Source organism: Microcaecilia unicolor, chromosome 1, assembly GCF_901765095.1.
Source record: "Microcaecilia unicolor chromosome 1, aMicUni1.1, whole genome shotgun sequence".
NCBI lineage: Eukaryota > Metazoa > Chordata > Amphibia > Gymnophiona > Siphonopidae > Microcaecilia > Microcaecilia unicolor.
Genome location: NC_044031.1, coordinates 234311127 through 235158967, shown reverse-complemented (window position 1 = coordinate 235158967; position 847841 = coordinate 234311127). Strand labels below are relative to the sequence as shown.

The 847841-nt window shown below is 43.1% G+C and overlaps 2 protein-coding genes across 2 annotated transcripts; both read right to left on the bottom strand.

The window, feature by feature from the left end:
* Positions 1-1569: 1569 nt before the first annotated feature.
* LOC115471141 (dynein heavy chain 5, axonemal-like) lies at positions 1570-768537 on the bottom strand. The gene is given in 74 exon segments (XM_030204834.1): positions 1570-3228; positions 9844-10065; positions 13114-13322; positions 47461-47593; positions 92354-92542; positions 117235-117582; positions 125614-125735; positions 142367-142634; positions 164475-164639; positions 167980-168274; positions 171223-171599; positions 176789-176835; positions 176838-176958; positions 191433-191488; positions 191491-191613; positions 230872-231052; positions 236767-236985; positions 251528-251695; positions 267666-267881; positions 271683-271963; positions 287993-288657; positions 323497-323651; positions 352145-352375; positions 357400-357606; positions 377207-377536; positions 401038-401244; positions 406160-406327; positions 410710-410946; positions 411032-411121; positions 439299-439610; positions 447667-447884; positions 459262-459451; positions 470095-470229; positions 501103-501297; positions 516300-516487; positions 532209-532387; positions 538591-538763; positions 550277-550423; positions 565787-566002; positions 566133-566261; positions 593959-594225; positions 607507-607660; positions 609712-609911; positions 611633-611761; positions 619707-619818; positions 640134-640296; positions 641792-641928; positions 645157-645275; positions 654370-654774; positions 654868-654948; positions 662831-663028; positions 664207-664212; positions 669305-669397; positions 672736-672902; positions 673023-673113; positions 678854-678880; positions 679185-679251; positions 681817-682024; positions 687046-687197; positions 693452-693591; positions 699117-699272; positions 700606-700695; positions 705285-705458; positions 709322-709417; positions 714339-714540; positions 718919-719038; positions 724153-724330; positions 727321-727423; positions 752008-752101; positions 752215-752380; positions 754641-754827; positions 761024-761125; positions 764357-764428; positions 768479-768537. Coding segments are annotated over 74 exon segments (13002 nt in total). The 5' UTR covers positions 768494-768537; the 3' UTR covers positions 1570-3009.
* Positions 768538-776065: 7528 nt separating this feature from the next.
* On the bottom strand, positions 776066-796542 carry LOC115474087 (dynein heavy chain 5, axonemal-like). The gene is made up of 4 exons (XM_030209446.1): positions 796479-796542; positions 785447-785635; positions 776250-776324; positions 776066-776083 (listed from the first exon to the last, which is right to left on the bottom strand). The coding sequence occupies exons 1-4, from the start codon at positions 796533-796535 to the stop codon at positions 776066-776068; spliced, it is 339 nt and encodes a 112-aa protein (XP_030065306.1). The 5' UTR covers positions 796536-796542.
* Between the last annotated feature and the right edge of the window lie 51299 nt (positions 796543-847841).

Sequence of the window (847841 nt, the reverse complement as noted above, 5' to 3'; positions counted from 1 at the left end):
TAGAATTGCCATCATAAGCTTTTGGGACATCTAAGATCCCTCCCTCACACCATATTAAAGCAACTCTTGAGTCCAAAGACATACCCCTTTCTAAACAAAGGGTAGCCCTTCCCAGCTACGTATGGGAGATGGGGAGGAAGGGGGGAGGGACCCGGGGACACCCGAGTTTAACACCCCCAGAGGCTGTTAAAGAAAGAAAGGAAAAGAAATCCCTACCTGACCAGCGTCTAACAAAGAATTCCTAGGCACAGAAGAAGAGGTAGCATTATTAACCTCTAAAAGAGAAAGATAAAGAGAGAGACTAATGGGCTCGCTTCCTACCTGCTGGGAGACTGAGAAAATACTGAGGCTAGGGTCACATGACCAGGGCTCCTATTGGCTCTCTAGAGTCAGAGTTTTTTCTCAATCTCCACCTGCTGGTAGGCGAGCACAACCCATCAGTCCAATCCTGGTCCAGTCTGGAGGGACACTAAGGAAGTGCTAGTTTATAGAATTGCCATCAAAAGCTTTTGGGACATCTAAGATCCCTCCCTCACACCATATTAAAGCAACTCTTGAGTCTTGAAAGCAGGAATCTAAAGATTTATTAGCCTTCTACTGGTATCAACTTTATTCAACCAATTTCATTGTATTCTTTTGCTTAATGAGAATACCCAGAAATCTCTTCTGCAAACACTGCTGCTGGGCCATTTTAATCATGGGTCAGGATCTCCTTGCAATGGCCACTGATGCCAAAGCACTAACATTTTCATGCAACCCATTAACTGCCCAGGTTTGTGGCTTGCTAGATGTAAAGAGGGGAATGGACGATCAATGAAAAGGAAAAAAAAACAACAAAAACCTGATGAAAAGTGTCAAAAGGTACCAAGATTCTACACATGGATTTTTTATTTTCCACCCAAGCTCTGTATCAATAGTTAATTCTGTCTGTATGCTCCCATTTTCACATTTTCTATATCAGCTGTTTTGGATTGCAGAGGAAATATGATACTGTGCTTATGATGTTCATTATTATTTGGTGTGTTGTTCTGCATGATAAGAGCTTATTATCTTCCACAAAGGAATCTACTGAAGTGAAACCCTTGATTTAAAGCCATTCAGTGACTTAAATCGATATATGCTAAATAAAGCTACACAATTGAGGAAATACTTACTGTGTAATATATGAATGTCTTCCTGCAACACTATCTTGCTTACCTAGAGCCTGGTTTGTTAATAAAGGCGAGAGAAAAACTGAAGCACTGTACCGTAAGCTACCCATCTTATTTCAAATAAGCTAAGGGAAACACACAATTGCTAGTGCATCCTTTCAAATAATCACGTATTAACCAATTTGTTCAATGTTGTCATTTTTTGCATTTTGAAAAATCACCATGTTGAATGGGCTCAGTATTTCCAAGTAGTTTCGAATTTGTATGAACCACACTGCTAAATTGCATTCCAGTCCATCTCCGAGGTGTAAAACAATTCCTAAAGACAGTCAGTTATACAGTGCAGCTCGCAGTATGTCACACACTGACACATGCATGTCTGCTAATTACTGTTTTCAAAGGGAAAGAAAGACATTCATCACAAATAAAGTTGCTTTTAATGGCCTTAGAGGTCAAAAGCAGCACTGATTATATGCAAAGCATACAACTTATCTTCTCAAATACATTAGAATTAGTCATCTGTCAAGTACATTATTTAGAATAAAAAACCCACAAACTTTCAGACAGAGAGGTGGAAAGAAGGGGAATACATCAGCAATAACAAGCCAAAAAAAGTAGTAAAATGAATGACACTTCTTACACTGTTCCCTGGAGTCCTCCTCCTACAGTCATGCCAGTGGGGGGCGCTGTTTCATTATCACATTTTGAATAGTGAGAGCCAAGCAAGCTCTCCAGGACTCCAGGGAACCTGCCTGTTCCTAGAGATTGAGCACACAATATTAAAGCACCACCTCCCACTGGCTGCAGTGCAGATGGAGGTCTCCCACTCAGCTTAGAGGGAACAGTGAGTCCTCTAATTGTACTAATTAGGGATGTGAATTCATTAGCACGCCTTAAAAAATGTTGTGTTCAAAGCTGATTTTACACATTAAGCTGTGAATTAAGGTGCATAAAGTTATTTGTTAAAAAGTTATATCATCAGAAAACTTTGAAACAAACATAAAAGTATCCAAATATTGTGAGAAAAAGCCAAAAGTGTTCTGAAAGCAAACCATTTCCCCCTGTGCACATCCCTATTAATAATGAGCTCATGATGTTCAGTATACAGAGTATATAACTTTAAATCAATGGCATAAACTCTTGTTGACACTACAGACCAATTAGACTTTAATACTTCACGTGTCTAACTCTTTAGGATATAAGCAATTCAAGGGCAAACAATTCTTCTCATCTCAAAAGTATTTCACGAGTATTCATTTGACCTCAGTGATGTTCATTGCCACTTAAAAACTTTTTTTATGGCAATATTCACAACATCCATCATCCTCATAGGTCAGCTTTTTTTCTTTTATTTAAAGCTTTCATATATCTTATTTTATAAACTTTTAAAATTTTCACTTATCTTATTCTCCGTTTAACATCGGACCCAGGGGTTACAGAGTAGGCAGAAAGGAGCAAGTAATTGTAGTATACAGAAGAAATCCCTGGATTTTAAGATAGGACCTCATGGTTCACAAAAATTGATGACACAATTAAAATATAGGAAAGACTGACAAGTGCACGCTATGGCCTCCCCCCCCCCCCCCCCCGCGTACATGAAGATGACTTTTGAGAGACAAAAGTCCAAGTTAATGGTGAACAGAACCAAACAGCACAAAAGCAGCTAAAATCATATAAAAAAAAGAATGACATGCTATTTGTACTTTTGAAATATTTGGCAGACACTTACAGAGAATATGGATTCCTTTAAAGTGAGTCTCTTAAACAAGATTACAGAGTGAGTATAATTATTTTTATATGTAATTTTTTTCTCCTCACAATTTGCATACTTGTGTTTTATAGTCACTGACAGTATCTCTCACTTTGAATCACACAGTAAAGCAACACCTCTTAAAGTCCAGTGATCAGGGACTTGAACTGTTCTTAAATACAGTGAGAAAATGTAGGTGAGATCTGTGCGTCGTGGCTTTTTGTACACAGGACAGGAGTATAGGTTGCCTTGCTGTTTCTTGGGGTCTGGAGGGGCAGTAGTATTGACAGCGTAGACATGAACCACTGGGAGATTTGTGAAGAGCACCTACAAGAAATGAGAAGAATGAATTCATTCACATACAATCACTTGGAGCTAGTAAAGCCAAAATATTTCAGAATGCACATATGGGAAATGGTAAAGGAAAGATCATGATTGCTCCTGTCAGTCCTCCTCTGCAAGACTGAAAGAAAGGGACATTTCTTCGCACTTCCTCTTCCCCAACCTGTCAGCAGAATTGCCCTTTAACAAGCTGGTGTTTAAACCACAAAATATGGCAGTTTAATACAGCATAATCGTGTTACCTGCTGGATTGCCATTTTAGAAATCTGTACTGAAGTTGATTTATGGTACAGTCTGGTGGCTCAGAGGCAAGTGCTGAACGCTGTAATGAAAATTTGGGGTTTAATTCCTAAGCTTGGTTTCTGTCCCTGAGTCAGTTGAGGTTGGGGATGCATCAGAGACCTAGGCTTGCTAAATGGTAGTTTTCTGGGTGGCTGAAACTAGCTGGCAGGATTGTTTGTGCATTGAAGTTCCCTGGGACCTAAAGGGGCCCTTTTGACTTAGCTGTGCTGAGGCCACTTTTAGTGTGGCTGTAAAATGGCTGCATTTTCCATTTCCTCTATTAATTTCTCCATTAGTGCGGGAGCACTTACCAACACCTATTTTCTAGGTGGCAAGGGCTCCCACGCTAATAAGGTGCATGGCAATGTAGCTGCACCAACTGATTAGCACAGAACACACCTACTCTCCACCCCCAGCGCTAAAAATTAAAAAGTAGTTTTTAGTGCATGGGAAGCATGCATCAATCCAAAAACTACCGCAGGGTGCCTGAATGTGCCCCACGGTAGTAGATTTTAACCTAGTTAACAAACACACACTCACACATTATATATATGTATATAATATATATATACCTGGCTTGCCTCCCGGCTGCCTCCTTGAATATTTCTGTCTAGAGACTCCATTGATCAGAGGCCAGGACAAGAGTGTTAAGAAACCGTGAACCTTCAGCCTCTAATTGATTTTTATACTCCTCAAAACCTATCAACCCCCCACCTCAAACCCAAGATTTTATCAATTAAACTCATGAATCATGATCATCCCACCACCATAACTCCCACACCAATCCCATAAAAAACATATATCTGGACATTTCACACCATTAATATTAAACTTTTTTTGTAAATGCAAACATATTGAGGGTAATTTCCAAAAGCTGTTTTCAAGGACAATGAACTATTTGAAAATTGCCCATTCTTCATGCACTGATGATTCTCGAGTATGTGTAGCTGTCAAAATCTGTTGTTTTCCTTTAACTATAGTGGTTCATTGCTGCTCCCAAGATGCTGCTGTCCTAGATGAATGCCTAGTCTGCCCAATGGTTGAGCTGGCCCTGTCAGAGGCAGCATCTGAAGGAAGGAATTTCAACCATTTTAGCGAGCAACATCTAGTATCAAGAATTAGGACCACATTAGCTGGGTTCCAAAAGGCGTTGCAGTCTACGGCCCCTGGCAAAAGCTTGGTACTGTAACGGCTAAGGGAAGTTTTGAGGTGCCTACATCTCTCAGGTGTTTGTGAATAAAGAGGCCAATTACACCTAAGCTGGAAGCCCAAAGAAGAAACTGCTAGGAATGAGAAAATAATCCACTCAATATTCAGCCAGCGACGGTGAGCGTTAAAGAAAAAATGCTTACCCTTGCCAGGCTAAGTTACATTTGAATATTCAAAGCTGAGCCATGTGTCCACACCAGCATTAAATACTCAGGCATTTCCAGACTGAACCTAGCCAAAGGCACTTATGCAAGTTCTGGCCGATATTCAGCATAAGTATTTCTGGTTTGATTCCCGTGCCTCCCACTAAATCTGATCCAGTGGTGTAGCTATGGGTGGGCCTGGGATGACATAATTTCCTGTTTCTTCACTGGCTGGGATGAGGTAGAAGGAAGCCTGCAGGGCTGGAGCAGGCTGCTTACTGGAATCGCTGCCGGCGAAGGCTTGGAGGTAGAAACGGGAGGGAGAGAAGAGCAGATGCCGGCAGGGGCAGGAGGAAGTAAAGAGAGCAATGGATGCCAGATGGGAGGGGGGAACGAGGAGTGTATGCTGATTGGGGGGGTGGGGGGGGGGGGAGAAGCATGATGATAGCAGGGGCAGAAGGAAAGTTTAACCAAAAAATTGTATGTATGGACAGGGGTGAGGGTGGGAAGGGCCCACCCAAAATAACAGGTCTGGCTACACTCCTGATCTGATGCTCCCTCTCCTGCCCTCTTAGATTGCTTTGAATATCAGGCTCAATGATACCAAATATCAGTCTTTGATACCAAAGCTGGCTTTGTTTAAGTGATCGGGTTCATTGCGTACTTATATTGGTTATGTTCTGGTGCACTGGTGATCACTGATGCCACTCCACACCACACTATACCATATTTATTTACATTCTGCATAAAACCAACAGCTCATGGCACATTACAAAAAGAAAAGATACAACCATTTAACTGAAAAGTACAATTCCAAAAGTACAATGCAAAAGCATTATCTCACTAATATTACATTAATGGTACTTATTTTAAAAGCTATTCATGTTTTAGACATGCATAATCTGGCATTTAGATGTATATATTGCAAACGTGTCTAAATTCCAATTTTAGAAAGCCAGGAAATATTTGTCTAGAACTCAAAACACATGCATCTGACAAAAGGATGTGGACTGGGTGTGTTTTGGGCAGGACTACAAAATAAACATTTATTCCCCATTTCAAAAGAGGCATATGCATCTATGCCAAAACAGATCAACATCAATTTTTACACCTGCTACCCGGGATGTTTAGGTTTCAGAAAACTGTTTGCACTGAGCAGCACTCCACTGAATGGATTAGGGGAGGTTGCCCCCCCCCCCCTTAATTGTTGAGAGGTTTATGTGTCTACCCCACCCCTCCCCCAAAACAAAAACGGCAAGGGATACCAGGCTTCTTATGGAAGAACATGTAAGAGATCTGCCTGTACCAGAAATGGTTTTCAAGGTTGATGATGCTGAGAAACTGAAAGAAATCTCTGTGAACCTGGAAGTGCTGAGCCAAATTGACAAATTAAAGAGTAGTAAATCACCTGGCCAGATGACATACATCCAAAGGTGCTCAAAGAACTCAAACATGGAATTGCTGATCTGCTGTAAGTAACATGTAACCTGTCTTTAAAATCATCTGTAGTACCTGAGGACTGGAGGGTGGCCAATGTGATGCTGATTTTAGAAAGGGTTCCAGGGGTGATCTGAGTAATTACAGACTGGTAAGCCTGACTTCAGTGCCTGGCAAAATAGTGGAAACTATTACAAAGAATAAAATTACAGAACATGTAGACAAACATGGTTTAATGGGACAGTCAGCATGGATTCAGCCAAGGGAGGTCTTGCCTTACCAATTTGCTTCATTTCTTTGAATAAACATGTGGATAAAGGTAAGCTGGTTGATGTAGTGTGTCTAGATTTTCAGAAAGCTTTTGACAATTTCCTCATGCAAGACTCCTGAAAAAAATTAGAGTCATGGCATACGAGGCAATGTTCTCTTGTGGATTAGGAATTGGTTATTGGACAGAAAACAGAGGATAGGGTTAAATGGCTATTCTTCTCAAGGGAGGAGGGTGAATAGTGGGGTACTGCAGGGATCAATACTGGGACCCGTGCTATTTAACATATTTATAAATGATCTTGAAATTGAAGTAACAAGTGAGATGATTAAATTTGCAGATGACACAAAACTATTCAATGCAATGTGATGCACATTGAGAAGAATAATCCGAATCATAGTTAACTAATGCTAGGGTTCACTTTAGGAATCAGCACTTAAGAAAAAGACCTAGGTGTCATTGTAGACAGTACGCTGATATCTTCTGCCCAGTGTGCAGACAAAAAAGCAAACAGGATGCTAGGGATTATTAGGAGAGGGAAGCAAAATAAGACCAAAAACATTATAATGCCTCTGTATCGCTCCATGGTATGACCTCACCTTGAGTATTGTGTTTAATTCTGGTCACCATATCTCAAAAAAGAAATAGCGGAATTAGAAAAGGTTCAAAGGAGAGCAACTAAAGGAACTGCTCCCATATGAGGAAAGGCTACAGAGGTTAGGGCTCTTCAGCTTGGAAAAGAGATGACTGAGGGGGGATATGATTGAGGTCTACAAAAGCCAGAGTGAAATGGAAAGGGTGGTGGTGAAACGTTTTTTCTCTCATTCAAAAGGTACAAAGCCCAGGGGACACTCTGTGAAATTACATGGAAATACTTTTAATTTAATACATTTTATTAGATTTTAAGGGTAACAAACATCCAAATTCAGTACAAAATAATAATGTTTTATAACTTCCATTCCATAAGAGAAACTATATGATAACAGACATTTAACTGGATAAAAATTGAATAATGTTGTAGTAGTTCAAAAGCTTGAATTGAGTGAATACACAACAAATATACAGATAAATTAGGCTTATATACACTTTAATGGAAGTTATATGAAAATGAATAGTAATTTGAAAAAAAAAAACCAAGGAGGGGGAAGGGGAAGGTGCTTTAGGTATTATGCTCAGGTGGCTATTTAGTTGGATTTGATTTCAAAAATTGTTGCAAAGGTAACCACATTTTATGATTAGATATCTGAAAATTACCAGTATTGGCTGTACAATATTTATGAAGTTGTAAGACATTATTCCACCAAAAATGTATAATAAGTTGTGAATTATACTTCCAATTGGATAGTAGTTTTTTACAAGCATGGAAATACTTTTAAAACAAATAGGAGAAATATTTTTTTCACTCAAAGAATAGTTAAACTCTGGAACGCTTTGCTGGAGGATGTGGTAATGGCAGTTAGAGTATCTGGGTTTTAAAAAGGTTTGGACAAGTTCCTGGAAGACATGTCCATAGCCTGGTATTGAGATGGACATGGGGGAAGCCACTGCTTGCCCTGGGATTAGTAGTGTGGAATGTTGCTACTAATTGTGTTTCTGCCAGATACTTGTGAACTGGATTGGCCACTGCTGGAAGCAGGATACTGGGCTCGATGGACCATTGGTCTGACCCACTGTGGCTATTCTTATGTTCTTATGTTTAACCAAGCAGGGTTAGACCTGGCTACTACTTGGATGCGGAGATCACCTGGGAGAACCAGGTGCTCAATATCCTGCCAAAAAGAATCACAAACATGAGGTGGGGCCATGATAATCAAAATCTATTTTAGACAAGGCACATCATAGGACACCACCCTCATTCTGTAAACCACAGTCATAGGAGCCGACTCTGTGCTTGAGCACCCCCAATATTGAGAAAAAATCCTTGTATGGGTCCAGGGAGGGGTTATTTCCATTGGGCTTAGCACCCCCAATAATTTTGAAAAGCTGGCTCCTATGACCACAGTTAAGTTGCATTATCAAATTTAAAATGAAAGAAAAACAAAACAAAAGCTGACACATGCCAGCTGAAGGGCTGCCGAGTCAATGATTGGTGTAACCCAATCCCTGCTTCTTGCACCAATTGGTCTGCTTTCCAGGGCCAATGAAGCACAGTAAGTCAGGAAAGCATGTAAGAAGGGTGCTAATGTTTTTTTTTGGGGGGGGGGGAGCACCATAGGAGCCAACTTTTCAAAATTATTGAGGTTGCTAAGCCCAATGGAAATAACCCTTCACACAGCACCCACAGAGTCGGCTCCAATGGGGGGCACCACACTTATCTGGCTAACTTCAGTGCCAGACCCATGCTCCAGTGTTGTGCATCCTTCCCCTTTCCAACAGGAAGTCATCAGAAGGGGTGGGACATGGCAGCACCAGAGCGCAGGCCTGTTGAGGATGTTGATTATGTTAGGGAGAAAGTAACAGTGGAAATAGACCCAGAAGGCTGAAGATATAGAGAAGAAATGAGCTGACATGGAAGTCCTTGAAATTCTGCAGTGTCTCATCATGGTATTATGAGCATCATGTGCTAAAGTGTAAAGTGATTTTGCAAACAAGACACCTAACTAAGAACTTGCACAAATAGTCCACAAACATGCAAAAATATCAAATTTCAGGAGTCTGCACTATTTTTCATGCAAAGTGAACTTTTGCAAAGTCACTTATCAAAAGCACACTTTACAGTAATAAGCCTTTGTGGAAATTCCTCTTTGGGTGAAATTTTAATTAAACGTGTCATTAATGAGCTGCTGCAATACAGACTCTTGTAGAGTAGCTCAGAAAAAGGAAAATATGCAAAACCCAATAGGCAACAAAGGTTTTATGGCCCTGTTTTCACAAGATACAGTTATTTTCCTGCATATCCCAGAAACAAATGTCCAATTTTATGAGGAGGCAGCTCCATTTAAAGGGCCCTCATGGCCTGCTTGTGATCCCTGGTAGTCTAGCAATTCCTGCAACTTCAAAACGAACAAAGATATACCAGGTATTCACACAACCAAATCTGGCTTCTTAACTGGTGCTGAATATTCCCGGCAAGCTGGTTATATCGCACAATATAACCTGCTAGCCACTATCCACTGACCAGGGATATTCAGTGGGATTCTCTAACCTACAGCACTAAAATAGTGTAAAATATGCTATTTTTACCATGAGTTAGTAAATAGACCACTAAACCCTCTTTTTTGCTAGCAGTGCTGCAAAAGTACATGCCACCACAGTACTAACCTTTGGAGAGGATTCCATTAATTTACTGTTTTTACGGTCCCAGCCTGCACCATCGAGAAACAGGCCATAAACATAAACCCCTCCAATGTCCAAAGGGGGAGGGCTGGTGACATCCTCCTTCATCATCCTGGTCACATCGTTATGTAAAATGACACTGTCAAGGGCCCAGCCTTTTGCTAGATTCATACGTGTTGTCTCCTGTCTCATGGCTGTTAAAAAGCCCTGTAATAAAGCAAAAAATAAGATTATACTTTTTATCATATAAAGCCATGCCAATGAAACGGTCGTATTTGTCTCATTATTGCACCTGGGCTTAGAAATATCCTATTATGTGCAACACTGCAGAGAGATGAGCTGGGTTATAACTCAGCAATACACCAAAATATAGCATGTCTCAGCATTATGAGTTTCTAAAAAAGAAAGGACAATATAATTTTGTTTTCTTTCTTGAATACCACTGCTCCTCCCCCACTGAGCTTCTGACAATTTGTGCAGGGCTTTGTGGGTAAACAAAAAAAAAAAAAAGCTCTACAGCTCTAACAGATGCTTACTGAACTGTACCGGAAGGAGAGGAACAGTACTGGGGGTTAGCATAACTGCCAAATTACCCAGCTCCAGGAAGGAGATTATTACAGAGCAATCCTGGATTTCTGACAACCCTATTCATGGTGGGTCTTGCAGCCCTGATTTAAATGGGAATAATTAAGAATTACAAATACCACACTGCTTCAGGATATACATTGAAAAGTTGAGAAGAATCATAAAAGATCTGTTGCTATTTGACTTATATTTGTTGGTGTTTATGTTTTGGCAATTTTGTGATCTTGTTGAACTTTGAACTGCTTTTGCTCTGCAATTAAAAACAAATCATAAAAGATCTACATCCGCTACTCCAGGAGGAAGAATTACTGAAAGAGATATTCCCAGCCCCACCTCACAGTGCTGGGCGGTCCTCTGACAGCCACCTAATTTGAAACAGAAGTTAGTGAAAAGCAAGCTCCCAATTCAAGCTCAAAAGGAAGAGAATGGCACATGTCCCTGCAATATACCTAGCTGCAAACTGTGCCAACACATCTCACAGGATCCCACAGTCACTCATATGGGAAAAACATTCAGTATAAGATGATCCGTCACATGCTCATCTTCAAATGTAGTATATATCAATCAATGCAAAAAGTGTAAAAAAGGGTGCTATATTGGAGAAACAAGCCAGGTGCTAAAGACGAGATTCAATTTACATAGACATAACATTAACCATCACAATGCCAACCAGGATGACACTCTGTGGGACAGAACTTTACAAAACCAGAACACTGCATCAATAATCTTATGATGAGAATACTAAAAGGAAATTTTAACCAGGAATGCAAGACCTTTGAAGTAAAAATGATGAAATATTTTGACACTCACCAGACAGTGCTTAACAAAGATCTGGGTATTTTGTATCCCACTATAAATCATAAAACTATACTGCTTTGTCACCCTCTTATCAGCCATCCATCTCTTCCTTTCTCTCACCCAACCCACCCTACCCTCTTCCTGTCAGACTGTCATTGGAATGCATTTGTGTTGTACTTATATATTCTGATATTTGTCAACATTTGCTCATTTCTTACCTGAAGAAGATAATTAAAAATATATTAAGTTAGTCTATTTGAAAACTAATATATTCGGAAGCTAATCAAAATATATATTACGTTAGAACATAAGAGTAGCCATACTGGGTCAGACCAATGGTTCATCTAGTCCAGTATCTTGTTTTCCAAACAGTGGCCAAGCCAGGTCACAAGTACCTGGCAACATTCAATACTACAAATCCCAGGGCAAGCAGTTGCTTCCCCATGTCTGTCTCAATAGCAGACTATGGACTTTTCCTCCAGGAATTTATCCAAACCTTTTTTAAACTCAGATATGCTAACCGCTGTTACCACATCCTCTGGCAAAGAGTTCCAGAGCTTAACTATTCATTGAGTGAAAAAATATTTCTTCCTATTAGTTTTAAAAGTATTTCCATGTAACTTCCTTGAGGGTTCCCTAGTCTTTGTACTTTTGGAACGAGTAAAAAATCGATTTACTTCTACTCGTTCTACACCACTTAGTATTTAGTAGACCTCAATCATATCTCCCCTCATCCATCTCTTTTCCAAGCTAAAGAGCCCTAACCTCTTTAGCCTTTCCTCATACGAAAGGAGTTCCATCCTCTTTATCATTTTGGTATCTCTTTTTTGAACCTTGTATTGGGGAAGTCAGTCTAATAAAAAAGGTATCATCTTATTTTCTTTTCTATGTTTTGTTTTATTTCTATTTATTATCTTTAAAAGTGGACTAATATGGCTACTACACCACTTTACGCAGGATACAAGTCCAAAACCAGGACCAGCCAAAACATCTCCCTCCTAGTAATGGATTACATGGCAGGTCTGGGCTAATTGGAGATGCAAAGTTAGATGCTGAGGCCACTGGGTTCTTTCTCTCCTGGGTGCCTGGAAGGGCACCATCTCATTCTTCACGTCAGGAAGCAACTGACTTAATCCACCCTGTTCTCTCCTTTTTTGTGTTTACAAAGGTGAGTTAATCAAATGTTAATCCAGTTCTGAAGGACAAAAATTTCCAGATAGCTCCATATGATAAAGAAGAGGCTGGCTGATTTTATACCACTAAACCTAATTTTAGTCCTTAGGGTAAGGCTCCATAAATCAGGACCAGGGACTCCGGACTCCACAGTCAATCAGGTTGTCACAATATCTACAATGAATACGTAGGAAATCAATTTGCATGCACTGGGGACCCTCATATGCACACACTGATAATTTTCATTGTGGATATCTTGAATACCCAGCTAGTTGTGGGGCACCTAGGACAGGTTTGGGAAGCCCTGCCTTAGGGAAATGAGGGTTAATCAGCCAGAGATATAATGAAGCAAAATCAAGATAAGCTTAACCTGTCATTGATGACCTGGAACCATCTGATAGCTCTATCACAGAGCTACTGTACTACTAGCTTACTCTAAAAATCTTACACTTAGCACTTGGTCAATGGTTACAATAGGATGACCAGGAGGTGAAGGAATCAACCAGCCTCACTGCTCACTGCAACTGCATATGACATATCTCCACCTGGAGTCTGATGCTGATAGTGGTGTGAATCCTCTCTCCCGTGACCTGGTGTTCTCGGTAGGCGCTTGTCACGTGTCTCTTGTGAGAGTGCTGCTCAAAGTCTTGTACATTGTTATTTTAGAATGACTAATAGAAAATACTATGATTACACTACCTGTGGATTAAAAAATCCTGTCATCCAGAACTCATTCGGCCTGCCATCAAACAGCCAAGTATGAAACTGTTGGTTTCTCTCCAAGAGTTCTGTGAACCAAAACCCTAGGGTGGCCGATTCCCAGGAAATCTTAAACCACAGTTTTGGAATCCTGGCATCATACATGTTATCTAGAGCATCTCTCAGGTCTTCAGACATGATGATGGTTCCTGCAAGAATAGGAACAGGAAATGAAAAATCTGCACTTTATTTATGTACTTAAAATATATACAACCCACACCATTTACAATTCTGAGTGAGGTGCAATTCACATACACTACAAATTCATGATACAAATAAAACTGGTAAAATGCATTAAAAATAAACAAAAAAAAATATATAATAAAATTTTATCAAATGATAAGTACAAACATTAAAAAAAATTCTGGTGTGTCATGCAAAACAAGCAGAAATGTCATGTCTGCTCATTGTCATACTGCTAGATATGATTCCTTTATCAATGGGGGGGGGGGGGGGGGGCGTTACAGTGGTTCACAAAACTGTCTTGGAAGACCCTCAGTCAGTCAGCTTTTCATGATATCCATGAGGCACATTTGCATGCACCACCTCCACTGCATGCAAATCTATATCATGAATATTCATTCTGAAAATACTACAGGCTAGGCGTCATCTAGTACAAATTTGGGACCCACTATCATATGGCATAGTATCGTGCAATATTAAACCCCAGCAGGGTCACTCCATTTAGATTTAGAACTTTTACAATTTACAATCTGCCTTTATCCAAAGCGAGCTGATGAATAATAATAATTTAATGCGGCTTGATGAAGCATAATGTTAAGTACAAACTCGATATTAAAAAATCCCTCTTAACTAGAGCAGGACCTTTACCCGCTTTTGCTTAGTGTTCCAAGTTTGTTTTAGGAATCTAAAGAAAAATAAACAATTTGCGCAAAAGCAGTTTAAAGTTAAAATTCTAATAAAAGAGACTGAACTAGGAAGAAAAACCCTATATGGTTTAATATATTTCTTAAATCTGTTTTTCTACAGTATCAAAAAATCCAGAAGTGTAAAAATTCACATATTTTCCTTTACAATGCTTCCAAAACTGGGGTAAATGGAGCCTTAATACAATAATTCCATTCTGAGAACAGAAAGAAAGCTCCTCTAACAAGCCGTTTTGGATGTAATAGGGATGGGGCAGAAGGAATATGGCTAATGTACTTATAGCTCACTCAGTCCATGAACATTCCTCCTTGGTCTGTGTGACAGTTGTGTGAGCTGCTCTATAGGCATGCAGAGTGTTCATCTGCACTGCAGAGACACAATACTCAAGTTTCAGCCTCACTGCCAAGCAAATACCACTCGTGGGTGTTGTTATATGTTCCCGGAGCTCACATATTCTGATAAAAATAAAGGGGGATGAATTACAAACCACAAGCAAACTGTGAGCCAAGCCTAGAGGGAACACACCCAGGCATGAGGGTGTATGGCAAGAATAATGAAATAGCACACATGTAAATGTTTTGAATTAAGGAAAAATAACTAGAGGGAGCAAACCCCACAAAAATGTGCCGAAGTTAAACTTCCAAAAATAATACCATATTTTTAAAGCTGTGGACTATTTATATCACAGTTGGTCTGAGGATTTAAATGAGTAGTGTTCCCTTTCTTGGGTGTAAAATGGGTCTTATCAGTTGGAGAAATGAAGGGATGACTCACGTGGAGGGGCATTTTCAATATGATGTTCAAATGGAGAAATAAACATTTATCAGAAAATGTTTGGAAGAAAAAATAAATGTTTTCTGATTTTAGAAAATATACAAAAAATGTTTTGAAAGAGGATTTTATTTATTTATTCATTCATACTCGTATCTCACAATTATCCAAAAACGAGTTTTGGTTCAATGTGGCTTACATTTAACAGTTGTTAGAGATTATATTGATTCAATTACATTTACACAGTTGTATGATGCTGTGTTTTACAGTGGTTGGCAAGATAAAAATGTCATAAACATTTGGAGATAAACGTTTCTGCCAATCGAAAATATATTATGCAAAACGTGCAATGGTAGTACTGGTCCCCGCATTAGGAAAACGTCTACGGCAGTGGCAGGACATTCTCTCCACATGTAAAACGTGCACCTGGAGGAAGGGTCCTCAGTGTGCTCAGCTGTCACTCCACCAGTGGTGTCTCTAGACATATATATTTGAGGTGGCAACAGAGGGAGGGGCAGGCTGGGTATGTGGGGGGAGCAAGTCAAAGCGACATTTCCATACATAACCCCCTTCCCCCCTCCACTTTTAAATGAGCAATCTTCTATATATAAAAGAAACCATCCCCCTCCAGCCTGTTTAAACTACCCGCTAAAACCATCATTCCATAATTGATAGCATCATTCAACAAATTCTTCTATGTGAGCGTGAAGTTTGGATTCTCTACAAGATTGGCCAGAATCTCAATATAAACCTTGAAGTTCCAGTTCTGAATCACAAACTCATGTTCCCCAACAATGAAGCTACCCCCTTACAACTGGCCACCAAAAATATTCAAATTATGACAATAAACTCAGGAATAGCACACGCTCCTTCTACTGTCAGATATATACATGAGTTTTTGTTTGTATTGTGACTCTGCTGCAGTGCTTCTCAACCCAGTCTTTGGGGACACACCCAGCCAATTGGGTTTTCATGATATCTACAATGAAGATGCATGAATTAAGTCTGTATACAAAGGAGGCATTATATGAAAATCTCACCTGCTTTACCCCACTGTCCATTTTCCACCTCCCAGCACATGCTCCACAGAAAGGCCACCATGCCACCCTCTGTACCCATAGCCAGCTCAGCTCACACAGCACCTGTGCCTGTGTAATGCATACCCACCCCCTCAGCCCCCTCCCTAATCTGCCTGTTGACATCCGTTTTGAAGACACTTTGGGATACACCGGGACCTTGAGTTACTCCAGCATTGGTACAGGCGTGTCCGGCATGAAGACCCCTTCCTAATGCAGTGTATGAGGGAGCACCTCAGGGTCCAACATAAGTACCAAAGACATAGCACCCCTATAACAGCTCTGCCTCCAATCAAAGCCGGAATATGTAGCTACTCTCATTATAGTGTGCCCACAACCCCCGTATCTTTTAGAATGCGTTGCAGCCAAATCCTGACCTATGAGATGTGAGATGACATGGAAAGGAAGGGGGAAGGGGGGGGAAGACCTTTGGTCAGCATCCTCCAGTGACCAATACAAAAGCACCCAGTGTGTCACACACACCTACCTAGCACATTACAGCAGCTATGGCAGGGGAAATAAAACAGTAATCCCAAACACCCACAGTGGAAATCAAACCCATGTTCCCTGCATTTAAGAAATAGAGCCCTAACCCCTACACTAAACATGTACCTAACAAAGGAGTGTTCAAAGAGGACAGTACACTGACCACAGAGGGCCATCACAGTATCAGTCCCCCCCCCCCCTAATGGATGTTCTCTCATCCCCCCTAACCCACACTCATTGGATATACCATTGTCTGCTCCAAAGGTTGGTATGCTGCACAGAGAATTGCAGCAGGAGCTGGTGGCCCAACGTGACCTGCTGGCCCCGATTGTGGCTGAGCTGAGGAGTGGCCTAGGGTTAGGGTGGTGGACTTTGGTCCTGGAGAACTGAGGAACTGAGTTCAATTCCCGGCACAGGCAGCTCCTTGTGACTCTGGGCAAGTCACTTAACCCTCCATTGCCCACCGCATAGAGCCTGCCATGAGTGGGAAAGTGCGGGTTACAAATGTAACAAAAATAATGTACCATCAGGAGCAACAGCAGCGTCATGGAGGCCAATGGACAATGACCAGTGTGTATATAGTTTTTAGTGTTTATTTGTTAGAAATATAATGCTTACAGTTTTTGGCATTCAAAGGTTTGTGTCTCCAGTCTGTAAAACATGTGTTGATTTCCTGATATGCAAGGCTGACAGGTGCTGTGGTGCCAACACTACTAGGCAAGCCTTGGGAAAGGGAGACTGCAAAAATGGAGTGGGGGAAGGGCGACAGATGGGAAGAGGTGTTCAAGGGGGCACTCAGTATCCGCAACCAGAGCAGCTCCCCCTGAATGTCAAGTGCTTGACCAGAGGGCTGCGCTAATGGAGAGGGATCTAATGGGTCCTGCAGCAGAAGGCCCTGTGGGACTCAGACCTATCCCCCCCTCCCCCCCCCACACACAAGAATCACAGGCCACACCCCAAACAAATATGCTGTGCCTCCAGTTGGCAAAAATTAGGTGATGATGACAAATGTCTTAGGGCCTGTCACAATCAGTGATAAAGGCAGTGCTTTTTTTGTGCCGGTACGCAACGGTACGGCGTACCGGCACCTTTTTTTGCCCGCCCCGCCCCGCCCCCCCCCCCCCCCCCGCAACACTCCGGGCGAGTCCTGCACTTATTTTTTTTTTTTAAAGACTCAGAACGTGCGAACGATGCAGCCGGCAGCGATTGAAAGAGGCTGTCTGGACTGGCATCTGCGTCGGAGCTTCCGTCACCCTCTGCGAGTCCCGCCTTCCTTGTTACAACTTCCTGTTTCGTGGGACTCGCAGAGGGTGAGGGAAGCTCCGACGCAGACGCCAGCCCAGACAGCCTCTCTCAATCGCTGCCGGCTGCATCGTTCGCACGTTCTGAGTCTTTAAAAAAAAAAACTAAGTGCAGGACTCGCCCGGAGTGTTGGGGGGGGGGGGGGGTGAAGGATTGGGGAGAGAAAGAGGGAAACCAACAGAGGGAAGGATTGGGGAGAGAGGGAAACCAACAGAGGGAAGGATTGGGGAGAGAGGGAAAGAGGGAAACCAACAGAGGGAAGGATTGGGGAAAGAGGGAAACCAACAGAGGGAAGGATTGGGGAGAGAGGGAAACCAACAGAGGGAAGGATTGGGGAGAGAGGGAAACCAACAGAGGGAAGGATTGGGGAGAGAGGGAAAGAGGGAAACCAACAGAGGGAAGGATTGGGGGAGAGAGGGGAACCAACAGAGGGAAGGATTGGGGAGAGAGGGAAAGAGGGAAACCAACAGAGGGAAGGATTGGGGAAAGAGGGAAACCAACAGAGGGAAGGATTGGGGAGAGAGAGAAACCAACAGAGGGAAGGATTGGGGAGAGAGAGAAACCAACAGAGGGAAGGATTTGGGAGAGAGGGAAACCAACAGAGGGAAGGATTGGGGAGAGAGGGAAAGAGGGAAACCAACAGAGGGAAGGATTGGGGAGAGAGGGAAAGAGGGAAACCAACAGAGGGAAGGATTGGGGAGAGAAGGAACCAACAGAGGGAAGGATTGGGGAGAGAGGGAAACCAACAGAGGGAAGGATTGGGGAGAGAGGGAAACCAACAGAGGGAAGGATTGGGGAGAGAGGGAAAGAGGGAAACCAACAGAGAGAAGGATTGGGGAGAGAGAGAAAGAGGGAAACCAACAGAGGGAAGGATTGGGGAGAGAGGGAAAGAGGGAAACCACAGAGGGAAGGATTGGGGAGAGAGGGAAAGAGGGAAACCAACAGAGGGAAGGATTGGGGAGAGAGAGAAAGAGGGAAACCAACAGAGGGAAGGATTGGGGAGAGAGGGAAAGAGGGAAACCAACAAAGGGAAGGATTGGGGAGAGAGGGAAAGAGGGAAGCCAACAGAGGGAAGGATTGGGGAGAGAGGGAAAGAGGGAAACCAACAGAGGGAAGGATTGGGGAGAGAGAGAAAGAGGGAAACCAACAGAGGGAAGGATTGGGGAGAGAAGGAAAGAGGGAAACCAACAAAGGGAAGGATTGGGGAGAGAGAGAAAGAGGGAAACCAACAGAGGGAAGGATTGGGGAGAGAGAGAAAGAGGGAAACCAACAGAGGGAAGGATTGGGGAGAGAGGGAAAGAGGGAAACCAACAGAGGGAAGGATTGGGGAGAGAGAGAAAGAGGGAAACCAACAGAGGGAAGGATTGGGGAGAGAGAGAAAGAGGGAAACCAACAGAGGGAAGGATTGGGGAGAGAGGGAAAGAGGGAAACCAACAGAGGGAAGGATTGGGGAGAGAGAGGGAAACCAACAGAGGGAAGGATTGGGGAGAGAGAGGGAAACCAACAGAGGGAAGGATGGGGAGAGAGAGGGAAAAACAGATGGAAGGATTGGGGAGAGAGGGAAAAACAGATGGAAGGATGGGGAGAGATAGGGGGAAAAACAGATGGAAGGATGGGGAGAGAGAGAGGGAAAAACAGATGGAAGGATGGGGAGAGAGAGAGGGAAAACGGAAGGATGGGGAGAGAAAGAGGGAAGACGCTGGATGGAAGAATGCAGAAAGAAATAGGGGAGACACTGGAAGGATGGGGAGAGAAAGCAGAGCTGCTGGATGGAAAAGGGGAATAGAGAAAGACTGGAGAATAAGAGGAAGGGGCATGGGGAGAACAAGGGTGAGGAAAAGATGAAAAGCCACAGGTAGATGAAGGAAATTAAAGAATGGATAGTAAGAATGAATTAAATCTGGACAGAGAGAGAGCCTGAAAAATATTGAAGAAAGCAAAGAAAAAGGAGACAAAAATGACAAATGGCACAGAAGAGTTAAGCGAAAACAAAGGAAAGCAGAATCACAGACTGGGACCAATATGGAAAGAAAAACAGTCACCAGACAACAAAGGTAGAAAAAAAATCATTTTATTTTCATTTTAGTGTTTGTAATATGTCCAATTTGAGAATTTACATTGGCTGTCTTATTTTGCACTGGGTAGACTGGAGCTGTAAGAGCTTACAGAGATTATTTATCATGAAAAAAAATCACGTTATTTTTTTCTCCTATAGTACTATAATATTTTCAATGATGTCTGTTTATATGCGCCATGGCTGGTATAGGGGGTGTGGTTAATGTGGGTGTGGTTATCATAGGGGTGGAGCCATATGTGGTGACCCCGCCCATAATGAGTACCGGCACCTTTTTTTCTACAAAAAAAGCACTGGATAAAGGTAGAACTAAAATTACTCACCACAGCACTTGACACATGTGTAAGGTTTATGCAAGATGCTACCTAGGTCCCCGAGGGGGACGAGACCACACAGGACTGAAGTCTACCTTTCCATTCCCTTCTCCCAGATCATGGTTATAGGGCTTCTGGGAGTGGGAAGCCAGGACGCCTCAGCACAGGCTGGAGAGTCTGGTAAGTTTGGGCAAACAAGGCTGTGCTGACTGTTCTCTGTGTCACCCTTTCTTCCTCAAGCAGGAAGTGTGGGGGGCCTCACAGATAGCACTTCCATATGTAATCCAGGTTCTCAGGTAGGTGGGGGATGAGGTAACAAGGCACACTAGAGTACATGCAGAAAGGCTGGTTATCAGGAGCCATGTCCCAACAATTCAGCAGGGAATACAGGTTAGTAGGCAGGTCCCCACCTCTGCCTAGGCCCATCACCAACCAGTGTCTGTTCCTGTTTCTACGCCTCTGTGTTCCTCTCACTGTGCCCTCCTCACCAATTCCACAATACCTCCTTCTTTACCCACCTGAATGTGGCTGTGTGGCACCCTGGCCTCTGAGGTACACAATGCACAATACTTCTTGCCTCCTGCAGTGTTGGATGTAGAGGCGTACATCTTTGTATTGCATGGCGATGCCATTCCTCATGAGCTGTAGTCTAGAAGCACATATGGAGGGGTATATTCAGGAAGACTGCAGCAGACAGCCAGGCTAGCTAGTACAACAGACACAGTTCCTCTACTTTTCCTATGCAGGCAAGGACACAGAGTCCCAATGGAGAGCTGGGAACCAGCAGCCAGAAGGTAGCATAAGCAATTCTGGAGGAAGAGGGCAAATTGGTGGCTGCTGAGTGTTCAAAGGAGGGCATCATGGGAGAGAAAGGGCATGCCAAGGACACCAGCCAGGAGCCACCTGCAGGGGATGAAGAGCAAGAGCAATTAGTACAGGAACCCATCATCTCTCCCTGTGGCATTTCCAGATGGCCTAATAGAGACAGAGGAGGCTGATGAGGAGCCACATCCCACTTGTAGGAGTTCAGCCCATCACAGGCGTCAGGTGCTGCGGTCTGCCAACAAACTGCTGGCACAGGATTTGCAGCTGGCGGACTACCAGCAGCAGAACTACAGCTGCTGCAGGAGGGGCTCCAAGTATAGCAGGAATACAGGCAGCTGCTGTGGTGCATGCAGCAGGAGAGCCTGGAGGCAGCCCAGAATATCTGACAGCAGCTTCTGGGATCCAGTGTGATCTCCAGGATTACATGGCGTCCTTGGCAAGCACACTGCCCACACAGCAAGCACCTCAGCCTCCAACTGGAAGCAGTGAGGCCAACAGTCCTGCAGCAACACCCTCCACAGCAGTCACATGTGGCACCAGTGGCCACACAACCCAGCCAAACTTCACAGCACCTGCCTTAACTGCCGAGCTGCCATCTAAGTGCCCAGAGCATTCCAAGCCACTGGGACAAGCATGAGGCCTGGCCCCTTAGGGGCAGCAGACACTCCCTTGCAGGATGCTGGGCCCAGCAGCAGAACTGGCACCCGGCCAATCAGGTGGCCAGATTTCAAGAGTGCAGCAGAGGCAGCAGGATGGACTGATGACTATGAGGACAGTGGCAGCCCACAGGGGATAGCTCTGACACACTTTCTGCTCCTGCAAGGCCCGGGCAATTGCCAGCAGCTCGGGAATGGAGTGGTGGTTTCCACAGGGGACAGGAGAGGGGGAGGATGATGTAGGGCTGTGAGCCACTTAATTGCCATGCTGTGGTGGTGTGTGCTGAGGAGATGGGGGTGAGAGTGTTTATGTACAGGGGGAGGGGTTGTGTGCTGGGGAGGAGGCAGGGGTGTGTTTGCTGGGGGGTGGGAGGGGATGGTTGAAGGGAGGGTATTTGTCTGCTAGGGGTAGAGGTGCTGGGGGAGAGGGCCAGCAAATATATGGTTAATGCAAATGGCTAACCAGGACCCTGAAGCAGCAGGAGGGAGGAGAGTAGAAAACAGTTCAGCACAAGTCCTTCAAGTGCCTCTCACAGATAAGCGATTTAATGTTTCACCAAGAATAAATACCAATGATAAGTTTTGGTGCTTTTGTTATTGTGCCTGCTGTGATTGCTGGGTTTGGCAGTGGTAGTTGAGATCTGGACTTTTGTTAATTCGCCATAACTTAATACAACATAGACTACACCCAGTGGTGTGCTGGAGCGGGCTCTCACGGGCTCATGAGAGCCGTTTGTTAAGTTTTTAAGAATTTTGGGAGCTGGTTGTTAAAGTAGGCCTCCCCATGGCTATTCTAACAACTGACTCCCAAAATGTAGGCTTGGGCCCCCTCCTGAATTCTCTTTTACTTTGCTGGCAGTGATGCTGGCCCCACCAGCCAAGTAAATAGACTGCTGCTGCTCCCTGCTCCTTGTTTCTGACTCTGAGCATCAGGCTAAGACTTTTCATGCAAGCGCAAGAAGGTTCCATCATGCTGCTCAGAGCCAGAAACAAGCAGCAGAGAATGGTGGCAGTCCATTTATTGGCTGGTGGGGCTCGGCAAAGGTATGCCTAGTGTGCCCGCACAAGGAAGGGGAGAGAAAGACATGTATCCCCCCCCCCCCCCCCCCCCCACACACACACACACAAAACATTTCAGGGCCGGCTATGCCCGGAGAGCCCGTTGTTAAAAATTTACCAGACATTAACAAGGAAGGTTTTTTGCTGATGATGAAGAGAAGATTCTTTGATCTGTTCAGCTCTGTAAATCGATATGATTTTTGAGCTCTTTGAGGCTTTTTTCTTCCTTATATGAACATTTTCATATTGTGCATTTTATAAGCAACATGCAGAAGCACTGATCCTGCCCTGATGTTACCCATTCTCGGTATCCAGGAACACCAATGCATATATTGGTGCTGCTCTGCTTTCTAAGTGCCTTATTTTATGCATGTATAGCTCTGGGCAATTTTATAAGCATCAACTTGAGTATACAAAACACCATTCTGCATGCTCAAATCACTTGTAAAGCTACTCTCTCCGAGACAAGTATTCAAAAAATGTTACATTGAATTTAACAGCATAAGTTTTCAGTTGAAAGGGTAACTAAATTGAGGCTTCCAAAACCTAGGTAACTAAATTTAGGCCTGTTATTCATTTTCCAGGAGCCTAAGTGAGGTGACTAATGCTGAAAATCAGTGCTAAGTGCCAAACTTACCCACCAACTGTTTATAATTCTAAATTTAGAAGTAAAATGAAACTTAGGATCCTAAATTTAGAAACTGAGCCCTACTAAAGTTTCAAAGGGGCTAGAGCGTGACTTCTGAAGTAAAAAAAAAAAAAAAAACAATCTAAACCCTATAAATATTAGCCTTTAGTTTTCTGACTGGATTTTGGAGAATTTTCCTCAACAAATTTTGGTGGTACTTTTCTAGCACCTCTAGGTGACTTCTTTTTTGCTTTCTATGTACATAATAAACACTGCAACTGTTTTTCCTTTCGTAGCTGGAGGGTGGTTTGCACCAGGTGGGTGGGGAGTGGGAGAATCACAGGAAAGATTGGCAACTATGAAAGATGGCTTCCAAAAGGATGCTACTGCCCATGTACCTATGACATTGCAGGGGTTGCAAGCATGGGTAGAGGAAGTACACTTTTCTTCATGGCACCCTGTATCATCACACAGTTTGCACACTACATTCAAGAGTCAATTTGCGCTATATAGAATCCGGGGGATTGCGCCCAAAAAATCGGCACAAAAAAAAAACTCAATTCTATAAGCTACGCTTAAAGTTAGACGCGGTTTATAGAATAGTACTTATACCAGAGAATCATGCCTAACTTTAGGCACGGCGATTTGTACCAGCTGAAACATGATGCAAATTTACACCCCTCATTCTACAATGACACATGTAAATGCAAGGAATGCCCTCATTGTGCCCATGATCTCCCATTTCTGTACCCCCATTTTCAACTCACATGTAAAATTTAGGCGCGGATCCTGCGCCTAAATTTACATGTGTATATTCCAACTAAATCTAATTAGTGCCAATAATTGCTTGTTAAAAAGCCAAATAGTGCTAATTAGCTTGTTATTTAAATTGCAAGCACAAATTGGACATATGCTAAAATTTGCGTCTGCAATTTTTGGCGACTTTTATAGAATTAGGGGGTTAGTTTAGTTTATTAAAATATGATATACTGCTCGGCCCATTAGGATTTCAGCAGTATATAAAAGTAAATAAAACAAAGTTAGAACAGAAAGGAACTCCAAATGATGTACAGGAGAGTAAACAACCATTCATACTATAAAACATATAGATCCAAAAATAAAATATAAAAATGAAAAAAAAAAGATAACAGTAAATATCATTATTATACAGAGGGGAGCATCATCGTTCTGGAATACAACAGTCAAAAGCAATTAAAAATGAGTTTTACATATATAAATAGGAATTTTTGAAGAGGTTCTACTTATACATGTATGCAGTCAATATGCACAGAGTTGAAAGGGACATCTTCTAGGTGTGGTCTGGGAGGAACTTACGTGTATTTAACAAAAGGTTCCAGGTTCAGTGAGCCTTTTGTAAAATATATTGAAATATTTCACTGTCCTGACGCTGATGCCCCTATTCTGATCTATATGCCACTGGCATAACCCTGGAGGGAGGGCTTTGGTCCCCCCCCACCTTGGGCTCAGGTCCCCTTCAGAACTGCAGCACCCCTTTATTTTGCTGGCAGGGATGCCGATGCCCTACCAGCCAAATAAGTACAGTGCTTCCGCTCCCCTTCTTCTCGGATGCTTCCTTCCTCCAGACGTCGGCAGTGTTCCTTCAGCCACCAACGTCTACAGGAAGGAAGTGGCCGAGAAGGAGGGGAGCAGAGGCACTGTATTTATTTGTTTAGCGGGTAATGTTCCCTCTAAGCTGAGTGGGAGTCCTCCATCTACAGTCCTGCCAGTGGGGGGTGTTTCACTATCACTATTTTCAATAGTGAGGGTCAGGGAAGTTCTGCAGGACTCCGGGGAACCTGCCTGTCCTTAGAGATTGAAAACACAATATTGAAACACCTCCCCTACTGGTAGCAATACAATTGGAGGGCACCCGCTCAGCTTAGAGGGGACAGTGTTCGCGAGGCCTTGGCATTCCTCCAGCAAATATATGGTTAATGCAAATGGCGGGGGGGGGGGGGGTTAGGCTTTTATATTGCCCTCCCCAAATTGTGATGGGCCCGCCACCCTCAATCCGGGGAATAAAATAAAGCCAAGGCTTCGTATGAGAAAGTCAAAATTTGTTTTATTACTTACCAAAGGAGATACAATGAATAATTTCTCATGGGAGAACAGGTAGTACTGTTACACAAAGATGTTAGCTGCTTCTGTCTTTCTCCAAAGTAAAGTTTGGACACTGTCACTTATATACATATCTTTAGCAATAGTTCAGATATAGTTAATAGCACAAACAAGCTGATTAGCACATCTTAGAAAACTTAGTCATTCTCCATCTGGAATAATCTTGTTCCCTTTTCCAGCCACCTGTTTCCCCTATGTTACTAAATCATATTGTCCTGTTTCTGCACCCTCGCCCCTTCCTCATTCTTATCTGCCCACAAGAGTGTCTCAGCAGATCATGAGTTCTTGACTCATACAGAAGTCACACAGGAGTCACTGAGGCCTAGTACACTGGTCTCTTAGGCCCACTTCATGATTTATGGCTATGCTTGTATCCTATATTTCTACAGGGGAGAGGAATGCATTGCCTCCCCAGTCCACCTCTAGGCACCCCCGAAGTTAGAAGGCTTATGTCCCTGCTACGTGAACTGCACAAAGTTACACATTCAGTTGTTGGCACTGGTGCAAACTGCACTGCATTGCCACTACATACGTTCATTTAAAATAAAATAGCTTTGCGCTGCCTGCTAGTTCTAAGAAGTCAAAATTGCTTTAATCACCATCCCCTCTTCAGTACTGCAGCTTTCCATGACACTATATCAACTGTGAATTCTCTTAGTATTCAAGCTGTCAGTCAATGCTTGTCCAGTGAATCAGCAGGACAGAATGAAACAAAACAAGCACTACAGGAAGACTATGGCTTAACTCCACCATTCCCATTCCTTTTCTTACTTGGCTCCAGTAGAACTGAGATCTGGAACCTCATAGTTGCCAGCTTCTTTTCCTTGGCTGTGCATCTGTTTGGAACTCGTTCGCCTCCATCTGCCAAGTTTCTGCCATCATACTATAGCCAAAATCTGCTCTACCCACAACACCTGCTAACAAACTTTGCTTCCCATGCCTATGGTCATGTTATATACAAAAAAAATACCTAAATAATTAGGGAGACAGACTTGCCCTTGAAATGCAAAGCTGTTATCAGTATGGATGCAGCATTACATGTAGACGTCCATTCAGGCCAGTGCCCATCAAACAAATTCCCTTGTGTTTTATTTTTATATAGTGTTGCAGGCTTATAAAACATGCTGCATCAGCAGTGGAGGGATCATAGTATAGGGGGAATTCAGTAAAGGTTGCCAAAGTTAGGTGCCGGGATGATGCATGCTAAGCGCAACTTTTATAAAGGTAGTTCTGCACAGAACAGCCTTTATAGAATACTAGCTTAGGTCCTTATTCTCATGCTGAACTTTAGGTGCATGAATTTATACTGGTGTGGAAGTCCCAGCAGTTAGACACGGTAATGATAGTATTCTGTAAAGCCCATGTCTAATTTGTAGGCACATCCCTGATAGACCCATGCTCCTCCCATGGCCACATCCACTTTAGAGCTGAGAACGAGGGTGTAAGGCATTTCTGCGCGTCACTACTAATGGGCTCCAATTAAAGCTTGCTAATGTCAAATGATTGATCCTTAGACCCAATTAAAAAACTGTGAGTGCAATTCTGTGCCTTAACTTTGGCCATCATATAGGGAAAATGTTGAAGTGGCAGAATGCAGGGCCACCAAGAAGGGGAGGGGGGCGGTGGGGAATTCCCCGGGCCTCCAATGGAGGCCTGGCGCCAGGGTCTCTCTCTCTCTCTGCTGCTTCTGACAGGATCCAGGTGATCGCATCCCAACAGGAGCAGGAGAGAGAAAACTCCATCACCGGGCCCTCCTTGGAGACTTGGGAGGACCCGGAGGAGAAGCAGATACAGCAGGCTGAAGAGGTCTTCTTCACAGTTGACTGTCGCATTGCCTTCCAAGTGGCTGCTTTTCCCCTGAGGCATGCATGTTCTGTTTTGAAACTGAGCATGCGTGACCTGAGATAAAAAGCAGCTGCAGGGGCAGGCCACACGGCAGAACTCTGAAGAAGAGCAGCGCTGGAGGAGGAGAAGACTCTTCTGCTGGCGGGGCCTTGGGATCCCTGCAGCCAAGGTATTTCCAGTTGCGCTGGGCAGCAGTGATCTTGGGGGGAGGGGACCAGCGATCTGGGGGGACCCAGTGGCGGCAGCGACAATCTGGGGGGAGGGGCGGGCCCAGCAGCGATGGGCCCTGGGCCTAGCTCGGTCTCTCGGCAGCCCTGACAGATTGAATTCAGCTAGAGCAGCAGATTTGAATGCAAAATCTCTTGGATGGAAAGAAGGGACACCATAAGATGAACATAGCACACTTGGGCATAGTAGGAAGGACAGCAGATAAGGCAGAGTTTGTCCAGAATTGTAGCTGTGGAGGACATGTTTCTAATTTGCTTCTGTACCTCTCTTTTTGGTTGTTTTCCATCTGTATTACAAGCCCTTTGATGCAGAGATATTTTATATCCATCAGAATTTTCTTTCTTCATGCAGCTTATTGCATATGCATTTATTGTTATCTTTTCTGAACTGTGTTGCTTATACCAACAATAACAATTACTTTAACAATTACAGGCCCAAGAGGGGGAGCTTATTAAGCTTTGCAATCTGAGAACAGGAAACTGGTTGCTGTGGTGTACAAATCGGCGTTGCCATGACAATACATCTATTCTCTAGGTGACAAAAGTTTAGTGTTTTAAACAGGAACACTGTGTAAAATTGAGAATATCACCTAGGTTGTGTAAGTTAATGCCCTAGTGCTTTAGCTGATCCAGTTTAGGTCAGGCTATTTACCACCAGGAAAACCATGGGAGCATTTGGTAAAACCTTGGTAAGAAAAACATCTAGTTAAGTCATAAACAGTTTCCATATGTATATACAAAGGGCCACTTTTGTTTACTTTATGACAATATATATTTTAGTTTGGTTGAGAATAAGCCAACTGAAATGGCAAGGCCATAGTTACAGTGGTGGAAATAAGTATTTGATCCCTTGCTGAATTTGTAAGTTTGCCCACTGACAAAGACATGAGCAGCCCATAATTGAAGGGTAGGTTATTGGTAACAGTGAGAGATAGCACATCACAAATTAAATCCGGAAAATCACATTGTGGAAAGTATATGAATTTATTTGCATTCTGCAGAGGGAAATAAGTATTTGATCCCCCACCAACCAGTAAGAGATCTGGCCCCTACAGACCAGGTAGATGCTCCAAATCAACTCGTTACCTGCATGACAGACAGCTGTCGGCAATGGTCACCTGTATGAAAGACACCTGTCCACAGACTCAGTGAATCAGTCAGACTCTAACCTCTACAAAATGGCCAAGAGCAAGGAGCTGTCTAAGGATGTCAGGGACAAGATCATACACCTGCACAAGGCTGGAATGGGCTACAAAACCATCAGTAAGACGCTGGGCGAGAAGGAGACAACTGTTGGTGCCATAGTAAGAAAATGGAAGAAGTACAAAATGACTGTCAATCGACAAAGATCTGGGGCTCCACGCAAAATCTCACCTCGTGGGGTATCCTTGATCATGAGGAAGGTTAGAAATCAGCCTACAACTACAAGGGGGGAACTTGTCAATGATCTCAAGGCAGCTGGGACCACTGTCACCACGAAAACCATTGGTAACACATTACGACATAACGGATTGCAATCCTGCAGTGCCCGCAAGGTCCCCCTGCTCCGGAAGGCACATGTGACGGCCCGTCTGAAGTTTGCCAGTGAACACCTGGATGATGCCGAGAGTGATTGGGAGAAGGTGCTGTGGTCAGATGAGACAAAAATTGAGCTCTTTGGCATGAACTCAACTCGCCGTGTTTGGAGGAAGAGAAATGCTGCCTATGACCCAAAGAACACCGTCCCCACTGTCAAGCATGGAGGTGGAAATGTTATGTTTTGGGGGTGTTTCTCTGCTAAGGGCACAGGACTACTTCACCGCATCAATGGGAGAATGGATGGGGCCATGTACCGTACAATTCTGAGTGACAACCTCCTTCCCTCCGCCAGGGCCTTAAAAATGGGTCGTGGCTGGGTCTTCCAGCACGACAATGACCCAAAACATACAGCCAAGGCAACAAAGGAGTGGCTCAGGAAGAAGCACATTAGGGTCATGGAGTGGCCTAGCCAGTCACCAGACCTTAATCCCATTGAAAACTTATGGAGGGAGCTGAAGCTGCGAGTTGCCAAGCGACAGCCCAGAACTCTTAATGATTTAGAGATGATCTGCAAAGAGGAGTGGACCAAAATTCCTCCTGACATCTGTGCAAACCTCATCATCAACTACAGAAGACGTCTGACCGCTGTGCTTGCCAACAAGGGTTTTGCCACCAAGTATTAGGTCTTGTTTGCCAGAGGGATTAAATACTTATTTCCCTCTGCAGAATGCAAATAAATTCATATACTTTCCACAATGTGATTTTCCGGATTTAATTTGTGATGTGCTATCTCTCACTGTTACCAATAACCTACCCTTCAATTATGGGCTGCTCATGTCTTTGTCAGTGGGCAAACTTACAAAATCAGCAAGGGATCAAATACTTATTTCCACCACTGTATGTTTATTACTGATGTGCCGGGTAAATACACATTTGTAGTTGAAAGGAAGGAAAATGAGCATGCATACAAGCTAAAATGCTCCAGTTTCAAGTGGAAACTATAAACGTTTCACTCCATAAAAACGAAGCACACCTGAAAAAACAGTCACTGTTAAAATGACAGAAAAAAAACATGTATGTATCAATATTTAACTATGGGATATATCAGTAAGAGAGCCACTGTAAATGACTAGTGGTCTACATTGCTGCAATAATGAAGAGAGCCCACTACTTTAGGTTACCATTTCTCTGATCACTTTACATCATATGATATCCCAAATATATAATATGAACATACAGTTTTCGGGTGCCAAATAATTACAAAGACGAGTGTCCAAAAATCACCCCAAAGAAATGTACAGTGAAAACAATGAATCAAAAAAATCAGCTTGCTAATAAATTTCAACAACTCTCAAGAAATCAGGGTTGAATAACGGTACCAGTTCAGTGTGGAGTCAAACAATAAAGAATGAACGTATCTGGAGCAGATAATATCCCCAGATCTGTAGGAGCTAAGCTATTGAAGCACTACTGTGGACCTACATGACCTACATGGTCCTACATACATGGCAGTATTCAGCATTAAGAACCTGACTATAATGTGCAAATTCAGACATTCTCTCTCTAAAGACTAAGAGATTCAAGAGACATCCAGTCTCACAGAAGAATAACAACCCTTGTATACTGTACTTGGCAACTGCTGATAAGGTCAAGATGTTCGAGGACAAGCAAGCTGTTACCAGCGTTGATGCAGGTTGTTATTAGAACGAACAACAATGAAGCAAGCTGTTACCAGAATTGACGTCAATGCAGGACACTTGGAGCTACTTGTTTATGTTCTTCAAGGAGAACATACATCAATAAGGCTCCCAATTTCTCCATAAAATGCAGCTCTTGCCAAGGTTAGCTGCCTTGTGCCAACATCACATCCGAGGGACAAGATCTGCATTGGACCAGACTGACACCTGAAGAATACGCTGACAGCTGAATACTATATCAAGTTGTATGTGTGCCAAGCATCCTTGCATAGTGCTCCTGGGGTTAGAGTGACTCTGTACAGAGTCTAGCTAGAGATTTAAATACCTTTACTCCAAGCTATCTCTGCAATAGGTCTCGGAGATGCCAGGTTAGAAGGCAGTTTCTGGTCCTTAGTGTTCTCGGATCTTGCTCACTCTTCTCCTCACGGGACGCACAACTTGCTTCCTCTCTTTGTAGGGTTAAGATTTGAGTTGTGCTTGGTAAAAAGTTTCAGCCACTTCCAAAGCGCTCTCCTTGATGGGGGCAGTCTCTGCAGGTATTGCTCAAGAAGGATGACTCTCAATATCTCCAGACCAGGTTTGCCTCCAGTTGGAGCCATCTCCAGGCTACTTCTTTGAGCCTGTAGAAGAAGCTCTAGGGATTCTCTTTGTTTTGTAGAGACCCCTTCTGGAATCATTGTGGCAGGATACTTGGGTGCAACCTACCCTCTCCAGAATGGTGGCCTGCATAGTTGGTCATCCTGCTAGAGCTGACATCCAAGAAGGCAGTTTGGCTACTACCGTTTAAAAGGTTCCCTACGTAAGCCATGTATAATGCTTCTGGCCAACCAGACAAGCAAGTGGTCTTCACAAAGTTTGTCAGGAAATAGTCTGAATCCTCTTCCTGTAACATTTTCTTCAGCACTGGGAGCCCCTTCCTGGCACCCTTAACAGCTCCCCTGCTTCCCTTTCCTATCCTCTCAGTCTGACACAAACAGAACCCCCAACCCCTCCTCTGGAATGTCTCCCCAACCCTCAACATCCATCCCTCCTGATATAGATAGGACCCCTGGTCTGTCTTCCATCCCTGGGGTTCCAGTGGGGGTGATAGGGGCAGGAGCAAAGCCCACTCGCTTCTGCCCCTTGTGTATACCTGCAAAAAATGGCTGCTGCTCATGGTACTAGTGTAGTATCACAAGGCTGCCATGACCTCTCTCTTACCTCAGTTTTGCAGCTGCAAGGGGCAGGAGCAAGTGAGCTTCACTCTTGCCCCCATCACCCACAAGTCCAGTAGCTGGAGAGTATGTCCAGTGCCAGACAGATTTCTATAGTGTGCACTCTGAAAATGGCAAGGACAGATTAAGATCAAGAATATATATGTTACATTGCATCATATGCTATCAGTTTATCTTATTGGGCCGTCATCTACTATGCTACCATGGACGGAGGGTAAGCGAAAGAAAGAGATGGAAAACTAGATTCAGAAAAATGGAAGAAAGCTGAATGTGACTGATTTGTGCCAAAGATGGATGTAAGAGATGAAGTGAAGAAGACAGGCAGTGAGAACAGAAATACCAAATGGACAGGAGGCCCTAGAAACTGAATTAAGAGCACAGAGGGAAGGAGAACCAGAGAATGATCAGAAAAATAAAATCATCAGATCACAAAGGTAGAAAATTATTTTACTTTCATTTTAGTGATTGGAATATGTCTGTTTTGATAACTTACATCTGCCATCTTTACATTTTGCATTCTACAGGAGGAAACCTGTCTCTGTCTTAATGTTGTGCTGCATGCAGAGTCTGGCTTCTTGGGGTTTCAGGTTAATTTGTTTGTACAAATTTCTACTTTTTGTTTGTGGCCATTTATCCTGTATTTAAAGAGGGGCTCTCTATGTTATGCATGTGTGACTGAAGCTAAGTGTCTGAATAGGGATCTGTAGTAATCCAGACTGTTCAATTTTCCCAGCTGGTGTATATTCTAGGGCTCACTGCAGTGTTGCCTTTTCCCAGGTATGTTCTTGTGTTAGTTTTGGAAGTTGGTGCTGTTATGAAATGTTAGAGGAAGAAACCTGACATGTAAAGGGGAAAGAGGGGAAGAAACCAGACATGTGGAAGGGGAGAGAGGAGAAGAACCCTGACTCCAACCCAGACCCATGGGGGGGCAGAAGAAATGCCAGTCCTACAGGAGGTGAGGGGAAGAGAGATGCCAGACTGGGGGGGGGGGGGGGGGAGTGTGAGAATAAGGGGTAGACATACTGGACCATGGTTGGGAAGGGAGAACGAAGGGGAAGATCAGGAGGGGGGAGGAGAGAGAGAGAGAGAGAGAGAGAGAGAGAAAGAGATAGAGAGAGGATCAGTGAATCAAGGAAGAAAGAGGAAGAGATGCAAAACTGGGGGAAGAGAAGGAGAAATGCTGGCCCCATGTTAGGGGGTATGGGAGAAGGGAAATTAGAAGGGGGATAAACTGGACAAGGAATAAGACTGGGACATAAAGAAAAAATGTTAGGAATGGAGGGAGCAAAGGGACAGGGATACAGAGGGTCAATGCTGGATGCAGATGGAGGGATAGGGATACTGAGATGGCAGAAGGTGAACGTTGGGGTAGACAGAGACAGGGACATAGAGGGAAAATGGATGGTGGACACAGAGAGCAAATGTGAAATGGATAGGAGACCCTGACAGGAGAAAATCAGAAAAGAGACACTGATACAAAAGCAAATGGAAAATAAAATGCTCAGACAACAGAAGTTAAAAAATATATATTTATTCTGAATTTGTTAATTAGAATATGTCAATTTTGGTAAATGTACGTTTTGGATATTTTACATTTCAGTTTCTGTTTCTCTAGTATTGCTGTACATGCAGCGCCTGACTTTTTGAGGTCTCAAGTTCAGTTTTTTTGTCTTCATATCTTTATTACTGATGTGTGGTTCCTTGTTTCATATTTCTTGAAGATCTGTCTGTGTTTTGTGCTTGTGACCAAGGTGTAGTATTCTGCTAGTGTTTATTTCCTGTGTAAGCAGTCTGACTTGTTCTGTATTTTCAGTAGGAAGTATATTGGTATTCTACGGTGCTGCCTCTTTATAGGTAGGGTTATTACTATTTGAGTTCTGGACATTCTCTTTCAATTCCCTGCTGCCCACAAGGATCAAGCTGTGAAATGCCTACGGAGCCCTGCAAATGTGATGGTTGATGACAGACCCTGAATGGGGTGAGGTTGTCAGTGCCACCTTTGGCCATTCCTCGTCAATGGAGGGTTAAGTGGTTTGCCTAAGGCAAGAAGGGGCTATGGTGGGATTATGAACTTGGACCCTCTGATTCCCAGTCTGCCGCTCTAACCATTAAGCTGCTCCTGTGCCCTGCTCCTGACATCAGTGCTACATTAATATGACAGGGTTTTTATAATATATAAGTCTGTAATGTGCTTGGTTTTTGCAGAGTTTGGTTACTGGAAATCTATTTATATTATGTAAAGTTTGTGAAATAATCATAGAATGCAAGTACATGTGGAAATTGTTTACTTTTGAGATGTCAACCCTAGTGTGGACAGTTGGCTATAGAGAGGGGGAAGAAAGGTACAACAGTAGGCATCACAAGGGATCTGGGACATGGCCTGAAGGCAGGACAAGGGAGGGGCATGGGTGGAGCATGGTGGATGTCAGGTTTTTCTTTGGCAAAAAGTTGGCAACCCTAGCCTTATATGAGTACCAATATCTTTTTTCCTAGAAAAAAAGCACTGGGTAAATCCACAGTGCTCACTCTGGTCTAGCTGCTTCCTCCCCTACTCTCTCTTGGTCCAGTAACTTCCATAACATTCCAATCCCACCCCAGCCTTGCTGATTCCCGATGAAATAAAAACAGCATATAATTTTCTTTTTGAATCAGTCAAGCCTGCATTAACTAGCTATGGAGCCCTGGGCAAACTTTTGTGGATGCCCCCCCCCCCACCAGGTCCAGCAGTGCAGTTTCCTTACCCCCCCCCCCCCCCCCCCCCGCTAGCAAATCATTACCCAACAAAAAGAGGTGGCATAACGGCATGGAGCCACTGTCTAGGCCCCTGATGGCGAACCTATGACACGTGTGTCAGCACTGACACGCGTAGCCATTTTGGATGACACGCGGGTTGAAAGACGGCAGCAAATAGAACCCAGCCTACCTGCTCTTACTGCCAGAGCCGGTCTTAGGCAGGGGCGACAGGCGCGTTGGTGGTCTTATCGCAGCTTCAGAACCCCCCTCTGAGTCGGAACCCCCTGCTCCGCCCCACCTCGCAGCCTTGGTAACCAGCAGTCCTCTTCGTCAGAATCATCCAATTAGGAGTGCCCTTTTAGGCGCCAGACAGATTCCCTACAACCAATCACAGCTCACTGCAGTTGTAGCTCAGCCAGGTGAAAAAACTGCCTGAGGCTCGAGGCAATTGTGATTAAATGTCGAACCTGAGTGCTGAGTGCGAGTAACCGGGGCAGCTGCTGCTCTCTTCAGACAAAGTCGGATCTGCGGCCGCTTTCTTCCTCTCTGTGATCTTGTTGCAGCCTTAGCTCAGCTGTGCTTGGACACTGACTGCTGCTCCTGCTCCACACTTGTTTGGGAAGTTCCTAAAAATACCGGTCCTGCTAAGAAATCACTTTTCATTGCTTTTATAATGCTCCTTTCACTACTTGTTTGTAGCAATTTGTTATGAGAGGGGGAAAACAAAAAGGGAGAATAAATCATGGGTGCCGTTTCCCGCCATTAGAAATAGCGGCAGGTAAGTTAAATAATTAGTTTTTGGTTTATTAAATACAGTTATATATTACAATTATATATTTTTATTATTTAAACTATAAATATCACGAAATTATGGTTTTTTTTTCTCGAACTGACACACCACCCAAGTTATGCTTGGTTTTTTGGCGAATTTTGACACACCAAGCTCAAAAGGTTGCCCATCACTGGTCTAGGCTGTGCCACTGATGGCTCTGCCAGTCCTGTCCTTTCTGATGTAGACCTTCTGGTCATGAGGGACAAGATTGGCAGAGCCATCAGTTGTACATCCTAGACAATGGCTCCATGCCTTTATACTGCCTCTTTTTGCTGAGTAGTGGCTTGGCTAGCAGGGGGGTAAGGAAACTATACTGCTGAACCTGGGGGAGGGGGGAATTCACAAACGTTTGCCCAGGGCCCCATAGCTAGTTAAAGCAGCCTTGACTGCTTAAAAAAAAAAATAATAATAATAAAAAAAAAAGATGTTATACGGTCTGTGCCCTGAAAAAGACAGGTACAAATCAAGGTAAGGTATACACAAAAAGTGGCACATATGAGCTTATCTTGTTGGGCAGACTGGATGGACCGTGCAGGTCTTTTTCTGCCATCATCTACTATGTTACTATGTTATGGGTGGGTAGACTGGATAGGTTGTTTGGTCTTTATTTGCCATCATTTCCAATGTTTCTATGAATGGGGTGGGAGACATATTAGACTGCTGGAGGGATTGTTTAAGTGGCTCCCTACCTGCCAAGTCACTCAGATCTCCAGGACATCTTTATCAGCAGCTGCAACTCAGACTCTCTATCCATAGGAGTCAACTTTTAAAAATTATTGGAGTGCTAAACCCAATGCAAGTTACCTCTTCCTGGACACAGCCAATGAGTTTTTTCAATAGTGGGGGTGCTCAAGCACCCACAGAGCTGGCTCCTCTGTCTCTATGTGCCATGCAACTTAATACTGCTGCATTCCTCTCTTGGTCAGTAGGTGAGCTCCTCATCTGGCACACTGCACAGATCTCCCAGACTCTCCTTCACCAGCGAGGGCCTTTGATCTCCATCTACCTCACTGCTCAGAGCTGGTGCACTCACTTTCTGCATCAGGATACAGAGCCTGGGCTTTTTGCTAGCCCACATCTCTTTCCTGAATTCTTCAGGTGGGGATTCCTGGTCTTCCTGACACCCAGCTGCTTCTGGAGCCCACCAGACCCTGCTCATCTCCTTGTCCTATCTCAGCATGCATGGGCTTGTTTGGACACGTAGACGAAGTGACCCTTCACAATGGGTTGTATCGCCTGATGCAAAACATGCATTGAAAGAATTGACAAAAGAAATGAAAACAAAAAACTGCATGACTACTTTAAAAACTCCTTCAAAATAGAAAGTAATTTTATGAGGTCATAAAGTTAAATTCTGCAATTCTTCTGAAACCAATTTCAGATTTGACTCTGTGGGGTCAATACTGAGGTCTACAAAATCCTGAGTGGTGTAGAATGGGTAAAGATAACTTGATTTTTCATGCTTTCAAAAAGTACAAAGACCAGGGGACACTTAATGAAATTACATGGAAATAATTTTAAATAAATAGGAGGAAATATTTTTTTCACTCAAAGAATAGTTGAGCTCTGAAACTCGTTGCTGGAGAATGTAGAAACAGCAGTTAGCATATCTGGGTTTAAAAAAGGTTTGGACAAGTTCCTAGAGGAAAAGTCCATAGTCTGCTATTGAGATAGACATGGGGAAGCCACTGCTTGCCGTGGGATTGGTAGCATGGAAAGTTGCTACAATTTGGGCTTCTACCAGGTACTTGTGACCTGCATTGGCCACTGTTGGAAGCAGGATACTTGACTAGATGGACCATTAGTCTAACCCAGTATGGCTATTCTTACTGTAATCCCCCATTATAATGGGGATTACTAAGGTTTGGTATGTAAAACTCTCCAGAGTCACTGGGGGAAGGATTTGAAGTATGAGAGGTGTGATAGCCCAGCCCAAGGCGGTAGGTTCTGGAATAATTTCCAGAGAGTGCTGCTGAGTAATGATTGATAGTTGAGGAGGAGTTAGAGTGGATAAAAAGGATTACAGAGTGGAGGAGTGGCCTAGTGGTTAGGGTGGTGGACTTTGGTCCTGAGGAACTGAGTTCGATTCCCACTTCAGGCACAGGCAGCTCCTTGTGACTCTGGGCAAGTCACTTAACCCTCCATTGCCCCATGTAAGCCGCATTGAGCCTGCCATGAGTGGGAAAGCGTGGGGTACAAATGTAACAAAAAAAAAAAACTCAGGGTCTTTGGTTGTCTGTACCTAAGGTTACCATATTTGCTCTAAGGAAAAAGAGGACACATGCCCCGCCCCCAGTCACATCCCATCCTGAATCCTGTCACACCGTGCCCCACTCCTGTTACACTCACGCCCCTCCCCAAGTCAGTTTGATCCCCCCGAAGAAAGCTAGATTCTCCCCCCCATGTATATCCCCTCCCCAATTTTCCAGCATCCCTCCACCCACATGACTCCATTCATTCACTACCCCTCCCTTCCTGTACCTTATTGTAGTGCCCTGGTGATCTAGTGGCTTCTTCGTAGCAGGAAAGAGCCCCCTCTTTCCTGCATAGGTGGCTGTAGACCTGTCTTAATCCCTGCGCTGATTCAAAATAGCTCCTAAGAGTTCAAGCAGTGACCTTGCGAGACTTCTGCAGAAGTTTCACGAGGCCACCGCTCGAACTCTTGGCAGCCATTTTGAAGCGGCGCTGGGAGCAAGTCAGTCTGCAGCCACACCGAGCAGGAAAGAGGGTGCTCCTTTCTGCCCCGAAGAGGCCATTAGACCACCAGGGCTCTACAATAAAGGTAAAGGAGAGGAGGGGAGGACAGGACACCCTGAGGCCCGCCTGCCCGTTCATCCGCAAATCCAGACAGACGAGCAGGCTGGCAAAACCTGCCTGGATGCCCAGCCATGTCCTCAAAAAGAGAACATGTCCGGACAAAACCGGATGTATGGTAACCCTAAGAAGGAGAGACTGCAGGAAATTAAGTGGGACTCAAGTGGAGGTAGCCTTGCTGATGACCAACTAGGTCATACAAACTATAGAGTGTTGTTATCCATATGCCAGCTAGGTTTTAACAACTGTACCCCCCTAAGGAACCTTGGAGGAAAGGGGGGGTCCTGGAGTGGCAGAATAAATTCAGGCTGAATTAATGAGTAGTTGCTGCCCCTAAATGTGGCAACTGTGAAGGAATGTGAAGCTCTGGGTGGGTAAGAGGAACCCAGCCCAAGAGCAGGAACCAGAGCAGGGGAAGCCTGTTCAAGGCCAGGGTACAGCTCAAGAAGTGCATTGCTGGAAGGAGGACAGCCAAGAGGGTCTATGCCTGAAGTTGCTGGATTCTAACCAGGAATAGCAGGAGCAGCCTTGGATTATTTACTGGCCCAAAGGGATGGGTAAGTGACAGGGATGGGGTAAATGTGTAAATACTGAAAGATGCAATGAAAATCGAGTTTGGAAAGCAGTTAAGGTTGTAATAGACACTCTTGAATGGACAGGAGGATTTCTACTGTTCAGATGGAGTTATAAATGGATGTGCTGCTGCCTGTTGCAAGTAGAGTTTGCATCAAGTAAAATCCTTGAAGTGCAATGTGGTTCTTTGAAGCAAGAGGGAGGACACTTCCTCGCTGGACTGGTAAGATCTCACTAAGAAACCCTACTTAATTTCCCAAAGCCCCGGATCTCTATTCCAGACCGTTGACCTGTTCCAAAGCTTGACTGGTGAAAGTATTGACTGTGTTTGTTGCAAAGCTGAGTGGAAGAAATAAGTTTTGATAATGTGCCTCCGGGTCATGAGAGCAAGGGGTTGGAGAAGTTGTCTGGACCCAGTGGAACTGAGCTAATGTGGGTCAAACCCAGGTTACATTATGTTCTTATGTTGAGATGCACTTATCTGGGTAGAAATGTCTCCTACCCAGATAAGTGCTGCTCACTGGGGCCAGCCACTGATTTTCACAAATTATCCAGATAATTTCACTGAAAATTTTCACTGAATGTGCCAGCACTATCCAGATAGTATGAGGGTAGGGGTGGAAAACTGGTACCTGGATAACTATCAAGATGTTAGATCAGTAGATTCGAGTCCAAGCTGTCCTAACTTATCCAGGTAGTAATCTCAGTATGGATATTGAATATTGGGATTACCTAGGTAACCTCAAGTGGCTGCCTCATACTTGAATGCTGAGCCCTGGTACTAGTACAGTTTGGTACTAAATTTCCAGGTCTAAATTTAAAGACCATGATTAGCATTTGGTGCTGGCTTTCTTCTTCCAATGTCTTCTCTGTTACAGATCATTTCCTGAAGCTTCTCTCTTTTTACAGTCATTAAGGGTTACAATAGATACATCAAAAAACTGAACTGTTTCATTCCCAGTCTCCCCTCAGGATTCCTTCATCAAAACATAACTCTTAGGGATGTTCACAGGGCAAATGTTTTGTGTTTCCTTTTGATTTGTGTCGCCCCTTTCCCTCATTTTTAGATGTTTTTTTGGTTTGCTCCACCCATTTGTTTAAATAAAAAGACTTTAATACACATTACAACTTTTTCAAACATGCTAATCAGTTTAACATGCATTAATTTATTGGTTAATACATGTCAAAATGATTGACCACACACTAAGGGGGCGATTCTACATCTGGGCACCTCCATTTAGGCATCTTGAGGATACACAAAAGGAGCCTATCCTATAATGAAACCTGGGTGCCCAGGTTCCGTTATAGAATTCTAGTGTGATCTAGTGTCAGCGCACCTAACATTTATGCAACAACAGTTACACGAGCTATAGACCTGACGTTAAACAGTAGACTCAAATCCATAGAGCCTGGCCTTCAGCTGAATATTCCTTGAATAATTCAGTTCATCCCTGTAAATGCTTTTTAATCAGTGACCAGTCATAAAACAGCACAACACACCAAAGTAGAGACCTCTGGAGGTCTGATCACACACTCACATCTCAAATCACTGTCCATGGCCAAATATGAGTACCCTATGGTTGGAGAAGCAATGGCATGTTGACAGCTGTCCATGCTAAAGCCTCAGAATGAATGCAGTTGTCTTTCAATACACTAACCTCAACAATGACAGCAATGGCCACTGCTACATGCCAACAAAGTGTGGTTTGGATGACATATAACATTACCATGTGCCCCATCCGTGACGCCACTCCACCCTTCTATGGCATATGCTCAATCCACACCCTGCAGAAGAAGCTCTGAGAGGGACACAGATCAGAAACAGAAAGGTTGTAGAGGGGCAACCATGTTTTAATGGAATGAGATTGCCCTCTGACCTTTGCTTGTAGTTACCATTCAGTATCTTCTGTGGACAACATACTAACAGCAGCCTTGTTTCCATTGTAATATATGAATCACAGGCTATGGAAATGTCTGAGACCATGCAGGGTGTTACAGAACACAGGTTGTGGCCAAATCTTGGGTTACTAGTTTACTAGATGCATTTGGTACAACTATGTTTGCATTTCATGTTTATTATTGTATTTTTAGCAGTTTTCCAAGTTTGTAGATGATCTGTTTCACGGTTCTAAAGATTTGGGTTACATGGGCATGCCAAACTGACACCTCTTCTATCCTAATTCAGCTCCCTGCTCCCTCTTCTACAACAGTATAAGATAAGGAACACACAGCAACAGAAGCGAGTCTCCTCTGCTGCACCCACATTGCTCAATTTGTGGGATCTGAACGATACAATACTGCCAATATCTACTTTCATGAAGGGCACCAAAAGGACATCATAGGTGCTGATAGTTCCAAATAGCTTCAAATTATCAAATTGATTTTCACTGTGGAAGAAGTGGAGAGAATCACTGAAGCATCTAAGGAACACCCTTTCCTTCTAGCATCTAGTAGTAAGAGTGAGATGAAAGAAAGAAAGAGAAAACAAGCATGAATTAAATGTGGAAAAGACAAACTGAGTAGAGGAGAAAGCTGGCAAGGCACGAGTGACAGACAGTTTGGTCTAGAAAGAAGGAACAGAGTAAAAGACTGGGGAAACACAGGGGACATTGGAGAAAGAGGGAGAGTCCCTTCCATTTCTTCTATCTGAAGAAGTGGCATAGGTACAGGTGGCCCTGGGTGGGCACAGGCTCACCCACTTTTAGTTGAGGCAGCACCACACTCCCCTCTCTCCCTCTCTTCCGCCAGTGGCCCAATATCTGCTCCCTGTCTCTTAGTCCCTTTCCAGATGTATCTCAGAAGTAGCCACAGCAATTCATTTTTGCTGCCTGCGCAGGTCCAGCAGGCTTCTCTCTTCCCTGTCCTGCTTTCGCTGGCATTACTTCCTGTTTCCCTACTGGTGGGGCATGGCAGAGGGAAGCCTGCCAGGCTAGTGCAGGCAACAAAAATGAATCACTGTGGCTGCTTCTGAGGTATACCAGGGACGGGGTTCAGAGACACGGAGAGTTTCTGGTCTGTGGGCGGTGGATGGGGAAGAAAGGGTAAGATGTTGGATGTGGAGAGAGAGATGAGGGGGAAGTAAAAAACTATTTTATATATTTTGGGGGGGGGGGGGCGGATTGAAGGGCAGGGGAGGGCCCATCCAAGTTGATTCTGGGCCCTCTTAAAATACTACATCTGACTATGCCACTGATTTGAACTCCTGCATTGTGCTGCTGAGGCTTTTTTTTTAAATGTGGGGTATGTTACAATGGCAAATTTTCAAAGGTTGATTGAAAGGATATTTTGATTTTGATGTGGCAAGAAGTGACATAGGACAAGGCACTGCTGAAATGTACAGAGCTCATGGACTAGATTATTTTTCTGGCACAAAGTAAAAGAAAAATAAAGGTCAATTCAAACTGAAGGATTACCTTTCAAATGCAGTACTGTCAGGAAACCTATAATATGCTAATCTGAGAAGCTGCATGTGACACAGAAAAGTCCTATTTTGCATAGGGCACTGAGGTAAAAATTGGGTCATTCAGGTTAGGACATCCATAATGCCCCCAGTATTTAAAAAGAAGGTTCTGCTGAATGTGGTGTTTTCTGTAAAATACATATACTGATACTGGTGATGGCAAAATACAGATGTATTTGTCTGCACATGCATCAGGAGTAACAATTTTGTAAAAAATAAATATAGAAAAAAAAGAGCAGCATCACTCGGCAGCCTGCAGGTACAAGTTCCAGCACTTATATCTGGAAGTGGTCATTTAGCATCGTCAACCAATTATAGGTTTCATTATTCCATTTCAGAAAACTATGTGGGGTTAATTAAGCAATGAAGGTGCCAGAGTTATTTTCTTCATCAGAAGTCAAAATTAAAAAAAAAATGTTTTTGAGAGCATTAATGCTCTTTTATAACAGTTGTGCTCACTTTGGAGCTGGCTGTGAAATCCTTTTGATTATACAAGTATTCCCACTGTAAAATGGAAAATCCACATATAGGAGCAGATTCAAGAAAGGACACCAAAGGTCATGTGCTATAAAACTGAGCACTAGGCAAGTATTATATAATGGCAAAGTTAGGCCCAGAAGCTGTTATAGAACACTAGTGCAAGTCGATATTTGAGCGCCAAACATTAGGTGCAAGCATTTACGTCATGCCAAAGGCTGGTATAAATGCTCCTGCCTAAATACTATCAGTGTGCACGTGACAGTACTCTAGAACCTTAGCAAGTAAGTGCCTGACATGCCCCTGACCCACCCATGCCCCTCCCATGTTAACATTCCCTTTACAGTTATGTGCTATTGAACATAGGCCCAATGGGCCAGATATTCAAAACTATTTAACTGGCCAGGAATGGTTCCTGGCTGATTAAATAGAATATTAGCGCCTAACCACGTGACATAGCCAGATAGGTGCAGATATTTAGCACTAAACTGGCTATGTTTAGCAGTTAAAATAGACTGCATAAATAGCAGCCCTACCTTTAACCGTTAAGCACTTAACCAGTTAGCGCTGAATATTGAATGGAAAAATTAGTTCTTACCTGATAATTTTCTTTACATTAGTCCCAACAGATCAATCCACAGAATTATGGGTTATGTCCCTCTACCAGCAGATGGAGATAGAGAGAGAACTTCAGAGATAGCTATATGTGGTCATATGCAGCCAGCTTCTCTTCAGTATTGTTGATACCCAAGAAGTGGAAATCCAGTAAACCAACCAAGCTGAACACTCTCCTGCCTTTGAGATCCAAATTGAGAACCTCAACCGCTGAAGTGGGAGGTACATTCATACCACCGAAGTGGATACCATATTAACTTCTTCAGTAGAGAAAACAGCATTTTTTTTTTTGCTAAAAGGGAAACAAAATGCAGGAAAACTTCCTACACTGCGAATGAATGTGAAAATTGAACAAACCACAGAACACTGATACAGAAAAGGGCGGGCCTCTGGATTGATCTGTTGGTACTAATGGAAAGAAAATTATTGGGTAAGAACTAATTTTTTCCTTCCATAGCATCCCACAGATCAATCCAGAGACTTTTGGGATATAGCAAAGCATTCCTCAAGTAGGGTGGGAAAGATCCACCCCAGACGCAAGCACTGAAGCTCCGAATATTGCACCCTAATGGGCTGCCACATCCAATCTGTAATGCCTCATGAAGGAAATTACCGAGGCCCAAGTGGCAGCCTTGCAGATGTTCTCCAACAACACCAAACAAGCTTCCACATGTAATGCTGTCTGCGCTCTTGTTGAATGCACCCGCACCTGCAGAGGAGGAGATCGTCCCACAGCTATATAAGCCGAAGCTATCACCTGCAGAAACCAATGTGCCATCGTGGCTTTAGAAGACATGTCCCCTTTGTTCGTTCCCGTATGTAGCACAAAGAGATGGTCTGACCGGTGGATGTCATTAATGATTTCCAGGTAATGGAAAAGAATGTGACAAACATACAAAAATCTTAGGGCTCAAAACTCATTGGGATAGTCCTCCCTTCATAATGCAGGCAACACCAGAGCCTGATTCAGATGGAAATGGGACACCACCTTAAGCAAGAAGGATGGAACTGTCCAAATGCAAACTCCCGCTTCTGTAAAACAGAGAAAAGAATCCCTGCATGATAAAGCCTACAGCTCCAATACTCGGCGCGTTGAGGCTATGGCCACCAGGAAAACCGCTTTTAATGTCAGGCTTTCAATGACAGGTGGTCCAAAGGCTCAAAGAGCAGACGTTGCATTGCCCACAAATGAGGTTCAGGTTCCAAGTTGGTAACACCGGCAAGAACGGTGGACGTAAACAGTTCACTCCCCATAGAAATCGGACGACATCCAGGTGAGCAGCTAATGATGAACCCTGGAGGCAGCTCCCGAAAGCATGCCAGAGCCACCACCTGAACCTTCAAGGTATTGAGGGACAGTGACTTCTCAAGACCCTCTTGCAAAAAGGCTAGAATAACAGATATCAAAGCAGAGGCTGCAAGTACGCCGGCTGAAGAACACCACGCTTCAAAGGTGTGCCAGACCCTAGCTTACACTGTAGAAGTAGACTGCTTCCTGACCTGTAGCAGGGGCATTTACTTTTAGGCAACTAGCAGACAAACAACACTTTTTTTGTTACATTTGTACCCCGCGCTTTCCCACTCATGGCAGGCTCAATGCGGCTTACATGGGGCAATGGAGGGTTAAGTGACTTGCCCAGAGTCACAAGGAGCTGCCTGTGCCTGAAGTGGGAATTGAAATCAGTTCCTCAGTTCCCCAGGACCAAAGTCCACCACCCTAACCACTAGGCCACTCCTCCACTCCAGTTTATATGTTTTCCTGAGACAAACATATATCTGCATCTTATGCCATTTTTTGGTCATTTTTCTATTTTGAAAATGAGTCCCACTGTATGTCACCATGAGGTCCATAATTTCCAGGGCAGGCAACACTCAACTCTCAGCCACTGTAGCTAATGTGAAGGGAAAGCTGTCACATCATTCTCTCATATGTGGTGATGTGGTCACACCTGCTTACTGGAGTGTGCTTCCAGTCACACACATCCCAACAGCAACATGTTACTTGAAGTGGACACTTTTGGAGTCATTTTACTATGCTTTTTTTCCATTCCAAGTGAACTAACTTGAGAATTTTTTAAAATTCAGGTGATGAACAGCGTGCCCAGTAAGAAGCGGCGGCTGTCAACAAACTACACCCCCCCCCCCCCTCCCCTTACGTTTCCCGAAACAGCTTGCTTCCAGACCAACTTACATAGAGGCCCTGATTAACTTTGAAACAAGGGGTTTTACTTCTCCCACACAATAAAGCCTTTCTCTACACTTTCATAGCCATCTAATCCTGTCTATAACCCCCTGCCCCTTCTCCATTTCCATCCGGTCCAGACCTGTTGCTCCCAGTTCCTCTGCCAGCTACTTCATCTTCCTCCTACAGTGTCGTCTTCCTATCCTTTCCTAGATCTGTCTGAGAGTGACCCGTCCGTGTGTGTGTGTGTGTGTGTGTGTGTGCGTAAACAGTTTGGAGAATCGCTCTGCATTGCCAGAGAAGGCGGAGGAGGGGCTGCTTGCGAGTGACGACATCGTTCAAAGATGAAAGGGGAAGCGTTGCAAGCCTTGCTTTGACTTTGCAACTGCTAAAGATGAGACTATGATGCACAGCTCTCCTCTCCCCAGGTTGCAGTTGGCAGATGTGTGCAGCCTGCTGCTTACCTGTCACCACTGTACGGGGCTGGCACTGGCTTCGGTTTTGTATTTTTGTTTTTCAGGTGCTTAGAGCAGAACACCTCCCCCATCCCACCGGAGCTGAAGTTATTTGTCTTTTTTTCAAACTCTCTCTCTCCCCCCCCCCCCCCCCCCCCAAACACACACACACACAGTCACAGGGACTCCTAGCAGCTCTCTTTCTCTCTCTCTGTCACACACACACTATCACTCTCTCTCTTAACAATTGGCTATAAGGAGCGACTGACCCTCCACAGTCACAGGGACTCCTAGCAGCTCTCTCTCTCTCTCTCACACACACACACACACACACATATGCACACACTCTCTCTCTGAACTCACTCTCACACTCTCTCTCTCTCTCTCTCTTTTCTCTCTCTCACACACATACAAAATATTAGAACAATAAGGCAAGTAGGCAAGGCAACAGAATGCTGCACTGGAGGGGAGGACAGAATCGCGGGACATCGAGGGGAGGGCAGGGCAGGGCAGAGGAGAATCGATGGGATGGGAAAAGAGGAGAGAATCGTGGGACACAGATTGGAGGGCAGGGAAGAGGAGAATTGCTGCACATTGAGGGGAGGACAGCAGGGCAGAGAAGAATCGCTGGACATGGAGGGGAGGTCAGAATCGCAGGACACCGGGGGGGGGGGGGGGGTTGGGAGGGGAGGAAAGAATCACTGGACATGGAGGGGAGGGCAGGGGAGAGAGGAAAAATCACTTAGACGACAGCTTCCTAGGGCCCGTTTCAAACGGGCTTGGTTCCACTAGTAATTAATAAACAACAGTTCATGGATTATGTACTTAAGAATTCTTTTACAAAGCAACAAAAGGGTGCCTGTGCTGGCATCAGCGCTTGTTTTTGACTCGTGCTGAGGCCCCCTTTTACTGCAGTGGGTAAAAAGCAGGTCTTTTTTTTTTTTTTAAATTAAAGAAATGGCTGTGCAGCACGTGAAGTACTTGCCGCACGGCCATTTCAGGGGGTGCACTTACTGCCACTCATTGAGGTGGTGGTAAAGGCTCCCATGCTAACTCGGCAGTAACCAGCACGTGGCACTGCCCGAATATCGCCAGGTACACATCAGCGCTACAAAAATATTAATGTTTTTGTAGCACCGGAATAGGCGTGCACTGGGGGTGGTACTTCCATTTTAGCGAGCGGTAACTGCCGCTTTGTAAAAGGACCCTTTAATACCCTGATAATGGCTATACACTTTCAAAAGTTCTCTCAAATTATCTGTCTTTCATAGTAGGCTTTTTACTATTGTATTTTCCTGAGGAAAAATGATAAATCATTTTATAATGTCATGAGACTGAAAAGGACAGTTTCAGCTCCACAAGTTAGATTTATTGTTCAGTGCCTCAAAGTGAAAACACAGAAATTCCTCTAAAGTGAAAGTGCTTACCATCTATGGCCAGTTTCAGATCTGTGAGTGTGCTTCGAACTCGTGCAATAACTCGTTGCATGCGGTCAATCTCCTGACGTAGAAATATATTCATGGGCTGGATGGCTCCCATCTTTTGAAGTCGTGCTTTCACCTAAACCAATTGCAAAATTAATGAAATAAGTGAACAAATGAGCTTTTTTTCATAAATATCTTTCCATTCACAACATATCTGTATACATATGTATTAGAATGTGGACAGCCTGTGGAAAAAAGTTTCCCATGGGAAAAAGCATAGTAAATGACACAGAATTATATTTCACTAATTGATCCTGAAAGCTATATTCTTCCAAAGTCATTCATTTGTGTTTTTGAATACAATGTACATGCAGGTCTATAATTGTTATAACACAGTGCCAATGGTGAAGGTACCACAAATGTAAACTATAATCAGAAATAATATTTAACTATAAAGTTTTTATATTTCCATACTTTATATCTTATTTTTGCAATTATCACATTAAAAACCACTTCAAATAGTGCTAATGTTAGCTACTAGAACAAAAAGCAGATAATTATAATTTCCCCAGATTTTTAAATTTTAACAATAGAATGTGTACTGAGCTATACGATCAGCTTATTGCTGCATAAAAACTCAAGCTCTGAGGGCCACTATGGCCCCTGATATTGCTAATAACTATGTGGAAGCATTTGGAAAAAAACCCTTTTTTTATGGATTCTCCTTTTTATTCTCATATAGTCTTGTGGAAACATTTTATAGAAGATATATTTCTTCTTTAGACAGGCACTCAAGAACAATTGGAACAGGTTTGCGCGCGTAAACGCCTACGTGGCTTAGTAAAAGGGGCCCAAAATTTTTGTACCTGGAGCTATGGAGGGTTAAGTGACTTGCCCAGATGCCACAGTGGGAATCAAATCTGGTTCCCCAAATTCTATAAACATTATGCTACTCCTTCACTCCCCATGACCTCTTCTCTCCCTCTGCTGTTCATATAAAAATCTCTTTCAATCCCAATTAAAACCTTGCAATATCTCATATGACCAATTCCATAAATCTTTTTCAAATTTGCTGCCTTTTTATAGATATTTCCACTTGCATTGCTTCTCCTGCTGCAAAGAGCCAGGGTTAAATTGTGGGTAAGAAAGTTCAAACGACCTATGACGTTTGAGGAGAGACTTGCTGACCTGAACATATATACCCTGGAGGAAAGGAGAAACAGGGGTGATATGATACAGAAGTTCAAATATTTGAAAGGTATTAATCCACAAACGAACCTTTTCCATAGATGGGTAGGCGGTAGAACTAGAGGACATGAAATGAGATTGAAGGGGGGCAGACTCAAGAAAAATGTCAAGTATTTTTTCACGGAGAGAGTGGTGGATACATGGAATGCCCTCCCACGGGAGGTGGTGGAGATGAAAATGGTAACGGAATTAAAAAATGCATGGGATAAACATAAAGGAATCCTGTTCGGAAGGAATGGATCCTCAGAAGCTTGGCGGAGATTGGGTGGCAGAGTCGGTGGTGGGAGGCGGGGCTAGTGGTTAGGAGGTGGGGCTAGTGCTGGGCAGACTTCTATGGTCTGAGCCCTGAAAATGGCAGATACAAATCAAGGTCAGGTATACACATAAAGTAGCACATATGAGTTTATCTTGTTGGGCAGATTGGATGGACCGTGCAGGTCTTTTCTGCCGTCATCTACTATGTTACTATGACCTAGAAGCCTAAATGTTTTTACAACCTTGGCACTTCACAAGGATTTCATTTTTTATTTCCATTAACTTTCATGAAAAAAACTGTCTGAGAGAAAAATATTGTAGATGCCACAATCTGTGGAAGATGTTGCCCCATTCTCAACATCAACACTTCTAGGCAAAAACAAGCATGAGAGAGGGAGGGGCATCGCTTCATGCATTTGTATCCAGCTCTTGACAGCTGTGCTCCCTTTATCAGGTGAGTGCAAAGTGAGCTACAGCATGAAGTTGTATGAAGATAATCCAATAAAAATATCTGTCACCTACAATTTATTCGATGGCCTTTATTTCTGCTTAGTGAAGAGGACTAAGGAGACAGTTGTGCTGCTTTATAACTGTAAGTAAATGAAGCAGGGAGAGCTGAGTAGATCAGCAGCTTGAAAAAGAAACGCGGACAGCAGCAGAATCAAGAAGGTGGTAGAAAACTATTTATCACTAAAGTACAGATAGAGCAATCTGGGCACTGATTCCCTCCTCCATCTCCCCAGAGAAGGGAAACTGAATGAATAATTGAAATCTGAACTTTGAGACCTCAATTGTAATTACAGCCCTTATTGAAGTGTATTGGCATTTCTTTGTCCATGGCAGCCTCGATTCAACAGACAGTCCAAAACTATTCCCCACAGCGAGATGATAGAAAAAGATTTATTACATTTAATATACTGAAGACAATGTAATCTTGCAGTGGACTGGAGGAGGAAGAGCAGGGCAGCGGCGAGAGTGAATAGTCTCATATTGCATTTTTCATGCTTGGTTTTCATTGGCCAACGATTTCTAGGGATGTGCTCAGAAGTTTGGTTTGTTTTCAGATTCCACATAATTCAGATCATTTGTTTCATTCATTTCCACTGTTGTCAATGATGCAAGCAATTTTGCATCCTAACAGTGAGCCCCAACTTTGTTGTTGATATTCACAGTAACATAACATAGTAACATAGTAGATGGCAGCAGATAAAGATCAGTATGGTCAATCCAGTCTGCTCAACAAGATGGTATGAAGTGATACATCATATGTATACCTGATCTTGATTTATCCTTGCCTTTTTAAATGGCATAGACCATAGAAGTCTGCCCAGCACTGTCCTTCTTCTGAAATTTCTGAAGTTGTCATAGTCCCTGAAAAGATCCACTCCAGCCCATCCAAGTCTATTTAGCTTCGATCAGGGCACAGACTGTAGAAGTCTGCTCAGCACCGGCTTTCCTATCTCCCCTAAGTATCTTTGGATCACTTGTTCAGGGCCATCCGCTGACATTCAGTGGCACTTAACAGATTAGTGTTGCTGAATAGCACCACAGGCTGCTAAACTGAGAGCCGGCTATTTTGTGATGGTCCATGGGCGGAGTCAGTACTTACACGGTTAAGTGCCAATATTCAGAACTTAATTGCCTAAATTTAGCAGCTAAATTGGACCACAGAAAAAGTTCTGTCTTTATGAGATGTTGCTTAGGCGGTTACGTGCTGAATAATGCATTTAAGCATACAAAAGATAGCTGGCCACATAAACCCAGATATTCAAGGCCAATGCCCCAACATGGCTGACATTAAATATTTGGAATAATGCCACTGCTGGCTAAAAATATGCTCAGTGACATCGGATGAACATTTACTCCTTTATTTTTATTTCCCATATTGTCAAACCATACCAAATTAGCTTAAAAGTACTGGTAGGTATCTACCAAAGAAATAACAGTACTCCAGGGCATCAAGTGTGGCATGAAGACCCCACAGTACCCAAAAGAGAAGCAAAAGCATTACCTACTGGCATGAAGACTGAAAGCAATGATGAGAGGGACAAAGAAGATCAACAAAGAATTCAATCTGCATTTTTTGGGATATTTGAAGCAGGTCCTCTAGAACTGTGTACAACTGCCCTTCTTGAGAATAGTAGCTAAAACAAACCAGTCTGTTGTCTTAATATGGGCACACCACATTCCAACAGTAATCCAGAATTATTTGGAGTATGCATGTGCCCTCTGCCCTACCTAAAAAGGATGATGACATTGGAACACTGGAGCAGTAGCATAGCCAGACCTCAAATTTTGGGTGCGACTACAGATATAATAGATTGGCACAATGCCCTTTCTGCAGTGAAATCTGAGCATACTTCTGCATCGGCTGGCACAGAAAACCTACAGCTGATGGCCGAGCTGTGCTGGAGGAAGTTCTGCGCCCTTTCAAGGAGATCTTCAGTTGACATGGTTTGAGAAACCCCACCAGCTGGAGAAAGGATTCATAGCTGCTCAGTCATGGCTATGCTACTGCTCTGCAGCACAGACACTCACTTCTGTGTCTGTCTTCTCTATTATGCAAAAGCCTTTTGATCATATCACCCCCCTTGTTTCACAGAGAACACTAGCTTCCCCTTTCGGTACATATTCAGTTTAAAATCTTAATCCTGGTGTGAAAACCCTGTTTTCCAACTTCTCCAGATTATCTCTCCCGTCTTCTTATTCCTTATTAAACACCCCCCCCCTCCCCCCGTACACTCCGTTCTTCAACTGCTGATTTGTTCCAACTCCCATCTCCCTCTGTTATCAGACTTGATTCCATTCGAACATCAGCTATCAGCTCTTAGTTACATTGGATCCAAATTATGGAATGCTCTCCCTGCCTCCCTCCGTTCAGAAACTTCCTATAAAAAGTTTAAATCCTCCTTGAAAACTCACCTTTTCTCCTTAGCATATCCTACCTGTCTTTAATTTTTTCCCTTTTCCTTAGCAACGTTTATTTGTTTAATTGTAACTCGCTTTGAAGCCAGATATTGGTATATTGTGGTATATCAAGCAATGTGAAATAAATAAATAACCACAGAGCATGCCAGATCATAGTAGAAGAGTGACTTGCACACCCACAAAAAGAATCAGAATGTGTGTGCCTTCTTCTGCTCTGCCTAGTAAGGACACTGTCAATGTAAAACAGCAGTAAAGTTACTTACTTATGTGTACCCACATAATGTTGCATGTGGAGTGACTCACATGCACAAACAGAAGTGAAGTCTTATTTTTGTTGAGGTAGGAACTGGGGCACCCAAATTGGGACATTCACAATTCCTCAATATTTTGCAAAAAGCTCTACTGAATGTGGAGCCTTTTGTAAAATATGTATATGTGGATTTGCCAGCAGGAATATCTATTTCAAGAACTTACACATGCTGAAAAAGCGAAGATACTCATCTGTAGCAGGTATTATCCGAGGACAGCAGGCCTTCTATTCGTACATATGGGTAATGTGGGTCTGAGTTGCCAGTCCAGAGCTTGTAACAAGCTTTAAACAGGTCTTTGAGCACAAGACATGCTCCACTGCTCATGCACATGAAAGCGAGGGACCAGCAGTACAATATAAAGCAAAAGAAAAAAGAAGACAACTCCAAGGGGAGGTGGGAGGGTATGTGAGAATAGAAGGCCAACTGTCCTCGGAGACTACCTGCTACAGGTAAGTATCATTGCTTTCTCCCAGGATAAGCAGGCCTATAATTCTCACATGTGGGAATCATTAGCTACCAGACTCACTGAAAACAACAACCAGTGGTCAATTGGACCTTGCCACAAAAAAGTAATTAACCTGAAACTATATTCAATCTGAGTGAGAGTGTAGCATGAAACATAACAAAACAGGCCTAGGAGGGTGGAGTTGGACTCTAGATCCCAAACTCTTCAGAACTGTCTGTCCAAACCGACTGCTGGGTCAGGTATCCTGCTCAAGGCAGTAATGAGATGTGAATGTGTGGACTGAAGACCATGTCGCAGCCTTGCAAATTTTTTCAATGGAAGCTGACCTCAAGTGGTCTACCGAAGCAGCCATGGCTCTGATAATGTGAGCCATGACATGACCCTCAGGGGTCAGCACAGTCTGGGCAAAAGTGAAAGAAAAGCAATCTGCCAGCCAATTGGAAATGGTGTGTTTCCCAATGGTGATCCTCATCCTGTTGGGATCAAAAGAAACAAAAAGCTGAAGGGACTGTCTACAGGGCCTTGTCCACTTCAAAATAAAAGGCCAGTGATCGCTTGCAGTCCAAGGTGTGCAGTGCGCTTTCACCAGGAAGGGCATGAGGTCAGGGAAAGAATGCTGTCAGCACAATCTACTGGTTCAGATGGAACTCCAACATAACCTTAGGTAGGAACTTAGAGTGAGTGGGGAGGACTACTCTGTTATAATGAAACTTAATATAAGGTGCGTCTGCCATTAAGACCTGAAGCTCACTGACCCTGCGAGCTGAAGTAACAGCCACCAAAAATATGACCTTCCAGGTCAAGTACTTCAGATGACATGAATCAAGTGGCTCAAAAGGAGCTTTCATCAGCTGGGTGAGAATGACTTTGAGGTCCCATGACACAGGAGGAGGTTTGACAGAGGGCTTTGTCAACAGCAAACCTCTCATGAAGTGAACAACTAGACGCTGTCCAGAGATGAGCTTACCCTCTACACATTGATGATAAACACTAATTGCACTGAGGTGAACCCTTACCGAGTTGGTCTTGAGACTAGCCTCAGAAAGGTACAGAAGGTATTCAAGCAGGGTCTGTGTAGGCAGGAAACAGGATCTAGGACCTTGCCCTTACACCAGACAGTAAATCTCCTCCATTTGAAAGAATAACACTTAGTGAAATCTTTCCTGAAAGCCAGCAAGACTTTGGAGACATCCTTAGGAAGATGCAAGAAAGCAAATTCTAAGCTCTCAACATCTAGGCCGTGAGGGCCTGAGATCTACTACTACTACTACTATTTAGCATTTCTATAGCGCTACAAGGCATACGCAGCGCTGCACAAACATAGAAGAAAGACAGTCCCTGCTCAAAGAGCTTACAATCTAATAAGGTTGGGGTGAAGAACAAATTCCTTGTTCTGCGTGTTGAGGTTTGGAAAACACTCCTATTTCCATGGTTCTTTGGAGGATATCTCCAGAAGAAGTGGGAACCAGATCTGCCAGGGCCAGTAGGGAGCGATCAGGATCATGGTCCCGTGGTCTTACTTGAGTTTCTGCAAATTCTTCCCCACAGGAGGAATGGAGGATATGCATACAGAAGTCCTGTTCCCTAATGAAGGAGGAAGGCATCCGACCCTAGTCTGTTGTGGACCTGGATCTGGAACAGAACCGAGTGACTTGTGATTGGACTGAGTGGCAAAGCGATCCACTGAGGGGTGCCCCATGCTCAGAAGGTCTTGCAGGCAATGCCCATGTTGAGTAACTGTTTCATGCGGTTGAATGACCCTGCTCAGTCTGTCAGCCAGGCTGCTAGATTTGCCCACCAGGTAAGTGGCCTTGAGGACCATCCTGTGGCTGGTGCACCCAATGCCACATACGGACAGGCCTCTAGACACAAAGGTATGATCCGGTGCCCCCCTGCTTATTGGTGTAGTACAAGGCAACCTGGTTGTCCATTTGAATGAATACATTTGGTTGCTCAGCTGATCTCTGAAAGCCTTTTATAGCATTCCAGATCGCCCGGAGCTCCATAAGATTGATAGGAAGATCTGTTTCCTGAGCTGAGCAAGCACCTTGAGTGTGAAGCCAGTCTAAGTGAGCTCCCCACCCTAGATGGGATGCAACCATCGTCAGGCACCTTTGTGGGCTGTGGAATTTGGAATGGTAATCACAGAGTCAAATTGGATCAAATTGTCCACCAGAGCAGGGACTGGACCAGCTCTGGCAGAACTCGGATGGCATCCTCCAGGTTCCCTGTAGCCTGACACCACTGGGAAGCTAGGGTTCACTGGGAAGGTCTCATGTGAAGACATGCCATGGGTGTCACATGATCAGTAGAGGCCATGTGACCCAACAGCCTCAACATCTGCCGGGCTGTGACTTGCCGAGCTGCTTGGACTTGAGTGGCGAGCACGACAAGAGCGTATGCCCACACCACAGAGAGAAAAGCCTGAGCCAGCCAAGTTGTCTAGCAGGGCTCCAATGAACTCCAATCGCTGGACAGGGAGCAGATGGAGTAGCTTAAAATGAACCCTAGTAGCTCTAACACCTGAATAGTCGTCCGTATAGACTCCTGAGTATCATCCTTCTACATGCTCTTCACCAGCCAATTGTCGAGATAGGGGTACATATGGACTCCCAGTCTGCATAACGACGCTGTGACTACTGCAAGACACTTGGCGATGACCCTGGGAACAGAAACGAGGCCAAAAGGCAACATGCGATACTGAAAGTGATGTGAAAACAATACTTTTTGTGAGCTGGAGGTATCAGAATATGAGTAAAAGCATCCTTTAAGTCCAAAGAGCACAGTCAATTGTTTCCTGAAGCATGGGAAAAAGGGTGGCCCCAGGGAGACCATCCTGAACTCTTCTTTGACCAGGAATTGTTAAGGCCTCTTAGGTTTAGGATAGGCCATATCCCCCCTGTTTCTTTTCCACAAGGAAGTACCTGGAATAGAATCCTTTCCCTTCTTTCCCCTTGTGGAACGGGTTCAACCTCATGGGGCCTTTGGAAGAGTGGAGAGTTCCTTTGCAAGCACCTGCTTGTGCTGAGAGCTGAAGTGATGTGCTCTCAGTGGGCAATCTGGTGATCTCTGTACCCAATGCAGGGTGTAACCGAGATTGACTATTTGAAGAACCCACCAGTCAGAGGTTACAAGGGGCTGCCTTTCTAGGTAAAACTCAGCCTTTCCCTGACCGGCAAGCTGTCAGGGATGGTCACTTTTACAGTGGCTATGCTCTGCTGGAGCCAGTCAAAAGCTTGCCCCCTGCTTTGACTGGGGAGCTGCCTGGGCCTTAGGTGAATGCTGTTGATGAGAATGAGAGAACTGGGGCTGAGCCTGCTGAGGCTGATGAGAAGTGGTGTACCTAAACCTCTGTGAGTAATAAGTACTCCTCTTCGACTTGCCAAAAAACCTCCTAGAGGAGGAGGAAAGTGCAGAAGGTGTCTGGCGGGAGAGAGTATCGATAGTATCAGTGTGTTTCTTGATGAGGTCGGCGACCTCCTCCACCTTCTCTCCAAAAATATTATTCCCCCCGGCATGTGGCATCTGCCAACCTCTGCTGGACCACTGGGTCCAAGTCAGAGACATGCAGCCATGAGAGTCTGCGCATCACTATACTCTGGGCAGAGATACTAGATGCCACTTCAAAAGTGTCATAGGTGTCCCCGGCCAAGAACATATGGCACCGCCTTCTGCTGCTTGACCAGCTGGAGAACAGTTTCAACCTGCTCTGGTGGGTCTGCCAAATCACACAAAGGACCAAAAGTACAGGCTCGTCTCGTGTAGAGATGGTATGATTGGATATGGGAGATAAGCATGGAGGCCTGATACATTTTCAGCCAGATACATTTTCCACCCAAAAGAATCCAGGGTTCTAGCTTCCCTGCAAGGGGGCACCGAAGTATACTCCCTAGAACTCCTGGCCCTTTTGACTGTGGATTCCACCACTTGTGAATGATGGGACAACTGGGGCCTATCAAATCCAGAGGAAGACTGAATCCAATACATTGTGTCAGTCTTCTTGGGAAGGGCAGGAAGCGACAGAAGGGACTCCCAGTTCCTCACTTGAACGTCCCATAAGATCTCGTAAAGCGAGACCATCACAGCCTCTCTAGAAAGAGAGTCATAGTCCAGGACCTCGAACATCTTAGCCCTGGGCTCATCCTCTATTCCAAAAGAAATGGGATGGCAGCCACTATCTCCTTCATAAAAAGAAAGGCTCTCAGGTGGAGACTTCTTCCTTTCCTGTGGGGAGGAGGGATAAGATGGGATATTATAGGACTCTTCCTTTGAGGAGAAGTACCACGGATCCTCTTCTGAGTCCCATGAGTGCTCCTCATTGGTGTCAGCCAAGAACTCCTCATGGGAGGGCTAAGATCGATCCTGCCTCGATGAGGAGGTACCATGACCCCAAGAGGGGCATTCTGGTGTTGGCTCCAGCCTCGATTCCAGCAAAGCTTCCTTCATCGACATCAAGGGTGTGCCAACATGGGTGGCAATCGATGCAGAGACCACAAGTGACACTGGCATCGGAGACCTCACTGCAGGCTTGTGGCCATGCGGGACTGAAGCAAGAAGCATGGCTGGCACAAGCACCCCAGATGTTGATGCACACTGCAAGAACAAGAACCCTGCCAAAAGCTCAGGTAGCAAGACCCAGAGGTACTTATCGAGGGCCAATATCGGGAAAAACTGGGGTGCTGGTGTAGAAGCAGGCTGCTGAATCTGCTGGTTCGAAGCAGGTGCCTGGTCCTGGCTGTCTGGACAGCCAGGACCAGGCACCTGCACCAGCACCTCCTGTATGGAGGGGGAGCGATCCTCCCAGTGCCAACACTTCTCTTGGAGCTCCTGGCACCATGTATCAAGGAGGATCGATGCCAATGCTTCTTGCGATGCCTGGCATTGTCGCTCCTTGGTGCCGAACAGAACAACATTGAGGTCTCAAGACACCACTGATCAGTCCTGGGGGCCTGCATAGCGGCCGGCATCAAAACAGGTGGAGACCCACTCGCACAGTTACTCACAGTGTGCAAGGGTCTCGTAGCCATATGGACCAAAGCCCCCGATGCTGATGCAACACCCAATGCTGAGGCTTCAGACCTGGCTCCAAAAGTCTTTTCTCTCTGAGCCTCTCTGGTCAACTGTGTTCTCTTCTTCATACAAAGACCAAGAATGGGTGTCTTTGCACGATGGTCCTATTGCACCGAGTACAGTGTTTGAAGCCACTGGGAACATTCGATGACATGGAAGGAAAAACAGCCGTGGCCAAAATCAAATGACTCAATGATACTAAAAAGGGCAATGCACCAAAAAAGGAAGAGGGCAAAAACTAGACTGGAGCTCAGGCCTAAATGCAGCCTATCAAGCGTAGCAAAAGAAAGAAAACTTTAAAAAGAGGAAAAAAAATAATCTAAGAAGATACAGGGATGGATAAAATGAAGAAAACCCCAAGAGAGGTATAAAAATAACAAAAGGAAAAAAGACAGAAAAAAAGACCGAAGGCCAAACCAGCTGTGAGAAGGGAAAAGGTGTCCTCTACTTACTGCGGAAAAAAGAGAACTGCTCTCACGGCAGGCAGGGAGGCACTCGTGCATGTGCAGTAGAGCGCATCTTGCGCTCAAAGACCTGTTTAAATCTTGTTACAAGATCCGGACCGGCAATGTGGATCTGCGTTACCCACAGTGAGAGTTAAAGGCCTGCAGAGAAAGATAGGCATCATGAGTAGCTTCTAAAGTATCGGAGAATATACATGGAAGTGATGATTTTTAAAAAATTATTTTCATATATAAGTGTTGGCAATTATTGGGCTTATAATCACACAGCCAGATGAGTAAAGGAGAAAGGATAGTGGGGATGGTCTGGATGGCACAGTGAGACGGCAAAACTTGCCTTGAAAGCAGGAATAGCCCCTGGTTGGTGATGAGCATATATTCCATTACAGTAGTCAGCGTGTGCGAGGACCATGGATTGGACTAGTATGCAGAATACATCTCTGGGGAAGTAGTTTTTGATGCGTTTCAATTTCCACGTGGTTTGGAACATTTTCTTTGTAGTGTTTGAAATTTGTTTGTCAAACGTCAAACTATGGTCTATGGTGACTCACAGGATTTTTAGATTGTTAGATATTGGGAGGGATGTTCCCATTGCGGAAATGTTTGGGAAATGGTTGGTGTTGTGTGGTGATTTAATTATCGGGCATTGTGTTTTATCTTTATTCAGTTATAAACTTAAATGTTGATGCCCAGGATTCCATTATGTTTACAGTGACTATGATTCTGGTCGTGATTTTGTGTAAGTTCTTTTTGAAAGGGATGTATATTGACACGCCATCGGCGTATATGAGTGGGTTAAATCCTTGTTTGGATAGTGTACAGTCAAGGGGGATCATCATTAAGTTGAACAGTACTCAGCTTGCCATGGAGAAGAGAAGGATGAATTTATCTTCACTTGGTATGATCTGGTGGTTTGGAATCCTAGGATCCATTTGAACACTTTCCCTCCTATGCCAATTTTGTCAAGTATTCATTTGAGGGTTTGATGATCAACCATGTCAAATGCACTTGACATGTCGAATTGTAATAGGAGGATGTTTTTTCCTTTTTAAAGTTGTCCAGTAGTGTTATCAGCACTGTTTCTGTGCTGTGCTGAGGTCTGAAGCCTGATTGAGATTGGTTGAGTATGAAGAATTTGTTGATGTAGTCAGTTAGCTGGTTGGCTGTTATGCCTTCCATTATTTTGGTCATTAGGGGTATGGATGCCACTGGCCTGTAGTTCAAGGTATCACTGGTGTTTTTCTTGGTGTCTTTGGAACTGGTTTGAGCAGTATGTTGCCTTTTTTCAATGGAAAATGACCTTCTCGGAACATGTAGTTCAGATGGGAGGTGAGCTGGTCAATGAATCAATCAGGGGTGACTTTTAGTAAGTGATTGGAACATGTATCTAACATGCAGTAGGAGGTGGAGAATTATCTTACCGCTTGTGCCACTGTCTCGTTAGTGAGTTGTGAGAAAGTGGTCCATATTATATTTGTTGGGGCTTCTACTGGAGGGTTGTCGAGTTCTTCTATGAGAGTTTCGAGGTTTGTGCCATTTTATTGTTATATTGTTCCTGAATTTGAGGATCTTCTCTTCGAAGAATCTGGCAAGTTCATTTGCTGATGGGGGGGGGGTCCTCATTTGACAACAACAGATGCTTGGTGTTTAATAGGTTATTTATAGTTTTGTATAATTTTTTTGTGTCTGTATTGTCTGAGCCTATTTTTTCTTTGTAGTATTTCTTTTTGGTCTGTCTCATTTGGGTCTTATATCTATTTTGCGCATCCATGTGATTTTGTTTCATTTTTGATTTTCATACATGCTTTCATTGGAGCTATTTCGTCCTGTATGTTGGTGCTTCTTTCATCCCATTACATTAAGAATTCTTCCCTGTTAGTTGTTGGGGATTATTGATCTTTAAATGTGGTTGTCCAGAATTTCATTGTGTCTATCGTTCCTCTTGTTTTGTATGGTGTCCAAGTTTGTGTTGGTGGTGTCTTGTGTTCTTTCTAGTAAATGGTTAGGTTTAGTTTGAAGTGATCAGACCATGAAATTTCTGTCCATTTCAGATGGCACGTTTTGAAGTCATTTTCCTGTGTGAATCTATAGGCTAGCATGTCTATGTCATTTCCTTTGAAGTGGGTTGTGGTCACTGGTGGTCATTGGAAGTCCCATAATTTGAGGTCTATAAAATAATGAGTGGAGTGGAACAAATAGATGTGAATCGCTTGTTTATTCTTTCCAAAAATTCTAGGACTGGGGGGCACGCAATGAAGCTACAAATTAGTAAATTTAAAACGAATCGGAGAAAAATGTTCTTCACTCAATGTGTAATTAAACTCTGGAATTTGTTGCCAGAGAATGTAGTAAAAGCAGTTAGATTAGCAGGGTTTAAAAAAGGTTTGGATGGCTTCCTAAAGGAAAAGTCCATATACCATTATTAAAATGGACTTGGGGAAAATCCACTGCTTCTTTCTAGGATAAGCAGCATCAAATGCATTGTACTTTTTTGGAATATTACCAGGTACTTGTGACCTGGATTGGCCACTGTTGGAAACAGGTTTCTGGGCTTGATGGAACTTCGGTCTGTCCCAGTATGGCAATACTTATGTAACTATGTAGGAATTTGTCACAATCTTTGGCACTGTCTGTTTTCTGGTCATCTAAGTGGAGGTTAATGTCTCCTATTAATATGGTGTTGGGGGTTGGTTACATATGTGTTTGATATGAAATCCATAAAGTTTGTAGGGGTCGTTTTCCGGTTTCCAGGGAGTCTGTAGAACAGAATGCAGCATATTTGGTTGAGTAGAGTTTGGTCCTTGATTCTAATTGAAGCGATTTCCAGTCGCAGTGTAATGGATTCCATTATGGCTTCTACCGTTAGAAAGGATCTACAGATCAGTGTTTTTCCTCCACCTCTTTTCCCATTTCTGGTCCAGTGTAGGATTTTGTAGCCTGGAGGACATAGGTCTAGTATAATCGGGTCTTCCTTGTTGTGTATGCACATTTCATTTAGAAGGACCAATCCAAGGTCTTCATCGGTTATCCAGTCTTTTATGGTTTCTGTTTTGTTTACCATTGATCTGGTGTTCAAGTAACCCACTGGTATTGGTAAGTAATCATCTTCTGGAAGTGTGACTGTAGTTATTTTCATTAGTTGACATTTTCTTGAGTCTCTGTGTTTCTTTGTTTCCTTTCTGGTCTTCTGTTGTGTTTGGGTTTCTACTGAGAGATTTTCATTTTTCAGAGTGCCCCATCCTGCTGATTGGGATCTGCCTGGGAGGGGGTTGTCTCTTCCCGCTGGATGATGCAGACTGCATATTATTGGTATGTTATTGTTATCGTCTTGTGTCAGGACATCAGTGGGTGTTAGTAGCATTAGTATTGATAGCCTTATTAAAATTTTCATACTGTGCGTGTTGCTTCTTGTAGTGTGTGGGAGTGTGGGGGAGGTTAGTGTGGTGTTGGGTCTTTTTTTTGTTTTTTTAATGCGTGTGTGTTTGTGTGACAGTGTCTTTTCATTTGCTTTAGGTGGGTTTGTGAATTGTGAGTTCCTTTGGCAAGTAGGTTTTCTATGAGGGGACTTTATTCCTCTCGGGTAGAGGTGGTGTTGGGTGGGAGAGATTGGCACTTCAGTCGTATGCACGGCACTCACCCTGTGGCGGTCCAGGGTTTGCTTCACTACATGGTGCCGATCACGGACTGGAAGTCTCTGTGGGCAGTGGTATCTGCAAGGCTGAAGGGGTCAGTTTTAGTTGCCTGTGCAGGAGCATTTCCTGGACTGTTCTATGACTCCTCCCTGTCCCCGGTGCTGTGAGGCCATGAAGTCACCTGGAGATCTGATGCTCATCCTTCATTATCTCCCATGCACCCACCAAAGACTCCAAGCTTGCAGCGCAACGCAAAGTCATACACGAGGGTGGAAGTCCTGGGGAATCGGTAGCTGTGGGGTGGAGAAGTCAGCATTCTGGGCTTGCTCCATCATGCGGTGTCGATTGCGGAAGGAAAGTCTCTACAGGTGGCTGTTTCTGTAAGGCTGGAAGGGTCGGCGCTTCAGATGCCTGTGTGGAAGTGCTTCCTGGGCTGTTCTTTGACGCCTACCCGTCCTCAATGCTGTGAGGTCGCAAAGTCACCTGCAGATCCGATGCGCATCCTCCGTCGTCTTCAGTGCACCTGCCAATTACTCCAGGCTTGGCTAGCCACGCAGTGTCATACATGAGGGTGGAAGTCCTGTTTAATCGGTGGCTGTGGGGTGGGGAAGTTGGTGTCCAGTCCGTTGGTGAGCCCTACTAGGACACCGGTCAGCAGGACTTCGATTGTTTGGCAGCCAGCAGTGGCACTGTTTCATCAAGTCCACTGGGTACAGCATGACAGTGATTGGCGTTGCTTTGAGGTTGGGCAGCTTTCTCGCCCAGTGTGATCAGGGGGACTCTGAAGGTAGGTCGGGTTTCCGCTTTTGAAACTTGAATTGCCAGCAGTCTCCCGGTTGGGCATCGGCAGGCCTCCATCCAAATCAAGGCTAGATTTGGGACTGTCTGGCTCCTGGAGCTAGTCTCTCCCATGCCATCCTAGTTGGCTGCCATCTTAGGAACAGAAAAAGAGCACTTGGGACCAATGAAAGAAAGGCAGAGGAGCGGTGGTGGTGCTTGAGAGCACTCTGAGTGCCTACCATGTCCCCTGGCACAAGGCAGTAGAATATAAATATAATTTGCAGCCTTCTTTGGCACAAATGCTGTTTCTTGCTCTAGAACCCTCTGATCACTCTGTTCAGATTAGAACCAGTGCTAATTATTATTATTATTAGCATTTGTATAGTGCTACCAGACGCACGCAGCGCTGAACACCTGATACGAAGAGACAGTCCCTGCTCAAAAGAGCTTACAATCTAAAGCACTACTTGGCTCTAATGCCAGCGTTAGGTTTTCAGCATCAGGTCTTAAGGGTGTTTTATGCACATAAAAGGTCTCAAAAAATTACCCCAAGGGTTGCATGAATAAAGCTGAGCATTGTGACAAGGCAGTATGCATTTTTACATTACCCACTTGTAGTCATATTCAGGGCATAGTTTTGGCAGAGTGCAAGAAGAGTCACAAAATATGTGTGTAATTTATAAATGGTGTCCCTAAGTGCTTACTTCATCTATGTTAATTTATACATGTAGAGAACAGCAGTAAAATTCTTCACAAAATTACCCCTTTAAAGGATAGTTCTATAAATAGGTACTTAAATTTAAGTAGCAAGAATGCTATTCTTCTGGGCCTAAATATGATCGTCGTGAAAACATTTGCGTGCAATATTTTAGTGAAACTCATATTTAGGTGCAAAGGACAGCCACTGATGTGTGCTGGCACTTAAATATATCTTTGCTCAATTTGCTACGCAAGTTTTCCGCACATATACTTTGAGTACATTTAGCTTTACATATGATAAAGTATCGAGTGATGAAAACATTGTTCTTCTGCACCTAAATACGAGTCTCACAAAAATATCGTGTGCAAGAAATTTTAGCGAGGTTCATATTTAGACACAGAAGAACAGGTGCTGAGGTATGCTGGCACTCCCCCCCCCCCCCCCCCCCAATTTGCCGCAAGTTTTCTGTGCATATAATTTGAATATATTTGACTTGAATACCTGATGAAGTGTCACGTGATGAACTGGCTCGTTGATGGAAGTGCCATGTCATGAGCAAAGGGGTCCTGTTGGGTTGGTCAAATTCTAAGGTCACATCATTTTCAACACGACAAAATCGCAATGCAATGGACCCTAGCGGGTGGAAAGAGAAAGGGAGGGAGACCAAAAAGACCTGGCATAGTGCACTTAAAGAAAATCCTCCAGGACCTTGATATCAGCTTGGAAGAGATGGAAACTTTAGCAGCCAATCAACATGCTGGAGAACATTGCAGCCAATGTGCCCCAAGTGCACAGACAGACCTATGTCGGACCACCTATGTACAAGGCTTAATTTTAATATGTCATAATTATTCACAGCATACATGTATTGGTGTGATGTCTGCATGGGGTTTTAATAAGGATCAATGCAGCAGCACCATGATTAATATAGATTCATCATAGTGTTTTAAGTGCTAAATGAAAGTTTATTATTGAGAGTGGCCATCTAGAAACAGTAAACACCTATAGCTTCCACTCAGAAAACCACTGTTGTACTTACAGCTATTTGATGACTTTGGCCAGCTTAAAAGGCACTAAAACACTTTTCCCATATTTGATGAAATGGTCGAACAAAGGATGAATTGCTTTTCCGCCTGATGTATCAATAGTCTGTTGCTTCTAGGGTACTTGCTTTGCAGAGACTGTGTTAGATGGTATTGCTGTAAACTTTTGTGTGTTTATTATATTTTGTATCTGATCATATTAAATGTTTCTTAAGGAACCCTTCCTGAGCATTTTTGGGAGGACGGAATAAATAAATAGATGAAATGAAATGAAGAACAAATCAAAACAGAAAAAAAGTATCTTAAACTTTTGTCTGTTTTAGCTATCAACTGAATAATTTAATAAAACGTGTTTGTACTATTTCTTTATGTGCATCTGAGCTACTTGGATCTTCCATTCAGGGTGTCTTTTTTTTTTTTTTTTTTTTGCATACGCTTTCCCTTCCCTTTCAAGCAGAGAGGGGATTTTTAAACACTTAGGGGGTCATTTACTAATGGTTAGCTCATATTAATTGCATTAGCGCACCTTGCCACATGACCTATAGGAATAAAATGGGTCCTGCTGCAGAATTGAATGCACTAAGGGGGAAGTTCAATAACAAAGACACTGCCATGTATGTACCCATTATGGACTAGGTTCTATTTATGTCGCCTAAAAAATAGGTGCCAAAAAATACTGCTAGGCGTATTCTATAAATTATGCCTAAAGTTAGGCATGGTTTATAGAATACACCTAAATTTAGGCTTAGTGTATAGAATATGTCTTACAGCCCGCTTCCCGTAACTAATTTAGTTGCGGCCATTTACGCCAACTAAAACCTGGTGTAAATGCTGACATCTACATTAAGTATGGAACAGGCATATTCTATAACACTGTGCATAAATTCAAGGAATGCCCATGACCCGCCTATGCCCTTCCCATGGCCATGCGCCTTTTGAGATCTGCATCTTAGAATTTATGCACACTACTTTACAGAAGACACTTAGAAAGCTATGCACGTAAATTTTAATTAAAGCCAATTAGTGTCAATAATTACTTGTTAAGTGGCAATTATCGGTGCTGACTGACTTGATAAGACAAATAAGTTGCATGCGCTAATTGGAATACAACCAGATTTGCGTGTGCAACTTAAGTCGCACTATATAGAATTTGGGGGTATATGCATAAATGTTTGTGTGCATACATGCATGCATATGCCACTATTCCGTCAAAGTGTTATTCTGCAAATACACACTTATCTTGCATAGTGCATATTTGCAAGGAGCAGACCATGGGTGGGACACACACTATTGAGGGCACCTTACAGAATATTTTATAGCAGGGGTCCTCAAATCCAGTCCCTGAGGTCCACAACCCATACATGAATATGTATGAGATCTATTTGTATGCAGAGTGAATGCAAATAGATCTCATATGTATTCAATGTAGAAATCCTGAAAACCAGGCTGGGTTGTCGACCTTGAGACTGGATTTGAGGACTCCTGTTATAAAATATGCATGTAGCTTTAGCATTAGATGCCCACAGTTATACCATGGTTTGTGTAAGTGCTCGCACCTAACTGCCTATGCCAGTGGCTCCCAAACCTGGTCTGGAGGCACCCCAGCCAGTAGGTTTTCAGGATATCCACAATGAACATCCACGAGAGATATTTACACACACTGCCTCAAATCTATCTCATGAATATTCACTGTGGATATCCTGAAAAACTGACTGGCTGGGGTGCCTCCAGGACCAGGTTTGGGAGCCACTGGCCTAGGCTCTTATACACCCAGTTACACTAGTATTTCTGTAAGGAAAAGTAGGTGCCTCCTTTCCTTTTTAGAACAGGCTCCTACCAGGTGCACTTGATAGAATTGCCTTCTAATGGTATTAGTGCTTGATAACCATTAGTACACTACCACCTTAAGGGTAACCAACATCAATACTACATTTAGCAGATAACATTTTCCGCTGTTTTTTCTAATAAAGGGTGGCTATGTATAAATACATGTCCCTCTTCCCCCTTTATCAGAATGGCACAGCACTGCACAGATACATTCTGCAGTAGTTCCTCTGTTATGGGACTTGTGTGTTTCTCACAAATATGAAGAGATTACATACCATATAAAACAAAGCGCCCCATTTTACAAAGAATGTAGAGGTCGCAACTAAGACATCTAGGTCAGGACATGCTCAATTCCAATTATATTTTAGAAAAGGCTCTGCCGATGCAAGTGGATAAACATGAGGGAGAATGTTGATCTCACAAATGTTGAAAAAATCATTGTAGTCATGCTTCACCTAGACTGTTTTGAGACCTGACACACTGACATGCACAGGCTGTAACTAGAAGAATCTCCTGTGGGGAATAATGCGAATTAAGCAGAAAAATCAACTTTATTTCCCAAAAATCGCTGGCTTTTCCCCCAAGATACTTGTTTTATTTCAAGTAATTAGTGTTCAAGCAGGCAAACAAAACACAACTCAGTTTCTCCATTATATTGGGTTCACTGGGACAGAATTCTAATGTGCAAATTTAATGTAATAGTATACAGAAAGCAAAAGATCTAGATCCATTTAAGTTCAAGAACATCAAAACGTACACAGTATTTTGAAAGGCATTCTTATACATGCCTTATTTCATCTCTTCACCCTTCAAGTTCTTTCATACACACATTCATTCTTTTGTCACACATAAATGATTCAAGCTTATACCCTCTCTCCCCCTGCTCCTTTTCTGTCTCCAGAGAATCCATCCCTCAGATCTCCATCAGACAATTCCCTTTTGTAAGGTGTGTCAAACTTGTGGCCCTCAGGCTGGAGAGTTCTGTATGGCCCAAATGGTCCTTGTAGTATCTAATGCATATTGTAAATTTAACATCTGGTTAATTGCACAATGTAAATTTGGCTCATAAGTAATTGAAATGGGGAGAATAGGGAGAATGAATATTTTAGTGTGGCCCATCAAGAAAGCAAGCAGCTGTAGAGGCCTATTGTTAGTCATGAGTTTGACATACTTACCCTTTGTTATGCCCTACAGTCTGATTCAACATGCACATACCCCTCCTCTTTCACACATTCACACAACTAATCCCCTCTCTCATCCATTCCAACCAACCCTCTTTTCATTCTCTCCAGTCCTTCTTCTTCACATATATTACATCCAATCATCCTTTCACTCCCATCAGATTCTCCTTATAGTTCTTTCCAGTTGATCTACCTATCTTATTGTCCCAGCTATGTTGGCTGAGCAAGTGGTGATTATGTCTTAGATTGGTTTATTTAATTTAATCTGATCTGGAATTTATATCTGCTGAATCCCATATGGTACAAAGCAGATTTAAAAAGTAGTAATGCAATTAAAGAACCAGCAAATTAACTGGGAAATACAAGCAAATAAGTAATTAATATAAAATTAATATAAGAATTTTTTAAGTAAACAAAAAGTTTTAATCCTTCTATATCAATAGTTCTTTTACTCCCAGATTCTATATACTCTATTCTATATATGGCACCCAAATTTGGGCACACTGCTGAGATTGGTGACTGGCTAACGAGCAATAACTGGACACTAAAACCAATTGTTGATGTAATTGGCACCAATTAGGATTTCTGCGTGCATTTGGCTGCACACTATTTTATAACACCGGGTGTCCTAAACCCCATAGTGTGCAAAAAGGGGGCATGGCCCATGGGAGGGGCATCTGCATGTCAAGGACATTCCGAAAAGTTGCATGCATTGTTACTTGAACAATAAGTCGGCCAGAGGTGTAGCCAGACCTTGATTGGGGGGGGGGGGGGGGGAGGGCTGGGCCCAAAGTAGGGGGCACATTTTGCCCCACCTCCCTGTCACTCCACCCCCATCGCAACCCCACATACCTAGGCTGGTGGGAGTCCTAAGAGGTGCTGGTGTCGAAGATCTGGGCACCAACACCATAGAGCTGCAGAGAGAGCCTGGAGCTGTCCTGTGTTTATATGGGATATGCAGGTCATGAACCATAAAATAACTACTGAGAATTATGAGCAAAGCTAGGCCTCTGTGAACAGGCTATGAACAAGTTAAGAGTCACTGAGACGTTTAAATAATAAGAATTACACAGAATGTGAATCTCATGTCAGCTTGCCCTTCTGTTGGAGAGACAGGCAGATATGGAGTCATAACAGAGATAAGTGTGGCAGGAGAATACTGTACATGAATGTAGTAATGTAAGGGAAAATTTGCTGCTGACCATGAAAGCAGATAATGAAGAGACACAACTTTGGTTGCTGGGAAGATGGTTTTTGCAAAGTAGGATAACCTTACTGACCTTACTTATGATAAGCAAATATGTTATGAAGAACCTTTGCTTCTGTAAGATAGAATTTACTAGGAATATGCTGGAATATGTTAGAATTTATTAGAATATGCTGACTTTGTACTTCCAATATGAGCCTATGAGAGAAAAAGGTTATAAAAGGAGAATCATGGACAGAGGCAATCAGAGAGCTACTGTCAGAGGCCATGTTTGTGTCCCGGTTTGCTGTCTCATATGAGAATTAATTAATTATATTATGTATTCTAATTGTAGTTCTGATTGGTAAGTGTAATAACAATTACTGATTATTTCATATTACTAAAGCCTTCTGGGTCTTTCTGTCTCTCCACCTGGTGGCGTAGGACCATAATCCCTGGAGTCCTGGACATTCCAGGTTGCAGGTAACTAGTACCTTTATACCTGGGAGAGGGCAGAAAGGTAAACACCTGCTAGTGGCGCAACTGCCCTCGATACCTGAGCAGGAGGTCCCTGCAGCAACTGTGCCAGCTCCTCTTGGAGCATGCTCTAGAACTGCTTATCAAAGGTGAGCATTAGTAAAGGTATGGGAGCCGGGCCCAGTCTGAGAAGCGTCAGTGCCCAAACCAGTGGCAGAGACCAGGACCACTCGGTAGCTTGCGCACCGGCACCTCTTCTAAGGAGGGGGAGCGTTTTCTCACGGACTTTTTTTGGACATCAGGAAATCCGATGTCCTGGTGATTCCCGCACCATGTGTTGAGGAGGACTGGTAATTATACTTCTTGGGATTCCCACAATGCACAGAGCTGACACCAAACTCATGCACATTCTCAGTGTCAGGTCTGATGCTGACCGGTCCTAGGGCCTACTATCAGTGCCTGGTGTTGAGTCAGGTGGAGACTCTATGCAATGGACTACCAGTGAATGCCGGAGCAACCATCAAGGTTGATGCTGCCGGTGCCGAAGTTGATGGTCAGCCTTCAAGGAACCAAAAAGTTGCTCTCTTTGAGCCAGTCACACCCCACTGAGTTCTCACCTGTATTTTAAAAGAGATCAAAGTCAGAGGGTATATGATCTGGCACAAGGTACCAGATGCACCAGGTGTCCAGGTCTGTGGTAGAAATCACGCCCACGCCCACGCACCTCTTGAAGCCACTGGGGTCTTCTGAGACATCGAAAAAGAATCTTGGCCAAATTAAACTCCTTAATCTTGAACTCTCAAAAAGGGGCACATTCAAATTGAGGTCGGGTGGCCTGCGGCCTGAACCAGGCGGCCACATGCGAAAATAAGACAAAAAAAGGGTTTGAAAAATTCTAAAAAAATACTCAGTCTGGAGGAAAACAAAAAATGAGAAAAAATAATGAACAAACAAAAACCAAACCCAGACAAGAAGACACTCTTTCTCGAAAAAAGCACAGCGTTGAAGACAGCACACATGAACGCGTCCTTTCAGCTCTGTAGAAAAAAAACAAGGACTGAAGGGACCAGCACTCGCAAATCGGGCAGGAAGGTACCAGTGCATGCTGCTAGAATTTCTACTGTACCCACTAGTCAGCATCTGCACTGGGCTCCATCAAATTACGTCACCCAGATGTGAGAATAAGGAAAGTCTGCTTGTCCTTGGAGAACTTTTAAACACTTGTCTCTGAGGAAGCTGTTGCACACACCAGTACAATGTCAAATCCACAGTAAAGTGATCCGATTCAAGCCACAGGAGTACATCTAATATCAGTAGTTAAAAAACACATAGGTAGGCATCAAAGAATAAGCTAATAAATCATGATGACTACCATCAATATGAGCAGGTTGGAGGAAGTACACTGAAGCCTAATGAATCTAAAAACCAGTGCTGTTCAATCACTAATGAGTTTGAAGTCTCTTCCATATGTAAGTTAATGTCTTCCAACAGAAGACAGCTCTAACATTTGGAACTGTTGTAGCAAGAAAAGTTTTAAAAAAGAAAAAAAAAAAAGGCCGGGCTTCCAACCAATATCGAATCATCTGAGAGAAAATAGCCATGTTTCAGTTAAGAACGTAAGACCTTTGAAGTCAGAATGATTGAATATTTTAACACCCAACAGAAAGGACTTAACAAGGACCTGTGGTTCCTAGCCCATTATAAACCATAAAGCTGTATGTCTCTGTGTGATCACCCCACCCCCTCACCTATCCACACCCATCCTGTTAGGAATATCAATGATATGCTTTATGTCCCCATGCATACCTCCGACCACCCCCCATCCTCCCACCCTGTCAGACTGTCATAGAATGCTTGAATGTTTTCACCCTATATACACTGTCAGCTAGCACATTTGCTTATTCCGATCTGACGAAGAAGGGCAACCTTCGAAAGCTAATCAAGAACTGTATTAAGTTATGTCCAATAAAAAAGGTATCATCTTATTTTCTTTTGATTTCTATTGATAAGTTAAGATTCACAAAACCAGGAATCGATTCCTACATCCAATATTTCACAATCAACGCTTGTTTCCAACCGACCATGCATTCACAGCAAGACAAGGTGTACGTAAAACAGCAGCAGACCAAACTGCCCTGACATCTCTTGGCAATGTTCATAAATATTGCTTCTCTTACCTCACCGCTAGGCATAGGTCTATATCAGTAACAATTTCAATAGGGTCTAAGAGAATGCGTTGCACAATCTATTAAACATTAACAACGCAGAACATCAGCAAGATAATGTCTCTTAGAATGATAGAATTAATAACAATTGTTCCCAAGGGAAATATTTCGCAATCTCATACAATCAATGGTTGCTAAGCCATGCTGACTATTGCAATGGAATCTACGCAAGATGCAAAGAACAAATCTTAAGAAACTTTCAAACCGCTCAAAACACGGCGGCAAGACTCATCTTGGAAAAAAACACGATTTGAAAGCGCAACACCCCTTCGAGGAAAACTACATTGGCTACAATCAAAATCGCCTTCAAAATCTGCACTATGGTTCACAAGATCATCTATGGTGAAACACTGGGATATATGACGAACTTGATTGACCTACCAACAAGAAACGCATCAGCATTCAGCACGACATACCTAAACCTCAACTACCCAAGCTGCAAAGGACCTAAAATACAAATCAACTCCTACCATCCAGTTTTTCCTACATCAGACCACAACTATGGAACGCACTACCAAAAACCGTGAAAACCACATACGACCACCTCCAATTCAGGAAAAAAACTAAAAACTACCTGTTTCAAAAGGCTTACCTCACCGACCCAACTTAAATACCTGAACTCCGTGACACTATAACACCACAGTCCGTACTGATCACCAAACAATCTCATCTGTTCTTGCTATCCTCTTTATGGTCTCACCACATGTTCCTTCGTGTGGTCCCTACCCTTCCTACCTCAATTTAACCATTATTTGTATTTGTTTTCCTCCGGAGTCTATCAACACCTCTCTGGTACCATGTAAGCCACATTGAGCCTGGAAATAGGTGGGAAAATGTGGGGTACAAATGTAACAAATAAATAATAACCAAAACTGGAATACATGAGATGTCCCCACCAACCTAAAAGGCAGAGCAAATGCAGAATAATCCAATACATTTGTATTCCAATACTGAGCATTTTACAACACAATCATGAACTTCCAAAACTCTTCCAACCCAAGAATATTAAATATAAATACAAATACCCCACTAGAGCCCACACTGATGCCCACAAAGGGCATGCCCCTTAGTTGTGCCCCTTTGGGGGTGCACCTGAAAATGGAACACCTCAAGGTTGGTGCTCTTTTAAAGACCCAGTCGCCACTGATGATTGTCACACAATAGGCAGGGCCAAGTTGTTGCTGCCCAAGTGTCTCCAGATGACAATGCAGGGATCAGCCACTAAGGTTAGTGAGCTGCCTCATCATGCCAAGGGGATTTGTAAAATACTACAGCCTTCTCCTGGAATCACCCTGGGCTCTCCAAATTCCTGCAGGTATTCCTTCTTCTCTTCCCTAATTACTGCATTGCAATGATGCATAATAATAATAATAATTATTATTATTATATTTTACATCTCTATAATAAAATACTTACAAACTGACCCAAAATAGTGTACAAAAAGTTCTGTATCAGTGCTATATTTACTAATATTTGCATAAGATGATAAAATAATGGCCCTTTACTAAGCTGTGCTAGGTGCTAACACGTAAAGCAGATGGTAATTAATCTAAAAACGTTTGGAGGGGATGTGTTAAGAGCGGAGAATGGGTGTGGATGCACTAATGAGCTAGCACGCTACCATGCTAAATGATTAGCACATCCATAATGCAAAGCCCTTAGCGCCTCCTAAATAGGAGGCAGTAAGTGCTCCTGTGGTAAGTTTTTTTTTTAATGGCCTCGAGCTAATGCCTAACATTAGCACCCAGCCAATATATTCAACAAACAGGAAAAAGCCCTTTTTGACAGCCACTCATCCACAGGAAAGTCCTGCGTATGGATGCACTAAGCCTATTTCTTAGCTCAGCTTAGTAAAAGGGCTCCTTTGTATTTCCAGAATACTTTTCTGTATCTGTGCACTCAGTCATCCTCGATCCTCTGTCTCTCCAGTCTTATGCCCTTTATCTGCACTCAGCTCATCCTCTCCAGTATCCACATCCAATAATCTGTTTCTCCTTTAGTCCATACAGTCTTGCTTAATCTTTCTCTAGAACTTTACTTCTAGGTTTTTCCTTCATCTAAAAATGTACGTTATAAGCCTGTTCATGAACGTTTACTTTCAGTTCAAGGGGCTACACTGTGGAATTCATGCCTTTGAACTTAAAACAGATGCTATCTCTTCCTCATTTTTAGGAAATTTCTAAAAACCTTCCTTTACAATCTAAATAATTTGTAATGCTTGGTGTTAAGGGGTTTGATAAAAATATAATTAATGTAATTTTGTCATTCTAATTGTATATCGCTCTTCGAGAAGGGTTTTTATCTAGAATTTTATAAACTGCCTATTAGTCCATAGTGGATAATATAAGCGGTAACATAAGATATAATAGCATAGCATTTCAATTTACTAGAAAAAGTCAGGTTTTTACATTTTTCTGGAATGTTAAGGGGTCCTTTTACAAGGTGCAGGAGGGCTAACGCGCAGGTAGCCCATGCACGGGCTAGCACGTGTGCCCGGTGGTAATTCTGAGTTTGGCGCATGCCGAATCCGGCAGTAGAAAGTAATTTTTTACTATATGGGGAGCGTTCCAGCGGTAATCAACAGTTGGCATGCACTGCATGGTTACCGTGCGGGTAGCTCGTGAGCCCTTATCACTAAGTCAATGGGTGGTGGTAAGGGCTCAGAGCGTGCCCAAAACACATGCTCACACTACCCCAGGCCACTTTTTCCTGCGGCTTAGTAAAGGAACCCTGAAGGGGTCTTTTATTAAAGGTTAGCTCGAGTTATCTGCAGCAGGTCCCATTTTATTCCTATGGGCCCTGCTGCGCATAACTCAAGCTAACCTTTAGTAAAAGACCCTCTGAATAATTAACCTGTTCTAATATCTTTTGGAAGTGCTACAGAGAAATTCTGTATTGGAGATGTGTCTTGCAAATCGAAAAGCAGGTATCTCTAGATATTGTTTCTGACTTGAAACTAAGTTTTATAGCTGGATTGTACCTGCTGAGTCTATCCACAAGACAGACTGGCGTGTTACATCTCAAGGCAAGAAATGTTTAAAATTGAATGTTTAAACTTAATTCATGCTTTCATTGGTAGCTAATGCATGTGTTTAGTATTAGGGTGGCTCTCTCCCTGCATGATCTGCCAAGGTATAGTGCTAGCTGCCACATTTTGAACAAGTTGTAATTTGTACAGTACTTTAGCTAGCAGGACAATAAATAATACACTGTAATATTTCAACTAGCAAATTTTTCATAGAGAACTTCTTTGTTGAATCCTGATTGTTCCAGAAAAGGAGGCAAGGCATGTATATATATTCAGAGCACAATTTCACGTACACCCTTCTTTGCTATATTATGGATATGTCATTTAAATAAAAAGTGCCATCTAAAATCACCCATAAATTTTCTAATTTCTCCACTAACGTGCTTTTATGCAATGAATTTTGGATAAAGTCCAGAAGGTAAGGACTCTGAATTCCCAAGCTTCAAAACCTTGATGCTATTATTTGTATTTATTTATTTTCAAGTTGGCAGTCTATAAGCTACTCTAAGATTGCGAAAGCCAATTCCAAAAATCTGTACCTCTAGCTTGTACATGTTCCCAAAGGTACCACCAGCTGCTACACTGTATAGTCTCAGCATAAATATATGCTATTAATCCAAATTGCCTGATAACTATGGCCAGGAGTCAGGACACTTGGAAGGGCATTTTTGATATGGACGAGCAGTTTTTCATATGACGACTAAATCCGATTTTGGATGTTTTAGGAAAAACATCCAAAAATCCAGTAGCGAACATGACCATTTTCAAACCAGAAAAACGTCCAACTTTTGTTTCGAAAATGGCCATTTGCTAGATTTGTGCTCAGTCTGTATGATATTCAATGCTATTTCACCGGCCAGGGGCAGCTCCTGGCCACTTAAATAGCACTTAGCCAGTTAAGTACTAATATACAGTGCGAGACAGCCAGTTATCTCTGCTGAATTTTAGCACTTAGCGCACAGGGCTAGATTCTATATATCACGCCTAAAAGTTGGTGTAAAAATAATACGCCTAGGCGTATTCTATAAAGTGTGCCTAAATTTAAGCATAGTTTGTAGAATACGCCTAAATTTCCATGCAGTTTAAAGAATACGCTGAGTGCCCATCCGCGTGACTAAATTTAGTTGTGTGCAGTTATGCCGAATAAAACTTGGTGTCAATGCCAATGCCTAAATTAGGAATGGACCGGGTGATATTCTATAACAATGCACATAGAATCTAGAAATGCCAGGACCCACTATTCCATGTCCAATTAAGTTGTATGCGCAAATCCAGAATACTCCCAGATTTGCACGCACAATTTAAATCACGCTATATAGAATCCAGGGGATAGCGGCTAACCAGCTATATCGTGCAATATAACCAGCTAACTACGAATATTTAGCGCTTCACCAGCTAAGTTTCGCAGCAAAATCAGACTGCATAAATAGCAGTCCTATCTTTAGCTGCTATAAACTTAACTGGCCAATGCAGAATATTAACTTAGCTGCTTAGTTTAAGCCGGGTCACAAAAATACAGATATTTTATGCCGGTCACTGGAAACAGCCCGACATTCAATATCTGAACTCAGCGCCAATCAAAGACCCACAAAAACAAGATATTGGAATGTATGGGGGGGGAGGGCAGCATTCTAGTAGACTGGCCTGTCAGACTTGTGAGTTCTTGTACCAATTAGAGCACTGCTGAGCCCGGTACTCGGACCAGGTTCTGCTTGGCGGGTTTCACCTGCACTGACCACCGTTCCCCAGAGGTTGAGCCCCTAGGTGCAGGCGGCCTGCAGGACTTGGGCAGCAGGCAAGAGAGTGATCCAGGTACAGGCAAAGTCAATAGGCAGGCAACAGGCAAGGGAGTAATCCAGGAACAGGCAATGTCAACAGGCAGGCAGCAGGCAGGAGAGTAATCCAGGTATAGGCAATGTCAATAGGCAAACAACAGGCAAGAGAGTAATCCAGGCACAAGTCAATAGGCAGCAGCAGGCAAGAGAGTAATCCAGGCACAGGCAAAGTCAGCAACGAAGAACAATGTAGAGGAGAAGCACACTACTGAGCAAGTAACACCTACCGAAGCAAGGAGTCTAGGGAGAGCTCAGCTAATAAAGTGCTGGTATCTGGCATCAGCATGGAGAAGGGGCACAGCTATAGGACAAGAGCAGGGGAAGGAGGAACCGGAAGACCAATAGGAGAGAAGCAAGTGGAGCCAGGCAGAGGAAGAGCAGACCCAGGTGGGTGGAAGCAAAGCAATCAAGGAGCCTGGAAGTCAGGCAGAGAGAGAGCAGAGCCAGGTGCATGGAAGCAAAGCAATCAAGGAGCCTGCAGCCAGAGAAGAACTACACACACATGCTCAGGGCTGTGCCAGTCAAGTATGCGTGTCTGACGGGACCTCAAGCAGCCTGAGCACCCCGCTTGCGCTGAGGTAGGGGACATGACATGGCCACACAGACATCCCAGCAGAGCACATAAAAGGTCCCAGGTAAACATCTCACCATTACCCTTTTATATTGCATGGTGAGCCCTCCAAAACCCACCAAAAACCAACTGTACCCAACTGTACACCACTACAATAGCCCTTATGCCTGCAGATGGACAAATGCAAAGTGATGAACACAGAGAAGAATAATCCAAATCATAGTTACCTGATGCTAGGGATCAACTTAAGAGTCAGAACTCAAGAAAAGATCTAGGTGTCATTGTACACAATACACTGAAATCTTTTGCCCAGTGTGCAGTGGTGACAGCAAAAAGCAGACAGGATGCTAGAAATTATTAGAATAGGGATGCAAAATAAAGCCTGGTATGTACTGTTTCGTTCACATCTTTGGGGGGGGGGGGGGGGGGGTCATGCCTTAATCCTTCCAGTGGTCATCTGGTCATTTAGGGCACCTTTTTGTGACTTAGTTGTCATTGAAACAGGTCTAGACCAAAATGTCTTTTAGCCCTGGTCATTTTTGCTTTGTTCCATTATAAATTACACTACTACTCTAGTGCTCTCTAAATTTGTAACAATCAATCCTACTACAGCACTATCTTGTCAACACAGTCTTGTTTGTTGTTTCAATAATCTAGACTTCAGATTTCCGGTGTGTTTATTCAATTTCATAAACTTCACCTCTCCGCTGGTCTTTCTCTTAACAGCGGGAATCCTCATTAGCCTTGATTATTAAATTTTCAATTTTTTGATTTTTCTAAAACATAGCACTTATCTTATATTCCGGCTTTTACCTGGTTAGCTCTACAGTGCGCTTCTGTTTCGTAACTTCTTCGTCTGGAGCAATCACTTTAGTATACCAGTTCCCGTATCCTATAATTAAACATCTTTTGTTAATTTTTCAGCTGTGCTAACCTCTTTATCTTATATCTATATACCATCTCTTGTACTCACAGTTATGCCGTTTTAGCTATCGGACTTTTCTGTCTTTTTGCTTGTGTGCTTATCTTACAATGGCGCCGATCACATGTTTATATAACGTCAGACGCTCTGAAAGCTTCCAATTAGAATATTCGAGAACTCTTTGGATTCCTTATCTATTTCAAACTATTATAAGAAAACTTTCCATTCTATTTATTGTTTAGCCCTGTGGATTTAAGGATTCAAGTCTATATATCCAACGTTGTTCTTTCTGTAATAATATTTTGTTTCGATCTCCCCCCCGTATGGCTAAGGGAACATGGAGGGGCATAATCGACCAGAAACGCCTATCTCCATGGGCGTTAATCTCCGAGAACGGGTCCGTGAAGGGGCGGAGTGAACCGTATTTTTTAAAAAAAATAGACGCCCCATGCTTTATTCGCCAAGGTGTGAGCTGGGCGTTTTGCTTTTCACCGATAATGGAAAATGAAATCGCCCAGCTCAAAAACGAATAAATGCAAGGCATTTGTTCGTGGGAGGGTCCAGGATTCATAGTGCACTGGTCCCCCTCACATGCCAGGACACCAACCGGGCACCCTAGGGGGCACTTTTACAAAAACAAAAAAAAAGGTAAAAGAGCTCCCAGGTGCATAGCACCCTTCCCTTGGGTGTTGAGCCCCCCAAATCCCCCTCAAAAACCCACTGCCCACAAGTCTACACCAGTACTATAGCCCTAAGCGGTGAAGGGGGGCACCTACATGTGGGTACAGGGGGTTTGGGGGGGGGTTGGACGACTAGTAGCATTAAGCAGCACAATTGTAACAGGTAGGGGGGGGATGGGCCTGGGTCCACCTGCCTGACGTCCACTGCACCCCCTAACAACTGTTCCAGGGACCTGCATACTGCTGCTTGGGAGGAGGGTATGACATTTGAGGGTGAAAGTAAAAAGTTGTGAAACATCATTTGTTGTGGTGGGAGGGGGTTAGTGACCACTGGGGGAGTCAGGGGAGGTCATCCCCGACTCCCTCTGGGGGTCATCTGGTCATTTAGGGCACTTTTTGGGGCCTTATTCGTCAAAAAACAGGGTCCAGGAAAAGTGCCCTAAATTCTAGCTACAAACGCATCCATTATCGGCGAAGGGCGCCCATCTCTGTTCGGGTGATAACCACGCCCCAGTTCCGCCTTCACCACGCCTCCGACACTCCCCCGTCAACTTTGTCCGCATCCGCGACGGAGTGCAGTTGAAAGCGTCCAAAGTTCGGCTTTCGATTATGCCGCTTTATTTGTTTTTGTGAGAAGAACGCCCATCTCCCGATTTAGGTCGGAACTTGGGCGTTATTCTCGTTCGATTATAAGCAGGATGGTCTATCACCAAACATTCATACTCATGAAAATCGTGATTCCTTTCCAAGCTATGTTGCACTAGCGGTGCTTCTCTTTTTTTAAATTTTAAGTTGTGTTTATGATCACTCATCCTCATTTTTAAAGATCTTTTTGTCTTCCCCACGTATATTTTCTGACAAGGGCACATTAAGATATATACTACATATGTGGATTCACAATTCGTCTTGTATCTCAACTCATATATTCTCTCATTATGAGGATTCTCAAATTTATCAGTTACTCTCATTATGTTGCAGTATTTACATCTTCCACATCTAGTGTGTCCTGGTAGAATGACATCAACATGATTTTCTCTTTTTTCTTGAAGTAATTCTTTTAAATTTTGATTCCGAGTGAACGCTATTCTAAGGTTTTTCTTGCTAAATGCTGGATGCATTTGCATAAGTTTCCAATTCTTCTTTATGCTTTTTGCAACCTGATTGTTGGTATGGGTATAACGTAATACACACGTTTGTGTATCTGAATCTTTTTTATCGTTATCATTCTTTTTTAATAGTAACGATTCTCTATGATTAAATCTTGCACGTTATATGCTTTGTTGATTATATCATCAGGATAACCTCTTTGTAAAAATTTTTCTTTTAGCGTTTTTGCTTGTTCTTTGAATTTTTTAGTATCATTACATACTCTTCTATAACGCAATAGTTGAGCTATGGGTAAACTTTCTTTCATTCTTTGCGGATGATTACTAGAAAAGTGTAGCAAAGTGTTACGGTCTGTAGCTTTAACATATATGGTGGTATCCAATTTATTTCTTTGTTTTGTAATTTGAATGTCCAAAAAATTAATTTTGGTATTTGACGCTTGCATGGTGAAGGTAATGTTTTTATCTCTTTGGTTCAACCAATCTTTAAACTCAGTTAGTTCATCCAGTGTTCCTTCCCATATTACAAAAACGTCGTCAATATATCTATTCCATTTTTTAATATGAGATTTCCATGGATTTTGGAATATCCATTTATTTTCAAAATCAACCATATTTTCATGAGTATGAATGTTTGGTGATAGACCATGTTCCCTTAGCCATACGGGGGGGGAGATCGAAACAAAATATTATTACAGAAAGAACAACGTTGGATATATAGACTTGAATCCTTAAATCCAACAGGGCTAAACAATAAAATAGAATGGAAAGTTTTCTTATAATAGTTTGAAATAGATAAGGAATCCAAAGAGTTCTCGAATATTCTAATTGGAAGCTTTCAGAGCGTCTGACGTTATATAAACATGTGATCGGCGCCATTGTAAGATAAGCACACAAGCAAAAAGACAGAAAAGTCCGATAGCTAAAACGGCATAACTGTGAGTACAAGAGATGGTATATAGATATAAGATAAACAGGTTAGCACAGCTGAAAAATTAACAAAAGATGTTAATTATAGGATACGGGAACTGGTATACTAAAGTGATTGCTCCAGACGAAGAAGTTACGAAACAGAAGCGCACTGTAGAGCTAACCAGTAAAAGCCGGAATATAAGATAAGTGCTATGTTTTAGAAAAATCAAAAAATTGAAAATTTAATAATCAAGGCTAATGAGGATTCCCGCTGTTAAGAGAAAGACACAGCGGAGAGGTGAAGTTTATGAAATTGAATAAACACACCGGAAATCTGAAGTCTAGATTATTGAAACAACAAACAAGACTGTGTTGACAAGATAGTGCTGTAGTAGGATTGTTTGTTCCATTATAGCAGGAAAACGGCTAAGTTTTGGGAATGCCCATATCCCGCCCCCAAGACACCGCCTTGTGATTTGCACACATAGCAAAGAAAAATGTCTCAAATTCGAGTACTGAAAATCAAGATTTGGATGTTTTTCAGAGAAAAACCTCCAAATGCCACTTTATGCGGGTTCTGAGATGTTTTTATCTTTTGAAAATGAGCCCCTAGGGGTGTCTGTGGTATCCTTATCTGTGATCATCTTCACAAAGAGTTCTTTCCTTTCCTCACCATCACACAAACTTCATCCTCCCAAAACAACTTTATCAGCACCTCATATCTCTAACCCTTCACATCTGTTTAGAACAAACCATGACCTACAAGATCAGAGAAAATGAGAGACCCAGTAGTACCAACAGAACTGTTTTCCATCTCAATAGAGCATCATCATACAGTGGTGGAAATAAGTATTTGATCCCTTGCTGATTTTGTAAGTTTGCCCACTGACAAAGACATGAGCAGCCCATAATTGAAGGGTAGGTTATTGGTAACAGTGAGAGATAGCACATCACAAATTAAATCTGGAAAATCACATTGTGGAAAGTATATGAATTTATTTGCATTCTGCAGAGGGAAATAAGTATTTAATCCCTCTGGCAAACAAGACCTAATACTTGGTGGCAAAACCCTTGTTGGCAAGCACAGCGGTCAGACGTCTTCTGTAGTTGATGATGAGGTTTGCACACATGTCAGGAGGAATTTTGGTCCACTCCTCTTTGCAGATCATCTCTAAATCATTAAGAGTTCTGGGCTGTCGCTTGGCAACTCGCAGCTTCAGCTCCCTCCATAAGTTTTCAATGGGATTAAGGTCTGGTGACTGGCTAGGCCACTCCATGACCCTAATGTGCTTCTTCCTGAGCCACTCCTTTGTTGCCTTGGCTGTATGTTTTGGGTCATTGTCGTGCTGGAAGACCCAGCCACGACCCATTTTTAAGGCCCTGGCGGAGGGAAGGAGGTTGTCACTCAGAATTGTACGGTACATGGCCCCATCCATTCTCCCATTGATGCGGTGAAGTAGTCCTGTGCCCTTAGCAGAGAAACACCCCCAAAACATAACATTTCCACCTCCATGCTTGACAGTGGGGACGGTGTTCTTTGGGTCATAGGCAGCATTTCTCTTCCTCCAAACACGGCGAGTTGAGTTCACGCCAAAGAGCTCAATTTTTGTCTCATCTGACCACAGCACCTTCTCCCAATCACTCTCGGCATCATCCAGGTGTTCACTGGCAAACTTCAGACAGGCCGTCACATGTGCCTTCCGGAGCAGGGGGACCTTGCGGGCACTGCAGGATTGCAATCCGTTATGTCGTAATGTGTTACCAATGGTTTTCGTGGTGACAGTGGTCCCAGCTGCCTTGAGATCATTGACAAGTTCCCCCCTTGTAGTTGTAGGCTGATTTCTAACCTTCCTCATGATCAAGGATACCCCACGAGGTGAGATTTTGCGTGGAGCCCCAGATCTTTGTCGATTGACAGTCATTTTGTACTTCTTCCATTTTCTTACTATGGCACCAACAGTTGTCTCCTTCTCGCCCAGCGTCTTACTGATGGTTTTGTAGCCCATTCCAGCCTTGTGCAGGTGTATGATCTTGTCCCTGACATCCTTAGACAGCTCCTTGCTCTTGGCCATTTTGTAGAGGTTAGAGTCTGACTGATTCACTGAGTCTGTGGACAGGTGTCTTTCATACAGGTGACCATTGCCGACAGCTGTCTGTCATGCAGGTAACGAGTTGATTTGGAGCATCTACCTGGTCTGTAGGGGCCAGATCTCTTACTGGTTGGTGGGGGATCAAATACTTATTTCCCTCTACAGAATGCAAATAAATTCATATACTTTCCACAATGTGATTTTCCGGATTTAATTTGTGATGTGCTATCTCTCACTGTTACCAATAACCTACCCTTCAATTATGGGCTGCTCATGTCTTTGTCAGTGGGCAAACTTACAAAATCAGCAAGGGATCAAATACTTATTTCCACCACTGTATCTGATACTGCCATAAGGGCAAATTCAGCACCACACTCTTCTATAATACCTGACTGAAATATATGTATCTCTTTACTGTTCTATAGATATGTTACTAATTGAGCAGTCATGTTCCTCTCCCAAACATTTGCTAAACAAGAAAGATTTTGTTACTGATCTGTAGCAGTGGCTCTCAACCCAGGACTTGGGACTCTCACAACCAGTCTAGTTTTCAGAATATCCACAATGGATATGCATAAAATACATCTGTATATATTATTTCCCTTGTATGCAAATCCATCTCATGCACTGGCTGGGTGTGCCCATTTTAACATATAGGGTAGGAGCGAGTGGGGATCACTCCTACCCAGAATATTCCCACTGGACCACTTATCTTGGGGGCCTGTCTTGGGGAGGGCGAGTGTTCTTGGGGTGGGTTGATCTTGGGGGGGGGGGGAGGATTCTGGAGGAGGGTTGGAACTTGTGGGAGGAGTGGTCAGGAGTGGGGTGTCTGAATCAGCTAAGGAGGAGAGCACATCCAGCAATGTCATCCACTACCTGGAAACAAAGCCAGTGCCGGCACTTGAATAACTAAGTAATCAAAAGTTAGGACTGATTTTTATGCAGTCTTATTTGGTCACTTAGCTAGTCAGATACTGGCACTGAATATTGCCAGCACCTACATGGCTTCCAGCAACTCCCCAACTTTGCCCTCAGAATGCCCCTCTCCAGTTCACATTGTAAATGGATGGTTAGTGTCAATATTCAGTGGCACTGAAGGAGGGTACGTGCTGGCACGGTGTACCAGCACCTTTTTTTCTCAGGGCCAACTCACCTGCCCATCCTCAGCACCCCAACTTTCCGTTCGTGCCACCCTGCATTGAAGTCTTTTATTTTTCCCCTCAAGTTGCAGTGGCAGTGAAAGCAGCAGGCAGGCTCACCAACTGCCTTCCTTTCCCTCTCAGCATCCTGCCTTCCTCTGATGTAATTTCCTTTCTGCGAGGATGGGACGCTGAGGGAAGGGAAGCGAGGAGGCGAGCCTGCCTGCTGCCTTCGCTGCCGCTGCGACTTGAAGTAAAATAAAAGAGTTCAACGCAGGGTGGAAGGAATGGAAAGTCAGGGAGCTGAGGGCGAACAGGTGGGGCTGGGGTTGAATCAAACTTGGGGCAGGTGGAGGCTGGGGAAAGTCACTGGACATGGGTGGAAGGTGAGGATAGGGGGCAAGGAGAATCGCTGGACATGGAGGAGAGGGCAGAGGAGAATTGCTGGACATGAATGGGAGGGAAGGATAGGGACAGAGGAGAATCGCTGGACATGGATGGTTAGGGGGGCAGAGGAGAATCACTGGACATAGATGGGAGGAAAGGGCGGGGGAGAGAGGAGAATCGCTGGACATGGATGGGAGGGAAGGGCAGGGGAGAGAGGAGAATCAATGGACATGGATGGGAGGGAAGGACGGGGCAAAGGAGAATCACTGGACATGGATGGGCGGGCAGAAGAGAATCGCTGGACATGGATGGGAGGAGAGGCCAGGGAAGAGAGGAGAAATCACTGGATTTGGAGGGGAGGGGCAGAGGAGAATCACTGGACACAGATGTGAGGGCAGGGGCAGAGGAGAATTGCTGGACATGGATGGGAGGAGAGGGCAGGGGAGAGAGGAGAGTTGCTGGACATGGATGGGAGGGAAGGATAGGGGCAAAGGAGAATCGCTGGACATGGATGGGAGAGGAGGGCAGAGGAGAATCACTTGACATGGATGGAAGGGGAGGGCAGGGGAGAGAGGAGAGTTGCTGGACATGGATGGATGGAGGGGAGGGCAGGAGAAATGTTGTACATGGATGGAGGAGAGGGAAGACAGAAAGGAGATGCACATGGATGGAGGGGAGGGGAGAGAGGAGAATGATGGACCTGGATGGAGTGGAGGGCAGGGAAGAGAGGAGAAATGTTGGAGGGAAGGAAAAACAAAGGAAGGAGAAGCACATGGATGGAGTGGAGGGGGGGAGAGGAGAAATGCTGGACATGAATGAAGACAGAGGAGGAGATGCACATGGATTTAGGGGAGAGAGGAGAAATTCTGAACACGGATGGAGGGAAGGGAAGACAGGAAGGAGATGCACATGGATGGAGGGGAGAGAGTTGAAATACTGGACATGGATGGAGAGGAGGATAGAGAGAGGAAGTGAGATGAGCATGGATGGAGGGGAGGGAAGGAGGAGAGGAGAAATGCTGGACACGGATGGAGGGGAAGGAAGACAGAGGAGGAGATGCACATGGATTTAGGGGAGATGAGAAATTCTGGATATGGATGGAAGGGAGGGGAGAGAGTTGAAATGCTGGACATGAATGGAGGAGAGGGAAGACAGAAGAAGTGAGATGAACATGGATGGAGGGGAGGAGAGAGGAGAAATGCTGAACATAGATGGAGGGAGAGAGAAAAAATGCTAGATATGGATGGATGAGAGGGAAGAGAGATGCATATGGATGGAGGGGAGAGAAAAATAGGAAGGAGATGCATACTGACGGAGATGAGGGAAAGGGAAAAGAGGAGAAAAACTGCACGTGGATGGAGAAAATAGGCAAAAGCTGGATCCACTCTATACCTCCTCCAGTCAAGTCTGCGGAGGACCCAGCTTTTACCTATGGATGTAGGGCAAGAAATGAAGAAGAAAGGAGGAACGTAAAGAAATAAATAGAAATGAAGCCATGGAAGTGGAGTTAAGGGAGCAGAGAGAGAGAGAGCAGCAGAATCAGAGACTAGGACCAACATGATCAGAAAAACAAAGTCACCAGACAACAAAGGTAGAAAAATCATTTTATTTTCATTTTAGTGTTTGGAATATGTCCAATCTGAGAACTTACATCTGCTGTCTTTTGCACTGGGTATACTGGAGCTGTAACAGCTTACAGAAATTATTTATAATGAAAAAAAATCACAAGTTACTTTTTTTTCCTATACTGGTATAGTATTTTCAATGATACCCATTTATATGTGCCATGGCTGGTAAAAGGGGTGTGGCTACTGTGGGTGTGGCTACCATAGGGGTGGGGTGTCCTGTTTTTCAGGACATGGATTTATTGGTTGCCTTTTCTCGGGGTAAAAATATTAAAGAATTGGTTAGTCCTTCTGAATTACCCCGGTTGGAAGAGACTAGACAAGAACAAGTCCCACTTGGTCACTTCTGTTGTGGTCGATGTATGACATGTGATATAACTGCTGTGGGAGATAGATTTGTTAATCCTATAGACCAAAAAGTTTATGTCTCTTGCTGGCATACGGATTGCCATTCTACACATGTCATATATGTGCTGCAATGTGCTTGTGGGAAGATATATGTGGGTAAAACGACTAGATCATTGAACATTCGCATTAATGAACATAGATCCAGTATTGCCCTCGGAAAAACAGGAGCTCCTCTTGTGGCTCATTAGTGCATCGCATGTTTTCAATGACTTCACTGTGAGAGTTCTAGATCAGGTAATTCCAACTGGGCGGGGTGGAGATTTGAATAGACATCTCCTACAGTTGGAACAGAAATGGATTTTTCGTCTCCATTCTCTTGAACCGCAGGGTTTAAACACTAAGTTGGAATGGACAGTGTTTTTTTAATAAGACAAGTGGTTTTGAAGATTATGAAGGCAGGTCATGTAGCTAGTGGAATGTGGGATTTTTGTGAGTCCTCAGAGTGGATGTTTGATATTGAACTGCATCTGTGTATGTGTGTTGAAGATAGGTATACTTGTTGTTTGTTTGGTGGTTTTGAGATATGTGTGTGTGGTGGTTTCTTTAAGGTTAATTAAGTAGGTAACACTAGGTGGGGCAGTAAGGTATTTAGGATAAAGCCCTTCTGGTGTATGCTACTTTTTGCCTCCTCACAGAAAGTCAGTGTTTTGGATGGTAGTTTGTAAGTATTTGAAATGTATGTTTAAGATAGGTACAATTGTTGTTTGGTTGATGGTTTTGAGATATGTGTGTGTAGGTGGTTTTTAAGGTTAATTTAGCAGGTAGCACTGGGTGGGGCAGTAAGGTATTTAAGTGGACAAAGCCCTTCTGGTGTGTGCTATTTTTTGCTTCCACACACAGAGTTAGCAGTCTGGAAGGTAGTCTGGAAGTATTTGGAATTTTGGTTTGGGTTGAGTGGGTCCTTGTTCTCTCAGTGTGTTTAATTAATTGTGCTTTATGTTGTAGGCAAGATTGTCCAGTTGTCAAAGTACGGTCATGCTGAGGGTCCCCCCGTTTGCCCCTGAAGAAGCCCTGTGGTGGTGAAACAGGTCCATTGGGCAGGGAAGCCCGATGGCGACCGCTTTGCAGCTAAGTGATGTTTAACATTATGGGCAATGCAGCTTTTGATATTTAATATTTGATTTGTTACCAAATTTGAGCACATAGGAGGATGGTGAGAAAGTGACCAGTGATTGATTTGTAGTGACGCTCATGTAGAGCACAACTTGTTCAGCATTATTGCTGTATGTCACTTATCTGAGGTCCTTTCCACTTTTCCTTATCACTGTTTTTGAACAGGGTTCCCATTCATATAAACCCGTTCTTTTTTTGTTTGATATTTTGGATTTTTTTGAGCGGTAGTTCCCCTACTGAGTATTGTTACCATAGGGGTGGGGCCATATATGATGACTCTGCCCACAATGAGTACCAGTACCTTTTTTCCTACAAAAAAAGCACTGGGAGGAAGAGATACCAGGATGGGTATGAGAAAAAGAAGAGTTATCAGTATTTGTAGGGGCATGATCAGAAAGACAGATGCTGGACCTTTGGGAGGGAGTGAGGGAAAGAAATGCCAGGATATACAGGTAAGGAGGGAGACAGATGTTAGACCCATGAAGGGAGGGGACAGGAGAGAGGGAAGAGAGGGGCACACTTGAAGGACCCCAGAAGGGACAGTGCTGCTGAATATTGGTGTCTGGCTTGCAGAGCATGATTTAAGTAGGCAGGAGGCATTTCTGCCTACTTAAATTGCTTTGAATATTGGGCAGTAAAAATTCTTTGGAGCTTGGTTCATTAATTGGCTGTTTTGTATAGGGGTTTCCAGAAATATGGTACTTATATATGTAAATGCAAGCATTGCACTTGCAGAGGTGCCAAGGGTGGCCCATCCCAAAGCTGGAGATTTACCTCCACTATTCTGTAGATTGAGGGCCAATGAGTGAGGTTGGTGTGCCGACAAAGGAGCGTGACTAAGGAGCTCCTTTGTATGCTTCTTAGTGCGGCCTTAGCAAGGAGTTGGTGAAGTGAATGGAAATTCTGGGGTATTATTTTGTAATGTGTTGTTATTCTATTCCAGTTATAGAGGGATTGGGCATTATGGTGATTTATTGAATACCAGAAAATGTAAGAAAAGAAAGCGAGTATTCAGACCTATTGTTATTGAGCAGGAGATGGATGCTTTTAAATTGATTGTACATCAGATTTATTTTATTGTTCTTGTTAATGCTAGATGTGCGAGAAATAAGTTTTGACTGTTATGTGATTTGATTTTAGAGCTGTCTATAAATGTATTATATATTACTGAGAGATGGTTGCTAGAATCTGATGTAGATATTTTGAATCAATTAACATCCCCCTCCTGTGTTTCATATTCACATTCTCAATCTGTGAAGCAGAAAGGAGGTGGTGTGTTGATTGTGAGGGATTCTTATTTATCTTTGTTATGAAACTGTATTTTTAATTTCTCCATTTAAAAAGATTCTTCTAGTGTATTTTCCTCTGAGCATTCTGCATTCTGTAATACCAGCACTAGTCCGGTGCTAATCGCTTCTAGTGCTGGCGTTACATTTTGAGTGAGAACTGGCCCACCAGACAGCATCTGGTAGAAGCCTACTTTTCTTTACAGAATACTTGCTTAACAGGGTATATACTCACCTGTACACTTAAGTTCAAATGCTGACACTATTCATAATGCTAATGTAAATGTGTGCATCAAATTTAAGGTAATATGCATGCAACTTACAGCATTCTGTACCATAGGCACATAGGACTAGATTCTACATATGGCGCCTGAAAAATCGGCACCAAAAATATTTCCAGCTAGGTGTATTCTACAAATCGTGTCTAGATTTATGCACGATTTATAGAATACACCTAACCGGTTTATAAACTATGCCTAGCGGCCATGCCCGTGCCTAACTCTAGGTGCATCCATTTATGCCAAGTAAAACTTGGTGTAAATACCGGCGCCTAAGTTAGTCACAGAGCAGATGTATTGTATAACTGTGCATGTAGATTTTCGGAATGCTCAAGGTCCACCCAATCCATGCCCCATTTTTGGCAGCATGCATCAGAATTTACACGCGCCACTTTACAGAATATGCCTAACAAGTTGTGTGCATAAATTCTAATTAATGCCAATTAGTGTCAATAATTGCTTGTTAAGTGGCCATTATCGGCACTGACTGGCTTGTTAAGTAATTAAACTGCGTGCGCAAATCCAGAATATGAATGGATTTGCGCACACAATTTTGATCGTGCTATATATAATCTGGGGATAACTGCACACCCTGCCCATAGTCCACCTAGACTCCACATGTGTATACCTACCTGCAAACTAAATGCTATTGAAGATATGCACCTAGTTACAGAATATTATCGTGCAGTGAAGTAAAGCAAAAAGAGTCAGAGCCAAGGATGTACAGTGCACTTATATATTCAAAAAAATGCATGAAAGATATAGATCCACAAAAAGATGGCGTCCATGTACCACTAATCTTCTAATATAATAAAACGCACCGTGAACGTTCTGAAGACAACGTTCTGAAGCCACTCAAACACTCCCTGTAGGGTTCGTGGATTCGTGGTGTGAAGCCAGCCAGCCGTCTCTGCCCCGCCCTCGCGTCAAACGTCATGACGTCGAGGGCGGAAAAAAAAAAATTCCGGCAGCGTCAGGGAAGGAGGCGGCGCTCCCGACGTCTCTAGCCTTCCCTTCGCTGTGTTCCGCCTTCTTCTGACATCAAGGATGACGTCAGAAGAAGGCGGAACACAGCGAAGGGAAAGCTAGACGTCGGGAGCGCCGCCTCCTTCCCTGACGCTGCGCTGCCGGAATCGCCACAGAGGTAAATTTAAAAAGAAGAAGAAAAAAAAAAGGGATGTTGGGGGGAGAGAAGAGGGTGGGCAGTAAAGTTGAACAATGGGAGCGGGAGGGCAGGGGAGAAACGACAGCATGGATGCGAAGGGGGGGGGGGAGAAGAGGGCGGGCCAGGCTGGACATGGGAGAGAGAGGAGCATGGATGCGAGGGGGGGTCATGGAAGGGAGAGAGGGGACTTGCTGGAAAAGGATGAATGGAGGCGGCAGGGGACAGAGGAGCATGGATGGGCATGGATTGGGAGGGCAGGGCTCAGGGAGAGAGGGGAATTGCTGGAAAGGGATGAATGGAGGGGGCAGGGGACAGAGGAGCATGGATGGGCATGGATTGGGAGGGCAGGGCTCAGGGAGAGAGGGGAATTGCTGGATAGGGATGAATGGAGGGGACAGATGGGCATGGATGGATATGGATTGCAGGGCAGGGCTCAGGGAGAGAGGGGAATTGCTGGATAGGGATGAATGGAGGGGGCAGGTGACAGAGGAGCATGGATGGGCATGGATTGGGAGGGCAGGGCTCAGGGAGAGAGGGGAATTGCTGGAAAAGGATGAATGGAGGGGGCAGGGGACAGATGGGCATGGATTGGGAGGGCAGGGCTCACACTCTCTCTCTCATATACAATGTCTTTCTGACTCTCACTCTCACACACTCTGTCTCACACTGTATCACATTCACTCTCTATGTGCCACACAGTCACTCACATACTCGCTTGGTCTCATACACTCACTCTCACAGAGAATCTGTGTCTCACACACACTCTCTCTCTCGCCCACACACACACACACTCTCTCTCACACTGTGTCTCACATACACACTTGCATACACTCTCATTCTCACACACACACTCTCTCACAAACACACTCACACCCAGACTCACTCTCTCTCTCTCACACACACACACTCACACTTTCACTCTGACTCTCAAACAGTCACTCTCACATACACTCTCCCAAACATACACACTCCGAGGAAAACCTTGCTAGCGCCCGTTTCATTTGTGTCAGAAACGGGCCTTTTTTACTAGTCAATTAATAAATCAAAACTCTCAGTCAATGGATACAATAACTGGAGGAACAAGACTCACGGCCATGTTTCAGCGAGAATGCCTGTGCCAGGAGTCATGCATTTTGTCTTTACGAGGGAATTGGTATCGACTGAATGCTTCCTTCCCTTCAGAATGACCTGGCTAGAGGTTTTCCAGCAGGCAAAACAAAATGTCAGCCCTTCCCCCTTACTGTACTTGTCAAGACAGCTGAAGCTGATTGAGCCAGATTTTAGTAAATAAGCTCCTTGAAGGGTCTTTTACTACAGTGTGTTAGTTTGGGTGGTAAGTGATCAAGTAATAATTACAGAGCCTGAGCGCCTACCACTAGGGGGTGTTCCATGCATCTCCCTATACAGTTACTGTACAGGAAAAACCTTTACTGCATGGCAAGCACAGTGCCAGTATGGCTGCACGCCTATTAAAGAGGTGACAAGTGCATCTGTGCTATATGCATACAGGCCAGTATGCGGTATGATACTGTGCATTATCTGCAAGGTACAGTCCACATTCTTTCCCCACTCATTTCCCATCCCATTCCAGCATATGCAGTTACCCCTGGATTCTATCAATAGTGCCCAAAGTTGGGCGTTCACATTTGGGAGTGCACCCAATTTGCATGTGCACTTTGAGTAACGAGCCAATTAGCACCAATAATCAGGTGCTATCAATTATTGGTGTTAATTGGCAGCAATTTGGATTTGCATGTGCACCTTGCTGCTATTCTATAAAGATGCATGTGCAAATCTTTTAGTGTGTAAGTGAAAAGGGGGCATGGTTACAGGAGGCGCATAGGCAAGTCAGGGGCATTCACTAAAGATGCACATGATACTATAGGATTTGGGCGAACTGCACCTAATTTACACGTGATGATTTATACCAGGTTTCAGTAGGCGGAAAACCTTCATACCCAAAGTTGGGCACAGATCCCAGCACTATGCGATTTTCTATAAACAGTACTAAACTCGGAGTGCCGTTTACAGAATAGCGGTCAGTGTGCATTTTTTTTCAGCGTCCAAATTTAGGTCTCATTTACTGAATCTAGTCCTTAATGCACTAATTAATGTACTGTGTTATGTCAGGGCAGTAACGATTACAATGACCGTGAACCAATTCACATGGCAACTGCTTCTTGCATTTAATAAAAAGGCTCCTCAATGTCCTTACATATTTCTTTTAGATAACTCCATAAACTGAATGTATATGCTGCAGATCCTATATATCACATTTAATCAATGACTAAGACAAGTAGAAGCTCAGAAATAGACATGGAATAGCCTCACAGATGCAGGAATTTGGGTGTAATACAGTAATAATACTCCTAATAAGCACATGTAATTTAAATTTACATAATGCTTTTGCTCCCAGCTGGATCCCAATATGCTTTATCGTAATGCTACAAAATCATGCAGGCAGACACCTGTGGGATATATGCACAAAATGACACAACTTGAAGGGAAAAAAGGATGTGATTATTTCTTAATTACTTGGTTATTAAATAATCTCTACATACCTCATGGGGGATATAATCTTGTGGTAGCTTCTCCAGCATTTCATCAGCGAGACGCTGCACTACGGTTTCTCTGGTCTCTCCTCCCCCACTACCACTGTCCTTAGGCTGAATGTTCACTATGGTGCTCAAGGTCTCATTTGCCATGTTTGTCTGATATGTTATGTCCGCATTAGGGTGAAGACCAAACACCTGAACATTAGAAGTGAAAGGTTTTTGAATTAAGAAAATCAGACACATCAAACACATTAGCTGAACAAAGCAAACTGGATTTTGCAAAATACCACAGCTTAGAACTACACTCATGTTCATAATAATCTGTAGTCCTTTCTTCCCTTACTGCTTTATTATTTTCTCCAAAACTACTACATGTACTTTGTATATTGTAACTTTTTATCAGTTAATATTTTGTTAGCATCTTCAACAATTTAAGAATTATCTTCTGTCATTTCTATTTCCTTATTACTAATTTTACCATAACAATATTTCAAGGATACCTTGAATTTGGAAAGATAATATTGTTATACAAGATGAATCCAACAATATAACAAAAAAAAAAAACCAAGAAACAAAACGGAACATTAACACAATATTATCATTTAAAAATAGAAAAAGAAGGGGGGGACTCCTTGAGTTGGAGAGCTCAAAGGGATAAAGGAAATCTTATGTCATAAAATGAAACTTGGGGGAAAAAACAGGAGCATCAAAACAAGGAGGTTGAAATTCCAATATAGCACAATCAGTTTGGGAGAGTGACAGCAACTACATGACCTGAAGGAGATTTCCTGCCTTCAATAAACTGTTCAATTGTTTAAGGTTCAAAGAAGATATAATTATTGCCCTCAATCTTAATACAACATTTGCAGGGCAATTGAAGGAAAAAGGTCACCCCCATAACCAATACCTGAAGGTGCAATGCCAAATTTATTTATTTGTTCTTGTATTCCACTGTTATCCAAAAACAAGTTTTGGTTCAAAGTGGCTTACAAATTGCATTCTGGTTAGCAGTTACAGTATTGGTTTACATGTTACATTTGCCCTCCATTGCCCTCAGGTACCAAACTTAGATTGTGAGCCCTCTAGGGACAGAGAAAGTACCTGCATATAATGTGTACAGCGCTGCGTATGTCTAGTAGCGCTATAGAAATGATTAGTAGTAGTAAGACTTATTGTGAAGGTTTATGGTTAAAGATTACATAAGTACATAAGTAATGCCACACTGGGAAAAGACCAAGGGTCCATCGAGCCCAGCATCCTGTCCACGACAGAGGCCAATCCAGGCCAAGGGCACCTGGCAAGCTTCCCAAACATACAAACATTCTATACATGTTATTCCTGGAATTGTGGATTTTTCCCCAAGTCCATTTAGTAGTGGTTTATGGACTTGTCCTTTAGGAAACCGTCTAACCCCTTTTTAAACTCTGCCAAGCTAACCGCCTTCACTACGTTCTCCAGCAACAAATTCCAGAGTTTAATTACGCGTTGGGTGAAGGAAAATTTTCTCCGATTTGTTTTAAATTTACTACACTGTAGTTTCATCGCATGCCCCCTAGTCCTAGTATTTTTGGAAAGCGTGAACAGACACTTCACATCCACCTGTTCCACTCCACTCATCTAATATAATAAAACGCACCGTGAACGTTCTAATGAGGACAACGTTCTGTGAAGCCCTGAAGCCATCTGACGTCACTGAAGCTGTAGGGTTCGTGGATTCGTGGTGTGAAGCCTTCAAGCCAGCCAGCCGTCTCTGCCCCGCCCTCGCGAAAAAAACAAACAAATCGGGAAGCGAAACGTCAGGGAAGGAGGCGGCGCTCCCGACGTCTAGCCTTCCCTTCGCTGTGTTCCGCCTTCAAAACAAGGCGGAACACAGCGAAGGGAAAGCTAGACGTCGGGAGCGCCGCCTCCTTCCCTGACGCTTCGCTGCACGAACCGCCACGGAGGTAAAGTTAAAAAGAATAAAAAAAAAAAAAGGGATGCATGGATGCGAAGGGGTGGGGGGGCATGGATGCGAGGCATGGATGCGAAGGGGGGGGGGGGGAAGAAGAGGGCGGGCCAGGCGGGGACATGGGAGAGAGTAGCATGGAGGCGAGGGGGGGGTCATGGAAGGGCGAGAGGGGACTTGCTGGAAAAGGATGAATGGAGGCGGCAGGGGACAGAGGAGCATGGATGGGTATGGATTAGGAGGACAGGGCACAGGGAGAGAGGGGAATTACTGGAAATGGATGAATGGAGGGGGCAGGGGACAGAGGAGCATGGATGGGCATGGATTGGGAGGGCAGGACTCAGGGAGAGAGGGAAATTGCTGGATAGGGAAAAATGGAGGGGCCAGGTGACAGATGAGCATGGATGGGCATGGATTGGAAGGGCAGGACTCAGGGAGAGGGGAATTGCTGGATAGGGATGAATGGAGGGGACAGATGGGCATGGATGGATATGGATTGCAGAGCAGGCCTCAGGCAGAGAGGGGAAATGCTGGATAGGGAAAAATGGAGGGGCCAGGTGACAGAGGAGCATGGATGGGCATGGATTGGAAGGGCAGGACTCAGGGAGAGGGGAATTGCTGGATAGGGATGAATGGAGGGGACAGATGGGCATGGATGGATATGGATTGCAGAGCAGGCCTCAGGCAGAGAGGGGAAATGCTGGATAGGGAAAAATGGAGGGGCCAGGTGACAGAGGAGCATGGATGGGCATGGATTGGAAGGGCAGGACTCAGGGAGAGGGGAATTGCTGCATAGGGATGAATGGAGGGGACAGATGGGCATGGATGGATATGGATTGCAGAGCAGGCCTCAGGCAGAGAGGGGAAATGCTGGATAGGGAAAAATGGAGGGGCCAGGTGACAGATGAGCATGGATGGGCATGGATTGGAAGGGCAGGAGTCAGGGAGAGGGGAATTGCTGGATAGGGATGAATGGAGGGGACAGATGGGCATGGATGGATATGGATTGCAGAGCAGGCCTCAGGCAGAGAGGGGAAATGCTGGATAGGGAAAATGGAGGGGCCAGGTGACAGAGGAGCATGGATGGGCATGGATTGGAAGGGCAGGACTCAGGGAGAGGGGAATTGCTGCATAGGGATGAATGGAGGGGACAGATGGGCATGGATGGATATGGATTGCAGGGCAGGCCTCAGGCAGAGAGGGGAAATGCTGGATAGGGATGAATGGAGGGGGCAGGTGACAGACAAACATGGATGGCCATGGATTGGGAGGGCAGGGCTCAGGGACAGAGGGGAATTGCTGGAAAAGGATGAATGGAGGGGGCAGGGGACAGATGGCCATGGATTGGGAGGGCACGGCTCACACTCTCTCTCTCATATACAATGTCTTTCTGACTCTCACTCTCACACACTCTGTCTCACACTGTATCACATTCACTCTCTATGTGCCACACAGTCACTCACACACTCGCTTGGTGTCATACACACACTCTCGCAGAGAATCTGTGTCTCACACACACTCTCTCTCTTGCCCACACACACACACTCTCTCTCACACTGTGTCTCACATACACACTTGCACACACTCTCATTCTCACACACACTCTCTCACAAACACACTCACACCCAGACTCACTCTCTCTCTCACACACTCACACTTTCACTCTGACTCTCAAACAGTCACTCTCACATACACTCTCCCAAACATACACACTCCAAGGAAAACCTTGCTAGCGCCCGTTTCATTTGTGTCAGAAACGGGCCTTTTTACTAGTTATTTTATATACCTCTATCATGTCTCCCCTCAGCCATCTCTTCTCCAAGCTGAAAAGCCCTAACCTCCTTAGTCTTTCTTCATAGGGAAGTCGTCCCATCCCCGCTATAATTTTAGTCGCCCTTCGCTGCACCTTTTCCAATTCCACTATATCTTTCTTGAGATGCGGCGACCAGAATTGAACACAATACTCAAGGTGCGGTCGCACCATGGAGCGATATAACGGATTTATAACATCCTCACACCTGTTTTCCATACCTTTCCTAATAATACCCAACATTCTATTCACTTTCCTAGCCGCAGCAGCACACTGAGCAGAAGGTTTCAGTGTATTATCGATGACGACACCCAGATCCCTTTCTCGGTCCGTAACTCCTAACGTGGAACCTTGCATGACGTAGCTATAATTCGGGTTCTTTTTTCCCACATGCATCACCTTGCACTTGTTCACATTAAACGTCATCTGCCATCTAGCCGCCTAGTCTCTCAGTCTCTTAAGGTCCTTCTGTAATTTTTCACAATCCTGTCGCGAGTTAACGACCTTGAATAACTTTGTGTCATCAGCAAATTTAATTACCTCGCTAGTTACTCCCATCTCTAAATTATTTATAAATATATTAAAAAGCAGCGGTCCTAGCACAGACCCCTGAGAAACCCCACTAACTACCCTTCTCCATTGTGAATACTGCCCATTTAACCCCACTCTCTGTTTCCTATCCTTCAACCAGTTTTTAATCCACAATAGGACTTTTCATCTATCCCATGACCCTCCAATTTCCTCTGTAGCCTTTCATGAGGTACCTTGTCAAACGCCTTTTGAAAATCCAGAGATACAATATCAATCGGTTCCCCTTTGTCCACAAGTTTGTTTACTCCTTCAAAGAATTGAAGTAAATTGGTTGGACCTATAAGGATATTTTATGATTAGTAATTGGGATGAGCAGCGATAGCTATTTAATGTAGAATTTGTAATGTTTTCAGTTCTTTTCTAAATAGACGATAGTTTGTGATGCTTCTGGTGATTTTTGGTATAGTTCCACCATTTGGAGCCCAGGTAGGTAAATCCAGCCATGTAGATAGTTTTGTAGGTTATGTTTCTGCAGTTTGGTAGATGAAGAAGTAGGTAATTTCTGGTTTCTGGGCTTGCATTTCTTGGGGATAGTTCTACCAAGTCTAGCATGTATTCTGGGAACATACCAAATAATATTTTGTAGATGATGGTGCTCGTTTTGAAGATCAGTCTTGCCTTGATTGGCAGCCAGTGTAGTGTTTTGAGTACTGAGGTAGTTCTTTCATATTTCAACTTCTTGAAAATTAGCCTTGTTTTGGACGGTTTGCAACGATTTCAGTGTGTTTTCCTTGCAACCAATGTATACTGCATTGTAGTAGTCCAGTTGTGAAAGTATTGTCGATTGTATGATTGCCTAGGTAAGTAGTCCTGATCCTTCTCAGTTTCCATAGTGTTCTGAAGCATTTTGCTGTGACTGCTGATATTTGACTATATAGTGTTAGGTGTTTGTCAAGAATGATTCCCAGTGTTTTTAATTGTGCTTCAATTTAGTACGTTTGGTGGTTGATTGTGAAGTTTTGGTGGGCTGTGAGGTTGTGTGCACTTGATAGTAACAGAAATTTGGTCTTGTCTCTATTTAATTTAAGTCTGAAAGTTTCTGCCCTGTTTTCCATAAGGTCCAGACCTGTTTTGATTTTGTCCATTATTTCTGTGCTGTTGTTGTTGGAAAGGTATGTATGGTGGCATTTGATCTGCGTATATGAATATGTTGAAACCCAAGATTTCCAGTTTTTTTCCAAGTGTTGCCATCAATACATTGAATAGTGTTGGCAATATTGGACAGCCCTCCTCAATGACGATGCGTTACTAGTGTCCAGAGTAGCTACAAAGCCATGGGGACTAATGCTTTTGATGTACTGGATTTCTGTGTGCTAAAAAGTCTTTCATGCACAGCCTCTCTAGCTTTTTGAGTTCTCTTCTGCATTTGAATACAGAGTGAACAATTAAAGGTCTTACTGTGATTAGGGCCCAGACATTTTAGGCGCACGTCATGTGGGTCAGTCACAGACATGGTCCTATTACAGTATGTGACCTGATTAAACCCACTTGCAGGTTTTTGAAACATACGTGAAAAATAGCTGCAGTGAAATCAAATGGCTCAATTATGAAAAAGGGGAAAATAACTTATTTTATTTTTATCCCAGCCAGAGCTCAGGCCTAAAATTAGCTGCAAGCTGTGAAAAAATGAAAGAAAATAAAAGGGTTGAAAAACTATGAAAAAAGAGGGAGGGTAGAAAAATCCCTCACAAAAAAAAAAAAGAGAAAAATCCTGTGCTACTCACAAAACTGAAGAGGCAGAAAGGCAAAAAAAATGTAAGAAAATAGTTTTATTCGCTGCCAAGATGCACATTTCTTCTCAGCTCTGCAGAGAAAGTGAAACTGTGGGTCCCGTGTGACTCAGGCAGGCGGGAAGACACTCATGCCTGTGTGGTGTGGGCCTTCCAAAGGCGTCTAAACATTTGATATGCTGGGTAGCATATGTGCCAGGGCTTCATCAGGGGACGTCACCCATCAGTGAGAAGACTATGCCTTGCTTGTCCTCAAAGAATTTACTAGTACTTCATCACAGGTTTCTTTTTTCCAGTTACATGTGATATTAAATCAGTATACACTAACACACCTCAACAAAGGGTTTTCGAAATCATTTTCAGTTATGAGAAACTTGACCTCATACTTGACAAATTCATTCTTCATTTTTATTACAATTTGCCTCAATTGGTTTACAAAAGCTTTTTTGTTCTAATTCGAGATAATTTTTATTATCACATTAAAGTAAGAGCGATGGGGGCAACAATGGCCCTAGATGTTGACAACATTTATATGGAATTTTTTTTTTTTTTTACAGGAGTTTAAGCAGCTCTCCATTTAAAACTTCAGTTGAAACAGTTTTTTTGTATGTCTTAATGGATGTGACCCAAATTTGCATTTCACTTATGTTTACAGTACTCAGTCCATAACGTTTTTGAATATCTTAATTTCCAGATCTGAGGATTTTTTTGTTTTTGTGTATGTTTCAAAAAACACAGGCGCACAACACATTGCTTTATTTCACAAGCTGCTCTCTGCGACATTTATGCACTAATTTACCAGTGGGAGAACTTTTTCATTTAAAAAGATTGTGTTCTTCAGTAAATTACTTTAAACAACACGGTAAGGAGATGTGGAGGGGCATTTTCGAAAGGGACGTCCAAGTTGCGATTTGGACGTCCCTTGCAAAACGGCGAAATCCAATGGCGGAGAAACCCGTGTTTTCGAAACAAGATGGACGTCCATCTTTCATTTCGAAAATACTGTCAGAGACATCTAAATCCTTAAATTTGGACGTCCCTAAATTTGGTCGTCCCTAGACATGGATGTTTCTGACTTTCGGCGATTTTTGAAATCAAAGATGTCCATGTCAAAAACATCCAAATGCATGCCATTTGGATGTGGGAGGAGCCAGCATTTGTAGTGCACTGGTCCCCCTGACATACCAGGACAGCAATCGGGCACCCTAGGGGGCACTGCAGTGGACTTAATAAATTGTTCCCAGGAACACAGCTCCCTTACCTTGGGTGCTGAGCCCGCCCAACCCCCCCCCCCTCCCAAACCCACAACTCTACACCACTACCATAGCCTTTACGGGTGAAGGGATCTTGCCAGGTATTTGTGACCTGGCTTGGCCACTGTTGGAAACAGGATGCTGGGCTTGTTGGTCCTTTGGTCTTTCCCAGTATGGCAATACTTATGTACTTATGTAAAGGGGGCACCTATATATGGGTACAGTGGGTTTGTGGTGGGTTTTGGAGAGCTTGCTGTTCCCTCCACAAACGTAACAGATAGGGGGGGGGGGATGGGGCTAGGTCCGCCTGTCTGAAGTGCACTGCAGTACCCACTAAAACTGCTCCCGGGACCTTCATGTGCTGTCATGGACCTGAGTATGACATCTGAGGCTCACATAGAGGCTGGCACGACATATTTTGAAAGATGCTTTTTGAGGGTGGGAGGGGGTTAGTGACCACTGGGGGAGTAACGGGAGGTCATCTCCAATTCTCTCCGGTGGTCGTCTGGTCATTTCAGGCAACGTTTGGTGCCTTAGTCATAAGAAAAACAGGTCCGGGTAAAAACGTCCAAGTGTTCGTCAGGGACGTCCTTGTTTTTTTCGATTATAGGTCAAAGACATCCAAATGTTAGGCACGCCCAAGTCCTGCCTTTGCTATGCCTCCAACATGCCCCCTTGAATTTTGGCCGTCCTTGCGACGGAGTGCAGTTGGAGACGTCCTAAATTGGGTTTCAATTATACCAATTTGGATATCCGTGGGAAAAGTGTTGGAATGTAATTGTATTTTACATGCATTGCCTGTCACCTATTATTTCTCTGTGATTACTCTGTGACCTCTGATGTGAATTACTTAGAGAGGTCACACAGCTATGCAACTTCCTGTGGGGGTTTAGACACAGCACATGCAGCACATGGAGCACATGGAGCTCATGATCTCTCCTAACCTGAGAGGATCTATGGTGGTGTGAGCATCCATTACCATCTAAGCACATGGAAGGAGCTGATAATACAAATGTATAGTAATATGTATATAAAAGCCTGTCTGATTATAATCTAACTACAAACTGTGAGTAAACAGATGTTTTGTTACTTCAACTTTAAAGTGACTCAGCAGTGAATTATTCAGGGGTGAATGAGAGAGAGATGAAGAAAGAAATTAACATTTCTAAAGCTGAAGCTGTGTGTACTAAAATCTGCTAATTATTTACTACAAATAATCCAACAAAAGGGTTATGGGCCCAGGGCTCAGGAATTGAAAAAGAAGAGAAATATTACCAGGCAGAAAAAAAAAGGCCACATTTTTCTCTTAAGTTTTAAAGGAAAGATTCAGTCTGTCTCTCTCCCCCCCCCCACACAGCAGACAGAAGGCTAAGAAAATGGCTGAGGGAGGAAATTCACCATTTTTCTATTCTCTCAAGGTGCCTAGATTAACTGAGTTTAATTATCAGCAGTGGGAATTAAGATTCATATGTCTCCTTCGAGCAAAAAGATTAAATATATGCTTAGACCAAGACAGAACAGCTGAAAATATGGCTGAATGGGACAATGCAAACTATTATGTGAAGTGCATGCTTTTGGAAGCTCTCTCAGAGAAACAAGCCATATTAGTGGAGGGAAAAGATACACCAAAGGACATTTTATATAAACTGAGAACTATGTATGCAACTACATATGCAAAGCAGCAACCAATTTGGCTGGCAGAGTTGAATGAAACCAAATTAAGGGATAAAAGTAAATGTAATGATCACATTATGCATCTTATGTCTTCATTTCAAAAGTTAGAACTTTCTGGAATTCCCATGTGTGATGCATTGAAAAGAGCATTTCTTTTTACCTCACTATCAAAGAAGTTTGATGTTTTTAGGTCTGTAAATGAGGCCATTGAAGGGCAATCTTTGAACAGGCAACATCAAAACTAAGGCAGGAATGCATAATAAATGATTCTGAGGAGATGTGTTCTCAAAGCAAGTCAGAGAGAAATGAAACAAATTTCTTGGCAAAGAACAGAGGAAGGCGGAGCTATGGGAAAACTCCACCCAAGGGCAAGCTGATTTGCTACTCATGTGGAAAGGAGGGACATGTATCTAAATGGTGTAAGGAAACACAAAACACTCCCTCTAGCTCACCTAAGCCAATGGAACTAAAGAATTTTCAAACCAGGAAATGTATGAAGGACAAAGATAAACACAAGGGTTTTCTAATGACAGAAAAATCTTTGACTATGGTAAATAATAATTCAAATGAAAGTACTTGGATTTTGGATTCAGGGAGCACATGCCATTTAACCAATTGTAAGAATTTCTTTCAGGAAATGTGTCCAGAGGAAGGTATTCTTAAAACTGCAAACGCAGGGACTGCTAAGATCCAAGCAAAAGGTATTGGATTCTTAAAATGCAAAGTGTCTAATGAAGTTAAAGAAATTCCTGTAAGTGATGTCTTGTATATTCCCCAAGCAGTTTGCAATATGCTTAGTGTATCTACATTAGATAAGAAGGGATTTGTGATTCATTTTGAAAACAGTAAGTGCACAATCTCTAAAAATGATGAAGTGTATGCTGAAGCTTTTATGCATAATGATGTTTATAAGCTGAACATTTCAGGTGAAGCCTCACATATGGCGCAAGTAAGGAAGAATGATGGTAAATGTAGTCTGGAAATCTGGCACCGCCGCCTGGGACATCGTGATTCTAAGGTGATCCAGGATCTTTACAGTAAGCAACTAGCCACCGGCATTCAGATAAGTGCAGATGCTGGTAAAATGGAGAAATGCATAGACTGTGTTACTCAAAAAGGTGTGAGACCCTCATTTCCTGCATACACAGGAAATAGGAGTAATAAAGTGCTGGACTTAATACACAGTGACTTATGTGGACCGTTTAATATCCCATCATTGGGAAATAACAGATTTGTGCTAATATTCTTGGATGATTTCTCTAGATACTGTGTGGTCTATTTGCTGAAAGAGAAAAGTCAAGTCACAGACATGCTGAAGAAATACGTAGCCATGGTGAGCAATAAATTTGAAAGAAAACCAAAGGTTCTTCAGACCGACAATGGTGGTGAGTTCACTTCACAAAGCATGCGCACATTTCTAGAACAAGAAGGCATTCAACATATCACAACAGTAGCTTATACACCAGAGCAAAATTCTGTTGCAGAGAGAAAATTTAGGTCACTTGTGGAAATGACCAGATGTATGCTGTCAGATAGCAATCTCCCTAAAAGACTATGGGGGGAAGCCATTCTCACAGCAGTGTACCTACAAAACAGAATGCCAACTAAAGGCGCTGAGCGCACACCACATGAGACATGGCATGGTAGGAAGCCAAACCTGTCACACATAAGAACATTTGGAAGTACAGCATATGCTCATGTACCAAAGCAAAGAAGGCATAAGCTGGATTCCACAACAGAAAGGGGCATTTTAGTTGGCTATGCTCCAGGACACAAAGGATATAGAATTTTGAATCTGAAAACTGGCATTGTTGGCATAAGACATGTTACATATTTTGATGAAAACAAAAGGGTTGATAAAGGCTGGATTATCCCAGATGAGCCTTATCATCCAGAATATGAAACTAGAACCATAATAGACATGCCAGTGTATATAAATGCCATACCAAGGCAGATGTCTGAAAGCAACTCATCTGTATCTAACGAGGAACAGGCAGAGGAAGCAGACACAGAAAGGATCATTGAAGAAGACAGTACAGTTGGAGAAGGGGAATCAATTGGAGAAGAACTCTCAGATTTAGAGGATGCGGAAAGGTCAGACCAACCTGTTGTCAGACGCTCATCCAGGGAAAACAAAGGTGTTCCACCCCCAAGACTGTCTTACCTAACAAAGTCAGCAGAAGCTCAAGAGCCCTTAACATGGGATGAGATTGAGAAAATGCCAGCAGAGGAAGCTGCTGAATGGCATAAAGCTGCACAAGAAGAAATTGATGCATTGGATAAAAATAATACTTGGATTCTTACAAAATTACCTCCTGGCAAGAAAGCTATAGGATGCAAATGGGTATTCAAGTTAAAAAGGAATGCACAAGGAAAAGTGGAAAGGTATAAAGCCAGATTAGTGGCAAAGGGATATCTTCAAAAATATGGAGAAGATTTTGATGAAGTGTTTGCACCTGTAGTGAAACACACGACAATAAGAACACTTCTGAGCATTGCAGTCTCAAAAGGCATGCAAGTCAACCACATTGATGTGAAAACAGCGTTTCTTCACGGAGATATAACTGAAGACTTGTACATGGAACAGCCAACAGGTTTCATAAATACAAAACAAAGACAGCTAGTGTGTAAATTAAACAAAGGTCTTTATGGATTAAAGCAAAGTGCAAAATGTTGGAATGATAAATTGCATGAAATATTGACAAATTTAGGATTTAAGCAAGGTGAAGCAGACAAATGTTTGTACACTAGGTGCACAAATGGACAATATGCATACATTTTAGCTTTTGTTGATGATCTGCTCATTGCAAGCAAAAGTGAGCAAGAGTACAAGGACATTGTAAAGTGTTTAAATCAGAATGTTGAGATAAAAGAACTTGGTAATGTGTCATACTATCTTGGTATAGAAATTGAGAAACAAAATGATGGTTCTTATCTTCTAAGCCAGAAGCAGAAAATAAATGAGCTTATTGAAAGTTTAGGTATGCAAGATGCCCAAGTTGTAAGCACTCCCATGATCACTGATTTTCTGAAGGATGAAACAGTAAGAGAACCTTTACCAGATAACATCCAATATAGATCAGCCATAGGTAAGCTTTTATATCTAGCTACCACATACAGGGCTGATATAGCAAATGCAGTAGGAATTTTGAGCAGAAGGGTCAGCTCACCTACCAAATCAGATTGGACTGCAGTTAAAAGGATGGTAAGGTATTTAAAGGGTACCATTGATTGTAAATTAAAGATTTCAGCCAATAGTAATCCAAAACTAATATGTTACTGTGATTCAGATTGGGCAGGGGATCATTCTGATTATAAATCCACAAGTGGATATGTGTTTATGTATGGAAATGTACAAATTTCATGGGCCAGTCATAAACAAAGTATTGTGAGTCTGTCTTCTACAGAAGCTGAATACGTGGCCGTATCGGAAGCGTGCAGAGAACTGATGTGGATTGAAAAACTTTTGCTGGATTTCGGAATAGCTGAAAAGAGACCAATCCAGATAATGGAAGATAATCAGAGCTGCATCCGACTGTCACAGAATGACAAGGTTCAGTCACGCACCAAGCACATCGCAACGAAATACCACAACGTGCGAGAGTTGGCAAAAGAAGGGGTCATCAGTCTACACTATTGTCACACCAGTGAGATGACAGCTGACATCATGACCAAACCGTTACCCAGAGAACATTTTGTGAATCTGCGTATAAAGCTTGGACTTTGTATGAATAAATAATTGCATGACAGTTATGCATGAGAAGGGGTTTGTTGGAATGTAATTGTATTTTACATGCATTGCCTGTCACCTATTATTTCTCTGTGATTACTCTGTGACCTCTGATGTGAATTACTTAGAGAGGTCACACAGCTATGCAACTTCCTGTGGGGGTTTAGACACAGCACATGCAGCACATGGAGCACATGGAGCTCATGATCTCTCCTAACCTGAGAGGATCTATGGTGGTGTGAGCATCCATTACCATCTAAGCACATGGAAGGAGCTGATAATACAAATGTATAGTAATATGTATATAAAAGCCTGTCTGATTATAATCTAACTACAAACTGTGAGTAAACAGATGTTTTGTTACTTCAACTTTAAAGTGACTCAGCAGTGAATTATTCAGGGGTGAATGAGAGAGAGATGAAGAAAGAAATTAACATTTCTAAAGCTGAAGCTGTGTGTACTAAAATCTGCTAATTATTTACTACAAATAATCCAACAAAAAGGACATCCACCTTCCGATTTATGTCGAAAGATGGACGTCTTTCTCTTTCGAAACTGAGCCCAATAGACTCACTTTTTCGAGCGGGGTTATCCACTGAGGATAATAAAATGAGCTTATACACATGTAAAATATGCTAATCGCCACTTGCTTCTTAAGCCCAATCAACATCAGTTTGATGAGAGACTGCTATTAATTCTGCCTTTTATGACACAGATTCAACTAGTATATCTCATTATTCAGCAATATTGGTCAATTGTAAGTATCTTGAATTTTCTAATTACCCCTTATTTGCTTTTAAAAGAGCACACAATCTATGAGGTTATTTGGTCCACACTACCCTGCTTTTTGACAACCAGATATCAGGAGATGGGCATCACTCCTGCAGAAACTTCAATGTCTGTGACCAAGTTTTAAAACGTAAGAGTAGCCATACTGGGTCAGACTAATGATCCATCTAGTCCAGTATCCTGTTTCCAACAGTGACCAAGCCAGGTTGCAAGTACCTGGCAGAAACCCAAAATGGTTTTTTTTTTAATGGGTACCAAATTCCTTATGAATGGAAAGAAACTAAAAACTAAGGTTTGTATGACATGTATTTCAACTGGAGTTATCTGCTTGATTTTTTATCCTTGTTCATTGGCTTACATGGTAAAAACTACAAGCTCCAGTAGAACATGCTTAATAGTGCATAAAAGTTGCATTAATAAAGCACGAGTGGAAGCTGCATTAGATTCAATTCCATCACACTTTTGAAGATGTATAAGTTATAGTGATAGAACAACCAATTTTAGCTCAAAGAGGAGGCGACTTGAAAGCTTTGTAATAAGCCATGAACAATGTCTGATTTTTAAATATATACCCTTCGTCTTAAAGGAAGTGAAGGTTTAAATATTCATATGGATTATCATTATTATGAGTCTATTTTTAATAGTACAAGTTTTTTGGGAATTATTATATGGCTGATGTGTCTTAGAAGTTTTTGTGATTTATAAATATAACAGGGTCATCTCTACAGGTTTAAATGCAGAGGTTTAATGGGAGGTGTGCTTAGGCTATTCTTTACATCACATTTGATTGATAATCAGGGCTCTTTTATTACTGATTGTGTAATGCGCATCCCCCCAAAATCAAGGAGTTTCAGAAGGAGTGTGGCCATTTTTTGTGACAGTGAGCATTTCATTAAATAGATCTTATGTGTATTTTATGGTTTTGCACTGAATTAAATTATTCATTTGTGTTCCCAGGTGATATATGTATTGAAAAAAAGGGTTATAAAATTGTCCACGAGAGGCTCATAGAAATTGTTCATACAAAACACTGGCGCTGGGACTCGTGTTAAAGAACTGCTGCTTTAACATTAAGGGGCCCTTTTACTAAAGCTTATTGCACGCTAATGGAATTAGCATGCACTAACTGCTAAGCCCATTGATATAAAATGGGATTCTTACCATGTAGTATGTACTAATTCTGTTAGCGTGCACTAAGCTTTAGTAAAAGGTCCCCTATGTTAAGCACTATCTTAATATCTTCAAAATAATGTTTGGGTAAATGATTATACTACCCACGAGATCATCTACATCAGTAGAACTTTAGCAGATTCCTGGGTATGATATCCCTCATTAATTTAATTTAGAAAACATTGTGATTATAACAGTTGAATACAGGACCAGATTCAGTGTAAATGATGCCCAAATTTATGTGCTGCAAAAAAGTCGGCATTCAGCGTTATTCTCTACAAAGCACTACAGGTTAAGCGCCCTTTATAGAATAGCATCTGGTGTCAATTCCCACGCCCAAATCTGAGTGCTGAAACCAGGTGTAATTCCTGGAACTCAATCTGGACGCACATCCGCGGTGTTCTATAACAGTGTGCGCAAATTTCCAGAATGCCCCAATCTGCTCATGCCCCTCCCATGACCACATCCACTTTTTGGTTATGCACTATGGGATTTGGGCGTGCAGTTTTACAGAATAGCATGGAGCAAGATACACATGGAAATCCAAATTGGTGCCAATTAACATCAATAATTGATCGTTAGTGCCAAATTATTGTCATTAATTGTCTTGTTACTCAATTTAGTTGTATGCGCATCTCAGGATCGTGGCCAAATTGGGGTGCACAAATTTGAGCGTCATTTATAGAATCTGGGCCTCTGCAAACTGTCCCTTTAAGTTTTTTTTCTAATTTCCTCATTTAGTCATAGTCCCAATTTTTTTTAATTAAATAATTTAGCAGTAGTTTTCTTTAGTGTCCTTCTAGTGATTGATAAACTTCCAAGTAGACCTGCCATTGTTATCCCTCACAAAAGGTCCAGTATTCCTGGAAAAAGAAAAACTAATAAAGTTTCCTCTCTCATCATTTCCAGGGCCAGGTGCTCCATGAAGCAGTCACTGGCATCTAGGAACTTCACCTCTCAGTATGTACCAGTGAGATATTTTCCCAGTCACTACTGGAATAATGGAAATCTCCTACACAGTATATTACCAAATTTATTAGCCTTCCTAATTTCTGGTAACATATCATTATCTGTCTCTTCTTCCTGTCTAGGTGGATGGTATCATACCTCTATCACAATACTCTTCCCCATCACACATGGAATTTCTGTTCATAAAAATTCAACATTGTATTTTGTTTCCTGCAGCACTTTTAACTCCATATTTAACTCTCCCTACCCTCCTTAATATATAGCAGCACCCCTCCATCAATTCTAACCACCCTTTCATTTCAATATAATGTGTACCTTCGTATAACTGTATCCCACTGGCTGTCCTCCTTTCACCAGATCTCTCTGATGCCTATTATGCCTAACTCTTCATTTAGCAGCATACAGTGTAACTATTCAATCTTATTTCTTTTAGAATTCTGGCATTCACATAGATACAATTTAAAATATATATTTTAGGTGTGCTTTGCCCGTGATAGCACCTATTGATGCTATCACTTGGGCAAAGCACCAATGGGTGCTCCATCCATCTCTCCGTTTTTTTGTCCAACTGTATACACAGGCACAAACACACACACACACACACACACACACACACACACACACACAAAAGGTTACACACAGACCAAGACAGACAGACAGACACATACAAGTACACAAAGACATTCACACATAAAAACATATACACACAAACCAACACCCAGATACACAGACAAAGACCTATGCAAACACATGCAAATACAAAGATATACACACAGACACAAACACACAAGAAGATACACACAGACATATACAGGTCTCAAACAGCCCATGTCACCCTTACTAGATACACTTTACCATGCCTTTTCACACCCAGCCCTCAAACAGGCATGCATGAATTTGCAAATGGTGGAAGAGGAAACGTACCATTTTATCTCAAAATAATTGTGCATTTTTTAAGTTGTCTATTTGCATTCACAATTTGCATGGTAGTTGATTGGGGTAATTTAGATTTATTTATCATTGTCTGTTCTTCATTTAAATGCACACGGCTACTTCAGTCTTTAGCATATTCTCTCTAGGGGGATATTTTAAGTTTAGTATTTCTCTAGTATCTTTTGAAATGGTGATCAACTCTTTTAGAGAAAACAAGAATGAAAAAAAAAATAACAGCACAGAACAGAGAATGGTTTTCTGCTACTTTTCAATGACTGCACTACAGATAATGATGTTTGTATACTGGCCCTTCTTTTCTGACTTGTGTTATGAATGTTAAATGATTTCTTAAAATAATTGAATCCATAAGAAGCACACACAAACTACAAAAAGGAGAAATTAGACCTTATCTGCTCATTTTCTTTCCTTGAGGCCTCCAAACCAGTCCAGATGAGTGGATTGTGCCCTCCTACCAGCAGAAGGAGACGGAAACTACTAAGGCTGTAGAATCACACTATAAGGGGTTCTGTGCATCCCTGAACCAGATATTATTATTACTGTCAAAGCAGGAAACTCCAGCGTCCCCCCCCTAAAAAAAAAACTCCAACAAAGAACTACTTCAGCACTATGTTCTGTGCTCCGGCTGCTAAGAGACAAAGAAAAAAAATTCACTGGGAGGGTTCTGGACTGGTCTGGAGGCCTCAAAGGAAAGAGAATTAGCAAGTAAGATCTAATTTCTCCTTCTTTTTCGGCACGCCAAACCAGTCCAGACAAGTGGAAAGTACCAAAGCAGTACTCAACAAGGGTGGGATGCAGTCAAACCAGCCGACAATACCTTTGCCCCAAACTCTGTGTCCTCTTGCAGCTGAACATCCTTTGTGAATAGAGCACCAAGGAATGCAAGGAAGACCACACAGCAGTCGTGCAAATATTCTGTGGAGGAATCAGCATTTGCTATGCCCAGGATGAAGCCTGGGCTCTATTAGAATATGCCTTCAACGTTGCAGGCACCAAAAGTCCTTTCAGCAGATATGTTGAAACAATTGCATCCTTAATTCACCTAGCCACCGTGGCCTTGGACACCACCTGTCTGACTGAAGGAACTCTTCCATCTGCAGTGCATGGTGGACATCAAGACAGTGAAGTTGAGAACTCTCCTCAGAAACCAGTGAACCTGCAAAAACTAGAAGAGATATGACCTGTCCCTCCAACTACCACCCCATTTCCCTTCTACTCTTCCTCTCCAAGTTACTTGAACGCGCCGTTCACAGCCGTTGCCTTGATTTTCTCTCCTCTCATGCCATCCTCGATCCGCTTCAATCTGGCTTTCGCCCCTTACACTCTATAGAAATGGCGCTATCTAAAGTCTGCAATGATCTCTTCCATGCCAAATCCAAAGGTCACTATTCCATCCTCATCCTCCTCGACCTATCCGCCGCTTTTGACACTGTCAATCACAATTTACTTCTTGCCACACTGTCCTCATTTGGGTTCCAGAGCTCTGTCCTCTCCTGGTTCTCCCCTTATCTCTCCCCTTATCTCTCATGGTTCTTCCTCCACCCCCATCCCACTCTCTGTTGGAGTTCCTCAGGGATCTGTCCTTGGACCCCTTCTTTTTTCAATCTACACCTCTTCCCTGGGCTCCCTGATCTCATCCCATGGCTTCCAATATCATCTTTATGCTGACGACACCCAGCTTTATCTCTCCACACCAGACATCACTGCGGAAACCCAGGACAAAGTATCAGCCTGCCTATCCGATATTGCTGCCTGGATGTCCAACCGCCACCTGAAACTGAACATGGCCAAGACCGAGCTTATTGTCTTCCCACTCAAACCCACTTCTCCTCTCCCGCCACTCTCTATCTCAGTTGACAACACCCTTATCCTCCCTGTCTCTTCTGCCCGCAACCTCAGAGTCATCTTCGACTCCTCCCTCTCCTTCTCTGCGCATATCCAGCAGATATCCAAGACCTGTCGCTTCTTCCTCTATAACATCAGCAAAATTCGCCCTTTCCTCTCTGAGCACACCACCCGAACTCTCATCCACTCTCTCATTACCTCTCGCCTTGACTACTGCAACCTACTCCTCACCGGCCTCCCACTTAGCCATCTATCCCCCCCTTCAATCCGTTCAGAACTCTGCTGCACGTCTTACCTTCCGCCTGGACCGATATACTCATATCACCCCTCTCCTCAAGTCACTTCACTGGCTTCTGATCAGGCACCACATACAGTTCAAGCTTCTCCTGCTAACCTACAAATGCACCCAATCTGCAGCCCCTGCTTACCTCTCTACCCTCATCTCCCCTTACGTTCCTACCCGAAACCTCCGCTCTCAAGACAAATCCCTCCTTTCAGTACCCTTCTCCACCACCACCAACTCCAAGCTCCGCCCTTTCTGCCTCGCCTCACCCCATGCTTGGAATAAACTCCCTGAGCCCATACGCCAGGCCCCCTCCCTGCCCATCTTCAAATCCTTGCTCAAAGCCCACCTCTTCAATGTCGCCTTTGGCACCTAACCACTATACCACTATTCAAGAAATCTAGACTGCCCCAACTTGACATTTCGTCCTTTAGATTGTAATCTCCTTTGAGCATGGACTGTCATTCTTTGTTAAACTGTACAGTGCTGCGTAACCCTAGTAACGCTCTAGAAATGTTAAGTAGTAGTAGTACTGATTGAGGTGGAAAGGTTCTAGAGAGGCTCTGGAAGAGGGCACTCTAAGGTTAGAGGGCAGGATAAGGCTCAACCCTGTCAGCTCACAGTCATGCCTGGAATGGAGCAAGGAAACTCTTCCAGTAAAGGGTGGAAACTGGGGCCCAGATGTACAAAGGTCCCTGTAAGGAATTGCTCTGTATTTCCACCTCGGTAAAAAATACTAATTTGGAAATACAGAGCGAATTCTAAAGCAAATCACATGCAAATGAGCTGCTTCGCTGGTTTTGCGAACAGCTCATTTGCATGCGATAGAGGGGAAGCCAGTCGGTCAGCTGAACATGCACAGAATAGCCAATCACTAAGCGTGGATGCTCCACGCATGTTCAGAGTGGCGCTTGTATATGTCTTTCATACATGCAAAGCTGCGTGTATGAAAGCCAGTTATTAGCTTCATTCTTGAACTTTGGTGCAGTCTGTGGAGGTACCTGATCAGATGGTCCTGGGGTCAGACTCTTCCATGGCAAAAGTGTGTTAACAGGTTTATCATCCAACTACTCATTTGCATAAGATACGTCTAGGGCAGCTGCTTCATTTCACTGCGTCACAGAAAGGAAAGCGGCTCTCCTCACGAGCCCCACCAAAATGTTGCTGGAACTACCCTACGCTATTCTCAAGTAGTTTCTCGGCACATGACACACCCCATGGCCACCCCCTAATTCCATGGACAAGGACGCCTCCCCCAAACAGTCAATGGAGAGAGGGAAACAGACTGCATGATTCACCCACAGATCCATTTGGAGGAAGCCCCTGAAAGTTCAAGTGAGAGGTACTGATTGCTGCCGGCTGTCTGACACTCTCTTCCATGATTGATTTTGTTGTGTGAAGCTCACTCTACTTTGGGGAAGTTTCGTTTTGTTTGGTGCTTTCCTGGGGTACTCACATTTTCCTTGCCTGCCCCCCCCCCCCCCCCCCCGCCGCAGTCAGTGATCTTCCTGCTCCGGCGTGTAGGCCCTTCTCTTCCTGTAGGAGTGACAGAGGACCCTTGTAACCATGAAGAACTGTCAGAACCGACAGCTCCAGACCTCCTGTTCAATTTTCCATGGTACAGATAGGAGCTGCTTCTGTGTATCGTTCGGAAAATGGCTGTGCATCGCTTTGCATGTGCATTTGTATAGTAATTATCTCATTATAATAACTTTACATACAAGTTTTGTTAGCTGCTACTGTGACAGGAAGAGAGCTCGGAGAACCCTTTTGTACAAGTGTAGAGTGCTGCGTACGTCTAGTAGTGCTTTAGAAATGATAAGTAGTAGTAGTAGTAGTAATATCTCGCTGTACTCTGTACTTGCTAAACCGGCTAGAACCAGTGTAAAAACCACGTTGCTGGCTCATACATCTGTGCATCTGGGCCCAGGGCTGATAATTCTGTATTACAAAAAGAGCCCCAGCCTGGATATAGGCAAGGAGGGGACAGTGCTCTAGTAGGTTACTAAAGGGCTGTTCAGTGCCTGGGAATAGGGGGCAGGATTCCTTGAGGCTAGGAATCAATCCAGTGGGTGGGACCAGAGGGTTCCAGCTGTAACAAGGACAAGGAGTTAAGTGCTGGGAGTTTACGTTCCACTTAATCCAGAGGCACTCCATAAATTACATAAAGTTCCCAGACAGTTCTTTGTGTTTGATCTTCTGAATGGTGTGGAAAAGGGAGAGGGGTCTGATGTTTTATGGAAGTCTGTGGGAACAAGGGTGTAGTGAATACCCTGGTCATGATAGCTTTGTAGGGGAAGGGCTCGTGGAAAAGCAGAAGCCCCATAGCCATTTCAAGTGATAAAAGAATGATGTCTGTTCTGGTTATGTGGTAACACAATGGAGGAAGGGCTAGAGGAGAAGCCAAACCCCTGTAGCTGATAGCATAGTGGGGGAAGGACTAATTGAATAGCAGAAATCCCATAGCTATTTCAAATGTTGAAAGAATGATGTTTGCTCTGGTTATGTGGTAGAACAGTGGAGGGAAGGGCTAGTGGAAAAGCCAAACCCCTGTGGCCAGGTTGAAGGGTGAAAAGAAATGACTTCAGAGACTTCAAGAGGAGGCCTCACAAGACTTCACCTTCTAAACTGTACTGTACCCTTGGGTTTTTGCATTTTTTACATTATTAGCTGCTATGACATGAGCAGCCAACAGGCTGAGCAGTTGAGCCTCTGTCCACTGCAGCAACTGAGTCGCCTCCAGAGCAACCTGCTGGCTCCTGGTTCCTCCTTGCTGATTCACATGAGCAATTGCTGTCGCATTGTCGAACATCACAAATACCTCGCTTCCCTCGATCAGCGGCAAAAAGGCTTGCAGAACTAGCCCGATGGCTCTTGTCTCCAGACGACTGAATGACTAAGATGCATCCTTCGATATCCAGCACCTCTGTGCTAATGGTCTTTGACAATGGGCACCCTCAACTCTTAGGCTCACATCCATCATGATCACCAACCAATTCGGGGATTATAGATCCATCCCACGGACAAGATTGGTCCTGTCCAGGCATCATAACACACTGATCCTCACCTCCTCCCACCCACAAGAGGAGCCAAGCAGTCAGATCTTTTGACTGTAGCAACTACCGGTATAGCAAGACCTGCTGGGGAGGATGCATGTGCATCCTTGCCCATGGAACTACCTCTATCATTGCTGTCATGGAGTTGAGCACTTGCAAGAAGTCATACGCTGACAACCTCAGTTGTCTGGGCAAAGCCTGGACCTGTGACTGAGGCTTCCTGATCTGACCATCCCGATGGAAAATCTCATGTTGAAATGAGCTCCCAGATAATCCAATTACTGAGTTGGCTCCAAGCAACTTATGATGTGATTCACCACCTAGACTAACTCCTGCAACAGGTTGACCACCCTGGCTTTGACACTTCTGCTTGCCTCCAGTGACTTTGACCAGATCAACCAATCATCAAAATAATAATGGACTACATACTTTTGCCCTGCACATGCCCAGCAACCACCACCATCACCTTGGAAAAAGTCCTGGGGGCTGTAGTGAGGCCAAAGGGAAGAGCTCAGAACTGAAAATGCTAGCCCAAGACAACAAACCGCAAGTACGTTTGATGCTCCCACTGAATTGGAATGTGCATGTATGCCTCTGTGAGGTCCAAGGAAGTCAGAAGCTCTTCTCACTGCATGGCCACAATGACCGAATGTAAGGTCTCCTTCTAAAAAGAGAAGATTTTTAAGGCACGATTCACCACTTTAGATTGAGGTTCAGATGAAAGGATCCTTCTTTTTTGGGTGCTGCAGATCTCTGCTGTTCTGTTGCTTCAAGTGCAAAGGTGACGTGCCTAATGGTTCTGTTTGGACAAAGATGGTATTGTTCCTTCCCATACCGAGGCTGTTAGGTAGGCATGCTGAAAGATCAGCTCCATAATGGTATTAGACATCATGTCTATTTCATTAAGGCTAGCTAAGAATCCTCATACATCCAATAGAAGACTCCTGAGGAAGGCCTTTTTAGGCCGAAACACGACTCATGTCGAGTCTCGGATGTCATAATAAAGCCAATTGTTTGGACATCATCTGCTGCTCTTTCCTTTGCCATCCTTGCTGTGTTTGACTTGTTTGTGTGACTGCAAGGTGTCACTGTTCTTCTGTCTTTTTGCAGAGGCTGGTGGCAGCCATGACCTGCCTATATGCACCATGCTGAGCACAGCACCGACCCTTCTCCACTGATGAAGACATGCTGTCATTCCACCAGAGAACATGATCTCGCCTCCCCCCACCACCCTGAGCTTTGGTTCTGCAAGTTCCCTCACTGATTCCTCTGCTACTATGGAGCATGTGTCAAACACCAGTAGGTTTTATTGTTTGCTTGATCTTGAGGAGCCTTAAGGAACCCCTCCCAATCTGCGAGTGGGGGAGGAGAGGACCAAGGCACTGTAAGTAGAGGCTCCGCAGGAGACAAGGGTGGAAGGGATCTGGAACTGGGAGTATGCACTCCAAAAACTGGACTTAGAAACACTGGGTCACTCAGCCTCCTCCAGAGTTCACTCTTTTTTTTTTTAATATCTTTAGGGCTACCCAATCAGCAAGAAAAATCTGTCTATCACCCAGAAGCTGAATTTGGCCTCTTTAGTTTCTGTCTCTCTTTTTTTTTTAATTGCCCTAGAATTACAAGTGGGAGTCCTCCACCTACAGTCCTGCCAGTAGGGGGTGCTGTTTCACTATCACATTTTCAATAGCAAGACCAGCTCTGCAGGACTCCAGGGAACTTGCCTGTCTCTAGTGATTGGAAACACAATATTGAAGCAACACCTCCCATTGGCAGCTATGCGGTTGGAGGATTTCCACTCAGCTTAGAGGAAACAGTGCCTGGAAGGGAACCCTAACAGGACTCCCCAAACCAGAACTGGGATGTACAGGACTTATCTACCATCTGCTTGAGACTGAGAATACTGGCTGGTTCAGTGATGCACAGGATCCCTTATAGGGTAATGACACAGTCTTAGTCTCCATCTGCTGGTTAGAGGGCATAACTCACTTGTCTGGACTGGTTTGGAGTGCCAAAGAGGAAAATAAATAAATAGATAAGTAGATATAAATAATTTATACACGTAAGAGTAGGAGGCAGCAACTTAGGGATCTGTTTATCCAGCATCCTTTGGGCAAAATAAAAAATTAATAGCAGAAAAAAAAAGAAAAAAAACCTGAAATTGATTTAAAAGCAGAGTGAGCACATGCACAAAAGGACCTGGTGCTCCAGAATATTCCACAAGGTGATAAGTAACCCTGTATTTAGACAGCATCCCCTGGATTCTATAAATGATGCCCAAAATTGCATGTGATCCTGAGATCCACGTGCAAATAAATTAGTTAATGAGCCATTAATCACTAATTGGCTGTTAATCAATTATTGATGTTAATTGGCTCTAATTTGGATTTCCATATGGATCTGGCTGCACACAATTCTATAAAAATCCGCACCCAAATGTTCTCGCGCACAACCTAAAAACAGGATTGGCTATGGGAGGGGCATGGGTGGATCAGGGGTATTCCGAAGAATTACGCAAAGTGTTACAGAATTTGGGGGTTGCATGCTCAAGTTGTGTGCCAGGATTTACACCAGGTTTCAGTTGGTGGAAGTCCTCATGCCCAAAGCTGGGTGCTGGAGTACACACTAGGCGCTGTTCTATAAAAAGCGTTCAGCCCAGAGTACCCTTTATAGAATAGTGCTGACCCCCACATGCACATCTGTGTACCATAAGCCTTGGCAAAGGAATTTATACACATTTGGATTAAAGGCCTCTTCAAATTGAGTTAGAAGAACCCTTAAATATATAGAGACCTCTGGAGGTTCACGAGCGTATAGCTACATTGAGACTAGAAGAAGGAAGATGAAGAATGAATATCTCACTATTATAGCCCTAGACCAAGCTACTCAGACCTTCCTTACATGGGGACATGGTCCTTGGGCCATACTTCCTACCAGCTAACTTTGGAATGAACATAAACCTATTTAATGACACAAGTGGATTAGCTAATAATAAAAAAAGTATTGACCATTTCTATCTATGGGACCTCCATCTCTTATCTTTTACAGGAAAGGTAAAAGCTTTCAATGAAGTCTATGTGTGAATAGTTTTTACCTCAGGAGTATCAACCATTGGCAGCATTTCAATGTACTGCAGGTAGTCTTCCACCATCTTGCCTTTGGGGATGCCATATCCCTTATAAAAGCAAAACTTGTCAGAAAACATATTCTCTCCAAACCATACTCTTGCAAAGGTATTCAGCAACGTCTTGTCAAGGTCGTCTGTTACTCGGCCCCCATACTGCACTTCTCCCAGCATGTAACGAACGCAGCTCCAGTTCACACCTCGCTTGATGTCCATATCGTCCAAATGATTCTGGATAAACTGCACACTGGCTGCAAAGTCGGCCTGGTTAAATTCATAAGGGATGTTCCAGCCTAGGGGACCAAACTTTCGTCTTTCCTATAAAAGAAAACAATTTTTAAAAAAGGATATAGCTGAGTGACTAGAATACCGTAACTAAACAATGAAGGGCTGTGAATCTAGAGGAGATATTATTGCATATCGCAGGTGGGGGTGGCTGTGAGAAGTAAGGTCAATAACTTTCACTAGCAAACAGAATGGGGTTGATATTTGAAAGCACTTTTGTGGATTTCTGCAGGTACTGACTCCTAAGTGCTTTTCAAATATAAGGAGTCAGCGATGAAACAGAGGGGATCACCAGCACAGTGCATTTTACTTTCAGTCATCAAGGGTTTCAGACTTTGGAGACCTGAGTTTGCGAGACCTTCAACTCGAGACAGGTATTTTTGCCAAAACATTGGCTGTGCCGGGTTTTGGCACTCAATACACTTTGTCACCATAATCCTTTGTGGCTGGCTGCACTTCTTTTGGTTACAAATATAAGGAGTTGTCAAATACATAAATTTTGGATTGACATGTTAATGTCTGTCATATTTTCTCCATCTACAAAAAGGAATGGGGTATGACCAGGTGGGGAGGGGCTAAATGTATATGTATAGCAGTGACATTCAGCTGCCATTCAGATAAATTTACCCATTTAGGAGACCATCTAAATAGTAGTCCTATCAGATAAGCTATCCATTTACACTTTGATTTGCATATTCAGCAATCCTACTTTGAAGAATAGGGCTGATGAATATTGGGCATGAAGATGAGCAGAATAATCAGCTGCTTATCTTTAGGCAGTGCCTGTCTTTTATGTAGTACTTCGTGTTTTCACCAGGTGCTCAGTGAAGAGATCTATCCTATAGTTTTCAGAGATAAATAAATAAAGCCCGATAAATCTAACCAGGTTTGAATTCAAGACTTGTTTATAAAAAAATTAATCTAAATTTTTTTTTGGTTTTGTATAAAATTGTAGAAGATAGTGCACAGCAGTAAATATCTGTTTTATTAATGAAAGTATTCTTTTTCTTATATTACAGTATTAAGATGGTCACCTAGTCATGATTAGCTGATCAGTACAGTTTACATACAGTGTCCATACAAATGTTTCATAATTTGAAGCAGAAAATGTGATTTTAACAGTTATAGGTGCCCTTTTATAAAACTGCAGTAAGTACTAATACATGCTTACCGCAGCAAAAAATAGCTTACCGCTGGGCGCACTCACCTCACAGTAATTTTAGGATGTATGCATTCTATCCCTGTGCTAAAAAATTAAATTTATTTTTTAGCACTGGGGATGGACATATTCTGCTCTAATCGGTTAGTGCAGCTACGTTACCATGCGCTAACCAATTAGCGGATGCTTAACACATGAGCCTTTACCACCTACATAATGCATGGCAATAGCGGCTCAAGTGCCAATGGCTACACACTAATGGCAAAATTAGTGTGTGGCCATTCATAAGGAAAATAGAAATATCGGCCATTTTAGCCCAGTGGTAAAAATGGCCTCAGCGAGCAGGAATCACCTGTGAAAGACCACGCTAAGGCCACTTTTTACCGTTATTTGGTAAAAGGGCTCCATAATTTGGTGTGCACATCAGAATTTGCTCACTTTATTACCCGCAGTCACACTGCATAAGGATCATACCATTTTAGACAACAGGGGAACAAAAAATAATTATGTACACAATTGGAACGGTAAATTCCTACAATGAAGGTAACTTGATTATCCTTTCAACAAAAAGCTTAGCTGCGCCCCCCCGCCACCTCGATGGACCTCCCCGGGCCTAGCACACCCTGGTGGTCTAGTGGCCTTTTCAGGGGCAGGAAAGAACCCCACTCTTTCCTGCCTGCTGATGCCGCTTCTCTGGCTGGTGTCACCACTTCTCTAAAATGGCCACTTTCAAGCAATAATCTCATGAGACTATTGCAGGAAGGCTCAGCGACCATTTGGAAAAAATGGTAGCACTGGCCCAGAACAGTGGCAGCAGGCAGGAAAGAGTGGGGTTATTTTCTGCCCCAAAGAGGTATTCCTGATGCAGCTCCTTCTTCTTCTACCTCACAGGTGAATGCAGGGACGACTGGAAAAAAAAACTATGGATGGTGTGTAGGTGCAGGGAGGGAGGGAGGGAGGGAGGGAGGGGCTGTAAAAAAGATAGAGGGAAAAAGAGTGGGCTGTAGAAAACGTTGAGGGAGGGAGGGATGGGGCTGTAAAAAAGGGGAGGAAGGGAGGTGAGATGTAAACAAAGAGAAGGGGAGGGGCTGTATGAAAAGGTGGAGAGAGGAAGGAGGCTGTAAAAAAAGGTGAATGCTATATATGGGTGCATGGAGGGAGGGGGTCGGTAAAAAAGTGGATACTATGTGTGGGTGCAGGTGGGGAGGCTGTAAAAAAGGTGGATGCTATGTGTGGGTGCAGGAAGGGAGGGGGGCTGTAAAAAAGGTGGATATTATGTGTGAGTGAAGGGAGGGAAGCTTTAAATGTGTTTCCACTCAATGTGGAAACTCAAAAGAGTTAAACCTTTCTTCCCTAGGGGAATCTTTCGTAATCTAGTACAATCAATGGTACCGAGTCACTTAGACTATTGCAATGGTCTTCTTGCTGGCTGTAAAGAACAAATCATTAAAAAACTTCAAACTGCCCAAAACACCGCAGCCAGACTTATATTTGGAAAAACAAAATACGAAAGTGCTAAGCCCCTAAGAGAAAACTTACACTGGCTTCCTCTTAAAGAACGTATAACTTTCAAAATATGCACTCTGGTACATAAAATAATTCACGGTGATGCCCCGACCTACATGTTTGACCTCATTGACCTACCACCCAGGAATGCTAAAAGATCAGCACGCACATTCCTAAATCTTCATTTCCCCACCTGTTAAGGTCTAAAATATAGAGTAATACATGCGTCCAGCTTTCCATACTTGAGTTTGCAAATGTGGAATGCTTTACCACTTGACCTGAAAATAATTCACAACCTAATTAACTCCCGTAAAGCACTGAAAACACATCTCTTTAACATGACATACCATAAAGTCTCATAATTGGAACTTTAATTCTTCATCATTTACTTAACAGTTGGATTACTTTCTCCCTATTTAGTACTGCCTAATTTATCATGTAATTCATGTTCAATATGTGATACCAATTGCATATTCTCCCCTTTTTTTTACCTGATTGTTCATTATATCATCCATGTTTCTATATATATTACCAATTGTATCTGTACTTTGACATGGCATAAGTCATGACGAAAATTGTAAGCCAGATTGAGCCTGCAAATAGGTGGGAAAATGTGGGATATAAATGCAATAAATAAATAAATAAATAAATAAATAAAAGAGGTGGATGTTATGTGTGGGTGAAGGGAGGGGAACAGGAGGAGGGCTGTAAAAAAGGTGGATGCTATGTGTGGGGGGAGGGCAGGGGCTGTAAAAAGGTAGATTCTATGGGTGGTGGGAAAATATAGATGGTTTTTATATACAGGGAGGGGGATGTAACTATGACAAACTTGCAAAATTTGCAAATTTTGTGCACAGAATTTTGCAGTATTTGCAAATTTTGTATGTAGAATCTTGAATTATTCTGCGCAGAACTTTGATTTTATTGGTGGCAGAAATAACAGTTTAAAACATAGTAGCCCCCCTCTCACCAACTATTTTCAACCTAATGATGATCCCCTTGGCAAAACTTCTATCAAACCATAACCTTAACCCATACATATACGCCAATGATGTAACGATATATATTCCTTTCAAACAAGCCATTAAAGAAATCTCCAACGAAATCAACCAAAGTCTACACATCATGAACACCTGGGCAGATGCATTCCGACTGAAACTGAACGCAGAAAAAATTCAATGCCTCATACTTACCTCCCAATACAACACGAATAAATTTATCGCTATTAACACACCTAAACTAAACCTGCCAATCTCAGAAACTTTAAAAATCCTTGGAGTCACTATTGACCGCCACCTAACACTTGAGACTCACGCGAACAACACAACCAAAAAGATGTTCTACTCCATGTGGAAACTGAAAAGAATAAGACCATTCTTTCCAAGATCTGTCTTCCGCAGCCTAGTGCAATCACTCGTACTCAGTCATCTGGACTACTGCAACTCACTATACGCAGGCTGCAAGGAGCAAATACTGAGGAAACTTCAAACAGCCCAGAATACAGCAGACAGACTCATCTTCGGAAAACCAAAATACGAAAGTGCAAAACCCTTACGTGAGAAACTACACTGGCTCCCACTCAAGGAACGTATCACTTTTAAAGTATGCACCTTAGTTCACAAAATCATTCACGGTGAAGCCCCTGCATATATGTCTAATTTAATAGACCTGCCACCCAGAAATGCTAAAAGATCATCCCGAACTTTCCTCAATCTCCACTTCCCTAATTGCAAAGGCATAAAATACAAAGTACTGCACGCATCAACCTTCTCTTATATGAGCACGCAATTCTGGAATACACTACCACGCAACCTGAAAACGATCTACGAATTAACCGACTTCCGCAAACTATTGAAGACTCATCTCTTTGAGAAAATTTATCGCAAGGATCAAAACACATGGTCCATACACACTAATAAAAATACATCAATACACTCTCTTCTGAATTCTCTTTCCCCGTATATTCACCACACTTAGAACAATAGCAAGAGAACATTCGGGTTTAACAATTTTATCTGTGGGTAGGGTTTTATCGCCCTATCATTTTCCCATTGTTACATTCCATTGTTCTATTCCCCTAATGATATTTTGACTTTGACTTTGTCTTCCCATAACTCTTCACAATGTAACCCATAATCGTACTGTAACAAATTGTATTTACATCATTCACAATGTATTGTAAGCCATACTGAGCCCACAAATAGGTGGGAAAATGTGGGATACAAATGCAATAAATAAATAAATAAATAAATAGCCAGTTTTCCTGGATCACACTGTCTTTTCATGATAACTAGTAGAAATGTCTATTAAAAATGATGGATGAAAAGGACATCCACAAGCATGTTTCTCCCCACTCGGACTCCAACATTCTATCCTCTTCCTTTTCCAGTCCAATCTCGGCACTCCCTTTTGTCCTCCCTAGCCTGACCGAACTGCACCACTCAGTGCCGGCTAAAGCACTTTCCTCCATTGCTTTGGGCTTGTTGTCAGAGCTGATGTTTTATCTTGGTTCTCAGGGACTGATGCAGAAAGACATGTGGCAGAGCTGATTCGGTGCGTCAGTTCTGCCATAAAATTAAAGTGAAAAACTTCAACTGCTATGCTGTAACCAATGAACATACAAATTACTGCTGCATTAAAAATGCAACAGTAATCCACAGCTCATGGCCAAATGTCACCTTTCATGACAGAAAACGTGACATTACAAAAAAAAAAAAAAAAAAAACCAATAAGTCTGCATCTCTCCCCCATGTCCCAAAAAACCAAACCCCAACTTAAAACATATCCTTGATGTCTAGTGCACCCCCTCCCTCTTCCTACAACCCTGTCCAGTCCACCCACTCTTCCCTCCTTCCCCTGACCCTTTACTGTAAAACAATACAAACAAAAAGCCCAAAACCTTTCCTTGGTGTCTAGTGCACCTCCAACTCCCGATCCATCCCCTAAGACACCCCTCCCCTCACACTTCATACCTTAAAGGAGGCAGGAGTGATGCCTACTCACTCTTGTCTCTGGCACCGCTATCTTGAAAAATGGCAGCTCATCCCAGAATGCACTAGATGGGGTCAGTCTGCCACATAAGAGGATTTTTTCATTATTTGGTAACTGGGCATCATGCAGGGCTGGGCACTGCCATTTTTCACGATAGCAGTGCTGGAGGCAGAGGCATCACTCCTGCCTTCTTTAAGATATGAATTAGGAGGAAGGGGGCCTGGGAGACAGTATATCAAATTATTAAATCAAATCAAGGAATTTTATTTTTTTACCGTCATCTGGGGAGGGATGGAAGGGTGGGGGGGTGGACAAAACATCTGGAAAAGGTGTTTGTCTTTTGAGTCGGGGTTGGGATCATGTTGGAGGGGAGAGGGGTGAGGTGCCCTAGATTTTAGGGATGCGGTTTATGCAGATTACCATGACTTTTTTTTCAATGGCATCTTTCCTGATAGGAAAACTATTGGGACAGAGGGCTCAGGTTGGGTTGTGTTGCCCTGGACCTGGTGAAAGATTTCTTCTGGTAATTGCACCATTTCAATGCACTGTGCAGCTAAATCTTCTACACAAATTAATACCCATGCCTAACCCCTCTCTGCATTGCTACTTAGGCTCTCAGTAGTTTCTACATTGGCCCCTCAGCTTGCTGGTAGGGAGGGATTTGCAGGGTGGGCGCTGATTACAATGCGTGAGACAGAACGGGTGTAGTAGAATAGGTTTGCATGACAGAATAGAAGTGAAAAAAATTATTTTATTTACTTTGACATTTTTGGCCCAAAAGAATATCAAACAATGCTAGGATCAGAATGAGACAAGGTGAAGAAGTTGAAAAGAAAAAGTGTGAGAGAAAGATGACTTTCTCAGTGTCACTGACAGAGTGATAGAGAATCTTCTAGCAAGTAATATACATAGTATAGTTTGTGGATTTTAGGCCACCTTTTCAAATAATGCTCAAGGCACTTACAGCATTATTGTCCCAGGAACAAAAACCTAGATGGTGAACCCACTAAGGACAGAAAAAGTACTGCACCTGTATATAATATGTCAACTGCTTTGGATGTACCACAGAAAGGCAGTATAGCAAATCCATGACCCATTACCATTATTATAATTCAGGTCCTTGCCCAAAAGACCTTACAATCTAAAGGATAGATTTATTGAAGTGTGCTACCACATTAGTGTGTTCAAATACCATTAATGCATGGTATTAGTAAATAGGGCCAACTGAATAAAATCCATATTAATGTTCGTTATTGCCTTTAGTATATTTAGCTTTAAGTGTGTCTCTGAGGCAACAGGAGATAAAACAGCTTTCCTAAGGTGAGACACAGAACTGGGATTTAATTCCTGGTTTTTGTGGTTTTCAGCCCATTACTCAAACAAAAAACCATTCCTTTTCCCATGCAGAGTCAGAATCAGCTCACTTTATTACCCTCACTCACAGCTCTAGGGATCATATTATTTTAAGAAGAGATGCCTACATTTAGGCACAGATACTTACACCAAGGTTTCAGTAGTATAAATGGCCGCACCTAAATGAATGTTCATTCCCTGGCCCTATGCGCTATTCTATACCCTGTGCCTAACTGTAGCCACGTTATATAGAATAGTGCTAGGCGCGTTAATCAGACTAGATTTTAGATGCTGTTTACAAAATCTGGCCCTAACTGCCTAAAACAGAGTTAATGCAAGAACACTTACTGCTAAATAGAAGGCACTAACCCCCCCCTCCAATATTCAGCGTTATTTAATCAGTCAGCAACAGCCGCTGACCGCTTAAATAGCGTTTAACCAGTTAACTGCCAATATTCAGCGGGAGATAACCAGTTGTCTCTGATATGTATTCGTGGTTAGCGCATATCAGCTAACGGCTTTATCGAGTGATACAGCTGATTAGCGCCGATACTCAGCGCTGGGTTAAATGGTTAAATAGGACCACATAAATAGCAATCCTATCTTTAACCACTAGGAACTTAACCAGTTAGCGCTGAATAGCATATTAACTGGTTAAGTTCCGGTGGCCAAAAATGAGCCTGGAAATTCAACGCCGATCACCAGATACAACGCAGCATTGAATTTCCGGGTTCAGTGCCAGCAGCGGGCCTTAACCGTACTGCCCGCTGCTGGCTGAACATCGGCCCCTACGTGCTTCTGTGTTAATTGAGAGTAGGTACTGCACATTAATCCGAATGTTAACAAATGACCTGCAATAAAAGTTAGTAAAGATGCCCCTTCTTGATGTAGCAATAGTTTGGGGCTTGCTGCGTGTTAAAATTGCATGATACAGTGTGTTCAGCCCATAACTTAATGCCTTTCAGTAGAAGGGTCCCAAAATCATATGTATTCATATCAAGATGTTTTATTAATTAGGCATATGCGATGAGAATTTGAAAATTAAAACCAGTAACCTGAACAGTTGTATGAAGAAATGCTACAGCATATAAGAGTGGCTTCCACTGCGGCATGTTACTGATTTCCAGCTGTTCCTGGGTAATGCCAGAATATGTACGCTTTAGTCCAGCTTTCACACCTACAGCAACAAAAACAATACAGAATAATGTGGAATAGTCTTAGCGTGGCCTTTAAGAATACAGTACATCACACCAAATGCAGCAATACACAAACGATAACCACATCAGGCTCGAAGACTGCACTGTGCCACACGTCTGTCATTCATGGCATCTATTTTGACAGCAAATGTACCCCCCTTTTTACTAAGCCTCTGTACCGGCTGCCATGCGGCAATGCCAACACAGCTCATTCAAAGTGAATGGGTTGTGTCGGCATTAGCGCACGGCAGCCGCTAACATGGCTTAGTAAACAGAGGAGTTAGAGCGTAGGGTAAAAGGGCTGCTCATTTTTTTTTTGTTTCCTTTATGCATGTAACTGTTTTGTGTGAATAAATTTACCAGTCAATATTCAAAAGCACTTATCTGGTTAGCAGGTGCCGTTGACCACATATGTGCCGGCAAGAATGATAGTCAGTAGCAGAAACCTAAAACTGCAGCTGAATAATCCATCTAACCAGACAGTGCTGGGGTGGTATGTGGGCGGAGCCAGAGGTTATCTGGTTAGCAGTGGTATTGAGACTGCTACCTGAATAGCTAACTGGATAAAGTTAGGCTAGCAAAAAGGCTGCCCAATTTTATCTAGTTAAAGGTCTCAATATTGTCACTAACCGGATAGCTCTGCCGCTCAGCACTGATTCCTGGATATTCAGTGCCAGCCAGTATTCAGTCAGTAGCACCGACTATCTGGTGTTTTCTTATGCCCAGCAGCTAATGTTTTAAAAAAGCTCTGACCATCACGGGCTTAATATTGACTACTTAACTTTTACACGCATAGGTCTAAGTTATGTGCTCAAAAATGAATTTATGTATGTAAAATCAAATATATGCAAATAGTAAAGAGAGATGAGATAAATGGAATATATTAATGAAAAAAATTAATTAAATGGAAAAATTAATTCAGCAGTGGTGCATGCTGTAGACCAGAGGTTTTAAACCCAGTCTTCAGGGCACATCCAACCAGTCGGGGATTTCAGGATATCGTCATTGAACTGAATGGGGATATCCTGAAAACTCCGACTGGCTGGGTATGCCCTGAGAACTGGGTTAAAACCTCTGCTTGTATACCAACAGACTTCTGAATATTCAAATCTATTATTGTTCCACCATTATTCACAATTAATTGGTAGTTTTGATCCCTGTGGTGAAGTTTCTGTCTCACACCTGCTCTGCAGCATACACATCCTTTGTATCAAACGGTAGGGTTCATGAATGCAGGATCTAGGAGCAGGAGATGAAATTCAGATGTTGCAATCAGAAATGATGTAATGAGTAGCCAACTTCATGCACATGAAATTAATGTCATTCTTTCTTCAGTGGTCAAAAAAATGCTTTTGCGCTTTGTGATTTGCAACCTTACAAAGGTCATGTGACAGTGTTGTAGTTTGGCTTCCTGATCCATGATGGGAACCACAAAAAAAATCAAACTATCTGGAAGTTAGGCAATCGCCTAACTACCAAATTACTTAGTTTTGACTTTCCTATATAAATAACATGTACCCTAGTTTGAGTACCATGTTATTAGTGCAGTAACCCAGTTTAGCTGGTGCCCAGGCAGCTGCCTAGGCATGGTATTGTATTCCTGTGTATTATATTATTTTAGCTAACTTTAGTATAATAGTAAACTGCATATCTTTGTTAAAACCTGAATTGCATTGTCAGAGTAAAAACTAGATTCCTCTCATTTCTTCCCAACTGTAAGGAAAGAGGACTCAACCAGAAAACAGTTGTTCCCTACATGTTCAGGGATTTCACTATTGGCCAATAGCAAGCCTGAGGTGGCCAGGGCTGAGGTATATCCTTGAGTGCCTTTATTTATTTTGGCGCCCTTTTTCTTTTGCCTCTTTTCCCTGACTCTCTGCCTTCTCAATTATTGCATTAACATATCTTTGCTGGGGCTGCTGATCTTTTTCTGATGAAAACAAAGCTCTGCAGCTAGGCAAAGCTCTGAAGATGGACAGGAAGGATTGTTGGATTTGCTGTTCTTATATGTTCCTGTAATCCTTGGTTCCTGGCAGCTGAGTTTACACCACATCTATATGCTGAGATTCTTCAGTATGCAAATAAAAGTTAAGTTGTTTTATTATCTATAATAACTGTCTCGAGTGTTATCTGCACATGTCTCTGGGAAACCTAAAGAACTGTAATAGCCTTGGAGGGGCAGTATAGATTGCGAGCAGTGAAGAGCTTACAGCGGGCTGCCTCATTACCTGGATTGGGCAGGCAGGGTAGGCTGCAGCCGAGAGCTTGTAGTAGAGGCTGTCTAGTTGGCAGGCAGTAGAGACTGTGAATTAGTTGTACACAGAATTCACAGTATAGGCGGATGCCTAGGGGCTCACATCAAATTGTATCAGAAGTGGGGTTTCCCTAAAGATATCCTGCAGATAACACAGCTGTGCATGCTGTAGTGGATAGTGTTATAGAGTGTGAATTACTGTTTACATCTGGACTGATATTTGTAGAGATGTTTGATTTTAAATTAGGCACAAGGCAGCAGAGTAGAAAGAAACATAGGCTACCCAATGAGTTCCGCTCTGGGCCATGGACTCAGTAGCTGAACTTGTAGGGCAAGAGGCCAGCCCTACGTCCTGGCTGGAATTTGATGATGCAGTCACACCTGCATGTATAAAGCTGGCAGTAGAATCTTTAGATTTCCATAAACATGGAAAGGCAGAACGCAGTGCAGCTGGAGAAATATGCTGGTCTTTTCTCACTGCACCCTGTAGATTATATGATGCTGTTGCAGAACATGTAAATGTACTTTCTAAGGAAGTCTTGGAGCAGGCATTACAATGTTCACAAGACTTAGAAGATAAATGCACCACCCTCTTTGCCGCGTTGTAAACACAGGGCGTAGAGGAGGGAAGAAAAGTATAAGCAAGTGAGAGCTGTGAGTATTAGAGCTATTGTCAGAACCCCACTTGGGACCCACATGATTGGAAGGGAGATGTCACAGACTCAGTGAGAATGATTTTTTTTATTAAGTGAAGAGGAGATACAGGTAGACAGTTATGCAACCTGTAACACAATGCAAATCAAAGGGCCAAGTGGAGGAAAAGAAAAAGCAGACACTCACAATTAGGGATTTCATACAGGTCAAAATGTTAGACATTAATAAACAATTTAGGCAGAGGCCCAGGGAAGGAATGCTGAAATGGCTCCTATGTTTATGGGACGAAGGGGCTGATTCTGTACAAATCATCACAGCAGAGATGCAGCATCTAGGGTCTCTAGCCTTACATCCCACCTTGAGACAAACAATGAAACGATTACAAACACACGGAGCATGGTCTCTGGTTGAATGGATAACAGGGGCAGTGCAGCATGCTTGGGCAGACACTAGGGACATTAAGGAAGATAATACAGAATGGGAAACAGTGGCAGAGGGAATTCAACAATTGAGAGAAATGGGAATGCAAACTCAATGCCACACTCTTTCAGGGCCCTGACATTGTGCCATTTACCGCAGGCATGCAGATCCGAATAATTAAGCAAGCCCTGAACACTTGAAAGGCACACTCCTAAGTATGCTGGCTGGAACATTGGGAACAGCTGTTTTAGCCATCACAATCTTGCTAGGACAGCTGGAAGATATGGACGTCCCCCCCTAGCTTAGGCAAACACGTGCTGTTAGTAAGAATGGGCAGACAAAAGGAGAGGTAACACACATAACCAGATGGCAAATGTTCACTGATTTACTAAAATCAGGTGTTGCTAGAGAAGTGATTGACAAGTAGCCAACCACTGTGTTGTTAAAGCTTTGGAAAGAAAAATGCCAGACAACAGAGAAATAGGAGAAGGGGGAGAAAACAAAGCCCACTGCTCCCCTGGCAGAGGGGAATTAGACACAAAGCAGGTTATATTCTGATTTAGAGCAATGGCAGGACCCCTCCTCTACACAATGACAATTTGGCAGATCTCCTGTTTCAGGCCCAGATGCATCAACCATACGTAAAAAAATCTAAAACGTTAAAGTCCTTAACGAATTTGAAAAAACGAAGCATGCACCAAAAAAAACAAGTCGCACATGTTCGGTGCGGTATTGAAAAGTACAATGTGTCAAAGATTCGTAATCCCCATCAGTAATCGGCCCCTAAAGCATGCGCAGAGCAGCCAAGCGTTATGCTGGCTGCTCTGCGCATGCCACAAACGTCCAAAACAGCAACAACAAAATAACACAAACACATGGCTCCCTGCTTCCCCCTGCATCAATACAAAAATAAACATACATCAAAAAAGGATCTGGAGGGGGCAAAGGCGCTCGTCAGAAGCATCCAGTATGGACGGCCTTGCCCCCCCCCCCCCGAGGTCGCTGCTGCTCCCCGCATCCGCTCGTATAAAATAAAAAATTAAAACAAAACTAAAAAGTTTAGCAGCCCCGGTCCCCCTCCCTTCCTGTCTCTCTCTGTACTCCTTCTCCCATAGCTCCGCCTCCCGGCATCCTCCACCCCTGTGCCCCGCCCCCCCTGAGGTCATCGCCGCTGCTCCCCCACTCCACCGGACCCCCCCTCCGCCTTACCGGCCCGTGCAACGCCTCTCACCTCTGTGTGAAGGCGCTGCACGGCATGGAACAGATGATCGGCGATCACTGCTGCCTCTTCCAGCATCTCTCTGTTCTTCCTGGGCCCGCCCTCCTCTGATGTTAGTTATCATATATTGGTTCTTATACCCCACATTATCCAAACAAAGTTTGGGTCAATGTAGCTTACAGTGAACAGGTAAGATTACATAAAACAAGAGATAATATGGCTAGGGTAGATCACAATGTAACTAGGATAGATACATGGAGTGAACGGATTATGTAAAAACAATAGATAACCAACCTAGCTAGAATTGATACATGGAGTATTGTGAAGAAGAGGACCTGGGGGTAGATAAGATGGAAGTGGAAGAGGAAGAAGGGAGGCGGCTCACGAGCAGACATAGGCAGAACAGAGCCTTGCCTCCATTCCATCCCCAGAGAGCGAGAGAAGTAGTAATGCCCCCTAGAAAAGGGTGGAGGAAAAAGGACTACATTACCCAGCATCCCCCGAGAGAGAGCAGAGAAAGGTTCGTGACCCCTGTAAAATGGAGGAGAGGAAGAGACTACATTTCCCAGCAACCTCGGGGAAAAGCCTGGTACAGAGATTACCTTCCCCAGCAGGAACAGGGGGAGAACTCTAACAAGGAAAGGGTGGGGCCCCTGCAGGGTAATCAAGGGAAAGAGGAACAGCAGCAAAGTGGGTGGGACGGTGAGCCCATGGAGCATCAAGAAGCTGGGCAGAGAGAAAGAGAAGAGAGCGAGGAAGAGCCTATGGACCTCTCAGCCTGGGCTTAGGTAACAAAATAAGGGACCAGGTAAATTCATGGTATGGTAACTGGGCTACGAGAGGAAAGAGGAAAGGTCATGTGGGAGGATGGGTCAGTGCTTAGAGAGAGTGACCCAGATGGGTGGGGCCTTTTCATTTTCCAGAGCTCAGGCTGTGAATGAACTTTGAGTTTAAAGAGTTCTGGTTGAAGAGGGATGAGTGATTTTCCCGGAGTGGGCTGAGCCCAGCAGGAAGAAGGTGGAGTGTGAACTGTGGCTAAAAAGCCTAAAAGAAGCTGAAGGGGTTTGAGCTGTGTGCTGAAGCCTCAAGAACTGTGTTTGTTTGGTTTTTTGGAACTGCTTGCAGTGTTTTGGCCCCTCCCAAGGGAGAGGGGGGGGGGGGGGAGAAAGAAGACCCAGGGCTATAAAACTGTCTAAAAGGAGCCCAGCTGGGTGCTGGAAGCCTGGGAGTTAAAAGTTTTTTTTTTTTTTTTCCTGTGTTTGTATCCCTGAGAGGAACAACAGGGGGAATAGTGAGGTTTTTTTTTTAATTCAAGTATTGTGTCTTTTTGCACTGCTGGACTGTTGGATCCCAAGCAAAATAAAGAACTTGTTAAGTTTGCTTTGAAGTTGATTTCTTTGAGCCCTGCCCTGTGGACTGCAGTGAACCAGGAGGTTGGGCAGCAAGGGTGAAGGGGAGATCCCGAGGACCCTCAGGCGGAGGGGAGGATCATTTTCACAAGTGGTGGCAGTGGTGGGATCCACAGCGGACGTCCACGCAGAAGGCAGACGGACCCAAGGGGAGCCGAAGCCCGTCGAGGGGGCCAACGCTGAGAGCAGCGCAGACTCATCTCTGCTTCCGGTAAGCGCATACGGGAGCAGGGGTGGAGTGGAGGTGAGCGGGAAGTGGCCGCGGGGCACAGGTGTTAAGCTATTGCACTTGGAGAGTTTTTTTTTGTGCCCTCTTTGTAGGTGACGGCAGTAGCACCCACGATGGATCCTAAGGAGGTTTTTGCCTGGATGACCCTGCAATTCCAAAAGCAGCAGGAATTGGCGGAAAAGATGATGGGGGACTCCTTGGCGGCTAATCGAGCCCAGCAACAGCTGGTGCTGGACATGTTCCAGGAGTTCCTGCAGAGGGGAGCACACGACCAGGGAGCCGTGAGTGGGGCAAGAGACTTGGACTTGACTGTTGAGGGGACAAGCATGGTAGGCCCTTATCACATGAACTAGCTCACCTGGGGTAAACTGTCGAAGCAGGACAATGTAGATGACTTTTTGTGTGCTTTCGAGAGGGTGGCGGTGGCCGCTAAATGGCCTCAAGAACAATGGGCCATTCGTCTAGCCCCCTCTCTATCAGGGGAGGCATTAGCGGCTTTCCGTGGACTATCGCCTATAGATGCAGGAAATTACCACAGGGTGAAAGAGGCCATCCGGGATAGGTATGGGCTTAGTGCCCAGGCCTATCGTAGGCAATTTAGGGCCCTAGCTTGGGGGAAAGGGGAGTCTCCCAAGGGCCTAGCCACAAAATTGATGGACCTAGCGAAGAAGTGGCTAGAGCCGGAGGGACGTACAGTGGAAGATATCCTACAGGAAATAGTGTTAGAACAATTCCTGCAGGCCCTACCCGAGGAGGTAAGGGTACTGGTGGTACGGCGGGGATGTACTACCCTAGAGGAAGCGGTGAGGAGCCTAGAATGCTGTTTAGAAGCCCAACACTGGGGTAAGGTAGGGAAAGACCAGGGGGGAGGGAAAGCCAGTGTTAGCTGTCCCGAGGGCCGGGTTCTTCCTTGCCTGACCAAAAAGGGAGGTCCAGGGGTAGGCCCTGTGCTGTCCCGGGCTAAAGGCCCTCCTCCTCAGGGAAGGGACATTAAGGGGGCAGGGCTGTCCAAAGAGCGCCGCTGCTATCAGTGTGGAGGGACGGGGCATTTTCAAAGCCAGTGTCCGGGTCGAGCGGGCTGGATCTCACGAGTCTCCCCCAGTGCCCAGTCTAGTTATACCCAGGAGGTAGGGGTGGAAGGCATCACCGTAAAGGCCCTGTTGGACTCCGGGGCAGATCAGTCTATGATGTCAAGAGCCCTGTGGGAGAAGATAAGAGGGACCAGAGTGCCTGATAGGGGGGCTTATGATGGGCAGGTTGTGATCCAATGTATCCATGGAGCCAGCACCCCGTACAGGTTGCACCAGGTGAGCATTATGGGTCCCACGGGGAAGATTAAGCTAGCCATAGCGATTTTGCCCAGGTTGCCCCAAGAGTTGATTTTGGGCAGGGATTGGCCCCCGTTCACAGATTGTATAGAGAATAAGAGGGTTATGGTGACCACTCGTGCGCAGGCCCGAGAGCGCCAGGCATCAGAGCCCAATCTAGACCAAATTTTCCCTTTTCAGGGGGAGGTGGTGGGGGAGCCCGGGAAGGCTCGCAAAGCGAGGGCAGACAGAAGGGCAGAGAAAAGGGAACGGAGAGAGGCCTTTGACCAGGGCGAGATGGAAGCTTATATACCCCAAGAAGTAGGCCGCCTTAAAGAGCAGTTCCCCCATTTCCCTAGGGAGCAGGAGTCGGACCCTACTCTAGAATATGCTTGGGAAAGTGCCCATAGGGAGGAGGGTAGCCAGGTCCCAAGATTTATAGTAGAAGAAGGGGTGCTGTATAGGGTGAGGCCCACCTGGGAGAATCCCGAAGGAGGGAAGCAGTTGGTGGTACCCCGAGCATTCAGGCCCCTGGTAATTCGCCTGGCCCACGATCATCCCCTGGGAGGGCATAAAGGGACACAGGCCACCTTGGAGCAGGTACTGGAGAGATTCTATTGGCCCGGGGTGTACAAGGAGGTGGAAGGGTACGGTAAATCATGTCCGAATTGCCAGAAGGTGGCTGATCGCCTACCCCCCCGGGCTCCCTTATGTCCTTTGCCCCGGGTGGGTCAGCCCATAACGCGTATAGCTATGGACATAATCGGCCCGGTTACTAAGTCAAAAAGGGGCCACAAGTATGTACTGGTAGTGATGGATGTCGCTACGCGCTTCCCTTGGGCCATTCCCCTAAGGAATATCTCGGCTAAGGTGATAGCGGCCGAAATAATTAAACTGTTTTGTGAGGTGGGGTTTCCCAGGGAGGTGCTGACAGACCGAGGATCTAACTTCATGTCCCGAATGTTACAACGGGTATGGGAGGCATTTCAGATACACCATGTGAGAACTTCAGCCTACCACCCCCAAACAAATGGGATGGTGGAGAGGTTTAACCGAACCCTTAAGGGGATGCTGAAGAGGGGCCTGGGAACCGAGTTAGAGAACTGGGATCAGCTGCTCCCCTTTGTACTGTATGCATGCCGAGAATCTATTCAGTCCTCCTTGGGGGTAGCACCATTTGAACTCTTGTTTGGCAGACCACCCAGGGGGATCCTAGATATTCTAAAGGAGCAGTGGGTGACCCCAGAGACAGAAGAAGAATCTGTAGGATCCTTCCTGCAGGACTTGAGAGGAAGGCTCGAACGACTAAGGGAATATTCGCAAGAGCATCTTAGACAGAGTCAGGCGAAGCAAAAGGAGTTTAAAGATGTCCTTACACCCTGTCCTGGGCAAACACACCTGTTGCAACATGAGATTGTAACAGAGGAGGGGAAGGTGGTTAGACAGAGGCCTTACAGGCTGTCCCCCCAAAAAAGGCAGGAGGTCATGCGGCAGGTTCAGGAGATGCTAGGCTTTGGGGTGATCGAAGAGTCCAATAGCCCCTGGTCAAGTCCGGTGGTGCTGGTGCCTAAACCAGATGGGTCATGGCGGTTCTGCATTGATTTTCGTCAGCTGAACACCATTTCGCAGACCGATGCCTACCCCATGCCCCATATCGATGAAGTTGATTTCTTTGAGCCCTGCCCTGTGGACTGCAGTGAACCAGTAGGTTGGGCAGCAAGGGTGAAGGGGAGATCCCGAGGACCCTCAGGCGGAGGGGAGGATCATTTTCACAGTATATGGAAAACATAGAGCAATGGGTAAAATTTCAAGCTAGGATAGGTGCATGAAGCAGTAAGTTGCAGTGTAGCTAGTGTATTAACTTTGTGGCAACTCAACGTTAACTCAACAAGGCAACATTTTGACACATTAATGGTAACGTGGAGGGGTATAATCGAATGGGGACGACCATCTCTAAGGGCGCCCATCTCTAAGGACGTCCCGGCGAAGGGGTGGGGAAACCCGTATTATCGAAACAAGATGGGCGTCCATCTTTCGTTTCAATAATACGGTCGAGGACGCCCAAATCTCAACATTTAGATCGACCTTAGAGATGGTCGACCTAAATGTTGAGATGGTCGACCATAGAGATAGTCATCCCCGGTTTTCGGCCATAATGGAAACCAAGAACGCCCATCTCAAAAATGACCAAATCCAAGGCATTTGGTCGTGGGAGGAGCCAGCATTCGTAGTGCACTGGTCCCCCTCACATGCCAGGACACCAACCGGGCACCCTGGGCGGGCACTGCAGTGGACTTCACAAATTGCTCCCAGGTGCATAGCTCCCTTACCTTTGGTGCTGAGCCCCCCAAACCCACTCCCCACAACTGTACACCACTACCATAGCCCTAAGGGGTGAAGGGGGGGCACCTAGACGTGGGTTTCGGGTGGGTTTTGAAGGGCTCACATTTACCAGCACAAGTGTAACAGGTAGGGGGGAATCAGCCTGGGTACGCCTGCCTGAAGTGCACTGCAGCCATTAAAACTGCTTGTTTATTATTGACTTCGTATTTTTCCTGGTCCTCTCTCAGAACATAATGTCATTCCTTATTTTAGGACATATGCAGTAGCCGAGGGTTCAGCTCCTTAAGAAGCAGAAGCGAAACAGGGGCTCTCTGTCGAGTGTTCCCTTTCAACTCAGCTATAGATCAGATAGAAGGCTTTTCTACTTAAAAAATACAAACAGTAAGATAGCCTTTTTGAGACATAGTTCATCACCCCATTGGAGGTTTTTGACTAGTGAGGGGCTCACAGCATATTCAATAATAACAGACAATCAGTCTACATTGGATATGAAGCAACATGCCAGCTCTCAAAACATATGAGAGCAGTGAGAAGGCAGAGCATCTGAAGTCTTTTCCTCCGCTAATAATAAATATCAAATGTTGAGAGAAATACTTGTGATTTGTACATATTGTCTAGAAGGTACAGCAATAAGTCATGGTCCACCACGTCAAACACACTGAACATGTCGAATTGTAGGACCAGGACTGATCTGCCCTTGCTGAGCTCTGTTTTTATATCATTCACAAATGATATCAGTACTGATTCTGTGCTGTACTGTGGTCTGAATCCTGATTGTGATTTGTGGAGCACCAAGAAATGGGATAGATATTCCATCAATTGCTGTGAGACCACTCCTTCTATGATTTTGACAGAAGGGGAATGGAAGCCACCAGTCTGTAGTTGGTTACATCATTTTCTTGTTTGCAGTATTCTTGAGGAGTGAGGCGAGTATGATACTTGCTTTGTTACTTGGGAAGTATCCAAGTAAGCGTGCAGGTTAGGTGATCTGTCAGTGCAGCTGTGAACTTTATGGGTGCATCACTCAATAGGGTGTTTGGCCATTCATCTAGGATGCATTGAGATTTTGCATATTTGTGTAGTAGGGTGCTTATCTCTTCAAGCGTGGGTGCTTTGAAGGCAGGCTATGATCTACCTGCATGTATGGGTTCAGATTCCATTTTTAGTATGTCCATGTACTGATCAACATAGGTCTTTGGTGTTAGTAGGTCTGATCTGATTTTGCTTATCTTTTGTTCAAAGCATGTGGCTAGGGCGAACGCTGGGGGGGGGGGGGGGGGTCTTCATTTAGTGATAAGGTATCTTTTGTTTCCAGTAGCCTGGACACTAGGTTGTAAATTGTTCTGTCGAGTGCAGGGGGTGAAAGCCGGATTGAAGCGGATCGAGGATGGCATGAGAGGAGAGAAAATCGAGGCAACAGCTGTGGACGGCGCATTCAAGTATCTTGGAGAGGAAAGGTAGGAGGGAAATGGGGCGGTAGTTGGAGGGACAGGTAGGGTCAAGAGTTGGTTTTTTGAGGAGGGGTGTGACTACGGCATGCTTGAAGGTGTCCGGGACAGTTGCAGTGGAAAGAGAGAGGTTAAGGATATGACAGATAGGGGGGGGGGGGGGTGATAGTAGGAGAGATAGTGTTAAGTAAGTTGGTGGGGATGGGGTCTGAGGAACAGGTGGTGCATTTCGAGGAGGAGAGGAGATGGGCGGTTTCCTCTTCGGTGATATCAGGAAAAGAGGAGAAGGAGGCCTGGGTTGGTTGGTTGAGGGAGTGGGTTATGGGATGAAGAGGAGGGGAGGGTTTGGTGGTGAATTCGAGGTTGATCTTCTGGACCTTGTCACGGAAGTAGTCAGCCAGTGATTGAGGAGAGAGTGAGGGGGGGTGGGAGCGGAGGGCACTTTGAGGAGGGAATTGAGGGTAGCGAAGTGACGACAAGGGTTAGAGCTGAGGGAATTGGTCAATTGGGTGTAATAGTCCTGTTTGGTGAGGAATAGGGAGGACTGGAAGGAGGATAACATGAATTTGTAGTGAATGAAATTAGTATGGGTGCGAGATTTCCTCCATAGGCGTTCAGCCGATCGGGTGCAGGAGCGAAGGTATCGGATGCCAGGGGTCAGCCAGGGCTGGGGATTAGTACGCCTTGTGGGGCGGGAGACAGATGGTGCAAGGGTGTCTAGAGCAGAGGAGAGAGTGGCATTGTAAGTGGAGACAGCCTTGTCGACAGACTCTGAGGACATGATGGAAGGGAGGCGATCAGAGATAATAGAGGATAAGGTGGGGGGGTCAACAGCCAGGAGATTCCTGGAAGTGGTGGTTAGAGTTGGGCGGGACTGAGGGGGAGGGTGATGAAGTGTGAATGTGATCAGGTGATGGTCAGAGATAGGAAGAACTGATGTACAGAAATTGGAGGGTGAGCAGGTAGAAGAGAGAACGAGATCAAGACAGTGACCAGATTGGTGAGTAGGGGTGGTGGTGGAGCTCGCCAGGAGGTTGAAGGAGGAGGTTAGAGTGAGGAATTGAGAAGCATATGAGTTGGATGGGTTATCAGTGTGTATGTTGAAGTCACCAAGAATGAGGGATGGGGATGAGGGCTCAAGAAAAACGGAGAGCCAGGCATCGAAGTCGGTAAGGAAGGAAGGGAGGGACTTATCAGGGGGGCGGTAAATGACTGCAACTCTGAGTGGCAGCGGGTGGAATAGACGGATGGAGTGAACTTCAAAGGATGAGAAGCAGTGAGACTGAGGTAGGTGGAGAGGTTGAAAACTGCAGGAGGGCGAAAGTAGTAGCCCGACACCGCCACCGCAGCCAACTGGCCGGGGCGAATGGGAGAAGAGATAGCCTCCTTGGCATAGGGCAGCGATTGAGGCAGAGTCGTCAGGGGTGAGCCAGGTTTCAGTTAGGGTGAGCAGTTGAAGGGAATGGGAGATGAAGAGATCGTGGGTGAAGGGAAGTTTGTTGCAGACTGAGTGGGCATTCCACAGGGCGCACGAGAAGGGGAGGGAGGAGGGGGGTGGAGGGGAATGGAGATGAGATTGGAGATATTGCGGGAACGTTTGCATAGATGAGACGAGGACAGGTGTGGGGGACCTGGGTTGGGATTGATGTCTCCCGTGGATAGCAGGAGGAGGAGTAAGAGAGAGTGGAGAAGGATGGGGGAGGTGGGGCGACAAAGGCGGGATGCGCATAAGAGGAATAGGGAAGGGTTCATGGCGGGAAGGAAGTGTTGAAGGTTGAGAGCTAGGAAGAAGGAGGAGGTCAGTAGGGATGGTGAGGTGGTGGGGGACAGGGGTAGGTAGGGTATTGCAATGGTGAGTGGGACGGGAGAGGACATGGCTGGGCAGTGAGTTCGTGTGGGGAAAAGATTAAGGAGGGATAGGGCAAGGAATAGAAAGTGAGTGGGGGCCATAAGTGATAACTGAGGTGTTTACGGGGCAGGTAGCTGGACTGGGAGACAAGCAGGTTGAGGTGAGCAGTCGGGGAGGAGAGTGATGAACTGGCAGGAAGATGGACTGGGAGACAGGCAGGCAGTTGAGCAGTTGGGCAGGAGAGTGATGAGCTGGTAGGAAGATGGACAGGAGAGTGATGAGCTGGTAGGGAGATGGACTGGGGCAGGCAGGTTCCAGGGTGGGCAGTCAGTCAGTCGGGAGGGTGAAGGGCTGGCAAAGTGGCAGGTTGTTGATGGGCAGGTGATTGGCTAGCATGCATGCAGGAACAGGTGATTGGGTAGCAGGCAGGCAGGTCAATTGGCTAGCAGTTCGGTACAGTAGCAGGACTGGAACAATCTGGAGTGGTTTGGAGCAGAAGAGAGCCGAGCTGGATCAGGCGGGCTGGAAGAAGCTGGCTCAGGCGGGCTGGAAGAAGCTGGATCAGGCGGGCTGGAAGAAGCTGGATCAGGCGGGCTGGAGCAAGTGGGCTGGAGCAAGCAGGGAGAAGCCAGATCAGACAGACTCGGACAAGCTGGAGCAGAAGGACTGGAGCAAGCAGGGAGAAGCTGGATCAGGTGGGCTGGAACACGCTTGGTCAGGCGGACTGGAACAAGCTGGAGCAGATGGACTGGAACAAGCAGGGAGACGCTGGATCAGGCGGACTGGAGCAAGCTGGAGCAGATGGACTGGAACGAGCAGGGAGAAGCTGGATCAGGCGGACTGGAACAAGCTGGAGCAGATGGACTGGAGCAAGCAGGGAGAAGCTGGATCAGGCGGACTGGAGCAAGCTGGAGCAGATGGATTTGAACGAGTGGGAGAGCTGGATCAGGCGGACTGGAACAAGCAGGAAGAAGCTGCCTCGGGCGGACTGGAACAGGCAGAGAGAAGCTGGATCAGGCGGACTGGAACAAGCTGAAGCAGGTGGCTGGAACAAGCAGGGAGAGGCTGGAACAGGCGGACTGGAAGAGGCTGGATCAGGCGGGCTGGAACATGTTGGAGCAGATGGACTGGAACAAGCAGGGAGAAACTGGGTCAAGTGGACTGGAATACTTTGGAACAGATGGATTGGAACAGGCAGGTGGATTGAGGCAGGCTGATAGGTTGGAGCAGGCTGCTGGTGCAGATGGAATAGAGCAGGCAGGGAAACGCTGGGTTGGCAGACTGGAAGAGGCTGGTGCTGCTGGACTCTGCCACATCACGGTCTTTGACCCTGTCCCCGTCGGCCTGGTCGTACAGGTTGCTGGATCGGCGGGCTGGAACAGACCGGGGCCAATGGACTCTGCCTGTTCTCGGTTCTGGTCCCGCCCCCGTCAGTCCAGTCGCACCATGAATCCACCGCAGTCGTCCCGGTCCACGTCCCGGTCCAAGGAACGGATGTCCAGTTGCTATCCACTATGCCAAAATTTCTTAGATTCGCGATCCTATGAGTGAATAGGTTCAATAGGTGGCCCACATTGTGGAAGTACATGACTTTGGTTTTTTTAAATTTCCATGATTCCTGGAAGTCAGTTACTTCTTTGGTGTTGTGTTCGTCCTGGTTGTCGAGGTGAATGTTGATGTCACCTATGAAAATTACATTTTGGTGAGATGCGCATATATTGGAAATTAATTCCATTAAGTCTTCTTGTGCCTCTTACCATCTGCCTGCCAGTCAGTAGAACAGTCAGGGAGGGTGTTATGTGCTCTGAGATCAGGTTCAGATTTAAGAAGGATCTATAGATGATTGTTACTCCCCCCCCCTGCTTTTTTTTGTGTTTCATATCAGGTGGACCATTTTATAGCTAAGTGGGCATAGATCATTCACTGCTGGTCATCTTTACTATGTAATCAGGTCTCGGTTATGAAGGCTAGGTCTAGGTGATCCTCTTCTATCCAGGACTTCAGGATCTCTTTTTTATTTATTACTGAGTGATATCTGATTGGGATTGGTATAAATGAGCCTCGTTCGTTAGTCTCACATTTAATTCTTATCAAGTGGTGTCTAGTGTTATCGGTTCTTTGTGCCACTTGGGTGCCTTACTCCTATGCGAAGAAGTTTGGTCTCTATGAGGTGTTGGTATGATTATTCTATCCAAAGAACCATTATCAGTCTCTCTGGTAGGGTAGTGGTTTCTCAAATGGCAGTTAGTAATTGGGAGTACTTGTACTGTATGTTGTGGGTCTTGGTACCATGCTTTTATGTTTAGTGCCCAAGTCAAGAGCAGAAAGAGGGTGAGGTACCCTTTTAGGGTTGTCATATTGACGATAGAGTTTGACAATGGTGGGGAAATCTGCAAACTCACTGGGTTGTGGGTGCAGACGGTGAGGTCTGTGAGGCCTCTTCTGGTACAGGAGATGTGGTGTTTGCACCTGGTCCATCGTCTACCTCGAGCCGCTAGTCAGCCACCTGCATTTAACTGGAGAACCACCCATTTGGGCGTTTCTAATTCCACTATATCTTTTTTGAGGTATGGTGACCAGAACTGAACTCAATACTCAAGGTGAGGTCACACCATGGAGTGATACACAGGCATTATAGTATTCTTGGTCTTATTTGCCATTTCTTTCCTAATAAATCCTAGAATCCCGATTGCTTTTTTTGGCCGCTGCTGCACACTGGGCAGATGATTTCAGCGTATTATCTACAATGACACCTGGATCTTTTTCTTGGGTGCTGACTCCCAAGGTGGACCCTAGCATCAGGTTACTATGATTCGGATTAGTCTTCCCAATGTGAAACACTTTGCATTTGTCCACATTAAATTTCATCTGCCATCATGGAGATCCACATTACTTTTAGAATCTTGTTCCTAATTGGTTACTGCATTCCTGGGAGGGGGAAGGGTTGTGGGTGGTGTTGAGTGGAGAGAGGGGGGTTTGTTGGTAGTTGATTCTCATATTGTTTGCTATACTGATCTTGCTGTTGTAATGACTGCATTCTTTTTCAATACACTTTAATAAAAATAAAGAAAATAAAAAAAATAATTTTTCATCTGCCATGTGGATGCCCAGTCTTCCAATTTCCTAAGGTCTTCCTACAATTTTTCACAATCTGCATGTCTTTTAACAACTTTGAATAGTTTTGTGTCATTTGCAAATTTAATCACCTCATTTGTCGTTCCAATTTCCAGATCAATTATAAATATGCTAGGTAGCACTGGTCCCAGTACAGATCCCTGAGGCATTAGAATTCCTCTTTCTCTCACTATCTTGGAGAAGTTTCTAAATTTCTCATGGAGTTCACAATTGACAGTTCTGTTATACCCAATACTTGTACAATCAATTTTTTTTTGTGGTGGTGGTGGTAGTTTGTTTATTTGTACCAGTGAATAAAATATTGTAAAAAATGCTAGAAGAGAAACAATGGTCATCTTAATTTACCTTGAGGTGGTTCATTAGTAAATTTAATGGAGGACTGCAACAGGTTAATAGGAAATTTGGGATGAACCTCTGTCGTAATCCAAGTCCTGAAACCCTCATTCATGGTTTCTATTACAGTGATGGTGTCTAAGAGTTCATCCATAAAATCCAGGCCCAAATGACAGTTTTGAAGGAGCAGCCATCCGCCATCTTGCATTGATTGATTCAGCAAGCGCCTCGCATGGACCTCCTGCCCCTGACCCATTGAAATAGCACAACATGGAAAATTCTGCAAAAGAACATGTAAAAGCCTAATTAAATATTTAGAACCAGAATGGGTTGCTATTAAGTAGTACTCTGGATTAATGCATTAGCCTTTCAAATCCTAAGATATATGAAATATAATTATAACTTATCATGAATGAAAATAAAATGGTGGTTTCAGTCTAGCATACATTTATTTATATTATAAATTCACTCTGCCCTACAAATTATAGATGCCAGTCAATTATCATCTGACAAATGAAGCACTCATGTGCACATCAATATCTCATGAATAAAAAGGAAAGGAATTACAGATAGATGCACTGAAAAACATCAAATTATATTTCTGTACATTGAAGAATACATGCCAAAAATTATATAAATTATGATGGAATTTTTCATTACATATACATAAAGAATTAGACAGGAATTAATATTATTATGGTTACTTAGGTACTTCACATTGAAAAAAGAGGAAGAAAATGTATCCCTGAAATGAATCTGTGGCATCTGTGTTAAGCTGAAATAATGCACGCTTGCAGTGTGGCTAAAGGCATACTTCTGCAATTTTGGGCATAGTTCTGCTTCCCAGAATATATACTGGGGGCAATTTCTGTAGACAAATTTGACTCGCCTATTAAATTTCAACTATCTATACAGAGGGTCCTCCATACATGAGTATGGACAGAGAGGCGGACAGAGGGACAGACACAGTGATGGGATGGGAATAGTCATTTTCCATTGCTATTGAAATAGTATTGTATCTATTAGAATATTTTTTTCCAGAGGGGGAGGGTTTCCGAACTGGGACTACTGCAACGCACTGTACGCTGGCTGCAAAGAACAGACTATCAAAAAACTCCAAATAGCCCAGAATACCGCCGCCAGACTCATATTTGGAAAAACCAAATACGAAACTGCAAAACCCCTAAGAAAGAAACTTCACTGGCTCCCACTCAAGGAACACATTGCGTTCAAGATATGCATGATTGTACACAAAATCATTCACGCAGACGCACCAATATACATGCTAAACCTCGTGGATCTGCCTCCCAGGAACGCCATAAGATCATCCCGCAAATTTCTCAATCTGCACTTCCCCAGCTGCAAAGGACTAAAATACAAGCAGATACATGCCACCACCTTCTCGTACACGAGCACGCAGTTGTGGAATGAACTACCTACAACCCTGAAAGCTATTGACGAAATAACCAACTTCCGCAAATCTTTGAAGACACATCTCTTCAATAAGGCCTACAAGGAGAACCCATATCCTCACAAAACTACCGAACCAATCCTTCCAATTATCAAAGTCCACCCCCATACTAACCTACCTAACACCTTTTTTCTCTCTTCCCTTCCTTAATCTCTACATAACACTAAGTGTATCTGATATCATGTAATGACAATGTCATAACAAACTCTGTAAGCCACATTGAGACTGCAAATAGGTGTGAAATTTTGTGGGATACAAATGCAATAAATAAATAAAATAAAAAATATTGCAATTCCTGTATCCATATTTAATTTATTCTTTTTATCAATGTGCTTTGACTTCATGGGGTTGATTTGGTACAATGTGAGCCACATTGAGCCTGCAAATAGGTGGGAAAATATGGGATACAAATGTAACAAATAAATAAATAAACATCTAAAAAAGAAATACGTGAGCTGATATTCAAAGCAAACTCTGCACTTGCCAGCAAACAAATAAGTCCCTTATCATCATATTTTCCAGAGTTATACAGATAATATAGGGCCATCTAAATTGCTATGCAGCCGGATAGGGGGTTAGGGGTTAATTCTATAAAAACTGCATAGATTTAGACAGTAAGAATGTGCATAAATGCTGGTATTCTAGTCCTTTATATGCATTTGTAAACACATACACTGAAAATGAGCAGTTTCTCGATAAGCATTATTCTGTAAGTACATATTAATGTTCGTTAGTGTGTACTTTGCATGCAGGCAGTCACAAGGACAGAGTTTGGGGGAATGTAAACAGGGTGCACATTTATGAGAATAGATTATTAAAAAAACAAACCTATAATCTACATGTATTCTTTAACAATCCAGCATGGCATACAAAAAAACAAATCACCAGGAAAATAAAGGTTCAAAAATGCCGCCCTTCTTTTTTCCATTATCGGCCGAGGGCGCCCATCTCTCCTCGGCCGATAAACACACCCCAGTCCCGCCTTCACCACGCCTCCAACATGCCCCGTCAACTTTGTTCGTTCAAGCGACAGACTTCAGTTGGAGGCGCCCAAAATCGGCTTTCGGTTATACCGATTTGGGTGCCCATGAGAGAAGGGCGCCCATCTCCCGATTTGGGTCGAAATATGGGTGTTCTTCTCTTTTGAAAATAAGCCAGTTACTGACCTGAACATGTATACCCTGGAGGAAAGGAGAAACAGGGATGATATGATACAGACGTTCAATATTTGAAAAGCATTAATCCACAAACAAACCTTTTCCGGAGACAGGAAGATGGTAGAACTAGAGGGCATGAATTGAGGTTGAAGGGGGGAAGACTCAGAAAAAATGTCAGGAAGTATTTTTTCACAGGGAGGGTGGTGGATACTTGGAGTTCCCTCCCACAGGAGATGATGGAGATGAAAATCGCAAGGACAAATCAAGGTCAGGTATACATATAAAGAAGCTCATACAATGAGTTTATCTTGTTGGGCAGACTGGATGGACCGTGCAGGTCTTTATCTGCCATCATCTACTATGTTACTATGACCCATCTCCCTTCAGTATCAACAGATTGCTGTACAATTTGAATATTCAGAGATTTCTTAAAAAGAATAGATATACCTTTTTTTTAGACACAGCAGGTCAGTATATATGACAACCAGACCAAGAAAACTTAGTGCAGTCAGTAGCATTAAGGTGAGTTTCTTGAAGTAAAAGAAAATCAATATTATCCCTTATTATGTAATCAGATATTTACAATATTTCAAGGGGTAGTAAATGTTAGACAAGTCATAAAAATTTACTGATGACTCAATATTAGCAAAAAGATACTGGATGAGAGAAATATGTATAAGATCGAGCATCTGTAATCAGTAAGGAATAATAAGTGTAAAGTGATGCATAAATTCACAGTCAACAAAACATAATTCTCCCCATAAACTATAATGAATAGAAATTAACTTTCCAGCATTCACAGCAAATAAGCTGTTCAAAAAGAAAGGAACTCATCGATATTTTCATATGTCACCTTACCATAACATAAATTACATCAATTGTGAAGAAAATATGTCAACTTTGACATCATGTAAAATCCTGAATTCTTTAATAATTAGAGCTATTAAAAAAAGAGAAAAAAAACAAGGGATATCATGAAAATGGGCAATTTACAGTATAAAACACCAAAAAGAAATTTAGGGGGTTGTTTACTATAGCTTAGCTTGAGTTATCTGCAGCAGGGCTGCAGATAACTCGAGCTAAGCTTTAGTGAACAACCCTCTTAGTCAGGAGCAATGGGAACTTCAGCACACAAGCATGTCATTGCAATCAGGAAGCACACTGAAATAAAAGAAAATTATTGCTTCCATTGACGGAAACTTCTCATTCAAACTTAATTTGCTGAATATGAGTACATAAAACAACCGGGTCAGTGTAAGCATCCATATGGTTTCTGTAGGTAACCCTCATGCGAGCAGGGTACATGAGCCCAAATTGCACACCAGTGTCTTTCAGATCTTGATGCAATGTAAGAAAAGGTTTCCTTTTGGCAACGGTTGTAGCAGCTAAATCAGGAACTAATAAGATTTTCTTACCCTAGTAAATTAAAGATGGTTTACTCTTAGCCATCATTAAGATCTGTAGCACTTGTGGATACCTGAGTAATTTGTAGAATACAGGTCTTGGATATTTAGCACTCTGCTGAATTTTCAATGGAAAGCGATGAGCTCTTTAAAACTCAATATAGGAATATGAAATTCACTGTTCAGAAATTTAGGAAGCCAAGGTTCAAGAAAAGCAATCAAATTCTCTCTCTCTCAACATCTATAGGGAGACCTAACATTTGAATGTTATTGTGGTGTGACTGATTAGCAAGATCTTCAAGATCGGCATAGATTTTTTCAATCACCACCATATTAGTTTTGACTTGTGGGATAGATGATTCTAAATCAGAGGTACGAGAAGTAAGAGATTCAATTAATTGAGTAGAAGCAAGCTGTACATGAATATCTTCCAATTCCTGACGCATATCCCTGGATATTGCCATATGATTGTGTAGAAGATCCTTAATGCCTCGGAGTTCAACCATCACTGAATCTTCCCCGAGATCGGAGGTAACCAGACCACTATTCTTATCAGGAGATGGTAGATTGGATTTAAGTCTTTTGAGACTTGAAGCTACATTAAATTGTGCTTTAGATTTGCTTTTCTTCATCCTTGAAGCTTATTGAAGCTAGGTATGAGTATAAGATAAGTGAAATATGTGGTAAAGGTGAGTTTTTCCACGATGACCTAAGAATGCGATGGGAGCTCTCAATTCTAGCAGCAATCGTCCCAAAGAGCAAACCAGAATGGAATTTAACTTAATTCAGTGACCGTGCTGGCTGAATATAGGCCCAGTGATTTATATACACAGCAGAATGCTGTCTGTCTGTCTTGATTTAGATTGTAAGCTCTTTTGAGCAGGGACTGTCTTTTCGTCATGCTAAATTGTGAAGCGCTGCGTACGACTGGTAGCATTATAGAAATTATTTGTAGTAGTAGTAGAATGCCAGACAGTTAACAAGTTTCTGCCTCCCAAAACATATTAGATAGGCAAGATTAGTAAAACAAGGGAACAAAGGTTTCAACCAAAATACAGCTAAATTCTATTTAAAAGTAATACCTTGTAGATATCTTTCTCTGTGTTAGGGGTGTTACTCTGAGTATAGGTGGATAACATTTGGTTAGCTATTCAAATTGGAAAGGGAAAAATGGGTGTACAAGAAAAGGTTGATACAGACAATGCTTCAACAGTTTCAGGATTAATTCCAACAAAATAGGTTAATTATGAATCTAGATAAAATAGACTGTTCCTAATAGGTCAGAATTCAGAGCAGAGAGCAAGATTGTCTGTAGAGTTAAAGGACAAGTGGGTTTTCTTTGTAACAAGAGGATAGGAATGTGGGGGTGGTGATGGATGGCCATCTATCTCTGAATATTAATCTAATAATTTTGGAAAGGTCTGACCTTCCTAAACTTTGACTTGTTAAGAATCTTAAATATGTGATTTCCTCATAAGATCAATAATCAGTAGTATAGGGGTTTTAGACTATTACAATAGATTGCTGGTAGGACTCCCCAAAAAGATTCTTCATGTACTGCAATTAGTTCAAAATATGGTAGTATGACTGCTGACAGGATGTAGCCAGCAGGACTATATCTCCCTTATGTGGAGAGCCTTCAATGGTTGCTTAGTGAATATAGGGATCATTCTGACCATTATCCATCAACTTAAGCATGAAAATACTCCAGAATATATTTTTGGAGATATGGAAAGAATACTGTCTGGGAGAGCATTAAGGTCCTATTTGCAGGCTATACTTGATTTTCCTTTGCAGTAAGAAGTGATGCTGATGGAAAAAAGAAACAGGGTTCTGTCAGTGATGGGTCACCAATTATTTAACAAATTTTCCTTGGCTATTAAACAAGAGAATGGGCATATGTTCCCCTAAGCTTCCATAACTGTCACGGACTCAGGGAAAAAACGTGAGTTCTTGGGCCACTGCTGACGAATGGCAGCAGCAGGTGAACCCTCCAACCAAGACTGGACTAAACAAGCAGGACCAGAACAAACTAGAAGTGCAATAAGCACACAGACAGGAACGGGGTACAAAGGAACTGAGCTTGACTAGGCCAGACAGGAACAGACTAGAAGTACAATGAGAACACAGGCAGGACCGGTGTACACAGGAACTGAGCTTGACTAGGCAAGACTGGAACAGACTAGAAGTGCAATGAGCACACAGGCTGGAACAGGGTACCCAAGAGCAGAGCCAAGTAAATCTAGAGGAAGGGCACTCAAATGCGCCGCAAGGCCGAACTGGAACCCATAAACACCAGAGCCCTCTCATATGGGCCGCAAGGCCAAACTGGAACCCACGCACAATGGCAGAAGGCAAAAAGGGAAGGCACATACATACAGGCAGAAGCAGACTAGGCAAAACTCCTAGGCAAGCCAGCCTAGGAACAGCACTAGGCAAGGCAGACTAGACAGATCTCTAGGCAAGACAGACTAGGGCAGAACACAAGGCTGTGCCACACGGCCACAAGGGTAGAGGGAAGCCAAACAGCCACTCAGATACAAAGAACAGAACAAATAGGCAAAAACCAATGCAGAAGTGGTAACCCTAGCACACGGACAAACAGACAAAAACCAAGACAGAAGTGCTAACCCTAGCACACAGAGAAACAGATAAGAACCAAAGCAGAAGTGCCACACAGGCACACTAACTAACAAAAGAAACTAGGCAGAAATGCCCACATTGGCACACAGGCAAGGAAACTAGGCAGAAGTGCTACACAAGCACACCAACAAACCTGGTGACCTTTGGCATTGCAAAGGCCCTGAATGAATGTCCTCACCTTCCTCTCAATGTCCCGCCTTCCTCTGATGTGGTTTCCTGTTTCCGCGAGGGCGGGACACTGAGAGGGAAGGGAAGGCTGGAGGAGGCGAGCCTGCGCTGCTTTTACTAACGCTGCCGCCGGCGCTACGACTTCAGGTAAAAAAATAAAAGATTTAAATGCGGGGCGGCAGGAACAGAAAGCAGGGCTGTCAGGAAGATGTGGGCGGGCAGGTGAGCCGGCCCTGGGAAAAAAAGGTGCCGGTATGCCGTATCGGTGCATACCGGCACAAAAAAAGCACTGCTGTCTCCTATCTAGAAGGCGGCAGAGGCTCCCATGGTAGCTTGGCAGTAACCGGCAGCATGCAGCGCTGCTCGATTACCGCCGGGCACGCTCCCACACTAGAAAATACAAAAATATTTTCTAGCACCCTATGCGCCGGAAGCCAGAACTACTGCCGGGCTCCTGAGCGAGCCTGGAGGTACGGCTGATTTGATGTGCAGTGATGTGGTGGTACAGCTACCGCCGCATTGTAAAAGGGCCCCTAAAGGTTGTTCAAATTCATTAAAAATAACAAAAGAACATAAGAATCGCCATAGTGGGAGAGATCAAGGTTCCATGTTAATAATGGCTTATGGACTTTTCTTTTAGGAAATTGTCCAAACCTTTCTTAAACCCTACTATACTGTGTACAGTCATATACAAATTACTGAACTTACTGTGTGAATGGGGGTCACTAGTTGAGATCAAATTATCCAGTCAAAATGAGCATAACTGCTGGAGGTAAATGATTTGAGTATGTTTGGAGAAAGGTCACAAACCGCCGGATTCTATATAGGTCGCCCAAAATTGGGCATGCAAATTTGGAAGCAGATCCCAGATCTATGAGTAAACTAGGTAACAAGGCATTAACAATCAATACTTAAGGTGTTAATTAGCAGTAATTAGGATTTACACACGGATCTGCCCTACATGCTATTCTATAAAATGCATGCCTAAATTTTACAGCGCACAATTCAAAAGGGTGATGTAATTAAATAATGCCAATTGTGAGCACAAGTGCCATTAGTTGGGCACCAGCACTGATATCAAGTTTTGGCAAACAGAAAAGAGAGGGTTCCAAGTACACCAAGAAACCAAAACAAGCCAAAAAGCACAAATGGACCTCAAGGAGGTTTTGGCAGGCATAAGTACCAGTCCAAAGTTAGGCATGAGATTCATGTTAAGCTAGTCCTATATAATAATTCTCACCTCCAACAGGATGTGCTTGGGACCGTGCCTGCCGGAAGTGGTCTGGTAGGCAGGCACGCACTGACCTCAGTGACATCAGTGACAGACAATTTGGCAAAGCAAAACAATCTGAGTGCTGGCCATTAGGACACAGGGTTGATAGGAGAGTTTTAAAAGACTGAAGGAACTGAAAGTGTTAAATGGGGGGAGGGGGGAGTTCTGAACGACTGAAAGACATGAACATTTGGGAAAGGAAAATAATCTGAATGCTGGCCATTAGGACACAGGGTAGATAGGAGAGTTTTAAAAGACTGAAGGAAACGAAAGTGTTAAACTGGAGAAGGGGGAGGGGGAGTTGTGAACGACTGAAAGACATGCAAATTTGGGACAGGAAAACAATCTCAATGCTGCCCATTAGCACACAGGGTACATAGCAGAGTTTTAAAAGACTGAAGGAACCGAAAGTGTTCGGGGGGGGGGGGGGGGGGGGGGAGTTCTGAATGAATGAAAGAAATGAAAATTTACGAGAGGAACACAATCTGAATGCCAGGCATTTGGACACAGGGTAGATAGGACACTTAAAAAAAAATGAAGGACATGAAACTGTTACATCTTGGGGGAGGGGTGAGGAGGAAAGTGGTGGGGTATCTGGATACTGGGCGTTAGGGCCACGGGGGTACATAGACTTTTGAAAGCCTTAAAGAACCCAAAGTGTGGGAAGGAGGAGGAGGAAAAGAAGGGGAGGGAACGGGGTGAGGGGCATTAGGAACAGGGGAGGGGGCCCTGCCACACACTGTCACACAGACAGTCTCACTCTGGCTCTCTCTCTCAAACATACACACTCCCAGGAAAACCTTGCTAGCGCCCGTTTCATTCGTTCCAGAAACGGGCTTTTTTTACTAGTATTCTATAAAGGTTGCACCCTCTTTGCAGCGTACTAGTATCTTTCCAGCGCCTAACTTTGGGCACCATTTACTGAACCTACCCCAAACTGTGCAGGCTTAACAGCAGGGCTGGTCCTAGGCAGGTATAACAGGGGCGGTCGCATAGGGCCTCACAATCCTGTGTCCCGCTTCCCAGGCAAATCTGTCCCCTTGTCTTGGAACACCTCCCTGCTCCATGGGAACCTTTATTAGTTGTTGTTTGTATGTCGATTTGGATTTAATAGAGCTTTTTTGTGTTGGTTGTGTAGTTTGTTTGTGGGATAATGATTTGCCATTGTAAGTTCTGTTGCCAGTTTGGTTGAGGTTGATGTGTCTGGTAATCCTGAATCGGCTGTGTAGTATTGGTATGGTGTTATAATCATCGAGAGGTGTGGCTAACAGTATTTGGACAAATGTTAAGGAGTAGATTCCTAGGAGTAATTTCATTACGTTCATTCTGGCTCCTTTGTGTAATAGCGAGTGCTTTCGGTTTTGCACTTTCTCAGGGGATCCTATGTGATCTGTTGCGTGTTAAATGACTTCTAAGAATGAACTCGTGGGGGAGCGTGGAGTGCTGTTAGGGGTAATGTTTTTTATGAAGTGAGGTTTATCTGGACTAAGTTCGTGAAGGAAAGAAGGAGTGTGTGTGTAAAAGTATAAGAATGATGAAGGAAGAGGGTATATGAACTTGTGGGAGTTTATGATATGGTACCCAGTTATGCTCTGCTTCTTTTTCTCAAGGGTGTATCCAGTCGACTGGCAATTGTGCCGTTTAGTGTGTGAATGTATGAAGATGAGTGTATGTTGGAGTGTTGATGTGATTCGAGGACAGTCAGTCGTGGACTTTGCTCGTGGGTCCAAGGTCGTAGGCTTGCAACTTGGACAATCCTGCAAGTGTCAGACCTGTTTTCAGGTCTTCCTTTCCGTTTCCTCTATGACCTTGGTAGAGACCTGTCCCGTAAGGAGTAAGAATCCTATCCTCTGATTTGGCACTTTTCCCACCCTTTACAGTATAGTGGTTTGTTTGTCTGGCCTGCTTTCCGATTCGGTTGGGGAGATGTGCTACATCTGATTAGTGGCTAGGGTTCTTGTATCTTTTTCTGCACCACTTCTGAGGCCCGTCCCACTATGATTTCACTTTGCTACCTTCGTTAGGATGATGGGGGCTCCTCTCCTCTTTCTATATGAAATGCAGACTCAACTTTACTGGAACACTGTAATATTACAGGAGTCTTCAAATACATTCAAGATATTTCCACATCTATTGCCTTTATATATACATTGCTTTTTAAACTGGGAGCAGTCAGTTGTCCGTAAACCAGATATATGCCCCAGCACTGTCAGATATATAGTATCTGCTTTACAAAGGCTGCTTTCTCCCTGTTCTGAGTGCTGGAAACTGCTCTCCCAATGTACAAAGGAGCAGAGGACTTGAAGCAGGTGAAGAGCTCAGAAGGCAGCACACTTTCAAATAACAATACAGTTAGTGATGTCACCCACCAGTATCTGCTTTACAGAGGCCGCTTTCTCCTGAGTGCTGGAAATTGCTCTCCCAATGTACAAAGGAGCAGAGGACTTGAAGCAGGTGAAGAGCTCAGAACGCAGCACCAAGTAGTAGTAGTAGAATGGTAAGGGAGGGGGAGGTAAAGACAAAGTCAAGCATATTATCTGCTTTATGGGTCGGAACATTGACATGCTGAGTACGATCGAGACTAGACGAGAAAGACAGGAATGAGAAGCAAGCATTGGGGGGAGGGGAAGGAGAATTAAGTCACCTAGGAGGAGAAGAGGGGATAATAAAATCGAGCACTCAGAAAAAAAAAGGCATATAGCTCATCGAGAAACAGGGTAGATATTGGGGGTGGGGGGCAGGGTGATAGAAGACAGCCACGTAAACAGTAAGCCTGCAGATTGTAATGAAAGCAGCATAACAGACTGATTCATTTATTTGGGCAGGCAAACTTTATCAACAAGTTGCCAGAGAATAGAGCACCCAACAGTGAGGCATTTGTTGTTTAGAAACTACAGTGTGAGTGTGTGTGTGTGTGTGTGTGTGTGTGTATATATATATATATATATATATATATATATATATATATATATATATAGATAGATAGATAGATAGATATAGATATACAGATAAATATAGAGAGATATCATTGCTTCCTATATATACAACCTATCATGCAGTATCATCTACACTGCATAAATCAAGTCATCTTAACCATACATTTATAATATCCCAGCCCGAAAGAACTTAGAAATTAAGTATGAGCTATTCACAAAGAGATCCCCAAGACAGTCAATTCATTTATTTTAATCTTTCTATAGCAAAACTCAGGTGTTTGAACATAAAGAAATAAAGGTGAAGGGCTTCAGATTCTGATTTCTATTCCACCCCCCCCCCCCCCCCCCCGCCAGTGGCGTAGCCAGACTGCCAATTTTGGGTGGGCCTGAACCCAAAGTGGATGGGCACAAAATTTTCTCTCTACCCCCCCCCCCCCCCCCAGCAAAATTTAGTCACACTCAGATGCATTTGTCACACAGGGTAAAGTGCTGCTTTTAAGTGCATCCGATTTCAGACAATTTATTTAATAGCCTAATCCTTTTCAGTGAGCTTTCAGAGGCCCAAACCTCCTGCCTCAGGTCAGTATAATGCTGTTACGGTATCCTCTCCTGACCTAAGGAAGGAAGTATTGGTCTCTGAAACTTTATTAACACCATATTACTTTATCCTAAATTAAAAATAAAATTATTTTCTTTACCTTTGTTTTATGGCCATTTACTTTGTCTCATTGTGTCTCTAGGTTCTGCTTTCTTTCGTTTAACTCTTCTGCCAGGGTTTCCTGGCCATTTGTCATTTTTCTCTCCTTTTTCTTTGCTTTCTTCAATATTTTTCTGCCTCTCTCTGTGTCCAGATTTAATTCATTCTTACTATCCATTCTTTAATTTCCTTCATCTACTTATGGCTTTTCATCTTTTTCTCACCCTTGTTCTCCCCATGCCCCTTCCTCTTATTCTCCAATCTTTCACTACTCCCCCTTTCCATGCAGCAGCTCTCCTCTTTCTCTCCCCTCTCTCTCCCCATCCTTCCAATAGTCTCCCCTCTTTCTTTCTGCATCCTTCCATCGTGTCACCTCTTTCTCCCTACCCTTCCATCCAGCGTCTTCCCTCTTTTTCTCCCCATCCTTCTACCCATCTACCCTCTCTCCTGATCCTTCCATCTATTGTCTCTCTCCTTCCTTCTAACCAGTGTCTATCTCTCTACCCTTTTCTGTTCAGTGTCCCTTCTCCCTCCACATCCTTCCAGTCTCTCCCCTTTTTCTCTGCATCCTTTCATCCATCTCCCCTCTTTCTCTGCCATCCTTCCATCTGTTTTCCCTCTTTCTCTGCCATCCTTCCATCTGTTTTCCCTCTTTCTCTCCCCATCCTTCCGTTTTCCCTCTTTCTCTGCCATCCTCCCATCTGTTTTCCCTCTTTCTCTCCCCATTCTTCCGTTTTTCCCTCTTTCTCTGCCATCCTCCCATCTGTTTTCCCTCTTTCTCTCCCCATTCTTCCGTTTTTCCCTCTTTCTCTGCCATCCTCCCATCTGTTTTCCCTCTTTCTCTCCCCATTCTTCCATTTTTCCCTCTTTCTCCCCATCCTGCCATCCATTTTCCCTCTCCCGATTCAGGCCCACCAGCCCCAGCTCCCATTGCCGGCCACTGCTGCTTTTCCTGATGAGCAGCAGGGCTGGCGCTACAAAAAGAAGATGCACTCAGCTGACTGAGCTGAGCGCCAACGCAAACGACGACTCAACGAGAAAAAATGTTTTAAAAAAAACGCGGCACCGCAGGCAGCCTCGAAGCATTGGCTGCTGGCTCTGCAGGCTCCACCCGTCTCTTACGTCACTGCCCCTGGAGCGAAGCAGGGGCAGTGACGTAAGAGACGGGAAGAGCCTGCAGAGCCAGCAGCCAATGCTTCAAGGCTGCCTGCGGTGCCGGGTTTTTTAAAAAACATTTTTTCTCGTCGAGTGAGTCGTCGTTTGCGTTGGCGCTCAGCTCAGTCAGCTGAGCGCTTCTTCTTTTTGTAGCGCCGGCCCTGCTGCTCATCAGGAAAAGCAGCAGTGGCCGGAAATGGGAGCTGGGGCTGGCGCGGGCCTGAAGGAAAAGTGGGTGGGCGGGCCAGAGCTGAAATTGGGTGGGCCTGGGCCCACCCAGGCCCACCCATAGCTACGCCCCTGCCCCCGCTGCTGGTGTTCAACCCAGATATTCAATGCTGGGTCGTGAACGGCTCTGAATATCTGGATTTTTTAACACCAGCTAGCGTATGATTGGTATACTCAATAGTCAGACTTAACCGGCCATGGCTTAGCAGGTAAAGAAAGGCCTGCTTTTTATGCAGCCTTTTTTGCCCACTAAGCCTGGCTGGTTAAGGTCCGAATATCAGGATTTAACCAGTTATGCCTTTGGAACAACCCCAACATCACTGGTGGTTTTTTTTTTTTTTTTGGTGCTAACTGTGCATTTTCAGCAATGACAGCCAGTTAAATTCCAGTGAAAATACCAGTTATCTACCGAGATGTGAGTTAACCAGTCAGCAGCTTGGCTGGTTAACTCACTTTCAGTATTGGCCAGAATGTAATTATGGTCTGTATACAAGCAGGTATATAACCTGTTGTGAGCAGCAAATTTAGAGAATAAAATCAGAGGCTCTGAATTACAGTTCTGTGCTCTTACCGATATTCCATGAGTGTTGAAACCAGAGGTGCTTAGAGTAACAGAGTAGAATTACATTATATATAGATTTGCACCCCCCCCCCCCCCCAATAAACATTGTTCCCGTTCCTGATTATTCTATGCTGCCAACCCATAAATTCTACCCTGAACCTTAATTTTATATATGAGTTTTTCTGGGTTTCATATGTATCTTCAGTTCAAAGTAATTCACTGAAGTCCTCTTGTGAGTTTACTTAGATAATGCACATTATTAAATTTGCTGAAGGATTTACTGATAAAATATATTTTATAGCTATTGTTTCTATGAGCTACTTCTAAGTCAAAATGAAGTCCAGACACTGCTCAAAATAAAGTCATAACAGTATCTATGGTTAAAAACAAGCTTCAGCTCCTCTCGTACAGAAATTAAGATGTAACCTTCAGGCTAGGAGGATGTAATTGAAACAGATCACAGTGTGCAGTACTATGCACTTAAATTAACCTCTAGGTGATCCCCAACGATGGAGGAAATTTCAGCAGGTCTGGGAACCAATGTGGAGAAATATGTCAGCTCATAGTTGGCTTTTGAATTACTGAACTAATGGTCTTCTTTTACCTATAGGGAGGAGGTGAGAGGGGGAAGGAGGCATGGGAGGAAATAATAGGGCAGTGATTCCTACCTCTGTCCTGGGGGAACCACAGTCAGTCCATTTTCTGGATATCCATAATGAATATGCATGAGATAGTTTTGTACATAAGGAAGCAGTTTATGCAAATCAATCTCATGCATATTCATTATGGATGCAAATTGATCTCATGCATATTCCTTATGGATATCCTGCAAACTTGATTAGCTGAGGATCCCCAAGGACAGGTTTGGGAATCACTGTGGTAGGGTACTGATAGAATTGCAGAAAACAGAGAACAAGTGTGATGGACCCAGGAGTACTTTATATTCCACAGTACGTGAAGTATCACGATGTTGCCATTACAGGTATCTTAAGTACTCGCAGGCATGGGCCTACCTTGCTCTATCTCCGGGGGTGGGGGGGAGGAAGGGGGAATGTTTTCTGTTCCAGGGATGTAGGAAGGGGGATTGGAATGGGGAGGGAGGAAACCCGCATAAGCTCCGGCAGCCAAGGTAATATGCATTAGCCCTAGATATTCAGTGCAGGTGCCTGGACATTGCCCAGCACTGAATATCTATTAGATTGTAAGCTCTTTGAGCAGGGACTGTCTCTCTTTGTTAAATTGTACAATGCTGCGTAACCCTAGTAGCGCTCTAGAAATGTTAAGTAGTAGTAGTAATATCCAGGGCTAATTCTATCTGTAGTGGTCAGCATCTTAAAAAAAACACTGACCATAGGCTGTATATTGACCATAACATGTTTTGTATGTATGCACCTAGGGGTGTTTATGGTGAATAAAATAAAACATATCTTTTAAAAATCTCTATAACAAAGAGCAAATATAATTCATTTACAAATATATTCTTATTTTCTTTTAAAATAGAGGTATTTCTGTTATTCTGACTTCCAATGCTATAAAATTTGGACAGAGTAGGAAGAAATTATTATTGGCTAGTAGTACTTTCCTTATCTTTCACTCATACTCTTGATCATATCACTAGTCTTTCTGTAATAAAGCTTATATTGTAAGGACAATAAAAGATCTAGGGCCTCTTTTATCAAACCGCTCTAGAGGTCCCTGATGCAGTAATGCCGACAAAGCCCATTCACTTAAATGGGCTTTGTTGGCATTGCCACACAGGAACTGCTAGCACAGCTTGACAAAAGAGGCCTCTAATTAGTTATGTGCTAAGGGAAAAAAATGGAAAGTAAGTTCTAGAACAAGGTATCATGATATGAGGCTTCAAGAAGATAGATTTAGGAGCTGTTCTCACTAGCATTTTCTCTGCCAGCCAATATTATCTAGGGATAGTGATAAATCTAGACCCACTGTGGGAAGGACAGACTACCAGAAAGAAAAGCTGCAGGAGTCAAGGAAACAATTCTGCATATCTGAGACTCGTGACTTAAGGCCTGCTCTAGTTGCTAATGCTATGACCATGTCTGTATAATCCTGCTCCTGTTACCGACATCATCTTGGGCTGATAATTCAAGGCTTGGCACTGGGACAGAGCTCAAACAAATCCGCAGGAAAGTGGAGAACTCGAACGCCCCACGGGAGAACACAGGTATAGAAGAAAGCGGGATGTTTGACCACGGCAATACAAGACCTGGAGAGATGGATCTTACAAATACTTGTTTATTGATGAAAAAAGACTTGACACAACCGTTGTGTTTCGGCCGTTAGGCCTGCATCAGGAGTCTCGCTCGACAGTGTTCCGTAGAGTGGGTCTCAAACACTGGAGAACAGCTGATGCGGAGGATCTTGCTCATAGACAAATGGATTGTCCGCATGAAGCATTTGTCTACGAGCAAGTTCCTCCATAAAAGGTCTTTTTAAAGACCCACTTCATAGATCAACACATTACGTGTTTCCTAACACACACATCAGCTGTTCTTTCTTCTATAACTGGAACAGAGCTGCCATCAAATGGGTAACTATAAAGGTGCAAACCAATGCCTGCTGGAATGATCATGTAATTTTGTCAGGCTTGAGATAAAGAGCTTATCCAATAGTAAGGTATTGCTGTACACTGCCTTGAGTGAATTCCTTCAAAAAGGTGATAAATAAATATTCAACTGTTTATAGATCTATATATTTGATTTTTATATGCATTTTTCAAAAGATGCTTTTTATATGTATATTTCTGGTTTTATGGTGCATCATGCTGTTGTTCGATTTGTATATTTTTTTTGTATTTTACTGTTATCACGCTGAGTACATTTTGAAGAAAGGCATGAAGTCGAAGATTAGATATGGAGGAATGTAAGGAAATAGTTTTTCATGAAAAAAGGTGTTGAATACAGGCATGTATACAGGGGAATTTTTAGCCTTCTTGCCTTATTTGTTTCATACTTTTGTGTTAATAAAAATGTTGTAAAACAAATTAGGACTTTTTAACACTCACAAACTGACTTTACACAAGTCTGCATCCATTCCATAATATACTGCGGCCTCAACAAGTCAAGCTTGGGGAAAAAAAACTTCGACCTGGCCCACGTAGTACAGAATCCTTTATTGTTGGCCCTTCAAGACGAAATGTTATGTCATATATATAAGGAAGAGTAGAGATTTCTGATTTTGCTAGACCTGGATGCGACATTTGATTAGGTTAACCATAAGTTCCTGTTCAATTGTTGTAGAGAACTGGGTATAATGGGGAGGACCTTAAATTGGATAAGGTCATTTGTACACGGCTGTACTACATGAGAAGTGGTGAACAAATAAGCCAGCAGGACAATAAGTTTTCCTGTGGAATCTCTCAAGATCTGGGGGAGTTGACAAGAAACTTAGAGGTGCTGACGTTGTCCAGTTGTTCTTGCCCTACCGTGATTTTTGGGCCCTAAAACAACTTGTGGTGTATCACCACAAGTAGCGTTAGGGCATTTGCATAGTAATGAAATGTAAAAGATGCATTTGCATATTTTGCATCTCATTACTACCTAACCCAAAGCGACTTAAATATTGCTACGGTATTTTAGGTCAGGCAGCACTAGGGCCTTTTAAGTCATGTTAAGGCACAAATAACATGACTTAAGGCCCTAATGCTGCTTGATGAATCCCTCCTAAGGCTATTATTTATATCAGAAACTGATGGGGAAGGGACAGGTGTCATGCGCTGTCCAGTCGGTATTTGGAATGTATAAGAGGCAGGGATCTGTGATGCTAAGATCAGCAACAACAACAGAGGACCACCAAGCAAACACAAGGTAGTGGTAGACGTAGAAGCTTCAATGCATAAATAAAATCATAATGCCTAACGTTGCCATGTTTTGCCTACAAGGATCGGCGCGTGCCTACAAACCCGTGCCTACACTACCACAAGCCATTTTTCAGCGTGCCTTTGTAAAAGGACCCCTAGGTTTCTGCCAGGTACTTGTAACCTGGATTGGCCACTGCTGGAAAGCAGGATACTGAGCTGGATGGACCATTGGTCTGACCCAGTATGGTTATTCTTACGTTCTTATGTATGACTAATTTTGAATAGAGTGGGTATATTGCTCTCCTTTCAATTAACACATTCACTGTTGACATCATTTTAATGATGATGTTTTCTTTTATGGATTGTAGGAAGTCAAGAGTCAAAACTTTTTGTGAGGTGGCTTAATTCATGTAATGAACATATTCAATTTTGGGAGAATGTTTCTACCATGAAAATCAATTTTTTGGATATCAATATTAAACAACAAGGCCATTCTTTTTCCACTAAAGTATGTGAAAAACCTACCGATAGAAACACTATCCTGCAACATGACAGCTGTCATCCTGTGGCACTGAAAGACAGCCTTCAGTATTCTCAAATATTATGCATCTGTTGCAATTGCAATAATTTAAGCAATTTTAAAATGCAGTTACAGCAAAAACTATTGAAAAGAAGTTACCTACAAAAAGTGCTTAGGTAGGCATATAAAAGGGTCAACATAATAAGTTATAGAAGCAAACATATTATTGGATATTCTGTACAGACATGCATTTTGAAATGTTGCTGTCAAATACCCGCAGTGGCAAAAATGATTAAACAATGGTGGGATATCTTGCAAATGCACCCCACATTAGTCAACAGTGCTTTGAGAATCATTTATTCCAGAGGGAAAATGTTTAAAGAAAATTTAAGTCCAACCGATAGGATTCAAAATAAAGATGTGACCCATAAAGCATTCCAGCATAAGATCATGGGTCATTACGAGTGAGTTAGCTGTCAGATTTGTGAAATTACTCTGCAACTGGCGGTAACATCTCAGACCCAAAATGGACGTGTGGCAATTTTCATTTTGCTGGACGTCCATTTTCGGCAAAAAGAAAAAAGACGCCTTTTTTACAGGCGCGCTGAAAAATGGATCGGCGCGCACCCAAAACCAGTGCCTACACTACTATGTCATGCAAGGTTCCATGTTAGGAGTTATGGATCAAGAAAGGGACCTGGGTGTCGTCGTCGATAATACACTGAAACCTTCTGCTCAGTGTGCTGCTGTGGCTAGGAAAGCGAATAGAATGTTGGGTATTATTAGGAAAGGTATGGAAAACAGGTGTGAGGATGTTATAATGCCATTGTATCGCTCCATGGTGCGGCCGCACCTTGAGTATTGTGTTCAATTCTGGTTGCCGCATCTCAAGAAAGATACAGTAGAATTGGAAAAGGTGCAGCGAAGGGCAACTAAAATGATAGCGGGGATGGGGCGACTTCCCTATGAAGAAAGACTAAGGAGGCTAGGGCTTTTCAGCTTGGAGAAGAGACAGCTGAGGGGAGACATGATAGAGGCATATAAAATAATGAGTGGAGTGGAACAGGTGGATGTGAAGCGTCTGTTCACGCTTTCCAAAAATACTAGGACTAGGGGGCATGCGATGAAACTACAGTGTAGTAAATTTAAAACAAATCAGGGAAAATGTTTCTTCACCCAACGCGTAATTAAACTCTGGAATTCGTTGCCGGAGAACGTGGTGAAGGCGGTTAGCTTAGCAGAGTTTAAAAAGGGGTTAGACGGTTTCCTAAAGGACAAGTCCATAAACCACTAATAAATGGATTTGGGGAAAATCCACAATTCCAGGAATAACATGTATAGAATGTTTGTACATTTGGGAAGCTTGCCAGGTGCCCTTGGCCTGGATTGGCTGCTGTCGTGGACAGGGTGCTGGGCTCGATGGACCCTTGGTCTTTTCCCAGTGTGGCATTACTTATGTACTTATGTACTGCAAGCCATTTTTCAGCGCGCCTTTGTAAAAGGACCCCTAGATGACAGGGCTTACAGGTTGCAATATTTCACTAACTACAAGAGTGATTATCCTGCTTATTTTCGAAGGAGAAGGCCGTCCATCTTCCAACACAAATTGGGAGATGGCCAGCCATCTCCTAAAGCCGGCCAAATCGGTATAATCGAAAGGGATGGAAAACAAACACGAGGATGTTATAATGCCATTGTATCGTTCCATGGTGCGACCGCACCTTGAGTACTGTGTCCAATTCTGGTCGTCGCATCTCAAAAAAGATATAAAGGAATTAGAAAATGTGCAGAGAAGGGCAACGAAAATGATAAAGGGAATGGAACGACTTCCCTGTGAGGAAAGGCTGAGAAGGTTAGGGCTCTTCAGCTTAGAGAAAAGGCGGCTGAGGGGTGATATGACAGAAGTCTACAAGATAATGAGCGGAGCAGAGCGGACAGATGTGAAGCGTTTGTTTACACTTTCAAACAACAACAAAACCAGGGGACACAAGATGAAGCTAGAATATGGTAGATTTAAAACAAATAGGAGAAAGTTTTTCTTTACTCAGCGTGTAGTTAGACTCTGGAACTCGTTGCCGGAGAATGTAGTGACAGCAGCTGGCCTTACGGAATTTAAAGGGGATTCAGACAGATTCCTGAGGGAAAAGTCCATTGAACATTATTTTTTTTTTTGGGGGGGGGGGGGGGGGGGTTGCCGGGTTCTTGAAGCCTGCATTGGCCGCTGTCGGAGACAGGATGCTGGGCTTGATGGACCCTTGGTCTTTTCCCAGTATGGCGGTGCTTATGTACTTATCTTGTTTCGATAATACGGTCGGGTATGCCGCTTTATGGGGCTGGCCTTAGAGGTGGCCGGCCCCGTTCAATTATGCCCATCCACGTGGTATACCCCTGAAGATGCCTGAAATCTAAAGATTTCCTAGCTCCATGTCAACTGTTTTTTTAGCAGTATTTATTATATAATTAGAAAAGGATGGAACTGGAAACAGTCTTTATTGCCAGCACTGCTCATATATTTATATGATTAGAAATGTTTAGAACTGGAATCACAAGTTTGAAACTGGAATGAAGGCTTAAAAGCATATTTATTAGAAAGACACGGTATTTGAGAAAGGAGGTCCAGGTCAGAATAGTAGTTAGTGCAGTGGACCCAGGCTCAAATCCCACTTTAACTCCTCTTTTGGACAGTTTGATTTTGGGCCCTCCCTAGTCCAGCCCAAAACACGCCCACAACACAAAATCAGGATTTGGCTGTTTCAAACACATGGTCGTCCATTATGGCATTTTGAGACGTCTATATGCTTCGAAAATATGAACCAAAGTAAACAAAGTGTGTGCAGGACTTAGAGCACGCGATAGATTACACAAAAATGACTCTGGGAGGTTTTTTTTTTTAATGACCAATAAAAGAAACATTCAGCCTAATCTGCTGAGATATTTCAATGTTAATCTCTGCAAAGGCTTCTGAGGTCTTTTTATCCCATCCAGTTATATGTTGACTAGAATGCAACTGCAAATTCAGATTGTTTTTTTGAGGTTTAGCTCCTGCCTAGACACCTGTTCTAATCCTGTATACACCCATGTTCTACACCTATATACCCCCCACCTTGCAAATATGTTGCAATGCAGAATAGTGCTTAGATGGTATTCCAGCATATGTGCGCATAAGGGCACATATACACACATATATATTGGTAGGCTACATTTGCATACATAATGCATGCATAAAAGTTAGCACCTAATTTTTAGAATTGCCCACGTAAATGCCATGGTTGACACTGACCCTGGATACTCAATGCTGGGCCGTTTCTGGTGACCAGCATTGAATATCTGGGGGGGGGGGGGGGGGGGGGTTGGCCAGCTCAAACTTAAGTGGCTAAGGGCTCCTTTTACCAAACTGTGGTAAAAGGGGGCCTGTGGTAGGGTTGGCACGTGTTTTTGACGCGCGCCAAGGCCCCCCTTTTACTGCAGCAGGTAAAATGCTGGGTTTTTTAAGAAAATGGCTGTGAACTAATCACAGGGATTGAAGCATGGCCATTTCTGGAGGGAGCCCTTACCGCCACCTATTTAGGTGAAGGTAAGGTCTCCTGCGCTACAAAAATACAAAATATATTTATAACACTGGAAATGGCGCACGCTGGGGTGGGTACTACCACTGGGCTCCTGTGGTAGCCCGGTAGTAGTCCCGACTTGCCACGTGCCAAGTTAATATTCAGCGCTAGTCAGTTAAGATTATAGCGGTCAAAGATAGGACTGCTATTTAGGTGGTCCAATTTGGCTGCCAGCCTTAGCCAGTCAGTGCTTGAATATTAGCGGATAGCCGACTATATCACAAGATATAGCTGGTTAGCCGCTATGCACAAATATTTAGCGGAGGTAACTGGCTGTCTCCTGTTGAATATTAGCGGTTAGCCGGCTAAATGCTATTTAACCAGCCAGGAGCCATTCCTAACCAGTTAAATAGTGCTGAATATTGGCTGATCTATGTTTAATATACTGTACCAAATGAAAATGGAAATCAAATGATAGAACTGCAATAGGCTTGAGCAATGATGGTTTTACTATCTGAACATTATTTACTGTACAGTACCTTGGATTTTGCCAGGCGTTCTATATTTTCAGTGGGGTCAGAGCCCATGGACAAAAAGCAAACCAGAGGAGTGCGGCAGTCACTTTCAATCCACATTGCTTCCATATCAAGAATAAATCCTTCTGCATATTTTACACCTAGTGATTCTGCAATGTAGTGCCGAGCCTGAAACAAAAATTGGCAAATTGGAGGGTACATGTTGTTTCAGTTAAAGACTTCTTTCTATATTGAAAATATTTTTCTGCTATATTTATTTTACTTTTCTTAGACTCGATTTATTTATTTATACTTCAGCCTTTATATATCACCTTACCTATAAAATCACAAAGCGGTTTATAAAAATTCATATAAAGCAATCATATAAAAGATAAATAAAATACAAACACATATACAAATTAAATTAAGACACAAAACAACAATCACAGCACATCATAAAAAATAAACTAATCAGGAAATGTTTGCCTAACAACCCATGTCTTCAAATGAGTACAAAAACACATGACATAAACAGAAGACAATAAAGCATTCTAATGATCAATTTGTAAAATGTATCTAAAGGAGCACTTGGCCGACTTTACCTGGTCCATTTTTTTCTTGCTACAAAGCCGTGAAAAGGTGCCCGAACTGACCAGATGACCACTGGAGATGACTCCCCAGTGGTCAACAACCCCCTCCCACCCTAAAAAAAAACTTAAAAAACTTTTTTTTGCTAGCCTCTATGCCAGCCTCAAATGTCATACCCAGCTCCATCACAGCAGTATGCAGGTCCCTGGAGCAGTTTTAGTGGGTGCAGTGCACTTCAGGCAGGCGGACCCAGGCCCACCCCCCCACCTGTTACACTTGTGTTGGTAAATGTGAGCCCTCCAAAACCCACCCGAAACCCACTGTACCCACATGTAGGTGCCCCCTTCACCCCTTAGGGCTATGGTAGTGGTGTACAGTTGTGGGGAGTGGGTTTTGGGGGGGCTCAGCACCCAAGGTAAGGGAGCTATGCACCTGGGAGCAATTTGTGAAGTCCACTGCAGTGCCCCCTGGGGTGCCCGGTTCATGTCCTGGCTTGTCAGGGGGACGAATGCACTATGAATGCTGGCTCCGCCCACGACCAAAGGGTTTGGATTTGGTTGTTTTGAGATGGGCGTCCTCGGTTTCCATTATGGCCGAAAACCGGTGACGACCATCTCTAAGGTCAACCATCTCAACATTTAGGTCGACCATCTCTAAGGTCAACCTAAATGTTGAGATTTAGGCGTCCACGACCATATTATTGAAACGAAAGATGGACGCCCATCTTGTTTCGATAATACGGGTTTCCCCACCACTTCACAGAGCCATCCTGCGAGGACGGCCCCAGGAAAACTTGGGCGCCCCGTTCGATTATGCCCCTCCATGGGAACTAGTTAATACTTGCATCCCTCTGTCCAGGCTCTGCTCATTCTGCCTTGCCTCACTCTATGCCTGGAACAATCTTCCTTTACCCATATGCCATGCCCCCTCCCTACCCATCTTCAAATCTCTGCTTAAAACTCATCTCTTCAATGCTGCCTTCGGCGCCTAACCGCTTGAGAAATATAGAATGCCCCAATCTATCCACCCTATCAGATTAACTGTTCACTCGTCCTCTAGATTGTACACTTGTCTTTAGATTGTTCTCTTGTCTTTTAGATTGTAAGCTCTTTGAGCAGGGACTGTCCCTTCTATGTTTAAATTGTACAGCGCTGTGTAACCCTAGTAGCGCTTTAGAAATGTGTTAGTTAGTCTTATATTTTTATTTTCTTTCTAACACTGAACTGGGCCCTTCTGTGCCTTCTAACATAACATAGTAACATAGTAGATGACGGCAGAAAAAGACCTGCACGGTCCATCTAGTCTGCCCAACAAGATAAACTCATAAGTGCTACTTCTTGTGTATACCTTACCTTGATTTGTATCTGCCATTTTCAGACCATAGAAGTCTTGCCCAGAACTAGCCCCATTTTCAGGACACAGACCATAGAAGTCTTGCCCAGAACTAGGACACAGACCGTAGAAATCTTGCCCAGAACTAGCCCCACCACCCAACCACCAGCCCCGCCTCCCAATCTCGGCTAAGCCTCTGAGGATCCATTCCTTCTGCACAGGATTCCTTTATGTTTATCTCACGCATGCTTAAATTCTGTTACCGTTTTCATTCTAGAAACTATCTGTTAATGCTGTGGCAGAAACGTCAAGTTTTAGAACTATGGGGAAAAGGGTATGGAGACTAGCTAATAAAGCTTGCTTGGTTTTTTTTTTTTAATTTTTAAATTCTGTGTTTATCAATATCCTACAATTCCTCTTTTAAAACCTAATCTTTAAGCTGTGGCAGAAACTTCAAGTTTAATAACTATGGGGAAAAGGGTATGGAGACTAGGTAATAAAGTTTGCTTGCTTTTTAAATGTTATCTTAAAATACTAACTGTGTTTATCAATATCCTACAATTCTTCTTTTAAAGCCTAATCTTTAAGTATCCAAGCTCAGAATAAAATAATGTCACTTATCCACAGAGATATCCTCTTCTCTCAGAACAAGTCCATAAACCACTACTAAATGGGAAAAATCCACAATTCCGGGAATAACATGTATAGAATGTTTGTACGTTTGGGAAGCTCTCCAGGTGCTCTTGACCTGGATTGGCCGCTGTCGTGGACAGGATGCTGGGCTCGATGGACCCTTGGTCTTTTCCCAGTGTGGCATTACTTATGTACTTATGTAACTTCTCATAAAGGAAATTGAGTGGGACCTTTCCTTTCTATATAGTTTAGAATCTAAGGAGACCACTTCAAACAAACCCTTTGAAGCTAGACCAGTAATCAAATTTCCGCTTAGCAACTGTTCTACTTCCTCACAACTTAATTCACAGTTAATTCAGGTCAACTGCAGTGCTACCTCTCCAGCAGGCAAGAACAGAGAATAACTTTCTTTTACTACATTTCAGGTCTAGTTACTATCCTTTTTATACTCTTGGCTATTAATTTTGTACCTCTAGAGAAATATCCTACAATTCCTCTTTTAAACCCTAATCTTTAAGCTGTATACACATACTTTATATGTTTATACCCGATCTTGATTTGTCCTTGCCATTTTCAGGGCACAATCTCTGCATTTACAACATGTTAAAGTGCAGAGAGTGCAAAACCTTACCACACATTAGTAATAGGGCCACAAAGACCTCAGTGCCCTGACTGTAATCCTTTCACTCATTTCAAACATTTTGAATCTTTAAAACACAGAATCTGAGAAAAATTTAGGACCATTGGGAATTCTAAATGTGAATGTATGCTTAATTATTTAACGCTGTTGTCAGTAAAACTCTGTCTAATTTGATATGTATAAAAGTCATTCCACTCACTAGACGCAAATGAATCCTAAACAAGATCAGTAGTATAATTTCTGCCATGTGTTGTGAAATTACAAAAATGGTCAAGAAGATGAATACCAATTTTTTTCACATATAATACAGTAATAAATTAAATTTGATATGTTTACCTGCGCTATGGTGCGATCAGGACACCAACTGCGAATAAGGAGCAGTTTACGAAATGTGTCCAATAAATTGTCATACCCATCTGGCAGAGGAGCCTCTTCGGGGGCTTCCTCGTCAAACCAGGCTTTCCAGGCCTTCTCGTTCTTTGCAACTTGTCCCAGAAGCTGTATAAAAGGGTGCAGATTAGACAACTGGACAAGATTGAGCCACGTTATGTCAAGGATCCACTTCTTTGGCTTTGGCTCTACAGAATTGAGATCCAGTGTTGCGCCTCCTATAAAGAAGGAAAGAAATAAACTAAAAATTATGCTAGGTCAAAGCTAGTAATCAAAGGGGTCATTTTATAAACCCTGCTCAGGGATAAACTTGTTTAACATAGCAAAGGGCTTTTATACAATTATAAATGCTTAACCCCTGGAGTGAAATAAGTGTGGAGTACACTCACAACTATAGGCATCTTTGGGGGAGGATTTTGGGCAGAGCGTGAATGGATTTGCAAAGTGCGTGTGCATTTTATAACGCATTCACACACATGTGCACTTCATACGCATAGGTTTACACCAGCTCCCAAGCAGCAGGTGTAAATGTATGCGGGTATATTGTTCCTACGACTGCTGTAAGTTTTGTGCCTGTGTTTTCTTTATAAAATAGCCCCAAAATAGGCACCTATTTGGACTTCTTATCTAGGTAATATGTAATAAAATTCCCTCCCCCCCCAACTAAAAAGAAACTGAATTCATCCAGAGAACAAATGCAGCACAAGTGGCACTAGTACAAGCTTACCTAAACTGCAAGCAAATGATCCACAATTAGAAGTCAGAATATTTCACTGTCCATTTCTATTTGGTCTTTGACCTTTCCACTAACACACAGCAATTAAATCAATGTTTTAACACTATCTGTAGTTGTTCTTTGGTAGTAGATTAGGACTGCTAACTACTTTTGTATTTGCCAATGAAAAGCCTACAGCTGTTAATAGACATTGGCTCTACAGAACTAAGCTACATTCCAACCATCTGGTTTGGTTTATTTTATGGGTATTTAAACTTTCTATACCACCCATACTGACAGGTATACAATATTAAAAACTAAGATGAAAAAGAAAAGAAGAAAAGAACTACAATATATGATAGGACAGAAGACAAAGAAAAATCTTAACTACCTCTATGCTTGAACGGCCAGGGATAAATGAAGAAGCAACTAGGAATAATAAATAAATGAATGACCAATATCCACAGCAAGTATGAAAGTCCCCAATAATCAGAGAGATGCCGAAGAGGCATCCCATACAGGCTTTCTCTCCACCCACCCTCAGCTCCTTCTCTGAAGCAGAGGTGTTCCAGCTGGAACCTCCATACTTCAAAAACCTGAGAAATACAAAGAATCACAGCAGCACTGGCACAAAGCCCATCAACACAACTATTATTCTAACTCTATCCAGAAATATCATGTGTTTGCTAGCAATACAATAGCAAACTCTCCAGGCTAAAATTTGTATTTTAGTCACTGTCTGATGTTGACTAAGAAGAGAGTAATTTTGTCAATCAGACAGGTAGGACAACTAGGAATTCATAATGTCTCATGAAAGATGGCAGGCAGGCAGGCATCTACCCATTGGATCTCCAGAACCTTTGCTACTACTACTACTACTACTACTACTACTACTACTATTTAGCATTTCTATAGCGCTACAAGGCATACGCAGCACTGCACAAACATAGAAGAAAGACAGTCCCTGCTCAAAGAGCTTACATCTAATAGACAAAAATAAAGTAAGCAAATCAAATCAATTAATGTGTACAGGAAGGAGGAGAGGAGGGTAGGTGGAGGCGAGTGGTTACGAGTCAAAAGCAATGTTAAAGAGGTGGGCTTTCAGTCTAGATTTAAAGGTGGCCAAGGATGGGGCAAGACGTAGGGGCTCAGGAAGTGTATTCCAAGCGTAGGGTGCAGCGAGACAGAAAGCGCGAAGTCTGGAGTTGGCAGTAGTGGAGAAGGGAACAGATAAGAAGGATTTATCCATGGAGCGGAGTGCACAGGAAGGGGTGTAGGGAAGGACGATTGTGGAGAGATACTGGGGAGCAGCAGAGTGAGTACATTTATAGGTTAGTAGAAGAAGTTTGAACAGGATGCGAAACGGATAGGGAGCCAGTGAAGCGACTTGAGGAGAGGGGTAGTATGAGTAAAGCGACCCTGGCGGAAGACGAGACGGGCAGCAGAGTTTTGAACCGATTGGAGAGGGGAGATGTGACTAAGTGGGAGGCCAGCAAGAAGCAGATTGCAGTAGTCTAAACGAGAGGTGACAAGGGTGTGGATGAGGGTTTTGGTAGAGTGCTCGGAAAGAAAGGGGCGGATTTTACGGATGTTGTAAAGAAAAAACGACAGGTCTTGGCGATCTGCTGGATATGAGCAGAGAAGGAGAGAGGAGTCAAAGATGACCCCAAGGGTTTCGAGCTGAGGAGACAGGGAGAATGAGAGAGCCATCAACAGAAATAGAAAATGGGGGAGTGGGGAGGTGGGTTTGGGGGGAAAAATGAGAAGCTCGGTTTTGGTCATGTTTAATTTCAGGTGGCGTTGAGACATCCAGACAGCAATGTCAGACAAGCACGCTGAAACTTTGGTTTGGATGCAGGGTGGAGAGGGCAAAAACCAGATTGTAGTGGGTCAAGAATAGCATGTGAGGAGCGAAAATCAAGGCAGCGGCAGTGAACATCAAGTAATTTGGAGAGAAATGGAAGGAGGGAGATGGGTCGGTAATTAGAGGGACAAGTAGGGTCGAGTGAAGGCTTCTTAAGGAGAGGTGTGACCACAGCATGTTTAAAGGCAGTAGGGACAGTTGCAGTGGAAAGTGAGAGGTTGAGAATGTGACAGATAAAAGGAATAAGAGCAGGTGAGATGGCATTAAGAAAGTGGGTGGGAATGGGATCAGAGGAACAGGTGGTACATTTTGAAGAAGAAAGGAGAAGTTAGTTTCCTCTATAGTAACTTCTCCAATAGCTGAGATGAGAAGGGATCAAAATGCAAGATTTTCAGATTATAATCCTGTTCCCCCATTTACAATAAATTGTTATTTTCAGGGGTTGTCTTATATTTGAGACCACTTTGTATACTGACCAATATAGTACATGCATTTCATGGGTCTTGTCAATTACACTATCCTTAAATTAAAAAAATAAAAGTAGGACAAAATGCACAACATCCTGGGAATATTGCAAAGCACTAATGAAAAAAACAGCTTCAGAATTTACCTTGATGAATGTTTGAAATTCATTGTGAGAATTTTCTTGGCCTGTACGTCTATCTTCAGTGCCATAAGTAAGGTAAAGAGGAACTTGTGATCCTCATAAAGCCCTCGAGCTGTGTATTTGAACACTTCAAAGGTCAGATATTCAATTATATTTGCGATCCGTTTGGATGTGATTTGAGTTTTCACTGATCTTTCCATAGAGGAATCAAAAATGCCCAGGAACTGGCGTAGAGATGTCTGGTACATTGTGTTTACCAAACTCATTTCTACAATGAGGAAGTACAGGATGCTGCCACGAGTAGCAACTGGACGATATTCTTCACGTGCTGTATTTATTTTCATTTCTGTTTCTGCTGCAATGCTCAGTTTTTCACTGACCTTAAAATAAAATGTCAACAAAACCATATCATATCAAGTTCACCTAAATTTTAAAGAATCTCAATCCATACTTGAAATTTTAGAAACTAAGTAGGGAACATCATGACCAGTATTCAAATAAAAGTCCTCCATATCCTGCACAAAGGGGTCCTGGTAGCTTATTCTTGCCTTATAGCTATATTGAGGCACATCACCCTCATGGGAGTAGGGGACACCACACCAAGGAGCGTGCCTTTCAGATGTACAGAATAAACAGTAGCTTTGTTTAACCTGGAGGAGAGGAGGAGGAGCCTAGTGGTTAGTGCAATGGCCTGAGATCCTGGGTTTGATTACCACTGCAGCTCCTTGTGACTCTGGATATGTCCACTTAACCCTCTATCACACCCACGTATAAAATAAGAAATTAGAAAACCACAATGGGAAGAATCCCTCTGGTCTGACCACTTTAAACTACACCTAACCCCTGTAGAAAGAAGGCAAAGAAAAAGAACATATTTTACTAGACTGGGATGATAGATGCAGAATTACACTAGACTAATAGCCCCCAATGAAAATGAGAAAAAGTCCCACACAAAAATCAACCCCTGGTTCAATAAAGATCTACATGAATTGAAAAGCAAATGCAGAAGCAAAGAAAGATTATGGAACAAAAACAAAACAGACAACAACAAAGAGGAATGGGAAAAAAACAATAAAACTTTACGAACAAAAAATAAGGCAAGTGAAATGGAAATTCTACAAAGAACAGCTAGGCTCAAATCAACTGAACACTAAAAAACTATACAACCTGGTGAACAATATGTTAAACACATGTCCTATTGCTACAACAAATGACCCTCTCCCTACAGCAACAGAACTGGCCAAACACTTTGAAATCAAGATAATCAAGCTAAGAAACACCACACTTGAGAGACCTTCATAGATGATCTTGACAGCTCTAATGAACAAATCATGGCGGACATATTATGGAGAACATTTCACTCTCCAACACTCAATACAGTAAGCAAAGCAATCAAAAATTCCATACCACACACTGTATGTTAGACACCTGTCCAAGTTACTTATTGGAAGAGGCACCAATGTTCTTCAATGAACAAATTATACTCCACTGAAATTCATGCTATCACAAGGCTTATTCCCCCCTGGAAAAGGCAACATTGCTAACACCCATATCCAAAAAGAATCTAAGCCCAAGCACAATCACTAACTACAGGCCCGTAGCCTCCATACCCCTTATGACCAAAATCATGGAGAGTATTGTCACCAAACTAATGGATTACTTAAATGACTTCTCAATCCTACAATAAGGATTCAGACCAAAATACAGCATCAAAACTGTACTCGTCACATTACTTGCAAATTTCAGACAAGAAATCAGCAAAAGCAAAAAAATCCTCTTACTTCAATTCGACAAATTTGGCATTAGAGGAGCCCTGCTAAACTGGATAAAAGGCTTCCTAACAACTCGATCTTACCAAGTAAAATGGGCATCACAACATCCCCTTCATGAAAAGCAGAATGCGGAGCCCTCAAGATCACCTCTATCCCAGCTACTATTCAACCTAATGATGACTTCCTTAGACAACACACTAGCAGAAAACAAATACAACCCATTTACCTATGCAGACAATGATACGATCTATAACCCATTCGAAAAGAATCTGTCAGAAATTAAACATAAAATCCAATCAGGAATAACCATCATGGAATCATGGGCGACTGCCTTCAAGCTCAAACTCAACAAAGACAAAACCCAGTGCCTAGTATTATCATCACATCATTACAAAGTCTCCCATATCATCAGTAGACCTAGATGGTACGAGGCTACCCCTTCTCTTAAAAAATCCTAGAAGCCATCTTAGACTGCAAACTGTCTTGAAAAACAGGCCACAAAAGTCAAGAAAAGCACGTCCTGCTCAATGTGGAAACTGATATGATAAGAAACTTTCCCCACAACCATCTTCCGCAATGTTAGCTCAAAACCATGGTGCTGATGTACATGGACTACTGCAACAGAATTTACACAGGCTGTAAGACTTAATCCTCAAAATACCAGCCAGAACACCACTGCAAGACTCATATATGGCAAATCCAAATTTGACAAAGCCTACCCACTGTTGAAAGATCTTCACTGGCTCCCAATCAAAGCACGGATATCCTTTAAATGATGCACACCTAATTTATAGAATAATCTATGGTCTAGCACCAGACTACATTACAACCTTAACCTGACCTCCCAACACTGAAGTCAATACTGGACACCTGTAATTATCTGACACCCACAATGCCAGGGCATTGAAATATAAAAACCACCATGCAACAAACTTTACCTATTTAGGCACACAACTCTGAATTCACTACCAAAGGATATATGAAAGATATATGAAAAAATTCTGGAAACATCTAAAAGCCTTCTTCTTCAAAGAACCTTCATGAAGAAACCAAATAAACGAACAACGAATCAAACAACTCCTATATCCAAACAACTGTTTCCTTGTCCAAATAGGATATCATATCCTCACCTCTAACTCTACAATGACTACTTCTATTGATATGCTCCCAAGGGATCAATCTATCGATCGTCACTTCCACTCAATCTTCCCTATTAAAGGTTATCAATTGTAATTCGCAGATAGAATAAATCACCTCATTATGTACACTTAGACATAGATGGACTCACTCTATATTCCATGCCTTAATTTAACAGAAACTGTCAATTCTTCAACTGCCTTCTGTTTTGCAACCTTTCTCCTCTAATGCAAGCTACATTGAAAGAATCTTTATTGTATAAAGTGGGGTATAAGTGTCATAATAAATAAATAAATAAATAAATAATAAAGGCAGTATATCAAGTCCCATTCCCTTTCACCTCTTATTTTACCCCCCCCCCCCCCCCCCCCCCCCAGTTTGATCTGTTGAAATCCTCCCTGCAGAATTTGCCTAATCAAGCTTTAAGGAATTTCTGCCCCTTTATACTGGACATCTATCCTGTTAACTCGGGATTTGGAAACAATGATTTAGAAAAACAACCTATCCAAATATAATAGCAAAAACACTAGGTCTTGGTCTATTCAAAGCAGCCCTATTTTGTTTCTACTGCTTTGTGTTGCATTAGGGCATCTTCTGTCTCTTGCATCATGTACCCTAATTCATTCAAAGCAAAAAATTATACTATTCATTTTTTTAAAAATCTGAATAACAGTAGACAAAGAGAAAGGGATTGTGGAGGAGGAGAAATGTCCATTTGCTGCATCATTTTGCTCCTTTTACATTGAAAAATACATTATTTCTTTCTTATAAGAATAGTGATTCTGCATGTATAAATAATTGGTAATTTTCCACGCAGGCCATCAGCACAGAACACTGGTACACTGGCCCTGTCTGTGATTGTACAAAACCAATTTTTCCCAAACTCTGTTATTCTATTTATATTAGCTTTCAGCAGTGTATGGCTTAACAGATTACAGAAACAGAAAACAGGATGAAAAAAAAAGTTTCACAACCAATTGTGTGAACTAACAATGTGGAAAACACGTTTTACTACCAAAATCATACACACTTCAGTGATTAATGAATGGTAATGAACCAGCCATCAGTGGGGAAAAGATGTCAGACACTCTGCAGTATTATAAATGGCCCAAATTTCAATATCAGGCTCAAATCACTGCAATAACAGGTGGCATATAGATGGTAGCTCTATGCACAGAGGGGGGAAATTCTATATTGTGCCTTAAAAATTGGTGCTGTAAACCCACACAGTTAGTGTGATTCTATAAACTATAATAAAATTAGATGTAGTTTATAGAATACGCTCATGCACCATTCTTGCACCTAAAATTTAGGCGCACCCAGTGGTGTGCTGGAGCAGGCTCTCACAGTCTCGCAAGAGCCGGTTGTTAAGTTTTTAAGAATTTTGGGAGCCGGTTGTTAAAGCAGGGCCCTCCATGGCTTCTTTAACAACTGGCTCCCAAATGTGGGCTTGGGCCCCCTGCTGAATTATCTTTTACTTTGCTGGTGGGGATGCTGAGCCCTGCCAGCCAAGTAAATAGACTACTGCTCCCTGCTCCTTGTTTCCAGCTCTGGGCAGCAGGCTGGGACTTCTCGAGCATGTGAGAGAAGTTCCAGCATGCTGCTCAGAGCAAGACGTTGGGAGTGGTGGCAGTCCATTTATTGGCTGCCAGCAAAGGTATACCCACAGTAAGGGAGGGAGGAGAGAGACAAGTGTTTCTCCCCCCCCCCCCCCCCACCCCGGCCACCCCTAGCCCTTCCAACTGCAGAGCTGGCTACGTCCGGAGAAAGAGCCTGTTGTTAAAAATTTACCGGCGCACCCATTTAGGCCACCTAAAACCAGCCCTAACCTGCGCCTAAATTAGGCACAGATCGGGTGTATTCTATAATAGTGCACATAGTTTTCTGAAACACTCAGACCTGTCCATTCCAGCCCATGGCCACAGACCCTTTTTGATGGTGAAAATGAGAATTTACGCGCACCACGTTATAGAATATGCCTAGAAAGTTGTGCATATAAATTCTAATTAAATCCAATTAATGCCACTAATTAGTTGTTAAATACCAATTATCAGTGCTGATTAACTTATTACTCAATTAAGTTGTGTGTGCAATTGGCCATGCACCAAATTAGTGTGCACAACTTAAGGCACCAAAATAGAATTTAGGGGAGAATGTTTAATTTTCTACGTTGGACTACTACTATACAGCAGAGTCCTTGATGTCATTCACTCAACTTTGCCAGCATTTTTGTCTGGCGATTACAAACAATTTTTTTTTGAGAGATTACACTTGATTTGACCCCTGACGCAGGTGCGTGAAAACACAGCCTTTGTCAGATCTTTTGATTAAAGTACTCACGATTATTCCAGTCCTGAAGGCCCTATTGTGTTGCTTTTTGTGCTGTTCTTGTTTGTACATTTGGACCCTGTCCTTTGCTACTGAAAATGCAATCACTGGTCAGACAAACCACCACCGAACAAATTATCAAAATGTCAGTTCAAAATTCAGTGCAGAAAATATGGACTAAATGACATTTATCTGCAATAGGTAAGTGCTGTTTAGTTCACTGAACTGTTTCAGAACTATTACTCTATAGTCTTAAATACAAAAAAAAGAGAAGAATTTGTCACCAACCATAAATCTACAACTCTATTTTAAAATCTCCTGTTATTTAGTACCTCCTCTGCTGTTGATTTAGTGATGCGAAGGACTTCTATAAGCGATCATCCTCCACCAAAGAACCTTCAGTACTTGTGAGGCGGAAAAGGAGGTTGTCTTCTAGCTCTTGCATTTTTCTCTTGTTAGAAGTCACCTCTTCCATCAGCTTGACCCGTTCTGCCTCCAATTCCTATAGACAAAATGTATTTTTATTTTTATGACTAAGTCACAAAACAATTATATAGTATACATGTAACACCGAATATACCATCAGTACTATCTTGATGAAATATAAAATTATTGGAGCTAAAGGACAGACATTACTTATGTGAAGCAGTAGCAGGTGACTGGATTTGGATTTCTCAGATGGCAGGAAGTGCATTTATTTTCTACAGAGGTTGCTTGCTCCTGAGGCTAGCTGCTGAGAATAGCAAGTCTCATGAGACTTAAGGACCTAAAGGACCCTTTTACTAAGCTGCGTTAGGTACTAACTACTTCAAGGAGAAAATTATACAATTAAGACTCCAAATACCTGCCAGCCCTACTGAATACGCCACACTCCTAGATTGTCTAGACCCAGAAGACGGAATATACCCAGCAGACCGAACATGGACCGAATTCGAACCACTATCAGAAGACCATATCTCTGAAACACTTAGAAGATATGCCAAATCCCACTGCAAACTAGACACATGCCCAAGTAACCTCAACAATTCATAATAGACCTAACAAACCACGTAAACTTCATGCTACAAAACGGACTTTTCCCAAACGGACTCACCCCTATACCCAAAGACACAAAGAAAAGCGCAAGGGAAATAACCAACTATAGACCAGTAGCATCCATACCACTAATAACCAAAATAACCGAAGGAGTGGTAACTAAACAACTCACCAACTACTTAAACAAACACTCAATACTGCATGATGCCCAATCAGGATTCCGATCGAATCACAGCACAGAAACACTATTAATCACCCTCATGTCTAAATTCAAACAATGATTGCAACAGGTAACAATATACTCCTCCTACAATTTGACATGTCTAGTGCCTTCGACATGGTAGACCACTGAATCCTATTACACATACTTGAATATTTTGGCATGGGAGAAAATGTCCTAAACTGGTTCAAGGGGTTCTTAACCCAACGTTCATACCAAGTCACATCAAACTCAGCCACGTCTGCTGCATGGACACCTGAATGGGAGTACCACAAGGATCGCCTCTCTCACCAACCATCTTCAACCTAATGATGACCCCCTTGGCAAAACTCCTATCAAACCATAACCTCAACCCTTATATCTACGCCGACGATGTAACATATACATCCCTTTCAAACAAGACATCAAAGAAATCTTCAATGAAATCAACCAAAGTCTACGTATCATGAACATCTGGGCAGATACATTCCGTTTGAAACTAAACGCAGAAAAAACTCAATACCTGATACTTACCTCCCAATACAACACGAATGAATTCACCGCTATAAATACACCTAACCTAAACCTTCCAATCTCAGAAACGCTAAAAATCCTTGGAGTTACCATTGACCGCCACCTAACACTCGAAACCCATGCAAACAACACAACCAAAAAGATGTTTTACTGCATGTGGAAACTGAAAAGAATAAGACAATATTCCCAAGATCCGTCTTCCACAACCTAGTACAATCCCTCGTACTCAGCCATCTGGATTACTGCAACTCACTATACGCAGGCTGCAAAGAACAAATCCTGAGGAAACTTCAAACAGCCCAGAATACAGCAGCCAGACTTATCTTCGGACTACCAAAATATGAAAGTGCAAAACCCTTGCGAAAGAAGCTACACTGGCTCCCACTCAAAGAACGCATTACTTTCAAAGTATGCACATTAGTCCACAAAATCATTCACGGTGAAGCCCCAGCCTACATGTCTGAATTGATAGACCTACCACCCAGAAACGCTAAAAGATCATCCCGAACGTTCCTCAACCTCCACTTCCCTAACTGTAAGGGCCTGAAATACAAGACGTTACACGCAACAACCTTTTCTTACATGAGCATGCAGTACTGGAACAAACTGCCGCGGAACCTGAAAACGATCCATGAACAAACCAACTTCCGCAAGTCATTGAAGACACATCTTTTTGAGAAAATTTACGGAAAGAACCAAAACACATAAAGCTCACACTCACTGTTCAGTAATACATTAATACATCCATTTATGAACTCTCAACCCTTAATCTCACCACACTCATACCTCTACTCACAGAAAAATGTACACCACATACTTCATATAGCGCCTCTAATTTCTTTTCTCTCCTTCCACTGTCTCATTGTTCTTCTCAATTGACTGATTCCTTAATGATTTTGATTTCATCTCGTCAACTCTTCACAATGTAATCCATAACCTAAATTGTAACAAATTGTATTTCCACTATTCATAATGTATTGTAAGCCACACTGAGCCCGCAAAAAGGTGGGAAAATGTGGGATACAAATGCAATAAATAAATAAAAATAATACTAATACATGCCAGTAGAGCTTAAAATGGAGTACCATGGGACGCGCTCAGGCATCCTATGATAAGTTCATCCTCACGGTTTGAACACACTAGAAAACAAATCAGAAATAACTCAATAGACTGAAGTGGAAGAAAAGACCTCAGTGTTCGCCAGGCACCTTCTTGACGCCGACATGGCAATGTGTCAACCAAAAGGGTTTTATCCCTCATTGTTGTACAATTTTGAGCCATTATTAGAAATGAATATGCTGTGAATTATTTTGGATGTCATATTTATCCCCTGATGGAAGCCATAGTGTGAAACGGCATGACCGCTGTAGGAATATCAGGATTCAAAGACTGACCTTTTGTGACTACACCTTGACAAGATATAAGATAAGTTACATGTATACAGCATATATTATATAAAAAAATATAAATTTCATTATTATTTGCAGGGTTTGGACAGGGTGGTGAGCGGAGGTGGGTCAGTGCTGTGGTGTTCTCTGGTTGGGGTGCTGATTTGTTGCCGTGGCGGATGGTATGGACACGGTGGCACATGCTGAGCACTGCAAGATAGAAATATGTGGAAGAGTTGTACAGCCAGCGTCTTTTGCTTGGACGATGTGTATATAGCTCTGGTATAACTTGAATATCTTATAGTTAAAATTTAATGCCAAGAAGTGCAGAGTGATGCATTTGGGGTTTAGAAACCCAAAAGAGAGATACCAAATAGGAGGGAGGATTAGTAAGCTCGACTCAGGAGAGAAACCTTGGGGTGTTGGGTCGGAGGATATGAAGGTGAAGAAACAGTGTGACAAGGCGATGGCGATGGCCATGGCCGGAAGGATGCTAGGCTGTATAGAGAGGGTATAACCAGCAGAAGAAAGGAGGTGTTGATGCCCCTCTACAAGTCGTTGGTAAGGCCCCACTTGGAGTATTGTGTTCAGTTTTCGAGGCCGTATCTTGTGAAAGATGTAAAAAGACTGGAAGCGGTGCAAAGAAAAGCTACAAAATGGTATGGATTTGCGTTGCAAACTGTATGAGGAGAGACTTGCTGACCTGAACATGTATACCTTGGAGGAAAGGAGAAACAGGGGTGACATGATACAGACATTCAAATATTTGAAAGGTATTAATCTGCAAACAAACCTTTTCCGGAGATGGGAAGGTGGTAGAACTAGAGGACATGAATAGAAGTTGGAGGGGGGCAGACTCAGGAGTAATGTTAGTAAGTATTTTTTCATGTAAGGGTGGTAGATCCGTGGAATGCCCTCCCATGGGAGGTGGTGATGAAAACAGTAATGGAATTCAAACATGCGTGGGATAAACACAAAGCAGTGGCGTAGCAAGGGCGGGGCGGTGGGGGCGGTCTGCCCCAGGTGTCAGCAGGTAGGGGGTGCTCCGCTCCCGCTGCTCCCAGCCTCCACCTTACCTTTAAAAAAATTTTGTGAAGCGGAGTTGCAGGCAGCGCCTTGCATCTGCCCTGCTTGTAAAAGAAGTAAATCTTCTCCTCCTCGTCATCCGGCCTCACTGTGTCCCACCCTCCTCTGAGGTAACTTGCTATTTCTGCGAGGGCGGGACACAGTGATGCTGAACGAGGAGGAGAAGAAGAGATTTACTTCTGTTACAAGCAGGGCAGACGCGAGGCACTGCCTGCAACTCCGCTTCACAAAATTTTTTTTAAAGGTAGGGTGGTGGCAGGAGAGTCGAGTCGGGTCGGGGTGGGGAGGGGGTTCTCAAATGGAGAGGGGTGTTGTGGGGGTTCTCAGATGGGAGGGGGTTTTCAGATGGGAGAAGGGGACTGGGGTGGGGAGGGGGTCCCCGATGGGAGAGGAGAGGGGGTTCTCAGATGGGAGAAGGGGACTGGGGTGGGGAGGGGTGTTGTGGGGGTTCTCAGATGGGGGGGGAAGGGGTTCTCAGAGGGAGAAGGGGGATTCTCAGATGGGAGAAGGGGTGGGTGGGGTGGGGGTTCCCAGATGGGAGAAGGGGTGGGGAGGGGGGCTCTCAAATGGGAGAAGGGGGCTGGAACTGGGGTCTGAGAAGGGGTCATGAGGGAAAATGGGGCATGCCTGGGTCAGGCTAAAAAGGGGGGCCCTAATGCAAGGCACGTGGATGAAGGGGGCTGGAACTGGGGGCTGAACAGGGGCAGGGGTTGAAACTGTGGGGACTGGGGGCTGAAAAGGAGACAGGGAGAAGTGTCTGGGGCTGAAGCTTGGGACTGGTGAGAGAAAAGGCTGGGGTTGAAACGGGACAGATCCTGTATGGAAGGGGGAGTGAGAGGGAGGGCAGACTCTGGATGGATAGGAGAGGGAGGGCAAATGGTGGATTGAAGGGGCAGAGAGAAAGGGCAGATAGTGGATGGAAGGGATAGAAATGGCAGACAGTGAATGGAAGGGGGAGAGAGACAGGGCAGACGGGCAGATGGTGGATGAAGGGGCAGGATAGAGGGCAGATGATAGATGTAGATGGAAGAGGCAGGGAGAGAGGGCAGACATTGGATGGAGGGGACAGCAGAGAGGGCAGACACTGGATGGCAGAGAGAGAACAAAGACAGATGCTGGATGGAAGGAAGACAGTGAAAAGAAGATGGAAAGCAGAAACCCGAGACAACAAACTGTAAATAAAATATATATTTTTATTTGTTTTGCTTTAGGATAAAGTAGTATTGTAGCTGTGTTAATAAATGTTTATAATAGAACACGTAAACAAGGTAATCTTTTATTGGACTAATTTTAATACATTTTGGCTAACTTTCGGGAGAACAAAACCCCCTTCCTCAGGTCAGGATAGGATACTGTAACAGCACTATACTGTATTGACCTGAGGAAGGATGTTTTGGCCTCTGAAAGCTAAATATATTAGTCCAAAAAATGGTATTATTTATTTTCTAGATTTGTTTTATTTCTATTTGTTAATTTGTAAAGTGGTGATTGGTACTTGCTAGTTTTTTTCAAATTTATATCTGCTGTCTTTATATTTTGCACAGTACTAGGGGACATTTTCTGTTTCTGTGGTGTTGCATTGTATGCAGAGTCTGGCATCTTGGGGGTTCAGTTTAATTTTTGCCTAAATAAGTTTATTATTACTTATTCTATAGTGGATTAGGGTGTATCTGTGTTTGTGAAAAAGACATGGCTTTCAGATGGCATTGACTGTGCAGGATTGACGATCTGTATTATTCTGCCTAGTTTCATTTTACAATAGATGAATTGATGCTCTAGTGCTCACTGTAGTGTTTAAGATGCTTTCCTTTTCCTTGTGTGACTCGTAGAAATTACTGCTTATGGTATGGTAGAATTGCTCTATAGGTCCTGAGTGTTTTGTATTCTCGGCATGCCTAGTACTAGATTTTGGAGGGGGATGTTAAAAAAATGACCGGCCCTGGGTGTCAACTACCCTAGCTATGCCACTGACACAAAGGAATCCTGTTTAGAAGGAATAGATCTACAGAATCTTAGTGGAGATTGGGTGTTGACGCTGGTATTTGGAGAGTAAAACCGGTGCAGGGTAGACTTCTACAGTCTGCGCCCTGATCGTGGCTGAATAGAAATGGATGGGCTGGAGTGTAAGTTTTAAGGGGCTTCGACGTTAGCTTCAGAACTTTTAGTACAGAGCAGTGCTAGGCACACTTTACGGTCTGTGTCCTGAGAAAGGCAGGGACAAATCAAACTCAGGTATGCATAAACTCATTTTACATGGTATGTAATAGTTTATATCTTGTTGGGTAGACTGGATGGACCATTCAGGTCTTTATCTGCCGTCATTTACTATGTTACTATAATGTATGTTTCGTGTGAGCTCAATAATACAAAACAAAATTTTGATTTATAACATGCTTATTTGCATTGATAATATACAGTGGGGGAAATAAGTATTTGATCCCTTGCTGATTTTGTAAGTTTGCCCACTGACAAAGACATGAGCAGCCCATAATTGAAGGGTAGGTTATTGGTAACAGTGAGAGATAGCACATCACAAATTAAATCCGGAAAATCACATTGTGGAAAGTATATGAATTTATTTGCATTCTGCAGAGGGAAATAGTTTGATCCCCCACCAACCAGTAAGAGATCTGGCCCCTACAGACCAGGTAGATGCTCCAAATCAACTCGTTACCTGCATGACAGACAGCTGTCGGCAATGGTCACCTGTATGAAAGACACCTGTCCACAGACTCAGTGAATCAGTCAGACTCTAACCTCTACAAAATGGCCAAGAGCAAGGAGCTGTCTAAGGATGTCAGGGACAAGATCATACACCTGCACAAGGCTGGAATGGGCTACAAAACCATCAGTAAATCGCTGGGCGAGAAGGAGACAACTGTTGGTGCCATAGTAAGAAAATGGAAGAAGTACAAAATGACTGTCAATCGACAAAGATCTGGGGCTCCACGCAAAATCTCACCTCGTGGGGTATCCTTGATCATGAGGAAGGTTAGAAATCAGCCTACAACTACAAGGGGGGAACTTGTCAATGATCTCAAGGCAGCTGGGACCACTGTCACCACGAAAACCATTGGTAACACATTACGACATAACGGATTGCAATCCTGCAATGCCCGCAAGGTCACCCTGCTCCGGCAGGCACATGTGACGGCCCGTCTGAAGTTTACCAGTGAACACCTGGATGATGCGAGAGTGATTGGGAGAAGGTGCTGTGGTCAGATGAGACAAAAATTGAGCTCTTTGGCATGAACTCAACTCGCCGTGTTTGGAGGAAGAGAAATGCTGACCCAAGAACACCGTCCACACTGTCAAGCATGGAGGTGGAAATGTTATGTTTTGGGGGTGTTCTCTGCTAAGGGCACAGGACTACTTCACCGCATCAATGGGAGAATGGATGGGGCCATGTACCGTACAATTCTGAGTGACAACCTCCTTCCCTCCGCCAGGGCCTTAAAAATGGGTCGTGGCTGGGTCTTCCAGCACGACAATGACCCAAAACATACAGCCAAGGCAACAAAGGAGTGGTTCAGGAAGAAGCACATTAGGGTCATGGAGTGGCCTAGCCAGTCACCAGACCTTAATCCCATTGAAAACTTATGGAGGGAGCTGAAGCTGCGAGTTGCCAAGCGACAGCCCAGAACTCTTAATGATTTAGAGATGATCTGCAAAGAGGAGTGGACCAAAATTCCTCCTGACATGTGTGCAAACCTCATCATCAACTACAGAAGACGTCTGACCGCTGTGCTTGCCATCAAGGGTTTTGCCACCAAGTATTAGGTCTTGTTTGCCAGAGGGATCAATACTTATTTCCCTCTGCAGAATGCAAATAAATTCATATACTTTCCACAATGTGATTTTCCGGATTTAATTTGTGATGTGCTATCTCTCACTGTTACCAATAACCTACCCTTCAATTATGGGCTGCTCATGTCTTTGTCAGTGGGCAAACTTACAAAATCAGCAAGGGATCAAATACTTATTTCCCCCACTGTAGATACAGATATAAAGGGAAGGTTTTCTAGACCTATGATTGGTAAGGGAGTCAAATTTAAGTCACCATTATATGGGCTGTACATAACAGCACAGAAATGTGCTGGTGACCACTGAGGTCTTTTCCTCCTTGTCAATGTATTGAGTTATTTCTGGTTCATTCTTCTAGTATGTTCAAACCGCGAGGATGGATGTATTAGCGTAAATTTTTCCGTTTGATTTTCTCACTTCAAGTGTGTTATCCTACAGTAAATGCCATTTTAGCTCATGCTAATCTACACTCTATAAAATTTTCACTTTTATTTTTTTTTTTTGGGGGGGGGGGCATGTCAGCATAGCTAAATTCGACACAAAAGAAGCAGAAGTATGCCCCCTAACAACAAACCCAAAACTGTGATAAAAGGGAAAAGTAGGGGGTAGACCGTATTTCTAAAACAGTGGGTTTATTCAAAACAAACTCATATCCAGAACAGTATGTTATTAAACAGACTCTCGAAGCAGGTATACATTTTGGCGCCAACAGTGCCTGTTTCAGGAGTCAAACTATTTATCTCAGCCACTGATGACAATGGTAAACAGACAGGCTAAGAAATCAAAAGGTGCAGCATAAACCACGCTGAAAAATAGAATATCACCAAGCGAAACTGCGGGGACAAAGAAGTTGCTGTGAGATTTCCATAGGAGTGTAGTGAAAATCTCTGGTGACTTCAGAATGAGGCATGGAATGCACTAAGAAAGGCAATTGGAGCACTAGAATGAGGCTTGGAACGTACAGAGAGGCAGTTGGAGTGCTTGTATGAGGCTTGGAATGCCCTGAGAGGTAGCTGGTACACTAGACTGAGGCTTGGAACCACAGGAGACTGTTGGGGTTGGGAGGAAACATCAGGCTATGAGCATGCAAATAATAGAGTTGATTCCTGTGGGGATGGGTGGCCATGGAATGGATGTTAGTGGGTACAGGTGGGTATGGTTAGATTCCACTGGGGATGGACAGGGATGGGTGAAATTTCTGCCTCTGTGCAATTTCTAGTTCAAATCCCACTGCTGCTCCGTGTGATCTTGGACAAGTCACATAACTCTCCCTCAAGCACAAAATTAGATTGTGAGTCCTCCAGGAACAGGGAAATACCTAGTGAAACAGGACGTACATCACCTTAAGCTACTACTGAAAAAGGTGTGAGCAAAATCCAAACAGCTATCCTGTAATTTAGAGCAGCCATGGAGCTGGTGTAAATGCTCATGCAAAATTGTGAAACACACAAGTAAATTATAGTATTCTAAAGGTACACCCTGCCCATTCTCCATTCAGATTTCACCCATGTGTATGCCCACCTTCAGATTCCATGACACTGCATTTAGGTGCCTTTTTATAAACTAGCGCTTAGCTATATTTTTGGCACTCGTGTATGTATGTGCACACATTCACATGTATAAGCTGGTATTCTAATCATTTACATGCCTATTTGGCATGTAAATGCTGGTGTCCATTTTACAGAATTGCTGGGGGTCTTTTACAAAAGATTAGTGCATGTTATCCGCAGCAGGACCCATAGGTGGGAAAATGTGGGATACAAATGCAAAAATAATAAATAGGAATAAAAGGGTCCTGTGGCAGATAACATGTGCTAATCTGAAGTAAAAGACTCCCTATGTGTCTATGGGGAATGCTTAGTAAATAGGGCCCTTACACTGAAAGTCTTCTGGTGCAGAGAAAGAACTTCTGTATATGATTATTCCAGAAATACCCTTGAGTCAGATTTAACTTGTGGAGGGTTGCAACTCTCTAGCATCCTTTTCTGCTTTCCTCTTTAATTTGCAGTCCTTTTCCTTGCTGTGTTTTCTACTGTTATTACTTTGTAAACTGCTTTGATGGTACGCTCCATGTGGTGGTATATCAAATAAAGATGAACTTGAACTTCTGGTGACCACACAGTGGTTTTCTTGGCAAGATATAGGACTGACTTGCCATTGCTGAGGCATGGAGGGTTAAGTGACTTGCCCATGGTCACAACAAGTTGCCGTAGGATTTGAACCTGGGCCCTTCTTCTTACCAGCCCACTGCTCCAGCCATTAGGCTACTCCTCTGCTCCATATATGAAAATTACCCCCAGATTCTATAAAAGGCACTCAAATTTGCAAGCCCAGATTTGGGCACAGTCCCAAGATGCATGCAACTAAATTGGGTAATGAGCCAATTCTTGTCAATAATTAGGCGCTAACAGTCAATTATTGGTGTTAATTGGCACAAATTTGGATTTGTGTACACATCTTGCTACATGCTATTCTATAAAACTGCGTGCCCAAATTCCATAGTGTGCCACCCAAAAGTGGGAGTGGCCATGGGAAAGGGCATGGGCAGGCCAGGGCCATTTCGGAAACTTGCATGCAGTCTTATAGCATAGCGCGGATGCATGCCCAAATTGTGTGCCAGGAAATATACCTGGTTTCAGCAGGCATAAGTCATGATAATCCTGGTACCCTAATCTGAGCACTGGAACCAGCGCTACGCGTTACTCTATATAGGGCTCTCAATTGCCAATTCTTTCCAGTGCACAAATTTGGGCACCATTTACTAAATCTGGTCCTATGAGCTTTAAACTCAAAAGGCATAAGTTAAACCTAAATAAATAAAGTAGAAGCTTTCACAGTGGGTCCTTTCACAGCATCTAAAACAAGCAAAATAGTCAGACTGTTAAAACCAAATAAACATATCTCCATAATTACCCTTAAGGTCTGGTGTTCTGCATCCCTGTCCTAAAGCAAGCATATTTTAGTTTATAATAGCAAAATTTAAACTAACCACTGAGTCTTGCTCTTGAGTAACACTGCTAAAAATACAACCAGCAAGATAGAATCCTCTAAGTGTTTTTGGAGGAAAAAAGACTTCAGAAACTAGCTTGTTAAAGTGAATACAGAGTTTCTGAAGTCTTTTTTCCTCCAAAAATAACGCTTAGAGGATTCTATCTTGCTGGTTGTGTTTTTTTAGTTTATAATAGCAGCAATTGCCCTTGGGCAATGTATTTACTGTGAGTTGCTACTCTGTGTGATAAAAGACATTTGCTTCACCGTGGGCCTCAAGCCTATTCAGGGCCAGCAATGCCTTGTCCTACATAAATGTGATTTTAAAAATGTTAATATGTCATTGAAGAAAATAAATCAACTCTTTCTGGTCATTTGCATACTTTAAGGATTTGCTCTAATATTTGAAGTTCAATGGAAACAGGCAGCTTGCATTACAGGCCAAACTGTTTAACTTATCTGTAGTTCAGCAACCACCAAACATCCTGCTCTCTTTCCTGGACATATGTGGCATACTTACAAATTCAACATTCAAAAGATTTGTCCAGGTAGCTTTGGGAGTTACATGAACAAATCTTGGCATTTCAAGTTTCTCCTCTTTCTGCAGTCTGATTAATTTAGTAATATTTTTATAAATTGTGGCCTATCTGTTCCATTCTCTAGTGAGAGAAGAAATGTGATTTGGTTGGGGGTTAAGGGATTTGTTATTGTAGTATTATTTTTATTATGTTTTTAAAAGTTTGTATTGATGTTGATTTTGTTGATCATTTTATGAGTTTTAATAATTGCATATTTGAATTGTTTATTTATTTATGAAATTTTAATCCTACATTAGTACTACTACTACTAATCATTTCTAAAGCACTACGAGACGTAGCGCTGTACACTTGAACATAAAGAGACAGTCCTTGCTCGACATAGCTTACAATCTAATTAGGACAGACAGACAGAACAAACAAGAGATAAGGGAATATTAAAGTGAGGATGATAAAATAAGGGTTCTGAACAAAGTGAATAAGGGTTAGGCATTAAAAGCAGCATCAAAAAGGTGGGCTTTTAGCTTAGATTTGAAGACGGCCAGAGATGGAGCTTGACGTACCAGCTCAGGAAGTCTATTCCAGGCATATGGTGCAGCAAGATAAAAGGAATGGAGTCTGGAGTTAGCAGTGGAGGAGAAGGCATCTCACTACCTGTCATACTGAACGCGTGGTTTATTGTATAGTTTGTCCATGCAAGTTGTACTATATAGGGCACACTAAGAGACAACTTAAAAGTAGGTTAGCGGAGCATATTAGTAATATTCGGCATAACAAACAGGAAAACCCGCTAGTAGCACATTGGACTTTAAATAATCATTCTGTTGATCAACTTCAGTGTGCTGCAATAGTGCACCTTTCTTTGCCCAATAGGGTGGTGATGTTAGTGCCAGCTTGTTAGTCATGGAGCAGCAATATATTTTTTCATGGGAATGGTTACACCCTATGGCCTCAATCTTGAGGTCGAATGGGTGTAAGGTAATGTTTCTTTAATGCAGTGGGTGTGGTGATGTGTTTAGCCCTTTAAATTCAGATAGGGGCGTCTGACGCAGTAACTCCTGGTGCGGCGTTTGGTGGCCCACGCTTAAGGGAGCCTTAATCTGGCATGCTGCCGATTAGACGAATGACTGTGAGTATTACTTAATGTATAATGTAATAGTGAGAGTAAATTGTGGGTGGTTATGATGGTAATAATGAGGATATTGTTAACTTGTTGTAGATGTAATGGTGGTTCCTCCTGAGGAAGATCTAGTGAAATGCGGTCCAGCATCGGGGAACCGACATAAACAGGAGACACCAAGGGTTAATTAATGAAATACTCACCGATTTCTCAGCACCTGCATAATGCTGTACAAGCGTGTCTTTGGCTTGGTAGCGGTAAATAGAGGATTCACATTCGAACTGAGTGTGACACATTCGGGACTAACACAATCAGCATTTGCTTGCTTTATAAGTACAGTGGCCAAGTGGAAAGCGCGGCGTGAATCACTGCATTCTACAGACTGAGTTGTGTTCTTTCAATTGTTAATTAAAATGAGAAAACAATGTGAATAGAGAAAATGTGAATTTTGTAAGTAATTGAAACATTGTCTAGTGCAGCACAGGGGGAGAAGGGTGAAAGGATGGTAAGAGTAGTAGGTTTTTAAATAACTATAGGAATAAAAGTTTTTTGGTAAATAAAAAATAAAAAAAACACTGGAGTCTTTTTGAGATAGATTTTAATTTTGGCTCTGGGAGTTGAGCTTTATCCCCTGATTAGTAGTATTTTTAAATTCCCACCACTAATTAGTCCAAGAATTGCTACTGCAAAATTCTGACAGCACGCCCATAAGCATCCATAATCCTTTGAGATGACAGTGAAAAGGCAGAAAAGGAATTTATTACATTGTCTGGGTCACCTGAATCTAGGCAGCCATCCACTGTACCACATCCAAGCTCTTTCACTGCCTTAACTGCAGCATCAATTCCTTAAATACAGAATTGGAACTGTCACAGCGAAAGTAAACTATGGAACTTTTTTTAAATCTGAGGGGTCTTTTACAAAAGCGCAGTAGCATTTTTAGCATGTGCTAAAACACTAGACACACCCACAGGAATATATAGGCATCTCTAAGCGTTTAGCGCATGAAAAAACGCTAGCGCAAATCTGTAAAAGGATCTCTAAGTGCTTTGAAAAAGAGCCCCCGTTTAGAGTAGCATAGTAATTGTTGACAGATAAAGACCTGCATGGTCCGTAAAGTCCTGCCTAACAAGGTTGGCCAGAGTTGTATCTGGCACTCTGCAGGTTGCCACTTCATGATTATACACAGGCATGCTTGATCTCTATCTCTCCCTGCCAATTTTGGGGCATAGACTATAGCAGTCTGCCTGGCACTAGTCCTACTTCCCAACTACTAGAGTTGCTGTTGAAGCTCACTCCAGCCTTGAACCTGATCTGTCTTTTGCCATTTACAGGACACAGACCATAGAAGTCTCACTTCAGCTATGAGGTCATTAATTTTGCTTTAACTGAATTCCATCTTTAAAGTATCAGTCTAAATAATTTGTCTGTTAAAAATGAATCTAACTTATATCACGCTTTCTGGGGCTGCCCAAAGGTACATGCCTTTTGGAGACAAATCCAGAGTTATCTAACTAGAATAACACAGATCATTATGTCTTAGACACACATGCAGCTTTCGCGACCCAGGCGAAAGGAATAGAATTTGGTGTCGCAAGGTATGTTTAGTGGCCAGAAAGACTATTCTACAGAAGTGGATAGACCCGGATCCACCAGTGTATTGGCACTGGAGGAACCAGATACATGAGTTGGCCACCTGGGAAGCCAGAGAGGCGAAGGGAGCCCCGAAAAGGAAAAAACAGTTCATGTCCATATGGGGCCAATATATACAAGGAATTAGCCCACGGGGGCGAAGTTTGCTCCTCAGTCTATTGTGAACTGCCTTGGCAGTATCCATGGTCTGTACGTTTAAACCCACTATCCCCAATATTGATTGGCTTACACAGAAACAAGGGGGGAGGGAGGATGGAAGAGAGGGTAGGGAGGGAGGGGGGGGGGAAGTACATAAAAGTTGATGATGGTCTGTTTACTACTTATATGTGAAGATCTATCGTACCGTTGCAGTTTTATATTTTATGGTATTTGTTACACCATGTTATTTCATCATCAATAAAAACGTTGAAACATATTATAATAAATCGCTGAAATATAAAAGTTGTAAAGGGGGAGGGGGCAGAAAATGGAAAAAGTGATTGACGATGTTGAGTATGTTGTTGGAATGTCGATTTGTATACTGATCCATGTTGTATGAATACTCCAAGTTGAATTGTATTATGCATATCGTCAATAAAACAGTTTAAACATAAAAATGAATCTAAACTCTCTGTTCTTAAAAACAAACTTTACCTGTTTTCAGTAAGGATGACAACGGCCAAGGAGCTGGTCTTCTAATCCTTTCATTTTACAGTGAAGTCAATCACAGCATTTTTGGCACTGACTTCTGGGGTGTAAGCAGGGTTTGCCAATTTAGTAGTTATGTAGAGAGAAATCCCTTCAGTACATCAAACCTCTTTATCACCAACTTTACCTATAAATGAAACCAAAGCAAGTTTGAGTTGTACATGCCTACGTGCTTTATGGGACTGAGTTGGCTCCACATACACAGGATACTGGCATCTTTTAAAATCATACCATGCAATACTCATCTGCCCCAGTATATACCCTGGTTGGTATAGAAATGATAAGTAGTAGTATTAGTCTAGATTTTTGTTGCTTGTACTAAAAATGCCTCAGCAAGGTAGCTTTAAAAAAGAAAAATGAAAAATGAAAAAAGCTTCCGATGCACAAGGTGCCATTTTGTAACCTTGCATTTTTATGCAATCATGCAAAATAACATTTCCAAAATCTGTAAAGGCCCCAACTTAGAAAACACTAGAGTCTGATTTCTATCATTTTATGTCTGTAGAAAAGAAATGCTGTGTATCTGTTTCAGGTAATGTATCAGATAACCAGGTTTTATATGCATTGAATATCTTGACCCAGTCAGTCCAAATGGGCAATTCAAGGAGTATGCATTTGAGGATCACTTTAACACCCTAAGATTAATGTAGCTTGGGGGACAAGTTGTATACTTTCTACCTTGCTGCCTGGATGACTGAATTGCCTTTCTAAGCTATGTTCCTGCTCCCTTTCTTACCTAGGGCTGTCTTAAGGAAGGCCCAGTGCGGCACTGACTGGGATGTTCTGCAAAAGGTGTCAAAATGCCCTGCCACTGATGTCAGTTACTTCAGGAGTCCCTGTGTCACCCTCTCCTCTCCCAGGTCTATTGCCTCCCCACGTGTCACATCTCTCTCTCAAACTCACCCTCTCCTCCCCTTCCTTCCTCTCTTCCTTGTCCACCATCTCCCCTTCTCCCACAGCACTCTAGCATTTTCTTCCTCTCTCTCAAACTGCCCCCTCCACCCCAGCAATGTATTTGATTGTATTGTAACATTTATAACCCACGCTTTCCCCCTGTAAGCAGGCTCAAAAGCGGCTTACATAAAAAAACAATTTACAAGATAGCACAAAATGGATAAAAACATTTCAATATAATATATACAGAGATGGACTAGAAAAGGATAGGGAGGAAGGTGGTAGAGGTATGGAGCGGAAGAGGTGTAAGTTGGGTAAAATGTGAAAAAGAAAGAATGTATAATAATGGTTCGGAGAGGGATGAATTCATAAGGAAAAAAAAACATATTAAATTCTGCTAAGTAGTCAGATCCAGGTATCACAGATGGATTTCTAATTTAAGTCAAGTCATATGAGTAGGCTTGCTTGAAAAGGTGAATTTAAGTAGTTTCCTGGAAGGGTAGATGATTATTGACTATACAAATCGATCGTGGGTAGGGTGTTCCAGAGCTTGCTGCCTATAACAGAGAAATTGAATGCATAGTATGTTTTGTATTTGATTCCTTACCGTTAGGAAGGTGTAAGTTAAGATAAGTTCAAGAAGATCTAGAGCAATTCCTGGTAGGATGGTCAATCAGATTGTACATGTAGGTTGGGGATTCTTCATAGATAATCTTGTGAATCATTGTGTGGACTTTGAAATTTATTCGTTCCATAATAGGAAGCCAATGAAGTTTGAATGGAGAGGTGTTGCGCTCTCAAACCGCGACTTACCAAAAATAAGTCTGGGATGCCGTGTTCTGGGCAGTCCTGGAGTTAAGTATCTTACCCTATAGAGGGCACCAGCAGTGGCAGAAATTTACAATACGTAGCCTGCAGCCAGCCTTGGAACTCTTCCCTCTGTCACATATTGCCCATGTGCAAGTTTTCAAGTTTTTCAAGTTTGATATACCGCCTTATAGCTGGGCCTTCAGGGCGTTAATCAGAGTAAGTTACAGTCAGAAGGGAAGAGGGAAAGAAAGAAAGAAAAGAAAGAAAGAAAGAAAGAAAGAAAGAAAGAAAGAAAGAAAGAAAGAAAGAAAGAAAGAAAGAAGAAAGAAAGAAAAGAAAGAAAGAAAGAAAGAAAGAAAGAAAGAAAAGAGGAGCAGAAGGGGGGAAGAACTCCATTTAATAATAGGAAAGAGGATTTAAAGAGAGGAGGGGGAAAAAAGGTCATGTACTGTCTATAAAGTGTAGCTGGCCTCTGCTGGCCCTCAGTTTCTCAGGGCAGATCAGGGCAAGCAAAAGCATCCTTGAAAAGAAAGGTTTTAAGGACTGTGCAAAAATCAGCGTGATTGGCCAAGGAGCAAGGGGAATAGGTAGAGAATACCACAGGGTAGGGACCATTACACTAAAGACCCTGGATCTAATGGAAGTAAAATGGAGTTGACGTAGAGAAGGGATGTGTAATAAATTAGAAGATGACAAGCATCGAGACCTGGGGTGGGGGGGGGGGGGGTATAGGGAACCAGGAGTACCAAATAAAGAGGGGTATTAGAATGAAGTATTTTGTGGGTTAGAACAAGAGTCTTGTAAGTGATCTGATGTGTACTAGAAAACCAATGTTCATCTATAAGAAGTGTTACATGATAAAATCTTTTAGAGTTTGTCAGACGTGTCACGGCTGTATTTTGGATTAGTTGAAGACAGCGCTTTTCAGTGTGGGATAGTACCATGTAGAAGACTATTGCAATAGTCTAGAGAGGATATAATCAGTGAATGGATAAAAACTAGCAAGGCCTGCTTAGTAAACAACTGGTGGATAAAGTTTATATAAACTGTGCTGTATCATGGCAGTCTCTGGCCTGGTCCCTGGATCCAGAGGTTACCAGCACAGTCTCTAGCAGGCACACAAGGCTGGTCTGCAGCCAGCCAGCTCAAATACAAACTCTTCAAGGTTCCAAGCTGAGCTTTGCTATGTGAACGTAATGGTTGCAGTTTTTCAGCTTCAGGGTGGAGGCATCTGCAGTAGCTGTCGCTGCTTTTCTCTGGGCTTCCTTTAACCTAGTGTAATCCCCTGTGGCCTTGACACTTGTGGGAAAGTGGAAGCATCCTACAGACTCTCTCAAATGGGCATTCTTAACAAAGGACAGTGCAAAAATCAGCGTGATGGACATGGAGCTGGATTGGTTAGTGCACTGGACTGTAAACCAAGAAACCCAGGTTGAAATCTCACTTCAGCTCTTTTTTTTTTTTTTTTTAAATTGTGAGCCCTTCAGGGACAGAAAAATACCTAGTATACCTGATATGTAAGACACCTTCAAGCCTGAAGGTATTGAACTGGTGTACATTCAGGCACAATAGATATTTTTCTGTCCCGGAGGGCTCAAAATTAAAAAAAAAAAAACACAAAAACAGTTAAAGTGGGATTTGAACTTGGGTGGCTTGGTTTAAAGTTGACTGGATTAATTACTGGGCTGATTCTGCTCTGCATGAAGGTCTGTGTGGCCATTTGCTAAGAATGCTGCTATACAGACGTCCATGTCCCTTGTTTTTTACCTGTTCAAAATTTGGATGTTTCAGTTTTGTAAAATGGATGTTTATGCTGGACGTTGCCAGGGCATGGATGTGCATCTCACACTATTTTTCAAACATATTTGAAAACACATCTGAGATGGATGTCCATTTGGGACGTTCTGACTTGGATGTCCTTTCGAAAATGCCCCTTCACATAAATAATTAATAGAGTAATATTGATGATTATAAATCCAATCTCACTTTGAAAGTGGATCCAGATTTGATGAATTCTTTTCCAAAACATTGTCAAGAGCAGGATCAAGTTCTTCTCCAACATCTTCTATTAACAAAGGTCTCCCCAAGGACAGACAGTCTTCTAGGTGAGTCCGAAAGTACTTGTGGTTTAAAGATGTCACCTACAACAGAAATATTTGCACAAAATAAACCTTTTTTATTGTTTAATTTGCACCAAAGTACTACTATACCCAGAGTCATTGTTTTAGTGGCTAAATTTCAGCAAATTATTCAAATTTAACCTACATTAATGCTATAAAGATAGGTTAGTCTGTTCTAGCCCAATTTTGTGGAGAAGTTATCAATGTGGGCTGCTGTTAAGACGTGTTATTTTACTGTTAACTACCAGTTATTAGTAACTAAGAGGTCCTTTTACTAAGCTGCGGTAACCCAGCAGTAAACTGGGCAGTGAACGGCAATGCCAGATTACTACTGAGCTAGCGCAATGCTAGACCAAAAAAAAAAGCATTTCCGGGGAGTGCCGGAAATGGCATGCGCTCTATCCCAGAATTACAGTTGGTCTTACCGCCGTTTTATAAAAGGGCCCCAAGTCTCCTTGCATAAAATGAGACGTGTGAAAATAGAACTAGTTATGGTGCAAAAACACATCTTCATGTTAGCCCACATTGATAACTATGCCCCTTTATGACTATATATATCCGACATGCAAACACACACACTCATTGCCAGAATCAGAAACTAAAAGGGAAGAAGGATGGGGAGGAAGGGATGATATGTGGGCCATAAAAAGTTAGGCTTGTGGAGGGTAATTCTATTAGGTGCAGGTTATGGTGCCTGTTTTAAGCCTAGTCTACAAAGAAAACTAGGCATCTACATTTCTTTGTAGAATACTAGCACAAATGGCAGAAAAGTGTGTACATTAAGGCACAATCCCTTACACCAATCCTGTAGCCGGTGTAAATGTAGCACCTCAATATTCGCACTTTATGCACTTTACGCAGGTACCTGTGTGCTCCACCCACACTGTCCACCAGCAAACACGAACCATCAAATCATGGTGCATACTTTTCTGCAATTCAGTATCCTTTGAGGCCACTTACATGCGTAAATGACTAAGAGGCCTTATTACAAAGGTGTGGCAAGCCTACCACAGGCTTGCATGCGCCAATTTGGCACTACCGCAGGAGCCCGGCAGTAGTTCTCACCCCCACTGCGCGCCATTTCTGGTGGTTAAAAAATATTTTTTCTATTCTTAGCACCGGGTTAGTGCGGGAGTCCATACTGCCTCCTAAATAGGTGGCAGTAAGGGCTCCCCCAGGACATGGCCGTCGTGGCAAGTGTTAACTTATTGCACGGCCATTTCCTTTTTTTTAAGCCTTTTACATGCTGTGGTAAAAGGGACCTTGGCATGCAGCACATCCATGCTCTGATGTTACACAGGGCCCCTTTTACCGCAGCTTGCTAAAAGGGCTCTAAAGCAGCACCCATTTACAAGCTTTCTGCTGCCTAAAGCTATATGGCTACTTATAGAATTAGCCTTTGGGGGAAATTCTATAAATGGCACTCAAAATTCGGTACCAAAAAAATCGACGCTGAATGGTATTCTGTAATGGGCTTTCCAGGATCAGCACCCATTATAGAATAGCACCTAGGGCCAGGATCCACGCTCAACGCTTGGGCGTGAGGAGTTACACCAACTGAAACCAGGTGTAAATCCTGGTATGGAAGCTGGGCGCAGATCTCTCGAATTCTATAACCTGTGTACATTTCAAGGGAAAGCCCCTGGACCTAACCATGCCCCTCCCATGTCCACAACCCCTTTGCAGATCTGCTATTCTATAATGTGCATATGTATTTTCAAGTGGATCTGCTATTTCTTGCCCCGCTTTGGCACCTTGCCTCCATCAGAACGTTTATCCGCTCTGAATTTACAGCTCAGAAGTTTGGTGCCATATACAGAATGTCCCCCTATATGTCCATATAATATATAGATAGAATGCTTTACTGTAAATAACATTTATGTAAGCCACATTGAGCCTACAAATAGGTGGGAAAATGTGGGATATAAATGTAACAAATAATAAATAAATTTAGGCTACCACAATAAAGAAAATGATTGCATCTACATGTTTTCTATCACTTCATGCATCATTTGATGTTTCCGATTTTAAACTTTAAAGCAAACACATATCATCACATTCCAATCTCTATAATGTTTTCAGACTTGTCATGGGCAGCACTATAAGGTTTTCAGGATAACTCTGTTTAATAGGCATAAGATAAATGTGCATGAAATGGATGAAGTATAGGTAAATCTATTTCATGCATATTTATTGTAGATATCCTAAAAAGACAATGCCCCAGGCCACGGTTGAGTGATCGATTATTTATTTTTATATGCTTTGTATACCACTACATATTAAAGAAAACAATCGAAGTGCTTCACAAATAAAAATCACCATTCAAAATCTTTCTTTCCCATCCTCCTTAACAGAACCATTGATATAAGACATTGGGTTTTTGGTGCACTAAAGCAAGAGTCTCCAAAGCTACAAGGGTTACATACTGGTCTGGGTTTCAGGATTTCCACAATGAATACACACGAGATATACTGTATTGCCACACAATGGGAGCAAAAACTACAAATAATTTCAGGCAGAATAATAATTCTGTAACTTGAGTAAACAGGTGCAGACCTTTCCCAGTGTGGGCAGGAACCACGGAATTTTTACAATGAAAGTATGCACAGATTTCTTTTGAAAATGCCTCTGGGAATTTATGACTTACAGTTACACCTGCCTTTTGGCAAGTACAAGTTTTTAGTTAAGCATGTTTGTTAATACAGCCCCTTCCCCAACCTTTTTCCCGAGAACTCTTCTGCTCAGGTAGGACAGTTAAATCTTTACAGTAGGGGCCCTCAAATCCAGTCCTCGAGGTCCACAACCCAGCCTGGCTTTCAGCATTTCAACAATGGGTTATGTATGAGATCTATTTGCATGCATTGCAGAAATCCTGAAAAGCAAGCTGGGTTATGGACCTCGAGGACTGGATTTGAGGACCCCCTGAGTTATAGGCTGCAATTCTGTGTGCAATTCTGGTCACCAGATCTAAAGAAAGGATTAGCAGAATTAGAAAAGATACAAAGAAGGGTTTTCTGGATCTCTGTGTGCAATGTTGTGGCTGACCAACCATGTTTTATGATATTATGTTTTTGTTATTAATATTCAAAAATAAAGTTATTAAAAAAAGAAAAAGGTACAGAGAAGGGCGACAAAAATGCTAAAGGGGATGGGACAACTTCCCTATGAGGGCTGAAGCGGCTAGGGCACTTCAGCTTGGAGGCAGCTGACGGGAGATATGATAAGGTCTGTAAAACACTGAGTGGAGTGGAATGGATAGACGTGAATCGCTTCTTTACTCTTTCCCAAAATACTAGGGGGCACACAATGAGCTACTAAGTAGTAAATTTAACAACAAACCAGAGGAAAATATTTCTTTACGTAACGTAATTAAACTCTGGAATTCACTGCCAGAGAATGTGGTAAAAGCGGTTAGCTTAGCAGGATTTAAAAAGGTTTGGCTAATTTCCTAAAAGAAAAGTCCATAAGCCATTATTACGATGGGACCTGGGAAAATCCACTGCTTATTTCTAGGTAAGTAGCATAAAGACTATTTTACTGTTTTGGATTCCTGCCAGGTACTTGTGATCTGGATTGGCCACCCTTGGAAACAGGATATTGGCCTTGATGGACCTTTGGTATGTCTCAGTATGGCAACGCTTATGTTCTTATGCCTATATTTAGGGACCTAGGGCAATTCTACAATAGGCCACCCAGAATAAGGTGATCAGAGTGCATGTGGTAGGAGCCTATTCTACAAAGGGACATAGATGCCTACTTTTCTTATAGAATACTAGTATAACTGGGTACTAATACTTATGTCAGCCATACAGCAGGTGTAAATGCTCACCCTAAATTGCCTAAAGCATAATTTATGCACATAACTTGTATCCCGCCCAGGCTCCACCCATGTGTATTCCCAGATTCAACCTACATTTTGTTACATTTAGGTGTCTTTTTATTCAATAGTGCATAGTCAGAATATGGGCACAAATTCACTCATTCAATATATGCTAGTACTCTGGTCATCTTCACCCTAATTCTATATATGACGCTCAAAATTGCATGCACAAATTTGGGTGCAGAGCCAATTTGTGTGCGCAATTTAATTGACAAATGAGATAATTAGTGCCAATAATTAGGTGTTAATCAATTATTGGCGCTAATTGGTATCAATTTTAATTTACAGTTGCATCTTTAGGTTGCTGGATTCCACGTGCAAATTTTACATGCAGATCCAAAAAGGGGGCAAGGCCATGACAGGAGCATGGGTGGATCAGGGGTGCTCCTTGAATTTGTACACAGTTTCACAGAATAAGGGAGAACCACAGCTGATTTAGGAGTAAGAATTTACAGCAGGTTATAGTTGGTGTAAATCCTTGGATCTAAAATTGGGCACGGATCCTGCCACTAAGCACTATTCTATAAATGGCAACCAGTTTTGAAAAGACTTTATAGAATTGCTCTTAGCACTCATTTTTTTGGCATCCACTTATGGAATTTGGCCCTTCATGTGCTTTCTTGGTGCCTAAATGTTGGCACCCACTTTGTAGAATTACCTCTGTGTGCATAACTTTATGCAAAAATCAGATACACAAGTATAAAAACACCTATTTTCATGCATAAAGCACTTTTAAATTGTCCTCTCATTGTGAAAATCCAAAACTTCAGACCAGTTTGCAGCCCTCAATGATCAAATTTGGTGACCTCTGAGCTAAAGGGTTAAATCTTTCTCAAAACATTTCCATAATGTTACTTTCATCTAAACTAAGAGAAAGCACAAGCATATTTTAATTAAGACTTCCTTCTCATTAATCCCCTCTAGATTTCTTTCTACCACACGCTCGCTCAACTTTTGATCTAAATTACCATAATGCACTGTCGAAACATGTTACTGATATCTGAGTAAACTTTGCTTGTTTCCACCAGCCAAGCTCAAAGCACAATAAAGAGCAAATTATGCATTTGAATTGAATATTACCTGTAGTTCATTGTTTTTTTCTTTATTTTTAATCCAGATCTTGCCTTGCCCTTGTGGGTCAATCAACAAAGGATACCGTGATGCTTTTGTGACAATGATTCCATTCTGAATTGAAAGGTCATCATTTGGAAGTCCTTGGAGGTTCCACTCACCTATTGTTGCATTGTCAACAAGCATGCTGATAAGGTTAAGGTCCTAAAATAAAGTGATAAATCAAATTAACCTCCAATAGTCTCAGATACCAAAAATCCTATGAAATGTATGCACAGAAGTGAGTCATAGATATTCATCCCTGTTACTTAAATATAAAGGAATCAATATTCAGCCTGTGGTGGTGAGCACTTTGCTGACCGCTGCCAGCATTATTCCTGGATATTCAATACTGGACTATGTCCATGCTTTGGAACTGAATATCCGGTTTATATGGAGCTAGCTAACACATAGCTGGTTATGTCGATATTCAGCACTTAACTGGCTATGGGTTACCGAATAATAATAGGACTGTGTTTTATGTGCTCCCATTAATACGATTACCTTGGCCAGTTAAGTGCTGAATATTGGCACTTAACTGGCAAAGTACTGACTCCGATCCCGGAATGCCCCCAAAATATTCAGTTTTCACTTAGGCGATAACTTAATTTTCAGCAGCAATAACCAGCTAACTGCCACTGAAAATTAGCAGATAGCCCCAACCAAGGTGATTTAACCAGTCAGTGGCCATTTCTGGCTGGTTAAATCATTTTAAATATCGACCAGAAAATTAGTTATAAACCAAACCAAAGCAAAACACAGTAATATATTTACCAAAGGTCAGTATAAAATTAGACCCGGATAAATTTTCTAACTCTGGTACTCAAATGTGCCTTACTATCAGCCATCCAATTGAATTAGTAAAGTTATCCTGCAACACAGAGATTCCCATACTGTGGGTTAGCACTAGGGGTGTTCAGTTCAAGATTTAGCCCAGTATCCTGTTCCCAACAGTGGCCAATCCAGGTCACAAGTACCTGGCAGAAACCCAAATAGTAGCAACATTCCATGCTACCAATCCCAGGGCAAGCAGTGGCTTTCCCCATGTCTATCTGAATAGCAGACTATAGACTTTTCCTCCAGGAATTTGTCCAAACCTTTTTAAAACCCAGATATGTTAACCACTGTTACCACATTCTGTGGCAACGAGTTCCAGTGCTTAACTATTCTTTCACTGAAAAAATATTTCCTCCTATTCATTTTAAAGGTATTTCCATATAACGTCATTGAGCGTCCCCTAGTCTCTACATTTTTTTGAAAGAGTAAAAAATCGATTTGCTTTTACCTGTTCTACAGCACTCAGGGTTTTGTAAACCTCAATCCTATCTCCCCTCAGCCATCTCTTTTCCAAGCTGAAGAGCAGGGGCATAGCCAGACACCCAATTTTGGGTGGGCCTTGGCCTAAGATGGGTGGGCAGAACTCTGCCTTGTCCCACAAGTGATTTGGTCTCTCCCTCTCTCGCCTGCATGCCATATGGTCTATCAAACATCCCCCCTTCTCCTGTATACCTTTTTAAATAACAGATTTTCACCAGCAGCAAGCAGCAACTAATACACATTGCTCATGTTGACCCCAAAGCCTTCCCTCTGATGCATCTACCTGTTTTCGCATAGGCGGGAATACATCAGAGGGAAGGCTGTGGGGCCAAAGCAAGCAGTATGTATCAGTTGCGTCTCACTGCAGGTGAAGATCTGTTATTTACAAGGTATGCAGGAGGGGCAGTTGTTGGGAGTTTTCAGCTGGTGGGGCTTGGGGATCCCTGCCAGTCACATCATAGGTGTGCTGTTGTTGGGTGGGCCTGGGCCCACCCGAGCCCATCCTTGGCTACGCCACTGCTGAAGAGCCTTTATTATTTTGGTCGCTGTTCTTTAAACATTTTCTAATTGAGCTATATCTTTTTTTAGATACAGCAACCAGAATTGAACACGATACTCAGGGTGAGCTTGCACCATGGAGTGAAACAGAGGCATTACAGCATTCTTGGTCTTATTTACCATCCCTTTCCTAATTTCCTAGCATTCTGTTTGCTTTTTTGATCCTCACTGCAAATTAGGCATAAGATTTCAGCATATTGTCTATAATGACACCTAGATCTTTTTCTTGGACACAGAAACAGGGCCATTGCCCTTCTCACTGGACTTCTATTGTGATCTGCTTAAAGTACTCTCACTTATGAACTTTAATGCAATACCACTCTGTATTTCTCATTCTGATAATGGCGATCGTCAGTACGGCATAATGTAAGCCACATTGAGCCTGCAAATAGGTGGGAAAATGTGGGATACAAATGCAACAAATAAATAAATAAATAAATCTTTGCCTAGCAATGGCATTCAGCAGGGCTGTAGCAAGCAGGGCTGGAACTGGAGCTGGAAACAAGCTAGGCTGGAACAAGCAGGGCTTGAACTGGAGTTAATGTCAAGCAGGGCTAGAACTGAAGTTGAAGACAAGCAGGGCTGGAACAAGCAAGTCAGATCTGGAGATAACACAAAACCAGGCACACACAACTATGCAGGAAACCTTGTTGAGGAGGCAATGCATGAGAGTCCCATGGTTCCTTATAAAGGCCTTCACTATTGACGTCACAACCTCTGGTGCCCTGGAATGAGGCTTGGAATGCACTGAAGAATATGGAAAGGGCACCAGAGAGAGGCTAGAATACTGGAACATCAGACTAAGGCTTGGATAGTCTCTGGAGTGAAGCTTGGAAACAGGCAGCAGAGGCATCAGTGCAGGAGGAATGTAGTGCCAAGGAGGCAGTCTGGAGAAGCCACAGAGCCCGACCACTGGAAGGAAAGGTGAGTTGGGATGCGGGGGAATGGCCAGGGCTGTGACAAGGAGCCTCTGCTGCCCACTTAAATCACTGTGAATATCGAGCAGGATGTGATCATCAGCATCTATTGCAGTGAATAGTTTATACGTTGTAGATATACAAGCTATGGGTCTATAATTTTAGGGAACATTTCTTGGATCTCCCTTTGGAAGGAGAAGTGTTCTTCCTGTTATTTGCCATTGTGGTGTTAAGTCTGGTTACCAGATCAATTGATTTTTGCAGTTTGCCAAGACTAGGTGGAGAGATGTTAATCCTTTCATCTAAAAGTTGGACACACACTCTGGGCCAGGGATATTCCAGTTTGAGGCTCTTTTTAAACTGCTTTCCAATTCTTTTATTATTACTTTAGGCCTTTTCATAGCTTTGATCTTTGCTTTTTTCCAAACTCTCACATATACTGGGTAGCAATTCTGCTTCTTTGTTGTAGCTTACAAGATGCTTCTTAAATTTTTCCAAAACCTTAGTTGGTGATATTTCCATAAATTGTACTGATGTTCTTTCACAGTTCCTGTAGAACTGCTTAGGATTCTCTCTAAATAGTTTATTTTGACATCTCTCTTTTTTCTTTTTATCTCTGCAGTTTTTGTGCTTCAGTAGTTACTTTCAATTTATTATTGGAGTATATATGAATTTAAGATCTTCCTCCAGTAAGACAGCATGCTTCAATTTAATGTTTTGGATCTTTCTCATTATCTTAGGTGATTTTGATCCTTTGAGATACACATCTGTCGGGGGCACTTCTGCATGCAGTGCTTCTATTTCTCTTTCAATGTGTTTTTTCCAATGAGGCACCGCTATTTTTTTTCCTTTTTTTTTTGGCCCTGTGTCCTTTCTGGTAAGATTCTCTCAGTAATTATTTTTCCAGCACAGTATTGGATTCAGTTTACCTTTGTAATATCAATAGATGACTGCTACATAAGTATTCTGGCTTGTTGATTTTACTTACCATATTTTTTACCCCAGGCTATAGATTCAGTTTAGACATTAGGAGGATTGAAATGGCCTATCAGTAGTGCCGTAGGTTCTTCTAACATAATGTCCAATGTAATCTTTTTTAATCAGTCTCTGCATGTCTGATCAGATAGTCAAGGGCTAAAGAACTCCCTGTGCTGCAACATTCTACATACCAATATCTTATTAAAAGGTTGTGCCATTTAATTCTACTATCATCATTTTGTAAATGCAGAATTGATTCTATTTGCATGTGATTATTCTGTTGTAAATGTCCAAGTGCATGCCTAATTTGGTTGGCACTAATATGAGAATACAGATACAAATGGGCTTCATAATTAAAAAAAAAGGTGCTCAAAATAATTCACAGTAATGAATGAGAATGACCAAAAGTAAATGAAAAGGAAAATGCTGATCTTACATTTCCTTAGCTGTCCAATTTAACACACTTTATAAATTCATCTTCTCCTAAAATAAAATGTAATTTAAAAGGGCAATTCTATAAATCTAGATGCCCACTTTTACGCACCACTCACATATGGAAAAAGTCTAAAAAACTGTAAGTTACGCTTATCCCTGCAGCATTTATGTGCCCACATTTATGCTAGGTCTATGGCTGGTATAATTGCAGGAACATAATTGTTGGGTGTACTGATACTGAGCTACACTAGTATTCTATAATGGAATCTGGGTGCAACATTCCATGCTACCATTCCCAGCGCAAGCAATGGCTTCCACATGTCTATCTCAATAGCAGACAACAGGAACTTGTACAAACTTTTTAAAACATAGATACACTAACTGCTGTTATTACATCCTCTAGCAACAAGTTCCAAAGCTTAACTATTCATTAAGAGAAAACATATTTCCATATAATTTCATTGAATGCCCTTCTGGTGTTTGTAATTTTTGAAAGAGTAAAAAATTGATCTACTCAATCTATACCACTCAGGATTTTGTAGACCTCAATCATATCCCCCCTTCAGCTGTCTCTTTTCCAAACTGAAGAGCCCTAACCTCCTCATATGAGAGGAGTTCCATCCCTTTTATCACTTTTGTCGCTCTTCTTTGAACCTTTTCTAATTCTGCTATATGACCAGAACTAAACACAGTCCTCATGGTGATGTCGCACCATGGAGCGATACAGAGGCATTATAGTATTCTTGGTCTTATTTACCATCCCTTTCCTAATAATTTCTAGCATCCTGTTTGCTTTATTGGTTGCCCACCACACACTGGGCAGAAGATTTCAGTGTATTGTCTACAATGATACTTAGATCTTTTTCTTGGGTGCTAACTCCCAATGTGGACCCTAGCATCAGGTAATTATGAATCAGATTATTCTTCCCAATGTGCATCACTTTACATTTGTCCAAATTTAATTTCAACTGCCACTCTTCCAATTTCCTAAGGTCTCCATGCATTTTTTCATAGGCCACGTGAGTTTTAACAACTTTGAATAGTTTTGTGTCATCTGCAAATTTAATCACCTCACTTGTCATTACGATTTCCAGATCATTTATAAATATGTTAACTAGCACCGGTCCCAGTACAGATCTTTGTGACACTCCACTATTCACTCTCTTCCACTGAGAGAAATGGCCATTCTTTCTACCAAATAACCACTTCCTAATCCACAATAGAACATTGCCTACTATCCCATAATGCTTTGATTTTCTCAGGCGTTTCTCATGAGGAACTTTGTCAAATGCTTTCTGAAAATCTAGATGTACTACATCAAATGTCCCACCTTTATTGACATGTTTATTCGTGCCTTCAAAGAAATGAAGCAAATTGGTGAGCTAAGACTTCCCTTGGCTGAACCCATGCTGACTCTGTCCCATTAAACCACGTTTGTCTATGTGTTTCATAATTTTATTATTTATAATAGTTTCCACTATTTTGCTCGACACTGATGTCAGGTTTACCGATCTGTAATTTCCTAGATCACCCCTGGAACCCTTTTTAAATACTGGTGTTTCACTGGCCACCCTCCAGGTACTATGGATGATTTATTCATTATTTATAGAAATTTCTCAAAATGCAACCAAGAAAAAACTCTAGAACAGCTGTGAAGAAACAGTGTGTTTTAAGCATGTAAAATGTATTGGATATTTTATGTTTGAAGTGTATTTCTCCTGTTTGGCCAGCAGATGGTGCATGTTTATGCTTAAAGCTGTTGGAGAGGACTGGCTTGTCTTTCTTTAATTGGCGTACAGATAATTGGAAGTGTCTATAGTGATGTAACCAGTTTTTATTTGAAATTTGACTGTTTTGAGCTCTGATTGGCCTGGAGTTTTGAAAATTCCCCAGTAGTGCTGACTGTTGCTTCAGTCCTAGCCAGGAATGAAAGAGACAGATCTCTTTGCTGAGGCTCTGTGAACAATTATATGTCCTGACCTTCCCAGGTGCTGTTTAGACAGTATACAGATGTTTAGTTTGTGTTATAATTGGTTCATATTTGAGTTACCTGTTATTGTATGCTAATTGCACATTTTTTAGTTCATTGCTCCAGTGTGAGAATAAACACATTTGTTTGTTGGTTTGCCTGTCTGGACTGATAAAGAATCCTGGTGGTTTGTGTGTTGGGTTTGTGAGCGCTCGGACCACTGGCAGTGTGGCTCCAGTAACCCAGAATTCACTGGGGATAATTTGAGATAGGGAGACTTGCACAGAGGCAGTTGTGACCCAGTTGGTAGGAAGAGGGTAACATCTCTTGGTGTTACTAAAGGTAACTTAGGTAAATTAATTATCTGAAGATTGCAAAGTCTTGTACAATTTTACAAACTTTCAATTTTCCTCCTCATAATAGAATTTCCTTTCATTATGGATGAATTAATTGTAGAGGCATTAGCTTGAATATTAGTATTTACAACAGCAATCTGCAAAGATAGCACCTTACCCATTTCTGCAATTGCAGTCCAAATCATTTCAAGGTTAAACACTGGAGGCTTCTGAAGAGAGATTTCAGCAATCTTTGCTAGCAATGGCACACTTCCATCTCCAGCTCTGCTCCTCGTACTGCAGCAGCTCCACCCAATGCCAATCCTGAAGACTGATGACCCGGAGAAAGAAACACCAGGATGGCCACATTCTTGACTTGATCATATAATTATTATCAGATGCTGTTGTTTTTTCCCCCTATATCAATTCTACCCTCTATTCTAGTCAGATCATTCTTTTTTGATCTTTAATTTTACCCCACCTACCTCACTTTCTGTTTCCTTAACTAGAGCATACCCTTCCAGAGGTCTATCCAAAATTTCAGTATCCACCCTGACAATTTACAATTAGACATTGCTTTTTCAGTACTCTAAATCTAGAAGAATAAACCACTCTTTGGAAATCTGGCTTGAGTACGATTTATAATCTACTTGCTCCCCTTGTAGAGCCTACAGCTTCTTACAATACACGTCACTCAGAACCATGGTACGCAGCTTAACCATGACTCTTAAGGTGCCAGCTACTTCAAGCAGAAAGGAAATGGATTCATAGGCCCTCTCACTCTTCTTTTCTTGGCTATAAATTACTGGCCTGTTCTTATAAGAAAGCAATTCTCGCAGCAAAAAAAAAAAAGCATATTATTCTTCCAAAATTACTAGAGCCCCTAATAGTGCAATTTTATATCTCACCCTTACACAGCTAACTACTTTCAAAACTTCTACAGGTAAAAAAGACAGATCTTACCCTCCAGCTCAGTTATTAGCAAGTTTCTTCCAGCTGAAAATAGTGACACAGACTTCATGCAAGCTCAAATACTACCAATAATCTCCACCTCCTTCTTCACCATCCATTACCTCATCGTCCGCTTCCTGTATATCTTCTTATAGTACATTGTCTAATTTTCATATTCCATTTTTATCTGAGCTTGCTAGAACTATTTCTCAAATCTGATCAACTTCAACTTCTTTAGACCCTTTGCCTATGTTTTTGGTAAAAAAATATCAGAGAGTTGTGATTCCTTTTCTTCATTCTATGGTCACATTATCACTGTTATCTGGATTTGTCTCTCAGCTGTGGAAGAATGCTATCATATATTCTAAAATTAAAGATCCTAAACTTTCATCTACTAAACCCCTCCAATTACAGACATATTGCCAATCTGCTTTTTCTAGCAAAGATAGTTAAAACCATTGTTAACTCGCAGCTCACTACTTTAATATCCAAAACTAATGTTCTACATCCTAATGAAATGGGTTTCTGCAAAATCATAGTGCAGAAACCTCCTTATTAGCACTCCTGAATATTATTCATTATTTTCTGGATAAGTCTCGGTATATACTGCTTCTATCTCCGGATCTCTTGGCAGCTTTCAATCTCCTTGATCATTCAATCTTGCTTTCTTGGTTGTACTCCATAGGAATTACTAATTCTGTTTATCAGTGATTTAAATCTTATCTTGAAAACAGATAATATACAGTTCACTCTGCTAACATGCAATCTAAGCCATTTCAGTTGATCTCTGGTGTTCCTCAAGGATCCATTTTCTCCCCTATACTCTAATATTTTCCTAGCACCCCTTCTCACTTTGTCTCAATCTAAAGGATCTGACTATGTTTGAATACACTGATGACATCAAAATTCTCTGTCCCTTCAGATCTTAATGTTATTACTTCCATCGACTCTCGACTTCAGCTTACTACAACATGGCTCTTCGACAATAAACTGGTCCTTAACCCGGAGAAATTTAAACTGCTTTTATTCACTCCAGCATCTCTATCTTCTCCTATTCTCTCCTAAACGGTTTTCCTGTTAAGATAATTCAAGCCACACATTTTTTAGGGTTCATATTTGATTCTTCTCTCATTTTCCATGAACAAATTTCAAAAGTAATCCAACGATCTTTCTTCAAACTGCACCTTATCAGATCTATTCAATCTTTATTAACCACTCCAGCATTAAATATCTTGATTCATTCTTTGGTCATCTCTCAATTAGATTACTGTAATTCCCTCTATTTAGGTCTCTGGATTAAAGACCGATATCACCTACAATTAGTTCAAAATACTGCCATCAGAGTTCTCCATCATCACAAGAAATTTAACCACGTTACATCCTATCTTAAATCTGCACACAGGCTTCCAATTTCCCACCGTATTACTTATAAAATTCTTCTATTAATTTTTAAAACTCTTGCTGCCTCTGAGCCACTTTATCTTCTAAAATATCTTACCCCATATATACAAACTAGAGCTCTAGGTTGTCACAACTCATTTTTTAATCTATTCCATCATACTGAGAACTTTATCATGAACATAGTAGGCATACTATATTTTCATTTCAGGGTCCAAAATTATGGAATTCCTTACCACCTCATCTTAGGCAACATACTTCACTACCTCTTTTCAAAATGGAGTTAAAAACTTTCCTCTTTCAGGATGCTTTTAACTAGTTTTTCACTGATTACACCAATTTATTAGCCAGCCCTGTTCACAGCAGTCTTTTTGGAAATTTCCTGGAGGAGGGGGGGGGGGAAGGGTAATCCTACCTGCTAACACTTTTTTTCCCCAAGTGGAATCATTGAGCACAAGTGAGTAAGGGACTGCCAGTCACATCATAGGTGTGCCCACCCGAGCCCACCCTTGGCTACGCCACTGGCTCACAGGAGCCAAGATGGCATCTTCTGCTTTCTTCTTCTGTCCTGCACGCAAATGAAGGGGGGCAGACATATCCAGAAGCAGTAGAGCAGAGGCCAGAGCCAATCAGAAACAGGCATGTGACAGGAAATTGAAGCAAACCAGTATAGGTTTCTGTTTCTCCCAAAGAAGGAAAAAAGGTTATATGAAAACAGGTGACCAATGAAACTCAAAATTGTAACTAGTAAGAAGTAAAGCAACTGGTAGTTCAGGATACAAATTGGACTACAAATACAAAACAATATAATATCTACACACAACTCTGGGAGCAGAACAGATGGGCAGACTGAATAAGCTGTATGGTCTTTATATGCCATCATTTTCTATGGGGTTGATATTCAGAAGGGTTTAATTGGGCAGGAAAGGCTCCTGCCTGGTTAAACCCTGTTGAATTGGCCATCCAGAAATATTCAGCAGCACTTGGCCAGGCACTGTCTGGTTAGTGCAGGGGCAAGAACTTGGGCAGAGCCAGTACTTAACTGGTTAGTGGATAAAGTTAGGACAGCAAAAAGACTGTCCTAATTTAATCTGCCAAGCTAATCGTGCACCAATCTCAATATTGGATAGTACACAGTTACCTTCCAGGTGACCACGTTAACCCACAAAGTGAATATCCAGGCTCAGTTCAGTCTGCAGCTGAAAGCAACTTAAAACCCTTTGACCGTCACAAAGTGAATATTGACTCCTATGTTTCTCTGCAGCAGCAGAGCTTACAGGAAAGTTAACTGGATTTCAGTATTGAGAACTTTACACAGATGTTATTGTTGGATTATTTGTAGTAAATAATTAGCAGATTTTAGTACACACAGCTTCAGCTTTAGAAATGTTAATTTCTTTCTTCATCTCTCTCTCATTCACCCCTGAATAATTCACTGCTGAGTCACTTTAAAGTTGAAGTAACAAAACATCTGTTTACTCACAGTTTGTAGTTAGATTATAATCAGACAGGCTTATATATACATATTACTATACATTTGTATTATCAGCTCCTTCCATGTGCTTAGATGGTAATGGATGCTCACACCACCATAGATCCTCTCAGGTTAGGAGAGATCATGAGCTCCATGTGCTGCATCTGCTGTGTCTAACCCCCACAGGAAGTTGCATAGCTGTGTGACCTCTCTAAGTAATTCACATCAGAGGTCACAGAGTAATCACAGAGAAATAATAGGTGACAGGCAATGCATGTAAAAATACAATTACATTCCAACAAACCCCTTCTCATGCATAACTGTCATGCAATTATTTATTCATACAAAGTCCAAGCTTTATACGCAGATTCACAAAACGTTCTCTGGGTAACGGTTTGGTCATGATGTCAGCTGTCATCTCACTGGTGTGACAATAGTGTAGACTGATGACCCCTTCTTTCGCCAACTCTCGCACGTTGTGGTATTTCGTTGCGATGTGCTTGGTGCGTGACTGAACCTTGTCATTCTGTGACAGTCGGATGCAGCTCTGATTATCTTCCATTATCTGGATTGGTCTCTTTTCAGCTATTCCGAAATCCAGCAAAAGTTTTTCAATCCACATCAGTTCTCTGCACGCTTCCGATACTGCCACATATTCAGCTTCTGTAGAAGACAAACTCACAATACTTTGTTTATGACTGGCCCATGAAATTTGTACATTTCCATACATAAACACATATCCACTTGTGGATTTATAATCAGAATGATCCCCTGCCCAATCTGAATCACAGTAACATATTAGTTTTGGATTACTATTGGCTGAAACCTTTAATTTACAATCAATGGTACCCTTTAAATACCTTACCATCCTTTTAACTGCAGTCCAATCTGATTTGGTAGGTGAGCTGACCCTTCTGCTCAAAATTCCTACTGCATTTGCTATATCAGCCCTGTATGTGGTAGCTAGATATAAAAGCTTACCTATGGCTGATCTATATTGGATGTTATCTGGTAAAGGTTCTCTTACTGTTTCATCCTTCAGAAAATCAGTGATCATGGGAGTGCTTACAACTTGGGCATCTTGCATACCTAAACTTTCAATAAGCTCATTTATTTTCTGCTTCTGGCTTAGAAGATAAGAACCATCATTTTGTTTCTCAATTTCTATACCAAGATAGTATGACACATTACCAAGTTCTTTTATCTCAACATTGTGGTTTAAACATTTTACAATGTCCTTGTACTCTTGCTCACTTTTGCTTGCAATGAGCAGATCATCAACAAAAGCTAAAATGTATGCATATTGTCCATTTGTGCACCTAGTGTACAAGCATTTATCTGCTTCACCTTGCTTAAATCCTAAATTTGTCAATATTTCATGCAATTTATCATTCCAACATTTTGCACTTTGCTTTAATCCATAAAGACCTTTGTTTAATTTACACACTAGCTGTCTTTGTTTTGTATTTATGAAACCTGTTGGCTGTTCCATGTACAAGTCTTCAGTTATATCTCCGTGAAGAAATGCTGTTTTCACATCAATGTGTTTGACTTGCATGCCTTTTGAGACTGCAATGCTCAGAAGTGTTCTAATTGTCGTGTGTTTCACTACAGGTGCAAACACTTCATCAAAATCTTCTCCATATTTTTGAAGATATCCCTTTGCCACTAATCTGGCTTTATACCTTTCCACTTTTCCTTGTGCATTCCTTTTTAACTTGAATACCCATTTGCATCCTATAGCTTTCTTGCCAGGAGGTAATTTTGTAAGAATCCAAGTATTATTTTTATCCAATGCATCAATTTCTTCTTGTGCAGCTTTATGCCATTCAGCAGCTTCTTCTGCTGGCATTTTCTCAATCTCATCCCATGTTAAGGGCTCTTGAGCTTCTGCTGACTTTGTTAGGTAAGACAGTCTTGGGGGTGGAACACCTTTGTTTTCCCTGGATGAGCGTCTGACAACAGGTTGGTCTGACCTTTCCGCATCCTCTAAATCTGAGAGTCCTTCTCCAATTGATTCCCCTTCTCCAACTGTACTGTCTTCTTCAATGATCCTTTCTGTGTCTGCTTCCTCTGCCTGTTCCTCGTTAGATACAGGTGAGTTGCTTTCAGACATCTGCCTTGGTATGGCATTTATATACACTGGCATGTCTATTATTGTTCTAGTTTCATATTCTGGATGATAAGGCTCATCTGGGATAATCCAGCCTTTATCAACCCTTTTGTTTTCATCAAAATATGTAACATGTCTTATGCCAACAATGCCAGTTTTCAGATTCAAAATTCTATATCCTTTGTGTCCTGGAGCATAGCCAACTAAAATGCCCCTTTCTGTTGTGGAATCCAGCTTATGCCTTCTTTGCTTTGGTATATGAGCATATGCTGTACTTCCAAATGTTCTTATGTGTGACAGGTTTGGCTTCCTACCATGCCATGTCTCATGTGGTGTGCGCTCAGCGCCTTTAGTTGGCATTCTGTTTTGTAGGTACACTGCTGTGAGAATGGTTTCCCCCCATAGTCTTTTAGGGAGATTGCTATCTGACAGCATACATCTGGTCATTTCCACAAGTGACCTAAATTTTCTCTCTGCAACAGAATTTTGCTCTGGTGTATAAGCTACTGTTGTGATATGCTGAATGCCTTCTTGTTCTAGAAATGTGCGCATGCTTTGTGAAGTGAACTCACCACCATTGTCGGTCTGAAGAACCTTTGGTTTTCTTTCAAATTTATTGCTCACCATGGCTACGTATTTCTTCAGCATGTCTGTGACTTGACTTTTTTCTTTCAGCAAATAGGCCACACAATATCTAGAGAAATCATCCAAGAATATTAGCACAAATCTGTTATTTCCCAATGATGGGATATTAAACGGTCCACATAAGTCACTGTGTATTAAGTCCAGCACTTTATTACTCCTATTTCCTGTGTATGCAGGAAATGAGGGTCTCACACCTTTTTGAGTAACACAGTCTATGCATTTCTCAATTTTACCAGCATCTGCACTTATCTGAATGCCGGTGGCCAGTTGCTTACTGTAAAGATCCTGGATCACCTTAGAATCACGATGTCCCAGGCGGCGGTGCCAGATTTCCAGACTACATTTACCATCATTCTTCCTTACTTGCGCCATATGTGAGGCTTCACCTGAAATGTTCAGTTTATAAACATCATTATGCATAAAAGCTTCAGCATACACTTCATCATTTTTAGAGATTGTGCACTTACTGTTTTCAAAATGAATCGCAAATCCCTTCTTATCTAATGTAGATACACTAAGCATATTGCAAACTGCTTGGGGAATATACAAGACATCACTTACAGGAATTTCTTTAACTTCATTAGACACTTTGCATTTTAAGAATCCAATACCTTTTGCTTGGATCTGAGCAGTCCCTGCGTTTGCAGTTTTAAGAATACCTTCCTCTGGACACATTTCCTGAAAGAAATCCTTACAATTGGTTAAATGGCATGTGCTCCCTGAATCCAAAATCCAAGTACTTTCATTTGAATTATTATTTACCATAGTCAAAGATTTTTCTGCCATTAGAAAGCCCTTGTGTTTATCTTTGTCCTTCATACATTTCCTGGTTTGAAAATTCTTTTCTTCCATTGGCTTAGGTGAGCTAGAGGGAGTGTTTTGTGTTTCCTTACACCATTTAGATACATGTCCCTCCTTTCCACATGAGTAGCAAATCAGCTTGCCCTTGGGTGGAGTTTTCCCATAGCTCCGCCTTCCTCTGTTCTTTGCCAAGAAATTTGTTTCATTTCTCTCTGACTGACTTTGAGAACACATCTCCTCAGAATCATTTATTATGCATTCCTGCCTTAGCTTTGATGTTGCCTGTTCAAAAGATTGCCCTTCAATGGCCTCATTTACAGACCTAAAAACATCAAACTTCTTTGATAGTGAGGTAAAAAGAAATGCTCTTTTCAATGCATCACACATGGGAATTCCAGAAAGTTCTAGCTTTTGAAATGAAGACATAAGATGCATAATGTGATCATTACATTTACTTTTATCCCTTAATTTGGTTTCATTCAACTCTGCCAGCCAAATTGGTTGCTGCTTTGCATATGTAGTTGCATACATAGTTCTCAGTTTATATAAAATGTCCTTTGGTGTATCTTTTCCCTCCACTAATATGGCTTGTTTTTCTGAGAGAGCTTCCAAAAGCATGCACTTCACATAATAGTTTGCACTGTCCCATTCAGCCATATTTTCAGCTGTTCTGTCTTGGTCTAAGCATATATTTAATCTTTTTGCTCGAAGGAGACATATGAATCTTAGTTCCCACTGCCGATAATTAAACTCAGTTAATTTAGGCACCTTGAGAGAATAGAACAATGGTGAATTTCTTCCCTCAGCCATTTTCTTAGCCTTCTGTCTGCTGTGTGGGGGGAGAGAGAGACAGACTGAATCTTTCCTTTAAAACTTAAGAGAAAAATGTGGCCTTTTTTTTTTTTTTTTACTGCCTGGTAATATTTCTCTTCTTTTTCAATTCCTGGACCCTGGGCCCATAACCCTTTTGTTGGATTATTTGTAGTAAATAATTAGCAGATTTTAGTACACACAGCTTCAGCTTTAGAAATGTTAATTTCTTTCTTCATCTCTCTCTCATTCACCCCTGAATAATTCACTGCTGAGTCACTTTAAAGTTGAAGTAACAAAACATCTGTTTACTCACAGTTTGTAGTTAGATTATAATCAGACAGGCTTATATATACATATTACTATACATTTGTATTATCAGCTCCTTCCATGTGCTTAGATGGTAATGGATGCTCACACCACCATAGATCCTCTCAGGTTAGGAGAGATCATGAGCTCCATGTGCTGCATCTGCTGTGTCTAACCCCCACAGGAAGTTGCATAGCTGTGTGACCTCTCTAAGTAATTCACATCAGAGGTCACAGAGTAATCACAGAGAAATAATAGGTGACAGGCAATGCATGTAAAAATACAATTACATTCCAACAGTTATACCACTGATTGTAGCCTAATAATTTTATCAGGATAAACATACCAGATAACTTTAGGGCATCTCTTCTGGCGACCAGATTTGCTTGATTAAATTTAGTTGAGCAACACTAATATTCAGTGCTGTCAGACTAAACCATGCCACTGGAACACCTCAAACTCCACCTCTATGAAACCATATAGATTTTTTCTGACCACTGAGTTGGCCAAACACATTTAAGAAATCAGTGGAATGGAGGTTAGCATGGTGGAATTCAGAAAGAATTGTCAGGGGTAACTCTACAAGTTAACCAGTGAAATCTTTTAAACATTCTCCTCTAAGTATCACCATTAATTGCATAATAGATGTTTCCTCATGTAAGAAATTAAGAAATACTTATCACTGTGGAGCACCATGAAACCACAGTAAATTAAATGTGGCATTTTCAGAGTTTGTGCTAGGAGGATCAACAAATATTTTAAGGTTGAGCAGAATAGGTCAAGCAAAATCTCTAAGTAATCTAAATGATTTCTCAGCTAAATGCAGATACACGCCTTAAGACATTTAGGCCTACAGTTCATAAGTGGAAAAGAAAGCAAAATGATTGAAAAAGAATGAATAATCATAGCCTTAGCCCTTCCCTTTTCTCTCCCTGAGCCTGAAGCACCAACAGATGGAGATAAGCATGTGCCTGCATTCCAGATGAACAGTAAGAGTATTACAAACTATAGAGAAAAGCCAGGAAAAAGAATAAGAGAAAAAGACAGGGGTTGGAAAAGGGGCATATGCATGAAAAGAATGAAAACACTGATGAAAATAATACAGAAAAGAGGTTGCAGACAGTCAAATGTACCAGAAAAAAAAGATTATCTTCAAACAATTCTTAAATTCGGAAACCAGAACTGTTGGTTACTCAAAAAAACAAAGTGTTATTTATTTAATTTATTTATGAAGATTTGATATATTGCCATTTGAACAATATGGCTGCCAGCATGACAGTTTACAATAACCCAAACATTTGTATACAAAGAGACCCTAAAGAGGACTTAACAACATATGAGAGCAGAGGGAATGAATAGCACAATAATATAAGCCTAGAAAGTAAACAAATAACAAAAGATATAATAATAGGGGTAAAAGGGAAAGGGCACTTGATGACAACCCCAAATTAACTGAGAAAAAAATACTACATATTCAGAAAGACATCGCAGAATAGCCACTTTTTCACTCCCTGTTTGAATTTCCTAGCTGAACTCTCAAAGTGGACATAAAAAAAGAGGCAGGTGGCTTCACACTAGAGGGTTGAATGGGGACAGAAATCTTACTTGTCCCCATTGGAATCTTACCCATCCCCACCCGTCCCCATAAGAATTTAATGGTACATAAAATTTTGGTCAGCTCTCTCAGTCTCTCTCTGGGTTTGAGCCACAGCACTGCAGGCAAGGAAGGAACAGAACCTGGAACACTCTGGTGCGCACATATAAGACTTGTCTCTGATTCACTGGCACAGTGTGCTGTGAGGTCGCCATATGCATGCGCCAGTAGTCAGGTGACATCTGATGCTTGTGCCTGTGTCAGAGCTGAGGTCTCTGCATCAGCCTGGGGCACAGAGGATTAATAGTAACATAATAGAAACCTGAACAGTCCATCCAGTCTGCCCAATAGTCACACTCATTATCAATTCATAATTAAATGAACAATGAATTTGATATTATATACTTGATTATGGTCTTTCTTTGGCATTTCTGGGACATAGACCATAGAAGTCCGCCCAGCCCTATCCTTATGTTCTAACTGCTGGAGTTGTCGTCGAAGCCCACTCCAGCCTATTTGTCTTCTCATTTGCGGGAAACAGACCGTAAAAGTCTGTCCAGCACTGTCCTCATGTTCCAGCCACTAAAGTTGCTGTCTAAGCCCTCTCTAGCCCATCTGTACATTATTATGTTTTATTCACTTTGTTTGTTTATAAACCACATTGAACTTGAGTCTATTTTGGCTAATGTAGGGAATAAATGTCATGAATAAATAAATAAACCAGATTGCCTGTATCAGCCGTAGTTCATCACAGCCGGAGTCACCATCTAAATATCACTCGACACATCCACACACATGCAGCTATTTACATTTAGGTTTTTTTAAACTTCCATTTTCTAATTAGAGATCCTCTGTGTTCATCCCATGCATTTTTGAACTCCATCACCATTTGTGTCTCTACCACCTCCTTAATGGAGACTTTCCACATCTGTGCTGTTAAAGCAAGGAGGAGGAGGAGACAGCACTCATAGAACTTGGTACTTGGTAAGTGAGAGGCTGCCACAAGTGCAGCGTACATGTCCATGGGAACCCTGCTAGAACAACTTCCGTCCCTACAGGAACCCCGCAGGAACGGCTTCCGTACCCACAAAAACCCTTCAGAACTGCTTCCATCCCCGCGGGATTCCTGCAAACCCCATTCCCGTGCAAGTCTCTACTTTACACTTGAAATGAGATGGGGAGGGGAACCATGTAATTCAATTGGGATTATCTCAGGGTACATACAGAACAATAAAGGATAACTAAGGATTGTAAGTACTGAGGTATTCCAGTGTAAACCTCCTGTGGAGTGAGAAACAGAATTATAAATTTGATGCTACATATTATCATAAGCTACTTATGCTCCCTTAATAATGGTGAAACATGATCAAAACAATTAGCATGAAAATGAAGTTTCACTGCTGAGTTCAAGACTAACTGAAGACTTTTAAAATGCAAAGGTAAACACCAGCTAACAAAAAATTACAGCAGTCCAATCTATTAAGAATGAGGATATAGCATAGGGTTTTTTAAAGCTCTGAAGTCTAGAAAAGGACTTTGAAATCTAATTAGTATGAGAGCAGTAAACATTCTTAACTCTAAGAGAGGTGTGTGGGACAAAAGAAGAGTTGTCTAATATGACCCCTATAGAGTATATTGAGTCCCTCAAGGGAATATATGAACTGGCCACAACTGGCATAAGGAAGGATGTCTGGGTTTTGGTTTTTGTTCTTTTACAGAACCAGATTGATTCTCATTTGAGAAGGCTGAGTATCAGTATGTGGGTTTTAACACATCAACTCAACCTAAAGGATGCAAGTAGTTGGCCTGAAATCCAGAACCCAAGCCTCATGGGTTAAAAGTATTTGCATTTCATTTGCAAATAAATAGGAAGTAAATTTTCAGTCTTAAACAAGAGTTGCCAGTAAGCACATATACAAAAATCAATAATAATAGGAACACCAAAAAACTTAAAAACATATGGATAAATACAATAGTGATACACGCGGAAAGATAATACCAATCAATAACTTAAAAACACAATAATAAAAACATTAGTAGAAACATTTCAGATAAAAAGGAATATTTAAAAAGTCATTAAAACCATGTGGTTATTTTGAGAATACTGGGTTATCAAATTACAACTCTGGACACTGGATAAACAAAACAGTAGTTGTCATCACTTGAAAGGGTCATAACTATAATGATAAAGAAGGTAAAAATATATAATAATAGTTATTATTATTATTATTATGTATTTATTTATTAATTATGAAATTTCTACCCCACATTTTCCCAAGAAAGCTCAGGTTCAATGCGGCTTACATAACAAATTAAGAAGAAGCATTACAAGACAGTTGATATTAATATACGACAACAACTATTTAAAAAATTCTTTTCATATTAAGTGAACACAGATCTAAAGAAGTGGGCTTTAAGTAAACTTCTAAACAACATATAATTGACTGAGTGTCTGATATACTTGGGTAATGAGTACCAGAGTTTAGGACTTTGGTAAGAAAAATTAGCATTATGGATAGTTTTGTAGGTTAAGTTTTTACAACTTGGGGAAATGTAAAGCGAAGATACTTAGCTGTAGCAGGCATTCTCCGAGGACAGCAGGCTGATTGTTCTCACATGTGGGTTGATGTCCACGTTGGCCCAGGAATCAGTATATTGCAAGCAAAATATTAAAAAAAAGTTTTGCTAGAGTATCCTGGCGCATGTGCATGCTCGCACCGCGCATGCGCGGACTGATTTCACGCTCATCGCGTGAGCGCGTTCCCTCAGTTAAATCAAAAAGCATAAAAAGAAGCAAATAACAACTCCAAAGGGGAAGTGGGCGGGTTTGTGAGAGCAATCAGCCTGCTGTCCTTGGAGAATACCTGCTACAGCTAAGTATCTTCGCTTTCTCTGAGAACAAGCAGCAACCAGGCTCACTCAAAACAACGAACATTGGTCAATTGGGCCTCGCAACAGTGAGGACATAACTTAGATTGACCTGAAACCATAAACAACTAACTGAGAGTGGAGCCTGGATCAGAACAAAAATGGGTCTAGGTGGGGTGGAGTTCGATTCTAAACCCCAAACAGATTCTGCAGCAAACCAACTGTCGTGTCGGGTATCCTGCTGAAGGCAGTAGTGAGATGTGAATGTGTGGACTGATGACCACGCTGCAGCCTTGCTAATCTCTTCAATGGAGGCTGACTTTAAGTGAGCCACTGATGCAGCCATGGCTCTAACATTATGAGCCATGACATGGCCCTTTAGAGTCAGCCCAGCTTGGGCATAAGTGAAGGAAATGCAATCCGCTAGCCAAATTGAGATTGTGCGTTTTCTGATGGCGACTCCCCTCCTGTTGGGATCGAAAGAAATAAACAACTGGGCGGACTGTCTGAAGGGCTTTGTCCGCTCCACGTAAAAGGCCAATGCTTTCTTGCAGTCCAAGGTATGCAAACTGCTTTCGCCAGGGTAGGTATGAGGACGGGGAAAGAATGTTGGCAAGACAACTGACTGGTTCAAATAGAACTTGGACACCACCTTTGGCAAGAACTTAGGGTGCGTGCTGAGGACTACTCTGTTGTGATGAAATTTGATATAAGGTACATGTACTACCAAGGCCTGAAGCTCAATGACCCTACGAGCTGAAGTAACAGCCACCAAGAAAATGACCTTCCAGGTCAAGTACTTCAGATGGCAGGTATTCAGTGGCTCAAAATGAGCTTTTATTAGCTGAGTGAGAATGACGTTGAGATCCCATGACACTGGTGGAGATTTGAAAGGGGGCTTTGACAAAAGCAAACCTCTCATGAAGCAAACAACTAAAGGCTGTCCAGAGATAGGCTTATCCTCTACACGGCGATGAAAAGCACTAATCACACTAAGGTGAACTCTTACAGAGTTGGTCTTGAGACCAGACTCCAACAAGTGTAGAAGGTATTCAAGCAGGGTCTGTGTAGGACACGAAAGAGGATCTAGGGCCTTGCTGTCACACCAGACAGCAAACCTCCTCCATTTGAAAGAGTAACACCTCTTCATAGAATCTTTTCTGGAAGCAAGCAAGACTCGGGAGACACCCTCTGAAAGACCCAAGGAGGCAAATTCTAAGCTCTCAAAATCCAGGACGTGAGAGCCAGAGACTGGAGGTTGGGATGCAGAAGCAACCCCTCATTCTGGGTGATGAGGGTTGGAAAACACTCTAATCTCCACGGGCCTGAAGCCTGGAACAGAACTGAGGGACCTTGTGATTGATCTGAGTGGCAAAAATATCCACCGAGGGGGTGCCCCACACTCGGAAGATCTTGCTGACTATGCCCATGTCCAGTGACCACTCGTGAGGTTGCATTATCCTGCTCAACCTGTCGGCCAGACTGTTGTTTACGCCTGCCAGATAAGTAGCTTGGAGAAACATGCCGTGACGGCAAGCCCAAAGCCACATCTGGACAGCTTCCTGACACAGAGGGCGAGATTCGGTGCCCCCCTGCTTGTTGGTGTAAAACATGGCAACCTGATTGTCTGTCTGAATTAAGATTACTCGGTTGGACAGCCGATCTCTGAAAGTCTTTAGAGCATTCCAGATCGCTCTTAATTCCAGGAGGTTGATCTGCAGATCTTTTCCCTGAAAGGACCAGGCTCCCTGAGTGTGGAGCCCATCTACATGAGCTCCTCACCCCAGGAGAGATGCATTCGTCATCAGCACTTTTTGTGGCTGAGGAACTTGGAATGGATGCCCCATGGTCAAATTGGATTGAATCATCCATCACTGAAGAGAATTCCAAAAGTCGGTGGACAGTTGGATTACATCCTCAAGATCCCCCGCAGCTTGAAACCACTGGGAAGCTAGGGTCCATTGAGCTGATCTCATATGTAGACGTGCCATGGGCATTACATGAACTGTGGAGGCCATGTGCCCCAGAAGTCTCAACATCTGTCAAGCCGTGACCTGCTGAGATGCTCGAACCATGGACACCAGGGACAGAAGGGTGTCCGCCCTTGCCTCGGGAAGATAAGCTCATGCTGTCTGAGTGTTCAGCAGAGATCCAATGAATTCCAATTTTTGGACTGGGGTGAGATGGGATAATTTATGACGAACCCCAGTAGCTCCAGCACCTGAATAGTCATTCGCATGGACTCCAGAGTACCTTCCTTCGAGGTGCTCTTTACCAGTCAATCATCGAGATAAGGAAACACATGCACTCCCAGTCTGCGTAGTGATGCTGCGACTACAGCTAGGCATTTTGTAAACACTATGGGCACAGACACCAGGCCAAAAGGCAGTACACGGTACTGAAAGTGCTGTGTTCCCAGCCGAAAGGCTTGGATTCCAGATTGAGGGTGTATCCTAACTGGACAATTTGAAGAACCCACCGGTCGGGGGTTATAAGAGGCCACCTTTGGTGAAAAAACATTAAACTCCCCCAACTGGCAAGTCGTCCAGTACGGACACGTTTATTGAGGCTATGGTGATTATATCCATTGTGTTACACTTGTTCTTTATGTAACCAATTGTTTTTATCTACTCTTGATTGACGATGTTAGGATGTATTATTGTAAGCCACATTGAGTCTGCAAATAGGTGGGAAAATGTGGGATACAAATGCAACAAATAAATAAATAAACCGGAGCCAGTCAAAAGCCTGTCCCTTGCTTTTGCTGGGGAGCCGCAGTGGCCTTAGGCGCACGCTGTTGACGAGAACGAGCACGCTGGGACTGTGCTTGGGCAGGCTGCTGAGAAGCAGGAGTGTACCTGTGCCTAGCATAGGAATAGGGAGCACTCCTCTTCCCTCCAAAAAACCTCCTAGATGAGGAGGTAGTAGCAGAAGACACCCGGCGGGAGAGAGAATCCATAGTATCATTGTGCTTCTTAATCTAGTCAACCAGATCTTCTACTTTCTCACCAAAAAGGTTATCCCCTCGGCAAGGAACATTCGCCATCCACTGCTGGACCTAATGATCCAGGTCAGAGACACGCAGCCATGGGAGTCTGCGCATCACTATACCTTGGGCAGCGATCCTGGATGCTACATAAAAAGTGTCGAAGGTACCCCTGGCCAGGAATTTACGACATGCCTTCTGCTGCCTGACCACCTGGTGAAAAGGCTCAGCCTGCTCCGGAGGGAGTGCATCGACCAAGTTGGACAGTTGCCTCACCGAGTTCCGCAAGTAGACACTCGTGAAGAGCTGGTATGTCTGGATCTTGGCAGCGAGCATAGCGGCCTGATACGTCTTCCTCCCCCAAAAGTCCAAGGTTCTAGATTCTCTGCCTGGGGGCGCCGAGGCATAGTCCCTAGACCTCTTGGCTCTTTTGAGGGCAGAGTCCACCACCATGGAATTGTGAGGTAGCTGAGATCTCATCAATCCAGGTTCACCGTGGACCCGATATTGGGATTCAGCTTTTTTGGGATCACGGGATTAGACAGAGGGAACGACTAGTTTCACATAAGGACTTCCTTCAGTACATTATGCAAAGGAGCCATTGCAGCCTCTCTAGGCAGAGAAGGATAATCCAGGACCTCGAGCATCTCAGCCCTGGGTTCATCCTCAACTTCCATAGGGAAGGGAATAGGCGCAGCCATTTCCTGGACAAAGGAGGTAAAGGATAGACTCTTCGGTGGAGAAAGTCTCTTTTCTGGTGGAGGGGAAGATTCAGAGGGAATTCCATAGGACTTGTCAGAAGAAAACTACCTGGGATCTTCCTCTTCCTCCCACGAACGCTCATCTTCAGTATCGGACAAGACATCCCTCAGAGCAGTCCAAAACTGATCCTGTCTCGACGCCGAGAAGCAATGTCCTTGATGGTGGTGCCGAGAAGTCGACGCCCACCTAGACTTCGGTGAAGCTTCCTCCGCCGATGTTGAAGGGGAGTCGACCTGGGTGGCAGCCGACACCGATGCCGCAGGCGGCACCGAGGTTGGGGACCTCACCACAGGTGAAGGGTCAGATGCTGCTGCAGCAGACGGTACGGAAGACGCAAGCACCCCCGACACCGAAGCAGACTGGCGCAGCAATCCTTCCAGAAGCTCTGGAAGCAGGGCCCTGATGTGCTTGTCGAGAGCCGCCATCAGACAAGGCTGCGGGATCGGTAAAGGAGCTGGTGGCAAAATCTGTCGAGGCTCAGGAGCAGGTACCGGGCTGCCAGAAGACCGACGCATCGGCACCTCATGAATAGAGGGAGAGCAATCCTCTCAGCGCCGACGCTTCTTGGGTGCCGATTCCCTCAAAGCCCTGGAGCTCCCGGCACCGTGAGTCGAAGGAGAACAATGATGGTGCTTCTTCACCATCGCTCGACGCCCGTCAATGAGACTCCTCGGTAGCGATGAGGACCCGGAATGCTCACGCCTCCTCGGGGCCAGGTCCACACCAGGTGTGGGTATTGGTACCTGAGATGGTCCGGTTGCACTGAGTACAATGTTTGAAGCCGCTGGGTGTCTTCGATGACATGGAAGAAAAACGGCTTCGGCGAAATCAAAAGACACGATTGTGCATGATAAAAGATAAAAGGGCACAAAAATAAGGGAATAAACCGTCCATGACGAAAAAAAGGAAACTTGAAAGAGGACAAAACTAAAAGTACACTACGGGAACTTGTTTTGTGGTTTTTTTAAAGACAATAATAATAAAATCAAGAAAAAATGAGGAGAAAAAAGTGAAAAGTCAAAGACTCTTTTCTGGGCCTGAGAGGAGCGCCGAAAAAAATTACCGAACCTCAACGCGAATAAAGAAAACTGAGGGAATGCGCTCATGCGACAGGTGGGAAATCAGTCCGCGCATGAGCACCAGAAGACTCTGGCAAACCGTTTTTAATATTTTGCTTGCAAAATGCCGATTCCTGGGCCGATGCAGACGTCGACCCACATGTGAGAACAAGCAGCCTGCTTGTCCTCGGAGAATAAGAGATATTCTCAAGATGATGAGGTGGCATATCGTGGTGATAACTAAATGAGAACTATTATATAAGATGCTAAGATACCATAAAGAATCTGATGAACAAGAACACAGAGCTTAAATGAAACTCTTTCATTAATAGGTAACCAATGTAGATTCTTAAGAAGAAGACAACATGCTTTACCATAACGCGATGATCTATATGTAAGGTGGGCAGCAGTGTTTTGTGAGTTTTGTCGTTTTCTTAGGAGACTTTCAAGCTCATTTTCGAAAGAGAAGGACGTCCATCTTTCAACATAAATCGGAAGATGGACGTCTATCTCACAGAGACGTCCAAATTGGTATAATCGAAACCCAATTTTGGATGTCTCTAACTGAAGTCCGTCGCAAGGACATCCAAATTTCAAGTTGGCGTGTCGGAGGCATGGTGAAAGCGGGACTTGGACATGCCTAACACTTGGACGTCTTTGAGCCATAATCGAAAAAAGCAGGGATGTCCTAAAGTAAAACTTGGAAGTTTTCACCCGGACGTGTTTTTTTTTACGAATAAGGCACAAAATGTTGCCTGAAATGACCAGATGACCACCGGAGGGAATTGGGGATGACCTCCCGTTACTCCCGCAGTGGTCATCAACCCCCTCCCACCGTCAAAAAACATCTTTAAAAATATGTCATGCCAGCCTCAGATGTCATACTCAGGTCCAAGACAGCGCATGCAGGTCCCTGGAGCAGTTTTAGTGGGTGCAGTGCACTTCAGACAGGCGGACCCAGGCCCATACCCCCCTAATTGTTACTTTTGTGGAGGAAACAGTGAGCTCTCCAAAACCCACCGTACCCATATCTAGGTGCCCCCCTTCGCCTGTAAGGGCTATGGTAGTGGTGTACAGCTGTAGGAAGTGGGTTTGGGGGGGCTCAGCACACAAGGTAAGGAAGCTATGTTCCTGGGAGCATTTTATGAAGTCCCCTGCAGTGCCCCCTAGGGTGCCCGGTTGGTGTCCTGGCATGTCAGGGGGACCAGTGCACTAGAAATGCTGGCTCCTCCCACATCCAAATGGCTTGCATTTGAATGTTTTAGACATGGCGTCTTTGGTTTCGAAAGTTGCTGAAAGTCAGAAACGTCCAAATCCAAGGATGTCCAAATTTAAGGATTTGGACGTCTCTGATGGTATTTTTGAACCAAAAGATGGATGTCCATCTTTTTCAAAAATACGGTTTTCTCTGCCCCTGGATTTTGACGTTTTGCAAAGACGTCCAAATCGCAACTTGGACGTTTCTTTCGAAAATGCCCCTCCATGGGGCTCATTTTCAAAGCACTTAGACTTACAGAGTTCCATAGGTTACTATTCAGCTTTATAATTCTAATTGCTTTGAAAATACGCCTCTCTGCTTAATACTTGCATAAATTAACATGGCTACACCTTTTAAGATTTTTTTTCTTCCACAGTGAATTAGCACCTTTGTTGGCAATCTCAGCCTAGAGGACAGCACTGAATAGGCATAAAATCTAAATGACTTCTAAATTTTAGAAGCGGGCCTTCCCAAGTATGGTTGAGGCATCCTGACAGCAGCACAGGGAAATTCACACTCCCGCCCATGTTGTTACCTGCTCCATGGATGAACAGAGGACTTTGCATTCTAGGCCTGTCAATATGGCACATTTCATGAGCACTAAATTAGGTAAATGTTAATGAACATACAAAAAATATATGGAACTATGGGGATAATGATACTTGAGAAAGTGAAAATACTATACATATACTTATTAGGTGTATGTGGTCACTATATTTTAGAAAAGCCAAGATCACATCCCAATATTGATGTAACACAAATGTACTACAGTAAGCTTCTACTTGTAGTAATCCAAACCATAAAAGGACTGCAATAGGGAAAATGAAGCAGATATTTTGGGTATATAAGACACCTGCGAGCCTGAAGGCTATCGAAGTGGTGAACATTCAAGTACAGTAGATATTTTTCTGTTCCTGGAAGGCTCACAAGTAACAACAACAAAAAAAAGAGTTAAAGTGGGATTTGAACCTGGGTCCCTTGGTTTACAGTCCACTGTGCTAACCATTAGGCTGCCTCTATGCTCTGTATGGATGTCTGTGTAGCTATTTTCTAAGAATGCTGCTATACAGAAGTCCATGTCCTTTGTTTTTCCCTGTTCATAATTTGGCCGTTTCAGTTTGCAAAATGGATGTTCATGCACATTAACGTCCATCTCACATATTTTCAAACAGGTTGTATCTTGTCTGAAACTACAAGCAGATGTCTGTCTGTGACGTTCTGACTTGGATGTCCATATTCTGAGTTGGATGTCCTTTTGAAAATGCACCTCCAAATCTAGGTAGGTACCAGCATTTTTCATTCTCTAACAAAAGTGGAGCTGGCTCTCCATGGCCATTGGCTAGCATGTCCTTCCTGAAGATTACAAAGTGCTGTCTTGTCTCTGGCTTTCTTTTCAAAGTTCTTTACAATGAAGCAAGCCATGAAAGGGCATGGTTCTTATTGTTAGGAAGTTGAGGGAAGAAGTAGATGCTGAAATACCATTAACCAAGCAAGCAACACTTATCTAAAGTGAACTGAAAAGAAAATGATAATGTAGCTGTCTCTGAGAATCTTCAGCCCTTGAAACAGTGCAACTAACGAAACTTCAGCATGGTTAGGTATGGGGACTGTGAGTTTATAGTTCCTTAATGCAAAAGCTCTTTTAAGACAAATATGGGCTAGATTCAGTAAATGATAAAAAATTAGCGCTAAGTGCTATTCTATAAAAGGAGCTCCAAGTTGAGCACTGTTAATAGAATAGCACTTAGCGCAGGGATCCACACGAGGATTTACACTAACTGAAACCTGATGTAACTCCTTGTGCATCTAGACCCCTGATGCAGGCCAGTAGGACTGAAACACGAGTCGTGTCAGGTCTCCCTTAACCTTTTTCAAGACTATTTTAATAAAGACATTTTTGGAAACCATCTGCAAGAGGTTCACCTTTTTTGTTCCTCTACTCTTTTATGCCTGGTGTTTTCCATCCGTGGAGGTTTCTTCCTTCTGTTTATTAGCTGGATAGAAACATTTGTCGGAAGTAGAATAGAAACAGGCAAGACAGAAAGAAGTTATTTTAAGGGTAACAAACCTTTTTGTTCAGAAAGTAAATAAAAGTAAGAGGGAAAGAAGGCCACTTTGGTTCTCAAAAGAAGTAAATGAAAGGTTAAAGACAAAGCAAATAGCCTTCATAAACTACACAAGGTTACAGAAAGAGAAAGACAGTATTTCCAGATATTGTCGCCTAAGAAAAAGCTGGTAAAATAATCATGACGCAAAGATGCAAAGAGAAGAAAAAATAGTGCATATGGTAAGATGGGGGGGCAAGGTGTTTTTCTAGATATGTTAATGACAGGAAGAAGTGCAAAATGGCATTGTGAAGCTCAAGGGTGAAGGGAAGGAATACGTAAGATCTGATAAGAATAAAGCAGAATTGCTTGACAAGTATTTCAGGTTCTGTGTTCACAAATGAAAGCAGGGCTGTGCCAACACGGTAAGCGAGGTAAGCATGGCAGGAGGGCGCCATCCTCTGGGGGGCGCCCCGCCACACCATGCTTACCTCGCCCTCTTCTCCCCAGATCCTTTTCCTTTTTTGTTTGTTTAAATTTACCTCTGTCCGGCGGCAGCGTAGCGTTAGTGAGAAGGAGGCGGTGCTCCCCCGCCCCGACGTGTCAGTCTTCCCTTCGCTCAGTTCCGCCTGCTTCTGACATCAGAAATGACATCAGAAGAAGGCGGAACTGAGCGAAGGGAAGGCTGACACGTCGGGGCGGGGGAGCGCCGCCTCCTTCTCACTAACGCTACGCTGCCCCCGGACAGAGGTAAATTTAAACAAAAAAAAAAGGAAAAGGATCTGGCGAGAAGAGGGCGGGTAGTGTAGCGATCGTTTTTGGGGGGGGGGGGGGGGCAACTGCAGGGGGGCGCCGGAGACCCTAGGCACGGCCCTGAATGAAAGCCTGGACATAGGACAACAGAAGACAGACACAAATAGGAACAGAAGTGTGGTAGACCTTGAATCATTTTCAGAAGACTGTGCTCATGAGTAGCTAGCTAAAGTAGAGGTAGGCAAAGCAATGGGGTGGGATGGCATACATCCTAGGGTACTGAAGGAACACAGGGAAGTTCTGGTGGCTCTGCTGTCTGACCTTTTCAATGTTTCTTTAATCGGGAATGGTCCTGAAGAACTGGAGAAGGGCAAATGTGGTCCCTCTCCACAAAAAGAGAAGAAAGAGGTTGGGGACTACAGGCTGGTTAGTCTAACCTCTGTGAAGACTAAGTTAATAGAAATGCTTCTAAGACAGAAGTTAGTGTGGTTTCTGGAATCCAATGGATTTCAGGACCCAAGACTACATGAGTTTACAAGAGGTAGGTCTTGTTAGACAAACCTAATTAATTTATTTGACTGGGGGTTCATTCAGTTGGATCAAAGGAGAGCACTAGATGTGGTGTACTTAGATTTTAGCAAAAACTTTGACACATTTCCAAGTAAGTGACATAAATAAACAGTGCTCTCAGTATGGGCCCTAAAGTAACTGACTGGGTTAGAAACTAGTTGAGTGGAAGTCAACAAAGGGTAGTAGTATGCAGAGTTAATTCTGAGAAAAGGGACATTAACAGTAGTATGTCACAAAAATAAGTTTGGTCCAGTTTTTTTTTTTTTTTTTTTACATTTTTAAGCAGTATTGTGGAAGGGCTATATAGGAAGGTTTGCCTCTTTGCAGATGATACCAAAATCTCAAAATCTGCAATAAGGTAGACTACCTGATGGTATGGATAATATGAGGAGGGGCTGAGCAAAGCTTGAAGAATCATCTAGAATTTGACAGCTAAGATTTAATACTAAAAATGCATGGTTATGCATTTGGGCTGCAAAAATCCAAGGGAGTGGTAAAGTAAAATACTTCTCTACATGAAAAAATGGCAGGGACACTGAGAGACAAAGTGGGGCCAGGGCAAACACCTTCCTCCCCTCACACACACGCCTCCTAGAACACCCCCCCCCCTCCCCCGGTCTGCTTACTTGCTTGTCTCCTCCTGCTCCACTCTGCAGCACAGGTCTTTCTCCCTGCTGCATCCAAACAGGAAGTACTTCACACAGGAGGCGGGACAAGGCAGAAAGAAGGACCTGTGGCCGGCAGAGCAGAAATCAGAGTTAACGCAATAACGTTAACCCAGCACTGCTGTGGCACAGGAGCAGGAGAGACCATCTGAGCCAAGCCAGTGCTGGGGAATTTTGCCCTCCCTCTCGGCAGCCTTGAAGAAAAGGACTAGGGGGTTATCATATCTGATGATATTAAGGTGGCCAAACAGGTAGAAAAAGTGATGACAAAAGCCAAAAGGGTTCTTGGGTGCATAGGGAGAGGAATGGCCAAAAAATGAAGTTATAGTGCCTCTTTATAAATCTCTGGTAAGACCCCATTAAGTGTACAAATCTGGAGATCAAATCTTCAAAAGATATAAATAGGATGGAATTGATGCAGAGGGCAGCTATTAAAATGTTTAGTGGTCATCATAAAGTGTATAGGAACAGACTTAAAGATCTCAATATGTATACTCTGGAAGAAAGACTAGAGATGGAAGAAATGATAGAGACATTTAAACACCTTCAGGGCATAAATGCACAAAGGTAAGTCTTTTTCAACTGAAATGAAGCTCTGGAATGAGGGGGCATACGATTAAAGTGAAAGGGGAGAGACTCAAGGGTAATCTAAGGAAATACTTCTTTATGGAAAGGGTCGTGAATGAATGGAACAGCCAACTGTTAGAAGTGGTGGAAATGAAAACTGCATCTTAATTCAAGTCAGCATAAGACAAGCACATAGGATCTCTAAGGGAAAGGAAGAAATAGTAGATTGTATTGACTGGCAGACTAGATAGCCCATATGGTCCTTATCTGCTGTCATTTTCTATGTTTTTATGCATCAATCATACAGGAGCTTTGAGTGTAAGGATTGTATCATGTAGAAGTAATTTGGCCAGGGGGACTGTGCTAAACTGCATTATTTGATGACAATTTTCCCCTATGATGCTTCTGTCAGGTTTTCACAGATTGTAGGTACACTTACATTACTGTATGGAATCTTGTTGCTGTTCATTTCTTTCTTCCACAGCTGGAGCAGCAAGTTTCTGTACTCCTGGTTAAAGGGGCCAGAGTAGGAAAGGAATCCAGTTGCCATAAGAACATCTCCAACTAAGCGAATGATTTGATTCTGGAAAGTTTTGCTGCTTTCAGTCCAGCGAATCTAGAGAATAAAAAGAGACACTACTGTAGAATGGAGACAAACAATGTTTAGATGTGAAAACTGCTTTCCAAAGTCACTTTTTCTGAAGTTTTATAAACTTTTTTTTTTTTTTTTTTAGAAAACTAAAAAATACTACCATTGCAAAAATTACTGCCTCACCTTTTGGGAACAGAAAACATTTCTAGGTCAATTTTCAGCTGAAAGGGAATTCAGGGGCCTTTTTTACAGAGTGGTGGTAAGGGAAAGGAAAAGGGGAATGGGACTTGATATACCGCCTTTCTGAGGTTTTTGCAACTATATTCAAAGCGGTTTACATATATTCAGGTACTTATTTTGTGCCCAGAGTCACACGGAGCTGCAATGGGAATCGAACTCAGTTCCCTAGGATCAAAGTCCACTGCGAGCTTACCAAACACTAATCTGGAACTACCGCCGGCCCAACACAGGGGCCGGCGGTAGTTCTAGCCCCAGCACGCACCATTTGCCATGCTAGGGAAAATAGATAGCTATTTTCCAGCATGGTGCAACCCGGCGGTAATTGGGCAGCACTGCGCGCTACAAGAAGGTTACCACCAGGACTAGGATTTCCAGGTGACGTCAAACCCTGGCTTACATCTGATTGGGCCCAAACTTCCAGTCCCAGCTCAGCTGTTTTTGGGACCAGAAGTTCAGGCCCAATCAACTGCAAGCCGCATCTGACATCATTTGGAAAGCCTGTAGAGGGATGGAATGAGGGCGGGACCAGAGCTGAGAGAGAGGGAAGGGAAAACAACTAAGCACCCAGCCGAGCCTGCATGCTTTTTACTGCTGCTGCTGCTGCCCTAACCCCGACGAGGTAAGATAGATTACTTTTAAAATTCGGAGGGAGGGGGCTTGGAACTCAAAGGGAGGGAGGGACGGGGGACCCTGGAACTGGGAGGGAGGGACCCCCCTGGAACTGGGAGGGAAGGAGGGAGGACCCTGGAACTCAGAGGGAGGGAAAGGAGAGAGAGAGGGGGGGAGGGAGGGGGGCCTGGAACTGGGAGGGACTGGAACTGGGAGGGAGGGGGGCCTGGAACTCAGAGGGGGGATGAGGGAGGGGGAAGAAAGGGGGACAGGGGATAGGGAGGGATGAGGGGGATGGGGTTGAGGGGGAGGGGGGTCAAGCGGGAAGGGAGAATGCGCCACCTGTAAAAAAAAAAATTCAGCACCCCCAATCATTTTGAAAAGTTGGCTCCTATGGATGGAACTATTGCCAACACTCATGCTGGGCCAGCGGTAGTTCAGGGTTGCCACGTGGCAACCATTTAGTAAAAGGGCCCCATAATTACCTAATCTCTAAATATGCTGAGCTTTCCCTGCTTTGTTACTAAGAATTGCTAAGTTTCTGCTGTACTAATTTCCTACTTGGAGGGCACACTTCAAGAAAATGTCTTCAGGTTCATACTGCAATCTGTAGCAATCCTTTGATTTTCTAGAACTACTTGTTTTATAAAGTCTGGTTCATCCATAAGAAAGTAAATAATACAACAGATTCAACCATGTTTTGCAGTGCTACCAAGCCTCATGGATATTCTGCCTCCTACTATACACTGTGGTGATAAAAGCAAACAGATTTACTAAAGTGTGTTACCACGTTACCACATGTAATGCAATTAACATGTATTATTAGTAGATCCCATTACACAAAGGGGTAATTCTATAAAGTGGGTGCTAAGATATACATGTCTATGCGAGAAACTGTTTACAATAATGTCATATATATGGGTATATGTCACATATATGTCACATATATGTGGGAATGTCATATATGTGGGTTTAGAATAATGTCATATATATGTGCACATAAAAGCCAAAATTCTGCCTAATCGCTATTCTGTAAATACACGCATATCTTATATAGCAGGACTCATATTTACATGTGTAACTTATAGAAAACTGCTGGCTACATTGTGCAATGTTCCCTAAATTAAGGATCCTTATTTTCATTTCTCATTACCAAAGGTTTGTAAGGTTTAAAAAGCTTTCAGGGTTTTGCTAACCTTCACTGAGAATCAAAGTTCATCAACACATATAAAAGATAATTGATTAAAGGCTGACCAGCAAAGCTGAACAAAACTGAAAACAGCTTACTGATAATTCCAGTGTAAATTCCGAGTTATTAGTGGCTGAGCATGCATCTAATATATAGCAACTCTTTTTTTTAATTTGGTCTTTCCCATGAATTGAAAACAAACAGCTGAGCCTGATTTTGGTCATTACGAACTCTGATATTTACCTGAGAAGGCATGGAAAATAATTTCTATTGATTTTCGCCTGAATCATAAGGTTTCATATAAACATCCATAATTCACAAAGTATACAAATTGAACCTGAAAGTTCCCAGTAACTTTTTATTATAGGCAACCAGAGAATGGAATCATTCCTGAAGCAACAGTGCAGCCTTAACAGCAATAAGAAGTCTCAAGAAAATTATAATGTGGAAATTGTTATATTAAAAATTGCCTGTTTCTTGGTTATGCCTCATGGCATCTTAACGAAATCAATTACATTCATTCTTTCTTTTTGAAACAATGCAATTTATTTCCTTTGGGCTCAGAACTTACAAGGTTGATGCTACTTATGACTGTAGATGCCTTATTTTTCAAATCTGCCCCATTTATATATATACAAGTGCATATTAACTGGCAGGCAGGGTTAGAGATGGGCCAGGGGCTGCAAGTTAAATGAAAAAAAAATTGAAATTCAGCATAAGTTAGGCCAGCAAAGAAGCAGGCCTAACTCATGCATAGAAGCAGTGATGCAGCTACCACTAAAATATATATTCAGAAGTGCCATTTGAATAACTGGTGCCGCTAAATATGCAAATAAAGTAATCCACCACTGCCAGCACTTTATCCAGTGGCTTCAGAACCTTAATATCAGGCTTTATGTTTTTACACATTTGTGGAATGACCAATCCTTTGTTTTTTACAATAACCTTTTAGTAAATCAAAATAGTATGTAATTGGGATTTTTCCATTTCTTGATTGTGAATATTCCTTTTTTTCTCTCTTTGTACAATCCTGCCCTCTGTGATGTTTACTAGTTGTAAGTGGTCTAAGACAACCAATCACAAAGAAGGTATAACTTAACCAGTGCGTTTTTTCTAGCAGAAAAGGTGCTGGTACTCAAATGCTAGGCCACTCTTCAGGGGTAGGGTGATCACTGAGGGACCCACCCCACAATAAACAGGCCCCACGCAACCAGTTACAGAAGCTATGACAGGGCAGAATTGGTGTGTAGAGCCTGAGCAGGGGTATATCTGGCCAGGGATCCTCCTCCTCAATATCCCCCTGCTGGGTGTGCCCCTGTAGTGGGGTGAGGGGTTCCTCTCAGGAGCCAGGGTCCATGACCACCTCCTCTCAGGTCCTGTCAGCTGCAGGCTGGTCTAGGGCTGCCTGCTGTGGAGCTGGCTGGTCCAGGGCTCCCTGCTCTGGAGCTGGCTGTTTAAAAGGTTTGCAATTGAGATCAACACATCCTACATGTCTTGCATAGTGGTGCAGCTGGCTATCAGAAGCAGAGACAGGGACATCTAGAAGCCACTAGTTGTTACCCAGAGGACATCTCTGATCTGTGGCATCAATGAGATGACATAGCAAGGAACCCCAGAGCCAAGGATATAACAGATGTTTGTCCCCTGAGAGGGATGTCTCCCTACAGGCATGCAAGATGGGTCCTCCCCCTGCTGGAGGGCTCTGGGTGACTAGGCACTGGCTGAGCGGTAGTATGCCTCTGCGCTGTTAATTGGCTGGGGCCATTGTTACAGCATGTTAAAGGCATGCAAGATGGGTCCTCGCCCTGCTGGAGGGCCCTGGGTGACTAGGCACTGGCTGAGCGGTAGTATGCCTCTGCGCTGTTAATTGGCTGGGGCCATTGTTACAGCTGTTGTCAGGGTTGTGGGTGTGTGAGCGTCCCCATTCCTATGTGGCCTACAGCTGGCTGGGAGATGGCAGGGAACCCTGTTTGATTCTCCTATCCTTAGGACCCCTTGAGAATGGCATTTTACATCCTGCAATGTGGGGAAACCTAGGTTTAGAGGCATCTATGATGTAATGGGAAACCTAGGTTTGGGGGCATTAATCTGTGATGTAATCAGGCTAACTGGCTTGGGGTCCTCACAGATGCCAATGGCTGAACATTATTCCATGACTCATAAGCATGCTCTTGGGAGTGAGCGGGGGGGGGGGGAGAGGAGTATGCATGGCTGGTAGTACTAAGGAGGGATTTGTGTCCCACTATCATTTAGAGTTTTGAAGTGCTCCTAGCTTGGGCCTTGAAGGATGTTTCAAAGGGCTGCATACCTAACTATGGACCTCATAAAGCTATGTACAATCAATGTGGTGTGTGCCCATGTAATGCCATTTATTTGGTTGGCAACTTGTGCTCTGACAGACCTCAAGATCCCCATGTATGCTGAATCTTTTATAAAATAAGTTGGTGGAGTCAGGGTTAAGGTGATTGGTTTTCCTGGTGTCATACATTATTTTTGTTTAAAACATGTGCAGTGCTCCTCACATAGCCTGAGGAAACATTGTGGGGTGGCAGGTGGTGGTGGTGCTTGAAAATTTCTCTCCTGTGTCTGAGGCACAAGAGGACCAGGAGCTCTGGCACACTGAAATTAGGCTCCCTTCAGAGAGACATGACTGTCCATACTGAGGAACATTCCTCCATGTGCAAGAGATATGTATATATGCACGTTTTGCATACGGAGAGGATGTGCTGCATTGCCGCAGATGTTTTTTTGACAAAGGAACCAGTACCACTGTAGCGTTTTGCGTAATGTATTTCCGATTGTGGAGATGTTTATCTCAGAACGTCTATGATGTTTGCAGTGCATCCTCTTTCTTTTGTGTGTATTTTCAAATATCGGAACACATTTGTTTATTCCTTCCATTATGGACTTGCATTTTTAAATATTTTCCATTAAATGTTTATTTCGCCATTTGAACAAAATATCAAAAATGCCCCTCCACACGTGATAGCAAAAATTCTTTAAAAATGTTACAAATCATTCTCAATAAAAATCCTTTTTACTGTCAGATCCAACATTTCAATGTAATTAACAGGATTCAAAATGAGCACTTATCTTTAATGGTCTTTTATCTAACAGTTTCAAAGGTTTTTATTGAGTCACTTTTTTGCACAAAATAATGGGGAGTTTTTTGACCAATGAAATATAATGAAGTCAAATTGCAGAACAACACATTGAGAAATCTCTAAGTGTTGCCCTTGACTTCTGAGGTTTCTTTCTCCCCACACATTCTGAGAGGACATTTCTCTGGGTAAGTGAAAATTATTTTGCTCTGTGCTTTGGTGATTTAAAGACTTGGGATCAAAGAGAAATTGTAGGTTTATTAATAAACACAATTTGAATTTAGAAAAGCAAACTGTATTAACTAGTTTTCATAGTGTAAAAGCTTTTCCCCCCAAAGTTTTAAACTTGAACTTTCTGCTAGAGGTAGAAACTTAACTATCACAGCCTACAGCATTAACAGATAGCCTCTAGAAGGCACAGCGGGGCCTAGCTCAGTTTTCATACCCACCTATGAACATAAGTTACAAAAAATCTTAAACTCTCCGGAATTCTAATTTTGCACATTTGCTTACATAAAAACTGGAAATTAAGGAGGCACTTGTTCAAGAGCAGAGCTCAGCTCACAATCATCTCCTGGCTGAATGAATTTCCATATTACCTTTTCTCCACCTAATCCTTCAATCAAGGCTGTTGCGTTGACCATTTTCCGCCGGCAAGCCTCAGCATCATCCAGCAGAGCTTGTTTTTCTCTCATGGCTGTGTCATACATGGCTTGTACATCATCCAGCTCCTTCTGCTTTGCATCCAGCTGGCTCTGTGCCTTGTTCAGTTCATCTTGGGCAACTGCTAGCTTGACCCCTTGCAATGCCAAATTTGCCTGAAATACATTTCCAAAAAGTGCAATTACTTACTTATAATGATTATTCTCCAAAGGTAGTATAATGCATTGCTTCACACTTATGGATCATGTAATCTAGTCTCCTAAAATGGAATTTTGACACCAGTTGCCAGGCAATTACCAATTGCCAGCAACTCATTACAGCTGAAGCCAGAAGTAGACAGATTATGCAACTCCTCCAAGAAAAGTGGGTGGTTTGAGCGAATCCAAAGAATTGCCTTAGAAGAACAATTACAGGTAAGTAATCACTCTTGTATCAGAAGTATTTTACATGGATCCACTTTTTTGGGAGTTAGCAAGATAGGAAGACCAATACTGAAAGGGTTCTAAGAAGAGCACACTAATCTAGAAAAAGTAAATGAGGAAATTCTGGAAAGGCATTCAGATTTTAAAGACAAGCAGTAAAAAGAGATGTTTGAACAAGTGATTCTAAAAGAAGGATACTTGGTGAAGAAACAGGTTATGACACAATACCCTTATTGGGTTCCAGAGAAAGGGGTAGATGTACAAAGACAGTTATTAATTCTGCATGAACTACACAAAATAATTTATGAATAACTCATTCTCACCCTTTAGCAAGATACTTAGAAGCTAAAAGTATTCCTTGACTAATCCAGCAATTTTCTGGCCGGATGTCAATAAAAAAGTTCTAGTTGCCCTACAGCAGGCCAGTCTAATCTTTTTCTATCGGGGCCATGTTTTGTCAAATAGTGGCAAAATATGATGGTGCATTGTCTCCTCCCCAGCCTTCACCCAGTCTCTCCCTCTCACTCAGGTAACCCTTCCCCCCACCACCAGCCTTCACCTAGTCTTTCTCACTCATGCAATCCCCAGCCTTCACCTAGTCTTTCTCACTCATGCAACCCCCCCACTAGCCTTCACCTAGTCTCTCTCATCATGTAACCCCCCTCTCTCCAGCCTTCACCAGTTTCTTTCCCCTCACCTGGCTTCAGCTGCAGAAAAAAAAAGCAGGATTCCTGCCTCCCCACCATGACTTACTGCAAGCTTGAGTCACGCAGTGCTGCAAGTTCAGGTTGATTTTACAGTTTCAAGTAAGACTTGAAACAGTGAGATCAACCCAAACTTCAACTCTACATACTTCCTTTTTACTTTGCTGATTCTGAGCCAGATTCTATACAAGGCATGGTGAGCAGCGAGTGTTAAATTGTGTGCACAGCCAATTTACGCACACTACTCAATTGAGTAACGAGCCAATCAGTCATGGCAATTGGTCAATAACAACCAATTATCATCACTAATTAGCAATAACTGGAATTTACAGTGTGCTTTTTAGGTGTATTCTAAAAAGAGGCATGCATAAATTCCAACAGGCATAGCTGATAAGGGGGTGCGGCCATGGGAGGAGTGTAGGTGTGTCAGAGGCATCAATCAAAATTATGTGTGTTGTTACAGAATTCAGGGGAACACATGTACATTTAGGCACAGACATTTATACCAGGTTTTAAGTGGCATAAATGGCTGTGCCTAAATGTACTTGCGCTCCCTCAGTGTCTTACTGTAGATGTAGTTATAGAATAGTGCTATATGCATTATTCTGATGCACCTACATTTTAGATGCCATATATGAAATCCAGCCCTCTGTATTTAGGAAAGGCCCCAAAAGCGTCTTTTCTATAATGTAAAGGGAGAACATGGAATCCTTGCTCCTAAGAGCTCTGGATAGTATGGTGTAAAAGGGCAGGGCTTCCTTGTCAGTCAAGGGGCAGGAAGTGTTTCTTACAGATGTTAATTTATACTAATGCAAGCTCAAGGAGGTTAGATTGAGAACAGGAGATGGTATGAGGCTATGTAGCCCATTATATGGGTTGAAGCCAGTAGGCATAGCTTGCTGACAGTAGGCAGAGTTACAAGTACACCCAAAACAATAGCAAATGCTATAATAAAAGATCATTAGAAATAATGGACTGCTTATGCGTGGTCCATCTGTACAAAGTCAAAAGCTGTTCCAGTTGCATAGGCAGTGCCTTAAAAGGAGGTGGACAAAAGATTTTTTTTAACTTATTTGACAGTTTTTTTATTTATTTGAAAGCTTCCCATATGTAGATATAAATATCATTAAATAAAAATTGAATATCACTAAAACAGATTCAAAAATTATTGTAGCTAGTGGAAACAGCACAAATAAAGGCTAGATTTTGTGCTCATTTTTCTACATTGTTCTATATAATACAGTAATATGTGGCCAAATTTCAAAGAGAATATCCTGTGCACTGATGGGTTCATCTTAACTGTTGTTGTAATCTGCCTTGGGAAGCCTGGTGTTAAATAAAGATTGGAAGTAAAATTAAATTCTCCTTTCATTGGAGTGAGTTCATGGATAAGTAGCAGAGGAAAACATTTCCTGTTATTGAGTGGCAATGTGGGAGGAATTAAGAGTTAATAAATGTTACGAATTGGGAGTGCACGAAGTCTTTGGTTTCCTTCACCCCCGCCAGGATCCATGAGAAGAGGGGGTATCCTGGAAATGCCGGATAACCTAAGGCTGAGTTAAGGAGGAGTTATAGTCAGCCAAAGGAAGTAACTGTTTGAGAGGAGTGCTCTGGGTGGGCAAGGGGAGCCCAGCTCATGAGCAGGAACAGGGAACAGGCCAGAGGGTGCAGCTCAGTGAAGTGCAGATCTGGAGGAGAGGACAGAGAAGGACATCTGATCCTGGAGGAGATTCCTGGTGACAGCAAACGCTACCAGTACAGCCTTGGATTATATAGCCCAAAGGATCTAGTTTACAGTATGTCAAATGTAGAAATAAATAAGAGTAAATAAGTCAGTACATGTGTTCCATGCAGTGTTCTAGTTGCCATAAAGCTAGAAGTAAAAACCCAGTTAGAAAAGTATGACACATATGGTCATATTACACATGCTACTGAACCAACTAGTTGGACCAACAATAGTAGTAAAAAAAACTGAGAATTTGTGTTTATCCAAAGTTTCTAATATTTGCACTGTAGAGACCTCACTGTATCATGCCAATACTCAAAGATGTTTTATACAAGCTGCCCAAAGTTCACTTGTTTATATTTGATGCACAAGATGAATTTTTGCAATGTAAGTTAAATGAGAAAAACAGTCTCATGACTACATTCTGGACCCCATGGGGCAGGGAAAGATGGCTGAAACTACCATTTGGAGCCTCTGCAACATCAGAAGTATATCAGTGGAAGCAACATTAAATTTGGGTTGGGCTCAGTGGCATTGAGTCGATAGCTGTCAGGCTTCTCATGGAAGCACAGGGTTTGTGAGTCCTTGGACCACTGCCGAGGAGCGGCAGCGGCAGGCAAATCACCCAAACAGGAGGCAAGGCAGACCACAGACAGACAGGCGCAGGCCGGACTGGAGCAGCTGGACTGGAACAGAAGCACTAAGCAGCAGCAGGAGAATAGTTCATGAATCAAGCAGAGTCTTACCGGCAGGCAGCAAGCAGCAGGGAAACCAGGAACCAAACAGAGTCTATAGGCTGGTGGCAATCAGTAGAAAACTAGGAATCAAGCAGGGACTTGGGCAGGCAGCAAACTGTAGAATAAACCAGGAAACACGCAGGGTCTTGGCAGGCAGCAAACTATAGAATAATCCAGGAACACAAGCAAGGTCAAAACCGGCAAAGCAAGCAATCAGGGCAGGAACAGCAACAGACCAACAAGGACAAGAACACAACTAAAGACCTCTGTTGCCAAGGCAAAGCCTGAAAGTTCCCAGGTGCTTAATAAAGGCAACATACAAGGGACTTCACCAGGTAAGGGTGCTGCTAAGTTCCAAAAATCCCAAGACAGTCTGGAAGATCCGGACCGAACCAGCATGACTTCTGGAACATGGGAAACAACAAACAGACAATCCATTGCAGCCACCAGGTCTGACCACCAAGTGGCGAGTTGAGTGAGAGCATGAAACAGGGGCACAACCGTGACAATAGTAGATGACATCCTCATTATCAGCTGTGGTGATTCTGATGTGGAAGCAGAGCATGGCCATGATAATAAGCTCTTAGGCGTAATAGATTACACCAGGAAAGTGAAGCTACAACTCAGTACGAGAAGTTACAATTCAAGGTAAAGGAGGTCCACTTCCATGGAAATATCTTGTCTTCAGAGGTCCTGAAAGCAGACCCAGAGAAGATTAAAGCCATACAGGAAATGCCACTGCCTGCAGATGTAAAATCAGTGCAGTGCTTCATCTGGTTTGTAACTTACCTAGTGAAATTCATGCCACATGTGTCTGACATATGTGAACCCTTAAGAAGACTTCTGGATAAAGATGCAGTTTGGCACTGGCTTTCAAAGCATGACTAGTCAGTGCAGGAAAGCCCAGTCACTGCTGCTCCTGTGTTGAGGTACTATCATCGGATACAGAGTGACTAACAAAAATGGGCTTGGCTGCTGCTTAATGCAAGAGGGTCAGCCAGTGGCTTATTCATCCAGAGCATCTACCCCAGCTAGTGCTTTCATCATTACCTCTCTGACACATAATTATAGCAGAAACTGACCATAACCTCTGACAGCAATCTTTAGAAAGCCCCTATTGTATGCACCCAAGTAACTTAAGAGCAAATGGTTGATGTTGCAACATTACAACCTTGTTATTCATAAAATGGGCCCTTAGATGCTTATTAGTGACACACTCAGCAAAGCCACTGTAGATAACCATTAGCCGTCCAGTGCTGGTACTAAACACCTTGTAGTTTGTCAGGTGCAACAAGAACAAACTGACATTGCACGATACGAGTCTACACTTTTTCCTTGATCTGGTATTATGGAATCATCTTCCATTGTGTCTTTGTTCAGAATTGCCTTATAGAAAATGTAGGTCCCTTTGGAAAAAAGCAAGGAAGAAAAATCCACCTAGGTGGATGGACAACGAAGTCCCACAAAATCAGACAGACATTGACACTGCCCACTGCACTACGTGACACGCTGTTGCGTTTTTGACCTAAAGACTTCAAAAAGGTCTTTTTCAAGACCGTTTTGCTTTTTTCCCAATGCATATTTATATACCATTGAGACTCCTGAGGAAGGCCTGTGGCCGAAACACACATCTGTGTCGAGTCATCAATAAAACATTAGCAGTTTCTGATTTAACAGTCCCAGTCTCGGAAGTTTTGTGGTCTACTTTCCACTTTTCCCTGTATTCGGTCCCTTTGGAAAACACATCTGGTGATCCTCCTAATGGTGGTTTACCACCCTGCAGGTATGAAATTGGTTTGATATTTTTGCTCTGGTGTTTTTTATTTCTTTTATTAACTTGTGTGTAAGATATGAATGAAACTGCTTCTTTTTCATCCAATTTTATTATGTTCTTTTCAACTATCTATTTTTAGATTGTACACTGCCTTGACCTATGTATCAGATAATGTGGTATAGAAAATTTTAATGAACATTATACAAATCAACCAAATAGATTATCTGAATATCACTGACCGGAGGCTGAATCAGATCACACAGCACACCGAATGAGAGGAGAGCTTACAAATACCGAAGTCTGTAGTCCTGGCTGGATATGTAGGGGATACAGCCTGTTCTAACCTTTTGTATACATATGAAGCCTAAACAAACCATCATAGATGCTGTTGCAAGGCACTATGGATCAAGTTCATAACAGTTAATGAGAGAGGTCTGGTCCACCTATGCACAGCTGTGTATCAACCTCAGGTATACAGATTGGTGATTCTACATACTTCTTTTTCATTCTGCTGAAAAATGAATACAGATATTTTTCTTTGGTCTTTACTGTGGATTTGCTGTAAACAAGATGCTAGGGACTTTCTCAGCTTCAAATTTAGCTTGGAAAAATTTGAGAAGCAACAGGGTTGCCATCATCTTCAGCAGCCCTCATACCACTGCATTCCTCATCTGCCTTTCATCTCTCACCACTGAGGATATGGATTATCTCACTGCCACAAGATAACAAATGTATGATTGGCTCTGCCAATGTCAGTGAGCTCTGACTTCTCCAATCAGCGAGACTGTTTCCAGTGCTTAGAGGTTTGCACACAGAACTGATCAGTGAAACTAGTAACTATAAGCTGAGACAAAACTATGCTTTTTGTCAACTTTGTTCCACAGGTACCCATGACCTGTAGGCATACTGTTGTCATACTACCTTCCAAAGCAATACTCGGAAGGTTTATTGGCTTTATTGAACTTTGGAATTCTCTCGTCTGAACCCTGTTTACCTTTGTAGTCTCTGTGACTGACTCATAGCTCACTGACTGAATATCTGCCAGAGCCTGTGTCAGGAGAAACTACCACCCCATCATGGAACAGAAGACTGCCTGACTCTGGAGCTGCCTTGTCTGCCTCATCTGCTATGAAAAGCTTGTATGGTTTTTTATGCTCCTAGAGGTCAGGGGTTAGATAGATAAAGTTTCCTTAGTTCCAGAAGCACCCATCAGACCAGGAAATTGATTTGTAGTAGAAAAGAATTATTAGCTACTATACATCTGAAGCTAAGAGAAACCTTGCCAGATATCATGTTCCAATAAATCGTTATATGTTTCATAATTTTGCTCAGCCTTCTTATTACCAACCAATAATCCAAACCTGAGACAGATAAGATATAAATTGTCTCCTTAGGCTGTATACCTCCCTACAGATGGCCAGACTCAAAGGAGGAAACATCAGCTGAAATTAGGGAACACTGGTCTTTCAGGGAAGAAATCAGCATACAAGATGGCATTTTATACAAAGAGTTTAGCGTTATCATACCCACATCGCTGTGACCGTAGATGTCACATTCAAGCTGGTGAAACATGTTACTGGCTGGCCTGTGATACCCTTTACTGACCTAACATGCAAGGTGAGATGAAAGACTTTGTGAGTACTTGTTCCATCTCCAATGAATAAGCCAGTGAGCAGCAGAAGGAAACAATGGTACCACATGCCATACAAGTGCAGCCTTGACAGACTGTCAGAATGGGCTTATTTAACTTTGCTGGGAAAGAGTTCCTGTTGATACTGGATCCTTATTCAGACTTCTGGGAAAATGAACTGGTCCCAAACAAGTCTACTGAAGCCACTATCAAGTGTTGCAAAGCACGGTTTGCACGTTATAGCCAACCCAATCGAATGATCTCAGATAATGACCCTCAATTTTATTTCATACATTTTGAAAAGTTTTCTGCTGAGTGGGGGAGTTGAAAATGTTACTACAACATCAAGGTACCTACAAGCTACTGGCAAAGCTGAATCTTCTGTGAAGACAGAGATGAACCTATGCAAGAAAGTGACAAGGGATGGTGAAGACCAATGGAAAGCTTCACTGCATTGGAAGAACACACCAAAAGACAGCATGGATGGTAGCCCAGCAGAGCACCTGATGCCAAGGAGATCGAAGGCATCTCTGTCAATAGCCAGAAAGTTACTTTGTGATATCTATTGTACCTGTATGTAATATATAAATCACTCAGGTCGTACCACAGAAAGGTGTCATATCAAGAATCTAATAAACATAAACATACAAATTGTTTCTCGAAAACTTCACCACAATAGGCATGATTTTAAGTCACTATGACATATCTGCAAGAGATTTGCATGAATTAAATATTGGGGAATCAGTACGCATGAAACCACTGCCTGGAGAGTGCACGAATCATTGCTGGTTGGGTACCTGTGTGGAAAAGGTCGCACCACACTCATATCTAATGGACATTGATGGAACTCTCTATTGCCACAATTGCATGGGACTGCAAGTGGCTCAGCAGCTAGCTTCACAAGGACAGCACACACACAGCTCAACAAAAGTCAAGCATGCCCTCCTGCTCCAATAGAACCCTAAGCCCAGAAAGCACCGGAACTGCAGGGAACAACAGCAGTGAGAATCCTGAGCCAGTAGACACAGACACACCTGTCAGAAGTAGGGTGCATCTGCCGTCATGTTGGTTAACAGCCCACTGATGCCTGATAACAATCAGCAACTACACGAGCAGAAAAGTCCTGTTTACTTGTGCAGTGGCCAGCACATGAAGCCACTTCAGCAAATTGATCAGTAGGAGATTTGCAATAGGAAATTATGCATATCTCAAAGGAAGAAGAGAACCATCTCTATATTAAACAATAAAATACATGTTTTTCCCAATCCAATTATACCTCTTATAATTAAAGCTACTTTCCACTGTCACTCGTACATTCTGATGCTGTGCTGTAGTCCAGTTCTAATCGTTGAACTCTCAAATTACTTAAATGTTGTGCTATCCTATAATTGATCTTTCTTCTAGTTTGGCTGATATACCAAAGATTGCAAGGGCATTTTATTCCATAAATGACTTGTGAATTGCAATCAGTATATTGTAATAATGGGAATCTTTTACCATTTGTATGGGGAATTTCCACTGACTGAGTTTCCCACGCATATTGACAATAACTACAGATATTACATTTATAATGTCCCATTTGATGTACCCTAGGTAACTTCCGTTGTCTACAAACGGATAAAATTTCCCCAAAATTATTACCTCTAGTATAAACGAATCGTTCAGGTTGTTGGAACTGAGCATGAATTGACAAAATATGCCAATGTTTTCTTATCAAATCTTGCACTTGCTTGACTGAGCATATGGTAATCTACAAGTAATTCTAATTTGTTGTTCCCTAACAGTTGGCTGTAATAGCCATTGATGTTGCACATTAAAAGCTCTTTTATAAGCCTTACAAAATAACCCTGGGTGGGTGCCCTCGCTGCCTGAATTGCATGGACATTTCACTTGCTTGCTCTACAAATGTATTATGTTGTGAACAGAGTTTCTGAATTCTAAGGAACTGACTTACAGGAATGCTGTTTCGTAGGTTCCTCGGATGGTGGCTTTGGTAATGCAAAATTATTCCTTCTGTATAAGGGTTCTCAACTCCAATTCTCAGGACTCACCTGGCCAGTCAAGTTTCAGGATATCCACAGTTGTTACTATTTTTAAGTATTATATATGTATATTGTACCCCACCTTGACTGTTAAAAGTACACATAAGAAATGTTTTAAATAAAAAAATAAATATACATGAGATATATTTGCATGTACTGCTCCCACTGTATGCAAATCAATCTAATACATTTTCATTGTGGATATCATGAAAACCCTATTGCCTGGGTATATTCTGAGGGCTAGGTTGAAAAAAGCATTAAAACTTTAAATTTATAAAATGGAAACAATAACCTTGGTCCAGCAGTTTTTTTTTGGAATCAATGTCTGTGCTTCAGAGGTAGATTGTAATTCTCTAGGGTATTTCGTCCATGAGAATTTTTATTACTTAAGTAATAAGTAAATTTAAAACAAAAGCCTTAGAAATGAAGGCAGAATTATTTCCTCAATGACATTTTTGTTCATTTTTTATAAATTATTTTTATGGGTACCATAATTTACATTACTACAGATGGTATTTGATGAACCTTTCTTAGCTCACATAATAAATAATGATATGCATTTCACACACTTCACATGAAAAACTGCTGCCTGCAATCACTCCTAGGCCATCTAAAACCACATTTCACAATTTTATCACCTTTTTTGCATGAAAAACCTGATTCATCCATACATTAGCACATATCACACACACTTCTGGAGAGCCAGTGAAAAGTTTCTTTTAATTCTTCTAATGTTTTGTGATAAATCTTGGCCTTTTCACTGAGGCTCCCTCCGGTTTAACCACAAAGGCTCCTTCAGTCCCAGCTTTTCTATTTTGCCTACCCCTGCTTCTGAGATGACCTTGACTTACCCTTCAGATTAGTTTAGTTTAACTTTCATTTATTTGCTTGATATACCACCTTTAGTTAAAACAGTTGGATTAGCCATGTGGTTATCTGTAAATTGGAGCAGTTTAAGATAAGTGTAGTCAAGAATTGCATTCATTAATGGACATTTGTGAGGTATTATTCAATCCGTGGCAGTCAACGTTTTTTTTTTTAAAGCTGACTACCACAGGCTTAATTAGACATGAATATCTGGGTCTTTGTATGCCCACTGGAAATTATCTGGGCCCAGCTGATATTTAGGGGGGAAGGTACCAATGTGGACTACTATTAAGATGTGTTACTTTATTGTTATGTATGCAGTATGATAGTGGTTATCCTTTACTCATTTTCATATAGTAATGACGTTAATAGTCATCTAGTATACATATAAATATATTCTTTTCCCTTCAGCGGTTCCTTTGGTACATTCATTTTGAAACCAATAGAAACATCCACTTTGATAAGATATACAGATTCCAACACGTTGTCCCCTTTTTATTTTTTCTCCCATTTCCTCTCCTTCTACTCAAATCATAATCACTCACCAAGAATGAGTACTTTCATTCTATATGTACTATGCACATTTCACATACCGATAGACTTGGATATAAGCAAAAGAAAGGGAAGGAATATGGACACACTCTCACAATACAAATTTAGGCACTAAGTGATGGACACGATCTATATCACCTTTTTTACACGTTGGACGTATTTATCATACTTAATGGTATCACATATTTATTGATATATGTATCTCACATCATTATCACATATGCATGGTCCCTTTTCTCACTTTCATATTTTTATGAATACATTTTGATCCTAGCATGTTGACACCAATATGCACTTATATATTTCACCAACCATTATTACATGTACATGGTCACCTCCTTCACAATTCTTTTGTGATAATATCCTAATCAAAGTACTACTTTTTCAAGTTGAACATTTATATTTCATATTTTAAATTTTAATTCACAAATATATGTCCTTTTGATTTTTTTGATGTTGAATTTATAATTGTTTTTTTAATATGATTTTATCATGTTTGCTAAAATTGTTTTTTGTATGTGTTCCAGACCCCGGAGGCAGACTCAGTTGAGCGCCAAAACACGGCCCTTGTCTGGTCATTTACAATAAAGACTGTGCCATTGTTCCAGTTCTGGAGGCCCTTTTGTGCTTCTTTTCATTGTTACTTTATTGTTAACCATAGTTATTAATAACTAGGTCTCACTGCATAGAATGGGACCTTTTACTAAAAGAGCACAAGTTAAAGGTAAAATAACACATCTTAACAGTAGCCAACACTGGAAACTTCCCCCCCTTAGCGGTAAAATAACATATCTTAATGCTAGCCCATGTTGATAACGTCCCCCTTTAGTTGTACAAAAACATATCTTAATGGTAGCCCACATTGATAACTACGCCCTTCAGTGTTGGTACTTAAGTAACTAGACAGGCATAGTTATGACTGCTTGTTATGCAGTCCTACTTGCCTGAAAAATTATCCAGGCACTGGCAATTAATATCAGCAGTACCTGGATAATGTCTGGGCCCACCCCAGCATTAACTGGTGAATGCCATGGTAATCAGAGCTAATACTCAGCTGCACTCATTAGTTAAGAGCCACTGAATACTAGCAATTGGACCACCCAGTGTGATTTAACCAGGCAGGGGCCTCACTCAGCAAGTACTTGAGGACTAGCTTGGGTGGTTCTGGACCTGCTGTACACTGCCTTGGGTGAATCTCTTCACAAAGGTGGTTAATAAATCCCAATAAATAAATAAAATAAACTGTCGATAGAATCCACAGTGCAGCATTTCTTTACACTTCCATTTTCTCTTCTTTCTCTATTATTGTACATTGTTTTGATGAATTTTTGAACTGAAGTAGATCAATACTTTGAATAAACAAACTTAATTTGCACTGAATATTGACCCCTTGGTTCTTACAGCACTTTAAAAAAAATAGTGCACAGTAAGGGGGGATTTATCAAGGTGCAATAAAAGACTGCCCTTTACTGCACCTTGATTACCTTGATTCAGCAAATTGCAGGATCCTGGTATCGCTGGTTGCTGAATCCTGCCTTAGAGGAATAATGCTGCTTGAGAGCCACCTCGCAAGTAGTGTTATTCCCATAGCCTGGGAGTATCAGGCCACAAAATAGCGGCCTGATACTCTAGGGTCACTAGCTCAGGGTCCCCCCAGACTTCAGGCCCCCCCATCCAAGCACTCCCCCTCCAGAGTTGACGCTCCGAACACCCCTTCTCCCAACTGAAAGGTTGCATTGGTGGTCCAGGGTGGGGGTTTTCCGGGGTCTGGAGGGGGGATCTTTGGGCAGGAGCGATGCCCAGTTGCTCCTGCCCTGTCCTGCACCACCTTCAAAATGGTGTCCCTAGTGGTAGTCTTGCGCTACTACCACTAGAGGGTCATATCCCTTATAAGGAAATATTTTCTTATATGGAATATATGATCCATAGCGGTAGCCACGCAAGACTACTGCTAGGGGTGCCAGTATGAAGGTAGTGCAGGACAGAGCAGGAACGACTGAGCATTGCTCCTGTCCAAAGAGCCCCCCTGGACCCCAAAGGGCCTCCAGACATCAAAAGACTCCCAGATCCATGGAGGATCCCCACCCTGGACCACCAATGCAACCTTTAAGGTGGGAGAGGTGGAGTGGAGGGATTCAACTCTGAGGGGGGTGCTTGAGTGGGGTGGGGGGTAGAAGTCTTGAGAGAACATTGGGGTTCTGTTTTGAGGCCCAATACTCCTGGACAGTAAAATAACCCCAGCAAAAAGATGGGGTTATTTTACCGTGGTTTTGGGGCCCTATTGTGACTTGTGATGCATTAGGGTATTTGGTCAGTAATGACATGCAAAACATGCATTTGCATATTTTGCATCTCATTACTAATGCACAGCAACTTAAATATCGCCGTGGTATTTTTAGTCAAATGGCATTTGAACAAAATAACGTGTGTTAAGGGCCAAATAATGTGCATTATGGCCCTAACGCCACTTGAATTCCCCCTTAATCAATGTACCGCACATTAATCTGATACACAGTCAATTATTATGTATTAAGGGGCCCCTTTACTAAGCCACAAAGGTGCCTATCCAGCTTATAATCGAACGAGAAAAACGCCCAAGTTCCGACCTAAATCGGGAGATGGGCGTTTATCTTACAAAAACGAATAACGCGGTATAATCAAAAGCCGAATTTGGGACGCTTTCAACTGCACTCCGTCGCGGATGCGGACAAAGTGGACGGGGGCGTGTCGAAGGCGTGTCAAAGGCGGAACTGGGGCGTGGTTATCACCCGAACAGAGATGGGCGCCCTTCGCCGATAATGGATGCGTTTGTAGCTAGAATTTAGGGCACTTTTCCTGGACCCTGTTTTTTCACGAATAAGGCCCCAAAAAGTGCCCTAAATGACCAGATTACCCCCAGAGGGAATCGGGGATGACCTCCCCTGACTCCCCCAGTGGTCACTAACCCCCTCCCACCACAAAAAAATGATGTTTCACAACTTTTTATTTTCACCCTCAAATGTCATACCCTCCTCCCAGGCAGCAGTATGCAGGTCCCTGGAGCAGTTGTTAGGGGGTGCAGTGGACGTCAGGCAGGTGGACCCAGGCCCATCCCCCCTACCTGTTACAATTGTGCTGCTTAATGCTTATTAGTCGTCCAACCCCCCCAAACCCACTGTACCCACATGTAGGTGCCCCTCTTCACCCCTTAGGGCTATAGTAATGGTGTAGACTTGTGGGCAGTGGGTTTTGAGGGGGATTTGGGGGGCTCAACACACAATGGAAGGGTGCTATGCACCTGGGAGCTCTTTTACCTGTTTTTTTGTTTTTGTAAAAGTGCCCCCTAGGGTGCCCGGTTGGTGTCCTGGCATGTGAGGGGGACCAGTGCACTACGAATCCTGGCCCCTCCCACGAACAAATGCCTTGGATTTATTCGTTTTTGAGCTGGGCACTTTCCTTTTCCATTATCGCTGAAAAGCAAAAACGCCCAGCTCACACATTGGCGAATAAAACATGGGCGTCTATTTTTTATCGATAATACGGTTCGGTCCGCCCCTTCACGGACCCGTTCTCGGAGATTAACGCCCATGGAGATAGGCGTTTCTGTTCCATTATGCCCCTCCACGTGCACCCAACGCATGCCAATTCAGAACTACTGCCCGGCTACCACGTGGCCCGGGTGGTAATTTCATTTTTTTATGCACGTCCAGTACTCGCACCAGAAAATATATTTTCCAGCACACGGCACTAACCTGGCAGTAATCAGCACTGTATGTGCGCTGATTACCATCCAGTTAACGTGTGAGACCTTACCGTTAAGTGAATGGGTGGCGATAAGGTCTCAGTCCCCAAATGAACACACACCGATTTTCATTTTGCCGCATGTCCATTTTCGGCCCAAAAAAGACCTTTTTTGCAGGCGCGCTTAAAAATGGACCTGCGCACGTCCAATATACACATCTAGAACAGCGCAGGCGATTTTTCAGTGCACCTTAGTAAAAAGACCCCATATTCTATTGTTTGTTAAAAAAAATCTTCTTAAAACAAATATGTGAAAATAATAGATGAAAGTCCAAAATCAGAAAGCAAGAGCAAACAATCTGAAAATGAACAGAAAATGTTTACCTTGTGCACTTCCCTAAGTGCAGCACTGTAAAAACTCAAATCATGAGGAGCAAACTTCCTTATATCTCACCACCAAAAGACACACAGTGTTAAATAGGAATAGTTACCAAAAACTAAATCATTCCAAAGTATTACTTACCTTGAGAGGAAGTACTTCTTTATTAATACCAAAGAAGTATGCCATAGCTTGTGTCCATGAGCATAGTCCAGCCACATTCCCACATACTTTTTTGGCGGATTCCAAATTATAGTCTTCCATGTCCAAATAAGGCTCAAGTAACTCCACAGCTTCTTCTGTAATGGAATCCTATTAAAAGGAAAATAAAAGTCACTTTACTATAAACATTATAAAGATAAAAAAAATAGTGCAAGACGATTTAACTGCATGAGTAGCATCAATAACTTGTACATTCTCTGTATTATGCACACTATATTCCTGGTGGAATTCTGCATGACTGCGCAGCACAGAATTTGTGGTATACGCAAGAACGGTGCAGCAGACAGATAAGAGTGGGGTTCTTTCCTGCCCTAAGAGGTAACTCCCGATATGTGCCTCTGCAGCTCTTACTGCACTGGATCAGTGAAAGCAGGGGTGGGGGGCTGAAAAAAGATGATTGGTATCTGTATACAGGGAGGGAGGAGGGGGGCTGTAAAGTGGGTGAAGTGTGGGTTCGGGGGGAGGGCTGGAAAAGTAAATATGGATGGTATCTGTACAGGGAGGGGGCTGTAAGATGCATGAAATGAGGGTGAAGGGGAGGGAGGGCTGGAAAATGAATATGGATGGTATTTGTACAGGGAGGGGGCCGTAAAATGGATGATGTGTGAGTGCAGGGGGAGAGAGGGCTAGAAAAAATCAATATGGATGATATCTGTACAGGTAGAGGGGCTGTAAGATGGGTGAAGTGAAGTGTGGGTGAAGGGGGGAGGGAAGGCTAGAAAAAATAAATATGGATGATATCTATAGAAGGGAGGGGGGCTGTAAGATGGATGAAGTGTGAGTGCAGGGAGAGGAGGGCTGGGAACAAAGGTAGATGGCTGTGGGTGCAAAATATTGTTGAAAGAAACTTGCAGAATTTCATATTTTTTGCACAGAATTTGAATTTTTTGAAACAGAATTCCGGCAACAGTGACATAAACAGCAAGGAAAAGAAATATATTCTGTAATAATATGTTATATAGTATGTATTTTAGTTAAACAAAGTAATTAACTGCTAAAATTATTGGGAACAACAATTCACATTAGGAAAAGCAGTGTAAGTTAAGTTGCAAGGATGTGCGTGGCTGAAATAAATTTGGTTCATTTTCATATTTTCTAAATAATTTCCAACTGTCATGAATTTTTATTGGTTCATTTCACACATTTGTTTTTAATGTTCAAATGATATGCGTGCTAGAATTTTTTTATGCATACAAATCAATTGTACTTGCATTACTTCATAGAAATACATATTTACAATTGATTTGCATGCACAAAACATTTTAGGCATCCAAGTGAACTGAATGTGCACTAACAAATGCCCATCCTTAAGTTATTTTTGTAATTAAAGAATAGCACAGCAAGACAAATTGAATAGATTATTTTCTATGAAAAATTCCATAACACGTGGATCCTATACACCTGGGCTATGCTTACCAGGCTCAACTCAGCAAAGACTTTCTCCAAGGAGACTTTTTGGGATTTAAGTCAAACCTTACAAAGTCAGAGGCCCTCCTGAGGCACTGAGGCAAAAGTGGGGGGGACTCCTTTCCATTAAAGTGGGTTGTGAGATCATTTCAGTATTTGGGAATAGATTTAACTACTAACCTGTACAATTATACAGCCCCAATGTTAGCATGCTGTTAGAGGCTACTAAAACTCATCTGGAGACATGATAGAATCTCCAGAGTCATTAGCAGGGAGGGTGTACTTTGTCAGAATGGCACTCTTCCCATGTGGCTGTACTACAGAATGACACAGGGATAAAGTTTGCCCTCATCCTCTGCCTCTATCTGCTAATGGATTTCACCAAGACCCCTGACTAAAACTTAGCTAACATAAGAGAATCTCTGTTCCTGCTAGTGTGCAATACATAAAACATTATAATCAAACATATGATCTAAACATTTGGAAAACGTAATGTTCCAGTGTAACTAACTATGCAGTGCCTGATCTCAATGTGCTGCAAACACATGATCACAGGGAGCAAGAGCTCAGCTTTCTATCCCCTCCACCCCAGCAGTGGCACAATGTGATTAAAACAGAGGGAAAAAAAGGAGAACAGATGTGCACTGGACCACATCCTCCACCCCCTCCTTCACTTTAGTGCTGAATAAAGAAATTCAAAGCACATGGTTCAAATTTTCATTCAGTACTGAGCAACAGATGAGGAGAGTATGGTCTGATGTGCAGCTGATCTCCTTTCTTCCGCTTGTGATCAGCGCCGAGGAAGGGCTGCAGCTGTGGCGGCCCCGCATTGACATATCAAATGAACGCACAAATCTCTTCCTCCTCTCACCCCTCCCCACTGAACTGGAGGAAACTTGCACCAGAAGGCAAGAGGCTGATTTGATTTTTATGCCTGTGCGGTCTCTGGTCTCTTTACTGAGACTGCCAGCAGCGGAGTCCATTCCTGCTAGCGAAGTCCACTCCTGAGAACATTTTTTTGTCACGGAGACATCAGCTCATTTCATATGGGCCACAAAACAGCTTTTGTTTTTCAGTCACTACTAACTAGATTTCAACCACTGACTTGGATCTGAAAGGATCCAAGCTTGCATCACCATCATTTTTATTTGTTCCAAAATGTTTTTTAAAAATTGTTTTTTTTCCTTTGGTGATACACTTCTCTTCTATTTAAGTTACTGTAGCCCTTGCAGAAGCAGGAAGTGACTTCAAATGGGGGCAGGACGCAGAAGCGAGGAGGCTCTGGGCTTGGCAGCTGACGGGATATGAAAATTGCTGCCGCTGTCTGCCGCTCTCTACTGAAATGTGGTGAACACATATCAAGGTATGGGGTGAGGTGGGATTCTGAGAGCTCTAAACTTCCTTTTAAACTGATACATTATGCCTTCCGGTGGGGGGACCCACTGAACTGGTCTGCACAGGGCCCCGCAACTGCTAAGACCAGCTCTGACCTGAAGGTTGGATGGTGGCCTATGTAATGCCAATTTTTAAAAAGGGTTCCGTGGGTGATCCTGGAAATTGCAGACCGGTAAGACTTCAGTGCTGGACCAAGTAGTGGAATAAAATTACAGAACACATAGACAAACATGATTTAATGGGACAGAGTCAGAATGGGTTCTGCACATTATGGTACGGAGCAGGGAGGTGTTCTGAGACAGGAGGACAGACATGCCAGAGATGCGGGGCTCTAGGAGCACAAGGCCCTGTGTGACCGCCCCTGTCACCTCTGTCCAAGACCGGCCCTGCTTCCGGTACTATGGATCATTTTAACAACAGGTTACAGATCACGACATTAAATCAACAATTTCATGTCTCAGCTCTTTCAATGCCCTAGAGCGTATACCATCCGGTCCAGGTGAGTTATCAGTGGCGTTCCTAGGGGGGCTGGCACCCGGGGCGGATCGCCGATTCGCCCCGCCCCCCCCCTGATGCAGCGCGGACCCCCCCCTTCGAAAGGACACCCCCACGAAGGAACCCCCCTGCCGGGTGCACACCGCCGGGGGGGGGGGGGGGTGCCGCGCGCGCCTGTCCTCCGTTGTTACATGCTTCTTCTCTGCCCCGGAACAGAAAGAAACGGAGGGCAGGCGCGCGCAGCACCCCCCCCCCCCCGGCGGCGTGCACCCGGGATGGACCGCCACCACCACCCCCCCCCCCTAGGAACGCCACTGTGAGTTAGCACTCTTTATTTAGCTTGTCGATTTGGCTCAGTTCATCTTCCAGGTTCACCAAGATTTCTTTCAGTTCCTCTGCATCATCACGCTTGAAAAACATTTCTAGAATAGGTAGATCTCTTACACCTTCTTTTGTAAAAACTGAAGCAAAGAATTCATTCAATCTCTCCGTTATGGCCTTGTCCTACCTGAGTTCCCCTTTGGCTCCTTCATGATCTAACAATCCCACCAATTCCCTCGCAGGCTTTCTGCTTCTGATGTACCTGAAAAAGTTGTTACTATGGGTTTTTGTTTCTGCAGCAGGTTTTTCTTCATACTTTCTTTTAGCCTTCTTTATCAATGCTTTGCATCTTGCTTGCCAGTGCTTATGTTGCTTCTTATTTTCTTCATTTGGATCCTTTTTCCATTCTTTCACTTCACCTTTTAACTGGCTGTCGTTTGCTCTTCTTTCCACCTTTATATATAAAGGTGGAAAGAAGAGCAAAACGTCCCGATCCAGGGGCGGGGAAACCCGTATTTTCAAAACAAGATGGACGTCCACCTTTTATTTTGAATATATATCTGGTCTGGGCTTCCAAGATTGTATTTTTAAACAACAATAAATTTGGTTCATATTCATATTTTCTAAATAATTTCCAACTGTCCATTCCTAATTTAAGTCCTAACCTTTGCGGCCAATCCTTTTAGCTTCTTTTTAACCATTTAACCATCTATGGCTCATCTGTGCGCCATCCATGGGAACAGCTGCCTTACAAATATGTGCTCTGCCATTAGAGTGCCTATTTGTAGAAAACCAATTAGGTATTAAATGACATTTTCATTGGTATATGTAAATTTAGGCAGCTAATTGTCAGTACTCCACATTTAGGTGCATAGTTGGCACGTAAATGTGACTTATTATAGAATTGCACTTATAACATATACAAAATATCAATATGTCAACATTAAGCTACACGTGGAGGGGCATTTTCGAAAGGGACATCCACGTTTCGATTTGGACGTCCTTGCAAAACGTCCCGATCCAGGAGCGGGGAAACCCGTATTTTCAAAACAAGATGGACATCCATCTTTTATTTCGAAAATACCGTCAGATGTCCGAATCCTTAAATTTGGTCGTCCTTAGAGATGGATGTCCCTAGACATAGACGTTTCTGATTTTCAGCGATTTTTGAAACCAAAGACGTCCATGTCAGAAACGACCCAATGCAAGCCATTTGGTCGTAGGAGGAGCCAGCATTTGAAGTGCACTGGTCCCCTACATGCCAGGACACCAGCCGAGCACCCTAGGGGGCACTGCAGTGGACTTCATAAATTGCTTCCAGGTACATAGCTCCCTTACCTTGTGTGCTGAGCCCCCCAAACGCCCCCAAAACCCACTACCCACAACTGTACACCACTACCATAGCCCTTACGGGTGAAGGAGGCACCTAGATGTGGGTACAGATGGTTTCTGGTGGGTTTTGGAGGGCTCGCTGTTTCCTCCACAAACGTAACAGGTGGGGGGGGGGGGGGGGGGATGGTGTTCGGTCCGCCTGTCTGAAGTGCACTCACCCACTAAAACTGCTCCAGAGACCTGCATACTGCTGTCACAGACCTGAGTATGACATCTGAGGCTGGCACGACATATTTTTAAAGATGTTTTTTGAGGGTGGGAGGGGGTTAGTGACCACTGGGGGACTAATGGGAAGTCATCCCCGATTCTCTCCGGTGGTCATCTAGTCAGTTCGGGCATCTTTTTGTGCCTTAGTCATAATAAAAACAGGTCCGGGTGAAAACATCCAAGTGTTCATCAGGGACATCCTTCTTTTTTTCCATTATGGGTCAAGGACGTCCAAATGTTAGGCACGCCCAAGTCCCGCCTTCGCTACGCCTCCATCATGCCCCCTTGAACTCTGGCTGTCCCTGCAATGGAGTGCCGTTGGGGATGTCCAAAATCGGCTTTCGATTATACCGATTTGGACGTCCCTGGGAGGACGTCCATCTTCCATTTTATGTCGAAAGATGGATGTCCTTCTCTTTCGAAAATGAGCCCAATAGACATCACCAAATATTTGCAGTAGGAAGGAAATGTTACGAACCATTTATGTGCATAAAACACTGCTTTATGAGCTCTTGTAAAATTAGGTCATGCCTTAAAGTATGCACAGTGGAAGCTGATTCATACTTGCCCAGTAGACGTGCTCAGGGGCAGAGTTTGAGTGGAGAATGGAGAGAGTCATGATTTATGCACATATTTTATAAAAGTACATGCTAGCAGAAGGAGTAGTGAAGGTAGCAGGGCTCTTCCACAAATCTTTATTCTTCAAAACCCGACACAGTACTGTACTGTACTATCCTATCCTCTACTTTAGACACTCTTGCACCTCTCCTGCCCCGTCCTATAAGGCGTACCAAACCCCAGCCTTGGCTGACCTCTAAAATCCGCTACCTACGTTCCTGTGCCCGCTCCGCTGAATGCTTCTGGCTGAAATCAAGTGCCCTTGCTGACTTTACACACTTCAAGTTCATGCTGACATCCTTCCAATCTGCTCTTTTGCTTGCCCAACAGGACTATTACATCCAACTGACTAATTCTCTCGGCTCACACCCTCGACTTCTCTTCGCCACACTGAATTCTCTCTTCAAGGTGCCTCCTCCTCCTACTCCCCCCTCATTATCTCCTCAGACCCTAGCTGAGTTCTTCCATGACAAGGTTCAGAAAATAAACCTTGAATTCTCATCCAAGCCACCACCACCTCTCCCTGCCATTGTCCCTCCCAGATCTACCTCTCTACCCCCGAAATCTCAACCAGCATTCAGACCAAGGTTTCAGCCTACCTATCTGACATCGCTGCCTGGATGTCTCAATGTCATCTGAAATTTAACATGGCCAAGACCAAGCTTCTCATATTTCCCCCTAAGCCCACCTCTCCTCTCCCCCCTTTCTCTATTTCTGTCGATAGCACTCTCATTCTTCCTGTCTCTTCAGCTCGTAACCTTGGGGTCATCTTTGACTCCTCTCTCTCCTTCTCTGCTCACATTCAGCAGATTGCCAAAAACTGTCATTTCTTTCTCTATAACATCAGCAAAATCCGTCCCTTCATCTCTGAGCACTCTACCAGAACCCTTATCCACACTCTTATTACCTCTCACCTAGATTACTGCAACCTGCTTCTCACCGGCCTCCCACTTAGCCATCTCTCTCCTCTTCAATCAGTCCAAAACTCTGCTGCACGACTCATTTTCCGCCAAAGCCACTATGCTCACATTAGCCCTCTCCTCAAGTCACTTCACTGGCTCCCTATCCGTTTTCACATTCAATTCAAACTTCTCTTATTGACCTATAAGTGCATTCACTCTGCTGCTCCCCAATACCTCTCCACTCTTGTCTCTCCCTACGCCCCCCCTCGGATACTCCATTCTGTAGATAAATCTCTCTTGTCTGTCCCCTTCTCCTCTACTGCTAATTCCAGATTCCGTTCCTTTTATCTCGCTGCACCTCATGCCTGGAATAAACTTCCTGAGCCTGTTCGTCTAGCTCCACCGTTAGCCGTTTTCAAGTCCAGGCTAAAAGCCCACCTCTTTGACACTGCTTTTGACTCCTAACCAGTGGCGTAGCCAAGGGTGGGCTTGGGTGGGCCCAGGCCCACCCACTTTGGGTTCAGGCCCACCCAGTAGCAACACATCTATAATGTGGCTGGCAGGGATTCCCAAGCCCCACCAGCCGAAAACTCCCAACAAGTGTCCCTCCTGCATACCTTGTAAGTAGCAGATCTTCGCCTGCAGTGAGCAGTGACATACATACTGCTTGCACCGGCCTCACAGCCTTCCCTCTGATGTATTTCTGTGTAGGCGGAAATAGGAAGTTGCATCAGAGGGAAGGGTGTGGGGTCAACATGAGCAGTGTGTATTAGTTGCTGCTCACTGCTGGTGAAAATCTGATATTTAAAAGGTGTTACGGGAGAGGGGGGATGTTTGAGAGACCATATGGCATGCAGGCGAGAGAAGGAGAGACCAAATCACCTGTGGGACGGGGCGAGGTTCGTCTGCCCACCCATCTTGGGCCCACCCAAAATTGGGTGTCTGGCTACGCCCCTGCTCCTAACCTCTACTCACTTGCCCTGTACCCCACCTTTTTAATTCCCTTACCTCTTAGTTGTTCTGTCTGTTTACCTGTCTTATTTAGATTTTGAGCTCATTGAGCAGGGACTGTCTTTTCATGTTTAATGTACAGCGCTGCATATGCCTTGTGGCGCTATAGAAGTGATAAGTAGTAGTGTTTCAGCAAAAAGGCTACATCAGGGGTCTGTATATAGGATCACTGATGAAAATTGAGTGTCAGGATAGTAGTCTTTAAAAAGACGCGATTCTAGAAGACATGCAGTGCAACACACACTCAATTTTCATCAGTGATTCTATGTACAGACCCCTGATGTAGGCTTTATGCCAAAACACAGTACTGTGTTGAGTTCTGAAGAATAAAGATTTTGTTCATTACAACTCTCATCATCTGGTATTTTTTGGAAGAGCCCTGCTACCTTCACTACTCCTTCTGCTGGTTTCCTTCTACGTAGTGACACACGGTCCTCTGCTTTTGCGGTGCCCCATAAAAGTACATGCTAACATTTACTCCTGCTATCTGGCAGGCATAATGTTCACACCTTAAATCTAGGTGCAAATTCTGCACCCGTGTGTCCTTATTAAGTAGGCAAAAAATAGATGCCTTTTATTTTACTCATTAATTTTTTTCACTACAGAAGCAATATTGTTGGTCATGTACATTCCTTCTGAAAGAGGGTGCAACGTTTGCAAATAGTGTGCACTATGTGAAAAATAAACACTGTCTCAAAAGAGAGTACATTCTTTCAGCACTAAACAACTCAAGAAAAACTCAAAATTTGTAGGGTTTTTCCATGTTTTGTTAGGCAGAAAGCTACATGAACTGACATGGGAAATGTTGTTGACATTTATCATGTCTTTTCAAATGAAGTCACATCTCTAGTATAAATGGCCATGTACAACAAAAGGTCAATGAGTTAAAACATTCCCTCTAGGAAAAAGGTCAATGCTTCCCGGCCAAAAGAAGGGTTTAGAGGCCTCAAAAACCAAAAAAGGAAAAAATGAAAAGTAATTTGAAAAATCAATAAATTGAACAAAATTATTAAAGAAAAATATGAAAAAAAAATCCCGAAAAAGGGAAGGCACCAAAAAGGAAAAGTTTAACTGGATGAGGAGAGAGTAGAAACCCAACCTTTCTGCTCTGCAGAAAATGATAGATTGCTGGTCCCTTGCACAAGCGTTGGGCGGGAAGGCACCCGGGTATACACAGTGCGGGCACTGGCTCAAAGTTTTAAAGTGACAGTGCACTATAGCAGTGTTTGCACCAGGCTCTATGAATGACATCACCCATATGTGAGAATATTATGCCCGATTGTTCTCGGAAAAACAGTTTTACATAAAGGTCTTTAACACCCGAGTCAAACTACACAAGTTCATGAGAAAACTGAAAATAGACTATTTTTCTACCCAAATTGTATGTAACAATGATTTGTCTATTGTTAAAAGAAACAGCAAAATGCAGCCTTCTGGAAATACCAACACTGCAATACTTATATTAAAATCACTAGATTTTGGAGAGTTTTACTTGAAATTTTCTTTTTCTTTGAACATCAAATATAGAGTGACAACAGCACTGCCAAGTGCACAAAAAAAAACAAAACAACAGTTGCACAACCCATCCTCTATATTAACAAAAATAAACAGATACCCCTCACCCTACCCCCCTCCATGAAAGGGGTATAATATTCCAAAAGGCAGCATATAAACAACATTAACATGCCAGATGTATTTTCAAATTGAGTCTAAATAGCATTGTGAGGTGCTCCAGTCACTTTCAGACATTGCATGAGACCACAGTTTTCAGATCAACAAAGAAATATTTATCTTACTGTCACAAATCCAGTAACACCAGCTATTTACATATTTACCAAAATACACAAATCACTAGAATCACTATGGGGTTTCACGGACCATTTTTTAAAGCCATTTGCCTCACAGATTTCCTCCTTTGTCAGAGACTCCACAGATACTATCATCATTTTAGACATGGAGGGGCATAATCGAACGGGGAGCCCAAGTTTTCCTGAGGATGTCCTCGCAGGACGTCCCCGCGAAGGGGCGGGGAAACCCATATTATCGAAACAAGTTGGGCGGCCATCTTTCGTTTCAATAATACGGTTGGGGACGCCCAAATCTCAACATTTAGGTCGACCTTAGAGATGGTCGGCCCCGATTTTCGGCGATAATGGAAATCGAGGACGTCCATCTCAGAAACGACCAAATCTAAGCCATTTTGTCGTGGGAGGAGCCAGTATTTGTAGTGCACTGGTCCCCCTCACATGCCAGGACACCAACCGGGCACCCTAGGGGGCACTGCAGTGGACTTCAGAAAAAGCTCCCAGGTGCATAGATCCATTACCTTGTGTGCTGAGCCCCCCAACCCCCCCCCCCCAAAAACCCACTCTCCACAACTGTACACCACTACCATAGCCCTTAGGGATGAAGGGGGGCACCTAGACGTGGGTATAGTGGGTTTCTGGTGGGTTTTGGAGGGCTCACATTTACCACCAGAAGTGTAACAGGTAGGGGGGGGGATGAGCCTGGGTCCACCTGCCTGAAGTGCACTGCAGTACCCACTAAAACTGCTCCAGGGACCTGCATACTGCTGTCATGTAGCTGGGTATGATATTTGAGGCTGGCATAGAGGCTGGAAAAATATTAATTTTTTTTTAGGGTGGGAGGGGGTTAATGACCACTAGGGGAGTAAGGGGAGGTCATCCCCAATTCCCTCCTGTTGTCATCTGGTCATTTAGAGCACATTTGTGTGGCTTGGTCGTAAAAAAAAAGGACCAAGTAAGGTCGACTAAGTGTTCATCAGGGACGCCCTTCTTTTTCCCATTATCGGCCGAGGATGCCCATGTGTTAAGCACACCCCAGTCCTGCCTTCGCTATGCTTCCGACACACCCCCGTGAACTTTGGTCGTCCTCACGACGGAAAGCAGTTGAGGACGCCCAAAATCGGCATTTGATTATGCCGATTTGGGCGACCCTGGGAGAAGGACGCCCATCTCACGATTTGTGTCGAAAGATGGGCGCCTTCTCTTTCGAAAATAAGCCTGATAGTCACATATCAAGAGGATAACATTCTAGCCACACTTGATATTGAATCATTATAAACTAATATTCCACAACAAGAAGCACTTGAATCATAGCAGAAACACTGCCCCAAAGAGATTTCACACTGAGGATCTCCTCTCAATTTGTCTAGGAACTAGCCAAAATTGCACTTATAAAGAATTTGGGCACACTTTTAAATTTTATATTTAATAAAGTGTTTTGTTTCTTCTACCACGTCTGTTCCAACGACTTCTTCCCTTTCAGAAATTGCGGACTGCCTTCCAGGTTGTTTTCTAGGACTGTCCCTACTGGAAGGACTATATAGCAAAACAGTCAACTCTTCACCTGCTCTGGAAGTGCATTTTTGCATAGGCTATTCAAAACACTGGACACTGGAAAAAGTACTTCAACATACCAATTCATGCTAAGCAGACTACTCACAAACTGCAGCAGTAAGAATTTTTTTCTTGTTTCTTCTACTCCAAAAGCAGACAGAATTTACTTAAGCCTGTCCAAAGCTAATCCTTAATTAACTAGGAAAATAAATTGCCATTGACAGGTCAAGAACAATGAGTCAACATTTCTAAAATTACAATCTACATTTACCATCTGCAAATGCTTTATGTAATATGATATTAATAATAGATCTATAAGTTGACATTTTTATATATGCAAATGTAACCAACATCTTGACAAGTATCTCAAATGTACTGCCTTTTCTATTCTGTTTAAAGTATATTTCAAGTTTTAAAAATAAACATAATTTCTCAGCATCTGTGTTTATTTGCTAAAATCAAAAGTAAGATTGAAACCAGAACATGGATATGGTCCTTTTTCTAAGTTTAAGAATTTGTATAACACGAAGAAAAATGGTTGAACAGGACAATACCCTGCCACCAACCTGAATGAGAACTCAAAAGTGCTTGGGTTCTGGTCAAATCAAAAGGATTAAACGTTCCATTTAAAAAAAACAAAAACAAAACCAACAAAAAAATTGAGCTCCAAGTCCTTTATTTAAAAAGAAGTATTTTTTTGAACAAGGTGTCCTCTTATCCCTCCCTCCCTCCCTCCCCCCCCCCTCCTCTTTATAGACCTCTGTAAAAATGCCATTAGCAGAGGCGTAGCCAGGTTTTGACATCAGAGGGCGCAGAATAGGTGCCGGTTGGTGTCATCTAGACAGCAGCAGGGCCGTCGAGAAGGGGGAATGGGGCGGCAAAATTCCCTAGGCCCGGGCCTCCAAGGGGGCCCGGCGCCGGGGTCTCTCTCTCTCTCTCTCCTGCTCCTGACAGGACCCGAGTGACCATGTCCCGACAGGAGCAGGAGAGAGAAACCTCTGGCGCAGGGTCCCCTTGAAGGCTGGGGAGGACTCAGAGGAGCAGACACTGCAGGTCTTCCTCCAGCACTGCTCTTCTGCCCATTGCTTGCTGAGTAGCCACTCAGCTTTTCCTCTCAGGCGCACATGCTCGGTTTTGAAACCGAACATACCCTGAGAGAAAAAGCAGCCGCAGGGGCAGGTAATCGTCAGAGTGAAGAGTCAGCGCTGGAGGAAGACGTCTTCTGCTGGCGGGGCCTCGGGATCCCGACCACTCAAGGTACTTCAATTGCGGCAGCAATCCGGGGGGGGGGGGGGGGGTGGCAGCGGCGATGGGAAATGATTGTGGGGGTGGGGGTGACAGTCCTACCCTCGGCCCAGCAGCGGCAGCCCTGCCCCAGGCCTGGTTCAGTCTCTCAGTGGCCCTGGACAGCAGTGCCTGTGTTGTTCTCAGGTGAAATGGCTGTGGCAGGTAGTGGTTAATACAGGCTGTCTCTGTTGCATCCTGCCTACAAGGAAACAGGAAGTTACATCAGGATGCAGAACGTAGAAGAGGTCACCGAACTGGCCAGAGCAGGCAACCTGTCTTCTTAACTACAAGTAAAAATATTCAAATTATGACCATCACCTCAGGAACAGCACACACATTCCTTCCACTGATAGACACTTTGTTTAAATCAGATGAGCTTTTGTTTATGTGTTAACTCTACATGATGTGGAGACTACTAGTCTTGAGCATTGATGGCCCTTGCCTCAGAACCTACTTTCAAATAGGCCAGACACTTTGTGAAATAACACAAACCCCTGCAAAATGACACCCAAAACCTATACTGAAATTTATAACACCATAACAGCCCTAACCCACCTATGAAAAGACGGAGCTATAAATATTACACTTGGCCGTAGAGCAGTGTTTCCCTAGGTGGTCCTGGAGTATCCCTTGCCATTCAGGTTTTCAGGCTATCCACAATGAATTTGCAAGTAATGGAGGCAGTATATGCAAATCAATTTCACGCACAGTTATTGTGGATAGCCTGAAAACCTGACCTGTAATCCTGGTAAAAGAGAAACAGAAATTCATTTTCTCCTGTACTTTGCAAAATAAAAATAGAAAAAAAAGAAAAAATATAAATCTGGAAGTATAAACAGTGTGATCTTCATTGATTCAAGATATTTTGTTAATTAATTGGATTGTGGCATCATTTGTAATGGACTGTACTTAGGTCTTAGAAGTTATTTTTTAGTGTTAGATTACCTCATTTCATCTCCTTAGTGTGATATAGTGAGGAGCATTTTTGATATGATGTCTAAGTCAGACTTTGGATGTTTTGTGCTAAACGTCCCAAATCCGAATAGAAAATATGACACCTCTCCTTAAGAAGCCTTCATTCGACCCTACTTGTCCCTCTAATTACCGACCCATCTCCCTCCTTCCTTTTCTCTCCAAATTACTTGAGCGTGCTGTTCACCGCCACTGCCTTGATTTTCTCTCCTCACATGCTATTCTTGACCCACTACAATATGGTTTTCGCCCTCTCCACTCAACCGAAACTGCGCTTACTAAAGTCTCCAATGACCTATTACTGGCTAAATCCAGAGGTCAATATTCCATCCTCATTCTTCTTGATCTTTCTGCTGCTTTTGACACTGTCGATCACAGCATACTTCTCGATACCCTATCCTCACTTGGATTCCAGGGCTCTGTCCTTTCCTGGTTCTCTTCCTACCTCTCCCTCCGCACCTTTAGTGTTCACTCTGGTGGCTCCTCTTCTACTTCTATCCTTCTACCTGTCGGCGTACCTCAGGGTTCTGTTCTTGGTCCCCTCCTCTTTTCTATCTACACATCTTCCCTTGGTTCATTAATCCAATCCCATGGCTTTTCCTACCATCTCTATGCTGATGACTCCCAAATCTACCTTTCTACCCCTGATATCTCATCTTGCATCCAAACCAAAGTTTCAGCGTGCTTGTCTGACATTGCTGTCTGGATGTCTCAACGCCACCTGAAATTAAATATGACCAAAACCGAGCTTCTCATTTTCCCCCCCAAACCCACCTCCCCACTCCCCCCGTTTTCTATTTCTGTTGATGGCTCTCTCATTCTCCCTGTCTCCTCAGCTCGAAACCTTGAGGGTCATCTTTGACTCTTCTCTCTCCTTCTCTGCTCATATCCAGCAGATCGCCAAGACCTGTCGTTTCTTTCTTTACAACATCCGTAAAATCCACCCCTTTCTTTCCAAGCACTCTACCAAAACCCTCATCCACACCCTTGTCACCTCTCGTTTAGACTACTGCAATCTGCTTCTTGCTGGCCTCCCACTTAGTCACCTCTCCCCTCTCCAGTCGGTTCAAAACTCTGCTGCCCGTCTCATCTTCCGCCAGGGTCACTTTACTCATACTACCCCTCTCCTCAAGACCCTTCACTGGCTCCCTATCCGTTTTCGTATCCTGTTCAAACTTCTTCTACTAACCTATAAATGTACTCACTCTGCTGCTCCCCAGTATCTCTCCACACTTGTCCTTCCCTACACCCCTTCCCGTGCACTCCGCTCCATGGATAAATCCTTCTTATCTGTTCCCTTCTCCACTACTGCCAACTCCAGACTTCGCGCCTTCTGTCTCACTGCACCCTACGCCTGGAATAAACTTCCTGAGCCCCTAAGTCTTGCCCCATCCTTGGCCACCTTTAAATCTAGACTGAAAGCCCACCTCTTTAACATTGCTTTTGACTCGTAACCACTTGTAACCACTCGCCTCCACCTACCCTCCTCTCTTCCTTCCCGTTCACATTAATTGATTTGATTTGCTTACTTTATTTATTTTTTGTCTATTAGATTGTAAGCTCTTTGAGCAGGGACTGTCTTTCTTCTATGTTTGTGCAGCGCTGCGTACGCCTTGTAGCGCTACAGAAATGCTAAATAGTAGTAAAATAGTAGTAGTAGGTACCTTTGCTGCCGAAGTCCCCTTCAGCAACGGTCTCTGAGTCCGGCGCATTCGCTGATCTGGATTCTGTTTCTGTGAGTGCTGACGTCCTGCATGTGGGTTCAGGAGTTCCTAATAGTCCTGAGCCTTCCTAGGATTTGCAATAGCAAAGCAAGCATTTATGATAACTACTACAGCTCTTAGTGCTGTGGTGTTCTATGTGTTGGAGGTATCTGTGGTAGTTTAAAAGTATCTGGGCTTTAGCTTACATCACTCAGGGGGTGTCGCCTAAATTCCATGATTAGGAAGAAGAACATCAAGATCATTTCAGACAGACTAGCATTTTCACCCAATTTAGGTAATGTGTATAATTGAAGCAGAAAACTGCATAAAATAAGTGTAAACCACTTTGGTTGTACCACAGAAAGGAGGTATATCACATCCATGATCCCCTCTCCCAGTCCAATAAAGCCTCCTGCCTATGGGTGAATGCTTTGTAATTCAGTGCTGTGTTTATGACCATAATTGCTGATAATGCTGATTTTACCTACTTCTACAATTACATGGATTTGTATTTAATTACTTACTTTTCCAAATCTGTGTTTAAGGTGAGTTTCAATTTAAGTATAGTAGGCAGGTCCCTGTCCCAGAATACTTACAAGCAGAATTGGTACATAAGGTAATGTAGGGAAAAGTGACGTGCTGAAGGTCACAAAAAGCATCAGTGGGAAGAGAGGGACTTGAAACCTCCGGGTCTCAGCCTGCTGCTGTAACCAAAATGCCAATCGTCCCTTCCACTCAACTTGGTTGTAGCTTTATGGTGATATTACAATGAAGTCACTAAACATTTCACTTGGGAATTATAATTGCTCTCTGTTGATAGAAGTAATAGCCTCCTTGGAACAGGGTAAATCTGACCCAGACAGCAAGCTTTGGAAGTGCCCCTTGATCTTTGGATGTCCTACTGTAACTACTAATTAATGAGTATTATCACAAATGTACAATTTCTTTCTTTTAGTTCTTGTAAAACAGGAGACCTGCAGGTTATTTTTACCTTTTGGAAAGTCAACAGCATGTTAAGGAATCCTGAATTGTTCATCAGTTTCAGGGCTTCACTCCATGACGGCTTTATACACGGCCGTTCTGGATCAACAGACACACTATCAATTTTCCTTTGGAAGAGAAGCAGCACACAGTCCATGATTCGCATGATCAAGTGAGGCGGTTTGCCCAGTTTACGAACTGTAGCAATGTCAGCAGGCTTAATGGTCTAAAACAAATCACAGAGGAAAAGAGTTCTCTTACTCAGGACACTCACAACCTGCATATATTTCAGACATCCATGATAATAATAAGTAAATCTTCTAATAATCAAATGTTGGATTTTAATATGCAAGCTCTTATTGATAATGCCAACTGGTACTGCATCCATTTTGCTGCAGAGGGATACTGTAGACTGCATTAACATAGTGCTGAGAAGTTTAACAGGACTGTAACCAGTCAGCTTGTGCATATTTACTAGCATGAATGTTAATGTAATTATAAAAACGCCAGTATATTCAAGCAAAATAAAATTACCGCACAATCATCTTTGCGACACAGGATAAAGCTAAAGGGTAGATTATTCAGTCACAATCTTACTTCTAAGAGCCTGGAACAATGATATTTGCAGAAGGATATCCTTATTATTTTAAAAAAGTAGTTGAACCCAGTCTGTATCAATATATTAAACACAGGGGATAAACAAGACCTGGCATTGAAATGATATGGAAAGACAAGCCAAATGAATACTACCTTTTTGCATCACAAATTTTCCACAAAAGATATCTATTTCACCAGCTTTTGTTCTGCACAAAATTTAATGAGAACATTTTTGATGAACTGGGTATTTTCTAGATCCATGATTGATATTTGTTGTATGGGACAGCAATTTGTCAAAAAACTTGTGCTGTCAGAACAAATAGTGAGGTCTTTCTCCTCCTTCAATAATTCAATTAAAAATTACCAGGACAACATTTAAATTCTGCAGTTGGTGTTCCTTTTAAATGCCAGCTGTGATGTCTAAACATGTTCCCAGATATTTAGCACAGGCTGCTGTTCAGTGGCGCTGAATATTCGGGTATGCTGCTGACTGTCAGAGTTCTTTCCAGATAAATGCATAATTGTGCTTCTCTCTGGATAACTGTTCTGATAACTTAGGTTAATAATTAATCTGCCCCACTTTATCCTCAGTTATATGGATAGCGGCACTGGATATCGTTGTTTTCGACTAGATTCTACATATGGCGCCTGAAAATTTACACTGAAAAAAAACACAAAAAACGTCTAGGTGTAATCTAGAAAATACATCTAGATTTAGGTGTATTTTATAGAATAGGCTTAAATATCGGCGCAATTTATAGAATACGCTGCGCGGCCGTTCACACGAATATTTTTAGTCACACGCATTTACGCCAAGTAAAACTTGGTGTAACTACTGACGCTGAAGTTAGGCACAGACTGTGTGTATTCTATAACAACGTGCATAGAATTTAGAAATGCTCACGACCCGGCCATTCCACGCCCATGGCCATGCACCCTTTTCAGCTATACGCGTAAGAATTTATGTGCATTGCGTTGCAGAATATGCTTAGACAGTTGTGTGCGTAAATTCTAATTGATGCCAATTAGTGTCGATAATTGCTTGTTAGCCGGCAATTATCGATGCTGATTGGCTTGTTAACTAATTAAGTTGTGTGCGCAAATCCAGAATACGTCTGGATTTGCAAGCACAACTTAAGTCGCACTATATAGAATCCAGGGGAATGTAGACAACTTTCTACTATCTGGGTAATGCTGCTGAAAATCAGTGACTGGCTCTGGTCAGCAGCACTTATTAAGGTAACAGGTGCTGTTACCTGCATAAACGCTTTTGAACATTGGAAATACATGATCATCCAATTTACTATGGTAAGTCAAGTTCATGGTGGAATATAGAATATTTTTCAATTCACAGAGATGTGGAGAGGCATTTTCAATTTGATGTCTAAATCCAACTTTGGATGTTTTGCTGAAAATGTCCAAAAATCAAGTGGCGAACGTGGCCATTTTCGAACCTGAAAAATGTCTATCTTTTGTTTCAAAAATGACCATTTCCTAGACATTTTTAGACATTTTGTGCTCAGTGCGTTTTCCTTTTGCGACCATTAAGAAAAACGCCATCCAAGGGAAAATTCACAAAAACAAGCCATTGGGATGTAGGAGAAGCCAGCATTCTTAGTAGACTGGCAACACAGACATCCCAGCAGAGCAGTGGGGCACCCTAGGAGGCACTGTAGTGGACTTCATATAAAAGGTACCACATACCCATCTCACCATTACCCCCTTATACTGTATGGGGAGTCCTCCAAAACCCACCAAAAACCTACTGTACTCAACTATACACCATTACAATAGCCGTTATGGCTGCAAGTGTCACCTATAAATACAGTAGGTTTTTGGTAGATTTTGGAGGGCTCACAATTTCCACCACAAGTGTAACAGTTAGAGTGGGATATGCAGTCCACTGCACCAACCACTAGGCTACTCCAGGGACCTGCTTGCTGCTGTAATAGGACTGACAATAACTTCTGAAGCTGTCATAGAGGTTGGCATGCACTGTTTCTTTCACATCTTTGGGGGGACGGGGGGGACGGGGTCGGTGACCACTGGGAGAGTATGGGGGGTCGTGCCTTAATCCCTCCAGTGGTCATCTGGTCATTCCTTTTTATGACATCGTCATTACTGAAACAAGTCCAGATTAAAATGTTCAGCTTTTAGCCCTGGATGTTTTTGCTTTGAACGCCCAGTTCCCACTCTGGCATGCCTCCTTGTGATTTGAATGCACTGCAGACAAACCGTGTAGAAAAAAAGTCATAAAAATGTGTTTTGAAAATAGTTATTTGGATGTTTTTGCAAGAAAAACATCCATATGCTGTTTTGTGTTGGTTTTTGGACATTTTTCTGTTTTGAAAATAAGCCCCACAATATTCCAAAGTTGTTTTTTTAGAATTTCAATTACCCGATTTCCCTGACAAATGAAGGACTACATTCAATGAAGGTAATGGAGTAAAACCAGAACTAGCTCAGTTTATCCCCCTGGATATGGAGAGGTATGGTCACTCTCCATGTAACTTTAACAACTTCCTTGGAGGCCAATGGGCTAAAGTGGTATAATATTGATTATTTAAAGTATCTTAATGATCTTCTGGTAACAATTTTGTGTTAATAGCTCATGTTAATGGTATGCAAATATATTTCACATGTTAAATTTGGCACATTATTGCTGTTATCCTATAACAATGTAAAATACCTCCCTGAGGTAGAGTTATGTTTCTCATGGTAAAGAACAATGACCCAGACGCATAGGCGGTCATATGCACAAACGGGAGGCGGCCCGGCACAGCCAAAAAGTGTGTTCTTGGGAGGCATTGTGGGGAGGGGAATCAGACAAGGGAAGAAATTGAGGGTGGGTAGATGCAAGTTACATCAGGCCGGCAGAGAGAGGGGAGGTAGTAAGGAGTAGAGAGAAAGGGGGTAGAGTCAGGTGGCATGAAGGGAAGTCCTAGGGGTGCGGAAAGGGGCTGGCATTGTAGTATTAGGTACAGTGTTTGCCAAGGTGCAATCGCCATATTGCATGGTACTTCAACGGCTCACCCATCCCACCTGCCCCACGTTAGGGAGGATAGGGTCTCGTCGCAGCATTCGGCAAGAGGTTCATTTGAGTACATAAAAATTTGAAGGGTGCATAAATCACTTGTACACATTGAGACCTATATATTGATGTGTATACAATTGATTGTGTGGATTTTAAAATTCTTGCATGCATACAATGAGTGCCTAAAACAAAACAGATAGGTCAAACGAACATGAACAAGTGCCCACAAAGCAAAAAAAGAACTGGTTGAAACAAGCACAAACCATTCTACTTGTGGCCATGCACACCCTTAAGCTCAAGTTCTGGTCACTAGGCTACTGGCCTGACCCCTTTTGAAACACAGATATTAAACTTTTTGGGGGAGGGGGGATGAACCATCATTAGTTAAATTCTAACCTGTAGAGCTGCTTCAGCTTCCTCCAGAGCAGGCCTTGCCGCTTCCAGCTTTTCTTCTGCTGCTGCTTTATCCACAGCTATTTCATCTACAATGGCCTGGGCTTTATCTTTCACTTTCTGCACTTGCATTTTCACCTTTTCAGCAGCTTGGGCCTTCATAGTCACTTCCTGCAAGACTTCATCTGCTTTTTTGGAAGCAATGGCCAGGTCTTGTTCCTTTACTGCCAGTTCTTTGGACAGCTGATTTACAGACACCTCTGCTTCCATCAATTTTGCAAGACCTGTTTAAAAGCAAAGTGCAGAGACAGGTTTTTTTTGTGGTTGGTGGATAAAAGAAATAGAGCTACTACTACTACTACTACTATTTAGCATTTCTATAGCGCTACAAGTCGTACGCAGCGCTGCACAAACATAGAAGAAAGACAGTTCCTGCTCAAAGAGCTTACAATCTAATAGACAAAAAATAAATAAAGTAAGCAAATCAAATCAATTAATGTGAACGGGAAGGAAGAGAGGAGGGTAGGTGGAGGCGAGTGGTTACGAGTCAAAAGCAATGTTAAAGAGGTGGGCTTTCAGTCTAGATTTAAAGGTGGCCAAGGATGGGGCAAGACGTAGGGGCTCAGGAAGTTTATTCCAGGCGTAGGGTGCAGCGAGACAGAAGGCGCGAAGTCTGGAGTTGGCAGTAGTGGAGAAGGGAACAGATAAGAAGGATTTATCCATGGAGCGGAGTGCACGGGAAGGGGTGTAGTGAAGGACGAGTGTGGAGAGATACCGGGGAGCAGCAGAGTAAGTACATTTATAGGTTAGTAGAAGTTTGAACAGGATGCGAAAACAGATAGGGAGCCAGTGAAGCGACTTGAGGAGAGGGGTAGTATGAGTAAAGCAACCCTGGCGGAAGACGAGACAGGCAGCAGAGTTTTGAACCGACTGGAGAGGGGAGAGGTGACTAAGTGGGAGGCCAGCAAGAAGCAGATTGCAGTAGTCTAAACGAGAGGTGACAAGGGTGTGGATGAGGGTTTTGGTAGAGTGCTCGGAAAGAAAGGGGCGGATTTTACGGATGTTGTAAAGAAAGAAACGACAGGTCTTGGCAATCTGCTGGATATGAGCAGAGAAGGAGAGAGAAGAGTCAAAGATGACCCCAAGGTTTCGAGCTGAGGAGACGGGAGAATGAGAGAGCCATCAACAGAAATAGAAAACGGGGGGAGCGGGGAGGTGGGTTTGGGGGGGAGAAATGAGAAGCTCGGTTTTGGTCATAATTAATTTCAGGTGGCGTTGAGACATCCAGACAGCAATGTCAGACAAGCACGCTGAAACTTTGGTTTGGATGCAAGGTGAGATATCAGGGGTAGAAAGGTAGATTTGGGAGTCATCAGCATAGAGATGGTAGGAAAAGCCATGGGATGAGATTAATGAACCAAGGGAAGAAGTGTAGATAGAAAAGAGGAGGGGACCAAGAACAGAACCCTGAGGTACGCCGACAGGCAGAGGGATAGAAGTAGAAGAGGAGCCACCAGAGTGAAGGTGCAGAGGGAGAGGTAGGAAGAGAACCAGGAAAGGACATAGCCCTGGAATCCAAGTGAGGACAGGGTATCGAGAAGTATGCTGTGATCGACAGTGTCAAAAGCAGCGGAAAGATCAAGAAGAATGAGGATGGAATATTGACCTCTGGATTTAGCCAGTAATAGGTCATTGGAGACTTTAGTAAGCGCAGTTTCGGTTGAGTGGAGAGGGCGAAAACCAGATTGTAGTGGGTCAAGAATAACATGTGAGGAGATATCATCAAGGCAGCGGTGGTGAACAGCACGCTCAAGTAATTTGGAGAGAAAAGGAAGGAGGGAAATGGGTCGGTAATTAGAGGGACAAGTAGGGTCGAGTGAAGGCTTCTTAAGGAGAGGTGTGACCACAGCATGTTTAAAGGCAGCAGGGACAGTCGCAGTGGAAAGTGAGAGGTTGAGAATGTGACAGATAAAAGGAATAAGAGCAGGAGAGATGGCATTAAGAAGGTGGGTGGGAATGGGATCAGAGGAATAGGTGGTACATTTTGAGGAAGAAAGGAGAAGTGTAGTTTCCTCAATAGTAACTTCAGGAAAGGAGGAAAGGGAATGAGGGGAAGGAGAGGGAGGGGAATGGACTAGTGGAGGGAGAGGTGGTGAGGTAGAGAAAGCAAGATTTACCTTTTGAACCTTATTGTGAAAGAATTCAGCAAGGGTCTGAGGAGATAATGAAGGGGGCGTTGGGGGAGGGGCACCTTGAGGAGATAGTTCAATGTGGTGAAGAGAAGTCGAGGATTAGAGCCAAGAGAGTTGGTCAGTTGGATATAATAATCCTGTTTGGCACGTAAAAGAGCAGATTGGAAGGAGGTCAGCATGAACTTAAAGTGTAAGAAATCAGCAAGGGCCTGAGATTTCCGCCAGAGGCGTTCGGCGGAGAGGGTACAGGAACGTAGGTAGCGGATATTAGAAGTCAGCCAAGGTTGGGGTTTTGTACGCCTTACAGGGCGGATCATCAAAGGTGCAAGAGTGTCTAAGGCAGAGGATAGAGTATTGTTGTAAGAAGAAACAGCCTCGTTGACAGACATGAATGGTGCCACAGTAGAGAGGAGGTTTGAAACATGGGAGGATAGAGATGAAGGGTCAATATTGTGAAGATTCCTAGATAAATTAGATAAGATAGGACGGGACTGGGAGGGAGGAGATTTAAGTGTGAAAGTTATAAGATGGTGATCAGAGGAGGGAAGATCAGAGGCAAGGAAACTAGAGGGTGAACAGTTGGAGGAGAAGATGAGATCAAGACAGTGACCATTTTGATGAGTGAGGGAGGTGGAGCATAGTTGGAGATTAAAGGAGGACGTTAAAGCGAGTAACTTGGAAATATAAGAGTTAGAAGGATCATTAGCAGGAATATTAAAGTCACCAAGGATGAGAGAGTGGGAGGAAGGATCATGGAAGAGCCTCATTTTTCAATTTTTTCTAACAAACCAAAACAGAACTAACCTAAAAAAAAAAACATAAGTACATAAGTATTGCCATACTGGGGCAGACCAAAGGTCAATCAAGCCCAGCATCCTGTTTCCAACAGTGGCCAATCTGGGTCACAAATACCTGCACAGAAGAAAAGTGGGAAATGGACCAATGACTCCAGGAGAATGGGAGATAGATTTAAAGAATCACTTTATTGAATGACTCGACACAGACAACTGTGTTTCGGCCAGGAGGCCTGCCTCAGGAGTCTGAAAACAATAGATATATTAAAAACATCAATTAAAATAAACGACAAATAATGTAATAAAAAGAAGAAGAACAATATATTGACAAGAAATATAGTATAAATATGAATAATACAGAATGATAAAACACCATAAATTTGTATAATCTAATATTAACAAAAAATATATAATATAAATATAAAATGTAGTCAAAAATACATATATATACACATATAATCACATGTCCATATGTGAAAACTATATAAGACTATTTTTTCAGACTATTCGACCTCAAGTTCTTACTTGAGAACACAAGGATCACCAAGGTCGGTCTTTTTATATATTTTTATATATATATATTTTTTCCCATAGAAACATTTGATCTCATCATATTTCTATATACTCATTGCATTCCATACTTTTTGCAATCACTGGTCTTATACCCTCTCTGTAAATGTGCTTTGTACATGGCCATACACATATATATATATATATATATATATAAAAAAAATTTTAAATACCCTCAGCACACTTATATATATATGTTTCTTTAACTTTTCATATTTCATTTTTCAATTTTCAGTTTGTTTTAAGGACACATATGCATGTAAATATGTATATATATATATATATGTGTAGGTACGAATGGATGTGTGTATGTATGTATTTTGTACTTATGTATGTATGTATGTGTATATATATATATATATATATGCGTATATATGTATGTATGTATGTGTGGATATATGTGTATATATATTCCTGACTTTCTTTGTCTTAATCATAGATTTATGTATGTGCACATTAGTGCAATATAACATGCAAGCATGTTCTGCCCTTCTTTTGGCTATATCTTATATAGTTTTCACATATGGACATGTGATTATATGTGTATATATATGTATTTTTGACTACATTTTATATTTATATTATATATTTTTTGTTAATATTAGATTATACAAATTTATGGTGTTTTATCATTCTGTATTATTCATATTTATACTATATTTCTTGTCAATATATTGTTCTTCTTCTTTTTATTACATTATTTGTCGTTTATTTTAATTGATGTTTTTAATATATCTATTGTTTTCAGACTCCTGAGGCAGGCCTCCTGGCCGAAACACAGTTGTCTGTGTCGAGTCATTCAATAAAGTGATTCTTTAAATCTATCTCCCATTCTCCTGGAGTCATTGGTCCATTTCCCACTTTTCTTCTGTGCTGTGATTTTCACGTGGGAGTTAGTGTTCATCCACTTAGGTGGATCACCCTTTCTCACAAATACCTGGCAAGATCCCAAAAAGTACAAGTCATTTTATACTGCTTATTCCAGAAATAGTGGATTTTTCCCAAGTCCAATTTAATAATGGTCCATACCTTTTTTAAACTCTGCTAAGCTAACCGCCTTTACCACATTCTCTAGCAACGAATTCCAGAGTTTAATTACACGTTGAGTGAAGAAATATTTTCTCTGATTCGTTTTAAATTTACTACTTTGTAGCTTCATAGCATACCCCCTAGTGCTAGTATTTTTGGAAATCTTAAACAGATGCTTCACGTCTACCCGTTCAACTCCACTCATTATTTTATAGACCTCTGTCATATCTCCCCTCAGCCGCCTTTTTTCCAAGCTGAAGAGCCCTAGCTGCTTTAGCCTTTCCTCGTAGGGAAGTCATCCCATCCCCTTTATCATTTTCGTCGCCCTTCTCTGCACCTTTTCTAATTCTTTAAAACTGTAACATTAACTACAAACGATAAGGCAATTTACGAATGTTTTTTAATTCATAAATATTGCTGCACAGTCAAACTGTGTGAATAATTTTTTACTGGGTGCCGTTCAAAACACCACACTTCCAACGGCAGCAACAAATTCAGAAAAGATGAGTAAGTCTGTGAAGGGGCTATTTACTTCCTCTGTTATTTCACTCAAAGCTACTTTTCTCATTTCAAAGACACAAAACTGGAAACATTTCCAGGGTAGACACCTCTAATGTCACTCGAAGCCCAACTTATATCTTCACAGAAATCCAGGGTGAACAAACAGTTCAGACAGGAAAGAGACTAATGCACTCTATATTTATAAAGCAAACAAACAAGCAAAACCTTAGGGCTTCTTTTGCAAAACCATGCTAGTGATTCCTGCGTAGCAAATGAGAGGAAGCCCATCGGAACTGAATGGGCTTCCTCTCATTTGCCGCACAGGAATCGCTAGTGCGACTTTCTAAAAGAAGCCCTTACTGAATAAAACTAGGACAAAAATATATGTCATTTCATAATGGAATTTCAGGCAAATGCTGTGCCATGCGTAAATATAAAGACATTGGACCTTATTCACAAATATGCATGTCCATTCTGGGGTAAATTCTATAAACAGCGCTGAAACATCAGCGCCGGGAAAAATTAGAGTAATGCTATTCTAGCACTTAGAGCCGATTCCCTTGCCCTAGGCACTGATATCTACGCCAGCTGTAGCAGCTGAATTAAGAAGCTGAAAAACTATATAAAAGTTTTAATTCACACCTTTTTGCTGGTACTGACTCTGATGAAGATGCTGTGGCTGTTTGTACTTCATTTATATAAAACAGTGAACACTGTTATTCCCAATCACCCATACTGATATTATTGACTCCTTAGGCAGGCACCTCTGCGCCAAAATGCAGATCTGCATAGAGTCTTTAAAAAACTTTTTAAGGATTTGTTCAATAGACTTATTTTGTCTACCCCTGTGCTGGAATTGGATTGGTCATCCCCCACCTTACCCCTTTTTGTTGTTTTTGCGGTGGAGGATTACCTATGAGGAAAGGCTAAAGCGGCTAGGGCTCTTCAGCTTGGAGAAAAGGCGGCTTAGGGGAGATATGACAGAGGTCTATAAAATAATGAGTGGAGTTGAACGGGTAGATGTGAAGCGTCTGTTCACGCTTTCCAAAAATACTAGGACTAGGGGGCGTGCGATGAAGCTACAATGTTGTAAATTTAAAATGGATCGAGAAAATATTTCTTCACTCAATGTGTAATTAAATTCTGGAATTCGTTGCCAGAGAATGTGGTAAAGGCGGTTAGCTTAGCAGAGTTTAAAAAAGGTTTGGGCAGCTTCCTAAAGGAAAAGTCCATAGACTGTTATTAAATGGATTTGGGGAAATCCACTATTTCTGGGATAAGCAGTATAAAATGTTTTGTACATTTTTGGGATCTTGCTGGGTATCTGTGACCTGGATTGGCCACCGTTGGAAACAGGATGCTGGGCTCGATGGACCTTTGGTCTTTGCCAGTATGGTAATATTTATGTACTTATGTTATGTACTTATGTACTTATGCACTTCTTCTTTGTTTGTGTTTTCGCTATTCTATATCAATGCACACAATTTTTGGAATGGCCTTGCCATGAATCTGGCCATGCCCCCTTTTGAGTTGTGCTCTAGTAGATTTGAGTGCACAGTGTTATAGAATAGCATACAAGAAGATGCATGCGCAAATTCCAATTACTGCCAATTAACTGCAATAACCATTAACATCAATTTATTGCAAGGTAGTGGCTACTTAGCTAATTAATTTGCACGCAAATCTTCGATCCGCATGCAAATTTCTATGTACATTTTTCAGCCCCATATATAGAATCTGGGATCTTTGTCTATGCCTATCTTGAAGGTCTGATGCTGCTTCTTTAAACTAATATGATCACATCAAAAATTATATTTGAAATTCAAGCCTTATGGATTTCCTTGTTAGCAAAAAAATTCATACACAGAAGCCTTTCAGTGCTAGTAGTTATTGATTTTGGTATCCAGAGGACAGCAGACTAGAGTGCAGGCAGATCCCAATGTCCTGAAATTTTCAGCAGATATTAAGGCTATGTCAAGATGAACAAGAGCCTCTGGTTATTTGCTGCAAATTTCAATTTTTTCAGCAAACAGAGGCACTACTATTTGTATATCCATGTGATATTAAGGAGTGTCTATTTTTTAACAATAACCCTAAAAAAAAAAGGATTGCAATAATCTCTAAAACTGTAGTGCTATATAAATTGAAATACATGTTACCAGATTTATTTTGCCTTATAAAATGCTAATGCTAATAATAATAAAATATATGTATTGGTTCAGAAATGAAGGGTACTGTTTCCAAACCCAACAAAATTCTTTCCAGGTTTTGATAATTCTTATGCCGGTCCAAGAAAAGTTATCTAGAGAATACATTAAAGGTAATTCTATAAAGGGTGAAAAGTAGGTGACCCTCAAAAGGGTGCATCAGAATGCACACTAGCATTAGGTAAAGATTAATCCCCCATCAGAGATCTTTACAGAATTAGCACCCGGCTTTGTACCAATCTGTGAATCAAATGGCAGCGAGGCACCCATTGGCATGGCACCCTGTGCACTGTACATCATAAAGTATGTGCAAACATTTACGAGATATACATGCTGATGTCACAAACATGGGGACATTCTCAAAATGGAGGCCCTAATTCCACAGAGAAGACAAGCACACAAACAGGTAGAAACCTCTACATGTAGTCCAAAGTCCAAAGCAAGAGTAGAGGATGCCACAAAACACAACCAACTAGCCAACGGGGTGAAGTAAAAGAGTCCTTTATTCAAAGGACCTGTAACTGGACCAGACACAGTTCGTGTTTCAGCGGTGAAACCGTTACTTCAGGGGTCACAATACAACTTGCCAAGCCTTAAGTTTAAAAAACCAGGGAAACCTGGTGCAAAACACTAGAACAGCCATGTAAATCCATCTGTAGTGTTGGACCCACCCAAGTCCCCTCCATATCCACACCCTCTAGAATTTAAGTGATAAAGTAAGTCAGTGTGTTTTTTATAGCAAAAAAGGTGCCGGTACTCAAATGCTAGGCCACCCTTCAGGAGTGGGGTTTTCACTGAGAGACCCACCCAGTGGTGTGCTGGAGCAGATCCTCACAGGCTCGCGAGAGCCATTTGTTAAGTTTTTAAGAATTTTGGGAGCCTGTTGTTAAAGTAGGCCTCTCCATGGCTACTTTAACAACTGACTCCCAAAATGTGGGCTTGGGCCCCCTCCTGAATTCTCTTTTACTTTGCTGGCAGTGATGCTGGCCCCACCAGCCAAGTAAATAGACTGCTGCTGCTCTCTGCTCCTTGTTTCTGACTCTAAGCATCAGGCTGGGACTTTTCATGCAAGCACAAGGAGGTTCCATGATGCTGCTCAGAGCCAGAAACAAGCAGCAGAGAATGGTGGCAGTCCATTTATTGGGGTGGGGCTCAGCAAAGGTATGCCTAGCGTGCCTGCACAAGGGAGGGGAGAGAGAGGCATGTATTCCCCCCAAAATTTCAGGGCCGGTTATGCCCGGAGAGTGAGCCCGTTGTTAAAATTTTACCAGCACACCCCTGGACCCACCCCATAATAGTCAGGCCCCCTGCAACCAATCACAGAATCTATGACAAGGCAGAACTGATATGTAGAGCCTGAGCTCTATCAATAAATCTTGGGTTTCATGGGTCAATTTTAGCAGACAGTGGAAAAGGTGCCGGTACTCAGTACCCCCAAGTACCCCTTCAAAAAAAGCCCTGGATAAAGTATTCCCACACTAGAGTTATAGAATTTCAACTGAATTCAGTTCCACATGTAACTGCAAATTAGTGCCAATTACTATATCAGTTAGCTTCAGTTATAGCTGATTATTGCCAGTAAGTGCCAATTAGTGCAGACACCCTCTTGTTGGCCAGGCTGTTCCTACCCAGGGTCAGAGAGCTCTTTTGCCAGCCTGGCCAGAGGAGAGACTACATTTGCAGGCACGGGAACTGGCAGAGATTGCAGAACAGATTGAAAAGGCTGGCAGCCATTCCCATTTAAGTAAATGCCAGCAAAGGGTAGAGCAGGAGGAATGTGTGAAGAAGTAATGTTGCAGGGAATCAGAGATGTAAGCGATATAATGCAGATGGGGCATGCACATTCTCAGTAATACCTCAGCAATGAACCAAACCTCCCCACACAATAGATCCCAGCACATTAGCAGGAGAGAAGGGAGGGAGAGTAACATACCACTAGTATACGTAAGCCCAGTAAGTAAAGGGCATCATTTCCTTTGGGCCTGTCACAGGTGAAGTAAAAAAGTGTGTCTGTCTCCAGAAGGACCACTATTTCAGGTCACTGCCAGGGAAATCGAGGGTTCTGAGATAGCCCAAGGACACAAACAGCCATGGTGTGATTTGAACCTGGGTCCTCCAGTCCATTGTCCACTGCTCTAAAGATCAGGCTATGGTATCCCAACAGCAACCCAGACATATATACATGCATGCATTTCCTCCATACATGTGGACACAGACTGGCATCAGGGACCTAGGGAAATGATGTCTGCCAGCTCACTTTGCACCAGTCACCACTACGAGCTGGCAACTCTCTAAGCACAGTTAACAATGCAAACATAGTTTCTATGCATACAACTGTGAATGGAAGGAATAAAATCTGGTAGGAACTCCACTGTATGCAAACAGATATCATGCATATTCACTGTGGAAATTGTGAAAACCTGACTGGTTGTGACCCTTGAGGACCGAGGTTGCTCACCCCTGCCTTAGAGGAAAGGAGAGATAAGAGCAAATATGATACAGATATTTATATAATTAAAAGGTATCAATATGCAAACTAATCTTTTTTGGAGATGGGGAATCAGTAGAACTAGAGGTCATGGGTTGAAGTTGCAGAGTGGTAACTTTGGAGCAACATCAGGAAGTACTTTTTTTTACAGAAAGAGTAGTGGATGCCTGGAATGTCCTCCTGAGGGAGGTTGTGAAGACAAATATGGTAATGGAATTCAAAAATGCATGGGATAAACACAGAGGATTACTATATAGAAAAAGGATGGAATCCATTTTAAACAACCTCATACTTGGCGTGAGCTTCAACGGCAGCTCCAGAGGTTGAGAGGTAGGATCAGTTCTGGGCAGACTTTTATGGTCTGGGTCCCGTAAATGGCAATGATATATCAAGATCAAGGCTGGAGTGGGCCTTGTGGGTAATTCCAGTTTGGAAGTAGGACCAGTGCCGGGAAGACTTCTACGATCCATGCCCCTAAATTGGCAGGGAGAGGTAAAGATTAAGTATGCCAATGTTTCAATCTTGAAGAAGTGGAACCTGCATAGAGTGACAGATAAAACTCTGGCCACCTTGTTAGGCAGACTTGATGGTCTCGTGCAGGTGTTTATCTGCTGACATTTACTATGTTATAAAGAGCAGTGCTGCCACCAATAATACATGGTGGAAAAAAAACAAAGCAGATCAGTACATATAAAACCATTGTTTAATAAATAATTGTTGAATTAAAATAATAAGCCCGACACAGGCCGTGTTTCGCCCAACTGGACTGCATCAGGGGCTACAAAACAAATAATTGTATAACAATTAAAAATATATAGAAAAACAAATTAAAAAGTGAACATAATTTAAAACATATGATGATGACTAAAGGCTGATATCACAACACACCATGATAATATAACACGTTATATTGTGTTCTATTTTTCTATTTCTATTTTTACATTGTGTTATATTATATGTTTTTAATTGTTATACAATTATTTGTTTTGTAGCCCCTGATGCAGCCAGGTTGGGCGAAACACGGCCTGTGTCGGGCTTATTATTTTAATTCAACAATTTTTTATTAAACATTGGTTTTATATGCACTAATCTGCTTTGTTTTTTTTCCATCTTGGAGTTTGCAGATCGGTTACCCTGTTGTTTTCTTGGACCAATAATACATGGGCCAGGCAACTGGCCAGGATAGATGGATTAGGGCCAAGCCACAGAAGGCTGCGTCATTTGGCCAAGTTATCACATAGTTCCATAATCTTTGCTGGGACTGCCCCAGCAGCTGGGCCTCTTGGGCCATCCCAGGCTGGTGAGGAGAATCACGAAGTATTAGTGAAGCACTGCTACTGCAAACATAGGCCACTGCAAGGGCACTGCTGTGGTATGGTCATACCCCCAGTCACTGTGATTCTAGGGGGTAAGGGAGGGGCAGCCCAAAATGGCCCTGGGCTTAGCACAAGGTGGGCATAGCATCTCTGCCTCAATGTGTGCCCTGGAGGAGGTAGGTGGACCACTGCAGGGGTAGTCCTGGCAGCAAGAAAGCAGGTCACAGGGAGGGTAATGGGAAGGGGAGAAGAGATGCTGGCCACCCGGGAGGATGGGGGTGGAAGGGAATGTGGAGTGGAATACTTCCAGGTAGAGGACAAGGGAGGCCCTCCAAGAGAGGTCTCTCCAAAGGTGTCTAATTATCTCATGTTGCCCCTAATCACTGCTGCCAACAATACCCATCCAACCCTAATACCTGCTGGCATAGGCAAATACAGCATTGACCACAGATCTCATGGGCCCTTGTTCCACTATATGCCATGTGCATGTGCACACACACAAACCTCTGACTGCCCAGCCCATCATCTGCTGATTCCTCACCTCTGAATCTTGCATGCAAGTCCCCATCCAGAAGGACCCGGGGTCCCTGTGTCCCTGCCCACACACAACCCAGGGCAAACTGTCCAAACCATGACATCTCTGTTTCTAGAAGTGTGAACAGTGTATTTTAGTGACACACTCAGTCCCCAGACCATTGACATCAGCTCCCCACCTCCTGGTAGCATATCAGCCAAACCATCACTATGGTGAACAATGGACTGGAGGACCTGGGGTGTGTGGGGGAGAATACCACTGTGACCTGGTACTTGGCATGGATAAGCCATGATGTGTGTCCCCTAACATGATATTGATCCCTGTCCTCAGTGTGAGTTTTCACAGCCAATCACTGTGCTGACAGAATCCCTGAAGATTCTGACACAGGGATGGCTGGAGCTTCCCAGCAGGGGGCAGTGCAACAGGAGGTGGAAGAAGAGGAAGAGGTGAAAGAGGTGGAAGAAAAGCCTGAATGAATGCAAAGGGAACCAGCCCATGTAGGAGAGGAGAGAGCAGGCCCAGAAAAGGATACAGCGCTCCATGTAACTGGGCACTCACATTTATGTGCGCAGATATTTAGAATACTAGAAGGTACATTGAAGAAATGCTTTATTTATTTATTTTTTGACATTTATATCCCACATTATGCCAAGCAAACTCGGGTTCAATGTGGCACGGCACCTAACTGCTATTCTGCAAATACCTGCTTAACTTACATAGTGCGTATTTGAAAGGTGGGGTGGGGGCAGACATAGGGGCAGAGCTTGGCAGGGACATAAGTGGAGATCCCACTTGTAACTTTCAGAATACTGTAAGTTATGCATTTTCCTGCCACACTTAGGTGCTCACATTAACACCAACTCTATCACCGACATAATTGCATGTGCCTAAATTTTAAGTGCGTTGATACCTGGTTACATTAGTTTTCTAGAACAAGCTCTGAGTGCCTAATTGGAGGTGCTTCCATTTAGGTGCCGAGGACACACAGTAGAAACCTATTCTGTAATATCACTTGGGCTTCCAGGTTCTTCTAGAAAACCGTTATACCAGCCATAGAGTGGCAAAAGTGTGGGTAACTAAATGCGGTAGGAACAAGTGTAACTAACATGTCCCACCTAGTCTCCACTCACTTGTATGACCTTTCTTGTATTTATGTGCTATTGCTATGTAAGGTAGACACACTGCTGGCACTAGTATTACAGATATTTACATGCATAAGGGGATGTAAATGCAGATACCTAGATTATAGAATTGCCCTTTAAGTACAGGTCGCCTAAAGTGAGGCACTGGGATGCTTCACACTAAGCACAAATTCTGTATTGATGGTATAGAATACTAGCCTAAGTCAGTACTTATATGCCACTTAACACTATGTCATTGGCTGGTATAAACATTCATGATTATGGGTTAGATTCTATATATCATGCCTAAAAAATTGGTGGCAAAATGAAAAAAGCCTAAAGTACTCCTTAATTTAGGCACACTTTATAGAATAAGCCTAAATTTCCACACGGTTTATAGAATACACTGAGCATCCATCAATGCAACTAAATGTAGTTGCGGCCATTTATATATCATGCCTAAAATATTGGAACCGAAAAAGCCTAAGTATACTGAAAACTCACCTCTTCAAACAAGCCTACCCAAACAACCCAACTTAATTCTCGAACCTAATCCACACCACGAACACTATCACACTCCAATCCTCTCCCCCACATCTCTTCCTATTGTCCTACTCTATATAATCTGGATTATCTCTGTGATACTGTACCATACTTTGTGTTATCTCTGTGATACTTTGTACCATACTTTGTAAGCCGCACTGAATCTGCTATCGAACGGGAAAGAGCAGGGTATAAATGCTATAAATAAAATAAAAATAAAATAAATATTCTATAAAGTACTTCTTAATTTAGGCATACTTTATCGAATAAGCCTACATTTCCGCGCAGTTTATAGACTACACTGACCGTCCATCGACACAACTAAATTGATGCAACTAAATTTAGTCATGGCCATTTATGCTACATTTTACTTGGTGTAAATGCAGATGCTTAAATTACACAAGGACCAGGTGTATTCTATAACAATACGCATACATTTTTTAAATGCCCATGATTCACCCATTCCATGGCCCCTTTTCAACTATGCAATTTAGAAATTATGTGCATCACATTATAGAATATGCTTAGTCAGTTGTGTGGGTAAATTCTAATTATTGCCAATTAGTGTAATTGCTTGACCCACCGAAGTCCTCCCCCACATCCATACCCCCTAGAATTTACATGTAACTACAAATTACTGACAATTACTATCAATTAACTTCAATTATAGCCAATTATTGGTAGTGCCAATTAGTGCCTAATTGATCAATTAAGTTGCATGCATAATTGGCACTATTCTATAATCTACATGTGCAAGTTTGCACACTATCCCCCAGATTCTATAAAGTGCGAATTAAGTTGCGTGCGCAAATCCAGTGATATTTTGCATTTGCATGGGCAAATTAATTAGTTAACAAGCCAGTGTCAATTGACACTTAAAGAATCATTGACACTATTTAGCGTTAGAATTTACACGCAGAACTGTCTAAGCATATTCTATAGCGTGATATGCGTAAATTCTAATGTACATAGCAGAAAAGGGGGTGTGGCCATGGGTGTGGAATGGGAGATTCTAAAATCTATGCGCATTGTTATAGAATACACCTGATCTGTGCCTAATTTAGGCCTCAGCATTTACACCACTTGGTGCAAATGCCCGCAACTAAATTTAGTCACTTAGATGGTCGTTCAGCATATTCTATAAATCAAACCAATATTTAGGAGTCACCTTTTTCAGGCACCACATATAGAACCGAGTCCTATGCAAAAAATGTGTCTACAAAATTATAGAATGAAGGAGTAAGTGCCTAATCAGTGCTGCAAGGAGCAGAAGAATTAACAGTCTTTCATTTATCTACCTTGTGATATCTTTATTACTGCTTAATCTTATTTTTTATAATAGTACTATATTATTGACTCAGATTCAGCTAGTGCTATTATAATATTGCTGGAACCTCTTCTATATCAGTCCTGCTGAATTACTTAATCTTCATTTTATATTTATTCATTCTGGGATATAAAAACTATAGGCCTTACCCCAAAAGAACTTCCCCCCATTTTGTGTCTATATTGCTCAATATTTTTAACCATTTAACCAGTGAGGAACGGCTCCTGGACGGTTAAATGGCAGTTAACCAGCTATCCTGCAATATTGCTGGTTAGTGCTTAGCAGATAACTGGTTATATCAAGTGATATAACCAACTATCCACTAATATTCAGCACATCGCCAGCTACTACTACTACTACTACTACTTAACATTTCTAGAGCGCTACTAGGGTTACGCAGCGCTGTACAATTTAACAAAGAGAGACAGTCCCTGCTCAAAGAGCTTACAATCTAATAGACAAGTGAACGGTCGGTCCGATAGGGGCAGTCAAATTGGGGCTGTCTGGATTCACTGAACGGTAAGGGTTAGGTGCCGAACGCAGCATTGAAGAGGTGGGCTTTAAACAAAGACTTGAAGACGGGCAGGGAGGGGGCTTGGCGTAAGGGTTCAGGAAGGTTGTTCCAAGCATAGGGTGAGGCGAGGCAGAATGAGCGGAGCCTGGAGTTGGCGGTGATGGAGAAGGGTACTGAGAGGAGGGATTTATCCTGTGAACGGAGGTTACGGGCGGGAACGTAAGGGGAGATGAGGGTAGAAAGATAGTGAGGGGCAGCAGACTGAGTGCATTTGTAGGTAAGAAGGAGAAGCTTGAATTGAATGCGGTATCTGATCGGAAGCCAGTGAAGTGACCCGAGGAGAGGGGTGATATGAGTATATCGGTTCTGGCGGAATATGAGACGTGCAGCAGAGTTCTGAACAGATTGAAGGGGGGATAGATAGCTAAGTGGGAGGCCGGTGAGGAGTAAGTTGCAGTAGTCCAGGCGAGAGGTAATGAGAGCCAAAATAGGCCACCAAAATAGCAGGCCTATCTTTGGCTAGTTTCAACTTAACCAGCCAGCGCTGAATATTGACTTAGACAGTTACTTTGAAACCAGCCAAAAATAAACCGGATAGTCAATGCCAGTCACCAGAAACGGCCCCGCACTGAATATCCAGGCTCAGTGACAATACAGGAGGCAGCCCAGCTACTTCCCGTAATCTGAATATCGGCTCCCTCGAAACCATCTTTGCTGCATAAGGCATTATGAAGGATAATGTCCTTCTATGTTAAATTGTACAGCGCTGCGTAACCCTAGTAGCGCTTTAGAAATGTCAAGTAGTAGTATAACTAAATAATTAATGTATAACAGAGGTTTAAAGGAGATGGCTTCTTAAGAAGATGGGAGTGCTTCTAAGATAATTCACAAAGAAGACAAAAATTATCCATCTTCTAATTATTCTACTTTTTAGGGGGTCTTTTACTAAGATTAGCTCGTTATCTGCAGCAGGGCCCATTTTATTCCTTTGGGCCCTGCTGCGGATAACTCGAACTAATCTTTAGTAAAAGACCCCCCTAATGAGGTAAACTTATGTTAGCTTGAGCCCTCTACGTTAGATATGGGTGTTGTGAATGTAAGAGTCACAAAAAGAAATAATTAGTAACATGTATCTTAATATCCACTTTAAAATAATATGTATATTAATGAATGTACCTGTTTTCATACGGTTGGATAAATTTCCAACGTGAGCAAATTTCTCCCCATAGATAGTTTTGTAGCCTCCAATGAAAGAAAGATAAGACTTTGGGGTCACATATGTTTGACGCCTGTACCGTTCAAAATACTCCACACATTTTTCAGCAACAATATCTTGGAATGTCCCCATAGTGTTCACAACACTTTGCTTTACTTCCTCTGTGCATTCTACCCTATAGGAAGCAAGAAAATGCTGTGCGACAGCCACGAGGGCATCTCGGGGCCAGCGTTGAAACCAGTCCATAGTGCAGCCTGAAATCAAGCCAGGGAATTTCAGTGCCCGAGTTCTGAACTTCTCCCCTACAGGAGAGAAACAGAGCACCACGTGCAGATTGCTCCGCACACGGGACAGGAAGTAGTCGTATAGGTTCTCGCCAGTTGGTGAACGCCGTGGGTATTCTCTCTTCATCACGGGTATCAGGTCCTGTGTGATTTCATCTATTTCATCCCTCGCAAAAAGATTGGAAACCTCCCCTGAAGCCAAGACGTTGTTCATGTACTCCAGAAAAGATTCATCTTTGATTTCATTGTCTGTGAATATGAAGGTGATCCCTTGTCCCTTCTGCCCAGCAGTGCGGTACAGAATTTTCAAATCATCCATGAGGTTGTTTGCACCATAAGTTCTGCCACAATATAGGAAAGAAAAAAAATAAAGGTTTTAGAAAAGTGGATCTGTTTTTCGAACTACAGGTATCAATCAGATTTATGTTGGCAATATGTTTTAGATTAATGCTTCCCATCTGTATCTCCTCTGTCCATCCCTGTCCTAATTCAGAGTCTAAAAAGAAAAACACAAAAGGCAACAGTCTACTTGCTACATAAAAGTCTGTTATAAAAAGTAGACCGATACACATATATAAAAAACTTTTTATAACAGACTAATTCAGAGTCTACCAACCTGGAGTCCTATACAGCTGTTCCAAACGAAAATATTTGGAAAGTATTACCATATAGAGCATAACAACATAATATTAGGCCACAATGAGGCTTATTTTCAAAGCACTTAGCCTCCCAAAGTTCCATAGAAACATATGGAACTTAGCCTCCCAAAGTGCTTTGAAAATATGCCTCAGAGTCTGTTTTTCATAGAAACAAATAAAAAGAAAATTAGGTATAACAATTTATAGCAAAGCTGTTATATCCATGGTTCTCTTGATAAGAAACCCATCAGGTTTTTTTTCTTTTTCAGTCTACTTGCATGATACCACCAGATTCCTCTCAATGGAATCATCATCTTAAATTCACTATAGATTATCCATTGTTCTTTATCCATAGCTGCAACATAAATGTCAGCACAAACATAAAATTCATTCCTAATCAAGGTTTTCACAATAATAACTTGTGGGCACTGAATAAGTTCCCTTTTTAGATATGACCCAGATTTAGTTCTTAGAAAAATGTGCTGACACTTATAGCACAGAATAATTTAATCCAGAGCAGAGAATAATAACAGAAAATCCATACTATAGACTAAAGGCAATACATTTGAAGTCTGTGTTATATTCCCACTAGGGTAATAAACTCCAACCTGTCTGAGTAATAGCCTGTGCAGTTATTTTCAAGTTAAATTTAAAGTTTCATGCCAAAGACTTAAAAGTGATGTCTCAAAATGGCTTTTGAGTTTATCTTACGCCGGGTCTCTGCTTTATCACAGGTTTTCCCCACAGGCACAAAGTAAAAAAAGTTCCTTGACAGAAATAGACCCTGTATGTCTTTTCTGCATATTTGATTTATGTGGGTGGAGAGAAGTTATTTCTTTGACTCTTTCTGGCAAAGACTGAAAAAACCCCCAAAGTCTTAGAGCCCCGTTTACTAAGCCGCGCTAAATTCTAGAGTCGCCCTTAAGTTCCTATGGGTGACTTCACGTTTAGCACGTACTAATCATTAAGGCGTGCTAAAAATGCTAACGTGCCCTTAGTGCTGCTTAGTTCAAGCTTCTGGGCTGGACATGCAAATATGTCTTTATCTAGGCAGAAAAAAAAGGAAACATTTGTAGTAAATATTGCTCTTTTCTGTACATGTATCTCTCGCTGGATATTCTGGAATATCTGTGGCTTACTTACCTCTTTCAAGGGCCTGTGCACTAATGAGTGTTACCATTAATGCCCATGTTAATACATGCTATTTCCATCCATGCTGGCCTTTCCATCAATTCTCCAGAAATTGTATTCACATGTACACAAATACCCAAAATTTTAAAAAGGGAGTTAATTATCTCAGTATGACAAATATTGAATGAAATAGTCAGTATTAATATCTGAGAAGCTACACATTTTTAACACCTGAGATTTATGTGTACCCCGTCCACAAAGGGCTAGATTTTATATTTGGCTCCAAAAATGAATCAGTATGGATGGAACATGCGCCTACGTGTATTATATAAACCACGCCTAAATAAGTGCGGTTTATAGAATACACTTGCACCGTCCATGCAACTAAAATTTAGGGGGAGCCATTTACACCCATGAATAGCTGATGTAAATGGCCATGCCTAACTTTAGGTGCAGCGAGGTAAGCATGGCAGGAGGGTGCCATCCTCTGGGGGGCGCCCCGCCGCACCATGCTTACCTCGCCCTCTTCTCCCCAGATCCTTGTCCTTTTTTTTTTTTGTTTAAATTTACCTCTCCGGCGTGTGGCAGCGTAGTGTTAGTGAGGAGGCGGTGCTCCCCCGCCCCGACGTGTCAGTCTCTTCCCTTCGCTCGGTTCCGCCTTCTTCTGACGTCAGAAATGACGTCAGAAGAAGGCGGGACACTGACAGAGAAATTGTTGCAGCGGCACATTCGATGTGACACCTGTTTGACAAATTGACCGTGAGCTATTTGTTTTACCATTGGTTTGCACTAAAGGTCTATAGGTTTGATTGTTTATGTTTTTATTTATAGACCCCTGAGGCAGGCCCTTGTGGCCGAAACACGATTCGTGTCGGGTCATTTTATTTATTCTAATAAAGACCTTGTTTGGGAAACACCATTTGTGCGAGGACCCCTTTTGTTTTGGATCCACTTGTTGTACATTTGACTTTCGGTTTCTCCTGTGGTGAGATCACCCTCTGTGGGTGTTGGCTTCATTCCCAGAAGCACATGGCAACAGCATTTTGTGCAATATGTAACGACTGTAAGGCATATTTTGGTAACCCTAAAAAATAATGAATTACAGTAATCAAAGTGAGGCATTACTATGCTTTGAACCGCTAAACAAAAATTCTCACAAGATAAATAATCCTTCAATTGCCTAACAAGTCTTAATTTGAAAAATACAGTACTAATTTCCTTAGCTACTTGAGATTTCATATTCAACGCTGAGTCAGGAATGGCCTAATGGATAGTGTAGCGGGTTGCGGACTTGCGGAACTGGGTTCAGTTCGCACTGCTACCTGATGGTCAGCAGTGCGTTGAGATCCTGGGGACCCAGGTTCAATTCCCTCTGCAGCTCTGTGTGACCCTGGGCAAGACTCTTAACCCTCAGTTGCCCCAGGTACAACAGCAGAACAATGTACTACCTAGACTGTGAGCCCAATAGGGACAGACCCAGTACCTGTAAAGTGAAACTGTAAACCACTTAGGTCTAAGCGATATACAAGTGCTTTGAATGAAAATGCCCAAAGATTGAATTTTCTTTCCAAGAGCAATTTCACAACCATCAATAAAGAAAGAACATCTGCTACTGCAGAACAGGAAGCAATAATAACCTGTGTTTTCCACCATGTTCAGACTAAGATGATTCGCTCTCATCCATTGATTGATTGTCTGCAAATATAAATATAACACCTGAAGGCTCTTTTTCACTGAATTCTCAATTTTAAAGAAAAATTGGATATCAGCCACATAAATACGATAATGAATACCCAAACCTCTAAGAAGAGTACACAACGGTAGAAGAAAAATATTAAACAAAATAGCAGATCCCTGAGGAACACCAGTGGTCAAATCAATCATGTTAGATCTATCTTTGCCATGCACTACACCGTAATGCCTTGTTCTAGAAATGAGGAAAACCATTTCCCAACAATTCCTGCAATCCCAGGTCAGGTGAAAAGGTGGAGGGAAAGAGAAGCGAGGGAGTGAGATAAGAGAAGGTAAGAGGGAAAAGGGAAAAGTAGAGAGATGCTGGAAATAAAGATAGACGCAAACACGTATAAAAGAAAATGGAAATGCTAAAGAAAGGACATAGAAGGAAAAATACATGTTAAAAGAGAAGGAATGAGAAAGGAATCCAAAAGAAAATAAAAAACAAGTAGACAGAGAAGATGGTAATCCAGTTATAGACAAAAGGCTGGAAAATTGTTTGGGTTAACCTTGGTGAGGATTATTGTGCAAACTAGTTAAGCTGTGTCCAGGGCTAGGGGGTGGAATAATCAGCTGGTTATTTGCCCTTCTCCTCCAGCACAGTGATTCACAGAGCAAACTAATGTATTATTCCAGACAGGGTAGGAGGCTGCCCATCCCTAGTATGCAGTATGTCACATATGTGAGTATTGTCCATACAGTGTGTGTCTCGACTGAAAAAAAGGTTGAAAACCACTCCCCTAAAGCCTCAGCAGGATTTAGAAAGCAAAACAACACCCAGATATTTCCAAATTTGTACCCTGGATGTACTGCTAGAAAACCTCAGTCATTTGCCTTCAGTCTCACTGCAGTGATGAATCTTACTCTTGAGATGGGCCATCCTTGATGTCTCTGCACTTGCAGTGGCTGGCACCGAAAGCCACCGTAGCAACTTGATCTGTATGATATTTACAATAGAAAGTTGTGTATAGTTTGATTAAAAAGGGGATTTGTTATAGTTGTTAATCATGAATACTAATGCCACCTAGTGGCTGACTGCTATAATCTACTTTGTGGTTGTTAATCTTAATGGTTCCTGCACCCTGCACATCAGATGCATTTACTGCCTTTATTTCTAATTCTGAATAAATTTTTCACTTCTCTGCGCCTTACAAATTACCACTGCTGCTTTTTGTATCTGCCACCTTGCATGGCTCCACATTGCCACTGTTGGAAACAGGATGCTTGGCTTGATGAATCTTCAGTCTGTCTCAGTACAGCAACACTGGCAGCTGATAGCATGACTTTTTTTTCTATTCTGCTCCCCTCCCTCCCTCCAAACTAAGTAATTGACTGCTGCACACTTCAGTTCCACAGACTTCTCCTGCCCTTTCTGTCAGTTCCCTTTACCTGCCTGTTCAAAATAAACACTGGGGCCTTACTCCCTATCTGCTGCTAAGTCCTTAAAAGGGTAAGAGAGATGTAAAAATATATTTAATTTTAGATTTTTCCCATGGCCACAATACCTTTTTTCCCCATGATCACAAAACCTGTTTTCCTTAGCGCATGCAGCAGATGAATCAAGAAACTGGTGGGATATATTAGTCTACCAGCAGGTGGAGATAGAGATAACTTAAACCGAAGTGAGTGATACTGGAAGACCAGCCTCTTCAGTAGGCAGTATATCGCCAGCAGATGGTGGACAACTTCTCATCAGCTCCTGGATTCTCTTCTGGGGTCTTCTCCTGGGTTGCTGGCCAATTGAAAGCTGTGGGTGTTTAGCCACTGTTGGTCCTCTCTGGAAGCATACCTGTTCAGTCGGGTTCCTGCTTCACCCCATCTTACCCAGTATCCCAAGCCTTGGGTCCAGTTGTTCCTTTGCCTTCCTCACCAACTTAAAAAAAAAAGCAGTTTCTATGAAAAAAATACGAAAGTAAAAGGCACAGACCAACAGCTGCTGACAGGACCAGAACAGTGTTTCCCTTGGCCTCTTTGGCAGCGGACTTGCGCTGGGTAGTTCTGCCGTGCTCCTAAGCCATGTTTTCAGTGGCTGCGGCGCCCATGGTTTGCGGACTTGGTTCATCTCCTCGTGGAGCTGCCACTTTGACTTCCAGTCTGCCCCGGCCTTCTGTGCCAGGGTCCAATTCAGATAGAGAATTCTTACTGCTTTGGTCTTACGGCCTGGCTCTTGAATGGTCGCGCTTGACGAAAAAGAGCTATTCAAATTAGGTAATTGCTACCTTATTGCAGACTTGGAAGAGATCTACTTGGCCTATGCCCGGGTATGGTGTCTGTTTGTGGCGTGGTGTGAGGATCGCACTTGGTCTCTGTTCAAGGTGTCTGTGGCTCAGCTCTTGGCCTTTTTGCAGGATGGTTTGCAGAAGGGGCTGGCTTGTATTAATTTGCTGCAGGTGCAGGTGGTGGCTCCGGTCTGTTTCCGGAGTTGAGAATCGGGTTCTTCTCTGGCTGCTCACCCCGGATGTGGTTCATTTTTTGCATGGAGCTCTATGGCTTCGTCCTCCACTACACCAGCCTTGCCCGATCCAGAACTTGAATTTGGTCCTTAAGGCTTTGCAAGGAGCACCTTTTGAGCCCTTGCGCAAGGCTTCTGATAAAGATCTCACCTTGAAGGCAGCATTTTTGGTGACTGCAGCCTCGGCAAGGAGAGTCTCAGAATTGCAGGCGCTGTATTGTTGTGATCTGTTCTTGCAATTTTCTGACTATGGCGTCACTCTGCGGATGTTGCCTTCCTTTTTGCCAAAGATTGTCTCGGTGTTTCATATCAATCAGCCCTTGTTTCTTCCTTCTTTTCAGAAAGAGGACTATCCTGCAGAGTTTAGGATGCTCCATCTCTTGGATGTCCGGTGTATTCTACTCCGATACCTGCAGATACCTTACTCCTTCTCACCCAGTACATCCCTCACCCGTAACTGTCTTGTCTGTCTGTATTACTTAGATTGTAAGCTCTATTGAGCAGGGACTGTCTCTTTGTGTCAGGTGTTCAGCGCTGCATGCGTCTGGTAGCGCTATACAAATGCTAATAATAATAATAATGTCCCATGAGTTTCGATGGTCGGACCACTTCTTAGTTCTCCTCTCCGGTTCTCAGTGGGGTAATGCCCCCACCAAGAACCGGAGAGGGCATAGTAAGGCTACTATTGCCCGGTAGATTAAGGGTGCAATTTCCTCTGCATATGTGTTAGCTGGTCGGGTGCTTCCGGTGGTGTTACGAGCCTACTCTATTAAGGCTCAGTCCACTTCTTGAGCTGAGACGTCGGTGCTGTCCCTGAATGAAATCTGTCGGGCGGCTACTTGGGCGTCTCTGCACTCTTTTATTCAGCATTATAGAGTGGGTGTGGCTGCTAGGTCAGATGTGACTTTTGGAGCGGTGGTGTTAGCGCAGGAGGCAACGGTTTCCTTCCCTAGTTAGGGATTGCTTTGGTACGTCCAATCAGTTACTGGATTCATCTTCTGCATGTGCTAAGAAAGGTAAAATTAGGTCTTACCTGATAATTTTCTTTAGCCACAGCAGATGAATCCAGGATCCCTCCCTTCTTTTTCTGTCACGCAGCATGTCTATGGTTTGTTCTGTTCCTGGACTGTCTAGGTTGTTCGGAAGAATATTTAACAGAGAAGAGGACAGTGTGCCCAATGGAACAGATTGTTGTTGAAGTTAAAGTTTGTTTTTTTCTTGCACCTGTTCTTCTGCCATTTCCTGTCATTGGCAAACGAAAATGGGCAGGATTTTGTTTGCCAAAGACAGGTTTGCAAACAAAAGCCCTCCCCCTCCTCGTGATTAACAGCTCCCTCTTTTGGCTCCTCCATCTAGCCCCTCCTTCTTGTGCCCCCCCCCCCCCTCCGTGAACCAGGCCCTCATGGCTCCTCCATTTTCAGGTCTACCTTAAGCATTGGTGGACCACTGGGGGAAGCTGGAGCAGGAGTGATACCCGCTCACTGCTGCCCATGGTCTCACCTGGCTTCAATTTGGCAGCCACAACTTTTCATTCTAGTTTCATGATACCATGAGACTAGGGTGAAGGATCGCAGCCAGTATATTGGATGCAACCATGACCGTGGGCAAGAGAGAGTACACCCAGGAGTCTATGGGGGGGGGGGGGGGGGGGAGGGTAGACTGATATTTAAAGGATTTATGCTCCTACCTTTGAGAGTTATGATCATAAATTGGTCACTATGAAAATTTACTAGGGCTGAGTGCATAAACCTTTACTCAAAATTTCACTGAACTCTTAAATTTAGGAGTATAAAAAGTGGGTGGCAACAGGGGCAGATTTAGGACAGGAATAAAACATTAGGAGCTGAACACTGATTTTCAGAACTAGGCTCACAAATTAGGATCATGAATGGTAGGCCTAAATTTATGAGCTTAACTTTTTTTTTTTATTTATTATTTTCTTTATTAGTTTTAGTTTATAACATTCACAAAAGAACACAATAAAAGAAATTATTAGAAATTAAGTCATTTCAAAAATTAACATACAAGAAAATATTCTCATTTTCATAGACCACTACCAGTGGGATCCAAGAATCAGAAGTTAACTTAAACACAATATCGTCTTAAATTTTAGAACAGAGGTTAAACCAACTATACAATCAGACAGCAGCATTATTCTGGCTAATTGCCCCAGAGGGATTTCTCAAACTTTCTTTAGTAATTACAAACTCTTGAAGTTTCATGGGGTCGGTAAAAAGAAAATTATCAGTTTCATAAGAAATTAAACATTTACATAGGAACTTAATAAAGAAAGATGCCCCTAGGGCTAAAACTCTTGCCTTAAAAGCCAATAGTTTTTTCCTCCTCAGCTGAGTTTCCCATGATAAATCAGGAAAGATTTTTATCTGTCCCCCCATGAAGTCTTCTTTCATATGTTGAAAATATATATGTTGAACATTAATTTTATCCAGTTCAAAAGCAAAGGATACTAATAAAGTAGCTCTCTCTGTTACCACAGAAGATTCTAAAAGTTCTGTTACATTTAAGGTTTCTTCATCAGCATTTGGTAATTGTTCAATCTCCCTTTTTCCTTTTATATAATAAACTTTTGTCACTGGTGGGTAATTGTCATTTGTGAAACCCAGGATTTGTGAGAAATATTTCTTTAACAGCTCCATTGGGGAAATAAATGTTGAAACAGGAAAATTCAGAAGTCTTAAGTTATTCTTCCTGAGTTGATTCTCCAGAAACTCAAATTTTCTAGCAACTACATTCCTTTCCTTAATTAGTGCTGTTGTAGTTTCTTTTGAGGATACCATTTCAGTTTCCAGTTTTTTTAATACCATCTTTATTTCCCTCTACTTTACTGGATAATTGTTGAAAATTATTTCTAAGTTCCTGAGTCTCTCCTTGGAGAGATTCCGAAATTTTAATTAAAGATGAGTCAAGCCTCTGTATGACATTCCAGAGCATGTCAATTGTGACTGACGCAGGTCTTACCAGGCCACAAATTCCCCCGGAATTACCTTCACTGGGCTGTAACGGCGTCGAGGTAGATCTCAATCCCTTGATTGATGTTTCTCCAGAGAGAGATTCAGCGAGTAAGCCTCCTCCGAGCGCTTTAGGAAACAAGCCCACTTTGGACGTTCTCGAGCGTTCGCTGCTTGAAACAACACTGCTTCCGGGTTGTGGCGGGGTTAGGCCTTGCGAGGGAGGACTGAGTGTCACTCCCTCGCTACTGCTGTGTGCGGATGTCTGCGCTACTGAGGTAGGCGTTGGAGTCTCCGGCGCGCGGATCCCGTATGCCTCCAGAGTAGATTGGCATGAGGTGGGGTTCCCAACCGGTCCCGAGGAGGCAGGGGTATGAGCTTAACTTTTAAGTTCCTAAATTTAGCATGAATTTTCAACTAAAATATTATGCTGCTAAATTTGACTGAAAATAGAGCATAAATTTAAGAGATTAACTTAGGAGCACACATTTTGGAGCTCAGTTTTTTCTGAATATTAGGCTCTACATGTGTACCCATATATATATATATTTTTTGTAAATATTTTTATTATTCCATGGATGCAGTTACAGACATCATGAACAGTAACAATACAAAACAGAACATGTCCTCACAACTTTTACCAACAGTCTACTGACCTCCATGTTTTATTCTTTTATTTTATTACTTCCCTCCCCCACCCAAAATCCCTCCCCCTATCTTCCCCCTCCCTCCACCCCCCTGTTCCCCTCTCCCTCCCTCCTCCCCCCCTCTGCTTCTTGTTGCTTAGACAGCACACAATCTAGATAGTCAGGTTCTTATTCAGGCACCGTGAGTAAGGCTCAAGTTCTCCTCCATAACTCACGATACTGGCGAGCACCCAGGGAAATCACAGATTTGTACCCATATATTTTATAAAATATACACAAACATTGCAACTCTGCCTCCAGTCCATCCAAACTATACCACTAAGAGCAGCGATGTAAAAATCACATAAAAGTAAGTGCATACTTTACATGTGGAAAAAGCTTTGTAAAATTACTCCTTTAAAGTAGAGCTAATTAGTTTGGAAGCAGTACGTAAGGAGAAAAAGGATAATGGGATAGTAGACTCCAAAATAAGTTTAACTCCTTAGCAGCCTCAAATGGTATATTACTTGCTGCTGACAAGATGACGTTTTTATGAACATGCCAATAAGACTAGTAAATTATTATTGTGCCACTTAAATAGAATCAAAATTATAAGAAGAGTTATTAAGATCAAAGCTGGCTCTGGAAATGGTACATATAAATCCAGTGAGATCGTGGAATGCTCCGCCATCTATTACAAAGCTCTATATACCTCATAATTACAGGCTCCCTTAGAGAAAATATCTGACTGCCTGGGGAATCTTAAATTACGTAAATTGGAAGACCACATTAAAGAAAGTATTAATCAACCTTTCACACTAGATGAAATATATGTCTATTAAAAGCATGAAAAATAATAAGTCAGAAGGTCCAGATTTGTTACCAGCAGAATTTTATACATATTTTTTCAGTGAATTTGGCACCTCTGCAACTGGAGACCTTTAATGCTGCCCTTCAACACAGGAGACATCCCTTCCTCTCCTTCTTTCTATGCTGCTGCTATTTCTATCATCCTTAAGCAGAGGAAAGATTCCTTACAGTGCTTGATGTACAAGCCTATATCATATTTCTTAAAACGCTGTCTATGTATTTAAAATTGTATGCCATCCAGACCAATCAAGATATAACTATTACGAGGTGAAATGGCTTGAATAACCTACACTGTTTGATTAATGTTTTCCATTCATGTAAGAACGTCACTCTGCGTCACTGTATGCAGAAAATACTTTAGGGGCAATTTTCTGCAGCGGCACTGGTGTTTTAATATGAACATTGGTGCTGTGTTTAAATTAATATGTGTATTTACATATTACATATATAGTTGGTGGCACTGAACATACGTGATGAATGCTGTACATTATCCAGCAGGCCTAAATTACATGTTATAGCTTGTCAAATTGCTGCTATCCTGATGGTATTGTCTTTTTGTCCTTGCTTCACCCTCTCTCCACCTTTCTAGAACTGGTGTAGCTGCAGGTGCCTACATACAGTGGTGATGCATGAAACCTGAGAAAGCAAGAAGGCAAGCGGTCCACCAAATCCAACCTGCTGGATAGAAGCAAGAGGCAAACCTTATAAAAAGCAAGCACACAGTATTTATTTATATTCCAAAACTCTCAGAGATTGGGCACAGATATTTGAATCTCTGAGTGCTTTGGAATATAAATAAACACTGTTTGCTTTTTATAAAGTTTGCCTCCTGTTTCTATGAAGCTAATTGCAGAATAACACTTAAGGAGGAATTCATCAAGCAGCGTTAGGGATTAATGCACCTTAAATGCGTGTTAACGGAATTAGCGTGCACTAAATGCTAAAGCTCATTTTATACATATGGGCTTTTAGCATTTACCCCCAGATTCTATATAGTGCACCTAGAGATCCACACCGAAATCCAAGTGGATTCTATAACAATGTGTGCAACTTAACAAGCTTAAGAAGGTTTTAAGTGCTTAACAAGCAATGATGAGCACTAATTGGCACTGATTAGAATTTATGTGCACAACTTACTAAGCATATTCTGTAATGAAGTGCACTCAACTTCTAATGTGTGCAGGCAAAAAGGGGCATGGTTATGGGCGGGGAAATGGGCATTTCTTGGGCGTTCCAAAGTTTACACACGTAGTTATAGAATATGGCCCAGTGCGCATAAATCTATGCATCAGTATTTACGCCACATTTTCGTTCATGTAACTTGAGGTGCATAGTTTTAGGCGCTGAGTATCAACTAAGTGTATTCTATAATCGTTGCCTAATTCTAGGCACCAATTATAGAATATGCTTAATCTGCTCTGATTTCAGAGCTGATTTTTTAGGCGCCATATATAGAATCTCTCCCTTAGTGTGTGCTAATTCCCTTAACGCGCGTTAAAGTGCGTTAAACCCTAACACTGCTTAAGGAATTCCCCTTTTAGACACCCTACTAACAATTACATGGATATGTGCACATATACTTGTGTAAGTGCTAGTATTCTAAACATTTATGCACACACCCCCAGATTCTATATAAGTCCCCAAATTTGGGCACAGATATCGTGCATAATTAGTTAATGAGATGTTAACAAGCAATAATATAATTGATGCTAATTGGCACTCATTTGGGTTTACGCATGGATCTGCCCTGCACATTAGTCTTTACTTTGGGGCCCTTTTACAGAGCGGCAGTAAGCCAAAAGTGGGCTTACCGCACGCTCTTTTGGGACTACCGCTGGCCCAACGTGACCACCAGCCATAGTCCCGCCCCGAGCACGTGCCATTTCCAGGGAAAAAAGAAAACTCCTGGAAATGGCTTGCGCGCGGTGATAACCCAGCGGTAATCAGGGAGTGCCGCGTGCTGCCCGGTTACCACCGGGTTAGCGTGCGAGCCCTTATCACCACCTCAAAGGGTGGCAGTAAGGGCTCCCCGTCACATGGCCATGCGGAGTTCTCTTATCACATGGCCATGTGTGCCTGGGATCCTTTTACCTGCTGCGGTAAAAAGGGCCCTGGCGCACGGGAAAAATGCCCCCCCCCCCTCGCCAGTGCAAAGCGTTTTTTACTACAGCTTGGTTAAAGGGCCCCTTTATTTCTTATTAGTCGCCAATATTCCCATTACAAGTTCACTGCGACTTACATCAAGAAAAGAGATATATTCCTACAGAGGTTGCAAATTGAGATTTACACTAAAGAGGGAGGGGGTTAGAGTACATCTAATAAACTAGACAGAAGCAATTGGTGATATTGAACATTTTGTAACACATGTCTTTCGAATAGATAGGCTTTCAGCATTTTGTGGAATGTTCCCAAATGAGTTATAGTCCTTATCTGAATCGATAAGTTATTCCAATATTTCGCAGATAAATAAGGCAAAGTCAGCACATGTAGTGATCTCAATCTGATGCGCTTGGCGGAAGGGAATAGCAGATCTAGTAGGTTGCCAGCTAGTCTCCTATTCCTAGGTTTAAGTAATAATATCCATTGGAATGAGTAGTCTGGTGAGTTATCATACACAGACACTTTAAGCGAACATTCTTCTAATAGTTGATCTACTGTACTTGGCAGACTTATTACCATTTCTGATGCAATTCCAAATTGTTTTAGGGATCCCTATCATACTAATATTATTTCTCCCGCCTCTAAATCATCTAGGAGTATATTGTTTCTAGGTCTCTAAGCCAGTCACACTACTGCCTATACTCTACCACGTCTACTATTATTGCTCAACTTTTTGTCAGTTCCTTGATTTACTTATTATTACAGTATGATGAGTGGCTCTATTTCGGCAACCATTTCTTATTTATGACTTGCTTTTCCCTCTGGTCTGAATTTGTGTCATTATTGATATAGCTACATTCAGCTGTGAGTTTTAGGGAAAGGGAATGGGACTTGATATACCGCCTTTCTGTGGTTTTTGCAACTATATTCAAAGTGGTTTGCATATTATATACAGGTACTTATTTTGTACCTGGGGCAATGGACTTGCCCAGAGTCACAAACAGCTGCAGTGGGAATCGAACCCAGTTCCCTAGGATCAAAGTGTTTTCCTCTCCAGTGCTTCAATATGAATATTTTTGGCAGATTTCAGTCTCTTCTTGTCAAAAGTATGACTGTGCCTAGGCTTTGGACCCAGAAATATGTGCACTAGCATCCAATCTGGTTCAGCTCATCAAATGTACTTCACTAAATCACATGCCAATAAAATAAAATATTAAATCCTTTAAAACAATATATACAATTAATAGTCATTAGGGAATGTCATAATGTGCTGCATCTTAGTGATCCTCAATCCTCTTGGCTGAGAATCACTAAGATCACTTTGAGTTTAAGAACCATCTCTAACACCACATACAATTATTCAAAACATTTAGCTTGAAATTTTTAAATTTAAATACAGAGTGCCCAATATTCCAAAAGACTTATGAGGTGAATGCTGACACTGAATGCAGAAGTCTTTTTTATCATTCCAGATAACTTTATCCATAAAACCCACCTATGCTGGCAGGGCCAGGCTGGAGAGTGGTGAATTTCATCTGCACTCTAGACAACTGATTCATTTGAGTTTGGCCTGCTATTCCACTGGCCTAACTCTGCTGGATAAGTGGCAGTGCAAGCTGCTGCATAAATATATAGTTAGTGGTGCTACTTAAACAGATAGAAATGCTGAATATATGAACAAATAAAGCACAGGCACTCTGTACAGCACCTGGCCAGTCAGGTTTTCAGGATAAATTTGTATGCATTGCCAAATCTATCTTATGCATATCCATTAGGGGTATCCTGAAAACCTGACTGGCAAGGTGTATCCTGAGGACTGGGTTGAGAACCACTGGTCTAAAGTAACTGAGAGAGTTTCTCCATTCAGATAACAGTTCTGCAGAAACATATGGAACCTTTTAGTTCTGAATAAAGTGGTATTGTTTGCAATATTTAATATTTAAACAAATATAGGCCAACAAGCAGGTTATAAGTGATATTTTTTTTACTGGACTAACAATATTCTAAACTGTCTGATGCTGTAAGCATAGCTCTTGAAAGGTAGTCACATATATTAAGGTTAGTCTAATAAGAAGGTATCACTTATAACCTGTTCCATCACATTTAATTTTGTGATAAAATTGCCCAAGGCAACAGCATTCATGATAAAATCTATAAACATGAAGAGCATAGTGTATCAAATTTATGGTGCTTAGGCTTGAACTTCTCATGAGACAACAAAAAAAAAATTATAGGTAATCTACTGGTGTAATAATAGAAATCTCAGCACCTGTAACATTTGGGAATTTAGCAATCTGATAGGCCCGAAGAAGGTTAATGACTTGTACACTGAAGAAGCATGTAACAGAGTCTGCCTGAAGAACAAATAAGAGGTAACATTTGAAAGGGCAGTAGCCCCCAAACTGTACAGTCCATTAATTCAAACTCAGTAGTAAATATAGGAAAGACTAAGTGAAAAATCATACACCGTCAAATGTCAAAAGAATGCCAATGAAAAATTCTGTTTCCAAGACAGGATTAAAAAGGAGGACCAAAGAATGGAATGCAGTGCCTGGTAAGAAACAAAGGGATCCTTTTTCTAAGGAGCGCTAACGATTAGTGCGCACTAAGGGGCCCTTTTATAAAGTGGCAGAAGAACTCAGGGCCGCTGAGAGACTGAGCTGGGCCTGCGGCAAGGCCGCCCCCCCCCCCCCCAATCACTACCACTGTTGCCTCCCTCTCCTGCTCTCAGGCCGCTGGCGCCGCAGTCCCCAGTCTCCACCCGTCCACCCCAAGCCCCATCGACAGCACCCCTCCGTCAGCACCGTGCCCGCTGCATTCAAATTGGCAGCGCCTCAACTCCGTGTGAGAGCGGCAGATCGCCTCCCTTCAGGCCCTCCCTGTGTCCCCCCCTCGTGCAAACAGGAAGTTAGATCAGACAAGGGCGGGGCACAGTGAGGGAAGGCCCGAAGGGAGGTGATCTGTCGCTTTCACACGGAGGTGAGGCGCTGCCAATTTGAATGCAGGGGGCCTGGTGGCAGACGGAGGGGGGCTGTCAACGGAGCCGAGGGCAGGCAGATGAGACTGGGGACTGCAGCGCCGGCGGCCTAGGAGCTTGAGGAGAGACCCTGGCGCCAGGCCCCCCCCCCCCTTGGAGGCCCAGGCCCGGGGAATTTTGTCCCCCTGCCCCCCCCTCTCGGGGGCCCTGGTAGAACTACTGCACATGTAGCGCATGCCAAATCAACACTACTGTCCGGTTAGCATGCCCTCCTGGCAATAATTTCAAAGTTGGCGCACACTGTTTCCCATGGTAGAAAATATTTTCTATTTTCTACCTTGGCGGCATTCCCGGCAGTGTGACCACATTGGTGCACATTGCATGAGTACCACATGTGTAGCTCGTGAGCCCTTACCGCTAGATCAATGAGTAGCGGTAAAGGCTCAGGAAGTAAATAGCCATGCACTACTTTTAATTTTTGCGGCCATTTACTGCTCCCATTAAAAAAAAGCCTTTTTTCCCAGCTGTGGTACAAAATGGCTCAGTGCGTGCCAAAAACATATTGCCCACACTATCGCAGGCCACCTTTTATCATGGCTTAGTAAAAGGACCCCTTAATGATAAGATGCACATAGGAATATAATGGGCGTCTTAGCATTTAGCACGTGCTAAATCCGTTAGCATGACTTAGTAAAAGAACTCCTTAAGAGGATACGTATAAGATCACTAATAAAAACACTTTAGCTTCTGATCAGGAAAAAATCTGGATGCTCAAAGCTTATTTCTCTAAAATACAAGAAAAATGTTGTGGTCAGAGTATTCAGATTTTTCCAGATGTCACTATAGAGGGGGATAATCGAACGAGGGCGCCCATCTCTAAGGATGGCCCCGTAAAGGGGCGGGGCAACCCGTATTATCAAAACAAGATAGACGTCCATCTTTTGTTTCGATAATACGGGCGGGATGTCCAAATCATGAAATTTAGGTCGCCCTTAGAGATGGTCGTCCCCGGTTTTCGGTGATATTGGAAAGCGAGGACGCCCATCTCAGAAACGACCAAAGCCATTTGGTCATAGGAGGAGCCAGCATTTGTAGTGCACTAGTCCCACTAACTGAATGGAAAAAGCCCTTCCCTTACCGATCCAGAAAGGAACGGGTATGCATGAAAGAAATTGCATGAAAATGAGCTGCTTGCTGTTAGCTCATTTGCACACAGTTTCTTTCCTAAGGAGGGGAAGTGAGGACGTCCAAAATGTAGATGTTTGTGAGAAAGACATCCATGCCTACTATGCCTCTGACACCCCCTTTATTTATTTGGATTTTGGATCACAAGTAGCAGCAGTGGGATTTGAACCAGCCACCTCTAGATTGCAAGACCAGTGCTCTAACCACTAGGCCACTCCTCCACGCTACTCTATTCTACTCCCTTGAAATTTGGCCATCCCTGTGGGGGGCAGTTGAGGCTGTCCAAAATGTTTGAAAGAAGTACATCCACGCCTTCATTATGCCTCCGTTGACACACACATACCTCCCCCCCTAGGGACCTGCATACTGCTCCCCCCCCCCCCCCCCACAGGGATGGCCAAATTTCAAGGGTGTGGAGCAGATTGGAAGAGTGGCCTAGTGGTTAGAGCACTGGTCTTGCAATCTAGAGGTGGTGGTTCAAATCCCACTGCTGCTACTTGTGATTCAAAATCCAAAAAAATAAATAGGGTGTTGGAGGCATAGCAAAGGCATGGATGTCCTTCTCACAGAAGTATCCACATTTTGGACGTCCTCAACTGCAGTCGCAGGGACAGAGGCATAGCGAAGGACATACTCTAAAAAAAAAGACAAAAGTTTTTGAAGTTGTGTTTTTCAGGGTGGGAGGTGGTTAGTGACCTCTGGGGAAGTCAGGGGAGGTCATCCCCGATTCCCTCCGGTGGTCATCTGGTTAGTTTGGGCACCTTTTTGATGCTTGGTCGTAAAATAAAATGGACCAAGTAAAGTCGGCCAAATGCTCGTCAGGGATGCCCTTCTTTTTTGCCATTATCGGCCGAGGACGCCCATCTGCTAACCACGCCCCCATCCCGCCTTCTGTACACTGCCATGCCCCCTTGAACTTTGGTCGTCCCCATGATGGGAAGCAGTTGAGGATACCCAAAATCAGCTTTCAGTTATGCTGCTTTGGGCGACCTTAGGAGAAGGAAGCCCATCTCCCGATTTGTGTCGGAAGATGGGCGCCCTTCTCCTTCGAAAATAACTACTTATCATTTCTAAAGCGCTACTAGACGTACGCAGCGCTTTACACTTGAACATGAAGAGACAGTCCCTGCTCGACAGAGCTTACAATCTAAATAAGCAGGATAGCCACTCAATTGATTTAAAAAAAACATTTTTTTTGTAAATAAAAGAGTCCTTTTACTATGCAGCGGTAGGGCATGGGTAGCGAATGCCAAATCAGCACTACCTGCAGTAGTTTCAAAGTTGGTATGTTTTGTTTCCCACGGTAGAAAATAATTTTCTATTTTCTACCGCGGGGGGGGGGGGGGGGCATTCCCAGCAGTAATCGGCAGCACGGCCACATTGGCATGCGCTGCCCGCTTACCGCACGAGTAGCACGTGAGCTCTTAGCATTAGGTCAATGGGTAGCGGTAAGTGCTCAGGCAGTAAATAGCCATGCACTATTAATTTTAGCGCATGACCATTTACTGCCCCCTTTTTAAAAAAAAAGCCCTTTTTCCCAGCCATGGTAAAAAATGGCCAAGTGAATGCCAAAAACATGTGCCCAAACTACCACAGGCTACATTTTGCTGCTGCTTAGTAAAAGGACCCCAGGGAGTGTGTACTGGCCATAGGTGCAATGCTATTTCTCAGATTCTCATGTAGATGTATGATTACTTATGAGGAAAAAAGGTTTGTTTTGTTTTCTTTGATCCTTCTCAATTAGAAGATTTCTTGACAGAAAGAGAAAAGGATAAAAGCGGTAAATAGGTTTATCTAATGTGGAATTAGTAATGGATTGTTTAATCCTGTTTACGTTTGTGTTATTTTTCTTTTTTCATACCTTTATTTTTCCCCTTGATGTGGACTATTTTATTTCCTGTTTGATTGTATATATTATATTGATCAACAAAAAATTGAGAAAAGATACTGTTCCTTTTGTGCCATATACATGTAAGCATTCCTGTGGACAAAGACTGGGTGGAGTGAGATCAGGATTGGTACTTAGATTTTATTTTATAAAATATTAAGGCGATTCTATAAATGGATGCCTAGAAGCAGGCGCCACTTGTGCAGGTCAATGATGCCAATAATCAGCAGTAGTGTGCATATTTGGGCTAGGTGCTATTCTATAAGGCAGCGTTTAATTGCTATAGTGTGTAATTGCATGGTGGTGTGCAAATGGGTAGGCCATGGGTGGGCCACCAAACAAATATGCACAACTTACAGAATGCTATCAGTTATTAACCCGGCATAAGCAATTGCACCTAACTTTTCAAGTAGTTCACAACACGGTAGCAAGGGTGTTGACAGGAAAATCTAAATATGATCACATTACTCCAGTGTTGAGAGACCTACACTGGTTGCTGATTGAACAGAGGATTAAATGTAAGGTGTTAAGTTTGATGTTTAAGGTTGTAATCATGCTTGCACATCAATGGGTTGAGTAATATTTGAGGGTTAGTGGATGGACCCTTTTGTCATACCTCACCGCAGATCTGAATAAGTTCCAAGAGGGATAGCTAATGTACAAAAATAGAAGGGGAACTCCCTAGGCTACACTGAAAATGTTAATATTAACATCTCCTCATTTGGTAGTCTAGCACCTTCTAGAATAGATGGTAACAATCTGGATGTTCTTGGTGCTGCCCCCGGTTAATAGGGGCAGCAAGAGGGGAATGTAGAGATATGATACAGCCAGGGGCCACTACCGGAATGGTGCAAGGCCAAACCTGACGGACCAGGCCATATAGAAACTTTGGCGAAGTTAAAAATTAGATGGCTTGTACGGCTGGAAGCCTGCTGGAAAAGCAAGGCCCAGACTAGAGCCCAGACTGAGGCCTAATTGGAAAAAGAATGGTCAAGGAATCTGAAATCAAAATGGTATCTCTCATCTATGAAATGGCTTCCTTCATGTCTGTATCTGAGTTAGAGGAGATTTGTTTTTGCAGATTGACAGTGAAGAATTATGAAATATCTTAAGATCTTCAGGTAGCAACAGGGGAATAGGAAAGTCCCAAAATAAGATAGGGGTGGGATCAGCTTTCCGAAAAGGAGGGAGGCTTTCCTGTTGAGCATCTGTGGTTAGGCATGAAAAGGGGGGGTCATCGAAGTAAACAACTTTATCATAGAAAGGTATGAGAGCCCATTGATTTGAATGCAAGCAAAAGGGTATAAAAACTGACAGCAAATTTGGGTGGGGTTGGAGATCTCCAAGGCTGCCATGCTGAGATGCTGTCAGACGGACCTCCACTCTTGCTTGTGTACCTGATCGCCTTGTATTACTTTGGTAAGAATAAAGCCATATATCTCTGAAACCTATCTTTTCTCTTTCTTATATAACATTTAAAGTGAATAACCTCTTGGGTTGGAATGGGTAATAGGGAGCATTTATACTTTCCTACACAACCACAGAGTCAGATGATTAGGAATAGTCTTCTAGAAGACCTCTCTGGTATGTGGGCAGCTGACCAGCATATCAGAGAGGACTCATGGGACAGTTAACCCCTATGAAATTCAAGGTACAAAATAGACTAGTGTCTGCTGTATTGGCATCAAAGCTGCATGTGTACCAGCCTAGATGATCTTTGAAATCTGGAGAGCAATACTTGTTTGATGTGGCTTCATACCAAGTCATTAGATTGGAGGAATATAGAAATGAGATCTTCTTTATAGTTGGTCCAATGTTTTGGACTATAATCGCAAAATGGTTGACAGAGCTTCAGACTTTGACTGAGTTTAAGAAAGAAATTAAAATTCTACTATTCATTGAGGCCTATAAAGGACCCTAACTTGTTCAATACTAGAAGCACAACACGTTGATATATTTCGGTACTGGAGTATTGAGAATAATGTGAATTTAAGAGTGAATTATGCCCGTTTCGAGTCTGTTAGTAATGTTGTAAAATGTGTATGAGCTGTATTATTGTGTATGTAATTTTGTAATCTGCCTAGAACTTTAGCAATAGTGCAGAATATAAATCTTTTAATTAAAATAAATAAAAGAAATAACACTTTTGGCACGCCAAAGCAGGTTTGTACTTGTATTCTATAATGATTTAGGCAAGACAGTTACAGAACTGGCACTAAGGGGCCGATGTACAAAGCTTACCGTGCTTGCAACGTTTGCTTTAGACTGGTTGTAGCCAGTCTAACACAAATGTTACTTAGCATCTAACGCACAAAGGGGTTCTACGTTCCTTTTACTGTTTGGCGTAGCAGCTATGGATAACCCTATACAAAAGGTATTACAACAAGCTCATTAGTATTAAAATGAGCATTCCGTGTGATGCAGAGAGGAACACCTACCTTTAACATGCTAAATTTTACAGCAGGTCAGGAGTTGTCAGGGTGAAGCCCTCCTCATCCACGCTGGCAACTCTGGGACTGACCCCCTGTCCAGTTCCCCTTTCCCTTCAGCCTCTGCCTCCCGATCACTCCCTGGCCTGGTGCAGGGAGCCCTCCCCTCCTGCTCTGCTGACCTTGTTCAGCTTCAGATTCATGTATCCCAGCACCCGCTGCCATCTTTACAAACTGGCTATGCTGGTACCCCACAGCCAAAGGCAGCCACAAAAGCTCTGAAATTTTGTCCCAAAGATGAAGTTTCATGAGAGCGGGAGCTCTCCCCCCCCTCCCCACACACACATTTGAATACCATCACCTTTGTGCACTGGTCACTGTTTGCATCTCAGTAAGTTCGTCCAAGGCTGCTGTATTTAATTGCAACCTTTGTGTATTGGCCCATAAGTGTGCCTACTTCTTGGCACGAAATTATAGAACTGCCCCCTATATGCATATGAACTGAGTTCTACTGGCACATATGTGCACACACTTACTCCTGCCTCAGAGCATGGAGTAACTATGTAAGAGCTTTCAAGTAAGTTCATATTTTGTCTTTATAAAACCACAGCAACACTAAAACCTAAAAAAAAAAGTATTTATAATTCTAATTGCCACCACATTAGAAGCATTTCTAGGCCAATGTATCCAAAAATAGCTTCAGGATTTTAATCATCAGTCCATAGATTTGCGCTTTCTTTCTCTGAATTTAAACAGCAAGCTGAGAATTAGATAGGGTTACCATATTTTGTCCTAAGAGGACACATGTCCCGCCCCTGTCCCGCCCCTTTGCATCATTGCCCTGCCCCCCTGTCACATATTCCCCTCCCCTCACTTACTATCTACTGCCCTGGTGGTCTAGTGACCTCTTTGGGGCAGGAAACAGCCCCCTCTTTCCCGTCCAGATCGCTGCCTTGCCCTGCATCCTTCTCGGTCTTGGCTCGGGATTCAAAATGTTTCGGCAGCCATTTTGAATCCCAAGCCAAGACTGAGAAGGATACAGGGCAAGGGCAGGCAGCGCTGCTCGCCCACCCACCCGTTTGTCCAGAAATCTGTGCAAACAGGCGGGGGGGGGGGAGGGGGCAAAACCCGTCCGGACGACCCGAATATGTTCTCAAAAAGAGGACATGTCCAGGGAAATCCAGACATATGGTAACCTTAGCATGGCAGAGCTGTGACAATGAGAAGGTAATCCACCTAAGTGGATGAACACTAACTCCCACGTAAATATAACAATGTAAAGAAAGTGGGAAGTGGACCAATGTCTCCAGGGAAAACGGGATATAAGTTTTCAGAGTACCACTTTATTCAATGACTGAGTCATTGAATAAAGTGGTACTCTGAAAACTTATATCCCGTTTTCCCTGGGGTCATTGGTCCACTTCCCACTTTTTTTTACAGAGCTGTGACAATGTGCATGAAAGAAGTGATACAAGTGGCCTTTGAAACTGAGGACATAAAATCTATGTACTATCTTCCTAAGGGTATAAGAACAGTTAATCCAGAGGGTAAGTTTGATAATTTAAACTCCCCTGGACCTAACTAAATTCTTGGAGTCCTATAGAGATGGCATTGAAAAAAGTGTTCTACATTATTGGTATCTTTTACCTCTGTTGATAAGAAAGCATAAAAGCATATATTTTAAAAAAGGATATACCCTTCTGTGGGCAAAAATTATAAGGGGCTCTTTTACAAAGCGGCGGTAAGCCCAATTCAGGTTTACAACTCGCTCTTCTGGGACTACCGCTGGCCCAACATGGCCACTGGCGGTAGTCCTGTTTTGAGCGCGCACCATTTCCGGAGGAAAAAGAAAATCCCCGGAAATGGCTTACATGGCGATAACCCTGCAGTAATTAGCCATCGGCCAGCTCAGGACTAAATTCTTGGATGTTCTTGGCACTTCCTTTTAAAATTTCCTTGTAAGTGCCTAGTTACACACAAAAGCAAATCATATATATTTTTGGTGTAACTGGGTTAATAGGTTAGAAACTCTAGGCCGGTATATTTGGGATTCTACATGGAATGTTGCTACTAATTGGGATTCTGGAATCTTGTAACTCTTTAGGATTCCAGAATCTTCAGCCAGCTATGAGATGAGTAAGCACTTCCAGCAATTTCTTATAGAATCTACATATATCTATTTTAGTAGCTTTTTCTATTCTTGCTGTGAACTATTTTGTCCATAATCTACTGTTCTAGGCTACAGCTATCAATCTCTCATCCTTAGATTTCTTTCTCTGAGTGATTATCATTATATTTTGGAGTTTTACATTGTACTGTCCATGCAAACTATGGCATCTGAAGAGGAAAGGGATTTAATGAACCAGACTGAGATGGTATTGTTTATATTATTTAACCCTTACCAGTATGAAAACTATCATTATTCTTGAGGCTAGAGGTATTGAGGCTATTGGTGAAGCAGGTACCATGTAGTTCTGGAGGTTGGCAACATTTTGAAATTCCACAGTCATGAGGCATAAGGGAGTCAAGCTTTCTCTCACACAATATTTTTCTGCATCTCTTTGTAAGGGGTAAACAGGAATGGGACTTTCTGGGGCAAGGGAAAAATGAGTATGGGGAAGGGGGCAATCTGAACATGAATCCCATTTTACTTTGTGCAAGGTGGATAGAGGATAGTTGAGGTATGTGGCTCTTTGATTTTTTTTTAACCCACAAGGGGGGGGGGGGGGCTGGGGGGAGAATGCATGAGGAACAGATTGGAAAATGTAGTCCCTTCTATCCTGCATGAAGGAGAGTGGGGTAGTCAGAGCATGCAGCCCCTTGATTTTTTGTGCTAAGATGGCAGGTCAGGCCCTGCAGTCCCTTGATCTTTGTTGAGCTGTTTGGCAAGGGGAATGTCATGTTGTGGCCAATATGAATGTTAAAAAAATTATTGTGTTAACAATATCCATGCTAGTCTTCTAACCAAGCAAGGCAAGTTTTACTGTGCCCCCAGTACAACTTGGTACATAGCACAAGGAGTGGGGTCTTAACATTCACATAAAAATGTAACCAAGTTACACAGAAAAACTTATCCAGCATCAGTTTTTGTGGATAGGCTCCTCAGTATATCTGAAATGTGCTGACAGCAACTCAGCCATTCAATTTTCCTCTGGATATTAAACTAAGCTGGTACTACAATAAGACTATTTCCATCAGAATATGCTTTCCCCCCCTAATTGTTAAAGAGCCATAACAAAATAGATTTGCTTCAGTTGTAGGAAGGGATTAATCAATTTCTTGTAAATAAGGTGGGGGGGGGGGGGGGGTTAACCCAATATAATGAGGGATCTGTAAAAAAAAAAAAAAGCAAATTTCTATTCATACTATTACTATAATTGCTGTTAGATCAGGAAATCCATACTCTCAGTAACAAAGGTTTAACAGGGATCAATTGTGCCACAGCCTCTGAAGCAGCACCTGCTGGCAAACCCAATAATTAGAAGCTCCTGTCAATCCCATGTCAATGTTAAACATATACTTGCCTGACTCACTCTCCCTTCCTCATCATTCAGGACAGGCTCCCCTAAGTCAAGCTATTAAGACATGGAAATGCTGTAGTCTAGTTCAGCATTAATGAGCCTTCTGTCATGAAGCAGAATCAGTGAACCAAAGACCATACAGTCTGTTTTCTCTGTCTACAAAGGGAATTTCCTCTGCATTCAGCCCAACATCTTGAACAAATTCATTTTGGCTTAGGTAAGACACGGTCAATACAATACAGTAGTTGCAGATATCAAATGTAAAAGGCATGCAGCATGTGAAATCCTATTTCAATGGACACATACTCCTGTGTATAATATACTTTATACAATAAATACAGACTGCAATTTACTGGTGGAAAAAAAAAAAAACTCTTGTCCATGAAAGAACCTGGTGGCAAGTGGTCCTTAAAGCAGAGGCTGCCAAGCAAATTGTACAACTTCTTTATTTCTGCAAGTGACCAACAGTCAATTTATATAGGGGTCAATATTCAAAAACTCTTATCGGATAAAAACACCTGCTATCAGGATAAGTGCAGTTGACTGGGATATTCAGAAGCAGTATCCAGATAGTGCCTCAGAATAATCAGGCAACTGAGCGGGAAACAACAACATAAATGCTGCTGTAGAGCACAGAGTTATCCTACAAGAATATTCATTCGTTGCTTTTGCTGAGAAGAGTTGCCAAAAGATGGCGTTCTACGCTGTTTTTTAAATTGACCCGACACAGGCATTCGCCGAAACGGGTCTTCGAATAAATATTGCTTCCTCTGAAATCTGGTTCCACCTTGTGGTTCCATCTACGGCCTGATACACCTTTTTTATTCTCAGCATAATCTAAGATTTCCTGTGCAGTACAGTATGTCTAACAGTACCTGAACAATTCACAAAAAAGAGTTATTTCACTCAGCTCCTTAATTGGCTCTTCTTGTTCATGTAGCTTTTTAAAATCTGTCACATACACAAGTGAGCGAGGTGGGAAAATGTGGGATACAAATGCAATAAATAAATAAATAAATATGTATGTTGCAAAATTATCAACTACATGTGAGGCACTGACATTTACAGGGGTATAGCCCCAAGTGATGCTCCTCTTTTTCTGTAAGTGTAGCTTTTTAACGTGGATGCTTCAGCTGTATGCTAGCAAATGCACAAGCACTCTGATACGTCCTTATCCATATTGTATGAAAAGCTCCATGTTCACCAGAGCTTTCTATAAAATAAAGGAGGAATTGTAAACATCCCAACCTGGTCATCTCAAGTTCTACTTCAACATTCTGTGGAAAATGGGACTTAACATCTGTACACATTGTACAGAAATACTGTAGTATTGTCTGTAGAAATACTGTAGTATAGATAGAATGGAAGGAAATATCCACAAAGAAATGAAATTCACATACAATGAAAACATTTGTTGTGAAAAAAGAATATGATAGTATGCAAGTATACTATAAAGAATGTGGTAGCCTGGGCATATTGCATTTCTGCCTCCCCCCCCCCCCCCCTATTCATATGGTGAGCAGTGCTGAATATACCCTAGAGACAACTGACCTTTTTGCTGGCCTAAATTAAACTGAATATCTATATTGTAAACGGGCCCGCTGCTCCAGTATGGGGGAGGAAACCGCCTCCTGCGAATAGCCAGATCTTCACAAAACTGCCACCAGGGGATACTTCAAAACATTCCTTTATTTGTCAGGTTAACCACCAAACTTCACTCCAGAGCCCTTGGTTAGGGCTTCTCCGGCAGGGCGGTTCTGCCTTGCTTAGTACATCAGCCCACTAAACACAAAGACTCTGCCCCACTCCCTGAGGGGGATTCATTAGTCCTTTTGAACTCCCTCCTTTTTGGTCAAAGTCAATAACACACAAACAGTACTTGCCCCCCCCCCCCCCCCAAGCAGGCTTTCCCCTCTTCCCACCAGGCAGTCCTCCTTCATAAACAAGCCTTTCAAATTCAACAGTTTCTCAAAATAATCAGGTTTCAAACAGGTTTGTAATTCTTCCAGCAAACTTTCCAACATTCAGGGTTTCCCCCCAAGGCAAACAGGTTCCACAGAAGAAAACAGGCTTCCATATTTACGTAGGGTTTAAATCAAAATAAATTCCCAAAGCAATGTAGGTTTGCAAACCTTCAGGTGCTGTGCTCCTCAGGATTCTCAAGCTCCCATTCCATTCTGCTTTCTTCCCCTTGCTCAGCCTCATTAACCCCCTCTTCCACCCAATCCATCCAATCCTCCTCCTGCTTCTCACCCCACCCTTCCCTCTTACAGGTGGGAGGCATGATATACTGATTGCGGGTCCAGGGGAACTGGGCTTCTTCCTTCTCCCTCCCTCTTGTGGTCAGACATGGTATATGGCCAGTTTGCCTATCCCCTGGGCTCCCCCTGCTGGGACTGGAAATGCATTCTGGGAGATGTAGTTCAGGGTTTTGCTGCTTCATTTTGTACAACTGGGCTGTAGCCTTGTCACAATATGAATGGCTGCTAAATATCCCAGCTACCATAGAGTTAGGTAAAATTCCCATGCTCTGCCTTCACTCTGATCCTGTGCTATCCAGTTGCTGACAGACAGCCACAGCTCTTTCTGGAAACTTCTAAGAACATAATAAGAATAGCCAAACTGGGTCAGATCAATGGTCCATCTAGCCCAGTATCCTGCTTCCAACAGTGGCGAATTCAGGTCACAAGTACCTGACAGAATTCCAAATAGTAGCAGTGGCTTTCCCTATGTCTATCTCAATAGAAGACTATGGACTTTTCCTCCAGGAATTTGTCCAAATATTTTTTAAACCCAGATACACTAACTGCTGATACCACATCCTCTGGCAACGAATTCCAGAGCTTAACTTCATTTTAAACATAGTACCACGTATTGCTTCCTTGAGTGTCCCCTGGTCTTTGTACTTTTTCAAAGAGTAAAAAATCAATTTACGTTTACCCATTCTACTCCACTCTGTATTTTGTAGACCTCAATCATATCCCCCCTGAGCCGTCTCTTTTCCAAGCTGATGAGTCCTTACTCTTTCCTCATATGAGAGGAGTTCCATCCCCTTAATCATCTTGGTCACCCTTCTTTGAACCTTCTCTAATTCTGCTATATCTTTTTTAAGATACGGTGTCCAGAACTGCACACAATGCTCAAAGTGTGGTTGCACCATGGAGCAATACAGAGGAATTATAATAGCCTTTGTCTTATTTTCTATCCTTTTCCTAATAATTCCTAGCATCCTGTTTGCTTTTTTGGCCACTGCCACACACTGGGCAGAATATATCAGCGTACTGTCCATGATGACACCTGGATCTTTTTCTTGGGTACTGACTCCTAGAGTGGAATCTAGCATCAAATAACTATGATTTGGATTATTCTTCCCAATTTGCATCACTTTGTACTTGTCTATATTAAATCTCACCTGCCATTTGGATGCCCAGTCTTCCAAACTTCCTAAGGTCTTCCTGCAATTTTTCACAATCCGCAAGCATTTTAACAAATTTGAATAGTTTTGTGTTGTCTGCAAATTTAATCACCTCACTTGTAGTTCCAATTACAGATCATTAATAAATATGTTAAATTACACCGGTCCCAGTACAGATCCCTGGGGCACTCCACTATTCACTCTCCTCCACTGGGAGAATTGGACATTTAACCCTACCCTCTGTTTTCTATATCCATCAACCAATTCCTAATCCACAACAGAGCATTGCCTCCTGTCCCATAGGCTTTTAATTTTCTCAGGAGTCTCTCATGAGGGACTTTGTCAAATGCTTTCTGAAAATCTAGATACACTACTCCAACCGGCTCACCTTTATCCATGTCTATTCACGCATTCTAAGAAATGAAGCAAATTGGTTAGGCAAGGCTTCCCTTGGCTGTATCCATGCTGATTCTGTCTCATTAAACCATGTTTGTCTCTGTGTTCAGTGATTTTATTCTTTATAATAGTTTCCACTGTTTTGCCCGGCACTGACATCAGGTTTACAATGGTAAGTAATTTCCCGGATCATCCCCGGATCCCTCCAAATGATTTTAAGGACAGGTTACAGATCACTAACAGAAGATTTGCCATCTCATATTTGAGTTATTTCAGTACTCTGGGGTGTATACCATCTGGTCCAGGTGATTTACTAGTCTTTACTTTGTCAGTTTGGCTCAGTACTTCTTCTAGGTTCACCGAGATTTATTTTGGTTCCTCTGCATTATCACCATTGAAAACCATCAAACCAAAGAATACAGCAAAGAATTAATTCAGCCACTCTGCTATGGCCCTGTCCTCCCTGAGTGCCCTTTTTACTCCTTTATGATTTAACAGTCCCACGGATTCCATCACAGGCTTTCTGCTTATGATATACCTGAAAAAGAGTTATTATTATGAGTTTTTGCCTCCGAGGCAAGTTTCTGTTTGTATTCTCTTTTGATCTTCTTTATCAATGCTTTGCATCTAACTTGCCAATGCTTATGTTGCTTCTTGTTTTCTTCACTCAGATCTTTTTTCCATATTCTGCAAGATGTTCTTGCCCTAATAGCCTATTTCACTTCTTCCTTTAACAAGCAATTATTGGCACTAGCTGGCATTAATTAGAATTTACATGCACAACTTGCTAGGCGTATTCTATAAAGTAATGTGCATAAATTCTAAGACATGGATGTGAAAAGGGGGTGTGGCCATGGGTGTGGAATGAGCAGTTCATGGGCATTCCTAAAAGTATGTGCACTGTTATAGAATATGACCAATCCATGCATAAATTAGGAGTTGGCATTTACACTAAGTTTTACTTGGCATAAATGGCAGCACCTAAGTTTAGTTGCCAGACCAAGCATTTTGGTGTATTCTGTAAACTGTGTCTAACTTCGGTGTATTCTATAAACTGCACCTAACTTAAAGCGATGTTTATAGAATACACCTAGGCACACATGTCCAGAACTCCTCTCTCTCTTCCTTTCCCCTATGTCCATGCCAGGCACTTTCTTCTTCCTTCCCTTCCCTTCTGTCCATGTCAAATATCTCTCCTCTTTCTCTTACCTATGTCCATCAATTTCCCTCCTGTCCCTATCGCCCTCTTCTCAGCATCTCTCCCAATCTTCCCTATGTCCAGCATCTCTCCTGACTTCCTCTTCTACCTCCCACTGAAGCATAGCAACTCTCCAATCTCCCTTTTCATCTTTCCTGTCTAGAAACTCTCCTGATATCTCCTTCCACCTGTCCAATTGTCCAGTATCTCTTCTTCACCTCCCCTGATGACCAGCATTTCATATGATTTCCCCTTCTACTTCCCTCATGTCCAATATCTCTCCTTCCACCCTCCCCATGTCCAGCATCTCCTACAATCCTCTCTTTTATCCCTATTCAATCATCTCCCCTCCTTTTCTGTGCCACTGCCATCCAGACACCTGAAGCATATAGAAAATGGAAGCATCTTATGTTAGAGGGGATGGAACTGGCAGATACTGAGCATGTGTGCAGGCTATGAAGCCCCACACTGCTATTTTCTTTTTGTTGCTTTTATCTGGGATTATTTTTGATGGACTTGATCAATTTAGTTTTGATCCTGTCAGTCACATGTCTATCAAGAGGTACTTAGCTATGTGATAGGTGAAAGTAAAATGGGACAGTCCAAAGAAACAGAGGAGAAAAAGACAGTCAAGTATATTGAGGAACAAGTACAAAAAAAAAAAACTTTGGGCAGTCAGAAAGTCCAGGAACTGATATACCATGATTTTAAGTTCCACTGATTCTTCTTCTCTCCCCCTCCCTTTCTTCTCTTCTTTTCCCCCTGAATTTCAACTTCGCTGTTCCTAGCCAAACCACCCTCTGGAACTCAACCCTACTCTCAGCAATCAAGCAAATGGTTCAACATAGGCCACTCTTTTCGTACCACCAGAAAAGGCTTGGTTTCAGGGTGACTTCTGCCTGATTAAAAGGCAACTGCAATCTGCAACTTTGGCATTGATCCAGATACACTTCAGATCTTACTTCCACAACCTCCTCAATGAATATCGTTCCTGGCATTGCACCCTTCGTCACACCTACTATACTACTTTAATTAATAAATCTTCAAACTGTTCTAAGAAACTCTACCACCAAGTCACTAATTTTAAACAATTACTCCTATATCTACTATCCCCTCTATGCTATTCGCATCTGACTTTGCACATTTCTTTCAATGCAAAAGTGAGACTCTCCAAGCTTTGCTTCCACTCTCACCTATTGGTTCGCCTACTAATTCTCCCTTGTCTCTGCCATCAAGCTCTCACCCCATAAGTTCCCCTTGCTCCCCTAATCATGCTCAGCTTCTTTCCTTAGGGACTACATGGTCCAAGTTCAATCTCCCCTCTCTTACATCGTTCACCAAAGTTTTCTCCTCTTCTAGGAAGACCATCTGCCCCCTCAATCCAATTCCCTCCTCCTGGATCGCAATTTCCGTTTATGGTCTTCTCCCACTGGCATTCAATATGGTTCTGAAATCCCTCTCCTTAGGAATAGTACCTCCCCTTTGTAAAATCTCTATTGTTCAGCCCATTCAAGAAATCTCAAGAAATCTTCTCTTTACCCGTTCGTTCTCTCCAATTACAGGCCCATTTCTAACATCCCCTTCCTGACCAAACTCACAGAGAGGATTGTCTATACACAACTGCTCCAACACACTGAAATTTCCAACATTCTGCATCCCATTCTGCCCCAGACACTCAACTAAAACTATTCTAGCTTCTCTTCTTAATGAAATTCATTCAGCTTTTGATCACTGCGATGACCTACTTGTTTCCTTTGATCGCTCTGCAGATTTCGATCTTATTAGTCACTTTCTACTCCTGTCTAGGCTATCAGCTTTGGGTATCTTGGGTAGAGAATTTTACTGGTTAAGTGCTTTCCATTCTGACCTCGCTTGTCAGGTTTCGACTACTCACTCAGAATCCACCCCTTTTTCAGTCCCCCAGGGTCAATCCTTTTACCACTCCTTTTCAATATCTTTCTCAGTCCACTAGCAAGACCCATCTAAAAATCCAGTATCAGATTATATATAGATATAGATATATACAGTGGTGTGCTGGAGCAGGCTCGCAACAGCTATTTGTTAAGTTTTTTGGAAGTCAGTTGTTAAAGTAGGCTTCCCCATGGCTACTTTAACAACTGGCTCCCAAAATGTGGGCTCAGGCCCCTTCCTGAATTCTCTTTTACTTTGCTAGCGGGGATACTGAGCCCTTCCAGCCAAGTAAATAGACTGTTGCTGCTCTCTGCTCCTTGTTTCCAGCTCTGAGCAGGAGGCTAGGACTTTTTGTACATGTGACAGAAGTCATAGCATGCTGCTCGAGCCAGAAACAAGTAGTGGGGAGTGGTGACGGTCCATTTATTGGTGGGTGGGGCTCGGCATCCCTGCCAGAAAAGGGATGCCTAGCGTGCCTGAATGAGGGAGGGGGGGGGAGAGAGAGGCATACATTGACCCCACCAGTCCACCCATGGCCCCCCACAAATTGCAGGGCTGGTTACGCCCGGAGAGCCCGTTAAATATTTACCAGTACACCCATGTGTGTGTGTCTATATATATATAGACGCACTGATGATATTCTTTTGATTGCCACTTTGGACCCCTACATGCCAGACCTCACTTCTCTTCAGTCATGTTTAATTTCTATAGATCATTGGCTTTGTATCAATCATCTGGTGCTTAATCCCTCTAAATCTGTAGTACTTTGAATCATAGCCCACTCTTCTTATCCTCCCATTAACCCTACATTGCAGAGTTCCCCTCTCACTTTGGTAGAATCCATTAGCCATCTGGGAGTGAGTCTCAAGACAAGCCTTTCTTTCAGTGTTCAGATATCCTCTGTCATTAAGTCTTGCTTCTATTCCTTAGGCACCATTTGCTCTTTACATCCTTAAGACAATTCCTGTGCTACTCTTCTCTACGCTCTTGTAGCTTCCATGTTAGACTATTGTAACATTGTCTACTCTTGCCTTCCTCTCATTCATCTTAAGAAGCTCTAGGCTGTCCAAAATATCACAATATGTCTTCTCTCTCATGCTACCGTTCAGACCATATTACTCCTATTCTCAAACACCACCACTGGATCCCAATCTCATTTATAATCCAGCACGAGATCCTAATATCAATACATAGGGTTCTCTATTCCAGGCTTCCCCTCTACCTTTCCCCCCTGATTGTTCCCTACTGACCAACTCGCTCTCTATGTTCCTCTACTAGCAATTAGTTATCTACCCCCTTCTTTCTGTTGCTCTAGACTTGAACCAACCAGGCACTCTGCATTTTTCTTCACTGCCCCTTCTCTCTGGAATGCACTTCCCTCTGAACTTCGAACAGAGCTTTCCTATCCCTGTTTTAGAGCTTCCCTAACAACCCACCTCTTTTCCTTAGCACTTCCTGCCCCTCCCTAGCTGAGGCAGTGGTAGTCAGACAGCAGAGGCACAGCTCCTAGCCAGATTTTACCTGTTCCCCTTCTCCTCTTTTCTCCTTTCTCTGTCCTGTTGAATGTTGTAGTTCTTTTCTTCATCTTGGTTTGTTTTTAGATTTGTAAATTGCCTTGATTCACACTCTGAAAGGCGTTGTACCAAACATACAGCCTAAAAGGCCGTGGAAGCAAGAATCAGAATCCCTATTCTGCCTGTGTACCTGTATGCTGTGAAGCCTCAAGCCAGAACTGAAATTCTTAACACTGAACTTGCTCACTTTGAAGAAACTTAACCAGTCTTATTCTGGTACATTACAACCATGCCTAAAGTTTCTCCTTATACTAATAGTCATACATCTTGGGCCCTGAAGTGGAGAATCTTTTCCTCCCCTCCCCCCTTAAAGAGTTCACACCAAGTTTTTTGGAAGATGTCCATGTGAATATTTTGCTGGAATCAAGTGAAGCTTTTGTTAAAAAGATATACCTGGAAGGAAAGTTGTAGGTGCTTCAAAAATGCATGGCGGGGTGTGGGGTGGGGGGTGGGGGGAAGGGACTCTATGCAACAACTGTTGCAACTCTAAACACCTTGCTTTGCAGACTAGATGGCCTATTTCAGTATCTAAACAAAAAAAACAGCACCACGGGCCTTTAAAAATGGAACACAGTTCTTTAATGAATGAGGCTTTAGGACCTAGTAAATGATTCCTGCATATCTGGCAGGCTTTTAGACCCAGTAACCACCTAAATTTATTTGATAGGATAAAGGTTAATGCTTTGTGAAGATCAGGTGTTTTCACTTAAGTTAATTAAAAAATTTTTCCACCCTGTGTGACATGGTATTAAAAGCAGAGCCTTTTAAGAGCACAGCTTTTCATCCATTTGGATACAGAAAGTGAAAGTGCCTTGGTGTTTTGTAGCTTTTACTATATGAGACGTGGGGTAAGGAATAATATATTGTAGAGGAATATATTCGAGTTATTCCCCAAGTTTTCCACGTCATCACTGTGACCCCTGACGCAGGTGCTAGTCACCGAAACACGGCCCGTGTCGGGTCTTTTTGTCAAGGCTCATTCATTAAAGAACTGTGTTCCATTTTTAAAGGCCGTGGTGCTGTTTTTTTTGTTTGGACTTTAGTTTGTACTTCGTTCCCTCTCTTTTGTTATATCTATTTCAGTATCTGTCATCATGTAATATCACCCCAATATTAAGCCCACTGAGGTCAGCGATTTAAAGCTGCTGACCGCTGCAGGCTGTATCTAACCCAAATAGTCAATGCCAGGCCATGTCTGGGCACCAGCACTAAATATCTGGTTTAGCCGTGGACCTGGAAGTTATGCGGGTGTTGGCCGATTTTCAGTGCCAGCACCCACATAGCTAATTAGACAAAGATAGGACTGTTTTATGTGAGGTCCTGGTTAGTTATGCAGGCACTGACTCCGAGTATCACTAGTGTCCTCATAACTGCCGGCTTCTCCCTGACTTTTTCCATGGACTGCCACAGCACTAACTGCACAGTGCCTCAGAATGGATATTCAGCGGCACTGTGTCATTATGCTGCTGAATAGCCAGAGATAGCCCACTGAGTGGGTGTTTAATCAGGTATGAGCATCTCCTGCCCACTTAAACCCGTTTCAATATCTAACCCAATGTTGCTAAGAAGCTAAATACACCCTGGGTGATCTAGTTGCTGCACAAACCAATAATTTACACATTTACACAACACATTCCTCCCTTTTTAGCTTAGAGTTTCACTTCTAAGGCAGGAAAGTGAAAGAACATTTTTATCAACATTATTGAAAGTCACTGAAGAGTCTACATCAGAGCACACTTAATTCCTCAGCAAGAATATATTTTGCTAACATATATCACCACTTAGGAACCTGGCCTCTGGTCGCCTATAACATGCATTTTAAATCTCTTACATTCTATTCCTTATTGCTATTTGCATCAGATAATTTACACGTCTTATCATATTAGATTACAGCTCTGTCTAAAATATTTTAGATCATTTATTATAACTTCTTTTTCAAAAAATCTGCTTTGACAAATCACCATGAATACAATTTATTGCCACCAGTGCAAAAAGTCAAAGCAAGTTTGAAAATGCATTGGAACACAAATGCATTGTTCCCAGAAATTTGGTCCTCTGATTGTGTACAGTATATTTCAACATAAGATAAAGGTTTATGAGTGAAGATGTAAAAATTATTATCTCTAACATGGGATTTACAGAAGAGACTGAAGATAGCACATGTACCTTGTTAATGTAATCTGAAAGCTCTGATATCCAGCTATATACGAAGCTAATCTGGTCAAACTTTGTTTTCCAGAACCACCAACACCAACCAGCAATGCATTTCCTTGTGGAGTCCGAATAATCCGGGAGATCTTTACCAGATGGATCATTGCATCCTGGAAGCAAAGAGAAAAAAACCCCAGTTGATAACAACTTAAGCTCTTTTGAAGAATTTTTAATTTACAGTATACTTTCATCTTTCAAAACTTCAGACAGTGGTGCTCAGTCCTATGCTCAATACTACACTTGTCCCATGTCAGAAAAAATATAATCAAGTAAATACTCTCAACATTTGTTAGTTTAGTTTATTTATACTTGATATATCACCCTTGCTGGTGCACAGATCAGAGTAGTTAACCTAGCAGAACAAAATCAATAATATAAAATGAAATTACAATTTAAATAGGACAGTATTACAAACATACAAAGCATGGAAACAAGATAAGTGACATAAGAGATAATGGACAGGAAAATGTTAGTCAACAAATCCTGACCCTTCATCTCAAAAAGAAAACAGATGAGTCTTAAGGCTAGATTTAAAGTATGAACAGAAAACTCGGATCTTAACTACAAAGGAAGATTATTCTAACATGAAGGAGCCATAAAAAGGAATGCAGAATGCCTTGTAAATTCCAAGTGAGCCAGGGCCAGTGGAGGCAGCACTAAAGGATGGTCATTATGCAAATGTAGGGTGCAGGAAGGTACATATGGGATGACAAGTGAAACCTGATTATCAGGGGAGCCTTCCCATAGGGTCCTAAATATCAGCAGAAGAATCTTAAACTGTATGTGAGATAATGCAGGAAAACAATGAAGTTGGATCAAAAGGGAAGTAATGCGATTAAACTTTGGAGCATTGCATAAAAATGTGCACCAGTGTGTTTAAAGGACTGTAAGTACTTCAAATAGGATAGTACGATGCTTGAAAAAACAACACTACAATAATCTGACTATAAAAAAACTAACGTGTAACAAGGTGCGCAGTGGCAGGATCAAAATAGCTATAGACTGCCTTAATTTGACAAAGAGAATAAAAGTCCAACTGTAGAGCCCTAGATAATTCTGGAGGAACAGTATAGTAAGTAATAAAAGTATCACAATATTTTCTTGCCTTGATTAGTTTAGCGCAGTTTAAAAAGGGTCTGGTCGGCTTCCTAAAGGAAAAGTCCATAGACCATTATTAAATTGACTTGTGGAAAATCCACTGCTTATTTCTGGGATAAGCAGCATAAAACGTATTGAGCTTTTTTGGGATCCTGCCAGGTATTTGTGACCTGAATTGGCCACTGTTGGAAACAGGATGCTGGGCTTGATGGACCTTTGGTCTGTCCCAGTGTAGCAATACTTATGCACTTATAGCTAAAATAATTCTGGACAGTGCAAAGCTGTTCATGGAGTCTGTGTACCACCTAGCTTCCTGCCTCTATGGAACTCCAACTCCCATATCCCACAGAACCAATGGAAAGGAGAGATTTGGTCTTACTGCTAATTTTGTTTATCAGACCAGTCCAAAAGAGATGGGTTATGCCTCATTACCCACTCGAGAAGTTCTACCTTATCTAGGGCATTGTGTACCATCAACATCTCAGATCTGTAACAAAGAATATGTAGACAATCCCTTCCTCCTCCCCCCCCCCCCCAAAAAAAAAAAAAAGTTGCATCCAAGAGAGCAGGGAGGGATTCGAGATTCTTCACATGAGAGAACACCAGGAAGTTCCCAAAATAAGATCATGACAACAACCAGAAGTCTATGTCAAAGACATAGAATTTGTGTTGGACTGATAGGATTCAAAGAAAGAATATTAGCAGGTAAGACCAACATATTCTTTTCTTATCATCCACCAGACCAGTCCAAAAAGATGGAAAATAAAGAAGAACCCCCTTTTATATTGTAGGGTCTAGACCCCTGATTATATGGCTACTAACAGACTTTGGCTAACAACCTCCTGCAATTCATACTTTAGACAATGCTTCAATGCAGCCTGAACTTTGATCCGAATCTGCCAAGGCCTGCACTTCAGCAAGAAGATGTCTGTGGCCCACTCAGCTGATGCAATCACCTTACAACCATTGCATCATGGACTTCTTGTGCAGAGATAAGGATCGATGGTCAAGTTACCTCAGCCAATTTGGAGACTGGATTTGAAGAGACTTTCCAGTGTGACGCAAAAGTGGACATTCTTGTGCTTTTTGAAATCAGAATGTCCAGAGCACAATGAATTGGTTACCTTATCTTCAAGAACAGTACCTCTGTCAGATCCACATAAAAGAAGCATCCCCAGGGATCAAAGGTTATCTAGTACTTCCATCAGATACAAGCTGTCATTGTCTCGTATTCTCATCAGCTTATAAACTCCACTGCACTCCTCTATTCATCTCGACACTGCTAGGACACTTCAGAGATCTCCTCCCAGCCTGTTCACCTGCTGACCTACACTTTCATCCCAAAGGAAAAGCAAGTTTCACTGCCAGGTTGTACAAAAGCTCTGTAGTACTATTGGGTAATAAGCGTTGGTCCAAAGTGGCCATGGGAAAAACACATATGGGAGCCCTGTCTGGAGCTACTGATGCACTAGGGATTCTGACTCAGCCAGTTCCCATTCTTTATGATGACTGAGCAAGGTACATTCACATTCCTCTTCATTGCCATATAATCCATGATAGGTGTGCCATACTGATTCGTGATGAAGAAGAAGGCCTCCTAAGAAAACTCCCATTTTCTTGGATCTAGAGATTGTCTGCTCAGGAAATTCACTGGTAAAACATTAGGTGCCCAAATGTGGAAGAGGCACATATTAGGTACATGTGTAACTGGGAGTCCCACCAATGCTCTGCCCATGTATACTGTGACAAATCCCTGGGCTCAGCGCTCCTTAGACCTCTGGGCGGCTGCCAAACTCCCAGCTTAGCAAATTTTCATAACTCCAACTCAAGGCCTCACACTGATCAGTCCAGGTTTTCTCTTTCATTTGTACCCAAAATGTTCCCATACTTTTAGGCAACAACACAAGTCAAAACAAAAGGCACATTCTAGTAAACAAACGGTTAACAGCCCCCATAGCTCTTAAACGATAACTTTATGGGGTTCCCCTCAGGCCTCTCTTTTACAGGTTGGATCTCTCCCCTCCCCCCCCCTTTCCTTCAGGCTAGCCTTGGCCACATTCTTCACTTCCCACCTGCCTTTAAGGAATACTTGACTTTAGTCCAGCTTGTATTTTGGGGTCCTCACTGTCCCGGATTAGGTAGCCCATTTACTCTCTCCCAGCTGTCCAGGTCCTTAGGGAGCTCCCTCTTCCTGTTCTTTTCTTCTCACCTCTTTTTCCTTCCTCTCTCGCTCTCTGTTTGTCTGCAAAACCTTTTTCTAGAACTCTGCACTTCTTCTCTCCCAAGGAATGACATCACCACCCCTCTTACTTTCTATGGGGTATAGGGCTGGACTACAATTCCCAGAAGACCTAGCCCCATTCCCTAGGCTGTAGCTACTGTGGAGTCAGGAAGCCTCTTCACCCCTCCCCCACTGATCACAGACATACAGCTTTTTCCTATTACAGGAGCACTCCCTTGCTTCTTCCAGGAAGGAATCCTTTACAAAGCATTCTCTGAGGATCACCTGATAGGCCAAGAGATTAGCTTCTCTCCCTTTCCATGGAGAACAAGAAAACCCTACACTCTGCTTTGAGGAACAGACACATAGCCCCAGAGCTTCCCAATCTTGATCATTCTTTCCAGATAAGAGCTTGTTTTCTGACTGTATCCTTATAGCTCCCCTCCTACTTAGTACTGTAGTTTCCCTTACAGATTATGAGGGAAACCACCCTGTTCCATTAAGGCAGCACCATTCCAGGTTTACAGCTGGTGCCTTATGGGACCTGTAGTTGAAACCCTGCTGAACACTGCTGCTTGTTTTCTTTGCACTGAGAATGAACTCTGTTTCCTCACTGCTTATCAAATTACATTGGCTCCCAGTCAAGCTCCATATTCAGTTTAAAATTCCTTGTCTTGCCCATAAAGCCCTTCATTCCTCTGCCTTCTCTTACCTTGAATCACTGATCAATTCCCTATACCCCTGCGCATTCCTTTCACTCACCAACTGACCCTCCCTTTCCCAAAACAGGCTCATTATGACTCTGGGCGTCTAAATGGCAGATGACATTTAATGTGAGCAAATGCAAAGTGATGCATGTGGGAAAGAGGAACCCGAATTATAGGTACATTATGCAAGGTTCCACGTTAGAAGTTACAAACCAAGAAAGGGATGTAGGTGTTGTCGTTGATGATACGTTGAAACCTTCTGCTCAGTGTGCTGCTGCAGCTAAGAAAGCAAATAGAATGTTAGGTATTATTAGGAAAGGAATGAAAACAAAAATGAGGATGTTATAATGCCTTTGTATCGCTCCATGGTGCGACTGCACCTCGAATATTGTGTTAAGTTCTGGTCGCCGCGTCTCAAAAAAGATATAGTGGAATTAGAAAAGGTGCAGAGAAGGGCGACAAAAATTATAACGAGGATGGGACTACTTCTCTATGAGGAAAGGCTAAAGTGGCTAGGGCTCTTCAGCTTGGAGAAAAGGCGGCTGAGGGGAGATATGATAGAGGTCTATAAAATAATGAGTGGAGTTGAACAGGTAGATGTGAAGCGTCTGTTTACGCTTTCCAAAAATACTAGGACTAGGGGGCATGCGATGAAGCTACAATGTAGTAAATTTAAAATGAATCAGAGAATATGTTTCTTCACTCAATGTGTAATTAAACTCTGGAATTTGTTGCCAGAGAATGTGGTAAAGGTGGTTAGCTTAGCGGAATTTAAAAAAGGTTTGGACAGCTTCCTAAAGGAAAAGTCCATAGACCATTATTAAATGACTTGGGAAAATCCATTATTTCTGGGATAAGCAGTATAAAATGTTTTGTACTTTTTTGGGATCTTGCCAGGTATTTGTGACCTAGATTGGCCACTGTTGGAAACAGGATGCTGGGCTTGATGGACCTTTGGTCTTTCCCAGTATGGCAATACTTATGTACTTATGTACATAGCACGCTGCATTTTTTTTCATTGCCCCCAGAACTTGGAATGATTTCCCCCTTCTGTGAGATCCGAGCACTCTTACCTAAAATTTAAGGCCCCGTTAAAGACTTATTTTTTTTAGCTCACTTTCTGTACCTCACTACCTAAGCCTTGATTGTGGTGGAAACCTGGTTCTTTCAACAGACAGCACCTAGTGGGTTTGAGTCTGTAATCCACCTGTGGGACATTTGTCTTCTATCTGTGTGACTGTGCTGTGTTTGTTTATCTTTCCTATCTCAATTTGGCGTTCCTTTCTTTTTCTATTTTAACTTACATTCTTAATTTTTTTGTTAACTGCTGTGACCTACCCCTAGAAATGGCAGTATATCAAGCTTTTAATAAACATAAACATTTCATGTTTTGGATCGGCCAAATCAAAGTCCTTATCTAAAGCCTGTTGAATTGTTGCAGCAAGACCTGACATCATCTGTTCATGCAAGGAAGTCCTCACATGTCAAAGATGAAACAGTTCTATATGGAAGAATGGGCCAAAGTTTATCATGAGTAGTGTGACACATAAACAATGAAACATAACATTTAGATGAAGTTATTGCTGCGCAAAGAACTGACACCAGTTACTGACGGAAATGTTAACATGCTTTTTCACTCAGTAGTACTTACATATAATCAAATATTCTTTTCCCATAAGTTATGGTTAGATATATTCATGTTTTGAGTATAAATTATACAAAATAGTAAGTCCATTTACACCAGCTAATAAGCTCTGCAATCCCTTCCTCTCCATCAGAGATCTTCCATAGCTGCGCCATACCTTTTTGAATTCAGATACCATTTTCATCCCTACCAGGATAGATCATAAGGAATGCCAAGCCAAATGCAAAGCGGAGATAAGGAGGGCAAAAAAGGACTTTGAGAAGAAATTAGCGTTGGAAGCAAAAATACATAGTAAAAACTTTTTTAGATACATTAAAAGCAGGAAACCGGCCAAAGAGTCGGTTGGGCCGCTGGACGAAAATGGTGTTAAAGGGGCGATCAAGGAGGACAAAGCCGTAGCGGAGAAATTAAATGAATTCTTTGCTTCGGTCTTCACCGAGGAGGATTTGGGGGGGACACCGGTGCCGGAAAGAATATTTGAAGCGGGGGAGTCGGAGAAACTAAACAAATTCTCTGTAACCTTGGAGGATGTAATGGGTCAGTTCAGCAAGCTGAAGAGTAGTAAATCACCGGGACCTGATGGTATTCATCCCAGAGTATTAATAGAACTAAAAAATGAACTTGCGGAGCTACTGTTAGAAATATGCAATCTGTCCCTAAAATCGAGTGTAATACCGGAAGACTGGAGGGTAGCCAATGTTACTCCGATTTTTAAGAAAGGTTCCAGAGGAGATCCGGGAAATTATAGACCGGTGAGTCTGACGTCGGTGCCGGGCAAGATGGTGGAGGCTATTATTAAGAATAAAATTGCAGAGCATATACAAAAACATGGACTGATGAGACAAAGTCAGCACGGATTTAGTGAAGGGAAGTCTTGCCTCACCAATCTAATGCATTTTTTTGAGGGGGTAAGCAAACATGTGGACAATGGGGAGCCGGTTGATATTGTATATCTGGATTTTCAGAAGGCGTTTGACAAAGTGCCGCACGAAAGACTCCTGAAGAAATTGCAGAGTCATGGAATCGGAGGTAGGGTATTATTATGGATTAAGAACTGGTTGAAAGATAGGAAGCAGAGAGTAGGATTGCGTGGCCAGTATTCTCAGTGGAGGAGGGTAGTTAGTGGGGTCCCGCAGGGGTCTGTGCTGGGTCCGTTGCTTTTTAATGTATTTATAAATGGCCTAGAGATGGGAATAACTAGTGAGGTAATTAAATTCGCCGATGACACAAAATTATTCAGGGTCGTCAAGTCGCAGGAGGAATGTGAACGATTACAGGAGGACCTTGCGAGACTGGGAGAATGGGCATGCAAGTGGCAGATGAAGTTCAATGTTGACAAGTGCAAAGTGATGCATGTGGGTAAGAGGAACCCGAATTATAGCTACGTCTTGCAAGGTTCCGCGTTAGGAGTTACGGATCAAGAAAGGGATCTGGGTGTCGTCGTCGATGATACGCTGAAACCTTCTGCTCAGTGTGCTGCTGCGGCTAGGAAAGCGAATAGAATGTTGGGTGTTATTAAGAAGGGTATGGAGTCCAGGTGTGCGGATGTTATAATGCCGTTGTATCGCTCCATGGTGCGACCGCACCTGGAGTATTGTGTTCAGTACTGGTCTCCGTATCTCAAAAAAGATATAGTAGAATTGGAAAAGGTACAGCGAAGGGCGACGAAAATGATAGTGGGGATGGGACGACTTTCCTATGAAGAGAGGCTGAGAAGGCTAGGGCTTTTCAGCTTGGAGAAGAGACGGCTGAGGGGAGATATGATAGAAGTGTATAAAATAATGAGTGGAATGGATCGGGTGGATGTGAAGCGACTGTTCACGCTATCCAAAAATACTAGGACTAGAGGGCATGAGTTGAAGCTACAGTGTGGTAAATTTAAAACGAATCGGAGAAAATTTTTCTTCACCCAACGTGTAATTAGACTCTGGAATTCATTGCCGGAGAACGTGGTACGGGCGGTTAGCTTGACGGAGTTTAAAAAGGGGTTAGATAGATTCCTAAAGGACAAGTCCATAGACCGCTATTAAATGGACTGGAAAAATTCCTCATTTTTAGGTATAACTTGTCTGGAATGTTTTTACGTTTGGGGAGCGTGCCAGGTGCCCTTGACCTGGATTGGCCACTGTCGGTGACAGGATGCTGGGCTAGATGGACCTTTGGTCTTTCCCAGTATGGCACTACTTATGTACTTATGTACCTCTACTGGATGGATGTTCTATGCATCTGCCACCCTTTCTGCAAAGAAACATTTTCTTAGATTTCTGCTGAGTCTACATCTGTTCATCATCATCCAATGACCCCTTATTCCAGCTTCCTTTATACCATATTTCTCTATAACAAATAAATGGCTGGGTGTACAATAATAAAACTTGGCTCACAAATAGGCCTATGATAGAGTTGTAAAATCATGAATACAACAAATATGTAACGTGATACATATTCTTTGCAAACTTCACATAATAAAGGTACTTCAAAGCATTATGTGAACAAACGGAAATGATAAATGTGAATGCTAAGAACATTATGCTCAAAGTCAATTTGCATACAAAAATATGACGAATGTAATTTATTTGCTGAGACAGATTAAAGTGCATGTTCGAAATGTCTTTTTGTGGAGTAGGTCTGCAAAGGGTCCTCCTGACATAATACCAGATCTTCCACTTGGTCAATGACATTGGTAGACTGTCAGGCTTATTTTCGAAAGAGAAGGGCGCCCATCTTTCGACACAAATCGCAAGATGGGCATCCTTCTCACTGGGTCGCCCAAATTGGCATAATCGAAAGCCGATTTTGGGCATCCTCAACTGCTTTCTGTCGCGGGGACGACCAAAGTTCATGGGGGCGTGTCAAAAGCGTAGCGAAGGCGGGACTGGGGCGTGCCTAACACATGGGCGTCCTCGACCCATGATGGAAAAAAGAAGGGCGTCCCTGACAAACACTTGGACGTCCTTTTTTTCTTACGACCAAGCCACAAAAATGTGCCCTAAATGACCAGATGACCACCGGAGGGAATTGGGGATGACCTCCCCTTACTCCCCCAGTGGTCACTAACCCCCTCCCACCCTCAAAAAATTGTTTTTAAATATTTTTCCAGCCTCTATGCCAGCCTCAAATATCATACCCAGCTCTATGACAGCAGTATGCAGGTCCCTGAAGCAGTTTTAGTGGGTGCAGTGCACTTCAGGCAGACGGACCCAGGCCCACCCCTCCCTACCTGTTACACTTGTGGTGGTAAATGTGAGCCCTTCAAAACCTACCAGAAACCCACTGTACCCACATGTAGGTGCCCCCTTCACCCATAAGGGCTATGGTAGTGGTGTACAATTGTAGGGAATGGGTTTTTGGGGGGGGGGGGGGCTCAGCACACAAGGTAAGGGAGCTATGCACCTGGGAGCAATTTCTGAAGTCCACTACAGTGCCCCCTAGGGTGCCCAGTTGGTGTCTCGGCATGTGAGGGGGGACCAGTGCACTATGAATGCTGGCTCCTCCCACAACCAAATGGCTTGGATTTGGTCATTTCTGAGATGGGCGTCCTCGGTTTCCATTATCGCCGAAAATCAGGGACGACCATCTCTAAGGTCGACCTAAATTTCGCAATTTGGGCATCCCCGACTGTATTATCGAAACGAAAGATGGACGCCCACCTTGTTTCGACAATACCGGTTTCCTCGCCCCTTTGCTGGGACATCCTGCGAGAATGTCCTCAGGAAAACTTGGGCACCCTTTCGATTATGCCCCTCTGTGTGATGCAGGGTTAACTGCTATCAGAGCAACGTTTCAAATCGCCAGTAATATTGATTAGGTGAATAAGTTTCTTCAGTCCACCGTGGCCATTGTTTCTTAGGAAATAGGCATTGTTTCTCTGGAAATATGTTAAAGAAATGTTTTCACTCTGTAATGTTTTCTTTTGTCTCAGAAATTTTATTATGTGCTTATATTCCAGCAAAAAACTCATATTGAACAACTGTAAATGACCAATCATTATTGTATCATGGTATGCAAAGAATATTTATCATGCTATATATTTGTTGGATGATCATTTCATAGCTCAATCATAGGCCTATTTGTGATCCAAGTTTTATTTTTGTACACTCAACCAATTGTTTGTTATAAAGATCCAACTTTTTTTTTGAAACATAATATATACCATGGAGATATTTAAATGTTGCTGTCCTATCTTCCCTCTCTCTTCTTTCTTTGAGTTTACATATTTAGATCTTTAAGTATGTCTGCATATATTTTGTGATGATGACCACTGACCATTATAATAGCCACCTTCCGGACCTTTTGAAGATGTGGTTTCTAGCACTGTACATAATACTCCAATACTTATACAGCGGCATTATCAGCTCGTTTTTCCTACTGACTATTGTTCTCTTCTATGCACCCAAGTATCTCTCTAGTGTTTCCTGCCACTGCCACTTCAACCAATTTGGTGACTTTAACATCCTTAGATATGAGCACCACCAGTCCAGCTTATATTGCTCCCTTGGATAGTCAAAAATATCTTAATCTGATGCAGTCCTAGAACAGTCAAAAGTACCTGCTGTGAGAACCAAAACACCTTCCCTAGAACATAAGGAGTCAAAAATGTTCCCAAACACATAGGCCATGAAAGATTTATATACCAAAAACAGCTTTAGATTGCAATTAATGATAACTGGCCACTAGTGGAGATCTCTAAGGAGAGGAAATATGTGATCAAATGCTAGTATACAATCAGTCATTCCCAACTCAGTCCTTGCAGCACACCTGGCCCCATCCAGTTTTCAGGATATCCACAATGAATATTCATGAATTAGATTTGCATGTACTGCCTCAACTGAATGCAAATCTATCTCATGCATATTCATTATGTACATCCTGAAAACCTAATGGGACTGAAACAGAGAAACATAGAAAAATGTAGGCAGATCATGACTATGTGGCCTATCCAGTCTGCCCATTTATGCAATCTATTCTCCCTATCACTCTCTTAGAGATCTTATGTACTTGTCCCAAGCTGTCTTGAATTCAGATACTATTTTCATCTCCATCACTTTCACCAGGAGGCTGTTTCACAAATTCACCACCCTTTCCACGAAGAAGTGTATCCTCAGACTACTTCTGAGTTTGTCTCCATTCACCTTCATCCTATGCCCCCTTATTCCAGAGCTTCCTTTCAATTGAAAGAGACTTGCCTCCCCTGCAATTATGCTGCATAAGTATTTAAATGCCTCTATCATACCTCTTCTCTCCCACCTTTCTTCCAAAGCATACATATTGAGATCTTGAAGTCTGCCTACTACTAATCATTTCTATAGTGCTACTAGATGTGCACAGCACTGTGCAGTGAATGAGTAAGAAAGACAGTCCCTGCTCGACAGAGCTTACAATCTAATCAAGACAGACAAACAAGACAAAAAAATGGATAAGGGAATTACTTATAGTGCGAATTATAAAACAGACATGGGTACTGAACAAGTGAAGAGGAGTTAGGAGTTAAAAGCAGCCTCAAAAAGGTAGGCTTTTAGCCTAGATTTGAAGACAGCTAGAGCTGGAGCTTGACATACTGATTCAAGAAGTCTATTTCAGGCATAAGGTGCAGCAATATAAAAGGAACAGAGTCTGAAGTTCCCAGTGGAGAAGATAGGTACAGATAAGAGAGATTTACCTGATGAACCCAGGCAGGAATGTAGGGAGAGATAACAGTGCAAAGGCATGGAGGAGCTGCAGAGTGAATGAACTTGTAAGTCAATAAGAGAGTTTGAATTGTATGCAGAAATGGATAGGGAGCCAACAAAGTGACTTGAGAGGGCTAACATGAGCATAGCGACCAGGGGTGTAGCCAGACACCCAAATTTGGGTGGGCCTGGGCCCAAGATGGGTGGGCAGAAGAACTCCACCTTGTCCCACAAGTGATTTCTTGCCTGCATCCATATGGTCTCTCAAATATCCACCCTTCCCTGAATACCTTTTAAATAGCATATTTTCACCAACAGCAAGCAGCAACCAATACACACTGCTCATGCTGGCCCCACAGCCTTTCCTCTGATGCAACTTCCTGTTTCCGCATAGGCAGGAATACATAAGAGGGAAGGCTGCGAGGCCGGTGCGAACAGTATGTATCAGTCGCTGCTTGCTGCAGGCAAAGATCTGCTATTTAAAAGGTATGCAGGAGGGACAGTTGGGAGTTTTCGGCTGGTGGGGCTTGGGAATCCCTGCCAGCCACATTATAGATATGTTGCTACTGGGTGGGCCTGAACCCAAAGTGGATGGGCCTGGGCCCACCCAGGCCCACCCTTGGCTACGCCACTGATAGCGACACTGGCAGAATATAAATTGTGCAGCAGAGTTCTGAACAGATTGAAGGGGAGAGAGATGGCTTGGTGGGAGACATGTAAGAAGCAATTTGCAGTAGTCTAAGCAAGAGGTGATAAGAGTGTGGATAAGGATTTTTGTAGTAGGGTGCTCAGAAAGGAAGGGATGAATTGTGATGATTTTATAGAGAAAGAAATAACAGGTTTTAGCAGTCTGTTAGATATGTGCAGAGAAAGAGAGAGAGGAGTCAAAGATGACCCAAAGGTTACGAGCTGATGAGACAGGGAGGTTGAGAGTGTTATCCATAGAGATAGAGAATGGAGGAAGAGGAGAGGTGGGTCTAGGAGGAAAGATAAGAAGCTCACTCTTCGCCATGTTTAGTTTCAGATGGTGGTGCGACATCCAGGCAGCAACGTCAGGCAGGCAGGCTGAGACTTGGCCCTTGATTTCTGCTGAAATTTCTGGTGTGGAGAGGTAGATCTGGGAGTCATCAGCATAAAGGGGATACTGAAAACCATGGGAGCAAATCAGAGCACCAAGGGAAGAATTATAGATGGAGAAAAGAAGAAGTCCCAAGACAGAGCCCTGGGATAGAAATGGAGGAGGATCCACCAAAGCATAGACTAAAAGTGCAATGGGAGAGATAAGAAGAAAACCAAGAAAGAGCACAGCCATGAAATCCAAATGAGGACAGTGTACCAAGGAGTAGGCGGTGATCAAAAGCAGCAGAATAGAGACCTTTGGATCTGGCCAGGAACATTGGAGACTTTAGCAAGGGCTGGTTCAGTTGAATGTAGAGGGAGAGAGCCAGATTGAAGAGGATCAAGAATAGCTTAAGATTTAAGAAAGTCAAGACAACAACAGTGAACAGCATGTTCAAGTATCTTTGATAGGAAAGGGAGGATGGAGATGGAGCAATAGTTGGAAGGGCAGGTAGGGTCAAATGAAGGTTTTTTTTTTGGGGGGGGGGGACTGGTGTAACTACGGCACATATACTTTATGTGCCGGGTCCTACTATACAGACTCCAGGCATACATCGGGATCCCCCTTTCAGCTGCCTGACAACATGGTTAGAATATGGACAGTGTAACCCTACTGAAACATGATGGGTTAGTCAGTGTAAGCAGAAATTTGAACAATGCCCAATACTTAAAAGTTTGAAAGCAGCATTATTATTTCACCACTGGATTTAGCAACCCGCGGTAAATCAAAGTGCAGAAAAAGGCAATCTTTTACCTCACCTTGATAACTTCTCCCCTTAATGTCATACTGTTCTATCGCTGAAATTAAAGGACTCAAATAACCCTTGAACAAAAGGGGCAACATGGTAGAACCCTGGAGTACAGTGCTGAATAAAGGTTTCTGAACTCCCTAGAACAGTTTCTATTTTATACAATTTATACTTCATTGTGACTCTGGGCAAGTCACTTAACCCTCCATTGCCCCAGGTACAAATAAGTACCTGTATATAATATGTAAGCTGCATTGAGCCTGCTATGAGTGGGAAAGCGCGGGGTACAAATGTAAGAAAAATAAAAAAAATAGCTTCATGGTCTTTATCTGTTGTCAGTTTCTATGCTACTATGTAACTGCATTTGCTTATTTTGGTCCTAAATTATAGAATGTAATGCCAATTGGCTTGCATGCTAAAAAGAGTTACTTAAGAAGAAGGTTAAGACCTGATTATTCGAACAGATTATTGCAAAGCATTGCTCTTGGGTCTACCAAAATATCTTATGGGAGCACTTTAAACAGTGCAAAATTCATTGGCCAGACTGTTAACTGGCACACCAAAAAAAATCTACATATAACCCCAATTCTTAGTAAATTTCATTGGCTCCCTTTATCCCACAGAGTCAAATTTAAGATTCATAAAGAATTACAGAATACTGTTACACCTATTCTTATTTGACATCTATTCTGAAAATATATAGACCTGTTGAGGGCACTTCACTCTGAGGGAACTCAGTTGCTAACAATTTCTGCAGTTCATAAAGCTCACCTGTCATATGGAATCACCTACCTGGTACTTTCAGCTTACTGCCAGACACCACTATATTTAAAAAGCCGCTGAAGGCTTTATTTTTTACTGAAGCCTTTATGATCTGGAAGAATTAATCAGCTTGACATGTGCTGAATAGCTAAGTAGGCTTGCAGTAATAACAGACAGAGTATAAAGAGTAAAGGCACAATTAAGAAAAACAGTGTCCAGCCAATATTCAAAGTGATTCAAGTGGACAGGACAGGCTCCTGACCACTTCAATTGCCTCAGCCGGCATCTACATAACTACATTTTAACTTTTAAAAAGCTCCCCTCCTTCCTACCCCCTCTCCCCAGCCCATGAAAATCAAAGCCCTCCCCACCTGGAATGAGCCCTCCCGGGACTACCTGTATCCCCAGTGGTCCAAGTGGGGACAGGAGCGAACATGCCATGAGATGTCAAGTATCGTGTGCTGCCATGAGAGGTTCTGGTAGCCATTTAGAAAGGCCGGCTGTCACATAACGCCTGAGCGCTACCCCTAGCACCCACCTATGGTTAACCCGGTATCCACCAGAAGGGTCCTACCCAGTATTGCCCAGGTCTGCCTGCACCTGTGCAAGTGCACCTACACTGGCATACCCTCCACCCACCTCTGGGTCTCATTTGCCTCTGGGCAAGTCTTCTACCTGCAAGTTATTCCCCCAGTGGTTTTATGGCACCAATCACGCATCTAAGTGCAGCTATTCCATAAACTTGTTCTGCAAATTGGCGCCTTATGCTAGGCACATTTTACAGAATCGCCTTTCACATGTTAGTAAATATCTGTAATTGTTGAGTTGCAGGGCTACATCTGTTTATGATGCATCTTTATTTATGTTTTTACTTATGTTTTACTGTAAATCACTGAGAATAATAGGCAGTATGGACATAAATAAGCTAAACTAAAATAAATACAACATGTAGAACAGGGGTATTCATGTTTGTTGAGAATGTATTGATCTGGAGATGATGCTGGATGTGGAAGAGGGTGAGGAACAGTTTATTTGAGTTTAATTCATGGATTTATGTTTTTATATGATACTAAGTACTGTCTATGTTTTTCTATTATTATAACTCCCTTACAACTTTTTGGGTGAAGTGCGTAATCAAATGTTTGTAAATTTAAAAAAAAAAAAAAGAAGGAAGGAAGGAAGAGAGACTAATAGGCAGCACTGGCTTGCACTTAAACATTTGGAGAATAATGGGGGAATTTGAAAAGTGGTGGAAAAGTGATGATAACTTGGTTTTGGCCTGTGCTATCTGAAAAAAAAAATTCCCCGATTCTGGCTAATATATAGTGGAATTGTTAGGACATGTCTGCTAATTACAACATCAGCTATCATGGCCTGATTATAACAGCTTGATACAAGGCAGGATTAATGCACAGGCAAATTAGGCATTTGCCTAGGGTCCAAAACCAAGAGGGGAAGGCCTGCCAAGTCTCAGCATGAAAAATGGTAAACCCTGACAAATGTGGGAGACTTGGAGACACAGGAGGGTTGCCAACTAGCAATTTTAATTAAGAGAGGTGAAAAGCTGACAGAACTTTTTAATGAGGAATGTACTTCTCAGTGAACTGCAGACCGTCTGCCTCTCTCCAAAGAAATGCAGAGGGCAGAAGATGCAAGTTAAGCAGCATGTGGAGAGCCTGGCCCCTCCTGCTGAAGAAATATATTGCTAGGAAATATGAGCAGTATGACAAGCAAGGAACTGGGCCCACATCTGCCAATGAAGACTAGGAAGTACCAATGGGGGTAAAGGGGAGGGGAGTGAAAGGGAATGGCGAATAAAGGCGCATGCAGAGAGGGGAGGCTGAAGCCCCCAGCAAACTACCTCCATCATTCTCAAATCAGAGGTCATGCTCACTCAGTGTCATTCAACCCCACACACATAAGCAGTGCTCATTCAGCTTCTCCTGCAGTCACTGAACCCATATGTAGGTGCCCCCCTTCAGCCCTAAGGGCTATGGTAGTGGTGTACAGTAGTGGATAGTGGGTTTTGGGGGGGATTTGGGGGGCTCAGCACACAAGGTAAGGGAGCTATGTACCTGGGAGCTATTTTAATTTTTTAATTTTTAGAAGTGTCCCCTAGGGTGCCCGGTTGGTGTCCTGGCATGTGAGGGGGGCCAGTGCACTACAAATGCTGGCTCCTCCCATGACCAAATGGCTTGGATTTGGCCGGGTTTGAGATCGCCGGCATTAGTTTCCATTATCGCCGAAAATAGATGCTGGCCATCTCAAACCTGGCCATCACTGACATTTGGCCGGGCCCAACCGTATTAGCGAAGGAAAAGATGGCCGGCCATCTTTTTCGAACATACGGTTGGCTCCGCCCATTTGCGGAGCCGGCCCCGTTCGATTATGCCCCTCTATATCTACTAAATTGGACCATTCTTCCATTGAAAGATACCTGGGAGGAGTATGAGAGCAAATGATTGGAATTGCTTGTCATATTCTTAATGCCATACTCTTGGAAATTGATCACCTTCAACTAACACATGATGCTCTAAAAACGATTCTTGCAGAGGTCATGGTTATCATAAATGCCAGACACCTAGTACGAGTGTCTTCAGATCCAGAGTCACCATTGATTTTAAGACCAGCTATGCTTCTGCCGCAAAAGACTAATGCCATTTCTACTCTACTAGGAGAGTTCACAGGTAGCAACATCTACAAGTATCAATGGAAGCAGGTTCAAAACCTCACAGACATCATTTGGAAATGTTAGAAGAGGGTGTACCTTCCTACGCTGCAATATCGAAATAAGTGGCAAGGTAACAAGCCTAACTTACAAGAAGGCAACCTTGCAATGCTGAAAGACAGCCAAGTACAGCAAAAAAGTTGTAGCTGGGTCCCCCTTTCAGGACCCAGCCAGGCTCAACCATGCTTAGCTTCATTTTTCACCCAATTATTGCCTCGCTCCACACCACCACTGGGGGAATAAGGGGAGGTCATCTGGTTATTTAGGGCACCTTTTTGTGTCTTATTTGTAATAAAAACAGGTCTAGCTCAAAATGTCTAAGTTTTAGTCCTGAACAGTTTTGTTTTGTTCCATTATGGTTAAAAAACATCTAAGTCTTAGGAACACCCAAGGTCCGCCCTGAACACGCCCCTGCCATTCCCCCTTGAGATTTGGATGCACTTCTGGTGGACTTCAGAGAAAAACATCTAAAAATAGGTTTCAAAAATACTGATTTGGACATTTTTGTGAGAAAAACGTCCAAATGCAGACTTATGCCACTTTTTGGACGCTTTTCTCTTTTGAAAATGAGCCCAATAGTGTTTCAACTCTACAGAATAAGATATAAGCCATCTATTTGCTAGGTTCTGTTATACAGCTTTGGAATTGTAAATTAGCACCAAATTCTAATTTACTTTGTTTAAGGCTTCACTAGTGCTGCCCACCAGGTACTTTTATAAGCCTATATACAGAAAGGCTCTTAGCCTTTGAGAAAGCTTGGCCGAATAATAGAGGATATACCTTTTGTCAATCTCTATTGGGTTTGTGCTACTGATTTAAGTTATATTTGATTTTTTTTTCTTTGGTCTCACTGCATCAAACACATATGTACAAAATATGTGTTCTGTCCCACAACACATATGGTATATGCATTCCATATTATGCACATACTGTTGTTGTATTATAGCACACTGCACTATTCTTTTTAAATAGTTACATTTCTTGAATGCATATAACCACACTTGTACTTTCTGCATTTAAGAAATAAGTGATAGCTTCTTTCTTGTTTTTATTTTAAAGCATTTGTTTTTACAAATGGATATTACTTCTTTTTGGATTTACATATTTTGTAGTGTTGCCCTTGACACAGACTTCAGGCGAAACGTGGCCATGTTAGGTTCTTTTCAATAAAGCTTGTTGGTTTGTTCTTCATCTGTGATTCATTCTGTTTCTTTGATATATATTTATTATAAAGCAAAGTTGAAGGATATATGCCAAACTGTGGCAATTTTATTTTGTCAGCATCAGAAGGAGGGAAAACAGTAAAGCCAAAGGAATGGAAAAAGACTTCAAAGGTATAGCATTTACATTTGTTATAAAGCAAAGTTTGAAGGATATATGCCATTGCTGTAATTTATTTATTTATTTGTTGCATTTGTATCCCACATTTTCCCACCTATTTGCAGGCTCAATTTGGCTTACATTGTTCCGTAATGGCAATAGTCATTTCCAGAATGAGAAATACAGAGTTATATTGCATTAAGGTTCCTAGGTGACAGAGAGGGAGATAATCGAACGGGGGCGCCCATCTCTAAGGACGGCCCCATAAAGGGGCGGGGCAACCCGTATTATCGAAACAAGATGGACATCCATCTTTCGTTTTGACAATACAGTCGGGGACACCCAAATCATGAAATTTAGGTTGACCTTAGAGATGGTCGTCCCCGGTTTATTGCAGGATCCTGTTATGTGTATTGAGATGTTTCCCATTATGGCAGACTTGTGTAGTAGATTTATGTCTGGTCAAGTCTGATATGGCATAATGTAACTATACTTAAAAATATTGTTTTTTTTCCATTAAGTATGTATGTGGTTTATGTTGATGCAAGACAGTTGTTGGACAGACTACTTAGAAATCCATCAAGTGCATTCTAAGGCATTATTTTGTAGGATCCCAAGAAACATTACTCATACACAGTGCCCTCCTATATTACCTCTGGGCCCACCCAAAATGTCAGGTCTGGCTACGCCACTGCCAAATGGGAATCAGCAAAAGAGAGGGTTCCAAAGTACACAAGGAGAGCAGCAAAAAAAGAAAAAAAAAACACAAATGGGTCTTCAAGACTGGAACAATTGAGAATCCTTTAAATGACTCTCGATTGTTCCAGTCTTGAAGGCCCATTTGTGCCAAATGGGAAACCAGCATTTGGAAATCCCAGAGTAAAAAGATACATTCAGTAGCCAACATTTGTTACTGGACTATTTCATTTATAAAGTAAATGAAAGCAGTAGTAGGGAAGAGATAACAGCACTTACAGTGGAGCCAGGGCCGTGCCAACACGGTACGCGTGGTAAGCATGGCAGGGCACCTCGCTCGCCCTCCCGCTCTCATTGTTCAACTACTGCCCGCCCTCTTCTCCCCCCCCCCCCCAACATCCCTTTTCTTTTTTTTTTTCTTTTTAAATTTACCTCCGTGGCGGTCCAGCAGCGCAGCGTCAGTGAAGGAGGCGGCGCTCCCGACGTCTCTAGCCTTCCCTTTGCTGTGTTCCGCCTTCTTCTGACGTCAAGGAAATGACGTCAGAAGAAGGCGGTACACAGCGAAGGGAAGGCTAGAGACGTCGGGAGGCGAGCGCCGCCTCCTTCACTGACGCTGCGCTGCTGGTGCTGGACTGCCACGGAGGTAAATTTAAAAAGAAAAAAAACAAGAAAAGGGATGTTGGGGGGAGAGAAGAGGGCAGGCAGTAGTTGAACAATGGGAGCGGGAGGGCAGGGGAGAGACGAGCATGGATGCGAGGTGGGGGGGTCATGGAAGGGAGAGAGGGGAATTGCTGGAAAAGGATGAATGGAGGGGGCAGGGGACAGAGGAGCATGGATGGGCATGGATTGGGAGGGCAGGGCTCAGGGAGAGAGGGGAATTGCTGGATAGGGATGAATGGAGGGGACAGATGGGCATGGATGGATATGGATTGCAGGGCAGGGCTCAGGGAGAGAGGGGAATTGCTGGATAGGGATGAATGGAGGGGGCAGGGGACAGAGGAGCATGGATGGGCATGGATTGGGAGGGCAGGGCTCAGGGAGAGAGGGGAATTGCTGGATAGGGATTAATGGAGGGTGACAGAGGAGCATGGATGGGAGGGCAGGGCTCAGGGAGAGGGGAATTGCTGGAAGGATGAATGGAGGGGGCAGGGGTCAGAGGAGCATGGATGGGCATGGATTGGGAGGGCAGGGCTCAGGGAGAGGGGAATTGCTGGATAGGGATGAATGGAGGGGACAGATGGGCATGGGTGGATATGGATTGCAGGACAGGGCTCAGGGAGAGAGGGATGAATGGAGGGGACAGAGGAGCATGGATGGGAGGGCAGGGCTCAGGGAGAGAGGGGAATTGCTGGATAGGGATTAATGGAGGGTGACAGAGGAGCATGGATGGGAGGGCAGGGCTCAGGGAGAGAGGGGAATTGCTGGAAAGGGATGAATGGAGGGGACAGAGGAGCATGGATGGGCATGGATTGGGAGGGCAGGGCTCAGGGAGAGGGGAATTGCTGGAAAGGGATGAATGGAGGGGACAGATGGGCATGGATGGATATGGATTGCAGGGCAGGGCTCAGGGAGAGAGGGATGAATGGAGGGGAAAGAGGAGCATGGATGGGAGGGCAGGGCTCAGGGAGAGAGGGGAATTGCTGGAAAGGGATGAATGGAGGGGGCAGGGGACAGAGGAGCATGGATGGGCATGGATAGGGATGAATGGAGGGGACAGATGGGCATGGATGGATATGGATTGCAGGGCAGGGCTCAGGGAGAGAGGGGAATTGCTGGATAGGGATGAATGGAGGGGGCAGGGGACAGATGGGCATGGATGAATATGGATTGCAGGGCAGGGCTCAGGGAGAGAGGGGAATTGCTGGATAGGGATGAATGGAGGGGGCAGGGGACAGAGGAACATGGATGGGCATGGATGGGAGGACAGGGCTCAGGGAGAGAGGAGAAATTGCTGGACATAGAGGGGAGGGAAGAGAGATGAAGGAGATGAAATGAGGGAAAAGGAAGAGAGGAGAAAAACTGCACATGGATGAAGAAAATAGGCAGAAGCTGAGGACCAGAAATGAAGAAGAAAGGAGGAAAGGAAAGAAATTAATGGAAAGGAAGCCCTGGAAACGGAGTTAAGAGGACAGATAGCAGCAGAATCAGATACTGGGCCAGCATGATCAGAAAAAGAAAGTCACCAGACAACAAAGGTAGAAAAAAATCATTTTATTTTCATTTTAGTGTTTGGAATATGTCCACTTTGAGAACTTACATCTGCTATCTTATTTTGCAATGTATAGCAGTTTGTTTCTAAGAATATTGCTGACAATTCCTGTCAGTGTGGCAAGTGGTGAGCGATCATTTTCACGGGGGGGGGAGGGGGGCCGCCAACGCCGCCGCCAACTGATAGTCTGCAGGGGGGGCGCCAGAGACCCTAGGCACGGCCCTGAGTGGAGCAGAAACATCCATATATAATTTCTTTACCTGAAATAGTGTATTATGACACACTGGAGATTACATTTAGTTGGCCCACAGAAGAGCACACACTAAGGCTATATGAAGTACACACAGAAAATTAGCACTAATGTTCACCAGCACACATTATTATAGCAAAGTACCTTATGGAACTACACATCTTTCATTTCTCCAATTGCACTACATCCTTTAGTGGTTTTATCCACTTCAGCAACAAATATCATGCTGATAAAGTTGAATCTTAATGGACTATTCATGTCACATAGGAAAGCAAAATGCATGCCTATTACCAGACCCATAGAAGAAATGATTAACATATTGGCTTCAGGATTAGTTCCTAAACCTCAGGATAGACACAGATTGCCAAGGGGTATTTTTGGGATGATTGGCACTACTTTAGGAACTTCAGGTAGCTTTATGAGTGGAATGAATACTATGAGAGTTGAATCCCTGTTGAATAAATTAACAGCTTTAAAAAAAGATACCAAGCAACATGCTCATTTAGGGAGACATATGTTATGACAAATTGCAAAAATTTCCCAGGTTGAAGTTGATGTGACTTCTGCCATTCTTACTGAAATACTAAGGGGTTCACATGTGATGTTTCACAAATATTTGAATGTACTCAGAAACATGTAAATGGCCATATCTTTCGAATTCTTATTTGAAAGATATGACATTTCTTCCTTCTAAGATATAGTAATTTGTGGCATGCTCAGATTGTGGCACACTCCAAATATAAGGCTACTATTTTGTTAGTTGGCCGTAAAACAGCTGAGGAATTTTACTGATTCAATTCTTAATCATGGATATACAGTAGGGGCTAGTTTAGTCTGGGGCTGAGGGGAGGAGCATATAACAATGATGTCATAAGGGTGGTGTTAAATTCAAACAAAGCAAATGCGGGTGCCATCTTGACTGCAGGAAGTAACATGCACCTGTGTGCTGACACTTTAAATGTTAGGTATGTGAATTGGTGTTTGGTGGGAATAATATTTGAGGCTGTGTTAGCGATATATAATTTATATGCCTGTTTTTTTTGGGGTTTTTTTGCAGGGGGAAGTCCTTGAGACAGCTAAGGTGAAACATGATTCTTGTCAGACAGTTATCCCCCACCCGACAATAATTCAAATAACTAAGATGAGTATTAAAAAAGTTATTCTATATTAAAATATGATATATTAGCTGAAAAATATTTTCTATACTGCCTGATCAATGAAGAAGTTGGTGTTGTAAATCTTGCAGTTTGAGCTACTACCAGCAAGTTACACTGCTGAGATCGGCAGGATTTACTATTGGTTACTGTGGGATAGATTTGATATTACATATTAATGGGATTTTTGAAATTGAAGGGGACAAAATTATTCTTGTCCAATTACCTGTTATTCTGTTTGGACAGTTATGCTAAGTCAAGAAGTTCCATTTACATCTAACCTAACAAAAGTAGTGACAAAAGCTTTAAGGTCTATTCAGCTTGCCCCCCCCCCCCCCCCCCCCCCTTTCTAAGAGTTAGTCTGCAGCATATCTCCTCTGTGAACTGAAACTGCTTAAGCTGTATTCTGTTGTATGATCACTTCAAGCTGTGACTCAAAGATTTCATCAGTGTAAAAATATAAACAGCATCACTACTCAGCATGTTGTTGAATTTCTCCAAACCTCTTTTGCATGGAGAGAGAGCTGATGGAGAACAGACTCCCAGTTTGCAAGGCAAAACTCTTGTCAAGCATATCTGAACTGTAAGGTATTTTTCCTTGTTTAATTACTGCTTTAAAGAAGATTTTGGTTCAAGACTTCCGAGTCTTCTTATCGTGATCTTCTATATTCTGGTTTAAACTGCATGCCAGCCAGTGAGCGGGCAGAACATAGGCCATGTATCCTAATCGACTGTCACAGCATATGAGGCCTAAAACAATCCTCTATAGATCATGCTATAAAGCACTATGGACTTGTTGTCTAGCAGTTTCTACCATGCAGCAGTGTGTGAAAGGTTAGGGATAATATGTTTACTGTATTATGATGTTCTGGTTTCAGCTGGACCTGAAGCGTCTTGCCTAAAGTCAGTCTTCATCTATCAGGACTAGAGGTGAAAACCGCAATATGGTACTCTTTAGGGATGGGCAGTTGTTAACAATATAGAGGAAATGTCAATGACGTGAATGTCGATGTTTCCATAGGGAGAAAGAAAATGAATGGGGATCTATAGTATCAGCCCACCAATACTTATCTGTCTTGGTTCTAATTTAATCCAGCCCTGGTCTGCACTGTGATGCAAGAAAAGAGCAGATCAGAAGAACTGGTCCCGACAGAAATATTATCCTATATAATAAAACGCACCTCCAACATTCTAAAGCTGACTGCATGGCTGAGGCATTCCTGCTCTCTGTATCCATCTCCTGAATTCACATCACGTATTCCGGGTTCGTCACAAGCAGAAGTGACCAACCACACGAGGTTTCTTGGCTTCAGAATGTTGGAGGTGCATTCTATTAAACAGGATTGGTCAGTTCCTTGAAGCACAGCCAGAGCTCAGCGTCCTGCACAGTAACGCTCAGACACCAGAGAGAGAGGGGGGGGGGGGGGGGCCTGACACCAGAGAGGGGGGGAGGTATCTCTGTCACACACACACTCTCTCTCACACACTCTCTCTCTCTCTCTCTCTCTCTCACAGTCAATGTCTTTCTCTCTCTCATTCTCACACACTGTCTCTCACACACTCTATGTCTCACACTGTATCACATTCACTCTCTATGTGTCACACAGTCACTCACACACTCTCTTGGTCTCATATACTCAGCCTCACAGAGAGTCTGTGCCTCACACACACTCTCTCGCACACACTGTATCTGTGCCTCACACACACTCTCTCTCTCACACTGTCTCACATACGCACTTGCACACACTCTCATTCTCACACACACACTCTCTCTCTCACAGACACACTTGCACCCAGACTCACTCTCTCTCTCTCTCTCACACACACACACACACACACTCGCACATTCACTCTCTCTCTCTCACACACAGTCACTCTCACATTCACTCTCAAACATACACACTCCGAGGAAAATCTTGCTAGCGCACGTTTCATTTGGGTCCAAAACGGGCGTTTTTTACTAGTCCTATATAATAATTCTCACCTCCAATGTTCTGACTTGCCTGGGACCATGGCTCATTCCGAGTTGGTCTGCTAGGCTCCATAGATCAGGCTGATATCACCGTAGCCATTATGATGCCAACTTCAGAACCCGGGGGGGGGGGGGGGGGAGAAAAAAACATGCCTCACAGCTGATCCATGTCCAGAGGAGGGTCGCTGGACATGGGTGGCTGGAGCGGAGGCAGGGGAGAGAGGAGGGTCGCTGGACATGGGTGGCAGGAGGGGAGAGGAGGAAAACCTTGCTAGTGCCCGTTTCATTTGTGTCAGAAACGGGCCTTTTTTTTACTAGTTCATAATAATTAAAATAGCCATATAGGCCATGTTTCGCACCTTCTGGGGCTGCGAAAGGGGCTATCTAGGGATAACATGGAGGGGCATTTTCGAACGAGGACGCCTATCTCTAAGGGCGCCCATCTCTGACGACGTCCCTGCGAAGGGGCAGGGCACCCGGTATTATCGAAACAAGATGGGTGTCCATCTTTCGTTTCAATAATATGGTCGGGGACGCCCAAATCTCAACATTTAGGTTGACCTAAGAGATGGTCAACCTAAATGTTGAGATGGTTAGAGATGGACGACCTCGGTTTTCGCCGATAATGGAAACCGAAGACACCCATCTCAAAAACGACCAAATGCAAGCCATTTGGTCGTGGGAGGAGCCAGCATTTGTAGTGCACTGGTCCCCCTCACATGCCAGGACACCAACTGGGCACCCTAGGGGGCACAGCAGTGGACTTCACAAATTGCTCCCAGGTGCATAGCTCTCTTACATTGGGTGCTGAGCCCCCCAACCCCCCCCCCCCAAACCCACTCCCCACAACTGTACACCACTACCATAGCCCTAAGGGGTGAAGGGGGGCACCAACATATGGGTACAGTGGGTTTCTGGTGGGTTTTGGAGGACTCATATTTACCACCACAAGTGTAACAGGTAGGGGGGTTGGGCCTGGGTCCGCCTGCCTGAAGTGCAGTGAACCCACTATAAACTGCTCCAGGGACCTGCATACTGCTGTGATGGAGCTGGCTATGACATTTGAGGCTGGCATAGAGGCTGGAAAAAAATGTTCTTAAATTTTTTTTTCAGGGTGGGAGGGGGTTGGTGACCACTGGGGGAGTAAGGGGAGGTCATCCCCAATTCCCTCCAGTGGTCATCTGGTCAGTTCGAGCACCTTTTTGAGGCTTGGTCGTGAAAACAATTGGACCAAGTAAAGTCGGCCAAATGCTCGTCAGGGACGCCCTTCTTTTTTCCATTATCGGCCAAGGCTGCCCATCTCTTAAGCACGCCCCCGTCCCGCCTTCGGCACACTGCCGACACTCCCCCGTGAACTTTGGTCGTCCCCGGACGGAAAGCAGTTGAGGACGTCCAAGATCGGCTTTCGATTATGCCGATTTGGGCGACCCTTAGAGAAGGATGCCCATCTCCCGATTTATGTCAGAAGATGGGCGTCCTTCTCTTTCGATTATGCCCCTGATAGTAACATAGTAAATGATGGCAGATACTACTACTACTACTACTATTTAACATTTCTAGAGCGCTACAAAGTGTACGCAGCGCTGTACAAACACAGAAGAAAGACAGTCCCTGCTCAAAGAGCTTACAATCTAATAGACAAAAAGTAAAGCATTTAAATTTAAAATATTTAAGCAGTCAAGCACAAGAGAACAGTCACAGAAGGACAGAAGATGTTGAAGGGTGGTCAGTGTGATTAGGTGTAACTCTGGTTGGAGTAGTGGGAGAAGGTGATAGAAGAATAGAAATGGGTGAGGTAAAGTAATGAGTGGGTTGATAGGGAGGTTATATAAGACATTTCACTCTAGGGGTGGGTGGGTAGAGGGGTAGGGTGGGTAGGATTAAGTATAAAGCAGGAGAAGGTATTCTCTGCAGCCTATCTGTGAGATGGAAAATGCTCTCTGAAGCTGCTGCTATAAGTTGTTAGTTTTCTCTCCCTGAAAGAGATCCAAGCCACACCCACGAAGTTCAAACTGTCAGTGGGGAGGGTGAGGGGAGGAAATGGCAGTGCTTGATGAAAAAGAGAGCTCACTGAGTGTTGCCAGTGTTGCCAGGTGGGCGGTTTTACCGCCCAATTGGGCGGTTTTCCGCGACCCGCCGCGGGAAATTTTTGCCCGCGGCGGGTTGCGGTTTTTTGGGCTGGTTTTTGTGCTTCGGGCGGTTTTTTCGGCCGCGGGGGGGCGGGGTTAGTGACGTTTTTGGGTGGGGTTAATGACGTTTTGGGCGGGGTTAGTGACGTGGGAGGCGGGGCCGATGACGTGGGAGGCGGGGCCGATGACGGGGAGGCGGGGCCGATGACGTAAGAGGCGGGGCCGATGACGGGGAGGCGGGGCCGGTGACGTGGGAGGCGGGGCCGGTGACGGCGGGGGCGGGGTTTATGACGGCGGGGGCGGGGGTGATGACGCGGGGGTGGGGGTGTCAGGGGCGGGGTTTGTGTTTGGGCGGTTTTTGGGCTGTTTTTTGGGCTCCAGTGGGCTGGAAAAAAATTTTCCACCTGGCAACCCTGGAGCTCAGTTTGATAGGAGATATACTATAGGATGTCATTCTGAGGCCAGGCTAAGTCTAAAGCAGGAGAAGGTATTCTCTGCAGCCTATCTGTGAGATGGAAAATGCTCTCTGAAGCTGCTGCTATAAGTTGTTAGTTTTCTCTCCCTGAAAGAGATCCAAGCCACACCCACGAAGTTCAAGCTGTCAGTGGGGAGGGTGAGGGGAGGAAATGGCAGTGCTTGATGAAAAAGAGAGCTCAGTTTGATAGGAGATATACTATAGGATGTCATTCTGAGGCCAGGCTAAGTCTAAAGCAGGAGAAGGTATTCTCTGCAGCCTATCTGTGAGATGGAAAATGCTCTCTGAAGCTGCTGCTATAAGTTGTTAGTTTTCTCTCCCTGAAAGAGATCCAAGCCACACCCACGAAGTTCAAACTGTCAGTGGGGAGGGTGAGGGGAGGAAATGGCAGTGCTTGATGAAAAAGAGAGCTCAGTTTGATAGGAGATATACTATAGGATGTCATTCTGAGGCCAGGCTAAGTCTAAAGCAGGAGAAGGTATTCTCTGCAGCCTATCTGTGAGATGGAAAATGCTCTCTGAAGCTGCTGCTATAAGTTGTTAGTTTTCTCTCCCTGAAAGAGATCCAAGCCACACCCACGAAGTTCAAACTGTCAGTGGGGAGGGTGAGGGGAGGAAATGGCAGTGCTTGATGAAAAAGAGAGCTCAGTTTGATAGGAGATATACTATAGGATGTCATTCTGAGGCCAGGCTAAGTCTAAAGCAGGAGAAGGTATTCTCTGCAGCCTATCTGTGAGATGGAAAATGCTCTCTGAAGCTGCTGCTATAAGTTGTTAGTTTTCTCTCCCTGAAAGAGATCCAAGCCACACCCACGAAGATAAAGACTGAGATGTCACCTAGATGGTAAAGGCAAACTTATGTGCAGCAACAGCATGTAGTTCCTTGTTGTTTGAATCTCAGTTTGCACAGCATAAAAGCACATGGTGTTCTGTGAACTTCCTCATTTAAAAAAGACAAGCGGTTATTAGCATAGAATTAATTAACTTTGCTATTCTCATAATTTACTGACTTTGGACAAATCAGTAAGACAAATACTCTTCCTACTGATTTCCCTTGTGACCTTGAGCAAGCTACATTCTCTATTGTTTCAGATAACTAACTTAGTGGGCAATTTCAGCACCAGCTGTACAGGTTGAAGTGGTTAGTGTGCATGTAAGTAACAATTCTACAAAAGGAAAGTGCATGCATACTTTCTCTTCTAAAATTACTGCTTACACATGTATGTGTAAAAAGATACATGTGTATCTAATGGCATCTACACATATTCTTTGCATTTTGCAGAATGTATATGTAAATCCTAAACTCCTCTCAACTTCACCCCTAAGAACTCCCATTAAAAAAGTGTGTAAAAGCATGCATAGGATCACTGCCTACTCATAGTTTTTACACTTACTTTTAGAAATGGCTCTTCCCATTTAGAACATCTGGTATAACACGTGAAAAGCCTTTCTAAAATGACCTATTTAAATTATAAACCCTTTCAGGATATGTAAATACTGACTGTATCTCAGTCTGAAGGGTTTGTGTTTGGTTTATTTGTCACATATCAAATTCAATGTCACAACTATCATTACTAGCAAAGATGCATCACTGTGTCCCTTCGTGTTAGGCAGTGTGATTGGTAGCAGGAAAGCTTGATCTCTTCTGCCTGCTGCTCAAGCACATTCCTGTTCTCCACACATGCTGAAATACCTTGAAAAACACAAGATCCATCCTGGATCCTCTGACAGCTTCATTATATTGCTGCATGTACATGTCCAGCCTCTCAGATAACTGCTTCAAAGATGGGATGGCCTCATAAATTTTAGGAGTTTCCAATTCTGCATCTTCTGGTTCATCTCCAGTAGCCTCTTGGGCATCACGTAGGAAATCCACAAAGTATGGTTCCTTAGGAGCGCTATCCACTAGGTCCTGGCCATGGTCTTCAGAAGCAACCTATAAACAAGCAGAAGTAATTAAATGCTGTTATCTACGGACCACAACATATACTACTGGCTTTTCTATGTGGCAAACATTTCCTTTTACCTCAATTGACTTTCCAGCTCTGGGCATTGGAGTACCAAGACCAATGTCATACTTGGACAGAGAATTGTTTTTCAAATAAATGACTTGTAAAACATAAATACAGTATGGTCATGATGATCAGGGCTTAACTTCTGAAAGGATAGCTCAGAGTGAAATTTCACCATTTCTTTTTAGACTTAAGAGAGCAGCAGGGAGTGTCCTGCTTCAGCCCCTCCCCTCCAGGCAACCTGTAGCAAAGGGGTGGGGGAGGGGTTTAGCCTTGAACAGACAAACCAGAGAAAAGCCACTCTGCTTACTAATCTAGATCTTTCCATTCTGACGCTCTCTCCTCACTGTGTGTTCTGCAGGAGGTCATCCTGAAACCAGTGGTGTAGCCACAGAGGGGCCAAGGCCCACCCACTTTGGGCTCAGGCCTACCTAAAATTTGCGCTTCCTTAGTGCGGCTGGCGGGGATCCGCAAACCCCACCAGTTGAAGACCTCCTCCCCCCCCCCCCCCCCCACTGAACGGACTTAAAGCTTGGGCTGCCAGCAGCTGCCGCCACCCCACCCCACCCATGCTCAGTTTCCACGCATGCATAAAACTGAACATGTGTTGAGGCCGCCAGAGACAGTAGCAGCAGTAGCACAGGGACACTACTGCTGGCAGTCCAAGTTTTAAGAGTCCATTTGGTGATGTGGTCTTCGGGGCTTGCAGATCCTTGCCAGCTCAAGTATTTCTTTGAGTTTGGGGGGACACCAAGTAGGAGGTGGCAGTGAAGAACCTTTGGTCCCATCCAGTTTACTTTTTCAAGCTCTCCCTAAATTGGCCATCTGGTTACACCACTACTTGAAACAGACCTGAAAAAGGGTTGAATTTTTAAAAGTTTGAAACTTGTGATCAGTAGTACCAAATTTTCAAAGATTCAACTTGTGCTTACTGAACTCCAAGGGTTTAATTTGACTGTTTTATTTTGAGGAGGGGATGAGAAAAGGCTGAGGTAGTCAGATTGGATGCCATATTTGCATACATACAGCTTATACATATTCATTATGGTTATCCCCTCCCCCCTGAAAAAAAAACTAGATAGCAAGCAAATATATCAAACAGCAAAGATTTTCAATGAAATGAGCGAGCATCAGAGGAAGCTTCTTTTATGGTCCCTCCACTCAGATTCTCATGAATTAGCACAGTGAGAACACATTTTCCATCATTCCTTCCCTAGGCCTGAGGTTAGCACTCTCCCCTTCCTCTACCACCCCAGCCTTCTCCAAAGCCCAGATCGATCTCCCTTTCTCCTTCCCTTCCTCATTATCCTAGTACTCTGTATGATATAGGCAAGGGGGAAAACACTGGAGTAACAGGAGAAGACAGTTTACATATTCACATTCTATCCTATATATATATATATATACACTTTGTTCTATGTAATCAGAACACCTTGTCAGTTCTATTTTTGTTATATCGTGAGTCACATTGAACTTGAATCATATTTGAGATAATGTGGGATATAAATGTCATAAATAAATATACCTCCATTTGGCTATACTGGCACAGTGATTTATAAAATTGAAAAAATATCTAAATAATTGAACTGTGAGCAGATTTTGCTAAGAAGATTGCAACATATAACGTGTAAGAAAACAAGAAAGGGAAAGAGAAGCTCAGGCTACTCTTCCTTTAGGACTTATAGCCTTCTCTCTCTCTCCGTATCGGTTGCTGGGAAGTCTTCTGTTAGAGCTGCTCCCTTGAGCCGTCTTGACTCAGACCTCTCTCACTGCCTCCTTGGAGACCTCTTGTCTCGGCGCCTCCCTGATCTGTTCTACTTCAGGGTATTTTCTCACCTCCCTACCTGAGCCCTGCCCCTCTGACACAGCAGGTATAAGTCCATCTACCCTAAGCTGGCTCACTCTGTCTCTATGAGGGAGTGATCCTATAGGAACCCAGCCATGTACCACCTACTTCCTTCACACACTATTTAAACAAACTGATGAAAAGCCTGAGGGGAAAAAGCCAAGTGTAAAGCATAGTTAAACTTTGCACATTTGTTCAAATCAAAAAAGTCATCTGGAAGTGTTCGCTACTCCGAGAACATCTGTCAAATGACCACACAGCTTCAAAATGATCTAAAACCAGTAGGTATGATATTATCTGGAGATCATTAGCACCTCTGGGACTGAAGCTAAAACACATAGCTCCATGAGTTTGTATGGGTACACTGTTTGCAGACCATTTTTTTTTGTGCATATGCTTCTTTAAAACAATCGTATAAGAACAATAAGGTGAACAAAAATGAAAACAAATTGTATTCAACTTAATGTAAATGAAGTTCTCTTTCTCTCCTGTTAGCATAAACATTCACAATGTTCTTGGCATTTAGCTCTGCTGTTAAACTTGCTTCAACGTGAAGAGCCAAGGCCAAAAATATATCTTTTCCCATCATTGAACACAATCAGTTTCTAATCCGTCCTATTGCCAAAAAGCTTTGTTCTGATGTGGCTGTCACCTTGGGGAATATTATAGCTAAGAGAATGAGTTTCTTGTAATTTGGGTACATCATTGGAATCACTTCTTTTTGAAGTGATCAGAGACTGAGAATATTCATTTCTGCAACCTCAAGGTGAGGATTTATTTTTAGAAGGTATGAGTATTTCTGCAAGAGTGAATGAATGCCTATTTTGTCACACCTTAACAAAGAGTCACAGGCTTCAGCAATTTTAATTTATTCTTTTGATAATCTCTAGTCTAATTCTGAAAAGATGGCATCCAAAACACGTTCCATGCTGCGCTCCTAGTGACCCGCTACGGACAAGCTTACCACGAAAGGTCTTTTTCAAGACCACTTTTGTAATATAGCCAATCACTTTACGTTTGGTTCATCACACGGACCAAATCGTGTTTCAGGCATTTCAGATTCATATATGCTACGTCATAGCGGGAGACTCCTGATGCAGGCCCGTAGGCCAAAACACAACTGTTGTGTTGAGTCTTTTTTTCAATAAAGAGTGTTTATGATATTGTCTCCAGGATTTGTATTTCCGTGGTCAAACATCCCACTTTTTACCTATTTCTATCCAAAACAGGTACAACAACCCACACCACCTGTTTCTTTCTTTGGCAGATATAGTTTTATTTTGTCTTATCTGTGCATAGCGGACCAAGGAGTCACCCAAGAAAGTGCTGAGATGAAGAAGCAGATGGGCTACAAAACCTCAACTGGAACATGACAGGTGGCTAGAAGGTGCAGAAGTCTGAGTGGATTGGGGTGGACCTGGGATTCACACTAGAGAATGCTGGAAGGAATATGTGCGTGGGCTGCAAAAGCTTTACCAGAAATTGGCAGATGGCTGGAAGGAGCACAGGGTGGCAGGATAGGAGGTCTGAGTGGGATGGGGTCAGGGGTGTGCTGGTAAATTTTTAACAATGGGCTCTCAAGGCATAGCCAGCCCTGCAATTTGGGGGGGGACCAGAGGTAGACTGGCGGGGGCAACGCATGCCTCTTTCCCCCTCCCCTTGTGCGGGCATGCTATGCATGCCTTTGCTTGCAGGAAGGACGAGCTCCACCAGCCAATAAATGGACTGTCACCATTCCCCGCTGCTTGTTTCTGGCTTTGAGCAGCATGCTGGGACTTCTCTCACAGGCTCAGCATCCCCACCAGCCAAGTAAAAGAAAATTCAGGAGGGGGCCCAAGCCCACATTTTGGGAGCCAGTTGTTAAAATAGCCATGGGGGGGGGGGGGGCTACTTTAACAATCGGCTTCCATAATTCTTAAAAACTTAACAACTGGCTCTCGTGAGCTCGTGAGAGCCAGCTCCAGCACACCACTTGTTGGGGTAGACCTGGCAGAACACTGGTAGGAATATTCAAGCAAGCTGCAAAATCTCCACAGTCCTAGGTTGGTGGACAGAATGAGCAGAAGATGAGGCCAAAGTGGATTCTGGTAGATCTCACAGACACCCTTGGAGGCAGTGCCGGCCCAAGGCAAGATGCTGCCTGAGGTGGAGCTAAGAATCCACCCCCCAGGCTCAGATGCCACTCCCCCCCCCCCCCCCCCCCCCCCCAGCATTTACCTGTTTAGTCATTTTCCAAACCCGGCAGCGATTCCCATACGCTGCCCTGCTATCGGCACCTGCCTCTTCCTTTTACTGCGGCTCTGACGAAACAGGAAGTTACATCAGAGAGATGGCTGCAGTATTGGGAAGAGGCAGCATATGGAAATCACTGCCGCTGCCAGGTTTGGAATGTGATGAAACAGGTAAATGCCACGAACGAGAGATGACTATGTTTATTTAAAAGCTAAGTACTAAATTTAACTAATAACAAAACTTGACAAGTTTGAGCATTATTAATATTATTAAAATGGTAAAAATATTAAAAATCTTTAAGATTGTTCAGTGACCGGTGACGATTTTGCAAAAGCTCTGGGCAGCATTGAATTTACCAGCCAGCCAGGCACCCATGCTGAGGTCCTCTGAATCTTGAGTAGAAAGAAACTGCAGTAATTTTTTGATATAAAAATGCTTATGTTCTATGATAAGTACAAGCTATTATAGCATTTGTGAAGGATCATTTAAAGTTCGCCATTTAACGGGACACCTAATAAGCATACATTAGAACATTCAACTAAAATAGATATGATGCTAAAGATTTTCTACAATACGGCTTAACATATAGCTGAGGGACCAAGAGCAGATATATGATGGGTTTATTTTTTTTTTTTTTTTGGGGGGGGGGGGAGTCTGGTAGGGAAAGATTTTCTCTCTTTGCTTTATTCAGTTAGTTCTTTTGTTTGATTATTATGTATGATAATAATAATAATAATAAAGAAAAAGATAAAACCCCTACGAATCTGTGGTGATAATAATAATAACAACAACAACAACGCATGAATATAAAACTTAACAGAAAACAAACTTTTCTCCTTCCACCAATAATATTCTAGAAGGCACACAGACCTTATTCATTGTGGTTTCAAACCAGTCTTTGTCCTTCTGGTCAATAAATCTGTCTGCTATAACACGTGTGCACTCATGCTTGAAGAGAGCCACCATTACATCAGTGCTCTGACAGACTTCAGAGGTGACGTTAAGGATTCCCTGCCAGATACGGCTTAGGTCTCGTAGGTTGAAGATATAATGGAATTTAGCTGGGGTTGGTAACATCTATAATAGAAGAAGAAAGTTAATAAATCAAAGTGATTCCAGTAATTCAAGCTTGTGCCATCCAATTATTCTGGCATTAAAAGCTAGAAAAACACCTCTCCACAGACGGTCAATGGACAAATTAAAAAAATGTCAATGGAACACTCAAAATAATATGCAAAGCAAACAAATATTGTGGCAACCCCCCCCCCCCCCAAAAAAAAAAAAAAACAGCAGGTAATGTGCAAGGTAGAAATAATAAGGCTAATTCAGAATCATGTGACACAGTAAATAAACCTTTAGTTTCCTTAGCACTATTAATTGGTTGATCCCACCTATGATTGTGTAAGCGTAGTTGTACAGGAGGTCTTCAATAAATACAGCCAGTCAGGGGTTAAAGGTGGAAGGAAAACATTTATTTACATGCAGAGAAATGTGTAACCTGTTCTCTCCACAGGTCAGATCTAAATTCTAAAAAGTCCCTATTTGCATCCTTTTGACTACATTAGTATCCTATTTGTTCTTTTGCAAATATACATTGTCACTTCTTATAGTCACAAGCTTTCTTTTCCGTGGTCTGTTCTTGTAGGCCTACAGCACACACTTGGTCACCCCTTCTTCCAGTAACCTAACTACCTTGTTTCTTCCTGGAATCCCCACTATTCCACTTTCACCAACTTCCCAAGTCATATTGCCTACCAGGTTGTAAGACATACTTGTCCAACCTCAATCCTCTTCTTCTCTGTTAGTTATAGGGTAGAACTCCCTTTTAAGACCACTCTTTCCCCCCAGGCTCTTCTCAGGTACTGCAGCCCTGCTTGCCACCCTTGGATCCTCTGCACTTGGGGCCTCTCTCTCTCTCACTGACTCAGAGCATTTAACATCCTCCTGGCCTGAGCCCCACCCCTCTAACAGCCTCAGTGTCAGCAAATTAGTGCCACCTATGAAAAGGTGGGTGAACTGTAACCTCAGTGAGGGAGTTTTTATAGGGACACCTTCTACTATGCCACTCATTCCCTCATACCACAATGCAGAATAAAGCTGAGTTTTGGTTTTTGCCATTGAATTTAGTCAGGAACTATGAAAAAGAGTAGTTGATACTCATCATTTTGAACCGGTATTCAAGACCATTTCTAAATATTTGGCACTCCATCAAGGCACTGTCAAACATTTAGGAAGTGAATTTAGAAGGTCTACATGTATTAAAAAAGGTCATTTTATACATGTATATCATTGGGATTCTATTCCTAGGCGTTTATAAATAATACATTTTGGGGCTAGTATTCAGGCCACACTGGCAAATGGCTTTAAGCTGCTTCCAGCCGCAAGCTGACCTAACCTCAGATATTCAATGCCAGGGCATGCACAACTCCCGGCATTGAGTATCCGGGAATGTGCGCTGACCCGGACGTTAACTGGGCATTGGCCAATATTCAGACCAGGGTAATTTAACTTGTCACATAACGTTAGACAGCCTTTTTGGCTGTCCTAATTTTACGTGCTCAGCCAGTTAGCAGACTGAATATTGCTGCTAACTGGCTAAGTGCTGGCTCTGCCCAAGCTCCGGCCCTAGACAACACCTAACCTAGCACTTAGAGAAGGGTCAGTTAGCAGAGTTCAGCAGCACTAACCAGTTATGTACCACTAAATATTCTCACGTCGGTGATGTCATCCATGGAGCCCAGTGTGGACACTGCGAAGTGCACTGTCACTTTAACTCTTTAAGGCAGTGCCCCCATCGCACATGCTCAGGTACCTTCCCATCCAATGCTCGAGCCCGGGACCAGCAGTACACTACTAAAGCTAAGAGGACAACTCCACGGGAAGGTGGGAGCAATGTGAGAATCTATGCCTGCTCTCCTCAGAGAACACCTGCTAAAGGTAAGTAACTTAGCCTTCTCTGAAGACAAGCAGGCATAATGTTCTCAAATGTGGGACTCACTATCTACTAGGATGACAACATAAATGGATTTTTGGCAACAAAGTAGATAGTGAGCTTGGTGGAAAAAAAGGGTTGACAAGTAGTAAAAAGATTTTGCAGGAGTGCTGGTCCAAAACGATTATCCCACCTAGAATGCTGCTACAGACAGTAGTGAGCAGTGAAGGTGTGGATAAAAGACCAAGTAGCCACTTTGCAAAATTCTTCAATGGAGACAGAGCAGAAAAGGGCTACTGAAGCCGCAATGGCTAATACATTGTGAGCAGTGACCCGGCCATGAAGAGTCAGCCCAGCCTGAGTATACCTGTAGGAGATGTGGAGGGGCATAATCGAACGGAAACGCCTATCTCCATGGGCGTTTATCTCCGAGAAAGGGTCCGTGAAGGGGCGGGCCAAACCGTATTTTCAAAAAAATGGACATTTTTGAGCTGGGCGTTTGTTTTTTTTTTAGCGATAATGGAAACTAAAAACGCCCAGCTCAAAAACATCCTAATCCAAGCCATTTGGTCGTAGGAGGGGCCACGATTCGTAGTACACTCGCCCCCCTGATATGCCAGGACACCAACTGGGCACCCTAGGTCAGTGCGGTGGACTTCAGAAAAAGCTCCCACATGCATAGCTCCCTTACCACGGGTGCTGAGCTCCTAACCCTCCTCCCCCAAAACCCACTACCGACAAATGTATAACACTACCATAGCTCTTAGGGGTGAAGGGGGCACCTACATGTGGGTACAGTGGGCTTTGGAGGCCTCCCATTTACCAGCACAAGTGTTACAGGTAGTGGGGGATGGGCCTGGGTCCACCTGGCTGAAGTGCACCGCGGTACCCACTAAAAGTGCTCCAGGGACCTGCATACACGCAGGCCTCTAGGACTTATTGCTGCTATATAACATTGGCATACCAGTTGACACCTGAAGACTAATCTCTCCGAAAACGTCCTTTATTGGAATAAGCACGCTTACTCACAGTTAACTGCAGATCAGAGGTTGTGCCCCACCACTGGCAACGAGTCTCCCTGGTAGTGAGATTAGCAGGTCAGAGCTGGCAGAATGCTGTACAATGCCCTCTTTCAGCCACATTCAAGGTAAGAACTAAGTTCTCTAACGTGGCTAACACATGGAAGGGATCTAAAACTGGCTAACAAAAATGGCCACTACCTCATGGACTACCGAAAACACAACAGGGCACACTCTGACCCAGTAGGCAGGGGGAAAAGCACCATGGGAGAAGAGCCTTCCAACTACCAACGTTGTGAGACTGTAACACAAGCTAATGAAATCACGGAGCCCAATACCCTACACCCACCACAATGCAATGCTGATGTGACCCTGTAGTGCACCCGAGAGCCACATCTGACCCAGGGAAAGGCTGTGAGAGGATCGAACATATTCTGCTGTCATGAAGGTGGGTACGGCATTTGAGGGTGGCATACAGGCTGGAAAAAAAGTTTGTAAAGTGGGTTTTTTTTGGTGGGAGGGGGTTAGTGACCACTGGGGGAGTCCAGGGAGGTCATCCTCGATTCCCTCCAGTGGTCATCTGGTCAGTTGGGGCACTTTTTTGGGACTTGTTTGTGAAAAAAAGGGTCCAAAAAAAGTGACCCAAAGTCGCGGTAAAAACGCCTTTTTTTCGATTATCAGCTAAAGACGCCCATCTCTCCTCGGCTGCTAACCACGCCCCAGTCCTGCCTCCGACACCCCCCCCCCCCCCGTCAACTTTATTCGTTTCCGCGATGGAGTGCAGTTGGAAACGCCCAAAATCGGCTTTCAATTATACCGATTTGGGCGCCTTTGCCAGAAAAACACCCATCTCCCAAGATTTGGGTCGCAATATAGGCGTTTTTCTCTTTCGATTATAAGCAGGACAGTCAGCCAGCCAAACAGAGATAGTACAGTTGGTGATAGGTATCCTTAATCTTCAAAGGATACAAAATACTTATGTGCTCCAGATAATACACTACAACTCGCTTGCAGTCTAAGGTATGCAGTGCTGCTTCTCCAGGATGAGAGTATGGTTTAGGAAGACAAGAAGTACAATAGAATGACTGAGGTACAACTCCAATACCACTTTAGAGAGGAATTTGTGGTGAGTTTGGAGTACAACCTTGTTGTGGTAGAACCAGGTGTAAGTTTGGTCTGCCACAAGAACTTGAAGTTCACTTACTCTTCTGGCAGAAGTAAGAGCTATTAAGAACACTGTTATATCTGAGGAACTTCAGAGAACAGGAATGAAGTGGTTCAAAAGGAGGTTTCATGAGAGCTGTGAGGATGACATTAAGATCCCAAACCACAGGAGGTGGTTCAATAGGAGGTTTGGTATGAAATAAACCTTCCATGAATCTTACTATCAAGGGATGAACAGAAACGGGTTTATTTTCAACTTTGAAGTGAAACGAGCTAATGGCAGAATCCAAAAGGGGGAGGAAGCAGTCCATAAGTTTAGGCAGAGAGCTCCTAGCAGGCTTGGGCGTCTGTGCCTGAAACAGTCCGATTGCATCACGTACACTTCTTAAAGCCACTCGGCACCCTCGTTGACATGGAGGGAAAAACGGTTGACGCAAAGTCAAAAGGCTCTATGGTCTAGGGAAGTAAGTAGTCAGGTACACGAAAATAGTTGAAGAAGGCAAAAGAAGAGCTCAAAAGCCCCAAAGGCCAAAAAATGAGAAAATGAAAAATAATTTTAAAAATGAGTAAATTGAACAAAATTAATAGAGAAAAAGAAAAATATATCCCAAAAAAGGGAAAGCACCAAAAGGCAAAAGTTTGACATACTGAGGAGAGATTAGAAAAACAACTGCTCCACAAAAAAAACAACAGACTGCTGGACCTGCGCAGGAGCGTTGGCGGGAAGACACCCATCCATTTTATGTATTTATTATGTCTTAGATTGGTCCATTTTATATATTGTGGTATCTAATTATTATGTATGTTTCATGACTATTTATTATTTTTCACTAACATATTGCTTGTTCTGTTTGACATTAGTTATCATAGCCCCTGACGCAACCATTGCGTGGGTAAAACAGACCAATGTTGAGCTTATTTTAGTTTTAGACCTCATATGAATAAAGTGTTTCAAAGGAGATTTTCCTTGTGTGATCTGCTCTTTTATACCGCCATCAAAGTTTTAAAGTGACAGTGCACCATGACAGCATCCGCACCAGGCTCCATGGATGACGTCATCTACACGTGAGAATATCATACCTGCTTGTCCTCAGAGAATTGTGGTTATTTAAAGAAAAAACTCCGGTAGGGTTAGGTTGGGCTAGTTCTGAGTGGGGGAGGGAGGAGTAGAAATAGCAAGAAGGCTACAGCTCCTTTTCAGTACCAGGACTTCAAGGCCTGCTCACTCAGCTTAACTAGTCGTCAAGATCAGGACTTGCCCCCTAATGCATTCCCTAGTGGTGACACCAACTAGGTAAAGTTAATCCTTTTGTTTTTAATCTGTGTTGGTTTTGCTTATAAGAAACAAGGACCTTTGATCGTATCTTATTTTTCTGTGCTAATGTTCAACCTTTTTGGCAGAAAGTGATTAGAAAAGTTCTCCACCTCCAAACACAGCTATCTTGCTATATAATTATCTGGAAATGTCTAGATATTCTGATGATCTACCACCACATAAAGGGAAATTACTTAAAGTCATGCTGTCTATTGCTTGTCAAAATATTCAGAGCTGTTAGAAAGATTTTACGTTCTTAAGTAATACTTTCTGGTGGAAATCTGTAGACTTGATATATATTGTAAATATGAGGGAGTCACAGTAAAAAAGTGCAACCATACCATAAGAACGGAGTCTCTTGCAACAATATATTAACAGTTTGTGATGTCTGCTGACATTTATTTTAATATGCAGCCTGTCAGACTCTTTTCTTTCTGTACTGTATCCATGTCTTAGTTAAATGTTCTGTTATTGCAACTTAAAATAAATGGGGTCAATATTCAATGGGAATTAACAGAGTGGCCCCTACCCAGTGAATTTCCACTGACCAGCTCCTGGCCAGATATTCTGCAGCAGTGCTGTGGAATATGTGGTCAGACAGATCTGCTCTGGGAGCTGCCAGAGCAGTCTGGCAAAGCTGGAAGTTATCCAAAAGCTGTATTAAACAATCTGTTCTAAGTTGCTTGGATAGCTTTAAGATATCAGCTCTGAATATTGGTAGTACAAATAAGTTTCTTTGAAGTGACTAGCAGAGATAAAGTAAATATCTTGGGGTTGATAATTAAAAGTAGTTTTGTTGTCAGGGTGGTGCTGACTGCACGACTGCTTATTCTTTTAATCTCACTGGATGTGTGTATTGTTTTTGTGGTATAAATTGCTAAGGGATCCTTTTACTACGCTGCGGTAAAAACAGACCTTAGCACAGCACTTATGTGTGTCTTTCCCGTGCACTAAGGCCATGTTTACTGTGGCCATAAAAACCCAATTTTCTATTTTTTCCATTAATAGCCATGCGCTTACATGACCATTAGTGCATGGCCATATTTAAAAACTATCATGAGAGCACTTACTCCCTCCTATTTTTAGGTGGTAAGGTCTCCTGCGTTATCCATGCGCTAACAGTTAGATCAGGAATGGCCACTCTCTGCCCCGGACATGCCCCCTCAACCCCCCCCCCTCCACCCAAAACAATTGTTTAGCATGTGGTTAAAGTGCACACATTCAAAAACTACTGCGGAGCGCTGTAGTGCGTCCTGTGGTAGTCCATTTTTTGCTGAGTTAGGCACACAGTCAGGCTTATTTTCAAAAGAGAAGGGCGCCCATCTTTCAACACAAATCGCAAGATGGGCGTCCTTCTCAAAGGGTCGCCCAAATCGGTATAATTTTGGGCGTCCTCAACTGCTTTCCGTCACGGGGATGACCAAAGTTCATAGCGAAGGCGGGACTGGGGCATCCTTAACACATGGGCGTCCTCGGCCGATAATGGAAAAAAGAAGTGCATCCCTGACAAACACTTGGCCGACTTTACTTGGTCCTTTTTTTATGACCAAGGCACAAAAATGTGCCCTAAATAATCAGATGACCACCGGAGGGAATCGGGGATGACCTCCCCTTACTCCCCCAGTGGTCACTAACCCCCTCCCACCCTAAAAAAAAATATATATATTTTCTAGCCTCTATGCCAGCCTCAAATATCATACCCAGCTCCATGACAGCAGTATGCAGGTCCCTGGAGCAGTTTTAGGGGGTAGTGCAGTGCACTTCAGGCAGGCAGACCCAGGCCCACCCCCCTACCTGTTACACTTGTGGTGGTAAATGTGAACCCTCCAAAACCCACCACAAACCCACTGTACCCACATCTAGGTGCCCCCCTTCATCCCTAAGGGCTTTGGTAGTGGTGTACACTTGTGGGAGTGGGTTTTGGGGGGGGTTGGGTGGCACTGCATACAAGGTAAGGGAGCTATGCACCTGGGAGCTTTTCCTGAAGTCCACTGCAGTGCCCCCTAGGGTGTCCGGTTGGTGTCCTGGCATGCGAGGGGGACCAGTGCACTATGAATGCTGGCTCCTCCCACGACCAAATGGCTTGGATTTGGTCGTTTCTGAGATGGGCGTCCTCTGTTTCTATTATCGCCAAAAATCGGGGACGACCATCTCTAAGGTCGACCTAAATGTTGAGATTTGGGCATCCCTGACCATATTATCGAAATGAAAGATGGACGCCCATCTTGTTTCGATAATACGGGTTTCCCTGCCCCTTCGCAGGGATGTCCTGCGATTACATCCTCAGGAAAACTTGGGCGCCCTGTTCGATTATGCCTCTCAGTATCACCTAACGCAGCTTAGTATAAGAGCCCCTAAATGACCAAAGTTATAAACTTTAAGAAGGAAGAATGGGTTGGGGCAGGTGAAGGCTGGCATTCAAACTTATCTGTTCTGTGGGGAATGGATAATTAACGTGCAAAGTTCTGAATGCATGAATTCCAGGTATAACTTTAAACAGATAAGAAATCCTTTGAAAATTACACAAGGATTTTCAGGGGTAGTATGTGTATGTTTACTGCTGCTGAAAATCCACATAACTTTAAACAAATATCTAATCCATTCAAAGTTAAGCAGTTGCTGAAAACTGACCTTCATGTGTGTATATTTTGCCAATACGATTAGTGCTATATAGAAAGCAAGTAAAGAAAAACACACAACTGAAAATAGGTCAAAATATAAGCAAAATGGTTTTCCAGCAAAGCTGTACAGAAAGAAATATTATGGAGGGAGAGGAGAGCCAAGATGGCAACATGCTGATACCAGCTCTGCACAGATCTCCTACATTTTCTGTTTTCCGGATTTTTCTATTTCCTGATAGGACATAAGCGCAATGAAAAACTGCAGAGTTCTACACTGCGACAAGCTTCTGCATCAAAGAACCAATAAGCACCTTCATCTGCTGACCTGCGGCAGTGGACCTACTTCTGTGTGGCCTGTTGAGAGCTTCAGGAATGAAAGAAGGTCCCTTGCTTTTTCCAGGAATTGATGTTATGCATAACCTAGAGGTGCTAATTCTCCCACTGAGGCCACTGGGAAGCACAGAACCCAGAAAGTCAGCTGCCATGTCACTGATCTTCATCCATCTACCCTGCTCGTGAGGAAGAAGGGGTAGATTGTAACTGGAGCAGAGTGGCCATGGGTGTACAGAATTCAGCAGTGAATGATGAAGACATGGGCAGTCAGCTGGTTGCTTGATAATGTGGTTTTATTCCTAGAGGTATATCCCTGAGGCAGAGGAAGGTGCTGGTGTTTTTCCAGTGAGATTTGCTTTGGTGAGACCTGACTGTTTTGATTTTTAGTTCATAGATCAGCTCGCTTGTACCTAAATCTGCACTACCCAATCTACAGAGGCCTCAAGTATAAAACCACCTACACTTCCACCTTTTCCTACATTAGCGCACAACTGTGGAATGGTCTACCCAAATTTGTGAAAATCACCCCTGATCATCCGACCTTTAAAAAATACCATAAGACCTTCTTTTTTCGGGAAAGCTTATGCTCCTGACCCGCCCCGCACCGCTGTCTATTGAATTCCATTTCTCTTTCCACATTTCCCCACCTCTGCTATTACTTACTAGCCTCTTTCACTACAATGCCATTGACTGTTTGTTGTAGACTTAATGTATGCTTTCTGTAAATTCCTGTAAGCCACATTGGGCCTGCCCTTGGGTGGGAATATGTGGGATATAAACGCTATAAATAAATAAATAAATATTGGAGGGATTGGCTGTTTTAGAGTGCTCCCTGTTCACTCGGATTCAAGAGCTTGCTAAGAAATATGAAGGCCTATTTCTTTACTTTGATTTGCAACAGGATTTAATTGCAGTCAAACAATGGGTCACAAGCCTGGAAGAAAAGATTAATGAGTCTCAAGGGAGAGAGGAAGCCTTTGTTTGGGACTCTGATGTTCAACCCAGAAAGCATGAAGCTCCTGAGAACTATCTGTGAAGAAGGACTTTACATTTGTTAAACTTTCCACATGTCCCATCAGTTCCATCTATAGAAATGTCCAGAAATATGTGACTTCTGTTTTGAAGGTCCTGCCACAGTCTGTTCCTCTGTTGGCATGGACTTTTAATTTACACTGGACCAGAAGGAGGGAAGCAGAGGACTCAGGATAGCTGGTTCAATTGACAATGGATAATCTAGAACTGATGGTCTTTCTGGAGGAGTCTGGTGCCAATCAAGTCTCCTACTATATTAATAACATGTGCTTTGGTTCTGGACAGGGACTGATTATTTTTAGGATAAAGGACTCCATGTTTAGGGTTGCTGTGTTTGGATCTTCTCAGATGTTGCCAAGCCTACTTAGAAGAGGAGGAAGCAGTTTTTTATGCGGAGACTGAAGATTTTGCAGATAGGGAGGCTGCTTTTCTTCGCCTTGTCCTGCTGTGTTGTTATGTGTAACCATTTCTGGTTTCTGCTCTCCCCAGAACAGCGTGTGGGTGGAAGCCTCTCAGAAAGTTTATCTGCCAGGTCGGGTCCGGGACAGTGCTAGCTCCACCCCTAGAGTGACATCACTCGCAGGCGCGGAGTGACGAGGCCCAGACCAGCGCCGGAGAGCAGTGTGCCTTGTTCTGCTTTGCTTGTTGTGTGTTACCAGTGGTGATTGCTGCTCTTCCCAGAACAATGTGTGGGAACCTCTTGGGAAGTACATCTGCCGGGTTGGGTCCAGGACAGTGCTAGCTCTGCCCTTGGAATGACATCACTCATGTGCACAGAGTGAAGAAACCCAGACCAGCACCAGAGGCGTGAGGTGCCGGAGTGCAACTAAGGAGCAAGGCACTCCTTTGGGTGAACTTTGGGAACTTTTAGGAAATTTTGATAAATCATCGATAGAGGTTGTAATGGGGAATGGCGGTATGGGTCTTTAGTCTCTCTTAGGAGTTATAGGAGGAAAGTTCCAGGGGTGACTGATCCCATATCAGTGATTCCTTTTTTGGGTAAAGTGACTGAAAGAGTAGTTTTAAAACAACTGAAAGATTTTGAAGAATGTTGATTGTCTTGACCCTTTCCAATTTGGCATTAGGCGTGCACATGGGGTGGAGACACTTTTGGTGTCTACTGTTGATGTTTTAAGGAAGGGTATGGAGGAGAACATATGGGTATTTTGGTATCTCTGGACGTGTCTGGAGCATTTGATTCTGTTGATTTAAATTTGCTATTGTTGAAATTGAAGCAACTGGGTGTCAGTGGGCACATATACCACTGGTTTTCATCTTATCTTTTGGGAAGATCTGTGTGGGCAATGTGGAGAAACTGTGTCTCAAGTGGTTCCTCTTGATAGTGGGGTGCCACAGGCCTCAGCTTTGTCAGCATGGCATCATTGGGTATGGTGTTTGATTCATTGGGAGTAACTTATCATATGTATGCTGATGATGTACGGTTCTTTTTTCAAATAGTCTCTTGAGAAGGGAAGCGTTGAGTTGTCAATTAAAGTATTATATAGATAAAGTTTGTGAATAGATATCTGAAAATGGATTGGTCTTGAATTTATCAAAAACAGAGGTTATATTTGTTGGGAGGTCTGGGGAAGAACATTGGCCTGATTGTATTTTTGTTTATGATGTGTGATTTTCAATTCAGAAAGAGATGAAATTGATGGGTGTGGTGCTTGATTTTAAACTTTCTATGAAAAATCTGGTGATTAAGATTATTCAATCTTCTTTTGCCCAGCTCCATCTCTTCTATAAGTTGAACCCTATCTTACCACAGTATGATTTTCGAAGTGTACTGCAGAGGATGGTGTTGTCAAAATTAGATTACTGCAACGGCTTGTATCTTAGAATGTCGAGTCCAAGGTACAGGGCACTGCAATTGGTTCAGAATGCAGCAGCAAGGCATGTGGCAGGGATCCCTAGATTTTAATCATGCAACACTGGATACTGGTATTTTATAGAGTTCAGTATAAAGTGTTATCTTTGATACATAAGGATCTATATTTATCTGTGCCATTTTAGTTTCCCAAATTATATGTGTCTATTGCTGGAAAAGATCTTTGAGATCAGAGCATGCTATGCAGTTACTATTGGATCTAGAGGTTAAAGCTGACACCAGATCCTCAACCTTTTCAGTTGCGGATGTTAAGCTGTGGAATGCATTTCTTGGTCAAATCCATTTATGCGGTAATATGGTACAATTTTAAAAATTGTTAAAGACACAGCTATTTGTTGCATCTTTTCTTTAAGAGTAAACTGCTATGACGTCTTGCTGTGGAAAAGCAGCATTATCTGTTTAATGATTTGTAATGATTGCCATGTTATTTTTTGTTTTAATTTTTTGTATGCTTGTTTTTAATTATGTATGGTTCTTTTGAAACCACCTAGGGTTTAGGTCGTATATAAATTTTAAAATTAATGAATATATAAATGTTTGGTCAAGTATTGGGGGCCAGATATGTGTTTTTTGAACCTCAACATTTATAATATTTCTTAATGCCAAATTAGTTGAAGTTCAGTCTTTGTATGTTGCTCCTGTACCTAGATCTCCTTTCCCATCTTAGGAGATCACTCGCATAATATTCCATTGCCTATCTATTGGGTTATCAGATAACAAATTACCAGTTTCTGTTTTTTCTTTTGTGTGTCAACTTGTATTGCTACTTCTGATTTTGTCTTTTGCTGTAACAAGCAATTTTGCTTGTGATATACACTGTAAAATTATAGAAATATAAAATAAAAATATTTAAGTAAAATAAAACTGACTGTTTAAGTGACAGAAGATAAAGGGCACTGATCAATGACAAAGTTTCTAAATTCTGTATACTGAAAAATGGAGTGCTGCAAGAATCTATACTGAGGCTATGACTTTTCATTATGTTTACAAGTGATTTATTGCGATACTAAAAATGAATACAGGGATTTTTGCCAACAGCAGTAAAATTATTGGTGTAGTAAATAATCTATCAGAACTTGAAAAGATTCAGGAAGATGTTTATATATTATGGAAACGAGATAAGAAATAGCAAATGAGATTCAGTATAGACAAAGCTAATGTCAAACAATCAGGGTACAAAGTTAACAAACAATTTAAAAATTAGGGGTCCTTTTACTATGGTGTGCTGAAAAGTGGCTTATGGTAGTGTAGGCATAGGTTTAAGGTGCACACCAATCCATTCTTCAGCGCACCTGTAAAAAAGGCCTTTTTAAAATTTTTACCGAAAATGGACATGCAGCAAAATCAAAATTGTGCGCGTTCATTTTGGGTCTGTGACCTTTCCGCCAGCCATTGACCTAGTGGTAAAGTCTCATACGGTAACTGGGCGGTAATGACATATGAGCACCAAATGCCACTTGGCATGTATCCGATATGTGCGGCTGAAAATAAAAATTATTTTTTGGCCACGCGTATCGGACATGCGCCAAAAATGAAATTACCGCAAGAGCTGCGGTAATTCCATTTTGACACATGTTGGGTCCGCGTAGATGCTTACGTGGCTTAGAAAAGCTAGATGATGAAGTTTGAGCGTATGCATAAACAAAATCATAGTAGGATAATATACTAGCCCATGAAAGCTTTCATGGGTTAGTGGCTCTATTTGCAATATTGAGCTGATGTGCTTTGAAATACCAAGGAACTTCACACATTTTTCTGGCCCTGGTAATGTGCAAAAGCCAAAACGGCACTTTCAGAAAATGGAAATCAGATCCTACTGAAAAAAATATATATGGAGGAGCACAATTACTGGCAAGTCAGTTGGTCAAACAGTAATAAGGCAGGCAAAAATAGACTTGGAAAAGAAGTGTGCTCTATAGGCAAGAACTAGTAATAATATTTTGAAGTACATCTAAAGAAAAAAAAATCCAGAGGATGGCAGCTGGATTGCTGGAAGTCTAAATGATATAAGGAATGTTCAGGAAGGATAGCGTAATAGCAGACAAACTGAATGATTCCTTTGCCAGTCTTTACTGAGGAGGGTGGTGGGGGTTATAGTCTCACTGGAGACCTTCTTTTACATTTATGATTCAGAGCAAATAAAGCACATCACACTGTAAGTTTAGAAGATGTAATAGATCAAAATTGATAAACTCAAGAGCAACATATCACCAGGACTGGATGGCATACATCCCAGAGTCCTGAAGGAGCTCAGTCATGAAATTGCTAACCTATTACTAGTAATCAGTAACCTATCATTTAAAAAGTGCAGGATACCTGAAGACTATAGGGTGGCACAGACTTTTAAAAATGGATCCAGGGGGGATCTGCCGTTATAGATGTAATTCCCTGGTAAACTGAGGTTGTGAATTTCCTCAGGGGATTACTAGACTGGTGTAGAACTCTCCAGATTCACTGGGGGGGGGGGGGGGGGAGTAGAACAGCATGAGTGGGAGAGGGAAGAGCACAGCCCAGAGGGAGGACTAGCAGAGAGTAACTGACAATAGTTATCATAGTTGGGGTGGAGTTGGAAGGTGATAAAAATATTATACTCAGGTCCATCGCAGTAGTATGCAGGTTCCTGGGTGGGGAGGGGTGTGTGTGTGTCAGCGGAGGCATAGCGAAGGCGTGGATGTCCTTCTTTCAAACATTTTGGACGTCCTAAACTGCCCCCCCCCCACAGGGACGGCCAAATTTCAAGGGAGTGGAGCAGCGGAGTGGCCTAGTAGCTATAAGACAAGAAACCAAGAGTGGGACTAAATAGACAGATATTTTAGAAAGGGTCAGTACTGGAGTGCCCCAGTGGTCTGTACTGGGACTTGTGCTGGTTAATATATTCATAAATTATCTGGTGATAGGAATAATGAATAAGGTGATCAAATCTGCAGATGACACAAAATTGTGAGGATTTGCAGAAGAATCCTGTGAGACCTGGAGACTGGGCATGTAAATGGCAGACAAATACAAAGTGATACACAAGGGGAAAAATAATCCCAACTATAGGTAAAAATGCTGGGTTCTGAGGTAAACAGTTACCACTCAAGAAAATACATTGACATTTTCAACTCAGTGTGCCTCAGCTGCTAAAAAAGCAAAAATCGAACGCTAGGCGTTATTCAAAAAAGAATGAAGAACAAAACTGAGAATATCATTACGTCTCTGCATAGGTCCCTACTGTCACCACAGCTTGAGTACTGTGTGCAGTTCTAGCTGCCCCATCTCAAAAGGATATAATGTGACTAGAAATGGTTCTGAAAAGGTTGACAAAACAATAAAGGGAATAGAATACCTCCCTTATGCAGATATGCTAAACAGGTTAGGGATCCTCAACAATTGTGAGGGGATATGACAGGAATATATAAGATCAAGAATGGAATGTTTAAATAGATAAAGACAGATTAACTTTTCAAGTGACACAAAAGCAGGAAGATACTCCATCAAACTAATGACCAGTAGACTGAAAACAACTCGTAGAACATTTTTTTCATGAAGTGTGTAATTAAACTGGATATGGTAAAGGCAACTAACATATCTTGTCTTAATGGTACAAAAGAAGTTTAAATAAGTTTCTGGAGGAAAAGTCCATAATAAACTATTAGCCTGATAGACAAAGGAGATCTATTACTGTCCTTTAATTTTAGCTTTGATATAATCCACTTGATATTTTGTTGATTAGAATCAGCATATCAAATAAATAAATAAAATCAAATTTTGATCTACTTTTTGGGATGTGTTAAGTACTTGTGAATCAGACTGAACACTGTTGGAGAAAAGATTCTGGGTTTAAAGGACCTTGGATTGAATCAGCATGACTTTTCTTGTGTTCTTAAAAAGACCATAGGAGAGATGAGATACATCATTGACCAAATTCTATGAAAAGTGCTAAAAATTGCAGGCACAAATATAGGCATGTGCACTTTAATTGAATGAGCGAATTAGCACCAATAATTGTTTTTTTTAACAAGCAATTATTGGAACTAATTAGAATTAATTAAAACGTACATGTGTAAATTTAGGAATGGGATTTGCACCTAAATTTTATGCAAGTCAAAAAAAGGGGTGTGGAAATGGGAGGGTCATGGGCAGATACTACTACTACTACTTATCAATTCTATAGCACTACTAGATGTACATAGCGCTGTATACTTGAACATGAAGAGACAGACCCTGCTCAAAAAAAGTTTACAATTTAATCAAGACAAAGAGGACAAATAAGGGATAAGGGAATTAATAAGGTGGGAATGATAAAGCATACACGGATATTGTACAAGTGAATAGGGGTTAAGATTTAAAAGCAGCATCGAAAAGGTGGGCTTTTAGTCTAGATCTGAAGACGGCCAGAGATGGAGCCCGACGCACTGGCTCAGGAAGTCTATTCCAGACATATGGTGCAGCAAGATAAAAGGAACGGAGTCTGGAGTTGGCAGTGGAGGAGAAGGGCACAGATAAGAGAGGTTTACCCAATGAATGGAATTCCCAGGGAGGAGTGTAGAGAGAGATAAAAGTGGAGAGGTACTGAGGAGCTGCAGAGTGAATACACTTGTAATTCAATAAGAGGAGTTTGAACTGAATGTGAAAATGGTTAGGGAGGCAATGAAGTGACTTGAGAATAGGGCTAATATGAGCATAGCGACACTGGCGGATTATAAGTTGTGCAGCAGAATTTTGAACAGATTGGAGGGGAGCAAGATGGCTTAGTGGGAGACCTATGAGACACAAGTTGCAATAGTCTAAGTGAGAGGTGATAAGTGTGGATAAGGGTTTTGGTAGTGTGCTCAGAAAGGAAAGGACACATTTTGGTAATATTATAGAAAAAGAAATGACAGGTTTTAGCAGTCTGTTGGATATGTGCAGAGGTTACAAGCTGATGAGACAGGGAGGATGAAAGTGTTATCCACAGAGATAGAGAATGGGGGAAGAGGAGAGGTGGGTTTAGGGAGAAAGTGTCTTGGTCATGTTTAGTTTCAGGTGGCGGTGAGACATCCAGGCAGCAATATCAGACAGGCAGGTTGATACTTGGGCCTGGATTCCTGCTGAAATTTTTGGTGTGGAGAGGTAGATCTGGGAGTCATCAGCATTAAGGTGATACTGAAAACCATGGGATGATATCAGAGCACCAAGCGAAAAAGTATAGATGGAGAAAGAGGAGGTCCCAAGCTAGAGCCCTAAGGTACACCAACTGATACTGGGATAGAAGTGGAGGAGGATCCACCAGAGTATACACTAAAAGTGTGATGGAAAAGATAAGAAGAAAACCAGGAAAGAACAGAGCCCTGAAATCCAAGTGAGGACAATGTATCGACGAGTAGGTGGTGATCAACAGTGTCAAAAGCACACACTGTTGCTTCAATGTCTATCATCTCTGGGTTTGACCGCCACTGTCATGGCCTGGTTTACTTCTTTCTTGCAGAATCGTTCCTTTACAATTACTCATGCTGGAATCACCTCTTCTTCTTTTCCATTAGCATGTGGGGTTCCCCAGGGTTCTATTTTATCTCCTTTACTGTTCAACATCATTTTAAGTCCTCTGGCTACTCTTATGCAATCATTCAGTCTTTCTTTTTACATCTATGCAGATGATATTTTGTTGGTTTACCACACAAATCCTTTTTCCCTCAATCTACAGCCCTTACAATCTTATTTGCAAGCTGTTTCTGGATGGATTTCTAACCATCTGCCTCCACCGTCCATTACACCCACTCTTTTTGGTAATCCTCAACCACCTGTTCAGTCCTTCAAATATTTGGGAGACATTATTGACTCCTGTTTCACACTCATTGAACAAATTTCCTCAGTTCTTCAGTCTGGCTTTTTGACACTGTAGCAACTCTATACAGTTTGTCATTCCTGACCGCACAATATGACATCCATAATCAACCTCCCTGTTTATTAAGCCCAGGGCTGTGTCGGCATTAGAGTATGACAGCCGCTAGCGTGGCTTAACAGGAGGGCAAGTTATCTATTGTAAAGTGGATCCTCTTTTCTCCTGGGGTTGCAGCTCTTCTCATACAAAAACCAGAGAAAAAAAAAACACACTCTTGTATGGCTCCCCTTTTTCTCAAAAAAAAAACAAATATAAGGAAGCTTTTTATTGAATAGGAGGAACGTCCATCCTTCTCCCAATTGCTTCTCCAAAACAACAAACACTGCCACACCGTGCAGGCGTCAACCGCTGCTTTCTCTCCCGGTCCCCTGGAGAGTAGCAGGAAAAAGAAAAAAAAAACACCCAGCGCACTTCAGCCCTGGTTTCCAAACACAGTTCAATTTTTAGCCCAGCTTCAAAAACACAGCTCAGTCCAGCTAGGCTTTCAAACACAGTTCAAGTTTAGCCAGGCCTTCAAAACATAGTTCAATTTTTAGCCCGGCTTCAAAAACATAGCTCAGTCCAGCTAGGCTTTCAAAACACAGTTCAATTTTAGCCAGGCTTTCAAAAACACAGTTCAGTTCTAGCCAAGCTTTCAAAAAAACACACAATAATGGCTTTGAGCGGGCTCAAAGCCTAGGGTCCCACCCTCTTGGTCAGTCATACTCCTACCTGACCTCCTCCCGCTTGACCCGGCTTGGCCCCGCTACTTCCTTGGCTTTCGCTGAGCCAGAGCTGAAAAGTCCATCGGCTCTTCCAGGGTGTTCTCCAGTTCAGTCAACTCCATAGGGCAAGGTTCACTCTCTGCCTCTCTCTCCTCAGGAGCCCAATCCATATTCTCCTCGCCCCGCCCTTCTCCCAGCTGCTCACCCTTTCTTTCATTAAAGCTCTTTGGTGGCTCTTCTTTCTCCCCCCACCGGTTCCACCACCTCTTCCACCAGGTTGGAGAATCAGCCTTATTCCTTCCCCTGCGGCCCTCCTCTGGAGACTCCTGGGAATGCACATAGTTTCTCTTATCCCCGGTCTCCCTTGGGGCATGCTGGGAGTTGTAGTTCCTTATTTCTAGTTTTTTCCTGGGGAATGCCTGCCTATACCGGGGGTATTCTGGCCTAACCCAGGGTTCCTTTGGGGCCTTTCCTACATACTCTTTACACTATACAATGCATCGCTCAAAACAAACCAGCCCAAAACAAATCTACATTCACAAATACCTGTTATCACTGATTGCTAAAACATGTAAACAATTGATACTCCTTGAAAAGCCTCTGTGAATAAAAATGGTTTCAGGTCTTTTCAAAAATCCTTAAAACTCTGAATTCCTGGTCAACCTTTTGGTCTAAAACCAACCGACCCTCCTTATCTGCTGGCATCTCTCAATCCTCCTTTTTTGTTCTCCATAAAGCCTACTGGATGCAATCCAAACTAGCAAAAATAACAAGATCTACAGTGCCACCTCTCTGTTGGTCATGTTCTTCACCTGATAGCAATTTATCACATACGCTTTTTGAATGCATCCATATGCGCAACTATTGGACTCAAATATGGAAGAGGATCACCACAATTCTTTCTATCCCATCTCCTACAGACTCTTCCTATGATGTGATAATCCTCCGTTCATCATCCCCACATTTCATGCTTGAAAACCAACATCACAAACTCTTTGATACCACAATGGCACTGCTATCCATTTGATAGTCCCATACTGGAAAAAAATCTCCCCATATACATTTTTACGAAAGATGGAGTCACCTTTGTGCTATTAAATGCTACAAAGAAAATGCAGCCTTCGAATCTCACCACCTCTCCAGCCTTAAAAAGACATGGGCACCATTTGATAACTACATTGTAACACTATCTCACTGATCTATCATCTTCACGTTTGTCTCTCTGCAATACATTTGGTAGTGTTTACTGTTATCCGGTTAAACTTTGTTTTATAATGCCATTTTTGTCATTTTGAAAAATCAATAATAAGATCTGGGGAAAAAAAAAGAATGGCCATCACTTCTGAAGCTGTCAAACAGCCTGGCATATACTGTCACTGTCACAGCTTGGGGTTGGGTGGGAGGGGGTCTGTGACCACTGAGTGAGTAAGGGGGGGTTTTGTCTTAATCACTTTTGGTTACTTGGTTGTGACTGAAACAGATTTAGCCAAAAACATCTTAATTTTGGCCCTAGATGCTTTCGTTTTAATTCATTATTGCATCTATCTTTTAGTGACACCCATGTCCAACCCAAAAACATGCCCCTGACAAGCCCCCTTGAAATTTGGAAAAACTGTGGAGAAAATTCTGTAAAATCAATGTCAAAACATTTTGACCTTTGACCTTTTGAATGGTTTATTTTGTTTTGAAAATGAGCCTTTTTAGTTTTTTTTTTACAGCATTAACATATGAACAAAATATTTACAAATCTTAAATAGACATCAATCTGTATAATACACATTCCTCATGTAATATATATTTTACCTTTATTTTAGTTGCTTGCCAAACTTTTCGAGTTGAAGGTACGAGTGCTGAAGCCAGTTTGCACACCACATCAGAAAAACCTCTGTGCTCACAAAAGTAGCCTTCTGCAATTGTTCTGAATATTTTGTCAATAGATGAGTTTGAGGGGAGCGTACAGTTATAAGTGGTAAATTGTCGTTTCAAGCGCTGTGGGATGTCATTGCGGCCTCCTCCTGGATGAATCATAGCTGCTACAAACTGGATATCTACCACACTTGTGAACTCTCCAGGCTTCTCCAAGTTATAGAAACCTTTTTGCTCCATTAACTGTCGCACAATCTCATTGGTAATCTGTTATCCAAACCCAAAAAGTAAAGAAAGGTTACACAATGAAGTCTCCTAAAAACTTATCTAGTTGAAAATGCTTTTCTAAAGATGTCAAGTAGTAGATAAAACTGTAAATTCTTAAAAGCAGAAAATAAATGTCAAACAAAAAGCAATGCAATCCATCATTTGAGACCAGGGGCTCAGTTTACTAAGGTGCGCTAGCGATTTTAGCGCATGCACAAAATTAGGGCATGCTGTGTAGGCGCCCATAGGAATATTGTGGGTGCCTACACAGTTAGCACATGCTAAAAGCACTAACGCGCCTGTAGTGCGGCTTAGTAAACACGGCCCTAGGTATTTATCAGAAAGTTATAAATGCCATGCCTAATGGTTCTTGAATATCACAATAAGATTCTCAAGGATTCCTTGATCCATAAAAAAATCCTGAAAGGAAGCAGCAAGAGGTCAAAGGGCATGCTGGATTATATATAGGACTTCTGATTTTAGGTTCTAACTGATAAACACCAATTAAATACCCTGATCCAATAATATCCAATAAAATAGGTGTTTAGAGTAGAAGACTTGGGGACCCTTTTACTAAAATGGATTTTAAGATGGGCTTAGTGTGTTTTGTATTTTATTTTATTTTTTTAAGAAATGTGTTTATTGAGTACCAAAGGAAAACATCAGAGTAAACACCATAGAAACAGAGGTACATTTTTTGGATGCTTCCCACGACTTCAACATCCCCATCCCCCCTTGCCTACCCCCCCCCCCCCCCACTCCCCCTTCATTAAAATCCAAAACTCACTACTTGTTCACGAGTTCAGGATCCTACTCCTTGCCACTGAGGTAAGAGAGTCCCAGAACAGGACCTACTTTTGAAGGTAGATTTCTCCATTGGCAGTAGATAAGTCTGGAATGCTTCTGCATTCCAAAGAACATAGCAAAATCATGGAAGATCTCCATTGTGAGATTGTGGGTGGATTTCAAGCCAGTTTTGTAGTTTTCTTCCCAAGCAGGACTAATCGCTGAAGAAAGGCCACATCAAATAACATAAGTGAAGATGGAACCCAAGTTATCTTCCAGTGGCAAGAAATTTGTGCACATTTAGGTCCAAAAGTCAAATACCACTGAAGGAGTGGAACGCCGGATACTGCTCGAATACTATGAATACTACTGAGCAACAGGACAACCTCATGTTTTTCTTTGTGCCTACTGATGGACTTATACTTATGCACTCTACCTCTGCTTTTGGCTGTTTAGCCACACCTTATCACTGCACTGGACATTTGTGCCTTATCCAGTTTTACTGTTTACTAACGAAAGAAGTTTGCTGTTTACTAATGTAAAGACAGAATGCAGGGCTATTAGACATATAGCTTGTAACAGTAGTTTGCAAGGCCTATACAAGACCAGCTCGCATGTAGCAACGCCATCTGAATAGACGACCTTGGTGGGTGCTGACACCCCGCCCTGCATTCCTGAGCCGAACGAACCTTATCTCCTGTGCTAGAAAGGAGCAGTGTGTGTGAAGAATAAGCTGCTAAGTTTCGTTTTTCTTGCCAGTATCATTTCAGTGTTATGACGTGTGTATGTACTGGGACTACAATTTTGTACTGTAAGAACTACAAATGTTTACTGCGCATGTCGGTTGTGACGTGTAAGGGGCCAAATGCGCAGGCCCAGTAGGGGAGTATAAATGTAAGTGTCAGATGATTTATGACACACAGTGTCCCGAGACTACTCGGTGCTGTTCACTTGCTAGCAATAAAGTTGCCTTGTTTGGAACCAAAATTTGCCTTTCGTCTCCTGATTCCCCACCTGTTTCATTGGCGACCCAGATGGGACAGAAGTAGAAAGGGGAATCGGATTATATTCTTCCCCTCCCCCACTGCGGTCGGATCGGGTCATCGACCCCCACCCGAGAAGGTGGTGAGTGGCCACCGCTGATTTCAGGGTCCATCTCCCGGAGGAGGGCCGATCAACTCCGCCTGACTGTAGAGGGGGCTGTGTGGTTCCGACAAGGCACCTTTTTCCTTTTCAGAGAGAAGCGTACGACGGCGCGGCCTGCGACCCAGGCGGACAGGCGAGTATACTCTACGTAGTGACCGGCCCAGTAAGGACCGAAGAAGAGGCGTGATCACCCTCTTTTAGCCAGTGACTAATACGGACTATTGGTATACGACTAGGTCCCGAAACTCACTAGGCTCCGACGACGAAACCGAGCGGCGAACGGGAGGGTTTCTTGTGGCGTATGAAAGTGTGTGAATGGGCTTGCAGTTCCAGGCCGGGCGACCGCGTCCTGGTCAGGCCGAGTGTTGACCCTTCTGTGTCTGGTGGAACGAGACCCCTTACTCCTCCACCGCCCCTTTTCCCTTTTGTCCGTCACCTGTCCTTTGGCACTCAGGTTAGGATGGGCGGGGGTGGGTCTTCACCGTTAGATTTAATGACGGAACACTTTAGCGAAGTGTTCGACCTAGATAAATGTAGCAGGGCCGGGATGATACAGAGATGTCAATTTATGTGGCCAGGGCTAGGAATTGCTGGATGGCCCCCGGAAGGGTCATTCGAGTATGAAAAAGTGGCGGCGGTCATGAATATTGTTATAGTCGAGGGAAACCCAGGCTGTCCCGAGGACATTCCATACATAGAAGCGTGGTTGGATGTAGTCCGGGATCCGCCGGCTTGGGCCCAACGAAAGGTAGAAAAGGCCGCCCTCATGTTGGTAAAGCAGAGAAAAGGCCGGAGAACTAAACTTAAAACCCTGCCGACCCATGCCTTCGCTCTCCAAAGCTCGGCAACCGCTGCCGTCCCGAAGGCCGCAGGGACCGCCCCCATACGGCCTACCGCCCCTAGCGCTGAAGCCACTGAGACCACGCCCCCTGCTACCATTGGTAAGGCAGGAGCTACGCCCAGTACGACCAACACACTTTCTAGAATGAAACCCCCAAAGAAAACCCCAGGGAAAGTTCAGGGGTTGCCCGAAAAGAAGCTTCCAAAAGCCCCGATACTTGCTACGGCGGAAGCATACGAAGATGACATCGCGCCACCGCCATATGCTCCGATATACCCCGACATCGCGAGCCTGGAGGAGGGCCCGGATAACGCTGAGGCTTCCGGGTCAGAGTCGGATGCCGGAGAGATGTCCCGTCCAGACTCACCTGAGTCACCTGGGCCCGCAACCATACGGAAGAGTAAACGGGTTGTGAAGAACATTACTCGATTCCCTCAATCGAGTCCGCGCAATGCCCTCCCTTCGAGCAGGAAAGGGGGAGACACCCACTTATTTCCAGTTCGACAATCTACCACCTATACCCCTAACCCGGTGGAAGGGGGGGGCCAGCCCATTGAATCAACAGTTTATAGCCACGTTCCCTTCTCAAGTGCCGACTTGTATAACTGGAAATTGCATGGGCCGTCCTACGACCAGAAACCCGAGCAGTTGGTAGAGCTGGTGGAAGGCATTATATACAGTTATAATCCGACTTGGGGAGACCTTAGGCAGTTGAGCGCCCACATCCTGACCACTGAAGAACGCCGCCTTTTACAACAAAATATGGAGCAAGCCGTCCGGGATGCGAACCCTACCCATGCCAACTTACAGAACCTAATAGAGACGGAGGCGCCCATCGCTGCCCCTGCGTGGGACTACCGAACCGCTGAAGGCCAAACCCTTATCCGCCGATACCAGCAGGCGTACCTGGCCGCCTTAAAGAAAGGGAAGCAGAAGGTTACCAACATGGGGAAAATCCACAGTGTAGTCCAACAAAAGGACGAGAGTCCAGGGGACTTCCTTGAACGACTTATGGAGGCATTCAGAAGGCACAGCCCGATAAATCCCGAAGACCCTAAGAACCTCCCAACCGTGGTTATGAGTTTTGTTAGCCAGTCAGCACCGGATATACGAAGAAAGCTACAGAGAACGGAGGGGTTCGAAGGGATGAGCCTCAGCCAACTGAAAGCTATAGCGGATCGCGTATTCGGATATCGCGACCAGGAAGAGAAGACGGAGGCCCGAAAGGAATCGACCAGGCGGATGCGGGAGAAGGCAGATGTGTTGGCCACGGTGCTGGAAGAACGGATGAGGTCTAGACCAAAGGGGAGGGGCAGAAGAACAAGAGGAACGAGGTCCCCCATAGGACGTAACCAGTGTGCAAATTGTCGACAAGAAGGACACTGGTGGGCTGATTGCCCAGAGGAGATACGGGACAGCCCGAGAGAAGAGGAACCATGGGACCGGCAGAGAGAGGAGGAGACGGGCGACCGTACAGGGGCCCCCAGACGAGGCCGGGGAAGGGGCCGAAGAGATAGAGGACGGGATGACCGGAGGGAATGGCAGATGGCTGTGGACGCTACCCGAGACAGCACAGCATGAAGAAACCGGGAGGGCAGAGTCCCCACTGACCCTCTGGTGGAAATTCGGGTGGGGACAGAGTCTATGAAGGCCTTACTAGACACGGGGGCCCAGCGATCTGTTATCACCACCGCCATAGCCCCAGCCACGAAAGAAACTATACCAATTGTGGGAGCCTCCGGGAAATCCCTTGTGGCCCCCCTCCTCAAGGAGCGCCAAGTTCAGATCGGAGGGACGATGGTGTCTCATCAGTTCATACACATCCCTGGATGCCCAGTCCCCTTGATTGGTCGAGACCTGCTCTGTAAGCTCCAGGCCACCTTGAAGTTCAAGACCACGGGTGAAGTGGAAGCTCGCTTTGAAGATCGGCCAGTAACACTTATCTGTCCAGTAAGAGAAGAATGGAGACTACACGCTCCCTCAACTGTAGGACCTGGCGACTGCCGTTACGACCAGAATACCCCTTTTGCCCAGCAGAGGCGAGCCATAATGGATGAAGTGCCGGATGTATGGGCAGAAGTGAACCCCGGAGGACTGGCCGTTAACGCTATCCCCATCTGGATTGAGCTCAAACCGAATGCTCAAGTTGTCAACCAAGGACAATACCACGTCCCCTATGCAGCCCGGCATAGTATGCACACTCATCTACAGAAACTTCTCCGACAGGGGGTTCTTAAACCAATCAGATCCGCATGGAATACCCCATTGTTGCCCGTTAAAAAGCCAGGAACATCCGAATACAGACCCGTCCAGGACTTGAGGAAAGTCAACAACCAGGTGGCCGACATAGTCGCCCTCGTACCAAACCCCTACTCCATCTTAGCCCAAGTGCCATCCCAGACCAAGTGGTATAGTGTCATTGATCTGAAGGACGCCTTCTTCTCCATCCCCCTTGCTGCCGACAGCCAGAAGTTGTTTGCCTTCACGTGGGAAGACTTACAGACGGGAACCAAGCAGCAATATACATGGACCCGGCTTCCTCAGGGGTTCAAGAACTCCCCCACCCTCTTTGGTGACCAGCTTGCCCAGGACCTGAAAACGTATCAGGACGAGTACGGGCCGGTCGTTCAATACGTGGACGACCTGTTGGTGGCCCGTGAAACGTACACGGACTGTGCAGAAGCCACCCTTTACCTCTTGAAAACCCTGGAAGCCCAGGGGTACCGGGCCAGTCGCAAAAAGGCCCAGATATGCGAGATCGAAGTCGAGTATCTGGGGTTTCGCCTCCGAGAAGGAACCCGAAGGCTCGGTACCCCCCGAACCCAAGCTATCCGCAACCAACCCACCCCTGCGAATAAGAAGGAATTGCGGGCACTCCTCGGAGCCGCTGGATATTGCCGCATTTGGATCATCAATTTTGCTATCCTGACCCACAGTTTGTATGCCAAACTGAAGGGGCCCGAACTCGAGGGCCAAAATCTCCAGTGGGAGAAACACGAACTGAAAGCCCTTCAGGACCTCAAGGATGCCCTTGCGGCCCCACCAGCGCTCGGACTACCAGATGTGACTAAGCCGTTCCACTTGTTCATCGACGAAAAGAAGGGATTGGCACTTGGAGTCCTCACCCAACTGGTCGGCACCTGGCAACGCCCTGTAGCATACCTCTCCAAGGGCATGGACAATGTGGCACGAGGATGGCCGGGCTGCCTCCGAAGCATTGCGGCGGCCTGTTTGCTGATACACGAGGCCAATAAACTCACGTTTGGCCAGACACTCTTTGTGACCACACCCCACACCATCCGCGGCCTGCTCGAGAGCCACGGACCCAGATGGATGACCAACTCCCGATTGGTTAAATACCAAGCCCTCCTGTGCGAAAATCCGGAGGTGCGGATCCTGGACACAACCAACCTTAATCCTGCTACCCTCCTTCCGGCCCCTGAATCACCACTCCACGACTGTGAGGAGGTAATGGCCACTGTGCACTCGAGCAGACCTGACCTGAAGGACCAACCCTGGCAAGGGGGCATCACCCTTTTTACCGATGGAAGCAGCCAGGTGATAGAGGGAATTCGAAGAGCTGGCTATGCTGTCGTGTCTGAGGACCATGTGATCGAGGCTATGGCCCTGCCGCCCGGAACGTCAGCCCAGAAAGCGGAGCTGATCGCCCTCACCAAAGCCCTCCTGTGGGCTGAAGGAAAAGTTGTTAACATTTACACCGACTCCAAATACGCTTTCCTCACCCTCCAGGTGCATGGAGCCTTGTACAAGGAGAGGGGATTTCTGACAGCTGAGGGGAAAGGACTTGCAAATGCCGCTGAGATCTGCCAGTTACTCGAGTCAGTATGGAAACCGAAGAAGGTGGCTGTGATGCACTGTAGGGCCCACACCGGGAGAACGGACCCTATCGCCCGGGGAAATCAGCGGGCAGACGACGCTGCAAAAAGGGCAAGTCAGCTCCCCCACTCCTCTCACCCTTCTGACCCCGTACTCGTCGTCCAGCTCCCTACGGAGACCCCTATCTACACCCCCCAAGAAACGGAGTGGGCCCAACAAGAGGGTCTGGAGTCACGCAATGGTTGAAAGATAGGAAGCAGAGAGTAGGATTGCGTGGCCAGTATTCTCAGTGGAGGAGGGTAGTTAGTGGGGTCCCGCAGGGGTCTGTGCTGGGTCCGTTGCTTTTTAATGTATTTATAAATGACCTAGAGATGGGAATAACTAGTGAGGTAATTAAATTCGCCGATGACACAAAATTATTCAGGGTCGTCAAGTCGCAGGAGGAATGTGAACGATTACAGGAGGACCTTGCGAGACTGGGAGAATGGGCGTGCAAGTGGCAGATGAAGTTCAATGTTGACAAGTGCAAAGTGATGCATGTGGGTAAGAGGAACCCGAATTATAGCTACGTCTTGCAAGGTTCCGCGTTAGGAGTTACGGATCAAGAAAGGGATCTGGGTGTCGTCGTCGATGATACGCTGAAACCTTCTGCTCAGTGTGCTGCTGCGGCTAGGAAAGCGAATAGAATGTTGGGTGTTATTAAGAAGGGTATGGAGTCCAGGTGTGCGGATGTTATAATGCCGTTGTATCGCTCCATGGTGCGACCGCACCTGGAGTATTGTGTTCAGTACTGGTCTCCGTATCTCAAAAAAGATATAGTAGAATTGGAAAAGGTACAGCGAAGGGCGACGAAAATGATAGTGGGGATGGGACGACTTTCCTATGAAGAGAGGCTGAGAAGGCTAGGGCTTTTCAGCTTGGAGAAGAGACGGCTGAGGGGAGATATGATAGAAGTGTATAAAATAATGAGTGGAATGGATCGGGTGGATGTGAAGCGACTGTTCACGCTATCCAAAAATACTAGGACTAGAGGGCATGAGTTGAAGCTACAGTGTGGTAAATTTAAAACGAATCGGAGAAAATTTTTCTTCACCCAACGTGTAATTAGACTCTGGAATTCATTGCCGGAGAACGTGGTACGGGCGGTTAGCTTGACGGAGTTTAAAAAGGGGTTAGATAGATTCCTAAAGGACAAGTCCATAGACCGCTATTAAATGGACTGGAAAAATTCCTCATTTTTAGGTATAACTTGTCTGGAATGTTTTTACGTTTGGGGAGCGTGCCAGGTGCCCTTGACCTGGATTGGCCACTGTCGGTGACAGGATGCTGGGCTAGATGGACCTTTGGTCTTTCCCAGTATGGCACTACTTATGTACTTATATAATGGCTGGTGGATACTACAGGATGGGCGCATATGGATACCCGAAGCCTTGGCCTGGACGGTGGCCAAGGAGGCTCATGACCGCACCCACCTGGGCAGGGACGCCCTGGGGCGCTTACTTGAGAAGACCTACTACATCAACAAACTATCCCTGTGGACCAAAAACGCTTCCAGCCGATGCGCAACTTGTGCCCGGAACAACCCTCGAACGGGGCCCGGTCCTGTGCCAGGACATGTTCTCCGAGGCACCAGCCCTTTCCACGTATGCCAGATTGACTTCACACACATGCCCCCGGCACGAGGCTACAAAGCTATCCTCATCGCCGTGTGTACCTACACCGGATGGATTGAAGCCCAGCCCACTAGAACGGAAATGGCTAAAGAAGTCACCTCCCTACTGCTTCATCAAATCCTACCCAGATACGGTCTCCCCAAGCAAATAAACTCTGACAACGGTCCCGCCTTCGCCAGCGAAGTAACACAACAGCTCAGTACCAGGCTGGGCCTCGATTGGAAGTTGCATTGTGCCTGGAGACCCCAAAGCAGTGGAGTAGTGGAGAGGGCTAACCGATCCCTGAAGAACCAGCTAGCCAAGCTATGCCAAGAAGCAAAAGCCAAATGGCCCGACCTGCTCCCACTGGCCTTGCTGCATCTCAGGTGTACCCCCAAGGCCACCGGCCTTACTCCTTACGAGATGATGTATGCTAGGCCACCACCACTACCCTCTTTTCCCGACTCCTTGCAGATACAGGGCGAGAGTTCCTTAGTGAAACAGATGAAAGCACTACATGAGGTAGTGCAAGACATCCAGAAATACACTGAAAGAGTAGCTCCCTTGGTTCTCACCAGTCCCACACATCGGTTCAGGGTAGGAGATGAGGTCTGGGTAAAAGAGTGGGATGAATCTGACTGCCTAAAGCCCAAATGGAAGGGGCCCTCCCTTGTTCTCCTAACGACCTCAACCGCTGTTAAAATTGCAGGAAGCCCAGTGTGGATACATTGGACCCGACTGAAACCTGCTGCTCCCACTAGCAGCACCCTGAAGCGTTGGACTGCGCACCAACATCCTGACGCTCCATTACGGCTGACTCTGAGAAAGACGTGAACCACCAGATTCATGCCTGCCCAACAACAGGAACTCAGCTTCTGGACCCACTGCGTTTTTGGCTCTCTGTTTATCGCAGCCTTCATCGTGGGCCTCATTATCTTCTTGCTGCAAAAGCTCGGATACCTCCCACCACATATATAATGCTGACCATCTTCCTTCTCCTGTGTGCAGTCCCGAGCTATCCTGCCACCCTGAGCCTGAATTGCACTGAATGTTTGCGCCTCGTGCGCCATCGTATAGAGGGAGGATATCACCTAGTCACCACCCTCATTCACCAGACGCAGCCCCCGGAAGGCGATTGCCGGCTTCTCCCGACTTGTGCCCTCATCACTCCGAATGGCCTCCAACAGTTCCACAGATGCCTCCAAGGAAATCTCACTATCTGCCATAGCCCTACCAAGCCGAGATACTACAATGTCACCCTCAGCGTAGGACTCCCTGCGTATGTGGCCGGGCCTCCGGGAGTCGAGGGAGATGGCATTCTGTATTACATAAATTCCACCCGCATCCTTGTCGGTGGCATCCAAACTGTAGCAACCCTAACCTTCGACGTCTGTGCCGCCATGGACAAACACCCTTGGTCTCGCAAGTGTGGCAGCCAGAGTTGGCGTAAGGCATATGTTAACGACCACAAGTATGTCTGCCCCTTCAGTCCAGACATGAGATGCTGCTCCCCGTGGGTGTGGCTCCCATGCGCCGGCGACACTCGAGCCTCGGGCTGGGACCGAGTATGTGCTTATACGGGAGGAGGATATGCCGGATGTACCGGCCTGGGCGAGTTTCGTCGAGGTTCAGGTAACTATGTGTCCCTAGACTGGCCCATTCGAGGACACGACTTGCCATGGAGAGGGACGTGGGGCCTCGGCATTGACGGCGGAGGAATGGATCCGTTGACATATATTACCATATATCAGAGTCTCGAAACGAAGCCTCCTACGCACTACCAGACCACTGTCGTCGGCTACCAAGACGTATTCGATGAAATCGCTCGTGCTGAACAGACCGAGACTAAATTCCCTATTTCCCCAGAAGCCCGGAATATGTTCCTCAACTTGGCTGAAAACATTGCCCTCTCCCTTGGAATTGCCAACTGTTTCGTCTGTGGAGGCACCGACATGGGTGAACAATGGCCCTGGGAAGCGAGAGAGATCCGACAGCAAACATGGGATACACTCAACACCACCAACATTACCTTTCCCCAGCGGCCGAAGCCGTACGAATGGGCCCTGAGAACAAATATCATAGGTACCCTCTGCGCTAGTCGAGCGCCATCGAAGCGTTACTCTGTACCAGTGGGAGATTCCGCTTGCACGGGGGTTCTTCAGTATAATGGAAGCCGGACGACCTGGTGGCAAACAGACAACCTGCCCGCCCCGGAGCCTATCTGGACAGAACCCACCTTGAACACGACATGGACGTACGGAGGAAACGCCTCCCTCAAGTGGGTAGCCCCGGCGGGCTACTACTATATCTGCGGACGCAGGGCCTATGAACAGCTCCCGGCCCGCTGGTACGGTACCTGTCTCTTGGGCACTGTCCGACCTAGTTTTTTCCTTCTGCCCCTGCGAGTCGGCGAAACTTTGGGTATCCCCCTATACGTGGACAGGGGGCCTGATAGCCCTGCCAGACGTAAACGGTCTTTCCCAAACATCAAGCCCAAAGTCCAAATTGGAGACTGGAAAGACAACGAGTGGCCGCCTGAACGCATCATTCATTACTATGGACCGGCCACATGGGCTGAAGATGGTACATACGGGTACCGTACCCCTATCTACATGCTAAATCGCATTATTCGCCTACAAGCCGTACTCGAAATCCTTACCAACGATTCGGCCCTTGCCCTCAATATCCTAGCTCGACAGAACACTAAGCTCATTACCGCAGTTTACCAAAATCACTTGGCTCTTGACTACCTCTTAGCCCAGGAGGGCGGGGTGTGTGGCAAATTTAACCTCAGTAATTGCTGCTTACAGATTGATGACCAGAGCCATGTCATCAGAGAAATAACTGACCGGATGGTCAAATTAGCACACGTCCCCGTCCAGACCTGGAACAGTGCGTGGGATTGGACTTCCTCCCTAACCAACTGGCTACCAACCTCCGGGAGCCTGCATGGCCTCCTCGTCATGGGTGGCCTGTTCTTGTTGTCCTGCTTATTAATACCTTTGTCTCTCCCCTTAGTTTTCAGGTGCTTCCGCTCCACCATGGAAAGCATCGCTGATCGCCGTGCTGCTGCCCAACTTATGGCTCTCCAGATGTACTCCCCCATTCCCCAGTCTGATGAAGCTGACGATGAAGCACCTTGTGGCTGATGGGCACTTTTCACCTCCTGAGTCACTTAATGAGCCAATACCCTTGTGCCAGCATAAGACCGGCTACAAAGGGGGGGGGATTCCACTAGGGGCCTCCCGTCTCAACCCCGGCGAAGTAACCAGCGGCTGCGCAAGGGACTAGGGCTCCCTTTTTGCCTCCCTGCTAATGCTTCTTGTCTCTCTCTTCCCTTTCAGGGTTCATGGAGGATGGAGGTGATACTCTCCACCAGAATGGATGTTCAAGTATCAAAAGGGGGGAATGAAGGAGTGGAACGCCGGATACTGCTCGAATACTATGAATACTACTGAGCAACAGGACAACCTCATGTTTTTCTTTGTGCCTACTGATGGACTTATACTTATGCACTCTACCTCTGCTTTTGGCTGTTTAGCCACACCTTATCACTGCACTGGACATTTGTGCCTTATCCAGTTTTACTGTTTACTAACGAAAGAAGTTTGCTGTTTACTAATGTAAAGACAGAATGCAGGGCTATTAGACATATAGCTTGTAACAGTAGTTTGCAAGGCCTATACAAGACCAGCTCGCATGTAGCAACGCCATCTGAATAGACGACCTTGGTGGGTGCTGACACCCCGCCCTGCATTCCTGAGCCGAACGAACCTTATCTCCTGTGCTAGAAAGGAGCAGTGTGTGTGAAGAATAAGCTGCTAAGTTTCGTTTTTCTTGCCAGTATCATTTCAGTGTTATGACGTGTGTATGTACTGGGACTACAATTTTGTACTGTAAGAACTACAAATGTTTACTGCGCATGTCGGTTGTGACGTGTAAGGGGCCAAATGCGCAGGCCCAGTAGGGGAGTATAAATGTAAGTGTCAGATGATTTATGACACACAGTGTCCCGAGACTACTCGGTGCTGTTCACTTGCTAGCAATAAAGTTGCCTTGTTTGGAACCAAAATTTGCCTTTCGTCTCCTGTTTCCCCACCTGTTTCACCACCAAGCAACTCCAAAACATATATCCAAAGTACATAGAGACCAACGAACAATTAAGACACTTATCAATCTATAGTTTTGCCTGAAATGTTCTATGTGGTGAAATGTGCAATCTCATGATAAATTTATATTGTATTTCCCAAAGAGAAGTATTCTCGGTTAGTTTGGATAATCCCAGAAGACAAGACTTAAGTTGTCTGCTGTGTAGTGTGGCGGGTAGTTCTCCATTCCACTTTAATGCCAAAGAGTCATAATCGTATTCAGGGAGCTGTTCTCTCAATAACCATGGTAATACTTCAGTGGGATCATCAACTGAGCATCCAATCCAAACATGGTAAGGAAATGTTCCCAAAAAGATGAGGTCAGTCCCGTTGCAGCAAGTGAAGATACATAATGATGAAGTTGTGCATAAGCAAATCTGTCCATTAATTTGCCCTCATCTGTAAGTACATGATATAATTAAAGAATCCCTTTGGAAACCCATCTCCTAAATGCATATGAGGTGTCCCCCACTGGGAAAGCAGTATTTCTCAAAACGGCCAACAGGGGAGAAACTTATGGAGATAAACTGTGTGCATGACCATCATGGTTTGCAAGGTGAGTCCCTGAGCCGTAGTTGGGTTTACACTACCCACTTAGGCCGAGGCCCCAACTGGCAGCAGGTAAGTCACACTCCAGTGAGGATGTGACCAGAGGATGGCTCTTAGAAGAGCCCTTAGGGACTGACCCGACAGAGTCAAGGCCAGGGAATGGCCCTTAAGAGAGGGTTCTTAGGGGTCTGGCCTGACTAGGTCAGGTCAAGGAAATGGCCCTTAAGAGGGCCCTTGGAGCCCTGGCCTGATGGGGTCAAGACCAGGGAATGGCTCTTAAGAGGGCCCTTGGGGTTCTGGGCTGACAAAGTCAGGACCATGGCATGGCAGAGTCATAAGGCCCAGAGGCCGGGAACAACAAGATACAATGAGACACTGGCAGGAACAGGACTGGAACAGGACTGGAATACAAGCTGGAACAGGGCTGGCACACAGGCAGCAGCAGGACTGAAACAAAAGCTGCAACGCAGGCAGTAACAGGACACAGGCTGTAACAAGGCTGTAACACACATTAGACAATTCTAGGAGATCTATTGCAAAGGCACTGGCTGGGCCTGGGAGTCAGGAACTTCCTTATATACTACCAGATAGGAAGTGATGACATCAGCCAGCGCCCTCCTGCAGGGCTATAAAGGAAGTGCTACATTTCCAGGAAGTAAACAGATTCTTCTTGGCACGTAATGCTGATGGAAACCACAGAGAACAGATGAAGGGCGTGACAATGACATAGCCAATGCCAAGTCTTCCTGAGTGGTAACAAAAGACTGCAAAATGCGAACATGCCCTCATTTTCTCACTGGAGACTGTAACCAATAACTAAAGTGGTATGGTGCTAGCAATCAAGTTTCTACTATTGTACACAAGAAGAAAGAGGAAGTACAAAATCAGTTTGTCAGATGCTGCATACAACAGGTAATTGAAAAACGTTTTATGCTCAACAGGCCAAGCCCCCCCCCCCCCCCCAACACCTCTCTATATAATGCAAAAATGGCTTTGGTAGAACCATCCACCCATGCCAATGTATAGGTCCAGTCTACCCTGTCAAATCAAATTGGGCTGATTTAATCTGGGAGATTGATAATAGGACCTTATGAACGTTCAGCACAGATTGGTGCCCCCGTACAAATCCACCCTGATGTTCCCCCACAATATACAGTATGTGCATGGCCAAGCAATCTGCCAAAATCTTTCCCAATCTCTTAAGGTCAGCATTAATAAGAGAAATGGGCCTGCAGGATTCTGGTCAGTCATAGGGTTTTCCTGGCTTCAGGATTACTGTAATCAGAGCTTCGGTAACTGGAGAAGGGAAAAAGCCCTGAAACACTAGCATCATAATAAGTTACCAACGAGACACAGATAGGAGGATAAAAGTTTCTAGTATTCAGGCGTAAATCTGGGATTTGCGTTACAAGACGTATGAGGAGAGACTTGCTGACCTGAACATGTATACCCTGGAGGAAAGGAGAAACAAGGGTGATATGATACAGACATTCAAATATTTGAAAGGTATTAATCCACAAACGAACCTTTTCCCTAGATGGGAAGGCGGTAGAACTAGAAGACATGAAATGAGATTGAAGGGGGGCAGACTCAAGAAAAATGTCAGGAATTATTTTTTCACAGAGAGAGTGGTGGATACTTGGAATGCCCTCCCACGGGAGGTGGTGGAGATGAAAACAGTAACGGAATTCATAAATGCGTGGGATAAACATAAAGGAATCCTGTTCAGAAGGAATGGATCCTCAGAAGCTTAGCAGAGATTGGGTGGCAGAGCCGGTGGGGGGAGGCGGGGCTAGTGGTTGGGAGGCAGGGCTAGTGCTGGGCAGACTTCTACGGTCTGTGCCCTGAAATGGCAGATACAAATCAAGGTCAGGTATACACAAAAGTAGCACATATGAGTTTATCTTGTTGGGCAGACTGGATGGACCATGCAGGTCTTTCTCTGTCGTCATCTACTATGTTACTATCCAGCTCATTTTCGAAAGTGATCGCCGGCCATCTTCCGACATAAATCAGGAGATGGCCGGCGATCTCTCAAAAGCGGCCAAATCGGTATAATTGAAAGCCGCTTTTTTGACACCATCGCCGCTTTCCCATCGCCGAGCCAGCGAAAGTTCAAGGGGGCGTGCCGGCAGCATAGCGAAGGCGGCACATGGGCGGGCATGGGCGTGGCTAACAGATGGCCGGCTTCAGTGCAAAATGAAAAAACAAAAGCGGCGTTAATGAGTATTTCGCTGGTTTTACTTGGTCCTTTTATTTTCAAGACCAAGCCTCAAAAAGGTGCCCCAACTCACCAGATGACCACCGGAAGGAATGGGGGATGACCTCCCCTTACTCCCCCAGTGGTCACCAACCCCCTCCCACACTAATAAAATAAAACCTTTTTTGCCAGCCTGTATGCCAGCCTCAAATGTCATACCCAGCTCCTTGACAGCAGTATGCAGGTCCCTGAAACAGTTTTTGTTGGTTGCAGTGGACTTCAGGCAGGCGGACCCAGGCCCATCCCCCCCTACCTGTTACACTTGTGGTGGTAAGTGTTGAGCCCTCCAACCTCTCCCAAAACCCACTGTACCCAAATCTAGGTGCCCCCCTTCATCCATAAGGGCTATGGTAATGGTGTAGAGTTGTGGGGAGTGGGTTTGGGGGGATTTGGGGGGCTCAGCACCCTAGGTAAGGGAGCTATGCACCTGGGAGCTATTTGTATATATTTTTTTTAATTTTTAGAAGTGCCTCCTAGGGTGCCCGGTTGGTGTCCTGGCATGTCAGGGAGACCAGTGCAGTACAAATGCTGGCTCCTCCCACGACCAAATGCCTTGGATTTAGCCGAGGTTGAGATGGCCCGCTTTTAGTTTCCATTATCGCAGAAAACAAAAGCGGCCATCTCAAACCCGGCGAACTCTGGCATTTGGCTGGTCCAAACCGTATTATCAAAACAAAAGATGGTCGCCCATCTTTCTGATAATACGGTTCCGGCCAGCTGTTTGCGGGCGGCGCCAAAATAGATCGCCGGTAATCTATTTCACTGGCGCCGTTCAATTATTCCCCTCCACGTATCAGGGCCATGACTGTGCCATTATTTAAGACCTTAATGGCCTTTTGTACCTCAAGAGCCCACAGGGGGGTGGCCCAACTATGCTTACATCTCAAGACTGAGACAGAGATGGCCTGAGTCCTACAGATAATCAGCTATAGATGGTCCTGAGAAGCTCAGGGGGGAGAGGCTGAGTACATAGAGGCTATATCAGATGGTTGACAAACATGCATACCACCCACTGCCAACAGAGTAGAAATAAAGACCAACCCTTCGTCACCTTTGCTAATAGTTTACTCACTTTGTTGCCATAGCAGTGACATTGAAATTGATGATGGAAAAATTGTTTGTTTTTGCTGTTTCATAAATAAAAGCATTAAGAGCTGCCAGGGTCCCCTCCGAAGAGACACCACCTTGTAGTGGTGGAGGGGCTTCTGTGTTTCAATGACTCAGAGGGCTATGCTGAAGGGTTACCCATATCAGACAGGCCTCGGAGGAGAAACCAGACAAAGAGTGTCCCAACTAGGGAGAGTGGAAAGATGGTGACATGAAGCTTGTACACTCAACGCTCAGCTGTCCTCTGAAGTTATGTCTTTGTTTACTTGAAATTTCCTCTCTGCATTTGCAGTTACCTTAACTGAGAGGAAGGGGACAGTGGGGGTCAGCTGCTGATGACCAGCGTTTTGTCCCCTGTGCAGCAAGTGTGGGACCCAGATGACTGGGTTGATGAGTCCTTTGATTAGCGCCGGCGAAGGAGCGTCGATGCTCTTGGACCTGGAAACAATTTCATCGCTCCCGAGTCATTTAACCACCATGTCCAAAGGAGTGGAGGAGTGAGTTAGGAGTGTATGCTGAAACGGAAGTCGTTTACAGCTGAACCCGTGTCGGCGGTGCCACTCCTAAACCCGTAAGAGCTATCAGCTTGGAGTTTTTGGCTCCCGTGGAGGTTACATTGAATATCATCTGGAAGGCGCTCCAGGACTTAACGGTGGTAGTAAATAATTTTGCTTCAGATATAATCTTATTAGTGAGCCACATGGATAATCGAATCGAATCCTTTGAGAATGAAAAATTGATACAGCAAATGAAGTTCTACAGGAGTAGGAAACGGTTAAGATTTTGAAAATGATAACAGACCAGAAAAATTTGAACAAAATGAATATTATTATAGATGATTAATATTGAGATTGTTGTTTCCCAGAGTTCCAGGTATGACTCCTAAGTTTTTCCTCTGAAATGATTCCTCTTAGTATATTATTCAAAAGGAGTGAAGCCTGTGAAACTGGGATTACCTTAATCAGTGGAAATTGGATTAGAGATTCAAGTGTTTGTATTGTTAAATAATTTCTGGTTTTAAAAGAGAAAAAAATGAAATCAGGTGTATTATTTCCACTAATATTGGACAATAAGTAAGTTTCCAACGAAATTAATGGACTATACACCGTCTTGCGTTTGAAGAAGCCAACCAGATGATCAATGTGGAATAATGATTCCGATAAATAATAACTGGGGATAATCAGGTTAATACCACGTTTTCTTTGTTTACTGTTGTTTAATTGATCTCCTTGTCTTGTTTCACTCTCCCTTTTTATTTTGTGGTCTAAGAAAGAGAAAGATTGTATATAATCCATTTATCTAGTTGAGATTGTTTTCCTCTAATATTGTATTAATGTACAGTCCATCTATGTATTACTGTTTGCAAGTGACCCTTGTAAATGAAAAATTATAAATAAATGATTTTTTTAAAAAAAAAAAAGAGCTGCCAGAGGGTGGCCATCATTAAGTCTCAATTGGCATCGGACAGCGCCTGCATATACAACATGTTTTGGTTAATTTGTATTTGCATTCCATTGTATAATACCCAGTGCCAGTCTCTTAGCATGGGCATACAAGAAGGCAATAATGTCCCCCCACAGTACCGCCTTGGAGGCTTCTCAGAAAAGTACAGGATCTGATACATGTTTAGCATTAATTTCAGAATACAAGGCCCACGTTTGACCTAAGTATTCTTTCAGCTGTTTATCCTGCGATAAGTATGCGGGAAATCTCCCCAGGATATCCTAGATCTAAATCCACCCAGATAAGCATGTGGCCTGAGACTTCCATGGGACCACTGTCCACTCACAAAACTTGCGGGAACAGAACTAGTCTGTCAAATTTAATCAATTCGGGATCAAGTTCAAGACTACATACATCTTTCCTGGGTACATAAGTGACACCAGGAGAGGTAGACAGTATCCAAGTCAGAACAGTGGTCTACTCCCAGGTCTTATGCAAGTCACCAAGAGAGTCAGGCTGGGCTAGAGGTGTTAAGCCACTCGTCCACGTTTTCCAGTGTGACATATGAAGACCAACAGCCATCACAAAACACCTTTGGAGTAGCAGGATATCAGAGCATAAATGGTATTTCTTCTCAACCAACTTGGAACAAACAGGGTCAAAAACCCGATACATCAAAGTTAGCACTGTTGAGTAATCCTGAAATATTTTGACCAAAGTGTTACCATACCAAACCACATCTCGATAGCCCTCATAGGCCCGCAGGAATTCAACTTTCTGGTTATAAGAATAAAATTTTGCAATTACTATGCGGTGAGCCTCCTCGATCCGGAGTGACATAGTTTCCCCCTCCTGGGGTAAAATCACCAGCAGCCATGTTTCCAAAATATGTCTTAAAGAGTTCTCAGGTACCAACTCCAGGAAACCAATAAAAGGCAGATTCTCCCTCCAGATACAGTTGTCGAGCTTTAACTGAGGTGTATGTGTGTGAGTTCAGCCAAGCAAATCGCCACCTGGGTCTCTGCGATATCCTCCACCTTCTGCACTTGAGTTCCCCTGTCCTTTTGGCATTTGCTGAAATCGGGAGTCTAGAGCCTTTACCACCACTTCTGTGAAATCTGCGATCACTGTGGACAAGCCTGGGGGGACTCATCTGAGGGGCCTGGGGGGACTCAGCCATCTTGTCTTCACTCATGCGACCATGTTCCTTTTCTTTGCACTGAGGTTTGCTCACCATCGAAGTTCTGTGCCTGGTTAAATATCTGTCCATAAACCAGTTGGAAGATTAAAACTCCAGAGTAAGTAAAGGTTTTGGGGTGCAATTAAATAGAGATGGGGGGTGTCCCAGCGCAGCTTTCAACACACACACAAGGAGCTGCTCACAGGATCATGTGACCAGGCTTAGCGTGTTTTAACAAAGGACTTTCTCATGTACTAAGCCCATTTTTTATGCTAGTCCCGTGCTAATTTTCAATTATTGCACAAAACCTGCAAAAAATTAATGCAGGAACATTACCACCTCCTCTTTAGGAGGTGCTAAGTGTTCCCATGTTAACTCTGTCTTTAGCCAGTTAGAGCATGTTAATCGGAATGCCCATGTCATGCCCCTTCTAAAAATTAATTGCAAAAATTAATTAACTCTGCTTAGCGCATGGAAAATGCAAAATTACCACAAGATGTGTTAGAAGTATTTTTGCAGTGTTTTCCCCCTCACTAAGCTCTCATCAAAACGCCCTTTAGTAAAAAGACCCTTTGATTTTTTAAGGATACATTTAAATACATTTTTGGTTAGTGATAGTACCTGTGCTGCTGGTTGGGAGAGAAAATTGAATGTAAATTCAGAAAACAATTTTTTCCTGTAATTCACCACGAGCTTTATATGGTGATATGTGTAATCAAATACAGTCATGTAAACACTGAGAATCACCACTTTCCCTGTGGTTTTTCACCCCACCTCATGCCTGCCTTGGATTCTCTGCTCTGTTTTTATACCTTTTCCACACTAAAGGCCTCTTTTACTAAACCGGATTAGCGATTCCCGGTGTGGCATATGCGCCGCAGCCCATTCACCTATGTTTACAATTTATAAGCAGTTAAAACCAGAGCTCTCTTTTACAGAATATGGCACCATAGGAAATGATGCCAGACAGAAACCAATTGTCTTCCTCTTTGGTTCTCTGTCACTTTGGATAGATTAAAATATAAATTACAATATTTAAACACCAGTTCTCCCCATATCTTTTACCCAACCTCTCAACCTTTTCCTATCGCTGCCTTTGCTCTGAGTAATCCAATATGTGTTTACCTCCACCATCTCCACTGGTAAGCTATTACCAACACTCAGCCAATGCTTTACCACATAGTTTTATAATAATCCACAGTCACCAAAACTAGTGCAACTATTATCTGAAACATTCAGTTACACCATTCTTGTTGATGTTAAGGTTAGAACTATGAACTCTCCATGCAGGCCACCTCAGCCTTCTTAGGGGGTCTTTTACAAAGGTGCACTAGCATTTTTAGCACACTCTTATTTCTAAAGCATGCTAAAAACACTAGCATGCCTTTGTAAAGGGGTCCTTAGAGAAGTGAGGCACAGTCATACTTTTACAATTAGGACTGTATAAATGGCTGGCCTCTTCAGATTATCCCAGCTTTCTTAGACATGTGATACAGTCATACTATTATTTATTTATTTATTTGTTACATTTGTATCCCACATTTTCCCACCTATTTGTAGGCTCAATTGGCTTACATAGTACCGGAGAGGCCCTTACAGGCTCGGTGTGAACAAATACAGGGTGATGTTGTGGTAAGATCAAGGTCATGTGGCACAGCCACATTAGGGAATCGGAGAACGGAAGAGTAATGTTATGTCCATTACGTGCTTTAGTTTGGTTGTGTTGCAGAGATTAGGCATTTAAGTTGGATTGGTAGGGTATGCCTTTTTAAACAGATTGGTTTTTAGTGATTTCCGGATGTTTAGGTGGTCGTACGTCGTTTTCAAGGCTTTTGGTAATGCGTTCCACAGTTGTGTGCTTATGTAGGAAAAACTAGATGCGTAAGTTGTTTTGTATTTAAGTCCTTTGCAGCTTGGGTAGTGCAGATTTAGATAAGATCGTGTTGATTCGGATGTACTTCTAATTGGTAAGTTGATCAAGTCTGTCATGTAACTCGGGGCTTCTCCGCAGATGATTTTGTGAACCAGAGTGCAGATTTTAAAGACGATGCGTTCTTTGATTGGGAGCCAATGTATAATTAGTGCTGTATCAATGGCTGCTCTATTCAGGTTATCACATCCTACCCAGAAGCCTGATGAAATTGTACTGTTATTTTCTGCCCATTGGCTTATCCTCTGAGGTTTCATGACTGTCTCAGTAAAGAAATGTTATCTTACATTTCCTATGAATCTATCTCCATGCAACATCCCTTATCCATGAATTTTCTTTTCTATGGCAAATTTCAACTTCTCTGTTCCACATTATCCATCCACTATAACTTAACATTACACTTCTTCTTTTTTTTGACACATTAACTATTCTAAAGCTGTCTGGTATTAGAGTCCTATAAGAAGTAATGTATGTATGATTTTTTTAAACATTCTGCTTCTAAAATCACAACTTCCTAAGAAATGTGATTACAGTCTTTATTTACAGAAAAATTCTTAAAACACATTTGGCACTCCTCCTGAAAAACAAAAAAAAAGAAAGAAACCTAAATTCTCTACTCTTTTTAAAATACTTCTAATTTATTTTGAAAACAGAGGGGTTGAAAGCTAGTAGAAGGGCTTGTTATTATGGCAGTGAATAGATTTCAGTTTGTTGACTGCAGAGACTGCATTCTGTCTACTGGTTCAGGCATTACTTTTGTCACAACTAGGCTACTGCAGTTTAGTATATTTAGGATATACTAAATCCCAACTAAAAAAGAATTCAAACCATTCAGAATACTGCTGTACGTCTGATATTTGGTCTATCCAAATATGATCATGTTTCCTCTTATGTCAAACTTTGTTGGTTGCCTTTTGAGGCTAGAATCTTGTTTAAATTGTTTTGTTTTCTCTATAAATTATTGCATGGTCTAGCTTTCAGTTTGCAGTTTCTGTCAGATTTAGGAGGACTATTTGTAACTATTTGTTCTCTTTTTCCTCTCCTAAAAGTAAAAAGAGACTAAAGATGTTAGAATTTACTTCAGCTTTTCAAGCTGCTCAACATTGGATAGAATTTCAGAGATATTTTTCTCCTCCAATACATATATGCTGTTTAGGAAGAAGATCAAGACTTTTCTATTTCAGAAATGTATTCTTTCAAAGTAATGTTTTATCTTATTAGAAACTTTCTTTAGTATCCCAGAGATTGTTCTGACTTTTTTTGCTTTGTAACCCGCCTTGAATTGAACGGTATCAGCGGGATATAAGCTTGTATGTTATGGTATGGTATGGTAACCAAATGACCAATGCTAAGGCAACAGTGCACTAAACTGATCAAGTGACCAGGTCTAATCCAGTTACAGATGGATTATTTTCCAGAATGCAATAAAATGTCATATTCTATGAGCATTTTTTGTGCATCTTTGGGCCCTTTAGCATGCAGTCATGGACATTAGCGTGCACTAAGTGCCATGTGGCCCATAGGTATAAAATAGGATGTGCAGCATTTAGTGTGCACTAAGCTTTAGTAAAAGGGCCCCTTGGATTGTTAAGGTGCTTTAAAAAATTTAGGGCACACAAAATTATGCCCATTAACATATGAATTAACAAGTGGCAATTGATTTGTATGCATTAACCCCCGATTCTATAAAATCAGGGGTTAATGTGTGCACAAATGTAGGCATGCCCCCGATTTGCACAAACAATTTAATAGAATAACAAGTCAATTAGTGCCATATAAGTAGCTTTTTAACAAGCATTTATTGGCACTAATTAGATTTATTGGAACTCGACATGCCTAAAATGTATGTGTGCACCGAAAAAGGGGTACGGGAGGGTCATGGGCATTTCGGGGCAGATCAGGGGCATGGTTTTGATTTACGTATGTATTATAGAATAAAAGTGCCCATGCTTAAATTTAGGCATGGGCATATTACAACCATGTTTTGTTGGTGCAAATGGTGGTACCTAATTTACATGCACCCTCTCTGATTAAGCATTATTCTATACAGCACGCTGACTTTAGGCACAGCTTATAGAATACCACTTAAGGGGGGGTCTATGCCAGATTTTAGGCACCATTTATAGAATTCACCTCCAAAAGTTCTAATATGAATTTTAAAAAATTGCAAAACATATGTGTGAGACAAACAGAAAAATAATTGGGGATAGAAGCCAAATTATCTGAAAATGAAACTAATTTGTTTTTTTTTTGCCTGTGCATATCTCTGTCATATTTATTTATTTGCAACCAAATGTGAACACATATGCACACAAATGATCATTTTCCAGCTTCATGCTCGTTTGTAAGTATGTGTCACTAATCCACACACACACACCAAACAGCGAAAGTGAAACAAAAATGGAAACTAGACAAGGTTCACTCTAGTAAAACTTGATTCAAACTTATCCAACACCCTTGGATGTGTCTGAATAAAGTTTTACTACAGTGAACATCGTCTAGCTTCCATTTTTGTGTCACCTTTGCTGTTTGGTGTGTGTCTTTGAGACTGCGAGGGTCCCTTTATGATTCTTCTGTTGTAGCCAATCGGCTTCATTAATCCACAACCCATAAAAATGTTACCTGGTCACCCCACTCATTAATTACAGGCATGTTGATGTCGTCGATAAAGACTGTCATTTTCTTTCCTGCAGGGGGCCCATATGTGGTGCCCATTCTTTTATCAATATAGCTTTCAATACTCCTTTGGAACATATTTGGCAGGGTTGCAGAAGAGAAGTTCAAGGCCTTTGTCACGTGAAGTTCTGGATCATATTTGCTTGCATAACCCTAAAACCAGTAAACAGATCATATAGCAAGCATAACATAATAATTAATTTGAAGAATTTCTTCTCTGTTCTTCAAACCTGGGTCCTCACAGGGCAACCACAGCCTGGGATTAGCTGGGAGAGAGCCATGCATGAGGGGTCTTAGGTAGTAAAGGATAGGCTTTGTCATTGGGTAGGTCCCAGATGATACTAAAGTTTGGCTGCTCCAAGGGATTCACACTGTTAGGTATTCTTTATAAATGATAGTGAGGTATTCATAGTAATATGGTTTATAATACTTAGATTTAGGTCTGAACTCTCCTTTTGGGCTCTAATTTAGAAATACCTAGCTACTTTTTAGATCTTGGTATGTACTTATGCCTTGAATTGGAAAGAGGATACAGGATTTAATATCCTTTCGAAAAAGCCCTTCCATAAGTCCAAGTCCGAATAGAGACATCCTGCTCATAACTTCCAAAATGGACGTCTATCTCATGTGTATTTTCCAACAAGAAATACGTAAGGATTTCCTGTTTGAAAATACGTGAGATGGAAATCCATGTGCCGAGGAGGTCCAGCATAAACAGCCATTTTACAAACTGGAACGTCCAACACATGAATGGCAAAAAAGGAATGACAAGGACATCTGTCTGGCTACATTCATAGATGAACGGCCACACAGATGTCCTGCAGAGCAGAGGGGCAGCCTAGTGGTTAGTGCAGTGGATTTTAAGCAAAGAGACCCTGGTTCAAATCCCACTTTTATTTTGTAACTGTGAGCCCTCAAGGAACAGAAAATACATATTGTGCCTGAATGTACACCACTTCAATAGTCTTCAGGCTTGCAGGAGGCTTATATATTTAGGTACAGTAAGTATTTTTCTGTTTCTTCAGGGGCTCACAATTAAAAAAAATAAAAGTTAAAGTAAGATTTGAACCTGGGTCCTTTGGTTAAATCCTCTGCACTAACCACTAGGCTGCTACTCAGATCTGCTTCCTGTCTGGTAAAGAATGCCCATAATACCTGAAGCTGTCATAGAGCCTGCTATCCCTATCAGTTTCACTTTCAGGGGAAAGGGAGGAGGGACAGAAACCACTGAAGGATTAAGGAGGTGTCATGCCTTAATCCTAGCAGTGGTCAGCTGTTCAATCACAGCAACATTTTGTAGTTTAGATGTGACTGAAATAGGTATACTTAGGTTGTCCTTTTTAGGCTTGGATGTTTCTTCCCGTTCGTTGATCGCTGTTGGATGTCCTGATTGTGGGCCCTCCCTAGTCCCGCCCCAAACACTCCCACAACATGTCCCTCTTACTCTTTGGTATACTGCAGTGTTGGACATCTCTTCCTGGCCTTTGAAAAAATTCGGATTTGGACTTTTTTAGCAAATGGACATCCATTTGGGCATTTTGAGACATCTTTATGCTTCAAAAATATCTCCCTAGTTTGACCCAATACGTTAAAGTCTTATAATATATAGAGGGGCATTTTCAATATGACGTCTAAGTCCAACTTTGCAAAAAAACGGCCAAAATTGAATAGGAAAGAAGTCCTATTCAAAATACTGTTTCGAAAATACTGTTTAAACAAGGTTTTGTATTTGGACTATTTGTTTTTTTGGTTCATTTAAAAAAAAAAAAAAAAGTCCAGTGCAAACGCATAAAAATGAAGCCATTGGGATGTAGGAGGAGCCAGCATTTTAGTAACTGGTCCCCCAGACATCCCAGGAAAGCAATAGGGCACCTAGGGGGCACTGCATGGACTTCATAAAATGCACCCAGGTACACATCTCACCATTGCTCCCTTATCTTGTCTATAGAGCCCCCCAAAACCCACTACCCCCAACTGTAATACCACTACCATAGCCTTACGGGTGAAGGTGGCACCTATATGTGGGTGCAGTGGGATTCCTGGTGAGTTTTGGAGAGCTCACAGTTTCTTCCACAAGTTAACAGGTAGGGGGAGGTATGGGCCGGGGTCCACCTGTCTGCAGTGCACTGCACCCACCACTAGACTAACTGCATGCTGTTCTAATGGACCTGAGTATAACGTCTGAGGCTGGCATAGAGGCTGGCAAGTAATGCTTTTAATCACATTTTTGGGGGGTGGGAGAGGGTTAGTGACCACTGGGGGAATAAGAGGAGGTCATTTGTCATTTAGGACACCTATTTGTGCTTTATTCGTTATTAAAACAGGTCTGGCTCAAAACGTCTTAGTTTTAGGTCCTGGACGGTTTTGTTTGTTCCATTATGGATGAAAAAGTCCAAGTATTAGGAATGCCCAGAGCCCGCAATTAACATGCCCCTGACATGCCCCCTTGTGATTTGAATGCACTTCTGATGGACTTCATAGAAAAATGTCTAAAAATTAGTTTTGAAAATACCAATTTGGACTTTTTGTGAGAAAAACGTCCAAAAACAGATTATGTGCCACTTTTTGGACGTTTTTCTCTTTTGAAAATGAGCTTCATAGTAATATAGTAACATAGTAAATGATGCCAGATAAAGACTTGTACGGTCCATCCAGGCTTCCCAACAAGACTAACTCATAGTATAAGATATTCATAAACTGCACTAATTATATTGATCATAAACAACATTACTATAATAACCACTTTAAACATTTATTACATCTCAAAATCCCATCCAACCACATACAATCTCACATATCACTCAATACTGTGTTTCAACAAAATAACAAAATTTCATCTACCCCAACTGTCCAGCATAGTCCCAAGAGTTATACAAAACAGAACAGTCCATAGCGAAGTAATCACTCCACTTTAGCTTCACACAAAAATGTCCTGGTAATCCACTGTTCAATTGATGACGATGTTGCAGACGAAAATCTATTCTTTCACAACTGAAGAAACCTCAGCAAATGAGCAACAACAACGAACCCCATTGCAGGGTCAGTGTGCAATAAACAGGTAAGCAGTCGTCCCGCTGTGATTTCAATCTTGCCCACCCACGAGTATATAATCTTCTCAGCTTCCCATCCTTATGGGTATTATATGTGGTTGAATGTGTTCCTTTCATTCACCATTCAAATCTCAATCTGGTCTCGGTCTCAACACAGGCCGTGTTTCATTTTCTCTTCATCAGGAGACCTTTACCACCCCATTAGAGCTTCTAGGCACACCCGGGATCCCCTCTGTCTCCGGTTACACCAACTGCGTGATTCAGTTGTGAAAGAATAGATTTTCGTCTGCAAGATCGTCATCGATTGAACAGTGGATTACCAGGACATTTTTGTGTGACGCTAAAGCGTTGTGATTATTATAGTAATGTTGTTTATGATCAATATAATTAGCGCAGTTTATGAGTAGATGATACAGCGTGACTAATTATAAAATTAATTGTAACCCTTGTATTTGTAATAATTGACAATAGTATAAGATATGATACGTATACTTGATCCTGATTTGTCCTTGCCATTTTCAGATTTCAAACCTTAGAACGCTGCCTTGTTCTCCAGTTACAGAAGCTGACTCTGTCGAGCCACGATCAGGGAACAGACCATAGAAGCCTACCCAGCACTGGCTTTGCTTCTCTGGCTTTGTTGCCATCTAATCACCACTAAGCTTGTTTCTGTTTATCCCATGTATTTTTGAATTCCGTTACCATTTTCATCTCCACTACTTCCCGCCAGGGGCATAGCCAGACTTGCGTGGGAGGGGGGTCCACAGCTCGCGGGGAGGGGGCACATTTTAGCCCCCCCCCCTGCCGCTGCCCTCCCGCTGCCATTGTCGCCCCCCCCGTCTCTGCCGACACCCCCTCCCCGCCGCGAACCCTCCCCCGCCGCCGCGTACCTTCCGTTTTGCTGGTGGGGGATGCCACTCCCCGCCAGCCGACGTCCTCCTCCCGTAGAACGCAGTGGCACTGTCTGGCAGAGAAAAGTCTTCTTCCTTGCATGCTGATGTCCTGCACGTTGTATGTGCAGGACGTCAGACTCAGAGAACAGTTCTGTTCTCTGAGTCTGACGTCCTGCACGACGTCAGCATGCAAGGAAGAAGACTTTTCTCTGCCAGTGCCGCTGCGTTCTACGGGAGAGGACGTCGGCTGGCGGGGAATGGGGGTCCCCCACCAGCAAAACGGAAGGTAGGCGGCGGCGGGGGCGGGTTCGCCGGGAGGTGGGTCCCCACTGAAATCTACGCTCGTAGCTACGCCACTGCTTCCCGCGGAGGAGTATTCCAGGTATCTACCACCCTCTCTGTGAAAAAGTACTTCCTGATATTATTCCTGAATCTACCCCCTGCACTGCTTCTACTGCATACAAAACTCTCATGATTATTCAGTGTGGATATCCTGAAAACCTGACTGGCTGGGGTGCCTCCAGGACCAGGTTTGGGAACCACTGGGCTATATAATATTGTGGAATTAAAATAATATAACATAGATATCCTTTTGTATGCAGAAATTATCAAAAGTTGCAAATAAGGAAAAAGAGGAGTACCTTTCTGTTCTACTTTGCATAGCACACCAGTGGAGATATATGAACAATTAGAATCAAATGCATATCAGCAGAACTATAAACTAGTTCAAGGTGATGAAATGTTTGAAATTTTCACACAACTTCACCAGCAAATCTGGGGAAAATCTGGCCAGATTCTACTAGGATTCACAATGCACTAGCCTATTTGTGAGATTCTGCATTGAATTTGCCTGTAAACCCCTCAAATCACACATACCTGCTTGAACTGGGATGCAGGTTTCCTGATTTGAGGGGTCTGTATATATATATTTTTTTAAATTTCATAGCCTTATTCACCAAACTCCTACAACTTCTAACAGATTCAGAGAACTTAATTCACAGATCTCTAAACTAGTCATTATGAAGGCTTATTGTAGTCTGGTTCGCTCTCAGTGACACAGAGTCATGATTCATTTCCATTGTTATAAAGACGTGAAACTCTGCTCGGCGTGCAGTATTGACTTACCTTAATCATAACTGTCTTAGCTGTTCCCTGCTCACCAATAAGTAGAACAGCTTTGCCCTGCTTCATGATGGTATGCATGAGAAAATCTGTTCTGACGTTGTCCACATTAGGAACCAAAATTGAAGTATACTCAGGAACTGAATCCTTAGGGTAGGTGTACTCAGGAACCTGGAATAAAAATCCAAATTTCATAATTATTCAAGCTCATGAGACTAGCCTAGTGGTTATTGACTAGTTCAAATCCTACTGCTGCTCCTTGTGATCTTGGGAAAGGGAAATACCTACTGTATCTAGATGTAGCTCAACTTGAGCTACTATTACAACAGTGTGTTTACAGGCCATTTTACAGCAGGAAAATTACCGCCACATTTTAGAGAATACCATAGTAATTTTCAGAGCCACAACTGGCACCCTTCATAAGGTGGCCATCTTTTAAGGGCCTGCAAGGGACAGTAAACATCCATCCCTCACCCTCCAATCCCAGCAATCCATTGTTGTAAAAACTCTGGAAGGTGAGAGGGTAAGCTCCTGTATCCCTTCTTGCACCCTCACCCCAGGGCCCTAATAAAAGTGTCCCACTCTTTAAAGGGCTGTCCCTTTTTAGCAAGCCTTATCCCCTTTTAGGAAAAAAAAAGTGGCCCAGCTCCCAAAAAAACCCTCTTCACATTTACCTGTCCATCCATGTTGGTTTGTGGGGGTAGTAGCAATCCTCAGATGCTCCTGCCCTAGCTGAATCATTTTCCAAAATGACAGCAGTTGGACTCCAGATACTTCTTTTTCCTGATCACCTGATCAGTGTAAGCAAGCATCTGGGATCACGCCTGCCTCAACTAGACCACCACCGATGGCTGAGTAAGTGTGAGCAGGGTTTTGAGGACTGGATTGTAGTTTCTGGATGGGGAACACACTTTTTTCCAAAAGGGTGAGGAGCTTACTAAAAGGGAATAGTCCTTCAAAAGGGGGCATACTTTTCTTTTTCTTAAGATGATGGTGTGTCGAGGCGCATAGCAGGAACTGTATCCCTATTTTGAAGGCTCTTGGTACTGTTTTTTTGCTATTTGTACTTGTGTTTGTACTTTGCTCCCTCTCTTTGTTGCATTACTTCTATATTGGAGCAGAATAACTTGTTTTACAGTCAATTAATGTATATTATTGGCAAATAGTGTGTATGGGTAATAGAATGCATTATTGCAATAACACAGCTTAGTAAGTAGACACCAAAACCTCTTACTCATTTAAACAATTTTTGATTGGATTTCAAATGGTTTGTCATTAAAATTATCTTTCAAATCATAATAGTATATGCATAAAATTATACACAAAAATAGGGGAACCCCTTGGTATTTGCAAATGGAGGCTTACAATGATCTAGCCCAGTGGAAACTCGTTCCAATTGACCTGGAAGTCCAAAACAGCTAGGTAAGACTTCTGGGCATGCATAAATAAACAAATAATTAGTTTTAGTCATCCATCTATTAGTTGGTCTAGAGATAATCCAGCCAGTCATCTATATTTTATGTCCAGCTTCTGAGTGGTAAATCACCTCTTATAATTGTTTGCCTATCCCAATGTTACTTAACCCTCTCAAAGAGGCTCACCTAGCCAGTCGGGTTTTTCAGAACTGCCATGATAATTAAGCATAAGACAAGTTCCGACCTAAATCGGGAGATGGACGTTTATCTCACAAAAACGAATAACGCGGTATAATCGAAAGCCGAACTTGGACGTTTTCAACTGCACTCCATCGCGGAAGCGTACAAAGTTGACGGGGCGTGTCGGAGGCATGGTGAAGGCGGGACTGGGGCATGGTTATCACCCGAACAAAGATGGGCGCCTTTCGCCGATAATGGGAAAAAAGTATGCGTTTGTAGCTAGAATTTAGGGCACTTTTCCTGGACCCTATTTTTTCACGAATAAGGCCCCAAAAAGTGCCCTAAATGACCAGATTACCACCAGATGGAATCGGGGATGACCTCCCCTGACTCCCCCAGTGGTAACTAACCCCCTCCCACCACAAAAAATGATGTTTCATAACTTTTTATTTTCACCCTCAAATGTCATACCCACCTCCCTGGCAGCAGTATGCAGGTCCCTGGAGCAGTTGTTAGGGGGTGCAGTGGACTTCAGGCAGGTGGACCCAGGCCCATCCCCCCCTACCTGTTACAATTGTGCTACTTAATGCTTAGTCGTCCAACCCCCCAAACCCACTGTACCCACATGTAGGTGCCCCCCTTCACCCCTTAGGGCTATAGACTTGTGGGCAGTGGGTTTTGAGGGGGATTTGGGGGGCTCAACACACAAGGAAAGGGTGCTATGCACCTGGGAGCTCTTTTACCTTTTTTTTTGTTTTTGTAAAAGTGCCCCCTAGGGTGCCCGGTTGGTGTCCTGGCATGTGAGGGGGACCAGTGCACTACGAATCCTGGTCCCTCCCACGAACAAATGCCTTGGATTTATTCGTTTTTGAGCTGGGTGCTTTCATTTTCCATTATCGCTGAAAAACAAAAACGTCCAGCTCACAAATTGTCGAATAAAACATGGACTATGTGATAAACACAGTGTCTGCCCTTACAGGAGGAGGCCGCCAGAGGGCGCTCTCCCACTGAAATCGGGAAAATGCCCATTCTGGTCACTAGAGGGAGCTCCAGGGATCAAGCTGAGTATTGGCATGTATGGGCCAGTAGAGGGAGCTCCAGAGAGATAGCTGGGGGAGTGAGAAGAGACTTCTGGACCCAGATCTTTCTAGAACCAGAGGGGCGAGGTCTCAAGAGGTGGGGAGGTTTATTGGACACCTCATAAATAGCTTCCTCTTAGCAGAAGAGGGGGTTTTTGCCTGAAAGAGAGGAGTTTTGCCCGAGGGAGAGAAGATGGGAGCCTGGAAGCCTGGGCTGTGTGATCCCGGTGCTGAGGAGGAAGGACTGTGTGTCCAGGACTATGTGTCTGACAAGGTAAAGCAGGCTGCAAAAGCCTGGGGTTAGAAGTCCCCAAAATATTGAGGTGGAACTGTGAAGTGGTTAAAGTGAACGAACAGCCGTGGGGTGGAGGATAGGACCGTAAGGTTAAGGTGAATAAAGTGTGTCCTATCCAGGGGAGGTGGCTGTTATACCCTGAGACCCAGATGTCCCCCAGTAAATGGTCTCAGGGGGGTGAATCGCAGTCAAAGAAGAGTTGGAAAGCCAGGTTCCCAAAAGACTGTAACCTAGCTCTAATAAACTGAATTTACATGCAACCAGCTAATTTGCATATTTTTGCAAGCAGAGGAAGCTGTGCTATCTTCTAGACAAGGGTGACCAGGGGGCCCCACCAGAAGAACTGGTAAGGGAGATTGGTTACCAGGAGATACAGCGGGGAGGCCGGGCCAGGACTGAAGGTTAATGAAGAGGTCACCCTGAGGGGAAGGGGAGGCCCAAACATAGAGGCCCGAGTCAACGCACTCACAGAAAAGTCTGGTTTCAAGGTGGTTCCCTGAGGCAAAGGGCTGGTGAGGCCAGGCAGAAGCTACTAGGGGGCCACTACACACCGGAGAGCACCGTCTATTTTTTTTGAAAATATGGTGCGGTCCGCCCCTTCACGGACCCATTCTTGGAGATAAACGCCCATGGAGATAGACGTTTTCGTTCGATTATGCTCCTCTATGCCTCTTTCAGATTGAGGCAGGCTTGTGGTTCCTTGTGGCATGGGGGTACAGGGCAATACCCTGGTTGCCACCCCCTAACATTTGCCCTACCGTACTAAGCAGGAAAACTACATCTATACTAAACCTCTCCATGGATGAAACTCTTAAGTTATGCATGCTATCACTGAGTGGTCTTGCCTCTTTTTAGAACACATTAGAATTCTTGAACTTACCCAAACACCTGAGCAATCCCTGGCCAATAAGTTGAAAGATGCTTTACCACAAAACAGAGCTTCAAAATCTTCAGCATATTTATACCATTTCCATATTCACTACAAACCTATCAGTTTGTTTCCAAAACTGTTGATCATCACCACCCTAAGGCAGATTTGTATGGGACTTAAGAACAGACTAAGCATTGGCAGTGTCAAGACGCAAAACAAGAATAATTGCTGAAAACAGAATATCGGCTGCTTCTGGATCAAACCTCATTCTCTAACCCTATTCTGATATCTAAATTGGAGAAAATGAGTCCTGTGATAAATGATGTGCATTAATGATGTTAGCATGTGCTGGTAGTAAATGAACCCTTCAGTGAGGACATGGAAAACAATTTCCTAACATGCCCATCACTCTGTTAATCACACAGCAGGCTTTTCTGTAGTTGACTTAGCAGGTTATGGTTATGTTTATGTCTATAATGGTGCTTGCTATACTGCCTTTCATGTACAGACAACAAAGCTAATTATATAAAAAATAAAACAGAATCAATAAAAATGAGTAATGTCACTTGGCCCACCTAATAAAGGGTTTCTTCTTTTGTACATCTATGAAAAATTATTGTAGTACACAGCTGTCAATTTATTTCCAATGTATTTCACTGCAGTGGTATCTGAATTATGTTCCCACTAAATAAGGGCATAAACAGCAGACAAACCTTCTTTGACCAGTGTTCCCATTGGCCACTGTCATTAATGACAAATTCAAAGATGGTTTCATCTCCATTTGTAGTGGGGAGTTCCAATGTGGCGGCATGATCCCTTAAGAACGCTTCCATTTTTACTCGATCATCCAGCTCTAGCAGGGCTCCCACTGACCACATTACAGCAAACACAAACAGGCGAGCCACATGATCCGGATCCGGCTGCTTCTCATCCCTTTCTGCCAACAGACCCTGCAAGACACACACAGCTTCTCACCATGGTATGTGGCACATGAGGAAACAAAACACAGATAACCTGCTCACTTTGCCTACTTACCTGCAGGAGATCGATAGCCTGCTTGATGTACATGCATTCTAAAATCTGCATCTTCGGAGTTACAGCGGTGAAAACAAAATTGATCAAATCCTAAGAAAAGAGAATTCTTATGAATACAAAATTAAATGAAGCAATTCAGATGCACCAAGGTCCTTACTGTGGCTGCAGATTTTGCTTTTTATCTTAAACTTTGTATTGACTGCTTCCTTTTCTAGTCTTATTTTAACTTATGTGCTCCTATATTTTGTTTCTCAGAGTCTGTATTCTTTTGGAATAAAGAGTGCATCCTATATTTATTATAGCCCTTATCCACTGCTTAAACTTCTGATTCTGTGTATCAGAGGTTCGTGTTTTTGATATATCCCTGCAATGCAGACCTTGGGTTGTGATGAGCAACATCAACTACCTCATTTACTCATATTCAAAGTGGTGAAAATGGCTAAGTATGACACACTTTAAGAAAGGTAAACATATATCCTGAACGGCATGAAAATAAGACTTGACAAGAACTGCCAGTTGGATGCTGTAAGAAAAATTGCTGTTATTTCTGCTTTAATGTGTCATTGATTGGTGGGTCTATTTTAGCTTCTGTAATGTTATGTATGTTTGAATGCTGTACTTAGGGTTACTAATGGGTTAGTGCAGGAGCCCTTACCATGACCTCTATGGGTGTCGGTAAGTGCTCCCCCTCACATGGCCATGCAGTAAGAGCAATCTTACTGCATAGCCATGGCTATTTTCAGCCTTTTTTTACCCGTTGCAGTAAAAAGGGCCTCAGAGAGCGGCAAAAACAACTCCCACTGCTAGCGCAGGGCCTTTTTTACTGCAGCTTGGTAAAAGGACCCTTAATAGCTTTGTCTTAGTTCCACCCCTGGATGGTCCCAGTACTACCTGAATAATGCCACTAAATATCAATGCCAGGGCCCGGTGAGTACTATGGGTCAAAGGCAGCATTTTGAACCAGGCAGCAGCAATGGCATGAGCAGTTTGGAATCCCTCTTGCCCCAAACCCCTTAGACCAGTAGGGATAATTTCAGATAGGCCCAAGGGGCTGAGACGTTTTCATGCAGGTACAGATCTTTAACGGGTCAAAGGGAGGATAGGGGTAGAGGTGGGGCTTGGACACTATTTCTAATGTGGTGAGGGGTGGGGGATATCTGCTAGGGAAGGGGATGTGAAGAAGGGATCTGCAAACCCTGCACTGCATTTTTATTTTTAAAGTACCAGAAGGAGAGGGGAGACTCACGAACCCTGAACTGTACTTTTATTTTTAAAGCACTGGCCCCTTTAAGATAGGCTCCCTGGGAGCATCAAGCCACATGTTGGCTTTGAGCTGGCATTATTTTTCCAGGAATAATAATATTCGATTACTATAATAGCATGCCATTTAGTATACATTAGCATGTCATTTTTAGGTAGTCTGCAGTACCTTAAACTAATGTGCATGATGGTAATATAATGCACAGTATTGCCATTAACACATGTTAAGAGGAAAAGATCGTGCATTATTGCCTAAACACACATTAGTAACTACCAGTCCCCTTACTGATGAACATTAAAGATGAATTACTGAGCTGTTACAATTATATGTGTTTGCCAATAACGCAAATATTGCTGAAAATGATATAGCAAAGGATAAACAAATTATCAGTGAATGCTTCTTATGACTTTCTAAACGAACAGGCCAACCAAATCCTTCATTTAGGACACACAGTACACTGAGCACACAGTTTCCTAATACATGCATGAAAATATGATTATGCCTAATGCTGTAATCAAATTGTATGCAAGCAATGTGTGTGTGCAAAACTTTTGCCCAAAAATGGGAGTGCATATGGATGTGTTTTAGCAACAGGATCAATATTTTGCACAGAGATTATATTGGCACTTGGAGGAGCACTGCATGCGCATCTATGGGTCCATATTCTATATATCACGCTGAAAAGAAATATGCTTAGGTGTATTCTATAAAGTACGCCTAAATTTAGGAGTACTTTATAGAATACGCCTAAAGTTATGTGTAGTTTACAGAATACACCGTGCGGATCAGGTGTATTATATAACAACGTGAATAGATTTTAGAAATGCCCAAGACACGCCCATTCCACGCCCCCTTTTCAACAATGCGACTTCGAATTTAAATGCAGCATGTTACAGAATACGCTTAGACAATTCTGCATATAAATTCTAATTAATGCCAATTAGTGTCTAATTGCTGGTTAATTAGCAATTGTCAGCACTGATTGGCTTGTTAACTAAGTTGCGCGTGGAAATCCAGAATATGACAAGATTTGTGTGTGCAATTTAACTTGCGCTATATAGAATCCATGGGATTATGTGCATTAGCCCAATAATTCTATAAAAACCACTAAAAATTGCACATGCAAATTTGGGTGTGTGCCCAATTTGCATGTACAATTTAATTGAATAATGAGCTAATTAGAGCCAATAATTGGCTAAACAACCAATTATTGGCACCAATTAGATTTAATTGGCTTTTACGTGCGAGCTGAAAAAGGGGGTGCATAAATGGGAGGGTCATTGGCAGAACAGGGACATTCCTAACATTTACATATGTTGTTAGAGAACAAAGGGGGATATGGACCTAAATTAGGCACGTACATTTGCACCAAGTTTCAGTTGTTGCAAATGAGTCCACCTAAAATTAGGCGTGATTCCTAGACATAAGCGCTATTCTATAAGCCGTGCCTAATTTTAAGCACGGCTTATAGAATAGTGCTTTTTCATCGCCATATATATAATTCACCCCTAGATGTGTGTGTCTGGAATGCCAACCATAAATTCTCTCTCCCTTAGTTCTGCATTCAGCAATGCAACCACCAACAGCTTCTCATTCCCCTGCTGATTTTTTGTTTGCTTGTGTGTTTGTGTTTTTGTCCATGCATTCCCTTCAATAAACAAGAAAAGAAAAGAAAAAAAGTTGTGGAAAGTTCACACTGGCATAAAACCCTCACTAGTGAGCTAATGTTTTACTCCATTTCAGACTATGGGGCCGATGCACCAAAGTCCCAGTAAAGCACTGATCACTATTTCCACCTTAATAAAAATCACAGAGATGGAAATAGCGAACGATGCACCAAAAAAAATGGATGCAAATGAGCTGCTTGCAAAAACAGTGAGCAGCTTGGCAGGGGGGCAGCCAATCAGTAAACTGAGCATACACAGAACATCCAATTGCTAAGTGTGGCTGCTCTGTGCATGCTCATAGTAGTGTGTGCTACGGCCTTCACAGATGCACACAGGCTGCCCGTATGTGTTATGATCGTGGTCAGAACCCCTCTCAAAGTTACCTTTTTCCTGGTGGTCAGCTTCGCTGGCTTCTGTTTCTTTTGTCTGTCCTTTCTGAGCTGGCTCTCTCTCTCTGTATGCTGGCAGCTTCCAGCAGCATGACTCTAATTGTCTCACTTTACTACAGCTGTGTGTGTGGACTGAGTTAGCTCTACCTCTCTTTGGGTGTACTGGCTTCAAGGGCTTCACGGTGCTGCATTGGTGTGGGTTGGGCCTCTATGGGTTTCAGTGTGCTCTCTGGGTTTCAGTGTGCTGCCTGGGTCTAGGGAGTGTGACATCATCAGGGAGGGCCTTGATAAGGAAGTGGTGTTCTTTCCTTCAAGGCCTTTGCAACGCGTGCTTGAGGTAGGGTTAGTGCAGTGGGCACTTCTTCTGATGTGTTTGGCTTCCCTGCTTGTGTTTGCTTTAGGTCCAGGTTAGTGTAGGTGCAGTGTGCACATTTGACCTGTGTTTAAGTGTTTAGCTTCCCTGCCTTTCCCTTGTAGCTCCCCTGCTTTCCCTTTGGGTGTGGTAGGAAGCACTTCAGTTTGCTGTTAGAAGTACTTCTGGTTTTAGTGCGGTAGGAAGCACTTCAGTTTGCTGTTAGAAGTACTTCTGGGTTTGGGTGCTGTTAGAAGCACTGCAGGTTTGCTGTTAGAAGTATTTCTGGTTTTGGTGCTGTTAGAGGCACTTCAGTTTGCTGTGAGAAGTACTTCTGTAGCTCGGTGCTTAGTGGCACCTGAGTTAGGTTAGTGCGATGGTGCACTGCTGTAGCGTGGGGGCTTAGGAAGCTCCTTTGCTAGCTTGTGTATTTAGCTTTCCTGCTTTTCCTTTGTGGCTTCCCTGCTTTCCCTTGTAGTGCTTGGTAGCACTTCTGCTGTGTGTTTAGTGTTTAGTGCACTGCTGTTTGGTTCACTGTTAGGAACCTCTTGTTAGGTTAGTACTTCGGAACACTTAGGTCAGTTTAGATTTAGGAGTACTTCTATTTCCAGTCCTGGTCCCTGTGTCATCTGGTATCCGGTAAGTCCTGCCGGCCACTCGAACCCAAGGGCTCAACCCTTGGGGGGGGGGGGTAGTGGCCAAGCGCAGGTGAAGCTGTACGGACCAGTCCAGTGTGCTCCAGTCTAGTGTGTTCCGGTCCGGTGTGTGTTCCAGTCCAGTGTGTTCCAGTCCAGTGTGTTCCAGTCCGGTGTGTGTTCCAGTCCTGTGTCCTCCAGTCTGGGGGATTGAAGTCCAGTGTTCCAGTCCTGTGTCTTCCAGTCCGGGTGATTCCAGTCCTTGTGTTCCGGCTCGCTGGGCGGTGCCTGCAGTCCTTGCCGGTGCCGGTGTGCTTGCCCAGTGTTGGTTGGGGGGTTTTGCCTGCTGCTGCCGCTCCTCGGCAGCAGCCCAAGGGCTCACGTTTGCTCCAGAGCCCGGCCCCACGAGCTCTGAACCTGAGAACCTGACAGTATGAAAGCCGTGTGTAGTCTTTTTTTTTTTTTTTCAAATGTTGTTGCTGCTGCTGCTATTGCCTCTCTAGGGCCGATTCTCTTTTTTCTATGGATCTAGCCCTCTGACCATGATCGTCCATAATGCTTTTAAACTAATTTCAAGTGCTTTCTTCATCAAACTCAGGAGCACTGCTTACAGTCCAACAAGCTCGTCCTGGAAGAGAAAAGTAAACTCCTGCCCTCTGCTCTCCTTAGAGCTCTCTTGACATTCCCCACAGGAGATTATTTTAGCACATGTCACAAAAGACTAGCCTTAGGCTTAAAAAGTTCCTTGTATAAGGTAGGGGCTGCTTCTGGGGAATTGCTCAGAAAACAGCTGTGCATCACTTGGAATGCACATTTGAATGCTTAATAGCTTATTTAAATAGGTTACAATAGGATTCCTGTTGTCTGCTGCCCCACACTATAAAAAGCCCAGAGAGCCCCTTTGTGCATCTCCCGCTGAATAACAAGCATGCTAAACCGGCTGGAACCAGACTAAAAAGCACACTGCTGACCTGGTAGGCTCTGTGCATCGGGCCCTATGTACCTACATTCCCAGTGTGAGAAAACCAGTCTTTAAGCCTTTGGGTCATGGGGTACCTTCTTTGTATATGGGTTTAAAAGCTAAGGCCTTCATTACCATTTGATCTAAATGAGCAAAGCACTGTAAAAGCAACTCATTGCACACAGTGTTCTCATGTTTGCTAAAATCTGGCATGCACAGGGCAGCCATAATTGCACAGAAAATTATGTGCAGAACTCACACTTGTGCACTAAGACTCCTACACTTTAGCATACTGACCTCAGGAGGTGATTTAAAAATTTTATAAACCATTTCCAAATGGCAAGCATGTCTTATATGTGGAAAACTGCTATTATAAAATTACACCGGTGTACAATCAAAAAGGCAAAGCAGGAGAAGAGTTGTAAGGTACATGTACACATACAAAGATGCATATACTTCAGAAATAAATATTTCCCCTCATTCTGGGGGCCACTGCATGCAAATGTCTCTTATGAATATTCATTGTGGATATCCTGAAAATCTGACTGGCTGGGGTGCCTCCAGGACCAGGTTTGGGAACCACTGCTATGCTATACATGTTGCACCTTATGAAGCACAAAAGGTTTGTCTCTTTAGCATGATGCAAGTGCTATAGTGAGTGTAGCAGTAAAGATGGGACACTGAGATCATGCTCCACACACCTGACTTTGAAGTGAAGTTCATTATGGTCACAGTGGAACAGATTCTGTATATGGTGTCTAAAGACTTGTCCGAAAAAGCACTTTGCGCTATTCAATATAACACTGTAATTGTGTGAACTGAGGCCCTTGTAAACATACAGCCAGAACAAGGGGAAGTGAAACAAAACTGTTTTATCAAACCATTACTGCAGCCTGTTATCTTACAGTGAACAACAAGTATGGGTGCTTTTACTCCAGAGTAAACTGTGCAGGCTTGCAAACTACTGGCTTTACCGCACAGTCTGTACACGTATACACCTTTCCGTGCCACGTATCAGGGCCTCCTTGAACTGTTCTGGCTCAGCCAGGGAATTTAACACCCTCCTGGCCTGAGCCTCACCACTCTGACTCAGGCTCAGCCTCGGCAGACTAGCGCCATCTACTGCAAGGTGGCTGAACTGTATCAACAGTGAGGGAGTACTCTTCCCTTTACCATCCACTCCCTCACACGTGCCTAAAGATAGCGTGGTGTATAAAATAGCGCATAGGGCCGGGGAATGCGTATAAATTTAGGTGATGTCATTTACACCACTGAAAACTTGGTGTAAATACCCACGCCTACATGTAGGCACATTTCCCAGAATTCTGTAACAATGTGCGTAAATTTGAGTAATGCTACTGATATACCCACACTCCTCCCATGGCTTTTCAACTACGCATGTTAGAATTTAGGTGCATCTCTTTTTAGAATACGCCTAAAAAGAAGCATATATAAAATTCCAATTATTGCCAATTAGTGCTGATAATTGGTTGTTATTGGCCAATTATCTTCACTGATTGGTTCGTTACTCAATTAAATAGCGCACATAAATTGGCAGCATGCCCAATTTAACATGCACTACTCACCACGCCTTATATAGAATCCAAGGCAGAATGGGTAAAACTAACTTATTTGGAGTTGTCCCATGTGTAACCTTTTGTAAATACATCTGTGCACTACTGCGGATTCTTACAGGATCCTATATTATAAAAATATACACTTGCCTATGTTGCCTTTATAAAATACTTCAATTTAAAAAAAAACAAATTTAGAGGTAATTTCCAATATACAAATATGCAAATGAGGGTCCTCAGACTAGGGGCTGAAAGTAAACTTTTGGATTCCAGCTCCTGGTCTGAAACTTCTCATTCTCATGAATTTTATGTGGGAAATTAGTTGACTTTATTAAACAGAAACAACTTTTCAAAAAGTTTTATAAGCATTTCTATATTGGGCAAAGTGCATTTTTATACAATAACTTCATTGCACTAAACCTTTCGTTGTTTCAGTAATAATTATTCTCCCAACACTATCTCCGGCGCAATGGCATTCCTCAAAAGAAGGTGGATGAGCAGTATTAACAACCCAGCTGCTCAGTACTCAGCCTAAACCATCCCCTTCACCGTACATTAAGATTCATGATTGCTAAATGTATCCTTTCAGCTAGGAAACATTTTTATATTTCACTGAATTCTTTCATCTCAGTTCAATAAAATACATAATTTTCTGAGCTTTACTTATTACAGCTTAAAACCTGCAGGGCATTACAAGGGATTATTGCATGATGAACATGTCAAAGCAAACTATAAGGACAGATTGTAGAAGAAATGCTGCTGATTGTTTCAATTGCTTATCTCTAAATTAGTGTGATGTATTTTGTCCTCTCTCTCTCTCTCTCTCATACTGGTAAAAGCTTTCACCTGGGCTGCCACTGAGATCGAGTTTAGTGCCAACTCTAATGTGTAACAATTTGGAGAAAGCAATAGTGCAAAGTAGGATATGAAGATCACATAAGTGGAAAGAAGGTCTTGGGATGTGCTGAAGTTAACAAAATAAGTGGACTGAAGTTCATTATGCTATAGTTAATGTAAGGTAATGAGAATGGAGAATAAACAGTAATAAGAAATGCCCAACCAGTGAGCAAAACAGAGCACACAAATCTTCAAACAATGGGCCAGATTTTCAGTGAATCTTTTCCCCTCACATGGGCTGCTTCAGGGTAAAAAAACAGCTATATAGTTTTGAGACCTTGTTTCCCGCCTTTAAATGGGACTATTGTTCATTAGGTCCTTTAAAAACATACATAGATTTGCTCCCATCAAATATTGCGTTTTAGCGGGATCACAGCAAAAGGAATCTGTCTGTTTAGTTGGAGCATACGGACAGAGTGGACCAACTTCTATGGTTTATATCCCAGAAACAACAAAGAAAGACCATGATCAAGTTTATAATCTCACGTTCATTGTTGATTTAATCTTGAATTGATAATGAATGTGACTGTTGGGCAGACTGGATGGACTGTTCAGGCCTTTATCTGCTGTCACTTACTATGTTACTATCAGGGGAATTTTCGAAAGAGAAGGGTGCCCATCTTCCGACAAATCGAGTCGCCCAAATCGACATAATCGAAAGCCGATTTTGGGCACCCTCAACTGCTTTCCATCGCGGGGATGACCAAAGTTCACGGGGGCATGTCAGCACCGTACCGAAGGCAGGACTAGGGCATAATTAAGAGATGAGCGTCCTTGGCCAATAATGGAAAATAGAAGGGCGTCCCTCACGAGCATTTGGCCGACTTTACTTGGTCCATATTTTTTCACGACCAAGCCTCGAAAAGGTGCCCGAACTGACCAGATGACCACCGAAGGGAATCGGGGATGATCTCCCCTTATTCCCCCCAGTGGTCACCAACCCCCTCCCACCCCCCACCCCCAATTTGTTTTTTGCCAGCCTCAAATGTCATACCCAGCTCCATGACAGCAGTATGCAGGTCCCAGGAGCAGTTTTTAGTAGGTGCAGTGCACTTCAGGCAGGCGGACCCAGGCCCACCCCCCCCCCCCCCCACCTGTTACACTTGTGGTGGTAAATATGAGCCCTTCAAAACCCACCTGAAACCCATTGTATCCACATGTCAGTGTCCCCCTTCACCCCTTAGGGCTATGGTAGTGGTGTACAGTTGTGGGGAGTGGGTTTGGGGGGGGGGTTGGGGGGCTCAGCACCCAAGGTAAGTTCACTGCAGTGCCCCCTAGGGTGCCCGGTTGGTGTCCTGGCATGTGAGGGGGACCAGTGCACTACGAATGCTGGCTCCTCCCATGACCAAAGGGCTTGGATTTGGTCGTTTTTGAGATGGGCGTCCTTGGTTTCCATTATGGCCGAAAACCAGGGACGACCATCTCTAAGGTCGACCATCTCAACATTTAGGTCAACCATCTGTAAGGTCAACCCAAATGTTGAGATTTGGGTGTCCCCGACCGTATTATCTAAACAAAAGATGGACGCCCATCTTGTTTCGATAATACGAGTTTCCCCGCCCCTTCGCCGGGACGTCCTTAGAAATGGGCGCCCTTAGAGATGGGCGTCCCCATTCGAAAATGTCCCTCCACGCTTGAGGCAGACTACAGAGAACATTTCTGCCTAACTATGCTGGAGACCCTGAGAGCTTTGACTCTCCTAAGTTTTTCTTTTTTTTTAACCCGTGAAGCAGTCCATATGAAGGCAAAACATGGTTCACGTCAGGTTATTTTATTAATAAAGACATTACAACCAACACCATGCTTTGATCCGCTGTTTGTGTCATATGGCCATGGGAAGGGCATGGGGGAGTCAGAGGCATTTTAAAAATGTTGGCGCAATGTTACAGAATATCGGGGTTGGATGCCAAACTTGCACACCAAGTTTCAGCAGGCAAAAATCATCATGTCTAAAGCTGGGCGCAGGAATCTGCACTAAGCACTATTTTATAAAAGGTGCTCATTCTGGAATACTTTTTATAGAAAAGCACTTGGTGCAGATTTTTCCCGGCCCCTATTTTTGAGTGCCAGTGACTTCTAAATAGGAAGTGGTAAGTGCTCTCACACTAATATTTTTCCAGGATTTGCACATGAATGTAAAAATTAGCATGGGACCTGCAAAAATAAAGAAGATGCCCTATTTTAGGGACATGCTACAAATGGGCTTAGAGCACGAGAATGTCTAGTGTTAAAATGCGCTAAGCCCATTTGTTAGCACATCTTAGTAAAAGGGCCTCTGTAGCAGGTATTCTCTGTGGACAGCAGGATAAGTCCTCACAACTGGGTGGTGTCATCTGACATATCCTATGCTGGGAAAGCCTCTTTAGCTAACTAAAACTACTTGAAGACTTAGGGGTCCTTTTACTAAGGTACTGATGTAGGCACGTGTATTGGACATGCACAGGTCCAGTTTTCAGCATGCCTGCAAAAAAGGTCTCTTTTTTGGGTCAAAAATGGACATGCAGCAAAATAAAAATTGGCACATGTCCATTTTGGACCTGAGACCTTACCGCCACCCACTGACTTAGTGGTAAGGTCTCACACATTAACCAGGTGGTAATCATCAGCGTGCGTACACTACCGATTACCGCCCGGTTAGCGCCACACAGTAGAAAATAAAAATTATTTTCTGCCACACATATCAGACACGTGTAAAAATTAGAATTACTGCCTGGGGCATGTGGTAGCCAGGCGATAGTTCTAATTTGACATGTATTGTACTCATGTAGGCGCCTACGCGCCTTAGTAAAAGGGCCCCTTAGAGAAGCAACATCATTCATGTGTATGACTTTTCACCATGTGGGACCGCATCAGTCACTGAATAGCTGAATTTAGGAAACAACACAGGAAGTGGGAAGATATGTAAAGTCTTATATACTGCTGTCCAAGGAGAATATCTACTACTGGTAAGTAATATGTTCTTCTCATTCTTGATTAAAGTAAATATGTACATTTTCCCCTTTCCTTTTCTTCATTTTTTATTGTACACCATCCTGCTGTGTTTTACAGCCCGAGGAGTGACATAACAAACTTTGATAAAAAAAAAAATACATAAATAAATAATCCCCGAGGATAAGCTTGAAAGTTCACACAACAGGGACGCCTTCAACAGAAAAAGAGGAAAAAATGAAAGGCACTGCCAACAGACGGGTACCAAAAGTGTTTTTGCTGGTAAGAAACCTTTTGTTTAATTTAATTTTTATTGAAATTTACAATTTTACCAACCAAGCATCCACTTGTACAGAAAAAAAGAAGAAATAAGTCAAATTACATTCTTATTATTATCAAGGCAAATCATCAAACACTCTCTCTAATCTTCCATGAGGGAGTGAACCAAGCCTTAAGATATGAAGAAAATAAAAAAAAAAGATAAAATTGCTAACACCAAGCTCTAAACACAGGAGACAATTCAATGTGGATCATCTGCCATTGGTATGGGAGTATAGGTCCTATCCTGACCCTCAATTATCCCTCTAGAGGAAATAAATGTAAAGAGTTGAACAGGGAATCAAAAAAAAATACATATTTGTGTGATTTATACTTAATCACACATTTACACGGAATTAAGGAAAAACAACGCTCCAACCTGCAAAACTGCAGGTCTCATCAAAAGAAACTGTTTCCTCTTCCTTTGTGTTTCATACAAAACATCTGGAAAGATACGAATCTTATAATTCAAAAAACTCTTATGCTCTTATGCTTTTTAATGTATTTATAAATGACCTAGAGATGGGAATAACTAGTGAGGTAATTAAATTCGCCGATGACACAAAATTATTCAGGGTCGTCAAGTCGCAGGAGGAATGTGAACGATTACAGGAGGACCTTGCGAGACTGGGAGAATGGGCGTGCAAGTGGCAGATGAAGTTCAATGTTGACAAGTGCAAAGTGATGCATGTGGGTAAGAGGAACCCGAATTATAGCTACGTCTTACAAGGTTCCGCGTTAGGAGTTACGGATCAAGAAAGGGATCTGGGTGTCGTCGTCGATGATACGCTGAAACCTTCTGCTCAGTGTGCTGCTGCGGCTAGGAAAGCGAATAGAATGTTGGGTGTTATTAAGAAGGGTATGGAGTCCAGGTGTGCGGATGTTATAATGCCGTTGTATCGCTCCATGGTGCGACCGCACCTGGAGTATTGTGTTCAGTACTGGTCTCCGTATCTCAAAAAAGATATAGTAGAATTGGAAAAGGTACAGCGAAGGGCGACGAAAATGATAGTGGGGATGGGACGACTTTCCTATGAAGAGAGGCTGAGAAGGCTAGGGCTTTTCAGCTTGGAGAAGAGACGGCTGAGGGGAGATATGATAGAAGTGTATAAAATAATGAGTGGAATGGATCGGGTGGATGTGAAGCGACTGTTCACGCTATCCAAAAATACTAGGACTAGAGGGCATGAGTTGAAGCTACAGTGTGGTAAATTTAAAACGAATCGGAGAAAATTTTTCTTCACCCAACGTGTAATTAGACTCTGGAATTCATTGCCGGAGAACGTGGTACGGGCGGTTAGCTTGACGGAGTTTAAAAAGGGGTTAGATAGATTCCTAACGGACAAGTCCATAGACCGCTATTAAATGGACTGGAAAAATTCCTCATTTTTAGGTATAACTTGTCTGGAATGTTTTTACGTTTGGGGAGCGTGCCAGGTGCCCTTGACCTGGATTGGCCACTGTCGGTGACAGGATGCTGGGCTAGATGGACCTTTGGTCTTTCCCAGTATGGCACTACTTATGTACTTATGTACTTATGATTCTCAAAATACAGTCGCAAAACTCAGTCTTTGTCTGAAACCAGTGTGAAGGTAACCAAAAAAAGAGCGGTCGGCTGAGCCACCTCAGCCTCAGTCTCAAGTAAAGTAGAAACATCTAATGGTTCCATACTTTGAATCCGTTCAGGACAAATATATTCCACGTATTAGAAAAAAGGGAAAAAAGACTAAACGTCAGCCGGCGTGGCTAAACAGTAAGATAAAGGAAATCATTAGAGCCAAAAAACAATCCTTCAGAAAGTGGAGAAGAGAACCAACTGAAAGTAACAGGATAGATCATAAGGAATGCCAAGCCAAATGCAAAGAGGAGATAAGGAGGGCAAAAAAGGACTTTGAGAAGAAATTAGCGTTGGAAGCAAAAATACATAGTAAAAATTTTTTTAGATACATTAAAAGCAGGAAACCGGCCAAAGAGTCGGTTGGGCAGCTGGACAAAAATGGTGTTAAAGGGGCGATCAAGGAGGACAAAGCCGTAGCGGAGAAATTAAATGAATTCTTTGCTTCGGTCTTCACCGAGGAGGATTTGGGGGGGACACCGGTGCCGGAAAGAATATTTGAAGCGGGGGAGTCGGAGAAACTAAACAAATTCTCTGTAACCTTGGAGGATGTAATGGGTCAGTTCAGCAAGCTGAAGAGTAGTAAATCACCGGGACCTGATGGTATTCATCCCAGAGTATTAATAGAACTAAAAAATGAACTTGCGGAGCTACTGTTAGAAATATGCAATCTGTCCCTAAAATCGAGTGTAGTACCGGAAGACTGGAGGGTAGCCAATGTTACTCCGATTTTTAAGAAGGGTTCCAGAGGAGATCCGGGAAATTATAGACCGGTGAGTCTGACGTCGGTGCCGGGCAAGATGGTGGAGGCTATTATTAAGAATAAAATTGCAGAGCATATACAAAAACATGGACTGATGAGACAAAGTCAGCACGGATTTAGTGAAGGGAAGTCTTGCCTCACCAATCTAATGCATTTTTTTGAGGGGGTAAGCAAACATGTGGACAATGGGGAGCCGGTTGATATTGTATATCTGGATTTTCAGAAGGCGTTTGACAAAGTGCCGCACGAAAGACTCCTGAAGAAATTGCAGAGCCATGGAATCGGAGGTAGGGTATTATTATGGATTAAGAACTGGTTGAAAGATAGGAAGCAGAGAGTAGGATTGCGTGGCCAGTATTCTCAGTGGAGGAGGGTAGTTAGTGGGGTCCCGCAGGGGTCTGTGCTGGGTCCGTTGCTTTTTAATGTATTTATAAATGACCTAGAGATGGGAATAACTAGTGAGGTAATTAAATTCGCCGATGACACAAAATTATTCAGGGTCGTCAAGTCGCAGGAGGAATGTGAACGATTACAGGAGGACCTTGCGAGACTGGGAGAATGGGCGTGCAAGTGGCAGATGAAGTTCAATGTTGACAAGTGCAAAGTGATGCATGTGGGTAAGAGGAACCCGAATTATAGCTACGTCTTGCAAGGTTCCGCGTTAGGAGTTACGGATCAAGAAAGGGATCTGGGTGTCGTCGTCGATGATACGCTGAAACCTTCTGCTCAGTGTGCTGCTGCGGCTAGGAAAGCGAATAGAATGTTGGGTGTTATTAGGAAGGGTATGGAGTCCAGGTGTGCGGATGTTATAATGCCGTTGTATCGCTCCATGGTGCGACCGCACCTGGAGTATTGTGTTCAGTACTGGTCTCCGTATCTCAAAAAAGATATAGTAGAATTGGAAAAGGTACAGCGAAGGGCGACGAAAATGATAGTGGGGATGGGACGACTTTCCTATGAAGAGAGGCTGAGAAGGCTAGGGCTTTTCAGCTTGGAGAAGAGACGGCTGAGGGGAGATATGATAGAAGTGTATAAAATAATGAGTGGAATGGATCGGGTGGATGTGAAGCGACTGTTCATGCTATCCAAAAATACTAGGACTAGAGGGCATGAGTTGAAGCTACAGTGTGGTAAATTTAAAACGAATCGGAGAAAATTTTTCTTCACCCAACGTGTAATTAGACTCTGGAATTCGTTGCCGGAGAACGTGGTACGGGCGGTTAGCTTGACGGAGTTTAAAAAGGGGTTAGATAGATTCCTAAAGGACAAGTCCATAGACCGCTATTAAATGGACTTGGAAAAATTCCGCATTTTTAGGTATAACTTGTCTGGAATGTTTTTACGTTTGGGGAGCGTGCCAGGTGCCCTTGACCTGGATTGGCCACTGTCGGTGACAGGATGCTGGGCTAAATGGACCTTTGGTCTTTCCCAGTATGGCACTACTTATGTACTTATGTACTTATGGGTTCCATCCTCAACTCGCTTGAAGGGTAGTAAATAGAAAATCTTTACTAAGGGAGGTAGAAGCTCTGGTGACACATTCAAGACTTCTTCTAAATATTTAACAAATAAATCTTTTGCTGATACAGTTGTTAGTCAAGGAAAATTAAGTATCCTTAAATTGCAGCTTCTTGTTGTATTTTCAAAGGCATCTACTTTAGCTTTAAGAATTGCATTCTCTTTAACTCCTGCAGATTCAACAGCTTTCACATTAATCAAAGTTTCTTCCACTTTTACTACATTGGCTGAAATAGTTTTTATATCAGACTCATTATTATAAAACTTTTTCTCCAAATCTTGTATTACTCATTAAACAATATTGATCCAATTCGATAATTACATTCCAGATAGATTCCAACATGAATGCTTCAGGTCAGGGAATACGAAAGGTAGAAAATTCAAAATTGTTATAAATCTCCCTGTCACAACAGACAGAAAAAGTGGAGAAGACAAGCTCACACTGCTCCCAGCCACTGGCAATTCACCTTCCAACCTAAGCTCACTGTGCCCTGACACTCCCTGTGGCTCCTTAGCTTCCTTGGGTGCCACACTGATGTTTCCCCTTCATGCTGCACCAGGGATTCCACCTTTCAGTGCCACCAACACAGCAGGGATCAATCATTGGACCAAAGGCAGCGGCTGTGTTCAGGGATCCCTCTGTTCTAGCCTCAACAAATGTTCTGACTCAAGAAACTTCACTAGTCCTCTTGTCTCTGGAAGTGGACTGCTCCAGAACCAGCCTCTTCTGGTGCCAAACACTGTAAGAACCGGTCCAATGTAGAGGATGGTAAGTTTGAGGGCTCCAGGGAATATACCTCGTCTTTCCTTTCCTGTTTAACATTAGGAAGAAGTCAGTAACAATCCTTTTTTTTTTTTTAGCTGTCTCCTTTTTTTATGAAAGCAACCTTGAAAATCAAGTAAATGAGTCCTAAGGGGATGGAATTGGATGCAAAACCTGAGACTGATCAAACCTACTGTTGCATAAGGAATACTCAATTCCAAACAATAATGTGATGTGAATGCATGGACCAATGGCCATGTCACAGGTCTAAAAATGTCCACACATGGGCTAAGGAGACAGCCATGGCACTTGATGAGACCCTCTAAGATCAGGCCTGTTTGAGAATAAGTGAAGGTGATGCAGTCTGCTAGCAAACTGAATAGTGTACATTTGGCAATGGCAGATCCAGGCTAATTGGGATCAAATGAAGCAAAAAACTCTGGCTGGAATTTCTAAGGGTTGTAGTCTGCCAAAGCTAATTTGTAATCCAAAGTGTGCAGTACATATTTGTTTCAAGTTTCAACTTTATTATTAGTTTACTATCCCGCCTTCAGGGCGGCTTACAAACTAAAATAGAGAAAGAAATAAGAAAGCAAATAGAGGGGGGTTAAACATGATTTTCAGGGTAGAGGGTAGAACTACAATAATAGATAGGATGGAGGGAGAGGGAAGAACAGGAGGGAGTGCTATAGTATTTTCAAGGTTCATTCTGGGAGACTACTTAGAAACATATGCAAACATTAATGGTATGGGTCTTTGAAAAGGTGGGTCTTAAGATCTGTTTTAAATTTGTCAAGTGATGTCTGTGGATGGAGAGAGAAGGGGAGACAATTCCAAAGTTGGGGCCCTTATACACTAAAGATAACATGTCTAATGTGCTCATGGGTTACTTCTCGGTGGCTGGGTACCACTATGTGTTGTGTAGATCTAGGTGTGCATGCCAGACTCTAAGGAATAAGGTAACGGAAGACATAAAGGGGTAGTCCAGCATTCAGGGTTTTGAAAACAAGCAGTAGGATTTTGTAGGCGATGTGATGAGTAATAGAAAGCCAATGACCTTCTTTAAGATAAGGGGTGACATGGTCATACTTATATGAATTCAAAATCAGATGGATGGCAATGAATAATCTGTAGGCACGATATATCCTTGACTAAGAGGTTTTTGTACAGGGAATTACAATAATCTAATTGTGAAATAACCAATGAATTAACGAATGAACCGGGAGAATCGTAGAGTGGATATAGCGAATGAGTCATAACTTGTAAAAAGAGCATCTAACTACCTGAGAGATCTGTGGGAGAAATGATAAATTGAAATCTACAAATATTCCAAGGATGCAGACAGTGTCAACTTGGGGCACAGGAATATTTGCAAGGAAAATTGGTGTGGATAAAGCAGGACTCATTTTATGATGAAAAATTATGATTTTGGACTTGGTTGGATTTAGAGTCAATTTATGTTCCTTGAGCCAGTTTGAAATTTGAGTGAGTTTGTGATTGACAATAGAAATATCAACAGAAGAACAGGTGTCTAAAGGGATGAGCACTTGGATGTTGTCAGCATAAACGCATGCGGTCAGGCCTAGGGATATTATGTGTGTGGCCTAGGGCAAAATATCAGAAGGATGATTAATTAGCTAAGATGGAAATACACCACCACCTTAGGAAGGAACTTCAGATGGATGTGAAGCACCGCTCTACTGTTGGGAAACTTTCAGGCTCATTTTCGAAAGAAAAGGGCGTTCAAAAAGCGACACAAAGGGCACATGGGCGTCCCCGTGAAAGAAGGTCACCCAAATCCAATAATCGAAACCAGGCCATAAGGGCGTTCTCAGCGCGAGGATGCCCATCTATGGTCGTCCCCACAGGGGGGCGTGTTGGGGGCATGTTATGGGCGGCATTATGAGATGGGCGCCCCCAGCGTATAACGGCTTGTGAAATGGTTTTGCATGGATCGAAGCATGGGCGTCCTTAGTTAGACCTGAAATAAAAGTGACCAGGGTAAGGGGGAAGTCATCTTTAGACCCATTAGCGATTTTGTGCAGTTGGAGAGTGGCGAGAGCGTTGTTGGGAGAGAAAGCTGAGAGTTTGTTGAGTGCCTGCTACCTTTTGTCTGTGTGCTGTAGTCGGAACGTTTTCACCCTCACCTACCTCATTTGTGTTTTACCTTTTCAGCTTTCCCTACCCCTTCTAGCCCCCAAACCCAGACACCACTACTCCTTCCTCTATCTCTCCCATCCCCTCTCCCTATCTCTCTCCATTCACTGTCCCCAAGTTCATAATTCATTCCCTTACCTGTTTGTAATCTCTGTTTGTCTCTTTGTCCTTTGTACTGCTGCAGCGTGTTTGTGAAGACTGTCGATTGCTGCTTAGAGAGTGAGTGGCTAGAGGGTGTGGCAGGAGAGTTTGTAGTGGGTCAGAGAGTGCTTGCAGTGTGGCTCTGCTGTGTATGACCGCATTGTTTGTCGGTGGTGGGAGAGTGAATGTCAGCTTCTGTTTGTTGCTGCTGTGTTTCACCAAGTTGGTAGGGAGAGGTGAGCACTGGTGGCACTGCATTACACCTCTAGTGTGGGGAAATGGAGGCACTAAATGCACAGGTGGCTTACATGTTGGAGAAAGAGGGGAGGCACCGCAGGAGGTACTCACGCCCCAGAGTTTTCAGGTCCCGTAGCAGTTTCCTAGACCTTACTGACCTGCAATGTCTCACTAGGTATCATTTTGATAGGGCTGCCATTCAGCACCTTTGTGACCAGCTCAAACTCCTCCTGCAGCCCAGGACCTGTAGGAACAACCCCATCCCTGTGCACCTAAAGATCACTGCTTCTCTATCTTTTCTGGCCACTGGGAGTTTCCAGTCTGTCCTATCTGTGAACACAGGTCTCACCAAGGCTTCCATTTCTAACTGCCTCACCCAGTTCCTTGATGCCTTCCTTACCCACACCTCTGAGTACATCACCTTCTCCACCACCCGCAAGGCCCTGCAGAACAACATGGCTGACTTCTACGTTGTAGCTCGCTTCCCCTCGGTCATAGGCGCCATTGACTGTCGATTGCTGCTTGGAGAGTGAGTGGCTAGAGGGTGTGGCAGGAGAGTTTGTAGTGGGTCAGAGAGTGCTTGCAGTGTGGCTCTGCTATGTGTGACCACATTGTTTGTCGGTGGTGGGAGAGTGTCAGCTTCTGTATGTTGCTGCTGTGTTTCACCAAGTTGGTAGGGAGAGGTGAGCACTGGTGTCCTGGCATGTGAGGGGGACCTGTGCACTATAAATGCTGGCTCCTCCCACAACCAAATGCCTTGGATTTGGCTGGGTTTGAGATGGCTGCCATTAGTTTCCATTATCAGCGAAAACCAATGGCGGCCATCTCTAACGCCGGCGATCTCTAAGGGCAGGCCAAATATTGAGATTTGGCCAGCCCCGACCGTATTATCAAAACGAAAGATGGCTGGCCATCTTGTTTCGATAATACAGTTGGGTACGCTGCTTGACGGGGCCGGCGTTAGAGATGGCCACCCTTATAGATGGCTGGCCCCATTTGATTATGGCCCTCCACGTTACTGTCACGATTGTGACTATTTTCCATGTCTGTGCTCACTTTGCCCCCTGGTGGTCGGACCCGGTGGTTGCTATGGACTGTCTTGTTCCTGTTTCTCAAGCATGTTCCAGAAGTCATTCCAGTCCGGTCCGGATCTTCCAGCCTTACAGACTTGCTTGGGATTTTTGGTACTATGCCTCACCCTTACTGGTGATCTCAGCTGTGAGATTGCCTTTATTAACCAACTGGGAACTTTCTAGTTTGCCTTTGCAACACCAAAGGTCTTCACGTCAGTTTGTATGCAGTTTGCATTTCTACCTTGCCTTGTTTCTAGTTGGTGTGCCTTTGGCACTTCTGTTTGTTCTTGTCTAGAGTTCTGTTGTGTGTTTGTGTGACCTTGTGGCTACCCGTTAGCCTTTTAGCTTTCTGCCTTAGTTCTGTTGTTTGTCTGTGTGGCCTGCCTTGAGTTCTGCATCCATCTTGCCCATTACCTTTAGCTTTAGTTCTTGTCCTGTCTGAGCTTATCCTGGAACCCTAGCCTCTGAGTCAAGGCATTTAATTATTTATTTATTTATTTATTATATTTGTATCCCGCACTTTCCCACTAAAAGCAGGCTCAATGCAGCTTACATAGTAATAGGTAACACAGAATTTTGTTATGTAAAGTAGGAAATTAAGTATAACATAATAGAAGGATGGATGGGTAGTAAATGGATGGGTAGGTAGGTAGAGACAGGTGATAAAGAGAAGAGGGTAAGGTGGAAGATAGATTCTGGGTCAATGTCATTTTCTCTTCAGTATATGTAAGGTAGATGGATTCATGAGATTAATCTGGGTGGGGAGAAGGAGGCAGAGCAAGCGTCGCCACCAAACAGTACTTCAAACTGTACATGAGTGTGTGGAAAAGGCTGCAATGGAAGATCATGCACCAAGATATGTGTAGCTAAAGTATATCCAAAAGAGAAACCAGAAAAGGCACTGTTCTGCTATGGATTTACAGCCTGTCTCACTGTCACAGACTATTCAATAATTACTGTGCATTCTTTTGGATTCGTATTAGGTAAATGAGACCTTTATTAGAGGTGCTAAAATCTACAATGATTAAGATATCTACAATGATTAGCTATATACGCACAATGATTAGCTATATAACTAAAAAGAAACAATACCTATCTATAAACAATCATTACATCACTGGTCTCTACATCTAAGCAATGCTAAGAGTTCTTAGACCAGAAAAAGAAGCAATAATACACTATACATACAACATCACTGGTCAGGAATTTCAGGCCCTTATCTCATCAGCCAGGAGACCCGTTGCAGTGAAAGCCCGAAGTCTCCTTATGACCAGGAACAAGGCTTTTCTGCACGATGCATCCACCCACATATGAGCCTCAAAGCTCTGCCACAACAAGCCCCCCTTTTTATTAAGCTAAAGCTTATTTTCAGAGCCAAGGAAAATTACAGAATGCTTGAGAATAGGTAAACAAGCCATACTGTGGAAATGTGGTCACATGTTTCCAAGTCCAGGTAGCCAGTCTGAACTTTGAAAACAAGCACTATCCTGCTCTTCACATACGTGCAAGTCCACCCAATGCCCCATATGCCATAACAACTTCCCTTGGGATGGGTGATAATAGGTGATGTCTGCCTTAACAGATTGTGGAGACCAAGTGTAGATGTATACAAAATGTGCGTCTTGGAGAACAGGCACACCACCTTGTTCAAACCTTGTCATCACCATCTGCACGTACAGGAGATTTTCAGCTGGGAAGAACTAGGCTCTGGCTAAGCCATCTGTCAGAATACCTATTCACCAGATTTACGAGAACATCTGGGGAATTCAATGTTCCAAGTCACCAAGGATGATGACAAAAATACCATCCTGGAAGCCCTGGCCAAATATATTCTGTGTATAAAAAAAGAAAGAAGGAAGACCAAACGACAGCCGGCATGGTTAAAAAGTGAGGTGAAGAAAGCTATTAGAGCTAAAAGAAAATCCTTTCGAAAATGGAAGAAGGAACCAACTGAAAATAATAAGAAACAGCATAAGGAATAGAAAGTCAAATGCAAAATGCTGATAAGGAAGGCAAGAGAGAGACTGAAAAAAAATTGCGTAGGAGGCAAAAACATATAATAGCATTTTTTTTTAAGGTATATTAAAAGCAAGAAGCCGCAAAAGAATTGGTTAGACTGCAAGATGACCGAGGGGTAAAAGGGGCACTGAGGGAAGACAAAGCCATAGCGGCGAGATTAAATGAATTCTTTGCTTCGATCTTCACTGAGGATGATTTGGGAGAGATACCGGTGCCAGAAATGGTATTCAAAGCTGACAAGTTGGAGAAACTGAATGAAATCTCTATAAACCTGGAGGATGTAATTGCGCAATTTGACAAAAAGAAGAGTAGCAAATCTCCTGGACCAGACGGTATTCATCCTCGAGTACTGATAGAATTGAGAACTTGTGGAACTATTGTTAGTAATATGTAATTTATCTTTAAAATAAAGCATGGTTCCGGAAGATTGGAGAGTGGCCAATGTAAAGCCGATTTTTAAAAAAGGTTCCAGAGGAGATCCAGGAAATTATAGACCGGTGAGCCTGACATCAGTGCTGAGTAAAATAGTAGAGACTATTATAAAGAACAAAATTAATGAGCATATTCAAAAGCATGGATAAATGAGTCAAAGTCAGCATTTATTTAGTGAAGAGAAATCTTGCCTCACCAATCTATTACATTTCTTTTAAGGGGTGAACAAACATGTGGATAAAGGTGAGCCAGTCAATATTGTGTATCTGGATTTCAAAAGACGTTTGACAAAGTACCTCATGAAAGACTCCAGAGGAAATTAGAGAGTCATGGAATAGGAGGTAGTGTCCTATTGTGGATTAAAAACTGGTTAAAAGATAGAAAAAAGACAGTAGTCTTAAATAGTCAGTATTCTCAATGGAGAAGGGTAGATAGTGAAGTTCCCCAGGGGTCTGTGCTGGGACTACTGCTTTTTAACATATTTATAAATGATATATAGATGGGAGTAACTAGTGAGGTAATTAAATTTGCTGAAGACACAAAGTTATTTGAAGTTGTTAAATCGCAAGAGGATTGTGAAAAATTAAAAGAGGACCTTACGAGACTGGGAGACTGGGCATCTCAATGGCAGATGATGTTTAATGTGAGCAAGTGCAAAGTGATGCATGTGGGAAAGAGGAACCCAAATTACAGTTATGTAATGCAAGGTTCCACATTAGGAGTCATCGACCGGGAAAAGGATCTAGGTGTCATCGTTGATGAAACCTTGAAAACCTCTCTCAGTGTGCGGCTGCGGCTAAGAAAGCAAATAGAATGTTAGGTATTATTAGGAAAGGAATGAAAAACAAAAATGAGAATATTATAATGCCTTTGTATCACTCCATGGTGCTACCAAACCTCAAATATTGTGTTCAATTCTGGTCACCACATCTCAAAAAAGATATAGTGGAATTAGAAGAGGTACACAGAAGGGCAATGAAAATGATAAAGGGGATGGGATGACTTCCATATGAGGAAAGGCTAAAGCGGCTAGGGCTCTTCAGCTTGGAGAAAAGACGGTTGAGGGGAGATATGGTAGAGTCTATAAAATAATGAGTGGAGTAGAACGGGTAGACGTGAATCGTTTGTTTACTCTTTCCAGAAATACTAGGACTAGGGGGCATGCAATGAAGCTACAAAACAGTAAATTTAAAATGAATCGGAGAAAATATTTCTTCACTCAATGTATAATTAAACTCTGGAATTTGTTGCCAGAGAATGTAGTAAAAGCGGTTAGCTTAGCTGGGTTTAAAACATGTTTGAATGGCTCCCTAAAGGAAAAGTCCATAGACCATTATTAAAATGGACTTGGGGAAAATCCACTGCTTATTTCTAGAATAAGCAGCATAAAATGTACTGTACTGTTTTGGGATCTTGCCAAGTACTTATGACCTGGATTGGCCACTGTTGGAAACAGGATGCTGGGCTTGATGGACCTTTCATCTGTTCCAGTATGGCAGTACTTATGAGGGTTAAGTGACTTACCCAGAGTCACAAGGAGCTGCAGTGGGAATCAAACCCAGTTCCCCAGAATCAAAGTCTGCTGTACCCACTAAGCTACACTACCCACAAAGCTACACTACTCACCTTTCTTTCTCCTGAGTGAATTTCATTCCCCACCACCCTCTGTAGCCCTCTGATCCAATTTACTATCTTGGGTCCTATCTTCAAGCTGCTCAGTTTAATCATGAGCAACCTATGAGGAACATTATCAAAGGCTTTGCTGAAATCTAAGTAGACTGCATCCAACGCATGTCCTCAAAAAACCCCATCAGATTTGACTAGCATAATCTACCTTTGGTATAGACATATTGCCTTGGATTTGCAACCCATCAAGTTATAGAAAATTCACCCTTTTTTTGCTTCAGAGGGTGTTTCCATTTTATCTTTCCCACCTTCAGGGTAAGGCTTACTGGTCTGTAATTCCCTGACTCTTCTCTGTTACCACTTTTGGGAAGAGGGACCTCATCAGCCTATCTCCAAAGATGTATTAAAATCTCTTGGACTCCCTCAGTATCCTGGGATATATCTCTTCAGGTCCCATGGCTTTGTCCACTTTCAGTTTTACAAGTTGTTCAGAAACAAACACTTTCTTCCATAAACTGTGCGGTATCTATTTCTATCTTTGTCAATCATCCATGTTTTTTCTCATCCATTGTTTTTCTCCAGGGTTTTTTCCCCCGTGAACCCTGAAAAGAAGTATTTGTTGAGCAATCCTGATTTTCTTCATTACTTTCCACATATTGGCCCTCAGCATCTTTGAGTCTCACATTTCCACCTCTGACCTTCCTCCTACCCCCATTATACCTGAAAAAAAAGACTGGTCACCTCGCTTTAACTCTTTAGCTATTTTTAATTCAGTTCATGCTTTTGTCATCCTGTTTTCTTTCTTTGACTCTTTCAGCTTCCTGCAGTATTTGTTTTTGTGTTCTTCTTTTTATGGTTATCTGTATCTTGCGGATGCTATGTTTTTGCATTTTGTTCTGCAGCTAGTCTTTAAAACTTCACACAGAGAGATGGAGAAGGTATTAAAGTTTTTTGTGTGGGACGGGAAGAAGCCAGACAGCAAACCTCCTCCACTTAAAACCATAAGACCATCAAGTAGATTCTTTTGTAGATGCCAGGAGGCTATGTGATATGCTACCATGCAGATTCAGGGTAGCCTAGATTACCCTCTCAACATCCAAGCTGTGAGAGACAGGACTCGATGTTGGGTCACAACACTGTCCTTTGAGCCTGTGTGATCAAAGCTGTAGAATGCCCAAGTCTGATGAGTCACTTCATGGATAATTCCTGAAGGATAGGAAACCAGACCTATCTTGAATTTTAGGAGAGTCTTCACTAAGAATAGAATTGCAGGAGATGTACATGGAAGACCCTCCCCTGAATCCAGGATGAAGATATCCAAAACTAATTTGCCATCCGTCCCCATCTTGGAGCTAAACTGATGTACTTTTTTGTTGTGAGGAGAAACAAAAAGGTCCACTGCAAGTGAATAATCATTTTCACCACCCCTAAGTCCAAGGACTACTCATGGGTTGAAGCACATGGCTCTCAACATAGGAGGTTAAAACCCTGTTCCTCCTTGCTTGAGGATATAGTACATGGTTACTTGCTGTTGGACTGGACTAGGATTGTTTTTGTTGTCAACCTACAAAAACCTTAGAGCATTCCATACAGCCCTGATATTGAGGAAATTTATCTGATGATGCATCTCCTGAGTAGACTGAAGGCCATGTGAAATTCATCTACATGGGCTTCCCAGTCCAGTTAGGATGCATCTGTGGGGAGGACAATTTGCACAGGAGGAATTTAAAAAGCAATTCTTTTTATCATATTGATCTATCCACCAAGACAAAGTCCAGCATCTCACAAGCTCTGAGTGAAACAGGCCACTGAGAATGCAAGATCCTTGTATCTGCCTCATTCTGAGAGGTAAACCAAAGGGGAAGGGCAAGGCAAGAATCCCCATTAAACTAAACCAAATAGAACATCAGAAACTCATTAACCCTCAGAGTCTATATATGGTGCTCAAAACTGTGTGCAGAAATTTGGGCGCGTACCCAATTTCTGCATGTAATTTAATTGAATAAACAACCAATTAGCACTGATAATTGGGTGATAATAATCAATTATTGGCGATAACTGGCATCAATTAGAATTTACTTGCACATCTTGCTAGGTGCTATTCTGTAAAGATCTGTGTGTAAATTCTTACATGTGGATTTGAAAAGAGGGCTCGGCCATGGGAGGGACATAGGTGGGTCATGAATCTTCCAAGAATTTGCATGCACTGTTACAGAATATGATTGATCAGCGCCTAGTTTAGGCTCAAGGATTTACACCAGATTTCAGTTGGTATAAATCCCCTTGCACCTAAAAAGTTAGGCGCAGAACCCAGCACTAAGCGCTTACCGCCATTTATAGAATTTGGCTCCGAGTACATACAAATGTGCATATATATGACCATGTCTACCAGACCAAGTTCCCAAGGAAGACTACGGGGAAAAAGGGGGTGGGGAGAGGGAAATAATTTAATATCAAGGCATAAAAATCATTTCTAAGACCTCAAATGTATTCTAGAAATTTATTTTAAAAAATAATTATTTCTAAAAGGTGATTTAGGAATTTTAAAACGTTATACAATTTAATGTACCAGCCCAAATCTATGAGGATTATCTAAAATTGGTCTTGTTTCATATTTCATTTTACAGATCCGTGTTAGTGCCAGCATCTGTTTATATGCCTCCTATGTCCTCATATCACAGCATCCTCCTCAGTGAAATGTTGCACTGGCTTTCTACTTCAGATATTATGAACTTGTTGTGCATGTCAGCAAATTGTACAGAATTCCTCTTAAATATAATTGAAAGCTAACATGGTATGTGCTCTTGTACTTGCTGAAAAAAAAGAGTCATGTTATTGTTATAAGTTTACAGCAATAAGTACACCTTGTAGATATGTCTGTAAGCAAACATGGAAAGAATATAACTGGAAACTGAAGGACAAGAAAGAGATGTAAAATCCAAAAAGAATGAACCAGGATGGAAGACCATAAAGATCAATAATGATTTTCATGGTACTGCTCATTTGATGAAGGGGCTGAAATAGGGGGTCTTTTACTAAAGTTTAGCTCAAGCTATCTGCAGCAGGGCCCATTTTATTTCTATGGGCCCTGCTGCAGATAACTCAAGCTAAGCTTCAGTAAAAGACCCCCATAGTTTCCTAAGTCTGGCTTCATACTCAGGGGCCCTTTTACTAAAGGACGTTAAACAGTAACATGTGGTTAGCAAGTGAGAAAAGGCTTACTGAAAAATGCATTAAATCATTATGTGGTAATTTCCCTGTTTCCACATGCTAAGCGCATGTTAGCTATTTTGTAATATGTTTTTTGAGGGGATGGAGAGTGGGCATTCCTGTGTGCTAACTGGATAATACTGGGTTAACACAGGGGCACTTAGCACCTCCTAAATAGGAGGCAGTTAGTGCTTCTGTGTTATTTTTTCACAGTTGCTGTGCCGTATGCTAATGGGAACATTAGCGCACAAGCTGCAAAAAAAAATGGCCAATTTGAATGCCACGGTAAATCTGGGCTTAGTGCGTGGAATAGTCCTATGTTAGAAAACACTAAGCTCAGATTTCATTGCCCCTTATTAAAAAGGCCCGCAAGTTAATTCTTCTGTTCATCTGCCAAAAAAAGCACCACAGTCTGTAGAAGAATCCATCTTTCTCCAGGACCAAAATTATTACTAGAACTGTGCCGAAAAACAAGGATTATGAGGACAGTATTTGGTAGACAATGCTATATTTTTTCAGGCTGCATGATTCAAGGGATATCTTGCACTGTCATGCAGAGGTGTACTCCAGTGAATCAATCTTTATAAATAATTCCCACCTCTGAAGCTCACTCCATGCCAGACTGAAGCCCCCCTGAAGCCTGCCCCTGAAGCCCCCTCTGTAGTGTTCGTAGGGTGCCCCGCCCTCAGCTCCACCCACCCCTGACATAATTCGCAACTCCAATGTTCTGAAGCTCACTCCGTGGCTTCAGTGCAGGGACCAGGGTTCGTGGTTTCGTCATGGTGTAGACTTCCGTCTCTGGCCATCTGTCTGTGCCCCGCCCTCGCATCACAATGTTATGACGTCGAGGGCGGGTAATCAGACCACAGGACACCTCCTCCAACGTTCGGAAGCTGACTGTGGCTTCACTGAACTTCAAAAGAACTACATTTCAAAGGTAACTTTGCCTGCTACACCACGCTGCCTCTCAGAGCCCGACGGAGGGAGGGAGGGACGCCCTAGAACTGGCAGGGAGAGGAGAAGGGGGAGGGGGACCCTGGAACTGGGTGGGAGGGGGGAGGGGGCCGACCCTGGAACTGGGAGGGGGGCCGGAACTGGGAGGGAGGGAGGGAGGGAGGGAGGGGGGCCACTCTGGAATTGGGAGGTAGGGAGGGAGGTAGGCTGACTCTAGAACTGGGAGTCAGGGAGGGAGAGGGACCACCCTGGAACTGGGAGGGAGGGGGGAAGGAGGGGGGCCACCCTGGAACTGGGGGACAGGGAGGGCGGGACGGCCACCCTGGAACTGGGAGGGGGGATGGCCACCCTGGAACTGACAGGGACGGGGGGAGAAAAACCCTGGGACTGAGAGGGAGGGGGGCCCTGGCACACACTCTCACTCTTACACACACACTCTCTCTCACACAGACACACTCGCACCCAGTCTCACTCTGTCTGTCACACACACACACTCACACATTCACTCTCTCTCTATCACACACTCACTCTTGCACACACTCTGAAAAACATACACACTCCGATGCAAACCTTGCTAGCGCCCGTTTCATTTGTGTTTGAAACGGGCCTTTTTTCCTAGTGTCTTAATATCACCAAAACAGTTGTCTTAATATCACCAAAACAGTAGAAAGGCGATCTCATTAAAAATATTTACATACGAACTATAAGAAAATAATAAAGTCCTATTAACAATAGATGTAAAAAAAAATGTCATCAGCGAAAAATTTATTTCTGTACCTGGAAGATGCTGTTAAAACAGTTCCACAGCATGTCATGATGCTTGGATGGAAGAGTCTGAAGCCAAGCTTTTAAGATGGGCCTCCAGTCCAGAACTGAGGAGCTCATAAAGACCATACCATTTCGGGAGACAGTTGCTGGAGAAGCATTGTCAATATTGTGAGGTTCAAAGACAATTTTGCAATTTGGGGCCATTGGAATGCGATCTCCGTTAGCCAGGGTTAGTGTTTTATTGTCATCTAGAACAGAGTTCAGGTTTTCAATCCAGATAGCATCCACAGGACCATCCAATAATATCCAAATGTGTTCACCCTGAAATAGTGAAGTGCATGTCCTGATTAATTTCATTTATTAAAAACTTAAATACTAGTGTCTTACAATAAAATAAATAAATAAATAACATTCCTACCAACTCATAGCACAATCATAACCCACACACTCAAATATACTCATTTGTACATTAATGAATCAACTGGAGGTATCATGATATTGCCTAGACAGAAACATCCCAAACGAAGATCCTCAAATCATCACCAAGGGCACAACAAGGTCTTCAGCTTATTCCAAAGCTCCAGGGCTGCAATCAAGAATGCTCTAGCCCTCCATTTCATCTTTTCCATTATACTAAATGGGAGGAATAGACACTAATCGGGTAAATCTATAAGGTGGAAGTGAACATTTAGGCACCAAGAATACCAGCATGCACACACATATGTGCACATAAATGCCAATGTCACAGCTACATCTAAAATCTTGAGACCAGAGCTCAACAATTTTAGTATAGGCACCATCAATTATTTCTTACTCAAACATTTATTTTGGTAGTGACTCTTTTCACATGAAGTGCACTGTCTCATGACTCACCAAATTCATCATCAGTCCAACTATTTATTTATTCTCATAAAAAATTGTCTTTTTAAAAAATGTTATTATTCTCATTTTGTACTTATTTATATATATGTATAAAAATGTCAACTTATCTTCATTACAACAGGATCCTAGCCTGATAAGCTACTAAACTATGCTTCTAAAAACATTGTTTAATAGTTAAAAATCCCAAAATATCTAATCTTGCCACTTGGAAAGCTAAGAGATTCTCCAATAACTTGAGTCTCTTTGTGTAATTTGGAATTTTAAGCATTCTGCTTTAGATTACAGGCATTTTAGGCGCATGATTAAGACATACCTGTTTAGGAAATTTGTGTTAAATTCTATAGATTAACTATTAACAGTTGTTTATTGCCTTGTCATTGACTTTACTGTAAATTTTAAAGGGAATTTTATTTTTTGCCATAATGTAACATTATTAATCTCTGGTAATTTTCAGATTTATGTTTTATATCTGCATAGAACTGAAAGGTAGATAACGGACTATAAGCTATTGTGTTATATTATGTTATTTTACATATAACAAAAGGATCAGGATCCTCTACAGTAAATAGAGGCTATCTGAAATCATGTATGGAATGGAAGGCAACAAAATGAAACGAGGTTTGCGCCACACATGAGAAGAGCCTGGAAGACCTGAATTTGTATAGCCTAGAGGAAAGAAGGGATAGAGAGATATGATACAGACATTTAAATACTTGAAAAGTATTAACATAGAAACAAATCTCTTCCAGAGAAGGGGAAATGTTAAACTAGAGGACATGGACTGAGGTTGCGGGGTGGTACACTTAGGAGTAATGTCAGGAATTTCTTTTTCACAGAGAGAGTGATAGGTGCCTGGAATGCCCTTCCAAGGGAAGTGGTAGAGGCAAAAATAGTGATGGAATTTAAAAAGATGTGGGATGAACATAGAGGAACTCTATTTAGAAAATAGATGGTATAAAAGAAAATTAAAAAAAAAAATCTTAAATGGCTGCAGGTTTGTGGATGTGTAAGTGACGCATGAACAGCAACTCCAGCTGTGAAGAACTAAGGGGCCCTTTTACTAAGCTGCCATACAGCATGTGCCAAATTGGCACTACCACCCAGCTAGCATGTGAGTCAGGCGGTAATTCTGAATCTGACGCATGCCAAATCCCGCGGTAGAAAATAATTTTCTATTTTCCATCGCAGGCCGCTTACCTGGTGGTAAACAGAAGTTGGCGTGTGATATTCGCTTACTGCGTGGATAGTGCGTCAGACCTTACCGCTAGCTCAATAGGTGGCAGTAAGGTCTCAGGCCGAAAATGGAAGTGCATTGGTAGCAATTTTAGTGCACATCCATTTTCCAGCCCCTTAAAAAAAGGCCCTTTCTGCTAGATGCAGTAAGAAATGACCCAGCTCGTGCCCAAAAGATGCGCTCTCACTACCGCAGGCCACCTTTTACCGTGGCTTAGCAAAAGGACCCCTTAGGCTGGTGCTGTGCAGCCTTTGTAGGTCTGCGTCTGTATATGGCAATCCAGTTTAGGATAGGCTGGAAAAGGATTCAATGGCAACTTCATTAGCTGGAACCGAGGATAGTGCCAGGCAGACTTTTATGGTCTGGGTCCCACAAATGACAAGACGTATTCGGATAGGCTGGAGTGGGCTTTGGCGGTAACACCAGTAGATGGAACATAAGGACAGAGCTGGCCAGACTTCTACAGTCTATGTCCCATAAATACCAAAGAAAGACCATGATCAAGTATATAATATTACGCTCATTGTTGATTTAATCATGAATTGATAATGAGTGTGACTGCTGGGCAGACTGGATGGGCCATTCAGGTCAGTATCTGCCATCATTTACTATGTTACTATGCGATATACAAAACTGTTGTCCTAAGTTTATCCGCCAAGTTAACTGCGCACCTATCTGAATATCGGCTGGAGCCCAGTTAACTTCCGGGTTGTTAAACTAACCTGATGTTCAGTGTTGGAGGATGGACATGCTCCCATCATTGAATATCTGGGGTTAATTCAAACCTCGGCTGCAAGTGGCATACAAGCTGCTTACTGCCACAGGCTGAATATCTGGACCCTTATCTTTACCTCTCACATCACAACCTTAAGGAAAATCTTCCTACTTCAGCTGTAATCTTTGTTTAATCTTTGGTTTTGTTATTTTTTTTAATATAAAATTGTATTGTAAACTACTTTACTGTACCTAAGGAAAGGTGGTATGACAAGCAAATTGAACTCATGCTCCATCTTCAGTGAAGAAGCCATGTGTGGGAGGGGAAAATGATTTTAGGACCTAGACATCTCAGGTGCTCACTCGAAGACCTGCAGCTGTGTCTCTAAATCCAGAGACACCAGATGGAACCCAAAAGGTTCCTTGCTATACATGTCATATAACTCATTACTGTCCACATTAGAAATAATAAGTAATACATGCAGTTCTGCTGTTTTTAATGTGAATTAATATATAGCTCTCTTAGGGGTCCTTTTACTAAGGTGTGCCGAAAAGTGACCTGCGCTGGTGTAAACGCGTGTATTGAGCGCAGGTCCATTTTTCAGTGCACCTGCAAAAAAGGCCTTTTTTTTGGCCAAAAATGGATGTGTGGCAAAATGAAAATTGGCGCATGTCTATTTTGTGCCTGAGACCTTACCGCCACCCATTCACTTAGTGGTAAGGTCTCACGCATTAACCAGGTGGTAATCGTCAGCATGCGCACAATGCCAGTTAGTGCCGCACACTGTAAATTTTCCGGCACATATAAAAAATGAAATTACCACCCAGGCCACGTGGTAGCTGGGTGGTAGTTCTGAAATGGCGTGCGTTGGGCGTGCGTAGGAGTCTACGCGGCTTACTAAAAGGGCCCCTTAATTTTATGGCACAATGTAAATAACAAAAGCACAAAAGGCAGCATGTTAGGGGAAATGTTTCATGCTTTTCACTCAAACAGTTCCAAAAGGATTTGAACTCATCATTACAAAACTATTGATAAGGAGACTGATTCATTTGCAAGCATTTTCTATTAATGATGTCAGAATAAGAAATAACCCCTTATGCTTGCTAATCTACTTTTATTGAGCAGTGACTGAACAATGATGCTGTAAAGTCAAAGACCAACCATAGGTAGTGGTAAAGGTAATTATTTGAAAGTTGTTATACCATCAAAGACCTGCATAAATAAAATGTTTCCTAACTTTAAAATATTCAAAACATTCCTAAATAGGGGGGGGGGGGGGGGGGGGGGGGCGAGGGGAAATCTGTGAATGGCTGAGAAAAGATAAACAGGAAAAATCAATAGAGAAAATGGTGTAAAAGTAAAGGTGGTACAGTGGCGTAGCCAGACCTGAGATTTTGGGTGGGCCCAGAGCTAATATGGATGGGCACGCACAGTGTATATAAGTATGAGTAGTGTCTCTTGGGATCCTACAAAATAATGCCTTAGAATTCACTTGATGATGGATTTCTAAGTAGTCTGCCCAACAGCTGCCCTGCATCAATATAACCACAAACATACTTAATGGAAAAATTGATATTTTTAAATATAATTACATTATTCTATTATCTTAAAATTGATCATACATACGTCTACTACAACGGCAAACCTCTCAACACACGACAGGATCCTACAATATAATTACATAGGAAAAATATATGCAAATTTTGGTGGCACCTCAATAATAGCAATACAAAATTCCTTCACTGCCAGGTGCTTTGTGAAGTAACACTAAAGCCTGCAAAGAAGCTTCTTAACACCAATTCTGAACACAAATACTAACAACAGTACTTTTATAAAGACAGTGGTGAATATACATAGCAGGAATTCGCATTCCATTGGAAAATTCAGACAAGTCAGACTCATAACACCACACAAACCACATGCCAGCAGATTCTCTCACCTTGGTCACATGCAGAACACATACCAACCCTCATGAATTACAGAATAGAGGACCAAAAATTACAAACTGTCCTGTAGCCCGGCATCAGCTCTTCCCTTCCCTACCCTACACCCTTCCCTTCCTTTTTAACCCTCAACCATCCCCATAGCCCAGCATTAGCCCTACCCATCCCTTCCCCATCATCTATCCCGCAGCTAGGCATCAGCTCTACCCTAGCACCCCCCACCCCTCCCTGTAGCCTAGCATCAGCCCTGTATTACCGTCTACCTGTCCCCCCCCCCCCATAGTCTGGCATCTCCCCTACTCTTCCCAATCTCCCCCTCCCTCCACCCTTAAGCGCATCAGCAATCAGCATTAATTTGAAGGCGACGAAACAGTGTGACAAGGCGGTGGCTGTATCTAGAAGGTTGTTGGGCTGTATAGAGAGAGGTGTGACCAGCAGAAGAAAGGGAGTGTTGATGCCCCTGTATAAGTCGTTGGTGAGGCCCCATCTGGAGTATTGTGTTCAGTTTTGGAGGCCGTATCTTGCTAAGGATGTAAAAAGAATCGAAGCAGTGCAAAGAAAAGCTACGAGAATGGTATGGGATTTGCGTAACAAGACGTATGAGGAGAGACTTGCTGACCTGAACATGTATACCCTGGAGGAAAGGAGAAACAGGGGTGATATGATACAGACGTTCAAATATTTGAAAGGTATTAATCCGCAAACAAACCTTTTCCGGAGATACGAAGGCGGTAGAATGAGAGGACATGAAATGAGATTGAAGGGGGGCAGACTCAAGAAAAATGTCAGGAAGTATTTCTTCACGGAGAGAGTGGTGGATGCTTGGAATGCCCTCCCGCGGGAGGTGGTGGAGATGAAAACGGTAACGGAATTCAAACATGCGTGGGATAAACATAAAGGAATCCTGTTCAGAAGGAATGGATCCTCAGGAGCTTAACCAAGATTGGATAGCAGATCCGGTAGTGGGAGGCAGGGCTGGAGGTTGAGAGGCGGGGATAGTGCGGGGCAGACTTATACGGTCTGTGCCCTGAAGAGCATAGGTACAAATCAAAGTAGGGTATACACAAAAAGTAGCACACATGAGTTGTCTTGTTGGGCAGACTGGATGGACCGTGCAGGTCTTTTTCTCCCGTCATCTACTATGTTACTATGTATGTAAATGTAAAACATTTTAATTTTTCATGCTTGGGTACTGCAGAGATGACCCCCACCCAAAAGCCAACATAAAACACCTTTTTAAAATTATTATTTTAACCTGGGCACTGAGCCCATCCCTACCCAGAAACCCACCAACACACCTCCACACCCCCCCCCCCCCCCGGCACTGCAGCAAAGAGCCCACCCTCACCCAAAAGCCCACAATGACACATATTTGTTTTATCTGCTGAGAGGCTTTGGACTGAAGGTGGTGGTGATCAGTGGTGAGGCAGGGCCCAATCCCAGATTAGTTGAGTCCATCATGAGTCCGGCCCTGAATAAAAGCCTCCCCAGTCCCAATCGCATCCTTCCTCAGACCCACTGCCTCTTCCATCCTTGCCCTGTTGTTCTCTCCCCTTTCATCCACCCACCGTAGCTGCAGATGCCTCCAGTCCAGCAACAGCAAGACCTGACCCCGTGCCTGTTTCTTTCTCCCTCTCTCCCCTTTCATCCACCTGCCATGCAGCACGATCCCTCCCGTTGCACCGCACCGGGTCCGCACTAATAAACAACCAAGGCAGAGGCACGGGACCGCGGCTCTCTGCCTGCCGCTACTGTTTCCTGTGCTGGTCCTGACTCCTGCCTCTTCTGTTCTGAGGTAAACGTCCGGGCTGGCACAGGAAACAGTAGCAGCAGGCAGAGAGCTGCGGTCCCACGCCTCTGCTTTGGTTGTTTATTAGTGCTGACCCTGTGAGGTACAACGGGAGGGATCATGCTGCACGGCAGGTGGATGAAAGGGGAGAGAGGGAGAAAGAAACAGGCACAGGGTCGGGTCTTGCTGTTGCTGGACTGGAGGCATCTGCAGCCAGACCAGCACTGATTGGAAGGTTGCAAAAGACTGGGTAGGCCTGGGCCCACCCATAGCTGTGCCCTTGGGTGGTCAGACCTGTCTCCAAAATGATCCAGGACACTAGATCTAGCTTAATAAATGAAAAATGTATAAAATCTGTTGATGTTCCAATGGCTCTGTTGCAAAATACGCTTGAATTGATATATTATATGCAATCTATAATAAGCATAGATTAATTTCATACATTTATGTTTATTAAAAGACTTGATATACCACCTTATCTATAGAGCAATCAAAGCAATTTACAAAACTAAAATGACATAAAAATCACATAATTTAGGGGCTCTTTTACAAAGGTGTGGGAGGGCTATCATGTAGGTAGCACGTGCCAAATTGGCCCTACCGCCAGGGTAGAGCAGGAGCCCAGAGGTAGTTCTGAAGTTGGTGTGAGCAGTTTCCCACAGTAGAAAATAATTTTTGATTTTCTACCACGGGAGGCATTCCCAGCAGTCATCAGCAGTGCAGCCACATTGCCGCGTACTGCCCAATTACCACGGGGTTAGCATGTGAGCCCTTACCGCCATCTAAATAGGTGGCAGTAAGGGATCAGGCTGTAAATAGCTGTGTGCTAATTTTAATATTAGCATACAACCATTTACTGCCCCATTTTAAAAAAGCAAAAAAAGGCAACAGTCTCCTTACTATGATAGAATAATAGTAAAAAAGGTAGACTAATAGAAAACATAAACGTATGAAATAATTTATTGGTGTGAATCAAAAAAACAAACCCGACGTGGCCACTTTTCACCCTCATTGTCCTGAGGGCGAAACGTGGCCACGTCGGGTTTGTTTTTTGATTCACACCAATAAATTATTTCATACGTTTATGTTTTCTATTAGTCTACCTTTTTTACTATTATTCCATTTTTAAAAAGGCCTTTTTCCCACCGCTGTAAAAAGTGGCCCAGCATGCGTCAAAACTAGCATAGGCCACTTTTTACTATGGCTTAGTAAAAGGGCTAATTATTAAATAACAGAAAAGACACCAAAAGACATGACAGCAATACCTATTAACAGGGACCACAAGAAGCAACATAGAAAAGTATGCATACATACATATGCTCACATGCATACATACGCATATACGTGTAAGTGTATAGAGGTTGTCAGCCTATGATCATGCTAACGGATAGCAATTTGAACCATGCACTCAAATCATGGCCTTCTTGACTTCTAGAAGAATCCAGGGCTATTCTTTTTCCACACTGTTACAAAAATTCCACTGACTGTCCCCATGACCTCTAGAGAAATATGCATATATTCCCATTAAAAAACACAAAACACATCTCACTATGACTGACAAACAAGGAAAACTGCATAAAATGCATGAAAGGGAAAGCACAATTTGAAGACTTTTGCATGATAAAACATGATGAATCTTGATTACATGATTTCTCAGTTCCTGAAAATATGTAAGCACACCTATTATAACGGAACAGCAATTTTACCAGAAACACTTAAACAACATTACATTATTACTACATGGAGAAGACAAGGGAAAAAAAGGTTGCATTAGTCATGCTCTGGCTGCCATTATCATTGCTCATCTGAATTACCTTCTTTGCTTTTAAAGTTTTTCTCCACAGAGTAGAGAAAATGCCATCTGTCCAGTCATTTGTTGTAACATCCAGAGTTCCAAACATCTGGGAAGCTGTGATTGCTTTTGGGTTCATCCTCATCTCCTTATGAGGTGCTCCGCAGTCAGTCATTGCTTTCATCAGGATGTTAATGCATTTTGTTTTCCCTGCACCACTGGGCCCTAGAGTCATCATTCCTAAAGACAAAACATATATCAAAATGGAGTTCCTATATTTGGGATATGGCAAGACTCTGATCCTGGACCACATTTGCATAGGGTAATTTTGCAAGTTAAAATGTCTGCCCATTTGATTACTGAAGAAGCATTTTTATCTCTGGGGTAAAGTGCTGTGGTAGCCGTGTTATAACCGTTATAAGGTGATAAATCAAAACATAGAAAAGAAAATAAGATGGTACCTTTTTTATTGGACTAACTTAATACATTTTTCGATTAGTTTTCGAAGGTAATCTTTCTTCTTCAGATCAGAAATAAGAAAATGTTGACAAATATTAGAATATATAAGTGAAACACAAAAGCATTCCAATAAGAATCTCACAGTCTTCCTAGACTGTGTTCAGGAACACATTTGAGGCATCTGTAGTGAAATAAGACAATGGGCACCAGAGGATTTCTAAAAAAAAATTTGATTCTCTCCACTGTGTATACCGACACATAATACTGGAACAACCTCATTAGCAAGTCCTTTTACTATGCTGAGGTAAGCATTGAAACGTGCTTACTGCAAGTTAAATATTATCTACCGCAGGGCTCGCTGAGGTGATCAACAGTAGTTTTGCCATATACTCTCACTTCCCATGTGCTAAAAAATAATTTATATTTTTTTAGCACCAGGGGCTTGTTTGGGGATAGACAGTGGGCGTGTTCAGCGCTGATGGGTTAGCATGTGAGCATCACCACACGCTAACCCATTAGTGCATGATTTGCACATGAGCCCTTTCCACCTAGAAAATAGGTATAGTTAAGGGCTCACATGCTAATGGCCATGCAGTAATGGAAAAATTAGCATGTGGCCATTATTGCCGATATACAAAAATCGATCATTTTACCCTGCGTTAAAAAGTGGTCTCAGTGTGCAGGAAAACCATGTACTAGTAATAGCACAGGCCACCCAGTGGTGTGCTGGTAAATGTTTAACAACAGGCTCTCTCCCCGGTCCACTTCTGTGCCCCCCCCCATCCACCTCTGTGCCCCCTCCCCAAATTGCAGAGCTGGCTATAGCCGGGGAGAGAGACTGGGGGGAGGGGATGCATTACTCTCTCCAGGAAAAAAAATTTTAAATGCTCCCAGCTTCCAATCTAATTCATGTTTAATGTGGGATAAAATGCCATAAATAAGTTTATAAATATAAACTTTTAACGTTGAGCACCTGATTCTCATAACATGGTGTCTGTTTTAAAAGCCCTTTATCAGGAAAAAAAATCTTTGCAGTAGGAAAAACCAATTCAATCTTTTAAATACAAACCAGGAAGCTTGAACGAGCATGAACAAAAACAAAAAATGATCATACACTCAACGCTTGGAAACAAATACAAAGAAAATACAAATACGCAATAACGGAAAAAAAACAAGCGATATCACCAACTACCAACCAGTAGCATCTATCCCATTAGTGGTCAAACTTATGGAAGGACTGGTGACCATACAACTCAACAACTACATAAACAAATTCACTACTACATGAGTCACAATCAGGATTCTGATCCCAACACAGCACCGAAACAGTACTACTTACTCTCCTAACTAAATTCAAGCAGGAGATAGCAATAGGGAAAAGCATTCTCCTCCTCCAATTTGACATGTGTAGTGCGTTCGACATGGTTAACCACAACATATTACTAAGACTCCTAGATTACTTCGGAATCGGTAGTAACACTCTCAATTGGATCAAGGGCTTTCTAACCATCAGAACATACCAAGTGAAATCATGCACAAATATATCGTCGTCACCGTGAAAACCAGATTGCGGAGTACCGCAAGGATGACCACTATCACCGATCCTTTTCAACCTCATGATGGTCCCACTAGCCAAAGCCTTATCCACCCAAAGCCTTAATCCATTTATTTACGCTGATGACGTTACATTATACATCCCCTACAAACATGATCTAGCTCAGCCTAAACATCATGAACTCATGGGCAAATGCATTCCAACTAAAACTCAATACAGAACAAACACACTGTTTCATCATCTCATCCCAATACAATACATAAAAACCCACAAACATCAACACCCCTGGATACACCCTCCCTATCTCAGACAGCCTGAAAATTCTCGGAGTAACAATCAACCGAAACCTATCACTTGAGACCCAAGCTAAATCCACCATAAAGAAAATGTTTCTCTCAATGTGGAAACTCAAACGTGTGAAACCATTCTTCCCGAGGGAAATATTTCGCAACTTGGTACAGTCTATGGTACTAAGCCACACAGACTACTGTAATGGTATCTATGCAGGATGCAAAGAACAAATTATAATGGAACTTCAGACCACCCAAAACACAGCAGTAAGGCTTATATGAGTGGAGGAGTAGCCTAGTGGTTAGTGCAGTGGACTCAGATCCTGGGGAACTGGGTTCAATTCCCACTGCAGCTCCTTGTGACTCTGGGAAAGTCACTTAACCCTCCATTGTTCCAGGTACAAATAAGTACCTGTATATAATAAGTAAACCACTTTGAATGTAGTTGGAAAAAACCACAGAAAGGTATATAAGTCCCATTCCCTTTCCCTATATTTAGAAAAACACATTTTGACAGTGCCAAACCACTTCGAGAAAAACCACACTGGTCTCCAATTAAGGAACGCATCATTTTCAAAATCTGCACGACAGTTCATAAAATCATTTACTTTACGGCGAGACACCAGGATACATGACAGACCTCATCGACCTGCCAATCGGAAACACCACAAAATCAGCACGATCATACCTAAACCTCCATTACCCAAGCAAGAATGGCCTCAAATACAAATCCACTTATGCATCCAGCTTTTCCTACTTGAGCGCACAACTGTGGAACGCATTACCAAAAATAATAAAAACTATGCTCGACCACCTGAATTTCCAGAAAGCACTAAAAACAGATCTGTTCAGAAGGGCATACCCCACCGACCCAACATAAAAAATCTGGACACTTGCGACACAACGTAACCAAAGACTGTAACAGACATATCCTAACTCTTCCTCTCCATCTCTAAGTTCTCCCCAATTGTCTCTAGCATACATGTACCTCATTCTACCATGAAATCACCTTGTAATTGTTCATACCTTGTATTTGTTCATACCGGAATCGGTTAACGCCATTTACGGTACTATGTAAGCCATATTGAGCCTGCAAAGAGGTGGGAAAATGTTGGATACAAATGCAACAAATAAAAAATAAATAAATAAAAATAAGACAGTCGAAAAGGTCATACTATAAACTAAAATAGGACCAGACTACAAAGTCACAAAGAAACTATATCAACTCGTACACAATCTACTAGACACTACCTTGGTCACCACAACCAAAACAGACACCACAACTGCAGACCAACTAGCCATATACTTCAATGAAAAAATAGTAAACTACGCAGCACGCTTCCTCAGAACACTGCCGACATCGAAAGATTCATCTATGGCATGGACCCAACCTCAGGAGAATATCCAGCGGATCGAATCTGGTCAAACTTCGCTCTCCTCTCGACCGAAACAATTACCCATGCGATCCATAGGTTCTCCAACACTCACTGCAAACTGGACACCTGCCCCAGTAACCTGATAAAATCCGCCCCTGACTGCTTCATAACAGAGGGGAGATATGATATAGGTCTATAAAATAATGAGTGGAATTGAATGGGTAGATGTGAAGCGTCTGTTCACACTTTCCAAAAATACTAGGACTAGGGGGCATGCGATGAAGCTACAATGTAGTAAATTTAAAACAAATCGGAGAAAATGTTTCTTCACTCAATGTGTAATTAAACTCTGGAATTAGTTGCCAGTGTGGTAAAGGCGGTTAGCTTAGCGGAGTTTAAAAAAGGTTTGGACAGCTTCCTAAAGGAAAAGTCCATAGACCGTTATTAAATGGGGAAAATCCACTATTTCTGGGATAAGCAGTATAAAATGTTTTGTACATTTTTGGGACCTTGCCAGGTATTTGTGACCTGGATTGGCCACTGTTGGAAACAGGATGCTGGGCTCGATGGACCTTTGGTCTTTCCCAGTATGGCAATATTTATGTACCTATGTACTTATGACCTCACATCCCATCTAAACTTCATGCTCCAACAAGGTCTCTTCCTGACGGAAAATGGTAACATCCTACTCACCCTTATACCAAAAGATACCAAAAAAAGACAAATGAACTTACCAACTACCGCCCAGTAGCATCCATCCCACTGATGGAAAGTATGGTAACCAAACAACTCACTAACTACATAAACAAAGTCTCCATACTACATGAATCACACTCTGGATTTCGGTCCCTCCACAGCACCGAAACAGTACTAACCTCTTGGCCAAATTCAAGTAAAAAATAGCAATAGGCAAAAGCATACTTCTCCTCCAATTCGACATGTCTAGTGCATTCGACATGGTAAACCATAATATACTATTAAGACTCCTAGACTACTTCGGGATTGGTGGTAAATTACTCAGCTGGATCAAGGGCTTCCTAACCACCAGAACATACAAAGTGAAATCTAACTCAAACATATCACTACCGTGGAAAGCAGATTGCGGAGTACCTCAAGGATCACCACTATCTCTGATCCTCTTCAACTTAATGATGACCCCGCTAGCAAAGTCCCTATTCACCCAAGACTTCAACCCATTCATTTATGCAGACGACATTACAATATACATTCCTTTCAAACATGACCTGACAGAAATCACCAACAAAATCAATCTCAACATGAACACCATGACCTCATGGGCAAATGCGTTCCAACTAAAACTCAACACAGAAAAAACACATTGCCTCATCCTCTCATCCCTACATAACACGAAGAAACCCACAAATTTAAATACACCAGATCACACCCTCCCTATATCAGATAGCCTGAAAATCCTAGGGGGTTACAATCAACTGTAACCTTACATTCAAGAGCCAAGTGAACTCTACAACCAAGAAAATGTTCCACTCAATATGGAAACTGAAACGCGTGAAACCATTCTTCCCGAGGGAAATATTCCGCAACTTGGTACAATCAATGGTACTAAGCCATGCTGACTACTGCAATGGAATCTATGTGGGATGCAAAGAGCAACTCATAAAGAAACTTCAGACCACTCAAAACACAGCAGCCAGACTCATATTTGGCAAAATGCGATTCAAAAGTGCCAAACCCCTCCGAGAAAAATTGCACTGGCTCCCAATCAAAGAACATATTGCTTTCAAGATCTGCACCCTGGTCCACAGAATTATTTACGGTGAAGCCCCGGGATACATGACCGACCTCATAGACCTGCCAACCAGAAACACAGTCATATCAACATGGACATACCTAAATCTCCACTACCCAAGCTGTAAAGGTCTCAAATACAAATCAACCTATGCATCCAGCTTCTCCTACATAAGTGCACAACTGTGGAATGAATTACCAAAAACTGTGAAAACAACGTATGACCACCTCAACTTCCGGAAGCTACTAAAGACCAACCTGTTCAATAAGACATACCCTACCGACCCAACTTAAGTGTCTGAACCCTGCAACACAACGTAACTAAAGCTCGTAATGAACACTAGATAACTCTCCTTGTCTGATTCACAATGTGTCTGTAACATATGAACCTCATTCGACTATAACATCACTTTGTACTTGTTTCTCTACCGGAGTTGGCAAACGCCTTCACGGTACAATGTAAGCCACATTGAGCCTGCAAATAGGTGGGAAAATGTAGGATACAAATGCAACAAATAAATTAAAAAAAAAATATCAGAACATTTGTTTATGCAGATGATGTCCTTTTGGTCTTTCATTGTTCCCCTCTCCGTATTGACCTTACCCCACTTCAGAAATGTCTGATTGCACTGGCCATTTGGCAAAGGGATCATAAACGTGCTCAATGCCTCCTTACAGCTAAGGTGACTTCAGACTCTTCAGAACACCACTATCCATCTACTCTGTTATGCACGTCGTTTTGATTATGTAACTCCACTTTTTATTCATTTTCATTGGTTGTCTATTCTCTTCCATATTCCTTTTAAAATGTTATGTCTTGATCACAAATCATTTTACTCAGGACAGCCTCCCTACCTGGCTGCCTCTACTATTTCCCTATACTCCGGCTTGTGCTCTTAGGTCTCTCGATTCTAACAGATTAGTTCTCCCAGGTCCAAAACAGGCCTGTCATGAGTCTACACTTTTCTCCACTTCTTACTTTCTTGCTCCAAAACTTTGTAATAATTTACAGCCTAGTATCCATTCTGAAAACTTTTTCTTGCACCAACTGCACAGCTGTAGTGACTATCACATAGCAGAAAAACTCCAAGAGTGGTAAGATGACATCAGGATGAATTTTAGTCTGGATAAATATGCTAAGGTAACCACCCCCCCCCCCCCCCCCTTTAAGGAAAAACTGAGTAAAGCTGAAAACTTCTCTCTGACTTAAGATTGTGGCATAAAGGAACTTGAGCAAGAAAGTATGAATACATATCTAGGAACAGAGTAAGGAGAAGAAATCTAGCACAAATTATTGAGAAAAATGATCATCGGTGTATGTTATATTGATATTGAAAAGAACTTTAACAGCACAGAATAATATCTTCATCCATTCCGACCCTCCAATTATACCTCATACGATCACTAAACAACTTTGTATTTGTTAACCACCGACTGGGCAAACGTCTTTGACGGTACTATGTAAGCCACATTGAGCCTGCATATAGGTGGGAAAATGTGAGGTACAAATGCAACAAATAAATAAATAAATAAATACATTTTAGACTGGCCCTTGGGGTGACCGGCTTGTACTCAAATCGCAGGATGTAAGCCTTGGGTTTCTTTTGGATGCACAGTTGTTATTTTGGTGAATGAATCTTTCCTGTTTTTAATGGAATTTTTAAATGTTTTTATGTTATTTTTTTATTGTAAACCGCATTGCTCCACATGCTGAAAAATGTGGTATATTAAGTATTATTTAAACCTTAAGGCTTTCCGGATTTGGGGAGAGAAGGAACTGGGACTGGTGAAGCATCTAGTGGATGAACGGGGGAATATCTTACTATTTCCTACACTGAGGGGAACCTATGTTCTTAGCCAGTCAAATCATTTTGCTTATATTTGCTTTTTCCCTATACAAGATATTATGGAGGAAATGATGCAGCATGTAGAAAAGGCCTTTTGTTATCAAGTGACAATAGTCCCAAGATATCCTTTTTTTATACAGTGTTAAGAGTGGATCAACCTCCACTGAAACTTAATAAGTGGGCCCAGGGATGGCCAAGGGAATTAGGAGAAAACATTATTATAGATATGTTACAGCACTGAGCCAGACAATGAAGGTGGTCCAGGCAGGACTTAAAGAACAAAACTAAAATATGTATTCCAAGCATAATCTCCCTGCAGGGCCTTCTGTAAGGGTAATGCTCAAGATAAAAGTTGTGAAAATGTGAAACAGATATGGCTAATTTGGGTTACCTTTTTTGGTTCTGTCCAGATTTTCAATCATTTTGGAAGGGAATATCCAGAATAGGTTTTGAATTTTGGGTATGCGACTCCCATTTCTCACACAGTTATTTTTGTTTGCTGATTACTCTGTAATTACACCAGCAATAAATACAACTAAAGATGATTTACTTTATTACATGCTATTATTGGCATGTAAAAGTATTGCAGTGCGAAGGCACCATCATTCTCCTCCCAATGTAACTGGATCAGGAACAAATTCAACTATTGGAACCCTGGCCAGGAAATACCCCTGATATGAACATCACCAAAAATGTATGGAAAGTGATGAAACATTTGGTGGCAATACATAATCCAACATCTGAAGCAAACCTGACAAATGAATCAAAGCTGTGTGGACCCAGGAGGTAATACCAGTTTTCTGCAAGAAAACTAGCAAGATCAATACTGAAAGCATACAGTCATCAAGAACAAAGGATATCATTGCAAATCCTGACAGTAGCAGAATACTTTTGTAAATGCTGAAAGCAGCATATATGATATTTTTTATTAAAAGTATACTGGAGTCAATATTTAATGCTGTTTAGCCAGGTAGGAAAGGCTCCTACATGGTTGAATATTGCTGACTGGATCCCTAGCTAATATTCAGAAGCATTTAACTAGAAAGTACCACTGAATTAGCTCAGGCCATCTAGCACTAACCAGTTAGTGCCAGGGTGGGCCGGGACAGTCTGGCTGGTTCTGGAAGTTATGCAGGCACCACTAATATTCAGTGCTAGTGTACACAGGTAATTTAGGCAAATAGGACCGCGCAAAAAGCTATCCTAACTTACTCGGATAGCTATCCAGGTACTAGCACTGAATCAAGGAGACAACATGAGCCTATCTGGCCCATTCTTTGGGCTGAAGCCAGTGGGCGGAGCTTACCACCATATTGTGTGTCCCCAAACATTCACAGACACTATTGAAAGCAATAACAAACTTGTAAGGTTTATGAATGCCTATAGGCATGCCTATGTGTGTGTGTGGAGGGGAGGGGGGGTATTTGAAAGCTTCCCATACATAACATGGTTTTTTAGTCTCTTGGGGATCCTGAGGCATGAACCACAGTCCACAGGTGCAGGCACTCTGGAGTGGAAGATTTGTTTTTGGAGCCGCGGGAGGCTCGATTTTTGTAGGGGCAGCTTTAAGAAAGGCCCTAGCTGTGCCTGAGCCTTGGGGCCAAGTTGTAGGACCCCTCCCCAGAGTAAATAAATAAAAAGCTGTCAAATAAAAAAACAACCGCACATAGGCAGTCATAAACCTCACAAGCTTGCTACTGTTTTCAACAGCATCTGCGAATGTTTGGGGTCGCACAATATAGCAGCTGAGAAGGGAAGAAGGCTTCAACTTTTTGATGTCATGCCGTCTCCTGTCATAAAACCTCCTTACACTGAATACTGGCAGTACCCAGATAACTTCCAGGGTCAGCTGAAGACCCAGAAATTCAGTGACAGTAGCTCAGAGATAAATGTCAGATTCTAAATCTGCCCACATTGGTCAGCATTTCCAAAAATGCTGACTGCTGCGGGTTGAATATCAACAACTGTTTTGTGCTCATAGCTTTAAATATGTGTTTACAATAACAAAAACAAAGTAATTAATTAATTAAAAGTGGTAGTTGTATGCTTTTGATCTGGCATCAGTTTATTTTCTAATTCATATTCTAATGTTGGCCTGTATAATGTACGTGAGTCAAAAAAAAAAAAGATAAGAAAAAATTAAAATATTTCATTGCATAATTTTGCAAATACTTATTATATAGTTATTAGATTAATGAAAGTATGTCCTCAAGAACAGGTGAAATTCATCATTTCCACAGATTTCTCACAATTTACAGAAAAAGGATAATTTTCAGAAAAAAACAAAAAGAATCACTTGCGTCATAAAAATTTTCCAATTAAACTGCATTGTGAACAGAGGAAAATGTTGCTGATGAAATATTTTTGCAACTCTGTATTAGAAAGTCTGAGGCATGTGCACTATAAAACCATCCTTCCAGCAACTATCCAGCTATTGATTTATTGTTTCCTCCTATCTGCAGTGAAGTGCACTGTGTACATAGTTAATTTGCTGATTATACTGTGGGTGATTTTCCTTATTTACTGTATGTAAAATGACAATAGGATGATGCCTACTCTATTGAGCATCTTAAGAATGACCCAATTTTATAATAGATGAACTCAACCAAAAGCTTGCTTTCATTTTTACTTGCAGCATGCAGTATCCAATTTTCTTTTATGCTAATGTGCTGGTTATTTCTCCCTGTACAGAAAAGTAAAAAGAAAAGAAAAAAGAAAAACTCTGCACTGTACAATTTCCATGGAGGGAGGATGGTCACTTCTCTTGAACATAATTGGTCAGAACTTTCTCCCCTTTAAAATACATCTGTGCAGTTTCAAAACACTCACACAAATTCCCCCAAATTCTATATATGGTGCCTTAAGTTGTGCGCACTAATTTGGCTGCATAGCCAAATTGTACGCACAACTTAATTGATTAACAAGCCAATCAGTGCCAATAATTGGTACTTAACAACCAATTAGCAGTACTAATTGGCTTTAATTAGAATTGAATTGAATCTTCACTACCCAGCCTGCTGTGGCATCAAGTATAAAACCGCCTATGCATCCACCTTTCCTTATGTTAGCGCTCACTCGTGGAATGGATTACCAAAATCTGTAAAATCTATTCAAGATCATTTGGCTTTCAGAAAATCTCTAAAGACCCTATTATTTGGGAAAGCTTACGCTACAGACCCGCCTAGCATCTCTAACTTCTAAACTGCTGCAGTCGCTACGACATATTGAACTCTATTATTCTTTCTCCTTTTCCTCTCCTTTGCTGTTACTCGCTAATCTCTTTACTTCATTGATTTTGATTGTTTGCTGAATTGATGTATGTTTTTGCAGATTGATGTAAGCCACATTGGGCCTGCCCATGGGTGGGAAAATGTGGGATATAAATGCTATAAATAACTAACTAAATAAATAAATAAATAAATAAATACATTTACTAGGCATACTCTGTAATGCAGTGTGCATAAATTCTAGTGCATACAGCTGAAAAGGGGTGTGGCCAAGGGCATGGAATGAGCGGGTTGTGGGCCTTTCAAAAAACTATGGGGCCATTTTACTAAGCCGCAGTAGGCTCTACGTGCATGCAGTGTGCCCAAATGAGTCTACCACCAGGCCAGCGCGTCCCCCTGGTGGTAATTTCAGATTTGGCGTGCGCCCATAATGCCTGGATGAATTATATATTTATTTCCTCCCAAGCGCACCGTTTCTGGAAGTAATCGGCAGTTGGCTTGCACCGACTGGTCACCGTGCTTGTAGCGCGTGAGCCCTTATGGGTGGCATTAAGGGCTCAGGTCAGTTTTAGGCGTGTGCTGGTTTCAGTTTTACCGCATGCCCTTTTCCCGTCACATTAAAAAAAACCACTTTTTTGCAGACGCAGTAAAAACTAGTCCGGTATGCCTAATACATGCGCCTACACTGCCGCAGGCCACTTTTTACCACAGCTTAGTAAAAGGGCCCTTATGTGCACTATTATAGAATAAACCCGATCTCCACCTAACTTAGGCACAGGTCTTTAGGCTTGGTGTTTTGTGGCCTAAATGGGTGCGCCTAAATTTTAGTTGCAAGAATGACGCATGCACGTCTTCTATAAACTGAAACTAACTTTGGGCGTAATTTATAGAATCACGCTAACTGCATGGTTTTTCAGTGCCGATTTTTAAGGTGCCACTTATAGAATTTGGCCCTGTATGTATATAGGTATGTATTTATATTCTTTCATGGGACAGATATCCTGATTCTGTCTGCATTTTTTTAGTTGGTTAGTACTGAAAAGGAGAAACCTCTTCTAGTATTACAATGCTTTGTAAGGTCACTTAGCATGCTAACCATGTCTGACGCGCTGTGTTTCATACAGCTGAATGAGTTTAAGAATCCAGGGAGGATGATGAATCAGCCCGGCTTCCTCTGTCTGTTTCTGAATAGCTCCCTCTAACTCTGGATACCCAGCCTTATCGAGAGTAATTCCAGGGAACAGGTCATTAATCAGGCTCATGAATAAAGGTTCATCTTCATCTACCTGCAAAGTCCAAAAAAAAAAAACCCACCCCAGAGAGACAAAAGATTAATATATTTCATTCACAATACTGATAGACTGACATTTACAGATCTAATGCTGGATATATTTTGATAGCTGTCCGAATAAATGGGCAAATAGAGGGATTAATTCTATATGGATGCTCTTAATATTACTGTGTTAAAAATCTATATGAGTGAGCTAGTTTGGGATTACAGCTAAAATTCTCTTTGTGATATACATACTAAAAGTAAGTCTGTTTATAAGAATAAGGTACAAATTTCAGTTCAACTCAAACTCACTGTAATGAGATCTAACTGGCCATGAAGTGTCCTTCCAAACAGATTTCCACTGAAACATTTGACAACTAGAGACCTGTGACCCTGCCTCACATAGGAAGGTAACAAGGCACTCAAGTACCTTGTTTCAGTTAACCACAGAAACAATTTAAAAATAAAAGTTCAAATTAATCCAAAATGAAATTCATTTAAACTATCTGATAGCACAGAAAGCTAAAAATAGTTTAACAATATCTCACACCCAGTTAAGGATGGAATGACTGCATTTTCAAGTCTTCCGTGCTAGACAAGTCAGACAATTACAGTATTTCATAAAGCAAAGTCACTCATCTGTAGCAGGTGTTCTCCAAAGACAGCAGGCCAAGTATTCTCACAGATGGGTGATGTAATCTGACGGAGCCCAGTGCAGACGCTTAGTAGCGAGATTATTGGAGAACTTTCAAGCAGCATTCCACTGCACATGCAGTGGTGCCTTCCCTCGAATCCCTCCCAACGCGAAAGTGCGGATCCCTCAGTCTTGTAAGATAGCTACAGGTGGGAGGGTATGTGAGAACACTGGCTACAGGTAACTTTGCTTTCTTCAAGAACAAACAGGTCGTCGTATTCATACAAATAGGAATCCCTAGCTACCAGGCTCACTGAAAACAACAATGCTAGGAGAATAGGGAGGGACTCAAAATGTTGAGGCCTGGAAGTAAATTATCCTGAAACTATTTACATACTAGTTGTGAAAGTGCAGCCTGGATCTAGAGAAAACTAGGCCTAGAGGGGGTGGAGTTGGATTCTAAACATCGAAAAAATTCTTAGAAACTGGGACTAGGGGATTCTAGACACCAAACAAATTCTTCACGCCTGACTGCCCAAACCGGCTGTCAGGTCAGGTGACCTGCTCAAGACATTAATGAGATGTGAATGCGTGTACAGATCACCATGTTGTAGCTTTGTAAATTTCCTCTGGAGACTGACCTCAAGAGCTACCGAAGTAGCCATGGCTTTGACACTATGAGCCTTGACATGATCCTCTAGAGTCAACCCAGCCAGGGCATAAGTAAAGGATATGTAATCTGCTACCCAATTAGAAATTGTGTGTTTGCCAATGGTTACCTCATCCTGTTTGGGTCACAAGAAACAAAAAGCTGGGTGGACTGTCTATGGGCTTTAATCTGCTCCAGATAGAAGGCTAAGGCTCGCTTGTAGTCTAAGGTTTGCAGTAAGCTCTTCCAAGGATGGGCATGTGGTTTGGGGAAATATGTTGGCAGGATGATTCACTGATTAAGAAGGAACTCTGACACTACAATAGGAAGGAACATAAGGTGCAAGCGGAGAAACTTAGGGTGAAACTTAGTGTAAGGTGAATCAGCTACTAGGGCCTGAAGCTCTACTGACTCTGCAAGCTGAAGCGACTGCCACCAAAAACACTACTTTCCAGGTCAAATACTTCAGATGAAAGGAGTCAAGTGGCTCAAAAGGAGCTTTCATCAGCTGGGAGATGACAACCTGGAAATCTCATGACAGTTGGAGTTTGACAGGGGGCTTTGTAAATAGCAAATCTCTCATGAAGTGAACAACTAGATGATGTACAGAGTTGGGCTTACCTCCCATACAGTGATGATAAGCACTGATTGCACTTAGATAAACACAGAGTTGGTTTTCAGACCAGACTCAGAAAGGGGCAGGAGGTACTCAAGAAGTTTTTGTGTATGTCAGATGAGGGGATCTGAGGCCTTGCCCTTATGACAGTTGACAAGCCTCCTCCACTTAAATTAGAAACACCTCTTAGTGAAGTCTTTCCCGGAAGCCAGCAAATTGCAGGAGACTCCCTCCAGCAACTCTAAGGATTCAAATTCTATGCTCTCAACATCCAAGCTGTGAGGGCCAGGGATTGGAGGTAGGGATGTGTGATCAGGGTTGTAAAATATTCCAGTCTGCACGGACCTTCAAAGGACAGTTCCAGAAGATATTTGCTGATTTTTAGAGGGTGTTAATATTATTTTTCAACATATTGCTTTAAAGTTTTTATTTCCACATACATTGTTTTGCGTTTGTGTGACATCAGTGTCGCGTCACCCGCTCATTATATATTCTTTGTTTCAGGATACACACACCATGTGTTTTTTGAGCAGCACAGCAGTGGTTGGCATGATCTTTATTTCAAGGTAAGCTTTATGTATTTCATTGGAGCATTATGTTTTTTTCACCCCTTCCTTCAACTATTTCTATTATGCAAATTAAGAGCTCCCTTTTCCACAGATTAGTAAAGGTTCTGTTTTCTGTCCAGCTTGCTTTTCTAGACGTTACTGGAAAATCTTCATACATAAGTTATCATGAGATTTAGTTCTTTTTAGTTCCCTATTTCACTTTTTTTCAACTTGTTTTTAATTATAAGATTTGACATTATTGAATTGTCTATTCACTAATGGTCACATCGTGGGTGTTTGGTAATGTTATGCAGGAGTAAGTTCCGTAACTAGTGTTTTCACTTGATTTTACATTACTGGTTAATATTTGCGGTCACATACAGAGTTACTGTCCTTGTTAGCATGTATGTCAAGTACATTATTTCCCTTAAAGGATTTAGATACTTCACTGTGGGTTAATTTTGACTGTATTTTTTTTTCTTTAAATTTATTCTTTTTATATATATTTTTGAGTAGATTATCACCATGTTATTATTTTTTAATTTATTTATGACATTTTACCCCCACATTAGCCCGAGAGTGACTCAGGTGCAATGTGGCTTACATAACAAACGTATTTCCTTGTATAGGTTTTCCAATAAGCTATCTGATGTTACGCTTGGTGTTGGCTACTGATCTTTTAGGTAGGGATTCCCTTCTTTTTTCTTATTGCTAAAGTGCCTATTGATGTATTTATGTGTTTTAAAGACCTACTTTTAATATTTATTTATTACAAATTAATATTTTAGAGTTCCAGACATTTTTAAGAGTTCCAGATGCTACACTTGGTATTTTAGTTTTAGTTTGTAGATTTTTATTATCTTTTATGCTTGGATGCCTCATTTATTTCATTGATATTATTTGTTCTTTTAGTATATATAGTTCTACTTTTGTACATTGTATATATTTTCTTATCCAATATTTTATTTGTATTGATTTAAACTCCTGATGCAGGCCATCTAGGCCAAATGGTGAGGATCTAATAAAGTGATCTTTTTTGACACCCTTGGCATGAGACTTTTGTTTTGGTCTCCTCCCACTATTTTGCTTGTTTTGTGTGGTACCCATGGAGGGTAGTTCTTCTGTTGTTTTTTGCATTAGGTTTTCAGGATAACCACAATGAATATGCATGAGATAGATCTCCACAGAATGAAGATAATGCATGCAAATTTATCTCATGCACATTCATTGTGGATATCCTTAAAATCTCATTGGCTGTGTTTGCCCGAGGACTGGGTTGAGAACACCTACACAATCCAAAAAGCCGTAAATCAGCAAATGAGAGTTAGCCCACTTATCCATAAGACCATCCAATTGACCCCCTTTATCACTATTTAACTGACACTTATGCATGCCTCAGAGCAAGTGTAAATGCCAACATTTAGAGTTTTTAAAATTTCATGTATATACTTTGCAAAATAGGAAATACATGTTAGTTTCTCAGGTCTACCAACACACTCCTTTGTGCCAGCTGCAGACATACACATATAAGCATTGACTTTTCTAAAACCACCACTTAGGCCCAGATGAATCAACCAAACGTAAAAAAATGTAAAACGTAAAAGTCCTTAACAAATTTTAAAAATCGAAGAATGCACCAAAAAAACAAATCTTTAATGTTCGGTACGGTATTGTAAAGTACAATGCATTAAAGATTCGTTAAGTTGGTGTAATCCCCGTCGGTAAGTGGCCCCTAAAGCATGCGCAGAGCAGCCAAGCATTATGCAGGCTGCTCTGCGCATGCCACAAACGTCAAAAAAAAAAAAAACACAAACACGTGGCTCCCCACTTTCCCCTGCATAAAATATAAAATCTAAACAAACATCAAAAAAGGATTGGGAGGGGGCAAAGGCGCCCATCAGGAGTGTCCTGTATAGATGGCCTTGCCCCCCCCCCCCCCCCCCGCCCTAGGTCGCCGCTGCTCCCCGCTTCCCCCTGTATTAAATAAAAACTCAAAATAAAAATCAAAACTTTTGCAGCGCCGGGCATAAGCAACCTACGTAGTTACTACGTCAGACGGGGGCGTGCCCAGGTCAGGGAAGGAGAGACATCCTGAAGACTCACGTCGATCAGCTGTTGTTCTTCTTGCCCGTGCAGCGCCTTCACACAGAGGTGAGAGGCGCTGCGCGGGCCCGGTAAGGCGGAGGGGGAGCCCGGTGGAGGTGGGAGCGGCAGTGATAACCTCAGGGGAGCGGGGCACAGGGGCAGAGGATGGCGGGAGGCGGAGCAGTGGTGGGAGAAGGAGAAAGAGAGAGAAAGGAAGGGAAGGGGGCCCGGTGCTGCAAAAGTTTTTATTTTTATTTTGAGTTTTTATTTAATACAGGGAGAAGCGGGGAGCAGCGGCGACCTCGGGCAGGGGGGGGGGGCGGGGGGCAAGGCCGTCCATACAGGACGCTCCTGATGAGCGCCTTTGCCCCCTCCCGATCCTTTTTTGATGTTTGTTTTGATTTTCAATTTTATGCAGGGGAAAGCGTGTTTGTGTTGTTTATCTCACTTTTGTTTTTAAACATGCCAGCTTGAATTTTTATGCTGCAGGGGGAAGGGGGGAGATGACAGCTCAGGCCTTAACGACAGGTCTGACGTCACGTTAAATTTATCATGGTAAATGATTCGTTGCAATCGTCGGTATGGTTAGTGCATCCCGAATTGTCCACATTTCAATGGTAGTTACTCGTTTGCATTCCGTTTTTGTTAGCTGCTAGCGTCGTCGGAAAATGGCCTTGAATGCATGCTACGGTTGAAAATTTCTTCGTTAAAGGGTCATTAAAGGGTCGTTAAGGTTTAGTGCATCTGGGCCTTAGTGTGGTTGAGCTATTTACATGTGTAAGGAACTTTATAGGACCCTCGTGACACTTGTATGCTCTTGCCCCCAGGACCATACCATGTCAGAGATATATAACATCTAGTTACTGCATCTTCCTTCTCAGATGGTTGCAATGGTACTGCCTGCCCTTACATAAATCAGAGCCCCCTAGAAAGTGGTGTGCAGTTCTGTTAAGAGATGTAATGTGTGTAAGGATCAGTCTTTGGGCCTTCTTAGTTTTTGTCTTGTGCAAAGTCTCCTTTGATGTTTGAGTTGTGCCCAGTTTGAAATGAATGTGACAGGACACAATCCATCCCTACACCTGATATTTAATTGAGAATTGGAGAAAAAGTGCCCCTCAGGATGAAGAGACAAAGAAAGGAAGCCCACTCAGGAGTTAGACAACCAGAGGAGGTACAGTGTACAAGATTATTTCTATTGGGAAGAATCTGTGTGGAAGTGGATCCCAAGAAAGAGGTTTGCCCCTATTATCCTAAAAGACTGATTTACTGTATGACTGAAAGAGGTCACAGATATAGATAAAGGAAGGGTGTGGAGAATTAAAGTGTTTATTCAATGATGTATAACCTCAGGACAGAAAGACTACCTCAAAGCAATAAATTGTTTTGCATGTAATTTCAGTAAAGGGAAAAGGGATGGGATTTGATGTACTGTCTTTGTGTGGTTACGATCAAAGTGATTTACATATTATATATAGGTACTAATTTTGTACCTGGGGCAGTGGATGGTTAAGTGACTTGACCAAAGTCACAAGATGCTGCAGTGGGAATCAAACCACGTTCCTCTGGTTCTCAGACTGCTGCACTAACGATTAGTGGAGGAATAGCATAATGGTTAGTGCAGTGGCCTACAAACCAGGGGAACAGGTGTGACTCCTACTGGACCTCCTCATGACTCTGGACAATTCACTTAACTCTCCATTGCCCAAAGTACAAGAAAAAAAAGTACCTGCATATAACAGGTAAACTGCTTTGACCACAGAAAGGCAGCATATCGAATCTCATCCCCCTTTCCCTAGGCTACTCATCTACCATATATCTGAGTCTGAGTCATTGTTTGGAGGGATTTCTATGCCAGAGCTAGAAAGAACCTCATCCCTTGGTTATGAATTTGTGTGCCTAGAGCAAAAGGAGGAGAGGATCAGGAAGAAATAAGTGTACTGTGGGGGCCTTGGGGTGTGAATCTGTGATGGACCACTCTGTAACTGGGACACCCTCCTCCTTCCATGAACCCACTATTTATTTATTTACTTACTTATTTATTCAAGACTTGATATACCTCCTTTAACTGCCAGGCAGAGCAAGGTGGTTTACAAAAATAATAACAAAAAATATAAGGCAAAGAAAAGAACTACAATATTGTGACAGGAAATATAAGCAAGCACACAAGCAGAGATAAGTATATCATTAAAAGTAGACAAGCTTTCTCTCTCTGAAGCACCAGTACTCTGCAAACCATCCCAATCAACCAGAAAAGGCTTGCTCAAATAACCAGGTCTTTAGCATGGCCTTAAATTTCTTAATACTTAGTTCACTGCGTAAAGGTAAAGGAATAGAATTCCAAAGAGAAGGGACTGCAAAAAAGAATGCACAGCAACGAGTTGGCTCTAATCATGCAAAACAGGGCCCTGCTAAAGTCAACACTCGAGGTGATGAATGTGGAACAGTCAAAGAGGCCAGGTATAAAGGGTACCTTGTCTGAAAGCCTTGAAACCTAATAATAGAGCTTTAAGCTAGGAACGATATTGAATATGCAGCCAATGATGCTCTTGTAAAGCAGGCATAATATGATCAATTTATGTAAGTGAAAGTAAACGGATAGCTGTGCTTTGAAGTGTCTGAAACCTAGTAGGCAGAAGTTTAGTAATCCTTAAGTAGATATTACAATAATCCATGCGAGTCATAAAAAGGGACAAAATAAGTGAATGATGATCAAAACATACATGGACTGATCTCAGTTGACGCAGCAGAAAGAATTAGGATTTGCATAGAGCACCAACCTGTGGTTTGAAGGAGAGAGCAGAGTTCACAAGGACTCCTAAGTACCTGAAACTAGGAACTGGATAAATATAGGTACCAAATAGTAGAACTGGAGCAATAGGGGCAGTATAATGGCCAGTTAACCAGCAGGCAACTGTTTTGTTGCTATTTAGTACAAGGCGATGATCTGTGAACCATTGTGCAACAGCATGTAAGCATGGTTGAAGAGGTAACAAATTCATTGTTGTAGGGTCAACTTTAAACAGTAAAATAATATCATCTGCATAATTATGAAAGGAGATACATGATTCTTGAATAAGGGTTACAAGTGGGCTGACAAAAATATTAAAAAGAAGGGGTGAAAGAATGGACCCCTGTGGGACACCACGCTAGAGATTTAACCAGAGGTGGACTGATTGCTAGTGACAAGAAAAGAACGACATGTAAGGAAATACTGGAACCATTGAAAAATGGAGCCAGAGATCCCCAGTAATGAAAGTCATGAGAGCAATAAAGAATGATCCACTAGGTCAAAAGCCGCAGAAAGGTCAAGAGCGATAGCTAAAGTGAAATTAGTGATTATAAAAGTTAGATCGTACTTCACTTAGAGCAGATGCTAGAATTGTTTCAGTACTGCAGGCATCCCTAAAGCCCGATTTACATCTGTCAGCATCACCAGCTCCAGCATTTCTTCATTTCTTGCAATGCACCATTGGCTTTCACATCCAAACATGTTTTATAAATAGGATCTTTTACTTGCACACTGAGCAAGAGTACAGAGATATTTGTAGTCTGTTGATCCAATCAAGTTATTTCACTGACTGAATGATCCCTAGGACTTTATAATCACCATTAATTCTAAGCTAATAGAACACTGTCATCCAATCACCATGATTTAGGGTCTTAAAGTAGCATCACTGGGACACAGTGTAACACTGGCCATTATCAATACTGACAAACACAGTAGAGTCCTGAAGATTCTTCATAGCTCAGCTTTACTGCTGCAGAACTTATAAACAGAATCCATCTTATGGTCATCAGGATACAGAAGAGCAATGGTATAAGAAATGTTGAATCCCCACTCTATGTTGCAGAATATCTATTAAGGCAGAGCAGTCCAAGGGTATCTGACACCTTAGGCAAACCTTCAGAGGTGAACCCCTCATCCTCACCACAGGGTGGCTCAAGGTCCTACCTCCTTCAAATCTAGAATATCCCTTTCCCTTCTGTAACCCTTTGTAGTTCAGCATCTCCCCTTCCTTACCTCCCCCCTCCCCCATGGTGTCCAGCATTTCCCCTTCCTTATCTTACCCCCTCCCGTGGTGTTGAACATCTCCCCTTCTCTACCCCCTCATGGGGTCCAGCATCTCTCCTTACTTACTTCCCTCTCCCCCATGGTGTCCATATCTCTCCTTCCCTACCCCCATTCCATGGTGTCCACCATCTCTCTTCTTCCCTATCTCCCACCATGTTGTTCAACCAGCTTAACCATTGGACCAGGTGACGCACTGGCTAAGGGCACCAGGTGATAAAGGGTGGAAAAATCCCCAGGCTAAGGGCACCAGGTGATAAAGGGTGGAAAAATCCCCAGCCTCTGATGCCTCACCTGGTCTAAACATTAAACCTTCTCTTTCCCCACTCCCCACAAGTCTGGCACCTCTCTCTCACTTGCTCAGTCCAGTTACCCCTGGTCCAGTCTCTCTCTCCCTCCCTCTTCCACTGTGGTCCTGTACAATTTATCTTGGTTAATGACAGGGGCAGCATTAACAACAGGTGGTTCTTGGCTCACTCCTGCATATTTCCTCTGCCACGTACCTAGTCTGATGCAATTTCCTGTGGGCAAGACATAGCAGAAAAAAGCAATGCAGGAGAGGGGTGCTGGGGATGGAAGCAATGTAGGGGGGCACTGAAGTAAGTTGACTTAGGGTGCCATAATTTCTTGAGCCAGCCCTTTGTCCAACATCTCTCTGCTTACCTATCCCCCTCACCCATGGTATCAAACATCTCCCCCATCCTCTCCCCAAGTTGTTCAGAGACTTCCCTTCTGTTCCCGTTCCCCATCCGTGGTGGCACCAGTATCTAGTAAGCTTGCTGATACAATATGTGTGGCCCCTGGCAAAGTGCCTTAAGACCTGATGCATGCTGAAGGCCTGATGGGTCCCACCTCTTTTGAAACAGAAAGTTCAGAGGGGGAGGGACCCCTTGGCATTGGGTATGTGCACGTGATTAAGGCCCTTATGTCAGAAAGCTGGCTGACATGCCGGTGCCACTGCGGAGGAGGTAAAGAAGGGAAGAGAAGCCTCTGAACATCTTGGGGGAAGGATGATGGATGCAGTGACACCTGGTGGATGTCTAGTCCATGTAGTGGTCAGGCCAGCCCTGTATTAAGGCTATCTTGATGCAGCGTTGCCCCAAAATAATTGAGAGGGCAGAAAACAAAAAATTTGCAAACTCAAAACCTCCTGACACCAACAAAAAATAGGAAAGAGAAAAAAGGTGAGAAGATTACATTAGTGGGAGTGTACTATATATTACAAACCAAGCTTGTCCAAGTTCAATCCTCAAGGGCTGCAAACAGGCCAGGTTTTCAGGATATCCTTAATGAATATGCATGAAAGCTATTTGCATACCAGAAAGATAGTGGAGCAAATATTTTTCTAATGCCAGCTGAGATTAAAATGCGTCCCTAAGACTCAGAATTGCATTAAAGCTGATGAGACAATGGTTGTTGCATTACTGCTTGGTATCTTCTATGCTGTAAAAATATTCTTTATAAGGCTAAGCAAGCATTTTCTCTGCTCGCTGAGACATTTTAGCCCTGTTTGAAATCTCATCTAAATTAAAATTAAGCAGTAGTCCTCAAAAAGGCAAAGCATTTCTTAGCAGTGAATACTTTGGCTGGAGGTAAATCCCCTCTCCCAGGGGAATGAAAGGTCCTGAGTGCTCTAGCAAGAGGGGTTTAGTCTAACTTATTAGTTGTACAGTGCAGTGGTTAGTGTAAGAGGGATAAGAATGATGATCAATCAGGACATGCACTGACACAGTCAGAACAAGCAACCAAGCAGAATAAGAAGGTTGAGAGCTTTCCATCAATTGTCAGCCAATCCATTATTATGCTACATACATACAAGTAAAATATTGAATTTGTACAAGTCATATGCCACAGATTCAGTTTAACAAAAAGACATTTCTTGAATATGAATATTCAGGATACATTTTTCAGATCACTTAGAAAGAAGCATCCAATAAAATGTTCATTGATATGCAGAAATTCTGCTACTGCTATGAAATAACACAGAATAATAAGTGCTAAGTGACAATGCCAAAAAGAAAATGGGCTCCTTAAATGCAATGGATGCAAACATACCAGCTTAGAAAGGTTCATGTCACGGAGAACTCTCATCACCACTGTTTTCTCAGGTTCATTGGGGTTGGATCTTTTCACTGCTCCAAGCGTTCGAAGGACAGACAAAATGTTTCGCAAGCCAAAGTCATAGTGAACCTGAAAATGCAGAGAACGCTGTTACAGACATGGTGATAACAGGATCAACCCAAGGTGGAAATGTCCCTGGTTGTAAAACAAAGGAAATATATGCCCTGAAAATGGCCACAAAGTCTTGCCTTTTCCAAGAGAACCTGTAATATTCTTCAGCAGTTGCCTTATCCCTGGAATTATCTTCAATGTTACAGTAAGAAATCAGTATACAGAAACTTTTATTTATAGACTTTTTCATCAAAGAGCGCAACCTTAAATATACAGCTGTGGGAAACATCAACCAGAATGACATGAGTAAGCTGAGCTATTGAATGTGTGATGTTTATTCAGGTCATGCATCAAGGCCTTGCAGTCAAATAGATTTTTATTGTTTTAGAATAGAACAAAATACAACATACAGATTAACAGAACCAAATAATCAGAACAAACGCAGGCAATAATAAAATCATATGTGTTCTACTAGGTGCCTCAATCTTAATAGAGGTCCTGATTCAGGCAACAATTAGGAGCTGAATCCAAATTGTTAAAAGAAGGAATCTGCATGGTCTAGTGGCTTCTTAATGCTCATTCTTCACATAGTCCTAATACAGTTAAGTAACAGTACTATGGTGCAAACCAGTGATTATCAGTCCAATCCTAGAGGCTCGTTACTTAATGGTTTTCTGGTTTTCGGGATGACTAAACTTAACTTGAGTCTTACACACAATGCCAATATGTGTTCTACATATTTGATTGTGGGTATCCTGAAAAAGCAGACCTATTGAGATGCCTCTAGGCCAGGTTGCGGACCACTAACAGACATAAGGCACACAGTTCATTAACAACTGTTATGGTGGTAACTATCTTACACAACATTATCCCACGCATGTTTGAATTGATTCCCGGCACAGGCAGCTCCTTGTGACTCTGGGCAAGTCACTTAACCCTCCATTGCCCCATGTAAGCCGCATTGAGCCTGCCATGAGTGGGAAAGCGCGGGGTACAAATGTAACAAAAAAAACCCATTTCCATTGCCGGTTTCATCTCCACCACCTCCCACGGGAGGGCATTCCACATATCCACCACCCTCTCCATGAAAAAATACTTCCTGACATTAGTCCTGAGTCTGCCCCCCTTCAACCTCAATTCATGTCCTCTAGTTCTACCGCCTTCCTGTCTCCGGAAAAGGTTCATTTGCGGATTAATACCTTTCAAATATTTGAACGTCTGTATCATGTCACCCCTGTTTCTCCTTTCCTCCAAGGTATACATGTTCAGGTCAGCAAGTCTCTCCTCGTACAGTTTGCAGCGCAAATTCCATACCAATTTTGTAGCTTTTCTTTGCACTGCTTCCAGTCTTTTTACATCTTTAGTAAGAAATGGCCTCCAAAGCTGAACACAATACTCCAAGTGGGGCCTCACCAACGACTTGCAGAGGGGCATCAACATCTCCTTTCTTCTGCTGGTTATGCCCCTCTCTATGCAGCCTAGCATCCTTCTGGCCACAGCCGTCACCTTGTTGCATCGTTTCTTCACCTTCAGATCCTCAGACACCAACACCCCAAGGTCTCTCTCCTGAGTCAAGCTTACTAATCTCTCCCCTTCTATCTGATATCTCAATTTTGAGTTTCTGCACTCCAAGTGCATCACTCTACACTTCTTGGCATTAAATTTTAACTCGTCTTATGACTATTAGTTCACTCAAATTCACATGATAATTCGAAACACAAACCACATTCTCACACCCACTGTGCAAATATGTAAATAAAAGATCAAGCTATCACCCCTGTATCACCACGTCACTGTGCTTCGTAGTGGAGAAAAAAGCCTCAGTAACACCACCCAGCCAGCCCAAGAATACCCGGCACACCATCATCTGGCTCAAAAAAAACTTGTGGAGTACAATAGCTTAGTATTTCGGGTTCATATGATAAGCAAGTTCATATATCCATAGATCACAGAATGTCACTGTACTTCATTCTTTTATAATATTCTACTGTCTTACAGCTGCATATCACTTAGCTTAAATCCAATTGCTGTTGTATCGTGCTGTCAACATCAGACGCTGATTACAACCCAACAGGGAATCCCTGTTTCACTTCCGCTGCTTCAGGGGTTCATCGCACTCTTATAAGTTTCAGTCAAATATCTCATCTTCTGTACTCCAAAGACAAGTATGTAACTGACAACAAAACGCCTCCGACCCTCTATAAAAATAACATTCTCCACCACCTTAGTTGCAGGACGCCCAATCAACGAAGAGCATAGGCTTCCACGTCACACCTTTGAAACAGCCAATACATAAGGCCCTCAGTCGCACACCCACTTGGCAGGTTCTTCCTTTTTAAAGAGCTAGGATACAAAAAATAACAGATGTCAAAAAAATGCTGACCATTCGACCCTGATATTAAGTCCATCCGGTTCCGTTGTGTTGAAATAAAAAATCCATTTCTGTTCTAACTGGCGCAATCGACGACTCAAATCGCCCCTCCTTTGGGAGAGTTTTAAATGCTCCAGGACTGTGCATGGTAACTCATCAAACATATGTTTTGTGGTCTCACAGTGAGTCACCAGCGGAGCCTCTCGTTTCAAAAGCTTCAAACATGAATGATGTTCCATTAATCTTATTTTCAGGCTTCTCATGGTTTGACCTATGTATATGAGATCACACGGGCATCTAATTAAATATACCACCCCTGTTGTTTCACAAGATGTCTTGAATCTCAAAATACTTTTCTTTCCTGTTTTTGAATGAATAAAGCTACTCCCCTCTTCCATAATATGGCATACCGAACAGTGGCCACATTTCTTGTGAAAACCAACATCATTGCTGCTTTTCCTTGGGGTGGCCTAGTGGTTAGGGTGGTGGACTCTGGTCCAGGGTAACTGAGGAACTGAGTTCAATTCCCACTTCAGGCACAGGCAGCTCCTTGTGATTCTGAGCAAGTCACTTAACCCTCCCACCACATCGAGCCTGCCATGAGTGGGAAAGCGCGGGGTACAAATGTAACAAAAATAAATTAGAACTAAGCATATCTCCCAAATTGCAGCTTCTTTGATAGGAAAACAAAATGTTCGCTTTCGCCAATACAGGGTGTGTCTTTAATATTTCAAAATGTCTCCTTACTATTTGACTTAGCCTGGTGGTGTGTGAATTATATTTTATGACAAAGGATAATATGTCCTCTTGTTGTTGTACTGCTTTGTACTGTAGGAGCGACTCTCTAGGGTTGTGTCAGGCTCTTCTAGCTGCCTTCTTTACTATACGGCTAGGAACTCCTTCCATATGAAGAGAGGTTAGGGCTGTGGTTCCCAAACTTTTTCAGTTCACGCCACCCTTCGTGTCAGAGCAATTTTTCAGGCCCCCCCCCCCCCCCAGCTACACCAATCTCTGCCCCACCCCCTCAGTCACACAGGTCTCCATCTTTTTCTCTGCACAACTATAACAGTGCTAGGGTGTCCCTATGACCAGCCCCTCCAAATGACACACAGATTACGATTTATAACAAATTACTACTTCACCTATGAAAAGTGATTCTGTTATTTTTCTTCCTCTGTGTACATCTGCATGCTGTACAAGCTGGCATGTTTCAAAATATAAGTGAGATTAAATAAAAAATGCTACCAACAATAAAGAATGACAGCATGGATGCAGCAGCTCATAGGTTTGCTTACTTTTGAATGGGAAGGGGAAACAGAGACTGACCTATTGGTTTCACCTTTTTTACTTCATCCCATCTCCTGTTTTCATCCAACCTCCTTGAAAGCAAAAGCGAGTCCCGAAGGCTGTCTGCTCTGCGTCCCCAGTGGCCGCGACAAAAAAAGCAAGCGTGGGGCCGCAACAGTCTTCAGGCTTGCGCTGTCGGCTCTGCTGGTCCTCTGCCCCTGTTGACGTAAACTTCCAGTTCCAGGGGCAGAGGACTGGCAGAACTGACAGCACATGCTCAACGTCTGCTGTAGCCCAGCGCTTGCTTTTTTTGTTGTTTTGCTGCCGCCGCTGTCTGCAGTAACAGTTCAGGTGGTGGAGGAAAGGAGGTCGGGATTTGCCATGGCACTCCAGAGAGTTTGCTGCAGCATGCCAGGGTGCTGTGGCGCACAGTTTGGGAACTGCTGGGTTAAAGCTCTTCAGCTTGGAAAAGAGACAGAAGAGGGGAGATATGATTGAGGTCTATAAAATCCTGAGTGGTGTAAAATGGGTAAAAGTGAATCAATTTTTCACTCTTTGAAAAAGTACAAAGACCAGGGGACACTCAATGAAGTTACATGGGAATACTTTTAAAACAAATAGGTGGAAATATTTTTTTCACTCAAAGAATAGTTAAGCTCTGCAATTCGCTGCCAGATGTGGTAACAGTGGTCAGCATATCTAGGTTTAAAAAGGTTTGGACAAGTTCCTGAAGAAAAAGTCCAAAGCCTGTTATTGAAATGGACATGGGGGAAGCCACTGCTTGCCCCGGGATTGGTGACATGGAATGTTGCTACGAATTGGGTTTCTGCCAGGTACTTGTGATGTGGATTGACCACTGTTGGAAGCAGGATACAGGACTAGATGGACCATTGGTCTGACCCAATATGGCTATTCATATGTTCTTTGGCTATTCTTATGTTCTTATGATGTATTCTATTGTGCATGAACTTTGTGAAGATTCTGTGTTGGTTCAGGAATGAAAACCATCTGTGGAAAATGTGGCTTCATTTTTTGTGAATAAAGTGATTGCTTTGCAAGTTACAGTGAGAAACCTTAAATTGGGAAGCAATTCTACTGGGAGTTTGGTAGAATGCGTGGTTGGAGTAGAGGAGGGAATTAGCTGGAGTAATTTTACACCTGTGTTTTTGGATAGTTTAAAGAAGTTAATTGGACAGACTCGTGTAAGATAAATCCAGTTTTGGATTTAGTGCAACTAAGTTGGTTGATTTCTTCAAGTCACAGACTATTGCCATTGTTACATGCTATGTTTAATCAAAGTTTGGTTGAAGGTGACTGGAAACATGCAGTAGTGAACCCAGTACTAAAGAGGAAGTCATTAGATCCGTTGAAAGTGGAACAGTATAGGCCAATTGCTAATTTGAGTCTTTTAATGAAGTTGTTCATCAAACGACTATAAGTCGTTGGAAAAGATAGTGAAGCAGTCCTGTTGTTCAACTGGTTACTAGTCTCCAGCCAAACAGAACTGTGATGAGTTGTTGAACACCCATTTAGCTTTGGTGGATTAAAGACTTACAAGCGCACTCACATGTGATAGTCATTTTCAAAATTTAACTTAAAGCGGAGTAGATTGAATTGGAGAGCAATAAAATTGTTGGGATAAAAATGTTAACAATAGTTGCATTCACTGTAGTTATAGTACTTTTACTTTTTACTCAACTCTCACACAATTTTACAGTTCCTTCAATACATACCATCCTACAATCAGATTCAAAATTGACTACTCCCCAGAAAAAGTCAATTTTTTGGACACCACAGTCTCAATCAGCGATGGCTATATACAAACATCCATATACAAGAAACCCATAGACAAATGCAGCTACCACCACAACTCCAGCTTCCACCCTTCACATACAAAAAGATCCATTATTTACAGCCAAGCCACAAGATACCACCATATCTGCTCTGACCCAGGGGACAAAGAGAGACACCTCAAAATCCTGACTGCATCCTTCGAACAGAAAGGCTACAACCCCAAAATAATCTCAAAGAATACTACTACTACTTAACACTTCTAAAGCGCTACAAGGATTACGTAGCGCTGTACAGTTTAACAAAGAAGGACAGTCCCTGCTCAAAGGAGCTTACAATCTAATGGACAAAATATGCAGTCAAACAAATTGGGGCAGTCTAGATTTCCTGAATAGAGGTATAATGGTTAGGTGCCGAAGGCGACATTGAAGAGGTGGGTTTTGAGCAAGGATTTGAAGATGGGCAGGGAGGGGGCTTGGCGTATGGGCTCAGGAAGTTTATTCCAAGCATAGGGAGAGGCGAGGCAGAAAGGGCGGAGCCTGGAATTGGCGGTGGTGGAGAAGGGTACAGAGAGGAGGGATTTGTCCTATGAGCAGAGGTTTCAGGTAGGAGCGTAAGGGGAGATAAGAGTAGAGAGGTAATTAGGGGCTGCAGATTGAGTGCATTTGTAGGTTAGTAGGAGAAGCTTGAACTGTATGCCCTACCTGATCGGAAGCCAGTGAAGTGACTTGAGGAGAGGGGTGATATGAGCATATCGGTCCAGGCGGAAGATAAGACATGCAGCAGAGTTCTGAACGGATTGAAGGGGGGATAGATGGCTAAGTGGGAGACCAGCGATGAGTAGGTTGCAGTAATCAAGGCGAGAGGTAATGAGAGAGTGGACGAGAGTTCGGGTGGTGTGCTCAGAGAGGAAAGGGTGAATTTTGCTGATGTTATAGAGAAAGAAGCGACAGGTCTTGGCTATCTGCTAGATATTAGCAGAGAAAGAGAGGGAGGAGTCGAAGATGACTCCGAGGTTGCGGGCAGATGAGACGGGGAGGATGAGGGTGCCATCGACTGAGATACAGAGTGGAGGGAGAGGAGAAGTGGGTTTGGGTGGAAAGACAATAAGCTCTGTCTTGGCCATGTTCAGTTTCAGGTGGCGGTTGGACATCCAGGCAGCAATGTCGGATAAGCAGGCTGATACTTTGGCCTGGGTTTCCGCAGTGATGTCTGGTGTGGAGAGATAAAGCTGGGTGTCGTCAGCATAGAGATGATATTGGAAACCATGAGATAAGATCAGCGAGCCCAGGGAAGAAGTGTAGATTGAAAAAAGAAGGGGTCCAAGGACAGATCCCTGAGGAACTCCAACAGAGAGCGGGATGCGGGTGGAGGAAGATCCATGAGAATGTACTCTGAAGGTACGGTGGGAGAGATAAGAGGAGAACCAGGAGAGGACAGAGCCCTGGAACCCAAATGAGGACAGTGTGGCAAGAATACTGCCTCCTCCCTCAAAACATCCCTGGAAAATCTGCTACAGTACAAGGAAAAGAAAGCCACAGACAGAATCCCCCTTGTAGTAGCATACAATCCAGAACTGGAAAATTTAAGAAAAATCATAAAAGATCTACAGCCACTACTCCAGGAGGAAGAATTACTGAAAGAGATATTCCCATCCCCACCAGTGCTGGCCTTCAAACAGCCACCCAATTTAAAACACAAGCTATTTAGAAGTAAGCTCCCAACACAGACTCAAAAAGAGGAGAGTGCATAGGCGCCCGGTATAAGAGGCTTGGACAGGCTAAGCCTCCCCTGCTGTGCTCTGAGAGGTTTAAATTGTTGATTTACCTCCATCTTCACAGCAGGAGCTGCAGTGAAAGCCCTCTAGCCATGTGTAACCAATTGTAGAAATTGGTTTATGGTTTGTTTACCTTACTGCTGGGAGAGCAGGGGGAGGGGGGTTGGCTGGGTTGCCAGGGAGATATTTAACAAGGATGACTTCCTGACCTGCACTGAGAACAGATAGCAGCAGAATCGGACATCCAGACAACAAAGGTAGAAAAGAACATTTTATTTTCATTATAGTGTTTGGAATATGTCCACTTTGAGAATCAGGTGCTCAACATTAAATGTATATATTTATTTACTTATTTATGGCATTTTATCCCACATTAAACATGAATTAGGGTGTTTTGTGGCTCTACATGAGAATTGTGATGATATGATCCCTTGTTTCATATTGTTGACGGTCTGCATTTTCCGTATGGGTGGTATATTGGTGTATTAGGTTCTGCCCAGTGTAATATTTATGGTACAGTAAGGTTCTGAGTGTGTTTTTGCACAAAGTTGTGCATAGTGTTTTGCAGTTGAGCGATTGTGCTTAGAATATGCTTTGAGCAACCACTTTATTCTTTGACATATGATACATATCTAATATCTAAATTTAATAAAAGGTATTGTGACTTTTATTTTTATTTATTTATTTTTTTTCTGTGAGTTATCAGACAATTATGGATTTAAGCTCCACCCCTGGCCCCACCCCTAACCCCGCCCCTTTAGCCTCCCCAAACAGTTGGGCACCGACCGCCTATGGGAGAGTGGCACACACCCTTGCAACATATCCAGCTGCAAACTATGCCAAAACATTTCACCGGACCCCACAGCCATTCACAAAGGAAAAATATTCAACATTAAGGAATCCTGACATGCTCATCTTTCAATGTGGTATATATCAATGTGTAAAAAATGCAATGAAGGGTGTTACATTGGAGAAACAAGTCAGATGCTAATGAAGAGATTTAATTTACGTGGAGGGGCATAATCGAACAGGGCCCTCCAGTTTTCCTGAGGGGCGAGGAAACCCGTATTATCAAAGCAAGATGGGCAGCCATCTTTCGTTTCGATAATACGGTTGGGGACACCCAAATACATTTAGGTCGACCTTAGAGATGGTCGTCCTTAGAGATGGTTGTCCCCGATTTTCGGTGATAACGGAAACCGAGGATGCCCATCTCAGAAACGACCAAATCCAAGCCATTTGGTCGTGGGAGGAGCCAACTTTCATAGTGCACTGGTCCCCCTCATATGCCAGGACACCAACCGGGCACCCTAGGGGGCACTGCAGTGGACTTCAGAAAAAGCTCTCAGGTGCACAGCTCCCTTACCTTGTGTGCTGAACCCCCCAACCCCCCCCCCCAAAAAAAACCCACTCCTCACAACTGTACACCACTACCATAGCCCTTAGGGATGAAGGGGGGCACCTACATGTGGGTACAGTGGGTTTGTGCTGGGTTTTGGAGGGCTCACATTTACCACCACAAGTTTAACAGGTAGGAGGGGATGGGCCTGGGTCCGCCTGCCTGAAGTGCACTGCAGTACCCACTAAAACTGCTCCAGAGGCCTGCATACTGCTGTCATGGAGCTGGGTATGATATTTGAGGCTGGCAAAAAATATTTTTAAAGTTTTTCTTTAGAGTGGGAAGGGGTTAGTGACCACTGGGGGAGTAACGGGAGGTCATCCCCGATTCCCTCCAGTGGTCATCTGGTCAGTTCGGGCACCTTTTTGAGGTTTGGTCGTAAGAAAAAAATGGACCAAGTAAAGTCGGCCAAGTGCTCATCAGGGACGCCCTTCTTTTTTCCATTATCAGCCGAGGATGCCCATGTGCTAAGCATACCCCAGTCCCGCCTTCGCCCCCAGGAACTTTGGTCGTCCTCGCGATGTAAAGCAGTTGAGGGCACCCAAAATCGGCTTTCAATTATGCCGATTTGGACGACCCTGAAAGAAGGGCGCCCTTCTCTTTCGAAAATGAACCCAATAGACATCATATGAAAAATGCCAGTACCAACCAGGATGTCACCTCTGTGGGGCAGCACTTTACAAAACCAACCACTGTACCAGTGATTTAATGGTAAGAATACTGAAAGGGAACTTTAAAACAATACAGGAACGTAAGACCTATGAAGTCAGAATGATTAAATATTTTGACATTCACCAGACAGGACTTAACAAAGATCTGGGTTTTCTAGCCCATTATAAACCATAAAATTGAACTGCTTTGTCACCCTCTTATCTCCATGCATTTCTTCCTGCCCCTCATCCACCCAGCTTTCCCTGTCTCTCACCTAACCCACCCTCATCCTGTTAAGACTGTTACTGAAATGCTTTGATGTTTCACTTATATATACTGTCATCTATCAACATTTGCTTATTTCTGATCTGACGAAGAAGGGCTACCTTCGAAAGCTAATCAAAAAATGTATTATGTCCAATAATAAAGATATCATCTTATTTTCTTTTCCATGTTTTATTTTGTTCTATTTCTATTGATTATGTTTTACTCAAAAAGTATTATATTAGGCAGTAACTTTTTTACTTTTACTTAAGTAATTTTTGTAATGTGTTAATTGCACTTTTACTTAATTATTCAAATACCTAGTATATTGAACAACACTGTTTGATCCTTTTTACTACTATTACTACTTATTATTTCTATAGCGCTACTAGACATACGCAGCGCTGTACACTTCAACATGAAGAGACAGTCCTTGCTCGACAGAGCTTACAATCTAATTAGGACAGACAAACAGGACAAACAAAAGATAAGGGAATATTAAAGTGAGGATGATAAAATAAGGGTTCTGAACAAGTGAATAAGGGTTAGGAGTTAAAAGCAGCATCAAAAAGGTGGGCTTTTAGCTTAGATTTGAAGACGGCCAGAGATGGAGCTTGACGTACCGACTCAGGAAGTCTATTTCAGGCATATGGTGCAGCAAGATAAAAGGAACGGAGTCTGGAGTTAGCAGTGGAGGAGAAGGGTGCAGATAAGAGAGATTTACCCAGTGAATGGAGTTCCCGGGGAGGAATGTAAGGAGAGATGAGAGTGGAGAGGTACTGAGGAGCTGCAGAGTGAATGCACTTATAGGTCAATAAGAGGAGTTTGAACTGTATGCGGAAATGGATAGGAAGCCAGTGAAGTGACTTGAGGAGAGGGCTAATATGAGCATAACGACACTGGCGGAATATTAGTCATGCAGCAGAATTTTGAACAGATTGAAGAGGAGAGAGATGGCTAAGTGGGAGACCTGTGAGAAGCAAAGTTGCAATAGTCTAAGCAAGAGGTGATAAGAGTCTGGATGAGGATTCTGGTAGTGTGCTCAGAAAGGAAAGGGCAAATTTTGGTGATATTATAGAGAAATAAATGACAGGTTTTAGCAGTCTGCTGAATATGTGCAGAGAAGGAGAGGGAGGAATCGAAGATGATCCCAAGATTACGAGCTGATGAGACAGGAAGGATGAGAGTGTTATCCACAGAAATAGAGAGTGGGGGAGGAGGAGAGGTTGGTTTAGGGGGAAAGATAAGAAGCTCAGTCTTGGTCATGTTTAGTTTCAGATGGCGCTGAGACATCCAGGCAGCAATGTCAGACAGGCAGGCTGATACTTTGGCCTGGATTTCTGCTGAGATTTCTGGTGTGGAGAGGTAGATCTGGGAGTCATCAGCATAAAGATGATACTGAAAACCATGGGATGAGATCAGAGTACCAAGGGAAGAAGTATAGATGGAGAAAAGAAGAGGTCCCAGGACAGATCCCTGAGGTACACCAACTGACAGTGGGATAGAAGTAGAGGATGATCCACTAGAGTATACACTAAAGGTAAGCTGGGAGAGATAAGAAGAAAACCAGGAAAGAACAGAGCCCTGAAATCCAAGCGAGGAAGCAGCAGATAGATCGAGAAGGATGAGGACAGAATACAGACCTTTGGATCTGGCCAGGAACAGATCATTGGAGACTTTAGCAAGCGCTGTTTCAGTTGAATGAAGGGGGCAAAAGCCAGATTGAAGTGGATCAAGAATGATGAAAAAAAGTCAAGGCAACGGCAGTGAACAGCACATTCAAGTATCTTGGATAGGAAAGGGAGGAGGGAGATGGGTCGATAGTTGGAAGGACAGGTAGGGTCCAATGAAGGTTTTTTAAGGAGTGGTGTGACTACGGCATCAGGAACAGTTGCAGTGGAGAGTGAAAGATTGAGGATATGATGGATAAAAGGGATGACAGGAGAGATAGTGTTAAGTAGATGGGTGGGAATAGGATCAGAGGAACAGGTAGTTAGTTTCGAGGAGGAGATAAGATGTGTAGTTTCCTATTCAGTGATTTCAGAAAAGGAAGAAAAGGAGTCAGGGGTTGGAGGGTTGAGAGAAGGATTAGGATTTCCTCAAAAAATTCATATCTAGCTTCTCCATTTCTTATGTTACTCAAAACGTTTCCATCTGATGCAGTGTCATACCTTATGCATGCACAATAGCACCCAACAAGCATTCTACATGAAACCAAGCCCATTAGTACATAACCATATCATTTACTTATACAGCATCATACCTGGCGCACATAAATTCCAGTATATAACAGGGGCGTAGCCACGGGTGGGCCTGAGTGGGCCCAGGCCCACCCACTTTTGCCCAAGGCCCACCCAGGAATAGTGCATTTGATGTCCTCAACCAATACCACATCCCTAGCTAGCTCGCTCCCTTCCCTCCGCTCCCACTCTCATCCGGCGAGTCCTTCAATTCTTCACACACACAGGCCGGCTTCAGCATTCGCTCTTCCGCATCCCGCCCTCTCCGATGCAACTTCCTGTTAGGGCAGGAAGCACGCGGCAGAGGGAACACCCGTGTCTGTGAATCGCTGGTAGCGCAGCACGCCAGTGCTAAGTCAGAAGCACCGCGGCAGAAGCAGGGAGGAAAAAAAACTGAAGTGGGAGCCCACAACACAAGAAGAGCCACAAGCTGAAAAATGGGAGAGTACGGTTTCACTATCCTGCAGATAAAGATCATCCGGTTCCGTACAGCAGTGGCAGGTAGGAAGATGTGCATTTTTTTTTTGCGGCGGCTGCTGCGGTGGGAGGGAGAGGGGGTGGTGGGTGAAGAAGAGATGAATCTTCAGGCCCACCCTCTTTGGGCTCAGGCCCACCTCAAATCAGCCCTCTGGCTACACCACTGGTATATAATAATAGATTTAAGACTATGCTTGCAGCAGTGTTATACAGCTATATGACTCTAGCAGAAACACTAAAGGTAGCCTAGCTAGCATTACAAAATGCAGTCATATCTGTTACACAGTCTATTGCACTCCATTAGAGAATCAAAATAAAGCCTAAAAAAAAAAGAAAAAAAAGAAAAGTGGAGTCATTTATCAGTGTACTTAAAGAGACATTAGTATGATGGCCACAGCCAGCACTGGTCTGGGAGGACCAGTTGAAAGAAGTAAGGTGGTCACTTGGAACAAATTAAAGACATCCTGCACTCATTTATCACAATTAATAGCAGCCTGTATAAAAGATGCATAATGAGGATGAATGATGCTTTCCTTTCTACTGGGTCTAACTAAGATGGATATGCATTTGAAGTACTCCTCAACGACACTAAAAGTGCATTTCCTCTTTTAGACATATTTCAAGAGATTCTGAGCCTTTTGTATCACATTATCTAGATGACAGATTGAAAGACAATGCCTGACTTGATTCAGACTGAGCAGAATAATTATGCTGAACAACTTAGAATGCACCGAACACAGAAAAGGCTATTGGTGGAAAGTTATTGAAATCTAACCTCCACTTTTGAGAGATAATAATAAGAAGCTAAGTGGCTGGAATGGAAATACTAATTTTATCAATGATTTCAAGTATTTGGTGTCCAAAAACCATTATCCTCCCCAACATATTTACTAATACTCTCTGGAAAAGAGCAGTACAGCTGAACTCAAAGTCTATAGAAATCCTTCATATGGGATGTTTCATACTGCCTGTTGATACTGATAGGGCCACCAGTGCAGTCTGGTCCACAAAGAACTCCAAAATTACTTTGTGAATTGAGTTATACTGAACTAGCTATAGAAAAAGTACTGAAAATTAAATAAAATCATTCAAAACACACCATAAATGAAACTGGGCAAACCAAGGAAGGCTGAACGCTAGTCTACTGCTCAAGCTCATTGCAGCCATTTTAATACATGTAGTCACTAGGGGCAGTAGCAAGTGAGAACCACTCCTGCCTGAGATACCCCCTATTAGACCACCAGGGATGTAGGTAGGCCCTAAAGCAGAGAAGGCCTGGTCACATGAAGGGGGGGGGAGAGATCTCTGGAGAGAGGGTTGATCTTGGGAGGCTGATCTTAGGGGAGGGCTCAGGGGTGTCAGAATTGGAGGGGGGTTCAGAAAGGAGGTCAGAATTAGCAGGGAAGGTTAAGGAGAGTTTCCAAATCAGCAGGAGGGAGCTTAGGAGAGAGGTTTTCTATCACGGGGGAAGGAGGGAGAGAGCACCTAATCACATGGGGGGGTGCACATCTATGAATGTATGCCGCTACTTTGAAAGCTATGCGGGTTCTGGCCGATATTCAGTGCCAGCATCTACATAGCTGAACAACCAAAGTTAGGGATGCTTTTTGTGCAGTCCTAAATATCTCTAGAACTACAGTGTGATGGATAACAGGTCATCTAGAATGTTCTTCACAGATTCCAATTCTGTTTGGTAAACCAATAACAATCTTACATACCTTCTGATACTTGGGTGTCCTAATAGATTATAGATTGTCATTTGGCAAACAAGTGTCTTCCTTTATAAAAATGAGATTTGCTAATTTACATCAGTTGCTTTCCTTTAAATATTTATTTGAAGAAGCTGCATTAAACACCTTAATTCATGCTTTGTTGATTTCTTGCATCAATTACAGAAACATGGTATATGCAGGAACTTCTACTAGTAATATCAAGTGATTACAGATTTTGCAAAATGCAATTATTAAGATGCTGGGAAATGTACATAATTTGACCACATTATTCCCCTTTTTAAACAATTTCACTGGCTGCCATTCATTTCAGAATAAAACGAAAAATTATTTCTTACCAGATAATTTTCTTTCCTTTAGTCACAGTAGATAAATCCAGAGACTTGTGGGTTGTGACCATCTACCAGCAGGTGGAGATAGAGAGCACTGAACTACAGTGTCTTATAGGATGGAATGCTCTTTGGTCAGTTAGTATTTCTCATAACAAAGCAGAATAAAACAGAATTATAACATTTCTCCTTCTCCACAGGGAAAAGTGCTAAACTAAGAACTGCAAACATATAAACTATAAAAATGCAGCAACAATTTTCAACAGAGAGAGCTAACCAATGGGAACTGCCAAAAAAACAGGATGGGCCTCTGAATTCATCTGCTGCGATATAAAATCCGCTATTTCTGGGATAAACAGTATAAAATGTTTTGTACGTTTTTGGGATCTTGCCAGGTATTTGTGACCTGAATTGGCCACTGTTGGAAACATGATGCTGGGCTCGATAGACCTTTGGTTTTTCCAAGTATGGCAATACTTATGTACTTATGACTAAAGGAAAGAAAATTTATCCGATAAGAAATAATTTTTCATTCTTTAGCGTCAGAGACTTGTGGGATGTAGCAAAGCAGTCCTGAAATAGGGTGGGAACCTGAAGTTCCCCAGATAGCACTGATACTCCAAAAGACACATCTGTCCGAGCAGAGACATCTAAATGGTAGTGTCTGGAGAAGATATGCAAGGAAGGCCATGCTGCTGCTCTATATATTTCCTCCAGGGAGAACAGATAGTCTTTCACTCAGGAAGTCATTATAGCTAAGGGAGAAGGTGCCCTGAATCTGGCTGGAAGTAGTTTACCAGCTAGTAAATATGCGAACGTGATAACTTCCTTTACCTAGCATGCTCACATAGCTTTGGAAGCCACATTACCTTTCCAAGGTCCTGAGCAATGCATGAACAAATGATCTGGCCAATGGAACTTGTTCATCACCGGACAGAACATTTAGACATGTCCTCAGAAAGACGCTGAGTCTTTGAGACACCCAGATCTTTCACAAACTTTGCTAAATCCTCACAAAACAACAGCTTGCCCTTAAAAGGGAGCTTCACCAGCCAATGTTTGAAGCTGCATCTGCCACCCAGTGGCATAACCACAGCAAACGACAGGCTGTGACCACCAAAGGCATCTGTTTGGTCGACACCCAAATCAAGTCATACAAAGAATCTGCTAAATATGCCAGCCCTGTCTCCATATCTATCAATTCAGGAGGAGATTGACTGTTGGACTTCTGGAAGGAATCTGAAATCTGTTGCACTCAGCTAAGGCACGCCCTAGCAGCATACGAGCTGAAGATAGCTGCCTGCAGAGAGAGAACTTCTGAATTATCAGAGGAAGGCTGCGCTGAATCTGCCAGTTGAGGCTGAATTTGGCCTGAAGAGTCCAAGAGAAATGGAGACCAACAGCTGAGAAGGAACCCCTGAAGTGGTCTGATGTGGAATCTGGCCAATGGAAGAATGTCAAAGATAGAGACCATTGCACCCAGAACTTGAATATATTCCCAGACCCCAGGATCTGATAGGGAAAGTAGAACCTGACATGGGTGTGAATCTTTTGCTGATGAGCAACAGGAAGAAATGGCTTCCCTAAGCCTATGTCGAATATCACTCCCAGATATGCCAAGATTTGTGTTGGAAACAACTGACTCTTGGTGAAATTGAATACCAATCCTGAGAACTGAAGAGGAATAGCTATCTTGGATGAAAACTGCAGACTCTCTTGAGTTGCAAATCAGCCAGTTACAAGGTATGGATGAACCTGCAATCCATTCTTGCAAAGGAAGGCTGCCACTACTACCATGACCTTGAAAAAATGTCCTTGGTGATGTGAAAAGGCTGAATGACATGCTCATAAATTATAATAGTAGGCATACAAATCAGGAACACCCAACACCCCTGAGCTCCCTCCTCCTCATGAAGGTAGCCCATCGAATCCTTGATCGTGTCTTACCCCAGAGAAAATTAAATAAAAGCTGCTGCCAGTACCTGAAAATGGCTAGAGAAATCAGGAATGGGCAGAGACTGAAACAAATACAGAAATTTCAGCAATACATTCATTTAAGAATAGCCATTCAGCCTCTCTTTGAAATCCAATTTAAGCTTACACACTAGTACTGCATAGTTTGCCTCAATCAAGCACTGAAGATCACGAGTAAGAGAAATACCACGATATTTTAAATTACTAGAGACACATTTAAAGGGAAAGTTCTCCTTTAGCCTCTGCCACTCCGAGTCCTCTATATTAATATTCATTCACCATGTTTTAAATCTTTTTTTATCAATTCTGAAGACTTTTCAGATGTTTTTTTCACTGCGATTTGGTTGCCATGGATTTTAGAACATCTCCAAATGCTTGTTTTACATTTTGGGTTTGGTTTGTTTTAGCAATGCAAATCAGTTGTCAGCACTGGTTTTTTATCACATCATGAACATTTTTAAGCTGCCAGTGCTGATTTTTTAAAATCATCTTTTCATATATGTACCACTGTTTATGGCTTCAGAATCACTTCTTTAAAACATTTTTTACACGGTTTTTTATTTCATTATGTATGCATGACATCATTGTGCATATAAGTTAGGGTGTCACATGAGATTTGTTTTACTAACTTCCTAACATCTCCAGGAACAGAAGCATGCAAGTAAACCTTTGTTTACGGCAGATATTTTATTTTTGAGATTTCCTGTAGCCCATTTTTGTTCATAAACTATGGTGGACATTTTTATCTCTACAAATCTAGTATTTGCTGTGTTTTTTTCAGCTAGATCAGCCATGGTGATGTTTGGAGTTTTACACCAGCTGAGTATGCCTTTCAGCCTTTTAAAATTGCTTCTAAGATGGTTTTTACAGTTAACGTTTTTAAGTTGAGATTACCATGATGGTTTCAGTTTTTGAAATTAAGATATAGAGTTTTCATTTTGTGTACCATGTATAAGATGGATTCATGAGCTGTTATTTCATGGAGTTCCTTCTTTTATTAGTTGGTATGATATTGACTTTTTCTCATTTATCCTTTTTGACAAATATCTGGGTGGTTTTTTATCTGTACTTCCAGTTGCCATTCTCCTGATGCAGCCTGTATCTTTGGTGAAACATGGCCATGTCGGGCACTGAATGTTGAAATCCTGAGAGCTTTTAATTTACAAAGAAAGACTCTGTTCTTCACAAGGTCCTCCTCCTGGTTTTATCTTCCATGTTGGATTTGGCGGACCGCCTGTCTTGTTGCTTTCTGAAGTTGTTGTTTAACATAGTCTGTTCTCTAATAAATTCTGTGGTACTACAGAGTGGTTATTCACAGAGTTCAGGAAGCTGCTGTCTCTTTTGATACCAGCCATATACATATTAACTGGCCTAGTTCCCAGATCACTGAATTTAGGTACAGGAGAGCTCATTCCTACAAACCAAAATTCTTCAGACGTGAAAGTGAACCTGGGCCTGCCTCCAAGCAACCTTCAAGAGCTGCTTCTACTATTTGCTTCAGCTACGCTGCCTCTCTCCTTACATCGAGAAGGTAAATCTTATCCCAGTTGCGCATGCCATGATAACTTCAAGACTGGATTACTGCAATGCACTATACAATGGTCTGGTTACAAAGGGTCTGCACCAGCTCCAGTTGATTCAGAGAGCTACAGCAAGACTCATAGAAGGTTGCAAGTGACGTGACCACATCACACCATTTTTGCAAAAACTTCAATAGCTACCAGTACAATACAGGACTAAATTTAAAATTATACTAAAGGCCCTTAAAGGAAATGGCCCAGAGTACCCGAAGAATAGGATGATCCTCTACACACCACCAAGGACACTAAGGTCCTCTCAAGGACTATCACTAACCACACTCTCCAAAAGACATTACACGATGTGATACCTGCAAGCAAGCCTTCTCCAGAGTAGTCCCCACATTCTGGACTGCACTGCCTGAAAGACTCCGCTTAACACAAGACTATCTGTACTTTAGGAAGCAGGTGAAAGCTTGTTTCTTCAATCAGGCCGTTAATGGAAGAAGTAACTAACTTCTTAGTCTCACACGCACACGAGTGACACGGGCTGCATATGCTGTAGCATGACATGTTTATCCACTCCTACTCTAGCTGAGATAATATTTAACCGTCTCGCTGACCTCATGTTCAACTTTCTTTAAATTAGTCACCTTTCTAACTCTTCTTACTTTCTTGCCTATCTATATGTTCCATCTTTGCTTATACCCTTCACTATCAATTAAAATGTTCTATTACATATTGTGTTGACTTTGTAAGTAGTATACTATCCAGCTTATTTTCGAAAGAGAAAGACGCCCATATTTAGACCCAAATCGGAAGATGGGCGTCTTTCTCCCGTGGGCGAACAAATCGGTATAATCGAAAGCCGATTTTGGTCGTCTTCAACTGCACTCTGTCGCAGGAATGCACACAGTGGACAGGGGCATGTCGGAGGCGTGGTGAAGGCGGGACTGGGGCGTGGTTATCGGCCGAGGAGAGATGGGCATCTTTAGCTGATAATCGAAACAAGAAGGGCGTTTTGGACGAGAATTTGGTCCGCTTTATTTGGACCCTTTTTTTTCAGGTCCAAGTCCCAAAAAAGTGCCCCAACTGACCAGATGACCACCGGAGCAGCAACAAGTCCTAGAGGCCTGGAGCACTTTTAATGGGTACCACAGTGCACTTCAGGCAGGCGGACCCAGGCCCATCCCCCCTACCTTTAACACTTGTGCTGGTAAATGGGAGGCCTCCAAAACCCACTGTACCCACATGTAGGTGCCCCCTTCTCCCCTAAGAGCTATGGTAGTCTTGTTCATTTGTGTGTAGTGGGTTTTGGGGGAGGGGGTTGGGGGCTCAGCACCCGTGGTAAGGGAGCTATGCATGTGGGAGCAGTTTCTGAAGTCCACCGCACTGACCTCTATGGTGCCCAGTTGGTGTCCTAGCATGTCAGGGGGGCCAGTGTACTACGAATCATGGCCCCTCCCACAACCAAATGGCTCGGATTAGGACGTTTTTGAACTGGCCGGTTTTAGTTTCCATTATCGCAAAAAAAAAAACGCCCAGCTCAGAAACGAACAAATCCATGGCATTTGGTCCGTACAAACCGTATTTTCGAAATAAAACAAAGATGTCCATTTTTTTCGAAAATACGGTCTGTCCCTCCTCTTCACGTACCCGTTTTCGGACATAGACGCTCATGGAGATAGGCGTTCGCGTTCGATTATGCCCCTCCACGCCATACTTTATTTTACTGCTGTAATTGTCTATTGCTCATGTTTGATCTATTCTTACTGTGCACCGCCTTGAGTGAATTCCTTCAAATAGGCGATAAATAAATCATAATAAATAAATAAGCAAGCAAGCAGTTTCAGTACAGAAAGGGGGCCCCAGGACTACACTAGTCTTCAAGTAAAGTGAAGGAATGCCCTCATTAGCCAAGACACCTTACTATTAATTTTCCTGCAGTTAAGAAACATTCATCTTACATTCACACTGATAGAACTGTGGCCAAACAGTTTGGGGGCCTGGCTTTGAGTCTCCACACATTTACAAGGCTGTTGTTGACGAATTCTGTTTCTTTTTTATCAAAAGCAATGTTAAGAATGACATGTTTGACATAGAAACCATCTGTTTGGGAGTTGGTGTAAATGTATATTCATCAAGTACAGGCATAAATCAATACTGATTTGGTCGAAGACTGTATTTTTTTTTAACAGCAGGAGCATCATACAGACTGCCAAATCAATCCCAACGCCTGTAACAAAACTTGGCTTACCTCATATCAGAACTTAAATTTACCTCATATCAAAACTCAATTGTTGCCTTGAAAATGTAGAAAAAATAGAAAATGGAAATTAGCAAAAATCCACAGTATGAACCATTGGTGGTGACTCTTTTCACATAGGCTAACAACCCATGATTCGCCTCATCTCGTCATAGGTTCATGTCCTAACTGTGGCTGTTTATATACTTATAATGAGCTCTTTTCTTTCTATTTTAAACTAAACCTTATAAACCTTGTATTTCTTGGATCAAGTATTTCTGAATTTATATTCAAAAATTGCAAACGGCCCAGAATACAGCTGCCCAGCTCGTCTATGGGAAATCCAGATTTGAAAGCTCGAGACCATTGCATGAGTGGCTGCACTGGCTTCCTGTGAAGGACCGCATCGTGTTCAAGACCTGTGCATTGGTGCACAAAAATTATCTATGGAGATGCCCCTTCCTATATGGACCCTCTTGTTAACCTACCACCCAGGAACTCCCGCAGATCAGCCCGCTCGTACCTCACTCTCCATTACCCTGCTTCCCGTGGCCTCAAATATAAGGCCATCTATGGCTCCTCTTTTCCTTATCTCAGCACTCAGCCTGCTCATGGGCGGGAATATTGTGGGATATAAATGTTATAAATAAATAAATAAATAAATATTGAAATTGAGTTAAGCACATTTAGCTTATAGCTTGCAGACCAAGTGCCAAATTCAGAAATATTTGATGCAAGTTGACAAACATTTGAAAATTCAGTATGTAGTAATATAAATTTCAAAAGATTTAGTTTAAAATACAAATAAAAGTGTTCACTTTAAGTATATAAACATAAGAACAGCCATACTGGGTCAGACCAAAGGTTAATCTAGCCCAGTATTCTGTTTTCAACAGTGGCCAATCCACAAGTACCTGGTAGAAACCCAAATAGAAGCCACAGTTAGGACATGAACCTATGATGAGATGAAGCGAACCATGGGTTATTAGCCTAAGTGACAAGAGTTGCCACCGTCTTATGGTTCATACTGTGGTTTTTGAATTGGTGGTCAAGTACAGGCATAAGCATCTATTTTATAATTAATGCCTGTGTTCCACTCAAACTATGCCACTAGGAATGCCTACACCCAACTCACAGAAATGTATGCACTTTCTTGTCACTTTATGTACTTTTTATGCACATATACCATGGGATAATTTTATAAGAAGCCATTTATGCATGAGGAACAGGATTTATGTTTATTTGGACTTGGCTCACATCTTTTTCAGTAGTAGTTATTGTTAGGTGATTTGTGAACTTACACCTTGTGAATCGATCTGATCCATATGTGAACGATTTATGCAATTTCTTAGTCTCCTTGAGGTTTCATTTACCACAGATTAATACCACATACGAAAAGGGTCACCAATTGGATTTATATACTTAGATCCTCTTTTATCAAGCTGCGCTAGCGGCTGCTGGTGCGGTGATGCTGACAAAGCCCATTCACTTTGAATGGGCTCTATTGGCATTGTCGTGCGGTGTGATAAAAGAGGGCCTTACTTAGATAAATCTGTTTCAGATATTGTTTTTTTCAAATGAATCTTGGAGCCCGGTTCCTTGGTCCGATCATTATCAATTGGATTTTACAATATATTGGATATTTGCTAATTCTACTGTTGAGCAACAAAGTAGACGCTTTAAATGAAGAGGAAAAATTAGCGCTGAACAATTTTGGAATTTGATCACTCTTCAATTACAGGAAATTAAAGGCACAACTCAGCATATGATAGATAAATGGTTGGGTATTGTACAAAAACCTTGGTTTTTATTACTACGATAAAAGAATTTACCACTAAACAGCAGAAATCCTGTCCATGATTCAATAATGATTTATTATAATTAAAACAGAATTGTAGATGTTTAGAAAGGCAATAGAGAAAAGCAAAACTGGATGCCACCGAATTAAAAGCTATATGAAAAAAGGCAATCAAAACATATAAAGGTCATTATTGGTATCACGGTTGAGGCCATGCCACTACATTCTGACTCAACTTCTACCATTGATCTTGCTCTGTGGCTTTTCTGGACTGCCTTGTCCCTACATTGATGCATCTGCTGCCTAGTGTGCCTGCAATCCAAGCCACGCTTTGGTGTGCCTGCAATCCAAGCCTCACTCTGAGGTGCCTGCAATCCAAGCCTCATTCCAAGTTGTGACATCATCAGCAAGTCATTAAGCACCTTGGAACTCTCATGCTTGGCCTTTGCAAGAGGTGTCTTAATCTTGGTCTTTGTTCCCTGTTTAGATCCAGTCCCTGCTTGGCTTTGTTCTGCATGCTTTGATTCCAGCCTGGCTTTGTTCCTGTGAGTCTTGCCCCTGAAGGTCTGTTCTGTGTTTCTATGAGTCTTGTACCTGAATACTTTGTTTCTGTGTGTCTTGCTTTTGAACTTTGTTCCTGAAAGCCTGGCTATAGAGCCACACCCTGCTCTTGGTCTCTGTAACTGTTTGTCTCTACCCTTGGCTCCTGCTTTCAGTCAAGCCCTGCTCTTGACTCATGATATAGTTAAACCCTGTTTCTGATTTCTGCAAAAGCCAATATCTGTTCCTGCTCTCTGTTAAACCTAAAGCTCTGTTCCTGCTCTCTGTTAAATGCCAAGCTCTGTCTCTACATTTCTGTTAAAGTCAAGTTTGTCCAAACCAAGTCCGTTCCAGTTGTCAAGTCCGTTCCAGAATTCCTGTTCCAGTTGCCAAGACAAGTCTGTTCCAGAATTCCTGTTCCAGTTTGCCAAGCCCAGTCCGTTCCAGAATTCCTGTTCCAGTTATCAAGCCAAGTCCGTTCCTGAATCCTGTTCCTGCCTTGTTTATTGTCTTGCTTCTTTTATTCTTGTTACCTCGCTCCTGCTCTTTTTTGCCTGTCTAGTTGTGCCTTTCCTTGTCTTGTCTCCTTCAGTCTAGTCCTGTCCGGATCCAGTCATTGCCTTGTCCTTGTCTTGCCCTTTTCTGGACCCAGTTTTAATCTAGTTCTGTGTCTTGCCTTGTATTGTCTGGGTCTCGGTCCCAGTTTTAATCCAGTTCCGAGTCTTGCCTTGTCCTGTCTGGGTTCCAGTTCTAGCCCCTTTGCCTTGTTTTCCTTGCCTCACCTGGATCTGGTCCTTGTTTTGTCCACTGTGCCTTGTTACCTCTGTCCTGCCTTGTTGAGTCTGCTAGTTTATTCTAGTCCAGTCTGTTCTGTTTCTTGCCTGTGCCAGCCCAGGTGACTTGTCTGCCAAAGCTCCTGCTGCAGTCCAAGGGCTCACTATTCCTGACATTGGTGACAATTGAAAATGAAAAAAAAAACCCTAATATTCTGATTTGGTAAGCAGACATCAATCATACCCTAATAAATTATTTCATTTAGTTAATCCCTTACTGATGTTAAGGAACTCAGGACTCATTTTAGAAAGCTGTGCTAGTGATTTTGGCAAGGCAAATGCAACAAACCTCATAGGATGAGCTTTGTCACATTTGTTGTGCTGGAATCGCTAGCAAGACTTTGTAAAAAGAAGCCCTCATTGCAAATGTTAAAGTTTCTTCTTAGCTTCCAACTGCAGACACATTAGCTAATGTTTTCAGGAGAAAAAATTAGAAGTTAAAAATAATGTTGAATTTTTGACATCTGATAATTATCCAATAATATGTTGATACAGGAAATAATTTGTCATGCTGCAGCTGATAGAATTGGTCTAATTTTAGACTAGTAAATATAGAAGAAGACTTTGTTTTATTTAAAAGATTTTCTACTACTCGTGCTTTGGACTTAATTCCAACGTACTTATTAAGATCACCTCCATCGAGTTTTTTGACATGGTTGCATACCTGGTATATCAATGTTTAAGATTAGGTCTTTTTCTAATATCACTGGGAGAAATAGTTCTACCTCCTCTATTTAAAAATCCCTCATAGTAAGGAGGATCTTACAAATTATAGACCTGTGGCAAATGTACAAATTTTTGTGAAGATTTTGGAAGCAAAAGTGGCTATATAAGTGACTGACTATGTAGAATCTCATAATATTTTACATCCATTGCAGTTTGGTTTTAGAAAGGGTTCTAGCACAGAATCTTTGCTTGGTTTATTGATTAATGATATAAAAAGAATGTGGAGTAGACAGCAGGCTATTATCCTCCAACATTGTTGATTCAGAACTGCATGGATGCTGTAGTGGCATGGGCCTTTACATATCATCTTAAGCTAAATGCTGATAAGACCAAAATGATATGGCTAGGCACAATGACACCATCTCTCAAAAATATCTGCTCTTTAAAAACTGAATTAGTATTAAAGGTTCTTGGCGTCTTACATGATCCAATGTTGTCTTTTGATTGTCAAGTTAACTCGATAACCAAAACATTTTTTGGAAGTTGAGACCATTAGGAAGAATATGGAAATATCTCTCTCTTAATCAGTTTGTTTTAATTGTTCAAGATCTAATAGTAAGTCAACTTAACTACTGTAATTTTCTCTATGTAGGAAATTCCAAATTATTATATCACCAATCACATACACTTCAAAATACATCAGCTAGGTTGATTTGTCAGTTACTAAATAGGAAAGTGTAACTCCTCTCCTAAGACAGTTACACTGGCTCCTTATAGAAGTATAAACATTATTTAAATTATATGTGTTAGTATTTAATATTATTCATGATCTAGCTCATATATCAATTACATCCTTACTGTTTTCTTCATCAAGGAATGGTCTCTGCTCTAAAAATCAGTTAATGCTTAATTTTCCTTCAGTGATTCAGGTGAAATATAAACGTACTTATACTCTTATTTTCTTGTCAGTCAGCTAGGATTTGGAATTCTTTGCCAAATGTCCTTAGGTTGGAGTTAATTATATAAGATTTAGGAAGAATTTGAAAACATCATTTATTCATTATTTAGACAATTTTTGTGCTTCCCACTATATGTTTACTTTTATTGCAATCTGAATTGAAACTGGATGGTAAATGTGGAATATAAATATAGTTGTAATAGTGAGTTATATTCAGGTATTTTTGTCCCAGACAGCGTACAATCTATTTATTAGATTCTTTTATACACTGCCTTGCTGTGGTACAATTTAAGTAGCTTACATATTGCATTCAGGCACTCTCTGTTTAGTGGGCTCATAATCAAACTTTTGTACCTGGGGCAAAGGAGGGTTAAGTAACTTGCCTTGAGTCATAAGGAGCTGTAGTGAGAGTTAAACCCAGGTTCTCAGCCCACAGCACTAACCATTAGGCTATTCCTCCACTCCATCTAAATTTGTACCTGATGCAATGAAGAGTTAAGTGACTTGCTCATGATCAGTAATAGTAAGTTTTGTTCTGGGCTTCCCGGGTTGTCAGTCTGATGTCCTAGCCACTAGGCTGCTCCTTCACTGAAAGAATCCTCGATAAAATTACCCTTAGAATGTATAAGCCATGTGCTATCCAAAATCAGGTGGGCGGTCATGATTTGTAGTTCCTGCTCTTAGTTTGCACTGACAATATGACCTATGCATGCTCACTGTGACTTTAGTCATAGTTCTGTCTTTTTCTACAGGAGAATAACATCACTCAAATGATTTTTTTTATGTCTATAAAGGGATAATTCAGTTTATGCAGAGAGAAAAGATTCAGAATGGAGAAAGCTCAACAAGGTCACTACCACATAATTCACCACTATTCAGGTTTTGTGTAGCCTCCATTTCAGCTCTGAATGGCAATTGTTTTTATTTGCTGACCATCTCAAACAGCTATTCTGTACAGCTTGCTGGCCTCAAAATGGCTGAACTGACCCCTAAACCATCATTACAATATTTCTTGTAACATATGTATGAGTGGGAGGGGAAGAGCTGACTCTTTCCTTTCCTTGGTGATGATTGTTTAACAGTCTGTAAGTAATATTGGTATCTAAAATCATGACCTCCCTTGTTACACAAATGTTACAATTAGAAGGTGGTGTCCAAGTCATTTTAATATATAAAAGCTCTCCTTTCTTCTTATTCTCTTCTTTAGCTATTCTGGTAAAAAGAAATGCAGTCTCATTCACAGATAGGTGAAATTATTTTAAAATATATAAATAAATCAACTATTAAAAAATATGACTGGTTGCTATTGTGTGAGCTCCATGGAAAATCAAATTAGTTGCCATAGAGAACCCCACAGAAAATGGTACTTATTTGAAATCTTAATTTGTAGCTAGTTAGAAATATATACTGTGAGTATAGAGCAAAATATACACTTTTCAAAGTCTCCATGAATTTCAGCATTTTATTGATCCTCCTATAAGTACAAACAGTTTAATATATGTTGTGGGTAGGCCCGGGTTATGGGAGGGGCTAGCACTGTGACAACAGTAAAGTGTAAGCAGCCTTCAACAACAATAAAGGTTATAGGCACCAGTACACACTCAATTTTTTGGTTTTCTAGTTTTCCCTGATACTTTATCTTACCAATACTGATGTAAATGTATTGAAGTGGAGAGAGGCACAAGTGTGGATTCATATGGATGGATAGATCAACAAACTACCATACACAATTAAATGCCCCTAAAGTCTATGAAATATGTCATGGTGAATTTGTTTATATATGGTGGAGGAGTGGCCTAGTAGTTAGGGTGGTGGACTTTGGTCCTGAGGAACTGAATTTGATTCCCACTTCAGGCATAGGCAGCTCCTTGTGACTCTGGGCAAGTCACTTAACCCTCCATTGCCCCATGTAAGCCGCATTGAGCCTGCCATGAGTGGGAAAGCGCAGGGTACAAATGTATTAAAAAAATGGTCCTAGAATACATTTCCCTAACAAGAACATACCTAAGACATCAGGAAGATACTCTCATAAGCATCATGTTTCCATAACAGGAATTCAATTTGTAATAAGAAACACACTAAGAATTAGGAAAACATCCTCTAATTAGAATACTTACAAAATATGGGGCCTGAGATTGAAAAGGATTTAATTAAGCAGGAGAAGTTCGTGCCTGGTTAAATCATGTTGTGCACCTCAGGAGGAGGATATTCAGCAGCAGGCAATGCTGCTGAATATCCACTATGATCACCATGGCATTGTCCAGACAGAGCCAGGGCGGTCTGGAGTGGGGCTGGGGTGGTTCTGGAAGTTACGGGCAACAGCAATATTCAGTTCCAGTGCTCATATAGCTAACCAGGCAAGTAGTACCACTTAAATAGCAGTCCTAACTTTGCCTGGTTAGCTATCTGGGTATTCCCCATGTTCTTCAAAGTACTAGGTCAAAATACTTATGTAACAGTAAAAATTAATGTGTATTTTAATACTTAAGTAAATGTACAATAAAGAACACATTATAAAATTTACTTAAGTGAAAGTAAAAAAGTTACTGCCTAATATAATACTTTGAGGAAAAAGTAAAAGAACTGTAACTACAGTGAATGCAACTATTGTTAACATTTTTATCCCAACAACTTTATTGCTCTACAATTCAATCTACTCCACTTTTAGTAAAACTAAATTTTGAAAAGGACTGTCACTCATGTGAGTGCACTTGTGAGTCGTTAATCCACCACAGCTAAAAATGAGTTCAACTGCACTATCAGGAAATGGATTGTTCAGTCTGATAAAAAGTTCCTTCAAATCAGGCCAGGCCAGGCTACAATATTAACTGGATCTGCAGATATTGATCAAAGGAATCTCTGCCTGAAGCACATGGCTTTCTTATAGCAAAAATTGCTTCACCATCTGTCAGGCTTCTACCCTGGAAGCACCGGGTTGTGAGCCCTTGGACCACTACCGTGGAGCGGCAGTGGCAGGCAAGGTCACCTTCAAAGCAGAGATGAGGCAAGGCTGGACTGGAACCCCGGACTGGAGTTCTGTACTGGAATGCACTGGACTAGAACCCACTGGACTGGTACACACTGGAGTGGAGCCCACTGGACTGGAACACACGGGACCGGAACCCGCTGGACAGGAACACACTGGATCTAGGCTTCACCTACGCTTAGCCACCGTTCCCCGAGGGTTGAGCCCTCAGGTTCAGGCAGCAGGTAGGGCTTACAGGAAAACCGGAACTGGAACTAGCAAGCAGGAACAATAGGAATCAGGATACAGAAGTGCCCCCAGGCTCCTAGGCAAAAGCAAGGCAGACCAGCAGGGAATGTCAGGTCCGGCCACAGGCAGAGAATATCCAGGTTCAGGCAGTAGTTGGGTCAGGCAGCAGGCAGAGAGTAGTCAGATCAGGCAATGGTCCAGTCAAGCAGCAAGCCTATGGCTGGAGCTCCAGTAGCAAGGAGTACTGGCAGCGGACAGGACTAGGGCTGAAGCTCCAGAAGCAAAGGAAAAAACACACGGGAAAACCAGAAAACTAGTAAAGCTGTACACAAGCCAACAAGAAAAGATATGCCCCCAAGCTACTAGTAACAAGCTAGAAACTCACACTGAACTGGACAAGGTAGCAGTGCACAGAGCACTCTAACATACCAGGGACCTTAGACGATGCAAAGGCAAAGGCTGCAGTCTCTAGGTGATTAATAAAGCCCTTCAACGCCTGAGGAGCAGCTGCAGCCATCAGTAAGCAACTACGGAGGCTGTCCAGGCACAAACAAGAGAGAAAAGTCCGGCAGCCTGGAAGAAGCGGACCAGACTGCGCTAAAGTCTGGAACGGGTAGGAACAGCAAGACAACTTATGGCAGCCACTGGCTCTGGCCACCAGTGGGTGAGAGGAGCACAAACCAAGGAGCAGGCACAGCGCACACAGAACATAGAGAGACTTAGAATACCTAGGTGCAGCACAGAGGAGCAAACAGAGCCAGGCTGGAGACAGAGGTACAGCTAACTCAGGCAGCACCCCCAGGTGCAGAAGAGTGGCGTAATTAGAGCCATGCTGGAAGCAGCCAGCACACAGAAGGAAAACTACTCCAGAAAGCATAGGCAGAAGCCAGCTTAGAAGCTGACCCCCAGAAATAAGGTAAGTCTGAGGGTGGTCACGGCCACAGACGTGACACCATCATCGTCGTTATCTGCATTAGTAGTAGTGCTAATTCATCACTTGCATCTTCGTCTTCATCTTTGTTATCATTTTTATGCTGTCCAATTACAGAGAAGGCTTTCACAAAGTTGAAATCATTGTATGTTGTTGTCCTAACAATTTTTTGTCTGATGGCAAACTCTGCTTGAATATCTTCAAGAACTGATGCAAGAATGTCAAATGTATGTAAACTCTTCAGTATTATGGCCAGACAAGCAGACTGTCAGGTCAATATAAAATTTTCCATAGGATGTCCAGCAGTCTGTTGAGGTAGAGAAATATATCTGTTCACCAACAATAGCAACCAGTTTGAGCTTCTTCTCTGCTTCAAAGTGACCGGAGACTAGTAACCAGTTCAACAAGCACGGCCAACTCTACTCTTCTGATAGGCTGTATTACCTGAACACCAAAAATTAAGATCAGATGATCCATTGTTTGTGTGACGAGGTTTACAATAGCAAAATCCTGTTATAGGTTTTGCTGTTTCATTTGGTTTACTAAGAAATCATCATTTAGGTCTCTCTGCCACTAGATATTCATTGCCAGTGCCTGAACATGGCCCAGCATTGAATATCTGGGCCTAACGTAGCCCATGGTGGTGAACATTTAGAAAAATGCTCACAGCAGCCACTTCAAAATTGACCTGATGGTCTTCAAATGGATCACATACCGTACAATCTATACATATTTTTGGTTACTTTGCTCCTTTGGCTTCTCCTCTCCACTTTTCCGGGCTTCTATTTCTATCAAATCCAACCTTTACTGGACAATAACACTATAAATTTCAGTTACAATTATCCAGGGTTTTCCTCTATTAGACTGTGCAATGCTACTGTCAGACTTGTGAGTTCTTGTACCAAGTAGAGCGCTGCCGAGCTCGGTACTCGGACCAGGTTCTGCTTGGCGGCCGGACAACCGCGGGTTTCACCTGCGCTGACCGCCATTCCCCAGAGGTTCAGCCCCTAGGTGCAGGCTTACGAGATGGAGCAGGAAGCAGGGTGATGAACGTGACAGGCAGCAGGAAAGAGAGTGATCCAGGTACAGGCAGTAGGCAGGCAGCAGGTCAAGAGAGTAATCCAGGTACAGGCAAAGTCAGTAGGCAGGCAGCAGGCACGAAAGAAATCTAGGTACAGGCAAAGTCAGCAACGAATAACAAAGCAAAGTAGAGGAGAAGCACACTACTGAGCAAGTAACACCTACCAAAGTAGAAGCCGAAGCATCGAGTCCAGGGAGAGCTCAGCTGATAAAGTGCTGGCGTCTGACATCAGCAGGGACTAGCAGGGAGAAGGGGCACAGCTATAGGACAAGAGCAGGGGAAAGAGGAACCAGAAGACCAATAAGAGAGAAACAAGGGAAGCCAGGCAGAGGGAGAGCAGACCCAGGTGGGTGGAAGCAAAGCAATCAAGGAGCCTAGAAGCCAGGCAGAGAGAGAGCAGAAACAGGTGCCTGGAAGCAAAGCAATTAAGGAGCCTGCAACCACCGCTCTCAACAAACCCAGAGAAGGATTACACACACATAGCTCAAGCAGTGCCAGTCAAGTGTGCATGTCGACGGGACCCTGCGCAGCCCAAGGATGCCGCTTGCGTTGAGGTAGGGGACATGACAGCTACTTTCTTTCTTTGTCATACTCCCATCTAACCCAACCATCACAGTGACAGTTATAAAACCACGGGCCATAAACCACAACTTCTTCCAGAACCTGATAGCTGTGCATCCTAATTCTGGCCATTAGATATCACTAGTATATAATCGTTGAGACTCCATCCATCCAAGGGTTGTGAAAACATACATACATTTACTTATTATTAAAATGTTCTACAATCTTGGCTTTCTGTTAAAACATGTCCTACTCACCTGTTTAGAGAGCTGCTCCTCGCATAGTTTGTACAATGTGTAAAACTTTCGACTCAGTATTTGGTTGTCTCTGAAGCCAGCGCTTGCCAGCTTGACTCTCATGATGATAGCTCGGTCAGGCACCATCATAGCAACTGAGCGGAACTGCACCTTTAGATTTTCTGGAAGTTCTTGTCGACCAGCATACCCAGGATTCTGATGGAAACAATATTGAGAAGAATAAAAAGTACAAAGAAAGTGCAGGTCAAGGTTTGCATGCAAATCCTGCTAAATCTTTGCTTAAAAACAAAAAGCATGTCCCAAGCCTACAACCTGTATTACAGGTGACTAGCTTTGGAGTGTGGGGATTTCCTTTCTTCCACTAATGTATATCTCAGTTGACTGATTTTCAGCAGCTATAGAGAGAACAATGGGGCCCTCTTACAAAGGCATTAAGCCTTAATGTGCGCTTAGCGTGTGAAAAACAGACCATAGAAAAACACGCTAAAGCATTTTGTGTTATTGTGCCTGTTTCAGCATGCTGATCTGTGCATTACTTATTTTTCAAAATATTTCTACAGGGGTGTGTTATGGGCAGGGAATGGGCATGGAAGTGTTAACCAGCTAGTGCGTTAGAATTATGATGTGCTAACTGGTTAATGCTGGGTTAATGCAGGAGCACAGCATCTCCTAGAGAGGAGGTAATAAATGCTCATGCACCAACTTTTTGCAGGTAAAGCGCACTAATGGCAACTTTAGTGCATGATTTGCAAAAAAAAAAAAAAACTTTATAAAATGTCACATAAAATCTGCAATTAGCATGCAGAAAATTCCCGTATTGGGACGCACTAAGCCCAGATTTTAACACAGTGTAATAAAAGGGCTCATTATGAACTGAATGGTTCTAGGACATTCAAGCTCAACTTTATATTTCTTGAGCAACAGTAGATAAAAATCTCTAAATATTCAAAGATATAAAAAACACACAAACGGAGGGATCCTGTATAGGTCGCCTGAAGTTAGGTGCTCATTTTTGCGATCTGTGCGCAAAGTAACTGGCTTAATTGGTAATAATAATCAATAATTGAAATCAACAAGCACTTAATTGGAAGCCATTAGGACTGCCCTATGCCCTATTCTATAACATGCATTTCTAATATTCATAGTGTGCAAATTCAAAGGAGGAGTAGCCATGAGAGGGGCATGGGGGAGTCAGGGGTGTTCCCAGAATTTTAGGCAGAGTGTTATAGAATACCTGCATTTCTGCACATGCATTTACACCAGCCTTTGGCAAGCATAAATGCTGCCACCCAAAGTGAGGCACAAAATGCACACTAAGCTAGCTAGTATTCTATAAAGGCCATTCCACAATGGAATGACTTTTATAGAATCCATGCTTAGAATGGATCATTTTGATGCCTAACTTTGGGCAACCTATATAAAATTCCAAGATCATCACCCTTCTGTGCTTATAGGAATAATGCTATAACATACTTGTCAACAACTTTGTTCCTTATCTGCCATCATCTATTATTGGGCTAATATTGAGCCTGCGTAGGTCAGTGATAATACAGGATAGAAAATCCTGCCATTTTTGGGGTGAAATTCAGGCTGTGAGGCCTACCTGATTGCCAGAAGAAACACTACTTAAAACCATATTTTATTCTCTGGGTTTTAAACGCATAAATGCTGAAGGACCTTGGTACTTTATTGACAGGTTGCTGTATCTGCCAAGATGGAGGTTAAATTCTGAATCTACTAAACAATTGTGTGGTCCATCTGCTATATATAGCATGTCATAATACTGAGACTCAAAAACACTCCTTTTCTTTAGCTGCACCTGTCTTATGGAACAGGCTTTCTGGTTATTTAAGGTGTTGCACAAATATACAACAGTTTACAAAATTGTTGAAGACTCATTGCTTTGTGCAAACTTTTTTAGAAAATTGAGTACATTTTATGAGGAGCGTGACTTTGCAGTTATGATTTGTGCATCCTCATGTTGGGGTAGTAGCTTTGATAATGTTAAATGCTTACTGTTTGGCATAGGCCTCTCTTGACAGATGGAATTACTGTGATCGTATTGGGCTATTATTGACTGTATGTGCATATTTATTATGTATATGTATCTGTAACCTGCCTTATTAAAGGCAGGATATACGTTTTAATTAAATAAATAAAATAAAAGCTGCTACCAAAGCATGTTTTTTTTTCCTTTCCTAGAGAAACCACTGCTTCTTGGGTGCAGAGAGTATAATCTAAGATTTTGCTTACTGGGACTTTTTAGATCACCTGCAATAACATCTGTAGGAACTCTGCTAGAACATTTATTGAACCATCTTGTGTATGGATGCTAGTGTCTGCGATTGTCTTGCTTTGTATTCCCCAAAGTGGACAAGCTGCGGAGCCCCATGCCTATTTCATGTGACTTCAGCTGAACTATATAGTCTGCTTGTTTATCTGATAATTGCTGTCTGATTGTCTGATGATTAAGAATTAGCTGTACCTGAATATCTACCTGTTTGCTGTGATTCCCATCTGCTGCTAATGTTAAGTATTATGTCTCTCCTGGAGTGTCTGTTGTGGATTTGTTTGCTCTTTGCATCAGAGTCATGCAAAGAACTGTCAGCTGTGGTCCTATCTAGCTCATCTGTGGCCAACAGCATAAAAGAAGCGATTACAGAGGCACTCACTGATGTGGGCAATTGCTGGTAGTTCCTGAAGAAGACTAGTCAGCTAAATGATACCCCTGTGATTCTGTTCAAACTGGGCGATTGCTGATGAAGCCCTGAGGCGGGTGAAACGATTCGGGCCCCATCGGATTGTTAATCAGCAGTTGGAATGAGGGATTATCAGGCCAGCTGAATGAAAGGTAAGTTTATTTATGCTAAGCTGTAGCCTGATATTTCTGTTGAAACTCAGTGATATTTAAAAAACTGGTGTTTGAATATGAATAGTTTCAACTGCAAGCATGTGGGAAAGTGTTACCCAATGAAAGAGACTAGACCGCGGACACTATAATCTTATATAGATACCAGAGTCCTGATGGTCAGACCTTGGTGAATGCCTAGGTTTCTGAGGGTAATTCCCAAATACATGCTTTTGTTTATTTAATCACTCTATATTACCCTTTGGGATTTGGATTGGCTGTTTTTCAGTTCTTGGTGTATTTGAGGACGTGGAATCCTCACGTCTCCTCGGGGCCAGGTCTGACAAAGGTCGGTCCCGGGGGGCCTGCATAACAGGAGGCCTCGAGGCAGCTGGAGACCCACTCGACGCCTCACTGCTCCCAGCGTGAGTTGGTCTCTCAGCAGCCATTACCTTTCTTCCCATCAATGCTCCTGTCGATGTCGATGCAGCCGACCTTGGTACTGATGTCGAAGTCGACGTCGAAGGACCGGACTGAGCCCCAAAAAGTTTCTCGAGAAGCTTGAGTCCGTTTCTTCATACGAAGACACAGACTACAAGCAGCTGGGCTATGGTCGGGCCCAAGGCACTGGATACACCAGGCGTGGGTATCGGTACCTGAGACAGTCCGGTTGCACCGCGTGCAATGCTTGAAGCCACTGGGTGTCTTCGATGACATGAAAGGGAAAACAGCTTCGGCGAAATCAAATGACGCGATTGTGCCTTGAAAAGAATAAAGGGGCACAAAAGAAAGGGAAGAACTCGGCCGTGCAGCCTGAAAATTGGCCACGTTGAAAAAGAAAAAAACCTTATAAAAAGGAGCTAAAATCTAGAAAAATATGTGAAGTGTTTTTTTTTTTTTTTTTAAATGAGGGAAAAAGAAAAGTTAGTGAAGTCGTCGTCAAGACTCTTTCTCCTGGGCCAAACACGAAGAGCAGTGTAGAAACGCTGTCTCTCCGCTGCGGACAAGAAAAAACTGAAGTAGCACGTTCACGCTACGGGCGGGAAGTCGTCCGCGCATGCGCGGCTCATGCACTAGAAGACTCCAGCAAAACTTTGTTTATTTTGTTGGCAAAATGCCGAATCCTGGGCCGATGTGGACGTCAACCCACATGTGAGAACAAGCAGCCTGCTTGTCCTCGGAGAAAAAATATTTAACCATAAAAAGAATGGGATGAGGCACTCAACATGTGATTTTCTCACATCAGGCTATATTATTTCTCTCTTAAACATTAGTGGGTTAACGTTTAGCAAGGGCAGTCAGTGTTTTAATTTAAATGCTGGCTATGTCTTTTAAACTAATAGATATACTGAGCACCATTTTCATGCATAAAATGCTGATTTGCGCATTAAATGCACTCTTGTAAAATTACATCATTCCTAAATGTGTAGTGTATACCAATAAGTACTTATACAGTAGTTGTGCTCATGGGCTAAGTGTGGGCAGTTGTAATTTATATACATATTTTATAAATAAGGTACATAGGGCCTCTTTTAAATGCCAAACTGCTGATTCCCGGCAGCAAGTGAGAGGAAGCCCATAGGAACTGAAGACAAATAAGTGCCTAAGGGGCTCATTTTCGAAAGAGAAAAATGTTTAAAAAGTGGCATAAAGCAGCATTTGGACATTTTACTTGCCAAGATGTTCAAACCGCTATTTTCAAAACCCATTTTCCAAAAGTTTTTCTATGCTGTTCACAGTGCATTCAAATCACAAGGGGGCGTATTGGGGGCATGATAATGGTGAGATTTGGGTGTTCCTAACACTTGGATGTTTTTCTGCCATGACCAAACAAAACAAAAACACTCAGGACCAAAATTAAGCTGTTTTGAGCTAGACCTGTTTTATTAATGACTAAACCACAAAAAAGTGCCCTAAATGACCAGATGACCACAAGAGAAATAAAGTAATATCCCCCCCCCCCCATTACTCCCCCAGTGGTCGCTAACCCCTCCCACCCCGCAGAGATGAGAAAGAAACAGTACATACCAGTTTCTATGACAGCCTCAGATATTATGGCCAGTCCTATTTAAGTTGCAAGCAGGTCCCTGAAGTAGTCTAGTGGTCAGTGGAGAAGAGGACCCAGGCCCATAATCCACTCTAACTGTTACATTTGTAGTGGGAAGTGCCAGCATCCCAAAACGTACCAAAAACCTACTGTACTAACATATGGGTGACATGTGCAGACATATGGGCTATTGTAGTGGTGTATAGTTGGGTACAGTAAGTTTCTGGAAGGCTTTGGAGGGCTCACCATACAATATAAGGGGGCAATGGTGAGATGTGTACCTGGGACCTTTTATGTTAAGCCCACTGCTGCGCCCCCTAGGGAGCTCCACTGTTCTGCTGGAATATCTGTGTGGCCAGTCTACTAAGAATGCTGGCTTCTCTTACATCCCAATGGCTTGAATTTGAGCATTTTTTGAAAATGGTCCAAAAAGAAAAATGCAAAAGATAAAAGAACAAGGCTCAAGGGACAGACAATGAAATTACTAAGTAGTACATTTAGAGCAAATTGGAGAAAATATTTTTTCATTCAACATGTAATTAAGCACTGGAATTCATTGCCAGAGAATGTGGTAAAGCAGTTAGCATAGCAGGGTTTTAAAAGGTTTGGACAAGTTCCTGAAAATACATCCCCCACCATTCTCACCCACCCTCCACTCCAACCCATAAAGCCCAACTGTTCGCACTTCGAGGCACCCACTTTTGGTCCTTCAATGGACACCAGTTTCAAAAGAAAGAATTAGCCTCCCTTTTCACCACTGCATTCAAATGACCCCATTCCTCCTGACTAGGAACGAAACGTCCATGGTGGTGATCCGTTAATTGTTCCAGGTCCTGGACCACCTTCAGTCTAAGCATCCAATCTTGTACAGTAGGCCCAGGGGTTTATAGAGATTATTTTTAGTTGCCAACCTCTTTCCTCCCCTTCACTACACAGATAGTGCTGGGATGGATAAACATACCTTCGTTCAAGCACTATCCATATAGGCTTTCAGTATCTATGGATAGCAGAGTTATATATTTACTGCATAAGTGTCACTAAGGGATGGCATGGAATAGCAGGTTGATGCAGTACAGGAACTCCTGCCATGTTTTTGGGATGAGATACAGGCTTCTGCAGTCTAATTATCAGAAACCCTGTTTCTATAAGCCAGATATAAAACTCTAGCTAAGAGACAAGAGCACATTTACTGCATGGTTTCCCAGCTAGTAATACATCCCTTTCTTATCAGCTATGCATGGCAATACAAGCAGAGACATAGCTAGGTGGGGTGCAAGGGGAGCAGTCACTCCCACAAACGAATTTTGAATAAAATGGTGCCTATGCAGATCAGCCCTTCAGCTTCACACTGATGCCTATTTTACAAAAGGTCTGCTCCCCCGAAATCAAAACTTGACTACGCTTCTGAATACAAGACATAATAATGTCCAGCATCTTTGGTTTCCAGAGAAACCTGACAATTTGTTATAAACAAGTTTTTTTTCTGCATTTTTCTGATTGGCTATAGAAGCCACCTGCCTCTTGGGAAGCTAAGTATGATCTCTATTGTGAGAGTTTGTTTTTTTGGACTTTTCATCAGGACTTTCACTGTAATAAGTCTATCTTAGATTGCCTGCATATCTGCAGGGACTCTTAGAACTTTTCTGACATCAGCACTGACAGCATGTGCACAGCCTGTGGACTGCAGAGCTGGTGTCAGTAATCTGCTGCTGCCTTATCATTCCCAGGGCAGGGACAAAAGAATGTCTTTGCTGTTCCTAGAACTCCTCTCTGATTGTTATCTGCCTGTCATAATCATCTTCCTGATTGTGATATTGGTTCTTCAATACAAAGCAGCTGTAATCCACCTTTATTCTGTGAATCCCCTGATTTATGAATAATTAGCTGTACCTGAGTCTACCCATTTGCTGGAATTCCCACCTTCTGTTAATAAAAAGATAAGTATAATTTACATTCTCAGGGTGTCTGAATGGAAATGTTTGACACTGCATATGAGGAATACAAAGAACCATGAGCTGTGGCCCCCATCTAGCTTCTCTGTGGGCTCAACAGAGTAGATCACAGTTGCCACCCCAAAAAAGAATGACATCACCCAAACCAGAACCAGCCAATACCTTTAAGATGGTATGACTGGGACTGCAACTGGGGCTATGCTTCAGACAAGGAATGGCAAATCATGCCTCCCTCCCATGGATGCCAGGCTGTATGGCTGATCAATGGGGCTCTGTATTTGCAGAATGCTGTGCAATTCAGATATCATCTGTTTCGACTACAGGGGCTTTCGCAGTTCAAAGTGAACATGTTTGAAATACACAGGGCTCTGTAGATAGAGAGCCTCACAGTTCAAACAGAGCGTGTTTAAATCTTGCAGATTGGCAGCCATGGGAGTAAGTCAGGAGGTACCCATGTGTGACTGGAATCAGAGCACAGCCCCAACCCCATCATATTACATTGCTGGGCCAAGGAAGAGTAGTTCTAGGAGAAAGAAAAACAGGGTCTTGGGATGAGAGATCAGAGCAGATGATGGATAGGATTCATGGAATGGAGAGGCACAGAGCAAAAGATAAATGGCACTCAGTGACTGGGGAGACAGCAGAAGATGGATGGAAATCAGGGACTAGACGGACAGAGCAGATCAAGGATGGGACTAGAAGTGTCCAGAGCTGAAGGCTGGGACTCAAGTAGATAGTGCAGAAGAAGGATGGAACTCAGGGAAAGACAGGGACTTGGTGACAAAGGCTGGCACGGCATGGTAAGTGAGGCAGGTGTGCCACACTTACCGTGCTTGCCATGACAACACAGAGCCCACCTCTCCAACAGGTGCAGGCCTATGGTGCAATGTAGTGTAGCTGCAGCAACAGACCTATTTGGGGGGGGGATTAGAAAATGAGTGATGATATAACAGACAAGGGGGGCACTGAATCAAAAGCTACAGGGTGCCACTGTAACCCTAACTCTGTGCCTGCTTCATGATTAAAGGGGCAGAGCAGGGCATTGGGATTGGGAAGACTGTGTGGTAATTCAGAGGGGATAGTGAGGCCTTAGCAACTGGTAGGGGTAGGGGTGTATTAGATGGGGTGAGAGTATGAGATGGGAATAAGAGACAGGAAATGAAGGCTAGAAAAAAGGGGAGACATGATGCGAATGATCTGGAGGACTAGACAGATGATGTAACACAGTGAAAAGAAATGGGGGAGCTGTGAAAGGGTATGAGAAAGGAAAGGATAGATCACCAAAGTAATGAGTGAGAGTGGAAATGGGGCTTTAAAGATGGCCAAAGGGGGCAACAGGAGGCTGGGTAGAGAGTAAGAGACAAGGGGAAAATGAGTGACAGGTATGTAGCTAGGCTTGATGTAAGGATGAAAGGCAGTGAAAAGTGGATAAGGGCTGAGAGGGCGAGTACAGAAGTGAGTAGTAGCTCTCAGTGCCAGCTTTTTGCTGAAATTTCCTTGTGTTTGTTCAATTATACTTGAAGGTAACTCTTCTTACTTGTTGTTTTACCCCGAACAGCTCTTATCATTTTATGTGTGCTAGAGAAGTTGTTTACCCCAAGTTTTACCCTTCCAGGGATAAAATATGCTAATATGGCTGGTTGTTTTGGCCCACTGATGTTTGTTCTATCATTAAATTTATTTAATTTTTCTATCTGAACTGACTTTTGGTTCCCCTATTATTGTGGTCTAAATTTGTGGATATATTTTCTTGATTCACTTGTATTAGAATAATGTGTTTTTTAATGTATAAATAATTTTAAAAAACATAAAATAACAAATAAATCACAAATACTGCGCCTATAGATCAGAGCCAAAATCGGTCCACGTAAAAGGCCAATGCTCTCTTGCAGTCCAAGGTATGCAAACTGCTTTTACCAGGGCGGGTATGAGGACGGGGAAAAAATGTTGGTAAGACAATTGACTGGTTCAGATGGAACTCTAACACCACCTTTGGCAGGAACTTAGGGTGCATGCGCATAGGCGCCTGGTATAAGAGGCTTGGGGAGGCTAAGCCTCCCCAGCCAAAAGCCCCAAGCTCTCTCTCTCATCCCTCCCCCCCCCCCCCCCCCCGATGCAGCATCTATCCCTCTCAATCCCTCCCTGTGGTCCCTCTAATTTGATTTAGATCGCCCATTGCTGCTGGTAGCGGCACGCCAACATCGTACTAAAATAGCTTGCTTCGGGGCTTCAGCCTGATGGCATTCCTTGTGACGTGTCCCGCCTCCTCTGACCAAACTTCCTTATGATGCGTCCTGCCCTCGCGGAAGCAGGAAGTTTGGTCAGAGGATGTTGGCGTACCGCTACCGGCAGCGATGGGCAATGTAAATCAAATTAGAGGGACCACAGGGAGGGAGTGAGAGGGATAGACGCTGCATCTGGGGGGGGGGGGGGGTGAGAGAGAGCGTGTCAGCACGAAGCCCCGAAGCGCACTGTTTTAGTTAATCCGTGCTACCATCGGCGATCTGATCAAATTAGAGGGACTGCAAGGAGGGAGCAAGAGGGATAAATGCTGCATTCGGGGGGTGGGGGGGGAACAAGGGAGAGGGATGGATACTGCAATGGGGGGGGGGGGAATGAGGGTGCAGGACAGGCACTGCAATGGGCCTGGGGGTAGGAGCAGACAGGAAGAGGTGCTGGATACAGGAGGGGGAGAGAGAGATACTGGGCCAGGAAGAGGCAAGAGAGACTGCTGGAGGAGGGGAAGACACTAGACCCGGGAGGGAAGTCACTGGAATGGGGAGGGGGCAAGAAAAGAGGAGAGACACTGGATCTGCAGGCATGGGTATAGTTTGGGGGGCGAGGAGACATTGCCCCCCCCCCCCCCCACAACACAGCAGGCAGCTCTCGGACAGTCCCTCCTTCCTGCCCTCAGCTCCCCGACTGACAGCCCTCCTATCTGTTCCTCCCCCCCCCCCCCCATGCGTTTAACCCTTTTTCTTTCAGTCGCAGCGACGGCAGTGAAGAAGACAACACAGCAGGCTCACATCCAGCTTCTCCCTTCCCTCACACAGTGTCCCACCCTCACAGAGACAGGAAATACATCATTGCAGAAGGTGGGACACTGTGTGAGGGAAGGGAGAAGCTGGAGGCGAGCCTGCTGTGTTGTTTTCTCCACTGCCATTGCTGCAACTGAAAGTAAAAGGGTTAAACGCGCAGGGGGGTAGGAAGGAACGGAAAGGAGGGTTGTCGGGGAGCTGAGGGAGAATTGCTGGACATGGATGGGAGGGAAGGGCAGGGGGAGAGAAGAGATCGCTGGAGAGGAGGGGAGAGAGAAGAATTCCTGGCCATGGATGGATGGAGGGGAGGGCAGGGGAGAGAGGAGAATTGCTGGACATGGATGGATGAAGGGGAGGGCAGGGGGAGAGAAGAGATAGCGGAGAGGAGGGGAGGGCAGGGGAGAGAGGAGAATTGCTGGAGGTGGATGGAGAAGAGGACAGGGGAGAATGGAGAGTTGCTGGACATGGATGGAGGGGAGGGAAGACAGAGGAAGTACATGCACATGGATGGAGGGGAGTGGAGTGAGGAGAAATGCTGGATATGGATGGAGGGCGAGAAAATTGCTGAATTTAAGGGCTGGATTGGAACACTTTGAGGGCAGATGTTGAAACTGGAGAAAGGATAAAGGACTCAAAAATAAAATTGCTGATCTGCTTTTAGTGATCTGTAACCTGTTGTTAAAGTTGTCCATCGTACTTGATAATTGGAGGGAGGCAGTGTAATGCTGATTTTTAAAAAGGGTTCCAAGGGTGATCCAGAAAATTACAGACCAGTAAGCCTGACTTCAGTGCCAGGCAAAACAGTGGAAACTATTATAAAGAATAAAATTATGGAACACATAAAAAACATGGTTTAATGGGACAGAGTCTGCATGGGGTCAGCCAAAGGAAGTCCTGCATCACTAATTTGCTTCATTTCTTTGAAAGCATAAATAAACATATGGATAAAGGTGAGCCGGTTAATGTAGTGTATCTAGATCAGAAAGCTTTTCACAAAGTTCTTCATGAGAGACTCCTGAGAAAATTGAAAAATCAAGGAAGAGATAGGAGGCAATGTCCTTCAGTGGATTAGGAGTTGGTTACTGGAATAGAAAACAAAGGGTAGGGTTAAATGGCCATTTTTCTCAGTGGAGAAGGTTGAATAGTGAAGTTCAGGGATCTGTACTGGGACTGGTGCTATTTAACGTATTTATAAATAAACTAGAAATCGGCACAACGAGTGCTGTTATCAAATTTGCAGATGACACAAAACTATTCAAAGTTGTCAACACACACGCAGATTGTGAAAAATTACAGGAAGACCTTATGAAACTGGAAGAATGGGCATCCAAATGGCAGATGAAATTTAATGTGGACAAATGCAAAGTGGTACACATTGGGAAGAGTAACCCAAATCATAGTTACCTGATGCTACGATCCACCTTAGGAGTCAGCACTCAAGAAAAAGATCTAGGTGTCCATGTAGAAAATACCCTAAAATCTTCTGCCCAGTGTGCAGCAGTGGCCAAAAGAGCAAACAGGATGCTAGGAATTATTAGGAAAAGGATGCAAAATAAGACCAAGAATATTATAATGCCGCTGTATTGCTCCATGGTACAATCTCACCTTGAGTATTGCATTCAATTCTGGTCACTGTATCTCACAAAAGATATAGCGGAATTAGAAAAGTTTCAAAGAAGAGCAACCAAAATGATAAAAGGGATGGAACTCTCACAAGAGGAAAGGCTAAAGAGGTTTGGGTTCTTCAGCTTGGAAAAGAGATGGCTCAGGAGGGATATGATTGAGGTCTATAAAATCCTTAGTGCAACAGAACAGGTAAAAGTGAATCGATATTTCACTCTTTCAAAAAATATAAAGACCAGGGGTACTCAAATTACATGGACATACTTTTAAAACAAACAAGAGGAAATATTTTTTTCACCCAGTGAATAGTTAAGCTCTGGAACTCACTGCCAGAAGATGTAGTAACAGCGGTTAGCATATCTGAGTTTAAAAAAGGCTTGGACAGGTTCCAGGAGGAGAAGTCTATTAGATTGTAAGCTCTTTGAGCAGGGACTGTCTTTCTTCTATGTTTGTGCAGCGCTGCGTATGCCTTGTAGCGCTATAGAAATGCTAAATAGTAGTAGTAGTAGTAAGTCCACTCTGCTATTGAGATAGACATGAGGGAAGCTACTGCTTGCCATGGGATTGGTAGCATGGAATATTGCTACTAATTAGGTTTCTGCCAGGTTCTTGTGACCTGGATTGGCTACTGTTGGAAACAGGATACTGGGCTAGATGGACCACTGGTCTGACCCAGTATGTGCATATGAATGCAAGTAATTCTCTCTTCAAGTAACTTCCTCTTCATTTGCTGAAGGAAAAGACTTCAGATTCTATGCATGCGCCCTAGCACGTATCATTCAAATTGCAGGCTGCTACCTCTCCTCTGCTCTGATTATCTGCTCTGATTGGGATAAGGTGCAGAATCGTCATCAGTCTAAAAACCCTCCGCTGTCTAGAGATGCCACTGATTACCAGCCACTGTTAAATGTATAACTCTGTTGTTGATGTGTTTTTTCAATGGTAAAAGCAGGAGCTCTAGGCCACCTAAGTGCAGATGTTCTATGACTTTCAGTTCATAGTTACAATATAAATATTAGATCATACACTTAGTTATAGTACTGTTAGAGGAGACCTCAAGGCCTTTTCCCAGATGATGCCATGAACTACCTAGTGTTATTAGAAAGATATAATCCTATTGTTAGATCACTTCAGCTGCACAATGGACTAGGGATTGGCAGCTGTAAATTGTCATTTTGTGTCAATTCCCATGCTGTATCCAGGAATTTTTGTTTTCTTCAGGAGATCTCCACTTTTGTCATCATAAGAGCAATGTTGTTTCAGAACTCCCTTCCAGCCCCTCCCCCAAGAAAAGACAAACCCCCTGTCTACATCCCCCCAAAGACCAGACATCACCCTTCTCCACTGCTCATTCACTCCTGCCCATGGCTGTGCTGAATCCAAAATGATGGACACAACCTCTTGCCATAGTTTCGCAGTACTACCATGATCCCTAGTGCTACTGCAAGACTATAGAGAGAGGCCGTGGCCACCATAATGGATTTGGAATGGCCATGGGCAGACTACCTAAGCCCAGAAGTCCCTGGATCATGGGTGGGGGGAGCCTTGAGCTAGGGGGGCCTTGTGCCTGGGAGGGCCTAAACTAGGGGGGCTTGCACCAGGGAGCATCTAAATTGAAGGGGCATGATTGTGCGGGGGGGGAGAAGCCTGGATTTCAACCATGGCTGATGCTAACTGCATGGTGGGCTGAATAGTGGCTTTCTAGCTTATTTTCGAAAGGGAAGGGCACCCATCTTCCGACACAAATCTGGAGATGGGCGTCCTTCTCTCAGGGTTGCCCAAATCGGCATAATCGAAAGCCGATTTTAGGTGTCTCCAACTGCTTCCTGTCGCAGGGACGACCAAAGTTCCTGGAGGTGTGTCGGAGGCGTAGCGAAGGCAGGACTGGGGTGTGCCTAACAGAGGGGCGTCCTCAAGTGATAATGGAAAAAATAAGGGCGTCCCTGACAAACACTTGGCCAACTTTACTTGGTCCTTTTTGTTTTTACGACCAAGCCACAAAAATGTGCCCTAAATGACCAGATGACCACCAGAGGGATCGGGGATGACCTCCCCTGACTCCCCCAGTGGTCACTAACCACCTCCCACCCTGAAAAAAACAACTTTAAAAACTTTTGTCTTTTTTTTTTTTTAGAGTATGGGTGAAGGACCTCCTTTGCTATGCCTCCATCCCTGCGACGGCAGTTGAGGACGTCCTTCGCTATTTATTTATTTAGATTTTGCTCACACCTTTTTCAGTAGTAGCTCAAGGTGAGTTACGTTCAGGTACACTGGATATTTCTATGCCTCTGTCCCTGCAACGGCAGTTGAAGATATCCAAAATGTGGATGTTTGTGAGAAGGATGTCCATGCCTGCTATGCCTCCAACACTCCCTTTATTTATTTGGATTTTGGATCACAAGTAGCAGCAGTGGGATTTGAACTGGCCACCTCTGGATTGCAAGACCTTTGCTCTAACCACTAGGCCACTCCTCCACTCCACTCCTCTGCAATTTGGCCATTCCTGTGGAGGGGAAGTATGCAGGTCCCTGTGTGTGTCAGCGGAGGCATAACGGGGGCATGGACGTCCTTCTTTCAAACATTTTGGACATCCTCAACTGCCCACCCCCCACAGGGATGGCCAAATTTCAAGGGAGTGAAGTGGAGGAGCGGCCTAGTGGTTAGAGCACTGGTCTTGCAATCCGGAGGCGGCCAGTTGAAATCCCACTGTTGCCACTTGTGATCCAAAATCCAAATAAATAAAGAGGGTGTCAGAGGCATAGCAGGCATGGACATCCTACTCACAAACATCCACATCTTGGACATCCTCAACTGCCATAGCGAAGGATGACTTCAACTGCCGTCGCAGAGACAGAGGCATATCAAAGGACATCCTCAACTGCTGTTGCAGGGATGGAGGCATAGAAATATCCAGTATACCTGAATGTAACTCACCTTGAGCTACTACTGAAAAAGGAATGAGCAAAATCTAAATAAATAAATAGAGAAGGATGTCCTCAACTGCCGTCACAGAGGCATAGCGAAGGACATCCTTCACCCATACTCTAAAAAAAAAAAGACAGAAATTTTTAAAGTTCTTTTTTTCAGGGTGGGAGGTGGTTAGTGACCACCGCATGCCTTTTTCCATTCAGTTAGTGCACCAGTTAGTCCACTGCAGTGCCCCCTAGGGTGCCCGGTTGGTGTCCTGGCATGTCAGGGGGACCAGTGCACTACGAATGCTGGCTCCTCCCACAACCAAATGACTTGGATTTCGTCATTTTTGAGATGGGCGTCCTCAGTTTCCATTATCGCCGAAAACCGGGGATGACCATCTCTAAGGTCGACCTAAATGTTGAGATTTGGGCGTCCCCGACCGTATTATCAAAACGAAAGATGGACGCCCATCTTGTTTCGATAATACGGGTTTCCACGCCCCTTCACCAGGATGTCCTTAGAGATGGGTGCCCCCGTTCGATTATGCCCCTTTTGTCTACATCAGGGCCGACATTCACAGTAGCAGGCAGCCTATTGTTGGCAAATGAAAAACATAATATGTTGTGTTTTCCTGCTCATTTTCATTTGACAACTGTAGGAAATAATAGAGGAACTGTGGCTGACATTTCTCTGTCATTGCTTATCCTTTCAAAAGACACAGCTTGATGCTCACATTCTGCTTTTTTCTCTACTATGTTACAAAAAATAATTCATACCATAGTCAGAAATATTCCAAATTCCCTGTCCATGTCCACCACATCCCCATCAGTGAAGATAAATTGGGTCTTCTTATTTTTCTTGCATTGAAGCACTATATATATCTGCTGGGCAGCTACTGACAGAACAGGCAATTCAATGCGATTGAATTCATCAAAGCAACCCCATGCACCAGACTGGGCTAAGCCTATTGGGAAAAAAGGAAAAGAATGGACACTGTAAAGTATATCAGAGCTTCCACAGAGCATTTATTATTACATAGTAACACAAGCACAATCAAAGAATCATATGAATCAAAAAGTCCCTGCCACACTCAGCAAAATGCTTTGATACTTTACCTAGGCTTTGTTCAACCCTAGTGTACTTTTTAAGTGAGTCCTATACAACAGTGACTTTTGTTAAGGATTGATCTGTCTATCTATCTGTAAGATTGTCAGTCAATATGCATGGGGGGGGGGGGGGGTTGCACCCATGTGCAGCCAGGGCAACACATTAAGAGGTGTTCTGGATACACAGCAGCAACAGGAGCCAACAAGGTCAAGGTGAGGCAGTGGCAAAAGTGAAAGAGCCAATGGGGGTTTCTTACCCTGTATACCCTCCCACTATCTGAAGTAGAGACTGTGGTGGCTCAAGTGGAATTACCACCAAACTGCCACTGAAGATAGTTTATTAAAATATATAGTTTATGAAAATATATTCCCCTCCCTTGCTCTATCAAAGATTGTCGTTCCTCCCTTCTTATCTATCATGTCATCTAGTCCAAAAGTAAGCTGCCCAGATAGTACCCACTCTAAGGTGGAATAGAAAATGTTTAATAAACTTGAAACTTCTATACCACTAGGCTTAAAACAGATTACAACGGTTTACAGAGTAAAATAATACAACAAATCAAGAACAGAACTCCATTGTATCGATAGGAAAGATACACAACCATTCAAAAGCAACAAGCAAAATTAAACAAATCAAACCTAGAGGATATAATGCACATTCTATACAAGTAGCAGTTGGAAAACTTGCTAAACCCTCCCTCCCTTCACATTAAACACAGTAAAATAAAATGTTTTCAGTAAGAATTTACATTTCTTAAAACCTCACTGTGATTAGATGCAGCTGAAACCTATGGCAGCACGACTTCAAGAGAAGGCCAGGTAAATTACAGAGAGGAAAAGAAAGAGAAGAGATGAGAGATGAATTTGAATGAGAAAAGGGAAGGAAGAGGGGATTAAGTAAAAGGAGAAAGGTGAGGGAATGGGAAAATGGGAAGGGAAGGACTGAGTCATCAATACCCTACTCTGAACTCCGAGTACCCACTATAGTTACAACCTCACCACATCTTACACCAACTCATCCTCCCACATCCAGCACCCAGAGCTATACAGCCTCCTGCACCCTTACCCCCTGTAATCAGACTCATTTGGCACTCTGACTCAGTCCAGCACCCTGTTCCTGACACATACCCAACCCATGAATCTTAAAACCGCACACACATGCTCCAAATAACCCACATGTAGGGAAACATACACACACATGCACCTACCCACCCACTCACTCACAGCCTGCACTTTCGAAGCAGTTCACATTTCTATTATTTTGCTACAACGGAGAATGATATTAGAATGTGGTACTACAAGGGTAATACATAAAACTAGGACATCTCCACAGAAAACCTTCCAGGGATGAAGACTCAGCCTACAGCATCTCCACACCTGAAATCGATGAATAAGGATGGGAAAATGGGCTCTCTCAAAGGTCCAGTGCAGAGCTGATCACTGTTAAAAAAAAGAGGTTTGGATTCGATTCCTGGATCAGATTCTTAATTCTAAAATCAAGGAAGGCTGTAATCCATAACCCCTTAGATTAATGATTGTGGCACCAGACAAGCTAAGGGACTGTTTGTGGGGTAAAGTAGGGGGGAAGGGGGAATCTAACCATGAACGAAGAGCCATAGCATCTCTGTGTTAGATCCCTACTGTCCAAAGCACTAGACAGAAGGGTTGAAACAGATTCTGATGGAATTAGAAATCCATTAGTTGCAATGATGATGAACGAGTGCCAAAAAAGTATGACATTTTTTTATGACCATCTCTACACTGTATATCTATTGTGACATCCTGAACAGCGTGTCACTGATTATACTTTAGTATGGTGCTAGAGGGAGCCCCTGTGAGCGCAGAATAACTTTGAAAGAAAGTGGGCTCATGGGAATGCTGGATGTTTTAGTCTCTGTGAGTCTTGATCTGATAGAAAGTGAGCTCAAGAAAGCATGCAGTCTGAGGCCCCAATTATCAGTACTCCAACGCTAAAGCAAACAGCGCCCACCCCATACCACGGGAGCAGTGCAGAAACAGCTCCCCAATCCTCAATGCTAATCACTTGCAAATTATATGCACGAGTGAGACTAAAAGTAAAGAGGAATGTGCCTGGTGCATCTGCATAAGAGTTTCATGGTAAGAATAGCTCTTCTATGCATACCCAGACAAATCCAGAAGCAGAGCTGCCAAGGTGTCCTGATTTTTGAGAGGGAGATTTTAGTACATGCCCCAGCCCCGCCCACTCTGCCTTAGCTCCAACCACTCTTCCTCATGGCTCCAACCCCTAAAACACCTCAATCCCATGGCCATTCCAGAAAATATTTTATTTATAACAGTGATAGCAGGGATGTGTAAGAGGGAGTGTTTTAGTTCACACTATTACACCCCCTATCCAGCATCTATTCCCCCCAGGGACATAACCACAAGGCCCCACTTTGAGCTTAAGCTCACTCCAAAATTGTGGCACTGGTTGCCCTGCTAGTTTGTTTGTTTGTTACATTTGTACCCCACGCTTTCCCACTCATAGCAGGTTAAATGCGGCTTACATATTATATACAGGTACTTATTTGTAAGTATCTGTAAATTCAAACAAAAGGAAATAACTTACAATTCTGGAGTGTTGAACAAGAGTCTCTGCCCTGCAGATCTGAGTATGTCTCTACCAGCTCTCTCACTGCAGAGCTAAGCTGGGAGCTTTCAGCACTGGCTGGAGTGGATGCTGTAAATACTTTTAAACTGGTAAAAACTTGAAAGGCGAGTATGCAACAAGGTACAACAAGTTAGCTTACAGATCTTAGAAAAGCATGCTGCAGACACACCCAACTCCAATGGAGACAAAAGGGGCAGGCTACAGCCCAGCATACACAGGGACAAGGGCCAAACAATAGGAAAAGTACCATAATTCATAGGGGACTGGACATGTGCTCAGGAAAAGCCTATTCTCCGTTGAAGAGGTCCACTGCATAAGCCTCCTACCGTGCTGTTTGAGCAGTGCAGCAGTTGGCAGCGTGCTTCAGCCACCGATGCCAGCCCTCCCGCATATGCTCAGTTCAGGCACTTGAAAATGGAAAATAAGATGATACCTTTTTATTGTACTAACCTAATACCCTTTTCAATAAAGCTTTCAGAGGCCAAAACCTTCTGCCTCAGGTCAGGTCAGTATATTACTGTTATGGTAACCTTTCCTGACCTGAGGAAAGAAGTGTTGGTCTCTGAAGGCTAATCAAAAATGTATTAAAATCAGTCCAAGATAAAGGTATCACCTTATTTTCTATTTTATGTTTTATTTGCATTTATTAGCCTTTACTAACACAGCTACCACATTACTTTTTCCTAAATTAAAAATAAAATTATTTTCTGAACCTTTGTTGTCTGGCCATTTACCTTTTCTAATTGTGTTGGTCCCAGTCTCTTGTTTCTGTTTTCCTTTGTCTTCTCTTAACTCTCTTGCCAGGGTTTCCTGTCCATTTGTCATTTTTCTCTCCTTTCTTCAATTTATTTTTCTGCCTCTCTCTGTCCAGATTTAATTCATTCTTACTATCCATTCTTTAATTTCCCTTTTTACTTCATCTGTCTATGACTTTTCATCTTTTCCTCACCTTTGTTCTTCCCATGCCCCTTCCTCTTATTCTCCATTCTTTCACTAACTTTATCCTCTCCCCCTTTCCATCCAGCATCTCTCCTCTTTCTCTCCCCATCCTTCCAGTGTCTCCCCCCTTTCTGCATCTTTCCATCCAGCATCTCCTCTTTCTCTCCCTATCCTTCCATCCAGCATCTTCCCTTTCTATTCTACCCTTCCCTCTCCATCCTTCCACCCATCTACCCTCTCCCAATCCTTCCATCCAGTGTTTCCCTCTGTTTCCCCTTTCTTCTAGCCAGTTATCTCTCTCTCCCCTTTTCCATTCAGCTTGTCCCTCTCTCTCTCTCTCCCCCCATCCTTCCATTGTCTCCCTCTTTCTCTCTGCATCCTTCTATCCAACACCTACCCTCACTCCCAATCCTTCTATCCAGCATCCCCCTCTCTCTCTTTCTCTCCCCTTCCATCCAGCATCTTCCCTCTTTCTCTCCACATCTTTCCATCCAACACCTACCCTCACTCCCAATCCTTCCATCCAGTGTCTCTCTCTCTCTCTCTCTCTCTCTCTCTCTCTCTACCCTTTTCCATTTAGCATGCCCCCTCTCTCTCCCCATCCTTCCAGTGTCTTTTCTTTTTCTCCCTACCCTTCTATCCAGCATCTTCCTTCTTTCTGCCCCTCCTTGCAGCATTTTCCCTCTTTCTCTCCCTCCTTTCATCCAGCATTTCTCCTCTTTCTTTCTCCATCTGACCAGCTAGGGTCTCCCCCTTTCTCCCCATTCTTCTCCACAGCAGCTTCTCTCTCTCCTGCTTTTTCCATCCCCCCTCTTTCTCTCCCCGTCTTTCCACTCATTTCGCTCTCTGCACCCCTGTTCCATCCAGCCTCCCCACTCTTCTTTCATTTTCTCCCCTCTACTCTTTCCATTTAGCACCTCATGCCTCCTTCTCAACTCCCTTTTCCCCTTCCCTTTCCACCCAGTACCCAGTGTTTCCTGGCCACTGCTGCTTCTCCCAATGAGCAGAAACAGCTACAGCAAAACAAGAAAAGCAAGTGATTAAACTCTCAGTCCAAAATCATCTCCACATAATCTCTTCAGTAACTCTCTTGTTACATTCTGGAACAGGGGTCATTCACAGGTGTAATGAAAGTTCTGCCAGAAGTAAGGCATACCCACTCCCACTTCTCCTGCCTGGGGTGTATTGTCCCCCAAGCACTACTTCTTGTTGCCAGTTTGAGAAATCCCTGCAGGCACCTGCTGCTGTGTAGCAGAGGCTTCCAATCACCCTGCTTTGCTTCCCAGAACTTCCCCCTTGGTGATATGGGTCTCGGCGGGGGTTAGGGTTACCATAAGTCTGGTTTTACCCAGACATGTCCTCTTTTTGAGGACACAGCCAGGCAACTGGGCGGGTTTTGCCAGCCTGCCCATTTGTCCAGATTTGCGGACGAACGGGCAGGTTGGCGTCCTATCCTCCCCTCCTTTACCTTGGTGTGGTTCCCTGGTGGTCTAGTGACCTCTGTGGGGAAGGAAGGAGCCTCTTCCTGCGCAGTGCATCTGCAGACTGTCTTGCTCCTGGCACAGCTTCAAAATGGCTGCCAAGAGTTCAAGCAGTGGCCTCGCAAGACTTTCGCCATAGTGAAATCATGAATGCCATCCTGTAAAACATTGAGCCATCACTCCTTGCACTGTCCACAGCAAAGGCCATGAAATCTCCAACTAGATAGGTTGTCCCCTTCTATAGCAAAGCACAGTTTCAGAGAAATACTCCTCCCCCCCCTGATAAATTCCCATTGCCGGACCAATCATTATACAGATGAGTCATGGGGTAGCGTCAGTGAGGGGCCCGAACAAATTGCCATGATACCACAACAGGAAAATATGTTATGAGGTGGTTCCACAGGTGTGGAAAGTTCTATCATTAACAAAAGCTCCCCCTTCCCCCTTTTAGAAGGGTCTTGTGCAAAAATTGATGACATGAACATCTATCTCTGTTGAATGCCCAAAGGTGTGACCAATTTTTCAATTGGGGATGTCCAAATTATGAATGTCTAATTTCCAGACCCATGGAATGGCCAAACCTTGCCTATATATACGTCCATGTCATCATTTTGGAACCACCATATCCCGACTTCCAAATGGCTGCTCAAAAGAATATGGTGTCCAAGAAGGGAACCTTCACCTTGGCAGAGGTGGAACTGCTGGCTGAAGAGGTGGTCTCTCAACACACCAATCTCTTTGCTCCCTCATGCCAGCATTTAAGTGCTTACTCCAAACAGAAGGAGTGGGTAGCAATATGCCACCATTTAAATACAGTCTTCCACAACAACCAAGATGCAGAAATCTTCAAGAGGAAGTGGAGGCAATTCCACCGAGATGTTAAAAATAAGGCTGAAGATAATCCCCAGGAGGTTGACCTTGCCACCCTCAAAATCCATGGAGCAGATGGTCCTCCAAACTACCTCCCACCTTCAATGGAGTGGGCAGCCAGGAAACTTCTTGTCACATCTGTGGCCGTGACCCCTCTCAGACTCACCGTATTTCCGGCGGTCGGCTTCTGAGCTGGCTCCTGTCTGTTCTTCCTGTGTTAGTTCTGTCTCTGTGTGCTGGCTGCACTGGATGGTCTGTGTGCTGTTTCCCGTTCCAGACTTCGGCCCAGTCTGATCCGGATCTTCCGGCCTGCCACCTGCTTGTTTTGTTTGAACCTGCACAGCACCCTTAGTTGCCTGATGATTGCTGCAGCTGAGCCTCAGCTGCTGTTGGGCTTATTAGCCATTTTGAAACTCTCTGCTTTGCCTCTGCATCGCCTAAGGCCCTGGTTTGTTGGTGCTTGCTGCACTTCTGCGTAGTCCAGTTTATAGTCTGTATTCTTGCCTGATTCTAGTTTAGTCTTTGTGTAGCTTTGTGTTCTGTACTGCTTGTTTACTGTTTTGCTTGTTTCCCAGTCTTGCTCTTGTTTGTATGTCTTTGTCTAGTGCTAGGTTGTCTGTGTTTCTTGTTCAGTGGCTGCCTGGCAGCTTTCAGTTCTGTCTCTTATCTATCTGTGTTTGTTCCCTGTTTCAGTGGCTGCTTGCAGCTTTCAGATCTGTTCCGTGTCTGTCTGAGAGTCCTAGTCTAGTTTTCTGCCTAGCCTCTCTGTATGCTCTATTCCCTGTGTGTATCCTGTGGGAATCCAGTTCCAGCCTTGTCTAGTAAATCCTGCTGGCCACCTGCACTCAGGGGCTCAACTCCTGAGGAACGGTGGCTAAGTGCAGGTGAAGTCTAGCTGGCCCTGTCAGAGTTCTGCCTTATCCCTGTGTAGGGTGGTTTTGCCTGCCACTGCCGCTCCTCGGCAGTGGCCCAAGGGCTCACAAACCTAGTTCCTGCTTTTGGAAAGCATGACACTTCTGCACATTCTGAGGGAACAGGTAAGAATCTGCCCCTCATACAATGATTGTAGCCCTAAGCATCTCACTATCTATCTATCTATCTATCTATCTATCTATCTATCATGAGCACTGCCTAGAGGGAGTCACTTGGTCTGTCCACGCCACATCAACCTTTGCACTCAGACACCTGGGGGGAATGGTACTTTTCATTTCAGTCCTAGCTATTATCTGAGAGGCTAAATGCAGAGCACCAGGATTTCTGAGGGCCTAAACCTAAAGCAGAAGGGTAGTATAATGGATAAGGCTGAGAAAGTCCGCTTGCATGTTGTCTGCTCTGGAGACATGAACTGCGTAGAGACCTACCAGATGAACTTCCGCCCACACGAGAAGAAGAGACACTTCCTCTGCCACGGACCGGCTCTTCATGCCTCTTTGATGATTGACATAGGCGACTGCCGTGGCGTTTTGTCATACATCACTAGCACTGCTGCCCCGACTAGTAGAGGCTAGAAAGCTAGGAGAGCTAATTGGATCATTCTTAGTTCCAACACATTTATCAACAAGCTCGCCTCCAGAAGAGACCACTCACCCTGAGCCACTTTTCCCACACAGTGCACACCCCAGCCATCTAGACTGGCATCATTACAATCCACTGCAGAGAGTCCAGACTCATGCATCCTGAGAGATGACTCGGCACCATCCACCAATGCAGATTGTGTCTCGAGGCAGCCATGGAGCCGAGCACTTGTAAGTAATCTTTGGCCCTTGGGCTCTGGGAGTCCAAAAGAGACCGGACCTATGACTGGAGTTTCCAAATCCTGGTCTCCAGGAGAAAACTCTGCCTGCCCTGGTATCGAAACAAACTCTCAAATACTCCAAGGTCTGGGATGGTTGAATATGACTCTTGGACAAATTGACCACCCATCCCAAGGACTGAAGCATGTGCACCACTCGGGCTGTAGCCCACATGCTTGTCCAAATATGGATGCACCAAAATGCCCTCCTTGCACAGAGCAGCTGCCACCACCACCATCACCTTGGAAAAAGTACAGGGAACCGTGGCCAAACCAAAGGAGAGCACACAAAACTGATAATGCCTTCCCTAAACGGTGAAGCGAAGGAAACACTGATGAGCTGGGTAAATAGGGATATGAAGGTATGCCTCTGTCAGGTCCAAAGAAAACAGGAACTCTCCAGGCTGCATGGCCAGAATGATGGAGCTCAAGGTTTCCATGCGAATGGAAAGCACTCAAAGAGCGCAATTTACTCCTTTGAGATCTAGAATAGGTCGGTAGGAACCTTTTTTCTTGGGAACCACAAAATAGATGGAATAATGACCTGTGCCACATTCCACCTCGGGGACGGGAACCACTGCCCTTAAAGCCACCAGTTGATGAACAGTCTGCCGAACTGCCCACACTTTCCAAGGAACCCAGCAAGGAGACACCACGAAGGGTTTTTTTCAAAGGGCGGGCATTCCTGCAGCCTCACCCCCATGAGAATCAAGGACTGGACATTGTACAGGTCTGCAGCCAGCCGCCGAAGGGCTGGAATACCAGCCCCCTCCCCCCCATACACACACTCCCCGGCAGCTCCCCCAAAAGGACTGCACTCTCTGAAGGAAACAACTATGCTGAGGACCACTGCCTCTACCAGAGCCCACAAGCAACGGACTGCATAGGCTTACCACTCCTACCATCTGCTAAGACTTAGAACAGACTTGTTTCCTGGGGACTGCACATCCTATTCATAGCCTCACTTGAAGCTCAGTTTTGTTCTTAGTCTCCATCTGCTGGCAGGAGTGCATAACCCATCTGTGCCGGTCTAGAGGGATGCGATGGAATTAAGCAGATTACAATTAAATTATGGTAAAATATTTAAAAGAAAAGACTTAAAAGAACTATCAGGGGAATAAATCAAGGAGGCTTACATTATATAATGGATAAAATAAAACCAAGGTTATTTAACACTAAGCTTTAATAGAAGGGAAAAGCTCGGCTACACAATAAATACTGTAAGTTATTTGCATAACTGCTGATTTAGGTGCATCCAGTTATGACTATCATAGACCTGGGATAAGTGGATGCCAATGCAAACTTATACCAGTGTATAACAGCATCTTGGTGCACAGATGTTGTTATAGAATTGGTACTCAGTGCGCAGCATCAGCACCTAAATTGTAGCACCCAAATAAAAAATTGCCTCTATATCATACCCTATTACCCTCATGCATAAATTCTATCATTACCTAATGTTCCTTACATATTTTAATTTATGCATGTCAAATATAATTTTAATCTAGTGATGTATACTTCAGCTTGCTTTAACTTGCTTTAAATCCTCTAATGGGAAAAGCATGTAATAAATAAACAATGATGACCATTGTTATGTCTCCAGTATAGGTGCATTTAGTTGTCTGTGTAAGGATTACTATCTGTAAAATGTATTACATATCTCCAGAACTTGTTGCAAGTACTCTGATCTGTGAAATGCAGGGTTTTCCAGATTAGAGATCTGCATTCTCTGTTATACGCTCCCATTTATGTAAAGGGTATTAGAGCTGCCTTAAGGTTTTTCTCTTCTAAGGACTACCAAAATGTATCAGTGTTGGAGGTTGGGGAGTGTGATGAGGCATGTATGCATAAAGAGAAACCAACTCAAAGTAAACCTTCAATGTAGCCTCTGAAAACATATCCAACAGGATGTATTTTTTCAAAGTAATTTTAGCACAGTTAAGCTTGTAGTGGTTTATCACTTGTTCTGTATTGCCATCTGCTGGAGCAAAGGATAAATACTTATAATTATTTGGACATTTTTCTTTAGCTCTAGGATAAAGTAGAGTGATTGCCTTATTAGTCCACTTGGAAAATACATGTTATCAAATAAAAACAAAAACAAAAAAAAACAGCAAGCCCCCCCAAAATAAGGCGATACCTTCTTATTGTGATAACATGACCTGCCCATCAAAACTAAAAATATTTTGTTAGCTCAGTGAAAAGGTAATACCTTACATATTTTTTTATTCCTTAACCTTTATTTCTTTAGCTTAATGACTTTTCTTAGTGCTCAATTCACTGGGTAGCATTAGACATTGGAATCAATTTCCTGGACTCTTTCTTAATAATAATAAAACTCAATATGAATAGGTGACCTTTAAAGAGGAGATGGATGGGCTGTGTTACTCCATTATAGATGGTTGCCTGTTAAGTAATTGTTCTTTAAATTCTGCCTCCCAGTAAACACACTAATGGAAATAACTAGCAAAAAAAAGGTCTGTTGTGAATAATTACTAAGAGAAAAAAACTTTTGGGGTGGGGCAGTTGTTTTACTACCAAGACAACGTTAAAAAGGAACAACCCCCTATAAAATATCTGGGAGTTGGGTGCTGTCTGAAGTACAACATCAGCAAGCCAAAACTAATGGACTAGTGGTTCTCCACATCTATAGTGAATTTCAGACTGATATTCACTGATAAGATTTGCAAGTCTGCAGTGCAGAGCTGAGTTCACATTTTCATCAGCGCTATTTTCTACATCAGGGGTCCTCAATCTACTACTACTGTTTAACATTTCTATAGCGCTACAAGGCATACGCAGCGCTGTACACCATACACAAAAAAGACAATCCCTGCTCAAAGAGCTTACAATCTAGATAATCTAGTCCTCAGGACACACCCAGCTAGCCTGGTCTTCATGTTATAAACAATGAATAGGCGTGAAAGAGATTTGTATATACTACCTCCACTGTATGCAAATGTCTCTCTTGCACACCTCTTCTAAAATTGTTACTTAAACACACGTAAATTTCCTTGTGTAATTATGCTTTTCACACATGCAAACAGCATGTAACTCTTTTCAAGCTGCTTCCATTATCTTTATTTAAGAGTGGAGTAGCTTAATGGTTAGAACAGTGGGCTGAGGACCAGTTCAAGGCCCTGATGATCAGAAGCAAACGCGGGTGTTAGAGGCCATTAGTGCTTGACGAGTGCCTGCGTTTCCCAAAGCATTATGATTAAAAGGCCCTTCTCGCAGCAAAAAAGAGTTCGCCGGTGATTAGCACTAATTAGATGCTAATGCAGGCAAATAAGGTCACAATGCATTCCCCCCAATGATCAGAAAAAAAGCGCAGTGAAGAAGGGTGCCTTAACCGCGCCAAAACCTACGCCAGCTCAGAGCTGGTGTTAGGTCTGTGACTTGTTCAGCCATTCTGTAAACTGTCTATGGAGCTTGGAGGGATGGATGGGTGGGTGAGACCCGCTGCTTCCCACAAGGGAATCCTCTTCCCCCATAGCAATCCTACTGTTGGAATGTGAGGGGTCCGCATCTCTGCTCCAGTGTAGCACTTGTATTGTGCTCGGATCTGGCTACCCATGAGATAACAAATGAGCACCAATCCCCTCACGTTAATTGCCACACTGCTGTCTCTGTCCCTATTTTTCAGACACACATATCAGATGCACGCCAAAAATGAAATTACCGCAAGAGCTACGCGGTAGTCAGGCGGTAAGTCCATTTTGGCGCACAATGGGCACACGTAGGCGCCTACACAGCTTAGTAAAAGGGGCTCTCAGGGTCTCATGCAGAAAGCCACCATGAGCTAATATCGCAGATTGTGTGCACATGTTATTGGGTATAGAAAGAAAGGGCTTGATTCAATGAGTTAAGACATGACCACATGCTGTATTAAAATGTTTAATAAGGAGCTCATTTATGTACTCCATTCAATACAGAGAGCTTTTGACGTGCACAGAAAGCAAGAAATTTTTTGCCAGGTCCCATGCAGTGTAGAAGGATTTGCTAAGAGGATTTCATGTCAGTTTTTGAGATATAAGTGACAGTTTTGCTTTGTTTTACGAGCACAAGGAAACCCCTGCAAGTTTCAACAGCAAAAGAGAGGTAACAAATATGTGCATGTGTCTGAACAAAACCAAAACCATCTGCGCCTGTTCTTCTGTGCCTAAATATAAACCTCATAAAAATTTCTTGTGCAAGTAATGAGGGTCATATTTAGGTGCAGAAGAACAAGAACTGATATGTGATGACACTTTTGTTTTTTGGTTTGGACATGCAATTAAGAAGCCACCAGTGTTCCCTCTAAGCTGTGTGGCCATGCACCTTTTCTTAAGCTGCCATGCAGCAGTTCTTAACCTCTGTGCAGTAGGGGCACCGCACCAGGACCTTCCCTACCTCACTTCTGCTGCTGCTTCTCCAGACCAGCAGCAGCAACAGCAAATCAACCTATGGGCAACATTCTCCATAGGTGCAGCTATCAGTCCTGCCTCTTCTAACATAATCTTCCTGTTCCAGGGCAGAGACGGCAGCCGTGCGTATGGAGAGTGCAGCCCCATGATGACTGTAGTTAGTTTACTGTCACCGCTGCTGCTGGTCTGGAGAAGCCGCAGTAGTAGCAAAGGTGTCAGGGTGGAGGCAGGTATAGAGAGGTCAGATGCTGGATGGAAGGGGGCAAAGAAGGAGGGCAGAGGCTGGATGGAAGGGGAGAGAGAGGGGAAAGAGAAAGAGGGCAGATGCTGATTGGAAGTGAGGAGAGAGAGGGGGCAGGGGAGAGAGAGGGCTAAGAGAAAGAGGGCAGATGCAGGATAGAAGGGGGAGAGAAAGGTAAGATGTTGGATCCAATAGCTGTGTAAAATTTAGACTAGCTATAAACATATAGTTAAACTACAAGCAAACAAGTAGGGAAAGCATGCAGAGCATGGATCATGAAATTCTTACAACCTCCCTGCGAGTGTGTGTGTGTGTATCTGTAAGAAGTGTTCACAGGGTAATGTAATGGAATATTTGTGCTCATGTCTACTCTGTCTTTAGACTGAACACTGGAGGCCGCAATTAGTGCAAAACCTTTTTATCCATGTGTACAACACACTTCCCCCCCCCCCCCCCCCCCCCATTAGCCACAAGTTTTCTGCTCATAAAATTTGCATGCCATGAGCTTTCTGCATGGCATGGAATTACACTCATGGTAGAAGCCACACACTCAGACATCCACACACAGCTTTACCATGAGTTTCTCTGTAGGGGCCCCTCAGATTGTGAGCTCTCTGGTGACATAAAAGTACCTTCTGTAGCTGAATGTACTTTGATAGCTTGCAGGTGGTACATAAGAAATAAACAAATAAAATCTTTCAACAGCATCAACTCTGATGTCCTTTCCAGGTTCTAGTCTGCCAGGTTACAGCAATGAAGGATGCAATCTATTATGCAATTAAAAGTTATGAAGCAGTTAAGGATTAGGCTGGCTGATTGATTGTTTATGTTTGATATACTGCCCTTCTGGTGAAAACCAACCAAAGCAGTTAACAATATGCTTCAGATAAAAACCCTAAACAAAAATCTCCTGAAGCCTAAGCGCTTCCTCATTAGATTTCTTTTAGTATGCACATTTTTCCACAACACTTTGCAAATCTTTTAATTTCTACTGAGTGCAAAACTTGCACCATTTCAGAATTATGCAAGGAAATGATTCATGGTCATTTTGTGTATTATATTGCATAGCTATAAAAGCTGCGTGAGTTTCCTCCTTCCTCAAAGGAGGTCAAAGGTACACCTGAAATTTGCTGATGTGCTTTCTGTATTGTGTAAGTTTTGATGGACTGGATTTTTGAGAGACTAATTCTGGAAGTGATTTTTATTATTTCCTACCACCTCAAGTTTTTGCTTCAGTAAATTTTTCTTATTGATTTGGAAGAAAAGGCTATTTTAATTACTGTGAAACCTGATGTCTTTAGCAGGAGCTTAGCCAGGGGTGGGCCCAGGCGCATCCAGCAGCGGCACACCCTTAGTGTAGCTATGAACATAAGGACATAAGAGTAGTCATACTGGGTCAGACCAATGGTCCATCTAGCCCAGTATCCTGTTTTCCAAGCAGTGGCCAAGTCAGGTAACGAGTACCTAACAGAAACCTAAATTGTGGCAACATTTCATGCTACAAATCCCAGGGTAAGCAATTGCTTCTCATGTCTGTCTCAATAGAAGACTATGGCCTTTTCCTCCAGGAATTTGTCCAAACCTTTTTTAAACCCAGATACGCTAACCACTGTTACCGCCTCCTCTGGCAAAGAGTTCCAGAGCATAACTGTTTGTTGAGTGAAATAATATTTCCTCCTATTTGTTTTAAAAGTATTTCCTTTTTACTTCCTCGAGTGTCCCCTAGTCTTAATTTTGGAACGAGTAAAAAAAAAAAAACCATTTACTTCTACTCATTCTACACCACTCAGGATTTTGTAGATCTCAATCCCCAAGCCCCGCCAGTTGAAGACATCTGCATAGCTCACCATAACTCTCCTTAGACAACCTTGGCAGTCAGCAGTAGTACTCCTGAGCTGCCAACGCCAGAACCCAACGCCTGTTCAGTTCTCATGCAGAATAGCATAAGGTCTGAACAGTAGAAAGTTGTATTGTAAATGGTAGAAAATATTAGTCAGATGGCGTGCTTAAGTTTCAGGACATGACACAGGCGGAATAAATATCATTTTACTTAGATTAGAAAGTTAGCATCCCACATGTCTGATGGATGCTAATGACCCAGAAGCAAGAAAGCACAAAAATAAAATTTGGCTTATTAGCACGGGAATGCAGAAAAGGATATGTGATTGGGAATATAAGTAGTGAAAGGGCTGGTAAGGAAACAGAAGAGAGGAGAGGTAACAGGAACAAGGCTGTTAATGTACTTATAGGTAAAAGTTACAGTTTGAACATTACAGCATTTAGCTGGAAGCCAATAAAGAGTGGAATGAGAGTATGCCCCAGAAGTGACATAAGAGACATGCGAGTAAATGAGCTCCTGAGTTTTGTAAACCTAGATGTGGTTGGAATGGAATAAGACAAAGGCCAGATAGAAATATGTTACAATAATTAAAGTGAAAGAAAAGGGAACTTATTTTATGGACATTATAGAGTTGATAGCAGAGGGCTGTAAAGAGAGCAGAGATGTAAACATGGAGAAAGAAATGTAAATCAGTGGTTATCTCCTGACTTTTTACAGAGTCAAAAGTTGACAGATGAATCAAATGTCAGATATTCTGGAGGTAGGTAGGAAAAGTCCATAGACCATTATTAAATTGACTTGGGGAAAATCCATTACTTATTTCTGGGATAAGCAGCATAAAATGTATTGAACTTTTTCCGGATCTTGCCAGGTATTTGTGACCTGGATTGGCTACTGTTGGAAACAGGATGCTGGGCTTGATGGATCTTTGGTCTGTCCCAGTGTGGGAATACTTATGTACTTACAGACAGGAAAATGAGAACTCAGTCACAGAACACAGAAGCCAATACTGCAGCGTGTGCAGATTGGGTTTGGGGGGAGGTTTTTTTTTTTCTAATTTAAACATATCCCCATCTTTAAAATAATGAATACGGTTCACTGGGAAAGAATTTCATACTCACAAAGATGTATCCTGTGCCACAACACTTTACACAACCCCCAGACCATAAGCCTAGATCTATCATTATGAGGTTTTTTTTTAACCTGTCTTAGGAGATAACTGTGCTCTGATATGCACTATAACAGGCATCAAACTGAAGTGACATAAGAAAAAATATTCAGCATGATAGCTACCTTTCAGGATGGTATAATTTTCAAACACACTGTACAGAGAAAATTATTTATTTTTAATATTGAACTTCAAACTATACTATCTTACCTTTATAAATGCGGCCCAGGCCTCTATAGTCCATTTGGTCAGAGCAGTTAAAGACAACAACATATTTCCCCAGACATTTTCCCATATCTTTAGTGGTTTCTGTTTTCCCTGTCCCAGCAGGTCCGGCTGGAGCACCACCCATACTCATTCCCAGAGCCTGGGACAGTGTAATGTAGCATCTGGAGAAGAACAAAAAATCCGCACACATCTTTATTTTGTAAGAGATTTCTTACAAGTAAAACCTGTTTTAGATGCAGAAAAAGCCCTTTTATAAAATTATGCAATGGTATATGTGTGTATAACTGGCATCTACTTATGTAAAAAAAAAAAAACACCTTTATTTTAACCAAAGGTTACATGCATACATACTTTGGGTGAAGCAGGGCCAGAGCTGTGATTCATGCACATATTTGATAAAATACATGAGTATGTATGTAGAGGAATGTACACAATTACACCTGAACACTACTGGAACTGGAATTGGAACTCTATCTATAAAGGCACTATGATAGCGTAGACTAACAGCCAGTCTTGGACCCTTCACAGACACTGGCAGCAGAGGGGGTAACCCAAAAGGAAAGTCTTCATTGTGAACAAAAAGTACCAAAAGTTTGTTATTGTCACAGATGAAGACTGCATTCACTTCAAACAAAAAGAATCTTCATTGTCTTAGATATCCTGAAGTCCAGTTTCTTTAACTCACACTTGCTAGCACTAATACCTAGCAGGCTCACTTCAATACTTCACTTGTAATCTGTATACCTTCCTCGTGAACCAAACTCCAAATACTGCAATCACAGGTTAGGTAATTACTGCAAAATATAAACCTCCTACCTTGACCTGTCTGCCAACACTATGGTCACAAACTACGGTTCTCTTGAGGAACTCTTTCCTCCTTAACCTCTGTATCGGGGCCTCTTGCTCGCTCTCTCTCCTTGGACCTGTAGTCTCTATATCAAGGCTTCCTTGATCTGTACTGCCGGAGGGCTTTTAGCTCCTTCCTGGCCTGAGCCCCGCCCCTCTGACTCAGGCTCAGTCTCTACAGCCTAGCCCCATCTGCTGCCAGGTGGCTGAACTGAGTCATCCTCAGCCTTTGCCTCAGCAGACTAGCACCATCTGTCAAAAGGCCCCTATGTCACTCCCTCAGAGGCACATATACACATATGTTGCCTATACAGAACAATCTCAAAATTATAACACTGACCAAAAGATATATATATATATATATATACATACATACATACATACACACACACATATATGTATAGCAACAATCTTCAAAAATACATCTCACATACAATCTTAAATAAGGTCCTCAAATAATATTTAAGTTGTGGTGAACCATCATATAAAAAGGCAAGGAGATCATACAAGTTGTTGAAATCTTCTGCTCAGTGTGTGGTGGCAACCAAAAAAGCAAACAGAATACTGGTAAGGGAAAGGGATGAAAATAAAACCAAATATATTATAATGACTCTGTACTGCTCCATGATGCGACCTCACCTTGAGTATTGCATTCAGTTCTGTTCACTGTATCTCAAAGAAGATATAGCGAATTAGAAAAGGTTCAAAGAAGAGCGACCAAAATGATAAAGGGGATGGAACTCCTCTCATATGAGGAAAGGCTAAAGAGGTTAGGCCTCTTCATCTTGGAAAAGAGGCAACTGAGGGGGATATGACTGAGGTCTACAGAATCCTGAGTGGTGTAGAACAAGTAAAAGTGAATCGATATTTCACTTTTTCAAAAAATACAAAGACCAGGGGACACTCAATGAAGTTACATGGAAATACTTTTAAAACAAATAGGAGGAAGTATTTTTCCAGTTAAATAGTTAAGCTCAGGAACTTGTTGCTGGAAGATGTGGTAACAGCAGTTAGCGAATCTGGATTTAAAAAAGGTTTAGACAAATTCCTGGAGAAAAAATCCATAATCTGCTATTAAGATAGATATGGGTAGCATGGAATCATGCTACTCTTTTGGATTCTGCCAAGTACTTGTGACCCAGATTGGCCACTGTTGAAATCAATATACATTACATTACATCCAATACGCATATGCCACAATTACCATAAATGGTTCAATGAGGCTCACATTAAAAGAAGCAAGACATAACAATGCAATAATATCCAAATAACCCTATACCATTGATCTGACACATAATGGCTCTGTTATGATCCTACTGGGACAGGCAGGGTAGTGACTGGGTCTCGCTCCTGATTGGCCATGTCAGGTATTGGGCTGACGCCTGAGGCAGCTGAAGTCAGATGCCAGACCCTATTTAAGCATACCTCTGCCTGCATAGGACACTCTAGCGTTATCTCCTTCAGCTGTGAGCTTACCTTGCTTCTGCATAGTCTGTGCGTGTGGCACATTGTGTATCCTCTGTTGTATGGTGGCTCACCAATCTATTACATTTCTTTAAAGGGGTGAACAAAAATGTGAATAAAGGTGAGCCGGTTGATATTGTGTATCTGGGTTTTCAAAAGGCGTTTGACAAAGTACTTCATGAAAGACACCAGAGGAAATTGGAGAGTCATAGGATAGGAGGTAGTGTCCTATTGTGGATTAAAAACTAGTTAAAAGATAGAAAACAGAGAATAGGATTAAATGGTCAGTATTCTCAATGGAGAAGGGTAGTTAGTGGGGTTTCCCAGGGGTCTATGCAGGGACCGCTGCTTTTTAACATATTTATAAATGACCTAGAGATGGGAGTAACTAGTGAGGTAATTAAATTCGCTGACGACACAAAGTTTATTCAAAGTTGTTAAATCGCAAAAGGATTCTGAAAAATTAAAAGAGGACCTTATGAGACTGGGCGTCTAAATGGCGCTTTTCTTTATTTATTTGTAACATTTGTATCCCGCATTTTCCCACATATTAGCAGGCTCAATTTGGCTTACAGAATATTGTAATGGTGAACGCCAAGGACGGTAGGTATTAAACAAATACAATTAGAAAAAGGGTCAGGTAAGGTAGGGGTAAATGGGTACAATAAGGGACAAGGAGATAAGAAATAAAATGTCCATTGCAATGTATGTATAGATGCATTGTAGAGTTGTGGCAATTAAGTAGAATCAATAGGGTAGGCCTTGCAAAACAGACAGGTCTTTAAAGTTCACTTGAAGTTTTGATGGTCGTGCATCGTTTTCACACTCTTTGGTAATGCATTCCACATTTGCGTACTTAAGTAAGAAAAATTGGATGCATAGGTTGATTTGTATCTGAGTCCAATGCAGCTTGGATAGTGAAGGTTCAGATAAGTACATGATGAACTGATTCTATTTCTGGCTGGAAGATCTATTAAATCAATCATATATCCTGGGGCTTCACCGTAGATTATCTTCTGGACCAGAGAGCAAATGTTGAAAGTAATGCGGTCCTTAATGTGAGCAAGTGCAAAGTGATGCATGTGGAAAAGAGGAACCCAAATTATAGCTACGTAATGCCAGGTTCCACTTTAGGAGTCACTGACCAAGAAAGGGATCTAGGTGTCGTCGTTGATGATACATTGAAATTTTTCTCTCAGTGTGCTGTGGCGGCAAAGAAAGCAAATAGAATGTTAGGTATTATTAGGAAAGGAATGCAAAACAAAAATGAGGACGTTATAATGCCTTTGTATTGCTCCATGGTGTGACCTCAAATATTGTGTTCAATTCTGGTCACTGCATCTCAGAAAAGATATAGTTGAATTAGAGAAGGTGAAGAGAAGGGCGACGAAAATGATAAAGGTGATGGGACAACTTCCCTATGAGGAAAGGCTAAAGTGGCTAGGGATCTTCAGCTTGGAGAAAAGATGGCTGAGGGGAGATATGATAGAGGTTTATAAAATAATGAGTGGAGTGGAACGGGTAAACGTGAAGCGTCTGTTTACGCTTTCCAAAAATACTAGGACTAGGGGGCATGCAATGAAGCTATAAAGTAGTAAATTTAAAACGAATTGGAGAAAATGTTTCTTCACTCAATGTGCAATTAAACTCTGGAATTCGTTGCCACAGAATGTGGTAAAGGTAGTTAGCTTAGCGGGGTTTAAAAGGAAAAGTCCATAGACCATTATTAAAATGGACTTGGGGAAAATCCACTGCTTATTGCTGGGATAAGCAGCATAAAATGTTTTGTACTTTTTGGGATCTTGCCAGGTATTTGTGACCTGCATTGGCCACTGTTGGAAACAGGATGCTGGGTTTGATGGACCTTTGGTCTGTCCCGGTATGGCAATACTTATGTACTGTTATTCTCTTTGTCTGTGCTTGTTCTGTGAGTCTGTAGGAGTCAGCTTCCAATCTAATTACTTTGCTGCTGTTCAGCTATGTTCAACTTCTCTGTGGCTGCTTCCCTGTGCACCTTGCCTTTCCCTTCCCTGCTGTGTGTGCTGGGGTGGTGGGAGCTTACTTCCTTTGTTTGGGTTTCCCTATTAACTATTTACCTGCTGTATCTGTTGAGGACTGTTCCTTGTCTAAGCTTTGTTGCTTGAGCAGTATCTCTTAACCCTTTACCTTCTGTATCCGTTGCATGGTTCTTGTGAGTTCTGCTCCTGGTCTGAGCTGTGTAGTTAGAAGCAGTCTCTCTCTGTAGCTTGCCTTAACCCTTTACCTGCTGTATCTGTAGCTTGGTTCTTGTGAGCTCTGCTCCTTGTCTGAGCTGTGTAGCTAGAAGCAGTCTTTCTGTGTAGCCTGCCCCAACCCTTCACCTGCTGTTTGTTTATACTGAGGACTGTTCCTTATCTAGTTGTGGTGCTCTTGCTGTCTTTTTGTGTGGTTTCCCTTTTACCCTATTCTTGCTGTAGCTCTTGTTTGGATCCCGTGTAGGCCGCTCCTTCGTTTTGCTGTATGGCACAGCTTGGGTTGCCTCTCTGTGTGAGTTCCCTTATTCTACATTTTGTCTGTATCTGTGTGTTTGGTCTGGTGACCTTTCGTTGGTGTCTGTGTGTGGCGCTGTGTGCGAAGCCCAAGTGTCAGTCCCTTCCGGGATTTCTCTCTGTTCTTTTTCCCTTCCCTTTGGCATGTTTGGGTTCCAGTTCAGCCTTGCGGCCCATATGAGTGGTCTATTTCCCTTTCTGGTGGTGCTCGCTGGTCTCCCTGAGTGTGCTGGGCTTCATAGCCCATTGTTTCTATGTAGCGTGAGCTTGGTCTGCCCTAGGCCTCGGCCTAGGTCTGTTCTAGGACTCGGCCTAGGCCCAAGGGCTCACAGTCAACCTAACAGGCTCTTCTTATGTTCTTATTTTCTAACTTGATCACCCAATTATTTTTGTGTTTTTAATCATTGGTCCACAACTATAAATTATAGGTGTGCTATTTTCCCAGCAACCATGTGTTACTTGTTTAGTTCTCACTGCATAAGATTATATCACCAACATGATCAAGCTCTACACCAGGGTGGGGTACTTTTACCGACCAAATATGTAAGTATAAATTATACTTATAAGTATATATACAGGTATACTTAGAAATATCCAGATATTGTGGCTGTTGTGTATAATCTATAGATATCAAACTCCAAGTGTCAGCATAAAAAGCATGATTCTATAATGCGGTGCTTATATTTATGCATGTGTAAATGTGCAGAATACTGACATTGATGTGTGCACATCAATATTCTGTCCTAGCACTATTCTGTAATGGCATGCCTAAGTGGATAGGACCAGATTCAATATATGGCACCTAAAAAATCCAAGCCGAAAAAACAAGCTTAGTGCTATTCTATAAACCTTGCCTAAAGTTAGGCACAGTTTATAAAATATGCATAGCACTGTCCCCGTCTGGAGGTTGGGGTGCAGAAGAGACCCCTCATTCTCTGTGATGAGGGTAGGAAGACAAGTCCAAAGAAATGGGAACCAGATCTGCCTCAGCCAGAATGGGATGATGAGGATCATGGTTCCCCAATCTAGCTTGAGTTTCAGCAAAGTCTTCTCTATGCGAGGTCCTGTGGGCCATGCACCTGGCTGGCAAGGAAAGCAACCTGACAGACAGACTGAGCAGGGTGATAAAGCCTCATGAGTGGTCTCTCAACATGGGCATAGCCCACAAGACTTGCACTGAGAGTGGAGATTCCCAGTTCTTCATCAGTGCATCCTTCTGTCCCAGTATGGCTAATCTTATGTTCTTATGTAAGACAATTTGTGTTCATACTTTTGAAAATCAAAAACACGCACATAAGTTCAAACTCCATCCCAGCTTTTCCACTAAGAACTCTTCTGCCTGTCATGGATAAAGTATGTGTGAAATGGTGTTATATTGCCTCCACTGCATGCAAATCTCTCTCATGAATATTCATTGTGGATATCCTGAAAACCTGACTGGCTGGGGTGCCTCCAGGATCAGGTGTAGGAACCACTGGCCTAGAAACTTATTTCCCAACTGGTTTGCAAAGAGTTTTGATTTTTACCTGTCAGTTAACGGAGTAATAACCAGTCTGTCTGTACAGCCAAGGTACTCATTACAATAGCTGAACTCCACATCTGTGATCTGGACAATACATTTATCCAAGTCATCGATAAAGTAAAAACGGGATTGCTTTTGCCATTCAAAATCAGAAGGTGATTTGATATTCATCCGAACCTATTTAAAAAATTGCAAAAATATGCATGTTAGTTTTAGCAATGTTTTCAGAGAACAAGAATAAAAAGATGAAAGGTGAAATGATTATTAACCAGTTCCTACCAATAAATAACCAAAAGACACCAATAAAATGTGCACTTTTAGTACGCATGTTTTATAACTACAATTTATAAAGTTGGTAATCACATGACCTGCAACATTGCTGGAAACCTTCCCAAAGCTCTAGTGCTGTCCCTGCCTTGGACGTCAGCGGGTCACATGACCTGCAACATAAGCGCAACTGGATGTTAAATCACTATATTTTCAAGCTGCTCGTGGCATCCTGTGCCATGTGTGCGCACCAAAGGAGCGTGCCTATGGAGCAGGTAATGCTCCTTGGGCGAGCTCCTTGGGGCAAACTCTGGGGGCAAATCCTGGCCTTTATTTACTCTATGCTGTTTTTTTGAAATTTAAAGAAGTATTTATTGAATAAGAAGAGATAACACAAAAACAGATGTTCAAAGAAATACAACATCATATGCAAATATTACATAACAGCTCTTTTAAAAAAAAGAGTAAATATCATATATCAGTTTCTCAGAACATCCTTAAAAAAGGGAACAAAATGGAAATCTCTTAAAGTATCCAAATACACCATAACACAAAAAAGAAACTTCCATACTTTAAGTTTTATTTTATTATAAGTACTCCCTTTCCCATTCCCCATTTCTCTGCTATTTTTAAGTTTTGTTACCTTACATCTCCCAGAATTACTGACTTTTGCCTTTAATTTGTCAACCATGGCCCTGGAAGCAACCATAGGTGTTCCTATTCCCTTTTTTTATGGACATCAGCCTACACCTCAACTCTCGGCTCGCTCATCATGCCAGGTAAGTAATCTGTTACCTTGTTCTTTGTCCACTCAGAATGAATTTACTACTCCTTCTTCACTCTCAGCAGACTACTTAATTGCAGGGCTCTAACTATGGTTATTCAGGATATTATACAAGAGTCTCATGTCGATATCCCCTGCCTCACTGAGACATGACTGCATGACAGGGAGGAGTCATACCTCTACTAGTGTTTACCATCTGGATACGTAGCGTTTCATATTGTGTGATCTTCTAAAAAGGGAAGAGGTTTAGCTGTTATATCATCCTCCTTAATCCTAATGATGGAAATTCCCCCTGACACCTTTTCATACCCTAAATTATTAACATTGAGGAAAGCATTCCCACAGCCATTATTACTCTTAGTATGCTATTCCCCACCTACGCTTTCCCAAGCTACATGGGACAGTTTTTTTAAAATCCCTTGCTGACAGTTCTGTCCGCCAGCAAGATCTATTAATTGTGGGTCATTTTAATATACACCTTGACATCACATCCCATCCCTGTTCTAAACTATTTCTGACCTTTCTTAATGATTTAGGGCTTCTCCAAGCTGTTGAAAGATCCATTCATGTTGCTGGACACATGCTTGACCTAATCATCTGCTTCTCTTTATCAACCAATACCTGGCCAGATCACTTTTTTCTCTCCTTCACACTTTCCATACCTGGGTTTAAATTTTCAAAATCTAATACTCATCCAAATGTTAGATGATTGTGCCACCCAAATATTATGGCTATTCCTCCCCTCTCTTTGCCTTTCCCAGGTGATTTTGCCAATCTTTCTTTTGAGAAACAAGCTCTTACATGGAATAAAACAATTCAGTATTGTCTTGACACTGATAATTCGACAGGCACTCCATCTTCTATGAAGTTATTTAAGAAAAAGTAGTTTAAAAACCTCATTAAGTATTCTCAAAATCCAGCTAGACTTGTTAATCGCCTCACTTCACAAGGTCCTGGAAAGGATCTTTTCATGAAGCCCTCAGCCAACTCTTTAACTAGTTATTTTGCTTTGAATGTGGAAAAACTTTGTTTTTCCTTGTCTCTAGTTCCCCTGTCTCTGTCAGATTCCTCCTCTGTGCAAATTACTCCTCCACTATCCATTCTTGATAATACTACCTCCAATCATATCTCAGCCAAATGGCAAACTTTTTCCATTCCTGATCTATCAGCATTATTGGCTATCATCACCTCTACGAGAGCCACTACCTCTGCTCTTGACTCAGTCCCTTCTTCTATGAAGAGGAGACATGCGATGAGTGCTTTGTCAGTGTGAGCAGAAATGGATATACACTTTGCAGTTGGTGATGCCTCAAGATTTAAATGTAGCGATTGAATGGAAAGCCTTTTAGTAATAGCTGGTCAGTCTTACGTCAAGACATCCTGCATTTTATGTGTGACACCGTGGTATAAAATCTCGGCGTCTGGAGGGTGCCAATCACCATTTTGTGAGTGCCAGTAGCTGAACTTTTTACTTGGAAGTTGCAAGTTTTTGTTAGATTAACTGTAACATAATAATGTTCTCCCCTGAAGAGGTGAAACAGGAAACCCTTGTCAGGATTTAGGATCAAAGAAGTTCAACTGGATGATATTATGTCAAGATGAAATACAGACTGAGATGTCCAAGATAAGTACTATGTGTATTCTTGTCGGCAACATTTTTCATATGCTTGCTTCAGCTTATTCTGTATCTCCAAAGGGTTTTTTGTCATTTTGAAAAGTACGAATATAAGTGGAGTTTATTTATGACTTATGATTATAAAGAGCCTCCTACGTTTATAAAGGCTTCGCCTTACAAGTGGGTGTGTCTCTTATTTTGACTGAAGTCTTTTTTTTCCACTTCATATATTTATAGATTTATACATGAACATCAGATGACATTCCCTGATACAGAATACATTTGTGTAGAGGTTCGATTTTCATTTATGATATTGAGTTCTACAGATTCCTTATAGTAGAGATAATTGAAATCACCCATTATTATACTGTTGCCCAATTTGCCAGCTTTCCTAATTTCTGTAAATATTCATTTATCTATCTGTTCATTCTGTCTCTTTGGACAGTAGTACAGCCCTACAAGAATGCTCCTTCCTTCACACATGGAATTTCTATCCATAATGATTCCACACTGCTATCTGTTTTATGTATATTTATTTTGTTTGACTCAATTCTCTCTTTAATGTGCAACACAACCCCCCCCCCCCCCCCCCGAATTTGATCCACTCTATTATTGTGATATATTTTGTGCCCTGATAACACAGTGTCCCACTGATTGTCCTCCTTTCACCAGGTCTCTGAGATACTTATTACATGATGTACCTCATCATTTAGTGCTATATACTCTGACTCTCCCATCTTATTTTTTAGGCTTCTAGCAATTGTATACATGCACTTTAGATTGTGTTTTTTCCTTGGATCTACAAGCTGCTTAGAAGTTGATGGGGATAATGTGCATCCTTAACCTTGTTCTCACCTCAAACACTCCTGGCTTTCATTCACCATTGTTATCAATAGAAATCAAACAAAATAAAACATGGAAAAGAAAATAAGATGATACCTTTTTTATTGGACATAACTTAATACATTTCTTGATTAGCTTTGTTTGATTTCTTTTCCATGTTTTATTTTGTTTGATTTCTATTGATAACCTTAAGAGTAGACTAACACGGCTACCACACTCCTCTACTTAAGATGGAGTATTCACCATTGTTGAAACCTTTCTATTGGGATTCTCTAAATATCCTGTTTCAACAGTATGCTTCAAGGGTACACTACACTGATCCATGCCCTCCTGGGTGACTGTCAGCTCATCCCATCCCCAAGTTTAGTTTAAAAGCTGCTCTATTTCCTTTTAAAAAGTTAGCGCCAGCAACCTGGTTCCATCCTGGTTAAGGTACATAAATACATAAGTACATAAGTAATGCCACACTGGGAAAAGACCAAGGGTCCATTGAGCCCAGCATCCTGTCCACAGCAGCGGCCAATCCAGGCCAAGGGCACCTGGCAAGCTTCCCAAACATACAAACATTCTATACATGTTATTCCTGGAATTGTGGATTTTTCCCAAGTCCATTTAGTAGCGGTCTATGGACTTGTCCTTTAGGAAACCGTCTAACCCCCTTTTAAACTCTGCCAAGCTAACCGCCTTTACCACGTCCTCTGGCAACGAATTCCAGAGTTTAATTACGCGTTGGGTGAAGAAAACTTTTCTCCCATTTGTTTTAAATTTACTACACTGTAGTTTCATCGCATGCCCCCTAGTCCTAGTATTTTTGGAAAGCGTGAACAGACACTTCACATCCACCTGTTCCACTCCACTCATTATTTTATATACCTCTATCATGTCTCCCCTCAGCCGTCTCTTCTCCAAGCTGAAAAGCCCTAGCCTCCTTAGTCTTTCTTCATAGGGAAGTCATCCCATCCCCGCTATCATTTTAGTCGCCCTTCGCTGCACCTTTTCCAATTCCACTATATCTTTCTTGAGATGCGGCGACAAGAATTGAACACAATACTCAAGGTGTGGTCGCACCATGGAGCGATATAACGGCATTATAACATCCTCACACCTGTTTTCCATACCTTTCCTAATAATACCCAACATTCTATTCGCTTTCTGAGCCGCAGCAGCACACTGAGCAGAAGGTTTCAGTGTATTATCGACGACGACACCCAGATCCCTTTCTTGGTCCGTAACTCCTAACGTGAAACCTTGCATGACATAGCTATAATTCAGGTTCTTTTTTCCCACATGCATCACCTTGCACTTGCTCACATTAAACGCCATTTGCCATTTAGTCGCCCAGTCTCCCAGTCTCGTAAGGTCCTTCTGTAATTTTTCACAATCCTGTCGTGAGTTAACGACTTTGAATAACTTTGTGTCATCAGCAAATTTAATTACCTCGCTAGTTACTCCCATCTCTAAATCATTTATAAATATATTAAAAAGCAGTGGTCCTAGCACAGACCCCTGAGGAACCCCACTAACTACCCTTCTCCATTGTGAATACTGCCCATTTACTCTCTGTTTCCTATCCTTCAACCAGTTTTTAATCCACAATAGGACTTTTCCTCCTATCCCATGACCCTCCAATTTCCATGTTTGTTTACTCCTTCAAAGAATTGAAGTAAATTGGTCAGGCAAGATTTCCCCACACAAAAGCCGTGCTGACTCGGTCTCAGTAATCCATGTCCTCGGATATGCTCTGTAATTTTGTTTTTAATAATAGCCTCTACCATTTTCTCCGGCACCGACGTCAGACTCATCTGTCTATAATTTCCCGGATCTCCCCTGGAAACTTTTTTTAAAATGGGCGTTACATTGGCCACCCTTCAATCTTCCGGTACCACGCTCGATTTTAAGGATAAATTGCATATCACTAGCAGTAGCTCCGCAAGCTCATTTTTCAGTTCTTTCAGTACTCTAGGATGAATACCATCCGGTCCAGGAGATTTGCTACTCTTCAGTTTGCTGAACTGCCCCATTACGTCCTCCAGGTTTACCGTGAAGTCAGTAAGTTTCTCCGACTCGTCTGCTTGAAATATCATTTCCGACACCGGTATCCCATCCAAATCTTCCTCGGTGAAGACCGAAGCAAAGAATTCATTCAATCTCTCTGCTACGTCTTTGTCTTCCTTGATCGCCCCTTTTACCCCTCGGTCATCCAGTGGCCCAACCGATTCTTTTGCTGGCTTCCTGCTTTTAATATACCGAAAACATTTTTTATTATGCTTTTTTGCCTCTAATGCTATCTTTTTTTCGTAATCCCTCTTGGCCTTCTTTATCTGCACCTTGCATTTGCTTTGACACTCCTTATGCTGCTTCTTGTTATTTTCAGACGGTTCCTTCTTCCATTTTCTGAAGGCATTTCTTTTAGCCCTAATAGCTTCCTTCACCTCACTTTTTAACCAGGCCGGCTGTCTTTTGTAGTTCCGTCTTTCTTTTCTAATTTGTGAAATATGTTTGGCCTGGGCCTCCAGGATGGTATTTTTGAACAGTGTCCATGCCTGTTGTACAGTTTTTACCCTCTCAGTTGGTCCCCTAAGTTTTTTTTCCACCGTTCTTCTCATTTTATCATAGTCTCCTTTTTTAAAGTTAAATGCTAACGTATTTGACTTCCTGTGTATAGTTACTTCAAGGTTGATATCAAAACTGATCATATTATGATCACTGTTATCAAGCGACCCCAGTACCATAACGTCCCTCACCAGATCATGCGCTCCACTAAGGACCAAGTCTAGAGTTTTTCCTTCTCTCGTCGGCTCCTGCACCAGCTGCTCCATAAAGCTGTCCTTGATTTCATCAAGGAATTGTACCTCTCTAGCATGTCCCGATGTTACATTTACCCAGTCTATATTTGGATAATTGAAGTCACCCATTATTATCACATTGCCCATTTTGTTTGCGTCTCTGATTTCTTTTATCATTTCTGCGTCTACCTGCTCATCCTGGCGAGGTGGACGGTAGTACACTCCTATCACCGTCCTTTTCCCTTTTATACATGGAATTTCAACCCACAATGATTCAAAGGTGAAGTCCATCCTTTCGGAACAGGCTCCCCCTTTCCCAGAATGTTGCCCAGTTCTTAACAAATCTAAATCCCTCATCCCTGCACCATCGTCTCAACCATGCATTGAGACTTTGGAGCTCTGCCTGCCTCTTGAACAGGGAGCATTTCTGAAAACACTACCCTGAAGGAACTGGACTTCAGCTCTCTACCTAAGAGCCTAAGGGATCTCTTTACTATGGCACACTAAGAGATTTAGCGCGCTAATGATTAGCGCACACTAAATGATAAGATGCCTATTATATTCCTATGGGCATCTTATCACGCTAATTGTTAGCATGCGCTAAATCTGTTAGCTCGCCTTAGTAAAAGGACCTCTAAAATTGGTTTCCAGAACCTCCCTCCCACATTTTCCTATATCGTTGGTACCTATATTTACCAAGACAGACGGCTCCTCCCCAGCACTATCTAAAATCCTGTATAGGTGATGTGTGAGGTCCACTACCTTTGCACCAGGCAGGAAAGTGACCAGGATATCCTCATGTCCATTAGCCACCCAGCAATCTACATGCTTATATGGACACCCTAATTAACCTGTCGCCTAAGAACTCTCACAAATCAGCTTGTTCGTACTTAAATCTCCATTACCCAGTTTTTTGTGGCCTCAAGTATAAGACCACCTATGCATCCACATTCTCCTATCTTAGCACTCAATTGTGGAATGGGCTGCCTCAATTGGTCAAACTTACTCCTGATCACCCGACCTTCAAGAAGCGCCTCAAGACCTTCCTTTTTGGTAGAGCATATGCTCCAAACCCGCCTGGTGTCTCTTCATTCTGAATTACAACTGTCATAGTGACATACTGATCACCGCTACTCTTTCCCCTTTTCTCACCTTGCTCTTTCCCTTTCTCTCTTACGATATTGATTGTTTGTTTGCAGAATTGTTGTATGTCTTTGTAGACTGTTGTACACCACTTTGAGCCTGCCCATGGGTGGGAATATTGTGGGATATAAATGCTATAAATAATGATTGAATCACCAACCACAGCAGCTGTCCTAACCCTTCCCATCTGGGCATAAGTTCTTGGAGACACATCCTCCGTGTGAGAGGATATTGCATCCCCTGGTGGGCAGGTCCTGCTACAGGTGTACTTCCTACTTCATCAGAGTGATGCTCTCCTTTAGGAGACCTCCCTCCTCCAAGGCAGCACAGGGGTTGACAGACTGGAGGTGGGTCTTCTCTACATTGTCCCTGCAGGTCTCCTCTATGTACCTCTCTGTCTCCCTCAGCTCCTCCGCTACTCTAGCCTCAAAAGAATGGACTTGTTATCTGACAGCTCTTTTCATCGGGCACACACATATAACTTCTTGCCAAGTGGGAGATAATCATACATTTGACACTCAATGCAAAAGACTGGATAGCAGCCCTCTGCATCTTAGTATTATTGAGTTGTTTAATAGTTTAAAACTTGTTAAGGTACTAGGGGTGTGAAACTAATATAAAGGAGCCTTTTGATTATATAGTATTTTGTGTAATTTAAAAACTCTGTAATGAAGACTCCCTTCTTGTTATCCTAATTAGAATAACTAACTATAAATTAAGACTATAAATGAAGATATAAGCTAGGGATGGGTGGGAGTTGGAGAGGTGGATAGGAATGAAGACTGAATTAGGCTCTGTTGTGCCTTCTAGAGGATATCTGTTAATGCTGTAGGCTGTGGCAGAATGTTAAAGTTTTAAAACTATGGAAAAAAGGTGTTTATACTATGGAAACTAAGCAGTTCAGCAAACTAAAGTTAAAACTCTAAACTGGGTTTTCTTGTGACTATCAGCTCTGCTCTACACTGATGCTATGATAAACTCTAGAACAGCTCTAACTACTAGCCTATGGAACTATAACAGAGACTATAAATGCTAAACAAACAAACAAAACCCTGTTCCTTAAACTGCTTTTGCTCAGTAGAGTAATTTAAAAATAAAGACACAGATTATGTATGTAACTTTAAGTCTATTTTCCCCAAGTTTAAAAGCAATTTCCCAATGAAGTTCTGTCCTGCTCTGGAAGTCCTCACAGTACCTCTTCTGGACCTTCAACCATTGCAATCATGTTTATCTGCTCTTTTGAAATGGCTACTATCCCACAAGCTAGTATTAAATTAAAAAAAAATGATAACCCATTGAATACCTGGTTATCACTCTAAACTAAATTTAGTCTCACCTCTTTTTGAACTTCCTATCCAGTCTACAGATTCATTCTGTTACTTAGGAATCCTCTTTAACTCAGATCTGTCATTTCAAAATCAAATACCTCATCTGTTAAAAATTAGACTTTCTCACTCTTTGAACACTTTGTAACTTACAGAGATGGGGTTATTAGTTTTGAAAAGTACTTCAGTAAAAAGGTAAAAGTACTGGCTTCAAAAGTAGTGAAGTAAAAGTAGAAAGTCATCTAAAAAAACACTCAATTAAAAGTAATAATAATATAGCCTCTTAAACTATTTTTTATTATAAAGTAAAATGCATTCTTAACAAGTTGGACCACAGAATCTAGGATGTTTACAAGCAGTACTATATTGTGAATATGTACATATCAACTTGTAATTTGTCTAGATCTCTGATGGTACAATGAAACAAAAACTTAATAAATTAAATTACATATTGAATATCTTTTTAACAAGACTGTTAACTTTATTTGTGAGAGGGTGGAGAAAGGAAGAGGGTGTGTTTTACATTTTCAAATGATTCCAGCTATGAAAATGTTTAATAGGTTTATGAATGGCATTTTTCAATGTAAATTAATTTTACTTTTATAAATGTTTTGTCTTTTAATTTTAGAGTTTATATGGGCTCCTGATGCAGTGGAGAGACATTGATTCAAGAATTTGCAAGGACCATTTTTCTATTAGTTTAAATAAGCATTTACATTTCAAAAACATGTTAGCTCTGTAAACTTGTCACTCATGATCATTAAAAACATTCAGTTTTGCAGATCTGATTCTACAACATTTCTAAACATTGTATAAACACAGCTTTTATCCTTGCTTACAACATTTATGGGATATCAATATTGTCTTAGTAAGCATCCTTCTTCTTTAACCTATATATATGTATATTTTTTCATTTACGTCATTTTAGTTTGTTAAATTTTAAATTTCTTTCTTGGTTGTATATCTCATTATCTCTTTACCTTGATTTCTTGTTGAAATCTTTTTGAAAAATGTAATAAAATATTTGAACTGAAAAATATAGATAATACTAGTACTCATGGAATTAAAATCCAACAAGTAGTGAGCATTCTGAGGCGAGCAGCACTAACTTCCTGGTTGCGTGCGCAGTGCTGCATCTGGGACTCTCTGGCGAATGGGCAAGCGAGCAGTGAGCACTCTGAGGTGAGCAGCACTAACCTCCTGGCTGCAGTGCACAGTGCTGCATAGGGGACTCTCTGGCAAGCAAGCGAGTACTCTGAAGCGAGAAGCACTAACTGTTCTCCCATACTATCCTATGTGATGTATGCAACTTCTCTTTTAGGTTTTGTAAATATTTATTGTTAACCGCTTATTTGTTATTATGATAGACAGTCTGTAAATCAAATAAACAAACTTTGAACCTCCTCACTGCAGTGCACAGTGCTGCACGTGAGACTCTAGAAGATCCGCATCTTTGCCCCTTCTAGTGAGTGCAGCTGCGCAGACTGAAGTAGTGCGGATGTAGAGGTCAGGGACTAGGCTTTCTAGGTGATGTCAGACACTGGCTTGCATCTGATTGGACCTGAACTTCCAGTCCCAGCTCAGATGTTTCTGGGACCGGAATTTCGGGCCCAATCAGATGCAAGCCATGTCTGACATTGCTTAGAAAGCCTATAGAGGAGGAGAAACAGAGATATGGAAAATAATTTTTTTAAACTACTTTCCAAATTTGTATTTCGTTACTAAGTACTAAAGTACAGCTTACTTGTAACAAGTTACAAGTAAAAGTACAGCCAATAGTACTTAAGTACTATAACAAAGTAACTGAACTTCATTACTACCCATGTCTGATAACTTATTGTCTGCATCAACATTCTGTACTCTGGCACAGGCCCTTCTTATTTCCAGAATAGACTACTGTAATCCCATATATGCTGGCAGCACTAAAGTTCAATTACAACATCTCCAAACTCTTCAAAACACTGCCGCCTGCCAACTTTGCCGAGCAAAGAGGTTTCATCAGTGGTACACCTATATTTGTACCCTACATTGGTTACCAGTTCACTTTCGTATAGAATTTAAGATTCTCTGTTTTACATTCAAGACATATCATTTGGGTACCCAGTTTATTTAGCAAATTTGGTTATTCCATATGCTCCTAATCGAATACTGTGATCTTTTGATTCTCACCATTTAGTTTTGCCACTGCCTAGTAGGGCCAAATATGAATCTACAACAAGTTCTGCATTTTATTTTTGGCCCTAAAGCTATGGAATGCTCTCTTGGCCTATATTCGATCAGAAGGGGTCTTTCCCCAAATTTAAACCCTACCTTAAAACCTATTTCTTTGAATTGGCATATGGTACAACTCCCACCTGATCAGTTAGGGTAGTTCCTGGCCACCTGATCGAAACTGTCATTCTCCCCTAGGAGTAGCCTAGTGATTAGTGCAGTGGACTTTGATCCTGGGGAACTGAGTTCAATTCCCACTGCAGCTCCTTGTGACTCTAGGCAAGTCACTTAACCCTCCATTGCCCCTGGTACAAAATAAGTACCAGAATATATGTAAACTGCTTTGAATGTAGTTGCAAAAACCTCAGAAAGGCAGTATATCAAGTCCCATTTCCCTTCTCTTATCCTGCCTCATTAATCTCTGGATTATTTATTTTTTAATCTTTGGTATGAATGTATGCTGTCCTATTGTTATTGGAGCTCTTTTCTGATATTTTTCCAAAATTTTAGTATGGAAACTGCTTTGACCTGCTTGTCAAAACTGCAGTATAGCAAGTGTGTCTAATAAACAATAAAATAAGCTTTTGCTTTCAATCAGTAATCTATTATATCTATAGAATTGATCAGTCTTTTTCCTGCACAATAAAATCACTGATTTCTGCCTTTCTCTTCATGAAAACAATTTGTAGCATACACTACACATTTATTAAACTTACAAGATCGTCAAAGATATCCTTCTGATGAACATGAATGGTGATTAAAGTTTCATATTTTGTTCGCTCCATCTTTGTCAGGTCTTGGGTTGTCATGTCGATTAAATCATTCAGCAGATCCAGAAACTTCAGATTTGTTGTTTGCATAACCTTTACCACAGGAAAGTGAAATAATTATATGACTGTAACCTTGTATATCCAAAGCAAAAGCAATCAAATTGTATACAACTGTACTTCCACAGAACATACAAATCTAGTTTATTTTCTCTGCATATTCCTTTATATGCACATAAAAGGCTCATATAAACATACACAATGCATGCATGTGTGCTGTATCAAATAGGTGGGGGTTTTTTTTATAGTTGACCCAGGTATAGATATGTTGAGGGAGGTAGAGTCATGAAGTACACATTGTGAGGGGTCCCTGGGAGGGGAACAGGTGAAGAAGAAGAAGCAAACCAGCAGCAGCCTGTGTTCCCCTGGTGCTTACAACTACAAGTCCCAGGATGCCTCAGACCGACCAGTTAGGATCCATGGGAGGAGGAGCCACGCTAGGTCTGTGGGGATAAGGGAGGACCACGATTCCTAAGTGCCCCAGCGAAGGGAGGAGGATCCAGAGAGAAGGGAACCGAAAGACTACAAGTCCAGTGGTGCTGGAGCCGGCTCGCAAGAGCTGGTTGTTAAATCTATGGCATCTTGCGAGCCGGTTGTTGGCCTGTGCGAGCCGGCTTGCCTCTGCTCCCCTGGTCGTCCATCATCCGTCTGCAGCTCTGCGAGTCCCCGATAGCCGTTTCCTTCTTACGCCACACCCCTACCTTTAAAAATTTTATTTTCCCTCGAGGCGCGCTGGCGTTGAAGGCTTGAAGCGAAGGCAGCAGGCTCAGCTCGGTTCCAGGCCTTCCCTTCGCATCATGGCTCCGCCCTCGCGCAAACAGGAAATATGTCAGGCGAGGGCGGAGCCATGATGCGAAGGGAAGGCCTGGAACCGAGCTGAGCCTGCTGCCTTCACTTCAAGCCTTCAATGCCAGTGCGCCTCGAGGGAAAATCAAATTTTTAAAGGTAGGGGTGCGGCGTAAGGAGGAAACGGCTATTGGGGACTCGCAGAGCTGCAGAGGGCATACGGATAATGGATGACTGGGGGAGCGGGGGGGGCTGGAAGAAGGCAGATGGAGGGGAGGAGGGCAGGGGGGAGACGAGGGTTGCTGGACATGGGTGGATCATGGAGGGAATGGCAGGGGAGAGCAGGGCTGCTGGACATGGGTGGGTGGATGGAGGGCAGGGGAGAGGAGGGTTGCTGGACATGGGTGGGTGGATGGAGGGCAGGGGAGAGCACAGCTGCTGGACATGGGTGGGTGGATGGAGGGGAGAGGAGGGTTGCTGGACATGGGTGGGTGGATGGAGGACAGGGGAGAGGAGGGTTGCTGGACATGGGTGGGTGTATGGAGGGCAGGGGAGAGGAGGGTTGCTGGACATGGGTGGAGGAGAGGGAAGGGAGAGAGAAGAAATGCTGGACATGGATGGAAGGGAGGGAAGAGTGAGGAAGGAGATGAGAAGAGGGAAAAGGAAGAGAGGAGAATAACTGCACATGGATGGAGAAAATAGGCAGAAGCTGAGGACCAGAAATGAAGAAGAAAGGAGGAAAGAAATAAATGGAAAGGAAGCCCTGGAAACGGAGTTAAGAGGATAGATAGGATTTTATATAGTGCTGGGGAGGAGACGGCTGTCTTGGTACATGTGGGTACTAATGACATAGGAAAATGTGGGAGAGAGGTTCTGGAAGCAAAATTTAGGCTCTTAGGTAGAAAGCTGAAATCCAGATCCTCCAGGGTAGCATTTTCTGAAATGCTACCTGTGCCACGCGCAGGGCCCAAGAGACAGGCAGAGCTCCAGAGTCTCAATGCGTGGATGAGACGATGGTGCAGGGAGGAGGGCTTTAGATTTGTTAGGAACTGGGCAACATTCTGGGGAAGGGGGAGCCTATTCCGAAAGGATGGGCTCCATCTTAACCAGAGTGGGACCAGGCTGCTGGCATCGGCGTTTAAGAAGGAGATAGAGCAGCTTTTAAACTAGAAATGGGGGGAAGGCCGACAGTCGCTCAAAAGAGCATGGTTCGGGATAAGGTATCTTTCAAAGATATCACCATAACAGGGAAGATAGAGTATCCTGATAGTGAGGTTGCAAAAGAGATTGTAGTAGATCGGGTATCTTTAAATAACAATAAAAATCAGACAAAAGATTGCCAATTAATACTGTCAAGTACTAAGCATGATGTACTTAGGAACAACAAACATAGTTTGAAATGTCTATATGCGAATGCCAGGAGCCTAAGAAATAAGATGGGGGAGTTGGAATATATTGCACTAAATGAAAAATTAGATATAATAGGCATCTCTGAGACCTGGTGGAAGGAGGATAACCAGTGGGACACTGTCATACCGGGGTACAAATTATATCGTAGTGATAGGGTGAATCGGATTGGTGGAGGGGTAGCATTGTATATTAACGAGAGCCTTGAATCAAATAGATTGAAAATTCTGCAGGAAACAAAACACTCCTTGGAATCACTGTGGATTGAAATTCCATGTGCAAAGGGGAAAAGGATAGTGATAGGAGTGTACTACCGTCCGCCTGGCCAGGACGAACAGACGGATGCGGAAATGTTAAAGGAAATCAGGGACGCAAACAAACTGGGCAACACAATAATAATGGGGGATTTCAATTACCCGCATATAGACTGGGTTAATGTAACATCTGTACACGCAAGGGACATAAGATTTCTTGATGAAATCAAGGACAGCTTCATGGAACAGCTAGTTCAGGAGCCGACAAGAGAAGGAAAAATACTAGACTTAGTCCTTAGTGGTGCTCATGATCTAGTGCAGGGGGTAACGATACGAGGGCCGCTTGATAACAGTGATCATAATATGATCGGTTTTGATATTGGCATTGAAGGAAGTGAAACTAGGAAATCAAGTACGCTAGCGTTTAACTATAGAAAAGGTGATTACGACAAAATGAGAAAAATGGTGGAAAAAAGACTGAAAGGAGCAGCTCGCAGAGTAAAAAACTTGCATCAGGCGTGGATGCTGTTTAAAAACACCATCCTGGAGGTTCAGGACAAATATATTCCACGTATTAGAAAAAAGGGAAAAAAGACTAAACGTCAGCCGGCGTGGCTAAACAGTAAGATAAAGGAAATCATTAGAGCCAAAAAACAATCCTTCAGAAAGTGGAGAAGAGAACCAACTGAAAGTAACAGGATAGATCATAAGGAATGCCAAGCCAAATGCAAAGCGGAGATAAGGAGGGCAAAAAAGGACTTTGAGAAGAAATTAGCGTTGGAAGCAAAAATACATAGTAAAAATTTTTTTAGATACATTAAAAGCAGGAAACCGGCCAAAGAGTCGGTTGGGCCGCTGGACGAAAATGGTGTTAAAGGGGCGATCAAGGAGGACAAAGCCGTAGCGCAGAAATTAAATGAATTCTTTGCTTCGGTCTTCACCGAGGAGGATTTGGGGGGGACACCGGTGCCGGAAAGAATATTTGAAGCGGGGGAGTCGGAGAAACTAAACAAATTCTCTGTAACCTTGGAGGATGTAATGGGTCAGTTCAGCAAGCTAAAGAGTAGTAAATCACCGGGACCTGATGGTATTCATCCCAGAATATTAATAGAACTAAAAAATGAACTTGCGGAGCTACTGTTAGAAATATGCAATCTGTCCCTAAAATCGAGTGTAGTACCGGAAGACTGGAGGGTAGCCAATGTTACTCCGATTTTTAAGAAGGGTTCCAGAGGAGATCCGGGAAATTATAGACCGGTGAGTCTGACGTCGGTGCCGGGCAAGATGGTGGAGGCTATTATTAAGAATAAAATTGCAGAGCATATACAAAAACATGGACTGATGAGACAAAGTCAGCACGGATTTAGTGAAGGGAAGTCTTGCCTCACCAATCTAATGCATTTTCTTGAGGGGGTAAGCAAACATGTGGACAATGGGGAGCCGGTTGATATTGTATATCTGGATTTTCAGAAGGCGTTTGACAAAGTGCCGCACGAAAGACTCCTGAAGAAATTGCAGAGTCATGGAATCGGAGGTAGGGTATTATTATGGATTAAGAACTGGTTGAAAGATAGGAAGCAGAGAGTAGGATTGCGTGGCCAGTATTCTCAGTGGAGGAGGGTAGTTAGTGGGGTCCCGCAGGGGTCTGTGCTGGGTCCGTTGCTTTTTAATGTATTTATAAATGACCTAGAGATGGGAATAACTAGTGAGGTAATTAAATTCGCCGATGACACAAAATTATTCAGGGTCGTCAAGTCGCAGGAGGAATGTGAACGATTACAGGAGGACCTTGCGAGACTGGGAGAATGGGCGTGCAAGTGGCAGATGAAGTTCAATGTTGACAAGTGCAAAGTGATGCATGTGGGTAAGAGGAACCCGAATTATAGCTACGTCTTGCAAGGTTCCGCGTTAGGAGTTACGGATCAAGAAAGGGATCTGGGTGTCGTCGTCGATGATACGCTGAAACCTTCTGCTCAGTGTGCTGCTGCGGCTAGGAAAGCGAATAGAATGTTGGGTGTTATTAGGAAGGGTATGGAGTCCAGGTGTGCGGATGTTATAATGCCGTTGTATCGCTCCATGGTGCGACCGCACCTGGAGTATTGTGTTCAGTACTGGTCTCCGTATCTCAAAAAGATATAGTAGAATTGGAAAAGGTACAGCGAAGGGCGACGAAAATGATAGTGGGGATGGGACGACTTTCCTATGAAGAGAGGCTGAGAAGGCTAGGGCTTTTCAGCTTGGAGAAGAGACGGCTGAGGGGAGATATGATAGAAGTGTATAAAATAATGAGTGGAATGGATCGGGTGGATGTGAAGCGACTGTTCACGCTATCCAAAAATACTAGGACTAGAGGGCATGAGTTGAAGCTACAGTGTGGTAAATTTAAAACGAATCCGAGAAAATTTTTCTTCACCCAACGTGTAATTAGACTAGAGAGCTGCACGGCTTCCGTCCCCGCGGGAATCCCGCGGAACCCGCGGGATTCCCACGGGGACGGAGGCAGTTCCTGCGGGGTTCCCGCGGGGATGGAAGCTGTTCTGCGGGGTTCCCGTGGGGACGGAGGCAGTTCCTGCGGGGTTCCCGCGGGGATGGAACCAGTTCTGTGGGCTTCCCGTGGAAGTGTAAGCTGCACCTGCACCAGCCTCTCATCTACCGAATACCAATTTATTTGAGTGCTGTCTCCTCCTCCTCCTCCTCTTCTTCCTTGCTTTACTAGCATAAATGTGGAAAGTCTTCCATTAAGGAGGTGGTAGAGTCACAAATGATGGGAATTCAAAAAGGCGTGCTAACCTTAAATGGCTGCATGTGTGTGGATATTTCAAGTGACACTTAGATGGCGACTCTGGCTGTGATGAACTAGAGCTGATACCTGGCAGACTTGTATGGTCTGTGTCTCATACATGGCAATCTGGTGTAGGATGGGCTGGAAAGGGCTTAGACAGCAACTTCAGTGGCTGGAACATGAAGACAGTGCTGGACAGACTTTTATGGTCTGTGTCCCACAAATGAGAACATGAATAGGCTGGAGTGGGCTTCGATGGCAACTCCAGCAGTTGGAACATAAGGTTGGGGCCAGATAGACTTCTGTGGTCTTTGTTCCAGAAACACGAAAGAAAGACCATAATCAAGTATATAATATCACACTCGTTGATTTAATGATGAATTGATCATGAGTGTGACTATTGGGCAGAGTGGATGGACCGTTCAGGTCTATTTGCTGTCACTTACTATGTTACTATTAATCCTCTTTGCTCCCAGGCTGGTGCACAGACCTCAGCTCTGACACAGGCACGAGAATCAGATGTCACCTGACCTACTGGCGCGTGCATGTGGCGACCTCTCAGCACACACTGCCAGTGAATCAGAGACAAATCTTACATGTGCGCACCAGAGTGTTCCAAGTTCCAACTTCCGTTCCTTCCTTGCCTACAGTGCTGTGGCTCAAATCCAGAGAGAGACTGAGGGAGCTGACTGGAACTTTCTTTTATGTACTATTAAATTCTTACGGGGATGGGTGGGGATGGGTTAAATTCTTACGGGGATGGGTGGGGATGGGTTAAATTCTTGTGGGGACGGGTGGGGATGGGTTGGGATGGTTTAAATTTTTGCGGGGATGGGTGGGGATGGGTAAGATTCCAGTGGGGATGGGTGGGGACGGGTAAGATTCCAGCAGGGACGGGCGGGGATGGGTAAGATTTCTGTCCCCGTGCAACTCTCTAAATTAGACTCTGGAATTCGTTGCCGGAGAACGTGGTACGGGCGGTTAGCTTGACGGAGTTTAAAAAGGGGTTAGATAGATTCCTAAAGGACAAGTCCATAGACCGCTATTAAATGGACTTGGAAAAATTCCGCATTTTTAGGTATAACTTGTCTGGAATGTTTTTACGTTTGGGGAGCGTGCCAGGTGCCCTTGACCTGGATTGGCCACTGTCGGTGACAGGATGCTGGGCTAGATGGACCTTTGGTCTTTCCCAGTATGGCACTACTTATGTACTTATGTACTTATGTACTTATGATAGCAGCAGAATCGGATACTGGGCCAGCATGATCAGAAAAACAGTCACCAGACAACAAAGGTAGAAAAAAACTCATTTTATTTTCATTATAGTGTTTGGAATATGTTCACTTTGAGAATCAGGTGCTCAACATTAAAAGTTTATATTTATTTACTTATTTATGGCATTTTATCCCACATTAAACATGAATTAGATTGGAACCTGGGATCATTTAATAGTTTTTTCCTGGAGAGAGTAATGCATTGCCCCTCCCCCCCCCCCCGGCTATAGCCAGCTCTGCAATTTTGGGGGGGGGGGGGCGCAGAAGTGGATGGGGGGCGCAGAGGTGGACGGGGGGCGCAGTGGTGGCCGGGGGGGGGGGGCGCCAAGGTGGACCGGGGAGAGAGCCTGTTGTTAAAAATGTACCAGCACACCACTGTACAAGTCCCATAGCTGCTGAGAGGGGGGGCAGGGGGGACAATATTCCCCGGGCCTCCAAGGGGCGCCCGGTGCCATAGTCTCACCTGCCCTCCGTCGTCGACCGTCTGCACCCTGCATTGAAATCGCAGTCTGACCTCCATGAAAGCAGAGCTGCAGGCAACAGAACATCTCCCTTCGGGCCTCCTTCCCTCCCTGTGTTCCGCCCTCGTCTAATGTAACTTCCACGAGGGCAGGACACAAGGAGGGAAGGAGGGCCAAAGGGAGGCATTCTGCTGCCAGCAGCACTGCTTTCACGGAGGTGAAACTGCAATTTCAATGCAGGGGGCCCAGACCGGTGGTGGACGGAGGGGGGAGTGGCGGCGACCTCGGGGGGGGGGGGGGGAGGGGGGGGTGGCGAGGACCGCAGGGACGGGGCCCTGGGGGCGGCCTTGCCCCGGGCCCGGCCCAGTCTCTCGGCGGCCCTGACAAGTCCAAGGGGCCGAGGGGGAGGGGAAAGATTGCTGCATGGAAACTAATCAGGGGAAAGACGAAGGTGGAAAACACAGGTGGTGAGGAGCTGATGGACTGGGAAGTAGACAAAAGGGAGGAGGAAGGGACTGAAGAGGGAGGAGGAGAAGGAGAGTGGATGGACCATTCTGCCCTAGCACAAAGGGGATGTAAACTAAAAGGTTTGTGGGCTGCCTTTCTAGAGCCTTTAAGAGAGGCCTGGAGAAAATTGGTATGTGTGGTTAGCATACTAAGGAGGGAAGGAGGGGTGTAAGGGGTCTCTGTGGCACAGTAGAGGGAAAAGCTTTTGTTTGAGCCCTATTGCTTCCTTCCTGTGGACCAGGGAAGGGGAACACAGGTTCTTTTTTTTCCTTTTTTTTTTTTGGACAGGAGGAAAAAGGGCAAGGAATGACTGAACCAGAGCTAAAAAAAAAAAAAAAAAGGTGGGGGGAAAGGGGCAAGAAAGTGTGGTGTGTACTGCCCGTCCAGGAAGAGGCCCGATAGGATGTAAACTGGCCACAGACTATGTTTTTTTGTTTAGTGAGAAATAAATCATGGACTTTGCCAGAGTTGGGCTGTGACTTTCTTCTGCTTTGGGAAAGGGCATGCTGGAAGGGACTGCAAGAGCCAGCACAAGGAAAAGGGGGGGAGGCGGCCCAGGGTAGCCTAGTGGGAGCCCCCTTTGAGGCACCTATCTAGCCCCACTGGAGTAAGTGAGGTGTGGGCTTGACAGCGAGTCGGAGAAAGTGGAGGCCCAGGTCGGAGGCCCCAGAGGAGCACCACAGGAGTCGAGAGAGGGGGGGGCGGCCCCTCGAAAGGTGACAACATGTAGATTATAAAATATATATACATGTGGTTCTTCAGCAGCATACATTTACACTTGCTCCAGAGCTGGTATAAATGTATGCAGACACACTGTAGCCATGATTTCAGCAGGTTTTGAGCTGGTATTTTATAAAGACACGTGGAGGGGCATAATCGAACGGGGCGCCCAAGTTTTCCTGGATTACTCTCTTGACCTGCTGCCTGCCTATTGACTTTACCTGTGCCTGGATTACTCTCTTGCCTGTTGTTTGCCTATTGACATTACCTATACCTGGATTACTCCCCTGCCTGCTGCCTGCCTGTTAACATTGCCTGTTCCTGGATTACTCCCTTGCCTGCTGCCTGCCTATTGACTTTGCCTGTATCTGGATCACTCTCTTGCTTGCTGCCTGTCTGGCCATTACGTTCACCACCCCGCTTCCTGCTCCATCTTGTAAGCCCTGCAGGCCGCCTGCACATAGGGGCTCAACCTCTGGAGAACGGCGGTCAGTGCAGGTGAAACCCGGGGTTGTCTGGCCGCCAAGCAGAACCTGGTCCTAGTACCGGGCTCAGCAGCGCTCTACTTGGTGCAAGAACTCACAAGTCTGACAAGTACCCTTAGCACTTTCAGTTATATTATTTATATTCTTGGTCATCTTGCTAAACTCACTGTATTATACAAATATATTTACATAAGTACATAAATATTGCCACACTGGGACAGACCAAAGGTCATCAAGTCCAGTATCCTGTTTCCAACAGTGGCCAATCCAGGTCACAAATATACCTGGCAAGATCCCAGAAAAGCTCAATACTTTTTATGATGCTTATCCCAGAAATAAGCAGTGGATTTTCCCAAGAAAATTTAATAATGCTCTATGGAAGCCATCCAGTCCCTTTTTAAAACCGGCTAAGCTAACCGCCTTTACCACATTCACTGACAACAAATTCCAGAGTTTAATTAAAAGTTGAGTGAAGAAACATTTTCTCATATTAGTATTAAATTTACTACTTTGTAGCTTCATCACATGCCCCCTAGTCCTAGTATTTTTGGAAACAGTAAACAAACAATTCACGTCTACCCGTTCCACTCTGATCATGATTTTATAGATCTCTATCATATCTCCCCTCAGCCGTCTCTTCTCCAAGCTGAAGAGCCCTAGACACTTCAGCCTTTCCTCATAGGGAAGTCGTCCCATCCCCTTTATCATTTTCGTCGCCCTTTTCTGCACCTTTTCTAATTCCACTATATCTTTTTTGAGATGCGGTGACCAGAATTGAACACAATATTCAGGGTGCGGTTGCACCATGGACCGATACAAAGGCATTATAACATCCTCACTTTTGTTTTCCATTCCTTTCCTAATAATATCTAACATTCTATTTGCTTTCTTAGCCGCCGAGCACACTGAGCAGAACATTTCAACGTATCAACAACACCGAGATCCCTTTCTTGGTTGGTGACTCCTAACGTGGAACCTTGCATTACATAGCTGTAGTTCGGGTTCCTCTTTCCCACATGCATCACTTTGCACTTGCTCACAATAAACATCATCTGCCATTTAGACGCCCAGTCTCCCAGTCTCTATTATGTTTATTATAATATGTATAATTTTATCTTTAAGTGATGTTATGGTTTGCAAGTTTTATGTTTGTATTCTCATTTGACTTTTTGATTATTATTTGTTTCTTAATTCTCTTATTTATTATGTTTTTTCTACTCATGTGTAACTTTTAATGTGATGATTGATTTTGAATATTTGTTTATTTGAATTTCATAGACTCCTGAGGGAGGCACTGTGGCTGAAAAACGGTGCCTGTCGAGTCGCTAAATTTTATGAAATAAACTGAACACAACTACTACCATCTTCCTAGTGTGTTTGGAAGTGTCCTGTTGACCACATTACTCCATTTCTTGACTCGTCATAAGTTAGAAGCCATTTTGCCTAGCAGGAGCGCGTAGAGTAAATGGTTTCCCAAGGACTTTACGTGGGATAAATATTTCCAACTATTTTTAAAATTTTAAATCTTTTCTTTACAGATAATTGACTTACTGAGCGCAAGTTGTGTCCCCTAATGCCGGCACTGACAGTACCAAAACACAGATGATGGGCGTTCATTTTATGAGTTTGTCTGACTCAGTGGAGGATTCTGCTCATATAAGTGCATTCAAGAGTGCTTTAAATATTTTTATTAGAAATATTTCCAATTATTTGTTAGAGAATATGAGGACATAAAAATGGGGCATATGGTGAAAGTATCTTCCTGATTCAAACATCTAAGGGGTCCTTTTACTAAGCCGCAGATAGAAATCAGGTGGCGGTAAATGCTGAGACACCCGTAGGAATATAATGGGCGTCTCGGCAATTACCACCAGCTGATTTCTACCACAAGCTAAAAACGCTACCACGGCTTAGTAAAAGACCCTCTAAGTTAACACTGTTGGGGTTATATGTTCTCTTAGGCTTCCGCAGCTGATGCCATGATTGTTGCAGTTGTCCGGGTCTTGCCACGTGTGAGTAAGTGGAACCAACGTATATATACTCTGAAGAAAGCTACAGCACGGTGGGAGAAACATTGCTTCCACTTATTCAGACATGCAAGACCCAGACAACTGCAACAATCACTATGGGGGGGGTTGCCCCTTGAAATTTGATGCCACTGGTTACGATATCCATAAAAGCTTATCAAAAGAAACTTTGAAAATTTAAATGTTAAGCTTTGTGTTTAATTGTGTGAATCCATGTGTCTTTGGGCCTGGCTACGTTTTTGGAAAGTTTTAACATATGTGATGACATGTGGTATCTCTGTACTGTGCTGAAAAAGAAGGATGTAATAAGATATTCATCTCCTCCAAGTCTCTTTCTAAGTGTGGGTGGTGAATGTGAAAGCCTGGGATTCTGCCAGGAGCTGCATATGTAAAGGCACACACATATGGTTGGCATGCCCTATGCGGAGTTCTGTAGTCTTCAGGGTAAGTGATGCAAAGCTAAAATCCAAATTTGGGGAAGATAAGGCTCTATTTCCTATTTTCTCTAATCTTCCTAGCTTCTGTTGATATTTTTACTGCAGCTGTGAGCTGTCAGATCACAAAGGCATTGCAGAGATTGATCATTACAAGGTCCTTGGAAGGACTTGGGCAGCTGAGGTACAAATGCTATAGCTTAATGGTGGGACAGCTGTCCTGTGACTAGGCTCCTCCAAAGATAAAAGGATAAATAAGGCAAGAATTAGTTATGTGATCTGATAGCACTAACACAGGCTACTTCAGAGCTCAGAAAAACCTCACAAGCTCAGAAAAACCTCACAAGTTCCCTCAGTCTGTTTCAGAGCTTAGGAGTCAACTCCGGGTGGTAATTGGGTATGTGAGTCAGATTTATCCTGCTCTCTATGGAGTATCTCCATACCATGTAAGCAACTTTACTTTCTCCATCAACCAGCAGTGTGAATCAGCCACATGAGTTAGGACTCCCCAAAATGAAGGCTGTCCTATATCTGTTATTAGCTTAAAGTGCTTGGGAATCTCATGGTTTACATAGCAGGAAGCTGGGTATCATCTAAAGAGACTGAAGGACTGCTTGTCTGAGAGGCTGATGTATAAAGCCTACGGTAGAGCCATACATGGGATGTCTGCTTCTACCACGAGTGTAATACTGTGGCATGTAGTAAGCTAAGGTATGCAAATGTTATGTGTGCAAAACTTGCATGAAAATTGGGGAAGCCTGCCAAATGAATGTGCACCAAGATTTTGTGGTAAGCACATCTTCTTGTATACATGTCAGAACAAAAACAAAATTCTCAGCACACATCGGCACCCGATCTTCTGTGTGTAAATATCAGTTTCACAAAAATTTGTTGCACATAAAATTTTTGTGAGGCTCATATTTATGCACAGAAGAACAGGCGCTGATGTGTGCTGCCAGTGTTTCATAGAATTCAGTATAAGATGTTACCTCTGATACATCAAGTGTTACATTTGGTGGAGCCATTTTATTTTACACAAATTGTATGTGCTTACCCCCCCCCCCCCCCTCAGTTTACTAAGCCATGCTAGTGGCTGCCGTGCGCTAATGCTAACACAGCTCATTCACACAGCAGCCACTAGTGCGGCTTAGTAAACAGGGAGGTTATTGTCCTAAGCAATCCTTGCAGTCAAAGCATGCTATGTTACTCTCGTTAAATTCAGTAGTGCAAACTTGGTACGCTGACACCAGAGCTGCTGCTTTTTCTGTTACCTGTGTACGATTGTGGAATGCTGTGCCTGGACAAATTCATCTATGCTGGAATATGGCACATTTTAAAAAACTGTTGAAAATGCAGCTGTTTGTTGATGCGTTTAGATAGGAGCAATCTATTATGCTATGTTATAAGTGAGGAACAGTATTATTTCTTTATTTCTGATTTTAAGTATATATGGTATGTTTTATTATGTATGCTTTTTTCTAAAACACCTAGGGATTAGGTGGTGTATAATTTTTTTTTTTAATAAATAAATTAACTCCGGATATTCAGTGCTGGTCCATGAATATCCAGGGCTAATTCTGCCTTCAGGGGTCAGCGTTTAAAAAACATACTGACTGCTGCAGGCTGAATATTGACCTGTGTGAGAATAATTTTATAACATGTGTCCTAGGTGGAAAGTGAAAGCAGGTATCTATTTTTCCCATGTCATTTGAAATACATTGCACCTATATGTCTTTATAAAATTGCTCCATAAAAGCTTCACAAATCAAGGTGGGAATACGTACATCGGCTCAGGAACAGGTGTAAATGTTCAAGCATAAAGTATGTATGAGCACAAATACTTTACAGAGCATGCACATAAATTCTGATTCCACCCATGTGCCACCCAAATTCTGCCCACAAACATGCCTACTGCCAAGTTGCATAAATGTATACACATGCTTGTCATCTTACTTTTACATCTGAGGTAATTTTATAAGTGGCATTTTACACACTTAGGGTTCCTTTTACCAAGCCGAGCTAAAAAGTGGCTGGTGCTGGTGTCAGCATGTGGGTTTTCCGCATGCTGCAACCACTTTTAGTGTGGCAGTAAAATGGCCGCCTTGGCATATTTTTCAGTAATGGCCACCCACTAATTTCAACATTAGTGCATGGCCATTACCACGGGAGCCCTTACCGCCACCTATTTAGGAAGCGGTAAGGCCTCCTGTGCTACTCCTGTGCTAATTGGGTAGCATTCGGTAATGTGCCTGCGCTACCCAATTAGCACAGGCACACCTATTCTCTACCCATGGGCACATCTCCCACATTGGAAAATAAAAAATATTTTCTAGTGTGGGATTAGCGCGCTGAGCGTGGAAACTACCGGGATGCCTTGCGCATACCACGGTTGTGCCCTTTTAGTGCACATTAGGCCCGCATTAGGTTTTACTGTCCCTTAGTAAAAGGGATCCTTATACTGTTATATACATATAAAAATGCCTTTATAAAATGACCCCCTTAAGGAATACTGTGGCACTGGCTGACTGTTGAACATGTAATACTTGACATTAATAATGAGATTCTTTGAAAATGGACCTTAGGTAGTTTCCATAAAGTGGATGAATCATGAGGTATACCTTTGAGAGCATAACCGGTCTTCCATATTTAGTAGGTGCACTATGATAGCTACAATAGTCATCTTGAACCTCTCCTGAACCAAGTACTTATGGTGGACCTTAAAGATCTCACTAAGTGTTAGTCCTGCCTTATTTGGCAGCTTGACTTCCCAGTGGTAGTACGTATTTTAACATTTTCAGTCCCGCATTATGTTACTATTCTAGGCAGGTTATTATAAAACATACCACAAGTCTGCCATTAGGGGGGCTGAACACTGTTCCTTCTAAGCTAAGCTGGAGTCCTCCACCTATAGTCCTGCCAGGGGGGGGGGGGCTGTTTCAGTATCACATTTTCAATAATGAGGAGCAGGCAAGCTCTGCAGGACTCCAGGGAATCTGCCTGGCCCTAGTGATTGAAAACACAATATTGAGGCACCGCCCTCCACTGGCAGCAATGCAGTTGGAGGACTCCTGCTCAGCTTGGAGGGAACAGTGGTGCTGAGGCTGATATTTTCAAGCCGGAAGCCACCAAGGCAGGAACATCTGAAGATAGTTCCTGCTTGCTAGTACCTACCACAGAGACTCCCAGTAGATCTTGGAACAATGTGGTGGTGCAGGGGGGTTCTTTGAAAAGGGGATCAGAGATGGTGAAAGTCTTGGAACAGGGAATTAGGAAACTGAGTGGTTCTTTGAAAAAGGAATTAAGGATTCTTTTGTAATGCACCAGTCTAAGTTGCTTCCTGGGAACACACTTTTGCAGCACAATGCTTCCAGATGACATTATCTTTGCATGAATAACACAGCTTGTGAGGTTTCAAGCAAGCTGTGCTATTGCTATTCATTTTGCATAATAATGACTATTTGCATACATTTGTATTCTTTGCATCTCATTATTAGTTAACATTTCAAATCATGTATTAAGGGCATATGTTTTTGTGAATTAACATGCATTATTTGGAAAATAACAAAAATCCCATTAACACTGCTTAGTAACTTTCCTTATAAGCTTGTTAGCTTCCATATTAAACAGCTAACACAGAATTTAAAATTATAGGCAACAGAATGGGCATGAAATGGGTAGGGACTGCACGTTACAGTTAAAACAGTCATCCTTACTACGTGTAACTTTTGATGTAACAGATAATGCAAAGCAGTTAATATCATTTGAAGAGATGTATCCAACTAAATCCTGAATTATCTACAATGCAATTAATGCAAGGTAACAACTTTTTGTTAATGCAGGAAATACCTCTAACAATTAATGTGGATGTTTTGCAGTTATTGCGTGTTAATTTTGGCAATTGCCATGCAGTAACTGAAAAATTTGCTGCATTTTAGTGAGAAAGGGGTCCACATGTTCTTTTTTTATTCAAAAAATATTCAGAGATGCCAAGTTACCCAATTCCAAGTTGAAGATTTTGGGACAGCCCTGTATTTCTGATCACCCCATCCTGTTGCATTGATTTTAATGGGCAGGATCAGGCACTACAGATACTACAGTGCTTTGGGATGTAAGTTCTAAACCAGGCCTAACCAAAAATCTTCATCCTGGAACCGAGTAACTTGGCATCTCTGAATACTGTATTGGTTTTTATTCTGTTGTTAAATATGTCTTATCTCAGTTCACTGATTTCAATTAACCTCTATTTAGTAATAAAATCATACCTTCTTGTCAGTTTTGGCATTGTTTAAAGCATCCTGCGCATCCCTGGTCCAGATCATTTGAATTCCCAGTAGGCCTATCTGTGCAGGAAACATGGCTTGAAATTCATAGAGTTTGAAGCCTGAATCACTAATGGCAATAGATGCTTGCTTAATTATAGTGTGAAGTGTTTTCTTAACCCCGTTCAGCAGGTGTCCTAACCAGATTTCCACATTCCCCTAAAAAAGTGAAAAAAATGTTTTAAATAGAAATAGGAAGCTAGAAATAGTTTAACTAAACCAGGTTTTAAAGTGCAAAGCAGAGTTCTTGAAAAGGAATGAAAGTGAGCATGAAGTATTCTGACAATACCTGTGCATTAATGGGCTCATTAAGGTTCACCCTCTCGCCTTCTTGAGATTCAAAGTGCAGAATCTGGTCATAATTTTTTTCATGGAACCCTACTTTGTTTACATTGTCAAAGAGACTCAGTAAATGTGCCTAAATCAGAAAAAAGAAAATAAAACATATGATATTCATGTATACCTTACTGTGCAGTACTGCTCTCATGTACAAGCAAATATACAGGGGCCAAATCGGTGATGGTAGTCATTGCATTAAATGCCACAGCCAGAGATTAAATTAATACATAAATCCAGCACCACCACACGTACAGTCAGTGGTGCCTGTCTGTGCTACTGTCTTAGCATCATTTGCTAACCTGTTTCCATCTGTCCATCTTAACAGAAAATTCTCTGATGAGTTTTTCCTTGTTGCCTCGGGACAGTGCTAGCTCTTTCCCCCCTCCTCCCGGTGACTCATTGGAGCAGAGTGAAGAATGGCACAGGAGCACCAGAAACACAACAAGCCGGAGAAACGGGAGCACCTTCATCACACTGACAATGAAGCATGACTACGGAGCTCCTTAAGGCACTCCTTTGGGTGAACGTTGAGTGGCTTTGGGGGATTTATAGGTGTTTGATTTGAGATTAGATATTACTCTTTAAGATTTGAGTAGTGTTTTTAAAATGTCTGGTATCAAGGTAGTTGTGGGGCGTGGGAGATATGGGCCTTTTGCATATTTATCAAGATGTAGGAGGTCGTCTCCTGGTGTGATTGGTGCTCTGAGGCAAGTACAGATGTTGTCTAATAAAGAATGTGGAGATTGTGTGTTGAAGATGGATCTTATAAATGCTTGTTCTATCAGGAATAAGTCTGTTTTGATTCATATGATTGCTACTGAGAACTTAGATATTTTAGTGATTACAAAATCCTTTTTGATGAAGGCTGATAGGGGTGCAGTGCATCAGTGCTGCCCTAATGGCTATAATTGGGAATGGGTTTGTTGGGTGAATAAGAGAAGTAGTGGGGTGTTAGTAATTTTTAGGGATAGACACCGGAGAGACTGAAGGAGAAGTGGAATGTTTGGTGCTAAAAAATGAAGTTATGACACTTTGTGTGTTTTATTGCCCACCTGGAATGATGGATGCTGATTGTTCTGGTGTAATTGACGTTTTGGCAAGTTTGCCATTAGATCTTGAATGTTTTTATGTGGTGGGAGATTTTAATATTGCTTTTGATCCAATTTCAAGGACATTTCTTTAACAAGAACACATGTTACTGGAATTATTACGAGCTTGTTATTTTGAGCAAGTTGTTAAGGTTGCTACTCATAGGGCTGGGCATGTTCTTGATCTAGTGTTTTTGAACCCATGTTTGTTTAGATCACTTTTTTATCCGACAGTGGTAGATGATGTCATTTGGTCAGATCATTTGGTGATTTACCTCTCGATGTTGCTGAAAATGGAAATATTCATGAGGAAGGTGAGAGAGTATACTGTCAAAACACACCCAAGTTTTGATGTTAATGCTTTGCAGGCCCAATGGGTATCTTGTCTTGATTCCCTGATGATATGCCTGTGGATGATGCAGCTGCAATATAGTATGATACTTTGGAAGAGTCTTAGATAGGTTGGCACCTATACGTGAAGTGACAGTTGATGGCAGCTATGCAGTCCACCCTCGGTATACTGCTACTTTAGCGGCTTTGAGATGTGAATTGTGGAAGCGGAATGTAGATGGAGACGTTCACAGTATATAGATGATTATAACACATATAACCTGAAGCTCTTTGAATATCTGGCTGTCTGTGAGACTGAACACAATAACTATTACAAAACTAAGATCAGTATTGCTAAGCACAATCCAAAGCAGTTATTTGCAATTGTTAAATTTTTGACTTGTGATCAGGACAAATGTGTTCAGGATGTAGGCACACAACCTGATGAATTTCCTCAGTATCCAATAGAGAAGGTAAAATTGGTGGAGCAAAAACTAGGAGGGTCGTGGGAAGAAGAAGTGGGTCCTCTTGGTCCAACAGTTACTATTAATTGGTCTTCTTTTTATACGGTAGAGGATGCGTTGATTGTCTCTGTTGTACGTAGTTTGAAACCAACTAAATCTGTGTAATTACAGACCAATTTCTGTGCTGCCAATGGTGGGGAAAATTATTGAAAAAGTGGTATTGCAACAGTTAGAAGAATATGTTGAACTGGTTTGTGGATTGGACCTATTTCATATGGGATTAGAAGGACACGTGGAGGGGCATTATTGAAAGGGACACCCAAATTTTGTTGAAGACGTCCTCGCAAAACATCCCGCTGGAGAGGCGGGTAAACCCGTATAATCGAAACAAGATGGATGTCCATATTTCGTTTCAATAATACAGTCAGGGACGCCCAAATCTTGAAATTTAGGTCATTCTTAGAGATGGTCATCACTAGACTTGGTCGTTTCTGATTTTCGGCGATAATGGAAACCAAGGATGCCCATCTCAGAAACGACCAAATGCAAGCCCTTTGGTCATGGAAGGAGCCAGCATTTCTAGTGAACTGGTCCCCCTGACATGCCAGGACACCAACCGGGCAACCTAGGGGGCACTGCTGTGGACTTCATAAAATGCTCCCAGGAACATAGCTCTCTTACCTTATGAGCTGAGCCCCCCAACCCACCCCTAAAACCCACTACCCACAACTGTACAACACTACCATAGCCCTTACAGGTGAAGGGGGCACCTAGATGTGGGTATAGTGGGTTTGTGGTGGGTTTTGGAGGGCTTGCTGTTTCTTCCACAAACGTAACAGGCAGAGAGGGGGATGGGCCTGGGTCCGCCTGCCTGAAGTGCACTGCACCCATTAAAACTGCTCCAGGGAACTGCATACTGCTGTGATGCCCTGAGTATGACATCTGAGGCTGGCATAGAGGCTGGCAAAAAATATTTTTAAACATTGTTTTTGGAGGGTGGGAGGGGGTTAGTGACCACTGGGGGAGTAAGGGGAGGTCACCCCTGATTCTCTCTGGTGGTCATCTGGTCATTTTGGCCACCTTTTTGTGCCTTGGTCATAAGAAAAACAGGACCAGGTAAAGTCGTCCAAGTGCTCATCAGGGACGCCCTTTTTTTTCCATTATGGGTCAAGGATGACCATGTGTTAGGCATGCCCAAGTCCCGCCTTCACTACACCTCCGATACGCCCCCTTGAACTTTGGCCGTCCCTGCGACGGAAAGTAGTTGGGGACATCCAAAATTGGCTTTCGATTATACTGATTTGGACAACCCTATGAGAAGGACGCCCATCTTCCGATTTGTGTCGAAAGATGGGCATCCTTCCCTTTCGAAAATGAGCCTGATAGTGCTCTGAGCAAATACGGCCAAAGTGGCGCCTCCGTTCTTGTAAGGCAGCAGAGTAATTCTGAAAGATGTGCACTGGGGCTCCATCATATTGTAAAGAATCGCGTTTTTTGTCAGAATTCCCTTAGGATTTCAGTTTTATGTATGTGATTATGCACTTTCACTAGTACCGCCTGTGGGTGATTCCCACCATCTTGTAGTTGCCCCACTCAGTGGGCCCGCTCCAAACATAACGGGCCAACGCTGTCAGATACGGCAAATTCCATATGCAGCCATTTCTCAAGAAGGGTGCCCAGCATGCGGTCAGGAAGCATCTCAGTTAAGCTCACTATCCAGAGATTGTCCCTCTTGGATCTATTTTCCAAATCGTCGAGGTAGGCGGCCTGTTCTTTAACTCATTTCTCTAGCACCAGCAGCTGCATGTCAGCCTCATTCCCCGCTTCCTCCATAGCTATCAGTTACTCTTCTGTTGTGTGATGGGTTGTATCCTCAAGTAAAGTTTCCAGGTTAGTGAGCTGCTCCGACAGTTTCCCAAAATGGGGCTCCATAGCTCTTCCCACTGCTTCCATTAACTGTTCCAGCTGCGATAAACAAGGCATCTGCGGAAATCTCTGCTGACGCCATCTTGGCATTGCTGATTCGCATCCTCTCCCACTGTTTTTGGTGCTTTCCCAGGCATAGGACCCATTTTTGGAACTAAAAATTTGTCCATGAACTATTTCTACACCACGCCCAGATGTTTCCGACCTAAAAAGGGAAGTTTCAGAGGACATTTATCTGCAATAGGGCACGGGACACTAGAGAGGCTCAGTCGCATGTCTGCACCTCTCAACATATCACATGGTCTCTCCTTATGTATGTTTTTTGTTATGTAAGCTGCCTAGGAATAGGCAGAATATAAATTTTTAAAATAAAATAATAAATATACAGTATATGTAATGTGGTCAATGCTGCTTATGCGATCTGTTTAGTTTAGGCCTATCATTCACCTGGTTATGCTAGTATTCTCTAATGGAGTCTGGATTTCCAGATGCCATTATAGATTAGGCATCCTCCGGGTGCCTAAATGGAGGCACCCACCTGTAGAATTGTTCCCATGCTATATGAAAGTAAATGCTATGTTTCTGTGCACTTATTTGTATACATGCACATCCCAAAGAGATATTATGCAAGCCTACTTGGACATGGAAAATGCTATTCTACACTCTCAAATCCTTTATAAAATTACTCCCATATAGGCAATTTTCAAATGTGCACTGTATCCAAATGTTCAAAAAAAAAAACAACATGTGGATTTCTCCTTTTGAAAATTCATACATAGGGCATCATTTACAAACAGAAAATATTCAAAGCTTAGTGACTAATTGGAATATCAGCATAAATGTTTTAAATGAAATAGCCCCCATCGGTACAAAGAAAACACCTAGTGAAAAGTTAAATACCAGTGTTTAATGAGGATCTTTTAAAACTTAAGAGAAATTTTAGAAAGCTTGAAAGGGCATTGAGTAAAAATCAAATAAAAGATAATAAAAGGAAATGGAGAAAGGCAGTAAATGAATACAAGACCAAGATTAAACAAGTGAAACTATCTTACTATTCTTGTTATGTAAGACAATATACTTTGGATATCAAAAATTGTATAAGCTTCTGCTCCAACAGCTGATGAGCTGGCATATTTTTTAAGGAAAAAAAATTGATAAAATCAGAATGCTCCTAACTTCATATATATATATATTAGATCTTGATAAATATGTTGTAAATAGGAAGTAGGTGTTAGGTTATGGGTATAATTTGAACCTCCTACATACTCTCTAGTTAGCTCAGCTATTAAAAAATATTCTTCTTCTCACTGTCAGCTGGACAACTGCCCTACCCATTTGATAAAAAATGCATTGCAGGAATTTATACATCACCTTATGCTCTGTCTCACAGATACCTTTTCTACTGGAAATTTTCCACAAGATATGGGGAATAATATGCTTACTTCTATTCCAAAGAATCTGAATTTAAAAGTGAATGACATAACAAATCATAAGGCCAGTAGCATCTGTACCCTTTTTAGTACAGATGAGGGAAGTTATAGTAGCAAAACAGCTCAGTGAGTATCTGGAGCAATACAATATTTTACACAACTCTCAATCAGGATTTAGAAGCAATTATAGTTTAGGTTATTGGTATATTGGCATTTGGTATAATCACATTTAATAACATGAACCAAATGTAGTTTACAAACTAAAAAGAGAGAAACACAAGAACGGAAAAGAACTAAAATAAATCATAGAACAGCAAAGATGTGAAAATAGAAACAGAGAAGAAAAAAAGGACACCTCATGGGCTGAGCGACTAACCCATGAACCCTGGTATCTGCCTGTAAAGGTGTCAGAAAATAGGTAAGTCTTAAGGGATGTCTTAAAGCGTTGGTAGGAGGCTTCAGCCCTGAGATCCAGAGGAATAGAGTTCCAAAGAAACAGTTCTGCAAAGAAAAATGAAGAGTGTCAAATAGACTCTTACTGGGAACATGATAAAGGTGGAACAGAAAGCTGATTAATAGAGGCAGATCACAATTCATGGGCAGGTCTATAAGGAACAATCAAGGAAGAGAGATAGGATAGGGCATAGGTTGCTGAGTCAGCTTCAAATAGCCTGTTTAAAAAAGGCCCCTTAGATTCAAAACTATATAAAGAGGAAAGGTCCCACTGAACTTTCTTTCTAAGAACTTCCAAGAGAAGAGGACATTTCTCTGGTAAGTGAATGCTATTTTGCTCTGTGCTTTGGGAACTTAAAGATTGTGGTTTAAAGGAGGAATTGCAGGTTAGTGTTGGGCAAAATAAAAATATAAAAAGCAAATTTTATCAACTAATCTCCATAGTCTTTTCCACTTAGTTTTACAAACTCTGTACCACAGCATTAACAGATAGAATCTAGCAGGCACTGCAGGATCTAGTTTAGTCTTCCCACCCACCCCTAGGACAACTCTTCATTTATAGTCAGTTATTGTAATTAGGGTAACAAGCAAGGAGTGCTCTTACAGAGTTTTAAATGCATTTCATTACCAACTAAGAAGGAAACGCTAAATAAATCATACAATATACTATATAAACTAAAAGACACTTTTATATTAGGCAGCGAGAGGGATGCTATCCAGAATTTTGCATTGAGTGTCTCATGTATGATTATCTCCCAGTTGGTGAGATGTCATATGTGTGTGCCCGATGCAAAGAGCTCCTAGCTCTCAGATAACGTGTCTGTTCTCTTGAGGCTAGAGTAGCAGACTTGGTGGAGCTAAGGGAGACAGAAAGGTACATAGAGGAGACCTACAGGGATGTTGTAGAGAAGTCCCACCTCCAGTCTGGTAGCCCCTGTGCTACCTTGGAGGAGGGAGGTCTCCTAGAAGGAGAGCATCACCCTGGTGAAGTAGGAAGTACTCCTGTAGCCAGGACCTGCTCACCAGGGGATGTACTATCCTCTCGCACCGAGGATATGTTTCCAAGTACTGCCCAGGAGGGAAAGGTTAGGACAGCTGTTGTAGTTGATGATTCGATCATTAGGCATATAGATAGCTGGGTGGCTGGTGGACGTGAGGATCACCTGGTGACTTGCCTGCCTGGTGCGAAGGTGGCGGACCTCACACATCACTTAGATAGGATTCTAGATAGTACTGGGGAGGAGCCGGCTGTCTTGGTACATGTGGGTACCAATGACATAGGAAAATGTGGGAGAGAGGTTCTGGAAGCCAAATTTAGGCTCTTAGGTAGAAAGCTCAAATCCAGATTCTCTAGGGTAGCATTTTCTGAAATGCTACCCATTCCATGCGCAGGGCCCAAGAGACAGGCAGAGCTCCGGAGTCTCAATGTGTGGATGAGACGATGGTGTAGGAAGGAGGGTTTTAGATTTGTTAGGAACTGGGCAATATTCTGGGGAAGGGGGAGCCTATTCCGAAAGGATGGGCTCCACCTTAACCAGGGTGGAACCAGGCTGTTGGCATCGGCATTTAAAAAGGAGATAGAGCAGCTTTTAAACTAGAAACGGGGGGAAGGCCGACAGTCGCTCAAAAAAGATGGGAGAGTTAGAATATATTGCACTAAATGAAAAATTAGATATAATAGGCATCTCTGAGACCTGGTGGAAGGAGGATAACCAGTGGGACACTGTCATACCGGGGTACAAATTATATCGTAGTGACAGGGTGGATCGAATTGGTAGAGGGGTAGAATTGTATATTAACGAGAGTCTTGAATCAAATAGATTGAAAATTCTGCAGGAAACAAAACACTTCTTGGAATCACTGTGGGTTGAAATTCTATGTGTAAAGGGGAAAAGGAGAGTGTACTACCATCCGCCTGGCCAGGATGAACAGACGAATGCAGAAATGTTAAAGGAAATTAGGGACGCAAACAAACTGGGCAACACAATAATAATGGGTGATTTCAATTACTCCGATATTGACTGGGTAAATGTAACATCGGGGCATGCTAGGGAGGTAAAATTCCTTGATGAAATCAAGGACAGCTTTATGGAGCAGCTGGTACAGGAGCCGACGAGAGAAGGAAAAATTCTAGACCTAGTCCTTAGTGGAGCGCATGATCTGGTGCCGCATCTCAAAAACAATATGGTGGAATTAGAAAGGGTGCAGAGAAGGGCAACGAAAATGATAAAGGGGATGGGACGACTTCCCTAAGAGGAAAGGCTAAAGTGGCTAGGGCTCTTCAGCTTGGAGAAAAGGCGGCTGAGGGAAGATATGATAGAGGTCTATAAATAATGAGGGGAGTTGAACGGGTAGATGTGAAACGTCTGTTTACGCTTTCCAAAATACTAGGACTAGGGGGCATGTGATGAAGCTACAATGTAGTAAATTTAATACGAACCCCCAGGTATTTTAAGGAGTCTACTAAACAAAGAGGGACTCCACAGATTGACTGAACAGAGGAGGGATGAGCAGTGTGACCTGTCACCCAAAGAGCCGTTGATTTAGAGCAATGGTTCCACCCCCTTCCCTCACTATCTGTCTTCTGTTTATATTCAACTAGATGGCTTGTCGGTATGGTGGGACAGTAAATTATAATAAACTTGGAAACTGAAAACAGGTAGGAGGTGTGTCACAAACAATTTGGTATAGACAGCAGGCCTGTGCTTTCTTTTGCAACTGGAGAGCCCAGAGATCCTGAGAATCAGATTCTTGAAATCATTCTAACTGGTCTTTATTTCTGCTTCCTGACTATCCCCAGCAACAACTGCTGCCACCACCCCAACTGGAAACATTGCATCTCTGCTGTCCGTTTGCTACATAGCTTCTGAGTAGCATAGTTGCAGTCTTTTTTGTTGTTTCACAATATCTGGCAGTGGAGGGATTTTGTATTGCTGTTGTTGAAATGATGCCAGAATATGACTATATATTTGATTGTATGAAAAGTGAAAAATCTAGGATTGATGTGTTGCATGCAGATTTTTTTTTTTTAAATATGGGATTAAATAGTAGGCAAATTTACACTAAACTTACTGTCAACATTGAAATATTTAGGAGTCGATATTCAAAGCAATTTAACTGTCCAGAAACAGCTCCTGCCCAGTTAAATTGCTTGTTCAGGGCTAACCCGTTAATGCTGCTGGAAATGTCTGGTTAGCACTTAAAGTAAAACCAGCTATTTTGGGGGTGTTCTGGTGGCGATGTCAGCACTTGGCCGTTTTAGAGCGGATATTCAGCACTTAACCGGCCAAGGTCACCGCATAAATAGGACCACATAAAGTCAGTCCTACCTTTCTGTGGTGCCCCATAACCAGTTAAGAAATGAATATTGTACTTAATCAGCTATGGTGTTTCTGGCTCCAGAAACCCAATGCCAAAGCCCAGACATGGCCCAGCATTGAATTAATGGCATAACGCTAAGCAGTGGTCAGCAAAATGCTGAGTGTCGCTGGATGAATATTGACTCCTTAATGTTTTTGTTCAGCTGTGAATTTTAGTGTTTGATGTGTCTCATACATGAGCATTGTCTTTTAGATGTGTCACAACAAAAGAAAGGTTGAGAACCACTGATTTAGAGGGATTCAAGCATAGACAGTGAGTGGTAAGCCAAAGACCAGTTTGTAGGGAGGAAAAATCAGCAGCGTAAGGGTTCTTGCGTATATGTAGAAACAAATATTCATACTCTGAAGCAGAGTAGGTAAGGGGGCCATAAAAATGTTAAATAACAAAGCGGACAGTACTGAGCCCTGGAGCATGCCACAAACAAGAGAATATTGTTCTGATTCAGAAACTGGAGTACAAACCATAGGCGCCGACTCCATGGGCGCTGTGAGTGCTCGAGCACCCCCAATATTTCACCCACCGGAAGTTCCCTTCATCCCTCCCTCCCTTCCTTTGAGTTCCAGGCCCCCTCCCTCCGAATTTTAAAAGTCATCATCTTACCTTGTCGGGGTTACGGTGGCAGCAGCGGTGAAAAGCATGCAGACTCGGCGCTTTCAGTCTTCCCTTCTCTCTTGCTCAGCTCTGGTCCCGCCCTCGAGGGTGGGACCAGAGTTGAGAGAGCGAGAAGGGAAGACTGAACAAAGAACCAAGCCTGCACACTTTTCACCGCTGCTGCCGCCATAACCCCGACGAGGTAAGATTACTTTTAAAATTCAGAGGGAGGGGGCCTAGAACTTGAAGGGAGGTAGGGAGGGGGAGGTAGGGAGGGAGAGATGGATGGAGATGCTCAGGAGAGGGGGCCTTGGAACTCAGAGGGACCCTTGAACTCAGAGGGAGAGGGACCCTGGAACTCAGAGGGAGGGGGGATGACCTTGGAACTTGGAGGGAGGGGGGATGACCCTGGAACTCAGAGGGGAGACCCTGGAACTCGGAGGGAAGGAGGGGGACCCTGTAACTCGAAGGGAGGGGGCCTGAACTCAGAGGGAGGGAGGGAAAGGAGAGAGAGAGGGGAGGGAGGGGGGCCTGGAACTGGGAGGGACTGGAACTGGGAGGGAGGGGGGCCTGGAACTAGGAGGGAGGAGAGGCCTGGAACTCGGAGGGAGGAGGGAAAGGGAGGGGGAAAGGGAGAGGGATGGGGAGGGGAGGGAGGGAGGGGGGATGGGGGAGTGGAGAATGCACCACCTGTAAAAAAAAAAAATTCAGCACCCCCAATCATTTTGAAAAGTTGGCTCCTATGGTACAAACAGTAGATTGACGGCCTTCAAGATAAGAAGAAAACCAGGTTAGAACCATGCCTGAGACTCCTAAAGAACATATCCGTGATAGAAGTAATGAATAGGAAACCAAGTCAAAGGCTGAAGTCAGGTCTAATGAGACAAGAAACATAGCTCCATCTTCAAAGGCAATATGGATATCATTTAGAAGTGAAGAAATAATGGTTTCAGTTGAGTGTCCTACACGCAACTCAGATTGGAACGGATGCAATGCGTTAGTTCACTCAACATGTTGGACAAGCTGTTGTAAAACACTCTTTTCAGCTGATTTGGAAACAAATGGAATATTGGAGACAGGCCTATAATTAACTGGGCTGGTGACATCAAAGGATGATTTTTTGAGGCAAGGGTAAACAATCGTATTCTTCCACGAAACAGGGATGAGACCAGTGGAAAGACTATTATGGATCATTGAAAGAATCAGAGGAAGAAGTACATGAGAGGAGATGTCTATCCAAGTAGATGGCAATGGATCTAGTGGAGAGGTAGTCATTTTACCACTATGCTAAAAGTGGCCTCAGCGAGCAGGAAAGCCCTGCACTGGGGACAGTACTGGCCACTTTTTAGAACATAAGAATAGCCATACTGGGTCAGACCAATGGTCCATCTAGCCCAGTATCCTGTTTCTAACAGTGGCCATTCCAGGTCACATGTAACTTCATTGAGTATCTCCTAGTCTTTGTACTTTTTGAAAGCTTAGTAAAAGGACCTCCTAATTTTTGGTATTGAGTAGTTCTTTTAATTTTCTCTCTATCAAAGACATAATACTACTACTACTACTTAACATTTCTAGAGCGCTACTAGGGTTAGGCAGCGCTGTACAATTTAACAAAGAGAGACAGTCCCTGCTCAAAGAGCTTACAATCTAATAGACAAATGAACGGTCGGTTCGATAGTTGATGGAATCACATATAAACTAGAACCACAACTTAAAATTCTAGGGATAATTCTTGACAATTCCCTTACTTTTGAATCTCAGGCACAGGTGATTACAATGAACGTTTTCAGGATATTAAGAAAGCTTAGGCATATTGAGCTTGTTTGGATTCTGAATTACTTAGACTGATTATACAAACTATGATATTACCCTAAATCAACTATTTCACCATCATTTATGTGAGATGCAAAGAATCTGTTCAGAAAAAGTTGTACACATTACAAAATATAGCAGTGCACTTAATATTTAGGGTTTCCAAATTTGAAAACATTACACTATTATTCTTCAGGTTGCACTAGCTCTATGTTGAAGCCCATGTTATTTTTAAACTGTGTTCTTTGGTGTTCCTTATTTTTCATGGCCAAGCATCTAGTTATATATCTAATCTTATTGAAATATCAATTAGAAATTTTGATACTCTGTCAAGATGTTTTTTAGTTTTCCACTATCCGAATCCTAAAAGGATAGTACATAAAATTTTCATGTTTTTGTTCTCTTATCAGTCTGCAAGATGGTGGAATTCTTTACCAATGTTTCTGGGACAAACAATCTAATGAGGCAACCTTCGAAAGCTAATCAAGAAATGTATTAAGTTATGTCCAATAAAAAAGGTATCATCTTATTTTCTTTTCCATGTTTAATTTTGATTTCTATTGATAACCTTTAAGAGTGGACTAACATGGCTACCACACCTCTCTACTTGAGACAAACAAAAAATTATAAATTATTTAGAAGGTTGTTAAAAACTTTCTTATTTAAAAAATGTGTCATGGATCGATGAATTGAATATATTTTGTTGATATACTGTGATCATCCTGGGAATGCCTAGCTTTTCTTTTGTTAACCACACTGAATTCATCAGGCTCGTGTGGGATATAAGTGTCTGATGTAATGTAATGTAAACAGATACCATGCATCATCACAAGTTATGTACTGCAGGATCCATGGCATAAAATGCACCTTAGGTATTGTAGGTAAACCTGCTTATAATCGAATGAGAAAAACGCCCAAGTTCCGACCTAAATCGGGAGATGGACGTTTATCTCACAAAAACGAATAAAGCGGTATAATCGAAAGCCGATTTTTGGACGTTTTCAACTGCAATCCGTCGCGGATGCGGACAAAGTTGATGGGGGCGTGTCAGAGGTGTGGCGAAGGCGGAACTGGGGCATGGTTATCTGCCGAACAGAGATGGGCGCATTTCACCGATAATGGGAAAAAAGTATGCGTTTTTAGGTAGAATTTAGGACACTTTTCCTGGACCCTGTTTTTTCACGAATAAGGCCCCAAAAAGTGCCCTAAATGACCAGATGATCACTGGAGGGAATCGGGGATGACCTCCCCTGACTCCCCCAGTGGTCACTAACCCCCTCCCAGCACAAAAAATGAAGTTTCTCAACTTTTTATTTTCACCCTCAAATGTCATACCCAGCTCCCTGACAGCAGTATGCAGGTCACTGGAGGAGTTGTTAGGGGGTGCAGTGGACTTCAGGCAGGTGGACCCAGGCCCATCCCCTACCTGTTACAATTGTGCTGCTTAATGCTTATTAGTCGTCCAACCCCCCCAAACCCACTGTACCCACATGTAGGTGCCCCCCTTCACCCCTTAGGGCTATAGTAATGGTGTAGACTTGTGGGCAGTGGGTTTTGAGGGGGATTTGGGGGGCTCAACACACAAGGGAAGGGTGCTATGCACCTGGGAGCTCTTTTACCTTTTTTTTTGTTTTTGTAAAAGTGCCCCCTAGGGTGCCCGGTTGGTGTCCTGGCATGTGAGGGGGACCAGTGCACTACGAATCTTGGCCCCTCCCACGAACAAATGCCTTGGATTTATTCGTTTTTGAGCTGGGCGCTTTCATTTTCCATTATCGCTGAAAAACAAAAACGCCCAGCTCACACATTGTTGAATAAAACATGGGCGTCTATTTTTTCCCAAAATACGGTTCGGTCCGCCCCTTCACGGACCCGTTCTTGGAGATAAACGCCCATGGAGATAGGCGTTTTCGTTCAATTATGCCCCTCAAAGTGTACTAAATTTGCTAGCTTGCCCTATTTATAAATTACCCTATTAGTAAGTGCATTAAAACCACCTACAGTGGGGGAAATAAGTATTTGATCCCTTGCTGATTTTGTATGTTTGCCCACTGACAAAGACATGAGCAGCCCATAATTGAAGGGTAGGTTATTGGTAACAGTGAGAGATAGCACATCACAAATTAAATCCGGAAAATCACATTGTGGAAAGTATATGAATTTATTTGCATTCTGCAGAGGGAAATAAGTATTTAATCCCTCTGGCAAACAAGACCTAATACTTGGTGGCAAAACCCTTGTTGGCAAGCACAGCGGTCAGACGTCTTCTGTAGTTGATGATGAGGTTTGCACACATGTCAGGAGGAATTTTGGTCCACTCCTCTTTGCAGATCATCTCTAAATCATTAAGAGTTCTGGGCTGTCGCTTGGCAACTCGCAGCTTCAGCTCCCTCCATAAGTTTTCAATGGGATTAAGGTCTGGTGACTGGCTAGGCCACTCCATGACCCTAATGTGCTTCTTCCTGAGCCACTCCTTTGTTGCCTTGGCTGTATGTTTTGGGTCATTGTCGTGCTGGAAGACCCAGCCACGACCCATTTTTAAGGCCCTGGCGGAGGGAAGGAGGTTGTCACTCAGAATTGTACGGTACATGGCCCCATCCATTCTCCCATTGATGCGGTGAAGTAGTCCTGTGCCCTTAGCAGAGAAACACCCCCAAAACATAACATTTCCACCTCCATGCTTGACAGTGGGGACGGTGTTCTTTGGGTCATAGGCAGCATTTCTCTTCCTCCAAACACGGCGAGTTGAGTTCATGCCAAAGAGCTCAATTTTTGTCTCATCTGACCACAGCACCTTCTCCCAATCACTCTCGGCATCATCCAGGTGTTCACTGGCAAACTTCAGACGGGCCGTCACATGTGCCTTCCGGAGCAGGGGGACCTTGCGGGCACTGCAGGATTGCAATCCGTTATGTCGTAATGTGTTACCAATGGTTTTCGTGGTGACAGTGGTCCCAGCTGCCTTGAGATCATTGACAAGTTCCCCCCTTGTAGTTGTAGGCTGATTTCTAACCTTCCTCATGATCAAGGATACCCCACGAGGTGAGATTTTGCGTGGAGCCCCAGATCTTTGTCGATTGACAGTCATTTTGTACTTCTTCCATTTTCTTACTATGGCACCAACAGTTGTCTCCTTCTCGCCCAGCGTCTTACTGATGGTTTTGTAGCCCATTCCAGCCTTGTGCAGGTGTATGATCTTGTCCCTGACATCCTTAGACAGCTCCTTGCTCTTGGCCATTTTGTAGAGGTTAGAGTCTGACTGATTCACTGAGTCTGTGGACAGGTGTCTTTCATACAGGTGACCATTGCCGACAGCTGTCTGTCATACAGGTAACGAGTTGATTTGGAGCATCTACCTGGTCTGTAGGGGCCAGATCTCTTACTGGTTGGTGGGGGATCAAATACTTATTTCCCTCTGCAGAATGCAAATAAATTCATATACTTTCCACAATGTGATTTTCCGGATTTAATTTGTGATGTGCTATCTCTCACTGTTACCAATAACCTACCCTTCAATTATGGGCTGCTCATGTCTTTGTCAGTGGGCAAACTTACAAAATCAGCAAGGGATCAAATACTTATTTCCCCCACTGTATGTAGTCTGCATCTGCTTTTTTGTGCGAGCAGTTCAAAGGAGAAAAATAACACACTTTTGAAAATGTTTTGGTCAATATTCAAAGTGATTTAACCAGCTAGAAAGGCCACTAACCAGTTAATTCACTTGTTCGGGGCTATCCACTAATTTTCAGCGGCACTTAACCAGTTATTACCACTAAAAATTAGTGGTTAGCTCCTTAGTGAAAGCTGGCTATTTTGGGAGCATTCTGGGGACAGAGTCGGCACGCCCAGGGTAACCATATAAATGGGACCGTATAAAACACAGTCCTATCTTTATGAGGCAACCCATGGCTGCTTAAAGCGCCACATAAACTGGATATTCAAAGCCAAAGCCAGGACAAGGCCCGCCATTGAATATCTGGGAATAATGCCATGCGGTGAGAAAAATGCTCACCATGCTGGCTGAATATTAACCCCATTACTTTCACATGCTATTTCCTTCCGTGATTTGAGCATGGCCAAATGAGTGCCCCTTTTAAATGCAGATAAAAATGCACACGCTGTAAGCTCCATGTCTAGCTCTAAACACATCTGAGGATAGAAGTAATATCACAGTCAGCTATGGAGATGTAAGAGATCACATCCACAAATACTGAATGAAACGAGCAACCCAAGTGATGAAAACCTGTCAAGCAGTGAGCAGAACTATAGCATTTCTCAGAGATGATGAGGATGTCAAAAAAAGCGAGCCCCAGAGCTTAAAAATTTTGACTTCACAAGTGGGGAATCTAGAATGAAACCCAACTCCAAGATCGTGGAGGCTGGCAGGAAGTAGTGGAGGAGTGGCCTAGTGGTTAGGGTGGTGGACTCTGGTCCTGGGGAACTGAGTTCGATTCCCACTTCAGGCACAGGCAGCTCCTTGTGACTCTGGGCAAGTCACTTAACCCTCCATTGCCCCAGGTACAAATAAGTACCTGTATATAATATGTAAGCCGCATTGAGCCTGCCATGAGTGGGAAAGCGCGGGGTACAAATGTAACAAAAAAAAAAGCAACCAGAAGAGCTGGCCTCCACTTGCAATGGGGATGCTGTCTTGGATAGTGGTGATGGTCAGGGAGCTACACAAACGAAGCTCTAGCACTGGTTCCCTGAGTTAAAAGCTGAGATTGGTACAATGACGGGAAAGCTGCAGCTGGGCTTAGATGAAATGAAGAATGAGATTAATTAAACAAGCCACAAAGGAAATGGAGGGTAAACTTGATGACTGCACTGATGAAAAAATGTGATAAACTGGAAAAGGTGGTGATCACATCTGGCTGAAATTAGAGGATTTGGAGAACAGGTAAAGAAGAACGATTCTCAAGGATGTTATATCAAATGTGAGTAAATCTGAAACTTGAACTTGAAGATGCAAGTTAAGATTTCGGGAGATGGGAGGTGCCCAAAACTAAAATGAATAAAACTTGTGAGGAGATTATCCGTGAAATCTGTAAGTCTGTCCTGCATGAGGTGGAAACCAATGGGAGTGGTGGCGACTCTGCACCTGTTTGTTCAATATGTGCACTTGGTCCCAGGGACACAAACCATCACAGAAATATTCTGGCCTGCTTTATGTGATATCAAGAGAAGGTTGCTGTATTTTGGGCTGCCCAAAAGCAAGGGGCAATACAATGGGATGATACTATATTTGTGATTCATGCAGATCTAGCACTAAGCTGCTGGTATTTCTGGACTTGAAGACCTTCAAGGCCCTCATCAGGCACCACTCTCACTTCCTGGGAGCAAAAATGTCCTTGCCCAGGTGGCTCAGAGGAAAGAAAGAAGGGTTGAAATGCCACTCAGATACCTGAAGCGGGAGGAGGCTTGTGTCCTGGTACACAATGCTAGGTGCTACATGAGAAAGTCTGGGGAAAGTCTGCCTGATTGATGCCCACATTTATTTTGTAAGGGTTCGGATCTGGGTAGGGTGTGATGGTACTGTGACCCCTTCCTTGGGAGGAGACTTATAGCCCAGAACAGACAACATCTCTGCTCTGGGCTCCTCCTCTGTCTCCAACTTAAATGGGACGGCCGAAGCCATCTCCCTCACATAGTTGGTGAAAGAGATTGCCTCTAGTGGAGATTTTCATCTCTCTTGAGGAGGAAAGGGATCAGATGGGATTCTATATGACTCCTCCTCCAAGAAGTAATGTGGATCCTCATCTGACTCCCATGTACGGTCCCAATCAGACTCTTCACCATACTCAAGTGCAGATGAATGAATCTGTACCGGCCTCAGCCCAGTGGAACGATGTCCATGCTCTGAGAACTTTGAGATGCAGCCCTACTCTCAGACTCTGGGGAAGCTTCCTCCCCCAATGTTGAAGGCAGAACGGCCTGCCCAGACATCGACGTTGACACCCGGCGATGAGCCAGTGCCAAAGATCTGTGCACCGGCATTAATGGAGCCGATGCAAAAGCGGTAGCACCCTGCAGCAACTGCGCCAGCTGCTCTCAGAGCATGCTGAGGAACCACTCATCAAAGGTGGTCATTGGCAAAGGCATGGTAGCCGGGGTATAGGCAGCCTGAGAATATGGTGTTGAACCAGTGGTGGGGACCGGGCCACTCAATGACTTGTGCACCAGTACCTCTTCCAAGGAGGGGGAGTGCTCCTTTCAGCACCGGCGCTTCTCGGGTATCAATGTTCCAGTACTCCTGGCACCATGCATCGAGGAAGATCAATGCTTATTCTTCTTGCGCTATCCCTCGGTGGCGATGGTGATGCTGCCAAATCTGTACAGGTCCTCGGTGTTGGTGTCAGGTCTGATGCTGACCGGTTCCAGGACCTGCTAACAGTGCCTAGTGTTGAGGCAGGTGGAGACCCACTTGATACTGTTGCACTCCCACTGGATGCTGAAGTCAGAGCAGCCATGGAGGTTGATGCCACCAGTGTCGAAGTCGATGGTCCAGCCTTTGAAGAGCAAAATGATGCTCCATTTGCATCAGATGCATCCGCTGAGTTCTTACCTGCAATTGTAAACAGAGATCACAAACAGAGGGGTCATGATCTGGCCCAAGGCACCAATTGTGCGGGTCTGTGGCAGAAATCACGCGTCTACATTTGGTGCACCTCTTGAAACCACTGGGGGGGCGTCTTCTGTGACACTGAAAAAAGTATGTTGGCTAAATTAAACTCCTCATTCTTGAACTGAGTAAAAAGGGGCAGTGTTCAAATTGAGGACACATGAAAATAAAAAGAGCTGTAAAAGATCTAAAAAATAGAGGGAATGGGCAAAAACTGAAACCGAAGATAAATTAAAATAAACAGATAAGTACATAAGTACATAAGTAATGCCATATTGGGAAAAGACCAAGGGTCCATCGAGCCCAGCATCCTGTCCACAACAGCGGCCAATCCAGGCCAAGGGCACCTGGCAAGCTTCCCAAACGTACAAACATTCTATACATGTTATTCCTGGAATTTTGGATTTTTCCAAGTCCGTTTAGTAGCGGTTTATGGACTTGTCCTTTAGGAAACCGTCTAACCCCTTTTTAAACTCTGCTAAGCTAACCGCCTTCACCACTTTCTCCGGCAACGAATTCCAGAGTTTAATTACACGTTGGGTGAAGAAAAATTTTCTCCGATTTGTTTTAAATTTACTACACTGTAGTTTCATCGCATGCCCCCTAGTCCTAGTATTTTTGGAAAGCGTGAACAGAAGCTTCACATCCACCTGTTCCACTCCACTCATTATTTTATATACCTCTATCATGTCTCCCCTCAGCCGTCTCTTCTCCAAGCTGTATAGCCCTAGCCTCCTTAGTCTTTCTTCATAGGGAAGTCGTCCCATCCCCGCTATCATTTTAGTCGCCCTTCGCTGCACCTTTTCCAATTCTACTATATCCTTCTTGAGATGCGGCGACCAGAATTGAACACAATACTCAAGGTGCGGTCGCACCATGGAGCGATACAACAGCATTATAACATCCTCACACCTGTTTTCCATACCTTTCCTAATAATACCCAACATTCTATTCGCTTTCTTAGCCGCAGCAGCACACTGAGCAGAAGGTTTCAGTGTGTTATCGACGACGACACCCAGATCCCTTTCTTGGTCCGTAACTCCTAACGTGGAACCTTGCATGACGTAGCTATAATTCGGGTTCTTTTTTCCCACATGCATCACCTTGCACTTGCTCACATTAAACATCATCTGCCATTTAGCCGCCCAGTCTCCCAGTCTTGTAAGGTCCTCTTGTAATTTTTCAGAATCCTGTCGTGATTTAACGACTTTGAATAACTTTGTGTCATCAGCAAATTTAATTACCTCGCTAGTTACTCCCATCTCTAAATCATTTATAAATATATTAAAAAGCAGCGGTCCTAGCACGGACCCTTGAGGAACCCCACTAACTACCCTTTTCCATTGTGAATACTGCCCATTTAACCCCACTCTCTGTTTCCTATCCTTCAACCAGTTTTTAATCCACAATAGGACATTTCCTCCTATCCCATGACCCTCCAATTTCCTCTGTAGCCTTTCATGAGGTACCTTGTCAAACGCCTTTTGAAAATCCAGATACACAATATCAACCGACTCCCCTTTGTCCACATGTTTGTTCACTCCTTCAAAGAATTGAAGTAAATTGGTCAGGCAAGATTTCCCCACACAAAAGCCATGCTGACTTGGTCTCAGTAATCCATGTCCTCGGATGTGCTCTGTAATTTTGTTTTTAATAATAGCCTCTACCATTTTCCCAGGCACCGACGTCAGACTCACCGGTCTATAATTTCCCGGATCTCCCCTGGAGCCTTTTTAAAAAATGGGTGTTACATTGGCCACCCTCCAATCTTCCGGTACCACGCTCGATTTTAAGGATAAGTTGCATATCACTAGCAGTAGCTCCGCAAGCTCGTTTTTCAGTTCTATCAGTACTCTAGGATGAATACCATCCGGTCCAGGAGATTTGCTACTCTTCAGTTTGCCGAACTGCCCCATTACGTCCTCCAGGTTTACCGTGAAGTCAGTAAGTTTTTCCGACTCGTCCGCTTGAAATACCATTTCCGACACCGGTATCCCACCCAAATCTTCCTCGGTGAAGACCGAAGCAAAGAATTCATTCAGTCTCTCCGCTACGTCTTTGTCTTCCTTGATCGCCCCTTTTACCCCTCGGTCATCCAGCGGCCCAACCGATTCTTTTGCCGGCTTCCTGCTTTTAATAAAATTTTAATAAAATTTTTTACTATGTTTTTTTGCCTCTAATGCTATCTTTTTTTCATACTCCCTCTTGGCCTTCTTAATCTGCGCCTTGCATTTGCTTTGACACTCCTTATGCTGTTTCTTGTTATTTTCAGTCGGTTCCTTCTTCCATTTTCTGAAGGCGTTTCTTTTAGCCCTAATAGCTTCCTTCACCTCACTTTTCAACCAGGCCGGGTGTCTTTTGGACTTCCGTCTTTCTTTTCTAATTCGCGGAATATGTATGGCCTGGGCCTCCAGGATGGTATTTTTGAACAGCGTCCACACCTGTTGTACAGTTTTTACTCTCTCAGTTGCCCCCCCTAAGTTTTTTTTTTACCTTTCTTCTCATTTTATCATAGTCTCCTTTTTTAAAGTTAAACGCTAACGTATTTGACTTTCTGTGTACAGTTACTTCAAAGTCGATGTCAAAACTGATCATATTATGGTCACTGTTATCAAGCGGTCCCAGTACCATAACGTCCCTCACCAGATCATGCGCTCCACTAAGGACCAAGTCTAGAATTTTTCCTTCTCTCGTCGGCTCCTGCACCAGTTGCTCCATAAAGCTGTCCTTGATTTCATCAAGGAATTGTATCTCTGTAGTGTGTCCCGATGTTACATTTACCCAGTCTATATTTGGATAATTGAAGTCACCCATTATTATCACATTGCCCATTTTGTTTGCGTCTCTGATTTCTTTTATTATTTCTGTGTCTACCTGCTCATCCTGGCGAGGCGGACGGTAGTACACTCCTATCACCATTTTTTTCCCTTTTATACATGGAATTTCAACCCACAGTGATTCAAAGTTGTGATTTGTGTCCTGCTGAATTTGTAATCTATCTGAGTCAAGGCTCTCGTTAATATACAATGCTACCCCTCCACCAGTCCGGTCCACCCTATCATTACGATATACTTTGTACCCCGGTATGACAGTGTCCCACTGGTTATCCTCCTTCCACCAGGTCTCAGTAATGCCTATTATATCCAATTTTTCATTTAGTGCAATATATTCCAACTCTCCCATCTTATTTCTTAGACTCCTAGCATTTGCATATAGACATTTCAGAGTATGTTTGTTGTTCTTATTTGCATGATGCTTAGTACCTGACACTATTGATTTGACATCTTTTGTCTGATCTTTAGTTGTATTTAAGGGCACCTGGCCTACCACGGTCTGTTGTGCAACCTCACTATCCAGAAACCCTATCTTCTCTGTTTGTGAGGTATCTTTGCAAGATACCTTTTCCTGAACCATGCGCTTTTGAGCGACTGTCGGCCTTCCCCCCATTTCTAGTTTAAAAGCTCCTCTATCTCCTTTTTAAATGCCAACGCCAGCAGCCTGGTCCCACCCTGGTTAAGGTGGAGCCCATCCTTTCGGAATAGGCTCCCCCTTCCCCAGAATGTTGCCCAGTTCCTAACAAATCTAAAACCCTCCTCCCTGCACCATCGTCTCATCCACGCATTGAGACTCTGGAGCTCTGCCTGTCTCTTGGGCCCTGCACGTGGAACAGGTAGCATTTCAGAAAATGCTACCCTAGAGGATCTGGATTTGAGCTTTCTACCTAAGAGCCTAAATTTGGCTTCCAGAACCTCTCTCCCACATTTTCCTATGTCATTGGTACCCACATGTACCAAGACAGCGGACTCCTCCCCAGCACTATCTAAAATCCTATCTAAGTGACGCGTGAGATCCGCCACCTTCGCACCAGGCAGGCAAGTCACCAGGCGATCCTCACGTCCACCAGCCACCCAGCTATCTATATGCCTAATGATCGAATCACCAACTACAACAGCTGTCCTAACCTTTCCCTCCCGGGCAGCACTTGGAGACATATCCTCAGTGCGAGAGGATAGTACATCCCCTGGTGGGCAGGTCCTGGCTACAGGAGTACTTCCTACTTCACCAGGGTGATGCTCTCCTTCTAGGAGACCTCCCTCCTCCAAGGTAGCACAAGGGCTACTAGACTGGAGGTGGGACCTCTCTACAACGTCCCTGTAGGTCTCCTCTATGTACCTCTCTGTCTCCCTCAGCTCCACCAAGTCTGCTACTCTAGCCTCAAGAGAACGGACATGTTCTCTAAGAGCTAGGAGCTCTTTGCATCGGGCGCAAACATATGACATCTCACCAACTGGGAGATAATCATACATGTGACACTCAATGCAAAAGACTGGATAGCACCCCTCTCGCTGCTGGACTGCTGACTCCATCTTAGTGTTTCTGAGTTTTCCAATATTTTAAAACTTGCTACAGTATTAAGGATATTAGCCTAATATAAAAGTGTATTTTACTTTATATAGTGTATTGTATGATTTATTTAGTATTTCCTTCTTAGATGGTAATGAAATGTATTTAAAACTCTATAAGAGCACTCCTTGCTTGTTACCCTAATTACAATAACTGACTATAAATGAGGAGTTGTCCTAGGGGTGGGTGGGTGTTGGGGAGGGTGGGTGGGAATACTAAATTAGATCCTGCAGTGGCTGTTAGATTCTATCTGTTAATTTCAAGTTATACTAGCAGGCTACCCGCAAGAATAAGAAGTACTGCATGAGGAAGAGAACATGAAATGTGTCCTCTCAGCTCTACAGAAAAACAAAGACTGGAGGGCAGTCGCTCACATCAGGCGGGAAGGCACCAGCGCATGCGTGGTGAGACTCTGCTAGAACTTCTACCTTACTAGCTAGTCAGCGTCCACACTGGGCTCCGTCAGATGATGTCACCCAGATGTGAGAATAAGAAGGCCTGCTTGTCCTGGGAGAATACTGCATAATGCTGGAAAAGTCCCTTGGAACGTAGCTCTTATTGCTTCATCTCTTTGTTAGGTATAGACTACACAATTTTCGCAAAGGTTTTGGCTGTCAGATTTTAAGTGATCATACCACAAATTACTTATAATTTTACTTATTCCCAACATTTGATATACCGCTAAAAGACCTTCACATAGGCAACTAAGCAGTTTATATAATCATTAAGTATGTAGAACAGAGGAGAACAGACAATCAGACAGAACTTATCATTGGATGGTTAGTTTCCAAAAATATCATAAGGTCTTGAACCTTTTCTGGCATGTTGAAAAGTAGCACCTTCCTATAGTGGCCCTAGCCATTGATGCAGAGAAGGCCTTCAGCAGGGTCTATTGGCCCTTTCTGCTCCAAGTGTTGGCGAGGGTTGGATTGGGAGGCAGATTTCTGTGGTGGATTCAAGCCTTCTACAGAACTCCACAAGCCTGTCTTAAAATAAATGGAGGTTATTCTGAGTTATTTTCTCTAGAGCAGGGCTGTCCATTATCACCACTATTTTTTGCATTGGTAATAGAACCCTTTGCTCAGAAGATCAGACATCATGAGGGAATCAAGGATTTGAGACTGGAATCTGGTGACAACAAAATCTCCCTCTTTGCTGATGATATTCTATTAATGATCATATATCCTTGGCAGTCTATACTGAATATTTTAGATGAGCTCCACGCATACAGGGCTTTATCTGGTTTCATGATTAATATTACAAAACTGGAAATACTCAATATAGCCTTACCAGATAAGGCAGTGCAAGAGCTTCAGCGAGTATGAGCCACAAAGCATATCAAATATCTAGGAGTTAACATTTCTCCCCAGCTGTATAAGCCAAATTACTTCAATTGTACTCCAGGAGTTAAGCAGATGGAAAGACCTTTATTTATTATGGCTAGGGATAGTGAATGTGATAAAGATGACTAGACTCCCCAAATTCCTCTACCTGTTCAGATGTTACCCACAGAGGTGCCAGATTCTTTGTTTAAGAAACTTCATAGAATGTTGTTTGAGTTTGTATGGGCTCAGAAAAGACCAAGGGTGGCACGTTGGATGCTTCATTTGACCGAGCAGATAGTGGTATGTGGATGCCTAATAATTTCAAGTTATACTAGCAGGCTATCCAATTAAGTTCCCTTATGGATTGGATGTGGAGGACTCCCAAACCATGGGTTCAACTGGAACTAGCTACTGAGACATCTGTAGATCTGCAAACACTGGCAGGGAAACTCCAAGGAGATATTAGGAAACTTATTAACCCATTTATCAGAAACCGTTTTAGAATTTGACAGGTGATAAAGGATTGGGCCCTTAAGGATAGGACTTATTTTGGGGCAACAGAATGCCTACAGATATGTGAGAAGTCCAACAATATACCAAGTTTATATCTATTCTATAAAGACAACATAGATACCTATGTGAATTGATAAAAGAGGGCCCCAGAACCAGCTCCAATAGGGCACAGATGTCCATGCATGAATTTAGGCCTGTTCCAAAATGTCAGTAATTTTTTTTTAAGTAGGCATTTCCAGGGACACTGTGTGGATGGAGCAAGAGTAATGTTGTGATTACCCATACAGGGTTAGATTCAATATATGGTGCCTGGAAAATCCAGGCATAAATCATTTTCACCTAAGCGTATTCTACAAAATTTCCACACAGTTTATAGAATATGTCCGTGCGATTATATGTAGTCATAAGGAATTATGCCAAGTAGAACATGGTGTAAATCCTGATGCCTAAATTAGGTGTAGAGCAGGTATGTTCTATAACACTGCGTGTAACTTGTCGGAATGCCCATGACCCCCATGTTATAGAATGCGCTTAGTGAGTTCTGTGCTTAAGTTCTAATTAATGCCAATTAGTGTTCCTAATAGCTTAACATCCAATTAACAGTGCTGATTGGCTTGTTAACCAATTAAGTTATGCGCCCTGTTATGGAATGTGCTTGCATTTCCCCGCGGAAATCTCAGCGCGATATACAGAATCTGGGAAATAGTTTATAACATACATGAGTAGATCTATAGAATACACACACACATTTATGCCTGCTTCATAGCATACTACAAGGGCTGGTCTTTGAGTGTCTAATTTATAAAGGCACATTGGTGTCAGGATTGCTGAGATGTCAGGATTGCTGGACATACTTAGATTAATATGAAACCAGCTTCTGATAACTCCCCCCTCCCTCAGGAATCCCTGAGGATGGCAGATGGACCAAATGTTGCCCAGCTTGCTAGCCCTTTGTTTCTCAAGTACCCCTACTTAACATACCTTTGTCCTCTCTGGGCATCGGGGACCAGGGCTCTCTGAGAACAATGAAAGCCAGACAGATAGGCTCCAAAACTAGGGACTTCAAAAATTAAAACCTGTGAAAGTAATCGCCTTCCTTACATCAGGAAATTAAACTGGAGGTTGCAGAGGAAATAGCTGATAACAAAGGCTGGGAAGGAAAGAAGTTATTTGATCCCTCTCTGTTTTTGTTAAGTATGTGTTATTTCTGTGATACTTTGTAACCCATACTTTGTAAGCCGCAGTGAACCTGCTATCGAGCGGGAAAGAGTGGGGTATAAAAATAACAAATAAATAAATAAATATAAGGCAGAGCACATGGCTCTGCGCTGGCTTCTCTTTCTTTCTCTGCATACCCCCATCTTTAGCCCCAGAGCACCTGGCTCTGCTCCCCCCTTCTCCTTCAGCCCTACCCCAAGGCTTTCTCTCTTTTTTCCTCTGAACACCACTATCCTTACCTTTCTCTCATTAATTCCCATCTAAACACACACACACATATACAGCAATGTAATATTTACCTGTACTAAGTGCGGTGAGCCTATACATATGTAAATACAATATACTTTCTATATATATGCAAACCCACATGGATTATGTATTCTTGGGAACCCACTGCCTCTACGAACTGGACCCGGGACCATAACTGGGCAACAAATGCTGACAATTGGTGCTTATATTGCCTTTAAAATGGGCATCCTGTTATAAAATCAAGCACAAAAGGTGTACACACATATATTGTAAAATATACATGTACACTGGGACTCTGCTTCCCATCTGCTCACACTAAGCCCTCAGAAAAGCCTACACACAGATTGCATAAAAGTAGGTGCACACTCTCCATGTGTATATTTATAATAAATGTGTGCAGCCATGCAGTTTTATAAAAGCCCTATCCTGCATAGACAATAGTTTTTACCTTTGGATAAAGCTCCATAAAATTATCCCAATGAAAGGAAATTCCATAACTGGGCACATGCAGAAAAGCACCACTTACACATCATTTTATAAGGGGCCCTTTTAATAAGCAGCAGTAAGCCCACCGCAGGCTTACCACATGGCAATCCAGAACTACCGCCGGCCCATCACAGGTACCAGCAGTAGTTCCACCCCCAGCACGCGGCATTTCCGGCGCTAGGGAAAATAGGCTCATATTTTTTACTGCAGCGGATACTCGGCAGTAATTTGGCAGTGCTGCACGATGCCTGGTTACCGCTGGGTTAGCACGGGAGCCCTTATCGCCACCTCGGGTGGCAGTAAGTGTTCCCATGCATAACCACGCAGTAAGTACAATCTTGCCGAATGGCCATTTCTTTTTTTGGCCTTTTTACGTGCTGCGGTAAAAAGGGCCTCAGCGCGTGACAAAACCAGCCACCACTGCTAGCACAGGACCCCTTTTATTGCAGCTTAGTAAAAGGGCCCCTAAGATAGTGCGTAACTGCAAGGGGGCATACATGCGGGCAACTCTCCAACATATGTGACCAATTTATAGAACACTAGAAGCTACATGCTTCGTCTAGAGCCTTAGGTGCAGCCATTTACACCTGCCGCTGACCTGGCATAAATGGTCATGCCTAAATTTAGGCGTGCCATGTTGGATTTACGCTAGCATTCCATAACAACTTCTTGGCACACAGATACAGAATTGGTGCTCAGCAAGTGGCTCTGGTGTGCCTAACTGGAGGTTCAAAGTTATAGAATTACCACCTTAATATATTTGATCTTGTATCAAGCTTTGAGCAATTCACTCAAAGCCTGGAACAAATAAAACTACTATGCTATGCTATAAGAACTACTAGAACTTCTGGTGTCCATCCTGTTTTGACTAACAGGTGTCTCTACAACAGACAGAACTTGGATCATGCCTCATCCCCTAACCACAAGTTCAGAACAAAATTACCAGGGCTGCAGGAGTCATGAGCAGGAATATCAGTGTTATACTACTGCTTATGAACAAATCATTTTTTTAAACTTTTGGATTTAGCTCACAGCTTTTCTGAGTTTTAGATCAAGATGAGGTACATTCAAGTACAGTAGATATTTTCCTGTCCTTGGAGTGCCTACAATCTAAGGCCTCTTTTATCATGCTACACAGCAATGCCAATGGAGCCCATTCAAAATGAATGAGCTTTGTTGGCATTACCGCACTGGGAGTCGCTAGCACGACTTGATAAAAGCGGCCCTAAGTTTGTACCTGAAGCAATGGAGGGATAAAGTGACTTGCCCAAGATCTCAAGGAGCAGTAGTGGGATTTAAACATGGTTCCTCTGGTTCACAGTCTACTGCTTTAAGCATTAGGCTACATCTCCATAAATCCTTCCAACAACACACATGGACTGAAAACCAGGCTAGGTTTTCTCTCTCTTTAGTTTTAAGTTTTCCATTTGCTATAAATTATTTAGTGAAATGACTTTCAGTGTTAATTACTTCTGCACACTTTATACCTGAATGGTGTGAGAATCAGATGCTTGGCCAAGGATCTCTAGAAGTGCAGGATCAGAAACAAAGAAAAACCTGGGGAAAATTAGACGTTTCTTTTCCAAATAGCCGGTCAGTGACTTCTGGCACATCTCAAGCTGTTCAAGCAAATGTGGTAAAAGCTGAGCTAATGTCTCATCTCCAACACAGCACTGAACAATATTTGTTGTCTCATGAGCTCTCTGAATAATCTTCTGCCAGGATTTATCAATGTTCTGGAACCGCTTTGCCTCCTGAAATAAACAGTGAACACAAACATTATCCAGGGTTTTACTGGACATTCTAGCTTAAATACCTTTGTTGGCAAGCTATTAGGATAATATGAGTCTAGAAAGGTTGCTGCACAGATACATGGTTAGCTAAGTGACAGAAGGCCATAGAGTTCAGTTTTCTTCTGAGCAAAGAAGCCATTTTACATTTCAAAACCTTAGTTTAAAAAAAAACCCACTAAAATCTCCCACATAAATATAAGAACAGAAACATATATAGCATTGCTTCATTGCAGGAACTGTTATCACATCTCAGTTGCTCCAGAAATGAGCATATGAAATGTAATTTTTTTATTTTTAAACCTGAAAGATGGAATTTCCCCCATGCTTTTTTTTTCTGTCATCTGTAATTCAAATGTACTTGAATGGAAGCAGCAACAACTGCCCTTAAGGCAGCATCTGCCTATTCAAATATGTCAGCGATTGTTTCCCCTTCAATAAAAATGTGTACACGACATATGATTATGAAGAGCATAGGTCCTGATTTATCTACCAACATTACCTGTGGCAGAAAAGGCCCTTGGTGCTCTCTGCTGGGAATGTTGGAATGATCTTCCCAACAAAAAGTGTTTCAACTTCAGTCAGAGCCAGAGGAGCTAATTTCAGAAGAGGGTAATATAAAAGAACATAAGAGTTGTCCTACTGGGACATCTATCCCAGTATCTTATTTCTGAAAGTGGCCAATCCAGATGACAAGTACCTGACAGAATCCCAAAGAGCAGCAAGATTTCAAGCCACTGACCAGGTCTATCTTAATAACAGTTTATGGACTTTTCCTCCAGAAATCTGTCCAAACCTTTTTTATAAAACACAGCTTCATTAACTTTTTCCCGCTTGCTCCAGTAATGAGTTCCAGAGTTTTAACTACAAATTGAGTGAAACATTTTTTTCTTATTTGTTTTAAATGCCCTAATATGTAATTTCATGAGGTATCCTCTAGTCTTTGAACTTTTTGAAACAGTATGTAATTGATTTGCATTTACTCATTCCACGCCACTCAGGATTTTACATAGTAGCATAGTAAATGATGGCAATAAAGACCTGTATGGTCCATCCAGTTTGCCAAACGAGGCAGCTAAGAAAGCAAATAGAATGTTAGGTATTATTAGGAAAGGAATGGAAAACAAAAATAAGGATGTTATAATGCCTTTGTATTGCTCCATGGTGCGACCACACCTTGAATATTGTGTTCAATTCTGCATCTCAAAAAAGATATAGTGGAATTAGAAAAGGTGCAGAGAAGGGCGACGAAAATGATAAAGGGGATGGGACGACTTTCCTATGAGGAAAGGCTAAAGTGGCTAGGGCTGTTCATCTTGGAGAAAAGGCGGCTGAGGGGAGATATGACAGAGGTCTATAAAATAATGAGTGGAGTTGAACGGGTAGATGTGAAGCGTCTGTTCACGCTTTCCAAAAATACTAGGACTAGGGGGCATGCGAAGAAGCTACAATGTAGTAAATTTAAAATGAATCGGAGAAAATATTTCTTCACTCAACGTGTAATTAAACTCTGGAATTCGTTGCCAGAGAATGTGGTAAAGGCAGTTAGCTTAGCAGAGTTTTAAAAAGGTTTGGACGGCTTCCTAAAGGAAAAGTCCATAGACCGTTATTAAATGGACTTGGGGAAAATCCACTATTTCTGGGATAAGCAGTATAAAATGTTTTGTACATTTTTTGGATCTTGCCGGGTATTTGTGACCTGGATTGGCCACTGTTGGAAACAAGATGCTGGGCTCGATGGACCTTTGGTCTTTCCCAGTATGGCAATACTTATGTACTTATGTACCTGCACCCCTCTATGCCCTGCTTAAGGTGATTTAAGTATTTTGATTCCAACCTCTTTCTATATGGGATTTTTCTGTGTTTATAATACTTGTTTTTGAATTCTGTCATTGTTTTTGTCCCCAGCACCTTCACTGGCAGGGCATTCCAGGCATTCACCACCCTCTCTGTGAAAAAGTACTTTATTTTGTTACTCCTAAGTCTACAATCCTGCAATTTCAATTAATTTCCTCTAATTCTACCACTGCGTTCTCTCTGAAAAACATTTGTTTGTATATTAATACCTTTCAAATATTTAAACATCTGTTTGTCCTGGTCCTCCTTTCCTCTAGGGTATACAAAGAGGGGCATAATCGAAAGGGACACCCAAGCTTTCCTGGGGACGTCCTCGCAGGACGGCTCCAGCAAGGGGCAGGGAAACCCGTATTATCGAAACAAGATGGGCAGCCATCTTTCGTTTCGATAATACGGTCGGAGATACCCAAATCAGCAAATTTAGGTCGACCTGAGAGATGGTCGTCCCCAACAGAGATGGTCGTCCCCAGGACTTGGTCATTTCTGATTTTCAGTGATAATGGAAAGTGAGGACGCCCATCTCAGAAACAACCAAATCCAAGCCATTTGGTCGTGGGAGGAGCCAGCATTCCTAGTGCACTGGTCCCCCTCACATGCCAGGACACCACCAACCAGGCACCCTAGGGGGCACTGCAGTGGACTTCACAAATTGCTCCCAGGTACATAGCTCCCTTACCTTCAGCCAGATGCACTAACTGAACGGAAAAAGCCCTTCCCTTACCGATTCGGAAAGGAACAGGCATGCATGAAGGAAATCGCATGCAAATGAGCTGCTTGCTGTCAGCTCATTTGCACATGATTTCCTTCCTAAGGAAGGGAAGCCAGTGCAGAGCAGCCAAGCATTATGCCTGTCTATGGTTCCCTTTTACTAGAGGCGAGGCTGCTCACTGCTTGGAAGAGCTAGTGACCAGCCTGTTCTCCTAAAAATCCCAAGGAAGGCTAGATCCAAAATTGCCCTGACACACTCGGGACCTGCCTTATCACAATATTCAGGTCTTCAAGTCTCTTCTCATACATCTCTAGGCACAGATCCCATTTTTGTCACCTTCCTCTAAACAACTTCAACTCTTTATGTCCTTAGAGAGAGCCAGCATTTGTAGTACACTAGTCCCCCTGACATGCCAGTACACCAACTGGGCCCTCTAGGGGGCACTGCAGTGAACTTCAGAAATTGCTCCCAGGTACATAGCTCCCTTTCCTTGTGTGCTGAGCCCCCCAAAACCCACTATCCACAACTGTACACCACTACAATAGCCTTTACGGGTGAAGGGGGCACCTAGATGTGGGTACAATGGGTTTCTGGTGGGTTTTGGAGGGCTTGCTTTTTCCTCCACAAATGTAACAGGTAGGGGGGGGGTATGGGCCTGGGTCCGCCTGCACCCACTAAAACTGCTCCAGGAAACTGCATACTGCTGTCATGGAGCTGAGTATGACATCTGAGGCTGGTAATCAATATTTTGAAAAATATTTTTTGAGGGTGGGAGGGGGTTAGTGACCACTGAGGGGGTAAGGGGAGGCCACCCCTGATTCTCTCCAATGACCATCTGGTCATTTCAGGCACCTTTTTGTGCCTTGGTTGTAAGAAAAACACGACCAGGTAAAGTCATCCAAGTGTTCGTCAGGGACATCCTTGTTTCTTTCAATTATGGGTTGAGGACGTCCAAATGTTAGGCACGCCCAAGTCCCGCCTTCGCTATGCCTCCGATATGCCCCCTTCAACTTCGGCCATCCATGCGACAGAAAGCAGTTGGGGATGTCCAAAATCAGCTTTCGATTATACCAATTTGGATGACCTTGTGAGGATGCCCATCTTCCGATTTATGTCAAAAGATGGGCATCCTTTTCTTTCGAAAATGAGCCCGATAGCTTCTAAAACTGAACACAATACACTTTTGAAGGCCCCTCAGCTGTCTCTTTTTCAAACTGAAGAGTCCTAACCTCATTAATCTTTCCTCATAAGAAAGAAGTTCCATTCCCTTAACCATTTGGGCCACCCTTACCTGTACCATTTCTAATTCCACTATGGTGAGAAATTATCAACATGCACTACCATTAAGACATGTTATTTTTCTGTTAATCCCAGTTATTAGTAATTAGATCTCATTGCATAAAATGGGACCTGTGCTAAAATAGCATGAGTTAATAGTAAAATAACATGTTTTAATGATAGCCCATACTGATAACTATGGACTTGTATCTTTTTTGAGATGCAGCAATCAAAAATGCATACAATATTCAAGGTGTGGCCTCAGAATGGAGCGATACAGAGGCATTATGATATTCTTTGTTTTATTCTCTATTCCTTTCCTAATAATTCCTAATATTTTGTTTCTTTTTTGGGTAATACCTACTCAGAAGATTTCAACAATGGTACCTAAATCCATTTCCTCAGTGGTGAAGCATAATGTGGAACCTATCATGATGTAGCTATAATATGGATTATTCTTCACAATGTGCATCATTTTGTACTTGTCATCTGCTTTTGGATGCCAGTCTTCCAACCTCCCAAAGTCTTCCTGCAATTTCTCAAAGTTTCTATGCAATGTAATAATTTTGAATAATTTTGTGTCATCCGCAAATCTCATCACATCACTCATTGTTCCTATTTCCAGAATATATACAGTGGTGGAAATAAGTATTTGATCCCTTGCTGATTTTGTAAGTTTGCCCACTGACAAAGACATGAGCAGCCCATAATTGAAGGGTAGGTTATTGGTAACAGTGAGAGATAGCACATCACAAATTAAATCCGGAAAATCACATTGTGGAAAGTATATGAATTTATTTGCATTCTGCAGAGGGAAATAAGTATTTAATCCCTCTGGCAAACAAGACCTAATACTTGGTGGCAAAACCCTTGTTGGCAAGCACAGCGGTCAGACGTCTTCTGTAGTTGATGATGAGGTTTGCACACATGTCAGGAGGAATTTTGGTCCACTCCTCTTTGCAGATCATCTCTAAATCATTAAGAGTTCTGGGCTGTCGCTTGGCAACTCGCAGCTTCAGCTCCCTCCATAAGTTTTCAATGGGATTAAGGTCTGGTGACTGGCTAGGCCACTCCATGACCCTAATGTGCTTCTTCCTGAGCCACTCCTTTGTTGCCTTGGCTGTATGTTTTGGGTCATTGTCGTGCTGGAAGACCCAGCCACGACCCATTTTTAAGGCCCTGGCGGAGGGAAGGAGGTTGTCACTCAGAATTGTACGGTACATGGCCCCATCCATTCTCCCATTGATGCGGTGAAGTAGTCCTGTGCCCTTAGCAGAGAAACACCCCCAAAACATAACATTTCCACCTCCATGCTTGACAGTGGGGACGGTGTTCTTTGGGTCATAGGCAGCATTTCTCTTCCTCCAAACACGGCGAGTTGAGTTCATGCCAAAGAGCTCAATTTTTGTCTCATCTGACCACAGCACCTTCTCCCAATCACTCTCGGCATCATCCAGGTGTTCACTGGCAAACTTCAGACGGGCCGTCACATGTGCCTTCCGGAGCAGGGGGACCTTGCGGGCACTGCAGGATTGCAATCCGTTATGTCGTAATGTGTTACCAATGGTTTTCGTGGTGACAGTGGTCCCAGCTGCCTTGAGATCATTGACAAGTTCCCCCCTTGTAGTTGTAGGCTGATTTCTAACCTTCCTCATGATCAAGGATACCCCACGAGGTGAGATTTTGCGTGGAGCCCCAGATCTTTGTCGATTGACAGTCATTTTGTACTTCTTCCATTTTCTTACTATGGCACCAACAGTTGTCTCCTTCTCGCCCAGCGTCTTACTGATGGTTTTGTAGCCCATTCCAGCCTTGTGCAGGTGTATGATCTTGTCCCTGACATCCTTAGACAGCTCCTTGCTCTTGGCCATTTTGTAGAGGTTAGAGTCTGACTGATTCACTGAGTCTGTGGACAGGTGTCTTTCATACAGGTGACCATTGCCGACAGCTGTCTGTCATGCAGGTAACGAGTTGATTTGGAGCATCTACCTGGTCTGTAGGGGCCAGATCTCTTACTGGTTGGTGGGGGATCAAATACTTATTTCCCTCTGCAGAATGCAAATAAATTCATATACTTTCCACAATGTGATTTTCCGGATTTAATTTGTGATGTGCTATCTCTCACTGTTACCAATAACCTACCCTTCAATTATGGGCTGCTCATGTCTTTGTCAGTGGGCAAACTTACAAAATCAGCAAGGGATCAAATACTTATTTCCACCACTGTATATGTAAATATGTTTAAAAGCACTGGTCCCAGTACAGATCTCTTGGTCCTATTCACCTTCCTCCAATAACAGAACTGACCATTTAACCATACTCTTTCTTTTCTATCTCTTAAATAGTTTCCACTCCACAACAGGACATGGCCTCCTATCCAATGGCTTTTTAATTTCCTCATGAGTCTCTCATAAGGGACTTTGTGAAAAGCTTTCTGAAAATCCAGATATACTGTGGGGCTCAATTTCGAAAAACAAAAATGTCCAAAAAATGACACAAAGTGGCAGATTGATGTTTTTTTTTTTTTAAATGTCCAAATCGCTATTTTCAAAACACATCTTTAGATGTTTTTCTATGCAGCTTGGCTGCAGTGCATCCAAATCACAAGGGGAAGTGTTAGGGGTTTTCCTGCCATAATGGAACAAAGCAAAAACATCCAAGGCTAAAACCTAGACATTTTGGTCTAGACTTGTTTTAATAACGACTAAGACACAAAAAGGTGCCCCAAATGTCCATTGGAGAGATTAAGGCATGACCCCCCCCTTACTCCCCCAGTGGTCACTGTGCCCCTCCCACCCCCCAAAGATGTAAAAGAAACAGTATGTACCAGGCTCTATGACAGCTTCAGATGTTATGGCAAGTCCTATTAGAGCAGAAAACAGGTCCCTGGAGTAGCCTAGTGGTCAGTGCAGTGCACTGTAGAGAAGGGAACCCAGGCCCATAACCCACTCTAACTGTTACACTTGTGGTGGAAAGTGTGAGCCCTCCAAAATTTACAAAAACCTACTGTACCCACATATAGGTGACACTTCCAGGAATATAGACTACTGTAGTGGTATACAGTCGGATACAGTTGGTTTTTGGTGCATTTTGGAGGGTTCACCATACAATATAAGGGGATAACGGTGAGATGTATACCTGGGAACCTTTATGTGAAGTCCATTGCAGTGCTCCCTAAGGTGCCCCAGTGCTTTGCTGGGATGTCTGTGTGGCCAGTCTACTAAGAATGCTGGCTCCTCCTATATCCCAATGGCTTCATTTTGTGATTTTTCACTTGGATGTGTGTGGGGGTTTTTAATGGTCCAAAAACCTAGACACACTGAACACAACAACATCTAGCAAATAGCCATTAAAAAAAAAAAGATAGACTTTTTCAGTCATGGCCATGTTCGCTACGGAATTTTCAGACGTTTTCCGCAAAACATCCAAAGTCGGATTTGGACATCATATCGAAAATGCCTCTCCACATCTACTGGCTTGCCTTTATCCACATGTTTATTCATGCCTTTAAAACAAATGTAACAGAGTGCTAAATCCATGTTGACTCTGTCCCAGTAAATTATGTTTGCCTATGTGTTCAGTAATTTTGTTCTTTAGAACAGTCCACACCATTTTACCCAGCAATCACATCACACTCCCCATTCTGTAGGTTCCCGGAGCACCACTGGAACCCTTTCTAAAATCTGGCTTTGTTCCAGTCTTCAGGTACCAAAGACAATTTTAATGATAGGATACAGATTACTATTAGTAATCATTTTTTAGTTCTTTCAGTACTGTAGGGTATATACCATCCAGTCCAGGATATTTGCTGCTCTTTAGTTGTTGATTTTGGCCTAATACCCTTTCCAGGTTCATCAAAATTTGCTTTTTGCATATCACCTTTAAACACCCTTTCAGGCATGAGTAGCTCCCTTACATCTTTCTCAGTAAAGACCGAAGCAAATAATTCATTTAGTCTCTCCTCTATGGCCTTGTCCTCCCTGAGTACCCCTTTATTCCTTGATGATCTAATCATCCAGCTGACTCCAGGACAGTCCTTCTGTTTCTAATGTACCTGAAGAAGTTTTAATTATGAGTTTTTGCTTCTACAGTACGCTTCTTTTCAAGTTATCTTTTACCATACCTTATAATATCATGCTTTGCATCCAACTTTCCAGCATTGTTGCTTCTTCTTCTTTTCTTCATTTTGATTCTTTTTCTATTTTGTGAAAGATGCTCTTTTGGCTCCAATATCCTCTTTCATCTCACCTTCTAACCATTTTGGCTGACATTTAGCCTTCATTGCACCTTTTTTAATATGTGGAATACATCTGGTGTGGGTTTCCAGGATGGTATTTTTAAACAATGTTGATGCCTGATTTAAAGTATTAACCTTTGCAGATCTCCTTTTAGCTTTTTTTTAACCATTTTGTTTATTTTATCATGTTACCCTTTTGAAAGATAATGGCTAATGCAATAAATTTCTCCAGTGACTTCATTACAATTATTATCTCAAATTTGATCATGTTATGATCACTATTGTCAAGCACACTCAACACTGTTATCTCTTGTACCAAGTCCTGCATGCCACTAAGGACTAGATCAAAAATAGCTTTCTAGTTTTTTTTGGATCCTGTACTAGTTGCTCCATGAAGCAGTCATTTAGTACATCTAGGAATCCTACCTCCCTAGCATTTCCTGTTGATTTATCCAGTCAATACTGTGATAATTGAAATCGCTTATTATTAGAGTGTTGCCAAATTTATCTTCCCTGATTTTTTTTTCTTCATAAGAGATAAATAAGATGGAGTTGAACCAGAGGGTGGCCACTATATCATCAGTGGTCTTTGTCATAGTGTATGGGGACAGACTTAAAGATCTCAGTATATATACTTTTGAAGAAAGATGGGAGAGGGGAGATATGATAGAGATTTTTAAATACCTCTATGGTATAAATGCACAGGAGATGAGTCTCTTTCAATTAAAAGGAAGCTCTGGAAAGAGGGGCCATATGATGAAGGTAAAAGGGGACAGACTCAGGAGTAACCTAAGAAAATACTTTTTCCCAGAAAGGGTAGTGAATATGTGGAATAGCCTCCAGGTGGAGGTGGTGGAGATGAACACTATCTGAATTCCAGTAAGATTGGGACTTATACATAGTATCTCTAAGGTAGAGGAAGGGATAATAGATGACACTTTTGTGCAGACTGGATAGGCCATGTGGAGGGGCATAATCGAACGGGGACACCCATTTCTAAGGGTGCCCATCTCCAAGGACGGCGCCGTGAAGGGGCCGACCATATTATCGAACGAGATGGGCATCCATCTTTCATTTCGATAATATGGTTGGGGGCGCCCAAATCTCAACATTTAGGTCAACATTAAAGATGGTCGACCTAAATGCTGAGATCGCCGGATTTAGAGATGAGCGCCCTCGGTTTTCGCTGATAATGGAAACCGATGGCGCCCATCTCAAAAATGAACAAATCCAAGGCATTTGGTCATGGGAGGGGCCAGGATTCGTAGTGCACTGGTCCCCCTCATATGCCAGGGCACCAACCGGGCACCCTAGTGGGCACTACAGTGGACTTCACAAATTGGTCCCAGATACATAGCTCCCTTACCTTGGGTGCTGAGCCCCATAACCCCCCCCCCAAAAAAAAAAACCCACTCCCCATAACTATACACCACTACCACAGCCCTAAGGGGTGAAGGGGGGCACCTACACGTGGGTACAGTGGGTTTCGGTGGGTTTTGAAGGGCTCCCATTTTCCACCACAAGTGTAACAGGTAGGGGGGTGGATGGGCCAGGGTTCGCCTGCCTGAAGTCCACTGCACCCACTAAAACTGCTCCAGGGACCTGTATACTGCTGCAATGGACCTGAGTATGACATTTGAGGCTGGCATAGAGACTGGCAAAAAAGGTTTTTAAAGTTGTTTTTTTGAGGGTGGAAGGGGGTTAGTGACTACTGGGGGAGTCACAGGAGGTGATCCCCGATTCCCTCCGGTGGTCATCTGGTCAGTTCAGGCACTTTTTTGGGACTTGGACCTGAAAAAAAAGGGACCAAATAAAGTGGACCAAATTCTCACCAGGGACGCCCTTCTTTTTTCCATTATCGGCCGAGAGCGCCCATTTCTTAAGCACGCCCCGGCACGCCCGTCCCACCTTTGCTACCCTTCCGACACGCCCCTGGGAACTTGGCCGTCCCGGCGACGGAAAGGAGTTGGGGATGTCCAAAATCGGCTTTCGATTATGCTGATTTGGCCGCCCCTGAGAGAAGGTCGGCCATCTCCCGATTTGTGTCGGAAGATGGCCGCCCTTCTCCTTCGAAAATAAACTGGATAGTCTTTATCTTCCTTCATTTTTCTATGTTTCTGTGTTTTTCATCATTCATTTCTTTATTCTGACTAGGTGGATGGTAGTATACCCTCACCATTATTTTCTCCATAATGATTCCACATCCCAATATGTTTCCATAATATTTATTCTGTTTGACTAGATTTCTTCTTTTGGATATAGCGTCACCACTGTTCCCCCTAATTTGATCCCCCATATCATTGTGATATAATTTATATCCTGGTATCACACTGTCTCACTGGTTATTCTGCTTCTACCATGTCTCTGAGATGCCTATTATATCTATTTATTCATTTAATGCTATATATTCCAACTCTCTCATTTTATTTTTTAGGCTTCTAGCATTTATATAAAAAAAATTCAAAGTGTGCTTTTTGGCTTTATCTACAATCTGCTTAGCAGTTGACAGTGGTGATTTGTAATCTTTATTCTCCATTGCTCTTTCCTTAAAGGCACCTGGCCTACTTTTGCCTTTGTTGTAATATCTCCTTCAAGATGCCCTAACTTCCTTCCTGTTTTGATAACATTCTTCAAACCAAACCATGCATTCCTGAGAGATTGCCAGTTTTCTTCAGGTTCTAGTTAACACTAGCAGCCTAGTTCTACCCTGATTAAGATGAAGCCCATCTTTTTGGAATAGCCTTCCCCTTCCCCAAAATGTTGCCCAGTTCCTATCAGATCTAAACCCTCATTCCTGCACCATCAACTCATCCACACATTTAGACTTTGGAGCTCTACCTGCCTCTTGGGTCCCGCATGTGGAATGAGTCTAAATTTGGCTACATCCTACTATTGGTGAGCTGTTTAGCTCTTTAAGGTTTCTAAGGGAGTGGGAATACCAAAAATAATTTAACAGGCTTTAAAACATTTGGAATATTTTGGTTTATTTGTGTTTGCTTCTATCTAAAATTCAAATATTTTCTGTTTAGCATGAATCACATGCTGATAAATTATTATCAATGATCATAATTTTAGCCTACAAATGTAAATTCTAAACCCACCCTTTTACAAAGCCATTTAGCAATGCCAACACAACCCATTCAAAGGGCTGCGTTGGCATTATTGCACCAGAAACCACTAGCACGGCTTTCTAAAATGGGGCTGGGGTAAATTACTCTCTGTATTCCACTACAGACACGCCTGCAATGAGCAAGGCTAATCCACTATCCAGCTTATTTTCGAAAGAGAAAAACGCCTATAGTGCGACCTAAATCGGGAGATAGACGTTTGTTTTACAAAGGCGCCCAAATCGGTATAATCGAAAGCTGATTTTGGGCGTTTCTAACTGCACTCCGTCGCGGAAACAAATAAAGTTGATGGGGGCGTGTCGGAGGCGTGGTGGAGGCGGAACTGGGGCGTGGTTATCAGCCGAGGAGAGATGGGCGTCTTTAGCTGATAATCGAAAAAAAAAAAGGCGTTTTTACCGTGATTTTGGGTCACTTTGTTTGGACCCTTTTTTTCCACGAACAAGTCCCAAAAAAGTGCCCCAACTGCCCAGATGATCACTGGAGGGAATCGGGGATGACCTCCCCGGACTCCCCCAGTGGTCACTAACCCCCTCCCACCAAAAAAAACCCCACTTTAAAAACTTTTTTCCCAGCCTGTATGCCAGCCTCAAATGCCGTACCCACCTCCATGACAGCAGAATGTGTTCGATCCTGTCACAGCCTTTCCCTGGGTCAGATGTGGCTCTCGGGTGCAGTACAGGGTCACATCAGCATTGCATTGTGGTGGGTGTAGGGTATTGGGCTCCGTGATTTCATTAGCTTGTGTTACAGTCTCACAATGTTGGTAGTTGGTAGGCTCTTCTCCCATGGTGCTTTTCCCCCTGCCTACTGGTCAGAGTGTGCCCTGTTGTGTTTCCTGTTGTAGTCCATGCGGTAGTGGCCATTTTTGTAAGCCAGTTTTAGTTCCCTTTCCTGTGTTAGCCACGTTAGACAACTTAGTTCTTCCCTTGAATGTGGCTGAATAAGAGCATTGTACAGCATTCTGCCAGTTCTGACCTACTGCTCATCTTAGTACCAGGGAGACTCGTTGCCAGTGGGGCAGAACCTCTGATCTGCAGTTAACTGTGAGTAAATGCGGTTATTCCAATAAAGGACGTTTTCGTAGAGATTAGTCTTCAGGTGTCAACTGGTGTGCCAAGGTTATATAGCAGCAACCAGTCCTAGAGGCCTGCGTGTATGCAGGTCCCTGGAGCACTTTTAGTGGGTACCGCAGTGCACTTCAGCCAGGTGGCCCCAGGCCCATTCCCCTCCCCCCACCTGTAACACTTGTGCTGGTAAATGGGAGGCCTCCAAACCCACTGTACCCACATGTAGGTGCCCCCTTCACCCCTAAGAGCTATGGTAGTGTTGTACATTTGTGGGTTTTGGGGGAGGGGGGTTGGGTGTTCAGCACCCTTGGTAAGGGAGCTATGCATGTGGGAGCTTTCTCTGAAGTCCACCGCACTGACGTAGGGTGCCCAATTGGTATCCTGGCATATCAGGGGGGTGAGTGTACTACGAATCGTGGCCCCTCCCACGACCAAATGGCTCAGATTAGGACGTTTTTGAGCTGGGCGTTTTTAGTTTCCATTATCACTAAAAAAAAAACAAACGCCCAGCTCAAAAACGTCCATTTTTTCGAAAATACGGTTCGGCCCGCCCCTTCACGGACCCGTTCTAGGAGATAAACGCCCATGGAGATAGGCGCTTCCGTTCGATTATGCCCCTCCACTTGTTCTTAAGAAAATTGGTGCTGGACTCAGATTGGCTGCCAGTGCTAAGAGTATTCCACTCTTGAATGTTATCCTTGTGTATTTATGTTGGTAGGCTGTTAAATTTCTATTAGTTTCATTATGTAGTTTATACTTTCAAATATTTTAGGTGCTTCATTGGAATGACATTTATCTTTGTTGGTATGCGAGGCATATTTTCAAAGCACTTAGACTTAACCTATGGAACTTTGTATGCCTAAGTGGTTTGAAAATATGTGTTTGAAGAGAGATGGTATATCAAATTACTAAACCTTAAACTTTCATTTTTTGCAACCATGATTTGTGCTCAAAAGAAACCACACAGACCTGAGGCAGCTGTTTTGCAATATCACCACCAACAAACACGGCTTCAAGGTAGATCCATAGGTTCTGTACAGTCAGCCAGTTTTCAATGATTTCTGTGGTGTTTGACAGTTTCTGGACCCACTGCTGGATCGTTGGTTTGAATGGTGCATTGTACCTACATAACAATAGAATTATACTGTAAAGGATCAGGGGTGTTCAGTCACTCCAACTACTAATTATTATTAACATAATTTATAAAGCATTCCAGGTTTATACAGTGCTTTACAGACAAGTACTGTAGCAGCCCCTACTTCATTAATCTTGCAATCTAATAGAGACTAGCAACACTGATTATTATATAAATATAGCGTTGCACTTGTGTTACTGATAAATGCTAAGACCACCTTTGAGAGACCTTGATGACTGGGTCCAAGGAATATTTTATCTATGAGTGAAAACTCTAGAGTAGTTCATAGAAAGATCATTCCTAAAGAGAAAGCTGTCACTCCAAGTATGATTTAGGGAGTGCTTCTATAAGGAGGATTCAGAGACATGTGATGAAGGCTTTCCAAGGGATCACTTCCACAGAAAGAAACCCATAAGACTCTGCTGCAGAAAGTAAAAACCATCCAGTGCACTTTAGACTGGGAAAACAATTTTCACATGGGAGACACAGAAGAACTCACCTTGAAATATAAACTCAGTGAGACATTCTGCTAGCAGAAGTCTAGCAGTTTCAAAATGCCTGAAATGCTCTAAACCAGTGGCGTAGCTACGTGGGGCCTGAGGGGGCTGGGGCCCCCGCAGATTCACCCCAGGACCCCCCTCCCGGCGAACCCGCCCCCGCCGCCGCCTACCTTTACTTTTGCTGGCGGGGGATCCCACTCCCCGCCAGCCGACGTCTTCTTCTCAGTCCTTCCTGCTCTTCAATTTGTTTGCTGACGTCCTGCACACGTAATTGTACATGCAGGACGTCAGCAAACAAATTGAAGAGCAGGAAGGACTGAGAAGAAGACGTCGGCTGGCGGGGAGTGGGATCCCCCGCCAGCAAAAGTAAAGGTAGGCTGCAGTGGCGGCGGGTTCGCGGCGGGAGAGGGGGGGCGGCAATGTCGGCGGTGGGGGGCGGCGCCGGGGGGAGGGCTAAAATGTGCCCCCTCCCCCCGGGCTCTGGACCCCTCACCCACGGAAGGCTGGCTACGCCCCTGCAAACTGAACTGCATTCTGTCAAATATTATTCTTCTTGGTCTAGCTCTCCTAAAAGATCTGGCTATTACTGAAGTTAATGTAAATGGATTAAGGGGTCCTTTTACCAAGCTGCAGGAAGAAGGGCCCTGCGCTAGCGGTGGGGGCCGTTTTTCCCACGCATCAGGACCCTTGTTTCTGCAGTGGGTAATAAAGCCCCCAGAACACATGGTCATGCATGCATGCCATGCGGCAGGGAGTCCTTACCACCACCCACTGAGGTGGCGATAAGGGCTCCCACACTAACCGGGAAGCAAGCAGTGATACCCGATTACAGCCAGGTTATTGCTGCACAAGCTATTTCCAGGGGTTTTCTTTTTCCCCAGAAATGGCGTGCGCTTGGGGCGGGACTACTGCCAGCAGCCATGTTGGGCCGGCGGTAGTCCCAGAAGAGCGAGCAGTAAGCCCACGTTGGGCTTACCACTGCTCTGTAAAAGGGCTCCTAAGTGATATAAAGGGGTAGAAGAGAGCCATCTCTGGGATGGGAAGGTAACGATGGACCAGTAAGAAAAGGGGGTTAAGATCAGCATCAGAAAAATAGGTACAGAGAAACATTTGATGAAGGAAAAGGGGCAAGGAACAGAAGGAGGAGGAAAAGCAGAATTAGGGAAGGCTTTGGAGTAGTATCAGGATGGGGGAATGGATACAGGAGGAGGAAGAAGAGGAGAGGAGGAGGAAGAGGAAGATGAATGTTCAGACAGTCTCCTCTGCACTTACCTATAACCTGCCCAGCTTCATGATTAATTTGAAGAAACAAGTAGCTCATTTATAATGTTTCAAGGCTTTGTTTTAAACCATTAAAAAGATTTAACATCTTTACAATAACCTTTGGTTAAAGCAAAGTAAAGGCAGACATCCCAAAGCAACTCTTAAACAATATCTGCTAGAACTGTAAAACTCAGTTACATTAAATATTTTTTTATAACAACTTGTTATAAGGAGAGACTCCTGGTATTAAAAAAAGAGATGATTCCAACAATTTACCTATTGCTTATTAAAGAACCTAAAATCATTAAACTGTCTTCCATCAAAGCTATTTTCTCTGATGTATCTGTTCCTTTCAGAAGTAGTTCTCCTCTTGTTTTGAACTGGGCAAATGTGAAGCTATGAGAGCTCCATTCATTAATGACACCTTTCAGCTTTGCTTCAATATCTTTTTCCTTGACAGCACTGATGCAGATATCCTTTTGGAAAAAAACAAAAAGGTTATGCTGTATTTTTAAGTAAACCATTTGGGCTAATTTGCTCAATAAAGTTCAGGGCAATTATAGCAAATTGCACTAGTTAAAACGTGTACTTTGATTATGAAGATAATTTTAGAAGGATTAGGCCCCCTCTGCATGTGTAAAAAGCTGATTCATACAAACAAATGGTCACACATATGTAAGTGATAATTTTATAAAACCTACTACTTACACATGTATACCCATGACATGCACAGATTTGAAGGTCTTCTGGGAAGACTTAAGGACTTCATATTATGCAATTTACACCTGCTCCCAGACATATATAAATGTATGCTTACTACTTGTTTGGACCAGAGTTTAGAGCTCTGATTGAGGGCACAATTAAGCTATTTCTCTAACATTTAACACAAACTCATATCCCAAAATTTGGATTTTGGAGCTTGGCTCTTTAACTGACTCCCCTTAGACATGAAGGTTTTTAAATCACCCACTTACATGTGTAAATGCTGATACATACATGCTCGTAGTGTTGTTTTGCAACATCATCCGTTTTTCTGCATGAAAGTTTGAATTGTACAGTATATATTAGCATACACCGTACTTTCAGACTCCTAAGACATGCTCCTCTGCGCCAAAACACAGCCCGTGTTGAGTCTTTTGGTGTATTTTCAATAAAAGATCTCTCAAGTATGATCACGTCTCTCTTGTGTCCTTTGGAAGAGCCAACTCACACTACTCATTGGTCTGTGTGAGCATCATTCAGCTAGCACATTCTGATTAGTTTGTGTTAACTGGAAAACACAGACTTAACACAGGAGCTCTTAGTACCTCCTAAATAGGAGGTGATAAGTGTGCCTGTGTTAATTTTTTGCAGGTACCATGCACATTTTTGTAATGTTTTATTGATATTTTGTATTATTTGATATATCACTTCTATTATATTAATAGTTTTGTTATTGAATGTTCTTTTCTGTAAACTGATTTAAAACTTTGTAGGGTTAAACAGTATATCAAATCAATAAATCAAATCAAATTTTAAAAAATGGAAAATGTTTTTTTAAAGTGCTGTACTGAATCTGGGCTTAGTACGTGGGGAAAGTCCTACATTAAAATGCACTAAGCCCTGATTCTAACTACGTTAAGTAGAAGGACTCCTAAATGGCCTGATAAAATCCATATAAAAAGGGGATAGGGGCAAGGACATGTGAAAAATTAATCCATATAGTGGTGATACTAAGCTTGAGAATGTATTCATTTAGTTGAGGCCTGTGGAATAACAGGCTTAAACTAAGTGGATAGTTCTGGCACAGTGACCACTCTATCTATATATTCAGCACCTTTACCTATACAGATAGTGCAGAATATACAGCCATGGCTACAATTTAACTTAAATCACTCACTGCGCAGTCTGAATATCAGCCCCAAGGTTCACATTTTTGGAATACTTGTAGACTGACATAGCTTTTACTGGAACAACAATAACTCTATTCTGACCAGCAACCAATATTTCAAGCCAAAATAGACCTTTATTCATCAGGAACTATCCATGGTACTGATCTCTGCCTTTCTGCAGTTGCCTCTAGTGAGCTATTAGTGGTAAATTAAGAAACAAAAGCAATTTTCTCTTGGAACTTAAGCTCACCTCTAATTAAAGGCAACAGATGTGAAAAGTCATTAAATAAATATAAATACTTCACAAGATACATAAAAATCTGTACCTCAATGTCCTCTTTGCATTTTAGAAGTGATGCTTCCATTATATTCTTCAGACAGAAGCTTTCAGACTCAACATCAAAAGTATGACCTGTGAGTTGTGTAATCCTTTCCCAGTGCCTTGACATCATTGCCTATCAAGTTCAACAGCCATGGGAAGTGTCAGCAGAAAATTAATTTATTAAATGATGCACAGATTTCTAACACACAGAAATTTCACTGCAAACAACTGAAGTTTTCTTATAAATTTACTTCGATTTTAAAAAACATGAAAAAAGTGTGAATTATATTTTGAATCCCCAATATCTATCATGATTATCTTTAGAAAATATGATGACACTAAGGCCTATGCACAATTACCATGTTGAAAGGCTAGCATTTACTCATGTAAGCAGCATCCATGTGGAAATAGCAATTTTAAAATGGCTGCAATCTACACATGTATATGCTGGTGGCATCGAGCTATCCATGTTTAGAAAAGAGGTGTGTTGGAGGCATGGTATGGGTAGCACTGAGGTATACACATATATGATGTGGAGGGGCATTTTCGAAAGAAACGTCTAAGTTGGAATTTGGACATATTTGTAAAACGTCCAAATTCGGAGGCGGGGAGAAGGTCATTTTCAAAAAAAGATGGACATCCATCTTTGGTTTTGAAAATACCATGGACGTCCTTGGATTTGGATGTCTTTGATTTTCGGCGTTTTTCGAAACCAAAGACGTCCAAGTCTAAAATGTCCAAATGCAAGCCATTTGGATGTGGGAGGAGCCAGCATTTGTAGTACACTGGTCCCCCCTGACATGCCAGGACAGCAATCGGGCACCCTAGAGGGCACTGCAGTGGACTTCATAAAATGCTCCCAGATACATAGCTCCCTTACCTTGTGTGCTGAGCCCCCCAAAACCCACTAACCCCAATTGTACACCACTAGCATAGCCCTGCACCTATATGTGGGTACAGAGGGTTTCTGGTGGGTTTTGGAGGGCTCGCTGTTTCCTCCACAAATGTAACAGGTAGGAAGGGTTTGGGCCTGGGTCCACCTGTCTGAAGTGCACTGCACCTACTACGAAACTACTTCAGGGACCTGTATGCGCTCTCATGGACCTGAGTATAACATCTGAGGCTGGCATAGAGGCTAGCAAGTAATATTTTTAATGATGTTTTTTGAGGGTGGGAGGGGGTCATCCCTGATTCCCTCCAGTGGTCATCTGGTCATTTCAGGCACCTTTTTGTGCCTTATTCATAATAAAAACAGATCCGGGTGAAAATGTCCAAGTTTTAGTCATGGGCGTCTTTCCTTTTTTCCATTATGGCTCAAAGACGTCCAAGTCTAAGAAATGCCCAAGTCCCACCTCCACCACGCCTCCAATATGCTCCCTTGAGATTTGGATGTCCTTGCGACGGACCTCCGATAGAGACATCCAAAATCGGGTTTCGATTATATCGATTTGGATGTCTCTGAGAGATGGACGTCCAAGTGCCGATTTATGTCACTTTTTGAACGTCCATCTCTTTCGAAAATGAGCCTGATATTCACCATGGTCCATGAAGGTCAAAGGTGGAAAATCAAAACATCTGTGCCTGCTATAAACCACTTATACAGTAAATGCTTATATTAATTGACTTTTAGACCTGGTATATGCTTTGGGATTGCTGGAGGAGGTTTGAGAGCATTTTGATTGCCTGATTGTCATGTGAGTCCACATACATATGCCTTTGGCTACTTTATTTATTTATTTGTTACATTTGTATCCCACATTTTCCCACCTATTTGCAGGCTCAATGTGGCTTACATAGTACCGTAATGGCGTTCGCCACGTCGGCTGATGGCAAATACAATGTTGTATTGTGGTCAAATGAGGTAGGTGTGTATCAGGCAACATGGGGGTCGAAGGGAATGAAAATTGTATATTGTCCAGCACGATCATTGGTAATGCTGTGTTGCTAGGTGTGGGGGTTTACGGTGGATCAGTGGGGTATGCTTTTTTGAAGAGGATGGTTTTAAGTGGTTTCCTGAAGTTTAGATGGTCATGGACTGTTTTCACAGCTTTTGGGAGTCCATTCCTGTTGCGTTCTCGAGGGCCTTGGCAATCTGTCAGGTCCTCGAGGCAGGACTGGTGTTTGTGAGCCCTTGGGCCACTGCCAAGGAGTGGCAGCGGCAGGCAAGACCACCTCGGGACTGGAAACACAGAAGAGCAGTACTGGAACTCTGGACTGGAGTAGTACAAGGCAGGCAACTAGAACAGATGAGACAGGAACAGCTTCACCTGCACCTAGCCACCGTTCCTCTGGAGTTGAGCTCCGAAGTGCAGGCGGCTGGCAGGACTTGCAGGATAAGGCAGGAACTGAAGATCCAGAGGACCCACCCTGGGTCTGGGATACACGAGGGCAACAGGGCACGGAACTAGACTCAGACAGTGTGCTGCTGCACAGCCACTAGCAAGACCCAGAAGACAGACCAAGGAACACAAGGCATACAGAAGCTAGCAGGAGCAAGGACTAGGGCAGCAACACACTAGGCAGAACGGGGATCCGGGAATACCCACAGGGTAAACCCTCTAGCTAGGTGGAGACAGGATACAGGAATAATACCCAGGAAATACATACTAGCCAGACAGATACAGGATTCAGGATATACCCTCAGGATATACAAGCAGGGTAGGCACACAGGCTAGGCAAGGCAGGGTTCAGGGTAAAGAGAGCAAACCAGGAATAACAGGCCAAGGGTCTTGGGCAGGCAGCACAGCAAACAGAGTAACCAGGAAGAACAGGCCAAGGGTCTGAAGCCACAGCCGTTCCACACACTGACTGGGGAACCCACAAAGGCTGAGGCTTCGCATACAGACAGAGAACAAACCCGGACAAAGGCTTCACCCCAACCCAGGGTAAGCCAGGAACAGAGGCTTCACCCCAACACAGGTAGGGTTACCATATGGCTCCAGAAAAAGGAGGACGGATTGAGCCAGCCGGGTTTTACTTCCATTGCAAAGCAATGGAAGTAAAACCCGGCTGGCTCAATTGCTTCCATTGAAAGCAATGGAAGTAAAACCCGGCTGGCTCAATCCGTCCTCCTTTTTCTGGAGCCATATGGTAACCCTAAACACAGGGTAAGCCTGGAGCAGAGGCTTCACCCCAAACACAGGGTAAGCCAGGAACAGAGGCTTCACCCCAAACACAGGGTAAGCCAGGAAGGACCCGCAGTCCACAGACAGACAGTGGCAGGGAAGACCCCCCACGGAAGGACAACAGAGACACAGACACAGAAAGAAACTGGGCTGGAACCCAGAGAGAGGCTAAGCAGTAGTGCAGCAGACACTTACTAAGCTGACCTGGCCTAAGAGCATAACACTTATGCAAAGGCCCTGACTGCAAGCACAGCACTTCCTTATGAAGGCTCTCACTGATGAGGTCACCAGCAGCAGGACAGAAGCAGGATGTACCTTGACCCCAAAGAGAGGCTTGACACACATAGGAAGTGAGCCCACAGGAAAGACAAACCGGAGCCATCTTGGAAGCTGGCATAGAACCGGTGGCAGCCATCTTAGATGCTGGCTCCCTAGAGAGGCATAGCCCACACAGGTGAGGTCTAGTGAAGCAATCAGGTTCATGCTGCAAGCAGCCAGCACACCAGGACAGAGACAAGACTAACACAAACACAGAGAGAAGCCAGCACAGCCGCTGGCCCCCAGAAATGAGGTAAATCTGAGGGTGGTCACGGCCACAGACGTGACAGTAGGTTTAGGTATGATCGTGATGATCCAATTCTGTTTCTGGTAGGTAGCTCTATGAAGTCTATCATGTATCCTGGAACTACGCTGTAGATCATTTTGTGGACCAAAGTGCAGATTTTGAAGATGATTCTTTTTTTGATTGGGAGCCAGTGCAGCTTTTCTCGGAGGGGTTTAGCACTTTTGAATCGTGTTTTACTATATATAAGCCTGGCTGCTGTGTTTTGGGCGGTCTGGAGTTTTTTGTGAGTTGTTCTTTGCATCCCGCATAGATTCCATTGCAGTAATCTGCATGGCTTAGGACCATTGATTGTATTAGGTTTCTAAAAATTTCTCTCAGGAAGTAAGGTTTTAATCGTCTAAGTTTCCACATTGAATAGAACGTTTTCTTTATTACGGAGTTTACTTGGCTCTCAAGGGTAAGGTTGCGGTTGATTGTGACTCCAAGTATTTTTAGGCTGTCTGAGGTAGGGAGGGTGTGTACTGGGGTGTTTATGGTTGTGGGTTTGTATTTGTTATGTTGAGATGAGAGGATGAGGCAGTGTGTTTTTTCAGTGTTCAGTTTCAGTTGGAATGAATTTGCCCATGAGTCCATGATGTTCAGGCCGTCATCGATTTCATTGGTTATTTCTGTTAAGTCATGTCTGAAGGGAATGTAGATTGTAACGTCATCTGCATAGATGAACGGGTTGAGGCCTCGATTGGATAAGAATTTTGCCAGTGGAATCATCATTATGTTGAAAAGTATTGGTGATAATAGTGATCCTTGAGGTACTCCGCAGGCTGCTTTCCACAGTGGTAATATGTTTGAGTTTGATTATACTTGGTATGTTCTGGTGGTTAGAAAACCCTTGATCCAATTAAGTACATTTCCAACAATCCCAAAGTGGCCAAGGAGTCTTAGTAGTATATTGTGGTTTACCATGTCAAATGTGCTCGACATGTCGAATTGGAGAAGTATGCTTTTACCTGTGGCTATTTCTTGTTTGAATTTCGGCAGGAGAGTGACTAGGACAGTTTCAGTACTATGGTGGGGGCGGAATCCTGATTGTGAGTCATGTAGTATTGAGAACTTGTCCATGTATTCTGTAATCTGTTTGGTCACCGAGCTTTCCATCAGTTTGACTACTAGTGGGATAGACGCAACTGGGCGGTAATTGGTGAGGTCGTTTGTGTTTTTCTTGGTGTCTTTTGGTATTGGGGTGAGTAGGATGTTACCATATTCCTCGAGGAAGAGACCTTGTTGTAAGCTAAGTTCAGCCTGCCTTCCCTTCTCGTTGCTCTCAGCTTTGCCTCTGGTCCTGCCCTCATTTCCTGTTTCCACAAGGGCGGGACCAGAGGCAGAGCTGAGAGCAACGAAAAGGGAAGGCAGGCTGAAGCATCGACTCGCCGAGCCTGCTCGTGCTCGCCTTTCACTATTGCTGCCGCCAGGACCCCGGTAAGATGACTTTTAAGTTATGGGCAGCATGCAGGAAGGCAAGGGGCAGGTGATGGACTGTTGTGGGAGTGGGAGAAGAGGTCAGGCAGCGGGCTGGCTCCTGGGGAACTTCCGGGTCTGGCGGGGAAATATTGGGGGTGCTCGAGCACCCACAGCACCCACGGAGTCGGCGCCAATGTCTGAGGGTAGTCCCTGAAACCTTGCCTGCAGCCTGACTTCTTACAGAAAAGTCCATAAGCCATTATTAAGGCAGACTTGGGAAAATCAACTGCTTATTTCTAGGATAAGCAGTGTAAACTCTGTTTTAGTCTTTTGGGATCTTGCCAGGTACTTGTGACCTGGATTGGCCACTATTGGAAACAAAATACTGAGCTTGATGGATCTTCGGTCTGTCCCAGTATGACAACGCTTATGTTCTTATGACTTCAGGATATGCAGGCTCATGCACACCACAGTTCCCTCTAAGGAATGGGTTGATATCAGCAAAAACAATTTTTTAGTAAGCACTCAGCATGTTTGTCATCAATCATGTTGATGTAAGAGAAGAATTACACTGGCAGCTCTCTTCACCCCAAATATGTGTGGGCCATAGTTGTGGCTGTATGCACACTTATAATGGGTCAATGCCCCAGCTGCATTGTATGGGCAGCATCCAATGACCTGGCCCAGTACTGACATGATAGACACCCATTTTCTAGTACTGATGCAGATACAGCTATTATATACTTTTTTCCTCTGCCAGCTCCTGTCTGGTTGTGTTGGGTCCTCTGATTGGCCCAGAACCTGATTTTTAGGCCGCCAAATCCCTTATGAGCTTGAATCTTCTAAGCCATAAGAGAGACATGCACAAGTTTAGTGGATGTCCCCCTCACCATTGCTGCTCCTTTCTACCTTCAGATCAAAAAAACTAGGACTAGGGGGCACGCAATAAAGCTACATAATAGTAAATTTAAAACAAATCGGAGAAAATATTTCTTCACTCAACTTGTAATTAAACTCTGGAATTCGTTGCCAGAGAATGTGGTAAAAGCAGTTAGCTTAGAGGGGTTTAAAAAAGGTTTGGACCTTCCTAAAAGAAAAATCTATAAGCCATTATTAAGATGGACTTGGGGAAAATTCACTGCTTATTTCTAGGATAAGCAGCATAAAATGTATTGTACTGTTTTGGGATCTTGCCAGGTACTTGTAACCTGGATTGGCCACTGTTGGAAACAGGATGCTGAGCTTGATACCCTTTCAGTCTGTCCCAGTATGCAACACTTATGTAGAAAATCATCTGCAGAACAGATGCTGGTATAGCTGCACCTAGGTTACACTGTGCTGTAGAATGGTCCAGCCTCTTTCCACCCAGGTAGAACAGGGTTCCCTCATTAGAAAGCACCAGGCGTGCCAAGAGGTCGTTCTCTGCCTCAAAGAATTTTCTCTGTCTCCTGGCTACCATGTTGGTGCTCTCTAAAATGGCTACACTAGAGGAAGATGTGTAATGTAAGATCATAAACTCATCCCCGTGGCTCCACAGGGCAAGCTGTGCCATGCTCATTGAGACTGCAAAGAAGGCACATGAAAGTGGTGGGCACAGCGCAAGTATTTCCTTTAAGCTGTGTGCATGCATGTGCACATACAGACCACGAACCCTACTCACACAGCAAAATGTAGCACACACAAGAAAATATAAAACTGAGACATTTTAAATAGTTGTTAGAAGGCAGCACAGAGAAACTGAACTTGGCATCTGCCTCATCTTAGCAGCTGAAGGGGTCTTTAACTAAGTCACGCTCACGTTTTTAGCACGCACTAAAATTGAGAGCACGCTAAACATTAGAGATGCATTGGCGTCTCTAACATTTAGCGCGCGCCTATTTTTAGCACATGCTAAAAACATGAGCGTGCCATCGTTAAAGACCCCCTGAGTGATTAGCTTAAACTGGTGATCTGCCAATTTGGATGTTCTAGTCCCATACATAGGATGGTGCTATAATATTAATAATAGATTTTTAAAAATTATTCCACCTTAATTCAAAGTTTTATTGTTATATAACATGATCTGAAAAATAATTCACATGGGAAAATATTAATCATAGATTGTTATAATTTAATAATGGTAGCGTGCCGGGCACTGTTGCCCCAAGATGTGTGATTCTGTTTTAAAAAGCCCTGATGTGAAGGGGGTGTTTTCGGGAGGGGATGCTATTACAACTATACAGTTCTTGATTAATTTTCCTTCACAAGTCTGAAATACCTTCCTTTGCTGTGTTTTTAATTCATGTTACATAGTATATAAACAATATTAATATATTACTATTCAGCTAATGTAAAAAATGTAATACTTTTCTCAAATTTTGTGCCTTGTCATGATTATGATTTTTAATCAAGAAATTCTGCTGTACAAAATTGCTTGCAAATTCCATGGACAAAAATTTTGCACACAAGCCATCAGTGCTTAGAAGAAACATTATACAGCTGTATTTACACGTGTAACCTACATACGGACTTAGTGCAAAATTGTTGCCATATGTATATCAATGTGACCATAGGTGCCCTAGTTATTTTCCATATGTAGTTTGGTATGATGCCAGAATCCACGTGTATACAATCTTCCAACATCCTGCAACGTGGGTATTATACATGCAGGGGTTTTTTTCCACATCGTTATGGGAGGTGGAGATATACCTATTTTAAATTGACCTCCATATTTACTATACATAGACATCTTTTTACTCACAAATACGTTCTACTAAAATGGGGCTCCACATATGTCATGTGGTGCCTTATCTTTCAGGCATGAAATATTAAAAGCATCCTTCAGAACATTTATATTTGTTTTGCATTCAGCAATACAAAAAATACAATCTTCAAACTCCATCCCTTCCTCCCCCCTCCCCCCCCCCAAAAAAAAAGAATACTGAACTAACTTTGTTTGCCATCATTTCAAGCAAGGGGCAGCTCTCACTGAAATCATCAATCTTCTTTTTCAGGTCATTAAATGCCTGCCATTCCTTTAGAGCTTTTGGCAATTTACGTATTCTGAAAAAATACAAAAACAAAAATAAATACATGAGATGATATGAGCCTGAAAATATCTACAATTTATTGATATATAACACATTTATAGCTTCCATTCTTTTATTAACTTCTTTTTTTCAATACATAGATAGTGAAACATAGAAACATAGAAAATGACAGCAGATAAGAGACCATTTGGCCTATCCAGTCTGCCAATTCATACCAACTACTAATTTCTACTAGCCCTTCCTCTCCCTTAGAGATCCTTTTTACTTGTCCCATGCTTTCCGGATTTCAGATACAATCCTTGCCGAGGCCATTCCTCACATCCACCACCCTTTCACCTTCATCCTATGGCCCCTTGTTCTACAGCTTCCTTTCAATTGAAAGAGGCCCACCTCCTGTGCATTTATGCCATGGATATATTTAAATGTCTCTATTGTTGAGATCTTTATCCGTCCTCATATGCTTTATGACAAAGACCACTGTCCATTATAGCAGAAGCCCTCTGGATTGACTTCTTCCTGCTTATCTTTTTGAAAATGTGGTCTCCAAATATGGAAAAGCCATATAAAATTAATAAATTTAAACTGGATTAACCATGTTCCACTCCCAAACAACTTTAAATAACTTTAATTCATTAACAGTAAGATGCAGATATCAGTCCAAAAGCAAGATGGGGCCATCCACTGTATTACGTGTCATATGTACAATTCAATCTGTCATGTGCCAGACAGAACACCTCTGTATTCAAATCTGCCGACCACTAGGGGGAATTCTGAGAAACGAGAGAACTCCAAAAGGGCTTTTGGAAACCGTAAAAACATAAGAATAGCCAAACTGGGTCAGACCAATGGTCCATCTAATCCAGTATTCTGTTTCCAACAGTGGCCAATCAAGGTCACAAGCACCTGGAAGAAACACAAATAGTAGCAACATTCCATGTTACCAATCCCAGGGAAAGCAGTGGCTTGAGCATTTTAAGTAAGTGTCAGATTGCAGTTGTCTTACAATTCGATCTTTCCAGTGCGTTCCCCCTGGTGGACTGGCAGGTCTTGATTAATATATGTCATCACTGTAGATTAGAGGTTCTATTCCGGCTAGAAGGTTTTTGATGAATCGTTATTCAGTTATAAAGGATGGGGTCACATCCAATAAATGGAATGTAACCAGTGGTGTTCCACAGGAGTCCCCACTTTCTCCTGTTCTATTTAATTTATTTATGAGATTGTTGGGTACGCTACTAGAAAAGGCTAATTTTACACATTTCATCAATGCAGATGCATAACCATATTTCTACCTTATCTACTGACTTGGGGCAATACTTTATTTCATATCCAGTCACGTATGAAGCTGATAGATCAATGGAATTTTTTCTCACCATTTAAAAATGAACAAAGAGAAGACTAAATTCCTTTGGATTGGATCAAGTGATTTGAGAATATGTCTTTCTTTGTGCTTGAAGGGAACAGGTTTACTATCGATTTGTAGTCAAAAATCTTGGGACTTGAATTAGATAGCCTGTTAACCATGCAACAACAGGTATCTTCTATTCTTAAGAAATCCTATTCTATCCTTAGAAAATTGACAGCCATTAAGAAATATTTCTCTTTGGAAGCATTTAGAATATTTGTCCAAGCTCTCATTTTGTCCTGATTCAATTACTGAAATCTTGCTCTCATTGGATGTTTTAAAGTCTCTCTTGACCGCTTGCAGATTATGCAAAATATAGCCGTTAGACTTATTTTTGGTCTGAAGCGATATGATTCAGTTAAAAACTATTATTCTCAGTTGTACTAGTTACCTGTTATGAAACAAATATGTTTTAAGGTGTGTATGACAATGTTTAAAATCATATCTGGTAAGGCACCTCTTTATTTGACTGAATGGGTTTCGTTATTACATAGCTCAACCACATGAAGTCAATTCCTTCTCCAGTTTCCAATTGATAACCAGTTAAAATCAATCCATTTTTTTTCATTCATTTCAATATCAAAAGCCAAAGATTTGGAATTTATTACCTTTATCTCAGTGTCAATGCCAACCAGTGGCGTAGCCAGACAGCCAATTTTGGGTGGGCCTGAACCCAAAGTGGGTGGGCACAATATTTTCTCTGCCCTGCCCTACTGCAAAATATAAATACTTATCATTTCTATAGCGCTACAAGGCATACGCAGCGCTGTACACCATACACAAAAAAGACAGTCCCTGCTCAAAGAGCGTACAATCTAGATACACAATATTTATATTTATAATCATTAAGCCAGGAGTGGGTTAGGCTAGATCCTTGCCTAGCACATTTGTGACATCTACAAAATATGAAGGGTATTCAGAAAATTGGGTCTGGTTTACAGACAGAAAGCTGCTGTCCCACTACTCCACTTGGGAACGCGAGGATGTTTCTTGCAAAAAAAAAACCCTGCAGATCCCTTTTGTATTTTATTGCATTTTGAAACTGTAAGTACTTTACACCTTTAGGCTGTTCCATATTGAAGATAATTCCTCTGAGTGTGTGCACCACTTAGAGGAGAGAAGAAAACTTTACAATATGCCATATCCCGAAAATTCTAAGCACTAGCACTTTAGCGGACCATAATGCACACAGCCCAAGTGGCATATTATAGAAGAGAATCCTTAAAGGAGGTACTTCCAAAGGTCAGACTAGGATGAGACTGCTTGATCCAAGTGCTATCAAAATGTATTACTTTTATACATAATACATTCAAAATCAAAGTTAGTATTTTATCTTAGCAACAAGACATAGTTTTCGTTTTTCAGATATAATTATGTTAAAATAAATGGGCCACTTCATCAATTACAGGTTAGCACGAGAAAGTGAATGACGGCACTACAGCTCATTACTAGTCGGGTACAAAAAATGTACATACCGTTTCAATGAGAAAGACCACCGGCGGCGACGGCTTACTGCAGAGCCGATCACGGCAGATCTCCTGGGCCTGCTGCTCCGACACCACAATGTGCTGCACTGTTCAGGCTCATGATCGTCAACCAGAGCGACTACTGACAGGAAACTTTCCCAGAACGCAAAAGTAACGATCTCCATAGCGGTGGCACGAGGAACTCTCACTTCCGCTGTCACACAACTATCATCCCGCAGCTCCAGTCTCATGGTTGCAACGGTCTTTGGGGCCCCGCCTCCATCCCTTCTCCCTCCAATTTCTTATGAATCGCTATCGCTGCCGCTGAGACAGCATCACAGAGGGAGATAGATGCAGGATCGTGGGAGCTCAGCCTGCTCCCTCCGCTGCCATGCCGATAAAGGTGCTGCTCTGCTGCCAGTGCTGTTAAGGGTGCTCCACTGCTGGATGGGCCTAAGCCCAAACTGGGTGGGCCTAGGCCCACCCGTGGCTACACCCCTGATGCCAACATTATTTACTTTTTAGGAAATTGCTAAAAGCATTAATTTTTCAACTAGAAGATGTTTAAATATAGATACACGAATTATTAGATTTAACTTTATTATATTAATTTATTTTTTATGAGTTATTATTTTTAGTTTGAACTGTACTTCCTGGATATAATGTATCCATTTTTTTATTGATGTTATCCACCTTGAACTGACAAGGTGTTGGCAGGCTACAAGACAAGATATAGCATAGCATAGCTTCCCCATATCTATCTCAATAGCAGACTATGGACTTTTCCTCCAGGAACTTGTCCAAACCTTTTTTAAACACAGATATACTAACCATTGTTACTACATTCTCCAGCAACGAGTTCCAGAGCTTAACTATTCTTTGAGTGAAAAAATATTTCCTCCTAAGAATGCAAAGTGACCACTGAAGACACCAGCACCAACATAAGGTGTTGGCATGGCAGTACTGGGATAGAGGTCAGGCAGTCAGAGCTTGGAGCATAAAGTAATAAGCCACCTGTGCACAATTAGGCAAACTACTAAGAGCTAAAAGGGCAGTATGTCTGTCTGAAGAAAGATGGATACAAGAAAGCAGCTTGGGCTGGAGGAAGTCCAGCCTTCCAGTAAAGTAAGTTTGAGAGACATACCTAGGTAATTTTAATGGCTGGCAGTCAGAACTTAAAGCAAACCTAAGGGCTCTTGTAAAATGTGGTTTAAGAAACTGAAAAATGTGACTGGCTATGCCAGTCAAAGTCTGTGGAAACACAGGAAAGAAGCCTGAGCATGCAGGGAAACCTGGAATGGACCAGTGTCTCTCTGGAGAAGGGAGAAAAGTTAGGAAATGAACTTACCTTACTCAAAAGCCTCACTGTCCTGTTCCTGGAGAATATGTTTCTATCATTAGCAGGAAACCTGGGGGAAGGGCAGAAAGGAGCAAATCCCAGAGAAGGGCTAGGAAAACTGAGTGGAAACCAAGTCTTCTGGGAACTGTAGGAATAGACAGTTTGGGCCAGATTCAGTAAATGGCGTTCAAATTTAGGCGCTGGGGAAAATCTGCGCTAAGTGCTATCCTATAAAGGATGCTTTGGGCTAAGTGTCCTTTATAGAATAGCGCTTAGAGCTGATTCCCATGTCTAACTTTGGGCGTGAGGACTTACGGCAGCTAAAAACTAGTGTAAATCAGGGTGAGCAAGTTGGACATTTTTTATTTTATTTTGTTTTAGATTTTGCTCGCACCTTTTTCAGTAGTAGCTCAAGGTGAGTTACATTCAGGTACACTGGATATTTCTTTGTCCCAGGAGGGCTCACAATCTAAGTTTGTACCTGAGGCAATGGAGGATTAAGTGACTTGCCCAAGATCATAAGGAGCAGCAGTGGGACTTGAACTGGACACCTCTGGATTGCAAGACCAGTGCTCTAACCACTAGGCCACTCCTCCACTCCATGTGATCCTGGTATTTTATTACTCTGCACCTAAATATTTGGAATGTCCCTGACCCACCCATGCGCCTCCTATAGCCATGTCCCCTTTTGGGTTGCATGCAAGACACTTTGGGTGCTCAGCATTATAAAACAGTGTGTAGGCAGATGAATGTGCAATTCCAAATTAGTGCTAATTAAGTGTTAATCAATTAATTAATGTCAACAACTGGTTGCTAGCACCCAATTGACTAATTAGCTTGCATGTGAATCTGGGCTCGGTGCCAAATTTGGGCATCCAACTTCAGGCAACCTATATAAAATCCAGATGTTTCTGCGTAGAAAAGCAGAGTAGCTCATTAGAAACCCTTCCAAACTGCAGAGACGGGGTAGAGCTGAAAGTTTTCCCAAACAGGAGAGCAGCCTAATTCATTACCTCCCCCTCTCCCCAGACGTGGAAAAAGGATCAGGGCTGGGGCAGAGGTTGAAACATTTTACACTCAGAACAGCCAGCAAATTAAGAGAGCTCCAAGCAGACAGAAGGAAAGGAAGTGTCAGGACTCTCAAGGCTAAACCTGGATTTGTGAGCCCTTGTACCACTGCCGAGGAGCAGCAGCAGCAGGCAAAACCCCCCAACCAGCACTGGGCTAGCACACCAGCAAGGCAGGGACTGCAGACGCAGATAAGAAAGCCGGAACACACGGACTGGAACTAGGCTTCACCTACACTTGACTGCCGTTCCCCAGGGGTTGAGCCCCTGGGTGCAGGCAGCCGGCAGGACTTAGAGGAAAGCTGGTACTGGAGCAAGCAGGCTGGAACACCAAGAAACTCACACTAGAAAAGATTCTTAAACAAGCTTGGCCAAAACAGGGTTCAGGATAGGAATCAGGATTCAGGATTTCCAAACAGGCTTGGCTGGAAGGAAACTGAAAGCAAGCAGGGCAGACACAAGCAGGAGGGGAACTGAAGCTGAAGACAACCAGCTACAAACAGAGGAAGAACATATACTACACAGGGTAAAGGACTTTAAGACAAGCTTGACTACCCAGGGTAGGGCAGAAGCCCAAGGTGAACAGGGAACCAAACAAGACAGACTAGACAGGACACAAAGCTAGGCTACACAGACAAGAACTAGGGCAATGACTGAAAGCTGCCAAGCAGCCACTAAGAAAAACATACATGCAAGCAAGCAAGCAAGCAATAAAGCTAGCCTGAAAGCAGAACCTAGCAGACAAACAAACAGAGAACACAAAGGTTAAAGTACATAAAGGCTCCAAGAAATAAGCACAGAACAGAACAAGGCAAGAGTGCAACTGCACACCGGATACCTCGAGACCCTTGGCAATGCAAAGGCCCTGCTGAAAGGGCCAGGTGCCTAATAAAGGCAATCAGCAGCTGAGGCTCAGATGCAGGAATCTCAAGGTAGCTAAGGGTGAGGCTAGCTGCCAACCTTCCAACCAAGTCTGGAGGGCTAGAATATCTGGAACGGACTGGAATGAAAGTCTGGAATGTGTAAGGAGACAGCAAGACAGTCTATGGCAGCCACCGGTTCTGGCCACCAGAGGGCAAGGTGAGCACAGCCAAGGAAAGTAGTCACCATCGTGACAGGAAGGGGAAGCACTGGCTGCCAGGAAGGTACTTGCCCATGGCAGAAAAGAAAGCCCTGGTAAATGTGATGCTAACCACAGGGAACAAGGGGAGATGTGAGAAGCAGTCAGTCTCTCAAGAGGTGTTCTGTCTGCATGGGGGAAGGGAACGTGGAATAGGAGAATTCCTTCAGCAGTGCAAGGATGTATAACTGTATATACAAGACAGAAAAGGGAAGGTGGAATAGGAGCAGTCCCATTTTTGGGTAAGGCAAGAGAGTACTGGATGAGAAGGGAACAGAGGGAGATAGAAAGTCAGTCTTTAAGGGAACCACCTGCATATAGAAGTCTTTAAGAGAACCAGTCATTAAGGGAACCACCTGCATATAGAGAAGAAAGGCCAGGGGAAAGCAACTTCTTTTGGAGGGGCAGGTTTGGTCCTAGAGAGGAAGGGGCATTCAGAAAGACAGTAGAAGGCTGTTGGGGCACAGTATGTTGGATAACTCTGGTAATGTACAAAAAGTGGGAGTACGACCAAGGATACCAGAAACTGGAGGATGTTCTTAAATAAAAAACTTTATTGAAGTTTTGAAGACTTGACACAACGTCGTGTTTCGGCCGTCAGGCCTGCATCAGGAGTCTGCTGTGCAGAGTGCTGCAGAGCAATGATGATGGAAATCCTCTGAAGATCTTACAGCAGTCTCTTGCACGGAGAATTGCTAAATAGCAATGAGGTTGGTTCTTCAAAAATGACGTAGTAGTCTTTAAAAAGACTATTTAAAAAAAGTCCGTCAAAAGCGCTGCAAGCACTATTGGTAATGCAGCGCCAATAGTGCGTGCAGCGCTTTTGACGGACTTTTTTTAAATAGTCTTTTTAAAGACTACTACGTCATTTTTGAAGAACCAACCTCATTGCTATTTAGCAATTCTCCGTGCAAGAGACTGCTGTAAGATCTTCAGAGGATTTCCATCATCATTGCTCTGCAGCACTCTGCACAGCAGACTCCTGATGCAGACCTGACGGCCGAAACAAGACATTGTGTCGAGTCTTCAAACCTTCAATAAAGTTTTTTATTTAAGAACATCCTCCAGTTTCTGGTATCCTTGGTCGTACTCCCACTTTTTGTACATTATTGTTTTTACCGTGGGGCGTTTGAGTTCTCCGCTTGCTGGCGGATCTTCTCTCGGATAACTCTGGTAAGCATTAATACAGGGGAAGATAGTACACCCATTAAAAACCCTTTGTACTGGGGAGGGGACGTTCTTTGATACAGAAACTCAGAAGGAAATTAATTGCTGGAAGAGTAAAAAAGGATTCACCTAGGTTGTCAAAGTGGTTGAGTGTCTTACATAAAGAGAGAGAGAGAGAGAAAAACTCTAAGGAAAGTAGTGGAGAAGGGGCATAGGCCTCTGTTGTCTTTTCTGGAAAGAGAAAACAATTGAATTACTGAGTGAAGAAAGAATATCCTAGTTTTATTTCCTTGGGGGTTTAATATATTTAGGGCTCAGTTCAATAAAGGGCACTGAAAGTGAGTTGCTAAAAAACTGGGCACTAAGCTAGTATTCTATAATGGCACAATTGCACACCAAATCTGTTATAGAATACTAATGTAAGTCCACAGTAACTTGCCAACTTTAGCTGCAACCACTTATGCCATGTCTATGGCTGGTGTAAAAGGTGGCACCTCAAGTAGCCTATAAAGCACAGGCAAGGTTAGTCAGAATGCCCCTGATACGTTTATTCCCCTCCATGTGAACCTCCTCTTTGCAGTTGTGTGAAACAGAAGTTAGCCACTCAGGAGCTTATATTCAGACCATGGGAGTCAGGACCATTTCCGGTGACCGGCACTAAATATCCGGTTTGTTTTTGGCCAGTTTCAACTTAACCGGCCAAGTCAATATTCAGTGCTGGCCGGTTAAGCTGAAACCGGTCAAAGATAAGACTGCTATTTCAGCGGCCCAATTTGGCTGCCAAGCTTTGCCGGCAATGAGCTGAATATTTATGGGTACCAGCCTTAAGTGTTCTGATTCCCCCTCCCTCCCACTTACTGGAACAGCAACAGACACCCCCCTTCTGATGCCCCTCCAGAACAGCAACTGACCCCCCCCCCAAAAAAAAAAAAAGATCCCTCCACCCCTGTAGGCCCCCCAGGCCTGCTATCTCAAACCTTGATAGTCTAGCGGTAGAAATGGTAGGAGCAATGCCCACTTGCTCCATTCCATCGCAGCTTCCCCTGCAAAATGGCCTCCATGACCTCTATCCTTACAGTGCTACTGAGATACTGTGAGACTATTGCTAGAGGTCACAGCAATCTATTGGTTTCAGTTTCTCTTTCTTTTCGATTTGCTGCACAAACACCTTTTGACTTAACTGCTAATATTGATGATTTATTTATTTATTTGGTGTATTTTTACCCCACATTTTCCCACATAAGCAGGCGCAATGTGGCTTACATTAAGTCAAAAGGATACAATTCAATACAGAGATGGCACAGAAACAGAATATGACAGAGGGGAAGGTACATGGGAGGACACGGGTAAATGACAGGGGTGAAGAGCTATTTCAGTGTTTCCTGTGTGGTGGTTATACCACACCCTTGTTCTCTTACCTTGGGGAAAGTGACAGGATAACTCCTTGAGGGTATGCAAGAACACCATAACTGGCTCCCCATACACTTTCTTTTTATTCCATTTTTATATGTGTGCTACTAAGTATATACAAGTTATTTGATTTCATTTCATTTTTAGTCGAAAGGTTTTTAAAATTTATATAATTATTGATGGGTTTGGATTGCAATATAACTCAAATGTACAATTATCTATACATGAACACTTTTTAATGTATTTATAACATTTATGATAATATGTATTTATTGACTGGTTTAAGTATTCATTTTACTTTGATTTTATGTTGATATGGTTTCAATTATTTATTTTATTTGCTGCTTGGACACAAAGGACCCTACATGGTCCATGTTTCGGCATTGAGAAATGCTTGCCTCAGGGGTCACAATATGATTCTAAAAAAAACATACATAAATATAATAAATAAATAAATGAAAAATATATATTCATATACATATTGCAAAATATATACACATTATAAGAAATACATAAAAAATAATTCAAATAAAAATGAAGGACTCACAAATGACAATATAAAATCCATAAATACATTAAAACCATGCACATTGTATATTGTCAATATAGTATACAATATACAGGAACACAACTAAGAGACCATGGTTGGACTATCCATAGAAAAACCAGCTTAATAAAAACAACTTATAAAGACAAATGCTATATGATAAAATGCTAAATAAACAGAACCACCCATAATACCCATCAGATATTGTGGACTTTAAGAAATGTGAATGTGGTTGACCAATAACTACTTCAAAAAAAAAAGAAAAATTAGGCACATTGTCCACTTGAAAAGGTATACAGGAGAAGAACTTGTGAGTGAATGAAAGAAGCACCCCGATGTAGTAGAAAAGAAGGAAGGCATACCACAGACACTTAATGAACAGAAAAACTCAATATAAAAGAAGCATATAAACTTACCAAAAGCAGGAGAAACAAAAAAAAGGAACACAAAGAAATCAGCTCTATAAAAAAGAAAAAACATTATATGAACACACTGTTCTGAAGGCTCCAAAGGAAAACAGTTACTGCTAAGTGGATATAAAGGCAACGAAAATAGGTCTGGCTAAAAGGACACCTTGAGAAGAAGCTCCGGGTTAGGGAGCTGAATATATGAATACATTTATTTATTTATTTATTTATTTTATTTATTTGTTGCATTTGTACCCCACATTTTCCCACCTATTTGCAGGCTCAATGTGGCTTACATAGTACCGTCAAAGGCGTTTGCCCAGTCGGTTGATAACAAGTACAAAGTTGAAATGTGATCGTATGAGGTATATGTGGAGGGTCAAGAAGGATGAAGATTGCGTGTTGTCCAGTATGATCAAAGTCATGCTGTGTTGCTGGGTGAAGAGGTTTACGTGGGGTCATTGGGGTAGGCCTTTTTGAAGAGGTTGGTATTTAGTGATTTCCTGAAGTTCTGGTGGTTGTGGATTGTTTTCAGGGCTTTTGGGAGGCCATTCCATAGTTGTGCGCTTATGTAGGAGAAGCCAGATGCGTAAGTTGTTTTGTATTTCAGTCCTTTGCAATTTGGGTAGTGTAGGTTTAAGTAGGATCTTGACAGTCTGACTTTGTTTCTTATTGGTAGATCAATAAGGTCTGTCATGTACCTGGTACAACGCCGTGTATGATTTTGTGGACTAAGGTGCAGATTTTGAAGATGATCCGTTCTTTGATTGGGAGCCAATGCAGCTTTTCACGAAGATGTTTGGCACTTTCGAAGTGTGTTTTGCTGAATATCAGACTGGCTGCTGTATTTTGGGCAGTCTAGAGTTTTTTTATGAGTTGTTCTTTGCAACCCATGTAGATTCCGTTGCAGTAGTCTGCATGGCTTAGAACCATTGATTGTATTAGGTATCGAAAGGTTGTTCTTGGGAAGAAAGGTTTTAATTGTTTGAGCTTCCACATTGAATAGAACATTTTCTTTGTTACAGAGTTTATTTGACTCTCGAGAGTAAGGTTGCGGTCAAGTGTGACGCCGAGTATTTTCAAGCTGTCTTGAAATGTACAAAAACCATCAAATAAACAAGCTCGACAAGGTACTAGAAACAAAAGAGTATGAAAAGAAAGTGAAAAATCAAACTGGGCGAAGTTATCATCTACCGGCGTATTTGTAGTAAGAGGGCGCATAAAATGCTCCATGCTACGTAACTCGGGAGAAAGATATAATAAAGTAAAGCATGTATGTGAAAAGGGGACGTGTTGGGGGTATTCCAAAAAGTTACACACAAATTTACAGAATATGGACTGAGAACACCTAAGTTTGGCACCAGCATTTAAATCAGGCACCCAAAAATCTGGTACAGAATCGGCGCTAAAACGCAATTGTATAAAGTATGCTCACTGTTAGCGCCAATAGTTTGGGACACTGAATTTTGAGTGTAATTTACTGAATTCAGTCCCATATAAAAAGGCCCTAACCATATCCTATAACCCCCTCACTCCCCAAAGGTCCCCAGATGGCTCAATTAAATGTCATTTTAAACAGCAATTCTCATAGATAAGGATTATGGGTTTCACTGGAAAGGATAGAGGGAGGATTTCAAAGTTTGAAATGGGGAGGGTTTCAATAAATTTAAATTTATAGAGGAGCGGGAAAAGATTTCGATGGTAGAATTATAGGAGAGGAAGTGGGATAATTCTGGTTGGTACCCTCATAAAAAAGAACACCTATAGAATTCTATAGAAGTGATAATTAACCCCTGTTAGGATCAAAGCTTGGTTTCCGGGGTATCAGGTATATATTGGAGGAGATGTTTAGAAGGGGCATCTCTGTACAAATGGTAAATGTGTCCTCATATAAGGGGGTTTTGTGGGGAGATAAGTGAGGAGTTGGAGAGACTTGTTGGGGTTAAATTACAAATGGATCTTAAGGTATACACGGATTTTTCTCAGGGGATTACTTGAGAGAATAAGTTTCCATGGATAGGGCTAATGGTAGCCTGATGTGAAATAGTGGTTGATTAAAAGAGACAGCCAGCACCAGCCTTGTTGCAATAGTGAACAAGATTGGCACATGTTGGGCCAGTGGAGAAGTTTAACTGCAGCACAGTATAACAAATATGATACCTGGACGGATGGACGGGAAAGGTTGTGAGATTATAAGAGGTATTTTATGCACATAAATAAGGCATTTATTATAAAACAAAGTTAAATTATGATGATTATGTTAACATGACATGAGACAAACTTTTATAACACTTTACAGGATATTGTGAAGTGTGAAATGTTTCTCTATAGAAAACTTGTGTCAGGTCAAGTTAAAACTCGGAATACTGCCTCTTGAGACATCTTTAGACATAACTGATCTGCTTCCATAAGAGTGTATGTGACTGTCAACAAAGTTTTCTGTGGAGCCAGGAAAACTTGTTTGTGCCATAAGAGGAAGAAGGCGGAAGTTAGTCCCCAAAGTAGCAGCAACACCCCTCGTATTCTTTTTTTCTACCTTTCTGCTTCCTCTCTTTGCTGTTCTTGGTCTTCTGCCCTTCAGTCCTTTTTATCTGTACCACAGTCTAGCTCAAGCTCTGATAACCTCTTACACAATGTCCTCTGTCTACCCCAGTTTCTCCTATGTTTGCTGATGGGTTAAACTCTACCCTTGCTCTGCTTTAAATAAGCCCTTATGGGCATTCTGCTGTGAAACCCCTTACCTGATAGAGAAATTCTGTCCTTTTCCGCTGGAGGGAGATTCAGACATGATTGATTAGTCATTAGCTTTCCTGCCAGGCATCAGCCATGTTATGCTGGCTTAACCCTCATAGGCATGCCCACCCTAATGTGTATAATTAGCAGAGCTCAGACCTGTCTACTTATGACTCATGTTAACCTTTCCCTCTCTCCAAAATGTACACCGGTTCTGGCTATGACGCTGCCCTACAGAAAGCAATCCACTTGAAACAGTCAGACTGCATTTGCAAAACATCTTCTTACACACACACACACACACAAACACTATGAACTGATGCTCAACCAAAACACCAATGAACTGAGTTTAAATGACCAACATTTGTAGAAGAAACAAAACACTTCTTGGAATCTCTGTGGATTGAAATTCCACGTGTAAAGGGAAAAAGGACAGTGATAGGAGTGTACTACCGTCCGCCTGGCCAGGATGAACAGATGAATGCAGAAATGTTAAAGGAAATTAGGGACACAAACAAACTGGGCAACACAATAATAATGGGTGATTTCAATTACCGAGTACAAACAACCGGAATAGGTAGAATATGTTATCAAACTATATCCCTTTCTACCACAACTACAAGTTGTTAGCAAGCTACACAGGCCAATTCTGGGCAACACACAAAATGTGGAGAAAAAAAGACATCAGGTATAACAGACCACCTCTTTGTCAAAGGACAAGCCTTTTGTGTAACGAGGGGACCGTATCAATCACGTGTCTTGAAAAAAACTCCACACTATTGTTAGTAATTTGCCACTAGCTAAACTATGTACCTTGTCAACACTTGTAAAGGAGATTCAAACCACAAATTCTAAATACAAAAAAAGAGAAAACTTGGAAAGAGTACTTATCTTCACCGGAGAATTATCTTGCCTAATAACTCCAGCTTCACATCAACGTACTCCACCTCTCATATGTCAAAATCCCGACAGGGTTGCCCTGTTTCGCTAAATTCAAGCTGCTTCAGGGGAAATTTCTTAAAAAATCCAAGTTTAGATGTCTCGCCGTCTCCCTTAATCACTGGCACAAAACATGGCGGACGGTTTCTTCGCTTTCACAGTTCGTTTTTATACTCGGCGTCTGACGTCACTCAGAAGCACTCCAATCAGAGAAACGCTTTCCATTCCAGCGCTACATTCAAACCTCTGGGTATGACAGTCTGAAGTTCAAAAATCCATCGTTGTTCTCTTTGGCGTAAAAGTCGTCTAATGTCCCCTCTTCTTTCAGAAACTCGCATCTGTTCTAATACAATGCAACGTAACTCCGAAAATCTATGTTGTAACATTGGGGCACGCTAGGGAGGTAAAATTCCTTGATGAAATCAAGGACTGCTTTAAGGAGGAGCTGGTACAGGAGCCGACAAGAGAAGGAAAAATTCTAGACCAAGTCCTTAGTGGAGCACATGATCTCATGTGGGAGGTAATGGTGCTGCTGTGGCTGCTAGATAACAGTGATCATAATATGATAGGATTTGATATTAGCTTTGAAGTAAGTATACATAGGAAATCAAATACATTAGCGTTTAACTTTAAAAAAGGAGACCATGACAAAATGAGAAGAACGGTGAAAAAAAAACTTAGAGGAGTGGCTGCGGGGGTCAAAAACTTACATCAGGCATGGATGCTGTTCAAAAACACCATCCTGGAAGCCCAGGCCAAATATATTCCGCGTATTAAAAAAGGAGGACGGAATACCAAACGACAGCCGGCATGGTTAAAAAGTGAGGTGAAGGAAGCTATTAGAGCTAAAAGAAAATCCTTCAGAAAATGGAAGAAGGAACCAACTGAAAATAATAAGAAACAGCATAAGGAATGTCAAGTCAAATGCAAAGTGCTGATAAGGAAGGCTAAAAGGGACTTCGAAAAAAAGATTGCGTTGGAGGCAAAAACACATAGTAAAAACTTTTTTGTTATATTAAAAGCAGGGAGCCGGTAAAAGAATCGGTTGGACCGCTGGATGATCGAGGAGTAAAAGGGGCGATCAGGGAAAACAAAGCTGTAGCGGAGAGATTAAATTAATTATTTGCTTCGGTCTTCACCGAGGAAGATTTGGGTGGGATACCGGTGCCAGAAATGGTACTCGAAGCTGACAAGTCGGAGAAACTTAATGAATTCTCTGTAAACCTGGAGGAAGTAATGGGGCAGTTCTACAAACTGAAGAGTAGCAAATCTCCTGGACTGGATGGCATTCATCCCAGAGTATTGATAGAACTGAAAAATGAGCTTGCGGAGCTATTGTTAGCAATATGTAATTTATCCTTAAAATCAAGCATAGTACCAGAAGATTGGAAGGTGGCCAATGGAACGCCAATTTTTAAAAAAGGTTCCAGAGGAGATCCGGGAAATTATAGACCGGTGAGTCTGACGTCTGTGACAGGCAAAATGGTAGAGACTATTATAAAGAACAAAATTACATAGCATATTCAAAAGCATGGATTAATGAGACATGCAGGCTTATTTTCGAAAGAGAAGGACGCCCATCTTTCGACACAAATCGGGAGATGGGCGTCCTTCTCCCAGGGTCGCCCAAATCGGCATAATCGAAAGCCGATTTTGGGCGCCCTCAACTGCTTTCTGTCACGGGGATGACCAAAGTTCACGAGGGCGTGTTGGAAGCATACCGAAGGCGGGACTGGGGCGTGCTTAACATATGGGCGTCCTCGGCCAATAATGGAATAAAGAAGGGCGTCCCTGAAGAACACTTGGCAGACTTTACATGGTCCTTTTTTTTTTACGACCAAGCCACAAAAATGTGCCCTAAATGACCAGATGACCACTGGAGGGAATCGGGGATGACCTCCCCTTACTCCCCCAGTGGTCACCAACCCCCTCCCACCCTAAAAAAATTTTTTAAATAATTTTTCCAGCCTCTATGCCAGCCTCAAATATCATACCCAGCTCCATGACAGCAGTATGCAGGTCCCTGGAGCAGTTTTAGTGGGTACTGTAGTGCACTTCAGGCAGGCGGACCCAGGCCCATCCCCTCCACCTGTTATACTTGTGGTGGTAAATGTGAGCCCTCCAAAACCCACCAGAAACCCACTGTACCCACATCTAGGTGCCCCCTTCATCCCTAAGGGCTATGGTAGTGGTGTACAGTTGTGGGGAGTGGGTTGGGGGGGGGGTTAGGGGGCTGAGCACACAAGGTAAGGGAGCTATGCACCTGGGAGCTTTTTCTGAAGTCCACTGCAGTGCCCCCTAGGGTGCCCGGTTGGTGTCCTGGCATGTGAGGGGAACCAGTGCACGCCCCTTCGCGGGGATGTCCTGCGAGGACGTCCTCAGGAAAACTTGGGCGATTATGCCGATTTGGGCGACCCTGAGAGAAAGACGCCCATCTCCCGATTTGTGTCGGAAGATGGGCGCCCTTCTCTTTCGAAAATAAGCCTGATAGTGGAATTAGAAAAGGTGCAGAGAAGCGCAATGAAAATGATAAAGGGGGTGGGACGACTTCCCTATGAGGAAAGGCTAAAGCGGCTAGGGCTCTTCCACTTGGAGAAAATACGGCTGAGGGGAGATATGATAGAGGTCTATAAAATAATGAGTGGAGTTGAACGCGTAGATGTGAAGCGTGTTTATGCTTTCCAAAAATGCTAGGACTAGAAGGCATGCGATGAAGTTACAATGTAGTAAATTTAAAAGGAATCTGAGAAAATTTTTCTTCACTCAACATGTAATTATACTCTGGAATTCGTTGCCAGATAATGTGGTAAAGGCGGTTAGCTTAGCGGAGTTTAAAATAGGTTTGGATGGCTACCAAAAGAAAAAGTCTATAGACCATTATTAAATGGACATGGGGAAAATCCACTATTTCTGGGATAAGCAGTATAGAATGTTTTGTACTTTTGGGGGATCTTGCCAGGTATTTGTGACCTGGATTAGCCACTGTTAGAAACAGGATGCTGGGCTTGATGGACCTTTGGTCTGTCCCAGTATGACAATACTTATGTACTTATGAAAAAGGTTTTGCTGATCCATGTATGTTTTTGTTCACGTGAACACTTTGATCACATGTTATGTGTATGTGTATGGGGAGCAAGTTTATATGTTGACATGAATTTTTGTGGTTAGTGATGTGTTCTGTTTCATTACTTTGTGAGAGAAGAGGGTTGTCAGTCTGTACTAAGGATTTTGTAATGTGGATTTTGAGGAAAAGGTGGTACAGAAGCATGAAATGAAATCATTTTTCTAGTCAAAACATATCCATTGCAATTGAATTCCAAAACCTGTTAAGTACATTTAATTTCCAAAAATTAGTTAGTACAGGAAACAGACTACCTTTACAGAAAGCCATATGATGTGTGAAATTTGCACTAAAAGGCATTTATTTGTAAGGTACATGATATTCAGTGAAAAAAAAATATGTTCTTATATTGGTGAGAATTCTTGCAAATAAAAACTTGCATTAATCCAGAAAATAGATTTTTGTAATTAGTAGTTTATGGAACTTTCTTCTTCAATTCCTTCTCTGTGCTAGATTTTTATTGTTACTGAGTGCCTTAATAATTGCATGCTCAAATATAGCAAGTACAGGCAAAAGTGAGGAGATTGCTATTTTATGTTTATCCCCTCTCTCCCCAGGACAGCCTAAATTGAAAAGAAAGAGGGTTACACAAGTACCAGTGGGTTTTCAGTCAATCAGATCACGCAGAAGGTCATTTACTATTAGTACATGCTAAAGCCATTAACACATGTTATTTGCTGTAGGCAGTGGTGTACTGGAAAAGTTTTAACAGGCTCTCTCTCCGGGTATAGCCAGCCCTTCAATTTGGGGGGGCCCTGGGCGGACTAAAAGGGGCAATGCATTCCTCTCTCTCCCCCCCTCCCCCACCCATGCGGGCATGCTAGACATACCTTTGCGGGCAGGGAGGCTGAGCCCCACCAGCCAAATAAATGGACCACCGCCACCCCCCGCTGCTTATTTCTGGCTCTGAACAGCATGCCCGGAATTCTCATGCATACTTGCGCAAGAAGTCCTGGCATGCTGCTCAGAGCCTGAAACGAGCAGTGGGGAGAAGAAACACTCCATTTAATTTGGCTGGCGAGACTTGATATCCTTGCCAGCAAAGGTGGCCCATCTCAACGCTGGAGATTTACCACTGCTATTCTGCTCATTGAAAACCAATAAGTAAGGTTTTTCTTGTGGGCCCCAGGCCCCCAGCCATGTCTAAAACCAGTTCTGGCAGACGCACATTCCAAAAACTGACATATTCTAAACAATAAATAGAAAATAAATGTCATTTTCTACCTTCATTATCTGGTCATTTTATTGTTCTTATTATGTTGGTCCCAGTCTCTGATCTGCTTTCCTCTTTCTTCCTTAACTGTTTTGACAGAGTCTACTTGTCCATTTGGCACGTCCTCTCTCTTCATGTCCACCATCCATCTTCTCTCTGCATCTCCCATCTCTGTATTCCTATTCTTGCCCTGTCCAACATATCTCTTCTGTGTCCCTATGCCCCTGCCACATGCTAGCATCTCTCTCCCTCCAGAGGTCCAGCAAGTATTCTTCTTTCTTCCCTCACTTCTGTTCTGTCTCCTCTTTGCAGGGTCAGCACTTCTCCTTCTTTCCCCGCAGGTCCTGGCACCTCTCTCTCTTACTTGTCCTTCTAATCCCCACCCCTAAAGTCCAGCACCTCTTTCCCTCTCTGTGGCCCTTCTCTTCCTCATTCCCCTCACATCACTGAATCTCTTTCTTTGTTACCTAACCTCCCTGTCCAGCACTTCTCTGCTTCTTTGCACCCATCTTGATGCAGCACCTCTGTCCCTCATTGACCCACCCCTTATTCAGCAACTCTACCCTCCTGATGCAGCACTTCACTCTCTCCTTGCCACCCATGCAGTACCTGTCTTCCTTATTGCTCCCTCCAATGCAGCAACTCTCTCCTTCCTTACCCCCCCCCCCCCATGCAATACCTGGCTGGCTGCCTCCCTTCCCCCCAGGATGCAGTATCTGTCTCCCTTGTTGCCCTCCCCCCCAAGCAGCACCTCTCTCCTTGAGTCTGGACCCTACCCCTCTTGATGCAGCATCTCCCTCCCTCCCCTTCCACATGCAGTACCTAGCTGGCTGTCTCCCTTGTTGCCCCTCCCCCTCCAAGCAGCACCTCTCTGTTCTCTCCCCTCGCACTTCCTTGCCTCTTGCTCTTGCCCGTTTTCTGCGTTTAATTTTTCTTTAAGCAGTGCTGGCACACGTTAGCAGGAACAGGCTGCTTCAGCCAATCCCAGGGGCCTTCCTTTGGCGTGTTCCACTCCCGAGGGCTGAAGGAAGGCCCCCGGGATTGGCTGAAGCAGCCTATTCCTGCTGACATGTCAACACTGCTTAAAAAAATTAAGCGCGGGTTCGCGGGAAGCAAAAGAAGAGAAGTTGGGGGGAGGAGGAGAAAGAGAGAGAGAAAGAGAAGAAGTGCTGCGTGTGATGGTGTGAGAAGAAGATGCCCAAAGCCACAGGGGATGCCATCGACACTGCCAGGAGGGGACCAGAGCCCAAATTTAACAACCGGCTCCCAAAATTCAGAAAAAAATAACAACCGGCTCTCGTGAGCCGGTGCGAGCGGGCACCAGCACACCACTGGCTGTAGGGCCCACTACATAAATTAGCTGACCTAGCCCTCAATAAGTTGCAACTTGCTCAGAAATTTTGGGTAGTGATGAAGTCACAGAATCTGGTCTATTGGAGGTGTATGTCCTGGCAGTCTTAAAATCACCTCCAGAATGGCTAAAATAACCCCAAATGAATTGGTCACTAAGGAGAAGATGGCATATATTAAAATGGTTCATAGTGGTCCCTGCAATCAGTGATATCTAATGTACCTGGCTTGTAACTCACCTTGAACTTAGATATGGAAAGGTGAATAATCAAATCTAAAATCCAAATTAAAGATATTGCTTCTCATACTGGACTATAGCCAGAGTAGCTCAGCTCTGACAGGGCACTCTGCCAGGTGCCTGTCTGACACTGTTAGAGGGAGCCCCAGAAGTCCTATTAATGTAACACACTACTACTACTATTTAACATTTCTAGAGCGCTACAAAGTGTACGCAGCGCTGTACAAACACAGAAGAAAGACAGTCCCTGCTCAAAGAGCTTACAATCTAATAGACAAAAAGTAAAGCATTTAAATTTAAAATATTTAAGCAGTCAAGCACAAGAGAACAGTCACAGAAGGACAGAAGATGTTGAAGGGTGGTCAGTGTGATTAGGTGTAACTCTGGTTGGAGTAGTGGGAGAAGGTGATAGAAGAATAGAAATGGGTGAGGTAAAGTAATGAGTGGGTTGATAGGGAGGTTATATAAGACATGTCACTCTAGGGGTGGGTGGGTAGAGGGGTAGGGTGGGTGGAAGCAGGAGAAGGTATTCTCTGCAGCCTATCTGTGAGATGGAAAATGCTCTCTGAAGCTGCTGCTATAAGTTGTTAGTTTTCTCTCCCTGAAAGAGATCCAAGCCACACCCACGAAGTTCAAACTGTCAGTGGGGAGGGTGAGGGGAGGAAATGGCAGTGCTTGATGAAAAAGAGAGCTCAGTTTGATAGGAGATATACTATAGGATGTCATTCTGAGGCCAGGCTAAGTCTAAAGCAGGAGAAGGTATTCTCTGCAGCCTATCTGTGAGATGGAAAGATAACCAAACATACCTGTTCTGAAAATCCAGAAGTTCATTGTTAATTTTTTCAATATCCAAGTCAGTCCACAGTATGTCATAATATCCATTGATGCTATCAATAACTGAATTGTACAACCCATACAGCTTCTGAAGCAAAGCCAGCTCACGCTTTATCCTTTGAAGTTCAGGGTACTCTGTTTCAGGTATAAAAAGCAGTGACGTTAACACATTTCACAAATTAGGCTACTTCCCTTTTTCATTCATTAATGGTATACTAAGAGAGAGGGTAGTTATCAAGCTGAATTAGGGCACTAACCTGAGTTATTTGTCCCTTAACATATTTTAAAGGGCTCTAATTCTGATTCCAGTGCCCTAATGTAGCATTATTTAGGTTATACCATGGCACATAGTAATGCAATGTAAAACATGCAAATGCATGTAAAGCAGTTCTTTACTATGTAAATTCTATAACACAGCTTGTGGTGAACATTCTGTGCCCATTGCAAGCAACATTATAGCCAGTAAAACAACCCTATTTTACCATCCCAGGAGCATTGGGGCACAAAGCAGTAGTCCAAAGCTCCTGGGCCATATCTTAAGGGGGCCACACATAGCACTCTCGGGTTCCATACCACCTTTTTTCCTCAAGCCCAGGCTGCATCTTAAAGGGGCCACATATTGTATGGCACCTTTGAGGTGTTCCCAGCTCCTCCTAAGCACATAGCACTTCATAAGGTGCCCCAGTAGAAACTCCTCCTCAACCTGAACTCTCCCATTCTGAATCCCCCACATTAGGTGTCCGCCCAGAAGTCCCCCCCTTACTGGAGGACCCCCTCCTGCTAGGGGCCGCCCCACCCTCTTGAAGTGCTGAAAAAACCCAGACACTCGATGGAGTACTTCAGTCAAACCCAAGGGAAAAGCATTACAAATAATGCTACATCAAGAGAAAAGAAGGAATAAAATTGCAAGGTTGTCTAGGAGTGATTCTGGGAAAAAGGGAGAGTTAGAGCCCTGGTCATCAGCCACTGCTAGGCTTGAGGAGATGCATATAAAAGGCCAATACCCAATAGAAAGCAACAAGGAAAGAGATGCCTGGACAAAGAAACCTCAAGAGAACCATGCCATGCTGTTGCAGGGAAGCCAAAAGAGCTTAATACCAAGAACTCAGGCAAAATAAGAACATAAGAATAGCCATATTGGATCAGATCAATAATCTGTCTAGTCCAGTATCCTGCTTCCAATAGTGAACAATCCATCACAACTATCTGGCAGAATTCCAGATAGTAACAAGGATATTCATGAATAAGACATTTTCAGGGTAAAGAGAGAGAGAATCTATTGAAGTGGAGGGCACAGACACTTTCCTGTTCTATTTTTCTTTGAATGTTTTCTGGCTCCACTGGTCCTGGACTGTGTTCCCAAGGAGGTAAACATTTGGAAATCCAAGCTTTCAGGCCACCTGTTGTCCTTCTTAGAATACATTTACACCATTCTGTTACAGCAGGTTGATAGAAAATTGTGAAAATACATGGTACCCTTCAAACTCATATATGGCAAATTAATTTTGAAAAGATTGCATCCAAAAACATTGAATATAACTATATATCATAAACTAACATGTCTAGAAGACCATTGTTATTCAACACTATTAGGTTGTGTTTTTATGTGGCCTAATAATGGCACCATTACCTGTAACTGCAAGGCCAAACAGCTCTTCCCCACCAGAATATGTGATATATTTCCTCCATAGTTCATCAAATTTAACCTGGAAGACCTGTAACCTGTCACTTGCCTCTTGAGGGGGAATGCCTTCCACACCAGGACCCCTGCAACACATAATAACAATGCAGATGAAATATATGACAAAAATATCTTCATCTCAAGAACTTCTTTCTTCATACAGTCACACTATAGTGAATCCAAGTAGAAAAATCTGTAATAGCAGCTCTTATTAAACTCTATTACTGTCTTTTTGTATTATAGAACAAGTGGGAAAAGCATGCAGAGAACAGCCAATGGAATTCTTTCCAACCCTTCTGCATGCATACATATATGTGTCTGTCTCTACATATGTGCCTCTGTGCATGTGTGTGTAGGGGGGTAGATTTTATCTATATTTTCTCTGTGTATCACTGTATTTTGTCTACTTAATTGGGGGGGGGGGCAAGGAATAGGAAGGACATTAGCAATGGGGTAAAGGGGAACCAAATCAGCACCTAGATCATTTAAGAGGATACCACCCCACCATGTTCCCCCCCCCTCCAAATTATGTCTTTATGGATATATGATGTATTATAATTTTTATATTATTTCATGATGATTTCATGTTGTCTTTGATATTACCCACAAAACTTTTTCTTGGTATTGTATTTTCAAATTTATAAACAAAAGTTAAAAAAGAAAGCTATGAAGTTTATAATCTGCCTCTTTCTGAATATTGAAAGTGTTATATAACTAGTTACAACCCTTCTCTATTAAAGTTCTCCATTAGGTATCAGTCACTTCTATCTTCAACCAAAACAGCTTCGAAGATTTGTAAAAATATACAACAATCTGAACCCAGGTCATGCAATTATCTGCAGTTTGACTGGGAAAAGGAATTGGGTAATCCTAATGATATTACTGACTGGCAACAATTCTGGTCAAAAGCTACACTCCCCACTATGTCAGCATCTATCATACAATCTTCATATTTCATTGCTCATAGGGCATACTGGACACCTGCCAAAATAATTAAACTTTTATTGAACAACACCTCCTCTGTGCTCAGAACCTGGGGACTCACCTCACCTTCTTTTCCAATGCTCCAGTGTCCACATTTTGGACTGCAGTTGTGGACAGAAACTTACCCATATACCCTACAGCAGCGATGGCGAACCTATGGCACGCGTGCCAGAGAGGGCACGCAGAGCCCTCTCCTTTGGCACGCGCGCCGTCGGTCCGCTCTGCCCACTCTCCTTCCCTCCGAGTACCAGGCCGCCCGCCCTCACTCCCTCTTCCAAACCGCCGAAGCACCAGGCCGCCCGCCCGCCCTCCCTCCCCTCCCAGCACCTCCCAGTACCAGCGCTCGCCCTCCTCCTCCAAAATTGAAACGGCGTCGGCAGCTACAGCGAAACACAGTTTGGTCTTCGCTCGGCGCACCTTTGCTTCGCTTCTGTCTCTCAAGCTCTGGTCCCACCCATGGAATCTTCAGGGCTCAGATTTCTGGCTTTTAACTTATGCTGGCAGAGGGGAGGAGGGAAGGTCAGAGCAGCTTCAAGGTAATTAGCATGATGGAGATGTGACAAATTCAACACACAGATTCCTTTTCACTCTGATATCCTGCTTCAAAGTATCTTGTCAATTCTGCAAGACTCACTTTAAGCTAGTTTCATTTCTTAATCTTTCTTAGGCTTGGTTAAAAATGTTCACAGATTTGCTAATTCCCTTTGCTTGTTGTGCTTGAAATAAGATCACAAATACAAACAATTTATCTTTTGGGTCCCTGGTTTTGAACTGCTGCAGGGAAGGTTACTTAAAAAGACAACAGACTTAACTGCTCTGTGGAATGTGGTTAAAGAGGAAATGCTAGCACAATCTCTTAAATGCTGGTTTCAAACTTCTACAGGTAATCAACAGAAATAAAACAAAATAAAACATAAAAAAGAAGATAAGATGACACCTTTTTTTATTGGACATAACTTAATACATTTCTTGATTAGCTTTCGAAGGTTGCCCTTCTTCATCAGATCAGAAATAAGCAAATGTTGGTAGATGACAGTATATATAAGTGAAACATCAAAGCATTTCAGTGACAGTCTAACAGGATGGAGGTGGATAGGTGAGAGACAGGAAGAGTGGGTAACACAGGAAAGGGAACTAAAACTGGCTTACAAAAATGGCCACTACCGCATGGACTACAACAGGAAACAAAACAGGGCACACTCTGACCCAGTTAGCAGCGGGGAAAAGCACCATGGGAGTACAGCCCAGTACCCTACACCCACCACAATGCATTGCTAATGTGACTCTGCTGGGCACCTAACAAAAAAGGTGTCACATTCACCCGAGAACCACATCGCAACCAGGGAAAGGCTGTTGGAGGATACAACACATTCTGCTGTCATGGAGGTGGGTACGGCATTTGAGGCTGGCATACAGGCTGGCAAAAAAGGTTTTTAGTTTTATTTTTTTAGTATGGAAGGGGGTTGGTGACCACTGGGGGAGTATGGGGAGGTCATCCCCCATTCCTTCCAGTGGTCATCTGGCCAGTTGGGGCACCTTTTTGAGGCTTGGACATGAAAATAAAAGGACCAAGTAAACCCAGCGAAATACTGCTTAACGCTGCTTTTTTTTTTTCATTATCGGCGATAGCCGGCCATCTGGTAGCCATGCCCATGCCCGCCCATGTCCCGCCTTCGCTAATCTAACGACACGCCCCCTTGAACCTTCGCCGGCGAAGCAATGGGAAAGCGGCGATGCTGTCAAAAATGCCGCTTTCGATTATACCGATTTCGCCGCTTTTAAGAAATCGCTGGCCATCTCTCGATTTATGTCGGAAGATGGCCGGCGATCACTTTTGATTATAAGCTGGATAGTAACACAGTAGATGACAGCAGAAAAAGACCTGCACAGTCCATCCAGTCTGCCCAACATGATAACTCATATGTGCTACTTTATGTGTATACCTTACCTTGATTTGTATCTGCCATTTTCAGGGCACAGACTGTAGAAGTGTGCCCAGCACTAGCTCCGCCTCCCAACCACCAGCCCCGCCTCCCAACACCGACTCTGCCACCCAATCTCGGCTAAGCTTCTGAGGATCCATTCCTTCTGAACAGAATTCCTTTATGCTTATCCCACACATGTTTGAATTCCGTTACCGTTTTCATCTCCACCACCTCCTGCGGGAGGGCATTCCAAGTATCCACCACTCTCTCCATGAAAAAATATTTCCTGACATTTTTCTTGAGTCTGCCCCCCTTCAATCTCATTTCATGTCCTCTAGTTCTACCGCCTTCCCATCTACCTGCAAGAGTTACACTACAAAAACTATGTCATGGTGATATACTCACAGTTGGCCATAGTCCCTGTAAAAATCCACTGCATCAACCTGGAACTTTTTAACACCAGTCAACAAGTCTGTTTTCATGGTTGGCTGTACTTTAGATAGCAGGTTCTGGGTATGCACAACCTGAGCGATGAAAAACGATTCACATTAAAAAAATGTTAAAACACATATATAAATGAAGTATGGGAATATATATATATATCACCAGATCTAGCAAATGTAGGACAAAAAAGTGCAAAAGCTCTGCAAGGCAGTTGGCTTTCACAATTTTGAAATGGAACATCTTTTATCCTTGGATTTGATTTTCTTCAGCTTTGGATGATGGAAAAGCTGCACGGAAAAACATCAAGCAAGCAAATATATATGAAAGGTACTATTGGAAGTCTGCACAGATCTTAAATTTAACACTTCCAGACAAAAGTCCCAAAGTACTTTTTGCACTTTTGATTGCACAACATTTTCTGTGGCCTTTTCCCCCCTTGCATTACAGGAAATTAAAGAAGCTATTTTTGAAGGTTTTCAAGACATTTACACATGTAAAGAGCAGTATTATTTACATGTGTAAATATCCTTCACATATAATAAGCATCAATTGTAGAAAAGCCACTGCATACACTTATACATCTGGAATATGCACAGACTTGAAGGGGTTGTCTCCATAGCATGTTTTGGGCAAACCTTAGACGAAGCAGCATTGTGGTTAGAACAGTGGGCTAAGAATCAGAAAAGCTAGGGTTCAAATTCTTCTTCTGTCACTGACAATTCCTGGTAACCTCGGACAGGCCACAATCTCCCACTGTCTCACAGAAATATTCCAAGAGGGGATGGAAGTTGCCATGGCCCCTAGTCATGCCAACCTGAACAGGATGCTCAAGGATCACCTGGCACTAATGCCAGTGCTATTGCTATTTCTGGAGAGAGAGGGGGGTAGGGGAGGGGAGGGGGAGAAAGAGCCCCCAAAATGCAGAGTAAAAGAAAAAGATAGTGCAGGACCTTTTGCATATGCTCAAGATCCACATCCCCCCCCAACACCCCCCCCCCCCCCCAATGTCTGCATCACAGGGGGGAAAACACAGCAGGTGGGGCTGATCTTGCGCACAATCCACAGTCCCACCCTGCTTTTTATTTTTATTGCTGCCCCAAACCTGTGAGGATACAGCATGAAGGCAATAAGGGGAAAGAAGTGGAGGGGAAGGACAAGGGAAGCAAGGGGAAAATGCTGTACAACGGGGTGGGTGAGAACAGAATTAAGAGAGAGATCCTGGACAGGAGGAGTGGGAAGACAGTGAGGGGAGATGCTGAACATAGATGGGGGAGTAAGGCAAGGGGGAGATGCTGAACATCACTTTTCCCTCAAAAATATATGACTTCCACCAGCATTCCTACCATTGGGAGTAGTACAGTGATATCATGATTTCAATTGCAAAGAGTAGGTAAGCAAGTTCTGCAGGATTCATACCTGTTCCTTCCTGATTGAAGCTGTGATATTCCAGCACCATCCTCAATCGAAGGAACACGGGTGGAAGTCTTCTGCATACCTTACAGGGAACATTGCAGGACATGAGGCAGGATGAAGGTGGGGAGAGAAAGAGGGAGAGATGCTGGTATTTGGGGAAGAAATAAAAAGAGGGGACATGTTGGGCATGCAAGGGAAGAGATAAAGAGAGAGGAGATGGTAGGCACAGTGCGAGAAAGAGAAAGAATACTGGAAATTGGGGAGAGAGATAGAGATAAAGGGGAGATGCTAGGCATGGAGGGGAGTGGATGCTGGATGGATGAGTGAAGAAAGAAAAGATGCTGGAAAGATGAAGAAGAGAGAAAGGGGAGATTCTGGAACGACAGGGAGAAAACTGACATTCTGAACAGATGGGGGAGAAGGAGAAAGAAAGGAAAAATGCTGGGCATTCTGTAATTATGTTGGGGAGGCCATGGGGGATGAGTTGGCAAGTACATGAGTGAGAAGAGGATGCAAATAAAGCTGGGTAGATACTGTAAGTGGATAGCTGGAGATTGGGTGGGGATATGAGACAGAAGAAAGGAACTGAAGGTAGGAAGAGAATAAATAACATGGAAGGAACTGGGCTGGTCAGGGGATGAGAAGCAGAGGAAAGCAGATGGGACTGGGAAGAGTGAGTAGAGAAGGTGGAAATGGGGAGTCAGTGCAAGACAGAAGGAAATAAGAGGCTGGAGAAAGAGTGAGAGATGGGTAATAGGAGGACTGGGGAGATAGTCTTGGAAGGAGTTGAGAGAAGTAGGTGGACAGTTGATAGGTAGGTAAAAAGTTTTAAAAAATGGGAGACTGAAGACTGGAGGTTGAGAAGAAGGGGTGAAATTTGAGGGCCAATATTTAAAGGCACCTATCTGGTTAAGCACTGCTAACAGGATAAGTGCCAGCGAGCAGGTCATTCAGCAGCACTAACCACATTTTGACACTGAATATTCTGGCCATCTCGGTTCTATATAGATAGTGCCAGGGTGATCTCTGGGCAGAACCAGAGACTATCTGGCTAGTAGCCATACCCTAATTGGATAACAAACTGGATAAAGTCAGGAACAGCAAAAAGACTGTTGTGACTTTGTATGACTTGTTATCTGGTTAGCAGTCTGTATCACTGCTAACTGGATAACACTTCCAGGTCAGCACTGAAACCGGACATTCAGTGCCTGGTGGTATCAGCATACTGGCACTGAATATCTTTTTAAAAATATTTTAACAAGGTGACCAATGCAGTGGTGTAGCTAAGGGTGGGCCTGGGTGGGCACAGGTCCACCATCCATTCTTTGCTCAGGCCCACACAGTGGCGGCACCCCACATCAACATCTCTCCTCCTCCTCCGCATCCCGGCATCTGCCAGTCCATCACTGAACCCCGTCCCTCCTTGGTGTACCTCACAGCCGTCTCCAGTGCCTGCAGTGATTCAATTATTGCTGCCTGCGCCGGCCCTGCAGGCTTCTATTGGCCGAGTCCCGCCCTCAATTTCATCATTTACTGTCTGGCGGGACCCAGACGATGGACGCCTGCAGGGCCAGCATAGGCAGCAATAACTGAATCACTGCAGGCACAGGGGACGCCTGTAAGATACACCAGGAAGGGACCGCCGGGACACCGCAGAGGAAGAGAGATGTTGATGTGAGGTAGGTAAAAAAATCTATAATTTTTTTTATATCTCCTGGTGGGGGAGTGGAGTGCCATCCCATGGAATTTAGCTCTGGATCCATCCAAAATACTGGGTCTGGCTACGTCACTGGGCAGATGGTTTTATTAACTGCTGATCATTGGGGTTGAACATCAGACCCTTAGCTAAAAAGGGTGAGATCAATGTCAGAGACTGATGTAGGAAAGGTATGAAAGAAGATAGGAGGAGAGAGGACAAATGGCTAATGGATAGCAGACAACAGAAAACAAATTTCTTCCCGAGGGAAATTTTTCGAAACCTAATACAATCAATGGTCCTAAGCAATGGCATAGCTAGGGTAGTTGACACCCGGGGCCGGTCATTTTTTAACACCCCCCCCCCCCCCCAAAATCCAGTACTAGGCATACCGAGAATACAAAACACTCAGGACCTATATATAGAGCAATTATATCATACCATAAGCAGTAATTTGTACGAGTCACACAAGGAAAAGGAAAGCATCTTAAACACTACAGTGAGCACTAGAACATCAATTCACCTATTGTAAAACGAAAACAGACAGATTAGTACAGATCGTCGATCCTGCACAGTCAATGCCATGTCTTTTTCACAAACACAGATACACCTAATCCACTATAGAATAAGTAATCATAAACTTTCTATTTAGACAAAAATTAAACTGAACCCCCGATGCCAGACTCTGCATACAATGCAACACTACCACAGAAACAGAAAATGTCCCCTAGTACAGTGCAAAATATAAAGACAGCATATGTAAATTTGAAAAAACTAACAAATACCAACCACTTTACAAATTAACAAATAGAAATAAAACAAATACAGAAAATAAAATACCATTTTATTGGACTAATACATTTAGCTTCCAGAGGCCAAAATCTCCTTCCACAGGTCAATACAGTATAGTGCTGTTACAGTATCCTATCCTGACCTGAGGAAGGGGGTTTTGTTCTCTGAAAGTTAAGTCAAAATGTATTAAAATTAGTCCAATAAAAAGATTACCTTATTTACATGTTAAAGCAAAAAAGTAAAAATATCTATTTTATTTACAGTTTGTTGTCTCTGGTTTCTGCTTTCCTCATCTTCTTTTCACAGTCTTCCTTCCATCCAGCATCTGTCTTCGCTCTCTCTCTCTCTCTCTTTCTCTCTCTCTCTCTCTCTCTGCCCTCTCTAATGTCCCTTCCATCCACTGTCTGCCCTCTCTCTCTGCCCCTTCCATCCACTGTCTGCCCTCTATTTCTGCCCCTTCCATCCACCATCTGCCCCAGTCTGCCATCTCTCTCTCTCCCTTCCATCCACATCTGCCCTCTATCTCTGCCCCTTCCATCCACCATTTGCCCCAGTCTGCCCTCTTTCTCTCTCCCCCTTCCACCCACCATCTGCCCTTTCTCTCTGCCCCTTCAATCCGTCTGCCCTCCCTCTCCCATCCATCCAGGATCTCCCATCCATCCAGGGTCTGCCCTCCCTCACACTCCCCCCTTCCATCCAGGGTCTGTCCTTTTCAGCCCCCAGTTACAGCCCCCTTATTCCACCTGCCTCTAGTTCCAGCCCCAGCCCACATCTCCCACCTGCCCCCCTTTTCAGCCCCACTATCCCACCAGTCCCCAGCCCTTTTCTTCCATTAGTCCCGAGCTTCAGCCCCCAGCCATTTCTCCCTATCCCCTTTTCAGCCCCCAGTTCTAACCCCCTTCATCCACCACATGCCTTCCCCCCCTTTTCAGCCCCAGACTCATTCTCCCACCTGCCCCAGGCATGGACCCATTTTCCCTCTTGCCCCTTGTCAGACCCCAGTTCCAGCTTCAGACCCCTTCGCCCATCTGAGCACTTCCCTCTGAGCACCCCACCCCTCCCCAATCCCCTTCCCAATCCCCTTCTCCCCTCCGAGCACCCATCTGGGCTCCCCCACCCTCCCTCCCCAATCCCCTTTCCCCTCTGAGCTCCCCTCTGGGCTCCCCTCTGGGCTCCCCCACCAACCCCAATCCCCTTCTCCCCTCTGAGCTCCCCCACCCCTTCCCAATCCCCTTCTCCCCCCCCCCCCCCGAGCACCCCCACCCCTTCCTAATCTCCTTCTCCCCTCCGAGCACCCCTCTGGGCTCCCCCACCCTCCCCAATCCCCTTGTCCCCTCTGAACACCCCCACCCCTTCTCCCATCTGAGCACTCCCCTTCTCCCCTCTGAGCTCCCCCTCTCCCATATGCCCCCCCCCCCCGACCCGGTCCCGTCCCGTCCCCCCTCATGGAGAGCCAATAGAGCCCTCGTCTCCTGCCATCACCCTTCGTTTTTTTTAATCCATTGCAGCGACGCAGGCAGCGCTTCACGTCTGCCCTGCGTGTGCTGTGAAGAGAGAAAATCACCTCGCTGGAGTTGGGCCTTCCCTCGTTGTGTCCCGCCCTCGAGAAAATAGGAAGTTACCTCAGAAGAGGGTGGGACACAACAAGGGAAGGCCCGACGCCAGCGAGGTGATTTTCTCTCTTCACAGCACACGCAGGGCAGACGCGAAGCGCTGCCTGCGTCGCTGCAATGGATTTAAAAAAAAACGAATGGTGAAGGCAGGAGACAAGGGCTGTCCGGAGCACCCCCCCCACCCGCTGACACCCGGGGCGGACCGCCCCCACCGCCCCGCCCTTCCTACGCCACTGGTCCTAAGCCATGCAGACTACTGCAACAGAATCTATGTGGAATGTAAAGAACTCACACAAAAAAACTCCAGACTGTGCAAAACACAGCAGCCAGGCTATTTGGTAAAACACGATTTGATAATGCTAAACCCCTCCGAAAAAAGCTGCACTGGCTCCCAATCAAAGAACGGATCATCTCCAAAATCTGCACCCTGGTCCACAAATTATCTACGGCATAGTCCCAGGATACATGACAGACCTTATAGACCTACCAACCAGGAACAGAACCGGATCATCACGAACATACCAAAACCTCCACTACCTAAATTGCAAAGGACTCAAATACAAAACAACCCATGCATCTAGCTTCTCCTACATAAGCGCACAACTATGGAACCCAATCCCAAAAGCTGTGAAAACAATCCATGACCACCTAAACTTCAGGAAATCACTAAAAACCAACCTCTTCAAAAAGGTTTACTCCACCGATCCAACGTAAATCCCCACACCCGGCAACACAGCAAAACCAATGATCGTACTGGACAATATACAATCTTTCCTCCCTTCGACCTTCATGGTGTCTGAAACGGACCTACCTTAATCGACTACAACATAATCTTGTATTAGTTCTCAACCGGACTTGGCGAACGCCTTTACGGTATTGTGTAAGCCATATTGAGCCTGCAAATAGGTGGGAAAATGTGGGGTACAAATGTAATAAATAAATAATAAAAAATTAGGAGAAGACAGAGAGAAGAATGGGAAAAGAGAGACTGGGAGCAATACAAATGGAAAAATAGATTGCCCAGTCAAAGGTAAAATAACACATTTTATTTGAAAATTTTAAACAGGAATAAATCAGCTTTGGGAAATGTGCATCTCTGAAGTCTTTGTATTTTGCCCAATATAGCAGGAAATGCTTTTCTGTTTCTATTTCTCTAATGTTACTTTATATACAGAGTCTGGCTTCTTGAGGTTTCCACTTCAATTTTGGTCTACATATTTCTATATCTAATTTATGATCCTCTTGTTCTGTATTTGGTGGGGACCATCTGTGTTTAGCATGTGTATCGAGGGTGAGGAATTCTGTAGCAGTCCTGCTTGTTCTGTTTTCCCAGTTGCAGTTGTACTGGTGTTAACAATCTGATGTAATATTTGCAGTGTTTTTTTTCATAGGTACAGTTGATGTTGTTTGAGTCCTAGTAGCGCTGTTATGCTATGGCAAGTTTGCTATATACTCTGATTTGTTCTTTTTGTAAGGTTTTATATTACTTGAAACTGGAGGGCAGTTGTGCAGCTGTTACTGAGGTGACATCAAAGTTTAATATTAAATTTGTGGCAGGTAATCTTACAACAGATTGTGTAGTTTAAAAGGGGAAAGTGACATCTATTTTATAAAAATGCATTAGCACCAATGCAAATTTTTAGAATACTAGGGATAAACTGGCAGAAACCATGGTTATACTGAAGCAACTACTACCACTTATCATTCCTATAGCACTACTAGACATACGCAGTGCTGTTCACATTATATGGAGGTACTTTCTCTGTCCCTAAAGGGCTCATAATCTAAGGTGTTTTTTGTACCTGGGGCAATGAAGACTTTAGGGGCCCTTTTACCAAGCTGCGGTAAAAGGTGACCCGCAGTGGCATTGGTGCGTGGGATTGCAGCGGGCAGAGGCCACTATTTACCACAGCGGGTAAAAGGTTTTTTTTAAAGGAGGCAGTAAATGGCCATATAGTACTTTAAAAAATTGCCATAAGGCTATTTACTGCTGAAGCCCTTACTGCCTCCTATTTAGGGTGGTGAGAGCTCCAGCGGTAATCAAGCAGTGCACGGTGCTGCCTGATTACTGCCAGGCAGGCCCATGCCCTGCCCACTGGTGCAAGAAAATAAAAAGTATTTTCTAGTGCCAGAAATGGTGCATGGCAGACCCAGAACTACTGTCAGGCCCCTGGGATAGCCTGGAAGTAGGCCAATTTGCCTCATGCAAATCCAGCAATAATCCTATTGCCTCTTCATAAAAAGGTCCCTTAGTGACTTGTCCAAGGTCACAAGGAACTGAAGCAGGAATCAAACCCAGTTCCCCAGCTCAATACACTAACCATTAGGCTACATAAAACCTGTACAATCAGATGTATTTTATAAAGAACATGTGTAATTTATTACTCTAACCATGCTCCACCCAAGAAAATGCCTATGTGTGCGTCACATAAACATATGCACTGTTTTGTCATTGTGCATACTTTTACACAAGCAAGATGTGGGGCAATTTTATATAAGCCCTTTAATACTTTAAGACTGTGATGTCCAATTAGGTTTTAACAGAATCATTATTGAAGGGGGAAGGGTTAAGATTATTGTTTTAATAATCAAAATCTTAGATGGGAGCTCTATGAGTCTGGGCCCTGACTCTTTTACGGACCTATTAATACCTCTACTCAATGCTTATGAGCACATCACCTTTCTTTTCTCTGGAATCTCTGTAGTTCTCTCCTCACACTCTGCTGTCTCGTCCCAGCTGGCAGCAAGAGTGGAGCCAGTGGCATGGTAGGCCAGGTGCTCCTTTAACAATTTTCCTGATGCCAGAGTTTCTCCCAGTATGCAATAGAAATCTGCAGAGCATCAGGCAGGTAAAACAGCTTATGTGAACTGTTAATTGTGTGGGCAGGACGGCAGGGAGCCAAAGGTGATGTGTGGAGGGGACAGAGTGCTGAGACTCACAGTATGCCACTATGGTCTCAGGTACCCTCTCAGATTGTAAGTTTCTTTGGGCAAGGATATACTGCATCTTAATATTTATCACCACTATAAGGCACTGTATACATCCAGTGGTGTTAATACAAATTATAAGTAGTTCCTATTTTGCAATGGAAATATACTGTATGTCTACCTCAAAAATTTCAAACACTGAAATTTACACCTGCTCCAAGACAGACATAACTGTCAGCTAACTCATTTGGACATGCCATTTGGTAGAGTGATTAAGGAGGCAATTGTGGTTACCTCTGTGGCATTTAAAGCCACCTTGCAGCTTGGCTCCCTAACACTTTCCGACAGACGTGCAGTTTTGTAAAATGCCAGAATATAAATGAATGTGTAGGTAACAAAATTTGCCACTAACACATTTAAGTACTGGCATTCACATATGAAGAGCCCCAAAGGATACCACTCCTTTTTTGAAGATGTTTGTAAAACAGATATATATGCCACTAAAGTCTATTTCTCACAGCTTTATTGGTGGTTTACAAAAGGTTTTGTGTTCCAAAAGCCTTTAATAAAATAATTGGCAAATTGTGAGCTTCTCACAGGCTTGCCTTTTTTTTTTTTTTTTTTTGCTTTACTTTGACAAATCTGGCCTGAGAGAGATCAGATTTAGTAAGTATTTTAGTATATTGGTTCTGCACAAAATAATTGACAAAAATGTTTTAAAAGCTTTCTTACCTGCGCATTCAGATTTTTCCATGCATACGCTAATCCATCAACTCTTTCTGCATTGCCATCTTGAAACAGCAACTCATATTTATTAAGAAGGGTGTAAGATTCCTCTATTGGCCCGATTGTCATGTCAATTTTAATTTCAGCATCTCTGATTTCCCTCAGTGCTTCCATGGCTCCTCGAACATCATCAAGATCATCAATTGGTCGGTTCAGACGCTTGCTGAGATTTTCAATGAAGGTATAAATTTCATCCATGTCTGCAGCGGCTTTTTTGTTTAGTGCTGACCCGAACACTCGCTGCCACAGGCGACACTCCTGAACAAGAGCCATTTTCAGTGGCTGTGTGGAAAAGTCCACTGCTCCCACTATGCAGTGGCTCGGCAGGTCGTTGATTTCTGTTTCCAGTTGCTACGAATCAAGCACAGTACAATTACTGTTACTTTTTGCAAAGCCTTTGCTCATGTGCATTAGAACTTAAGCCTTTTAATTTTAAATACTTACAGAAAAATAATTCAGTTGAAGTTGAAATTCAGACATGACTGGATTAGTGTCCAGAAATTCCTTAACTTTTTCCTCTACATCCTTAAAACAAGAAAGATTTAAAAAATCAATACAAAATTATTCTGCAGTAACCAGCTAATTTTATTGACTTCTAATGCCTTGCCCTGAGACTGTTTCTTTCCTTAAATTCATTAATGTGAGGAGCTATTTGGATATAGTGAATCATGTGAAGAGCTCCTAATAAATTTGAGCGGTATAAATAACTAATATTTCTTTCTTTTTATTTATTTGTTACATTTGTATCCTACATTTCCCCACCTCTTTGCAGACTCAATGTGGCTTACATATTACCATTAATGGCGTTAGCTGATTCCGGTCTGAAACAAATACAAGGTATGAATTAATACAAGGTGATATTGTGGTAGATAAGGTACATGTATGGTGGGTACAATTGGGGGGGACTTAGAGAGGGAGAAGGGGAGGAAGAGTCAGGTAATGTCCATTACGGTCTTTGGTTACATTGTGTCGCAGGTGTCCAGGTATTTTTATGTTGGGTCGGTGGGGTATGCTCTTCTGAACAGGTCTGTCTTTAGTGCTTTCCGGAAATTAGGTGATCGAGCGTAGTTTTTACTGATTTTGGCAGTGCGTTCCATAGTTGTGCGCTTAAGTAGGAAAAGCTGGATGCATAGGTGGATTTGTATTTGAGTCCTACAACTCCCAGAATGCCTGGGGCCTTTGAGAATTGAAAGGACCCACCGGCTGGGCCCCAAGCAAGCAGGAGCCACTAAACCACGGGTGGTCATTTTGCAGCTGTTGAACTATGCTCACAAGCAAGAAGTGTTACAGACAACTAGATCTGGAAAGCAATTAACATATGAAGGAGTACAGATCCGTTGTTTTCAGGATTACTCGGCCAGGGTGGCAGCGAAGCGTCACACTTTCTCTGCGGTGTGCTCTACGTTGTTCACCATGAAAATCAGATTTCCTTTGCAATATCCAGCACGGCTGAAAGTTACACACAATGGAGTTACAAAGTTTTATGATTCAGCAGAAGCAGCCCAGGAGTTTTTGGCGCGCCTGGAGGGAATGGAGTCTGGAGATCGTTAATTGAAGACTGGCTTTGCAATCATATATTGGATACCTTGGCAGAGTAAGGCTCATGCAGCGTTTTCAGCGATGGACCTGCTTTTGGATGCCATGCAGATGAGTGGCTAGGCTCCCGGAGACCCGCAAACCTGAAACACGAGTCTGCAGTAATAACTATTAGAGATCTACCAGACCATCCGGGTTTGTGGACTGGTTTTGGGGGATTGAGCTAGACAAGGGGTGGGAAGCGATGGACAGAATAAGTGAAAATGAGGTTTGTTTGTTTTTTTTACTTTTACCTCGGAGCGTGGGACAGTGTGTGTCCATTTGGCTGTGCTGGAATGGATGAGCTAAGGTGGAAGGGGGGTGACGATTGGAGAGATGTTAGACGTGATGGTTCCAATGTGAGGAACTTTGCTTCATGGGATGGGGAGGATAGGGGGGAGGCGGGGTAGGGGGGAGGATAGGTAAATTCGAGGGGGGGAGGGTAGTAAGAATAATGTCTTGTGGTCAGTTTCCAGAATACGGGGGAAATGGAGTAAGGATGTGTAGTCATAAACAGGAGGGACAATGGCTGGGGCGTCCCTTCTGGCTCCAATGTGTTTCAATTATGTGTATAGTCTGGTTTTGGACCTCTAGGGAATGGTAAGGATTGTATCTTGGAATGTTGGGGGAATTAACTCGCCCATAAAGCGGTGAAAGATTTTGCAACACCTACGTAGGCAAAAAGTGGATATAGCATTATTGCAGGAGACACATTTAAATCAAATAGAGCAAGCCAAATTCAAATCATGGTAAGTGGGAGAATGTGTGGCGGCCCATGCGCAGGGGAAGAGGGGGGGGTGTGGCGATTTTGTTCAGGAAGGGACTGGCCGTGGCTGTTACTCCCCTCTTCGTAGACTTTGCGGCGAGATACGGCGAGAAGCGGTGGTTTATCGGCAGAAGGTGCTTATCTGTAACTTATATGCTCCCAACAGCTATGACCGAAGCTTTTATCAAAGCATAAATAATTTCCTACTTCAACAGCCGCATGTAGCTTTGGTGGTGGGCCGGGATTTTAACACAGTTTGGGACCCCCTCCTTGACAGGTCATCACCTGGGAATGCATCTTCCTATCAGCTCAATAAGAGCTTGTTGCAGATGAGTCAATTGCTTGATCTGGTAGATGTGTGGCGCTTGTTGCATCCCTCTGAAAAAGATTATACCCATCTATCACGGGCACACTCAACACAGTCGCATAGAGACTACTTATTGGTAACCCAACAGATGTTTGGAGGGGTTACAAGGGTAGAAATAGGGCCTTATACCATTTCAGACCACGCATGGGTGGCGATAGATTGGCTGTTGAAGTCGTCTGATAACAAATGTAAACGGTGGATGTTTCCGCTCGAACTATACAGGGACCCGATACTTAAGGGGCGCCTGCGCAGTTGCTGGGAATCATATGCATCGCATAATAAAGAGCATCAAACTGACCCCATTTTGTTTTGGGAAGCAGCGAAGGCTGTGCTTAGAGGGGAAATCATAACTCATGCTCATTTTGTTAAGGCCTCACGTGATAGGGAGATTTTGAAGTTAAGCAAACAGCTCTGTCAGGCATGACAATACTTTGGTAGGACTCAAGAGGAGAGACATAAACAGCAGGTGCTAGAGCTGCAGGAAGCTTTGAATGAGCTCCTGCATCGGAGGGCGCTCAAGTCCCAAACTTATTACCGTTATACAGTGGGGGAAATAAGTATTTGATCCCTTGCTGATTTTGTAAGTTTGCCCACTGACAAAGACATGAGCAGCCCATAATTGAAGGGTAGGTTATTGGTAACAGTGAGAGATAGCACATCACAAATTAAATCCGGAAAATCACATTGTGGAAAGTATATGAATTTATTTGCATTCTGCAGAGGGAAATAAGTATTTGATCCCCCACCAACCAGTAAGAGATCTGGCCCCTACAGACCAGGTAGATGCTCCAAATCAACTCGTTACCTGCATGACAGACAGCTGTCGGCAATGGTCACCTGTATGAAAGACACCTGTCCACAGACTCAGTGAATCAGTCAGACTCTAACCTCTACAAAATGGCCAAGAGCAAGGAGCTGTCTAAGGATGTCAGGGACAAGATCATACACCTGCACAAGGCTGGAATGGGCTACAAAACCATCAGTAAGACGCTGGGCGAGAAGGAGACAACTGTTGGTGCCATAGTAAGAAAATGGAAGAAGTACAAAATGACTGTCAATCGACAAAGATCTGGGGCTCCACGCAAAATCTCACCTCGTGGGGTATCCTTGATCATGAGGAAGGTTAGAAATCAGCCTACAACTACAAGGGGGGAACTTGTCAATGATCTCAAGGCAGCTGGGACCACTGTCACCACGAAAACCATTGGTAACACATTACGACATAACGGATTGCAATCCTGCAGTGCCCGCAAGGTCCCCCTGCTCCGGAAGGCACATGTGACGGCCCGTCTGAAGTTTGCCAGTGAACACCTGGATGATGCCGAGAGTGATTGGGAGAAGGTGCTGTGGTCAGATGAGACAAAAATTGAGCTCTTTGGCATGAACTCAACTCGCCGTGTTTGGAGGAAGAGAAATGCTGCCTATGACCCAAAGAACACCGTCCCCACTGTCAAGCATGGAGGTGGAAATGTTATGTTTTGGGGGTGTTTCTCTGCTAAGGGCACAGGACTACTTCACCGCATCAATGGGAGAATGGATGGGGCCATGTACCGTACAATTCTGAGTGACAACCTCCTTCCCTCCGCCAGGGCCTTAAAAATGGGTCGTGGCTGGGTCTTCCAGCACGACAATGACCCAAAACATACAGCCAAGGCAACAAAGGAGTGGCTCAGGAAGAAGCACATTAGGGTCATGGAGTGGCCTAGCCAGTCACCAGACCTTAATCCCATTGAAAACTTATGGAGGGAGCTGAAGATGCGAGTTGCCAAGCGACAGCCCAGAACTCTTAATGATTTAGAGATGATCTGTAAAGAGGAGTGGACCAAAATTCCTCCTGACATGTGTGCAAACCTCATCATCAACTACAGAAGACGTCTGACCGCTGTGCTTGCCAACAAGGGTTTTGCCACCAAGTATTAGGTCTTGTTTGCCAGAGGGATTAAATACTTATTTCCCTCTGCAGAATGCAAATAAATTCATATACTTTCCACAATGTGATTTTCCGGATTTAATTTGTGATGTGCTATCTCTCACTGTTACCAATAACCTACCCTTCAATTATGGGCTGCTCATGTCTTTGTCAGTGGGCAAACTTACAAAATCAGCAAGGGATCAAATACTTATTTCCCCCACTGTATGTTACATAAAAACGGGAACAAGGCGCGCAGATTGATGGCACAGCTGGTCCGCCCGTGGGGAGCTCCCCGGAAAATCCTCATTGTTAGACAAGATGGAGGAGGCTGTACCAATTCGGATGAGGCAGTTTGTGCCACCTTTCAGGCTTTTTATAGAGATCTCTGTGCTCTGCCATTAGAGACAGGACTCCCAAGTCAGCTATATCTAGAAAACCTCGATCTACCTAGGATTACACAATCAGATTTGGACCGCCTTAACGAACCTATAAAGGATGAGGAGGTGTCTTTAGTGATAGCTCATAGCCCGCTGTTGAAGGCGCCAGGACCTGACAGTTTTACAAATTGCTTGGTGCAGGTATTATACCTGATCTTATCGCTTATTTGAATAAAGAGGATAAAGCACTACCTTCAACACTAAATAGGGCACAAATCATTGTCTTACTTAAACCGGGGAAAGATCCCTCAGAGCCAGCCTCATACCGATCTGTCTCCCTTTTGAATTATGATGCGAAATTGCTGGCAAAGGTACTAGCTAATAGATTAGCGCAATTGTTGCTGCGTTTGATTCATGACTCCCAGGTTGGGTTTGTAGGAGGTAGATCGGTGGCGAAGAACCTCCGGAAGATTTTGGCTACTCTGGAGTATGACTGCCATGGTGGGCTGCCGTCGTTGTTAGTAAGTTTTGACGCGGAAAAAGCCTTTGACAGGGTACACTGGGATTTTCTTTTTCCCACCTTGGAGTCCTATGGATTCGCGGGCCGATTTGTTGCAGCAATTCAGGCCTTATATTCGAATCCCAGCACCACAATTTTAGTTAACGGGGTAGAGTCAGAAAGCTTTCCCATTTTGAGGGGTACGAGGCAGGGTTGCCCCCTTTCACCTCTTCTTTTTGTTTTGGCACTATATCCTCATTAGAGATGTTGTGGGGAATCCCCTGATTAGAGGGATACAGATAGGTTCCCAGGTCTTTAAGGTCGCAGTGTTTGCTGACGATTTATTGGTACACCTTATGAACCCGAAAGAATCTTTGGAGACACATTTGGAAGCTTTCCGTGAATATTTATTTATTTGTTGCATTTGTACCCCACATTTCCCACCTATTTGCAAGCTCAATGTGGCTTACATAATACGGAGACTATGTGGGATTTCGTATCAATTTAGCTAAATCTGAGGCACTGGCCTCGCCGGTGGTCTCCAGTAATGTTTGGTGCCCAGATTTTCCCTTGCGATGGGCAAATAACTCCTTCAAATACCTGGGAATTTGGCTCACAATGAAACCCTCATCCTTGTATCGTCTTAAATTGTCGGCTCTTGTAGAGGATACAAAAAAACAACTGGATTGCTGGATGGGTCTCCCCATGACGTTGATGGGCAGGGTAAACGTAATAAAAATGGTTGTATTCCCTAGGTGGCTGTATGTTTTGCAGACGTTGCCTCTCCGACTTCTGAAGAAAGATTTGAAGATTGTGAATAGACTTTTTAGAGATAATGAACGGCAATTGGAACCAAGGGGGGTTGGGGTTCCCCAATTTGCTTCTTTACAATCAGGCATGTCTTCTCCGCCACCTGGGAGATTGGTTCAGTCAGACACAGAAATATACTCCTATCAATCTAGAACAGGAGTATGTCGCCCCTTATAATTTTTTTTTCGTTTTTACATCTTGTGCCAGGTCAGTTGTCTCAACAATTAAAAGGGAACCTGCTGCTCTGACCTTTGCGGGAAGTGTGGCAGGGGTTGGTGCGGAAGATGGGGGAGAATCCAAGCGTAATGGATCAAATAACTATTAGAGGCAACCCCGCTTTTGAGGCTGTAATGGATAATCCAACCTTTCTCGTATGAGACAGAAAAGGTCTTTTCACTTTAGAACACTTATTAAATGAAGAGGGCGAACTGTCCTCTTTCGATGCTATACAGGAGAAAGTAGGTCCTACATGGGGAAATCGCTTTGCATATGCACAAGTGAAGCACTATATAAATTCTTTAGATAACCCCGCACTGGGCTTACATTTGGGAGAGCAGATTTGAGATTTCTTTCATGATACTCCGGAGGAACAGCCTTTGATTTCTGGGCTTCACAGGTCTGTGGTCCGACGGGGTTCTAGTAGAGACTATGCACTCCTTCACGGTAGATGGGAAGAGGATTTTGGGATCTCTCTGGTGACCTGGGACTTGACAGTAACACTGAAAGGTATCCGAGTGCTTGTAACAGATGAGAGATTGCGAGAATGTGGATATCGGGTGATTTTGTGGGGCTATACGATCAAAACTCAGCTGGCACATATAGGGGGGGAGGGGGGGTTTGAAGATTCAGCATGCTCTAAGTGTGGAAGTGTTCCTTATTCATTTTATCACACAATCTGGGCATGTCCAGAGGTGCAGACGTTTTGGATACAGGTCGGAAGCTTTTTGGCTAGGCTGTTGGAGGCACAGTTCGGGGGACGGAGGGGCAGTTTTTGTTAGATCAACCTGGGGTTTTTGCTCCCTTGGGCTACCAGCATAGTTTGTTATGTCAAAAATTGAGTTTGGTGGCTCGGAAGTGCATTTTACAATATTGGACGTCATCTGAGCCCCCAGTTTATTGGCACTGGCAGAATCAGATACATATCTTGGTGGCCTGGGAAGCCAGGGAAGTGAGGGAAGTGAGGGAAGTGAGGGACTCCCCCAAATGTAGGAAGATTTTTACTCAAATTTGGCTACCTTATCTGCAGATCCTTAGCCCAAAAGGTCACAGCCTGCTGGTCAATCCATAATTAGGGAAAGATGGGCCCAAGAGTGAGTGAATCTTTAACCCCTGCACACGCGCATGGAGGGAGGAGGGAATAGGTGGAGGTCTATGCTTTACCATCCCCTGAGGATTTTGATTGAATCTGGAAGCTGTTAGGAATGTTCTAGACGGGTGGGGGTTCAGGAGGGGTAGTGGGGGAGGGGGGGTAGTGGGGGGGGGGGAAGATTCGGCGGGGCTGTTGATAGTTGGAGTTGACCTTGGGCTATGGAGACCAGTGAGCCCGGGAGGTGGGAGATGCATTATTGTAGTTGGACAGTTGTTTGTTTTAGATCCTTCATTTAGAGGGCAATAGGCATTGGCAGTTGTTATTGTTGAATAACTCCAATGAGTGTTTGTATAATTGGAAAGGGGTGGTTTGGGACGAACACATCTTTTCAGCAGGTAATTTAATGGATCATTGTTTATTGAGACACCTAGTGTGAATCTGGGGTTAGGCTGGGCTGGGTAGGGGGGTTGGAGAGGAATGCTCTGCTTTTGAATGCTGACAAGTGCTATGTTGAATCTATGTTCTGTTTCGCAGCATTTTGGCTTCGGCTTTTGCTGATTTTCAAAGTGGGGGTGGGGTGGGGGGATTAAGAAGGTAAAAGTTTGTTGATGACTTATGGTAAGCTGTCCTTTGTGAACATATTGCCATTTGGAAATTTTTGACATTTATTACGGTGAATTTGTTATTTGGTTTTGTCATCAATAAAAAATGTTGAAATATAAACAATAATAATTAATAACAGAGTTAGTTCCATTTCTGGCATTTGGTGCCAGGTGCCTTTGTAACTCTAACCTGGTTCCAGATGCTGGCAAATTTTGCAAAGCCACTTAAAACATCTGCTGCATCCACTTTCAATGACAAAACCATGGAACTGAGCTGGATTAGGACTTTGTTCACATCCTTGTGTTCACCGATTTGTTTATCCAAGGGTTTTAGCACCACCATTTTGGTGATTTCATCACCCAAGTCTCTAGCAGCATTCTGCTCCATCTAAAAATACGGGAAAACTTCAGAATTACACAAGAATGCAAAGTATTTTGGAACAAATACAAAAAGATATTGATTTTCTTCCCTCTATTTCACCTTGAAACTGTAAAATACTAAATCCTGCTGAGATATAACTGTCATGCAACTTGCAACTTCCAAACACATACAGGCAGCCAATTATCTAATTGATTCTGTACTAATTAAACTAGGAATATATGCAGGCAAAAAAAATCAGTTTGTTTTTATGTTTGCCTAAATTTTCCCTGATTTTCAAGTGTTTTTGCCAGTATTGGTTCACACATTCAATTTAAAAACTATTTTGAAACAAATGCAATCACATTTGAAAATGCACTAATTGATGTGGAGCAGCATTTTAGAAAGGACATTCATTTATTTTAGAACAGGATCTGCAGGCATACAGCCTCTTCTTTTCTTTTTCTTTTGTTTAACTCTTTTTATTAAATTTTGAAAATATAAACATCATAATCAGAGATAAACAATATTTCCCAACAATAGAAATGTTGCATCAATATCAAAATTAAGTCTCTCAAATAACAGAATTTCAAACATAGGCAATAGTTAGGAACAGTTATTGCATATGTAGCACATGTAAAAGGATATACATATGTTAGATTGATAGATAATCTCTGAAACACTTGTAATGAATATAACTTCCCAACCCTCCCAAAATCCTATTACTTCATTCTTCATAATTACGTACAAAATAAATGCTACAATCATAAAAATTGAACAGTTGATGTTTCTAAACAAAGTCAGATCATCTAACTCTAATTTCCCCAGGTATTTCTCATATGGTAACCATACAGAGACTGATGTGAGTTTTTCCATTAGATAAATTTCAGAGAGCTTGGACAACTATTCTTCAATAGAAGGTAGTGAGTTACTTTTCTATCTTTTTTATTCAATCTGTTTCTTAGTCCTTTAGCTTTGTTGATTCAAGAATCGGGGGTGAATGCCCAATTAAAAGCTTATGATATTCAGCTAATTTTTAATGAATCCTATCAATCAAGATCGTCATATGTTTGCTTGGATAGACTTACCAGTTTGTTGAATGATCATCAACTGAAATTAAATACTTCCAAATCAAAGGCACTATGGATAACTAACTTCTGCCTAGTCCCAGGCGTTTCACTCTGATTATTGGGCAGAGAGTTTGACACTTGTTTCTACCATAAAGATACTGGGTGTTATATTAGATACGTGATTAACATTTGTGTGGCGAAGAGACGACGAGGGTTAGAGCTGAGGGAATTAGTCAATTGGGTGTAATAGTCCTGTTTGGCGAGGAATAGGGAGGACTGGAAGGAGCATAGCATGAATTTGTAGTGAATGAAATCAGTATGGGTGCGAGATTTCCTCCAGAGGCAGGAGCGAAGGTATCGGGTGCAAGGGGTCAGCCAGGGCTGGGGATTGGTACGCCTTGTGGGACGGGAGATGGATGGTGCAAGGGTGTCTAGAGCAGAGGAGAGAGTGGCATTGTAAGTGGAGACAGCTTTGTCAACAGACTCGGAGGACATGATGGAAGGGAGGAGATCAGAGATACTAGAGGATAAGGTGGGGGGGTCAACAGCCTGGTGATTTCTGGAAGTAGTGGTTAGTGTTGGGCGAGACTGAGGGGGAGGGTGATGAAGTATGAATGTGATCAGGTGATGGTCAGAGAGAGGAAGAGCTGATGCGCGGAAATTGGAGGGTGAGCAGGTAGAAGAGAGGACGAGATCAAGACAGTGGCCAGATTGGTGAGTAGGGGTGGTGGAGCTCAGTTGGAGGTTGAAGGAGGAGGTTAGAGTGAGGAACTGAGAAGCGTATGAGTCGGATGGGTTATCAGTGTGTATGCTGAAGTCACCAAGAATGAGGGATGGGGATGAGGGCTCAAGAAAAATGGAGTGCCAGGCATTGAAGTCGGTAAGGAAGGAAGGGAGGGACTTATCAGGGGGGCAGTAAATGACTGCAACTCTGAGTGGCAGCGGGTAGAATAGACTATGTCTGCTGAGTCCCCCCAAAACCCATTACCCCCAACTGTACACCACTACCATAGCCCTTATAAGTGAAAGGGGCACCTATATGTGGGTACAGTGGGGTTTTGGTGATTTTTGGAGGGTTCGCAGTTTCCTCCACAATTGTAACAGGTAGGGAGAGGTAGGAGGCTGGGTCCACCTGTCTGCAGTGCACTGCACCCACTACTAGACTACTCCAGGGACCTGCATGCTAGTCTGATAGACCTGAGTATAACATCTGAAGGTGGCACAGAGTCTGGTAAGTAAGGTTTTCCATCACATTTTCTGGGGGTGGGAGGGGGTTAGTGATCACTGGTGGAATAAGGGGAGGACATTCCTGATTCCCTCCAGTGGTCATCTGGTCATTTTGCCTTATTCATAATAAAAACAGGTTTAGCTCAAAACTTCTAAGTTTTAGTCCTGGACATTTTGGTTTTGTTCATTATGGCTGAAAAACATCTAAGTCTTAGAAATGCCCAAGTCCCACCCTGAAAACGCCCCCTTAAGATCTGGATATACTTCTGATGGACCTCATAGAAAAACGTCTAAAAATAGGTTTTGAAAATTGTGATTTGGATGTTTCAGTGGCGTAGCCACAGGTGGGCCTGCTGAAGACTGCCAAGGTGGAGAGAAGCATTTTCCCACCAGCTTAGATATTTTTGGGGGGGAGAGGGAGAACCAGTGCTTTTTTTGTGCCGGTACGCAACGGTACGGCGTACCGGCACCTTTTTTTTTTGCTCCCCCCGCCCCGTGACGGACGCAGTGCCAGCCCCCATTTCCGGCCGCTGCTGCTTCTCCTGTTGAGCAGCAGCGGCCGCTACACAAAGAAAAAGTTAAAAAAAACTTCAAACCTGGCTGAAACGCGGCACCCCGGCACTGTAGACAGCCATTAGGCATTGGCTGTTGCCCCGCAGCCGCTCCTCTTCTTGCCTCTACGTCACTGCGCTCCTCTGGGGTCTTCCTCCAGGGGCAGTGGACGTAGAGGCAAGAGGAGGAGCGGCTGTGGGGCAACAGCCAATGCCTAATGGCTGTCTACAGTGCCGGGGTGCCGCGTTTCAGCCATGTTTCAATTTTTTTTAACTTTTTCTTTGTGTAGCGGCCGCTGCTGCTCAACAGGAGAAGCAGCAGTGGCCGGAAATAGGGGCTGGTGCCGCGTGCGTCGCAACTTCGCGCCGTTCGCGGGAAACTTGGCAGGGAGAGGGAAACCAACAGAGGGAAGGATTGGGGAGAGAGAAAAAGAGGGAAACCAACAGAGGGAAGGATTGTGGAGAGAGAGAAAGAGGGAAACCAACAGAGGGAAGGATTGGGGAGAGAGAGAAAGAGGGAAGGATTGGGGAGAGAGAGAAAGAGGGAAAACAACAGAGGAAAGGATTGGGGAGAGAGAGAAAGAGGGAAACCAACAGAGGGAAGGATTGGGGAGAGAGAAAAAGAGGGAAACCAACAGAGGGAAGGATTGGGGAGAGAGAGAAAGAGGGAAGGATTGGGGAGAGAGAGGGGAAAACAACAGAGGGAAGGATTGGGGAGAGAGAGGGAAAAACAGATGGAAGGATGGGGAGAGAGAGGGAAAACAGATGGAAGGATTGGGGAGAGAGGGGAAACAGATGGAAGGATTGGGGAGAGAGGGGAAAACAGATGGAAGGATGGGGAGAGAGAGGGAAAACACAGATGGAAGGATTGGGGAGAGAGGGAAAAACAGATGGAAGGATGGGGAAAGAGAGAGGGAGGAGGATTGGGGAGAGAGAGGGGGAAAACAGATGGAAGGATGGGGAGAGAGAGGGAAAACAGATGGAAGGATTGGGGAGAGAGGGGAAAAACAGATGGAAGGATTGGGGAGAGAGGGGAAAACAGATGGAGGATGGGGAGAGAGAGGGAAAAACACAGATGGAAGGATTGGGGAGAGAGGGAAAAACAGATGGAAGGATGGGGAAAGAGAGAGGGAAAACAGATGGAAGGATGGGGAAAGAGAGGGGGAAAACAGATGGAAGGATGGGGAGAGAGGGGGAAAAACAGATGGAAGGATGGGGAGAGAGAGAGGGAAAACGGAAAGATGGGGAGAGAAAGAGGGAAGACGCTGGATGGAAGAATGCAGAAAGAAATAGGGGAGAGAAAGCAGAGCTGCTGGATGGAAAAGGGGAATAGAGAAAGACTGGAGAATAAGAGGAAGGGCATGGGGAGAACAAGGGTGAGGAAAAGATGAAAAGCCACAGGTAGATGAAGGAAATTAAAGAATGGATAGTAAGAATGAATTAAATCTGGACAGAGAGAGCCTGAAAAATATTGAAGAAAGCAAAGAAAAAGGAGACAAAAATGACAAATGGCACAGAAGAGTTAAGCGAAAACAAAGGAAAGCAGAATCACAGACTGGGACCAATATGGAAAGAAAAACAGTCACCAGACAACAAAGGTAGAAAAAAAATCATTTTATTTTCATTTTAGTGTTTGTAATATGTCCAATTTGAGAATTTACATTGGCTGTCTTATTTTGCACTGGGTATACTGGAGCTGTAAGAGCTTACATTGATTATTTATAATGAAAAAAATCACGATATTTTTTTTTCTCCTATAGTACTGTAATATTTTCAATGATGTCTGTTTATATGCGCCATGGCTGGTGTAGGGGGTGTGGTTAATGTGGGTGTGGCTATCATAGGGGTGGAGCCATATGTGGTGACCCCGCCCATAATGAGTACCGGCACCTTTTTTTCTACAAAAAAAGCACTGGGGAGAACACTTGGTGCCCACCCACTTCTTGCCTAGGCCCACCCAAAATCTGCTGTCTGGCTACGCCCCTGGGATGTTTCTGTGAGAAAAACATCCAAATGCAGACTTATGTCACTTTTTAGACGTTTTTCTCTTTTGAAAATGAGCCTGACAGTGTCTGGTAGTAGAGGGAGTTTGTATTACTGATTTGACACCAGAGTTGGTATGTTAAGTTGTAAAGTGAAACATTCTACTTCTGCTCTGTACCTCTTGCTGGAAAAGTTTTATTGGTTGATCTGGGAATACCCATATGAATGAATAATTAATACAATTGATTTCTCTGTGAGTACTTCTGCTCCTCAGTTCAGGCCTCGGAGATGTGTAGCTAGGTGGCCAGCAGTACCAGAAGGCTCAACCCTCCTGGAATGAATTGGTCATTTTTCTTTTGTGTGTGATTTGACTCCTCCATTAGGCTGTTCAACTTTGCTTTTATATGCATATAATATATAAATATATATGGTTTATATATTTTCATGATTTTTGTAATAAGCTTAAATTGCTTGGCTCCTGTCAGTTTGCTGTAGTTCTGAGGAAGAAGTTGGGGGGAGACTCCAGGGGGCCAGCGGCACCATCTCATCCCTCACCTCAGGCAGCAGATTGCCTTGAGCCACCTATGAGAAGAGATGATGACGCTCTAAAAGGGAGGTGTCAAGGGCAGAATATTTAATAAAACTTGGTGTATTGAGTGTAGTCGGAGTCTTTTCTTCACCATCTTTCCTGAAGTGTCCTGGAGTTCAGCGGGAGCACCCAGGCACTAGGAAGTGGGTCCTATGTCAGATGAAGCCTACAGCTAGGGAGAAGAGCCAAGAGGAGTATTGAAAAGTGAGAACAGGGGAATTAATTACACAATAATTCTGTCTCGGAGACTGTGAAGAAAGAGGAACTCTTAAAGATGGAATCAGTTAAGATCCTATTGGCAACAGACTAGAAGAGGAGCAACAGAGGACAGGCTGGAGAAGGATTTGGGGTATTCCACAAGAAAAAGGTATGGTCCAATACTGTTGTTTCTGCCATCTCAAGAAATCAGTAATAAAATCTACTTTCTTTTAAACAATCAAACAAGAGTGGACTTGGATTCTTTTGAAAGGCAATTTAATTTACACAGATCTGGTTTGGTGAGTACAATAAAGTCAGAGCCCTTGAAGACTGCCTCCCTCTCATCCCCACTCTCTCCAACAATGACTTGAAGAATATGCGGTTTAAGATGTTCACCTGTACTCCTACACAGATGTTGGACCAAGAACAAAATGTACCCCAGAGTCATAGGAGCCAGCTCTGTCGGTGTTGTGGATGCTTCAGCACCCCCAATATTGAACAAATTCCTTGACTGTGTCCAGGGAGAGAGAATTTCAATTGGGAATAACATCCTCAAGTTGCTTCCCATGCCTAAGTTACACATATATGATTGCCAACAGAAAACATAAACAATGCAGTAGTAAAAACATTAGTTTTACATTTAACTACTAATCATCTTTATATGTTTTGTAAATTGAAAATTGCTTACCTGCTGCTGTTTGTGATGCAAATAAGCAAATTTCCATAAGGGTATATCCCGAGACATTGACAGTATGATGTTTACAGCTTTGTTTACCACACTCTGGAAAAGAAAATTTTAATTTCTGTTATCTTCAAAAAAATGCATGTACTTACACGGACAGATGGTACCAAACACAAAAAGCATTGAATTTGCACATTTGGTGTTTGTGAGCACTAGAGTCAATTGTCAAGGATTCATCCATAGACCTTTGAAAATGTTAGTGTTCAATTTCATGACTTAGCGAAGGTAAAAACATAAGAAAACCCATGCTGAGTCTGACCAAGGTACATCGAGCCCAGTGCCATGTCTACAACAGTCATCATTTTGCGTCACAATTATCCAGCAGATCCCAAAAACTAGATCTATTTCTCATTACTTAGCGAAGGTAAAAATATAAGAAAACCCATGCTGAGTCTGACCAAGATACATCGAGCCCAGTGCCATGTGTCCAACAGTCATTATTTTGGGTCACAATTATCCAGAAGATCCGAAAAACTAGATCTATTTCTCATAGTTTATTTTCAGGGATGTGCAATGGCTCTCCAAAGTTCACCTGTCCAATCATTTTTTAAGGACTTCTTCTCCGGGAACTTGTCCAAAACTATATTTAATCTAACAATGTTGGCTGTCTTGAGTCTTGACCACATCCTTCAGTGACTGATTCAACAGCTTAATGTGTTGTGTGAAAAACGAATCTTTCTACAATTTGTTTTCAATCTGCTGGTCAATAGTTTCATGGCATGCGCTCTTGTTTTTGTGCTACAGTATTAGAATTCTCAATAAAGTAAAGAATTGTTTTTATATATCTTTAGTTTGAATAGGGGGGAGGTATAATGTAGGTATTTGGTTTTCTCCACGATGTGTTATTTTTATATTTAGTTAAGCCCTGATGATGCATTCGGTGAAACGCAGCAACTGCATTGGGTTTGATGTCAGCTTTAACAGATGAACAATTCAAAATGCAATTAGAAGAGTGCTGTAAAGTCGTACCAGCACAGCGGATTTAATTTGGTGGTGTTATGATTCTGCCGGTTTGGCTGAGGGGGAGGGGGGACGTCTCTTCTGATTGGCTGCCAGGGGTTGTGCTGACGTCAGGGAATAGTACTTTAGCCTGCAGCTGAAGAGTTTCTCTGCTTTTGCGTTACTTATTTGGTGGTAACAGGAAAGCCTGATAGGTTTCTCTCATAACATGCTCTAGGTTCTGACAGGGATCTGTGTTGATTTAGAGTATTATTTTCCTTTCCTCTGGGTTAGCTGCTGCTGTGTGTGTGTGTGTGTGTGTGTGTGTGTGTGTGTGTGTGTGTGTGTGTGTGTGTGTGTGTGTGTGTGTGTGTGTGTGTGTGTGTGTGTGTGTGTGTGTGTGTGTGTGTGTGTGTGTGTGTGTGTGTGTGTGTGTGTGTGTGCGTAGCTCTGTAATCAGGGTCAGCTGCTCGTTTGTTTAGTGGGGGCTGGGCATTGCTCAGCCTCCGGGGCTCTGGGCTGAGTGAGAGCCTTCTCCTTTGTTTGTTTGTTTTAAGGATTTCTCTTCCCAGTGTCCCGGCCTGCTGGCTCAGTGAGTTTAACCCTTTGTGTACTGTGTGTATTGTATTCCTGCCTCTGCCAGTGTGTTTGTTTGGATGGGCCCCACTCCCTCTGGAGGGGAAGCCTTCTCTCTGATTGTTTGTTGATTTATGGCACTCTCTCTCTGCTGGCTCTACAAGCTTAACCCTTTGTGTTCTGGGTGCCTCTGTCTACAGTGGGGTTGAGGCAAAGGCTTTCTGCCTTCCTTTTGTGTTTGGTTCCTCTGGCTTCTGCCTGGGGCTCCTACCCTGGTGGGGGGGGGGGGTTGCTGTGTTAGTTTCCCTGTCCTGCGCTAGTCCCCTGCATGGGCGTGGCCCGCTCTGGTCCTTTGTTTCCCCCTCTGCCCTATTGCTGGTGTTCAGCGCGTGTCTGGCCTCTTGGGGCCCTCTGGGTTCTTTCACCCCTCCCTGTGTGTGATTGGGTTCCAGTTCAGCCGTGAGGCTCGCACGAGTGGCTCTGTCTGCGTGGGTTCCGGTTCGGCTGCGAGGCCCGTCTGTATGCCTATTTCCCTTCTTCCTGAGGGACTGTGGGGAGGGGTAGCTTAGGGGGTATTGTGTAGCTGGGGTGTGCGGTGGTGGGTCGGTCTCCCCTTGGCCTGGGTCGGCGCCCTGCTGGCCTCGGCCAGGGCCCAAGGGCTCACGACCAACCCAACGGATTACAGGTGGACTTGTGGATTTAAGTATATCACTCGATCACTGAAGGAGATAAGGAGTACTGGGCACTGTAATGGACAAGCAAATTATGAAAACTCTGATTGTTGGGATAAGTTAGTTATCCCTTTGAATAAGTTAATCACCCTTGATTTATAGCTAATTTGCTGGTATATTTAGCAGATGATTGTGGATGTTTTCTTGTTACTGTTCCTATATGTAAAATGGAGATAAGTAATATATTTTTCAGTGTAGGATGCAGTTAGTATGTGCTTCCATATTATTCCTTCAGAAGAATGAGGGGCCCTTTTACTAAGCCGTGTAAGCGTGTACATGCGCCCAATGTGCGCCAAAATGGAGTTGCCACACAGCTATCGTGTGGCTCTTGCGGTAATTTCATTTTTGGTGCGCAACCAAAAGATAAATTTTATTTTCTGCCATGCATATTGGATATGCGCCAAGTGACATTTGGCATGCATAGGTCATTACTGCCCAGTTACCACGTGAGACTTTACTGCTAGGTCAATGGCTGGCGGTAAGGTCTCAGACCCAAAATGGACGCGCAGCAATTTTCATTTTACCGCACCTCCATTTTCGGCAAAAATTTTAGAAAGGCCTTTTTTACAGGTGCACTGAAAAATGATTTTGCGTGTGCCCAAAAACCACGCCTACACTACTGCAGGCCATTTTTTAGCGCACCTTAGTAAAAGGAACCCTGAGTGAGACATATTTTAACAGTAGCAGAGTGTAAATGATTAGGCTGAATGTGTATGAGTGTATGTGGTAGAACTAGAAGCAGCAAGGGGAAGCTGTATGAGATTTAAGATCTGGAGGACTGATCTATAATATTTTGCTAATAAATAAATAAAGTTGAGTAAGAAAATAGGTATTGAATTTTGTAACTAGAGTGAAATCAGTTTACTCATTAAGAAGGGAGGGTCTAATCTAAGACTTGAGATATGTCACTGTAACAATCAATATGATATACATTACCATCATCAATAAAAAGTTTTCTTTCCCTATAGAGGTCTAAGGAAGCCAATTGGCTTTAGATTTATGAAAGAAAAAATGTTTTTCTGTATTATTATCTGTTCTTTATTAATGGCTGTACTATACTTTGCAGTATTGTTTCTGTATAAATATATATAAAAATTATAAAAAATATAAATCATAAAAAGTTTTCTTTACCTGGATATCCTCAAGACTGGGTCTCATAACAACATTTGGAATGGCCAGCTGAATTTCAGCTTGAAACAAGGGAATGGTGCTTTGATCACTTATGGACTTGGCTGCTTGGTATTTAGAGCTGACTGTGTGCAAGCGACGTTTTAAAGCATCTAAAGAAATCCTGGTGCCTGCGCAAAAGATAACAATTTGCTAAAGTAAGTAGCTCAAACTGACAAAACAAAAGAACAGAGCATTAAAAAGAATCAAATCAAAAAGAGGAAAACATTCTAAAGAAAGAAAAAACATACATTTGACTAAGGCGTCTGTGTTTTTCTGGCACAACTGTCCCATGATGTTATAATAGCTACAGGAAAGGCATTCTTGGCAGCGTGTTTTTTGCTTCGTGTCAAGATGTACACAGGCAAAAGAATCCTAAATTGTTACAAATGAAAAGACAATAACAAATGAATTAGAATCCCACAACAAACTTCTCTTTGACAATAAAATCAGACTATCTTTTGGCTTCTCTTACACAGTGGTGTCTCTAGACAGAAATATTTGGGGTGGCAACAGGGGGAGCAAGCTAGGTATGGAGGAGGCAAGCCAAAACAACATTTCCATACATCATGCCCACCACATCACACAGCCCCTCCCCCAACCCCCTTTTTAAAATTAGCAATAAAAGACAACATGGCCTTCTATGCACAAAGAAACCCTTCCCATCTAGCTAGTTTCATCTATGAAGTAAAACCACCATCACAATTGATAGCATCATTCAATAAATTCTTCTGTGTGGCATGAAGTGTAGATTCTCTACAGGACTGGACAGAATCTCAGTATAAACCCTGCACTTCCATTTCTGTATCACAAACACCATATTCCCCAACAACAGAGCTATCCCTCTTGCAACATGTCATGCAAAACATATTCAAAATGGGCTGCTCCTAAGGTGATAATAACAATCTCCTTCCACTGCCACTTTGATTAAATCATTGTGTGGTGACTGTTCAGGCTGTGGAGACCACCAATCTTGAGCATTATTATTTTGGGTGTCAAGGGCCTCCTTTCAAATAGGGCCAGATACTCTACAAAATAACATAAGTCCCGCAAAGACATATTACAAACCTATACAGCAAACTTACCAAACCATAACAGCCCTAACACATCTATCAAACAACAGTGCAATAAATATTACATTGGGCCTTAGAGTACCGATATACCTACTTCTAGGAACTAGAACAAGCTGGACTGTTACAGATGCCTGCATAGACACTACATGCTAGCAGAATTCTTCACCTCAGTTGCACAGGCAGAACATGGACAGACCCTCACCTGATACAAAATAGTGAAGTTACTTACATGTAGCAGGTACTCTTCGAGGACAGCAAGGCTTATATTCTCATAACTGAGTAACACGGCGCCGCGTTGCCCAGTCCGGACTTTATGACAAGCCAAAAGAGCTTTTGTGGAGCGTGAGACACATTCCATCATACAGGCACGGGTGCCTTCCTGCCTGCCGCTCAGGCACGGTTACCACAGTTAAATACTACAGCAAGAAAAAATAAGAAAAGGAGACAACTCCTAGGGGAGGTGGGAGGGTTTGTGAGAATATAAGCCCTGCTGTCCTTGGAGAATGCCTGCTACAGGTAAGTAAGTTTGCTTTCTACAAGGACAAGCAGGGAATTAATTCACACAAGTGGGGTATCCCTAGCACCCAGGCTCACAGAAAACAACAAACGTTGGTCAATTGGGCCTTGCAACGGCAAAGGCATACAAATTCAGTGAGAGTGCAGCCTGGAACAGAATAAAATGGGCCTAGGGGGTGGAGTTGGATTCTAGACCCCAAACAGATTCTGCAACACTGTTTGCCCGAACCGACTGTTGCGTTGGGTATCCTGTTCAAGGCAGTAATGAAATGTGAATGTGTGGACTGAAGACCATGTTACAGCCTTGCAAATTTCTTCAGTGGAGGCTGACTGCAAGTGGGCTACTGACGCAGCCATGGCTCTGACATTATAAGCCTTGACATGACCCTCCAGTTTCAGCCCAGCCTGGGCATAAGTGAAAGAAATGCAATCTACCAGCCAATTAGAGACTGTGCGTTTCCTGATGGTGACCCCCATCTTGTTGAGATCAAAAGAAATTAAAAGTTGGGTGGACTGTCTGTGAGGCTTGTCCACTTCACATAGTAGGTCAACGCTCGTTTGCGGTCCAAGGTGTGCAAGCTATCACCAGGATGGGCATGAGGTAAGGGGAAGAATGTTGGCAAGACAATCGACTGGTTCAGGTGGAACTTCGACACTGTCAGGTTCTCAGGTTCAGAGCCCGCGGGGCCGGGCTCTGGAGCAAGCGTGAGCCCTTGGGCTGCTGCCGAGGAGCGACAGCAGCAGGCAAAACCCACCAACCAACACTGGGTAAGCACACCGGCAGGGACTGCAGGCACTGCCCAGCGAACCGGAACACATGGACTGGAATCCCCCGGACTGGAACACACACCGGACCGGAACACACTGGACTGGAGCACACTGGACTGGTCCACACAGCTTCACCTGCACTTAGCTACTAAGCCCCCCAGGAGTTGAGCTCATGGGTTCGAGTAGCCGGCAGGACTTACTGGACGACACAGGGACCAGGACTAGAACAAGCTGTAACTGAAGTGCACCTAACTCCTAAAGTGACCAAAAAGTGTACCTAAGCCCAGCACCAACAGAAAAGCTCCTAAGCCCTCCACTAACAGCAGTGCTCCTAACAGAAACTAACAGGGGTGCCCCTACGCCCTACACTAACAGAAGTGCAGGGAAACCACAAGGGAAAAGGAAGGGAAGACAAATGCCAGACCTAACACTGGTACTTCCTAAGCACCAAGCTGCAGCAGCTAAACATGAGTCATGAGGAAAAGCGGGGCAAGCACAAGGAAACAAACAGGAAGCCAAATACCCCAACAACAAAAGGTGCTTCCTAAACACTTACTCACAAGGGAGCTCCCAGCACCAAACTCCAGCACTGCACTAACAGCAGTGCTACACACCGTAACAAAAGGGAAAAACAGGGAAGACAAACACACAAGTCACAAGTGCACACTGCACTAAACTAACCTGGACCTAAAGCAAGTAGCCAGAAGCAAACGTTGCGAAGCCCTGAAGGAAAGAACCCACTTCCTTATCAAGGCCCTCCCAGATGATGTCACACTCCCTAGACCCAGGCAACAGCACACTAACCCAGAGAGCACACTGAAAACCATAGAGGCCCAACCCACACCAATGCAACACCGTGAAACACTTGAAGCCAGTACACCCAAAGAGAGTTAGAGCAACTCAGACTACCCACACAGGTGCAGTATAGTGAAACAATTAGAGCCCTGCTGCTGGAAGCTGCCAGCACAGAGAGACAGAGCCAGCTCAGAAAGGACAGACAAAGAAACAGAAGCCAGCTAAGAAGCTGACTCCCAGGAAAGAGGTAAGTTTGAGAGGGGTTCAGACCCCAATCATAACAGACACAACCTTTGGTAGGAACTTAGGGTGCATACATAGGACTACTCTGTTGTAATGAAACTTAGTATAAGGTGCATCCACTATTAGAGGGAGTAGGAGGAGTAGGCTCTTGAACAACACCAGTAGGCGACGTAGATAGGAACAATCTCTTTATTTAATTATACACTCGACTCAACACAGCCGTGTTTCGGCGCTACAGACGCCTTCTTCAGGAGTCTTGTGATATATAAATATACGAATATTAAGCTCAAAGAGAATGAAAGCAAGGCTTCTGCTACAATTGTAATCCACTGCCGATGCAGGAAAAAAGCTCAGCGTATTCAATTGCACTTCTGTGAAGTCAAAAGCTTAATATTCGTATATTTATATATCACAAGACTCCTGAAGAAGGCATCTGTAGCGCCGAAACACGGCTGTGTAGAGTCGAGTGTATAATTAAATAAAGAGATTGTTCCTATCTACGTCGCCTACTGGTGTTGTTCAAGAGCCTACTCCTCCTACTCCCCCTTTCCTCAGATTCTACTTTTCATAGGAATTTGTGTACCTCCACCCTTGTGGTGGTTTGGCTTGCTTGCGCATCCACTATTAGAGCCTGAAGCTCACTGACCCTACAAGCTGAAGTAACAGCCACCAAAAAAATGATCTTCAAGGTCACGTACTTCAGATGGCAGGAATTCAGTGGCTCAAAATGAGCCTTCATCAACTAGGTGAGAACGATGTTGAGGTCCCATGACACTGGTGGAGGTTTGACAGTGAGCTTTGACAAAAGCAAACCTCTCATGAAGCAAACAGCTAGAGACTGTCCAGAGATGGGCTTACCCTCTACACATTGATGATAAGCACTAATTGCACTGAGGTGAACCCTTACAGAGTTGGTCTTCAGACCAGGCTCAGAAAGTTGCAAAAGGTATTCAAGCAAGGACTGTTTAGGACAGTAAACAGGATCTATGGCCTTCCCCTCACATCAGAAGGCAAACCCCTCCATTTGAAAGCATAACACCTCTTAGTGGAATCTTTCCTGGAAGCCAGCAAGACTCAGGAGACACCCTCTGACAGACTGAGAGAAGCAAATTCTAGGCTCTCAACATCCAGGCCGTGAGGGTCAGAGACCGAAGTTTGGGATGTAGAAGAGATCCCTTGTTCTGCATGATGAGGGTCGGAAAACACTTATGGGGGATTTTAATGCAGGTTGTCATTAGTACTACTACTACTACTACTACTTAGCATTTCTATAGCGCTGCTAGGGTTACGCAGCGCTATACAATTTTAAACAAGGGGAAGGACAGTCCCTGCTCAAGAGAGCTTACAATCTAAAGGTAATAAACTATGTAGTCAGTGTAGGTGTCATGAATGGGGAAGGTGGTTAGGCGCCAAAAGCAAGGGAGAAGAGATGGGCTTTGAGTAAGGACTTGAAAATGGGCAGGGAGGGCGCATGGCGTATGGGCTCGGGAAGTCTGTTCCAGGCATAAGGTGATGCGAGGCAGAAGGGGCGGAGTCTGGAGTTAGCGGTGGTGGAGAAGGGTACAGATAGGAGTGATTTGTCCTGAGAGCGGAGGTTATGGGTGGGGACATACTGGGGGGCTGCAGATTGAGTGCATAGGAGAAGCTTGAACTGTATACGGTAGCGGATCGGGAGCCAGTGAAGCGACTTGAGGAGAGGGGTGTTATGAGAGTATCGGTTCACGCGGTAGATAAGACGTGCGGCAGAATTTTGGACAGATTGGAGGGGGGATAGGTGGCTAAGCAGGAGACCAGCGAGGAGAAGGCTGCAATAGTCAAGACGAGAGGTAACGAGCGAGTGGACGAGGGTTCGGGTGGTCTGTTCAGAGAGGAATGGGCAAATTTTGCTAATATTATAGAGGAAGAAGCAACAGGTCTTAGCTGTTTGCTGGATATGGTCAGAGAAGGAGAGGGAGGAGTCAAAAATGACTCCGAGATTGCGGGCTGAGGAGACGGGGAGGATGAGGGCGTTGTCAACAGAGACGGAAAGTGGGGGAAGAGGAGAGGAGGGTTTGGGTGGAAAGACAAGGAGACAATACCTGCATGCAATTAACACAGGAGCACTACACAACTACTTTTTAGGAGGTGCTAGGTGCTCCCTCATTAACTCTGCGTTATCCAGTTAGCGCACACTAATCATAATGTGCTGGCTACATAACGCAGGAGTGCCCACTCTCCACTCATGACAAGCCCCCTCTAAAAAATATTTTTAAAAAATATGTAACGCATGGGTTACTGCACACTGACAGGCAAAATACCGCAAAATGCTTTAACATGTTTTGCAGTAGCCTGCTCCCTAACTGTGCATTAAGGGCTTAGCGCCCTTTATTAAAAGAGTCATTAAAAACCTTTTATTCTGACAATTATTCAGAGTCAGCCACTGTTCGGGAGAGATACTGAGTGGTTGGGGCAAGAGGTGGGGGGAGGGAGTTCGGCAGTGACAGAGCCCAGTGTGGCATGTCCCATATTATGTGTATATACAGATTTTATGCTTAATGTACTTGCCTTTGTTTGTTGCAATGTAGTTTTCTGCCTACATATTGTTTTATCTTTTAAATTCTTACATACATAGACATATTTAATTTAAAAAGAGGCCTCTTATAAATAAACCAAATGAAAGAAAATTCAACAGCATCATTTGCTTGAACCAAGGCTGCTAGAAATGCCTGTTCTTTCTAGTGACTAATGCATCCTAACCTTGGCCTGCTTGGTGTACAGGAAACAGAGTTCTCAAATGGCAATCCAAAACTGAAATGACAACTCAGCCCACCCACACGTATTACCAGTGTTACGCAGAAAGCATTTATAATGTCTGTCTGTTCTGTGTCAAATTATGAAAAGAAGTACACTTAAAACCACAATCTGCATACTCTCACATACTATGGTGCCTGTGAAGATTTTCTGATGCTTCTAAGAGTTGCTTCTTGAGCATTCTGGCTATGCATTTTGGACTCTCACCTGAAGACCATTTCTGTCTACAACTTTCAGTTTCTGCTTCAGGGTCTCGAACATCTCATACATGAAGCGCTCCACTTGCTGGCTTTGTCTATAAAAAAGAAGGTAATTTTTAGACCACAACAATCATCTGTTTGCTCAGTTAAGAGGAAAAGAACAAGTATTTCTTTTAAACCAATTGAAGTGAAGAAAAATTGCAACTATGTACTAGTTGAGGATCCAAAAGTGAAGAGCAGCAATGTGGTTTCCCCAAATAGTGATATAAGCTTTTTCCCTGAGATATCAACATAACTCTGTGGTTACTGTTACATGGCTATTCATTCTTAATTTTATACCTATTTCTGTAGCATCGTTTAAAAACCTTCAGCCCTATGGTCCTTGGGGGGGGGGGGGGGTGGATTCATCAAGTGGCATTAGAGCCATAACACACAATATTTGGCCCTAACACCACTTGACTTAAAATACTGCCAAATAGTGCAGCAAAACTGAAGTCACCATGAGTTTGGGAGTAATGAGATGTAAAATATGCAAATGTATATTTTGTATCTCATTATTATGCAAATATCCTAATGTGACTTGTGGTGATACACCACAAGTTGTGATAGGGCACAAAAAAAGCACAGTAAAATAACTCCTGCTTTATTTGACGCCCTCTGGCGTAGGACCCCCCCCCCCCCCCCTGAGCAAGACCTCCCGCCCACAGGGTCTACCTCTGACAGCACTGGTGGTCCATTGGGGGGGGGGGGGGTGTCTGGGAGGATCTTCATGTGGGGTTGTCCAGGGAGGGTCCAAGGGGTCTTCAGGCAGGAATGATGCCCAATTGCTCTTGCCCTATTCAGCACTGCTCTTACAATGGCATCCCTTAGTGGCAGTGATGTCTGGTACATTTATGACAGGGGATTCAGTAAATGTGCTGAACAAAACACCTCTCACCTACACAAAAACAAGTGGGGCTCAGCAGCACCTACACATTACTTCCCACTCCAGCAAGAATACCAAGAAGGGCTTGGTGAGCCCAACCTAACGCCTCCCACTCTAACAAAAAAGAACAAGAGGGGCTTAGTGGCTCCAACATAACAGGGTCAGTATTAGACAAATTGGGGCCCAGGGCAGAAATTAAGGAGAGGGTCCCCCGATCCCCTCTCCTTCCTTCCTCCCTCCCTCCCCTACTCTCCCCAACTAATTAAAGCCAATTAGCGCCAATAACTGATTGTTATGGCCCAATTATAGACACTAATTGGTTTGTTATTCAATTACATTGCATATGGGAGTGTGTCCAAATTTGCACATGAAATTTAAAATGCCATTTATAGAATTCAGGTGGGGGCCACATAAATGAATATATAAGCAGAAAAATACAAAAGTGTATTAAATATATTTAAAAACTTACATTCCAAAACAAATATTCCACACGTTGGTGAGTATGAAAATTTAAAAAACACTGAGATATACTACGGGCCTCATGAAAACATAAAAATAGTCATACTGGCTGCCAAACTTAGCCGGTAATATGCTGATTACTGGCAGGGCCGCTAAGAGACTGGGCCGGGCCCGGGGCAAGGCTGCCCCCGCCGCCTCCCAGAGGTCGCCGCCGCCGCCACTCCCCCCTCCACCCACCCCCCTCATTCCGCCACTGGGCCGGGCCCCCTGTATTGAAATCACAGCGCCTCTCACCTCTGTGTGAAAGCGCTGCAGGCAGCAGGGCAGCAGATCGCCTCCCTTCGGCCCTCTTTCCCTCCTTGTGTCCCGCCCTCACGGAAGTTACATCAGATGAGGGCGGGACACAGGGTGGGAAGGAGGTCCGAAGGGAGGCGATCTGCTGCCCTGCTGCCTGAAGCGTTTTCATACGGAGGTGAGAGGCGCTGTGATTTCAATGCAGGGGTCCCGGCCCAGTGGCAGACGGTCGACGATGGAGGGTGGGTGGGACTGCGGTGCCGGGCCCCCCTTGGAGGCCCGGGCCCGGGGAATGTTTTCCCCCCTGCCTCCCCCTCTCGGCGGCTATGAATATTGACGTACAGCCAGTTATATTGTGTGATATAACTGGTTATCTGGTAATATCACGGCTATCTCTCACTGAATATTTCCAGATATCCAGTTAAGTTCCATTTAACCAGCAAGGAGTCGTTCTTGGCTGTCTTGGATGGTTAAATGGTTTTAAATATTGGGCGATCTATGTTGGCCACATCAGTGCTGAATATCTGAATTTTATTTAAACACTGTGGCCAGCATTTTTTTTTTAAACGGTCACAGAGTTTAAATATTGACCAAAAAATTATTGCTTGATTAGGCAGGTTTGTTGTAATTTTGAAACTACTACTCACAGAGGCCAATACTTAGTCAGCCTTGAGTTGATAATGTTAACCAAGCAACTTTGTCTAGTTAATTTTATCCAGATATTCAGTCCAAAACATGCAGTCCAAAGTTAACGAGAAAAAAATTAAAATTAAGCCACATCCAGGGAATATCCCAGACTCTTTTTGGCTGGCTACATTCTGTGTAGACCACACTAAATTTAGCCAGTCAGTTGGAAGAAAAGTTTCAAAGAGCAAGGTATGTTCAGCACCTCCTAAAGTTAGTCAAACAGTCCCTTTCAGTTTTGATTTCTAGATTGTTCTCATGATTGCAGAACTTTTAAATAAAGTGTGTGAGAGCATACAAAGATAAATTCTCAGCAGCAGCTGTGATCACTTTTTCTGTTCTCTCCAGAAAAGCTGAGACATCAATGGGTCCATCTTCTGGCAGGGCTACCAGCATCATCCCTGACATATCCTGTAGTAGTCTTTCAATTCGGCACTCCAGAGTGTCTGCAGCCACCTTTACTATCTGTTCCACTTCTCTTAGGCAGCTATAAACATCTTCAATGACTGGGAAAGAACAGAGAAGAATGTGTGAAAAGCAGAAAATTGTACACGAGGCACATTAAAATAGAATAACTCGCAGTTCTCGGATAATTATAGATATGAAATCATAAGAACTGCAAAGAAGGTATTTATTCTTTTGTTGTTTGTCATTTGTTTATCCCCAGGGAATCTTCCCAACAAGAAGTTGATACCATTGGGGTATAATTGAAATAAGTGAGCGACAGGATGCTGGGAAATAGATTAAGGCTGGATTTGACTGTTATGGGTGTGAGGAAAGAGGAAAATTCCTCTTCCTGTTGACCCTATGGTTGAGGTAGTGAAAAATGTATATGTTAATTTATGAATGATTAGGAGATTTGTACCAGGTGGTCCAGGCCACTGTTTTGGTACATACAGCATTGCAATACACTTTACCTGAGTCTTTCTAACAAAACTGTTAGCTTGATGACAGTTGGTTTTTTTGGCCGCTATAAACTTAACCAGCTAAGTTAATATTCAGTGCTGTCCGGTTATGTTTGTAGCGGCCAAAGATAGGCCTGTTATTTTGGTGACCCAATTTGGTCACTTAACATGGCAAGCCAATCGCTGAATATTCACGGATAGCTGGTTATATCATGCGATGTAACTGGTTAGCTGCTAAGGGCCAGATTCTATATAAGGTGCCTAAAAAATCCATGTGGTAAACATTTCCGCCTAGGCATATTTTATAAGCTGCACGTAGATTTAGGCACGGTATATAGAATACACTTAGTTGATATCCCAGCGCCTAAAACTATGTGCCTCCATTTACACCAATGAAAATGTGGCATAAATCCGTGCGCATAGATTTACGCACTCTGAGCCATATTCTAGAACTACATGAGTAAAACTGGGAACGCCCATTGCCATGCCCCTTTTGAACTGCACGCATTAGAATTTAGGCGGTTTATTACAGAATATGCTTAGCAAGTTGTGCGCATAAATTCTAATTATTGCCAATTAGTGCTCATTATTGCTTGTTAAGTGCCGTTATCAATGCCGATTAACTTGTTAAGCTAATTAAGTTATGCACATCGTTATAGAATATGCCTGGATTTTGGCACAGATCTCTAGGTGTGCTATATAGAATCCAGCAGTAAGCGCTGAATATTTGTGGATAGCTGGTTATATCACGCAATATAACTGGTTAGCCACTATGCACTGTCTGCAAATATTTAGCGGGAGATAACCTCTCCCACTGAATATTTGCAGGCAGCTAGTTAAGTGCTATTTAACCAGCTAGAAGCCATTCCCGGCCAGTTAAATAGTGCTGAACATAGGCTGGATTATTTTAAAATTCCTTATACTAGTTTTCATTAACTACAAAAATTTGAGCCTCTAGAATTCTGCAATCGCTGACTAAGATCTACTGGAGCTGCTATCTTCTCAGCATTTCTTAATGGATACAGCTAGGAGGTTGGTGCTTCAAGGGCAAGCCCATTAATAATGGAATTCAATGCCAAAGGCACCGAGACAAGAAAATTAATTTCTGAAGTTCAGGAAAAGGCTTAAAATGTGGCTTTTTGGGGTGATCCATTGCCTGTGATAAGGTAGATAGGGGTTCTACTGGGTTGGTGGGATGGTTGGACTGCCAGAGCATATTTAATGGCTACAAGGACTATGCTGTTACTGTTATTACAGTTATTTCATAATTTCTGTTGTATGTTAAGAGGGGTGCTGAGTTGGTGGGGTGCTTTGGATGGATGGAAAGGATAAAGAATGAGGTAATATCAATGTTATTTTAATGGATAGTAAGAGATGTTGAGTTTGTGGGGCACTTTAAATGGGTGAAAGGGGTGAGATGTGGGGTGATATGAATGTTGTAATGTAAGGTAAGTTTTTAAATAATTTTAATTTGCTGCAATCTTGTTATATTTATATTGGAGGCAATCCGATAAGTTGGCACTAGAAATTAAGTTTTGGTTTTTAGTTAGTTTAGTTTATTCAAAACTTGCTATATTGCAAATTGGAAACCATTTATGCAGTGTACAAAACTAAAAATAGGATAAGGAAGGACAGTAAGAGCGGGGTACCAGCGAGCGAGAAAGGGGACGTAGAGGGGAGGAGAAGTGATATAAGGAACTACAATAGGAAAGAGGCATGAAAACTGTCAGTAGTGGAGGGGGCAGCAGTTGTATTCAGAGCTCTCCTCAAGGGAAGAGTCATCACAGGTCTAAGGAAAGGTAGCTACAAAAAGGTGCGCTTTAAACTGGAAATTAAAGGTTTGTAGCATTTATGCATGTTGCAAGCGCTATTCTATAAAAATACGCATGCAAGTGTTTTTATAAAATGCTAGCATAAAACAGAAAAAATGCACTTACATTTAGGCACATCAGCTTATGCCATGTCAATAGCTGGTGTAAATGCATGCATCTAAATGCAGCATTTAAGCACGTAATTTACAGTATTCTGTAAGTTACGCATGGAAATGTTGGACACGCCTATGCAAGCCAAACACAAAACAGTAGAGGAGACAAAGAAGGTCTTGCACAAATTATGTCCAACCAAGTTTTATTAAACCTTCAAAAAACGGTTCAACAGCAAGACCCGACACAAATTGTGTTTTGGCCATACCTGGCCTGCCTCAGGGGTCTAAAACGTAACTATCACTCCCAACTCTGGATAATCCGCTTGAGCAGCGTTTGTTACAGCTCCACTATGAAGTGTCTTTCTGTTCACAGGATCTGTTATCGGCAGTGCTTGTTTTCTTCAACAGCGCCTTTTATTATTGATTATGTTGCAGATTATCCAGAGTTGAAAGTGATACAGCAAAACACCTTCATTAGGGGCACATGTTTCTGCAAACATACTTACATGCACCACTGGAAGTGGGATTCAGATACTGAGTTTACTGTGAGTAAGTGGAAGGCAATATGCCTAGAAGTGAAAAAAGCTTTATTGTGTGTACTTCCAAAGGAAAATACCTATAAAGTATTAACACTTTGGTATTACACTCCAGATAAGCTTCACACAAATGTTTCCCACAGTTCCAGATAATTGCTGGCTTTGTGGGGTGAGTGGGGGCACCTTTTTTCATATATGGTCGTCCTATGAGAAGATTCAGGTTTTTTGGGAGGGAGTCACAGGTAGGATTTCTACATTTGTGGGGTGTATTTTTCCTTGTGATCCAAAGTGGTGTCTATTGGGTGTGGGAAATCAGCATGGTCTAAAGTGGCAATGGCACCTTAAACATAGGGGTTTAGCAGCTGCTAAAAGTATCATTGTAGCTTGCTGGAAACAGACTAATGGTCCTACAGCATTTGACTGGACTTTAAAGCTTTCTCTTATTGGTGATATGAACTAACTCATAGACCATAAACTTGGACACTATGAGCCTATATCAGATCTATGGATCCACTTTGAACATTTAGTTGAGACTTCCTAAGAGTTAAGAACAGGGCTGGGGGGGGGGGGGGGGGGAGGGGGGGTTGAGGGTATCTGTTATGTATCTCTTCGACAAGATATATCACAAAGATCAACACGTGTAATTGTATAATCTTTAAAATATCCAGAAATGTCTTATAATGTCTTTTGCTTTAACACTATCATGTATTTCACCACCATGTAATCCAAAACCCTCTGTAAAACCAAATGTATATTCTCTTCTATTTCTATTTATCCATGATGAATTGTAAGCCACATTGAGCCTGCAAAGAGGTGGGATAATGTGGGATACAAATGCAATAAAATAAATAAATAAATAAATAAATAAGAAGGTTATTCCTTATATGTATTTGATGGCTTTTTCATCACTGGATGTTACTTTTGGAGAGCAATGTTAACAACAAAAATTCTTTTTCAATAAAAATGTATTGTTGTGATAAAAATTTTTTGGGGGGTGGAGGACACGTGTTAGTGGTGGAGAGTGGGTGTGGATGAGCTAACTAGCTAGCACGCTGACACTACTGCCACCCTAATACCCTAATAGGTTAGCACATCCATAACACAAGAGCCCTTAGTGCATCCTAAATAGGAGGTGCTAAGTGCTCCTGCAGTCATTCTTTTAAATGGCCATGCATGAATGCTATCATTAGCACACAACCATATATTCAAGAAATGGAAAAAAGCACTTTTTGATGGCTGTGCTAAAAATGGGCTTAGCATGTGGGAAAGTCCTATGTAAGAATAAGCTAAGCCTATTTCTTAGTGCAGTCTTTTTACTAATGCACAGTAGGCCTAACGCAGGTCCACCACGTGGTAAAAGTGCATTACCGTGGCCTGCAGTGAGGCATCCCGCAGTGGTTTTCCTGCTCAGTGCGCACTAATCCCAAACTGAAAAATATTTTTTATTTTCTAGCACAGAAGGTGTGCCCATGGGCAAAGAGTAGGTATACCTGCGCTAATCAGGTAGCGCGGGCACAATACCACACACTACCCGATTAGCGCTAAAGTAGATGGGGAAATTAGCGTGTGACCATTACAAAAAATATGGCACTGCAGCCATTTCACCACCACACTAAAAGTGGCTGCCGTATGCAGAAAACTCACTCACTGACACCAGAACTGACCACTTTTTAGAGTAGCTTGGTAAAAAGACCCCATAGTGAGCAATCTTGGTGTTTAACACATTAGTGCCCAATGTTCCCATAATAAGTGCCCATATGGGAACATTGGGCACTAACGGGTCAAAAGGAGTTAACTTTGTGGTTCAATTGAGTGCTACCAGCTAATCAATACAGAGACTCTGAATGCCTCAGAATGTTTTTATTCCAGTGATTTGAAGGCTGACAATGATGGGAAACCCTTTAGAGCTCAGGCACCATAAAGATTCAGTCATCAACAAACGCCAAGCCAGGGCGTTCCAAGATCAACAGACTTCATTGATTTTCATGTCAGAGTTCTGAGAGCAGAAGTAATGAACAGGATCTCTTTCACTATCTGAAACATAGTTTTTCATCAATGCATCATCAACTGCTGCAAATGAAGTATGCAAAAACACAAGGTTTCGGAACCAGTTTTTCATATTCTTTCTGTTTCCCTTTAGACAGATAATGAAAGGGACTTACATTTCTCAATATTTAAAGAAGTCCATGACAGCTGTGTTAATCCTGGTGTGAGGGCTTCTTCAATTTGTGCAATAAATGGTTTCATCAGTGGTTTCAACATGGCAGGGATGCTACTCTCAAATGTCTGATAGTCACGCAACATATCCTGAAGCCTGCAAAATAAATATCAGATACTTTCTCATAGATTAGTTGAATAAAATATATCATACAGCTGAATTTCTTACAGCACCTAATAGGCAAGCTAGAGGATAAAGTAAAGGCAAGGCTTTAAAAGACTGTGGGCCCCTACAATTATTTACATAATGTTTTTCTGTTTTTCTTCCCCCTTTGTTGTAAATTAATAAGTCAAAGCACAATCCTATAGATTGTAACATTTGAAAAAAATAATTTAAAAAATTTAAAAGGAGGAAAAAGTGGGTTCATAGAGCATTTTGTTAAATCTTGGTTTTTCCCCACTTATTGCGCCCGATATTCAGCGCTATTGACTTGGCTAGTTAAGTTGAAACTGGCCCAAAAAATATTATTTATTTATTTATTAGGATTTTTTACAGCCTTTTTGAAGGAATGCACTCAAGAATAAATCAAACATAAGCAATAGACAATTACAGCAGTAAAAATATTTAAATATGGCATAGAGGCATATTTTCAAAGCACTTTGGGAGGCTAAGTTCCATAGGTTTCTATGGAACTTTGGGAGGCTAAGTGCTTTGAAAATATGCCTCATAGTACACTACTTACAATGTCAACACAATACGTAATAAAACATTTTAACAGACAGCAAAAATAAACTGGATGTTTAGTGCCAGTCACCAGATATGGTCCAGCATGGAATATCCGGGCTTAGCATTGATCGCAAGAGTCAGCCCAGCTAACTCCTGCAGTCTGAATATCAGTCCCATTGTGTTTATTATGAATCTTTTAGGACTGTGCATTGATCATTGTCCCTGAGTAAAATAGTCGCCGGATATGGCTTGGCACTGAATATTCAGGTTTAATGTTGGCAGCGGACAGCAAACACACTGCCTGCCACTGGCTGAATATCAGGCCCTAGGATCCTATTCTATAATGGAACCTGAGTGCCCAGTTTCCATGATAGTATACAAGGGTAACCCATTATCAGTATGTCTAATATTCAGGGACCTGCAGTTACATGAGCCATAGAGCTGGAGTAAGTGTAGGGGCCTAAATGCGGTAGGGACATGTGTTCTGTAAATTACGCAGGTAAGTGGCAGAGCTGCCTATGTCCCACCCATGCTCTGCCTCTTTGCAGGTATTTGCAGAATAGCATCTAGGCACCCTGCTATCATTTACATGGGTATGTGCACACATATAGGCTTAAGTGCAAATATTCTAGACATTTACACAATTAATGCATACATAAATGTGGGCACCTAGACTGAATTTGCAGACATTTGCTAAAATGTGTTACCAAAAAGCCATTAGATGAAGCCTGACATGTTTCGGCAGAATGCCTTTTTCAGGGGCGGTGAAGTCCTTAAACAGAAGACAGAATAGTCTACATTGAGCAAACCAGAGAACCTACTAATTTCAGTCACATAGCACATGGGGCATTCAAAGTACAATAAAAGGAGAGATAAAGATGTCTCTTAAACATGATAATTTTCATGTCTCAAAAACAAGCCAGCAGAAGGGGCAGAGCATATTTGTTTGTCTGTTTGGGGATAAAATAACTCTTCAAAAATTAAGAGAAATGAGATGAAACTTTCTCAGGTGGGAATACCCCCCCACTAAAAAGACACAATGAGTTTGAGAATAGGCAAATCTGAGTGGGGGGGGGGGGGGGGTTCCAGAAAAATAAGCCCTCTCAAAAATGGCCCAATGCATTTCTATGGGAGAAGTTCCAGATTCTGTAGCATAGAAACCTATATACAGTGAATCATGGTAATAAAGGAATTCCTCCTTTCAAGCTGCCTCTTCTAAACCCTCAAACTACCCCACTTTAAAACACACCCCCTGCAAAAACTGACCCCACCCCCCAAAACTACCCAGATAGTTATCCCACCACTCCATAACTGCTGCCATTCCTATGAATAACAACTGCCCCACCACCCTGCAAGAAGCCCCACCCCCAATTACCTCCCCACAATTGCACCATCTCCTTGCAACTTTGCCACTAAACTACAAACTGCCTCCACTAATGTCACATTACCCTGCAAACCGCCCACTCTCCAAAAGCAAGTCACCACAACAGCCTTACCACCAGGGGTGTGCTGGTAAATTGTTAACAGGGGGCTCTCTCTCGCCAGCAAAGTAAAAGAGAATTCAGGAGGGGCCCAAGCCCACATTTTGGGATCCATTTGTTAAAGTAGCCATGGAGACCCGGCTCCCAAAATTCTTAAAAACTTAACAAACGGCTCTCGAGAGCCTCTGAGAGCCTGCTCCAGCACACCACTGCTTACCACCCTGCTCATTGCTCTATACACAAAAATACCATCTGCTATTGCCCCACCACCCATCATATTGCCTCAAACCCCCAAAATATGCCCCCACACAACTGTTCCACCATCTCACAAATTGCACCACCCCAAAATCTACCCACTGCAATGGCTCCAACACCCCATAAGCTCTGTCCATAAAACCAAGCGCCCTTCACAACTGATCCACCATCTCACTAACTCCCCAACCCTAAAAATTGCCCCAGCTATCCCCCCCCCCCCCCCCCCCGATACAACACATGCTATGCATACACAAAACACACAGAGGGGAAGGAAAGAATATCACGAGCCAGGCTCTGCATACTTTCTGCACTTGTTTCATTTGCAAATAAATACATTTTTCTAAATCTAAATCCCAGAAGCACCACCTGAAGTCCACCCTTGGCATTTCTGAGGATCAGAAAATCCTCATTTAGGGTCACAACTACGGTTGCAAAAATAACATGAAATAAAATAAAATGCAGATAGCATCATCATCAGCCTGTGCAAGTTTATGGGACCCGATAACTCAGCCTAGCTGGGCTTGACAGATAGTGCTGCTGAAAATCTGCAAACGGCTCTGCTGAGTGGCATTTATCTGTATAGGTAACAACGTTTTGGACTATGCCGGCCTAAACAGAAAACTTATCTGGATGTATGTATGTATGTATGTGACTCCTATCTTAAAATTCCTTCATTGGTTGCCTATAAAATTCCGAATTGAGTTTAAAGTCTTGCTGTTAATTTTTAAAATATTAAATGGTTATCTTTCCCTAACACTCAATGCCACTCTACGACTACCAACCATCATGCTCTCTCAGATCCTTGCAACAACAATTGCTTGGGATTTCCTCTTTTAAGCAAATTTACCTAGAAGAATATAGGTCTTCTATATTCTATGTTAAAGGCCCCAAGTTGTGGAATGTATTGCCCATGGAACTTCATTGTGTGCAAGAAATTACTCAGTTTAAGAAGGATTTAAAGACCCACATGTTTAGTTGTGCATATGGATCAGCAAACAAATGATAGTTTCATTTTAATAGAGATTGATGGTACGTTTTTATTTTCACAAGCCCTGTGTAAGTTTGTATTAGTTATTACTATTTTTGTTTTTGTAATTAATTATTTTTGTTAATTTGGATTTTATTATGCATGTATTTTATGTTCCCCGCTTAGATTGTTCAGATATATAGGCTATAAATAAAGTTTTATTATTATTATTACTTTTGTGATCTGCCAAGGATCTTGGGATTGAGTAGAATACAAATTTTATAATAATATAAATAATAGTGGGTTTTAAATTAATTTTATTACTGACAACTTATGATTCACCAGATATTCCTACAGTATTTCAATATGATAGTGAATTGATTCCTATTGTCTGAAAATTAAGAGATCTAGGGGTAATGCTAGATGATGGTCTGACAATTAAAGTTTATGTGTTATTATTATTAGGGATGTGTATTTTAAATTGAGATTAGTAGGAAGATTGAATAATTTACTGAAACAACAACATTTTAGAATGTCTGTACAGAGTTTAATTACTCCATGTTTTGATTATGCAAATGTTTTGTTACTGGGGATTCAGAGAACTCAAATTAAGGCTTTGCAAACAGCACAGAACTCAGTGGCCAGGGTTCTAAATGGAACCAGTAGATCTGAGTATATTACACCAGTATTTAAAAATTTGCACTGGTTGCCTATTGAGTACAGCATACAATCAAAAATTGCCTGTTTGATTTTTAAGATACACAACAGATTTCAGAGATACTGGCAATGAAGGTAGTTAGTGGGGTTCCCCAGGGGTCTGTGCTGGGACCGCTGCTTTTTAACATATTTATAAATGACCTAGAGATGGGAGTAACTAGTGAGGTAATTAAATTTGCTGATGACACAAAGTTATTCAAAGTCATTAAATCGCGGGAGGATTATGAAAAATTACAAGAGGACCTTACTAGACTGGGAACCCGAATTATAGTTACGTCATGCAAGGCTCCACATTAGGAGTCACGGACCAAGAAAGGGATCTAGGTGTCGTTGTTGATGATACGTTGAAATCTTCTGCTCAGTGTGCTGCTGCGGCTAAGAAAGCAAATAGAATGTTAGATATTATTAGGAAAGGAACGGAAAACAAAAATGAGGATGTTATAATGCCTTTGTATCGCTCCATGGTGCGACCGCACCTCGAATATTGTGTTCAATTCTGGTCGCCGTATCTAAAAAAAGATGTAGTGGAATTAGAAAAGGTGCAGAGAAGGGCGACGAAAATGATAAAGGGGATGGGACAACTTCCCTATGAGGAAAGGCTAAAGCGGCTAGGATGCTTCCGCTTGGAGAAAAGGCAGCTGAGGGGAGATATGATAGAGGTCTATAAAATAATGAGTGGAGTTGAACGGGTAGATGTGAAGCATCTGTTCATGCTTTCCAAAAATACTAGGACTAGGGGGCATGCGATGAAGCTACAATGTAGTAAATTTAAAACGAATCTGAGAAATGTTTTCTTCACTCAATGTGTAATTAAACTCTGGAATTCGTTGTCAGAGAATGTGGTAAAGGCGGTTAGCTTAGCGGAGTTTTAAAAAAGTTTGGACAGCTTCCTAAAGGAAAAGTCCATAGACCGTTATTAAATGGACTTGGGGAAAATCCACTATTTCTGGGATAAGCAGTATAAAATGTTTTGTACTTTTTTGGGATCTTGCCAGGTATTTGTGACCTGGATTGGCCACTGTTGGAAACAGGATGCTGGGCTTGATGGACCTTTGGTCTTTCCCAGTATGGCAATACTTACGTACTTATGTACTTATATATATACCAGCCAAATTGGTCATTAAGATCAGCATCTCAGAAATTACTTGATATTCTATCTTATCATGTAATACGTTCTGATGAGTACAGAAGTAAGATTTGTTTATATTGCTGGTCCAGTTTATTGTAATAAGTTGTCATTTCAAATTAGAAATATTACAGATTTTAAAGAGTTTAAAAGAGAATACAATACTTTGCTGTTTATGCAAGCCTACAGTTGGGGCAATGAATGATGATTAATCTCTGATTTGGGACTTTGATTTTTTAAGTTAGTCTGTTTTATTTTTCTTGATAATGTTAAAATTGGTTTTTTATATATTTTGTATTTAATTTTGTAATCCGCTGAAAACTATAGATCAAGCAAAATAAAAGGTTTTAAATAAATAAATATAAATAATAGTGGCTAACTATTGCCATTATATAGATACATTTTAAGGCTGCCCTTGCCCAACCCACAATTGTACAAATAGCATTGTGCTGACAGTGATTTAAATAGCCCTATATCATCCATATAACTTTTGAAAATCAACAGATAAGTCAATAGTGCCTTTGCCTGCTACTGTTGAACATGTATTTGGTTTTGAATATTAGCTTGTTTGTTTTCAATAAAACATCTATACACCACCACTGAGGAAGAATCCCAATGTTGTGTACAAATTATTGTATATTTGTATATTTTCTCCAACTTTATGTATACTCCCAATTGATTGTATTGGCTATCTTAATGTACTCCACTTCAGAACCTTCTGGGAATTAAGAAGATTAGAAATATCAAAGATTAGGGTAGATTAGATTAGATGTGGTATTTTGTAAAATACAATAAGCTAAAGATTTCTCTATACAATGCTGATAAAGTCCAGAAGACATTTTAGCATCCATGCTGAGGACAGGGAAAGACTGTCAATTTAAAATATTTATTCACAGCAGGATTCAGGAAAGACACACATCACATATCTCTGAGAAAAACTGATGAACCCTGAATGCCCAGCTTGCCGCTTCACTGCTTCTTTCTACTAGGAATGCCGATCAACCAGGCAACTACCTACCAAACACTTTCTCTTATTTTGCACTTATGGAAAAAGTCCAGAGTACATAAAGCCCTGTCCATGAAGTAAAGTAAAGTAGGTCAAGAAAACATGGAAGAATTTAAAAGAAAGTCTACTAACTTGATTTGTTGTTTTTTGATTTGCACTTCATTTGCACACATGCTGAGCACGTCTTCTGGAACATCAAATCCCATTTTATGCAAGTATTTTGTTTCATAAAGTACTTCAAGCACCATGGGGTCCAAATTCACAAATATTTCCTAGATGCGAATGGAAAAAAGAATGGAAAGCCACAGTGACCTCTTTGCCACACATAAACCATAGTTCTTTCATAAGCACTCTGCATAGCTACACACTTGTACATGTCAATGAGTCCTGAATCCAGACATTTACTATTGGAGAACATGTTATTTTCATACAATGATGCTGGCAGACTGCACTGCAATACATAAATGAGAAGCACATTATTTATAGAAGAGATACCAACCAACTTCTAGTCTTCCTTGACACTTTGGGGGAAATTTTATAAAACTTTATCCATGTGTAAAGCCTAATTTATATACAGAAAAGTGCTTTTATAAAGCTATGTAATAACATACACCTATAAAAAGTGCAGAAAGTATGTGCCTACTTGTACAAAATCTGACCATAGGCATTTCTAGAGTTTGGGAAGAGCAGAGATGGAGTTGTGGTACGTATATGTAATTTGTAAAACGCACATATACATATGTACAGTACACTCACAAATGTACACTTTCTTTGCAGCAGATATAAATATGTGTGTTGGAACTTGTGAACTACTAGGACTGAATCTAAAAACCTATTTTATAAAGACACGTAAACGGGCAATTTCAAAAGAACATCCAACTCTGAATTGGGATGTCCTGCTCATAACGTCAAAAAAAAAACCCTCATCTACTTCACAGCCATTTTAGAACAGGAACAACGTTGGGATTTCCTGTTTGAAAATAAACAGCAATTTTCCAAAATGAAATGTCCAAAATATGAACACCAAAAAAGCAGGCACAAAAACATTTGTCTGGTATCATTTGTATAAAAATGGCCAGACAGACGTTCCTGCAGACCAAAGGGGCAGCCTATTGGTCTGTGAGTGGACTTAAAATAATGGGACTCAGGTACAAATCCCACTTCAATTCCTTTATATGTTGTGAGTCCTCTAGGAACAGAAAAAAAAACTACTGTACCTAACGGTCCACCACTACAACAGCTTTCTCACTTGCAGGTGCCTTATAAATTCAGGTAAATCTATACCAACTCGAAAAAATCCCAAGGGAGAGACAAAGCTAATTAACTGGAGAAAAAAGAAGTCAATCCCAAATACTTAAAAAGTTTTGGGGTAATGTCTACCATAGGAGCCAACTTTTCAAAATTATTGGGGTGCTAAGCCCAATGAAAATAACCCCTCCCTGGACACAAACAAGGAATTTTCTCAATATTGGGGGTGCTCAAGCACCCACAGCACCCACAGAGTCGGCTCCAATGATGTCTACAGAGGACTACACCGAAAATCACAAATGTGATACAAAGCAAAAAAATCAATATAAATTTTGTGAGAGTTCACGGAGAGCTCAGTATAGGCTGCACCAGCAACCGAGCACAACTTCAGTGAGTCTAAATTCAGGTACAGTAGGTATTTCTATGCTCTAGGAGGGCTCTCATATTTGTACAGAAATAAGAGTTAAAAGTGGGAGTTACAGCTGGGTCCTGTTGTTCAAAATCCACTGCACTGACCACTAGGCTACTCCTTACACATGCTTGCTGCTCTATTAGGAATGGACCTAATACCTGAAGCTGTTATACAGCCTGGTATCCACTGTCATGTTCACTTCTTAGGGGAATGGGAGGAGTCAGCAACCACTGGGAGATTAAGGAGGGGTCAATGCCTTCATCCCTCCAGTGATCAGCTGCTCAGTCAGGGCACCTTTTTGTATTTTTAAAAGTCCTTCTTTTTTGCCTTGGATGTTTCTTTCCATTCCATTATTGCTGAAAAATGTCCTAATTTTGGGCTAGCTCAAGTACCACCCTCTTGCTATTTGGATGAACTGCACTGTAAAATGTTCAAATTCCGCCTTTCAAAAATTGCAATTTGGACATTTTTGGCAGATGGACTTTTTTTGACCATTTTGAGACACCCATCTGCTTCAAAAATGAGTGTCATTGTTGCCTATGAGGCCTTTATAAAACATAGACTTTAAATTTGACAAGATGAGACTTGTCTGTGTTGCTTTTCTGGACCTCAGCAGAGAAACTCAATGGTCACAACTTCTTATTTCATAATGAATTTCTCCCCCGTTTCATCATTGGTCCATTTCTTGTAACCGATTTTTTGTAATGCTATTAAACTCATATCTTCATACCACAGCTTAGTAAAAAGGCCCCTTAGAAAGTGGAGTCACAATTTACATACACATTTTATAAAATATGTATGTACAAACAGAGTACAATCACAAATTTACATCTTCTTTGGAGCAGGATGTCAGAATTTGTGTCCTAATAAAGCTGGATATGGGAACCCAGTTTACAGAGATACATAGATGCCTATGTTGCTTTCAAAAACGGATCGATAGATCAATAACAAAGGTACCTTCTTGGACTTCTCACATAGGTATCCAGGGGTGGCCCAAGACAATCTGCCGCCTGAGGCAAGAAACAAGCTGCTGCCCTGGTTCCTCAAACGCCAACCCCCGCCCTTCCTTCCTCAACCCCCCTTCCCAAAATTACCTTTTCTTTTCTTGTTTTTCAAAAGAAGGTGGTGGCAGTGACTCCCATAGGCTGCCCTGCCACTGGTCCCAGCTCCTTCTCTCTATTGCATGTAGCCCGCCTCTCTGATGTAATTTCTTGTTTCCTCGGAGGTGGGCTGCCCGCAGTAGAGAGAAGGGACTGGGACCAGTGGCAGGACAGCCTATGGTAATTGTTGCCACCGCCTTCTTTTGAAAAACAATCAAAGAAAAGAAAAAGGTACTTTTGGGGAAGGGGGTTGGGAAGGGAAGGGTGGGGCGGGGAGGCGATGCTACCTCACAAGTGCCACATGAAGCCCCTGCCACAGGTGGCCTAATGGTAGGTATCCTCCTATAAGGTATCCTCTTATAAAATCAAGTCCATTGAGTATATCTAGTTTCTTAAATCTTTCTAAGCACATAGGGCTGTCTCTTGTTTTATCATAGCTAACTGACGGGCCCTTTTACTAAGGCGCTTAGGTGCCTACAAACATCAATTTGGAACTACCGCCTGCCTACCGTGAACCCTGGGCAGTAGTTCCATTTTTTACACGCATCCGATACGTGAGGCAGAAAATATTTTTTATTTTCTACTGCGTGGCGCTGTCCGGGCGGTAATCGACAGTGTACATGTGCTGACAATTACCACCTGGTTAACGTGTGAGACCTTACTGCTAAGTCAATGGGTGGCAGTAAGGTCTCAGGCCCAAAATGGATGCGTGCCACTTTTTATTTTGCCACATATCCATTTTCAGCCTAAAAAAAAAGCTTTTTTGCAGGCACGCTGAAAAATGGACCTGCGCACATCCAATACCCGCATCTACAACAGCACAGGCCATTTTTCAGCACAGCTTAGTAAAAGGACCCCTGAATGTGTCCCCCATAATGTGGAAGTAGTTCTCAGATTAGTTTATGAACGCTTGAGGAAAAGCTACAGTATATATTGAATTACTTATCTCACTAATGCAGAACATTTCATGTTCCTCTGATGTAATTAAACACTCACTGCTCAATGTGCTTAAATTTACGAGTTACAAAAATATGTGACCAGAAGTTTAGTGAATAAAAATTATTATATTCTATGTGAGATATGAAAATGCCACCTATGGGGTCCTGATAACTAGATGTCATTGCATAAAATGGGACCTGTGTTAAAATAGCATGAGTTAGTAGTAAAATAACACATCTTAATGGTAGCCCACGTTAATAACCATGCTCCTGAGCAACTTCACACCATGAAGGCAGCTCAGACTAAGGCCAAGAATTAAAAAAAAAAATTACCATGCTTCAGTCACCACACGGTCTCGTTTACATCCACTTAAAACTAGTCAGTGGTGAGGGGGTGGGGGGTAGGGGTAATGTATAAGAAAAAGAAATAAGAAATTGTGATAAATACAGCATGGAAGAGAGTTATATATTTAGGGATTAACAGAGGGTCTTTGAAAGAGATTAAGAAGGTTTGCATGTATATACAAAAAAGGGACAACATTCCTAACTCATTCCCATTTCACAATTTGTCTTGCCCTCTCTGCACACCAAACAGGACCACTCTTTTCATAAACAAATCTGTGTACAAATAAAAAAGCTTTGTTCTTTAATCATAATAGGGCCTGGCAATCTGTAAATTAAAACAACATAGAAAAAATGTCCAAAAGAAGGTAGTTAGAGGTCTGGAGATAAAGAAACTTTTGGCTAGAAGCTTTCAGCCTTTCTCAGGCTCACATCACATAAGAAGCAAGTCCATTGTTATCTACTGTCTCTCAAGTAAAGTTCAAGTATACTGAAGTGGTGGGTGAAGCTGAGCATCCATGGTATCCTAAAGAAATAAACACAATTGGAATTGTATTCAATGAAAGTAAAGCCAGGACTGGTTCAGCCTGCCCTCCATGACCTGGAGACCATCTATTAACCCTAGTAGAGCAGGGGTAAGCAAAATATGACCAGCAGATCAAAAACAGCCATTAGGTATCTTTCCACTAGTCCTTGCAGCCTTGTGTATCCTGTGGCTCCAGTGGTAAAAGGAAATGACTGCCCCCCTCTCTTCCTCCACAGGAGCCCATTGGACCAGCAAGAAGTATGTCTGATTAGTAATCATATATAAGGAGAAAAAGGTGTGATAACAAGTCTTCACCAAAAGAAGGTATTTGATGGGAAAATACCAAATTACAGTTTATCCACATTTTTTTGTTGAGGACCTGTTGCAAAGTCCAATTATTACATGTATAGCACCTTGTCTTTTCATACCTTATTGTGTCCCACGTGACCCATGAAACAGACAGCTTTCCCGCCGAAACATGGTCCCATATCAGGTCTTGTTCTGTGAGGTGTTTTGTTAAATAAATATTTACTGTACAGATCCACAACTGTAATCTGGAAGTCTTTGGTAAACCCCTGCTCCTTTGTGCTTATTGGACTACACGTAGAGGTTCCGATTTCTGTTCTTTTCATTGGATCATATATAAGGACAGCCAGGCAGACACACTCTTGCTGGTACAACATTGAGTGTGTCCTGTGTTTACTGCTAATCTTACTGCCTACTAGAGTATTCTACCCTACTGTGCAGTGTGCCTAGTACCTGCTTCATGTCTAGTTCCCTCACCACAACTGCACTGTTCCACCCTTCCTTGGGCCTGGCAGCTCCTTTTATGCTCCCACCTAGGGGAGGTTCTGACACTGCCACTGTGCTTTGCTGGCCTGAATTCTTTTTTCTTTTTATACTCCATATACACAAAGTAAAATATGGCCAAAGAGACAGAGACAGACAGACATACAAATCATCCACAATATTCCCTTGTACTATTATTTGTAAAACATGCCTGAAAAGGTGAGAATATATGAATTTGGAATTTGAAAATTATTAGCTAGGTAGCAAAGGTTGACTGGCACCAAGGCAGAGCATAAGCACACACTGTTTTTCAGCAAGTACTGCCATGCTGATTTCTCTCTTCATTTTCACCCTATTACTCCCATATCTGACTTAGTATATTTTCCCAACCATTATCATGTTCAACTGTCATTGACCAATTGTTTCCGTCTAGTACTTTTACCTTGGTTTCAGGATGCCTCACCAGTAATGAGGAATGCAACCCATTCTTAGCCAGGTCTGCACATTTACACCATCCTCTGTGATACAGAAGTTCAAATTCCATAAGAACAGCCGCCATCTTGTTGTAATTCCGAATAACATTTTTCATTTCCACACTCTAGAACAGCAAGATAACAAGGGGACACATCAAGGAAAAATGTGCGCAAGTTGTGAGATGTCAACAAAATAAAATCTTTGTCTTAATCATAAATCAAAATCAGAGTCCAATATAAACAAACAAGCAACCATAAATGTTCTAGACACTTGTCTAGATACATTGCAAAACCAGCATGACCAGCACAATGAAAGCAGGCTCCAGTATCAGATCTTTGTCTGTGAGCACGGTCCTAATTGTACTGCACAATGAGGGATACAGCAGTTCTTCACCTGCAGAAAAGACCTGCAAAATTGTTCACCTGAGGGCCCTTTTATTAAGGCATGGTAGGCCTAACACGGGTCTACCACATGCTAAAATAGCAATACTGTGGGATGCGCTGAGGCGTCCTGCGGTAGTGTTCCACTTAGCGCATGCTAATCCCGTGCTGAAAAAAGTTTTTATTTTCTGGAGCAGGAGGCGTGCCCATGGGCGGAGAGTAGGCGTGCTTGTGCCATAGTGTGGGCACACAGTGTGCTACCCGATTAGTGCAGGAGTATTTCCTGCCTCCTAATAGGTGGCGGAAAGGGCTTCCAGAGGTAATGGCAACATGCTAATGGGGAAATTAGCACATACTAGATTAGTAACTACAAACGCACTTGGAGGTAATTTCCCTTGGTACAAATGCACAATGCACTAGACACAATGCACAATGACTAGAAAAGTAGTTTCCCTACTTTTCTAGTCATTGGAAATTAGCACATAGCCATTACAAAAAAATATGGCAAGGCAGCCATTTTACCACCACGCTGAAAGTGGTCGCAGCATGCGGAAAACCCATATCCTTACAACAGTGCCAGCCACTTTTTAGCATGGCTTGGTAAGAGGACCCTAGATATACAGGTAAATTTGCACATGATGCAGCTTGTATATGCATAGCTTTATATGCTGTTTGAGGAAATGCTCCCAAGGGAGGGTTGTGGAACAGTTTATACTTATGTATATATTTTTGAAAATTCAAGTGTAGGCATATAATTTAACCCAGTGCAGGGTAAGTGGTACAATTTTTCAAAGCAGAACACATGTACTTTCATTTTGAAAATTTGGTAACACCTCACAGAAAAGTTTTTACCTATGCACACAGTTCTAAAATGACCCTTCTATATATGCCCCCAGTGTATATATAGCATGGAAATTCTAACATAGCAGATATATTTTAATACCACATCCTCCTGAAAGTCAAGATACAAAACTTAACAACTATTATTTGCTTACTAGAACATTGTGTTATAATAGATATTGTTCTCATGATTTACTGTTATTGCACACACACACGAAAAATCAAATACATCCAAACCTTTAAAACCTCAGGTCTGGCTTTGAGGAATTTCATTGGCTGATTAATTTTCCTGAAGAGCTGACGAGCCCACATAATCTTTCCGGTTATCTAAAAAGGTCAAGAAGATTACAAAATCTAGTTAACGTAAATTACATATTAGCATAAATTAGATACAAACGTACACATAGATCATTCCAACATACATATTGTTCTTTTTTATGCCTTTCAGAGGTGGAAGTGCCTTTTAAGAAGCATGAAGGGATAATCCCCTTGAGATTTCTAGCTAGGTATCCAGATGGGATGTGCCCAAGGGAAGAGCTAGATCAGAATCCTTAGTTTATTGAAGGTCCCAGTTTTGGAGAGGAAGTATATTTTTCTGGTCTCTTCTCTGACAGGCAGCAGCAAGCAGTTCAAGCTTATAAGGCACCTCCCAGATCTGAAGGCAAAAGAAAAAGGAGAAGGAAGGGACAAAGAATCAGGATAAACCCAGAGAAGACTCCAGAAAGGCAAGGAGATTTGAAGTGTGCCTGGACCAAAGGCATTCCAGAAGAAAAGAAATGGAAGAAAGGAGGATTTTCCCAGAGACAAATTCCTGTTGCCAAGTTCAGTGGGGAGCCCAGTGGCATGGGACTGTGTGACGGGATCTACATTGCCCCTGTCCCTTAAGGAAACTCCCTTCAATAGTCGGGGCCACCTTAAGAAAGATCTTTTTATAACTAGCCAGGGCCACCTTAAGGGCACAGGTCCCACCGTGGGAGGAAGTGAGCAGGGCGGGGCAGACTTGAGACTGGGAAGTTTAAAGGGATGAACCAGGCAGAGGTTAGGGAGGCTGGGCAGAGGTTAGAAAGGCCCCAGGAAAGAGAGAGAGGAGAAGCCCAGCGTATGCAATACATCTAATGCTGTGATTGGGCTGAGGTAAACCCTTGTTGTTAATTGATGGAGCCAGACCTGACCAGTAGAACAGAACTGAAAGACTGTGTTTGGGGAGTGGCAACCCCACAGCCGGGGACTGTGTTTGAGCCTGTCAACAAAGGCTGGCTTACTGCAGTTTGCTGAAACCCCTGGGGTTTTTCCCATTCTATGTTTCGGGCTCTGTGAAGAAACAGTGTCTTCTTGGAGGATGCTGTAACGTTTATGTTCACAGAGGTTCCAGTAAAGTTGGAGTTCATAACACCTCGCTGTGTGCTGTGGGTTTATGTTTAGTGAAACCCACCAATTTGCACAGAAGTGGAGAAAAGGGAAAGAGTGGACAAGTTGCCAGAAAAGTAATGTAGAATAGAACCCTGAGCAGGTAGTGCAGTAAGACCTTAGAGAGGAGTTGTTGTCCTCCCTCCCCACTACACCATGCTGTTGGACCCATAAAAAAAATAAAACCTTGTTAATACAGTCCTAGAATCCATCTCCAAACAGGGGGTTCAATGGGGTGTCCTTACTTATATGCTGAGGCTGATGTTCAAAAACATGTCTTCAGGAGTATTTTAAAAATTCCTGTAATGCAGTAATGGTGGTATATCAAGAATGAGAACAGTGGAGATGACCAAGAACAGGAAGTAGAGTCAAAGCCAAGGTGACATTCACCCATTTCAACAGAAAGTGATGGAAACTCCAATAGGCTCCTCCCCTCACCTTTAACAGACAGTAACCATGTAGCATTCCTTCCTTCTCAACAGAAGGCACTAGGGAACCTGAACTCTTCCAGAAGAAAATAATCCATAGGAAAATTCTCTTTCAAGTGCTTTATTTCCCTTTCAAAGTCAATCTGCAAGGGCTCCCCTTTAACTCAGGGTGAATAATCATAAGACATCTGTTATTTCGTCCAAGGTCCCCCTCTGAAGTTTTCCCTGGTAACATGTCACAGCTCTGTTACCCTCCTTGTGCCACCTGGCAATCTATCTGGGGAATACCACTTAACAAACAGGCTTCACAGGATATACAAACTAACCATTCAGAAGGCAAATCTTCTCTCACAGACTATACCTTAATTAATCTGAAGGGGGTATTCTTCTTGCACCAAACTCTGTAGCAAGCACTCTTGAACTCAACCCTCCACTAGGGAATGTGTGGGTCAGTTATCTGGCTTCCCAGGATATGCAACTTAACCATCGTAAATGCAAATCCACTCCAATTAACTTCTGCTAACCACTCTGTAGGTGTTACTCTTCTTTCAACAAACAAGTCATTACACTCTCTTCAACTGAGCCCTCCACTGGGAGATGAGGGTCTCAGATAAAAACGGCCACCACCCCTTGGTCAGGACTTCAACTTTACAATCCTGTCCTCCACTCCCGACTGTTAACATCAGAGTCTTACTTCAAGACTCACAGTGTTCCCGCCACACTGTGGTCAAATCAAAGTTCCTTTTCCTTCCCATTATTCTGGACTGCAGGTAAGTAATTTGTCTGTCTTTAGGGATCCTCCTTTGTGATCCAGGCCCCGGGGCTTCCAGCCCGTCTTTATGGATCCTTTCCTTTGGTGACCAGTCATCAATTATTTGGCATCCTTCATTCTTCTTGGAGGGCCCCTTCTCCTTGTGCTTCTGCTCTCTTCCTTGGAAAAGGCATTTGTAAAGGGCTGCTTCTTACCAACCCCACCCTTCCTGGGCACCTCCTATATTCTGGAAAAGGTACAGAGCCTTCTCCAATGGGCTTGCCTTCTGAAGGAAACTATTCCTATCTTCTGCCACGAGTCCTCCTCTTTTTATTTAGCACAAGGGTAACCTCCGCCCCTCCCACTGCCCAGCTGTGTCAAAGCTATCACTGAGGCAGGGCTCCCCCTAGTGGCCTCCACAAAGCAACACAAGGGCCTCCACCATTAGAATGCCCTCTAGGGGTCACTACCCATCTAAGCAGGCTTCTTCTACTCCTGAGCGCCCTCTAGTAGCTCCCTTCAGGTCATTACAGCAGTCTTCCAACATAAGAGCTCCCTCTAGTGGCTAGGTCCGGTTGAGGCATGTCCTATATTTATCACAATATATAAAAAGAAGTCTAAAATACAAATCATAAAATTTGATCTACTCATTATCAATATACTGCTCTATACAGATTATTATGCTTACAAGTTACAAAAATATCTTAATAAAAACCATCAGAAAAGAATTAAATGTATAAAAATCTATAAATAACAACTATAAATTAATCCATAAAATGATGAATGAATAAATAAGTATCCCCCAATAAATAATATTTCTGTAAATAAATAACAAAATGACTAATCGATACATACTCAAATCAAATAAAACATTGAAAAATAGATAATTGTAAAATCTACATAAAATAATGTTTCTTTAAATAAATAACATGATACCTAAGAGGTGCACACTTATCATTGCCAAATAGATCATTGAAAAGGACAGGATAGACAATGCATAAAAGCCTATGGTGTGCACCTAAGAGTCAATGTATAGCTGCTGTGTTGAAACATGCTGAATACCATGGCATAAACGTCATATGCAAGTAAAAGCAAGATAGAGACGTATATATCTGAAATGTCATAACATCCGGATACATATCCCAGATTACTCGCCATATCAGACGTAACACAACATATTGAATAGTTTGAAGTTTCTTAAGTGCTTGTTTTGAAGCACTTAGATAGATAATATTACAATGGAGTGGAGGAGTGGCCTAGTGGTTAGAACACTGCTCTTGCAAGCCAGAGGTGGCCAGTTCAAATCCCACTATTGCTCCTTGTGATCTTGGGCAAGTCACTTAATCCTCCATTGCCTCAGGTACAAACTTAGATTGTGAGCCCTTCTGGGACACAGAAATATCTAGAATACCTGAATGTAACTTACCTTGAGCTATTACTGCAAAAGGTACAAGCAAAATCTAAATACATAAGCATTAAAAAAAACACCAGTGAAATTCACTAGCCATACAAATAATGCATACCATGATGGAAAATAAACAAAATGAACCATCATGCCAACAATACAAACATAACATGTAAGCATAATAATCTGCATAGAGCAGACTATTAATAATGAGTAGATATTTTTTTGTGTTTTAGATGTCTATTATATATATTATATATATATTTTAAATATATACATTCATAGATGTTTTTTAAGGTCGTACTTCTTAAGTTCAATGTTAATTTTAATTTTCAGATTTTAGACTCCTGATACAGGCCTGTATTGGCCAAAACACGATTCGTGTCAAGTCATTTTAAGGTCAAGAATAAAGATCTTTTGGCATCTTGGCTTTGATTCTATTTCCTGTTGGTAACCTCCACTGTCCCTTTTCTTTGCTTGGACACCCATGGAAGCGATTTCTTCTGTTCTTTTCTTGTTGGTATATCAAGAATAAAATAACCTAACATAACCTTATCTGGACAACAATAATTCAGTTATTTATTTACAGAGACTTCAGATACCGCCAAATGCCAAAAAATGGCTTTAGAGCAGTACTAGGACAAAGTCAGAGGTGCTCTCAGCATATAATTTTAGTTTACTCATATGGTAATGATGTTCAATATTGTTCAGTTAAAGTTAACTGGGTAAGTCATGTCATACAAATAGTTGGCCTAAAGTTACTTGGACAACTTTAACTGATTATATTCAACTGCCAATAAATCTGATTAATCCTACTGCATAAGTGGTTAAAGTGAGCTGGTCAAAAAACATCTGAATATTGGCCCCATTACATTATTTTTAAAAAAATAAAAAAAATTCTAGCAAGCTTTAATTTCATTCTTACAGGTGGTGCATTCCGGGGAGCAGGAGGGTTCTCCTTCTGTTTCTGATAAAGTTTTCGAACCAAATCTAAGTCTCGACTGTATCTCTGTAGGACCATGAGGCACTTTTCAGTGAAATCAAGATGGTCCTTACCAACACGTTCAAACTTCATTAGAAGTCCCAACATTTGCTCCGTCTGGATTAAAATAATAATAATAAGAAGAAGAAGAAACAGATAAAAAAGCACATTACAAAAAATGTAACTTCAGTTATATACAGTACACAGCATGGTATCTACAAGAAAGATGTAGGTAGAAGTCCTGCTGCTGAAAAATATTTTTAACATACACCCTCTGATGTTCAAAGTTATTTAATTGTACAGAAACAGTCGCTGATTTGTTAAATAGCATATCGGCGCCTAACTGTGGATATTCAGCGGGAGATATCTGGTTATCTCCTACCAAATATCCACAATTAGCAGCTCACCACTAACCGGCTATATCGCATGACTTGGTCACTTAGGCACGGATATTCAGTGCTTAACTGGCTATGTTCAGTGGTTAAAATAGGCCGTATAAATAGTAGGCCTATCTTTAACTGCTAAAAAGTTAACTGGTTAGTGCTGAATATTGGCTTAACCAGTTAACTTTTTAGCGGTTTTAAAAAACCCGGATATTTAATGCTGGTTGCCGGAAACAGCCTGGCACTGAATATCTGGTTTTAACCATGGTGGCAGAGAGAAAAAGCGCTGCCCACTACTGGCTGAATATCAGGCCCACAGTATTGTACTTGTCTATATTCAGGGCAAATCATTTCACCCTCCACTGCTTCAGGTACAAATTTATTTCTTTGACACTGTTCCCACCCAGCTTCTCAGCAGTATTTCTGCTGCAGCCATCCCCTCTATTTGTCACATCCACAGCCTATCACTCTCCACCACAATTATTTCTGTTGCCTTCAAATATGCTCTAATAAAACTGCTCTTCAAATACCTTTCACTGGACACTACCCAGTCTAACTACAGTCCCACTCCCTCCTCCCTTTAGCATCTAAGGGGCCCTTTTACTAAGCCGCGTAGGCACCTACACATGCCCAACACGTGGTAATTTCATTTTTTACACGCGTCCGCTACATGTGCAAGAAAATATATTTTATTTTCTGGTGCACAGTGAAAATTGGACGGTAACTCTGACTTGACATGCGTAGGCGATTACTGTACGGTTAACGCGAGAGACCTTACCGCTAAGTCAATGGCTGGCAGTAAGGTCTCAGACCCAAAATGGACGTTTGCTAATTTTTATTTTCCCGTATATCCATTTTCGGCAAAAATTTTAAAAAGGAGTGCTGAAAAATTGATCTGCATGTGCCCAAAACCCGCACCTATGTAGGCCATTTTTCAGCGCACCTTAGTAAAAGGACCCCTAAATGACTTTTGCCTCTGCTGTCTTGATTTTTTTCTCAGCTAATTCTCTGTTCACTCCAATCTGGTCTTTGCCCTCAGCATTTCACAAAATCAGTCCTTGCTATTGTCTCCAGTTTTCTGTTTATGACCAAAGTCAAGTACCTTTACTCATTCCTTAGTCTCTGTGACCTATCATCTGCTTTTGACACCGTCAATCACCAACTACTCCTTGATTCTCTAGGCTCTCTTGGATTTTGGGTCTCCATTCTTTCTTGGTTCTCTTTTTTTTTTTCTCCTGTCATATGTATTTTTGAGATTAAATGAGTTTGGTGATTTTTTAATTACTTTCCAAAGCATTATCCACTGGTGCTGCCTATTTAGAGTACCGGACTGCTTAGGGAGTTTTTGCAACATTATTGCAAAACTAACTGAGAGAAGCAAGGATCTGAGGTGCCTAGCTCAGGACCCCAGTACATAGATAGAAAGAAGACAAGAATATCAGAGGAGTGCTTCCAGTCCAATGACTTTGAGACCCTATATCTTGTGCAATGACTAACTTTGGAGACACATGAAGTTGAGACATATAGAACAGACTAAATGGGTAGGACAAACACTGGGATAAATAAATGAGTGGCTAAATTGAAGGCAAATTGTATTACAGTGAATACAGTATATGGAACTGGTCTTAGTTACACGGCAAGTTAGTTCAGATGCAGAGTGAATGGACAGTCAGTCACCACAGGCGATAAAGGCTTGGGAGAACAACCAGGCTTTCATCTGCTTCCTGAAGCAGAAGTAGTCTTGAGTCAGGCGTAGCTGTTCTAGAAGTGGGTTCCATAGTGTGAGTGAGGGGTATTTCTGAGAAGGTTCACTGGTGGCTGTCACATTGTGCAATTTCTTTACTTTCATTTCATGAGCATGTAGTTAGGGATTCACTTTGAGAGGTCTCTAAGGTGTGAAGAAATGACTGAAAGCCTTGAAAAAGTGGGTCAAATTTACATAAACCTTCACATGTAGTGACTTTGCAAAAAAAAAAAAAATCAAAACTAAACTTTTTTGCATTTCCAGATGTTTTGCACTATTTTTCATTTGAAGTGCTCTTTTGCAAAGTCATATGTTCTGTATGTTAACTAGTATGCATTATCACGTCTTAGCTATAGCCCTTGGAAACATCCATTGAATACCTAACCAATTCATCCTTTACTAGTGAATATGGAAATGTGAGAAAATATAAGGTGAGGAAATGACATTTCTCCATTATTCTCTGTTAGCAGTAGGCAATGGCAAAAAGTCAGAATGATGTCTGAGTGCACAGTGAGAGGAACAGCCAGTAATAAAACAACAGTGACAGTGTCTCTGTACAAGCTCCTTTGCAATCTCATTTTGAGTACTCTGTGCAATTTGTTCTCCTCTTTCCTGCTGTTTTCTTCTATTTTTATGATTATGTGACTGTAAACCACTCTGATATACTATAGCAAAACTGGTATTAAACATAAACATATAAACAGGATGGAATCGGTCCGGAAAGCAGCTAGTAAAATGGTAAATGTTTTTCATCGCAAGCATATGGCACCAGTCTTAAAGATCTCAGTATGTACACTTTGGAAGAAAGGCAGGAGAAGAGCAATGATAGAGACATTTAAATACCGCCAGGGCAGGAGGTGATCCTCTTTCAATTGAAAGAAAGCTCTGGAACAAGAGGATATAGGTTGATGGTAAAAGGGGATAGAATCAGGACTCAAAGGAAACATTTCTTTACAGAAAAGGTAGTGAATGTGTGCACTGGCCTCCCAGAGGAGGCAGTGGAGATAAGGTCTGTATCTGAAATCAAGAAAGCACGGGACAAGCACAGAGGATTTCTAAGGAAGAAGAAGGTATTTTAAAGATTCATAGTTGATATGAATGGGTACACTGGATAAGCCATATGATGTTTACCTGCAGTCATTTCCTAGGTTTCTACATAACACATTGAATGCTAATTAAACTTAGTTGATGTTGAGTCATATACGCACTGTATGAGCTTTGTTACAGATGCTGGAAAACAGACTGTGAGTAGATGCTTCTGGGAAAATGGTTCTTTGTTGGGCTAGCAAAGAGGTTCTTTCAGAGAGCCCTCTTCTAGACCAGGGGTTCTCAACCCAGTCCTCAGGACACACCTAGACAGTCGGGATTTCAGGATACCCACAATGAATATGCATGAGATAAATTTGCATGTGCTACCTCCATTGTATGCAAATTAATCTCTTGCATATTCATTGTGAATATTCTGAAAGCCTGTGTGTACCGAGAACTGGGTTGAGAATCCCTGTTCTAGATATTCACCCATCATCCTTAATCTCCAGCATACGTATATTCGCTATTATTTCACTTTTTAAATAAAACTTTTCCTGGGTACTTACAGTAACTTAGTCTATGTTTAGGCTGGAATAAAGCAGATTTAGACTTACTAGAACAGAAATATTCAAAGTGGATTCTACAGAACAGTCATTGGGAATTTCATTTAAAAATACCATAATGAGCATGTTTTATTTAGAGCCAACAATGTTTTTGCCTCCTTAAAAATCTGGTTCTAAGAGGCACTCAAGCCATCTGATACATGAATGGGAAAGGAGAAAAGAGGGAAATTTTATTTTGCTACATTCCCGTTCTTTACTCACAGTTAAAGGTTTCGCAAACCAGGAATCCACAAATGCTTGCAGGGACTGGTATAATCCTTCGATTTGGTTCTTGAATTCAAGATAGTCATTATCAAACTATAAAAAAACAAAACAAAACAGAAAGCAAAAGTGAGTTAGTCTTGGGGAGTATATCATCTTTTATACAAACAAAGAAGAGAAATGGAATGAAGAAGAGAAACTTTACAGAATTAACCATGTCAATATTCAATGAGATGGCCGATGAATGACATTAAGTACCCCCTTAATGTCATTCATCGGCCATTTTATAACTGGTTGCCTGGATTAAGATGGCAAAAAGGCACCTGTAACTGTTATAGAAGTGCCCTTAAAATATCCCTTCCAAATCCTCTTTTCTCCCTGACGATTTTGCACAACCGTTTCCCCACTTTCTTGCTCCTCATGCTGACCTCCACTTTTGGCCTCCAATCCATCATAGGCAGTCAGTGGCTCAACTGTTTGGGGAGACTCAGATGGCTGGGAATAAGATGAGGTGGAATGGGGTATGATAAGTGAAGTTAAAATCCTTATGGTAGTGGAGGTAACACCTACATGAACAGTAAAGGTACAGTAGGGCATTTTTGAACACAGCAGGGAAGGACCCCTTTAAAGTGCTTCTGATGCAAAGCCACCAGCTGCCACCTCCTATTATCTCTTACGGATGGTAAGATGCACACTGAACACCACTCCAGGGAATTATGTGCCAAAAAAAATCTAAATAACGTACCTGAAAATAAATAATACAACTTATTAAACAGACTAGTATTTGCAGTACTCTGGTAACATATGCAAGTACTTTAACACTTGGTTAGCAGTCAGTTCTAGCTCCTCTGTCCAGTGTCTTCCTGTTGGTCATGTGAACAGTAGTGTTCAGCAGCACTTTAACAGAAATCTTGTAGTTACCAGCAACCATAAACTGATTTGCCTAGTAGGTTACCAAATGGCCACTAGGTTTCAGATCTGCCAGCCTTCAGTTTATTGTTGGGTTACCAAATACATTTAGAATAGGCTGCCAACCAGGGAATCCAGGGTTCAAATCCCACTGCTGCTCCTTGATTTCTTGGACAAATTACTTAACACTCCATTACCCCAGGCAGGAGCGTAGCCAGACACCCAATTTTGGGTGGGCCTGGGCCCAAGATGGGTGGGCAGAAGAACTCTGCCTTGTCCCAAAAGTGATTTGGTCTCTCCCTCTCTCGTCTGTATGCCATATGATCTCTCAAACATCCCCTCCCCCCCCCCCCCCAGGATACCTTTTAAATAGATTTTCACCAGCAGTGAGCAGTAACTAATACACCTGCTCATGTTGGCCCCACAGCCTTCCCTCTGATGCAAATTCCTGTTTCCGCATAGGCGGAAATACATCAGAGGGAACGCTGTGGGGCTGGTGTGAGCAGTATGCATAGAGTCACTACTCACTGCAGGCAAAGATCTGCTTTTTACAAAGTATGCAGGAGGGACAGTTGTTGGGAGTTTTCAGATGGTGGGGCTTGGGGATCCCTGCCAGACACATCATAGGTGTGCTGCTACTGTGTGTGCCTGAGCCCAAAGTGGATGGGCCTGGGCCCACCCTTGGCTATGCCACTGACCCCAAGTACACACTTAAGGCCTCTTTTACTAAACTGCACTAGCGATTCCCTGCGCGGCAAATGAGAAGAAGCCTATTCAATTCCTATAGGCTTCCTCTCACTTGCCATGCAGGAATTGCTAACGTGCCTTTGTAAAAGAAGCCCTTAGACTACAAGTCATCCACTGTACCTGAATGTAACTTGCCTTGAGCTACTACCGAGAAAGACAATCTAAATTCAAACCCTGAATCCTGTATCGGGCATATTTTAAAGTAATACAAATGTCACTCAGGAACTATGAAACAATTCTACCATACCATAATAGCATTAATTTCCAGGAGTCAGACCGGGCCTACCTAAGAAATGGCTGCACTGTAAACATTGTGGTGGACATTAGAACATCAATATACTTTTATATATATAGACACCATTCAGGCAGACAGTTTTAGGAATGAGATAGACAATAAGGTCTATAGATTGAAATATTATACCACTTGCCTAACTTCTAGAGTTATTTATTATTATTTATTTATTGCATTTGTACCCCGCGCTTTCCCACATACAGCAGGTTCAATGCAGCTTACATAGTAAAGAAAAGCATTACAAACTACATGTAAGAAGAATATTATAAACTGTGGTAAATATAATGGCAACAGTGCCCAAGAATAATGAATTGGAGTAGGGGAGGTAGACAAGGAAAGGATAGGTAAAGGGAAGAAGATAGGGGGGAATGGTATAAAAAGTAGAGAATAGAAGGGTGGAGATTGAGTATAAGGGGATTTGGAAATTAGGTCAGGGAAACTGTTGTGCATTATCTCATTAAATGTCCATGCAATAAGCTTTATATAGGCAAGACTACAAGATAACTGCACACTTGCATGGTGGAACATCGCTCCCTCATTATGCAATGCCTGATTGGGGCTCCGCTTGTACAACATTGCGTTTCTCACGCACACACTTTCAGTGACCTACAATGTATGGCTATTGACCATTTTACTCTTCCTCAATGGGGGGGGGGGGGGGGGGGGGGGGATATCAATAGGACATTGCTGCAGAAAGAATTATTCTGGATCTGCCATCTGAATACTATGGAACCCTTAGGTCTTAATACGCATATGCACTGGGGTTGTTATATGTGATTGGGTGCATTCTGTTGTCAAATTTCAGCTGATTCTAAGTCTCAGTTATTTCATTCATTCATCATTTCTGGTTTGCCGCTTTTAAAAGAACGCCGCCGCCATTTTTTTTCAAATAGTTGGTGGCGTGCACAATGTAAAGATCTGTATTCAGTAAGTACACGCTGGTTTTGAGGAGCTTTATAAGTTCACTACGATATGCGGGTTTTTGATTATTTACCCTTTCTCTTTTAGAACAGCACCAGCATGACAGAAAGAAACAGCTTGACCCCTTGACAAAGCGTTCCGCGAAACAGGTGCCTGTTGGGGTTCTGTTGCCTGGAAATATAGATAAGTCTGGCTGGTTGCAGGGTGCTTTAATTAATTTCATTTGCCACCACAAGCAGTAGAGGAGGGCTTTAAAACAAACTACACAAAAAAATTATAAAACTTTATGCAAAATCAGAAAAATCAAATATTGAAACATTTGGTTGGAGGGGGATTAGTCAATGATTACAAACAGATATCATTGGGCTAATATCCCAATACATGGGACAAAAAGTCATGTGACAGCCCTTGAGTATATATGAGACTTACTTTTCCCCTCAAACTAAATGTGTGTTAACATTGTAATGTACAAACGTGAACTTCCGACTATCATTGGTGTTTGAGTATAATACTTTTTGACGATAGTTCAGTATTGTGTCGTATTTAAATTGAAGGTCTGTTCTATCTTAGGCATCCAGGATCTCTTCTGTCTCTCTTCCCTGCCCCACTCTGTCCTGTCCTAGAAATCCAGGATCTCCTCTCTCTCTTATGCCCCCACCATTCAACATCACCTCTCTGTCTATCATCCCCAGCATTATCCTGTCTCTCTTCCCACCCCCCATCCATTCAGCATCCCCTGGCTCTCCCCAATACTCCTGTCTCTCTATTTTTCCCTCTTCCCATCATGCAGTATTACCCCATCTCTCTTCCACTCCCCTCATCATTGTCCCATCCAAGGAAGTTTTATGACAGGAGATGGCATGATGTCAAAAAGTTGAAGATGTCTCCCCTGCGCCGCTGCCATATTGTGTGACCCCAAGCATTCGCGGACGCTATTAAAAGCAATAGTAAACCTGTGAGGTTTATGACTGCCTATGTATGGGGTTTTTTTTACAGCTTTTTTTTATTTGAAAGCTTCCCTAGCCTCTTGTTGGAGCTACAGGAGTTCCCACAACTCATCCCCAAGGCTCAGGCAGAGCGGGGCCTTTCTTAAAGCTGCCCCCTAAAACAATTGAGCCTCCCATAGCTCCCAAAACAAGTTGACTGCTCCAGAGCACCCACAGTGGGACCGAGGATCATGCCCCAGCACTCCCCTTGCCCCAGAGGTTTAAAAAACCCTCAGGTTACATATGGGACGCTTTTAAATAAATAAAAAAAGCTGTCAAATTTTTAAAAAAACACACCTAGGCACTCATAAACCTCACAAGTTTCCTATTGTTTTCAATAGCATCTGTGAATGTTTGGGGGTCACACAATATGGCAGCAAGCTCCGCCCACTGGCTTCAGCCCACAAAATGGGCCAGAAAGGCTCATGCCATCTCCTGTCATAAAACCTCCTTGGTCCCATCCATCCATCTCTCTCTCTCTTTCTCTTTCCACCCCACCCCCTCATGTTCACTCACTGAAACCTCCCCAGGCCACTTCCTTCTGCATCTGAAGCAGCCTGGAAGAACCACAAGCTTCCTGGGCTTGCCTCTGGCTCACTTTCTCTACCCCCCTGAGCCTTGCTGTGGTGGCAGCCTGAAGGAACCCCAAGCTTCCCAGCTCTGCCTCTCGTTCACTCTCTCCGGCCTGCCAGGGCTGCGAAACAAAAATGAAACTGTGAACGGAGCCACAGCCCTGTGTACACTGCTGCCAGCTTCCCTCCTCCTCTCTCCCCAGCTTGAGACTACATCCTGTTTTGGGGACGGAAAGCAGTTGAGGACGCCCAAAATCGGCTTTCGATTATGCCGATTTGGGCGACCCTGGGAGAAGGACGCCCATCTTCCGATTTGTGGCGAAAAATGGTTGCCCTTCTCTTTCGAAACTAAGCCTGTTAGGCAACCTATTATGATATGCTTAGAAATAGCTTTTATTCAGGTCTGTGGCACCACATAAAATGGGAAATAGTATCTTTCTGTCACATTTTCTTGAGCTCCATATGGTACCTCAGATATGAGGCTTTTCCACTCCCACTACCCTATACCTCGGCAATGGACCCTCTCTAGACTAAGGCCCCATCCACTCATTTCCTTTCTTCAGTCTGTCACTAATGACAATGTATCATACCTCTTGCTTCCTGTGGTTCAGGATATCATAGGTTTTGGATTTTGTGTTGGTAACAATTGTCTGGTAACGGACGCTGAGTTTTTCAATTCCTTCAGTTCGGATATTCTGTAGATCAGACAGGCTCTCCAGTACGCTGCTCATGTCAGCAATCTTTTGCAAGCGCTTACAAAACATATCAAATTTTCCAAATATGTAGTTCTCACTGATAATGACAGAAGTATAAATAACTTATTTACATTTAGAAATAAAAACATAAATAACCTCATAATACATAATTTCAACACAGCTAACAAACCACTACAAAAATGTTCAGATGCTATGGCTCTCTGTTATTATTTAATATAAAACAAATTCATTATCATTCCTTTTTTTCTTGAGTGAAATATTTATTTATTTATTTATTTATTAGGATTATTTACCACCTTTTTGAAAGAATTCACTCAAGGCGGTGTACAGTAAGAATAAATCAAACATAAGCAATAGACAACTACAGCATTAAAAATATTCAAATAACAATACAAAGGGCATTTTCGAACGGGAACGACTATCTCTAAGGGCGCCCATCTCTAAGGACGTCCCGGCGAAGGGGCAGGGAAACTCGTATTATCGAAACAAGATGGGCGTCCATCTTTCGTTTTGATAATACGGTTGGAGACGCCCAAATCTCAACATTTAGGTCGACTTTAGAGATGGTCTACCTAAATGTTGAGCAGGTCGACCTTAGAGATGGTCGTCCCCAGTTTTCAGCCATAATGGAAACCGAGGACACCCATCACAAAAACGACCAAATCCAAGGCAAATGGTCATGGGAGGAGCCAGCATTCATAGTGCACTGGTCCCCCTCACATGCCAGGACACCAACCGGGCATCCTAGGGGGCACTGCAGTGGACTTCACAAATTGCTCCCAGGTGCATAGCTCCCTTATCTTTGGTGCTGAGCCCCCCAACCCCCCACCCAAAACCCACTCCCCACAACTGTACACCACTACCATAGCCCCAAGGGGTGAAGGGGGGCACCTACATGTAGGTACAGTGGGTTTCTGGTGGGTTTTGAAAGGCTCACATTTACCACAATAAGTGTAACAGGTAGGGGGGGTGGGCCTGGGTCCGCCTGCCTGAAGTGCACTGAACTCACTAAAAACTGCTCCAGGGACCTGCATACTGCTGTGATAGAGCTGAGTATGACATTTGAGGCTGGCATAAAAGCTGGCAAAAAATGTTAAAAACATTTTTGGGGTGGTGGGAGGGGGGTTAGTGACCACTGGGGGAGTAAGGGGAGGTCATCCCCGATTCCCTCCGATGGTCATCTGGTCAGTTCAGGCACCTTTTTGAGGCTTGGTCGTAAAAAAAATGGACCAAGTAAAGTCGGCCAAATGCTCGTCAGGGACACCTTTCTTTTTTCCATTATCGACCGAGGACACCCATCTCTTAATCAAACCCCAGTCCCACCTTCGTTACGGTGCCGACACGTCTCCATGAACTTTGGTCATCCCCGCGATGGAAAGCAGTTGAAAGCGCCCAAAATTGGCTTTCGATTATGCCGATTTGGGCGACCCTGATAGAAGGACGCCCATCTCCCGATTTGTGTCGGAAGATTTTGGCGCCCTTCTCTTTCAAAAATTCCCCTGATAGTATACTACTTACAACGTCAACACAATTATTTGAAAAAAGTCGATAGTTTTTATTGGATTTTTTTCCAAGTCTCCTCCTGCTTAGCTACTCCATAAGTACTTAAGTATCACCATACTGGGACAGGCCGAAGCTCCATCAAGCCCAGTATCCTGTTTCCAACAGTGGCCAATCCAGGTTATAAGTACCTGGCAAGATCCCAAAGGAATAAAAAAGATTTTATGCTCCTTATCCCAGGAATAAACAGTGGATTTTCCCAAGTCCAACTTAATAATGGCTTATAGACTTTCAGGCCAATATTCAAAGCGATGTAAGTGAACAGGAGAGGCTTAGGTGTAACCAGAAGGGACGTGTTTGTTCCATGGAGGCTGTCATGCCCCCCTCTCATTCCATGAAGGAGAAGTCCTTGCATCAGGGATGCTTTGAGGACACCAGTGACCTTGGGGCCTTGGTTCTCTCAGCACCATGCTCTAAAGGTGCTTGATATGGGTGCATCCCATCCTCTGTCTAACCTCCAGTATCCTTGTCCCTCAGCACTGAAGAAGACAAGGACGAATCTTCCTTGGATGGGAATCAGAGAATGACAGATTCCAATGGTTCGATCAACACACAAATTTGGGGATGATCGAGAAATATCAATGTTGATACAACCCCAGTGTTTGATGCAGCTCCTGTAGCCACAGAGGCTAATGCTTCTGATGCTGAAGTGAACAGACCTGTCTTTTTGGTGCCAAAAATTCATGCAGGTACAGGAAGGTTAAGTGACTTCCCTAAGGCCACATAGGTGGACAATAAAAAAAGGTCTATAGTACTTGGTCACAGGTTTTGATTTCTCATGATAGTGCCTCTAACTTTGGTAGCTTTTCTACCTTTACATTCCTCTACTCTTGTATTATCTAGGATGGTGTCAAATATATGCTCCTCCACCTCCCCTGGAGATCCTGTACTATCTCCACTATTGAAAACACTTCCTCCTATCTTTCTTCAATATCTTCATTTTATAGTCAAAAACAGTCTTCATGAAGGTCTAATACCATGAAGGTATAATACCTTCTAAGTGAAAAACTGAAGGATGAGAAAGCTTATCAATTGGACACCTCCAACTATCAACCAATTTTCACTCTTCCTTTTCTTACTAAAGTTACAGGGAAATTGGGTTCTGATCAACTATGTTCTCATCTAACAGGTCAAAAGAACCATATAAATAGATGTATAGCAGTGTGCAGACATTTCATTAGTAGCCTCTATTTTTTGGCACCGATTTTTTTCAGCACCATATATTGAACCTAGTCCTAAGGGTGTGCAAAGAACATATTTAGTAAGTTTCAGAAGTTAATGCAGGTACAATTTGATTACTGTGGGTAACAAACATATATATTAATCCAGAGGTTTTATACATGTAAATTTGATCTACTACACCTTCTTTAGATGCATAAAATTTTCCAAACCAAAACTGGAAACCAAGGGCTAGAGTCAGTATAAGGCACTCAAATATCAGCACTCAACGCTATTCTATAATGGGCACTAAAAGATGAGCGCCCATTGTAAAATCACATTGAGTGCCAATTTTGGCACCCACATTTGGGCTTCAGGGTTTACACCAGCTGAAACTAGGTGTAGTTTCTGGTGCCCAATTTTGGCGCACATCCCCGGTATCTACAACACTGCACACAAATTTTAGAAAAGCCTCTAACCGCCCCTTAAGTACATAAGTATTGCCATACTGGGAAAGACCAAAGGTCCATCAAGCCCAGCATCCTGTTTCCAACAGTGGCCAATCCAGGTCACAAATACCTGGCAAGATCCCAAAAAAGTACAAAACATTCTATACAGAAATAGTGGATTTTTCCCAAGTCCATTTAATAATGGTCTATGGACTTTTCCTTTAGGAAGCTATCCAAACCTTTTTTAAAACTCCACTAAACTGACCGCCTTTACCACATTCTCTGACAACGAATTCCAGAGTTTAATTACATGTTGTACCTCCCATAGCCACGCCCCCTTTTGGGTTGCACGCTATGGGATTTAGGTGCACTTTGTTATAGAATAGCATGTAGCAAGATGTGTGCAAATTCAAATTGGTGCCAATTAGCACCCAGTTATTGGGTTCTTTTTCAGTGGGGTAGCTAGGTGGGGTGCAAGGGAGTGACCGCTCCCCCAAACAGACTTCTGACAGCGCTGGCACCTATTTTCGCACAGTCTATCGCACCTACGCTTTCTCTCTCTGCTCTCCCTAACGTCACAACTTGGCTATGCTTCTGCTCCTTTTACAAAGTACCACTACTGATTAGTGGTGCACTGAATGTGAAGAAGCCCATTCAATTCTCATGAGCTTCTTTGCATTCACCCTTAGTTGGGCACACAACTTGGACTGGCGTCCAATTTTGGGCTCCCTGATGTAATAATTACTTTGCCGTTGTTTTGTCAGTGGAGAATGATCATGATTGCACAAAGCACACATTTTAAACAAAAGAGAAGCCTCAACTGCCCCGACTTACAGCACCCGACTCGTCACTGATCAATGGATCAACATTATCAAATCTACTTTTTAACTCTATCTGGAGCAATTTAAATCACTTTTAAAGGTTAAATAATACTCATCTGAAAGATGAAGTGAAATTGTCGGGTCAGGGACTTAGATATATGTTTGATTGCTTGAGTTCTCAGCAAAGTGATAGCCATCTTGGTGTGGTATTTTATAAAGTATGCATGTACATGCTAATACACTTCTCAAACCCTACCCCCAAGGATACAACCAATCAGTTCACATAAAGTTATCCCTATATAGACTTTATGGATTTCCATCTTATTGGGGGGGGGGGGGTAATTTTATAAAAGCATGTTTCTGTTTATAAAACACAGTTTTATGTACGAAACTGTCTTTTAAATTGCCCTCCCTGTGTTAGCTCTGTTGAACTATTACCTCAAACAAAGCGATGGGAATGACTTACCTAAATTCAAATTGTCGCTCGCTAGGGTTCTCTTTTAGCTTCTCTTTTACTCTGTGAAATGATTTTTGGTATTGTTCATTCAGATTGACACATTCCTGAAGCCTCTTCAGTAATTCTTGACTAAGGAAGAACAAAAACTCAATATATATGAGGAAACTCTGAGTTAAAAGTAAACTAAGTAGTAGCTGGATAAATTACATCTTTACTAGGTAAACAATTTTTCTTAATATAAGCTTTTGGGTTACAGTGATCCATGAAATGCCTGATGAAGAAACCTTGCAGATACTATGTTTGCTGGAACTGGAGAGAAGTGAGATGATGAGGGATGGTGGGGACAGAAGAGAAACATAAAGGGGATAGAAGAGAGGAAGGAGATAGGGAGAGATAGTGACAGAAGGGTGGCACAATGAACAAGAAGACTGAGCTGTTGAAGGCAGAGCTGGCCCAAGTGTATCTAATGCCTTAGGTGAACCTTCAGCCATGTACCCCCCCCCCCCCCCCCCCCCCCCGACAGTCTGGCATCTTCCCATCTCTAACCTCTACTGTTACTCCAGCATTACCCCTCTCCCCTCACCACCACACTGTTAGGAATTTTCCCTTTTCTTTCTCCTCCATGTGTCTAACATTTCCTCTTCCTTCCTTCCACCCCCCCCCCCCCCCCCACCAGTGGTCCAGCATCTCCCCTTCTCTTTTCCCCAATATCAAGGTTCTCTCCTTCCCTAACACCCCCCAAAATGCCCAGCATTTACCCCTTGCCTTCCCCCTGCAACAGCGGCTACCACCACCCTATTTCCATCTTCTACCCGAGAAAGAAGGCAATCCACAAAATCCAGAGCAACAACTGACTGGAAGGGTATACAGGGGCTGAAAATACCAACAGCAGAATTTGTGCTAAGGAGGGACAGAGCGTGCTTTTATCCAGCCTGGTGTATGCAGTTCTCTACACCGGCTTTGTATTTTCAGTCCCTGAGCCAGTCCATTACAGGGTGAAACTTGGCCGAATCAGGCTTTCCAGTTCTGCTGTTTGATTAATAAATTCTACTAGGTCTTTTCCGGTCTACATTCTGCTTTTTTCACTTGGTTGTCATCTTCTACCCAAGTCCCATGCTGAATCAAAAGGATATGTGGAGGGGCATAATTGAAAGGGGCGCTCAAGTTTTCCTGAGGACGTCCTCGCAGGATGTCCCCGCGAAGGGGTGGGGAAACCCCTATTATCGAAACAAGATGGGCGTCCATCTTTCGTTTTGATAATACAGTCGGGGATGACCAAATATTGACATTTAGGTCGTCCCTAGAGATGGTCGTCCTTAGACTTGGTCATTTCTGATTTTCAGCGATAACGGAAACCGAGGATGCCCATCTCAGAAACGACCAAATCCAAGCCATTTGGTCATGAGAGGAGCCAGCATTCATAGTGCACTGGTCCCCCTGACATGCCAGGACACAGTGGACTTCACAAATTGCTCCCAGGTACATACTCCCTTACCTTGGGTGCTGAGCCCCCCAAACCCCCACAAAACCCACTCCCCACAAGTGTACACCACTACCATAGCCCTTATGGGTGAAGGGGGGAACCAAGATGTGGGTACAGTGGGTTTCTGGTGGGTTTGAAGGGTTCACATTTACCACCACAAGTAGGGGGGTGGGCCTGGGTCCACCTGCCTGAAGTGCACTGCACCCACTAAAACTGCTCCAGGGACCTGCATACTGCTGTCATGGAGCTGGGTATGACATTTGAGGCTAGCATAGAGGCTGGCAAAAATTATTTTTAAAAGTTATTTTTGAGGGTGGGAGGGTGTTAGTGACCACTGGGGGAGTAAGGGGAGGTCATCCCTGATTCCCTCCAGTGGTCATCTGGTCAGTTCGGGCACATTTTGATGGCTTGGTTGTAACAAAAAAAGGACCAAGTAAAGTCGGCCAAGTGCTCGTCAGGGATGCCATTTTTTTCGATTATGGGTCGAGGATGCCCATGTGTTAGGCACGCCCAAGTCCCACCTTCGCTACGCCTCCGACATGCCTCCGTGAATTTTGGTCGTCCCCGCGAAGTAAAGCAGTTGGGAACGCCCAAAATCGGTTTTCAATTAAGCCGATTTGGGCAACCCTGGGAGAAGGACGTCCATCTCCCGATTTGTGTCGAAGGATGGGCGTCCTTGTCTTTCGAAAATAAGCCTGATAGTTTCATATGGGGCCTTTAAGCACCCACACTGAAGAGCTGCCAGATCCCACTCCCTTCAATGCAAACTTCCTGCCCAACTGTCCTGATGCAGTGGCACTCCCAGAGGTCTTTACCAAGCAGCAGTAAAAAGGGCCCTGCGGTAGTAGTGGCAGCTATTTCTGCAAGTGCCATGGCCATTTTTATCGCAGTGGGTAAAAAAGGCCGAAAATCAACATGGCCATGTGGTAAAATTGCATTTACTGCATGGCAATGCAGGGGAGAGCACTTACTGTCACACATTGGGTGAAAGAATGGAAAGAAGAAAGAGGGGGTGGAAAGTATCAGGATCAAAATACCGCTTAACGGACTGGAATTGTTGGAGAATGAAAAAAACAACTTTACACACATTAGAGATTTGGGTAGTGAAGGAATGGTGAGAATCAAGAAAAACGCTGAGATACCGGAAAGACTAAACAGGTTGAATAACAGTCCCAAACAAATTCAAAACATGATTTGGAAAAGAAAGACCCCCCCCCTATGAACCAACAAGTGACCGTTTTCTCAAACTAATCAATGAAAATACAAAACCAAATATAATTAGATTAAATGCATGCCAATAACAATACAAAATAAAAACATAGGGACCGTATTCAAGAAAAAAGCTGAGCTCCTAAATTTATGCTTCTCCTAAATTTGTGCCCTATTTTCAGCCAGACTTAGAAACATAGCTTTACAGCTGAAAATTCACCTTAATTTAGAAGCTTAAAAGATATGCTTATAAATTTAGGCCTGCATTTATTTGCCTAGATTTATGAGCCTAGGGCCAGACTCTATAAATGGCACTCAAAAATTGGTGCTGGGAAAAATCAGTAATAAGCACTATCCTATAAAGGGCGCTCTAGGCTGAGCTTTAAGTTTTTCTCTTTGAATGGGACATTAAACCAAAAAATTAAGGCAATGGTGAAAATTGCAAATTTATATAACACAAACTTTGAATATCAATTTTTGAGAACACATGAATACAGTTCCAGCATTGTGCTTTGGAAGTGTTATATTGATGATAGATTTCTAATCTGGAAAGGTACAGATTCAGGAGGACTTAATTAATTTCATAACTGGCTTTACGAACAAGATAATTATTTGAAATTTCAAATGAACTTGAATAAGAATACTATACCTTTCCTTGAAATACAAATTACATTGAAGAATGGTGTTTTTCATACTAAACCTACGGATGATAACACATTGTTGGACTTCCAAAGTGCCATAACAGATCTTTAAAATCAAACCTTCCATACAGTCAGTTTTTGAGAATTAAACGATTGTGTTCAGATCCAGATGTTTATCAAAAGAGAACCCAAGAGATACATAGGCATTTTAGAAAAAAGGGATACCCTTCTCCACCACCGCCAACTCCAGGCTCCGCTCATTCTGCCTCGCCTCACCCTATGCTTGGAACAACCTTCCTGAGCCCTTACGCCAAGCCCCCTCCCTGCCCGTCTTCAAGTCTTTGCTTAAAGCCCACCTCTTCAATGCTGCGTTCGGCACCTAACCCTTACCGTTCAGTGAATCCAGGCTGCCCCAATTTGACTGCCCCTATCGGACCGACCGTTCACTTGTCTATTAGATTGTAAGCTCTTTGAGCAGGGACTGTCTCTCTTTGTTAAATTGTACAGCGCTGCGTAACCCTAGTAGCATTCTAGAAATGTTAAGTAGTAGTAGTATGTTTGTATTAAGGAGTGTTACAACAGAGCTGCCACAATCAATAGACAATCTTTGTTGGAACCAGCTGTTAAACATTAAAAACATGAGATAATGATTTGTACATTACATTTCAAACATATGTCAAATGATATTGTAAGACTACTGAAATGACATTGGCTTATTGTACAACCTTTGGATAATTTTTCTGACAAAGATTTGATGATTACCTATAAAAGAGAACACAATTGGTTTCATTGGCCCTACTTAGGAGACCTGACAGTGGCAGGACACTACCAGCAGAACACTTCCAGTTTGGATCATGCTCTGTTTGCAATGTCAATTTAAACATTAAAAATTTCATTCTAAGATCAAACATTTCTCTAATATAGACAAAGGGACACACTTATCAATAGGAAAAGATCTCCTGATCGTTGCTATAAACTGCCTGGGGTTTAGTTCCTGACTCTAATAACTTATTTTATTTTACTATCTACTCCATTATTTTGAACTATACTAGTTACCTGCAATACCAGTGAATGACCTTTAATGCTATAGAAAAGTTAAGTATTAGTAATAACTGTTAATACCACTTTCTAATGGTCTCTTCAGTACTATACTTTATTATTTTTTGAACTGTATTAGTGACCTGCAATACCGGTTTTGTCCTTTAATGTAACAGAAATGCTAAATAGTAGTAAGAAACCGTTAATACTACATTCTTTAATGCTATAGAAAGGAAAAGTAGCAGTTAATAACTATTAATTTTACATTCTTACTGTATAATAATGTAAATTAATACTGTCATATAATCCTGATAACTCACTTAAAAGTGTTTATTTTACATCATATTGCATCACATTAGTACTTTATATATTGTTTTAATTAATGCTTTTCAATAGTGCTTTAAATCAACATTGCTACCTATTATATATGGTTCTAAAGTCCCAGGTAATGAACATAAATTAATCTCCAGCTGGCTATATAATCCATTTATTGCTTGTCATTATAAAAACGAACTTGACGCTTCTTCACCTGTTTTATATAGCCTTGACGTCAGAAAAACAATCAATTCTCTACTTCTTAAGCATTATGGAATTAACCAAATACCTTCTAATAACCTATTCCTTCTTACTGATTAATCAATCATCATCCACACTATACAATGGACATAATATAAATACCATCATTCAAAACAAATCAAGCCATCCCAGCAAAGCAACTCCACATCTAACCAATTATCATTATACCAAAGGAAAAACCACCAAATATGATCAACATTTACGGTCTCTAAAAAAAGGCCCCAATAAATCAATTCATGCCAAGGAAAGAACTCCTGCTCTAAATGAACATCACTTAAGAAAATACATTCACGTACCTGTCAAGTTCCCAGATTTTTGCAACTCCTTGATTAAGATAAATCTTGCATGTGCTGATCATCTGGTTAGTGACCTTCAGGAACAGTGATGTCATATGCTCCGAGGTGTTGTAGTACTGGGAGGTGCTGTAGATCATGCGGATGCTGTTCATTAAACTTGGTATGTGTTCTACCACTGCTGCCTGAGGAGCAAGAAAGGGTTTCTTTTGAGATGGCCAATACAAAGAAACATAATTACGGCTGAAAGAAATCAACACGTTATGAGTAACCTTTTCAGGGAGCAATTTTTAAATAGAGGGTATGACTAAAAAGCATGTGGGCACTATTAAAGCAAACACATTAGATTAATTTTCAAAGAGAAACTACCTGCATTATTTATTTTTGAAAATTAGCAAATGCAAAGCATGTGTGTTAAAAGTACCAGCGGATCTGATTTGCAACTTCTGCTTAAGTGGCAGAGGAAGCAAAAAGGCATATACTTTTGGAAACAGAATAAATGTGCACCATTTCCCTTCCCCAACCTAAACACCTGTCTTTCTCCTACAGCTAAAAATGCATTCTCTGGAGTAGTGGCTTGGGGGGGCACCTCGAGGCCCTGGGCCCCCTCACCTTAGGCTCGGGTTCCCTCTGCATTAATGGCTGGTGGGAATGCCAAGCCCCACCCAATGAAGCGATCTCCTCTGCAAATCCCACCTGTGCTGCCAGAGAAGCACTTAAGTTAGCAGGCACACTTTGGCCTCCAATGCCGGCTCTCCCGTATATGCTCAGTGAGCATGCACAAGAGTGCCGATGTTAGTGGCTGAAGTGTGCTGCCATCTTGAGCACTGCTCTGGCAGCACAGGTGGGACTTGCAGAGCAGATCTCTTTGGCTTGCAGAGCTTGGGATCCCCGCCAGCAAAAGTATGCCTCAATATTGCAGTTGCGGTGGCTATGGCAGCAGCAGGAGGGAGAGAATACCTGGCCCCTCAGTCCACCTTTGCCCCCCCCCCCCCCCCCCCCGCAAAAAAAAATGCAGCTCTGGTTACACCCTTACTCAGGAGTCTTGTGCCAGTTTACCCCAGTAAAACCCTTTAAAACTTGCTCTCTAAACTGAAATGGAAGGAGCACCATGCTTTGCTTACTGAGATCTAAAAAATATATTTATGTAAAGCCTTCAAGAAACTTTAAGCCAAATTTCAAGTTCAAGTTTCAAGTTTATTTAGAATTTTCTATCCCGCCCATCATAAAACATGTATGGGCAGCTTACATTCTAAAAAAAAAAGTACAAAAAGAAGAGAAAAATAGGAAACTATGCAGAAGTAGGGTGGGGAACAACTACAAATCTGACAGGACAGAAATGAGGAGATAAGAAGGGGGATATTGTGTGATCTGATGGGTCTGACAGGCTCAACCCTCATGGACTACAACAGAGAGACTATGGATATGCATCAGAAAAAAATAAATGTTTTAAGTTGGGTTTTAAAGTTTTGGAGCATTGTTTGATCTCGAAGAGACTGGGGTAACTTATTCCAGTGGTCAGGGCCCTGAACTGAGAAAATTGTCTTCCTAGTGGGTTGATGAATTATTTCGGCAGCCACAGCCACTTTCAGACAGCCCTTGTTCCTATATGCAGTATTTATACATATAGCGATGAATTCAATAAAGGGCGCTATAAGTTAGGTGCCAAAAAACTGGGCACTGAACTAGTATTTTATAACAGCACATTTGTGTGCCGACTCTATTACAGAATACTAGCATAAGTCCATAGTAACATGATCACTTATGCCATGTCTACGGCTGGTGTAAATGGTGAAGCCTAAATTCGGCAATTGCGTGCATAAAAGCAAGTATTCAATAAAGCACGAGCAATGTTAGTTGGAATGTCTCTGATGCACCCATAACCCTCCCACATTAACGCCTCCTTTGCAGTTATATGCAGGAGAGGTTAGGCGCCCAGTTTACAGAATAGAGGTGTAAGTCACTTAGATGTGCAACTGCTAATTAGTGGCAATTAGTGTTTATTAACAATAATTGGTACTTATTTCCAATTAACTAATTATGTTACATGCATAACTGACCCAATTCTATAACTGGACACAATTGTGCACCTAACTTAAGGCACCATTTATAGAATTTGGTGGATAATTTACAAACAAACATCATAAAAGTAAATAAAAAAAGCCGCTCTCCAAGCAGATTGAGTAAAAAGTACTGCCAGAGGGAATGCATTTGGCCTGCTTTCTTGGACATCTCTTAGAACAGAAGCAATCTTGTACAACAACAAAGAATATTTTAGTTGCCCATATATAAAATCATCTTTCTCTAAGACAGGATAACCACAAAATAAATAAATAAAGCAACCATAACATATAGCCTGTAAGAGGCCATGTAGTCCATAAACAGGCTGCATTCACTTCATGCCTCAATAAGTCACTAGCAGCATAAACACCTGAGGATTACTGAACCCCCATCATGTGTCACAAGGAAAATGGTGTTTTTATTGTCCTGCTGTTTACGCCTTCATTTTCAACTGAGTGATCTTCCACATTAAGGGATCCTTTTACTAAACCACGGTAGGGTTAACTCATGGGTGCCAAACAGACCTACCAAGGGGTAGTGTGGTCACCCTGCAATAGTTTCGAAGTTGACGCACACAACTTCCCACAGTAGAAAATAATTTTCTATTTTCTACGGCAGGGGGTGTTTCCAGCGGTAATCGGCAGTGTGGCCACATTGGCAAGCACTGCCTGATTACTGCATGAGTAGCGTGCGAGCCCTTACCGCCAAGAAAACAGGTGGTGTTAAGGGCTCAGGCAGTAAATAGCTGGGCACTACTTTTCATTTTAGCGCACCGCCATTTACTGCCCCCTTAAAAAAAGGCCTTTTTCTCAGCTGCGGTAAAAAAACAGCCTAACGTACGGCAATTTCAGCGCTCACACTAGTACAGGCCATTTTTTACCACGGCTTAGTAAAAGGACCCCTAAGTCTACTGGGTACCAGAGCATAATTGGATTGCTTCAGAAAGGAACTAGGAGAAACAGCAGCGCTGACTCGGAGACAGAGTGGAGTGAATGGACTGGGGGGGGGGGGGAAAGGACAATTCTTCAGGCCCCATCATGCACCCAGTGTTTGGCCAACCCAGAACAACCTACTGTATCCTAAGAAATTTTGATTAAGAAAACAGAACACTTACAGGTGAAGCTTTCCCCAAAGGACCAAAAAACTTATCCAGTGTGTACAAATATTTCACATTGTCTTTAGCTTCATTAGCAGCATTGGTTACACTTCCATCCTAACAAGAAAGAGAAAACACATCATATAAAATCAACCAGTGCAGAGGATTTTCGCAAAAACAAGAAGTAAGTGCCATCTTATTTACCTGAGCAGAAATAGGGCTGACTGCACAAAATGTGGCAACCACATCAATGAACAGAGAAAACAGCTTAAACTACAGTTGACTCTGATTACAATTTTTAGGGCATTTCGTGTTCAATATACATGCGTGTGTGTAATTATGTCTGTATCACTATTTATTATTATTATTATTATTATTTAGATTTAGGTCACACCTTTTTCAGTAGTAGCTCAAGAAGAATTACAAACACTTAGGGGCCCTTTTACTGTTTTTAGGCTGCTTGTATCTCCTCCCAAATTAGCATAAACCAGCCAATCTCTACTGGAAGGAGTAAAAAAAACCAAAACTACAAGATAATGAGAAAGGCAATTCTTTTTTATTTTTTACCAAGAGTAATTTACAATTACAAATGCTAGTTTCTCATGGTGGGGTGCAGGAGACCCAAACATGTGGTCTAACTCTGCATCTCCCCAACGTAATGCTCTGATACAGCGGTTTATATACCTTTTGTGTTAAGCAAGGCTCTAGCACTTATCTTCCTGAGAAATCATTCTGTTTTCTGTTCTCACCATCTATCTCCACGTCACTAAATCACACATTCTTCTGTTCATCCCTAATTGCACCTTTCCCACGCCAGTTTGCACATAGGAATGTCTTATCATTACTAAGCCACGTAGGCGCCTATGCGCGCTCAACGAGTCAATTTTGAGTTACCACCTGGCTACCACATGCCCCTTGTGGTAATTTCATTTTTGACGTGCGTCCACTGTGCGCACTGGAAAATATTCTGGCACTCGGGCGGTAATTGGCATTTTACGAGTGTAAACCATTACCACCCAGTTACCGAATGAGAACTTACCACTAGGTCAATGACTGGTGGTAAGGTTTCAGACCCTAAATGGACATGCAGCAATTTTCATTTTACCGCACATCCATTTTCAGCCAAAAGTTTTAAAAAGTATTTTTTACAGGTGCGCTAAAAAATGATTCTGCGCACGCTCAAAACACACATCTACACTACCGCAGGTCATTTTTCAGCGTGCCTTTGTAAAAGGGCCCCTTAGATTGTCAGCCCACTAGGGACAGAGAAATTACCTATATATAATAAATGTAAACTGCTTTGGTTGTACCACAAAAAGACAGTATATTGAATCCATTCAGATATACTAGTCCTTTCCCTGTCCCCAGAGGGCTTACAACCTAAATTTGAACCTGAGGCAATGGAAGGTTAACCAACTTTGCCTAAGATCATAAGGAGCAGCAGCAGGATTTCAATTAGGCTTTACTGGTTTTCAGCCCAGTGCGGACAACTATGTCATAATGAACATGCTAATCCAGTCCTGGTTTTATCCTATCGCATGTATGGACATTCTAATTGTTTCATTGAGTTTCCCAATAAAATCAAAATTGCAAGTCCATATATGTAATAGAGTAAAAGAAAATCCTTCAGAAAATGGAAAAAGGATCCAACTGAAAGTAATAGGAAACAGCATAAGGAATGGCAAGTCAAATGCAAAGAGCTGATAAGGAAGGCAAAGAGAGACTTTGAAAAGAAGATTGCGTTGGAGGCAAAAATATAGAATAATAACTTTTTAAAGTATATTATAAGCAAGAAGCCAGCGAAAGAATCAATTGGACTGCTAGATGACCAAGGGATAAAAGGGGCAATCAGAGAAGACAAGGCCATAGTGGAGAGATTAAATGCATTTTTTGCTTCAATCTTCATTGAGGAAGATATGGGAGTGATACCAGTAGCAGAAATGGTATTCAATGCTGACAAGTCAGAGAAACTGAAACAAATCTCTGTAGACATGAAAGATGTAATGAAGCAATTTGACAAACTAAAGAGTAGCAAATGCTTGGACCAGATGGTATACATCCCAGACTAGTGACAGAATTGAAAAATGAACTTGCAGAGCTAGTGTTAGTAATATGTAATTTACCTTTAAAATTAAGCATGGTAGCAGAAGATTGGAGGGTGGCCAATGTAATGCTGATTTTTTAAAAGGGTTCCGGAGGTGAACCGGGAAATTATAGACCGGTGAGCCTGACATCAGTGCCAGGCAAAATGGTAGAAACTATTATAAAGAACAAAATTACAGAGCATATATATAAGCATGGATTAATGAGACAAAGCCAACATGGATTTAATGAAGGGAAATCTTGCCTCACCAATCTACTACATTTCTTCGAAGGGGTGACTAAGCACGTGGGTAAAGGTGAGCCGGTCGATACTGTGTACCCGGATTTTTAAAAGGCATTTGACAGAGTACCTCATGAAAGAATCCTGAGAAAATTAGGAAGTCATGGGAAAGGAAGCAATGTCCTATTGTGGATTAAAAACTGGTTAAAAGATAGAAAACAGAGAGTAGGATTAAATGGTCAGCATTCTCAATGGAGAAGGGTAGATAGTGGAGTTCCCCAGGGGTCTGTGCTGGGACCACTGCTTTTTAACATATTTATAAATGACCTAGAGATGGGAGTAACTAGTGAGGTAATTAAATTTGGCAACAGCACAAAGTTATTCAAAGTTGTTAAATCGCGGAAGGATTGTGAAAAATTGCAAGAGGAAGACTGGGCATCCAAATGGCACATGACTTTCTAATGTGAGCAAGTGCAAAGTGATGCATGTGGGAAAGAGGAATTCAAACCATAGTTACTTGATTCAAGGTTCCACATTAGGAGTCTCCGCCCAGGAAAAGGATCTAGGTGTCATCATTGATGATACGTTGAAACCCTCTGCTCATTGTACAGTGGCAGCTAAGAAAGCAAATAGAATGTTAGGTATTATTAGGAAAGGAATGGAAAACAAAACTGAGAATGTTATAGTGCCTTTGTATCGCTCCATGGTGTGACTGCACCTAGAATACTCTGTGCAGTTCCAGTCACCGCATCTCAAAAAAGATACAGTGGAATTAGAAAAGGTACAGAGAAGGGCGACGAAAAATATAAAGGGAATGGGACAATTTCCGTATGAAGAAAGGCTAAAGTGGCTAGGGCTTATTAAGATGGACTTCAGAAAATCCACTGCATAATCTAGGATAAGAAGCATAAAATCTGTTTTGCTGTTCTGGGATCTTGCCAGGTACTTGTGACCTTAATTGGCCACTGTTGAAAACAGTATACTTTTCAGCTTTGAGAAGAGATGGCTGAGGGGAAATATGATAGAGGTTTATAAAATACTGAGTGGAAAGGAACAGGTAGATGTGAATCACTTGTTTACTCTTTCCAAAAATACTAGGACTAGGGGGCACGCAATGAAGCTACTAAGTAGTAAATTTAAAACGAATCAGAGAAAATATTTCTTCACTCATTAAGTAATTAAACTCTGGAATTTGTTGCCAGAGAGTGTGGTAAAAGCAGTTATCTTAACAAGGTTTAGGTTTGGATAATTTCTTAAAAGAAAAGTCCATAAGCCATTATTAAGATGGACTTCAGAAAAACCACTGCATAATCTAGGATAAGAAGCATAAAATCTGTTTTGCTGTTCTGGGATCTTGCCAGGTACTTGTGACCTGAATTGGCCACTGTTGGAAACAGTATACTGGGCTCGATGGACCTTCAGTCTGTCCCAGTACGGCAATGCTTATGTTCGTATGTTCTTAAAACTGGATTAGCCTGTTCCTTCTTATATGGAGTCAGGAGGCAAACCTAAGCAACATAGTGGTTATATGGTTCATAAGTGAATTGATTGCTTTGCCTTATTCCAACCGACTCTATCAGACCTGCTCCCTCTTTCAGTGGGAGACTCCCGCTTTTGCACATTATCTTCCTCACTCCTGCCGGGAAGCCAGGATCTCCCACTGAGTGGCCTTCCCATCCAGTTTCAGCAGGAAACACTCCTTTTCCTGCTGGGCACTGGCTGCGAATCAGCTGTGCTGGGGCAGAGCAATGAATCGGGATGGGCGGAGCAATGGGTGGTGTTGTGGATAGGGTTGGGTGAAGCAATGGGGGGACAGGGTGGAGAAATAGGTGGGGCAGTATGGGCCCATGGATGGGTGGGGTGGAACTGGGGCAGAATGGGCTGGGCTGCGGCGGGTCCTTTATCTCCCACTGAGTGGGTTGGCCCAGTTGTCAGCTCTGCTCTATAGATGCAGCTTGTGAAGGCATTCCTCTCAAGGACGTAGAAAGACACAGAGAGAGAGAGAGAGACAGAGGTATGGATAAGTAGATATCTATATACAGATATATATTTCTACATACATCATAAGCACCATTTTAAAAAGAATGTACAGATGAGAATTCAGACATCCAGGAATGTTAAATTCCAGCAGTATTTTAGAAAAGGCTCTGTCAGCACAAAGCCTTTTCTAAATACCTGCAGGTGTACTTATGTGTTTGCTGGCATGTACAGTGGGAGCATCCACTTTAGAAATACACATGTGGTTAAAATAAATGGCACAACCCCAGCACAGAGAAGTGGAAATTTCACAGCTTCTATTTGTCAGTGGCACTGCTTCCATCTGTTGCTAACAACCTATATGTGTATGTGCTGCTGATTAAAAAGGAGGCCACAATTTTGTTTGGTTTCATTTGGAGGCAGAAATAAACAATGAAGGATTAAGTAGAATGACCTCCTTAATCCCTTCTGCAAAGCCCTGGCTGAAACGAACATTTCTTTTAAACATCTGTGCATGGATTTGAGCTGCTGTAAAACCCGAAAGAGAGGGTTCCCCCCATAGATATATATTCATTTTTTGATATGAGGAATAGGCATGTAGATTTTTGCCCCCCAAACCACCCCTCTACTGTGTCCTCTTGAAATCTCTGCATGGTGTGCATCTTGATGTCCATTCACTATTTCTTTTCTCTCCTCCTTTCACCATCCAGCACTGCCCCATCTCTCCGTCCTGCCCATACAACCATCTAGTATCACTCCATCTCTCCTCCTCTCCCCATCACCAGTACCACAAAAACAAAACCATCATCCTTGGATGTATTGCGCTGTCTCCCCCTATATCCTACATTGCCCCACCCTCCCTACTCTGCATTGCACCGTCTGTCCTCACCCCTCATATTCTGCATTGCCACATCTCTTCTCCACCCTATTATGCATTGCTCTCTTTCCCTACCCCCATATCCTACATTGCCCCATCTCTCTCCCCCTCCCCATGGTCTACACTGCTCCATCTCTCTGCACCCTCCAAATCCTGTATTGCCCCATCTTTTTCCTTTCCCATAGCCTGCACTGCTAAGTCTCTTCCCACCCCTCACTTCTGTATCCAGTTTTGTCTCTTCTCTTCCCTCCACCCCTGTACTCTACATTGACCCATCTCTTCCTGCCTCCCCCATACTCTGCATTGCCCCTTCTTCCTGTCCTCTCCTGCTCCTGCTGGCTCACTCATCTTAGGTGATCTGAAGCTCCTGCGTCTGCCCGCTGCTCGTCTTCACCATGCCTGTGGCAGCAACAGCAAGCAAAAGGCGTGCACAGGGACGTTCCTCTCTGCGCGCTGCCACTGGCTCTGCCAGACCCAAAAACAGGAAGTTACTTCGTTTTAATAGGCCCAGAGCACCAGAGGTTATGAATCTCAGCTTCCAGATCCCACTGCTGCCACATGTGATACTGTAAGCAAGGGTTGAGTATAGGCTACCAATTAACACAGCTGGACATGGTTGTGTTAATAAAGTAATACTTTCATTCACTAAACCTGAGCCCTGTTACTTCAGCACCAAAAGGCAAAGGGCGTCAGAACCTGGTTCACAAATATCCAAATGGAAAGGTTGGCTTACCTCAGGCAGGTCATTGTACTTGGACATACATAGTGAAGGTATAAGCTGGAGATCTTTTCTTCCACCCCTGGGCCCTCTTAACCCCACTCTGGTTCCTGTCCTTTTGGCTCCACCCTTTCCACCTCACTTCCTCTCTGGGCATGACTAGGGGTTTTAAGGTGATTCGAACTACCTGAGGGACTATTCTTAAGGGTGAGGGGCAGTGTTCTATATACCCCCTCACAGCCCCAAACAGAAGATTTAACCAGCCAGGAGCCATTCTTGGCCAGTTAAATCATATTGAATATCAACCTCTTGAAATTTTGTCACATTTTATCATGTCTACTTGCAAAGACTGCACATTGTTGAAAAATGGTGCATGTGCTATTCGACCATATACACTATTTATCAATATTGTGCACTTTTCGCCAAGAGTATACAATAATAGGTAGAAAAGTGCACTACAATAACTATAAAGTGCATTAATATAGAACATATTTCTCCAACCTATGGCCCACATTCCAGGCAGCCAAGTGCTTTTTTTCTGGTCCTCAGAAGCTTGGCAATTCTTGTTGCTTACTGTGGAATTCCTGTTTCCCCACCACGACTAAGCTCTTTGAGCCACACAGTGCCGGAAGTTCGGGTTGGTCTCACGGTTTCAAGTCTAGACCAATCCGAACTTTTGGCACCACATGGCTCAAAGTTTGGAGAGAGCTGTGTTGCAGTGATGAAGCAGGAATCCCACTATTTCTTCTGCAGCTGAAGTCATGCGAGGGGAAAGAGACTGGGTGAAGATGGGAGGGGGTACATGAGGGAGAGACAGAGACTGGATGAAGACTAGGAGTGTAAATTAGAGACAGAGTGCGAGACTAGGTGAAGGCCAGGGACCGGACAACACACCATCATATTTTGCCACTATTTGACAAAACAGGCGGCAAAATATAACGGTGCATGTTTTGGACCTCTGACTATTACAAAATATAAAAATGTGGCCCCCAATAGAAAAAGGTTGGACAAGCCAGATATAGAAGAACACTCATTTGAAGCCAGCAGGGCTGCCAAGGGGGGGGGGGGGCAAGGGGGCAAAATTCCCCGGGCCCAGGCCTCCAAGGGGGGCCCGGCGCCGGGGTCAGGCCGTCGGTGCCGCAATCCCCGGTCTCACCTGCCTGCTCTCGGCTCCGTCCACCACCAGGCCCCTGCATTAAAATCGGCAGCGCCTCAGCTCCGTTTGGAAAGGCAGCGCCCCCCTTCGGGCCCTCTGTGTGTTCCGCCCTCGCGGAAACCGGATGTTACATCGGTGAGGGAAGGCCCAAAGGGAGGCGATCTGCCTTTCCAAACAGAGCTGAGGTGCTGTTGATTTTAATGTAGGGGGCCTGGTGGCGGACGGAGCTGAGGGCAGGCAGGTGAGACCGGGGACTGCAGCGGCATCGGGGGGGGGGCAGCCTTGCCCCGGGCCCGGCTTAGTCTCTCGGCAGCCCTGGAAACCAGTGGAAGAGCATTTTGCTTGCTTCTGCATCCCAGTTTGTTGCCAATTGCTGTGTGTTTATGCTGTTGCTATGGTGATATGGCTCTCTGTTACTTTAGCTCAGTAAGTAAGCAAAAAAAGGAGATGGGGAAGAAAAGAGAACATTATATCATATGCTGAATTTGCCTATCCTATGCTGTAAGGGGTTTTATTTCTAAAGGAGGAGTATGGCAGTGAATGGTTTACAGGGGCCAGTGCAAAGCTGTTTGGTACCCTAGGCAAACATTCAGTCTTGCCCACCCCATTAACTTTTAGGCCCCTCAACCCTCCGTCATGATCACCCCAACACAACCCCTCCCAGGATAATCTGGGCAAATGGGCTCATATTCCCTGCTATTCAAATACTCCCCATTTCTTTCACTTTGTGTGGCTATTAGATACTATTGTTTTGCCTTGAATGCAGCCATACTTAGCACCCCCCAGAAGCTGCTTGCACAGGTGACTACCAATCTGTGTGCAAAATAATTTTTTTAGCTGAGACCAAAACAATTTAAAAGAGGGCTTTAATTGGTTGCTGCAGTCACTGTACAACTTCTTTGGGGGGGAAGTATACATTGAATCCAGATATCCATTAGTGCATGTTTCATTATTCTTATCATAAACATAAACGTATTATCAGGCCTTTTACAAGAAGAAGAAAATAAACAATAAGCAGGGTATAGAGGGCAAGAGGAGGAATAAAGAAAAAGTACAATTACTCTAGCATCTGTAGTAGACAGCACTAGTAGCAGTGTCACTAGAAATAGTACCCCTTCCTCCCGCCAACTAAAAGCATCATTTTTCTAGGAGGAAAAGGACAGCAAAATAGAAGTTGAAAGAGGGATGGTAGCTCAGTCTGGCAGTAGTGATAAGAACACAGTACAACAGCAGCAGCAAAGCAGGTGCAACCCTCCCTTTTATTACATACAAAATCCATGTTAGAGAAGATCTTGGAATCAGATGATGATGATCATATCCAAGAAATAGAAAAGGAACATTTTGGAGATATTTAATATATAGTAACTGAGGAGGTAATTATTACTAGCCTGACGCAGGGGCGTATCTGCGTGGGGCCACAGGGGCCTGGGCCCCCGCAGATTTCGCCCTGGCCCCCCTCCCCGCCGTCAACCCTCCCCCGCTGCTTACTTTTGCTGGCGGGGTCCGACCCGCAATCTCCATATTTCGGCTTCCTCCGTGGCCATGTGCTTCCAGGAAGTAACGCTGCAGTGCTGATTCGTTGAATCCAGTTCGGCGTCTGACGTCCCAGCACGTCAGACGCCGAACTAGATTCAACGAATCAGCGCTGCAGCGTTACTTCCTGGAAGCACATGGCCACGGAGGAAGCCGAAATATGGAGATTGCGGGTCGGACCCCGCCAGCAAAAGTAAGCAGCGGGGGAGGGTTGACGGCGGGGAGGGGGTGGAGAGAGGCGGCGGCGGCGGGGGGGGAGAGGCAGGCAAAAATGTGCCCCCCCTCTCTGGCTCTGGCCCCCCCTACCGCCGGATTCCAGATACGCCCCTGGCCTGACGACTGATTGAGAGGAGACTTCTTGTACTGATGTAGATATCACAATTTAAGTATTGTTGATGATACTGCCAGTAGACCTCTAACTTCTGATCCATTGTTCACTACCAGTGCCATAGTGGCATCAAAGGATTTCACAAATGTGATCAAACATACAGGGAGGGATTCAAGGAAAAAAGCATAAGTGTTGAGGTACTTTCATGCTCTGGAAGATCAATGCTTTGCAGAGTGTCTGCAATTCAAAAAGCATGTGAGCCACGGAAAAATAATTGGCCATCTTTCAAACACTTCCATGAAGTACCACTTAGGGAATCAACATAACATAGAAACAGAGAAAAATGAATGCAGATAAAGACCATATGGCCTATCCAGTCTGCCCATCCATGCCATCTACTCTCCCTATCACTCCCTTAGAGATCCTATGTACTTGTCCCAAGCTCTCTTGAATTCAGATACTGCTTTCATCTCCACCACTTCCACCAGGAGGCTGTTGCACAAATTCACCACCCTTTCTGTGAAGAAGCATTTCCTCAGGTTACTTGAGTCTATCCCCTTTCACCGTCATCCTATGCACCCTTGTTCCAGAGCTTCCTTTCACCTCCTGTACATTTATATCACATAGGTATTTCAAGTTTCAAGCTTATTTATATTTTGATATACCGCCTATGGGCATACTATCTAGGTGATTTACAATAAATACTAATATCAGAGTGTGGAAAGGAATTACAAATAAAACTGTTAACAGGGTTAAGAGATCATATCAGTGGTGACCTACAGCCCACTCTCCCAGAGGAGCAAAGGCGGAAGGAGGATGAATATAGTTATACTCTCAGGGACTACTGTTCAATTGTGATATGCACCACAAAATAAAAAGGTTTTCAATTCTGATTTGAATGTAGGATGGGAAGATTGTAGTCTTAAGGATGATGGCAGGGAATTCCACAAGGTGAGAGCTGTCATACTAAAGATTCAAGCTCAAATGGTCTTTAAAGGTATAATGTAGAAAGAGGGGATTGTAAACAGATTTTGTTGTGAAGACCTGAGGGGCCGGGAAGGAGTGTAAGGTGTCAGAAGACAAGAAAGATATAATGGTTGTGCGAAGTAGTAGATTTTGTGAGTAAGGACTAGAATTGTATAAGTTATCCTGTGAGCACTGGTAACAAATGTTCCTGGTGCAGAAGAGGGGTGACATAATCAAATGTACGGGAATTAGTGATTAGTTTAACTGCTAAGTTTTGCACGATTTGCAGTCATCAAATGTCAGATATACACACACTATTGAGGAGAGAATTGCAGTAGTCAAGTTTACTAATCACAAACATGTGAGTTAATATAAAGCTTCTTGAGTAAAAAGGTGTCACACAGAATGAAACATCCTAAGTTTATAAAAACAAGAGTGAACAATGTTGGATATTTATGGTCTGAAGGTTAGATGTGGTCCAAAATGACTCCTAGAACTTTAATAGTAGGTTGAAGTACAACTGTGGACCCTGAAATGCAGGTTGGAGTTATAGGTTTCAGATCACCTTTCCAAGAGAATACGACTCCTTGTGTTTTCTCAGGGTTTCATTTTAATTTATGTGATAACAGCCATCCTGCTATTTGGTCTAACTTATTATTTAATGTTGTAATACCATAAGTTGAATTGTGATCAAAAAATGCTAAGAATCCGTATGTCATCTGCATAGACATAAGGAGTCAGATCTAATGATTTAAATATATCATATTTCCCCTCTCCTGCCTTTTTTCCAAAGTATACACATTGAGATCTTTTAAGTCTGTCCCCCATACGCTTTATGACGAAGACCACTGACCATTTTAGTAGCCATACTTTAGACTGACTCCATCCTGTTTATATGTTTTGATGGTGCGGTCTCTAGAATGGTACACAATATTCTAAATGAGGTCTCACCAGAGTCTTATACAAGGGCATCAACACTCCTTTTTCCTACTGGCCATTCCTCTCCCTATGCACCCAAGCATCCTTCTAGCTTTCACCATCACCTTTTTGGCCATCTTAAAAGCATCACGTACGATCACACCCAAGTCCCACACCTCTTTTCTACACAAGTGGAGAAGTAACCTAGTGGTTAGTGCAGCAAACTTTGATCCTGAGGAACTGGGATCAATTCCCACTGCAGCTCCTTGTGACTCTGGGCAAGTCACTTAACCCTCCATTGCCCCAGGTACAAATAAGTAACATAGTAACATAGTAGATGACGGCAGAAAAAGACCTGCACGGTCCATCTAGTCTGCCCAAGATAAACTCATATGTGTATACCTTACCTTGATTTGTACCTGTCTTTTCCAGGGCACAGACCGTATAAGTCTGTCCAGCAGTATTTCCCGCCTCCCAACCACCAGTCTCGCCTCCCATCACCGGCTCTGGCACAGACCCCGTATAAATCTGCCCTCCCCTATCCTAGCCTCTCAACCACCAACCCCTCTTCCCCCCTGTAAATAATATGTAAACCACTGTGAATATAGTTACAAAATCCACAGAAAGATGATATATCAAGTCCCATTCCCTTTCAACCCCTAAACTGTACCATTCTCATGGATTTTTGCAGCCTAAATGCATGACCCTGCATTTTTAAGCATTAAATCTTAGCTGCCAAATTCCAGACCATTCCTCCAGATTCATTAAGCCCTTCCTCATGTTATCCACACCATCAGTGGTGTCTACCCTATTGCAGATTTTGGTATCATCTGCAAACCTTATCAGACAGCCCTTCAGCAATATCGTTTACAAAACTGTAAAAAGAACTGTCCGAAGAACAGAACCTTGTGGCACACCACTGGTAACATCCTTTTCCTCAGAATGAATTCTATTTACCAGTACCCTATGTCGCCTTCTACTCAACCAGATCCTAACCCAGTCAGTCACACATACATACATACATACATACATACAATATAGGTACATATAAATACATAAAAAAGTGGCTTGGAGCCAGTCAGATTGTTGTTACATACTCTCTAGGTGTGGTACTTTCACTTCACCCAAGGTAAAATCCTGGTGTGTGACACTGCCAACACACCCAGTAAAAACTGAAATAGGTAAAAAGATAATTAAAAAGATTATATCATGAAATGTCTCAAAATTGTATATACAGAGCAAGTCAGACAGAAAGTAAAAGAGAAAGAAAACTTACAAGAGCATTCAGACACAGGAGGAGTCTGCTCATTCACAAACATGCTATGCCTTGGAGGAAAAGCTGGTTTTAATCTCTGCCTGAGGTCCAGTGACCAGGTGGTCAGCTACATGAAACTTTATTAGCACCAACAACATTAATTAAGCCATCCACAGCTGTATAAAACAAGTTTATTTAAAAAAATGATATATCCAAGGAAGGCACAACTTCCCTGACATTCTCACTTGACAAATAAAATGAATAAATATTTTTTTTAAACATGATTAAAACGGCAAGCCAAAAATGGCTGCCTTTATAAAAAGACCTCATAAAACCTTCAAAAATGCTCTTTTGTTGATTAAAAAAAATACATAAATACTAAAAGGACAGACCTTTCCTGATTCACACATGTTCAAAAGTCAGCATAAAAAATTGCCAAAAAAACTACAGAACCAAGATAGCTGCCAGCAAAAGATAGTGACATAAAATCCATAAAAAATGCTCATTAAAATTTGTTTTGCATATTCTAGGAGGACAAAGCCTCCCTAACTTGCACATACAAAAAAAAGCAAAAGCAAAGCTATAATGCAGTGCCACCTTCAACAGGGATAGTGCTATGTTTAGTAACCACCGTAATAAGGGCATTCACCTTAGGCAGAGCAAACTGCTCTAAATCAGACGGCAGAAGGGGATATAATTTGGATATAGCACGAACCACCCTGAGGTTAGAATCAGAGGTCTCCCACTGAGCTGTAATAAGCACCTGCATAGCCTCATGAATATGAAAAGATACAGGAGGTCTCTTAGTACCTGACATAATAGATGGAGCAGGACTAGAGGACTAAGAAGCAGGGGAAGAAATGTTTAAAGCCTCCATAGATTTTGTGATCAACAGAGAGAACTTTGCTCTCAAAAACAGCCTAGCTACAGTAGGATCATCACCCCCCATCTGCCTCTGAAATGTCCAAGTCAGGACCATCAGCAGAACTAGGACAGTCAGAATTCACAGATTAAAAACTCCTCTGAATCCCGAGGAGGAACATTCTCCAAATCCTGTGAAATGGAAAGTTTTTGTTTCTTAGGAAGCTGCTCCTCAAAAGCAATGTGAGGGGAAGAAGGAGAGGCAGCTTGAGCTGACTTTAATAAAAAGGCCTGATTTAATAAAAGAACAAATTCAGGTGAAAACGGCAGGGCGGAGATTTCTACCCCAGCAGAACCAACATCCTGGAAAATGGTAGCAGGCGAGGAACCCTCTGGCAAAATGGCCACGAAGTCTCGCAGAGCGCAGACATTGGCGCTGAGTCCACCAAAACCACCAATGGAGCGGGGCTGGATTGAACTCCTGGAGTGACAGTACTGATGGCCAAAATAACATGTCCACAGAAGTAAAGCAAAGAATGCAGGAACCAGTAGCCAAGAGCTTACCCCTGCAGCACACAGAAGACTTAATAGGCTCAGACATAGAGAATAATAAATATACTCACAGAAAACAGCCAGTCTCATAACCTCTAAGGCACTGAAGCCCCATTATCTTCCCACAGCACAAGTGCTCTCAAAAAGAACTGCAGTGGCTGCTTTTTTTTATATATAGGCAGGAGAAAAAGAGAAAGAAAGACAGACAGACATAAAGAGGTAGAAAGTGGCAATGGGGGAGCAGGGAGGGACTTAGACCATTAGGTTTACAGCTGAGGCACAGGATATTCTCAACCCCAAACTCAACTGAACATGTGAGCAGGACATGAGGCCACACAGAAGTCACCACAGTGCACAGGAGCTGGTGTCCCGTCTGCTGGAGACAAAGAATACTGGCTTGGTTGCTAAACGCAGGAGCTTATGAGGCACAACTCATTAGAGTTCTCTATCTCCATCTGCTGGCAGATGGTCACAACCCATTTGTCTGGACTGATCCTTGGAACGTAATGGAAATCAGGCTTATCATTTAGGAGCATGTTTACTAAGATGTAGTAAGCCATTAACATGGATATTTGCACGTGCTAACCATTAGCTAACGCTAGCAGTAAAACAGCCTGTGCAGTAAAAGTCCAGCGCTAATTGCTTAGTGCAAGATGAGATGGAGCATGGGCAAGATATGGGTGGAGATCAGGCAGGGACTGGTCATTGCAGTCAGCACAAGGTAGATAGCACAACAGGTAGCATTAGTTACATCTGCACTCAAAGCACCTGAAAGTAAAGTGCTTTAGAAAACATGTCTGTGTGGAAACTGCAGGAGGAATTCTGGATATCCCCCTAACAGTTACTACAGGACCTTTGCCTTCAGATTCCCCCCCCCCCCCCAATCCACCTCCAGGACTTACCTGGAAGTAAAGCCTGGTGGTCCAGTGACAAGGAGCAGGAGTGGTTTCCCTCTGGGTTCAAAATGCTGTTGCTGACCCCTAGCAATAATCTCACAGTACTACCTCTGAATGTCAGCCTTCCATATAAGGGCAATTTGCAGGTTATGCTAATGCAGCTTAGTAAAAGGGCCCCTAAGGAGGTGGTGGGGAGGGGGGTTTCCAACCATACAGTCTGAGAAGGCATATGAATGATGTTGGAGTCTGGAGTGAAACTTAACAGAGGAGACCAAGAACTGTTTCTTTTCTAAAGTGATTTGATTCTTTTTACAACTATGTGACCTCATTCTTATGGACAATTTGTCTCATTGTTTTCATCATTATTTTATATATACTGGTTCATCACTGGAATATCCATTTATTTTAAAGCCAAGTATTGCCTCCAGTACTCTTTTTACCTGTTTCTATATAGTACCTGCAAATCTGGCCACAGACACTGATTACTGATTATTTACTTGCCTCTGGGGTAACCCTTAGTCCCATTTCATGAGGGGGCCTCTACAAACACATTGAAGCCAATATTGAGACAGCGGGGCTGTATCCAGCGACTGGCACTGAATTTCTGGGAGTTTTTGGTCACTACAACATAGCCAGTTAAGCCAATATTTCTCAGTTGACCAGCTAAATTATAGTGGCCAAAGATAGACCTGCTATTTACTGTACATAGCCGCTAAACTTAACCGGTCAGCCATTGAATATTGGCGCTAACTGGCTATGTCGCGTGACACAAACAGTGATGAAGATAGCCACTAAGTGGTAATATTCAGCTGAGATAGCCGGCTATCTTGCGCTGAATATTAGCACTTAGCCGGCTTTTGGCTATTTAAGCAGCCAGGAGCCATTCCCAGCCGGTTAATAGTTTTAAATATCAGCCAGATTATTTCTAAAAAGGTCCCATTTCATAAAATGGAACCTGAGATAAATCATGTGCATTAATTCATGTTGTGATAAGGAAATGACTGAGCATAAGGGCAGCATATAAAACAGCCCTATAAGAGACAGTTCAAGCCAAGCATAAAACCCTATATTACAGAGCAAAGCAGCTGTTCTTTCCTAGCCAAAAGCAGGTGTCAGAAGCTTTAGAGGAGGGGAGGCAAGAGGACAACATCTAGAGTAAGAAGGAAAATCCCCAATGGACTCAAAGGAATAGGAGGCAAGCTATATTCTCTTCCACAATGGGGGAGAGGAGAACAGAAATAGGACTGTATGATGGCAGAGGGCAGTACTCTCTTATTTCCCCCAGAAGCTGACACTCCAGGAGTTCAGGAAATTCATAAAGAATTCTTACCCTTTAAGTGCTGGAGGAGGGGAGCGCACCAGTAGGATCTTCGAATTTTAGGAAGTTGGGATCATTACTCTGCCTGGGGATTAACACTGCATCAATCAGGGCAAGGGAAAGGGAAGCCTATCAGTCTTATTTTCGAAAGAGAAGGACACCCATCTTTCAACACAAATCGGGAGATGGGTGTCCTTCTCCCAGGGTCGCCCACATTGGCATAATCGAAAGCCGATTTTGGGCGTCCCCAACTGCTTTCCGTCGCGGGGACAACCAAAGTTCCCAGGGGCGTGTCGGAGGCGTAGCGAAGGCGGGTCTTGGGCGTGCCTAACACATGGGCGTCCTCGACCCATAACTGAAAAAATGGGCGTCCCTGACGAGCACTTGGACGACTTTACTTGGTCTTTTTTTTCTTACGACCAAGCCACAAAAAGGTGCCCAAACTGACCAGATGACCACCAGAGGGAATCAGGGATGATCTCCCCTTACTCCCCCCAGTGGTCACTAAACCCCCTCCCACCCTCAAGAAAAGCTTTTAAAAATACTTTTTGCCAACCTCTATGCCAGCCTCAAATGTCATACCCAGCTCCATGACAGCAGTATGCAGGTCCCTGGAGCAGTTTTAGTGGGTGCAGTGCACTTCAGGCAGGTGGACGCAGGCCCATCCCCCTCCCACCTGTTACACTTGTGGTGGTAAATGTGAGCCCTTCAAAACCCACCAGAAACCTACTGTACCCACATCTAGGTGCCCCTCTTCACCCATAAGGGCTATGGTAGTGGTGTACACTTGTGGGGAGTGGGTTTTGGGGGTGGTTGGGGGGCTCAGCACCTAAGGTAAGGGAGCTATGCACCTGGGAGCAATTTCTGAAGTCCACTGCAGTGCCCCCTAGGGTGCCCAGTTGGTGTCCTGGCATGTCAGGGGGACCAGTGCACTACGAATGCTGGCTCCTCCCACAACCAAATGGCTTGGATTTGGTCGTTTCTGAGATGGGCGTCCTCGGTTTCCATTATAGCCGAAAATCAGAAACAACCATCTCTAAGGACGACCTAAATTTCAAGATTTGGTCATCCCTGACCGTACTATCGAAACAAAAGATGGACACCCATCTTGTTTCGATAAAGGGTATGATACATACCTGTAGCAGTTGTTCTCCGAGGACAGCAGGCTGATTGTTCTCACGACTGGGTGACGTCCGCGGCAGCCCCCACCAACCGGAAAGAAGCTTCGCGGGACGGTTGGCACGCAGGGCACGCCCACCGCGCATGCGCGGCCGTCTTCCCGCCCGTGCGCGACCGCTCCCGCCAGTTGAATGACTAGCAAAAGATGAAACACACAACTCCAAAGGGGAGGAGGGAGGGTAGGTGAGAACAATCAGCCTGCTGTCCTCGGAGAACAACTGCTACAGGTACAGTGGGGGAAATAAGTATTTGATCCCTTGCTGATTTTGTAAGTTTGCCCACTGACAAAGACATGAGCAGCCCATAATTGAAGGGTAGGTTATTGGTAACAGTGAGAGATAGCACATCACAAATTAAATCCGGAAAATCACATTGTGGAAAGTATATGAATTTATTTGCATTCTGCAGAGGGAAATAAGTATTTAATCCCTCTGGCAAACAAGACCTAATACTTGGTGGCAAAACCCTTGTTGGCAAGCACAGCGGTCAGACGTCTTCTGTAGTTGATGATGAGGTTTGCACACATGTCAGGAGGAATTTTGGTCCACTCCTCTTTGCAGATCATCTCTAAATCATTAAGAGTTCTGGGCTGTCGCTTGGCAACTCGCAGCTTCAGCTCCCTCCATAAGTTTTCAATGGGATTAAGGTCTGGTGACTGGCTAGGCCACTCCATGACCCTAATGTGCTTCTTCCTGAGCCACTCCTTTGTTGCCTTGGCTGTATGTTTTGGGTCATTGTCGTGCTGGAAGACCCAGCCACGACCCATTTTTAAGGCCCTGGCGGAGGGAAGGAGGTTGTCACTCAGAATTGTACGGTACATGGCCCCATCCATTCTCCCATTGATGCGGTGAAGTAGTCCTGTGCCCTTAGCAGAGAAACACCCCCAAAACATAACATTTCCACCTCCATGCTTGACAGTGGGGTCGGTGTTCTTTGGGTCATAGGCAGCATTTCTCTTCCTCCAAACACGGCGAGTTGAGTTCATGCCAAAGAGCTCAATTTTTGTCTCATCTGACCACAGCACCTTCTCCCAATCACTCTCGGCATCATCCAGGTGTTCACTGGCAAACTTCAGACGGGCCGTCACATGTGCCTTCCGGAGCAGGGGGACCTTGCGGGCACTGCAGGATTGCAATCCGTTATGTCGTAATGTGTTACCAATGGTTTTCGTGGTGACAGTGGTCCCAGCTGCCTTGAGATCATTGACAAGTTCCCCCCTTGTAGTTGTAGGCTGATTTCTAACCTTACTCATGATCAAGGATACCCCACGAGGTGAGATTTTGCGTGGAGCCCCAGATCTTTGTCGATTGACAGTCATTTTGTACTTCTTCCATTTTCTTACTATGGCACCAACAGTTGTCTCCTTCTCGCCCAGCGTCTTACTGATGGTTTTGTAGCCCATTCCAGCCTTGTGCAGGTGTATGATCTTGTCCCTGACATCCTTAGACAGCTCCTTGCTCTTGGCCATTTTGTAGAGGTTAGAGTCTGACTGATTCACTGAGTCTGTGGACAGGTGTCTTTCATACAGGTGACCATTGCCGACAGCTGTCTGTCATGCAGGTAACGAGTTGATTTGGAGCATCTACCTGGTCTGTAGGGGCCAGATCTCTTACTGGTTGGTGGGGGATCAAATACTTATTTCCCTCTGCAGAATGCAAATAAATTCATATACTTTCCACAATGTGATTTTCCGGATTTAATTTGTGATGTGCTATCTCTCACTGTTACCAATAACCTACCCTTCAATTATGGGCTGCTCATGTCTTTGTCAGTGGGCAAACTTACAAAATCAGCAAGGGATCAAATACTTATTTCCCCCACTGTATGTATCATACCCTTTCTCCGAGGACAAGCAGGCTGCTTGTTCTCACGACTGGGGTATCCCTAGCTCTCAGGCTCACTCAAAACAAGAACCCAGGTCAATGGAACCTCGCAACGGCGAGGAAACAACAGAAATTGACCTACGAAGAACAACTAACTGAGAGTGCAGCCTGACCAGAATAAATTCGGGTCCTGGAGGGTGGAGTTGGATTTACACCCCAAACAGATTCTGCAGCACCGACTGCCCGAACCGACTGTCGCGTCGGGTATCCTGCTGGAGGCAGTAATGTGATGTGAATGTGTGGACAGATGACCACGTCGCAGCCTTGCAAATCTCTTCAATAGTGGCTGACTTCAAGTGGGCCACTGACGCTGCCATGGCTCTAACACTATGAGCCGTGACATGACCCTCAAGAGTCAGCCCAGCCTGGGCGTAAGTGAAGGAAATGCAATCTGCTAGCCAATTAGAAATGGTGCGTTTCCCGACAGCGACCCCTAGCCTGTTAGGGTCGAAAGAAATAAACAATTGGGCGGACTGTCTGGTGGGCTGTGTCCGCTCCAAGTAGAAGGCCAATGCTCTCTTGCAGTCCAATGTGTGCAACTGACGTTCAGCAGGGCGGGTATGCGGCCTGGGGAAGAATGTTGGCAAGACAATTGACTGGTTAAGATGCAACTCCGACACCACCTTCGGCAGGAACTTTGGGTGGGTGCGGAGCACTACTCTGTTGTGATGAAATTTGGTATATGGAGCATGAGCTACTAGGGCTTGAAGCTCACTGACCCTACGAGCTGAAGTAACTGCCACCAAGAAAATGACCTTCCAGGTCAAGTACTTCAGATGGCAGGTATTCAGTGGCTCAAAAGGAGGTTTCATCAGCTGGGTGAGGACGACGTTGAGATCCCATGACACAGTAGGAGGCTTGGTAGGGGGCTTTGACAAAAGCAAGCCTCTCATGAATCGAACGACTAAAGGCTCTCCAGAGATGGCTTTACCTTCCACACGATAATGGTAAGCACTAATCGCACTAAGGTGATTCCTTACTGAGTTGGTCTTGAGGCCAGACTCTGATAAGTGCAGAAGGTATTCAAGCAGGTTCTGTGCAGGGCAAGAACGAGGTTCTAGGGCTTTGCTCTCACACCACACGACAAACCTCCTCCACTTGAAAAAGTAACTCTTTTTAGTGGAATCCTTCCTAGAGGCAAGTAAGACCCGGGAGACACCCTCAGACAGACCCAACGCAGTGAAGTCTACGCCCTCAACATCCAGGCCGTGAGAGCCAGAGACTGAAGGTTGGGGTGCAGTAACGCTCCGTCGTTCTGCGAAATGAGAGTCGGAAAACACTCCAATCTCCACGGTTCTTCTGAGGACAACTCCAGAAGAAGAGGGAACCAGATCTGACGGGGCCAAAAGGGCGCTATCAGAATCATGGTGCCGCGGTCTTGCTTGAGCTTCAGTAAGGTCTTCCCCACCAAAGGTATGGGAGGATAAGCATACAGGAGGTCGGTCCCCCAATGGAGGAGAAAGGCATCCGACGCTAGCCTGCCGTGTGCCTGAAGTCTGGAACAGAACAGAGGCAGCTTGTGGTTGGTCTGAGAGGCGAAAAGGTCCACCGAGGGGGTGCCCCACGCTCGGAAGATCTTGCGTACCACTCTGGCATGGAGCGACCACTCGTGCGGTTGCATGACTCTGCTCAGCCTGTCGGCCAGACTGTTGTTTACGCCTGCCAGGTACGTGGCTTGGAGGAGCATGCCGAACCGACACGCCCAACGCCACATCCCGACGGCCTCCTGGCACAGGGGGCAAGATCCGGTGCCCCCCTGCTTGTTGACGTAATACATTGCAACCTGATTGTCTGTCCGAATTTGGATAATTTGGTAGGACAGCCGATCTCTGAAAGCCTTCAGTGCGTTCCAGATCGCTCGGAGCTCCAGGAGGTTGATCTGTAGATCCTTTTCCTGGAGGGACCACAGACCCTGGGTGTGAAGCCCATCGACATGAGCTCCCCACCCCAGGCGAGATGCATCCGTCGTCAGCACTTTCCCGGGCTGCGGAATTTGGAATGGACGTCCCAGGGTCAAATTGGTCCGGATGGTCCACCAGAGCAGTGAAGTGCGGCAACTGGTGGAGAGGCGGATGACATCTTCTAGATTCCCGGTGGCTTGGAACCACTGGGAAGCTAGGGTCCATTGAGCAGATCTCATGTGAAGACGAGCCATGGGAGTCACATGAACTGTGGAGGCCATATGACCCAGAAGTCTCAACATCTGCCGAGCTGTGATCTGCTGGGACGCTCTGGTCTGCGAAGCCAGGGCCAAGAGGTTGGTGGCCCTCGCTTCGGGAAGGTAGGCCTGAGCCGTCTGGGAATTCAGCAGCGCTCCTATGAATTCCAGAGACTGAGTTGGCTGGAGATGGGACTTTGGGTAATTTATCACAAACCCCAGCAGCTCCAGAAGTTGAATAGTGCACTGCATGGACCGGAGGGCTCCTGCCTCCGAGGTGTTCTTGACCAGCCAATCGTCGAGATATGGGAACACGTGCACTCCCAGCTTGCGTAGGTAGGCCGCTACCACCACGAGGCACTTGGTAAACACTCGTGGGGCAGAGGCTAGCCCAAAGGGCAGCACACAATACTGAAAATGCCGTGCGCCCAGGCGGAATCTGAGATACTGTCTGTGAGCTGGCAGTATCGGTATGTGAGTATATGCGTCCTTTAAATCCAGGGAACATAGCCAGTCGTTTTTCTGAATCATTGGCAGAAGGGTGCCCAAGGAAAGCATCCTGAACTTTTCTTTGACCAGGAATTTGTTCAGGCCTCTCAGGTCTAGGATGGGACGCATCCCCCCTGTTTTCTTTTCCACAAGGAAGTACCTGGAATAGAATCCCTGCCCTTCCTGCCCGGGTGGTACGGGCTCGACCGCATTGGCGCTGAGAAGGGCGGAGAGTTCCTCTGCAAGTACCTGCTTGTGATGGGAGCTGAAAGACTGAGCTCCCGGAGGACAATTTGGAGGCAGGGAGGCCAAATTCAGGGCGTATCCGCACCGCACTATTTGGAGAACCCACCGGTCGGAGGTTATGAGAGGCCACCTTTGGTGAAAAAATTTTAACCTCCCTCCGACCGGCAGATCGTCCGGTACGGACACTTGTAGGGCGGCTATGTTCCCGTGGATCCAGTCAAAAGCCCGTCCCCGGCTTTTGCTGTGGAGGCGCAGGGGGCTGCTTAGGCGCACGCTGTTGACGAGAACGAGCGAGCTGGGGCTGTCCCTGTGCCTGACGAGGCCTTCGGGCCGGCTGGTTGTACCTACGCTTCGCAAAAGAATAGGGTGCAGCCTGCCGGGCCCGGGAAAAACGTCCACCTGTAGAGGTGGATGCTGAAGGCGCCCGGTGGGAGAGCTTGCCCACGCGGCCTCTCACCTCTACCCTCACCGGAGGACCGGCGGGCCGACGGGACCTGTTCTCCTGGGGTCGCTGCCATCGGTGCCGAAGTCTCGGGCATCGATACCGGTACCGAAGGGCCGGGCGTCGATACCGATGCCTTCGAGGTCGACGTCGAGGGGCCGGCGCAAGTTCCAAAAAGACGGTCCCGCAGAACTTGCCTCGCAACCTGAGTCCGTTTCCGGAGACCGAGACACAAAGAACACGACTTGAGATTGTGCTCCGGCCCGAGGCACTGGAGGCACCAAGCGTGGGTGTCGGTCTGCGAGATCGGCCGGCCGCAGCGACCACACTTTTTAAATCCACTCGGGACCTTCGAGGACATCGACGGAAAAATCGCGTCGGCGAAGTCAAAGTCGTCAATGGTGGCTAAAAACACACCACGAAAAACAAACGACCGAGCGGCCACTAGGCCGCAATGTGACGTCCCCGCTGGAAGCGAGGGAAAAAAGGGAGCGCGTGTCCCACACGCGCAGGGTTTCTTTTTTTTTTTTTTTTAAAAGGAAACCGGGCGGTAACTAAAACCGAAAACAAATTAGAAAAAGCACGATCAGCGTAAACGCGATCGAACGATCCGGCGGCTGAACAGAGAGAGCGCAAAACACGACTCTCTCCAGGCGCGGAAAAAAAGGAACTGGCGGGAGCGGTCGCGCACGGGCGGGAAGACGGCCGCGCATGCGCGGTGGGCGTGCCCTGCGTGCCGACCGTCCCGCGAAGCTTCTTTCCGGTTGGTGGGGGCTGCCGCGGACGTCACCCAGTCGTGAGAACAAGCAGCCTGCTTGTCCTCGGAGAATACGGGTTACCCTGCCCCTGTCTGAGGACGTCCTGCGATTATGCCCCTCCACGTTTCCCAAGATGCAGTATAACTTCCTTCCAGGGGACAGTTAGGAGGGAAGTGGGTGGGGTTCTCCTCAATGGAGAAAGCTATGAAGGAACTTGTCACTAAAGACTTTGACAGTCTCAGATTCTGTCACAGTTCAAGAAAGGGAGCAAAGTGAACCAACTGGAACAATAACAAAGTTCTGAGCAAGTGAAGACATGAAACCAGCTAAATGTTTTGTTGTTTTAGTTCAGTGTAAAACAGCCATAGGGTGGAGGGCAGTAATGTTTGTTTGATTATTTTGGCTGTCCTGGGGAAGGAGGGGCTATTTAAGGCTGGGTTGCAACTGTTGGAATGCTAATTACTCTTTTACATATTGAAGGAACATTTGATTTAACGACTGTACACTGCTAGTGAATCAAACTGGGAATATTTTTAAACTATGATGGCGCATATACCTTAATAAGAAATGAGAACTATAAAAACAGTTTTGTAAGGAGCAACCAGTATAGGAAGCCACTGGACCTAATTTGCATATGAAGTCTGAATTACCTAAAGTTGCCTCTTTCTGTCTCTATACAGAAGAAAGACATACTGGGACCTCAAGAACTGATCTTTTAATAGTAAGCCCTTGTGTTTATGCTATACCTGCTAATTAGAAGCTTAATTTGCATTTCAACCTGAGTTTTTTTGTTTAATTCAGTCAACATTCAACAATGCCCTGTCTTCATATTACATTCAACAATACCCTGTCTTCATATTGGTTTCACAGAGCTAAGCCACACATTGGACACCCGACTTTCACACATTCCAAACTTGCATCTGCAGGTAATATTGTTGAGGTCAAACCCGGGCACCCCTTGCTTTAAGAATTGTTATCCCTGATGCAGGCAGAAACTTGGTGTGTTGGGTTCTTCAGTGCCACTAAGGGAGTCTTCTACATAGGTGCGCTGGCGTTTTTAGCGTGCATTAAAAACAGGCGCACACTAAACGATAAAGAAGCCCATAGGAATACATGTGCCTGTGAATTGTTTAAGCAAAGATATATATAGTAATCCCCGCACCACGTAATCAGTAGTGTTCACATCAAGGTAATTCATAGGAATACAATGGCATCTTTAAGGTTTAGCATTATTTTTAATGCGCGCTAAAAACACACACCAACATAAAAGACCCCTTAAACTTTTTTACATCTGCCATACTGGTGTTCATTTGTAGTCCATTATGTCTGGCCACCATGGTATCTCCTGATCAGGTAGTACTTGTTCATCTTATGGACTGATCTGTTGCCTCTCCAGTGCTTCCCATTCTGGGCTCCAGGACAGCGTCCCCAGCTACTATTGTTTAAAAGAGAACTGAGAACCGAGAGAGAGAAGACTTAAATCTCCAATCTACAAATTGCTCTTATGAAAAGTAAATATCATAGCTGCTGTACTAAGACTAGCAGCTCTCAAATCTACAGTTCAATTCATAGGTATAATTCTGTGCAATAGTAAATTTGAAGATCAGGTTTACCATGGTAATATACCCCAATTTATATTCAGAAATGGACCTTTTGCTTTTTTGTAAAAGTAAAAATAAAAACATATTTCAATATTTGGACACCATTAAAATGCATAACAAAGTAACAAATTGTATTTTGAATACCACAGAAATTTAGGAAGAAAATTAACAAATAAACAGTAGAGATCACAAAAACATATGTATTTTTTCCATTCACTCTCTAAATTAGTTTAAAACATATATCTGCAAAGAATATTTTCTTGTTACCAGCTCTTTCCAATGCTTTAATAGTCTGGATTTTGCTGCTTTCAGAATGCTCAGTACTTTCTTGACCTTGGCGCTCTTGATCTCATCTAAAAGACTTTAAAGAGAGGGTGAAAAGTGTCAGAATTCCCTCAGCATTCCTGTCGTTTAAAACTAGGTAAATGATAACTGACATTAAAAATGAATATTTCATTCAGTATGTGCATGAACCTGTTAAACAGTGACATCCTGGACTTCCAGTGCTCTAGCTCTGCAGAAGGACCAATGTCATCCGCTTCTTTTCTCATCTGCTCACTTTCTGCTAGTACTTGTTCAATCTGTTTTATCCAAGTCATTAACACTCTCTCGAGTTTCTCAATGACTTCACTGTTACTACCTGCAAAAATGAGAGAGGCTAGTAAGCACTTTACAGACTAAGACATGAGCTTTTGAGGACAGGTGCGTGCAACTCAAGCCAAAACAAAGCCCATTAAAACAACGTTTTAAAATCAAATGAAAAGAAAAGAGGTTATCTTGGCTCCTCCCTCTATTCAGGGATGCTCACATGGCAAATCTTGTTCACAAAAAAATGGAACTGTAGTACTTGGCTTCAGACTCAGAAGCCTCAGCGTGGACCCTTCACTCAAATAAACTTTATTTTTAAAAACAAAATCAAATATCACTGCACTTGAGGACACTTGCACTGCATGTATATTTGTGACCCTCTTAGGAAAAATATGACTAAAGTCACCAGAAACAAAAATGAGATTTTAATGAATTCTATTATAGCATACAATTTATAATACAACAGTCTAAATCCCACCCATTTATGAAACTTTTTTTAAGGTTATAGAAGTTAAAACACGTAACGTTTGCAGCTGCTTATGCACCCATGACACAAAAATCATCTATTCTTAACATTTTAGATCTGCTACTTTAGTCATACTTTCTCAGACAGTCACATTTAAAGCTCTTAGGCCCCTATTTACTTGAAGTGTATTAAGGTTTTACAGTTACCATTGGTTAACAGTTATACTGGTTAACGATTGGTTAATGGTCATATTTAAAGCATGGTAACTATAAAACTCCTGTATTTACTGATGGGGGCACAGCCAGGGGCAAGTGGCACCAGGAACTGACCTCCCCACCCCTCCCACCCTGTATTCTCCTCCCTTCTTGTCCTTTACCATTAATCCCTCCCTCTCAAAATAAATCACTGAAAGAAAGGACACATGTATGAAGAAGAAGTGAAATTTATTATGGTTGCATCATTACAAATTATCTTAGCCACTTTTTAATGCATACATAATGAAAATAACTAACATTTTCACATTTGCAATTCCCTATGAAAACCTACCTTGACCTTGCCGGTCGGTTAGCCATACAGACACACATCTATTTACCCATTACATTACTTCACACATTTTCTGACTTGCTATACATGTGGACTATGAAAGTTCTAGTACGTTCCAATCATCCACTCCACTTTTGGGTTTGCCGTAGAAGCACCTTCCCCAGCAGACAATCTTTGCAAGTCTTTTATCTGCTGACAAGCCCCATTCCGTTAAAGTCTGGAGTTGTGAACTGCTGAGCTGTCCTCAATGCTCTGCACTCCCATACCCACCACAGAAGATAGGGACAATCTTTTTCTATCATTACTGCATACAAACTAAGCATCATAACAAGGCTTACTTTCTATAGCAGGTGACCTTTTCTTTTCTGACTATAATACTGTGCGCCCTACTTGGTCCAACCTCCCTCCAATGCTGCAACATGAACAACTACTGAAAACACAGGACATACTGGCATCAACTGAAATACCACCTACTACAGACAAATTAGCCAATATTTCAAACAAAAAATAGAAAAGACAAGATCTAAACTCGCGACACTGCAAACATCCATCACTGAGTTCCTACAAGACTGCAAAACCAACAAAACTCATACCATGGCAGACAGAATCTGGTACGCATTTGAACCACCCAAAATGAGCACAGTAAAGGCACTACTGACAAAATATGCACATGCAAAATGTCTGCTAGACAAATGCCCCAACTACATGATGAAAAACTCACCAGAGTGGTTCATCAAACGCATCACCAAACATATCACATACAAGTTAGCAGAAGGACAATTCCCATAAGACAAAGGCGAAATCATTCCCACGCCAATCCCCAAGAACACAACAAACAAGATTTTTTGGTTTTTTTGCAAAATCCATTTCTTTGTAGTCTTTCTACACAAATCATAAATATCATGCAAACACAAAATTCACTGCATGCAAAATATACATAATATTGTTCCCTTTTTTGGACACTTCTTAAAACTGATCTTTAGTCTGCAATTGCCTTGAAGAAAGACCCTTCCAACAATGGGACTTATTCCTACCAGCACTGTGTACCTTGATAACCATATAAATGATAAATATTATTAGTAGTCTTTTTCATTGAAAGTTGTAAATACACTAATTTGATCAACTATATATATGTTGTATTGATACTAAAATTGCATGGCTGTTTAAAATTAGTAATCTTGAACATCCTAACATGCTATCTGCAGAGTTTAAAAAGGCATTTTCACATGCCAGTTTAATGAGGTTCTTTGTCAATTTGCATCTATGGGGAAAATGCTTAGCTGAATGAGAAGTAATTACTGACCTGCTGTTATGTAGTCTGAAGGATTATGCAAGTTATCAAGATAACTACTGACATCCATTTTCTGAAGTTCAATTTTCCCTTCCAAATTCTGTCTTGCTGATGATAAAGTACCAACAAACTTATCCAATGAGTCAAGAAATTCTTGAATTTGAATATTCTTCAGACCTTCTTTCACTGCTCCCCAGTGCTGTTAGAAATGACAGATATAAAACAGACACAAATTATTTGATTGTATCACAGCATGTTATAAAATTTAAAGCACTTACATATTTTTTGACAAATGAGAAAAATGAATCATTTACATGAGAAAGGGGCAGTGGTGTGCTGGAGCAGGCTCTCACAGGCTCGCAAGAGCCGGTTTTTAAGTTTTTAAGAATTTTGGGAGCCGGTTGTTAAAGTAGGGCCCTCCGTGGCTACTTTAACAACTGGCTCCCAAAATGTGGGCTTGGGCCCCCTGTTGAATTATCTTTTACTTTGCTGGTGGGGATGCTGAGCCCTGCCAGCCAAGTAAATAGACTACTGCTGCTCCCCGCTCCTTGTTTCCAGCTCTGGGCAGCAGGCTGGGACTTCTCGAGCATGTGAGAGAAGTTCCAGCATGCTGCTCAGAGCAAGACGTTGGGAGTGGTGGCAGTCCATTTATTGGCTGCCAGCAAAGGTATGCCTAGCTTGCCCGCATGAAGGGAGGGAGAAAAGAGAGGCAAGTGTTGCTTCCCCCCGGCCACCCCTGGCCCTTCCAACTGCAGAGCTGGCTACGTCCGGAGAAAGAGCCTATTGTTAAAAATTTACCAGCACACCCCTGGAAAGGGGTCTATGGACTATAATTCATACACACAAAAAATAAGCTTAGCATGTGAGTGGCAAACATTTAATATGCACTGGAAAAAATTTGTTAACATGATAGTAAGTGCATGTTAAATGTTTGAAATACTAGTGTGGCCTTGGTAGTAGCATGTGTGGTGCCAAATCATCTAATACTGTACAAACTAGTCACCATTCCATTATCACAGGGCTGATTAGCTTTGGGGAGGGTCCTTTCCTTTTCCCATGAAGAACCAACATGAAATGTCCAACCCCCGCCACCTCTACACACAACCTGATGTGGACTCTGAGGCCTTGATCAGCCCTCCTCATCCCTGGGGAAACCTCTCCCTTCTATACTCTTGCCCCCTATGCCACCAAATACATGACTGGCTCCTATTACCTATCACTCTGGAACAGAAACTTAACATTTCAGAGGTCTCAGTTATATTCAGCAGTCCCCAGTCTCACCCGCCCGCCCCTGGCTCTGTCAACAGCCCCCCTCCGAGGCCCCTGCATTCCAATCACAGCGCCTCACCGTGTGAAAGTGCACGGCAGATCACTTCCCTTCGGGCCTTCCCTCCCTGTGTCCTGCCCTCGTCTGATGTAGAGAGTTGCACGGGGACAGAAATCTTACCCATCCCCGCCCGTCCCTGCTAGAATCTCACCCATCCCCACCCGTCCCTACTGGAATCTTACCCATCCCCACAAATATTTAACCCATCCCAACCCATCCCCACCCGTCCCCGCAAAAATTTAACCCATCCCCACCCGCAAGAATTTAATGGTACATAAAAGAAAATTCTGGTCAGCTCCCTCAGTCTCTCTCTGGATTTGAGCTACATCACTGTAAGCATGGAAGGAATGGAAGCTGAAACTTAGAACTCTCTGGTGTGCACATGTAAGATTTGTTACTGATTTCTGGCACTGTGTGCTGAGAGGTCACTACATGCACGCGCCAGTAGGTCAGGTGTCAGACCTGAGGTCTGCGCATCAGCCCGGGAGCAAAAAGGATTAATTGTAACATAGTAAGTGACAGCAAATAAAGACCTGAACGGTCCATCCAGTCTGTCCAATAGTCACACTCATTATCAATTCATGATTAAATCAACAAGTGTGATATTATATACTTTCTTTCATGTTTCTGGAACATAGACCATAGAAGTCTATCTGGCCCTATACTTATGTTCCAACTGCTGGAGTTCTCGTTGAAGCCCACTCCAGTCTATTCATCTTCTCATTTGTGGGAACCAGACCGTAAAAATCTGGCCAGCACTGTCCTTATGTTCCAGCCACTGAAGTTGCTGTTTAAGCCCTTTCTAGCCCATCCTAAACCAGACTGCCATATAGTAGACACAAACCATACAAGTCTTCCTGGTATCGGCCCTAGTTAATCACAGCCAGAGTCGCCATCTAAGCGTCACGTGACACATCCACACACATGCAGCCATTTAAGGTTAGGATTTTTATAACTTCCATTTTCTAATTAGAGATCCTCTGTGTTCAACCAAGCCTTTTTGAATTCCATCATCAATTGTGTCTCTACCACCTCCTCAATGGAAGACTTTCCACATTTGTGCTGTTAAAGCAAGGAGGAAGAGGACTAGGAGGAGACAGCACTCAAGGTACTCGGTAGATGAGAGGCTGATGCAGTGCAGCTTACACTTCCACGGGAACCCCGCAGAACTGCTTCCATCCCCGCGGGAACCCCGCAGGACCTGCTTCCGTCCCCACGGGAACCCCGCAGAACTGCTTCCATCCCCATGGGAACCCCGCAGAGCTACTTACGTCCCTGCGGGAATCCCGTGGGTTCCGCGGGATTCCCATGAACCCTGTTCCCATGCAGCTCTCTAGTCTGATGTAACTTCCTGTTTTCGCGAGGGCAGGACACAGGGAGGGAAGGCCCGAAGGGAGGCGATCTGCTGCTGCGCTTTCACACGGAGGTGAGACGCTGTGATTTGAATGCAGGGGGCCCGGTGGAGGACCGAGAGGGGCTGTCGATGGGGCTGGGGGTGGGCAGGTGGAGACTGGGGACTGACACGGCAGCCTCAGGGGGCAGGGCCCTGGGGGCCACCTTGCCCCGGGTCTGGCCCAGTCTCTTGGCGCCCCTGCCAAGACTTAATGCCACCCAAGTCACTAAACGTCTAATTCTGCAGCCTATTTATTTAGTTATTACCTATTTAAACCTGTTACATGGTGTCTTTCTAATCAAAAATTTAAAACATCTCAGATTATTATTTAGGGGCCCTTTTACCAAGTGGCCGTAAAATGTGGCTAGCGGTGGCATTGGCATGTGAGACTGCCACATGTCGAGACCACCTTTTACAGCAGCTGGTAAAAGAGCGTTTTCCGAACAGATGCAGTAAAAGGTCATGTGCTACTATAAAAACTGGCATGTAGCCATTTACTGCCGGAACCCTTACCACCTCCTAGTAAGGAGGCAGCGAGGGCTCAGTCGGTAATCCGGCAATAATCAGGCAGCATGTAGTAGCACACCTGCTACATGCCCATTGGTGCTAGAAAATAAAAACAAATTTCTAGTGGTGGAAACGGAACTACCATCAGGCTCCTAGGCAAGCCTGGCAGTAGGGCCAATTCACCACGTGCTACCCCTACGGTAGCCCTACTGCCTGTTGATAAAGTGTCCCTTACTAACCGTAATATACATTGATACAAAATCATAATATGGTCCTCATGAATCAATAAACAATACACATGGAGGGTAACTCTATAACAGTACACCTACTTTTAGGCACCAAGAAGGCACCTATTTGGAGACTATTCTATAAAGAAAAGTATGTGCCTACTTTTCTTCAACGAGTATTAGCATAGCAGGATACCACCATCCATAAAGCTGGTGTAAATGCTCACACATAGATTGCTAATAAACGTATATCTACCTTCAAAAAATGTCACATTTAGGGATCAGTTCATAGAATAGAACATAAGAATAGACATATAGAACAGATCAATGGTCCATCTAGCCCAGTATCCTGTTTCCAGCAGCGGACAATCCAGGTCACAAGTACCTAGCAGAAACCCAAACAGTAGCAAAATTCCATGTTACCAATCCCTGGGGAAAGTAGAGGCTTCCCCATATATTCCCTGAAGACTTACCTCTTTAACAAAGCCTACCACGAGAATCCATAACTAACCATAACACAACACCTACCCAACTTTATTCAAAATGTATCTTTTTACAACTGCTTGACCAAATCCTCTTGCCTTCACTGACTTCTTTGTAACACCAATTGTATTATTTAACCTGGAATGGCGATGCCATAACAGGTCTTTGTAAGCCACATTGAGCCTGCAAATAGGTGGGAAAATGTAGGATACAAGTGCAATAAATAAATAAATATCTATCTCAATAGCAGACTATGGACTTTTCCAAACCTTTTTTAAACCCAGGTAAGCTAACTGCTGTTACCACATCCTTTGGCAATGAGTTCCAGAGCTTAACTATTCTTTGAGTGAAAAAATATGTCTTCCTGTTTGTTTTAAAAGTATTCCATGTAATTACATAGAGTGTCCCCTGGTCTTTGTACTGTTTGAATAAGTACAAATTGGGCACTCGGCACACACTCAGACGTACTCCCTTTATATTAAATACCAACACAATAGTCTGATTTCAACAAAAGTGGAATTTATTTTGGCTGCAGCCAGGACTTCAAACATTGTATTTGTAACATAATACATACACTATTACTTCAATTGCTATATTTTACTACTACTACTATTTAGCATTTTTATAGCACTACAAAGCGTACGCAGCGCTGCACAAACATAGAAGAAAGACAGTCCCTGCAAACATTTAGCTCCTGCCTAGGTACACAGCCTTTTAACAACTGCTATTTGTTATTACCTCACAGATGTGCCGTCCAATCACCCTGTGTCTCCTCTCTGTGCTTTCTCTCTGAGCACCCGTTGTTCTTTGGGCGTACCCCGTAGAAGGATGCACCTATACTTCTTTCATAACACCCGATGATCTGAGCCTCCCGACCGTCCAAGCCGGGAGACAAGCTGTGTCACCATTCATTCTATCATATTCCCGCTAACATGCGGGCATATCTTTTTTAATTACATTCCAACATTCTTCCAAAGATTTAACATCAAACTTATAAGTGTTATCTGCCCAGATGCTGTGTACCCGGCGCTGGCAATGTATAACTGAACATAGCGTAACGCCCGGCCACGACTACTACCGCTCTGTCTATAGGGTGGGTGGGCTGGGTCAGAAGTGCTCTCCCTATGCGCATTAATTTCCAACTGCCACTATCCTTGTTCCTTCCTTCCTTGCTTTTCAAACCCCCTTTTAAGCTCCTCCCATATTCTCCTTAACCCTTTCCTCACTCTGATTGTTCTGCATTCTCTCTGCACTCATTTACCTTGCTAAACTAACCCCCCCCCCCCCCCCCCCGTCTTCCTTAGCCTTCAGCCCATTTCTATACATCGTCCCCTTAATGGGTTTGCCTAGGTCTAAAAATCAATTCACTTCTACCCGTTCTACACCACTCAGGATTTTGTAGACCTCAATCATACCCCATAGCCTGACATCTATCTTTTGTGTTCGAAAACACTATGGGCGTTTTGTGATTTGTCCAGAATTTCTTCTCTTTCCCCTCCCCTCCATCCATGTGCATCTCCTCCCTCTGTCTCCCCTCCCCTTCATCCATGTCCAGCATTTCTCTGCTCCCCCTGTCCTCCCCTGCCATCCATGTCCAGTGATTCTCCTCTCCCCCTGTCCTCCCCTGCCATCCATGTCCAGTGATTCTCCTCTCCCCCTGTCCTCCCCTGCTATCCATTTCCAGCGATTCTCCTCCCCTTCTTCCTTCTCCCGCTGCTGCCTGCTTGACTGTCCGGGCCCCCAGCAGTAATCAGCCAGTACAAGGCCCAGCACCAGCACTGACGAGCCTTCATGCTCAACGCCATGCGTTCAGGAAGGCCCCGTTAGTTCCACCCTCTCTGACACGTCAAGTATGCATCAGAGACCTGGATTAACCACTGTTTAAAATAGGATACTGGGCTAGCAGGACCTTCAGTCTGGCCCAGCAGGTCAACTCTTATGTTCTTATTTTATTAACTTTTCAAATATGAACATATAAATACAGTGCCCTTTCCAACAGTGCCTTTCGGAATGTCTCTCTTTTCACTCTGGGTAAACATACAAGCAAACAGGCTGTATACACCTACATTTATCCACATATCAGATGAAGTTTTATAAAGGTTTATTCAGAGATGCCAAGTTACCCAGTTCCAGGCTGGAGATTATTTAGCCAGTCCTGGTTTTGAACTTACATCCCAAAGCAGTGTGGGATTTGTAGTTCCTGATTCTGCCCACTGAAATCAGTGCTGCAAGTCCCATAATGCAACAGATGGGGTGGTCAGAAATCTAGAACTGCCCCCAAACCACCAGCCTGTTTTGGGGGCAGAAGTGCTTTTGAAAATTACTTTCTAATATCTAAAAATAAGTTATCTGAAAGTTTATCAATGAGTTTTCAGTCCATTGCCAGGAAATGAGTTTCCTTCTGGTCTGACATTAATGCTTTTACAGATACTTCAGTAACAAGAATGACAAGAATTACCTCTTGGGATCTAAGTGCAGGTACCATCACCTGAGCAAGTAACATCTCCAGACCCTGAAGGACACTTCCATTTCTGCATTCAAACATTCCAAAATTCACTTCCTTAAAAAATGAACACACATATTATCACAGTTTTATTTTAAGATAGCAATATACTACAACAATATTAGTAGAAGTTGATTAAAATCTTTTTTTTTTAAGCTAGGAAGATCAGGCTGTTGATGTTGTATACCCACAACGCTTCCGACCCCCCCTTCCAACGCCACAAAAAAAACCTGTAGGTCAGTGGCCCCTGGGCCCTCACCCCTTGCCCCCAGATTCCCCTTGTGGCTTAGTGGCTCTTGGTCCCCAATCTCCCCCACCCCAAAGATTTCCCAAGTGGTCTGTAGGCCTTCCTCCCCGACCCCACCAAAATTCCCTTGGGAGCCCAAATGGAGCCCTGATACCCCCTCCATCTCCCTGGAACATTCATGTGCACCTTCAGTCAGGAGGCAGAAGCAATGCCTAGTTACTCCTGCCTCCATGCCACCATCTTGGAAAATAGCAGGGTCTGATCCTACAGGGTGCATCCTAGGACACACTGTGTAAGGCCCAGTTCTGCCAAATAAGGAAATTATTGCCTAATCTGGCAGACTGATTCTACCCAGTGTGTCCTGGAAGCACTGTGTGGGATCAGGCACTGTCATTATTCAAGATGGCAGTGCAGTGGCAGAAGCAAGTGGGCATTTCTCCTGCCTCACAAGTGAAGATGCACTTGAGGTTTCTAGGTGGGTCAGGGGTTCTGAGGTGAATATTAGGGGGGGGGTCCACTTAAGCCCCCAAGGTACTTTTGGTGGGGTCAATGGCAGGGTGGATGTCCTCAGATCACCAGGAAATCTTTGGGATGGGGGAATCAGGAATCAAGGAAACTAGGCCATCAAGGATTTTTTTCTGGGGTCAAGTGTTGAAGAATTCAGGGCCCACTGGGCCACAAGGGAACTTTTGAAGATTGAGTGAGAGTGAAGATTTGAGGATTCTGGAGACCAGGTGCCACTTGGGCAACCAGGACTTTTGGATCATCTAAGGTGAAGCTGAAGCTGGTGTAAAAATCCAGTGCTAGAAAAACCTCAGTGCGCTAGTCGCCAGTATTCAACAGCATTTATGCAGGTACTGACACTGAATGTGAGCACTCACTACCCATCTTGTGGCGTGTTTTAATATTTAGTGTTTTAATGCTGATTTTCCTGTGCTCTTTGTTTGTGCATCGTGGAGTAAGATGGTATGAGAAAATCAAGTGAAAAGTACTGTGTTAAATGGTAGCACAGGTTACTGCACTGGTCCCTGGACCACTTTCACTACTTGTGCTAACGAAACACCATCAACAATAACCATTTTATTAAAACATTTTTACTTCTCACACACCTATAAAGGTACAACTTCTAGCAAGTGCATAGGCAGTCTTCAAGGAGAAGGAGCCGCATATGAACTGGATCACTTCATATTGTTCCTAATAACTTATAAAGCACTAGGAGGGAAATGCGGAAAGGCTCACAGTAGAGCTGCATGCAGATGTCTGAGCACATGGCTTCTACTGCAAGCGTATTAGCACAGAATGCAGGAAGTTAATCATATGCAAATTTTATATGCAGCAAATCTGCAGCAGAAATAGGGGGAGTAAGCTGAACGCATGCACACAAGGTTTCGCGGTAAATGTGGCTTCTTGTGTGCATGCCTGAACCAAAACTGAAAGTGTCACTACATATTGGCGCCTGCTCTTCAGTGCCTAATTATGAGCCTTTCAAAAACTGTCTGCACTTGATATTTTTGGCGCAGAAGTGCAACACTGATGTGTGCTTTCTCTTTCAGTTATGTTCGGACACACGCACATGTTTGTTACTCACTATCTGCCTTTAAAATTTGCACAGTTTGCATAATAAGACAAAACCAGTACTAAAATGTGAAAGATTGACAATAAATCTTCCCTGTAAAACCTTCTATGCTACCCTGGACCCCCGTGTTAAATTTCTCGTGTTATGCATGCGTCAAAAGTGGGCTGAGTACTCTCTGCATAGCACAGAATACAACTTGTGGCTGTGTTTTCTGCACAAGTTAATACCAGCGCACAAGTCCTCTCTGCATTGCTCAGTGCGTAGAACCGGCATTCAGTCATTGGTAACCCTACAGTTAAGCCTGCAGTTTCTTTCTATATCAGCCCCTGGGTGCATGGCAATAGGATCATGTCACCCTGTCAAATGTATGAGATCTGTAGTATATTTAGCGCAACTGATTGCACTCCATAGACATTAGATTGCATGAGGTCTTTAACTTTATTCTCCTATAGATAACATATTTTAACACTTTGAAACAAAGATCTGTGGTACTGTTCATCTTTTCTTACAAATATCTAATCTGCTAATCTCCCTATCATGTGTTTAGCATCTGAAAAATAATTTGGCAGTTTGCATGTGCTATTTTTAGGGTGGAGCATGTCATGGGTGGTGAATGGTTATGAAAGCTTTATACACCTAGTTGGGAATTCTATATATGTTGGACAAAAGTTGCGCATGCAAATTTGACAGTGTGGCCAAATTGCGTGTGCAACTTAATTGATTAACAAGTCAATTGGCACCAATAATTGGGCAATAATAAGCAATTATCGACACTAACTGGCACTAATTAGAATTTATGTGTGCAACTAAGTGTATTCTGTAACGTGGTGCACATAAATTCTAAAGCACGGATCAAAAGGGGGTGTGGCCATGGGAGGGGCATGGGCATAGGTTGTAACATTCCTAAAAATTACACACAGTGTTATAGAATATGCCCAATCTGCACCTACGTTAGGCACATGCATTTAACAGGATTTAGCTGATATAAATGGCCATGCCTAAATTTTAGTCATGGAGATGGGCCTATGTGTATTCTATAAACCACGCCTACCTCCAGGCAAGTTTTATAGAATAGCGCTAAGTGTGGGTTTTCTTGGTTCCGATTTTTTGGCACCATATACACAGAATTCCCCACTAGTGTTCAAATTAACATGTGCTAACTGGATAACACAGCCTTAACGTCGGAGCGCCTAGCTCCCCTAAATAGGAGGCACTAACTGCTAAAAAGCCCTAAATACTGATGCATTAAATCCAGGCTTAGTGCGCGGGAAACTCCTGCATTAAAATGTGTTGAACTCAGATTTGAATGTATTTTAGTAAAAGGGCCCCTATGTCCTAAAACGTTTGAGTCTTATATGGAATCACAACAATTGTTTTTTCCCCTTTGAAGAAAAAAATGTCACGTATATTTTATACCTACATTGCCACCCTAAAATATTTGATTCTTTGAAAGAGGAAAACATACCTGGGAGACATTTGCTGTAGAAATTGCTTTGTCTGTAGTTCTTAGGAAAAATAAGCAAGTCCCAGTCAAGCCCTGTCCAACAAGAAAATACAAATATGGATTCTCTGGCCATACACTGTAACAGAATCCTCTTTTCAATTTCTTTATCAAATGAACTTAAAAATCAATTTGAAACAGAAAACTTAATACTGAACTGCATTCATATATCTTAAAATATCTGAAACTAGCATGGAATAGGATATGTAGAGAAAACACAATGTTCTTTGTAGATGGTACATTCCTCTTGTATACATATAATGGGAATTTTAAAATACATCCATAGATCCAGGACTTTGCGGCTGATAGCCCCAAGCTTAATGAACACATGTGGATGGATTTTCAAAAGGTCTTATAAGATACTAGCATCCAATAGCCAACATAAATCCACTATCCTTGGATTTTCAGCCTGTATACAGACAGTGGAGGGCTGAAAATTTGGCTACCCGCTCTACCAGTATCCATATAGGGCTGGGGAACAGTTAGGGCAGACTGAGGGTGGGTGGGAACCATATTCAGCCACAATGGGGTAATTCTCTAACTGTGTGCCTATTATATATAGGCATTTAGAGGGCGCCTGGTAGGAGCCTACTGTCCTTTCTAGAATACTAGCGTAATAGGTTAGATACGCATGTATAATTTAGGCATGAGCACTTACGCCAGTCATAGATTCCAGAGATATGTTCATAATGTATAGTACTTTATAAGTTACATGTGTGAAAGTCCAGCTCATGCTCCATCCACTTGTATGTCTAGCTATAAAACACACACTTTAGGTTATATACTCATTTACAGCACAATGCTTAGGTGGAATTTTGGCATGCAGATGTATATTTTATTATTCTAATCTGCTGTCATCTACTATGTTACTATGTTACTATTTACGCATGTAATGGTATATAAATGTTAGTGACCACTTTGTATAATTACCCCCTATATGCATAACATATGCATTTACTTTAGGGCTACTGATAAATTTCCGTATACTGCAGACCAATTGTGCAGTTGCCTAGTAACGAGCAGCAAACTAAGCCAGAGTTCTAATCCTACAGATGTGCCCTGAGGCCTTGGGCAAGTCCCCAAGGGACCCTTTTTACTAAGCTGCGGTAAAAGGGGCCCTATGCTAGTGGCGGCTGCTGTTTTTGCTGCATTCCAGGGCCCCTTTTACCGCAGCAGATAAAAAGGCTGGCAAAGGAAATGGCCGTATAGTAAGTTCGTATTTGCCGCGCAGCCATTTCGGGGGGGGGCACTTACTGCCGCCCATTGAGGTGGCAGTAAGGGCTCCTGTTCTAACCCAGAGATAACTGGGCACCGCACGATGCTGCCCGATTACCGCTGGGTAACCCCCTGCGGAAATATTTTTTAAATATTTCCACTAGCACCGGAAATGGTGTGTGCTGGGGGTGAAACTACAGCTGGCACCCGCATTGGGCCGGCGGTAGTTCCAGGTTGCCGCACGACAAACCTTTAGTAAAAGGGCCCCTTATCTCTCCATTGCCTCAAGTACAAACTTAGGGATATGTTTACTACAGTGCGGTAGGTTTTTACACTTACTGCACCCTTAATTGCAAAAGTTAAGATGTGGTAAGTGCAAAGCCTGTGCAGTAAATGTAGGGGACGTGCCATGCATCTGCTACACAGTACAGGCATTTACCTCACAGGCACTTCGTGTAGGTGCTACTCTGTTGTCTGGCACTGCATGTCACAAAGTGCCAGCAACTAGAAACTCCCCACAGCAATGGCACAGATAACTGATCCCCTCCATGACAATGATGACCCCCCCCCCCACCCAATCCACTTCCATACATCAAGACCCCATATTGCAGCCAACTCCACATGATCAAGACCCCCACCCAATCCCCTTCCAAAAACCAAGATGGCCCCAACTAGCCAGCCCCCCATTGATCAAGACCCTCCACCCAATCTCCATTCATAATCAAAAACCCTGTTAAAGCCAAGCTCCTCTCCCAATTAGGTCCCCAGACCCCAGTAAGACCCTCCAACTAGCCAAGCACCCCACTGGATCCCTACCAGACCCTCCCCCACCCACCTGGACCCCCTTGAGAAACCATGGGACTAACCTAGGGCCATCCGTTGTGGGCTAGTGGGCCTGACTGGGAACAGTCCCTCTTCACTCCCAACCAGTCTGGCCCTGGGATGAAAATGGCAGCCAGCAATCTCGTGGTACTACCACTAGAGGTCAGCCTTCCATATTAGCAGAATGCATCTTTATATGGAAGGCTAACCCTTAGTTGTAAGTACTGCTAGGTCCAGGGAGTGGTAGGAGGAGTTGAGACCAGATCTCAGGGGGGAGGGGGAATGGATGCAAGGCCGAAAGGAGGAGCAGCCCAAGGCAGCAGTGCTATCGGACTACTGATAGCGCTCTGCTATGCCTACCATCTCCTCTTGAGATGACAGCATTTGCAGCAGTGCTGTGCTATCTGTCACCAGTGGCCACTCCTCCACGCCACCCTTGTCATGCCTACTTTCTGCCCCTACCAATGTTAATCAGCTAACATAGAATTTTTACCATGCTGGCTGTTTTACTCTATGTATTTAGCAAAGTCAGTTTAGACAATAGTGTAGCCTTTTAAGTCTCCGTTAGGGTTTTATATAAATACCAGTGGTGTTTTAGAGTCTAGTTTAGTATTTTAGGTTGCAGTTTAAAGCTTAGCAAAACATCAGTATAGAGCAGAAATACCAGTTGAGGGCAGCCTCTGTTTAATGTTTAATTTCCTCCCACTCCATCTCCCACCCACCACGGAATCTTTGATTTATAGGCTCTCCAGCCAATTAGAAGGAGGACATTGTAGACTGAGGTAGATTTTTTTTTGTATTTTTGCAAAGTGCTGTGCCAGATTTATTTATTTTAGAAAAAGGTTATTTAAATTATAATTTTATATTGCTCGGAAAACTATTGTTTTATTTTTTTTTTTTTCTTATCTTAATAAAGATAACTTAGTTTAATTTTCTCTTTAAGGAGCTTCTTTGCTTGCTTGCCCCAGGATTTTCTTTTTTTTTTCTTTTAAATTGTAAAAACAGTTATTTCTTTTTGCCTAAACCCCAAGATCAAGTAAATCCTTTTGGTTCAGAACACAAGTTCTGGCCTAGACTGATTTAATGAATGAAATAAGTGTGAAGAGTGAGAGGATTGTGTTAACAGCCTTCCTGCTCAAGCTGGTTCTGACCCTGACTGCACTGCAGGGGAGTAGCCAGGTTGATTGGGGGGGGGGGGCCCAGGGGTCCACAGAGAATCAAGCATTTCCTCTCAGTCCCCCTCCCTCCTGCTACTGTTGCTGCACCCCCCCCCCCCCCCCCAGATCATACCATTGCTGGTGGGGATGCTCAAGCCCCGAGAAGCAGGGAAGCAGGCAGGATGCTCCAGCCTCCGCCGACTGCAGCCCGCATTTTTGTATATCAGTTCAAATACATGAACTGAGCATGCATGGAATTGCCAGCATCAGTGGCTAGAGCACCCTGCCGACATCCTGCTACTCAGGTAGCATAGGCAGGACTCCGGTGGCAAAATTCTTTGGCAGGCAGTCCCGCTAGCCATATATTGGCTGCCAGAATTTTGGAGGGGGCCTGAGCCCTAAGTGTGGTAGCCCAGACCCCCAAAGCCCCCACCGCCACTGTCATCCCCCACTTGGGTAGCCATCACCCCCATATCTGCGTCTGCTCATCCCTCAGACTGTCACTCTCTTGCTGCTGTGTGCCAGGACCTGGGCTAATGCATTACCGCAAACACAGGAGCAGGAGAGAGACAGACCACGGTGCCAGGCCCCTCTTGGAGGCCGGGCCTGGGGAATCTTGTCTCCCCTGCCCCCCCCTCTCGGCGGCCCGGTTCCACTGAGCTCTTCTGTGCTGGAGAACGCAGCCACAGAATATCTCTGCTTACTTGACACATTTTTAAGGTCTGGTTTTTAAAATATAATTTGTAATTTGGGCATTTTTTGTTTATTAACATCATTGTACATCAAGCTAGCAAGTAAAAACTCTTCCCCTAGACAATTAAATGGTAGAAAATGAGCCGCTATCAGTCATAATTGCTTAATTACTCATATTAGGAACCACAAAATGTTGTACCTCAGCAGAGCCCATCGTAATGAAAAGCTTCTTCTGAGAAAATAAATTGGCAGAAGAGATAATAATGTTGGTCCCATCAGTTTTTCGTTGCTGTTATAAAAAAGAAAAAAAGAATCACAAATTAGTTTAATATCTATATTGGTAAATAATCTATTTATTTATTTATTTATGGGTTGCTTATATCCCACATTTTCCCACTCATGCAGGCGCAATGTGGCTTACAGAATTAGTCTAAAATGACAAAAATTATTCAAGTTTTTCCGTGTTGGTAAATATAAAGTAAATTGTACAAAATATGCAAATAATATTCAGGGCTAGTTCGAGTGAGAAAATATTAGAGGATATGAAGTTTATTTAACAACTTAGCATGTCTCTGTCTCTCCATGTAAAAATCCAGAGGAAAGACTCTGGCATACCGACAACAAAATGTCCTTCTCATTTCCAAGCACAGCTATCCTCTTAAATCCCTGGATCAGCACAATCCTTGCGTCAATACTAACTAATCCCTTCTTCCTCAAAAGCTATCTAAATTTCATTCTCAATCATTTGACATTGCAGCCAGGAGGCCTGCATTGGCAAAATGCTCTACTCTATCTTTGCTTCTAGGCTCTTTCTACTTTTTCCCTAATTTTTATCAATCCTTAAATCCAGCTCTAAATGTCAAGTTATTTCTCTATTAAACTAGAGTACAGAGTCCACACTTTCAATATGAACAGTGCACTCTAGTGCTCAGATGCTTCATGTATGTGGAAAGCAATTCTATAAAGAAGCACCTAGATTTAGAACAGAATTTTTGAAAGGATGTCCAACTTAGAATGTGAACATCCAAGTCTGTACGTCAGATATGGACATCCATTTCTCATGTATTTTAGAACAGGATCTGCCGACATACAGCCTATTCTAAAATACATGAGAAGTGGGCATCCAAGTGCTGGTTACGTCCAGCATGAACATCCATTTTACAAACTGAGGGGCCCTTTTACTAAGCCAAAATGGAGTTACCACACGCCTATTGCGTGGCTCTTGTGGTAATTTCATTTTTGGCACGCATCCGATATGCATGGTCGAAAAATAATTTTTATTTTCTGCCGCTCGTATCGGACACGCGCCAAGTGGCATTTGATGCACGTAGGTCATTACCACCCAGTTACCTCATCAGACTTTACCGCTCGGTCAACAGCTGGCAGTAAGGTCTCAGGCCCAAAATGGACATGCGGCAATTTTGATTTTGCCGCTCATCCATTTTTGGAAAAAATTTTAAAAAGGCCTTTTTTACAGGCACGCTGAAAAATGAATTGGCGTGCACCCAAAACCCGTGCCTACACTACCACAAGCCATTTTTCAGCGCACCTTAGTATGAATTGGGCAAAACTAGGGGCATGGACATCTGTGTGACAGCATAAGCACATCCATATTATAAAATGGGCACACAAACATCCATGTAGAGGAGTAGACGATTGGTATGAGCAGCCGGCTAAGAACCACGAATCACAGCAGAGAGTTAATGATTGCCAGTTCAAATCCCACTGTAGCTGATTCTAATTTTCTTTTTTTTAATTGTAAGCCCTCAGGGACAGAAAAATACCTACTATGATTTCCCTTAATCCCTCAATCAGAGCACCTTTCTGTAAGCTGGACGTGCCAAGTACCAGGTCTAAATACGGATATCCATCATTTTGCACATGGACGTTCCCTCCCCTTCTGCAATCAGAGCTGGATGTCCATCTTTTGGCCTCTACCTAGTCCCATCAAAAAAATGCCCAGACTACACCCACTTGCCATGTGGACATATTGCAGCTTTAGACGTCCCTATCCTGGCTTTATAAAATCGGGATTTGGACATCCATGCAATATGGATCTCTAAATGCTGGTTTTCAGATATCCAAAACAGGACTACAGCTTCTAAAACAACCATCTTAGGCACCTAGAGGGCACATAACTGAAGCCTATTCTATAAAGGAAAGCAGGCATCTACTTTCCTTTACAGAATACTAGCGTAACTAAGTATCTACACACGTAGAAAAGCGAAGATATATACCTGTAGCAGGTATTCTCCGAGGACAACAGGCCGATTGTTCTCACATGTGGGTCGACGTCCGCATTGGCCTGGGAATCGGACGGCATTTTGCAAGCAAAAGTTAGAAAAAGATTTGCCAGAGTCTTCTGGCACGCGTGCAGTGTGGACCGATTTCCCACCCGTCGCACAAGCGTGCCTCAGTTAAATCAAAAATCAAAACAAACTAGAAACAACTCCAAAGGGGAGGTGGGCGGATTTGTGAGAACAATCAGCCTGCTGTCCTCGGAGAATACCTGCTACAGGTATGTATCTTCGCTTTCTCCGAGGACAAGCAGGCTCACTCAAAACAATGAACATTGGTCAATTGGACCTCGTAAAAGCGAGGACATAACACAGATTGATCTGAAACCATAAACCACTAACTGAGAGTACAGCCTGGACAGAACAAAAATGGGTCTAGGGGGGTGGAGTTGGATTCTAAACCCTGAACAGATTCTGCAGCATCGACTGCCCAAACTGACTGTCACGTCGGGTATCCTGCTGGAGGCAGTAGTGAGATGTGAATGTGTGGACTGATGACCACGTTGCAGCCTTGCAAATCTCCTCAATGGAGGTTGACTAAGTGAGCCATTGATGCAGCCATGGCTCTAACATTGTGAGCCATGACATGGCCCTCCAGAGTCAGCCCAGTTTGGGCGTAAGTGAAGTAAATGCAATCTGCTAGCCAATTTGAAATTGTGCATTTTCCGATGGCAACTCCCCTCCTGTTGAGATAAAAACCAAACAACTAGGCGGACTGTCTAAAGGGCTTTGTCCGCTCCATGTAAAAGGCCAGTGCTCTCTTGCAATCCAAGGTGTGCAAACTGCTTTCACCAGGGCGGGTATGAGGACAGGGAAAGAATGTTGGCAAGACAATTGACTGGTTAAGATGGAATTCAGACACTACCTTTGGCAGGAACTTAGGGTGCGTGCAGAGGACTACTCTGTTGTGATGAAATTTGATATAAGGTACATCCACTACCAAGGCCTGAAGCTCACTGAACCTACGAGCTGAAGTAACAGCCACCAAGAAAACGACCTTCCAGGTCAAGTACTTCAGATGGCAGGAATTCAGTGGCTGAAAAGAAGCTTTCATCAGCTGGGAGAGAATGAAGTTGAGATCCCATGACACTGGTGGAGGTCTGACGGAGGGCTTTGACAAAAGCAAACCTCTCATGAAGCAAACAACTAAAGGCTGTCCAGAGATAGGCTTACCCTCTACATGGCGATGATAAGCACTAATCGCACTAAGATGAACCCTTACTGAGTTGGTTTTGAGGCCAGACTCTAATAAGTGTAGAAGGTATTCAAGCAGGGTCTGTGTAGGACAAGAAAGAGGATCTAGGGTCTTGCTGTCACACTAGGCGGCAGACCTCCTCCATCTGAAAAAGTAACACTTCTTTGTGGAATCTTTTCTGGAAGCAAGCAAGACTCGGGAGACACCCTCTGAAAGACCCAAGGAGGCGAATTCTAAGCTCTCAACATCCAGGCTGTGAGAGCCAGAGACTGGAGGTTGGGATGTAGAAGCGACCCCTCGTTTTGAGTGATAAGGGTTGGAAAACAGTCCAATCTCCACGGTTCTTCGGAGTACAACTCCAGAAGAAGAGATCTGATGCGGCCAGAAGGGTGCAATCAGGATCATGGTCCCGCAGTCTTGCTTGAGTTTCAGCAAAGTCTTCACTATGGGAGGATAAGCATACAGAAGGCCTGTCCCCCAGTGTAGGAGAAAGGCATCTGATGCTAGTCTGTCATGAGCCTGGAGCCTGGAACAGAACTGAGGGACCCTTGTGATTGATCTGAGTGGCAAAAAGGTCCACTGAGGGGATGCCCCTCGCTCGGAAGATCTTGCTGACTATGCCCATGTTCAGTGACCACTCGTGAGGTTGCATAATTCTGCTCAACCTGTCGGCCAGACTGTTTACGCCTGCCAGATAAGTGGCTTGGAGAAACATGCCGTGACGATAAGCCCAAAGCCACATCTGGATGGCTTCCTGACACAGAGGGCAAGATCCGATGCCCCCCTGCTTGTTGGTGTAAAACATGGCAACCTGATTATCTGTCTGAATTAAGATCACTTGGTTGGACAGCTGATCTCTGAAAGCCTTTAGAGTGTTCCAGATCGCTCTTATTTCCAGGAGGTTGATCTGCAGACCTCTTTCCTGAAAGGACCAGGCTCCCTGAGTGTGGAGCCCATCTACATGAGCTCCCCACCCCAGGAGAGATGCATCTGTCGTCAGCACTTTTCGTGGCTGAGGAACTTGGATTGGTCGCCCCATGGTCAAATTGAATCGAATTGTCCACCACTGAAGAGAACTCCGAAAGTCGGGGGACAGTTGGATTACATCCTCTAGATCCCCCACAGCTTGAAACCATTGGGAAGCTAGGGTCAATTGAGCTGATCTCATATGTAGACGTGCCATGGGTGTGACATGAACTGTGGAGGCTATGTGCCCCAGAAGTCTCAACATCTGCCGAGCCATGACCTGCTGAGACGCTCGAACCATGGACACCAGGGACAGAAGGTGTGTGTAAGCATCCTTTAAGTCCAAAGAGCATAGCCAATTGTTTTCCTGAATCATGGGAAGAAGGGTACCTAGGGAAACCATCCTGAACTTTTCTCTGACAAGAAATATGTTCAGGGCCCTTAGGTCTAGGATGGGATGCATGCCCCCCCCCCCCCTGTTTTCTTTTGCACAAGGAAGTACCTGGAATAGAATTATTATTATTATTAACATTTGTATAGCGCTACCAGACGCACGCAGAGCTGAACACCTGACAGAGAGAGACAGTCCCTGCTCGATAGAGCTTACAATCTAAAAAAACCCAGCCCTTCTTCCCCTGGTGGAACAGGTTCGACCTCTTGGGCCTGTAGAAGGGCGGAGAGTTCCTCTGCAAATACCTGCTTGTGCTGGGAGCTGTAGGACTGAGCTCCTGGTGGGCAATTTGGAGGCTTGGATTCAAATTGTCCAGATTGAGGGTGTATCCTAACCGGACAATTTGAAGAACATACCGGTTGGAGGTTATAAGAGACCACCTTTGGTGAAAAAACATTAACCTCCCCCCAACCGGCAAGTCGTCCGGTACAGACACTTTTACTGAGGCTAATGTGAACTGGAGCCAGTCAAAAGCCCGTCCCGTGCTTTTACTGGGGAGCCGCAATGGCCTTAGGCACACGCTGTTGATGAGAATGAGCCCGCTGGGACTGAGCCTGGGCAGGCTGCCGAGAAGCAGAAGTGTACCTATGCCTTGCATAGGAATAGGGAGCACTCCTCTTCCCTCCAAAAAACCTCCTAGATGAGGAGGTAGTAGCAGAAGACCCCCGGCGGGAGAGAGAATTCATAGCATCATTGTGCTTCTTGAGCTGGTGAACCAGATCCTCTACTTTCTCACCAAAAAGGTTATCCCCCCCGCAAGGAATATCCGCCATCCTCTGCTGGACCAAATGATCCAGGACAGAGACACCCAGCCAATTATTTATTCTTTTTATTATTATTAATTTTTGTTTGATTTTCTGCTGGTCAATTTTGCTATATATTCAAATGTTTACTCAATTGTATTTTTAAAATGTTTATATATAACAAATGAAACAAAGTGCTGGGCTATTGTAAGCTCTGGAAAGGAGTAAAAACTTGGCTTGGCCCTGAGGTGGGGATGATAGGCGTTAGAGGGGGTCCTCAGAAAGTAAGTGGGTAAGTGTGGTTGAAGTTAAGATGGAGGGATGAATGGAAGGCTTTATTGATGCTGATGTTTTACATTATTGGAATGTCATTATTTTGTATCTGCCTAATATTCAAAGCAATGTGGCCTGGCCCTGAATATCCAGGAATAATTTAGCTGGTGACAGTCAATGTTAAAAAAAAAATACACTGATCACCGCTGGCTGAATATTGGCAGGGTAAGTATCTGAAACTGTAAACTGCATTAAAGGAAATGATACTTTTTATTGTGTGTGGGCTATCCAGAAGGTACTTCTATTATTCCGTATCTAAGAGTAATGTACCAACTGTTTTTTCAAAAAAATTGAAAGGTATGGGCCTGTTGTTCTGCGAAACCTATTCAGGAAGCAGCACCTACTACATGAATAAGTGCTGTTCATCAGGGCATAGCAGGATTTTCAGCAGCATTATCCAGAAAATGCCAATGAAAATCTTTTCTGACCGTTCTAGTACTATCTGGGTAGTACTGGGGCAGATGGTAAAAACAAGATGGAGTCAGAAGTTATCCGGGTACCACCAATATTCAGTGCCAGTAACTGGATAGCTATCTCATGGGCCCTTTTACAAAGGCGGGGTAGGCTCTACGCATGTGAAGCAAATGCCAAAATCTCCAGGCTAGGGAAATGGCAGTAATTTCAGATTTGGCATGCACCCATAACACTAGGACAAATTATTTTTTGATTTCCTACCACACACGGTGCTTCCGGCGTTAATCAGCAGTCAGTGCTTGTTGACCAGTCACCATGCGTGTAGTGTGTGAGCCCTTACTGCTAGATCAATGGGTGACTTTAAGGGCTCAGGTCGTAAATAGGCGTGCGCTGGTTACAATTTTTCTGCAGGCCCTTTTCCCGGCCCATTGAAAAAAATCCCTTTTTTCCAGACATGGTAAAACTTGTCCAGTGCGTGCCAAAAACACGCACCAACACTACCACAGGCCACTTTTTGCTACGCCTTAGTAAAAGGACACCTCAGTAAGTTAGGACAGCAAAATAAGGGTTCCTTTTACAAAGCAGTGGTAAGGTAGCATGCGCCAAACTGGCACTACCACCGGGGTAATTCCAAAATTGGCACATGCTGGTTCCCGTGGTAGAAAATAATTTTCTATTTTCTACCACAAGGGGGGCATTCCCAGTGGTAATCGGCAGTGTGGCCACATTGAAGTGCGCTGCATGATTATCGCACAAGTAGCGCATGAGCCCTTACTACTAGATCAATGAGTGGCAGTAAGGGCTTAGACAGTAAACAGCTGCAAACTACCTTTAAATTTACCTCAAAGCCATTTACTGCCCCAATTAAAAAAGGCCTTTTTTTCCCAGTCGCAGTAAAAACGGCCCAGCGTGCTCCAAAAACACACACCTTCTCTCACAGGCCACTTTTTACCAAGGCTTAGTAAAAGGGCCCTTAGATATCTATAGCCAAATATTTGGATATATCCAGAAATCAGTGACACTGAATATTTAGGTATTGATTTAAATACCACAACTTTAACTGGCATTTAAATCCAGTGCTTGCTGCGGCATTTAAGTATCCATGGGTATAATTTAAGATTGATTTTGTCTGTTTATTTGTATTTTTTTTGTATATTCTATATATTTGCCTGCCAATCTGCTTTGATACAATGTTTTTGTTTTGGTTTGGTTTATTTACTAGAGGTGGAATATTAAACATAATAAATCAAATCAAAGAATTTCAAAATAAATAAATAACTATATGCTGTGCACTTTTGCTAAAAATGACTGTGTTACATGTACATGGCATGCTTCTGCAGCTTGTGGGAGAAAAGTTAGGTTGAGCTCATTTTCAAAGCACATAAACTTACAAGGTTAAATATACCTATAAAAGAAAATTGTTAGGAGAGCAAGGGCAAAGTAAAATACATCTACAAAACAAACAAATAATATTTTCCTTCTATATGCATGTAACGCTATGGGAGGTTCTAGCAGTATTCAGAACAGAATGGCTCAATCATCATCATACTATACACAAAATATATACAAACCTGTGGAATTTCTTGGTAAAAGAAAAGCAACTTTTTCGATCCATCAGGTGCAAAGAAGTCTCCCACCATGCTGAACTATAACAAAATCATAATTGCTGTTAAAAAAATTGCAAATTACATTGGAGGAACATAACTTCATACAGGTTCTGCATTACTGAAAATTTCTTTCACATGAAGAATTGAGAGAGAAATCTGCAGATAAAGATTTTGGCCTCAGCCAGTGAAAAGAGGATATTGTGAGTCTCTCTGGAAAGGTGTAAAGGTAAGCTGCCCATACCACCACCAATGCCCCTCTTCCCAACTCCAGAACACTTTATAAAAATAAATCCTATATTTCTCTTAGATTTTAATATCTTTTAAGTCATCATGTTTTTCTTTTCTCTCTCTCCCTTGGAGTACAAAAGCCTTCCAACAATTGGCAGGTTCTTTGACCTATTGCCACTGATGTGATGGAGAAGGCTCTCAGGAGCCCCTTGTTTAAATTATTTTATGAAAGGAGAGCTAATGAGAGATCTTCAATAAAGCACTGCCAGTTTATGGCTTTTGATAGTTACAGACTTTCTTTACAAAAACAGATACAACTTGCTTAGGTAAGAAGAGAGGACATGCACAAGATGTTCTTAAACGAGAGTAATTTTCAAACTATTTGCACAGCACATGGATACAATACTTTCTACCCGTGTTCTCAAAGTCAGAGTATGTGAATATTTATCATTTGTAAATGCCCTAAGAAAAAATTGCTGCATCCACTTACATCTCCTATTCTTTTTTGTACTGGTATTCCTTTTTAACTAAAAGTATGTGCATATGGTTGAAAATTTATAGTGAATCACAAAGCGGAAGAAAGAGAATGATTCCAAGAACTCCAATAGTCAAATACTCTTCAAAACATCAATATTTTTATTCTCCAATGAAAATTGCCAGTGTAGACCAGACCCAACACAGGCCGTGTTTCGGCAATCAGCCTTCCTCAGGGGTCCTGAGTTTGAATTCAGATGGTATCAGGGAGAATATTTGATGTATAAAGATACTGTCAACAAGTATTCAAAACAAGCTGTCATGTCAGCGCTTACAATGACGTAACGTGTATGTAGTATCATAAATACCAGCATGGTCCATCTAGTCTGTCCAGCAAAGTGGGTAGAGTCATACCTGACACTGTGCAGAACATGCAGGTTACCTCCTCTATGCCTTTGTTTAGCATTGTCTCTGCCTCTCTGTACAGGTTACACCCTTCTGTGGAATTCAAATACAATGAATAACTCAAAAGTGCATGCCATGTTCCAATCTACAACCCCAGGAACACATATAAGTTTATCTACTCATATGGGGATCAATTCAATAAAGGGTACCTAAAATTAGGGCACTCAGCAAGGATTCTATAATGGCACATTAGCTCACCCACATCTGTTATACAATACCATTGTAAGTTGACATTTAGGTGCCCAACTTTAGGAGTGACCACTTATGCCATGTCTATAGCTGGTGGAAATGGGCACACCTAAATGCTGCAGTTGCAAGTGCAAATGGGAGTATTCTATAAAGTGTGCACTAAAATAGTGGGAATGCCCATGACCTATCCATGCCCCTCCTATAGGAACACCCCCTGTGTACTTACACGTGAAAATACTTGAGTGCCAAGTTACAGATAAGTGCACTTATATGCGTAGATGCCATTTTAACTCAGTTTTGGCAATCAACCACCATTATCTCCTGTTTGCCCACCTACATTTGGGTACCTAATTGGCACTTCACTTAGGGTGCCCTTTTTAGAATTACCTCGATGGTGGACAATTTTCATCAAGCCCATTTCCATGGGTAAATCAGGGGCCCTTTTATTAAGCAGCGGTAAGCCCACCGCAGGCTTACCACGTGCCAATCCAGAACTACCGGAACTTAACTGTGAAACTTATTCAGAAGTCTTGCAAGGTCACTGCTTGAACTCTTGGCAGCCATTTTGAATCGGTGCCAAGAGCAAGACAGGTCTACAGCTGCCCGGGCAATGGCAACACTCCATACTACAAACCCTAGGGCAAGCAGTTGCTTCCCAATATCTGTCTCAATAGCAGACTATGGACTTTTCCTCCAGGAATTTGTCAAACCCTTTTTTAAACCCAGATACGCTAACTGCTGTTACCACATCCTCCAGCAAAGAGTTCCAGAGCTTAACTATTTGTTGAGTGAAAAAATATTTCCTCCTATTTGTTTAAATGAGTAAAAAATCAATTTACTTCTACTCGTTCTACACCACTGAGGATTTTGTAGCCCTCAATCATGTCGTAAGTACATAAGTATTGCCACACTGGGATAGACCAAAGGTCCATCAAGCCCAGCATCCTGTTTCCAACAGTGGCCAATCCAGGTCCTAAATACCTGGCAAGATCCCAAAACGTTCAACACATTCCATGCTGCTTATCCCAGAAATAAGCAGTGGATTTTCCCCAAGTCTAATTAATAATGGTCTCTGGACGTTTCCTTTAGAAAGTCATCCAGACCTTTTTTTAAACCCCACTAAGCTAACCACCTTTACCACATTCTCTGGCAATGAGTTCCAGAGTTTAATTACACGTTGAGCGAAGAAAAATTTTCTCTGATTCCCTCATCCGTCTCTTTTCCAAGCTGAAGAGCCCTAACCTCTTTAGCCTTTACTCATACAAGAGGAGTTCTATCCCCTTTATCATTTTGGTCGCTCTTCTTTGAACCTTTTCTAACTCCACTATATCTTTTTTGAGATACGGCGACCAGAATTAAATGCAATACTCAAGGTACGGACGCACCATGGAGCAATACAAAGGCATTATAGTATTTTCGGTCTTATTCATCATTCCTTTCCTAATAATTCCTAGCATTCTGTTTGCTTTTTTGGCCGCCGCCACACACTGAGCAGACGATTTCAGCGTATTACATACAACGATACCCAAATCTTTTTTCTTGAGTGCTGACCCCCCAAGGTGGACTCTAGCATCAAATAACTGTGATTTGGATTATTCTTTCCAATGTGCATCACCTTGCATTTGTCCACATTAAATTTCATCTTCCATTTAAACGCCCAGTCTTCCAATTTTCTAAGGTCTTCCTGCAATATTTCACAATCCACACGCGTTTTAACAAACTTGAATAGTTTTGTATCATCTGCAAATTTGATCGCCTCATTCGTCGTTCCGATTTCCATATCATTTATAAACATGTTAAATAGTACTGATCCTAGTACAGATCCCTGCGGCACTCCACTGTTCACCCTCCTCCATTGAGAGAAATGACCATTTAACCCTACCCTCTGTTTTCTGTCCAATAACCAATTCCTAATCCACGCCAGAACCTTGCCTCCTATCCCACGACTCTTTAATTTTCTCAGGAGTCTCTCATGAGGAGCTTTATCAAAAGCTTTCTGAAAATCTAGATACACTACATCAACTGGCTCACCTTTATCCACATGTTTATTCACTCCTTCATAGAAATGAAGCAAATTGGTAAGGCAAGACTTCCCTTGGCTGAACCCATGCTACTCTGTCCCACTAAACCATGTTTGTCTACTTTTTTTAGTAATTTTATTCTTTATAATAGTTTCAACTATTTTTCCCGGCACTGATGTCAGGCTTACTGGTCTATAATTTCCCGGATCACCCCCAGAACCCTTTTTAAAAATCGATGTCACACTGGCCACCCTCCAATCCTCAGGTACTACGGATGATTTTAACAACAGGTTACATATTACTAACAGAAGATCAGCAATTTCATGCTTGAGTTCTTTGAGTACCCTTGGATGTATGCCATCCGGTCCAGGTGATTTAATGCTCTTTAATTTGTCAATTTGTGTCAGTACATCTTCTAAGTTCACCGAGATTTCTTTCAATTCCTCCGCATCATCACCCTTGAAAACCATTTCCGGTACAGGAAGATCTCTTACATCTTCTTCCATAAAAACAGAAGCAAAGAATTCATCCAGTTTCTCCTCTATGGCCTTGCATCTGATTTGCCAGTGCTTATGTTGCTTCTTATTGTCTTCATTTCGGTCCTTTTTCCATTCTTTGAAGGACAATCTTTTGGCTCTAATGGTCTCTTTTACGTCACCTTTTAACCATGCTGTCTGACGTTTCCTCTTCTTTCCACCTTTGCAAATATGTGGAATGCATCTGGACTGGGCTTCCAAGATGGTATTTTTAAATAACGTCCACACCTGATTTAGTGTCCTTTTTGGGGGGTTTTTAACCATTTTTCTCATTTTTTTTCTTTTTCTTTTATTTTTAATGCACTTACAAATTAATTCAAGTACACTTCTTGAAAACAGAAAAGATGACTAGTTATCATGATAAATTCTAACTCATATAATTAAATCTATCATACTTATTCAATCACATGATCGATTTACTCATCTATAGTCCACAATTAAGGAGGCAGTTCACAATTTTAAGGAAACAGTAAAAAAGAACTCTACCAATAAGGATTAGAAGGCTGAAAAAGAGATTCCAGGGTTACTAATGCTAATTATGGAGTAGAAGTAATTACAATTCTTGGTTGTGACATAGGTGATTCAGCTATCTTAAATTCCAAAAAGGAGCTTAGTTGTTTAGGGTCAAAAAACACATACTTGAGTTTAGCTTTAATACACATTTACAGGGAAAGTTTAACCAAAATAAAGTGCCCAGCTGTAAGACTTTTGGACGCAGTTTAAGAAACTCTTGTCATTTCCTTTGGGTTGCCTTAGAGACATCTAGAAACATTCTAACTTTACAATTCAAAAAAGTTTATTCTCTATGAAGAAAAAATTGCTTCAAAATCCAGTCTCTATCGGGCTGTAATATGAAAGTCACTATCAGTGTTGCTGTTGTCAAACCCACTCTATCATCTTCAAGTATTTGAGTTAAGTTCATGTGCAAGGTCTCTGTTGGCACTTCCATTCCTACTTCTTGCACAAAATCTTTTTTTGCAAAAGGTAGCAAATAGTAAATTTTTGATATAGGAATCTGGAATCTTCAGAATTTCAGTTAGGTATTTTTTAAAAGTTATGAGAGGAGAGATTGAAACCTGCTTAGGGAAATTTATTAATCTCAATGTATTTGGACGTTGTTGATTTTCCAGGATTTCAATCTTATTCTGAAGATATATATTCTCTTTTATCAAATTAACTTGAATTTGTTGGCAATTTTGTATTATTTTAGAATTGTTTCCAATCTCTTTACCCAACGTGGTAATCTTTTCTTCTATTACAGGTATTTTTTCTGATGAGTTTTAGATTGTTGACTTAAGGAAATAAACTTTTGTGAGAAGGAAGTTTCTAGTCCCACGAAAGCCTTCCAAATAGCATCTAAAGTTATTGTATCAGGTTTTTTAGGCAGAAAGGACTTACTTAGTAAGCCAAGCTCAGATACAGAATCCTTCAACAGCTGTCTCCCTGTTGTCGCGCTGTTCCCATCAAGAACACTCTCTCCTCCTTCACCCACCATTGCCAATATCCGGCATTACAACACTCGAGTTGGCGTCCGTGCCCGGAGACCCCCCCTCGCTTCTTGAAGACTAGGTGTTTCCTGGTCCCTTCTCAGTGTATCCGCCGGCATAGGAGGAGGATTCCGTAGTTCGGGACTAAATGATATCTCTGCTTCTGGCTGGGAGCGTAGCAGACCTCTCCCTACACTTTGCAGCAGCGAAGGCGATCCCGACGCTGCCCCTGGAATGAAGAAGCGGTCCAACGCCCCTACCACAGGCGAGACTGGCGCTGCGGAGCTAGTGCGTTGTCTGCCTCTCCTCTTAGGCATATGGAATAAGGAAAAGGCTTTAATTCTACAAAATGGCAGATGTAAGTTAGGAGCGACTTCTCTCTGCTCTCTTCAAGCCACCATACCCATTTTTCTCATTTTATTATAGTCACCCTGTCAAAAATTAAATGCAGCACTCAAAAATGGGCGCCGGAAAAGATTGTCATTAAGCGTGATTCTATAAAGGGCGCATGCCTTTACAGAACTGCACTTAGTGCCGATTTCCATGCCCTAACTTTGAGCGCCAGACTTACACCTGCTGAAACCTGGTGTAAATGCCAGCACTCAAATTGGACACGCACTAACCCATTATTCAGTAACAATGCATGCAACTTTTCACAACACCCCTGACACACCCCTCCCATGGCCATGTCCCCTTTTGTGACCTGGCATTATAGAATAATGCACAGCCTGATGTGCACAAAATTCACAATTGGTGTCAATTAATGAGCCATTGACAAGCAATGCCTGAAGCCCCTGCCACACACATCATCGCCTAAATAAGCATGTAAAAGGAAGAGGAAAAAGAAGCCAGTAGGAGAAAGACAAGCAACAATGTCTGGAAAAGAAAGAGAAGCTGGGAAAGTGGTCAGGAATGCAAAGATGCAAATTGAAGAAAAATAATTAACACAATAAAATGAGAGGAGACAACTTTTTTTTAGATATGTAAATGACAGGATGAAGTGTAAAAATAGTATTGTAAGGCTCAGAGGTGAAGGGGAGGAATCAAAGCCAGACCAATCATTAGGAAAGTATAAGCAATTGCCTAGGGCAATGGCTTCAAGGGAACAGTCAAAGCAAAGCAATATTCCTGATAGCAATACAAGGTAAATGGCTTCTGGAAATTGGCCTCGGTATGTATATACAAAATAAAGTTTGATATTTAAATGTTCAAGATCCATTTTATGCATTTGTACAAGATTGTTCTGACAAAGGGTGGCTATAAAGTGATCATGATTGTTAAGCTAATGAAAATCACAAGGGGGAAGTACCTAAGGACCTCAAAGTTAATTAAGATGAACAGAAGGCTAAGGGGGTCTTTTACTAAGCCACGATAGCGTTTGAAGCTTGTGATAGAAATAAGCTAGCGGTAAATGCTGAGACAACCATAGGAATATAATGAACATCTCAGCATTTACTACGAGCTGATTTGTACCACAAGCTAAAAACACTACCGAAGCTCAGTTAAAAAAAAAACCTAAATTCAACATGCAAGCAATTTTTGTGAGGCTCATATGTAGCCACAAAAGAACAAGTGCTGATATGTGCTGATACTTTAGTTTTTATCTGGGCATGAGCACAAGAGCTATGTTTACCGCAAACCCTTTGTGTGCATGTGCCAGGCATATTTATCCCCCCATTAGCTACAAGTTTTCTGCATATAAAATCTGCATAAATTTACTTTTGTGCTTGCACAGTATTACGCACATGGTAGAAGCCACATGCTCAGATATTTGCATGTGGCTCTGCTGAGAACCTGTGAGCATCAGTCCCTGGGTTAGGAATTGGAGGAGTGGGAGGTGACAAAGGGAAGTGGTAAACACAGTTCACTCTGAGGAAAGAGACATTACCCTGGTGTGCCGCAGGGAACCTTGATCCAATCCTCAGACCAGTTCTTTTCCACAACAAAGTTATGGGATGGTGGTATTTTGGGTCTCCTTTTGAAAGAAGTATTTTTCTGTCATCCCCCCCACCCCCACCCAATCATTGTGATATAATTTGTACCTGGTAACACCATGTCCCACTGACTGTCCTCCTTCCACCAGGTCTCTGAAATGCCTATTATACCTACCTCTTCTTTTAGTGCTACATATTCTAACTCTCCCATCTTATCTTTTAGGCTTCTAGCATTTGTATATAGATATTTCAAATTGTGTTTTATGTTTGTATCTACAAGCTGTTTAGAAGTTGAAAGGGATAATTTGCAATGTTCACCCTGCTCTTCCCTTAAAGGATCCTGGCTATCTTTTGCCTTTGTTGCAACCTCTCTATTGGGATATCCTAACTTCTCTGTTTTGATAGTGGAGGAGTAGCCTACTGGTTAGTGCAGCAGGCTTTGATCCTGGTAACATGGGTTTGACTCCCACTGCAGCTCCTTGTGACCTTGGACAAGTCACTTAATCTTCCATTGCCCCAGGTACAAAAACTTAGACTATGAGCCCTCTATGGACAGAGAAAGTACCTGCACATAATGTGTACTACTATGTCTAGTAGCGCTATAGAAATGATTAGTAGTAGAAGATAGTATCCTTCAAAGATACCTCACTCCAAACCTGTGCTCCTGAGCAACTGTCTGCATCCCCCTCCCCCCCATTCTAGCTTAAAAGCTGTTCTATCTCCTTTTTAAATGTTAACACCAGCAGCCTGCTTCCATCCCAGTTAACATGGAGTCAATCCTTTCAGAATAAGTTTCTTTTCCCAAGAATGTTGTCCAGTTCCTAAAAAATCTAAATCCCTCTTCTCTGCACCATCATCTCAACCGTGAATTGAGATTTCAGAGCTCTGACTGCCTCTTGGGACCTGTATGTGGAACAGGGAACATTTCTGAAAAATGCTATCCTGGAAGTTCTAGATTTGAACATTCTACCTAAAAGCCTACATTTGGCTTCCAGAACCTATTTCTCACATTTTTCCCTTGTCATTGTTACCCACATGTACCAAGACAGCTGGCTCCTCCCCACCGCTGTCTAAAGTCTTATCTAGGTGACATGTGCCACCATTGCACCAGGCCAGCAAATGACCAAGTGATTTTCATGTCCACGAGCTACCCAGCCTTCTACATGCCTAATGATTGAAACTGCTTCAGTGTAAAAAAGCTTTTATAACAACATTAGATATCTGTAGTTGAAAGTTAAGTGACTCATCTATAACTACTCCAAGAATTTTAATAGAGTGACTAAGCGGAAGAACACCACTGCCAACTGAAGGATAAAGAGAAATGTGAATTTCTTGGGGGTATTTTTTGGGGGGGGGGGGGGGGCAAAACTTCTCTTCGTTTTTGCCAGAAAAAAATAAATAAATAAATTCACCATTGAGCTTGAGACCATGCTCGGACAACCAAAGAGCAATATCATCAAGTTTAGAAGAGCTAGTGGCAATATAATCTGAAGAGTAAGATGCGAGGGGAAAGAGGAGCTGTGCTTTTTAGTGTGTGATGGGCACATGCTAGTGCCTACCACAGCTTAGTAAAAGGGCCCCTTAGTGATTAAAAAAAAGTGTTCCAGTCATTTCAAAACCAGGTCTTCATCACTTCAGTGACAATCAGCTGGATGTCAAAAAATTACATTGAAACAAGCCATCCACCTCAGCAAACTGATCTTCAGAGACAACATCTGCTTATTAACAAACCTAGACTTGCTGTTAAGTCATAACCTTAAGTCCAGCAGAAATACAGAATTCATACATTGATTAGAAAAGAGTCACAAGCATTTAATGAAGTCCTACCTTCTCATCCAAAATAAGGAAGTCTTCTACTTCATTTTCCGTTAAACCAATCCCATCTGCTAATTTGGATATCAGATATTTGTGTCTGGTATCTAACTGAGATCTTCTTTCTTCCTTTGTCACTTTGACTTGTTTGGCCATTTCTTTCCTAGTCTCATTGGATAGTACTGTACTCTTCTTCCCAGTTGACTAGAAGAGAAAATGGAGATATATAAATATATATCTATTCACAAATATATACATATATACAGTATACACACATATATTCATGATAATATATTAAAAGAAAACAGAAAGTTCAAGTGATCCATTCAGTCTGTCCAGCTATTCTGTCCACACTGGCAAATTAATCATCAGGATACTTCCTCTTTCTCAGAACAGTCTTTTTTGTCCTCCCTCATTTCTCCACTGCACTCTACCTTTCTCACATGCCCTAGGTAAAAAAACTTAGCTTGTGAACCTACTAGGGACAGAGAAAGTACCTGAATATAATACTGTATGTAAACCACTTTGGTAGCAACACAGAAAGGCGGCATACCAAATCCCTTATCCTTACTCTTAATGTAATAATCTAAACAGCCAGCAATACTTGCTTGGTCATTGCCAAGTTTGGCCTCCTAGGTTCCCTGGGTACCTGCCACACAGATTCAGCTATGTGAATGCCTAGGTTTCCACTAAATCAGGGTTGTCCAACCTTGGTCCTCGAGGGCTGCAATCCAGTCAGGGTTTCAGGATTTTCCTAATGAATATACGTGAGATCTATTTGTATGCACTACCTCCATTGTATACAAATTGATCTCATATATATTTATTGGGAAAATCCTGAAAACCCGACCTGGCAAGGGCTGAGGTTGGACACCCCTGCACTAGATCTTCTAATAGTTACTGTGTTGCCACTTGCCAGAAAACCAAAATGTGCTCGTCCCCCCACCACCACCTCAGGCTCTTGATCCCTCCCACCACAAGGTCTGGCTACGCCCTGGAGCAGAAGCTGGCATTTGGATACCAACATTCAGGCACCAACAGTTACACCATGTAAAAGGCAGATCTAAATGTTAGCCCTTAAATGATGGCACCCAGGCGTGCAACTTACAGTATTCTATACGTTTGGTGCCTGTGTGACCCACTCATGCCCCTCCCACACCCCCTTTGCAGTTGTGCTAACCCCTGGATTTTTCCGCAACAAAATCCAGGCATATTCTATAACAATGCACGTAACTTGATTGGCTTTATCAAGCTAATCAGTATTGATAACATGTATTAACAAGCAATAATGAGCACTAATTGGAAATAATTAGAATTTACGCACACAACTCACTAAGCGTATTCTGTACCAAACTGTGCCTAAATTCTAATGTGTGCAGCCAAAAAGGGGCATGGTTATAGGCAGAGAAATGGGCATTTCATGGGCATTCCAAATTTTATATGCACTGTTATAGAATATGCCCCCTGTGCACCTAAATCTACGTGCTAGCATTTACACCATGTTTGCCTTGGTGAAAATGGATGTGCATAGTTTTAAGTGCTGTGATATCAACTAAGCGTATTCTATATACTGTGCCTAAAACTGGGTGCCGCTTACAGAATACGCTTAGGCAGAAATTTATTTCGTGTGGCGTTTTCAGGCACTCTATACAGAATCTGGTCCTAAAGCACTTAGGTACTCACTTATGGAATAATAGTGCAGTCAGGTGCCTAACTGCCATTTACCACTGTTTGGGTGCCTAATTTCCATTTGTGTCTAAAGTTAGGTACCTAATTGGCAACCTATATAGAATTAGGGGGCATATGTATTCAAGACACAATGGGCTTCTTTTACTAAGGTGCACTAAAGATTAGGGTGAACTAAATGCCAAGATTCCCATGGGAATAAAATCAGCTTCTTAGAATTTAGTGCGCCTAATCATTAAGAACCCTTTATATTTTACTACATACACTTGTAAAATTACTTAACTGAGTTTTTGGACATTATTTAGAGGACTGTAACTGCAATAAGAACTAACTACACCACTGACCAAAAGGCATGACTTCTGGCTTATCAAAATTAATCTATAGCCCTGCAAAGATTTTATACTGTGAAGCTTTGGAACTTCGTTATCAAAGTAGTTGTGGCCATATCAGTACTGTGTTGTGGTCTGAACCCTGATTGGGAGTTGTGAAGGATTGGGTATTGTGTCAGGTATTCTATTAGTAGCTGTGCTACAAGACCCTCCATCATTTTGGTCAGTAATGGTATTGACACCACTGGTCTGTGGTTTATGATGTCGCTGATTTTGCTAGTTGTGTTTTTAGGGATTGGGGTAAGTACGATGTTTCCTTTGTCTGGTGGGAATTGTCCTTTTGTGAAAATGTATGTGATGTCTTCGGTGAAGCATTCAATGAACCAGTCCAGTGGGTCTTTCATCATATAGTTAGGACAGTTATCTAGTATACAGTGTGCATGTGAGTATTTTGTCAGTAATGTCCTTATTGTATTTAGTTTGGGTGTTTTGAATGAGGACCATATTCTTTCTGCCATGGTTTGGGCGTCATTTGTTTCACATTCTTGTAGAAAGCCTGTGATGGATGTCTGTGGTTTTATTAGGATTGATCTTGTCTTTGCTATTTTGTATTCAAAATATTGTGGAGCTCATCTGCAGTAGGTGGTATTTCAGTTGATGCCAGTACATCTTGGGTTTTCAGTAGGTTATTCATGAGTTTGAATATTTTTTTCTTGTTGCTCTGTTCTGGGATGGCATATGTGCTGTAACATTCTGCTTTAGCTTTTCTTATGTTGCGTGTATATTATGTCAGTTTTGGTTTTGGCCCATTTTCTTTCCAATTTCCTACACAGTTTTTTCATGTGTAGAAGTTCATTGTTAAACCAGTAACGTGGATGTTTTTTCTTCTTTGTTTTCATTTTGAGTGGTGCTATGCTGTTTAGTGTGTTTTCGCTTATTTCATCCCTGTTTTTCATGAACTGGATGTCCTTGGGTGATATGTTTCTGTGTTCATTCATTGCTGTTGTCCAGAAGGTCTGATTGTCCACCTTCCCTCTGGTAATGAATGTGAATAGTTTGCTTGGTTCCCTTTTTTTGCCATTTTCTTTCCATTGTAGTATTAATGAGAGCTTGCTGTGGTCTGACCATGTTACCTCTTCCCATTTGTGGTTTTCTATTATGTGGTTTTTGTTCATTGAGAATCTGTGCGCTAGTATGTCTAATAGGTGGCTTTTTCTATGAATTGAGGTGCCTTGTAATGTATTGAAGTTCCATTGGTTTGTGAAGTTCATTAGAGATCTAGTGCTGGTGTCGTTTTGTTTTTCTTGGTGCACATTGATATCTCCTAGCAGTATAATATTTGGTTGGTTTGTGCAAATGTTCAATACAAAATCCATGAAATCATCTTGAGCGTTTGACCAGCGTCCTGGTGGGCGATAGAAAAGTATGATGCACAGTTAATCTGCTAGCGTTGTGTCTGTCATTTTGCATGCCATGATTTCAATTGCTGAGGATGTATGTTTAGCGATAGATTCTACTTTAAAGGAGGATTTTTATATTATTGCAACTCTGCCTCCCCTCATTTTAGTTCTGTTGATGTTTTGTACTGTTTTGTATCCCTGTGGGCATAGGTCATTCCGTACTGGGTCATCTTCGAGGTGTAGCCATGATTCTGATATGAGCAATAATCCTAGTTGTTCCAATTCTATCCAGTCTCTGAGTAGTGTTGCCTTATTTACTGCCGATCTCGCATTTATATATCCTATGGGTATTGAGACATATTTTTCATATTTGATGTTGGTGTGTTTGACCATTTGTAATTGACTGTGTGGTCTGTCTGTTTTGATATTGTGGTCTTGTTGATTATTGTCCTGGTTTAGTTTTGTGCTGTTGGTTTGGTCTCTATATTGTTACGTGAATTGTGATTAGGCTCTTCCAGTTGTTGGTGTGAGCGTCATCTGGTGATGATTCGTACAGGGATTTTGTTCCATTCTTTAGGTGATGGTGTCAGACTTGTGAGTTCTTGTACCAAGTAGAGCGCTGCTGAGCCCGGTACTCAGGCCAGGTTCTGCTTGGTGGCTGGACAACCCCAGGTTTCACCTGCGCTGACCGCCGTTCCCCAGAGGTTGAGCCCCTAGGTGCGGGTGGCCTGCAGGACTTACGGGACAGAGCTGGAAGCGGGGTGATGAATGTATCGGCCAGGCAGGCAGCAGGTCAAGAGAGTAACCCAGGTACAAGCGGCAGTCAGTAGGCAGGCGGCAGGCAAGAGAGTAATCCAGGTACAGGTGAAAGTCAGTAGGCAGGTGGCAGGCAAGAGAGTAATCCAGATATAGGCAAAAGTCAGTAGGCAGGCAGCAGGCAAGAGAGTAGTAATCCAGATGCAGGTGAAAGTCAGTAGGCAGGCAGAAGGGTAATCCAGGTACAGGCAAAGTCAGCAACGAGGGACCAGTAGATAAGAAGCAGACTACAGAGTTAGAAACACCTACAGTACCAAAGTAGAAGCCGAAGCATGGAGTCCAGGAAGAGCTCATCTGATAAAGTGCTGGCGTCTGACATCGGCACGGAGAAGGGGCACAGCCATAGGACAAGAGCAGGTGAAGGAGGAACCAGAAGACCAATAGGAGAGATGCCAGGCAGAGGAAGAGCAGACCCAGGTGGGTGGAAGCAAAGCAATCAAGGAGCCTGGACACCAGGCAGAGAGAGAGAGAGCAGAAACAGGTGCATGGGCGCAAAGCAATTAAGGAGCCTGTAACCACTGCTCTCTGAACAAACCCAGAGAGGACTACACACACATGGCTCAGGCAGTGCCAGTGAAGTGTACGTGTCGACGGGACCCCGCGCAGCCCGAGGATGCCACTTGCGTTGAGGTAGGGGACATGACAGTACCCCCTCCTTAAGGACCCCCCTCTGCCTAGGTCTGGGTTTCAGTGGGTAGCAATCATGGAAATCGCGAATCAGGTCAGGAGCGTGGACGTTAGCAGCGGGCTCCCAGGAATTGTCCTCCGGGCCAAAATGTTTCCAGGATAGCAGATAAAATAGTCATCCTCTCTGACGCTTGGAGTCTAGAATCTCCTCTACCTCAAATTCAGGGTCAGGCTCGAAATCAGAAACGATGATCTTCTTGGGTTCCGGATGCCATCTGGAAGTTAAAAATGGTTTAAGCAGGGCTACATGGAAGGTGTTGTGAACCTTGAGGTTAGCTGGCAACTGGAGACGGTAAGTGACCGCCCCCACCCAAGATTGTACTGGAAATGGTCCTATGAATCGGGGAGCAAACTTGAAGGAGGGTAGGCGAAGCCTCAAGTATTTAGTGCTGAGCCAGACTTTCTGTCCAGGTTGAAAAACTGGCGCAGTTCTTTTTCGATCCGCGAAGAGCTTGTACTTAGCCGAGGCTCGCTGAAGATGTTGCTGGACCTTGGCCCAGATATCCTGAATATCAGTGAGATCCAGTGGAGCAGAGGCAAGGCTTGTGTCTGAGGGATTGGAAGCGGCAGATGAGGATGGCATCCATACACTGTAAAAAATGACGAGGTATGAGAGGCAGTATGAAAACTGTTGTTATAGGCGAATTCTGCCCAGGGGAGTAATGCGGACAAGTCATCCTGTCGACTGTTAGTGTACATCAGTAGGAAGGCCTTGAGAGTTTGATTGACCCGTTCCACGAGGCCACTGGTCTGTGGGTGGTAGGCAGACAAAAAGTGAGTGGTAATCTTGAAGGTAGAGCACAGGGCTCTCCAGAACCCTGAAGTGAATTGAGAGCCCTGATCACTAATGATCCGGAGAGGGAGACCATGTAAGCGGAAAATGTGTTGGATAAAGGCCGTGTCAAGGGTGGCAGCAGAAGGAAGGGCCTTCATGGGGATAAAATGGGCCATCTGGGAAAATCGGTCCACCACTACCCAAATGGCTGTGTGCCTTTGGGATTCATGGAGTTCAGTAACAAAATCCATTGATATTTCCTACCATGGGAGTTGCGGAACTGGTAAGGGCTGCAGGAGTCCCCACGGCTTCCCAGGAGGGAACTTGTTCCGGGAGCAAGTGGGACAAGTAGAAACAAAATGGAATATATCTTGAGCCATGTGAGGCCACCAATAATACTGAGATATTAAATGAAAAGTGTTACGGAAACCAGGGTGACCCGCAAAAGTGGAGGAGTGTCCCCATTTGAGGACTTTCTTCCTGGATTGAGGTGGCACGGAAGTTCTCGTACATTTGGGTGAGACCAAGGTTGTGGAGGCAATGCAGGCAGGATTGAGCATGGGGTAACACTCTTTGGGTTCTTCAGAAGGGTTGAAGGCCCTGGATAGGGCATCAGCTTGCATATTTTTTTCAGCCGGTCGGAACACCAGGCAGAAGTTAAAATGGGCAAAGAATAATGACCAGCGTGCCTGCAGTGGGTTCAACCTTTTGGCTTCCTGAAGGTATAGGAGATTCTTGTGATCTGTGATTACCGTGATGGGGTGAAAAGCCCTTTCCAGGAGGTATCGCCATTCTTGAAGAGCCAACAGTTCCCGGTCTCCGATGGTATAATTTTGTTCGGCTGGAGAAAACTTTTTAGAGAAGAAAAAACAGGGGTGACATTTGCCAGACTCTGAGGCTTGAGAAAGAAGAGCCCCTGCCCCGAGGGAAGAGGCATCAACCTCCATAACGAATGGTCTTTTAACATCAGGACTTCAGAGTACTGGGGCGGACAGAAAAGCTTGTTTAAGGGTGGTGAAGGCATCTAGGGCTTCCAGTGTCCAGTTCTTCACATCTGCCCCTTTCCTGGTCAACGCGGTGAGAGGGGCAGTGATGATGGAATATCGATGGATAAACTGCCGGTAGTAGTTAGCAAAGCCCAAAAATCATTGCAAGGCCCGGAGACTCTGGGGCACGGGCCAATCTCGGATGGCTCGGAGTTTAGCGGGGTCCATTTGGAGGCCATTCGAGGAGATGATATATCCCAAGAATGGGACAGACCGTTGATGAAACGAGAACTTCTCCAGCAGGACCATATGCACATGATGGACATGGTCCTTAACAGAAGTAGAGAAGACCAGGATGTCATCCAAGTAAACTATGACCGAGGAGTACAGAAGATCTTGAAAAATAAAATTGATGAATTAATGAAACACCGCAGGTGCATTGCAAAGGCCAAACGGCATAACTAAATACTCAAAATGTCCCTCATGGGTACTAAAAGCGGTCTTCCATTTGTCCCCATGGCAAATTCGGACTAGGTTGTATGCCCCTCGGAGATCTAACTTGATGGAGATAGATGCCCCTTGCAGACGGTCAAAAAGTTCTGGAATGAGGGGAAGCGGATACCGATTCTTGATGGTTATTTCGTTCAGACCTCGGTAGTCAATGCAGGGTCGCAATGAGCCATCCTTCCTGGAAACAAAAAAGAACTCTGCCCCCCGCCGGGGTCTGATGAAGCTCTTACGGAGGTTTTCTTGAATATATTCCCGCATGGTATTAGATTCCTCCCGAGAAATGGTGTAGAGCTGGCCCCGAGGAGGCATTTTGCCTGGGAGTAGCTCAATGGGGCAGTCAAAAGGGCGATGAGGAGGAAGAGAGTCCGCCTCCTGCACATTAAAGACGTCTTGGAAATCACAATATTCCTTGGGGAGAGAAGCATCACCAGGGCTCAAGACCCCCGGGGAGGCCGCAATAGTCCTCGGGGAAGGCACCACCGACGTGAGACATGTGACAAAACACTGAGAACCCCAACTGCCAATATAACCCATAGTCCAGTTGATACTTGGTGCGTGTAGTCGTAACCAGGGTAGGCCCAAAATAACAGGATGAATGGCCCTGGGAAGCACCAGAAATTGAATTTCCTCCTTATGCAAAATTCCAACTTGCATCTGCAAGGGCTGGGCAATGTGTGTGATGGAGTAGGGAAGAGTTGAACCTTGAATGGAGGTCACTTGTAGCGTAGGTTTGCAAAGAATTGAAGGAGCTCCTAGTTGGTTCAGAAGACCGGCGTAAATAAAATTTCCTCCTGCTCCTGAATCGATCAAAGCCACAGTGTTAATACTGAGTTCCTTCCAGCGCAGGGAAATTGGGACAGAGACAAAATTATCTGGAAGAGGTGAAAAACAACCCAGGGCCACCCCCTTCAGTGACCCTGGGTCATGGCATTTCCCGGTTTATTTGGACAATGTCATAGGAAGTGGCCGGCCTGCCCACAGTAGAGGCAAAGTTGATTGTCCCGAAGGTGAGCCCTCTCCTTCTCACAGAGGCGATGCTGCCCGATAACCATTGGCTCTTCAGGGACTCCAGAAGTAGAGCTTGCCACTCCTTTGGGAGAAGGGCACGGCATCTGGGGAGATGGTCTCTGAGACAGTGGCGTAGCCAAAAGGCAATTTTTGGGTGGGCCAACAGGTTGGATGGGTAGGCACTAGAGAAACACCTGCCACCTGATACACCCATGCCCTGCCCATGCCCCTACTCCTACCGCACACCTACCCCATTCCCAATAACTTCAATGGGAGTAGCAGTGCTGGCCTCAGTGGCTGCAGGCCACATTGAGAGCTAGAGGAAATATAAGAGGGTGCACTCTTCATCCTCCTCATCCTCCACTGAGCCACAGCCCTCTAACACACATATGCTTCCTCCAAATATGCCCTAAATATTACAGTGGGGCCCTAAAATATGAATATATCTAACAAGAAAACTGAACAAGCCAAAGTACTATAGAATAGTACATAGAAAAGTGATGCTAACAGAATACTTTGGTCACACACACAGAACACAAATGCCAAATACAGAATAAGTGACCACAAACCATAAACAAATTAAATCAAAATTTAATGCCAGACCTTGCATTTAGCACAGCACAGAGAAATACAAAGAGATGCATTTTCTCCTATACTGTGCAAAATATGATAGCACATGCAAGAGATAGTGTTAGGGAGGGTACAACTAGAGCAACTGCATTTGGCCCCCTAGCCAGAGAGAAACCCAGGCCAGCTGGAAGCTGAAGAAGGTGCAGCCTGTTAGCAAGCTTTGGGGTCTCCTCCCAAATGTCTGCCTTGGGCCCCAGCCATATCTAACACCAGCTCTGGCAGGATATACATTTCAAATCTGACATATTCTAATCACAAAATAGAAAAATAAAATTCTTTTTTCTACCTTTTGTTGTCTGCTCATTTTATTTTTCAAGTCATGTTGGTCCCAGGCTCTGGTTTCTATATCCTTCTGCCTTCTCTTAACTCACTCACCAAGGTCTCATGTCCATTTGATATTTCTACTCTCTCTCCATGTCCACTATTCATCTTCTTCCATATCTGTACCTCTATCTTCCTCCATGTTTAGTATCTCCCTTTCTCTGTGTCCCTATATTTCTCTGTCCAGCTTCTCCCCTCTCTTCGTCCCCAGTGCCTATATATCTCTACCCTCTCTGATCCTACCCCATCCAGCTTCTCTCCCTCTCCCTCCCTCCCCTTTCCAGCATCTGGTTTGATTGCTTGATTCCTTGCCTGCCTGCCTACCCACCCATCCTCCCTTCCTCCCTCACGCTGTAGGTTTAGTAATTGATCCACTTTTACTTCATTTCCTTGGTCTGGTATCTCTGTTCCCCTTCCCTCCTTCCTTGTCCTTGTCTCTCCCTTCCCTCCAGTTCTCTTCCCCCTCTTCCTCTCACGTCCAGCAGCTCTCTCCCTTCCCTCTGGCCTCCTCTTGCTCTCACATCCAGCAGCTCTCTCCCTTCCATCCAGTCCCCTCCTCCTCTTCCTCCCATGTCCAGCAGCTCTCTCCCTTCCCTCCAATTCCTTCTTCCTCTTCTTCCCATGTCCAGCAGTTCTTTCTTCCATTCAATCCCCTCTTCCTCTTCCTCTCATCCAGCAGCTCTCTCCCTTCCCTCCAACCCCTTCCTCCTCTTCCTCCCATGTTCAGCAGCTCTCTCTCTTCCATCCAGATCCCCTCCTCCTTTTCCTCCCACCTCCAGCAACTCTCTCCCTTCCATTCAGATCTCCTCCTACTCTTCCTCCCACATCCAGCAGCTCTCTCCCTTCCCTCCAATACCCTTCCTCCCACAAGTCCAGCAGCACTATCACTTCCCTCCAGCCCCCGTCCTCCCCCCACAAGTCCAGCACTTCTGCCTTCCTCCAATCCAGCCTACCCCAATCCAACATCCCTTACTGCCTTTTCTCCCACAGCTCCAGGTCCAGCTGTCCTGGAGCGTTGCCTGCCTCAAATTCTGCTCCTCCCTGCCGCTGCCTCGGTCCCTGCAGCTTTCTTTTTTGGGTTGTCGCCGGCAGCGCTGGGATTCACACATGCAGCTCCGCTTCCCTCTGCCGTGTCCATCCAGCCCTGCGTAAACAGGAAATGCATCAGAGAGGGCCGGATGGGCACGGCAAAGGGGAGCGGAGCTGCCTGTGTGAATCGCAGCACTGTCGGCGACAGCCCAAAAAAGAAAGCTGCAGGGACCAAGGCAGCGGCAGGGAGGAGCAGAATATGAGGCAGGCAACACTCCTGGATGGCCAGACCCAGAGCCACGGGAGAAAAGGCAGCGAGGGATGTTGGATTGGGGCTAGTTATGGTGGGCCTCGAGCAAAAGTGAGTGGGCCTGTGCCCACCCAGGCCCACCTGTGGCCACGCCCCTGATTCATTGCCAGAGAATATGGCAAAAGCAGTTAGCTTAGCGGGGTTTACAAAAGGTTTGGATAGCTTCCTAAAAGAAAAGTCAATAAGCCATTATTACGATGGACTTGGGGAAAATCCACTGCTTTTTTCTAGGATAAGTAGTATAAAATGTATTGTACTGTTTTAGGATCTTGCCGGGTACTTGTAACCTGGATTGGCCACTGTTGGAAACAGGATGCTGGGCTTGATGGGCCTTCAGTCTGTCTCAGTACGGCAACACTTATGTACTTATGGATGGACTATACTGGTCTTTATCTGCCATCATCTACTATGTTCTAGGGATAGGAACATTTTGTTATATGTTCCTGTACAATGTTGCACACATCTTGTAGAGCTGTATAAATGTTTAGTAGAAGTAGTAAAAAGTGAGCATCCATTTCAGTACTTAGCTATGATACAACCTTATTAAAATACACACTTACTGGAATAGATGTCGTTGGAGATGACACTGTAGTAGCTGATCCTGGCACAATGTTCATTCTTTTTGCTGCCCCTCCACACCTACGTTTCTTCCTTTGTGTATCTAGGATAACAAAAGAGTCACTGTAATTAATTGATCATACACATGCTTTAAACAATAATACATTCCTGTAAAGCAACATCTTTTATGTCACTATGGTGGTTGATTTAGAGGCTCTATTCATGCTTTGGAGATGCAAGAACTGGCAATTAGATATGTATATTGCATACACATCTAAATCCCGATTTCATAAAGCCAGGATATACACATCCAAAATGTGAATATTTACATATGGCAAGGGGGTGTGGTCTGGGAGTGTTTTGGCAGGGACTAGAGTGGGACATAAAGATTCACATGCCTTCCCCATTTCAGAAGGGGAATGCATGTTTATGTCATTCATTGATTCAAGTGATTATATACTGCTTAGACCTAAGTGGTTTACAGTTTCATTTTACAGGTAATGGAACTGTCCCTAGTGGGTGCACAATCTAAGTAGTACATTGTACTACTGTTGTACCTGGGGCAATGGGGGGTTAAGTGACTTGCCCAGGGTTGCATGGAGCTGCAGAGGGAATTGAACCTGGTTCCCCAGGATCTCAACCCACTGCTGACCATCCGCTGACATGAATGTTGGGATTTACGCCTGCTTTGATGTCTAGGTTTTAGAAAGTTGCTCATTTTGTGCAGTGCTCCACTAGAAGGATTAGTTAGGAATGATCTGTCCTTTAATCCCCCAGTGTTTTTGTCTCTCCTCCCCCCTCCAAAGCAATATTGGCAAAGGATATAGGGCACTGTTTGTGACAGGCTCAGAAAATATAGACATGTATATTGTTAAAATGGCTGACATATACATGTATGCTCTGGAATGTTCTAAAATACCAACATTCATGTGTATGTGCCAGCACATGCATGTTTATGTTGTTGTGCTGACCCTGTTGATAATTTAGATATTGATGCTAGTAAAATGGATGCTCCAGCTGCATGTAGCCAGTGCATACAGGTCCATTCCTGCACTTAGCTTACAACAGGATCTACGCTGTAAGATTCTGTTCTAAAATACTTCACATTACAATACTAACAGAACTTGAAACGTGTTGAACATCTTTATTCTGATTTGGACATTCTATCCAAACTACCTCCATGGATGAATCTGCCACACAAATTAAAGAGGATATCTACTACCAACCGGTATCCCAACTGTATCATCCAGAAAACCAGATAGTCACCTGTAGCAGGTGTTTTCCAAGAACAGTAGGATGAATAGTATTTTGGTCTGGTGACATCATTCCAACACAGCTTGTGTGAGAATGCTCCCAGCTTTCTTCTAGAAGCCTGTGATGGGCAGTTTGCAGGGAGTCTTTCCAAATGCAGGCTGTAACTCACCCAGGCTATTTTCAGAACACATCAGTATGAGGTTAAAAGTATTCGCCTTCCATGGAAAATATTCAATTCCCCTCCTACCTGTAGGTCATCTGGTAGGAGGGGGATGGATGCTATGCTCTCTTGAAGCCAGTCAAAGCTTGTTCCCAGTTTTGACTGAGGATCTGGCTGCTGTCATAGCTAAGAAGATTGAGATACCTGAGTTGTCTGAGAGGAGCGAGAGAGGGGAGGATATTTACACCCATAAGAACTGTAGGACCTCCGTTGCCCTCCACTAAAATACCTCTTAGATGAGGAGGCTGAGCTGGAAGTTGGTCTGGAGAGAAGTGCTGCCTGATAAGAGTAGCAGCCTCCTGCATCTTCTCACAAAAAGGTTATCTCCACAGCACAGAATGTTTGCCAGCTTCTCCTGCACTGCTGGCTTAAGGTCTGGGGCCTGCAGCCAGGCAAGTCTATGGATACCAATCCCCAATGTGGAAGCTGTAGACACTGTATCAGAGGTTGCATGGCCAGGTCTTTTTCTCACTCCCACTCTTTGGCTACTAGCTGACAAAGCTCATTGGCCTTCTCCAGAGGAAGAGTATCCGACAATTCTGCCACATTGCACACAATGCTCCTTAAGTGCATGTTCATTATGAGCTGATAAGAAGCTCTGTGGGAGGTGAGCATAGTATAGCATTCTGAAATACCTTCTTCCCAAAAGAATCCAAGGTAGTCATCATATTCTTGGGTCTTTTGAGAGTGGGTTTCACCACCATGAAATGGTGAGGAAACTGGAGTTTCACTAATCCTGGAGCCTTCTGGAGTCTAAACATAGAGTTGACCTACTTGTTGACCTGCTGTACAGAGGGGGGGGGGGGGGGGGGGAGGTTCTTCCACATATTCATCTGTACCAGCTTCAGAATTCTGTGCACAGGCACTGTCACAACCCCCTGTGGTGGATCATCAAACTGAAGGATGCCCAACATCTCTGCCCTCGGCTCAACCTCAGTTTACCCAGGATTTAGTCATCTCTCTCACAAAATCAAAGGATAATGGTTACTGGAGGCAGATGTATGCATCTCATGTAGTGGATCTAATCTGAGGGATCTTAATCTGAGGGAGGATCAAGGGACCTCCTCCTCCTCCAAAAAGACCTCCAGTGCTTCCTCAGACACCTAGGAACACTCAGAATCTAGTTCACAGAAATACTCATCTGGAGACATCTGAGACTCTGCCTGCCTTGATTAACTGACCTCAGGGTCAGGCCTTAGCCTGGGGTGTTAAGGCACCAGGGACCTCCAAGGCATCAGGGAAGTTTCCTCCCTAAAGGGCTAGATATTGATACTAGTGCAGGATGCATCGATTCTGATGCCCTTGACGCTTCGGTGTTGATGCTCCACCTGCAAATAGTACGTGGGCCTCCAGGATGGGCTGAACTGCTTCCATCCTTGGCATCGATGCCCTCAATGCCATAGCCTCTTGCTGAGCAAAGGAATACTGCATCTATTCTTGGAACCTGCCCATGAGCTGCTCTTAGAGGGCCATCATCAACAAGGATGGGGCACAACCAGTGCGATCATGTCCTTCAGAGATACCTGGGGTGTATCAGGGGCTGGGTCTTGGCTCCTTGGAGGCTGGCGTGCCCCATGTTGGAGACACTTCGTGGGCATGTCAGCATCGTAGCTCAAGGAGAAGAGATACTGATTCTGCTTCTTGGCCTCCACCCAATGTACCATATTGGAATTCCTCTGTTCAGATAAGGATGAGGATAAATCCTTCCTGGTCCTCGGGGAGGGGGGGGGGCGGTAATCAGAAAATACCCGATTCCAACGGTTTCTACTGACATTTAATGTCAATAAAGGTGGCGGCATCTCCAGTGTCTGATGCAGCTCCCAAAGCCATGGAGACTGATACATCCAATACCGATATCAATGGACTGGACTTCTCAATGCCCAAAATACATTTGCACTGCTTCTCATGACTTTATATGCCCCTTCTGGACATCTGTAAACAGAGTTTACAAGAAGAGGAATCATGATTAGGTTCCAGGCACTGCAGGCACCAATTATTTGTGTCTACGATGGACATGGTCCTGATGCACCAGGTATACTTTTTAAAACCACTGGTTGTTTTCTGGAACATGTCCAGAAAAATAATTGTGGTGAAAGCACAACTTTGACAAAAATCTATCCAGCTGGGTGTTTGAGGCCTAAGAGGGTCAAGTGAGCCATAGAAAAATAAAGAAACTTCAGAACTGCCAAAACACCTATCGGATACTTCCGGATGACAGGACTTGCACAAATAGCAAAATTACGCGAAGAGCTAAACACTTCAGGAAACACTGATGTGCTGAGGACCTATGAACATGTCTGCACTGAATGACTGAATGGGTTTTATGGGAAGGCATATGCATACAGACATCTAGAAGACAGATGTGGGTTTCATCAGAGTGATATCACCCAGCTGTAAGAATATACCATCCTGCTTGTCCATAAAGAATAAGGCTACCACTTGGTTCCACTTTTACAAGGCCTATAGATAGCCTTGGTTTTGTCCCAATGGATGCAAGGACTTACATTTGTGGTTTCCAAAAGTACAACGTGTTGTTGACCTTTATTACTGATCTATCCTAAGAAAAGCAGAACTTCAAGGCTGTGCATAAATGGGGCAAAAGCAGGATGAGGTCCAATCTGTCCTGAAAAAATGGAGCCAACTTATCCTTAGGTAGGCAACATTAAGCTCTAAGCTGAACGCGGTGAACACCAGTCACTGATGAAATTGGCTGCATCCAGTTTGTGAACTGCCAGAGCAAGTTGTGACATTAGCTCTGCTCCAGTTCTAACAAATTATACTGACAAACTGGTCATAGGATTGATTAGCTGCTTACAAAGTGGAGGCAATTTTATAAGACAACTACATCCAAGTAGCAAATCATGCACCTATTTTATAAAGGCAATAGAGACACCTATGAGTCTTTATAAAATAGGCTCCCAGAACCTGCCCAATAGCATGCAAATGCCAATACACACCTTTATAACCTATTATGAAGTTGGCATAAATGATGCATATACAGTGCACTCCATTTAAGTGCACGTCGGATAAGCGCATGCTCTGTTTAACTGCATGCCGTACTTCAGTCCCGTTTTTGGTGCCATCAATTTCTATGGGGACAAACTTCGGTTTAGCGCACCACTAATAAGTGCAAGATTCGCTTATATGCATGGTTTAAGACCACTCCTCTGCAAAAAAGACTCTGCATAAGTGCATGTGCGGAATATGGAAGCCGATTGGCGTGTGACAAAGGGGAGGTAAATTTTAAATCTCGTTGGTTAACTGCCACAGGCAGAAGAAGCAAAAGAATGTTGTTAGAGTGTACACTGGAGTCGTCATCGTCACGTAACTGTAAGACTTTAACACTGGCTGAACAAATAGAAGTTCTTAAAAAATTAGAAAACAAACAAAGTCAAGCATCTATTGCTAAAGAATATGGTGTCAATCCCAGTCAAATTTCACGTATCTTGAAGCAGAAAGACCAGCTTTTGGAAGACTGGAAGACTGGCAAAACAATACAAATCCACACAGGAAATGAAAACGGGCAGGAAAAGCTGAGGAGGTAGAAGATGCTCTTCTTCTGTGGTTTTCTCAAGTCAGGAGCATACAGTTTCCTGTCAGTGGTCCACTGCTTATGGAGAAAGCTAATCAGCTAGCTGAAAGTCTTGGACTAACTGAATTCAAAGCCACTGTTGGACAGTTGGAAAGATGGAAGGAGAAGAACAACATAAAATTCAAGAAACAGCATGGTGAAAAACAAGATGCTGATGACTTTGGTGCTGAAAATAGGGTTGTTTCAGTTCTTCCTACCTTCTTGAACGAGTTTGCACCAAGTGACATTTTCAATGCTGACGAAAACGGTCTCTACTGGTGAGCGATTCCTGATGGAACACTTGCATTCAAACAAGCCAAAACTACAGGAAGTAAAATGTCGAAGGACCAACTGACAATCCTCCTTTGCTGCAATATGGATGGAAGTGAGAAGTTGGAACCACGCGTCATTGTAAAGAGCAAACAGCAAACAGCTGATGTTCACCGGGACATGGCCAGCCATGTCTCACTGAAAATTGCCAGCTAGTGGATAGCCAGTTATAGCGCTGATTTTCGGGGCATCATCACCTAACTTTACCAGCCATATTTGGTCGAATGTAAGGCAGTCCTATCTTTGGCCAGTTTGACTTTGACCGGCCAGCGCTGAATATCGGCTTGGCCAGTCAAAGTCAAACCAGTCAAAAGTAAACCAGATATTCAATGCTGGTCACTGGAAATGGCCCAGCATTAAATATCTGGTTTTAGCACCGACTGTGGGAGTTAGCCCTGCTAACTCCTGTGGTCTGAATATCGGCCTCCCTATGCTTATGCTTATAGCATTCTCAATACAAGACCTAGGAGGAAAATTGTCTACTGTATACAAAAATGATTATCCATGTGCCTAAAAGTCAAAAGGTTTGGACTCAATTTCAGCACAGATTAAGTATTTTTAAGTGGGTGGTTCCTAAATTTTTTTATTATACACAGTGATATTCCATGGTTTATACCTGTTTCCTGTTTGCTCTTGGTTGGAAAATTTGTATTATTTTGGAAGTTTTCTGTATTGTTTCATCATATTTAAATCAATAAAAGATTTCAAATAAGTATTCTTGCCCTAATGACCTGTGCTGGATAGAAAAAAAATGAATTCAACATGGTGAAATAAATTCTTATTTTTCTGCTGTTTGAAGATACCATAATGTTACACTAGATAACTATAAGGCTGTCTGTAGTTGTTTAACTGTGGAGCCCGTGCATTAACTATTTGTGGTGCTTTTATGTTTTACGTTTGAACTGGATTAAAATCTTATAATGTAGAACCACCACTGCTTGTATTGGACTTTCTAAGGCTTGGGTTTGAAAAGTGTTTGTGCCTTTCTTTCACAGGATTCCCCAAGGCCATATGTCCAAGAGAGGCCATGTTGTAGACACTGAGAGGAATTTTTGAGGTTCTCATTTCCCCGCCACAGTAAAAAATGGCCCAGAGCACAACTAAAAGACACTACCACAGGCTACTTTTTACCGTGGCTTTGTAAAAGAACCCCAGAGAATATTATTCAAGAAGTAATTTTAACAAACTTCTTTAAAAGATATATGTTTTCTTATTCAAGAAAAATGTAAAAACCTAACTGAGCAGCAAAACAAATATTAAAATCCCTCCAGGACCTTGATGCTTGAACTGCAAGAAGTCTATCAAACATTTTAAATCTCTTTACTCCCCTAATAGATGAAAGGATGAAAAATGAGTTGTGGAGTAATCTATTATTGGAAATAAATTCCACATGATCCATTATATAAATTGGGCATTCACCATTTAGGATTTCATATAGAAAGCAAATTAATCTGAATATAATCCTCACCTCTATAGGCAGCCAATATAATTCAATAAAATATGAAGAAATTTTATCCTGCTTCTGATTGCAGTGTTCTGGATTGTTTGCAATTGCCAGATAACTTGTCTAGGCACACCCAAATAAATAAGATTACAACAGTTCAACTTGGACAAAAGCAACTCCTTCACCAATAATCTGAAATGCTCAAATTCCAAATAATTTTGTATGTGTCTTAAATTCCTCAAAAGAAAGAAAGAGCTGTTAGTCAGAGCATCAAGTTGAGAGTGAAGGGATAAATTCTGGTCAGCATAAACCACTAGTATCTTTATAACAGAAGAAAGTGAATACCTAGTTTGATCCACAATTATATGGTCCACTAAAGGGTCAGGATTATTATCAAAAAGTAACTTGAGTCAATAGCGTAACATTCAGGACCTAATCAGTGTTAAACATCTTTGAACAACTGATGATACTGAATTTATAGATGAGTAAATCGGAATTAACACTGCAATATCATCGGCATAACTATGATGTAACCCTCTCTAGCAAGTTCCAAACCTAAAGAATGTAAGAAGATATTAAACAGTGTAGGCGACAAAGGAGACCTCTATGGAACTCCACAAGGATTTCTCCAAATATCCGATAACCTTACATTATATTTTACTTTATTTATTTATTTTTTATTAGGATTTATTTACCACCTTTTTGAAGGAATTCACTCAAGGCGGTGTACAGTAAGAATAGATCAAACATGAGCGCTAGGTAATTACAGCAATAAAAATATTCAAATAGCAATACAAAGTATGGCATGGTATACTACTTACAATGTCAACACAATATGTAATAGAACATTTTAATTGATAGTGAAGGGTAAAGCAAAGAAGTAACATATAGATTGGTACAAGAATAAGAAGAGTTATAAAGTAAGGTGACTGATTTAAAGAAAGTTGCACACGAGGTCAGAGAGATGGTTAAATATTATCTCTGATAGGGTAGGAGTGGATAAACATGTCCTGCTGCAGTATGTGCAGCCCAAGTCATTCCTTGTGTGTGTGAGTGAGACTAACAAATTAGTTACTTCTTCCGTTAAAGTCCTGGTTGAAAAGCCAAGTTTTCACCTGCTTCCTGAAGTAGAGATAGTCTTGTGTTAAGCGGAACCTTTCAGGTAGTGAATTGCAGAGTGTGGGGGCTACTCTGGAGAAGGTATCACATTGTGTAATGTCTTTTGGAGAGGGTGTGGTTAGTGATAGTCCTTGGGAGGACCTTAGTGTCCTTGGCGGCGTGTGGAGGATCATCCAGGTATTCAGGGCCATTTCCTTTCAGGGCCTTGAAGATCAGACATAGAGTTTTAAATTTAGCCCTGTGTTGTACTGGTAGCCAATGAAGTTTTTGCAAAAATGGTGTGATGTGGTCATGTCGCTTGCAACCTTCTATGAGTCTTGCTGCTGGATTCTGAATCAACTGAAGCTGGTGCAGGCCTTTTGTAGTCAGACCATTGTATAGTGCATTGCAGTAATCCAGTCTTGATGTTATCATGGCAAGCACAACTGGGATAAGATTTACCTTCTCGATGTAAGGAGAGAGGCAGCGTAGCTGTCGCAAATAGTAGAAGCAGCTCTTGAGGGTTGCTTGGATTTGGGAATCAGAGTAAGTGTTGAATCTAACTGTATTCCAAGGTTCCTGACTTGTGATTTGAGGGGGAGTTCGTACTTCCCAAAAGGGATTTTGATGTCAGGTATGTATCCACTTGTGTTAGGGACCCAAAGAAGCTCAGTTTTACTTGGGTTCAGGCAAAATTTGTTGTGTTTAGCCCAGTCTTGAATTGATGTTACACAGGTAATCAGTTTATTCAAGACTGTAGATAAGTCAGGTTCAATGGGTATGAATAGCTGCACATAATCCGCATAGATGTAGAACTGAGTCAGTGGCGTTCCTAGGGGGGCTGACACCCAGGGCGGATCGCCGATGCGCCCTGCCCCCGGGTGCAGTGCCCCCCGCCCCCGGGTGCAGCGCGACCCCCCCCCCCACCGGCGAAACGACGCCCTCGCCTCCCCCCCGTCATCTCCCCTCCCCATACTCTGCTATCCCTGGTGGTCTAGAGGTACCACTTCGGGGCAGCTCCCCCCAGCGAAACAACACCCCCCCCCCCCCCGGTGCATCTTTACCTGCTGGGGGGGGGTGGCGCGCGTCTGTCAGCAACGCTCGTTCCCTGCTCCCTCTGCCCCATTACAGGAAATAACCCCTTCCGGGGCCAGAAGGAGCAGAGAACAAGCATTGCCGACAGACGCGCGGCACCCCCCCAGCGGCGTGCACCCGGGGCGGACCGCCCCCACCGCCCCCCCTTAGTACGCCACTGAACTGAGTGTCCATTGATCGAATCCGCTCAGCTAGTGGCTTGAGGTAGATATTGAACAGAATAGGTGATAGTATCAATCTTTGTGGTACCCCGCAGGTCAGTGTCCATGGTGGTGATGAGTTGCTGCCAAACATTATGGATTGTTGCCTGTCTGATAGATAGGATCTGAACCAGGCAAGTACTGTTGCATTGATACCCGTTTCTGTCAGTTGTGCTAGCATAATGTCATGATCCACAGTGTCAAAAACAGTTTGTCCTAGTCAAGGTTGTTTTTCTTTAGCAAAGGGTAAACCACTGCCCTTTTTAATGCTGTTGGTAGTTGCTCATTAGAAAGAGAGGTGTTCACAATTTTTGTGGCGCCTCCTATGAGGTCCATACTTGCCTGCTGCACTATCTTTGATGGGGAGGGGTCGAGGGAGCAGGTATTGGTCGAAGGTCTCTTAGGATTTTGTCAAGGATCTCATCTGTCATTGGGTTAAAAGTGTCCCATCTGTCTCTGTCAGGAGGGGGTGGGTTTGTGCACCCCTGGTTGACTGGTTGGGGACTGGGTGGGATTGCCTGTAAATCCTGGCGGAGACTTTTAATTTTGTTGGCAAAGTGTGCAGCAAAATCATTGCAGTTCAGTTTAGACTGGGCAGCCTGGTTCTGTTGTGGGGATTGCAGTAGGCTGTTTATTATAATGAACAATTGCTTGGTTGAACTGGCAGTCTGTGCAATGCATTGAGAGAAATACTGTTTTTCGGTTGTTGTTAAGGCTTGGCGGTACTTTGCCTTGTACTTCCTACAGTTTAGCCTGTCTTCATCCAGGTGAGATTTATGCCATCTCCTTTCCAGTTTTCATTCTTCACGTTTAAGGATCCGAAGTTCTAGAGAAAACCACGGTGAACGTTTGTGAGTGGGGCATAAGACTTTTTTTAGTGGTGCTGTTTTCTCTGGAAACAAAAAATTCTCTAAACCACTTCAATGCATTACCAACAATACTTACATGATTAAGTTCAGAAAACAAAATATCATAATCCACCAGATCAAAAGCTGATGATAGATCGAACTGTAGGATTAAACCCTTACCATTTTCTCACTCTTTCTGCCAAGGTTCTGCCCAGCACCGTTATCTGCCCTAGCCTCCTGTCTTTCCCATTACACACTTGCTATGGAATATTCTATGCATGGCGCCTGATAATAGGCACTAATTCTGTGCCCAACTATCGGTGCAGAAACGCATTCTAATGGATGCAAAGCACCAAAATGGGCCTGAAATGGTAGACCTGCATGGAAATACATGTATGTGCCCAGTAATAGGATAGCGCCTAAGTGTATCCATGCATAACTGCGGCGGGGCATCAGTTGGCCAGCTGTGTTCCGGAAATTGCATGTAGTATTACAGAATACAGCAGATGTGTGCCCAGCTTGCATACCAGGATATACACCTGGTTTCGGTTGGGGTAAGTCTTGGCGCCCAACGCTATTCTATAAAGAGCGCTCATCCCATTTACTGATCTGGCTCTTGATGTGGAATAACACAGCAAGTTTCCGGCAAGGTGGGGCACATTTGTGCGTGGTATCCAGCACTGGTCACACAAGCCAAGTCAGATCAGTACAAAGCAAAGGCAATGTGGGACACATGAATGTGTAAAATAGCAGATGGTTCAGAAATGCCAATCAACAATTCAAAGCAGCATGAAAGCTCTTAAAAAGAAATAAATATCAGTGTCAGAAAAAGAATCAACAGGAAAAATCCACAAGCCAGTCTCAATACTGATCTCAGTTTAAGATCATCAACAAAGCTTAACACAAAAGAACACTAAATTTACTGTGAGGGAAGGTTACTGAACTCTGGTTGCAGAGCTTGAGCAGCAGGACTGCATGTACTGCAACCTACCTACCATCCTGGGCAGTGAAGAGCAAGATGCTGCTGCTGCTACTTTTGCCATGTCCTAATTAACCCATTAGTGCCCAATGTTCCCATAATAAGCTCCCATATGGGAACGTTGGGCACTAATGGGTTACGCATGACCCCTTTGGCTCACTGAAGTATTGGCATGCCTCTCTTAGCCTCTCACTGGATTGGCAGCATGGTTGAGGGGAAAACATTTTGGAGAGGTGATGAAAGAGGGCATTGGAGCAAGGGGCATGGGGTGAGAAACTACCAATCCAACTTTCAGCTGACAGGAGGAGAAGAGTGGCAGTGCCTTTTGTCATATATTTCTCCCCTGCCACCAAACCCACACTATTGCAGTTGAAAGGATGACTTCAGTTCCCAAAAGCAGAGGAAGAGGAGATAGCCTGAGGCTATAGCCTGAGAGATAGCCTGCTTCTCACAGGTCTCCCACTAAGCCATCTCTCTCCCCTTCAATCAATTTGCAATTTTACCTCACTGTATATCCAGAGGTAAACAAAAGGAGAAAAGAAAGGTCCAAGGAGATTGCTGAGTGAGAGTCATTAGTCATAACCTTCAGAGCCTTTGGGACTTTCAGAAGTCACATGAGGGATGCTTCCAAACTAATTAAGATCAACATGAGGAAGTGCGGCATATGTTAGTTAATTCTAAATAGAGCTTACAGGCTCATAATCTAACAGAGTTATACTGCTCATTAATAGCATCAGTCTTATGTGACTCATATTTGCCATTTCAGAGCAACATTTGGGTAGCGTTTATGACATTCAAGCAAACTGTGGTATTCATACACGAAACAGAACAACATGTTGCTGATCTCATTGTGACTATCATTGCAGAAGAGTAGAGTCACAATACTAGCAAGTAACACAGACTAGTTTAAAACCTGATGCCTCAGGTTCAGAAGGAAAGGTTGTTAGTGATATGGATTCTGATATGCCTGAGGTATAATGGGATAGTGTTCAGAGTTTCTATCTTCTCTCTTAATTCTTCATCAGTGGTTCCCAACCTATTTTATGTTTCACCCTTCCCTCCCTCACTTGGCATCATCATTTCCCTTACCTCCCCCTCTCTCCCGGCATCACCATCTTATCTTCGCCCACCTCCTGCTATCAGCACCTTCTCTCCTATTCCCTCTGTCCCCTCCCCCAGCATCAGCACCTCACCTTCCCTTCCCTCCCCTCCCATCACAGCATCAGCACTTTCTACTTTCCTTGCATCAGCACTTTCCTTTTCTTCCCTCCTCCTCCCAACTTCAACATCAGCATTATTTTCCACGAATAAGAAGAATCAGGTGAGCAGCACTTCCTACTTGCTGTTGCCTCCTTTTCTTCCAGCTTCTTTCTGAAGTCAGAACCATATAGGGCCCCATAATCTTGGCAAGACCAACTATCATCACACAGTTCCAACTTCAGGAGGAGGGGGGGCTAGCAGAGGAGGAGATACAGTAGCAGCACAGTTTGCATTTTCCTCCAGCTTGGAAAAAGCCTTAGCACAGTGGAGCAGGAGGTGAAAAGAAAGCAAGACTGACATCAGCACTGCAGTCTTCCCTATACATCCACCCTGGTTCAAGGGGTTCCTAACCCAATGATCATATCAAGTCACATCGAATTCAACCACGTCTACTGCATGGACACCTGAATGTGGAGTACCACAAGGATCACCCCTCTCACCAACCATTTTCAACCTAATGATGATCCCCTTGGCGAAACTCCTATCAAACCACAACCTCAACCCATATATATACACCGATGATGTAACAATATACATCCCTTTCAAACAAGACATTAAAGAAATCTTCAATGAAATCAACCAAAGTCTACACATCATGAACACCTGGGCAGATGCTTTTCACTTGAAACTAAATGCAGAAAAAAACTCAATGCCTGATACTCACTTCCCAGTACAACACGAATGAATTCACCGCTATAAACACACCAAAACTAAACCTTCCAATCTCAGAAACGTTAAAAATCCTTGGAGTCACTATCGACCGCCACCTAACACTCGAAACTCATGCAAACAACACAACCAAAAAGATGTTCTACTGCATGTGGAAACTGAAAAGAATAAGACAATTCTTCCCAAGATCCGTCTTTCGCAGCCTAGTGCAATCCCTCGTTCTCAGCCATCTGAATTACTGCAACTCACTATACGCAGGTTGCAAAGAGCAAATACTGAGAAAACTCCAAACAGCCCAGAATACAGCAGCCAGATTCATCTTCAGAAAACCAAAATATGAAAATGCAAAACCCTTACGAGAGAAGCTACACTGGCTCCCACTCAAGGAACGCATTACTTTTAAAGTATGCACATTAGTCCACAAAATCATTCACGGTGAAGCCCCAGCCTATATGTCTGATTTAATAGACTTACCACCCAGAAACGCCAAAAGATCATCCCGAACTTTACTCAACCTCCACTTCCCTAATTGCAAGGGCTTGAAATACAAGGTGTTGCACGCGTCAACCTTTTCCTACATGAGCACGCAGTTCTGGAATTCACTGCCGCGCAACCTGAAAATGATCTACGAGCAAACCACCTTCCGCAAACTACTGAAGACCCATCTTTTTGAGAAAATTTACGGAAAGAACCAAAACACATAAAGCCGCACTCACTGTTCAATAATGCATCATTACAGCCACTCTGAATTCCCATCCCCCTAACCTCACCTTCTCATCCCCCGTAATCTCACCACACTCATACCTTTACTCACAGAAAATGTATACCAAATGCTTTCCTGTCATTATATATTGCCCCTTTTAGTTTCCCGTTGTTTCCTTTCCAATGTTTCAATGATCTTTTCCATTGTTATATTCCTTAATGATACTTGACTTTGTCTCACATAACTCCTCACAATGTAATCTATAACTGAGTTGTAACAAACTGTATTTCCAGCTTTCATAACGTATTGTAAGCCACACTGAACCCGCAAAAAGGTGGGAAAATGTGGGATACAAATGCAATAAATAAATAAATCCCCCATGGCACAGCAGCTAGGAATCTCTGGAGCATATTAATAACAGTGATTTAAAAAATTAATTATGAATGGAAGATAGGGAAGCATGTGTAAAGTGTATTCAGACCCCAGAAAAATGGCTTTGAATACTGATCCCTATATTTTCAAAGAACACATTCCACAAAGTATCCCTAAAATTGGTGATGCACAGAAGCCAACTATCCTGAATATGGAAAGAAATTCCCTCTTTGAGTTTGTGATCATTCCTGCAAAAATCACACAATCTAATGCAATGCAATTCAGAGGGACTTTAAAACATGTCCTTTATCCATTTAAGTTCTAAATACGTCTTAGACTCTGACTGGGTAGTTGGTTACCTTGGTGACAATAATGAGGGTAATTTTAAAAGGCATTTCTGCAGGTAAACCAGTGTTTTACATAATAGTAGCAGAAAAAGGCCAACTGTTTTACATGGTCTACCCAGTTATTTCTGATCACATTGCCAAAAACATATCCCTGTCGCAAGCCACACAACATGGCCACCTGCAGGATATCATTTCTTATCCAAGACAGGTTTTGTCAGCTTTTCCACTGTACTCCATTTGCCTCAGTAGTTGGGCATACAATATCCTCTGTTTAGGATAAACCCAACATCTTTCCACTCTTATGTCCACCCACATGGTCCCAAAAAATTCCAATATCAACTAACCTCAGGGCATTCACATGCAGAAATGGCCTTTTCTAAATCATGCTGAACTATGCCATGGATTTTATATATGGCGACTAAAATTCCATGTGAAAATATTTGGCAGCGTGCCAAATTGCGTGCACAACTTAATTGTTTAACAAGCCAATTGGTGCAGATAATTGATCAATAACAATCAATTATCAGCACTAATTGGCACTAATTAGAATTTACACGTGCAACTTTCTAAGCATATTCTGGAAAGTGGTGCAAGAAAATTCTAATGTGCAGATCTCAAAAGTGGCATGAACATGAGAGGGGCATGGGTGGGTTGTGGGCATTTCTAGAAACTGCACACACTGTTACAGAATATGCCCGATCTGCGCCCAAGTTAGGCACAGGCATTTACACCGGGTTTTAACTGCCGTAAATAGTTGTACTAAATTTAGTTGCAGGTCCAAGCACTATGAGTATTCTATAAAACACACCTAATGTTAGGTGTAGTTTATAGATTAGTGCTATTTTTTTCTGCTCCATTTTTTTCAGCACCATATATAGAATTTGGTTCTATATGCATAAAACCTTATGAATATACGACCTATATGCATATACATATATCTGACTTGAGTTGAAAGGATGTGATTGAAAGGGTTAATGAGTATAAGTATGTATGTAAATCAGAACATTGAGGCATACTAAATATCAGGTATAAATGTGTGCACACCTTTCCCGTGAAAACTGATATAACTTATGTGCATACCTTCCACACAATTTATTTATTTATTAGGATTTATTTACCACCTGTTTGAAGAAATTCACTCAAGATGGTGTAGGGAGCCTGTGATTAAATTATCTTCATTGATTTCATAAACTTGATCACTTTTCTTAGCTTGCTGTTCCTGGGCTTCAAGTTATGCTTTTAATTTTTTCTCTTTTGCATGCCATCTGAAGTACTTAACCTGGAAGGTCATTTTCTTGGTGGCTGTTACTTCAGCTCGTAGGGTCAGTGAGCTTCAGGCCTTGGTGGTGCATGCACCTTATATCAAGTTCCATCATAACAGATTAGTCCTCCGCACACACCCTAAGTTCCTGCCTAAGGTGGCGTCGGAGTTCCATCTTAACCAGTCAATTACCTTGCCAACAATTTTTCCCCGTCCTCATACCCACCCTGGCGAAAGCAGTTTGCATATCTTGGACTGCAAGAGAGCATTGGCTTTTTATGTGGAGCGGACACAGCCCTTCAGATAGTCCACCCAGTTGTTTGTGTCTTTCGATCCCAACAGGAGGGGAGTCGCCATCGGAAAATGCACAATTTCAAATTGGCTAGCAGATTGTATTTCCTTCACTTATGCCCAAGCTGGGCTGACGCTACAGGGTCATGTCACGGCTCATAATGTTAGAGCCATGGCTGCGTCAGTGGCCTACTTAAAGTCGGCCTCCACTGAAGAGATTTGCAAGGCTGCAACGTAGTCATCAGTCCACACATTCACATCTCACTACTGTCTTCAGCAGGATAACCGACGCAACAGTCAGTTTGGGCAGGCAGTGCTGCAGAATCTGTTCGGGGTTTAGAATCCAACTCCACCCCCCTAGATCCATTTTGATTCTGTTCCAGGCTGCACTCTCAGTTAGTTGATTTTGGTTTCAGGTCAATCTATGTTATGTCCTCGCCGTTGCGAGGCCCAATTGACCAATGTTCACTGTTTTGAGTGAGCCTGGTTGATAGGGATACCCCACATTTGAGAACAAGCAGCCTGCTTGTCCTCAGAGAAGATACTTATCTGTAGCAGGTATTCTCCGAGGACAGCAGGCTGATTGTTCTCACATACCCGCCCTCCTCCCCTTTGGAGTTGTTGTTATTGTTGTTTTCTTGTTTATATGCTTTTTGATTAAACTGAAGAGGCACACTCGCGCGGCAGGCGGGAAGTCATTCGCGCTGCCTGTGCAATGGAACTCTCTCGAAAGTCTTTGATTTTATTTTGCTTGCAACATTTTTTGCCGATTCCTGGGCCGCGGCGGACGTCGACCCACATGTGAGAACAAGCAGCCTGCTTGTCCTCGGAGAATCTGTAGTACATTTCTCCAAATTCAGCTTAAGACAATAAGAGGCAATCTAATGAGAAATCTGATCGAGACCCCTGCGGCACCCCCCATAGGAGGAGAAGACATCTTGCATCTTAACTATATACGTCCTATCTGTAAGGCCAGTCACTAAATATCCACAGTGTATAACTGATCAAGAAGAAGGTCGTGGTCTATCAAGTTGAAAGCTGCCTTTAAATCTAGGGAAATCAAAACCATGGTTTCTCGGCAGTTTGATATAGAAGGAGATGGGTAGTAAGACCTATGAAGGCAGTTTCAGTACTCTGACACTTCCTGAAACCTTTTTAATTATTTATTTTAGTTACATTTGTACCCCACGCTTTCCCACTCATGACAGGCTCAATGCGGCTTACATATTGTATACAGGTACTTATTTGTACCTGGGGCAATGGAGGGTTAAGTGACTTGCCCAGAGTCACAAGGAGCTGCCTGTGCCTGAAGCAGGAATCAAACTCAGTTCCTCAGGACCAAAGTCCACCACCCTAACCACTAGGCCACTCCTTCCCGCAAATCCAGATGGATTGCTGATGGACAATCTGTTCCAGGAGTTTGGAAAGGAATGGCAGATGCAGTATAGGGCAGTAGTTGGTTACCTGGCCTATATCTTTAGTTTGATCTTTAAGTTTAGGGAAAATATATGCTAATTTCCAGCACGCAGGAACACTTCCTTGGAAAAGAGAAGTCACAACCATGGAGCAAATATAAGGAACAAGGATCTAAACAGTTTCACCAGTGTAGAGGACAAGAGATCATGGGGTGCTGTTGTCAGGCGCATAGATAAAAAGAGACGCCGCAGAGTATTTTCTGAGGGAGGAACAAAGGCTTCTAAGCAGTTATGTCCTGAAGCATCTGCAAAAGTAAAAACTGAAGATGGAGGGAGCATGTGTACGACAACCAGATGCTGAGGTGGACCACTCAATACCAAGTGTAAGAACCATAGAATGACAATGAGACGCCAAGGCATTCGGGCTGGGCAGTACACATTGAGGGTTGCATTTCTCAGGTGGATCAGTCAAAGAATGTAAGATCATATGGAGTCTGGCAGAAGTAGGAGCACGCTGAATTTGACCTGAAAAATGTTTCTTTGGCTTGAAGGATGGCCTCTTTGTAGTGAGCTACTTGAACTTTATATCTAGCCAGCGCAGAATTAAACAGCATTGTTGCATGGATAGTGGCTAAATATCATTGGCTGCCAATATTTAGGTAGAAAGCCCATGTTCTGCTCTCACTCCTCCCCAAGACTACCTAGATAGTACCAAGGTAGTCTATAAGAAAGCACTGCCTTACAGGAGAAGACAATACTGCTGCCTCCTTTGGTTCAAGAGGCCAGAAAGTACTTTAATAGCAAGTAGTTAGTGGGAGAGATATACTGGTAATAGGAGACTAACAGGGCTGGTGAAAGAGACAAGGGGAGGGCAATTGTGGCTAGGAGCTAAAAGCAGCAGTGAAAAGGTGGGTTTTCAGCATAGATTTGAAAACAAGTAGAGATGGAGCTAGACGTATAGGCCCAGGAAGTCTATTCCATGCATAAGGTGCCGCGAAGCCTGGAGTTAGCAGTGGAGAAGAAGGAGGACGACAAGAGAGACTTGTCCAGTGAGCGGAGTTCACGGGGAGGAATGTAGGGAGAGATGAGAGCGGAGAGGTAATGGGGGGCTGCAGAGTGGATGCATTTAAAGGTCAGTACGAGAAGTTTAAACTGAATGTGGAAGCGGACAGGGAACCATTTACTTATTATGAATCCAAATGAATCCACAGTAATTATTGAGTAGTCTGTGTCAGTACAGTGCCTTAGTAAAAGACCCCCATAGAATATACCCACTCCATTCCTAAATTAGGCGTGGGCATTTATGCAAATGGCCGCAACTACATTTAGTCACAGAGATGGGCTTTAGGTGTATTCTATAAACTGCACCTATATTTAGGTATATTTTTGGGGGGCACTGATTTTTTAGGCATGATATATAGAATCTAGCCCTATGTGGGCTGAAGCCAGTAGGTGGAGCCTGTCGCCCTATCAATTTCATTGTTTTGGATATATCAAGATGGCAGCAGCTGCATTGGGGAGATTTAAAACCTCCTTGGGAGGAATGGGTGGAGACCAGCTTCAGCCAAACCTCCTTGGTACAGAACCAGAAAACAAGGAACCAAAGGCAAATAAAAAATACATGGGTGAATAGGTGTTTAAGGGCAACTTCAGGGTTTGGAAAGTGAAGCCAGTGCTGGGCAGACTTTTATGTTCTTTGTCCTGCAAATGACAAGACGGATTTGGAGAGGTTGGAGTGGGCTTTGATGGCCACTCCAGTAGTTGGAACATGAGGACAGAACCAGGCACACTTCTATGGTCTATGTCCCAGAAACACCAAAGAAAGACCATGATCAAGTATATAATATCACACTCATTGCTGATTTAAATCTTGAATTGATAATGAGTGTGACTGTTGGGCATTCAGCTCTTTATCTGCCGTCACTTACTATGTTACTATGTTGCTGCTGCTGCTGCTGCTGCTGTTGTTATTTTGTTTTGTTTGTTTGGGGGAGTTGTTTGATGTTGTTGCAAACTACTTCCCAAGTATCTGCTTTTATGACAGCTGCTCTTTGAGGTTTTTTTTAATATTTGCCCCACCCCCAAAAGCCACAAATATTTTAGAAAAATCAAGCTATGAACATCAAGGGGCTAAGTTAACGTGAGAGTTTTACATCTTCCCTCACGTCCTCCCTCCACCACCATGATTATCTAGTGGTGGATTAGTAATTATTCATTGGAGTTACATATAGACTGAGATAAGATACATCTGTGGAAGGTTGCAGAAGATTAATTGAACATTGTACTGATTGAGTTTGCCATGAGTAAGAGACCCTTTGAGTTTTGAGTAGTTACAAAGGGGCCCTTTTACTAAAGGGCGCTGCAACAGGCGCTGCAACGGGCTTGCCAGATGGCAACCCGGAACTACCACCGGTCAAAAATGGCCACCGGCAGTAGTTCCACATTGAGTGCATGCCATTTCCAGGCGCTACGGAAATAATGCTGTAATTTGTAGTGCAGCGCTAACCCAGCAGTTACCTCAATGGGTGGCAGTAAGTGCTCCCCCCCCCCCCCCCCCGCATGGCCACGCAGTATGAATAATCTTACCACATGGCCAGGTCTTTTTTAGGGGCTTTTTTACCTGCTGCGGTAAAAAAAGGCCCTGGCGCACGGCAAATGGCCCCTGCCGCTACTGCATATCACCTCTGCCTCTCCTTTCCTCCAGGGTATACATGTTCAGTTGCATTCTAATTAGGTTTAAGATGGTTATGCCATTAAGTCCAGGGAAGTAAATGGCTCAGTTAAGAAGGCAATAGCTTTCCTCTGAAGAAGCCACTCTGGGAATAAAAATAAGATGAGAGGCTTTTCAGCCACCAATATTTAGCTGGCAGCAATCAATGTTTTTTAAGCACTTATCACCACCAGCTAAATTAGATCTAGATATTCAATGCCGAGCCATGTCTGGGCAGCAGCAATGGAATATCCGAGCATGACTGGCCAGGTGTTAGGTGCTGGCAGTTATCTGGGTCCTGGCCAATATTAAGACAGGACCCGCATTCAAACTTATCCGGGTCCCAACTGCATTTCGGCTGGGACCCAGCTAAGGGGGTCTTTGAGTATGACCACCCACCTCCCTTGCATTCCTTTGATCTCTTCAATCCCCCCTCCATATCACAACACACATCCCTTGGTTCCAATCCTTGCCCCCCCCCCCCCCCAATCTCCATCCCTGCATGGAAGGGCCACTGACAATACTCCCTCCTCCTACCCTCGAGACTTGGTTCCGCAATACTATTGCTAAGAATCAGCATTCTATATAAGCACAAATTGCCCATATAAGGAAGGGTGATTCATATCATGAGAATACTGCTAGGAGGTCATCACTACCATTTTTTAACCTGAATCTAAACAGGGCAGGAGTGGAAGAGGACTGCCCAAGCCCCATCCCACTAGACCACCAAGGATCACCTTCCGGGTAAATCTCAGGGTGGTAGGGAGTCCAGGGGTTGGGAGGAGGAAGTATTGTCAGTGGCTCTTCCATGCAAGAAGCTTGGAATGGAGATTGGGCAGGGAGGGGATCGAAACCAGGGAGAAGGTGTTGTGATATTACAAGGGAGATCAGAACTGGGGAAAGGTGTTGTGAGATCAGGGGTGTGGGATCAGATCCAGGCTTTGGAGGAATTTGAACCAGGGGGGTTGTTGTGAGATCATGGGTGGGGGGAGGGGATCAGAACCAGGGATATGGTGTTGTGAGATTGGGGAATTCAGAACCGGGAGTGTTATTGGAGGATGACAGTGACCCAGTGGTTATTCGGGTGCTGACCAATATTCAGTGGCAGTACTCACCTAGCTAAGCAGGCAAAATTAGGACTGCCTCTTGTGTGGTCTTTTCTGCCTGCTTAGCTACGCAGGCTTGGCCACAAAACACGGACTGTGCCCTCATAACTGCCAGCTCCTCCCTGACTCCATCTCCAAACCCCTTAACACTGCTTGGATTGTGTTACAGTGGTCAGAGTCAATATTCAGTGCCATTACCCAGTTAAGTACCACTGAATATTGGTGGCTGGCTCGCCTCTGGTGATTCAATTGGGCAGGAGCCTCTCCTGCCCATATAAACCATGCTGAATATTGACCCTGTTATGTTTTACAGTCTGAAAGTGAGGGTGTTTCCCAACAACACTAAGGCCACACAAATTAAATTAAAAGAAATTTGTACTTTTCAGACGTCGGGTTCTTTGCTTACAAGCTGTTTTCTGACTGAATTTTCTTTGTACATGTGTCATAAAATATAAGGGTATGAAATACATTTTTATGAGCCTGCCAAAATCACTACATTTATATCAATGTGAGATTTCTTCACCAGCAATTGTATAGTCCAACACTTAACATAAGTATGATAGAGGGATCTCTTCAGCTAAGTTGTGTACCCTTTCTTTATATATTTTAGATTATACCTAAAATTGTGGTTTTGGATCCTTCTAAAATGTAGATTTAAGAAACGTGGGAGTCGATATTCAAAAGGGTTTAACCAGGAGAAACTCCTGCCTGTTAAATCCCGCTAAGATGGCCATGACCAGATATTCAGTGGCACTTAACTGGATAGTCTTGTAGTCAGGGCAGGCATTAAGTGGATGAAACAGGGCAAGCGTCCTGGGCTCTCATACTGCAGAGGATCCAAAGCCTGCCTGCAACTGCTGAGGGGCTTTGGGGCCCCTTTCTAAAATTTTGCTGTAGGCCTCAGTATATTTCAAACCAGCCCTGCTTGTAGTGATTGATTCTAGAGAAACATGCTAAGAAATACAATGTTATTCTATCAAGAAGTGATTTTTTTCTGATTTAATTGTTAAATTCCAATAAATAAACAAAAATGTAGACAGAGTGGGATAAGCTATCAACTTTCAATGAACTATATGTCCCTACACCTTTTTTTCACATTAGTACCTGCTGTGTCTGTGTTCTTTAGGAATGAATGCAGAGGCAGGACACCTTGTATCGCTCTCCTTGTTTAGTGAATAGTCTATCTCATAGCAAAGTGTTGCTTGGCAACAGATTTCTAGCACTTGGAATACATGCTTCAACCTTCAGAGATAAAATGTTTCTTCAAATTCCAACTATTGTTCCTTAATACCCTTGTCAACCTCAGCTTTTTTAAGGTTCACAGTCATGTATTTCTTTAATATGAATTACCTGAGGCACAAAATCTATTGTAAAATACTCTTCTCATAAATGTAATACAGCATGCTTAGAAATTCCTTGTTATTTTTAAAATGGTTGCTCTGACGTAACACTGACAGCTTCTATTGGGCCTCTGCAGTCCCCACAAAAGGACTAGTCTCATATCAGGTTCTTTTAGCTGCAGTTTCATTCTTCAGCAAGTCAAGATCTACATACCACGATCCAGGATAGTATTTCCACACCAGTGCAAAACCTATTTCTAAAAGAGCTCTAGTTTTATGTACATCTGGAACTCCCAGCTTGTTACCCTCATCACCGTTTCCAACCCCTGGGGTTCCCACTTCCCCAATCACTGTTCTGCTTTGTCCCCAGTTTCAATGGCTGTTCCTCTGGCTAATCTGGATTCAATATGACTGCTAATATCTCAGGAGCATATCCATAAATGCAGTGAGGACCTGCATGTTTTAGGTAACAGCTGTTATAGCTTTGGCACTCACTCCCAGTCCTTGAGGGCCGTCAACAGTTCAGGGTTTTAGAATATCTCTAGTGAATATGCATGAGAGGGATTTGTATGCCTACTACTTCTATGGTATGCAAGTTTCTCTCATGCTATTCATTAGGGATACTCTGAAACTCTAATCTATTTGTGGCCATCAAGGACTGGGAGTGAAGACCACTGCACTATAATGTTGATGATTGTTTTCATTATTTTGGGAGCTATGCACCTGGGAGCAATTAGTGAAGTCCACTGCAGTGCCCCCTAGGGTGCCTGGTTGGTGTCCTGGCATGTGAGGGGGACCAGTGCACTACGAATGCTGACTCCTTCCATGCCAAATGGCTTGGATTTGGTCGTTTCTGAGATGGGCATCCTCGGTTTCCATTATCGTCGAAAACTGGGGACGACCATCTCTAAGGACGACCATCTCTAAGGTCAACCTAAATGTTGGGATTTGGGCGTCCCCGACCATATTATCGAAACGAAAGATGGACGCCCATCTTGCTTTGATAATACAGGTTTCCCCACCCCTTCACCGGGACATCCTTAGAGATGGGCACCCTTAGAGATGGTCATCCCCATTCAATTATGCCCCTCCACGGGTTTGAAACCATCCACTTTGATTGTGAAATTTGTATTAGAACCAGATAGCGACTGGTTTCCATGATCCTTTTTTTGGCACTCCGAGGGGCTATTTCCAAATTGTAAAATGAGAGTTTACCCTAATGTTTCTAGAATGACCCATAGAGACAACACAGTTCCTAAAGTTGCGACCTAGTGTGTGCAATTAGGAGGCTTATTCTGGTTAAATTTTCCCGGCAAGTGTAATTAAATTGAATTCCGTTAAATACATTTACTTTGATCCCAAACATTTATTTATTTTATTTTTGTTACATTTGTACCCCGCACTTGCCCACTCATGGCAGGCTCAATGCGGCAGGCAATGGAGGGTTAAGTGACTTGCCCAGAGTCACAAGGAGCTGCCTGTGCTGGGAATTGAACTCAGTTCCTCAGCTCCCCAGGACCAAAGTCCACCACCCTAACCACTAGGCCACTCCTCCAGATCTCTCCTCCATTGTCTGCAAATCCTGTTACATCTACTCTGTAATTTTTGAAGTTATGCCCTGAGAGACCCCTCTATTACCTTTTAGTTATAATTGTTTTATTTCCTTCAATTGTGTTTTGCTCCCTCACTGATAATGGTGGACTGGAGATGGCTCATGAGTATTTTTCCTAATATTATTTATTTTACTCTTAATAATGATTCTCATGTTGTTATCTTTTCTGTACAAGAGTTATTCTTGGAATTATTGTAAATGCTTAAAAATTTAAAACATTTTTAAAAAAGATAGTCAACATCCAAACATGCAAGTTGTTCATGGTTTTGTACAATTACCCCTCAATCCCATAACCTCCTTCCCTCCCCCATCCCAAGTTGATAATAATGCATACCATTTAATGAGCCATTAGAAAAAAACAGATCAACCAAAACACTCCAATAATATTTAAATATACAAAAAAAAGAACATCCTAAATTCTTCAACCCCCCCACACTACTCACTAGCAACGTCCAAGGATTACTAAGAGAAGAGCCACAGACAAAACTTTAAAAAAAGAATGATGGCCAGGAAGCTCCACCCCCCCCCCCCCCCACACACACACACCACCATACTATAGGAATAGATTCTATATATGGCGCCTGAAAAATCTGTGCAGAATAAATTTCCACCTAAGCGTATTTTATAAGCAGCACCTAGATTTAGGCGTGGTATATAGAATATGAATTGTTGAAATCCAAGCTCACAAAACTATGCAATCAATTTACACCAAGGCAAATATGGCATAAAAAATGGCACACAGATTTAAGTGCAGAGGGCCATAATTTATAACAGTGTGCATAAATTTTGGAATGCCCATGAAACACCCATTTTCCTGCCTATAGCCATGCCGCCTTGTTACCAACTTCAATGTATTAGTAATAGGAGACATCAACTTTCACTTAGAACACCCAAATTCAACCAACGCACGAGAATGTAAGGAATTCCTCCAACTTTGGGATGTAAAATGGCCACAAATCCAATCAACCCACACCAAAGGGCACACACTCGACCTCATCTCACACAAACTCTCAACAGACCAGAACTTAATAATAACAGATTTTAAATGGACAGAAACACCCTGGTATGATCACTACAAACTAAACCTAACCCTACACTAGCGGAAGAAAGGACTACACCAAACACAAAAACACACAGTTTACAGAACAAAAGGTCAAGTAGACCTGAAAACATTCTGAAAACAGATATGCAACAATGAATGGACAGCACAAACAAACTCCATATACTACCTCATAGAATGGGATAAAAGATGCAAATACATACTAGATGAAATAGCACCCTTTAGAACAAAATCTTCACGTAAACATAACTCGATACCGTGGTTCAATGATGAACTAAAAAGGCTAAAATCACAATCCAGAAAACTCGAACGAGCATGGAAAAAAACAAAGATGAACACACACTCAACACATGGAAACAATCCCCAAGAAAGTACAAATATGCCATAAGACAGTCCAAAAGATCATACTATAAAACTAAAATAGGGACAGACTACAAAGACACGAAGAAACTATACCAACTCGTGAACAAACTCCTAGACACCAACCTGGTCACTACATTGAATACAGACATCCCTTCTGCAAATAAACTTGCAAAGTATTTCAATGAAAAAATTGTAAACCTGCGCAACATGCTACCTCAGGACAACACTGACATCGAAAACTTCCTTAACGAGTTGGACTCAACCACGGGAGAATACCCAGCTGACCGTACCTGGTTAAACTTTGCCCCCCTCACCATCGACACAGTTGCAGGGCAATCAGCAGGTTCTCCAACACTCACTGTAAACTCGATTCCTGCCCCAACTACCTAATGAAATCCGTCCCTGACCGCTTCATAGCAGACCTCATATCCCACCTAAATTACATGCTACAGCAAGGTCTCTTCCCTAAGGAAAATGGCAATTTTCAACTCACCCCAATACCAAAATACACCAAGAAAAAAAACAAATGAAATCACTAACTACCAACCTGTAGCATCCATCCCGTTGTCAGTCAAACTGATGGAAAGCAGGGTAACCAAACAACTTACAGATAATATAAACAAATTCTCTATATTACATGAATCACAGTCAGGCTTCCGCCCCTTCCACAGCACAGAAACAGTAATACTCACTCTCCTAGCCAAATTCAAGCAGGAAATAGCAATAGGCAAAAAACATCCTCCTCCTCCAATTCGACATGTCTAGCGCAGTCGACATAGTAAATCACAATATATTAATAAGACTATTAGACAAGTTCGGGATTGGTGGAAACATACTCAGCTGGATCAAGGGTTTCCTAATCACAAAAACATACAAAGTAAAATCAAACTCAAACATATCATCACCATGGAAAGCAGACTGCGGAGTACCACAAGGATCACCGTTATCACCAATCCTCTTCAACCTAATGACCCCTCTAGCCAAGTCCTTATCCAACCAAGGCCTCAACCCCTTTATCTATGTAGATGATGTCACAATATACATTCCTTAGAAATCCAAACTGACAGAAATCACCAACGAAATCACGACCAGCTTGAACATCATGGACTCCCGGGCAAATGCATTTCAACTAAAACTCAACAAAGAAAAAACACACTGTCTTATCCTCTCACTACTACTACTACTACTACTTAGCATTTCTATAGCGCTGCCAGGGTTACGCAGCGCTGTACAAGTTTAAACACGGGGAGGGACAGTCCCTGCTCAAGAGAGCTTACAATCTAACGGTAATAGACTGCGCAGTCAGTGTAGGTAACAGGAATGGGGAAGGTGGTTAGGCGCCAAAAGCAAGGGAGAAGAGATGGGCCTTGAGTAAGGACTTGAAGATGGGCAGGGAGGGCGCATGGCATATGGGCTCAGGAAGTCTGTTCCAGGCATAAGGTGCTGCGAGGCAGAAGGGGCGGAGTCTGGAGTTAGCGGTGGTGGAGAAGGGTACAGATAGGAGTGATTTGTCCTGAGAGCGGAGGTTACGGGTGGGAACATACGGGGAGAGGAGGGTAGAGAGGTAATGGGGGGCAGCAGATTGAGTGCACTTGAAGGTCAATAGAAGAAGCTTGAACTGTATACGGTAGTGGATTGGGAGCCAGTGAAGCGACTTAAGGAGGGGGGTGATATGAGAGTATCGGTTCACGCGGTAGATAAGACGTGCGGCGGAATTTTGGACAGATTGAAGGGGGGATAGGTGGCTAAGCGGGAGGCCAGCGAGGAGAAGGTTGCAATAGTCAAGACGAGAGGTAACGAGTGAGTGGACGAGGGTGCGGGTGGTCTGTTCAGAGAGGAAGGGGCGAATTTTGCTAATATTATAGAGGAAGAAGCGACAGGTCTTAGCTGTCTGTTGGATTTGGGCAGAGAAGGAGAGGGAGGAATCGAAGATGACTCCGAGATTGCGTGCTGAAGAGACGGGGAGGATGAGGGTGTTGTCAACAGAGACGGAAAGTGGGGGAAGAGGAGAAGAGGGTTTGGGTGGAAAGATAAGGAGCTCAGTCTTTGCCATGTTCAGTTTCAGATGCCGGTTGGACATCCAGGCAGCGATGTCGGAAAGGCAGGCTGAAACTTTGGCCTGGGTTTCAACTGTGATGTCGGGAGTGGAGAGGTAAAGCTGGGTGTCATCGGCATAGAGATGGTACTGGAAACCATGACATGAGATCAACGAGCCAAGGGAAGAGGTGTATATCGAGAAGAGAAGCGGTCCAAGGACAGATCCTTGGGGAACCCCAACAGAGAGCGGGATGGGGGTGGAAGAGGAGCCATTAGAAGATACTCTGAAGGTGCGTTGGGAAAGATACGAGGAGAACCAGGAGAGGACGGAGCCCTGGAACCCAAATGAGGACAGTGTGTCAAGAAGTAAATTATGATTGACGGTGTCAAAGGCGGCGGATAGGTCGAGGAGGATGAGGATGGAGTAATGGCCTTTGGATTTGGCGAGGAACAGGTCATTGCAGACTTTAGAGAGTGCTGTTTCTGTCGAGTGTAGTGGGCGAAAGCCAGATTGAAGCGGGTCGAGGACAGCCTGAGAGGAGAGGAAGTCAAAGCAACGGCTGTGGACAGCACGCTCAAGTAATTTGGAGAGGAAGGGTAGAAGAGAAATGGGGCGGTAGTTGGAGGGACAGGTGGGGTCAAGTGATGGTTTTTTGAGAAGTGGTGTGACTACTGCGTGCTTGAAGGTGTCAGGGACAGTAGCAGTGGAGAGAGAGAGGTTGAGGATGTGACAGATTGAGGGGATAACTGTAGGAGAGATGTTGGTAAGCAGATTGGTGGGAATGGGATCCGAGGAACAGGTGGTGCACTTGGAGGAAGAAAGAAGGCGAGCAGTTTCCTCTTCGGTGATCTCAGGGAAGGAGGAAAAGGAGGCCGGGTTAGGTTGGTTGAGGGAGTGGGTTAAGAAGTCACAGGGAGGAGAAGGCTTGGAAGTGAATTCAAGGTTGATCTTCTGCACTTTATCGCGGAAGTGGTCAGCTAGTGATTGAGGAGAGAGTGAGGGAGGGGTGGGAGCGGAGGGTACTTTAAGTAGGGAGTTGAGAGTGGCAAAGAGGCGACGAGGGTTGGAGCCAAGAGAATTGGTTAATTGAGAATAATATTCCTGTTTGGCAAGGAATAGGGAGGATTGGAAGGAGGATAGCATGAATTTGTAATGGGTGAAGTCTGATAGGGTGCGAGATTTCCTCCAGAGTCGTTCAGCAGATCGGGTGCAGGAGCGAAGGTAACGGATGCAGGGGGTTAACCAGGGCTGCGGATTAGTGCGCTTAGTGGGGCGAGAGACAGATGGTGCTAGGGTATCCAGAGCGGTGGAGAGAGTTTCATTGTAGGTAGAGACAGCCGTGTCGACAGATTCAGAAGACGAGATGGAAGGGAAGAGATTGGAGATGTGGGAGGATAGGGTAGGGGGGTCGACAGCTTGGAGATTCCTGAAAGGCGTGGTTATAGTTGGGCGAGGTTGAGGGGGAGGGTGATGAAGTGTGAGGGTAATTAGGTGATGATCTGAGATAGGAAGGACTGAGGTGCAGAAATTGGAAGGTGAGCAGGAAGAGACGAGAACGAGGTCGAGACAATGGCCATCACGGTGAGTAGGGGTGGTAGAGCATAGTCGGAGGTTAAAGGAGGATATCAGAGTAAGGAATTTAGAAGCGTAGGCATTGGATGGGTTGTCAACGTGAATGTTAAAATCACCAAGAATGAGGGAAGAAGATGCGGGATCAAGAAAGACGGTGAGCCAAGCGTCGAAGTCAGTAAGGAATGAAGAGAGGGGTTTGTCAGGGGGGCGGTAGATGACTGCAACTCTGAGTGGTAATGGATGGAATAGCCGGATGGAGTGAGCTTCGAAGGACGAGAAGCAGTGAGACTGCGGTAGGAGGAGGGGTTGGAAACTACAGGAGGGTGAGAGAAGTAGCCCGACGCCTCCACCGCGGCCATCTGGGCGGGGAGTGTGGGAGAAGAGATAGCCTCCATGACAGAGGGCCGCGACTGAGGCAGAGTCGTCAGGGGAGAGCCAGGTTTCAGTTAGGGCGAGCAGTTGGAGGGAACGAGAGATGAAGAGATCGTGGGTGAAGGGCAGTTTGTTGCCGATCGAGTGGGCATTCCACAAGGCACATGAGAAGGGGAGGGAAGAGGGGGGGAGGAGGGGAATAGGGACGAGGTTGGAGACATCACGGAAGCGTTTGAATGGAAAGGAGGAGGACAGGTGGGGGGGGCCTGGATTAGGGTTAATGTCTCCCGCGGATAGCAGGAGGAGGAGCAAGAGAGTGCGGAGGAGGGTGGGGGAGGTCGGGCGACGAAGGCGACGAAGACGGGGTGCACATAGGAGGAATGGTGAAGGGTTAATGGTAGGAAGGAGATGTTGGAGATTAAGGGCTAGGAAGGAGGAGGGGGACAGGAGAGATGGTGAGGTGGTGAGGGATGCCGTAGCGGGCAGGATGGGAGGGAACACAGGAGGGCAATGGGTTCCAGCGGTAGACAGCGGTAAGGGGAGGGGAAAAAGATTAGGAAGGGACAGGGCAAGGAAGAAGATGTGGACAGGGGCCATAAGTAGTGGTTACAGTGTGACAGGTGTAAGTGTAGTGACAGAGCGAAGAGCCGGAGGCTTGGAATTGGTGGGATTGATGTACTGGAGAGTGGGTAAGTGCGTGGCTGGCAGGTTAGGAGGCAGGCAAGTGTGGCAGTGGCTGCAAGCTTGTAGGCGGGGTGAAGCAGGCTGGTGCGGATGGACAGGAACGAGCAGGGAGAGGCAGGTGGGCTGGAACAAGCAGTGAGGCAGGTAGGTTGACAAGTTAGCAGGTCAGCAGGTAAATCAGTGGGAGACAGGTTAGCGGGCGGGTTGGGGCATGCTGGTGCCGATGGATAGGAATGAGCAGGGAGACGCTGGAGAGCAGGTAAGTTAAGGGCTGACAAGTTAGCAGGCGGGCTGGAGCATACTGATGCAGGAGGACAGGAGTGAGCAGGGAGAAACTGGAGAGCAGGTATGTCAATGGCTGGTGAGTTAGCGGGCTAGTAAGCTAGTAGGCAAGTAAGTCAATGGCTGACAAGCTAGCAGGTTGGCTGGAGCAGCTGGTGCGGATGAATAGGAACGAGCATGGAGAAGCTGGAGCAGGCAGTCTGGAGCAGATGGACTGAGACAGGCAGGGAGAAGCTGGTTCAGGTGGATTGGAACACGCTGGAGCAGATGAGCTGGAGCAGGCAGGCTGGAGCAGGTACTGGAATAAGTAGGGAGAAGCTGGTTCAGGCGGACTGGAACACGCTGGAGCAGATGTGCTGGAGTAGGTAGGCTGGAGCAGGTGTACCGGAGCAAGTAGGCTGAAGCAAGCAAGGAGAAGCTGGAACAGTCGGACTGGAATGCTGGAGCAGGTGTACCGGAGCAAGTAGGCTGAAGCAAGCAAAGAGAAGCTGGAACAGTCGGACTGGAATGCTGGAGCAAACAGGGAAGCTGGATCGGTGGACTGGAACAAGCTGGGATTGGAGCAGGTGTATCGGAGCAAGTAGGCTGAAGCAGATGGGCTGGAACAAGAAGGGAGAAGCTGGAACGCTGGAGCAAACAGGGAAGCTGGATTGGTGGACTGGAACAAGATGGGATCATGCAGACTGGAACGAGCTTGGAGCAGGCGGACTGGAACACACTAGAGCGTTTGGACTGGAACAAGCAGGCTGGAGTAGATGGACTGGAACAAACAAGGGGGACGCTGGATCGGCGAACTGGAACAGGATGGGCTCAGGCGGACTGGAACAAGCTGGGAAACTGGAGGGCCGGAACAATCTGGGGTCAGGCGGACCGGATCGGAACAAGCCAAGCTGGGATCAGGCGGACTGGAACACGGTAGACCGGCTGGATTGCAGCAAGCAGGGGGGAGCTGGATCAGCGGACTGGAAGAAGCTGGAACCGTCAGACTGTAGCAGGCAAGCGGAGAGAGGCAGGTTCGGGTGGACCAGGGAAAGCTGGAGTAGCTGGGGTGTTCTCAGAGCAACCGAGCAACTGAGCTGGGCTGCCCTCAATCAGCAAACGAGTTTTGCTGGAGCGTTAATACTTCCTCCTGATGCAGGGAGATTTGCTGATCCGTGGTGCCTGTGGTGCCTGTGGACTGCTTCGTTGTGCACCGACAGCCCAGTGTGGAAGATTCGCGGTGGAGGCTGGCCGCGCCACGCGGCGGGAAGGGCAACATGGGCGTCGGGCTGCTGGGCCAGGGATCGCTGCGGTGGTGTGGTGGGTCCCCAGATCGCTGGGCCGGCAGATCCGCGAACACCCACTGAAGAGGCCCACACGCCGCCCGGACCGGGCTCGCGCCACGAGGCCGGGCCCGCACTACAGGCCACAGGCGAACTCCCTCCAACTCCTAGCCGACACGGTCCCGGGCAGTTCCTGCCGGGGAGCGCGACGGCCGAGGTGAGCACACGGAGCTCACAGATCGGCGAACTCGGCGTCAACCCGCGATTCGGGCTCTCCCGGGGGGTCGCACTGCAGCGGAAGCGCCGAGGAAGCGAACCTCAGACCGGGGAAACTCGCCTTGCACGGACCCCAGGTTCGCTCGCCTTCGCTGGCGCTCACCAGGGCGGTCGCAGTCAACTCGTGGCCCCCTAGTCGGTTCCCACGAAGCCTCGGTCCGGTCCGGTCGAGCCTAGGATGGCCCAGAACAGCGCAGGTAGGTCCGTTTCCTAAGACCTTTGGAGGTCCCACCACAGAGCTTCCTACCTGGCGGCCATCTTGTTACTCTCATCCCAACACAACGCGGACAAACCCACAATTATCACCATCCCAGACCACACCCTCCCTATCTCAGACAGCCTGAAAATCCTCAGCGTTACATTGGACCGCAACCTAACACTAGAGAGCCAAGTGACATCCACAACAAAGAAAATGTTCCATTCAATGTGGAAACTCAAACGAGTGAAACAATTCTTCCCGAGGGAAACATTTTGCAACCTGATACAATCAATGGTACTAAGCCACGTAGACTACTGCAATGGAATTTATGCGGGATGCAAAGAGCAAACATTAAAGAAACTTCAGACCGCTCAAAACACGGCAGTGAGGCTTATCTTCAAAAAAACGCGATTTGAAAGCGCAAAACCCCTACGCAAAAAACTACACTGGCTCCCAATCAAAGAAAGCATTGCTTTCAAAATCTGCACTCTGGTCCACAAAATTATTTACGGTGAAGCCCCGGGATACATGACAGACCTGATCGACCTTCCAACCAGAAACACATCCGAATCTACACGGACATACTTAAATCTGCACTATCCAAGCTGCAAAGGACTCAAATACAAATCAACCTATGCATCCAACTTCTCCTACATAAGCACACAACTGTAGAATGCACACAACTGTAGAATGCATTACCAAAAGCCTTGAAAACCACGTTCGACCACCTACACTTCCGGAAAAAAACTAAAAACTTACCTGTTTACAAAAGCACACCCGACTAATCCATCATAAATGCTTGATCTCTGCAACACAACAAACCCAAAGTACAAAATGGACATAACACAACTCTTCCGTTGAACGATTCCCTAATGTGGCTGTACCATATGAACTTTATCTTATGTTAAGTGCTGTTAAAAACACTGATTGGCTTGTTAAGCCAATTAAGTTATGCACTTGGATTTTGGCACAGAACACCAGTTACAAAATATAGAATCTGGGGGATAATGATTAAAAGAATTCAAGATTACGCTACATGCTTTATATGGCAGCGATTGAATATAGACCTCCCAAACAGACAAAATAACTTTTTGCACCTCACACTAGATCTGGTATGCCTTTGTTCCAACAGCATCAGCTCATGTAGTTGGTTATACCAGGCCCAAAAAGAAGGTGCCTCCAGAGTGGCCCAAACACTAAGTATAATTTTCTTCCCCAAAACCCCTGCTTTTTTCATCAACAAACAGTACCCCCTATGGGGTCATTTAAATATATTCTATTTATCTAAAAAAATCCTGCTGGGGAAAGGGCAATCGGATGGGCAAATCCGCAGGTGAGCCCTTGGGGCTCAGTCAGGTATACACTGCCTTCCCAACCCGAGGGCTGGGTGGTCCCAACTGGAGGCAGACGAGTCATGCCCCGACTAAGATCAGAGAGTGGTTCTTAAAAGAGCCCTTGGGGGGGGGGGGGCACACCAACAAGTCAGGGTGGAAAATGGCTCTTCAGAGAGCCCTTTAGGGCTAGTCCAACAGATTCAAGGTCAGGGAGTAGCTGGAACAAGGTGGGAGGCAAAGAATGGAGCAGGGCTGGAACACAGGATGGAACAAGGCTGCAGCATACCCTAGACCAGGTTAGATGACCCATTGGAAAGGCACTGGTAGACAATCAGGAACTTCCTTATATACCACAAAACAGAAAGTGGTGACATTAGTCAGCGCCCTCTTGCAGGGCTATAAAAGGAAGTACAAAAGTTGCAGGAAGTTAAACAGATTCTTCTGCATGGAATGCTGCTGGAGACCACGGAAAACAGGAGAGGGGCATTACAGTGACCTGGATTGGCCAATGTTGGAAACATGATATGGGGCTAGATGGATTATTGTTCTGACCCAGTATGGCTATTCTTGTGTCCTTATGTATCTCCTACAAGGTGATCATAAGCACTAATCACACTGAGATGAACCTTCAGAGTTAATTTTCAAACCAGACTCAGAGAGGTGGAGAAGATATTCAAGCAGTTTTTGTGTAGGACAAGGGTATCTAAGGCCTCCCCCTCACACTAGACAGCAAACCTCCTCCACTTAAAGGCGTAACACCTCATAGTGGAGTCTATTCTGGAAGCAAACAAGATGCATGAGACATACACTCTGGCAAGCTCAAGGTCTCAAATTCTATGCTCTCAACATCCAAGTCATGAGGGCCAGGGATTGGAGGTTGAGATGTAGAAGAGACTCCTCCTTCTGTGTGATGAGGATCGGAAAATAGTCCAGTCTCCACAGATCTTCGAAAGGTAACTCCAGAAGAGGGAACCAGATCTGTCTCGGCCAGTAAGGCGTGATTAAAATCATAGTTTCCTGGTCCTGCTTAAGTTTCAGCAAAGTCTTCTCTACAAGAGATAGTGAAGGAGATGCATACAGGAGACCCTCCCCCCAATGCAGGAGAAACACTTCCGATGCTAGTCTGCCATGTGGTCTGAGCCTGGAGCAGAACTGGGGGACTTTGTTGTTGAGATGAGTGGCAAAAAGCTCCACTAAGGGGGTGCCCCACTCTGGGAAGATCTTGCGGGCTATGCTCATATAGAGAGACCAATTGTGCAGTTGCAAAACCCTGCTCAGTCTGTCCGCCAGGCAGTTCTCCTTTCCTGGAAGGTATGTGGCTCAGAGGTCCATCCCGTGAAGGAGGGCCCATGCCACATCCCCACTGCCTCCTGATACAAGGGGTAGGATCCCACACCCCACTTCTTGTTTACATAAAACATTGCAATCTGGTTGTCCGTTTGGATGAGCATTAGTCTTCCAATCGATCTCTGAAAGTTTTTAGAGCATTCTAAATGGCCCTCAGCTTGAGACTGATATGAAGGTCTGTTTCCTGAGCAGACTAAGTCCCTTGGGTGTAAAACCCATTTATATGAGCTTCCCATCCCAGGTTGGATGCATTCGTTGTTAGCACCTTCTGAGGAAGTGGAATTTGGAACAGTAGTCCCACAGTCAAATTCATCCAAATTGTCCACCAGAGAAGGGCATGGGTAAAACTGGAGGAATCTGGATAATATTGCTAGTTTCCCAGCTATCTGAGAACACTGGGAAGCTAGGGTCCATTGGGCTTCTCTCAAGTGGATGTGCCATGGAGTGATATGAACTGTGGAGGACATGTGGCCCATTAATCAACATTTGCCAAGCTGTGATATGCTAGCTGGCTTGGACCTGCAAGGCTAAAATTGATAAGGTCTCTGCTCTGGTTTGTGGAAGAAAAGCCCAAGCCTGCAATGTATCTAGCAGGGCTCCTATGTACTCCAATCGCTGGACTGGAAGAAGGTGGAACTTGGGGATATTTTATAATGAAACCTAGTAACTCCAACACCCAAATATTTAGGCACATTGACTCTTTCTGTGATGTGCTCCTGACCAGCCTATCATCCAGATAGGGAAACATATACACTCCTAGCTCAGTAGAAATGTCACTACTGTCTCTAGACATTTGGTCAATACCCTGGGAGATGATGCGAGACCAAATGACAGTACATGGTACAGGTAGTGGTGTTTTCCTATGTGAGTGGGAAGTATCAAAATGTGGGTGTAGGCGTCCTTTAAGTTCAGAGAGCATAGCCAGTCATTTGCATGAATCATGGGAGGAAGGGTGCCCAGGGAAATCATCCTGAACTTCTCTTTGACCAGGAATTTGTTCCGGACCCTTTGGTCTAGGATAGGATGAAATCCCCCTATTTTTTTTTACACAAGTACCTGAAATAGAATCCCTTCTCTTCTTCCCCTGGTGCCACAGGCTCGACCGCATTGACCTGGAGAAGGCCAGAGATTTCCTGTACAAGTACCTCCTTGTGCTGAGAACTGAATGATGCTGCTCTCGCTGGGCAATTTGGTGGTTTCTGCTGCCAATGGAGGGCATAACCAAGATGGATTATTTGAAGAACCCATCAGTCGGAGGTTACAAGGGACCATCTCTGATGGTAAAAATTCAACCCCCCCCCCCCCTTCCACTGGAAGGCCATCCAGGATGGTTTCTTGGAGTGTGGCTAGGCAAAAGCTCATCCCTTGCTTCGACTGGGGTGCTGACTGAAGCTTTTGAGGATGGGATGGGCGAGGCCAAAAATGTTTGACCTGGGGCTGATGGGCAGAGCAGGAACGCAGCAGGAACCTATGCCTTTGTGATTAGTAGGGTTGCCATCTAGGCCCACTCAAAAACCTCCATGAGGAAGAGGATACAGCTGGAGGATGCCAAGACAGAGTATGTTTCTTTATGAGGTTGGCAACCTTTTCCACCTTATCTCCAAATGAGTTTTCATCCTGGCAAGGATTGTCCGCCAACCTCTCCTGAGCCACCGGTTCTAGGTCAGAGACATGCACCCATGAGGGTCTGCGCATCCCCACACTCATAGTGGAGAGTCTGGATGCTATATCAAAAGAGTCATGTGCGACCCTGACCAGATATTTCCTACACTCCAGGTGCTTACTGGCCAGCTGTCAAAGCTCTGTGGCCTGCTCCTGTGGGACAGTATCCGCAAGACTTGGTGTACTGCAAACCAAAGACATAAGAGTAGCCATATTGGGACACACCAATTGTCCAGTTTCCTGTTTCCACCCTGAAGGTAAAAGGGACTCTCTAGCTTGACTGTGGGAGTGAAAAGAAGGCTTTGTGGTCAGTGAACAATTTCCCTGGGAACTTTTTTTTTTTGGGGGGGGCGAAGGGGAAGTTCCAATTCTCTAGCATTTCCTGTTGGAAGGAGAAGGAATTGGACAGCTGTTTCCTAGAGAGAAGGGAAAGTAGCTGGTGACAGTTCCCCACCTGGAAACCTAGGATAGAAGGGAGAGTCCTGGAGTAATCCAGACATCATTTCCTGATCAGTGGGGGTACGCCACTGCCTGGTTAGCAAGGAATATGTCACACTATTCATTTTGAAAAATTTTAATTACTGGTTGATTTTTAGGCAGCAGTGGTCACTGTTTTTAAGCCACAGACAGCCACGAGCAGCTTTATTCTTGAATATTCAATGCCAGGCCATATCCAGCCACCAGAACTGAATCTCCATGGTCAGGCAGTGACCCAAAGTTATGCGAGTGCCGGCTGACATTCAGTGTCAGCACCCGCACAGCTAAGCAAGCAAAGACAGGACTTTTTGTGCAATCCCATCTGCCTTCTCAATTATTCAAATGCTGGCACTGAATATGACCAGTGCCCACATAGCTGCTGGCTCCTGCCTCCCAGCCACAGATGTCCCAGCATTAAGCAGACAGTGCCACAGTGGTCAGAGCCCCTATTCAGTAGCACTACCTGGTTAAGTGCTGCTGAATATCAATGATTGGCACACTCAGCATAGTTTAAGTGGTCAGGAGCCTCTTCTGCCCACTAAATCAGCCTGAATATCGACTGCTCACTTTACATTGCCTGAACTAATCCCTTTCAGAGAGTGTACATTCAGTTTATTGTTTAAGAAGAATTAAAAGATAAAAACAAAAAGTTGGCATTCAGCCATGTGGTCAACATATAATTTGTAATGTCTAACTCGGATGGTTACAAATTATGTTTAGCAGCACTATCCATGTAAGAAGCACCACTGAATATACACATATAACTTGGAACAGCCCAATTAGATGTTTCAAACTAAGCCTATTTGTGTGGCCTACCTAGATAATTAATTTAGACATTTAGAAGCCAATTCTATAACTGGGCACCAATAAGTGCCCGGTAAAAGATGTAGCCTCAATATAACCTTCCCCACTTCCCTCCTGCTACCACTGCTGCTTCCCCAACCAGCAGCAGCAAAACAACACCAAATAGTCATGGGGCCACAGTCTTCATGTGCATGCTGTTGGCTTTGCTGGTCTCCTCTCTGACATCAGAAAGGGGCAGGAGACTGGCAGAGCCTACAGTGCATGCATGAAGACTTCAGCCTCATGACTGCTTGATGTTGTCTTGCTGTTACTGCTGCTGCCAGTCAGGAGTGCAGAAGCATTGGTCATGGGGAACAAAAAATGCTGAAGATAGACAAGGGACAGTAGAGAAAAGACAACGGATAGAATGGGGAGATGAAGAGAGGCTGGAGATGCTAAATGAAAAGGAGGGAAGAAATGATGGGTAGAAGAGGGGAAAGAAAGAGAGAGTGGGAAAGAAGGGTGGGGAGAGAAAGAAGGGTGGATAGAAGGGTATGGAGAGAAAGAAGGGAGATGTTGGATGGAAAGGGGGAGAGGATAGAGTTAGTAAAAGACTAGAGAATAAGAGGAATGGTGAGGGACAGAGATGGAAAGCTATAGGTAGGTGCAGTAAAGGAGATAAATTAAAGACTAGATAGAAAGAATGAATTAAATTAGAACAGAACATAAGGAGAGAGAAAAATGACAAATGGACAGGAAATTCTGTCAAGAGAGTTAAGAGAAGATGAAGAAAAATAGAATCCAGAGACTTGAACCAACACAATTAGGAAAAGTAAATGGCCAGACAATGAAGGTAGAAAAAAGAATTTTTTTTTAAATTTAGGATAAAGTAATGTGGTAGCTCTGTTAATAAAGGTTAATAAATAAGATGATACCTTTATATTGGACTAACTTTAATACATTTTTGACTACCTTTCAAAGACCAAAACCTCCTTCCTCAGGTATGGAAAAGATACCATAAAAATAGTACACTAGCAGGCTCATTTTCGAAAGAGAAGGATGCCCATCTTTCGACATAAATCGGAAGATGGGCATCTTTCTCACAGGGTCACCCAAATCAGTATAATCGAAAGCCGATTTTGGACGTCCCCAACTGCTTTCCGTTGCAGGGACGACCAAAGTTCATGGGGGCATTCGGAGGCACAGCGAGGGCGGAACTTAGGCATGCCTATCACATGGACGTCCTCGACCCATAATGGAAAAAAAAGGGCATCCCTGACGAGCACTTGGATGACTTTACCTGGTCCTGTTTTTCTTACGACCAAGGCACAAAAAGGTGCCCGAACTGACCAGATGACCACCAGACAGAATCAGGGATGACCTCCCCTTACTCTCCCAGTGGTTGGTCACTAACCCCCTCCCATCCTCAAAAAAAATCTTTAAAAATATTTTGTGCCAGCCTCAAATGTCATACTCAGGTCATGGGAGAAGCCAGCATTTGTAGTGCACTGGTCCCCCTCACATGCCAGGACACCAACTGGGCACCCTAGGGGGCACTGCAGTGGACTTCACAAATTGCTCCCAGGTGCATAGCTCCCTTACCTTGTGTGCTGAGCCCCCCAACCCCCCCAAAACCCCACTACCCACAACTGTACACCACTACCATAGCCGTTACGGGTGAAGGGGGGAACCTAGATGTGGGTATAGTGGGTTTCTGGTGGGTTTTGGAGGGCTCACAGTTACCACCATAAGTGTAACAGGTAGGGGGGGATGGGCCTGGGTCTGCCTGCCTGAAGTGCACTGCACCCACTAAAACTTCTCCAGGGACTTGTATACTGCTGCGATGGACCTGAGTATGGCATTTGAGGCTGGCAAAAAAGTATTTTTAAATTTGTTTTTTTTATGGTGGGAGGGGGTTAGTGACCACTGGGGAAGTAAGGGGAGGTCATCCCCGATTCCCTCCGGTGGTCATCTGGTCAGTTCAGGCACCATTTTGAGTCTTGGTCGCAAAAAAAAATGGACCAAGTAAAGTCGGCCAAGTGCTCGTCAGGGACGCCCTTCTTTTTTCCATTATAGGCCGAGGGCGACCATCTCTTAATCACGCCCCAGTCCCGCCTTCGCTAGCCTGCCGACACGCCCCCGTGAACTTTGGCCATCCCCGTGACGGAAAGCAGTTGCGGACAGCCAAAATCGGCTTTCGATTATGCCGATTTGGGCAGCCTTGCGAGAAGGACGCCCATCTCCCAATTTGTGTCAAAAGATGGGTGTCCTTCTCTTTTGAAAATAAGAGTGATAGTGGAATTAGAAAAGATACAGAGAGGGGTGACGAAAATGATAAAGGGGATGGGACGACTTCCCTATGAGGAAAGGCTAAAGTGGCTGTGGCTCTTCAGCTTGGAGAAAAGGTGGCTGAGGGGAGATATGATAGAGGTCTATAAAATAATGAGTGGAGTGGAACGGGTAGATGTGAAGCGTCTGTTTATGCTTTCCAAAAATACTAGGACTAGGGGGCATGCGATGAAGCTACAATGTAGTAAATTTAAAACGAATTGGAGAAAATGTTTCTTCACTCAACGCGTAATTAAACTCTGGAATTCGTTGCCAGAGAATGTGGTAAAGGCGGTTAGCTTAGCGGAGTTTAAAAAAGGTTTGGATGGCTTCCTAAAGGAAAAGTCCATAGACCATTATTAAATGGACTTGGGGAAAATCCACTATTTCTGGGATAAGCAGTATAAAATGTCTTGTACTTTTTTGGGATCTTGCCAGGTATTTGTAACCTGGATTGGCCACTGTTGGAAACAGGATGCTGGGCTTGATGGACCTTTGGTCTTTCCCAGTATGGCAATACTTATGTACTTATGACATGTTTAAAGTTAGGTGCAGGTATGGCCACTAGGAGTATTCTATAAACTGGCTAAGTGTATTCTATAAACTGCACCTAAATCTAGGCGCAGTTTACAGAATACGTCTAGGTGGAAATATTTTCGGCACCAATTTTTCAGGCGCCATATATATAATCTAGTCCTTAGTAGTCTATACATGCCAGTAGTCTATATATTTAAGAACACACAATGTGCTTTAATTTAGGTGATCTGTTATAGAATGAGGGGATAGTGGGACAAATCTATAACAGGGCACCTGGTAGGAGCCTATTCTATAAAGAAATATAGGGTAAACACACACTTAACATTTAGGTGCCAGCACTTATGCCAGCCAAAAAGCTGGTTTAAGAGTTATTGACTAAATGCCAGAGATACACACATAAATTATGGTATTCTATAATTTGTGTATGAACCTCATATATGCTCCACCCATGTGAACACCCCCTTGCAAATATGTAAGTTAAGAAGGTACATGCAGAACAGTGCTTAGGCGGAATTTTGGCATTGATAAACATATGTGCACACATACATGTGTTGATGCACACAGCAGCTGCAAACTTTGGTGCAAGGGCTCCATAAAATGACTGAGTCCATGTTGCTGAGAGTGATACTTTATAAATTTGCTCTGAGGCTACATACATCTCCACGTCATGCATTTCAAGCAGCTATTAGGGACACTGATGCTTGTCCTAAGTGTTCTCGGATGGCAGCGACCTTGGGCCATATGTTCTGGCGCTGTCTTGTCATCGCCCACTTTTGGGGACTGGTTTTATGTTGGAACATATTGGAATTGTACATGTACTTGTGACCCACTCGTGCTCTTTGGAAGTTATATTTGTACAGACCTTGTCCCACTTGGCTTTCAGTGATTTCTTCTCAAAGCCATTCTTTTTTGGATTAAAAGCAACACTTTTTAACTTGGCTGGATGTTGCAGGCCCTACTCTATAGAGATGATGGACACTTCTTTTTCAGATGTGGCTTGATAGGCAAGGTATGCCTTTAATTTGACAGTCCTCATGGGAAGAAGTTTCAAGAGACTTGGGACCTTGCCTAGAGCTCGTAGTTATTTAATTAACTTTTGATATAGTGACCATCACAGTTACTTGGAATTTCAGGGGGAGCCATTAAGGAGGGGTTTGAGGGGGTTCAGGGAGGGGGGGGGGGGTTGGGATGGATCAAGGCTTAGATGGGGTTGGGATAGGGTAGCTCTTTCTCTTGTTCTTTTTAAACCAGTCTTTGACATGTTATTGTACTTGTTGGTTTCTAGGTTTAATAAAAATGATTTAAACATACATGTGTAATGGGCATGCCATTATCCAAACATTCACATGTGTAATGGGCTCATAAATGCTAGTGCTTGTTTTATAAAATTGCCCCCTTAATACTTAGGCACAATATTTAGGCACAAGCAGTTACACCAGCCATAGAGTTGAAATATCTGTTAGCACATAAATGCTGGAGTTACATGTATATATTATGGTGTGAGCCCTGCCCAAGCCACACCCATATGTACACCTTTCTTGCAAAAATGTGCTATATGTTAAGTGGGTATTTGCAGAATAGTACTTAGACAAAATGTTGGCATTTATATATGTATGTGCATACATACATGTATAAATGGCATCATTCTAAACATTTACGAATGTATTGGGCATTTAGATATTATTTATTTATTTATTTATTGGGATTTATTAACCACCTTTATGAAGAGATTCACCCAAGGTGGTGTATAGCATGTACAGTTTAACATAAAACTTACAATTTTGTTAATAGCATAGTAATAGTAAAAATTATTAAATATAAACAAAAATATAATGAGGTAAACTTGAAAACAGCAAATTGCAACCTCATTGTAGGAGTACCATAAAACAGTATCAAAAATATACACATTTAACAACACTGAAATTCAAATAACAGAGATATAATGCAATGTCAGCATAATGCTACTGAAACATCTAATAAACTCAAGGAAAGTTTTTTGTTTTGTTTTTACATTTAAGCAAGATATAAGGAATTGGTCTAAATTACAGTATGTGTAGCAAGCTAGTCCAGGTGCAGAATGAGTGTTTAGTCAGTCACCCTAAGTATTAAAGTCTTGGAAGAAGAGCCAGGCTTTCACCTGCTTCCTGCAATAGAGGTAGTCTTGAATTAAACGTAGCCCTTCTGGGAGTACATTCCAGAGCATGGAGGCTACTCCTTAGAAGGCTCGCTTGAGAGTATCACATCATACAATTTCTTTTGATAAGGGTACAGATAGTGATGCTCCTTGATAGGATGTTGGAAGTCTCAAAGGTGTGTAAAGGGCTAACTTACTCTTTAAGTGCCTATTTTATAGAATTGCCCCTAAGTGGCTGAATTTTGCTGCTTAGATATTTAAATTATACACCTAAGGTGCACCATTCCTGAAATGTTCCATAGCCTGTCCCCTTTTTAGATGGTTAATTTTGGCCGTATAACAATTTATTCATCCAACTGGTACAAATTTTACAAAAGTATTTATGCAGTCCACAAGGTTCCTGTCTACACAAATGTGTTTTAATATTGAACTGATCTGAGTAAGTTTTTCAAAAATTGATTCAGGGGAATTCCATTCACCTTGCTGCTAGAACTCTTATGTTGTCCACAAACTTCATTCCAATATTTTAAGTATTGATTCAGAAGTACAGTGTAGCATCAATACAGTGACAGCAAGAAGAAACTAGGGTGTGTCCCCTATGTCACATTATACAGCGGATCTTAGAGCTAGCCAAGGATGCAGCTGGTATACATGTAAAAAGCAGTTATTTTAGAAAGGAAAATAATACTTTCTCCTCTAAAATCATTGTTTACATGTGCATCCAAGAAGTTACAGGTACACACGTATACTTATGCCTGCTCCTGGACAAGTGTATGTCTGGGGGTAAATTCTACATAGGGCACAAAAAAAAGCACTATTCCATAAGCTGCACTTAAAAGTTAGGCATATTTCATAGAATAGCGTTTATGCCTGGGGATCGTGCCATTTGCGCCAACTGAAATGTGGTGCAAATTTATGAGCCTAACTTGGGCATGTATCCCTTGTATTTTATAACAAAGTGCATAAATACTAGGAATGCCCCTGTTCCGCCCATGACCCTCCCATTTCACCCCTTTTTTTTATTTGAATGTAAAATTTAGGCGCAGATCCCACTCTAAATTTACACGTGTAAGTTCTAAATAAATCTAATTAGTGCCAATAATTGCTTGTTAAAAAGCCAATTATTGGCATTGATTACCTCATTATTCAATTAAATTGAATGCACAAATTGGGCACGTACCCAAATTTCCATGCACAATTTTTGGCGACTTTTATAGAATTAGGGAGCATTCACATTTTGCAAAACACATATGCAAACCTCAAACTCTGTCTAACTCCATCCCAGAGAATGCCTACTTTATACATGTCCAAAAGCATATATAGGATCGCTCTGTGCATATAATTTTATATGGCTATATGGTGTCAAATTTTGCATGTAGAAAGCTTTTCTAAAATTGGCCTCTTTACTTCTATTCTGGCTCCCTCAAACAGAACCAGACCCCAAAAGGTTTACAATCCAATATATATCAAACTAATGATACAATAAAGCAATAAAATGAAGGAATAAATCAAGTTCTAAAGCACCTCCCAGACATATAAATACATCAGTAAATCTAACTCCTACCTTTGTGTATTGTGATAAGTGGCGGGGCAAGTGCCTGCTCAGTCTCAGATTTTGGGGCTGTTCCAGGTGGGTCTCCATCTACTGCTCCAACTTCTTCTTGTGTAGCCACTGGTAGGGAGTTCTCATCCCCACCTTCCTCTGCTCTCCCAGCCTCCTCCATTGGGGACCAGCCAGGCCCAACTAGGTGCTATCAGATGGATGGGATTTAAATTAAATGAGTATTTTCAGTTTAACCAACAAAATCAAACTCGCAGCAGAAAATGTTTATTCACATTTATTGGCACCACCACAGGTACAGTGGAAGGTTGTACCTTTCAAAAGCGCCCCAATCTCACTGCTACCATTTGTTTCAATTATTTACATAGGCTCGATTATAGGCATTAGCTACAAAGCTCCAATTGTGTCACAAAAATAGTTTTAACAAATGCTATACAATTCACTACAGTTACAATCGTAATTTAGTATCATCCCACCAAGCCCTCCTCCCTGTTGGTTAAATAAAACTGCAACATTAAGTAAAAGTAGTAAATGTCATCATATACTTTTAATCTAACATGATAGCACTAACTTCAGTTGAACAAAAATAAATAAATAATTTTATGCACATATAGAGCATTGCAAGAAGGAAATCTTAGCAGAAGATATTTTGACTCTCTCTGATCTAGATGCGTATTACATCTGCATACCTCGTGTTTTTATTCTGAGTGATGAAGATTTATGCCAACTTTGAAGGCAGACCTGAACTTCCTATAGGAAAGAGCTTGGAGCAGCTCAGCCGTGTGGTCTGTCACTGCCAGGCAGAGCCCTTCGACTCTCACTGACCTTCCTTCTCTCAGCATTTGGCAGCTGTCATGGCAACAGCTGTAATCTGATCACCCCAACGCTGGAGTTCTGTTTCTCTGACTGGCAGTTTTCTTTATGCTAGCTCATGCACCAGTGTTAAAAGGCTCAGTTATGCTTAGTTTTTCTTTCTTAAATTATTTGTAACTTTTCCGTTGAAAGTAAAGAGCAAACGAAAAATAAAAGGAAGTCCGGTATGTTCCTGTTTAACTAGGGGAAGTTGTTCTGTTGCCATGGGATAAATGGAGTAGAGACGTACACAGACTCAGAGGGGGTAATGCCGTGCAGATTGCAGAACTGTAACCCAGCAATGAAGCTTTCTTGCCTAACAGGAATGCCCAGAAGCCAAGATCAGTAGCTCTCAGCACTCTCTGCAAAGCAATGCAATATGTGACTTTCTCAGTGTCTACTGCAGCTATCGAGATTGGCTAGTAGTGTTTAAACCACAGCACTTCTCAGTCTTGCATATCAGGGCATCAACACAAATTTTGGAGAATGTATGCTTATATCAGTAAAACTTTAAATATTTACAACTGGTTTTGTCCATTACCTTCATTGTGGCTGCAGTTGCTCCTCATGGAGCATCCTGAGTTCCCTCATTATTTGCCCATGATTGTGGCGTAGGGCTCCCGGCTCCAGTGGCACCTCTCTGTGCTTGCCTGCGACTTGCAACAGGAGCTGGGCTAGGGTGGCGGTCGGGGGGGGGGGGGGTCGCTGGCAGGAATGGCAGCTGTTTTGGGAGGGGGGCTCAGCTGCTGTGACTTCCTGCCGGGGGGGGGGGGGCTCTTGGTCCACGCCTTCTTCCCCCTCAAGTGGGGGAATGTCCCTCCAGTGGTCCTCCTCAACTTCCATCTGCTGCTGAGCATGGCCCTGTTGAAGGGTAAGGGGCACCTCCTACTGCCCAGGGTCCAACACCACTTCCTCCCAGGTCCTGGGCAGACTGGAGGATGACCTGTGTATTGGAAAGGTTTGCAATTCTGGTCAATACATTCTACATTGCTTGCACAGTGGTGCAGCTGGCTATCAGTAGACAGGGACAGCTGGGTGCTGTTGGCTGTTACCTTGGGGACATCTATGACAATGAGATGACATAACAGGGAACCCTGGAGCCAATGATATAATAACTCTTTGTCCCCTGAGGGGGTTGTTTCCCTATGGGCATATAAGATACTAGAGGGTCATGGGTGACCAAGCGCTGGCTGGGAGGTAGTATGGCACTGTGTTGCATGGAGAGGTCACTGTTACAGCTCTTGTCAGGGATGTGGGTGTGTGTGCATCCCCATACCCATGTGGCATACAGCTGGCTGGGAGATAGCAGGAGACCCTGTTTGATCCTCCTGTCCTTCTGGCCACCTCTTCTGGGACCTCCATGAGAAAGGTAATTTACATACTGTAAGGTGGGAAAGCTAAGTTTGGGGGTATCTATCTGTGATGTAATCATGCTAGCTGACTATGAGGCATATTTTCAAAGCACTTTGGGAGGCTAAGTTCCATATGTTTCTATGGAACTTTGGGAGGCTAAGTGCTTTGAAAATAAGCCTCTATAGGCCCTAACTCATACCAGTGGCTGAATGTCATCCTTATATGGTGTTTAGCCCTGCCCAGTGCATCCGATGCGGACCGGAGCATCAGTCCTTTTGGTGGGAGCTTCAAGTTCCCACCCTACTTGAGGACTGCTTTGCTACATCCCACTAGTTTCTAGATTCATCTGCTGCTGACGCTAAGGAACGTAAAATTATGTCTTGCCTGATAATCTTCTTTCCTTTAGTTGCAGCAGATTAATCCAGAGGCCCTCCCTCTGTTATGTTTCTGTTTTTCCCACTTGGCGGGGGTTTCTTGTTGTTGTTTTTTGCAATTGTTGCAGAGTTACCTTGGGGAGTTCTACAATCAACCATTTGCGTTACTTATCGTGGGGAAGGAGAAATGTTATTACTTTTTCTTCTGTTGATGCCTCCTGCTTTGGGATGCAAATACTAACTGTGCTAGGAGCATGAAGTCCTATATAGCACTTTAGTTTGGGGCTCTCTATCTCCACCTGCTGGTAGATGGACACAACCCACTAGTCATCTGCTATGACTAAAGAAAAGAAAATTATCGGATCCAAGATGGCGCTGGATTGAAACTGTTACACCAGACGCGTCTCCGCGACCTACCTCAGTTTGAGCTGAGAAAGGCAGCCGGATTCCCTTAGTTATGGGGAAACGGCGTGGCAAAGTGAGGGAGGCTCCTGTTACCCCTGCTGGTGCCGTCTTATCGAGGCAGATGACTCTGGAAAGCTGCGGCGTATCGCTGGGACCCCGGGCTACATCTTCTCCTGCTACCCGACCGGTTTTTAGTAACTCGGCCAGCAGTGTAGACGGGGCTTCCTTGAGCCCCGACGTCCGCGCAGCGCCACCACAACCAGGAAGTGCCCGAGAGGCTAGTGATTCGAGAGCCCCGGAACCCGAAGTGGAAGGGACCCTCGAAGAAAGGAGCCCAGCCGAACGTGAAGGAAGTGAAGGAAACCTGGTAGGACAGGGGTTTAAAAACTTTTCTTTAGCAATGAAAGAGAATTTACAGCGGATTTCCAACACTCCCCTTCCTGAGTTTAATATCGTAGCGGTGAAACCAGCTGTAGTGACTGTTGAATCACTATGGGATCTAACTTTCTCAATGCATTCTTCTCTTCAGTTAGTAATGCAAAAAAACGCTGCGGAGATTAAGATATTGTTGGAAGCCCTGTCAGCCCAGGAGCAAATTAACGCCCAACAGTTGTCTGAAATAAAAGTATTTGATAGTAAAATTACAAATCTGGAGAACTTGAATAAAGTCACAATTAAGGACAGTAATTTCGTTAAAAGGAAATTGGAATATATTGAAAATCAACAGAGGAGACTTAATTTGAGGCTTGTCAATTTCCCCAGATCTCCTGTTATTTCTGCGGTTGAAATGGTTAAAAGATATTTGAGAGAGGTTCTGGAGATGCCGGGCGAAGCTCTACCACCCATTACGAGAGTGTTATATCTTCAGACTTCAATACCATCTAAAGCTGGAGGAGAAAAGGTGGCTGTGGATGGAGGACTGAACCTAACATCCTTTCTGGAATCCTCTCTAGAAGTTGTTACACAAAGGACAACAGCGGTGGTGACTTTTGCACTTGAGATAGATAGGGAGATGGAGTTAAAATTATTCTTTAAACACATGGACTCGATGTTTTTTGGAGCCAAAATTAGAATTTTTCCAGATTTAGCTAAAGAAACTCAAGTCAGGCGCAGAGCCTTTTTGGCCCTGTGTCAAAGAGTATTAAATTTAGGGGCAACATTTACTCTTAAATTTCCTTGTATTTGTCGTTTTATTTATTTACAAAATAATTATCAATTTTCTGATCCAAAACAACTCGAAGACTTTATTAGTGCTAGAGAAGCTGAGAATGTTATTGTTAAAATTTAGATTTCCATGCGGACACTGTATGGTAGATTGAGAAAGTACCCGGAGCATGTAACAATTTTGTTATTATTTTCCTTTATGTATTATAGTATATCTTGGATCCATTTAAGTATTTCCAATATAGTGGTCGATGTATAAGTTAAAAATGTTCTTATTATTGTGACAAGTAGTTGTCTCAATGATGTGATTAGTTCCTTTATTCTCTTTTCTTTTTCTTACTGAATGCTTCTATGAGAAGATATGTAATTTTGAAACTATAAATAAATAAATAAATAAATAAAAAAGAAAAGAAAATTATCAGGTAAGACATAATTTTACGATTTTTGAACCAGAAAAACATCTATCTTTTTGTTTAGAAAATGGTCATTTGCTGTATGATTTTGTGCTCAATGTGTCTATCTTTTGGGATTTTTGAAAAAAAAAAAATGTCCATAGGAAAAATGCACAAAACAGGCCATTGGGATATGTGGAGGGGCATAATCGAACGGAAATGCCTATCTCCATGGGCGTTTATCTCCGAGAATGGGTCCATGAAGGGACGGGCTGAACTGTATTTTCGAAAAAAATGGACGTTTTTGAGCTGGGCGTTTGTTTTTTTTAGCGATAATGGAAACTAAAAACGCCCAGCTCAAAATGTCCTAATCCGAGTCATTTGGTTGTGGGAGGGGCCAGGATTGGTAGTACACTGGCCCCCCTGATATGCCAGGACACCAACTGGGCACCCTAGGTCAGTGCGGTGGACTTCAGAAAAAGCTCCCACATGCATAGCTCCCTTACCATGGGTGCTGAGCCCCCAACCCCCCTCCCCCAAAACCCACTACCCACAAATGTACAACACTACCATAGGTCTTAGGGGTGAAGGGGGCACCTACATGTGGGTACAGTGGGTTTTGGAGGCCTCCCATTTACCAGCACAAGTGTTACAGGTGGGGGGGGGGGGGAATGGGCCTGGGGCCACCTGGCTGAAATGCACTGCGGTACCCACTAAAAGTGCTCCAGGGACCTGCATACACGCAGGCCTCTAGGACTTGTTGCTGCTGTATAACATTGGCACACCAGTTGACACCTGAAGACTAATCTCTCCAAAAATGTCCTTTATTGGAATAACCACGTTTACTCACAGTTAACTGCAGATCAGAGGTTGTGCCCCACTGACAACGAGTCTCTCTGGTACTGAGATGAGCAGTAGGTCAGAGCTGGCAGAATGCTGTACAATGCCCTCTTTCAGCCACATTCAAGAACTAAGTTCTGTAATGTGGCTAAAACAGGAAAGGGAACTAAAACTGGCATGGACTACAACAGGAAACACAACAGGGCACACTCTGACCCAGTAGGCAGGGGGAAAAGCACCATGGGAGAAAAGCCTACCAACTACCAACATCGTGACACTGTAACACAAGCTACTGAAATCACGGAGCCCAATACCCTACACCCACCACAATGCAATGCTGATGTGACCCTGTACTGCACCCGAAAGCCACATCTGACCCAGGGAAAGGCTGTGAGAGGATCAAACACATTCTGCTGTCATGGAGGTGGGTACTATATATAGCACAGTTATATCCCAAACATCCACTCTTTATATATTATATGCATATGTCAACTTCACTTTCAAATATATATAAAGAAGAACAGTACTTTTATGGGGATCATCAGAATCTTCAACAGCAATCCCTTACGGGCACAGCATCCCTCATATTTAGGGCGCCGTATAACTCCTCACAGATCAACCCAGTGTTGTATATTTTTTCCTTTTTTTTTATTTTATTTAACTTTAAGTCTTCATTTTTCATTGAACAATTTGAATAAATATTAAACTCTTCAACTCTTCAATTTAGAGTAACAAAATACTTAGCTTTTTCGCAGCAAATTTTATAAAAGCCAAACCTCCGCCAACATGGCCAGGTTTCGAATTCCTTCGTCAGCGTAGAGGTTTGCATTTCGCCATCTGCTCTGCAACTACAAAAAATGGAGGTGGGTACGGCCTTTGAGGCTGGCATACAGGCTGGAAAAAAAGTTTGTAAAGTGGGTTTTTTTTGGTGGGAGGGGGTTAGTGATCACTGGAGGAGTCCGGGGAGGTCATCCCCGATTCCCTCCAGTGGTCATCTGGGCAGTTGGGGCACTTTTTTGGGACATAAGTACATAGTACATAAGTACATAAGTACACAAGTAGTGCCATACTGGGAAAGACCAAAGGTCCATCTAGCCCAGCATCCTGTCACCGACAGTGGCCAATCCAGGTCAAGGGCACCTGGCACGCTCCCCAAACGTAAAAACATTCCAGACAAGTTATACCTAAAAATGCGGAATTTTTCCAAGTCCATTTAATAGCGGTCTATGGACTTGTCCTTTAGGAATCTATCTAACCCCTTTTTAAACTCCGTCAAGCTAACCGCCCGTACCACGTTCTCCGGCAACGAATTCCAGAGTCTAATTACACGTTGGGTGAAGAAAAATTTTCTCCGATTCGTTTTAAATTTACCACACTGTAGCTTCAACTCATGCCCTCTAGTCCTAGTATTTTTGGATAGCGTGAACAGTCGCTTCACATCCACCCGATCCATTCCACTCATTATTTTATACACTTCTATCATATCTCCCCTCAGCCGTCTCTTCTCCAAGCTGAAAAGCCCTAGCCTTCTCAGCCTCTCTTCATAGGAAAGTCGTCCCATCCCCACTATCATTTTCGTCGCCCTTCGC

Coding starts and splice junctions, on each gene's coding strand:
- LOC115474087 (XM_030209446.1), bottom strand. CDS start 796,535: ATGAACATTGTGCCAGGATCAGCTACTACAGTGTCATCTCCAACGACA. Junction 785,636..796,478: donor CTCCAACGACATCTATTCCA/GTAAGTGTGTAT, acceptor TTTCTCTTCTAG/TCAACTGGGAAGAAGAGTAC. Junction 776,325..785,446: donor TCCTTATTTTGGATGAGAAG/GTAGGACTTCAT, acceptor ATTTTGTTATAG/TTCAGCATGGTGGGAGACTT.